Genomic DNA, 1105292 nt, shown 5'->3' on the forward strand with positions numbered 1-1105292 from the left:
CTAACCCTAACTCCAGTCTCCTGCTGCTAAAACCCTGATACAATATTCAATATGGAATTATACACTTTTAACAAGCCTTTGGAGCTCTTTCTTTTGTCCTCCATAATAACTTTCCAGAAGAGAGTTTATGTCTTTTAACAACTACAAAGATGACCAACTTGACATCTCTGACTTCTCAGTGTCATTAGCTATGACAGTGTTGTAATTTAACAGATGATGGGACTGGGAGTTCAGCCCATACCATCAGCTACTACATGTTCACCCTAAGGACTTGACCAGCTTTCTGACTCTTCCCACAATGCACCTCCCAATTCTCACATTAGGGTGTTTAAACTGAGATAAAATCCTAACCTTATTTTCACATTTTCTCTTATATATGAGAGAACATTTTAAATATTTGAGACACAATTCAAAGAGCTCACAAAGGAGACTTAGTTGATAAGAAACAGAACAAAGTCTTTTGGATTTTTTGTAAAGAATACTGAATTCTCTTTGTTTTTTTTCCTGATCATAATTACTTTATGATACTTTCTTTGCCTTTAAAGAATATGAAATTTCCCCAGAACCTGATTTTATGGGCTGTTTATATATAAAGGACTTACATGAGTCACCCAATGGCTTTCAACATTTGGTTCCTCCCAAATCTTGCTCCAGAAGTCTTTACAAATCATTTAGATGTTCTGAATGAATGGCTTTATCTTTCTTTTTATTAGAATGGGAACCTACCCAGTACTCACTCAGAAAACACTTGCATTTAAAAATCACTCTCTCTGTATTTACAATAGCCAAATTATGGAAGAAGCTCAAGTGTCCATCAACAGATGAATGGATAAAGAAGTCACACACACACACACACAATGGAATACTACTCAGCCATAAAAAGGAATGAGATCTTGCCATTTGCAACAACACGAATGGAGCTAGAGAGTATAATGCTAAGTGAAGTAAGTCAGTTAGAGAAAGACAAATACCATACGATTTCGTTTAAATGTGGGATTTAAAAAACAAAACAAACAAAGGAAAAAAGAGACAAACCAAAAAACAGACTCTTAACTATACAGAACAAACTGATGGTCACCAGAGGGGAGGTGGGTGAGGGGATGAGTGAGATAGGTATAGGGGGTTAAGAGTACACTTATCATGCTGAGCACTGAGTAATGCATGGAATTGTTGAATCACTATATTTTGTACCTGCAACTAATAAAACACTGCATACTAACTACACTGGAATTTAAATTGTAAAAGAATAAAAATTGAAAAAGAAAATAAAAATCACTCTTTCTGAAGTGAAGAAGATTCTAGGGATGGCTTAGAATCTGGAAAGGAATCTGAAAAATGACTTTTTATTGGGGATGGAGAAGAAATAGAGAGAGAAAGAAAGAAAGGATCATAGTTGATTTACACACAATGCATTATTTTTGTACAATCCAATACAACTTAGCTGGAGTGAGGATGAGTAAGGAGAAAAAAAAAAGGCCATTTGAAAAGGTGAAATTCATGCCTCCCGTCTGGAATTGGGCAGGTATGTGTTTTAAAAAGGCCTTCAACCTTCTTCTAGAGAAAAGGCCTGATTTGAATGTCATTAACATGGCTGGACTTCCAGGCTTTCTAAAATGGTCTTTCATTTCCATGTGAGGATTGGAAAATGCCCTTCGTAGGGGTGGGGAGTGTGGGCAGGGGGACCAGACCTCTTTGCCTACATCTTGGCTAATTTACATGCTCTCCAATGGAGGTCATATCAATATGAGACCCAACCTCTGTCAGTTTTGCGGGTCCCTTAACCTGAGAACCTTGAAGCCCATTGAGAGCCATTCATACTTGGCAGATTGATTTCTTCAGTCATTTTGTCATAGTAACTGACAATTCACTGCCATCCAAGTGTATCTGGGAGCACAATGCCCACATAAATATTGTTGGCAATTCTCAGCATATCCTTTTGTGGAAATTGTAGGCTAATTTACTTCTGCCACTCGGCTTTCTATAGCTATGTGACAGAAGATCATTTCCTCTGCAACCATACAGCTGACAGACCCAGTAGGGCTTATTTCACAGAAGCAGAGAGTTCAGAATCCCCCATCAATACAGAATAAAATGAATCAAAACTTCAAACACAGGTTAATCTGGAAGTGGAGACAGGGGGTCAGTAAGAACATAAAAACTTCAGAATCAGGTGCAGCCCAAGTCCTAAAGCTATTCTGGAGAGTTTGGAGCATAGGCATAATAAACAGGGAAATAGCTCTACTTAAAAAAAAATCACAAGAATGACAAAGGGCAGAGAATCCTCCTTAATCACACCAGCTAATTTGAAAGGTGCATTCTAAGCTGTGCTGACTCACAGAGCAGGTGGGAAAGTTCCTGAGAGCAGTGCAGACAGCTCCAGGGTGGCCTTGGTCTACAGAGGATTTTCTTCTTGCTTCCCCAGCTGTGAAACCAACGATCTCCGGATGGAGAGATGGCTGCAGGTGCGACATGGCAGAAAGAGCAAGGGTTTTGGCAGTAGACATTCCTGGATTTGATACCTGCCCCCACTGCTTAGCCATGGAAACCTAAGCCCCTTAACCTTTCTGAGCACAGTTTCACCACCTACAAAACGGGATTATAAAGGTACCCACTCTATGGGGTGGTCGTAAGGATTAAATGAGATCATTCATTTTCCATAAACTTTGCTAAGTTCCTTCTCGGCATTAGGCACAGGATTTAGGGCTGGGAAATGAAAATATTTGAGAGGGGATGTCTCTATCTTTGATTTTAGTGCATGGAAAATAAAATTGCTTTGACATAAGATGTGACTCTCTGAGTTGGCTTGGAAGAATGAGAGAGAGCTCAGAGAAGATAGCTCTTGAGATTTGAAAGAAGAAGGGTGCCTGGGTGACAGCCGGTTAAGCATCCAACGCTTGGTTTCCACTCAGGTCATGATCTCACAGCTCATGAGTTTGAGCCCTGCATCAGGCTCTGTGCTGACAACAAGGGCCCTGCTTGGGATTCTCTCTCTCTTCCTCTCTCTGTGCCCATCCCCTGCTCGTACGCTCTCTCTCCCTCAAAATAAGTAAATCAACTTAAAAAACAAAAAGAAAGAAGAGAAGTTCGTCAAGCAGATTGGCAGAAAGGAGACAACCCAGGCAGACACGAAGGCAAGAGGGGTAGGTAATAACACTCTTCTTGTTGCTGGAGTATGATGTACAAGAAGCATGTGGCAGAATTCTGACTAGGCTGGGCAGGGAGAGGACCAAGTCGTAAAGAGTTTTGTGCGTGTCCAGTGCAGGAGTTCAGTTTTTATCCTGTAATTGCAAGGGGCCTTGGACACACGCCTGCTCTTGTTGAGCATTACAATGTACCATGTGCTGTGCTCAATCACTGTGGTACCCTTTGTCTAGTCAGCGGAAATCAAAGCTGATGTCTCCGTGGGAGTTTATTTTCCACTTAGTTCCTTGTGATGAAAACAGTGAATCAAGTTTGTGTCCGGGTGTGGGGGGAGGGGGTTTCAGATAACCCTTTTGAAAAATTCTATCCATGTCTGGGGTCAAGAGGCATGGACCCACCTCCAATTGGTTTCTTTATCTCTCTGAACCTTTCTCTCTCTGCTGTGTGTGTCAGTGACATCTGCCAAGCTTCAATATAGAACTTTTATGGCATCAGAGATTGCTAGCACCTTGAAAAACTCTGTGCTATCTAAGGCTACCATCTGCTCCAATTTCTCCTTCCTGTCTCCCGAGTGTGTGACCAGGACACTTGCATATCTAAAGGAGTCCATGCCCCAAGAGAAGGGGGCTCTAAGCCTCTCAAGCCCAATTAAACAGAATATAAATTTTCTCAGAGGGTTAATACCACCCCTTAGTTCCAAGGCCCATGTAAGGAAAGTCAAGACTTTTTGGGTACTGGGAAAACAAATCCTAGAAATCCAGATGCTTGGGCTTTATCTATCACTCACCAGCTATGTGACCTTGGGGATGTCACTTAACTCCTGTGAGCTTCAGCTCCCTGATCTAAAAAATGGAAATACATGGCGATACTCACACTCTGCTGACTGAATAGTGCAGCAAGGTCTCTGTTCAGGTTATATATCGCTGCGTAACAATTACTCCAAAATATAGTGTCCTTTTTTCTAATTTCTGAGAGAGAGAGAGACAGACAGACAGACAGACAGACAGCGTGAGTGGAGGAGGGGCAGAGAGAGAGGGAGACACAGTATCCGAAGCAGGCTCCAAGCTGTCAGCACAGAGTCCAATGGCCCTATGCGGGGCTAGAACTCATGACCCATGAGACCATGACCTGAGCTGAAATTGGACATTCAACTGACTGAGCCACCCAGGCACCCCCAAAATATAGCGTCTTAAAACCACAACACTGCCCTTGACCTTGCTAATGAATCTGCCATCTGGACAGGGCTTGGTAGAGATAGCTTGTCTCTGCTCCACTTGGTTCTATCAGCTAGGGCATTCCATGGCTGGGGCTGGAAACTCAGAAGGCTCATGCACTCACATGCCTGGCAATCAGTGCTGACTGTTGACTATCTCAGTGCTTACTCATGACATGGCAGCAGGTTAAAGGGAAAGTGCCCGAGATAGGCAGAGCACCAGGCCAAAGCCATATTGTTCTGTGACCTAGCCTTGGAAGTCACATAGCATCACATCCGCCATCTTCCCATTAGTTACAACAGTTGCAACTCCTACTATGATTCCAAAAGAGGGAACATAGACCCCACCTCTCCAGAGGTAGAGTGTCAGTGAACTTGTAAGAAGGTGATGTGAGATGGGATATTCATAGGGCCATCTTTGGAAAATACAATCTGCCACTTTGTATAGAGGAAACAGCTTTGTTAAGTATAAAGCAGCAGATGAACGGTGTTGCTAATACTCAGGCCTTCCCCTTAAGTGCTGTTCCACATATTTAAGAAGTATTATTATTATTAAGCTCGTTATTTGCCTAAGATCTATCAATGTCTACTAGACGCAGACACTGTCCAAGATGCTTTCAAGTGCAGGACCTCATTTCACCCATATAACGAGCATGAGAAGTAGGATATATGAGCCTGAGGCTCAGGGCATTTAAGTGACAACTTTTATTCACTCAGTAAATACATACTAAACTTCTACTTTCTGTCAGGCAATATGCTCAAAGGGAAATAACAATAAACAAAACAGGCATGATCCCTGTCCCATCTACTGGAGGAGAAAAAAAAAAAACCAAATAATCATAAAATAAGTTAATTATCATTGTGATCAACACTGTGGTGGTAAGACCCCATGTAGACTGGCAATGAGGGAAGGCTTCCCGAAAAAATAACACTTTTATTTTTTAAAAAAATGTTTAGTTATTTTTGAGAGAGAGAATGTGAGCAGGGAAGGGGCAGAAAGAGAGAGGATCCAAGCGGGCTCTCTGTTTCAGCACAGAGCCCAATGTGGGGCTCAAAGCCACAAACCTCAAGATCATTTAACCACCTGAGCCACCCAGGTGCCCCCAAAATAACATTTTAAATGACACCTGAAGAATGAGTGGCAATGAGATAGGGGTGGGAGTGCAGGAGAGCATTGCAGGCAGGGGGGACAGCCCGTGCAAAGGCCCTGTGGTGGAGGGAAAGGGTTATAGCTGGAGTAAAGTGAGGAAGGATGAGCTTGCTTTGACACGCAGCCAGAGGGGTAAACAGGAAAAAACACCAAACCAAACCGAACCAACCAACCAACAAAAAACCACAACAACATGCCAAGCCTTGGCCAGCCATGAGCCAAAATCTGCAGAGTCAGGTCCTGAACTTAGAGCTTCTGGGCACCCACACAGGGCTCTCTCTATACAGGACAACTGCCTGCATTGCATTAGGCAGACAGCCACTTTCCTGCCATCTCCAACAGATTATTACACAGGTTAGGGTAGGCCACATGTTTTCCCACTCAGATGACAGGTTTTGAAGGGCTACAAGATCTCCCTCTATGATTAATCTCTGTACAGGATTGAAGTGCGGGGCCTCAGCAGGCACTAAGAGCTTGTTACTCAGCTCACTATTCTCAGCATGACAATGAAAAGTGCAAACTCCCTCATATCAAACCCCCAAAATGCAGATACCCAGACACTGCTCTAAGAACAAGGAAGCTCCCTGGAATCTGGATGGCACTTTACTGTGTGGAAATGAGAAAGCAGGATGGTTTCAAGCCTCAATTGGCCCTTTTGTGAAATGGGGGAGATTCTACTCAATTACTCCCTGTCCAATTTATTAAAAATTAATTGCACTAAATCTAAAATTATCAACTCAGTTATGCCCCCTCCCCCCCCCACACACACAGGGACACTATTCCCTGCTGTTTCTGCAGAAGAATCAGTAAGGTGAGGAGGGTAGCATGGCAGGACTCCAAGGAGAGAGAATCTCAGTGCTGAGTTGGATAGTCAGAAAAGAATGTTTACAGATAGAAAAATGTTTTCACAGAGGAGGCTTCACAGCAGCCCTCTGGATCTCTTGCCCAGAGGCTGGAACTCTTTCCAAGGTTCGGTTTAGGCTTTTGAAAGAAAACAGCCTGGTTTCTCTCCTGGCAACTGTTTAGGGTACTGGAGGCTTGGAATTAAAAATTTTTTTCTCTCTCTCTGTAGTAAAAGATTCATTACTGGGCACTCAGACACTGGGACAAAATGGGGGTAATTTTGGAGATGGGCATTATGTACAAAATATTCTGTTTCACACTGTCATTCACAATGATCAGGTCTGTTTTATTGTGGTATCAAGTAATATAGTGATTAGATCATGATCCTCTACATAAATCTCTTACCACATGTTTATTCATAATTCTAAAAAACCTCAAAAGACAAGTTTAGAATTACTCACCAAAGCCTGATAAAGCATCACAGAGGTAAAAAGAAAGGCCACCTCTTCCCAGATCCATTTCTGCAAGTGACAGTTTCATAGTAACTCGGTCATTCTTCTGGGAACAAGACCATAACTGTTTTCATCTTAAGCAGCTATATTGGATGAGCTACACCTGGAACTGCCATGCACTCATGAGGATTAATATAACCTCACTACAAATTTTTAAAAAGAATTTTTTTAATGTTTATTTATTTCTGAGAGAGAAACAGACAGACAGAGCATGAAGTGGGGAGGGGCAGAGAGAGAGGGAAACACAGAATCCGAAGCAGGCTCCAGGCTCCGAGCTGTCAGCACAGAGCCTAACGCAGGACCTGAATTCATGAACCTGAATTCAAGATCATGACCTGAGCCGCAGTTGGATGCTTAACGACTGAGCCACCGAGGCACCCCTAACTGCACTACAAATTTCTCAACAGAGATCAAATTTGGTGAAATGATTCATAGCTCAGAAACCGTCCAAATAGCCCCTGAGATGAGAATAGGCTAGAAATAAGGTGGTGCTCAGGAAAAGAGATACTCTTTGGGGAAAATATCCCCACTGTAGTTTTCTTCTTTATTTACATAACTCTCTACATAGCTATCATTATGTTCTTCCAAAACTCTCCCTCAGAATTATAGCACAGCTCTAAATACTGTCCTCTTTTCCACGTTGTCAAATGAATCAGATGATCATTAGCTCTCTGGCTTCTCCTGGGCCATTCCATCCACCTGCTTTTCTCTGGAGCCTCTAGTCCTGCTGCCCCAGACTTCCCTTTGCTTCTCTCCTGGCTTGGATCCCTTATTTCTAGGACCCCAAGTCTTCTTCCTTGGATGTGGTAAAGCGTCTCCTTCTGAAGCTTCTTGAGAAAAGGTGGAAGGAATGTCTTCTCACTGCTAAGAATCTCACTCCTCATTTCTGAGAATCCTGCTCCATTGCAATCTCCTTTAAGGCAGGGGTCATGGGCTATTTTTCTTTTAATCTCCCAGGCCATCCAGCACCTTTCCCCCATTAGTCATTACTCACCACAGAACCCTGACTTATCTTGGTCATTTATCTGTTCATTAATCGCTCATCTTTCTGCCTTGCATACCTTATTCAATCAATGTATCCTTAGTGCATGGTAGCTGCCCACCCACCCAAACTGCTGAATGAATAAATACATAAATGAATAAAAATGTGCAGAAGGAGCATGAGTTTGAGAGCTAGACAGACTTGTACTCAACTACTGGCTTTGTACTTTAGTTCTGAGACTAAGAAATTTACTTAACGTTGCTGAGATTCCATTTTCCCATTTGTCAAATAAAAGTAACTACTTTTCATTTGTCAAATCAATAAGGATGCTGATGTATTTAGGGTTGAAATATGATATCTATAACTTACTTTCAAATGGTTCAGCTTCCTCCTCCCCAAATATATATATATACGTATATATATATATACGTGTATATATATATATATATATACACGTATATATATATATATATACACATACACACACACAGAGAATAGATGTGGCAAAATGGTAACACAGGTAAAGGATATACAGGTGTTCACTGTACTTTTCTTTCAACTTTTCTCTGCATTTTACATTTTTCAAAATACAAAGTTGAGAGGGGGAAAAACGGCATAGCTATCTCAGAGGATCTTTGTTAGAATTAAAGAAATCTGATAATGAAGCACTTAGCAGTGTGCCTGTCAGTACCAGATGCTCAATAAATGTTAATGTCCTTCATTGCCTGGAACTAATCCCAACCACCTGCAGTGGGCCCCCTCTGACTTCACAGCCCAGCTCCAGAAACTTCTCACTCAACTTGACTCCCCACGGTAAGCTGAAAAATGCACCTGCCCCCACACCAAATATCCATGTCAAACGCTTGGAATCAGTGAATGTTACTTTACTTGGTAAAAGGGTCTCCAGGGATGTAATTAAGTTATGAACCTTGAAATGAGGTCATTTTGAGTTATCTGAGTGAGCCCTAAGTCCAATGACAAGTCTCCTCGTAGGAAACACACTGAGGAAAAAGTCAAGAAGGGAAGGAGGCAGTATGAAGAAAGAGGCAGAGATTGGAGGCATGTGGCCACAAGCCATGAGGCCACGGGATGCTGACAGCTGCTGGAAGTTGGAAGAAGCAAAGAGTGTGTCTTCCCCTTTGAGCTTCTAGAGAGAGTGTAGCTGTCCAGTACCTTGGGTTTGGACTTCTGGGCTCCAGAACTGTGAGGGAAGACATTGTGTCATTTTAAGCCACCACATTTGTGGTTAATTTGTTGTGGCAGCCCTAGGAAATGCATACACTCCCCCTGACCAAGCTCTCAACATGTCTTCCTTCCTGTCTGCCAGTAGCCTTCATTCAGCAACTTGACCCACATTTCTACCTCCAGGGCCCTGCTCCCTGCCACTGGCACTTCTTCGTTTCTCTCCTTACAGTATCTCTGTTATCTCTTACAGCATCTCTGTCATCTTACAGCATCTCTGTCAGCTCTTGGCTGCAAGATCTCTCTGATGCCCGCTACCTGCTTGTTTCTCTTTGCATGGGACTTGTGCTTCCTATCTCTCAAGCCTCACTCTTGTGGTCTAGCTCTCTGGCCCCTGGGGTCTAATCATCTCTGATCTAACTATCAACTACCATGCCCCAGATTTGACATCTTAAAAATTGTTTTTAACGTTTACTTATTTTTGAGAGAGAGAGAGAGAGAGAGAGAGAGAGCGAGCGCATGAGTGGGGGAGGGGAAAGAGGGAGACACAGAATCCAAAGCAGGCTCCAGGTTCTGGGCTGTGATCACAAAGGAAAAGAAAATTGGTTGCCAGGGATGTGGGCATGATCTGGTATTTCTCCGCTTTTCAGTTCTGGTTGTAGAAAGAGAAAGAAGTAGAAAGACACCTATAGAATAAGAATATCCCCAATGGTAGTACACTACCAGTTATTTTAGTAGTTGTTGTAGGGGTGGTGACATCACACCAATGATAACTGCCGTTTACGTATAGTATATGTTTTAGGTCCTTTAAAAATTCACTGATTTCCCCCCAACGATATCCCTTTGAGGAAGTTACATATTCATTTCTCTACTTTAGGACAAGAAATTTCATATTTAAAAAAAAAAGTAAAAAGTAAAAAAAAAAAAATGTCTCTACTTTCTAAAGAAATCAGGAGACAGTAAAACCAACACTACCCGATAGGTTAACCAACTTGAATGTAAATAAAAAATTAAAAATAAAAAAATCAGGAGGCCAGGGTTAAGTGATTGCCCAAGGTCACAGTGAGTTAAAAGAACAGCTGGAGCCATGACCTAACCCCTGGTCTCCTGGAGGCAGGATACAAATCAGAGAAAACCGTATGTCTGGAAGGAAATCGGTAATCAACCTGGCTCTGCAGACCCAAATTCACCTCTACTAATAATGCATAGTAAGAACTAATGATTTTACTTTGGAAACTACAGTCATTGAAGATTTTCTTCTTCAACATGGTGTGCAGGAGCACACTCTGGGAGGATGTAGGTGCAGTTACAGTGACGGTAGTTCCCAGCACAAAGGGAAACTCAGAAACTCCGGAAGAATGTTTCCCTGAAATGTAAAACCCCGTTGTCAGGCCAAGATGCCCCATTTGTCAGAGGCCTGGCTGTGTTGTAATCTCTGTAAAGGCAGAGGCCTCATTGTCTCTTTCTTTATATGCCCCAAGTGTAGTTTTTATGTAATATATGCACAACCTGCTTGTAATGAATTAAACAGATTTCAGCGATGTAGAATATCTGAAGTGCTTTTCACAGGATCCTGCGCTTAGCTCGTGTTCATCAGTAACATCCCATTTGCCTGGTAAATTCCCCACCAACTTACCAACTTGCCTGAAACAATGGCTTCACCAAGACTTTTTCTACTTAAAAGTTCCCAAGGGTTCTTCACTTCCTACCAGAGTATTTGGTCTGGCTTTGAATACGTCTCACAATTTGACAGCAGTCACTTTATCCAAAGTGATTATCTACTCCCCACAATCTCATTCCTAGGCTCCAGCCATACGAAAACCACCATAAGCTCCTGAATGAGTCAAGCTCTTTCCAAGCCTCTACTTTTGGGACTGTAAGGGGTGGGGATGTTCTCCTTAAAATAGGGGGTTCAGGAAGAGACTCACTAGCTAAATTAAGGTGAGATTGGAGGAGGGAGGTGAGGGATGAGCCATGTGAGTAGCTGGAAGGTGAGCATTCAGAGGGAACATCCAGGCAAAGGCCTTAAATTGAGAATACACCTGTCAAGTTCAAAGAGCCACCAGGATGGCTACTCTATCCCAGGATGGATAGGAATCAGCCAGGATTGAGAATAACCTCCACACAGGCCCTAAAAGCACAGAAGAGCATGGCTACTTCCAGGGACCTAAAGCCAAAGGAGCTGGAACTTAGTGAACACAGAGGGAACATAGTAAGAGGAGGCTAGTGACATGGGCAGGGGCCATTGAGGCAGAGCACAGGAGGCCATGGGGAGGGGTCTGGACAATGGGAAGTCTTGAACGGGATCTGAGCAGGGGCATAACTTGATGCAATTTATTATTATTTTTTTTGTTATGGGTTTTTTTTTTTTTTGTAAATCTCTGAACTATTTATTGAGGTATATCATATATACAGAAAAATGCATGTGTAAGTGTACAGGTCATTAAATACTCACAAATTAATCCCAATTATGTAAGTGCCTCCCAAATTAAAAAGCAGAACATTTACCAAGCACGTTGGAGCCTTCCTCAATATTATCTTCCAAGCAATTTAGAAGGTTGCTGTCACTGCTAGGTTGAGACTAAATGGATTGGAGAGGGAACTATTAAAATAAAGTCTTATTTATATTCAGCCAAATATGGGTGCCTCCACTAGTCCCAGTTCTATTTGCTTGGGGCCATGTGGAATGGGCCTGATTTCCTTCTCCGAGACTCACTGCAGTCCTCAGAACCCCTCTGCTTTCTTCAGTGCCTCCCACAAGCAGTTACCCAGGACTGAGTGCAGTATCAGAGCTGAGACCCACCCGGGACAAAACCAGATTCCGTGCCTGGAACCTGAGATCCATTGCTTACCATTAGTAGCAGCCAGGATGAGCCTCCACACGCTGCTCACAAGGCTACATGCCCTGACTGGCCTCAGTGACTTCTCCATATCTGTGATGGGTTGCACAAAGCGAGCACCACGATCATTTTGGCCCTCAGTCCTAATGGCTTCCCACAAATGCTCAACTGGTCAGAATCCACGTATGTAGGAGGGAATGTGTTTGTGTCCCTTATATATAAGAAGATGTTGACGGGAATGAGAATTGGTTAACTTCTCCCTTTCTCTTAGTAGCCAGCCTAATTTTATGTATATAAATCGCTAATTCTCTTTAGGCGTAAGTATACTCTTTGATTTGTATCAGGAAAATGCAAATTAACAACATTGAGGGGCACCTGGGTGGCTCAGTCGGTTGAGCCTCCCACTCGTGATTTTGGCCCGGGTCATGATTTCATGATTCCAGCGTTGTGGGATCCAGCCCTGCGTCGGGCTCCATGCAGAGTGTGTGGATCCTGCTTAAGGATCTCTCTTTCTCTCTCTCTCTCTTTCTCTCTCTCTCTCTCTCCCTCCTCCCTCTCTCTCTCTTTCTCCCCCTCCGTCCCTCTCCCTCACTCGCACTCTCTTTCTAAAATAAAAATTAAAACAACAATGAGATACCACCACACACCCATTAGAATGAGCAAAATCTGAAACACTGATAGCACTGAACACTGGCAAGAATCTGGACCGATAGGAGCTCTCATACATTGCTGGTGGGAATGCCAAATGACACAAGTGCCTAGGAAGGCAATTTGGAGGTTTCTTACAAACTAAACCTACCCTTACTACAAAATCCAGCAATTGTATTCCTTATAATTTACCCCCAAAGGACTGACTTGAAAACTTATGTCCACAAAAACCTGCACACAGATGTGTATAGCAGCTCTATTCAAAATTGCATGGACGTGGAAACAACTAAGATGTCCTTCAGTAGGTAAATGGGTAAAGAAACTGTGGGACATCCAAACGATGGAATATTATTCAGTACCAAAAAGAGGTGAGCCACCAAAGCCATGAAAAGACATGGAGGAAATTTAAATGCATATTACTAAGTGAAAGAAGCCAATCTGTATGAATCCAACTACATGACATTCTTGAAAAGGCAAAACTATGGAGACAATAAGATCAGTGGTAGCCAAGGATGTGTGGGGGAGAGAAATAAGTAGGGAGAGGATTTTTAGGGCAGTGAAAATCCTCTGGATGACATTACAATGATGGATTGATGTCATCATACACTTGTCCGGGCCTGTAGACTGCAACACCAGCAGTGAACCCTAAGGTAAACTGTGGACTTGGGGTAAATATAACATGTCAATGTGGGTTCATCCCTGGTAAAAAGCGTACAGTTCTGGAGGTTGATAATGGGGGAGGCTACGCACATGTGAAGCAGGGGTATGTGGGAAATCTCTATACTTTCTTCTCAATTCTGTTGTAAATCTAGAATTGCTCTAATAAAAAAACAAGTGTCTTTTTTAAAAAGCCGTTAGAGGCTTACCCGTGTTCATAGGAGATGGGGGAGTACAGATTCCAAAGAAAGGGGGGTAGTAGGCTGAGTGGAATTGTGTAGAACAGCCTTTCCCTCTACTTTATTAGGCTCTTGTTCCTTGATATTCCTAAGTAACGAAGGCATTTGCTAATTGTCATCCTGGATGCATTTAAGCAAAGAGAAAGTGAAAGTAACATTAATGGAGCATCTACCATAGGCATTTCTTTGATAGTAGGAAGTTCTCATGATAAAATTTGGAATTAAACATGCAATCAATTAGAAAATAGGATTTGCCCTGCTATTGTTTTTAAAGTATCTCCATCTGGAACTTGTAGAAATAGAACTTGAGCCAACATGGCAGCTTCATTTGAATGGCTTTGGTGCTTTATTTGCCACAACAATGGATGATGAGGGAATAAAAGTAATAAGAATGAGTAAGAAATACTAAAGATAGTATCTGTAGTCCTATGAAAAGAGAGCTCTTTATTCTTGAGCAAAGGCTGGAAGTAATCAAAGCTGGATTTGCTAAGCAATGTTTATAGCAATACTTAAAGTTTCTTTTCTATTTTTGAAATGTATGTAGGAAAAATCACTTTGATATTGAAAATCTGAAACTCATGAATCTTCAGCCCCCTTTCTTCCATTCTGTTTTTGTAATGTAAGTTTCTTTAAAAAAATAACACTGATCCCACTGGCACACCCACCATCACATACTGAACCAGGCTGTGCTAGGCAAGTACTTATTAAATAAACATGCTGAGTCAAAACAGGTCATGAATGGCATGAAGTTTTGTAAACCAAATTACTTTGTTTCTCTCTGGGATGGCAAACAGACCTGAAAAGCTTTTCAGAAATACCAGTGAAGCTGAGTAAGTCAAAACTGAACCTATCTGTTTTCTGAAACTATGGATGTCCTTGGACCAGAACCTGAACCCACGGGATATTTCGCTTGGGCCAGACAGCCTGTCCCTTCTCTGAAGCTGACACCACCGTCTGAGCCAAGAGCTAAGTCCCCCAGAGCAAGTACCGAGAAAGGGCCTCAGAAGGAGTTGCTTCATCCCAGGAAGAGTTAAACTTCTTGCACAGAGCAGGCCTTCCTTCAGCTCCAACCGTGCTCACTCCAGAAAACAGCTCTGGGAGCCCCAGAGGGGGCTTTAGCTGCTCTGACTTCTCACACACTCTTCTTTCAAATGAATTTAAACCTTTTCTTGTCCAAATCCCTACAGAAGGAAAAAAAAAAAAAAAAAAAAGTAACCACTCTGTAGTTTTTCTACTATTATGCAAATAAATTAATCAGGCAATGCTCCTGTGAGAATTAATTTATATTTGAATCCAATGAGGCCTGGATGCTTGCTAACTGAACCCCCAGGCCAAAGCCTCAGCTAGGTAGCACCTCATATTATTCCTTTGACGAAATGTGAACTGACATAAATACTATGGCCCCCTTTCAATCCGATTACCCCGTAACTTCACATCAATGCTACCCTAGCCATCAGATTCTGGCGTCTTTCCTTTCACCGGCTCCAGGAACAACAGACAACTCCTCCTTGATAAACAAGTGCCCACGCTGCCACCTCGTACCCCCACTCTTAACCCATCATCCTCACTCAATGGGCTCCATTCGACAAGGTATTTTATTTTGTTTGTAGGAATCAAGGACTGAAAAACAGTTCGAAATCAGGCCTGGCTGGGGCTGTTCATTCAAAGCTGCCCTTTTCACACAATCAGTCACTAAGAGCCTCTGGAAATAACACCCCTGAAGTATCCACCCTTTAATGGACGTCATTCCCTTGGGACGCTCCCTACCCCTCCCCTCCCGCCCAAACCCATTTCATCTCCCTCCATTACGTCTTAAGGACTCTTTTTAAAACACACAAAAAACAAACAGCAGCACAGGTCTCCCTTGGCTTGCGTGACCTGAAGCTCAGTCAAAATGAACCTACATTTTAAACCATACCTTTGTATTAAACTCATGTTGACAACCACTAAATTCTTTCCGTTGCTCTGCATAGAAACTTAAAAAAAAAAAAAAAAAGATTCATTTCGATCCCCACCCCCCAAACTCTGCCCATTTAAAAAGCTTGGCTAAATAATCCACCAGGTGGGGGGAAAGCTTTTCTATGTGGGCAGCTCAGTTTCTGGAGCCCCTACCTTGGTAATTAGATTAACAGGCAAACGTGAACAGCGGCAACCAAAACAGTCCCCACTCTCTTCATTCTTTATGCCATTTAAGCACGAAACTCATCGCAAAATATCTTGAACAGTGGCAGAAAAAAATATGGATTTGTGAAGTGCTCTATGCTGAACGTGGAAATGAGAGAGGAAGAAAACAAAGCAAGCTTTGTGTTAAAAAAAAAAAACTGCAAGTAATCTTAATACTTGTTTTTTTGAGAAAAGGGCAGAAGTTATATATGCTCATCAACAATGTTTGTTAGCTTTGTAGTTAATTAGTTTAAACATTTCGGTGCCTCCTTTTAGCACAGTCTAAAATAGAGGACAGTGACCCTAGAGGCAATGCTTTTCTTTCTGAATCAATGAAGGCCAAATACCTTCTGTAACCACAGTCCCACAATAGGCTTTGAATTTTGAGAAACCCTTTGAAACGTGTTCTAACTAAATATGTACATATTTTTTAATATCTTTTTTTTTTTTTTTAACATTTTATTTTATTCTTGAGAGACAGAGAGAGAACATGAGCAGGGGAGGGACCGGAAAGAGGGAGAGACACAGGATCTGAAGCAGGCCTTAGGCTCTGAGCTATCAGCACAGAGCCTGACCTGGGGCTCCAATCACAAACCGCAAGATCATGACCTGAGCTCGAAGTCAGATGCCCAACTGAGCCACCCAGGCGCCCCCCTAAATATGTATATTAAGAAGCCATTCACTTTTTAGAAATAAGAGAAAGAAAAATAAGTATATGAATTGAAACACATGAACACTCACTCAGCTACCTACAAGGAAAGTTATGGCTTTACCAAATACCTTTCATATTTTTCCAAAGCAACTTGCTTTCTGCTATGCCAGAGGAGAACATCTCTGTTTTCATATAAAGTAAGCTTCTGTTTAAAAGAAAAAGAGGCCCTTAGTGAATTTATTAGATTTTGGTGATAAATTATCACTAAAAGTGACACTCTCTTTCCTTTCATCCTAGTACTGGTACCTTTGCCCAAACATTTAAAATTTGTTGCCTGGGATCTGCCAGATGCAGTTTTAGTGGCTGTTCAAGAACATTGTTACATACCATATTTTTAGTCAAAAATAGGCACAACTGCTTTATTCCCTTCTCTTGGCCTGGTTGTTCACTGTTCATTCAGCAATGAATGGTTCCTAGATGTGCCACAGCAGCAGGCTCTCTTGTACTTAGGATGAACAGTGTGGTTAAAATCCTCACTCCACATCCTTCCTTTACCTTCAATTTGAGGCCACAGGAGTCTTCTGCGGCAAGCTCAGCCCTACTCAGTCCTGCCCCCTAATAAGAAACATCGAGGAGACGTAGTTCATGAACTTAGGGGACTCAGCAGTCAGTCACCTTCCATGTTGTTGCCTTCAGCAGGTGACAAAGGCTCCCAGGCTACCCAGATTGACCCCTTGGCCCTTAAGTTCCTGCACTGACCCTTTGTCTTCTTGTTCTTCAGTCCCTTCCCAGATCACCTGCCTGCCCAGAACGAGAATTGCTTCAAATATAGAGCTGGCTTTCCTCTAATCCAGTGGTCCTCAACCAGGGGCAATTTGGGCTCCCTCCTATGACTAGGGGGGTACCCCTGGCATCTAATGGGCAGAAGTCAGCAATGCTGCTAAACATCCTACAGTGTACCACATAGCACCCCAAACAAAAACTGAAGTTAAGAAAACTGGCTATAATCAGTCCCCTCCCCAATCTCACAGGCTGCGTAGGCTACCGAGTAGGAACACGGAGTCAAATCTACCTCTGCCACTGAATTAAGTACAGGATGCCCTGTAAGCTACTTTATGCTTTTTGAGTCTCAGTTTCTTTGTCTATAAAATGGACTTGTTATGAGACAAGGAAATAATATATCTATGAAGCACCAGCACAGCACTCACTAAATAAAGCCATCATTCTCATTGCAACTATATTATCATCCCTAGAAATGTACCCCAAGATCCAACCCCCCTGAGTTCTGTTACTTCCTATAAGCTTTCTCCCCACTGCTGATAGTTTTCAGAGCACAGAAGCTATACGGAGGCGTGGGTCTACCATTCCTGCCTCCAGAGTCCTGGAGGCATTGTTAATTACCCAGAGTTGGTCTTAGAATCCTTCTCTACATAGTACTTTAGATGCCACTTCCAATCAGTGAGATTCAGCACAGGAACTAAAGTCTATTTGCCATCTATAATCCATGTTATCTCTTATTAACTAGAGGTTATTTCTTCCTAGAAATACTGTGTTCCCTATTGCTGGAAGTGTTTAAGTAAGGCTAACATGAAAGGGATTTTATTTTTAATATGCATAGGACTTCATGCATATTAGGATAACCATCTTGGTGGTACAAGACACGCACACCACATGTGCAACCCATATGCTCACTGGGCATGAGGAAGATGATTTGGGTGGGTCCATTAGTCAAAACGGGATACATTCTCTGATAACTCCAAAATCTTATAATAGAAGCTTTTTTCTTGTCTATGTCCCAGACCAATACAAGATGGGTCGCTCACCTCCAAGCCATGACTCAGGGATCTGCGCTCTCATTACATGCTGTACCTCTTCCACTCCATCGTGGGGCCTCCTTGCCCTAATGGAAGGAAAGAGAAAAAGGATTGTGTATAAGAGATTTTATATGCCAAGCCTGGAAATGATGCACATTACTTCTGCCCACATTCTGTTGCCCAGAGCAGAGTGTATGGCTCCATCTAACTGTGAGGAAAGCTAGGAAATGCTGTCTGTGTGTCCATAAGGAGGAGAAAAATGACTACTGGTGGGCATTAGCAATGAATATCTGTGATAATCATTAAAATTTTTTATAAAACAGGAGTCAGATAGTAGTAAAGAACAGCTACCAGGACTCAGCCGTGAGTCTAACTTTGGGTAAGGCACACTTCATGCACTGTGTTTCAAGATGTCATAACAGACCCTGTCTGTTGCATATATAAAACCATACCCCTTTACCTTTCTTAATAGGGATCCTGTCTGTTCAGAAATCTAATACCTATGTATCTCTAGGAAAGTGACCCTTGATCTATTTAATTAAAAACACTAGATGGGCACTGAGGAGGGCACTTGTTGGGATGAGCACTGGGTGTGTATGCAAGCAATGAACCATGGGAATCTACCCCCCGAACCAAGAGCACACTGTATACGCTGTATGTTAACCAATTTGACAATAATTGTATTTTTAAAAAATAACAAATAAATAAATACCCCCAAAATGCTAATTCTAGGGATCCTGGGTGGCTCGGTCGTTTAAGCATCCAACTCTTGATTTCTGCTCAAGTCATGGTCTCACAGGTTCATAGTATCGAGCCCTGAGCTGTCAGCCCAGAGACTAGGATTCTCTCTCTCCCTCGCTGCCCCTCCCCTGCTTGCATGTGTGCGCGTGCACACTCTCTCTCTCTCTCTCTCTCAAAATAAATAAACATTTTTTTGAAAACGTTAATTCCATTTTCCTTACCAATGACTGGCTTAGATGTGAGCAACTGACACTACTCTGGCCAATGAGACAGGAGGAGGCATCTTCCAGGTGGGCTTTTTTCCTGCTGATAAAAGGAAAGAGAAGACAAACTGACTCTCCTGCTGAATGTTGTCACTTGCATGTGATGCTAGAGCTGGGGCAGCCGTCAGAGACCATGAGGGAGCTGGCCAAAGAGGACAAGCCAACATGTGAAGGACAGCAGAGAAGACAGACAGAATGAATCTTGATTTTTAATGTTATCAATGAGACAATGAGTTAATGAACTCTGAACCTGTTGTGCTTCTGGAACTCTTGCTTTATGACATAATAACTGTTCTTTACAATTTCTGCTATTTTTGAATAGGTGTTTTGCTAACGCAGCCAGAAGTACCACAGCTGACAGACAGATATGCACTAAGCACTTTAGATAAATGCTCTCCAAAATGGAGCCAACGGAGACCTGTGGTTCATATATATCTACCTCCCTTTATCAGAGCAGGGAACTAAGAGCTCTCCTAACTCTGGGTCCCTTGCCCACACAAAGTTCACTGTTTATAAATCTAATGCTTACTTTTATGAATAAAACAAGTGTTTGAAATACTGCTTCTATTTCTTAAGAAGTTTGTGAAGATTGACTTGACACAGAAGCACTTAGAACAGTACCTGAAATTCAGTAAATGCTAAATACATACTTATGTCATTACTACTAGAAGTAGAATTTTCGATTTTTATAAACTAAGGTAAATTTTATCAGTTGCGAAATGTCCTCTGATTGTTTGGCCTATGAGTATAAGGACTTCTTAATCCCACTGTACTTAAAAGCAGAAGGAAAGGGCTCCGGACCAAGCCACAAATTAGTTTAAATCCCAAAACTTTCTTCAGAGGTTGGTTCTGAGTCAGTACAGAATAATGGCTATGAACATAGGTCCCCGCGTGAGACCGAGCTCCAAACCTCAGCTCTGGGATTAACTGCGTGTCAGGATTCAATCAGAGAAGCAGAACCAATAGGCAATATACCATCTATATCCCATATGTATCACGAGCAGGCTGAAATCCACAAACATAGGCTGGAACTCTACAAGAACGGACTGGAATCTAGGTCGGTCCCTGCTGCATCTGACTTTGTGGGTGTGGCTGCCCTGCAAAATCCAGAGCCCTTCTCCAGGGAGGTATACACACACACACACACACACACACACACACACACACACACACCTGGCTCAGGAATCAAACAAGCTGGGGAAGGTGGGACACGTGCTGCCTCGAGACTGCCTCCTATCAGTGAGGTGAGCCAGCTGATTGCCTACAAGGGCTACTGCTCTTTCCACCCTCCCAGTCGCTCAAGACTGTTTTGTGGCCCATCCTAACTAGGATTCCATGGGAAAGACAACTCTGAAAAATGGACTTTAGCCTAGCCAGGCTGACACAGTGCAAAGCCAACATAGTTACATTTTTAAATCTAAGTTTTTGTGTCTTCTTCTGTAGATCAGTGAGGATAATAATAGGATCTACCTCATGAGGCTGTTTTGAAGATTATTTTAAATAATATATGGAAAATACTTAATACCTATCATTATCTTTATCATTATGTTGTTGTCAATGTTATTTGGTTAAATGTCCTTCACTGACATTTAAAAGAAAATCAGGCATTAGGATGTTTAGTCTCCTGAGAAGAAAGGGAACTAAGTTTCTTACTGGCCAGTCACTGTTCTAAACAATAAACATTTGTCACAGTCTTTTAAGGTATTATTACACCCATCTTAGATGAAACATTTGAAAAAACTAAGGAACAGAAAGGTTAAGTAACTGGACCCAAGCTAGTAAAGTAGCAATGGATGCTCTCTCTCTCTCTCTCTCTCTCTGTCCACAGAAGGCCAAGAAGAAAAAATTACAGGGTGATCAAAACTGAGTGATGAAAAAGTAGCATTTAAACTGCAGTTTGGGGGCGCCTGGGTGGCTCAGTGGGTTGAGCATCCTACTCTTGAGTTGGGCTCAGGTCATGATCTCATGGTTTGTAAGATCGAGGCCCAAGTCAGGCTCTGTGATGACAGTGGGAAGCATGCTTGGGATTCTCTCTCTCCCTCTCTCTCTCTGCCCCTGCCCTGCTCACGTGTGCACACATGCTCGCTCACTCCATCTCCCTTTCTCTCAAAATAAATACACATTTATTGATGTAAAGAATTTTAAAAATAAAAAATTAAAAAAGAAACTGTAATTTGAAGGATGAGCATGAGCTAACCAAATGAATCAAGCAGAGAGAATAATATAGGCAAAGGTATACTGATTAGAAAGAGCCTGGCACCTTAGAGGAGGGAAGAGAATGAGGAGGCAGAACTGTGGTAGAGGATGGGCAGGGACAGCAACTGTGTGGGGCTCATTCCTTCTACTTGGTCCTAAGTGGAATGGGAAGATCCAGCATGGCACAAGCTGTGTCTGGCTTGTTCACTCCAGTATTCCCAGACCTTGAATAGTGCCTGCTGGTACACTGTAGAATCTCAATAAACGTTTGTTGGTTGAAGGAAAGGATGGGGTGATAAGATATAATTTATATATCAAAATCTCTAGTTGCTGTAAAGTATACCTCCTCCCTCTCTTTGGTTCCTCCTACTAACACAGAACTGGCTACTTATTTTCTTTCTCTCGGCAACCCTTCAAATACTTGAATATGGCAGTCATGTCCCCGCAGTCTCCACGTCCTTAGACCGACAGCCTCAGCTTCTTGACATCAGTTTCCCATATTCAGGAACTCTAGTCAATACTGTCCAAGAAACTTCTGCAATGATGGAAATGTTTTATATCTGTCCCATCCAATATGGTGGCCTTATGTGGCTGTTGAGTCATGTGTGGCTCTTGAGTATTTGAATTGTGGCTAATGTGACTGGGGAACTATATTTTAAATTTTATTTACATTTAAATTATTTACATTTTATTTATTTAGTTTGAATTTGAATAGTCCCATGTGTCTATTGGCTACTGAATTGGACAGTATGGCACTAGCTCTCCACTCTGACTCTTTCAGATAATACAATGGACTTCTCTGAATCTTCCCATTTTATTTACCCACCTCTGGCTTCCCATTTTATTTACCTTCCTTTCCACCAGAATTAACCAATTTTGCTACTCTGTACCCTGTGCTGGGCTTCTGACTCATGTCAGCTAATTTAGCACCCAGGGCACAAAGATTAGCTGGAACCCCTTTCTTTGGCAAATGCCAGTTATCAGAATAGCAGCTTTTGGCTTTCCGGGTCACATAATTTCTCTCAGAGATGAGTTCATTCAGACACATATTTATACACATAGTTTCTGTCTAAGAACCTAAATGAGGCTGGTTAAGGATCTGCCAGTACATCCATTAATTACACTATAAAAATTAAGCATTTACTCCATTTAATGCTGTGAGTTAGTACATATGTGTTACCCTGAGTGTGGTTCCTGTGCTATGGGATGTGACTCTTTATTAAACATGTTTTGTCAACTAAGCATATTCACTGATAATGTCCGCTAATGGCCAACAGTACTAACTAAAGTCATCACCTAATCATTCAATCAGCAAAGAGGACTCACCTAGGGCATACAGATGAAAATTAGACAGCCTTTTGACAAAATCTGAAGCTTCCCAATCTGACTATCATCTAGAGAACCAAACTGTATAAATGAAGAACTGTGAACGACAAGACTTTATAAGAGGCTAGAAGAGAGATCAGTGAATGAAATACACTGAACTTTAAGGCAGGAAAGGTCATTTTAGATGAGACAGGAGAGTGCTCCCAGAACTTAAAGAACTTGTCACTCTGCACACATTTCTCTTAATGCATGCCACATGCCAGGCACCAGGACTCAGAGACAAAGGATATGGTGCCTGCCCTCAATGAGTTTATGGTCTACGAGGGAAACAAACATGTAAATTATTCTAACATTCTAGGTACAGCCGCCAGATTTAGCAAATAAAAATACAGACCATCCCGTTAAATTTAATTTTCTGATAAATAATAGATAACTTTTTTAGTATAGGTATATCCCACATAATATTTGGGACATACTTATACAAAAAATAATATTTGTTTGAAATTCAAATGTAACTGTGCATTTAGAATTCTATCTGGCAATTCTAAATACAAGGTCAAAAAATGCAATGATCAAAGGGGATATTAGGTACTCCAAGGGAATGCAGACCACAGAGTACATGTCAGAGAAAGGTTACAGAGGAGGCAAGGCTTAGGTCAAATCTTTCCCAACCAGTAGAAGTTCACCAGGCAAAGAGAGTACGGAAGGAGTGATGTGCACAAAGGCACTGGGGTTTGAGAGAGCAGGGCACACTTGAGGAAGAGCAGGTAGCTCAACAGGAATAGAGTAACTAATAGGTTATAATCTCAATAAGTAGGAGAAAAGCCCAAGTCAGAATCCAAGATAACACCGCAAGCTAAGGGATGAACAGAGAAAAGCGAGTTCATAAAAAGAGTAAGAAGCAGTCCAACAAGGAAAAAAAGAAAACCGTGAGGCCAAGATGGAGGGAGAAATGTGCAGTGATGAAGGCTGCAGGTGGTCCAAGTAAAGTGAGTTCACGGACAATCCTAACGGGGACATCAGTGACACTGACAACAGCCATTTCAATGGAATGTGACGGCAGCAGGTTGAGAAAGGTCATGGAAGTGGCAAAAATAAGAGAACCCAAGGGTAGATGTTGTTTTCAAAAAGTATGATTGTTAAAAAAAGCATCATGCTTAGACCTGAACCATCAGGGAACTTGCCTGGGCCCTGAACTTTAAGGAGAGCCCCCAGTCTGGCTCCCCTCCAGCTCCACCCATGTCCATGTGGCTAAGGGGACATGCTCACCTAGAGCCTGTACACTCCCTTTTAGGCCTTGGAATTCTTTACTCAGTTGGAACCAAGTCTACTTTCCAAGATTACACAAGCCTCTTCCTAGGTCTCTCTTTCCATGAGTTAACTCAGCCCCTCGCATGCTCATTTCTAAACCTGAGGCACAGATCACGGATGACTGTTAGGGGTAGAAGGGTGTGGATGGACCTTGGACATGTGGACCAGGCGTCTGCACTCTTGGATGCATGACCATTCATGATGTAGGATGGAGTCAGCATGGGAAGTGAAGTAGGGCGTGCAATAGGCTTCCACCTACAGTCTTATCTCAGGCCTCAGAAAACTTAGAGGAAATGTGTAAGAAGGAATTATTGGTGATGGAATGAGGCCAAGAGAGGGTGCTTTTGAAAATCAGCACTATTTGATGTTTTGTTTTACTTTTAAGTAAACTTTACGCCCAGTGTGGGGGGTTGAACTCACAACCCTGAGATCAAGAGTCACATGCTCTACTGACGGAGCCAGCCAGGTGCCCCCAAAATAAGCATCGTTTGGACAAATCTGTGGTAAAGGGGATATTGAAGCTACAGATAGAGAAACTAGGTCCCCATATCAGTGAGGAGTTCAGCAGCAAATATTTCCAAAACAGAAACCAATTACAGAAATGGGGACAGGGTTAAGGAACTAAAGAAGGGATGTCAATGCACCAAAGACGAGCAACAGTGAGAAGCCATTATATCCCATTATATCCCTAGGTCTGTAAGTGCAGTAGGTTGTCGAGATAATATTGCCAGAGCCTAGGGAGCTTGGGATCTGCGGCTGCAGTCACTCCCAGAAATTCAACAAATCAAGAAGAAAGCAAGAGGAATACATACCTCAGCCTTCCTCTCCTCCAGCCCTTGACTTGGTGCAATTGCCTGCCATGGACTGAAACCAACTAGAAGAAACCAGCCAGCAAAGTATCCCAGGGGCAATGCATTCCCTAGAGGCCAGCCTCTTCAGGTAAAAGCAGGGAAAGAAAGGTTGCAAGTAAATTTGGAAGGGCAAACAAAGAATAAATAATTAATACTGTCTCCAAGAAGGCAGAAGATGACTTAACTAAGTGGAAATGTGAATACAATGGGAAGGAAGTTGGCAGGAAGGAAATGGGAGGCATTTATGTCGAATAACCATCTCTTTTGCTCTCTGCAGTTAGAGGGGAAGGTTGATAGTGGATGAGGTAAGCAGGCAAGGGAATGTTTTGGTTTAACGCCTGTAGATGGCGGTTGACTTAAGGCCATTGTACAGTATAGGTAATACCCTAAGATAAGGAAGGCTATTTTCCACACGCCTTCTCAATGCAAGAGATGTCACATTTCCCAAGTCTCCCTCTCCTTTCCCTACATTAAACAGAACCACATAGCAGGTAAAAGTCTTGGGAGGATTTTTCCTTTCCCTCTTTCCTGAAATTACCTCTAGAACCACCTCAGCCTCTGCCAACAAACCTCCAGCAACTTAGAGGCCCACACACTTCAGAATACTTACCTCTGAAATACGGATTCATGATTCAAAACAGCCTCTCTAGGGACACCTGGCTGGCTCAGTCATAAGAGCATGCAACTCTTGATCTTGGGGTTGTGAGTTCGAGCCACGTGTTGGGTTTAGAATAAACAAACTTTTTTTTTTTTAAGTCTTTCTATCTGATAGGTTCCTCCTCTAACCAAATCAAGACTCCCTACCTGTTAGAAGAAAAATATTTCTTACAGCTAATTTTCACCACATTATAAAGAACTAGTAGTCTTACCTCTAATCCTCCCATGGGTATCTGCACTGGAAAAATACCTCTTTGTCCCAAAAAAGCAATCTCTAAATTTCAGAGAAAATGAGTTTAAGAATTTGGGATGTTTAGACAAGGATATTTCCCCCGCTACCCCCTCCAATCAACTGACCCTAAATCTAACAATGACTCCTTTTCCTTTATGTTTTAGAACATACCATCTGTTTTTGTTGTTGTTTAACAAACAGAGGCAGAAAAAGGAGAAGGTGAAACAAGATTCTGTTTTGGAAAAGAGTGTCTCAGTGCATAGGCAAACATCTTTTTCCCTTGTGGGCTCTTAAGTGTTGGACACGAGTGCGTTTAATATCAAGACAACAAACCCAGAGGTAGTTTTAACATTGGTGTGAACCTCACAACACCGACTTCTCACACCCACTCAAAGGAAACAAGACCAGTCTCCTCTGGGGTCCCCTGTTCGTGTGTGGGGGTGGGGGCGGTGGGGAGTGGGCCAGTTCATTTCTCCAGGACCTGTCACCCAACTCACTAGACCGAATTCCCCCCCCTGCACCCTAGGGGGCAGCTCCACCCCAACACAAAACCAGACTCGCTAAGAGGCCTCTGCTCCGGATCCCGGGGGCCTGGGGCCTGGGGCCTGGGGCCTGGAAAGAAGGCGGAATAGATTCCATACTCTCTCTTCTCCCTCCAGCCGTCGACAAACGCGGCCCTTTCAGGCCCAGGGAAAGGTCCTATACCCTTTCCCACCCAGCGCCCCGTCAGGTCAGCCAACTTCACCTTCATCCAAGCCTCTTTATCCAGAAGGACTCTGGGACAGGAAATCAATAGTTGCAGCTCGAGGCGAGGGGAAAGGGCGGGGAGAAAAGGGAAGCTGGGACAGGTTGGTGGGGAGGTGGCGAGGCGGTGAGGAAGCGGTTCATTGTGGGGCCTCTACGGGTAATTAAAGCGGCTGAAAGGCGTTTCCAGGACCAGGGGAGCGTGCGGGGAGGGGGGGGGGGGATCACCTGTTTTTACCCCTGGCGTCGGGCCACACTTCGTGGCGGGACCAAGACGGAAGAGGAGAGCGCTCAGAGGGCGATGCATGGTAGGACGCGGGGCTGGACCCGAGGGCCCAGAGGCCCCGGGGCTTTGCTCTCCGCACCGAGGGGATCACGAGACCCTAGGCGCAGGAACCGCGCCGGCGCAGTCCTCCCGGGCTGGCCGCTCTGCCCCGAAGCCCCCAGCGCACTGGGCGCTCGATCTCTCCACGCCCGGCGCGCCCTGGGCACCCGGAAATGCTGTCTTTCCAGGGGCCTGATGGGACGAGGCTCTGGGAGCTGATGGGGCCCGCGGTGGGGCGACAAAGAGCTGAGCGTTTTTAAACTTTAGAAGGTCAGATCTGGAAGGAAGGGCCTATAGAGAGCTCGCTAGGGGAGTCCCTCCTTTCACACACAGGGACACTGAGGCCCGGGAGACAAGGGCTGTCACTAAGGACCCCCCAGTGAAGTGAAATGGATCCAAATGTGAGTTAAAAGGATATTTAACTCGGCAGTCTGAGGGAGAGCTGGTCAAGCAAGGAAAAGCGAAGGCAACTTATTTTTAAGGCGCGCGCGAGAAACATTAGCTTTGAGAAGAAACAATACGAAAGTGATTTCCCAGACAAGGGGGGGGGGGGGGATGGTGTGGTGTGATGGAGAGAAAAAGTAGTCAAGGCCCAACTCATCTAAATTTAATTTTGATCGTTTTGAATGGGCCGAGATCGCCTGTGCCGACGCCTCACCGTGTTAATATCGTTGGGCCTCGGCGTCCAAGCCCCGGGTTAAAGTAAACTCCCGCCAGGCAGGCACTGCTCGCCGAGCTGCTCTACACAGATCCTCTTTCTTCGGGTTCAAAAAGAAGAAGAAGAAGAAAAAGAAAACACAAAAAACCCACAAAAAAACACAACACACAGTTAACCACCTGTCAGGGCTGAGGATACAATGAGGCTCCTCGAAAAAGAGCTTTTCATGCATGCGTAATATATTTGTTCAGCTATTCACTTAATGAAGCTGATAAATGTGATGCAAGACAATAGTCAAGTTAATCTATTTAGTAAAATGTTTTGAGACTTTCAGGCTACGTTAAGGAGGGGAGCGTTGGGCGACATTTTCATTTAAATGCGCTCATCTCCCCTCTTAGGCTGCACAGGGGGGTTCAGGCAATCTATGTGAATATAATTTCTTATAAATGTGTCTTTAATGGGTTTAATTCACCCTTGCCAGCTGTTTTGGGGGCTATTTTGTAAGAGCAAAACAAACGTTTCAGGCTTGGAAAGCTAGTTAAAATTAGTTTCGGTCAGCGAGGCCAAGCTATATTTCCTGCAAACCATCTGCTTGATTGGCACAATAGAAGGATTTTCAAGGAAAAGGGGGGGGGGGGAGTGAGTGTGAAAGGAATGAGGGGTGGGGAGAGACGACAGAAAGGGCTGGGGAGGCCGGTAGTTCCTAGTGGCCTATTCTGAAGGTGAACCCCTTAGAGGTGTCTTAATAGAGCGGCTTGCCTAGAGGGTGGGACGACTGGAAAGCGCTTGCAGCCCGAGCCTCGTCGCCCTCCTCCTTTGCCCAGGGGGTCAGCTCCCTCTTTTCCCCCAAGACCGGAGAAACCAGGCAGCGGGGCCCTTTCCCCGTTGCCGCCTTTCCGCGTCCTAACTTCCGAGGCGTGCTCCAACTGTCTGCAGCCCCAGCCCCAGAGAGCCACGGCCAGGGGGTTCAAACCCTTGCAAAGTGCTACCTTGAGGTCCCAACCTTCCCTAACTTCCCTAACTGGTTATGTTTTCTGACGGCCGGGAATCTTAAGTCACTCTACTTTTCAGGCCCTTCTGCCTCTGCGGCCTGCGGTTACCGAGGTGCTCCCGGCTCCGCCCATATTGCAGGGGGCCCCACAACTGCAAGAGCTTGGCGCGTGGGGCTGGGACCCGCCCGCTCTCCACTGCCGAAGAGGAAAGAAATTCCCCATAGCGGGTTCTGAGAGCCCACCCTGCGGTCCCAGGGAGGCTCTGGCAGCTTTGGCTTTGTAGGCCCCAGGAGTCCGGCCAGCTTTGCTGCAGCCTCCCGCAGCAAGCAGTAGCGCCCGCGGCACAGGCAAGGACCTTGAAGGCAGCCAGGGCCTCCGATTCTCTCTTTGCCTCTTGCGCTTTTTCCTTTGAAAGAGAAATAAACAACGCAGCTCTGGGAGAGAGGACGTGAGCGACTTCTTTGAAATAAACTTGAAGATAACGACATTACAATGAATGGCAGGACACACAAAACCCCATGGGCTCAGGTCAAACGGCATTAGTCACAGGTCTTAGCCACAGACGCCGCGCCGCGCAGCCCCTTAGGCTATCGCGGAGTTTGAAAAGACGCGTTCAAGGAGATCACTTAAAGTAAGATCCTTTCGTCCGATTTCTTGCTTCCTTAGGATTTATTCTGCCTTTTCACGGGCGGCCAGCCCTCGCCCCCGCCCTCACTTTTCCTCTTTTCGCCTTAGGAATTCCTTAGGGGACTCTGCAGACGGACCGCTGGAGGCAAGGTCCACGTGGATCTCAGCAAGGGGTTGACCCACCTTCCAAAAATGTCAGGGCCCCTTTTACAAGGCGAAGTTAGCAGCAGTTAGTCTATAGTAAGGCAGAATGACCCGGGAGCGGGGGAGGCATGTGTACGCGCGCGCCCGCGCGCGCGCGTGATAGTAAAGGGCCAATGGAGCGTGTCAATCTACAGGATAATAACTAAAAACTACACCCAGCGAAATACCCCAGCAGGAGAGGAGGCCTGGGGAAGAGGATGGCACTAGGAAGGCCCCAGACTAGCTTTGAGTTCTGAGCACTCCCCTCCTCCTCGCCAAAACCCCTGCAAACCGAGGCTCTATTCCGATCTTCCGGAAGACCTGGGCAAGCGCTTCTCTGATGGGTAATTCAACACCGGTAGTTACCGCTCTTCTCCACCCCTGGAACAAGCAAAGGCTCCAGGCGGGGAGGAAAGGAACGAGGGAGGGAGGGAGAAGTGGAGGAAGGTGGAAGGAGGAGGAAGAGAAGGAGGCGTTGGCGATGGAGAATTAGAGATGAGAAGAGTTGGAGGGAGAGAATGCAAAAAAACAGAGCCGATCTTCCAGCTTCCACAAAGCAGTTGGGGACCGGGGTAGGGGGAAATGGACTGCGATGGAAAACTTCGTCTTGTGGCAAGATGAAAGTGCAGGTGTTCAAACAGTTTAGACTTTTCTCCCCTATTTTATTGCAAGACTTCAAAAAGAGAAACTTTGGAAGTTCTTCACACACGTCCCTCGTCCGTTTCCAGAGGTCTCCAATTAACTGGAGCGATGCATTTCCCATATTTAAATACCCACTTATTTAGAAGTCATTCCTTTCCTTAGAGGTTTTTGACAGCCTGCCTGGCCAGTACGCCTCCATAAGAGTCTCGGGCTCAGAAACTCCATACTTGCGTCATCGTAAAGCATTATAATTCGGCTCCAGAGCCTGGCCCTAAATAACTTTTTAATTTGAATCAAGGGAGAGCTTTAGCGGACTCCGTTTCTGGTTTAATGTGATATAAATCGCAGATGCACTTTTATTGAATGGTTAAAGCAGCGACATGGAGATCATCAACACAAAACGCCCTGAACAAAACCATCGAGAGAAATAAAGCTGGTTAATAAGATTTTTGAGAAAGCTTTGTGTTAAAAAGCAAAAAGGAAAACCAGCTGAAGGTGACAGTTAGTTCATGGTTAATAGGATCAGGGCGGCCTGGCTGGGCTGCACACTTCTCTTTGGGGAGGTTCAGCCACACCAGAGAAATGAATGGGACGTTTAACACATCTGTTATCTCGCCGAACAGAGAAACGGGGGGATTGAGGTTCAGCGTTCCCTCAGCCCCAACCCCCCAGTGAAGAGAAAGACTGTCTCCGGGAAGACTCTCGTTTGAGGTCCCCGATTAAGCATTGGGTCTCCTGACGTGGGACCAGCATTCTTGAGAACTGCGTTCTTCCCAGGCTGTTTTCAGGCGTTTGTATACTGCAGTTAATTAAGAAGCTGCAAAACTTTGGCCAAAGCTAAGCACCCGGCAATGGGTAGGGCTCTCTCGAGGAATCTCAACTTTTGCTGCTATGGCTTCAAAAGTTCAGGCCGTAAGTTTCAAATGAAATTTCTGAGGGCTCCTTGAGGTGGGAAAAGGGCCGGCATAGCAGTTCTAGCATTCAGGTCACCTGGCCTGAGGCTGCTCAAGTGGAATCCAGCAGCCTGGACCCTGTGCGTTGCTCCCCTCTGATCCTCCCCCAGGCAAGCTGCGGAGTGCTCCTTGCTGACACTTCTAAAGAAATCTCACTGAAATCGTTTTCCAAGTTTCTGGGAGTTTGCAGGAGACACATTTTACTATTCAGGTATCTACCAACTCTCTCAAACTCTTAGTTTCCCGACCCGAAATAACTCAAATCCAGACCTCCCCCTCCATCCTTATGGACTCCACCCAATAACCCCAAAGTATTAATTCCCAATCTCCCTGTGTTGTCAGAATGGCACCCCACAAACACTGATTTTACCCACCCCTCACATCTGCTTTATGCCTCAGCTGGAGTAACCTATACAGCTAGAGACTGAAGAGGGAGTATATTTTCGTGTTCACTGACTTGAAATCTTCCGTTGCCCTCCCCACAAGGGGGAGGGCTATTTTACTGATTGCCTGGAGACGAATTTCTATGAATATTTATTGATTTATTTTCCAGACTCGGCAGGGGAGCTGCAAATAAATTTAGTGCGTTCTTTAAATAATTCCTTTTCTATGAGGCAAGATGTCATCTGAAACTTCTAAATAGGCATTTAATTAGCCCGGGTGTTGCTTCGGAACAAAAACTCCCGGCGAGAGCTTTGGGGGCGCACTGTATTGCAAAGAGGCGGTCGATATGCAGAATTGATGCGCGCCAGCCTTTGTTGCCGGCCCATTGTGCGGGCCATGCTTATGAAGACTAATCCAATCATAAATTGCACCCCTGCGCCAATCAGAGCGCCCAGAGCCTCCGGCGAATGAAGCTCGAGTGGAGAACTTTGTTGAACTTCATTGTCAGAGCTGTCACTTTTCAAAGCGCTTTAACGGGCGGGCCACTATAAAACCATCACCTCGACGGGAGGACCACGGAGGACTCGCAGACGCCCAAGTGGGATCATTACTTGGAGACGTTTGCTAAGCCCAAGAGAGAGGGCATCGCGGGGGCGGGAGGGGCGGGAAGCGAGGCATTTACCCTCAGGCCACTGGAAGAAGGGTTATTCCGCCCGCCCCGCGCCTAACATGATGTTCCCTGGCCTCCTCGCGCCCCCCGCCGGGTACCCGAGCCTCTTGCGCCCCACGCCCACCTTAACGCTGCCCCAGTCCCTGCAGTCGGCATTTTCCGGCCACTCGAGCTTCCTGGTGGAGGATCTGATCCGCATCAGCCGGCCTCCGGCTTACCTGCCCCGAAGCTTACCCACGGCCAGCATGTCGCCCCCTAGGCAGGGGGCCCCCGCGACTCTCACAGACACCGGGACCTCGGACCTGGGCTCCCCGGGTCCAGGCAGCCGACCGGACGGTTCACCTCAGACGGCCGCCGCCCCTGCCAGCGAGCCAACGTTTCTGAAGTTTGGGGTTAACGCCATCCTCTCCTCTGCTCCCAGAACCGGTAAGTGAGCGCAGGACACTGAGGGCCGGTCCAGGTGCGAGTCCTTCTTGCCCCGGTTTCCTGTTTCCTCGCCCACTCACACATCTGCGCACATACACTTACGCAGGATCCCCGGGACCCCACTCGCGCAATGTGAGACTCCGGTCCAGCCAATTCCCGGAAGAAAAGCCTCCAGGTTCGCCCCACCCTCAGAACGAACTTGATTACCTGCAGTCGGAGAGAGCGCCCGCCCCTAGGCGTGTTGTGTTTCTGCCCTCAAACTTTTGGAAGCCAGTTTTTATAAACCCAAGACAATATATTTACTAGCTCAGCTAGTATAATGGATCTACAATTCTTTTCCTACCCGCCCTAATACTGCATATGTCGTTAGTACCTAGGATGAGAATCGGGACAGGGAGCCAACTCTGAGGTGCGTGGGGGGGGGGGGGGGGGGGAGGGTGGTGGTGGTGGTGGAAGGATTCCACAGATGACATGATGTTAGGAAAAGGTTTCTTCTACTTTGTCAAAACATTGAGAAAGATGCCTTTGAAGCCAGCTGAAGGGTTAATCATATCATATATTCAATGTTCTGTACAATAATCAAGTACCTAATCAAATTCCCTTTCTGTCTCTCTCTCTCTTTTCCTTTCTCCTTTACTCTCTGCCAGAAACATCCCCTGCCTTACTCCAGAGCGTCCCTCCCAAGACCTTCGCCTTTCCCTACTTTGAAGGCTCCTTCCAGCCTTTCATCAGATCTTCTTATTTCCCAGGTAGGTCTCATTCCCCTTCCTGGGGGGCGGCGCCCCAGCCCCAGCCCGTCGCTCCCTGCTCCGAAAGCCATATTTCTCCGTCCACCCCTCGGGGTTATGCTCTGGTTCAGAGGTTGCGAGGAGTACAACATTCACGAATCCGTCGCGCCAATTTGATGCCCTATTTAGCACAAGCAGTGACTGCTTGACACTTTGCACCAATTCCCTGCTCTACAAATTAGTAGGAATTGTCATGGTCCCAATTTGAGGCGGTTCCCTTCCCGGCGAGGAGCTGTTGGCATCCCTTCACGCCGCCGTTTTCCCACAGAGTCAGTGCACTTGGCCACGATTCCGCCACAAAGGTTTCAGCACCATGACCAATTGGTCAGCTCCTCCGGGCAGCCACACACAGACCGGCCCTCGCCCCTCCACGCCGCCGAGAGACACCTACCAGCCGGGGCTAATTTCTCTTTAAGATTCATTCAGGGTTTCGGGCTTTTCACAAGACCACATGGGGTGCCCTCTTGTGTGGGATGCCTGGGGTCGCCCACGGGGAGGGGGACTAGATCCTCCCACAACCCCAACCTTCTATTTCCAACCTGATTTCCCAACCTCTTCTCGTACCCTTCCCCCCACCGCCTTATCTTTTTTAAAGACCTTCAACTTCTAAAATAAGTCTGAGGGAAGCCCGTAATGGGGTCCTAGTCTGGAGGAGAAACACCTTCAACAGTTTACACGAGGTTTTTATCCATCCTGGAATCCCAGTGGTGCCTCAAAGTATAGCTGAAAACTCAGCAACCGGTCAAGACTCAGGAGACAGAGGAGAGCCTATAAAGAGAAGGGAGACTGGGCACGGTTGGTGGGGGATGGGTAGAACCACAACACTCCCAAATATCAGAGAAAGAAATAAGCAATTGATTTTTAAAAGGGGGAGAGAGAATTCACCAACAGCCCCCCACCACCATTCATGCTGCTGCTGATAATGGAATTTGCTGCCTTTCTCCCTCATCTCAATGCTCCAACAAAAACAACCCGAGCTTTATAAATAGCTTTTCATGTCCATTTAATGAAAATGATTCCGGGAAGAGAAGCCTCTGCCATCAGTATTCTCCCAATGGTCTTGGCCTGCAGTTGTGTTTAGTTTGAAAGTGTAAATCTCTTTTGTCCCAGTAATATATGGCTTTCGCTGCTTGTCCTCAGTCTTTTTCTGTTAGTTCATTACTACACAATTACCATTCACGCTTCATTAGAGTCTCTGTTTCTTTTCGGTTTTTTTTTTTTTTCCCTCCCTTAAAGGAAAACTCTCCCCCTTTTTATCATGCCAATACCCATTGGGGAGCGGTCAATGTGCTAATTAGCTGCCACTTTTCATGTATTCGGGCCGAATTCTTTACGTTTTGTGGGGGAGGGGAAGAAAGATTAATATGAAAAAGATGAATGCTGATTGGATTTTTCAAAAAAAAAAAAAATCCAAAGCGGATTTTCTTCTGTCAAATAAGTAAGGCACCTCATTTTCATCTAAAGAATGCAAAAGCCACCAAGGTGATAAGAGCATAAGGGGGAAACCCAGCGGCCTCAGCTGGGTATTTTTATTTTTATTTTTGTAAATTTTTTCTTTTGCTATTTTAGCCGATATACGCAGGTTTGTTCCCTTGACACTGTTCCCCTGAGACTGTTGAATGGAAAAACGAAACAGGCTATTGTGGAGGCTGTTTTCTGTGTTTCCGTGGTTTTACCTAATCCGGGTTTGCCTGGTTGAAAGGGAAAGTTATTTGGGCGGAAAGCGCCTTTCAGTCTCGCAGGTTTGTAGGTTCCTGGTCTATTCTCCATGGGGAGAAAAAGGAGAGCTTTAAAGAGATGAAGGGATCAGAGAGAAAAACCGAGGGAGGCCACGAGGGAGGGGCAGACGCTACTGCCGCGGCGGGACGCCGCCCACTCACTCGCAACCCCCCACCCCACCCCTCCGCAGCGTCCTCGAGCGTCGTGCCCATCCCGGGGACCTTCTCCTGGCCGCTTGCTGCCCGCGGCAAGCCTCGCCGAGGCATGCTGCGACGAGCCGTGTTCTCCGACGTGCAGCGCAAGGCGCTGGAGAAGATGTTCCAGAAGCAGAAGTACATCAGCAAGCCCGACCGCAAGAAGCTGGCGGCCAAGTTGGGCTTGAAAGACTCACAAGTGAGGGCGGTCTCCCCACAGCCCCACCCTCCCCGCTTCACCCCTCCCCCACGCATCGTGCAATTGGGAGGGTCCTCTGAAACCCGTTAGGTCCCCTCCTACGGATGGGGAAAGTAAAGTCTAGAGAGGGAATGAGCGCACGAGCCAGCTTCCTTGAGGCCACTCGGGACAGCTTGCTTCTCTCCCCGGCTCAGCGCCGCCCCCGCCCCCCCCCCCCCCCGCCCACCTGCGCCCAGCCGGGTCAGGTGCGTGAGGATGGGGCTAGAGGAGCGAGAAGCTGAGGAGGGGGTGAGGGTAGGGTGAGTCCTTGACCATCTGAACTCACCGGGCAGCGGGCAAGGAGGGGGAGAAGGACAGAGCCTCTTACCTCCCCGACGGTCCTGCCGGAGCCCCTCCCCCACGCCCTTGGTGGGGAGCAGCTGCGATAACCGCTGCTTGTCCCCCGCTCTCTCTCCTCCCCGCTCCAGGTGAAAATCTGGTTCCAGAACCGACGCATGAAGTGGCGGAACTCCAAGGAGCGCGAGCTTCTGTCTAGCGGGGGCTGCCGAGAGCAGACCCTTCCCACGAAACTCAATCCGCACCCGGACCTCAGCGACGTGGGCCAGAAGGGCCCAGGGGATGACGAGGAGGAAGACGACGGCCCGGGCAGCCCCCGCCACCGCCTGGTCTATCACGCGTCCCCCGACCCTCGGCACCTGCGGGACCCGCGGCTGGAAGGGCCGCTGCCTGCCTCACCGGCTCACTCCAGCAGCCCCGGCAAGCCTTCGGACTTCTCCGACTCCGAGGACGATGAGGAGGGCGAAGAGGAGGAGATCACCGTGTCTTAGAAGCCCTCCCGTGCCCTGCGTACTGTTTCAAAGTACTTTGAAATTGAAGAGGTGTGATTCAGTCTGCTTGTCCGCTTAGTCCCCGCTGTCCAGACGCTGCCGCTTCCCTTTGCAGAACCTCAGCCTGGTCAAGGGCGCCGCAGCCCCTTCCATTGCCCAAAATGGCGTTTCCTTGCCCCACACACCTCCCAGCAGCTCTCTCCACGTAAGTGAAGTTTAGGTCTTGGTCCCAGCCTTAACTTCCCACCGGAGCTCCTATCTTGCTTATTGCCAGCTATTTAAAACACAGTGGGGTGTTCACTCCTATAGCCTGGGTCTTGCTGTGAGCCAGGCCCTGCTGGTCTTTAGAAGCCACAACTCTGTAAGACAGGAAACTCTTTATGGAGAAGGAAACGAAGTTAGGAGTCACAACATCAAGCATATAACTCTAAGACCTCTGACTTCCTAGATCCACCCCCCTGTCTTTGGTGGAACGGTCTCCTACCCATGTCGACTCTGGTAACCCAGTCTTTCCATAGCAGCTCCCTTAGATATCTGAATTAAAAAATTTTTTTTTTAAATTTTATACACATATACACCTTCTGGTCTAAGGCACAACATAAATACCGAGTCCTTCCTGTTGTATTCCAAATGCTCTCTGGGCAAAGAAGTGAGTTATTGAAGGAAGAGTCAGTCTCTATTTCTGTATGTGTCTTTCAGAGCTTTTTCTTTTTAATTTCTGCATCCATAGTATATGCACCAAGCACTCTACCTTGTGCCCTTTTATTATTTCTAGGGAGATTACACAGACCTGCAAGACTCGAGCACTGGGCATGACATAAGCAGAGAGAGAACCCACAGCCTCTTTGATTTTGATTTTTTTTTTTTACAGAACTTTGCTGTCTTTGCACAGCTTTTATGAACTGTACACTATTTTGTACACATGTATGATATTTTATACCAATGTTATTGTGAATGACTATAAAGGATTGACTAGACTTTTCTCTCTGTCTCTCTCTGCAATGGCTTTTAAACTTTAAAAAGGTAGCTGTTTAATTGCATAACTTATAAAGAAATACTTATTTTGTATTTTTACCTTGTACAGATTTTTATATATGTATATATGTATCAAATGAACAAATGCCAAATAAACAGTAGAATGGACATAGTGGTCAAGTATATCATTAATTCACAGAATGTCAGAGCTGAAAGGGATGGTGAGCTTCTCATCCAAGTGCTACTGGGATTTCAGGAAGGGAAGCTGACACTCGAGAGAGAATGGCACATGTCTAAAGCCATCCAGCTGTCTAGTGGCCGAGCTGGAACTAGAACCCATCTCTGACTCTCAGGCCAGTGTCTTTTCTGCTTCCCTGTACCATCGATAACCACATTTGCTATGGTGCCGAGGAAAGGAGCTCCAGTAAAGTGGTACCAACAGGTTGAGTCTGCAGTAATCCTTCTTCTCTAAGGCCTGAAATCATTGAAAGTCAGTTTAAGCTGTTCAAGTTTATGATGGCTTTACTTTCCCTTCTTGAAAGTTTATACAATTTCTATTCCCCAGCGAAGCTCAAAATTGGTCTTATCTTTTGTGTGTAAGCTGATTTTCTCAGGAATGTCATCCATAGCCATGACTTGTGGGCCCAGATACAGACTCTGGGGCTCACAAGTGAAACTAAATTTCTTTAAAACTAGCTTTCAACAGAAACAATTTCAACAGCAACGTAGGAACAAAAAACATCAGGTAGAACCCTGGTAAAGGCTTCTGTGGGCTTTCAGAGATTGGTATTTGCTGCCTCAGCCACACAGACCCACACTTAATTATCCTAACCCATACCCCAATAGTCGGGGGGGGGGGGGAGGAAGTTGTTAAACTTAAATTTCAATAGTTTGTATCCTATCTGAAATCTGAATTTTTCTGTTCTCAGTTTAATTCTCTTTCCAAATAACACGAGCCCTCTCTCCATGTAAGGTTCTGATATCTTCCTGTGCTGGGCCTGTTCCTGACACTGGTGATCACTATTTTCATTATTATTTAGAAATGATCCTGAGAACTTGAAAAAAAAATCTTATTGTCATAATTATCTTAATCCAAGAAACCCTCCACATCCCCCCCCCCCCCCGCCCCAACACATACGAAAGCACCTAGCATGGTGTTCTGCCCATGGTAGGCATATAATCTTTTAGATAAGAAATTCTGCTCTGAGTGATTCAGGCTATTTTTTCTCCTTCCCTCCACTGTTGTCTGGACATCCATAGATGGGATCCTGACCAGAGTGGCCCACTTCACCCTCCCTGCTAGCTCGAGTCCACAGTTCTTACTTACCGTCAAGAACTATTTTCAGGCATGGGGATAGATTAGTGTCTACATTCAAAGTACTTTGGGGGCACCCCAAAGTGGCATTGTTCACAATAGCCAAGAGATATTCACATCTCATCATTCACAATAGCTTCTGCAACCTAAATGTCCACCGATGGATGCATAAATAAAGAAAATGTGGTATATACACACAACGGATTATTATTCAGCTTAAGGAAAGAAATCTTGTCACATGCCAAACAAGAATGAACCTTGAGGACATTATGCTAAGTGAAATAAGCTGGTAAAAAAAAAGACAAGGACTATACGATTCCACCTATATGAGGTATCCAACACATTCAAACTCAGAAACGGAGAGTAGAATTATGGTTGCCAAGGGTTGGGGTCAGTTGGGGAAACAGTTGTTCAATGGGTACAGACTTTCAGTTTTACAAGATGAAAAAGTTCTAGAGATTTGTTGTGCAACGATGTGAATACGACTAACATTACTGAAATGTAATTTAAAAACGATTAAGATGGAAAATGTGTGATTTTTAATTTCAATTAAAACATTAAAAAAATTTAAATAAACTGGAAAAATAACTCACATGTTAGAAGAATTAAAAGTCCAGTAATGGTCAAAATTATGACCAAATGAAAAAATTCATGGTAAGCAATATTATCATAACACAATGTGAATGTATTGCATAATATAATGTAAGAAGCAATATATGGTGTAAAAGTTTTTCTATATTAGGAAAAGTTAACGGGGCACCTGGCTAGCTCAGTCAGTAGAGCATGCAACTCTTGATTTCCAGGTCGTGAGTTCAAGCCCCATGTTGGCAGTAGGGTTTACGTAAGAAAAGAAGAGACAGAATTTCCTCTTTTCCAGATGGACTCATGGAGGGTGCACAAGAGAAGAAAAAGAAGGTTCCTGCTGTGGCAGAAACCCTTTAAAAATAGCAAAGGAATTTTGCAGAGTTGAAAATCAACCATCTGAGAAAGAAGTTTGCCCAAAAGATGCTTCGAAAGGCAAGGAGGAAGCTTATCTATGAAAAAGCTAAGCATTACCACAAGGAATATAGGCAGATGGACAAAAATGAGATTCTGTTGCCAGAAAAGCTGGCAACTTCTACAAACCTGAGGAACCCAAATTGACTTTTGTCATCAGGATCAGAGGTATCAATAGTGTGAGCCCAAAGGTTTGAAAGGTGTTGCAGCTCCTTTGCCTTTGTCAGATACTCAACAGCACCTTTGTAAAGCTCAACAAGGCTTCAGATAACTTGCTGAGGACTGTGGAACCATCTATAGCATGGGGGTACCCAAACCAGAAGTCAGTGAATGAACTGATCTACAAGCGTGGTTAGAGAAAAATCAACAAGAAGCGAATTGCCCCGACAGAGAGCACATTGATCGCTCTATCTCCTGGTAAATATGGCATCGTCTGCATGGAGGATCTGATTCTTGACATCTATACTGTTGGAGAATGTTTCAAAGAAGCAAACAACTTCCTATGGCCCTTCAAATTATCTTCTCCACAAGAAGCAATGAAGAAAAAGACTACCCATTTTGTGGATGCTGGCAACAGAGAAAATCAGATCAATAGGCTTCTTAGAAGGATGAACTAAGGTATCCACCATGATTATTTTTGTAATCTGGTCAGTTAATAAAGGACTATGTTCAAATTTGAAAAAAAAGAAAAGAAAAGAAGAAAAGGGAAATGAGAGAGAAAAAGAAAGAGAGAGAAAAAGAGAGAAGTTAAGAAAACTCAGAAAAAGAAAGAAAAACCACCCTAAACTTTTTAAAATGTGTATGCTACTCCCTTATAATCACAAAGGTCTACATCTTCAGAACTACAAATGCCATGTTTTGGCTTTTTAGTGTCTCTTTTAGCTGAACCAAAGGATGAAGGACCATGCCTGTTTTGCACACTGTTTCCTGGTGATATGCATAGCCCCTGACACATACTGAGTGTTTGAGTTCTGTTGAGCGAATAAATAAATTACAAGGTGAGACACTCAAGAGCCTAGACCATAAATCTGGAAGTTATAAATCTTTCAAATGAGTTGAAGGATAACTTAGGTCAATAATTAAGACAATGAGACTAAATAACCTGGTCAAATGTGTTTTTCAAAGTCAAGCCAATTAGCTTAATCCAAAAGACTGAAATAGTTGTATCTCTCCGCTGAAGGAAAAAAAAAAATACTAAAATGTGTGGCAGGCAGGCATTCCACTGGGTGCATTCTGCTGAGTGGAGATCTCATCAAAATGTAGACCAGGATTCAGAGCTCTGGGTGTGCAACATGGCTAACCCCTGTTGGTTTTCAGAACACACTTTAAGTAGCAACGACTTGATACTCACATGAGTTTTATCCTTGTGGTACGTCATCTAAGGTGGATACTATTATCCCCATATATAGATGCAAAAACTGAGGCTGGGAGTTTGAGTGATTTCCCATGGGTACCTCAGCCAGAATTCAAACTCAGTTTCATTTAACTCTACGACGCCATCCTGCTCCCTTGACTAAACTGGTAAAACTCCACCTAACCAAACTCCAACCAGTAAGAACTCTCTATTAGAGCTTTATGCATTTTAATATTCTGAAGTTACCGGGGGAAAAAAAAAAATCAATGGTTATTTAAAACCTTTATTATGCTCCTAAATCTCCTACTGTATCACCAGCCTGCCTCTCTGTGGCCTAAATCAGTGATACTCAAACTGGTGTTAAAACTCTTTTATGCTTTTATTTTTTTTATTTTTTATTTTTTAATGTTTATTTATTTTTTGAGACAGAGAGAGACAGAGCATGAACAGGGGAGGTTTCAGAGAGAGGGCGACACAGAATCTGACACAGGCTCCAGGCTCTGAGCTGTCAGCACAGAGCCCGACGCGGGGCTCGAACTCACAGACCGTGAGATCATGACCTGAGCCGAAGTCGGCTGCTTAACCGACTGAGCCACCCGGGCGCCCCGATGCTTTTAAAAATCATTGAATATCTAAAAGATGTTTTGTAACCGTGAGCTTTATCTATCTACATTTTTGGTAGAAGAGATTGAGATCGAGGAAAATAAAATATTTATTCATCGCTTCCTGTTAAAACAATTTCATCAAATATCAATATAAATACCATATTTTTGAAAAATAAATACATATTATAAAACAAAAAAATAAAGGAGTATTGTTTTTACATTTTTGCAAATCTCTTTCATGGTTGGCTTAAGAGAAGACAACTGGATTCTCTTATTTCTTTCTTTTTTTTTTTTTAAATTTAAAAAATGTTTACTTAGTTTTGAGAGAGAGTGCAAGCAGGAGAGAGGCAGAGAGAGAGGGAGACATAGAATCTGAAGCAGGCTCCAGGCTCTGAGCTGTCAGCACAGAGCCCAATGGGGGGCTCAAACTCGTGAACTGTGAGATCATGATCTGAGCTGAAGTTGGACGCTTAACCAACTGAGCTACCCAGGCCCCCCTCTTAATTATTTCTTCACTCTATCATGATATGAAGAAAATTTGTCTTCACACAGATATGTAATTAGAAAGGGAGGCGTATTTGTACAGCTTTCTTAGATAATTGTGGCTATTCTTTGATACAATGGCAAAACTTGACAAGTGGTAGGTCTTTTTTTTAAAGGGTAGTCACAATTTGGAATCTAAAATCCTATCAGTGAACTTTCCAACTGTGATACTCTGTCATCTATTGGTCTATCTTGCATGTTGAATGGATATTTTACCCATGCATGGTTTTGTAACATCATGCATCGGTCATTTGGAAAATATTGGTTCATTGAGTCATGCAGCTATGCTAAATGTTGACACTTTCATGTATTATCAAATAACACATTTGTTCATATCACCACCCATCTCATCATAAAAGTCTTTAAGTACTGAGAAACTGTTAAGTTCATGGTGGTAGATACAAGTTTTCCAAACTTTACATCTGTATTTGAAATCTCAGTTTTTATTATTGAGACAAGTTCTTTTTTGTTTTTCAAACAAAAGGCTCACTTCATTCATTTTTGAGAAAATGTTTATGACATACTACTGTCAGTCATTCTTTCAAGATGAAGTACCACAAAAAATGTGTTAGTTCAAACAGCTGCACAAGTCCTAGTCTTTGAAAAAAAAATCACACTTCAGTGCGTAGCAGAAGTGCTTTATTCACACTTCTCATTTTATTGTGCATACTATCCAAAAATCGTATATTTTAGGGGCACCTGGGTGGCTCAGTTGTTTGAGTGACCGACTCCAGCTCATACTGTCATCTCACCATTAGGGAGTTCAAGCCCCCATAAGGCTCTCTGCTGTCAGTGAGGAACAAATTTGGATCCTCTGTCACCGTCTCTCTCTGCCCCTCCTCTGCTCACGCTCTCTCTGTCTCAAAAATAAACATACTTTAAAAAAAAGATTATATACTCTATCCTTAAGTGTTGAAATTTAATGACAATACTTGTTACTGGCCCATCAGGCACATTCTTTTTTTTTTGCTTCTTCAAGTTTTTATTTAAATTCTCTTTAGTTAACTCATAGTAAAATTGGTTTCAGGTAGAATTTGATGATTCATCACTTATATACAACACCCAGTGCTCATCACAAGTGTCCTCCTTAATTCCCATCACCCATTCCGCCCACCCCCCACCCACCTCCTGCCATCAGGCACATCCTTAGGGGAAGCTGGCTGTCTGTAAGATGAGACAGTAGAGAATGCAGTGACCACTAGTCACTTACAGCATTTCCTTGATTTGTGCTATGGTGCCAGCAGTCTTACTGACGGTGGCTTTTGCACTACCAATAAAAATGTCAATAGAGTTGTTCCAGGATAGAGCATGAGATTCAAAAAGGCATTCGACACTTTGAATATTTCAGCCACCCTTGCGCTTGTTGTCAAGAATGCATGTAACTTCTTTGATGATTAGGTGTTGCGAATGCTAAGCAAACACAAGCAGAAAAGGAAGTCCAGGAGCTTCTGTAGATTTGTCCATTTTCTAAGCAAAAGCACAATTTTGCAGATGATTTGTTAACTCGGTCCTTGACAAGTTACCCTCTTATTGGAATGTGGCACTTACTTTCTCTTACTGACTTTTCTTTTCTTGTGTTGTGATTTCTCTTACTGACTTTTCATCCAGCAATGCCAAGTGTACAGGGTTTAATTAGTCTCTATTACTTAATTAGTCTCTACTGTCAGCTACTGAGTATTCTTCCTTAGATAATGCAATATGCCAACTTACTCTGTAAGATGCTTTAGTGGCCTTTTCATCTCTAGTCTGAAAGGTTGTTAACAATTTCTGGTTCTTAAAGAGTGTCTCACATCCAGGTCTTAAAAATTCAATTCCTTTCTTTAAACTTCAACAGTTGGTTTCGAGGGGCACCTGGGTGGCTCAGTCGGTTAAGCGTCCGACTTCGGCTCAGGTCATGATCTCGCACTCTGTGAGTTCCAGCCCCGCGTCGGGCTCTGTGCTGACAGCTCAGAGCCTGGAGCCTGCTTCAGATTCTGTGTCTCCCTCTCTCTCTGGCCCTCCCCCGTTCATGCTCTGTCTCTCTCTGTCTCAAAAATAAATAAATGTTAAAAAAAATTGTTTAAAAAAAAAACAGTTGGTTTCGAAAGGATAGCACAATTTCATTAGAAAAATGATACTGTCCAAAAATTGTCTGTTGTGTAAGACAATAAAGGTAAGTTACTGACATCCTTGAAGCTGATGGGAGAGATAACTTTGGACACATTTTCTTTCTTTAAAAAAAATTTTTAAAATGTTTATTTACTTTTGAGACAGAGAGAGACAGAGCATGAGCGAGGGAGAGGCAGACACACACACACACATACACACACACACACACAGAATGCAAACCAGGCTCTGGGCTCTGAACTGTCAGCAGAGTCCAACGTGGGGCTCAGACTCACAAGCAGTGAGATCATGATCTGAGCCAAAGTCAGACACTTAAATGACTGAGCCACCCAGGTGCCCCAACATATTTTCTTTCTTATTTACAGTTGCATCCATTTTTTTTTTTTTTTTTGGAGTGGGTATATTCCTCCCTTCTGCAGTCAGAGATCCCTGATGTATTACTGTCATCTGTTTTGGTATCTTTGGAAGTAGACCGTGCAGCCATGGATTAAGAAAAGGAGAGTTCTAGCACCCCTTTCAAAAGCCAACAATTTATCCTTAAATATAAGAACTCATATGACACATTTTCTTTTACTTTACAATAAAATCTAGGACTCTACAATAATAGCACTTTTGGGGGAAATCTTACAGTACAGAACATTTTCAAGAAGTTTTAAAATATTTGTTGCTAAACAAGACAATAAAGTGTACTTACTTCTTGTGTTTTGGCGTAGACTCAAGGAAATCTTGGGATTTCAAAACAATAATTTAATGGAAGATTATGAGGTTACTGATGTTATAGCAAATATAACTGAAAAGAGTAAGAGCACAGTAGAAGTACTGAGAGAAGAAACTGAGTTAAACACTAAAAACGCACATCAGTCTAAGTCTACTATCTTAGAAAATTCTAAGAAACACAGAGTCTGTAATCACGTATTCTGATAGCTGTCAGAAGAAGATACCATGACACATGCCACCTCTGGAAAATCCCACTGGAGGGGACTTGGGGAGACTCCTGGGGTCCCCCAGGTCACACTTTGAGAACCACTTATTTAAAACCATAAAGAGATTTGCGAGAGGAGAGATGGCAGAAAACGAGCAGGCCAAGTTCCTACTGCCCCATGTACAAAACTTAGCTGCAACCATATGTGCCTTCCACACATCCGTATTTCACCCCCTCCTCTGTCAGCTCTTGTCTTTCCTGGAGTAACCCCTTCTCCATCCACATTCAGCCCATCTTTCTCACCTGGGACCTTCCTATGAGCATTTAAATGCGATCAAGTCTATCCCTTTCCCGGAACACACCCTAAAGCATCTCTTTCTGCTGTTTCCCTCTAGTTACTGCCAGAGAGATGTCTCTCAGCCCCCAGAGCTGTCTGAGCCTCATTCTGGGTCTCCTCACCCTCTGTATTTCCCTTAACTGTCGATGTTCCTCAAAGGTTCTATCCTTAACGCTCGCTGCCTCGTCCCGTACAAGCAACGTCAGTGATCTCTCCTCTCTGGTTCCAGCTAACATCTGTCTGATGAGTCCCAATCTCAGAGATCTCTCTCTTGAATTCCAGACCTAGATAATCAACAGGATTTGGATATTTGGCCTTGAGTGTCTCAAGAACTTGTTAAATTCCACATGCCCAGGACTAAGTGCTGTGTTTTCCAGTTGCAACACTCCATTCAAACAAAGGAAAGCAAAACAAAATACTCTTGCCCCTAACTCCACAAATGCTTTTATCTCCCTTGCTCAAAAAATTTGCTCAAAAACCCAAGTGCTGTTCCTGACATCGCTTCCCCTCTCATCCACTCTGTACAAGGAATCAACCACTAAGGCCTGTCCCTTATTAAGTCCTTAAGAGATTTTCTATTCTTCTTTTCATTCTTATTGCTACTATCTAAAAGAAAAGCTATTTTATTATTATTTTTATAGGCTAGATGCAGACTGGCATTATATATATATTATTTCCTTTAATCTACACTACGACTTTTTTTTTTTTGAGTTTGTTTATTTTGAAAGGGAGAGAGAGAGAGAACAGAGGAGGGGCAGAGAGAAAGACAGAGAGAAAAAAAATCTCAAGCAAGCTCTGCTTTGTCAGTGCTTAGCCTGACTTGGGGTTTGAACTCACGAACTGTGAGATCATGGCCTGAGTTGAAATTAAGAGTCGAATGCGTAACCAACTGAGCCACCCAAGCACCCCTACATGATGACTTTTTAATTCCATTTTACAGATGAGGAAACAGACTCAGAGATTTTCCTGATTATCCCCTTTCCCCAGCACTGAGAGCATCAGGGAAAGCTTCATGGAGAAACGGGACCAGGGCCTTGAGGGATGGTATGTTTTTTTCAGGGGGTAGGAAGAGACAACCATATACCAGACCAGTTCAAGAAAGACTTAAAAGAAAGAGAGCAGAGGGCGGAATGTTTTTGGAATGTGTTTGAGGACATTGATGTTATGAGGAGATGTTTCTACTTGGAGGCAATGAGTTAAAACAAGCAACCGCTGAGCAAAACGTTTCCAAAAATGCCTCTTTCCTTTTCTTTAATATAAAAGAATAACCACAATGACTACTCAGCCCTGGTGGGCCGGGTAGAATGCTAAAGCTTTCATTTACTTTGCATGGAACCTTTGCTACAACCCTGCTTGGGAGTTCTCAGCATCTGCAGGTGACAGTATGGGAAACTGAGGCTGAGTTATCCCCCCAGCTATCCAGATGACAGAGATTCAAGCACACTTGCTTTTTGAAAAGGGCAGAGGCGCCACAGAACCCAAACCTCCACCCCCTTCCCTACCCCACTACCAACTTCAGCCTCAACCCGGGTTCTTTCGGTGAATATTTACACCCTTTGAAAAGTGTCTTTAGCTGGAGCCTCACCATCTGAATTTGGAAAGACAGTATTAACTAACTGTGGAAATGGTTTTCCTGGCAAAGACCTGCCTCAGTCTCTGACTTTACACTCTTTAGAAAGAAAAACATTTCCCTGATGTTAAGTTGATGGCTTAACTTTAAAAGAAAAAAAGGGGCCCGCCAAAAAAGGGGGTGCCTGGATGACTCAGTCGGTTAAGCCTCTGACTTCAGCTCAGGTCTTGATCTTACAGTTCATTAGTTCAAGCCCCGTGTCAGGCTCTGTGCTCCCTCTCTGCTTCCACTTCTGTGTCTCCCTCTCTCTCTGCCTCTCCCCTGCTCATGCTCTGTCTGTCTGTCTCTCTCTCTCTCTCTCTCTCTCAAAAATAAACATTTAAAAAAAGATTTTAAAAGAAAGAAAGAAAACAGACTTTTCGGTGCTAGTGTAAAACCAAACCTAATTAAATGCAGATTTATTTGGAATCCCAGATGGGATCCCGGAACAGAAAAAGGACATTAGGTAAAAACTGAGACAATCGGAATAAAGCATTGGCTTCAGTTAACAAAAATGTATCATTATTGCTTATTAATTGTGCCAAGCGTACCACAGAAAGGTAAGGTGTCAACACTGGGGAAGATGAGCACCCAACATCTGTACTATTTGTGCAGCTCTTTCTGTAAACCTAAAATTATCCCCAAGTAAAACTTGTAAAATTAAAAAAAAAAAATTTGAATCCAAATCTGTTTGCATAGATGTGATCAGGAGAAAACGTGACTACATTCTGTCTAGTTTAAATGGCAAAAATACTGCCCGACCGCGGTGCTTACGAGGAGGAAAAGCGAAGTTTCAATGCATTCTTTGGTAATCCAAAGCAACAAAAGTGTGCACTCCACCCCCTGCCCGAACTCCGTGGGGCTGATGATTCTATTATTTAACCCACTCATCCTTACTCCCCACCCCCACCCCCCACCACCAGGATAATGCCTCCTGGAATTCCTTTTGGCACAAACATCTTGTTTTAGGACCATGTGTAGACTGGGATGGAAAGAGGATTATTTACACCACATAGGCATCCCTACGTGAAAGGACAGGCCACCCCCTACACTTTCCTAAACTTTTCTGTCAATACCACACCCCAGCAATCACTAACCAACTAAGCAAAGCAGATCAAGGGGTGAGAGAGCTGAGTTTTTATTGTTCTTAGGGAAAAGTTTCATTCCAACTAACAGCTGTCACTAAACTCCTCATTCTCAAGTCAAAAGGACTTTTTTTTTTTTCCACTGGGATTGATGATTAAGTAGTGCTAAGGTTTGTATTCCAAGAAAACTCCCCATTTGGAAGCTGTAGTTATAAGGGGAGATGACCAGGAATGAACACTAATTAATTACTGACAAGGCACTGGACTGACTAGTTTACAGAGACCTATTTTATGTACAAGTATTTGAGAAAGTAGGCTGTCATACGAAGTTCACCCAAGGGCTCCTTGCCCCAATAGTAAATTACCCCTCATATGTGTTCAGAGTTTCACATTTTTACCTCACATCATCTCCTTTGGTTTTTGCAGCAAACCCTCTGATAATCAGGGCAGGATTAATTTTTTCCATGTTCCACACAGGCTCAGAAAGGTTGATTGATTTCCCCAAGTTGGCACAGCTTGTAAATAGTAAAGGTGCTTAAACCAAGGTTTCTTAACTGTAAGTCAGGGATCTTTCATTTGACAAGTATATTTATTGAATGCCTCCTCTATGGCTAGATCTCTGGTTGTTCCTGGGGTACCTGAAATAAACACAGACCTTGGTTTCAGGGAGCTTATAGTCCAGTGGAAGAGGAAAAGAATAACCAAGTTGGTGAAGGCAATGACAATTACAGATTATCCTGAGGGCCATCAGGGAAACAGGTGGCAAAGCTAGCTGGGAAAGCCTCTTTAAGATGATATTTTAGGGGCACCTGGGTGGCTCAGTCGGTTGAGTGTCTGACTTCAGCTCAGGCCATGATCTCACGGTTTGTGGGTTTGAGCCCCGCATCGGGCTCTGTGCTGACAGCTCAGAGCCTGGAGCCTGCTTCGGATTCTGTGTGTGTGTCTCTCTCTGCTCCTCCCCCGCTCACGCTCTGTCTCTCTCTCTCTCAAAAATAAAAAAATAAACATAAAATTTTTTTTTAAAAAAGATGCCATTTTAGCAGCGAGCGATCAGAAGGACCAGTGGGACACGTATTGTGGAAAGGATGTTCCAGACTTATTATGGAGGCTGCAAAGGGCATGATGAGGTGGAAGATGCTTCCAAGGAACTAAGAGATGGGATGTGGTCAAAGAGAAGGCTAGCCTGGACCAAGATGGAGTCAGAGGTGGGCAAAGAGGGAATCCCTCAGAGCTTGGTGGGCCCATTAAGGGGCTTAAGGTTCATTTCATGCAGGTCAGGAAAGTACAGAAGGGCTTTAAGTATGGATTGACATGATTTGATATGTGTTTTTAAAAAACTGTCCTGAACATAGATGAAGAATGGATTGAAGACTGGTCTAGTTCTATCTCAGGCAAGAGTGGAAGCAGGATAATCAGTTGGCATTAGTTAGGAATTATGGTGGCCTGGACTAGGTGAGTGCAGTGGGTGAAAAGAGATCAGGGGCTAAAAGGAGAATCAACAGGTTGTAGGAATCGATTAAATGGGGGAGGGGAGAGAGTCAGAGGAATGTATTGTTCAGTAAAGAAATCAGCCACAGACCATAAGTGGATTCATTTATGAAAAAGAAGAGGTACATTTATTAATAAATATTCTAAAGAATATATAGTCAGAGCTGGTAAGTCAATTTTGGGTGTAAGAGAGAGAGAGAATCCCAAATGACAACAGTTTACAAAAATATACACATTCTTTTTCTATATACACATATGGGGCTGGAATGGTGGCTCCAAGTTCATCAGCATCTCAGACCTTCTGGAACTTTCTCTGTTTTCCTCAGTACACAGCTCCCATTTTGGGGTCTCTGATATTGTGATTTATAATAAGAAATTTGTATTTGGTTGTCGCCCCTGTTTCTGGCACAGAGCTTCTAAAATCCTTGCGATTTTGTAAGTGATTATTAGGATGATAAAGTCATGTTAATGACATGAGGTGAATTCTGGAAAGCACCTAAGGATGAGGGCTGGTTGCCCATGGAGCCAACCATGTGATTACAGGTTTGGAACTTTCAGTGCCACCCCCGCCTGGGGAGGGGCGAAAGGCTGGAGATTGACTTCAATGCCCAATGGCCAATGATTTAATCAGTTCTGTTTACCTAATGAAGCCTCCATAAAACCCCAAAGGATGGGGTTTGGAGAGCTAGTGGGTTGGTGGACATGTGGAGATTTGGGGAGAGTGGTGAACACAGAGGGAGCACCCCCAATGACTTTGCCTTATGCATCTTCTCCACCTGTCTGTCCCACCTGAGTTCTATCCCTTTGTAATAAACCAGTAATCTAGTAAGTAAACTGGTCTCTTGAGTTCTGTGAGCCTCTCTAGCAAATTAATGGAAGCCAAGGAAGGGACTGTGGGAACCTCCACCTTATAGCCAGTCAATCAGCAGCACAGCTAACAACCGGGTCTGGCAGCTGGTATCTGAAGTGGGCATAGTCTCGTGGGACTGAGTCCTTTACCTGTGGGATCTGACGCTGTCTCTGGGTAGAGAATGCCAGAATTGAGTCGTACTGTAGGACAACCAGCTGGCATCACAGATTGCTTGGTTTGGGGAAAAACTCCATATAGTGGAGGGTCCCGGCAGGCTGCTCTGGCTGTGGCTATCAAACAGTAGAAGGGACAAAAGAGAAGGAGAAGGGCCCGTCCTTTCCTCAGAAGAAGAGTCCCTGCAGTTGAACGTGCTAATTCCACTTTGCTGCCGTGAGCCACAACTCCGTCACAGAAATGAACAGAACTGCAAGGGAGGGAAGTGTAATCTAACTCCTGGGAGCTTCTATGACAGAAGGCGAAGGGGAGATTCGATATTGTGGGCAACTCTCGTTCTCTGCTCTGTGCACCCAGCTGTCGACAGTGCCTCTGTTGGGGAAGCAGGTGGTAAGCACTGATGGAAGGACATTTCACATTTCCCCTTATGGTCAGGCTTTGCTTCATTTGTCTACTTTGGGAACGCATGCATGCATTATTTGTGTACTTTTTTTTTTTTTAAGCCAAAGAAGGATTGGAGAAGGAGAAGGAGCTTGTGCCAGGACTGGGTAGAGTAGAAGGCACCACCAAAGGAGATAGAAGGGAGGCAGCCGTAGAGGTGGGAGAAAAACCAGGAGAATATGTTGTCGTAGAGGCAAAGACATTTCAAGAAGTAGGGGCATGTCTTTGTACCCAAAATTTCTAAAACAGCAATAAAGACGAAAGTAGAAGCTGCTTGACTAGATAGAAATCACCGGGGACCCTGGGAGGATCAGTTTTGCTTGAGACTTGGGGGTGTAAGCCAAAGGGAAGTGAACTGAATAACAGATGCCCCGGAAACAGAGAAAGTGATCTAGGAGGTGAACTTTCTCAGGGGTCGTGTACCTTGGGGTAGACTCAGGGATAGACGTTGAATAGGGCAAGTAGCAAAGGTACATTGGGGAATCTGGGTTTCCTGCAGAGGGGGAGTGGGGAGAAAGTGGGTTTTGATAAAGGGGAACAGAGGGGAGACAGGCACAGGGCTTTAAATTCCAGTCCAGACATGGGGACCGGGGAGGCCAAGCTGGCACTCTCATACTCAAGGCCAAGTTACAGGTAGACAGAGTAATAACATCTAAATACCTCTTACTGTTTCCTGGGTACTAGTCTACAAATCATACATTTATTTCCTAACTTACTCATCATAACAACCCTAGATGGTCGGTTTTGTTGAATAAACTTGTTTCACGTTTACAGATAGTGAACCTGAGGTACAAAGTGTTAAGACACTTGCTGGAGGTCACACAACTAGAAGTGGCAAAGCAGAGCTTCAGATCTAAGCAATCCTGCCCCCGGAGGCCATGATCCTAATCATTACTAGTCTATACCACCTCCAATAGTTAGCTACTTTATGGTAGATGGCACACAGTTATTCCAGACATGACTGGATCACGAGAGGAAGGGCATTATTAGGAAACTAATGGAAGAACCCCCTCCCCCACTCAGTGTCTGTCCTCTTGTGCCTCAAACTTGCTATTTGGTCTGAATTACACCCACAAGTCATTTGCTGAGCATGTGCTGTGTGCTAGGCATGCTACTGAAATTGGTTAAGGCTCTGCCCATAAAACCTCTGCTAAGCATACTTGTGTGGCCTGACTGAGAAGAGTAGCAAGACTTCTTTGATCTTGAACTAACTTTTAAGGTAAAATGTATCATCAGAGAGGCAATATGATCTATGAGAAGACAGAGATCTTGGCTCACGTCTTATCTCTGCCATTTATTGCCGCGTGTATCTTGGCTAAGTCTGCCATGGATTGCTGTACCTTGGCTAAGACACTCAAGTGTTTAGTGTTTCCATAATTAAAATGGCAGAATACTGGCAGGGGCCAAGGAGAATGAGAAAGGAATTGGCTCTAAATGACCATGTTTTGATCTACCAATTAACGTTGGATAAGATCACACATCTTTGTTGAAATAAGAAAAGAAATGAATACAGACCAACAAGTCACCAAGCAGCTCACAGAGGGTGTGGAGGTCTGTGATCAAATGCCATGTTTCTTTAGCAGAAAAGAAACTGAAGCTGGAGTTCTCTGGCATGGTTTTCATGCTCTATAGGTAGAATATTGCATACTAACAATTGTTTTATGCTTTCTTACCATTTGGCATCATCAACCTCCCTCATATGTTAAGCTTCTCGTTGGGAAAAAGGAGGTTTTCCCCTTAAATTCTTTCCAGTTTTTGCTTGGTAGTGCATCCACAATAGCCCTCTTGCCACTTAGAGCTTCCCCAAGGGCCATCACTCATTTCTTGGCTCACCACCATTTAAGACACTCGGACTCCTCTTCTAAGATCCTGCCACCTCCCCATGGGCACTGATGAAGGAGTGAATGTGGACCAAGCCATGCTCCCCTTACTGCTGTGTCCCTAGGTTCTACACCCCCCTACGCATGCTTTCTGAAGGGCAGAGTCACTAAAGGGGGAAAGCTTCCAGCTGAACAGCAAACACAATGCTCCCTTAATCCTTGAAAAAAGCAGGTGTACTAGTTAGGAGTGTTTCGGATGCAAATCTCACTAACAGTGGCTTAAATGGTAGGAGCATTTATTATGTCCTTTCATAAGAAAATCAGATGTAGGGCATCCTAGAGTTGAGTCAACATTATCATCGAGGCCCATTTTCTTTTTTTTTTCTTTTTCTTTTTTTAAATCTTTTTTTTTTTTTTTTAATGTTTTATTTATTTGTGAGACAGAGAGAGACAGAGCATGAACAGGGGAGGGGCAGAGGGAGAGGGAGACACAGAATCTGAAGCAGGCTCCAGGCTCTGAGCTGTCAGCCCAGAGCCCGACGCGGGGCTCGAACTCACAAACTGTGAGATCATGACCTGAGCCGAAGTCAGACCCTCAACCGACTGAGCCACCCAGGCGCCCCAGCGAGGCCCATTTTCTGTTCATCCTTCATCCTCTACTCAACCTTCCTCGGCATGTGGGCTTTTGAGGTGCTTTTTTTAATTGAAGAATAGTCGAAGTATTAGTTTCAGGTGTACAACATAGTGATTCACCAATCGTACACGTTATGCTACGCTCAGCACGGTTAAGTGTAGTTACCATCTGTCGCCATACAAAGTTACTACAATATTGACCATATGCCCATAGCTGGCTCATTTCATCCCTACGCCTCATTTATTTTAGAACTTATTTTATAACTGGAAAATTGTACCTTTTAATCCCCTTCCCTATTTCACGCATCCCCCCACCTACCTCCCCTCTGACAACCACTAGCTTGTTCTCTTTGATTCTACTTCTCTTTTGTTGTTGTCTGTTTTGTTTTTCAAGTTCCGCATATAAGTGAAAATCATGTGCTATTTGCATTTCTCTGACTTAATGCACTTAGCGTAATTCTCTCTGGGTCTATCCATGTTGTCGTGAATGGCACGAACCCATTCCTTTTATGTCTGAGTAATACTCCATTGTGTATATATCCCACATCTTCTTTATCCATTCATCCATCGATGGACATTTGGGCTGCTTCCATATTTGGCTATTGTAAATAATGCAACAATAAATATGGGGATATATCTGAATTAGTGTTTTCATCTGCTTCAGGAAAATATCCAGAAGTGGAATTGCTGGATCATATGGTATTTCACCTTTTAGTTTTTTGAAGAACCTCTATACTGTTCCTCACAGTGGCTATACTAATTTACATTTCCACCAAGAGTGTACAAGCGTTCCTTTTTCTGCATCCTTAGCAACACTTGCTATTTCTCATCTTTTTGGTACTAGCCATTCTGACTGGTGTGAGGTGATAACTCATGGTTTTGGTATGCATTTCTGTGATAATTAGTGATGTTGAACATCTTTTCAGGTATCTGTTGGCCATCTGTATGTCTTCTTTGGACAAATGTCTGTTCAGGTCCTCTGCCCATTTTTTAATTGGATTATTTGTGGGATTTGTGTGTGTGTGCGTGTGTGTGTGTGCGTGTGTGTGTGTTCAGTTGTGTAAATTCTTTTTTTTTTTTTAATTTTTTTGATGTTTTTATTTCTGAGACAGAGAGAGACAGAGCATGAGCAGGGGAGGGGCAGAGAGAGAGGGAGACACAGAATCTGAAGCAGGCTCCAGGCTCTGAGTTGTTGGCACAGAGCCCGACGCGGGGCTCGAACTCACGAGCTGTGAGATCATGACCTGAGCCGAAGTCGGACGCCCAACCGAGCCACCCAGGTGCCCCAGTTGTGTAAATTCTTTATATACTTCGGATACTAACCCTTTATCAGATATATCATTTGCAAGTATTTTCTCCCATTCAGTAGATTGCTTTTTTGTTTTGCTGATGGTTTCCTTCACTGTGCAGAAACTTTTTTTATTTTGGCGTAGTCCCAGTTGTTCAATTATGCGTGTTTCCCTTGCCTCAGGAGATATATCTGGAAAATGTCGCTATGGTCAATTCTAAGAGATTATTGCCTGTATTTTATTTTAGGAATTTTATTGTTCTGAGTCTTACATTTGGTTTTTAAATCCATGTTGAGTCTACTTTTGTATATGGTGTAAGAAAGTGGTCCAGTTTCATTCTTTTGCATTTGTTGAAGAGACTGTCTTTTCCCTATTGTATATTATTTTTGTAATTAATTAATTAATTACTTAATTAAAGTATTAATTAATTACTTAATTAAATAATTACTATATATAGAGAAAGCGGAGAAGGGGCAGAGAGAGAGGGAGAGAAAGAGAATTACAAGCAGGCTCTACACTGTCAGCACGGAGCCGATGCGGGGCTTGAACTCACCAACTGGGAAATGTGAGATCATGACCTGAGCTGAAATCAAGAGTCAGATGCTTAGCTGACTGAGCCACCCAGGCTGTTGTGTATTCTTATCCCCTTTGTCACAGATTAGCTGACCGTATAAGCGTGGGTTTAAATTTTTTTTTTTTTTATGGTGGCAAAATGGCTGTTGCAGTTCTAAGCATCACTTCACATGACAGCATTCATAATAGAAAGTAAGAGGGACAATGGCAAAGGGAACTTTTTTTCACACACAAATCTCTTTTACCTTGGAGGAAAATCCTTCCCAGAAGCCTCCAGCCGACATCTGACGTCTCATTGGACAGAACTGGACCCTTGTGCATCATAGGCAAAGCAGCTGTCAGTTTGGCTTTGGCCAATTATGATCAATTTCTGTGTTTGGGCACATTGTTGCCTGAAGAAAATTGGAACGCTGTTAGTCAAAAAGGGTGGGAGAAGGATTGGGCAGACAACCACCAGGGTCTTCTGCAGCAGCTAAGAACTTAAGTCCTTCTTTCTGTTCCTAACTATGCCCTTCAACTCTACCTCATCATTGCATTTGGTCTCTCTTCAAAAAACTTCCCTCTTCACACACTAATCAGAAAGCTTTCCATTGACTTTTTGGAAAACTCCTTACCCCTAGGGAAAAGTCTTACGTCAGTTCTAGCCTTTTCTCCTTCTGTTTTACATGACCATCCCTTCCCTCAACCCTGAAGGAGGTAAAGAGGCATCTGTAGGACAAATGGGGCAGGTGGGGTGCTCCAGGACTAGGAAAGAGAACTTTGATGCTCTCATTTTTCTCAAGTCCAGGAAGAATCTTTTCAAATCTAAACTTTATAAGGGGGAGTTCACCTCTTCATTCTCCCAATTGTTCTGTTAAGCAATGTTGAATCAAATACTGTCACGCACGCACTTGTCTCCTAATGACAGACACGACCTCTCAGAGGCAGTCCAGTAGAAACCTGAATTCTAATGCCTCTGGGGGTCAGGCAGGTGACAGAAGTCAGTGCAGAGGGCTCTGGTGGGGACCCTGGTGAGTCGCAGAATGTGGAGCACACTGAACAGGTTAAGTCCTGTTTGCTCTAGCTGATTGTTTCCATGTGGGAATGTAGGTCAGCTTGCCTGGTTTTTAAGAGAAGCTGGAAATCTAGAATTTAAGTGCATGTTCCTAATTAAAAAAAAAAAAAAACTGGTGAGGACACATATCTGTGGGTGATTGCAGGATTTTAAGCCACTGGGTTTGGAGACCTTGTCTACGTCTCTACCTAGAAGTCTCTATGACATCGCGTATACAGGACCGTGGACACTTCCTCTACTTTCCCCCAGCTTCTTTAAAATGGTCCCTTTTATGCCCGCCTGGCAAAGAAAGAGGCTCATGGCTGAGTTGTATGTGTCTGAGTAATGACACTCTCAGCCTTTTGTTATCGAAATGGACTTGCAGATTTTCGTTTCTTTCCATTATGTCATAATATATCACCACTAGTATTTCTTTTGATGCGCAGTTTTTTTCTGGACTTAGCCAAAAGGAGCCCCTTGAAGCTGGCTCCTGTGCCCCTTAGATATGTCTCCAACGGTTCTTGAGCACCGGGCTTACCTTGTAATTTTTCTGCGCCATGCCTGAAATCAGCCACTTCTCCAAGAAGCTCAGGTTTATTTTTTCTTAGTAGAGGATGGTATTTAGAAATCAAGATCTGGCTGCTAAGTGTGCTTAGTTGTACGATAATATCAGTGTTTCTATGCCCTTTCCTTAGAGAGTTTTGGCAAGAAAGGCAAGCCAGCCGGACGGAGGATTGGCATTGCCTGGGCTTTGCTGCCCCCTCGTGGCCACTGTGAAGGGTAATAAGCCGCCCATAACCGCAGCCTGCAATGCAGGAGCTGGGAGAGGTCAGCTGTCCCAGGCACATTCTAATTCCCCAGTACCAAGGGGAGGCCACAGTCTGTTTCTGTCCTGCTTCCTGGGCTAGTGGTGATGAGCCACACTAGGAAACCACTGAGCTAGTCTAATCCTTCCATTAGACAAATGAGAAAACCATGGCCCTGAGAGTCGGTGGGACATCCCTAAGGCAGACAGCCAGCGTAGGAGCCAAAGACTCAGGTCTCTCCACCCCGACACTCCACTGTGTCCTGCCTGAAGCAATCCTGCCAGGCAAGCTAAACCCTGGACTCACCTGCCAACCAGGGTGGGGATCCCTCTGCTGCTACCGTGTCAGGTGGCCCTCCAGCTTTCGCTTGGACTCCCATGAGGATGGTGCACCCACTGTCTTAAAAAGCAGCCTCTTCCCTGTTTCTGACAGTAGGAAGTCTCCACTTGTCCGGAGCCCCGCACGCCTCTCTGCATCCTCCCCTTTTGCACCCAGTTCCAGGCTCTGAGGCCCCACAGCTCCAGCCTCTGACACTGCAGAGATCACAAGGCCAGAAAAGGCCGAGCCCGGAGGACGAGGAAAGTGGAGGAAGTGCTTCACGGCATTGGCGCGGTCTGCACACATCACCCCGCTGGCTCCTGCAAGACACGTGTGGTTAGCCCCCTTTCACTCAAGGGGGGCTGAGGCCTCGGGAAGCGGCATTAACCTGTCCAAGTTCCCACGTCCGTCAGTGTCAAAGGTGTAGGAAAACCGCGCCCTCGATTTATGGATTCAGGAACCAACTTCTGAGAATTCAAACCATGAGCCAGCGGTGGGATCAGGGTCAAAACCTTCCTCTGTTCATTGTCAAGAGCCGCATTCTGGCTTCCCTGCAGCGCTCACTGAATGTGGTGGCCAGGCGGGCCGCCTGGAGTAGAGTAGTGTTTACTTCCTCAAAACCTCATTTTGAAGTATAACGCTCGCAGAAAAGAAGGTCACAGAAAATAAAGACACGCAGCCCAGTGAACTCTCACAAAGCAACTGCCTGTGGGATCACCATCCAAGAAGCAGGATGATGCCAGCAGCCCTGAGGCCCTTTACCTCTGCCGACCCCTGCCCCTGCTCTCTGTATAGTTTTACCATCTACACACGCACCCACCCCTGAATGGTAGTGTGCACTTCATATAAACTGAATCATACTTTTGGCATCCTTCTGCGTCTGGCTGCTTTCACTCAACATTCACTCAACAGTTATCTACAAATATTTTCACTGCTGTGTGACACAGACCTATCGCGATTTTATTTGTCTTCTATGGCCAGTGGACGTGTGTGGATTGTTCCCATGGTTTGTTATGGTAAATATTAGAACTGCTATTAACAATTGTGTGTATATTTCTTTATACGTAAATACATGTGCGTGCATTGCTGTTCGGCATATAACTATATCGATCAGCGAGAGTTGCCATAATGAAGTACCACAAACTGGCTGAAAGCAACGGAAATGTATTCTCTTCTATTTTGGGAAGCTGAAAGTCCAAAACTAAGGTGTCAGCAGGGTCAAGTTCCCTTTGAGACTCCAGGTAGAATCGTGCTTCCATCAGTCCTTAGTGCTCCTCGGCTTACAGCTACACCACTCCTGTCTCTGCCTCCATTTCCACATGGCATTCTTCCCTCGTATCTTTACACGATCTTCTTATGAGGACGCCAGTCATACTGCCTTAAGGGCTCACCCTACTCCAGTAGGACCTCATCTTAATCACATCTACAAAGACGCTAGTTCTAAATAAGGTCACATTTGGAGGTTCTGGGGGTGAGGACTTCAACATATCCTTTCATGGGGCACAATTCAAACCATAATAGCAAGTAAGAGTGGAATTGCTGCATTGGCTCATCCGATTCTGAGAAAGGACGCAAGTGTAGATAGCTGAATTGTCCTGTGGTGTCAGGAAGCACAAATGAGGGTAGGGCTGGGACCAAGGTGAGGTAAGTGAGCTGTCCGGGGTACAGAGTTTAAGGCAGACGCACTCTCAAGGGTATGCCCTCGCTCCGTCATCCTCAAGCAGCCCCGAGGGAAGGAGGAGACAGATGTGACAAGGAAGAGGGAAAGCCAATAAAGAGCCCCTTAACTGCCACTGTGGGCAATTGGGACTCAGTCCCATTGGGAGCTTCAAAACAGCCCTGGAGACCGTGCCTCCCACTTATCCCACAGAAGGATGGGAATGCTGGGCGTTCTTCCACCAACTCCTATACCTTGTTGGTTGCAGGTTGTTCCGCAGGGCATTAAATCTCCCGTGGGCTGCTCTGCACTTGGACTGAAGAAGCTTCAGCGGCACTGGAGAAGGGTCTCAGGGGAGCGGGGACACTTGGGGGCTTGTGGCGGGATGCTGTCAGCACGCCAGTTGTCCACTGCAGGCTCGGATGAACTCAGGGGTATGGATTGAGGCATCAGCAGTGTCTGCTACAGCTCATGCCTTGCAATGTTCTCACAAAGAGAACAACGTTCTCGCAAGAGAACGTTGCAATGTTCTCTTGCATGTCTCACTTGGTGCATCGAGTCTATTCTGTTGCTGACAGTCCAAGGTCATTGCTCGTCACAATCTCTAAAGAGAACACTTCCGGTGGGAGAGTTAGTGGAACATGCTAACAGCTGGTCCTTGGGCCATCACTGATACTCAGCATCTCTTTTCTCAGTCCTGCTTTCTGTGTTACCCTCAGCCAGCGCTTCCTTCCTGAAGGGTCTGAGCAACTAACTTGGCCTTGCTGGGCTACACTGGCTGCAAATGCCCATTCACAGTTATCACCAGGCAGGGACATACTTGCCCCTGCTCCCATTATGCAGCCCTAGCTCTTCGTGATAATCGGGGTCAGTTACCCTGCCAGCACAGTACCTCCAGTCACTTAGCACCGGAGGTCCCAAGTGGTCCGGTAGCAGAGGTAGTTTTAAATGCAGTGGTAGAAGAGAACTATCCCTCCTCCCACCTTCCCCTGTCTGCCCACACACACCAGGGACAGGCACCTCTAATTCTGCAGAGCCTAAAGTTGTAGGACAGGAAGCAAAAAATTCCCTAAGCGGGTTGCTGGAGGGGCCACTCCCACTTCCACTCCTCATTCCCCAAACTCATGTATTCTATTTTTAAAATTTTTAATGTTTATTATTTTGAGGGAGAGAGACAGAGTGTGAGCAGGGGAGGAGCGGAGAGAGGGGGAGACAGAGAATCTGAAGCAGGCTCCAGGCTCTGAGCTGTCAGCCCAGGGCCCATCGCGGGGCTCAAACTCGTGAGCGGTGAGATCATGACCTGAGCCGAAGTCGGACGCTTAACCGACTTAACCTGAGCCACCCAGGCGCTCCCCCCCCCCCACCGCCCCACCAAACTCATGTATTGGGTGCCAGCAACAGATAGTGGACAATGGTTGCAAATGTACTGTTTCCTGGAAAACAATGCTCTAACACAGAATGCCTTTCCCAAGCTGGTGTCCTGAGTCTTTAAGAGGATAGTTCAACCTCCAGCTTTACAGTAGGGATCAGTAGATCCTACCGTCATGAGTCCTTGGTCAAGTTCCCTTCTCCATGAAATAGGTCCTTTGGTCTGAGATGTTGTTCACAACTCCAAGTAGGAAAGCAAGCATGCGTTGGGCTTATTTGGGGAACGTCTATTCTATCTTCTTGAACTATTGTCAGCTTTATAGTCAGTCTTGATATCTGGTAGAGAGATCTCTCAGTTTTCTTCTTCGTTGGCTATGCTTCATCATTTGCATTTCAAAACACATTTAAAATCATCTTGTCAATTCTGTAAGACTGTGTTGAGCTTTTGAGTGGGACCTCATCAAACTATAGTCCATTTTGGAAAAACTGACCTCTTTACATTAACTCTTCTAATCCGCACACATAATAGGTATCTCCACATTTCTTTGGGTCTTCCTCCATTTCTCCCAACAATGTTTTATATATTTCTGTAGAGAAGTCTTTCACATCTTACATTCTTTTCCAAGGTATCAGATATTTTCGATGCTCTGAAACTGGTACCTTTTCAGTTTTTAAACTCGGGCTGCATATAGATGTTGATTTAAAAAAATTTTTTTTTTCGGGGCGCCTGGGTGGCTCAGTCGGTTAAGCGGCTGACTTCGGCTCAGGTCACCATCTCGCGGTCCGTGAGTTCGAGCCCCGTGTCGGGCTCTGTGCTGACAGCTCAGAGCCTGGAGCCTGTTTCAGATTCTGTGTCTCCCTCTCTCTGACCCTCCCCCGTTCATGCTCTCTGTCTCAAATATAAATAAACGTTAAAAAAAAAAAATTAAAAAAAAATTTTTTTTTTTCCAAGTAGGCTCTACCCTCGATGTGGGGCTTGAACTCACAACCCCAAGATCAAGAGTCACCTGTTCTACTAACTGAGCCAGCCAGGCACCCCTGTTCAGTTGATTTTTGTGTACTGACTTTGTATCCAGCAAATGTAGCCAACTCATTATTTCTAATAATCTGTGAATTCTTTCAGATTATCTAACTGCATAGTGTCATCTGTGAACAAAAAGGGTAATTTTTTTCCTTTCTATTCCTTTTGCTTCACGGCACTGATTACGGTCTCTACTGTGATATTAAGTGGTGACAGGCACTTGATCTGCCTCCTACACAGGAAAACATTTGACATTTTATAATTAAATACGATTTCTGGGGTGCCTGGCTAGCTTAGTGGGTGGAGCATGTGACTCTCAATCTTGGGGGTGTCAATGCGAGCCCCATGTTGGGAGTAGGGATTACTTAAAAATTAAAATAAACGATGCTGTCTATAGTTCCTGCTTTTGAATATTCCTTGTAAATATTTAAGACGTGCTGATGGCAGCCTTGTGAGAAACTCCGAATCAGATGACCCAGCCACGCCACATCTGCTTCACACAAACTGAGAGATGTTCATTGCCTGAAGCTGCTAAATTCTGAGGGTGATTTGTTACACAGCAATAAGTAACAGGCGCGGAAAGGATGTGTAAACCTCCCCCTCAAAGTCCAACCTAAGAGACTAGCATCATGTGGCACAAAGGGCGGGGGTTTTAGAACCAGACACACCGAGGACTCCATTTCTACAATACGGTAAGTCCTGTAACGTTACTCAGCCTCAGGTTTCTCCCTGTGAAACGGAGTCTAGAGCGCCCACCTCTTGGAGGTGCTATGACTGTGCGTGATGAAGTGAGGTTCTTGGTACGGCGTCCAGCACACAGGAAAGACTTCAATGCACAGCTCCGTTCCTTCTTCCTTTTTGAAGTCCTCCAGCTAATCACGTCCTTTATATATGCCGACCCCATTTCCTAGAGAACATCAGAAACGATTGTGTAGCCACGGGTAGAATATTTGATGTGGAAACGCTCAGAAACCAGGATATCTAGTTGCCAGACCACTGTACCAGCTCCCCTTCGTTTTTTTGGACCGGCATTTAAAACTGCCTCTGCTAAACATCTGGATTCTCTCTCCCTGGCTGGGCCACTGCGGTGCATTATAGGAGCGGTGCCTTAGGAGTTGGACACCTCACATGGCTAGCAGTTGAGCTAGCTGTGTAGAATCGGGTTCAGAGCAAAACCAAAGGCCTCACTTCAAGCCTTTAAAATTTTTGTTGTTGCTATTAAACGTGAATGCTAAGGCGTGATATCATCTCCCACCGCCTGTGCTCTGCAATGCACGCCAGCTGCTGCGTGGAATGGGGCCCCTCAGAGGCGGCCCAGAGAGGCAGGATATGGATTTGGAAGATGCGGCTGAAACTCCCAACTCCCACACCTCTTAGCCAACAGGATCCTTGGCAAGTTGTTTTCTCTGAGCCTGTTTTTTTTTTTCATTTGTAAAATGGAAGAATATTTACCTCCTCGGGGTCATTTTGCAGGTTATATTGGGGCGCTTGGGAAAGCAAGTTGACCATTAATAGGTTCTCAATACATTAAAAAAAAAAAAAAAATCTTTCTTGTGCCAAGGAGTTGACCGGGGGTCCAGCTGGAGACTGATATAGCTTGCTGCTCGAGGTGTGGTGTAGGGCCCACAGCACTGGCACTGCCTAGAAGGAGGTTAGAAATTAAGAACCTGGCCCCACTCTGGACCCACCAAATCGGAATCTTCATTTCCACAAGATCCTCAATGATTCATAAAGGTGGAGAGGAGTCGAGCTTTACATTTCCAAAAAGCGCCACACAAGTAGTCACTTAGATGAGAAACTGAAAAGAGGTAGGGTGTTGATGACATAGCGGCAAAGCTAGGTTTGCAAGTGTTTTGGGCTCTCCCTGTTTGCTGTACCCAAGGAAGAATGGCTTCCTGTTGGAATGAAATTGAACTCTGACAAGGACTTGCTCCAGCACAGAAAAGCCAAACCACGAATCTGAATAAATAAGCATCAATTTTATTGAATCATGAATAATTTAAGACTGGTACAATCATCAGCTTTATTCTCTATGACGTGGGGCATGATCTCCAGTAGATCATTGGCAAATCCAAAAACCTCATGACAAATGAAAATTAAATAGGGAGGGAGGGAGGGAAGGAGGAAGGAAACATACCGTACACAAAATACTCAATTCCTAGTTTTCTCTTTAAAAATGGCTAGAAAAAATTCATCAAAATGCAGCACTTTAATCAATTATTTACAATTTCTATGTTACAATGAAAAAATGTACATCTTATAGGACATATTTCATAAACTGCTCCACTGGAAACTAGATTAAAACAGCAAACCTTCCATTTAATATCCACAAAGTTGGATTAGTTTTTCCTTTTGAAGTAGATTCGCCACGATCAAATTTGAATACACAGAATTTTGAAGTTGAAGCATCAACAGTAAAATAAAAAATGTCCCCAAGACACAACAAAGGTCTAGGTAAGTCTCGTTCCTTGTCCCACCCCTACCCCACCCCCAAATTTAAATTAAAAGATATTCCCCTCTCATTTATGGCCTGTATAATTCTTGGCAGTTTGGGAAGAAGACTTTTGGCTTCCATTGGTAACTCAACATAAATGTTGCATAGAATTTCATACATTTCAAGATTAGCCTAACTGTAGAAAAAGGCAAAATGGAAGCATTTTGGACAGAGCCCTAAATGAGTACAAAGCCACTTTGTCAAAGGTGAGTGACACTAAAGTAAAATATGGCCAAAATAAGAATTGTGCATATCAGACAACCCTGCTTCCCGAAACTTTAGGAAGGACACCGAGTTGTGAATCACACAAGGGCTACGCTACTTGAAATCACCAGTCACTAGTCAGGCAGCACCAGGGACAGAGATCTTGGTTCTGAGCCTGGACCCAGTGGGAGGGAAGTCTGTAGGAGAGGGGAGAAGAGAAAGAGAAGGTATCACTAAAAAAGAAAAAAAAAAAAGTTAAAAACTTTCAAACAATATTGACAGGTGTCTACTCACAAGGTGACTGGGAAAACTGCCCCCAAGGAGAAGTCCATTTTACCTCCTCCCAAATTCACAGTATGAGCGTGTAAGGTCATCGTTGGGAAACAGATTGAGAAGGACCACTCTTCAGGTTTACCAGAAGGCTCAGGGTGTGGCCCGTGGTCACAGGCTAAATTCATGGTTTCAAATTTTTATGGAAAAAAAAAACAAAAAAAAACAACAACAGAACAAGACACACACACCCAGATGGCTAATGAAGCCTGCGCACAAGAGAGTCTGAGTTTACGGTGAATAAAGCAAGGTCGGCACGGAGAGGTTTTCCGTTCACCAGCTAGTGGGACACATTCTCCTTTTCCTTTAAGGAGGAAGAAAATGGTGTCGTCCAATATCATGTGAGCAGTTTCAGGTCAAGTTCTTGTGATAAGAAAATGAAAGTGTATAGAGATGGGCCTTCAGAAATAGGAATGGGAAAGATGGAATAAAAACCCTGATCATTAACAGAGACACCCCCACTGGGGTCCAATAAAGATTCTTTTTATAAAGCAGAAACAAACAACTTAAAGATTTACCACTCTCCGTAAAGAAAATACCAGTATGTTGAAGACGCATACTAGCAGGGTATGTATCAGCAATGTCATGTGAACTTGTAGGAACTTTTGCCTTTTCCTGCACAAGACAGATCATTGTCCAGTCAGAGTGTTAGCTGGAGACTGAGAAGAACCTAAAAAAAAAAAAAAAAAATGCTTCTTTTCTTTTTTTTTTTTTCTTCTTTTTCTCATGGTCACACATCCACACAAATGAGTCTTTTGGATGAGAAAAGTCACAGCAACTTGAGTCCTCCTAATGGGTAGATGACTTTTTAGCCCTGTTTGCTGATGGGGAAAACAAAAAATGGACCCCAGGCAGGCACAACACTTGTAAATGAACACGGTTAGTACAAAACCAGTAAGGCATCGCTTTGGGAAGGTCAGCACCGAAGAGGTCAGGCAAGACTCGTCCGGACAGAGGCCGGGGCTTCTGGAAAGGAGCGGCCGCCGGCCCCTTGCTGAGTTGCGTCGCGTTGGTTCTGAGGAAAGTGCAAGTCTTTTGCGAGGTGACCTCAGCACCCCCACCTGAGGCTGGGGCTGGCACGCCTGAGGTGTCAATGTGCGGTCTGAAGCCTCAAGGACGAGAAGGAAAGGCAAGGTCCCGGCTCACCCACGCGTGGAGGATGGGGTCCTGGTCCACCAGGAAGGACACAACCACCCCCCGGCCACAGCAGGAGGCGGCGAGGTGTAAAACCGTGAGGATGGACAACTGAAAAACCAGAACTCAGCAGGACCAAACCGAAACTCAACTCCTGCGGTTCTTTCTTTCACCAAAGGACTGATTCTGACCAAAAGGGGGGGGGGGGGGGGCTGGGGTTGGGGGGTGGGGGGAAATCTTCAAAATCAAAGAGTCAGAAAAGGGGAAACTCAACCTCACTGGCAAAGGGGTAACCAGTTCTCCAAAATAGACCAATTCTCACTGTACACAGTGTTTGCAGAAAGAAAAACCTGATTCATTTCTAGAGGAGGAGGAAGTAGACACGTGCTGTCTGCGTCGCGGCCACATCGGCTCGCGCACGCTCCGCTCACGCGTAGGGATCGACTGGAGGCTGACGGATCTGAAAGGTGTGGTTGAACTGGAACAGGCAAAATACCTCTCGGGTAAGGAGAGCACCATTTAAAAAAGCAAAACAAAACAGCAAGTGCGCTTTGCTTTTCCCTAAGGTTTCCCTGTGTTGTAGCTCTGTAGTGCCCTAGTTAACACAGTTCTCTTCCAGGGTCGGCGGGGTCGAAGGCGGGGAGGCAGATGCGGGGGTGCTGGCAACACCACCCGGTTGCGGTTTCTGTGCTGAGTGGAAGCTAGGGAGTCCACATTTCCAGCTTGGTTCCGGCCTCTTCTGCCCTGGGCAGCTCCTTGGCAGGATGGTGTTTGGTTTCAGAGCTTCTAGTGGGTTCTTGGTTTCCTTTTTTTTTTTTTCTTTTTCTTTTATAATCTTTTCATTTCAACGGTGACGATCCTTTCCCGAGAAGTATCTTCAGTGTCTTAGGGAGGTCACAGCAACAAGGCAAACGATAATTAAAATAAACGGAAGATAGTGCAGTTCTCACTGTGGAAGGAAGCGGTCCCAAGGCGGCCGGCCCGGGAGGCCTGCACCCGGGGCCAAGGCTGGAGGATGAGGGGTCTGGGTATCCCTGCAGCTCTCACGCTGCAGCCGGGGGGGGGGGGGGGGGGGGGGGGGGGCTGGCTCAGGAGGGCATGTTCAGGATGGTGCAGGGGACGCAGGTGGAGCAGGGCAAGGACGGGGGGAGGTGGGCGGGCTCCATGGCTGGCCCCTGTCACAGAGTAGACTCTAGGGATGAGTCCAGGATATCATCGTGATGGCTGTTGCTGTTGGAGTCGCTGTCATAGCTCTGGGGGCTGGAGTAGTTGGCCGCCTCCTGCAGCCTCATCAGCATGTTCATCTGGGGAGAGAGGGAGAGCATGAGCAGCTTTCAGTCTGGCAGCTGCCCACCTCTGGCCTTTTCCAAGCTCACGTTACCTCCTCCACACTTGCTCCGGGTTGCCGCCCATAGTGGGGGCTGTGGACACAGGTGTGGGCTATGGGCCACGCTTCCAGGGTTCAAATCCTGTCTTTACCACTTACTAGTTGCATAAGCATGGGTAAGTTACTCAGCCTTTTTGTGCCTTAGTTTCTTCACTGGCCACAGGCGAACAATAATCGTACCTGTCCCACAACGTTATGGTGTGGATTGAGTTCACATATGTAGAGCACAGAAAACAAAATAGGAAGTCGTCTATGAACACGGGATTTATTTTTTATTTGGAAGGGACACACCTTCCTCAAACACGGGCCTCAAACTGGATAAAGAGGCCAGTCCAGCGTCCCTGCTGCTGACATATGACGCACACGGCTCCCCATTCAGGGAGCATCCAGCCCACGGGTGCATCTGGCTCTGGCCAGAGGGCAGCCCGGAGCCGGCCGTGTGCCCACTCCTGTCAAGGCCGCCACGGGAGAGAAAGGTCAGCACCGGTTACAAGCAGAGCCACGAGGCACACAGAAACCTGGATTCCAAGTCAGAGAACTCCGAACAATTACCTAAGATACCTGAGCCACCAGTTCCTCATCGATAGAGTGGAGAGAACAATAGCGCCCATGTCTCAGAGGGTTGAAATAGGGAACAAGATGACGTGATGTGCATCAGACCCTCAGAATAGGGCCCGGCGCCTGGTTAAGTGCTCAATACACGAGATCTGCAAGTGCCATCCTTTGCCTTAAAGAGCTTGAAGGGTGTTCCTCCAACCTTCCCTGGTCTATACTCTATTGGTCATTTGTTTAGGAGTGAAGGGGGGAACTGGGAACTTACTTGCAACCGCCAATTGGGTATTTTATGTTCTATGTAGCAAGTAAGTTGGAAAGTAGGGTCTCTCTGAGCTAAGGCCAGGACGTGATGCAGCTGGGCAGGAAATCCAGCTGCTTCCTCGCCAGCTGGCCCTCAGGATGCTGTGCGGCATCCTAGGGTGAGCCAGGGCACGGGAACACCATCTGCTGGTGCCTACCCGCAAAGTCGCGAGGGGGGAAGAGATGGAGCTGTGGCACCATGGACGATCCTTTGCGGCCGTGATTCCTCACTCATCAACCCCCCCACCCCCACCCCCGGCACTTACAGCAGGTGTTCTGGAGCAAAAACCAGTCAGTCCTGTTCTCTTGGAGGTCTCAGTCTCATGAGGGAGACAGACCAGGACACAAGAGAGCTATTCTAACAGAGATCTCTGGCGCTGGGCAGGGAGAAACAGCAACTATAAAGTGGGGGGAATGGAGCTGGCACAACTCCCTTCTGAGGGCCCGGGGTTGGAGGGAGAATTCTGGGTAACTGTTCCAAGAGCTCTGGGTTTTACCTAAGTCCCCTCAGGTTTAATCAGGGACACAAATATTCCTGGGTAAGAAAAGAGGGTCTGGGGATGAGGGAGCCATTCCTCCCTCTAGATATCTCCTAAGTTCTCTTTTATTCCTGAGGGAAGATCTCATGAGCCTGCAGCCACAAAAAACTCGCCATGACTCTGGCTTTCAGCCATCGTTAATGTTAGAAACGGCTTCTTCAAGCCGAATCCTTTCTTCTGCAACACTGTTGTTTGTCAACGCTGTAAATGAGGTCGTGCATATAACAAATAATAACACCATTTAGAACAGAGATCCTGTTTAAAAAGTCTCCACAGGACCACAGCTCCTTGTTGCCAGTCGGGAGGATGGCAGACAAGCCAAAGCAGCTATTGTTATTTTTATCTAGCAAATCAGTTAGTCATCAGGCATAGAACAACACGTTAGCTGCCTTTTAATCCTGCTGCATCCCTTATGAATATGTTCTTTCATTAAGTAATGCAAGTAATATTCTCTGCTGTGTTTTTCCTTTTGCCTTAGCTGCCAAGGTAGCTTAAGGGTAAACTGAAGGCATGATAATGGTCATTTAAGTATGGGAGGCTCTGGGATATGTGCTTCCACCTTCTTTTATGGAGCTTTTGATTTATTAGATGTAATTTCGCAGTAGGACTATGTACGGGTCTCATAGGCAGGGAACACTGTAATTATAGTGTTATCGTCTCTGGTCCAGGTTCTTCTCAAAGGACCTTTATTTGCTTTAGCAGTGGTGGGGGTAAATAAGAAACTTAGGCGGTGTTAAAGGCTTAACTCATATCACTGGCCTTGGGACCCGTATTCAGGCCTCCCTGTCCTTTGCGAGTCCTTCCTGCCCTCAAACCTCTCCCTGCCTGTGCTCCTGATCAGTTGGCTTGGGCTTCTGCTCCTTAGGAATCTTCCCTGCCTCTGCTCCGTTACTAGGGGGAGAGATAAATGGAGAAGGACAGTACTTGATAAAGATGGCACTCAGATCAGAAGGCAAAGAGTGGTACGGGGATGTTTGGGGGGAGGGGGATCAAATTCTTAACCTTTTACCTTATACCAGAACACATTTCAGAGGGTTAAAGGACAGTGAAAAACTGACACCATAGAAGAAAATATTGGCAAAAATGTGACTAATCTTGGGATGGGTCTGGCCTTCCAAAGCAAGACCCGGGCTCGGTCATGTCTGTATTCCCAGCATGCCTTGCATGATGATGGATACACAGTAGTGCTCCGGGAGCGGAGGACTCACCAGCGGGTCTCCTTCAGCGTCACTGGGGGGCACCTGCTTGCTCGCAGACCCTTCCCGAGGTATGGAGTAGCCATCAAAGCCGACGTCCTCAGGCCGGAGCTGCAGCAGGGGGGGCCACTCGTGTTGCTGTGGGCTGGCTGCCCAGGGGTAGGTCTCCATCACCCACTTGGCAGGATCCTCCCAGGGGGCCCGCCTTCCGTAGAGCTGAAAACAGGCAAAGAAGGAATAGTCTGGGTGTGGCTGGAGACCTCTTCTGCAGGCCTGGTGTAGCAGTCATCTGAAAAACTCCTCAAGCCCAGCGTTATGCCTTCCCTGATGGCACAATTCCACTTCCAGAATTCTACCTTAAGGAGGTCACCCAAGGCACACACAGTTCGATGTACTAAGACTGAAGGCAACATGACCTGGGGGGGGGGGGGGGGGGGGGTTGGGGGTCAAAGGCGCCAACTTTGGAGTTCGGCTGACCTGGGTTCACCTCTTAGCTCTGCCACTGCCTCACTGTGTCACCCTAAGCTTTAAGCTTTGCTGACCTAATCCGAAAAGTAGCCACCGGGGTGGGGGAACGACCACCATGTAATTTGAAGCGTTTGCCAATTTCTGTGGTATAAATAGACCTACTACGGCCAATTTCAAACTACCAGTATGGTATCACTGAACCTGGAGTTGGAAGGAGGTGTTGACCATCAGCTCACACAGGCCGGTTCTAGTATCCCATTCGGTACACCCCTCTGCAAAGATGACCTCCCACACAGATCGAGTGCTGGGCATCAACACCACAGGAGGGGTCGCAAACAGCCCTGGTTTGAGAAAACCCCATTTCCTGAAGCAGGTCGGACTCTCCGAGGCCCTCTATAGCAGCGCTGGTCACTTTCAAAACAGCAGACTGTTAACAGAGGTTACACATAGGCGTTGGAATTTTAAATCTCTCTCTCATGTATCCTTCCAAACTAATAACTAATTTGCTCTTAAAACAGAAAACTACATGAGCAATTCAAGGCCTTTTCTTAAGCTTTAGATACTGATACAACTATTCTAGTGACTTTCAAAAATATTTATTTGTTTGTTTATTTATTTATTTAGGGAGAGTGAGTGGGTGTGGGTGTCAGCAAGCATGTGAGCAGGGGAGGGGCAGAGAATCCCAAGCAGGCTGTCAGTGCCGAGCCTGACGTGGGGCTCGATCCCACGAACTGTGAGATCATGACCCGAGCCAAAATCGCGTGTTGGACGCTTAACAGGCTGAGCTGCCCAGGCAGGTGCCCCTTCCAGTGACTTCTACGAGCAATGTCAAGAGACACATATACTCTTTCAAGGACAGAAGCCCAGGCTGCAGCACCTCCCAAGGCCGGGCTCTGAATGTGGCAAGGCTAGGTGTCGTCTCCATCCTTTCTCTGTAACGCCGGCACCGCGGCCACATCTCATAGGTTACGGTGTGCCAGCGGCGCTTTACGAATATCTTGTTTAACTACCATGTGGTTTCCAGGGACGACCCTACGACCCGAGTCTCCCAGATGACGGGACAGGCCCAGGGAGGAAAGACAGCAGAACTGGAGTCCAAGTCTGTCCGCCTCCACGCAGCACTGAGTCTAAGGAGATGGGGTAGATGTGCTCGCCCAGCGTGGTGCCGGCTATGGCTCTGGAAGACGCCCCCTTCTCCAGGGGACCACGGGTATAAAGACCGAAGACTCCTGAACCACAATGGTGCAGGGGGCACTGGAGTGAAACTGCCCCCAGCCCCCAGCCTGTCTGCTCCCTCTGCTCTCCCAGTGGAGAGGGGAGAGAGGACTGGCTAACAGAACAGAGCCGAGCTCTGACAAAACCACATCTTTACAAGTCATAGGTTGCCCCGGCTGGAAGGAACTGGGGTCACCTAGCCTCATTGACCGGATGGGGAAGTCGGGGACTAGACAGAAGCACCAGCTGTGGAAGGTTATGGGGCGGAGCTGGATTAGACCTAGGACCTCAGTTTCCTTGTCTGGGCCTTTCCCCTCTCCAGCCCTCCTGAATGACTCCACTCTGAACCCCTCGGTATCAGCGAGAGCCACGTGACTCAGCCAAACCCGGAGCAGAGAGATGCAGACCAGACTGTCCACCAGACAAGGACGTGTCAACTTGGCTGACTCACCATTGCCTAAGGCACCTGTGACCTTTACGTATGATTTGCCGGGAAGCCGCCCGCCCTGCGTGCAGGGCAGAGGCGCTTACCCATCTCTCCCCGTCAGCCACTGGCTCCTTCTGCACTCAGCACACACATACACAGCCTCCTGTGACCTCACTGCTTTCTCAGACGCTAGCACCCCTCCCGTCTAGCGCTCTGACCCTGTCTGTCACTCAACCTTCCTTAACCCTGGGGCAATGGTGAGTCTCGGGCCTGAGCATTCAGTCTGGTGTTCTAAAGGCAACTCATAGTCTGAGTGAGAAGGGATCACTTGAAGGAAAGTGCGTGTGTACACGTGCGTGCATGCTGGGGAGGGAGGGAACACACCCGCGTGTGGGGGGTATTCAGAACTGAAGAAGGTTGGTCTCGATTAGAAACATTCCTGCAATGTTTAGAAGCTTCCCCCTCCAAAGGGAGGATTGGACCAGCTTTCCCAAGCCAGACCTCCTGGGTGAGGCTGAACCAGACCCTTACTTCTGGAGCCAGTCTGGAGGAGGAGAGGCTCCGGGCTGCAGAGCAACAGAGGCCGGGATGTGGAGCTCATCAAGCCCTTAGACATAATATGGCCCAGTGGTTTTTCAAATATTTACTCTTCCCCACCACCGAGGAATCCGAGCACCTTCTGGGCTCCACAGAAGACCGCTGGAGAAAATACGAGAAAATACTTCTAGTCTAAGCTTTTCAGATCACAGACAGGGAACCTGAGGCTTACAGACAGGAGACTTGCCCAGGGTCTCAGAGCAGATTGGGCTATCTGATAAATGGCCCAAAGCTCTCCCCCCCGGGGCCACCAGAGGGACGCAGGTCTTCTGAGCTGCTCTGTAGACTTGGGACACTTTGGCACATGTTAACAGTGACAGCTCCAAAGGGTAACAGGACTGGGAACTGAGTCATAAGACAAACGTACATCAGGCGCATGTGAACATCATCTGCGAGAACAGAAAATATTTTTACAAGCCTCCACACTTGCCACTAGACATGTTCAAGACCAGGTGATGAATGGTTGGGTAAGTAGCGTGGCAAGCACAGGAATTATCATAAAAGCTCCTCGGCCCCACTGCAGAGCCCCGAGGCAGCTCTGGGAAGCAGCAGAGACAGATGGAAAGAGAGACAGACAGATGGGCCATGCACTTGCCCCAAGGCAGGGAGGAGCCTGCCGTGCCCACTGGCTCAGGAACTGTGGGCCGAGACACTGGGAACTAAAAGCTGGGCCTCTGTGAGCCTTCTGACTCTGCAGCGCACTCCCCTCATGGCCATGACACTCACTCTGCAGGGGCAGGTGAGGAGCCGATGACCCCACACGGCGCCCAGCACACAGTAAGCGTGGACTCAAGGTAACACGAAGGACAGTAGGGAATCAAACTTTTTCTAAGATAGAGGAATCCTTGGGGCATCTGGGCGGCTCAGTCGGTTAAGTGTCCAACTTTGGTTCAGGTCAGGATCTTGCAGCCCATGAGTTTGAGCTCCGCATCGGGCTCTGTGCGGACAGCTCAGAGCCTGGAGCCTGCTTTAGATTCTGTGTTGTCTTCTCTCTCTCTGCCCTTCCCCTGCTTGTGTTCTCTCTCAAAAATAAACATTAAAAAAAATTAAAAAAAAAAAAAGATCGAGGAACCCTTTTGTCACATGCCATCTCACGTAGAAAACCATTGTATAAAACATAACACTTTGTTCCCTGAGCCACCTGAGGCTTCTGGGAGTTATGGGGGTCCTCGAGACAGCCTGCAAATCAGAGAAGTAATGGAGGGGTCAGCCAGACCTGGCTCTAATGCTGGTGCATCATACCCCACTGTGTGAACCTGGGTAACAGTCAAAAACTCTTGTGAGCCTGGTCTCGTTTATGAGGTATACTCGCTGAGCTGTTAGAACTAAATGAGAGCGTGCACATCAGGCCCCTCGCACGGTGCCCAGCAAGTAGCAGGCCCTCAATAAACGTCAGCAGCCTTTTCCTTCAAAACCAGAGGCATGAAGAACACACCAGGTTTCCTCATGAACCAGCAGATTCTGTGGGTTTTCCTTTGGCTCCTCAGGATGAGGTCACAGGCAAGATGGCTCACTTTTGAGCAATTTGGTAAAATGAAAATGCTAACTCTGGCTGCCTCCCCCTGGTAGCTCCCACACTCTTAAAAGATTGTCTTTTAAATGACCTCACAGGGGCGCCTGGGTGGCTCAGTCGGTTGAGTGCCCGACTTTGGCTCAGGTCTTGTGGTTCACGAGTTCGAGCCCTGCATTGGGCTCTGTGCTGACAGCTCGGAGCCTGGAGCCTGCTTCCGATTCTGTGTCTCCCTCTCTCTCTGACCCTCCCCCCATTCATGCTCTGTCTCTGTCTCGAAAATAAATAAACGTTAAAAAAAAATTAAAAAAATAAAAAATAAAAAAATAAATGACCTCACAGCACAGAGAAGCTGCGACTTTTCTTGCCTCATACTGAACTGGTGAGTCCCATCAGATGGTGGCAGGTCTCTGTTCCCTGCCCCAATGGACTGTTCTATAGCCGTCCCCAAATTCTTTCAACCTGTTGCCTCCTCACTCTCGGTGGGAAAGAGGCCAAGTGTGCCTTCACAGTGAGCTCCAGGAAGGGAAGGGAGTTCAGACTCCACCTTTACAGCCATGCCCAGAAGGCCTTCTCTGAAATTCAGGTCCAAGGGAGCGGCGTCTTGGCATATCCATCCTTGGTGAGGACAAAGGGCCAGCTGATGTGTATGTGGTCCGGGGCTGCAGCACGGCCTTCCCACTGCTGGTTTGTGCCTCCTTGGGCAAAGGAGGCCCTTACCCAACAGAGCCCATGGGTTCTTCCAAGCACACTCTGAAGTTACTCCCCATCCCTCATCACAAGACAGATTTGGAGCAAAGAAGCAGCAAATGGACAACTGACAGGTGAGGCAAGAATAAGAGGAAACGGTACACTTCCTCCACTTCTAACTCCCCTGCTGCTTTTGAGCAGTGTGGGTCTCCCAGAGGTGCAGGGGACACCACAGCCCCCGGAGGCCCCTGATGGAGAACAGAGAGGGGCTTCTGAAACGAAACAGGCATCAGGAATTCAGCACGTAGGAAGATGCTTCTACGGTCCCCACAAAATAGGAGTGACTGCGTGGCTGCTTGGGTGTGTGGTGCTAACAGATCATGGGAATAAAGGCGTCATCCTGAACACCTCTGAAACCATAGGTGCTGCTGCACGTCATAAAGCAGACAGGCTCAGCCAAACATACAGAAGGGACGAGCACAGACCACAGCCGTTAATGGGCTTTACCCCATACGTGCATGTGGGCGTGCCCCTCCCACACCCCCCACAGGCTCACGACAGCACCTTGTGTCTCCCGTTGCCCAGTATGGAGGACACCGAGGAGCCCCTGGGGACACGGCTGGTTCAGTTGTGCCTGATGCCTGCTGTTAACTCAGCAAGAAAGCTGCAGGGGCCTCCAGGCTCAACAGGGGCACCACTGCAAGCTTCAAGTTACTGCTCAGCCCCTGGCATTCAATGCTGGGCTGAATGAGCAGTAAAGGGTGTTGCCTTCCTGCCGCGGCAGGGCCAGGACTTGCAGCCTTGTGGGCCCCAGGGTCACCCGGGAGGGGTCCTGGGACAGGTATAAGTGCACGGGGTCGAGGCCTCAGAACCTGGAATTCGAGCCAGAGGCCTGGACTCCAATCCCAGATTCCTCAAGTTTCACTTTTATATTCTTGGGTGAGTCGTTTATTCCCTTTGAGCCTCGACTATCCTCTTCTGAAAAATGAAGACCCAAAAATGTTTTCTGCTCAAGTCCCGTGACTAATGCAGGGCTTGAATCAAACAGCAGACAGGAGAATACTTTGCAAACTGTGAAGTGCTACACACAGGTATGCTTCCATTTCTTGTGCACTGTGCTGAGCACTTCCCGGCCATGACCGCATTTAGCGCTCACAATAACCCTTCGTGGCAGAGGATTATCATTCTCCTCTTCCATCAGTGAGGGCACTGTGGCACAGAGGCTGAACAACTTGCCTGGGGTCCCACATAACAGTGGCAGGGCCCAGATTTACAGCTCAGTGTGTGTCCCACTCTGTGCTGGACTGATGGCCTCGCCGGTGAGGCGTTGGCACCCCACGTCAGACCCCTAGAGGAGGAGATGAAAACAACTCATCTGGTCACCCAAATGACCCCCGATTTTGAGGCCAGTGGCAAGTATGTTCCTCACCTGGAGTCCTTCTCTGACGGCTTCGAGGAGATAGGGGATAATTGAGTAGTTCCACAAGTCAGTGAACCACACCCTCGAGCCATCCACATCGATGGGGCAGGACAGGAAGAGCCGGGGGCCTGGGGACGAGAGGGAAAAATCAAGAGCTGAAATTGGGGTGTTAAGCCATGTTCCGAACAAACCCCACAGAGGGCTCCTGTGATCTTTCTGAATGACAGCAGAAATGCCAACTGCCGGGTGGTGGGCACAGGGCATTACACTCGGGATCCCTAACCCCACCCTGGGATCTCTCTCCCCCAGAAAAATCACGCAGAAGAGAGGAGAGGCTTTACAGAGAAAGATGTTCACTGCAGTATTATTAATCCTGACCTTTGAAACAGAAGCGCATGAAATGTCCAAGAGAAGAGACACGGTTAAGCAAACAGAGGTACACCTACATTTGCCTATTTTGCAGCCTTTGAAAAGGACTGTAAAAACGGAGACTGCTCTTAGGACAAAGTGAAAAGAGCATCCTGTGTGCACACTAGGATCGTAACTACATGAAGCACGTCTGTGTAGACACAGAAAACAGAAGCTCAAATTAAGATGATCACGTCAGGATGTGGGAATGATCGGTGGCCTTTTTTTCTCTGAACCCTAAGCTTCAGGAATGTTGATAACACTTTATTGTTAAAGCAAAGCCAGTGTTGCAGGGTGGTTTGCTCCTGCGGGAGCCTTGTCGTGGGGGCTCTTGGCTGAGCCAGGAGTTTTGGCAATGGCCAAGGCTGGATGCCCCTCTCTGCTGCTGATCAGCCCTAGTGCACTGGGCCGAGTTGGCGGGGCGGTGGAGACATAGCACCGGATGCAGATGACTGCCAGTCTAGGGTCTGCCTCGGGCTGTGACTGTCCCTCTGTCCCCTTCTCATCCATATGGACAGTGCAATGTCCAGCTGACTTGTGCCTGCAAAGTGCTCTCCTGGCCAAGGTCCTGAGTACACTCATCTGAGAACACCAGAGCTCCAGGAGCAGTGCCTGTCCCCCAGCCAGGCCACCCACCTGCCCCTGACCAGCCTCCCACCTACCTATGGTAACATCCGAGGAGCTGTGAGCCTCCAGGAAGCGGTTGAGGTGATGCCAGACCTTGGGAATCCAGTCAATGATTTTTACCAGCTCCACATTCCGTACCCGCCCACTGATCTCTGTTTCCATGAGCTTCCGCCTTAGGAACCGGCCAAGGAAGCCCTTCACGGGCTCTGTGTGGTTGGCACAAAGCACCCACCTGGAGGAAAGTCAGTGATAATTTTCAATGATGATGACTGATAAAAACGACACCAGCCTCCCCAGTCAAAGCTCATTAGATCTGGAGAGTGTCTATGTTAATAGGACAGGCCTCACTATACAACAAACACTGCTCTAATGCTGGACACACATGAACTCCCAATTCATTACAGCAGCCCTATGACTGCCATCCCCATTTCACAGACAGATATGCTGAGGCATAGACAGGTTGCACAACTTGTCCGAGATCAAACAGCTAGTTAATAGAAGGGCTAAGATTAGAACTAGGACAGTCCTGCCCCAGTGTCTGGGCTCTAACCACCAAGGCTGCTGCCTCTTGTGTTGGAAGTCAGGCCCTGTGTCAGCCTCTGGAACTATAACCAAGACTAAGAAACTAAGTCCCTGTTCCCTAGAAGCACACAGCCCAGCGGAGGAAGCAGAGAAGCAAACAGAGGAATGAGACATAATGAAACCTGGAGAATTAGGAAAGGCTTCTCAGAGGAGGGGATGTCTGAGACCAGAAGGGGGCTGGGGTGGGGGCCGCAGGCCATGCTGCACCATCTGCACACGTACGTGGGGTGTGTGGGAAACTGCCAGAGATTCAGAGCAACCAGTGTAATTCAGTGTTTAGACTTGACCAGCCCACCTAAGGAGTCTGATTCCATTCTGGAGCCAATGGGGAGCCCCTGAAGGACTTTAAGCACAAGGGCTTTATGTTCAGATTTGAATTCTAGAATGCTCACTCGGATGCCGCTGGCACAGGAGATTGCCTGCAGGGAGCCAAGCTGCAGGCAGGCCCACTGGCCACAAAATGATCGCAGCGGTGTATTGGGAGACGGGGTGGTGCCGGGGGCAGGAGGAGAAAGCGTGGACGGGACAGGACAGCCTGGGTGCAAAGGTGGCCATGATGTCAGGCCCGGGGGCATCGCCATTTCTGACGGTTACGATGCAGGTCCACTTCCTACAGATCGCCCTCTAGGATGCGTGCAGTGCCGCCAGTGTAAGGGAGGCGGGGGGTCGCGCCAGAGCGGCTTCTCAGCCGCACGTAAGGGCCCAGGCAAGCAGCAACACAACCTTGCACGACTGATCTGGACAGCCCCTCCTGCACCCCCACAGGGACGGCCCCCTACTACAGCGCTGGGGCAGAGGGACTCGCGGGGGACTCACAGGCCCACAGACCCAGCGATGAGGGGACATTCATAAGCAAGAGCTTCCGTTGCTCAAGTTCACTAGGGATGGAGAGACGCGTCGCAAGAAACGCACAGGGGACGCAAGCCCAGAGCTGTCATCATGACACTGCCACCCCCGGGGAGGAGAGTCGGGGAGACCTGGGCTCCTGTCTCCGCTCTTCCACAGGCCAGCTGTGTGACCTCACACTAATCAATTCTCTCAGCCCCGGTCTCCCCACCAGCAAGATAAACTAGTGAGGCTACCATGAGAATTAAATGAGTGAGGCTGGGGAGGATCCCCAGCACGACGCCCAACCCAGTGCTGGCCCTCGAAAAGCGATCCCTTACCTGAAGTTGTGGTGAAGCTGCAGGTTGGGGGTAGAAGAGGTAGCCTGGTTCATTGTGCCAATTATGTAAGGGCTGCGGGGGACAGGAAGGAAAAGAAGGCTCTGTGACTCGAAGCCAAGCCAGAGCAGGTGCTCACAGAAGCCCGTGTTGTCCGAGCGTCCAGGCAGGTGGCTGGTTGCCCCCCCCCCCAACCCCCCCCCCCAACCCCCACGTGAGCACGGTGCCCACGCAGCACACATCATGTGGCCGCCGGCTTCCTGGGGGCCAGGAGGCCCAGAACTGGCCTTTACCATTTATGGTCCTTGCAGTTGAGCAGCCCATTGAAGATCTCGCCCAGGGAGCTGACGTGATGCAGATTGTCCAGGATGATGACGAGGGGCATGTCCGCAGCGTTGTTCTCGCTGGTGCATTGGTCAGCAAGGTTGGACAGGTACTGGCGCAATTCCTGTGGAAGCCAGGTAAAGAATAAGTGGGTGAACGCATCCTGGAAAGATGCACATGCTCGGAGCCTTCACTTTGCCCAGGTCAACGCAGGTGCAAAGGCCTTTCAGGAGGCCGTGCGGTGAACAAGTGTTGCGTGCCCATCTACTGCACAGCACTGGGCTGGGCAGGGGGTGGGGAAGGCCTGGGTCCAGACTCCTGGAATTCACCAGGTAACAGAATTCCTTCCGCTTGGGGCAGGAGCACAGCACCATGGGGTGCCCAGGCATAGTTTTGTCTCTGCTCTGACACTTTCCTAGAAGTATTGTCATTCTTCTTGATATTGCTTATCATGCCCACCCTCCAGTAAGCTCGCACTTGCCTGAGAGCTGTTTACATAGAAGCCCTCGATGAATCAATATAGCAAAGGAGCCATCCCCACAGAGAGGTAAGCACTGCTGACTGGTGCCATCACAGACAGAAAACCAACAGTGCAGGGGCAGGGGGTCTACATGCACGGGAAGCCCCGGGATATCTGGTGGAAAGGGTAAGCTCTGAACTGAACTGTGGAGAACACAAGGGGGATTGGCTTGATCTGGAGCTGGTATGCAGCCCAGCACGGCTAGGGTTAGGGATGTGTGTCAGGGGAGGAAGAGGAGGAGGAAGAGACTGAGCTGGCACAATTTCCTGGCCAGTTGGTTCCCATTCAACCTACTGAAAGCAATCATCTGGGAATGAGGTCTAGGAATCTACATCTTTGAGCATGCCAGGTGATTCAAGGCAGAAGAGTCATTTCCCAATCACCTTTGACTCAGGGCCAGCCAGAGCGAACCATCCATCACCTCCCACTGTGTTGAACAGTGATCAAGTTTGAGAAAACATTTCCCAACCCTCGCCCGGGCCTAGGTCTAAACATCTCCACTGGTCCCCATGAAGCAGGATTGAGCCCATCTGCTAGCTCTAGAGTCTAAGACTCCGACTTGAGCCCTAGTCCACTGCCCTGTACCATTCAAGGGGTCCTAGGCACATGGCCACCTGCCTCAAGCCTCAGGTTCCTCTTCTGTGATACCAAGGTAACAACAACCTCTCCTGTGAGGATACTGCTGTAAGGCAGTCAGTTTGCTGGTCATGGCAAGCAGTGTGTGATGTGAGCTGTTGTTATCATTAGTGTCATTGCTGTTCCTGAAGAGGTTACATTTGGGAGAAATGACAGCACCGAGATGGCAAGTGACAAGTTCTTGGTAAACTACAATAGATGCATTGGGGGCGAACCTAAAGACCTATTAACACTGAGCTTCAAACGCGGCTCATAGCGGACGAGTGAGGAATGAGCCAGCTCGCCTTACAGATGACGCTCTTCACTGAAGCTGTGGATGAAAGCCTTCCTTTCTGCTCCCCCACCGTGACTTCCTTCACCAGGCTTTCATAACCACCAAGGGAGAACACAGAGGAAATGCTGCTTTCCCATCAGGGTGGCAGTGGCATTAACAATTCTTTTTTTTTTTTTTTTTTTAATGTTTATTTCGTTTTGAGAGAGACAGAGCATAAGCAGGAGAGGAGCAGAGAAAGAGAGAGAGAGAGAGAGAGAGAGAGAGAATCAGAAGCAGGCTCTAGGCTCCTGTCAGCACAGAGCCCGATGCGGGGCTCGACCCGCGAGATCACGACCTGAGCCGAAGTCGGACGCCTAACCGACTGAGCCATCTAGGCACTCTGCATCAACATTTCTGAAAGGGCCAAACAGCAGCCTCTGGATGACCTTCTCACCTTGCTGGACTTGTGGTCCACGTTGAAGGTGGCGATGACGCCGTCTGTCAGCTCCCGTCCCTCCCGAAGCACCAGGTACTCGGACAGCCGGTTGGCCAGGTAGGTTTTCCCAGTGCCGCTGGGGCCGGAGAGGATGATCCGCCGGTGCTCCACCAGCAGGGAGACGTAGCGCTGCAGGATGGGCTTGGGGATCAGGGATTCGAACACCAGTGAGTCCAGGCTGTTCTCCGCGAGCCCTGCGTTGGAGAGGGACGGGAAGCATCTGAAGCCCCGGGGAAGCTCTGCACTTGCCACCTGGGACAGCCTATCTTTTTCCGTGGCGGCCACTCGTCTGGAGACCGCTGCCCACCCAGGTACGTGGCAGGCTGGGCACAAGTGGCTGTTGCTCCCTGATCACGAGTACCACGTGCTCCAGCCCCTGGCTGGACGCAGACTCAGCTTTAACACCCGGGCCCTTGGGCCCCCGTCTGTCCTCTGCAGAGTTCCTAAGACTGGGCTCTGCTTGCCTGTCTGGATTTACCCACTGGGGTTTGCCCAAACCAAACCTGGGTCTCCCGTGTCTGCCAGGACCCCAGGGGTTGCCCTGTCACCCTGTTTGTTCCCGGGTGCCACTGCTGCCCACACTCACATACGCCACAAAGGCAGCAACACTTTCATCTTTAAAACAAAGAAATGCAATTTGATTCGGGGATATGATGATCGGCAGGCAAAGGCTAAATGCTAAGACCTCTGAGTCTCAAAGTCAAGAGGAAATGCATTCTTCCCTTCTCCCACCTGAGACATCTCCACCAATCAGGGCTGTTGGCTTTTTAAAAAGAGTTATTGTCTTGATACCATTCTCAAAAGAAGGTCCATCCAAGGTTACCTGTCTGAAACCTAAGGTAATTCTGTTAAAACTCACCTCAAGAAAACCAGTATACGTATGTGAAAAAAAAAAGAAGAGCATTTATTCTTTCTTATTTTATTTTTTAAAGATTTTATTTTTAAGTAATCTCTACACTCAGTGTGGGGCTTGAACTCACAACCTGTGACAAGAATTACATGCTCTACTGACTGAGCCAGGCAGGTTCCCCCATTTACTCGATTTTATAATAGCATCTTCCTTCCACATAATAATTCACTGCAAACAGACCCCTCAAATGCATTTATATGCTTGTCTCTAATCTTCCCCTAACCGAGAACAGTCACTAAATGCAAGGGACTATTCCAGAATGACCAAGGTGGAGGTTCCTGAATGACTTGGCTTCTGGGTATAGGCCCGAGACTTTCCTGGTACTGAGTTCAGTGTAGTCTATACTGGCTCAAACTTGATGCGAAGTGCAGAGTGTAAGGTCTCTCGTCTAAACTTAATAGTAAGGGAGGAAAAAACCCACAAAAACAACTCTCTCTACATATAGGCTGCTCTTTTGGTCTTTTGCCCTAAAACCCCCTGGGAGTGACTGTTCTGCAGATGAACTCACTTCAGGCATGCTCAGTCACATCCCTGCCTCTGGTACCACTTAGGTGGAGCATCCACAGCCCACGGACCTCTTGGCTCAAACCCTTGCGTGGTTTATCATGCCTTGAAGGCGTAAGTTTCAAGCACCACCAGAAAACAGAAGAGTCAGGTGTCACTTAAAAATGAACCTGAGCTGGGGCACCTGGGTGGCTCAGTCGGGTGAACGTCTGACTCTTGATTTTGGCTCAGGTCATGATCCCAGGGTTGTAGGATTGGGCCCCACATTGGGCTCTGCTCTGAGCATGAAGCCTGCTTGATATTCTCTCTCTCTCTCCTTCTGTCTCTCTCCTTTGTTCATACTCTCTCTCTAAAAAATAAAAGTAAATTAAATAAATAAACCTGAGCTGATGCCTCGAGATGCTGAACAACCTGGTGTGCTGACAGTGGCAGACTGGGCTCCATGGTGGGGTGGCACGTTCCACTGCGGCAGACCACCTTGTCACTGTCTGTGCAGAGGTCTGGTCTCTGCAGTGGATCACTTCTTTCACCCCTCAATGCCAGTAGCTGTCGCCTACAAGTGACGACGTGTGCTCACCAGCGTGGATGAGACATGGCTTGAACCGGTGACATAAGAGGCTTTCCTTGAAGCGTTGTTTCGGTGTGCCTGGTCCCCCCTCCTCCTGCCCCTTATAGCAGGACTCGTCTTTCTCATGGGGGGCTTGTTCAAGGTGGTTCAAGAGGGGCCGACCCAGCACCTTCAGCCACCAAGGGGCGAATGTGGGGCCAGGCTGGGCCAGAATCACCTGTAAGGATTTTCTGTCATACCTTTCCAGAAGGACATTCTCTTTCTTGGTGAATCCCAAGCCAGAAGGATTTATCAGGGCTACCAGGGCCATTTTAGCAGCCACATGCAGAGAACTCAGATAATACGCAAGGCTGAGGTGGGTCTGGTTCTGATGGCACTCTTGGGATACCTGGATCAAGCAGTGTTTGAAGCGTATTCCAGGATTTTCCAGGTGCGTTTCCTTTTTTGATAAAGCTAGTTTGGGGTAGGTTTCTGTCACTTACAGCCTGAGACCACATTTGTGCAATTTTGCTCACTAGCCAGATAAGAAGGTTGTGGGTGAGGCTCAAGGAGTGGTAACAGACAGCTCGCCATCGTCAGAGCAAGCATATAGATTTTTGCTGATAAGGAATGGTGAGGTGCTTCTGGAAAACCTTGCAACCAGGAAACAAAGCTTGCATCAAACCACCCCAAAAGTGCACTGTTAAAACTCCAGTCAAGAGCTGTGCCTTCCAGGGAATTAAGAAATGGGACAACCTGAATGCTGAGCCTCATATACTGTTTATTAATCTATTCTTTGTGGGTTCATAAAATACAGGGAAAAAAGGGGATTGCACTCAAATACATTTGTGTCAGACTGGATTAAACAGCCTTTTTAACGGCAAGAGTTAGTGTATTAAGTTATAGAGTCAGTGCACCAGCACATTCTTCTCTTTCTGCCCCTACATCCAAATGGGTATAATGATGTAGTATTCTAGACTTATTTGGCCATGACACTGTTTTTTCCCCCCACAAGATACTTTGTGGGCCTAGAGTTCCATGGAATACACTTTGGCCTGGGGCTTAACATCCCCAGGTGATGAGGCAATCGGAAGCACCAGCAGCACTGTGTGTGGGCAAGAGCTTCAGAAATTTCATCAGAGTGCTCTGAGCAATACCTCTAGAACAGATTGCGGCTCCCATCCATAGAATGGGACCATGTCCAAGGCTAGCTGGCAAGAGGAGTCCACTGGTATTGGTGGAGCCCCACTTCAGCAGGGTTATTAAGATTCCATCATCTTAGAGTCAGAAGGCTAATGGGACGTTTTGTTATATAATTTCGGCAATAAACTAAAAGTGTTTGTTTCCGGTGGTGGTTGAAAAAGCTAAAAACCGTTCAACTTGCTTAGGTAAGAATGACTGCGGTTGCAGTGGGGCGGGGGTGGGGGAGGAGAAACCAACCCCCCCCCCCCCCCCACACACACACGTGCAAACAAAACTGTGGCCATGGTTTCCAACCATGTTTTGCCAAGTCACAAGACAAAAGCTCAATTCTTGAAAACTCCGACCTCCACAATCGGCCGAGTTACCTTTGACAGTCACGGAGATGGTCGTGTTCTCTCCGACCAGATAGCCACAGGGAAGAAGCTCGGGGGTCTCCGAGGTGTGGCTGCGCTTGATTTCCCCAATGCTGTAGCCCAGAACGCTATCTGAATTCAGCCCCAGCTGACTCACGGGGTCGACGTGAATGATGTACTCCTGGGAAGAATAAAATCAAGACCCTATCAAAGATGTGGCTAGAATTTGCCCATGACTCATGTTTTCCTTGGGTGATTTATGGTCATTTTCTTTCTCAGTTGACGCCTGGGTTGAAATCGAGCTGTGGAACGAGGTGAGAAGAGCTGGCTTTCCATGGGGATGATTCCCAAGTATCACAGGCCTCTTAAAGTACAGATTTATTTGGTTAGTGATGTGGGGGGAGCCCTAACACAATCATGAACGTTTATTCTGGATGAACCAAGCAAAGAAAACTTAGGCTGCGTTGTGTCAGTTCAGCTGAAGTCCTTAAGGTGCCAGGGCCTGTGAATAGTGCTGGAAAATGCACGAGAAAGTAATTCTGACAAGAAATCCCTCCACTGGCCCCTTTCCTTGGCTAAGAGCAAAGACTACACCGATGACAAAGGGAACACGCCCTGGGGCTGCAAGAAAAAAAACAGCTCCTGATCTTTAAACAGGAAAAGTTGGGTTTAATTTGGAAGGTGTTCCCTCTGAGGTGAGTGACCAAAAGGTTTTAGGTCAGTGAACTTGGACCAAAGGTCCGTGGGCTAGGTGGTGGCTGGACAATGACTTGATGTGAAATACTGGTAACAGGCCTCTCTACCTTTAATGGTCTCATTTCCTCACATATGATGCCCCAACAGGCTCTTTTCAGCCCAAACTGTTGGTCATTTTGATCCAAGGATGTCCCGACTGCCCATCAGCAGAATTAAGGTTTTGGCTCTAGGCAGCAGGAGTGGGTTGCCCTCAGCCATTCACATCTCTTGCCCAGTCACATTTCTGCAGCCTGCCAAGATGGGGAATGATCTCTGGTCAGAGAACAGAAGTTCCTATGTGTGAAACCACCTGAAACCAGATGCTAGAAAAAGACTGGAGTATACTAGTTAAGTCAGGTTTTGAAGTCAGACCAGCTCAATTAGACCAACATGGCTGACTTCTAGGTCCACGACCTTGGGCAAGTAACGTGATCTGACCCTCACTTTCCTCCTCTTTAAGTGGGAAACTAATAGGACCTTCCTCACAGGCCTGAAGATAAATTGGGGTTATGTTAGCATGACCTCTAGCACCAAAAATATAGGTTACCATTATTGCTTAGGGGATATGATTAATGAACACATAGGATTGCTGACTCACTTCAGAACGATAGAAAAAACATGTATGAAAAGCTTCTTCCAAAACCACCTTGTGATTGAAGGTTCACTTCAGGACTCATTAGTTATCTCTCCTGTGACAAACACCCACCCACTCCAGTAGAACAACTACAAAAATAACTATGCTGACATCTTTGACTCTGGCCATTGATGAGATGTTAATGTTACATGAAGCACAGATCACAGACTCTGCAGTGTTGGCAAGGATGCTGGGCAAGTCAGGTCAAATCCTCCCGAAATGAAGAATGGAAATTTGACGTTTTAGCTTTGGCCACAGGGCACTCACTCCAAAGCGTATTCAACAGGACACGCTTCTAAGGTGAAGGGAGAATTTGAACATAAGCAGCTCACCACAAGAGGCTCAAATACTTGATCAAGGCTGGGGAGATGACCCTCGCTGGCCGGCCAATCACTGCCAAGGGTATCCAAGAACAGTGTGGTCAATCATCAGTCTGTACTTACCATTTTCCTATTACTTGAGTGCCAGGGGACAAGTCCCAGCAACACAAGGATGGGGTGGGGAGCAGGCCCAAGAAGTGGCCAGGTTCAGGACACAAACCGCCCCTTCCCTCCCTGAGCCCAGGCACCCACTTCAGGCAGACTACTGCAGCTGTCTTCTTAGACACTTACTTTGAAGAGTCGTCTAACCACCCCATCGAGCACATCCCACTTCGTCTTGCCACTAACTCCAATGCAGCCAATAAGAAAGAGGTGTGGTCTGGAATCCTAAGGGTAAGGAAATGTATGCAGGGGAAAAACAGGTGAATCTTTTTTGACACACGTTAGCAAGGACTCAGATTGCCTTAGAACTCCACCAATGGTTTGAGAGGGAAATAAAAGTCCTATTTGTTTTAACACCAGATTACAACTTAGATCGAATGCAATGGTCTTAAATCTTTCCCCGCACCACTGCAAAAATACCAATCCGTGGGTCAGGAAAAGAGGATCTCCTCTCTGGAATCTAGGACCTTCTACCAAAGGTATACCTTGTGTAGGTGCGTAGATCACATCCCTTGCCTGGAATGCTTTCCCCTCTCCTATCTGCCATCTCTCCCTTTCCAAACCTTGCTTGCAAACTCACCTCTTCTAAGAAGCCTTCAATGATTAATCCACCAGGCTCAGAGCTGACATGCTTCAGTGGTTCCGTACGTAACTTATATATTGACATCTTCTATACTTGTTTATTTTTAGGTATCTATGTCTTATTTGTAAGTCAAGTTTGTCTCCTTGCCAAATCTTAAACTCCCTCAGGATAGAGTATGTTCAATTTTTGTCTTCTTTTTAAGAACGTGTATTGCTTTTCTGCTAATTAAAACATACTCGATTCAGAAAACAAAACTCTGGGAAGTTCATAAAAAAATACTCTTTTTCTATTTCTTTTGAATTTGTGTGCACAGGGCTCTGCATGGTGAGGGCTAACTAATCACGACAATAACAAAAACTAATAGAACATTCCGTTTTGTTGGATTTTAAAATCTTAGATCTGACATGCTCATAAGGATACAGAAATATGAGGGTGGCAGCAGGGGGTGGGGACAGTGGCACATGGGGCAATTAAGCAAAATCAGCAGAGAAAAGAGCACCGGCCTTGCAGTGAGAAGATCTGGCCTCCCCAGCTCCCTTGTAATCTTAAGTAAGTGATGCTCAGGCATTATGTTTCTCAGTTGTAAACTGAGGTGACATCATCTGGTCAACCAACTTCATCTGGATGCTGTGGTGATCCAATTTTTAAGAGGGACTCAAACTTTTGTGAAATGTACAATTTACCTGTTCATGTTGAGGACCACGAGAATGATGCAAATCCACAGGTATCCCCTGATTTTTTTTTTTTTATAAGAATGTTCCAAGAATGGATTTTCCCGATAGTCCTATCACTAGTCATGCTCTGAAAATGGAGTTCTTTATATGTATTGGATCTTTTTTAGGCTAGATGATGAGAAAATCACTGGCAGCTCCAAACTCTGGGCCTATCCCCTCCCGTAAGACTCAAGGGACAGGCACACAGTGGAATCCTCTGGCAAAGAAAGTCTGGCCGCACACGCTTTGTTTCGGTGGGCACTGTGGGTTCCCTAGCACTCCGAGAGTACAAATAGTGTGTTGGCGAGAATGCTAAGAAACATCCAACAAAATACTGAAGAGGACTTGAAATAGCAACTTGTGAAGTCTTTCTCCACTTATATGAGGTGGTCATTTGGATTTAATCAGTGACTAAAAATGAACTTTGTCAACCCCCACCCCTACCCCAAAATAGTCCCTAGTACGGGTGTGGCCTCCTCAGACTCTGGAAGAGAACAGAAACTCCTCAGAAAACTGAGATTCCTCAGCTTCGGGGAGTCAGGACGCCCCGCTGGCTTCACTTTTAGCCACGTGTGTCACCGGGCCACCTCAGTCTCCCATGTTCTCCGCAGTCTCTGAACACCGGGCAAAACTGGTGCTCTCGGGTCAGCTGGGATTGGTCAGTTTGCTTCTGTGCCTTCTGTGCTCACGGTGCTTAGCTGCCTCAGAAGTGCTTTAGGAACACATGACCCCAGAAAGGCCATTTCTGACTGATGGCAGCGTTTAGTTGGTTCCGTGGAAAGGGAGCAGGGGAATATTTTTAGTACCCTTTATTAGACTTTGCAAACACGAGAGGGAGGGAAGAGCTGTTTGCTCCCTTTAATTGTGTCAAGATGCTGCTGGGGATTATGGTTAGTGAAGGAAGGGGTTAGTAGTATTTCCAGATCACCTCAGGTGCTGAGGTGATCCGGTTTGACGATGACATCACTAAGCTAGGTAGTTCTACCTGGGGGAAGGGACAAGCAGAGCAGGGAAAGGGATCCAACTAACCTCCTTCCACTTCATTTCCTCCTGAAAGCTGACAACTATCTTAACATGCCTGCCTCCTTCCTTCCGAGCCGAGCATTCACCAGTGTCATCCAGCAACATGTCTGCGAATGGAAAACATCAACAGCCTTAGGCACATGGGGACAGCAAAGCCGGCTTCCTGACACCCCCGCTGCTTGTCCGCACGGCAGCAGGACAAACCAGGTGTCGGGGTGCGGGGAAGGGGGAAGGGCGGAATGGAGAATGCAACCACAGAAACCAATGGTGGACCGACCGAGGAGCCAGCAGGCTGACGATGTACCTTGCCAAATGGAAGTGCGAGGCAGAGGCTCAACCAAAACGACAGCAACGCAGCATCATGGGTAAGAAATCAAAGCGTCAGCCTCAATATGCTTACAAAGAAAACCTAGATCGTGTTGGCTAGTTACGGTGCCGGCCTGGAATCCATCCTGAAGGCGGGAAGACTGTACGTACACCAAGCCATTGCCCCAACTGGGACCTGCTACCATGGGATTTCTATGCAGCATTCGGCTTGCAGGTCACAGCCTCTTCAAATGGATCAAACAGAACTCAACATGGTGGACGAGAGGATCCAAGCATGTGGCTTGGAGAATTCGGGGCACTGGAGCAAAGCATGACAGCAGTCTAACGGCTGGGCTCATGTTGGTAGCAGACGCACACCCAGACACACACACACACCCCAAGTGCACACACGCCTGTTGCCTCTCCATTTAATCTGTTCACCTGCTTATCTCGGGGCTCTTGCTTGGAGAGTGGAGTGCCAGCTGCAGGCCCCGACCTGCCCCCAGTCCCGTGATGCCACTCACCCAGGCTGGTTGACTCGGTGAGGTTCAAGCTGTGCTGGGAGAGGCCCATGGACTGCCTAGGGGAGGCGGAGAGTGACACCTGGGAGGGCGCCCGGCTGCACCCGCTGCCTTGAGACTCCGACTTTAGCCGGTCGTTCTCAGCTTTCAGCTTCTCTATCTCACTCTGCGAAGAGTAAGGGTGGGGTTCACTTACTAGGTGGAGGTAACGCGGACGAGCCTTATTCTGGAGGAGGAATCGGAAGGTTCCCTGCAGGGATCAAGTGGGTATCCCAGCCAAGGACATCAGTCACACCGCCAGAGAGATTCGGCTGTGGTTGCTGTTTGCATATATACAAGACCTGTCTGGCAGGGCAAGAGCCATCCTTTCGGAGAGATGGCCTCTGAAAAGAACTCAAATGTTTCCCAGAGTCTGCTGCCCGAGTCCTAAGTGAACAAGGGGCCTACAATCTAAGAGGTTTGAGTGACTCTGGGCTTGACAGGTGTCTTTCCTGCAGGACTCAGAGGCTTTATGAACTCCTCTGCACTGGGGAGCTCAGAGGGGCACACAATGTGTAGCAACCCTCAACACAGTTGATCAAGGAGTTCTCCTTTCGCTGAGCCTCTCCTGGAACGAGTGTTCCATGGAACCCCCTTTGGAAAATGCTGTCTTCCAGTGAGGTCCCATTCAGCAGAGCCCACAGGGCTCTTTCATTTTTATGAATATTTAGAGAAAACCCTACTATGTGCAAAGCATGGGTGCTACAGCCTGAGAAAGGGATGCAAAAAAAAAAAAAATAGCTAAAAGACCCAAATGCCTTCCAATCCATGATGGAAGGCAAGGGGTTGTAAGAACAAATCTAGAGGAATTCAGACGAGGGCACTAACGCTTCCAGAATGCAGGGCCTGGGAAAACTTTGCAGAGTAAGAGGCTCAACTTTGAGGAAAGGGTCCAATTCAGATGTGCAGAAAGAGATCCTTGTGGAGGGAACTAGATGAAACAGAAATCCCTGGGCAGCCAAAGGGAGCAGGGGCTCCCTCTGGCCATTGAGTTGAGTCTGGAAAGTGGAACTGTGAATAGGTGGGTAGTAGATTATGAGCAAAAAGGGGGGCGCCTGGGTGGCTCAGTAGACCGAGCATCTGGCTCTTGGTTTTGGCTCAGGTCATGATCTCACGGTTTGTGAGTTCGAGCCCCATGTCAGGCTCTGTGCTGGCAGTGCGGAGCCTGCTTGGGATCCTTTCTCTTCCTCTCTCTGCCCCTCCCCAGCTCGCTCTCTCTCAAAAATAAATAAACAAACTTGCAAGAGCCAATGGCAGAGCCACTGAAAGTTACACAAAGGGGAGACGCATGGTTCCTCCTACACCTTGAAGAGACTCATCTTTGGGCAATATCTGGGAGGACATGAAAAGAGGAGGAGCCTTGCTGCTTTGGAAAAGAAAGAGAAAAGAGAGAAAGAGGCTAGGAAAGCAGAGGGCTGCAATGGTCTGCAGCCCTAGCTTGGCGGAGAGCAGCCTCCTGCCACTCCCTCCCCAGACAGCCTTGGGCCCAGCCCATGCTCCCGGGCTCACCTGCATCCTGTTCATGGCCTCCCGGAGCTGGTCGAGCTGGTGTGCGGAGCTGAGGGCTTCTAGGCGGATGTCTGTCAGCTTCATCTCCTTGTCTCTCAGCTCATTTCGGAGCTGCATGACTGTCTCGGCTTCACTATCCATGCACTCTGAAATTCTAGGGAAGGGGGGTGGGTGTTACTGATGAGAACAGCTCTGAGTTCATCTCCCTCCAGTCCTCCACTGACCACTGGTCCACGTCCATCAGCAGGTCTGCGCAGCAGTGACCCTGTCTAACCATCTTCCCAGTGCTTCCTGGGGGCAATAAGATCAAAGCGCCTGAAATTCACAGATTGTATTACTGTTCTACCATCTTCCCTTGCAGAGCTCTGGCACTCAGAATGGCTTTGGTGTGCCTTTCGACAAAGTTCCAATAATCTGGGATAAGCAGGAGCTGGCCAAAGGGAGTAGTAACCTTTGGGGCTTGAAACCACCCCCTGCTCCAATGTGTACCCAGCTGGGCCCCTTTAATGACACCACATGCTCCTTGAGATCTGAACCCACTCGGAGAAGGAAGGTCAACTGTCTGTTTTAAAGATTAGACATTCTAAGGTCAGAAAGCTGAGGAGTGATTTTTATTTGCCCCAAAATGAAAGTAACCTAAAGATTCCTGTGGAGGGAGTTAGTCTATTTTTGGTCACATTCTGAAACTCAGTCTTTTGAAAGTGTCTTGAGAGAACAACATTCCTTCCTTCCCCCACCCATCCACACTGCTTCATAAGCTCTCAACAAGGAAGGGAAACATCGTGCAGAGTCAGCAGACAGGGTGATAGGATACAGAAGCCAGTTTTAGGTGAAAATTGAGCAACAGTGTTTTTCAGTGTCGTCCTTTCCACCCATACGCCATTATCAGGGGACACCATGGAGTCTTTCTGTCTTCAAAGGTGGTCCTTCTAGGCTGGGTTCCCTATGTGATTAGTCAGGTTTGCTATTCAGATACCTGGCAGGTCAGCACTAAGTGGAAGACCAAATCTCCATGTTAGAAAAGGTGGCTCTATAAAAAAAAAAAAAAGGATGGTGATTTCAAAGATCATTGGTTCTGGGGTGAGGGGTGATCCAGAATAAGAAGCTTTGACATTTCTTGGACTGAAGACTGGAAAAAAAAAAAAAAAAAAAGAAAAAAGGACATGTTCCTAAAGTTACAAAGCTGAAGCTGATTATCTCTGAAAGATATGATGAACATGTGGTCTCTGCAGAAATAACTGTGCAGCCTGCTCTCCAAGACCAAATTCTGGATCTGAGGCCAAAAAAAGCCTGACCTGTAAAACGGGTTGAGGGTGTGGAAGTGTTCATTGCCAGGGGGAAACCATTTATAATCGTTGAAAGAAGTGTAATTGTATTTGGGGGGCAGAAAGGACTAGAAGAAAAATTTAACACCTGAATAGCCAAACTGTTCTGTTGTTATTTTCTTGACCTACACCTGAATGGTTTTCATTTGAGGGATACAAAGAGAGGAAAACCACCTCCTATTTTTAAAAGTCGTCAGTAGCCAAGGGAGTTTCTTGGCTTTAAAAATCTTCTAAAAACTCTGACTCCTGAAAATATTAGGATCATTCCCATTCTATACCCATGACAAACTGAGGCCAACAGATCTGGGACTAAGAGGGCTAGAAAATGTCTCTAGAAATCAGATCTTGCCCCTCCCCCAACCCTCACCCCTCTCTGTGCTGTGAGTAGGCTATAGTTTGTAAGGTTTAACTAAATTGGCATGCCTTTCCGGTTTGCAAGGTTTGCAATGGGAGCTTGCAAACACTAGTTTCTTCTTGAGAGAGGAGTACGGGTTCCTGGTTTAAATGGAGAGTAAAGTCTGAGCAAAATTCCATTGTGACACTCCAGGCTTCGCTAAACCACGCCCTGCACAGACTTGGAAGGCTCCAATTCACTGCAGAGAACAGTAAGCCTCCATTCACACCATCAGTCGGGTGCATCTGGCGCTCCAGGGCAAGGCATTTTGCCCCAGTCTCCTTCACATGATCTGTACATTTTCCCCAGAAGCTTTCCCAACAAGACAGACAAGACTTCTTCAGCACCCACCTCTGTGGGCTGTATCACATGAGCTACTTCTCGAAGCTTGGCCAATGAGAGGGGATGTCCTCCTACTTAGCACAGAGATGTTGAAAATTAAGGGTTTTTTTTTTTAAAGATTTTGTTTTCAAGCAATCTCTACACCCAACAACGTGGGACTTGAACCCACAACCCCAAGATCAAGAGCGTCATGCTCCACTGACTGAGTTAGGTATGTGCCCTGAAAATTAAGTTCTTCTGCAGCAGCCCCAGCTAGGTTTTAGTCTCTATCTATCCCTCTTGCCCAGGACAGCACTTTTTCCCTTGGTTCCTTCCATGCTAGACCTTTGTACATCTCTGATAATTTGGTTGCACTCAACAGGTTACCCCCTACATGGCTGGCTGCTCCAGGACCAGGGTTCTCTGCATCATTTCTGGTGTCTGATCACACTGATCAAATGTAACAGGTGCTCAGTAAATTCATATGGAATACACAAACGACTATGCCAGGCATGTGAAGCGTATTATTTAATTTACTACATCTACTAACAACTCCTTGAAGAGGTATTGCCATGATCTCCTTTTAAAAGGGGGGGGGGGGGGAGGAGTCCTAGAGATATTAACAGGCCCATTAAAAATGACAGAATCATGGGCAGCTGGGTGGCTCCGTTGTTTAAGTGCCCGGCTCTTGGTTTTGGCTCAGGTCATGATCTCACAGTTCGTGAGTGTGAGTGCTGCATTGGGCTCTCTGCTGTCAGCACAGAGGTCGCTTTGGATCCCCTGTCCCCATCTCTCTCTGCCCCTCCCCTGCTCATGATCTTTCTCCCTCAAAAATAAATAAACATTAAAAAACAACAGCAAGCCTCCCCGCTCCCCAAAATGAAAAAATCAGGATCAAGTCTGGTGGGTCTATGTAACTCTAGAGCCCATGCTCCTGAATTATATCCAGCAGGCACTCAATACATGCTCATCCACTTCATGGACTACTTCCTGAAGCAACCTGATGTAGATTTTCTCCTACTCAGTCCCTAACATGATACTCCCATATTTCCACTGTCTTGGCCCAAAGGCAGGGTTGGTGGCATACCTAATTTTAAATGCCTCCAGTATGGGAAACACTGCCTTCCCACGTTACCATTCCTTTCGCCCACAGGGTAGGAACTTTTTTGAGCCCCCTACCCCACCCTCCACTTCTCTGCCTCGGGTTTCTTCTTTGAACTTCCTCTCACATCTAGATTTGCACATTCTTGCAAACCCTTCAAGGTTGGAAAGAAGCATTTGCTCTCTGCCCACCCTTTGGAAAACCAGACCCAAAACAAACATCTCCAGTGTGCATGGATGCTGTGGAATGTCAGAGAAGGTCAGCAGTGCCCAGAGTCTGCCCCACCCGATCCCTCCGGGGAAAGTGGTTTGGAGGGAGCCTTCTCGCAGTGGCCGCTGGGAGCGCTGCACAGCCCAGTGTGGCATCCTCTCTTTCTCTTCCTCATCCTCCCTGGCCGCCCAGCAGCACTTGACCCTGCTACCAGAAGTTTCTTCTCTCTGCTTCTGTTTTCCTCCCACCTCCTCTCATCTCGCTGGCTGCTCTCCTTTCTCTTCAGAGCACCCAAAGTTCAGTCCTTGGCCCTCTGGCTCTTTTCCATCTCCATTCAACCCCGTAGAGAACCCTCCAGATTCCAGCTTTCAATACCACCTATGAGCCCATGTCCACCAGATCTACGCCTCCAGGAGTCCCAGGCTGGTTGGCATGTCCATGTGGATGCCTCCTGAGCAGCTCTGACTTCAAATAGCCAAACCAGAGCTCCTGATGCTCCCCCACTCTGCCCCATCTGCACCTCTTACCGATTCAAGAAACAATACCTTCACATACCCAGGTACTCAAGTTGCAAATCTAGGAATATTCAAGGATTATTCTTCTCTTTCCCCTCACACTCTACATCACCACATGCTGTCAACTTTCTTCTTGAACACATCTTAAACTCACCAGTGCTATGAATTACCATTTGTTTCACCTACGATCCGAACGTCTACAAATCCAATGGTATCTACCTCCATGCAGCTTACACTGTAGATTTTTGGGTGGCGGTGTGTGTGTTGGCTGAGGGGGGGGGTACAAAAAACAAATAACCTGGGGCAATCTACACGTCAGGTGGTGGTATGTGCCATGGTAAAAAATAAAACAGGGGAAAGGGAGGTGATGGGGAGTGCTGGCGGTCATGGGGGCGTTATTTTACACAAGGTGCACAGACAAGGCATTACTGAAAAGGTAACACTGAACAGAGACGTGAAGGAAGAGAATATCTAGAGGAAGAGTGTACCAGGCAGAGAACAAAGAAAGGGCAAGGGGGTGGTGTGATTAGAGTGCTCAAAGGACACGAACCAGGCCAGAGTGGGGAGGATGAGGAGGAGAGTGCTATTGGCCTCTTATGTGGTTGCCCTTCCTCTCTATTCCTTATCTACAGAAAGGAGACTGATCTTTGTGAAACATGAATTCAGATGATCTTACATTCCTGCTTAAAACTCTCCAGTGAATGGGCTGTCTGGCTGGCTTGGTCACTAGAGCAAGTGGCTCTTGAAGTCGGGGTCGTGAGTTCAACCCCCACATTGTGTGTACAGATTACTTAAATAAACTTCAAGAACAAACAAACAAAAGAAACCTCTCCAACGGTTGATAACCCATCACACATAGAAGCAGATGCAAATTTACTTTGACTTCAAAGTCTCCCGTGGTCTGGCCCTGCCTAATCTCCATGGCCTCCTTTCTTTTTATTTATTTATTTTTATTTATTTTTTTTTTTTTAATTTTTTTTTCAACGTTTTTTATTTATTTTTGGGACAGAGAGAGACATAGCATGAACGGGGGAGGGGCAGAGAGAGAGGGAGACACAGAATCGGAAACAGGCTCCAGGCTCCGAGCCATCAGCCCAGAGCCTGACGCGGGGCTCGAACTCATGGACCGTGAGATCGTGACCTGGCTGAAGTCGGACGCTTAACCGACTGCGCCACCCAGGGGCCCCTCCATGGCCTCCTTTCTTACCACTTTCCTACTTCCTAACCATACCGCAGCCACACTGGCCACACACTGGCCATCCCTTGTTCCCAGTCTCCACCTGAGGCTCCTTGCACTATCTGGGGCAAAGGCTGCCCTGCTCCCCACAATCTATTTCCTTTCCCTCCTGGGTGTGGAGATTTCATTTCTTCCCTTGTGGGTGGGATGACCCTGTTCCGTGGACTGTGGACAGAGAGGACATGTGTCTCCTCCAGGTCTGGCCCATAAAACTCTCTAAGAGAAACCCCTCTTAGAAACCCCTGCACTCTCTCCCCTCCCCCACCTCACCTGCTGGCTGGACACAGAGCATTCAGCGAAGGACTCAGATCCAGTGGGATGGCTGGATCCAGATGGAAGGGGTCTTCCACGCAGGCTGCCCGACTCAGAACTGGGTTCTGAGCTTTGGGACTCCGTGTATTACAGCAGCTAGGGTCACTGACCAGAACTAACCAGCGGTCCCCCTCTTGTCTTGAAGATCTCAGCTGCAATGTTGCCTCCTTTCTGGACCATTCTGTCTACAGTTGCTGTAGTACTCCGTATCCCAACACCCTATCTTAATTTCTAGCATTAACCTAACCCTGAGCTGTTTTCTCGTTTATTCAGATTTACTTGTTTGATGTCTGCTTTTCGCCCTGGTCTACCAGAACTGAACTTTATCCGTCTTGTATGCCCTTGTAACCGGTGACTGGCATAGATTCAGAGCAGAAGCTCAGAAGTAAAATAGCTACACTGGGTGGTGTCCCCGCTGGTCCCTAATCCCTAGGGGTGGGACTCTGGTGAGCATCACCTTAGGCCTCTTCAGAACATCTAGAGTTGTGCCCCGCTTACATGGGTTGATACATACAATGTTTAAATCCACAAATAAGGAACAGGTGAGTTCCTTTTTCTCCTGGTCATACAAACTGAGGTGCTCTGGGATGATGGCATGTGTGTCACAGGCAACTGGCCTCTTATTAACTTCTGAGGCACCTAGCGGGTCAAATAGGACTCACACTCTTGGGCATTTACCTAATTCTTTACACAAGAACACGGGCCTAGACGCACTGTGGCCCTGTCCTCAGTGGAGCTGCTAATCTAACTAAGTAAAACGGAGACCCCCCAACAGAGCCATACTTCATGGGTGGGTGGGATTGCTGAAAACTCAAGGCCTTAGGCTGTTTTCCTGTCTTCCACTTTCTGTCTTCCATGGTGACCACGTGGCTGGTGTGCTGCAAAGACCTGGCCGAGCCCCCTGCTCACAGGGCATGCACCCATCTGGTAAGCTGGCCTTCGGACACTTATGCAGGCTGCTGTCATCAGCAGGTGCTGCTGTCTTCAGCTCCAGCGGCCGGATGGCTAAGCGGACTTAGACTCAGCACCACATACCTGGCTTCCTGAGACTGAAGGAGAAGAGGAAGGAGGCCCTTTATGCACAGTGTCTGACTAGGCCCTCACGAGGATCCAGGGAAGCAGATGTAATTAATCTCCTTTTTACCAATGAGGAAACTGAGGTGTCTACAATGACCCACTCCCTTGTCCAACCCTAGCTCAGTGGCTGTTTGGACCCCAGCCACAGCAGCTCTCTTCTCCTGGGTACTGGCTCATCTTACTAACGGTACCGCAAACCACACGAGCTCCAGGTCTTTCACTCTTGGCCTGGTATACTCATGGTCTCTAAGGGAATGCAGTCCTATGGGGCAAGGGTAATCTTTCTCACTATTCCAGGAGCTGACACCTGGGTCCCCACTTGTCTATCCCAAGCCATTCCTGACACACTTCTGTCTGTGGAGTCTGGGCCTTCTGTTATTAGATGGGGCACAGGACTGTCTCCCTATACCTCTGATGGAGCAATGATCAGTGGGTGCTCAGTGGAAATCACGGGAAGTTGGCGACTCTTCTCTTCTACCTACCTAGTTGCCAAGGGGAATAGCAGAGAAGCCAAGGTCACGTGAGCAAAGGCCTATCTCACTTAACAGGAGCAGCGGCGCTCCCAAGGAGCTCTGTACAAACTGAGTCATCTAAAATTTACTATCCGTAGATTTCAGTTAATCAGTAAACCATTCAGCCATCAAAAAGAATGAAATCTTGCCATTTGTAATGACGTGGATAGAGCTAGAATGGATTATGCTAAGTGAAATAAATCAATCAGTGAGAGGCAAATACCCTATGATTTCACTCATACGCGGTGGGATTTAAGAAACAAAACAGATGACCATATGGGAAGGGAGGGAGAGAAGAGATGGAAACAAACCACAAGAGACTCTTGACGATAGAGAACAGAGGGTCAACAGGGGTAGGTGGATGGGAGATGGGCTAGATGGGTGATGGGTATTAAGGGGGGCACTTGCTATGATGAGCACTGGGTGTTGTATGTGAATGATGAATCGCTGAATTCTACTCCTGAAACCAATACTGCACTGTATGTTAATTCACTAGGCGAGCTCATGGAGATGAATCATTTTACCAAAGATAGAACCCTTTGGTAAAGACAATTGTCACCGAGTCTTCTCCATTTTTTTAACTTCCAAATGCTGAGTGTTGACCTTGGAGAAAAGAGTCAACACCAAATTTTGATCACAGAAGAATGGCATCATCTCTTTATGCTCTGTCACGAAAATGAACTGGAACTTCAGCAAAATCTGTGAACACGCATAACACCATCTTTCCTCCCAGTAAGATGGTTGTAGTTCTTTCCCATTCATTTATCTCGTTCAATCCTTAGGACAGGATAAGTAGCCAAGAACCATTATCCTACTTTGGCTAATAAAACAATGTAAACAGAGAGGTCAAGCAACTTGCTCATGGCTGCTACAGCAACGCCACTGGGACAACGGAAGATTCCTTTCTCTTTCAACCTCTCCAGTCCTGAAACATTGGTGGAAAATGCCCAGTCCTATGAAACATGACATACAAGACCCCAAGGGGCAGACGTATCCTAACAGGACACCTAGCCCTTCCTGTTTGAGGGAGTTCCTAGAGGCCAAAGGCATCATCAGCCCAGCGTGTGTCCCTGACAGACAGACTTACAGGGAGTTGGAGTGAGAGCCCCTCAGCAGCGGAGTGGAACCCGTGGAGCCATTGTGTGGTAACTTTGGCGAGGAAGGCAACGAAGAATCTGTCATCTCCTCGATGTCTGAATGAGAGGATGCAGACTTGGGGGACTTCTTTTTCCCGAAGGCTTGCTTGAAGGAGCTGCGTAACTGAATATCCGAGACTGTCAGCCTGGCACGGGCTGCCACCCAACACCCAGGCCTCGGCAACACAGAGACATGCAGACAAAAGAGCACTTAATTCTCCCACGACTCCCCCCCAACCCCCCAACCAATGACAGAGGTTCCCAACAGCTCTCTTGAATCAGTGCAGTAAGGGAAGAAGAGTTATCTGGTGCTGACAGCTCAAAGGACTGGACCTGTGGGTAACATTCCATGCCTACTCCTGCTTCGAGGCTAGATGCCAACAGCAAGACAGAGCCTGGCTCAGCAGATGGATGTCGGGAGGATGAGGTTACACAGCAACAAAGCAGGATGCTCAGACATGGTGGCGGATGCGGGTGAGATTAGTCATATCAATGGATGGGTTAGCTTGGTATCTGATATTAACGGTGGTCTTGCTTACCTCATTGACCTGCCAGGGAAAACGCAAGCAAAAATGGGGGAGGGGAAGGAAAAAAGACAATTTTTAACAGAGAAAGCCAGTGACAGGGAAAGCTTCGGACTTCTCAGACACGACATGGCTAATGATAAACACCACACACACAGGAGGTTTCCGGTAAGAACGTGAATCTTTCAGGGCATTAGGGGCATCTTCCTCCGTGAGGAAAGGCAAGGACTAGTGCTTCTGGAAGGCCCTATAGTCCGAGTTCTTCCAGCTTCTTTGTCTAGTTGAAATGACGGCCCCCACCTTCCTGTGCTTCTCACCCTGTGTCTTTTATCAGCCATCTCTCTGCGCCTTAACTTGTTTTTGGCATGTCTGTGTCTTCTTCTCTCAGCAAGAAGGGCTTCACTGCTGCACTAGGCCCCATCGCAGCCCTTTGGAAGATCTCCTCAGGAGTTCCTGCTATCCTGGCATACGCGTAAGAACAAGCAGGGAACTAGCCACCTGGCTTACTACTCAAACAGTGGGTGTTTGTGAGAAATTTATTAGCCATATTGGGTACAGGGAACTGGTACCTCACAAATTCCCCACATCATGCGACGGATCTGAAAAGTCCAATGAGAGTATTTATTCTAGTGAGAATCAAGAGTTAAAGTGCAGGGTCTTCTCTGAAAGCCACAAGCACGTATTTTCTAGAGCCAAAAAGTTAAGTTTTGTCTTAAAAAAAAGGTCTTTTAAAAAAGGGATTTCCTTTTTCCTAAAATCCTTCTTTCCTTCTGAAAACATCCTGGAGGTTTTCTTAGCCATTAAAGAATTCAGAAACAGGCCATTCTGAAATAATTAATGGGATTTTTTTTACCCATCAGGATTTCATCCATAACGAATGGCATGTCCAGCGTGTGGCTGATCAAGTTCCCATTTCCTGCTTTTCACCGTATTTCCAGTTATAGAAACAGAAGGATCTAGTACACAAGCCATCAACCTAAATCCTTGCCTCTCCCTGTGGTCAAAGGCCAGGTGGAAGAGGAGATTGCAAAGATCAGACAGAATTAAGCTTTGGGATGATCTGAGAGTGTCAATTATCCATCCTCCCCAATTCTACTGATAACCTAGAACTGTCTTACAGCAAATAAATATGTTTTATTTTTTGAATTGGAGAAAATGGATATACACTGTTTTTCATAGAAAAGAATTCTCTCTCATCACCTTGACAATCAAGTCAGACCATAGTTACCAACAATATATTAGAAACAGCAACATACGTTAATCCTCTAAAAGGCACGGCGAAGGAGCTGACTGAAAGCCATTAGTAACAAAGAAAAAATTTAATCATTAGGAGAGGGTTGCACTGAACCGGCCTTACAGTCTTCCAGCGCAAGCGATCAACAACCGAAATCACTCAAACCTCAACTCCTCTATTGGTAGACCTCGCCACCCATCCAAGATAACACGAAATGAGGGAGAAGTATGTGGGATGAATGAGGACGTTGAAGCTACTCTGAACACAAGATGCGGTCAGCACTGACAGATGGGGCCCTTTGAGCACTAGCCCCCTCCAGGTCAATCTGGGGTATCCCTGTGCTGAAGACAGGGGGCAGCAAATGTCTCAGAACTCCACAGCCTCCACACAACTAAAACTGGGTGGGTAGGGGGCTCCTGGCTGGCTCAGTCCGTGGACTGTGCAACTCTTGATCTCAGGATGGTGAGTTCAAGCCCCATGGTGGGGGTAGAGCTTACTTAAAAAAAATGGCGGGCGTGTGAAATATTTCCAGGAGAATGGGAAAAAAACTGCTCCAGACACCACAGCACAGAAATTCAAGCAGTTCATTGGGATTATGGAAACATGGAGAAACAATGTATTGGAAACTGGGTCTATCAAACTCGCTGTTTTGAAGTACAACTCTCCAGTTTAAAACCTTGTCCTAACTCCTAACATCTAAATTGTGACGCTTTTTTTTTTTTTAATGTTTCTTTCTTTCTTGGAGAGAGAGAGAGAGAGAGAGAGAATATCTCAAGCAGGCTCCTCACTGTCAGTGCAGAGCCTGACACGGGGCTCCAACTCACTAACTGAGATCGTGACCTGAGCCAAAACCAAGAGTGGATGCTTAACGGACTGAGTCACCCGGGCGCCCCTACACCATGACACTTTTACTTACAGGACGCGGTCAAAAACCGTTTAGAGAAAAGTTGGTTTAACGCTGTCACAGCAGTCAATTGTGTCAGTAAGCAGATAAGGATTATCAATGATGACGGGATAACTGGTAACACACACCCTCCACCCCAGAATAGCTAAGGAGAAACCACTGCAGAGTACCCTTGCTCTAGTGCCTGGAACTCTGTGGCTATAGCATGTGATGATGACGACACAACATGTATATGAAATGGAAGATGAGTATGCCACATAAAGTCTCATGAAACAGAAAAACTACAAGGTGGTGGTGGTTTCGTAAGTCCTGGTGTTTGGCTGAGCACAGCACTGAATTTGGTAGAAACCTATCCATAGGCTTCTTTGGACCCGGTCTCAAAGGCCTATGCTCTGAAGTTAAGAGCGAGCCTGGGCTCTTTCTGGGGTGGGGGTGGGGCACTGGTCTGCTAGGACCCACGGAAGTCTTGGGATGCACACTCACCCAATTCTTCCTCTTCTTCTTCTTCGAGTCACTCTCTATGTTGCTGCCCACACTGGAGTGGCTGGTGGCACTGTTGATGCTGGAGACGCTGTCAGAGGAGTGCTGTCTGCGGATGCGGAGGTCTGCAGACTGGGAGGTACCATTTCCTGGAGACCCAAGGCAGGAGATCAGCAGCTGCTGCCTGGAGCCCAGTCCTTTGTCCCAGGGAATGGCTTTTATACCTGAATCCACACACACCCGAGTATTTCCCATTAGACACCACCTTCTACTCTCAGCAGCTGGTTTGAAGATCCGTGAGCAGGTGGAAGCTACGCCCCCTTTAGTCAATTCAATGAGGGCCCATTCTATCCGCTTCACCAAACAGAAGTCAGCGGAGGCTTCAAGACAATCCCCCCCTAACACCAGCTCTCTCAAGCTTGAGACAGGCACCCAATCCTGTTTCTGAACCGTGACAAGTCACCTGTATTATCAGGCCACCCCGAGCCCCATTCTGCTCTGTACGCTCCTGCTTCACGAGCCTTCTTTTGTCTCCTTGGAGATGCCGAGCCCATCTCATCTCGGGGTCCTAACGTGTGCTATTCCCTCTTCCTGGAATGCCCCTTGCGCTTCCTTGGGCTGGCCGGCTCTTGCCAATCCCTCCCATTTCGATCCTGTCATTACTCTTCAGGAGGCCTGACAGCTGAAATAACGGTGACGCCAGAAATCACACTGTCTGAAAGAGCAGTGACACCGAAATAAAATTTGCAGCCAGTTTTCTGCACAAGCACAGAACGAAATCTAAGAGCACTGGTGTCAGAGTCAGAGAGACCTGGGTTCCAGTCCCACTTCGGCATCTTATACTCTGGAAGTGACTCAAGCAGCCCGATGCAAAGGACCAGCACTGCGCTCATAAGGTTGTTGCGGAAACGAACGAGATAACTAATAATTGAAAACACTGAGCGGAGGGGCTTAGAACACAGCGCGTGTTCCATAAATGCTAGCTATCACCGTTACTTCTACCATGACCACTAAGGCCACCGTTGTGGGAGGGGGAGGGCAACTCCGCCTCACAGCTCCATTTCTCCCCGCAAGTAAGACACACGCGGATGAAGCAATTCGCTCGGGAAGATTTTCCTGGACAAATAAGAGATGCCTACTTCAGGGTAGCCCAAGTCAATATGGAAATACCAGAGCATGACTGAGGTTAAGGGCTTCAGGCATAAGGACACAGGCGAAGCGAAACACTTCGCCACTTTGCCGATGAAACGTATTTTCTTCCATTTTTGAGACACAGCAGGGAAGAGGCTGAGCCAGAAGAGCTACCTTCCCGGAGGCCTGGAGTTACTGGATTCAAAGTGTTTGCCTCCCAGGACCTGAGTGACTGACGTGGACACACACCCTGGGGCAGGGAGACTGCAGCGCGTGTTGTCAGGGGAGGGCTCCTAAGGGCAGGCAGGTGGTTGGTCTAGAAGGCTGCTCTCCTTCCTTTACCTTTGCAGTTGAGCTCTGGTGTGTTAATTACTCCATTAATGGCAGCCTGAGCAGCTGCGTTCTGTTTCTTTAGCAGCTCGATGGTTTTTCTTAACTCATTCAGTTCTGAATCCTGGGGGACAGAAAAAAATACCAGTCACCCTACCATCATTCTGGACCGAGCTCAAAAGAAGTGCGACTCGGTTTCAGCACGGGCGGGGAGGGAACGAAGGAGTTCCACAAAACCTCTGTCCCATGTATTTAGGTTGCATCAATCTTCAACGGGCACATAAGCACACAGAAGCCGTAGAAATAGGACTGTGAGATGGGTCACAGATGCTGGGGCCGCCCCTTCGTTTAGGTCACTTTTGCACTCAACAGACCTACTCTTTACGATTCAATTCCCATAGTTCAAGTGCACTAAAATCTCTACTACTCTCTGGAACCAAAGAGAGTATTATTCTTAGGTGTGCTGTTCATCCCAAGCAGGGAGGAGGGAAGCACCCTTTCTTGCTTTACCTTTTGCTCAGCCGTCATGGTCAAACTCTGGAGCCTGATTGTCATGTTTCCAAGACTCTGTTCAAAGGCTGCCACCAGGTGAGCCTGGAGGAGAAAAGACACCACCTCAGTTAGATCACCTTGCAAGGCAAGAGAGCCTATTGGGTGCTGGGTCTTAAGGACTGCAATCCTCACGGAGGCCATGTGAGTTAGCCCCCGCCTAATTCTTCAGCCCTTGGAGCCCCAGTCTCCATCTCTCTTTGGGATCCAGTCACTCCAGCTTTTCACATCCTCAAAAATCCCATGCTGCTTCCCACCTCAGGGCCTTCAGATGTGCTTTCCCTGCTGTCTCCCTAATTTTTACACAACCTTCTCAAGAGATGTAAGCTCACGCCTTCATGACGGCTCTCTCACGTTCACCCTCAAAAGCACGTGGACTGCTGACCTATGTGCATTATGGTGTCACCGTCAGAGACACATGCACTCCTGTGACTGCTGCTTCATTTCTATCTCCTCTGCTCTACGGCACTTTTGTTCACTAAATGCCAAGCTCACAGGAGAGGCTCATATCAAGCATGTTTGTACAAATGGAGGAACAAAGGGGCGCCTGGGTGGCTCAGTCGGTTAAGCGTCCGACTTCAGCTCAGGTCATGATCTCACGGTCCGTGAGTTCGAGCCCCGTGTCGGGCTCTGTGCTGACAGCTCAGAGTCTGGAGCCTGTCTGTGTCTCCCTCTCTCTCTGACCCTCCCCCATTCATGCTCTGTCTCTGTCTCAAAAATAAATAAAACGTTAAAAAAAAATTTAAAAAAACCAAACAAATGGATGAACAAAGCGGTTGGCATTATTTTGCTTGTTATAATCCTGGTTAATAAAAAGTCACCGAAAGGCCCATCTGCTACCTCCTTGGAGAAACCTTCCCCTGTTCTTCCAGGGAGGTAGGACTTTCCCCCAAGGCCCCTCTTTACTTTTATACGCTTCTGTTAGAACACGACATCAGACACACCACTATTCTCTATAGTGCTAGGACATCTTGAAAAATATGTATCCCACTTTCAGACATGTTAAAAATGTAGGGAAAAAAACCATGTATCTTAGAATTGAGAAATGCGGTGTTTTTCTATCTGCCCCTTTCTCCGCAACCTTCTTCAAGAGTAAGATGCAAGCCTGTGTCCTAACATGAAGCCTCTTCCTTCCTCTGTACAGCAGCAGGTGAAATATCGGTTGGTTGACTGAGGATCCTGATAATATGGTTAAAACCGAGAATAAAGAATGGACAAGTGAGCTGATCCTGCTGACTGTTGTTTCTCCATCTATAAAATGGGGGCGATGTCTGTTTTCTTCCCAGGGTTATGGTGAGCCTCAAGTGAAACAACACAGGCGAAAATGGTCTGTACTGTTATGGAATTGCAAAACACAGGAATGAATGGGCACTTTGGGGGGAAGGAAGAGGTTTGGGGCTGGGAAAACAATAAAAAATAGGATGAGAACACAGGTGGGGAGAGATCAAGAAAGGGCTCTAGGAGAGGGGTGGGAAGATACAGGAGGCAGAGGAAGTGGGAGTCTGGGGAGGAGGGAGAAGTAAGATCGGACCACATATGTAACATTCTAGAGGAACATAGGACCGAGGTACTCAGTGAAGAATAAAAGTGAGGTAACAACCAGGGGAGGGGTGGGACACTGTCCTGGGTTGTGGAGAGGGTCAGCAGACATGTCACTTTAAAGAGGAGAGGTGGGAGAAGTCAGAGCCCTTGGTCACTAGACTTCATCAAGCAGGGACAGGTGAGGAGAAGACATATCCAGCATAAACTGTTGGGTCTTTTCTCTAACAGCTGTAGGAGTTATCAGGGAGCAGGACCGCTTATAATAAAAATATTAAGTGGATTAGTCAGTTTCTTTCTGATTGCATTGCCCTCTCATCATTAAAAATTGAGAAAACGTCGATGCAGTTTGAAATCAAGAGATACACTTCAGCTTGCGGGGAGAATATGGCAAAGCCAATCAATTTAAGACAGTTTACACAGTGGATGAAGGAAACAGGGCCAGGGCAAAGACGGTGAAAAGAAATGACTGTTAACCTTGCCATTTCAAAGGAACGCCAAGGTTAAATTTAAAGGACTGAATTTCCATTTATCTTAATTCTTTGATTGCCACCCAGGCCTCTACTTGTAGGCACTCGTACTTTCCGTTCAGTTAAAGACAAAAACCTAACCAAAGAAGACTAGCTATTGAGAAGTGTTTTTGCAAACTCAAGAAGAAGCCGTGTTTGCTCTGAAGAGCTAGAGGTTTGCATTTTGCTGTGGAGAGAAAGGACTGACTTTAGGTCACGAGCAACTGTGAAAACACAGGCCGAGAGGCCGTTCCGAGCCTGGTTTAAAGCCACACAACAGCCTTCTTACCAAGTGCCATTCTCACATTCCCAGGAAAACAAACACGAGTGGTATAAAAACACCCAGAGAAGGTGGCTTTGAGTAGTTTGGCCTAGAAAAACAAATACAGCTTGGCCTGTGAGAAAGACGGCAGACAATAAAACACGTTAGGGCTGCCGGTGGCGTGTGGTAAGACTAAATATTTACTTTGAAACAATACTGGATTTCAATGGCTTTTGTGAGGAGCAGAACACACTTTTGGAATAATAACGATGATGTAAGAGACCTCACCCTGAGTCTTCTGGAGCAGAGGGTAGAGTTCCAAATGGCCCAGCGTAAGGCCCTTTGGGCAGCACAAGGCCACTGGAGGAATTAACCCAAGTTTTCTGATAAGTCAATTCATCTAATTTTTGATATGTAGGGGGCACCAATTGAGAGCAGTAATCCTTAACCAGGGGAGTAGCTCCAAAAATCACCTGAGATGGGGCTTGCTATTAAGTCTCACATTCGGATTATATCCAGATTGCCTCACTGAGTTTGGGGTTTGGTTTTGGATTCGAATGGTACCCACATGAAGACTAACCCACGGAACATCTCTGCATTGTTTTTTTCTTTTAAATAAGTTCTAAGCTACAAAATTCAGATCTCAATCTTTGATGTTCTTTTGATAGCGTTACTGACGGTGGAAGCAGAAAAGAAAACAAAGGAGGATAACGAAACACACAGTGGCCTGGTACATGAGGGTTTAAAAAAATTCAAACACTCCCAGAAATGTGAGAGAACTCAGGAGAATGAACAATGGTGACAGAAGTTACCAGTTACTGGGCTTTTAATTAAGGTCAAGTACCACATGAAGCATTTCATGTGCAGATTTTAAGAGAAATAGTTTCCTTCAGTTGACTCAGGCTCAAGCCAGGCATTACCTGGGCAAAAACCCCAGGCAAATGATTGCTTGGAGTACTGACTCAGCTTCCTGGTCCAAGGAAGACAACCTTTTGAAGTTGCTTTTCATCTTACCAGCATACTATGGGGTTGTGCAGGCTGCTTTGGGACAGGCTCCCACACATGTATCTGTGGTCTCAGATTGGCCCACGCGCTCCCGCAGGAAGCCTTGCTTCAGGAACATCTCAGTGCCTCCTAAAACTGCAGGCTCTGCCTGCTAAACTTCAGCCCTCCCTGGCTCATAGCTCTTCAGCAGGGCTCCTTTGCAGACCAGAGGTCTCTGCCTCCATTCGGACCCCTTAATTCCATAACCATGCCATAGTCAGGAAGCTTCATGAGGAGCAAACTGAACCACCACACTGCTCTGCTTGAAACACACAGATTCAGTAGGAAACCCAAACTCTCCCCCTAACAGCCGGGAGCCAGTGTGATGTGACCTGCCCCTTGCTTTTCTTTGCTGCCTCTTCCTGACTTCCTTCTCCCCTCCACCCGTGCCACTGCCCCATATCCAAGCCATAGATTCTAATTACAATGAGATTTCTTATACTTTCTAAATGCACCAAGACTTCCCCTTGGGCGTCTGCACAAATACATGTATGTGTACACTGGGTAGAATGCTGCCCTCCCCATGCATCCTCCCCTATACAGCATCCCTCAGGTCACCTCCTCCAAGAAGCCCTTCCTGACCTCCCCCCCCGCACCACCAGACTGAGTTCTGCGCGCCTCCTACATGTTCCCACAACCTTCTGCCTCTCTCTCTTAACAGTTAGCCTATTATAGAAAAGTGTTTTGTCTCTCTGCTGTACCAAAGAACACGAAGATGACAGTGACGGTGTCTGCTCTGCTGTTGAACCCACAGTGCCCGGGGCATAGTTGGCACATAAACAGTTGTTGAATTGAATGCTGGTTGGCAGCCCTTCCTGAACACGTAATTGTGCATATTATAATTACAGAACAGTCAGCTATTTATCTGGAGCCTTCGCTTTTTTTTTTTTTTCTCCTGAAGATGAACATTTTCAGAAAGAGGAAGAAAAGGGAAATGAACTTTTCTGACCACTTAATGGATTCCAGAACTGATCACCTGACGACCCAGAGAGCTAAGTATCACCATCCACCACTGCACAGAGGGGCACGTGCAGGCTCAGAGGTGAAAGAAGCTGCCCGAAACACAGAGCCGGAAAGTGCCGGAGTGGACATTTACACCCACGATGCTCAAAGCTCCTGCCCTTCACACTGTACTGCTTCCATGGTGCTCGGGGGCAGGCGGCCGTGAGGAAATGTCGGAAGGGAGCAGTGGCTGCCCCCCCTCCCATGGCTACCGCCCTGTATCTGTACTCACATTTGCTGTCAGCTGGGTGGTCAAAGCTGAAACCTTTTCCTGTGAGGCATCCAGCTCCCGCCGCAGCTTGCGAATCTAAAGACGGCAAGGGACAGAGTTACTTGCTCAAAGCGTCCATTCCCAGCTGGCGCTGGGTGAAGTAACTGATAATAGTGACAGAGGAAATCCAGCCGGCAAACTGTTCCTTACCTCTGACTGGCATTTTTCTTCTGGCTGTAAAGAAATCATAAGGGAAATTAGACCAGTTGAGGAACAAAGAACAGCGCAATGCAGCCTGTGGTGAATAGCACATTTGGATGCTTACAGGAGTCCCGAAGTTATGAGTTTTGTTCCTGGTGTTATTTTTTTGGATAAACTGGTTCAGTTAATTTGACCAATCAGAACGGCCAAGTACAGACGGCATATTATTTTAAGAAATTAGGAAGACTTTTGGTTGTGATTTTGGTTGTGAGGAGCCCCTCTGCTCCCGTGTGGAGATAATAAGTTTGGGTGCTCAGGAGAAGGTGTGATGAGAAGGGGATGAGCCAGGGTAGGGATGCCAGATTTAGCAAATAAAAATAAGTATATCCCATGCTACACTGGGGACAATTTATATTAAAAGGTTATTTGGTTTTTGTTTTTTTTTAATGTTTATTTTTGAGAGAGGAGGAGGAGGAGAAGAAAAAGGAGGAGGAGGAGAAGAAAAAGGAGGAGGAGGAGAAGAAAAAGGAGGAGGAGGAGAAGAAAAAGGAGGAGGAGGAGAAGAAAAAGGAGGAGGAGGAGAAGAAAAAGGAGGAGGAGGAGAAGAAAAAGGAGGAGGAGGAGAAGAAAAAGGAGGAGGAGGAGAAGAAAAAGGAGGAGGAGGAGAAGAAAAAGGAGGAGGAGGAGGAGGAGGAGGAGGAAGAAGAAGGGGGGAGGGAGGGAGGGAGGGGCAGAGAGAAGGAGACACAGAATCCAAAGCAGGCTCCAGGCTCTGAGCTGTCAGCACAGAGCCCGATGCAGGGCTCCAACTCACGAGTCGTGAGATCATGACCTGAGCTGAAGTTGGACGCTTAACCCACTGAGCCACCCAGGCGCCCCCGAAATTATTTGTTGTCAATCTGAATTTCTAATTTAACTGGGCATTCTGTATTTAATCTGGCAATCCTAGCTGGGGGAAAAGGACTGTTCACGGGGTAACTGCCCATGTCATTCCTCCCTCTCCTGTTTCCGGGGCACTGCCTCCGAAGTGAGGGAAGGTGGGAGCCCCATCAGCCTGTCTGCTGATTCCCCAGGTTGTGAGGAAGAATGGGCCTTCACCTTCCTGCTGCCCCAACTCAAGTCCCCCAGTTTCCTGCTACTCTGGGAAGTAAAGGTGAAGCCCGTGGGCCCTTGACTGGCAGAATCTTCCATCCAGCGCCCTGTGTCTGTGGTGACACAGCCACCTGCTAGCCAGGGACCATAAGACTACCTCTCTCCTTCTATAGGGGGAACCTGCAGCAGAGGGAACCTTTCTTTCACTCTCCTTGGGTTCTCACAGGGGCCCAGAAAGGAAGACACCCCCCCCCCCCAATTCTGGGCAATGTTGGAAGTGTTCCCACCTTCTCTCCACCCCTCCATTTGCACTTCCCCAGGGTTGAAGCAGTGACTTGGGAGCCAGGTAGGCAAGTGAAAATCAGTAAGGACTGTTTTGTCCTTGGGTGTTAGATGTGTGTCTTAAGCCAATTTCACCAGTGATAAACCCATTATTAAAATATCAGCATCTGACTCTGGTGTCTACTTTTGTTATTAGTTCAGAATGCAGAACTACCAGTATGATTCATTAGACCCTGCAGACCCTACACCCATCGGCTGGGGCAGGTGGGGGCTGTTTCCTGTCTGGTCTCCCTTCGCCCTGTTCCTCACCCCATTGCCCTGACTCCTGATCCTCTCCAGGAGGGTCCTTCCTCCAGCTGGCTTCGAACAGCAGCAGCTGGGTTTTAGGAACACGGGGGCCAAATCGTTTAATTCTGGCAGTAACCCCACAGAATAGGTCCGTATTCCTTCTGAGGCACAGAGAGGTTAGGTTATCTTGCCTGAAGTCACACAGCTGGACACTCTCATCTAAGAAACGCTTTCAGGAAAATGCTGGGAGGTGTCCTCAGGACTTCCTCTTCCCTCTCTGGGAATATTCACCCGTCCCTCTTTGTTTATCTGTTCATCCATTCATGCCCACTACCACCACCTATCAAATATTTGCTGATATCCTACTATGTGCCAGGCACTGTTTGAAGAACCTGGGATACAGCTGTGAGTATGACCAAGTCCCTCGCCGCATGTTGCTTACAGTCTGGTAATAAGTAGCATTTACGGAATGCTTATCGCGTGCCAGAGACTGTTCTAAGCCCTTTCTACTTTTTAGTCTTCATAACAACCCTTTGGGCAGGTACTAACATTATTCACTTACATTTCGCAAATGAGGAAACTGAGGCACAGGGAGGTTGAATAATTTGCCCATGGTCACAGCTATTAAGAGGGAGAGGTGGGACTGGACCCAAGGCAGTCTGGCTCTCGAGTCTAGGATCTTAACAAGCACATTCTCCTGCTCTTTTACTACGGATAAGGTCCCTGACTTTTGAGTCTGACCCAAAGGACAAAGTTAACAGTGAGAATGTCACAGCTATCTAACATTTGGGCGGCTGACGGAGGTCGGTCAGCAGGCTGAACCATCCATATAGGATGAGCCCCACTTCTAAACACTCCTAGGGGCGCCTGGGTGGCTCAGTCGGTTAAGTGTCTGACTTCAGCTCAGGTCACGAGGATCTCACGGTCCGTGAGTTCGAGCCCCGCGTCGGGCTCTGGGCTGATGGCTCAGAGCCTGGAGCCTGCCTCCGATTCTGTGTCTCCCTCTCTCTCTGCCCCTCCCCCGCTCATGCTCTGTCTCTCTCTGTCTCAAAAATAAATAAAACGTTAAAAAAAAATTAAAAAAAGAAAGAAATATTAAATAAATAAATAAATAAATAAACACTCCTATCCACGGGCCTAATACTCCCCCCCTTCCCCGTACCTCTGCCACTGTCACTCTGCCCACTGTCTCAGGGTTGGACCCCTGTTCTTAATCTTACCCCCGGCTGCTGCTCTGGAAGCTCTTAAGTGAAGCTAGGAGCCTCCCTCCATTTAGCAGTTCCTGCCCTCTACCGGCCAAGAAAGCCGGTCTAATGCCCGATGTGGCCCCTTCCATTTTCTCCACTGCAAGGCAAAGTCTACTCCATGACTTCTTCATGGCAGTCGCTCAGCAACTGTTGCCTTTTCTTTCCTTTATAATTAAAATCACAGGCAATTTTCAGCCAGAATGAGCATTCTTGAATATCCAAGAATTACAGAGATTTCAGGGAAAAACCTATTATCATCCAATAAGAGCCTTCAACAGCACTCAGCTCTTAAACAGACTCTTTGGTCTGGGTTGGTGGCAACTTACGAAACTCCAACAATCTCTTTTTAGAACGAGAACTTGTTCGCTTTAACATTTGCCAAGGTGTCTGAGTCTCAGAATTCTATTATTACCAAGTGGCTGATAACAGATGAGGGACCACATGTCCACGCTTGGTGGCAGCAACGTAGTCAGATACAGTTTGGAATTCGCAGACTACTCTGGCGTGGAAACAGGCAAATGTTAGACTTATTTTTTTTTTTAAGTCTGCAAAAGTAACCTATATGCTCAGAGAAGGCACATGTAGAGGACAGTATAGGGGAACCTTTGATCAATGACTTGGTGGAATGTCAGAAGTTGTGGGCACCTACCTCTGAGACCACTGGCTTCCTGACAGCAAGGACAAACTGGCAACTACCCGGAATAATGACATAATTTGTACAAAGTCATATAGTGAGGAAAAAAACAAAGATTAGGCCTCGGGGCTCTTGTCTAGTTACACATGAAGTTGAAACTTATTAGGTCTTTGGTAACGTGTGAATTTTTATCAACTCAGCATAATTTGAAATTTCATGAAAACATCAGCTTCCTGTCCACACACCCAGAGCAAGAGCGACCGAAAGGCCTTGGATGCTAAGAGCCTCCGGCGGGCTGCACGAAGGCAGTGCAGCCAGGAAACGCAAGTGATGGCTTCCTAGGTCCGAATTCTCACAGCGGGGGGGATTCATGCTCTTTCCCTCCAAGGCTGGCCAGTGCAGGCCGGCCCCCATTTCTCACGCTTCTGAGAAGAACCTTCCTGCTCCGCGCTGACGGGAAACTCCGGGCACTCCGCTGGGAAAACAAGGGGCTTGGGGATGGCGATGCCTGTGGTAGCCACTCTGCACCCACCCTATGGAACTAGGGTCCCAGGTCCCGAGGTGTCCTTGGGTGCGTCTGGCTTCCTCCTTCAGCAGCAGGCTCCTCTGCCCACCCGCACCACATCCTTGGGGTGTAGCCCAGAGCCTCACATCCACACAGGGCCAGTAAATCCTGTCAAAGCAGTAAATCTAGGTTTGAAAGTACTATCTTGGCACCCATGTCGCAGAGTTGCCCTCTAGAAGACAGGACTTCATGTATGTACTAGTTGAGATTTAGAAGGTCATGTCTATGGCTTTCTTAGTAGGTAGTGGCTTCGGCAATCCCTCTTACTAACGAAAGTGAGGACTCTGTGATGAAATTTCGGACAAGGTGACCGGCTCAGGAACGAGGTGTTTGGAGGTGGCAAGGTGGGTCGGAGCAGAAAAGATCCTCTCTAGGTCCTTCAAATCAGAGCATGTCAGCGCTCACTGAAGTCTGTTTGTGCTTGCTATCGGCCTAAGAAAGAGCAGTTAGGCTCTGGTCTCTTTAACTTGACTTCAGCATGGCCTTTAAACTTATAAGGGGCCATAGACAGTTTGTCCCGCGAGGTCTCTAGCCCAGGAGCCTGGCGTTACCAAAAACTGACTTATTAAAATGTCTGTCCTCCATGGAACTAAGGGCTAAAGGATTTCCAATTCTTAATGAGTAAAATGATTTTTTTCCTATAGGAATTCCCAAGTTAAAATTTTTAAGATAAATAGCCATGCACAGAGCTATAAAAAGTAAAAACCTCTGAACAAATCCAGTACCATCTTTCGATTCCATTTGGCTTTTGTTCAGTAGACCACTCAGTGATGATAGCCAACCTTCAAGAGCTTACTCTGTGCTGTGCACACTGTATTTAGTGCTTCCCATGCATTTTCTTATTTCATTCAAGCCTATTTTCTGAACACCTACTATATGCTAGGCTTTGTTCTAGGCACTAAGAATGAAAACAGAAAAAGTCCTTGCCCTCAAGGAATTTATACTGTCGTGAAAGGCCATCTCCCTCACAGTAGGGGCTGCTATTCTTTCCACTTCACAGATAAAGAAACTGAGGCAGACAGAAGACTAAGTTATTTAAGGCCTTTCTTTTCTAAGGCTACCAGCAGGTGGCCAAGGCTTTTCACACATTCTAACTAGTTACCACCCAAAGCACAATGCCACTTTAACAAAGTGAGCTCCTGACTTACTGGTTGATACATTATGATCAACAGCTGTTTGTGAATTTCAACTCTTGTTCCCTATTAAACGATTCCCTTATAATGGAAATGCTTTCTCTAGGAGAAATGACTTTATATTTTATTCTTGATACACTTGATAAAGGAGCCCCAGTTCTCATGATCATAGCAATGCATACAGCATTGATTTATACTCACCGTAGAATAAATTGAAGACGTGCTGGAAACCAAGGAGAGCGAGGATCCGTGAACTGTTTAGAAAGAAAAAAAAAAAAAAAGGTGAACTGCACAACCGGCTACTATGGAGTCTAAGAAGGAGAGAGGAAGAGAAACTCAACATTATAGGCAGCTTAATCTCGCCTGGACCCAACTTTTCCTCATTTGGTGACAGAGTCAAGTAAAATAATTTGCTAAGGGAGTCTCTTCTCTTTTGGCACATTTTTTTCCTATAACCTCTAAATACCTTTCTCCCCTATGAAAATAACCCATGATTACTAAATAAAAGTTTTCAAGTACAGAGAAGTGTTAAAAAAACATACTCACTGCCATTATCTAAGTGACTCATAATTCTATTACCCAGAGGCAACCTGCTACCTGTTCCATTCCAGCACATTTTACTCCTTTCTTTTTTTCTAACATATTCCTTCAGGGTTGAGATTGTGTTGCACATCTATTCTGTACCCTGCTAGCAACTCTCACTTGTGTATGCACAAAGATGAGCCGATTGTTATCAACACAGGAAGCTGGCTGCTCACCATAGCAAATTCATTCTAGATGTACTTGTAGTAGAGCACTTGTGTAGAAGATACATCTACTGAAACAGAGATTCTTCTTTCGATTTCTACCATGTGTACAAAATGACAAGCAAGCGGTGTCCTCTTTTTCGTTCCTGACTGGTACCTTTGACTTAGAACCATCTTCACACCCTCTTCGCGCCCCTTCCTGTCCCCAGCCAGGGGAGACATTTTATTGTTTTCATACAACTTTAAAACATGGTCTTTTCTTGGACTAAGTATCCCAGCTGACTTCTCTTTCTGGGAACTAGATTCTTTAATGACATTTTCTTAGGAATCTCTCGACAACTTTGTGAAAGATGTAAATATGCCTGTGGAGACATCAGAGACCTTTAATTGGGCACAGCTTTCCTGACCACGAGTGGAATGTTCTACCCCCACACTCGCTGTCCCCTGTGGTCTGAGAGTGGGAGGCTGGGGAGTTAACTTTCCACGTGCACTAAACGGCTTGCACTTACCACCCAAGAAGCGAGCTCAACTTAGATCAGCAGTCGGCAGAAGCTACCTGCCCACAAGATATCCGACCAACAGTTCAGCCCGCCACCCAGGTGTCTCCACACTGTGTTCCCATAAACCTCCCGACCTCCAGCTCTTCCTTTATGCGCTCCTATCACATTCTGAATCCCGCACCTCTCTCTCGAGCATGCCCTTCATTGCACTCATCTGCCTCAGAGTCTCTGCCCACGCAGTTCCCTTTGTTTAGGACGCTTCTCATTTCTGCCTACCCACATCGCCAGGATCAGCTCAGACAATGTCTCTCCATGGACCTTTTCCTCGTTTCCCTGCCTGCCGCCACTGGATGCACCTCCTCCCTCCTCTGAACCCACACAGTTCCTTGCTTGCCTGTCCAGCCCTCTTCTCTCTTAGAAGGAGCCTGCTTTTCTGAGGCTATCCTTATACCATCACTCACATCCACCTTCCTTAGCAATGCTTAGGGTTACAGATCTTCTCCACCCACGACTTCTCTGGCCCATGGCCCATAAGAAATCAGTTTATGGTGTTCATGGCCAATAACGGCTTTCAGTGTTAATACGTTCAGATGTTAGCAGACACCTCTCATGCTCCAACCTAGTGGCCTAATGTTCTAAAGGGGTAAGTAACTTTAGTCCCATGACACGGGTAGTAGGGGCAGATTATACTGGAGGCCAAGTTGGGGGAAGAGACGTGGGTAATACGTAGCCACCCTTCGGTCACACTCCCTGCTCAGCCAGCACGGGGCTGCAGTGTGGAACTGGGCTGCTGGAAAATGGAACTTTTTTTCTTCTCTCTAGCTTGTACACACAGACTTACTGACACTGCCTTCAGCAATATCCTAGTGCAAGCTTAGGGCCGCAGGCGGAGAACAGCATATCTGGCAGGCTTCAGTGGAGGTAATTATTTTTCTCTGCAATTAACTCCTCTCACTTGGTAAATAGCAATAGCAAGGCCAAAAGAATAGCAATCCAAAAGAAGATTTCTTGATTTCCAGAGTCAACCCCAAACTGAATGTGGCTTGCCTGAACCATTACAGTTGGCCTTGTTTCAAGTGAACTGAACCGAATCAGAGCCTGGGTTATGTGGCTTGGATACTTTTGGACAGCAAAATGCACACAAGACCTACAAAGCCAGAACAGCAAAAGCACGCCATGCATTTCCCACCCTATACCCATAGCTCTAAAACTCTGAAGCTATGAGGCCCAGCAGAGGCTTGTGTGGGCCATCTCTGCCCCTGAGTAATCTGAAATCCAGAGAGGTTAAATGGTCTGCTTAAGGTCACACAGCATTCAGGAACGGGATTGCTGATCAGAAGTCTGGAGATACTTTTGCCCTTGATTTACTGGTTCTACTGGATTTACTGGTTTCTGAAAGGCTTTTTTTGTTAAAGCCTTCTGGTATGTTTTAGAATGGTTTCCCCAGCCCCTCATCCAATGTACACAGACACAAGCTGCAACCAAACAAGCGAAAAATGCATATTTGAGAAAAACATGGTTTCACCCCCTCTTTAAGCACAGGTGTGTGTGTGTGTGTGTGTGTGTGTGTGTGTATAGACACAGTGAAACAACAGGGCATATTCTAGCCAATAAAGCAATCAAATGCCCCTGCTGCTACACCTGGCATTTCATGTATATATACATATATATTCAGCTTCATATTAATCAAAGCGCTTTCTCATTTACACTATTGTTTGAAGTGATCCCCATCACCACAGAGAATTTGTAGACACCGTTCAGATGGTAAATGGACCACCCTCTGGAAGGTGAGCATAAGTGAAAACAGAGAACACACTGATGAAGGATCAGGTAAAAAAAAAAAAAAAAAAAAAAAAAAAGCCCAGTTGTGACCAAGGCAGAGCCAAATGTCAAGGTAGGACTGAATAGAGAAACAGAAGGCTGAGAATCGAGAGCTTAGGACCTTAGCCCCCAGGCTACTTCTTCTGCCTGGATTTTGCCATAAATAAAACAGCAATGAAATGGCCCTTGGGGAGGAGGATAAAACCAAACATGACAATTTTAACAATAGCCACCACTGACTGAATACTTGCTATAAACCTCTTTCGAAGTCATTTTGCATTAAATGCTTTCCGGGATTTATCTCACCTAATCTTCCCTTCAATCCTCTGAAGCAGGTACAATTATTTTCTACCTTTTAGCGAACAGGAAATAGGCTGAGCGGGGCCAAGTCCCTTACCCAAGGTCTCATTCATGGCTAACAACAGACATGACAGGATTTAAATCACAAATACGACTCAGGGGCTAGAAACACAAGTAAGTTGCAAAAAAAAAAAAAAAAAAGGATTTATTAACAAGCTGTTCTGTTCCTATGGATTCCATAAGAACCGATTTAGATTGCACTAGCAATTAGGGATGATTGGTAAAGTCCCTGGATTTTTTTTTCATTCAAAGACATACATTTTAAAAATGCCTCAAGCATCTCCCTAAACGTGCGCTATTAAAGTTGACTCTGAGTGCATAATGCATCTGATGGAAATTAATTTACCTGAAATAACTTTGAAAGGTTGCATCTGGGCCATGCCTGCACCTAATCTACATATTTATGATTCCAACTTCCTTCAAAATGGAAAGTGCTAATTAAATCCCACAAAAACCTCACACAAGTACTTGTGCTAATTCTTTTTAAATTTCTATCCTGCTTTCTGGCAGATGATATACCTAATGGACTCTTGTAAGGAGGTTCCATTTGGCCCAAACATGAGATGTAAAAATTTCCCCCAACTGTTTCCACAACACGGGGATTTAAAAATTCAAAAGGGGGGCGGGACTCTTTACCCAGCGGAATTGAAAACACCTAATTGCACAAGCTCTATTTTGTTTTTGTAATGTAATATCCCTGGAAGAAAGAAAATCAATTTGATGCAAAATTTCACAAAAGATGAAATTGTTACGTGTTCATAGTATATCGACCGCAGTCCCTACCTTCTACCTCTCAAATTTGAGTTTTACCTCTGCCCTTCAGTTCCACATTACCATGAATCATTAGGGTTTACAAAAGTCTAGACACTGCTTGTGGGCAAGCATTTTTTATCAATGTCACTTTGACATCCCAGATATTCAACGGTTGTGCTGCCTGACAGCTTGATTCCAGATGGAATAAATAAAAGCTCTCTGATGATGATACTGTAATGGTTCTGGATCTTTATGAGGCGAAGTCTGCTTGTTTGGACAAGTTCAGTTCTGAACACGGTTCACTCAGGTACACACACGACAGGGAAGATGAATAGAGCACAGGACCCACTCCCTATGGGAGTCGTCACCGGGAGGGCTGGGGGATGCTCTGTGGTCATGCTTTGGCCAGCACACTGACTAGAAAAAAGTTCAAGACAAACCGCCTACTCCTTCACCTTAGGGTCAACATATCCACTATTACTACTGCCCTGAGTGGTTAGAGAGCTCATTTCTAGCTCTTCAATCCAGCAAAACACTCTTCGGGAACTCAGGCTCCACCCTTCCTTAATCCTCTGTCCCAGCAGGCTCCCAAATATGGATTTACAGACTTGCTCCCTGTCACTCACTGGATGTCACTGGATGCAAGTGACACATAAATCAGGGTGAAGGAAGGGACTGAAGTCTCTAGGAAGATGAACCAGGGGGCTACTGCCCTGTAACTAAACTCTTACAATTTTTGTAAACAAGTATACTGGGCAAAAGCAGAAGCTTTTATTCGGTTTCTTTCCCTCTTGATTTGTTCAGGGATTTCTTTTTTTTTTTTTTTTTTAATTTTTTTTTTTCAATGGTTTTTATTTATTTTTGGGACAGAGAGAGACAGAGCATGAACGGGGGAGGGGCAGAGAGAGAGGGAGACACAGAATTGGAATCAGGCTCCAGGCTCTGAGCCATCAGCCCAGAGCCTGACGCGGGGCTCGAACTCATGGACCGCGAGATCGTGACCTGGCTGAAGTCAGACGCTTAACCGACTGCGCCACCCAGGCGCCCCTGTTCAGGGATTTCTTAAGACAAGTTTGTTCTCTCCTCCCAGAAGGATGCTGGGCATATACTTTCCCACTCTTACAGGGGCTGGGAGTAGGGGGAAACACCCATAACACCCTCCCCTCCTCCACATTCTCTTCTGCCACTGACACACACACACACACACATGCACGCACGCACGCACAAGGCACAACTAGAGCTATGGCCTTAGCCTGGGCTTCAATTGCTCTGGGAGTCCCCATCCCCTAGCTAGGGACTCCTAGTTGCCTAGCTGCCAAGACATCTCGGCTGACACTGAGTCTACAGCCTAGGACGTATAATAACGTTACTGGGTTAACATTTGTATATGTTATTGAATTCTCATAATTTCATGAGCTGGTTTCTATTACCACTCTCAAAAACAAAAAACAAAAAAAGGAAGTACAGAGACACGAAGCAACCCGTCCAAGATCGTATACCCAAGTTGGGGCACTAGATTCAGACCTTCGAAGTCTTCCTCCATCTTTTTAACCACTAGTCAAATGAGGACTGATTCTAATGTCCTGTCATTCCCACCTTCAGGAAGCTTTTCAGGGGTGGGGCTGATGCCCCTCCACAGCATTTTGACTGCTTGCTTCCCTAGCTCCCACCTTAAGTGAAAGAACAAAGGGACAGAGAGATGAACCGAGTTAGGAAGACAGCTGGCAAAGAAGCCCACAGCTATGTTCTCCCAAAATTCTGATTAAAATGAACAAAACATAAAGATCCGACCCAACGTATTCACAATTTGTGAGCAAAGAAGAAAAAGGGCATACCTGAAGGGAAAGGGTTTAACCGAATAAACTTAATAAACTGAGAGACAGAAACTTCTGGAGCTGCCCACAGGCCCCCAGAGCCACAAGGGTGCGTCAGCACAGGGAAATGCACTAACTCTCCAGAAACTCACTCTGCCAACATGGTGAGCCAGCAGCGGAACCTCAAGATGGAGGCACATGCCAAGAAGCTGTGGCCCGAGTCCAAGAGGGAGAAGCCCAGAGTGGAACTTGGTCAGCTCCAAGTTCACTCATGTTTCTTCAGAAGCCTCTTCCCTGAAGTCTGCGAGGTCAATGACGAGCCAGACCCTGCTATGCAGAGCTCCCCAGCCCCAACCCCCAGAGTGAGTGAGACAGCTGGCTGGAAACCCTTAGAGGTGGGCTCTCAGGTCATGAACCTGGTGTGGAGGGCCAATTAACCACACTGCATAACCTCAGATGGTAAACCTCCTTGCTTACCTTCTTCAAAGCCATCCCGGAATGAACCCGAGCGGCTCATGGTTCTGCTCTTCTCATCCAGGGACATGGAGCTATTCCGGAATCGGCTGTCAGTGTACGGGTCATACTGCCCATCGGCATTGGAGAGGCTGTGGGTCCTCAGCATGGTTGGGTTGGACAAGCTCATCTGGGTAACAGTGGTGGGACTTGCTGGAATAAAAGGAAAGGAACCGAAAGGTTGGAAGTTCACGTCTCTGTGCAAATCCTGGAAGGGGACGGCGAGGGGACTGATTGGTATCAGCCACATCTGTCCATGCCAACTTCCTTCCCTTGTCTGTTTTCTAGAAGGTAGTCACACCAGCATGTGAATAACAAACTGAGAGCTAAAAATAAGGGAGGAAAGGTGGGTCAGTTCCAAAGCAAGGCTCTGGGCTTCAGCTTTCCAATTTGGCACGTTCGGACAAGCTGGTGTCACCTTCCAGGCATGAGCTAATTACTCCCTGGTCTCATCTGGAACAACTCCCTCTACAGCCAAAGCCCAAAATAGTCCAACCAGGCTTTTGATCAGACGGGAAGCATTTGTGCATGACAAGAAACTCTTGCCTCAAAGAGTTACTCCGGGAAGGAACAATATGAACACAGGTCTCGCTGCCTCCAATGGGGCCCACTTGGTAAGGGTGCCCCAAAGAGCTTCAGTGCGAAGGGGTACATCCACCTTGGCTCAAACGAGCTTTTAAAATTAAAAGTCCTTTCCATTTCAGTACAGTACAGTATTTCCAAAGTATCCATTCACAGTTAATTAAAAATGAAAAGTCAAGCCTCACTTGATTACAAGCCACACCTGTCCTTTAAAGATTCTGTGTTTTGGGGCACCTGGGTGGCTCAGTCAGGTGAGCATCTGACTTTGGCTCAGGTCATGATCTCGCATTTCGGGAGTTCAAGCTCCACACAGGACTCGCTGCTGTCAGCCTGTCAACGCAGAGCCTGCTTCGGATCCTCTGTCCCCCTCTCTTTCTGCCCCTCCCCCACTTTTGTTCTCCCCAAAATAAATAAATATTAAAAAAAGATTCCGTGTTTATTATTCACAATATTCAGAAAAGGCTGCCCTCTGAAGAGTGAGAGGAGATTGAGCAAGATGATTCCCCCCCCATCGGTCTTTGAAGAGTGAGCTCCCATCCTTCCAATCATTTTTTAAGGAATGTTTACTGATTTATTTTGGGTGGGGGAGGGGCAGAGAGAGAGGGGGACAGAGCAAATCCGAAGCAGACTCCGTGCTGTCATCGCAGAGCCTGACACAGGGCTTGGTCCTGTGAACCACGAGATCATAACCTGAACCAAAAGCAAGAGTTGGACGCTTAACCAACTGAGCCACCCAGGTGCCCCCCTTCCCAGTGATTCTAGCCAGGACTGATCTTCTCTTTTTCTAATACTTGCTACCTGATCATATTCAGTTTTTATTACATGGTTTCATACAAAGCTTTGGGTTGTTCTCTTTTACCCTATTTATGAGTCTGTGTGGGTGTGTTTGTTCCTCTGAAAAAGAATCCATTAACATGTCATCAGGGACTGTGTTACAAATTCTTTTCCTCTCCCCACTGTGCCAGTCAAAGCATTATGTCAGTAGTAGGCATTTCCAAGAATAGTTGTTCACTCAAAACCTGATCTTTATTTTCCAGCTTAACAGAGCAATACAGATGACCAAACATGGGGTATGCTATTTCTTCAGATAGAAACTTACATCTTCAGAGGTCTTAGAAATGGAATACATTCTTCTCAAAAATGGAACGATTTGCTCTTTGCTACTACCCTACTTACAACAAACACGTAAATGAATTACTGACTAGAGTACCAAAATCTCTTCTATTTTTTCCTCTTTCTTTTGCCACCAATCTCCTATAATCAAACCACATTGCTGAGGGCTGATCAGACACGGAGAAAGATGTGACCACACGCCTCTTTCACAACAGAAGAGTAACCTCTGCCCCATGGAACTGATCAACGTAGCTAATGATCAGAGGCTACTCACCAAGCTGGGAAAAGTTGAATCTTGTTCCGGAGGGAGAAGTTACACTGGAGCCAGAGGAAAAAGGGGAACTGGCAGCGGTGTCCTGTAGGCCTCCCGCAGAGTGGGACCGTAACCATTCTTTTGCGTCTTCTTGTGTGCGAAGCTGGGAGGTGGGAGTATACCTGGACAGACCGAAGTTAGGCTGGGATTAACTATGAACAGCGCTTATGAAAATGAACACTGTGGAGCCGATGATAAACATACAAAAAAGAAATACAGATCCAAAGATGATGTTAAAAAAAAACCAAAAAACCCACATCACTCCACATCCTGAAACTTATGAAGTTTCTCCAAACCCTTTTTGCTACTTGGCTGCCTTTGGGGAAAACTGTAATTCCTTTCAGTTTGGAGGGAATACATCAAGAAGGCAAGACCGGTAAACGCTCAAAGGAGCCGTCACTGGGCGTATCTGCAGCATGTTGATTCATGATAGTGTCATTTCAAAGCCCCCACCTTGACAGGACTGAAGCAACAAAATGAGCTGCTGTCAGAGCTTCGAGGACGTTTTAATTAGATAGCTCATGGCATCTGCATTCTAGAGCGCAAGCAAGTAGCCATGAATCCCCGTGTATCAGAAACCAGACACGTCATGGAAGGCGTGAGGACACCAGCTTACAGTCCTTGCTGCAATCGATTATCAGAGAAGTCTCCGTAAAAGGAACCCCAAATCACTGGGTTTCACGGAAGTCACGGGCCCACCTCCTCCTTTATTAGGAAATGTATCTGGTCATGGCCTACTGAAAGCCTCTGATGTGCTGGGGGCCTTCACAGACATTATCTTGCCAACGCCTCCAACCCAGCCGGCAAGGCAGATGCTGTCATTCCCATTTTATATTCATTGAAGGGGAGGGCCTGCCTCGAATCACGTGCTGAGATTCCAATCCATCGTATGTCTGATTCCAAAATCCATGCTGTTCGCATTATGCCCGCGGGCAGCATCTCAAATTTCTGAAATGCACAGTGGCCAGTGTGCCTTTGGACTTATATACAGATTACCATGGGGTCACTACTGATTAGGTCAACAGAGGGGTTTCACTTGACTCAAGAAAAAGAGTTGTTGGTGTTTTGGCATCGGACATGAATGTGTGGGGAGGGAGGGAGCTAGGAGGGGGAGGCAGAGTGGGAGGGGACAAAAAAAAAAGTTTCTCCCTTAATGTTTTGGCTATGGTTGACGGACATTCAACTTTCTAGGTCACATCGATTGCATGAAGATAGCCTAGCACGTAGCCCTATTCTGAAAATTTTTTAAATAATTAAAAAAAACCCAGAGCTGCATCACTTTGATAGATTATATCTGCTGCAGAAACATATATACACATATATCATTTCAAAATATTCATATTTAGAGGGGTTAGCTTCCTCTTAGGGCAACAGTGGGGCATCAGTGTCAGACTCCTATGAAGAGTGGCCATCATGGAAGCACTCACAAGCAGCCCTCATAGGCATGAAGAAAACTGCTAAGCACAAAAGGCCTTGCCAACTCCCCCCTCTCTATGGCCACGGTGCTGAACTTCCTCCCACAGGACGTCCTTTGGGAAATTTTCAATACTTTTATTCTTAAGATTCTCAGAATTGGTTTTCCTTGAGCTCCTACTGAAAGGCAGCATTGATACCTACCTCGCATTACTGTTCAAAAAGCTCTCGGCCTTAAGAGCGGCAGGTTATTAACTACAGACATACATGACAGCAATGAAACATTTCATTCCAAGTTCCATTTTTTTTTGCGAAAGCACTTAATGCTTAGTGCAGGGTGCAGCAAATGCTACAGAGAACAAGATGTTTAAGGAGCAGGAGAAGTGACAGCTGCGACCATAAGACCACGGGACAGGCATTAGAACTGGGGTCCCGCTGGTCGGCACAGTGAAGGAGATGGTGTGAGCAATGGGGAACTTACAGCATCTTGTTTAACCAGGACACCCACCCAAAAGTGAGCCATGACTTAGAAAGAATGGAAGGACATTCCTTCCTGGCAGTCTTTTCTTTCTTTACACCAAAGCCAATCACAGCCATGCTTTCTTGTTGGGCACTGAAAACTGACACACCTTTTGATCAGAACATTTAGGAAGCGCAAAGGCTCTGTCTTTGGCAATCTTCTGCGGGCCGAAAAGTTAAGTATTTTCAAACTCGAGGGAAATCGTTATCTCCTCTGCCCTTGTCCTGGCTAACAAACCAACATGCTGTAAGTCATGTCCTTTCTTTTGGAAGACAGCCGTGAACAGAATGATCATGGTGAAGAGCTCATCGATTAAACCCACTGGCCCCAGAAGTAGCAGTAACTGCTCTCTGGGCTTGCCCAGGGATGTCCTTCGTGAGATGGTTTTTTACCACAGGAAGTCTGAAAAAGCACAGCCTCTGCTCAAGCAAAAAAAAAAAAAAAAAAAAAAAAAAAAAAAGCCAACAAATGGAGAGAGGGGAATGAGAGGTGCCAGGGGAGCCATCGTTCAGAAGGCCCCGCTGCGGTGGCAAAGCAGGGACCCCAGCCCAGCCCGAACCCCTGCCAGCCATGAGAGTCACACAGCCAAGCCCCAAAGCCACACCAGATGGCATGGATGCAAGGAGGAAACACAGATACCTGAGTCCTTTTTTAGGCAAAGTGTTCCTATCAAGGTGCGGGTCACTGTAGGAGAGTTAAAACAAAAATGAGAACTTCAGAGAAGCGCAGGGAAAAGCAGGCAAGGTGAGGAGGGGCCGAAGATACGGAGCAAGAGACTCACGTCACCAGGGAGTTTTCCCTCATCCAGCTGCACATGCAACACATCCACAGGAAACAAGAGAAGCCTAATCCTGGGGCTGGCTGACCCTAGTCCGTACCTTCCCCCAAGTCACCAGGAGGCCCGAGGCATCCACTCAACTCCGACTCCTCCTCCTTTTCCACAGGCTCACAGCACAACTCAGGGGCCGCCCCACGTCGAAGCAGAGCCCACACCTCCTGCTGCCCAGTCACCCACCTTTGTCCTACCACCACTGCTTCTCGGGGAGAGAGATGCCAGCTTCCCTGCACCCCTAACCCTGGCCCAGCCTTAAATGCCACTGACAATGATTCCAAGCGAGAGAAGGGACTTGCTGGAGGCTTTCAAGAGGCCAGCGGTCTGCATATTTGGAATTCATCTGTAACAGAGTGAATTCCAGGTCCCTCTTAGCTTGGCGTATCTGGGAGCTGAGCCCCCCCTGGCCGAGCTGGGGCAGGTTACAACTTGCTGGCTGATAAAGTCAAAGCATTTGCATTTCCAAAGAACAAGGGTGTAAAAACTTGGTCTGTGAGTCCAACGAAAAGCAAAGTTTTTGCCGTTGACGGGGTAAAGAGGGTTTTCATTATTTTTTTTTCCCTAGCATAAAACAACATCTGGTTATTATGCTTGGCCAAGCTGTGGCTCCCCCACAAATTGAAGGTCCGTATCCATCTCTGATGCCCACCCACAGGGCAGCTGGGGGCACACAAGCCGCTTAGTTTGTAAAGCCTCAACACTCCACGGATTCTTTTTCGTTATCATTACGGGAAATGGGCACACAGAACACAACAGCCTGCAAGACGCAACAGCCAAAGGGCAGCAAAGGACTTTTCCAGGGAAAAGGGCCAGCTGTGTGGGGAGTAGGGGTGGGGGAGACAAAGGTGAGGGTCGAGTGGCACGCACGGTGGGTGGTAGATCGGTTCTGGGCTGGGAGGGAGAGGGGAGAGATGAGGGAGAAAGGGTGGGAAGCCGGGAAGCAGGAACATGCCACGGGAAGGCTGAGATGCAGGTGAGAGCTTCTGCCGTCCCGGTCCCAAGGTCCCAAGCTGGGTAGGGAGAGGGGCCAGCCCGACCCCACTGCCTCCGGGGCTTCAGTGGACAGCGGAACAGACCCTCACTGGCATGTCTGGGGTCACAGAGTGCACCAGAGCCACAAACACAAGCGGAAGCCTCAGGCCAACAGCCTCACACAAGACGTCTGGCTCGACACAGACGGGCAGAGGGACCCGGAGGCTCGGTGCGGTCCCCGGCCTACAATGTCATTACCTGTCCTGTTTCCTGGGCAGAGTACTTCTGCAGAACTTAGGGCTAGCGGCAGGGGAAGAGAGAGGGCTAGAAGTCCAGGCAGGTGGAAAATAAGAGAAGGAACGTTAGACGGGAAGAAAGGGGAGGTGTGGTCACACACAACGATTAGAACATTCTTCTCATTCCCAGTGCTGTTCCCGGCGTTCTTGCCTATGTGGAGAGACTAACACACACCACACTGCAGCAGAACCCAGAGCGCTGAGGATGCTTTTAGCCTCTTGATGCCCTGCTGCTCGGGCTGGCAACCCTTTGGTAGGAGGGTGTTTGCCGTGATGACCACCGAATCCACCCAGCCGCCTCGAGTTTTCTGCCACCCATGCCACGGCCAGCCGGCCACCTACTCTGCCTGCATGATCATGGGGCGGGGGGCGGGGGGGTGCAAACAAGCAGCTGATGAGCAAACAGAATAAAAAGGAAGGACCTCAAAGGCGGAATGCCGTTTCAGACGGAAGCGTGAGACCTGCCCCCAAGAGACTTCCAGCACCTCCAAGCACGGAGGATAATCACGCGGGAAAAGATGACAGGAAGCAGAGCCGAGCTTATTTCCATCCCAAACGGGCTTCCCCGTGGAAAGACAGCAGCGGTTAGAAAGAGCGCAGCCTTCCAGGCAAAGGGGAATGAACGCTCGGGACTCCTAACATAACCCGTGGACTGCTGGAAGGGTGTCCTTCTGAGAGACACAGGTGCACGGCACTCACCTTTCCGACAGTGTGGTCTTTACACTGTTGGTTCTGACGAAGGGGGTCAGGGAGTCGTCTTTAGAGGGGGCGATGAGACCCGTGGAGGAATTGTGACTCAGGCCCCCTCCGCTGCCCAGGGAGACGTCAATGGACTCGCAGCTGGTGTGGAGGCTGCTGACGGACTGGAAGCCCGGGCCGTCCTTGCTGACCGCCGAGGAGCTGCTGGCATTGGTGCCCCAGGTGAGGCTGTTGGAGGGGCCCGAGTGGCCTGAGCTGGGGCTGGAGGCTAGAGGAGACTGGTTGCTATCCACATTCTTACTGTAGAGAGGGCTGCTGCTCCCGCTGCTCAGGGCGCCGCTGCCTGAGGGGGACTCTAAGTTACCTTGCTGGGTGGAGGGGGCGTGAGGATTGGAGATCACCACCGAGTTTTTCATGGTTTCAGCTGTGGCAATGGGCACTTGCTTGGTCGGCTTCCCACCAAAGAGTCTGTGAAGAGACAAAGGGTTGTGCGGGTCGGACACCCAGCACCAAGGGGGCGTCGAGCAGTTAAAGGAGGGTGGGGCACAGGTACGGGAGCGGTGGGAATCCTGGGGAGGGGCACGGTCATCGCCACTGAAACGGTGCTCCGTTGGGAAAGGCCGCCACGCAGCGGGCCTGGACACCGGCCATCACAAGGCTCCAGCTTCAAGTGCTAAGCTGCAGCCGAGACCCCAAGGGCAATGCAGAATAATTTCTAAGGCCTAGCCATGGTGGCCCCGGATCTTACTTCCCTCTATTTCCATAAACGGAGTAGCTGGGAAACTGCCTGGCCCAGGAAACATCTAGAGGGAAAAGAGCTACCAAAATCATCTTTGTATCCGAGACTCCAGGGACAAAGCAGGTGCTCAGTTTATGACAGCTCTGTTCCAAGGGACTCGGGTGCTTTGGTGTCTAAGGACAACATGAACAGTCAAGAACACGAGTCTAGGTCTGGATGGGCCCTTCAGAGATTTACGCTCACGTGAACACCCGGTCTGAAAGCTGGGTGGCTAGTCCTACCCAGGGATCTAGAGAGAGATCTTGCTGGGGTCACAAGATGTTAGACCAGACACATTGGGTCTTTGTGACAGAAATGTCATTCCAAGTCATCCCCCCGCCCGTGACCAAAAACGTGCTGTCCAAAAACAGGAAACGGCACGTATGTCTCTCCCTTTGGCAACGGGGCTCTCCAGTAAGAGTGGAAGAACTGTCTTCAAGTCAAAGGGCGGGTATGTACTCTAGTAACACAAATAATTCTGTCCACCAAAATCCTTGTGGAATGTGCATCTCTGCAAAGGGATGAAACTACTATGTGTTATGATGGGCAGGTTGCCTTTCAGCCAGCTACTCAATGGTATGATCCCGATCTCTGTTCTCTCCAGAAGAGTCCTTAGAAATCCCAGTTATTGTAAAAACAAACATCCACACACATAATCAGTCCTCACTTGGGTGTCTGGTGACAGATTAGAAAACACTTTTGCCTGATGACAATCAGAGAATGAAATAGCCTCTTGCTCAAGGAATCTTGGCTTTAGAATGCTTACATACTTCCAGTAACAGGAACCTCACTACTTCAAAGGGTAACACCCTCCATTGTCAAGCACTTCCCAACCACTAGAAAACCGAAATCTGATCTACCTTTTTCGCTTTTACTCATTGTCCCTAATTCTCCACTACACAGAGGAAGCCCAACTTTTTGTCTGCTAGTCCTTCAAATCATTTGAAGAGAGCTTATCGCTTCATCTAAGATTTCTCCTCTCCATACTAATGCACAAAGAGAGAATTGAGAACACTTCTTAATGATTTAGGAAAAATGTAATTAACAGGCATTGGCTGAAAGTTAGTCGATCTAGAGCCTAAGAATCTGCATGCATTTTCCAGTATTCTATTACAGTAGCCTAAGGGTCTAGTAAAATACCTTTGTAGTTACTAAAGGAAATCTATAATACCAAAGAGTGAATATTACATATAATACTTGAGGCAAGAAACAGAGAAAACTTTCATTTACAAGGCAATCTGCTAAAACAACAAAGAGCAGCTCAAGAGGACCTTCCCCTGAAAAATTAATCATTACTGAAATTCTAATAATCAAGTCCAGACAAAGACCAGTGAACTGCTTCATTATACCTTTCACATGGCAGGCTTCTTCTGAAGTCTTTTCAAACATTCCTATTCGCCCTCAAATACATACACGTGCACGTAGTTTTTATTTTTCGCGACTTAATTTTTTATTCTTGGGACTTCTACTCTTTCCTGTGATAAGACATTTCCAGGGAAGATGAGTTCTGCCCTATGCGGCTGCAGTTTGAGGACGGTCCGGTAGCCATTATAACGAGGCAATATAAACAAATAGAATTTGTCTAAATTTTTTTTTTTTTTTTTAACTTTTTATTTTTTTTTTTTTTTAAACATTTATTTATTTTTGAGACAGAGAGAGACAGAGCATGAACGGGGGAGGGTCAGAGAGAGGGAGACACAGAATCTGAAGCAGGCTCCAGGCTCTGAGCTGTCAGCACAGAGCCCGACGCGGGGCTCGAACCCACGGACCGTGAGATCATGACCTGAGCCGAAGTCGGCCGCTTAACCGACTGAGCCACCCAGGCGCCCCAGAATTTGTCTAAATTTAAAAGGACCTGTTTAAAAAATAATAGTATTTTCACATGAGAATTTCCATTCGGTGTGGAAATTAGGGAGAATGTCTTTTTGAGGTAATAAGAAATTAATTTCTCTTTTTCAGAAACACTTCTGCTTTAAAAGGTTTTTTCTTTCTTTTTTTTTTTTAAAGGAAGCTCAAATTTCAGAGACAAATTTGGAATCAAGCATGCAGTATGAAAAAAAGTAGGTGGGGGATATACTGGGCTATTTGAGAGAAGGATCTGGCTGAGATCACAGTCTGGCATAATGATGAAGAATCTCACCCAGAGAACTAGTAAGACAAGGGGGTAAAAAAGCCCTCTGCCTTTCCCTCTGTACCCACCCGGGTCTAGGGGTATATTAAGATCTCATCTCGGACAGTAGCCAGCTTTGACTGCGTACTTCCCATGGGCCAGATATGGCTACACAGGTTAATCTTCGCAAGCACTCTTGGGTAGGTGTTCCATTTTACAGATGAGCAAACTGAAGCAAATGGTTAAGAAAGGATACATGGTGGCTACTTAAGGTGGACCCAGGATTCAAACCCAGGATGCTGACTCAGGTTTTTCATCCCAATATGGGAAAATATAAATAATCAACTGACTGCAAAACCACTGGCAGGATCCAACCAAACAGAAGTGGAGAAAAACAGAAGCTCTTTTCACCAAGGCACAAAAAAATTATTCATTCAGGAGGCCATTCCATGTACTAGTTCTGCTCAGTGCCGTCTACCCCCTTACCTGCGGAGCGTGGGAGAGGCCACATCGGGGTACTTGGCCCCTGGCTGGAGAGCAGCCTGAGCCGCACTGGACATAGGCTGGGATGCTGGGTTCACTTTCACAGAGTTACAGGAAGCCACACTCTCGTTGTCAGACGAGATGCCTTTCTCCTTATCCGTCTGGTTGACCAGACCCGGCAGAGAACTGCCCAGGGCCGTTTTGGAAGGCTCCCTCAGCTTGGGCACCGGCAGGCCTGCGGACTTGCTGCTGATGTTGGAATCTATGCTGCTGGTGCTAGACCTGTTCCCAGCCCCGTTCCGGCTGGCGGACTTACTGGGCCTGGGCAAACTCCGGTACTGCAAGTTCGTCCGGGAGCTGAGAGCCAGATACCCATCGTCCTGATTCTGAGCCCCATCCATGCTCGTCTTCCGGCCGGTAGACCGACCGACGAGCGCAGACGACTTTGGGATCTTGCCCAGCGTGGCCGACCTGCTGGTGACGGTAGCACCACTGGCTGTGATCATGGCCAGACCAGCGGCCGAGCCGCTCTGCTTCTTGAACCCAAAGCTGTTGGCATTGGCAGTGGGCGTCCTGGAGCTGCCCGAGAGGGACTTCTTGGACTCATCACCACTGCTGCGGCCTGCGTCGGACGGGGACCGCTTCACCTGGGAGGCTTTGGGAGACAGCCTTCCTTTCTCAGACACCTTTGCATCGTCTGTCTTTCCTAAGAGAGAGAGCAGCAAGGTTAGCTTGCAAACCGAGAAGCCAGCTTGTACGACTCCTTTTGTTAAAAACCCTCCCCTCCTCCAAAGAACTGGTTCACTTTTTCCTTGGGGAAAGCAGTAGCCTTGGGAGGCAAAGGAAAGAGCTTTTTATAAAGATAATCGAGCCTACCACTGTCACCGTGAGCCTTCTCAGAGATGTCAATGGTTTCGTTCCTTTGCAAAAGCAGTCTAAATTTACCCAGGACAAAGCAAAGCCAGCCAATCACTGATATGTCTGGGAAAGAGATCCTGCCCTTTCCTGACCTCTCCTTCTCTGTCCATTAAGATGCTGTCCCTAACAGCACCCTCTGCCTTCCTGCAAAAACACCAGCTTTGTTTACACACATCCCTAAATCACAGACAACATTAACTCGACATGAAGACAGCTCGTCAACACGTGCCCTTGAAAAGCCTGCACTGGGGCATGTTGGCTCTTCCCTAGCACATGGTGAAACCAAATCAACACGTCTCAGCAGCAGGACCACCTTTGGAGTTTGAGGCTTGCACACTTATGTATTTCCGCTTAGAAAAAGGTAGAGATGTGAACCTTTCTGAAAGCTGGTTAATAGCAGAGTCTAAACTCTAAGAAGAAATACCTGAGCATTTATGGGCATTACCTGAGCATTTATACAAACAAGGTCAAGTTCTCGCTAGAGAAACTGCAGTTTTGGTTTTCAGACCGACAAGTGCAGAGGTGAGACAGCACAACCTCTTACTCACCAGTGCCTGGGGTCTTGAGCGTGCCTGCCGGGGCAGCCGCCTTCGTCCTGGGCATGGTGATGCCCACCTGAGCCGTCATGCCTCGTCGCCACGAGCCCGTCTGGGAGATGACAGAATTCTTCTTGCCCGACGTGCTTTTGTCAGACTCGTCAGACACATCCGAGGGATTCCGCCTCCACTTAGACCCTGGCTCCATCTTTATGCCGCTGTCTGACCCTCCGTCTGACTTCTTGACATCATCGCCCGACCACAGGGAACCCCTCTCCACCTGTGAGTGCTTCTCAGCGTCGGTCTGTGGATGAGACTCTGAATCAGTCCTTCCCAAATGCCAGGCCAGGAGCCCCTCAGCCCAGAGTAAAAATGCCAATACGATGAGAGGTAAATACTTGAAAATGTTTGGGCCTCTGCAGTCTGGTTATCTTGCTAGAAAGCCTGTTTTGGTTCAAGGAAAGTAGAGGATATAACTATGTCCAAGAAGGGAGTACGGAGGGAGAGTAGGAGGGGTCAGGGGATTAAGGGGGACAGAGCCCCACGGAGGAGAACCATGAGCAGATGGAGACGTGGGGAGAATTCAGCCAACTCTCTGCCACCTGGCTTCTAACTCCGGAGACCAATCTTCATCCAGCATCCAGCCTCCTGCCCTGTTTCCCTTTGTTCTGCCGTCTTCCTATCACTCCACTGGCAGCAGTCTTTGAATACAGCACAGCACCACAGTCTAACACACAGCCCGAGCAAGCGAGGGTGGCTGCAAGTTCCACACGGATCAGGGAGAGAGAGGGGCTGGGAGGAAACAAATCCTCAAAAGCCACTCCCCCCACCCCCCTGCCCGTGCTAGTCAGAGGTGCCCGCTCCCACCCGGCTCCATTTATATGCCACCGCTTTCCTCCTCTTGTGGGATTTTGTTCAGACAAGGGATATAATTAGCCAGCTTTCTTTGGAAGAGCCCTGACCTGCTGGCCATGGAACCCAGGAGGGGACAGAAGTGTGATGTTAATGATTCACTGCAGTGAAAAAGCGCAAAGCTAACCAGAATGCTTTGGGGGCCTCCCTAGGGGGCTGGGGCCAATTGGGGGGGATGCCAGGGGGGAGAAACAGTGCAGAGAATGGGGATGGGAGTTAGCAACACTTTAAGGTGGCCACCCTGAGTTACACCTCCTGTGTGTGCTATACTCAAATACCAACGGTGGGCAATGCCAGCAGGGTAGGAAATGAGAATGATTACCTGGCAAGAATCTGGCCTAATGCCTTTCCTCCCAGAGTAGTACCCGTGCCTTCCTCTGCAGACACACTGCCGAATGAGACAAAGCTAACTACAGACAAGCAGCCCCAGTTAAATCGCCTGTCAGCACTGTGGCCTCTCTACCACCCCCACCCAACCCCGCACCCCTTATAAATTCCTCTCATCCATCACGGCCACCCTGTGTGTGGCTTCGCTTGTTTCGCCATTCCTCAAACATATACTGAATTCCTTCTGGGTACTAGGTGCCAGAAATAGGAGGGGGACAGGACGCTCACTCCCTGACTGTGGGAAGCTCCCCATTCACCTGTGGCGAGGGACACAAGACAGGGTGTTCCCACATCCGAACACAGAGCAGGAGCTCAACCAGGGGACCAAGGAACACAAGCTTTTCAAGGTACTGCACACTTCAACAGAATGATCTCTGATCCTGACCACTCTCTGGTCAAGGAAGGTAAGGACAGCACCCCTCAGTTTTACAGACGAGCTGAGACCAAAGCTACCCACTCCCAGTCCTAGTCCCAACTACCACAGCCCGTGTTCCTTCCTGTCAACACTTCAGTTTGTTAATTCAACCAGAATATCCTCAGCTGTCTGCTGTTTGCCAGGCACCATGGACGGTCTGAGGATCTGTGGGTAAGACTAATCTCTAGCCCTTCTGGCATTTGCAATCCAGTGAAAGAGGTAAAGGTTGGATAAATACAAATAAATGAGTTGTCGTGAATTATGAAGAATCTTACATGAAAAAGGACACGGAGTATGCGGGTGAAGTACGTTGATGTAATTTAGATGATGATGATGATGATGAGGGTGGGGGATGGCAGTCAGGTAAGGCCTTTTGGAAGAAGTGCCCTCAAGAGTGAGAAGAAACTTACTGAGAAGAGTTTAGGGAGGAGGATGCCAGGCAGAGGAAAGAGTACATGCAAAGGCCCCGAGGCAGGAAAGAGACTGGCTCTGGAAGGATTCAATCCACAAATATTTACCGGGTGCCACTAGATGCCAGGCAAACTTACAGGGACTAGGAATACTACAATGAATAAGAACAAGTCCAAGTCCTTGATTTCCTGGAGTTTACATTCAAGTACATTCTGACCCATTCTTTTTTTTTTTTTTTTTAAACATTTATTTATCTCTTGGAGACAGAGAGAGACAGGCATGAGTAGGGGAGGAGCAGAGAGAAAGGGAGACACAGAATCCGAAGGAGGCTCCAGGCTCCGAGCTGTCAGCACAGAGCCCGACGCAGGGCTCGAACCCACGGACCGCGAGATCATGACCTGAGCCGAAGTCGGACGCCCAACCGACTGAGCCACCCAGATGCCCCCGGACCCATTCTAATGCACTCTAGGAAGTACCGAGAATGTAGCACATACCACAGTCTGGGTTACTGTATTATTGTTTTCATGCTCTCGTACCTTATTTTCCCTGATCAAGTTGTAGCAATACCAAAAGCAGTAGCAGTAACAACTAACATTTATTAAGTACTTACTATGCGCTGGGCACTGGGCTAAAAAAAAAATCTCTGAGGAAGTTACAGTTCATGTTCTCAATTTTACATAAGAAAGCTGAGGCACAGAGTAGAAAAGAAAATTGCCCAAGACCACACAGTGAAAAAGCGGAGACACGAGGATTCTAAGGAATCTGAAACGCAGAGCCCATCTCTTAACCACTCTGCCACACGGCCTTCCCGGAAAAGAGGTCCGAGGACATGAGACATTTCCTCATGCCTAGCAACACCTAACACAATACCTATGCCCAGTAGATTCTCCTTCCGTACTGGCTGGTTGGCTGTTCCCCAACTCCAGCCGTGGAGAAGCTCCAGCCTAGCCTTGGGTGCGACCCCCCAGAACGCTGACGTAACCAGAGGCAGAGAGCGCGTGCGTGGTCTTGACCCAGGACTGTGGTGTGAATCCCCCTCTAGAAAGAACAATCATCCAACTATCACAGCCCCAACTCGGTCCAGGGCGGGTAGCCTTCCCCGCTCTACTCTGTATAGCGGGCATCTGTCCTGGGACACTCTCTTGGCTCGTATGGGGGCACCACTAGGGATACAACGAAGAAGGCCCAGTGTCTCTGTTCCCAGAGCTGAGAAGCAAAGGGCGGCAAGCCAGCTGCAGGGGGACGTACAAAGAGCCGCTCCCTTCTCTTGGCTCTCAATGCCCTCATCAGTTGTTCTCATTTCAAATGGCGCCTAATTTTGAGAAGATTTCCCTACTGCCCCTACCTGGAAGTCCACTCACTCCTTCAACATCCCAGAGGGAAGGCGGGGAAACAACCATACATAGGTGGGGAGGAGGCCCGAAATTCTGGAGGGCTCACCCCTGAGGGCCCAGGTCGCTCCGGGATCACAGGGGGGAAAGTGAGAGGGTGGAAGCCAGGTGGGCCTGAGAAGCGAGGTGGGGGCCACATGGCCCGATGTGGGGGGGAGAACATGGGCATGGCGTGAGCTCACATACTGGGTGCTGCCAGTCCTCTGTTGTGTGTGACCCTGAGAGCATGGCTTACCTTCTCTGGGGCTCTGACCTGTATATAAAATGGAGATACGACAGACGGGAGTCTTAGAGACCTGATGAGCTAAGTGTGGAGGAACTCAAACAGTGGCTCTTTTGTCAGCAACTCTCCCACCTCTGAAAATCCCTAGCACTTGGTTGTCCTTCTTTAGCATTTCTCCCGTTTCTGTGTTGCATTAGGGTGAACAGGGTACTCGTCTTCCTGGCTTTGGGGCCACAAGCCTCTAGAAGCCAGGACCCTGCCCTCTTCATGCCTACATCCCCTGCAGATCAAGAAACTCAGAGCTTCAACTATCATAATTACAGAAAACATCAGCAACGTCAGCATTATCCCTGGCCACTTCTCTTGCCAGGTAGGCACCGCGTCCCTCTGCCTACGTTATTAGTTCATCTAATCCTCTGACCTTGTACTATTATCACATTTCACAGACCAGGAAAGTACAGGGGTGAAGAAGGGAAGTAACCCGCCTAAAGTCACAAACAGCAGCACCTAGCAGGTGAGCAGAAGGGGCGCCCCTCCTCCTCGCCAAACCCTATCCCTGAATCCAGTCTAACATCCAGAGAACATCCAGAGAGCTCCAGGCTCATTGGAGGCCACACAGGACAGGAATCCCTGCCACGGAATTCAGAACTTTATTTCCTGGAGTAGCAAAAACTAAACTCATACGGAATTATCTCCCCCGCCTTGCATATTTTACTAAAAACTTCACAGGAAGTGAAAATGTAAGGCGGTGTGCCATAGGCCTCTTTGGACCTTGGCACCTGGAATGAAACGTTCCACAGACTGAGAGGAAACACTGAGTGACCAAGGGTGTGAATGGATAGACGATTACGTGGAGAGATGCGTGGGTGTTTGTTAAAGCCATCTGCCACCAACACATCATCCTAAAAGTAAAACGCGGCACAACAGAAGATGAATTGCAAAATATATTAAGAACACAGTCAAATTTTGGTTACTGACATGAATGGAGGAGGGAGGCAGAGGGACAGGTAACCCAGAGGAAGGAAGAAAGGAAAGAAAGAAGAAAGAGAAAAAGGAAGAAGAAACTTGAGTACCTACCAAGAATTAGACACCGAGAGAGCATGTTGAGATAAGTATTTCCATGCCACCACCACACTCGTCCTTCAAGACAAGTCTAATTACCGTGATGCTATGGACCAAGAGGCAGAGGCTTGAGTCTGATCAGCTTATCGAAGGATGCCACAGAAGCAGGAGCTCAACCCTGACTTCAGAGTCTTCTCCTCCTCCCTGACACCGCAATTGGTTTGGCTGCTCAAGCAGACTCACCAGTGCAAATGGGGAACGTCTACCAAGAGGCTGTCAAACCTCAAGCAGGGAGATCCTCTGCCCAGCCGCGCAGCAGTGACCGGAGGCCCAGTGCTGGACACCTGGGCATACGTGTCCCGCTGAGGGCACCCTCCGTGCCCCTCAACATCCTCGAGGAGAACAGTCACTCAGAGACAAAGGGGACTTTCATCTCCCAGGGACGGCTCCTCTGTTATCCGCTCCGCTAACGAGGCTGCTCCTTAGGCTTCTGAACAACCTTCCCGATCCTTGGATGTATTTCCTTTTAGCTGTTCCTCAGAGGCTTTCCAAATTCGAAAACCCAGCCGGGCAACCTGTCCTCAGCCTGCTTTCCCTCTGGACGCACTGACCCGCTGCTGCTTCCCGCCTCTCCATGCCTTGCCTGGGACACTGTGTGCTCCCCGTTCGATCGGGGGAAACCAGTCTGCGACAGAAACCTGAACGAGCCCTGGGGAATGATGGCAGCGCGCATCTTCCCGTTGCCTGATGCTACTCAGAGAGGAGTAATGGCCCTTAGCTTTCCTCAGAGTGGTAAGAGGGGAGGAGTGGGGGAGGCTGCAATTTACGCTGATTCAAATATTTGGAGATGCTCCCTGGACAGGAACAAAGAGATGCCAGAGAAACCACCTCTGCAGGAATCCTAGTAACCATGGGTGCAAGTCTGCCTTTATTTTATTCCAAGACCTACCTGCTTAATTTTTCTTTAAATATTTTAAACTCAGGTAGTTTTATAGCAAAGAAAAGAAAACGACGAATATAACCCCTTGCATCCCTTGAAATTAACTTTCTAAGCCTGATCAAAAGACATGTTTGTGTAATATTTGAACCTTTTTTGAGGTGACATTTTCTGGATCAAAGCCAAAGATGGTCAAAGAGGAGGAGGTCCTGGCATAAACCAGACCTGAGTATATCAAATAGGAAATCATTTGCAGATCCCAGAGGCTTACTCTGTATCAACGTGGGAAACAGATGCCAATTTTGGCTCTGCGGGAGGGAAACAAAGGACAAGGAGATTCTTCCAACACAGGGTTTTGTTGGTTCAACGTCATCTTAAAAAGCAAGACTCATCCTACCTCAAAAGTAAACAAAAGAGAAACCTAATGATTTACTCATCTCTCCCTCCCTCTCCCCTTTCCCTCTCTTTCTCCACCCCCGGCCGTCCCTCTCTGTCTCTCCCTCTCTCTTCTCTCTTGGTTCCCCACCTCAGTATCTAAGGAGAGTCTAAAAGCTTGGTTGTTATTGTTACCCTGAAATTAGAAAGAGTCTCAGAAAACAAAAAGCGTCCATGAGGAAAGGAAAACAGGTAGATACTGTGACAGTTGGCAAGGGGTAGGCGGCAGGGACACAGGCTGGCTGGGTGTTTCTAACTTGTGTCTAATCACTGATCAGTGATGCTTCTTAGGCAGTGATTTAAATCTCAGGTGATTTAGATCACCTTTTTAAATAGAAGTATAACATCCATATACTAAACGCACAATCTTAAGTACACGGCTTGAATGCATTTTATAAAATTAACATACTTCTATAACTACCACTGAGATCAAGATCTAGAATATTATCAGCACCTCCAACATCTCTGTGCCTACCCACGTTTTTTTCCCCTTAATAACCACCACAATTCACCTCGCACTCAACAATAATTAGAAATTCTGGCAAAAGTGCAAATTCAAAAAGTCACAGGCAATCCCAGAGCTAACACCTAATATATTTCCTCAGGCAGTCAGTGTCCACATTTCTGTGGGACAGAAGTACTCCCACATTCTGACATGTTCTTTATTTAGCCCTGTCCTCAAAAAAAAAAAAAAAAAAAAAAGATACCTTTGAAAGCACAGAAATTTCCAAAGCAGGTCCTATCTTGCAGAGAAAGAGCTGAGAAAGGAGACGAGTGTGGAAGGGAGTGAAGGCAGGGGGGCAGGGTCATTTTTGCCCTCCCCGAGAGCCTTCTGGGAGACTGGCCCAATCAGACCTTCACGTGGTTTCACTGGAGGCAGTGGCCCCCACTGGTGGGAGGGACCCACCATGAAAGTTCCAGTGCACATCCCAGTGCCACCACGGTCGACCAGTCCTTGCGCTGGTCAGTCCCAACTTGGAGGCTTGTCATGAGGAGGGCCCCTCAGTTTTCCACTAGTAAAACAGGCTTGCTAGAACCAGTCCCCCTGACCACCAAGGAGCGCTGTGAAGGAAGTGAACGTGCCCACATGAAGCTACTTTGGAAGCAAATATAAGGTGGTACAGTACCCGGGGAATACAATCTCAGAGTTTCCAAGGAGGGGTTGAAAACTAACCACCTGGGCGTCTGGCAGGTACACTGAAGGGCGCAGCTGGCCAGTGGCAACTGTGGCACACAGGGACATGTGTCTGAAGGGTGGGGACACTTGGACACCTGTTGACTGTTGCCATGCGGAGAACACAGATTCAAGAGAGCAAGAGCTTCCGATTTTTGAGGAGAAGCCAGAATCTCATTTTTCAGGTGAAATGATGCAATTTTAAAAAGAGAAGGATACCATAAAGCAAAGAAAACCCACCAGCAGGAGGGTGTGACCTACAGATTGACGGATGCCAACCTCTGGGCAGGACAGGCTGGTCTTCCAGCCCAGGACTGTCAGTGTCTGCTCCCACCTCATTACTCTACAGAGACCAGCATGTGCCCTGGACGGCAGTGGCTCCTGGGGCCCAGGAGGGGACACACTCCAGGTTCAGAATGACCAACTGAGTCCAGCGTCCTCTTTAAAACAACAACAACAACAACAAAAAGACGATTCTGAAACTAAGGTTCAGGGAGGAAATATGGTTTTATCAAGGCCTTCAGAGACAACGGTGAGGCGTCTCCACTCCTGTTTCTGGTGCCCCATTACCTGACTCCCTTTCTCTCACAGGTGGAGAAATGAGTGCACGGGCACTGAGCGGATCAAGCCTCATCTCACGGACCTGGGGATTCTGCTCACCCCACATGGCCCCCTTGGTCCACAAGCGCGAGGCTCCCTGCTGGCAGGGGCCTTTGGGGGAGCCTGTTCCTTACCTGCACATCGAGGTTTTTGCGAGAGGAGGCAGGTGTGTTGGCATAGGAACTGATGGAGGAGCTGGTGTTGATGTCATCGGTGCTGAGGTTGTCTATGGTGTCGCTGATGCCGCTGCTGACGGAGCTGCTGTCATCCCAGCTGCCGAGACAAACACATCCTGAGCACAAAAACCTCACGTGCGTCAGCTCAAGCCAACAATGTGGACAAGTGCATACCGTCCCCGAAGGGTCCCTGTGTCCTAAGACCCCAGGCAAAGTTCTTGCGCCCCTAATGTGGCTCATCTCAAGGGCACCACCTTTTTTACCCTTGCTCTTCTGGATGGGCAGATGGGTGAAATGGCTGAAACAAACCTTCCCGCCAAAGGAGAACGCTCTCCGGAGCAGAGGTGGCTGACCCACCCACCTCCCACCTCCCTCAACTTTATCTCGGGAACTCTGTAGAAGCCGATGGTTACTTCCCAGACCCGGCAGCAGAGGAAGAGTGACGGGTGTGGGGACTATTGCTGGAAGCAGGACAGGGAGAGTCAAGAGCAGCATGCTCCCCGGGGTGACAGTGGGAAGACAGGCTGCAGTCCTAATTCTCTGGACTCCACTCCTGAAGTGAGATGCCAAGGGAAGGAAAGCCACAGCAGTCGGCAGAAGCCTGTCAACTCCATTAGCAGCTGTACCTCTAAAAGCATCCCAGCATATATCTAAAAGAGTTCACTTCCCAACCCACAAATCCATTGAGACCACGCCTACTGCTCAAATCAAGTCTCCAAGCAACTGTTCTTCCTCCTCCTCATCACCGTCTCCCACCCCATCACCTGGTCCTGCCACATCTCCCTGCAAAATGTATCCCCGTGCGCACAGCCCTCCGCCTCTCCTGCCGCTGTGCCCTTCCGGCGGCTCTCAGCACCCCCTGGGTTACTGCAAAGAGGCCGCCAGGCCCGCTTCTCCCTAACAATCTGTTTTCCTCACAGCAGGCAGGACGATCCTTCTGAAACAGGAACATATCCTATGGCTCCACTGCCTAATAATACTTGAGCAGGGGCTTCTCAGGCACTGAAAGCCCCAACTCCTTACTCTGCTGCTCAAGACCCTCTGATCCGGCCTCCCTCTCCAGTCCGGCCTCGTGGGTTCCTGTTCCTTCTAGGCCAACAGGGTTCTTGTGTTCAAGACCCTACATTTGTTTTCCCTCTTTCTGGACACTGGCTCCTGCCTCCTTCTCATCTCGCGTGTTACCTCCTCAGAAAGGCCTCCCCTAGTCCTTGCATCTACAAGGCCCACCTCCCTCCCAACCAAGCCTGCTGCACCTTCTCCTCTGTTTGCTTGCAGGGTGGCAGGCACACAGCAGGTGCTCGGTAAACACTTGTGGATTTAAACTCACGGGAGTGAGAAGTCGAGTGCTCCACAAAGTAAGCTTCCGACAGAAATGAAACCCCATCTACTCGATCTAGTGGAACAAGGTAACTATTACTGTTTTTCTATCGCACAGGTGGAGAGACCGAGGCTTAGAAAGGTAAGAAAGGCGGGGCGCCTGGGTGGCTCAGTCGGTTAAACGTCCGACTTCAGCTCAGGTCACGATCTTGCGGTCCGTGAGTTCAAGCCCCGCGTCGGGCTCTGGGCGATGGCTCAGAGCCTGGAGCCTGCTTCCAATTCTGTGTCTCCCTCTCTCTCTGCCCCTCCCCCGCTCATGCTCTGTCTCTCTCTGTCTCAAAAATAAATAAAAATGTTAAAAAAAAAAAAAGAAAGAAAGGTAAGAAAGGCAACGCTGCCCTAGACCGACCAGCTAGCCAGTAAAAGGAGGAACAGAACCTGGATCCAGACGTTTGTGACTCCAGAGCTACCTCTTTACTGGGAGGCCAAATGGCTTTGCATTACGTCAACTTTCAGTGCACGTCGGAGTGTGGCACGGCTCACTTTCTCAGGAGGAAGCCCGGGCTTGGAGGGCCTCACCGCAAAGGCCTCCTCACTCCCTGCCTCCGCCTGCAGGGTGAGTCTGTCCCCTCCACCTCCGGGCACACGGTACATGCTTATTAACCCCTCTAGACTGAACTCATGTTCAGCGAGACAGGACAAGCTCTGACGAAAAGTTGCCACCAGCTAGGGACTCTGAGTTCAGCCCCCTCTCCCAGCTCATTCTTAGACAAGTCACAACTCCTGTGCCTCAGTTTCCTTATGGGTGACACATGGATGATACCACTAGGCTGGCTACCTATGTGAAGCTCTGTGGCAGAAAGCGTGACCTAACAGATGGAAAAGGACCCAAATCTACTCTCACAAGTGTGTGTGGGGGGGGGGAGGGGGGTGAAAAATCACATGAGTCTTTAATTGCACCTGTTCTCTGGAGTTACCGATGTAATATATCTAAGATTTCCTATAATCCAGGGAAGGAGGAGGATTGAGGAGGGTAGGGTGGCTGGCAAGGAGGAAGGAGGGAAGTTAGGAACAGACGCCCATAAATCCAAGCCCCAGAGATTCTGCTCTGAATTTGGACTCGCTCCTCACGTATGGCCTTTCAACGCCAAGCTGTTATTCTGGAGGCGAGTGTGGCACTGACTGTACACAAGATTGTGCTCACGCTGGTGCCCGGAGTGTCACGGGGTTACCCTGGCTGAGCCGGCCCAGATGGGGAGAAGCCAGGGTAGGTGGGAGTGGGGAAACCAGTGACAAGGATGAAGGGGCAGGGACCCCGAGGGAAGCCCCGGCTGAGCAAGAGCATTCTTTCTGCCAGAAACCAGCTGTCCCTGCGCCTGGAGAACCAGTCACGCCTCCTTCACTTCTGGATCCTTCGGGATACTGGCAACGCTAGCTAGATGTAAAATCGGCTACTTGGAACTTGCCCTTTCCCCCAAATTCAGGGTGGAAGTGGCCATGAGCCACCAAGATCAGAGTCGGTGAGTTCCAAGACGGACTCCAAATACTTCCAGGAGACGCCCTGCGATAACAGTGCCACCCTCACAAGGGAATGTGGGCTACCTGCTGGCTCTTCTGGGCCCCTCTTAGACATTCACGTTCTCTGTACACGTCTTCACAGCTGTGAAGTGCTGGGATGATCTCTTTCACTTGGCCTAAAACACAGTCCCCCAACTTGCGTGACCACACAGGAGATGCTGAGAAGAACGAAGCACAACTCGGGAGGAGATGAAGGTAGAGCCTGAACTGCCAGCGGCCACTCCATCGTCACCTGCCCAAGAAGGCAGCAGAGTCGGGGGGAGTGATGTCGTGTGAGCGCCCGTATGGAGCCATACCTGAGGCTCCGAAGAGACAGAAGCACCCCTGGGAGACCGAATGTGAGGATAAATCCATTCTTTTGCTCCAAACGAGTTTGCTCAGGTTTGTGTCAGCTGGTATCCTCGCGCTACCGAATGGGGAACTGCGATGTGTTTGCAAAAGGACTCCAGGCATGTGGCTGAGAGTCTGACAGGAAAGGCGCAGAAAAGCGTTTGGAATTCATTCATGCGGTTAACAAGAGGAGTCGCGTCCAAGCAAGTGGCAGAGGAAACTGCGTACGACCTGCACCAGGGGTACGAAAGTCCACTGACCCAGGTCGGGGGAGAGATGGTGAAAGGGACTACAGAAACTGATTACAACAGAAATGTGAAAGAAACACAGAGGATCTGTGTTTGCTATGTGGCGAGACGAAATTTCAGCTACGAGGCTCAAGGGACCCGGGTGACACAGCAGAAAGAACTACAGTGTATTCAGCAACGGCTCTGGAACAATCACTCTGGAATATGATGTGGCCATCCCTGCATTCTGCTCTTGAATCTGACTGTGAAACACCATACAATGGCCCCGGAGCCTGCTGGAGATGATGAAGGTTTCAAAAGATGAAGGGAGATATGAAGTAAATCATAATATTAATGCTTAAATATAGGATGAAATCTTTGTCATCACTGGGATAATCTCTGTATATGTATAACACTTAAAAGAACAGAGGGGCATATTAAACAATCTAAAGAAAAAGGGTCTTGTGATTTCAATTTTGAATGAGTACTGATTTCTGACTTGAGATTTTTAAGATGAAAGGTTTAAGGACTGGGAGTCAGGCTGTAAAAAGAGTTACAGTACTTGAGAAAACTTAATTTATGACACGTATAACTTTAGTTTATTTGACTTGCAAGAGTTATGTGCTTAGAAAGATTTTGCTTGTTAGGCCGGTAAGTCCCCACTGTCAGACATTTGAAGAGCTCGAGGAAACCATGCATGTTAAACTTATAAATGCCATCTAAAATGTTTAAGGAAGCTTAATTATCCAAGTTTCCAAACAGTACTAATCATTAAAATTCAATTTGTTCAGTCTAAATTTATAAAGTACTAACCAAATAACAAATGGAAATCAGCTTAATTTATACCAAAATACTTGTTGTATAGATGAGATCTATAAGAAAACCTAGGTTTAAAAATTAAAGCTTTTGGGGCGCCTGGGTGGCTCAGTTGATTAGGCATCCAACTTGGGCTCAGGTCATGATCTCACTGTTCATGAGTTCGAGCACCGCATCAGACTCTCTGCTGTCAGCACAAAGCCTGCTTCAGATCCTCTGTCTCCCTCTCTCTCTGCCCCTACCCTGCTCTTGCTCTATTCTTTCTAAAAAAAAAAAAAAAAAAATCAAAAAACTTAAATCTTTAATAAACTGAATAGTAAAACCTAATAAATTCTAAGACGTTCTTTTTGGGCACAAAAGCGCTCCTTAAACATTAGCAAACTATTAAGGCAGATTTCGTTCTGTGAATGAACGAATGATTTCTATATGAACGACCAGAAGAACAAATGAACCCAAGAGAGCACCCCTCCTCTCCAGTTTTTTTCCCGCTCCAGTTCATCTTCGCTCTACGTTGCAAGACTTCCAAAGCCATTCCAAACTGCTCCCCAAATCTTGGTGGAAACGACACTGTGTTTGACATCCTTGGGAAGAGAGCTGAATCCCAGGGCCTCCTCCTGCCTCACAGCCTGTATTATAGGAAATTCAGAGGAATGTGGGACGCAGAGCTTGGCTGGTTTCCCTGTCTTTTTCAAAAAATTTCAAGACAGCATATCATGTTTATGCCCTATAAATTCTTTGGCAGAGACACAGACAAATGGCAGGAAGATGCTTCCACCAATTCCTCAAGAACCATTAATGCCAACACATCGTTTCCCAGCCAGATCACAGGCATGTACCTTTTTCACTACTCAGTGAAGTGTCCCCCATTGGTGCAGTCATACAATGGCTCCTGGGAGTGATCAGTGATCCGATTTGAAAACAACCTTCCACCATTTGGAGCCAATGGGTGGGTGGAAGGAACTCCATCAAACATTTGCTATTGTTCTTTAAGGCTCCTAAACTCAACACTTTTGGATCCTGATACAAGGGCTTTGAATTCATCTGTTCATCTTACCCAGTCCAGTCAGCACCCTCTCTGTGCCAGACACCGTACAAGGCAGTGGAGACACAGTGATGACTCCCAGTTGTCCTTACCCCTGACAGCAAGGCCAGTGGATGTGACAGACAAGAATACTTAGCCCAGACACAAATGAACATGTAAATCGGGAAGATGAGCAAAGGGTACCAAGTAGAAACTGCACTGGTTCCAGACATTTCTACAGCGTTTGAGGTCTCAAGCCACCAGCCGGGTACCAGCACACGGTAACAGGAATAGCCTGCAGCGTGCCCGATCCCAGGTCCACCGACACCCGCTGCTATATAGCGGTCTCCTTTAAGGCATGGAAGTGGCAAAGGGGCCGGGAGAGCCAGGCCCTGTCCTCAGCCATCCCTAGAACTACTCCTTGTTACTCATTTTCTCTCTACGCCCCAGACTTCCAAATCAGGAGGGAGCTGAATGCAGCCATCCCAAAGGCTGCTTTCTTTTCTTTTTTTAATTTTTTTTAATGTTTATTCATTTTTGAAAGACAGAGACAGAGCACAGGTAAGGGTGGGTGGAGAGAGGGGGGCGGGACACAGAATGTGAAGCAGGCTCCAGGCTCTGAGCTGTCAGCACAGAGCCCGACACGGGGCTTGAACTCAGACACGGGGCTGAACTCATGAACCGAGAGATCATGACCTGAGCCAAAGTCGGCCGCTTGACCGACGGAGCCACACAGGCGCCCCTCAAAGGCTGCTTTCTAACTGACATCCTAGGAGTTTAAATTCAGAGAAGAGTTGGTACAGAGACAAATGGGCACATGGAAGGTCCCCACGGATCTCAGAGCATCTCCTCTCCTTCAGTGAAAACTGCCCAACAGGTAACTGCACCTTCTAGTCTTTGGGTTTGTTACTTCATCGCTAATTTCACCCCTCAGCTTATTTTTTTTAAGCCCACACAATCTTTTTTCTTTTTTTAGTTTATTTTTATTTACTTATTTACATTCAAGTTAGTTAACATACAACGTAATCTTGGCCTCAGGAGTAGGATGCAGTGATTCACCTCTTATATATGATGCCCAGTGCTCATCCTGAAATGTGCCCTCCTTAATGCCCATCACCCATTTACCCCACACCCCCACCCACCTCTCCTCCAGCAACCCTCAGTTTGTTTACTGTATTTAAGAGTCTCTTATGGTTTGCTTTCCTCTGTTTTCACCTGATTTTTGAGAGGGAGATAGCAAGCAGGGGAGGGGCAGAGACAGAGGGAGAGAGAGAACCCCAAGCAGGAGTTACACTGTCAGCACGTGGGGCTGGAACTCATGAACCGTGAGACCATGACCTGAAGTCAAGAGTATGATGCTTAACTGACTGAGCCACCCAGGCGCCCCTAAGCCCACACAATCTTTTAAATACTTGGAATAGATGCCAATATCTTGTACATAGGAGACAATTAGCTAGCCCTGAGTAGTAACTGCCCTTTTTAGACAGAGACGCACTTTCCCATTTGACACAACCCCTAGCTAAGCCTCTTCACTCACCCTGCAATTTGAGTTTGCAAACTTTCCTAGAGAGGCAACAACCCAAGTCACAACATAGAGTCTGCGTTAGACCACACTATTTATACACAAAGGAACAGAATGCGATCTTAACTAATATTTATAGGTACCATTGAAGATGTTTACTAAATGTCAGGTACCCCACTAGGCACATTATATATATTATTCCGTTCCCATTTTCCACTGGATGAAACAGAGGCTTAGGGCCCAGAGCTCATCAGAGGAATGGGATTCAAACCAGACTCCATGCACCCTTCCAGCTCGTCTGAAATCAACCACATACTGATCAGCTTGGAAATCTGTCTGCTAACCAGCCTAATCACAAAAGAACCTCCACCAGCTGATAGCAACCAAGTGTATCAAAAAGGGACCCCATTTTGGACAAGACACAGCATTTTGACCAGAACCATGGCCTCAACTGTTTGTCTACTATCTCTTGAAATACGGATGGGAAATGATTTGCCAAAAGTGATCAGAAAATCCACTCAAAAATGGAAAGACCCATAAAGCCAGGAGGATCCTATTTCAGTCTTATAAGAGATGCTGACATCACTGTGTCAGGAATTCAAATGCCACTCAGAAGGCTTAAAGCACAATTTTAACAGCCAAACAAGCTATCTGCTATGAAGAACGCAGGTGAAAGCATCATAAATTATTTTAGCTCCTCACATTCCCTGTTTTCCTCCCTGTTGTGGGGAGTGAGCATTCCACACAACCGAGGAGAGAAACCTGCCTTCACCAGTGTACCCCCTCCCCCCTTCCCTGAAGAACCACCTTTAATCTGGACACATTTTTAATATCAAGCTCTTCCGGGGAGTTTCCAAATGCAGCAGGAATTGGTAATGGTCCTGAATTAATGCGATTTTATATTTGTAACTTCATCTCCCATAAAGCAAAAAAGCAAAGAGGAATGATTAAACAGATTTCTCCACTAGGATTTACACACCCATGTGTGAGGAATCCTGGGTTTCAGCTAAAGACTCCAACTCTGAGGAGTTATTGAAGGGTCCAGAGGGTCATTACACTCTTCAAATGGACTCCCTGTGAGATAATGTTGTTTACTCAAGGGAAAGACATGCTAACCCAAGTTGTAAAAAAAAAAAAAAAAAAAATCAATCAGATTGCAGATACATACTTGTTGTCTGTTCACTGATAAATCACCATGCAGAGAGGAAGGACTCTAACTATGGTTCTCGAAAGCAGTCGTCACAAAGCAGCAGCTCCTCACACCCAACCCCCCAAACCCCAAAGACTGGGTCCACTTCCAGAAGGCCCTTAGCGCGTCCTCAGGAGCAGTCGGGGGCAGCCCCTGCCCCACTTTCTGCCTCTCTCCTGGTGGCTGAGTCCTCGATTCAGAGACACCAAGGGCTGGGCCCAGGCCTTACCTGCTTACTTTTCCAGTTCTGCCCTAGAATCACAGCAGAGCTCATTTTCACGGCCCTGTGCCCCCCGCCAGACAGCTGTATTCAGTTGCAAAAGCCCAGACTGGTGGAACTTGTTTTCTGGCTATTGTTCAAGGCAATTGTTCCTGTGAAACCCCAGGGCCCGGGCGGAATGAGATCTTTTGGTGTGGATGAGTGAGCAAGCCCAACTGTAGGCTGAGTAGTAACCCCTGGGGAAGGGAAAGGGTTTGGCTACCTTCACTTCCCACCAGACAGGTATGTTAACTATTTCCTTCCCAGGAGGTATTCTCCAGGGCATCACCCCCTCCACCCACTGCTGGCAGTCTATTTAGAAAACCTACCTTCACAGAAAGCAAGAGCACTTCCTCAGAATCCCACCTTTCATTGTCTATCTGGGAATGATAATAGTGTAATAGTCAACTTTAAATGAAGTTCAAAGTTGTGCCAGACCTCATGCTAATTACACGCATTATTTCCTTTCATCCCCACAACTCCATGGTACAAATAACAACTCTTACTGGGGGCTTGCTTCTGTGCCAGGTCCTTCCTGTCACTTACATTTTCTCTGGGTACTAAACTATACCCATTTTAGAGATGAGACAATTGAGGCTTGGAAAGAAAGGCCCAAAGGTCATACAGCTAAGAAATGCTGAAGCTGGGATTCAAACACAGATCCAAGAGTGTTCAACCACCCCCGTTTATTTATTCATTTGGCATCCTTTATTCCATGCCTATCATGTAAACAACAAGGACTTCAAAATTTTCCACACCAAAAAAAGAGACAGTTACTCGAAAAAAAGCCATAAGCAAGCCTCCTGTCTCTAGAGTTCACCTTCTGAGATCAGCCTACATGGTTTGCAAAATGTCCTAGAACTTGAGCTCGAATGAAAGTAAGGGCAGACACGAACCCCAGTGAATTTAGTCTCCTCTAGCAGTGGGCCAGGGGACCACTAAGCCCTGGAGGCTCCAGATGGAGGCAGCACACAGCCCCAGAGAGAAAAGTAAAATAGATTTATTTGAAGCCTGGCTCCACCATTTACTTTGTCAGAGGCACCTCCTCCCACTCCCCGCTAGCCCCCTACCCCTGCGCAGGAGACCCAGGCTTCCCTTTGTGTGATACGGTGCTAACACCAGGCCCCATGAGCCTCTTGTGGGGACCAGATCAGACCTGCAGGCGCTCAGGAGATAACCAGCTCACGTCAGCTGCAGTACAGAATCCGGGGAGCCTGAAAGGACCGCAGGAAGGAAATGCAGGCCCACGCTACAAAAGAGATGATAAAGTACCAGGGCAGGAACTTGCTTCTCGCGGCTTCGGTGGTGTCCCAGGGGAGAAGCAGCCTCTACAGACGGTGCCAGGTGCAAGGCCAATCACTCGGGGTGGAGAGAAACAAGAGCCCCATAAAGAGGGCTCCAAGGGGATTTAGCAGCATTCAGAATGCCAGGGGTTGAGTTTCACCCCACAGCACCTTTGTCCCATTTTGGTAACTCATTCCTTTAACAAGTAGGTGGTCCCCTGAGTAAGCGTGAAATTCCTCCCTTTGGCTCCAGGGCCTTGGTGGGGCTAGAAACCCCAGAGGGATGCCTTCTGGCCTCATTGTTACAATAGGCACCAGCGTGTCTGCTGACCTCAGCTACACAAAGCCGTCTCCCGTCCAAGGCTCCTCCAGAGAGGGCTGCTGACACTTGGTCCGCTGCCGGTCAGCTTTTGCCAAAGATCTCAACAAACTCATCCTGGTGTTCTGTTTACCAGGAGATACGTGTACCCTAAACATCAACGGGATTCAGCACGTTATACACAGCTAAGGCAAATAATAGCAAACGCCTACAACAAGGTGACAAACTTTAAAGGTGGGATCTAGGCCCGCTGGTGCGTACTTTACACACATTATTCCACACACTCCTTTCTATTACCCTATGAGACACAGACTATTAACGTTTCCTTTACATAAATGTGGAAACTGAGGCTTCCAGAGCCCAGGCCATCTGCCCAAGACGCCAGACCTAATAAACGGAGCTGAACTGGAACCTAGATCTGCCGATGCTAAACCCAAGCTCTTAACCGCATTCATTCAACTTAAGAGCAGAAGGAAGGATTCTTTTAACTAGATCCCAGTCATATAAGAACTTACAACTCCCACATGTTATCCAAAAAGCCCAGGACACTTTTTCATGCAATGAAGTTGTTCTTAAAACATCTCCAAGGAGGTAAATGAAAGGGGGGACGGGCAAATCCCACACAGAGCCTTGGCTGGCTGCCTTAGGTCTAGAGTAGGTGAAGGGGGATGCGGAGTCCCAACATTTCTATCACCTACCCTGCCACACCCACGCACTCACTCACTTTCAATTCCCAATACCTCTTTAGAGGTCTGGGACCTCTAATTCCCAACCTGAACGCACAAAACAGAACCACAACTGCCTCAGGGAAGCTGAGAGAGGGGAGTGTCCCCCCAAACCAATCTCCCCGGCCTCGTTTTGCAGTGTTGTCTTGTCGGGGGCCTGACCTTACAAGTTATCCCTTCTGGGGCAACAGGGAAGGAAAGAGAACTCAGGTCCAGAAACAACCACTCAAAATCAGCTCTGCAGCCCCAAAACACTTCAGCTCTAGCTAATTAGCCAAGCCTAGCACACATGTGAGCAGCTAGTGCCAAGCTTGGGTCAGCATTAACATGCCGGGCGTACAACCTCTCCTTCCAGGACTCAATAAATCCAGCTTCCCAGGAGGCAGCCCCAGAGTTCCAGGGCACAGTCCCAGGAGCCCAAGGCCAGCTCCAAGGCCACTGGCTGTCCCAGATTTGACTTCCACTTGGGCTCCTGCCCCGCTGAACCTGGTACAAGCACAAACCCAGTCACCGGCCCAGAAGCCTCAAAGGGATGAGAGAACTCCCAGGCAGGTCCTGCTGCAAAGCAGAGTTGCTTTTTAATATCCCACCCCCGCCCTCTCTGAAATAAGCAGAATCTGAGAAGCCCAGGCAGGCCACGCTTGCCCGTCTCATGGGCGCTTTGGTGAGTCCTCTGCAACAAAAAGTGCCCTTCGTCCAGCTGAATCCACATTTAAACCTGTAGCTAAAACCATCCCGAGCCATCTGCCAAGCCCAACAAGGAAGGCAGAGCGGTGTCTAGACCCAGGTTCCCATGCCAGCTTGGCCTCTTACTAGCTGTGTGACCTTGAGCAATTCCTTAACCTCTCTTGGTTCCCATTGCCGCACCTCGAAATTGAGGATAATATTGCTGGCTCTGCAAAGAAAATTACATGAGACTGTGTCTGTTAGATGCTTGGAGAGCAGTAGGTGATAATGAACATCTTTTTTTCTCTTCCCCCTTGTCTGGCTTAAAATAGAAACGCTTCTCTTCGGGCAGCGTTATAGCAGCCCCAGCGAATAAGAAAAGTACTCATATTTAAATATCCCATGCTATCTCTCTTGGAGCCCAGTTTCCAGAAAAAAAAAAAAAAAAAAAAGCCACCCAGTAATTTGCAGTATTAGTAAACATAACCGCAAACTCACCCGGCTTCTTAGATTCCAAACAAAACCTCCAACTGCAAGTCATTTTCATCAGGGCCCTCCAAACCACTAGCAACCCTTGCTGGGGCCCACATGGCCTCTCTTGAGCTCTCTCCTCCCCCCAGATTGGAAGGTCCCCCCCTCAAAAAAAAAACAAAAAACAAAAAACCCCTGGAATAAGGATCTAAGACAGTTGGGAGGTCAACACCCAGTTTTTCAGTTTTAAGAGCCTCCTTTGCTAAGTTGGTCTGTAAAAGCCTGACATTCCCCAAATGTCCAGGTGGACCAAGGACATTTGGGGAAGGCTCCGGCTTCCTCCAGGATTATCAAGGCTGGCACGAAAGGAGTTGGGGGTGGCAGGGAAAAGGATGCTGAATTCCGGACCAGCCGCTTCCCCCCATCGTAGAGCCCACGGGGATTTTGGCAGCTGCACCACTGGCTGCTCTGCAGGGCTTTCCAATATCACCCAAGGAACGACAAGGCAGGACACGCGGCACACTCCGCCCCAGGCCCCAGAAATTTGAGGAAATCATCCTACCTGGTAAGGTTCCTGGGCCAGAGCATTTCACTACATTGTGGTCCTTAGAGAAAGCGGACAAAGAAGCCGAATGAGTCTCACGATGGCAACTCAGCCAGCCAGCCAGCCGAGCTGGCCCACGTTGGGCCAGGGAATCCCGGGCACCCAGCAACTCTCCTACTGAAGGACCAGTCAGACGGGGATCACTATGCCCCAGCCCAGAAAAGAAATCTGATCCACCAACAAAATTAACCCCTTAAGTGCTGAAGGAGCGAGAGGTCAGGCCTGAGTGCTAGCATCAAGTCAGCTGTGAAAAGTTTCAGCCAGGCAAAAGCTAACACCAAACTCTGAAACCATTACCGTAAAGCACCTAGTGGGAGGGCCCTCGCTATGGTCCCGGGGGAATCTGCAACAGTGGGTCAAGTTGAATAAAACCTAAACGTGAAAAAATATTTTTAGTCCCCCTGGACTGTGCCAAAATGTTGGGAAAAGTCCTTTCAGCCAAAAGTGCTACTATTAACAACGACACAAAAAAACCACTCGTGATAACATTTCTCAGCTCATTCCATAGACCACTGAAAACAAAGTATTTGATTGAAATGATTAGCCTACACAAGTAACTTCTGAACCTAAAGGGGAAGATACCTATTTGTATAGTGAACAATGATGTACATAATTTCCGGTGATGTCAGTTTTGATGCGGTGCCAACAAAAATAGGCATTAATTCCTGATGCTATTTTTTTTTTTTTTAAAGGAGGCTCAGTTTATGCATGGCTACTTTAAACATTACGGTACAAAGGCTGGGAGGGGAGGTGGGATGGGAGAGAGTCCCAGTTCTGGGATGGGAAGGGGTTGCACCGGCTAATCCCTATTAAAACCTGTAATCAAGGAATTCAGAAGGAACTATGTAAACAGATGCTGTGAACAATGAACAACTGTTTTACTATTGAAAATTCAAAAGCAAAATTATGTTATAGCCACAAGCTTTTATTTTAAAACGAAGAAGGATTAAGATGCTCTCCAAAACTCCCAACTCGCTCTCCAAAAAATCCTAACAGTTGGCTCCTGGCAGCTTTCAAAGACTTTCTCTGAGAAAAGCTACCCGCTGCCCCCTCCCTACCCACCCCCCCCCCCTCTTGGTTGGCCGCCTCTCTAGAAGGATGGGGGAGTAGGGGGTTGTGTGTGTGTGAGTGAGTGTGTGTGTGTGTGTGTGTGTGTGTGTGTGTGTGTGTGTTGGGGGTGGGGTGGGGTCAGGGAGAAGTACAGGGTCTTGTGTGGTCAGCCTTTGCTCAGCAAACAGAAGCCTTTCAAAGGCGAATGAAGAGCCATTCCTCCCCCAACCAAGAGGGAGGGAATAAAAGGTCAGCTCAAAAGGGAAACAGGGTCTAGTAGGGCTTCCCAGGTGAATGCAAAAGGCAAACGTGTCCAGGAGCAGAGATTGTAATCTTGAAGGAGTCCCAACCGAGGTTAATCATTCGCATCTCATCCCTCGGGCCCTCCCCCACTAGAAAAAAAAATGCTGCCATCATCTGTAGCAGGGGGGTGGGGTGGGGGGAAGACAGAGGCCAAGGGGTGGGAGAGGGGTGGATTTGGGGAGACGTGTGGCTCAGATTTGAGACAAAAAGTCAGGATGGATCCAAGCTCTGGCTGACAAAGAGGCTGTAAACCATTCTGTGTACTTTCTACACTGTCCTGGGAACTGAATTCATCTTTATAACAAGACTTGATAATCTGGTTGACTTCTGTGTTAATTTGGGTAGAATGAGGCAGTGACTATATATGCATGAACACATACAGACATATGTATACACACGCACATACACATGCAAAAAATTTCCACTGTTTGCTATACTGTTCCTTGTTTTAGGCAAATGTGTAAAAATCCAGATTAACTGCCAACAGAAATTAAGGGCTGTCTATCCATGCATTTAGTCATTCATTCAACTAACTGCTATTTATTGAGCACCTGGTATATGCCAAATCACATTGTTCTAACTGCTGAGGACACAAAATAGACCGAAAATTCCCTATACTAATGGAACCTACCTTTTAAAGGTGGAACTATAAAATAAATGACATAAAATGTAAATTATATAGTATATCAGTGATAAATGTTAAGGAAGAAAGGTAACACAGGGAAGAGGTTGTGATTTTTGGGGGAGCGTGGTGTCTGAAATTTTTTCATAAGGTGGTTAGGGAAGGCCTGCTGAGGGGATGATTGTTACTATAGACCTGAATGAATTGTAGAATTTGGTTATGTGAATATCTGGGGGTAAAGAGCCTTCCAAGAGAGGAAATGGTCAGTGCAAAGGTCCTGCGGCAGGATACAACTTACACATTCATTCCGAGAACCACTGTGGCTAGAGCAGAGAAAACAGTGAAGCAAGGGAAACCCAGGAGTAGGTCAGGTCCAAGGGGCAAGGGAGAAAGGGAGGAGGGAAGATACTTAAGGAGAGCCTGACAAATTGCTGTATCTTGGCTTTTCCTCTCACAGAGGGTGCACGGGAAGGTGAATCAATGGAATTTCTCCTTGAATAAAAGTTTGTTTAAATCTCCTACAACACTAAATATATTTTAATTATTCAAAAATTTTACAAGGGCAAATTTATTGCACAAGACAATGTGCGTGAAGGGGGGGTCTCAGTCCTTTTTCTGTGGTTAAAACAATCACATCCTTAGGGGCACCTGGGTGGCTCAGTCAGTTAAGCACCTGACTTCGGCTCAGGTCATAGTGTCATGGTTCGTGAGTTTGAGCCCTGCATCAGGCTGTCAGCTGTCAGCACAGAGCCCACTGCGGTTCCTCTGTCCCCCCCACCTCTGCCTCTCACTGCCCCCCAAAATAAATAAACATTAAAAAAAAAAGAATCACATCTTTAACATGAAATACTGAATTTGTAGCTAGAGGTTCAAATTTAGGCAGGGCGTTTTCATGCTATGAAAGATAACCATCAATGTGGCTAAGAGATCTAACTGGGGGTGGGGGGGTGGGGGGGTGGGGAGGGGAAGCAAGGTAGGTCAACCAACTTTATCAGAACTGATGACCTTTGGCTCTTTTCAAAGAGCCAATCTTCCCCTGTCATTTCTGAACCTGACTTCTAAACAGGCCAAATTTCAAAGACCTTCTAGAACTCAGAGCATTCTTCTCCATAGAAACAGTGTTATCAATCATGTTAAGGCTCCCAGGTGAATTCACAGAGCCATTTTGTGAACCAAAAAGGAGCCAATAAACTCTGCCCAGGTACCAAAGAGTAGCAGGAAAGAAACATTATTCTTGGGCTACAGTATGTAATTAGAGAAAACAAAAAACCACTGAAGTGATATCTAATGAGTGCTTTATTAAAACAATAGTAATAAAGATACTTTGCTGCTTCCTCCAATGTCGTTCGTTTCTCCCTTTTTACGGACTCTTTCCCACTGGCCATTCCACCAAAATAAAACCAATTTTCTTTAACCCCCATGTCTGTATTCTCCTCTGCAACCACGCCAGTCTTTGTTCCATGTTACAGCAAAACACCTTGAGGGGCACCTGGCGGATCAGTCGGTTAAGTGTCTGACTTGGGCTCAGGTCATGATCTCAGGTTTTGTGAGTTCGAGCCCCGCATCAGGCTCACTGTTGTCAACATAGAGCCCACTTCAGGATCATCTGTCCTTCTCATGCTCTCTGTCCCTCCCCCACTCATGCTTTCTCTCCCAAAAATAAAAAAAAATAAAAAACAAAAAAACCCAAAAACACCTTGAAGGAGCTGACAGCATTCCAACTCCTCTGACCTGTTCTCTCTTCATTCCAACTTGAGTCCCCACCACTTCAAGGAAAAAATGCTTTGTTTCTCCTAAGCGCATCCATAGCTTAGTTTCTGCTACAGCCAATGGCCTTTATCCTACCTGGGTTTTTAGAAGCTTGTAGCATGATGAGAGCGGCCTTCCTTCTTGACTGGGTCTCCTGTCTAGCTTCCATGCCTGGTTTCTTCCTCCCTCACTGCCTGTGCCTAAGTCTCTTTAGCTGGCCCTCCTCCCCTCCTCTCTAGACCTCGAGGGTTCCAGACCTCATCCCCTATCTTCTCTACCTCGTCTTTTCCTTGGGGTTCTTACCCAGGGCTTCAAACATGAGACACAGACAGACAATCCTATTTGGGTGCTTGATGCATCTCAAACCTATTGCACCTTATACGAAACTCTTGCTTCCAACTTCCAGCTTCTCTGCACTCTCCTCTCCCAGTCTTCCGTCTCAGTGAATGTACGACCGTCCTTATCCACCCTTGGTTCTGTCTTCCCTTACTGCCTCCTATATGATCCGTTAACAAGTCCTTTTGGCTACATCTCCCCAGTATACTGTGAACTGGTCATTACTCAGTGTCTACGGTAAGACAGCCTTGGTCTAAGCCACCACCATCTCTCCTTCAACAGCCACCTCCCTGGTCATTCAGCTTCCCTCTTGCCCTGCGGGGCTCCAGCCTCCACACGGCAATGACAGTTCTTGTTTTCAAATGTACATCAGGTTGAGTTACCTTCTGCCCCAAACTCTCTAAGAGCTTACCAGGGACTTGGAATAAAATCCAAATTCGCCTAGAAGGTTCTATATCATCTGGCTCCTGCCCACTCTCTCTGCCACTCTGCCCCTCTCCTTCATTATGTTCAACTACAGGGCCTGGGCCCTCCAATGTACCAGCCTCTCCCCATTTCATAGGCCCTTTGCTAGGGTTCCTCCTGGAATGCCCGTCCCCACCTCTGACTGTGGCTGCCTTCCTTCTCATGGTTCAGGTCTTGGTTGGGATGTCACCTCCTCAGGGATAGCTCCCTAGACTCTGGCCCAGTTACTTTCTACCCCATGATACTTCCTGGCACTTGCCAGTCAGCACATTACCCCTTTTTGTTGGGGAGGGGTGTTTGTATTTTCCAAAAAATAAGTAAGCTCCTTGAGGATAGGTGTGATACCTTCTCTTGTTCTGAGTGATCTCCTCCCAGTGCCAATGGTACCACTGATGTGGTCCTGAACCAAATGGGCACAGGAATACAAAAGAGGGAACTGAACATTCCATGTAGTCTCTGGGACTCTTGGTACTTCCAAGGACTTTAGCTCAATGGTTTTTAATCGTATATTTGGTCAAAGACCCATTTAAGAATCTGATGGAAGGATGCCTCAGTCGGTCAGCTCAGTCGGTTAAGCCTCCGACTTCGGCTCAGGTCATGATCTCGCGGTCCGTGGGTTTGAGCCCTGTGTCGGGCTCTGTGCTGACAACTCAGAGCCTGGAGCCTGCTTCAGATTCTGTGCCTCCCTCTCTCTGCTCCTCCCCTGCTCATGCTCTGTCTCTCAAAAATAAATAAAAGTTAAAAAAAAGAAAAAAAAAAAAAAAAGAATCGGATGGAAGCTCAGGTCTGCCTGCCCATGAGGAAAATGCATACAGACAACATCTTGCACACAATTTCAGGGATTAGCTGACCGCCTGAAGCCTGTCCATCAACCCCAGGTTAAGGGCAGTTGCTTCTGAGTTTTATGGCACTGACTTCATACAAGGTCCAGTCCCACTTTTACACTACGATTGTTTCCTTCATTCACAAGCCAGTCTTAGATTCATTTGCTTTCGTCGGACTTGCTAATAACACACACACACACACACACACACACACACACAAAAAGAGAAGGAAGGCAGGCTCTCCTGAATGGACAAAAAAGAATGGGAAGAGGTTCAAAGATCTGTGCAAACAAGAAGCATTGCTCTTCTGCTGTGGAATTTTACTGAATGTGATCTGCACTAGATGGTGGAAAGCAGAGAAATACTCCAGAGGGCTTTAGCAAAGCTTTCAAAGTACAGGAGTCAACATTAGGGACTTTGTGATTGTAACAGAAATCATAAGAAACTAGGTAGATTAGGCCTAGAAAATGAACATTCAACAAATAGCCACGGAGTGTCTAACCTGTGCCAGACCAGACACTGGGAAACAGAGGGCGAGTGAGAGAAAATGCCCCAGCTCTGATGGGACTACTTACTTGAAAGAGACAAAGAAGGAAAGGAAAATCATTTTGCGTGTTACCGCAAAAGCAATGATGGAAACAAACAGGGTGCCGGGAGACAGAGTCACAGGAGGCACCTTTTGAAATAAAGTGGTCGGGAAGGGCATCTCAGGAAGTGGTATTGAAGCTAGATGTGAAAGGTGAGGGGGAGTTAGCCGGCCATCCAAAGGAGGGAAGTCAGGTGTTCCAGAAGGAGGGGATGTCAAGTGCAAAGGCCAAAGAGAAGCAAGAGCTGTGTGTTTGAGAAACCCAAGGGTGGCTACCGTATTTAGAGCATGGGTGGGGAGGTGTTAATGGAAAAGGAAGTTCGTCCCCTGGAGAACTCCAAGCCCATTAGTAACAAGTGATCCCAGTGAGGCGTCAATAAGGAACTCCGGAGATACCTGGAGAAGGCTGCCCCTCCAGCCTTCTTTCTCCATTTCCTCAATTCTTTTCGGGGCCACAGGATCTGTAGCATAAATGAGAAATCCCCCTTTCCTGTTGAGGTGCTTGTGCAGAATCTCTGCTTGCACCTGTCCTGGCCCAGCTTATTCTTTGCATTTACACACATTGTGGATCCTGCCCTACTTCTCCAGTGAGGGGGAGAGGTCCTGTCCTCCAATTTTATTACAAAGACTACAGGCTGCATTTCGGCTTCAAATCTCTTATCTTGTGGACTTGCAGGTTTCTGTTCCCTTCAACTGGTTGTGTCAGGATCGTCTGGAGCCCACACTTGTGGGTCTTCAGACCTAAAAGCAAACATATTCCTCCTCTGTCTCTAAACAAAAGGCTTTCTTCATCAGGAAGAGGATCTTCGATCTGTGATCCATGTTTACTCCCTTCCCATTCTGAATCTGAAACTTGATGCTCCTTAAGAAACATTGGACGGAGAAGCCTGGAAAAGCGACCATTGAGTGCCAGCATCTTCTGCCTCAATCAAATCAAAATGCAGACATTCCATCCTTAATCCAACATCAGAGATGCCTTTTTTTAACAGGGTGCTGGTCAACTACAAATCCATTCCTAAACAGCCTCTTTTCCACCAAAGGACGCGTGAGGCCCGAGTTCTTTTCAATGACAAAAAGAATTCAGATTTACAGACTTCACCGCCTATAAATCTCATCTAATTGCCACAACTATGCTAACATGCATTATTAGAGAAAAACAAACTTGAACTCAGAAAATTTACTCATCGTCCTACAACTGCTAAGAGACAGACTGAAGACCACACCGTCAAATGCTATAAATCCCGTTTGGTTTCTGCCACCACACTGAACAGAGCAGCGAACACCTCCAACGTATGCCCACAGATGCCACGAACACATTTAGTGGGACATTAACAGGTTATCCCCAAGTCCTTTAGCCGCTTCTCACACTTTTGGGCTTGGTCCCGTCTAGGTCTACTCTTTTACCAAATTCCATGATATCACGGCTGCTGCTATACTCCCAGTTGACTGTTCTCTTTAAGGTACTGGCTGGATATTGACTTTTATGTGCCAGACATTGTGCTGGGGCACCAGTGGTATGCAAAAGGCTTTATCCTCATGAAGCTTATAGTCTGATGTACGGGAGTAAAAAACATACATTTCATTGCAAACCATTAGACGTGCCATGAAAGAACAGCAAGCTGTGAGAGCATATTATAGGGGAAAAGAGAAGATTACTGTCCATAAACATCAGAAAAATGTGTTGCTAGGCTGCCTAAGAATGCTGTGTAATGCTGAAAGTTGGCAATTTGGTGAAAATGTCCAAATTTGGGCCTAGCTTATCCCATAAAATCCCATCCAAACACCCTTGGCTAACAATGGCAGCCACAAAGATTCTGGTGTCATTGTGTCCAAGGCCAACAGCAGTAAGAGCACATCACAAGTCAGTTCATCTGGGGGTGCCTGGGTGGCTCAGTCGGTTAAGTGGCCAACTTTGGCTCAGGTCATGATCTAGTGTTTGTGGGTTCAAGCTCCATGTTGGGCTCTGTGCTGACAGCTCAGAGCCTGGAGCCTGCTTCGGATTCTGTGTCTCCCTCTCTCCCTGCCCTTCCCCTGCTCAGGCTCTGTCTCTCTCTCAAAAATAAGCATTTAGAAAGGGGGGCAGCGCCTGGGTGGCTCAGTCGGTTAATCGGCCGACTTCAGCGCAGGTCATGATCTCATGGTTCGTGGGTTCGAGCCTCATGTGGGGCTCTGTGCTCAGAGCCTGGAGCCTGCTTCGGATTCTGTGTCCCCTCTCTCTCTCTGCCCCTCCCCTGCTTGTACTCTGTCTCTCTCTCTCCCTCAAAAATGAATAAACACTAAAAAAATTAAAAAAAAAAAAAAGTTCCTCTGGTATTTATGAAACAATTTAGAGCTAAGTTCTTCCTGCATCTTTGGTAATAAATGTGATTATTTAGAAGTAAATATGAAAAAAAAAAAAAGCCCCAAAGTGGCAAATCCATGCGGCAATCTGCTCTTTTAATAAACAGAAAAATTAAAGGAAATTTAAAATCATACCACTGACTATAAGGAATTGTATTTATATCATGGTGGTACAGGTGCCCAGGGCAAGTCCTAAGAGTTCAAATGCTTATTTTTGCAGCTGCAAGATGATCTCTATTAGAATGGATGGGTCATGAATAAGATATTTCAAAGCGACCCTTTGGCTTTTTCTAACGTGGCTCCAGCTACAAGGACATTTTTTTTTTAAATTTTTTTTTTTCTTAACGTTTATTCATTTTTGAGACAGAGAGAGACAGAGCATGAATGGGGGAAGGTCAGAGAGAGAGGGAGACACAGAATCTGAAACAGGGTCCAGGCTCTGAGCTGTCAGCACAGAGCCCGACGCGGGGCTCGAACTCACGGACCGCGAGATCATGACCCGAGCCGAAGTCAGACGCCCAACCGACTGAGCCACCCAGGCGCCCCTACAAGGACATCTTTAAGCGTGCCCCACAGCAGGGTGAGATAACGAGGGAGGGGGAGGGCCGAACTGGGAAGGAAACCTGGAAAGTACTAGTCAGGGTCCGCCTGGAGCTGACTGTGATGTAAGCCAGCAGCTCTCACACTGTGGAGGCCACTGCAGAGCAGTGGAGAAACCACCAAACGGGAGCTGAGTTTGGCCAGATCGTGTCCTGGCTGGAGCTCTCAGATCGCTCGCCTGTTCAAGGCGCCGACGGCCTCCCCGAGCCCACCCCGAGGTTCTTGAAGACGCCTCCATCTCCCCCGGAAATCCCTTTTCGAGAGAAAACTGATTTGCCTTGTGAATCTGACTGATGTTCCATCTGTCCCCTGCTGGGGACGACAGCCCTAAACTTACTGCAGACCTTCTAGGTGTCAGGTGTTGTATAAAATGAGGCAAATATCTCATCCCACAGAACCCTTCTGGCAACACGATGAGATAGCAGTCTCTTGTAAGAAAACCTGTTCTGTACTTTAGCTTTGGTATTTCATTGTTTCCTTTGTGAGTTTATAGGGGCTATAAAATAGGTTCACAAAACCTTCCACAATCTCTAAACCACAATCTTGTCTCAGTCAAAAGAAAAAAAGTTAAGTTGGCAAAGAGCCCAACTCATTCTAGGTATTTGCCTAGTCGTGAGGCTAGCTGAAAAGTTACAGACTGGCTGAGAATTAAACTCTTTTTTCTTTTTTTCCAAAAAAAATTTTTTTAACGTTTATTTATTCTTGAGAGATAGAGAGAGACAGGGCACGAGCCGGGGAGGGGGACAGAGAGAGAGGGAGACACAGAATCCGAAGCAGGCTCCAGGCTCTGAGCGGTCAGCACAGAGCCCGATGCGGGGCTCAAACCCCAAGAACCGCGAGATCACAACCTGAGCCGAAGTCAGACACCCAACGGAGCCACCCCGGCGCCCTAGAAGAACTACACTCCTTCTGTTTGACCACTATTCTCTAAGAGAAAAACTGCTCTGAATGAGGGAAGGGAAATAAAACACAGTAACACATAGTAACTGCTTACAAATTTTGCTATGGGTATTGAAAACCACATGTGTGCCAGGGAGGTACAGTGTTGCTATTAAAACTCACTATACCCTAGAGTAAGATAGATTTTATTATCTCCAACTCACAGATAATCTACTCTGAGAGGTTAGGTAAATTGTTCAAGGTCACACAGTTAATAAAGGCTAAAGCACACGTCTGCCTGATTCATAAATCAGTATCCTTGGATTTTTTTTTTTAAGCTTTCATTTTCACTGAGGTCTCATCATGGAGGTTACTGCGCTAAATTCTCTGGTTTTATTTAATCCTTCTGCCATTCCCTATGGAGTAGGTATTATCATCCCCAGCAACATGAAGATATTAAGAAGCAGTGAGCTAAATAACTTGCCCAAGGCCAACATCACTGATAAGAACCCACTAGGCAGAGTCCATGATTGAGATCACCTTAATTATCTCTGAATTTTGCCTTGAGCCAAGTATCTGGCACATGGGGGGACAATTTTCATGGTGTCACCAAAAGCCACTACACTGGTGGCACATTAAGAATGCATTGACAACTTTTATCCATGCGGCCCTTTTTCTCCTTCCCTTCCTCTTTCCATCCCGACAGGAGCAGGTGACCCCACGGCTAGGTTAACAACGCAGTTATTCCTAGTTCTGTGCTTTCATTTAAGTTCAGCGAGAAAGAGAAAAACTCTCATTCAATTCACAGCATAGTGTAATCTAATGTTGCATTTGTAGGTTCAGCTGCAGGCAGCTAGCTGGACTTCCACAGAAACGCCATTCTTTGGCCAACCTTCTCCCATACGCGGCGGCGGCAGCGGGAACAATGGAGTATGGATACACAAAGGGTGTGAATGGTTCACGGCAGCCCCATCACCATGGCCACAACATACTTGAGACTATGTTCTTCCACGGGGCCTCAAGAGCATCATCTGGCCACACAAATGTCAGAATTATTAGGAAAATATAGAATACGGCCTTTATTCACAGCCCAAGCTAGTGTGCCTACATTCAGCTCCAAGAATGGGCTTTGCGCTGTTGTCTCTTGAGAACAAAAGGAGTGGAACGTCGGGAGCATCCATCAGTAGGGAAAGAGTTAAGCAAACTGTAGCTCCTCTATGGAACAGAATACTGTGTGGCCATTAAAAATGATGCTGATAAGTCTGGATACAAAACGATGCCCACGCTGCAGTATCGAATTACAAAAGTAGACTATAAAACACGTCTTATCTTTTAGAGCCTGTAGAGTGTAGCAGTTACAATCAAGGACTGGGGAGTCAGGCTCCCTGGGTCTGCCACTTCTGGCTGCCTGACTTTGGACATGTGGCTTAAGCAGTGTCCAACTGTTTCATCCTCCATACAGTGGGTTCTTAGAGTTACTGAAAAAGTGGAATCAGTATATGTCAAGAGCTTAGAACGGTGCCTGGCTCACAGCAAGTACTCAAGGAATTTTGATCCTTTAGAAAATAAAATGTGTAAGTGCTTACATGAATAGAAAATTGTCTGCAAGGCACCAAGGTGCTACCAGTGGTCACAGCATATCACTGCATCATATGATCTTAAGACCTTTTACCGTTTCCCGTTTGCTTATCTGTATTCTCTATTTTTCCATAATAAAACATAAGCTTTTTTTTTTTCTTTAATACGAAAGAAGACCGCTTTTTTTTTTTTTAAATCCTAAACTTTTAATGAGAAACAGAAACTTGACCAAAACTCGTGTTTTAAAAAAACTGTGGGTCAGGCCAGGTAATACAAATCCTGGAGTGGTGTTTCCCGGTCCTTTCTAGTTTGGTGCCCTAAGAGCAAGAAAGAATTTGCACCCTAGCACCTTGGCTCTAAATATGCATAGGCAGGACTGTGGAGAGGAAGAGAGCAGAGAGCTGGGAAAGCCTGATTTCATTTGTAGCAATCCACTTAGTTAAAAATGTCAGGAAGTTTAGTGGATTAAGGGTATTACGGCCGCTATTCATAAAGGTGTTTTGTTAGAACTTCCAAATAGCAATCTGGTGAAATAAGCCTTGCACAGCCTTAAATGAAAGCCTGTTACAGTACTTAAAGTTTCCTAGAGAAGGAAAAAGACCCCCAGGTATTAATTTACCTAAAGAGCAGCTGTCTCGAAGATACTGTAATGGATCCTATGTAGCCAAGCTATAAAACAGGTTACCCGTCACAGAACGAGGAGGTTTGAGCCCAGATCACCCAGGGGTAGAGCTGCAATTAACGGTAACGAGAGGCATGTCTGCATTCTGATAAGAGCCACGGCTGTACACATATTATAGACTTGGGTCCCTTCTTACAAAATCCAAGGACATTTAAGGCTGCTGGAATCCAAGAGGCGGAAAGCGTGTTCAGATTTCAAAATTCACAATTTTTTTTTTTTTTTTTTTTTTGGAAAAAGGGGCCAATACACTTATCTCACAAATGCGTCTGGCATGGGAATGTTGTGACAAACGCTAGGAAGAAAATAAAGAGAGATTCGCTTACTGAGCCCCCATCAGCAAGGCACTCCCTCTTAAGCCAGTAGATGTAAGGCCTCAGTCTTACATCTGTGGAGCAGACAGTCTTGTCGGTGAGGCTCTGAATCCCGTGTCCCAGAGAAATTCCATTTTCCCTCACCATTTCTTACCAGATCATAGGAGGTAGCAAGAGAGAGAGAAGACTCCATCACAATTAGAAGAAGGTCAGGTGAAGGTGAGAAGTTTTACAGAGTAGAAAAGGGGTGGGGCTTGGAAACGTGAATTCTGAGGGGTGAATTCTGGCTCCGTGAACAAGCTGAGCTATGTGAACTCGAGCTCACCCACCTGTCTGAGCAGGCTCCTCATTTGGCCTGAGTACTGACAATACAATGGTGATAAGCCAGGTCCTTGCCCTCAAGATGCTTGGCGTATAGATGAAGTGGCAGAAGAGCAACAGACATTTAAAATATGATGTGTTTGGTGCTATGGTAAGGAAAAGTTCGGGAGACTACGTAAGCAAACAGGAGGGTCACCCAATCTGGTCTTGGGGATTGGGGTGGTTAGGGAAGGCTTCCCGGAGGAGGTAACATGTAATGTGAGCTCTGAAGAGTAAGAGCCAAGCTGTGGGTGCGATGGGGTAAAGGTGGAGAAAACACTGCACTTAGAGGGAATGGCCTTTGCAAAGGCTATGAAATGAGACAAAAGGCACTTTTTGGGGAATGGCAAATAGTTCAGTGTGGTTGGAGAGAGGGGGAGAAGGGCCAAGAAATAATGGGGCCAGATCTCACAGTAAAGCCTAGTAACAGAGTTTGAACTCCCCCCCGAGGGAGACTGGGGAGCTCTGATGCATTCACCGCTTCTGGAAAAGCCTCGGGAAGCAGGGATGCAGACCTACCAAAGGAAAATTACCCCAGGTTTGTTTCCCAGTTCAGAAATCTCCCTCTACTGTGTTCATTTTACCTCATTCCTTTGACAACCTCAGCATTTTTCAAATTATGCGGTCTACCCCATGGAAACCTCTGAACCACACCACTATCTCAGAGCCCATCTGTGGCAGGTCCCACAGTCTCCGTGCAGACACTACCGATCTCAACAAGCACCTACCTCCATGTAATTTACTTTCAATCATCAACCCCCACATCTTAAGCAGCGTTGGCTATCTGGTAAACTGAGGTCACCCCAGACGCGCAGATCTGAAAAGAAAGCTGAGGAGCCACTTGCCTCCGTTCCCTCATTTCAAGGCTGAGTTGAGGAGGAGAGCAAGTACTTTGCATGAAGTCTTGGGTTTTAGTGGTAGATTCAAAGTTAGACCTCACATCTCCAACCCCTGACTCATGCTTTTGTTCTACCTCCTGCCCCCCCCCCCCCCATCTCTCTCCACTGAGACCGGGGACACCAAATTCCCATCCCAAAGTCACAGAGGTCTCTCACACACCTGTGCAGCCATGCGGGCACATGAAGTCTCATTTGCCAGGAAACACCCGGGAAGGAACGGGAAAGATGGTTGAACAGGATGGAAATGATAAGAAGGGAAGCTAGTTAGAGCGATCTTATCCACTAGAAAAAAAGCAGTAACATCACAGCAGTTGAGGAAAAGAATCAATTCCATTTACACCAAGCGCTTTAAGGTAATGAAAAGTGCTTCCAGCATTACCCTATTTCAAAACATTTATCAGATGCCAGGGAAATTAAGCATGTGCAGGCATACACGTTATTCTGTGCAAATGGTTTATCTAGCAAAATAACCAGGGGGAAGAACACATCTGAGGAACTTCAATTTTCAAAGGCCAAGTGGATCAAAGACAAGCAACAGAAAAAGAAATACTAAATTTAGTCGTCCCCCACACTGGATAATTTCTTTTCCAGGTCTGTTGGCTGTTGCCAGGCCATGGCCATGGTGTGAATGAACTTCAACTGAGCCTCTCTCTATCTTTGCCTGAGCCGAGTCCAAAGGGTCAAGCTGAAGGTGCTGGTTGCAAGCATGCTTTGCTTGTGTCCCTGAAATATCTGTTGGCTGTCGGTGGGGGGGGGGAGGGGGGGGGAAGTGGCAGAGAAAGCTCTGGAAGTTTTTGGACCTCAAGAAGTAGCTGAGGAAAGGATAAGAAAGGTGAGAGAGAAAGAGAGAGAGAAAAGACAGATACAGATGAAGACAGACATTTTACTGAAAATGAAACTTCACCCAAAGAACATTTCAATATAAATTTAAATAAAAAGGTCTAGTAGGGGAAAAGCAGAGTGATTGACTTAAGCTTAATATACAGGAGCTGAGAATTCTGAAACACTTGCGTTCTGCTCCCTTGCCTCCACAAAACAGGGCTCCTGCGTTCAACAGTCTCATAAGACGTGCACAAGGTGTTAAGCATAACGATGTTCTTCTCCCATTTTGAGGACATAAAGTATTTTGACAAATTCTAAACAGCACCGTGAAACAAACGATCCAAGGTGCGGGGCTGGGTGTAGTGGCCGGTTACAGCTGATGCCGGCTGATCTGGGGAGACGGCCCCAGCACAAGTGCCCGCTAGTGACAGTTCCGCCTCTTGGTGCCCACCACTCCATGCTCCTGTTGCAGCTGCTGTACGTTGGGCTCCCACTCCAGGCTCAACAGAAATACGGACTCTGCCCTACCTTTCAAAGGAGAACTGATTTCTTTAAGGGCTGGCTTTTGTCCTCTAGCCAACCTGTCAAACCTATCTTTCTCCCGATGACCACGGATACACTGCCGGCTAAATTTAGATGATGTGAGCATTTTCGAACCTCTCATTTCACTCCAGACAAGGGCAGATCAACGTGCCCTTCCCAGATCATGTTTCTCCCGTGACAATAATACTGCCACCCCAAGCAATGGGGGGAGATGAAGCCAGACCCCAGGGGAACTCCTGGATTCTCTCTTCTTGGCCCTACACCTCCAGGAACAATTCCTGCCACACACCGTGGGTACACGGACAGGGCGGTGAGCCTCATTTTAAAGACTTGTAGGAAAGGAAGTGCCACCCTTTTACGTAGGAACCTAACTCTTCTGTTTCAGAAAGCTCATCGCTACAGAGTCCTTACTGATGTTTTCTGGGAGACGAGAAGAAAATGATCTTCGGAGACCAAGCCTCCAGCCTCAGCCGTACCTCCAAATTATCAAACCTCTTTGTACCTCGGTCCTCTCATCTGTAAAATGAGAGTACCTCATTGGTTATCAAGAGGGCCAAGTGAGCAGATTTCCGTGAAGTGCCTGGCTTGTCCTAAGTACTCCATACATGTCAGCTGCTGTTACTACTGCTAGGACCACTGCTTCTGTTGTTGCTGTTCCTCAGTTTCCCCAGCTGTCTGACCTCAGGCAAGCTCACCTCCCTGAGCCTCACTGTAGTTTCCTGACCTGAACAGTAAAGGTCACACTGACTTTGCAGGAGGAAGTCTTACAGGATGAAATGAGGTCAAATCCTTGGAGCATCTCGCCCACTGCCAGGCACACAGGAAGAGCTCAAAAATGTCAGAAAACCTCTCTTGTTCCAGATGGGAACCATTTCCCCTTGTTCTGTTGTTCGAGAATGACTTAAAAATAGGCGGAACCACTTGGGATTGAAATCATCCACAAACATTTATTCAATTTCTGGTAGGTGATGAGGACTTCCCAGGTCCTGGCTTTTAAGGTTATGCCAGGACAGACAGAGAGGGTCTCTATTGTCAGAGAGCTCAGAGAGTCTAGTGAGAATAAATCAGTAGACATTTCTGTTCCTGCCCTGCCCTGGAGCTGAATCTTCCTTCGGAATAATAGCTACCATTTATTGGGCTTATCACAGGCGGGCCTCAACACCAACTCCACCAAGAAGGGCCTTTATTATCTGCATTAACTGACTCTTCAGTCATTTGGTTTGTAAGTGGCTGAGCTGAGATTTTGTTATCCCCGCCAAATTATTTAGGTAAGAGGCTATTCCAGGGCCTCTGTTCTTAGCCACTGCATTATATTGCCTCAGGTTCAAGGTCTTGCATCAAAAGCAGCATGAAAAGGAAAAGAAAGGCGGACGAGAAACTCTGACTCCCCAAAAGCCCATTTGGTGGTTTCTGGAACAAGGGCCGTGGCCAGTGCCGGCCAGGATGGGGGCTAGCGCTTGTAATCTGAAAAGCAACCCGGCGGATCTAGATGGATCTTCTTTCAGTACTGCCTTATGTTACACAAAGGCACAGGCAGGGAGAGGGAATTTGTGAGAAAAGCAAGGTCTAGACTCTCAGGGAGGGCGGTTCTGAAAGAATTAACTGTAACCTGATTAGGACATCAAAAGGGCCCAGCATTCAAGCCCAAAGCTTTATGTTCCATTATGCTCCACCATTTCCTCGGTGGCAGCAGGGAGAGTCCCGGCTGCTCTAGCCAGGGCCCGGCCATTTGCAATATGGCCAAGCTCCTAGGGAGGCAGCAAACTCCACAGGAAGGGAAAGGCCAGAACTTCTGTGCCCATTTCACAGAAGGAGAAGCCGAAACACAAAGGTGGCATGGATTACACTAGAAACGTGGATCCTAAAACTCAAGGTTCTTCTTCAGAACATTTCAGCTGGGTAGGCTCACTCTTTGACACGCAATACAGACACAGACAGAACAAGTTCAGCCTTTCCAGATGCCATGGAGGGGAATGTAGGGCCAGTGTAGGTACAACAGCTGCTGGGAATACCAGGTGAGCTTCTGGATGGCCTACAGGTGTCTCCACCACCGCAGTTCCAAGAGCTCGGGTGTTTCCGAACCAATTCTCAACGATTGCTGGGGTTTGCCAACAAGCAAGTTTTTTCAGCTCACTCAGACTAGATGGAGTTCTAGATGTTCTTTTCTCAAAATTTCCTTAATGCCACACAAGCCCTCCATGCTCTCCAGTGGCCACCAGATATTATTAACAATATGCCCAAACCAGAAGCTAATGGAATGGTTGTCTTCCTCACTGAAGAATGGGAGCCCTGGATCCTACAATTCAAGATGGCCGGTGGCAAGTGAGGGCTTTGCTCTCATTCTTGGCCCTCAGATGCTAGTGAGGGTCGGCTTCCCATCCACAGCCCGGGTCTAGCCCTTCTACACCACCAGGAAGAGAGTATGTGCAGGTAGGTGGGCATGAACCTTTCCTACCGGTAGGGCCTGGTGGCCTCCTTCTTGGGAGGCAACAGACAGGAGCAGGTGTGTTTCTTTCACCTGTTGGACTCAAGTGCAGTTAACATAAAGATGGTGACAGTGGGTACAGACAGAATAGGAGAGACAATGTCCTGCATCTTGTACTTGGAGTCACTTTACCCCGGGAATGGCTGGGGGCAAAGTGTAATCATTTGAGATAATGGAGAAGCTTATATTAGAGAGTCAGACAACTGGGTTCTAGTCCTGCTTGCTCTGTGACTCCAGACAAATGACCTAGTCTCTCTGAGTCAGTTACATCATCTAACTAGAGGATGGTAGTGATAGTTTTCCCCTCATAGATGGGCATGCAGATGAAATGGGATATCAATGCAGATCTTGTTTGAGTGCAGGCCCATCAATTACTACCTCTATTTCCACAACTACAATATCGAATCTGCCAGGCCGTAATGCATACTAATGCACAGCCCGTTTAGAGCACCTAGCACAGGGGAGAGGAGGAGGGCAGTTGTTATTTTCCACTCTCAGTGACCTCAGAACCCTAGCTCTCTCCTCTCTGACCTCCCTCCTGGTTGCATAAATGGATCTGTTGCTTAGGGCAGAAAGCATTTCTCCAGCCTCACTTCCTCCCAGCTCAGAGGACAGCTGCTCCCCCCGCCACCAACTCCCGGTTTACAATCCATTGACAGTGGGACACCCGGGTGTTTGTATAGTGTTTAATCATTAGGAGGTGACCGGCTCTAACACCATGAGCCCCAGCACATCTACAAATAAGTCAGCTATTTGCCTCAGTCTCTAAGTGTCTGTTTTCAGGAGGCTTCTCTTGAAGGACACGGGGATAACCTGGGAAGTAGCTTAGAGGTGGGGAGGTTACTTCCAAAGGGCACGGTGGGACGTGGCTACCAGAGGCGAGGCTTTAAGTGCCAGACTGAAGCACCCACCAGCCTGGAAAGTGCAGTCAGCTTTCGGAGAAGGGACTTCCTCTCCCAGAGATGGAATCCCTAGGCTTTCCTCTTTCCTTCTGTCCCATTTCCCTCCCTGCCAAACCTGGATTGCTCTTTTTCCTCCTCACCACTTACAAAGCCCAGTCTTACAAAGACCCACCTAAAAGTCCCCTCTTCCAGGAATCCTTCTCAGTCTACTGAGGCTACAGTGCTCTCATTTTGACCTCTGAACTGGAAAGCAGTGACATTCCCCTGTCTGCACTGCCCTTCCCCTCAGTTGCCCATGACCAGGTCTTTGAGATAAGGGAGAGGGCTTTGGGCTTTGGTATCTGTAAAGAAGGCTCCACTCCAGATCCCTGTGTCCCCACAGGACTAGCACAACACCTCATACACGGTAAGCTTCTGGCAGTGCCGAGCCAGATGGGTGGGCCGGCCACACCCAGTCATCTCCATCAGACTTGCATCTGATCCTCACTGAAGACCTACTCTGTGCCAGCCACTCTGCTAAGGGCTGAATCGGTGCTGAGAGTGAGAAAAACAAGGGTGTTCATAATGAAAAACCTGGGGAGACAGGACTCATCTGGCTAGAATTGGAGTTCAGTTCAACAAGTATTGACTGTGGACCTACTACGTGTCAGACACTATATTATTAGGTCCTAAAAACCCTGTGATAAATAAGATAATCCCTGCTTTTAAGCTTCAGAGAAAATGGTGGGGGGAAGGACAAGATTTTGTTAGAAATTAAAGGATCGCATGGGGTCCTTTGGGAGTGCAAGGAGGGAAACTTACTAAGTCTGAGATGCCCAGCAAGGTGACACTGGAATTGAATGTTGACAGAAGCATGCGTGTCAGCCTGGCAAAGCAGGCTCAGGAGAGGGGATTCTATGGGCAGGGGCACAGCGACTCAGAACACCGTGCAGTATGCTGGAGACAGCTAAGAGTTTGGTGCTGTGGATTAGGACATGGACAGTGAGGCTGGTGTGGCAGCAAAGGCCAAGGCTGGGGGACCTCTGGAGGCTGGCACTCTATCTTGTCTGTGATGTGGGGGCCACAAAGGATTTTAAGCAGGTGAGTGATGCACACAGTCAGATCGCTGTGTCTGTGCTGGGGACGGTGTTATGAGTAAGAGGACAGTGGCAATACAGCAGAGGGACTGTGCCAGGAACCACAGAACATGCCAGGAAGAGGGGTGGGGTGGGGAGGAGAGACAGAGAGACAGAGACAGAGAGGCAGCTCTCTGGCTCCAGCTTTAGCAGAGCTCAAATCTGAAATCTGGGAGCTGACCTCAGTGGCACCAGAGTGGCTGAGTCATTAACATGACAAGTGCTGCTTGTGGACAGAGCAGCTCCCCTACAGACTTCCTGCAGGGCCATTCAAGGCCAGGGCTGTATTAGCCACACAGGCTTGCTGGCTTTGCTCTCTACCCCTTTATTCCAGATCATTAAGAGCGCAGCCCTCTGGGAGACTACCTCGGGCCTCTGTTTAAAGTGAGAAGCAAGGACATTTAATTGCCTCAGCTAGACACCCTGCTTGACTCTCCTCTCCCCTCCCCGCCATACCCCCTGCCCGTTCAGCACCCCAGACCCTCCCACGGCAGCTTCACCCCGTCCCACAGCGTGTGTCTTGAAACATAATCAGAGCACGATCCAAGGCCCTCTTCAAATTATGGCTCTGATCTCTACTTCCAAAAGCGAGCGGGAATTATAGCTTGGCGCAGAGAGACGTTCAAATCCACAGGGTCATAAACCCTTTCAAGTTCTGTTTTAAGACCTTTGCTAGGGATTTTCACAGGTTTGCACCTCTGATGTTGTTACATGGTGGTTAGTCTGCTGGTTCCAAAGAGCAGGACCTCCTGCCGGGACGTGGAGTGTGTAATGCTTTGGCTTTTGCCAGTTACCCACTGGGGTCTCAGGCCTTCAATGGCGTCATCTGCCTTTCTCCCGACAGAGTGCCCCAAGGCCAGGAGAAGCAGGGGGACCAGGGCTGGGTGAGCAGAATCAAAGAGAAGGGTATATTGAGGGATGGAGGGGCTGCCGGCAGGTGGCCACAGTGCTGGACCTGAGGCTGAAAGGACCCATGTCTCGTTCCTGGTTCCCCAGTTTAGCTACTAGAACTTTTCTGTGCCTCCCTTTCCTCACCTATGCCATTGGCATGCCAGTCCTTTGCTACGTGAAACCTGCTGCCAGGTGCTGAGGGTGTGGGCTGGGCTCAGCCACTGTGCTGACACCATCCCGGCACGACCCTCACTCGTCCTTCAGCAGCTCTATGAAGTGGGCTCATTAATTTTATTTTTCAGATGAGGACACGGGAGCTCAGGATGGTTAAATTAACTGACCTCTTATATAGCTGAGAAATCACACAGCTGAAAAGTGGCACAGTTGGGGTCTGAACACGTCGGAGGGTCAAAGGTTTGAAATCATTTTTCCAAATAAGATAGTAGACTGACTCAAACCATTCAGTCTTCCATAGGAGAAGCTCCTGGACACCAACAAACCCATTTTTTTGAAGGCAGGTTGGGGCCATGGTTAACTTATTGCAGACTAGAAGAGGACTTAGTGGGTTGGTTGGTTGGTTCACTATAAGCCTGAGCATCAGATTAATTTTATGAGGCCATGAGTTGTTTACAGCTGCTAATGCCTGATTGGCCAGTGCCTTGTTCTGTTTGGTCAGTGTCATGTTCTGATTGGCCAGTGCCTTGATCTGGTTGGGTGGTGCCTATATCACATGGTTTTAAATATTTTGCACATTAGCCCTGCATCACAGAGCTGCACAGTCATTCGTCCATTCATGGTCCAGGTAATGAACACCCCTCTGAGCCAGGCACTGTGCTAGGAAGGAGAATAAGCTGCAAACAGAAGTGACCTAGTTACTGTTTTACTGACACTTACAGTTAAATGGAGAGACATAACATACAAATAAAAAAATCAAGGATGTGATATAGACTGGATCCTCTAAAAGACACTAACAGCTGAGACCTTTGTTAGATCGAATGGTCAGGGGCAGTGTCTCTGAGAGGACGTTGATGTGTGAGTTGAGACCTGAAGGACAGGGTGAGTCGGCCTTGTAAATGGAACGGGAGAGGGGTAGGAAGCACATGCCAGGCAGAGGGAAGAGAAAGCTCAAGGGACTGGATGAAGACATGAGTCACGGAGGGGAAAGGGGGATGAGGTGAGGCCAGAGAGATGGGCAGGGGCTAGAACATGTCCTTGGAGGCCATAGTAAGGAGTCTGGGTTTTATTCTATGTGTAGTGGGAAGCCACTAAGGTAAAGTTCTAGGCAGGGGGCAGAGGGGATCTGATGTGTTCAGAAGATCACAGTGGCTAGACAATGTACATGAAGCTTTCAGAGAACACAATGAGCCCAGGCAGGAGGCCACAGTAGGAGCTGGTGAGAGATGAGGGCAGCCTGGATCCATGTGATGGCAGATATGGGGAGGGGGGAGAGAGAGAGAAAAAGAGAGAACGAAAGAGAGAGAAGGGAGTAGAGAAATTTGAGAGGTCATTTGGAGGGGTGTGCCCAACACTTGCCAATGGATGGGATGGAAAAGGAGAGGGAATCTAAATTTTCAGTTAAGTCTTACTAATCATTCTTAGGATAATATTAATTAACTAAATATACAGCAAACACCTGCTATGATATATGGAGGCTCTGCAAAGCCTGGGAATGCCAGGGAGAGTAACATAGTCTTCTGGTTCCTCTCTCTTAGTTTAGCAGGAGGCACCACAATCCACATACCATATAAGTATTTTTAAGTAGGTTCTATGCCCAACATGGGGCTCGAACTCATGACCCCAGGATGTAGAGTTGCATGCTGTACTGACTGAGCCAGCCAGGCACCCCAAAGGAGACCATGTTCCAAATGCATGTTACTACCAGAGAGCAAAGCATAGGTGACAGGGAGACCCTGGGTGGATGAGAGATGCCTAGAGGACCCTGTCTGGGTTTATGGGAGAAGCAGAGAGGGCAGGGAGGCTTCCCAAGGAAGGCTGGAGCCAGTCCTGAAGCATGAGCGGAAGGTTACTTGGTAGGAAGCCGGGAGGTTATTCTTGATTATTCAAAGAGAGAGCTGGACACATGGACCAACTGTCATTGGCACACCCCACACCCACCCACCCTTTCAGAGACAGGCATCATGATGTCCTGAAGAGAATATTAGCTTTGAAGTCAGACAGACGGGGGCCACTCACTGGCTGTGTGCCCCTGGGCCAGTCACTTCGACTCACTGACCCAGGACTCCTCATCTGTGAAACGGGGATGACGCCTGTCCTGTGGGGTCCTTTGGCACATTCAAGCAAATATGCACACCATCTGAGAGTATACCTGGAACACGCTGGGTGCTCAAGAAGTGAGAGCTGTTGCTGCTAACGAGACTCAGAGCACAGACTGCAAACTGCTGAGCCCTATGCGTGCATTTAGGCAGCCTCCCAAGGAACCTCTGTCCCTAGCGCTCCCAGAGCCTCGTGAGTTGCTTCCACCCTGACAGTGGAGAAATGGATCCCTTCTCCCCACAGGAACTCCTGTGGTCCGAGGCAAAAGGTCCCAGAGCCCACCCTCCTCTGTCCACACGGTACTCAGCCAGCAAAGCAAGCTCTGGCTGACTGGAGGACACCCCAAGTGGCTCCTGTTCTCGCCTCCAGTCTACCTGAGCACCCTGCAAAAGGTGACACGGCAGATTCATCCCATGCCCTGTGGGTCCGCTGCACATCTGCATCTACTACGTGCTCGTGGGTTACCCCCAATGCACGTCACGACAGCCCAAAGCAGCGGCCAGCAAGTTTTTTTCAAGCCTCATGTTGCCCCTGGTAGTGTTGTGAGTCCCTGTCCCCAAATCTCAGGGTTAAGCTGAGGGAGAGGTGCGGCTTTGAGCCCACCGAGCCATGAAACCACCTCATTTCCCTCAGTCCCCGTTTAATCTCCTCCACACAATCCCGCGACATCCCTCAACATGTCAGAGTCTCTCTTCAGCTCTCATTTCAGGCAATGTGACAGGGCCAAGCATCACAGATTAATGAGGGAGATAAATCAAAGTGCACCGTGGACAAGGGGAAACAACAGGGCCGCGGGGGAGCAGACACAGCCGGCCCCCTCTCCCTGTAGCACTGAGACCCGGGGGTCTGTGCCTGGGAGAAGGCGGTGGACGGCAGACCCAAAGGTCCAGGGGTCCACTATGACAAAGGCAACTCTGAAGACGGCTGGAGGTTCAGACACCGAAGTCGTTCAATGTTCTTCAGAGGAAAACGATACGCTCACGGCTTCAGGCATCCCTAAAATCCTCCCAAGTAAGGGACAGAGTTCCCTCAGCAAGAGCAGAGGCTGGCATGACGCTGAGCTACCCCCTGGGCTCTCCTTTCACGGAGCCTCCAGATGGGCACAATGAGACCTGGGGAAAGGACCGTCTTAAAGGTCAGCAGTCCAGAGGCTGTCCCCCTTGCGAGACTCTAAATTGGTGCTAGGCACCAGGAAGACGCCCAGCAAGTACCCATGCAGCCCCACGTAAATTTCACCTTCAGGAGGGCTGGAAACTGAGCTGTTGAACAAAGGAAGAGGTAAACACAATGGTTTTGTGCCCAGAGAGTCCCGAGTTCGAATCCTGACTTGGCCCTGCACAGCACTGTGGCTTTGGCGAAGGAATGTCACCTTTCGGAGCCTGATTGCTCATACGGAAAACCCACGGTCTTCTTGTGTGAACCCACTCCACGTGCTGTTCTGCCCTTCAGGACTCCGGTGTATCTTGCAAAGCCTGACAACTGGATGAAAAGTCACAGCATAGGGAAGTCCTTCCAAATTCCTGACAACGCCTGTTCCCAAGGCGGGCTGTCCCCTCTCTGCATAGGCAGCTCCCACTCTTTGTGCTGATTTAGGGAGCAATGTACATCCAAGTCTAACTAAATCCTGAGTCAAAACACCCACCCAAATAAACACAATTCGCTGCTTATCCGTCACTTGGAATTTTATCTCGATGAAAATAAGACTATAGTCCCATGAGCTGCAACTCCTAATGTAATTTTGGTGAAGCTCCAAGTTAGAGCAAAATCCACTGCAATGTATGACTGCAGAATCCCTCCAAAGCATCAGGAAGGTCCACGGTGCCATGACTCATCCACAGCTCTGTCCATCCCACCATTCCCCTTTGCACGATTTCATCCTGGGCCTTCTATTTGGGGGCCTTTCCCTGCATTCACCATCAGCAGTAGCTTAGAACAGGCTTGGCTTTGAAGAGCAGTGAGGACAGAGGCTTTCTCTCTTCTGGAAGGGGTCTGCTAGCAGAAGGGGGCGGTGCTCAGCCCACTGGATCTGCATACACCAGAGGCCTTGGGAAAGAACCACGCTCTGAACTGACACACCATCACACAATGACACCTGTCATCATGACTATCGGAGATGAAAAGGTCCTGGGGTCCCCGCCCTGTGCGGATGAGCTACACTCATGAGTCATTCTGCGAACTCGGCCCTTAAGTGACAAACACAAACAATGACTCAGGAGCTTGGGGACCTTAGAATCAGCCGGTCTGAGTGCACATGAAAAACTGGAGGACACAAGGCGCCTGGGTGGCTCAGTCGGTTAACCAACTGACTCTTTGATTTTGGCTTAGATCATGATCTCACCGTTTGTGAATTTGAGACCCGCATTGGGCTCTGCACGGTCACAATGTGGGACTGGGACCCCTCTCTCTCCCTCTCTCTGCCCCTCCTGTGCGTTCTCTCAATTTTTAATATTTATTTCTTTTCTTTTTTTTTTTTTTTAATTTTTTTTTTTTAACGTTTATTCATTTTTGAGACAGAGAGAGACAGTGTGTGAACAGGGGAGGGGCAGAGAGAGAGGGAGACACAGAATCCGAAACAGGCTCCAGGCTCTGAGCTGTCAGCACAGAGCCCGACGTGGAGCTCGAACCTACAGACCGTGAGATCATGACCTGAGCTGAAGTCGGACGCCCAACCAACCGAGCCACCCAGGCACCCCTAATATTTATTTCTGAGAGAGAGAGAGAGAGAGCAAGCAAGTGAGCAGGGGAGGGGAGAGAAAGAGAGGGAGACACAGAATCTGAAGCAGGCTCTAGGCTGCCAGCTGTTAGCACGGGCCCGACACAGGGCTTGAACTCACGAATGGCGAGATCATGACCTGAGCCGAAGTCAGACACAGCTGACTGAGCCACCCGGGGGGCCCCAAGAGTTACTCTTGAGTTCATCCTTTCCAAATTCACACTGAGATGTCACCCTGTTTGCTAAAGCCTGGAAGACAGACTGGTCACTGGGCCACTAACAGTCTCCCTGGGCCTCAGTTTCCCTTGGCAAAGGGAGAGGGCTGCAACTGGTGACTCCAAAGGTCTCCTTCCCCAACAGCTTTGCTCTGTAACCTTCTATTCCATACGGACTGGCCTGGGAGAGGCAGTCTGGGGAAAACACATTTACGTGCAAGGTAACCTTGAATAAAAACCCTGGGCTGGCACAGCTGTCCAGCGTGACACAAGTCTAAAGGTTACACTGTAACCAGGGACATTTCACAGGCCAGTGTAAGGGCTGCCTTATCCACAGGGCTTATTTCAATCAGCTCTTCCATTTCAGTAACAGAAGTCAAGGCTAGGCTGCTCTTAAAAAATGACCACGGACATTAAAGGAAATAAAAAGAAAATCTCAAACAGATGAGATAAGCAGGCCTATTTTGACACTTGGGTAATGTTTCTGCAGGATCTTTCAAATCATCACCGGCAGGAAAAGAACCTTCCCCTACGTTTTACTATGATAACAAGTTTAGAACGACATTTAACCCCCAGGGATACTCCTGGTCCTTTCTGCTCCCGTGCCACATGGTGGAAGTCTCTATGGCCCTGGGCAAAGTGCATTATGATGGCTTATTTGGCTTCTAACCCCTCTATTTGATTGCAAGCTTTTTTTAAAAAAAAAAATGTTTATTTATTTTCGAGAGAGAGAGACAGAGCATGAGCAGGGGAGGGGCAGAGACAGAGGGAGACACAAAATCTGAAACAGGCTCCAGGCTGAGCTGTCAGCACAGAGCCCAACGCGGGGCTCGAACTCATGAGGCAGAAGACCATGACCTGAGCCGAAGTTGGACACCCAACAGACTGAGCCACCCAGGCGCCCCGGACTGCAAGCTTCCTGACAGCAGGGAGCAGGGACTATGTCCTACTCATCCCTGGATCCCCAGGGCCTAGTACATAGTAGGTACTCAGTAAATATTAAATAACCCCATAAGCATTTCCCATAAGCTGTCACATATCAAAACACGGTCCAAATACTTTGTTGAAACGCAGCTGACCCATAGCATTGGTTACGATGCCTTTTCTAACTCAGTTATCGTACTCCTCAGCCATTTCCTCCCTCTTCCCAGCCCAGAGGAGCTACCAAAGACCATCAGTCAGACTGGTGGCACAGTGCCTGACGATGCAGAGGTACCAAATAAATAGGTGACGGACTGCATGATACAGAATTGGTTAAATAATGGGGAGGGGGTGGTAGGAAGCCAGGGAAGTCACCTGCAGGTAATAAAACAGTGACAGTCACTAGTACGGTTCATGATATATTTTCCATTCTCACAGGCATGTGGTAGAATTGTACTCGCATTCACGTTTGAACTGTAGCCACGTGACTTACTTCAGCCAACAACCAATCAGTGGAAGTCATATGGGCCATGTCTGGGCAGAAGTTTAAGAGACGGCACATGGCTCACCACACTCTCCTCCTCCTGGCCATGGTTTGCCAGTGCTTTAAATGGTCAGGACTCTGGCACCCTGCGTCCTGAGTGAAAATGATGTACAACACAGCCTCTTACTGAGCTGCAGTGAACTGGGTGTTTTGGAGTCGTCTGTCACACAGCACAGACGATCCCATCCTGACTGATGCAAAGACCTGCCCAGGTACCTGCATTAAAACACACGATGCCATTTTCTGCTGCAGGGCACAGATGTAGTCAGATTTTGGACTTGGGGTTGGGGGCTAAGCTTTGGGTTGCTAAGGGAGTAAGCACAGAAAAAGGTGCCCCATTTTGGCTTCTCTCTTTGACCTCGCATGCCTGCTTTCATATTGCTAGATGTCTTCTCAAACTCTGAACCACCATCAAGTCTAAAAACTACCCGTACACAACTACTGAAAAGGCACTAGCTTTGGGAAATGTACTTTGGAGGAGTGGTTGTGCGCCCCACCCCCACGCGCACACACACTCAGCTGTGCTTCTGCTCGCGTGTGACCTGGGACACAGTTACGAAGTCGGGCAGCAGTGACGACTGAAAGATTCTCCTGGGGCCACGATGCTGCCTTATTCTTTTCTTTTTTTTTTTGTTAAGTGAAAACACGGCAAGCACATGCAATGATACTCCACAGACTATTCATTCTCTTCTCTGCACAACCCCTCTGGGAGAATTCCTTTGTGGCTTAAAGTGCAGATGGTTTGCTTCCTGTCAGCACCACCCTCCTGTTCAGCACAGGTGGCCCCTGCCCACCCATTCCACAAGAAGCAGCGCTTCCTTGAAAAGGAAGCCAGTGGTACCAGCAGCAAAGAGGCCCTTGGGAAAAGCCAATGCAGTAATTACTACCCTGTTACCACGGAAATAGCGATTTGCCTCTAAGGCTCCTTTTATGAGCTTGAAGATGAATGCGACTCTCACTCTCTCCCACTTTGTCTCCCTTGCTGTCCACAAGCAGGAGAGAAGGGGGAGAGGGACTGAAAGGATCATGGATGCTGGGTGCTGTGCTAGAGGCATCTTCTTGTCCCCAAAATAGGAGCATAAGCCTTGAATGCAGAACTAAGAAAATGCCCAGGGGCACTAGTAGGTGTTAACAGGCAGTCAAAAGGGGAAAGCAAGGAGAATGAGAGAGGGAAGAAAGGGGGTGGGAGATGGAGAAGGGGAGAGGGAGAAAGAGAGAAAGAGAGAAAGAGAGAGAGGGAGAGAGGGAGAGATCAGCTGATAGACCCAAGCAAGGAGAGATGAACGCAGACTAGGATGGGCAAAGTCACAAGAGAGGAGAAAGCAAGTCGAAGTTCACTTCACTTAAGCTGGTAGGAGGCTCAGTGCTGAGGTACCACTAAAATGTGCCACCACGTAGGATCTTCTGGTGAGTTTATCTGTATTCTCAATTCTCTCCCTCTTCTACATGCCCTACTCTAACTTACATCCCCAGCCCACGGTCCTCATGCTTCACTGCCTTAATTTACAACCCTTCTATTTCATGTAGTTATTCTAAGCTGTTGTGGAAAGAAGAGGGCTTAATTATGTTAATTAATATAAAGAAAAGAGAATCACAAAGAGGCAGAGCCCAGAGTGCTCCGATCGGCTTGTAGGACTGAGGAGTATCCGAGTATTTATCTTTGCTCAGTACTTTACAAAACGCTTTTACCACCTCCATCTCGTGTACTCAGGACAACGGTCCTGGGAGACATGTATGAGCGCTGTCCTCATGTTAGAGACAAACCCCCAAAAGACAGAGAGTTAAGGAACTTGCCTGAAAGTGAAGACTGGAACCTGGGTCTCCTTATAGCCAACCCTGCGCCTCTTCCCTTCACTCCACAGCTGCCTTCTTAAAACTTTTTTTTTTTTTTAACGTTTATTTATTTTTGAGGCAGAGAGAGACAGAGCGTGAATGGGGGGAGGGTCAGAGAGAGAGGGAGACACAGAATCAGAAGCAGGCTCCAGGTTCTGAGCTGTCAGCACAGAGCCCGACGCGGGGCTCGAACTCACAGACCGTGAGATCACGACCTGAGCCGAAGTCGGGCGCCTAACCGACTGAGCCACCCAGGCGCCCCTCCACAGCTGCCTTCTTAAAAAAATGTTTATTTATTTGACAGAGAGAGTATGTGTGCACACGTGAGTGGGCAGGGGAAGAGAGAGAGGGAGAGGGAGAATCCCAAGCAGGCTCCACGCTGTCAGTGAGAAGTCCGACATGGGGCTTGAACCCACAAACCATGAGACCGTGACCTGAGCCAAAATCAAGAGTCGGACGCTCAACCAACCGAGCCACCCAGACGCCCCCATGGCTGCCTTCTGAAATATGACTAGGTGGTTTATCTGAGTGCTGTCCAAAAATACCTTCTACAGTGATGGAAATGTTCCGTCTACATTGTCCAGTAGGGAAGCCAGGAACCACATGGGACTTGCGAGCACCTGGAATGCGTGGCTAGTGCGACCAAGAAACCCACCTTTCAATTTCTGTTAATTTTACGTTCCGATGGCCACATTTCATTAGTGGCTCTTCTACTGGGCAGTGCCGATCTATATTCTCTCACTCCCACCACATGACTGTAAGGGAAACGGGGTTCAACTACTGACACCTAGAGATGGCATGAGGTGGGATTAACAGTAAGAGAAGGAAAACTCCCCTGTGCCTTTCCTGGTGTTGGCGAGGAACTCGCAGCGCAGGGCAGACCCAGAAGGGGGCAGTGAGTGAGGAGGGAGGAAGGGTTGGGGGAGCTCCTTAAATCATGGCCCGGCCACGGAGGCCCACTGCCCTCTACGCTCTGGGCAGAGAGACTCCAGCAGTGGTTCAGGGACCACTGAGTGGTTAGTCGGGACTGGGAAAGAGAATTTTTCAGATGACTGCAGGCTCTCTGTAGACTCTGGCGGGGGTGGAGGGGAGGGGGCCTGGATGTCCTGGATCATGAAAGGGAAGCACCAGCCCTCACTTGGGGAGGTTCCTCCCCTAGCCAACCATACAAGTCTGCAAGAGGTCAGATTTAAAAAATGAGCACCACTAGTCTAAACCCACAGGAGGCCACAGAGTAACAGGCTCATTCTGTGTAAGAAAGGGCCTTTTCCTTGAGGTCTGAGAGCAGTGATGGAAAAGGGGATGAGGGCAAGCCCACCTGCAGTGTCCAGGTGCCAACAGTCTGGGATGGGGGGAGGGGAGAGGAGCCATAAAATATCCCCCTGTCCCTCTTAAGGCAAATTGTTTTGCACCCTTCCTCGAGGAGGTCCAGGTGCTTGCATTTTCAGTGACTAGGGGCTCATTTAAAGATATGATGCCAGGGGCACCTGGGTGGCGCAGTCGGTTAAGCGTCCGACTTCAGCTCAGGTCATGATCTCGCGGTCCGTGAGTTCGAGCCCCGTGTGAGGCTCTGGGCTGATGGCTTGGAGCCTGGACCCTGCTTCAGATTCTGTCTCTCTCTCTCTCTGACCCTCCCCCGTTCATGCTCTGTCTCTCTCTGTCTCAAAAATAAATAAATGTTAAAAAAAAAAAAAAAAAAGATATGATACCAGGGGGCGCCTGGGTGGCTCAGCCGGTTAACTGTCAAGACTCTTGGTTTCCGCTCAGGTCATGATCTTGTTTCATGAGTTCGAGCCCCATGCTGGGCTCTGTGCTGACAGCGCAGAGCCTGCTTGGGATTCTCTTTCTCTCTCCCTCTCTCTCTGCCCCTCCCTCCTCCCTTTCAACATAAACAAACGTGAAAAATAAATAAATAAAGAGAAGACACCAGGATAAGGGCCCGGAACAAGGGAATCCAAGAATCTCTGCACCAAGGGCTCCCTGAAGAGGCAGTAATGTTAAGTGGTTAGAGCACCTGGGAGGGTCTGGAGGGCCTGGCTTTCCACCAAGCCTGGACACCTGTTAGGGGTGTATATGACCTTCAGCACGTTTACTGACGCTCTCAGAGCACCACTGCTTCAAGTCTATGAAACCGGGATCATACCGCCCCTCAAAGGCTCGGAGTTAGGAGGAAAGGACATCATGCATGTCAGGTGCTTCATACAGGGATCCATCGGGAAATGGCGACTATTACTGTTTTTATTGTCACCTGGTAAGGGACTGTATTAGTTTTGTATTGCTGCCATAAAAAATTATTATAAACATGGTGTCAAAAACAACAAAAATGGGGGCACCTGAGTGGCTCAGTTGGTTAAGCGTCTGACTCTCGGTTTCAGCTCAGGTCACGACCTCATGCTTTCATGGGTTCAAGCCGTGCAGACCCTGCTTGAGAGTCTCTTTCTCTCTCCCTCTTTCCCTGCCCCTCCCCTGCTCGTGCTGTCTCTATCTCTCTCAAAATAAATAAACTTTAAAAACAATTTAAAAAAACCACACAACAAAAACGTACTATCTTACAATTTTGTAAGGCAGGAGTCCAGGTGGAGTCCTGTGGACCGAAAGCAATGGGTGTTGGTAGGGCTGCACTCACTTGAGAGGCTCTGGGAGAATATCTGTTCCTTGCCTTTGCCCCTTTAGAGACGCCACGGGCACTCCTTGGCTGTGGCCCCTTCGGCGGTCTTCAGAGCCAGCAAGGACAAGTGGGGTCCCTCTTACATCTCCCTGCTCTGCCTCCTCTCCGCCCACCTCTTCCACTTTTAAGGACCTGTGATCACGCTGGGCCTGCTAGGATAATTCAGAGTAATCCCTCTATCTAAACATCTGCTGATAAACTGTAACTCCTCCTGGCCGTGCAGTGTTAACATATCCACAGGTTCTGGGGACTAGGCTGTGGACACCATGGGACCACTACCCGGTCTACGTGGGCTTGGAAGGGAGGGCAAGGGAGTGGTTCCCACTGGGCTTCCTCTCATCTGCATACCCCAGCAGGGGCTGTAACCAAGAAATACCTGAGTTGGGGACCTACCACCTGATAAGGGGTCCCACCGATTCCATCAGCTGGCTGGGGACCTTTGGCCTGGGTTAAACTCCTCTCTGCAGGTCAGGCCTGAATCTGTGAATACATGATTTGGTGCCAGGAGGCCGCCCTGTTCTACACAAATCACAAAGCTCAGCAGTGCCCTAGGGCTCTTGGAGATCTTGTGACATAACCGGTGAGAAGGAAGGCTCGGCTTGGCAGGCTGGTCAAATACCAGGTTGCATAGTTACATCCTCACACCGTGGGACTCTCAATTCAGGCTGAAACTGGGACAGCTCTGAGCACCAAGGTCAGGGCCCTAAATGCAGACGGTCAAGTCTGTAGGATGACTGCGACTCCTAACGGAAAGTGCAATCTCAATAGCGAAAACATTCAGAATTTGGAGGGGAATGAAAACCTTGTAAAGGAGGAATAAAAATGGCTTTTTCTTCCTGCTCGGTTTCTTGGCGTGACATCAGAGGGCAATTGTCATTTTGTGCAAGTCTCAGACGGACATGTTACCACGCAAGCATTCATGTTTTGCTATTTTTATTACTCGTTAATAAAAACCAGTGGAGTTCAATAAACATTCTAACGGTTTAGAAGAAAGTTACCAAGTAATTCTGTAGCCCCCCCTCCCCGATCTAAATGTGCACAAAGAGCCTGATTTCTGTCCTTAAGCCCTCAGTGACACTTGTATGACTGGGGGATGCCATTTAGAAGCCTCTAGCTGCGTCAGCCACTGCACACAACGGCATGACAGTGATGACAGAAAAGGCCACGAGCACAGCAATGTTTCGGAGGGACGAAGAAATGTTCTTGGGGATGGAAACTTTCCAGAGCTGAGCTTTAAGCTATGAAAGCACTCAACTTGCGGGAGTGTAAGAACTTTTGATGGGTTCTGAGGGGACAGCATGCAGGAACCGGCGGGGAGTTCAACAAACCATCTGACTGTCTGCGAGACTGGTCTCTGGGCTCTCCGTGTTGTATTTCTTCTTCCTCCCAGGCTGCCTACCCAGGGGCCTCCATGCCCAGCTTTTCTTTATTTGTCTGCTATCTGGGGCCCGTGACTTGTAACAAGCTGCCTCCATTTGTCCCTTTTGATCCTGCTCCCTCAGCCGGCTGGCTCTAGTTTTGCTGGAAGTAGCTACTGATGACTATCAGGTAAAAGCTGGAGCCCAGGGGTGGTAACCCCAAAGAGTGACAGGAGATCAAGGGCAGACGTGGCACTGTGGATTTATTATCATCATTTATTATTACTCAGAAGCCGGCTGCTGACATACAAGACTCACAGACCGACATGGCCCCTATCTCCCAGGCTCCGAAGGTACACATTCCTATCAGTTACTTTTAATAGCCCTGAAGATACCCAAGCCACATCCTGTTGCAAACAGCCATGGTCTGTCTGGTAGGTCAGCATCTTTTAGGGCCTTACCCTGGAATAGCTGTTCTCCACAGCCAAGCTGCTGTGGTTAATGATTTTCCTACTGGTGCGGTGAGGGGATCTGTCCGTCTTGGGCACTTCTTCCCTTGGCTGAGGTCTGATTGCTCAGTACTTTCCTATTTCCTTTGTGGAACTCGTGTAGTCTGCTACCTATGCATGAATCCTTAAGAAGTGGGCTTCTTTTTTCCTTTTTTTTTTTTTTTAGTAGGCTTCATGCCCAGCGTGGAGCCCAAAGTGGGGCTTGAACCCACAACCCTGAGATCAAGACCTGAGCTGAGATCAAGAGTTGGATGCTTAACTGACTGAGCCACCCAGGTGCCCCTGAGCTGTCTCTTTTAAAAAGAACTTCCTGGGAATACCTCTGCTCTGGGAACTTCTTTTTTCAGGTTAAAAGGGAAGAATTCTGGAAAGGTGTTGCCTTTTTTGTCTATATTTTTTCACTTGTCTAATTTAAATAATGTAAAGAACATATTTCTTATTTAAAGGACTACCTAGTCTGCAGTCATTTGCATACTACTTTAAAAAAAAAATCTGCACACCATCTGTGATCTCTTCCTTGATATTTCACATTCAGTTGTCTCACACCTACACTATTCTTTACCCTAAACAAGATTTGTAAAATCTTGGGTTTGATGCACTAGTTATAATTTTTTTAAACATTACAATTAAAGTGTAATTGTTGAAAATAAATATCTCCCTGTCTACTATCTAAAATTACTTCCTGTAACACTAATGTTAGCCTCCCACTTTGGGAAACACTCAGGTAGGATATAGTTTTTGGAAGAGACGTACATGAAGAACTTTAGAGCAACAAATCTATTATTTCAACTTAGCCAAACTGAAGCATTTACGTGGTCAACTTCAGAATCAAAGAAATTCAACATATTTGAGAACAACCTAAAGTATCTCACTGCCTCCAGGTCCAAACTTACATGAAATAGGAAATTTAGAAGCATTATTAAATGCTACTTTTTTTTTTTTAAGGTTTTTTTTTTTTTTAACGTTTATTTACTTTTGAGACAGAGAGAGACAGAGCATGAATGGGGGAGGGTCAGAGAGAGAGGGAGACACAGAATCTGAAATGGGCTCCAGGCTCTGAGCTGTCAGCACAGAGCCCGACACGGGGCTCAAACTCACGGACTGTGAGATCATGACCTGAGCCGAAGTCGGACGCTTAACCGACTGAGCCACCCAGGCGCCCCTATTAAATCCTACTTTAAAAAAAATCCATCTGAATTCATTCTTTCTTTCTTTTTTTAACGTTTATTTTTGAGAGAGAAAAAGAGAGAGAGAGAGAGCGCACGCGAGCAGGGAAGGGGGAGAGAGAGAGGAGGACAGAGGATCTACAGTGGGCTCTGCACCGACAGCAGAGAGCCCGACGTGGGGCTCGAACTCACAAACTGTGAGATGATGACCAGAGCCAAAGTCGGACACTTAACCGACTGAGCCACCCAGGCGCCCCTGAAATCTTTCTTTAAAAGTTGGCCAGTTATCCATTTGGTCTTAAGTGATCACATCTGAGCAGTCCAGTCTGGGGAGAACCAGAAGACACTGTGGTCCAACTGGTCCCATCACACAGGCTAAACTAAAACAACATGACAAACACCATCCAGCTTTCTAGCCCCCACTGCAATCCTCTACCTCCAAAAGCAGAAAAGAGCTCAGCTGTGATCTATAATAATTCCATTAACCCTGCAATGAAGCATTAAATTAAACTGCCTAGGCACAGATTCTTCTTTTGCTACAAGGGAAAATGTACCTTGTAAAGCCTGAATTTCACTCTCATAGATTTACTAACCAGATACATGTTTACAGGAAAAGACCAATCACCAAAATAACTGGGTAAATTGTGAAATCTCTAGTGGGGGTGTTACAGCAGCTGATTTTCTCCCTGATAGTATTTCCTCCAAAGATTTTAGTTACAGAGCATTTTAGCCTTAGAAAGAGCAGTTCTCAAAAGGTCCACCTTTCTATGGAATTTTCAAACCAATACTTTTAAATGAATTAATTACAGGAACAAAGCTGACCTGAACTGGCACTGTGGTGAAAAGCCTTTGTCATGTGGGTATAAATCACCAGCCTGGACACTGGGGAGGACTCTGAGAAGGACATATTCAAATTAGTGGCAGAGCCTGGGCCAGATCCCAAGTTCCTGACAACGAATTCAGTGTTCTCTACCGCAGCCCAGGCTTCTGAGCCTTCCCGGAGAGAAGATGAAGATTCCTCTTGTGCAAATGCCATTCCTGGGGGTAACTTCAGCCTCTGTTTCCTTACTGTGCTGCCCTATTTCTCTGAAGCCAGAGAATCACAGACGTCACTTAGCTCTTTGTAAAAAGTATGTCCGGCAAAGAGAACAGCAAGAAACCAGGTCTGTGCTACGAATATGTGGCTTTCTGGCACATGAGGATTCACGCCCAAAAGTGTAAGGTGACTCCAAACCCACACATCTAAATTCCATGTTCTGTCTCCTCACCCCACATGAAAGATGTCAAGCAAGCCAGTAAAATCCTTCAACAGTCAGATCACCAAAAGGTATTGAAATCAAATACAGCACATCAGAGCTGCAAGGGATTTTGGAAATCATAAGGTCCAAACCCCTACTTTAATAGATTGCTCAAGGCCATAGAATGCATCTGTGTCAGACTAAGGATTACCAAATAGTCCTCTATATTGTAATGGTCTCTGAAGATCTTTTCATCTCGGATGGTGGCTGCAGCGAAGACTGGCCAAGCCCTATAATGTCAGCTACTCACCATAAACTACATCCTTAGGCCTTGCTTCCTGTCGCCAGGCCACAGCAGACCTACAGTGAAGCCTGATCAGCCACGGCCAAGAGCACTCCCTTCTGCACACAGACCTTCTGTGTATCATTGGGGACTCTGTTCCAAGACATAATACCTAGAAAGCTTGCTAATAGAAGAAGTAAAGCAGATCCCTGGGGCCTGCTGAATTAAAGATGCAGTAGCAACGGTCTAAACAAAACAAAAAGTACCCGAGCCTGAACTCCCTCTATTATTGCTATCAGGAGCACTACCCTAGCCAGAAGCAGGACTCAAGAACCCCTTTCAGCAGCCGCCTCCTACCTGCTGTGCCAGCTCCTGACCCCAGGCACGGCTTCAAGGCCTCCCAACCCCCCACGTGGATTAAAGCAGTGCCCATCGGCTCGCTCTCAATATCACACCCTCGTTCCTCAGCCCACTCTGGAAGGATCTCTGCACCCGGTCAGTCCCAAGTGGAGCAAACTTACCTGTCGGCATCTCCGAGGCCCAGGGAGGTATTTCTCTGTAGGGTCTCCCGCACCACAGCCATCCCATCAGGGAGCCGGTTCAGGCGACGAGTATAGAGGCCAAGTCCCCCATCGGTCATGTACCTTTAACAGGAGCACAGGATGATGCAAATGTATGGTCAAAAGCAATGTGTGTACAGTCCCGTTGTTCACATCCAGAAGCTCTCCATGGCCACCCTGTGCTCTAAGGGGGGAAGGAACGGAGGCTTTCCCGAGGCTCTGTCACTAATCACAGCCCAGGGATAACTCAGCTGTTGATTCAACACAAAAGATCACCCACTTGATAGCAAAAATAGAACACAGCTTAATTAACCCAAACTCAACAGGAATCTATAGAGCAGAAGGGAACTAGTGAATAAAATTAACTGTCAGATGTATTCGTGACATTCTTTTTAATGTCAGCATTTATACAAGCAGGTGTTTTACCTAAGTAATGCGAATGGGACTGACAATCATTAGCGAATCATAGGGGGGAAAAATTACAGAACAGCGCAGTGGAGAAAGTAGGCAAGCTTTTAAGAGTGGAAAGAAAAGACCGAAGACAGATGAGCCACCTTTGTCATCGTGGGCAAGTTACTTCTCTGGGCTCTGAGCCTTTCATCTAAACCATGGGAATACCACAGCTTTCCTGCTTCCCAAGGCAGACATGAGAATTAGCCAGATAAGGCATATGAGAGTGCTCTGCAATGTATATAAGACCATACACGTGGGAGACATTATTATGGTTGTCATCATCTTGAAGTATCTACCTACAATGGTGAATTTCACCTTTGATACCAATGTCTTAAGAGGGCTGTCACAAAACTCTCTGAATAACACTCACCCTAACTTACCCCTTTCCAGATCTCTTGGTGAGGCCACAAAGCTATCTTCCGAGGAAGTCAGTGTTATCGGGGGGAAAGCGTAGCCCCTGGAACTTCTGCACAGATGGCTGTCTGCCAACCAGACCAGTTCCCGAGAGCTTAGCCACCAGTAGGAGGTAGTTCAGGTACAAAGCAGCTTTAGCGCTCCTACACTGTCTCCTTCACAATACCCCATAAGGGAGACTGCTTGCATCTTCAGAGAACAGGAAGACAAACCAAAGAGCAAGAAACCAAACTCAGATCCCTTTAATTCCCACACGGCCCCCAGCAGGTAAACCTGCAAGGTGTCTGAAAATGCAGATGCCTTACGTTTCAAGTAAAATGACATGTACGAAGAAGACCAACGAGTGGCGATTTTCCTGAAACAGTCAGCTGAGCTGCATCACGGAAAGTTGTACTGCCTTTGGAATTTGAACTTTAGAATATATGGGGTAGATCCTGAGGGCTGTCAATTCCTGACTTTCTTCTACTTCTCGTTTGGGACCTTCTTGGGATATACTCTCAGAAAAATGGAATTAGAGGATACTATGGGAGGCGGCCCAGAACCAGTTAAGTTCAAGTTGGGGGCAGAGAAGAAAGTTCTCACTGGAGCATCTGGGGTAAGAAGCAGCTTCCACGTGTGTCAAAAGAATTCTTCCTTAGAGCAGCTCCGAGGACACCATGTCTAACTTGAACTTCTCCCATGTCCCCTCCCACCCCTCCTTTATGACGTTAAAGATCACAGACAATGCAATGCCCACATAATGTAAAGTCTGTTGGAGCAGTCAAACCAATTATTTGTGGTTGTGCCAACAAAACAACAACAGATTAGAATCCATTTTTCACTCAATTGTATCATTTTAATTTTTTTTTAACATTTATTTATTTTTGAGAGACAGAGACAGAGCATGAGTTGAGGCAGGCAGAGAGAGAGGGAGACACAGAATCTGAAGGAGGCGCCAGGCTCCAAGCTGTCAGCACAGAGCCTGACGTGGGGCTCGAACCCATGAACCGTGAGATCATGACCTGAGCTGAAGTTGGACGTTTAACTGACTGAGCCACCCGGGAGCCCCTCAACCGTATCGTTTTAAAAGCAAAAAAACATTTTGTAAATACACCAAAGACCACTAAATTATATGCCTTTAAAGGGTGAATTTTATGAATTGTATCTCAACAAAACAAAAACAAAAAACATAGTGACAACAGCTATAGTTAAACAATTATTTGTGTAATCACCTTTCACGCTTATCTCCTACACTACACAGTGAGCTCCCTGAAGACAGGGACTGTTATAATGTTGTTCAAATCTGTATCCCACGTACCTAACACGTGTTGAGTGCTTAAGACAAACGGGTTTTGTTGAATGAAGACCAGAATGGGGTCTAGCAAAAACTTTTTGGGAGGACACCAATTACAGGTTTTCTTTCCTCTTTTTATTTTATTTATTTTTTAAGATTTTATTTTTTAAGTAGTCCGTACACCCAACGTGGGGCTCAAACCCCGACATCAAGAGTCACGTGCCCTTCCAACTGAGCCAGCCAGCAGCCCTTCCTTTTTTTTAAATAATTTTTTTTTCCTTTGGAAAGTTTACTTTTTTTAGTAATCTCTACCCCCAACACGGGTCTCAAACTCATAACCCCGAGATCAAGAGTCGCATGTTCTGCCGATGAAGCCCAGGTTTACCTTCCTCTTAAATGTCAGGGAACATGACACCTAAGACACATAGAAATGCAAATTAAACCATTTACCTGTCTGTGTACCCATCCATCCGTCCATCCATCCACCCACCCATTCAATGTGACCCAGGGTCCAGTGGTAGGCTCTCTGCACACATTCTACACTAGCACAACGAGAAAAAACCCACCTACGTCAAAATGCAGCGACTTTGCCAGAAGCTAGACTTCCCAGATCAAATGTCCTTTCAAGGAGAATTCAGGGGAAGCTCTTCAGAACACAATCTGTTGCACCATAAAGCAAGGCAGTTAATTTTGATTTTAGCAAAGCCCACTCAGCCATGGAAATGAAAACTTTTTAACTGCAGGGATCTTATCAAAGGACAAACAAACTAATTTTAGCGTTCATTTCCCTGCTGGATTTTCATCCCTGGTGAAACAACACACACGGATGGGCAATGACACGCACCCAGGCATGCAGACGAGGCCCACACGTACACACCCCTGGCTTTCCGTGGAGGTGCAGAGCAGGGCCCAGAGAGCATTCCAGAGACCATGCTGAGACGTGCCATGGCCCTCAACCCAGTAACACCCCAGCAGAGCAGCGTGGTTTTGTTGAAAATGACAACCTAGAAAGGTGGAAGGACCCTGGAGAGATGGCGACCTTGGCCTGTCCACTGCTGCGGGGAATTCTGATTTTGTTTAGGTAGAGAGGAGGGGAAAGGCAAGGATCCATCGGATTCTCTGCCTTCTCCAATGCACAGGGAACTAAAGTGCTTTGAATGCAAGTAATCTGACCATGATCCAGCTTTGCTGCGAATCTATCTCATTCACTGCGTGCGGAAGTTGGGTGGTGGACATGAGGAACTGGGGAGTTTACCTCTTTTCCCAGGCGTTTGTGAAAACATGTATTCAACCATGTATCTTTTAAGATATTCTTAAAAATTAATTCTGTTATATGTCCTCTCACTAGGAGACAGCATAGCATGTCACTACAACGAGGCTCACACTCAAGAATCTAACTTAAAATATTTCTTGGGGCACTTGGGTGGCTCTGTCGGTTGAGTGTCCGACTTCAGCTCAGGTCATGATCTTGTGGTTCACGAGTTCGAGCCCCACGTCGGGCTCTGTGCTGACAGTGCAGTCCCCTTTGGATCCTCTGCCCTTCTGTCTCCCTCTCTCCCTGCCCCTCCCCAGCTCATGCTCCCTCTCAAAAATAAACATTAAAAAAATATATAATAAAACATTTATTTCTAAAATATTACACGCTGATTCCAATAGCTTCATTTACAAAGAGCTCCATATAGATATTTAAATAACTCTTCTACTCTCAATGAAAAATATAATTTTGGCTTGACCCAAATTTGTGTAGGAATTGGCTACTGAATGTATTAATATAAACTGCCTTCATCAGGTTAATCCCTTAAGAAAGCATAGTTTGCAGGTGAAGCAATTGCTGCTGTACCCATCTGAATCAGCAGCCCTTGTTCAGGAAGGCTTGAAGGCTTGAAGGCTGAGGGGTGGGGGGGCAGGAAGTGATAGCCATGCCCCGTCTTTGGAAGCCTTAGCAAGGCTCACCCTGGGTACAGATGAAAGGGCTTGCCTGAGGTCACAAGGAAAGGAAGCAGTTGATCTAGGGACTGAATCTCCCAGCACCAACACTGTAACGTTCCTTCTCTTTGGGGAAATAAATAATTAGTGCTGGAGCCTAATGATGTGCTGGTAACATCCTAATGTTTGCTTGGTGAGGTCCTAGGTCACCAAGCAACTCAACAATTTACTCATTATCCTCCCGAGTTCTGCAGTGATGGGTGCAGGGGCTCTGCCTCCACCTTCCACAGCTTCCCCAGAGGCCCCCGAATGGAGCCCCTGCTAAAGACCCAAGGTGTGTGGGAGGTATCTTCCATTCAAGGCTGGGGCACCCTGGACTGGCCCATGAGTATAAGAGTTAGGAACAAGTCTCTGTTGTCAGAAAGATCTGGGTTCAAATGTCTCCTCTGTCCCTTGCCAGCTGGGAGATGTTGTATGCATCATTACTGATAAAAACTCATGGATATGGGGGCGCCTGGGTGGCTCAGTCGGTTAAGCGGCCAACTTCAGCTCAGGTCATGATCTCGCGGTCCATGAGTTCGAGCCCCGTGTCGGGCTCTGGGCTGATGGCTCGGAGCCTGGAGCCTGCTTCCGATTCTGTGTCTCCCTCTCTCTCTGCCCCTCCCCCGTTCATGCTCTGTCTCTCTCTGTCTCAAAAATAAAAACAACAAAACAAAACAACTCATGGATATGGAGGCTGCTTGGGTACTGTGCTAAGTGCTTCCCATAAGCCATGACACTGTACCTTCAAGACTCTCGTTAAGTGTGTTATCTGTTTTTCAGACGAGGAAAATGAAACTGTGGTCAGGATCACAGCGCAAGTAGGGGAGTTCAAATCCCAGCGTTGTCACGCTTTTTGGTATTATTCTTAGGAGTTTCATTCCCTCAGCTACCAGATGGGTAGAACTACAGATTAATCTCACAAGGCTGCAGTGGGTTAAATACGCCAGCGCATGCAAAGCCCAGGGCCTGGTGTGTTGGGGGCACTTCAAATTTATTAGCTGCTGTGATTATCAACGGCAGCGACTGCCCATACCACAGGGTAGTGACTGTGTACCCTCTTCTCATTTTTCGATACCACAATTGTTAGGTACCAAGCTCTGTACCAGGCTGGGGTTACAGAGGAGGAAAAACCTAGTTCCTGTCCTGGTAGAGCTCAAAAGCTACAGGGGACCCAGACATTGAACAGATGAAGAGCAGTATTACAGATGGGTGCAGGACAGGCTCAGAGCACATGGGGAGGAGACAAAGAGGAGCTATTTAAGCTGGCCCTTGAAGGGTGCATAGGAGTTTGCCAGCCAAAGGAGGAGGATCCATCTAGGCACATTGGTATCACATACAAAAGCAGAGAGAAACAGAGAAGAGGGTAAGTTAGGAGAACGGCAAGTAGTTCACTGTTGCTGGAGCATCAGGAATAGATAGGAGCCGGGCAGCGTGGGGACCGGGGCTCAGTCAGGGAGGGTGTGGGAGCCAGATGGTTTGAGACCACTGGCTGTGAGCCAGGAGAGCTATGAAGGTACAAAGCAAATGACTAGCAGGCTCTGGCTTTCGTGCCAAAGAGAGCACTGACTTGTCAAAACTTCCATCATTCAATACTCCAGTTTGGGGGAGCATCTTCTCATCAATAATTCCTTCTACAGACTTTTCAGAATACACATTGTCTGAATCCCATCTGAGTCGTCTCAGACCTTTGCAGGATGACCAGACTTGTAGGGTGGCCTCACCATCGCTCAGGCCAGGAGAGACATGTGAGGGCCAAATGCCTCTTAAGAGGAACATTCTAGACAAGAAGAGTGCATCCTATGTAACTGACACCGGTTACAAAATACTTATGGAATCTAATAGGACCTGTTAGAACAGATACACCAGATTTTGAATCCAGTGCTTAGTTAAGAGATTCCTTCTTTAAACATGAGACAACGATGTGGAATAAATGAAACTGGCTTTGTGACTCGCCTTCGGAAGGAGGGGGAAGGTGGCTCCCCATTCCCAAAGTTCACAGTTCAATGTGACCTGCGTAAGTAACACAAACTGACTTCCACTGGGTGCAGAAGAAATCACCTTCTGTCAAGGGCTGGGGGAGGAGGGGTGGACAGGAAGGGGAAGAAATCTGTACTGACCTGATCTGGCTCAGTGCGTTTCTAATGGAGCATGACATTAAAAGACAAAACAAAAGAACAACAAAAATACTCAGAGGCAAGAAATTAAAGTAGTACAAAACAGAAGGGGAAAAAAAAAAAATCAGGCCGAGGTGATTATTTTTTCTTCAAAGACGTGTCAACCTGTCTATATGTTCTGGATGCACTTTTGATTTAAATGTGAAGATAGCAAAGAAAATGGAATAAAAGAAATAAATACACACGCACATACACAATTCCTTGCCAATATCAATATAACTATATAAGCATGTATGTCAACACATACTTTGTCGTCTACCGTTAAAGAAAACGATGTGGGCTGATGAAAAGTCCCTGCAGTGGAGCATTTCACCAGCGTCCAAGACCCTAAACAATATGTGCTTTCATAGTGCCCGCTGCTCTCCCGCAATGTGGCAGGACGCATGTACGCTCTAGGTTTATGAAGATGTTAACGGAGTTTCTGGACAAACCTGGAAAAGGATGCCTTTAGTTTCGGGCCTCTTAGAAGTCAGACGAAGAAACTTCACTCCGGGTCACAGAAGGACAATCGGACAAGCCAGTCCAACAAAACTGCCTACACCCTTTTGAAGAGAGCTGATCTCTACGACAGAAAGGAAGTTGTTCCCCTTGACTTAATTAAGGGGAGAGGAGAAGGCACTGGCAATGCAAAAATAGGGTCGGGGGGAAAAAGGGGGTTTAATTTTTCCATGCTAATTTTAAAACTGTATGTAGTACTAAAATTTAAGCAAAGACTTAAGTTTCTACTAAGGAGGCATTTGGAAACTACTTTGTTCTAAAAGTTTTTTGGCACCAAAGCTGAGGCAAATGCAGCAAGTTTCTTTTATCCAAGGCCAACCCACTCCCATCCTTCACCCCAAATGACAACTACACAGATACGTCACTGAGTGACTCTAATACCCTCGTCGTGGCATATCTTTAATGGTTTTTGTTTGTTTTTAAGATTTTTAATTTTTTAAAATTATTTATTTATTTTTGTTTTAGAGAGAAAGACTGTGAGCAGGGGACAGAGAGAATATTAAGCAGGCTCCATTGCTCAGGGCAAAGCACACCACAGGGCTCAATCCCACAACTGTGGGATCATGACCCGAGCTGAAATAAAGAGTTGGATGTTCAACTAAGCCACCCAGGCTCTTCAAAATGAGTTTTTAATTTTTAGGTCATCTCTACACCCAACCTGGGGCTCGAACTTTGAGCTCTAATCGAACACCCTGGTGCTGCTGCTTCCCTATTACGGGTCATCTCAAACGGACACCAATGACACAGAATCAGCAGCTGCCTTTGGGGAAAGTCTCAGGTCTGAACGTCCTTCTCAGTAGGTTTCCCTGTGACAACAGGACTCTAACCTGGACTAGAAGACGCAAGTCATCAAGAAGCATTTCTTTGGTTTCCGTGTCTTTGGGGGGCCCTTCCAAAGACTCTGCTGGCAAAGGCAGAGGGGAGACATGGACCCAGAGATCCAAGCAGTTTCCTACCTTCCTCCTTGAGGCAGAGCTGGGGTACCTTTGAGCCCTGTTTCCCACTGTGCTGTGTAACTGCCAGCTCTTCAGGACATCACTAGGATGGTATATGGCTCTTTTTAGGAGGATGTGGGAGTTCACTTCTCATCTCCAGCAAAATCTTCCCTTCTCCTTTCATTCAAGTCTGGAGCAGCCACCCGAGGCCACACGATGAGCCACCTCGGCTCAGAGCACAGAACACGACCATGAGCCACCAAGTGGGAATACCCACCGCTCAACGGGCACCGGCCCCTTCCCTGGCTTGTCCGCATTTCCCTTCCATCTCACCGAGTCCTGGCTGCAAGGTAGGCCGGATGACCAGGCAAACCTGGCCCAGTTCTCTGATCCTGCTTGTGGCAGGAGGTAAAGCCGCTGCAGAAGTGAGCAGGGAGCAGGAGGCCTGGAGGCTGCTCTGGCGAGCCTCGTCACCAGAGCATGCCTCTCTGGGGAGCACTACAAAGACGTTGCTAAGCTAGTCAGAGAAGAGCTCAGCTTCAGGAGGCCACAGGGACAGAGGGTGTGGCAGGAAAAGGCAGGCCTGGATACAGGAGGAGTCAAAGGGCCCCAGGGGCCCCCTTTAAGCCTCAATGGGGCAAACTGGTGCCACAGACTTCATTTCCTAAAGCTAGGTGCTGCAAAGCTGCTTGAAGTGAACTGAAGGCACACCATAGAGGTTCCTGCAACAGAACTCAACACGTACGTGCCTCACCCCACCTGCCGCTCATAACGGGGGCCACGCACTAGCAGCTCTAGTGTCACTGGCAATATTGCAGACCTCCTGAATCAGACTCCGGTGCAGGAAGACCCCCCATGCGGTTCTAATACACATTAAAGAGTGGGAAGCATGGGTTTCAGGCAGCGGTCTCTGCGATGAGGAAGATGAGACGACCCATGTGAGCAAAAACTAAAGTATTTCTATTTGCATGTATTTCTTAACACCCCCCACTTCCTTCCTAAGTTTTGTGCAGGTTTTATACTGTGCGCCATATTTGCGTAACGTGGTACATAATACTGTATTTGAAAACACAGTGTCTAAAGCAGCAACAGATTTTTTTTAACACAAAACGTTCAGAGACCATTATCTAAAGCAGAAATTGCTAAATTTTCTTAAGTTATGGACCCCATCTCACATATGTGTAAAATGTGCACCCAGTTGGAGTCAGCCCAAACGCCCCTGCCAGGGCCTCTGAGTTTGGGCAGAAGTGGATCCCGGCTGAGTGGGTCCCTTCGGCATATTCTGCAAATTTCCTCGCAGGATTTTTGCCTCTGTTTGCTATAAACTGACTCAGCGGTGGCACATGGCATGGCTGTAACTCACACGTCACCCTGAGTTTTAGCACACAGACTCGATCTCACCACGGCCTTGGGCTTGCTTTTGCTTTTTCCTCAAACTCCTAGCTGGAGTGACTTGATCAAGCGGGAAAATTCTTGCTGCGAAGGTCCTTGTGTATTTGCAACATGCAATGTGAATATTCACAGGTTCAACCAAATTCCACTTGGCAGGACTATCCAGAGTGTTCTGGTTTAGCTTAGTACCTAGGATCTAGGCACACAGAAACTCGAACGAGCATCTGAATGCAAAAAACTCCAGAATATGTTCAATCACACAGCCAGCCAGGGATTATAATGACAGTGGATTTGTCCCCCCTATTTAAATAAATACACGTATGTAAAATTTTCATGATACTCCACAACCCTGCTTGTTTAAAATGGGGGCTGGTGGGGCATCTTTCTGAAGAAGGGCTGCACACTTTGGAGCTCTGACAGTCCCCGTGTCTGGAATCTGGTCTGGCCTGAATTCTCTCTACTGTGGTTCAACTGTCAGTGTGATGTTATAGTATTTCTAGCACTGGCAGGAAGCTTTCTGTCCACCTACTGAAAGATGAAACACACTCTCACACGCAGGAGACAATTCTCTAGACAAAGCCCCTTTAAGCTCTTCCTTGGAATGAAACAGATGGTGAGAGCTGACTGACTTATCTCCAGGAATCCTCAAACCTTAAAATACACCTGAGTCAGTGGGAGAACCGAAGAAAATGCAGATTCCGTGGCCCCGGCTTTGCAGATGCAGAACATCACTGGTGGGGCCCAAACTGTGCATTAAAACCACAACAACAACAAATTTTTTTTAAAAGAACGCTTTGAGGTTTACAGAGAATTTGCACAGAAAGCAGACTTCCCACGTAGCCCCTCTCCCCTTCCACCAGCTTCCCTATTGTTAATACTTGGTATCAGTGTGCTGCACTCTGATGCAACCAATGCTGACAGAGTTGCATTAACCAAACTCCATAGTTCACCTTAGGGTCCACTCTGTGTGGTCCAGCTGTTTTTGTGTGGCACAGGTTTTGACAAATGCATAATGTCATGTATCCTCCATTATAGTGTCATACAGAGTAGTTTTACTGTCCCCCCCCCAAATGCCCTGTGTTCCCTCCTATTCATCTCTTCCCCCCAAACCCACATTTTTAACAGATACGTAAGTGATTTTCCTGCAAGCGGTCAGGGCCAGACTCTGAGAAATGCTGCCTTAAATCTTGAGGCTTGGATGGAGGAACTGGGAGCTAGACTGGCCTCAGTTTCCCTAAGAGGTAAATATTCGCCACAATGTGACTACAGTATAATGGTAATTTAAATCTCAAATCCTCATAGTAACTAGTCTTGGACCTCGATATTATGAGTACCTGATCCCTGATGGCCGTTCCATCTCAGATCAAAGGTCAGTAAGAGTTGTTAGAACTCCAAGGCTTTACTAAAATACCAATTAATTCATCACCTTGGACTTACAGACCTGCAGACCTCAGAACCACGTCAGTGTGGAAGCCCAGGCCGAGAGGGAATGTGAGGAGGCAACACCAGGCGTGCTGAATAGCGAGGATCATGGGCAACATGTGGGTGGTTCAGTGAGGGTGCCATAAGTTGATGCCCCCCTACCCTGGAAAAGCCTTCCGCTTTGCCTGAAGAATCCTTCCTCCCAGGCACTTCTACACGGAGGCATGCCTGCCAATCCCCTGGATGCCGCTACATCTGATAATTCTTGCGAATTTTTTTTTAGTTTTTTAAGTATATTTAGAGAGAGAGAGAGCACGCATGAGTAAGGGAGGGGCAGAGAGAGAGGGAAGGAGAGAGAATCTCAAGCAGGCTCTGCGCTGTCAGCACAGAGCCCGACGCATGGCTCAAACCCACGAAACTGTGAGATCGTGACCTGATCTGAAATCAAGAGTCGGACACTGACCCGACTGAGCTACCCAGGCGCCCCTCATTCTTGTGACTTCTGATACATCTCACAGGAGGTCAGAGGACTTTTATGTTGGCATTCAGGACTGTGAGATCTCTTCCGGAGATGACTAGAACCTCAGGGTGGAATCAGACTTCCAGTGTCTCTTTCTCTTCGGATCTCACGGAGACACCCCCAGGTAATAACCACAGTCACTACCGGACTGGGGAGAGTCCAGATGGTGCTCTGGTTCGGGTTCATGCAAGTTTCGCCCTGTCTTCTCTAGACTGCAGCTGAAAGCAATGTCAGTATGCACTGAGGATAGACAGAGACAGACTGTAACTAACTTTTCGGTGCAAGAAAGACCCCTTCTGTAGATCGAAGCAGGAAAGCAGGCCTGGGGAACATCATCCAACGCCCACAAACAACCTGGTTTCTGGAAGCACCTAAGGGTTGCAGGAAGCAGGGCACTAGAGTCTAGGCTGTTGCTCTAGAGGTGGCCCCCATTTTGAGGTGCTGTCATTTGCAAGACACATTTGCGCAGCCCCTACTATAAGGCAGGCACTGGCCTGGGTGCTGGGCAGAGGAGAATCAGACTTAGTCCTAGGCCCTGAGGGGCTTAAGGTAGACATGCAGATGTTTGCATGGGATTCAGCAAAGGCCAGACCACAGAGAGGGGCTGAAAAGCCTTCTTACAGCAAAAAAACATGCAAGCAGCATCCTGAAGGGTGAGAAGGTATTTGCCAGGCAGCCTTGGGGAGGGGCAGGAAAATTAGGTACTTCACGGAGATACAGATGTGCAAATCCAAAGGACCTAAAGATGTACAATGAATTCACTGTGTGGCCTTAGATGCTAACGTTCCACCAGGTAGCATTTTCATTAAAAAAAAAAAAAAAAATCATCATTCTGAGCGCTCATTCTAAATGGGATTCAGTAAATGTATTCCAATTCAAAGAAACAGATACGCAGGGCCTCTGGCCTTCAAGGGTAGGGATTAAGCCCAAACTGGGTGACTGCAGGATGCTCAAATTACCTGCCACTAAACCCAGCAAGACCCGTAGACACAACAGCTGACACACAGATGCCTGAGCCCATTCATTTTTCCATGCGTCCAAGTGCACTGGGTCACCTTCAGAAAAAGCACCCAGGCAGCCAGGCACACTGGTCGTGGGTGGAAGCGGACCTACCTGGGGGTGGGGCAGGACTCTGAACATACCAGATTCACCATTTTATTTTTTTTGTTACTTTTAATTGTTTTTTTAACGTTTATTTAGTTTTGAGAGGAACAATGAGACAGAGTGCGAGTGGCGGAGGGACAGAGAGGGAGGGAGACACAGAATATGAAGCAGGCTCCAAGCTGCGGGCTGTCAGAACAGAGCCCGATGTGGGGCTCGAACTCACGAACTGTGAGATCACAACCTGAGCCGAAGTCAGACACCGAACCGACTGAGCCACCCAGGTGCCCCCCCAGATTTACCATTTTCAGCAAACAAATAAAAACACCCAATGTTTTTTGTAATCTACTCTGTACATAAAAGTTTGACACAATCTTGGTTGGTGCGGAACTGTTGAAGACACAATGGTTCTCCAAAGTCACGCCTATTCTTGCCCTTGCCACAGCCTGCTCTCCAAAAATCAGAGTGTGATCTCGTTATGCTCATCAGGAAGGGATGAAAACAAAAAAGTTGGAAAAACAGTGAGTTAACATGTGTGAGCATGAGAGCCAGCCATTTTTCCTTCAAGAGGTCAGATTCTGAACTACTGAAGCAGCAGGCCTCCATATTAAGACACTGTCCAAAAATTATGTCCGTTGTCCACAAACGGGCAGAGGCTCCATTCCCGTGGACATGAGAAGGCTGTGGCTGTGAGTGCAGAAAGGCTCACTCAGGCCTCAGCCAGCTCCGGCTGATCTCACAGCTGCCTCTTTGGGGTCCCAACACCCCCCCCCCGACCCGCCTCCCCCAAAAAAAGCTGCACTGCATAATCCTGGTAAGATAAGCCATGGTCAAAATTTTGAAAATCTTTTTTGTTAATATTTATTTATTTATTTTGAGAGAGAGAGCACGAGCACACAAGCAGGGGAGGGGCAGAGAGAGAGAGGGAAAGAGAGAATCTCAAGTAGGTTCTGTGCTGTCAATGAAGAGCCCAACGTGAGGCTCGAACTCACAAACCATGAGATCTGAGCAGAAATCAAGAGCCGGACGCTGGGGCGCCTGGGTAGCGCAGTTGGTTAAGCTTCCGACTCTTGATCTTGGCTCAGGTCACGATCTCACGGTTTGTGAGTTCGAGCCCCATATTGGGCAGTGTGCTGCTGCTAATGGTGTGGGGCCTGCTTGAGATTCTATTTCTCCTTCTCTCTGCCCTTCCCTAGCTGGGCTCTCTCTCTCTCTCTCAAAATAAAGAAAGAAAGAAAGAAAGAAAGAAAGAAAGAAAGAAAGAAAGAAAGAAAAGAGTTAGAGGCTTAACTGACTGAGCCATCCAGGCACCCCCACTGAAATTCCAAAAATCTTAAAACTACAACAAAATCCTAAAGTGAAAAGCGAAAACTGAGCCCAGCCTCCAGCTGGGCACATCTGGTGTAACATCTGAGTCCTCAGGTGAACCAGAGAAAAATGCCCTTTTCTACCACAGCCGGTAAAAGCATGTCCTATTCCAAGAAGTGCCTGTGGGGACTGACACGGTACAAACCCCAAGATGATGCGCTCCTTAGTGACTAAACACGGTGCTCCTCTCCCCTGACGTGGGGTGGTCTCAGTCCACACACTCTGCCTCATCCAGCTCCTCAGAGCTGAACTACAGAAGGCCTTTGCAGACCACGCCCCCATCTCCCACTTAGGATGAGGTCCTACCTCTCAAACTTCACCTTAAATGCAACTGAACATTATGTAAAACACCAATAATACGCAGTTTCACAGAACTACAGAATATCAGATCTGGGGGAAGGGCAGGTGGTTCTCAAGGATTAATGACTTGATCTAATGAGTTTTCTGATGCAGAATTGAGAGTCACGGAGTTTAAGTGATGTGCTCAGGGACACATAACTAGAGAGCAGGCATTGATATGGTTTCATTTTAACACGTTGTTGTGTTCAATAAATTCACTGTGTTTTTTAACGTTTAACATTTATTAATTTTTGAGAGAGAGGGAGAGACAGAGTGCGAGTGGGGGAGGGGCTGAGAGAGAAGAGAGGGAGACACAGAATCCGAAGCAGGCTCCAGGCTCTGAGCCAACAGCACAGAGCCCATAGCGAGGCTCAAACTCATGAACCATGAGACCATGGAGCCGAAGTCGGACGCTTAACTGACTGAGCCACTTAGACGCCCCAACAAATCTGTCTTTTATAATAAAATAGAAGCTTGGCTCCTTTATTCTACATTTTGGGATAACCACTTATCTATCTTCTTGTGCTCCAGCTTCTGACCCACCAAATTCAGTAAAGGCAGGACTGTTGTTGTCACTATTATTATTTTAGGACCTGTGTTTTTGCTTCACTATCCCCTGCCCCTAGAACTCTTGAGATAGGTACCTAAAAACATTTTTGGTGTACTGAATGCAAGAATAAATAACAACCACGGATTTAATTGCTTTTATGTCTAATGTATGTAAAGCATTTGGGGAATAGGAAGAAAAATAAGACATCCTTGCATCTGTTTAGATAAGCCAGACCCTACTAATAGTCGGCTATGTAACCCTTAAGACTCCAAGGAAGACTCCGAGGAAGAAGGGGCCTTCCGGGTAGAGGAGGCTACAGATAGAGGAGGGAGGAGTCACGGGTCCCATTCAAGGGACAGCATGGCTTGAGCAGAGTCCACAGCCTAGTGAACACTGTCAGTGCTGTACCGGGCGGCATCCCAGATCTGAGCTGACTGCCGTCTCCTTGCCCATGGCTAAATTCCCCACTGTCCGTGATTTTTAAAAAAGAAGTAAAAAGCAAAACCAGTAGAGCAGGGAGTTCAGTCTGAAAGGCAAAAACAGTTTCCCCCTAGAATTCTGACATGTGTGGGCCTGGATGGTGCCACAGGCGTGTTCAGAGGAGGGACAGGTGTAGCACACGCCGCTGACAAGCACGTCTCTCTGTGTAGCAAGGCGGCTGCCAGGGCTCCCAGGGGGGAGCTCAGGCACGAGACACGGGCAGCCCAGCGGCCAAGCACGCAGGCAAACGGGCCAGCCTGCGGACAAAGAGCAGCCCAGGGCGGTATGAACTGGGGGTGGTGGGGGCACCTCTGCGGCAGCTGGAGCACTCTGGCAGGAAGGGCAGGCTAAGAGGGAGCCGAAATACAGGCCAGTGACCTCCAGAGCAGGAATCAAGCAGGAGTTGTTGCCCACAGGATGCTCAAATTACCTTCCATCGGTGCAGGAGGACAGCTGTCTGGTGTCACAAAGACGAAAGAACAGGGCCCCTGACTTCTTCTCGCTCTCCAATTTGTCCCAGGGCTTCCACTTTCACAAGGATGGGAGACAGACCAGCTCGAGTAGTTACTCAAGTGGGGCAGGGGCAAATTCCCTAGAGCCTGTCTAGTTAGAGTGAGCATATCCGATATTATAACGTGTACGCTTTTAAAACCTATCCTTTTCATTACACAAACTATAGACGGCAACGTTCACTAACGTCTCGCCTGCTGTGCAGACCCTGAGCTCACAGTGATTCTCAACAGCCACAGTCCACTCCGCCTCCAAACCCCTACATCATCCGGATCAGAGCTGGGGGCCAGGGAAGGAGGCAACACACTTTTTGTGTTTATTAGGGGAGAAAACGGGGGAGAAGATTTTCAGAAGAAACGACTTGAGTACTGTTATCCCCAGGCTGGCATATGTAGACCTGGCTGGTCAAAGAGACATCTTCCTCCGGAACACCCAGCTCTGCTCCCTCTGTAACAGAACCTTGGTGATTCCTATGGGAACCTGGGCACCTTGACCTTATACCTGGGAGAATTTTTAAAGGTCTTCTCTCTCAGCTTCTCACCTCATGCAGGAATCCCTTCTGCAACATGTGGAGCCAGTTTCCCACATTCTGCTTGATTACTCTCAGGAACAGGAGGCTCATGCCTTTGCAAGAGGACCCACCCACTCTTTTGCAGATCTAATCTTCAGCATGTTTTTTTCCTAACACTGATTAACGGTCACCTTGGGGTGTAGGAAATGAAAACTGTAAGTGTAACTTCCATCTACAGTTCAAGTTTGGTCCTCTGGAAACTACTGCTTCCCTAAGTATTTTCCATGCCAAGAATATCTAGTTTCTACAAACATTTCTATTATGCTTTGGGTTTTGAACCCTTGGCCTTCCTGGTTCCCCTTCCCTAAACAAACCTCTGCCTGATTCTGAACTCCTTAAAACATGACACTGAGAACAAAGCAGGCATTGTCTAACTAACAGATTATCTGTTGCCTCCCACATCACTGTTCTGTTCATCCAGTTGAAGGTTAAACCTACAGAAACCTTTGGGTCTCAGAGCCTAAGGCCCAGCAGGTGGCAGCACCAAAAGGGAAGAGGCTAGAATCTCAACAGCAGAGTGAGTCCTCAAGCTTCCCCCAAACTTTATGGCCCGGACAGGTGACTTCACTCATTTCCACTGGGAAAACCAGCCTTGCCAAAGGCCATACTCCCACTGACTTCTCTGTTTGCACATCCATGAAACGGGGATAATAACATGTTATATAGGCCTTCTAGGATTTCTCTAAGAATTCAAAGAGATAATACCTGGAAAGTGCCCACACTATGTGAAAGCACCCCAAAAACACTGGCTGCCATTATTACTATTAATGGTAGCAGAGGTGACAGTGCTGCTGTCACCACCTTCTTCCTTTCTCCCTTTACTCCATGCACATCGCTAAGCATATACGGAAGGTCTGGCAGAAGTTGTTAAGAGATGCAGGAGTAAAAAGACATAATCCCTCTGCTCAAGGATATCCTGGTCCAGGAGATGGACAGTCACACAGACAAACCAGAGGAAGTGAGAGGAAGGTGTCACCAGGGGCTAGGGTGGCCAGGGAAGGCTACCTAGCTTCAGCAGATTCTTAGAGGACTATGGCAGGCAGCTGGGAATGGAGGGGGGAGGAATCCGTAGAGAGAACGGACACAGGCAAAGGCACAGAGGTACAAGAGTGTGGGACCTACATCAAGGACAACGTCAGTGGTCCAGAGTGGCAGAATCAGCATGCGAGACGGGCAGTGAGGAGGAGGAGGAGATGGTAAGAAATGAGGCTGGGCAAGCAGAACACTCATTAGCTGCCCAAATGTAAAGAGTGCCTCCTGTGGACCATGCTCTGTGCTAGGCATAACAGCTAGCTAGTAAGACAGACAAGGTCTAGGGCTCCACAAAGCTGACTCTTCAGCGTGGGGGCCATGCAGGGCCTTTTATGCCGTGCTGGGCAAAATAGGGTGTACGACGTGGCAGACTGCATCTTCCAGAGACGACCATAGCAATATCTCCCATCCCACAGGCTCTTCTTCAAGGTGACCTTGCCACCTTCCCCGTGAGAGAGGACATCTGTGTTCCCTTCCCTCCTCTTAATCTAGAGGGCTGACTGCTTTGACCAATCCAGTATGGTATGAGTGACACTCTGTGACTCCCAAGGGTAGCTCATAAAAGGCGACACAGCTCTGCTTTGCTTCACGGTAACACTTGCCCTCGGAGCCCTAAGCATCCAGGTAAAAAGTCTGCCAATCCTGGGGCCTCACGCTGTGAGGTAGCTAAGCCACATGGAAAAGCCACGTTCATCCTAACCCTGAAGTCACCTCAGCCCAAGCGTCAGACACGTGAGTGAACAGCTTTGGAATGGTGTGGATCCCCGCTGTCCAGCTGGCTCCAGACATGGTGGAGCAGAGACAAGCCATCCCCATTGCACCTCGCCCCAGCTCCTGACACAGAGACCCCGGAAGCACGATACAGTGGTGGTTTCAAGCAGCTAGACTTTGAAGGCATCGGTCATACAGCAACAGGAACCAACACACAGGGTCTCCTCAGCAGGCAACGGGGAGCCATTGTAAGCAGGTGACAATGTAGTCAAATATGTGCTCTGGACAGATTTTTCTAGCTGAAGTATCGCGTGGACTTGTTGGATGGGCCTTGAGATCAGAGGTAAGGAAAGCGACGGAGGGATGCCTAGGGAGAGACAAGAGCGGCGAGGCCAGAGAGAACCACAGCGTGAGATACTAAAGAGCGACCCCATCACACTTAGCGACTGGTGTTCCAAGAACAATGAACTGAAGAGTCTGAGAGTCTTTCCAGGTTCTGGCCGTGGCAGGGAAATGGATATGGAAACACAGGAGGAGAAACAGGGCTGGCGGGGGTGGGGGGCGGGGGAAGAAGAGGAGTTATATTTCCATCATGTTTACCTGGCTCCAGTGAAAAAAGCCTGAACCACCACGGCTGAGCTCCAGCTCTGAGTCCGGGCTCCCTAACTCACCAGCTCTGTGACCTTGGGTGTATTACTGATGATCCTCATCGGGGATGGGAAAAAGAGCACGTGGATTCAAGCGAGGGTGAAATGAGATAATGCATACAAAGTGGGGCACACAGCGCCTGGCATTCAGAAACGCTCCGTAAGTGGTAGCTGCTATTGTTACAGCCACGATCATTATTATTAACTCATAGGCATACTTGGTCAGAGGCGAGGCAGGCTTTTTGTCCCCAGAGCCCGGCTGCAGGGCAGCACATGAAAGTTGTTCCCAAGGAACCGCATACACATCTCTGGTGAATGGTTCATTCAACCGTAAAGTCCGTGTCAACTTCTTAACTAGGTACGCAGGCTGCAAAGGAGGAAAGCCAGTGTGTGAGCTGTCCCACATCCTTGCCTCCCTCCCTCTCTCCCAACTCAATGGTTGAGTGGTTTTAATTAACAACTCCCACAGAGTAAGGCACAAGTCCCTCGATTAATAAAGCTCCGCCTTGTTCTGCGCCGTTCTGAGGGCTTGGGGTGGCGTGGAGTTGGTAATTGTGTGTTTTGTTGGGGTTCACAGCAGGTGGGGGCTACAGGAGGGAGGAGAATTCCCTTGGATGAGTTCATGTATCACACTGAAGAAGACTGGAAACTGTAGGTCACTGAAATGCCTACTTGCCTGAGACCTAACAGCAGGAAGCCATGCATTGGCGAGGCGCTCCGGTAAATCACTGTGTAAGACGACTCTAGATCTGAACCTTCCTGCCCCCGAGCACCTCCTCGGTTCTCCTTTCCACTGTTGCCCCCATCCACTTTCTACACAGGCGCCTAGGGCATGGCGCCACAAGCGATTCCAATGCTTCAGTAGAGGCCTGTGACATTTAATAGAAATGAAACCCGTAAGAATGCTCTGGAGGCAAAGGTATCTGCCTTCATCCCTGCTCCAGCTGGCCCCAAGGTTCTTGCTCAAGCAGTCACCAAGTATGTGCAAGTTCCCATGCAACTCAACTCAGCCCTCTGAGCCTGACCCTTTTGAACACCACCTTCCGTCTCTCTCTCTCCTTCCCAAAATGGCACAGGGCTTCCAATGCCCCAGAGGGTATCCACTCTTCTTTTTTGGTCTTGCTTTCTCCATCTACTCAGAGCGCAGGATCTGGCAACAGAGGGAGCCACGCTTCAAAGTTCTTGGAACACTTTGAATTCAGCCCGATCAAATACTTGGTTCCAGTAGTCACCACCCACGTGATCTGTTCAAGAAACGTATCCTCTCTGAGCCTGGTCTCCCCCACTCTAAAAGGGGGACGAGAAACAGCCTCTCTCCCTCAAAGAGCTGGTGTAAAGAATCGGCAATGTGCAGAAAGACCTCGATACAGTGCCCAGCATAGGAAAGAGCCGCAAAAACAGTGTGGCCTCACGAATTCCTGTACCGCTGCCACAGGATGGGTGAAAAGACCCGTGCCGGCAGGCACTGCGAGGCGACTTCCCCAGCCTACCCCTCCCCTGCAAGAGCCAACACTACATTTATTCTGTCCCATGTTTCTGGCAACTTCAGTTGACTTTACCCTTTAAACTTCACTGCTCAAGTATGTGAGATTTCTCATTTCAAAACAGATGACTGAGCGATTACAAGCTCAAAGCTCTGGGAACTGGGACCTGGACTCCGCGACGCAGCAGAGAACCACAGACGCCTTTCTCCCACTTGTCGCAAGATCAAGGAGTTGAACGCGGGCTTGATTTACAGCTGGAAGACGCTTAGAGACGGACTTGAGCTTCTCTTTAGACTTGGAATCTTATTTTACTTTGGGGTCTCAAAAATCATGAGCCCTCCAGAAGTGTCCGTGCCAGGGTAGCTGTCTCATTCCACATTTATTTCAGGATTAAGAGAAGCGGTCAAAACCTCCATTTCTCAGGGAGATTTCTTATCAGGACCCTGGGGATTCTGGAAGGGATGCGCTGATTCTTCCAAGGCATGCACAGACCCTTGATTTGTGATCGTACCCCAGGCAGGACGCACGAGCCGGATCCTCACAGATGTTTCCACAAGCTGACGCGTCGCTCTTTGTCTCTGGGCCACAGGTAGCTGCCTCCTGCCCCCAGATGACTCATTCCCACTGATCGCATGTAAGGCCTGCTTGCAGACTGTGATGGTTAATTTGTGCGTCAACCTGACTAGGCTGTGATACCAGATATTGGGGCAAACATTAGACTAGCCGTTGCTGGAAGCCAGTAGACTTCGAGTAAAGCGATTACCTTCCAAAATGGCAGTGTGCCTCATCTAAGCAGTTGAAAAAAGAAGAGAAAAAAGGCTGCCGCTCCCCAAGGAGCAGGGAATTTCTGCCTCCAGGTTGCCTTTGGACTTGAACTGACACATCCACTTTTCTTCTGGAGGCCACTAATACACAGATCCACTCTGATGCAGCCAGTAGAAATGTGAACACTGCACTCAAGAGTAAGAAATGGCAGGAGATCATCTCAGCGCATATTCTAAGCGGATAGAAAACAAGGAAGGCAAATAAATGCAACTCGTCTGAGAAGGCGAAAGGGAACTACCATTCTGTGTGTCAAACGCTTTACAAACCGTTCTGAGGCCAACAAACAGCAAACGCTGTTTCCCACCACACACCTAAGTAGGCTACCATCTAACAGATGGGAAGAGGCTCAGAAAAGGAAGCAACCTCCCTGAGGTCACACAGCTGGCAAGCGAATATGAAGTCAGGTCCTCTGCGGGCAGAGTCCGAAGTTTCTGCCATTATACCATGCCTCCAGAGCAGCCGAATGAGAGGGTCATGAGTTCCCATGAAAACTACAGTTTCTTATCTTGATCTGAGTAAAGGCACATACAGCCTATTTTTCTTCCTTCCTCCCTCCCTCTCCCCCTCTCCTTCTCTCTTTCTCTCTTTCTTGAATCTTTCAACATGGACTGACTGTCTCAGGGCCAAAATACTCCTAACCTCATCCAAATGTTTCTTTTCATATTCACCTCAACTCGAACTTCGTATTCTGCAACCTCACCATCATAAATCTATTGAGCCATTCTGTAGCTGCTGACCCCTTGAGAACTAATGGAGAAGGGTATTTTCAGTGATCTATATGCTTAAGATAAAAATAAATCTGGACTGGGTTTTCTAGACGAGAGCTACACCAAAACTTAATAGCCATGCTAGGGGGCCTTGGGGTCTATCAGGGACACCTCAGTTCTCTCCATTTGAGGTACATTAGGAGCCTGCAGACATCAGGAGCACTTCAGCAAGGAAGGGGGCTGTGAAGGATACGTGATTATCTGACTATAGCAAAGCAGCAAAGGCACCACAGTCACACTGAAATTCCAGCCCACAAAGGGAAAAAACATCTCTTCTATTGGTTGAAAACATTATCCTCTTGGGTCTTCGTTTTCCTTAATGAGAAAATGGAAATACCATATAAGGCCCGAGTTTGGGGGCTGTGTAAGATACTCAGCCCTCAGAAGGGGTGCGACGTTAGCCCCTGTTCCCTGTCATCTCATGAGAGCTACAGGGGTGGAATGTGTTTTTCCTGTATGTGTAAGTACCTCTTGGTTCATGTGAGCTCATGGGTCCCAGGTTTGCCCTGAGAAGGACCTGCAATGATCAAAAGTGAGTCCCCAGAATAAAGAGTACCAAATGGTCCAGCCCCGAGAATAAATTCTGTCAGTCATACCCCAGAGCACAGCCCGGGAAGGAGGAGATACTTGTTAAGTATTTGTCACCTTGACGGGGCACCTGGGTAGCTCAGTCTATTAAGTGTCTGACTCTTGACCTCAGTTTGGGTCACGATCTCGTGGTTCATGTGATGGAGCCCCGTGTCGGACTCTGCACTGATAGCGTGGACCCTGCGTGGGATTCTCTTCCTTTCTCTCCCTGACCCTCCCCTGCCTGTACACCTGCACTCTCCCTCTAAATAAGTACATAAACTTAAAAGAAGTGTAAAAAACGTTTGTCAACTTGAGAGAACTTGAATACAGTCTCCCTGTAGCGCTGATGAATGGACCCAAGATGGAAGCTCCCCTGGCTGAACACCTGGGGCCAATCTGAGTGATGCCCAAAGGCTGCCATGTGCTTTGTGGGAGCCGCTTACCGACAAAGAGCCCCGTGAGGGGCAGGGAGTCTGTTCCAACAGGACAGCGGACAGTCCAGATGATGGGAAGGGGTATTCACGCTTCCCACGTGAGTATCAGTTATGGCCTCACCTCAAACCCCACGCCTCACGAGATGTCTCACTGGGGTCTGAGGATGTGTAAGGGTGGAAGAGAAGGAAACACAGTGAGCACCTTCACCCCTCACCAGGCACTGAACTAGGTAACGTACAGACATCACATCCCACTGAGCCTGGGCAACGCCATCACGATTAAGAGGATGATCCGGGGGTGCCTGGGGGGCTCGGCTGCTTAAGTGTCCAACTCTGGCTCAGGTCATCTCATCTCACGGCTGAGTTCAAGCCTCGCGTCGGGCTCTGTGCAGACAGCGCGGAGCCTGGCGCCTGCCGCGGAGTCTGTGTCTCCCTCCCTCTCTGCCCCTCCCCCTGCTCATGCTCTCTCTCTCTCTTAAAATTAAATAAACATTAAAAAATTTTTTTTAAAAAAAGGTATGCTCTGGAAGGATCCACAATGCCCAGACACCGTACCGGCACTCTGCATGCGTGATCTCATCCAATCCACAGCAACCCTAGGCATGGTTTTTCTCATTTGCAGATGAGAAAAGCTGGTTTCCCATAAAGACAAAGTATAAAAGATCACCCCCCACCCCCCTCCCAGGGCCCACTCTATTCTCAGACCCAACTTGGAGCCCACACATTTTGCTTCTCAATGCTAGCATTGATCACCACCTGCCCTGTGTTAGAATTAAATGCTGACCAACAAGGCACTCTTTGCCACTGGGCCCAGAGCTATTTCAGGGCAAGGACTGGAAGTTGTGGGACTGGAGTTTCCCTCAAGCCCCCAGAGGGACATTCTGTAGGCTGCCGCGTACTCTGCTTAAACATTCAGCCAGTCCTGGTCTGGAGATTCCTTGGAGGCTGACGCAACCTGTGGGCCCTAGGGGGGTGCCCACGCGCAAGAGGGAAATCTGGAAAAGGACGGAGGGTGCTGAGGACAACTGCCAACTATTTCCCAGCCACTTTCGGCACAGGCCAAAACCTGGGAGCCGTCCTGGAGCCTTCATGCCCTTCGTCCATCCGGCCCCCACGTCAGGCTGTGTTCAATGTGACGTCTCTCTGACCCTTGTGCGCGTGTGTTCCCACAGCCTTGGCCTTCCCAGAGCCTGATCACTGCTGTCTGGCTCTCACAGCTTCTGTGCCCATCCCCCTCCAGTCTTCAGTCTCCAACCCACCATAAAAACATGCCTGTGCCCGTATGTCTTCATGCCCTTGCTCTTGACCTTGGTGTGGCTGCTTGTTTATCCTTCAAGGCCCAGCTCATAGGCCCTGAGGGTGCTGCAGCTGCTGGATGCTGTGGCAGTGAGCATCCTCTGGGTGCTGTGCCCGTGTGCCACCTCAGGGAAGCCACACGAGAACGCCGTGGGAAGGGATGGAGAAACTTGCTCAAGGACACACATCTAAGGGTGGGGGAGCCAGCTCCGGAACCCCGGAGGGACTCCACAGCCCACACTCTGCCTGCTGCCTCTACCTTGCAGTCCACTCTGTGTTCCCCATCAGTGGTGCCCACAGAGCTCACTGCATCTCCACTGGTCTCCCGGGCACACCATCCATATTGACTTATGCACTTGCCTGTGGCATAAGCTTCTCTCCGTGACAGCAGGATGTAGAGGACTGGTCTTGTTCATTTCTCTTGACCTCAGTGCCTTTAGCATAGTCTCTAACTCAATAAACATGTCTCAATGGAATTTTACCGGGGCACCAGGGGGGCTCAGTTGGTTAAGCATCTGACTCTTGACTTTGGCTTAGGTCGTGATCTTGTGGCTCGTGAGTTCGAGCCCTGCATCGGGCTCTTTCCTGTCAGCACAGAGCCTGCTTTGAATCCTCTGTCCCCCTCTCTCTCTGCCCCTCCTCGGCTCACACATTCCCCCCCCCCCGCCCAAAAAAAATAAAACATTTGAAAAAAAAATATATGGAATTTTACTGCCTTTTACCTGGAGCCTCCCCAGAAGGCAGGCCAAAGAGGCTTTCCAGATTCCAAATCCATGAGAGCCCATGCTTTGGGAAGCTCTGGAACCCGTACTGGTAAGGGTGGAGAGCAGGCAGTCAGGCCCCTTTAAGGACCATTCAAGGCAGCCTGAGGTATGGCTTTCTCTTCTCAAAGCACCCACTTTTGTTCCCTTTCCCTCTCCTTTCCTGCAGGATGCTGGGGAAAAGAGGGAGGTAGGAAGGGATTCAAATCCCAAAGCAAGCTAGGAAATTCTCAAGAAGTCAGGGCCTGGTTTCCTGAGAAGACAAGACACCCCCTTTTTTCTCTCTTCCCCATAAATTACTAGGCCAACATTTGCTATTAGTTATGAGCGGCAGTCTAGCTTGCCCATGCCAAAAGCGGACCACACGTCATTTCATGGAGCTGTTCCCAGTAAATCTTTCTTTAATCCTGGTCTCTGCCCACTCAATCTATCGTCACCCACGGTGGCTGGAGTCAGCTCGGGAATGCTGGGGAATTTCTCTACTTTCAGCCCGTTGTCAGCTCGATTGTTCTTTCTTCTCTGATAAAACTGCCTACCCAGCTGCCGATAAGGGCTGATAGATTTCCCACACTCAGTAAATCAAGGGGGTCGACTGCGGGTTGAAGAAGTGTGCAACCCATACCTCTGCGGGCATCAGGGACCATGGACACTGGTAGCCAGAGTCATCGATCAGCCAAACCACCACGTCCCATGACACCACAACCACACGGGGAAAGCGGTCCCTGGTTCTGCAACGCTTGGGGAAATGAATCATGCCCCCCGCACGACACACTGTGCTTGCTTGCTCTAAAGCGAGCTTTTTAGGAAAACAGGGGTCACTGTACTTGCCTGGGATACTTAACATTGAGGAAAATATTAGACAGGGAAAAGCATTTATGGTTTCTGTGAATTCATACACCATTAAGACCTGTCAGTGAGGAAACACTGAGGGAAGCAGAGAGGAACGGACAGGCTGTGCACTGGGGCCTGGCCCAGCCCCATCACTGGCCTGTGGAGTTACTCCGGGCCTGTGGCTTCATGCTGGAGCTCCACTGTACTTTTTATTTTTTTCAGTTTTTACTTCCTTTTTTTAATGTCATTTTTGAGAGACAGAAAGTGAGTGAGGGAGGGGCAGAGAGCAAGGGGGACAGAGGATCCAAAGCAGGCTCTGCACTGTCAGCATAGAGCCCGACGTGGGGCTGGAACTCACCAACTGTGAGATCACGATGTGAGCCCAAGTCGGATGCTCAGCTGACTCAGCCACCCAGACACCCGTACATTATACTTTGTGTGTGTGTGTGTGTGTGTGTATTGTGTGTGCATGCACACGAGCACGTGAAAAGGGTGCAGTGCATTAGGGACAAGTGACTTACCCAAGGCCTTACACATCAGTCTGCCTACAGGGCTGAGTCTTTACCTTTCCATGGCAACGAAACCTTTCTAACTCCACCAGGACCTGCCCAGTGGCTGACTGGCGACTTGGTCTTCCCAAGCCTCCTAAGAGCCCTAACAAAGCAAGGTCATTGCAGAGGGACCAACCTGGAGAAACAAGAACCCATCCTTCCCAAATGCCAGGGGTGTCTGCCATGCCCTGCCATGACCCAGGGCCTTTCAGGACAGTCTCACCTAAAATCATTTATGTTGGCTTCCCCTCTTACCAATCTGCCAGGAACAACAGCCTGTCAAGGTCACTGCGGGTCTGGCCTGGAAAGACCATGAGAAACATTCACCAGATAAGAAAGAGCCTTTCATGCCATTGGTGCCCTCTTTTCGACTCTCAGTGCTGTCTGCCGTGATCTATGCTGACTTGGTGAGAAATATCTCGCACATCCGACCATGATGGTCAATGCAGGAAGGGAGAGAACAGCGGCACCCCATCTCCGCTACCCCCAGGGCACACGGCCCTAATGTTCTGGGCTGTCTCGCTTTTCCTGTACTGTCCGTGTCCAGCTTACTGTGATGGGGGTGGTCAAAGGTCTGGAATAATCCGACAGAAGACAGGGCCAAGCAGAGGGCAGACAACGCAGCTGGGCCTGAATTAAATTCAAGGGGCTTCTAACTTAGCTACACATTCATTCAGGGGCGTGTGATTGGTCTTGCTTCGCTCACGGTCAGTAGCAGCATTCATTCAACAAATATTTATTGGCTATTTACTATGCAACAGGAACTGCGCCAACCAATGAAGACACGGGAACGTCCAAGACAGATGTGACTTTCACCTTTAAGAGGCTGCAACAGGTGTGGGCTTTGTACCTTCTTCAGAATTAACACACTGAAATAGTCTAAAAATTATTTTGTGGGGGTCCCTTGTTTGATTTTATACACACACATATTTATTTATTTTAAATGTTTGCTTATTTTTGAGAGAGAGCACGAGAAGGGCAGAGAGAGAGAGAGAAAGGGAGGATCCGAAGAGGGCTCTGTGCTCACAGCAGAGAGCCCAATGCAGGGCTCAAACTCACGGACTGTGAGATCGTAACTTGAGCCCAAGTAGGACACTCAACTGACTGAGCCATCCAGGCACCCCCATACACATTTTTATAATAATTCTGATGTAGTGCTACTATTATGGGCAAGTCAAATACCACGGGTGCCCAGAGTCCCCACCTCCACTCGGAAAGAATCACGGAAGGCTTCTGCGAGGAGGTGACCTGGCAGCAATGATGGAAAAAGCAATCTAGGCACAGGTGGTGCACATGCAAATGATACACAGAAGCATCAAACACCCTGTGTTATAGATTAAATGCTTGTCTCCGTCACCCCCACCAATTCGTATGTTTGTATGTTGTTCACATGTTGAATTAGCTGTGGGAGGTAACTGGGTTCAATTAGGTCATGAAGAGGGTGGGGCCCCCATGATGGGATTAGTGCCCTCCTAAGAAAAGGGAGACATAGCACAACACTTCTCTCTGCCATGTGAGGACACAGCAAGCCAGGAAGGGGGCACTCACCAGAACCTGACCATGCTGGCACTCTGATGTTGGATTTCAGCCTCCAGAACTGTAGAAGTAAGTGTCTGTTATTTAAGGCCCCCAGTTCAAGGTATTTTGCTAGAGCCGCCTGAGCTAAGACACGCCCCGACATATTTACGGAGCTATAGGAAATTCAGGGGGCATGGGCTGCTCTACTTCCGAAGATCAGAGTCCCCCAGCAGGGACCAGCACACATGTACTATCTGTTGATGGAGAAATCCCTGACACCTAACGGGGAAGACTGCAGCTATCACAGGGCCAGCCCGGAAGACCAGCTTGCTCCCAACCCTGCTTTCCCTCCCACACCACACTCCTGGTCAGGCCACATGTGAAAGACAAACCAGCTACTAGACTTACCACTTCCTGAGCCCTGAGTCCCAAAGCAACAGAAGGCAGAATTAAAAGCAATCAAAACCATAGCATCACATCCCATACTGGCCACTAGATGGAGCTATGCATCGCACCAAAAAGACAAAGCAGCTGAAGTTGATTTTCTCCCAGGTCTGTAGATAGCATCATTGGGTTTTATAGCTGATGGTGGCAAGTTATAGAAGCTCAAGGTCCTGGGAGGGTACGCATGGAGAACAGGTCATGCACAGATATTCATTAAATACCCACTTGTGGTCTCTGAGTTTAGAAAAATACTGAGTACTGCCTGCCTTCCAGGAGCTCCACCTTTGGCGGAGGATGTTTATTTTTTCGAATCAGTCAGATGGGCCTGAGGGAAAGGAACGCCATGGAGAAACAGCCATGTCGTGAGGCACCAAGCTTTACACATACAGGACACATAGTCTTTGGTAATGAATAGCAGGTAACCCAGAGCAGTGGGGACCGTGGGGCATGTGAGGTGGGCTGTGGCCAGGGCTAAGGAAGGGAGGGCAGCTGACGAAAAGACCATAAAGAGCTTCCCACATTCAGGTGAGATCTGTTCCTACAAGAAATGGGAAGTCATCAAAGGTTCTTGCAAAAGGAACATGATACAACTGAGTGCCTCCTCTGAAAGGAAAAAAAAAAATCATCTTTCCAAACATATGGACGCTAAGCCGGTCCCTTTAATTTTATTCTATACCATATGGCACTTTGAATTTTTAGAAGATCAGTAAATGGATTGACTTCACAGATCAAAACTTAGTAAGAAACATCTTCGTCTGTTATTTTCATTTCTCTTCCATGAAGTACAGCCAAAGCTCAATTTATCAATCTAATAAAAGGAAGTGGTGAGGTCAGGTGACAACTATAAAGTTCTTTGTCACGCCTGATGCATACTAAGTGCGATAGAAGAGTTTAATAAATACACACTCATAAAGACAAAAGGCATTTGCTATTAGGTTCTTAGCAAAACTCAATGGAAACAGAGTAATTTCAGCCCCACCTTAGGGAGACTTGAATGATACACACAGGTGCATGTGCATACATATCCAGTGGAGACAATGAACTAGAGACAGCAAAAAACAGCTGCTAGACCAAGCTGGGGGGTACAGTGTGTCATTTTAAACCCCAAGGTCATGGGTTTTCAGAAACCAAGCTTAGTTCCACATCAGGCATTCTAAATAAACTTGGTGTAAACTTTTACAAAAACTTTAAGAGCCTCCACACGGATTTATATATTACTCACACATCAAGGCCGCTCCCATTAAGCCAAACAAACATCTGGATGAACACTTTAATCATCTCACTGTTTTCAAGTGTCTGGATGTTTGAGGTTGATAAGACACCTAGATCCTGTCTGAAACCCTGTGCCTTCATCAGATATTTGCCATTAACCAGACACAACCTCAAAGAGAACTATCTAATTGTAGAGGGGTAAAGACCATATTAATTGTAGTGCTGCAAGGCTTAGGGGCGTTAAATGTTGTACTAACGTCACAGAGCTTGCAAGGGGGCCGAGCAGGGTTCCAGCTCAGGCTCACGACTCGGTCTGTTTTCTTTCCACTACATCCACTGCTTCAGCAAGGACTTATTTAGCAGATTCCAAAGCATGGAACAATAGCTCAGTCCTTCAACACCTACACATAGTCATGTGTATAAAGGGAAAAAGAAAAGAGTACCAAGAACCTTAAACCTGCCTTGAACTCAGCATATGAAGGCAAACAGGTAACTTGGCCTCAAAACAGAAAACTCAACACGCGTCTCCATAGAGCGGAGTCTTACTTAACTCGTGTTCCGGAGCATTAGATGCCATCCGGGCTTCCCTCTCCTCATTTTGAAGGTAAAGTTCTGCATTAAAAGAAATGGGGAAGGAAACCAGACCAGAGTTCTCCAGTGTCAATAATTGGGTGGTTTGCTTACATTTCCGCACTTTTATCTGCACTTGCTCTGAGCATATCTCACTTGCTAAAAATGTAAGCTTTCCCGAAGCAGGAACTGAAATGTAAACATTTGTGCTACTTAGCAGGGATAAAGGTTATGGTTGAAGAGCTAAAAATCTAGGACCATCTCACTGGGACAGCACTCAGGTTCAGTGGAGAGTGTTCCAATGACGCCACCTTGTGGAAACTGTAAACACTACCTCAAAACCAGACACTGACCGTCTACTGAGGATTAAAAGACTAGCTTGACAATAAAATTAACTATTAGAGGACACACGCACAAAAAATCTCAGAATCACTAAAAAATATTTTCGTAGCATATTCCAGTGGGAATTGGTAATGATAATCTTGAGGCCACACTGGACACCAAAAGTCTTCTAAATAATAATAAAAAGGTTAAATTACAGGCAATTTTAGTAATAGGTATATGTGATTGTTTTTCGTGCTTATGGAAAACTAGCAACATATGATTATGCTCTCGGTTAACCAGATTTTACTAGTCCATTAATGTTCCCAGCCATTCTGGAAAGCAGAAATTTGTCCCACTGTAAGGGTTTGGTGGCTCCTGTCTCCCAAGATTTTGCTCACCAAGATGGTTCTAAAAGGGACGGGCAGAAAGCCAAAGCATGTCTATAGCTGAGGTTTTCATGAAATGAAAGAACATTTCTACTAAGACAAGTAAAACTGTGCAAAAGTCAATTAATTTTGAAATAAACTCCAGTAGTTGTGCTATTTTAGTGTAGTGATAAAATGTTGGAGAAGATGGTTTAATAACAGGCTCAGGTTCTGAAGCCCCGAACCCTGGGCTCTGTCTCCTCATCACTTTGAGACCTTAGGCAAGTTCTTTACCCTTCCTACTCATTCATAAAAATGGGGATTATGATATCACCTACTTGTTGTGACACAGAACAAGATAACGTATATGAAGCACAGTGCTTGGCACGTAGTGGGAACATTAGCTATTATTAAAATTATTTAAATACTGACTCACCCATGGGGATCTTGATCACTCTGTTCATGGAAATGAGCAGGATGATTATTATGACTGTTTGTTTGTTTGTTTGTTTGTTTTAATGAGAAAGCGAGCAAGAGACAGAGAGAGAGAGAGACAGGGTGAGAACAGGGGAGGGGCAGAGAGAAAGAGAGGGAGACACAGAATCCGAAGCAGGCTCCAGGCTCTGAGCTGTCAGCACAGAGCCTGAGGCAGGACTCGAACCCACGGGGTGCAAGATCATGACCTGAGCCAAAGTCGGATGCTTAACCGACTGAGCCATCCAGGTGCCCCATGCCTGATTTCTATTAGCTGCAATTCTGACTGCTAATTTTGGGAGAGGAGGAAAAGATCTTGGAGAGTTTGTGCACAAGTTCTCAAATGAAGAAGTCTCAGGCAAGTGAAATAAACAGGGGCTCCTTCAGTTCTCACAGAGATCTGGGAGTGAAGTTAATATCAGGAAGCCTTGCCTCGTGCCATACGTGGCCACAGGGCAACTTAGACATCATCCCACCGCTCACTTTAACTTCCCATGTGAACAAATGGAGAAACAGGGAGGCTGGGTTTTTTCCTTCATCTCTCGATCCACACATTCATGAAGTCAGCCATATTTATGATACAAGCTTCTGTGTGTACCATGATGCATGGGGGATAAGGCGGTGAATAGGCCAGACGATGTCCCTCCTTCATGGTGCTTTATTGTGGCAAGCAGGAGGGGGCAGGGGGACAAGAAAATATAAACATGTCGTCAGGACAATTTCCAATAGGGACAAGCTTTTGGGGGAGCATAAGACGGCGATGGAGATGATCAGGGCACGGGGCAGGCCACATAACTACTTCAAGCTGAGTAGTCGAGGAGGGTTCCTCCAAAGAGCTGCTGGCCAAGGATCACAGGAACCGAATCCAGGTGGAGAGCCCACAGCCCATGAGGCAGGAAGAAGCTTGATGAGAATGAGGAAGAGAAGGAAGCCAGGAAGCAGAGGAAGCAAGACGGATGGAGAAGGAGGACCTCTAAGAAGGCGACGGCCGAACTAAGGAGTCTGGATTCCATCTTAGGCGTGAGTCTTGGTTTAAAGGACCAACACGATCAGTCTGTTGCCAAGTGTCACTCCGGCCGCCGGTGGAACCTTGCTAGACCTCCCCGAGCAAGTTACTGGCTAAGTCTGGACTGGGGCCTCAGGTCTGGTGACTGTCAGCCCAGAAAGTTCCCCCTCACACCACACCACCATTGACAGGGACAGCAGAGTGCAGTAGACAGTCTGATCTCAGAGAACTTACACAAGGCCCCACCAGAGAGAAACCAGCTGCCAAGCCTTCTCCCGCTCTGTGGAGAGAGAGAAGCCCCAGGGACTCACCCGCTTGTGATGTCATCAGTCCGGATGTTCTTGCTCAGAACGTCCCCGTCACTCATGTAGCCGGGGGCGTCCATGCTGATGCCTTCCAGGTCCATCTCGTCTCCTGCCTTGTCTGAGACGTCCACGTGGCAGACGCTGCTTCCCCTGGAGGCCAGCTGCCTCCTCAGAGGGGCAGAGTACACGTAGCGGCCTGACTCGGTGTTGATGAACCGGCTGGCGTTGGCTCGAGGCGGGTACCCGTTGCCCATAGAGGGGGCATCTCCCGCTTGGAGCCGGGGGCTGGACTGGCCGAGTCTCCAGGACAGAGGAGTGGGTCTGCCTGTCAGGCTGAGGATACTGCGCCCACTTATCTCCGTGGTGACGTTGGTGTCAAATGTGGTTTCCAATGTGCTGAAAACATAAAAGCGGCCTTGGCTTAGAACCTCATTAACTCAGGATCCTTTGTAGCTTTTTTTTTTTTTTTTTTGTTTAGAATTATGTAATTTTTTTTAAAACTATGAAATACTTCCCATACACGAAACAGGATCAAGCAATAGCCACCAATGCACTACCCACCGTATTTCCTGTTAAAAATGAGAAGACAAAGCTGTATGTGAATAGAACACTCTGAGAAGCCCAGCAGAGACCTTCCCCCTAAAACATGGTACCAGATCCCCACTTACCCCTGACTTCAATGAAATGATCTTAACTACTGGACTCTTCTTTCCAACCCAAGAAAGGAAAAATGCCAAAATGACAGGGAGGGGACATAACATATCCTCTGACCCACACATTCCAGGATGCTGTGTGACAGCTCCCCTTTTCCACTCCCGAGCTCCCAGTGTCACCTGTCACATGCTCAGCTCCCTCTACACCAAGCAGGTGGGGAGAGCCCTGATTTTCTAACTCTAAGCTCTATTTCCCCCCACACTTTTCTTCTCCCACATCTCGTCCAAAAGGACAACTAAATTTCAGGGGCAAGAGGCTGGGAGAGTGGTAATTACCCAGGTTGAAGGTCCATAATAAATTAAGTTACAAGGACCTGAATCTGCCAGGAGACTGCGTGCATCCCTGGCCATTAGAAAGACTCTCACATCACTCTTTCCAGCCCTGCAGATCTTGTGGCACAAGCAGGCTGGTTAATGTACCTCTGCAGAGTGCACTGGGGTCTCCCAACTGAGCTGAGAGAGCCTTCCCTGAAGAAAAGCCATCAAAGGTCTCCCCGCTGTCATGACTGTCCTAGCCCAAACCAAGAAAGCCACCAAACTGCCACAACCCCCAGCAAGTCAGTTTCGGTGATTAAGGTGGAAAGAGGGATGTTTCGTACTTGATCACGGCGTCACGGGGTCTAGCAGCTGGCTCCATGCCATCAAATAGGTAAAGGTTTGGCAAGGGGGCACCACACTACGACCCGTCAAGTTTACTGTCCTCGGGAAGAACCAGTTTGGTGCCTCAACTATTTCTGTTTCCCTTTCATCCTAGAAGCGGCCTTACTACCCTCATACTGGGGACCCCTAAGGTTCAGGCTCCTGTCTCATTTAAGATAGAACCCACAGCGCTCAGCCCCGTTCTGCCAAAGCTGCCGGGAGTTGGGGAAGCCCTGCTGTCCCTCTGCTATGTTCATTTATCAAAGAAACTGAAATTGGAGAAGCAAGGGAGACTCCCTGGGAGTTACTGGGGTAACTAGCACTTTGCCTTCATCATCAAGGCCAAAGGCAAACCGTCAACTTTGGTTCTGCCAAAATCCACGAAGGGTGTCAGAGGGTTGCAACCTCTTCGACTTCACGCTCAACAATGAAAACAACCTGATGCATGTTTCCAATGTAATCCTAGATCTCATCCAACGCAATCACAGTTTAAACACGATCATAAGTTTTTATAAATATTTCCTTACGTGTTTCATACGCGGGCATGACTAACAACATTACAGAGCACTGTGTATCAGAAGACTGGGTAGGAATTCAAGTTATTCACTTTATCACACAGGTCAAATATAGTTCACCTGCTCATTTTAACAGCACAATACAGGCTTGGAAAATGCAAGTCAAGTGAAATTTAAATGGAACTGGTCCACAATATCCACTGACAAATGGATTTAGAGACCTTCTGCTTTGGGGAGGAACCAGTCTATACTGATTTTTGCCCCTGACGTTTCTCTTCTGCACATTGTATGGCCTGCTCTGTGAATTCCAGCACATTTGGGGATCAAAATTATTTATTCCATTATTAACCAAGTCGCATTGCTGGTGGCATGAACAAACATAGGAGAAGCTGCATGAAAATCAAGTTGCCCGTGATTCAGTGAAGACATTCATTCACCTGTGTGTGACCTGAGTTCCCCGTAAACTAGACATGGTCTCCTCCAAGTTCTGCCGCAGGTCAGCGATGTTCTTCACTGTTCGCAGCCGTCGAGCTTCAGGGTCTTCCCCTGGAAAGATGAGGCGTAAGACTTTTAATCCTCTGATAGATCGTGAGCTCCATGGAACACGCCATGTTCGATGCTCAGGGCCTGGCTCACTGTGGGCGCTTAAGGACTTGAGAACAAATGGATGGATGGACACCCAAAGGAAGTCGCTAAATCCAAGGAGAGAAGTCTTTCTTTTCCCTCCAGGTCCCTTCTGAAACAGGTAAAGTCTACCTTGCAGGAGAAGCAAAGCACCTGGCCTGAAGGGCAAACACATTTACAAACTGTCTCCAATAAAGACAAACACAAGTTAGGTCTAAGCACCTCCCACCAATCATTTTCTGCCCGTGCAGAAGTGGGTGAAGCATTTTATTTTCTCACCCATTGGTGGTAACACTCTGCTTTCTACCAGCCCTATTTGGTAAACACGACTTGCAGCGCCTAAAAGATCTTCACTTATTAATCACAAATATTTCTACAGAGAGAGGTTTGCCTCTTTCTGTTGGATTTTTATGTCACCTCAAATTCTGGTTCTTCTAACTCACTGGCTGCGTGACCGTGGGGAAGGTGCTGACCTTCTCTATCGCTCAGATTCCACAGTCCTCAAAAGAGGACAGTAACAGTACCGACGTAGGACAGCTGTAAATGGGATAGGGCCTGGAGATTCCCGAGCACAGCATCCACCTCAGGCACTAAGTCATGCCAGCTGGTGCTGCAGAGCAGGAAGCCATCAAGAGGACCGAGGGTTTCTCTTCGGGGGATGAAACTTCCATTCTCTGGGCAAGATTTTCCACACAACACCCGGCCAGTCAGAGGTCAAGCTGGCATAAGGGTACCAGCAGAAACGGGCCCTACACAAGCTAGGAAGCCACATGCCCTCCAGAGAAGCCTTGCTCTGGGTTCTCTGGCTCTTCTGCTTCGTGTGGGCTTACATGGGGCAGAGGAGATGGGGAATGATGGAAGGAAGCAAACACCTGTCCCTCAGAGTAATTCCAGGGAAGGCTGAGAAGCCTGCCGAAGAGCCACAGTCGAGGCTCCTTAAAAGCCTATGACTATCTCAAGCTTTGAGCAACATTTTTAAGGACATGTCCGCATAGAACTGGTACAATGGACGGGCAGCAGCGAGTGGGATTGACATCAGGAACTACATAGAACTCCCAGCAGCTGTCATTAATAAGGGAACAGGCAGCTAACGGGGCACCTGCGTGGCTCAGTCAGTTGGGCGTCAGACTTCAGCTCAGGTCATGATCTCGCAGTTCACGGGTTCGAGCCCCGCATCGGGCTCTGTGCTGACAGTTCAGAGCCTGGAGCCTACTTCAGATTCTGTGTCTCCCTCTCTCTCTGTCCCTCCCTCGTTCACACTATGTCTCTGTCTCCTTACAATAAATAGACATTAAAAATAATTTAAATAAGGGAACAGGCAGCTAAGAAATGTTATGGAACTTTCTTTCTGAGGCAGAAAAGCTTCTATAGTTGTTCTTGACACGGTAGTGCCTGGAGACCGGGAGATGGACTGAATGACACATGTGTGATTTTATGGAGGAAATTTGCTCTAGCAAACTCTCTGGTCCTTGAAAATACCAAGTGTTTCCAATTTTCTCCTCCTTTTGAACCAAGAGAAAGTTGGAAGGCATTTTTCTCTTATCTGAACAGTGGTCCAGGCTTGCATTTCCCACCCAATTCTTTAAACATACATATATATGTGTGTTTTCAAACAAAAGCAGTGATGAAAGTTTACTTCCCTTCCTGCATGGCACTGGAAGAATGTAACTACATCTATCTCCTGGCCTATCCAGTATCTTTTGCTGTCACTTTGGCCATATTCTGTCTATCATAAGAAGGCCAAAAAGGTACTGATCCTTGGGACAGCTCTAGGCCCTGCAGTAAACATTTATCAAAGCTAAACCTAGGGGCGCCTGGGTGGCTCAGTCGGTTAAGCATCCGACTCTCTATGTCAGCTCAGGTCATGATCTCACAGTCTGTGCGATCGAGCCCCTCATCAGGATTTGCTCTCTTTCTCTGTCCCTCTCCCATGCACATATGTGCACTCTCTCTCTCAAAAATAAACAAACTTAAAATAAATTAATAATAAAGAAAGCTAAATCTAGGCACAAATTTCCCAATTAGTTAACTTAACCACCTATAAAAGCATCATAATTGTACCTATTTTCCCATGTCTCTCCTAATTGGCATGTTCACCTGTAAACTCTCCTTTAGAAATTCAAAAGACCTTTGAGATGGGAAGGTATCTCACCCTTACTCTTAGTAACTCTCACACAAATCTGCAGTTGCCCGAGAGATATTTATTGTCCAAAAATGTTTGGTCAGCGTAGGGCTGAAAGAAAAAGCACAGACTGCCTGCATTTCGACAAAGGTTTGAACTCTGGCGATGCTATCTATTAGCCGCTTGACTTCGAGTGAGTCATTTGATCCTTTCTGAATGTCATCTGTCAAATGCGGATAAAAACCTTCCCTGAAAGGGGCAGTAGGAGGATCGCATGAGACGCTTATGATATGCCTGGCACAAAATGAGGGCTTGCTGAATTCGAGTTTCCTGTTTCCCTTGTTGGGGCGTGCGGCTTTGTGCTGGGAAACGCCTGCAACCCCCCAGCCCCAGCCCAGAGCACGACACATACCAGATTCCAAGAGCAGCGCAGAAGCGCAAACTAGGACCCACCCACCTTGCTCAGGTGATCACATTCTCAATTGCCGTTTCTGTCTCCTCAGATGCTGCACGATCTGAGCAAGGATGTGCACCAGCTCACAGCCTGAGCAGAATGAACACACAACTGTGCTCCGGTGGAAATGGAGGCCCTTCTGCTCGCATACAGAGGTCTTAAGGTATTCCCTGTCCCTCTGCAGCTTCTCTGTATTCACAAGGTCAGCCCTCCCTTGGGCGACCGGCCACGATGGACAGAACACCACACTGTGACCCAACAGGGCTGACCTTGGAGGACGTCAGGGTGTTACAAGAGGAACATGGAGGGAGCCCGGGATTTTCCCTTGGAGGGAGGAGGCTCAAGGGAGAAGCTGTTGTACGACAAAGAATGGAAATCAGCTGTGGGCTATAAGAGGATGGATTATATCCAGTGACTAGAAACGAAAGAATAAAGAATTTCTGTTACCAGTGAAGGCCAACAAAAAAGTGGAAGGGCTGCCTTACGAAGGAATAATTTCCTGTCACAAACATTCAAGCAGAGACTGAAAGACAATTTGTCAGTGAAGGACAGAGGGATTCGTGGACTGGATAATCAACAGGTGTGTGTGCTCCCTTCTGACTCTATGATCCAAGTTACAAGGTCTCAACTGTAATGTCATACAAATGACAAAGCACCATGGGAAAACCCACCTAGTTCGCCACCTGAAGAGGGGCAGAACTAAGCAATCGGTCAGTGTCATAAATGTCCATTTCTGAATATACCCGCTACTCATTGTCACTTCAAGGGATCAGCTGTGGATAGGTTAATTCGACCTTATGCTACTATCCGCTGTGTCCACAAAATGATTCACAGCATAGTCACACATGTGATGTCTACTGCTTGAACGTAAAGACAAGTCACTCTAAGAAATTCCACTTAGGAAAAAAAAAAAAAAAAAAAAAAAGGAAGGAGGGAAGGAAGGAAGAAAAAAGGGAGGGAAGTGTGATGTGGAATGTTCTCTGGCCGCTGCTTCTGCTTTTCAAATGTGAATTTTGCAGAGCCTCAGAGTCTGACATGAATCCACACTACTCCACGGGACACACGTCTGATATATGCCGGGCTCTCGGAGCACTAGCCTGCCTCTTTTGATGTGTGCACATAAGAATACAGTCTGGAATGTGTGTGGAGACCTGAGTAGTCACTGAACGCCACACCCTTCTCGTAGCGGGCTCTTTTGCTGGGCTAGCCATGTCCTCATATGCAAGGAGGTACAAAGCTTGGAGAGAAGGAAGCACAAAATCAATCCCAAATGTGGGGTCCTGAGCCACTGCAAGATGGATCACTTCTAAATGGCTTGAAAACTCTGCCTCATCACTGTGCCCGGCCAGCAGAACCAGAAGGAAATAGTTAAATAGCTCAGATCCTCTGAAATTAATACTCAGAGCTAATGGTGAGATGGGTATGATCCCCTCACGTGGGCTGCAGACCAACTCCACAGCTGTGATGTGGCTATTAAAACGGTGTGGTCGTGGATATTTAGCCTAATAAATGGACTTGAAACATGGATTCGATTTTTAAGCCAACCCTGGAAGTGGTAAGATATGCAAAGAATAACACAACCACTGCTAAATGTGTGGTTTACCACTCACTTCCCTGATTAGAAGTTGCTGGAACATAGGACACAGAAGTGGGGAACGGGGCAGACAGACAGAGGTGGTGATAAACCCCGAATGCAGCGCAGTAGGAATCCTGACTCATACGCTAACTTTTCTCCTTTGAGGATGTGACAGGTTTATAACCTTAATAAATCAATACCCGTGGAATTAACTACATGGCAACCGTGGATTTTATGTTTTCATGTAACATAATAGCCCTTTAATCATCATCGTCTAAGTTAAACTTAAATAAAATTTAGATATGTTTATTTTTGGTAGAAGAAGCATGCTGTGTTCTCCTTTCCGATTAATGCAGGATGACAAGAATGCATTTTCAACCAGTGCTTCCACACAGGAAAGAAAAAAAAAAAAAAGGCAAGATATGATAGTTCCAGATCTTGTTCGAAAGTGACTTTATCTGAAGAGTGAACAAGGAGATTCAAAGTTAAGTGTCAGAGCAGCCCAGGTCCGCTACACGAATGAAATGGAACGTGTATTAAAACAGGATTTGCCAGTAAGCAAGAGATTTACTTATAATTCTGGGGACAAGGGAGTAGATTGTGCGAGAGAGGACAGGGAAGAAAGAGAAGACGGAAAACAAAAAAATAACACTAGTAACTTTGTTTAGGTTATCCGTCAGTGCAACAGTAAGGCGACTCCAATCAGGCCGGGTGGTTATGTGGGAGGTCTCATCGGCAGCAGACACAGACTTTCTGGGGCTCCATACTCACCAGTGAGCTCCTCCAGAGCAGGCTGTCCACTCTTAGTGTAGTGGCTGGATTCCATGCTCACGCCCGCGGAGCTGGATTCAGCAGTAACATTCCCTTCGGTGTCTGTCTGGGACCTTCACACACAAACCAAAGCAGACACACTTGTCACGAGCAGTAGCTACCACATCTGGACCGCTGTGGTCTGACCACAGCACACGCCATCACCCCCTTCAACGAGACGCTTTAGAACAGAGCAGACCAGCAGACTGACTCTAAATAATTCATCAGCACATGTGGAGCAATGTCCTAGAAACGGAGGGAGCCACCGAACTGTAAAAGATGAAATATTCGTTGCCCAAATGGAGGGTCTGCAATCCCTCACTGGGGAATGCTTCTCCGAATCCCTATCAGGGAGCTAGGTCTGGCCAGAAAAAGGCTGGAGAGTACTGAGTGGTTTGGATCACTTAACCTCTGCCAAAGAGCAACTTCTAAGTACTCAGCAATACCAGAAAGTCAAGCATAAAGATGACTCCACTGGCAGCCCCGTGGCCCTCCCCAAATCCTCCTGTCATGGCTCTCTCTGGAAAGGTGACTACAAAACCGGTCAGGAGTGGGTGCCAAGCAGGTGTGTTGGCCCCCTACGTCTCGGATTCAGAGCTCAGATCTTCGGAGATGAAAGGTCTCATCGATCATTATTTCAACACTTTGAAATCTGTACTTCCCCAAACCTTCTCTGTGCCTTTATTTGTCCAGTAAATCAAGGCCACTGCTTCATGCAATGCGTTCTTGCCACAACTACCTCGGCTGACCTAGGCGAGGCGTGCAAATGTGTAATTACACTCAGATGCGTAACCCTGGGTGTAGCGTTATTAATTCATTAGCATCCTGAACTCATTCACCCAGACTTCACTCTCTGTGAAAAAAGTGTTTGCCAGGAATGTGGACTGTCTTAATTAAACGTGGGGGACGTACCGAGAAACCTCAAGTCACCCATCCTTCCCCACCTTCGCCCTCCTAATGAAGCCGTCAATTCCAAATTCCTGCAGTCCCCACCCCTTGAGGATTTTTGGATTCCTGTTGCTCCTTTTGACCCACTGGCCAGAGTCCAGGCTTTCATCATCTCTGACCTGTAAGCACTTTGTAAACACTGCTTCCAGCCTGGAGGTTGCAAACGGCAGCCAGGTGTCGGAACCAGCCCGTAGATTCTTATTGGTCTGTGTAGTATTTTGAAGCTTTTTGAATTCATTTCAACGGTTTAAAATTGGGAGATTTCACAAGAAATATCTGGATTTCTGCCTCGTCCGTTTCTCCACTTGGCAGTGAAAACAAGAAAGTCTACACGGCCTTTCTTGCAGGGCGCCACCTGCTGGTGCCAAGTGATGGCTGCTCCCTCTAGACAGTCTAGCACTCCTGCCGCGGTCCCATTATCCCCGGACACTCGTTTCTATGACCTTTTGGGTCGGAATCAGGCATCTGAGTCTGTGGCCTCTATTCTAGACTGCCTGTAGGTCCAGTCTACTCCCCACACCATCCTCCACTGGTTTTTGCGACACCGATACGATCACATCACCCTCTGATCAAAGGCCTCCGATGGTTTCCATGGCCCACAGCGTAAGGTCTGACGTCCTAACTGTGGTAGACAACGCCCCACATGGGTATTCATTTCCAGCCCTGTCTTGTGCCACCCTGCCCTGTACACACAGCCCTGCCGTGTCTTCTCTTCCACCTGTGTCTTCATTCCTAGAGCACACCATGCCCTTAAGGGTTTTGCCTTCGTAGTTAGTGTGACCTGTGCCTAAAGGCTCTTTTCCTCTTCATTCCTCTCTTGCTCCTAATCAGCCTTTAACACACAGTTCCCATGTCATCTTGGCCGGGAAACCTTCCCTGACTCTGCTGGCTAAGCGCTCCACCTGTGCGTTTCTACAGCCTTCTTATTCTCCTGATGCCGATGTATTACAATGCGAGCTAATTAATAAATCTTGCCTCAACTAGAGAGCTCTCTGAAAGCAGAGACTGGCTCTTTGGACATGTACGTGTAAGAATTCAAGCTGTTCAAGTTCACATGTAGAGCGGGCCCTTAAGCAGGGTGTACTGAATGTATAAACAAGAAATGTTTAAGTCTAGAAAGATGCTGGGTCCTAGAAGGAGCATTAGACTTGGAGTCTGAACATTTCGCTGGCTGCAGGGAGCCACGCACATGTGAGAAGTCACTTCACACCTCTGACCCTCAGGTCCCCCATGTGTACAGCAGGGCTAGCCACAGTGACCTCTCCTGGCTGCCACAAAAATCACGTGACAGGACTCAAGAAGCATTCGGTCAAGTGTAAAGTGATACATGTCCATGTCACTTCTCAATATAATTCATTCAGTGTGATTCAAAAAGATGACTTATCTTTCTTTTACGCCTTGGTAACATCGCCAATGTTGACAGGTTCTGGGGAGGGGAAGACGGCAAGTTCTCTACGGTAAGTAACCCATGAACTCGAGAGAATTTTAGAGCACGAGGGGAGTCTAACCCATTTAAAAAAATCTTCTCATCTCATCTCATCTCCTTGCTCTATAGATGAAGACAATGAGGTTCAGGGAGCTGCACTGACTCAGCGATCCAAGACTGTTTGGCGCTTAAGAACTTGGCCCCTCTAGTTAGACAGACTTGGGTTTAGACACTAGCTCTTCTAGCTATTAGCTCTGGACTTGGTGTGAGTTATTTAATCGCTCAGAGCCTCAGTTTGCTCACCTACAGAACGGGGATCTCAAAAGTAGCGAGCTTGTGAAGTCTCGGGGATGATTCGATGGGCGAAGGCATGAAAAGCCTTGGCAGGGTCTCTGCACATACGTAGCATGTGCTCCATAGCTGTCCCCACAGGGAAGGGTCCCAGACCACCCAGCGATTTGTAAGCTAATAAAAGACAGAGCCCAGGCATCCTGACTCCCATCCTGGCTCACCTGAGAAGGAAAAGCACATCAGAGGGGCCAGAGGGACATCACACAGGGTGAACATGGACATTCAAGTACAGCTTGACAGATACGAGTGACATTTTCTCATTTCTCGTATTTGTCAGACATTTGTTCTTTCGTTAAGAGTTTTCCTCTCACAGAGAAGCGTGAAATTTTAAAAGAGGTTAAATGTTTTACAATCCTTCAAATCATTCCAGAAAAAAAGAAAAAGGGAGTGAAATGGATGGTGTCCAAACACCATCATATATTTTAATTTCGAAAATGCAAATCAAGACTCTGGGAGCAGTAGCTTGAATATGTATTACCTCAAGACTATTAATGTTACTGGAATGATAAAAATTTCATGGGGAGCAATTCAGCTGCCTCCATGGTTCAGAGAACAACTGTATTAAAAGCCCTGCATGGAGACGAATGCTGAGTCATTATCTAAAAGCCCTGGCACTCTTCTCCAATGGTTAGCTGAGCTAATGACTGGATGTAATAAAAAGATGACCTTCTCCCAATTAAAAAGTCCGGGTGTGACCCCTGCTGAGGGGGAGGGTAAGCAGAAGAGAAAGAAGGAGGGATGGGACAAAGAGAAGCCTGGCCTTGCCTCACTGGCTGGACCTGCCTGGCTTTACTCTGAATCACTCAGGCCAGTCTTCCCACTCGCTGTTGGCAGGCACGGTAACAAAGCCTACGAGAACACAACTCAGGCAGGGAGACAGGGGATATCCATTTCTTCGGGGGAACCATGCAAACACAGGAAGCTGAAAGTATGGGCACGAGTCTGCATGCGAACAGGTGTGAAAATATATGTGTGCATATGCACACTAGCATTTTATATATGTATGTGAACTTGTGTCCATACTTGGACGTGGCTGTCAATGTACGTCCATGCCTACGGGCGTCCGGGGGTGTGTGTGTGTGTGTGCAGTGTATATGTATACATACTTAGGGCAGAAGCTGTAAAGTAAGTGCCTAGATAACGGCATTCACTCATCAGGCCCCTTTTGCTATGCAGAGGTATTAGTAACATTCTGCTGTGCAGAATGGCCAAATGTACTCCATGTCTCAAGTACAGGATTAAGCTGGGCACTGGGAGCAAAGCTCTGGGATTCCCTTAAACCACAGCTGCCATCTGCTGGAGAGGACTTGTCCACATGGGCCAAGGACCACCCAGAGCCCGTGTCCTCCATCCTGCAAAGGTGCGTGGTGCGGGCTGGGCAATGAGAGGCTCTCACAGGCCACAAGCACACAGAGCAAGCGGCACCTGGCTCCAAGTGGTCTCCCGCAGTCCTATGGATGTGCCATTAGAGAGAGAGAGTGTGGGGGACAGATAATGGACAGAATGGAGTCAGACAAGCAAGCATCCAGGCTTGTCTCCTCAATATAACCTGATTCTTTTGTTCTTCTAGAACTGATCTCTCCCTGGGGCTCCTGGGTGGCTTAGTCAGTGAAGCATCCAACTCTTGATTTAAACTCAGGTCACCATCTCACGGTTCATGAGTTCAAGCCTTGCATCAGGCTCCCCAATGCACTGTCAGTGCAAAGCCTGCTTGGGATTCTCTCTCTCTCTCTCTCTCTCTCTCTCTCTGCCCCTCCCTCCCCCAAAATAAACTTAAAAAAAAAAAAAACTGATCCCTTCCTATCACTACCTTGCCCTTTCATGCTGCTCTCTTGAAGAAAGATTCTAGCAAGGACTGAAAAAATACTTAACACATGCCATGTGTAAGCAGCCGTGAGGATCTGGAAGCTCAAGACGAACGCCTCTGTGAGAAGAGGTCTCACCCATTCAGCAAGGTGACATCTGTGTTTCTCATTTTTTAAGGTACGTTCAGAAAATGTTAGGACCGATGTCGGGGCCGGTCACACTGAGTGATACCAAACCACACTTACCGCGTCTGCTCCTGCTGCGGCTGCTTCTGAAACGCCCCTGGGTCCCCACGTGCCTGGCCAACTCCTCCTCATCCTGGGGTCAGCTCGAATTTTGCTTCCTCTCCCCCTCCCCCAAGCCGTGTTGTACTAGTCGCTCCCTCAAGCACACGTGTATGGCTCTACTGGGAGCTTATCAAGGCGTACGTTAGCTGTCAGCTTTCATGTTCCTGGAGGGCAGGCCGGGTTCCTGCCCTCAAAGACCTGGGACCTACCAGAAAGGCTCCTCTGCCCACGGCCCAGCAAGGGCAGACAGGCGGCCGCACCTACCTGTACAGGAAAGGCGCGACGGTGGCAGTGTTGGGATGGTTGTATTGCTGCTGGGGCTGAGGTAGCTGAACACTGACGGTATTGCTTCCTGTGGTCTGGGTGGTCCCGACGGACCCGCTGACGGTCTGGCTGCTGATGCTGTGGTTCAGGGTGGTCCCTCCAGGGCCTCTTCCTTCTGAGGATGCCAGGCTGGAGGAGGAACTGGAGTGTCTGCTGTCCAGCTGGGGCTTCTGCTGGGGGAGCCCCGAGCTCGGCTTCCCACCCCGGCTCCGCTCCCCCTCCTTGGAAGGGGCAGGGGCACTTGGGGACTTCCCGGGCATGCTCTTCATTCCTGGTTTTGGTATTCCACTGTGGGAAGGGGCTGTGGCCTCCTTCTTGGCACTGTTGAGCTTCCCCCCCTTGGGGATGAAGCTGGCGATCTTGGAGGACTTTTTTGGCATCTCGGTCACCGCCGCCCCGCTGGGGTCTTCTTTCGGCCCCTCTTTGAGGTCCGGCCTTTCTGTCACAGAGGCTCTCTTGGCGAGGTCCTTGCTTTTTTCCTTTTCCTTCTCCCGCTGTTGTTTCTCCTTTTCCTTCTCGTTGCCTTTCGGGGAACTCTTCTTGGTGGTCAGCGCCCGGCTAAAAGTTCTCTGGGCGATGCCCTTGAGGGCGATCTTGGGGCTGTTGGAAGCGGGACCCGCCATGGACAGCGAGCGACTGGTGGCTTCCGTTTCTTCGCTCTCTTCAAAGCTGGGTAGAATCTCGAGCCGCTCACAGCTCGTGTCCCGTGACCCTGGGCCCTCGCCTGCCTTGGAACCCCCTTTGCTGTTGAAAAGCTTTAGTTTTTCCAGCATGGACCTCTGACTGTTGGGGGCTGGCTTCATGGCTTCGGGGCTGGGCCTGGGGGCCTCGGGCACGGGCTGCTTGACCGAGAGCATGGACGGCGTGGCACTGTGCTTCACGCTGACCGACTTGCTGCGCCAGGGCTTGGAGGCAGCACCGGGCTGGGGGATGGCCGAGGAGGCGCCGCTGTTAGCAGGGGAGGGGCTGCTGCCACTTTCCAGAGGAACAGGTGCATTTTCACTCATTCCGGGGTGGGAGGAGGCTGGGCTCGCCAACGGCTCTGCAGAGATGGGGAAGAGAAGGAAACCCGAATTACACCTGTGGACCTGCGCTGACGGCCAGGGAGGGTGGGCCATGGTTCCACAGCTCATCACTCTCAACCCAAACACTCAGATAGCTCCACCACCCTCCCGTGCCTTACCCGTGGTTAAGCTGTTTTAAGTTTTTTTAATCTTTATTTATTTTGAGACAGAGACAGAGTCTGAGCAGGGGAGGAGCTGAGGGGAGGGAGACACAGAATCCGAAGCAGGCTCCAGGCCCTGAGCTGTCAGCGCAAAGCCCGGCATGGGGCTCGAACTCACGAATCGTGAGATTGTGACCTGAGCCGAAGTCAGACGCTTAACTGACTGAGCCACCCAGGCGCCCCCCACCCGTGGTTAAGTTTTTAAATCCCACCTTGACTTCCTCCTCTCCATCACACACAGTTCACATTTCCCGTCCTATCCTGGTATCTGCTGTGCAAATGCACACTGATCTTAATATCAACATGTGCAAAGCACAATTAAGCATGCGTTTCTGGTAAAAAACCAAAAACCTACACCACGAAAGATGTAGGAAACACATATTGTTTTGAATTATTCAACCCACAACCCAATTTCCCGGTTAATGCGAAATAATTGAAAATTAGCCGCCTTTAAGAAAATGTAGGAGAGACATTAAAACGGAACAAAAAAGAAAGAGAAACCAAGCATAATCTTTACAGAAGAATAATTACCCAAGGAAGTTGCTAAGTCCTATCAAAGCATAGACGCTTTTTCCTATGTTGACATTTTGAAAGCGGTACCAGCACGATTCAGGCAAGACTTAAAAAAGATTTTTTAGCTTAAGAGTATAAAATGCACATCGATTTACTATAGGCATGAAAACACACAGGTTATCTGAAAGTCAAGGTCTCCCCTTTGGCGCTTAGGGTGTATTTCCCCAGCCAGACTCTCTTCTCAGAAACGCCTCAAGATATTTGCAAAGTGGAATCAGAATGATTCTAAGAAGGGCGGGTTCCAAACTGGAGTTCTGCTGGCCGAGGCGGCCCGTACCACGGAAATGAGATCAGGGATGCCCTCCTCCATGAGCACTCAGAACCAAGCAGCTCTATCGCCCACACAGGGGCAGCTGTCAGACAGAAAGTGGCCGGGAAGGCATGTCACGGCCGAGCCCGGCGCCGTGCCACCCACACCCCATACAGCCCGGTGCACAGAACGAAGAGGATGCGGCCCTTCAGCCCCCGAAGAGCACGTCCGTGCCTGCAAAGTCACCACAACACGACTTACCTAGCGGCAGCCACTTTCTCCCACAACGGTTCCCTAGGAAAAATTCTCTGACCGGAGAGGCTGCCCTTCCAATTGTCACAAGTGTTTTCAGTTAAACTGCTCATGTTTCTAATTAACTTTTGTCATCCGCAACTGCTCCAGTGCCCAGAAGCCTGGCGGGATTAACGGCTGCTTCTTCTGCCCGTTTTTTTTTTTTTTTTTTTTTTTTTTAATACCTATGTTCCGCTGCCTTCTAGCAACAGAGTAAACTGTGTATAGAGCGGCTTTTTATGATTTAAAAGTCAACGGCCGCCAAAGCCGAGTGCAGGCAGCCCCTGTGTGGGACATGAGCACCGAGCCGGGAGAACTCCCGACAGAGGAACGGCTTTCCTCCACTCACTCCCAGCTGCTCCGGGAAGCCACAGCTCCAGGGTGATCCAAAGCAGACCTCCCAATGTTTTAAAACACATACATCTTCCTGACTTACTGGGGATTTGGGTTTGGAGCGGGGGGTGCTGCACAATCCTCCCTAACAAAACTCACGAGGCATTGTTGGATCTTTTCCTGGGGAGAGCTGGAGACCGGCTTGCAAACAGGCTCGGGAACCCACCCACACTGCCGGCCTTTCAGAGGGTCTCCAGCAGCCTGACGCTGCTTATGGAAGGTCTCCTGGTATCAGGAGGTACGGAGCTAGGCACATTGTGAAGAGGGGCTCACTATCCCCCTTTTATGAGTGAGGAAACCGTGGCTCATGGGAGCGCTAGTAACCGACCCTAAACCACAGAGCTAGACATGGACATAGCTGGGACTTGAACCCAGGTCTCCTGATACAGTGCTCTTGGGACTGTATCACAGCTACCTCCTTTGGTGAAGGATATATTTAAACAAGAGGCACTTAAATGGTAGGAGTGCTTTTTAGGCATCAACTTTTCTGTTGCTAAGGTATGTTCATGCCATCCTTTTTGGGGCACAGCCCAGCCCAGCCTCTGGAAAGGAGGCAGCCTATAGTGCAGAGGCTGGCTCTCTGCAGTAAATACTGGTGACCTCCAATCCCGAGTTCCACTTCTCATAAGGCAACGGTCTTTCCCTTAACCTGGGTTCAGATCTGAGGCCAAAGGATTCATTTGTTCACTCAATATATTCATTCATGTCAATATTCGCTCATTCAATGTGTATGTCAGATGCTGTTCTAGGCACCTGGGATACATCAATGCAAAACAAAAGTCCCTGCCTTCTTAGAATTTACAGTCCAGCAGAGGAACAGATAACTAACATGGCTGATAAATTTTATCATTTGTTAGAAAATAAGAGCTAAAGAAAAGGGGGTCTTTTGGGGCAGGTTGTAACAATGTCCTCACAAGAACTGCATCATATTCAGAGGTGTGCCCCTCTTTCCTAAAGAAGTCTTAGGCACATTCCACTGAGTGTAAGTGCACAGATCAGTAGGACTTCTCTGCTCCCACACATTCCTTAGAACCTCAAGAAAGCTTGCTTGCAATGGTTTGACAAACGCTCCTACCTAGCAGGTCTGTGTATTTCTAACACTAACAAACACAGCTAGAAATCAACCAACAACTAACTAGCCAAGGACTAACCCAGAGTGAAACAGACACCTGGCTCATCTAAGTGAAATGGGCAGACTAAGCTAAAGATGTTGTCTCCTTCAGATCCAAGGTGCCAGGCCAGGGGCGGGGGAAAGAGGGAGGCTGGGGAAGGGCTCGCACGATGTAGGTAGGACGCATACCACCCTGGGCCAAAACAGCTCGCTCCCAGAAACTTCCACATGTCTTTTAAACCCCTGCTCAAATGCCTTCCGTGTCACGCTGAGACCTTCAAGCTGACTGACCCACTTGGTTGGCGTCACATGGCATTTTCCGAGGACTTTGCTCATACCTCCCCATAAAAGGATTTTAGAGGGCCACCTACATATTCTAGCCACTGGGAATACAGAGGAGTACAAAATAAGGTCTACCCACTAGGAACTCACTGTCCAAAGAGGCAACAGGCCTCAAGCAGAGCAGAGAACAATGTAAAGGACTACAGAGGGCTGTGTAGGGTACCATGATACCTAAGGGTTGGGATCCATTAACTCTCCCATTTGGGAAACCTTCACAGAGCCAATGACCTCTGACTTGTCACACCATGTTTCTGCTCTAGGTTGGCTGGCTAGCCCACTGGTCCACACTCCCTGACTCATCTTTGTGTCCGACAGCCTGCCAGAGCATAGGAAACCTTTGGTATGTGGCTATCAGATTGCAGGTTGGTAGCTTTGACTTTTGCAATTCACAGTTAAGGCAACAGAGCCACAGCCTTCTGATGAGTCATGAGTCAAAAGTTTTTAGCCTAAACTCCGGCAAAACCAAAAAACACTATCAGGACTCAGAGTTCCAGAATTTCCACTTAGCATGTGGCGTGGGCTCCTCTGGTTATGGAATCATGGGGACATTTCAAGGCTATTCGCTGCAGCTGTTAACTGTAGAGATGATCTGAATTTGGTTTCTAGAACAGGAGTTTCCTGAGTAGGGCTGCAGGGCACCAGATTACCTGAGGATAAGACAATCTATACTTTGCACTTATGTCATGGCTAGAAATCCCCTTAATAGTGAAGGGGGTTCCAGGTCACTAGTGGTTTTGCCATGTTCCCATCATTCTGAAGGTTTCACACCAGTGACCTTGGCTCTTTAGGGCCTGTTCTTCTTTCTTTGGAAAACAGCCATTCCTAATGCCGGGATTCTGTGATTCCCAGCATGAGACTGTCCTTACCATGCTTCTGAGACAGTGAAGTAAGTATGAGAGAGATATGAGTAGGTGAGTGAAGCTTTAAGCTTTGTTACCAACCAACAGTGTGACCCACGATGTGCCATTTTGCCCCTCTGGGCCTCAGTTGCCCCATTTGTAAGAAGGATGAGCTATTTCTCTAGAGTCTTTTCCACTCTGCTTCCATTCAAAGCTCAGTGAGTCTCCGAGAGGCCCAGTGAGGCTGAGGCCAGAGAATGCAGCCCTCAGTTCCATCACTACTCTGTGCTGTGGCATACAGGTGTTTACCTTCAAACATTCTCCCTCCACAGCTCTCTTACGATGTTTACTGGTAGACATCAGTGAAAACTGGCTGGGTCAAGGGACAGTCAGCCTTGAATGAGGGACTTGTGAATTCAGAAATTCTGGTATCCTATGAAAACAAGCCTGGGGAAGGGAAGGTGGGGAGAGGTCTATAAAATTAAGAGCACTTCGCTCCCTAATGAGGAACAGCTCTAGTTTCGGCTCTCATGTATACACACCTTTGTTAGAGTAAAAGAATCTAATAGGGAGGAAAGAGAAAAACATAAAAGAATGTTCTGAACATCAGTATTTCTCTGGCAATTAATGGTATGCAGGCCACTGTAGTAGGTGAGCCTATTTTCAATGGCACATGGATGAGTATTTTTATATTTTAAAAGTCATATATTTATTTTATTGCAATAGAACAGATAACTAGCCCACATATAAATGAACAGCTTCATGATTATTAGACATACATTTAAAACTGGAGCTGATTTAAGGAAAACAAGAAACAAAAACACACAGATTTGGTTCACAGATTTGGCAAAACTCACACAGGTCTGTGGAAGACTGAAGCTGGGGAGACACTTCTCCATTAAATCAAGAAATGCTTATTTTATACATAAAATCTGTAATAAATATTTTACAAATACCTACCTGTGTTAATTCCATGCTTTTGGAAAACGTAATCAACAAAACAGAAATCAAACCAGAAGGCCCAAATAAAGACGAGGTTTAAAGATAACCTGAAATGGCCACCTTTTAGAGTTTTATTTTTTTGTGTGTATTCGTTTAGAAAATTTTGCTGAGAATGGCTAGCCTAGCACTGGCACCATGACCAGGCCTTGTTTAGCCAAAGACCATTTAAAAACTAACGGCTTTCCAAGTCTGGACTACTGACCAATAAGAATGACACATTACATCACCCCCCGTAAACATCCAAATGTCCATATGCAAAACTGAAAAATATCAAGACATACTGTTATATGCAATAGACTCTGATCTACTCTACCCTAATCCATTTTTTAAACACCTATCACTAAACCCCTGAACAGATCTTATGACCCTCGAGGGGACTGTGCCCTGAAGCCTCAGCAGCTCAGTTCTAAAAGACAGCTTCCAAGGTTCACCCACCACCAACTGACAAACCACCACAAGAAGGAAAAGTCTCATTTGAAACAGTGCAGACAGGATGTCTTTGAAGAAGAGAAAAGGCTTTTTTGCTTTTTTTTCAGGGTTTACAGAGAACATTAATCCTCCTGGAGGGAGGGGGAAAGTTTGGTTTTTCTGGCAACCAGCCTTAACCTTCCCTGACAGTAACCAAAATACTTTCTAAATGAAAATACTGTCTAAGGCAGATAAATAAGCATTTCTTCCTCTCTCCCTCCGACAGGGCCAACACTGGCCACCAGTCCCTTCTGTCCCCAGCCTCCCAGTTAGGGGGACATTGGTGGTCTGATCCTGATGCCAGCAGGCACCCAGGGAGCATGTTCTAGGCTGGCTGATCCCAGCTCCTGTCACCCCCATTGTGATTTTAAACCTGCCCTGGGGACATTTCCCCGCCTAAATCCTCTCAGTAGTCTTCAGGAAAAGACCTGATAATTGGGTCTGGGAAAATGTTTGCAATTTCCTACAATTTGTCAAGGTGTCAATCTTGAGCATTCAAATTTGTTAGGAAAACTGAAACCTGTTTTGTGCGTGCGTGCGTGCGTGCGTGCGTGTGTGTGTGTGTGTGTGTGTGTTTGAAAGTACATGGACTCTAGCCACACAGGCTGGAGACAGTTTTCAGAGTTGCTCAGGTCAATTTCTCAACAACTCTGTTACCCACCACATCACAGAGGGGCACAGGAAGCTCGCTCGATCTGCTAAATAGTTCTGGAGGATTCCTTAAACCTGGCCAGGGAGCATTCTCAGCACTGCTGTGATCAATGTCTAATCTTAAGAGTGTGGGCTTAAACATAGTTTTCTCTCTGATCCTTCTTAGGGAGGATCATTGCAGGTATAGAAAGAGAGAGAAGGGGGTATAAGAACGACCAAGGAAAGTGGGCAGGAAAGTGCCAGGGCATGGAGCTGGGTTTGGGACCCATACTTTCTAAGAACCTTCTTGTGTCTGCAATTTCAGAGGCTCTGAGAACATCCAAGTTAGAATAAGAATGACAATCTACCTAAACAAACGTTTTTTACAAAGTTGCTCTGTTAATCCCTATCAAAATCCCAATGATGACTTTTGCAGAAAGAGAACAACACATCCTAAAATTCATATAGAATCTTAAAGGACTCCGAATGACCAAAATAATCTTACAAAAGAACAAAGTTTGAGGTCTCAGAGTTTCTGATTTCTAAACTTATTACAAAGCTACAGTAATCAAATTGGTGTGGTACTGGCCTAAGGACAAATGGACCAATGGATTAGACTTGAGAGCCCACAAACAAACCTTTGTGTCTATGGTCAAATGGTCTTTAATACTGTTCAATAAAGTCAGGGTGGCCTTTTCAACAAATGGTGCTGGGCAAACAATATCCACATCCAAAAAAAAAAAAAAAAAAAAAAAAATCAAGTTGGATTCTTATCTTATACCATATAAAAAAATTAACCCAAAATGGCTCAAAGACCTACATGCAAGAGCTAAATTATAACTCTTAGAAGAAAGCTTAAGGACACTGGATTTGCAATGACTTTTTGGATATGACCCTAAAAGCACAGGCAAAAAAAAAAAAAAAAAAAAAAAAAAAAGAGAAGCCAGGTAAGCTAGATTTCATCAAAATGAAAAACTTTAGTGCATCAAAGGACACTGTTCACAGAGTGAAAAGGCAATCTACAGAAAGGGAGAAAATACTTGCAAGTTAGCTATCTGATAAGGAATTGATGGCCAGAATATATAAAGCACTCCTATAACTTACAAACAGCAATACAACAATCCGATGGAAAAATGGGCAAATGGACATTTCTCCAAAGAAGATACACAAATGGCCGATGCACGCATGGAAAGATGTTCAATATCATTAATCATGAGAACGCAAATTGAAACTACAATAAGATACCACTTCATACCCATTAGGATAGCTATTATCAATTTTTTTGTGTGTTTTTATTTATTTTTGAGAGAAAGAGACAAAGTGCAAGCGGGGGAGGAGCAGACAGGAAGGGAGACACAGAATCCGTAGCAGGCTCCGGGCTCAGAGCTGTCAGCACAGAGTCCGACGCGGGGCTCGATCCCACAAACTGTGAGATCATGATCTAAGCCGAAGTTGGACGCTTAACCGACTGAGCCACCCAGGTGTCCCTAGGATAGCTATTATTTAAAAAAAAAAACCAAACCCCCTCCCCCTCAAAAAACAAAACAAAACAAAACAAAACAAAAACAAAAAACCCCCAGAAAATAAGTCTTTGTGGAAGACGTGGAGAAATTAGATCGCTTGTAAACTACCATGAGAATGTAAGATAGAGCCATTGTGGAAAACAAAACGGGAGTTCCTCAAAAAATTTAAACCTAAACTATGATCCAGCAATTCCATTTCTAGGTATATATCCAAAAGAAGTGAAGGCAGAGACTTGAGCAGATATTTGTGCACTTATGCTCACAGCAGTCTTATGCACAATAGCCAGGGGCGCCTGGGTGGCTCAGTCGGTTAAGCGGCTGACTTCAGCTCAGGTCATGATCTTGCAGACCATGAGTTCGAGCCCCGCGTCGGGCTCTGTGCTGACAGCTCAGAGCCTGGAGCCTGTTTCAGATTCTGTGTCTCCCTCTCTCTGACCCTCCCCCGTTCATGCTCTGTCTCTCTCTGTCTCAAAAATAAGTGAACGTTAAAAAAAAAAAAAATTAAAAAAAAAACAAAACAAAAAAACAATAGCCAAAAGGCAGAAGCAAGCTGAGTGTCCATCGGTGGATAAACAATGGATATTGTTTGCATAAGTACACGGATAAACGAAACACGGTATATACATACAATGAAATATCATTTCTGTCTTCAAAGGGAATAACATTCTGACACATAGTACAGCATGGATGAACCTTGAAGACATTATGCCGAGTGGAATGAGCCAGCCATGAAAGGACAAAGACTGTGCGGTTCCACTTAGAAGAGGTCCCCAGAGTGGGCAAATTCACAGAAGGATGACTGCCAGGAGCTGAGGGGAGGGGGCAACAACGAGGACAGTTTCAGTTCAGGAAGATGCCGTCCGGAGACGGCGGTAACGTCTGCAACTGCAAGGTGAATGTACTTAATGTCATGGAATTGTATGTTTTAAAATGGTTCAAATGGTAATTATCATATGAGACGTATTTCACCGCAATGAAAAAAATCAGATTGTATTTGGCTGCGAGTGACACAGAATTCTGACCGTCGTGGCCTATACCTTATTCCCAGCTCCTACCACAGGACTGCCACACCCCAAAGGGCTCAATGAATATTTGCTAAATTAAAGAAAAAGTTTCTGTTAGTGTGATGGTTAACTAATCATATGAGATTATGTAGTCGGCCTATTACTTTATTAGTATTATTTTACTCCAGACTGAGAAAACAATTTCTGCGTCAAAGGAACAGCGATCCTTTTAACAGACCCTAGTAGACAAGCAAACTACATCACTTGAATTCCTCCTCCCTCAACTGGCTGTCAGCAGCTCTCTGGCCAAGCTGTTTGCTCTGAACGGGGTGCCTCACTGCCCCCTTCCCTGCTCCCCCACCATACCCAACATTATCCCCCCGTTTATGTTCCAGACCTTCCATTTTACCTTCCACTCCAGGAAACCTCCAGAACCCCCACACAGAGGCCATGACTTTTGACTTGAGGCTTCTCTGGGGTCCCTGACCTTTCCCGGCCTGTATTGGGGTTATAGCAGCCGCACTTCCCTTACGTACAAGAATGGCTGATGCACTGATAGGTGCCCAGTGTGGCTGGTGGAAAAACCAACAAACAAATAAAACCTACTACCCACGCTCGATCCCTCCACATGGCTCGAAATTAAAATCAGGTGTGCCGGGCTTCAGCCTCTCGGCTGATGATGCCAGTTCCCTTTAAAGCTAAGTGAACCGAAAAGACTAGAAGCTGTGGTGGTGCTTTTAGTGCTTTTCCTTCTACTTGTGGTGGAAATTTTGCTGCAACAGGTCACCGAAAGGGTCATGTCCAAAAACTCCGGTATCCTGGAAGGGTGTGGCCAGAAAGAAATGCACGGAATGTACAAGTGCATTTCCCATTAGGCTGAAGGCAGCTCCTCACCGTGTGAGCTGCGGGGGTTCCCGGTCTTCCTCACTGACTTTTTCACCCCAGAGGAAGTTTTGGAAAAAAGGGGCCCTCGACAGCTGCAGCAAGTACAGTTGTGTTTCTTTTTAATACATGACAAGGTAATTCTTTTTCTTCAGTGGCTCCTTTCAGATAAAATGGAGTGAAGAGATGGGTAATGAGATCATCCGTTTCTCTCCTGGCAGTGAAACAGCAGTCAAGGAAAATCACGACGTGCGCTTTCCTACCCAGTGTTCACTACATGGTCTGCAATTTTACAAGACACGTTTTCTAATCCCACTTTAAGGCCGTGAAAAACTGGTAAAGCTACACGAAGGTTGGCTTACTGGAAATATTAGTATACAGTTGGCCTTATCGACACAAGGACTTTGCAGTAAGGTCTTTAAAAAAAAAACCAACTTAAAAGTTTTACTTGAGAGAGAGGGAGGGAGAGAAAGTGAACGCGACTGCACAGGGAGGGGCAGAGAGAGAGAGAGAGAGAGAGAGAGAGAGAGAGAGAGAGAGAGACTGAGACTCCCAAGCAGGCTCTGCACGACACGGGGCTTGAACGCACGAACCGTGGGATGCTGACCCGAGCCAAGACTAAGAGTCGGATGCTTAACCGACTGAGCCTCCCAGGCACCCCCGTAGTAACGTCTTAAAAAGAGAGTTCGTAAAATCTCTCTCTCCCTCCCCCATACACGTCACACATCAAAAGGTGTCCTATGCATATTTTTAAAACCCTCCCACCTCGGCTGGGTAAGGAGACGAATCATTTGCTGACATCTGAAGGAAAATACCTTTAAAAATAAAAAGGGTTCCTATTCTTTATCTTTCATTTCTTGAAGGCACATCACCCTCAAAACACCCCCTTCCTCTCTCTTGAACTATTTGTTTGAAATCCCACGCAACAGGCTTCAGGAGAAAGCTTTTGTTTTAATTGGTCAAGCCATTTCTCTATCTTGTACCATATATGGCTATAAGAAAGCACAAAACTGGCCGCAGAAAACTTTCTCCCTTCTTTCAAGGGCATATGAAATTTCACAGAGAGATTATAAACACTTTACAAGGGGGCAAATCTTATTCTTACAAGAGGTCACTGTCCACAGCTAACAGCTCTTTGGCAGAGTGCAATGGCAGTATGCTATTATAAATTTTTTTTTTTTCCAACGTTTTTTATTTATTTTTGGGACAGAGAGAGACAGAGCATGAACGGGGGAGGGGCAGAGAGAGAGGGAGACACAGAATCGGAAACAGGCTCCAGGCTCCGAGCCATCAGCCCAGAGCCTGACGCGGGGCTCGAACTCACGGACCGCGAGATCGTGACCTGGCTGAAGTCGGACGCTTAACCGACTGCGCCACCCAGGCTATTATAAATACATCCAAGACAGAATTAGTTAAGGAATTCTGCAGGCTTTCTCCCCTAAGATACCAGCCCAATCTCCCTTACTCTCGGGGCAAAAGATGGACACTCCGAAATACAAGGCTCCACACCAGCGTTACACCAGAATGCCTTCCAAGGAACAATGCAAACGGGCATTAATAGAGAGAAGGAGGTCCAAGGTTAGGTAAGTTGGGAAAATAGAGGGCTAAATGGTGGTCAGTTTCCTTGCTTGCAGGACTTCTCAGAGCCTTTACTAGGCTTACTTGCACCGGGAAATATCCAAAATGATAATGGGATAGTATGGTTCCTAAATGTATTTTTGCCACAAACTGATTTTACGGGGCAGTTTCAGGAAATAGCCTGTCATGGTATGCATTTTGGTAAACCCTGTCTCCACGGAGGGGGTAGAAAATGGCACGTAACCTAACTCAGATAAGATAGCTGTCCAACAGGTAACCATCACTAACCAGGAAGGGTATACAAGGGAGAGGAAGAAGATGTACCCCCTTTCCTCCTGTGAAGTTATAATCTAGTAGACTGGAGAATGCTTTCGTGATATGCATTCTGAGCACTAAGTATCCTTAACATGTATCTGTCCCCTTTTGTTACAATAAGATCAGTCTAACGCTCTGCACTAAAGCCAAACGAGTATGATAACAGGAAGCAGGAATGATGGCTGCTCGGTGGCATGCCTAAAAAGATTTCCATCAACAGTTAGGCTCCCTGTGACTCAGGGCTGGGACACAGCAACCACAAAAACGGATGTGATCTTGACCTGTATTAATACAAGAATGACATTCAGAACAAAGGAAGTGAGGATCTTGCCCTGCGGTGCCCAGCTCAGACCAGAGCTAGGATGGTGCACGACATCAGAATTTGGCGCCCTAGAGATCTGTTATTTTAAGTCACTCATTTCCCAAAAAGGGAAGGAACAGAGCTCTGGGCAGGTAATGACTTCTCCAAGGTCTCGCCATCAGTGAGTGGCACTGGACTTCAGTCTCTGAAGCTTGTTCAATAAGGTAACTTTGCTGGCCCTGCTCCCAAACCTAGCCACTCAGACTCTCTGGGGATGGACCCAGGGAGTTAGAGTTCTAACTAGCTCCTCGGGTGACTGTCATCCATACTGAACTTGGAAAAGCAGGTACTGAAGAATGTGAACACTGCTACCGTGCACAGAGAAACCACAGTTTTCCCAGGATGGGGGTAGAATCTGAGGATGACCGTAAACCACTCTCAACAAAGAGTGGCCAGAAAGGATGGAGACATTCAACGTGGAAGAAAGAGGACTTAGAAGAAAGTAAAAGTGGAAGAACTCTTCTACGGCGGCTGGTTTTCCCCTTTGATCCTTCTGCCCACTGACACTGAACAGCAGCAAAAACGGGCTAAAGCCACACCTGTCAGGACAGGCCCAGGACTCACGTCTGTTCAGTGTGTGCTCTTGTGAATAGCCAAGGACCCTTTATGGCACTGAGGGTGCAAGGCCCCGGGGTTCCATGGAGCAGCTTAGGGGACAGCCAGAGCGGGTGGGGGATGTTGACAGCAGCTGTGGAAAAGGGGAGTTAAGCCAACCTGCTTTAATATATTCTCTGCTCCACTTCGACCAGAGCAGCTCTCTGTACACGGAAGATTCTGTTTGACAAAAGGTTTCCATTTTGGGGGGCGGGGACCCTCTGACCATATTAATAATCGTATATTAGTAACAGCCAACATTTACGGAACTTACTTACGTTTTGTGCCAGACACTGCCAGAAGGCATTTTTATTATACTGACTTTTTTCTTTTGTCATTTGCAGGATAAATCCAGTGAGGTAGGTAATAATGATTCCACTTTACCAATGAGGAAACTGAGGCACAGGGCTTTAGTAGGTCACCCAAGATCAAACAGATTACTGCCAGGCTCCTTTACCTCAAAGTCCGCATACTTCAGCTGCAACCCTAGTGACCCTCCTGTCCTCCCCCCTTCCGCCCAAGAAGGGACAGTAAACTTTCAAAGCCCACGCTCCTTTCTTGGTACAAGATACAGTATTTTCATCAAGTCTCTGTCAACAGCTTGCAGAGATCCTACAGCAAAGTCCTCTGACCTATAACTTCTTCCCCGAGGAAAAAGAGAATTTCTCCCTCCAGGAAGTTCTTTTTAAAAATGGGAACGTCAAACAACTGAGCAATAATTTGAGTATGGTTTTTGTTCTCCAAAATTTAGGATGCAAGCAAAATGTAATCTTTCTGCTGTTATTTTTTCTGCCAATCAAAATCAGAAGCCAACCAAAGAACTGGCTTATTGTATTTCTCTGGGGGAATCAATGCAGAAACTGAGAGCTGAATCGCGCTATTATTCACTACCTATGATTGTATTATGCCAAATGTGCAGAAACAGAAGGAAAAAAAGCAGTCATTCATCCTGATTCTGCCAAGTATACAGGCACTTGGTATCAGATAGATCAAATAATTTCAGGGCTTCACGGATGTCACAGATCCACACAGACTTCTGAGCCTTTTTACCTGACAGTTGTCTTCTTAATGAAAAGACAGAATTTTTCTTCTGGAAAGAAAAAAAAAAAAAAGAAGAAATATGCTGAGGTAGAAAATGGCCCTGGAGACTGCTCACTGGCTTTACTCACCTAAATCAGGAAGCAATTTCCTCCAGGTGTCTGTTTTGTTTTATACAACAGCCCTGGCTGTGACAAGTTGGGGATAGATGAAGGTTTTGTAGGTAGAGTGCTCATTCCGATGAATCCTAGTAACTTCTGTAAGGCTGAGACATCTTTGAGAAACAGGATAAACGTGACGATGTGGAAGGAGTGCCAAGGTAAAGGTCTTGCTCTGCTCTGTGCTCAGAGCCCCACCTTTAGGACTTTGGGGATGGGCTCAAGTCCAACTTAATAGCTCGGTACCCTGGAGTTAGTTACTTAGTCTAGCTGAGCTCCGGTTTGTATTCGTAAGTAAAAATAAGACCAACACCAATAACTACCATCTGCTGAGTGCCAACCGTGTGCCAGGTATGGTACTAAGTGATTTAAATAATTCCATTTAACAAATCCACTTAAGGATTTCCTTAGTTCACGTACAAGCATCTTGTGAAGTGGATTACTGCAGCTCAGAGATGTTATGATGGCTAGGGAACGGTAGAGCAAGGATTTAAACACTCAAGCCCGTGTTCTTCTTAATCCCAGACTCCACTAAATGAGGACGCTGACCACAGCTTGCCTTCTTCACCACGAGGAACAAAGGAGTAATGACAGAAAAAAGCATCCTGCAAAAGAGCTCTGCACACAGATTTGTCTTCATTCCCCCTACGAATACCGGGCTTTCTCAGAGTGAGGTATAGTAGCCATACCCAATATGGGTGGAAGGGTTGTCTTCTGAGGCAGGGTGGGCCCGGGGACCCGGCACAAGGGCCGGCTGACCCGACTCTATAGAGAAAGCGAGACTGCCCCCTGGAGGCCCTGTGCATTCTAAAGCTCCCACCTTTTGCATAGCTCCCTATGGCCCCACCCAGGCTGACTACAGACTGGAGGCAAGCCCCTCCTATCCTAGTTCCTCTCCAAACCGGGGCGGGGGGGGGGGGCAGGTTTTGGCCCGTGGGCCTCGTCCACCTCACCAGGCTTGCCGGAGGCAGCCTGGTGAACACACAACTCTGTCTGGCGAGATGACTCAGACACTCCTGGCAACATCTGCTCTGTTTCTGTAAGACTCAGAGGGCTCTTCCCATGAATGACGGTGAAAAGGAATTCAAGGAGCCTCTCGCCCGTGTGCAGGGCGAGGAGATATAATGTGGAAACCAGGCTGCTCACAGACCAGCTTGGAGGTTTTAATGCACACTTACACGCGCCAAAGCTTACTAAAATGTTGTTCCAGGGGACCTCTGTCATCTTCAATAATGAATTCTGGAAGTACAGTAACCAGGGTATATGATTGGGGCTCAAAGTTATTTGGTGATGTTTGTCCCTGGAACCCTAAAACCACCATGACATTTAGTGTTTGCCCCTCCATCCATCCTATCCCATCCCATCCCTCCAACATTTTTGACACTTCTGTTCCAGGTACTTTTCCAGGTGCTGGGAACGTGTCAGGAAGTGTGGATAACAAAGAGGGTCATCCAACCGGGTCTGGGAGCAAGGTGGAAGAAAGGAATCAAGGAAGTCAGTCCAGCCATGTTTCACCACCTCTGCCTAGAGCTTTTAGAACTTGATTCTTTACAAAGTATTAAAAGGAAGTAAAGTGTTTAGGTACCCAAGCCTAGTGACTAAAATCAAACTCACAAGGACAGTTTATATATATATAGATTCTCCACTTGATCAGAGTAGTATCTGGTCAGCCAAGTGCATCTGTGATACTAATCATAACCAGGAATCTCAGGGGCATATCCATTGCATCCAGGCATAATGGAAAATGGGACGTAGAGCTTCATCGAGAATGTTCCCCTTCCCCGCTCACCACGCACACACGTCTTCTTCATTCAGTGCATGTACTGAATTTATTCCCACAACGAAGGGTCCCTTACAAGTCACCTCCTAGTCTGGGCTGGGAAAAATAGGCATGCACACTCGACTCTTTCATTCTTTCCCAAATTGGGCTGACAAGCCAAAAGCAAAGTTGACGGTTTCAAATACTATCAAACAGAGCACTGATCTAGTCACTCCCAGTTGTCAATCCAGATGCCACGAGTAGATGCAAACGCCTACACTTCCTCCATCAAGAGTTATATATCGCAATAATGAAAACGTAAATGAGTGACCAAGACCCAAATGCAATTTTATACTCCCAATTTGAGACCTAGAGGAGGAAACGAAGGCAGGAAAAGACAACAAGCATTAGCCTCCCATCAACCAGGACTGAACATGGCAGCCGGGTTCTTGTCCTGAATCTTCACCGACACCCCTGAGGAGGGTACTGAGTCTATTTTACAGAATAAGTTCAGGGAGGTTGAGTCGCCAGCCTGATACCACACAACAGGGAACTGCAAAGGTGGGGTTCAAGCTGAGGTCTGTCCACATGGGCACTACGACTTGTTGCTTCAGCCTCGTTCTCCTCTGTGAAAATTAATACACCTGCAGGACCAAAGCCATGGACGAGAGTGGGTGTGTGGAATGAGAAGGGGGTAGCAGAAGATTTCTGGAAGCCACTGTTCATGAGGGTAATGAAGGCACCAGACTTTCCGTTAGGGTGGGAGAGCCATCTTTGGTAGGACAATTCCTTGATAAGCCACTTTGGGTCAGAAGCTCAAGCCAAGGGGAACTTGAGCACCTGTCTGGCAGAAGACAAGGAACAAATTGCTTGGTTACATCAAAAAGAGAGAAAAGAGGGGCGGTTAAGTGTCCAACTTTGGCTCAGGTCATGATCTCGGGGTTCATGAGTTCAAGCCCCACATAGGGCTGTCTGCAGTTGGCACAGAGCCTGCTTCAGGTCCTCTGTCCCACTCTCTCTCTGTCCCTACCCCACTCGCACTCCCTCTCTCTCAAAAATAAGTAAACATTAAAAAAAAAAAGTGAGAAAAGAGGTAAAAAGTGGGCGGGCCAAGCAAGCTAGGGGACATGATGTGCACCATTTCCCTCCCTGTGACATCACAATAAACTGTCATCAAAGTTACTAAACATTAGGAAATGCTTGCTGTGGAGGCAGGCTTCTGTGTGCAGGCTGTCAGGGCGGACTGGATACAACCTTCACAGAGCGCTGTAGGAAAGCAGAAATCCTGAGGAGGGGGTCAAGGCTATTGAGTCAGATCTCCCAAGAGCAGGAAGGTCTTTGTGAGTATCCGGCCTGATTGGTGCTGCTCCAGGACAGCGGCTCTCTTGGCTACACCAGTTTATACATCGGGGCCCAGCCCTGCAGCTCCCTCTTGGCCTTAGTTAGCTCTCCCCTGCCTCACACGGCACTGCCATTTCCCTAAGCTATTCCCCCAGAGAGGGTCACAGCCCAACTCAGCCTCTTCTCTCCATCCTCTGTCCTTCATGGATGGACAGCCCTTTGTGCTGACTGCCAGTCTGGTACAGACTGAGCCCACTTTAAGCACTCTTCCTCTAGCAGAGAGGTCAGCAAAGCAAATCTGGCCCACCATTTGCTTCTGTAAATAAAGTTAAATAAAGTTTTATTGCAACACAGCCATGCTCATTCATTTACATATTGTCTATAGCTGCTTTCTCACTCTAGTGGCAGAACTGAGTAACTGCAACAGAGACTCCACGGCCCACAAAACCCAAAGTATTTACCATCTGGCCATATAAGGGAAAATTTGCTAGGCCTCGTTTCAGAATATTAATTCCTTGAGGCCAGGGGCTCTGTTTCATCTTCTTGTCCCTCCAGTACCTGATACAGGATAAATGTTGCCAGATTAAGTGGGTGAATGCATGCATGAGGGATAAACATGAAGTCAGGAACCTAATAGAGCAGTTACTACAAAGATGCTAATTAGAAATGCCTTAAGGGGTGCCTGGGTGGCTCAGTCGGTTGAGCATCCGACTTTGGCTCAGGTCATGATCTCGCGGGTCATGATTCGAGCCCCGCATCGGGCTCTGTGCTGATAGCCTGGAGCCTGCTTCAGATTCTGTGTCTCCCTCTCTCTCTCTTCCCCTCCCCTGCTCATGCTCTGTCTCTCTGTCAAAACTAAATAAACATCAAAAAAAATTTTTTTTAATTAAAAAAAAAAGTCCTTCAAAAACAGAGGCAAAATAAAGACATTTTAGAAATGCCTTAACTAAAAAGAGATATCCTGATTAACTATATTGTAGTTACGCCAGTTAACAGCAATAGGAATTTGATTTGTTTTTTTTTCCTCAAAAGCACATGATTCCATTTCTCTTCTTCAGTAAACTTGAGTCTAATTGGAAACCCTCTGTGATGGCTTCAGGCTGCAGCTCTCAATATTAGTATCGACCACCGAAAATCACAGATACAGCTTTAGATGTTATTTGGAAATAGGATAATTTGTCTTCCAGTTAAACGCTGGAAGTTATTGCTTTTTGGTACATACACCAAAAATATCAGCTTATTTCCTTATCATTTGCTTTTCTGATTTCAATCATTCAATATGATTAATCATTAATAACTGATTGAGCATATGTACTGTATAAAAATCACTGTGTTAAGTACTTTACTTGCACTGTCTAATTTAACCCTCACAAGAACCCTAAGAAGTAAACACTGATACATGCCCCTTTTACAGATGAGAAAATTGAGGCTTGGAAAGATTAAGTAGCTTGTCCAATATCAAATGACAGGTACATATTTGCTGGGTCCAGTGTCTGAGCTGTAAATAAATTACCCTGTAGCTCATCCACATATTCATTTTTTCACCTTACCAACAAATATCTATTGAGAATCTCTGTATGCCAAGTTCTGTGACAGCAGTGGAGAGAGAAGAGAATAAGGCTCAGTCCCCAATCTCAAGGAGCCTGCCTGCTAGGGAAGGATTGGCAAGATAACCATACAGCATGATGAGGACAACCAGAGAGTAAGGGCAGGGTGCTGGGGACACAGGGAGAAGGGGCTTCAAACGCAGTCTCAGGGGTCAGCAAAGGCTTTCTAGAGGAAACAAAGTCTAACCTGAAACATACAAAAGATGAATTGGACATTTGGTGGGAAGAACAAGGAAGGATGAGAATGGAGAACATTTCCAAGAGAGCACTGACAGACCGGATGAGACAGAGAACAGGTCCCTGCACAGAACCGCTCCTATGCCCTCCAGAGGGAGTTGCATGGGAAAGCAGGCCAGCTCATGGGATCTCCTAGGCGATGGTGATGTGCCTTCACCCTCTGAAAGGTCCAACAGAGAGCAGAAATGGTATTCCCAGTGACAGGGAAGCGGAAGGACTTTTAAGAATCAGAACATCCAGGGGCGCCGGGGTGGCTCAGTCAGTTAAAAAACTGACTCTTGATTTTGGCTCAGGTCGTGATCTCATGGTTCATGAGGCTGAACCCCGAGTTGGGCTCTGTGCTGACTGTGTGGAGCCTGCTTGGAATTCTCTCTCTTGGCCTCAGCCCCACTCATGTACGCTCTCCCTCAAAACAAACTTAAAAAAAAAAAAAAGAAAGAAAGAAAAGAACAGGAACATCCAATATCCAATTTTAAGCTGTTTTGATTGCAACACTATAACCCCTCCATGGCCTTAAACCTTCAGGAAAAATCTATGCCCAAGGCCTTAGGTCACTCTTTGGAAGACAGAATGAGTTGAGGCAGTTCCAGTAGGCGAGAGAAGGATATTGCACATAGAATGGTAAGATACATGACCTAAAGCTCAGGTATTTCAGCAAAACAGTAACTAGGAAGATACTGACCAACGGTACTGTAACCGGGTCCTCACACCAATCAAACAAAAGAAGCAAAAAAAAAAAAAAAAACCACTCCCAGAAAGATTGCAAAGGACATTAGGTCTTCTTCCACCTGTTAGCTGGTGGATCAATTTCATTTGAATTTCAGTGGCAGGCTGGTGAACATCTAACAGGCGATTCTCTGGAGAAAAATAAGGAACGCTCTAATGTACAGAGTGTGCCGATTTCTGTGGTGTAAATATTCCGCTAGGGAAGATTTCCAACTACCAACATGGCATCAACAGTTTTGGAAAACGCCTAAAAATTCTGAAATTGGCTCTCATGAGCCAGTACCAGCTGGCTCAGCTGGCTCAGCTGGCTCAGCCTATCGCTGGCTCAGGAGTCCACAGAGCTGGTATTGGTTAAAGGCACTTTCCAAGGATGAAGTCCTCGTTTTGGCCTTGACAAGAAAAAGGTTTATCCAGCGTCATGTTAGCTCTTAGAGACTGGGCAATACTTGTAAGGTAGTAAGGAAGGCAAAGGGATGAGAAAGGCATAGAAGTGGGCACCACTGAGTGATCAACATACATTACAGCTGAAAGGAAACACTCAGGTGGGGGTGGGGAGGGCACGTGCCTGACTTAGTGGGTGGAGCATGTGACTTTCGATCTCAGGGTTGTGAGTTCAAGGCCCATGTTAGGCATGGAGACTCTTTAAAAAAAAAAAAAAAAAAAAGGCCCAGGTCAGTTAGTGCAAGGCCCCTTCTGAAAGAGGAGAAACTGGAGACCCAGAGAGTATGATTACTGCTCAAGATCACTCTTTGAATTAGCAATAGATCTGGAACTTGAGTGGGGGCTACCAGCCTCCCTGTTGTCTCAAAGCTTCCCTTCTCAGGGAAAGGCAGGCATGAGTGTTGCTTGTACCTGGCTGGGGGCATACACAGGCTTACCATTTACAGAACACCTGAATCCCTCTGTATGAAGGACAAGAGCTGTGTCAGAGATCCAGGGGAGCTTAAGACAACCAGCCAGAGACCCAGCTGAAAGGCAGAGAAGGCCCAACTGGTGTGGCCAGCAGCAAATGGGTGAGTGGGCAGACTGCTCCAAGAATTCTACCCCAAGTGGGTAGAAGCAGTGGGTTGATGGGATATTCCTAAGTGTGAAAGGATCCCCCACTCCCATGCTGATCAGCGGGAACTAGCAGGGGCAGAAAAGGGAGGTCCTTGTATGTTCTTAATAAATCTCCAAACCCAAAATGTACCAGGCAATGCCTCCCTCTCATTGAAAAGATCAAATTAGGCATCTGAAATGTTTTTCAAATGATTTCTGGCCTGGTTATGTTACAGAAAACAGGGCAGGGTGATTCAAACCTGCTGTCAATACAGAGTGAAGGACAGAAAAATGCCAGCTATTCTGCAGCTGTCCAGCCCGAGTCCTGGAGGAGCCGCTTTCATGACCATTCTGATGCGCGGAAACAAGCCAGCTTCCAGAGCAGGAGTTAAACCAAATAAACCTGAAGGATATCAGTTTAGAAGGAGAGTCTTAAAATAGCAGCCAGGAATGCATGGATTCCCTCGGACAACTCTGATTACATGCCCCATCCCTGCCTTTAGTAAAACTGCACACTGGATGGGTCAGCCTCAATGGGTTTCTCTCTCATTTGCAAGTTTTCAGCTCACAGAAATGAGTAGAGAGCTAAACATGCCGGGTGAGCAAATGTCGAAAAAAAGGGACGCTCCTTGGAAGGGTGTGTAGGGTACCTGGAAAAGTAAGACATAGTCTGGGTCCCCAGGAAACTCATTCAAGGGTTAGAAAGAGACATCCCACAGGGCCATGTTCCCAAGGGTGAGGATTTCCAGTTAGACTGATGGGATGGTCTTCGTGCAGATGGGTGTTTGATGTGGACTGTGCAGATGTGTTCATTCATTGAATGAAGGTCTATTCCGTGCCAGGTGCCGACAACACAGAGATCAGTAGCGACCAGTTTTGGGGGGCAGATGAGGAGTCAGGCATCCTAAAATATTACATTTAAACAATCTTTTCCCTGTTTCCTTTACTTAACATTTTAGGAACCAACAGCAAGGACATTAAAGTCCAAGTGTGTTTAAGTAGAACATAAACATCTGCTCAGAGCTGCAGGTGTTTGAAAGCAAAGTAGGCTTTTTCAAGAGATAAAGAAAATGCAGAATCATTTTTGTGCATCTTTTCTACAAGTGAAGAGGCAAAGGCATCCCAGAGTCCAGATAAAAATTCCATTAAAAAAAATTTTTTTGAGCGTTTATTTATTATTGAAAGACAGAGACAGAGCATGAGCATGGGAGGGCAGAGAGACAGGGAGACACAGAATCCGAAGCAGGCTCCAGGCTCTGAGCTGTCAGCGCAGAGCCCGGCACGGGGCTCGAATTCACAAACCACAAGATCGTGACCTGAGCCAAAGTCAGACACTTAACCAACTGAGCCACCCAGGTACCCCTCCACTTTCTTAATTTGAGTAACAATGGCCCTAGACATCTTGCTGTTCATAGTTCATTCACCTTTATTTAATGAGATAAAGTTAAAGCATTACTACCAAACACAGGCATTTTGCTTAAAAATTAGAACGTAAGCACCAAAAGAAGTTACATCCCTGCCGTCTATCATCTCACCTGTTAGAACTGCCACACTGGCTGTAAAAGTTACCGTGTGTGCTCACAAAGGCAGGGCTGCCTTTTGCTAACAGACACTGAAAATTACTGAGAGCTCTGCCAGGTTCCCTGGGTCCACAGATAAACCTGTCACTGGATCTGATGTCCTGTCCATTTTTTTTTTTTTTTACCGTAAGCCCATCAGGTCCACGAAGCCTCTGGACAGAACTTCGTTAAGTTTCTTTTCTCCACCTCTGTTGCAGCCCTATCTCCAGGCTGGGGTTTCTTACTCCAGCACTGTGAAAATTGGTTTCTGCCATGACCGGCCTGTGTAGGCACACTAGGTCATTACAAGGATTTGGGGGAGGGGTGGGCAGGGGTAGTTGGTTTCCCCACACTCCCAAGCAATTCTCTTACACCAACTGGGTGTCCTACATTTCAACTCAGTTCTGACACGGTCTACCCAGAGTTTGCATGAGATCCCATAGGTTAAGGGCTCAGTCCCACAAGACTGTCCCCTAACCCCTGACACTTCAGACACCAGTCGAAAGCACAAGTTAATGCTTCTGTGCTTCTAAACAACTGGCTGTAGATTGGAGGTGCCCCAAACCCCTCCTTGGGTTTAATTTGCTAAAGCAGCTCAGAGAACTCAGAGAAACATTTTACTTACTAGATTACTAGACCATTATATAAGGATATAACTCAGGAACAGCAAGATGCAACAGGTGCATAGGGAAAGGCAGGGGGAAGGGGGCATGGAGCTTCCGTGACACCATTGTCCCCACATCTCCACGTGTACATCAATCTAGAAGCTATCCAAGTCCCATCCTTCTGGGCTTTTATGGAGGCTTCATTACTAAGGCATGATTGATGAAATCATTGGGCACTGGTAAGTGAACTCAATCACTAGCCCCTCCTTCCTCTCCTGAGGTCAGGGGGTGGGACTGAAAGTTTCAGTCCTTCAGTCACTTGGCTGCCTCCACTAGCAACCAGCCCCCATCCTTGGGTGTGGTAGGAGTCCCTTCATTAGCATAAAGACAAACACCTTTATTGTGCTCATCACTTGGGAAATTCCAAGAATTCTATTAGCTCTGTGCCAGAAATGGGGATGAAGACCAAATTTGGGACTTATTATAAATCACAATACTATAAACATCCACTGTCCAAGGCCAGTTTGGAATTTGTCCAAGGGTTCTCGGAGTGATATGACGGGGCAGAACACTAAACAGATTCAGGGAACCTGGGTTCTAATCCCATTTTGGCTATTCTTTCGACAAGATTTTACTGAACATGATCGCATGCTCCCTGCCCTCATAGAACTCCATCTAGCCCTGATTTGCTGGGTAGAAGTGAAAAAGTCATTTTGCCTGCTTCAGAAAGACACACACACACTTAACTTTCATGTCCTTGATGAGGCCCTGCTCTTCCTAGTTTTGGAGCATGTGATTCCCTCTTTCTAAAACACTCTTTCCTCTTCTGTGTAGTTAATTCAACACCTGTCTGACATTTGCTGGCTTCAGTCATTGCTGCATCTTGAGAAATTTGTACAGCACCTGACACAAAAAAAAGGGGCTCGATGATTAGTGAATTTAGTCGAAGCCAGCTTGTCTGATCGTACGATGGTTAAAAGCAAAATACCAGCTTCGGAATCATGTAGATCCTAGTTCAGATCTCAGCTCCGGCCTTATCAGCTGCCTGATATTAGCAACTTATTTAACTCTGAGCCTCAGTTTGTGCATCCATAAAATGGAGAAGGTACTATGACCCTCTCCAGTATGAGAAATTAAAGGAGGCCAGCATGCAAAGTACCTAAAATAACTCCAGGCATACAGGAATACCTAATAACCATCAGGTACCATTATCATCACTTCGTTGTTACAAGTCCTTCTGTTTACAGTTCATTGCCTGAGCTACATTAAATACAGGCCCTAAAGTTACTTATAAGGCAGGTATCTGTAACATCTGCTTGTTGCCAGACTATAGGCTTTATGATGGCAACAAAGCGGAGGAGGAAGATAACAGTAACAATTACTTCCTCTGAAGTCACTGATTTGTGACGCTTTGGCAGGCCTTTGTTCTCAAAAGCCCATAGGAGAAGCGGGAGAAGAAAAAGACCCGCTCAGACATGCTCCTGAAGAATGTCCTTCCCAGAAATTCTACAAACCACAAACCATGAAAAACTGCAGGATGTTTTACAACCAGGAATCTCCTCCTTGTCCCCTAGGAATCTTTGCTTGCTAAGGGTATGGAAAGCCATTTCTGTCCATTAGATCAACTGACAACTCAAAGTTACAATCTGTTTTTATCTGGATCAAAGGCAAAACATATGACTATCTTAGCTGTTACTTAACCTTCCTAGACCAGCACCAAAGGCTCTCTATACTGCAGTAACAGAGGGAATGGACGGAACAGGGCGGATACTACTGGCTCAAAGCTCTGTTTAGTGCCTGGGGCTCTCCTGGAACCAGGCAGCTTCTGGAACTAGGTTCCCAGAAAAAGAGGGTGCATGCTCTATACCCAGGACCATCCTACCTGAAATGGACTAAAGTCATAAAGATGCAACGGAGGACCAGAAATTCTCTTCTTTGCTACCCCTGAGGCAAAGGCAATACCCTTATTTTACCAAGGAGAAACTGAAGCTCAGGGAAAGGCAGGTACTTAACCACGCACTCTACTGGGTAGCTGCAGAGCTAGGGTCCGAACATCTACTTGGATCTGGCATGAAAGCAAACTATTTTGGGGGCGCCTGAGTGGCTCAGTTGGTTAAGCATCCAACTCTTGGTTTCGGCTCAGGTCATGATCTCACGATTTGGGAGTCCAAGCCTCACGTTGGGCTCCACACCAACAGTGTAGGGCCTGCTTGGGATTCGCTCTCTGCCCCTCCCCTGTGCTTGCGCGCATGAGCTCTCTCTCTCCATTACCAACACTCTCTCTCTCAAATAAATAAACTTCAAAAAAAATTAAAAGAAAAGAAAGCAAACTATTTTGCTCTCTCTCAAAATAAACAAACTTCACAAAAATTAAAAAAAAAGAAAGCAAACGATTTTTAAAAACCACTTCACTGAGATATAACTCACCATAACATTCACCAAGGGTATGATTCCATGCTTTTTAGCATATTCATGAAGCTAGGCCACTATCCCCACAATCTAATTTTAAAACATTTTGTTACAGGAGCGCCTGGGTGGCTCAGTCGGTTAAGCGTCCAACTTCGGCTCAGGTCATGATCTCACGGTTCATGGGTTTGAGACCTGCATTGTGCTCTGTGCTGACGGCTTAGAGCCTGGAACCTGCATCAGGTTCTGTGTCTCCTTCTCTCTCGACCCTCCCCCACGCACGCTCTGTCTCTACCTCTCAAAAATAAATAAATGTTAAAAAAAAATTTATTATAGCAAAAAGAAACTCTGTAGCCATTAGCAGTCATTCACCACGGCTCTTCTCTCTACATGCCCACCCTGACCCCTAGCCCTGGCAAATACTGCTATCTGTTGCTAGAGATTTGCCTATTCTCCACATTTTCATATAAATGGAATCTAACAGGGTACCTGGGTGGCTCCGTTAGTTAAGCGTCTGACTTCAGCTCAGGTCATGATCTCGCGGTCTGTGGGTTCGAGCCCCGCATCGGGCTCTGTGCTGACAGCTCAGAGCCTGGAGCCTGCTTTGGATTCTCTGTCTCCCTCTCTCAGTGCCCACCCCCACCCCCGCTTGCACTCTCTCTCCCAAAAATGAACATTAAAAAATTTTTTTTAATGGAATCTAGCAGTATTTGGTCTTTAGTGATGAGGAAGCCATTTCTAAATGATAGACTTCATTCAGAGATATGTTGTCAAATACCGGAGCCACTAGCCACGTGTGGCCATTTAAATTCACTAAAATTGAAAACATTAAAATGTCAGTTCCTCCTCTCAGCAGCCACATTTCAAGGGCCTCATAGCCCCACGTAGCCAGCTGACTCGCCTAGCGGCACCGATGGGGGGCACCACCAGGTGGAGCTGAAGAAAGGTCTACTGGATGGCACTACCCTGAAGGAATCAGAGGCGTCTGTTGCTCAGCCACACACTCGACTCGCTCTCTGGGAAATGTCTGTTCCTCCAGGTGTTGGGCAGTTACCTTCTCAGGTGGATAGCGACAGCAAGAACGGCTTAAAGGAGAAGACAAAGAATAAGCAGCGAGCCACCAAGAGCCAAACCTCTCTTTCTTCCCATCCTTCCTACTCCCCCAACCTCGGGGTGACTTCCAGTGCCCAGGGGGAGCTCCCGCCACCCAGACACCAGACCTGAAAAGTTCTCTGTTTAGTTAAGCTCATCCAAAAGGCAGACACGCCAAAGCCTTTGGAAGCACTTCAAGGAATCCAGCTTCGACCTCGGCCGTTTAATGGTTTCTGAAGCGTTTCATGCCAGAAGGTGATCTGAGGGGCTCCAAAATGAGACTGAACAGCCCTGGTCAGTTTCCGGCCAGCAGTGGCTACTTCGCTTGCCAAGACATGACCACGACGGCTGACCAACACCCCGAGGCCAGAGCCATGGCATCTTGGCATGCACAGACGGAAGGGAGCTCAGAAATCGCCATGCTCAGGGTGGGCGCCCCTCCCCTTTCCTTGGACCGTTCTTTAGTTCAGCTACAACGTCTTTCCTTTCATTGTCCGAAGATGCTCCAGTCGCCAGCCCCCAGGAGTGGGGCGGTAGGTTTGGACGCATTAAAAAAGATCAGAGAATGCAGACTGAAGGATGATGGACAAACAAAAGGAAAAATAGAATCACATTCAGGAAAAAACTCCTTTACTAGTCAAAGGGTCCTTTGTTCCAAAACACTGTGCAAATACCATCAATCATGACCTTTTAAGTTGTTTTAGGAGTATAATTAAGTTGGCTAATATCCTTTTGCTTAATAATATCCTTTTGTTCAGGACTCTGTTGAAAGATGTATCTTCTTTCTCCTACTTTAGCAGCCAAATTATGAAAAATACAAATGGCTAACAAATGCTTCTTCCAATATGTTCGCTTGTCTAAATCAATACTTTTATCCTGAACCTCCCCTCCCCCGACGAGTGCAGTGGGGGATTTCAAGAATCAATAGGTTACACATTTGTAAGATAACCGAGCTATGACAAGTGTTCAATTGTTAGAAGCTGTTTTGTTTACTGAAGGTCACTCTGGGTTTCTTGGTCCTTTTGGTTTTCAAAAACATCCTTCACGATAGTTTATCCATGACAGAGGTAGCTAAGACGCTGTAATACGGGCACTTCAGACGTCTGATCTGAAGCAAAATACCGGGAGCGGAGAGCTGGCTCCTAGGGGTTCTGCGTCCAGCTGCCGTGGTTACTTTGCCCATTGTAGTCATTTTAGACTGTATACACTCATGAATTAATTCACGCGTTTGACAATCACGACATACATAATTCAGTGTTGTTTTTTTCCTTATGTTTCATCACATGTCACCCTCACCATAACTCTATGAGGTTGGTGCTACTCTTGATTCCATTTTCAGAGCTGAGGAACCACAAGTTCAGAGATGTTCAAGTCACGTGGCCATCAAGTGGGATCGCTGGGAACAGACCCCTGGTGCCCTGAACACCAGTCTGGCATTCAGACCACCTTCATCACACAACTTGCACCAGCTGGCACGAAAAAGAAAAAGCAGAGCAGCATGGGTATTTGAAGACCAAGGACTCCAGAGGCCTGACACGGCTGACTCGGAGCCAGTCCCGTTCTGCAGGATGCTACTCTCGCAGACAGCTCCTGGTGTGGCCAGAGGGGGCTTCAGACAGCAAGGGGGCTGTGTCTGCTATTCAGAGGCCTTCTGTCGGGCTGGAGTAAAAGGATCCTTCAGCCACTCACTCCACTGAGAGCTGGCAGAGCGATATACCCCCATACTTGCAGGAAACGACGTGTGTCTTAGCCTTTTATTAAAAATTTTTAATGTTTATTATTTATGTTTGAGAGAGAGAGAGAAACAGAGCGCAAGGGGGAGGAGCCAAGAGAGAGGGACACAGATGCCAAAGCAGGCTCCAGGCTCCGAGCTGTCAGCCCAGAGACCGACGCGGGGCTCAAACCCACGAACCACGAGATCAAGACCTGAGCCGAAGTCGACGCTTAACTGACTGAGCCACCCAGGCGCCCCAGCCTATCTTTTATGAGCTCAGAGCAGGAGTCTCATTTTCATGGGATTCCATGAAAACAGTCTATTACCGTGACAAGTGGAATCAATCCATCACTAATATACATGCATTGTGTCCTGCTTATTTACTGTGGTAGACTGACTGCAAAAACAGCCCAAGTCTCCACCCTCTCCATATCACAGACGTTCTGCAGTGTGGCTCCGCAGCTCCTCCCTCGATTGGTGCAGGATTCCCAATCCCATGCACCTGGTCAGGTCATGTGACTTGCTCTGGCCAACAGAGCGCTGTAGAAGAGCACCAACGTTCCATTCCTTTCCAGGGTTTAGGTCTCACAGGGCTGTGCTCTTAGCCCGTCTTGGAACTCATCCACCACAAGGACAGCCTGGACTGGCCCGCTGGAGGACCAAAGACCAGGGGGAGAAAGGGGAGCATCTCTGATGAGGGCAGTACAGATTAGCCAGCATCCAGTGGACACCCAGATGACCCCAGATGCATGAGCGAGTCCAAGTGAGATCAGCCAAGCCTGGCACACCTCAGCAGAGCTGTCCCATCAACCTGTAGGCTGGCGTATACATGGCTATTATTCGAAGCCCTAATTTTTAGGGCCTGGGGAGATAGGGGTCAACCAACAAGTCACAACCTGCTTCACCAACTTTCTCAGGACGGGAGGATCCAGAAAAAGGTTAGCCCCCACAAGTTTCACTAATATTTATGATTTGCTGGGCAGTAACAGGATTGAAGCAGTTCCATGGGAAACAGTCACTATGTCTTCTTTTTTTGTAATTTTTTTAAGTTTATTTTGACAAAGAGAGAGCGGGAGATGATGTGAGTGGGGGAGGGGCAGAGAGAGAGGGACAGAGAGACTCCCAAGCAGGCTCTGCACTGTTGGCACAGAGCCCAATGCAGGGCTTGAACTCATGACTTGAGCTGAAGTCAAGAGTCAGATGCTTAACTGAGTCACCTGGGCGCCCCGAATAGTCACTGTTTCTCATTGGAGGGCTGGAGACTGCAAAGGCTCAGAACATGGCTAAAAGAACACAAGCTTGGCATCAGCCATCAGGGTGAGAATCTGCACCCTAGCATATACATCCTTTGTGGAAAAGTCACTCTCCTGCACAGGTGCTCACTGGTATAGACTCCAGACCAGATAAATTTCATAGGAGACAAGGTGATCCTGGCGCCCTAAAGAATATTATTACTGAAGGGCCAGAGCCTTGTCCATAAATAAGTAACAGGACAGTATGAGTGTCTCTGGTGCATAGAAATCTTTACAAACGGGGCCCAGTTTCTTCCCTAAAAGGTCTAAATAATTCCTCTTTCTGGCGGGCTATCCTCTGACTTTCCTTAATGAATGCTGCCCCCTACAGCATGTGCGTTAAATATATATATATATATATATATACATATACATGTATATATATATACATAGATGTATATGTATACGTCTATGTATATATGTATGTATGTATGTATGTGTGTATGTATATATATATATATATATATATATATATATATATATAACTCTCCCTGAAGATATTTGTATCTGGCTCTTCTGAGAAGAGGACAAGGAAATGAATCCAAGTGTTAAATGATCGAAACCACCCCTGAACAACTTCTCACTCAGTAGCCACGACTTCTTTTACATGGTAGAGATCCTGGCCTGTGGCCTCTTTGATGGCCTCACAGTATGAGCTTTGCGAGTTCTAGACAACTTATCTGAAGTTACAGGAGAGATCTTTGCCAACTGTGTGAATGGAGGGAAAGAAGTCATCATAAACTGTACACAGGCCATTGCCTACATAAAACGCAACTTCTTTTGTTCAGCACAGAAATGAACCCCAGAATGGAAGCAGCACCATCCAGAATAAAATGCTGTTTTGGAAGGAATGAATACCTTCAAAGGAACCAACCCAAAGGCGAGCCTTTGTGAACGCTGATCAACCACGATGGATATGTGTCATTATTAGGCCTTTCCAGAACCATATCACCTCTAAAATCATACCAACTCTACCCTTTGCCTAAGATAATCAAATCCTGTATCGGCCAGGGATTTTAGAGAATATCTATCCCAGTCCATTTGCTAATACAGGAAACCCCACCTTTAGTAACGTCGGTGAGGGACGATCTAGCCTCTGTTTCTGTTTCTATGAGGTCAGGAAACTCTCTACTCCCATGATGAGCCTCTGTTCAACTGTGAGAAGAAAAATGTGAATAAGTTCTTTTTGAAATTTTGCACCAAAAGTTTGAGTCCCTGTGATTTTTTACTTCTCCTGTGACCAGAGAGAGAAAAAAAAGCTGGCCCAAGATATAGACTTTCATTTATTTTTTTATTTTTTATTTATTTATTTATTTATTTATTTATTTTTAGTGTTTTTGAGAGAAAGAGCAAGCGAGCACAAACAGGGGAGGGGCAGAGAGAGAGAGAGAGAGAGAGAGAGAGAGATACAGAATCTGAAGTAGGCTCCAGGATCTGAGATGTTAGCACAGAGCCCCACATGGGGCTCAAACCCATGAGATTCGAGACCATGACCTGAGCCGAAGTCAGACGCTTGACCCACCAGCCACCCAGGTGCCCCTTAAATTGTTTTTTATGTTTCTTTATTATTTTTTGAGAGAGAGACAGAGCATGAGTGGGGGAGGAACAGAGAGAGAGGGAGACACAGAATCCGAAACAGGCTCCAGGCTTTGAGCTGTCAGCACAGAGCCCGACGTGGGGCACAAACCCATGAATCGCAAGATCATGACCTGAGCCGAAGTCAAACGCTTAACCGACTGAGCCACCCAGGCACCCTTAGACTTTCATTTCTAAAAGGAAACTGACCTCTCTTCACAAAACTGTTTACTAAAACATCCTTTATTTCTAAACTCTGGACGAGAGTGGCTGCTCTGTGCAAAGTAGACCCCTGCAGACTTTCTCTGGGTGTCACCCCAATGAGGCTCTACCTAACGCACAGAATTGGCTTCATCTCTCCTTTATTCTCCCTCTTAACACCTTATCTTCTTCTTAAAAGCACTTAACACAGGACTTGGTGGAGAGGAATGTATGTTATTAGTCTTTGGGAAAAAAAAAGCAGTTGACACAAAATGTCATGAGATTATTCGTGGTTTAATATTGGTCTCTTCCACCAGACCCTAAGTTCCACGAGGGCAAAGATGACATTATCGACTCTTTAGCTTTTGACTATTTAGCATGAGGCTGGATATCTAGAGGGCACCCAATAATGTGCTGAACTGAGTTTCAAGTACATGAGTGCATAAAAGAAGGGAGACTCATGTACTCCACACTGTACATTCGGGTTGGCATGATTAAAAATAAAGCCACATCTGGCAGAACTTTTCCTGTAGCAAAAATCAACCAGTGCCTTCATAGATCCTTACTCTTAGGGCTAAATTGGATTCTTAAATCCACCAGCTGGTGGCTGCTGAAGGGGGTGGACGGCCCTGCGAAGATGATTTTAGCTTGGGCCTGCTGTCAGCTCCTGACCGTGCCGCATGAGCCTGGTCGCGTCCAGAACGTGGCTTTTCTTCCATTCGCACGCGTTCTCTCAAATGAGGAAGCAAATGTGGGGAGGCCTTGTCTGGAAGAAAACACCTAGACGATGTCAAGTCATTATCCTCCCAGAGTGCCCTGAGAGCGCCAGGCAGGACACGAAGGCTCTACCCGGAGACACGATACAGAACCTGGGCAGTAGGGGGCAGCAGAGACTCAGTGTCTGGACTGCCCTGAGGCAAGCTTTTTTTGTAAAATTGCTTTACCCATGGTGAGTTATTACAAGTCACCGATTCCCACCTCCATTTCATATTTCATAAAAATGCCGTGCTTCTCTCATTTTGAAAACGGCAAAGAGAGCATTAGGTGTTGAGGGGCCTTCCTTATTTACCTTTGTTCTCACAAGGCAAGCAGGCCAGGCCGCGGATTTCCAGCAGCAGCTAGTGTCTATCCACAAAGTTCCGACAGCCTTGCTCACCGCACGAATCAACGTGACTGCAGCTAAAGATTCATGACAGGAGCTCCTGGGACACTAAGCACGTAAACTGTGACCACAGTGCCTTGGCATAAACCACTCTGCAGCATGACCACTAACATGGCACGACGCCTGCAGATGGCCTGTGCGTCACGCCTACCATGATATGGCTGCATGGGGACCGCTGTCTTGGAAACAAACGTTCTCCAGGTGACCCCCTCATTTGTCATTCTCATCAGGGGAAGACAGGTTCCCTAGCGTATGTGCTACATGTTGGAATCCTAACGAAACACACACTGGGAGAATTGTGAAGGCAGGCTATGGTGCAGAAACGGGCATTTTATCCATGAGGTTCATTTAAGCCCCAGAATGCCAAGTCCTCAACACAGAGAGAAGCCACGCACGCATGCACAAGCGACTCCCTGTCGAGTTGCTACGCCAGCTGCCGAGTTTATTGTTCAGGAGCTCTCCCCTCGTTCTGACCAGCCTTCTGTTCTTGTCCGTTTGATCAGAACAGTATTCCTTCTGTGTGTCGTGAACACGGGCCACTTGTGCCCAGAGAAAAGTTAAGCGCATTTGTCCCAAAATGTATTTATCTCCTTGCGCTCATCAACTTTGTCAAATACTTAAATATTTAAAAAGAACATTTAAAGGAATGACAGCAAGGCCCTGGCTGCAGATGAGACCTGGATAAAAATGACGATGAGAGCACCGAGAAACATAAATACTTTCCCCTACCAATGATCCTTGAAATTAAATTGAATTCACGTATGTTTGACGCTTGCCACATAGCAGATGGAAGCAAAAGAAATGTGGAGATTTATCATCTGAAGATCAGAAGCACATCAACGAGCCATCTTCCATTCCTGACACAAGCTAATCAAATAGATACTTCATCTCCTGAAATGATTTATTTTCTCTCTCCTTTACTCATTCTTCCTGTTACAACAGGCCAGGTTTATTGTATTTTAGAAACAGGACACACAGCAGAGAGCCATAAGCTCACACGTTGGCTTCGAAACACATCCATATTTAGAGGAAAGCAAACATGGTTATATCTGTCGTCTTCTCCGTGAAAAAGGATGGCTTTAGCATTAAAGGTTATTAATTTCCCACATTAGAAGGACTGATGCACCTTCTCTGACGGCCCTTCTGAATTACACAGATCAAGAAAATGGCTCCCAAAGGTCGCCAGAGAGACTCTACCAGAAACGATTTCTTTCACCTTCATGTCTGACTTTAATTTGATGCTCCAGCTAAGAACAGCAGCTAGGATGGAGTTTGGCTAGGAAGCTTTACTAGTGTTCATCCTTCCCTCTGAATAGGGCAGTGCCCTGGTAAAGTAACATCAAGCTCTTCAAGCGCCAAGTAGGGAAAGAACCAGAAGATGATTCTCCAATCGGAGAAAGGCTGGGCTGACTTTCCCCCCCAAACACTTCTTTGCAGCACACTACCTCTGCAACCGTACCGAGACCCCCACAGTGACGCTCCCTTTTTCATATTTCTAGGCTAAGTATGGGATCAAAATCCTTTTCCTTTGTTTTCTATTAGCTCAGCTGACACAAGGTAATACTGAAGATTTTTTTTTTAATTACAATAAGAATTCCACTACAGATTAGTGAGGCAATGGAACGGAGCCAAAAGAAGGTATGAAGACCCAAACAAGGAGGTGAGTTCACCCAGTATAAGTTATGGGCGCTGAGAATAAGTTTAAATATATGTACAGCAAAACGTATATGCAAATTTGAATGGTTTCCCATTTACTGGGCTCCTGCTGCACGCCAGGCATTAGTCTGGGTGTCTCACTACATTATCTCTATTCCCTACAACAACACGCTACAAAGAGGCTGCTGGGAATGGAAGGGCAGCTGGAGGGCGGCATGCGCTTTCAAAGGTGACCCAGAAGTCCTCCCTAGGAGAGGGGTTCTCAAACTTCACTGCTGTAAGAATATCAGGGGTAGAAAACGTGGATTTCCAGGCTCATTCAGAAATCTGACTTAGAAGGACTAGGTTTGCAAAGCCTCGGGATTTGTGTTTCTAGCAATTACCTCAAAGGATGCTGGTGTCCACGATCCATTAATCACGCCCTGAGAGACAACACTTCAGAGTCTTGAGTGTACTGTCCCACCAGATCATGGGACTTGAGCTGCGCCCTTTAGACTTAACAGAGACCTACCACGCTGTCCCTTCTTGGATTTGCATATGGGCAATTTACATACACTGTGTCAGAGTGGAACAATATTACTGTTTAAGGTGTTATTTGGGAGACTGGTACCACGTGTTTAGGACTTTTCATCTATTCAGTTAGACAATGTCAATCCTTCGTTTAGAACAAAAGGAAACTGGTGTGAAATACAAACTAAAACAATGAAACCTGCGTTTGCCAAAGAGCGGTTGACCTCCACCTGCCCTGCTTGTGAAAGGGCACCATTAACAGACAGCAAATGAACGGACTCTACCACGTTTCGAACACTCAGAGCTCAGCAATTTTTTCACACCATGCAACGAAACCCACAAGGTCAATAAGCTCCAGCTATCGGGAAACAAGAAGTCATAATACTTCATAGCTAGATGTCTGCAATCGGTAGAGGCAACAAAGACAAAACGTGGATTGTGCCATGCAAAAAAAGAGAATCCTTCACATCTGACTTTCTACCATCATTTGGGCTAGGGCAGACTGATGCCACTCCACAGATAAATCAACTGGATCTCTGAGAGGTAAGCTGACCTACTGTGGGAGAAGGATTGACAAAATCTCTTCCCCTTCTGCATGAGAATTTAACCTTCAGTTTACCTTGTAACTCTGTTCCCCTGGAAACTTGATAAAGATAGAATGCCAGCTATGTTACTAAGCAACACTCCTCCTGGTAAAAATGACCCTTGGTAGTTAAACCACATCTGGACTGAGAAGGGCTATAAATGGAGTATAAACACCTCTTGGGGGACACCATCATTTTAGGTTTCTCTACGTACTGTGACTACTAATCAGACCTCATCCTTGCAGGAACCGTAGAAGTTAGTTGGGCATACTGTGTATTTACGAGAGATCTTGGCTCCCACGGAGCATGTGGCCCTTATGCTAGAGTGACTCTTGCACCTGCCCTGCGGGAGTCTTGTAGCCTCACACCTGAGTGGTCCCATAGGTGGGAGGAGGCAGCGACAGCATCTGGGTGGCTATGCAGCAAACCCCTGGTACAGGACCATGCCTATGGGAGAGAAACACTTTCCCTGCCAGCAACCTGTGATTCCTGTCTACATCCTGAGGAGGACAGTGCCATGTGGGGTTCATGGTGGTCCTAAGGGGGATCCTGAGCAGATGCCCCGGTGAGCATTACACTTGCCCCAAAAGCCACACTTCTGGGAAGTATTGGAAGGCCAGAGCTCAAACTCAATTGTCTGCTTCAGTGTAGTCTTTCTCTGTTTATTTGCAGGCTCTAAACCTTCCCCTACTTTCCCCCAAACTCCCGCCAAGATAACTATATTCTGGCCCAAGAGACTGGCACAGCTTCTCAAATACTTGCTAGGCTTTTTTTTCCTCCCAGTGCCAGGTGTGAGGTCGCTTTTCGCTGGTCACTTTTAATTCATCCTGCTTGCCCAGCCTCAACAGCTGATCTAACAGTTCACTGATTGCATTTCCAGATGATCCCCCCTGAGACTCCTTTAAATTCAGCGATACCTCCTCAGTTCAAATCTTTTTAAACTGGCTTTTTTTTTTTTTTTTTTTTTTTTTTTAGCTCTCAGACAATTAAGGCTTCTGCTCAGAGGGTCAAGGCGACCTCACGGTTGATTCCCAACCAGAGAGGACGGAGCATGGACAGGCATGCGAGCTCTCCCTGGTCCAGGACTGCCCTGCAACTGCTGGGGTCTCCTGATGGCCAAGGGAAGCCTCACCCCACCGCTGAAATGATCTTGTAGACATTTCCCTCTACAGGTCTTCCATAGGACAAAAGTTTACTAACACAGTGACCCCAGCAGATGTCCTGTTGGATTAACACCTGGACCCAAACAGTGGGATGAGTCACTCCTTCCCAGCCTCCCGCTCTCTTTCCATGAAAATCTGGAGCTAGAAATCACTGCACATGCTATCACTCCTCGGAAGTCCTCCTGGAGCCTTCCTGATTAAGCCCCTCTTTTTCCTCATGGCTTTGAAGGAATCTCTCTTACAGGACTTGTGAGCACCCCCCCCCCCCCCCGCCCCTGGGGTTGTGAGCCCTGGAAACTCTGAATCTGTGTCTCAGTCCCTTCAGTCATGATGACAAGCCCAAGGCTGGACATAAGCAGTGACAAGATGAACAAATGAAAGAAACAACCTGAAACGGGAACACCCAACCGTATGCTTTTCTGTGTGATGTGGACCACTGAATTAATCCCATGTAACCTGTAATTTTATGCCAGAATCCTGGTTAATGGCAGGCCATGGGCAACTTCTTCACAGTTCTCTCTCCCAATCATTAACTCAGATAAATAACTTACTTTGCCAACCATAAAGTGACAAGTTTACAGAGATTCTAAATCAATGGCTCCAGTGTTACTCAGCCAAGATATAGTGCTGAAGGCTATAAAACTCTGTCTCCACCCCTGTCTGGCTCTTCTTTTCTACTCATGACAGCAGAGAGTGAACAAGAGGGAGAAAATGACATAGGATGAAGTCCAGGGGAGGGAACCTATGAGAGAGCACTTAGAGGGCTCCCATTAGACAAGGCCAAGGGGCCAGGGAAAACAAGCATTCATACCTCACAGTGGCTTAGGGACGGATGACCTCAGATTCACTTTACAGAAGGGGAAACCGAGGCCCAGAGAAATTAAGCATCTTTTTTTTAAATTTTTTTTAATGTTTATTTATTTTTGAGACAGAGACAGAGCTCGGGCGGGGAGGGTCAGAGAGAGAGAGAGGGAGACACAGAATCCGAATCAGGCTCCAGGCTCTGAGCTGTCAGCACAGAGCCCGATGAGGGGCTCGAACCCACAGACGGTGAGATCATGGCCTGAGCCGAAGTCGGATGCCCAACCGATTGAGCCACCCAGGCACCCCGAGAAATTAAGCATCTTGAGTGAGGCCACACTAGTTGGCAGGCAGCTTGATCTCAAACCCAAGTGCTTTCTGTACATGCCAAAGTCTGTCCATGTCACTAGTCATAACTCATAGCAAGGCGGCAGTTAAAAGGGCCAGTTGTTAGCAAAGGATCTTGTTATTTCAGCTTACTGTAACCCGCCTTATTTCAAAGGCAGTATTTTTTGTCCAAGAGAGTGAAAACAAGTGCGTAGGGAAACTGACCTCTCACACGTTGCTGATGGGAACAGACGTAGGTATAACCTTTTGTAAGCAAAATCTGGCAATGTTAAAACACCAAAATGTGTATACCCTTAAATGAAATGGTATACACACGCAAAAAAGACATGAGGATGTTAATTTCAGTACTATTTATAATACCAAAGAATTAGGGGTGGCTCAGCCGGTTAAGCGTCTGACTTTAGCTCAGGTCATGATCTCACAGTTCATGAGTTCGAGCCCTGCGTCGGGCTCTGTGCTGACAGCTCAGAGCCTGGAGCCTACTTCTGATTCTGTATCTCCCTCTCTCTGCGCCTCCCCTGCTCGTGCTCTAAGAATAAACAAACATTAAAAAGTTTTTTTAAATTAAAAAAAAAAGAATTGGAAGCAACCAAAATGAAAGTAGTTAGGAATATTAAAGTGAATTTATGCGATGGAGTCCTATGCAACTATTATAAAGAGAGAATAAACTATAAAAAGGTTGTCCATGATTGGTTGATTTCATTTACAAGACTTTAAGTCACATACAATGTATGTCAGAGTGTCTGTGTACAGAGTTCCTGTAACAATTAAATTATTACTTACAAAGCCCTTAGAACAGTACTTGGCAAATATTAAACAGTAGGAAAAATTTATCAAAACGTGATAGTATATGCATAAAGAAAATACAGAAGAATATAAGTGATAAACAGGGGCTAATTCTGAGAGCAGGGGTTATGCAGGGTTCTCTTTCAATAAATTTATGCTGTTTAAAAATTTTTTACATGACGATTTTTATCACGAAAATATAATAAACATACACTTTCTCTAAAATGAAGAGAACCATATTATTCAGGAGAGACCATCTTCCATTTGCACAGAATTTAGTTTAGGAATAGTAAATATTTCAAATTCATAGGATGGACCAAATACTTTAGAAATGTATTTGATTTCTGGCAGTGCTAACCCATCCAGAGGATGTAAGTGAGGGGATGGAAGGAAAAGATAATGTCACCAATGTTGAAAATGACAGCTCTTTCCTCTTCCTGAAAAGCTGTGATTCTGGTCTGGAGCCGTAGGGCCAAGGGAGGAAGTGAGGAGCCGCCCTATTCCAGGCCATCCCTCAACAGATCCGCAGGGGAACCTGCTCACAAGATCCCGCGGGCCGGGCAAGGTGCCTCACTGCTGCCCCCTGCAGGAGTGAGTGGGGGAAGCCAAAGACGAACCTAACCACGCTAGTGAAAACTGCCCAACTAGCAGCTTTTCCTACAGGCTAAGGATTTGTAGACTTTCCTCCAAACCTCACAAATTCCTGGGATTTACACACCAACCGTGCACTTGGTCACCTCATGGACTAAGCCAATACAGTGTGTGTGTGTGTGTGTGTGTGTGTGTGTGTGTGTGTGTCCCTAGACTTTTTCCCCACTGTGAAGTATTTTATATATCTATTCTTCTTCTTCTGTTTCACATCTCAGTTGATTGCTCAGTTGAATACTGAAAATATAAGTATTTTCTAGATCTATTACTCTTCTTCTGTTTCACATCTCAGTTGATCAGAACTAAATTCAGCGATGATGGCAGGAAGGCATTCGCTTCTTTGGACGTGATTTTCGGAGGAATCTTTCAGTTATTTCCTCACAAAGGATTAAGTGCTCCGGGGCTTTGGAAAAGCTGCCTGTTATAATTTCCTTTTATTCCTTTTTATCCTTTTAAAAAATCAAGACTAAGTGTTGAAATATTTTTGTCATATGTTGGAAGAGTAGTGAATTTCTTGTTCCCCTTTCTGGTGGGATCAGATCAACTCCTAGAAGAATCACTGGTCCAATGGGTCACATGTACAAGCCTACGAAATGGGTTACCTGAGAGAAAATGCCAGCATGCAATGTGATCAGGGCCTGTCCGACTCATAAGACAGCTTCGAGAAGGATAGGTCATGAGATTATATTGTGGACTTTAACTCATCTGAAAGCAGTCCATACCTCAACTACAGCACCCACCACACTGAGCTACAACGTATCTGCTCACTAGTGTGCACCTCTCCAGGACCTGTCAAGATGAGGGATGCTACCCTCAGCACCCGAAAACCTGCTGTGCCTCTCGATGGCCAGGTGGGGGAGCCACTTCTCCCACCACATGGTCCATGCTGCATGGAGCTGGCTACCTCATAGGCTGCCATCAAGGTCAGATTCAACAGAGGACACAGGGAGTGTGAGAAAGGAGGAGGAAATACAAAAGCCTCTTTAGGTACAATTGTGCTGTCCCTTTACCTCAGAATGGTGGGGAAAGTATTAGAATAAAAACTACCCGGGTCTGCCGAAGCCTGCTTGACCTAAGCTCTCCAGGCTAGGAAAGGGATCATAAATGCACTCTCCCATGCACCTGGAGCCCCGGTCAGTTATTTTTATCATTCTGGGAGGGAATCCTTAGGGGATTTTGTGAGTCCCAGCTCACAAGATATTCTCACACTTACTACCTTGCTCGATCCTCCCAGGAGACAGGACAGAGCTCGAGTTCAAACCCAGGACTCAAACCTTGATCCGAATTCCAGTGCTCAATTACCAGAGAGGGCAAGTTACTAAATCTCAATTAGCCTCATTTCTTTTATCTGTAAAATTGGGTTAATGATATTTACCACACAGAATGTTTGTGAAGACCAAGTAACACAGTGAAAATCAAAGTCCCTGGCAAATGATACTTATTTTTATTCATTTATTTAGAGAGAGAGAGAGCGCACGCGTGCACGTGAGGGGAAACGAGGGGCAGAGAGAGAAACAGAATTTTTAGCAGGCTCCATACTCGGTGCAGAGCCCAACATGGGGCTCGATCCCACAACCCTGGGCTCATGACCTGAGCCAAAATCAAGAGTCTGACACTTAACCAACTGAGCCACCCAGGTGCCCCTTAAACACACTTTTAAGAAGACCATACTTTTGAAAGGAACATGTTTGGCTATGGTTGAAGAGAAGAAAAGGAGGGGAGGGGAAGGGGGTAGAAAGAGGGAAAAAGATGACAAATGATTTTCTTAAGGCAGGAGCCAAGGGCTGGATCACAAAGAACTTGTCTGGTTGAGACCTCCCACTGCTGGCCGCAGAGTTTCCAATGCCCTGATGCAAAACTTTGTGCCATATATAGGTCAGCCATACCAAACCTCCCTTCCTATTTTCTCAAGTATGCTAGCTGAGGGTAGGGCAGAAACCAAGCTCCACTAAATGAAACCATCCCGGGCTAGAGGGCAGGTCCAGGAGCCTTGGATCTCGTTCACAGTGGGAAGGCTGCCCAGGCTCCTGGAACACCCTCAGAGTGGGAGGCAGCTCTCCTGAGTCTTGGGGGAGTTGAGGGGCACATCTAGGACAACTCTTACTGTAGAAAATGCTTCCAAGAGATCTGGGCACATCACCCCCACCAAGAAGTCTAGACCACTTAGCCTGGGAGGAATGAAGGAGGGCTCTGCTTCTGACTGTACAATCTTCTAAGCTCAGTTTCTCCAAGGTCTCACGAGACACAGACTGAAGCAAGCAAATGTCTCCAAGGTCTCACGAGACACAGACTGAAGCAAGCAAATGTTTGTTTCACCATCTTCTGTGCAATAGCCCCCACACAGCTACTCACCTCTTCCCCCATCCTAAGATCTCAGGGCTATGTAGAGCAAAAAGTCATATCCTCTTTTGGTAAAAGTTACATCATCGGAACACTAAGAATAATGTTGCATATTCCTCATATGTAGCCAAGATATTCATTTACACAACCCACATTTCTGCCTTTTTCAAAGGGTGAAAATTCCCTTGTTCTTAACTTCCCTCATATCACTTTTAATGGGTAGAAAGCTTATCAGGTCACAAAACGCACGCTCCGAGAACCTTGCATTTCTGGAAAACCATCTATCATACAGAGGACGTTCTGTGACAGTTTACTTTCAAGTTGTAAATGCTATATTGCTTCTCTCTGTAGCCAGGTGTCTTCCGGGTCCCTACTGAAACAAATACTCCTGCTGGCAACCATGAACCTATTTCCACCACTTTATTAATGCCTCTGCTAGCAAAGTTCCTGCCAGCCAAGTATGTCCTGTGGCCCATGCTATTTGCAACCTTGTTCCCAACCCTAGCAAACTCGCCCAAAGGAACTGGATCTGTATACAGGAAAATGCCAAAAAGGACCCTCAAGAAGTTGACTTACCTTTCTCGTGGCTGCTTGGCGGTGGTGGTGGAAGTGGGGAGGTGACCGGTTTGGACTTGTCATAGTTGTTAAAGCTCTGGCTGCGTCGGTTGTTGGCAGTGGCTGACCCTCCACGCGTTTTGGCTTCACTGCCTGCAGTGGATACCCTTGCAGTAGGACCTGGAAGCCTAAAATGCAAAAGCAACAGGAAAATGGATTCAGTCTCAGGAGAACAGCAGTGTCTCAGAAGAAGGAACTGCAACCATGCAGGAGGTAGAGGAAACCATTCAAGACATTGGGCCTGTGGAGATTTGCCAGTCAAAAAATTCAATGGAACTACCACAAACATCTAGGCTACTAATGACCCCAGCAAAGTCCAACAGCTAAACATGAGTTTTCCTTTGAGCAAAGAGAAATTCAGAAGGAAAAGTAAATGAATATGTTTGCTGATTAAAAAATATGAAGTTTATCTTCCTTTTTCTCTTGAATGAGTAATTTATTTTTCAATAGGGTCAAACCATGTCAACTCTAATTCTAAGTGTGGAACATAAGGGCCTATTAAGACTTTAAACTTTTTTACCTTCTGCGTACATCTCTTCTAGTAGGTATTAATATGGCCATAATCCATATTAATAATAATGCCATAATCCAGGGTTGCAGTATCAAGAAAATGACGTAATTTATAATAGAGAACCGTTAGCACTCAGGACCCAATACAACTGCAACAAGAAAACTCACGGCCTGGATGAAAACATGTGTTCAGACATACATTCTCCCTCAACACCTGACAACCTGTCCCTGTAGGTATTATTTAGAGGCTGAAGCCCAGCTTCTCTGCACAGTAGACAGAAAAAAATCATACGTTCTTTCTGTAGAATAAGCAGGAATCTATTAACCTAAGGACAAACATACACCTTCTCTTAAGTAAAGTACCTCATTTAGAGTGGTTTGGGAAATAAAGTTAGTGGACATTTTTGTAATATGTCTACAGATCTTACGACCTCCTCCCCAAAGAGTTAAGGGTAAGACTCCCTCAGAATTTTGGGTCAGAGAGTACTAAGCAGGCTGTTTCTAATCGTTAAAAACAGAAAGGGGAACAAATAATGAAATCTTTAGTTATATCTTTCAGCTAAAACCCACTTAGCTGTTTAAAAGCCACTGGAACCTCCGCTGACTAGCGAAAGATCTAGTGAGAAGTCTGAATTTTCAACCCATAAAGCTTTCAACTTTCTCTCCCCATTGCAAATCTGTAAGCGCCAAAGAAGTCTGCAGTCTGGAAGCATTTTAGATATAAGCAGGCGATCACTTTAAACTTTTTTCTTGCTGGCTGAGCAAGAAAGATGGTTGTAGAATAAACAGAGAACATGAGCTGGTGAGAGAAGACTGTAAAATTTATACAGTTAGGAAGGTGGCCCAATTCCCTGACGGGGAGCTAGGAGGGAAGGAAGGGGCTGAGTTCTCTCCCCTAACAAGAGGCAGAGGGAAGTGCACTTTCCACTGCACTAGGACGATTTGCCCCTTTTACCCCATCTTGTTTTGGAGAAAAGATTCACCCCACATAGACAGGCAAAGAGTGGGGTATAAAGCCAGCATCTATATTTGGGTGCCAGATGTGGCCAGCACAACTGAACAAGGAGGCCCGGCAAGGGGATTTTGGTACCTCTTGGTTCTGCCTTTAATACAAATGGCATCCCAAGAGCCCTCCAGGTCAGTGTTAGCTGAGTACTCAGAGCCAATGGCAGAGCTTCTGCAGATACAGACATGGGGTCCTCTGGGCTGGACTCCTTTAACCCAGCTATAGTCTGCAGAGCCTTAATGCCCACAGACAGGCCTGGGAAAGAATTATAGACTTCTTTCAAGATGATGTCACAGCAATAGTATTATGTGGAACAGGGTAACAGGCCATAGCATTCTACTTCAGTAGGGAATTTGCAAGAAGTAGGTAAGCAAAAAGCAACAAGAAGGGAAAACAGGCTTCCTTTTGAAGTTGCTGCAGAGCTCCCACTGCCCCAACTCAGGGGTCTCCAGGGCCTCTATGGAAATAAGATCGATCAAAGCATAGGATGGGATGGGTACAACCTTGAATTGGGTAGGCAATCTGGTCCTCTGTGAGGCAGCATGGAGTAATGGATAAAATAAGGACTTTTCCCACACACAGAACACTGGACCAGTCTTATAATTTCTCCAAGATTCATGTTCCAGATCAGATAACTTTGGAATAATAATAAACTATCCAATGGGATAGTTGTTCGTTTGAAATGGAGCTTAATGTCGGGCCTGTTGTGAGTATTCAATTCCTGTTAGTTTCCCCTTCTCATCCTCTCTGTTGAGCATAAATTTATAAATGAGTTGGGCATTGTCATAAAGGAAACACGCTTTGGTACAAAAAAGAATCAGACAAAATAATGAAGGACATTGATGGATCTAGATGAAAGTATCAGAAGAAAGCAGACAAAAATCAACATACACAAGACAGAGATCTACATTTTCAAAAAGGTAAGCCAGGCTTTGGCAGATGGTACTTATTTCCCTAAGAAACATTCCAGAAGAGGAACTGCTCTATGGAGGAACATTCCAGAAGAGGAAGATCTATGACTAAGACCTTCTACTTAGGGCATCTCCGAGCCATCTGTAGGCCCCATTCCCCACAGTGAAACATTCCTGGTCTTGGATCAATAAGCTAGTTCTGGTCTCTCCTGGGTCGTCATCATCAGATTTTCTTCACTGGGTCAGGACCTAGAGGTACACCTCGGATGAGAGTGGCATAGCCATCAAGCGGCTACAGGGTTGAACCAAGTTTTCTAGGATTTCAAGAAGGACTTCTTGAAGGCTTTGAGGGCAGCTGACAAGGAAAAGAATGGTTGGCACATACTTAGCAAGGGCTACCACAAAGTTCAAGGCAACTCATGTCATCTTCTACCCCCATCACTTTTACACTGTAGTCAGCTCAGCAACCTGAACTTGACCAAATGGGAAGACGGGGTGGAGACCAAGTAATTTCTTCCAAGTTTCAGTGGGTGTCTATAACAACACAATGCTTTACACTGTGAGTTGTGAATGGGCTTGAGTAGTTGCTTGCTCCAAAGCAAGCCCCCTCCATCCCTCTGAAATTTTCAACAAAGTCTGCCTGAGACACAAAGGCCATGAATGTGTGGTGGGTAGGAAGAAAAAAGGCTTCTTTGGATCCACCCATGAGGGAACCAAAATATTCTTTGTGAGTCAATCTACCAAATTGATTCAGGCTGAATTTTAGGAATAGGATTTCAAATGTTTCACTTCAAAGACAATGCTGACCTTGAGGACCTAAGGTATATGAGCAATCATTGGGGCATGACTTTCTGCAGGTTGAAGAAGAGTTTTCCACGGTGTGAATGTTTATGCCCCCCTTCACATTCATATGTTGAAATCCTAATGTCTAGTGTGGTGGTGTTAGGACGTGGGGGACTTTGGGAGGTGATCAGGTCATTACACAGAGCCCTCATGAATGAAATTAATGACCTTATAAAAGACAGTCCAGAATGCTGGCTGGCCCCAGGTAGGGATGGAGAAGTCAGCAGTCTGCAACCTGGAAGTCAGCACTCACCAGAACCTGGCAAGGCTGGCACCCTGATCTCGGACTTCCAGCTTCCAGAAACGTGAGTGACAAATTTCTGTTGTGTATCAGCCACTGAGTCTGTGGTATTTCACTGTGGCAGCCCAAACAAAGACAGGGTTCTAGTTCGATCTCATCTAGATCTTAGGGTAAGGCTGATTGATCCTAGAAAACATCTAAATTACCCATGTATTGATAAAAGAATATGCAAAGGTCAGAAGTAATTCAAAGAAGGAAAATGATAACCTTGGAGGTTGGTGGGATGGTCAGGGAAGGTTCCAGATAGACGTGACCCCAGAGCAAGGTGCCATGTGGAATGGAAATGTGCGTGGAGAACAAGAAGGTACGGAGTCATGGAGAGACGCAGAGGTCTCCAGCAGAGGGAAGCCTATAAAAAAAAGTGCAGAAGAAGGAGGGTCTGGTGTGTGCTGGGGAGTGGGGGGACAGACTGGGAGGAAAGGAGGCTGGAGAAGCAGGCAGGGCCAGAATAGACAGGCCCTAGTATGTTGCAGTATGAATCTGGACTTTTTCCTGCTCTCCAGCAATGAGTCATAAATTAGGGAGGCTGGGAGCAGTATCTTCTAGTTCACAGTAATGCAGACCTCAGGCTCTCCAGCTCACGTTCTCCAGTTCATAACTGTTAACATCCTGATGCATCACAGGAACTTCTATCAAGTCCCAGCCTGGAAACAGCTGCTGTCTGTACTTTAGGATCCTTTGCAGAAGAGGTGGGTCTCGCTCATGTGGAACAGCCATGGGTAAAACAGACGATGCCCAAGGTGCCTGCCTCAGTGAAGAAAAGCAGGGAGAGGGGAGCACATCAAGTCAACCTGTATCATTTATGGTGCCAGAAGAGTTCCAAGGCTCCTGTGCAAGCACAACTCCACTTCTCAAGACCATTCCTTGTTCCAAACGTAGTTACGAAATGACAGAGGACACAGATGGGTTCTTTGAAACATACACGTGTCGTATCAAAAGAATAAGTTTAAGGGAAGTGGCATAAAAGAGAGGCAGAAGAGAAATCCTGCTGCTATTGAAGCCGTGGTCAATTTCTCCAACATGTGTAGAGCCGAGCAGGCAGGGTGGTAAATTGTCATTCTCGGCACATGACCTCGCAGTACATCCCGGCTCCACGCGCTGTGTGTGCTGATGGGAGGAAAGCTGTTTTTCCCCTGCAAAACCACTTCAAAGGCCGGGAGAAGATGGCCCTCCCAGGGGGAATGGCAGCTTGTGTGCACATGCTTGGGACCTCAGGTGGCAGGCATTGTGATGGGAGATGCTTTCTGCCAGAGGAGATTATTAAATGTTGAATCGCTCATCTCCATGGCCTCTGCTTTTCAGCAGCTGGACAAAGAGGACAGAAGTAACAGTCCCATTGCTTCCTCTCCACGAGATGGTCATGTGATCAACTCTGTGGGGTTTTGCTGGAGACAGGTGGTCTGGTGGCCCTCCCTGGCCCAGATCAATCCCAAACACCAACCTCACTGTATCTGCTAGTTATGGTGTATAGACCAGATATCAAAGGACTAGGAAATGACTTTATTTAATCCATATATCATTATGAGTGAGGCAGCACTACCCTGTTTTGCTGGTAAGCAAACACAGGCTCCTGGAGAATAAAGACTTTACCCAGGTTACGTGGTAAGTGATGAAGATGGGCTTTCACTAGGTTTGACTAGCTGCACTCCCAGCCACGTACCTCTCTACCTCCACAGATAGAACACACCTGCAAACCCAGGGCTCACCAGGGTTGCCAAAGGACGATAATTGTAGTCGAAGGCAGAAATTCATGAAAATCCTTCATCCCTGTATGGATTCCCTCTATAAGCATCCAGATTCAATGGAGAGGCTTCCTACCCTGTTCAATATCCCTGGTACTTATACAAGGTGTTTGACTCTGGCAGGTGTTCAAAGTTTGCACTTGAACTCTATTTCCAAAGCTCTGGGAGAGTTGTCTTGCTTAGCCAGCAGGGGTAAGGTGGTTTCTTTTGACAACTAATTTTACAGCTACGTTTGGTGATGCCCAGATCAGCTAAAACGCTTATCAGAATTGTGCTCAAGGCTGGGGATGGGAAATGGAGGGGGGTTAGGGAAGGCAAGGAGGAGTATTAGGCAGATAATGAAAGAACATCCCTTCACTGGCCTCATCAGAGACAAAGATGCATCCAAAAGAAACTCTAGGTGAGGGATGTGACCCTGAAAGAAAGCCAGACCTTGGCTTTTAGTCAACTTGGAAGCCCTGTGCCCAGCACACCCTGGGGTCAGGGGCAGACACGGCCTCTTCCTTCGGTTCTTCCGCTCTTCCCACTGCCTCCTTCCATCATCTGGGACTGATAACCACTCACACTCGGGATGGGCATGTGCTTCCAATTAAGTATTTTCCCAGCCAGCTCCTGCTTATCTTCTAGAACTGAGTACATCGTGGGAACAAACACCAGACTTCAGGTTCCCTCCAAGCTCACTTAACTTCCTTTCCTTTTATCTGTGAAAGGATTTCAATTTGCAATGGAACTGGAGAATGGGAAATGGAGAATCCCACACAGGTGCCCTCAGAAGACCCAAGTTTAAAAACTGAAAATCGCATTTCCCATAAACGCCTGACTTACAGAAGAGAGAAACCTATCTCCCGACCAATGAATGTCTGCCTAGAATCCCTCTCTATCCTCAAGCCAATGAACTTACCCCTTGGACTCTGGCTAGATCTCCCCTTCTTGTACTCCTGGCCCATCAATACAGCACACCCCGAACCCTCAACAGACTCACCTGTTTCTTGCTATGGCTGCATTTCCCAAACTGCAATTCCCCTGCTCTTCCCAAATAAACTCGATTTGAGTTTGGTAATTTGAGCTCACCTCAGTTTACGTCTCTATTTAGGTTGACGCTCAAAAACTGGGAACCCAGTTTGCCAGTGCAGGGGGTGTCTGAGGGAGGCCTGGTGTGATTTTGCAGGGAAAGCAGGCACTCTCTAGCCTGGTGTCGTGAACTGCACGTTTATGTCCTCCAGCCCCACCCTGGCCAAATTCAGGTGTCCTCACCCTAATCCCCACGTGATGGTATCTGGAAATGGGGCTTAGCGGAGGGACTTCATGCGGCTGAAGACCTCATGATGGGCTCGGTGCCTTGTAAGAAGAGAATGGAGAGGGCTTGCTTCCTCTCTCTCTGCTCTCCGTGTGAGGACACAGCAAGAACATGGCCATCTAGAAACCAGGAACAGGGCCCTCATTACAATCTGACTGTGCGGGCACCCTGATCTTGGACTTCCTAGCCTCCAGAACTATAAGGGAAAGAGTTTAAGTCACCCAGTTTATGGTGATTTGTTGTAGCAGCCCAAACTGACAAAGGGACATGATTATGAAAAGCACTGACGAACGTCGGTTCCCTCCTGTCGCCCAGAACCAAGTCTGGGTAACATATGGACTTGTTCTACAGAGAAGCAATGGCCCCGCGGCTTCTGCCCAACAGCCAGGCAGATCCTGAGTTGGGTCTCCCTATGTGTAACTTTTTAGAAAAGAAAAAGTAAACTCTGGCTAGAAAAAGGCACTGAGAACTTGACAGAGTGGGGCAGCAAGCAGACATTCAGTATGTATTTGTTACACGAATACAGATAGAAATGTAGTGTGGCGTGGGGGCGCCTGGTGGCTCAGTCGGTTGAGCGTCCAACTTCAGCTTAGGTCACGATCTCGCGGTCTGTGGGTCCAAGCCCCGTGTCGGGCTCTGTGCCGACAGCTCGGAGCCTGGAGCCTGCTTAGGATTCTGTGTCTCCCTCTCTCCCTGTCCCTCCCCCGCTTGCACTCTGTCTCTCTCAAATATAAACATTGAAAAAAAAAAGTGTAGTGTGGATATCCCTTTAGCTTTAAATGAGAATTCAATGAAAATAATGAACCAGCATCAGGTTCTATTAGGATGCTACAAAGGGCAAAGTGAGGCAAAAGGCCAAGAGTAACAGCTAAAACGTAAGATTTTTTTAAAAGCAGCCTTGACAACCCCATAAACACCAGAATTCAAGGGGGAGGAAGAGAGAAAGCGTGTAAACACAGTGGTTAAAGTGAGGGTTCTGGAGTTAGGTCAACTGGGCTCAAATCCTGGCTTTTCCACTTTCTGTATCATCTTGAGTAACTTAACTAACTTCCTAGACTTTAGTTTTCTTATCTGTAAAATGGGGATAATAATGAGTGGCCGCATGAAAACTAAAGTGAGGATTAAATAAGATAAGGCATTCAAACTGATGCATAACAAGCATTCAATAAATGTCAGCTCTTGCTGCCTTTAAAAGAAGAGTAGATCCCAAAGACGTGACTGGCATTTTCCATACCCTGGAATCGGTCCTTACAGTATGCAGTAAATGTCAAATTCTGTGTCAGGAGAATTAGTGAGCAAGACTAACTTTTATTTTTAGGTAACTGAGGCAATCTCTCCAAGGTACAAAGAACATCCGGAAACGAAAAGGAGACACAGCCACCTTGCTGCTTTGTCTCCTCCGACCAATTGGATTCATGCTTTGGGTGCTTTAGAACTCAAGAGAAACCAAACCCGCATTAGTAATTTTAGCAATAACAGCAACGATAAAAAGCACAACACACATAAAGGAGGTGCAGATGATGTGGGATCAGGGCCAGGCCAGAGCAGGGAGCCAAACTCATCATAAAACCACCACAAAAACCACCTAGAAACTTACCTCTCCCTAAATCAGAAAGGATTTTGATACGAAGCAATGAAAGCCCAAATCAATGAAATGCATTGATTTGAAACATTTATATACACCTCAACGCCAGCCACACACACACTGATACACACATTCCCCCTTTCAATGACCCCACAGGCAGTCTCCAAACTCTCCCACATTGGGTCATTAGCCAAAGCATGTTTGGTTTTCTCAAACTGCAAACATGAAACGGGCAGAGGGACCAAAAGGAAACTTAGCCAGAACAAAGGGATCAATGAGTTGGGTTGAAACCATGCTTTGCAGGACACAGAGAAAGTCTAACCTAGAGATCTTTTTCTGACCCAGAGTGAAGCGGATGATTTTGCTTTGAGAGGAGTCCTTGGATGATGCACTGCATGACAGGAAAGAAAAAAGTGGGAGAGATGAGTGAGGGGAGAGAAGATACGTTAGACACGCACATCACTAACGGGAGTCCGTGACAACGGGGATGCGCCTGGGTTGCCCTCTGCCCACTTTTCCCGTAATGGGCAGCTTTCCTTCTGAGTCTGGCTTTTCTGATTTGGTGACATTCCAATGTGAAGCAATTGCTATCAAGATTATCTAAGAACATTTGATTTCTTTTTTTTTTTTTTTCGTTTTTCTCAAGACCAAGTATCTTTTCTACTACCTGTGACATGAGGCCGCCTTCTTCCCGCAAAAAAAAAACACTGAAGCGCAGGGTCTTGGACATGTAAACAAACTTGACAACTTCCCCAGAGCATCTAGATGCTTCTATCTCACATGCTTCTTTTACCAGGGTGCTTTTCGGAAAACGTGTCATAAAATGTTGACCCAAAACAAGGGTACGGATGTGTACAAGTTTTGCTGGTCTTGGGAATATTTGCTCTCAGTGATCTAGAAATGTTCATTTTTAGTCTTATGAGCTTGTTATATTCTAGATTTTGGACCATAAGCTGGTGTAATGAAGAATCTTGATTGGGCTTCATCAAAAGGTAAGCTCATTTACTGTCTTGTGAAAGGAGAAATATTTATCTTTCTTGTATCCACACACCGTATACCAGGTTCACCCTGTACCAACCTGTGTTTCTCAACACACGTTCCCTGGAACCCTAATGCAGTGATCTGAGGCGGGAAAAACAACGTTGGTGTCACTAGACTCTGAAAGTAAAGGAAGAGACAGGAGAGACGGCAGGAAAAAAAAAATCAACTGTCTGGATTTTTCCTACACAGCTAAATATTGATAATATGTAAGGTAGACACAGAGGAAGAAGGAAGCGAGTCTTGGGAAGTATGCTCCTCTCCTGGACTCTGGGACTGGTGAGGAATTTCATGAGGTAGAACGTGGATCAAGTTCTCGGCCTCACGCAGATTAACGAGAAGAGAGGAGGTAAACGTGAGCCTGCATTTGGCCATCATCAAGGAGTTGCTCTGATTCCCTCATGCCAGCATCTCGAATTTCCTTTGCCAGTTTCCATGAGTCCTTTCTTAAACAAATTTCATGGAAAAGCTGCCAAGTTTTAATATTTGCTACCCCATGAGGTACAGTGTTTAAGCCTATTTGTATCTGGCAGAGTTCTAACAAAGGACTAAAACAAACCTGGCGTCTGGGGCTTCCATCAACACTTGACACTGATGATCAAGGGCCCACACCATTACCCTTGGGATTGTGATTATCAGAGACAGAATCTGGGATAGAAATACAGTGGAACTAAGCCAGTGATGCCATATTACCAGTCTTAAATCTACAGCCAGAGTGTAAGCAGGAGATATTAGACCCCTAGAATTTGAGAATAAGATTGTCCTTTGGAAGTGAAATGATAAAGTATCAGTACATAATGGATGAAGCCAGTTGTCTGCAGAAGTAACCCAGTCTGGGCCAGACAAAGGAGGAGTGAGGACACCGAGCAACTCTGAAGCCCAGTCCGTGTCACCACAGTGCAGAGTCAGGGGGCCAGGATGGGAGGAATCACTCTGGAATAAGTGGATATAAAAACCCGCCTTAAGTAAGTTTGGCTGCTCTTTAGGTAAAGCATTTATTAGTAGTAGGATTTTTTTTTTTTTTTTTTTTTTTAACTGGGAGATGGGCGTCCTGACTGGGACATCTGGTTCTTTTAAGAAAACAAACACTTACCATGGAAATGGGTGCCTCAGGCTAGCACAGCTTAGTGACACAACCCAGGGTTTCTCAACACATGCTCCTTGGAATCGTATATGCAATGAGATGCTCTATGAAACAAGTTCCGTGGCTGAGCTGGAGGAATGCTTTCTACGGCCTCTTCTGAAGAGTCACAGTGCACACGTGTTGCTCTCTCGGGCTCCCTCTTCTCAATAAATAGCGCCATTTACCGCTACTCACGCCGGAAACCCAGCAGTATCTGTGATTCCTCTCCCTTACTCCAGACAGGCCATCTATTCGGTCCCCTTGGCTCAACCTCCTGAAGTGGCCCATCAACATGTCAGCTCCACCCCTTGGTTCAAGCCACTGTCATCCCGAGGACTACAAAAGCCTCTTAATAGTCTTAATCTCCAGAGAGGAGATAAGAAGTTATTATTTTTTTAACTGTCAGTTAAATCAAGTTTCTCTCTTGCTCAAGACTGCCCCCCGCCCCAACCCAGTGGCTTCCTGTTATCTATAAAATGAAATGCAGACTCTTTACCCAGTTTAGCTAGCACTCTGTGATTTGGCCTCATGGCCAACAGCACTATGCAACTCCAGGGGCCATCGGTCACACTGTCTACCATGGAAACAAGAGGCTTTGCTTACAGGTACCTTATCATTTCCCACCTCCCCTCACCTACTAAACTCCAGCCACACCAGCCTTCTTTCTGGTCCTCCAACCTTCCAAGCATACTCTTACACCACAGGGTCTTTGCACCAGCTGCTTCCTCTGGCTGATCTATTCTACACCTAAATTTTACATGGTTTGCTCAGTGTCATTCCTATCTTCACTTTGGTATCATATCCCCAGAGAGAATTTCCTATCAGTCCAACCTATCAACCCAATCCTTCTGAATCCCATCATCTTATCGTAATACCACTATCTGAGATTTCTCTTCCCTGTTTATTTGCCTTCTTCCTCCAGTAGAAGGCAGAGAGCTGGCACACTGGTAATCTCATTCAGTCGTGAACCCCAAGTGCCTAAAACAGTGCCTGGCACACAGAAGGCATTCAGACACGAAATAAATGAATACATATAGCAGATGCAAGGATCTGAGTAGACCTGTCTGTATGAACAGTTCTAACAGCCCAACCCAGATTATTTACCAACTTTTCCCCCTATGAAACCCTTTCCCTAGCAAGTTACCATCAAGGGAATAACCACTCTGTAGAACATAGTGTGGGAAATGATATCCTGATCATTCAATCACCCAGGGCCATCAGGGACCTCTGATCAGAGAGTGGCTCTCACTCTGGTGGTTCTTCAGGGGAAGGGTGCCAAGGCTTGCTGCCTGGCTGGCTGTTCTTCACCACGAGTCCAGGCATTTCTGCTAGTCTACAAATTTCCATAATGTAAATTGGATATAATTAGACAATTAATTAGGGGGTCTGATGGACAGCACATCCATCATGTTGGTTTTAACACCATCATGAATGGGAAATAGCCCTTCTTGCGGGGAGGAAGATGCTGCAACCATCTATAAGGCACCTGTCTTGTGTGAACCACTCTGTGCTTTGCCCAACTACAATGGGCTGCTAAGCCTAGTGATTATTAACGCTGGTGCTTTGGGGGCCTGGAAAGGAAAAGCCATTACTCTTTAGCACATACCAAATGAAATCAAGCAATCAACTTCATTAGTGACATCAGGTTTGATAACAAAAGGTATACAGCTTTAAACGACAATTACTGTGGACTTTTCTCCACACAGGTTTCACTAGGAGTCAAAAACTTTCTAGTTCCTGGGGCAGCTGGTGGCTCAGCTGGTTAAGCGCTGGACTGTTGATTTCAGCTCAGGTCAAGATCTCACAGCTCCTGAGTTCAAGTCCCACATCGGGCTCTGAGCTTACAGTGTAGAACCTGGTTGGGATTCTCTCTCTCCCCCTCTCTCTGCCCCTCCCCCGCTTCCTCTCTCCCAAAAATAAATAAATAGGGGTGCCTGGGTGGCTCAGTCAGTGAAGCGTCTGACTCTTCACTTCAGCTCAGGTCATGATCTCACGGTTTGTGGGTTTGAGCCCCACATCGGGCACTTCACTGATAGGGCAGAGCCTGCTTGGGATTCTCTCTCTCTGCCCCTCCCCTCCTCACACATGCAGGCTTTCTCTCCCTCTTCTCAAAATAAAGTTAAAAATAAATGCACAAACATTAAAAAAAAATCTTTCTAGTTCCTAATTCCCTCCTTCCCCCACGCCCCTGCCATTAAAACGCAGGTTTTACAAGGCGATCTTCTGCAGAGCTGTTCAGGAATACACCTATGCCCCCTGTAACACAGTGGACGTAAGTACCCTGATGCTCTGCTTACACATCACCCTACGGCAAGTCCCGCTAGCAAGCATCGGTCCCCCTGGGAGCATCAACCAAACCTGAGCCCTAATCCTGTAACACTGAAGACCACCCCTCAGGTTGCTGCCAGCTCTTTAAGGTTAGCAGAACCCAGTTGCGGGCCCTCTCGGGGAAGGCGGCTGCCCCCTTCCTTCTGTGTTCTTGCTATCTCTTCTCTGGTGAAGCAGAGGCGTCTGCTGCAGAACTCTAGCCTCCGCTAAGTAAAACGACTCACACATATGACATCGAATACCCAACCTGTAGGCAAACACGCAAAGCAAGTCTGAAGTCTATTTTCGGGGCTGTTTCTTGCACAGGAGCATGTGCATAATAGGCCAGAGCAGCTAATTAGCTCTGGCCGCTGGCCATCGTGACCTATAAAAGCACACATCTCCGCCAGGCACAGGAGGCAGCCCGCCGCATCTATTTCAAGGTCATGCTAATCCCCCGCCACCAGTAGTTCTCAGCCCTGAAGAGGCCCAAATGAAAAGGCATTCGCCTAGGCTAGCATTCGGCCAGTGTGGAGGATGACCCACGAGAAACAGAATTATCCGTTGGCGAGGAGCCCCCACCTGGACTGCATTTCAGCTTGTGCTTTTGACTGCTGATGTGGCGCTGGCTGGAGAGGCTGGCCCGGGGCTTGGGGAGTGGCCGGCACCTGTTGCTGAAGAGTGCCAGCCTGGCACTGGGAGGGGGCCCCGGCCGCCTGGGACGCGGCAGGCGGCAGTGGAGCAGGGAGGTGCTGCTTCTGGGGCTGCTGCTGCTGCTGTTTGTACCGGGACAGGCTGAAGAAGAGGCCTAGGATGGCCTTGAGGTTGCCATTCCTGATTTCTGCAAGACAATAAAGAAATTCTTTTAGAGAAGGAGTCCCATCCTGGGAGCCCTTTCTTGCTCACGAGCTTAGCTTCTCGAGGATAGGACCGAGTTCCTGCACACTTCATCGCCATCACCGTCGATCAGAGTCGGGCCTCAGCCACAAAGAAATCAGCTCCCTCTCCCCCACTGGGATTAGAGCGGATACGCCAGGCAAGTTTCAGCTGGATGTCTGGCAAGTGCCAGGAGGAAATTCTCAGCAAGGACACAGCCAAAAAAAGTCCGAGTCCCGAGCAAGACTGTGCTTGTTCTCAGGCAAAGCAACCAATCCGGGACAGAGGTGCTCTCGGGCGCTGGGGGAGATTCATGGGTCTCCACTCGAGAGCTCAGCCAAGTCTGTGCTCTGTGCCGTCAGCCACGTGTGAGTGCCAAGCGGCTCCTGCCCCCCTCCACCATCCTCCCTCTGCTCTCCCCGACCGCCCTGCCCCCGGACAGACGGCTCTGTGTCCCTCTCATCCACTGAATCACTAACTTTAATTTCGCATGGGTGGGGGATAGGCCTTGCTTTCACAGAGAACGCACACAAAAAATAACGTATTAAAAAAAATGAAAGCAGAGTGGGGGTGAGAACATTTTTATTCCAGACAGGATTTTTTAGATGTTAAAATGCATTTGCCTCAAGGCATGCATAAAAAGCTGCAGAGAAGGAATAAAATATTTATTCACGGGCAGAAGCTATGGATCGAGGGTGTTTCTCCTTGGGGAATCCCTCCTTTTATGTTCTCTTAACACCAGATCCAATGGCTGGGGTCTGAATTGGTCCTGAGGGTGAGGTAATGGGGCCACCCAGCCTGAGGAACAGGAAGAAGGAATCTTAGGGGCTCCCTCTGCTTTGTGTCAACCCAAGGCTCAATTTCCTTCTCTTAACCGGTCAGGGGGGTGGAGGAAGAAGAGTATCTCCTGTTTGGGGAATGCACATGTCCAGGTTAGCCCGAGGCGAGGAAGAGACCGCTGATAAAGGAGCACAGGTTTCCTCCGGCAGCAGTTGCTGGGCAGAGGGTATGAATGGGGTCCTTTCAGAAACAAGCCCATTCCCTGCACGCCTGCCGGTGCCCTGGGCGTGATGATGAGGCCAGGCTGAATGACTGCCAGACTCTGAAGAAAGAGAGATTGCAACTGACGATGCAAACACGTGGGTTCCAGTCTGGACTCCAGTACGTACTAGCTGTGCAACTCTGGGAAGTCACTTCATCCCTGGGCCTCACTGGCCTTATGGACGCAGCTTGCCCCATCACACAAGGTTGCTCTCAAATCCAGTAAGAGCGTATCTGTGAAAGCAAGCCGCGAACAGTGAAGTCCTTCACTGGTCTTGGTTATGAATAACAGGAGCTCCCAGAATCCTACAGGAGATTGCCATACAGGTCCCAATCCATATGCCTTAGACATGGCTTTACTAAGGTCATCTTATAACTTACCATGCAATCCATGATAGTTTTTGAGAGTGAAAGGGGGAAGCTTTTAATTGTGTCAGCACAGGTGTAAGCCAGGATTGATCTGGCCAAGGAGGAGGCTTATAAACTATCACGTGCAATATGGGGAGAAAGCCCCATAGATCTGAGCTCCCCCCCCCCCCCGCCCCCCCGCATCCCCCGTTTCTGAAAGTAGTTCAGCTTTAACCCTTCTGTGCTGCTTCCTTCTCCATCCTAAGGAAACCAAAAAAAGCAGCACACACACCCCTGTGGCTTGCTCGGTTTCTGCTTCTAAATGTTCCTACAAACACATCAGGGTCACAGAATGTGAGGTTTGGACGGGATGAATCAGTTGGCTCTGGAGGTTGAAGTGACACTCCCGTGGTCACCCAGCTGGGCACTGATGAGAGTTGGGAAATAATTTCCCCTCAAAATCAAATTCAAGGGAGGGGGAAGGTAGAGCTAATCATGGAGATTGGTGAAATCTATGTAAGACTTGCTTTTAGTGCCTTTTATAATTGTCACGTTATTAGGTCTGTAATAACAAGGACTGCTACTAATTAGTACGTATCAGGTTAAGCTCTTTATGTACATGAGTTCACTCAATCCCTACAACCTGGGGAGTGAATATTATTGTTCCCCTTTATAAGAGAAACAGAGGCTCATAAAACCTTATGACCTCTCCAAGGGAATAAACGCTGGAGCTGGGATTTGCGATTTGAATCTAGCTTTTTCAGCACAAAGCCCAGTCTCCCAACACTGTGTAACCTGGCTTACTTGTATACCCATCATATGTGGTAAATTTAAAAGTGCACCGGCTAATGTTTTATTTATTAAGCTAGCTGGTGGGCATCTAAGTATTCTTTATTCTTCTGTAAGTGTTCTATTGTGGAATGTGCCAAACATTCCACAATACTTTTTTTTTTTTTTGACCCATGGAAGAAAAAACAAAGGAGGGAGGGAGGAACTAAAAATTCAGCACACCCCGGGGCTGATAGTTTGTCCCTTGCAAGAGGCAGGCATGTCCACATGAGCACCTCATAACAGACCAGCCCAACCCAGGGCAAACGGAGACAGCTCTGTCATATTCTCTACCTACTGTGGTTGCGAAGTCACTTCCTATTCATATCTCAGCATTTTTCCCTCAAACGTTCTGTCAAAGCGCACAGTTCTCCTGCAAATATACTTCTTAGGAGAGAGCATTTTTATCACAAAGATCACGGATTTCTTTCTAGAGTCAGGAAAACCTGGGTTGGAATGTCTACAGTTCATGTACAGACCGAGTTTTCGGAAGACTTAAGCTCTCTGAGCCTCACTCTTTATCTTTAAAATGGGCATAGGCCCCACTGCACCTTTTACACAGGGTTGTTAGGAGAATTAAGTGAACATTAAATGGGGAAATGAGTACAAAACACCCAGGACAGTGCCTGACTCTACTTCTCCTTTTCCAAAAATGTAGCCACTCTACCTCTAGTCTCCTCAGAACTCACCACCGGGCTCTGCACCTGAAGGAAGCCTACGAAGCTGTCCATCCTCCCTGCGCTCCTCCCCCCTTTACGCCGCAGTGACAGGCTTCAAGAAGGAAATTAATCGTGAATAATCTCCTATTAGAGAAAAGTCGATGGTGAGCTTCCGGTTCTTTAAACGGCCTTCCTGAAGCGTAATTTGCATCCATAAAAGTGTAGAATGATTTTCAGTAAGCTCCGTAAATTCTAATCTTACACTATGTACATCACCCTGAAAAGGGTCCTTATGCTTATCTGCAATCAACTCCCAAACCCATTCCCAGGTGATGTTGAATCTGCTTTCTGTTTCTACAAGGTTGGGCTCTTTTAGACAGTCCCTATAAATGGAACCATGTGACATGTAGCCCTTTGCACGCAGCTTCTTTCAACTTAGCATGTTTTGAAGGTTGCTCCGTGTTAGAGCAGTTCTCACTGGCTTGTTTCTTTGCATTGCTGAGTAACACCCTATTGTATGGATGTACCACGCCGTGTTTATCCGTTCACCAGTTGGTGGACGTCTGCACTGTAATTTTCTTTTCAGAGCACAGAAACTAGAGAGTGGTAAATGCTCTGTTTGGGGTTGGAAGCCACACAGTTTATGCCATGGGTGGTCTATAACAGACAGTATCCAAAATAGCTAGAATTGTATCCTTTCCACATTTCCAAGTGGCATGTGTCTGTGTTCTAGGAGGCCTCCTAAGTAAGCCGGCTGCACTGGCAGTCTTAAAAAAAATCCATCAGCCCACAAAAATGTTTCCCTCCTGACATTTCCCAAGGTCTGGAAAAAGAGTATCATTTTGTGTCTGATCAACTATCTTACTCTCTTGATTTCTAGAGAAAGAAAGAAAAGAAGAAAAAAAAAAAAAACCGTAGACCTAGCTAGAATTGACACTAGCTAGCTAGTATCTAAACCAGCATGAGAACCCTGACTGCATTTCTCTGCTTGTGGCCACGCCCATGTCTAATGAATAAACTGCACAGACCATTTTTCCATTTCCATTAGGATTCAGTATCGCCTTGACTCTTAATTCCCTTGGGCACTGGCTGATTTCTTTGCTCCCCCGGGGCTGGTACGAATCTGCACAGATGTGGTAGGAGATGTTGGGCAGGAAAGGGTAGGAAGAACAGAGTTCTCTGCTTGCAACATTATTTAAGAGAAATCTCAGGCCTGGTTTACAAAGGCACAAACACTGGAATACTCTAATATGAAGAAATCTGCTTTGGAAAAAGAGACTGATTGGGAGCCAAAGGGAGGGCTACCTTGGACCAGACCGCAAAGTCAGAATTCCTAACCAGTTCCCTTAAACCACAGGGCTGTTAAGGCTCACCCAGCTGATTCGGGACGTGGATCCTGCGGCCATCTGCATAACCGACATTCACCACATAACTTCCCACCCGATTCCTGCAGCGCTCCTGTGTACTGCTCACCAAGCCAGTCACAGGCTTCCTGACCGGGGAAGTGGGACAAGGGGGTGAGTGACACAATCGGTCCCACTCACTGCCAAACAGGTGATGTGGGTAGGAGGAAACGGAAACAATCAACCTGCTGCTTTTCTCCTAACGGTCCAGAAAGACCTTCTGCTCTCTGGCTCAGAATAAAAGGGGGACAAGCTCAGCGTCTAGGTTTCTGGCCAAACTGGGTCTGAGCTCATCAAGTCAGCAAGCAATTTCACTCCAAAAGCATACACTCCTTCCTGGAGGCGCCTGGAAGGATCTTCCTGCCTCCGTCTCTCTACTCCACAAGGTTGATAAAGAGCTAGTCTTTGCTCCTGTCATATCACTCAGGCTTCGTCTTCTGTCTCGATTTCCCTCTACCTGCCTTTCCTGTCTGGTGAATGCCTATTTATCCTGTAAAGCCCAGGGGTTAATGCCACTGCCTCTGTAAAGCCCCCTGACCGCCTCAGAGAGCTAATCACTGCCCTTCTTTGGGCACTACTGTGCACGTACTGCTCAGCTCTTGAACGTACCGTTAGCACAACTCTCCTACTAATTGAAATTAAAGTTCATTCTGTACGACTGATGCTATGCCTGGCATACAGGATGTGCCCAGCAAACGTTTGCTGAACTAAATAGGATATGCCTCATCCCCAGACCTTCTCTGTGATAGGAGGATGGGCTCGGGGCCAGGTGTTGTCAAAACTCCTAAGGATAAAGGCCATCCTTCCTCACAGGACGGGGTTACAGACAGTCATGACAGGTGGAGTGTGTGCTGGGGAGGGGTTCAAGGGATCCTGAACATCACCCAGCTTAGGGTGAGGCCCAAGCTCACAGGATTCCAACAGGTTTCCAAGAGCAAACAGATGGGCCCAACCTTCTGGAACACAGAGGCGGTAGGAGGGCCTAGTCCAGGGGAAGTGCCCCAAACCAGCAGTGTCTCCATGGGGATCTACTCTGGAACCAAGCTCTCTGTGGTCCTCTAACAGGCAGGCTGGGGCAGGGCATGGTCTGCTGCGATTGTTTCAAGGACAGGTACCTAAACCCTCCCGGGGTTCCAAACCCTGCTTCAGTCACTGGAAAAGGGCGGAGAAGTACCTATGGGGCTTTCCAACCGCTGATGGTTCTCATCAGAGGAGGAGCCTCGGGGCACTCAATAGTCTTCAAAAGGAAAACAAAAAGCATTACAACTGCATTATTTCTTTACACAGTGTCATGCTTTTCTAGTTAATTATGCAGGTGGTTAGAAGTGTGGGCAGTGGGGAGTAGCAGAAAATACCAGGTCTCTGAAACTGACGTGAGTAGCTTAGTCACTCCTAAGTGGGCCTCCCTTTGCCCATGTGGAACTTCAATCTCTCTGGGCCTTAGTTTCCTCATCTGTAGACGATGGGGATAGTACGATTACTGATTTCAAAAAGTTGCTGAGGGAATTAAAAAAAGATATACAACATGTACACAGCACTTAGCTCAGTGACTGATACATGGTGGGTTCTCCACAAATGGCTTCTATTCCTATAATTTAACAGTATGTCGAGTGAGGTTTCCTGTAACCCTCAAATTGTAAATAAGGCCCATTTGAGGATAAAAGTCTCTAAGTACCCTTGCTTTATAAGTTTAAGGAGCTGACAAAAGTTGGGGCCAGTTACCTTCCCACAAGACTGCATGAGTCCAGAATCAGTCTTACTACCAAACACCATGATCATCGCCCAACCCCAAGAGTCAGTGTAAGAAGATCTCGAGGACTCCTGCCATGTTTCCGTGCTGCCACATGGCATGCATTAATGTCCTGGCAGATGTTCTCAAGAACGTTAACAATGCTGAAGAGACAGGCAAATGCCAGGTTCTTATTGCGCCATGCTCCAAAGTCATCGTCCAGCTGACAAACACGGTTGATGATGAAGCACGGTTGCGTTGGCCAATTTCAAATCGTTGATGATCACAGAGCCGGAGAAATGGCTGTGAACCTCACACGCAGGTTAAACAAGAGTGGAGTGATCGGCCCCAAATTGGATGTGCAACTTCAAGATCTAGAAAAATGGCAGAATAATCTGCTTCTGTCCCACCAGTTTGGTTTCATGATACTGACCATCTCACCGGGCATCATGGACCAGGAAGAAGCAAGATGAAAATACAGGAGGGAAAATCCTGGGATTCTTTTTCTAAGGATGTAATATATATGTGCAAATAAAATGCCTCGATGGACAAACAAAAACAAAAAAACAACAAAAACCTCAAGATCTAGATGAGAAAGTATCACAGAGTGGGGGAGGGTTGTAATGTCTGATGATCACAGAGACCGGTCATCTCCTCCCCTCACCGAAGAACAAGAAGGTGGGGTCCCTGTGCTCCTTGAAGACAAAGGAGGCACCAAGAAAATCACTCCAAGTCGGGTGCTGCATTCCGGTCCCCAATTGGACATCTACTCCGCAGAGACTTGGCAGATCTGCCTCTTGGCCACTAAGTTGGGGATGAAAGAGTTGGGAGAGAAAGTGTATGGTGGGGGCTTCCAGGTGACAGAAAGACGGTTCCACCTACTGCAAGTGGAAGACGGTGTCCACACCTTCCTGCCGGTTCTACAGTGCAGAATACAGGGATGATGAGACTGAGGTCTACGGTCTCACTGAGACCACCTTAGGTGGGGACAATGAAGGCCTGAATCAGGGGGATGGAACATAAATGCTACCCATTGAGAGTGAGCCAGAATTGCCGGGCAAATCTCAAGAAAGGCTCCTAATGTCCTGGGAGCAGCAGGGGATCAAGTCCATGGTTAGTGGGGCATGCAGAGATTCCCACGTGGGGACAGTGGCAATTATGGCCACCCAAGAAAACGGCAGCAACTTCAGCAGAATTCTGCCTGCTCTCTCTGTCCCATCCTGGAGGCTCAGGAGAAGGAAGGAGGGGAGGCAAAGAAGTCATTAGGCCCTCATCACTCTTCAATCTTCTAAACCCACTTGCCCTGGGGCACAGGGGTGAAAAAAGAGCTTTGAGTCTGAAATTAAAGTTTAGAAACAAACAAAAGAGTCATAAGCACTGACATAAAACTGTTCTAATAACTAACCATGACTGACAAGTTATGTATTCTGGCCAAGACATCAGCAAGTGAGTCTCGACAGCAGGAAAGATGGGGGCGGTTACTAAAACACTATGAACCCACTTCACAGGTATGCCCCAATGACTGATACCTCAGCACACGGGTTACACTGTGCTCTTCTAGGCTCAGAGACCCCCAAGGGGGGGGGGTGTCACAACCCCCCTAAGGTCACAACCTAACGTGGACAAGGCTGGGGCAGAGTATCTGTAGGATACGCCTCTGTGGACTGCACATTATCTTCTGACGTTCCAGCCCACAAAGCTCTAAATCTTTTCTGATTTCTTTCACCTGTACACAACATGCCTAGACTTTACCCATCTGCTGTCTCAAAGGACACCATGAATAGGAGTTCTGAAATCACACAGACCTGGGCTCACACCCTGTCTTCCGTTCACTAGCTACAGGCCTTGAGGTTGTCACCTGCAACTTCTTTAAGCCAAGGTTTCCCCAAGGTTTCCCAGTTCAGTTATGAATGCCGGAGCTGCTGCATCGAAAAGCCTTGGGAGCACAGGGGGTACCTGTTTACTCAGCAAGTACGTGAAATAGATAATCTATGCCTGAAGGTATAAAGAGGATGGTGCAGAGGGACAAACAAGGCAGCAGGACAAGGCAGAGATAGATGGCCGGCTGTCACCTCCAGGCCACGGGAGACAGAGTCCACCCCCTCCCCCACTGCCTCGAGCCCTTTCTGCCGAGCAGGACTCTGAAACTCCCTGCCGATGCTCTGCCGGTGGGCAGAGGCCCGGGGTCCAACTCCTTCCACAAACTATGAAGAGTGTGTGCCAGCCACCCACCAGCTAGCACAAGAACTCTGAACCAGAAGGAAGTGATATTCCTTGGAAAGGCAATTTGTATCTCTGTACTTACCCATGGAAACACCACACCAACACCAACACCCCCACGCCCCGGCAATTTGTGTCGCAAAGCCCAGACTCATTCAGCCCGGAGCTCCTCCCCACAGAGGAGAGCTCATTCCCCAGGGAGAAGGAACCCTCCAACCACCCCACCCCTGCCAGAGCTGGGATTGGGGCTGACCACCCAGCAGCAGCAACGGAGACCTCTGGAAGGAGTGTGTCCATCCCTGACCTGGGGCAGGCCCAGCATAGGAGAGGTCGCGTTCAGAAACGACGAGCCCACGAGGCTCCGAGAGTAGCCACCCGGCCCCAATACCGGAAGAGACTACCGTTCCAACAGCCGGGAAAACCAAGCTTGCACCGCAGGGCAAAGACAAGGAACGGGCCCCAAACAGATCATGCTGGCAAACTTACCTGCTCCACTGGGCTGCTTCCTTCCTCACTGCCCGCCCCCCTCCCCACCCTGACCACCGGAGTCGATGCTACCAGGCATCTTTTCAAACAGCAACCTTGCTAGGGAAAAGGTGGTGTCATCTAAAGCCCAAACTGCTTTACCTGTTCTGGGAAAACTGGAGGCAGGTGCAGCCTAAGGAGTTTGGGAGGATGCCGGGGCCTGTGGCAGCTTCTGAGCTGGCAGCTGCTTGTATTTACAAACAGGAGACAGCAAAAGATTCCAGGGCGAGATGTTGCCTGAGGCGGCTGAGAATTCGGACCAGCCATCTCCAGACCGATACCTAATTGAATAGCAAACCACCAGCACAAGCTAATGTGCTAATTAGCCACCCAATTGGAGTTAATTAAAAACTAATCGGGATGTCAAAACGTAGCATCTCATTAATGCATCACGTGTTTGGGGTTCGGTTTTCTTTGAGCTAGGAAAAGTGCTGCTGCTGCTTCTAATAAAAGTCAGAGATAAGGATTGGGCGTTTTTCCCTGGGAACTGTACAACTTAAATATGTGCTGTGGCTAAGTGTTCTCTCTCCCACAGATAAGGCCTGGCTTGATAATTAACTGAATTGCTAGCCGGGTGAATCGGATCAGTATTGTTTGATTAAGCCCTTCTCCAGAGAAGCAGCTCCACCGCTGGTACCCGCTCGGTGTGGCAGACACGGCCAGGCATGGTGGGCTCTACGTTCCTGGAGTGATTCGGGATGTGTCAAAAAGCTGGCATCCTCCGGTCTAGACAAGCATTGAGCTGCCTTAAAACCAATAGGAAAACAAAAGCAGAAGAGCCCACAAGCACCCCTGGGCTGAGCTGTATTCAAGGCATCAGTAAGTAACAGGTGGGCGCTTCTAACGATGAAAAGGCAGCTTTAGAACCAGCGCTCTGACTCACCTTCTGCAGACAGCCCCTGGATGTTTATTCCCTTAGCTGCCAGGAAATTCAAGCAGGCATCTATGTTTTCAATCTAGGGGGGGAAAAAAAAACGACATACACTCAATCAACGTTCAGCCTTCTCCAGAGCCATCTTTTATCAGGAACAAAGGGCTATGTCAGAGAGAGGGTTCATGGTGCATTTGCAAAGATTCACAACAAGCAAAAACGACTCGGAAACGGCAGATGAATGGACGGACGGAGGGACGGGTGCGGGTCAGGACTCTTTGTCTGTACTTGCACAGGAAAAAGTTACCTAATATCCCAACCACACAGCTCCAGAAGTCGAGGCCCTGGCTTGCTCAGGGCTGCCAAAAATAACCAGGGTGGAATGAGTCCCTATGTTCACCACTGTCACTACAGCTATCCTGAAAATTTGAGCAGCTGCCAGAAAAACGGAGTGGGGACGAAGGGGGATACCGGACCCACCCGTCCACCAGCAGCTGGGAGGAATTTCCAGCATGGAGGTGGCACACCGTCAAATGTGAAAACAGTGAACGGGAGTTTCTGGAGGGCCCTGGGCCGCGTTTACTCACAAAACTCTCAGGACGGCAGGCACTGCAGATGACGAGGGAGGGCTGTGACAGAACGAGCCCCTCTGTCCTTTGTGTTTTCTGTGACAAGAAGGAACCCACCTGCCACAGTCTGGGAGGCCTCCCAGGCCTGGCAGGGCTGATGCCACGGCCAAGGGCAAGCTAACATCGAGCCCTCGGGAAAGAACAATTAGGTCATTCCCAAAGGTCTGATTTGACTTCAGTTGTCAGGGCTAATGATTTTTTAGTCTACAGGAAAATGTTCAGGCTCGATTAACGTCAATGGTGACCATAAATAAAAGAAACTGCTTTTGACTTGGCACAAGGATCTTTGAACTAACTGCAGTTTGCAATCCACAATGGAGAGCCTCCTCACCACAGCCCGCCCCCCGACTTCCTGGGCTCTATCAGCATTCTTAGGAACTCAAATAGGCGTTTAACCCATAAAGTGGATCTCGGATAAATGACCATCTTTCACAGTTTACCTGTGACCACTCCCCCCACCCCCAAGTGGTATTCCGAAGGCTATTTCACCAGGCACAGAGCTAAGCGTCTACAGTGTAAGAGATCTCACGAGTAGAGTAGGGCTCCAAGGCAGTCTTCCCGAAATGCATGTCTGACATCTTCCTTCTCTGCTCCTCGTCTGCAGACCTTCCGAGCACTCCATTAAGCTATGGGCCACCTGAATAAAACTGCCCTGGTTTTACAGACTCCAATACACCCGGAGCCTGAGATTGCTCTATCCTTTTTTTTTTTTTTTTTTTTTTTTTTTAAGTTTATTTATTTTGAGAGCGAGTGAAGCAGGGGAGGGGCAGAGAGAGAGAAGGAGAAAGAAAATCCCAAGCCAGCTTCATACTGTCAGCACAGAGCTCCATGCAGGGCTCAATCTCACGAACCAGGAGGAGATCATGGCCTGGGCCAAAATCAAGAATTGGATGGTTAACAGACTGAGCCACCCACACACCCCCAACCTTGCAGCTTTTCGCACAGGTTCCCAACTCCCTCCCAGCCTCCAGCTCTCCCTCAAAGATCCTCATCTGGGAGGTGTTTTATCTCCAGGCAAAGGGGCAAAATGCAATTTCCTGCAAACTAAGTCAACGCTGATGCTATGAGCAAGGCCTGCCGCCACTGCAGAAAGCCATTTCTTATCAAGGCGAGTGCAAAGGGGGATTGCTTTTAACTCTTCCTTCCTTCCACATCAGAGTGACGGCAGTGACAACCAGGTGCTACCATCTTAGAGGGAAGGGGAAAGAAGGAAGAGAATGGCCAGGAGGGCCCCGTGGAAGGTGTTCTGAAGGCATCTGCTTACATTTGTAACTGATGAAAATTCTCTCTCTAAATGCTCTTTCCCCATTACAAACCCCTGCTTTTGCTAAAAATAACCATCGGTCCTTAATTCCTCAAGTGTGCACAAAGGTAATCTACCAAAACCACACAAGAGGATTCGTTGCCCCCACAAAGAGGCACGGATATTTAAATCATGATAGAACTATATAATTCTTCTACCCCTTTTTTCTTTGAATAATCCTACCCTACTTTCTTCAGTAGATCTTGCACATGGTGGACTAGTGAGGCTTTGGCAATTAGGTCCCCACAGAAAACGAGAAAAAGAGAAAGCTGACCACTGCTGAATCTGTTAATGTAAAATCAAAAATAGTACACTTGGTATTTATCCTGGCAAGCACAGGTGCACAGGCATGGGCAGGTTAAGGTTTTCAAGAACAGTGCAGCACAGTGACATTGATTAAAAAGAAAAAAAAGACACCCACCAACATATTCAAGAAAAGCACCGCTCTCCTAGAACACTGTAATTCTATAGAAATTCCCTTCCAAAGGGCATGAAGCACATTTACTTGGCACATTCACGGAGCAATTCAACACATTTATCACTTAAAGTACATGGTCATTTCTTCCTGCAAGGCTAACACTTGGTTCATTTCGATTTGGCCATCTACTGGGCTTTCTTTTAATTTAAGTTCTAGTAAAGGAATGAAGAAGTTTAAATAGGTTACCTAGACTACTTTTTCCTCCTGTTGCTTTTGAAAATCCCTATCATGCTTTCAAAGATTTCATAATTTAGATCAGTTCTCTACAGGGCAGGGAGAGTGGGAGAGAAGGGGCCATCCCCAGGCGGCATCTGCCTACATTCTGTTATCACAATGTGGGAGTGCCACTGGTATCTAGCGGGTTGAGGCCAAGGAGGTTACTAAACATCCTACAATGCACAGGACTGTCCCCCCATAACAGGAAATCCTACCCAAAATGTCAATAGTGCTAGGGATGAGAAACCTGCATTATAGGATTTTCGTCATTCAATCAATACAATTAATTGTGTAGATGTCTGCTCTGTTCCAGGCACTGTGCCTGATTCTTCTCACCATGTTGGTGCAGAGTCCTCCTCCCTGTTCAGAAGCCCACATTTACATAACCCTTCTCTTTAGGGTCCAGAGGGCCAACCGACACACCCCCAACTCACATCCATTTCCGGGAGAATCAGAGCATATGAACAAAGGAAGCACCAGGATCTTCATTAGGCGAAGAGAGAAGGCTTAAGGTCATCAAGAATGCTTTCTCCTAAAGAGGAGATAAAACAGGGAGCAGTATTTGGATGGCTGAGTTGCACTCCTGGAATATGTTAAAACTAAAAATAAGAACTCGGGTCATCATTTAAAAGACGATTCATAAGCTCATCAAGCGCCTTGAATTTGTTCCCCCTCCACTATGATTTCTCTGCTCACAGAAGGAGTTCAAAAAACATTCCTCAAGCCTCAAATCCACTCTTTAATAATGTTCTGTTAAGGTTAAAAATCACTCCTGACAAGGCTGCTGAGACCCACGCTCTTTTCATCTGCACCCCAGGAAGAGAGCAGGGCTGGGAAGCAGAATAGGGTCAGATGTGCATTCCAACCTCCTGGCTTCACTTGGAAGGAGATCAGAAGGGGAGAATGTTTCTTTGATCCAGCCTCTCTTGTGATTAAAATTCACCTTAAGGTTTTCTTCCAGTACCATACAGGTAAACAATTCATTCTCCTGCCCTGTTGAAACTGCAAACTGCCACCACACCAGGTAAGGGGCATGTCCCGGGCACTCATAGCACAAGGGTGTCCACATGCCCATCTTTAATGAGGCTCATGGCTCATGTGCAATCCAGACCTGCAGTGTGAGAGGCAGATCTGGTTAAAGTTGGGATACAGAGTGATGGGAAAGGCTCTTAACCAGCAAAGTATGTAAATACAACCCAAGTTGTTCATTAACACATAGCAGCCAATATAAACTACTTTCCAAAATTAGCCAAAAAAAAATCTTTGCAAAGCCGGACATTCCAATGTTGCTGAGCAGGGGTGGAAAGCTGCACTTCACACCGGGTGAGAAGGCTGTCATAGTTGCTACCGTAGAAATGGGTCCAGGAGCCATTTGATGGAGTCCCTGGAGTTTGGAGCATCAGCTGGGGTGGAGCGGGGAAGCCCAGAAGTGGGACCACAATGTAACTTGGAGACCCTGGGAGCAGAAAGGGGCTGGATAAGGCACGTGTGGAGTAAGGGGAAAAAACAAGACTAAGATGCATTTCCCAGTCCTCCCTTTGTTTGGGGCCACACAGGGCCTCCACCATGTGCATCTGTGAAGATCTGGGAGAGAAAGGCTGCCATGGAGGCTCTCTTGCCATCTCAGCTGGTATCTCCATCCCAAAGGTGAATCGTTTCTCAACCACCTTGGAACTGGAGACATGCAAGGCAACTTCCATGCACTGTGTCTGCTGTGGTCTTTGTTTCCCACTTCCAAGAGCACATCTCCACCCAGGCCAGCCAGAGAGCAAGGAAAGTCAAAACAAATGCCAAACAACTGGAAAGACAAGGGGGAGGGACAGAAGGCAAATGGAAAACTTTGCATTTCAACCATGATTAAGGCTGGACTGGGTCTCATGATAAAGTAAAATATGCAAAGCTCGAAAGAACTGCTGTAGATCTTCTTGGTAGCTTAGAGACTGATCAAATACCATCTGTTGTCGCAGTTGTCATGGCAGCATTTTTCTCTGAATACCAGTGTAGCTGAGTGCAAAGCGCATGAAAATGATTAATGCAAACGAAGACCATCTCTATGGGCACCACCACGGCCAAGGGGAGGATGGGCTCCAGGCATACAGGTAAATGGGGCACTAGTTTTCAGGAGTTAAGAGTGTCTCATCAGGCCCCTTAGAGATCTCCATCCTGGGAAGAGAGGCAAACAGCAGCCGCACTCAAGTCAGGCACGGTTACAGCCATTTTCTAGAAGTCATGAAATACCTAAAGCCTAGGCAATGGAAGATCCAGACTGCAGACAAGGTTGAGTAAGAACCTTCAGGTTCTGGGGACTTTAAAAGCACAGTGCAGCTTCTTCATGAGCCCCATACATCCACTCAGACAGCTTCCTTCCAGAAGTGTGACCCTCACACCTGGCACGGCTACTTGTCATTCATTAATCCATTCCTTGACCCATATTCACTGAGCACCTACTGGATGTCAGGCAATGTGCGGTACTGGGTATACAGTGGTGAATAATCCCTGACCTCAAAAGAACCTAAAGTTTAGTGTAGGGCACTGGGCATTAAGTCAATGCACAAGTAAGTATAGACAACATCTATCATGTACAGAAGACCGGATCTAGCCAGGGGCATGGTAGGTAGGTAAAAATTTCTCAAGGAAGAGACAGCATGTAGGTTCAGAGACAGGACTTTTTGTTGGTCTATTCACTGATGTCGCCCCAGGCACCCAGAACAGTGAGGACCCCATCGCAGATATTCAGGACGATTTTGTTGACTGATGGGAAATTTGAGCAGAGACCTGAGTTAGCTGGACACAGAGCGGGGAGAAAAACCACACTACACCTAGTGAATCTAAGACTCAAAAGCCTCCAGGCAGGATGCAGCTTACCACGTTCTGGCAACCAAAAGGGAGCTGACATGGCTGGCAGCCAGGTGGCAGAGGACAAGAGCTAAAAGACAGGACACTGAGCAAGAGCAGAGGGCTGGCCACATGGGGCCACATTCAAGAGCTGACAGGAGAGAGAAGGCAGAGGTCCTCCTAGGTGTTAGGGAAGCCTTGAACCATGTCACCTCCCCAACCATTACCAGGGCAACAGCAGCCAGACCAAGCCCTTCTGATCTGAAAGCTTGAGGATGGGCTATTTTGTGTCAGGGATGGCTCAAGCAGCATCCTTGATGTGGGGGCTCCAGTGACATCTGCGCTGGGCATAGAGACAGGGAGGGATGGGAAGGGAAGGTCAGCATCTGTGGTCACATGTACTAGGAAGGTCTGCTTCCTATCCAACAGGCCTCCGTGCCTTTCTGACACTCCCTCCTCTGCCCCTTTCCAAAAATAAAAATAGAAGAGAGGAAGAAGAAAAAAAAAAAAAAGAAATCCAACCGTGAAACCAAATCAAAAAGCAAAATGAACTTTGGGGAAACACTCTTCCTAAATGCCCATCTCATCTGTGATATCTCTTGCCTCTGTGTTCCTAGGCCGTGGCCTGATGCAGGATCTGTCCAGCTGAACTTTTTTTTTTTTTTTTTTTGGACACCTCCATCAGTGTTGGAGCCCAGCATCATCCCATGATCACGAGGCTCGTGGGCCACAATGTGGTCCTGGAGACACAATCCCGTGAGACAGAGGTGGTGGGGCCTAGACATTATAGTTTTCATTTTAGGAGACCGCAGAAATGGGAGTAATGTATGGTGGTACTTCGAATTACCTCAGGTGGAGAGATATTCAAGAGCATCTCCCCTTGTGAGTGCCACAAGCTGCGGCTAGCTTAGCTGATGCAAGAAGCCATCCTAGCCCAGTAGCACGAGGGGCTCCACGTCCTGTGTCCCAGCTTTGGCCATTCATACCAGCTCTCGCTTTCTTGGTGCCTTTCAAACAGCTGAAGCATGTGGGACTTGGGGGCTGGATGGGGCTTCGGTTCCTAGGTCTGTTCTTGCTAGTGCTTTGCCCAGCTCCTTCCTTTAATTTGGCAATGTTATCCACCTTATCGTATATGATATTTATAACTTCAGCTGAGATGTTGTCAAGAATTCCTTAAAAAAAAAAAAAACTTTATAGGAGTCTCTCTGCTGTTAAGGCACATGGCTAAGTCCATATGGATACAAAAAATCCTTTCAAGGAGAAACAACAATCGAAAACAAGAATCTCAAATTCCCCCCAGTGATTATCTTTTTCCACTTTGCTTCCAAATGCTTAGACTATTTCATTTTCCTATTACACTCTGACTTCTCCATTTTTCCCTCGAGACAAAGAGAAATCTGGAAAGGGAGGTATAGCTCAAATTCTAGAAAGCAGTCCTTACTCTGGAGGCTCCCATAAAAAACGCTTACACCTGAGCTCTGTAGGGATGAGGAGGAAAAGTCCTCTGGGCATCGGCATGGTCAGAAAGGCGCACAGATGCCCCTGGGTGCGTTTATCTAGCACACCATTGCCAACACCATTTTCCCTGCTCCGGTTTCAGAGGAATGTGGCCTAACTTCCTAATACTCCCCAAAGGGAGGAGCCTAAGCTCCTCCAAGTTAGGAGCTGGACCCAAATGCTAGAGGGAAGTGACTAGGGCTAAGGAGTGGCATTCAGGGATGCATCCCAGGTTTTCGAGTCAGACAAACGTGGCCTCAAATCCTGATTCTGCCCCTGATCTCCACTAAGTTACCTCCATGGCCTGATCTATGGAATGAGCATTATCACACCCATTGCACAGGGTGGTGGAGGATATATACGTGGTGCTTCCTAAGTGCCCCATAACTAGCAGTTTTTGTTACAGTGTTGTCATTTTTGACAGGACATCCCTGTACTATACTTCTAAGACTATGACATGCCCATGGCTATGTGTAGAGCTGGCCCCTGGCAAAGCAGAGAGTTCGACAAGCTTATTTATTACCTGGGCTGCCTTCCGTTTGCTCCTGACTTTCCCCTCAAGCCCAGACGGAGACTCTGGGTCCTCTCTATCACCTGATGTCGGGCCTAGGTCTCAGCAAGCCCACTCTTAAAAAGACAGCGGTAAACTAATTCACAACAGGGCAGAGGGATTGCTGCCGTCTTCCCATGGGTTATGTCTCCCACGGGTACCTGTATCCCATCACAATTATTAGAGGACCGTAATCTGTTGGAAGAATACAGACTCTGGGCTTCTCCCCGCTGGATTCTGGCTGTCTCAGACTACCCACAAGACCCTAGCAAAATTACTAACTGCTTCAAGCTTCAAATTCCTCCTCGAGAACATGGGAAGGTGGGTAACTATCTCAACAGAGATGCTGAGGCATAGATAGGCTGACCTCAACCAAGGGTCTGTAAGTTCATATAGCCAGAGCTTCAAAAGACTCTTTCTTCATACCCTTCCGTAATGGCAGAATATCATATATCACTGGCCATCTCCTAAAAGTAAGGGATCACTCTGGAGTTGTGAGATGCTCTGAAGCTCGCTAAAGTGCATGATGCTAGTATGGCCTCTCTACGAGTGGGTTCCTTGTAGCTAGAATCCATTTTGACCCTGTTAGAATTAGCACTTCCCGTCCCGAAAGATTTCTGGTCAAAGTCTCCTTTATCCTTTACTAAGTGACATAAAAAACCCTAAGACAGCAGACCAATAGTTCCGTTAAGAAGGAGCAAGTACTTTTCACAGAAAACCCTGGCTTTTCCTACAGAGAAGGGGACAAACCCAGACGCCAACCTAAACAAGAACATCGTGCTTTCTGGACCCCAAATGCGTGGCTGCCTCTTGAACCAACAGAGAAGAGTGGTACTGTGGATACTTGCTAGAGAATTCCACCCAGGCGCTAACTAAAACTTGGTCGCCTCATTCATTCCTTGATGAATAACGACTATTTACTCTCTTGCAGCCTCTGCTCTAGAGGAAGGGGAAACAGAAGTGACAAGCCAGCGTGGTCCTTCCTCACGCAGCAAACAGCGCACACAAGAGCAGACTCCCTACTCAACAGAGGTCGCCAACGAGGTAAGGGTTAGCTTACACTTATCAGCTCACCAACTCAAAAGCCTGACACTGACTCACTGTGCTCTTTTTAGCCTGGTTCTTTCTGTAGCTTTGTCATATTTACATCCTGAAACCCATAAACCACCACAAGGTCTTCAAGAGACAGAGTATAAATGCAATAGAAAACAAAACAGCAGATCTCTGATATACTCCACAAGGGCAGCAAACCCTCCACTTCGGCAATACCACTAGAACAGATCATTTTACCCACAAAGCAAATACATAGAAAGGAACAGGGTAACGGGAATCATTTGCAGATGAAGGCCAAGAGTTAAACTTGCTCCCCGGTTTGGTGGCCAGCTCCCTCATAGCAGCCTCTGAATGCAGTTTTGTGCTTCAGCCGATTTACCATCATCTGCAGCTATGGTCCTTCCAGGCTGCCCATGAACGGCCCGTCTGTGGACGTCAACCCTGCAATTCCTTTTTTTTTTTTTTTTTTTTCAACGTTTTTTTTTTTTTTTTTTTTTTTTTTATTTTTGGGACAGAGAGAGACAGAGCATGAACGGGGGAGGGGCAGAGAGAGAGGGAGACACAGAATCGGAAACAGGCTCCAGGCTCCGAGCCATCAGCCCAGAGCCTGACGCGGGGCTCGAACTCACAGACCGCGAGATCGTGACCTGGCTGAAGTCGGACGCTTAACCGACTGCGCCACCCAGGCGCCCCAACCCTGCAATTCCAAGGATAACCAGCACACAAGTGCAAGACACCCTGGCAGCATCACTAACCCGGAAAGCAAAGCCAAGCAGAATGCCTCGATACTCAATCCTGTAAGACTGCCCTCTCACTGGTGACGACTGGCATGAAGGCACCTGCTGTCATCCTGTGCCTGTACATATCACCCTGCAGTGTTCATTTCTGCAGGAGATGGAATTCAAAAATTGCCCTTCCCTTTCCACTCCAATTCCAGATGCTACTAGCAATTAGTGGGTCATTATTATATGCCAGGCACACTATTAGCACCGTTCATATACAGGACGTTAATCTATTTTTTTTTTTTTTTTTTTTTTTTTTTTTTTTTTTTTTTTAAGTTCAAAGAGCTGTTAGCAGGTATGGCTATGGAGCAGAGCCTGAATTCTAGACCACTGGTGATGATTAATATAGAACTTGGGAGATTTTGCAAGTAGTATGCAAAATATACCAAGAAACTAGATGTGACGGATCTGAGCAAAGAGCTACATGAAAACCCATCAGAAAACACAGGATATCAAAAGTAATTAAGAACATTATTAATAATGAAAATAATCCTCAACTCTGTTTCCTGCCACAGGCAGCATGTTGGAGGCACGAATTCCACTGGAAGAGGAGAACAAGCTAGACCAGGAAGGACTCTATTTCAGGATATCCTTGAGCTTTCCAAGGCTATAAGATATCTAATGCACCTGAGAAGAAATAGTGACAATTTTTAATGTGTCATATAATGCTAATCTCTGTTACTATTTCTGTCCTTGTCAAGTATTCAGTCGAGCAAGGTTGCAATTTTTTGGAGGTAAAAATGGTTAAATATTGGCCACTTAATAAAATATAATTTTACCTATATTATTAGGAAGATAGCCTCCTCCTCAAGGTGAAACTTAAGCTGTTGGGTCGCCATAAAAACGGAGCGCTTGAGAGCTATTCGTAAATAAACTATCAGTACATCTTAAACTCAGAATGAAATCTCTGCAAGTCTCTGTGAAAGAGGTCTCACAAGACAGAGCGGGGAAAAATCAAGTCAAAAGAAATGCCCCATCCTCAGGCTAACCCTTAAAAGGCCTTCTGTTTTAGTTAGGGCTTCCTCTGTAGGATTCCCACAGAGAACCAGAATAGGCCCCAGGAAAGGCTTTAATTCCGAGTTGGTTTCCCCTCAAAACCTCGCAGAAAAGGTAACTAGTTATCCTTCACAATAGTGAAGAGAATCCTGATCGCATGTTCTCTGTCTTCCTGCTCCTTCAGGGCAAAGTGTGAGAATGAGGGGATTTTGTCACCTGCCCCATCCCCTCCATAGGAAAAGCTCCTGTCCAACTGTCATCTACACGGTATCTGGAGCCATTACTAAGAGGAAGTTTTACCTTCCGAGAGAGGAATTAGGGATTTCATGGGACCAGAGGGGAAGTCTGGATTTCTCAGCTCCTTGGCTATTTTGGGGCAAGGTCCTTGATTTCCCTGAGTCCCAGTTTTCTTTTCAGAAAAATGAGGATAATTATCCCTTTCTTGAAAGCCAAGAAACTAATATTTACACTCAGAAAACACAAAACACTGGGGTAAATTCTTTTCCATACGTTATTATTTCAGTTCATTTTCACCACTAGATGAGGTAGCTACTATTGCCATTTTCCAGATGGGGAAATGGAGGCACAAGGGGCTTAAGTGCCTTCCTAAAACTGCGGTCATTAAACGGCAGAGTTAGAATTTGAACACTTAATGGAAAGGGATCTAAGAGGCCCTCTACAAACACGGAATATTAACAACCAAATGGCAGGAGCTTTACTATCACTCTTGACCACTCCAGTCACCTTCACTACCCTGGGACTCCAGCTGACCAGGAGACCAGGCAGGCAATCAATCCCTTTGAATGAAATCTCATCTTCACATCAAAAGGACGAAGGACACTTCACAGAGGAAGGAGCTGACTTTTCCCATATTCTTTTCTACATGTTTTGCAGGAGACATTTATGTTTTTATACTGATGGAAATCTTTAGGAGCAGAAATTAATACAATATAGCATTTATGAGCATCATTTTGAAGTACAAATGCTCTCCCAACAGGGCTCTTTCAAACCACCATATGCCAGTGCTTAGGATCCCTGAGCAAGTTCATGATACTTGTAAGAACAGGACAATTTGGGGGTCACAAACCTCAAATGTGTGCAGGGGGCAAACAGGTAACAAATAACAAAAGCTGGTTTTATGACAATAGAGAATGGTGGGGAGTAGGACAAATGCAGCCCATAACCATCTAAAAGGGGCAGCTGCTACCCAGTTTTAGCCAACTTGGGCCTAGGGAGTGCCAACCCAGCACTGGCAGATCTTACCTTTTCTTTAAAAACAAGAAAAAAAGAAAAAGAAAAAGCTAGAAGATCAATTTTTATGAAGTAGATGGATTTTCAACTAATAGCATCTATTTGGTTTTTATTTTTGTTGCAAAAGGCCTGCTCGGGGCACTGGGTGACTCGGTTAAGCGTGCATCTCTTGATTTTGGTTTAGATCATGATCTCACAGTTTGTGGATTTAAGCCCTGTGTTGGGCTGAGCATGGAGCCTGCTTGGGATTGTCTCTGTCCCACCTCTGTTTGTGCTTTCTCTCTCAAAATAAACAAACATTTACAAAATAAATAAAAGGTCTTCTGGGGCCTGACCTCAGATTGGCATCCATCCACCTCCCTTTGCTGAAGTGAGCACACCTACTGACCGGCTCTCAGTATGCAAATGTCATAGGCTAACTGTGCTTTAACAGAATGCAAACAGGAATCCTTTGCTAAGCTCTGCTTCATGGAAAAATTTAAAAACAAAAAACAAAAAACAAACACATACAAAAACACTCTTTTGACATGATGCTGAAAGAGAAGAACTCCACAAAGACATATGCAGGGAGGTGGATCCAAGCATGAGGCCCAGATGGCTGTTATATAAACCACAGTCTACATGGTTATAAATTACCATCCGATTTCCCTCTCAGCTCAAAAAGATGTGTAGCTATTCTTCCTTCACTTACCCTCATATTTGCTAAGTTCTTCAACCTTACCGAGCACCATGTTTGCCACTCATAGTGCCTCAGTCCTAAGGCTGTGCTGAGAATTTCTTAAGTAAATATTCACAAAGCATCTACCAGTGCCAGGTGATGGGGACAGGTGGACAGATGCAACAGTGCCCTCAAAGAAGTTAATGTCTACTTGGACATTGGCAGTAGAGTACTGCGCTCAAGTACAAAATTGCTTCAATTTTGCAATAGAGGAAACCAAGGGTCACACGGGTTAAGTGAGCTAGAAGAGGTAGTAGAGACTGCACTTGCAGGTTCCAAGACCACAGCCACGTGCACGATTCTGATCTTATCCATGCAGAGCTTACTACAGTGCTCAGACAAGAGGATGTCTACAGCAGCTTAACCTTTCCAAAAAAAGCCAACTGACTGGCTCATTCAAAATATTTACATTTCAATAAACCCTATAGAGATCCTCTTAATTTTTTAAATTTTAAACAACTCTGCAAACTCATTTATGCTTAAATGCATGTTTGCACAGGCAGAGCCCAAAAGAGACATTTTGTACTTGGCTTGAAGACAGCGTTGGCAAAGTGTGGTCACCAGGCAAGCAGCATCAGCATCACCCAAGAAGCTTGTTAAAAATGCAAATACTCCAGCTCCACCCCATAAGTCCTGATTCAGAAACTCTGGGAGTAGGACCCTGTACTGTTTTAACAAGCACTCCAGGTGATTCTCACGCACACTAAGGCTGGAGCAGCACTGCCCTAGGAGGCTTTGCCAAACCAAACACTACTTCCCTTATTGATGAAAATAATCGGCGATAATGGTGTCTTTTCCACACACCTTTATCATGAAATGAAAATAGAAAACTGTGAGAGATTTGAGAGAATTTCTTAGGACAACTTAAGTTTCTTTACAGCATTTAAAAATACAAAATCCATATTGCATATTTGACGTATTAGAATTTGATGTATAACATCACCCCCACTCTCTGGGAAGTTGTTGGACAGTTGAGCCATTATTTGTTGAGCTCACTCATCTAAGAAACACGGGCTGAGCACTTCCAATGTACCTAGCACCATGCCAGGTGCCGAGAATACGCAGATTTTTATTGAACTAAAAGATGAAAAACACTATACGTATTATAAAGTTTTGATGTCATTAAATAACAAAATGTGACAAAGACCTCAAAATTTATTTAAATGTGCTATTAGTTACAAGACAAACGTGCATTAGTTGAAGAACACAATATCTACACATAAGTATATGTCCACAAAGAGGTCAGGAATACCTGGAGCCCAACTTCTAATTGGCACTTGTGGCTCCCATGACAGCTTAGTGTCTGAAGTGACCCACAACAAGGACGTCCAGTACTGAAAATGAAATGTGGGGCTGTGTTCTCCCCATATTTCCCCACAATGACCTGATGTAAACTCAGTACAAATGTGGAAAACTCTATTCTGAAGTGTTCTAACAATGGAAGCGACTTCCAGCCAACTCAGAAATCCAAGGAGCTTGCAGTAGCAAAATGAGCCTCTGCTAGCAACCCAAATAGCTTACTGTCCAATATAGCAAGAAATATTTTGGTTGGTTCCCAGAGAGTATTGGTTTCATACTGGTGCTTCAACAGGTGGCCAAAATTTAGTGGCTTCAAGCAGCCTGAAATTATAATTCCAGAGGAAAATCATTCTCGGTGAGCTTGAAAATCAAGGAGTCGGCTGGCTGTATCCATTCTGGAGGTTCTAGGGGAGAATCTATTTCGTCCTCTTTTCTAGCTGCTAGAGGAGACCTTTAGGCCTTGGTTCATAGCCCCTTCTGTCTTCAAAGACAGAATAGCATCTTCCAATCTCTCGTCCCCCACTCTCCCTCTGCGCCCATAGCTAAATGTCCTCGCTCACCTTCTTGCCACCCTCTTAGAAGGATTCTGGTGACCACACCGGGCCTGCCCAGATGATCCAGGATGATTTTCCAGTCTCAAAACCCTTAACTTAATCACACCTGCAAAGTCCCTTTTGTTATGTAACCTAGCATATTCACAGGTTCTGAAGATTAATACGTGGACATCTTTGGGGGTCCACTGTTCACCCTACCGTACTGGGTGCCTACTTGGAGTATGAAAAAACCTTTCAATGCACAATAGTTAGGATATACAGGACCTGTAAGCAGGCAAGGGAATGGACATGAGACATGCTCTCTCCACGAGCCAGGACAATGCCAGATGATTATCATCCCATCGCTCATCCATCCCTGGCAGCAACCCTAGGGGGCAGCTTCCATCATAACCCCCCTTTCACAGATGAGAAAGGTTCAGATTTAGTAACTTGCCCAGCACACATGCCTTGGGATGGGAGACCCAAGTCTGCCTGATTCCAGTCTTCTTATTCTTCTTCAAACCAAATCTCCTTCCCAAGATGGAAGGCCTCATCTCCAGGCTCCATCTAGACCTACACAAGTGCGAGTACTACAAATGTAATCTTTGTACCTCCGTGTCACATTCCATCTTTTTTCTACTTCAATTTCCTTATATGCAGAATAGACTAACGGTTAAGGAAACAGACTCTAGAGTCAGGCTTCTAGAGATCAAGCCCCAGCTTGTCACTTATTAGTTATGTGACCTCATGCACACTACTAAATCTCTGTTTCTTTATCTGTGAAGTGAGAATAAAGGTAACTGCTCTCATAGGGTTTTATGGAGCTAAAATCCATCAATGCAGAGGTCTAAGACATTGCCCAGTCATAGGTATATAGATGTTTGCTATTCTAATCACGTAAGAACACAGAATCCAGGACAAGGGCCATAACCCCAGGCTCTACAGCACAAGTGGAAAAGAAGGAGACGTTCTTTAAAAAATATATATATATTTTTTAATGTTTTTATTTATTTTTGAGACAGAGACAGAGCATGAGCAGGGGAGGGGCAGAGAGAGAGGGAGACACAGAATCTGAAGCAGGCTCCAGGCTCGAGCTGTCAGCCCAGAGCCCGACGCGGGGCTCGAACTCACAAACTGTGAGATCACGACCTGAGCCGAAGTCGGACGCTCAACCGACTGAGCCACGCAGTCGCCCCAAGGAGAGGTTCTTTAACATGACTCGCGCTTAGCTTCTGGCAGAGCGCAGCATCAGGGTCTAAGTTCTCCAAGCCATTTAGTGGAATGACAAAATCTATTTCCCATTCTAGCAAAATAAAAGGAGTTAAAATATGTAAAGCACTTACCTTTTTTTTTTTTTTTTAATTTCTGGCCATAAGGACACCTAAAAATGCTTACCTCAAGCAACATAAACGAACTTAATAAACTAAAAGTTAACTGCAATGTCCTATGGATAAGCTGAGAAAAAAAAGGAATGGAGAAGGAAAGATACTTCTAGGGTAATGCTGGAAAACTTATAATACCCACACGGCTGCTCAGCCACAGACAAGGACGAAGAGTGGAATGTTACAACCCTTCAGTCACACGGACAAGTCCAGGCCAGCTCCCTTCTTAGTCTTTCCATCCATCCGTCCGTCCGTCCATTTAACGTTTATTAAACGTCTACTAGACGCCAGTCATCTAAGTACATCCTAAGTTAGGATACTCAGGTGAAAGACATGGCATCTCCTTCAAGAAGGAAATTCAACCACAAGGGAGTGTTATGAGAAACGCAGGTACCTGGGGACACCCAAGCCATCAGGCATCTAATAGATCTCAACACCTTGAGATAACGATTGACCTGAAGGTTAAAGGTTACATGATCCAGGTGGGACAGTCATCAGATCTTCCAGACAGTCTGGAGAGCATGTGGTAAGTACAAAGACAGGATCGCACAGTCTTCTGTGGGCACCTCAAGTTCCAGTATGCCTCGGACGTAGAGGATGAGTGGCCGAGTGGCAAGAAACGCTGGTAACTCGACTGTGAAAGATTTTCCATGTGTGCTTCAGAGTACGGAAGGGGAAAGGAGTAGCCGAGGAGGGTTTAAACAGAGGTGTGACCAAAGAGGCAGAGAGGCAGAGAGGCAGAGAGGGAGAGAGGCAGAGAGGCAGAGAGGCAGAGAGGCAGAGAGGCAGAGAGGCAGAGAGGGAGAGAGGGAGAGAGGGAGAGAGGGAGAGAGGGAGAGAGGGAGAGAGGGAGAGAGGGAGAGAGGGAGAGAGGGAGAGAGGGAGACCTGGAAGTTGCCTCCACATTGAAAGAGACTGCTGGCCAGAACAGTACCACTGAGTGAAGGGGTGGATGCCACCTACTAACCTTGGCCCTGGACTCTTTCCACTTTGCTTTAAATTTTAAGTGGCCTGTAGACTTTTCTTCATTCCTTCTTGGTTCTGTAACATGTGTGTGCCCTTAGGGTGGTGTAAAAATAGGCCCGGGGCCCGGGGAGGAGGCAACTCAGCTGCCCAAGGAGCTCAGACACTCCCTAGGCATGTGGCCTGCTTTCTCTCAGCTGTTAGGAGGGCTCAAGGTCACTGGGCCTGGAAACCCGATTCTGTTGCAGATGGCCTTCCCGTGGCCCAGGAAGCTCTGTGGAGAACGCAGCGGGAGGTACCTGGCGCCAGGGCTCCCCAACGCCATCTTAATGGGCTGCCTCTCACTAGGGGCCCCTACTCCTTTTTCAGCTTTTATGGATTCATCAACAGGTCAACTCAGGCCCTTTCCAGAAATACTCCAGCTCTTCCCTTCTGCTGATTCTGCTGTATGCACACGTGAAAAATAAGAGCAGGGATTGGGAGGTGCAGACTATTTTTATTACACCCCTTCTCTGCCACAGAAGTCAACACCATAACTAGACAGACTTGGGTTCAAGCTCCAACTCTGCTTCCTAGGTCAGTAATCTAGAACAACAACAAAAAGACCTTGAAAAGCCTCAGTCCCATGTACGATTTTTTGGGGGGAGGGGAAAAAAAGGAATTCTGCTCATGCAATGGAAGTTTGAAAACTACTGCCCGGTCCTTCTCTGTGTCTATGTGCTAACTCCTACGGTCTTGGGAACTCAGGGCTACCATTTCCATGGAGACCCCTGAAGGACAGGGCGGGGTGCAGAGCTGTGCCCAAAGCAGCAGGGGCACTGAAGTTTGGGTCTGTGGAGCCGTAGGGGACACGTAGGCCAGCCTCTGGGATCTACAATCTGCTCAGGCCATATGCAAAATTCTGGGGTGTGTACAATCTGGGAAGGAGGGAGCCCTAGCTTTCCTCAGATTTCCAGAGGACTCCATGTTTCCAACACATGAACTACAATGCACAAATCATCACCAGAGAAACTACCATGTTCTGAGTGCTGCTCATAGGCGAGGAGCATGAGGGTAAGATCACCTACCTGCAAGGGCTATTGGGAGGATGGAGGGAGAGGACGGCTGGGCAGCACTTAGCAAGGCACCTGGCACAAGGCCGACACTTTACAGGCTCCAGTTGTATTTTATCACGGTGATCAGTATTCTCCATTATCGTCTCTTTTACCACCTCATTAGTACTACAAAAACGTTTTGAGGGACGTATTATCAACCCCACTTTATAGAGCAGGAATAGAGCCTTCAAAAAGGTTCACTAGTGAGCTCAAGGCCACAGAATAGCAGAGAAGGAGGCTCAAACTTGGCCTGTCTGGTTCCCAAGCCCAGCAGGCCCTCAATCGAGAAGCATTAAGTGAAGAAGGCAGAGCCCTCTCGGACAGCTCAGGAGGACGCTGTGGGCTGGAAGCCCCCAGATGACCCCGGGCCTGAGATCAGCAGCCAGAGGGGTAAACAGGCCTGGGGCTTTCCGCTGAAAGGGCCAGCAGGCCTTGCTAACTTTCACCTCTCCTAACCGACAAGAGAAAGTCAAGCCATGTAAGATAATGATTAAAACGGAAAACCACTCCCTGTGGCAGCCATTCCAAGGCTCTAAAGTGAGGCCCTGTCTTGGAGTACAGGGTTCAGGTTCGAGGAGGCAGGCAGTGCCCTCGGGCCAGGCTCCAGGCAAGGTTTCTCCTTCCAAACTATGCAGAACTCTGCTGAACTCACCGCTTGAAAGCCAAAAAGATGCCTCTGGGTTGCCATGGCAATGCTCAACAGACAAAACATTTTACCCGGCTCTGACGCACACACACAAACTTATTTAAGGGCCAAATGGATGGACTGGTGGGTGAAAGGGGGTGGGAATGTTTCCACGGCTCCGTCTCCAAGGATGTGGCCCCCACGGTGTCTAGGTCAGCCTGAAACCGGGCAAAGAACTCCTTCAACACAAGCTGAGGCCAGCTTGCTAGGGAAAGGAAGTCCCTGCCGTGCCTGTCTTGTCACAGTCACGGTCTTGTCCTAGGAGGCCTAGGAAAGAGTGACAGTATATGCCGACGGTCCCGGCTCTGCCTCTTCCTGGGCACAGCCTTTCACCACCTGGCACTTCATTCTCTTCACCAGAAAGGGGGGCATGTTGTGCAGGCCCACAGCAGAGTTGGGAGGACAGAATGTGCCCGTAAGTATGAACGGTCTCACAAACCTCACAGCACTGTGCAGATACAAGTTAGTGCTGATAGTAAAATCATGGATGACCATTTCCCACCAGGTAGGGTTCTCACCTCCAGATCCCATGATTGAACTTCCCTCCACAAGGCTGGATGACCATGGGTATTTCCCTTTAAAGAACTTCACTCCAGGGGGCACCTGGGTGGCTCACGTCAGTTAAGCATCTGACTTCAGCTCAGGTCACGATCTCATGGTTCGGTTCGTGGGTTGGACGCCTGCAACGGGCTTGCTGCTGTCAGTGCTCACTTTGGATCCTCTGTCCCCCTGTCTCTCTGCCCCTCCTCTGCTTGCATGCTCACTCTCAAAAATAAACTTTTTGTTGCCGTGGTTTTTTAAATTTCACTCCAGGACCCAACAGGAATTGCCCTCCCAAAATGCGGTGATCCGGGTAGTGATGATGAATGCGGACCCATCCCAGACCCAAAGACCTCCATGCCCATGGGGTGTGTTGTACTCTGTCTCTTCCGTGCCCCACTCCTCACCTCAGAAGAGGAGTCTCACCAGAGACAGCTTATGGCACTGCAGCAGGATCATCAACAAATGATGATCCTGGACATCCTTTAGTAAAGAGATGCCCCAGGGATGTGAATCTTCTTCCACCTATCACTCCCCCGTGGTGCACCCTCTTACGTTTCAGCCTCCCTCCCAAGAAGTCATTCTTAAACCTCCCCTTGTCCTCAGATGGAACGGGCCCCACTGTGCCGTGCACAGAGGTCTATGGAAACAGCTGCACTGTTATTCTCTGGTCTCCTGGTTCCTTAAGGGCAGGGATCACCTGAGCATTCACTTGGCCCACCCCAGTGCCTGGCATTGGTCGGCACTCTGTGAATGCTGACTGGCAGGCTGCAAGTGACAGTGCCACACCCATCATGTCTGTGCATCAGTGCCCTTGGGATTTTCACATCCATATGCCACAGGCATCTGCTCTCACTTCCCCATCCTCCTGGAAAAGGACATTTGAAGCAGAGCCTGGAGTGCAAGAGTTTGAGACCTGAGCTCCTCAGCAACCTAGTGGGTCAGAAGCAAGGGGGCTGGGCCTCCTACCCACCAAAATCAAAGCTCTTGGCCCAACCCCCAGATTAGCTGATGGACTGAACTTGCCCCTTAAAAACTGGAACAGCATCCATTCCTCCTGCTCTGAAACATCATTGTTTTTCTTTGGCTCCATTACTCAAGGCCCCTGAAGAGTCCCTACTTTCTCAGGGAGTGAGCACATCAGCTCTGCTGATTATTTTCAGTTATCCTCTGAGCAGGTGCACTGCCCAAGTTCTCATCTCTCTGTAGGTCATCTCCCTTCTACCAACATGGTGCTCCCCACATGCTTCCCACTCGGTTTCCTCCAAATCTGTTATCATTGGCTGCCCTAAATAAAGCCTCCTTTGGAGTCTGACCTTCTAGGAATCCAGAAGTGGTGGCTCACCACTGTGCCACATCCCCAAAGGATGCTTCCCATGAGTAGAAATGCATTAACTCTGTATCTGCCCATACGGATGCACGCACACGCGCGCGCGCGCGCGCACACACACACACACACACACACACACACACACACACACAGGGGTCCTCGTAGATGGAACACCACCCATGCTGGTCTAAGGAGCACTTCCTGCGTGCTCTAGGGGAGCTTCTGCCTTAGGCATCTGTCACAGTTCGTGATGTAGGGAAAATGACAATAGCCCTGTTGTCTTTATCATCGTTCTCATTTCCTATAGAACAGAATGACTGCGGTGGTGGTTTTCACATTTTCCTGGACTCACATCCTGTATGAAATATTCTCTGCTTCGTTCACCACCAGACCGTGTCTGCCTCCCTGCCCTTACGCTGGAACTAATTATCACCGACAATTATAGGATTTTATATTCCTATGTTCAAAAAAAAAAAAAAAAAAAAACAAAACAAAAAACAGAAAAAAAAACACAGGCCATAAAAAAACAATACTTTCACAGCTGAAAGAGTTAGAGAAGCCACAAAATTGCATCGGTGCCATGGTAGCGTTTATAAATAACATTTTGCATGGAGAGCTAAATTTGCACCACGGAATCTGAGGTGGCAATATTATTTTATAATCTTGAAAGTGGACTTTAATACCTCCCACAGAAGGCGCAGAAAATACAGAAGTGCCAAAGAGAATAAAAGGTTCATTGCCTTCAAATACTAGGTCTACACATGCATCATAATGGGCTGGGACAAATGCATCGGTATCTTTCCCAGGGGAAAGTACTGCCCCTCTTTCGTGCGAAGAGAGGACCTGCATGTGTAAAATGCTTACCCTAAATTAAGTCTTCTATCTTCCACATTTTCCCAATTATTAATATACTAGACAGCTGCAGTAGCTCTAACAAAAATAGCAGCCAAGCTTTTCCAAAAGTCAAAGCGGCCAGGGGAGATCTGCATGGGGACTTTCCTATGTAAGGAGTGGTTGCTCTCTGGAGCAAACCAACAGAAAAAAATCTCCAGTGAAAGGACAAAAAAAAAAAAAAAACAAACAAAAAAAAACCAACCCAAAACAAACAGAAAACTTGTTTCAAAACATAAACTGAAAAATGACTCCCATCACACCACACACACTCCTCTTTATAGTAAAAAATAAAGGTCACCGAAAAGACTGTCTGGCCGACTCATTGGCATTAACAACCCTGAAAGTTAAGAAGTAAAACCAAGGATCGCCAGTCACTTTGCTATACTTTGGAATGAGACTATCAAATTGTGTCAACTCAAAGGGAGTAGGGGGAGGTCAGAAAAAACAGATTATGCCTTTTTTCAGTTTTAGATTTCTGAAAGCAAATTAAGGTCCTGAAAAAAAAAAAAAAAAAAAAAAAAAAGAAAAAAGTTGCCCTTAAATTGCCACCTTCATATGTCAAGCAGGTAGGACCATCATCTTAACGAACTGATATGTACACAATTCGTGTCAACATTCACATCTGAAAAGCACGATGAAGGGAAAAACCAGGTATTAAGAGCACTGCAATTTAACGTGCTCTGACCTCAACAGTGATCATGAATGTTAATTCAAAGATTATGAGGACACATAACAAGAACAGATGTTAAAAGATTCATTTGTTTTTGTTTTTTTAACAGCTCTAATATCAGAGCTTAAGCAGATCACACCAGAGAGAAGATCCCTTGTCAAGGTCACGTTAACAATGGTCTGGATAGTATCGTACACTTCACATTTCCTGCCACCGTTCTGATTTCACACCATTCCAACCTTTGAAGGCAATCAGATCACATGCCCCCATTTCTGAGCAAGACGCCATGACCTCATCTGTGCCCTAGCACCATATACACCAACAGAAATCGCTGTGTGTCTTTGAGAAAGCAGAACTGAGTCCCAACAGTCCAAATTCTCAACAAGCGTAGGTTTGCACCAGGTCTGCATAATGTGTTTCTACAAGAAAGACAGGGAACGTGAAATGCTGACCTAAGACTCTCTGTAAAAATCATGGCCACTTTTTAGTAAATGCCAACAAATATCAGAGAGAAGCAGAACACGGCTGCTTGGAAATAGCTGTTAAGTTTATTAATATAATCCCTTAGAGTAAAGCTTACAGTGTGGCTGTTTCCAAGACGGTCACTATCATTGAGAGGAAGGGCTACTTCCTTAATATAAACACTCACCAGCCATGTACCACTTACCATTTGTGATCTGTTCTTGGGACAGCCATTGATGTCTTCAATCTTCTCATTGGCTGAAAAAGGAAACACAAGTCAGAAAAATAAACAATCATCCCCAACACCTTGAGTAGTGATGTTCGAACACTTGAGGCCAACCAAGTCCTAAGGCCCATCCTGGGGTCCGTCCAATCAGCGCAGGCATGTGAAATGCTGAGCCGCAGCTAGCAAGCTTCAGGACTTACTCACCCAGCCACCGTCCTCCAGGGACAGCTGGGGCAAGGTCGTCGGCATCTAAAGCAGAGACAACTGCATTGACGACAGTCTTGGAGCACTGGGACATCACAGAAATGTGTGGAGACTGGGAAACAGAGCTCTGATTATGCTTTCGGCTCTTAGACAGCTACGACCTCCCCACAGAAGATGGGATCGTTCAGAGTGGGTCAGTCCAGCTAGAACTCCACTCCTGGGGACAAAAGGCACAGATGAAGTATCTTACCTCATCCTTTCCTTTTACTTAATTAAAACAAAATTAATTCCAGTGTAGTTAACATACAGCATTATAGTTTCAAGGGTACGATATAGTGATTCAACGGTTCTGTACATGACTCAGTGCTCATCACAACAAGTGCACTCCTTAATCCCCATCCCCCGCCCACCTCCCATCTGATAATCATCAGGTTGTTCTCTGTAGTTGAGTCCATTTTTTGGTTTTGTCTCATTTTTTTCCTTTTGTTTCCTAAGTCCTACCTGAGTGGAATAATGTGGGATTTGTCTTTTTGACTTTTTTCACTTCGCATTATATTCTCTAGCCCATCCATGTCGCAAATGGCAAGATTTCATTCTTCATGGCTGAATAATATTCCATTGTGTGTTTGTCCATCTTTATCCATTCATCTGTCAATAAAGATTCGGGCTGTTTCCATGGTTTGGCTATTGTAAATAAGGATGCCATAAACATAAGGGGGCATGTATCCCTTTGAATTAGTGTTTTTGTAGTCTTTGGGTAAATACCCAGTAGTGCTGGATCGTATGGTAATTCTATTTTTATTTTTTTGAAGAACCTCCATCCTGTCTTGCAGTGGGGCTGCACCAGTTTGCATTCCCACCAATAGTGCACAAGGGTTCCTTTTCTCCACATCCTCACCAACACTTGTTTCTGGTGTTGTTGGTTTTAACCATTCTGACAGGTGTGAGGTGATCTCATTGTGGTTTTGATTTGCATTTCCCTGGCGAGTTGAGTACCTTTTCATGTGTCTGTTGGCCGTCTCACCTCATCTTTAGCCAGAAATGCTAATATTGCTTAATACAAATAGGATTACTAATAATCCTATTCCCTCTGTGTGGTAACACACAGAGAAAATAAGAGCGCGAGACTTAAAAGGGATGCATCCCAGGCCACATAGTGAGTCCAGGTTAGATCTGAAACACGCTCCTAAAGTCATCACAGCACCTGGCTATTTAGAGAAGTGGGAGAAAGAGGTTGTGTTAAATTAACTGGAAATCGATCCAAGTGACAAGGAAGAAAGGCCCAGATTCCCACAGTGAAGTAAGGAGGAATCCCTATAAGACACAGCCCAAGCTATCTATGGTGGGTGCAGGGGGGTTTCAGTTTGCCACAGCAGCACTACATAAAAGCGACATATGTAGAGGTTGGGGCACTAGCCTTGGGAGGCAAAGATACCTCCACGTTTGAATCTCAGATCTATAGCTTGTTAGCTGTGTGATCTCAGCCATGTCCCTCAACCTCTCTGGGCCACAGGTTCCCCATCTATAGGATGGAGCTAATACTACCTGCTTTAGAGGAGGAGCTATGATAGACTATAGGATGCCAGAAAAATACTTCATGCAGTGCCTAGCACACAGTAAGTATCCTACAAATGGCAGCTATCATTTACCCAATAATACATACCACTTATGTAAAGTATATAAGATATGAATTTCCTTTCTGAGGTCTCCATCTGAGTTAAGCCCACAAACTCAGCTAGGAGTCCACAGTCAAGCACTGAGGTTCTGCTGCCTCTGGGAAGCCCCTGTAAGCTTCCTCCCCAGTCCCCTTGGTCCTTATACTTAGGGTCCCCATCCCTAGAAGAAGAAAGCACATGCAAGTCTCTGTTCTCTCAGCACTGTGTACCTTCCTCTGTTTTGGTCTGAATCATTTAAGGTGTAACTCCTTTTCTGGTCTCTGCCAGCTATGCTGTTGAAAGCCTGGCAGACATACAGATTTTGGTTTTCACATTTGTGTGTTCAGGGCTCAAGAAGTGCTTACAAAATCAAATTTCAAAAACAAACAAACAATCATGTCAGATTTTAATGAATATGATGCCAAAAATCCCCATGAAGAGGAAAGATATTAAAAACTATCTGAAAAGAATAACCAAATTAAAGTGTCCCAAGCTCCAATTTTAGAACTCCTGAATCTAATACATAATACAGCTCAGCATTACCTCAATTGGACTCCCCCCCACCCCTCTGGTGTTCCCTACGTCAAGAAAGAAGGGAGAAATAAAGCTAGTGTCAAGAAATTGTTTAAGGGAGAAGTGGGGGAGAGGGGAAAATGGGGGATGGGCACTGAGGAGGGCACTTGTTGGAATGAGCACTGGGTGTTGTATGGAAACCAATTTGACAATGAATTTTATTAAAAGAAAAAAGATTGTTTAAAAATCTCATTCCTAGGAGATAGTCTGGTTAGTATACATTCAGCCTAATCTACACCTTCTTTAGAATTTGCTCAGGTTAACAGATATTCCACTCTATGATCTACCTTAGAAGATGTCAATCTTCAGAGATCCACCTCTTTAAGAACACTGGGATAGACATTTTAGGACGCCTTTTCTACCCATTTCCCTTACCCCCAAAAGAGGTGCCATAAAGCCTTTAAAAAGCACATGAGAAATGCCCAGTGAATGGGATGACTCATGGGTATCTGTTCTTTAGTTCACCAGAAAATGACAGAATTCCAATCAGTCAGAATAGGTCGCTAGCATGTCAGCTCCAGAAGAACAAGCTTTATCATCTGCTTCCTATTATAACCCCAGAGCTTAAGACCGTGCTGGTCACTCAGAAGCCAACTCAAATATTTGTTGAAAGGAGCTAAGGAATGAGTATTCTGAACGCTTCAAAGAATCAAAGTTTTACTGCCTATTCAGAGGCAATGGTCTTTTCACTTGTCAATACAGAGGCACATACTAAAGATGAAAAAAAAAAAAAAAAGATCCTGGACAAATGGCATGCCTTCAAACAAGGGAAATTATGGCAGACCTGCACTCAGACCCTGGGTTTTGATATACAACAATAGAGAATAAATATGTGGCTTCTGAGAATCCAGGCCTCTCAAGGTATCTTCCAATTGGATATTCATGATGGCCAAAGTCATAAGTCATTAGATTCTGATCAATACCCAGTTCAGCATTAGGTCATTAGTGCTCATTCAAGTAAAGGATGGATAACTGCGATCTTAGGAAATCATTTTAAAGATTCTTTATATACCATCTAGATAAAAATGCCAAAGGACTTGGTCTAATTGTTACTCTACTTCCTTTTTGTAGTCTGTCACCTAAACCACAGTCAGGTGCTGCCTGAATTCAAATACTGCAGCTCCTAGGAGCTTAATGCCACTTTACAACATTAGAAATAAACCAATGGAGTGGAGCCTATGGATGACCACTCTAAAGAATATGCGGGAAGAGATCAACTAAATGCCTAAGCCCAAACTCAAAAAGCTTAATAAAAATGCAAAAAAATATCTTGAACCTCCTAGTTTCCAATTTCATGTAATTTAAATATTTCTCCTTTGCTTAAATTCTCAAGAATTTCCATAACTGTCATAAATACTCAGAGCAATAACAGCAGTTCTGATTCTGCCGAAAAGGAAGAAGAACTTGGTTAACTTGTGGTAGGGGGTCTTTGGCTGCAACACAAAAGTAGATAACCAAAGAAGCAAAGGCATTTGTCCCCAAAGTCTTCAACTACGATTCAAACTGGCATCCCTAAGTGCCAGTGCCCATTCATGTATTCTAGCAGGTTCAAGACCTTCTCAATCCATGAATGCGGTAACCTGCCTGCACACAAGGTGACAAGTTATTAATTGGAAAGCTTCAGTGCACTTTTCAAGTAAGGAGAGTGGCATCAGCTCATCGCTTTCCAGCGGACTTCTTTGGAAGGGATGAGAACATTTCATATGCATCCATGCACAGGGCAGCTGGCAGCCCGGCCAACAGGAGAGAGAGAAACTGGCTGCCCAGAAAGGCAGAGGACTTACCCAAAGACACACAACAGTAGCAGGTCATCAATGGAAAGAGGGCACAATCCTAGGTGTTGTCTGAATTTCCTGGTTGTGCTCAGAGGCCACCCAAATGGTGATGGAAAATGGGCTGCTATCAGCTCTCGCCACCTCTGATGGGAAATCTCTTCCCCTATCCTCTGTCCTTGCTTCCTCCTTCTCTCCAATCCTCTTTTGTTCATCCTATTTCCCTCCTTCTCTCTCCTTTCATCCCTGCCTCCCACCCCTTTTCCCCTACCCTCCTTCCACCCCCTTCTGGCATTCTCCCTGAGTGACAGCAATGTAAGCTGGAGGAGGGAGGCCTGTCTCTCCCTCTTGATTCATGCTGTTTATCCTGGCCTCGTAAACCTCTCTAATAACTCATGGCGATGGCACCGTGATGGGCTGGCAGGCAACTGCCGGCTTTGGGCAGCTCATGACTCCAGAAGATAATCACACTAATAAGAGGTTGAACAGAGACCGGACCCTCGGTCACGGAAAGCAGGACACGAAAGGCAGGAGGGAAAGATCCATTTCTGCCTAAAGGGCAGAAGCGATGGTATAAAAGCATGGGCTCCAAATCATCCCACTACCCGAGAAACCCAACTCCTGGGATAGGCAGACGGTCTCTAGAATTGATCTATCCAGGGTAGCTGAGGACTCAGGAGCAGTGTCTATGGTTAACACTTCAGGGTTCCCTTCAAGCCACACATCTGATCATAGCACTCCCCGCTGTGAAAAATTAACTCTTCAACCACTAGCCTCGGTGCTAAGGCAGAAGCCCAGAATTCGCTGCCCTGTGCCTGGCAGCCTGCCTGATTTTGCCTCGTTGACCCTTTGGCTCTCTACCCCCCAAGCATCTCTGCACACTCTTCATCTGCCAGGAATGCCCTCCTGACTGCTCCACCTAGCTAACTCCAAGTTTGAGGTCTTGGCTTAAAGGTAAATTCCTCAAGGAACCCTTCCTTGATTCTACCCCCTATACTCTATCACAGGTCAGGTCTCACAGCACCACTGGTCCTCAATCATTATGTATTATACTCCCCGGCCTAGATAGGGGTTGTCCTCTCAAAGGGACCATCTCTCTGCTTGTAAGTTTTGATGGGCCTGCTCTTATTTATCTATCATTTTTCAAATTTGTTTTGAGAGAGAGAGAGAGAGAGAGAGAGCGCGAGCAAGTGAGCTCATGTGCAACCCATGAGCACAAGCAGGAGAGGGGCATGGGGAAAGGGAGACACAAAATCCTGAGCAGGCTCCGCACTGTCAATGTGGAGACCGATGTGGGGCTCGAACTCATGAAACGCAAGATCATGACCTGAGCCGAAACCAAGAGCCAGTCAGGTGCCTCTGATGGGCCTTCTTTTCAATGTGTTCTTTTCTCTACTTTGAAGTAACTTCATGCTGACAGAAAAGTCACAGGAATAGTACAGAAAATCCACATATACCATCCATTCTCATCTCCTCCCTCCCTCTCCTCTGTATGTATGTGTGTATTATTTTTCTGAAATCATTTTAGTTTAGACGACATAGATCATGTCCTTTGCTCCTTATACTTAACTAACATCCTTGTTCTTTGCAAATATATACTATCTCATGGTACAATTAGAACATTCCAATTGTGCCAACTGCCTTAAAAATGTCCTTTATAGCATTTTAGTCCCCTAATCAGGATCTAGTAGCACATTTAATTGTCACAGCTGTTAAATCTCCTTTATATTGGAACAATTTCTCAGCCTTTGGCTTTCACAGAAGTGATAGTTTTGAACAATATAGGCCTTTTTTTTTTTTTTGGTAATAGAAAGTTCTACAATTGGAGTTTGTCTAAGATTCCTCATGATTAGTTTCAGGCTTTCCATCCCTGACTGGAATTCAACATAAGTGATGTTATGTTCTTCTCAGGGCATCACATCAGCAAGCACAGGACATCCATCTACCCCTTGCCAATGATACAATTTTGATCTCCTGGTCATGACATCTGGATACTCCCCTGTGTGGATACCTTCCCCTTACAACTAATAAGCCATCAGTGGAGAGACGCTTTGAGACCACGCAAATAGCTTGACCCTCAAACTTTCTCCTCCAGATGTCAGCATCCATGGATTCTTGCCTTAACTAATCTTTACCATCATGGTTGCAACTTCCTCTATATTTGTTAGTCAGTGTTCTCCAGTACAGTGAAGTCTGGTCTTCTCCCGATAGATGTTTCTGTCAGTACAGATTCCTATCCCTATTATGTAGGAATTCCTAGTTTATTTCACAGTTCTAATCCACAACTCTCCTCAATTTTGAGGCTCCTGGCTCAGATTACGGTCATTCTTCATAGCCACAGAGGGTACAACTAGCACTTACAGGGAGATACTACCAAGGAGGGTGGATTTTGACCTAGTCAAAGAAAAGGTTCAGAAGGATTCCAAATCGCCATCAACAGAACTAGCTGATTGGGGAAGTAGTAAGCTGCCCATCACAGGAAGTATTTAACTGTCTGTTGACTGCTCTTTCTAGAAAAAAAACCATGTATCAGGTTGGGGCTTTTAGAGATCCCTTCCAAACCTTTGAGTTGAGACCTGCGACAGAATCCTGGAAAGGAAGAGAGCAGGACATCTAGTTTAGAGGCATATTCAGAAGAATACTAACTGCTGACAAGGGAAAACATCCAGCCACCCGTTGGACACAATCCAACCAGGCTTATAGAAGCAGGAGCTGCGATGAGTGAAAGTCTAATCCCTAGTCCTCTTGATTTTTCTTGACCATCATTGCACACCGGCCGCCATGTTAAATGCCAGGAGCCAAAAAAGACCACTCAGACCCAGGCCCAACACAGAAACCAATGGAATGATAGAGGAGAGTCCCTCCAGCTCTGCCTGGGGGAGCTAGGAAAGATAGGGACTTTTCCAGAATGAGTGGGGGCTCATCAGCCAAAACAACTGCAACACCAAAATTCTGTCCAGCACACAACAGACTCCAATTCTGGGAAAATCTTAGACCAACAGAGATACACACGCACATATGTGTATGTTAAATACATACACACATACGTATGTACCTTTTTACATTTTATTTTAAAGGACACGTGTGGGAGAAGGCATGGACTTCAAAGTAAAGAGTACAATTGGTCAATAGTTCAGCATCCTGGTCAGAAAACGCTACTCCCCTCCTGCACCAAGAGATGGGTATTCACGAGACCCTCAAAGATTAAATGCTCTGAACTGGCTGATAAACAATCTAGAGTAGTCACGTAGAACTCCTATGTGTACCTACCTTTTCAGCTCCTCACTTTCTGGGTCTCTGTCCTCTACACACAGAGGACAGGGTGTAAGCCCAGTAAAGTCCAGGGCAGAGACAGAGGTGCTAATGCCTGCCTTACTCATAGAGTCCCCAGCACAACCGAGCCTCGCTTGGAGGGGCGAGGGAAAGCAACCTGGGGGCCTCACATGCAGCCGCCCACTGGGACTAACTAGAGGCCCTGGAACTGGTCCAGTGGCTTAGGCCTAGAAAGGTCACTGTCTAGGCAAATTCATATCATCTCAATACATTCAGGGAAGCCTCCCCATGAGCAAGGATAAAAACTGTGCTGGCAGACATTTCCGTAGCACCATACTTCGTCAATTCTGGACACCCGTGCTACCGTTCACCTCTTCTGAGCCCTGACAGACCTAACGCATCTATCATGCACACTCTAACACGGATACCAAAGCCTTGTCATCCTCGTACTCCTACCTTTCTAGAGGGCGGTTACCAGGAACACTGGTTTCCAAACATGTTTCATGTTCGATACTTACCTTGCACTTCCTAAGACTGCTACAAAAAATCAGGCCATGCCTATTTTAAAGATAGAGAAACAGGCAGCGGAGGAAAAGGGCTCTGAGGGCCCATGGTTGGAAGCAAGGAAGCTGGGATGAGAGTGAGGCCTCTTGCTTTCACCCTTTCCCCTTTATCTCTTGCTCCCAGGGCTGGAAGCAGAGAAGGTCCTGGCAGAAATCCTGCACCGCCCCAAGATTCAGCCACAGTCGTGCTGCTAACGTATCGAATGGGACACGGCTGATGTGGAGATCAAAACTCCGCTCAAGTGCAAGTCCTCTCTTCTCTGAGGACCTCACCAAGAAGATGCTGCTCTTTCTTCCAAGGTTACAGGCCTTGCACACTTGTCTCTTTATTCCTAGCTTGGAGCACAATGCTGGCACACAGTCAGGACTCCAGAAATAGTTACTAACGCCAAGTGAAGGGAGGTAGATTCTTGTACGGGGTTCCATGTCTCTAGATTGAGAGGGGAGATATAGGATATAGCAGAACAAGGAACAGAAGCTTTAGAAGCAAAATAACCCAGGTTAGAATCCCCTTGCAGACTAGTTGGGTAATATTGAGCTGAGACTCAGTGAGCCTCAGTTTTTGCAACTGTAAAATGGGGTGAATCTCGCCTACTTTGTAGGGATGTTGAGGAAACGGAAAGAAATTTGTCAAAGACTAGCATGAGTGATGAAGAGTGCGAGGAAGAAAAAAATAGGTTCCAGTCCAAGATGGCCACAGAGGAAGGGGGAAGGGGAGGGGGTGGAAAAGGCAAAATGGGTGAAAGGGAGTGGGAGATACAGGCCTCCAGTTACAGAATGAATGAGTCATGGGGATAAAAGGCACAGCATAGAGAACATAATCAATAATATAATTGCATTGTATGGGGACAGATCGTAGCTACACCTGCAGTGAGTATAACATAACAATGGAGTTGAGTCACTATGTTGTACACCTGAAACGCACGTGACATTCGGGGTCAACAATTCTCAGAAAAGCTTGTGGGGGAAAAAGCGTGGGAGGAGAAAGAGATGAAAAGGAAGAAGTGTAGTGGACAGACTTCTAGAGGACCCCCAACTCTCCTCCCACTCAGCTTCAAGCCCTTGTACCATCCCCTCGCATCAAGTAGGACAGGACCTGCGATTTGCTTTTAACAAAATATGGCAAAGGACATGGGATGTCACTCCTACGATCATGTTACATCGTAGATGACAAATTGCTAGCCAACTTGCTCTAGAAACTTTCTCCCTTTCTGGTGTTGAAAAAAATGAAAGCAACCATACTGGCGGCAGGAGGGGGTGGGCACCTGGGTGGCTCAGTTGGTTAAGCAACTGACTTCAGCTCAGATCATGATCTTATGGTTTTTGAGTGCAAGCCTCACATCGGGCTCTCTACTGTCAGCTCAGAGCCCACTTCAGATCCTCTGCCTCCCTGTCTCTCTGCTCCTCCCCTGCTCACTCATACGTGTGTGCTCTCTCAAAAATATACACAGACATTAAATAAAAAACAACCACACTAAGAGATGCACATGGCAAGGAGCCGAGAGGGATTTCTGAGAGCTAAGACTTCCAGCCAACAGTAAGAAATCAAGACTTGCCTCCTATAACTGCAAGGAAGTGAATCCTGCCAACACTGAGTGAACCTGGTCCCCTCCCCAGTCAAGCCTCCATGTGAGGACCCAGCCCAGGCCTACATCTTGACTGCAGCCTTGCAGAGGCACCGGCCAAGCCATGCTTGCATTCTGACCCCCAGAAACCACGAGACGATACGTACATGCAAAATGTGTGGCCATGTGTTCCATGGCAAGAGGCAGCTAACACAAGGGGGGGGAAGACAGAGAAGGGGAACCAGGCTCAAGCTCATCTTAAGAAACCCATCTTAGGACATCAGGGACCCTTGTATCTGAGTGGCAGCAGTTCTCCAAAAGTCATCAGCCAAGGCCAGCTTGCCTATGTTTTTAGGTACAATCTCCACAGATGTGAGCAGGGCTACAACCATTAAAGGCCACTTTTCTCACACTGGAACGATAAGCAACTCTTCCAAAACAACACGTGCCCAAGGGGCTGGGGCTTCTGTCCTTATGCCTTTTCCCTGGGCATGAGGCAGCCACAGAAGCTGCCAGCGACAACAATCAGCCTAATGTCATCTAATTGACCTCCTGCCTCCTGAGTCTGAGCTCTCAAGCAGCGATGCAGGGGGCACTTCCCTTAAGTCTTAAGGCTTGAGGCAGAGCTGCGCCCAGCCTGTGCCTGCCTTCCCAGGGAGAGCCCTGTCTCCCAAGCATGTGGCCCCAGCTCCCTTCCCCCAGTATTAAAACCAAAACCAAGCTTCTGCAAAATTCAATCCTTTGATTTCTCAGTCCCAATTAAAGTTGGCAGGACTAAACCAGTCGAGTAGTGCATTTTTTTGTTTTTGGTATTTACCAAATATTTGGAAATATTTATTTCCAACATAACCCATTAAAAAAAAAATGCCATCAGAGGGGGGAATGGAGAGCCAGACAGATCAGGGGCAAGAAAGGGACAGAGAGCCCTCCCCAAACCACCAGCACTTCCCTCCAGCCCTTCTCAGAGCATCAAGAGGGTCCTCTTATTGGAAAAAGCAAGCTGGCACCCACGACCCCCAAGCACAAAACAGAATCGAATAAATGGTCAACCCACGTGGCAGAAACACTGTATTCTCCTGAGATTTCAGTGTGCCATGCCCCTTGCCCAGCTCAACAACCCCTTCTAGGTCTCCACCGTAACTCCTCAATCCCCGACGTAAAACCCACTCTTACCCACAACCTGGATAATCTGAGCCAGGAGGACGCCGTCTGTCACATCTTGCTGGAGGTCCTTGATGAGACGTTTGTGGCCCGACTTGGCTAAATAATGATTGGCCCAGTCCGTGTAGATCTGCAAAAACAAAAACAAAAACCAAAGAGGCAACTTTAGGAACCCGCTCAGATCCTATCCCGTGTCAGAGGCAGCTGCTGGGGCCTGCGCAGCAGCCAGGGTCCCACCAGCTCACTACCCTGGGCCAGCCGGTGCCATTAACATGCAGAGCCTCGTGCTGAGGGCCATTCAACTACCCATAGCCGGGCTTTCGCCTATTGAGAGCTCTGCCATCAAGAGGCAGGGAAAAGCTAAAGAAAGCTTCAAAGCATGCAAAGGCCTGAATGGGATGGGGACACAGAACTCAACAGTCTGCTCCAGACGGCTTTGAGAGGCAGTGCCTCTAAAGGCAAGAGAAGCCTCCCCCGCCCCACCGCCATCACCCCCCTTCCTCCCGCCCCTGCCCATCTTTTTCTCTTTATTGAGAAAACGTATGGGGAGGTTACCACCCAACAGGCATCTTTTAATGGGCCATTTCAGGGTAAGGAGGGCTATTGAGTTAGCAGAGCTCTCAGGAGCCTGGGTCCCTTGTAAAGAAGCCAAGTACACAAACACAGAGCCCCTCAATTACTCGTGTGTGAGTGGCGTTATTTACGGCCTCACGATCGCCTCGAATGTAATCGGTTTCATTTAAAAGCCCAGCATCATTTTCACTGTTGGGATTCTGTGACTAAGAATTTTAAAAACCCAGCAAATTCTGACATATTTAAACACAGCACTGGTGCACACAGCATCCTGAAAGGCAGAGGCTAGGTCACCCGTGGGATCAGGAAAGCAGACCCCCTTCGGGGACATACAGACCCCCTCTGGGGACATACAGACCTACTCCTGTCACAGAACTGTCACTACAAGAGAATCTTTTCTTGCAGAACAGCACAAGAAAACTCACCTGAGATCTTTCTCCCTAACTGGAAAAAAAAAAAAAAAAAAAAAAAGGCCAAAAAACAAAATTAGACACCTTGTCAATTTTGAGTGCTAGGTTCCACAGATTTGTGAGTCTACGGAGGGACATGTAGGCCCTATACATCGGCACCCTTTCTTCTCCCCTACGGGGATACGAACAAATGACTGCTCAAAAGAGAATACCGTACCCCTGCTGGTCCATCTATTAGTAACAAGTTCACATACTAACTCCCATGACGTCTCCACCCAAACGGAGGTGATCACTGCATCTCCAGCAGGCCTGCTCGGAGATCTTGTGTGTGACTTCTAGAGCAGGGGGAGCCCTCCCCTCACCCTGGCTCTCCTCCATTCTATTCTTCCAATGGGCCCAGAGTAATCTCAAGCAATGGGGCACTGCCCCTTGAGGCTCATAAAATGGGGACAACAAGGCCAGGGCCTGGACTCGCAGAGTGGGACCCGTTAGGGAGCCTCATTCTAAAACGGGGCAAGGCAGAGAAGCACTTCCTACTTCATCAAGAGCAGGGGACAGACACCCCCTGGCTATTCCCACCCCCAACCTCAGAGCTGGGTCTTCCACCACAGAGACCCACGAGCTGAAGACGTACACCGCAGGATGATTCTGTGTCCTACCTAGGTCCAAGGCATCTAATTCTTAAATCCATGTTACTTTCCTGCCCTAGGATTCTCAAGTTGTCAGAGATCAAAAGCCTAATAAAGCAAGATCATCTTCGATTCTGTGATCACCAAGAAAGCAAAGGACATGGGGAGCCATCTTGGTCATTTTACGGCCAGTCCTAAATGCCAATGATTATTAGATTGTTAAGAGGGAGAGAAAAAACATGAGAAGGAAAAGAGGCAGACCCGGGTTCAAGTCCCAGTTCTGGAGGTTCCATGGGGTAGGGATTTGCATCGCTTTTGTCCAGTGATGTGTCCAAGGTGCTTACAGCATTAGCACATAGTTCTCAATATGTGTCTGCGAAGAATGGATGAAGGACCTCAGGCAAGCTCTTTAAACTCAATGAAGCTAGTTTTTCTTAGCCATGAAATGGGATCAACACCATCTACTTGTCAGCTATTATGAGGACTGAGTGATAAAACATTTTTTTTTTTTTTTTAAAAAAAGGCATTTATGCACAGGAGGTTAATAAATGACCTATAGTGCCTACTGTATACCAGGCACCAGTATAAACAGTTTGCACATATTAATTCATTTAATACTTATTCTAGGAGGTGGATACCATTGTTAGGTCTATTTTTTTTTTTTTTTTTTCCAGAGAAATGTGAAACGTAGAGAGGTAAACTAACTTGTCCGAGGTAACAAGTGGCAGAGTCAGGATTTGAACCCAGGCTGACTGGCTCTGTAATCCCTTAGACATTCAACAATGCTGCTTCTCTGAATACAAATACAAATGTTATTCCTAGCTTTTACCTCCTCCATGACACCCTCCTACGGACTCTAGGCTCATTCCCCTATTCAGTTATGTTCCGGCTGAAAGAATTGAACAATAAATAAACAAAAACCCAAAGCCTAGTTCTATCCCTTGCTGTCTGAATGCCCTGGGGCAAGTTACTCAACTTGTCTGAGCTTCAGTTTACTCAGCTGTAAGATGGGCTACTTCAGAAAGCAGTTACGAAGACTTTTACATCTAAAGGGCATAGCATCTGCCACATGCTAAGTGTTCAGTAAATAAAGTATTTAGAAATGTGGCTACCAGCATTATGAAATGGGCCAGGGCAAAATCAGCCCAGCCTCTCCCCTGAACCTCCAGGACACAGACGACTCAGGGACTCCTTCTCCTTCTCCCTCACAAGGTAGAATTTCAGGAGTGAACCATCCACCATCTGGAATCACAAACTATGATGGACTGAAAGAAAAGGAGGTCAGAGATTGACCAGGCTGGTTCCTAGAGCCAAGCTCCCTTCCCCAGCTAGGAGATGCACCCAAGATGCCCTCAAGCCCTACAGGGATCCCACAAGCTACGTTCGAAGGACTGTGGAAACATTCCAAGGCTTAAAGCCATCCACCCCAAGGTCATCAGCTGAGGGGAGAAGGGGTCATGGACAAGGATACTGCTGAGTGGGAGGTGATGCTGGTACCCTTTTGCTCATTCTCTTCCTGGAAGTTAAAGGTACTTTAAAATAGATCTACTCTCCAAAACCAGTCTTCTGCGTGTCCACACAATCCAGCAAGAAACCAAGGTTAAGCAAACTTCTTTCAACAAGTGTATGTGTGTACGTACACACACACACACACACACACACACACACACACACACACACACTCTCACCTTGGAGCCATGGTGGGGCCATGTGGGTATCTGGTATACCAAGAAGAACTTCTACAGTGGTCAGAAATGGCTCTGCCGAAGAAGTGAGCTTCTCTACCCAAAACTATGTAAAAGAAGAGCCTTTCTTTCACTTTACCTACCACACACCACTGCAACTTTGTCTTCCCGGGGCACAGCTCTAAACCTATCTCCTGCTCAAAAAAAAAAACCTCCTCAACCGCTCCCCACTTCCCACTGAATTCAAGTCTGGCTTTTCACACTGCTATTCAAGGCAGTCTGATCCACCCACTCTATCCCAGACCGCGCTCAACCCTTGCGGGGGAGGCGGTGTATGTGGAAGTTAAGAGGATAGGCTTTGGAAATGACCAAGTACAGCTGGCCCTCAGCCCCGGGCAAATGAATTTCCATTAACCTTTCTGTATCTCAGTTTTACCCTCCATAAAATGGGGATTATACCTAAGGTATTGTAAAACAGCTGGCAAACAGTGACCCAGGCCAAACCCAGCTGACCATCTGTTTTTTTGTAAACAAAGCTCTATTTGGAACACGGCCACACTCACTTGTCATCTTTGGATGCTTTCATGCCACAGTGGCACAGTTGAACAGCTGTGACAGAGAACTTTTGGCCCGTAAAGCCTTAAATATTTACTCTCCAGCTCTTTACAGAAAAGATTTGCCAGTGTTACAGGGACCGAATGAGAGACCACGCCCACCATACCAAGTGCTCAGTGGTCATGATTACCATCACCTTCAGGAAAACTTGACCCCACAATTCCCCATCTCTGAATTCATGCCATCCTATCTGCCTGAGTACCTCCACCAGGGTCACCTGGCAAGGCTCAATTTCTAGGTCAGTCCCTCCAGGAAGTCACTCTGGATTTCCCGGCTGCATCCTGAGCTACACACGATGCAGAGACTGTAGATAACATGGACGTCGGTGCCATCTTCCCACCTTCACCACCAGATGTGGGCAGAGACCATGTCCTACCCATCTTTGCTGCTCAGCAGTGCCTCCCTAGGTGCAGGCCCACAGCAGGGGGCCGTATGTGGTTGCCAAGTTGAGCTGAACACAGAGAAAGAGGGCAAATCTCCGGGAAACCAATTACATTTGAGATAAATAATGTAAGTCCTCAGCAAATCCTCAAACCAGGATTTCACAGCTCTTTATTGATTCAAACAGGAAGGGACAGAGAAAATAAATCATGCTGTGGCTCAAGCTCATTAATCAGGACCCATCCAATAAGAGTCATTAATTACCCGGAGTTTCCCCTCCCCTCCTTTCTCCCCAGCTCTCAACTTTTTAAAGAAGTCACAAGCAAACACCTAGATTCATTGTAAGAACCCATTTTTAGGGGCCAGGCTAAGCATAGACATTATTCAGCCCCATCTCCCTCACTTGCTCTTTCAGTAGCACGTGCGTGGAGTACCATTCTTTCAAGGGGCACCCTTGGAAAATGAACTCACAACATCCCTAGTCATCGGACTCCATCGGCTTTGGCAACTCACAAAAATTGCAGCGATGCGTGTTTCAAAGATTTTAAGCCAGGGCTAGAGCACGCAGAGCTTCCTGTCCAAGCCTCAGCGTCCCAGAATCAGCTGTTCCAGAGCAACGCGGATGGAGAGCTCCACGGGTGTAAAGACTTGGGGGCTGCGGATGCTGCTACCCCGAGCGATCCTCGTTCTCCGAGCTTCCAGTGGCAATGGAGAAAAAAAGGACCTCGTGGTAGGAAAGAGCGCAACCACCATTCCCACCTCCACCTCCAAATCAGATCATTCTAGAACAAAGCTCCAGAATAACTCTGTACTAGTACCTGAGGAGTCTTTCTCACTCGGTCCTTCATCTCACCAGCTGCCTCTTCCCCCACCCCCTCCTAACAGGAGAATCAGTACTCCAGAAGCACTCAGCGAGGGAGAGAAGCTGCTGTCAGAAGCTGGAAGAGATAAAAGGGGGAAAGCAGGCAATGACAGCTGAAGAGCGAATTCGTTTTGACTCACTTATTACCCCTGACAGAATTTCAAGGAGCGCGTCATTTGTTTGCTTATAAGCAATCATTCCGTATCCACATCATTCCGTATCACAGAGGCAGAAATCAAAGCAGGAAAATTTTGACAGATCAATTGAAGTCAAAAACCTGATTATTAGTTGTAACAAGAAAACCGATAATAATTGCACTGCGTTCAATCAGTGGGGATAATGTTGCTAAATTTATACGGCAATTAGCCCTCAGTGAAGGGGCGGGGGTAGCACTCTGCGAAACCCAAGAACAATCCCACTGAGGAACTGCACTAAAAGTTGGGGCCATTTACAACTCAGCTAGAAATCCCCAGACCAATATGCCGGACAGCCCGATGGATCCAGAAGGCAGTGGGCAGGAGGACAGCCATTCCAGGAGGGAGACAACAGAACCAAGCTTTCAGAAGGAAGTGCCAAGGCAGAGATTAAAGTCAACCAGTCATGTAGCATCAGAGGTGGTTTCCAGTCAAGCAGGTGCAAAGGAAATGCTGCTGTCTGGCTACAGTTCAGTGGAGGTCTGGCTCCAGACTTTGGCCACGTCATCAACCCAGTATTTCCATGACTAGGCAGTATGTGATTAAATGGCTTAGTTCTGACGGTTTCTGAAGTAGAAGAACGATATTGCAACAACATCTAGAGCACTCACCTAGTGCCTGAATACCACAAAGAATAACTATTCAATGACTAACAGTTTCAAGAAAATCAAAACGTACCATCTGTTATCAAGGGCAAAGCTGGAAACACATTGACTGCTGCGTCTCCAGCATCTAGCAAGGACCATGGCACCTACCCCACAGGTGCAGCCACATGTCCACAGGACCTTTAACTGCATGGGATGGGTGAGGGGCGTCGGAGTAGCTGCTGACCTTTTCCCCCACACCCCCCCTCTCAATATAGACCTCTGCCTTGTTTAAAACCACTGCCTCGAGGGGTGCCAGGGTGGCTGAGTCGGTTAAGCACCCGATTTTGGATTTCGGCTCAGGTCATGATCTCATGGTTCATGGGACAGTGCTGAGAGCACGGAGCCTGCTTGGGATTCTCTCTCTCCCTCTCTCTCTGCCCCTCCCCGGCTCAGGCTCACATGCTCTCTAAAGAGGTAAAAATTTAAAATAAATAAATAAAACCACTGCCTCAAAACAAACACTCCGGTGAAATGGTATCCCTACACACTGGAGAAAGAGGTGGCACACAGAGGAATCAACCTCTTTGTTCAAGATCACACGGCACAGGAGAGGCTGGGCTGGACCAGTGGCCCCGCCCCCTGGTTTCTCAAGAGAAGAATCCAGTTCTGTTCTGCGTCCCCAGTGCTCACAACATGCCCACCCTGAAGGGCAAGGACTCTCCTTCCATCCCCATCTCGGCCATCTGATGCATTACTCAGGTCGTTTGTGGTCTTTCCATCAACCACAGTCATCACGAGGGCAGGGTGTCTACACAAGGGCAGTCTCAGGAGCTGGCATGGACCAGGGCGGAGGTCTGGCTCTGCGTCTTACCAGCTGGGTGGCCTTGGTGAGTCACGGCCCTACTGAGCATCTGCGTCCCTCACTTGTGTGGCAGTGATACACAGGGTTGCTTTATGGACTAAAGAAGAGCATGTATGTAAGTGGTTAACACAATGTCTGGCACACAGTATTAAGTAAGTGGGGGTTACTGACATTCAAATCAATAAACCCTTGACTAAGTTAGGGGGAATAAATCATTCTAGATTGCTCAGAGTTGATCCTTCTGAGAGCCATACCTATTTGGAAATCTTTCCCAAATGGATTATCATGATCCCTGCTTCTTAAATTAACCTAATTTTACTTTTTTCTTGATGGCCCACAGACATTAGCATAGGTAACAGCGTTTTGATGCACACACAGATGCCCTTAGGGCCTGCTGAGCCCTCCTTAAAGAACCCATAGTCCTTTAAAATTGGGTACAAAGTTAACGTTCAAGCAAGAACTCTGAAGAGACTTCTCCAGCAACGAAGATATGAAAGCAGAGGATTCTGTGGCACACCTTTCGGCTGCCCCAAGGTTCAATAGGGAAGGCTTTTGGTCAGTCTCCAGTCAGGTCAGAGTGCGAGAAAGCTGGGCTCCAAGAGCACTGAGTGAGACATTGACTGGGTTCTAGATCCCTTACCTGGGCACATGCAGAATAGTACTGTCCACTGTCAACCTACATTTTCTAACATGCACTTATATATACCAAGGAATAGACCTCTTTCTCTGGAGCCAGAAGATAGGAGCATTGGAAGGGAGGACCCCACTGCCGGATTTCATTACTCTGGGTTTCCATCTTGCTCCACATTCTGGCACCATCCTTCCTCCTACTTGACCTCCGAGTATCAAATCAATATAAACCACTTCGAGCCACATGCACGCCTTGACGCCAACAGTCTGAGCACGACCTGTGCCAGGTTCTGCTCTTGCTGTGGTCTTGTGTAGGACAGCAACGCCCATCGGCCAGATGCCTGCGATGAATGGAGTAAAAGAACGCCTTCTAGAGTCAGACCACTTTAGTTCCGACCATGCCTCGACCACTTCCCGGCAGACTTATCCTGGGCAAGTTACTTCAACTATCCAAGCCTAAGTGTCCTCATTTGTAAAATGAGTCAACCACCTATTCAGTTTATTCTGAGATTGAGCGGAGATCACCCAACAATGCCTGGCACATAGTAGGTAGGTTAGCTAGGATTCTAATTACCATGAAGATGATGACCTACAAGGTGAACACCCTGCAAACAATGGACTCCTTTAGTGCCCCGCTCACTTGTGAGGAAGATACTATTTGCCCCATTCTACAGATGAGAAAGTTGAGGCTCAGAGCTGAAAGGACTCTCCCAAGATCACAAGAAATGTATGCAGGGTTTAAAGGCAGTGACTGGCTCTCGGAAACTTTCCACTGCTACTGAGAGGCCCACCCAAGGAATCACCATCCACAGAAGGTCAACTGTCACGGCAGTGTGGGAAAAGCAACAAGGGAGGAAGGCTTATTGCATAATAGCCACAGTGTCACCCTCTCCTGCCGCTGGGAACAGAGCTGGCCGCTTGTCACTCAGGACTAACAGATCTAAGAGTGGAACGGACACTTTCCCATGTCACCAAAGCGCAAGGCCGACATGATTCACAGCAGCATCACTATAGTAAAACCTGAAATGCCAACATAACACGAGTTACCATGGTCGGGCTGCCCCTGAATCGGGAAATGCTCAGGAGTCAGGTGCTCCAGCTCTTCCAGTCTGAAGCAGGGCAAGGCTGGCCTAGGACCCTGTGCAGATCTAGGGGCCATGCCTGGAAATAGCCCCACAGCCGTACAATGATGGCATTGTCTGTCAGGAGCAATGACAAGCCACAGGTGGGTGTGCACAGCAGCTTCAGAGGTTTTGAAACGGTCTTTAAAAAAATAAATACACCAGGCTGGTGAACTCTCCAGGATGAGTACATAGGTTCCTGCTTATCCCACACCATGGAGTAATGCCTGGGATCCCCTCTCTTGCTGCTGTCGTCCTGGAACAGGAGGTGCACCGCACCGTACCTCACAGGAGAGGTGGGACTCTCCCTTCTTTTCCCCACTTGCTCACGACTACCTGCTGCGAGGGGTGTGTGCTTCTGTGGAGGGCCTACTGTGTGTCACGTGTCTTATACCTGTGCTCTCATCTATAGGCTCTCCCCACAGGAGTGCCAGCTCCCAGAGGACAGGAATTCTTAGCTGTTTTATTCATTGCATTTTCCCCAAACATCTGGTAGAATGCCCAGCGTGTATTAGGTGCTCACTAAATACCTGTTGTATAAATGAATGATCACCTCCATATTATATACTGGAAAACAGAAGCTCTAAAAGGTTAAGACATGTGCCCAGGGTCACACAGCTAATAAAAGGGGATCCTCCACTTGACCCAGAAAGCCTTGCCCCACAGCCACCACCTCTCACAACAACAAAATGTGGATCCAAGTCTCCCTTGGGCCTGCCTAAAAGCCAAATAAGGCCACCCAAGGATCAAGACTGGAATGCTTACTGGTTGCTTGAGAACAAAATCAGGGCCCCCTCTGCAGGACTTCCTTCCCACCCCCTCCAACCTTAGGCACAGGATTGGAACAACATTCAACCACGAGATCTGGTGGCTCTGAGAGAGCCAGGTGTCCTAGCCCACTCGAAATGTCGGGAGTATTTTTTCTCCCTTCCTAGGTTCATTAGTTACTGAATACACATGCCCTCCTTCCCAGGGCTTCCTCCGTGGCTGTGATGGAAATCAGGCCCTTCCCAGAAGCTGAGGCAGCCGCTGCAAACACTCTGTTGACAGCAACCATCTCAAAACTCAAGAGCTTTTCAGGGATGCCTGGCAGGGCAGCCACACCTGAGGGGCTGACAACCACCTGAGCTAGTATTCGGGCACTCTCCAGTCTGCTCATCAATGTGCCTTTTATGTATTAGCCTCCATCTGGCTTCCAAAAAGCCACAGTCCCCTCATCTGCAGACCACAGGTGAGGGGATACCAGCAATTGTGCTTCTTGGCCACTCCATCCAGCCCAAAGGCCTCAGCTCAGCTAGACAGGCACAGCACCCCCAGGACTTTGGGCCCCACCAGGCCCAACCAAGACCTTGGAGTCCCGCGTGACCTCTGACAGGCTGCTTGACCTCTCAAGTCGGTTTCCTCTTCGCAGGATTGTTGAATCGACAGTGACTGGATATCACAGCTCAAGAACCCTACATGTGTTTGGACACAGAGCACACCAGGGCCTTTTCACCACGGGCAAACGACCTCTCTCTGGGCCTCAGCTTCCACTCCTGGAAAATGGGCTATCCATCTGTTATCATGAGGACTACGGTGTCCATCATGAGAACGGAAATAACGTTTCCAAGATGCTTAGCACAGCCTCTGGCACGCAGGTGGTACCTTCAGATGTCCGTTTCCTTTCCTGCCTCGTCTCCAGGTCCCCGACTACCAACCCCTCTGGCCCACCACTCACAGCACAGGCTCCGTGCCATGCCAACCTTCAGTCGCCGCTGGAGGGGGGGCGGTTTCTGGTCTGGCGTGTCCTCCCTCATCCCCTCCACTCAGCAGGATGGCCCCTTTTCCTAGACACCAAACCCGACTGCAGGCTTCTCTCCCTTTTTCTGAGATCCTGGGGTCCTCACGCTTCAAACATCCTGTGTGCTGGCTCCCCAAAACCTACGCTCTTGCCCACGTGGTCTTCTCTGCCAGCGGTGCCATCACTACCCCACTGCCTGGCAAATGTCTACTCGGTCTCCTAAAACCCGGGCCAAGGGTCAAGCCCTCTAAAGCCCTTCCCAGCCCACTTGCTCACGCTCATCAGAGTTACTGGTTCCTTCTTCTTGGATCCAAAAGCACTTTGCACGTGTTTATCATGGCTGTTATACCTATTCACCTTTCTCCAGTGAGGAGCTTCCCCGGAATAGAGCACAAGTGTTGTAACATCTTTGAAACATTGGCGCCATGCCGGACTCACTGCAGGGGCTTAATCAACAAGCACGCGCTGACTTCCTGGAGGGTAAATGGATGGGTTAATGGAAGCAAAATGAAGGAACAGACTGGTTAATGTTCAGATGGGTGGACATATGGATGGGTGGGTACGAGAAAAGATAGGTGAATGATTAAATGGGGAGAGAAGTAGACAGATGGATAGATAGAATGGGTGAGTAAATCTGTTCCTTTTCATTGCCTAGATTAGAAAGTCAATGAAATCAGGATGGTGTTTCACCTATCTTTCAGACCAGTCAGTGCACAAGGCCTAGAACAGGAACTGGTAGGTAACGTTTTGCTGAGACCATTTCCAGGAGCATAGTAGCAGGACCCTCTTGACAGCGGGCATTTAAAAGCTATGTAACGAGATACATACACACACAAAACATACAATGGTCTACTAGAGTGGGCTCATACTGGGTCAGGAGAGTCGATAAGTTTTATGAACCTTTGTGAGCTGGTTGTTAAAAAGTCATTATTTATAATGGCTCGAATTCCTCAGAAAGATAAATTAGAAAAACACCATCAAAAAGAATAAAACACTTAGGAATAAATTTAACCACCAAGGTGAAAAGCCAGGTGTATTGAAAGCTATAAAACATTAATAAAATTGAAAAAGACACACATGGAAAGATAGCCCATGTTCATGGATTGGAAAAACACTGTTGAGATGTTCATACTACCCAAATCAATATACACATTCAATGCAATTGCTATTAAAATTCCAGTGACATTTTCCACAGAAATAGAACAATCCTAAAGCGTGTATGGAACCACACAAGACCCTGAATAGCCAAAGCAATCTTAAGAACAAAACTGAAGGCATCACATGGTCTGATTTCAAACTATATTACAATGCTAGAGTAATCCGAACGGTTTTTATTGGCATAAAAACAGACATTTGACAGCCACATGCAGAAAGAATGAAACCGGACCACTGTCATGCTATACACAAAAAGTGCCTCAAAATGGATTAAAGACTTGAATGTAAGACCTGAAACCATAAAAGTCCTGGGGGACAGGAGAAACAGGAGGTAAGCTCCTTGCCATAGGTCTTGGCAACAATTCATTGAATCGGACACCGAAAGCAAAGACAAAACAAACAAATGCAGACTCACAGATAACAGAGAACGGGCTGGTGGTTGCCAGAGGTGAGGGAAAAGGGGGTAAACAGTTGAAGGAGAATCAAATACAAATGTCCTCTTAAAAAAGTCATGAGCTCACGTACAGCATGAGGAACACAATGAATAGTACGGTATTAACTTTGTATGGTGTCGGGTAACTAGCCTTACTGTGGTGATCATCTTGCAGTGTATACAAATACTGAATTCCTATGTTGTACATCTGAAACTAACAGCGTATGTGACTTACACCCCAATAATTAACAACAAACAAGCAGGGCTACATGAAACTAAAAGGCTCCTGCACAACAAAGAGAATCATCAACAAAGGAAGGCAACCTACTGAAGGGGAGAAGATATTTACAAATCCTATAGCTCATAAGGGGCTAATATCCAGGATCTATTAAGACCTTCTAAAATCCAATCACAAAAAACCGAATGTGACTGAAAAACCAGAAAGGTCTCAACAGGCACTTTTCCGAGAACGACCTACAGGTGGCCAACAGGTGGTGGCAAAGATGCTTATCAGTAACCATCAGGGGAATGCAAATCAAAACTTCAAGGAGAGACCACCTCACACCTGTCAGAAGAGCTTTTTCCAAAGCACAAGGAAGGGGGGGGGGGGGAAGCTCTCCTTCACTGCTGGTGGCAATGTCACGTCCTGCAGCCACTACAGAAAGCAGTGTGGAGGTTCCTCCAAAAATTAAGACTAAAAATACCAGATGATCCAGCAACTCCACTTCTGGGCATCTACCCGGACAAAACACACGGACTTGAAATGATACATTCACCCCATATGCACTGCAGCATTATTTACAGTAACAAAGGTATGGAAATGAGCCACCACAGACAAATGGATAAAGCAATCGTGATACATCTATAGGAGTATTATTCAGCAGCAAAAAGGAATGAAATCTTGTCATTTGTTTCAACACAGATACACCCCGAGGTCATTTATGGGAAGTAAAAGAAGTCAGAGAAAGACAAACACCGGATCATCTCTCCTGTATGTGGAATCTTAAAAAACAAGCTCATGGATAAAAAGAACAGATTGGTGGTTGCCAGTGGAGCAGGGGGGGGGGGGGGGCGGGGAAGGGGTGGGAGGAGAGAAATGGGTGAACTGGTTCTAAATAAAGTGTCTAATATTTTATTCTTTAATTCAAAGACTGGGTTTTCATCTTTGGGCAGTTTTTTGCTTGTCCAACTTTGCATTACCAAATTGATCTAAAATTATTCAAAATATTCTCTGAAGGGATTAACATGATCTCTGCGATTAGATATTGCTGGTCCCTCTCCAGTGTTTTTCTGGAGGGATTCTGAATCCCCAAAGGCCACTTCATCCACGATTACGATTACAGAACCAGTGACAAAAGAACCTGTGGTGATCTGAGACACCCCTGAATTTATAGTGGAAAAAAAGCCCATTGAAATGGAATTATTTTTATATTACCCCCAACCCTAAATATATGGCACTGCATTTTCCTAAAAATAAGGCCATAACTTAAAAAAAAACAAATACATGAAGCAAAAATGTCGTTCTTGTGGATCCTCAAGCTTAACTTAGAAAAGTGAACAGTCTGCAGGGACCTGGCGGGGGCTCAGTCGATGGAGCGTTTGACTCTTGATTTCAGGCTCAGGTCATGATCCCCGGGTTGTGGGATCAAGCCCCGCGTTGGGCTCCACACTCAGCATGGAGCCTGCTTGAGATTCTCTTTCTCCCTCTGCCCCTCTCCCCTGCTCATGTTCTCCCTCTCTAAAATAAAAATAAAAAAAATTAATAAAAACTGAACAGTCTGAAAAATATTTAAAATTGTCTCATTAAAATTCCTTTTCCAATCTTATTGAGATTTAATTGACATACCACAACCTGAATATACTGATAGTGTACAATTTGATGAGTTCTGACCCATGAAATCATCCCTACAATCAAGATAACAAAGTTTCTCCCAGCCCCAGGAACTTCCTTGCAACACTTTATTTTTTTGTTTTCAATATATGAAATTTATTGTCAGATTGGTTTCCATACAACACCCAGTGCTCATCCCAAAAGGTGCCCTCCTCAATACCCATCACCCACCCTCCCCTCCCTCCCACCCCCCATCAACCCTCAGTTTGTTCTCAGTTTTTAACAGTCTCTTATGCTTTGGCTCTCTCCCACTCTAACCTCTTTTTTTTCTTCCCCTCCCCCATGGGTTTCTGTTAAGTTTCTCAGGATACCTTGCAACACTTTAGAGTCTATCCCTCAGCTCTACTAAGGTTGCAAAGCTAACACAGATCTGCTTTATGTCATTACAGGTTCATTTGGCCTTTCTAGAACTGTATAAACAGTTTAATTTACATACAGTATAATTTTTGAAAAACTATATAAAACAATTAAATTCCATAAAGGTGGTACTACTCAAAACTCCTTGTTTCCTACTTTATGACATTTGACTATTGTTTAGGCTCTTCGGGTTATTTACATCTCTTAGATCTGTGTGAAGCAAACAGAGCACATCTCTTCCCAACCCTGTGCAGAGTGGTCATTTTGGTAAAGTCAGCCTTGATAGAAGGAGTTACCACGGAAAACATCAAGTGCTATTCATCAGGATTTTTTTTTCCTTGGAAAACTGATTGTTAAATGCCACTAGGATACAAAAGGTGAAATGGGAAAAAATTATGTCACTTATTCCCACCCCCACCTTCCCCAAGGAGGTTTCTTTGTTATGCAGAAGAAGGAGCCAGGGGATGCAAATGTAGGGGAGTGGAGACGGAGATTAAATGCTTTGCATGAGAAAAAGTGAATTCAGAAGAGGGAGGGGAGGTTTGGAACTCCAGAGACTGGGAAGCGGAGAGGTTGTGGGATGGGAGGAGGGAGAAACCCTGGAGACAAGATCGTGAGGCATTTAATAAAGTTGTACATTATCTAAATGCTCCCCTCTGAAATCTTCAATAAAATCTAGACTCCTACCAGTGCTTTCTAGGGTAAGGGGACTCCTTCCGAGGAGGGCCTAGAGGTGCCAAGGCCTGCCTCCCGGCGAGCGAGGGGACAGGACTGGATAGAATGAGCCTGAACCCAGGTTAGGTTACTTCCGGCTAAGAGAGTGTGGGGGTCTACCCACAGGGCCAAGTGGGTAGACGGGGAGTTAGTTCATGGTGTCCCTTTGCAGCACCCAATGGGGAATTTGTCATGGGGGCACTTGCTCCAGGAATACTGGCTGAAACCCTCTCTCGGCTTGCGTCATTCCTCCTCCCGCACAGGCCTCCTGGGTTTTGGTGAAGGTCTCTCTAACCTTATGGGGCACAGCTTCCTGGCCCCTCCTGGCCCCCCACACCAACTCCCCCCTGCCCCTGAAGGTGTCTCAACTGGCCCTACTTACAGTGGTCTCCCTGCACGGGGGACCTTCCCAGGCACGGGGCCTGACCTTGTCTCACCCCGACCAGGGTGCTCCCAACTCCCCTGACTCATTTCTTTCCATCAGGCTTGTTAGGTCCCAGGCTTGCTGCTTTCCAGGGATGGCCTGGTGAGAATCACTGTTCCCAGCTAACATTTACATCTCTAAATGGGATCATCAATGGTTTAAAGGCCATAGATTCGGATGAGGAAATGTAATCACTCTGGCAGGCTTAGGAGTGATTTTTTTTTTTTTTTAATGGTAAAAAGGTTTGTGGTTTTGGTTTCTTAGGGCCAATCCCAGACCACTGCAGGTGAGTGGCTATATAACCTGTAGACTGCTTATTAAAATTCACAACACCCAAGGCAAACCCTTGCGCATGTTTGTTATTTAAGAATGCTCCCTTGCCCAGGAAGCCCCAGTAGTGGATGCTAATTAAAGGATTAACCCTGGGTCAGATTTCTCAGAAAAGATTATAGAGCAGCCTGATTTATCAGGGAGAAGCCCTCAGAGAGGGTCCCAAGCGTGGGGTATGGACAGTCCCCCTTTCCAGCAGGACATGTGACTTAAGGCAAGGTGGTAGGGTCCTTCTTTAGTTCTACCTAGAAAAATTAGGAGGTACAAGACCTTAGGTAGGGGCCCAGATCTCCTTATTCTCCCCACTGCCAAGCAGGTTTATGGTTGGCACATCAAGGGTAACTTCCGTGAACATCTATTTTGTGACAAGGAGAAAATGTTTGCGTAGTTACAAGTGTGAAGTCAGATCAGACCTCTGCTGAAAACAAGAAAATGGGCCTAAAGGGGAGTTGCTTATATTAAGTCCCACATCACTGAACTTGAGACTTAATGACAGTTTTGCCTCCCCCAGAAAATCATCTTAAACTGTCAGTCAATCACCTGTTCAGCCCTAGCTAGGTAATCTGCCCAATTTTGCCAATAAAAGTCTTCCCTTTTGCCGATAAAAGTCTTCTCTGGGACCCTTTCCATCTGCTAGACTGGACACAGTCTGATTCTAATCGATTTTTTGTTCAAACAAGCTCTTAAAATGTTTAATATGGGGGAACCTGGGTGGCTCAGTCGGTTAAGTATCTGACTTTGGATCGGGTCATGATCTCACGGTTTGTGGGTTCGAGCCCCACATCAGGCTCTCTGATGTCAGCACAGAGCCTGCTTCGGATCCTCTGTCTCCCTCTCTCTCTGCCCGTCCCCCATGCTTGCTCTTGCATGCACACACGTGTGTGTGCGTGCGTGCTCTAAGATAAACATTTGGAAACAATATTTAGTGTGCCTCAGTTGATCTTTTAATTCCCTGGCTTTACCTCTTACACAAATCCAGGTAAATCACTGAAACTCAAGCTCAGTTTCATCTATAAAACGGAGAAAATAACAGCACCTAGCACAAACTTCTAAGGATCAAAGGAGGAAAAAAAAATGTGAGCACCTGTGAGCGCGCGCACACACACACACAGGTACTCAGTGAAATGTAAAGAAGGCCCAGGTACTCAAAGTCACTGGGCCCAGGGGGACCTTAGAAGGTCCGACATCCTCACAAGTGTTCAGGGAGCTACATCCCACTGGGCACAGTGCTGGCCAAGACACTTCTGTGCCATTTGGGGGAAAGATGCACAGGCTTTAAAATCTCTGGTGGGCCAGCAGTTCCCAGCAGGGGCTGGCGTTTCCCCGCCCTAGGAAATGCTGTCTTGCTGCTGCCCTTCTCAGGAACTTCATGGCCAAGAGACTTGGCCACAGTGGAAGTGGCTGTTGTGCCCCGGGCCCTTCTCCAAGCCCAGATGTCAGGCCTGGGGCATCTCAGGTTTCTTATGTTTTGTATTTTTATAATAGGCTTTTACTAGGAAGACTACCAGATACCAAGCTGGCACCCAGGAAAGAAGGGGCGTCTCCCCTACCCGGGAGACAATCTGGCCCAGAGCACAAAGATAGTATTTATTCTATTGGGTCCTGAAGAAAGCCCCGATTGATTCAGCTCAAGAAGAATAAAGACTTAATAACAACAGCACGGCCTCGGCCTCCCATCCGCAGTGCTTACAATTAATAAGGCTCTTTCATAAACACAATCTAATCAGAGCCACACACATTCTCCCCATTTAACAGATGGGGAAAGGGAGAGCTCAGCTGGACAAGATTTAGCATCAGCACTGCAGCCCAGGTACTCAAACTCAGTCCAGCCATTTTGGGGTCACATGGCAGTCATAAAACCCAGGCCAGGTCAGTGGATGTCCAGGATTGGGGGGGGGGGGGGGGGGGGAAGTTCCAGGACGAAACTGGAGAGCCCTCTCTTCCGGAGAAAATAGAAATTGGAGGTCAGTGTCTATCCAGGTTCAGCAGGAGACAGAGATCCCATGCAGCCTGTGAGAGGTGTCCATCAAAGCTCGGAACCACATACCATAGCTTCCTCTACTGAAATGTCTATTTTTAACGTCCTACCTCGAAAGGAATCTCTTTCACAGGGCAACGAGTCTAGATCTGGGAGCTAAAAAATACGAAAAAAATCTAAAGACGCCCCCATTAATTGTGCTTAGCCTGGGCAGTGTTAGACATACAAAGCACAAAAGACACACCAGCTCCGGCATCCCAGCAGCCTGCCAGCTTTTATAAGCCAATGCCCCAGAGGAGTGAGGTAACAAGAGGATGAAAATAATTCAGAGAGTTCAGCAGAGCGGTTCACGTGGAAAAGTGCCCTCAAAACGACATCAAGAGATAGCTTTTTACAGTGAGTTTTCCTACATCATTCATACCAACACCATTCCTATTCTTGAAGATAAGGGCAATCCAGACCTGCTCACCTAAGGAAATGTTTTGGAGGCTTAAACAGTTTACAGTGAACCATTCCAAAGTCACTTATACGCAGCCATCATTAAGCAAATAAGAGAGGTACACACGCCACCCTGGAAAAGGAGTCCTTCCCAAGCCTTATGACATGAATGAGGCCTGTGACATTGGCATGGGGGCTGGAGGGAATAAACGATCTCGTTTTTTGCAAACTAGGCAAACCACATCAAAGTGACCATTCTGATTCTGCCACCAAAGTGCCACTGGACCAGGAGCATCAGGACCGTCATTAGCCCCAGGGCTGAAGGTTAAGGCGGCATAAAGAAAAAGAAATCTCCCCCTTTGGCCCTGTGTTGCAAGCTCCCACACGGATTCCCCATAGTAAGTGGAAAGTCACAGAGGCAGTTACCAACTCGCTTGAAAGATCCCACGAGGGTGACCCCGGCCAGGGGTGGGAGAGGTCAGCAGTGTGCTTCTTCCCGGGCTTCACGGGAAGACAAGTCGCTTCAATTTGCCCCGGAACAAATCCTTTCTACGGTAAAGCCCTCTAGAACACACCCCCCTTATATCTCTTCAAACCCTTAACAGAGGTCAATCTTTCTCCCTATTTGCACCTGCTGAGGCCCACAATTGAGAAAACACACCACACCTGTTGGCTTACGCAAGTGTATTTTTTAAGGCCATCAACAACTTCCAGACAAGTCCTCTCTACCTGCTCTAAAAATACACCGCTGGGTCCTCATGAGGTGGCGGCCAGCCCAGCAAAGTGTTAGGCAGATGAAAGGCCCCCCCGTGGAGCTCTTGGGGTCCCAGCCGGCATAGAAAACCACCTGGAACCATGTCTACACTGGAGCCTGATTCAAACAAACTTCATCACCCTCCCCAGAGACCCTGCCGGCGTCCCTGAGCGTTGCTTACCACTTTGTAATGGTCGCAGGAATCCCGACTCTGGCCCCGGGCGGGAACCCACAAGTTGATGCTTATAGGCATGGCTCGTCCGCGACAGCCGCGCGATGCGGGCAGCCACCGGCCTGCACCCTCTCGGGGTGTCTAGTTCAAAGCACTGTGGAGGCGTGTGAAGCCTCGAAGGTTAATTTTAGCTGAAGTCACGCTCCCGCTGTGGTCAGATTTTCTTACACGGGCCACCTCCTGAATAGCGGCAGCTTATGTTACCCCGGCCCGCTGGGCGGCCCTCTGGCCCTCAGCCCTGGCTGCAGAGCGCTGTGATGCGGCCCCCTCCACCTCCCAGGCCAAATTCTCTTCGCCCTCCAAAATAACCCGACTCTCTGTGCTGACATTTTCATGACACACTCAAGGGAAATAAATCGCGGTTCCTTTGGCTGTCCCAGGCGAACAAACCTGGGGGCTCGCTCCCCGCTTAGCAAAGGCCGAGCGAGGAAGCTTGAGGCCACGTCTGAGGCGGTGGCTGCTGGGGCCGCACAAGAGCAGAAGCCTGACGTGCCTGCATCTCCTGAAGTGCGGTTTTGACAACCTCTGTGTGTGTTGCCTACAAGCGTCTCATCTTTTGCCTGACACACTCTCTCTCCGAGAGGAACGACAGGCCCTTCCGTTTCTCTGAGGGGCTGATGAAGGAGAGGAATCCACCTGTTCCCACCCCAAAAGTCTCACGCCTGCAAAAGGAAGAGAGTGTGAGCCCTCTCACACTCAACCTTGCAGGGGTTTGGAAAGGGCTACCCAGGCCCCCACATGGCTGCGGGTTCCAGATCTCGGCGAGTGGATGGGTGTGGATACCAGGAGGAAGGTCATTAGAAGAGGCGCATTGCAGGCAGGCCTTCCTTGCATCCTGCCAAGCTTAGTAATCTGGGACCCGGCAGTTTGCCGAACCCGTCTGTACAAGGGTCGGATGCCTGCCTGAGGGAATTCTGGTCTGCTCTCGAGATGACCTTTTTCAATGTGGAAAGGACCATGGAAAGGCTATGGAACAATTAAATCCCATGTGGCCTATGACCTGGCAAGCAATACGCTGGGGTACAGTATCTGAAATAGGCGTCACGGCCACACCATTGCTCCCTGTAGGATGCAATGGAATGTCTTTGCCCTCCCTGAGGTCTACCAGTTCCACTCCCATGGCATCCGAGGCCTCTCCTTCATAACACTCATGCTTGTGAGGATTTCATTCATTCAAGTATTTACTGAGCATGTTCTCTGCAGCAGATACTAGTCTAGGCTTGGAGGAGTCAGAGTCAAAAGGCACGCTCTCCTGTGCCTCTATTCTATTGTGGAGGAGGGGTGAGGGAGAGAGACAAAACAGCAATAAACTAACAAGCAAGCTCATACCAGAGAATGATAAATACCATGGAGAAAACGCAATAGAGAATGAATGGCAAGGGTGGAGAGATACTATGGTAAGGAAATCAAGAATAGCCTCTCTAAGGAGGGGACATTTACATAGGGACCTAACTGATAAGAAGAAGACCATCATGCAACGATGAAGGACAGTGGTTCTCCCAGAGCAGTATCAGCATCGCATGGGGATCTGTTGGAAATGCAGATTCTCAGGGCTCGCTCCAGACCTTCCGAATCCAAAACTCTGAGGGTGGGCCCCAGCAGTCTGGGTTTGAACAAACCCTCTGGGTGATTCGCATACACACTACACTTTGGGACCCACCGTTCTAGGGGAAAAGCATTCTAGGTGGAGGACTGTATAAACAACAGGAATCTTTGGTTCTGCTCACCGCTAAAATCCCCAGCCACTAGCTCAGTGCCTACCACATAGTAGGAAACCAATAAATAATTCTGACTACTGGCCAGGCTTTCAGTCCCGGCCTCTAGAAGCCAGACAAAAATCACAAAAAGATACAAACTGTAAAAATGTTACATTCATAAAACTTCAGCAAAAGCACTCACAAAGGAAGCAGAGAAGGTCATTTAGAACCCAGGTGGCCAGGGGGAAGCTTTCTGGAGTGCCTGATACTGGCAGCCGCTAAGACTGACTCTTGCCAATCTAATAAAACTTGGCACCACAAAGTTGGCAATTAGATTTCCTGTAAAAGGCTAAATGTGGTGGCCTTCTGCTTCCTGATTCTGAAACTCAGTAAGAAAGGCATTAGTGTGTGGCAGCTGGGATAATCATTTAATTGATCTTTTCCACCCATAGAAGCCTCCTTTCCCTGCTCCAACCCACTGAATTGTAAATCAATGTCACCTTCATTGTGAGCATGAAAAGGAAGGAGAAAACACCGCTCTCCCCAAACCAAATTGGAGTCAATTTCCTAATGGGGCCTTGGTGAGACTCTAAATGGGTGCTGCCATTTCTCCCCCTCTGGCCTCCTCCTGGGCCACCCACACAGCTCCATCAGGGCCAGTGGCAGCTCCAGTGACATGCAAAGCAGGAAACAAGGGGCCTCCTATGGTAGGATTTCCATAACATAAAGGGCTTGGATTCTGTTGTCAGCCAGACCCAATTCAAATCCCCAAACTGGACAATATTGCAAAAAGCAGCTAGAAAGGTGTTGGGAATGTAGGAAGGGGTGTATAAATATTTATTTTCCCTTCCCTCATTACTGCCGTGTGTAATTGCATTCGCTGATCCAACAAACACTTACAGTGCTTATGCACTGTGCACCCTTACTGGGGGATATAGAGTGATGAGCATAACAGACAAGGAGCTTACTGTCTTCAGAGAGTGACAAAGATTAATCATATAAGGATATCAAATAAAGATATAAGAAGATGTCAGAGAACAATTGTGGCAAATGCTGTAAAGATGGGTACATGGTACTATGAGCCTACAGTGGGATTTTTCAACCTATCGAGAGCTTTTTAAAATACAGATGCCCAGGCTCCAGGTGGGCATCTCACTCAACCTTAGGACGTGGGTCCTGGCACATGCATGTTTAACAAACCTCACAGATGCTTCTCACTGTTGGAGTCGGGGTTACAGGCAAGCAAGGGGGGGAAGGCAGGAATGATCCATGTGGTAATTGATCAGAGTTGGAAATACTATATAAATTATCAGCTAAGCTTATAAACTAAATGACAATACAGTTTATCGGCATAAACTATATACTGATCTATATACTATATAACTACAACCTAATGTTTACTTCAATCTTAATATAATATTTGTAGTTATGTATATATACATGGGTTAATATACACACATTTATTTCCTTGCTCTGCCAAGTGAAAAGGTCTAAAAACAGTGACACCCTAGTAACAACAAGCACACTCAGTACCCATATCTTGGTTTCTAACACCATTCTCCAATATAAGGAACCAGGGATCCTCAGAGAAACCACCGATTCTTGGAATGAGACAGGAAATATTCAAGATGGGTCTGGAGCAATCATAGTGCCAGACAGTAATGATGTGTGCCCACACCAAAACACACTGAGCTCCCGATGGCCAAAGCTGGAACAGTTTGGAGCAATGAAGCAGTACTGGGTTAAAACCCAAAGTATGAAACAAATATCCATGAGTCTATTCTGATATAACTAGGGGACCGAATAAATAAATAAATGGGGAGAGTAAAAAAATCCTCTGTGCAAAAAGAATGCCAAATAATTTACGTAGATATTCTGTTCTCAAGGAAGTGGAGTGTGAACTGCCACTCTTCAAGTGTGGGCTGCACAGAGAACAGTACACAAAGGGGGACAAGAGTAGCTCTACAGGTGTGAAACCTGACAAACTCCACCACAGCCAGACGGTCGAGATCAACCTCACCATCAATAAGTCATGTTGATGGCACGCACCCTTGATAGGATGTGATGAAAATGGCACTTTGCCTTTCTGGTTTTTCCCTCCAAAACCCACAGTCCAATCATAAGAGAAGCACAAGACGAATCTCAGCTGGGGGTGGGGTAGGGGCCCATTCTACAAAACACCTGACCAGTAATCCTCAAAACCATCAAGGTCATCCAAACAAGGAAAGCTGGAGAAACCGTCGCAGCCAAGAGGGACCTGAGCGGATAGGGCAACTAAATCTAACATGGCGTCCTGGATGGGGACACACAAAGGTCATTAGATTTTTTTAAAAATCTAAGGAACTCTGACTAAAGTATAGACTTCGGCTCATGATAATTTAAAAATACTGGTTCATTCATCGTGGCAAATATACCATAGTGAAAGGGGTTGCTAACACGAGGCGAAACTGGATGTGGAGTAAATGGAAGCTCTCTGTACTATCTTCGCAACTTCCCTGTAAATTTAAATCTATTGTAAAATGAAAAGTCTACTTGAAAAGACAAACTATGAAGCTCCACAACTGATGACAGTGAGCAGCCAGGTTTGAAAACCGAACTCTTAAATACCCCATGAGTGTGTGTGGATTCGGCCATTTCAAGGGCAGAATGCCTTGCCTGAAGTTAGATTTGAGACCACAAAACTTCACAAACAGCATTCACTTGTATACACACACACACCCCACACATGGGTATACGTATAAAGTTTATACGTTAGTTACCACGTACCAGAAGCTCTTCCAGTGTGGGTGAGTTGCCTGGAATGCTCATTAGTAACTCTGAACGATAAAAGGACTTAAAAGAGAAGCCGTTCAAAACTCCAAGTTTTGCTTTGATCCTTTCAAAAGAGCCATGAAAAGAACTATTTGTGCCCAAAGAACAACTGTCGGGAATCTCCCAGTTAACAACCCTGAGCCCAATCTCAAAAGAGCCTATTTGTTCCGAAAGATTTTCCATTTGAGTCTTCCTCACCTTCAAGAGAAGGAATCAAAATCCCTGAGGCTCCCCCAGGTTAACCAGATCAAAAGTGATGGGAGACACTGTAATTCATAAGGTAAGTTAGAAAACACCAGATTCCGAGAACGTCAGCAGAGGAAAAATGTCTCCAAAATGAATCAATGGCCCACTGTCTGAAGATTTTTAAGGATAATTTTTTAAATCCCCCATGTGCTTGGAAACATAAGCCAGCTTTTGCCAGCAATAGGTGGCAGCATTTCTGTTCTCTTGGCCACATTCTACATAATTTACTATTAACAGACAATTAGAATATAAGGGTTTTCAAGGTCCTACTACCTCCCTGGTTTTCCATTAAAGGATAAACTTTCTCGACAAATCGCTTTTACCAGAGACAAAAATCACATCTTTTAAGGAAAAAAAAAAAAAAAAACAAAAGAAAAAAAGTGACAAATTAATTTCCCCTAACATAATAAAACTAATTTCATCATCTTGTCCTGGCCATCTGCTTCGTAGATGCAAATCAAACTGATTTTCCACTGCCTGATAACTTGCTTAATTCAGTTAGCTCTTGCGACCCTGCTTTTGTGACCAGTGCTCCATGAGACCTTCCCCTGGTGACTTCTAGACAAGCAACCTGCTGAGCCAGAGTGTTTCTCCCCAGAGCAGCCGTGAAGCAGTCCCTCTCTCCAGCTGGCTGTCTATTCGTGAATGAAGTTTGAAAGAAGGCAGCTATGATGGCTAGAGCTTTAGCTGAACTGGGTTGGATAATGGGTACCACTTTCTTGGGTGTCAAGCACAAAGCCCTTTATACACACTTGTCACATTTAATTCTTACAATGTCAAACTTAGTGTCTATGACTGGTCCCATTTTAATACTGAGAAATCAGAGATCCACAGAGGTTAAACCACTTGCTTAAGGTCTCAAAACCAATGCTGTCTGACCCCCAGCCTAAGCCTTTGGCCACTATGCAGGTAACTCATCGCGACAGACTGAGCTGCTTCTAAGCCTGGGCTTCAACAGAGGCACCAAGGTAAGTGTGAGACAAATGTGCAAAATGTAGGATTTCAAGGGAATATCAAAAAGCCAGTTTCAAGTCGTTTCCTGCTCCATCAGATGGCAGATATAAAAAGAGAGGGAAGTGTGGTGAGAGAGGATTTTTTGAGAGGAAGGTGTCATTGGAGAACTCTGTACTCTAAGCACATCCTCTTACCCACCTGCTCAAACCTGGTGCTTCACTGCGGTCATGAGGGGTCTTGAGATGAGCATTCCTGCCATGGTCTGAAATCTGCTTTCTGCCCTGAGAATCTTGAGGGAGAGAGAGGGCATCGCTGATGGTTCCAGTGGTGGAGCCAGGGACCATGACAGGTTAGGATTGGTCTGTAGACCACGCTGTTGGGGCAAGAAAATTGAGTATCTCCTTGGAGAGATTACACACTGGGGTTCATCGTGGGTCCTAGAAAGGGGCCCTTGAAGCACCCCACAAAAGAAAACCACAGCTTTCAACAGAGCAGGGAACCAGCTTAGGAAGGCACCTTTGTGTAGGCATCTTTGGTTGTGCACAGCTCCCTGGGAGTGGAGAGGGAAGGCCAACTGTTCTCACCCTCCCTTTGCAGGGTCCTGATCAGAATCCAAGTTGGGAGTTTTTGATTAGTATTACAGGCAGGGATATTCAAATTCCTCATTTGAGACTATCTTTGCAAATTATGGTGATCACAGGCCTCTGTATAAACGAGCAGAAAAGGCCACGAGCTGTGAGAGCCTTAGTCCTGTGGCAGGAAAAAAGAAAAAGAAAAAAAAAAAAAAAACGCAAGGGACTTTATCCATAATCCACACATCACACTTGCTCCCTTTGCTGGTTATACGAGTAGTCTCGATTCTAGCTGCTGGTCAAGAGTCCCTGGGGAGTTTTATTTTTTTATTTTTTTTTAACGTTTATTTATTTTTGAGACAGAGAGAGACAGAGCATGAACGGGGGAGGGGCAGAGAGAGAGGGAGACACAGAATTGGAAGCAGGCTCCAGGCTCCGAGCCATCAGCCCAGAGCCCAACTCGGGGCTCGAACCCATGGACCACGAGATCATGACCTGAGCTGAAGTCGGACGCTTAACCGACTGAGCCACCCAGGCGCCCCCCTGGGGAGTTTTAAAAAACACAGATGTCTAGGCCCCACTTTTGAAGAGTGATTCAGTACATCTGAATGACCCACACATCTGCCTTTTTGGGTTTTTTTCTTTTCAAAGTTTTCTAGAGAATTCTGATGCATAGGCAGGGTTGAGAAAGATCAGATCATGCTCTACATATAGATAATCTGGGTAATTATCTCTGGAAAGAGGAAGGGGGAGCATTTCATCCACACCTGTTACTTCTTAATATTTAGATAATCTGTATCACGTGGTGAACAGGGCAGCACGGTTACTAAGTATGTGCTACAAGGAGGGCCTGAGCATTGTTCTTTCTCATCTCAAAGTATTAGCTTCCAGTGGCACACACAGACCATATGAGAGTATCAAAAGCCAATTCCCTACCCTCTCTCCAGAGGGGAATCTTCACTTTATAAAGAACCGATTCGGAGACGTTAGTTGCCTAAGGTCTGGCAATGAACAAGAAGCAGGGTTGACATTCAACCCAGGCCTTCCGCTTTCCCAAACCACTGCACCTCCTTCCTTCTAACAACTGTCACTAATGTAGAGATCAAGACATTCTCTCCCCTGGCCCTGGGCCTGACCGTATTCCACAGTTCAAGCTAAAGAAGGGGCAGGTACTTGAGAAGGAATCGGATGACAGTACAGGTGAAAGAGCTTCAACGTCAAGGCCACTAAGAAATAAGGATCACGCATCATGTGATATCCCTTTGATGGAGAAACAGAATTCAGGAAGAGAACCTTTTCCAATGAGAAGCATACTAGAGAATTCAACCATCTACCAAGTACATCGGATTAGAAAGCCAGAAGGGATGTTGCCTGACATTTTAGGGCCTTGTTTATTTTCCCAGAAGGGGGTGGGAAAGAAACTCTGGAGAGATGGCGCACTGTGACTACTGAGGCAAATTCGGCATGAACGAGCTTTTAACAATTGCACGTGTGATCAACTACTGAGCTCCGAGTGAGTGACACATCAGAGGACAAAATAAATAAAACCCTCGGTAGTGACATGCCAGGTTCAGAAATCAGACACGCATGGTTTCGTGGAAATTATCTAGGCTTTGATTCCAGGCAGGAGTCGGTTTGAATTCTGGCTCTGTGACTTACCAACTGACCTGGTGACTCTGGGTAAGCCCCTTAGCCTTTGGAAAATCCCAGAAGCCAGAACACAGGAGTCCCCCAAGACTTTGTTGCTCATCTTTTTTTAAGGACTTAGACCAATGTGGTTACATATTTCAAATAAATGGAAAGAGACAGCCCAATAGGGAAAGGCAGCTTCACTGCAAATGAAATTTTAATGTCACTGGCAGTTCAGGTTTGGCCCTGGTCAATAGGAACCATAAATAGCTGTCACCTAATGGCCAGGTCCTCTTGAAAATGGGTTATTCATCTAAGCCCATCTCCCAGGGGACAGCTGCGAATACCATCGATGGTGGCACTAAGCAACGGCCTTATTTATAGCCAAGGAACAGATTCCAAAGATAGAAAAGGTCATGGAGGCTGAACTCCCTTCTCCAAATTCCCAAATTCCTGGAGGGCTGGGAGGTGAGGCTGGAGAACAGGTCTTACAGGAATGGCTGAAGACGGTGGGAAAAACTGTCAATAAAAGTGAGAAAAACCGAAAAGTAAGGAGAGGTTTGAAAAGAAGCCATGAAAGGAGAAGGAAATGTAGGTCGTGCTACATATGCCTGCTGAATCAGCCACCACCCATCAGTGAGACGGCCTCATCTCTCAGCTAATACCTACTCTTTAACAGGTAGAAGACTTCTCAAAATCTCTTAGCATGCATTCAGGTTCAGGTGAGGGCCACAAAGTCTTCCCTTAGCCACACCTGCTGTGAAAGCATTCTCTGATGCCTACAGAGGCGAGTCCCAATCCTTAACTTGACTTCTAGGAACTGCTGTTTACCTAGGTGCCCCTAAATGCACACTCCTTTCAGCCCAACGCAAATGCTGGTGATTCCTCAGAAAGACCCACCTGTTTCCAGCCTCAGGGCCTTCACGCCTACGGTGAGGATGGACAGTCTTCACACACTGGGATCCTGTGTATTTCTCAAAGAGCAGTCGGTTCAAAGCCCACTCTTTCCCTCACCAAATTTTTCCTTGAGCTTTCATCTCATCTTCAAGTTAAATGTCTTGTCAAGTCAAGTTAAATGTCTTGACTCCCATTTTCCATTTTAAGGTCTCTGAGGGCAGGATCTATGATCATTACCTCCATATTCTCTGGCAGTTTAGTGCCAGCTATGCCAAGAAGTGTTTGCTGGCTGGCTGGACGGATGGACGGATGGAAAGAGGGACAGAAGGAAGAATGGAGGGATTTGATGGGTTACAAAGGCAACAGCAGGGAACACATTATCCACTATGTCACTGTCATCTAGTACAGCCAGGAAAGGGCATGTCCTGGCCATCACAACAGTCTGATGAAGGCAGAGCTCCTCCCACAACACCATTCACAGATTTGGCCGCTGATAACTACCATAAGACTGGAAACAAGACTGTCTTTGGTTGACAATTCACAAAGCACTTGGATATCCTGCAAGACTCAGGGTTAGGAATCTCACCATTGCTGCCATATTGTGGTGAAGGATGGGTTTGCAGAGTACTGATTAAAAGCATCACAGATGGGGCACCTGGGTGGCTCAGTTGGTTAAGAGTTCGATTCTTGGTTTCGGCTCAGGTCATGATCTCATGGTTTGTGAGTTTGAGCCCCACATCAGACTCAGTGCTGACAGCACAGAGCCTGCTTGGGATTCTCTCTCTCCTTCTTTCTCTGCCCCTCCCCTGCTTGCTCTCTCTCTCTCTCTCACTCTCTCTCTCTCTCAAAATAAATAAGTTAAAATTTTTTAAAAACCATCAGAGATAATTAGACATAAGTTTGGTGAAAACATAATTGAAAACACATAATTTTGCTACTTTCCCTTCTTCAGTGGAGTCTTATAAAAAGCCCATATGAACATTACACACTTAAAAAAAATTTTTTTTAATGTTTATTTATCTTTGAGAGAGAGACAGAACATGAGCAGAGGAGGAGCACAGAGAGAGGGAGACACAGAATCCAAAGCAGGCTCTGGGCTTTGAGCTGTCAGCACAGAAGCCGATGCGGGGCTTGAACTCACAAACTGTGAGATCATGACCTGAGCCGAAGTCACACCCTTAACTGACTGAGCCACCCAGGCGCCCTGAACATTACATACTTTTAACTAGATGGCACTACAAATCAGCAGAGGGATAAGGACACACACACACACACACACACACTCTCCAAACTGCAGGAGATCGAGCTCTTCCCATTCTGATCCAATGAGCAGACCTGAGCTCAGAAAGTCAGTAGTATAAGTCATTAAGCACACCAGCCAGAGATCATATTATAACATGACACTCTTGTCTCGTCCTTAATCCCAGCACCCCCTTGCCTTCAAGCTCTCCTCACCTCTGCCAAACGTCCATACACATGGCCCCTGTTTGTCTGACTACTTCCCAAACCCACCAGCCACAGATGGGGTGAGGCAGAGGAAACACACATCAGACAAGTCAGGCCGCTATTATTTTTAACTTGGTTCCTCAGCGCTCACAGGTAGAACCGGTTCTGTCGTACACAGTCTCTGTGTCACAAAAGCACGGAGAACTGCGAGGGGCTTCCCTGGCTGGTACCTTATCCTCTGCCACCGGGGAGCTCCCGGGATTCCTGACAGTTCCCTCTCACAAGCACCTTCCTGCTTTTTCTCAATGATAGGCAGTGTCCCAATTAATCCTCACACCCTCTGAAGCATGAATTACCACCCCACTGTACAGTTGAGAAAACTGCCACTCTGCAGGGTGAAGTGACTCACTTCAGCCGCACAGGATTTGAACCCACATCTGCCATCATTAAGCTCTGTTCCCACTACTTCAGCAGAGAACTCAGAAGGATGTAACATTCCATGCTGCCACGTGCTCTCGTCCTCTGCCCCTGTCCCCGAGTGAATAGCTGTGGCAGCCTCCGCAGCTCGAGAGGAACGTTAAAGGTGAGCTGAAACCAGAGGAAATGTCGCCCGGCATGATTCCCGACGCGAAGCCACCACACTCTGTGCAATCAGAGGCCCCGTCTGAGTTTAAACAGATGCATTGGTGATTCCCTTGTACAGTTTTGATATATGGCACCAAGCACGATATGCCCACCTGGGAGTTCTTTGGTGCCAAGAATGAACAGAAGGGAATGTATTGCAGAAATATTAACCTTGGCAGTCTCCTGCCACAGAAAACCGCTGGTTGAGCTTTAATGAAATCTTGCACAAGAGCAGAAACATCTGTATCGCTGGTAAAAATAAACCCCAGCATGGAACACGTGCCCTTCTTTGCACAAGGACGTGACAAACCTGGAGAGGAATGGAAAGGAAGCCTTTCTCTGTGATCAAAATGACTGTTTATAACAAACAGAGAGGACAGGGCTCCTCACCTCCACGTCCTCCAGTTAGGCTCACTGGCTTTTTGCAAATGAAGACGTATTCTGAGTTTGTGCAACTCAGGCTCTGCTGGCAGGCTTACTTGTGCAGGAGAGCAAAAGTCCTGCAAACTGCCTGTGCCCACTGACTCTTGTCCCACAAAACCGTTCTCCGGGATGAATAAACATGGACATACTGCTTTGAGCCCGGCCAGCACAATGAGGTCTAATTGCTTTAAGCATCCTGAAGGAATCATTCAGCCAAGCCAAAATTAAGAGCATGGACACTGTCTCACATAAAAGATGTCACAATAAGAAGCCAGTTCCCAGACCCCAGGTGGTCAGGGGAGGCCTCAGCAATCACATAGTAAACATCACCGAGTAAGGAGGGAATGTGGCATCTTGTGCTAAGTGGCTTTTCCTAAAAGACAAACAGCACAGGGCCTCCTGGAACCCGGAATCGGGAAGTCTTCTTGCCCAATCTCGCTCCTCCCTGATGCACTTAGCCTCTGTATGAAACCCCATGCCACGTTTCCCCAAAATCCAAGGATGAAGACCCCCCCCCCCCCCGCCCTTGGGGCACCTGGGTGCGGCTCAGTGGTTGAGCGTCTGACTTCGGCTCAGGTCATGATCTAGCGGTCTGTGAGTTTGAGCCCCGTGTTGGGCTCTGTGCTGACAGCTCAGAGCCCGGGGCCTGCTTCGGATTCTGTGTCTCCCACTCTCTCTGCCCCTCGCCTGCTCACACTCTATCTCTCTCCTCTCAAAAATAAATAAACATTTAACCCCCCCCCCCCCGCCAGCCCCCAAGGAAGTCATCCGACACTACCTTTAAAAGTTCTTCCTCGGGGCGCCTGGGTGGCTAAGTCAGCTAAGCATCCGACTTCAGCTCAAGTCATGATCTCACAGTCCATGAGTTCGAGCCCCACGTCGGGCTCTGTGCTGATGGCTCGGAGACTGGAGCCTGCTTCAGACTCTATGTCTCCCTCTCTCTCTGCCCCTCCACCGCTCACACTCTGACTCTCTCTCTCAAAAATAAATAAACGTTAAAAAAAAAAATTTAAAAATAAATAAATAAATAAATAAATAAATAAAGCTCTTCCTCCCACTAAGTTGAATTTTGGTCTTCATTTGGTGGGGAGAACCCCAGAGATTAATCCTTCTGGGCCTTGAGCACCATGTCTCCTTCATGAGACCTCACATAATGTTTTGCTCTCCTATAAATACTCTTCGTGGAACAAGGCTTTGGTTCTCAGTCCCTCGCGGTTCTCCTCCAGACAGGGTGATGATGAATAACAATGACGATGATTATGAAAATAAAAACAACGATATTAGCTCTCACTCATGAGGCACGTACTGTACGGCACTATGTTGTGCACTTTATAGGCACTTGTAATTAAACTGTCACAGCAACCCTGGGAGTTCAGGGCTAGCATTCTGTTCGGGCCCTATTCCAATCCAGCCATATCCTGCTAAAACGGCCCCTGATATGGTCAGTCTGCTTCATGGTACACAGGGCTACCGAAGTCCGTGGGCCTGACACGTGCTCCCTCCAGTGGAGCCCCAAACTGCCTTCTACTGGGCAGATACAGATCTCGAACAAGCACAGGCAGCACTCCACCCGGGTAGAAGGAGCATTAAAGAGGGTCCAGAAAACAAAAGTGGGAGGCAGTAGAGACAAAGTGTGTATCATTTAACAGTCCGGGGGGATGTTGAGCCTAGAGAAGGCACGGCAAAGGGAGAGGTGTCGGTGGATACAGCGGAAGGCTCATCCCTGTGGCTGCCAAGAAAGCTGCAGACAAGAGACCCAATGGGGGCAAGGGGGGAAATGGGCCGGTGTGCTGGCTGTAGGGGGCAGGCTGCCGTACGACAGGCTGACTCCGTGCCCACCATTTTTCACTCCCCACGCTCGGACGGGACCCTGCTGTTGCCAAACTGGTTGGACTAAGTCACAGACAGTAAAAATGACCTGTCTGGCTGCCATATCCCTGATCAAAGCAGACTCATTTCAAAGGCGAACTGTCAGCAACTAGGGAGATTGCAATCAGACAAGGAAAAATAAACGATAAGGTTACCTCAGGGGTTAAAAAAAAAAAAAAAAACTCCCTGAAAAATAAAGTTCTCTTTTGTGCTTCTGAAATTCTCAGTCCCCAAAACTCCATGAGGAAAGACAGACACTAATTAAGGAATATGTTTGGGTCCTAGATGAGACCCTCACGTCCACTTGGCCCCATGCTTTGTCTAAGGTGGGGAAATTTTCTGAAGCCGTGACCTGCAAGAGCTTACCCAACACTAGAGATCAGGTTGGGATCCCAGGTGTTTGGATACCCCAACTTTTCTCCCACACATCCTCTTGTGTTAATCACGGTGCAATGAAACCACAAAAGGTTCCAAAGGGCACATACACACCTACACAGACGCACATACACACATGCACGCACACACACACAAACACACAGACATCTGTTCTCCTTCCTTTTCACTCTCTCGAGAAAGACAAGGAATCTCCAGGCCACCAAGCTAGACCCACAGAAAGCTTACACCTCAGGATAACTGGGTTTCAGACCAGTCCGGGGTCTGGATCTTCAGAGTAAAACAATTTGGTCACGAGAGGACTTTACTGGACAGGTTTCCGGGTGTCTCCATAGAAATGGGAAGAATTACTTTACTTGTGATATGATGGGGAAAATGGAAATTCTCCTTGTTCCTCAAGCCCTGGGGACTTGCTAACATCTGTACAATGTACGGATGTGCCTAGGAAGGGGCAGCTTTGCCTGGAAACCAATGGGGTCCTCTCTTCCCCTTTCGTGAGGCACCCCCAAGCGCTGGAACAGCCAGAGGACACACACCACCCAGGCCTGTCAGCAACGGGCCCGGGGCCACTCTCTGTGCAGACCTACCAGCAAGGACAGCACGCTCGAGTTGCCGGGGGACTTCAGTCTAGCTGGGGGGAGGACGGAGGTGCAGCAGGGGCAATGGTGGTGGTGGGGGAAGCATTATAAAACCATCACTAATGTCATACCTGCATTAATCAAACAAAGTGTGTCAATTTAGTAAAAGATGAGGGGCTCCCTTGGGCTCCGGAAAGCTGCCAAGATAGACTCTTTTATCCAAGTTTGAGGCCCTGGGCTGAAACCCAGGAGCAGTCAGTTAAAACAATTTCTCCATCAAATTGCTCTCCTGAAAAGGAGCATGCAGCCTCCTCTTGACTGCTGAAAGTCGCAGGAGTCCCATACAAAGTGGAGCCCTGAGGTGCTCTCGCCAATATACACGGAGTAAGGCAAGGAGAAGACAAAGAAAGGAGTGTGGATTGAGCACCCACACACCTGCTCTCTTCCTGCTGCTGGGACTGCTGCTGCACTGGGGCCTCTATTTCCTTAAGGGTTCGCAAAAGCTCTGCGGGAGAAACAAGCAAACGCTGGACTGTCCTGGCAGAGGCAGGCAACAGGCTTTCTGAGGCTCAAGGGATTCCCCTGGTCCCCAGTCCCCACACCAGCACGGCAGATGCCCTGGCCAGCTGCAGCCCAGCACCTAAGGTGAGCAGACTTGGCAGAAAACCGGGTTCACGGCAGCGGGCCGCTGACTCCCGATCACACGCTGCCTGCCCACACGCGAGACCCATCGGGTGGTTTGCTCCATTCACCTGGGGTTGCTGCTGCATCGCAGAGTTTTGGTGGCAGGGACACAACAGTCTGAGCACTTACAGAACTGCCTCGGTGAAGCTCTGTAACCTAGAATGCCCTCTCTACTCTTCCTCACCTTTCTAGATCCCGCAAAAATGTTCTCTATTGGCAGATTCCCCACCAGGGGGCGTAGGATCCTTGGGGTCCTTGAAGGTAGAGCAGTCGAGTCTCTGAGAGTTCCCAGGCACATGAGAATGCTTTCAGTCAACCACCAGGAAGAGGACAAGGACTTGCACGTGTCCCACAGAAAAGACCATGAGTAACCGCTGACGTGGATTCATGCCACTCTCCCGCAAAAGCCTTCAACAGCATCCCACTACCCTTGAGATGAAGCACCAACTATTCCCGAGCCCTTGGCAAAGTCTTTCAGGGCCCAGCCTGTGTGCACCTCTCCTGCCTTAACCCCCCCGCCCCACCCCTGAGTGCAGCGGAGGGGATGGGTGCTGAGGGGTTAAAAGAATGCCAGCTAGGGCAGTCCCAGTGTTTCTGATCTATGGATTTGGGGATTTTGCTTCCAAGAATCCACAGATGAATGGGAGCTGTCAGGTATCCTGGAAAGAGACGGGCTCTGAAGTCAGTTAAACCCAGACTTCAAAATCCTCTCCAGCTTCCGCTTGGTGACCTCAGGCAAGTTACTTAATACATCTGAACCTCAGTTTTCCTCTATCTGTACAATGGGTGTCATGTGAAGAGAGCAGTGAGATGACATACATAAAGCACCCAGCTCAGTGCCCGGCACAGTGCAAGTTCTGGATCCCAAAGCCCTCGCGCAGGCTTCCAAAGCGGAGTTACTGTAAAGCAGTGCTTGGTCCACAGTCAGAAACAAGTGCCGCTCCCCACCCACAGCCTCCCTCCCAACATGCCCCACGCACTCTCCAGGCATCCCCATGCAGGCACAAGCCAGCCTCTCCCTGTGTCTCTTTCAAGCCATTTTCCCACAGCAGATGAGACTGGCAGTGATGATTTCAAACCAGATTTATGAAAACCCATAACTAGAAGATTAAAATTCCAAATGTCATCTGGATAAGACGGGCCAGATGCTTGGAGAATTGCAAAAGCCTCAAGCTCTGTGCCCTGGCAAAGAAGTGGGAGTTGTCAAGGAGCTCGCGTCAGAGGGTTTCACTCAGTTGAGAAGGGCGTGCACGTTGTCCACAACGGAAAAGAAGAGACGCATTTTAAGTGGACCGAGTGCGCACGCTGCACCTGCTAGATGAACTCAAACACCATCGACTGGCGTTTGGGGTGGGCTCTCATTCGTTGGTAGGTCACCATGCTCCCGGGTTGGCTCGCCAGCCCTTCTCCTGGGTAGGTTTGGAATGTGAGTCTGTCTCCCCTGAGACCTGTGGCAGGGACCAGAGGGAGGGAATCAGATCAAGACCACTAGGAGAGAAAAGCCCTAGAAGCTAAATCATCAGGACGAAGTGCACAGCAAATGGCTTCAGCTGGCTGGAACTACCTCCCACAGATCCCAAAGAGCTCAAAAGGGAAGGTGACAATTATTTCCCAAACTCCTATCATATGCACGCCCACACATGACTTCGTTGAGTCCTAACAACCACCTCATGAGGGTCAACACTGCCATCCCTACTCTGTACAGGAGGAGACCGCTGCTCCGAGAAGCTAAGCTAGTCTTCTGAGTCCTATAAGCTCCGAACACAAAGTGGCAGAGTAGGAATTTGAACCCGGTATTTCTGATGGAAAACTCATCCACTGTCCGGGGACTGGCTCCTTTCCACCAGAACTGCCACATCTCACGGTCCGTTTCCACAGGGGCTGGCCCGCTTCCACTGACTACCTGGACCGGAGCAGCTCAGGTAGGAACATAAATCATGAACGTCATGTCAGAGCATTAAAAAAAAAAAAAAAAGGCACTAAAAAGAAAAGAAAAAAAGAATGATTTGTGTCGGAAAGTTGACCCTTGGCCATAGTCTAAGCTGAAAACTATCAGTGAATAAAGGAAAAATGCTTTTGAGAAGGAATCTGCTTCACCAACCAAGCTGAAAGCCTAAAATCACCTGGGAGTCAGGAATCCCAGGCAAAGAGCTCACCCTCTTGGAAAACCAATGAGGAAGATGAGCAAGAACCTGCAGGAACATCTCATCTACCACCCGCTGGCCCAGCTTCTCTCCACCCCTGGCCTTTTCCCATGTCACTCCAGCCTACATTCTCCTGCTCCTCTATCTGCGTGCCTCCATCATTTCACTCCCCTGCTCTCAAACCTCCAAAGATGCCCCTTATCATCTGAGATCAAGTCCAGAATCCCTAGCCTGGCACTCGTGGCTCATTCTCACCTTCACCCTCCCTGCCCGCCTCAGAGAGGCAGTGTGGCTTTGTCACTGGGCACACCGGCCTCAGTGTCAGGCTTACCAGGGTTTAGTACCAACGTGTGACCTTGGGTATGTTACTAAGGCTGAGGCTAAAATGGGAAGAAGTCACTTTCGGGGGGGGGCGGGGTGGAGAACTGAAACACTGTACGTAAAACATGTTTAGTATAATGCATGGAACCCGGAGAGTGTCCAAGAAAAAGGAGATGGGAGGTTTCAAGCCTTCATGCCAGAAGACAGGTTGGTAGCATTTTACTGCTCCATCTCTGACTTCCCCTGACCAAGAGCCTCTCTACCACATCCCCCCTACACACCCTGACCAGAATTCTGCAGGGTCCGGATCAAGCCCAAACGATTCTTCCCTTCTTGTGACCTCGCTGGTAGTCACTGCTTGTTAGCACGTAGCTGGGATTTGCACGCTTCCCCTGGTTAACTGTCTGTCGTATCTCCCCATGGTTATATTGTCTACTGGCACACAGCATTTACTCCCACCCCTTCCTACACTCTCCTCCATCTCCACACTGCAGTCTGGACGCACATCCCAGACTCCCTTGCAGTTGGGCTTCCGGGTGTGATTTAGGTTCTGCCAATGAGGTCTGGAAGGCAGGAGCGAGGCAGAGGGAGCTGGCAAGCAACCCGCCACAGACAGAAATGATCATGGAAGCCAGATTCCGGGTTCCAACACGCAGTCATCAGCTTCATGAGAGTCAAAGGCGGGTGGGTGGCAGCAGCTGGGCAGCAGCACAGGGCCGGCATCACCAGGCCCTCTAGATCTCCGATGTGGTGGTACGGCCTCAAAACCAAGAGTACGACTGCATCCTCTTCTGTCCTTCCATCAATTCTGTATGCTATCAATATCCGGTATTAAATCCCTTCCTGCTTGAGTTGCCTAGAATGATTCCAAGTTCCTCAATGGACCCCAACTAAGTAAATCCCCAATTTGCTCAGCACCTTCAGCTCAGTAACTATGTATCACATTATCTATTATGCAATTAAGGGTTCGGCCCTGGTGTTAGGAGCTGCTCACTACAAGAGTCCATCCAGGGTCCAGATTTATATTACCCTTGGAAGCTGGCTCAATCCAAACAGGCACCGCAGCCCCTCTGAAAGCCACTGGTCTGCGGGACTGACAGACTAGGCTGTGTATCACCCAGCAGTTCCCACAGCCAAGGAGGGCTCAGAACATCTGCAGAACTGTCTTCTGGGAAAGGAAATAACCACCAACATCTGTCCCAGAGCAAACCTGGATGACAAAACCAGACCTGTCACAGGAACAGATTTTTACCACACTTATGAGGCGGCTAGCTCAGCACTTAATTTTCAGATGAAATCTTTCTGACCATTCTGTGCCCTTTGATAGTCCCTCCTCCTTTCCCTGGTCTGTCTTCCTTTCTCTCTAGTCAACAGGAGTTCGATTTCCTTTATCAACCTGTGTCACAAAGTATGGCAGACAAACTGCTGTGGCACACTTTGCAAAAGTTTGGATTGCGCTCTGGAAAACATGGTATTTAATTTTTTTTTAAATCTTTATGTATTTTTGAGAGAGAGAGAGAGAGAGAGAGAGAGACAGAGACAGAGACAGAGAGGCAGAGCATGAGCAGGGGAGGAAAAGAGAGAGAAGGAGACACAGAATCCAAAGCAGGCTCCAGGCTCTGAGCTTTCAGCACAGAGCCCGACACGGGGCTCGAACTCACAAACTGCGAGATCATGACCTGAGCTGAAGTCAGATGCTTAACCGACTGAGCCACCCAGGCACCCCAACATGGTATTTTAATAGCTATGTATTTATTTCTAGGATTACGTTTTATTATGCCCAATGATTCTGCTTTTGCTTTTAGAGACGGGAATAGACAGTTTCCTCTTTAAATGAATTTCTGAAAATTAAGTGGTCAACCTGAAGGAAACTAGTAAATACATACGCAATATGAGCGGTAGACAAATATAGCCAAATAAATATGAATATGATATAAGAACAGTGATGTCTGGGTGACGCAGACTTAAATCTTACAAATATATTTTCTGGGGAATTTCACATATCTAATCTACTTGGCTTATCGGGGTAGTAGGAGATAGCTCTAAGAATGTTCCCAATTCCTTTTGAATAATGTTCTGTCCCACTTCTCTTTGGGGCTCTTCAAGGAAGACTGTCAGATGGAGTTAGGAATTTCAAGAGCCGTTTGCAGACTGCAGCACTGTGCAGGTTATTCAACCTTGTTTGCTTCACTCCCATGCCCGAGGAAAGACGCCAGTGCACACGCCTCTTGATCCACAGGGCACTACTGAGTAGAGCACAAGGATACGGCTACATCTTCTAAATTAAGTCATTAATTTCAATGGTTGCTTTTAGTTGAACTTATTTATCTAAATGCCATATATATATGCATACATACATATCTACACATATATACATATGTATATTCCTAGAGTTGAGGGAAGATCAAGATTTGGAGTAAATTATTCAAATAAATGAATGTTAACTGGGGAAAATGTTAGTATCTGGAGCTAGTCTGTTTTTAAAAATACTTGTTTATTTTGAGTCCTCGTGAATATTCATTAACACAAATGATACTGAGGCTAGAATAAACAGCCTACCCCCCCTTTGTTCCAGTGTAGAGAGGGGGATAAGAACTTTCTGGGCAATCCTCAGAAGCATGGGCTTCTCCTGTTCCAACCAGATGTGACAGAACAAAGGGTCAGGTGCCCTAAGTGGGATGCAGATGCTCCAGCTCTCGTCTCAGGATCCGGCTTCCAAAGAAGGCAGGTAACAACAGCTGTGTTAGCATGCAGTGGCCCCAAATGTAAGTAGCGCTAGGCTGTGGCTGACTTCCTTAGGCACAGAGCCATGACTGCAGAGCGAAGGGAACTCCAGGGTGCAGAGTCACAGTTACGAGAGGGAGTGGAAGTGGGTGATCTTCTCTCTAGCCATCCCATAAGGATGCTGCTGGCACTGAGGGTCCCCCCAAACTCAGCATAAGAGGGCATACGAGAAAAGGCTGGAAACAATGCCAAGGAAGGATCTCACTACCAACAGTGCAGGATGAGACCAAATTCCCTATGGATCTACCGCAGTCATTTTGAGCGGAGATGTCACAAATCGTAGCCTGGAATGTGCTTGGTAAGGGAAAAAGTCTTCTGGAGAAATAGTTGTTATACTCACTACAAACGACACATTTGCTCCCAATGTTTTCTGGAGGGTGGGGCACACCTGCTACATAAAGCAACTGAGTCAGGTTCTTCAGACACAAAGTCTACTCGCAAGACCAGGATCTCGAGAAGCATGCAAGAAACACAGTGTAAGAAAGACACTGCGGGGGCACCTGGGTGGCTCAGTTAGGCGTCTGATTCTTGATTTTAGCGCAGGTCGTGACATCGCAGTTCATGAGATCAAGCCCCACGTCGGGGGTGGGGGGTGGGGCAGCGCAGAGCCTGCCTGAGATCCTCTCTCTCCCTCTCTCTCTCTGCCCCTCCCCCCTACCTCTCAAAATCAATAAATAAAACATGTTAAAAAGGAAAAAAGAAAGACCCCACAATTCAGTATAACCAATGCAACAAGAGCATGCTTGGTGTAGGATCCTAATAGCTGGTGGGGGAGGAAACCTTGCTGGCTTAGGTGAGGAAAGAAGGATGCCTCCTCATAGCTCCAGATACAGGTTCCACTTCAGAAGACCCTGCTCGCGTGGTCTGCCTGTCTGCTCGGGCATCCATTCACTCGGCAAATAGTTTGAACCTTTGAACCAGGTGCTGTACTAGGTACCAGGAATTCAGCAGAATGTCAGACATGTCCCTGAAGTCATGAAACTTACCTACAAGTTGAGCGAGATGGATGCTAAACAAGTTGATACATTTATAAACGACAATTTCAGTGCCTGCGGTGTGTTATGAGGGAAGGACAGAGAGTGACGTGAGGTAGTGGCTGAATGAAAGTCAGAGGGAGTTCTCGGAGGATAAAATGAGAAGGGCCGGGTGAGAATAATCAGGGCAAGGGAACGGCAGAGACAAAGGCTTAGAGGTGGCAAAGAGCCAGAAACTGTGAAAAGAACATAAAGGAGTCCCTGGTGCCTGCCCTCAAAGAGAAAAGGGTAATGTGGGGTACTACCAGGGGGTAGATGACATGAGACCCCCCCCCAAGCCTCGTCACAACGGGCGGTCCTAGGGAGGCTTAAGTGGGGAGCAACATAATCTAAGCTTTCACAAGGTCACTCTGGCCACCTGTGGGAACAATGGAGGCACGGGCTCAGGAGTGGAAGCAGGGAGCCCAGGTGCCTGGCTAGTGGAATAGTCCAGGAGCAAGAGGCTTGGGTCCGGTGATGGGAGTGGAGACCAACGAACGTGAGGAAAAGCAACGAATGAAGACTGGGCACACTGCATCACTGAATCAATACTTCTCGGATGAATAAATTATAACTTGACTGGAATTCTACCTGATTTGATTGGCTTCCCTCAATTCAATCATCCTGAAAGTGAAACAGATTATACATACAGCCACTGGTTCTAGAGCAGAGATGGGCAACAAACAACATCTTCGAATGCTACGACAGCCAACTGTCATACAAGATGTGCATTCAGACAAGCTCAGGGCAGCACCTCCATCCTTATTAAAGACAAATGGCTCCCCCCAACAATAAGCTGCTGGATGCACCCTGTGTTCCTCTGCCTCTCCCCTCCCCCCACAATCCGAGCCCATTCTAACTTTGTGGTTTCAGAGTTAAGAGCCCGAAACCTCCCCAGAACAAGCTGTAACTTCCAAGGAGCAATGTGCTCTGGCATCATGCTTCGGTAAACCCAGAAAGCACGTGGAGATAAGAGTATTAAAGGTACCTATTAATGAAGCCGGAAGTCCTTAATCAAGAAGAGATGTCCCAAAGGGAGACACAAACTAGAGCCCGCATCCCGGCAGGGGCTGAGCTCCGTAACTGCTGACACGCTTGCAGAGAAGGCCTTTGCTTCCCAGCTTCCTCAAAGAGCAGCAGAGAGGAGGAGCAGGGAGGAGCGGAGGTTTCTCTCCATCCCTCCGGAAGTTTGTCGTGCATGCCAGACAGCAGAAGTCAAGCCTTCAGCAGAACTCAGGTTCTTGTTTAAAAGGAGTGCTGTCCTCTGCAGCAGACCACAGTGTTGGGACTGGCACCAAGAAGGGACCGTGCTTTCCACGGCTTAGGGGAAACTCCCCCCTGGCAGTGACAGTTCTGCCCTCCAGAAGAACTTGTGGAGGAAAAGGGAGAGGCTAAGGGGCTGATGGCAGGCAGGAATGTCACGACATAGTTCTGACAGCCTGTGACCTGGACCTAAGTATGTGTGCGTTACAGAGACCGGCAGGCAACGAGGTGAATTTAATCACCTCCCACTACCATTTAGGTTCATCATTTAGCCATGCGTGTGCAGAACAGGTACCCCTCCCTGCCCCCACACCCAGGGTAGTCCTTCCCGCATGTTGGCCCAGTGGGAGGGCTGTACGGAGCCATCAGGAGAAGGTGAACATCTGCAAAGCATCTCCTAGGGGCTCAGCACCGTGTTAGCATCTCTGCTGACGTAAGGCCTCTATATAACCCCACTAGAAATGTTCTTAGGTGGGAAGGACTGACCATCTCCATACCGGGAGGGAGTAAATGAGGCCCAGAGTCACGTAACTGGTGCACAACAGAGCTGAAATCTGAAGGAATCGATCCCAAGTCCCACATGCTTTCCACACCTACCAAGCACTGCCCTCAGGATAGAACCAGGGTTCTATCCAACCACTCAGCTTGCCCCAAACTCTTACCTAGCTTAAGAAAGGTGCTCAGTCACAGAGGTTCTCATGTGGAAACTTTAAGGGAAGGAAAGATCTCCACAGCACCCCAGCTCTGCTATGTGTATTCACCAACAGCAATGGGATGGGGTCTCTTACCTCTGTAGAGTAAGATTGTCCTTTGAAAAGCTCCAGGCACAGCTTCTTCCTGCCCGGCACTGGGCACAGAGACCTGCCACGCCAACGTCTGCTTCCCATGGCTCTGCACCTGGGCCAGGAAGGGAACTTGGCTGGCTTGCCACACTCATGGGCTGCAGCAGATTGGTGTAGGCGGGTGTGGTGTGGGGTGAGGTGGGAAGGCAAGGGGAGGAGTCCCTTTGCCGTGCCCTCCTCACCTGGCAGCTGGTGAGGCGGCAGTGGTTAGCCCAGGAGGGATGCCCCATCCTCCTCTGGTGTCCTTGGTGTGAGTGATGTCAACCCCTGCAGGCCTCGTCTACAACCAGGCCTGGCACAGTTACTGGCAGTGAGTGGTTAAGAGTATGGATTTTTCAAGCTGGACTGATCTGGGTTCAGTAGCGTGGCTCCCCTTCTCATTAACTTTGTGACTCAGGGAAGTTACTATCTGCGGGGATTTCGTTTCCTTATATATAAAATGGGGATAATAACAGCACTTACAGTATAGGGCTAATGTGTAGATGAAATGAGATGATGCGTGTAAAGAATAATGCTTGCCACCTAGCAAGTGCTCAGTGCCTGTTACTAGTAGAAAACATGCATACTTTTTAAACACACGTCGCTGAGGTGAAAGGTCTTCCTTGGAAGCAGCAGAATATCCAACCCGCATAGTCCTCCCTTTTGCAAACCGAAAACGAAAGGAACAGCTTAAGAACCCACTTGGGGGCGGACTCTGCGTGGACTGCCTCAGAAGCACAACATTCTCATCCTTTTAGAGGCAATAAAAGATCCGGCCATTGCCTCAGCACCTCCTATCCAGGCAGGTGCTTCCAATAGGCATGACCTCGAATCTAGTCAACCATCCCGCTGAGGCAGAATTATTCCTATAGAGGAATCTGAGGCTCAGAGATGTCAGGTAACTTGACCAGAGTCACACAGCTAGTGCGTGGTTGGGATTCACACAACAACAAGAGCACCATTTTGTAGTCCTTACACTGCATCAGGTGTTGTTCTGAGACCTTTACATATATTAATCCATTTACTCCTCAGCACACTCTAGATAGGGAGGTACTGTGACTATCCCTACTTCACAGATGAGAAAACTGAGGCCCAGACAGATTAAGCAAAGTCATGCAGTGAACAGCTGGGAACCAAGGCAGGCTGGCTCCAGAGGCTTTCTTTAACCCTAAGTACCTCTCAAAAAAACCCCCAAAAACAAACAAACAAAAAAAAAAACCCAAACCAAACCCTTGTTCTGCTCACTGCACTATCCTGCCTCTCAGAAATGAAACCTCATGGGAGTGGAAGACACGTTCCTAATAAGAGACAACTGTGCTGGAATAAAAAAGGAGCTGGGCTGGAAGTCAGGAGGCTCTGGGCTGTGACCTTAAGCAAATCACTTTCCCTCTCTGGATTTCAGTTGGCCCAAGGATAAAAGGGTTGGTTTGGACTGGAACTTTGCACTGAAAATGTACAGCTCTAACAGTATATGGTTCTCTGAAATGGGCCTTCCCCCTTCCTGAGGAAGACCATGAAGTCCATGGAAATGTGGGCTGAGGTTGCTGACAGGCCCTTCCAAGAGCAGCCAAAGCACGTCTAATGGAAGGAGCCAGCATGTGGCCAGGGGCATGAAGGCCGGCCCACAAGTGAGCATCTGAGGCTGGGAGGTCCTGGGCAATTTACCAGGCCCTTGGTTTTTCCCCTTTGGCAAAGACAGGGAAATAACTTGCTTTAGTGGGTTGCTTTGAGGTCGTAAAAATGGTCATAAAGCATTTTCCCAGATTCAAAGTCCGGGTTTGCAAAATGCTCTTGAACTCAGCCATGAGAAGAGTAATCAGAGAAGAAGTCGGGACTTTGCAGGATTCCCAGAAAGCAGTCTGAGAATGTAAAGAATCTTCATTACTTCTCCATGCTTCTTACAGCGAAGAGTCTGGTCCAGAAAGAGGGGAAAAAGCCCCAACACTAATTTAAAGCAACTCAGAAGATATTCAAAAGAGTACCGTGCTGTTTAGTATACTTATATACTATCCTGTTCTCCAAAGACTTCATGTCTCCCACCGGACAGTAAATTCTCAGAGGATATGAAATGTGTCTGTCTCTAATCAAGACCTGCCGAGCTCCTGATTCATTTCCAAGGTGAGATATGAGTATACCTCCCTGTACACCAACCCGCCTAATCCTCCTCTCCTTTCCTTGAGTGCCTTGATTCAAGTCAAGTCAATAAACATGCACTGAACACATACTAACATACTATGGGCCAGGCAGTACCCCATTTGTACATTCTGGCTACAATAATGTCTGAAAATAGCATCAGCGTCTTAGACTTCGAGCTAGGTATGAGGTTGGGGGATCAAACCTCCCCTATAAAGGTTTGAAAAGGTCAAAGAAGGATCCTGGGGTTTCAACTACTTGCTTAAGGTCTGTCTCTCTTAATCATTATGCATTCGTATAATACTTATCACGTACATTCTTACTACATAAGAACCAGTGATTCGCTCATTCAACCGTTACTTCCTTGGCAACCACTCCTTATCAGGCACTTGCTGACAGTCCTGAGAGGTTCAAAGAAGAAAACTGGCATATTACTTCTTTTATTGAAAGTCTAATTCCAAAGATGTGCTGTTACCAATTTTATTTTATTTTTTAATGTTTATTTATTTTTGAGAGAGACAGAACACAAGCAGGGGAAGGGCAGAGAGAAAGGGAGACACAGAATCCAAAGCACGCTCCAGGTTCTGTGCTGTCTGCACAGAGCCTGGTGCAGGGCTCAAACTCGTGAACCTTGAGATCGTGACATGAGCTGAAGTCGGATGCTTAGCCAACTGAGCCACCCAGGTGCCCCAAGCTGCTACCAATTTTAAACTAGATTAATGGCATCTCTCCTTAACTCATTTATTTAGTCAACATATATTGGGCACCTATCCTGCACCTTGACGTTTAAAAGCTGTCAAGCATGGTTCTTGCCATCTCGGAGGCTAACAACCTGATTAAGGTGACAGCTGATTACTGTGTTATAAAGGCAAAAACAAGGGCCTGAGATTTTGAAGAGGATGCCTACATGATGGACAGACCAGGGAAGGCCTCTGTTGAAGGATCTCCCCTGGGTTGAGTTCTAACAGATGGGAAGGAGCCAGTCCTGTGAAAAGTGGGAAGGGCACACGGGTCAAGGGAATAGCACAGGTGCGCTCCCCGAGGTGGGAAAGACTTGGTGAGTTCAAGGCAAGATGCTGCAGCTGGAGGCTGGTGAGCAACCAAAGAGGATGCAGGAGAGAGAGGAGAGGAGGCAGAGCAGATGGTGCAGGGTCTTCTAAGCCACGGCAAGGAGTTGGGGTTTTATTCTTTGTGGGAGGCGAAGCACACTTAACGCACTTGACGCGGGAGAGTGAAATGGTGCTACTTCTATTCTGACCCTCCCCTGGTGCTGTACGGTGAAGGGACTGACAGCAGACAACAGTGAAACTATGAAGACTGGTCAGGAGACCACCGAAGTTCTCCGAGTGAAGGACGATGGTGTCCTAAGAGAAAACCAGACGCGGTCAGGTTTTAGACCTGCTGGGGAGGTACAAACCGAAGTACTACGTGTTGGAGTGAAGGTCTGCGGGAAAAGGAGGAAATCAAGGATTCTAGTGAGGAACTGGGCTCTGGCTTGAGCAGCTGGTAAATGGCAGGACGCTTTGCTGCAGTGGTTCTCGACCAGCGGTGATTCTGCTCCCTAAGGGGACATCTGGGAATTCATGGAGACACTTTGGATTATCGCCACTTGGCGTTGCTACGGACTATTCTATAACGGGTAGGAGCCAGAGATGCTGCTAAACATCCCACGATGCCAAGATAGCCCCCAACAACAAATAATTAGTGGGCCCCAAACGCCCACAGCCCCAAGGCGGAGAAAGCCTGGCTTCCAGAAGTGCAAAGAGTGAGGTGAGGAGACGGTCTGAGGGGTTACTTAGTACCACATCTGGGACATATTAAATCTGAAATATTCATGTTAAATTGTCCTTGGAACCACACTGCTCAGAATGGAGAAAGTAAAAAAGCAAGATTGATATCCTGGTTCCCTTGAGGAGAAGAGAACGAGTCCTCTCTCTCTCTGAGCCAGGAGAACCCAGTGGTCTTACTCATAATCCTCTCACCTGCTAACTTGTGAAAGAGAGTTCATAAAATCAAGGCAACAGGAGTCTTTACACTTGCCATTCACCCTATCTGCAACCCTTCCTTTCTCACGCTCCGAATTCTGCTCCGTGTACAAGCCCAGCACTAAGTCCTAGATTTGTGAGGCTTCCCTAAAGACACCCATCCTGGCTGTGTCTGAATTCAGACAAGTCTGACTTCTTCAGCACCTGCTGTGTGCCAGCCCCTCTCTAGGTATGCCATCACGTTATCACATACATATCTCTTCAAGATTTCTGACATCCTTGGCAGGAAAAGATTCCACCAATCTTCCAGATACAGAAACTGAAGCCCAGACAAGTTAAGTAATGATTTGGACCAAGTTCTTTTGGCTTCCGAGATCAATGCACTATGCGGGCTGCCTCCCTCTGATCTCCCCCAGCGCTTCACCTACACCCTTTGGACGACGACTAGGTCCTGCCTCAGACCACAGCTCCCCGGAACACGGTTTACCCGTGCATGCGAGTAGCTGGCACACAGTTCTTGCTCAATAACCTGTAGATGCGTGTTCCCCCTGTGTTAGTCTGGCCTCACCAGCTGGTCTGTCAAGAGCTTGATGGCAGGGAGCATGTTGAGGAAATTCTCCCCTCTTCCCTCTTTCCCAAGATCCCATTTGGATTCCCTGAAGAAGGAAGTGCCACCATTATTTCTGGCCTCCCTCTCCACACCCACAGGAGATTCGGTGTCTAATCTGACCTGGCAGAAATCAGTACTCTTACAGGGCCCTGACTTACTGGCGGCGGGGGATGGGGAGGTGGGATGGGGTGGGGGTGGGGTTCAAAGGCAGGAATCAGGCTCCCAGCAGTCTTCCTTTACTTCTGGGATGCAGACACTCCTGGGCCCTCTTTTCCTCTCTGTTTTGTATCCACCCGGGAGTCTAGGTGGCAGGTTACATTCGCTGGACCCTGTGACCCATTCAGGGGAGCGAAGGCAGGAAGCCTCCCTTTGCACTCAGGCCTGAGTTGTGTTCTTTAGAATTCATCAGCAGTCCCGGAGTCGAGGAGTTACAAGGTGATTACCAAAAAGGTGCTCTGCCAGGTGAATAAAGCCCACTTGTCTTTGTCCCCAGGAGGGAGAGGAGGTGAGGGCACAGTCTTGATTTATGTTGCATTCTCATCCCCCCACCTAGCTTGCACCACAGTGTAGACAAGCATTCAGTAAAACCTGGAAAGTGATATAAATAACCTCAAGCATGGTCCTGCCAAACCAACCCATCATGTCTCGTTCTCCCGTCCTTCCAACCTGCTCCTCCTCCTGACCCTCTGACTTCTCTCAGTGACAGTGCTGCAGTCCAAATTTCCCAGGCTGAAAGCCTCAGGAGTCTCTCAATCCTCCTTCCCGTTTGCACGCCGGTAACGATCGGGTCAGCCAGCTCTGTCAATTCTGCCTCCACAACAGCATCCCTACCAAAAGAATGCCTTTGCCATGCCAACACCTTAGGCTTGGCTGGCCCTATCTACAGAAGCCCCCCAAAGCATAAACCCTGGGAGGAAAGCTATGGCCTCTCCATCACCTTTGTACTCCCCATAAATGAACACAGCACTGGGACACACCAAATGTCCACAAGCTGGAGCAGCTGTAAAACCACCTTTCCCACAGTCAGTCTTAAGCCATGAAATTCAAAGAGGGACAGGTGGCATGGGCTGCAGCTTTTCTTCTTCCAAACGGGACATCAACGATCAGAATCGGTCAGACCCCCACGTTCCACTGCTGCCAGAGCACAGCCATACCTCACAGAGGGCACAAGGTGAGTGAACTCTACCTTCGGTCAACAACTACTAGCTTGGGACACACAGTAAAAGCCCGAGAGAGCTGGGCCTCACGACAGCTTGAATTCCGATATAAAGGGCCTGGTTATTTGCTCCGGAACTCCATCCAGAACCCCAATCTCAGATGACAGTAGGTAAAGATCTTCTCTTGTGTTCCGTGTGTGGGAGCATCTGTGTGCATGCATGCATGAAGGAGAGGGGAGGGAAGGATTGGGGAGATAGGGAGATGAGCAGCCCCTCCTCCTTGGAAGGTACAAGGTGGATCCCCACATCTCTTGTATTCCCCAGGCCCCGTCTTACCTGGGGAGCCACCCAGGAGCCACCACACTGGGAAACTCCTAGACTAACTGCCATGACTTAGACAACCCAAGCAGCTACAAACCTGGAAACACTCAACCAACACTGGATCTGGAGTGGACCTCTACTGCAAGGGAGCCAGACTACACCCTGGACCAAGACCCAGGAATCTTGGCTAGCCACTGCTCGGATTCAGTCAAGTTATTTCATTAACCTTACGATAAACAACCCTGCATTTTAGGTGATTCAACTTTGCATTATGTTGAAAATCAGAATGGTGATGTCAGAGTCGCCCCATTAACTGAACACATAATGTGTGCCAGGTGCTGTGTTGGGTCCGGGGAATACAAAGATGACAGAGATTCAACTGCTGTCCCCCAACCCCTGCCCCACCACTCTCCCAACTCCCAACCAAGGCTTATGCTTTATTTTTTTTTTTATTTTTTATTTTTTTTTAATGTTTATTCATTTTTGAGACAGGGAGAGACAGAGCATGAACAAGGGAGGGTCAGAGAGAGGGAGACACAGAATACGAAGCAGGCTCCAGGCTCTGAGCTGTCAGCACAGAGCCCGACGCGGGGCCAGAACTCACGGACCGCAAGATCATGACCTGAGCCGAAGTCAGCCGCCCAACCGACTGAGCCACCCAGGCGCCCCTAAGGCTTATGCTTTAATAGGTGTCTGCAGAGAGTCAAGGTAAGCTGAAAGCAAAGGGATGGCATGGCGGATGGGATCCTTTACCCACAATAGCTACTGTGGAGACGTAATGAACAGGGTTTGGCTCCCAAAACATCTTGGAACCGCACCATACATGGCCTTGAAACGCGAACGGTCTCCTTGAAGAAGTGTATTTCAGTCATACGTCAATCTTCATATTGTTATACTATAGGAAACCTCCAGGAGTTAAGTGAAAGGATAATGCACCAAATTCCTAGCATTGTCTGATTATACACATGCTCTCTTTCTCGTTTTAACCAACTTACTCTCCCAGAATATCCACGAATAGAACTTTTCTCCCCCTTACCTGGTATAAGGTAGGAAGGTACCCATCCTTTACTGAGTGATAAGCATCTAGGAAAAAAGGGGGAGTGGAAAGTATATAGCATGTATTCAGGAAATATAATGGAAAACAAACCCCGTGGTCCCCAAATTGGCCAGGGTCAGAAATCGATTTATTCAAATAGGGGTCCCCTTAAACCACAATATGGCTCAGTCTGCAAAAGTACCTAACCAGAGAGGCAGAGAGACAACTTCTGAGGACTGAAAACTCCCGTGTCTACAGCTCCCCACTCCTCCCCATACAGCAGCCAGACATTACTCTGCAGAGAGAACATTTACTACCATACTTAGTGCTTAAAAAAAAAAAAAAAAAGCCAACCGACGCAATAAACTCAGTTCATTTAATTTCAAAACATGAACTCACAGCTATCTCAGGAAATATCACCTTACTCTTTAGATTAAATGTTAGCCCAAGTCTAGAAGGCATTCAATAGTGAGAAAGTAGTGTACTTTAGTTGGCTTCTCCAGGCTCAAGTTTCACCAAAACAAGTTTCATACAAAGATTAGCCAAGTACTGGGTAATGGGATATGGCAGGCTTACATCATCTGTGGCCCATTTCCAAAGCAGCATAACTTTTCCAGGTGGAATTCTAAGTGCTCCCTTCTTGCTCTGTATAATCTTTGTTATACCAATTTGCAAGGTGGGTAATGGCAGATGCATTAAAACCAGTTACAGGCCAGGAGACCTTAGGCAGATCATTTCATCTCTCTGGGTCCCTGCTTCCACCATTGTGAAGTGGATTGTTGGGGGGCACTGGTCATAGGCCCCTTCCTGAACTCACTTTCCAAAATTGTCAGTCTTGGACTCAACTGTCTAACTCTTCCTCTGGCTGCCCTGGCATGAAGTCCCCCATCTGAGCTTTGAGTCCAACATTCAAGCACTGTGGGTCTTAATTTCTATGAGTATGGATGGAAGCAATTATTGGCAGACCCAGTCAGCTCACCTCCCAAGTGTACCGCTAGGCTACACTTCTAACCCTAACACTAATGAATCCACTTTGCATCTCGCTAATCCCTACCCTACAGTGAGAGATACAAAAAAGAACAATGCTTGCCCTTGGTGATGATGATTATGATGATGATAATGAATTTTTATTGAGTGCTTATGAAGTGTTGGGTTCTACACTGAAGGTTTTACTTGCATTATCCCATTTAATTCTCACAAAATCCCTATTACATACACATCATAGATGAGGGAACTAAAACATCAAGAGATTAAATGATTCACCCAAGATCTCGCAGCTAGAAGGCAGCAGAATCCAAGATGTGAATCTGGGTCTGTCTTATCTTTTAGCCAATCTCCATACAGTAAAACCTTGGTTTACGAGCACAATTCGTTCTGGAAACATGCTTGTAATCCAAAGCACTTGTATATCAAAGCGAATTTCCCCTTAAGAAATCACGGAAACTCAGACGATTCGTTCCACAACGCAAAAATATTCACATAAAAATTATTATAATCCCGTAATATAATACAAAACAATAAAGAAAATACAAAACATAAAGGAAAATAAACATTAACCTGCACTTACCTTTGAAAACCTTCATGGCTGGTGTGAGGGAGACGAGAGAGAGGAGGGTTACCGTGTAGGACGTCTTTTGCTATCACTAACGGAATCGCTGCTACCTCTTGGCTCGATGGAATCGTTTTCTTCTCGCGCAACTTTAACAAGGAACCTATCTAATAACACTTGCTTTTGCCTCCTTTTGAGGATTTCACGGAAACGTGACATTGCATTGACAATCACCCATAATCCCACAGTAAGACAGAGAGACTGAGACAGAGAGAAGAACCATTGGCTCAGTTGTGATCATGTGACATTTGGCATCATATGCTACTTGTATTGCCAGACATTGCGTGTTTATTAACAAGTTAATTTTTTTTTAACTTTTTTTTTAACATTTATTTATTTTTGAGACAGAGAGAGACAGAGCACGAACGGGGGAGGGGCAGAGAGAGGGAGACACAATCGGAAACAGGCTCCAGGCTCTGAGCCATCAGCACAGAGCCCGACGCGGGGCTCGAACTCACGGACCGCGAGATCATGACCTGAGCTGAAGTCGGCCGCTTAACCGACTGAGCCACCCAGGTGCCCCAACAAGTTAATTTTTAAGTAAAAATTTATTAGAAATGTTTGCTCAGCTTGTGGAACACTTGCAGAACAAGTTACAATCCAAGGTTTTACCACACTCAGACTAAGCAAGTTTAAGTATAAAAGCATCTCACTTTGCCCAGGACAGGCCTGGTTTATACCCACATCCTACTGCAATTATTGATAGCACCCCTTTCGCTCTCAGACGTGCTCTAGCTTGGATAATAAATTATACACATAGTCACGATGCCTCCCTGAGGAGCGATAATAATGATTGTTACGCAGTCACGTCACATTTGCAGTGAAGCCCTTCTTAACCACCCTATGTTAAACGGTGACCTCTCCTGGACTCCCTATCCTTCTTATCCTGCTGTATTTTTCTCCATACCACCCATCACCATGAAAAAGGAATATGCATTTTATTTATTGCCTGATCCCTTCACTAAAATACAGATGTCTCCTACTTTTCGGAAGTTCACATTATGCCACTGTACTTTTATGAAACACCTACATTAGTACCTGTTTTCTCTCACCAAAAAAATATTCGGAGGGGATTTTCACTTTTACGAAAAAGAGCAAAAAGCAAAAATTGCATTCTGCATTTGTTTTGCAGGGAGTCCTGACCGAGGCAGCGCCTATCCCGAGCAGCGAGTGGCACCACCAAGCTCCTTCCCAGGGAACTACACTCAGCATCTCAAGCTGCCATGGGCTTTGAGCTGTGTCTGTGAGCATCTGCGCTTTATCTTGACTTATTTTGTGTATCCGTTAGCGAGACGTGTCCTAAGGTATCAGAACAACCTAAGAGAGGATGTCTTTGGGGTCGGAGAACACTCAAAAAAATTTCCATATAAATGAATGGCAATTGCTTCTTCACTTTACATGATTTCATCTTAAGAAAGGTTTTATAGGAACACTCTACTTTCAGCGGAAGCAGGGAGCCTGTATAAATTCCACGTGGCAAAAATTTCCTTTTGGTTAGGAGTGTATCCCCCAGTATGTAGTAACTGTTTCATAATTACATAAATACCTGTTGAATGAATGAATGAATGTACCGACGTCATCATAACAAAAGCGAACATTTATTGAGCATTTACTATGCACTGGGTGTCGCTCAAAAGACATATATTTTATCAAACAACCCCAACAAGCCCAAGTTTGGAATAGTTACCACCATCATGGAGAAACTGAGCCTCAGAAAGACGAGGCAGTACCTGCTCCAGGGCATGCTGCACTTGGTAGTTGAGCTGGGAGGGTACTGAGGCTGGCATTTTATACTCCTAACCTCTACTCTGGTAATGCACACCAGCAGCTCAGGATCTGGGGCAGTGTGGGATCGAAGACAGGCTAGCATTACTGCCTCTCAGAGATCCCAGGAGGCGGTATGGTCAGGCAGGGCTTCACAGAAGAAAGGGGACTTGATTTGAGCTTTGGAAGACAGGATAGTACATGGAGACAGAAGAAGCGCTTAGTCCCAGGAAGTAGTAGTGAACGCGGAAAATCACAGGGCTGGCCATGCTGCTGGGATTGAACAAATTCTTGCAGAAGTTGCCCCGCAGAGTAAGATTTAAAACAGTACTGTCACCCAGAGGGCCTTGCACACCGTGGAGGAATCGGACTTCATTCACTAGTGAGCAGGACTCCTCACAAAAGGTTTCGGACCAGAAACAACTTAGTCTGCAATTTCAATTCCGGAAGCCTCATAATAACGTCAGAGAAGTTGACAGGAGCTACAGGTGAGGACCAAGGCTCACCTCTGGACCCTCTGCCGCCAAGGCATATACTGCAATTGGTAAAATCTCTGTTTAAAGCACCTGTTTTCCTATAGATCTGTTTGTGCGTAGGGTCCCTTCATGGTCCCTGTGAACGGGCAGCCCTTCTCTCACTATGCCAAAGAGAACATATAATGCAGGCGTTTACTCTTCTCCCACACCACAGCATCATGACCACATGTGGTTAGTATCTCTGGTGGCAAGGACAGTCCTCTCCTACTTCCCAGTCTTCCTAAATATCTCCATCACACTTTCTTGTTTCTCTGTTTAAACCTCTGTCAACTCATTTTAACCCCTCGTCTTGTTTCACGGCCTCTCAGCCTCCCTGGCTGCATCTCCTATGACATCACGTCTGCAACATCTGAGTCAAGAAGAATAATCCTTGGGAATAGCCCACGTGTCACCAGCCTTAGGCAGTCTGGTCCACACATCCTGGACAACCCTGGAGACAGAAAGAAAAGCTTAGCCACACACGCCTTCTGGGTGGTTGGCAAAGTATGATGGAAGCCAGAAACGAAACCAAAAAAAGAAAAAAAACCTTTTTTTTTTTTGCTGAGTCCACTCAAAAACAATTGCATAAGTAACACAAGAATGCTGCATCACCAAAGGGACCGATTATAAATCTCTATGTCTCTATTAACATAAAAATGAAGGAAAATGTGTTACCTCAAAATGTCATCCAAAGGAAGTCACTTACTACTTTCAGGGTTTTTCTTTCTTCTCTTCCCAATATTTTATTCTTAATTTTCCCAATAATTAACCTGAGTCAAACCTTCCTTCCATGCTTTGGTTTCAGTTCCAAAAAGTGTATCAAGGTTATGATGGCTCATTACCCGCAGCAGAAATGCAGATGGAAACATTCCTGTATATTTCAACCTGGTTTCTCCAGGAAAGGATGGAATTTCTTCCCTTGAGATTTTTGGAATTAACAGAAAATGGACATGATTTCAATACCCTGGGAGATGGTAAAATCTAGGCCAGTCACAATTAGTGGAAAGCAGGAGAAAGTTCTAGAAGTCCCCAATAGTGGAAATGACTGATATTTTCCAGCAGAAGAGGGGAGTACCTCCAGATGAGCGGTAAACGAGCTTTATTCAGAAAAAACAAAAAACAAAAACTAGAAGTTGTTAAGAGGGCAATCAGTTTATGTGCAGGAAGGGGAGGAAGAGCTGAAGGATCGTAGTATTTTCAACACAGAACCTGGGAGCTCAGGAACTGCAGGGGCCATAGCATCCCTGCCTTTGGGAGGGAGCAACAGAACTGCAGAAAGGCAGCTGGGGCCCTTTAACCCACTGACCTCTTTTAATCTGCTTGTTAGCCTGGCTTCGGACAGGCCCAGGGGGTCTCTGACCAACCTCTGGGGGGAAAGGTCAAAGGTCAGAGGCACATTCCCCAGTCATCATTACTCTCAATTATTCTTCATTCTGAGCCACTTTCTCCTTCATTTTGAGGAAGGGCCCCATTAAGTGTTTTCCAGGACACTGAAGGGCAATGACCCAACCCAGGCCTGCTCACTATGTTCCCCTTCCTCTCCACTTCAATCAGAGCATCTCCCTGAGCAAAGCAGGTATCCAGGGGGTAGCAACTCACAGAAGCACCTAGCCCTGTGTATCACAGGCATACTCATATGTCCTATACTGAGCACAGCCGAGGGCCCTGCCGCTCTCCAGAACATGCCCAAGCTATTACAGTTAGAGCGGTTTCAAGCACAGCCTTTGCCATCAGACAAAGCAGAGGTTCTACAAGTTTCCAGTCCTGGAATCTCAGGGAAGTCCCTTATTTCTCTGAGCCTTAACTTCCTCACCTGAATAATGGGGATAATAATAGTTTCCACTTCACAGGCTTATGGAGAGGTTGAAATGAGTAAAGCTTAAAGGCTCAGTATACGTTAGCTATTAATATGAGTATTTTAGCAGTAATATTTTTTGTCTTTTTTGATAAGCATAATGTATTGTCATTGACAAAATCTGGACTTTAAAAAAAAGCATGGACCAAAAAAAAAAAAAAAAAAAAAAAAAATCTCCCTCCAGAGCTCAGCACTGTTAATACAGGAATGTTTCTGTTGTGTCTTTTCTCCACACATGGAGACATACACACACTACTGGACCATTTTCTAATCCTAAGAGCAACCATCCACTGCCTACCAACCACACTTCTAATTCTCACAGTAAGTCTGTGAGACGCTGTGGGACCCATTTACAGAGGAGGACACCAAGGCTGGAAGAGGCCGTGCCGATGCCCCCAGTTCACACAAGCCAGCACTTCCTGAACAGAGCTGTGACTGCAAGTCTCTCCGGCTGGAACACTTAGCTCTTAGATCTAAGCTGCTCCAGAAAGGGTCTCATTCTTCTCCTTGCCCTGCCTAAGCTGGAAGAATCTAAAAGAAGGGACCAAGGGGTGACACGAATGTCAGAACCACCCATGTCATGCTCAGGGGGGTGTGCTCGGAGCTTACCCTTCCCAGTAGGTGTTTCAGGCCTGAGCAGTCAGCCCCTCTCACTTCCACCAAAAGCCCTGGTGACCCTGTCGGGTAGGATTTGAACAGAAGCAGGATTTGCCGGCTCCTGGCTTCTACCCTAGGTGGGCAGGTGCATTTCTGACATTCCCCTGCAGGGATAACACATTAAAATTCAAGTTTTGCCTCTAATTACTCTTGGCCTTATTTTGATCCAATTAGCCTTAAAATAGAACATAAAGTAAAACCTTTGGTTCCATTTATCAGTCAGAACAGCAAATTTTCAACCTGCAGGTTAACTGACTTCATGTTTACTGAACTGCATGGGTGATAAAAGTTCAGACACTCACCTCTGGCCCCAGGGCGCATTTGGGGATGGTTATTCACACACAATTGACTTCCAAGATGTTCCCAGAGAGCTCCTTCCTACTGAGGGCTACTCATGATTCAAAGGTAAGAAAGGTTTATTTTCCCCAAGCTCATTAGAAGACCAAACCATTCACCATGGAGAGAAAATAACAACAACAACAACAACAACAACAACAACAACAGCTGTTCCCATGTATAGACGCCCATGTTTCAGACTCTGCTGGATAAAGAGGAAAACTGATTCCAAGATTAGTAAGTGACCAGGCTGGAATTCAAACCAAGAATCATCTGAGAGCAAAGCCCTTCACAATGAACACAGCCTCCACCACCACTGGGCTCTGCATACAGTGAGCACACAAATAACAAATAACTAGTAGATCAACCTGCCAGTAAATGATAAAACAAAAAGCAAGCTAATGATGTGTGAACAAATGACGTAGCCATGGTTTCCAGGATTCTGCAGAAAAGCTGAGGCCCATGCTTGAGTATAGCCGAGGCTATGGGAATGTGGGGACGCAGTCTGGGGGCAGTGGGGTGCACAAGGGCAGTAGCTGCTACCCTCCCAGTGCTTCCAGTTTCTTGGAGCTCCTCCAGTCCCTCCTCCACCCGGTAGGGGAGTACAATGGTGGACCACAACTATCTTTGGGTGGTCCTCACACAGTTAATTGGAAAAGTGAGACTCAGGTCTAAAGACTCAGACAGACCCAATAAAGGCTGACCTTTGACCAACACTGGGGAAAGCTCCCTCCACAGGATAAAAAGGCAGCTATGGTGAAGCAGTGAGGACATCCCAGCCCTCACCACAGCCACCTGCCACCAAGCTGTGTCCCCTGGGATGCTCCAAGTTTTCCCTGCATGCCAAGTAATTCTGTTGCTTCTCTCTTCCTTGGAAGCCTCTAGGTCTGGCAGCCTGACACTATCTAGTCCACACCAGGACCCAACTTTCCTGTGCTATATCCTGGAGTGACATCTCAGGTGGAGCTTGGAGAGAAAATGTGTGAAACTCTGGGCTCTCCCACGACAGTCTGGTTGGAGAAAGATTCCAGGAAAGGATTAGGGAACTGGAGTCCTGACACAGTGCAGCAAAGGTGCATAACGTCTGCTAATGTTACAGCACATTAAAAGAAGTTGTAAAATTGTAGCTTAAAGTTAGACAGGCCAACCATAACACAAGAAGTATGAAAAGCAAGGTGCCATTTTTCCAACAAATAAGTTCATTATATGAAGAACCAATGTAGGTTGTTTCAGCATCTTGTTATCCAATGTGGCAGCTGTGACTTTTTTGGTAGCATCTTTAAAGAGCTCAATCAGCATGAATTCCAGTTTATTAATGACACCTATTCTTTAGGTATAGGTTCTTACTATGTGCCAGGAAATTTTCAAATATGGTTTCTTACCCTCACACCAGCAATACAAGGTGAGAACTTGCCCCATTTTAGTCAGGAGGAAGCTGACATCCAAAGGGGCAGCCAACTTGGCCACAGCACTGGCTGACTTCAGTGGGGAATGAGGGTCTCCTCAAACCCATCTGATAAAAAATAAATCACAAAAGGAAAAACCCAGAGAAGAGCCTTCTGATTACAGTTTCTCCTTGGGCTGGAGAAACAAGTCAGGCTCCCTAGGGCAGAGAGGAAAAGGCTGCTCTCCTCAGCCCTCCCAGGAGTGATGAGCAGTTATTTTTGAAAAAGGAGGGGAAAAGTACCTGCAGCCTAGTATGGTTCTTGCATACTAGAAAGAAAACTAAGCCATTGTGAGAGGCGGGAGAACAGGACTGGATGCTATTCAAGCTGGGCTCACTCCCCACCCTCCCCCCCGCCCAAAACAAGCCAAACCGCAATACAGATCAACACCCGCGTGCAACCCGAAGTATCATAACACAATGGGGGCGGGGAGCCGGGGCGGATGCAGACCATGCCGACCCGGGACAGCAGTGAGGAAGCAGACCCACTCGCAGGACACAATCCCGCGCGTGTGCAACCCCAGGAATTTGTGGGTGGAAGGGACCGGGGGAAATTGCAGTCCATTCCACCCCTTTCAGCCGCGCGCGCACGCACACACACACACACACACACACACCCCGACTTTCCTGGCTTAAAAAAAAAAAAAAAAAAAAGCCTGAAATCTATCTTCAAAATAATACGGGAAACACCAAGTACGAAATGCGTTTCAGGGGCTTTCCATCGCGGGAGACGATTCCCAGCGGGGATGGGAAGCGGGGTGGGGGATAAAAAGTGGAACGGCGCCCCCGGGAGTGAGGTCTGCGGTCCACCTTACCAGCTTCATGGTGGTGTTATTCTGTTCCCAGCGCCACAGCATCACGCTCATCTTACTTCAGGGCGAAGAGGGAAGTGGGGGGAGGAAGCGGGAGAAAAAGGGGGAGGGGGCCGAAGCACCTGCCCGCGCGCCCGGCAGGTCGGGCCGGCCGGCCCGTCGTGGTCTCCGCCCCGGCCCCTCCGGGCATCCCCGCCGCCCGCGGCCTCCTCGCCCCCACCCCGGCGGCCGCTGCTGAGCGCGCGGGGACCTTGCCCGGAGCCCGGCGCCCGCGCTGCCCGGCTCGCGTGCCTCCCCCGCTCTCTCCCTGCCGGCCTCCCCGCCTCCGCCAAATCAAACAACTCCCCCTGCGTCCGAGCGCCCGCGCCTCGCAGCGCGGAGGCCGCTGGGGCCGCTACGGGGTGGGGGCGGGAGTCGGGGCCGCCGGGCTCCCCGCCCCCTCGCCGGTCCGCGGGCCCTCCGCGTGGCCCCCGGCTTTCTCCGGTGGGCCGGTTCGCCCCCGCGGTGCGTGGGGGGGGGGGGGGGGGGGAGGGGAGACGGGGGAAGGGGCAAGACGGTAGGAGGGGGAGGTACTTAACTCTTTCGGGAAGGGCGCGGGTAGGCGGGCCGGCCTTCGGCACAAACGGAGGGGCACGGAGGGGGGAGCGGGGGAGGACTGCGGGGGGCGCGGTGTGTGGCTGTCGGGTCCTCACTCCGGACACGGCCAGCGCCTCTCCCCGTGGCTGCTCGGCTCTGTGCGCGTTTGCATTCGGCACCGAACTCACTCAAGTTGGCTGACAGTAACCACTCCGGGATCATCCCCTGCCCCCCCAGCAGCTGGAATCGTAAGTGTGGGATGGATGAACCAGCACCCGCTGGAGCACCTCCACCCCTCCGCGCGCGCACACACACAGTCGCCCAGGCCCTGCCCCAGCCACACGCCGTTCCCCAGCCTCATTTGTTTCCTGCTACGTGAAGGACGGGGCTCCAGTGTTTTTAAACACACCTGGCCGCTGCCACAGATGGGACTTCCGTGGGCCTCGGGGAGGAGGTGGGGCAGGCGATGACAGGGGAGGCAGACAAGGGGAAAGGCCGTGTGGCCTTTGTTTCCTTTTCTGCTCGCCCCACCTGCCACAGGCTCTTTCTAGGGAGCCTAGGAAAGCACCCTCTACCTGGTGCTTTCCTCTGAGATTGGGGGAGGGGGGCGCTGGCCACCTCCTCACCTTCCTGTCCAGCCCTTGTTGGGATCCCTGGCAACTTTCAGTAGCCTGAAAAGGCTCAGCAACCCTGCAGCTCCTCGAGGCAAGATGGCACCGGCTACCCAGATCTCAGGACGTGTCTCTGATTTGGGCGGCAGTGACATTTTAGGATGAATACCTGGCTGGCCCCTGCTGATAGAGAGCTATGATGAGAATTCATGGAATTGCTTTATTACACATTCATTTCAATAGGCAAAACTGTTTAAAATGAGGGGAGGTGATAAAATGGGTCCTAACCTTTTAAAAGTGATCTTCCAAACATAGCAATTAGATCAAAATGTTGCTATGCCTGAAGCTTTCAGGATTTGGTTTCCCTTCACAGATGAAAAATCCCAACTCTTTCCTATGGCCTACAACTTTATGCCCATCCTCTCCCTTTTACCTACTGTGCTCCAACCACAGTGGTCGTCTTTCTTTTTCTCAAACACATTGAAATCCATCCCACCTCAGGACCTTTGCACCTGACAGTCCCTCTCCCTGGATCACTGTTCCCCCTAGACCTGCCTGTGGTCTCATTTCTAATGTCACCTCCTCAAAGGGACTTTTAACTTAATGTGGTGACCATATTCTTCTATTACTATTGTCTTCCCTTTGTTCTGTTCACTGTGTGAACTTTAGCTAACTTGTATTCTTGTTTATTTTTTGCCCTGTCCCACTGGGCTATGAATTGCATGAGAGCAGGGGCCTCATCAGTTTTGTTCCCCCATGGTATCCCCAAGTGCCTGGAACAGTATGTGGCACATAGTGGGAACTCAGTAGATGTTTCCCAAATGAAAGTCTGTTGACAATGTCCTAAGTTCCTGCAGCTTCCTCTGCAATAAGGACAGAGCCAGACCAGGGCAGCACATCCCATACCCAGCCTGGGCCCTGACCTGAACTGAGTGACTGCAAAAGACCCTGTTATGTCCACCACCACATATATTTCTGGAGAGTGAAACATAGGCAGTGACATTTGCTGCTTAAAGAGAAGGGGCACATCCTAGCGAAACACAGGAGGGGAAACAGCATATGTCATTCGAGAAAGCATATTCCATATTAAAGTATACTTATGTATTTAGAAAATGAGATTTTAAAATAACTATTTTTTTTTCCTCTGAAAATAAAGCTGGACAAGATCATATTGGCCAAGAGAGCAAAACACAAGCTCTCTATCACAGCTGTGTTAAGCCAGGGGTTCTTGGAGCTGGGTGGGAAGATGTACAGCCCAGAAACCTTCTGGTTGTATGAAAATGCTATGAGACTGGGTATTTGTGCATTTTGGGGGGAAGCATCTATAGGTTTCTCACATTCTCTAGGATACCCAAAACATTTTTAAAAAACTACACATTCCCAGAGAGTCATTGAATGAGCATTAGTTCCCAATCAAAACATTTGCCAGGGGCGCCTGGGTGGCTCAGTCTGTTAAGTGTCCGACTTCAGCTCAGGTCATGATCTCACGGTCCGTGAGTTCGAGCCCCGCGTCGGGCTCTGTGCTGGCAGCTCAGAGCCTGGAGCCTGCTTCAGATTCTGTGTCTCCCTCTCTCTCTGCCCCCCCCCCTCATTCACACCCTGTCTCTCTCTCCTTCAAAAATAAATAAACATTAAAAAAATTTTAAAAATATCTGCGGGTCAAAGATAGAAAATATCACTTATGGTGGAAGGAGGAATCAGGGGGTGGCAGTAGAGAGGATGCCCAGCTTTAATTAAAAAGAATAAATCCTGTTGCCTTGCCTTTCAGATCTCACACACTTCAGACCATAGGTATGCTGACTCATTTAGCCAACATTCCTTGAACATCCACCATAATGCATTTACCCAGCTCTGTGCTACGTATTGAGAATCAGAGAGGAGTCCCTACCACCCACACATACAGTCTATTAAAAGATGAACACATACAATTACAGTTGCAATACAATGTGACAGGTACTACAAAGGAGGGCTGTATGGTGTGTAGCTGGGCCATAAAGGAAAAAAGCTATGCACAAGACTGGGAAGCATGGAATAATTTCTCAGAGGTGACACTGACTTACATCTGGAAGGATCAAGGCAAATTCAATAAGAGGAGGGAAGCATCCCAGGAAGGTAGAACAGCATGTGCAAGGGTATAGAGGGGTGAAAAAGCATGGCAGGTTCTGTGTGGTCAAAAGGTGGAGATCAAGGGGCAGGAAATGGGGCTATTTGTAAGGCTGGAGCAGGTCAAGTCCCTGTAAAGGGGATCCTACCCCTAATCCTTATAAACCAGGGGAATGATTTGACTGACTTCCCATTTTAGAAGGACCTCTCTAGTAACAGCAAGAAGGCAAGTTTGAAAAGGTGGAGGCTGGAGGGAGAGAGGCCAGTTAGAAGGCTGCTGAAATCACGCAGGGGATAGAGAATGAAGACCTGAATAAGGCAAAGTGTACAGAAAAGGACGCTGACATCACCAGCAATCTGCTGATGCAATGGGTGATTCACAGGGGTAATGGCTTTGAGTTCATCCAAGCAGATGTCAGGACCCTGCAGAATTTCAGAAACAGAAGCAGCTCCTTAAAACCTCCTACATCTTGGAGAGCTATTTATCATGCGCCAAGCTGCCTTTCCTGGCACCTTTCTTCTCCTTCCTCCTATTTCTGTGATCTTCCACCAAGTCCTTTGATGGTGATTTAAGGGAAAGACATCAGCCTGTGTTGACCACATGGGACAAAGCAATGGGAATGCTTGTGAAGGTCGGTCCTACAGTGTGTCCTTGTTCCTCCTAACCGTTGGCCCCTTTTTTCAGCTCATGGCTTTCCGACCCATTCCCTGAACCTGACAGTCCAGCATTCACCCTTGCAGACAGTGACCCCCACCTTAGCCTAGGTCCCTGAACGTGACCTCTCTTGTACTCTCATGGTAGCCACAAGGTAGAGTCCTAGGTCCTAGTATTGTGCAACCCTTTGTGGCACTGACCCCCTCCCCTCCCCAGAGGCTGGATCTGCCCTTTGCTGACAGTGTCCTGTTCCAGACCTTTCCATCCTCAGCATCCAAGAGATGTGCCCCATATGGCTCAGCATTTGCTTACTTGCACGTCCGTCTTCCCTACTCTTCTACTTCTCTGAATTCTTAGCACCTCCCCAGCTGGGGGAGGCACGTGATAACTATCTCCAGAACGAAAGCTGGAGTGTCTATCTTGTTCCTCAAGACAGGAAGAAGAGGGGAAGAGATTTGGGCCAGAAAGCCCGGTTTGAGGCCTGGCGTCCCAAAGACCTGCTCATTCGCAGTCCTCCTTTCCCTCACCTATAAGAACTATAAAGTTCCTTTTCCCTCCTACATTCTGCAAGGCCAGCCCCTGTCTGATAAACTAATTTGTGTCCAGCTGTTAATGGCTTAATGTGTTTCCCAGATAACGCACTCCAGTTTAACAGGGGATCTTCCACTCTTTCAGCCAGAGCAGTGACTAACGGGGAAATGTTCAGACACTGCAGGGGCCAGCCCGGGGAACATCAGACAAAACGAGCTCTCTAGGCTGCCCCGAATGTGGGCTGATGCCTTTCCACCCACGCGCGAGGCTGACTGTGGACAGATGTCAGCTCTTACGTGGCATGGTGATGGCAAAGGAAAGACCACAAGCAGCGTGCCACCCCCTGAGGTAGGGAATAAGCTAATAGCTTAACATAGGGAGTCTGTTATTTTTTCCCCAAATAACCAGGAGCGAATAGTAAATTAGCACAGAAGAGTTCAGCATCATCTGTCCAGTGAAAATCCTAGCCATAGTAGCAGGTGTTTCATAAGTGTGGCAGAGGACAATTTCCACTTACTCATGACAGCAATGCTCAGAAAAGCCATCTTCCCCATTTTGCAGATAAAGGCTCCGAGAGGGTAAGTGACTGGCTCCGTCCAGTCACTTCAGACACTGCCAAACAGGAACATCACTTGAGACGGCCTGCCTGCCCCCTATCTCTGTAGCGTGCACGCTATTGCCGTACTATGTACAACAAAGGAAATCTCAGAAATGCCGTCCCTGGGAAAATGAAGACCGTCTGTGAGCAGACGTCTCTGCAAGTGGCCTTAAGGCTTATTCTAAGTCCCCTTCCCTTTCTGGGAGGGCCTGGAGATCTCGGATATGGAGGAAGATGTATAAAAGTGAAAATAAAAGATTTGGGGAAGTACACAGCAGGCAGTCTTTTTAGAAACTGAGAGTCAAATCTAAGCAAAGCACTAATCCTTCTCGGGGAAGAAAGCTGGGACAAGGAGGGCAAGCACAGAAGAGGCCATCTCCCCTCCACCAGCTTTGGAGGGGAGTGAGCCCCCTGCCAAAAGGTCACTGGGAACACTGGGGTCTGCAGGGGGTCCACAGCGATTGGAGGGTTTGAAAGTAAGATGTATGGCTTTCAGGAGGCAGATACAATGTCACACTGACAAGCCCACAAATGAATGAATACGGCCCTCCTCGAAAGGGCTGGGCTGGGCTGGGCTAGCAAAGGATTTCTCTCCCTCCCTCCTCCCTTTACTTTTTTCTTGAGATAAAGAATTATGTAAAGGCATCTCCCAGTGCACATGCTAAATGCCACTGCCTTCGGTTTGTTCCCTGAACAGTGTTTAATGTGTGGCTTTCTGGGTCCCCCCACAATTCACTTTCTTCCTTCCAGGGATGGGGATCAGTGTCTGAGTGGTACAGTGTCTCCCATGGCCCCTCCAACACGCTGCTCACTCTCCTGGAGGAGGCCGGGTACAGCCACATCTCCACACCTTTGCTCGGGCTGTTCCCTCTGCATGGAAGTGCTTTTCCTTCCATTCTCTGCCAAATGATATCATGTAGATCTGGGAGGACCCAAAGCAAAGTTAACTCAGTTGGTGAACTTCTCTTAGATCCCTCCCCTTGGAGAACTCTCTCTCCTCTCTTCTGTGGTCCCCAGCTCTTTGTTTCCATCTTCTCAACAGCCTTTGTAACAGTCTGTCTCCTTCTGCAGTTGGGGGTGGGCACATCTCATTAGCTGTTGCAAGTGTTAGTACTGATGGGAGTATTATCACAACCGGCTCACAAATTGCTTAGGAACAGGTACTCTAACTCACTCACCTTTGAACACTCAGAATAGGGTTTGGCTTGTCGCTGGCACTACACCAAACAGAATTAATACATTCAGAAGGTCAGGACTATAGGGGACTTAAAGATCATCCAGTCCCCTCCCCCATAATTGTCCAGGAAAATCCAGGTCACCGCTATAGAACGCCTTCTGCTGTGCCGTGTGAAGTGCACTGAAAAGAAACCCAACTGAATTGTGGGAGGCTGGACACAGGACACGATGGCATCTCGGGAAGGCTCTCAGGAAGAAATCCGAAATCCGCGGTGACCTTGCCACACTAAAGATTCACTTGCTTGCTGGGAACCTGGATACTGGACATTTCCTTTTAAATATTGCTAGAAGAGCTTTTGGAGAGCGAGGATTATGTCTTATTTTTCTCTATGGCCTCCCAAACACTGCCAAACATAGAAGGAGCTTAGGGTAAAAAATAATTTTCAGGAAGAATGGACAAATAATTAAAGACTAACTTTAAAGCTCTGGGGTAAGAGGCTTTTGACTTCTCCAAAGCAGCCAAACTGGTCCCAAGCAACTTAGAGCACACTTCCGAAGAGCAGGCACAGTTTTCCCTCAGATCCCAGGGTTGCCAGGTGCCCCTGGTATTTATTTGCTCTATTCAACATCCCAGGCCCAGGGGCTCCTCCTCCAGCCCCCTCCCCTCCCACTCCTTCAATGAGGCAGATAAGGGTGGAAATTGTGCAATCTCTGGGTGACCTCTGACCCCCCTTTGAAGGGCCTCCACACTGCCAGCCCTCCCTCCTCCCTCTCTCCCACCCTCTGAGCAGCCACATCTCCTGCTCTGACCCCAGTGAGATGTCCGGGCATGGGGACTGCAGACATTTCTGGAGGTAGCCTAAAGACATTTTAGGCTTATCCAGCCCGTTCCATTGAGCTAGGGGTTCATGTAAGGTGAAATAGAACTGTTTAAAGCAAGCAAAAAAAAAAAAAAGCTTAAAAAATCCTGCCACAGAAATATGGATAGCTATTGTCAAAGCACTTAAGAAAGTTAAATGGTTTCTAATTTTTGTCCTCTGTTCTGGTTTTGCGACTGAGTGATTCAGATGAACGGTCTGGAATGGAGTTGTCCTCAAACTCTCACTGGGTTGTGTTGGTTTGTTTTGTTTTCGGTGGTTGTGGTTTGGTGGGGGAGAGGGTGGTGTGGTTTTGTTTATTTTATTTTCCCTGTGGGATCAGCCCTTTCATTCTGGGCTGGTTCTGGTCACCAGGGATTAAGGTCAGCAATTTACGAGGCAGTCTTCTTTCCCAAGGGGCTGTGGTCCACACTTCCTGGGCACCGTTGAGGAACTCAGCGGCTCCCCAGTAATACTTATGTTGTAGGAAATGCCATTGCTTTTCATGATAGAGATATGAAAGGGACACAGATACCCTCGAAGTCGGTTAAATATTATTCCCCAGTGGGGGCTCTGGAGGCTTTTCCTTTGGAACAAAAGCAGCAGCAGGTAAATTGATTCCACTTTTGTTAGGCATCCTGATTTCACAGGAGATTGCTTCTCACACACACACACACACACACACACACACACACACACCCCGCTGAGGGCCTCCTCCTTCCCCCAGGCCAAAAGAGGCTACCAGTGATGAATGCCGAGGGGGCTGGCACCGTGGGTCTGGTACGCAGGGCATGAGATGAGGGTAAACAGGAGGAAACAGATGTCTGAGATGCACCTACCAAGACAGTGTGCGTATACACAATCACCCTCTATTCCAAAGTCAACAAGGACAACCTGGGAAATCCCAGAATGAGGGCACCATTGTTTAGCAGAGGAAAACTTTCAGCACTGCTAATGACTCACTTTTGGCTTCTGTGCGGCCGTGAAATTACCACTGCTATTGATCACATGGCCTCCACACTCGTGGGCATTTCTCAGCTCCTAGAGCACAGTGAGTAGCGGGGTTCTTCCCAGCCAGCCCCCTTCCACAGCTTCCTGCCTGGTCATGCTCGGGTCAAATGTGGACCTCGAGAACTCACAATGACCTAATTTCATGTTTGTCAAAGCACTTTCTTGTCAGTTACCCAGGTGGTTATTCTTAGAACCATTCTGTAATCTAAGCTAGATGGCTGGCCTGATCCCGTTTTCCAAAGAACTCACTGAGGCACAGAGAGGTTAAATGAGCTGTCCAGAGTTGCACAGCTGCTTAATGAGCAGGCCACATTAAGTCTTAGACCTACGGGCTCCTTCTAAATACCCTCTTCCTGGGTTCTCAAGACAAGTGGACTTTGCGTCGTATTCTTATTTTCAACAGAATTAATGGCAGCAACCAAGAGCTAATAATAAAATAGATTTCAGGAGTGAATCTTCTATGTGCTACGTACCATTCTGAGAGGTCTGCATGTAGTGTCTCATTGAATCATCATAGTAACCATACGATATAGGTGTGAAAATTACATTGCCCAGAGGGGAAACCAGGCACAGGAAAGTCAAATAACTTGCCCAAGGTCACAGAGCTAGTAAGTGACACTGCTTGGATTCAAACACCGTGTAGCTACAGAATCTATGTTCTTAACCTGTGCTGTTCCACCTCTCTGTGTGGTGACATCATAATCATAATGTAAGCCTAAGATCAAAAGTAAAATAAATACTTCGCTGAAAGGGTTTTTACAAATAATAGGTGCTATTCCCAGTTAGTGGAGGTTTTGGTTTTGGTTTTGGTTTTTGCTTCTCCTTCTTTGGCTTTAATGATTGCTGCCACTACAAATAAACTTCCATTGAATCCACAAATTCTTCCTCAGATCGCGCAATGGTAGGCAGTATTCTATTTTATTATTTTTTCTAATGTTATTTTGTTTATTTTGAGGAGAGAGAGATTTCTGTATTTTGATGCATGCGAGGAGGGGAAAGGCAGAGAGAGAGAATCCCAAGCAGGCTCCGTGCAGAGCCTGACTTGGGGCTCGATCCCATGAACCAGACAGAGATCATGACCTGAGCTTCAGTCAAGAGTCAGATGCTCAACCGACTGAGCCACCCAGGTGCCCCAGTAGGCAGTATTTTAAATAGCTCTGTGACCTGGGGCAAGTTGTAAACATATCTACATCTCAGCCTCTTCTTCACGGAAACGGGTATGATCGTACTGACCACTTAAAATCAGGGGAGCTACTACATATGAAGGCCCCTGAAAAACTCTAAGTTCCGGGGCGCCTGGGTGGCGCAGTCGGTTAAGCGTCCGACTTCAGCTCAGGTCACGATCTCGCGGTCCGTGAGTTCAAGCCCCGCATCGGGCTCTGGGCTGATGGCTCAGAGCCTGGAGCCTTCTTCCGATTCTGTGTCTCCCTCTCTCTCTGCCCCTCCCCCGTTCATGCTCTGTCTCTCTCTGTCTCAAATAAACGTTAAAAAAAAAAAAAAATTAAAAAAAAAAAAAAAAAAAAAAAAACTAAGTTCCTAGAACTAGTTTCCCAAAACTAATTGACGGGAAACATTTCAGTCTGTTCAACCACTATGTGTCTTAACTGTAGGACTTCTGGGAAGCTTAAACACGCTAGTGAGCAGCCCAGAGCTCTAACCAGCCATTTGGAAACGGAGCACTGCCCAAAGGTATTTGCCGGCAGAATCCTTCAGGTGGAACACTTCTCAAGCTACCGCTCCAAGGAACACACTTCAGGATCGGTACCCCGCAAGGGTGTACCTGGCATATATTTTCCCAGCAGGCCCTCCTCTTCGGCAACGTTCAGAGCAGCCCGAGGCCATCTGAAGGCACCCCTACATTTTTTTCTCACTCCATTTTGAGACCCTGCAGCGGGAGACTTAAGCCTGCACTTCTATCCTTATAACTACCAGTCCAAAGACCACAGGATATGAGCGATGGGACCGTGGGGGCCTTGGGGCACCAACAGAAACATGACCAGAGAACTCAGATGACCCCACCCCTGTGTCCTACACACAATCTGGTTTCTATCAGGCGGGCTCCTGCAGTCACACTGAAGGTCAGTCATTCGGAATATGTGGCAGGCCCCCGACACAAAACCAAGGTTTGAAGGATGGCCTTACTGATAATGAATCCCCATCCTTCCAGCATGGAGCAGATGGTAAGGAATGACAATGGGATTGGTCCTACATCAGCGGGGGGGGGGGGGGTGCCCAGTTGGAGGAAGATGTGCGCCTTTGCTCCGATACCACTGTCCTATAGAGGTGGACACAGAGTGTCTGAAATAGCCACTGTCTTATTCTGATAATACAATTGCTAATATTTATCAAGTATTTGCATACTTAGCACATCCCAGACACTAAGCTATTTATCGACATCACCATCTTCATCCTCGCAATAACTCTCTGAAAGCGGTACCATCACCAGTATCCAGAACGGGTAATAGAAGCACAAAGGTGTTAGGTAAATTACCTATCATCACACAGCTCATAAACGGTAGAATTCCATGGTGGAAGTCCAACGTGGGTTTGTCTGAATCTATAGCCTTGTACCGATGGTTATAGGCTTTGTAGGTCTTCTAGAGCAGTGGTTCGCACAGTGCGGTCCCTGCACTTACGGTGTCAGCAATACCTGGGGATTTGTTACATATGCAAAGTCTTAGGCCACACCCGCCATAGACCTGCAGAAAGAGAAACTCTAGTGCGACCCAGCAGTCTGTGTTTCGTTGTTGCTGTTGTTGTTGTTGTTGTTGTTGTTGTTGTTGTCGTCTTATAAGGCCTGCAGCTCATTCTGATGCCCGCGAAAGATGGAGAATCACTGATCCAGAGGAAAGAGCTTTGTACTCAGGCTGTCTCTTCAGAAAGCCCCAAAATGAGTCATCTGGCCCATTGTCCACTAGCGTCCCCCAGCAACAAGCAGCGCACAGAAGGGCAGGGTGCAGGGCCCGGAGTTATTCCAGGAAGAAAAAGTAATAGGGCTGGGGGTCGCAGGTCACTAGGGACCAAGACAGAACAGGGAGGGAGACCTGAGGCCAGCACAAGGCATGCCTGCATTGAATATGCGACACCATTCCCACCCCACTTGTTCGCACAGCCACAGGGTCACAGAGGGCTGTGCAGGCCTTAAGGATCCCTGAGTTCTCTTCCTACCCGTGTGCACACCCCGACCTCAGCAAGGCCCCTGCCAACAGGGGCTCCTGCCTCTGCTCGAACCCCTGCAGTGATGGACAGCTCACTGCCCCCAGGGCAGTTCTTCCTTCTGTGGAAATTTCTGCATGTTTCCTCGAACTGTTCCCTGCCATTCCTTCCCCCACCCCACCGAACTCAGTCTGAACTAGACTGCCTCAGGGCAGCCCTTCAAATATTTGACAGGGCCCATGCTTGTCCGATCTTCTCTTATCAGGCCCAAGGCCTTGGCTCTTTCAAGACTTCCTCTTCTACCTGTTTTCGTGTCCTTTCACTGTCCCGGTCCATCCGAAAAGGCTCCTGAGGTATTATTCTCAGAGAGGAATCCCCACGAGCCCTCATCTGCCACTTTCCGTTGGCCAAACTCAGCACACTCCACTTAATGGAATAGTTTCTTCCGGCAAGCCGAGCCAACAGCAGCCGGCCTGGCCACGCTGTCCCAAAAGAGGGCACGAGGAGGGGGCGCTGACCGCCTTTCCTTCTCTTCTACCTGATCAAGGCATGGAAAATGGCAGCCTGTCCTTCAGAGATTGCCTCCCTGCCTCTGCTTTCTCTAGGAAATGTTCTCCTCCCAATGTGCCCACCCAATGTGCAGTGAGGGAGGCCCATCCTGGATGGGGAAGATCCCCCCTATGTGCCTGCTCTGCGTAACCCGGAGGAGCCCCTGCTCCCTGGCATCTCCTCCGCCTTCCCAGGATTGGCAGGGGTCCACCAGCCCCATTGGAACCCTTGGCTCTCGGAGGTGGTAAACATCAGGCCGTGTCAAGGCCCCGCAGCCTCTCTGCGGTTGGCAGTGATCAACCAGTCTGCAGGGAAGAGATAGTGATGGGTCTGTTTTCACTGGACGGACTTGTGGTTATCTTCCCCGAGGAAGCCAAGGCGGGGGCTGGGTTGGGAGCCTGGAGATCTGGCTACAGGCCCTCAAGCTCCCAATGCAAGCTCCCAGTGCCTACTCTGGAGACAAACTGCTTGAATTCAGAGTCTGGTCTACCTCGGCTTGCTGTGTGACCTGGGGCACGTTGTTTAACTTCTTTGTGTCTTGTGATCTCATCTGCTCGTGGAAATGATAACCGTGCCTGTCTCTCAACGGTGAGGCCCACGTGAAACATGCATATGAACAGCGGGCATGGTAGCTGACACACGGTCCGTGCTCACTGGATGCTTATTGTTCCTATTGGTACACTGCTTTATACAACTGGGTTAGGGAGCAAGTGATGCATGACTAGAGCCTTTCTAACTTTACAAAGACTTCATTCTCTTGTTCGAGCCTAACAACTCATGAGACGAGAACATTAAGATTTATCATTACCATTGTATATGTGAAAACACTGAAGCCCAGAAAGGTCAAGTGACTAGTCCAAGGTCACACAGCAGACCCATCACCAGATCCCAGACCATCTGATCTCCTGCCTTGGGCTCCTGGGGTGTGGCTATGAGGGACAGTTTGATTTATACTATTACTGCATTTTCCCTCATGTTCTACAGCTGTCTTATTTTCTAAAATCAAGAGCTAGACGTGTGATCTTGGACCTAAAATCCCCAATCTGGACACCACACAGGCTCCCTTATCCCATGCCTCCCGGTTTCTATCCTAAGGGGCATCCAAGGAACAGATTTCACTCCCTGACCTGGTTTCTAGGCCAGGACTTATCTGGTCCCTGCCCGGCGTTCAAGTTTACAGCCAGGCTCGCCGTCCAACCCAAGGCTCACTGTCTGACCCTGAGCCAGAACTCGAAAGTGCACAGTACCCAGTCGTCCTGGAGACCTCCATGGGACGCCCCATGCCGCGCATCTCCTGAGTAGCCGCCTACAATGTCCTCAGGAAGGGGCCCAGGCTCTCTTCTGCAAGGACACAGATCCAAACCCGTTTCTCCTAAGGTTTCTGGACTGGAGCAAGGCAGGGTGGGGGTGCGGGGTGGGAGAAGGGTATACCTGACTGCCTCAGATGCACCCCTCTAGTTTGCAAATCCCAAAGCCCTTCCTTAGAAGGAGATTCTAGGAGACTTGTGCCTGGGGCTGGGAGACGCCATGTTCTCTACTCAGTGGCTCCAGAAATACCAGATTTTTACACGGTGTCCCATCTGGGCCCAATAAGCACCATCTCTTCAATGTCCGCACTAAGTGGTTTGCAGGCTGTCTTGGCTGTGTGTTCCTGGGAAGGACAATTGATCTCAATGCTCCTCCTCTGGCTCTACGACATGCTTTTCTCCCTCCTCAAGAGATGTCAGGCATTGGCTCCACTGAGCACTTATCATCCAGGGGTGCTCTAATGACATCAGTTTCCTGAGAGTTGGACAGTTCCCCTCACTTCAAGACCCCGCTTTGCTCTCCCTCCTCCTCCTGCTCCTCCCCATGTCCACACTTGGCTTCAGCCTGCAGACCCTGACAGCACGTGGAATTGGGTTCTCACTGTCCTCACCGTCACTCAGAGCCCAGCTTGGTGCTGTTAATAGACACAACCAACACGGCTGAAAATTTATAAAGAGGGCCGCCTTGTTGCAGATGAGTGGTATTGCAGGGGTTGAAAACTAGCTGCAGAGCAGAATTGTCCTTACACTTATTCATGCATGCAACAGATGTTCTTGGATGACCACCAAGCGCCCCCATTCTTTTCTGGGTGTTGGGGAGACACACAGCTGAACAAGACAGACAAAGCCTGCCCTCAAGGAATTTACATACAAGGGCAGCAGAACTGATAGGCAAGTAAATGTATAGTAAGTACCACAAGAGGTAGAGCCAGGTGAGGGACAGAATGTGCCTGGGGGTGGAAAGGCGTGCCCTACAGACAGGCAGCCCAGAGAGGCTTCTCCAAGGAGGCACCTGCCGGCAGAGACTCAAACAAAGGAAGTGAGCCCTGTAGCACACCTGGGGGAACAGTGCCAGGGGCAGGGGGACAGGAGCGCACAAGCCCTGAGCAGAATGTGGTCAGTGTGCTCAAGGACAGCAAGAACGCCACTGAGACTGGAGCAGAGAGAGCAAGGCAGAGGGTGAGAGCAGATGAGCTGGAGAGAAAAGTTGAGGCCAGTGCCCGCAGCGCAAGAGTCTGCAAACTACTGCAAACTGACTCTGTCAGCCAATGAGCTAAGAACAGTGACTACGCTTTGAAAGGGTTAGAAGAAGAAGGAAACAAAGGTGGAGAAAAAAGGGAGACAATGATGAAGACAAAGAAGGATAAGAAGATGATGGCGATGTGACAGACTCCTATGGGACCCACAGAATCTAAAATATTAACTTGGGGCACCTGGGTGGCTCAGTGGGTTGAGCGTCCGACTTCGGCTCAGGTCATGATCTCACAGTTTGTGAGTTCGAGCCCCACATCGGGCTCTGTGCTGACAGCTCAGAGCCTGGAGCCTGCTTCCGATTCTGTGTCTCCCTCTCTCTCTGCCCCTCCCCCGCTCATGCTCTGTCTCTCTCTGTCAAAAATAAACATTAAAAAAAATTTTTTTAAACTAAAAATAAAAAAAATAAAATATTAACTACCTGGCCCAGTACCGAAGAGGTTTGCTTGTTCCCCAATATAGAGATCTGAGGGACAGTAAGCCATCTGGGTTTTATTTCCAGCATCACAGGAAGCCAAGGAAGTTCTGAGCAAGGAAGTGGCACAAGCCAAGGCTGGCGCAGGTCAGCGCTCACTCTGGCTCCCCGTGGGGAGGCAGCTGTGGGGTCTGGCACTGGGTGCAGGCAGATTTTATACTCACACGGGAGTGAGAGGACGAGGACGGTGGCTGTGTCTGGGATGGGGGCAGTGGCTGCGGAAAGAAGGGGCTGATTCTGAGGCACATCAGCAGAGTTGCCACACTGGATACGGGATGTGAGGGAGGGAGAGGAGCGAAGGACAACTCGGGTTTTGAGGTGGGACAACTAGGGGAGTGTCGGTGCAGAAGGCTAAGGGAGGAGCAGCTGGCGGGGCAGGTTCGAGAAATCAAGAGTTCTAGTGTGGCCATGATCAGGCTGAGACGATGATTCAACATCACAGTGCAGACACGTATGTACACATTTGTATATACGCGCGTGTGCAAAATGTACACACGTAACGTAAAGGATGACGGTGTCACTGACGCTATTAGAAAAACAGAAAGGAAACAATGTATGGAACAGCTACTCTGCTGCGTGAAGTATCTGATATTCATTCCCACAACAATCTATAAGCAAGAATCTCTCCATCTGTCTCTCCCACTTTACTGATGAGGAAAGTGAGGCTGAAACGGTTGAGCCGTTTTTCCAAAGTTGCACACAGAGCCGGGTAGTGGGGAGAGCCGGGAGATGAAGCCAGGGGTCCCTGCGCTTAACCCCACGACCACTGAACAGAGCAGCACATCCCTGTCTACTCCGGCATGCAGCCTTCCTTTCTTGGCACCTGTGTTTGGGCATTTTTATGTGGGCAACACAATGGACAAGTTGGGTTCCCCCGGGTTTCCTGGAATTGATTCTACGGACCAGAGACAATAAAATGTTCTTGTTTTCTACCTCTGAATTTAGCAACATGGGATAAACACATTTTTATTACACTACCTTTTTCTCGTTCAGTACTTTTTAAATTATGAAGTAACGCGTGCTTATTAATTGAAATTTTAAAATGTGGAAAAATAGGAAGGGAGGAAAGTAGTAATGTTCACAGCCCTTAAATGTAGCCATGATTGATTCTGGGACTTTTTTCAACATTTTTCTTTCAAAGTTTATTTATTTATTTTGAGATAGAGACAGAGTGTAAGTAGGGGTGGGGCAGAGAGAGAGAGGAGAAGACAGAGGATCTGAAGAGGGCTCCGTGCTGACACCAGAGAGCCTGACGCGGGGCACAAAGTCACGAACCATGAGATCAAGACCTGAGCCAAAGCCAAACACTTGTCTGACTGAGCCACCCAGGCGCCCCTGATTCTGGGACTTTTAAAAGGCTGCACTTGACCCACTGTATAGTTAGCAACAGTTTCTGGGGTTCAGAGCTGTGAGCTCAGTAAGGGAAGAGAACCCAAAAGGAACCAATAAACTGTGCAGCAGAGGAGTTAGGTAATCATAAAAATGGCAGGCATTCATTAAGACAATATGTAGGTGTGTGCTAAGAGTTGTGCTAAGCGTTTTAACCGCATAATTTTATGTCCCATTTTACATTTGGAGAAACTGAGGCTCTTGTCACTCCCAAGCACTCCCAGAGCAGAAGCTCTTCAATCTCATGTCACTCTGTGCTTAGAGAACAAGTATGGCCCACCAGAAGGCTCTAACAAATACCGCTTTTTTTTTCCCCACCCAAGAGTTTAGTGTAATTTTAGAATTGACTTCAACTTTGAATTCGACTAACACATGCCACCACATCACCGACCTCAACAAACATTTCTTGAACAACTAAAGAAAAACTAAAATCTGATAAATCCAGAACAAAATTAAGGAGAGGAAGCCAGAGTGAAGTGAGGCAACCCAGGATAGTCTCATGGATTCATTCATTCAACAAGTATCTATTTTTTTTTAATTTTTTTTTTTAACGTTTATTTATTTTTGAGACAGAGAGAGACAGAGCATGAGCAGGGGAGGGTCAGAGAGAGAGGGAGACACAGAATCTGAAACGGGCTCCAGGCTCTGAGCTGTCAGCACAGAGCCCGACGCGGGGCTTGAACTCACGGACCGTGAGATCATGACCTGAGCCGAAGTCAGCCACTTAACCGACTGAGCCACCCAGGCGCCCCTCAACAAGTATCTATTGAGCCCCTACTAAGTGCCAAGCACTGGAGTGAGACACTGAGGACCAGTGCTGAACGTGACAGACTAAGATCCTGGCCTCATGGCGGATTTTGGTCAAGGGATCACCATGGTTGGCTAAATCTGGGGAAACACTCGGAGTAGCTTCCCCTCAGACCCTAGAGGTCTGCCTTACTTTGCTCTGATGCACATGGCCACCCTGTGCCAACCAACTTGCAAAGAACTATCTAATTACACAGTGCTTCTGTTTTATTCTTTGGACCAAACATTGTGTAACTTGTCCTTCCACGTCATTTCTTACTAGCTTATTTCTGCTCACTTTCCAACCAGACCCAGTAACTGGAATTTCTAACCTGAGGCTATGGCCCTCCAGGGGTCTCCATGGATGAGAGGATGTTGTTATATGGACATATATTTTGCAGAGGGTCAGGGACATGAAGGGGAGCAAGGGTCCATTGCTTCTGTCAGAGTTGCAAAGGGGTACATAACCTCAAAAAAGTAAAAATCCACGGCCATAATCTTTTTCCACTTCAGTGGTATTTCCCATAATCTGTGAGTGAATGTTGACTCTTTTCCTCTGTAACAGACTCTCATAGAGCCGAGACTGAGTGGCATTTGGGGTTTGCTTTCAGAAACTACGCGAGTATAGCATTGGTATTTTTCCAGGCACGGCATAAAACGGAACTTAATTCATTCACTTCCACATTGACACAAGGGGGAATGTTCCAATTCCTCGGCCGCTGAGAAAGGCAATGTCCCCCACCAGGCTTCACACAACCCTCTTCCACTTGATTATTATTTGAGTCTCACCCCTGGCCCTGGCTCCACACTGTGGGTCTATACCGTTTCCCTGAGTACACACAGTCTTAGACTTTTTGGGGCCAAAGAAAATAACCCTGTTCTGATAGTCGAAGGCAAGAACAGACTTCCTAAGCAGGTTGTTCATCTGCCAGAATTCCTGCTCACTATGCTTATTCTTGAACTCCAGATATCAATCACCATCTCTATAGGGTAGAGAAAAGGAACAGAAAATACAGACAGTCTCCTGTTATTTCATTTTGTTGAAAGCAAGTAGCACATTCAAGTGGAACATTTAAGAGTCAAGGTCTTTGCGAGCACTCATTCCTTCCCTGCCTCAGCAAATACAGATCGAGTGTCTACTGTGCACCAGACGCTTTCTAAGTGCTGAGGACACAGTAATGGACAAGACAGGCATGGTTCCCACCCTTCTGGAGCTTATGGACTAAGGCAGGAAAGAGCCATTGCAAGCAAATATACGTGTGTTGAGAGTTAGGATAACAATTATGAAGCACTACTGGGAACATGGAAGCAAAGACCCAGTGTAATATCACCATGGTGAAGAGCAAGGAAGACATCCCTGCTGAAGTAACAGATATGCTGAAGCCTGAGTAGAAGTTGCTAAGGCCAGGGTGCATGGAAGGAGAAGAGATTAGGAGCCATTGAGTCTTGTGCAAAGGCCCTGAGGCCAAAACTAGTACAGCGTTTTGGAGGAACTGGAAGAAAGCCTGCGTAGCCAGAACAGAAAGTGGAGCCACAAATGGCTGGAAACAGGCTAGAGAAGAAATAAGGGCTCTGTATAGACAAAGCCTTGCATGTCATTGTGGGGACTTGGGTCCGAATCCTGACCCAGCAATGGGGAGTCATGGAAAAGTACTGTGAAGTGTATGGGGCATGATTAGCTCTGAAAGGGTCTTTTTACTGTTTTATTTATTTATTTTTAAAGATTTTACTTTCAAGTAATCTCTATACCCAATGCGGGGCCTGAACTCACAACCCCGAGATCAAGAGTCGCATGCTCCTGGACTGACCCAGCCTGATGCCCCTAGATCTGAGGTTTTAAAAGATCATTCTGACCACAGTGTGGAGAGTAGACCAGGGACAGGCAAGACCATGCATGAGAAACCAGTTTCAGAGGCCTTTCCAGTAGACCTGGGGAGAGATGCTGGGTGGTTTGAATCAGGGTGAAAGTGGTGGGCATGATGAGAAGTGGACTTCCTAAGAGAAAACGGGGAGCGTGAGCCCACAGACTTGATGGTGGGTTAACTGTGGAGGTGAGGAGGAGGGAAGGATTAGTCCTCTAACCAATCATTCCTGCTCGTCTCCAAAGGAGTTCTAGACCCTCCTTCCCACCCTGCCTCCAGGAGATGGCTATCCAAGTGGACACTGCAGTGGGATGATTTAGCACGCCACGTATCAATCTGAAAAGGAGCCACTGATTCTCGAGGCTCCAGTGACACTGGCCATTGTTATACACATTGCAGGAGCCACAGCTGTCCCCACTCGGAGCCTCTGTGTTGGTGATTCCACTACCTGGATCAGGCAGGCTCCCCTGGTCTTCCCACGGCTGGTCGTTCAGCTCTAACATGGTCTAACATCACCCCCAGTTGCTCGTGAACATGTCACCCTGCTTTCCCGTCTGCACAGCACTCGCCACTCTCTGAAGTAAACATATTAATGCACTTGCCTACTTGTGTTTTGTCTGTATCTCCCCACGAGAAGGTAAATTCCATGATGACAGAAACCTTGCTATTCTTGTTATATCGTGCCTAGCACAGTGCCTGGTGCACAGCAGGTCCTCAGTAAAAAGAAGATGAATGAGTAAATGACTCCCCAGAGTCCCAAGGTCCCCCCGAGTGCCTTCTCCCTGGGCAACATAGACGTCCTTGGCTCTGGGCCTGGGCACAGACTGAGCGGCCCCTGTGCTCAGATTCCCCACGAGCCCTTTCAGACTCACTCTGAACCTCCGTCTGAACACAGGGCTCAGGTGAGTAACGGTTTTCCAAGAAACAGGATTCTCATGGGAGTTTCCTTTTATTCCCCAAAGCAGAAGAACTGCCAGGGCTGGTATTTTTCCAAACTCCACACTTTGGGGCACAAAGCAAACTCTATAGGACCCTGGGACAGAATTCCTTATTCACGCACACGGCTAGAAGAGCTCACAAGCAAATATCACTTATGCTGCTGATTCGTTACTATTTCTTTTTCTGGTTTTCCCTACAGATCTCAGGGCCAAAGTCAACTGCATTTGTAGTTCATAGCTGGTTCTTTTTAACCCAGGGTATTAGACAGGATTCAGTCCTCCCAGCTAAAGGATTCAGTTCTCCCAGCTAAATTCCTTCTTGGAAAGGGCTCTTGATTCTTCTCTCTTGTTCTTCTAATTTTGTTTTCGACAAGATGTTTCCTAACATGAAGATGGGGACTGCATTCAGCAGAGGGGAAAGAAACAGGACGTGGTGAGGCCCAGCCAGGCCCCTGCAGAGTCAATGCCGAGGGTCGAGTCAATGCCGAGTCACCATGAGTGGTCAGTTCTTAGGGCCTGTGAGTCACTGGCTGTGCGCATGGGGCTTCTGGTCCCTTCCACATGCCTGCGGTCTCCTCCCCAAGCCAGAAGGGAAATGACTAATCACAGACATCACTGTCCAGTGATGATTTCACCTGAAATCATAACATGGTACCTGTAGGAGAAGATGAGCTGTCATCCTACAAATCTTCTGTGTTGTCCTGGGGTTGAGTTGAGTTGGGACAAAAGATGGGATCCCACAACCGCTGGGTGAGGCTAGGTACCTCTCTTCCACCTGCCTGTCACAGCAACAGTGTCTAGGCTCACACGCTGGCAGATGAGCTGGGGCGGCTTGTGGAATAGAGACCAAACTGTTCTAAAACTCTAATTCAGATGCTGGGATAGACTAGGGGATATTTTTCTCTTAGATGTTGCCTTTCAGGAAATAGAGGCAAATGGAAAGATAAACTTTTGGGGGGGGAATGGATAAAAATTCACTCTGAGGGATGTTTTGGCAGCCTCAGCTCAAGGTCACAGCAATGTCATCTGTAGGTGGGCTTGCCCTTCCTGAGCATTTTCATATGCTCTCCATCACTGCTGATCTGCACCCCCAAATGGTAATAGCAGTAATCTTTTATTGAACACTCACTGCGCGATGAGCCCTTGATATAGGTTATGTTATTTTATTCAGTTTCCATAAAAACCCCTTTAGGTGACTGTCTATTATTGTCTCTATTTTACGGACCAGGAAGCTGAAGAATCAGACATTAAGGGACTTGCCCAAGAACCGCCCACCCATGAGTCCTGCATGGGGGACCAGCCCCTCACTGGACACCAGAAGCTCCACTCTCATCTGCTGCTAGCCTCTGTTCAGTGGAAGGATCAATTCATTCCATTTACTAAGCCAGGAAAAGTGTATTTGGTCAGCTTTTTCTCTTTCCCAGAAAGCCTTTCACCAACTATTTTTTGTAACGCTGGGTTAAGTACCACCCGAGCCTTAGTCTCTTGTCATCAGTGAGAGTGCTGGGCAGGACTGTCTCGAGTGTCTTCCGGTCCAAAGTTCAGGATCTCATTCTGACCTATCACACAAAGCATCTCCTTCCTCTCAAGGGGGGAAAAATCTTATTAGGCTCTTTAGAACATACACCTGCAATTCTCCATAGACAGGTTCCTGCAGAATCCCCAGAGGAGGTTATTAAATAAGATCAACACTCTCCCGGGCAGGAGAGTGTGAGAAGGTGGGCGGAAGAAAGCTGTTCTGCCAGGGTGCCTGAGTGGCCCAGTCAGTCAAGTGTCCAATTGCGGCTCAGGTCATGATATCATGGTTTGTGGGTTCAAGCCCCATGTGGGGCTCTGCGCTGACAGCACAGAGCCTGCTTGGGATTCATTCTCTCTCTCTCTCTCTCTCTCTCTCTCTCTCTCTCTCTCTCTCTTTCTGTCCCTCCCCCATGCTGTCTCTCTCAAACTTAAAAAAAAAAGAAAGAAAGAAACTGCTCTGCCCCGCTGGGAAGGTCTCACTCCCAGTTCGGCAGCCAGCTGTTTAGTCACAGCCACGCCAATTCCTGGATTCATGGGACTATGACGACCAGCCTGTGTAGCTGTGGAGGGAACCCCTAAGCCCTCAGACCCGCTGTCCGTTTGCCCTGCAGCAAAATGGAAGAGGGTTCCACAGGCTGCAAGCCACAGCCCATCCACCAAGGATGCTGCCCACCTGCCCGGGCCTGGGCCTTTCCTCAGCCATCATCCCATCATCCCTCACTGGACACATGGCCGACAATGCCAAGAAACTGACGTCAGTGAGAGAAGGTCCCTGGCCCTCACTGCCTCCTTTGATAGTCACCTCACTTTCTGCCGTGGCCACTGCCTCCTGCTCCCGTGGCCTGATCCATGCTTCCTCTCACTCCCCGGGCTCCCCTCCTCCAGCTGCTACAGCCCCCTCTCTATTCCTCAGACCCCCACTGTTCCTCCACCTGAGAAAGCCCCTCCTCACACATCTCACTACCTTTCTGGTCTCAGCTCCAACGTCCCCCCCTCAGAGAGGCCTTCCCTGGCCTCCCTTCCCTCTGTCGCTTCACTCGGTTTTATTTTCATCACCCTCACCATGGTTTGAAATGATTTTCTTCATGCATTTCACTGCCTGTCTCCCTGGCACTAAAATATAAGGTCTATGAAGGCAAGAACCCCCTCATCTTGTTCATGGTTGTGTCCCCACCGCCTTGGATGGAGTAGTAGGTGCCCAATAAATGGAGGGAACTAACGTGTACAGATTCCTCACTCATAAGGTGGAGGAGATAATTTTGTCTCACAAGGCTTCTGTGAGGGTGAGAGATGACATATTTTCAGGGTTTGTCAAGACGAGGTCCCACTAACTGGAAGCTTTAAATTCATTCTTTGGGCATGGGAGAGAGGCGGTATAGACTGGCAGTGAGGCCTGCAGGCCCCAGAGTCTGAACTGGACCCTCACAGCTAATTAGCTTTTGGGCCTTCAGCAAATTATTTAACTTCTCTCGGCCACAGTTTCCTCGTCGGTAAAAGAGACATAATAACAGTACTAACTCCCAGGGCGATTGTACGTATTACATTAAACGATCCACGAGAAGTACTCAGAGGAACCTGTAGCACGTATCACACCCTCGATAAATGTAAGCTATTACTGCGTAGCAGATACAAGAACGCATACCCTCTGTCCCACTCTCCCATTGCACACGATACAGCCTGCAAAGCACATGTATGTAAATCCTCTCATTCATGCCTCTAAAACCCTCCGAGGGCCAGGAATTACCTACCCGCTCTATTTTACAGCTGAAAAACCTGAGGCTCAGGACAGCTTGCCCGAGATCATACAGCTAGCCAGAGCAGAGGACAGAAAGCCTCCGATTCAGGACCCCAAAACTCTCTTCCTAGCCCCACGCCGTGCTTGCTTCCTCGCCTGACCTACAGCCCTGGAATCTGAACACGTGGTCAGGCCCAGGCTGGGGAAAGCCTGCCATGCTCTTTGCATATTCTTGCTCAACATAAATAGAAGCCCTGGGCCTCTGCGCGCTCACTGAGGCCAACCGTGTCTCTCCCAAGCCGGCTCCCTTGCAGGCGGGTTGAGGGTTTGGCAAAGCCACAAAGGCAGATGGGGACTGTGGCTTCTGCCACTAGAGCAGGGCCAAAGTTCTAGTGCTCTCCCAGCTTCAAGGCACATCAACATAGCCCAGCATTTCTGGGGGTGGGTCAGAGCAGGGCACTGACAAGGTCACCCCAGGCTTTTTCAACTGCTTCCAGCTGGCACGGTGTGTCCGCTGAGCGTCAGGGTCTTTCCTGCGGATCAGGCAAGCCTAGCGGCCCCTCCTGCTCTCACTCCCTGCCCTGCCTCAGCCCCTGGCCCTCGTCTGCCCTTTCCAAGGTGCCCCGACTAGCCTTTGGCAGCTCTCCCTGCATCAGGGACAACTCAGGAAAGGCACTCTGTGCCTGAATCAGTCCAAGGAATCCAAGGGGTTGGGTGCAAATGACGTGAGGGGGAAAACAAACCGCACTTACCCAAAAGAAGCTGGCGCCCTGTTCAGTCTTTTCAACTCCCAGCGGGAGCAGATTTGTTGTGACTAATGCATCAGGCTTTAAATAGTTTCAAGCGGCATAGTGATTAGCCCAAGGCACGACGGAGGCAGGCGCAAAACGTCTCCAAAAGTGCAAAGTTTCCAAGAGAAAGGAAAGGCTGCCACTCTCAGAAAGCATTCACCTGCTGGCGGAAGCCCACCCAGTTCAAGTCCTTAATAAAGCAACAAGGCACAAGGAGCTGTGACGATAAGGAAATCACACGGAACCGGGCGAGGGATTTTCGGTCGGATCCTGCCATCCTCCTCCTCACAAACCCTTCATGATTGTTCCTTGCCCACCATCTGCATTTCTCAGCATCACCTTCCAGGACCTTTGTGAACCAGTCCTATACTGGGTTGAATGGTGTCTCATCAAAGCGTCATATCCACCTGAAATCTCAGAATGTGACCTTATTTGAAAATATGGTCTTTGCAGGTGTAATTAGTTGACATGAGTTCGCAATGGACTAGGGTGGGCTCTAAATCCAGTGACTGGTGTCCTCATAACAAGGCCATGTGAAGACACAGCGACACACAGAGAAGAGAATGCCATGCGAAAACGAGGACAGAGATCAGAACTCTGCGTCTATATGCCAAGAATCGCTGGCAACCACCAGCAGCCGGGAGAGAGGCAGAAAGCAGATTCTCCTTCAGAAGGAAGGAACCTGGAGGAACCCTCTAGAAGGAACCAACCTCAGTAATGCCTTGATTTTGGACTCCGAGCCCCAAAATGATGAGCGAACACATCTATTGTTTGAAGACACCCTGGCGTGGTATTTTTTTTTTTTTAATGGCAACCCTGGAACCTAGCACAGGTCCCAATCTACCTGTCTAACCCTGCTCCCATCCAAGTCACCTTCCTCACATTCCCTGTAGAAGAGGCAGCTGTTATACATTTAAAAAGTGACAGTGTTCAGGTCTCACCTTTGCCTTGTTGGCTGCTGTGTGACTTTGGGCAAAGCAATTAATTTCTCTTTTTTTTTCAGTTGTCTTATGTATACCATGAAGATAACAGAAGGGTAGTTGTAGGAGGTTGAAGGAGAAAATGTGCATGTAACAAGAAGGAGACTGTATCAGCCACAGAATTTCTCTGGGGCTTGAAGGCATTATATTTGCTTGGAAAATTGAGCCAAATAAATCTCCTTGCAGGATGGTGGCTTCCAAGTGCTAAGATCAAGAAACTGAGGGGCTCTGTTGACTAACAGGATACATCGGTAGTATATAAGTTGGGTGGTAAGAGTTGGCTGATGAAGTGTGAGAAAGGTGAAGTTCATAAGCAAGAATCGAGAAGATAAAAAGGGCCAGTAAGACGGAGACTGGGGGAAGGAGGGAGCAACACCCCTCCACACCATGGTGTGAGTAGGGAGTTTGGGGGGAACAGAAATATCTAATGGATATTTCCAGTTCTTTGTGGTGAAGTCTAAAATGTAAGCCCATTCCCGCATCTCTTCTACAACATATGCATTGAACTCTATACTGGGTACCAATGGCTTTATGATCATGGATTCCTTAGGCTTGAGTTTGGAGAGGTACTGAGTTTAGAGGCTGGGTTGTCATAGGAGTAAAGTGAGGAGAGCCCACACCAATCCGTGAGCAGAACCAAGGACTTGGGGGACATCTGGTTTACCCACACATGCACTTTGTGAACATTATACACGAATGCTTCCTTCAGCCTCGGTCCTCACCTTCCTGACCATAACTTACTCCTGCCTGAGCTTGGAATGACGTTTCCCCTTCCTGTACCACTTCTTTAGCTATTTGAATCCTACCCATCCTTCAAGAATCAGCTGCCTCCTGCCTGAAGCCTTCTCCCACCTTCCCAGCTGGAAAGGGACATCCTCTATCTCTTAGCTGTGGGCAGGGCATATTCCCATACAACAGGTACTATATTCTATCTGGAGTTAGAGTTAAGCAATAAAAAACAAGAAAAAAAGTCACCCGGAGGCAGATTAAGGGAAGATGACCTCAGAACAAAGAGAAAGACCCAGGAGGGAGAGTGGGGAGGGGAGAAAGTGGGAGGAGAGGACACTGAAAAGCTCAAATGGCCAACTTCATTCACAGTCACTGTCTGGGGCTGGTGGCAGGTCCAGCAGGGGAAAGGTGATATCTTCAGCAGGCCTTTTTGTAAAGCCGAAACTCAAGCATTTCCCCTGTCATTGCGAGGCACTGTGAAAACAGCTGCTGTGCTGGTAACTGGTTTCTTGGAAGCTCTCTACAGCCATGTGGACACAAATTACCAAAACTTCCCTCTGCCAAGCTTTCTCCCCACTCTTGCTCAGAGCAAATAAATACATCCACCATGGTCTGAAATGGCCCCTCAAAGGCGGGGCAGGTGAAATGCTCTGACCTACCCACAAAGAGCTCTGAGAAGGAGCTCTCTCTCCATGGGCCTGGAATGAGGAAATAAGTCCATTTACCTATTCAGCGGGGGAGAAAGGAGACAATGAGACCTGCTCCCCACCAACCCCTGCCCTCGGCACCTGTCCCGGGGCCCAGCTACTGAGCTGCTAGGAGCTGGGTATACAGGAACAAAAAAATACATGTTTGCTGTTCTCAGGAAGGTCCTGAATCAGGAGGAGACAAACAAGCGGGCAACGGCAATGCAGTGTGAGTAGTAGTAGAAAGAGAGGTTAGCCCATGGGTTGGGACAACCCAGGAATTACTGCCTGGGCTAAGCTGTGCCTTAAAGAGTGAAGAGGGATTATGTCTACAACTCACTACCACCACAAATCCACACGCTGGCTGTTAGATTCATCATCTTTTTAAATATTCAAATGTAAGGAAATGTATGACTTGGGGCAGCAGGAAGATCCTATGATAATCAGGTGAAGAAGCTTGGAAAGGGTTAGCCAAGTAGAGGGAGCAGAACATGCAAAGGTCCAGAGGCAAAATCATGGTTGCCATATAGACACCACTGTTGTAAGGATATGTGGAGGATTCAGTGAAGCAGCTTCTATAACAACAGGAGAGGCTGGGTAGCATAAATATCAGACATTTATTTCCCACAGTTCTGGAGCCTGCGTGCCAGCACGGTGGGGTTCTTGGCGAGGGCTCTCCTCTTGGTTGATGGATGGCTGTTTTCCCACTGAATCCTCACATGGCGGAGAGAGCAAGCTCTGGTCCCTCCATCCCCTTATAAGGACACTAATGCTAACATGGGGCTCCCCCCTCATGACCTTATCTGAACCTAATCATCTCCAAAGGCCTCACTTCCTAATACGTTGGGGATTATGGCTTCAACGCATGAGTTGGGGGGAGGGGGCGGAGGGGGGCACACACATTCAGTCCATAGATTGAATTTGCAATAATTGACATTAATGACTATGAGAATAATCACTATCTGTTCCAAGAAATACCAATGAGAAAGTCTATCCCAGTATTAACAATCTAGAGTTGGAAACAGCCTCTCTGCCCAACAGTCGGGGATGGGTGAAATAAATTACCTGCATACAACTAAATACTCTCTAGCTAGTAAAAGCGACGGTGTGTAGCTTGGAGGGATGTCCACGAGGGATGAAGTTGTTTAAACTGTAGGTCAGAAAAAACACAGATGTTAATCAGTTGGGAAAGAAGACTAGAAAAGCAAAACTGACCAAAATAGTCACAACGCTTACCTCAGAGGTATCATTAAAAGTAACTTTTAGCTATCCTTTTACCCTGTCCATATATTCTAAATTTTCTACAGTAAACATGTAAGATTTTTGAAATAAGAAAGGAAGGGATGGGTGTGTGTGTGTGTGTGTGTGAGAGAGACAGAGAGAGAGAGAGACAGACAGACAGACAGACAGAGAGAGAGTTTATGTATTTACTGCCAGACGTGACCCAGGCAATGTGAGAAAGAGCTTCACTGTGACCCTGCAGGTCAGAATGAGTGAAAAGACGCTCAGCCCAGGGTCCCTGCAGCCACTCCCATTGTGGGCTGTTACCTGAGTCCTTTCACATTCTCTTCTCAAAGGTCATGTTCAATCAGCCCCAACCATCCTCCTTAAATAGCCAGTGTCAATGGCATAGCCACATTTACCTTCTAAGGTGGGAATGCCATTAGTTCTTGGAGTCAAAAGTTCCTTTTAAAAATGTGTAATAATTATTTGTCAGCAAATCAGCAATGATAGATGTGACTGTTGGCCTATTGGGCAGGTCGGGGGGCGGGGGGGGGGGTGGGTGGGGGGGGGGGAGAAGAAGATGAAAGAAGCAGCTCCAGGGTAGACAGAAGGCAGCTGTAGTCTTTGAAGGGCCAGTGAAGTCAGAGAGCCAAGGAGAAGGCCCTTTGCCTTCACAAGTGAATATCTAGGCTGGCAGTCGACCACCTAAGGCAAATCTAAGAAAGGCAGCAGGTAGGATTGAGCAACAGCTGAGACTGAGCACTTCATCCATCCGAGCCTGCCCTAGTCTACACTCTGAAGCTACAACGTGAGCGCGACACGGTTCTAACTTGCGTGGAGCTTACGTCCCCCCGGAGAGGAAAACTTTGAAAAGCAAAGGCACGTGTGCCACGAAGATAGGCAACAATAAGTACTACGAACATAAATGCCAGGGTGTGAATAGAGACCGACGCGCTGCCATTTTGGATGGGTTGCTCGAGGAAGAGCACAGACAAGAGGGAGGTGAGGGAGCAAGCTCTGTGTTTCCCTGTGGAAAAGCATTTAAGGCCGTGGGCACAGCCACAAAGGCCCTGAGTTTGAGTGTGTTCGGAAGACTTAAGAGCACAAGACGTCCTGTGACGTCTGGGAAACGCCCTGGGGGCACCTTCCCCCTCAACCGGGTGTGGGTTCTCGGCACGTGGGCGTCTCACACCCTGCCACCATCCTACATAATCAGACCCAAGGAAGCTGCTTTCTCTGTACCGCCACCACCATCCACAGGGGGAATGAGTCCCCGAAAACCTGGCTTTGGTGACTGGCAGCACAGGGTGATGGCTAAGAGCTCAGGCTTTGAAGTCAGACGCCCGTGGGTATACGTCCAAGCTCTCTCACATCCCTGCTGTGTGCCCCTGAGCAAGCTGCTTCGCTTATACGAAGCCAAGGAGTGTGCTGATAACTTGGATCTTCTGGGGAAGAGGGTGCAGGAGATGGAGGAAAGCCTCGATTTGCAGCATTCGCCAATTCTGTGGTATAAATACAGCCACGGTGGCTGATTTCAGCGAGCGACGTGCACTCGCTGACTACAGAACTAGGAAGAGACAGGTACAGTTGGCTCTCAAGAGCCAGCACCCGCCAGCTCACATCACCTCAGTGATCGCCTCAGTTTCCTCATCTTTAAAATGGATTTCACCTCATAGAGTAGTTGGTGAGAATGAGATGAGGTGTATATAAAAAGCACTTAGCACCATGCATCACACACAGTTAACAGTCTATAAGTGGGAGCTATAATTCTTCTTTATTAATTTTTCAATGTTTATTTATTTTTGAGAGAGAAAGAGAGAGAGAGAGAGAGAGCATGAATGGGGGCGGGGGGCAGAGAGAGAGGGAGACACAGAATCCGAAGCAGGCTCCAGGCTCGGAGCTTCAGCACAGAGCCTGATGTGGGGCTCGAACTCACAAACCGTGACATCATGACCTGAGCTGAAGTCGGACACTTAACCGCCTGAGCCACCCAGGTGCCCCGAGAGCTGTAATTCTTACTCAGTAAGGATGTTGAATCCTGGTCTGGCTCTTATATGTAGAAATGAATCCTCAAAGGAAGGACAGCAGAGGGTGAACACGAGGGGTGGGGCCTTATTCTGGCCCTGTCTCTGCTTCCTGTGTGACTTTGGGCAGGTTGCTTCTCCTCTCTGTGCTTCAGTTCCTCCATCTGAAGTGAGGGACAGAGCTAGTTATAAAGTTCCTTCCAGATTGGACATTCTGCAACTTCCTACTTCGGGGACTGTTCTAGAAGCACCACTGGAAAGAGTGGGTGGTTGCGGGTTACCAGGGCATCATAAGGGTAGGATGGAGCTCCCTGGATTCTCACCACTATTCAAAGCTACCTGAACAGAGGTGGCAAATAGGTACAGAGTCTAGGACGGCAAGCCTGAGTGAGTTCTTTCCTGACAAAGACCAAAGAACTGTTTAAAAGGTCAAGAGGAAAACACCTGAAAGAGAGACAGAGAGAGATACCTGACAGTGGGGAGAGAAAAAAGAGATCTGAGTGAGTAGTTTGAGGATTAATATGTTCTCAGAAAAATGCCTTTAATAAGCGTTTTATTTATTTTTTTTAACGTTTATTTATTTTGAGAGAGAGAGAGAGTGCACACGAGCGAACAGGGGAGACGCAGAAAGCGAGGGAGAGAGAGAATCCCAAGCAGGCTCCACGCTGTCAGCACAGAGCCTGACGTGGGGCTTGAACTCACAAACTGTGAGATCATGCCCTGGGCCGAAATCAGGAGTCGGATGCTTAACCACCTGAGCCACCCAGGCGCCCCTAAAAGGCAATTTAGGAAGGAGGGCTATGTGTGCCAAACCTCGCATGTAAAGAGAGAAAAGAACTCGGGAAGGAGCTGCAAATAAGATGCTGGGTGAGAGGAGCATCGCAGAGGCACAGGGGAAAATGAAGGTGAGGACGATACGGCTCTAAGAGCACTGTCACCAGGCACAGGCAGGGGAGCGAGAGGCTGGCTAGAGAAACAAAGTAACGCCAACCTCGTGGACTTGTACACCAAATCTGTACAGCTCAGTTCCTTGTGCCTCCAATGTCCTCATTAGAATCCCTTTGAAGTACATCAGACTATAATTTTCAGGAGTCAAGAACAAAGCTCCCTGTAGCCTTTGGCTCATTCGGACCATCAGTAGGAACAAAGTATCTGACACAGCTCCCTCAAAGCCACAGACATGAGGCAGGCCTGCCCGCCGATGACAAATGGCCCTGAAAGATTCTGTGGACTTTGCACTTTTCTTTATAAAAGTCTCTGGACTAGCCCACAGTTCTTCTCTCGGGGGGGGGGAAGGGGGGACGAATGAATATCGAGTTTGAATGCTGTGATCCCAGCAATTGCTTTCACTGGCTATTATGGCTTGGAACTCAATTTTTCCTCCCAAATAAGTAGTTTTCTCAAGCAGCCTGAGAACTCACAGCTCTTCTCGTCATGACGAGTAGGTAAACTTGACTGAATTTCCATCTTGGTAATCCCTGCTCTAACATTTTTGGGTCAGACATTGTTCCCATAAGGAGCTTAATTCCGATGCCTTGACATCCAGGGAAATGAAAGGCGGAAGTCGGAACGCATATTTCATTCTGACTGGAGCTAAACTCTGACAGGTAAGCTTAATTACTGCCTGCCTGCAGCTCCTAATCAAGTGGCTTCTGACGGAAAGAATAAAGTCATAATAACATGTAATGACATTCTAGTCAAACTGGGAACCAAGTCGCAGCAGCCGGTGACTGTAGTGGCAAAGCCAGACGCTCCAAGAGGTGGGGACAACACTGTGACAGGGATGCCTCCACCCACTCTCCCATCTCGGTGTCTTCATTTTAATGAGGACGCAAAGAGTCCCGGCCCTGTGGAGTCAGGAGCCATAAATGCTGTGTTAACTCTGTCTATAAATGATTATCAACCATAGCCTTTAAGCTTATTAAAAAGAAGCCGAGAAAGGAATCAATCATTGTCACAGGCTCAGCGTGAAGTTGCTTCTAAAAATAAGAGTCCATCTGAAATTCTAAGAGCATCTTACAGGCGGATGGCTACACAATCTGTTGGTAAAATGTAAGTGAGTAAAAAAAGAGACCTCAGAATGGTCCAGAAATGACACTGAGAGTTTAGAGTCTCTGGGTTTCAATGCTGGCGTTTGCCTGCCTTGTAGTTTGGTCCGGTTCTGCCCCGTCTTGGCCCGTCAATATCTTCGATCTTGTTCACACACACCTTTGTTCTTCAGCATCACCATCTGCCTTGGAAGCCTGGCTGAGAGGCACCTTCACTCTCTGCCAATCCTGCTTCTCCTGGGTCCGCACCTCTCTGCAGAAGTGGTACTCAGCCCTCCAGGGAGGATGAAAGTCATTGTCCACAAGCGCTTCCCACAGACCCCCGAACTGCGTGTTTTACCCACATCATCAATTTAATACTCGCAGAAACGCTCCCTCACTTACTGGGTGTTTATTTGCATGTACCCTGTGCCAGGCACCATGCCAGACAGCAGGCAGACCTACGGGAGCTTGTAGTATAAGCGTCATTATACCCAGTTTACAGGAGAGGAAACTGAGGCTCAGAAAGGGCTAATTAGGGGGAAGTAGCAGAGGTGCGACCCGAACCCAGCCTGAGTTGTTTCGTTCCAGCCGTCCAGGTATGTTTCTTTTTCCTGCCCCCAGACTCCTCAAAAATGGGGCCTGGGTCTCTTGTGTTTGGCTGTCTTTCTTACGGATGCTCACTAACCGGGGCTGGCTTAACTGAACTCTGCAACCCTTAGCTAGCCATCTGTAAAATGCAGGTAAGTGGGTCTGCCTCACCGTCCCCTGCGGCTGATGTGAGACCCCAGGGCACACACGGGCATCTGGAGGGGCCTCTGAACAAGTCAGGGGAAGCAAATGTACCTTGGACGCCCTGTGCTCCACAAGAAACACGATCTCCCTGGTACCACCATTCCACTGGTCAGCAGTGCCTGGGCCAGAGAGCTCCCTCCTCCACAGCCGAGCCATCCCCACAAAGTCTCCAGAAGGTTCCGTTCCTTGCCTGACAGATCCCACAAGTGCTGCACGCAACGGCCCACGAGCTTAGGCTTCCTGGGCTACGCACAACCTCCCCAGTGCCCAGTCAGTGCTCCCTGGGGGGCTCCCAGGGCTCCATCTGAGCAGAGAGTTCTTGGTCTCCAGATAGGATCACTGGCTCCTTCCTGGAAGGGAAATAACTGCCCAGGGAAAGTGTTATGTGAATCGTCTACACCAGCTCGGCTTGATTTGGTTTCAAGAAAACACACAGCCTGAAACCAGATCAACACCACTGCCTGGAGACACTCAGAGAGACACAAAGGGGGCCGGGGATGGGACAAAAGTTGACTCGCTTTTGTCACAAGACGGTTCAAACATGGAGGTTCAGTTCTTACCCCAGGTTCTGTTCACCTCTGGCTATTTAGTGGGTTTGTTTTATTCAGCCCTTTCTGACTGCCATCCTGTCTGAGAATGGCACAGTCAGTGTGATAGAAGGTGATTAACTTGAGTCCTCTGTGCTGTGTGGCCTTAGACTATGGACTCAACCTCTCTGAGCCTTAAGTTTCACATCTATAAACTGGGTATAATTATTCCTACCCCAAAGCATTACTGGAAGGTAAAATAACATGAGTGATGTCAGTAAGTGTTCGATACAAGGTAGACAATAATGATAATAATCACAGTGGCTTTTTTTTAAAGAGCGGACGGATGCAATGATGAGAGCCCAGCTTTACCGAGCTTAACCTGCGGCCCCTGCCAGTCAGGGGTACAGATTGTGAGGAGCATCCTGGAAGGTGGATATGACTGACACTGTGCATAGGGCAACAGAATGGGAATGGAAGCAGGATTCCTAGAAGAGAAATGGAGGGGGCATGTGGCAAAGGGGTTAGATGAACCAGAAGAATGTGGGAATCTGATGAAATATGACTAACAAGGAAATAAATCCATTTCTAATTTCTCCATCCACAACTACTTATTAAATCCACCTTCTTTTGATTAATCCTTCCATGCCCTTCCACCAACCTCCTAGTTAACAACAGCAACCACGCTCCATAAATAAAAAGTGCAATCGAGAGGTAATTAATGCTGAGCCATCTAATTCTGAATTTCAAATCATGCTCTACTTACATTAAAATAAGATTGCAGGCATGTGTGACAATCAATTTTCCTCTAGTTTTAAAAAAACATACACACGCAAACTGAAGTTTCGTTATTTAGGGAGAGATTTGGGAGGCATGGCTGCAATTGGCTTCCATATGTCACCCAAATATGTGGAGCTTCACTTGTGTGCCTGTCAGGAGGTGGCACTGTCTTCTGTAAAGTTGCACGCTGGAGGATGTTCAAAGGACAAAGATGTATCACAGTCTCTGGGCTAAAGGAGGCCAGGAGAGCTGGCCGTGCGGGAGGGTATGAAGCGGGCCAAGGCTGGGGTTTCTGTAATTCCATCTCTTACCAACTCTATGTCTTGGACAAAACACTTCTCTATTCTCTGTCTCACTGTCTCCATTTCCTAATCTGCAAAATGGGCTGTATTTTAAGATAACCATGTTGGTAAGACACTCTGGAAACTGCAATTTTCTGCTGCTGTTAGTGGTTATTAACAGCCCTGACCTGGTCCAAAGGTTGCCCGGTGCTCTATGTGGTGGCCAGCTATATTCGGGTGGCCTGAATTTCATACCTTTCCAGTGTCAAAGCCAGGGTGAAGGAGGAAGACAACAGGTAGCGAGGCAGGTGCATGGAGGGCTAACCTGGGGAACAAGTCTAGGGCTACAAGATCCATGATATTTACAGAGCCCATGGAAATGTTTTTATTTTTTTTATAATCAGAAGAAAAAAATGAATATAATCCAGCTTGGATTATACTTGTTTTATACCAATGCAGTCATTAAATAAACTTTTATATATATATATATATATATTTTTTTTTTTTCTTTAATGGAGGAAGGGGAAGGCAGAAGAGCCAAGGGCTCATGAAAGTCATAACGTGGCCCTGACCAAGGCCATCGCTGATGAATGCAGCAGGCTTTCCTTGCTACCATTCCCAGAGCCCAGATTTGTTCCCCTGGGACTGATGTCTGTTCCTAGACATCTGTGTCCTCTGGAGACAGCGCCAGGAATGCCACGAGGCAATGCCAATTCCAGGTCAAGGAATGGGTGAAAATTCCTGACAGCCTGGCAGGTTGGAAGGGGAGAGTCCTGAAGGGGGAAGTGGGGAGTGGTCCCTCGGTGCCTCTGGAATCATGCCCTCTAAACCGGTGTCCAACTTCACTACTGAACTGACTCATTCTCCAGGTGGAGATACTTTCTCCCCTCACTGTTGGTGGGAGTATAACCTGGTACAAACTTTCCGGAGAGCCATTTGGCAGTATTTAGCAACATCTGAGAAGTCTGTACTTTGACCCAACAATTCTGCTTCCAGGAATCCATCTCATAGTTTTTCCTGTGCAACTGTGCAAAGATAAAGGTATAATGAACACGATGTTCATGACGGTAAAAACCCAGAGCAGCCAAAATGTCCACCAGGAGGGCAATAACCAATAAACTGCATATAGCCAACAACCATATAAGAGACCGTAATACAGAAGTTAAAAAGAGGTCATGTGATCACTGTGTCAAGAGATGGTGAAGAGTGAAAAAAGACCTCTGTAGGATGTGAATATGGAGAGATTCCAAGTGGGGGAGGAAAGACGTATTCAAATATGCTTGTTTTTGTACAAAAATTTCTGGAATGATGAACAAGTAACTAATCACAGAGGCGACGGCTAGGAGAGAGTAGGGATGAGGTTGGCTGGGACGGCCAGGCCTTGCCAGGACGAGGCTGGCAGAGATGCATTTTGTTTTTAATTTTTTAACGTTTATTTATTTTTGAGAGAGACAGAGACAGAGCATGAGCAGAGGAGGGGCAGAGAGAGGAGACAAAGAATCCAAAGCAGGCTCCAGGCTCTGAGCTGTCAGCACAGAGCCCGACACGGGGCTTAAACTCACAGACTGTGAGATCATGACCTGAGCTGAAGTCAGATGCTTAACCAACTCAGCCACTCAGGCGCCCCAGCAGAGACACATTTCAAGGGGTCTCTGGCAAAGTGTGTTATTGGGATCCTCTCCTCTGCTCAGTGAAGCCTGGGACTCACCCCCTAGTTTAGGCCTTCATTCCAGGTCTCTTTCTGGAATGTCCTGCATTCTCAGATGGCATAAAGATAAGCAAGGGAAAAGTCTGAGCTGAAAACCAAGCTCCGACTTCACTAACTGAGTGGTTAGTGGCAGCCTCAGTTGCTTCATCTGTAATAGGGAAACAATGCCCTCACCCTTAAAGCACTGCTTTGAGGAAGAAATGAGACATATCTAAACATTCAGCACAATGTCTAGCACATAGTAGGTACTCAGTAAACACCAACTGCCTCTGAAGCCAGTGGAACGGAGGGGATGCTATGAGCAAGGGAGCATATCGCAATGGGAAGAGGACCCTTAGGGACTGAGGATGGGGACCTGACCTCAACCCTCCACTGCTAGTGGGGCGAACACACACTCCAGGCTTCCCGGGCTGGATCAATCCAGACAGCTGCCCTAGCAGGACAGCGAGGAGCCTCTGGGATGCCTGTCTGACCCAGGTCCCTTTGCCTATCAGCAGGAAGGGATGAGCTAGTACTTCATGACCAGGCCCAGATACCACTGCATTCCCGGGGCTGGAGAAGCAGCCCGGGGCTGAGACCAGCCCTTCTCTACGGCCTCATCTTGGAATGCTGTGTCCCTCATTCAGACTCAGAATTTTGTCCTTGGGGGAAACCCAGGCACAAGCTGCAGGCCCAGAGCCGAGAACTGCAGGCACTACTCATTCTCCACCTGAAGCTGCCTTTGGGTAAGCAGGCTACAGGCAAGGCCCAGGAGGAGAAAGGGCCTGGGCACACGGCCAGGCCTGGAGACCTCAGTGTGCCTCTCACCCTAAAGATATGCTGGGCCAGCAAAGAGGGAGGACCCACATCCAGTCCTGTTCCTGCCTCCCTGCTGGGCCTAGGCGGTCCGTGGTCCCTCCCAACAGGGTCAGGGGAGAGGCTAGTTCAGGAGCAACGATATCGCTTTGCAGCTATCTCGTAACCACTACCTCTCCCACCTCTCCCACTTGTAAGCTTCTTGGAAGTTTATGAAGTCCTTCACAGGAGCCTCACAATGGCCTTGTGCGTAGATGTGGATTTTTATCACATTCTAGGTAAGAAACAGGCTCCTAAAAGTTCAGTCATTTGTCTGAAATCCCAATTAGGGGAGTGGAAGACGAACCTAGGTCACATGACCCCTCTCACAGGGCTCCTTCTCCTAAACCTCACTGTTTGACCCTCTGGATCTCAGCTTCGTCCCTCCGTACTGTGAGCAGGTTGAATAAGGCTTTACTTCCCAGGATGTGGCGAGCTCAATCGCCGTAATGATACCGCAGAAGTCCCTATGCATGTGTTGCTGCAAAACGCCACCAGGTGGCAATAGCAGCCACAGCTTCCCAGGGCAGCCGGCAGGGTGCAGGGGAACATGGGTTTGTCGGCCACCCACAAGGTTCAGTGCTCCAGAGCTATAGCTTCTACTCCACACATGGATGCATCTGGACAAGAGCAGAGGCGGCTTCTTGATTTCCTGCCCGTCTGGGCACCAAGGCCGAAGGATGGCTGCTCTCTCACTCTCGAGAGACACGCAGGGCTGACACCAGGCCAGGCCCCAGTGTCCCAACTATCTGCACAGGCACCCAGCAGAGCAAGGCTGCGTCAACTGTCAGCCATCAGGCCCTGCCTGGTGCACCTCACATGGAGGATAGCACGCAGTTCATGGACCCTCACTCACACCACACACACACTTGCCAATCCTAGACCTGTGTGATGGTCACTTGGGAAATGAATTATGTGTTCAGAGCACCTGTCTGTTGGGCAATGCCTATGTGCCAACCCCGTGTTAAATGCCTTGCACTTACCTCCTTCACTTCTCATGAGAAATCTATGAGGCAGGTACTGCTAAGACCCATGTTTTACAGATGAGGAACAGAGGCTCAAAGACAGTAAGTAACCTGCCCAGAGTCATCTGAGGTAGGAAGGGGTAAGTCAGAATTTGACCCTATGCCCACATGACTCCTGAGCTCATGCTCTTCCTGAGCTCTTGGTTGGGCTGGACTATAAGGTGCTCGGGTGGGGTAAGTGGGAGAAGACAAACTAAGGGGAGGGCATGCCATCCAGGAAAGGGCCTTGATTCCAAGCTTCGAAAATGGTGCCACCAGCATCTAACCCTCTCCTGATCTCTTGCCACAGTCTGATATCCCTTGTACCAGCTCAGCAGGCCGCTGTTGGAAAGAGCACGGGGCCAAGGTCAGGAAGCATGGGCTCTGGGCCAGACTGCCTGGGTTACTAGCTAGGTGACCCTGAACGTGACCCCGAGCTCTTTGCATCGGCTTCCTAATCTGCAAATGTGATCATGATAGGAAGAACGTTCACCCTGCAGGCTTTTTGTAAAGTTCAAAGGAGATGAGATATATAACGTGCTCTTAACACTCCCTAGATATACAGTAAGTGCTCAATAAGCACTTGCTCCTATTAATGACTGGTCTAACAAAGCAAGTTTTGTCTATGGCTTGGTTCTCTGGTCATGCTCCTCCCCTCCACATCTTCCAGAACATCAGTGACTCTCCTTCCCCAAATGCCATCTGTGTTTTCCGACCTCTGTGCCTCTGTCCATCATGTTCTCTATACCTGGAGTGCCATTTCCCCTACTTCTTTTGAATAAACCCCTCCGAACTTCAAGGCCCACCACAAATGAGTACAGTCTGCCTTTAATTAGTTCTTTATGAATGAGTTGTATTGTCCCCAGATGCATGCAGGCACCACTCCCAGAATCTCCCACAGTACATTGGTCATAGTAGGTGCTCCCAAAAGTGCACAGTGCAAATAACACCTTGCCAAGGGCTGAATGGCTGCAAGGCCTGCCTGCTTGGAGCCCTGATAAATATGAGAGAACTTTCCTCTGCCTCCCTAAGGACAGGATAAAGCATTTCCCTCTCCATTGTCCCCTTCAGATGTACTATGAACCTTGAATTCATGTAAGCTGAACTTTGAGCACAAAAGCAAAACCTAAGGCCCCAGAAGTTCTTCAGTCCTCTAAAGTCTGGAAAGACTTTAGACCTTCTTCCCTCTGTTTTTTAAGTTTATTTATTTATTGACAGAAAAAGGCAGGGGGAGAATGAGTGGGGATAGGGGCAGAGAGAGAGAGAGAGAGAAAGAGAATCCCAAGCAGGCTCCACGCTATCAGTGCAAGAGCCTGACCCAGGGCTCTATCTTATGAACGTGAGATCATGACCTGAGATGAAATCAAGAGTCGGCTGCTTAACTGACTGAGCCACCCAGGAGCCCCAGATCTGTGTACATTTCTAAGTATGCCGTACCTTCTGGTATTAGCTGTGCGTTCTCCCCAGCTATTGCCTCTTCTCCCGACAGGTACCAATGTGTGGTCCAGGGCACAGAACCTAAATGGCCAAGCTCTAAGGGGGTTCTGGGCTCCAGAATACGGCTCTGCACTGCTATAGGCAGCCAGACATCACGGCAGCAGAAGCCTTCCACCTGCGGTGGTTAAAACAGTTTCAAAGAACCGTCGTAAAGCCCACGCACTAAAACCTATGTGACCTCCACTGCGGGGAAGAGACTCACCACAGTGGCCAGGAATCCCCTCCCTGGTGTCCCCTAACAAGCAAGCCCCATCTGCCAACTTCGCCCACCACATCAAGAGGCAGGATATCAGGTTTAGGTGTCCATGTCAGCTGTGAACACCTTCTCCCTGCTTGAAAACTCACCCACAAGTTCCCCATTAGGAAAAGCCATCGTCCCCTTATCATGGTCTCCACACTTCCTCCAGACCAAGTAGATGGGGTTGTCTTTTCATCTCCTAGATGGGCCTCTCCCACATCTGTCACCCACATTTAAGATCTACATCTCTGAAACTGGAAATCCAGCCCGGACAAGGCTGACAGGCTCTGGATGGCTCTTCAGCAGACAAACATCTAGGGGCCCCTGTTCTCTGCCTGGGCCCAGACCACACGGCAAGGGAAGCATAACTGGTACCCAAACCATTTTTAGCCCTTTTTATCCCCCATGAAGTTCTGTATTATACATTCTGACCTTCTCAAACATCAGAGTGCATCGAACAGAAGTTTACCTTTTCTTCATGGCCCAACAAGCATCAAAACCATCATTAATCACTCTACGGACTGATCAGACTGTGGATTTTTGGGTCCCCTCTTCCTTTGCTATCAAGTTGTGGGAGGTTTTGCTGTGCACATTGAATGGGCTGTCAGAGCACCTACTTAGCCCTCCTAATCAGCTGCTTTGGGTCTGCTTAGGTCTGAGAAATCAGATTATCACCAGTAATACCCACAACTCACTGGGCACTATACGGGGGACAGCATTCTTGCTAAGTGCTTTCTTTCCATAAGCAATTTCACTGGACCCTCCCAAGCACGCTGCATGGTAGAAACTCTTATCCCCAATTTTCAGATAAGAAAACCAAGTGTAGAGTTTAAGCATCTTGCATAGGAAGGAGCAAGAGGGTTCTCGAATCCAGTCTCTGACTCCAAAGTCTGTGGTCATAACATACCACTTTCCACCATGCTACCCTGCTTTGAATTATCTACTGGACAGCTGGCCCCATTCCTCCCTCTTTTTTCCCTCCCCTCCTCCTTGAAATGATATGATTCGTGCATATTTCCCCCCACCTGGCTGTAAGGCCCATGAAAACATGAATTCTGTCCTTCTTGTTCACCCTGTACTTCCCTCTCCCTCCAAACACTGGACTGAACACATAGACGATGTTTAATAAACAGAATGACTCCCTTCTTCCTTTCTTTCCTTCATATTGTCTTGTCTCTGTGCTCACTATTGACCTTAAAATCAGGCTCTGGATTGCCTTCCTAGAAATTTCAGACTCCTTCCAGTGGCTGGGGGTGGCTAGGGTGCCCCCACTCTGACCTGGAATCGTGGGGGGCCCTGTCCCCAGTTCTCCCTTCAGGACCTCCACTGAACATCCACCTGCTCGTGGTGTCAAGCAGATGCCCCAAGGAGCTCCAGCAATTACTCCAATGCTGTTGCCTTGGGCTCTATGGCCGGGCCTCTCAATTCCAGAAGAGTAAGTGTTTGCTCCTCCTGGCTGGACTACAGTTCCTTCATGCGACTGTGCAAGGTCAGCCTGTCCAAATGGTGCTGGCACATTGACTTTTGGTGAGAAACTTTTTTCATATAGATAGGAATCCCTCAAAAATACTTGTCGGGGACCCTAAATATCCTAGGAAAGCTGGGTCTATGCTCTCCCCACAGGAAGACCACACCAATGTGTTTATATTGATGAAATCTGATGAAAAAGAACACGAAGGGAAGCTGTAATCAACCTCCAGAACGGCAGAGTTGGGGGACAAGAGGTCTTGAGAGTCTGGGCTTTGGAGGGGGCAGATATTAAGTTCGAATCCCAGCTCTGTCATTGGCCAGCTGAGTGACATCGGGCAAGTTCCATCCTACCTTCCTGTGGAGTCAAGTGTAAGCACTTTGGCGTAGGAGCTTTGTGATAGGCTTTTGAAAATTTTATTTTATTTTATTTGAGAGGGAGAGAGAGAGAGAGAGAGAGAGAGAGTGCGTGAGAGCAGGGGAAGGGGAGAAGGAGAGAGAGAATCTCAAGCAGGATCCATGCTCAGCACAGAGCGTGACTTGGGGCTTGAGCCCGTGACCCTGGGATCATGACCTGAGTCGCAATCAAGAGCAGGACACCCAAACCAACTAAGCCACCTAGGCAGCCCTGTGATGGTTTTTCTAAAAGTCCCAAATCTTTCCAAATTACAGTCGACCCTTAAAAAACAACATGGGTTTGAACTGCGTGAGTCCACTTAACACGTGGACTTTTTTTTTTGATAAATACAATACTGTAAATACATTTTCTCTTCCTGACGATTTTCTTAGTAACATTTTCTTTTATTTGGCTTACTTTAAGAATACAGCATATAGTACATGTGATATACAAAGTATGTGCTAATCAACTATTTAGGTAATTGATAAGGCTTCTGGTCACAGTAGGCTATTAGTAAAGTCTTTGGGGGACTCCAAGTTATACGTGGATTTTCAACGGTTCAGAGTGTGGGTGCTCCTAAACCCTACATTGATCACTGTGCTCGCATTTTGTGATCTGACTCCAGATGGCTGGGAAGGCAGGCTGGCAAAGTGATTATGAGTGTGGACACCTGGTCCAAACCTTGGCTCTGCCACCAGTTAGTTCTCTGATTTTTAGCAAGTAAATTATACAGAGTAACTCTCAGTTATCCCGTCTGCGAAATGGATATAATTGTAATTTCCTTATAATCTTATTATGAACAAGACATGAGAAATCTTATTTTAAAAAATCAACTCATGGTAGGCACTCAACAAATTATGGTTATTGGGGGCGCCTGGGTGGCTCGGTCAGCTAAGCGTCCTTTTCTCAATTTCTGCTCAGGTCCTGATCTCACGGTTCATGGGTTCTAGCCCTGTGTCAGGTTCTGTGCTGGCTGTGTGGAGCCTGCTTGGAATTCTCTGTCTCTTCCTTTCTTTGTGCCCCTTCCCTGCTCACACTAGCTGTCTCTGTCTCTCAGAATAAATAAACATTAAAAAAAACACAAAAAACAAAAACAAATTATGGCTACTGGATTTGAAACTGACCTTCAAATCAATCAAGATTTTGTTTAGCACACACCTAACACAGTTGGCTAGGTGCCCCAGGAGATCCAGACCTAAAGAGCAGATACTCCCTGAGAGGGATTAGAATATTTCCCTGGGTATTTAATGCTGATAAGTGTTCTCAGTAAAGCTCAGTGAAGGCTTTGCTCTTGTCTTTTTACCTTCCACTTCAGCAAAGCTCCAGAGCCTGGCATGGCCGAAGGTCCTCCTAATTGTGCCCTGTGTCCACCAGTCCCGGAACTCAACGAGAGGTGGCTTAGAAGGCAGACTGACAGTGAGTAGCTCCAGTTTTCCTAAAAGGAAGCTATTTTTAATCCTAGCAGCAGTGGAAACTGCATATATTAACATAATCTCAACCTCACCAACTACTTCCAGTTTTTCATTTTTTAAAAACAGGCTTCATGATCAAAAGCCATGCCCAGTTTGTGTCTAGAGCTGGTTGATATAAAGAGAGAGAGCTATGTGGTCACTGCTGCACCCTACGAATGGACAACCTGTTTTAAATGGCACCTCCCCTCCCCCCGCGGACCTCGCTCTGTCCCTTGAGCTGCCTTGGGCCAAAGTCTCTTTGGAAAGACACTGGGTTCCCAAAGGCTGATGCTGGTGGTCGGACAGGTGCTGGCAGGTCGGGCTGATGTTGTCCCCAGGCTGGGCAGATGGCATCGCATAGGCAGGTGGCACCCTGCACTCAACCTCCTCCCCCCCCCACCCCCCCCCCGCCACGATGTCAGCCTCCCAGCCTCCATTTGTTCTCCCATCCGTGCAGGTTATTTTTACCACGGGGGAAAAAAAAGTGATGCTATTTCTCTGCATTTTACCCTGAAACAAGTCACACCAGCTCCCTCGAAAAAGCACCCAACAGATGGCTCTGGTCCCCTGTGCTCAGAGAAACAGCAAACCTCCCGGGCTGTTGGCAGGTTATTAAAATTTCATGCATCGTGCAGAAGTAATGGCTTGAAACTCCTTTGCCTAGAATGGCAGGGAGGTTAGGAGCTTGATCGTGCCTCTGATTTTGGCTATACAACTCCAAGCACGTGCAAGCGATCTGGCTTTGCTGCACCTCTGTTTCCTCCCGTGCAAAATGAGAGTAACAACAACGTTTATTTTACGGGATGGTCGCGAGGATTAAATTAATCAAGCCGGTGCCTGGCACTTAGTTGGTGCTCTGTAAGTAATGGCTAGAACTAATATTACCTCTGATGTAAATCTTGGTGGAGCTGGAAAAGAATTCTACGAGGCCCCATCTAGGATTCCAGGGGTGAGGGCTGCTCCCAGAGCAACATTAACCCCGGAAACCCATGTATCTAGCAGAGAGAGCCAGGGAGGGTGGATAAGAGCCCAGGCTGAGCTCACCGCCACCCAGCAACAGTAGCACTGAGCTGCTAGGTACCAGGCTTAGTCACAACGCCCGTGGAGAAGGCTTGGATCTCCTAGAGGGGTTCAGAGTGGGACCAGGGCAGCGAGCACACCTTGCATTTAGTGAACACTCACTACGTGCAGGCCTTTGAACTAGCACACTCCAGGACTTCGCTATTCAGTTCTCCCAACACTACAAGGAAGGTAATACCATTATCCCCATTTTGCAAATGAGAAAACTAAGGTCACACAGTAAGTACCCACGAGGCCAGGGCCCAACTCTGGCCCAGCTGACTGGAGAGCCCACATAATACATACCACTGCGATGGGACGGGAGGGCTGAGGGCTGCTTTCCACACTGCTGGCCTGAGAGGAGGATGGTGGGCCTGAGCCCGCCTTCCATGGCAGATCTGGCTGCGTGTGTGATTTATGACCTTAGTGGGTATCTGGGTCCAAGGCCTCTGGATTCCAGGCACTGTCTGCGTGAAGCCCAAGCTAAGACTCCAACTCTCTTACTGTACATTTTGCAGGGGTGCAGGGTTGGGGAATGCATAAGTCTCTCCTGTCCCTGCCCGGCTCACAGGGATTGCCCATAGCCCCACCTCCACTAGCCAAACTTCTGACAGTCTGTTAAAATGCCAAGGTGCGGGGGCGCCTGGGTGGCTCAGGTCATTAAGTGTCTGGCTATTGACTTCAGCTTAGGTCACGATCTCATGGTCTGTGGGTTCAAGCCTCACGTCTGGCTCTGTGCTGACAGCAAGGAGCCTGCTTGGGATTCTCTCCCTCTCTTCCTCTCTCTGCCCCTCCCCCACTCGTGGGCTCTGTCTCTAAATGAATGAATGAATGAATGAATGAATGTTTAAAAAATGCCAATGCGTGACCTGGAAGGAGGGATGCTTACTAACCCAGGACTGGCCATAAGTGCTTGCGTGTGGGTTGTTTTGGGTCAGACTGAGGGTGGGTAGGAAGGAAGGGCAAGAGGTTCAAGACAAAGAGACCCAAGGCAGTCATGTTTTGAGGCCGCAAGCCCTAATGGAAGGCACTGGCCGGTACAGGTCTCAAAACTGACCCATCAGGGTCCCCTCCTCTCAAGCCATCCTCCCCGTGCTGAAGCTGATGCTCTTACTCACGTTGAGCTGTCTGTGTCTGGCACTGGTTTATCATATTCTTCCTTGAACATATCACATTTAGGAAATGGCTACCTTGCTTCTGCTGGCCAGGTGGCAATTCCACCATAACTCCCACCAGGAAACTGGCTCATATAAAAAAAGCAATAGCTTACAGCGGGAATCCTTGCAGGGCCTCTCTGCCTTCCTCCCTTCCTCGACAGGAGGCACCAAGTCCTGTGTTCATTCTTCCTCTGATAGTCTTAGATCTACTCATTCCTCTTCCGCCTCAATACCCACCCCGATTCCAGGCCTTTATTGCCTGTCGGGGCCACAGCTGCCCCAGCTGTAAAATGGGGCTAATTATATAGTTCCTTCCTTAAAAGACAGTTGCAATTATTAAATAAGCTAACACCTGTAAAATTCTTAGAATAGTACCTAGCACACAGTGCGTCCTCGATAAACGTTGGCCGTCATTACCACCGTCAACAGCAGCACCAAGATTAGCAACAATCCCTGGTCAGGCCTCTAGTCTCCATCCTTTTCAGTGTCCTGAGGTAATCCCTTATACAGTATTTTCAGCCTGCCTTCCCCTATTCAGAATCCCATCACGGTTCCCACTTTCTGGGACTGAGACCAAATGTCCCCGACTATCTCCAAGGCCCTCATTCTTCAGCCTCCAGCCTGCCTCGCGCCATCGCCTTCCCTGACGTACCCCGTCCGGAGCCGGTCTCCTCACATCATCCCTCACTGCACAACACTTCCTTTCCTCAGAAGGGCGCCTGGGTGGCTCAGTCGGTTAAGCGTCTGACTCTTGGTTTCCGCTCAGGTCATGATTTCACGGTTGTGGGATCAAGCCCCACATCTGGCTGGGCACTGACAGCATAGAGCCTGCTTGGGACTCTTTCTCTCCCTCTCTCTCTGCCCCTATCCTGCTCTCTCTCTCTCTCTCTCTCTCTCTATATATATATATATATATATATATATATATATATACACATACACACAAACTCTCTCTGCCCCATCCTGCGCTCTCTCGCTCTCTCTCTCTCTCTCTCTCTCTCTATATATATATATATATACATATACACACACACACACAAACTTAAAAAAGAAAACCTTTTCTCCTCCCTCCATGGATCCAAAATCCTTTATCCTCTTTAAGAAAAGAGGTGAGATCGGAACACAGCTCTTGTCCCATCTCTCCCATCTTCTGTTCTGAAGTCGGGTTGTACCGGCACCAGGTGGCTTAATGTCCACTCTGTGGCAGGTGGGGCACCTTATTCCTTAGCTAAAACCTTGAAGGGGAGCGGGGCACACGGGTGATAGCAAGGCAGGGACTCCGGAGTCACTCGGGAGCTCAGAAGTTGGTGCTACCATTTACCAGCCATTTGACTTAGATCAAATCAGCCAGCCTCTCCGGCTCATTTTACTCATCTGCAAAGTGGCTCTAAGGCCTAACCCCAGAGGGCAGTTGGGGCACCTACCCTGATGCTGCGGAAGGGGTCCCGCCGCAGCGCGGCACACAGTGAGTACCCGGGAAAGGTTAGCTCCCTTCTCCTTCCCTTCGACGCACAATCACCAGCAATAACGGGTTGTTGATTATTATTCTATTACCAACCAGAGTACGGCCTAAAGGAGCAATTTAATCCGCCTGCTCCCACAGGAGAGGAACGTGGTCAGGGGAAGTTTGCCTTCTGTGAGAGGCCCACCTCCAGCCTCTCCCCAGAAATGCCCCCTCTTTTTAAAGCTGCTTTTGTGTTCAAGACAATGAAACTAGCATCCACGCCAACTAGCATAACTGTGCGGGCATCAGTGAACAGAAAGGTTTAAGAGGGTAATAAAAACGCCCACATCTCACACTTCAAGCCCAGCAAAGGAAGAGTGGATATGTGAGGCGCATAAATCCTCCGATGCCTAAAGGATGCTCTTTCTCCACCCCCCCGCCCCCGACCGCCTCCAGGAGGCTGGGCAGGGCACGACTTAACACAAATAGGCATGCCAAGATCTCCAGGAGACACCCAGCTATCTAGACCAGACCGCCACCATGCAAGGAGGGCCGAATAGCGGCCAGACCCTGGAGAGGCCCCTGGCTGAAAGCTAGAAGGCAGAGTCCCCTCAAGGCTTAGCTGACCAAAGGCCTCCTGGGAAGCCTGGGGTTTATTCTCCCACAGCCATTCCTTCTGCCTATGCCTCTTTGGGCTAGTTACCTAACCTCTCCGAGCTTCATTCTCTACCTGATAATGACCACCTCGCAAGGCTGTCATGATAAACAAGGTCCTTTTAACAGCGTCCCACTTGTGGGGCATTTGCTATGGACCAGGGTCCCCGCGAAGGCTCCATTTTTACAGATGAGGAAACTAAGGCACAGAGAAGGTAAGTACTTACCTGAGATCACAGAGTGGAGACAGGGCTTGAACCCAGGCCAGTCTGAATCCCCAGCCCATGCTCTTAATCAGTGTGCTGTGCCAACAGCAAAACACCATACAAACTCTGTTATCACTGCTATTCGCCTGAGAGAGAAGGGAGATAATGATGCCCCGAGATGCAAGTAGAGACAGAGAACTAGCATCCATAGGCGGTTGGTAAGGAGGGGCATGGAGCAGGCATGGGACTCATGCATTCCTGCCCACCCCCTGTATTTCTCCCCTCCTTTAACTCTTACTTCCACTCCCCAGCACACACACACATGTTCCATTTAGAACCCTACCTTGTAGGTAGTACAAGTTCACACTCATCATACGTGGAGCCTCACAGTGGTCCCCAGAGGCAAGGCATATTGTTTCCACTTTACAGATGAGGAAAACCGAGGCTCGGAGAGGTTGAATGATGTGCCCAGGGCCACACAGCTGGTCAGCCCTGTGACATGGCCCAGCATATCCACTTGGATCCTCTACCTCCACGGCCCGACTCTCTTTGTTAATCTGGCCCTGCAGGTGTGGGTGAGATGTCCTCCTGGGATTTCAGAGCCCATGACTCCCTCCACCTACCCACGGTGTTTATGGTTTGCTGTATCATGGCCGCTCTTTGTTCACTGCTGTCTCCCCTACTGGCCTGTGAGCTCCTTTGAGAACAGAGGGTATATCGGGCTCATCTATCATTAAATCGACAGCATTCAGCCAGTGTGAAATCAGGTGCTCAATACAGAGTCACCAACTGGAAATGTACCTCGAAGCTTCCCTTCTTGCCATGGGAGTTGAGGGACAGAGACCCAGCTCCCGGAAGTAGGGGTGAGTAACAACAGGACAAGAGCTGTGTTGAAAGGGGCTGCATTTTATGTCTGGGAATTAGGAGGTGGACAGCTTTGTCTCCCCATGCCCCACTTGGTGGCATCCCAGAAAACCTAGCTGAGTGCTAGTGCCCCCAAATATGAGCCCATATTGCTCCCTTGGCTCGGTTTGTCAGATTTAGCAACTGAAAATTGAGGGTACCCAGTTAAGTTGAAATTTCAGAGAAACAACCAATAGTTCTTTTCCCCCTTTTATTTTTTTTTAGAAAAAATAGTCTTATTTATTTTAAAGTTTATTCATGTATTTTTGAGAGAAAAAGAGAGAACCAACAGGGGAGAGGTAGAGAGAGAGGGAGACAGAGAATCTGAACCAGGCTCTATGCTGAGAGCAGAGAGCCCGATCTGGGGCTCAAATTGACGAGCCATGAGATCATGGCCCGAGTCGCAGTCAGACGCTTAACCCACTGAGCTACCCAGGTGTCCCAACAACCAATAGTTCTTTAGTTTAGGTATGACCCATGACATAACCAAGGGGCCCATAACTTGGTTCAGTCTTTATCATTCATTAATATTTGTTACATACTTAAAACGTTATCTGAAATTCAGATTTAACTGCATTTTATCTAGCAACCCCAGCTGTGGGTGCCCTAAGTTGTTGGGAGGGGTGTTATTTCTCCAAAGGGGCTGAGGACAATGTTCCTGAGAACCAAAGGGACGCTGGAAAGGGCCAACCACAGTCTCCGGGGGCCAGGGAGCAGGGCCTAGCCCAGAGAGAGATGAGCAGGGAAAAGGCCCAGGGCTGGCCATGGCCTCAGGGACGGGGTTCACGTGGTCTTCCTGGCATGGGGAGGAATGTGGAGCCCGCCCCAGCTGCTCCCCATTAAGCAGAGTTGGCATTTCAGAGCACGTCAGAGGCGCTGGCTCCCAGCCCTGGAAGTCAGCATCTGGCCTCTGAGCCGGCACTGCCTGCCCAGCCCCAGCCCTCTCACCTCAGTGGACCCTGACTGAGGGCCCCAACAGGCCCATTGTCATCCTGCCCGGCCTCAATGGGGCCATTCAGGGGCTTCGAAACAGGCCCCTCTGGAGGGCACTTCCTCCTCCCCCTCTAGAGTGCCCTTGGCCACAGCCTTCGCCTGTGTGGGTGGGGGGTCTGGCTGTGGTGAGAGCGGCCGGCAGCCGGGGCAACATTACTGAGGCTGGATTGTTGACAGAGGGCATGGAAATGCCCCACACGTCACGGGACTTCAGGGAGCTCTGCCCACACTGTGCCCCTCACCCCACCAGAGGCAGCCGGGCCTCGGAGTGGCCTACACCTGAGGACAGAGCAGCAATGCCTCCCCCCGACATTCACTGAGAAGCTGAGGTGATTCGCTGGAGGCAGGTAGAGAAAGTTCAAGCCCAGGCTTTACCAAATCCTAGCTGTGTGGATCGATTAGGCAAGTTGCTTCCCCTCCCTGGGCCTCTGTTTCTCCATCTGTAGAATGAGCCTAACGATACCTACCTCCTCAGGTGGAGCTGGAAGGAGATAAATCACATTAGCTTGGAACATGGATCCTGGCACATAGGTGCTGAATAAACACCCCCTTCCCCTCTATCCCTTCTTATGTCTAGCTCTTCCCGATCCACTCGAGACCCCAGAAAATGTGCTCTCCTGTGACCAGCAGATCCAAAGGCCACTGACGGGGATATCTTGGTTCAGACGTTATCAAGAGGACACCGGCCCTTCGCAGACCGGGGACTCCAGCGGCGGCCCCGCTCAGCTCACACTGCCTATAACAAGGACCACTGGCATTCAAATCCACAGCTCCTCCTCCTGTCTCTGGGGCTCCTTCTGCCACCCCACTCCTGCGTCCTCAGTATCTCACCTCTGCTCTGCACACCCAGATCTCCCACCCCAGGTTGCTCGTAAGCCCTGATTTCCGAATGAGCACACAGAGCCACGGATGCTGAACTCTACGGGCACGGTCGGGCAACTTAAAGGCAGCCAGCTTGGGCTCGGGCCTTCAACAGAGGACAAAGGGACACACACTCGGGGTTCATCACCCCTCACCAGGCGCCTGCCTAACCCTTCCCATTGGCTGACATCCTCGTGTGCTGCCTATCCTACATGGCAATGCTAGCCGCTGGCAGCAGGGAGAAGGGCCAGGGCTCCCTGTTCACGAGAGCCCTCTGCCATCTGCTCGCCACACCGAATCCAGAACATGCTGCCCCATTGTCTCTAGATCCCGGATGCATGCATTCAAGCCTCAGCCCCGGTCACTTTGTCTGGGACCCCGTTCTGGCCCGCCCGACCCACCTAGCTCCCCTTTCTCTTCATCATCCAATTTGATCTTTTACTCTGGACCAGTCTTTGTCAGAGCAGGGGCTACAGACCAAAATACAAATTCACGGGCCCCACCCAGGTCTGCAAAATCAGAGGCTCTGAGGCTGGGGTCCCAGGGCTCTGCCCCTTTAACAAGCACCGAGGCAATGCCGATGCACACTGAAGTTGAAGAATCACTATTGTGGAGCAAGAGAGCACACTCCCATAGGACCACTCTTTGCACACTCCCTTTCCTGTTAATAACTATTACAAAGAATGCATTAGCTGGTTTCCTTATTGCCAAATAACACTCATATAAGTGAGCTCTGCCATCTCATTTCTCGACTGCATTCTGCCTTGGACTTACTTGAGAGGTTTCTATCCGTATATTAGGGTGCAGCAAAAAATACACACACACATACCCAAGACCTAACATTTATGGAGAACTCATCACATGCCAGGTGCTTGCCACATGCTTCATATACTTTGTGGCATGTAATGCTCAGAGCAGCCCTGTGAGGTCATTCATCTCACGCCCCTAGAGCAGATGAGGAGGCGGGGGCAAATTTAGCAACCCACCTAAGCTGGTATCCTATGTGGAGAGAGCCGGAATCCAAACCCTAGTCTGCGTGGCCGTGACCACTCGCTCTTACCCACTTCATTATCCTGCCTTCTCTGACGGAGCTGGTCTCAAGTCTGAGAAATCGCACCCCGACGTGTACCTTGGAATCTGCTGCAGAACCCTAAGAAATACAGATGCTGAAGCCTCACCCCAGGCCTGCCTCTGTAAGGGAGATGTCTGGACATGTGTACTATCTGAATAACTCCACATGCTCCTGGCAAAGAACTATGTGCCTGGGTCACGCGGTTTGTTAAAGGAGGGTCTAGAAAGAGAACTCAAGTCTCTTGACTCCAAGAACAGTGCTCTTTCAGCCTCCCCACACTGCCTTGCTGCTATGGTGCTGCTAGGGGTCAAAATGGATTTTCTACAGCCTCTCAAGGAGCATCTGGACAGAAACACACACACACACACACACACATGCTTATGCACACGCACGCACGTACACATGCCTGTGCACACACAGGCGCTCACACGCATACATGCACGTATGCATACACATACACAAATACCTTCTCGGTATCAGGCTTGTCACAGGGCAGTTTCTCTGCCTCCACTCAGGGCCAGGGCTGGACTTGAGGGTGGCTGGGGATGTCTCCTCCACGTGACTTGGATGGAGTTATGTGAGACAAGTCTAGAGGAGCTGGGGAGTGGGGAAGAAAGCACCCCTTTGCCCCTTCCACTAACTTTCTTCCTCCTGCAGACTCCCACGAGGACACCAAGCCTCTTTCTCCTCCTGCAATGGCCCATGCCTGACTGAGACAGGGGTGTGCACAAGGACAGGCCGTTTCTATGGCACCAGTGACCGTATGAGCAGCTTTTAAATAGCCCCGATTTATACAGAATGCAGCAAAAAAGCTCCAATGTCAGCATTAGACAACAATTTCACCAAAAAGCCTGATTCAGAGGCTCAGTTAATCTGCTCCACTCTTATCAATGGGTTGTCCCCAAATCAATACATAACCACAGCATGACTGAAAGAAATGCCTCAGCAGGCAGGCAGATTGCATATGCACGGCACCTGCCCATTGAGAAGGCTTCCCTAGGCAGAGAAGGAAGGCCCAGAATCACCGCAGTGAGCCCCTCCCCCTGGTACTCAGAGGATGCATCCCGCCTCCTTCCCAACCACGTGCTGAAATCAAGCAATCTAATTTCCAATTGCAATTCAAGGAGAATGGGAAGGAGACTTCCAAACAGCAAGGGATTGTGGGAGTTGGGCTCTGTAAGGCAGTGGGAATGGCTGTCCTCCGTTTGCTGAAGGGGCTAAAAAGGATCTCACAGTCCATCTGTGAGAAGCTGGAACTGCCTCCAGCTTCTGGAAGATGCCATCTCAACTAGCCCAGAGCACACCCGGCAGGGTGGAGAGCTGCAACTCTAATCCTGAGCTCTTGCATCAAAGACTAGCTCTCCCCTCCTTCTGCAGTTACCAGAGAGATCACAGACGCCCATCATGCTGACCAAACATCAGCTGCAAAGCCCAGCACACAGGCCAATAAGACAGAGCAATGTAAGAAATCGAGTGGGCATGGATTCTAGAGTCTCTTTCATGATACCCTCCCTCTAGGGCTGCCCTGTCCATCCCTCCCATCCCTAATCACAGGGTAAAGTAATTGTAAGCAATGGGGCCTGTGCCTCCAGACAGAGGTGGTGACTGAGTATAGTAAGGGGGCTTCTTGTAAGTCCTGGTTCTGAAGGGGTAAGGGCATAAATGCTCCTCTGCTTCCTAAACTTTAATTCATCTATGACTGGGGTAGGGGGGTCTTGTTAAAATGCAAATCTGGTTCAGAAGGCTTGGGACTAGGCCCAAGACTCTGCATTTCTACCAAGCCTCCATGTAATGTCATTACTGCTGGTCCACAGACCATACTCTTATTAACAAAGGTTAAAGCACAAAAAGAGGCCTGAACAAAGACAGGCAGGGAGAGAGGAGGAAGGAAGGCAGGGAGGGAAGGAGGAAGGAAAGGGAGAAGGAAGGGAAACTGAAGACAAAATGGAGCCAGTGCCTGTTGGCAAACCCAATTTTTTTAGCCCCACATTCTACTGTGAACATCTCAGAGCCAGCCCTAAACTTGGACAAAGTAAGAGTCTGCTCATAAGTTAAGAATTCCCCAACCTGAGCAAAAATATTACCCTTTCCCAGAAACCTAACTCACCCACATCTCTGTGTGAAGACACTGACTTTTGGGCTAAGACAACCACCCACTCTTTGCACTAAGAGCCCCCATGAAAGACATAAAACTGCCAAAAGGATGACATTTTGACCCATTAGCATCTTTAAAAAAATTTTTTTTAAGTTTATTTATTTTTGAGAGAGAGACAGAGCGTGAGCAGGGGTGGGGCAGAGAGAGAAGAAGACACAGCATCCAAAGTGGGCTCCAGGCTCTGAGCTGTCAGCACAGAGCCCAACGCGGGGCTCGAACTCAAAGACCACGAGATCATGACCTGAGCCGAAGTCGGATGCTTAACCAACTGAGCCACCCAGGAGCCCCAGCCCATTAGCATCTTAAGGAACACACTGTAGATTTCTCAGTAGGGTGTGAGGAAACAGAGTCCGAGCCCTCGGCTGGGAGTCATACCTGGATGCTAGTCCCAGCTCTGCCTAAAATCCTGCATGAGCCCCTGTCACTTACTCACTAAATACTTAGTAAGCACTTACCATGTGCTGGGCACTGTTCTAGGTGCAGGGGATGGAGCTGTGAACAAAATGGACAAATCCCTTGTCCTCATGGAGCTGAAAGCCTAGTAGAGGAAGGCACATAATAAACAAACACATAACACGCCAGGAGACTGCTCTGGTTCTGGAGAAAAATAAAGCAAGATAAGGAGACATAAAAGGACAGATTGCTATTTTATACAGGGTGGTCAGAAAAGGTACCTTTAATAAAGTGAGTGAGATCTGAACAGAGCCCAAAGGTAACGGAATGAACCATGTCAATATCTGGGAATACATTTCAGGCAGAAAGAACAAGTGCAAAGGCCCTGAGGCTTGGCTTTCTCATCTATAAAATAAAGGATAAGAAAACAGGGTCTTTGTGATATAGCTCTAAGGTTCCCAAGTCTGCCCAGCAGGAGCCGGAGAGGCTTTGGAGGTTGGGGGTGGGTCAGGGTGGTACAACCAACAGGACACCTTGCCAGTCCTTTCCTTTTTTATAGTCCTGTACATCTCTCTTTCTAGCTCTGTTTCGAGGAGCAAATGACCAATTGTTTTTAAGAAACAAAAATAATCTGCCCTGTTAAGGGTGAGATATTTTAAAACCACTGAATGGATTTTTCCTTCCTTGCTTGCTCGCTTTCTTTCTTTCTTTTTTTTTATTGATACATCTCCTCTCCTTCCAGTTCTAAAATAAGCACCCTGTCTGCCCATACACGAATCCAAAGGCAACACGCTGCAGATGGTGTGGGCCTGGGGAGAGCCAGATGGAGGTCGCTTGGAAGTCACCAGACCTGGAGAAGCCACCAGGCCAGCCTGGCCAGCCTGGCCTCACCCATGGTCTGCTTCCTCTGAATCCAGGTGACGAGACGCTCTTAAAAACAGCAGTGGAATGTGGTGAGAGTTGGCATTTGTAAATGACAAATTTCTGACCGAATTCCAGTTCTCTGGAATGGAAAACCAGCAGCTTCCTGTTACAAAATGTACCAACAGTTCATGCCTAATACATGGGTGTGGGCAATTCATATATTTCAATCTAAATTTGGCTAAAAATATAACAAAGCCGGCATATTTTTAGCCAGGTAAACATTTCTAGGGACTAGGTCAAATTTATATTGGTTTCTGCTCTGCAATCCAGAGGAGGAACGATTCCAAATGAGTGTGAAGGAGGGACCAAAGGGGAAAGGCACACAGTCCACCAGGCAATTGGGAGTCACTGATTCTTGGTGACCACGTCCAGTTTGGGAGTGCTTCCCAGGGCTGAGCGGTTTGTCCCTTCCCATTGGAGAGACAGTGCCTTTTAAAGAACTAAGCCCCACGCTTCTTTGGAAGGCAAGTCTCGGTTGGGTTTTACTACTTCTCTCGCTGGACAGCCTTCAACGAGTCATTTCTCCTCTCTGTGCCCTCAGCTCTATGTGTCTCTCTCCTCCCCACCCTCAGCTAGCCTTGGGTTTAATTAGAAGCAGCACAGACGGAGGACCACGCAACGGGTAAAAGATTCAGGCTCTGCAGGTTCTGTCTGAGTTGTAAGCCCGGCTCTTGCAATTATAGGTGGGGGACCTTGGGCAAGTCGCTGAGCTCTCTCTACTTGCCTTACTTCACCTACAGAGCGGAGACAATGACTGAAGTGCCTAACTCAGAGGCGATTGCTTTTGTGATGATTAGGTCGGAAAATCCACATAAAATGCCTAGAAGACTATCCAGCACATAGTAAGTCCTCAGTAAATAACAGCATCTACCCCACACCAGGCATTTTTACACACACGCTAATTGCTTGAATCTGCACGACCCATTGAGATGCCACACTTTCCCTGAGGAAACTGAGGCTTGGTGGGACTGTCTTGCCTAAGCTGCAGTTCAACAACTATTTCTTGAGCCTGCAGTGTCCCAGGCCCCACACCAGCACTGGGGACGTTAGACACCTGGGCAATAAACGAGGAGGTAAGATTTTAAGCCGGGTCGCTCTCACTTCCAGCTTGGGAGGTGGAGGGGATCCAAGAGGCTGGACAGAAAGAGCAGGGACATGAAATCAGAGTTTCAGTACTGACTCCGTGTAGTCTTGGTCAAGCCACTGACTTCCTCTGAGCCTCACACAAAACGTAGAAGGAATGCCACCCGTCTTATCACATTGTTGTAAGGCTTAAATGAGATGATGGGTGTAAAGTGTCTGGCCCATGGGAGGTGTTCAGTGATAGTCTCTTGCACCAACCACAAAGGGATCCTGGTTTTCTGATTCACTGAACCAAATGCAAAAGCTTTCAAATACGAAGGGATTAAGAATACTTAATTACTTGGTAGAAGGAGGGGGAAAAGAACATAGCTTAGGGCTGGTTCCACTTCTTCAAACCATCAGGCCTCCACTCAGGAGAGTAGACCCTGTTCTTACCATACGTGAGGTGGAAAGAATCCTGGGGCCAGGAGACGGGAGGCCTAAGTTCCAGTTTTGTTCTGCTCTCATAGCTGGGTGACTGTGGGCAAGTCCTACCCCTCTCTGGGCCATGCTGTCCCCACTTGCTCAATGGAGCTGTGGAAATAGGCCTCTAAGGCCTCCAAGGCCCACCCTGGCTCAGATGTCCCAAGCGTCTAGTCCAGAGAGGCACAGATCGATCGCTAAGCAGACATCCCAATAAGCCTGGTTATTCTGAATCTGGTTTTGTCACCTACATAGCGCTTTTCCCCCCAAAGCTGCCTTCTGTCCAGAGACAGTAAACAACCAAAGTTCCCACACCGGAAGGTCTGACAGCTCTAGAACACTTGTGGCCCACACATTTTGACGTAAACATGCGTCACTCCCAGGTCTGAAAAGAATCAAAGCAAATCAGCATGAAATGGGGACTGTCTGCAGTGCTGCAGCCGAGCGGCCTGCGGCGAGAGGACAGGAAGAGAGGTCCTGCCAGCTGTTAAGCACATGGACCCCGCTGGGCCCTGCAGCACAGGGGTGACCTGGGGGGCGGCAGCCACGGCAGTGAGAGAACGAGATCGTGCCCGCATGGCGGCAGGATGTGGGCAAAAGCCAATGGGGATCCTTATTCTGTAAATGCGGAGCCTCTGGGGAGGGGCTGGGTCAGGCACGGAAGGCCCCGGCAAGAAGCAAACAGGAGGCCAAGGCCAGGGAAGTGGGGGGCAGGCTCCAAGGAGAAGAGGGTTTGGACATTTGGTTGTCTAAAGCAGCACCTCCGTACGGGGCTCAGGCCTCCTCCAGTTACTGGCACAAGAAGGCAGAGGTCAAGAGATTTGGGAATTGGAGACACCCAGCTATGAATTCTGTTGCCCGTCCATACCACCTGTGTGACTTGAGTAAGTTCCACGGCCCCTCTCAGGCTTGTCTCCCTACTGACTCCTCATTTTTCTCCTTTCCGGTAAAACAGGATCAATATTGGCTCAGGACATTCGTGTGAGGATTAAGTGTATGGAAATGGCACGTAAATGGTTGCTGTCATCATTATTCCTGGAAGGCTGTCCCATCCTGGGACTCTTGAAGCCCTCCCCTTTTCTTCACCAGCTAAAATCCTTCACAACCTTTCTCAGGTCCCCCTTCCAAAGTGTGTGCGCGCACGTATCTGCCGAAGCCTTCCAGAGCCCACAGTGTTCTCTCCCCCTCCACCCCTCCAGTCTACTGCACAGTCATTGTCACATCCTGAGAGGTCTTCCATTGGATCAGCCGGACAGTTTAGACACTGGAAACAGCCTTGCGTAAGGGAATCTGCCTCCTTCTTCTACCCAGCCAGCCCAGCTGCGTTTCTCTAAGACCTGGTGTTGGAGAGCTTTGATGCTGGCCTCAGCCAAGGTTCAGGTTGCCCTCTCTGTGTCTCCTACACTTGGCCACCCACCATCACATGATCTTCTCAGTGCACAAGCCAAGAGGGAGTTCTGCAGAACACATGGCTTAGCCATAGCTTCATGAACACAGCTGGTGCTCAATATCCACTTACTCCTGTGTTTCAATTCTTTCTTTCATCTTCCCCCTCCCATCCTTCTTTTCTTCTGCAAATATTAACTAAGAATCTACTATGTGCTGACCCTGTATCAGTAGAGATCAAAAGACACACATCCCTGACTCAGGGAAGCCATGGTCTGGCTAAATAAGCAATCACAGGCTAAGCTGTAGGGGCTACAGAGCAGGCTATGGGACCATATAGGAGAGATACTATCCTGGGGATGGTGGAAGGCTTCCTGGAGGAGGTGACACAAAGCCTGAGCTTGAATGGGTGAAGGACAAGGAGGATTTAGCCAGTCAAAGGAGACCTACGTAGTGGTAGATGAGTAAGACTCAACCAGGGGTTTTGATATTTTTAAAAGTTCCCTCATTAAAAACAATTTCTTTTATGCTTTCAACTTTGGAAACATCTTAGATTTTTACAAAAGATTATCAAATCAACCTGAATCTTGTGATTCCATAAACCGTCAGCAACTATTCTCATGAAAGAATAGGAATTAAGCCAAGATTCTCACACTGCACCAGAAAAGAGATAAAGAGTCCAGATCCTAAACCCAGTGAAATAAACTTGGCTGGGCTATTTATTATCAGCGAGCACACACACACACACACACACACACACACACACACTCACACTCACTCACTCACCCCTTCCTATCTCATTTATGTTCTCCTGGGTACACTGTAGACGTCAAGGGGACTGCTAATGTGTACTCTTTAGCCAGGGCTTTGCTTTGTCTCTCAACATTTTATTTTGAAAAATTTCAAACAGAAAAGTGGAAAGAACTGCACATGTATCTTCACCTAGATTTATCAGCTGTTAACATTTTATGACATTTACTTTCTCCTCTCTGCAGATATACTAATCTTTTTTTTCCCCTGGATGATCTGAGAATTAGTTGCTGATATCTCTAGATATTTCAGTATGTATCTCCCAAGAAAAAGGACATTTTCTTACATAACCCTAATACCATTAACACTGATAGAAGAATACTATCTAATACACCATCTGAATTCAAATATCTCCAATTGTCTCCAAAAGGAACTTTCTAGAATTTATGGTTTTGCTCATCCAGGATTCAGTCAAGAATCTCACTGGATTTGGTCATCATAGGTCTTTGGTCTCCATCTACCTTTTAAAATTTTTTGTCTTTCATGACATTGTTCATTTTGAAGACACCAGGCCTGTTGTTTTAAAGAATGATCCATAATCTGAATTTACCTGATTGCTTCCTCATGCTAACAAATGATTCTGATCAAATTCCTCATTTTTCCCTTCTCTCCAGGACCAGCCCTGCCAGCTACACCACGATAAACACTTAGTGGACCTTGTGGCCTCAGTGTACTTGGAATTTTACAAATCCCAGAGGGATTTAACTAATAACTAAATAAACTAACATTTATTTAATTTTGAAAGAATATTTTCAATATTTCCAAACTCTAGGGGCAGAGGGGAGGGGCCAAATGTCACATGTGCCAACCCAAAGGAAATTTTACAGCGATTTACTTTGATTCAGTATTAACAATGGCTTTTCAGATTTCTTTAAAGAATTTTTAATGCTTATTTATTTTTGAGAGAGAGAGAGTGAGACAGAGCATGAGCGGGGTAGGGGCAGAGAGAGGGAGACACAGAATCGGAAACAGGTTCCGGGCTCCACACTGTCAGCACAGAGCCTGACGCGGGGCTCGAACTCATGAACTGCAAGATCATGACCTGAGCCAAAGTCGGACGCTTAACCCACTGAGCCACCTAGGTGCTCCGCTTTTCAGATTTTTAAAAAATGTTTGTTTATTTGTTTTGAGAGAGAGAGAGAGTTCATGCATGCACGTGAGCAGGGGAGAGGCAGAGAGAGAGAGGGAGAGAGAGAATCCAAAACAGGGTCCGTGCTATCAGCACACAGCCTGATGCGGGGCTCGAGCTCACGGACCGTGAGATCATGACGTGAGCTGAAATCAAGAGTCGGACACTTGATTGTCGGACAAGAGTCAGTGGCTTAACTGACTGAGCCACCCAGGATCAGGTATTTTTTTCAAAGTGCTTTCACCCTTGCTATTGAGGAACCCTTGCTTTGGGGTGAAACAGATATGGGCTCAAATTCTGGGTCTATCACTTACTAGCCGTGCTACTTGGAAAAGTAGTTTAACCTCTCTCAGCCTTGGTCTGCTTAAAGGATATTTATGGTGTAAGGTGCTTAAGCCAGTGTCTCGGTCCTAATCGTTGCATCTGTTAAGCTTTGCAAGAACCCTTCAAAAAAGGTAGAGCAAGAATGATCCTCTCCATTTCACAGGTGAGGTAACTGAAGCTCAACAGACAATGGGACCTGTCGAAGGTCATGCAGCAAAGTGTCCAACGCGATCGAACTAGAACCAAAGTTGCTGACTCCCAGAGCTGTCATTTCCACTTCTCCTCAGGAAGTAGCATCTTCCTCATGGGATGTTGTGAGGCTTGATCGACATGATACATGTCTGGTGCTATGCATTATGCTCGTACAGAGGCTATGTTCAGTGTCAGTGACCCTTATTATCATTATTTCTATGGTGTCACACTGCTGTGAGTAACGGATTTTTTGTTTCAAAGGCCCCACAAGAACTCTGGGAACGAGGCTCCTAATTATCCTGACTCCCACCAAGACAGGGTGGGGATTAGAACAACATAAACTTCACTGAAGGTACGAAGGTTTCGCTTGGAAGGAAAGACAGAATATTCTGAGGCTGTGGGGCCATTGTTTGCAAAACACAAGAGAGGGTCTGTTTTTCTTGGGAAAGGGACATAAATCATGAGTCATACTTTAGGTTCTGTGTGGGTGACTTGAGGTTCCTGAGAAAACTTTTGTGTCACTCACTATTGTCGGGTGTGGACTGAAAACACAAAAAGCCTGACCCAGTTTTATTCCCCAAATCACATGACCCATCCTGACCAAGACATTCTAGGAACACATTGTCCATCTCCTTGAACAATGTGAGCAGGAGACAGAGTAGCCATTCAAATTGGCCACGAGGCAATTAGTAAAACACCGTTGAGCAGCCGGCCATGCCTTGGGGCAACTCAATGACCAAACAGATCACAAGGTCCGGCTCCCACCGTAATCATGCCAGCCGCGAGGGAAGAGGGCTTTCCTTCTACCCTCGAAACAATAAGCAGCCATTCAGAAGCCCAATCAATGGGACTGTTCCATTCTTGGTCCTGGGCAAGGCCGTTATATTGTCCAGTGGCTACAGTGCTAGCTCAGACAGTGTTACAAAGAAGACTTTTCCATAAGTTTGGTGTGCAATAGATCCCTCAGCTTGGTTGGTGCTAGAGGGACGGCATGTCTGGAACCAAAATGTGGAGGTTTCATTTCACAACTCTGGATATGACTCATTTAGAGGCCATTGTTCTTAATTTATTCTTGCTTCCCATTCATCTAACCAAAGCCCTGCTACGCTCTCTGTTTTCACATCTGTCCTTCTAAGTAATGAACCGTACGCTGGGGAGAGAGGTAGGGAGGGTGGAAAGAACATGAGCTTGGAATGAGGCAGATCTGGTTTTCGAACTTGGCTCTGACCTTAGGTGATAAAAATAGGCAAAACCATGCTTACTATATGCCAGGCACTGTGCTCAATAACCTACCTGTACCCGTTTCTACTTCATAGGTGAAGACACTGACAATTAGAGACGTTAAGTAATGTGCCCCAAGCCTGGATTCAAACCCTGCTGTGTCTCTCAGTGAAGCCCAATCTACCATGTAAAACTGCCTTGAAATGCAAATTTCCTTTGCTCTAAGCTTCCTCATATGAAACGCATAGCCCTCTTTACATTTTACCCATTTCTTGTGTCTCGAGTCGTATAGAAACAAATACACCCAAATATATATTTAAGAAATAGGTGTATAAAGCAATATATGTACAAAATACATTTACAAAACAAATATATGTTTGTTTTATATATATAATATATGTATACATATGTTTAATAACCACATGCGAAGTAACCGCTTGAGCTAAAGCCGACCATATATACATTTTTTTAAAGCAGCAGAGACTAACAGGCACGTAGCAGATACTCCATAAATGCCCCCTTCCCTGCAGCCGAGGCTGATTCTAAGATATCAAATCTCTGACCCCAAGCCAAAATCTCACAGGGCAGTTTGTCTTTTTCAGACGAGCCTCGGGAACTTCACAAAGGCTTAATTAAAACACCTCTCTCACGGCCCCATCTCTTGCCGTATAAGTCAATAACACAGGACACCAAGATTTGGTTGCTTCAGCCTCGGTCACAGAGGAAGACGGTGCGAGGAGGGGGGAGGCCAATCCAGCTATCCTGAAAGCTGGAAATCGGGCTGCAACTCCTCCAGCCGGGCCTTTGATGTGTGTGTGCCTGCTTCCATGTGCTCATTACTTTAAGCTGTTCCATGTGTATATGTTTGTATATGTGTGTGTATACATGTGTATTACGCATAGCCAGAAGTAGATGTATTTACATGCATATAGACACACACATAACGATATCCTAAATAAGCCACCAGTCCCACCTTTAAAGTGTCTTCAGAAAATTAACCCACGGAATAAGCAATAATATGTGAAATATAAACATTCTTGCATGTTGGCAGATAACCATGCTATACATTCCCCTCGAAGAACTGAGAAGGAGAAGAAAGGGAATAACACAATGGCAGAAAAATGCACTAATCAAATCCATAATCAACTTTGATGATGGAGTAAGGAGTCTAATCAAAACACAATGGGACAAAGTTGCAACAGGTTGTAAGCTTGGAGCTGTGCTCTCCTCCCAGGGGCCTCGCCTGCTCTTTCTTTTTAAACATCTAAAACACCCACAGAGGATTTCAATCACTTCTAATTACTTTTTTAAAGAAATGAGTTGCAAGTTGAACACCAGGCTCCTAAAAACAGGAAATATCAAAGTATTATATATATAATTTTTTCCCTGCAGCTGCTTCTTAAAAATAAGCTAACCTCTCCTCAAATAGCTCATGCGCATTCCTTATCTGAAGGTCGGCCGGCCAGGGTTTCTGAACTAACGCAGAGCATGCCTCTAAAACAATTCTTTGCATATGGTCATAATTTATACACCACGTTAACAGAGCAGATGCTATAAATGTTCACTATTGGGGGAAGGCCCAGGTATCCCAGCACCAGGAGGAGAATTCGGGAGGGATGTGCTGCTCCATAGCAGTCCCCTCCCCCCAGTGGGGGTGGAGCCGAGCTGTAGGTTTGTGGGAGAGGTTCAAGGTGAGGGGCCTGGGCAGTTGACAGAGGGGCCGCACCTAAGGCTGTCTGCTGGCTACCTTAGGTCTTCTCACACTTATTGGACATGGAGAGCCAGCTTGGGAGGAGAGGGCTGTCACTGGCCGAAGAGAGTTGCTGCATAATAAAAGGAGCCATGAGAACTGCCTCTCTTCCCCTGTAACTACCATGTTGAATATTCTGAACCCCAAGCTAATAACGATAATCACTGTCATTTCCCAAAGGTCTATTATGAACCAGGTCTTTATGGACACCACCTCCCACCTTCTCCTAAGGAGCCTGCATGCGCAGAATTCTCATTCACCAGCCAGCATGCAAAGCCCATCCTTCAGGGGCACCTGGGTGGCTCAGTCGGTTAAGTGTCTGCTTAAGTGTCCGACTCAGGTCATGATGTCACGGTTCGTGAGTTCGAGCCCCACGGCGGGCTCTGCCTCTGCACTGATAGTGCGGAGCCTGCTTGGGATTCTCTTTCTCTGTGCCTCCCCTGCTCGCGCACATGTGTGCTCTCCTTCTCAAAACAAACAAACTTTAGAAAGAGCCAATCCTTCAACTGCCCGATGCTTTTGTTGTTCCCTCATCACCATGTTTTAAAAGGAAGATACCAGGGGCGCCTGGGTGGCTCAGTCGGTTAAGTGTCCGACTTCAGCTCAGGTCACGATCTCGTGGTCCGTGAGTTTGAGCCCCGTGTCAGGCTGTGGGCTGATGGCTCAGAGCCTGGAGCCTGCTTCCGATTCTGTGTCTCCCTCTCTCTCTGCCCCTCCCCCGTTCATGCTCTGTCTCTCTCTGCCTCAAAAATAAATAAACGTTAAGAAAAAAATTTTAAAAAAAGGAAGATACTAGATACAGAACAATTACCTGTTGTATGAAAGTGCGGCTTCTCTGCAGTGACATCATCTTCTGCTCTGCACCAACACATGGCCCTGCTCCTCATCCTTCCCTCTCATGAGCGTGTCACTTCCTCTTCTCCCCACCCAACCAGGGCTGCCCATCTCTGAAGCCCATTCTCCTCCAGGAGGCCCTCTGGATTTCTCCAGCCATCGTGGCCCTTCCCTTCCTTTGAGCCCCAAGCATCCCTTCCAGCCCTCTCTGTGTTGTGTCCTGTTGCTCTAGGCACATTTGGTTACATCTCCCAACTAGACTAGGAAATCCCCAAGGCCCAGGCCATGTCTATGTACCCCATCCACCCGCCAGGGTAAATGATGGAGGTAGGCAGCTATGAAGGGTGCCGGACCACCAGTGTTGAAGCTACACCAACCTGAGTCGGACTCTCTGTTCCATCGCACTGGAGCACGATGACTTGGAGCAAGTTCCCCCAGACTTGCAGAGTCTCACTCGCTCTTCTAGCTCAAGGGTTAGAGCAGTGGTCTCACTAGGGCCTGCCAGTAAGCCGAAAGTCTCTGTGCTTACCTGTGTATAGTGGTTAAGGGCATGGACTCCAGAGCCAGACCGTCCAAGTTTTAATTCTACTTCTGCTACTCCCCAGGTTACTAACCTGGTCTTTGCCTCAGTTTCCTTGTGTGTAAAATGAGAATACTAACATTTATGTCATTGCATTGTCATAACAATCAAATGAGGTCTTTTACGTACTAGTCTTTAGAACAATTCCTGGCATGTAGGAAGTAATTGTATTGTTTGATTTGTCATTATTATATCATTATTGATTTGTCATTATTATATCATTGGACTTGCCATTATTATATTATCGGATTGCCATTATTGTATTATTATTGTTATAGAACATTATTGTTATACAAAAGGTCCCAACTGCTTTAAATGTTACTATGGGTGAAATGATATCATATATAAAAAGCCGGGTACCGTGAGCACTAAACAAGTAGTCATGCCCTTCCCTCACCTTCCCACCATGCCCGGTACTGAGAGATGCTCTGTAAATTCTTGTGAACTGATGATGAATACCTTTTCAAGGGCTAGAGAGATAAGCTATGCCTTTTCTCACTTAGAGGCTATTAGATCTAGGTTCTAATAGCCTTATCTCTTGGTTTGGCAATATAAATAGCTAATTATATTAAGTGTTGCTTACTTGCCAGACACCGGGCTAAATACTTCCTAGGTTATTTTTCTCAGTCCTTACAATTTGTGTGGTTGTTTCTGCCCATTTGTACAGAGGGGAACACTGAGGCCCAGAGAGGTTAACTGACCAGGTCACTCAGCTGGTGCATGGCAGAAACAGGACACCACGGATATCCACCTGACTTTAAAATCTGTGTACTGACCCCTGCACAACTCATCCTCCTGAGAGAAACTCCCTGAATAAAAGGGAGAGTCAGAGGCCCCAAGATATCATCTGCCCTATAACTCGACATTTCCTGAGTATCTTCTAGTGATAAATACCAGGTTTTGTATTCGAGACCGCAGAAGTCCAGCCAGACACAGTCCTTAAGCTATAATAGAGAGGCTTTCCTGGAGGGCGAATGGGCTACTATGTTAGGTAGAGTGAAAGAAGGCCCTGTCCAAAGAAGGCAAAACTGCCTTTGCCAAAGTCACTTTGATGCCAGTGTGGGGCAGTAAGTAAGGACAAGGATCTGCTGCTTGCCGCAGGGAAGAGCCCTCAGGAAGCCCAAACATGGATAAGGAAAGCAGGCTGGTAAAAAATCGGATAGCCCACCAGGAAGGAGTCAATTTCCTGCCAAGGAAATTGTCCATCCAAACCATCCTCATGATCAGAAGGATTGGCCTCCTCCCCTGAGGGCAAGACAGGTGCAATGGGGGCATTTGGGTATGGTGGGCCAAGAGTGAGGGAGGAGAGCAAAGCCGAGGGACCGGGCCCCTGCCAGCCCCTCCATGAACAGCTGGAGAATATTTTTTCAGGAAAGAAGGTGATGAATCACCTTTCCAGAACCTGCCCCCTGCAAGTCCTCCAACCATGTTTGTTAAATATAGGGTCAAATGGCAAAGGCAGAACAGCTGCCTGGGTGGAAACAATCCCTGTGTCTACTTTCCCTCTCATTCCTCAGTTCCTTCTCATCAGGTTGGAGGGTGTGTGTCACATCCCAGAGTCACTGTTCTGGCCTCCCACATACCACCCACCATACCTCATAAACCCCGTCTCCAAGGATGGATAGGAAAACCTCCCAAGAGTGAATCCCTGAGCTCATTCCCATTTGGGAGCCCACTGGACAAATCCTGTGGCTAACAGCAGAAAAAGAGAACACAGCACAAACTCCTAGCAGAGACAGGCCCTCTGGAGCACAGGGTGAAATCTTGTTTTCCTCCCACACGCCATCACTCAAACCTGTCAGCTTCCAAAAATGTTTAGCAAGTGCAGCAGCAAGGGGCATGCTTATCAGCCTGGCCTGGGAGCTTAATCTGCTTCGAGAGCCTTCTCCAGCCCAGAGTTCCAAAAGTCTGCTTACAATTAGCTCCCAGCTCCAGTTCCTCCATCGGAAAGGTTAGCAATGTGTTGAGTTCTAGCCTCTGATCAGAGAAAGCTCCAGGAGAAGGTGGAGACAGTGTCAGCAGAAAAGAAAGTGCCAAAAAGGTCAGCTGGTCTGTTGCCACTTCCCTGACACCAGCCCCAAACCACCTCCCCCTCTGGCTTCCTGCCTCTCCTGACTGGGACAGTCACATCCGTCAGGTCAGCCTGTCCCCAAAAGTCCCTGCTGAATGACTGCCAAGAAAATACAGCATGCCCCTGCTCCCTCCTACCAGATGAGGAAAAAAAAAAAAAAAAAAAAGGGAGCAGGGAGGGCAGAAGGCCAAGAGAAACTGATTGGCCCTTGCTGATTTCCTTAAAAGAGATTGCATGGCCAAGGCCTGTCACCCAGCCCGACTGGGTGATGCAGGCTCTGTCTGGAAAGGTAGAAGTCACCAATTCTCTTCAAGCCCAAGCCACCAGCCATCCCCACACCCAGTCACCCAGGCTACCAGCGCCAGGATTTACTACCCAGGAAGGAGGGGCTTAACTTCAGGCAGCCATTTGGAAACAGCCACCCCCACCCCCACCGCCATCCTCACCCCCCACCGCAACAGCCAGTCAAGACGCCAGGAGTCTGCAGCTGCCCGCTTCCCGCTGGTGCAGCGGGCACTCCTAGGGCAATCCCAGCACAGTGCCTGGAATCCTGTCGGCCCAAGGGACGGGCAGGGGCCGGTCATCTTCAAACCGAGGGGAACAGGTTGATTGCACCCCCCAGACACCTTTTCCTGGATCTTGCAGCCAGACCAGGGGGCATCGAGCCCAAGAGACTTTCAGACCATTGCTTGGCAGACACAAAATCTCTGCAGAACCGACAGCCAATCAGCCGCTGCAGAAGACACTGCCTTCTTGAGGCCAAGCTCTCAACATGCAGGAACTGACATTTCCAGAGCCGCACGGTTGTGTGTGTGCGTGCGTGTGTGTGTGTATGGACACGCCACCCGTACCCCCCAGAAGGAAGCTGCTGGCATACCCCCACCCCGGTCTCTCAAAGCTCCTGAAGGCAAACCTCTGGCACCCGGGCCACACCCACCGGCCAGCCCACTCTCCTAGCGCATCCCCAGATCTGCCAGCCTAAGTAGAACGGCTCCCTTCTCCGCCCACCGGGTAGCCCTTTCACTCCTCCAGCCGTGCCACCTTCCCCCCAAGAAGTATTCGCCCGCCCACCCTCCCAGAACAGTGCCCCGGCACACATCGCCTCTCACCTGGGTATCGAACCCGTTTTCCACCGAGCCGCTCTTCCGCAGCGGGAGCCCCTCCCCCGCCGGCTCCTGCAGCCCCTGGGATTTCAGGGGGATCTGGCTAGGGTAGGTGGTCTTGCTCACCTCCACCTTGCTTCCCAGCTTGAGGTAGCAGGGCTGGGGGCCGGCCCGGGCTGGGGGCACGTGCAGGATGGGCGCGGCGCTGTGCACGGGTTTGGGCAGTCCCGACTTCATTTTGGAGGCGACCAGGATGGCCGGCATCTTCTCCCGGGGCTTCGGCTTTCCCAGCACGTCCCTGGCAGCGGCGGCGGAGGCGACCGCTAAAGGCAGCGCGGGCAGCAGAGCAGGCGCCGGGCCTCGGCCCGCGAGGCGCCCACCACCAGCGGAGGAAAAAAAAAAAAAAAAAGAAAGAAAAGAAAAGAAAACCCCGGGTCTGGGAGTCAGAGCAAACCGGCGAGCGCGCCTTCGGGTTGTAGGATGGGGCAGAGGACTGGTCGCTGCGCTCAGCTGGTTCCACCTGGACGGATGCTGAAGGCGGGTTTCTCGCGCGTCCTAGGCGGCCTGTTCAAGGGATCTGGGCGCTCAGGGGCTGTTCCCTCTTTCGATTCTCCTCCTGGGAAACCGAGGCTTGGACGCCCATATTAACTTGTCACTGCATCTCCGAAGTGAGGAGGCCCCTTAGGGAGAGGAACGGCGGGGCCGCGCGGCTTCCCACTCCGGGAGGCTGCGGGTGTGAGAGGGTGAGGGAAGCAGCGAGCAGCGGGGGGAGGAAGGCGCGAGCAGAGGAGGAAGGAGAGGGAGGACGCACGGAGCCCAAGACGCCTCCACCAAGAGGCAGCTGCTGCCCTAACCGCGAGCACCGCAGTGTCACCCGCGACGCAGAGGCGCGGCGACAGCCCCCGAAAGGTCTCTCTAGGCGTGACAGTCACGACTGCTCATAAGTCCCCCCGGACGGATAGCACCTTAGCGCCTGTAGGTCTGCACATGCTCCGTGAGCTATAGCGCAGCTAGGCTGTGGCCGTGGGGCGCGGGCACCCGGACGCGCGGCTGGCGGGCTGGGCAGGGCTGCGCTCGCGAGCGGCGGTCCCGCTTCCCGGGAAGGCTGCGCTGGCTGCGGGGCTCCGAGCAGGGGAGGACAGGCTGCGGCCGGCACTGCTGCAGCGCGCGCTGACAGCCCGGGCCGCCCCGGCGCGCCCATTGGTCCGTGGCGCGCCAATCAGCGACTGCAGCTCGCTCTGCAAAGGGGGCGTGGCCTCAACTCCCGGGCCGTGGCCGAAACTCCCGGGCCGCGCTTGGCCGCCAAGTACAAAGCCGGCTGGTGGCCGCTCTGCGGCACTGCTCCTGCTGCGCGCTTCCCAGCGGGCCGACACTCCCGCGTCCCTGAAACCCTCTTTTGAAAAATGCCCTTTCGAATGCAAAGGCCCGCCTCGGGGCCCCGCGGGCGAGGCTCGGGGGGAAGTTTGTTTCCTTTTTCAAATTGTTCTGGTCACCTTAACGGTTTGAATCTTCCGGAATCGCGCCCGCCGCCCTGCGGCCCCCCATCTGGACTGGGCAGGGCTGTTCCTCGTCTCCGGCGTTAAGCACTCGCCAGCCATTTCTCCTCTTTTCTGCCTCACTTCCAGGCGGGCCGGGGGCCCTCCCAAGAGCTTCCTCTCCCGCTTTCAAAGCCTTCAGTTTTCACTTAACTATTTGAAGTATTCATAGGCAAATACACTACCCAGGGAAGCCTCCCGCCCCGAGTCAGCTCCCCCGTGCAACCTACTACAGATTCTGTCATCAGAGTGGCCGGAGGAAGCCAGGAGAGGTTCCATGACCCCGGCTGGCTCAGGCTAACCCCTGTTGCATTTCATGTAGCAGCCCCTCCCTGTCCGCGCCTTGGATGCACTGGCCCCACAGGTTCCTCGACTTTAATGCGTCCGAGGATTTCTCTCCTCTCAATTGCTCTTTGGGTTCCTCGCTGACGCAGAGTTTATGAGAACTGGAACGTATGATCCAGACAGGCCCGAGCCCTCTCGATTCATGGACTGGGACCCCACACCCTGGAGAACTGCCTGGATTTAAACTGGGCGAGACCTTAAATCGTAATGCATCCTTAAAAAGCTTCGGTTTTCACTTGGAGCAAGGAGGTTTGAGTACATTTATATCATGCGCTGTTGTTTGGATTAAATGAATAGTGCATGACAGTTGTTAAGCACAAGTACCTGGCAGTGTAAAGGGGTCAGTACAAGTTGGGCATTATTATCCCTGTTATTAAATTACTACTGCTACTTCCCGCCGCCCCCCCCCCCCCCCCCAGTCATCTCTGCTTATAAGTTGTCTTTTCTCTCTGTCTCTAGATACAGGTTTTCCCAGTATGTCCACCCTGTAGCATGATTTACAATGCTGATAGCATTGATTTATCATTATCCAGACCAGAGGAAACCTCAAAGTTTTAAAACAACCTCTTGAAAAGGCATTAAGAAATGAGAAGGTGCTTTCTCACCCTGGCCTGCTCCCTCCCCAACCTTATCTTCCACAAATTCTATACGGCGACTTTCTACTCTAGCTAGGCTGAAGTACATAGTCTTGTATATAGTTTCAGGTATTCCCCCTCTCTCTGAAATTAAATCATACGTGGTCTGTGCCACTTACTTAACCTCAGCTCTTCGCCATCTGATGCCACCGTTATTTATCATTTCATTTTTATTTTCTTTGAGAGTAAGCCTCATGAAGTTAGGAACTGTGTTTTGAACTTTCATTAGAGTCTCTCGGCATCAAGTATGCGGTGGACCCAACAGCTACCCAGAGTGTGATCGAATAAATGAGTAAGGGATGATAGCAGCAATTCTCCAGGAAGGGAGGCTTTTAGATTTAGGTATATAATGTCATAAGACACGTTATACTATATTAAACCTTAGGACTCTCTCCCCAGAATTCTGGTTCATACAGATATACCAAGAGTCATGGGAAGATATTGCAGTCTTCAATAAAGTTCACAGAGATATTCCAAAGTAATTCCATGGCAGTGCTTCTCAAAGTATGGTTACCAGACCAGCTGCAGCAGCAGCACCTGAAAACTTGTTTGAAAACCTCACCCCTGAGCAACTCAACCAAAAGATCTGGAGGTGGGGCCTAGCAATCTAGGTTCAACAAGTGCTTAAGTCAGTGATTCTGATGCATATTAAAGTTTGACAGCTTACACCCTAATGAATATACCAGGCACTCAGTGCTCTTCCAGGGCTGCCTAAACCTTAATGTACATAGGAAATACTGGAGATCTTGCTAAAATACAGATTCTGATTCAGAAGTTCTGGAATAGGGCTGAGGTTCTGCTTTCAGAATATGCTCCCATGCGATGCCCCTGCTGGTGGCTTGGAGATCACACTTTGAGTAGTAAGGCTAAACTGTAGGTAACAAAAGGGTTTCATCTCAAGGACCATCTGTACTTAAGTGACTTTCTGTCACACTGTGCTGAAAAGAATTGAGGGTGCATCTACCTAGTTTAGTTGGAAACAGCAGCCTAATCAATTAATAATGTCTGTCATGGATGCAGAAATAGAAATAGGGACAGACGTGCTAAGTATTTGCCATCTTTGATCTCCTGTTTAAATCATATTTGCTGCCAAGGTCATTTTTTGGGTTCTTAGACCCTCAACTATGTGCTAATATGAAAAACAGTACATTCTTTTTGGACTTCTTCCTAATCCTCTAGAATTTGGTAAACATTGAGCATGCACCTTAACCCTTTGTGAGTTTGTAACTAAAGACTGCTAATTTCTCATCTTTCTTGATGGAAGCTGAGTGAATCTTTTAGTCTATTTCCAACTTCTTTGCCCACCTCTTCATCCTTTAATAATGTTATTTGCTCTTTCCCGGAACATTTTTCATTTCCCTTTATATCTTTCCTATTAACCTTCATTTTCCTTATTTAAAGCAAAATAATTTATCATCATAACCAGACAAAATGAGAGTAAATCTACTTTTCCCCTGGGGCAAAAAAGGTAGTTACAAGATTCCTCCTTAAATAAGATCATTGCAAATTATAAAAATGTCCTATAAAGTTACTCCTTTCATATGTATGCTATGTTAACATGTAAGAAGTCATTTTAAATCAGTATGTTTGACATTGGCAGCTAAAGAAGGTACTGGTTCAGAGAATAGCAAACTGCTTTGGAAAGAACAAACTATCTATCTATCTATCTATCTGTATATATATTTTTTTTAATTCTTTTAATATTTATTTATTTTTGAGGGAGAGACAGAGTGTGAGTGGGGGAGGGGCAGAGAGAGAGGGAGACACAGAATCTGAAGCAGGCTCCAGGCTCTGAGCTGTCGGCACAGAGCCCCATGTGGGGCTCAAACTCACAAACTGCAAGACCATGACCTGAGCTGAAGTTGGACGCCTAAGTGAATGAGCCACCCAGGTGCCCCCCAAAAAATATTTTTAATTGTTTTCACTATGGATAGCCTACCATTTTAAATCTCAACTTTGATAAGTCTCCTTTTCTCTCACTCTGAACTTTCCAACTCACCCACGTGTCAGTGATGGCCTAATGTGAAACTTGCCACCAAAGCTCTCAGGATCACTGAATCATCCTAAGAGCTCCGACAGTTCCCAGGTTCTAAGAGCCATCCTCACATCCGGATGCTCCAAATGCATTGCTTTCTGATCCTCAATATCAGCCACTGGTGATTAGGTGGGTGTGAATTAGGCTTCAGAGCTGACCTGCAGTTGACCAGCCCCATCAACCCATCCTTCATCTGAGTGAAAGACCCCTCGCTGTGCCTGACCTCCCAAGAAGACAGTCCTGCGAAGAACCTGAGACATCTAAACCCCAGCCTGTCACAGAAAAATGGAAGGGTCTTGAGAAAAAGTCAGCAGTCTCTTGGAAACCCTTGACTATAAATGATGAAGGGAAAGGTTGCAAGTCTCTGGAATAATATAAAAAGCATTCATGAGTTTATACGGGAGTAAAAAAAAAGTCACACCAGCTTATTTTTGAAAACACACTTTTCCTTAATTTTCTATGGGCATGGGTTGGCAACTTATGACACATATCTCAGAGGTGGTACAAATACCCACATTTTGGTAGGGCCCAAATCGAGAGCGTACCTATCTCAGACTGCAGAGAAGCCAGGCTAAGAATCTTAGCCCAGCTCTTTAGAAAGCCCACTCACCCTGCTCCTCGCTCACTTCTAACCTACCTTCTTCCAGATGGCTCTGTGTGCAGAGCAATATGCATAATGGTGACCTCTGGGAGACTGTGGGTTTGCCTACCTGTAGAGGGTGGATTGTGGGGAGTGTGTTTGTGTGTGTGCACGTGCGCATGCGTGTATGCTTGCGTTCACTCAAATAGGGAGGGGCTCAATCATTAATTCAATGAATAAATTGTTGAGAGTCATTTGTGTGCCAGACTTTGGGCATTATGATAGAGAGTAAGCAAGAGTAAACTCTTGTTCCCTGCTTTCAAGGTCCAAAGAACGATGCACCTGCTGTTTCCCAGTCAGAGGATTGCCCTTTTACACAATTAAAAAATGGAAATCTGAAAGCGATGCAGGTCAGCTCTGAAGCCTAATTCACACCCACCTAATCACCAGTGGCTGATACTGAGGATCAGAGAGCAATGCAGTTGGAGCATCCTGATGTGAGGATGGCTCTTAGTTTACGCAATTTAGGAAGGGGAGCAAACCGGGAAATAAATGACAAGTAGGAAAACTAATACGCTAATAGTTTTAGAGTAGTGCAAAATATACTGCGATAAATGAGGCACAAAGGAGAATCCACTCTCTGTGAGGTTAGCAGCTACTTTGATTAATGAAACTTTCTTTTTTTTCCAATGAATTCCATTCATTATTATTAAAAGTTGTAGGAAAATGTTGATAAAACAAAATATACACAGCCAATTCCTCACAATTGTTATGACCCCTTATACTTAAGAATTTCAGAAAACTCTCATATCAAAAGAACATCGAGGGGCGCCTGGGTGGCTCAGTCGGTTGAGCGTCCGACTTCAGCTCAGGTCATGATCTCACAGCTTGTAAGTTCGAGCCCCACGTCGGGCTCTGTGCGGACAGCTCAAAGCCTGGAGCCTGCTTCTGCTTCTGTGTCTCCCTCTCTCTCTGCCCCTAACCCACTCGCATTCTGTCTCTGTTTCTCTCAAAAATAAATAAACATTAAAAAATAAAAATAAAAAAATAAAAGAACATTGATCTGCTAATAATGGAATTAGGTTTTTTTTTTCCTGTAGCTGTAAAGCAACTTTCTGACCAACAAAACACTGAAGGGTAATGGAGAGAAATCTCCTTTCTCCACCATTAGTGTTGAAACTCTAAGTGACAATGGTCCATTCTCCCATCTTTGTAAGTTAAGTCTAGTAAGTATTCTTTAAAAAAAAATTTTTTTTAACGTTCATTTATTTTTGAGACAGAGAGAGACAGAGCATGAACGGGGGAGGGTCAGAGAGAGAGAGGGACACAGAATCGGAAACAGGCTCCAGGTTCTGAGCTGTCAGCACAGAGCCCGATGCGGTGCCCGAACTCACGAACCGCAAGATCATGACCTGAGCCAAAGTCGGACGCTTAACCGACTGAGCCACCCAGGCGCCCCTAGTAAATATTCTTCTGTTGACATCTTCCCTCATTCCACAAAGGATTTGAGAAAAGCCTATATTCAATAAAATAATGTCTAAATATTAGTAGCAATAAATGCAACATGGGCGCCTGGGTGGCTCAGTCAGTTGAGCATCCAACTCTTGATTTCAGCTCAGGTCACGATCCCAGGGTCATGGGATGGAGCCCCACATTGGGCTCTGCCCTGAGCATGCTTAAGATTCTCTCTCTCTCTATCTCTCTATCTCTTCTCTCTCCCCTCTCTACAATTCATGGTCTCTCTCTCTCGAAAAAGAATACAATTTTTTCAACTAAAAAAATAAAGGATAAATGTGGTAGAGGAAACATTCTTATTTAAAACGTAGACTGTGATTACTTTTGCCTTCTGAAGGTGGGGTAGGATGTGTAAATAAGCCATAGCAGTGGGAATACAAATCATACATCCCTTCCATATTCAGACTATCTCTCTATCTATCTATATACATTATATATATTTTTATTATATATATATATATATATATATATATATAATATAATATATATTTTAAATGTTTATTTGGTTTTGAGAGAGAGAGTGCCAGTGGGGGAGAGCAGGGAGAGAGGGGAACAGAGGATCCAGAGGGGGCTCCATGCTGACAGCAGCCAGGTTGATGCGGGCTTGAACTCACAAACCGTGAGATCATGATCTGAGCTGAAGTCAGTCGCTCAACTGAGCCATCCAGGCACCCTCTTCAGACAGTGTATTAAATAGACAAGTCTAGAATCCCAAATCAGCCAGTGCAGGGCTACTGAAGAAAGAGCCTCTGAGTATGTGGTCTTAGAGATAACATTAGTGATCACCGAGATCTCTGAAGGCCAGCCCAGAGCTCAGGAGCCAAGCTATACGGTTGTCTATGACAAATAAGAGAGATTCAGTTTCCTGGGGAGGGTTTCATGTAAAGGGCCCCCTAAAACAGAGTGGCCAGAGCACTGTAAAGAGACCCATGACAGGAACCGAAAAAGCAGAGCATAGTGGCATAGGAGAACCCTTTCCTTTCCCCAAAATAGCAGTAAAGCCCACTGTGCTACGAAACGCTTGAGTGCCAAGATTTTTCTTTTGATGGGAGAGAATTATTTTTAAAAAGAGCTGAGTTTTGAATCTGGGTTCCTTTCAAAGCAGAAGAAAGAGAATAGTGAGGTTCTGAGTTTAATTGAAGCAGAAATTTCAGAGTCAGGAATGCCAAGGGAATGGAAACTGCCTCCCTGCCTCACATCCTTACCCCACTCCGTGATTTGCAGAACACTTGGGGCGGGGGGGGGGGGGGGGGGGGGGGGGGATTGCCAAGCAAATCTAAATAAGAATGTCTCCCAACCAATAGACAGTACCAGGGAAAATGTAAATAAAACATGAATATTGAGGTTATAGGTGTGGGCAAAAAGGGGAAGCAGGGGGAGAGGAAAATAAAATGTCTGGACTCTCTAGTCCATGCCTTTGGCTATCACCCAGTCAGCACGAGTGGCTTCGTTCAAACCTTCCTATGTTGTAGAGTGAGCACCACCTAGGACTATACCTGCAGGTAGTAAGGGTTAAGGGGACTGAGCTGAATATGTCCAGATTATAGCTGGATCCTACCTTCAAGCTCTTGTGTTTGCTTGTTGTTTTTTTTTTTTAATTAAAAAAATGCTTTTAATGTTTATTTATTGGGGGGGGAGGGGCAGAGAGAGAGGGAGACACAGAATCTGAAGCAGGCTCCAGCTCTGAGCTATCAGCACAGAGCCTGACGTGGGGCTTGAACCCACGAACTGCGAGATCATAACCTGAGCCGAAGTCAGACGCTTAACCCAATGAGCCACTTAGGCGTCGCATGAAGTTATTCTTAATGTGTGCCAGGGTCTGTGGTAAGCATTCTCACAACAATCCCACGAGGTGGATCATTAATGGTCATTTCCATTACACAGAAAAGAAAACTGAGGTCCAGAGAGGGCTCAGTGTTTTACCTAAGTCCCTACAGCTAATTAAGCAGAAAAGTTGGATTCGAACCCAGGCACTCAGACTCAAGAGCCTGGACTCTGAATACTCCTAGCCACAGACTAGTCTTCATAACAATAACAGTAGAGCGTCCCTGTAGGGAGGCACAATTACTGCATTTTGCAGTTGCAGAAACAGGAAAAAGGTTTTGGTAACGGCCCAGGCTGTGAATGATAGTGGTGTTAATAGCGAGGCAAAGGATGAGTACCACACAGGTTATGGAGAGTCTTTTTGGGTGATGCTCAGGTTCTGAGACAGAGCTGCCTGCTGGTGACCACCGGGAGGCAAAGACGCCTGGACCAGTGGCCTCAGATAAGAAACGTAAGCATCACCAAGGGTGCCGGTTAAAGAAACAGATCCCTAAGCACCCTCTTCCTCCAAAACCACCCTAGAATGCTGAATCTGTGAATCTGCATCTTAAAGGGGGAGTCTGAATCAGCTAGTCCTCACTCTTTGCTTTGCAGCCTTGGCTGTCCATGACAGTCACCTGGGGAATTAATAAACTAAGGCTGCCCAGGCCCAACACTGGACCAGCTAAAGCAGACTCTCTGGAAATGGGGCCCAGACACTTTCATGGTAGTAAAGCTCTCCGCGTGTAGGCAAATGGGAAAGCGTGGGCTTTGAGAAACACTACAAATCAACGCTTTAGAGGGGAGGATTATTATGGCAAAAACCTGGATAGTTCCAATCAATAACAGCCAATCTGGAAAAACTCAGGCCTTCTACTACTTTCTGAGCAGGATTTTCTCTTTGAGAGACACCCTCAGCCAGCTCAGCTGTCCCTGTAGCCTGAACACAGCTGGGTAAGTGCCCAAACGCTGCCTCCAGTCCGTTCTGCGGATGACATCAAGCAGCCTGACAGTTGCTGGGTGTGGGCCTCCAGGGAAGGAGCGGCGATGCTTCCCCGCTGCTCCCTCGGCCGCATTTCCTCTTTTGGTTACTGTGATCATCCTGGGAGCCTTCATGCCTACCCTCTGACTCTGCCCCAGGCACAGAGCCTGGTGAGCATCCGCTGGGAGAGGCTAGGAGAGGCGCTCCTGGCCAATGTCTGACCCACAGGGAAGGCGTGTGGTGCCCAGGGTTCAGGGCTGTCAAAGGAGAGCTTAGAGCACAGTTAACTCTTGGAGGTCTGTGTGCTCATAAAAGAATGCGCCGGCGTGAAAAATCCTGGCAGTGGATAACTTAAAAAATAAATCACTTAGGGCTTCGGTATCCATTTTGTGACTCTTTTTGCTTTATTTAAATGTATTCTTAGCGGGGGTATTTATCTTATTTACATGTATGTTTCATTACTATTAAAATTTACTCATATATTTGTGTGTTTACATATGTATAAATAAGTACGTTTACAAAGAAGGAAAAGGAAGGAAGGAATCATATGAAACATATGTCAACAGCAGTTATTTCTTAAATTTCTTTTAACGTTTATTTATTTTTGAGAGAGAGAGTCAGAGTGTGCGCGGTGGAGGGGCAGAGAGAGAGGGAGACATAGAATCCAAAGCAGGCTCCAGTCTCTGAGCCATCAGCACAGAGCCCGATGCAGGGCTCAAACTCACGAACCGTGAGATCATGACCTGAGCCGAAGTCGGACGCTCAACCGACTAAGCCTCCCAGGTACCCCAACAGCAGTTATTTCTGAGGGGTAAGTTAGGAGACTGATAATTTCTTCTTATTTTATATCATTGTTTTAAAGGGTTGGAATTATGAGTGATCTTAGCTTACTTTTCCATGGCATTTTCTGTATATTTCAAATAAATGTCTGAACTTGTTTTAATCTTCTATCCACTCAGGAAGCATTTAGTAAGCCTTATGGTGAACCAAGAACCGTGCCAAATGTCCATGATATGGAAGTTAGCTAGCATATCTCCAACTCTGCCCTCTGTCTTTGCAGGCAGGAGAGATAAGCCTTCTCCCAAACAAACAGGAAACAAACACTTTGTTAGCTGTCAAAGATTAAAGATCCAGTCTTAACGAAAAAGCTATCTATGTATATGTAACAAAGTCACTGAACATAGGGTTCTCTCCTTCTAAGACAATCAGGACCTGTTACTCCGGAGAACCTGCCCAGTTTCCCTTCCTTCCAAGGAAGCAGCTCCTAACAGAATCATTCTCTACAGAACTGCCAAGACCACCCCTGTGCAGAGGGGCTAGGAAATCAATTCTTTTTTGACTGATCTACCATGCTGTTTCTATAACCAACAATGCTGCAGACAACCCTTCTGCAGAAAGAGAGAGGAAGAAAACGGGCCCCCGTATGGCTGAAATGAACTCTGCCAGGCACTTGTAAAAGGGAATTCTAGTTCATGCTACCCTTGGCTGAGCTTAAAGCTGGTCTAAAAACCATCAACAAAGCAGAGACACCCATGAGGATCTTTTGCGCCCTGAGATCATTCGAAGCCACTAAACATAAACAGCTGTGTTGATTTCCGCTCACTCTCCAAACCCGAGGCAAATAAAACCTCAAAGCGAAATGGGTGGAAAACAGCAAAATATACAGGGATTTTCTTTTATTTTCTGGCTTAGGAAGATGTTGTTTTACAAACAGTGGGGCAAGACACCATTAAATCTTAAAAACATTTTTTTTTTTTTTTTGGCTTGACAACTTTCTTGAAACTCCACGTTATGCAAGAATTTTAGACATTCACTGATAAATATATCAGAATGTTCTCCTCAAGGCAGTCTGGACATGCTTCAAATGTGAATCTGACAAAATCAGTCTCTCTAAAGACTGCATCTGAGATTGTCAAGAATTGTCATCCTGGCTTCCTTGTTTCCACAAAAACCATCTTTTCAAAGTTCGGGATGTTGAATGAACTCGCATTCAGAATCATTTGCTTGTTAGGGTTTTATCCCTCCCGTTGTGGGGGGGAGGGAGGGGACCATGATGGGGTTGGGGCTGAAGATGGAGAATCCAGTGTTCAAAGGCATCTGGCCTGCAAAGCTGACTTCCTGCTGAGTTATCAAAGACAGGTTTCTAGAATCCCCTCCCATGACCATTTTAGCTCTTTCCTTGCCTTTGATCCTTTATTCTTGACTTTCAATCCTGGCTGGCCTCCACAACCCCTTTTCTTCTGTTCTCCCCAGTGGAGGAACTTGAGCAGAGCCCCTTTATCAATACCCCTTGTTTCCAGGTTCCTTTTTGACAGAGTGGAGCAAAGGCAAGAAAACAGTGGGGGTGCAGGCAGGCGGACCTGAGTGTGAATCCTGACTTCACCTGAGATTGACTGAGCCAGGATCACTTTGCTTCTCTGACTCTCAGTTTGTTCATCAGTAAAATGGGCATGATCATAACTATTTCACAGGATTGTTGGGAGGATTTGAGATAATGGAGGCAGAGGGCCTGGTGTGAGTCTAGAACCTTACAGGTGTTACACTCATTCATTGATTGAAATAGTATTTTAATGCTACTGAATGCCAGACAACATGCTAATCACCGGTGATATTAGTAAGAACCAAAGTTCATTTCTCATGGAGCTTATAATGTAATCAGGGAAATTGATAATAATTACGTACTCACATCAGTGAATGTGTAATTACTAAGTGAGGCAAGTGCTACGTTCTCAGATAAAGAACTTAGACCCCTTTAGACTGTCAAAGCTTCAAGGCTTCTCTGGAGAAGTGATGTTTGGGGTGATGTTGGGGTGAGGTCTGAAAGGTAAAGAGGGCAGCCAGGCAATGGGGTTTTCATGCCCACCTGCCAGTGTCATCAGCTAGACCCCAAGAGCTGACCTTTACTCCTCACCTGCTTGTACCCACTGAAATTTTGTTCCACAGTTTTCCTCAAACTCTTCTTTCCGGTTTATTTCTTAACTCAGGCAAAAGACCCGAGGGGCATAACATCTCGTGATGGAAACTGAAACTACCCCTCAAGCAGTAACAACTGCCTGGACAAGAGCTCTATTGGCCCAGGTGGCCCAGACCAGTTTGAGCTTAACCCCTGACTCATGCCTATGCAGATGGACAGAGGAGTGACGAAGGGGATTAGGACAGTTACCTTTACCTCATTAGAATACTAAAATCTCCACCCACAGAGGAGCACAAACCTCCTTGACATAACATACAAGGTACGTATAGGCATGTTTCCATAAGGAGCGTGTGTGACCTTATACTTGCCTCTACATACAGGTGACATGGCTCCCCATCTAAATATTCATCCTAACCCTAAGTAAAAGACACCCTTTCACCCTTGTTCAGGGAGTCACAAGTTTGCAAATTATCCTCTGGGATCTCCTTATTTGCTGCAAATAGTTTCCTTTGTGCTACAGCTCACCTATCTGTGACTCCCCAAGGAGCAAATTCACATTAGTTTGGTTACACCAGTGTGCTTGGGGTAGAGGTTTGGACTGGGTCCCCCCAACAACCTCCTCCCTTTTACCCTTGGCATACCCTCGTAAGAGACAATGTCAAGGTTTCCGTCGCTCCTTTGGAAGCCCCTTAGTGCAGTGGGAAGAGTCTGACACATGTCCACAGTCACTTAACTGGTTGCGTGGTCTTGGCTGAGTCATTTAAACTCTCTGAGCCTCAGTTTCCCCACCTATGTCATTAATGAGACCTGCCTCCTGGGACTTTCGGGGAAAATTAAACGAGAGGCAGTTAAGTAGGACAGAGCGGTTAAAAGGATGGTGACTTTGGAGTTTGCATGAATGTGACCACATGGGCTTGAGCTCTGCCACTTACTAGCAGTGTGACCTTGGACACATTACTCAACCTCTCGGTACTTCAGGTTTCTCCTCTGTAAAATGGGGTTCATGACAGTCCCTCCCTCACAGGGTTGAAGGAGGGATTAAATGAGTTAATATGTACAAAGCACTAAATCAGTGCTTGATACATGGTCACTGGTACCGCCACTATGATTATCATTTTTCCTGGCATACAGTGAGTGCTCAAGCCATAGTTCCTTTCCCACCCACCCTGGAGTCACCACATGACCCCTTGTGGTGGGTGTAGCTGTGTGTGGAAATTTCTGTTGCTAAGACGTCAAGTGAAGACCCAGAACCTGGGGCATGGGGAGCAGTGCCTCTCTGATAGGGGCTAAGGCACCACCCAGCACTCTGGGAGAGGGATCTGTATCCCCAGACCTGAGCATCCAGAATGGGCCAGGCAGGAAAGAGAAGCTAGAGAGAAGGGGCTGGAACCTCTCTGTAAACAGTCTCCTTGCAGCTCTATAGGCCGCTAGATGCACGGCAAGGCCTAGCCTCTCTCCTTGCAGCCTGAGCTCACACCTGCCCACTCCTCACCTGGCCTCCCGCCAGACCCAGTGAAGGGGTACAAGGTCAGGCCAAGAGCACGTCTGTTTCCTCTAAGACATTTCTTCACGGCGCTGTGCCGTTCTTCTGCCATGGGGTACCAAATGCAGGCGTCTCCCCATCACCACCAACGGCCTGAGGCCATCATCTCCAGGGGAGATGCCTGGGGAGACAGGCTTTGTTTTCAACAACCGCCTCATCATCCTGGTGTTCTCTTGGACTTGTCCAAATCCGCCATCAATATCAACACATCATGGGCCGGGCACTGTGATAACCCGATGCAGAAAGCCACTGGGATGGTGACGGGGCTTGGAGTGGGAATGAAACAGTTACGTGTCCGAGTCTCCATCTCTGTCTCTAAATGGTGCTTGGAAGTAAGTAATAGATCTTCCTTTTACAGATGAAGGAACAGAGGTGCAGACAGGTAAAGGAGTCCTTCTCCTATGATCACACAGCTCGGGAGCAGTAGAACTGGGATTCAAATCCTGAACTAATTCCAAATCCACGCTTTCTCCATGACACCCAGTTTGACACTAGCAACCTGCCCTGAGTCCCTGACTCTGCTCCTTGTTTGCTCAAGTTGAGGCAAATCACTGCCCCTCAGCAATGTGCCCCCGATTCACCATGGGGTGAATGGGGATGCAGAGGACCCGAGAAGCATCATAGGGCAGGGGACTAAGCCATGGTGTGAGTTCAGGTACAGAAATAGTCTCTGGAAAATCTGAGGCTTCTATGTGCTCCTCTCCCTACTCCTCCCTTTCCTTACTTCTTGCACACACATGCACACGCACACATGCACACGCATGCTGTCCTTAGGCAGTTGCATCTGACAGGAAGGCATGCCAGCCGAGGTGTTAAAATCCACAGAGAGTCATGATTTGGCACCTGCGGAGTACTTTTCAGCACCCTGGAAAGACAGCTTATTCGTCCACACAACCCTTCCAGAAAGGTTGTATCTGTGCCATCATGGAGGGAGGAAATCAGAGCAAAGGCTGTCAGTGGCTGCGGCCAAGCCGGAATTGAACTTCTCACCCCTGCTCAGTGAGGCCTCTCACAGGTACTTCTTGTCCCTGGTTCTGCTGTTCAAATTCCAGGTGATTTTGGAAAAGCCACTGGTCCCTTTCAGGCCTCAGTCATCACAGCTGCAAATAAGGGGTCCATCTGGGCTCTTTGGACCTGCAGGGTCTTCGAATATGGCAATGGCAATTAACCAGGCATAATAATAGCTGCCTTTGTTGAGGGCCTCAGAGACATTTATTAGATATTTTATGAATACCCCCAATTCTTAAAACAAACCTGTAAGGTAGGAATGGCCACCCCATTTTATACGTGAAAAAACTGATCTTCCTAGAGGTCAGTGATTTGTGCAAAATTGCATCGTGAGCGGTAGAGTGGAATTTGAACCCTGGCTCACTTGTGCAATGATTACCACCTACTGCTTCCAAGGGGGTAGCCTCTCTCCTGGCTTAGACCATGGGCAGGGATGTGGGTTTCCGGCTTTTGCACGGCTGCCCCCTTGGCACTCAGTCCTGTGCCCTGTGAAGAGCCAGTCCTGGACAATGGCATGGAAGGTTCTGGTGGGCTTGATGAGCAGTGCGGGCCCAGATGCTGGGTAGGCAGTGCAGCTTGTGCAGAAGGAAGGCACGGGCCAGCTGCTCTGGAGCTGTCCCCAGAGGTCCTGGTGATGTGTGGAAGCAAGAGTTCAGTGGGGCAAGGGGCGGGAGGCCTTTCTTGTATCCCTCCCTCCTCAGCACGAAGCCGCTGTCAAAACCAATTGCCATCACAGAGAGCCTGCACCTCACAGCTCTCTTCCGAAGACACTGACCTACTTTTCTCTTGTGTAGACATGTATCCCGAGTCCCCCAGCTACTGCCTTCTTACCCTAGTTGATAGAGGTCAGAGCTATCCCGATGTCTACTGGATAGAACCCAGCCTTCGAGGGTGGGTTCCTACGGCCCTCCCTGCCCTGCTCTTGCCCACTTCTCCATCTGTTTCTCCTAGTTTTTCTTTTGCCACATGCTCAGCCGTTTCCAGACACGCTGTCCCACTTGTGCTGCCACACATGAAGAGGCCGAACGTTTCAGAGGAACGCGCATTTCTCGGAAGGCAGACGGCCCATGGTCCTGTTCTGCTTCTGTGATGCTGTATAACCTTGAGCAAGCCGCTCTACCAATCCATGCCTCAGTTTCCTCATCTAAAAAATGAGTACAATGGCAGCATCTATTTTGTAGGATTATTGCGAGGACTAAAACAAAAATACATGTAAAGAGTACTTTTAAAAAGCTCCAGGATGATTCCAATGTGTAGCGAGGGTCAGGGAACCTCTGGTATCAGACTAATGTCCAAGAGAGGGGAGAAGGCATCTTACTGTGTGTACTTCAAGGCCGACATCCTTCGGTGCACAGTGCCTGGCACAAGGCTGGCATTCTGGAAATAAATTTTGAATGCATGGATGATTCTATTTATTTGGAAGATTAAAGGGTAAACGATCCTGGCCCCAAAGCCAGACGTCCAATCACTACCAAAACCCAATTTCAGCCTGAAACCACCAGACCATGATCCTGGTCATGAAAAGGTCCTTCTGGTTGAGGGCTCTGCTATGAGACGCTGAGCTGAACTGGGTCCCGTCTGAGTCAATAGAGATGTAAACCTGGGTCCTGGACACATCAGGAAGTACAGACTAAATGAGATGCATGTAACAGACAAAAGAGAAAAAGAAGACTTTCAACCTGAGACAGAGTCTAGGTAAGTCATCGTTTGGACATTTACTGCATATTTCTTGTTTTTGTGACAGGCTTCCAAGCTTTAGGGACCGTGTCAGCCTCTGACTCGAAACTGGACAAATACGCTTTCTGAATCCTCACACCTGATTCCAGATGGAAACACGGGGAAGTGGTTCTGACCAGCCCCGCTGCTGGGATAGAAGTTATTCTTAGCACAATGGTGTGGGTGGCAAACGAGGTTCTTTTCTTATACGACTGATGTTCAATTAGGCTGCTGGAAACTGGGACAGCATTTCTATGTATGGGGGATATGGGTGGAGCGGGGCATGACCCAGCATCTCAGTGTCATGTACCATTTTGCTTCTTTTCTTGTGGTATGCCATCCAAGAGGGCCTCGTGTGAGGAGCTGTTAGCATACGGAGTATAATGGAATTCAATGAAGAAGGCCAGGTGCTAGCTTTGCATTAGTCAAGATCGATGGCGGGGGGGCGGGGAAGCAGGCCATCCGGTGTTCTTTGACAGAACAGTAACCAAGAAGGGACAAAACCTTTTAAAACACATGACAATAAAGGACACATTTCCCTAGCCTTCACCCTGCACCCAATCAAGACCAGGGCAGCGAGGCTGTATTAAATGCACATAGTGACCCAAGGTTAAGACAGGTAATGTGACAGAAAACAATGCCAGCAAAGCCTAGAAAAAAAAGGCTGGGACCAAACATTTCTAATGCTCACTCTGCGGTAGGCACTTACAGATAACGTCTCGTTTAATCTTCGCAGGGTATTGTTATTTCCTGTTCATAGCTAACAAGGTTGAGATACAAAGAAATTCACCACGTCCGTTGGTACATGGCTGAACTGGGCTGTGAACTTAGATCCCAGCCTCTGGAGTCTCTATCCTTCCCACTGTGGTATGTGTTGAGCCAGAAAGTTCTGACTCAGCGCCCTCAGGAAGGCCACCTTCTCTGCCAAATAAGGGCAAGTGATGGCACTTGGCCGGGGGAGTGCCACGGTTGGTGGTGATCCCTCACCAGGTGTTCTGCTATTCATGTGTCCCTTGGTCTTGTTCAGGCGGGAGTGAGCTCCTCACCCAAGAAGCAAGAGGCCTCTCAGGCACCGGCATTGGATAGCTCTTTGGCCACAGCCATGGAGAGCAGTAGGTCACAGCTGCCTATGCAGGGGCACCCCTGAGTGGGAGGACAGACTCCAGGGACAGTAGAGGAACACAGCAGATCCCACAGAGCGGGGAGCAGGGAAGATCCCCTTTCCAGCCTACAGAGGTACGAGGGAGAAGCTAGTGACGAGCTTGTTGTCAAATCGACTCGGACAAACTCTGGTTGCTGGCCGCTGGGTTGGGCTCCTCCAAATCCATCTGCACGAGCCAACTTGGTTCTAAAACCTCATTCTAAGGGAGGGAGGAGCCAGGTACCACCAGCTGGACCCCAGTGACCAAGGACGCTGGAGGTGACATTGAGAGTATAAGCCTGTGGCCAGTTCTGGCCCTGCCTCTTTGTGATCAGAGCGGAGCTACCTGGACCTTTCTGAATCTCAGTTGCTCCGTACGCAAAAATGGTGATAAAACGAACACCTGTCTCCAGCGGTCTCCAAAGATGCTCTGCCAAGGCCCATGGCCATCTCTTAGCATTGCCACTGGCCTCCCTCCCACAGCCGCCGTGTGCTTTGCCTCCCGTGGCCAGTGCCTGTGCTGTTGCTCAGAGGCCTGCCTTTGGGCTACGAGAGCGCTTCACCCACGCGTACAGACAGTGCACACGTCTCAGTGTTTACTCCCTGGGGGCAGCTCACAGCCAGTGAGGGACTGCAGGCACACGAGAGCCCGGCTTGCTTGTCTCGAGGTGGGACAAACGCGGAGGTGTCACTGAAGCTCCAGATCCCCCGGCAGGATCAGGCTGAGGCTGAGACTGTGCCTGAAATGTCCCTGTCCTGCTTCTGTCCCCGAGCATTTCTTTAACAAATCACGGATCCTCATCTTACAGTCCACTTCTGGGGCACTCAACCTAAGATGCCATTCCTCTGGGTCATTGTGAACATTAAATGATATAATTCCCGTAAAGTGCTCAGCTCAGTGCCTGGTCCACAGACAGTAATCAATAAATGGTCACTGCCCTTTAGTTTTAGATGGGACCAGATGAAGTTGCCAGTAAGGACAATTTGTAATTAAAAAATGGTAATTTGGGGTGCCTGGGTGGCTCAGTCGGTTGAGCGTCCGACTTCGGCTCAGGTCACGATCTCGCGGTCCGTGAGTTCGAGCCCCGCGTCGGGCTCTGGGCTGACGGCTCAGAGCCTGGATGCCTGCTTCCGATTCTGTGTCTCCCTCTCTCTCTGCCCCTCCCCCGTTCATGCTGTGTCTCTCTCTGTCTCAAAAATAAATAAACATTAAAAAAAAATGGTAATTTGATATGGATCAACCTAATGATCCAGTCTCCCACCAGCTACACTGAGAATATTTTTCTGACGAGGATCAGGGCCTGCCCTGGTGGGTTCCCAAGTCAGTGCCTTCTCTACCTGTTCCATCCTTCCCAGAATGGTGCTGGCCTCAACTATCTCCCCGGTTTACTGGGCTGGGGCTGGGCACAGAGGCACTTGTTATTTTATCAGAAGACCATGTGAACTGGAGCCCCACCCAATTCAGCCAAAACAGGAGAAAGGGCAGGGGTGTGGGTGGGGGAGAGTGATCAATATTTGTGAAGTGGAAAAGAACAGATCGTAAACGAGAAAAATGTTTTCAACTGCCCCCGAGGGCAGTGTTCTGTAAGCATATTTTTATTTAATCTCCTTGAGAAGATGACTTTGGTGGCTTCTTAAAGCAAGCCAACATCGTGGACCAATGCTTTGAAGGGCCATTTGTATTTGTGGCCCATTTTAGCTCCCAACACTGGACAAATGAAGACTGTGTTCACGTGGGCATGGCACTCCTGGCTGCCAGAGACGTAAAAAGTGCATGGAAGGTTGTTGTTTATATTTCCTCTCGCTATCACTGCTCCAACCTCATGACGCTGGGGAAAGTTTACGGCCACACAAACAACCCATCTGCTATCTCACCCCAAACACAGCGTCCCCTCCCTTCCCATCAGGAGAGGACTCTGTGGAGGCGAGAGTCATGTTCAGTCACGGCTTCAAACACAGAGGAAACCGAGAGCCAGGCAGACAGGCAGGTGGCCCGTAAGTGAAAGACAGAACATGAATCTGAAAATACGGGGGCAGGAGGGCACCGAATGACCTGCCTAATTGGCACGTCCCAGCCATTAATAAACAGGGAGCTATTGAACATGAAGAGAAGGTCTTGGCAGGGTAGCAAAACCTGTTCTGTTTGGTGGGGGTGGGGGGGGGGTGCGGCCCGCTGTCTGGGAGCCTTGTCTGCCCTGTGACCTCCGTTTGGAGCCTATCAAGTGCACACGGTGCACAGAATACTCCCCCCACCCCCGCCCCGGTACAATCCGTATGCTGCTCATTTGTTTCTTGTCCATCTCTGTCCCCCCCCACCTCATAGCGACACACACGAGCACATTTGCATATAAGCTCCACAGGAGCAGGTTTGTTTTTTTTTTTTTTTTTTTTTTTTTTCTGATGCATTCCCCAGAGCCTAGAACTACACCTGGTACATGACAGGTACTCAATACATATCTGTTGATTGAATGAACGAACTATAATTGCCTATACGGTCAATATACAAAAATGCCAGCGGAGGCAGCTAATGATACTGAAGCATTAGATAACATTTGATTTTGCTCATTATACTCTACTTATTAAGGCAGGAAAGACTCCATCCAAGTTTAGAAGGATTTGCAATAGCCAGCGAAAGAGAAACAGTTTCTGCTTTAGCAGAAAATGCCATTCATGAGACCACCGCTATGTAGATGTTTTGTCTATAGCGTGCAGCATATTTAGATGTTTCCAGATATCCATATGTTTAGCATCAGGTAGCACCACGCTACGTGTTTTCTTAGACAAAAAGCAAACATTTGATTGAGGAGACAAATGACCAGCTTCTCAGACATGGGTTTCGAGGGGTACAAGGGAACAGAAGTGCCTGGTGAGTTACCCGCAAGTCACAGACTGGGGAAAATCCTGTAGCTTTCCTTCCGGCTCAGAGGACCCAGACCCCCAGGGTGAGGCCCTGAGTAGGTGCGGGGATTTCTCCCGGTGAGTCTGTGAGCTCAGCTAAGAGCTGTGGGATGTTCCCATTGATGCCTCTCCGGCAGGAGAAGAGCCTCACCCGAAGTCACAGAGGGCCAGCGGATGTCACACTGGCGCTCCGCCACGGAATCACGGCCTACGTCTCTCACCATCGTGGTTGGCCCCACGCAAAACCCTTCAAATTACCAGGCCCGACAGTGGCAGGGGCTGAGTCATGTGGAAAGTGTTCTCAGTCCCCCTTTTCAATTGAGAGCAGAGTGCACAGGCCTTCCAGCATTTAATGGTATATTCCAACACCACGGAGCCAGTCAGACTGAGGCCTTTTGGCTCAGATAAACTGAGTGTTACCCAAAAATGAAGGAGGGAAGGTGGGTCTTGGCCTTCCTATCCAGGCTGTTATATTCCCAGGAAGCCAGGGATGGGTGGGAGTCAGGGCTGTTATTCCTCATGGCTGAGGGCTGGAGCAGACCTCACCCATGACAAGGGTGCAAGGGTGGGCTAGGCGGGTCTGCCAAGGTGGGAAAAGCCAGAGGACGACCCAAGAAGGCCACATGTGACTGGTGCGGAGGATGGGGCGTGGGGCTAGAATCCCCTCAGGGATTGTCTAGAACTGCCCTGTAGCCACTAGCCACATGTGGCAACTTCACAACCGAAACGTGGCAAGTCAGAATGGAGATGCCCTCTAAGTGTTAAATGCACATTGAATTCTGCAGATTTTTGTACGAAAGTAAAGAATGCAAAATATCTCACTAATAATTTTTATCTTGGCTATATGTCAAAATGAGAATATTTTAGATATATTGGATGAAATGAAGTACGTTAAAGTGAATGCCATCTGTTTCTTTTTTCATGTTGCTACTGCACAATTTTAATTGTTTTCAATGTTTATTTACTTTTGAGAGAGAGAGAGAGAGAGAGAGAGAGCGCACGAGTTGGCGAGGGGCAGAGAGAGAGGGAGACACAGAATCCGAAGCAGGCTCCAGGCTCTTGAGCCGTCAGCACAGAGCCCATGAGGAGCGGAACTCAGGAACGGCGCGATGGTGACCTAGGCGGAAGTCTGACGCTTAACCAACTGAGCCACCCAGGCGCCCCGCTACTATGCACCATGCAATTTTAAACTATGTGCCTCCTCCACTATTTCTACTGGACAGCACTTACTCTTTTTTGTTTGCTTGTTTTTTAAGATTTTCTTTCTTTCTTTCTTTCTTTCTTTCTTTCTTTCTTTCTCTCTCTTTTTTTTCAGTTTATTTATTTATTTTGAGAGACAGAGAGCGTGCACGAGAATGCGAGCATGAGCAGGGGAAGGGCAGAGAAAGGAGAGAGAATCCTAAGCAGACCCCCCCCCCCCGCCCCCACGCTGTCTGCGTGGAACCTGACATGGGGCTCAAACCCATGAACTGTGAGATCATGACCTGAGCCTTAACCAACCGAGCCACTCAGGCGCCCCAAGATTTTTTTTTCAAGTAACCTCTACACCCAACATAGGGCTTGAACCTAAACACCACCCCCCGCCCCAGAGATTGAGAGTTGCATGTTCTACCGACTGAGCCAGCCACGTGCCCCTAGAGCCTTGTTAATTCTAAGAGTGATTCTGGGGAGCAGTAGCAGTATCCTTCCCGCCCCCGCAGCTTGTCAGAAATGCAGGTTTTCAGGCTGCACCTTACACCTGCTGAAATAGAATTTACATATTTAACAAAATGCCCCAGGTGGTTCATTTGCACATTAAAGTTTGAGAAGCCCCGACTTAAGTCTTTCCCTGGATATCTGACCTCACCGTAGGTGATTGGGCCAGCTTTGAGGGCTATGGCAGAACAGACCCCAAGAGAAAAACATCTGGTCTGCGCGGTGTTATGGACTTGTTTGGAAGTCATGGGATCTTGCTTCTATTCTTGGGTCTGCCTCGAAATTGCTATATGATTTTGGGTGAGTCACTGCCCCTGAGGGGCCAGTTAGTCATGCTGCAATTGTAGAACCTGGAGTCGAAGACCTTCAAAGCTCCTGCAAGAGCTCTCCCTCACATCAGCTGGTGTGACTGGAACTTCCTCCTTTTACCAAGCATCCAAGACAGATCCCTGGGATGGTTTTGTTTTCACCTTGGCTTTGTATCCATCCCATTCAGAGTGGCCACATACGGTGGGGAACCAATATGTATGTTCTACTAAGTCCTTCTTTGGGTCCTGAGAACTTTAGTTCACGAATTAATATTTTGATTACAGTATATTGAGCACTTACTGTGTGTTAGGACTGATTATATGTAAATGTTTGACATGGAGTATCTCCTTTAATACTTGCAATGACCTCAAGAAGTAAGGCTCAGTATAACTTCTTTATATCTGAGGCAATTAAAAAAACAGAGAGATCAATTAAGTTGCCCAAGATCACACAGCTGGTAGGTGGTCAAATCTGGATTTTATTCCAGGTAAGCTCAACTCTTTGTTCTTGACCAAAATAAGGAACTCCCTCTGGGCTGTTCTGAAACTCCTTATACGTGTTCTCAGCCCCCAATCTGCCAGGGATGCCTATTCTCAACTTGCCACATTTGCTTTTTGTTTCCAGGATCCAAAATTTCCCCCTGACATTGCTGAAATCGAAACCCCAGAGAACATCACCTTTGTCAGTTGTCCCCTCAGCCTCCTGGCCCATCACTGGATAAGCCCATCCCTCTGTCCAGGGAGCAAGCACTAAACCCTGACTGCTGACCAGGGTTCCCAGCCTCTGGCTATGTGGTCATGACTGGTGAAGAGAGGAGTGGTCTAGATGGGCAGGCCGAGGTGGCAAAAATAGGCATGAAAAAAGGCAGTATTAAAATAGATACTCACGAATCAGATCAGTGCACAAGAACAAACCCTCGGTTCTTTCTGTACAATTGGTTGGATTGTCATACGAGGGTCAATATCGTGCATCTGATAGCCATGGTGATCTCTCTATTTCAACTCAGCACCCACAAGACAGAAGCCTCATGGGGAAGACACTCTGTCCTGTTGCTGCACTTGACATCAATACCCAGTACACACACACTATGGCAAGGTTGGTTTCAATAGACGGGCCAGGCTGATTAACTTGTCCCCAAGGAAATGATCTGAAAAGGGTTCATGCTAAAATAGCCCCTTTCTTTTTTTAAGCTCCCTCTCTTCTCTCATGAATAATTTCTTCTATAAAAATAACTACATATAAGTTAATCATAGCAATGCACCAGAGCCAGAAATCAAAAGGCAATTTGGTTGGCTGGCTGTGAATGCACTTGGGGGTGGGCTTGTCCTGGCCAGTCGATGGCTCCTCCCCAGACCTGCTGTACCCATTCTGATGCCAGCCTCCAGCCACTGAAGTTGCCATAGCCTTGGCCAACTTTGTGTGAGCCCTGTTCCCAACACTCCCTTTTCCCATCACCCTGTACTCCTCTTCCCAAACTTTTCCTCCCGTTCCTGGTTGCAGGTTTCTTGCCTCATCTGATGATGTCTTTGTACTTATCCCTTGGAACTGACCCATTATTTTGACTTTAATGCCAACCTCCCTGAATTGTTCCCGGACACTATGCCTCTTTCGCTGCTCCAGAGACTGGCTGAGGCTGAGTCAGGCTGCCCTCCTTGACTCTGTCCTGGCATTGTCACATGACCCTGGCCCACAGCAAGTTTGCCTTGACCAAGGGGGCCAAGAATGGACCACTGATAGTGGCCACATCAGGATTCTCCCTTCTTATAGATCCCCAAAGTCTCTGAGAGTTCTCTGGTGGGGGGAGGGGATATACAAGGCTCTCCCTTTATTGAGTTACTTCCAGCCAGGGAATGTGCGTCCAGGCCTCCTCCCCTAATCATCCTGGGTTTTCATAGCTAGAATGACTATACGATTTTTCATTCAAATTGAGCTCTTTTGGCAGTGGAAGAGGATGCTCTTAATAATGATGTCTGGACAACAGGCACAAACTGAGACTGCCCCAGGCTGACTGGGGTATAAAGTACCCTTACTCAACAGCCCAACTTTCTTCTCAGCGATAAAGCCTGATAATAACTGTACTCCTCTGTTGTATAATACATACCGATTCTGTTTTGTATCACTCAGACCGGTCCGCCAAAGTACCCCAATGCAGAGGAGAGCTCACGTGTGTACCCCCGGGTGACAGGTTCACAGTACAAAGGGACACCTAAAGCTTCTTGACAGCAGAACTTTTCTTTGAAGTCTCAAAAGGGCATGTGAATTTTGTCACTCTACTTAATAACATATTCTTGTTTTCCCTCTTAAAACAACTACCTACTACTTTTTTTTTTTTTTTTTTTTTTTGGTCTCAAAAGTTAAAGTGAAATCGATGTCCAGGAAGAGGTTTCCCCGTGGTTTTGTGTATGTACCTCCTGACTCTACGCTGTCGTCTGAAAAACACGACATGACAACAGCCTCTCACCGGACGGGGGTGGGTGGGGGGTAGACACAGCTCACACTCACCACTTCTGCAGCATTTGTTGGAATGAATAAGAATCCCACAGCTCAGGGTCTAGCTCAGAGTCTGGACTTGCCTCAGCATTTGACTTTCCCTTCTACTGAGTCTCTGTTCCGCCACGTACAGCAAATATAAGGCCAATAGCCTCCCATTCAAGAGTCTTAAGGGGCCTCCTGATCATGCACTCAAGGCCCCAGATGGGATTCTTCATCCTTCATGTAGATTCTTGAGCTTGACAACAGCCCAACTCTGTAGGAGACCCTCTCCAAATGGGAGGTGTTTTGGGGGGCACCATCCCTTCTTTACCCCATTCCACAGTTTCTGAAGAAACCCAAGGACAATTCCCCCAGCAGGCATACCTACTGGAGTCTGCAACAATGTCATCTGGATGGAGGATGGAAGGCAGGCTGGGCACAGAGGCCCAGGTCAAATCTTCTAAACTCAGCTAAGCGTGCCCCCATTTGTGAGGCCTGACCTAACTCTGCAGATAGAATGAAGTACTCATCCTCTGTGATATCACAATCTCCCTGTGCACCCTTCCCACCAAGTAATGTCCTACACCACACACACACACACACACACACACACACACACACACACACAGGGAGTCCGGTCCAAGAACATCAAGTCTCTCTTCCTTTTTTTCTGGCACCTGCAGCCCTTTGCCATATCTGAAGGTTTAGTACATCTTAGGTTGAATTCCTCCCTTCCTCCACCTCATTCCTGCAGACTTACAAGTTCCCTGGAGATGAAAGGATAATTTGAAAATTCACTTATTTCAGCCTTTCTCCACAGCTCCAGGGAATATTCTCAGATCAAAACACACAGGGGCTGGAAGGTAATGATTAGGAGGGGGCAGGATGGAGGAGACTCCGGGTTGCTGGTAATGTTCTCTGCCTTGACCTGGGTGGTGGCGGCACGGGTGTGTTCGTTTTAAGATGATTCATTCAGCTGTATATGTGTAGTATGTGCTCTTCTGAATGCATGTGATACTCAATGAAAATTTGAATTGAAAAACAAGGACAGGACCTGGTTGTGGCTGAGAAAGAAGGCTGTAACTGGGAGACCTGCTGTTTGGGTAAGAAATACTTCCAGCTCTTTTCTGTGCAGCTCATAGCTGTTGTAGCACTACCAGGGCCGCTCATGTTTCGAAGATGTGGGCTGAAGGCCGGCACTGTCTCCCTGCTTCCAGGGAGAAAGCTGTAGGAAGAGCATACGGGGGTCGCCTGGGGGGCTCAGTCAGTTAAGGGTCTGACTCTTGATTTCTGCTCAGGTCATGATCTCACAGTTTGTGAGATCCCTCTGCTTGGGAATCCCTCTCTCCTTCGCTCTCGGCCCCTCCCCTACACTTGCTCTCTCTCTCTCTCTCTCTCAAATAAATAAACATTTTAAAACATTTAAAAAAATTTTAAAAAGAGAGTATATTGGTCTTAGGTTTCACACTGCCCTTTCTAAGGCTCTGGGCAGTTTCATACTCCTAGGAGAACAAATCAGGAGGTCGTTAGAGGAGAGGCAAAATGGGCAAGAGATGAGCAGCTGGAGTCTGGCAGGTGAACCTGTGTTCAAACCCTGGCTCTGCCACTTTCTAGCCATGTGACCTTGGGAAAGTTATATAAGCTTTCTAATCTTCAGCTTTCTCATCTGTAAAATGGGGCTAATAACAGTGCCTGTCTTATATGGTTGCTGTGGGAATTACCTGCACTGCATATAAAGAGTTTAGCCCAGGGCCTGGCAAAAATATAAGTAGCCATTAAAGACTAAATGTTATAATCGAGTGCAACCCCCTCAGTTTGTATGAGGAAACCAAGACCTAGAGAAGGGACTATCTTGGTGAAGGTCACAGAGCCAGGATGTTACAATGACAAGGACCAGTATGCTGCCCTTCCCCCACACTGGGGACACAGGGCATGACCGTGCTGCCATACCTGACTCATTCAAGCCGTGTGGTTTCTATTGTGGGTCATGCAACTTTTAGACAAGGGTCTGGGGTGAGTGCAGTTTTGCTGGTGGGCTGATCCCCAGGTTGGGGGGTGGGGGGGGACGGGCGGTGAGCACCATGGCAGGAGTGCTTTGCTGTGAATCACAACCTGAGACCAAGCAGTAAGACAGCTCGGCGGGAAAGAGAGACTCTTCCAGTAAACAAGGAGGGTCTGCATGGTGGCCAGGCCAGGTGCTGGGGATGACACGTAGGACAAGAAGGGCCCTGCCCTCCTGGAGCTCACAATATGGGAGGGCATGGGTGGAGAGATGTCAGACCATGGTGATGCCAAGAGATGGGCTGGTTATTTAAGGGAAAAGCAAGGGGGAACATAGCACGTGGGTGGGGTGCCTAAGAGAAATGAAGAGGGCAGAGGAGGACGTGTGGGAAGGCACTGGGCAGGGCAGGTGTGGGCAGGAAGAATTGGAGCCTGAGCTCAGGAAGCCAGGGGGTGTGCAAGAGCCACCCTGGGAATTCTGGACTTTATCCTGTGGGTTGTGAGAAGCCTCCACAGGGTTTTAAGTTGGGAAGTGACCTGATGAGATTTGCCTTTCAGCAAATCCCCGAGCCCTGAGAGCTAGTCCGGTCCAAAGACACCAGCTGGTGCAGCAAGTCAGAGGGGTCCCACAGCTGCACAAAGTTTCCAGGGCCACAGCAGTAGGGGCCCCGAGGGACTGATGCATCTGCATTAGACAGATAGGGAAACTGAGGACCGGCGAGGGAGGGTGACTTACCCAGGATCACTCAGCACCTGACAGGCAGGGCTAGGTCTGGTCCCCAGGTCTCCAGGCACAGTCCCTGCTGCACCTGCCTTGCATGGTTGCCTCACTAGTTTGTGTGAAAATCTTTCGGCCCCAAATACACCAATAGGCTCTTAATGGGCAGGAACACGGCTTGTCTAGAGGCATTAAATACATCTTTGCAGAATAAAGGAATGTAAGTGGGGACCCTGGATCTTCTCCCCTGCCTTCCATTCTCCCATCCTCTTCTTCTTCACAGTATCCTGGAGTCTGCAGAGCTTGATGCCCCCACCTGGCCACATCTGCAGACCTTTCCTAGTCGATGGCTGCCCGAAGCCTGCTTCCCTCCACCCCACTGCTGGCATCTGGAATTTCCCAAGGCTTCTTCATCAACGGGCCCCCACTGACAGATGAGATCAAGGACCTTTGAAATAAGAGGAAATCTGCTAGGCTGCAGGTTAAGGTGATGTAGAGCCAGGTGGCACAGCTTCTGAACAGAGAGGGTAGGACAAGTCATCCAAACGCCCCAAGCTGGAAGCTGGCTGGGCTTTCTGGAAGGAAGGTGTTGGGGTTGTGGTGGAGGCAGGGCCTGGCATGGCAGGGCAGGGGCTTCACCACCGGGCCCTCCTCTGAAGGTCAGGACTGGGGTCAGCATTTGGGCTTTCCTCCCATTCCACCCCAAATCCATGTTAACCACAGGTAGAATCTTTGTCTCTTTCCCAGAGAGACTTCCAGGTCCCAGGCCCGCCTGAAGATGTGCTCTTGTGGAGTGACGGACTCAGGATGGGAAATCAAGGCTCATCAACACCTGCAATGTGCCAGGCACTGTGCTGGGGGGTGGCACATGGGTTATAATGACCTAACTTGTGGCTCTTCAGCCCGCCCTGGCAAGAGCAGCCCTGAAATGCAGAGGAGGGCTCTCCCCCAGAAGGGAATGGGTGCTCCCATATTTGCTCTTCCTGAAAGGAGCAGGAAATGCAATGAGCCTTCGGGACTGGAGGAGGGAGACAGGAACTCCTCACTAGGGTGCCTGTGGGACCTGAAGTGCGGAGAGGCCGTGAGCAGTGGGGGTGTGGGAAGTGGCTACGTGGAGGCCGTCCAGGGGCCGGGCAGCCCCTGGCCTCTGCCACTGTTCACCACGGTGGAAGCAGCGGCAGCTCAAAGAAGCAACACGTTTTGGTGATAATCAGCATTTCAGCAATGCTCCAGGGCACATCTGAGTGCCTGCCCCTCTTCTGAGAGGAGAGAGCAGCCCCCACTGTCCCTTGGATCGCCTCTGCGGTCTCAGAGACAGCCAGGGGTGGTGACACCTGGGCCAGGCAAGTGGTGACCCCACATGGACATTAAAAACCCAGACTGTGCTGTGGGGACAAGAGGGATACCATGGAAGAGAAAGGCCTCAGGACTGTCTCTGCAGCACATGTGAGCCAATGCCCTGGGAAACTCCTCAAAAATGGTGGTGGTGGGGGGAACATGGCAACAAGGGCTGCAACTGTGGGCATGAAAAGGAAGTATAGGGGCGCCTGGGTGGCGCAGTCGGTTAAGCGTCCGACTTCAGCCAGGTCACGATCTCGAGGTCCGTGAGTTCGAGCCCCGCGTCAGGCTCTGGGCCGATGGCTCGGAGCCTGGAGCCTGTTTCCGATTCTGTGTCTCCCTCTCTCTCTGCCCCTCCCCCGTTCATGCTCTGTCTCTCTCTGTCCCAAAAATAAATAAAAAACGTTGAAAAAAAAATTTAAAAAAAAAAAAAAAAAAAAAAAAAAAGGAAGTATAATTCCACTTCAACTGAATTCAGGAGCGTACAGATTATATATGACCTCACTTTTCAAAGGAAATGGCATCACTTATTATCCCCATTTTACAAAGAAGCTAGTATTCAGAGAGGCTATGTCAGTGATTTCCAGTTTGTTTGTTTGTTTGTTTGTTTGTTTGTTTTGAGGGGGGAGGGGCAGAGAGAGAGGGAGAGAGAGCATCCAAAGTAGGCTCCACGCCCAGTGCAGAGTCCAACGTGGGGCTCCATATCACAACTGTGAGATCATGACCTGAGCTGAAATCAAGAGTCAGAAGCTTAACCAAGGAAGCCACCCAGGTGCCCCAGTGATTTCCAGTTTTTAGAGTTCACAAATGAGCAAGTTAAAAAACTTTGGGGAGTAGGGGCACCTGGGTGGTTCAGTCAGTTAAGCATCTGACCCTTGATCTCAGCTCAGGTCTTGCAGGGGTGTGAGTTCAAGCCCTGTGTTGGACTTTACGCTGGGGGTGGAGCCTACTTAAAAAAAAAAAAACAAGTCTGTGGAGTACACATCGGTCGCTGACTGTAATTTTCCTAAGAAATTAAAAAAACCCCAAAACTGCTATATTTATATTCATCATCACTCGTTGGTAAAGGAAAGGATATTTTAATGTCAAGAATCTAGAGACAATCGATCAAAATAAATGTTGATATTTTGATACACTTCTATTGTGGAACCACACACAGCAATCAGTATATACTTCCTTCTGGGCACTTTGCTAACATCTCTAAGGCTCAATATTCCTGCCTGTTAAGTGGGGATAATGATTGGATTATAGGAGCTAATGGATGTATGTAAAAGGTTTAGCCCAGTGCTCAGCATATAAGAAGCCCATGGAAACAACTATTATTAGCATATTATCATTATCAGCTCTTTCTTTGTCTCTTCCTTTCTTCCCCCTCGCCTCCACGCCTTGATGCAGATAAGTGAAAAACGCAACAAGTAAGGTGTACCATGAGTAAGTACATCCTATGGTGAGCCAGGGGCTGTCAGGTGGGTTTACTGTTCAGCCTGAGGCTCTGGCGGTGGTCAGCAGCCCCGGAGCCCCACAGGGTGAAGTCTACTCCATTGGCTTGTCCCTCCCTGTGGTGCTTAATCAGGGTCAGGTGGCCAACACTAGCTTCCTCAAGGATCTGGACATCTAGTTCCCAGGTCAGCGTATTCCGTCCGGTGTCCTAAATCCTGTGTGGAACCACGAGGCAGCCTCCGAGACTGTCAGCCACCTGACACATTCCATTCCACGAAATTCCATTCACATGTGCCCTTGGTGTCTCGGCAGATTCCCCAAGTGGCTTCCTGACCATCTGGTCTGGAGGAAATGCTTACTAGGCATTGGCGAGAGGCTCTGAACACTGTAGACATGTGCTGCACAAAGGGTATCCCTGGACCTCACACCCTCCCTTGCCAGAGACTGGCCAGATCCTCTGAGAGCCACAGACCATTGGCCCGAAGGAGCAAGGGGGGAAGCTGTTGCTGGATCCCATCAAACTGGTCTCCTGTTCAGGGGGATTTAGGCAGCCCAGTGGGTCACTGATGACAAATGGTCAGGTCAGTAAGCTTCAAAAACACCAAGTGGACCTGCTCTCCACATGGCCAGTCACTTCACACAAAGTGGCGGAAATAAGCCAGACTTTTCGACACACTTGGGTTCGGGGCTGACTCTGGCACTAAGTGACGCTGGGTGTTTCTTCACCACTCAAACCCTCAACGTTCTCATCTGTAAAAGGAGGACAATCGAAACTGTCTTTTATAAATGCTGCGAAAATTAAGCCGAAGGTTGATGGTGCTCAGGACGTTGCCTGCCACACTGTCATTTATTTTTTTATTTAAAATGTTAATTTTTTTTGAGAGAGTGCAGGCGGGGGAGGGCCAGAGAGCAGGAGGGAGAGAGAGGATCCGAAGCAGGCTCTGCACTGACAGCAGAGAGCCCGACGCGGGGCTTGAACTCATGAACTGTGAGATCATGACCTGAGTCAAAGTTAGACGTTCAATGGACTGAGCCACCCAGGAGCCCCAACAGACTGTCCTTATTAATGATGACCCAGTTAGGCCAAAGTATAAGGACAGCCAGGCCAGGGACGTCCCTGAGAGATTCTTCCTGCCATGCATGCATCGTCTCCTAAAACCCACTCATTTCTATTCAAACCTTGGCTCTGTCTCTCTCTAGCAAGCGAGTGAGCCTTTCTGTGCCTCGGCTTCTCTATATGTACTTGGGGATAATAAAAACACCTACTTCAAACGGGCTTATGATGATTAACTTCCCAACATAAAATGCTGAGCACAGTACCTGGTCCACCGTAAGTGCTCAGTGAAGGTTGTTATTACCAGTAGAGCTCAATGAATTACCAGCAGCCTGCAATAAACTCCAAAAGTATGAGTTTCACGAAGCTCATTACTGTTCTGTCTTCCTGAAATGATAGGTGAGCAGAAGGCCTGAGACCCACACCTGCATGAGCTCCTTCCTCAGCAGAGGAGTCCGCCTTTTGGATCATAATTACCATTTCTAGAATGCTTGCCAAGTGCCAGTTGCTTGACAGACTGCCTCCAATCCTCATAATAACCCTCCAAAATAGGCATTCTTCTCATTTTACAGATAAGGAAGCCGGGGTTCAGAGAGGTGTAGTGACTTGCTCAAGGGAGCACAGTAGGCAGGTATAAAAGCAGGATTCGAACGTCAGTCTATCTGGACCCATCTCCACGGCTGGCTTGCTTCCCTGAACAGAACGGGGCTTTGTGTCCCTCGTGTGTGTGGGTGCGTCCAGCAGCTCTGCCGGCCTGGCCGAGGTGGTTGATATTTAAAAACTGGACGGTAGGGGAAAAAAAAAAACCCTAAAAACAATAAACGGTGATTCAGACTGAGTCTTTACTCAGGCAGTTACGGGAAACTGGCGGGAAGTGATAGCCTTAGTCACTTAGGAATGGCTGAGCCCCTGAGTCATGGGCAGGAGGCCACGCTGCTCAGGACTGAAGCCAGCACTGTTTTTAGTGCCAAAAGGGCAGGAAAAAGCTCTGGTGAGGGGGGAGGGAAATCAAAGGAAAGATGAACTGGGGCCAAAGTAGCTTCTGTAAGTGAGGGGTCAGGCTTACCCTGGTTCCTGAAACAATATCCGACTCCCATGTTCGACGGGCCAGCCCCCATCTATAGCCCCCCTCATCTTTTTCAACCACATTTCCCTCCATTCTCATTCAAACACCCCCATCCAGAGAGATGGGGTGATCCACTATGCCAGGGATGCATCCCGGTTCTCTTTCCTTCCTGGAATGTCCTTGCCCCTTGTTCCAGGTGCTTCAGCCCCCCACCCTTGGGCCTCCACAGGGGCCCTACCTCCTGCCTTCAGCTCCAAATCCGGTCCCCCACTCCTCAAATGTTTATGGAGCACATCCCGTGTATTAAGTTCAGTGCACCTGCTGGAGGTACACACAGATGGGTTAGCCCCCGTCCCCACCCTAGTGTCCATTTGAGCAGGGAACAGATACCCACAGGTAACTGGACAATGACCTCTCCCAAAGAAGGGCTCTGATGGAGGGAGCACAGAGCCCTTCTGGGGGCCCCTAAGCTACTCTAGGAACCAGTGAGGTTCCCTGGAGGAGCGATGTTTGAGTTGAATCTTGAAGAGTGGGAATTCAGAGATGGTGGATTGGAAAAGAATACAATCATTTTCAAAAAAAAGAAAGAAAGAGAAAGAAAGAAAGAAAGAAAGAAAGAAAGAAAGAAAGAAAGAAAGAAGGAAAGAAAGAAAGAAATAGACATAGGCAAATAATATGTTTATTGTACAAAAAAAGGGGAAAATGGAGGAAAACACAGAGAAGCAAAATAATAGCCCCCAGAAATCCTATTTAAATTTTTGGAGTAATTCCTTCTTCTTTGGCATAGTTTTATGTGTATAGACAGATATATTTAAAAAGAAAACCCCAGAATATAGTAATGTGACTGTTTCATAACCTCCTTTTTACAGTTAACAATATATTATGGAAACTTTTCATGTCAATAAATATTAGCCACAACTTATCTGGCCTGATGGAGGTTTTGTTTGGCCCCTGGGGGTGCTGGAAAATCGTGCACGTGAACACCTACCATTGGGGAATGTGCTAGCCAGTTCTCCGCAGACCCCGCCTTTCCTTGCTGTCCTATACAAATGAGATGGGCTTCTCTGTTTACATCACCTGCCCGGCTGATCCAGGCATTGGCATTCAGGGCCCTGATCCTGAATACTTACGTGGCTATTTGGTATTCCAGAATATGACATGCCTGGATTTCCCCAACATCCTACTTGTTCTTCTCTTTTGATGCTGCCAATTTCTACTATAGATAGTGACTAATCATCCACGATTCACATCTGATTATGCCAGGCACCCGAGACAACTCCTCTGCGGAGAGCAAGGTGGCAGGCAGGCTGGGTGCGGTGCCACCGTGGCCTGGACCGGACCACAGTGGCTACAGGGATGTGGAGATTCCTGCTCTACAAGGCCAACCTTAGTGCCTCTGTCGCTGGCAGGCTTTGTTGTGCCCTTCAGAGTCAATGTCTTCACTCCTGGCTTGGTTAATACGCACGAAACACTCACACACTCACACACACACACACACACACACACACACACACACACGATCACAGGGTAATCTTGTGGTCTTTACATCCTATGTTTTAAAGATCTAAGAGGAGTCAGGAAGCTCTCCAGACCCAACCAAATGCTGCTTTTATCCCCATAAAAAAAGCCAGCCAGCTGCTCTGGCCTGACCCACAATGAAACAGGCCTTAGAAGATGAATAGAGTCACCAGTGGGGCCTGACCACAAGTCATCCTTGTGGCCTGATCGCTAAGGGACAGGACTGGGATAGCCTCAGTTCAACTGGGAGCCAAGGTGCCAATAACAATGACACCAGCATCAGCTTGGGCTATGACTTCCATATCTTCCCTGGGGTACTGGGATAACAAAGGCTATGTCCCAGCACTGTTGTACAGCTGGGGAAGGCAGGAAACCAAGCTGCAGGAAACTGGTTGCTATGGTTTCCTTGAGTGTAATGCCATAGAAATTGCTTTCAAAAAAAAATTTTTTTTTTAAGATTTTTGTTGCTTTTTTTCAGGGAGAGGTGGGGAGGGAAACATTTATTTCAGTATTTACAGTAAGCCAGGCATTGGGCTAGGTTCTAAATCTTTATAGCAAACCACTAGGCTTAGTAATATTCTCCCCATTTTTCAAATGAAAATATAGACGCACAGAGAGGCTAAGACACCTGCTCACAGACATACAGATGGAAGGTGCCAGAGCCAGTTGTGAACTCAATATTGTCATACTCCAGTGCCTGCTCTCTTTCTAATCATATACTGGGGTTCAGGAGATCCTGCAACCCACATTGTTCTTATCATGAGGCCAGGCCCTGGAGCAGGGAGTGGATAGGGGAGCTAAAGCACGGGAAAGGAGCTCAGTCAGAAATGTGAGCCGAGGAATGAGGACCCTGGTAGCCTCTGATGGCTTAGCAGCAGGTCCTCAGGGTAGATGGAAGGATCACAGGGTTTGGCCTCAAAGGTCCCGAGGATAAGGTCCATTTTCCCTACTCTCAGTCTGAGTCTCAGTTCCTACCTCTGTCAAATGGGTGTAACAGCCCTATCTGCCTCACAGGGTGGTAAGAATTAAGCGAAATAATGCATGTCAAATGCATGGCACAGAGTAAGCACTCGGTAGATGTTAGCATTCTGAGTATTGTTACCACTGTTAATTACACTATTTGCAAAAACTTATAAATTATGAACTGCTGTGCAAACATCAATTAATTTAGGGGGGTCTTGGGCAACTTTGGGGAGGGATTCTGGGAATGGCCACGCCGGTGGTATGCTGACCATCCAGAGAGGCCCTGATTTATTTGGAGGATAGGAGAAAGCCTCCTACCATGCATCCCTCAGTGAGAAAGGTGACGCATGCATTAGTCCCACAGGTATTTATGGAACACCTAGAATGTGCCATATCCTGTGCCAGGAGGAATACAGGAATAGGGCATGGCCCCATTCTCCAAGAGACAGAAAAGGCACACGCACCGACTACTCATTTACAGTGATGCCTCATATAGGGGGGATGTGCAGTGGGGGTCCAAAGACGGGGAGGCATGTCCTACAGGGAATGTGAGCGTATGTGTGTGAGGGAATGTGAGGGAATGTATGTGTGTGTGTGTAATGGTGGGCAGGGAAGACTTCTCTGAGAAGGGGGCATTTAAAGTAAGTCTTGCAAGATCTGTAGGAGTTTATCAAGTAAGAAATAGGAGAGGGCACACCAGGAAGGAGGAACAGATATCCTACAAGGGTATCAGGGCATTTGGGGAACGGGTGATCAGTTTCCTGTGTATATGCATGGCAGAGAGTTGGGGAAGTCCAGAGGAGTGGCAAGGGTGAGAGACGAAATGTGAAAGAGGGCCATGGCCAAGTGGTATAGGGCCTTTTGTGCTTTGCTGCTGAGGCAAGGGAAAGAGGCAGCTGGGTGCTGATGTGATGGGGAGGTCTGCCAGGCTCGTGGGGGATGGGATAGAAGCCCGAGGCTAATGGAAGAGCCACCCTTTATCTCAGGTTCTTATTCTCTGCAAGGCACCCTGCCGAGCTCTTTCCAAGGATTCCCTACTTAATCCTCACCTCCACAAGGTGGTCCAACTATTTCCCTATTTTGTAGATGAGGAAACTGAGGCTTGGCAAATGTCTACACCAGATTTGAACCTCGGCAGGCTGGCTCTTCCCCTTATAGGGGCTTCTGCATCCTACTATGGACAGGGAGCACATTTCAAAGAAGCCAGGAGAGAAGTGTGACATCGGATGGAGGGCAGTAGGCCTGGGGCTGGGGGAGGAGAGACTGAGGGGGACGTGGTGATGGCAGAGGCCGAGAGTAGAAAGCCTGAGGTTCCAGGCCGAGAACTGAAGAAATACCCAGGAAGCCTGACACTCAGGAAAGTCTGCTTGTCTGTGTGACCTCGCTAGCAGAAACTTCCGGCTGTCCCCACGTATCCACTTAGGCTCCTTTCCGGGCCTGCCCCCACTTTTCCCTTGGAGAAGGTAAGCCTGGCCTGGGACCACACCTCTGAGAACAAACTCGCCACTCCAAAGCTGCAGGAAGGGAGCAGAGGAATTCCACCTTCAGGGCTGGTTGCTTAGAACATTCCACTGAGGAAAACTGCTGGCTGCGGGCTGCACCATTCCTGCCTGTCAAGGGCAGCCCTTGGCCCAAAGGCTGGCCCCGAGAAGGGATGTCTTCCTGGGAAGAAGACACGTGCATGTGTTCCCCCTGAGATCCTGTCCTCACATCCCTCTTGTGCCAAAATTACCCCAGCGTGGAAAAGGAAACGACATTTGGGGCTCAGTGATCCTCAAGCCAGTCTCAGAAGGTTTCTAGGTAGCTCACGGAAGAAGGGGCTTCAAGGGTTCCTGATCACAGGGAACAGGGAAGGTGAGTCAGGACCGGCAGGAGAGAGGGCCGAGGGAGAGCTGGACACTCAGCCGGGAGCTCCTTCCACAGCCCAGGCCAGAGGCACTTGGCTCCCTGGCCCAGGCCTGATGAGGACCAGAGCTGCTCTCCAAGCACTCCTGCGTCGCTGTTACTTAATTAGCTCCATGGCCATAAAAGGCTGGGTCCGCTCAGAGGAGGCACCCGGGGCCCGAGAAGCAGCAAACTGAAGGGTCATAAAAACACAGGCCCAAGAAGGGGAAAGGGGAGGGCAGGTTAGTAAATTCAAATCGTCCTGGTGCACTGTTGGAACAGCTGCTGCCCACCCCTGTCTGAAAGCATGCCGGGTCCCTGTCCCTGAGCCCTGCTGTGCCCAGGCCTAGCTGCTCATGGAAGGAAGGTAACAGGTCCCAGGAGGAAAAAGACATGGGCCAAGGGCTTTGGTCCATATATGCTGTTTATCAAAACCGAAGACAAAGAACAAAGACTTTCAACCCGCCATCTAAAACCAATTCTGAGATTTCTGGAAAGTTGCCTATTGTGTCACTCAATGTCCCCTTCTCCCCCTAGTTAAGAGTCTATGTGAGAAATTTCTTATAGAATTTAGTGCCGAGGAAGCTATTCTCGGAGAAGCTGGGTTAACAAGGTGATGAAAGAAAGAGGTTTAGAACCAAACTCCTCTGGGTGTGAATCTTGGCTTGGGCACTTACTGGCTGTGTGATGTTGAGGAAATCACTTCGCCTCTCTGATCTTGGATGGTTCCTTGTCTGTTAAGTGATGATAACGATAATATTTACTTCTGAGAATTATTAAAAGAATTAGAATCCTGTGTGTGAGACATTTAGCACACTGCCCGCTATGTAGTAGATGCTTAATAAAAACACAGGCATACGGGAATATATTTTTAAAACACAACATAGTCTCTCTAACTTCTTCGTCCTGTAAATGGAGATCATAGTATTTATCGCCACGGGGTTGCTGCGTGCAAATGCCCTCCACGATAATGGTGCTCGCTATGTCCTCAGTATTCGTCCCTTGTTCTTTCTCTCCCTCATCTCCGCTAATGCCTCAACTGCTCACAGGTTCCGAGCTAAATCCAATGTTTAATCCAGCTCTTGGGCTATGGCTGCTTCTGACTTCTCCATCAATCATATCGTAGACATGTAGTTTGTCGCAACCTGTCTCAAACTCCTTTTTGGGAAAGGCCAAGGGCAAATAAACATATAAACACTCACAAATCCACATTCTGCACCATAAGAAACTTCTCCTGTCTCTCCGTCTGCCTCGCTAAGACACATCTTCTTGCTTGGAAGATGCCTGCTGGCCTAGAGCCGCATGGTCCCCTGGTCCCTGACTCTGAGACAGAGGGCACTCTGCCGGGCTGCAGGCCCCTCCTGGGCCTGGCTCGTGCGGGATATGCCAGCTCTGAGCTTCTGTTAGGCTCCTTCCCCATGTGCTCCTACCCGGTCTGTGCCAATAATCCTCAGTGCATCCCTCCTGCCCAAATGCTGGTCCCAAATGCTGGTCACCATTTGCAGGATATTTACCAGACACTCACTAATTCCCAAAAACACTGCCAAGAGGCAGGCCTCATCATCATGCCCGCTTTGCAGGTAGAAGGTCAGCAGTTAGAGAAGCGGAATAGCTTGGTCACTCAAGGTCAGTTAGTGACAGAGCCGGGAATAGAACCCAGGGCCGACAGTGCCCCTCTTACTCGCACTGACTCGCACCCCGGTGGGCTGCCCCACAGCCAAGGGTCAGATGTAGACCCACCCTCTGCCTTTATGAAAATAAAGTATCCTGAGAAGAAAAGCAACCACCCAAATCCTATCTCTCTCTTTTTTAAAATATCTATTTATTTTGAGAGAGAGAGAGAGAGAGAGAGAGAGAGAGAGAGAAAGTACACTAGTGAGGTGGGGCAGAGAAAGGAGAGAGAGCATCGCAGGCGGGCTCCATGCTGTCAGCACAGAGCCCCACACAAGGCTCATTCTTACAAACGGTGAGATCGTGACCTGAGCTGAAGTCCAGAGTCAGACACTTAACCGACTGAGCCACCCGGGCACCCGTAAATCCTGACTGTTCCTTGAGCACAGGCTCAGGACCTGGCGTGGAGCTGGCTGACGTGACGGAGCCGCTCGGCGCGTTGCACTCTCAGTGGGCACTTAATGTGTGCCAGGTACTGGGCCAGCACCTCCACTCGGAGTTCCCAGAACACGCAAGGCTGGCTCACCCCTCCGTGCCCTCACCCTGCTGGTCCCTCTGCCTTGTCTCATTCCTCCTGCTTTCCATCTCATTCCTAGACATTCAGGCTCAGCTCAAAAATCTCCCCGGAAAGTCTGCATTCCCGCCGTCGTCTTGCGGCAACCATCACGCTGTGGCCTATTGGTGAGTGTCTCTCCCTCCAGTCAGGGCGTTCCCTGCGGACACGGGCTGTGCTTTGGACATCCTTGGGTTTCCCACACACAGAATCATGCCAAGCACACAGCAGCGGCACCTGAAAATTTGTTGACCTAAATCAGTAGTTGGCAAACTACGGCCCGTGGCCTTTGGCCGGTTTTTGTATGACCTCTGAGCTAAGAACGATTTCTACATTTTTACAGGGCTGTAAACAAACGAAAATGCAAACATACAACAGACACCACATGTGGCCCTGCAAAAGCCCAAAATATTTACTATCTGGCCCTTTACGGAAAAAAAATTGCCAACTCCTGCTCTCAACTGTTGAAACTCAGTGTTGAGGGGCAGATGGGGCAATGGAGCTACTAGGATGAGTGGGTTCAGTCCGACCCCCAGGAGCTTATCTGGCCGCAGGAGAAGACAGGAGGCAGAAGGAGGAACAGAGCAGAGAGTGAACAATGCCAGCACGAGGCTGGAGCAGAGAGTGTCAGGAAGATTTCAAGGAGGAGCTAAGTTCAAAGGGTGAACACAATTTCCAGAATCACCACGAATAAGAGGTATCCCCAGCTGAAGGACGGGACATAAAGACAAAACGAAGTAAGGGGCCCTGTATGAAGGACACGATACCCAAGGGCTCACACCGTCAGAGCCATGGAGGGATGGATCTGCGCATGTGTGCGCACGTGGGCTAGAGATCGTTCAGTATGTGTAATGAGTTTGTAAAGCATATACAAGCTGTTGGTGAAACAAGAACAGAGCAAACGATGCCAAACAAGGCAGGTCGCAAGAACGAGATCAGAGACGCATAGTGAAGGGTGCTAACTGACCACCACCCTTTTTTATGATAGGCTTGCATGCAGCTTCAAAACACCTTGCAACCCAAGTTCCAGCCCCCCGTTCCCATTTGGAGTTGAGGCGCGAGATGTAACCTACTTGCCATCTTTAGACTAGATGGAGTCCCCAGATCTTGGCACAGCAAGGGCTTTGAGGACAGGAGTCAGGAGGGCTGGCCTAGCCGGGTAGGCTACACTAGGGTGGAGGGGGGCTGGAAGGACGCGCAGGGCTCCTCCATTATCTGCCCTGGCATTCCAAGGGGGCCGGATGAACCAGATTGTGGCTGGAAAGTGCTTAGGCCAGGCTGTCAGGGAAGACAGGGTGTCATTATTTATCCACACAAAGTGCTCCGCAGTTGTTATTTCTTTATTAATAATTTCCTGTGGGCTCAGAGGTGCCCACAGCCAAGGCATCTCCTCATTGGCTGCTTCCACCCCCTCCATGGCCCAGCTGCAGCTTCAAAGGCTGGGCCTTTCTTTGGGTGTGGAGGGATCAGGCAATTAGCACCCGCCTCCTCCCTTCTCTGCCCAGTGAGTCAGAGAGATGCTTGGTCAGCAGCCCCTTTCTGCTGGCCTGGCCCCTGAGGACTCCATACATCCTGAGTGTGGGGCTGTGGGCAGCATGGGGTGAGGAGCCACAGCATGGCTACAGCTGTCTCCTTAGAATGCCATGGAAGCGTGCACACTGTTCCCTCTCCGCAGAGCTCCCTGAGCAATGCAAAAGCGGGCACCTCATTCTATGGGCACTTACTGAGCCTACACTCTATAGAGTTCCAAGAGAGACACCAGGGACACAGCAATGAAGAGGAGAGGCCTGCGCCCTTCCTCTTGGAGCTCAGCAAGGCTGAGACTGCCCAGTGAGTTCAGGGTTAGGCAAGGAGGCAACACACTCAGACTTTGAGGGTTGAGACTTCCTGGAGGAGGTGAGGCCCAAGCAGACATATAGCACAGCAAGGGAGGTTACTGGTGGTAAATATGGAGGTGTGGGTGTATGGTATTCCAGACAGAGGGAGCATGCGTGTAAGCAAAAGCCAGACAAAGCGTGTGTGCACATCTAAGGGGCTGAGGTTCAGAGATACTGGGTCATCGAGTGCAACATGGGCATGATGAGGAGGAACTGGAGTCCCTAATCTACATGGGTGGGAGCTGAATCACATGGAACCTTGTGGCAAGCTGATAGCATTAGGACTTTTTCCTGAGTGTATCAGTGATGTGATCAGTGAATCACATCAGGGAAGTGATGTGATTAGATTAATATTTTAGAGGAACTTAAAATCTGGATGCCAAGTGGGATTCCATGTCTGACCCACTGGGCATCATCCAGGACAAGGGAGGAAGGAATCCCACCCACTGTGGGCCATCATGGGCAGCCCAAGTCCACTTGTGGGCACTTGACCTTAACAGGATGTTGAATGACCTAGAATTCACTAAAACAAAAAGAACAGGATGTGATAGGACCCTCTAACCAAGCTCCAAGCACTCAGCCAGGTTCATATAGACTCAAAAGGACAATAGAACAGATCAATAAAATCAGGAGCTGGTTGCTTGACAAGAAAAATTGATAAATCTTTAGTTAGACTCATCAAGAAAAACAGAGAGAGTACTTAAATAAATAAAATCAGAAATAAAGTAGGAAACATAACAACCAACACCACAAAAATATAAAGGATTATAAGAGAATATCATGAAAAATAATATGTCACCAAATGGAACAAACTAGAGGAATGGATAGCTTCCTAGAAATATATACGTTTCAAAACTGAATCAGGAAAAAATAGAAAATCTGGACAGACCAATCTGAACAGTAATGAAATTGAGTCAGTAATCAAAGAACTCCCAACAAAGAGAAGTCCAGGACCCAGACAGCTTCAAAGGTGACTTCTACCAAACATTTAAAGAGGAGTTAATATCTACTCTTCTCAAACTATTCCAAAAAATAGAAGAGGAAGGAAAGCTTCCAAATTCCTTCTACAAGGCCAGCATTACCCTGATACCAAAACCAGATAAAGACATTACAAAAAATAAACAAGCAAACAAACAAGGAAAAATTACAGGCCACTATCTCGGATGTATGTAGATGCAAATATCCTCAACAAAATATTAGCAAACCAAATCCAGCAATACATTAAAAAAATCATTCATCACAATCAAGTGGGATTTATTCTGGGGATGCAAGAGTGGTTCAGTATTCCCAAATCAATCAACATGATACATCACAAAAATAAGAGAAAGGATAAAAACCATATGATCATATTAATAGATACAGAAAAAGCCTTTGACAAAGTACAACATCCATTCATGATAAAATTCTCAGCAAAGTAGGTTTAGAGGGAAAATACCTCAATATAATAAAGTCCATATATGAGAAACTCATAGCCAACATCATACTCAATGGTAAAAATTGAGAGCTTTTTCCCCCTAAATTCAGGAAAGAGACAAAAATGTTCACTCTCACCACTTTTATTCAACATACTAGAAGTCCTTGCCACAGCAATCAGACAAGGAAAAGAAATAAAAGCCATCCAAATTGGTAAGACAAAAGTAAAACTTCCACTATTTGCAGATGAAATAATACTATATATAGAAAACTCTAAAAACTCCACCAAAAACCCCTACCAGAACTAAATGAATTCAGCAAAGTCACAGGATACAAAATTAACATACAGAAATCTGTTGTATTTCTATATGCTAATAATGAAGTAGCAGAAAGAAAAATTAAGAAAACAATTCAATTTACAAATGCACCAAAAAGAATAAAGTACTTAAGAATAAACTTAACCAAGGAGGTAAAAGACTCTGTACTCCAAAATCTATAAAACACTGATGAAAGAAATTGAAGGTGACACAAACAAATGGAAAGGAATTTCATGCTCATGGATTGGAGGAAATAATATTGTTAAAATGTCTATACTACCCAAAGAAATCTACAGATTTAATGCAATCCTTGTCAAAGTACCAACAATATTTTTCAAAGAACTAGAACAGATAATCCTAAAATTTGTTTGGAACCACAAAGGCCCTGAATAAACAAAGCAATCTCGAGAAAGAAGAACAAAGCTGGAAGTATTACAATCCCAGATTTAAAGACATACTATAAAGCTGTAGTAATGAAAACAGTATGGTACTGGCACAAAAGTAGGCACATAGATCAAAGAGCCCAGAAACAAACCCGTGTTTATATGTCAATTAATCTATAATAAAGGAGGCAAGAATATACAATGGGAAAAAGACAGTCACTTTGATGAATGGTGCTGGGAAAACTGGACAGCTACATGCAAAAGAATGAAAGTGGATCATTTTTGAACACCACACACAAAAATAAACTCAAAACGGATAAAACAAGACCTAAATGTGAGACCTCAAACCATAAAACCTCTAGAAGAAAGGCAATAATTTCTTTGACATTAGGTGTAGAAAAAATTTTCTAGATACATCTCCTCAGGCAAGAGAAATAAAAAACAAAATTACACTACGGGGACTACATCAAAATAAAAGCTTTTGCACAGTGAGGAAAACCATCATCAAAACAAAAAGGCAATCTACTGAATGGGAGAAGATATTTGCAAATCATGTATCTAATAAGGGGTTAATATCAAAATTACACAAAGAACTTATACAACTCAAGACCAAAACAATGAATAATCTGATTAAAAATGGGCAGAGGAAAAAAAAGAATGGTATGCAACCATAAAAAAATTACAATTATAAGGGGCACCTAGCTTGCTTAGTTGGTAGAGTATGTGACTCTTGATCTTGGGGTTGTGAGTTAGAGCCCCATGTTGGGCACAGAGCCTACTTAAAAAAATGCGCAGAGGACCTGAACAGACATTTTTCCAAAGAAGACTTACACAAGGCCAACAGACACATGAAAAGATGTTCTGCAACACTAATCATCAGGGAAGTGCCAATCAAAACCACAAGGAGATATCACTTTGCACCTGTCAGAAAGGCTAAAGTCAAAAACACAAGAAATAACAAGTTGTCGGAGAGGATGTGGAGAAAAGGGAACCCCCCTCATGTATTGTTGGTGGGAGTGGAAATTGGTACAGCCAATGTGGAAAACAGCATGGGGCTTCCTCAAAAATTAAGAATAGAATCACAATCTGATTCAGTAATTCCACTACTGGGTATTTACCCAGAGAAAACCAAAACACTCATTTGAAAAGATACACACACCCCAAACTTATTGCAGCATTGTTTACAATACGAAGATATGGAAGCAACTCAAGTCCATCCATACATAAATGGATAAAGATGTGATGTGTATGTATTCCACATAATGGACTATTACTCAACCATAAAAATGAAGGCGATCTCGCCATTTGAAACAACATGGATGGACGCAGAGGGTATAATGCCCAGTGAAATAGAAAAAAAAAAAAAAGAGGGGTGTTAAATGATCTGGAATTTCCTAAGAGAAACGGGAAGAGGGTAGGGCAGGACCCTCTAACCAAGCTCAAACCCCTCAGCCAGGTGCTTCTGGCTCAAAGCCCCTGCTCACAAGTACTGAACTACATCAGAGGCAGGATATCACCAGTGAAGGAAGAGGAGGAATGCTGTGAGCTGCCCAGCATTTAGTAGGTTCTATACAGGTAGCACTTATATAGAACATAGTGTGCCTCATGCACTGTGCTTTACATATACTAATTCATTCTAAAACTCAAGACTCTATGAAAGAGGTGCCATTGTTAGCCACATTTGACGGATGTTAACATTGAGGCCCAGAGAGGATAAGTAATTTGTCCAAGGCTATACAGCCAGCAAGTGGTAGAGCTGTTTCAAATGAATAGGTGAAGGAAGAGAGAAAGAGATGAGAAAGGTCACTGAGGGCTTAGGAATAGGCAAGCCAGGTGAAATGGAGCTGAGGAGAACCAAGGAGATGGCCGTGCACGTAGGCTCTGACATGTCTGGAGCCTGTGGGACACGGGCAGCGCTCTGGAGCCCACCTTGCAGATGTCTTGTGCCGTTCAATGGCCTTTCATACGGAATGGCCCGGTACAGCTCGGACACCAAGGGGCAGTTCAATACATCTTTAGCTGCCGGCTGCACCTCTCTGTGCTGCTGTTCTCCTGCATCGGCTGGAGCTGTCTGCCTCTCTGATTGCCGTGTGCGGTGGTCACTTGTCCATCTCTCCATTCGCCCACTTGTCCATCTGCTCGTCCTTCATTGTGCTGGCCCCGCAAGAGGACGGAGAGTAGAGGAAAACCCCAGTTTTCCTAACTGTCTCCCATAGGCCTGAAGCATAGATGGAATCACTTGATAAGAACGAATCGGGATGCTCTTCTCCATTGCAAATGTCCTGCCTCCCCAGAATCCTATTTAATACCCCAGCGGAGGGAGGCAGGGAGCCAGTGGTCTCACCTCTGATTCTGCGAGCAGATGAGTTGACAGGAAAGAGCCTGAATTCTGGGCAGCCACAGCTTGGGCACCCGGGCAAGGTGGCTCAGTGTCCCCTTCCCCAACTCAGCCTGGAAGCAGGGCTCAGTGAAAGGCCTAAATGAGGAGGGACAGAAAGAGGGGGATCTCACCCTAGACTGAAACGGTATGAGAGCATACCCACTCATTCCCAGAGTGCATACCGTACTCTCTGTCTTCCCTGTCTCATACCCCACTACTGGGTATGAGAGCTGCAGACACACTTCAAATCACTGGGCTGTAGAACCCAAGGTTGCTTTTTGAGGCAGTTGATGGAATAGCATTTCACGTCAGAAGGGCAGACCTTACTTATATTTGATCAAAAAAAAGTTCTCTTTGGTACATTTTAAAGTGTTTCCTTTCCTGCTCTGCCTGGTCAGATTCCCTCCTACCTCTGTCCTCTCTCCTCCCCAGAGGTGTCCTCTTGGATGCAGGAAGACAGGGAGAGAGGAGATGCTCGGTGGGTCTGGGGGTCTGGGCTGGGGGAACTGGGGAGGTTTTGGCTAAGATGGGCTCCAGGGGCACTGAGAGGGGTAAGGGCAATGGATGGGAGTGCCGAAAAATAAGCCAACAGACACCCTGAGATGCATCACAGTGGATTTTCAGTCTCTTTCACTGTGTTTGGGAAATACAAATAAAGGACTTGAGTTTTGTTCAAGTTCCTTTTGGCCTCTGAAATGTTCTTTTAACCATGACACTGCTCCAGGCCTGAAGCCCGTGGGTCACTGTTTTACAAACTGTGTTCTTTTAACTAATGTCATGGCAAAGAAATCTAAAAAACACACATTGATATTTGCCCGGTGAGTTCCCCGGTTCCTGAGACTAGGCACTGATTGGCCTCATTCAATCATTTATTCATCAATTCGCTCAACAAGCTCTTAAAAAGCACCCAGCAAATTCCTCCCCCAGCTCCCCCCCAGCTCCCCCAGCTCCCCCAGCCCCAGTCCTGGATCCTACAAGTCACCAATTGAGCTGCCTCCTCATTTTCACGCTCTTTCCCCACCTCCAGGTGCCCTCAAGGCATACCCACAGGTGTCCCAACTGGGGTCCTCAGGCTTGAAGACATTGTCAACCTTCCATCTGTGCCTCTAGTCAGATGTCATATCATAACTATTTGTTCACACGTCTGTCTTCCCTGTCTGACTTTGAGCATCTCAAGATCAAGGGCCATGTTGTACCGAGCCTTAAATCCCCAGGGCCCAGCACGGGATCTGGCAAGTATCCTGTGAATAAGTATCAGTGAATAATGGTAGAATTTCAGAATGTCTGTTTGGTCTCCTTCCATCAGCCAGCCAATCAGAACACGTCCTTCCTAGGTGCATACATGGCACTGGCTGTGAGGCCCAGGCAGTAAACATGGCGGATTGGGTCACTCTGCCCAAGAGCTAACAGCTTCTTGGGAGACTGACCGGCTTCTTCTAGTCTGAAGATGGGGGCCCTGTGGTGGGGTGGGAGCTAGACTGGGGAAGGGTTTCTGGAGGAAGTGACATTTGAATCAAGTGGAAATAGCTAGAATCATCAGTTTTCAACACTGGCTGCATATAAAAATAACCTGGAGACAGGGACTCACTCCCAGAAATTCTGATTCAGTTGGTCTAAGGTGAGGCCTGAACGTCATCTTTTTGAAAATTAATTAATTAATTATTTAACTTCCTTGTTGATTCTAATTTGAGAGGCCAGGGTAGAGCCTCATTAAGCTGTATAAAGGTGGATATGGAGGTAGCTGTGTGTAGTGAGCAAGAAGAGCCTTCCAGGCCCGCATGTGTGGAGGTCCTGAGCTAGAAAAGAGCACAGCATAGTCTAGGAACTCAAAGAAGCATAGGGAGGTGGAGGCAAAGACTGGGAGGGAGGCAGCATCTCAGCTCTATGCCTGCATCAGGACACCCCAAGTTCTACCAGCTACCTGGAAGGCTGCCAGCTACAGGGGAAAAGCAAACTTCCTAGGCTCCAGCCTCCCACGTGCGAGCTGTCACCTCCCTTGATGACAGCCATGCTCAGTGGTAGCTATCTTCTACTGCTTACAGGCTGCTGGAGGAGGCACTGTGACAAACACCTAGCCAGGTAGGGGCTGTGCCCTGTGATGGCATCAGGGTGACCATCGGTTTTTGCAAAGGCTTAAGGTGGCCTTTCTACACTATCCCAGATGCTGATGGAAGGGCACCTGGCTTCCGCTGTATGTGTTGGGCCCCAATCCAGACCACCTGAGTCAGTGGGGCTGGTCTCACTGGCTGGTGGGGCCAGTGAAAAAAGATATGAGATACTGGAAGCCAGCTCTACAGTGGGGAAAGCGCATGCTTTTAGAATCAGAGAGAACAAAGTTCAAATTCTAGCCCTGAGACTTTGCCATTTGAAGCTATACGGTTATGTAGCTTTGCAGAAAGAAGACCCAGTTTTATTTTATTTGCACAAGGAGGCTGACGGTACCTCATTTGTAGGCATGTGGAGGGTCCAATTCCGTAGATGGAAGACTGTCATAGTGATGATGGGATAATGGTGATGCTGCTGCTGCTGCTATTTCATTCTTTGAAATTACGTTGCAATTCATAATCATGGGATGACGAAATCTTCAATTATGCCCATAATTTATCATAAATACACTCACATACTATACTTTGGTTGATTAAAAAAGCTCTTTATAAGAACAGTGATGAGAACACTCTGCCAAATGTTTCATTGTTAAATTGATTTTGTCATGCCTTTCTGCTCTTCCCAGAGGGGATGATAAATACTTTTGATGGTGAGATGTTTGAGATAGATTTATCCTCAAATCTATATCTTAATGAATCAGAAATCAAGAGATAATAACAGTAAGGGCAATGGGGTATCGGTAATCTCTTAAGGCTTTTACATATATTGATTTTAATATGAGTGACAAGTTTTCCAGGTAAATATTAATATATCTTCATTTTACAAAAGGCCCAGTTCTTGGCTCATCAGCCGTGAGCAGGGGTGTCAGGAAGCCACCCCCTAGATCCTGCCCCACTTCCTTCCCAGCCTTGAAAAAGGCATCTGCTCCAGAGGCCCAAAGGGACTCCTGGGTAATGGTGAGCTGAAGAGAAAGAGGACCCCAGCTGGTCGTCTGCAGCCCAGGGAGCTCCAAGAGCCACAAGGTAGGAGCTGCTGTCCCTGGAGTGGATGCAAGCATGCCTCTGGTTTTCTTGGGGTTAAGTGCTCATTGTTGTTCTCTTGGTGCTGGTCTCCACAATGGCTTTCTCTTTGCTCAGTCCTTCAGCTCAGCCTCTCATGCCTGGGACTGCCTCTGCCCGACGAGCCCCCACAGGAAATACAGGTGGTAAGCTCTTTGGCTTTCAAGCCTCAGCGATGCATTCACAAGGATCTGAATTCCATTTCTGCTACTCACAAGCTATGTGGCTTCAGCAAGTTCCTTAACTTCTCTGAGTTCTAGGTATTTCTTGTGTGAGGGAGGGATAATCTATCCCCCATTTAACCGTTCTGAAATTTGAACGTGGGAATGGATATAAACATGTCTTGTACATTGCAGGCACACAGTAGGTGCTCAATAAATGTTCATCAATTCCTCCTTCTTTGGGCAGGTGGAGGCCAACATTCTCTTCCATGGCAACAGCTTCCTGGCATCTTGAAGTTCTTGGGATGTACTGGTTCAAACACAGGCAAACTAAAGCTCAAGAATTGAATGCTGTCTGGCTCTCAGTTTCTAATGAGATTCAGAGTTCTATAATTCACCCTTTTTTAAAGCTTGCCACATCTAAGGATGACAGACTCACTCTCCTCTGGGAGACTCACTTCTCTGGTTAACCCTGTCACCACCACATTGACTTGTGGTGGTAGGGGCGGGGGAGGGATGCTTCTCTAAATGGCTCTAAATTAAGGCTGGACTCACGAGCTCCTCATTTATGTCTTGCAGACCAGTCATGACCAGGATCGGACATGTAACATGACCACTACAGACTCTGAGATAGCAACAGGGAGACTCAGGCAGTGCTAGGAAACTGGCGAATCTGGTTTGGCTTCAGTTTGGAGTCCTCATAGCTGCCCCCATACTGTTACAGGAAATCCTTGGCACCTATCCAGCTGTGAGACGTGCACCCATGTGACAAGGAGTCAACTTTCTTCTCTCACCCAAAAGAGCCTTCAACTAAAACAGACTAGGCTGAAGAGAGAGGCCAGAGAAAGGAGTTGAGGGCCAGTAGAAGGCCCATCGTTCAAGTCCAGTCTCTTCTAATGACTAAAGTTGGGTTTTGCCTTTCCCTTTGAAGGGCAGCCTGGTCTCATTTCTGTACAGTCATGGCTTTGCCAGATGGGAGGGAAGGAAGCAGGTTTCATTTTATGCAACTGGCCAGATCAGCTGGCGATGGCTTGCTGGGGCTCTGTGCCGTGGGTACCGAAACTGCGTCCAAGCTCCACAGGAAGGCGTGCTGTCATTAATTTGTGATGTCTGCCACGGGTATGGGAGCGGGGAGTGGTAGCCACATGCCACACACTTGTCATCCCTGCCTCGTAGCAGAAAACGTGCGTATTATGAGTCCACGCCCCTAACCTCAAAGGTGTGTGGATGCGATTACACACAAAGCCTTCTCTTCTGCCGAGAACGTTGATGGAATCTGACATAGAAGAGGAGGCTGGGAACAAAGGGCTGGGGAGCCTAGAATTGTTCTCAATAACACAAGGAGAAAGTACAGGAGTCTTCATGCTCAGTTGGAAGGAAGGAGATGCGGCTGAGGACTGAGAATGGGAAGAAAAGAGAATCTGTTATGGGGCTGGTGTGAGGCTAGAGAGCTGTGTGGTAAAGCAGACAGTGAAAAATCCAAGCCAGTCAGAGTGGGAGGTTGGAGACCAGGGGAGCAGTTGGGGTGACAGGCTTAGAACCAGACTGCCTGAGTCTGACTCCTCAGCCCTGCTACTTCCAGGCTGTGTAATCTTGAACAAGTTTCTTATCCCTTCTAAGCCTCCGTTTTATTTGTAAAGTAGGCATAACAATATGTCTAATCCATAGGGTGATGGAGACCATCAAATCAGGTCATGTATATACAGTACTCACACAGTGCCTCCTATGATGATCAGCACCCCATAAACGTCAGCTTTTGTCATTTTTATTTATCACACACAGTGCCCATTATTCAATATGAAACTAACACATTTCTGAAATACGTACCCCTTCTTTGTCTCACCAGCAAATTTTTCATATGCTTTCGTAGGCTTGGTGTGAAAGGGACGGGGTTCCCAACCCGGAAATATGATGCAGAATCAACACGGGCATGTGGGAAGACGACCATTCAACTAAGGAGGCAACAGCGTGTGACGTGAGGCGACTGTGCCAATGGCTCTTTTACCAGGACCCCAGTCAGGAACTGACTGAAATTGAGGAGACCTTTGGTTTTCCTCTGGGTATGGAAGGTGGAGTTCAAGCTAATGGTGTCTGGCCCTGTGAATGGAGAGGGCTCCGGCTGGCATCGGGTTACACGTACACGAAATCAGGCAGTAATGCAGCCAGAGGAGGGCACACCAGGCTAGGGAAGGTCCAAAATGCATAGTCCGCTTGCCACTGGACTTCGGGTGTGAGTGTCTCAGGCATGGCTGATGCAGGGAGGTGCTGCTGTACGGAACCCTTGTGCCACAAAGGGAATCCCTGAGCCAATGGTACAGCGTCATCACCAGAACGTGACTACATGGAAAGGAGGCTCAAGGGCAGGACTGACCGGTGCCTCTGGGGTGCCAACTGCGCAGGGTCACACAACATCCCTGCAGCTACTTGGCACATGGTGGTTAGCAGGAAGGACAGACAGGGGCCATGAGGCTCACTTGGGGTCTGAAAGGTTGAAAGGCAGGTGGAAGGATAATCGCCACTCTTTCCCTGAGGACACAGGGATCTGTCTGATCCTACATGCAACAATGGATCTTACCAATCAGTTTCTATCAGACCATCCCACTGCCTGGCTCCTGGGGCCATCCTTGAAGTGTGGGTGGGAAACGAGGCCTCCTTGGGAAGGCTGCCTCTTTACTCTGAAATCCAGAGGGACTCTGACAACAGCAAGTACCCTTCTGGCGTGGGATCAGCTGCCAATCATAATATTGCTCTTAATCGCTTTGGACAACAACCTTCTGGTCTTTGATGGTAGGCAAACTAGAAATCTAACATCTATGCAATCATTTTTTTTTCTATTATCTTTGCAATGAACATGTTTTTTTAAAAATACACAGCAGAGGTTCCTTCCCTTCAGAAGTTTAAAAAATAATGATTTTTAAAATGCCAGAAACTATCATCGAGGCCAGAGGTAGGAGACATGTGTGCGGCTGCCGTGGCCCAGTCCTCATTCCCATACCTGTGGCAGACATTGCTAACCAAGCACAAAACTCTTCAACTACATTCCAGGCAGCCCTGGCAATCGATTGGGGTTTGACATGTAATTAAATGTGCTTTGCTCCGTGATCATCCCTCACGTGACAAACAGGAGAACAGGGTTCCAATCTGACCTTTGCCATTAATCAACTGTTTTCGTGTCCTTACCCATTATATGAGACAAATGTCACACACCCTATCTAACCACAAATTCTCATTTGAATCGGACGGATGAAATGAAATAACATGAAATTAACAATGGCATCTATTAAATACAAGTGGCGGACCTCTGCTCAACATTTTCACACTTGCTCTCTTATTTACTGTCACAATAACTGTCCATCCCAGGCATAATCGCCTCACTGCTTGGCACATAAGGACGCGGAGACACAGCACATCTAAGGACCTTGTGCCGAGTCATACAACTGGTAAGGGACAAAGCCAGGATCACAACCCAGGCCCACCTGGCCTTCAAACTCCTATTCTGCCACACCTTAGTTTCAAAAGCCTTCAGACAAGTTAAAAACACTGCACAAACAAAAGATACTCACTCCTCTTACTTTATAGGCTGTTTTGACTTCGAATCATGTCATCAAACCTAGCCTCAAGACCTACACTGCAACAACAGCCCCAGAGTAGAAGTAACCCAAGGGTTCATCAGTGGGTGAAGGGATACATAAAATGTGGTATATCCATGGGCTATACTGTGGGATATTATTCAGCCTTAAAAAGGAATGCAATTCTGACACCACACTACAATGTGGATGAACCTTGAAGACACTGTGCTAAATGAAACAGGCAGACAAGAACAAATATGGTATAATTCCACCTCTACGAAGTATCTTGAATAGTCAGATCAACAGAGGCAGAAAGTAGAATGGTGATTGCCAGGGGCTAGGAGTGGGGGTGGGGGAGTAGGAAGTTTATTGGTTAATGGGTCCGGTGTTAGTTTGGGAAGATAAAAAGTTTTGGAGATGGATGGTGGTGACGGGTTAACTTATCTTTTTAAAGTTCTATTTATTTGTTTCTGAGGGCAAGGGAGAGAGATAGCAGGAGAGAGGGAGAGAGAGAGAATCCCAAGCAGGCTCCTCCCTGTCAGCATGGAGCTCGATGCAGGGCTCGAACCCACGTTACCGTGAGAGCTTGACCTGAGCCAAAATCAAAAGCTGGAGGCGTAACTGACTGAGCCACCCAAGCACCCCTTACGTACATTTTACAATTTTAAAAGAAAAGACTGATACTGCGTAAAAGCTCCGTTTTCCCTCAGTTATCAGAGATTTGCACAGAAAATGGCTATTATTACCACCACCATAATCAGAAGGCAACTCTCCATTCTCTACTGGAGCCACGCCCCTTCACACTCATATCAGAACCGTGTAGCAGACATATACGGTTTAGAAATTATATTCAATATTGTCATTTTACATTTAGAAAGCAAGCAGGGTTACTGATCACTTTTGTAACATGCCCTGTCCAAATCTTCCAGGCTGGACATGGGTCCAGGAGGCTGAGAAACCCTGAGTCGAGGCGTCTGAGGCTGGAGGTAGCTGGGAATCTCCGGCTTCGGTTAGGATCTGCCATCCCCTCCCCCATGTGCTTGCCTTTCTCTCCTCCCCAGGGCCCTGCAGACCTCCAATTACTCCTGACATAGCCTAGTTGCACTGTCGCCCACTGTCCACTTGCTTTCTTCCAGACCCCACCTCTTGTTGCTGCCTGGATATCAGGTTCAAGAGCCTGTGAATCACAATGTCCAGGCCAGGAAGTGGTGAATGACCGTGGTGACTCACTCCATGCCACACCTGCAGAAGGACCAGACAACACAGGTGATGAGTTGCAGATGATGGCCCCACCTGCCAAAGTGGCCCACCCTGCTGGGCAGCCCCTGGGACGCAGCGAGCTGGCGAGGTCAGCATAAAGCAAGCCTGTTTGCTCCTGTCCTGTCCAACAGGGGTGTGTGTCTGGCCTTTGCTGTGCTGCCTAACCTGATATTTTCTGGGGCACCGGACCTGTGTTTATTTTGAACAGCTTCTCCTGCCAAACTCACGCAGGGGAAGGGAACACAAACACAGGGAAAGAGGGACGCCTGCGGTACTCACTCCAGAACATTTTCTTTCCAAACAAGACTTGTTTGCCTTGCAAGACTCAATCTCTTGATGGCAGACAGAAAAACTATCAATAGACTAATAATGATGACAATAATTCTTTTTTTCACATAGTTCTCGCTGTATTCGTGTATTATATCAAGCACATTATCCAAAATAACTCATTGAAACCTCACAACAACCCTGTGAAGGAAGAACTCTATCTTATTGATGGGGAAACGGAGGCCCTTGGGGGTTGAGTCACTTGAGTCACTAGCCACTGGGCTAGGAAGAGGGATGGTCTTGATTTGAACTCAGGGAGTCTGGTTCAGGCCTCTTGTCTTCAGTGTCTTAAGGAAACTGAGCTTTAGACCAGGGACACATCCTTGTTTCTACCCTCTCTCTCGCCTTAAAGGCCATATCAGTCCATCAGCTTGTTCTAATGATTCTGCCTCCTGAAATACATCTCAAATGTGTCCCCATCTAGTCCAGGCTGCCATCGTCTCTTGCCTGAATCCCTACCATATCCTCTTAAGAGATCTCCCTCCTTCTGCTCCGACACCCTCCCGCCAGTCTACTTTCCATACCCACACCAAAGGCATTCTTTCATTACGAGAAACCGAAACATGTCGCCAACCTGACCTAACTCCCACCCAAAACCCTTCTCTGATAGCTTCCCACTGCACCACACCCTTTCCCATGGTGCACAGGACACCATCTAGCCATATCTTGTGCTCTTTTTCTCCCTCGCCCACCACCCACTGCACCTGAGCTGGCCTCCAACATTTGCCAAGTTTCTTCCCAGCACCTGAACTTCACATGCATTCCTCTGTCTCCTGGGCCTTGCTGGCTTCTTTTCATCCCAGAGATCTCTGGTTTAAAGTCCAACCCCTTACAGTCGCCTTCCTTACCTCCTTATCCAACTAGATTCTCCTCTATTTCCTTCACGATGACACAACTTGAAAATGTATGCTTACATTTCTTCATTTCTCCTTTTTTTTAATCCCTCTTACCCACTGGACTATATAAGGTTCACAGGATCAGAGGCGTGTCTGTTAAAAGTCACTGATATAGTTTCATGGCCTAATTTCATGACAACAGAGCACTCTTGAACACTAGGTATGCATTTATAGAATGTTTTTACTGATTTCTGCCTCCCCTAGGGCCACTGGAGAGATGTACCTGGTTTTCTGACTCCACAACCTTCCTCTGGCCCCAACGGAGCACACTTGATTGTAAATGTCAGCTCAAGTCTAATCAGTGGTATTCTGGTACATCGGCTCTCTGGAAAAAAAAAATCCTTGATTTGTAGCACTTGCTGATTTCCATGGTGTAATCACTCCCACTGTAGCTGATTTTAAGCAACCAACATAATGCAGCGAATGCAGAGTTGGAAAGAACGAGTGCAATTAGCTCTTGTGAGACAATAAGAGCCCACATCTGCACGTTGCTGGGGTCATTGGTGCTAGAGCCCATCTGATCCTCAGTAAGGGATTCAAGGACTTTGACTTCCATGCTCAAAGGGCTCCGCATGAAGCATCCTCTTTGCCGACTCCACCTTTGGCCAGGTGGCATGGTTCTGGTGCTATGGCTGGTGGTTCAAAGTTTGGACTTGGGTATCCGTAATCCACCTCCCCTGCCTCCCAGCTATGTGGCCTGGAACAAATCACACAGCCTTCTAAGACTCACTTTCCTCATATATAAAATGAAGATAATAATGGTTCCTATGTGGTTGTCATGATGATTAAGTGAGTTTCTCTGTGTAAAGTGCTCACTATAGAGCAGCAGTTAAAAGCCTAAAGTTGGAGTCAGACAGCCTAGGTTCAAATCCTAGTTCTGCCATTTATTGGCTGTGTGACCTTGAGAAAGCTACTCAACTTCTCTGTACTTCAGGCATCTTAAGTTATAAAATGGAACAGTATCTGCCTCATAGACTTGCGGAAATGAAGCGAGTTCACAAATGTATAATGTCTAACAGAGTAAAAACTCTGCTGCTATTGTTTGGGACTAAATGTCAGTAGCACATATAAAAGTCCTTAGCATAGTACCTGGCACACAGTAAGGGCTTGGTAAATAGTAGTAGCTTTCATTATTAATAATACCTGATGTTGGACTATGTTCCCAGTCCAAGTCCTCGGCTGTGCCCCAGATCTAATGTATACCACTCAGTGCTTCTGTCCTTGATCTAATGATGTATCCAGAAAGCTGCTCTGTTACCCTGGGCTCCTCTCCCTGGGGAGGCCTTATTGTTTGGACCTATTGTTTGTCTAATCCTCTTGGAACACCGGCTCTTCTTCATGCTTCCCTTCCTCACTTCCTGCCTGCCCTGGAGCCTCAGGGCAGCCGATGAAGCTTGCTTGAGTGTTGAGAGACATGAGCACCGTCTTTTATGCAAGGTCCTCCCCATCTGGTCTAACCTGTCTGCTGTCACCAACTCACGTGTTCCTGGCCCTCTCGGGATACAGGACTGGAGTGCGTTCAGAGAGCCTACGGGGGTGGGCAGCACAGGATGGTGGGAAATGGGCAACAATTCAGACATAGGCGCATTTCCCTCATATATAGAATCCACGTGAAGATCAGCCCCGGATGGGGGCATAGAGTCAAAAGAACACAGACATTGAAAATTGACCTGAGTTCAGATCCTCAGCTCCATACCTACCCTCTCTGAACCTCACACTTGTTTTTGTACCTTTTTGCATATTCGATGTGTAAAACAAGTTCTACCTGCTCAGTGGAGACGTACAAACAAGCTAACAACATACTTATGCACCTGCCGTAAGTTATGTCCTTAAAAAGGAGTGGCCATGATGGTGGCTCTCCTAATCTGCCCTAGGCTCTCCCCCTTTTTCTGACTCTAAATATTGAAAGTCTAGGTTCAGTCCTTGGCCTTACTCTATTCTACTCATACTTGTGAGAATTCCCCATGGATTTCTTACAGTCAGATTTATATCTCCAGCCCTGACCTCTCCCCTCAGCTCTGGATCTGGAGAGCTAACAGCACCACTTGGGTGTCTAGAGGGTGTCTCAGATGTATCACAGTCAAGACACAACTCAGGTGTCCCCCTCCCCACCACGGGCCTTCCCTCCCTGGCATTCTCCATCTTGAGTAAATGGCGCCTCCATTCACCCGGTTGCTCAGGCTGAAAGCCTAGGTGACAGCCAGTAATTCCTCTGTCTGCCAGACACCCCACACCCAAATCATTAGCAAACACTGTCCGCCTTACATTTAAAATACAACCTGAATCTGATCACTTCTTAGCTTCTCCCCTGTCCCCACCTCAGTCCAGAGACCATCACCTCTCTCTCTAGAGCAGTGCTTCTCTCTGATTCCGAGTCAGTGGGTCTGGGGTGAGGCCTGAAGGTCCGCGTTTCAAGCACACTCCCAGGTGAGGTGGGTGCTGCCCGGTGCCCGAGTCATATTGGGAAGCACTGAGCCTCTGACAAAGTCACCCTGCTTCTTCTCTTGTCCACTTCCTCAGCAGCCAGGGGCTTGACATTAAAACGTGAAGCAAATAAAATCGCTCCCCTACTCAAACCGCCCCCCCGACGTCTTCCCTTCCAACTTGGAGGGAAATCCCAGCCTGCAAGTCTCAGCCCAGTCTGGCTCCCTTGCTCACAGCACTTCACCACAGAAGCCTTCTTTCTGTTCCCCAAATGAACCAAGCTGCCTCCCGTCTCCAGCACTTTGCATTTTCGGGTCCCTCTGTGAGATCAATGCTGAGCTGCAGAGTCCAGTACAGTGCAAAGCTCCATGAAAACACGTAAGATAGACTCTCTCCTGAGATGGGGGATGGGACTTCGTCCCTGAGAATCGACTCTGCAGCTGCTGCAGCCATTTTCCCTGGAAATTTGGTGCCTCCACGCAGTCCCTCTGTGCTCTGCCTTCTGTCATTTGTTTGCTATTTGGAGAGAAAGGTAGCTGGAGACGGTGATGTGAGATAACCAGGGTGCAGCAGGGCCACTGACACCTTCGAGCCCCTACTCAGAGAAGTCTTCTCCAGGTAACCCCCCCCCCCCAGCCCCCATCAGACTCCTGACTCCTTAGAAACCAGGAGAGCAGCTGGACAATCTTTCCAGCCAGTAGCCCAGAGGAATGGGAAGCTGCCGTCTGATCTTTGCAATCCCCTCTAAAGGTCTGTCCTGTTGGGTCATCCAGAGGGTCTGGGGCCAACCTGCTCAGATTCAAGTCCCAGCTCTGCTAGCTAGGATTCTGTCACCATGGGCAAGTTACATAAGCTCTCTCAGCCTGTGTTCCTTGTCTGTAAAATGGGTACAAGAGTGGCTCACTACCTCCCACGACCAGAAATGTGTTCATGCACGTCGTGGGCTTAGAATGGTGCCTGGCACGTAGTAAGCGCCCAGCAAGTGTTCGCTATTATTGTCACGCCTCATTATCTCTGATGTCTTCCAATAATGCGGCACCCAGGGCGGCAGAGTTGGATGGGAAAAGCGTGAGGTGATGCCAGGCACGTCTAGCTTTTGAATCCCAGCTCTGCCTGTCTGTAGTTCTTTGGGCAAGTGGCCGCGCCTCAGTTTTCTCATCCGCACAATGAGGATATCGATAGCAACATCCTGGGTACACGAGGAGTATTCATGAGCGCACAATCTAAAATGCCTGGCACTCACTAGGGATCTAATAGATGTTAATGTTCTCCCTCTTGTCCTCCTTTACCTCCCTTTGGAGCTCGCCTCTGCATTCACAGTACTTTTTTTCCCCTCTTTTACTGTCACACTGAATAAATGAATACATTAAGTTAGCGCGAGCAGATACTTTAAGAATCCAGGCTGGTACATTTCCCAGGTTTCACCGCCATCCATCACGGAACATTAACAAGAGCACTTAAAGAAACACAGCGCATCAGAGACAGAGTGGAGCTCCTCCTTGGCTCTGTAGTTCTTGTGCCAAGTGTCACATGTTATTAAGGCCGAGGGCAGGAGAGGCTGAGACGAGGGGGAGCCTGAAGCAGAGCATGGAAAAAGAAAAAGATGATGACCGAGGAGGTCCCTTGTGCAGAGCTAGGGCTCAGTGCCGGGCGGCCTCCTGCCTTCCCCAGAGCTTTGCAAAGAAAAACCCATGCTTTGTAGTCTCGAAAGAGGTGGGGACGGCATAAATACTCATCAGCAGGAAGCTAGTTAAAGAAATTATAGTCCGTGCAAAGTATGAAATACTCTGCTTCCATCAGAAGGAAAGAAGTGAATTTATATATGCTGCTGTGGAAAGCTGCCAAGCGAAAAAGCAAGGTGGAGAACGTTCTGTATGGGATGGTTCCATTTATGCTAACAAAGCTCTATAGTTGGATATGGACATATATGCATGTAAATGCATGAGCTGTGCACCAAACTGTTAATAGTGGTTACCCCCGCGCGGGGGGAGGGGGGAGGGCATCCAGGGCAAGCATGGAGGCTGAAGCCACGCTTCTGCTTTGTACCACATATACACGGATGCTGTTGGTTGTCGCATGCATGTAGTACTGGGGAAGTTAAGGGAGGGAAAGAGAAAGAGGAGACGAAAACCAGTAATTCTCTGTCCACAAACCCAAAAGCACATCCAGTCAAGGATGTTCAGGGTCTGCAGGAAGCTTGGTCTTGCACTCACATCACGGTTGATTCAGAGAAATGTGCAGGCACACACATCCCTCGCTGCCAATCCTCGGCCTGCTTCTTGGGCACCTCTGCAGGTGGGGATTGGGGCTGGGATTGGGGCTGCCGTGACCCAAGGCTCCAGCAGAAACCCATCCTGTGGCTCAGCCGTGCCTGCTCAGGCCAGAGCAGCCCCAGGAGGAAGCTGGTCCCAAAGAGTGCTTGCCCAGCCAAGACCCCTCCAAACATTCCCTCCCAGAACCCCTGGTCCTGGTGGAGACTCTGGATGAAGGCTTCTGTGAGCTGAGATCATAGGGACACAGACTGTATTTTTCCCAGTAAATTTCATTTGACTTGTTGATATCCTCGGTTCATCTTTGCCCGGTCGCTCCTTACTCCAGGATGCTCTGTGGTCCACCACTGCAACACGGTACATGGAATACAAAACAAAGCCTTTACCCCGGCACTCAAGGTCCTCCAGGATCTGGCCTAACCAGACACTCATCCTTCTAGGTCAGAAAGAAAGCATATCCTGTTAACACTTTGCGACTCATCTTGCCAGAAATGGTTTCTAGAAACAGATGCCATCTGTCAAAGCTGCCATCTGCCCCGTCTTCGCTCTGAAGCCTAGAGCGGATAACCAGCCAGTCTCCCCGCCTCCATTTCTCCTTTGGATCATCCGCAGACTCTTAAATGAAGCCAGAAGGGTAATGCCAATTAAAATGGTAAAACAGGTCCCCACATGTGGAGCTTTGACCTTATGCCACGAGGTGTTCAGTGCTCCACAGATATTGTCTCACTTATTTCTCGGTGAAATTTCAGTCGTATCACGTGCTCCCTTTACAGATGAAGAAACCGAGGCCCGGCAAGCATCGGGTGAAAGGGGGTTCTTGACCTCTCAGCCATACTCTTCAGCGGGGGTTCACGGCTGTGTGGGCGCCTGTGCGGTCACAGTGGCCTGCTGAGGTGCGCAGTGAAGGATATTCAGTCGAGCATGTCCTGTGTATATGCCACACAATGTGTCCCACTGTGCGCAACACGTCCCAGAGTTACTCATCCCTCCGTCCCACAGGGAAGTGCACCTGAGCCTCCCTTCCCCCGGTGGGGCCTGGCAGGTTGAAAATGCTTGAGTCAAGCTCTTACTTCATTTCTGTGCTCTTACAGGGCCCTTGAGAAAAGACATCCTCCCCGATGAGCTGTAAAGAATGCCTTCCAGGGAAAAGCTTTTCAAGCATGTCAAGAGGGTCTATACAGCACACCTAAGGGCTTCGCACAGCAAACCCAGTGGGATGGTGTTTTTCTCCCAAGAGCCGTCTTGAACTAAGACTCCGATAATGGGACTCATGTTCTCTCTTGGCCATCAGAACCGTGTGACCCTGGGCAAATAGCTCTCCCACTCAGGCCGACTTTATTGAGAAATAACTTAACGTACGTAGAACAAAATGCACCCACTTTACGTGTTCAGTTTCATGGGTTTTTTAAATGTGACGCTGTAACCGCCACCCCACTCAAGATGTAGACGTTTCCATCGCCCCAAAAGCTCCACCTTCTGCTTTCAGTCGTTAAGGATTAAATTTGTCTTTTCTAGCATTTCACATGGATGGAATTATTCGCTATGCGGTCTTTTTGTTTGGCTTCTATCATTCAACATATTTTTGAGATTCATTCATGTTGGCACACGTATTGGCAGTTTATTCCTTTTAATTTGTGGCTAGTGCTCTATTGTGTGGCTATAACACAATTTGCATATCCATTATTTACTGGCTATTTGGATTGTTTCTAATTTGGGGCTATTACGAATAAAGCTGCTGTGCTCGTATGTAAGTAAAGAAGTCTTTTGTGTAACTCAGTATTTTCACTTCTCTTGGTTAAGTGCCTAGGCAGGGACGTTCTGGGTCACAAGTGTATACAGTTTTCTAGGACTGCCATACAAAGTACCACCAACTGGGGGGCCTAAAACAACAGAAATCTGTTGCGCACAGAGCTGTAGGTTGGAAATCCAAAATCAAGGTGTCGGCAGGGCCCTGCCTCAGAACCCTCTTGGGGAGTCTTTCTTCCGTCTTCCAGCTTCCAGCAGCCTCGTCTTCCAGCTCCGGCTCTGTTTCCTGGGCCATCTCACCTCTTCGTCTGTGTCATGACACAGCACTCTCTCCTGTGTGTCTGTGGCTAATTTCCCTCTTCTTATATTAAGGACACTGATCACACTGGGTTAGGGCCACCCAAATGACCTCGTCTTAATTCGACTACATCTGCACAGACCCTATTTCCAAATAAGGTCAAGTTCATAGGTACCAGGGGTTAGGACTTCCACATATCTTCTGTGGGGGGGCTACAGTTCAAACCGTAACACGTGGTAAATAGACGTTTGACTTTCCAAGAGCTGCTGAACTATTTTGCAGAGTAGTAGCATCATTTCACACGTCCACCCGCAAACATAAGAAAGTTCCAGTTGCTTCAGAGCCTTGCCAACACTTGGTATCCATCACACTTTTGTGTTTAAGTATTCCGGTGGCTGTGTGGAGGCATCTCGTTAGGGTTTTATTTTGCATTTCCCTGATTACCAGTGATATTGAGTGTCTTTTTATGTGCTTATTCACCATTCGTACATCTTCTTGGGTCAAGAGTCCGTTCAAATATTTTGCCCAATTTTTATCTGTAATTGTTTACCTTCTTATTGAACTGTAAGCGTCCTTTACAATATATCCTCCACAGACTTTTAAAAACAGGAGTTATAGTCTCATGCTAAAATCCCTTAGACTTCTTTGTTTCAATCTCAAATTAAATGGCGGAAGGGGTAGGAACATGTAACCCACTGACTAGATGCAAATACTGGAGGGTATTATGTCCCTTAACACAGCAGTCTTACTCTAGAGAACTTATCCAGAGGAGACATACAAAGATTAAGCGACAAGAATGTTCCTTCTAGCACAGTGTTTACTAGAGAAAAACGGGAATTAACCTAAATGCCCTAAAACAGGATGCGTCCATAAGTCTATATGATGCAACACTAAGACACTAAGCCACTAAGACAAATACCATAAAAATTAACATGGGAAGATGCTTATAATACAATGTGCAATGAAAATAAGGCCAGTTATAAAACATACATGTAATATCATCTTTTAAAAGTGTTCACCAACCATGTAGAAAGATAGGTAGGAAATATATCTAAATGTTAACAGTAATTATTTCTAGATGGTGGGTGTTTGGGCCATTTCTATTTCCTTTTGACTCTTCTGTCTTCTCTGATTTCTCTGCATTTAGTTAATAATTGTACAAGTGTTGAATTGGGTTACTGCCAGGGCACGATGGTCAAAGGACACACATTTGGCATTGCCTGTCTAATCCTAAAGGCCGACCATAGCAGAGTGGAAAGAGCACACCCCAGTGACCTCCCAGGGGGCCCCATCAGCAGCCACTCTCGAGGAGTGGTCTTCCCTCACACATCTTAGCCCATCAGCAGCGACAGTGGGACAAAACGACTCCCCAGCCAAGCGAAGAGCCATCCTCAGTGGGGACTGGGCTACTCAGACTCATGACCATAGGCTCCTTCCTCGGGATGACTGGGCTGGCCTGAAACATGACACAGCTGAGGGCTATCGGGCAGTGGTGTGCAGGTAAATGGTAAACAGCTGGATGTCCAGGAAAAATAAAAACAGCCCTGATTTGGAGTGTTTGCCTTTTCCTTTCTTTTTTTTTTAATTTTTTTAAAGTTTATTTACTTTGAGAGACAGAGTAAGAGTGCACAGAAAGGGGCAGTGTGAGAGGGGGAGAGATTGAATCTCAAGCAGGCTCCATGCGGTTCACTGGGAACCCGACGCAGGGCTCGATCCCACGAACCATGGGATCCCACCATCTGGTGACCTTAGCCAAAATCAAGAGACGGACTCCCAGGGAACTGAGTCACCCAGGTGCCTGTGGAGTGTTTGCTTATTTCTGTGGTATGAATACCCACTCGTGGCTGATTTCAAGCTACTGATGGGATATCTCTGAATGTGGCATTGGGAAGAAATGTGCATAACTAACCATAAGATAGTATTTTATTTTATTTTTAAGATTTTATTTTTTAAGCAATCTCTCCACCCAACATGAAGCTCGAACTCACAACCCCAGGATCAAGAGTCACATGCTCCACCGACTGAGCCAGCCAGGAGCCCCGCTCCCCTCTGTACAGTATTTTAAATAGTATTCCCATCGCAGTGCAACAGGTGACATAAATAACTTCGAGCACATACAGACCCGTAAAGTTATCGAGCAAGCGATTTGCGCGATGACTTTGGAGTTATTACCTTTGTTTTTAATACTTTGAATTTCATCGACAGGTTATGTAATTGAACTTTTAACAACAACTGTCTTGAACAAGTAGCTCATGAAATTCCTAACGAATTAGCCACCGGCTCTCATGCACAGGCACTAGCCTTCTCTGGCACACCCCTGCAAACCCGGCCGCCCTCCCTCACAGACAGCCTCTGCCCCACGCATGCTCAAGGAAGCTATTAAACTGCCTGAGCCTCTCCGTGTTCTCATTTTTCTGTAAAATGAGACTAATACTCTAACTCGCTGCAGTGGAGGCGGGGGGGGTGGGGTGGATTAACGTAAAAGCCCTACACTGTGTCTGGCACACAAGAGGTGCTCCGTGACCATTAGTTTCCAAACATTCCCTGAAGCAGACACAGGAGGAAGAGCCAGAGCTCACCCCACCCCTCGCCCTTCCGCCCCTTGGGCCCACCTCTGCTTCTCCCCCTTCATTCTCCCCCTTCGGGAAAGGGTGGGTCAGGAGGTCTGACTTTGCATCCATTCCACACCTGTCAGTGGTCAGGGCGCAGCCCCTAACGGGAACCGGCCACAGAGACAGCAAGGTGTGGTGGGCATCCAGGTTGGAGAGCTGGGACGTCTGGAAGCAGGTGCTGCTGCTGCCTCTTGCTTGTTGCCGACACAAGTCATTTCACTTTCTTAAGCCTCAGTTTCCTTGTCTGTAGAAGGGGCCCGGCTGCCTGCCTCATAGTCATAACGGCGATGGAAGATGGGGCTGGTGCCGTTGGTGGTGAGGGCAGATGCCAGCCGTCCAGCACAGGCTCATTTTGCGCCGCAGTTAGGTCTTAGCTGGGTGGGGACGGAGGGGGCAGGGACGTTTCAGAGAGCAGAGGGCAGCTTTCACCCTGGGTCTGACCCGAGGACCGTTCCCCACGCTGACGCACGGTGCCTGCTTCTCCGTGACTACTGGGAGTCCAGCGACAGATCCCAACCCGGGTCTGCTGCGGTGGACAGACGCACACATGGGAGGGTGTGTGGGCACTCGGCCTCATCCCCCTCAGGGTTGTGGTTTTCGTGCGCTGAGGGCAGTTTGTTATGGGAACCGTGTCGGGGCAATCCAGACCACGGACCCGCGGCCGGCCGGTTACAGCAGTTCAAGCCAGAGACCCGGAGGGAAAGTGCCGTCTCCTACCCTGCCTCTGCTTTGCGTAGAAGAGGCTGGCATCTCCCAGGCCCCCACCCCCTCCCTGCGGCAGATCCTTCAGAAATTCTGGAGGCTCGGGCTTGAGGGGGTTAGTGCCGGCCTTCAGTACTTGGGGGGAGACACGGCTACAGAGTGACGCCTCAGTTCAAGTCCTGGCTCTGCCACATCCCAGCTGTGTGATTTTGTGCAAGTGCTTCAACCTCTCTGGGCCTCATGTTCCGTATCTCCAAACTGGGGGAAATCAATGATACGTACCTGATGGTGTTTTGAATAGGATTAATGATTTTATATATTTTTTTAATTTTTTTTTAACATTTATTTATTTTTGAGACAGAGAGAGACAGAGCATGAATGGGGGAGGGGCACAGAGAGAGGGAGACACAGAATCGGAAGCAGGTTCCAGGCTCTGGGCCATCAGCCCAGAGCCCGACGCGGGGCTCGAACTCAGGGACCGCAAGATCGTGACCTGAGCTGAAGTCGGACGCTCAACCAACTGAGCCACCCAGGCGCCCCTAATGATTTTATATTTAAAGCACCTAGCATGGTGCCCAGAGCATAACCACTACTCGCAAATTGTTGTCTGTGATTCCTTCTAAACATGTGTACGGACCACCACAGGCCCTCAGCTTGGATGGCGTATAGATCCACATCCCTGCCTGCCACGTGTGGCTGTCCAACCCTGTCCGCACAAAGGACAAAAGGCAGGAGGAAGCCAGCCTGCCGGACACTTCTGCCCCACTTCAAATAGTCCTGATGTGCCGATTAGAATATTTGTATTAAAAACACAGAGCTCCCACACCACACGTCCATTTTTTTCTCAGCCAGCTTCACTCCGCAGCCCCTCGAGGTCGGTAATAAAGACAATTGGAACGCAAACCACGTTCACGCAAAGTCACACTCAGAGATGCTGGGTGTGCGTTTTCTGACGTTTGCTATAGAGGCCATGAGCATTTCTGCTGATGGGGCCGAAGCTCCCAGCCCTGGCCTCTCACTCAAGCCCACTTGCACAGCTCGGGAATATTCTGCAAGGTGGGCAAGGCTCCAGGGGAAAGCTCTGTGTCAGGTGCAGTCAGCCATCCGGCACAGCACCACTGCCCTTGCAGCCAACCCCACTTTAAAGGACTTGGTTTCGGGGCGCCCGGGTGGCCCAGTCAGTTAAACATCTGACTCTTGGTTTCAGCTCAGGTCATGATCTCACAGTTCATGGGTTCAGGTTCATGGGTTCGGGCCCCATGTCAGGCTCTGTGCTGACAGTGTGGAGCCTGCTTGGGATTCTCTCTCTCCCCCTCTCTCTGCCTCTCTGTCTCTCTCTCCAGATAAATAAATAGACTTAAAAAAAAAAAAAAAAAGGACTTGGTTTTGCATTTCTACCTTGTCATTTACCAGCTGGGTGACTTCGAGTGAGTCCCGTGACCTCTCTGGGCTTCAGTTTTCTCCACTGTAAAATACTAGCTACCGGTTTACCCAAAGAGTTGTGACGATAATGAAATGAGATGTGCCTCTGAGTCATATAGCAGGGGCCTGGCACAGAGTAAAGGCTCAATAAATGTCAGTCCCCTTTTCTTCTTGTCACCCCTCACCCCCGCCAGCCTGTTACTGTCCCTCATCCAACTTGATGTGTAATCGGCTACCAGACTAGAGATGGTGAATATCTGGCATTCTTATCACCCCAAACTCCTACCAGGGCCTTGGCAGACATTACTAATCTATCCCTATTGTGGTAGGCAGAATTATGGCCCCTCAAAGATGTCTGCATTATAATCTCTGAACTCTGTGAATGTGCTATGCACCATGGCAAGAGGAAATTCGCAGCTGTGATTAATATGAGGATCTTGTGGCTGGATGATCTGGGTGGGCCCAGTGCAGACACAAAGGTCCTTATGCCTGTAAGGGGGAGGCAGGAGGGTCGGTATCAGAGAGATGCAGTGTGAAAGACTCCACTGGCCATTGAAGACGGAGGAAGGGGCCACACACCGAGGAATATGACCGGCTATTGGACTCTGACACGGGTAGGGAAACCGATTCCCCCCTAGAGCCTCCAGAAGGAATGTAGCTCTCCTGACACTTTGATTTCAGCCCAGCGAGACCGTGTTGGACTTCTGACTTCCCAAACTGGAAGAGAATAACCTTCTGTGTTATAAGCCACCAAATTTCTGTAATTGGTTACAGCAGCAATGGGAAACTAATATACCCATCATCATCTTTCCCCATAATAATGCACTTGGCCTGAGAATTCTTCCCAATAGAGTGTTCCCTGCAACCACCACTGAGAAATAGCAGATGGGGCCTTCAGTCAAGCCCGCCCCCCACCCCCGCCCCGGGTACACATAATGCCACTAACTGGTTCATCTTGCAGTGCTCTGATTATAGTCTGCCCTGGCCCAATGGCCCATCTGTCCTAATTTGGGACCTTTTTGGTCCCACCTTTACTACCTCGTCACGCACACCTTCCCCTTAGCTTGAAACCCAATGACCCCAACCATCTCTGGACCTCTTCCTGTGGGCTCAGACCCCTTAATGGCCCTAGAAAGCAGACTGCTCCCTCCCAGAGCTTCATTCTCTAGTTCCAGCAAAGGCCTAGCTTCCGTGGCTGCCTCGTGACCCATAGCTGTGGGATCCTCTGAGCAAAGGAAGCCACATGAAATGGCTGGATCAGAAGGAATGTTAGACCACAGCCTGCCTCCTGGCCCCCACAACTCTCAGCTTCAGTACAAAGGCCTTCACCACAAGGGGTTATATTAGATGCATAAATTCATATCCACTGGCCTGTGGCCACCATAGGAACAAAGGCTTCTTGCAGCAACACCCTGCACAGAGGAATGCTTCCTATAGAGGAACAAAGGGTCTCAAATAGAGATGTTTTTCTTCCACTTGTGAATGCGGAGGAGCTACAGACAAGGACAAGGCTCCCAGGGGATGGGCACCAAAGGGGGAAAAATAATGACTTACAGTTCAAAATGCCCTGAGATCAAACACCTTTGCCCTCGCATCCGTTTCTGGCGTTCACCCCACGCAAATACAACCACACATGCACCCTTCTGTTGTGTGCATATACCATCCTCCTCCAGGACACCCAAGCCACCAAAAGACAGACAGTACACACGTGTAGGTATGCACACCACCCAGCATGCCACTCCACGGATGTCTGCGTGCACACGCACAGCCCCAGGCACCCACATGCTCATCCCCGCGATGACAGGGCACACGTGGAGGCATCGCCGTGCATACAGATGGGGCACCTATTTTCCACCCCGAGACACTAACACATTTGTGTGTTTAACTGCCCGGAGGTGGCTAAATACCAACTTCACGGTGAGCATGTGCCCAAACATGTCACGCACCCTCGGAAGCATGGACACATCCATACTGTGGCATACATACGATTGCACCCAGGACCCACACCTGAAAACCACGGTGACTCCCACTTCACGCACACATCCGAGGCCCACGCCAGACGGACAGCCATGCAGAACGCCACCTGGCACACCATCTCCGAATGTCTTCGTGAAAACAAGCAAAAGCCAAGTACATAGAAGCAAAGGCCTTTGATGTTTTTGTTTCTCCAACAAGACTGCCTCTTGGTTCAAGGGGCTCCCTGCTGCAAGGTGCCCGCTCTCTCAGCCGGTGCACACTGGTAGCATGGTAATCATCTCCCAGGGGCCTTGGGTGCTCACATTAACATGAGCCCTCGCACACACACACACACACACACACACTCACAGGCACACACACATACCCCTGACTGTTTGCAGCTGCCTTTTCTTTTTAAATCTCTCATATAATACACTTGCAATCCAGCCCCCCTCCTGCTTGCCTGGGCTAAACTATTTTGGGAATTGGCACAGACGCTGAGAGCAAAGATATTATTCTGAGATGCTCAACAGAGATCAAAGCTGCTTAATCAAAGCCGTCAACTCAGTGCACGGTGCCTTGGTGCATCCAGAGCCCAGGTGGAGAGGAAGCAGCCAGAGCGATCGGTTAGGAGCCAGGGAGAGCCCAGCAGTGGGACGCCAGATCCGACAAGAACGGAGCCTTCGATTCCTGACTCCTGAGGTCATCTAAGGCCCTAGCTTGTCTCACTCACCATCTCCAGATGGAAGTCGGCTCGCTCCACACAGCCCCAGAAGGACGAGAATCTCTCTGCTTAAAAAGCCCTCCAGGGAAGAAGATTTCCTAACCCTGTACTGAGCAATTGTCACACCGAGGAAAAGAAAGGGCTTTGTCTCTTGCTGCAGGTCTGATGAAACACTCCAGAACTTTCATGGACTGGCCCCTCTCCCAGGAGCATTGCTGGGTGGGCCTGGCTGATATTCGAAGTGGGGTGTGTGTGTGGTATGAATGGGAAAGTCATGGTGGGGGGGCAGGTGCAGCTCTTTGTGGGACAGTGGAGACATAGGGAGCTCCAGGGGAATCCTCCCGGCTTACATTCTTCACCTATGGTACACAACCAAGAGAACCCCCATCGCTGCCACCCCTTCTGCCCCCCAACACACATAAAGTGGTCACTAATTCATTAATTCAACCTGAAATTGCCACACACTTTTCTGAGAACAAAACAGTCTCTCCCCGAGGAGGCTTACGTTTTAGATGGAAATGGGAGGGGTGGGGAGGGAGATGGGTGGGGTTACAAGCAAATAAAACTTATATTTCAGATTATTAGAAGTGCCAGGAAGGAGACAAAGTGCTCTGAAACACAGAGAGAGTAAGTACAAGCTGTGGGTCTGGAAGGCTGGATTCGTTTAGATAGGGTGACCACAGAGGCGTCTTTGAGGAGGTGACATCCGAGCCCAAACCTGAAGGGTGAGAAGGACCTGCCACGCAGGGAGCAGAGGCAGCTGTATTTCACACAGCGAGCGTAGAGCCTCCTGTGTCTGCTCAGGGAGGGCTTTGCGGGTGGGTGAGGAGGGTGTCCTTCTTCCAAGAGGCTTAACTCCATCATCACTGAGGGGAATGGGCTAAAAGAGGGCAAGAGGAGAAGCAGAGAGACCAGCTAAGAGGCCACAGTACTCCAGGCAGTACTGAAGTACTCTACGGTACTCCAGGCACAAGGTGATGGTCACCTGAAATAGCACAGGGCAGTGGAGGAGGACCGAGAAGGGTGCGTTTGAGATTCATCTGTAGATAGAAGTGATGGGCTTGCTGATGGGTTGGACGTAGCAGGTCAGGGGACTGGAGAATGCCGTCATCAGTCAATTCACAAAGTCCAACTACCCACACTCAAGAAGCCCATGGCTGGGAGAGACCTCCGTGAAATCTCAGCCAGAGTTTAAATGGATCCTTGGCCCACCGGGAGGTCATCAGCCCCTGCTCGCATGAGATGGCGAGCTGACCAGCTCCAGGATCCACTTGCCTATGGCCCGATAGTCAGCAGTGGTCACGGGAGAGCTCTCCTTTGGCTGTGCTGAACTCTGTCAGAGTCACAATGTTCCTTCACAAGTGCGACACCCGGGTGGACTTCAACACATCCAAGTTCAGAGAATCCCCAAAGGACAAGAAGCTAAGAACCCTGCATTTGTATCCCTGAGGTCATAGCCCTGCCACTTGGCCCCGGGAAACTGGGCTGGCTAAACCCTATCCCTGTTCTTTTAGGTCTTGGGAATGGGATATCACCATCTAAAACTGTGTTTCCCAAAGGCAGCCCTGAAATGATGACCCCATAAGATATTGCATAGCAAGAGATCCTTGGATGAATGCATCTGGGCAATGCTGTGTGTGTGTGTGTGTGTGTGTGTGTGTGTGTATACGTATATATATACATATATATGTATGTATACATATATATACATGTATACGTATGTATACATATACATGTATATACATACATATGTATATATATACGTGTATACATACGTATATATACACGTATATACGTATATATATTACAGATACTTGCATAACACATACGTATGTGTGTGTATATATTAGAATACTCTACCGCAAACTTCTCTTGGAGTTTCACAATGCACATGAGCAGGCTCTCACAAGTCCTGCAGTGAAGATTCCCACTCAACTTTGTTGACGAGTATATTACCTAAACGTATCGACCAAAGCAACCTTCCTTCCCAGAGCACCTCCTATTAATAGCTCTACTTTGGGAAATACCATTCCAGGTGACCGAGTTATGACATGGAATTTGTTAAACGGGGAACTTCAGCCCCAAGTCCCACTTTGCTCTGAACTATTTAGATGTTTTCAAGCCCAAATGGTGTTTTTGAATTCAATATTGCTTAGTGGGTTCTGTCTTTTTTATTGGCGCTTACAGACCCGGCTTCATTTACATATACACACTGGGTTTGATGAACAAGCTGGAAGCCACTAGCTACCTCCTTCCTCCTCCCCCGCCGAATTCAAATTCGTCATCCCATGGCTGACAACCAGGTCTTAGATGGAACTGAATGTTTATACTCTGTTGCCCATTCCTAAGAGGAGATCCCAATGGTTGGGCCCTTTCTCCGTGTTTTTCCCACTTTCTACTCTACCTCTCTGAGCGCACACAAGGCTGGTGGGTCAGTGTGGGGTCCCCTGGCTCCATTAGGACAAGTGGGAACCCTGTGGCCAGCCCTGCAGCCAGGTCTCACTCTGCTGTGGGCCACCTGTGAGACACCCAGAAAATCTCTTTCCTCTGGGCCCCCGTTTCCTCCTCTGAGGAGAAAGTAGGAGACCACGAAGGCCTCTATCAGCTACCTCAGCCTCTGTGGGCCTGTGGCGCTCAGTTTCCCAGAGAAGCAGCCTAAAAACACAGCAACGGTAAGTGTCCTCTCCGTGCACAACCTTATTAAAAACTGGAAAACCTCTTGAAATAAATACTTCCTTTGTTGAGAAAATGTGTAGAAGTATTTTGCCATTCGATGCAGGATACCAGTCCTAAAGAACAGTTATCGGAGGAATAAAAACAGTAATGGGGGTGGCAGTGGAAGGACGCCAGGGGCCAGCATGCAGGCTATGCCCCCTATTTGGGGGCACTCACAGAGCGTCTGTTTCATCGGCACTGCTGGTGACCAGACCCTCTCCAAAGCAGTGAATCCACTTCCTCCCCTCCTTAGGGCAACAGAGCTGAGGTAGAGACCTGTCAGGGGTCGTCAAGCAAAAGCCATGTTGTTTGCCCAAATATTTGAGCACAGTGAGGCACCCTTCTCAAGGAATAGCGGGAGCCCTCCAGAAATCCACCTGACAAGGGACAACCTTCATAAGGAGAGCGGTCTCAGCCTGCTGTGTTTAACTCTTTCCTGCACAAAGGCCAGTACTCTCTCTGTTCCCGGATGGGTAGGTTAAGGCTCAAGACATGCATCCAGGCACCTGTACACATTCAGGTACTCTGATAACTATGCTGGGCCTTTGTGTCCTCATGGGTAAAAAGTGTCCTTGTGAGGTGATAATAGAAACTACCCTATATTGTTGTGAGGGCAAATGGATAGTGTTTGTAAGTCTGCATATAAGGCATTTGGAACAGCGCCTGGTACGTAGTAAGGACTCAATATGCGTTAGATAATATTAGTATTATTGGTCCAAACCACATGGGTAGTAACTGGCAAAGCAAGGCTTCAAAGCCTGGTCTGTTTCATTCCACCACATCTATCTTATTCTACCACATTATTGCTTCCAGAAAGTTCTCCTTTCTCAAGCCCAAGGCTTGTTTTTTTCGGTTCATGTGGTAGAAAGCATGGCTATGGAAGGTCCCCGTGTTTTACTCATTACTGTTCAGACGCTGAGAGAGAAACTGATTTCCTTCTTTTAGTCCCAACACCAAACTTCTTAGGGAAGGAACTGGTTCAGCCATTGTCAAGTGCTCACCCTGGGATCACTCATGTGGGCTCAGCGGGTGGGGTCAGGTAGCTCCTGCTGAAACCACATGGATTTGCAGAAGGGACTCCTGGAAAAGGGGACTCGAAGCACACAATCCTGTAACCGTGCCTTGCAAGTGGGATAATTCTATGCACCTCCCAGGATTACTGTGAGGATTTGATAAAGTACCATGTGCAGAATGTTGAGCACACAATAAGTGTTCAATAAATGAGTGCTTATTTCATCAGAAGTCTATATCTGAAATAAAAGCCAATTTGCCAGTCTAGCCTAAGAAGTCTCCTAGAAACAAAGAGAACCAAACTCCCACTAGTTACGATGGGCCCCAGATCACCTTACATGTGTCGGCACTGGTAGTCTGGGTTGGGGAAAGGAACAGTGTCAGGGAATCATGAGCACAGAGGTAAGCTGGGACTCAAAACAGGTGTGCAGAAGTGGAAGGCAGACACAGGGCCAGTAGCCAGGGAACACAGAAGCTAGAAGTGCATGGTCCTTCATGTGGCCAGGAGATCAAACCCCAACTCCTGGATGGACAGAAACAAGAAGGCTCAGAAATTCTTTCACCTGCTACTTCAGAGAAGCCTTACCTTGGAAAGGATGAGCTACACTGGGACCAGCATTTGGCCCATTGGAACTTGTTTTTAAATTTTTTTTAATGTTTATTTTTGACAGAGAGAGAGTGAGAGAGAGAGGGAGAGAGACAGAGCATGAGAGGGGGAGGGGCAGAGAGAGAGGGAGACACAGAATCTGAAGCAGGCTCCAGGCTCTGAGCTGTCAGCACAGAGCCCGACGCGGGGCTCGAACTCACAGACTGCGAGATCATGACCTGAGCCGAAGTCAGATGCTCAACAGACTGAGCCACCCAGGTACCCCTCCCATTGGAATATTTTTAATCTCCAGTGCTAAAACCCCCTTTTCTCAAGAGGAAACTCATCACTTTTCACAACGTGTGGGTCTCTGCCAAGTGGGTCTGAATGGACGAGGTCTTGCATCTTAATCCAGAAGGTGTGAGGCACCCTAAAGTTCCAGCACCCTTCAGAGTAAGTAAAAGACTCAAAGATTTCAAGAGAAGAACGGCTTGTAGGGACTTGGATCTCTTCTTTCACTCAGCACGAAGCAAAAGGGCAGCCTTCTGGACTCAAGAACTGGGGGCAACAGGGCCCCTTCTTGGTGGTGTGCCCCTGAGTTTTAGGGGGCCTTCCAAAGAATAGAGAGCCATGGACCCAGAGCCCCTTACCAAAGGCAAGCAAACCTCCATCTTCCCCCTGACACTCAAGAGCAAGTCCTTGCTTCTCTAGGGGCAGACAAAGGTATTGAGAAACTGGCCTGGAGAACAGAGCACGACAGGAAGAAAGACACAGATGTTCAGAGAACAACACAAACATGTCTGATTCCTGCAAAAGCTAGCAAATGTGTTGTCCAAATCTATTGACTGGTCGCTAATGGATGAGATTCAGCCTGGTGGAAACAGCACTCAGACAAGCTGCTCTGTATTGACTATAATTTCATGAGCATGAAGTTCAATTAGCCATTGAGCTAGATACGGAAACGAAAGCTATTTGAGGCTTTGCAGCGATGCGGATGCCAATCGATGACCCAGACTGCCTCTTAGGACGACTTCTAATCCCCACACTTCCTTCCAACCCCCACCTGCCCACTATCCTTAAGGTAAGATGGCCTGGATCACCAGAATATCTCTCTGGCTGGTTCCACTGCCCCCAGTCTCTCTCCCCCAATCTATCCTCCACACAGCAGCTGAAGTAATTGGTCTAAAAAGCAAATCTGATCATGTCACCCCCTGCTTAAAAATTTCTGATGACTCAGGGCATCTGGGTGGCTTAGTCGGTTAAGCACTCAACTCTTGGTTTCGTCTCAGGTCATGTGGCTTATCTCACCCTCACGCTGTGGTCTTGCCTATCAATACAACCACGTCTCTTGCCACGCCATTGTATAACTTGTTCCCACTTTCTCCAACTCTTGGAAATTTTTCACACAGGTTGATGGAGATAGTGCTATGTACTCACTAAAAGGCACTTCATCTTCCTCCCAGGGACATGGCTAGAAGTGATGAATGACGAGGCTCTCAAGGACGGCAGAGTCACATACAGAAGGTGCCTGGGTCCCTGAATCATTGTTTGGAAGACAGCATCTAGAACCACCCAATCAGAAACACCACGAACAAGGAACAGTTTTATTGTATGACATCACTGACACTTGGGGACATTTGTTACAGCAGTTGGAAAATTCCAGCTAGTACACGGCCTGTTCTCTTGGCCAATAGGCCTTCGCAAGTGTGCGCTCTCTCCCTACAACCTCTTTCTCTTTATTTTTCTGCCCAGAAAATATCTACTTATCCCGTAATACTCTGGCATCACCTCTTCTGGGAAGCATACCTTAGTTCTCTAGGGTGAGTTAGGAGCCTCTCTCTGAAGTTTCCCAGAATTCTGTGCTTTTCTCAGTGCACACAGTGTACTTCACCCAAAGAATATGTTTTTTTTTTTTTCCTATGTTTATTCATTTTTGAGAGACAGAGAGAACAGAGCATGAGCTGGAGAGGGACAGGAAGAGGGGGAGACAGAATCCGAAGCAGGCTCCAGGCTCTGAGCTGTCAGCACAGAGCCCAACGCGGGGCTTGAACTCACTGACCGTGAGATCGTGACCTGAGGCAAAGTCGGATTCTTAACCAACTGAGCCACCCAGGGGCCCCCACCCAAGGAATCTTAATTATCTCTTTCCTTGCCCATCTGCTCCAGTAACTAGACTCTGGGCAGGGACTGTGTCTTGTTCATGCCTGCATTTCTGGGGTCCCTTCCCAGAGTAGAAGTTGAGTAAATGTTTTATGGACGAATGAATGAAGTAGGTTAATACATAGATTTGTGAACAGGCTATTCTCTGATAATAACCTACGCCTTTACGTAATGCCACCTCCCTCACTTGTGTGTGTTGAGGACAATGTGGGGACAGTTAGGTCAGCAGCCCAGGCTGTAGGGAAGCCCTTATAGCAAACTTGCTGGACCGCAGTCGGTGTAGAAGCCAGAGCTCTGGGTTCTCTGCATGTTGTAGACACAGGTGAGAGGCAAGACATACGTCAGGAAACATTGGCATGGTGTGAAAGGAGAAAGGAATGCACCTTCATTAAGCACCTGCCATATGCTAGACAATTTAAAGTATTATTTCAGCGAGTCTGTCCTCACAACAACCCTGTAAGTTTGCTGTTATTATCCCCATCTGGCAAATAAAGAAGCAGGCTCAGAGAAGTTAAGTGACTTGCCCAAGGCCACACAGCTGGTAAGTGGCAGAGCTGGAATCCAAAACAGGGCCTTCCCGTCTTCTGAGCAGGGGCTCCACCCAATGCATCTCAGCAGACAAAAGGAGAAGCCAGACATGCCTAGTTTCTCCACGACACCCAGGGCCTGGGCCTCGTGTAGATATGAGGCCCGCACATCAGTCCTGGCCTGACAAAAAAGCTCCGAAGGCTTCTCCTAGCAGCGGCCTGTTGAACACGGACTGGAGGAGAGAGTAAAGAAACAGGCTGCTTTTCCCCGGGCCCAGGCTCTGTCAGGCAGGCCTGATTTGTATGACTGCTCCAGACGCTGCAGAAACAAACACTGGGCTGTTGGGTCAGGTTCCCCTGTTTCTCAGATGAAGGAGCCAGACCGGAGCCAGCACATTTCTCAACCCCCAGGCAACCGCTGACCAGGCCTCCTGGGCTCTGTCTCCACTGGCAGCTGTGAGCGGCGCAGCCTCCTGGCTGGCTGAGCAGCCCCCGGCCCTGCTGGCAGGTAAGGGCCCAGGGTCCTGCATGCCAGGGACCTCCCCCTCTGTCTGGGAAGCTCGGCCAGGAGCCCCAGGCCCCGGTCAAGACTTCGCTTGCCTCAACGCCCTGGCAGCTGAGCAGAGGCCCCTGAAATGCTGGGGGGCAGATCGGGAAGGCAGAAGTCCTTGTGGGATGTGACTAGGAGGGGAGGTTAGTGGGGAGAGACTGGGAAGAGTTTGGGCGCCAGAATGAGCGCTCTCAGTGGCCAGCATCTGAAGAGGGGGCCTCTGCCAGCCACTCTGACAGAAAGAGATAGCTCCTGCCCCCGAGGAGCTCAGAGTCTGGAGGGGGTGGTGGACGCAGGGCAGACAATCTCAGCAAGGTGTCAAAGGGACTCAGCTTCTTCAGGCTGCACCCCTTATCGGCTATGTGGCTTTGGACTAGTGACGAACGCTCTGGGCCTCAGTTTTCTCGTCTGTGAAATGGAACTAATGATATCCACTTAAAAGGTTCGGAGGAGAAGCGCATAAGTGCTTTGCTCATAAAGTACTTTGCTCATAAAAATGGTGCTTGCTACAGGATCTTGGCCCTTCCAATTAGACGGACTGTGTAGAAGTCAGGGACCTGAGCCTCTATTTCTTTCACAGCACCCGTGGTTTCTTACTTAGTTTTCCAAGTAAGAGAGAGGTTGAATGTATATCCTGATGGGATAGAAACTGCCCTCAATAATAACTTCAGGAGATAAGTCTCCCTCTACTGGGCTTGCTCCAAGGAATCAGCCTCTTTGAACGGACCAAGAAGAAAACCACAAAACAGGCAACGACAGGCGGGAAGGGGGTAGCCAGAGCCTAATAATCTCCTAATAATGAGTCTGGATAGTCTAAACTTGATAAAACCTCCTTGAATAATCAAGGGCAGACTGCAATCGTGAGAATCAGCCCCCTCTAGACAGCACTCTCAGTCTGTGAAGCTCCATCACGAACATTATTTATGTCATCTGGGGGAGCCCCATCAATATGCGTCGAAGGACAGAGCCTTGCAATCGTCTCTTAATGCAAGGAATTAGGATCCTGATTTAACTGATAAGGAAGCCAGGGCTCAGGTGCATTAGATTTTGCTAGACAGAGATGGGTCCTGTTTGCTGCCACACCTAGTGTCCTTCACACCATTCCACACCTGCCAGACAGACATATGGTGAACGGGGGTATGCAGTCACTGGCCCTCCCCAGAGCCAGTCAGGACGTCCAACCGACCGAGCTGCTCTCAGTGTGCTGGTCTTGGGGATGGGTCTTTGAAGCAGCATGTAAAACTTCTTGCTTGCACCCCTACCCTGCCCGCCGGCAGACGTGTTCCCCGGTGGGTGGGAACCGTGCAAAGCCGGAAGGGGGCAACTGGCACAGCTGGAATGCAAACAAACAATGAGCCTGGTGAAAGATTGGCCCAGGTCTCTTTTGCTGAGGGAGGGTGTATAAAATATGGAAATAAAAATTACACAACTGAGCTGTCTCCTGGGAAGATGATGGCTAATTAGATGTCTCACAGCACACTGGCTCCGAATCACAGAGCACTCTTCACTGGGGGTTGCAAACCCCAGCCACGAGCCGGGCACGATGCCCAGAGAGGCTCCCGGGACTCCGGTGGTCACCAAAACCACCGCTCAGAGCACACTTTCCAGGTGCCGTGCTCTGCGCTGGGGATTTGCATTCATCACTCACTGAATACAAGTCTCTTTCTTTTTTTTAAAGTGTTATTTATTTATTTATTTATTTATTTATTTATTTTAAGAGAGACAGAGATAGTACAAGCAGGGGAGGGGCAGAGAGAGAGGGAGAATCCAAAGCAGACTCCAGCCTGACACGGGGCTCGAATCCACAAAGCCATAAGATCATAACCTGAGCCGGAACCAAGAGTCAGACGCTCAACTGACTGAGCCACCCAGGCGCCCCCTGAAGACAAGTCTCCTTAAAAGCCCGCGAGTTAAGTGCTCAAGCGTCCTCATTTGCTAGAAGAGGAAGTAGAGGCGAGGGGAGGTTATCTACGCACCCCTGGTCTTTCTGGGGAGGTGAAAGGTGGTCACTGACTCTGGAAACAAAAGGAAAGACAGCCCTAAATCCGTAAAGAAAGAATTGCTTTTGCTTTCTCTTCCATGGGCATTTTATGAGGTGACATAGATGACAAATCCTGGCTTGTCAGAGCTGGAAAGGCCCTCGCACAGCATCTAGGCCCATGTTTTACAAAGTTTTCTTTTTCCTTTTTTAGCCACGGGACACGTTGTCTAGCTGCAATCTCGAGTGGAACCGTAGTCGACGAAACAGAGCGAGGAGCTGCCTCGCCTCGCCTTCTTGCCTTGCTCTCACCATCACATTTTCCTGGAACCCTGGGATTCCTTAGAATCCAGTCTGAAAAGCACTGTCCGCATTCAATTCCTGTACCTCATGCGTGGGAAACAGAGATCTGGAGAAGCAAAGTGATCTGTCCAGTGTCAAAAGGCCAGGAAGCGGTGGAGGCACAACCAGCCATCAAGCTTCCTGGTGTCCAGGTCAAGGGCTTTTGGCTGGGCCCGGCAGCCTTCCCTGCTCTCACCTACTATGCAGGTGGGTATAGCTATAGGTGATGCAGATACTCATCGTGTACAGACACAGAGAAAAGAAGATAAAGGCATATCATTTATTGAGTGTTCTTTGTACCGGGCTGTGTGGCTGTATAAGGGGCCCAGAGTTGGGGGAACATGGGCCCTATTCCTCAGGAGCTCACAACAGAGTTGGGGAGACAGACAGGGGCTCCCAGGGCTGCCCCACAAACCAGAGGGTGGAGGAAATTTTATCCAAAGTGCCCATGACAGTCCATGAGGAGTACAGAATGGCAGAGAGTCCTTCAGGACTGACAGGGGCAAGGGCCTTTGAAAAGGGGATACTTGGACCAGCAGAGTTGGGATCATTGATGGGACCAAACAGGAGAGGCTCGGAGAGCAAAGGCCAAGAGGCAGAGAAGCGCCGGGTGTGACGGTCGAACCATCCAAAACAGATCAGCTCAGCCTCTGCCCTGTCCCCTTTGCAAACAGGATTTGTCCTTCCCACCCTAGCCCACCTTGCCTTTCTGGGATCTGTTGGGGGTTTAGCCTCTTTCTTTCCAGCAACTGTCCTGAAGATGGGAGGCAGAAGAAGGAGAGAGCAGGAAAAAGGAAATTAATACTCCCAGGCTGTGTGTGTGTGTGTGTGTGTGTGTGCATGTGTGCATGTGTGTGTGTATGTGTGTGCACATAAGAACAAAATACCACTGATATTAAACACTACCTGAAGCTACTTCTCCCTTCTTTTAGAGAGCCACAATTAACCATGGGGGAGTTGTTCTAACATAGATTTATTATTAACATAAATATTCTTCTTATTCTTATTCTAGGAAAATGCCTTGATGGCCTCTCTGGTCCCTGGCATGGAAGGGGAAGGAGAAACAAAGAGGAGGCTAAACTGTTCTACCTGAAATGACATTTGAGCTTTGCTCCCTGGAAGCCCCAGAGGCTGGATGCGTGAAGGCTGGGTCGTGGAGCTGGGCAGGGCTCAGAAATGGAGTGTGACAAGGGAAATGAAGACAGAATCCCAAAACGGAGTAGGAGATGCACTCTATGGGGGACAGGACACGGCCACCCTCTTTCTGGGAACATCGAGCTGTTTTTGCCTACTCCTGTATTTCCAGAAAAGGTCTGGTGGCCCCGGGAACCTCATGTCGATGGCTTGTGGAATGGCGATGGGCAACAGAAGAGGGAGCTCGAGTCTCCAGTGCTGAGAGTGAGCTCAGGAAGACAGAAGCATCACGGATGGAAGGGGTGAACACCTGGGCGTGCTGGGGAGACGGGTTTTCTCAGAGTAGGGGGGACTGGGCACGCGCTGTTTGATTTGGAGGATCAAGCGATGGATGCTGCCAGAAGGCTAAAAGGTGAGGGTGTTTGGCATACCTGGCCACGTGTGTGCATGTTTCCACGATGCATATTTACATCAGTGTGTTCATGAGGGCCGCTACCTGTGTGGTCGTGCGGGTGTGTGTGTGTGTGAGTACGTGTAAGTATGGAAATGCAGAAATACCCCATATATGTAGGAGTACGTGCATAGGGGGCCTGGACTTCAGGATGTGTGGTTACGTGTGTACAAATGAATGAAGACGAGCAGTGGCCATGTGGGTGTGGATGTGAGAAGGCCTGTGAGCGCGGCTGTGTGTCACTCCATGTGTGTGTAGGGCTGTGGGGAGATTTGTAAATGTGCAGACCCTCTACTCTGTGTGTGTGCACAGATGTGCCAGGGACCCAACAACCTCTGCAGCGTGCCTCCCTCCCTTTGGGGTCCGGCACAGCCGGCGAGGCTCCGGGCAGCAGGGAAGGGGGAGTAGATGTTCCCGGGCGTGCTTGCCCCAGAGCGCTGCTCCTTGCCCAAGAACATTCCCACTTTCCCATTCCTGGGAAGGAACATAATGTCCACTGGCTCCTCTCCTGCCCGATGAGTCCAACTCCCTTGTCTTGGGCTGCAAGGCGCTTCCTGACCAGGACAGGGAGCATCCAGGGAGCCAAACCCCGGGGGCAGAGTGGGAGGGAAACATACCGGCTCCAAGAGTGTCAGCAACAGGAGATCTTCCCGGGGTGATTAAAGTAGCCATCATTTACTGGGTGTTTGCCATGCGCCAGCCCCGTGCAGAACATTTCACATGAATAAACTCATTTAAGCCTCCCTACAGCCATAGTTGCTAGGGATTACCACGATCTCGTTTGGGCAGATGAGGACACTGAGGCTCCGGTGAAGGAACTTGCACAAGATGGCACAGGCAGAGCTGAGACTGGAAGCGCCGAGGTTCCTATACCCCTCAGCCAGCCTCGCCTTTTCCAAATACCTTTTTAGAACTTGAGGTCCTACTATGTGCCAGGCCATGCGCTGAGCCCTTTCATATCATAAAAGACACATATCACACTTTCCATTTATTATCTTATTTCACCTCCATAACTACATTATCAGGTTGATGTGATGTCCATTTACAATTAAAGAAACTGAGGAACAGAGAGGTTGAGTCACTTTCTTAAGGACACACAGCTTGTAAAAATTGGAACCAGAACTTGAACTTGAGCCCATGTTTCTAATAAATTAGATTATCACATTTTAGACCTATGATATTCTCATGAAGTAGGGAATATTTAGTCCAGGATCAGAGACAGGGCACAGAACTGCTATGTAACTGAGTAAGGAGCAGAGACAGGGTAGGAACTCAGGTCTGTGGGAACATCAATGTGCTTCTGTAGATGGACATCTGAGACTGAATTATAAGAATACGGTCAGGCATGTGCATCCCTGTGTGTGTGTGTGTGTGTGTGTGTGTGTGTGTGTGTGTGTTGGATCTTTCCATCTTTTTCCTGCCACCCCAACCCTTCAGCTCTAGCCCTTGGGGTCCCAGAGAGGCCCTCCTCCTTCTCACTCCACTTGTCTCTGTCCCTCTCCCCCCGCTGACTCTCCCCTTCTCAGATTTCTCACGGCCCTCAGACCACATATCTCCTCACAGAGCCTGGTTCTCCTCTACCCGACTCTAAGTTTTTCAGCTGATTTTTCTTTGTCCGGTCCCATCTCCATGTCAGATCTTGAGCTCCCCATCACCACGGCTTAGCATGGGGCTAGGCCCATGGTAGAGACTCATACGGTACTCACTGCTTCTCCTGATGATAAGGGTGAGCCTTGAGTCACCAGGGGCCCATCCATCCATCCATCCAACAAATATGTGTTAAACAACTACTATATCCCAGGCACAGTTCTAGATATTTTTTTACATCAAAGAATAAAACCTAATAATAATACCTACTCTTATGGGTCTTATCATCGAAGAAGGAGAGAAAGACAATAAATGATAAATAAGTAAATTACAGAGTATGTTAGAAGATGATGGCTAACAGAAAAAATAGCACAAGGTGAGGAGAATCCAGGGCCGATGGAGAAGGTGATCTTTAATCAAGTCTTGAAAGAGGGAGTGAGTTAGCCACATGGCTATCCATGGAACAATGCTCTGAGTGGAACAGAGAGCAAGTACAAAGGTCCTGAGGTGGATATGTGCCAGTATGGCTGGAGTGGAATGACCCGGAGGAGAGTAATAGAGGAGCAAGTCAGATTGCGCAGGGACGTGACAGCCACCGTCCCGACTTGGATTTGGACTCTGAAGACGATCTTTGTTTTGCTGTCTTTTTATCATTCAGGTCTGCACCAAAGCCGTCTCCTCAGGGAGGTTTGTCCTAGGACCACCTTATCTAAGTGGCACCCCGCATCTCACCACTCACTCTTTATCACAACGACCATGTTTCATCTTTTTCACAGCACGTGCTGTTCTGGAAGTTAGCTAATATGGGTTTCCTTGGTTCCTGTGTCTGTGTCTTCATCCACCCGAGTGAAAGTTGCCGGAGAGCAGGCCTTGTGTCTGTCTCGTTTCGTGTGGAGTCCCCACGGCCTAGGGGAGTGCCTCTCAGCACCAGAGTGCTATATGGCAATGCAGCAAGTAGGGAGCCACCCCTCCTACCGGCCCATTAACAGCTGCACGTTCCCCAGTGAGGCCGGTTACCAGCTCATAAACCTGGCTCCTGCTGGGAAGGCAGGTGTGTGCCTCCTGCAGAAACTCCATCCTGGCCCTCCTGCCCACTAACACCCCCTAAAGTTGAATATCGGGGTTTAAACCCAAGTTACCACAAGCTAACAGAAGCCATTTGCAAAGCAGAGCCTTTCTCTCTGTCCTTCGACTAGGTCATCAGAAATAAACAGCTCTTTTATCAGCGATTATCTATTGCCCTGCTGGTCCAGTCACAAAGCTGTTACCCAGAGAATTCCACAATACCAAGCAGGGCAAGAAGTGATAGAGAATCTACTGAGGACTTTACATAGACCTCGTCACTGGGCTCCTGAACAAGCCTGCAAAGCCACGTGTTTGCACCTGTTTTACAGGTAAGGAAGTCGAGGCTCAGAAGTGTAGTGACTGACCCTGTCTAGGTACTGCGTGATTAGTTTATGGCAGAGTCAGCATTCAGTCTTAGGACTGCCAGACGCCAGACTGCATGCTCTTTCTACACGCCTGTGCCAACCCAGCTTCAATTCAGCACAAAAATCTATCCTTCAGAGGTCTGAAAAGAACCAAGAAAAGGAAAATAAAAGTAAGGAGCCTGTCTCAGTGGGACTGGGGTAGGCTAAGAGCCGGCTCTGTATTCATGCCAGAAGAGCCGTCCTGAGCCCAGCATTGGCCAAACAGGGGCATCCTGCGTCGTGGACAGCCCCGTCTTCCCCACCAGCTGGGGCACTTGGAGCGGCCCTGGGGTCCGGCTCACCCGCCTGGGTACTCCACGGGGAGTCTCGGCAGCCTGCCTGGCCGCCAGACTAAACATTCCCTCTCCCAGCTCTCCCTGCTCCACCGGCCAGAGTGTCCTAGGAGAGAGTCTCAACAACAGAAGAGAGGGATAGTTGACACGCATCTATGGACACCCTCGGGAGAGAGGGTCATATACCCAGGCTTCCAAACACACACGCACAGGGATGAATGGGCCTTTGGACACCGCCTGGGGGAGACAGACCAGCCCACAGACCCACGATGACCACTCACTCTCTCTCTCTCACACACACACACACACACACACACAGGCAGAAACGGTTATCTTTGAATACTGATAAAGAGCGCTGGGCCCACACTAAACACACACGCACATAAATACCCAGATGCCACTTGCCCTGGGCTCCTGGACACCCACAGGGACACGTAGGGCTAAATGTGGACACATACACAGTGTGCAGGGCTGTCTTTTGGAAAATAGGGGAAAAGATCCTGCCAATGTTTCCACTGTGTGCTGCGTCTAAAAATTTTGCAGCCAGGAGAGATGCCCCCAAGCTGTGTAGCTATGTGTGGGCTCTCAGATAAAGTGGGGATCACGAAAACAAACAGCTCGGAGAACATGTCGGGGGAGGGCGGAGGACGGCGCTTTGCCGACAGGGTTGAGGTAAAGGCTGTATCGAGAGCGGGGTCCCCCGATGGCTGAGACAGAGACAGCTGGAGCCTGTAGCTGATAGGCTTATGGCTTCAATTTCCTGAAAGGAACAAAAACAAAAAAGCAAAAAACCGCAAGCCTACCCTGATGGTTGCTTTGGAAAGATTCACTGAAATCACATTGGAAGCACTGCGCCCAGCACATCCCAGGGACTGAACACGGGGAAGCCGTTAATGTGATTACACTCACAAATACCACCGGTGACGGCGACACGAATCAGTCCATTGTCACCTTTGATAACTGCCCCTTTGCGAGCTGATTCCTTATAGCACTGTATGTCTCAGAAATATTTTATGGAACACATATGTGTATGAGATGCATTTGTAATAAGTACAAAAACAACAACCAACACTTATTGAATATTCGCTCAGTGCCAGGCACTGTCCTGAGCACTTTACATGTATTATCTGTTTTAAGAAATTGTTTTTAATGTTTTTAAAAAATATTTATTTAATTTTGAGAGAGAGAGGAAGAGAGCACATGCATGAGTAAGGGGCCGAGAGAGAGGGAGACAGAGGACCCGAAGCGGGCTCCACCCTGAGAGCAGAGAACCTGACACGGGGCTCGAACCCACAAGCTGCAAGATCATGACCTGAGCCGAAGTCAGATGCCTAACCGACTAAGACACACAGGTGCCCCTTTATATATATTATCTTGTTTGGCTTTCACAATAACCCTATGAGGAGGTAGCATTTTATACCCATTTCACAGATGAGGAAATTTACCCAAGTGGAGTTTGAATATGAATACAAATCCACTTAAGTGCTAAAAAACTGTGTGTGTGTGTGTGTGTGTGTGTGTGTGTGTGTGTGTGTGTGTGTTATATTTACTGTCAAGGAAGTCAGCCAGAACAGTCAAGTGGACACCAACAATCCTAGCCTCTCATGCAATGAATTCTGAGTTTTCCTCAGTTTGGGGCAGGCAGCTATTTGGTGACCCTTATGGTTCTCTTTTGGACGTTATCTTGAGCATAAAGAGACGGTGCCAGAGGTAGTCCAGATGTCACAAAGAAGGGACCATGTCGGATGTTAAAAATGAGAATTTTATGGTAGCCAGAGGGGCCATTAAGGAAAAGTTCCAAAGAAAACCAGAGAGCATATAGGGATCCGGGGAGGTTCTGATCATAATCCTCACTGAGGCCTGCAGGGCCTGGCCATCCACTGTATAGAAGGAGCTGAGGGACATTCTAGACAGAGGCTCCAAGGAGAAGAGGAAAGCCAAAGGCGTCTCCACTCAGCATGACCTTGGTCACCTGGCCCATGAGCTGAGTGCCTGGGGCCCCAGCATCCAGACATGTACCTGCCATGCTGACGGGATGTATGTTCAAAAGACAGTGGGGTACCAGAAGTGAACCCTAAAGGAACCCACAGATTTGGGGTGATAACGCACCACGCTGGGGCAGAAAGTTGGTAGCAGGGAAGGCAGGGATGCAGGGTACGTGGGGGCATATGGGAATTCTCTGTACTTCCCTTTGTTTTTTGCTGTGAAAATAAAACGGCTCTAAAAAGTAAACTGTATTAGGGGTGCCTGGGTGGCTCAGTCGGTTAAGTGGCCGACTTCGGCTCAGGTCATGATCTCACGGTCCGTGAGTTCAAGCCCCGCGTCGGGCTCTGTGCTGACCACTCAGAGCCTGGAGCCTGTTTCAGATTCTGTGTCTCCCTCTCTCTGACCCTCCCCCGTTCCGGCTCTGTCTCTCTCTGTCTCAAAAATAAATAAACGTTAAAAAAAAATTAAAAAAAAAAAGTAAACTGTATTAAATAAAAAGGGAGAGGGAGAGAGGTGTGGCGCCCCCAAAAAAGGCACAAGCCACTCCAGGTCCAAGAGTCTCAGCGTGCTCTAAGTAGCCAAGGAGGTTCTGGGAGGCGTCCTCCAGGCCACCAGGGCCGGCGAAAGAGCAGAGAGCAACAGAGCCCTCGGTGTGACAGCATGCAGCTCCTCGCGTCACCCCCACGCCCCCCAGCCACTGCTGCCCTGTTTTTGTTTGTTCTATCGGTTGGGGTTCTGCATAAACCCCACTCGATGAGTGTTGTGATGAAGAGTCATGTTTTACAGACCTCCGTTCAGAGCTCAAACGTGGGTGAGACCCCAGCCCTCCCTCTTCTGCGTACAACCTATAGTTTGCAAAGCCCTTTTACAAAAGAGCCCCAAAGGCAGGCATCTCACCGCTAGGCCCTCTTGCCAGGTTGGGCATGTAGAAAGTGCTCAATAATTATTTACCACGGGATTGAATGGCTCCTGTGAGATTTATAGAAAATCTTAAGAGGTGGGCAAGGCAATTCGGGGCAATTTTTATGTCACGTTTATTGAGTTGCTTACAACAGGCCAGACACTGTGCAAATCGCCCCACAGGAATTAACCCATTTAATCTTCATTACTAACCTAATATTAGTAAGTAATATTATTTCATTTTCTTGATGTTTATTTTTGAGAGAGAGGGAGAGAGAGAGAGAATGAATGAATGAGTGGGGGAGGAGCAGAGAGAGGAGGAGACACAGAATCCAAAATGGGCTCTGGGCTCTGAGGTGTCAGCACAGAGCCCGACACGGGGCTCGAACCCACACACTGGGAGATCATGACCTGAGCCAAAGTCAGACGCTTAACTGACTGAGCCACCCAGGCGCCCTGAGGTAAGTAATATAATTATTGATAAAACAAGGGCACAGTGAAGTCCACTAACTTGCCAAAGGTCACACAGCCAGTCAACAGCAGACATCCCAACTCCAGCAGCTTGGCTCTGAACCACCACGAACAGTTGTTTCAACCCAGCAAAACCTGGGCTAGGAGAGTTACGGCGATCCCCCAAGTCCAAGGGAAGGTTATTGGTGGGGTCCAGGCTTGGATCTCAAGAACAGCTCAGATGCCCTCCCATTTCCTCGTGAGGAGGTTACTGCAGTCTGGGCAGGGCGTGGCATGGCCAGCTCCCCACCACCTAGTAAACATCAGGACACGCCCAGCCTGGGAGGCCAAGGGCAGCCCTTTCCAGGAGATCCACCCATACCCAAGGCCTGTCTGATGCAGAAACAGGCTGGGGAAAGAAACAGGAAGAAATATTCATAACAGTAATAAAAAAGAAAAATTGAAAACACATCTCTTTTCCTACAGCCTCTCGTTCCATTCATATCCTCAGCTCAGACACCGGGTGGACCTCCGCCACTCGTGGAACTTTGCCCGCTAGGCCCCTCCGATCTGGGAAGGGGTTGACCTGGGCCCAAAGGGAGATGAGGCAGTGCTTAACGTCCAGGCATGTGGGCAGGTAGACTGAGGCTCCCGCTGCTGCAGCATCCGGGTTGTCTGCCATCCACCTGCTGGAACTACAAAGAATAAATGCCAACATCTGTTTTGAAGCTGATTGACCTCTGGGTTTCCTCGCTAAGACTGAAGGTCGCCATGTGAGCAGTGGATGTAGGCAGGCTGTGACAAAACCCCCTAAGCCATGAGGCATTTTAATTGTGAGAGGCTGTGTTCCGTACATATTATACAGCAATTAGAGATTTCTGGGACTTTTTAGAAAATGTTTTCGTTAGTGTTTATTTTTTTTTTGCACTTAGAATTATATTTTTAATGCATTGTATAATATTTATACAGTCCTTCCCTGTCTGAAACACACACACACAGACTCACACACATAATCTATAGGGCAAAATCACAACCTATCTTCTGTTTTATTATTGTGTTGGTCAATAACGCCACTTTCCTCATTAACATTACCATATTCTATAGAAAAGCATTGCAAAACCCATGACTTAGTTATTGACAGCACTAAGTCATGAGAATTGCAAGTGACAAGGTGCAAGCAAATTACTCTGTTCAGTGGTAGAAACAAAGCTGGCAATTTCAAAAAAAGGGAAAAAATTTTTTGCATGGATGGATTCCAATAAAAACGTTTTGTTAATGTTTATTTTTGAGACAGAGAGAGTCAGAGAGACAGAGAGAGAGGGAGACAGAGAGAGGGAGACCAAGAATCCAAAGCAGGCTCCAAGCTCTCAGCTGTCAGCACGGAGCCCGATGCAGGGCTCGAGTTCACGAACTGTGACATCATGACCTGAGCCGAAGTCGGACGCTTAACCGACTGAGGCACCCAGCCGCCCCGAGATTTCTGAGACTTTGAAGGGAGTTCATTTTATAGACAACTCAGTGCCACAATTATAGCCCACATACGTGTAGCGTGTATGACCCCAGGGCACTCATTGCCTTGGAAATAATTTCCTGATTTCTTCTCTCCTTATTTTCCTCCTTCCTCTGACTTTCTTGACAGCATATAGGTTAGTACCTTGCATTAGCTTATATATTTTAAGCCTCCTCGCATCCTTTTTTGGAATCAGGTTGAATCACGAAGGGAAAAAGTGATTGCATTGAACTCATGCAGCTGGAGTCAAGAGGGGATTTATTTCAGAAACTGAGAGGAGCTCCCCGGCAAACCCCTGAGCAGAAACTTCAACACTCCCTGTTACCCTCACCCAGATCCCCGAGGATGTGACTAAAGTGCTTCCTCTTGTTGGCCAAGGGACGGTAGCCTTTTAAGAAGCAACCGTGAGGCCTGATTCGGGGCATCCGAGGAGGGGGCTCCCGCTTTGGTGTTCTCACTGTGAAATGGGGATCCGATCAGCTCCTGGCCTGCAGGACTGCTGGGAAGATGTGTGGTAAGCTCTGTAGGGTTGGCTGTGATTGCTGGTGGGTGTAAGGTGGCCACGACTTAAGCCAGTTTAAGTCTTTGCACCAGAGCCTGTGTGGACAGCCTGAGCAGCGCCTTCTCCCTTCTGCTCAGCCTTTGAAAGTGGAACAGGAATGGAATCTTTGAGAACACAGAGGCTCCCATGGCCGAGAACCAATTGTTCAAGTAATCCCAGATATTGAATGGTAACAGCCCCCCTAGTTAGGGCTGGAGGAGGCTTGCAGGGGTCAGGTTGTCTGCTGAGCCTTCGGGGTGTACAGAAGTGAAGACACGATCCCTGCTGGCCGAGAGCTCGGTGTCTACCAAGGGAGGCCAACCTGCAAACCACCAGCAACAGCCCCAGGAAGATCGAGCTGGGTGTGGCTCCATCTTGCCTTTAGGCCTTTGCCTACGCTGTTCCCTCCACCTGTAACACCATTCCATCCCACAAGCCTCCCTTCGCATCTCTCTCCTCTGCACGTCTTCCTTAACTTGTGTTTCTACCCATTTGTTCTTGCCACATTTTGTGATGCCCTTTTCTCCCTCCCTTCCTCTCCCTTTTGTCAACTTCGAGTTTTGTCCCAATTTTATATTTGGAATTGGTTACTGTCCTTTTGGTAGTAATGTAAATGGCTAAAATATGCCTGAATTTTTTTAAATGTTTATTTATTTTTGAGAGAGAGAAAGAGAGAGAGAGACAGAGTGCGAACAGAGGAGGGGCAGAGACAGGGGGAGACACAGAATCTGAAACAGGTTCCAGGCTCTGAGCTGTCAGCACAGAGCCCAATGCAGGGCTCAAATCCATGAACCATGAGATCATGATCTGAGCCGAAGTCAGACATTTAACCAACTGAGCCACCCAGGCACCCCAAAATACACGTGAATTTTATTAATTTATTAATAAATCTCATGTGTTACCTGCTTTTACAAAGGCCTATGCTAGTGTGTAAGGCAGAATAATGGCCCTCTAGAGATCTCCATGACCTACTTCTCTGAACCTGGAAATATGTTACTTTTCATGACAAAAGAAATTTTGCAGATGTGATTAAGGTAAGGATCTTAAAACAGGGAGATAATCCTGGGTTATCCAGGTGGACCCAATGAAATCACAAGGGTCCTTAAAGATGGATGAGAGAGGTTGATGAGCACAAGAGGGGACAGAGACACACAAAAAAATGGAGGTCCCAATGATGGGATGGATTGCCAGCTCGGGGACACCACAAGGGGTGTGGGAAGCCTCTGGAAACTGGGAAAGACAAGGAAAGAGTCTTCCCTACAGCTTTCAGAAACCCTGTTGACATCTTTTTTTTTTCATGTTTTACCTTTTTTTTTCCGATTGTTATTTATTTTTTTAATTTACATCCATATTAGTGAGCATATAGTGCAACAATGATTCCAGGAGTAGATTGCTTAGCGCCCATTACCCATTTAGCCCACCCCCCCTCCTTAATCCCTCCCGTAACCCTCTGTTTGTTCTCCGTATTTATGAGTCTCTTCTGTCTTGTCCCCCTCCCTGTTTTTATATTATTTTTGTTTCCCTTCCCTTATGTTCATCTGTTTTGTCTCTTAAAGTCCTCATATGAGTGAAGTTCTATGATTTTTTACTTTCTCTGATTGACTAATTTCACTTAGCATAATATCCTCAAGTTCCATCCACGTAGTTGCAAATGGCAGGATTTCATTCTTTTTGATTGCCGAGTAATACTCCATTGTATATAAATACCACATCTTCTTTATCCATTCATCCATCGATGGACATTTGGGCTCTTTCCATACTTTGGCTATCGTTGATAGTGCTGCTATAACCATGGGGGTGCATGTGTCCCTTCAAAACAGCACACCTGTATCCCTTGGATAAATGCTTAGTAGTGCAATTGCTGGGTCGTAGGGTAGTTCTACTTTTAATTTTTTGAGGAACCTCCATACTATTTCCAGAGTGGCTGCACCAATTTGCATTCCCACCAACAATGCAAAAGAGATCCTCTTTCTCTGCATTCTCGCCAACATCTGTTGTTGCCTGAGTTGTTCATGTCAGCCATTCTGACAGGAGTGAGGTGGTATCTCATTGTGGTTTTGATTCGTATTTCCCTGATGATGAGTGATGTAGAGCATTTTTTCATGTGTTGGTTGGCCATCTGAATGTCTTCCTTGGAAAAGTATCTATTCATGTCTTTAGCCCATTTCTTCACTGGATTCTTTGTTTTTTGGGTGTTGAGTTTGATAAGTTCTTTATAGATTTTAGATACTAAACCTTTATCCGATGTGTCATTTGCAAATATCTTCTCCCATTCTGTCGGTTGCCTTTTAGTTTTGCTGATTGTTTCCTTTGCTGTGCAAGAGCATTTTATTTTATTTTATTTTATTTTATTTTATTTTATTTTATTTTATTAATGTTTATTTATTATTGAGAGAGAGAGAGAGAGAGAGAGACAGACAGACAGAGACAGAGCATGAACATGGGAGGGGCAGAGAGAGGGAGAGACACAGAATCCGAAGCAGGCTCCAGGCTCTGAGCTGTCAGCACAGAGCCCAATGTGGGGCTCGAACCCACGAGATCATGACCTGAGCCAAAGTCGGATGCTTAACCGACTGAGCCACCCAGGCACCCCAGAAGCTTTTTATTTTGATGAGGTCCCAATAGTTCGTTTTTGCTTTTGTTTCCCTTGCCTCCAGAGACGTGTTGAGTAAGAAGTTGCCGCAGCCTGTTGACATCTTGATTTTAGACTCTGACATCCAGAAGATAATAAATTTGTGTTGCTTTAACCACAAAGTTAGTGATAATTTGTTACAGTAGCAGTAGGAGACTAATACAGCTGGCTTCAGAAGAGAGAGAGAGAAACTGTTTCTCACAGGAGAATTTATATTTCCTAGTGTCAGTACAACCAGAGTTTCTGGGAGAGAGAGAGAGAGAGAGAGAGAGAGTGAGTGTGTGTGTGTGTGTGTGTGTGTGTATGATGGGACTTGCCCAGATGGCATATGGACATCTTTTCTCTCCCAGACCATGGCTGACACAGGACAGGTTTCCTCAAAATGAATGGACGCTCTCCTCTCAATTGAACCTTTGTGTGGAGAGGGGCTCACATGCCGAAGTGGATTTGGCCTGCACACCCCCTCCTCTGAAAGACATCAAGGGTATCATTGTCTTCACGCACTAATAAGCACTGCCAGGCAGTTGGCTTTGCTTTCCTTGTGCTCTCTTTTCGCAGTGACATCTGCAGATCTTCAGCTGGCATTCCGGGTACCGTGCAAGAGAGGGCAGGAGGGTGAATGACGGGGGGAGGGCGGCCCCAGTCCCAATGGCAATTTTTTACCACTTGTAAATGTACCTACATTTTTGCAGTTAAAAGTGCGTTCTACAAGAAGGACCCCAGACCTTTTATTGGACAAATGGAGCTCTGAAAAGTCCTAAACCGGCCCACATGCTCTGTTGGGATGTGGAACGGCGTAGAACACGGTGATGCAGAACAGTGCCGAAAGCTGGATTTGAATGCTGGTTCCTACCGGCTGTGGTCTCTGGGTTTGTTACTGTTCTTTTCCTCATCTGTGAAATGGGAGAATAGGGTGGTTCTGGGTACCCAGTGAGACACTGCGTTTATGTGCATCGCACAGCGCCCCCGAGAGAAATCGCTCTCGACCCATGGTAGCTCTTGCACCTAGCCCCTGATCTGGTGTCAAAATGAATGATGGTAAAGAAATAACACTAGGGTTCTGGGGGCAGTTATCTCGTTGGAGGAATCTCTGCTGAAAGGTTTCCAAAAGGCATGAAATATTTTTTTCCTGGGTTCCCTCTGGGCTTGAAGCCTCTCTTCCATGCTGTGATTAGACGCCTGTAATCTGAGCTTCCCATCTTGCGGTCCTGCTCAATGGACCTGCTTTCCCTCTTGTCCCCCCCAGCAGTGTTCTCAGGCTGGCTAGACCCATCCATCAGAAGCTCTGAGGCTTGTAGGGGGAAGAGCTGAGCTGGGGAGTGGAGCAGTCAGTCTGCAAGGAGAAGTGGCCACTTACTCCCACCTCTGCAGCAAGAAGTACAATCCGCTGATGGGGCAGGAAACCTTCAGGATGGGCTCAAGTAGCAGCCGGGCACGTTTAAATGCAGGACCGGCCATCCGTTGGCCGCCACCTCAAATGACAGGTGCCCCAGCTCTGCCTGCAAAGGCAGTGCCTCCCTGCTCACCAAGGCGGGGGCTGCCTTGCAGAACTGGTCCCTGTGCTGAGCGGAGACAGGAAGGCTAAGAAGGAATCATCCTGTTTCTGCCCTGGACCCAGAGGGTTCCCAGCTCCAAGGGCAGACAAGAGGGGAGATCTGGGAAAGAAGTCAGGATGGGGGGTCACGCTCACCCCCAGGGGCCCGTCTGAGCAGAAGCTGAAAGGCTAACTGTGAAGCTGGGGTCACTTCCCCACTGTGCCCTCACCAGACTCCAGAGGATACGAAATAAGAGAGGGTCTCTAACCAGGGAGGAGGGGAACAGCGCCCAGCTGTGGGCAAACCCCTGCTCCCTTCCCTGGCCCGGGCCCTGGGCCGTGGGTGTGGAGGGAGTACCCCAGCCAGAGTAGCGCCCCTCCAGCTTCAGGGTGTGGGCCCTGAATCACATGCGGCCTTGCTGAGATGCAGACCTAAGATGCAGGGCCTGACTCTGCATTTCGAGGAGACCTCAGGCGGGGCCGTGCTGCTGGCCCACCTTGCGGACCGCACTTGGCCTGAGAAAAGCATCAGGGTAAACGATGACACAGAAACAAGGCAAGGGCTGGCAGGGGGCCTTTCTCTTGACTTCCACAGTGTTCTGGGCGCCACGCCTCTCAGCACAGGTAATTAAGAGCGCTCTCACTTCTTCCGGCCTTTGGGGCTCCCCAGAGTGCCATTCTGGAGAAGGAGCAAGGCTAGGGCAGGGCTCAGGGATTTGGATGTGGATTTGACACTCACCAGGTAGAGACGCAGGGGTAGGACCCAGCGTAGCCTAGCTGTAGCAGCTGGGGGGGGGGGGGGGGTGCAGGCAGATAAGAGAGAGGCAGGTGGAAAAGAGAGGCGCGAGGGTGGAGTCACGGGGGAGCTCTGGACACAGGGCTGGGGCTCTGACCCTCATCGGCTGTGACACCTGAGGCAGGCTAACTCCCTGAGCCTCAGTTTCCTCTCGATAAGTGAGTACTAAACATTTAGACGTCAGGATTAGAATAAGGACTAAATAAAGCAACAATTGTGAAAACATCCAGTGAACTGCTTGGCCCATAACAGTCTCCAATAGCCAATACATTTGGAAATAAAAAGCAAATAAGCCCATGCGGGATCTTGACAGGCAAACAAAGGAGCTTGGCTTGTGCTACCAAGAAGCCAGCCACAAATTAGCCCCAACTCTTCAGTAAAGCTAGCCACCCCCCTCCTGCCTCTCTGCTGAACTGCCTCTGAGCGATTATGAGCCCTTACACGGAGCTCAAACAGACACAATTATAGAATTCAAAACCAGTCCTGAATGCAGACCTCTTGCTAATTCCCATCAATCTTTTGCTTTGGTCTGAACTGGTGTGATTCCACAGACCCCGACTTCCTGGAATTATTGGCCTGCTCTCTCTGCCCTCACAGCCTCCAAGAGCAGCGGCAGGTTGCAGGGGACGGCACCCTACCCGGGCGTCCTGGGGACACAGCACAGCCTGGGCCTGGGGCCTTGAATCTGAAACCTGTCGAAGCTAACAAAAGAAATGACCCATTTTTCCGGGTCCTCGGTCGAAGCTCTCAGAAAAAGGCAGCCTCCAGAATGAATCCTTCCCAAACAAATCAAGCCAAGGAGGCAGCGTTGCCAGGAAGGCTCTGTCTGCGAGGCCGGGCGTGGGCCCTCCTCCCTCCTCTCTGCTCTCCCGGCCTCCCCCTCTTCAGGCCTTCTGGGCTAGACACAGCCTAGGCCACTTTTCATGATTTTTTTTTTCATTTTTTAGGAATAATATTTATAAATGGTTTTGGACCCGGAAACTTTCAACGTTTCCACTGAGTTATTTCCCCGCCCCCCTCTCCCCCACCCCCACCCCCCGCGCCCGCCACGGTGTATTTTTTTTTTTAAGTAGATAGAAACAAAGCCAGCATCTCACAAACAGACCAAGAGGGAATGATGGCAAATCCACTTAAAATCAGCATAGAGGAGCGCGACCTTACCCCCCTTGTGAGAGAATCTTAGCTGAGGCTGGGCTGGAGGGCCAGGAGTTTCTCCCCAGGCGTAAAGATCTAGATGAGAATAAGAGCCGAGAGGAGGCTGGGTGGGGGCCCATCAGCATCTCCTCTGGGCGTTTTTCTCCCAAATACCCCTTGCCCTGCCTCCCCCCCTCGACCTCTCCAAAAGTCCAGTGGCCGTCCTATGTCGTGATCGGGAACCTACCTGAGCTCCCTCACCAGGAGACCGCAGGGAAGGTAACTAAGTTCTCAGTGCCTTAGTTTCGTCACCAGTCAATGGGGCACTACCATATGCATCTCACGGGGCTGCTGTGAGTTTCAGAGGAGTTAATACCCGTGAGGCATCTAGAACATGGCTCGGCACAAAGCAAGGTTCAATAACTTAGTATGTCCCAAACCACCAGCAACAACCTCTTGATCCCACCTGGGACACCCCAGTCCTTCCTTGGTCCCCCATCTCAGTACGACAACCGCATCCTTCCTGTGGCTCAGGTCCCAAGGCTTGGAGTCATTTTTTTTTCTCTCCTTTCTTTCTCATACCCCACAGGCAATCCACCTGCAAATTTTGTCAATTCCACACTTACATTCAGACTCCGGTGGGTTCAGCCCCCGACCGACACCACACTCCAAGCTAAGTGTCACTTTTCGTACACACTACTGCAGTAGCCTATGCTACTCTCTCGTCCTGGCCCTCAATCTCTCCTCCACACAGCCTCCAGAGTAATCCTTTAAAAAGCCAAGTTTTGGGGCGCCTGGGTGGCTTGGTCGGTTAAGCGTCCGACTTCGGCTCAGGTCATGATCTCACGGTCCGTGGGTTCGAGCCCCGTGTCGGGCTCTGTGCCGACAGCTCAGAGCCTGGAGCCTGTTTCAGATTCTGTGTCTCCCTCTCTCTCTCTGCCCCTCCCCTGTTCATACTCTGTCTCTCTCTGTCTCAAAAATAAACGTTAAAAAAATTTAAAAAAAAAAATAAAATAAAATAAAAAGCCAAGTTTTCACTAGGGCCTAGAAGGTCCTACGTGACCCAGACCCCCCTCCTCTGGGATGTTATCACCTCCTTCTCTTCCCCTTGCTCACTTTCCCCAGCCACACTCTCTTCCTTCCTGCTCCTTAAACCTGCCAAGAATGCTCCCGCCTCGGGCATTTGCACTTTCTATTCCCTCTGCCTAAAACACTGTTCCCTCAGAAACCTTAGGGCTCCTCCTTCGCTTCCGTCAGGTTCTGCCCACACGTCGCCTCATCAGAGAGGTCTTCCTCGAACCTCCCGTATAAAAACCTTTCCTCAGCAGCGTCTGGGTGGCTCAGTCGGTTACGCGTCCGACTCCTGATTTAGGCTCAGGTCATGATCTCACGGTTTGTCAGTTTGAGTTCCTGCGTGAGGCTCCATGCTGACAGTGAGGAGCCTGCTTGGGATTCTCCCTCTCTCTCTTCTCTCTCTCTCTCTCTCTCTCTCTCAAAATAAACAAATACTCCCCCCCCCCCGCCCAAATAAAAAGAAAAAAAGAAAAACCTTTCATCATGTGCTATGCCCATTTCTCTGCTTGATTTTCCTTTTTAGCTTATTGCTGGTTAATATTATAAATCTGGGGGTTTTGTGGGTTTTTCCCCCCTCCTTCCTCTATTTTAAGCCCTAATATAGCAGTGGCTTCGTTGCTTTTCCCCAGTGCTTTATTCTAAGTCTGCAGAAACATGCCAGGCACATAGTAGGTGCTTTGTAACCATTTATTGAACAACTCTCTCCCTCCATTCCTATCCCCCTCTAAGACAGCTCCATGCTGTGCCCAGTTTCATTTGCCACAACACAGATCATATGATGCTCCTTCATTGCTTAAGAACCACCTGTGGCCCCTTGCTGCCCACAGGGCGAAACTACTGTATCATATAGAAGCTCTCTTGGGGTCTGGTCCCACCCGGCCTCAGATCCCTCTATTGCCATCAGCAAACCCTGTTCTCCTGGAGCAGTAGTGTGTCATTGTCCCCTGAGTCACGGTGATCTTTTGCTCACACTGTTCCTTCAGCTTGGTCCATCTGTCAGACTCACTAGAGGGGGTTGAATGGTGCCCCCCCCCAATGATATGTCCATCCAGAACCTGTGTCGGTGACCTTTATATGGAAAAAGGGTCTGTGCAAATGTAATTAAGTTAAGGATCTCAAGATGAGATCATCATGGATTAGGGTGAGGTCTGCATCCAATCACAAGCCGTCCTCGTGAGAGACGAGATGGAGAGAAGATACATAGGACAAGAAGATGTGAAGACAGAGGCAGAGACTGGAGTGCTGTGGCCCCAAGCCAACAAACACCAGAGCCATCGGAAGCTGGAAGAGGCATGGAACAGACACGTCCCAGACACCTGCTAGCACCTTGATTTTGGACTTCTGGCCTCCAGAACGGTGAGGGCATAAACTCCTGTCGTTTTAAGGCACCAAGTTTGTGGTTATTTGTTACAACAGCCACAGGAAATTCGCATGCTCCCCTTCAAGACTGTTGTACAGATGCAGTCCTGGGCTCCCAGCCGTGCTGGGTCTGAGGTGACCTTTCTGCACTTAGATGCCCCTGCTTCCCTGGCCAAAGCTGATTGGACCAAGGATAGGCAGGTGGCCCAGGCTGGGCCGGACAGTGGCACGGGCATTGGGAACTGCATGGTGAGGCCACAGGGCGGGCGCTGATGGAGGAAGGTCATCCAGGCTCAGAGCTGGGACACATGGGGTCGTACAGGGAAAGGGAGCTGAGCAGAGATGTGCAGGATGGACACCAGCGACAAAGGAGACCAGGGGTCATGACGACTCTCTGGCTCCCAGAGGGAAGGTCCTGCTCGTTGCTTTCCAAAGGCTCCCTTGTACTTCTCTGTTATCCACCTCCCCACCCCACTTTCCCTCGACCTGGCTTTTCCTTGAGAAAACTGCTTTTCCTTCCAACCAAATCAATCCTGATCTAATGGCCGAGCTCCAGTGTCACCTCTGTAAGGGCTTCCTTGACTCCACTTCGTGGAGACAGAAGGCCCGAGATTTGGGGCGCCTTCAGCTCTGGGTCCCCACCAAGATTCGTTGTCATCGCCAGTGGTGTTCGCATGCCAGTCTCCCTGTAGACTGAGCTCCTCTAGTCATGCAATGATCTCCATGTGTGGGTCCCCATTTCCTAGTCAATTACCCAAACGGATACGGTGGCTGGAACCACAGTGGACAAACAGACGAAGAAAGGAATGAATGCCACCCATCTCTGCCCTTGAACCTGGGGTCAGAGTGGGGAGAAAGCAGCTCGTGAGGAGCTTGTGATGAGCACATGTCGGGGTAGGGGTTGGAGAAAGTAGAGGGATGCTCTGAGCCCGGGGGGGTGGGGGGCGGTGGTCGGGGGGGGGGGCTGCTGGGGGAGGCAAGGGGAAGGAGACACCACACTACGGAGGCCGTGGTGTGGGTGACGGCAATCCCTGGAGCAGGCAGAAGACAGTGCGGAGTGGGACAGAGACAGCATCGGGGGCAAGTGGTGGGGAGGGCCTGACTCGGACAGAAGTTCCAAGGTGGGAGCTCTGACGGGAGGTGTGAGCGGGGCCTGTCCTGGGGCCTCTGGCAACTCATCTGCTTAGCTGACGTCCAGCCAGGCTCCGCGCCCAGTGCCAGCTGTGGAGCGATGACAGATAGCAGAGTTCAAAAACCAGACGAGAGCTCTTGAGCGAACAAGACTGTATCTGCTGTTACAAGGACTGAGACAGAGTCAGCACATAACCAAAGCATTTAGGGAGCACTTTACAGTTTATAAAGTGCTTCCTCACACATAAATGATTACAAGGTCATGTGGCAGAGTAGGAAAGTGGTGATTGTTGCTGCAGAAGGCCCGAGTTAAGGCCTTGAGTCCACCGTTTGATGGCTACACAACCTTCAGCTCATAATAACCTCCTTGAGCTTCAAAGTCCTTGTCTGTAGAATGACACCAATGGTTAGGGTTTATTGAACACTTAACGTATGCCAGCTACTGTTGAAGTGCCTTTATTTTTTTAACTTTTTAAGACGTTTATTCATTTTTGAGAGACAGAAATAGAGCACGAGCCAGGGAGGAACAGAGAGAGAGGGAAACACAGAATCCGAAGCAGGCTCCAGGCTCTGAGCTGCCAGCACAGAGCCCGACGCAGGGCTCGAACTCACGGACCGCGAGATCATGGCCTGAGCTGAAGTCCGACGCTTAACAGACTGAGCCACCCAGGTGCCCCTGTTGCAAGCGCTTTTATATGTGTCAGCGATTTTGAGCATCAACACAACCCTCTGAAATAAGTACTATAGTTATCCCCATTTTGCAGGTGTGGAAACTGAGGCTTAAAGAGGCTAGGTAACTTGCCTGAGTCACACAACCAACCGCTCAGCCGAAAAGATGACATTTGAACCTACTTATTCCAGTTCCAAAATCCATGACAGCAGTCCTATCTCTGAGGTTTTGGGGGCCGGTAAGGTTAATATACACATAGCTGGTTAGTGGTTAGAGGTAAATACTGGCCATGGTTATTGTTTTGTTCCACACTCGTGGTGGTGTTAGACCATCTGGCTGCTGTAGCAGATGCTGTTGACATTCAGGCATCGCTGTTGGCCTGGCCTAGCGGTCACTCACAATGGTAACAGTGCCCCTCTGCATGGAGGCGCTCTCTCTCTCTCTCTCTCCCTCTCTCTCTCTCTGAGGGGGATGCTGGACCATCGAAGAGGGCAGGCCGGTAGCGCTGGGGTGCTCACACCCCAGGAGCATCCTGAGGCATGTGAATCAGTGAATAAATAGCCCATGGGATCAGTTCCCAAATCAACGACTTGCATGGCCATCCCTCCCTCGGGGTCTGTTTGGAGGACGAAGCTAAGACACAATGCGGATCAGTTTGGAGAGAGAGGAAAAGAAGAGATATCACCTGTTGAGGCTTGCGATGTTTCTGGATGCTGTCAGGGGAAGAGCTAGAGAGAGGAGAGGCACAGATAAGCCCTCGGACAGAAGGGGAAACTCCCAGTAAGGGCACCTGGACCAGGTTCCCCTCACACCGATTCTCAAGCAGAACAGCCCCTCAGCCCACATTTCACTCGACACTTCAAAAAGCCTGGACATCAAGGGATTCTGGCAAGATCCCCGGTGCCTACGGAGTAGCACACAGGGGCATTCCTTGAAGCTCTGGGACATGAGTGTAGAACGCGCACAAATGAGCCCCTCTGGTCTAAATAAACTGAGGCACGGTTTCATGAGGCCATTTTCTTTTCTCCCCACCCGCCCATACTCCTCTACTCAAAGGCCATGCTTGTTTGCTTACTTACTTAATCCCGGGCCCTTTGCACCTTCAAACGGCCCCTTTGTGTCGGGGATGAAGTGGAGCATTTCGGCCTCTCGGACACTGTTTTCCAAATGAACTTCCAAACACAGAAGAGCCCAGCTTATGAACCGTAAGACAGCACTGCGATGTGGGCTCAACGATTCAATGAACGGGAGGCAAAAAGAAAAAGCAAGAGACAGGATGAATTTTCAGCAGGTTCCTCCAGACAAACGGTTTGCAATTTCCTTGAAAAGGACGCTCAGGAGGAAGGAGACCAAAGAACATGATGGAAAAAAGAAAACACTGGCTCAGCAACGTGGCTTCTTCCCCTGACAAGACGGTCATGAGGGAACGGGGACAGGACACATTGAAAAGGGCTGAGAGCTGGCCAGAATGATGGGGAAGGGGGACCGTGTCACCTCAGAATGAGGGCCGCTGAAGTCACAGTCCCGGGGCTGGGTCCCAAAGGTTCCCTGCCCATTTTATTCATGACGAATAAAGCTGTAGAAACACTGGAAATGGAGGTCATCTGGCTGGAAGTGCCCTGGAAGGTCCACATGGGGAGAAGCTTTCAGGGAACGCAGTCGGAGTGAAAAAGCAACACAAGGATTTTTTAAAAAAGAAAAAAAAAAAACCCTGGCCATGAAAGAATATATTATATATTATTCATATTAATATTTATAGAGTATATCTGAATGTATTATTCAGAACTGACTAAAGAAAATACGGGGGGGGGGGGTATTTGCATTGCAATGCCCCCAGTTCCAGGGGTTCAGGCTCTTCCAGTCGGAGGAAGGATGACCTACTGGGCAAAAGCTTGGCTATGGAGCCAAACCTCCTGTGAAGGGATCCCCCAGCTCTGCCACTGATGTGCTGGGTGACCTTGGGCAAATGCTTGACCTTTCTGTGTGCTTTCGTTTCCCCATCTGCAAATCGGAGCTGATGATAATAAACGTACCCACTTCAGAGAGTTGTCTGCGAGGATTGAATGAGTCAGTATGTCTAGCGCACCTGGAAAAGGAGCTGGCGTATCCTGAGTACCCGATGCGTTACCTGTAGTTACCACACGGCTTCAGTAGACAATAGCTCCCCGGCACTACAACGTTCTCACAAGTGCAACAGACCAAAAGTTGAAAAGGCAAAGCAGCATGAAAGCGGGTCAGACCAAAGAAGGATTCCCGGAAGCCAGGAGACCGTCGTGCCTAGAACAAAGCCGCGATGGCCTTACCTGTGCACAGCTGTGAGGGAGCACGGATGGCTGATGGCTGTGCGTGCCACAGGTGCAGTGAGAGCTCTGAGGTCCCCCCGGCATTCCCAAGTTCACCTCGGTGTGGTAGAAAGGCCCGGATAGATGGCAGACCAGAAGCGTGGCTGAGACTGGGGCTCTGTCCCCGCAAAGGAACGGGCACAGCCCCTGCTTGCACTGGAAAGCAGCTCTGCCATCCGGCTGTGCCTGTCGCTGCTGTGGTTAGTGACCGGAGGCCGGCCCCCCGGGACCGCAGAAGGGCAGGGCACAGGCACGGTTCACAACCGGAAGCCGGCAGCTCTGTGGTCTCTCTGCGAGGAGGGCGGCATGTCTCAGACCCACTTGCCCTCGACAGCAGAACCCCATCTCCATCCTTTGCTCACGATAAAGGCCCCGGGCTTTTCCCTGACTCCAGAGGTGTCTTCAGGGGTCAGGGATGGCCCTTTCAGACAGGTGCATGCACCCTAGCCACACCGACGGTTCTGTGCAAACATTCCTCACGCACCCCCGGAACCCCCAAGTTTTTCACTCAGATTCCTGCAGCTTGAGAATGAAGCAGGAATTACAACAAAGACAAAGGGCCACTATCGGTAATTATTTCTGAAGTAACGAGCAACTAATTGGGACTCACGGTTATTAAAAACCTATATTGCAGGCAGTAATTAAACCACAGCTAACGAGGATTTCAGCACCACCGCTCTGCAGCCACCGCTCCAGCCCCCTGGTTCCCCGGGCGGAGGGGTCTGTTGTTAGAGAAAACGAACGGCTTCTTCACAGTCCTCCAAGAGATCTTAGTCATTCTGGAGGTTTCTGCCGGGGAAGTCAGTACGGCCAGGCAGCAGAGCGAGACAAGGCTCGAACGGGAGAAGCTGAGGAGCACATGGAGGTTTCTAGATGGGCTGCCGTCCCCCTGGGGATGGTGACATCATGCCTTTGGGAAAGGGCCGCAGGCTATTGTCAAGTCAGTGGGAAAAGAGCTGAGTTGGCTCTTTTATAAATAGATTCACTGAGCACCTCTAACTTGTCTCGAGGGCCAAGAGATGCACGTGTACACACGATTTCATTTATTCCTCCTAGCAACCTTAGGAAGGACGTGCCATGAGGAACTGCTTTAGAGATGAGGGTACCGGGCTCAGAGAAGTGATGTCACCTGTCGGAACTCACCTGGCCGCTACAGAGAGGGAAGCCGAGGTTGGAACCCAGAAGGACGGGGAAACGTTGGGTCGCATTCTCACAGGCAACATGGCGATATGAGGCAGGTGCGGCGTCAGTGGGGACAGCTGGATGTGGCCCCCTTCTAGTCGACTGGAGAGCTTGTCGAGTTACCAAAACATTCCATGCCTTAGTTTCTACATCCGCAAAGTGGGGCTAATCATGCCTATCTAGCGGGTTTGCGATAACGACTACACAACATGCTGCATATAAAGCATTCTGTACAGTGCTCGGCACACGACAAATGTCCAGTAAATGCCAGCTGTTATTACAGGAGCTGTTCGGATGCTCTCAGAAGCAGCAAACTCATCATCTGAGCATGGCAGAGTTTGTGCAGCAGTGGAAGCCATGGAGGTCTCAGTAGAGTGTCTGTCTGCCTCTGTCCCTTGGGAAGGGGGCAAACAAACCCAGAGGGCTGGCTCAGCTCTGAGGCCACTGCCCTGGTGTTCGGGGCAGCGGGAAGCTGGCCAAGCTCCCAGACAGCCTGTCTCGGGCCGGGAGCACAGAGCCGTTGCCTCACCAGCTTGTAATGAGCTGCGTCTCCATCCTGATTAGGGGAACAATCTCCACTCAGAAAGACTCAGGGGAAGGAAGTGACAGCATCGTGGGGACAGGGCATAACCTCGCCTCCCAAGGAGGGGCTGGCTTCTGGGGAGCTGGTGTCTTGAAGGTCACAGCCCAAGATGGTGCCCATCTCCAGGGAGGGGGCTGTGTAGACCCCACCGAGGCAAGTCTGGGTCAGAGCAGGAGACACGCTGGGGCCAGCCCAAGCCTCTGTCTGCAAGCCTGGAAGGCAGCTGCTCGCAGGCTCTGGTTTGCCAGGAAGGCAAGCAAGGAAACCAACATTCTCTGGGCACCTTCTGGGCACCGGGCCTGATGCCAGCCTATGACATCATCACTGCCATCAACATTGTCCTAGTAAACAGAATGTTAGGGCACCGGCTTTTTCCAAAACCGTGGATTGCAGCCCATTACTGGATTATGAAACCAGTTTAGTGGGTAATAAATAGCAGTTTTCAAATTTTTAAAAATGTTTTCCTCCTTATTATTTTAAAAGACTGTTTTAAGTTTATTTATTTTGAGGGAGACAGAGTGTGAACAGGTGAGGGATAGAGAGAGAGGGAGGATCCCAAGCAGGCTGAGTGCAGAGCCAGAGGCGGGGCTCGAACTCATGAACCTGTGACATCCTGACCTGAGCCGAAGTCAGGAGTCCGACACAGAACCGAGTGAGCCATCCAGGTGCCCCGACAAATAGCATTTTAAAAATAACATGATTAAACAAACAAACAAACAAACAAACAAGAAGACCAGAAAATCTTAGAGTGCACTCACTGCACAGAGCAAGGATTAGCATTGCCTTGTGGAAGGTTGAGTTTCTTTAGCGTGTTTGGGAGCTGGGTTGTAATGGGGATAGAGATCGTGCCCATTTCATAGAATTGATGTAGGCCCTGAATGGATTAACATTTTAAGTGGGTGAAGCAGTGGAGCACAGGCCACCAGCACCACTCATGTCCCCTTGGAGGTAGTCCAGTTTCCCAGCATGTGCCAACAGCATCCTGAGTCACTCTCCTGAGGGTGCTCTCTGGCTGTGGGACACACTTAGCGCGAGCCCAAGGCGAGTGTCAGTGTGGTGGAATTAATACCCCAGGAGCAGCTCTCAGCCGATGAGGACTCCTCAGTGCAGGGATTCTGAATATCCCCCCCAGGGGTACCCGGGTGGCTCGGTTGGTTCCACGTCCGACTTTGGCTCAGGTCATGATCTCGCCATTCCCGAGTTTGAGCCCCACTTCGGGCTCTGTGCTGACAGCTCAGAGCCTGGAGCCTGTTTCAGATCCTGTGTCTCCTTCTCTCTCTCTGCCCCTCCCCCACTCATGCTGTCTCTCTCTCTCTCTCTCTCTGTCTCAAAAATAAACATTAAAAAAAAATTAAAAGTCTGAGTATCCCCCCCAGTCTCTCAGAGGGTGCCCAGTGGGGCTGAGCCCCACTGGCCCATGGAAGCACTCCCTTCCTCGTCTCCTTGCCCCTCTCTCACTCTGCTTCCTGGGATCCCCTCCCAAATAAACTTCCTGCATCTATACCCTTTTCTGGTGCCTAATCTTATTTTGGATGAGCCCAACTTAAGACAAGCAGATCTGGCACAAAGTCAGTGCTCAATAAGCATTAGTTTGTGTGAAGCATATTCCTCTTGAGATAAGATCTGTGTAAATATTTGATATGCATCGTCTCATATAATCTTTGCCCAGATGTTCTGAGGTAGGAACTGTGATTGTCCCCATTTTCCAGATAAGGAAACCGAGGCTTAGAAATCTTAAGCTCTTGGGTCAAGGTTACATAGAAAGCTTACACAGAAACCCATAGAAAGGGGAGAGCCCTGCCAGTTAGCGCCTGTTGTTTCTCCCCTTTGACAGATGTGCAGATGGAAAGTTCAGGAAAGTACAGCACTCAGTTTCCACGCTAGTCACCGGCAGGCTGGGACCAGCCCCAGGCACTCTGACTCCCGGCCCTGTGCCTCCCATGACAGCAGGCGGCCTCCCAGCACCCTGGAAAGGGCAGGCATGGGAGAAATCCCCTCCCTTAGAAACAAGACCCTGAGGTGGACACTGGCCGGCTGTGCATTAAACTTGCAATTTAGGAGAGGGATAGGATGTCGATGGAAAGAAGGAACAGTCTTAGCAGGCTTACTGGGACTTCTGGACAGACGGAAGTCGATTTTAATTGTTGTACCTCAACTTCTCAGCCTGTCAAATGGGCCTGCGGCCAGGTATTAAGTCCCCTATCTGCGGCTTCAACCTGAATCTTCTTACCTTATCTCCAGCTGCCCCACCATTTCCACGAAAGCACCATGAGTTGTGTGTGCCTTAGTCTGAGCTCCATCTGTGTAAAGCTCCCCGTGATTATTCACTAAACGTCTGCTGTGTGCCGGGCGTCAGAATAACCGCTCGGTGCCTCGACTGCCTCATCTAGTAAATCGAAACAATCTTCGTGTCCTCTTCATGGGAATGTTATGAGGATTACACAAGCAAGTGGTGCAAACCACATAGCTAACGAAGGACTCCTATCTAGCATATAGAAGGGCTCCCCAAACTCCGCATTAAAAAACCAAGCAATTCAATTAGAAAACGAGCAAATGACAGGAAAAGCCATTTTACCAAAGAGGATATATAGATGGAAAATAAGCACCTGAAAAGATGTGCAACATCACTAGCTATTGGGGAAATGAAAACTAAGTCCCTGATGAGATGCCACCATACACATGTTAGAACAGCTAAAATAAAAAATAGTGATAACACCAAATGCTGGGAAAGATGTGAAAAAACTGAGTCACTCATACATTGCTGGAGGAAATGTAAAATGGTACAGCCACTCTGGGAAACAGGTGACTCTTAAAAAACTAAACATATCCTTGTCATATAACCTAACAACTGTACTCCTGGGCATTCATCCCAGAGAAATGAAGACTTACGTTCAAATAAAATCTATATACCCAGCTTTATTTGGAATAGCCCAAGCTAGAAACAACCCAGAAGTCCTTTAATGGTTAAACTATGGTACATCCATACCCTGGGATATTACTCAGCAACAACAAAGGGATGAACTATTTATTGGTACACAGAACAACTTGGATAGATTACGCTGAGTGAAAAAAATCCAGTTTTACAAGGTCACGTACTATGTCATTCCATGTAGATAACACTGTTGCAGCGACAAAATTCTGCAGATGGAGAACATATGAATGGTTGCCAGAAGTTAGGGATGGAAGAAGGGAGAAGGCTGGGTATTCCTATAAAGGGGTAGCACAAGGGAGATCCTTGCCGAGACAGAATAGATCTGCACCGTCATTGCGGTGGTGGTTCCACAAATCTACACAAATGATAAAACAACGTATAACTACACTCACACGCCATCATAAGGATGTCTTTTTCCTAGTTTTTATACTATACTACAATTATGTAAGATGTAACCACTGGAGAAAACCAGGTGGAGGGTGTGAGGGAACTCTTTGTACTATTTTGCAACTTCTGCAAATCCATGTTTTAAACGAACGGTAAAGAGTTTAGATCAGTGCCTAAGCGAGTACTTAATCAATATTAGCTCTCATGATTATTATGTCATTTTCATTATTACACCATAGAAGTCATTTCATTTAATGCTCACAATAAGCTTATGAGGAAGGGTTTTTTGTTTTTTGTTTTTTGGTTTTTTTTTTACCATTTTTTGGACAGGAATGCTAAGACTAAGGTACATTAGATAACTTGCCTAAGCTCACATACCCAGAAAGACTGAGAAATTGAAGCCCAAATCCATAGACCTCCCATATATATATGTGGGTACAAAGACCACTAAGGTAAAAATCTTTGCTCTAGTCAAGCTTATAACATAGTGACCAAAGTAAGAGATATAACTCAAACCCAAGCAGAACCTAAGTTCTGTGGGAGGACAGGAGATAGACTATAGGACTTCAACTGAGGAGATCTAGGAAGGCTTCCTGGAGAAGGTGGCATTTGGGATTGTTTTGAAAGATGAGTAGGAGAGGCACCTGGGTGGCTCAGTTGGTTAACCGTCCGACTGCAGCTTAGATCATGATCTCGCAGTTTGTGAGTTCAAACCCTGCGCCGGGCTCTGTGCTGACAGCTCAGAGACTGGAGCCTGCTTTGGATTCTGTGTCTCCCTCTCTCTCTTTGCTCCTGCCCCACTCATGCCCTCTCTCTCTCACTCAAAAAAAAAAAAAAAAAAAAACAACAACATTAAAAGAAAGAGGAATAGGGTTAAGTAGGCGTGGAAGGGAATAGCGGTACAGGAAAAGGCATTTCAGACAGAAAGAACTTGATGGTTAAGTGGCGGGAGTGCTTGGAGAACAGCAACGACCCAGGGTTGCGACAGCAGATGAAGGAAAAGCAGAGAGCAGTCAGTGAAGATGGGCTCTGGATGACAGGCTGGGGACTGGGTTCCTTCACTGTAACCTGCAAAGGCCCGGCGAGTTGAAAGGCAATGTGGAAAGTGCACGTGCAGTTAAAACAAAGTACACAACAAGGGGCCAGCCTTCTGTTTATGCTGAAACAGTCAGGCTGAGCTGCACAGTGGGTTCTGGGCTCCCAGGAAGCGGGGAGGTCCTTGAGGTCCATTTAAGGACCTCAAGATAAAGTTTTCCAGGGTCGTTCCAAGGCCCAGACCTAGCAGATCCTGAAGCAACCTCTGTTGCCCACAACAGAGGTCCCACCTAGCAACCTCTGTCTCTTGTGCGTCCCACGGCCCCACAACAGTTATCTTGGGCTTTGGAGTTTTGAGTCTCAACAGTGAGTTAGGAACCCTATCACACTTGTACTTACTTATTTATCTTCCTTCCCTGACAATAACTTCTGTGTGGTCAGTATCGAAGGCTATCTGGGTCATCGCTGAACCCAGGATGGAGTCAACCTCATAGAGGTGTCCAGATTCAACTCCATCCGATGGACCCAGTGTTGACTTATTGGGCACCTGCTACACGCAGACCCTGTGCTCAGGGATTGGAGGTGAAGGAACAAGACGCAGCCCCTTAGCGGGGGAGAGTCAACCCCGGTGCACCACACTCAGGGCAATGGCAGGGCCGACCGCGGCCAGCGGAGACAGTCACGTCGACATAACTTGTCTTAAAAACTGAGGAGGTGAAGCCTCACTTCCCATGAGAATGGGCACCGTCGGTCCCGGTGTCCAGAAATTCTTAATGGGGCTAACCTGAGACACAGATCATGCTTCCATCTCAGTAAATGTCTTGCAACCGTGACAGCGAGACCTGCAATTTTTTTGCTAAGATCACGAGGGAAATTGAAAGCAACACGACCTCCATCTTAGAAATGTATTATGACATAATACTTTTTTTAATGTTTATTTATCTTTGAGAGACAGAGAGGGTGCAAGCAGGGGAGGGCAGAGAGAGAGAGAGAGAGAGAGAGGGAGACACAGAATCCGAAGCAGGCTCCAGGCTCTGAGCTGTCAGCACAGAGCTCAACACGGGGCTCGAACTCACAAACGGTGAGATCATGACCTGAGCTGAAGTCGGACGCTTAACCGACTGAGCCACCCAGGTGCCCCTGGAACAATATGTTTTAAAAAATATTGACTCATTTGGAGTGACAGTGAGAAAGACTGTGCCTGTGCCAGAGAGTGGGGGCAGAGGGAGACGGAGAGAGAGAATCTCAAGCAGGTTCCGTGCTGTCAGCACCGAGCCCGATGCGGGGCTCATTGATCTCATGACTATGAGATCATGACCTGAGCTGAAATTAAGAGCTGGATGCTCAACCAATTGAGCCACCCAGGTGCCCCAAGGAATAATACATTTTATTTATATATATTTTTTTAAGGAATAATACATTTTAGATCACTAGCCAAAAGAGCGATGTACTTTCTGCGTTTCAGCTTGTAGAGACATGAGATCTTTTTTTCTTCTACTTTTTTTTTCTGTTTTTAATTTTATTTTTTTAATTTACATCCAAATTAGTTACTATATAGTGCGACAGTGATTTCAGGAGTCGATTCCTTAATGCTCCTTTACCCATTTAGCCCATCCCCCCTCCCACAACCCCTCCAGTAACCCTCTGTTTGTTCTCCATACTCAAGAGTCTCTTATGTTTAGTCCCCCTACCTGTTTTTATATTATTTTTGCTTCCCTTCTCTTATGTTCATCTGTTCTGTGTCTTAAAGTCCTCATATGAGGGAAGTCATATGATATTTGTCTTTCTCTGACTGACTAATTTCACTTAGCATAATTCCCTCTAGTTCTTTCCACGTAGTTGCAAATGGCAAGATTTCATTCTTTTTGACTGCCGAGTAATACTCCATTGTATATATACACCACTTCTTTATCCATTCATCCATCGATGGACATTTGGGCTCTTGCCATACTTTGGCTATTGTCGATAGTGCTGCTATAAACATGGGGGTGCATGTGTCCCTTCAAAACAGCACACCTGTATCCCACGGATAAATGCCTAGTAGTGCAATTGCTGGGTCATAGGGTAGTTCTGTTTTTAGTTTTCTGAGGAACCTCCATCCTGTTTTCCAGAGTGGCTACACCAGCTTGCATTGCCACCAACAATGCAAAAGAGATCCTCTTTCTCCTCATCCTCGTCAACATCTGTTATTGCCTGAGTTGTTCATGTTAGCCATTCTGACGGGTATAAGGTGGTACCTCATCGTGGTTTTGATTTGAATTTCCCTGATGATGAGCGATGTTGAGCATTTTTTCATGGGTCATTTGGCTATCTGGATGTCTTCTTTGGAGAAGTGTCTATTCAAGAGACATGAGATCTTTTAAAAAGGCCTATCTTTTTAAAAAAATTAATGTTTATTTATTTTTAGAGAGAGAGACACACACAGAGTGTGAGCAGGGGAGGGGTGGAGAGAGAGGGAGACACAGAATCTGAAGCAGGCTCCAGGCTCCGAGCTGTCAGCAGAGAGCCGGACGTGGGGCTTACACCCATGAACCGCGAGATCATGACCTGAGCCAGTCGGATGCTTAACCGACTGAGCCACCCAGGCACCCCAAAAAGGTCTATCTTAAAAATAAGTTGACTCAGACTTTGCAGGAACTAAAGTGACTCTGAGGGACAGTGGAATGAATCATAACATGTAAACTTTCTTAAATAAAAATTTATGGGCTTAAAAAAATGTGGGGTTGGTATTTAGTTGTCTGTGGGTCTTTGCAGTCAGGATTGTTGCTCGCGTGTCCACTTTGCTTTGCCCTCACTGGGCTTTTCCCAGGGCCTGGCTCAGCTAATGCTTTTGGAACATGATTTTGAGCTGTATAGATAGTTTTTCCAGATGTATACTCAAGTTACAGAAGGAAGAAATAGATAAAAAGGAGCAGCTGAGGGGGACCTCAAAGATCCTCTGGGACAGCTGCTTTCAATCTTGGTTTTCTGCAGCCTAAGGCTTCTGCAGAGGTGCCCCCGCTGGGCTGGGAGACAGCTCTGGGGAAGGGGGTGCTGAGGGTCTGGGCTCAGGGTCTCCTGCCTCAACGAAAAGAGCTTGGGGCGCCTAGGTGGCACAGTCGGTTAAGCGTCTGATTCTTGATCTTGGATCAGGTCATCATCTCACGGTTTGGGACTCTGAGCCCTGCACCGGGCTTTGCCATGATGGTACGGAGCCTGCTTGGGATTCCACCTCTCCTTCTCTCTGTCCCTCCCTACCTTGTGCTGGCTTACTCGCTCTCTCTCTCTCAAAATAAATAAACAGTAAAAAAAAAAAAAAGAGCTCAATGTAACCTTTTCTGCACGTTGATGTTCCAAATATGTTGGAAGAAAGGTTCCATGGTTTAAGATTTAAAACCCACTAAGCTAGTCCTACACAACCAATCATCATCACCACCACTTTTCACAATAGCTGATTTGGGGAGTTTCACGCGTGCCAGGCGCCGTTGAATGTGCTTTGCATGTATTATCTCATGCAATCCCCAGAGCAACTCTAAAGAACAGGTACCATTATTATCCCATTCCACATAGGAGAAGACTTAGACCCAGAGGTTATGTAATTCGGCCAACTGATGTAAGCAATCTGATCTAACAACACGATCTAAGCAAGATCATAAGCAAGAGCGCCTGGCTTTGAACCCATGCAGCTGGCTCCTGCACCCGCACGGTTTTCCACTACCAGGTCCCGAGGAAGGGGGGGCCCAGAGGGCAGCAGGGACTTGCCCCACACCCCACAGGGTGCTCAGCAGGGGCAGAGCAATTTCCTCTCAGAGCGTCTTCCTCCCGACGCGCTCCTTCCCTCTCTCCCTCATCCTCAGTGTGCCTTCCAGAACCAGCTCGCAAGTGGCTTTACACAGACCATCTCTTGGTTGCCACGCACCTGTGCTCCCGCTCTGGGAGCCGCTGATGGAGAGGAGCCGCCAGGGCGGGTTTGGCTGCAATGCTGTTCTGAACGGGGCTGGGGCTCGCTCCCTCCTGGCCTGAGGCCTCATTGCTCGTCCTCTGCTCTAGCGGAAGTGGGTTTTGGCCATGGCATTCTAGGCACTTCACAGGCTGCTCTGTCTGAACACCCTCACCTCAGTCTCTTCCTCTGTGTACACGGTTGCAGATATGCATACGCCCTGGCCCTTTGCCGGTGCTGTTCCCTCTGCTGAGAATACCCTTCCTGACTTGTCGGCCTGGCACACTGCTCCTCAGATGTCCCCTCTCTAGGGCCCTGACCTCCCGCCAAGGCAGGAACAATCACACCCTCCCCACCACCCTCCCCGTAACAGCACAAAGCACCCGGTACTCTAACCATAGATCGACTCCACTTTCTTGATTCAAAGCCGTGCAGGTGGTCCTATTTTTACTCTACTAAAATCGGGATAGTTCCGCCAACCCGTGCTTCTCATTAATTTGGGAGTATTTCTTGCCTCCTGAAACACCGTTGCTGAATTGATAACGTATTTTGTCATCAACGTCGCCTTAGGATCCAGGAAACACACTACTCTTCTTCGCTCCAGACCGAGCTCACCCAGGGTTGGGAGCCATGACCCTTGTGGCTCTGGACCCCCAGCCGGCAGCACGGGGAGGGACAGAGGAGGGACCAGTTGGTGATGGGTTGTGGGGCTCATGGACTGGATGGTGCCCTTTGTGTCCAGGTCACCATGAGATGCCTGCTGGACTCTAAACTCCAGGGAGTCCTAGAGGCCCAGGAAGGCCTCGAGCCAACTGCTCACTGCCCAGTGACTTCATGGCTCTGCCTTATGGCACATGCCCTAGACAGAAACACAGGCAAGAACAGCAGACTTCATTTTCCCCTTCTTTTCCTTTGCTAGGGCTGCCATAACAGAGTCCCACAGACTTGGTGGCTTGAACAGCAGAAGCTTATCTTCTCACAATTCTGGAGGCTGGCAACCTAAGACCAAGGTGTCAGCAGAGTAGGTTCTTCTGAGGCCTCTCTCCCTGGCTTGTAGATGGCCGTCTCCTCCCGGTGTCTTCACGTGGGCTTCCCTCTGTTCACGTATCCGTGTCCTAATCTCCTCTCCTTGTAAGGACACTAGTCACATTAGACTGGAGTCTGCTCCAATGACCTCGCTTTAACTTTATGATGTCTTCAAAGACCCTATCTCAGAATACAGTCACATTCTAAGGTACCGGGTAGTAGGACTTCAACATATGAATTTTGGGGAGATACGCTTTGGACCACAACCCCTCTAAGGCTGACCAAGCTCAGTAGAAAGCATGTCAGTCAAAGAGTCGAAACGGTGCTCTGCCTCCACTTTTCTCTTTCGGAAGTAGTCACGATAGACCAGTGTTGTAGCCCCTGGCTCCCTTGGATTTCCAAGAGAATTTTCCAGCATACCTTCTTCTGATCTCTGTCATTATCTACTTAGTTCCTGGCCCTAATCACCTCCTCATCCAGGCCTTCCAACGAGTCTCCAAAGGCAGCTGCCCACCACTCTCCTCTCTGAGCCTCGCCCCTATATATAAATTATGGGGGAATCTTAGGCTTGATAGGATTTGTCAAAAACTTAGCTTACCATATTGTTCTTCCCCTTGCCTGTGGTACACATCACTAGTCAATCACAGCACATTTTCCTGCAGAATCCAATGCCAGGCGGTCACTGCATTAGCTTGTGAGTTGGGAGACATTTGCAGTTATGGGCGTAGATGTCCTCGAAGGGATCTTCTAATCAGAAATCCTGTGAAACATGGGTACAACATCTATACACTAAATTGTCCGGGATAGTCCCAAATTTATATGATTTTTTACTGCCTTCAATAAAAGCAACTTGTAAATTAAATAAGTAACTATAAGCGTCTGGATCCCTTTTGGGGAAACATTGGGCCAACCCTTGGACTCTGGGCCACTTATTTCTTATTTCTTTCACTTTCTCATTTCTGTTTCACTTATTTCTTTCACAGACATTTACTCAGCACCTACTGTATGCTTGGGACTGCTCTAAGGGATGGGGATTCACAGACAAGGATAGTTATGGTCCTTATTATTGGCCAGGTGCTAGACCCAATGGCATCCTCTCTGTATTTAATCTTCGATGGCCTTTTCTCTTTTGATACTTTTCTCTTTCTATAGCAAATACTGCTGATTGCCTACTAAAATTCATGTGCCCCCTTCCTTTGCACACAGTTGTCCATGTGAAGCGGTTTCCCATCAAACGACTGCAGTCCCCAGCCCCACTGGCATTTAGGTATAGCCGTGTACTTCACCAATGGAATGCAAGGCATGGTAACACTCACTTCTGGGCCAAGGCTTATATGAAGAAGGTGAGCCTTCCCTGCGCCCTTTTTCAACTCCATTGGCTAGATGCAGGTTACTTCAAGGCTCTAGAGAGGATGATGAAGCCATAAGGTAGAAGGAGCCAGGGTTCCTGAATCACTAGGTGGATGAAAGCCACCCACTGTTACCAGAAATATCAGCCTTGGATGACTATGTAAATGAGAAACAAATTTCTATTGTGTTTGAGCCTTTATCCATTTTGGAATCTGTTTGTTTTAGAAATGTACATTACCCTAACCAACACGGTTTAAGTAAAGTCAGTCTCATTAGTATGCTGATCGAGACACATCTTGGTAGCTCCATTGCCTACCTTCAAACGAGCTCTTGGATGAGGGCACCCAGAGGAAACGTCCCTCAGCCAGAAATCGGCCCTTTCTCTAAGACCAGTGCCTTATGTAGACAGTGAGAGTTTCCTATGAGAGGAACTGAAACAGCCCGGTAAAAACAAGCTTTCAAAATTTAAGAGAAAAACTATAGAGCTTCCCTGAGAAATTCCCAAGCACTCTATTTCTTTGCCTGGGAAATCAATCTGGGTCCAGAACAATTTTTTAGCCCCTTTTGACCCCCTTCTGGGGCTCAGTACCCACTGGCTGTGGCTCACTGAGGCAGAGCAAGGACCACCTGGCAAAGAGAAATTAGCAAGTAACGGAAGCCCAGCCCCCCAAGTGGATCAACAGCATGAGTCAGAGTGTTACAGAAATAAAGAAATCCCATTCATAAATTTTCTCTCGCCCCAGCTTAAGAGCTTTCAAAGTCATAAAGTCTACATAAAGCCAGAAGACCTACAATTGTCCAATTAGAGGTTTTATCCAGGAAAACACACATTTTCAAAGTCACTATTTGGTCCCCATGCCAGGAGCGTAGCAGGCTGGTTTGGCATGTGGTGCCTCTGGGTTTTATAGAAATTTCCACTTCAGTGAGACAAAACAGAGGACTTGTCAGAGCCTTTCACTCCCAAGGTGAAGTCCATGAGGGGCCTAGAGACACCCATAGCCACCAGTCCTGGGAAACTCAGGAAAAGCTGGAATAAACCTAAACCAGTTCCGCAGGGGAACAACAACTAAATGCTTACTATTTACTCTTCTGGATCGCCAGGTCCTGCGCTGAATACACAGCACACATTATTGCGTTTAATCTTTATTACTACCCTGCAAGGAAGGCTCTAGTTTTCCTTCCGCCTTTCAGATAGTGAGGCTCGGAGAGGTCTACCGACACACTCGAGGTTATGTGGCTCGATGAGTAGTAACACCAAGCTTTGAACTAGTGATTCCCAAGTCTTCAACCTCTACATCCTGTTCCCCCTCGTGATCCCAGGACCCTTACTCTCTCTATCTAGCCATGTAAGCCGTGTAGGAAGGACCTTCAGATAGAGGCTAGGATAGAACATGTCGTCCATTACCAGTCGGAGCTCAGTTGTGACCAGTGAGGGGAACCAGGGCTGGAGAAGGCCCCCAGTATTTGCCAGGCAATGTCCTAGCTTGGGAGGGATTCCTGTTCTAGCAAATCCCAACTCTACTTGTGCACATTTAATTGAGAACATCCCTGACAGTCTGGGGCACTGAGGCTTCCGCATTCATATTTCCTTTCAGGCCTGGCTGAGTAATCTTGAGAAGTGTCTCTAAACCTTCTGTGGGACTCACCAGCTAGACCAGGGGGTGGCAAACTTCTCCCGTCAAAAGCTGAAGAGTAAATATTTTAGGTTTTAGGGCCCATCCCACCTCTGCAGGACAACTGCTCGGCTCTGCCACTGTCTTGTGAAAGCAGCCACAGACCAGACAACATAAATGCGTATGGCCAGATACGGCCCATGGGCCTAAAAAGTATGCAGGCCCGTGATCGAAGTGGCCAAACTGCCCCACAAGTAAGAGCTAAGTTCCCACGGGGCAAGCGCTCTAAAGGAGAGGGAGCAGCCTGTTCTGAGATTTGACTCCCCAGGAACCGGTCTCACGGCAAGCGGCGGCTTGGACAAGGCCGCTCGGGGAGTCAGCACAGGGGTAAGACTGGAGTCCAGGGGTCGTGCTGAACCCCTTGGGACTCCTCCTGATGCACGCGGCCTCCCCGGACCCCAAGGAGTCTCCTCCAGAAGCTGAGGCCGGTCCCATAAGCGCTGCGAGGGGCCGCGGCCGGAGAGGGGCCACCGCGGGGCTGGTGTCAGCCGGGACTGAGGCCGAGGGGCTCCCACCAGCAAACCGCTGGCTCGGTCCTCTCCAGCAGGGCCTGGCTCTCGCAGGCCCTCCTGGAGAGCTGTCACGGCAGCTGCAGCGAGCGGCACGCGCCCTGGCGCTAATTTATTAAAATCCCCGCTTGTAAAAGGCAAGCCCGGGGAGGCAGAGGCTCCTTGCGCCGGAACCCGCGTGAGCTGCTATTCTCTCCTCTTGCAGCCACAAAAGGAAATGTTGGCGAGGTCTTCAGAGAAGGGGTGGCTGGTGGGGAGGGGACGCTGCTGGGTTTAATAGCAGGAATACGAGTCATTTGTCTTATTGTAAAAAAGATGTGTGTTTGGACGCAGAAAATGCTCTGGATCCTTTCTTTCCTCCCCTCGCAGGCATGAAAAGCCTGGAGCAAAACAAAACGCTGCTGATTCCGAGGCTATTTTGGGCGCCTGTCACTGATTGTCTGCTTCCGAGGCCCCTCGGCACACACTGCCTTCTCAGAGAATGGTTTTAACAAATTGAAATGGGGGTGGGGGGGGCGCGGATGAATGAACCTCTTGCTGCCACTGCCATCAGCACCGAACACAGTCCCCCAGCGCCGGGCCCGGCCCCTGTCGCTCGTTCCTCCCTCTCCCAGATGCCCACCGGCCCCGCACCTCCTGCCTGCATGTGCTTGCTGGCACCTGAGTGAGGCTACCCACCCTGTGCCAGGGAGCTATTTACCAAAGGAAATAACTCTGATAAAGGGATAAAAATAGCCAGCAGTGATGGAAAACATTTGTTGAGAGATCTGTTGACGGGAGGGGAAGCAGAGCTGTGAAAAAGATCGGCGGTGAAGGACACAGAGGAAGAAGAGGGGCTGACGGTGATAGTCCGGGGAACCCAGAAGTAGCTGGGACAGAGCCCAGAGACCAGGACGGCCACCTGGATGCCCAGTCTGCGCTCGCACTCAGGGGTCCCAATCCTGTGCTGTGTCACCTGGCCTCAAGGCAGGGAAAGAGGGTGAGCTGGCAAGTTCCTTCAAGTAGGACAGATGTCGGAGGATGGGGATCTGAAATGCAGCCCCACAGGGGAAGCGGGTAGAGTGCAGGGTAGAGGCTAACCAAGAACTTGGCTTTTGGAGTTCCATCACTAACACGGTGACCGTGGACAAACCGCTTAGCTTCTCTGAGCCGCAGTTTCCTTATGTGATAAATAAACACAGTGTTAGAGTCATGTCATAGGGCTGTGGTGATAATACCTGCATTCTAACTACCAAAGCGGCATTATTCGGATCATTTGGGCTTTTACGAACACGGACTGAGGACATTCTGTGTACCAGGTGCTGTCCTGGGAACCCGGCCTACTCTGACAAGGAAGATAAAATCCTGCTGTCGGGTATTTCAATTCCTTGGGGGACACAGCAGGGAAGGGAGAACGCTCCTCTGAAATACAGAACCAGCACTGCTCGCCCAGAAACAGCTGAATCGAAGAGCCCCACGGCACCTTGTCAGGGCCACAGACAGTCCTTCCAACTCTACATACGTACTATGCATTACATTCTGGAGAAAGAATAATAGAAAGGCTCGGTCTACCCTTTTGAAAAAGAAAACTGGGTAGAGAAGACAGGTAGGAGGTGCCTGGGTGGCTCAGTCCTCTAAGCGTCAAACTCTTGATTTTGGCTCAGGTCATGTTTCCAGGGTCATGGGATCAAGCCCTCACGTTGGACTCTGCACTGGGTGTGGAGCCTGCTTAAGATTCTCTCTCTCTCTCTCTCTCTCTCTCTCTCTGCCTGTCCCCTATGTGTTCATGCACGTGTGTGCACATGGCTCTCTCTCTCTCTCTCTCTCTCTCTCTCTCTCTCTCACACACACACACACACACACACACACACACAATTAAACAAAAAGACAGAGGTGAACAGATACATGTCTTTGGGGCACAAAAAGGACCACAAGAGAATTAAGTTTGAAAGAGAACCATGCACACTGCCTTGGGAGCAGCACGGAAGGCCTCAGGAGGTGATATGTGCTAAGTCTTGCAGGATGTGCGGGAGCCGGCCAGGCAGAAAGGAGAAGAAAGCATTCCCATGAGAAGGAACAAATACCATGGTATTTCTGAGAACAATGTCCATAGTTGGAAATGGCTGGTGTGCAAGATATAAGGACTAGTGATACTCAACAGATTTAATAATTGCCACGGCAAAGGTCCAACCAGTCAACAGATGCTGGCCACAGTGCTGGAGAATTGGGTCCAAGAGCCCCTCTGTGTGCCTGGACCTGCCCACACTGGCTGCTGGACTGTTGGGAGGTCTAAGAACTGTGGCAGGGGCTGGATATTTGGAGGCTATTGAGCAGGGAGGCACATAGAGGGCTCAGGGCAGTGGATGTCACCAACTGGTTGAGATGTGGTTGTACCAATGTGTGCCGGCTAAATGTCTGCTCCCAAATGGAGGAAGAATTGGAGGAAGAGGAATTCTAAGGATGGGAACAGGGTCTCTAGAACCCATTAGGAGACAATGGTCACCCCAGTGGGCAGAGGTTTGGGATCCCTATCATGACTTTTGCCCAAACAAAATATAACCTCTCTATATAAGCTGTTTATATGCTTATCTCCCATTTAAGATTTCACCCGGAGGAAGTATTTTGATGTTAAAAAGATGACTCACGTGACTAGGTTCTGTTGTTCAATGAGTGTACTGGCCATCTGAATGTCGCCTCCCTCAGCCCTTGCCACGATACTGTGGAAGGATATATCTTAAAAGGTTCTGAAAGTCATTCTTTCTTCTTCATTCCCAGGGCAGCCACCCCAGTTCAGGCCTCATCATCTCTTCTCTGGACTAGTACAATCCTCTCTTTACTATGAACCTTCCTCCTTCCTGTCCTGCCTCCTTCAATCCATGCTCCAAGTGATGGGCAAAGTGATGTTCCAAAAATATGCATCTGATCATGCCACTGCCCCACCAAGAGCTCCCCCTGGCTTTCAGAAGAAAATACAACTTCGTTAGTCTGACATCCAAGGGCCTTCATGGCCGGGTATCTCGTTACAAGTTTATCCCCTGTCAACCATCTCCGCCCTATGGACTCATCAAGGCAAGACTTGTGTCCGAATCAGTTACAATTAGGCAGACTCTGTCCATGTAAAGAGGGGCTAGGAGTTGTTATGGGCTGAATTATGTCCCCTAGAAATTTACCAACCTGAATGATGTGCTTGTAAGAAGAGGAAATCAGGACACACAGGGAGACATCGGGGCACCATGTGAAGAGGGAGTGAGAGAACAGCCATGTGCACACCAAGGACAGAGGACTCAGAGAAAACCAAGGGCGCCAGCACCTTCGTCTGACTTCCAGACTCCGGAACAGAGATAGAATAAATTTTTGTTGTGTAAGCTATTCAGTCTGATACTTGGTGATGGCCGCCCTCGCACATTAATACAAGGGGCAATAAAAGCCTAACGTAAGAGCAGGTCAGTTTGTCACCTTGTCAGACTACCTCAGCCTGGTGCCGTTAAGGATTTCGATTTTACAATTCCTATGGTCTGATTCCATGCCCACCCGGTACCCTTCGGATCCTATTTGGCTTCCCACATTGCTCTTCCATGTGGGGTGAATTCACTGACGAAGCCGACAGGAGCCTTCTAGACCCTGTGGTGGTTAGATTTCTCCTTGTGTGGCAGACACAGAGATGCGTGGCTTGAGTCCTCCCACCAAAAAGGACCGGATGCCCAGCTGCAGGGCGTGTGATGTGCCTTTGGGCGTGCTTTCCTCAGTGACTGAGCAAGGCAGCGTAGCAAGGCCCCAGCCACTTTTGTCCAACGTGAGACCCCTCTGGTGGCAATCTCTGCTTGCGCGCTTGCTCTCTCCTGGGCTGGCAGAGGCTCTGTCCTGTCTGCATCACCATCCAGGCTTCTCCTGCACAAGCACGCTTTCTGCCCTCTTCTTTCTAAGGTGTTACTCCCTGGGACGCCATTGACACCTCTTATCCCATCTCAACCTGCAGAATCCGGGCTGCAACACCCTGCAGATCAATAGCTTCATGTCTGGAGTATCGACTGGTGTGTGGGAGGTGGCTGCTACGAGGCAGCTTCTGGGCCCTACAGGCTTAGGGTCAGGCCTTGGGCTGCTGTCATCATGACAGGAGATCTATTTTGGGAGGCCTTCTGGCTGGTGGCCAGCAGAGGTGTCTCCCGGGGAATCTACAACCTCAGACCCTGTTTCTTCTTTCAAGTGCAGTGACTGCCACAGCTCTTAGCTGATCTCTGTGACCCTTTCCCTCCTCTGAAGGCTGAGGTCTCTCAGCAACCTCAGAATACTGGGAGAAGCCTATTTCCCTGTGAGCCCCCCAGAGGCTGGCCCCGGGTTTGTCTGCCAGAGGGCTGGATAAAGAAATGATGGTGACATCCAGCCGTTGGCCATTAGTCACCTCCGCTTGGCCATCTCTAAGGGCAGCATGCGTGCGTTCTCTCTGAGGCCTCTGATAAGGACGTGGGACTTCACGACAGGGAGAATGAACATGTGCTTTGAAAGCAGGACGGACCAGGAGCTCACTCCCAGGCCCACTGCATCCCAGCTCTGTGCTCTTGGCTAAGGCATTACTGGTCTTGCCTCCTTTATTTTGTTTTCGGTTTTGTTTTTTTAATCTGTCAAGTGGAAATAAGAACAACAGCCATCTGATGGGTCGCCATCAGGATAAATGAGAGAATATCTGCTTCATCACAGAAGGGCGACTCTCGCATTGTCAGTACAAAGAGTGTGAGTTGCAGCTGGGCACGTAGTAGGTCGGCAATAAGAGGTACTTCTTTTTTAAAATTTTTTATTTATTTAAAAAAAATTTTTTAAAGGTTTTTTTTTTTTATTTTTTTAAATGTTTATTTCTTTTTGAGACAGAGAGAGACAGAGCATGAATGGGGGAGGGTCAGAGAGAGAGGGAGACACAGAATCTGAAGCAGACTCCAGGCTCTGAGCTATCAGCACAGAGCCCGACGCAGGGTTCAAACTCACGGACCTCGAGATCGTGACCCGAGCCGAAGTTGGATGCTTAACCTACTGAGCCACCCAGGCGCCCCCAAATTTTTTTTTAACATTTATTTATTTTTGAGACAGAGGGAGAACATGAACAGGGGAGGGTTAGAGAAAGAGGGAGACACAGAATCTGAAACAGGCTCCAGGCTCTGAGCTGTCAGCACAGAGCGTGATGCGGGGCTCGAACCCACGGACCGCGAGATCATGACCTGAGCCGAAGTCGGACACTTAACCGATTGAGCCACCCAGGCGCCCCAGAGCTACTTCTTTCACGCTCTCCGTCTTTGAGGTTTCCAGGCAGTAGAGGGTGCAAATCTTTACAATAAGCTAAATACATACAAGGTAATTATATTCATATATTTGCATATATTAATAAGCAGTAATTATATATTGTAGCGACTTCTCAATAAAATCCCAAAGTAACCATCTCAGTACGCCGAAACGTTAACAATGGTTATTTCTGGGTCGTGAAATTATGGGCGATTTGCATTTTCTCCCCAAATTTCCTACAATTAGTATGCATTATTTTGAAATGGGCGGGGGGCGGGGGAAGAAACAACCGTCAGTAGGAAGCGAGCTGTCCCACAATACCCTGCGGTGGGAAATCTATTCACTGGCCTCGGATTTTGCTGACAGTCTCTGCGACTCCAAGGACCTGGTGAGTCATCACAAGTCTGAAGTGGCTTGGAAACAGAAGATTTTGCAGCAGAATGTGGCAAGGCTTTGAGCAAGTGGGTCTGACACTTTTCCTTCTTACCCTGTGGGGCAGGATCAGAGAGGAGTGTGCTAACTGGGGGGGTGTGGTAGGCAGGGAACCCACTCTGGCACTGATGTGGGCCCCGATTTGAGAGTTCACTCTGCCATGCGCTACACAGGAGATCTGGGGCCAGCCATCCTACCCCCTGGCCCTCACTGTCCTCAGTCTATGTGTCATGGCTATCACTTTCTCTGAGAAACCTTCCTGGGCACCCCTTACGAGAGCATGCACCCTGATCCGCTCAGCCCTCCTCCGTGTCACAATGTCTCTTCATGGCCTGTCCCCTGTACTAAGCCAGGAGCAAGCTAAGAGCAAGAGGCATGCTTCACCCAGAGCTATTCCCCCTTTGCCTCTCGGGGAGCCTGGGACAGAGCAGACGTTGGCTGGATGAATTAACATTTGCTGAATGCATGATGTGCGAGGCCCCGGAAAGGCAGAGACGAACACCTGGGAGCCCTGCCCTCAAGGCGCTCACACTCCAGTGGAACTCAGTCTCCCCAGCTCAATTGACACTATGGCCAATGCCTTAAAGACCATAAGAGAAATGAGGAGACTAAAGGAGAAAAGGTTCCCCCAGGGAGTGTCTGTAAAGTCTTTCTCTAGGAGGCAGATCCTGGGACAGTGAGCAGACCTTCCCATGTGGGGACAGAAGGCAGGGGAGGCAAAGGCACGGAGCTAGGCAGGAGGGCGTGCACAGGGAGGAAGAGGGAGGAGCCAGGTGGGGGCCAAGCCTGGAGCACCTCAAATGGGGGACCAGCAGGTCTGCTTGGCATTCTGGCAGGAGGGGGGCTGATGGGGCCTGACTTGCTTCTCACTGGACTGGCAGGACCTGGCACCCCCCCCCCCACCTGTCAAGATGCCAGCCTAGCCCAGCATTCTTTTTGTTGCCTGCCATTAGGAAGGCTCAGAAATAGGACCAGTTTGGAATCTCATCTTCCGAAAACAATCCCTCTAATTTAAACCAGCATCTGTGAGAAGGGCCGGCTTTGGCAGGGGCCCTGAGGAACATGAACAGGATTAACCTCTGCCAATTGCAGCAAATTAAGTGCAGAGAGGACATCCTGGGAGCAGGATCTTAAGTGCAGCCAAGCCTCGAGGACAAAGCCTGCCTGCCTTGCCTGAGCCGGGGGAGCAGAGATGGGGCTTCATTTGGGGGCCCACTGTCCCCACTGAAAAGTACAGCCTTCCCCAGGGCCTTTGCACACGCTGCTCCTGCAGCCTGAGACCCCTTTTCCCAAGGCTGAACGTGGTGGGCCTACCCTGATCTTTCAAGTCTGGATTCAAATATTGCTTCCTTAGCAATGCTTTTCCTGGCTCCCCATTTAAAGTAGTTTTACTAGCCCTCCTTCAGCTCCTAGTATATGATTCTATTTTCTGCTTTTATAATGCTTATTTTATTTCCTTGTATACTTGTTTATTTTCTCCTCCATCACCAGACTCCACCTACACTTAAGCTCCATGATAGCAGGGATCTTGTCTTGCTCACAGCGGTATTCACAGCACCTAGCACGGTGACTGACACTTAGTAGGTACTCACTGAAAATGAATTGAATAGAAGGAAGAAAGGAGAGAGAGACAGAGGGAAGAAAGGAAGGGAGAGAGAAAAGAAGGAAGAAGGGAGGGGGGCTTCTAACATAATCGTTCCAAAATGACCATACCAGTCCCCCATTAACCAGGAGCCCACAGAAACCCCCCCAGGGCAGGGGCAGGGATGTCACGTCCCCAGGGACAAAGAGGCCTGGAACTTGGCGCTGAAGGATGGGAAGGGGAAGAGCTAGGGGACTGACCTTTATTCAGTGCCTACTGTGTGCCAGGCCTGTTCTGCTGAATGAAACCTTTCATTCCACGCTTCACAAGACAGGAAGTCACATGTTGCAATGGATAAACATAAAACAGCTAGCATCTATTTTGTGCCTGCGGTAAGCATGCTGCTGACGTTGTCTCATGGATCATGCCCCCAAGTTTGGGAGGCATGCCTGGGTTACCACTGGGGTTGTATGAGCAGAGGACTCAGAGATATTGAGCAAACGTAGTCAATTTCACACAATTTGTCAGTGGCAGAGCCAGGATCAGAATCCAGGTCTTTCTAACTCTTGTCTAATATCTCCCTTGGGCAGAAAACACCCTTCACGCTGTCACGTTGCCTGTCCTGGCCCTGCCCTGCACCCCACTCCCCCAGGGAAGGAGGTGGAGGGCGTCCTGCTCCAGGCCACGGTTCTAGGCGGACTTTTCAGACAATCCCCAGTACGTCCACCCGCTGCTCCCGGAGCCGATAATTAGCCTGCCACCTCCGACCGCTGAAAGCTGCTTGGGCCACCTGACTCCGTGCACATGCCAAAAACGCCTCCGCACACAGACAGGTGAGGAGGGATGGGCCTTCTGGCCCTGCAAAGCAGCCAGCTCAGAAACCACCCGCGGAGGCCTCCCCGACAGGCTGGGGTGCAGCAGAGGGCAAAGGCACTGCTTTCTGTCCAGGATGGGAGGGCACAGTCCTTAGGCTCTGTTGCCCATAAACTGTGTAACAGGGAAGCTTCTCCATCTCTCTGAGCCCCAACTTTCCCATCCAGAAGGCCACCGTGAAGATGGAAGGAAGTGAGGCGTCAAGCACTACCCAAGGCTGGCCCAGACGGACAGCTCAGGGAAGACTGGTTCTCCCTGCTAAGCACATACCTGTATCAGGTGGGTTCTAAATTCAGAACCTGCCAGCAAACCCTCCTTCCCACCCATACACTCAAATACATAACAAACATGCACAGAGCCCGTGCTCTGTGCCTGGCATGTTCTGGGCCCTGGAGAAAAGGCAATGAGCAAAACGGTCAAAATCTCTGAGTTCAAAGACTTTGCCGTCTAGTTAGGGGGCTGGGGGAGGAGAGGGAACCATCAACAAGGCACCGATGATACAGCGGGTCGGATAATGTCTGAACAAGGAAAAGCGCGATGAGAGGGAGGTTAGGAAGTGGGGGAGAGGCAGCCGGAGGGTCAGAAAGGGTGGCCGGGGCGGGCGCGCCAAGAGGGTGACTTCTGAGAAGTACAGGCAGTGATGAGGCTGGCCCTTGGCCATCGGGGGGCAGAGGGTAACCTGTAGACAGTGGACACAGCCCGGGCACACCTGGAAGGAAGGGGACTGCCTTCTGAGCCGAAACGCCAAGGCGGAATCCTCCCTAGGCTTCAGAGACCAAACAGGTCCCGAACAAAAAGTTAATGAGAGATTTTGTAAAATGCAATTTGGGGCCAGGTTTTCAAAAGAAATGATGTTGTCCCCTGTAGGTCTCGCGGTGTGCCGTTTCTGGGAAGTTGTCCTTGGCAAGCTTCAGCGCGTTGGCATAGGTTTCCCCAGGTGATTATGCTAATAAATATCACGCTACGACCTATCACAAAATCACCGTCATTTATTAAGCACCTAGCACAGGCCAGGCACAGTGCCGGAAGCTCTCAGGTATACCGCTACTATTTCCTCTTTGACAGATGAGGAAACCGAGGCACAGAGAGAGACGAGCCCTTTAAGCAGACTCACACAGAACGTAAGTGTGAAGCACAGAGGAGGGTGTGTCAGGCCAAGGGGACCACGGTGACAAATGAGTACAGACCCTTACTTATTCTCTAGCTTGCTCACTCACGCTCTCATCAACTGGATGTTTATTGAGCACCTACGGTGGGTCAGGCCGGGCATCAGTTGCTGGGGTTGCAGCTGTAAAGAAGCCTCCACCCTCAGAGAGCTCACGGTCGGGGAATCAGAAAATGAAATGAGAAGTCCCACTAAGTGTGATCAGCGTTGGGATGAGGGGGGAGCCTTTTACAAGGAGTGAGGCGGGCGACAGGGTATGTGCACTAGGGAGGAGCAGGTGAATAAGTGACGAGAGACCCCTCAGAAGAGGGGATCTTTAAGCTGAGCATGACTGTATAAAGGTTCCGGGAGGACCTTTCTTATTCAGAGAGGACAACATGAACAAAGGGAGTCCCAGGCAGCAGGAGCGGCCTCAGCAAGGTCTAAAGACGAGGAAGAAAGTTTCCGTTGGAGGGGTTGGTACACAGCAGGCCGGAGCAGAGAGGGCTATTGTGAGGTGCCCGAGGATGAGCTTGGGGACAAGGGCCTTTTGATTACAGAGCAGCAGGAGCAGTAGGCAAGGTCATCACTAGGGAGGTGGAAAGCCAGCACTAACTAATTGCGAGGCCTTGGGCAAGTTATTCAACTTCTCCAAGAGGTACTGATGAGAAAGAAGAGAAGGGGACAGAATGGATGTGAGAACATTATGGCAGCAAGTCTGCAAGATGACCTCAAAGAACCACCTGCACCCTAGCTTGGCTCTCCGGCAGGTGAGTCTTCCCCCAGGATTACCACAGGGGACCCAACCTGACGCCCCCCCCTCCCCAGCCCCACTCCCTGTCCTTGGTCGGGACCCTAGTTGGGTCACTTGCCTGCCTGCCTTCCTTCCTTCCTTTGGTGGCAAGAAGTCCACGGTCGAAAATGAAAAGAACCAGTTGTGTCCCTGTCTCTAGCGACGGCTAAATGTTCAAGAGGAAAGAAAAAGAAGCTGTGAAGCTGTCAACTGGGAAATTCTGGAATGATGGAGACAGAAATATTTACTTTGCAGGGATAAATATTTCAGAAACAACCTTCCGTTGTCCAGTCTCTGGTCTGACGTAGATTTCCCTCGCCAGGACGGTGTTCTCACTGCCTGCAGAAATGACGGCGACAGAAAGTATGGGCCCCTTTCCATAAAACAAATGAAGACGCACCTCTGTGATACTTGGGACGTTTTATCCCACAGGCAATAGTGAAAATGCATGGATTTGCATTAGACCTACCTAGATTTGCTCCTGGAACCTTTCTGTGCCACTTGGGTGACCATGGGCTGGGTCCTATACCTACATGGAGCTTATACAGACATCTTCATGATATGACCATAAGATGGAGCATCTGGGTGCTGAGTCAAGGTAAATTCTCTTCTTCTGGTCTTCTCCACCACATGAACTTCCTATGTGACCAGCAGGTCAGAAATGCCCGAGTCCCCAAGTAGTACCAAGACGAGGCCATGTGCCACAAGCTGCCTGGGCTCCTCGTCTCTCTGACACTGGGATGGCTATCACAACGACAGAAAGAATCTCAGAACTGTGCCAAATGGTGTTCACAGAACTCAAGTTTACAGATAACCTTGAGGCTTACGGTGGTATTCAGCCCCAGTCTCCTTTGGATTCAGAGAGGTCATTAGAGTCGAGAGTCTGTTATCCTGCCTGTAACCACTGTAAATTACAATGACCCCTGAGGCTAGCCCTCCGACAGGGATGCCGGGCGCTGTCCTGCAGTGCATCTTTTTTTAATGTTTATTTATTTTTGAGACCGAGAGAGAGCATGAACAGGGGAGAGTCAGAGAGAGAGAGGGAGACACAGAATCCGAAGCAGACTCCAGGCTCCGAGCTGTCAGCACAGAGCCCGACGCGGGGCTCGAACTCACAGACTGCGAGATCATGACCTGAGCTGAAGTCGGACCATGGCCCCTCTCACCAAAGTACTCTTGGGTAAGAGGGAAGAGGGGACTTCAAACCGTGGGGCAAAAGGGAATTTCAGCAATTTGAAAGACCGGGGAAATAGGAGAGTGGTCCATTGAAGGGTCCGGAGGCAGTGCGGAGTTGAGGGCAGAAGAGGGGCTTTACAAAGCTGGTTGTAGGATTGAGCATATGTGATGTGACTGCCGTGAAGCCTGCCAACGGTGAGGCTCTCAGTTAGTGGCATATGGCATTATCATCTTTGCTTGCTAGCTGTGTGGCTCTGGGCAAGTCACCAGACCTCTCTGAGCCTCCATTCTACCTCGGTAGAATGCTCTTGAGGTTGCAGAACAGGTCACAGAGGTGCTCACACCACGGTGACTGGCTTCCTCGTCCCTTGTTCCATAGGGAACGGCAGCAAACGGACTTAGCTGGGGATCGGAGGGCAGGTCTGTACACTTTCATGCCTCCACCCCACTCTCCGCCCCCACTCGGAGGTGAAGGAAGGTTGCTAAGCATGGCCAGCCACCCCACGCAGGTCTGCTCCTTCAGATGGAGCGAAGAACACGAGGCCCAGCTCACAGCTCTGCCAAGAGGCTCCTTAGAAAGGCACTGCAGCCAGCAGTCTGCGGAGGGCCTGCCAGAGCCAGGCTGGGTGGTGAAAATAAAATCAACAGCTAATAAGGCGCTTTCTGAGGCCTCAGGGGAGACCTCCAGCATCAAGCCAGCTCAAGTTCTCACTTTTTTCCAGCAACCAGAGGAAAAGCAGCACCTTGCCTTGTGAATATCCCCAGACACTCCTCTCCACAATGGGAGGAAGATTCCAGAAAACATGCTGATGCCAGCTTCAACCCATTCCCCATAGAAAGCCCTCTTCCTCAGGGATCGCCCGCAGGCCTGGCACTGAAATGTGTGTGTGTATGGCTCCCCCTGCAGGTGGCCATTGCCACTGCACCCACCAAGACCGCTGCCACTGTGGGGGGACAGGGTGGGTCCAGACTTCTTACACTAGCATATGCCTCCTGAGAGGGGTAGAGCAGGATTGAGTGGGGGACCGGCTCCTGGGACCCCTCAGGACCTCCAGGTGGCCTCCATGTGGATAGCTGAAAACAGGGACTATGTCTAAACAAGCACTTGCAAGATGCCAAGGAGTTTACCTGGCTGACCTCCCTAAACTCTCTCAATCACCCTGTGAGGTAAAAAAAAAAAAAAAAGAAGAAGAAAAAGAAAGAAAGAAAAAGAAAACAGAAAGAGGGTGGAGACAGAGGTCCCACTCAACGCACTCAGTGTCCAAGAGGTGTAGGAAGCAGAAATCTTAGGAAGGGCTTTTCCTACCTGTAGGCTATGGAATTTGGGGTTCACCGCAATTCAACTGAGATGCTAGGGAGTCCCCATCATATACCTAAATTAAACAAGTTGATGGAAATGATTAAGTGACTTCTGGATGCCTAGTAATAGTGAGTGCTCATACAATGTTCACTGATTTACTTTTCTTCCATCACTAACGGGGAGACATTCAGTCAAAGTATTAGCACAATAAAAGCAAAGGCCAGCCTCAAATGGCCTTTGGTGCAGACCTTGGATTTCTGAACCTCACCCTTGTTATGCCAAGGTTGAGCCCAGCCAATGAGAAGTCCGGACGATTCCTGGTTTTCCCCAAATAACAGAGGGACCCCAGCACCGTGCCCCTTCCCCGGCCTCCCACTGACTCCCCTATCTCTGTCTCTGATGGAAGTTCAGCTTGGTTGGGAGCATCTATACCCAGACATGTGCTTCACCGATAGCTGACCACACCAAGCTATACTGTCATATGAACAGAATTCATTGTAATTTTGGTGACAATCAACAATAAAAGGAAAAACCCCACACGCCTTTTATCATCTATGAGAAATTCCTCTTTCTGACATACAGACCCAAGCAAAAGAGGGGGTTGGCCGAACAGCAGAACTGGAAGGGATGGTTGAGATCAGGCCGGGAAAGTGCCAGGGCATTCAATATAACACTGGTCTTAGTGGGAAAATGGTTCTGTAGTCAGAGAGGTTTGGAAAACCCTATACACACGTATGCATTCTCCTGCCCTTATGCACTGTGCAGGTGGGCACTTTATTTTTAATTGTTTTAAATGTTTATTCATTTTTGAGAGACAGAGAGAGACAGAGTGTGAGCAGGGGAGGGGCAGAGAGAGAGGGAGACACAGAATCCGAAGCGGGCTCCAGGCTCCGAGCTGTCGGCACAGAGCCTGATGTGGGGCTCGGACCCCCAAACTGCGAGATCATGACCCAAGCCGAAGTCCTGAGCCACTCAGGCGCCCCGCAGGTGGGCATTTTAAAGGCTCAGAGGAACCCTGCATAAAGATACCTGTTCCATTTTGTTCCCAAACTTATTTAACTTTGGAACTTTTTTCTATACTAATAACTATGGGCATAATACTTCTACCGGGTCCACTTTACTCATTTCCAGTACATCCCTGCTTACTGAAGGCAACTGAATTTGTAACCCATTATCTAGTCCAGATATCTGGAAAGCTAATGAGAGTTACCCAAGGCCAGATCGCTAATTATTACTATTATTTTTTTTAGAGATAGAGAAAGTGTGAACAAGCAGGGGAGAGGGGCAGAGGGAGGGAGGGAGAGAGAGAGAGATTGAGAATCCCAGGCAGGCTCCACACTCAGCACAGAGCCCCCGACATGGGGCTTGATCCCACAACCCTGGGATCATGACCTGAGCCGAAATCAAGAGTCGGATGCTCAACCGACTGAGCCACCCAGGCGCCCCTCATGGTATTTCATTTTATCCTCAGGATATAATAAGAGTTGTCAGTGTTGTTGAGGGCCTTCTCCAAGGCAGGGCTTTTACAGATAGGACGTTAGTTGAGCTATGCGGTAGACCTCTGAAGTATGTACTTATCTTTCTCATTGTAAAGATGAAGACACGGAGGCCCAGAGAACCCAATGAATGAGCCCGGGGTCACACAGCTGGGAAATAGCAGAGCCAAGGTTTGAACACAGAAAGTTTGCAGAGCCCAACTCCCAGCCCCTGCCCAGCTGCCGAGCAGACGCTGTTTCCCTGCATGCAGGAAGCAGATGTCTGCGCTGCTGATAACCTGGGAATATCAGGGTTTTTCCAAAGCTATGATTAGTTATCAGATGTCTCAGGAAGCATATCCTTGCTCTCTTATTTTTTGTTAAGTGGGGGAAATAATCAAAGGAGGCCAAACCATCAAGAAAATGGGGGCCATTTTACCACTGACTCCGAACGAAGCAATGAAAAATAGCTTCAACAAAGAGCTAATTAGGAAGTCATAACTTGGAAAACTACCAAATGCAATTTTGATGGGGATGAAATTTAATAAAAGCATGGCTTCTGGTCCCTGCAGCTACAGCAGGCAGGCACGTGAGGTGAATGGCTAAGGGGGAGGCCACTCAGGAAGTGGAGACTCAAGGTAGAACAGGCAGGAGTGGAGGGGGGTCTGTCTGTCCACTCTCCAAAGAGCAGAAGGGCTCAGGGTGCAGAGCAGTTTATTGAGGTGGGGGGGGGGGGGCGGGTAGTGCTCTGGAGACTTTACCAGAAGAGACAGTACAAACACCAGACTGGCCTTGAGAAAGAGAAAAGCCCAGAGGCTTTAAAAGAAAGCAACTTCCTGTCTCCAGATTCATCTTTCATATTAAAGAGGTTCTTGGGAAATTTTTTACTAAACAGATCAGAGTGGCTTGTAATTAACATTCATGTCAATGGCTGCTTCCCAAAGGCTTGGAAACGGCTACTGCTTGTGGGTTACGCACTGTATACCCTCTACAGTCATCTACCCTTAGCCGGACTAGTTTCACTGCCAGCGCCAGAGAAGGTAAACATGAATCCAGATTCTATCAGCAAGAGACAAATTCCAGATGAATGAGGTTCAAAGTAACATCTCCAAATAATGCCTGCTCCCACAATGCTTCATAGGTTATAAGATGATTTCTCGGGCATTTCCTTCTTTAATCTATACGGTCATTTCATGACGTCGTTGTCTCTACTATATCCGTCTGGTATCATGTGAAGAGAAAAAGGCTCAGAGAGGTTCAATGACTCGGCCAAAGGCACACAGCTTGCGTGGATGATGAGGTAAGTGAATGTGCTTTGGATTCAGAAAGCCTTGGGTTTAAATTCCAGTTCTACCCTTACCAGCTGTGGGAACTTGGGAAAAATCTCTGTAGTGCCTCTCGGCCTTGGTCTGCTCAGTTGCAACAGGGACTACCGTATAGGGAGAGTCTCATCTGTGCCAGGCACTGTTCTAAGTATCTGTGCTCGACTGTTTGCAGAGATGGCCACCAATATTTCCCCCCATCGCTGAAGTGCAAGTCAGTACTCCCATCAAGAAACGGGGCTTATTCTCCCCTCCGTGAATCTGGGCTGGCCTTGTAACTTGCCTTGACTTACAGAATGTGGTACAAGTTCCTCTGTTAGCTTCTAGTCTAGGCCTGAAGAGGGTGGCAGCTTTTATACTCATTCCATTGGAGTCCTGAGCCACCATGTAAAAACATTCTGATGACCCTGCTGGACAGAGAGGTCCGGCAAGCCCCTAGATGAGTTACCATACATTTGAGGAAGCCTCGTGGATCATCTGGCCCCATTTGAACTGTCCCGGCCAACATCATATATGGAGGAGAGAGTTGCACACCCCCCCCCCCCCCCCCCCCGGAGCTCTGCTCTAATTGCAGAATCGTGAGCAAACGGTTGCTGTTCTGGGTGATTTGTTTTGCGAAGGTAGACAAATAAACCAGTGCCTAATTTGTATACATTTGTTTACTCTTCATGGAGAAACTGAGGCACAGAACGTTTAAAGAACTTGCCCGAAGTTACACACCCAACAAATGGCAGAGCTGTATTTAAACCCAGGCGAGCTAACTCCATCATCCACGTTTGTAAGCACCACGTTATAAAAGCACATGCCTCTCAGAGTCATTAAGGAGACTGTCCCTCCAGAGTGTGGTCCCGCAGTGGCATCCCCTCCTCGGAGAGGAAGCTCCACGTGGGCTCAGGTAGTAACTGGACCAAAAGCCCCTCTGTAATCTGACTCAATGCTGCCCTCCAGTGGCCACTGACTATTATAGCCTTGTATTGGCCTATGACACATCCCCAAGCAAAGGCAGGCAGTTTAGGAATGTGTCATTCCTTCAGGAACCCTCTTGAGCCCGCCCCCATGCTTCCCAATTGGAGCTGCAGCTCCCTTCCGTTCTGTTTGTATCTTGCTTCAGCCATGGCTTGTCGTGTTAACTGCTCAGAAGAAAGCTTCCCACCTGAAGCTCAAGCTGAGGTGCCTCCAGACTCCTGGAGAACCGACAGAGCAGTTGGGGAAAGAGAACGCCCCTGCCCAAACCATCGGCGGAAGCGAAGCTCCCAGAAACCCTTAGTTTTCTTCCTCCAAGCCCAGCATACCGAGAACTGCAGAGACAGGATGTAATCAAAGGCAGCTGTTCTTCAGAAATGGAGACGTTCACATTGAAATTGTTTTACAGTGGCTATGACAGACCAAGCAGACACATGCAACATTCACCTTACTCATCATTAGCCACAGACTAGAAGAATCAGTGGAATCTATCAAGTAAAAAGACAGACCTGGGTTCGAGTTCTGGTTCTATCACTTACTGGCTGCGCAACCTCGGACAAGTCCTTTAACCTCTCTTGGCCTCAAAGTGTTCATTCGCAAAATGCTATCCTGACAGCATCTAGAGAGATGCTTTGTGAGAGCACAAAGTTAACCTGGGAGTAAATGATATGACGCCTCAGAGCCCAAGCGATCGAGAAGCCTGAATCCTATTTTCTTTGCTCATTTGCTTTTTTAGTTTTAATTTTCCTCTACTATTTTACATTATAGAAGTAATGCATGTTTGTTACATAAAATTTGGATACTGAAAGAGAAAGAAAGAGAGAAAGGAAGGAAAGAAGGAAGGACGGAAGGAATAAAAGAAAGGAAGGAAAGAAGGAAGAAAGAGGGAGAGAGGGAAATAGAGAAAAAAAAAGAAAGAAAGAAAGAGGGAGGTAGAGAAAAGAAAGAAGGAAAGAAAGAAAGAAAGAAAGAAAGAAAGAAAGAAAGAAAGAAAGCAGGAAGGAGGCAAAGGAAAGAAAGACTTTGATGCATGGGTTTTTAAATCAGCAGCCATTCAGAGGGTCCATGAACTTGGATGGGAAAAGTGACATACTTACTTCATCAGGCTCTAACTAAAATGCAGCATTTCCATCCATTATGAATACAGGCATCAAACCACAGTAAGTCTTGGCTGTACAAGCTACACTGTCCCTGATAGAAATCCCAGGCATTTTTATGCCACATTTTAATTTCTGCAAGGATTTTGAAATTTTATTTGTGTTTGTCACTCCTTCGTAGGTATAGTAGTTATTTGACCTCCTGCTAGATAATCCTTATTACTCAAGGTAGTAAAAGGAAGCATACACATTACTATATGGCAAATTTGTTTCAACACTTTGATATCCATATTTCAATATCATTGGGTTTTTTTGAAATTCTATGTTGTATATTTCACACACTTAAAAACATGCTGAGAGGGGCCCACAGGCTTACCAAGCAGCCAGAAAGATTTCGTTGCCCACAGAGAGGTAAGTCCTACTGCTGTGGAGTCTCCACTCAAGCCCGTGAACAGGGCAGATTGTCTTCTCAGTCTTATTTCATGTTGTTGTGATCAGGTTGTGTACTACAACCTTGTATCCCGCATTGTTAACTAGCCACAAACATGTTTTCATGGTATCTCTTGCCTTATAATTTTTAATGGTGGCATAATAGTCTATTCTGTTGATCCACCATAATATACCATCCCCCTATCGTTGGCTACCAGCCAGGATGGTTTGAATCTGTCACTTTTATAAATGACATCAGGAGAAGCATCTTCCTGCATAGTTTAGATTGTTTCCTTGAGCAAAGACGCCCAGCAGTGGCAAAGTGAACACTTTCAAAGCTTGGACATCTTCCCTGACTCCCAGAGTGCAGAATGCACTCACAATCAGGAGAGAGAGAAAAGAGAGAATGCTTTAAAAGGTACAGGAAAGAGAGGCTGTAGAGCCAGAAAAACAAATGGGAGGACAAGGCTGCCATGGACAGGTGTGCAGGCTGTGCACTGATCAAGGGTATCTGACCCAGGTGATAATTATGCGCTGAGCTTTCTACTCACTCTCCCCTACAATCCATGCACAATGCCTGGGGCTGACAGCCCAGAGGAAGGCATGTCTTCCCAAAAGCACCATGGGAACAGAGGCAGACCTACTGGAGAAATCCACCACTGCTCCCTAGTGGCAGCATCTCCTGAGGTTTCTGGGATATACAAGCATACCCTTAGATAATGCTACAAAGAAGGAAGCACATTTTTAGCCTGGGCCTATAGTATCTGGGGAAGCACAAATGTGGGCTCATGAGCATGTTTTACTCCCGAAACATTGAATAAAAATTAATAATGACCCTCTATAGGTTGAAGGCCATTGCAGTCTCTTGTTCCTTAAGAACACACAGTTATTATAGTGGATGCTGTGCTGTGCTGCCCAGATCCCAGTTTCAGGACCAAGGCCCTCATGTCCCCAGCTCTGTTGATGGCTCCGTCCCTCCCCAGGAGCTGCACTGGCCTGAAGGGAGCTGTCTTACCCAAGCTTGTGGCCCCGGCCTGATTGATGTCTGGTCCACAGGCCCAGCACCCTCACCCAGTGGAGACAGTTCCATAGCCCCTCTGATCAGCACTGCCTGGGGATGAACTCAGGCCCTTGTTTCAAGCGCATCTCACCAACCTCTCTTCTGCCCACTCCCACTGCCCTCCCTCACTCCCTCACGGATGGCTTGCCAGAGCAAACCCCGACTTTTTGCATTCTCTGGGAACCCTAAGACGGTTCCATATCTTGATTTAATAAAAAATCAGAGAAGGAATAAATGATTACAACACACAACGGTAGATATGATTGTTTTCAAAACATGGTGCCCATGAGGTAGGAAACCATTTTTACAAAGATCCTTGCGGGCTAAAACAACAACATCCAGTTCCGGTCCCCGCCTACTCCCTCGTTTTATAGATGAGGAAACAGAATCCCCAGAATCCCACAAGGCAAGTGACTTGAAAGTCACACGGCCCATAAACATCAGAGTCCGAGCTCAAAGCTGAACAAATGGTGCTTCTGTCCCACAAGACTGCCTCTCACTAGCTTTGTTTAAAATAACCCATTATCTAGACAGGAGTTGATTCCATTAGTGGGGAGAAGCAGGGCCCTGAAGGCTGGCGTCTCCCCCACAGGGTCTGGCATCTCCCCTGCCCTCACTCTCACATCCAGAGAGAAATCCTGACCTGTATGGTGGTCATCGCATGGGCATTGGCATCAGGCATGCTGAATTCAATCCTGACTCTGCAGCTTGCTAGCTTTGTGTCTTCAGGACAGCTTAGTTATTCACTGAGCCACACATTAAAATAAAAACCTATATGTAGGTTTTTCAGCACTTCCAGGCCCTAGAGAGCACGACCCAGCCTTTGTTTCCTAGGGCCTCCCTTATCTTGCATTACCACCTGGGCATAGAGCACAGTATTTCCAAAAAGAAAGAACACTCACAGATTTTCAGGATGGAATTAGATCAGATTCTCTGTCCCCTTCTCTCCGTGCCAGAGGGCAGAAGCCAGCCTCCCTTTCCACTGGGTGCAAGGCCCTTTGAGCCTTACCAGGGAGGGAATGTCTAAGAATCAGTGCTACCTAGGCAGTGACTTAGCCCAGACTTGCCAGCAGAGGGCAGCACCACTCTGCCTAAAGCCCAGAGGATTTGCCACCCATTCAGGGCCTCCACCATCTGACTACTTCCCAGACTCCCACAGACAGCCAGGTCCAGCCTCGGAACCTCTCTTTTCCTGGAGCCAGGCAGCTGTGAAATGTCTCTCCAAAACCAGAATGGCTAGACCTTCAGCTGTTGCAGCAGCAGCAAAGGCTGGATTCAATTTGCGATGCCAAAGCATGTTTGAATGGGCTCTTCTGTTAAACACCTCCATTTGTTACAAACAATGCAGCCTGGAGGTGGAGATTCGAACCAGATTGCAGCCACCAGCAACCCCAGCCCACCGTTTCCTGGGCATTTGACAACCTGGTGGCCAATGTCTTTGCTCAGCCATCCTAGGGGTGGGGGGAGGGAGAGACAAAGTGTATGTGTGCACGTGTGTGCACGTGCTTTGTCTTCATCTGAGTATATGGATGCTCTGGAGGCCATGAGCCCTAAGTGAAGGGCACCAGGAGGGAACATGGAGTGAAGCAGGGGTGCCCCCCAACCTTTTTTCCTCCTTCCGTAGGGAATCTGGGCAAACTCTGGAGCAGAGCCCTCACATGCCCCCTGACAGATGGGAGTCCTGCTCGAGACAGTGAAATTAACAAGTGAGAAGCCCAGAGTTGGGGTCAGAGTGTATGTTGATTTCCTGTATCTCAGATTCTAGAGACCAGGCAAAGCTTTGGGGAACCTTCTAGAAAGAGGCTCTGGCTGAGGGGCCTCCTGGGATGGTCCAGGACCATGCATCCAAAGAGTGCTGCCTTTCTCAAGAATCCATCTAAGCAGGGCTCTTTCAAGGGACAGGGACAGCCTCCCCTCACCCTAGTGACATTTTCCAGTACAGTGTGTTCATGGAGAGCACATTACACAGCCTTGCCGAGGGCAGAGACAGGGCTGCCGAAATCTGCCTTATCACTCCATAGATGCAGCGGACGAGAATTTCTGCTTACACATTAATTTCACCGTCTTGAGTCAAACACACACACGCTCTCTCTCTCTCACACACACACACAGGCACACGCACATGCACACACAATTCAACATTAATGCTAACGGAGTAAGCAAATTCCTCCTTGGATAGAATTATTGCCCAGGAAACAGCTCCTCAGAGAAAGCTACTTTAAGGCAGAAAATCCTCACAGCATGCTGGCCAATGAATGTGGTTCAGCTCTTTCAGACTACAGCGCTGAAATAATCTCTCTTTTTTTTTTTTTTTCACTTTCTCTCCAAAATGCCTATAAGATCTGCTACTCTGAATAACTTACAGTTCTGCCTGTCCGTCATGCCTCAGAGTGGTTCCCCTGAATGTTGTTCCATGGCCTTGTGACAATGGAGCTTCTTCTTGGTTCTTGGACCCAAATGGGATTCTGGCTGGGGGAGATCCTGCCCTGCTCTGGGTGGGATGGCAGGGGGCCGGGAGTGGGGTTTGCTCCTGACCCCAGCAAGTCGGGCACTGGCCTCCGGGCCCCCTCGCCATGACGGGGCTGCCCTTGGGTCTCTAAGAATTGCTTCGGAGAAGAGGAGCACAGTGGGGAGGCTGAACACCCAGTGACCGTAAACTGTGAATTCCCTACAGGAGTCACACACACCCCTCCCCTCTCCTGGCTCCATCTGTCTGCAGATTCCCAGTAACCCCAGTGGTCCCAGGAGGAGCAAAGAGGAAACCATAGGTGAGAAGCACTTTCCCCCTTGCAGAAACTCTGCCATCTGCACCCTACAGGCTCCCAAACTGACCAGTCTTGTGCCCTCTCCAGGGGCCCGGGCCACCCCAGCTTCAGCCCCGGGCCTCCCGGAGTGCTGCACTTCATCAATTATTCACCAGCCTTCCCTCTGCTCTTCAGACAAAGGAAAGGGGAATGTGCGGGCCTCACGCCTGGAACCCAGGGCTGTAGAGTCGGGCAGCTAAAGTCCTCTCCAAAGGAGAAGAGAGGCGGGGAGAGCCAGGAGAGGATTCGAGGGGTGAGGGGCAGAGGGGGAGGAAGGCAAGGGTGAGGAGAGGCAGGAGAATCAACCTGACCTAGAATAACAATTCTAGAAGTTGTGCATGCATCACGCATGAAATGCACCATTCGAACAGAACTAAAAGCCATTTTTCCCCCCGCTGCTGTTTTACCCCAGAAATGAGAGGAAGCAGGACATGGCTGGGTTTCACAGACTATTTCTTCACAGTTTCTTATTCTGTTTTGACAAGACATCTGCTTAAGCTACTAGTCTGAACCACGCACTGTGGAGCCTCGTCAGCCCTGCCAATTCCAATGTTCTGCAACACGGCGCAGAGGAAGCTGACTGCTCGCACACCTGGCGGCTGCCAGGCCAGAGGGGAGGGGGGAGGGCTGAGGGCCAGAGGTGGGGGGGACGCTGCGAGCCAGAGGAACACTTGCGGGGGGCCAGGCCCGGAGCAGCTACCTGGGTCCTCGGCTCGGCAAGGAGGACACGCTGGCTGACTGGGGGTATGTCCCGTGACCTCTCTGATGCTCAGCCCGGTCCCCTACCCCCTCCTCAGGTGGTAATTTTCAGGAGGTCCCTGTGGGCGAGAGAAAGTGGTCTGTTCCCCTGCAGCGTGTACGCTCTGGAATCTGATCCCAAGTGCAAATCAGCCTGCTACCTGCACACAGTCTCACGCAAGTTGCAGAAAGAAAGAGGTGGGTGAGCTACTCTAAGTCCCCCACGAGGTGGGCTTTGATTGAGCAAATATTTATGGAGCATCCATGACGTGCCAGGCCCCGAAGACAGAGCAGTGAGCGCACATACGTAGTTCCTGCCCATGTGGTACATGGTCTTGTAAATTCTAATCCCTGCTCCAGGTTCCACGTGTCCGTGCCCTCAGGCAAGTCACCTGACCTCTGTGGGTCCCCGTTTCCTTATCTATGAGATAGAAATTATTAATCGTTAATCCCAAGCCCATGTGATTACTGGCAGGATTTAAAAAAAAAAATTTTTTTTTAACGTTTATTTATTTTTGAGACAGAGAGAGACAGAGCATGAACGGGGGAGGGGCAGAGAGAGAGGGAGACACAGAATCGGAAGCAGGCTCCAGGCTCTGAGCCGTCAGCCCAGAGCCCGACGCGGGGCTCGAACTCACAGACCGCGAGATCGTGACCTGAGCTGAAGTCGGACGCTTAACCGACTGAGCCACCCAGGCGCCCCTACTGGCAGGATTTAATGATGTTTTAGGTACAAGGGTTCTGGCATAGTGCCTGCATTCAGTAAGTGCTTAATTAATGTGCATCCTCTTCCCCTCCTCTTTCCTGTTACAAGAGGGGCTCTGGAAGGACATTTGGAGTTTCTCCGCCGTTGATTCCCTTCACGTGGCCAGTTTATTAAATGAACGTCAGGAAGAGCTTTCTTCGTGTCTCCCTTCAGATATTGCCCTGTCAGATTTCCCTTCCTTGCCCCTAGACAAGATCTCAGGCAGGTCCCAGAGTTTCTCTGGTTGCCTTTGGATATTTGAACAATCTCATTTTCAGGTAATAAAAAGTCCAGTGCCATCTAAATCAAAACGTGGCTCTCTTCCAGCTCCACGTGTGTCCTCTGTCCCTGGCTGAGGTGTGAGCCGTGGATCCCGACAAGCAGAAGACGGCAGGAAGAGGCCGTCTCCTGCTTTGTTTTCCTGGCCCCATCTCCCTTCCACTTGCCTTCCTGTTCTGGCCCCTCTAGAGCCAGGGGAAGGGGATGAGAGGCTACGGGGAAAGGGCAGATTCGGACACAAGTAGTGTGAGTGATGTCATTGTCACCTGGCTTAGGGAGCCCTCGATGGCGGATGACGTGGTGCTCATGGGAGCAGTTTGAATTCTGCCCCCTGGGGCCTCCACGTCCTGTGGGTGCCTCTTACTCCTCCTGGGAGCCTGCCCTCCAGCACTCCCCTGAAATTCTGCTGCTCTTGTCCCCTCTCCCTGGCACGCAGCCCTCCCTCCGGGATGGGGTCCTGAAAGATGACTCAGCCTGGCTACCACTCACTGTCCACTTGCCACACTATTGAGGAAAGGTCACACTCTCTCATGGTGCCTGTCTTCCTTGCTCTGGAGTCAAGGGCATCTCTTTTTGTCAGGGGAACCTGCAAGCTCTTGGGGACCCTTGTCCTTCAATCCCAAGAGACAGCACAAGGCGGAGAGAGGATGCCTATGGGTTTCCACAAGGACTGGCAGGCATATGGCTGGGATAAGATGCCAGTCTCCCTTCCTGAAGGCAGCCTCAGTCTCTCTGAACGGTTCCAGGGGATCTCCCTTATCACCCACCCCAGGCTGCCTTTTTTCACCCTGGAAGTAGGAACCTCAGGAGTGATGTTAGTCACCTCTTAGCCAGTCCAGAGAGGACGGCTCAGCTCCTGCTTTACAAAGTGTGGACACCTGCCGTCAGCTCAGGAGCCTCAGACAAAACTCCAAGACAGTAAGAAATGTCCCTCTTAATATCCTGTCATAGTCATAAAGAGAAGAATGACTTTGGGTCCCCTAAGCTGAGACGTTCACCTACTTTGGGGCCCAGATGACCTCTGAACCCTTCTTGGGGAAGGGTTGGGGAATCAGTAATTCGAAAGGATAGTCTCATCTCTCTTGTCTGTTACCCCAGGTCAGGCAAGAAGGAAGGTGTGGAGAGAATCAGTCACCCCTACTTACCACAAATTATCTCATCTTTGAGGAGCTTACACATGTTTAAACACTCCAGAATGTTTTTAAATATTCTGTTACTCATGGTTGGCAGGTAATTGGCAAAGGGCACCCTCTTTTGTTACAAAGGCAAAGTGTGGCCTCGACAATATGGGTCCATGAATCCCCACTCTTCCACTATCGGTGTGGCCTTGGGCAAATGACTTGGTATCTCTGTACCTCCATTACTGCATCTGCAAGATGGAGACCAGAATGGGTCCCACCTCCTGGGGCCTGGGATGCCACGTCGCTCAGAATTACACCTGGCACCCAGTACGTGCTGCAGGGATGTTTGCGGGTGGGAGCGAAAGGCTGTAACCGAAGTCCCCCTTCATCTCACTTCCCTTTGACTGCTCGTGTTTGCAGTTTCAGGATTTCACTTTATTGCCATGCCCTTTCCTTAAATTTCTTTCCTTTTTGTTCATGGCGAACTGCTCTTTGGAGATACTCATTATAGACAGCCATGAAATTGTCAAGTAACAGACATCATGGCTAACTAACCTCACCCTGTGAACAGAGATACTCAGGGAAGATCAATGCAGCCAGAGTGAGGCTGCCCGAATCTCAACCATTTCTTAAAGACCCACCAAGTTGCAGAAATTGAAATTTTACTCTCCACTCTGCACTTGCTGTGTTTTAATTAGCAAGGAATCGAAGCCCAGAAACATCTCAGAAAGCCAGCCCAATCCTCTAGTGAAAGTGCGTTCTCACGCCCTTTGCTGTTATTATCATCATCATCATTATCGCTATTGTGACTAATCCAGAAGCAAGGATGGGCAGGTCTTGGAGAAAAGGAGAAGTGCAGGGCAGGGTCTTCCCCCAGCCTCTCAGCCACCAGCTTATCCTTCGTATAAAGGGCCCCAAGGGAAGGGAAGACAAAACCTAGAAAGCCACAGAAGAGGGAGAGAAGACAGGAACTGCGGCCAGAAGCCAGCAGCCTCTTGTCAATGCCTGACCGTCCGGCCTGCAGAGCAAGAACACAGTCACCTCCACCAAGGGGGGCAGTGGCGGGAGAAGGAAAAAGGCGGGGAAACCAGCTTCAACCACTTATCCCAAGTCTGCAGTCAGGAAAAGCAGAAGGAAGCTATTTTCACGTCCCAGTTGTGTGTTTCGTGGTGAAGTATTGCTTTTATCTGGCATTACATTTGGGGGTGGGCGAGCGGGGCTCAAGTGTCTGCAGCCTCTTTGGGGCCCTCCATCTGCCGGGCCAGAAAGCAGGCGCTCCACTGGGCTCCACAGAGGGCTTCGCAGGCTCCGCTACCTCAATTAACAACTGCACTCCAACCTGAGAGTTGGCCTCCGGAGTTAAAGTTGCATCACTAAACCCCACATGCAGGGCTGGGAGGCCCACCCCCCTCTGTCAATATCTGCTCCCCGCCCCCCACCCCCGGCAGCACACGTGACACGGTCTCTGTGCACCCACCCCTGATTCTCTACCTGCCATTCAGAAGGAAGGTACGAAGTCTAAGCCGGGCTTCCTGAATCCAGGTATTAACTATGGCCTAAATCTCAATGGATTTCCCAGATCCTGATCTAAAAATGAGTCAGAAGTGGTGTTGGCTAGAGGGTACCCAGAGGCTCCTTGTATAGATGGGGAGATGTTTGCATCTGGCGGTTAGAAAATGACATGTGTTAGGCATGGGTCTTCCCATCTCAAGGAGAAAAATGGAGGAAAAAAAGAGTCTAAAATGGTTACATTTACTTTGGAGGAACTTTAAAGAAAGAGAGAGAGAGCGCGCGAGCACTAGCTCAAAACCTGGGAAATAAAATCTTTTCTACGTTCCCCAAGGCAAACTAAATAATAGAAAACACCTCCAAATAGCCCAGGGTGATTAACGCTGGAGTTTGGACAACAGAGGGTGGTTACCACGGGAACCAGCCCCTCCTTCAGTGCTTCCCCCCTCCTCCCCCCACCCCTCCTCCAAGTCAGCCCACCCTGCAGGTGGCTTTGGAGAGCCTGGGATTCTGAGCTGAGGCAGTCCAGCCGGCTCCACTACCCAGCTGCCAGGCTGTTCTCCTACCTGCCCCCAGCGGCTCAGCCTTTGCCACCCAGACCCCACACCCTGGGCCCCCAGCACGGGCCACCACAGCGCCTGCATTAGTCACGGCAGCCGGACCCCCACCGGTCAGTCCATCAGTCAGTCCCGCCCTCAGTATGGCGTCAGTTATGAAACAGCCAGGCTTGAAAGCAGAGGAAGTCTCTCAGCTAGGGACTCAGGCTCCCCTGTCATCCGCTCTTCAGAAATCCGTCGGGCCTTGTTAGAGGCTCCAAATTAAGACCAAATGGGGAGGAGATTTCTTTGCAAGAACACATCTATTTACTTCCATGCCTGCTTGAACACAGTTTGGTGTGGTTTTCTGGAGAAGGACTTCCCTTGGTTTTAAAACAGAGCTCCACTGGGGCACCTGGGTGGCTCAGTCGGTTGAGCGTCCGACTTCGGTTCAGGCCATGATCTCATGGTCCATGAGTTCGAGCCCCACATCGGGCTCTGTGCCGACAGCTCGGAGCCTGGAGCCTGCTTCGGATTCTGTGTCTCCTCTCTCTCTGCCCCTCCCCCACTCCTTCTCTCTCTCTCTCTCTCTCTCTCTCTCTCTGTGTGTGTGTGTGTGTGTCTCTGTCAATAATAAATAAACATTAAAATAAATAAATAAAACAGTTCCGTGGAATTCTAGCATTCTCTGGCAGCACCTGTTGGAAACTTTCTCAGCAGGGAGAGAAGCCTGACCCACTGAGAGCTGTTCTGCCTTCAGTCACAGCTCAGGTACAATTTTATTTGAGGACAAACAACAAAAGAGTTCCTCTGCTTAAACAAAGGTTACAACTATTAGGTGATTTCCCCAAATGGTTAGTACCCTCAAGGAAAAAAAAAAAATGCACTGTGGCCTATTCATCCTAAGTTAAATGGACAAGAAGCTGACTCCTAGTTATTCAATGCCAGCCTCCAGGCAGGAGTGAGGTCTCCAGGCAGGAGCGCCATGACAAAGGTGACGACCCCCCAGGACCTTCGTCTTTTGACCATCCTCATGGTGGGCCAGATGTCCTGTAGGAAGGAGCTCTATCCCTGGAGGCCACACCCAACACAACCGTCAGTCTTTAAACCAAACAGGGGCACCTGAGTGGCTCAGTCAGTTAGGCGACCGGCTTCGGTTCAGGCCATGATCTCATGGTCCATGAGTTCAAGCCCCATGTCAGGCTCTGTGCTGACAGCTCAGAGCCTGGAGCCCGCTTTGGATTCTGTGTGTCCCCCTTTCTCTGCCCCTCCCCTGCTCATGTTCTGTGTCTGTCTCTCAATAAATAAACGTTAAAAAAAAAAAAAATGAAACGAAACAAGAGTCTCCAAGGGAAAGGGATGAAGACCAAGCACATATGTAGCCAATAACTCCATGGGCTGCCATGTGCAAACCAAGCTGGAGGCAGTGTTGAGATGCACGTCTGCCCACCCTAGGAAACCTTACAACGGTCGCCAGTTAGGGCTGGCCAGCAACTTGGCCCTCTGGGAGCTCCTAATCATAAATGCCCACGTTGGCAAGGAGGGCTGGGGCATACAGGAGGCGGACGAGAAAACAAATGATGGATGAGAACCACAGGGCCCAGAGCAGCTTCGGTGGGAGGAAAGGGTCAAATCTCGGTGACTTCTCTCCTCCAAACTGGCTTCACTGCCTCCTGTGCTGAAAGCAGGATGGAGAGGTGGAGAATCTAATGTTGACCATAGTCTAGGCACGTGCTAGGTGCTCTACACATGTGGAGCCTTTCGATGAGGCAGGTGTTTTGATTCCCGTTCCCATCCCTTTGCTTTAAGTCATTTGCAAGGATTTAGGCTGAGGGAGAGGCTGGAAGATTTGCCTGTGGTCTTACAGCTAGTGGGTGGAGCCAGGCTCCTTCTACCTCTGCCTGGCTCCAGAGCCAGGGCTCATTCTGCTGGACTCAGTCGCCCACTCTGGCTTCCCATGCTTTCTTCTCACTGTTTCCGGGAGGATGGGGTGGCCAGGTAAGCAGCCAGGGGGTGAGGAACTGGGAAGAGGCTGCACAGGAAAACCCATTTCTTCTGAAGAGTGGATTCGCTCCCCAACTCCAGCCATCAGCACAGACAAGTGCCCCCAGTGAAACACGGCCCGCCCAACTCCTGCCTGACTTCAATTTCCCAAGTGTGGAACAGAGACTCCCGGGAGGCAGAACCCAGCTCAAGCCTTGATGGCTGCTCAAAACGTTGGGTTTCCAACTCTGCCTAAGCAGGGCCCTGGAACCAGTGAGTGCTGGGGATGACAGATCTGAACTGGCCTTTATGGTGACCTCCATCTACACTGTCACCCCTGAAATCTGTGGCTGGCTTATAGCACGGATCCCATCCTGCTCATACTGGAAACTCACAGCAGAAAGAACTCAAGAGTTAGAGGGTCTGAAACCAAAGTCTATCTCCTTCTCACACCCCTTAAGTCACTCGGTTTAGATGGCAGCCAGCTCTGCCCGTGTCCCGCTACCTTGAAGTAATCCATTCATTCATTCAATCATTTATTCAGCAACCAAACATCTATCAAGCACTTACTATGCACCAGGCATAGTATAATCACTACATACCTACATGATACTCAAGAAATATGCATGCATACAGTGCAAATCATATTGCTATAGTAATGTATTTAATTCACAAGATGTGGCCTGGAAGGACAAAAAGAAGTGGTTTACATTGGCATGCTCCTTTTTTTTTTTTTAATTTTTTTTTTTTTTCTACGTTTTTTTTTTTATTTATTTTTGGGACAGAGAGAGACAGAGCATGAACCGGGGAGGGGCAGAGAGAGAGGGAGACACAGAATCGGAAACAGGCTCCAGGCTCCGAGCCATCAGCCCAGAGCCTGACGCGGGGCTCGAACTCACGGACCGCGAGATCGTGACCTGGCTGAAGTCGGACGCTTAACCGACTGCGCCACCCAGGCGCCCCGGCATGCTCCTTTTTATAAGGCTATAAAGTACACTTGTGTCCATCATAACACTTGATAGATTATCCTTCAGCTCAAACCAAGAGCATGAGCCTGGAAACACAAGAGGGAGAGGAGGTGATACTGCTGGGAGGTCGGCCTCAGAGGTGGCCAAAGGGAGAGCGCAGAGGGCAAGGAATAGGAAGAGAAATGATGTTTGATGGCAACGAGAAACACGTCTTTAACCTTGAACGACTCTAGCTCAGGGAGGCCGGCTCAGCTAGATTGCCTGACTTGTGTGAGATCACACAGCCCACAGCGGCAAAACGCCTGACTCCAGAGCCTGTGGAGTTTAACTCCTACAACGGGCTGAACCTTTCTTAAAGGAGGAGTCAAGTTGGAGAGACTGGGTCAATGGGATTAGGTGGGGTTTGTTGTGGGGACAAAGGAAGCACAAACAGACATGAGAGTGTGCAAGCAAACACAGAAAACACAGGGATGGCTCCTCAGCCACAGCAGTGGTTGCTGCTATATTAGTGGGCAACGCAGGTTATCAACAGCTCAAGCTATGTTTCCTGGAACCTCAGAGATACTTTTAGAAAGTATTTCCAGGAGGGGGGGCACCTGGGTGGCTCAGTCGGTTGAGCATCCGACTTCGGCTCAGGTCAAGATCTCACAGCTCGTGAGTTCGAGCCCCACATTGGGCTCTGTGCTGACAGCTCGGAGCCTGGAGCCCACTTTGGATTCCGTGTCTTCCCCTCTCTCTGCCCCTGCCCTGCTCGCACTCTGTCTCTCTCTCTCTCTCTCTCAAAAATAAGTAAACATTAAAAAAAAAGAAGAAGAAAGTACTTCTAGGAGGCAGCCCCTCTTCCAAAACAGGCAGACTGACTACCATGCGAGGCAGTCATTTTTATCTCCATCCTGTAGACAAGGAAACCGCACCTCTGGGAGGTTGCTCAATCTGCTTTTAGTCACACAGAGGAGATTGGAACCCACGTCTTTCTGACTTCCAAATTTACATTGCTTTACATGACCCTCTTCTGAAGATGACCAAGGAGAGATGGAGGGATTCTTAGAACTCCAAACTTGGAAGAGACCATGAGCTGTCTCTAGTTGGGTGGTCCTCACACTTGGGCAATTAGACCCACACTTAACCAGCTACATGGAAAGCATGTTAAAGCTATTGGGGGAGACAGGGAGGTGGGTTAGCCTCTCCTCAGAGGGCCCTGTCTTGTCTTCCAGGACCCAGGTGACAGGAGAGGGAAGGCGCAGTGTTGGAGGTGAGCAGGAAGCCAAGGAAGAGCTCGTGGTCGAGTCGGGCCACCTCCTGAGTTCTGCTCAGACTTCTAGCTCAAACCTCAGACAAACTCCTGAATTTCCAGAGTCTCAGTTTCCAGAATGGCAGCTTTTGACAAGTGTGGCTCTGCTGGTGACCTGGGCTGAATCACGGTCTCCGGACACTCCGGTCCTCGTTTCTAACACGGGCACACTAAGAACTGCCTCACAGCTTGTTACGATGAAACGCGACAGCATATAGGGGACACCTCAGAACACAGCCCGGTTTCTAGTAAATATTCAACCAACATGAGCTCTTCTTCTCCAAGACTGAAAGCCACGGGCTTACAAGCTCAGGAATGAGCCTTCCGGAAAACACCAGCTCCATCACTTACTGCCTGTGAGACCCTGAACAGCTTCCTGAACCCTCTGTGACTTGTTTTGCTCCTTCTTCAAAGTGGGGATAATAAGAGTACCTACCTTAGAGAGTTATTACGAGGACGAAAGAAGACCTGCACAGGAAATGCCTGGCATAGTCTGGCAGATAGTGAGCATTCCTTGAAGGGCACACGTTCCTAGCTCCAAGTGGGGTCAAAGAACTGAGGGGTGGCCGGCAGCAGGCAGGTCTGCACAGTGAGGGAGTGAGCTCCCCGTCTGTGGTGGCGCTCAGCCAAAGATGAAAGGCCATCTGTCAAGGGTAGGTGGAAGGGATTCCCGTACGAGGTCAACGGTGGCCCTTGCTGACCTCTAAAACCCTGCCTGTCACTCCCATGCTGTGACCCTCACTTTGAATTAATAGAGAAGACACTGACCCATCAGCTCAACAAATCAGAAGTGAAGAAATGACTTCCCGGCTTAGTTTTAAAAATCAAAGCCCCCCTTTCAGCCAAAGGCAATTACAGACTGATCCGCAGTAGGGCAGAAGCATATTTCAATTGAAAAATGGCATCTTCCTAGCCGTTGCCATATGGAGCCAGGACACCAGGTGGCCCAGGGCTGAGACCAATCACAGGGTCCAATTGGAACTAAATAAAATGACCCCCTGGAGGAAATGGCTCCGGTGAGGCCCACAAATCCCTATGACATGTCATTTGGGCATGTCCCACATCAGCCTGGACCTCGTGCTCTGCCTGACGCCTGAGGCTCTGTCCCTTCCCTCCAGTGGGACAAAGAGATGAGGGGCCTCAGCTGTGAGAACATCCCAGTGTAGAGGAGGAGCCCCGGGGGCACAGTGGAGGAGCCCTGGCCTCAGCCTGCTGCTGCAGAGAGCCCCAGGGACAGCCAAAATCACATGGGGACCCTGCCGTGGGCTTCCAGTCCAGAGGTGGACCAGGACCCAAAGCTTTCATGTATATTAAAACTCTTGCCCTGGTGTATTTCAGCTCCAACTCAGGGCAGGAGAGTCTCAAAACAGCACTCTATCTCTCCTTCCCTGTATTCTGGAACAGTTTGTCTTTTTCCCCTATTATGGGAAAGCAGGTCACATGGTTAGTATCAAAAGGTGGCATAGTCGACGCTGGAAGGTGGAGCTCTGAGCTGCCGCCAGAGCAGTGTAAGAGGACGTGGCTGTGATTCCCTCGTCGGCCACCCAAAGCCAAAGCAGCAGTCAGTAGCTCTGCCACGGCTGGCGGAGGGGCTGTGAGTGCAAGAGCTGGACACATTTAGAACTCCTTCTAGCCCCTCTCCCCACATCAACACAATGTGGCCTTGACCTTAACTAAGTGTGATCTGGGCTGTGCGAAAAAGGATAAAAACTTGGGGTATACTGAGTTAAGCAAGTTCACAAGGTGCCTTCTTGCAGGACGTCCAGACCTTTGAATAAACTAAAGTGCATTGGGAATCTCCAAGAGAGGGACTGGGAGGGAGTGGGCAGGTATATTGCACAGCATTTCTGAAACTTTGTCTCAGAGTATCTCCAAGGAAACAGTTGCAGAACTTGGGGCATGGCATTTGGACACTGAATAGCCCTGGGAGTTTGAGAAGGGGTTCTAACAGTTTACCAGATGCAGGGCTCTGTTTTGCCTTGTTTAATGGGAACAATGATATTTACCCTGCCAAAAGCATTTGAAGCTAAATGAGTCAATGTATATAAAATGCTTAGTGTCTGGGCTAATAATAAGTGCTCGATAAATGGTTGCAATTCTTATTATTGATACGATCATGATTTCGTTGTGAAGAATGAACTAGAAAAGGCTCTTCGGGTTTGTCTTTAGAAAGAGTGAGAAGCAAGGAGGAGAGAAGGTGGGAAGGCCTCCTACAACTAGTCTTGGCTGCAAGCTAGGGAGATGCCCCAGAGATAGGTCGCCACTGGAGGTGGGGATGGCAGTCACTGAAGGAGAAGGGAGGCCACGTCCTCGTCCGCCATCCTCCAGCTCTGCAGCCTAACAAAGAAAGGGCTTTGGGGTCTCAGCCGGGCCCTTCCTGGATGGTGGCTGGGAACAGCCAATTGTGTTTACCCCCTCAGTTGCTGGGAACAATTGTCCCTCTCAGACGGCCTATTGTCTCCAGTACCGCAGGCACATAACTCCCATTGGCGCTGATGGGATTATGCGTTCCTATCGGGCGAGAAACAGAGCCCAGGCTTGGATAAGGGATGGGGGTGCGGTGGGTCCCCCTTGGCGACCTATCTCAATGTAGCCATTCGTTTGATTATCAGCTCAGCACAGTGAGGCCTCTTTCAAGGGAACTATTCAACCCTGAGCATTTGTAGCCTGGCTGCTTCTTGATAACTTTTCAGGGAGTAGACTAATTGCATCAAATTTGGGATGCAATAAAAAAGCTTCCAAATGCCAACGACATTAAATCTTGAATCAAAATGGCAGCTGATAATGGGCTTCCCAAATGGCTGTGTTGTGTCAGTGGCTTTCAATCTTTTTGCTCCAATCACGCCCCCACCAAGAATGTTGAAAAAACATTTGTGCATCGTTAAACTGATCAGCTCAAAGTTGTCATTATGCATATACATAAGTGTACTTTGGGTTAATAGGAAGTAGCAAATAGTATACATTTTATAAGATGGAACAAAATTAGAAGGAGGTATAATTGGAATAAGTATCTCATGACGTGGTTTAAAAAATAAGGTTGAACCACCTTAATGGAAGAAAGCATATCAAATAGGAAAGAGATCACATATCAATTTTATCCATGGATTTTTACCAATACAGCCTGAAAAAAATGGTCGTCCTGAAAAACATCCAAGCACCTTGAGAAGATCAATATCACCAAGCCATACTTCTTTGTGTATTCTGGATTCAAAACATCTCAACGCAAGCTCAAAGACCGTATTTCCAGTGCTATGCTTTGCCTATATCAGGAATATGCACAATTCAGGAAAAGACAGAAAGCTCTGTGTGTTTAAGGTACCATAGTTAATCATTAAAGATGACTTACTCCAAACTAGCATTTCAATTTATCCCTTTGTTTGACACCGCAGGTGGCTTGAAATCCAAGGGCAAAACATCCTGTTAAGGTTTGGGATGAGAGGGGTCTATTTTTTGTCAAGTAGGAGAAGAGCCTCTGTGAACCCTTCTGGGTAGGTCTCCTTCTTGGGCAGATCAGTCTTGGAAAAGAGCAGAAGAACAAATTGAGTAAGTATCTGGAAATTGAGTCCCTTCAAACTATGCATACTTACTAGCCCCCGCAAAATCTTCACCCCACTTTGAAGGCTAACTGATCTTAACGAGACTCAGAGACTCAGTACGCAGAGCTTGGATAAACTTGTGACTTTTCCATAGTAAGGCTGTCCGGGTATCACAGAGACACTAAAAGACTGGGTAGAGAGAGGGAACGGATGGAAAATGACACAGGCTCTTGCATTGTATTTTTTTATTCATATATTTAGCAAACATTTAACAATACCCCTCTGTATGTCAGGTGCTGTTCTAGATGTTGAGAATATTGTGCTGAACAAGACAACGTCACTGGTTTAATGGCCTAAATTTCTAGTGGAAGGAACTTATTTTTTTATAAAAAAATTTTTTTTAACATTTATTCATTTTTTGAGAGACAGAGAGAGAGCACAAGCAGGGGAGGGGCAGAGAGAGGGGGAGACACAGAATCGAAAGCAGGCTCCGGGCTCTGAACTGCCAGCACAGAGCCTGACGTTGGGCTCGAACCCACGAACCACGAGATCATGACCTGAGCCGAAGTCGGACGCTTAACCGACTGAGCCACCCAGGCACCCCTGGAAGGAACTTTTTTTTTTTTAAAAAAGAAACACAATGTCAGTATCTTGGTTGTGATATTACACCATAATCTTACAAGGTTTGACCATTGGGGGAAACTGGATGAAGGATAAACAAGATCTCCCTGTATTACTTCTTACAGCAGCATGTGAGTTATTTCAAAATCAAAAGTTTAATTAAAAAAGACATTAAATAAATAAAACACAAACTTACATGCAGAATGGCATGAAGCATAACAATATAAATAAGAAAGCTGTAAATCGAAAATAAAACAGAGGACTATACGAGGATATGAACAGTGAGCTTCCAAAGCTTGGTCAGGGGAGACCTCTCAGAAAAGGTCACAGTTAGGGGACGCCTGGGTGGCTCAGTCAGTTAAGTGTCCCACTTCGGCTCAGGTCATGATCTCACCATCTCACGGCTGGTGGGTTCTAGCCCCGTATCGGACTCTGTGCTGACAGCTCGGAGCCTGGGGCCTGTTTCGGATTCTGTGTCTCCCTCTCTCTCTGCCCCTCCTCCACTTGTGCTCTCTCGCTCGCTCTCTCTCTTCCTGTCTCTCTCAAAAATAAATAAACATTAAAAAATATATTAAAAAAAAAAAGAAAAGTTCACAGTTAAACCGAATGATAGGTGAGAGCCCTCTGGGCCAGGCCACTCTAGAGAAGTCACCTTTTCTAGCTCAGCTGCCTTACTGGACTTCACCTGGGCCCTTCCAATGTCAACGATACGTAAAGGGATGGGAACCAAAAAGCAAACTGAGATTCTCCAGTGGTCTGAGTGGCTTTCTGTGTGGCATTTTGCCATCAAACCCACTGCAGAGCACAGATGGTGCAGAAGGTGAGGTGAGGTAAGTGACCCTGGCCTGGATTCCGGCCCCTCCTCTGAGAAGCCTCAGAACCTTGCCAAGTTGCTCCTTCCTCTGGAACTCAGGTGCTTTCCCTGCAAAATGCAACCTCCAGGCCAATTCTTTCACAAATATTTTACCTCTCAATCCTCACCACACCCTACGAGGTGGATGCTATCGTTATTTCCATTTTAGAGAAACCAAAGCTTAGGAAGATGAAGAAACTTGCCCAGGTCACGCAGAAAGTGGCAAAGCCAGGACTTGAATCCAGGTCTGTTTGACTTGAAAAAGGCACTTGGTCTAGACGTGAAATAGCTGTGAGTTTGTGTCCAGAACTAGGGAAGCCAGTCTGCAAACGGAGAGTAAAGGTGACCGTGTCCAGAATTCACTTAAGAGCGGGAGGAAAAGACAAGGTCCACTTAGTGGCTGCTGAGAGAGGGTCAATTCTAAAGCCCTGACTCTGAAGTGCTGAAGTGTAGCTGTCAGCCTCAATGGCATGACAAACAGAAGCCATGCAGCAGGAGAGGCAGGGTGCTGTGGAAAGTACTCCCAGGGTACTTGGGAGATGGGTCTGAATCCAGGCTCCACCATTTACCAGGTCAGTTGCCTTGGGCAAGTCACGTACTCTCCCCGAGTCCCCCTTTCCTCAGCTGTAAAATGGGGGTGACAAATGGATCTAATGGTAGTCCTTCCTCATAAAATTTTGGGAGGCTGGCTTAGAACATCAGCTGACACAGAGTGGGCAGTTTTTTCATATCGGATGCCATTATTATTATTAATATTATATGTTGCTGTTACCGTTGCAATTATCATAGGCTTAGTGAGAAATAGAGACCCCGGGTGATAACACCCATGTCAGCGCTCCCTGCAGTTCTACGGGTCTTCTCTTCTTTTAACTTGGAAATTTTAATTTTATTTTTCCAGCCCTAATGCGCTAAAACTGACATGTAACATTGCATAAGTTTAAGGAGTACACTGTAATGATCCGATATCTGTATGTTTTGCAAAATGATTACCGCAATAAGTCTAGTTAGCACATCCATCATCCATCATCTCACGTAGTTACACTTTGCGTGTACGTGTGGCGAGAACTTTTAAAATCTATTCTCTTAGCAACTGTCTAATATACGATACGGCATTGTTAACGATAGTCACCACACTGTCCGTTACATCCCCAGGACTTATTCAACTTTGAACTGGAAGTCTGTACCCTTTGATCACCTTCACACGTTCCCCTTAATCCCCAGCCTCCAGCCCCCCCCCCCCCCAATTCTGGTAACCACTAGTCTGTTCTCTTTGGGTTTGGATTTTTCAGATTAAATTTATAAGTGAGGTCATACAGTATTTGCCTTTGTCTGACTTATTTTACCTAGCATAATACCCTCAAGGTCCATCCGTGGTATTACAAATGGCAGGGTTTCTTTCTTTTTTTATGGCTGAATAATATTCCAGTGTGTGTGTACATGTGTGTGTGTGCGTGCGTGCGCGCGCACGCACGCGTGCACGCACATGCACAAGTGCATGCACGTGCATAGACCACATTTTCTTTACCCATTCTTCCACCAATAAACACTTAGGTTGTTTCCATGTCTTGGCTATTGTAAATAATGCTGCAATGAACATGGGAGTGCACATCTCTTTTCAAGTTAGTGTCTTCATTCCCTTTGGATAAATGCCCAGGAGTGGAGTCACTCAATCATACAGTAGTTCTGTTTTTAATTTTTTGAGGAACTTCCTTACTATTTTCCACAGTAGCCGCACCAATTTACATTCCCACCAACGGGTGTGTGAGGGTTCCCTTTCCTCCACAGCCTCTCCAGTGCTTGTTATCTCTTGTCTTTCTGATAATATCCATTCCAATGGGTGTGAAGTGACAGCTCCTTGTGGTTTTGATTTGCATTTCCCTGATGGTTAGTGACGTTGGTCCACGGGCTTTCTTCTTCAACACAAATGAAAAGTTGTTACTAAACCCCTAGGGACTCCTTTTATAATCTCCTCCCCACTATGAACTTTGCAATTTGAAAGCCATTGTCTCCTATACACGTCAAATTTTTGAAAGGTAATTAATTTATGTCTCCATTTTTCATTAATCAAGGACATGTATGATTGCCAATCCAAACTCCTTCTCCCCAGGAAATAACCAGTTTCCAGGATGGCCCATTATAATTCTTGCCAAAAGCAAAGGCATTTGTGCCTGAGCTCATGTCCCGACGATCTGACTAGAATGAAGTAGGAGATAACAGTTGGGCTTTGAGGAATGCTAAAAATGGCTCCCAGTAGCCATTACCATCTTCCTGAAGTCCAAGGACACCAACCTGAAAATAACAGGATAATCTCAGACCTCAGCTTCTAGAATCCAGGTCAGGGCCACGCCTAGGGCCCACATCTGGATTCTGCCACTAACTGCATATAAGACCCGGGAGAAGTCACAAACCCTTTTCCATGTTTGTTCAGTTGTAATAGCATTGACCTTGGCAGGCTGGTGCAGATATGTAGTAGGTACGGAACAAATATCGAATCTCTAATCTGTTTCCCGAACTTTGGTGAGTATTGGAACAACCTGAAGGTCTTGTCAAAATGCAGATTCTTCACACGTGTTGTTTGGGGACAGAGATTCGGCATCTGTAACATGAACCCAAGTGAGCTGATAGTACTGGTCCCTGGACCACAGCTTGAGTAGCAAGGGTCTAACAACACCCTCCAGATGGGACCTTAAAAGACAGGTCAGGGGGTTCAACCCAGGAGATCTTGGCTCTAACGCAGACAGCATGGTGCAGTCAGCTGAGAGAGGTCTTTGATGGACAGACCTTGACTTTAACGCCAGTGGACCTCTTGCTAGCTGGGTAACTTTAGGGATATTGGTTAATTTCACCAAGACTTGGTTTTCTTTTTTGGAGACTGGAGACAAAATTGTCTACACCTGCGTAGCTGGCTTGGACTAGTACCAGGGACCATGAGCATAGGGCACCTAACATGGGACTTGGTACATGGTACATACCCAGTAAATGTGAGTCTCTGTTGATTCCCTAACCTTTGACTACCTGAATTTGTGACCCGAATCAGGTTACTTAACCTTTCTGAGCCTGGGGTTGAAGCATGAGCTACCCCACTAGCTCCTGCTTCTGTTTTCCTAGTTCTGGTCCTGGATTCCTAATATATCTGTGGCCACTGCCTCGGGCCTATCTGCCTAATCTAGGTCCTTCCTCAAAAAGGTCTGCCCCCATGGGGTCCTGCACTATTGACCTCAGAGGCGCACCTGTTGTATGTTTGCCTGCGGCTCAGCTGGGCAGCAAGAAGATGGGTCCCTATGTTGTTGGGAGTCGAGGACCCTAATTCTCAAGCCCCAGGTTTGGGTCTACGGCACCCTGAATGGCAACACGGAATGGAGTTTGGCTCAGAAATGCTGCAACTCTGTGATCAAAGGAGGTGGAGGAAACTGCTGAGATACAATTTATTAATAAGAGATAAAGGGAATGCAAATTAGGGCAGAGCTGGCAAGAAGGCAAATTCCCAAAGTAAAACTTTAAGGAATGCTCAAATGATTACCATTTTAATTAAAAGTATATCACCCATGCAAACGGCAAGCCGCCCCTTCTCACGATGAGAGCTGTCTGAAATGCAGGGCCGGCTGTATCTTCCAGGGGTGCAGAGGCTGTGAGCCGCTGAGGGAGCCCAGGTCAGGCTGAGCTGTAGTCCCCACCTGTCCTCACTAGGTGTCTATTACCTGTCAGGCTTGGGGTCTCCTCCTCTACACCCCATGCCCTTCCTTTGAGGGGTGGAGTATGGCCACACCTCCTGCCACTGCAGTTTGCCGCACTAGAGGCTCCGGGTCCCAGGACACATGCCCCACCCCCCCCCCACCCCACCCCCCCGCCTCCCTTTTCATTCCAGCAACCTCCTAACTGGCTCCCGTCTCACCTGCTTTCCCACCGCTGCCTGAGCGACCTTGCTGAGATGCTACGGTCACATCCCTCGTCTGTTTGGGAAAGCCCCAATGCCTCCCTGTTAACCACGCCAGGAGGAACAGCAATGAGTTCCCGAGTACTTACTATGTGCCAGGCACTGTGCTAAGCACTCGTCTTACACTCCCAACAACCCAACAAGATAAACGTTAACCCCATTTCAAAAACGAGAAAGTTGAGGTTAAAAGACATGACGTTTCTGGGACAGTCACGCAATGCGGTAGTGTCGGAGTAAGGATTTGAACCAAGATCTGAAACGAACGTCAACACCAAAGTTCTTAACCGTGAGCCTATGCTGCCTCTGTGGCTCCCGTTTGCTACGGGATAAGGTCACAGCTTCCTCATATGGGATCCCAGGCCTCTTGTACTCCACACCCTCACCTCCTGCTTCATCAGACATTATACTAGCCCTCTTGCAGCGCCCAGCTTTGGGCTACACTCCTTCTCTGTCCCCTAGCGTCACCCACGATCCCCTGTATGTCCATGACTGTGTGGCTGCTGTGTGTTCCCCTTTCCCCTCGAACGATCTCCCCAGAGATCTTTCCTCACCTCCCAGGCAGGTTTACCTGCTCCTATACTTCTCTATCCTCACTTCCTTCATTGCTGTCCCTCCACAAGGCACTGAGTTCCCAGGAGGCAGGGACTGTGCTATTCACCTTGACATTCTCAGCGACTAGCACAGTGCCTGGCACAGAGTAGGTGCCTAATAAGTGCTCACCAAAATCATTCAAGCAACAATGAGCCGATGCCCTGCAGCTGGCGTTGTGGATACAGCCAGGAACGGACTGGACCAGGTCTCTGTCCTTGGGAAGCTTACAGTCCCGTGGGGGAGGAACGCAAGAAACCAATAAGCAAATTAACGAACAAGATGATACCAGTGTGTGGAAAAATGCTCTGAAGGAACTCAGGCAGAGAGATACAGCAAGTCATAACTGGAGTGATAATCAGGAGGGCCCATAAGATGATGTAGTGTGAATGGAGACCTGCATGATGAGAAGGAGATGCACAGACAGGCAGAACGAGGTGGGAACACATTTGGTGTGTCTGAGGAGAAGAAGAACGTGCCCAGTGGACATAGAAGGGAGTGGGAGAAAGCACCTGTCCAGAGAAGGTTTCGCTCTGAGGTGGCTCTAGCAGGACAATTAGTGAAAGGACAGGGAGAACCTGGTTATACCGGAGTCCAGATTTCACTCTGCCCTGCAGTCAGATGCCACGTGGAGAATCCCCAGGAAGTCCCCGGGACATGCAAAGAAGCGGTTAGCTGATGACCTTCTTTGGAGGGTAAGGAAATTGCTCATACCGATGGTTCTCAAACGGGGGAAGGGGCTGGTGCAATTTTGCTCCTCGAGGAACACGTGGCAATGCCTGGAGATATTTTTTGTTATCTCAACTGGGGTTGGGGGGCCGCTACTGGCATCTAGTGGGTAGAGTGCAGGGATGCTGCTAAATATCCTATAATGCACAGGACATCCCCCCAGTGCCAAGATTTACACTACAACGGTGATGCAGGTGCTGACAGCAACTGACCCCGGGCAGCTCTGGGCCTAGGCCAACAGTCAGCTCTGCCCCGTCACACAAACTCACCCAAATCCAGGTTTTCCCTCCCACCTCTTGCCCAAGAAACCCTCTCATGACAACAGAGGAGATCAGGCAAACTTGGCCAGCTGCTCTGACCAAGGGAACCCCATTCAGCACCACTCTGTGTAGACAATGGCCCTTGACATGTAAAAATGTGGTCTAAGAGAGCACTGGACTCTGAGTCCACAGGATTGGGTATAAGTTACCTCTACACCCAATGTCAGTTGCCCCTCTTTCTTTCTTTTTTTTTTTTTAATTTTTTAACGTTTTATTTTTATTTTTGAGACAAAGAGAGATAGAGCATGAACGGGGGAGGGTCACAGTGAGAGGGAGACACAGAATCTGAAACAGGCTCCAGGCTCTGAGCTGTCAGCACAGAGCCTGACGCGGGGCTCGAACCCACGGACCGTGAGATCATGACCTGAGCTGAAGTCGGACACTTAACCGACCAAGCCACCCAGGCACCCCAACCCCTCTTTCTATTCACTTTTCCAGGAGCCACTCCATTTCCATAAGAGCATGGGAGATCCTGAAGTTCATTTATCATATTATAGGAAGGGGACACCCTTGGGCGCTAGCCACCATGCTACTAAGTTTAGTTCGAGAATTACACATTAGTCCCAGCAGGGGGACAGGCGGCTTGGTTAGAAGCCAGAGACCTTGGCTTTAAATACGCAGCTTTGGGGCACCTGGGTGGCTCAGTCGGTTAAGCGTCCGACTTCGGCTCAGGTCATGATCTCACGGTCCGTGGGTTCGAGCCCCGCGTCGGGCTCTGTGCTGACAACTCAGAGCCTGGAGCCTGTTTCGGATTCTGTGTCTCCCTCTCTCTGACCCTCCCCTGTTCATGCTCTGTCTCTCCCTGTCTCAAAAATAAATAAAACGTTAAAAAAAATTTAAATATTCAGCTTTGCAGCCTGGCTCCACTGCTCTGAGTGGCCTGCCCCACTTCTCAATCTCAGCTACCTCATGTGTGAAATGAGACTAATAATATACTTACTTAAATGGTCTTTTTTTGTTTACCGTGTGAAAAAGTAAAACTTTTTGGGGCGCCTGGGTGGCTCAGTCAGTTAAGCATCCAACTTCAGCTCAGGTCATGATCTCCCAGTTCATGGGTTCAAGCCCCGCATTCCGACTCTGTGCTGACAGCTCAGAGCCTGGAGCCTGCTTCCGATTCTCTCTCTCTCTCTCTCTCTCTCTCTCTCTCTCTCTCTCTGTCTCCACCCTTCTTCCCCTTGTGCTCTTTCTCTCTCAAAAATAAAGAAACATTTAAAAAAATTTTTTTTAAGTAAAACTTCGTATCACATTGTTTTTTGTTCAAGAAACACGGAAGTGTGATAGAGGCTGTGGCAAACTCTCGAAGGGATCAAAACTGGACACAAAGTTGCTCCGAGCCAGCACGCTCCAGTTTTGTAGAACAGCTTGGGAGCAGCGGCCACGAAGATTGCATCGACATCCACAAGACAGGTGGCCGTCCCCCTCACGCACCGGGAACCCGGTACTCAGCAGCACCGTGGGGACTTCCAGCCTGGAGCCAGGGGCACGGGGGCTGCAGTGAATGGGGGGAGCTGAAAGCGGGAGGGGGTAGGGCAGGTGCGAACTCCACCGGGTGCAGAGCATGCAAGGGCTACTGGGGTGAGGCACGGGCACCGTGGGCTCACGTGGGTCTCCAGTGGCGAACTGCGTGCGGTACGATCTTGGGCAGAGAAGTAGGGTTTGGAGGCCCGGCGACTTTGTTCTTGGCCACGCTCGGGTTTGCCTTTAGCAGCGTTTGTGGAACTTGGGGATCGAAGTGGATGCCATTCAAGGCTTGCTTTGTGGCTTCCGCTTCTGAGCGACTGTCAGAGCTGACAACACCTGCAGGCCGCTTAGATGTAAGCTTTATCAGAGAACCCTCGTAGCCCCGAAACGGTCTGAAAAGCAGAGAGAGCTCCCGAGGTTTGACACCCAGCGGGAGGTCACTGACCAACAGGGTGCAACGGGGTTTTGGGCTCTCGGCGGTCCGACCTTCTCCCAGGATGGCTGAATGGTTGTTTGTGATGATGAACAGCTCTGTAAATCACCTTGTAGACGCTCAAAGCTGCTGCTCACGTTATTGCCGCAACGCCCGAATTAGAAGGGGGCTGAGAGATTACTCTGGCCAACATCTTCATTTTGTAGGGGCAGAATCCGAGGCCCAGAAGAGAGACCGGCTTGTTTCCTGGGTTTGGGGAGGGTAGAGCGGACACGGTATGCGTGTGTCTCTGGTGAGGAAACCGAGGCCAGGACTGAAGCCAGGTGAGGCTTTCTGGACGACGCCACGTACCGGAGCCAGGTGATGCCGTGTGCTGTGCAGCCAGCCCGGACTCGGAGCTCTGAACCCTCAGGCTGGAGCCTCACGGGGAGGGGCCTGACGGCACCTGTCTGTGAAGAAGAGTGTGACCCGCCTGACTTCGCATTTGGCTGGAACGGGGCCACGGGGGTGCCTGCTGAAAACTCTGCCGTCCGGTGGACAGAGTCTTCAGACTTCCATTTCTTGTCTCTCTCTAGGCTCCGTCACGCTCTTGGTGATTTCTTCCCCTCCCACCACCTTGAGTAACATCTCTATTCTGGAAACTCCCACGCTGACGATACCCTGTTGATTCTAAGACACATTTTAATATCTTCGAAGTTGGGACGTGCCCTAGTTTAACTGGCAGCGCGTTTTCATACTAGTACATAAAATAATGGGGGTCCCGGTCAGTGGCATCTCATATTTGATGAAATATGGTACAGACTTACTGCAGAATACCCTCTGAATTCCAGACTCATAAATCACAATGGCTTTTCAACATCTCCCCTTGGATGGGGGATAAACACCTCCAACACAAATAATGAAATTGAATTCCCGACCTTCCGGTCCTTCCCCGGCTAGGCAACTGGCAATTCTGCCCTGTTAGTTGTTTAGCCTAAAATCTGGGGGTCACCCTTGACCCCTCACTTTCTTTCTTAATCTACATCCAATCTATCAACAAATCTTGCTGATTCCCTTCAAAATAAACCCTGAATCTACCCGCCTCCCACCAATCCACCACCACCACCCTGCTCCAGGCCACCCCCATCCCTTTCCGGGATTATAGCAATGGCCTCTGCACTGGTCCCCTGCTGTCCCGCCCACCTACAGTGTCCACTCCGTGTGCCACTGGAGGGGGCCGGTGGTTAAGACAGGCTGCCGGACCCCCCAGCTCCCTACCACCCTCACTCTTGCTTCATGACTCTGTTTAATTTTTTAAGAAAAAATTTTAACATTTATTTATTTTGGGGAGAAAGAGAGGCAGAGCATCAGCGGGGGAGGGGCAGAGAGAGAGGGAGACACAGAATCCGAAGCAGGCTCCAGGCTCTGAGCTGTGAGCACAGAGCCCGATGCGGGGCTCGAACCCACGAGCTGTGAGATCATGACCTGAGCCGATGTTGGACACCTGACTGAGCCACCCAGGTGCCCCACTCTGTTTAATTTTTTAAATAACTTATAATTCGCTGAAATTACACAGGGTTATTGCTTTCTGCATTTATCGTCTGTTTTCTCCACCAGGATGCGAGCCCCACAAAGGAAAAGATTTTTGTCTCTCCTGTTTAGTGCCTAATCCCTGTCCTCTGGGACAGTGCCTGGCATATAGTCGGTGCTCCATAAATATCTGAATGAATTATTTCCTCCAGGATGATGGTTCTGAGGGAGCACTGATGTCAGACAAACCTGAGTTCAAATTCTGAATCTACTGCTTTGTGGCTGTGTGAGTGGGAAGATTCATTCAAACTACTGGGGTCTGTTTCTCACCTGCATTAATGGGGATGGGAAGATGTACCTCTCAGGGCTGTCGTGACGATTCAATGAGTTAATATTCACTAAGCACCTGCACAGGGGTGCCTGGTGGCTCAGTCGGTTAGGTGTCTCACCCCTGATTTCAGCTCAGGTCATGATCTCACAGTTCGTGGGTTCAAGGCTCCCCATGTTGGGCTCCACGCTAGCAGCACAGAGCCTGTTTGGGATTTCTCTCTCTCTCTCTCTCTCTCTCTCTCTCTCTCTCTCTCTCTCTGCCCCTCCTCCACTCATTTGCACTCTCACTCTCTCTCTCTCTCTCAAAATAAATAAACTTAAAAAAAAAAGGCACCTTCACAGTGTCTGACACTTACTAGGTACTCTGTAGTCATTTATTACTATTATTATTCTTGTTGTTCCAACCTCTAGAATTTGAGCTCTGGGGCTTATCACCAAACCAGGGCGTGCTGGAGGTGAGCTCAGAGGTGTGCATACACTCAGTGGGAGCAGGAGGGGGCGGGAGGTGGCAGGCAGCTGAGTCCCTTCAAAGTCATACATCAGCAGTGTGACCGCAGGGGAAATACCTAACCCCTCCGAGCTTCAGTGTCCTCACGCATGAAGAGCAGATAATGATCACATCTATTTTATACGATTGTTATGAGCATTTCTGGTGCACGCACATAGCACATGGCAAATTCTAAACAAATATTAACTCACATTATTACCACCTAACCGGCTTCTCCCACAAACGCAGAGCTCACTCTCTGGGTCCTGACGCCCAGGGAGTGGCTTTGAGCTTCACCTTAGCCTGCCTTCCTGTAGCTACACCCAGCGGAAGGAGCTTGCAGTCGCTTCTCTGTAACTACAACGATCCCCTGAGAAACAACCACACTGTGCCCAGCCCCACACAGAGGCAGTCCCACACCTGCCTCCTTGCCAGGGCGACGGGGATGCTAATGCCTGAGACCTCTCTGACCACTTCCGACGTGAGCCAGTGAGGAAGATTGTCCTGCTGCCCCCAGTGTGCTTTGCTGGGCTCGCTGACTTCCACTGGAGGGAGGGCAGTGGGGAACCTTTTCAGTTTTCTATTTTAAATATTGTCCATGACCTTCCAGCAACCTCTACATTCTGAGCAAAGGAACTAAATGGTAGACGGCAGATTTTTTTTTTTCCCCTTCCTTTAAAGAAACACTATTGTTCCACTCCAAGTTATTTTCGTGACTGGAGCTCCAGTGACTCAGAAGCCAGGTCAGCCATTCATAGCAGGTGGGAGGTTATGTGCAGGGTGAGGAGGCCCAGGATAGTGAGGCCATTCATTCCACCCCTTGCTCCAGCCTTGGGATCCCTCCCTACCCCAACCGCCCTGGGGAACCCCAGTTCCTCCATGTGGGAGCATCAGTGGTGAATCAGGAGGGAATGGTTTCTGCACCCCCAGGGCTTACATTCTAGAGAGCAGAGATGGGCCACAAAGGAAGATGGGCCACAAAGACACAAACTAGGCAATTTCCATGAAGGCAAGGGCTCTGAAGGAAAAAAAAAGGTGACATTAGAGAATTACTGGGGATGGTGAGGGGGGAGGGTCTCAGCTGCCAGTATGGATGGCGTAGTCTAGGAGGACCTCTCTGAGGAGGTGACAGTTCCATATCCCAGACCCAGGTACACACTCCCTTGAAGTCAGGGAGCCATGTGTATCTCCACACAAACCCAGCGCCCAGGGAGAACTAGGCAATCCACATCTGTATGTTAAACACTGACATCAGTAAATGCAGTGATATGGAGCTGTTTGTATACACGACTGCACTTAACCTTGTGACTAATTCAGTGACTCCAGCTCATGCTTTCTCAGCTTTAATCCAAGGAACACACTACAGTGAAGTTTTAACTTCACTGTAAGTGAGAAATAAGAAAAGTAAGGACCGTTTTCAGACAAAAGTCTAAATTCACTTATCATAAAGGGTTGTGTATTCTGAGATTAGGTTCCTTCCTACTTGGTGTGTGTGCGCGTGTGCGTTTGTGTGTATGTGCACACACTACGATGTCCTTTGTTTTATGAAATGATGGTGCTAGGAAATGTTCTTTTAGGTTTCTTTTTTCTTCGATGCCCTTCCTTGACAAAAGAAGTTTCTTCCCAGCCTTAAAAAATGTTATTGGTCTGTGAAATCCAAAGACACGGGAACCACTGTTTTCATAGCCTTTCTCCTTGGCAGCCTCAAGGTTAAAGGAAACGGGCTCCCTCCTAGAGGGAGATGGTAAATGCTCCTGAATAACTCTGTGCACCTGCCAGATTTGTCCCTGGTTTGGGGCTGGGGTGATGGGGTTCAGGCCTCTGGCAGTCATACTGCGCATGTGAGAAATACAGTCATCTACAGGCTGCCCCTAAACTGCAAAATACTCATTATTGTTCCAAAGGGCAGGGGAAGGGGAAATGCCCAGGATGTACCAGGGCAGATTTAACGGGGGCTCATGCAAAAGGTCTTCTCTGAAACCATCTTCTTCTTGTTTTTTTGTTTTTTTTTTTTCCATTCTACCATCACTCTTTCATTCCCTTTGCTGCCCCCTGGCCCTCTCTAAGATTGAAAAGTGCAGCTGGCCTGGGGGGCAGGCACTAAGAGTGTGTTATGTTTCCTTGGCGCAAAAGTTATTAACCCTTCATGTCTGCCACCGTATCGCAGAGCAGGGAATGAAGGGACGGAACGCGGTTTGCTTTAACAAAGCTCCCGGAGAAGTCTCCCCTCCCACGCCCCAACCATTTGTTAAGAGGAACAATTGTAGCCTAATCTTCAGGACTGGTGGGGAGGAGGGGGTTATCTCCTTGTGATCTGGCTGCTCTCAGCCCTCAGGGGGAGACTCAGGGAAGCCTGCGGATTTCTCCACTGTAGGGGTTCTGGTGGGAGACAGGCCCCACCACGCAGAAGGGACCAGCCCAGCCTGTGAATCAGGACGAAGAGTCCATTTCAGCCAAGACCCGAAGACAGACAAAAAGATATTGTGTATTTTGCATAGTGTCGTGAAGGCCAGGATGCAGAAGTTCATGGTCAGTGTCTGATAAATTCAAGACAGTCCTGGATTTGAAGAGGGCTACCGGGGGCAGCAGTGGGGGCTGAGGGGGCCACTACCTCAAGCTTAGAGAAAGTGGTGGAGAGTGCTGGAGAGCCTGAAGGATGTCCACCGGAGACTGGAGGTTCATGGGGCCGGTGCCTGATACTGGCCTGAGAAAATTAAAGGCAAGGGAGCATGGTTGTCAGTAGAGAGACAGACAGACAGAGGTGCTGTTGCACGGAGCAAAAACTAACTCTCCCTCCCCAGCAGTGGTTAAGGGGGCATGAACCCTAGGGACCTGGGACTTCTATAGAAATACCAGCCATACGGGATACTTGGACACAAAGAAGAGTTTCTGTTCCCCTATTCCTAGGGTTTGCGGATACAAAAATGGTGTTTTCCAGACGTGGAAGGGAGAGCTATGCAGGAGGAGCTGACCGAGGATACGACGGACCTCAGCAGAAAGAAAGCTTCAGGCTTCCTGTGGGGCACCAGGCCAGCAGTGACTTCAGGGTCAAGTGCAAGCAGCCAGGGTCAGGAACTGCAGGAGCAACACGGGGGTCTAGGAGAAAGTGTGCAGGGGCCCGGCTGCAGAGGCAGCTTTAAGTGTCGGCCCCACGGAGCAGCCCAAAGCCGGCTGCCACGACATGCCAATTCAGTGACATCTTCTCTTTCCTACTTTCCCCTTCTCCTTCTCTCTGCCCTGGCCTGGAGCCGGCAGTCTGTCAACCGAGGGTGAAGGGAGAACAGAGGGAGGAGAGTCTGATCCTACGCACGCCCGGAGACAAGGCTGGCCCTGAGGCTGGCCCCGGAAGGAGAGGTGGAGATTCCCCCCCTTTTTTTTTTTTTTTTAATTTTTTTTTTTTAACCTTTATTTTTGAAACAGAGAGAGACAGAGCATGAATGGGGGAGGGTCAGAGAGAGGGAGATACAGAATCTGAAACAGGCTCCAGGCTCCGAGCTGTCAGCACAGAGCCCGACACGGGGCTCGAACTCACGAAACGCGAGATCACGACCTGAGCCGAAGTCGGACGCTCAACCGACTGAGCCACCCAGGCGCCCCGGAGATTCCCCCTTTAAACCGCATGCAGAGCTGGAGTTAGCACACAGGACCCGGCATCCCAGTTCCAGGGTGGAGACTGGGCTTTGTGATTTCCAGTGACCTAACATATGCCTAACAGTGCATGCACAAGTCAGGGGACCTCTCTGCGTTTTCATTCGAGAGAAGCAGAAAAACTCATCAGAGACAAAGAGGAAGTCGTTCCTTTCATCCCCAGAGTTGTGCTTGACTAAAGCGCACAGGAATGAGGAACCAGGAGGAGCATTCCGCTGGCATGGCAGAAGCAGCAGAGGCCACGTTCAGTGTCCAGCGGTGGCCGTGGCAGCTGTGACAAGGGCTGCAGCCAGGCTGCCCACGGGAGACAGCCGTGCAAGCCGACGGGGTCAGGGCCACTGCGGGAGCCCCAGCAGACTGCCCCTGAGGCACCTGGTGGGGTCCTGGCCACCCCCCGGCGTCCCCCCTGCCTGCCCATTCCTAAGCCTGGCCTCCAGCCTCTTGGCAGGTCCACAAGCTGCCTCCTATCAGTGAACTCATTTCCTTACTGCAGCAAGAGTGCTTCCTTGTTTCTTGTCATCGGGAACCCTAACACGCCCTTCCTCCCCAGCTCCTCGAAACCAGTCCCCAAAGCGAGCCTCAAGTCCTTCCCCAGCACCCCAGGCATCTATCTATCTGCCTTGCTTTCTTCCAGCCGTGGAGACTCCCGATCTCACCTCTACCAAGGGCGGGAACTTTTGGCCAGGCGACTCCGGCCCAGATCCTATCTCTGGCCCTTCCGGTCTTGGTGACCATGCTCCCCCAAAAAGACTGTGAGGCAGAGCATGTGAAGTCCTACCCTAGCTCTGTCGCATACTAGCTGAGGGACCCCGGGAGGGTGACTTTTTCCCATCTGTGAAACGGGTATGGTAATCCTCCAAAGGATAAGGTCAGGATTAGAAGGAATTTTCACATTTCAAGCACAGAGCACATTAGCTGGGACACAGCACTACTCAATGAATTTTGGGTAATAGCAGTAGTGGGAGCAGCGTGATGTGGTAATATACTAACACTAGTATAGTGGTGATGGTCGTTATAAAGGTAGACACTTTTCTCTGGATTCTCGCATCAAAGAGAAATAAACTTCCGCTTTGCTCAAACCACTGGTTTTAGGGGCTCTTTGTTAAACAAAGTAACAAAAGCTTATTCTGCACCCTAATAGAGCACGTAAAATGAATTTTCTAAATTTTAAAAGTACAAAGAAAATTATATTTATACTAAAGTGACAGTTACGTGAAATATACGTGCCCACGCAAAGCCTGGAAGGAAAAATTATTATGATACGATGACGGGGTTATAGGAGAAATGTTTTTTTCCCCATCAAAATTTCTTCCTGTTACCTTTATATTTTGATTAAAAAAAAACTGTCTTCCAAGAAGAAAAGGAGAAAATGTCCCCAAGACTAGATAAATTTTGATCATGGTTTTGTGTCCTAAGAGGGGAATGTGTGCCTGAACCCTCCTTTAGTGGTAGGGCCCTGGGACAAGTTTCTAAAATGACAAAGACCAAAAAAATGAAATGAAATGAAATGAAATGAAATGAAATGAAATAAAATAAAATAAAACAAAATAAAATAAAATAAAATATAAAAAGACAAAGACAAAGACAGGGGCATCTGGCTGGCTCAGTTGGTAGAGAACGTAGCTCTTGATCTCGGGGCTGTAAGTTGGTGCCCCACGTTGGGTGCAGAGATTACTGAAAAACTAAAAAGTCTTCAAAAAAAAAAATAAAAAGACAAAGAAAGGACAGGTTTGCCCCAGTGACAACTGAGAATAAGGCCGTGGACATTCTTGGCATGATGCTGAGAGAGAATGAACCCTTCTTCCAGGACTTTTTACAATGCCCCCCTAAACCTTGGCATGTCCAGACAGGGGGGTGGGGAACACTGCCAGGGGAGGAGGGACCTGTCCCTGGGTCACCAAGACCACATGGACCTCAGCTCTAAGACATTGGTCTTAGGAATCCTTTTCTCTGTCCTCTGATGACAAACTGCACATAAGGCTGAAGATTCAGGAGGACCAAGTTCTTCCTCACAGTGCCCTCAGCAGGTCATCAGATCAATACCTAGGATTACAGACCGACGAGGGAGGAAGGGGAGAGCGAGGGCCTATAGCAAATGGAGCATGGGAAGCACCGGAAGGTTCTCTCCAGGAAGTCTGTCCATTTGGTAAGAAGATTTGTTGAGGGGAGGTCATTACACCACGGGTATCTCTCCTACCAGCACTTATGGGAACCAATCCTGCCTGCAGCCCCCCATCCAAGAGAAGTGCTATGGCACAAAGGCTCCCTACTGGGGGACTCCTCAACCGTAGCTAACATTCTTCTCTAGTAGGGCTCCTTGTCAACACCTCTCACAATGAGACGTGTGCTTTCTGCATGACTAACAACAGACCACAGCCTTCCTCAGTCCACACCCTCTCTTCCTTTTGACTCAGACTGAGTCTGTTGACAGGCCATGGAGAAAGCATACCCCGTACCTGTTAAAGAACCTGCTGGAGTGGTTTGAGGTGGGCACATGGCAAAGCTTGAGCATTTCTGATGATCTGAAACACGGTGTAGGGAAGAGGATCCAGCTGGGCCACTAGCTTGCTGTGTGTTCTTGGGCAAATCAATGTACCTCTCTGGGTCCTAGTTTCCCTGTGTGTGGGGAGGAGGAAGGGATGGAAAAGAAGATCCTTTCTAGCTCTATCTCAGGATAGATAGCAGGATAACTCTGGGATGGATTCCAGCTCTGTGAAACTCACTCTGGTTTAGGATATTACACTCTGGCTTGAATTTACAACCAAGACAGCCATCTGAATGCCAATCTGATATTTCTTTCATGGAGGAATGAGTATTCCTGAGCCAATTCAAACCAGGGATTAAAAGGAAGGAAAAAAAATTCTCTCCCCGAAGTCACCTAAATATAATTGTGTTTATACAAACATAGATCTTACACAACTCCTAATACTAAATTCTACGTGTCCATTAGCTTAACCCAAGGGGCCTGGTCATTACAAGTCTAAAAAATGATTGCAGAAAGCCCAGAAGCTTCTAAGGAGTTAATAGGAAAGGGACACCAGCTCCCAGAGAATTCTCTAGAGCTTAGTGGCTTGAGAAAATCAAGGGCTTCCCAATATGAAATTCAGATCTTTAAAAAAAAACAAAAATGCTAGGATTAGAATGGCCCCAGGACGCGCTCCCAGCCTCTCCAAGCGCTAGTTCCAAGGCCTGGCCCTTTTAGGCCCAGCCCCCACCAATGCCGGCGCTGACGTCAGCTCACTATTTCCATTGCCGGCAGCCCTGGGAGCTCAGACTTGCTAGATCAATGAAAACATCAACCTTGCCAGACGTGTCTGCCCCACTCCAAACCCACTGTGGAGCCAGGGGTTCAGGCACGCAGCCGGACCATCTGTCATTAGGCACTGCTGTTAATTGCTGTGCTAATGAACAAGGTTTGAATTGGAAGCACGAAATGCACATGCAGATTTAGACAGGGTTCTGCAGTTCTGGGTCCTGTCCCCTAACAGCCTGGTGCAGTCTCCAGGATGCAACGGCAAAAGTGGCCGAGTCACATCATGGGCACAGACAGTGCATAAGCCAGTCAGCAGATACTTCAAATAGCAAGTGTTGAGAGTTTTTCAGCCAGGCACTCATCCATCCATTCATCCCTCTATCCTCTCAATAACCACTGGCTTTACGGTGAACGCTGTGTCAAATGCCAGGGCTCCAAAAATGACCGTGACGTAGTCCCTGCCCCCAGGGGATCGCAGCCTAGCAGTCAAGATAGACAACTGGACAAATACAGCAAATACATTGTGACAAGTGCTAGGAGAGGTTAGCAGAGGGGCCGAGGGAACATAGAAGAGGGGTATCTAACCAGCCTGGAGTATCAGGGAAGACTTCCTGGAGGAGGAGAGACTGCCTGAACCAAGTCTTAAAGGAGGAGCAGAAGTTACCCAGGGAAAGAATGGAGGTAGGCGATACAGACAGAGGGACTAGGAGGGAGGAGAGAACACTGACGTCTGAGGCAGCACAGGCAGTTGGGCACGGTGGGGCACAAGTGTGGGATGAGGGAGTGAAGGGTCAAGACCCTGGGGTACAGAGTGAGGGTGCTGGAGAGGGAGACGACGTACAGACGGTGAAGAGCCCTGTGGCAGTTATTCCACAAATCTTGATCAAGCTCTTGCATGTTACAGGGGATAGAACTAGGTCAATGTCAGCCTCTGCCTTCAAGTGATATGACGAGCAAGGGACATACATAGTGGTGGCACAGAGTAGTTCAGAAGAAGAAATGTCAACTGATTGGGTCAGTCAGAGAAGTTCTCGACGGAGGGGACGATATAGGGGACGCCAGGGCTGGGCCTCCAGTTTCAGGCAGAACTCGGACAGGTGAGCCGTGTTATCAACCAGGTGCTAAGCATATGTTGACTCATCAAATCAGCGAGGCCATGCCATGCTCCTATTTTCCAGGTGAGGAAACTGAGGCCCAGGGAGCCTAAATAGGTTGGCAGCTGGGACACGGTATAGCCAGGACTCCAACCCCTGGTGTGCCTGACTCTATCTGGAGCCTGTGTCCTACCCATTACACCATGCTGCTTCTTAAGGACTTCCTGGTAGAGGAATAGCATGAGCAGGCCTGAGGGAAGATGGTGGAAGGCACACAGGAAGAGAAGATTGGGCCTTAGCTCTATGGGTAATGGTCTTGTAGAGGGAGGTCTGGGCTCTGGAGTCCAGCAGCCTCTGGACTTGCCCTCTCTCAGCCTCAGTCTCCTCACTGGAAAACGGGGACCTAACATCTACCTCCTGAGGTTGTCATCACAGTTCAGCGAGGTAACGCAAGCAAAGTGCTTAGGACATCACCTCTCGCCTTGTGAGGCCTCAAAGGTAGATGGCTGATTATGTTAATCAACAACCATCATTATTCCCCATCACAACTATAACTATTAGTATGATCCCAGAGGTGGGTCGGGGTGCATGGAGAACTTTGAGTGCCAGCTCAGGCACGTGTTCTTGATCTTGTTGACACGGGAGAGTCATGGGCGGGGGGGGCGGGGTGGGGGGTGGTAAGCACAGACACGAAACAACGGCTCGGCCGGAGCATATTTTCCTCTCCTGAAGGATAACACAGCAGTCCCCTCTTCAGAAGTTTCCTGATTTTTCTCCTATGTGGAAAGATGGCTTTATAGTGAAGAAAGGCCCTTTTGACACATGCAAATGCAGGCCGCAAGGTGCCCGTGAAGGGCCCAGTGACCGTCTGAAGCCTGGGTGCACACCACAGGGAGAACGAGAGGGCCTCAGGTGCTCCTGCTGGGGTCAGAGGTGGGGGGCTCGGTTGCCCCCAGCTGGTGAGAAAGGTAGGAAGGAGGAGGCATCTCTGCGGGCCCCTTGAAGGTGTGAGGCCGCTTTCCCTGGGCCATTCATCACCAGATCAGAAAGAAGCCTCTGGAGGCCACACTCCTGTAACCATAGAAACAGGAGCTCTGTGGACCATTCCTCTCTTATTAAAAAGGATGAGGTGGTGGGTCCCCTGGCATGGAGATGACTGAGAAAGGGCAGGCCTTTGTGAGGGGCCCACTCTGGCTTCATGTCCAGTCTGCCCCCAACCCTCTCGCTGGTCTGCAGAAGGAGGCTCTGTGGAGACTTCCAAGCTGCACAGCTGTCCCTGAGGAAGGGACAGAGATCTGGCATCTTTCTGGGCACTGGCATATCCGGGAACTCCTCTATTCTTTTGGGATCTCTCTGTGAAGCACACCTTATCTTCACTTCACAAACAGGGAGGTGTGATCCAAAGAGGGCAAACGACTTGTCTGAGCCATGTAGCTAGTAAGGGCTGGGCTGGATCCAGACGCTCGTCTGTCTGAACTCCCCAAACCTGCTTTAACTCCGGCTGCATTCCACCTCTTGGAGCAGGGGACGGAAAGATAAAGTTGGCTGGGGCCCTAAAGTTGGCTAACCAAATGACAGTGGCCAAAGAGAAAGGAAGGATCCAGCCAACCCCTGGTCCCAAGCCGGGCAGAGGGACAGTCCTGGGTTTGAATCTCCCGAGTGACCTTGGGCAAGTTTCTTCTCCTCTCTGATTCCTGTGTTCTCACCTGGGAAATGGATCTCAGAGGCCCTAGCGTGGTTGTAAGGCCAGAAATATGCTATTTAAGCTCTGGCCTTTAAAAAGTGCTCCCTAAAGGCAGCTCTGGTTCATGGTTATTAGTACAGAGCTGCAGATAGGATGGGGCTCCTCAAACAGCCCCACTAACATGGAAGATAAGCCAAGAACGGAACTGTGCTCTGGGCAGGGCATAAGAATTTTCTCCCTCCCTGACAATTGGCTCTTGGAAGCCATCCTTTATTGCTAAGCACTTATGCACATGTCTAATTTCATCTTCCTCACGGCCGGGAGAGTGGAGGATTACTCTCCCACATTACAGGTGAGGAAACTGAGACTTAGAGATGAAATGACCTGCCACTTGAAGCCAGCCAGGTCCTGCTGGTCAGCCTCCTGAGCCTATGCTCTCCAGAGCCCTGCTCCCTGCTGTTCTGGCTCCCCATGGCCGCCCAGGACCTGGGGACTGGCTTCTGGATCCGTGGTCTTCAGAAGGAAGTCCTGTGTCTACCCTTGGCCCCCACCACCCCCCTCAGAAGGTCAGCCCAGCAGCCACACATGACCTAGCACTCTTCTCAGCCCAGTGGGAACGACTGACCACCAGATGTGAACGATCCAAGCTGCCGATTTCGCCAAGACGCGGGAGAAGCAGGGTTTGGCCTGGAATCTATGGGTCCCTACCCTCCCTGCCTCATCACCAAACGGTTACAGGACCCAGTCTCAGGCTCACAAGACCCACATGAACCAGCCAGGCAGACACATGGGCCCCTTGAAAGGATTCTCAGGCTGGCCTTCCTCCCCCCACCCCTTCTCCATCAAAACACTGCCACAGCTCACAATGAGGGCCAGGGGAGCTGTAAAATCCCCATTTGCCACAATTAGCAGATGAGTAATGAAATGACAGTGGCAGCTGGCAGTGGCCTCTGCTCTCTCGAGGCCCACACCCCTTCCTCCTGTGAATGCCAGATCATGACAGAAACCAGCAGAATGTCTGGTACCCAGAGATACCTGGAAATACACCACTGGGCTCTCTTACTCTTCTTTTCGGAAATCCGGACCATCTTTCATGTTACTGGGGAGCTCGTGTTCTCTGCAAGAGGCCTGCAGTTGGAGTCCCTAAAGACAGAGTAAACTAGGGGAGGGCATCCCCAAAGGAGGAGAAAAGAGGAAGGAAGAGGAAGGAACAGTGTTTGCAAGGACCCTGAGCCAGGAAGGAGCTGGCATCGGACCAGAAAGCAAGCAGTGTGGCTGGAGCACAGAGTAGGGTGTGAGGATGGGAAAAGTGCCGAACAGATGGGGCAGAGACAGTTGGGGGGGGGGGGGCATAGGCCATGGGGAGAATTTTGCCATGCTATAGGCATCATGTGGCTTGTTCTCTTCTATACGGGTAGGTCCTTTAATAGTTTCCTAGATTTCAGAAAACTGTTTAAATTCATCTATAGATGGCCACATGTGCCTTAAAATGGTACGGTGTTAGCATCTGGACCATAATCTGGCAAAACTGCCATGCGTGTTTGTTTACAGGTGCATGGCACGTAAAAGGGCTAGAGGCAGCCATATCATCCCTAAAGCCAGGGGCCACCTGAGCAGGAGGACAGCCCAGCTCCAGGTGCCCTGCCAGAAACCTTCTGCCTTCTCTGGGCCAGCAAAGAAAGGACCTCGGGGCCCTCAGGCCCAAAGAGAGCTGAACAAAGTCCCCGCCAGAGAGAAAGAACTATTCCCTCAAAACGTTTCCGTCCGGCTCAGTTCATCAAATCTGCTTTATGTAGCGCAAAATAAACACAACCCTAATTAGCAGGTTCATGCTGCAGCTGAATTGTCTCTCAAAAGCGCATCCTGCTTCCAGCCTCAGCATCCCCAGAGGAGGCACAGCATCTCCCGGAGAGGCCGGCCAGGCTTTGTGGAATCATCATTCCTGTGGCGTTCATGCTCTTTCCTCCCAAGAGCTGTTTGCTGAAGGACAGCTCCTCCAGGTCTGATCTCAGTGAACTTCCGTGCCCTGGCCAAGTCCGCTCAGTCAGGAGGAATAATATGGCTCACCAGTGAGCTTGGCTGGATCACAAGCTAAAGCAGGTACGGCCGGGGAAAGTCTTCCTGAATGCCGGAGCTGGAAGGCGGTCAGCCTTGCATGCCTTCATTCACTGAGCAAATATGTATGGACTGGCCCCTATCCCGTAGGTGGTGGGAGACCGCAGGCTGTGCTATCCACTGCTGGAGTTTCTAGGGCTACGTGGGCAGAGTTCGAATCCCAGCTCTACCACCCAGTTATAACAAAATTACTTTCACCCATTGATTCTAGTTGGTTTTCTCCCCCGTGAAGGGTGCTGGGCATACCAGTTGGGGGCCACGGAACCCCAGTTGAGAACCACTCCACCTGGCCAGTGTGTCACTGGCTCCCGGTGCAACATCTGGGTAAGCCTAGTCACGAGCCTCATCTAGCTCTGTGGCTGGACCTGGAATTCCGGAATGACTCCCAGACGTTTGGTGGCCAACCACACCCAGAGCCCCTCCAGGCTGGCACTAGGGTAACCGAGCACGTCTGCAAGATACAGCTCTGAGATGACCCCGTAACAATCCGGGCAACCGACAGGGTGGACCGCGGGGCCCGAGCAAGGGAATCAGCAATGATTCCTTCTGTCATCTTCTCACCAAGCCGAATTCATCCTCCCGCGTGCCAGACGCCGTGCAACGTGCTTTATAAACACCGTAACATTACTCGTCCCACGAGCTGTCTCAGGTTAGGTGTTTCCCTCTCCCCCACGTCACCTCGTGCCACATTCGAGGAAACTGAAGCTTATGGGTGTTACGTTATACAGCCCAGAATCACACGGCTGGTCATGTTCAGAGCTGGGGTCCAAAACCCCAAGTCCATGTGCTTCACTATTATTTTCTTCCTTTACAAAGTCATATATTTATTGGGAGTGGGGAGCCTCAGTTTCCAAACTCCCCGGTCAGCTGTCCTATTTTAAAACAGAAGGTGGATGTGCTCAGAAGCCCCTCAACACTCGTCTTCTGGGCTTGGTCTCAGCCTGGCACACAGCCTGGGCCAGCCCAGGCTTGCCTGGGCCACGCCGCTTGCTCTGGTCAGGCTCCCGAGTCCAAAGCTTCCCCCTCATAAAAGAAGGAGTTGCTACAGGGAAGGCTTTCGGAAAGCCTGGAGCTCTGCTATGGATGGTCAAGCAGCCAACTGGCCTGGGAGGCGGGAGTTCGCCCTGGGCAGCCTGAGTGGCTTCCTCCCAGGCTTTAAATGCATAGTTGATTTAGGGAGCATTTCCTCGGGTTAAATGTCAAATATACCTCCAAATCAAACATCAGAGATAAAAAAAAAAAAGCTAGTGAGCTGCTCGGAGATGAGGAGAAAGTGGACTCTGGTCCCATCAGCAGCTTTCAGGCTGTGTCGGGTGGGAGCCATACCTGAGTGACTCTTGTGGCCTGATGGGAAGATCTGAGCTGGGTGGCTGGCAAATAATTTCACCTAAAATGTCTGTAAAAGTAAGGTTCTGAGGACAACAGTCCCACCTTGAAGCTTGAAAATGGGCAAATTAGGATTTCCCCCGCTATAGGCACCCTAGAGACAAACACAACAGGGCCTGGAGCAGAGCACTGCAAAAGCATCTTGAGGAGGAAGAACGGCCCACAGGCCTGTGGGCCTGGATGCTGCCCTCGATGCAGGTATTAGAATTTTTAAAGAAAAAATGCACGTCAGGCTGCAATGGCGGGGCATGGTGGGGGTTGGCGTATTAGCATTCTAGGGCTACCGTGACAAGGTACACAAACTGGGTGGCTTAAAACAACATTTACTGGGGCTCCTGGGTGGCTCAGTCGGTTGAGCGTCTGACTTTGGCTCAGGCCACGATCTCGCGATTTGTGGGTTTGAGCCCCTCATTGGGCTCTGTGCTGACAGCTTGGAGCCTGGAGCCTGCTTCGGATTCTGTGTCTTTCTCTCTCTGGCCCTCCCCTGCTTGTGCACACTCCCGCGCTCTTTCGTGCTCTCTCTGTCTCTCAAATAAATAAAAACAAAAACAAACAAACAAAAAATTTAAAAAAATAAAGCAACATGTATCGTTTCACAGTTCTGGAGGCCAGAAATCCAAAATCAAGGTGTCAGCAGGCTATGCTCACTCTGGGACTCTGGGTGGGATCCTTCTTTGCCTGTTCCTGGCTTCTGGGGGCGGCCGGCAATCCCTGCCATTCCTTGGCTGGAAGCCTGCCCCACTCTGATCTCCGCCTCCATCATCCCATGGCGGTCTGCTCTCCATGTGTCTGTCTCTCCTCTTCTTATAAGGACACGGGTCATATTGGATCAGGGGCCCATTCCATTCCAATGTGGCCTCATTTGAACGAGTTGCATCTTGTGAGGACCCTATTTCCAAATAAGGTTGCATTCTGAGGCAGTGAGAGTTAGAACCTCAATCTATCTTCTTGGGGGATGGGATTCTACCCATAACAACTGGCCACAAAAGAAACAAAATAATGGGAGTGTGGGTGCAGGGCACGTATACAGTGTGTACATCACTGTGCACCGGCCGGTCCACCAGAGCCCCATCCGGCCCAGGAACGCCCGTCTGTCCCTTTCATGGAGACACCCTGCTGCTGCTGCTCAATGACAAGAGCACGGCAGCCACATCAGGGTGCCACCACTCTGGGATTTGAGAACCCAGAGGCCTTCCCTGGGGGACACTCACCCCCACCACACGGTTTTCCATACAAACGGCCGCTGCAATTAATAGGGTCATTACACATTCCACCTGCTCCTTGACCCTACTGGGGCGCAACTTTTTTTGGTTGAGAATAACACCCCTTCAAGTACAAAAGCTGAGGATGACACGCTCTTGAGCAATAAAAAGACGTGAGGCACCACGAACCGAGCTGGCGATAATCACATCGTTGCCGCTGCAACAGAACCAAGTTTCACCCTTTCTATAAAAGTGCCCAGCTGTCACACTTGTGTGAGTGGAGTTCTTTATTGGCCTTTCTGTGCTCTCCTACATATGATCCAAGCCAAGTTCTCACATCTTTCAAGTCAATCGTGAGAAGTAACTTTCTACTTCTTATCCACAGCAGCTTGTGCGCCCTCGTCGTCGCGACGCCCAGACCAGTGGAAACAGGACGTGTATTCTGTGGCTGCAAAAGCCAACTTTACTTGGGGATCTGATCGCAATTTGGTGGGCATGCCTGGGAAGGGGTGTGGGATAGCGACACTGAGACATATTGCTGGAAAGCCACCCAGGACAGACAAGGAGGAGACAGAGGCTACCTCCAAACTCTTTTCCTGCAAAGCTTGAAACAGAAAAGTGGTTTGTGCCTGAGCTACCTAGAAATTCAAATTAGCCATTTTGCCCCATCCTAGGGAATTGAGTTTCTACTCTAAGAATTTAAATAAAATGTGAATGCGTTACAGTCACCGCGTGATGTTAGCCTACCATCAGGGGACGGGACTCTCTTTCCTTGTTCCCCCCGCTCCCTGGCGAAGCCTCTCTTCTGGCTCCCCAGACACTTGGACCTCTTGGCAGTTGGCCCCTCCATACGTACCACTTCCCATAGCTTCCTTCCCTTCTCAGATTTCCCTCCGCCTTCATCTCTAATTAAGTCCCAGCGTCTGCGCCCAGCGGCTGCCCAAGAAAGGAAGCTGCCAGCTATGGGTTTCAGTTACAGCGAATGAAAGAGGCTATTTTCCCTGGAGACAAAGTCAGAGGAGTCTGCAAAGTACCACTCACCCCCTCCCTGCGGCCCCCATCTCTCAGCATTGACCAGACACCCCCACCTCCCTCCCACCCTCAGGAAGGGCACCTAAGGGTCCCAACAGAACCTTCTGGGTGGAGAGATCCCCAGGGAACAGAGTAGCTTCCTGGTGGGAAGGACAACAGAGTTTGTCTATTTCCTTTGGAATCTGTCCAGGCGGAGCTATGTCAAAGACTGGGCTGGGGTACAAAAGGCATTAGGCAGGGACCCCAGAGGACAGCGTGCAGAATTCTGGCCATTAGACACCAGAATGTGTTGTTACTGGCTACATCCACTCCTATTTGGCAAATGCAGTTTTTGGATAGGACTTTGTTTTTCAGTCTGGGTTAGATGTGCAAAGTGCCCGGGGTCAGAAGGGAAAGGCTGGGCCAGATGGCAAGGCCTGAGGCCAGGACGAGGCTGCTGGGCTCTCCAGGGCCCCAGCAAAGCAGAGGCCCTATGGGGTGGTCCTCAGGGCACTGATGCCTGGGTGATGAGGGCAGAGATCCCCTCCAGCATCACCTCCCAGGCCCAAACAGAAGGGTGACGGAGACTGGCAGAGAAATAGCAGTTGTTTGATGAGAAGTCAGCAGCCTCTGCTTTGCAGAAGTTTTATGGACCAGAAAGGCTGCTGGAACAAGCTCCCGCCCCCAGCCCGGCACTTCTCACGCACTTCCCTTTGCTTTTCCTCACCCCCAAATGCCTTCCTCAAGTTTGTTTAGATAATAGCAGCTCTATTGATACATCTTGCTCACACAATTCATCCAATTAAAGTGCACAACTAAGTTGTTTTTAATACGTTCAGAGTTGGGCAACCATCACCATAATCAATTTTAGAACATTTTTACGCCCGCCCAAAAAAAACCCCCCACATCCACAAGCAGTCACTCCTTTCCCCCCATTCTTCCCCAACTCTGGGCAACCATGAATCGACTTTCTATTTCTACATTTGCCTGTTCTGGATATTTCGTGTCAGTGAAATCAGACCTTCCTCACTTTTTAAGCCCCACCCTGGGACCCAGTTCAAGCATCCTGGGGCCACAGCCTGACAAGACCCACAGACTCGGCCTCAGGAAATATGGGCAGAGGGACAGGCTTTGCCATTTCCTGGTGTGAGACCCTGACCAAGCCTCCTGGACCTGTCCCTTGGCCACAAACCAAGATTAATAAACAAGTGTCCCAGAGCCTTGCGGCGAGGACCCACCAAGATGGGGCGTGTGAACACACACATTGTACATGATAAAGCACATCACATGCAAATAAATAGAGCCCAATCCCAGCTTTTTTTGAGTTTATAAAGAAAAATAAAGAGCTGGTCTTCCTACCCTGATAATTCCAAGTCCTCTGCCCCAGCACCCACCTTTACTCTTCTTTTAAAACACTTTTTTAATGTTCATTATTTATTTTTGAGAGAGAGAGAGAGAGAGAGAGAGAGAGAGAGAGAGAGGGCATGAGGAGGGGAGGGGCAGAGAGAGAGGGAGACACAGAATCTAAAGCAGGCTCCAGGCTCTGAGCTATCGGCACACTCAGAGCCCGACACGGGGCTCGAACCCACGAACCATGAGATCATGACCTGAGCCGAAGTCAGATGCTTAACTGACCGAGCCACCCAGGCACCCCCCACCTTTATTCTTCATATTCTTTTCTCCATGTGCCTAGGACACAGTTGCCAAAGAAAACTCAAGAGATGCTACCCTGACAAGCCAGGAAGAGAAGAGCTGCCCACTTCTCGGTGCTCTTTGGTGAGAAAATGACAGGATCGTCCTCACTGGGCAGGGTGTCAATGCAAAAGGTGCTGTGCAGTGACGAAAAACGGGTTGGACCGAGATGGTCCTGGGCCTAATGGTGGGTGCTGTTCTGTCACCTGTGGAAGCCCAATTGACCACCTCCCACCTTCTTCCTCCCCTGCACGATTTGGGATAAAAATAGGTACAACCTCCTGAGGTGTGTGCTCGGATCACCTGAGATAGGACTTAGCCCAGAGCTGGGCTACTGGTCAGTAGTGAATTGTAGCCACCACTGCTAACTAATATCATCGTGGTTGTAATTATCACTGCCATTATCAGAAGGCAAGGCTAGCCAATCTGTGAAGAGCACTGGCTCCCACCTCTTTATGCCTTAGTTTCCTCATGTTTAAATTAGACACAAATAGTACCAAACTCATAGGGTAACTGCGGGGTTCAGTGGGTTCATGCACATAATGTGCTTAGAGCAGTGCCTGGCACACAGAGCTGTAGGTGGATTGGTTAGTATTACTTCCTAAAAGGGTTTTTCCTCATTTCCTCATGGACCAACCCCAATCCCTGGATTTCTTCCTCTCACTGTATCTTCCTTTCACTGGATATCTTCCTCTCCCTGAATACCTTCTCTGGTCCCTGTTTTCCATTGCAAGTGTCCTTCTGGCATATCCCCAACTTGTAAAACGGCCTCTGGCTTTCCAGTCTCATTGGACAGTCTGTCTGCACCTATAAAAGTCAAGGAACTAAAACCACCAGATAGTTCTTTAATACCCTGGGGAAGGAGGAGAGACCCAGACCCATCCTTTGGGATGGGTCCCTGCAAGATCCAGCTCATAACCTTTCCGGCTGAATGTTTTGGGCAAGATGAAAGCAATTCCAGCAAATAGCAAGGGTTCAACTGATCAGCCTCCAGCATAAAATTCCATTTCTTCCTTAGAGTTCTAGGCATGGCAAATCAGTGGCTTAAGGGGGTACACATTGGTGAAATGCAAAGAACCAGCAAAAAGAAGGTGGGACAACTGATTACCTTCCCATCTTGCTTCTGCTGATTGCATTACCATTTATCACAGCTCAGCAGGAAAAAGCTAGGAGAAGCATCCTATGATCCTGGGTTGAATAAATATCCCACTATCAGTGCTGGAAATACAAGCCTGATTCAGCCAAATCTTAAATGCATTTGCATCTAATCCCTTTATAATCCTTCCTATGGCATAGTATAAGAGCTGAACAAGATATTCCAGCCTCCCCAGGGTGCACAGAACATGGACACTCCTGTCCAAACTTTGGGATGTAATTATCTAAGGCTGGGTGCTCCTCCGAGAATTTGCAGCCCCTGCGCTCGTGCTAACAACAACGTTCCTGTTCCAGATGATTTTGTGTACTTACAGACACACACACATACACAGATGGACATCAGGAGGCTAAACTTCAGTCAGAAGGACCAAGTTGAAAGGGATCTTTTTTTAAGTTTTGGAGAGAGAGAGAGAGAGAATGTAAGAGCAGGGGAGGAGCAGAGAGAGAGAGAGAGAGAGAGGGAGGAAGAGGATCCCAAGCAGGTTCCACACTGTCAGCGGAAAGTCAGATGGGGGGCTTGAATCCATGAACCATGAGATCATGACCTGAGCTGAAATCAAGAGTCAGACAATTAACCGACTGAGCCATTCAGGCACCCCCAGGTTGAAAGGGATCTCAAGGGTTGTCCCAGCCACCTATCTCTATCCTCATTTTACAGGACAGAGCACTGGAGTGCAGAGTATGGACTAATTTGCCCTAATTAATGCTCTGTTCTTTTTTTGTTTCCTCATTTGTCAAATGCAAATCATTTCCCCTGTATTTCAGGGGTTTTGAGGACTAAATTCTAACTGTAATACATGCTTAGTAATTTTACTTTCTTCTCTTCCTTCCCATGCTGACCTGCTATGTAATGACTCTGTTTTGTGTTCTCCTGAACACTTAGTAGGACCACAGCCATCCCGCCAAATATTGAGGAAGCCAGAAAAGCTATGACGTTTTCCCCTTGCGAGGCACAAGCTTTCCCCCCAGTGCAGATGGGAGGACTTTGGAAGTTATATCCGTTCATCTATTTATTCAGCAAATTCAGAGTCAGTCATTGTTATAAGCATTAAGGGATACAAGAGTAATAAGAGATTTACTAAGAGAGACAGATCTTAATCAAATCGTTACTCTCATAGTTAATTAAAGTTTTCATAAATGATACAAAAGGCAGACAGGTGGCTGTAAGAGCGTATAACAGGAGGACTTAGCATAGCCTGGGATCGGGGGTAGTCAGGGAAGGCTTCCCCGAGGAAGAAATATTTCCCTCAGATATGAAGGATGATCAGGTATCTGTCCAACAACGAGTGGGACTAGGGGTGAGGGCTGGAGCGAGCAGCTCAGAAAGTGAGAGCGACGAGTGCAGAGGCCTTGGGGAGAGGAGTTACCTGCCAGATTTGAGGAACCAGATCGGACTAGAGAGAAGTCTGGTTTTGTGCTTGAATACTTATTTGTTTTTGTTTCGCTCAGAGGAAGATGAAGATCATCAGCCCCAGAGCCCTGGGGAGGAAGGTCCGTTGGAGGGGGTAGTCAGTGAGTCAACCCACTGATCCTGACCCATAATTCAGACCAGGGTAGGAGCTGCTACAGCTCCAGAAGAATGGGTGAGACAGTCCTAGGAAGAGATCTCTGAACCCCTGAGACTGAGCAAGGCTGGTCCACAGAGCAGTCCCCACCGGTAGACCCTTATTCAAACACCCCCTGCCCCAATCTTGCCTCACCACTGCCTTTGCTACAGAAAGAAATGTGTTCCTATTTCATCAAGGACCCATCTTCCAGAACCAACTTGAAATCTAGAAGACCGCATGGCTCCCAGTATTTTTCGGGTTTCATGTCTTTATTAATCCTTATCCCAGGGACACTGTATATAGCACTTAAGAGCTTGGGTTCTATAGTTAGACCTCAGAGGTCTGAATCCTGACATTGTCATTTACTAGCTATGTAACCTCAGGCAAGTCTCTTAACCTTTCTGTGTCCTCATCTATAAAATGAAGATGACAATTTACTCACCTGATAGGGTTGCTTATAAAAATTAAATGAAACAATGTAGGTAAACATTAGGACAATGGGTGGGATTCCTCGATAAATGGAAGTTGCATTATTATTATTAATTATTATCATTAATATCACCATCAGAACCACCATGTAACACATGTCTACAATATTCCGGAAACTGAGCTAAGTGTTTCACATACCTTAATTTGAATGCCCCCACAGTTTGGCACAATGATCCCAATTTTCTAAATGAGGAAACTGAGGCTCGGAGGAATTCAGTGACACAGCTATTAAGTGACAATAAAGATTCACACTCGGGCTCTAAAAGCAGTCCACTCTCTACATTTCTATCCCAAGTTGGCCACTTCTCATCAATGTGCTGTAAAATCCTGTTAATTACAACTAATGAGAATGAGGTTCTATACACTACCTGTTCATTGATTTGCAGATTTTTAATATCATTCCTTGCCCCAGGGGAACTCTCCAGGGGGCCATCATTACCATACAATTCTTTGGGGGAAACGAAACAACAGCTGGCCCTGCCAATCACCATGGCAACACTCCTGTGAGTACATAGAATCGCATCAACAGAAAAAATCTATATATACGTATATGTTCTATATTTGCCCTTAAACGCTACATTATACATTGACTCGCTGATGACACCATCAGGGCTCAGGTCGAGGCATTTTCAATCCGCTCCAAATCTCTCCCCCTTCTAGGATGCTTCCAAGACCCCATCAAGCGGGCACAGGCAGGGAGAGATGTTGCTAGGGAAAAGGGATCATTGCCAAGTTCTGGCCCACAGCAGCATATGCTTCACGGTGACAATGTGTAACTGTGGGGATGGGGACGGTGTCGTGGGCGTGTGACCTATATAGTCGCATAGGGCTCTGCGTTCAGAAGGGTCCATGCTTGGTTTAGTGCTCTGCTTCTGCCAACTTCAAATTCTTAATAATTTTTAAACGAGGGGCCGCGCGTGTCCATTTTGCAGTGATCCCCACAAAATACGCAATGTGAGGAGTGAGCAATGGACAGGTACTTTGTGCGGTTCTTTTCTGGATGGCATTTTCCTCCTCTTTTCGTCTCTCTCTCAGATCTGTGAATCCACCCAATATTCTAGCTCAAGAGGTTTTTTTTTTATGTATTTTTATTTTTTTAATTTTATTGTTTGTTTGTTTGTTTGTTTTTGAAATTTACATCCAAATTAGTTAGCATGTAGTGCAACAATGATTCCAGGAGTAGATTCCTTAGTGCCCCTTACCCATTTAGCCCACCCCCCCTCCTTAATCCCTCCCATAACCCTCTGTTTGTTCTCCGTATTTATGAGTCTCTTCTGTTTCGTCCCCCTCCCTGTTTTTATATTATTTTTGTTTCCCTTCCTTTATGTTCATCTGTTTTGTCTCTTAAAGTCCCCATATGAGTGAAGTCATATGATTTTTGCCTTTCTCTGACTGACTAATTTCACTTAGCATAATACCCTCCAGTTCCATCCACATAGTTCCAAATGGCAAGATTTCATTCTTTTTGATTGCCGAATAATACTCCATTGTATATATATACCACATCTTCTTCATCCGTTCATCCATCGATGGCCATTTGGGCTCTTTCCATACTTTGGCTATTGTTGACAGTGCTGCTATAAACATTGGGGTGCATGCATCCCTTCGAAACAGCACACCTGTATCCCTTGGATAAATGCCTAGTAGTGTAGTTGCTGGGTCGTAGGGTAGTTCTATTTTTAGTTTTTTGAGGAGCCTCCACACTGTTTTCCAGAGTGGCTGCACCAGCTTGCATTCCCATAGCTCAAGAGTTTTTATCAAAACTCAATGGTTTTCCCCCAGGGAATGCAGCCACGCTAACGTCACCAGAGTGGAGCCACTCATAACCCTACAAATAATAGTCGCTCTGTGCTTCGTGCTGTCTAGGTGCTGGGCACCACACTCAACTGGAACTGATACGATTTCTGATCTGTAAAATGGGTGGGTACTGTCAAATCCATTTTACAGTTGAGGACACTGAGGCTCAGAGAAATCCAGTCACTTCCCAAAGTCCTTGGGACATAAATCTTATGAACAGTCCCAAAGGCCTTCTCAAGGCTGCTCACTCTCCCTTGGCTGCTACTGTGCCTCATTTGGGCCCAGGTGATTCTGTCAAACCTCTTATAAGTCTTAGGAGTGGGGGCCCTTCCCAGCCACCTGCCCAGAGGTCCTGGCTCCTCTGACCTCTTCTCGACTTGGATGAAATACTATGCAGCCTGGTGTGAGAACTGACACCCCAGAGGCTGCTGATGGCACTGGGGGACACAGTCATTAAGAAGAGTGAACTCCCACTGGGGCATGCTGGCCACATCCTCCCCTTCTCTTCTTCTCTCCATGGACTATTTCACAACAGTCTCCTCTTGCTGCCCGTTCACAGAATCCCCATGCGCCAAGCCAAGAGATCTTGTGTGGTGACCTGGGTGTTTCTCCACGGCTCTTTGTGAGACAACAGCCATCAAGGTAAGACACCACAGCGTTGTTTCGCATCCTCTCACCTCATTTCCCTTTTGTCTCACCTTCGTGGCCTGGGTTGGCAGCCCCCAAATGAAGCATCCAAATCTTCATCTTTGCTTCAGGCTCTGTATCCTAGAGAAGCTGGTCTAAGACACATCTAGGCAGACTGCCTTCTCACTATGGAAGGTGGAGCTTCCATATGGAAGGCTGAACTTGGAAGTGAGGTGTGATTTATGGCTCTTTGGTCCTGCCATGAGCTGTAGGAATGACCCCCATCTAAAAGATACAGTGGTCATTTCCAGCCTTGCTGACCAGCGCTAGTCTTCCTTCTTCTCCCGGCCTGCCCATTCCATCCTAGTCTTACGGGGACCCTCCCATCCACCCTAAGCCATGGTTAATCTGTCCACTGGGGACACCTGACCCAAGCTGAACCAATGAATTCCTCCCTTCCTTGGGATTTTTTAAAAGCGGGGATTAAGTGACTCAGTCTGTTTTCCTTTACACACTCTCTCTGAAACAAACACCCACAGGATCTACAGCTGGATGTAAGAAATCTCGTGAGTGGTTAGTGGCCATGCTGTCTGCCACCTAAATAAGGTCAGCCTGTGGCACGAAAGAAGAATTCTGCCAACACGCCAAGAGAAACCAAGGCAGGAGCTACTGAAAGAGACTTACTGGCTGTCACTGGCATGCATCCTGTGTTCCTTAAGCTCAGCTGCTCTATTACCCTCCTTGGGGTTTACTTGGTCTAGGTACTTATCTACTACCTTCCATTAAACGCCCCCTGTTACCCAATGCCATCCGAATGGCATCTCTGTCATGGACCACCAAAGGAAGCCCAGTGAGCACAGTGTATTCCCACTGACGGGAGTGGAATGTAGAAGTGGGAAGAGGCTGGGTTTGGGAGGCCTACAGGCCTGGGGATGAGTCCTGAACTCCATGGCAAGGAGTCTAACCTCTCTGTGCCTCAGTTTCCAGATCTAAGAAATCAGGAGAACACCACCATCTTTCAAGGTAAGCGTGAGGATCTAATGAGATCATGCGTATAACATGCATAGCACAGCCTGCTCCCCATCCCCCAATATCTGATCAAAATGATGACTCCCTTTCCCTGTCTCCCAAGTCGGTGGTGGGGACTATCTGCAGAGGCAGGTTTTGCTTCTGGCCCCGGGACCCATTGGGTGTAGTCACAAAGCCCTGTGAGTCGCTCTGAACTGTCTTCATCCTAGCACTCTAGACTGAGAGAACAAGACCCAGAGGCTTCCCCCAGAAACTGAAGATTCATAAACTCTCATCCCCGAAGTCTACCTCACATGTCACATAGCTTCACCGTTCACACCGGACCACTTTGAAAATCCTCAAGAAGTGGTCATTTAGATTGGGCCTAATACCTTCAGTGACAGGACGCTCACTTCCTCACAAAGGCAGCACATTCAAGTTTTACATAGCTATGACATTTACTTTGCCTCCTCCAACAGGCTTGGAGTCTTTGACATGTTGGAAGTTCCAGATTTCTGTAACACCGTGGGATCAAAGCCTTGAAGCTCTTCTGCGTACGTCACCATCATGAGCCAAGGAGAGACCTTCGAAAAAGACAACAGATAGCTCCCTTTCACACGCACCATGTTAGCATAGTACTTGGTGTCCACACGCCATGATCATAAGGCCAGAATCATCTCGAAGATTGAAGATGGCAAATTCTTTGACACACTGCCCATCCAGAGGCGAAGTCTACATCCCATCCCCTTGAATCTGAGTGGGCTCTATTTCCACTCTGATAGAATATGGCAGAAGTGACACCATGCCGGTTCCCAAAGCCAGGCCTTATGAAGCTGGCAGTTCCCATCCTCTGTCATTTGGAACACTGTCTCTGGGAGCATCGGACTTCAAACCCTCAGGCCACCATGCTGATGCAGCCCGGTGTAGGTGCTCCAGCTCAGAGTTCCACCTGAGCCCAGCCTTCGAGGCATCTCTCCAGCCAAGGCCCCGTACGTTGGGTGAAACCATCTTCTACCCTCCAGGTCAACTCATCGCTGGTTGAATTCCACAAGTGACCTTACTCCACACGATGCCATATGGAGCAGAAAAATCACTCAGCTGAGCCCTGCCCGAGTTCCTAACCCACAAAATTATAAATTATAATAAAATGGTTGTTATTTTAAGTCACCAACTTTGGAGGTGATTTGTTACATGGTGACATATAACTGGAACAATTATTACCTCATCCAACAGATGAGAAGACAGAGACTGAGTAAGGTAAATGAATTATCCAGACATTTGGGGACCAACAGGTGGGGCTGGAACCAAAACTTCTCATTCTTAGTCTTGTTTTTCTATTTGATCTTGATGACACTGTGAACATCTAGACCATCAGCAGCAAAGATCACCAACCATTCATTTCAATTTTAGCTGAAGTAACATTATCTGGCACTTCCATGGCCTGGTGTCAGTAGACTTCTTTGGCTTTGTTCTAAGTGCTTTCTTCCCATTTACTTATTTGACCCTCACAACAACCCTACGAGGTAAATGTTATTATAAGGTCTAATCGGTAGATAGGGAAACTGAGGCACAGAATGATAAAGTGTCTTGCCAAAGGCCACGTAGCTAGAGAGGCACAAAGCAGGGATTTGAACGCAGTTACTTTGGCTCCTGGGACCATGCGCCTAACCACTAAGGAGACCATCATTCGAAAGAGCCAGGCCGTCTTAGGTCAACTCAGAGGTGATCTGAACTCATGGCCACTGTGTGTGGCTCAGTGCCACATTGACTTCCACCCCGAGCTCTCAAGTCCTTAACGGTCTTTAGAAGCTTTTAGACTTGAGACCCGCCCATTGTTCACTTACAATATGGAGCAAAGCTGTAAAGGACATAGATGTTTTACATCCAGTTGGGTGAAGGGAAGCATCTTTGTGTCTGCCTGCAACCCTGACAGGGAAGCCGGGGCCACCCAATGAATGCCACAATTAATTTCCCAGTGCGCAATATTGCCTGTGGGGAGAGGAGGCACTGGTTCATTTCTTATTCATGAAGTCACACTGCCAAGCTTCATTTGCATGAAGTAATTTCTGCTGCTGCTACCCCGCCATAAAACACATCCGTTTCTCCTACAGGATCTGGTCTCTTTGCACCAACAGAGATGAGTAAGCAGTAAATGCTGAAGGAACACACCCTTTGGACCATTTTAATCAGAAAGGTGTCTGTAGCTAACGATAAGTGATTTTATAGGAATCTAAAATACCTTGGACTCAAAGTACTCAAATGCAACTCTGCCTCAAGATCTATTTTGGGGAAAGTGTTTAGCATTTCTCTCTGCTTGGCCAAACGTTGATTTCATAACCAGTGGAGCTATAGAACTATAGTTGTCCAGGAAAAAAAAAAAGAAGAAGAAGAAAAAGAAGCAGGAGAAAGGTGGGGGGGGGGAGTGGTCAATAACCTGCCAAAGCCTGATGAGTTAAGTCACTGGAAATGACCCTTTGTATGGCACATCCTGCAAAGATGTCCGCATCGTAGCCGCTGGAACCCGTGAATATATCACTTTACATGCAGATGGGGCTTTGCAAATGTAATTAAGGTGAAGGACCTTGACATAGGGAGAGAATGCTGGATTATCCAGGTGAACCCAGCCTAGTCATGCGAATCCTTAAAAGTGGAAGAAACTTCCAGACTACAGTCAGAGAGCTATGACTATAAATGAATGTTCAGAGGGACGCAACATTGCTGGCTTTGAAGACGGAGGAGAGCGGCCACAGACCAAGAGACATGGGTAGTCTCTAGAAGCTGGAAAAATCAAGGGAACAGATTTATTCCTAGATTCTCCAGAAAAAAAATCGCAGTCCTCCTGACACCGCAATTTTGAGACCCTGTCAGACTTCTAACCTAAAGAACAGAAGATCATAAATTTGTGTTGTTTTAAGTCACTATAGTTGTGGTATAGTTTGCTACAGCCACCATAGAAAATGAATATACCTTGTATTAAGAGTTCTCCACCATTCATTAGCTGTGTGACCCTGCCTGAGTCACCTCATCTATCAGAAGTAGGGAAGGTTTTGTGAGTCTTAAAGTGCATTGTGGAGGTAAGATTTTAATATCATTAATGTTATTATTCCAGCTGACCACACTCCATGCGAGAAATAGCCCAACTGGGATGGCTGGGACTTTCCAATTCATAAGGCTTAAAAATCATTTAAGCAATTAATGCCAGCCTCCTCCTGACCAAATATTTTCCCAGGCACAATTTAAAAAAAAAATGACAGCAAGTGCTTCATCATTTCGCCCGGCCGCTGTTTAAGATCCATCCCAGATACTAACTGGGGAGGGCCATATCAGCTATTTATTGCCACAGTAATGCTATGTAACAAGATAGCTGAAAAATCCGTTGCTGAAAACAATAAACATTAATTTCGTTCACGAGCCTGTGGGTCTGTGGTTTAGGCTGGGCTTGTCTGGGAAGTGCTGGCCGCGACTCAGTTCACTCTCATGACTGGTGGCCAGATGGCTGTTGGGTGACCAAACTCTTGTCTGTGTGCTTCTCACCATCTACCAGGACAGCTTGAGCATCTTCTCATGGCAACAGAATTAAGCAAGAGCAGGAGCAGAGATGTGCCAATGTCTTTTCAAACCTCTGTATGTGTCACAGGTAACATCCCATTGGCCGAAACATGTCACGGGTTGAGCCTTAGAGCCAAGTAAATGGTTCTTTAGTGCAAGGAAGTGCGGACACATGGCTAAGGGCATGGATAGAATGGTGTGTGTGTGTGTGTGTGTGTGTGTGTGCACGTGCGTATGAAGAATTGGGGTCATTATAGTTAATCTACCACAGAGAAGGAAAGCAAAGAAAACTGGGTCATCTTTATTTGAGATTTATTAGGCGCCTACTGTAAATCGGAAACTCATCTAGGGGATATGGAGATTAACAAAACCTCTTAGGGAGGGAGCCTTTTTTCTAATGAAATGCCTAACATGAGTGCTCAAGGAGCAAAAGAACAGCATTTGATGCACTCCTACAACGTGCCAGGCCCAGGTCAGTCACTGGGGACATAGCTGCAAACACTATGTTACCTCATTGACTGTATGGTGGCTCTGAAAGATGATCTCTATACTCATCTCTATTTAAGAGGCAGGGAAATCAAAGCTGAGCAAGGTGGAGCTGTGTAGATGCCCAAGTTCAAGATACTGAGCTACATCGATCTCATTCCAAAACCCAGATTCATTCTACTCCACTCTGAAAAACGTTCTTTCATTGGTTTAAGAGACACTTAAGTGCCCGGCACTGTCCACATCTCCTGAGAAATGACTCATGACACTTCCCCCTTCCAGCATCTATCAGACATCACCAACTGCAAAGAGAATCCCTACCTTCTCCCACCTTTACCCTGGTGTGGTGTCATCATGGTTGAGAGATGCTAACTAGCTCCTTTAAAAAAAAATGCAACAACAGAAACCTTCTAGGAGAAACAATTCATCATCGTTACGGCAACCTCTGGTTCACTTCAATCTTAGGTGCCCGGCCTTTTATTTACAGTGCCTTCAAAGAGGTTCCAAGTCATTAATTGCTCACCACTTACACCAATTAGATGAGGTGAGCACTCCTGGAGAAATCACGTTACCCAGGTAGCAAAGGCAGCTGTGCCTGCCTAGGGTTTGGCTCTGCTCTCTAAGAAATCTACGTGACAGCCCAGAGGTGGTCTGAGCAGGTTGCCTGGGCCATATGGTTCAAATAAAATGAATGGGCTATAGACAAATGTTGACTGTGGATTTACTTCAACAACACAGATTTGAACATGATGAGGGGTTAAACTAATGGTTTAACCATAGTACCTCGCTACTAAGTGAGAAAAAACCTCGGGGAAAAGCTACTTTCATAACAGAGTTGTCAACTTAGTGAATTAAACTTGACTGAACGAGGCTTTGTACGTCTGGTTGTGACATGACACTCGACACCATATGCTGAACCCAGATTGTGAGCTACTTGAGAGCAAGGACCTTAGTTTTCCCATCTTTGGAACCCAGCAGACAGCGTTCAATCAATATTTCAGGGAATGAATGTGTGGATGAGTGAACGGATGGATAGGAGGAGGACGGACAGGCAGATGGATAGATGAATGAATGTAACAGCATAAATCTGGGGATAAACAGGTAGGAGTGAATGTTTGCGGAATAAATAAATGGGTGTGGATTTTTTAAAAGTCAAGTTCCACAATATTTACAGGGTTGGGTGGGAACAGGAAGAAAACATTTACTGAGCACCTTCTGGAGATCAACATGATGTATACATTTTCTCATTCAGTTCTAACTGCACGCCTCCAGAGTTGGTTTAACCATCCTCTGTGTATAGAAAAGGACACTGAGGCTCAGAGAGGGGAGCCTCTACTTAGGGGACCTGGCCAAAGAAGCCAGGGTTCAAAGTTAAGTCTGCCAATTTCCTAAAGCCTGTGCCCTTCTCACTGGGAGTTGGGAGGACTCTGGGGGATCTGGTTTTGCAGCTGGGGAAACTGAGGCAGAGGGAAGTGCAATGATTTAATCACAGCCCCCAGCGGGTCTGTGGCAAATAAGAATCAGGGAGCTGCCTGGGTCTGTTGTCCTCTTCTCCAAAGGAGCCATATAGTGCATGGGGACGGCCCAGAGAGACTGGAACCACTAGGGCAGCATATAGAGCCCGGAGCCTGAGCTCTGGAGTCACGCTGCCTGTGTTTGAATCCTGGCTCTATAACTTCCCAAGTGCGTGTTCTTATGCAAGTTACTTAACTTCTTAGTGCCTCAGTTTCCTTATCTGTAAAATTAGGACAAAGATAAAATGATCCCAGGATGAGCTCTAATAGTATCTGGCTGAGAATAAGCAAGCCACGGATGTTCATGACCATTCTTAGAGTTGGCTGTTCCAAGCTCCTTTTTGTTGCTTGCCGCTCCAAACCTGGCAACCCCCACCTCAACATTTGAGCAGAAAGGGACTCCTGGGGGACCTTCTGCCAGCTAATGTTTAGGAGCAAGACATTCTGAAAGGGAACTGCATTTTCTCTCTGTGGCTTTCAGGTCACAAGTTCAGGTGGTGGGCTCACCCCCTGGTTAGCAAAATTCATTCACTCCCACTCTGTGATTAATGACTCCTGAACTCCCGGAGCCATGCGGATCCTGGGGCCTGGGGCTGCAGCTGTTTGCATAACCACGGAAAAGCAAGGAGAAAATTCTAAAATAGGAAGGGAGCCTGGGAAATCTGAGGCAGTGAAAAGCCAAGCAACAGCAAACACATTACACCACTCCAGGGAGGCTCCCACCCCACATTCTAAAAGTGCCCTCTCAACCAGGGGAATGAACGTTTTTTCCCCCAGTACGTTCTGGTACCTTCAGTCTCTGTCATGGGGCAAAAGCCTGGATGGAGGGAAGAGAGTTACCCATTATTGAACGCCTACTACATACTAAGACTATTTTATTTCCCATATATCCACATAGCACTTAGGATGTGCCAGACACAGTGCTAAGTAAGCACTTTATAAAAATGCTCGTTCAGGGTGCTGGGCATCGAGGAGGGCACCTGCTGGGAGGAGCACTGGGTGTTGTATGGAAACCGATTTGACAATAAATTTCATTTAAAAAATGCTCGTTCAATCTTCGTGACAACCCCATGAAGCAGAGACTGTGACTATTGCCATTTGATAGAAGTGGAGAGGCAAAGAGAAGTAAAGAAACTTTCTCAAAGTCAAATAGCCAATATCTGGTAGCACCAGGATTCAACTCTGTAACTCTGTACGCTGGGATGGCTACTGTTCACCGTGAGTCCTATGAGCAATCTAGAAGGTGGCTGTCATCACTCTCCACTTTATAGGTGAGGAATCTGAGGCACAGAATGATTAAGTAACGTGTCCAAGCACAACAAGTGAAATTCCGAATTAACCCTAGGTTTGGATGAACTCAAAGCCTGTACCCCCTGTTTTGTCACTAGGAGCCAACCTAGCCTTAAGCAATAACAGTCAAGCTGAATGGATTTTTTAGTGATGACTTACCAAAAATTTCCTGGAATAATTCTCACTTCATTTTTGAGAGAGAGAGAGAGAGAGAGAGAGAGAGAGAGAGAGAACAGGAAGAGACAGAGGGAGAGGGAGAGAAAGAATCTTAAGCAGGCTCCATGCTCAGCATGAAGCCCAACACAGGACTTGATCTCACACCTGTGAGATCATGACCTGAGCCAAGATCAAGAGTCAGATGCTTAACCAACTGAGCCACCCAGGTGCACCTCATGTCATTTTAAAAACAGATTTCTCTTAGGTGCCTGTTTTGACAGCCAGTCTCCCAGATGGCCCCCAGTGATCCTTGCCTCCTGGTAATCATGCCTGTGTATAGTCTTCTCCCACAGTGAACAGGACTGACCTGTGTAACGAATAGGACACTCCAGCTCTGATGTCCTGTGACTTCTAAGGCTAGATCCTAAAACATGTTGGGGAACATGCCTTGTTCCTTCTCGAATCACTTGCTTTGGAAGAAGTCAATTGCCATGGTGTCAGGACACTCAAGCAGCCCTCTGGAGAGGTCCACCAGACAAGGACCTTCTCCAACCATCAGCCCCAACATGCCGGGCATGCGACTGAATCGTCTTAGAAGTGGATCCTCCAGCCGAGCTCGTAGCCGAGTTTGCTTCCATTTCTCCTAGCAGAGAACACAGCACGCAGCACACAGTGGTCTCTTTGCGGTCTGTCATGCCCAGTTGACTCCGTGCATCTGGACACTGCCTCATCTCTGGCTGCCCTAACAAAAAGCCTGGTGCTCCCTTGCTGAATGAACGAAGGAGACAGCCAAGGTGAGGTAAGGAAAGAACCAAGAAGATAAGGGAACCCAGCTGTCACAGGCTGAGCAGACAGCTGGGTTCACGGTGTGACCTGAGCAGTTAATGCGTGTTCCCCTCCCAACTGTCCAGCCACAGAGTTACCTCCGGGTCCTCTGGAGACCAGGGCCCTAGAGGGTAGGCATAAGTTTCCCCGCCAGGCGGCCCCTGATCTGTCCCCACAACTCTCCCCTAAGGGACAGAGACGAGGCCCAGCAGAGGCAGAGGGGGAGACGGGTGCAGTGGTCCTGATCAGGAGTCCCAGTACCACAGTAGTCCAGTGGCCAGCTGGGGTCTGCAGGAGGCTAACTGGGAATGGGGTGAGGAGGACAGGGAAGAGGATGGCAGGGCCCCAAGACCAGACCAGCCATGTGCTCCACAGCCACAGCCACAGCCACCATGGGCTCTTAGGCCTAGCAACCCTGCTCCCATAAGAACCAGTGGACTGAGCCACGCAGGGCAAGCACTCAGGATTCTGAGGACCTCCCGTGACCTTCAGCCAGGCTGTACTTCAGACTCATCTGCGAAACAGTGATTCAGGAAACCCGGGGTGGGGTCCTACTATCTCTAGAATAGACAAGCTCCACAGGCGACTCTGATATGCGACCTGGGCTGAGAACTTCCACATGTAGAGCATAAGCTTTGCAACCAGACACATCGGGGTTCAAACCCTGGTCCAGCTATGAATGATCTGTGTGGTATTATCTCTCGGAGTCTTAACTTTCCTCATCTGTAAAATGGGGACAACTTTACAGGGAGGTATGAGGGTTAAATGACGTGTCAAGATTGCCTTATAAAGAGCACATATTTATTAAGTGTATGGTAAGTACCAGTACGTGGTAGCTCAAAGAAGAAAGGTTTGGAGCCTAGGAAGAATACCAACCTATAAGCCATGCCGTTGTCACCTACGAGCCGAGACTTCAGAGATCCCAGGGAGCCTGGCCTGAGTCCCTTGGACAATTAAGTGAATAACGACTTACAACAGGAAGCCCCCACCCAGTTGGTGGGTGCTCCTGCCTCAGTGACCCAGCTGGGCCCCTCCACCGCCCTGCTCCAACCTCATTGAGCTGTCTTGTCTTCCATTCCCCAGGGCAGTCAAACCAGGCACTGAAACACCACAGCACCTGGGGCAGCGACTCAGCTGCCGGGGGGCCTGTGTCCCAGAGGCTTTCTGCTGGGCGTGCAGGGGCCAGGCCGGCATCCGTCAGCACCACAGCGGCAGACCCAGCTGGAGGGGAGATAGAACAATTCTCTACTAAGAGGATTTGCAAAATACACAGCACATTAGCTAAGCGTATGTGGCTAGTGGGCTAATGTCTTCTTCCCTGCATGGTTTTTTTTTTTTTTTTTAGGCAAATAACTTTTCTTCATCATAGAGAAGAGAGAACTGAAATCCACTCTCTGGCTGGCACTCATTAGGTGCAGGAGACCGTCCTCCAGGTCAAAGAAGAGGCTGGGAGGAAATGCTCAGGAGAGGGAAAGGGAGCAGTTTTCCCTGGTAACTCTGCTTAGAGATGGGTCTCTCCCACATCTCCTGTGCCTGCCCCACCATGAGGGCTCCATCTGGCCAGAGAGAGCTGAGTCAGCCACCTGGGGGCTTTCTACTCACCAGGTCCCTATAGAATCAGCTCCTCCAAGGCTGGGGATAGCTCAGGGATGCCTAGCTTTTTTATTTTAGGAAAGGCAAATAATAAGTCATGTGTAATGATAAATTATGACAATATTTCATGTCCATCGCCATAATGTAGACATTACAGAGAGGCTTAAAGGACAAGGTAGAATTACTAAAACCCACATCTTCGAGATAAGTGCTGCTGGTTGTGTTTCCCTCCTGATACGTACAAACTTCTAGAGTCATGCTGAACACGTACGTGTGCAATGGGCTCTCCAATTTCCACTAGCGTATCTTTTGATCATCTTTACTGTGTTAGTCGTAGTGGTAGGGATGCAGCTTCCTTTAGTTGCAGGATACTATCCCGTTGGAGAAGAAGGAGAGTGGGGGAGGGGAAGAACAGGAGGGAGGAGAGGGGAGAGGAGAGAAGGATCGCTAGCTTTCACAGTAATTACACTGAGCTAGGCATTACGCTAAGTGCTCTGCACACCTTATTTTATTCTATCCTTCTGACAACATTACAGACCCACACTGTCATCGTCAGCCTGCTTCGTAGATAAGGAAACAACACACAGAGGTGAAGCAGAAGTGGCTGCAGTCACAGAGCTGGTAAGCGGCCAAGGGGAGATTCGGACTCAGGTCTCTAACTCCAGATTCCACGTCCTTAACTCCCAGCCACTGCTCTGTTATGTACCACGTTCCGGCTAACCTCTCCATTACTAGTGGAAATGTAGGTTGTATCCACTTCTCGTGCATAAACAAATGATTACACTGAATATCTTTTTGCACGTGACATTATGCATTATCTAATTATACCCTTTGGATAAATTCCTGGAAGACAAGGTTTTTAACCCTTTTGGAAAAGAGAGCTTTACTATCTGTATCCATTGGGATGGAGTTGTGCTAAATATAGCCGAGAAAGTAAAAACAGCACTGGCGTAAATGAGGCAGAGGTTTATTCTTATATAAAGAAGTCTGAAGATAGACATTGTATAGTGGCACATGAGGAAGTCAGGCTCCGTCTGCCTTACCTTCTGCCCTCCTTAGGGTATGGAATTGATCCTCATAGTCCAAGATGGCTGCAAGAGCCACAGCCATCACAACCAAGTTCCAGGCAGCTGGATGGAGGAAGTGACAAAGAAGAGAGTGGCCCACCTCTTTAAATACCTGCTGATAGATAACTTAACAGACTTAGTAACGTGTCTACATTTAGCTATAAAGGAAGGTGAGAAGGATAGTGTTTCCCAGAGTGGGAATATGCACCCAGCTAAAATACTGGAGTTCTGGTGGAACTGTGGAAGAAAAAAATGAATGTATTTTCCAGCCTCCCTGCAGGTCTCATGGCAGTATCCTTTTCAAGAGGCAGTGGGAGAATCATGGGCCTAGAAGTCGGGCATGAATTGGGGAAGGAAAGCTATCTTTATAAGAAACATTTTAACCATGATACTTAACACTTACCCAGTACCTAGTATATCCCAACACTCCCCAAGATAGTTCCCATGTCATCTCTGATTTCCCAGGGCAAAGTTGAGAATCAGGCTCAGGTGATTTCCCATCGCGTACTGACCACCTACTCTGTGCATCTCGTTTTTAACTCCTGGCATCCAGGCGGCTGCTTTGCCTCTCAAAGTGTCCTCCTGCAAGGCTGGGGCTAGACTGTCATTCACGAATGAAGGATTGAGATACAGAAAAGTGCTAAAAGCTACTCAAACAGCCTTGACTCGTGAAGCTAGAATTAAACGCTACTGTGCTTAAAACCAGAATCTCTGCCTTTTCACGTCATAATGCAGAGTCTTGCTTTCTTTTCAAAGAAACATATTATTAGAAGTGAGAGCAGAGGGAGAAAGGCACCAGGATTCCAGACTATAGAACACCCTCCTTCCCTGCCCACCCCCTACAGGGGCTTAAGACACTATTGTTGAGCTTTAGGGTTTGGGTGATTTGCAGGTGGAGCTTCACCCCAAGGTACAACTCTCTGGGGAAGGGGTGGGGGCCTTGGATCTTCACAGTCCCAGGGATACCCTCTCCTCAGCTGAGACAGTCTCATCGCCTCTGTTGGGCAGGGGAGCCTTCTGGACATGACCCACTCTGCCCAGGGAGCAGCAGACCCTGGGAGAGCAGAAGCGATGCAGGATTCTGGACCCAGGAAAGCATCAACTGTGTGACCAACTCCTGAGAGCAGACACCTCGATGTCCTCGAGAGGGTGGCCCGCCCAAGTGATCCAAAGCATCCCAGGGGAGAAAGCTGTTTGCTTTACCCCCATAGGGATGAGAACAGGCAGAGCCACCCTCCAGACTGGAAGTTCTGTAAGTTTGGCGTCTGAAATGCTATGCCAAGAGTTTTGCCCCCAAAGAATTGCTCATAGCAAACACTCAATAAATGGCAGCTGCTAGTTCTATTACCTAATTTAATTCTCATCACAACACTGGGGTGAGTGTTGTGATCCCCACTTCAGAGATGAAGAGGTGGCACATGGCCGGGAAGGGGCAGACCTGGGAAACGAACCCAAGGCTGTCTGACCCCAGCATCCCCACTCCCAAACTTCACTTTGCCACCTGTGCGTTTGTGCCCCTGAGTCCCGTCTTCGTTGTGCTCAAAGAGAACGTCTTCCCTCCATAGCCGTTCCCTGCCCAGCAATGCCTACAGGTTGAATCAGTAAAAGGGATGGGAAACCCTCAAACGTATAGAAGTGAAACTGGGACTAATAAAGTGGATTGAAGCATCACTGTAGTTAGAGTAGTTTTTTGTTGTTTGCATCTTTTCAATCCACTGATACAGGAAGCAAAATTACTAAGGTGGAGTAAGGCAGCGATCCCTGGAATCTTGAAGTTGTGACTCATTAAGGTCATTGCGCTAACCCAACCCCCTCTTTGACACATGGAGAAACTGAGGCAGGGGAGGGCCAGTGCCATGTCTGAGATCATTCTGTGTCAGCACCTGATGTTCTCCTTCCTTCTCTGAAGTTGGAGAAGGAACTTCCCAATTTTGAGGGTATCTCCATTTCTTAGGGCTTCTATCCACGGCTCCCTCAAATCCCAGGAGCCTGTGTAAGTTACCTATTCTGTAACAAATTACCCCAAAACTCTGTGGCTTGAAACACAAATGTTATTTGTGGGTCGGTAATTTCTTTTCTTTTTTTTTTTTTTTTTAACGCTTATTTATTTTTGAGACAGAGAGAGACAGAGCATGAACGGGGGAGGGTCAGAGAGAGGGAGACACAGAATCTGAAACAGGCTCCAGGCTCTGAGCTGTCAGCCCAGAGCCCGACACGGGGCTCGAACTCACGGACCGCGAGATCATGACCTGAGCCGAAGTCGGCCGCCCAACCGACTGAGCCACCCAGGTGCCCCGTGGGTCGGTAATTTCTGTAGGTCAGTAATCCAGGCACAGTTGAACGGGATTCTCTACTGCAGCGTCTCTTACAGGCTTCGAACCAGGTGCTACCTGGGTTAGAGTCATGTCAAAGGTCAACTGGGGAAGGATGTACTTCCAAGTTCACGCACACGGCTGTTGGCATGATTCAGTTCCCTGAACACAGTTGGACTAAGGGCCTTAGTTTCTCACTGGTTGTTGGCCAGAGGCTGCCCCCAGTTTTGCCACCTGGATCTTTCCAACTGGCAGTTTGCTTCATCAAGAGCAAGCTGAGAAACCAATAGAGGGAATCCAGCAAGACAGAGGTCACGGTCTTTTGTAACCTGATAGGAGTGCAACATCCCTACATCACTGCGGTATTCTACTTTGTAAAAACAAGTCACTAGGGGAGGGGACCATATGAGGGAGTGAACTCTAGAAGGCAGAGGTCATTAGGAATAAGTCAGAAGCTACGTACAGCAAAGCACTATCTCCGTTTCCCTTTTTGTGAAGATGTTTCTTTTCCTTAGGAAGAAAATTTAAACAAGAATGCCTTTCAGCATCACTTCTGGGTGACCTCGCCAGTGTCAAGTCTTTGCATTTTAAAACCACTGAGTCAGCCTCTCTCGGCTTCAGGATCCAGACTCCAGGAGCAGTATACCTGCCCTCTAGGCATTTTCCAGACAAAGGCACCCAGAAGGGGAAGCGACTTAGCCCAGGTAATGTGCTTAGGCCCTATCCTTTGGTCTTTGAGCCCAGGCCCACTCTGGGTAGGGTGGATATCCACCCCAATCCTGATTACCCTCTCAAATTCAGGAGAAACTTTGCAGCTTGTAGCTAATTGATTGCCATTTTGCCTGGGCATCCTGTGGGGGCCTCCAGGAGCTCGTTGGGGGTGCAGAGCACTGACTCAAGGATCCCAGAAAGTGCTTTGATAAATCGAGGATGGTTCTAGATCTGAGGGACTATGCACATTCATTCCTTCATTCACTCACTCACAGGAGGCTTCAGAGAGAAGAGTCTGAGCCGAGTCTTGCAGGATGAAAGGTGGGGAGGGCGACCGAGATGGAAGAACCTGAAAGACCCAAGGCCTGAGTATTGAGAGAGAACAGTGGAGAAACCCATTACCCAGTGGCGTCAGAGGCACAGGGTCCCAGGGGAGATTAGAGGTGGACGCATGGAAACCCTCCCTGCTCCTCGGCAGCCGCCCTCAACTCCACCCATAGCTATTCTGATGCCACCCGCTTTTGCCTGGTTGATCTTGCACCCCAGAGGCTACTTGGAGCAAACATCAGAGGAAGGTTATTTTGTGCCTCTTGGGCAAGGCTACTCGGGGAGATGCTTTTGCTGTACCCCACTCCTGAAGGGCTGCAAAGCTCACCCCACTCAGAGAAGTGGGCCGTGCCAAGCTTCCACAGCTGGGTCAGGTTGAGGCATGTGGTAAAGGAGATTTTGCAGGTTCCTTTCCCCAGCCCTGCAGCCTGGCTCAGGCCCACCCTGCACAATGCAATGCCACAGGGCCTATCGTTGGCATAATCAGGACCCAGGCCATGTTTATGCCAGAGCACCTCCATGCCACAGCATCCCACCCCTGGACACTCTGTGCCTTAACATTTGAAGCCATCCCCTGCCCTGCAGACACCATTTCTTTTCCTTTTCCTCCCTCCCTTTCATCCTTCCTTCCTTCCTTCCTTCCTTCCTCCCTCCCTCCCTCCCTCCTTCCCTTTCTCCTTCCTTCCTTCCTCCCTCCCTTCCATCCTTCCTTCCTTCCTTCCTCCCTCCCTTCTTCCCTTCCTCCTTCCTTCCTTCCTTCCTCCCTCCCTTCTTCCCTTCTTCCTTCCTTCCTTCCTTCCTTCCTTTCCCTTGATAGACTCTCCCATATCAAAATTCATTCTACCCATGTGCTCCTTCAAGGATCTTCTTCACAGGAAACAAATTCAGTCTGTTGGGAATTAATGGGTGGGAATGAGTTTATTCAACTCGCTTCCAAGATACCATATTTAAATACTGACAGGTGACTTCTGGATACCACGTGTTCCCAAAAGAGTGACTGCCATTGTTGAATTAACAGGGTGGAAAAGATTATTTAGAGGTGGATGGGTGTTCCAATGTCTCCCAAATCAAGCCCTGTATGCTGGTAACATTCCAGTAGTCTTATCCCAGGAAGAAGGGAGGGCAGAGGTAGATGAAGTGACCTTATTTTTCTCTATTCTTTCACTTCCCACTTGAACTTGACACCCAGGGGAAATCTCAAGTTAGCAGGTTCTGGCGATGAAAAGTCAGGACCAGAAAGAGCCTTGGATGTCACCTGGCCTTAAGGCTTCTCCAGAAATTCACACAAGCCCTTTGTGAATGGGAATATCAGCACCCAAGCAGGGCAAGTGACTTGCCTAAGGTCACATAGCAAGTGAATAGCAAAGTAAAGATCCTGGGACTCTGGAATCCCAGGCCTGTGCTTTGTCCAATGCACCACGCTGATTTACAGTGTGTGTGTGGGGGGTGGGGTGTCTTCCCTAGAACTTATCACAGGAAACTCCCATGGACACATGCACAGGAAGGACTGAAGCCATCCCAAGAAGCAGAGATTTCTCTTGGCCTTGAGGGCACAGCTATCCCATCAGTCCCTATGGAAGTCCCCTCCCAGCCCTGTCTGGATGGGTGCTGGGTGGGGCAGGAATGTGGGCAGGAGAGTAGGCAGATAAAAGCCGGGCCCTGTGCCAGCTGCCAGAGACTCAACACTGAGAGGTTTTCCTTGCACCTGCTGGCCCATCCATCAGCCCTTTGCCTGCCTGACCTCAGCAGCTGGCAGCTGTGTGGCTAGAAAGGGTGTGGGCTGGAGGGTTCAGGTGCTGGCAGGCTGATGAGGGAGGGGGTGGGGCCAGGGTGGACAAAGTCTATTGTCACCTCCCTCTGGGAAAGAAAGGAGACCAGAAGCCGGAACTTCCCCCAAAAGGATCCAGCTTTGAGAACAGTGAGCAATCGCAGCCCAAGGTCTAAAAGAACGGACTTCAGGGTCCAAGCAAAGGCTTCTCAGGGTCAAGAGCTAAAGTTTCCCTTCCTCCACACAGAAAAACACCAGTTGGTTGAACTGCTCATCTGGGGCAAGGTTTTCCAGGGGACGATTATGGCTCCCTAGGAAGAGATGCTTTCTAACATCCAGGGCTTTGCAATAGTGGAAACAGCAGTGACCTCCCCATCATCAGAGGGGTATAGAAGTGGTTGGACCAGTATCTGAGAATGCTGAGGAGGTAAGTGACCCCGAAGTACCCCCGATCTCCCGAAGCAGGAGGCAGCATGGTTTAAAGGAAAGAACCTTTAGGCAATATTCTCTGAGTGAGTGAGTGAGTGAGTGAGTGTGTGTGTGTGTGTGTGTATGTGAAGAGCAGTCACAAATCCAAGGTCATAAGGGGCAGGGAGGAGACGGAGATCAGCATAACTAGACTCGAGACGCAGAAGAGACAGTACTTCATTCAGCAACAGGGTGCTTGAAGCCCATCTCACAATGGTCCGTAACACCCAGAGGGGCGGGACGCTGTGGCTAAGACCTACTGAGTAAACCATCGGGGCTTCAGAATCAAGACTTTGGTTTGCATTCTGGCTCCGCTACTTCCTGCTACTTCTGCTACTTTGCCTCTCTGTGCTCCCACCTCTGCTTCTGAAAACCAAGTAGAATTACAGTGCTCACTCACCTACAACAGGTGTTTGAGGGTCTGACTGAACCAGAGGGCAGGCTCAAAGGCTTGCACAGTGCCTGGTACACAGTCAGCAGGCTCAGTGAGCAGGCTCACAACGCTTAGGGAGAGGCCGAAGTTTATCCCACCTGCCTTCGAGAAAATACCTTTACCTGTAATGAGTAGCACTAAGGTGTGCTGGGTATTTCTCTGGTGGTCCTGAGAGTGATTCCAGATCATTGCCCACCTGGCCAGCTCAGGGTGACTCCTTAGCCTCTCAGGACCTTGCCTGGCCTGTGCCAGCCGTCCTGGCTTGTGAAGGCTGCTGGAGAGGGCTGCGCCGAGCAGTCAGAGTGGCTCACATCAACTAAGGCCTGACCTTCCCCCGTCATTACGATCAACTGCCACCTACATTTACAGTGAGTTTACCTATATCTGCAAGTATTGCTCTGGCCATGGCTTGACTTGGGGAAAACTGCCATCTCCTTCCACAGGCAAGGATAACCCAGGGGTCCCCAGGGACTTCCATTCTGGTCTAGGACAGTTGAGTGTAGATAGAGACAGTCCAGGTAACAAGGTACTAATTCAGCAGCACATTCTCATTACTGGAGGCTCACTACAGAATCGGGAGGCTAACCACAGAGCAGCAGAAGGCTTGTAGGGGAAATTCATCTTGGAGTTGATTCTGGAGCTGATGCCTTCCTCCTTCCAGTGACGAGGTAGAGGGCTTTTAGTTTCATCATCTATAAAATGGGAATGATAATGGCACCTGCCTTCTTGGGTTGTTGTGGAACATAATTAGATCACAGTAAAGTTCCAGGCACAGTGCTTGCACATAGCAAGCTTTCAATAAATGAATTATAAATTTAAAATCACAAACGTAACTTGTATTTTTCCTTTTAAGTTATCCTTCTCTAGAGATAGCGTTAAGAATTTTCCACCGGAGCCAGATCTCTTGATTATTTCCCCAGGATTCTGTCTCTGACAGCAATACTTAAGGGACATGCTATCAGTGATATTTATGGAAGCCACCTGTCATTGGCCTTTTACTATTAAAGTGCCTGGTGTTCAGTAAATGTTCAGGAAGGGGTAGATTCTTGCTTGCCCCATCCCCACCTTTGTGGGATACCCCTAGACCCACTGTTGGTATTCAGTGGCCTTGAAGCACTTTGGTAGATACGCCAAAGTCTACCACGAGTTAAGTCTTCAGACACACCTGGCACAGGACAAAGATTTATCATTAAGAGCAGCCTCTTTGTATTGACCATTTGCTACATGCCAGGCACTGTTCTAGATGCTTCACGTGCATTATTTCATTTAATCTTCCAAATAAGTTCACGGACGGGGCTGTTGCTATGACTCCGTTTTATAGACTGGTAAAGCAGAGGTTTAGAGGGGTTAAGTAATTTACCCGAGGTCACCCAATTAATAAGTGGAAAATATAGAACTTGAACCCTGGTCTTTCTGCCTCCAGAAATACCGCTGACGTATTTAGCAAGAAATAGTCACAATATAAAAATGAGGCTTAAGGGCTTTACGGAGCAGCGGTACAGATGTCCACACGTGAAGTCTCACTAAGTGATACAGCCCCTGTGTCAGAGACAGCTCTTGCGAGAACTTGTTCCTTTCCACCAAACCTCGCGCTGGTTTGCAAGCCACGGTTCATAGGCCCAGCCCGGGGGCCAGGTCCCCACCTGGCTCCTGGCACTTCTATCAGCCAGAAGCCACCTCTGTCCTCATCCATCCAGTAACAGGTGCCAGGAGCTGCAGATTTTCCAGGGCCCCTTGGGGAATATTTGAAAGTGCAGCACTCTTGAGGATACTGGTGGTTTGATTCAGTCGTGGACCAAGAATTACAAATGTCCCTGTGGTTCCTCTGTGCAAACCAAGTTGGTCACCAGTCTACACTGCAGGAGCTGGAGATCCCCCTAGCTGAGGTCTCGAGACTTCCATGCACCCTATCTGTTCAGCCCCCACACCACCATCCCTGTCGGGTGGGTTTCATCTGCAGAGGGCATGACTGGCCAGCTAGCAGCCCCAACGACAATTCTAGAGAGGGAGAGCATGAATGAGAAAAGAAAGACAGACAGACAAAGAGCCCAGCAGCAGCTGGTGGGGAAGGCTGGAATCACACCTCTAATCTGCTTCTGCAGATTATGCTTCATGCAGTCAATAGGGGAGAAATGCCACGATTTACATGACAAGAACCAAAGGAGAGAATTATAGCAAATCAATTCTGCACGAGGAGATAAAGCCCCATATTTAATGTATGCAGTGAAAGGTAGAAATTCAATTCTCATAATGTCAGATGATGCTGATTAAACCTGACATTCATTATTAGTATGATGATTTTTCCTTCTCTTCTTGGGCTTGAAGAACAAACAGGCCCCATAAAGACGGCGTTGTAGAACATCATTGTAATCGGACAGCTGAATGCAGAAAAGGCTGCTCCATGGCCACCACCGCTGACGACCCCCTCAGGAGAAGGAGCTCCTGGACCTACACCAGTCACTCTTACCGAAGCGGGCAAAGGCCAAACGGCACAGCACAGCTTAGGGGAACTCTCGGAATCGAAATCAAATCCTGGTGCAGCCATACACAAGCTTCACGCCTTTGGACCAGTTTGTCATCTCTGAGCCCATCTTCTCCTTGACCAAATGACTGAGTTTAGTCTCCAGTAGTGCTCCCCAAAGCTCGAGGATGCCTCGTGAGAAGGGGGTCCTCTAGGCAGATACGTGAGGACTTGCCACATACGATGGCCTTTTCTCGGACCTTCACGATGTCTGCAAAGTCATGTGGCAAAGAAACCTATTTAATTTTGCATCGCCCTGGGTTTCCTTAAATCGGAGTTGACCAACTTTTTTGTGGACAGGGTCAGATAGTAAATATTTTAGGCTTGGCCGACCATCTAGACTATTGTAACTACTCAACTCTACCGTTACAGTGGAAAGCAGCCATAGATAATGTGTAAACAAAAGGCGTGAGTGCATGCCAATAAAACTTTATTTAAAATACAGCTGGAGGGCCACAGTTTGCCAATCTTTGCCCTAGGCCATGAACTACACCAGCCCTGCCTTCCTTTCTAGGCAAGACCTACTAAAAGGTCAAATAACACAGCAGGTGAGAGGTTAGGTCAAAATCCCAGTTCTGCCAGTTAGTGATTCCGAGAATTTTCGGTAAATGGCTTAAGCTCTGTTACAGCTCCTGAGGTAGAGATGTGGAGTCAACGTGACAGTTTATGAAAGACTATAAAACACTTGGCACAGCCATTGTCACGTAAGCACCCGCTAATTATTCATGTTGTTGATGACAGTTCAGTTTTATTACTAATACCATTATCTAGCAGTGGAGTGTTCTTTGGAATGCCCAGAAGAAACAATCCCCCAAAGAGGCCCCTTGGGTGCTTATGTTCTGTTAGGAGGTAAGGAGTGGGAAAGACCAACCACTAGTCTGCCACCAGAGCAAGGGAGCCACAGCCCTCTCATGGAGTTTCCAGACTCTCATCATTAATTTCCCATCAGAGTTCATCCTCTCTGACCTCCCTGTCAGAGAAGTTTCTTTAGCCTCCTTTCAGCTCAGTTAATTACACCCGACACGGTGACCGGGCCACCAAATGAACTACGGCTCAACTCACAGCTGCCCCCCAGACTCAGCCCCAGCCAGCTGGCCGGGGCAGCCTGGGGGAAAAGTCCACCCACCTCTGTAGGCCAGGTCCAGACTGCCAACATCAGGGACACCTTGGAAGCTGGGAAAACACCTGTCTTACGTAACGAAAAACAGATGCCTGGCAAAGCCTCCTTTTTCATGATCTCATTACGGGGAAAGCCTTGTTTCTAGAGTAGACATTGTATTTGCATCAGAATTTCTGACCTGACAAGTTAGGAGCCTTGCCTTGGGACAGAGGAGGAGGGATGCCTGGTGACATTTATAGAAACTAGCAGAAACAGGAAATGGGGAGGTGTGTGCACGCGTGAGTGTGTTTGTGCACTCATGTACACGGGCGTGCGTATGGCGGAGGGGCTAGGGCAGCAGGCAGGACTACGGCTCTCATCCTGCTTGGCTGAGATTGGGCCCTATCACCTCGTTGTACTATCTTGGTGCTTGCGGAAGCAGCTACTAAGCCCGACACACAGGAGGAACTTCATAAATTTGCGTGGACTGAAAAATCTGATTATGTATCAACTAGTTCATAAGCCCCTCCTTTTCTCTTGTCCTTTGGTCTGCTAGGCCCTTGCTGATTTCCTCGTGGGTGAACCCCAAGCTGGCTGCACTGTCTATCGCTTTGACATTGTCTCTTGCAACCCCCCACCCGCTCCTCTGTCATCCCCTCACGTTGAAAGGCCTCCATCAGCGATTCTTGCGGGCACCTGGCTCTGGATGTGCCTGTCCGGTCACCCTGAATGACCCAGACTCCCCCTTTGCTTTGCTGATGCGGAGCTTTGTTCTCGGGGCCTCCTCTGCCCGTCCCTCCTGCTGTGCCTCTGTGAATCCCACCTCCCAGAGGGGCTCTAGCTGCAGTGCCCCCCCCACCTCTCCCCAGACATGTACACGCTTTCTCTAGGTGATCCTGACCACTTTCTACCTGGTAAAACTCTTTTTTAATGGATGCAGCTTATTATCCTTATACAGGCTCTTCGAGGGCTCCAGCACATCTTTCTAGGAGAGATCCTTGCCCATAGCATTAAATGCTGAGTTTGTCACAACAATACATTAGCCCATGTACTAAATGCTGTCTGCATTTGGCAAACCACTGTCATGCGGGAACCGGTGCTGTGCAGGAGGCCACCCAGAGTGCAGAAGAGAAGGTCCAAACTTTAAAGCCTGGTTCCCACCGTCCTCTTGGCTGAGAAACCTCTGGCAAGCCCCTCCACCTCTCTGAGCTTCTGTTTCCTCATTTGCGAAATGCAGATCGTCCAGATCCTGGCTTTACCTAGCTCAAGGAGAAAGGAATGAGATGATGTACGTGGAAGGAAGCCTCTAGCAAACCTTCAGGCATCACAACAACAGTATTCTCCTGTAGCCTGCTATGTACCAAGCTCTATGCCGGGAATCCTCATGAAGGCTGTGACTTTTCTAGTATGATCCCCGCTTTACAGATGAGGAGACTGAGGCTCAAAAAGAAGCGATGTGACCAAGGTCACATAGATCATCTTATCCCTGTTCTATCTGATTGCAAAGTTCGCAGCTTTCACTCTGCCACTCTGTGGGCATTTTGTTATTCGTAACTCTAACGTAGGACCCTATACCTGAGGGGTCAGCAACCCCACTCGCTAAATCCTTTTGATTAACTGTTTGAATGTATAGGATATAATAATAGATCATGCAAAAAAAATCAGTGCAGCCCCCTGCCCTCTAGGACTTCTGGTTTAACACAAGCAGCAAACACTGCAGGAGACAGAACAGCAGAGTCTGACAAAAAGGGCCATAAACAAGACAGGTTTCACACACTTTGCAATTTTTTCTTACTGATACCCTCACTGGTGTTCATCTGCCAACATTAATGGAGGGCTGTGTGAGTGTCTGATTCACCTTGAAAAGTGTCTTTATATCCTTACCCAAACAGACCATTTTTCTTAGCCGAGGACTGTCTACTTTTATCCTACTGTGCCCCAGTCTGGGGGTGAAGGACCTCTGAGGAACATGATATGATGGGGAGGGTGATGATTTCTTGCCTTCCAGATTCTCTTGATGCCCAGGGGGGGCTGGGAGTGGAAGCTGGGAGGAAGACAGAAGGAAGCCCCATCGCAAGGTGGCAGCTGGGCCTGCTGGTACCAGGCAAGACGCCCTGATGCAGGACCAGGAGGCCAAGCCTGGGCACTGAGCCTTCCTGCTGGGCAGGAACTTGGGCATCACTCTTCCCGTCCCTGGGATCCGGGCCAGAGAACTCTAATGTCCCAAGATGCTCCATGAAAATAGGCTTCCTTTGGTAAATTCATTTGGGAAACAGATGCATGTCAGTGCATTCAGGGCTCTGGAAAGGCCTGCGTTTGGGGACTGACCTAATTGTTTCTAACAGCACTTCTCAGGTTATCGGATCATGGAACCCTATTTATGTTCCACAGAGCTAATGCCACTTGAAACACAGCTCGGGATGCTCTTTCTTTTCACATACGGGGACACTGGAACCCAAAGTGGGGGGCAGAGGGGTTGCTTGCCTAAAATCAGTCGGTGAAGAACTGAGACCAATGTCCAGGCCTAGCGGCTTCGGCAGTAACCCAGTGATTGGCCACACAACCACCCACAGGAGTAAAGCTGGCTATGAGAAAAGAGGCCTCTGGATGATCCACCTCATGTTATCTTACATTTTAGTATGCCACGGGTTTGGTGAAATAAATAATTTTAGCCTAAAGATGAACAATAGCCCAGGAGTGATAAGCTCATGATGGCAATGGCATTCAGCCTGAGGGCTTTGGGGGTGGGGGGAGGCAGTAAGAGACAGTGGCAGGGACTGCAGCGAACAGGAGAATTCTGGCTAAGGGGACAGTCACTCCTTGGCTCCTATGATACTGTCACGTGAACGTGCAGCTCAAATGTTGCTGCTATTTTGATTTCTCAAGGCAAGCAGGACAGACAAACGTATATGGTAGAGCTCCTAAAAAACAATGTTTTGCAGGCTAAATTATTTTCTAATGTTCATTCATTTATTTTGAAAGAGAGCCTGAACAAGTGGGGGAGGGGCAGAGAGAGAGAGAGAGAGAGAGAGAGAGAAAGAGAGAGAGAGAATATCTCAAGTAGGCTCCATGCTATCAGCACAGAATCTGACATGGGGCTCGATCTCACGAACCCGTTGAGATCATGACCTGAGTCAAAATCAAGGGTCGGATGCTTAATCAACTGAGCCAACCAGGAACCCCTGAATTTTTTTCCTATGGGCCCCCAGCTTGTCTGTGCTAGAACCTTCTCCTTCCACCTCCATCCATTTCTCTCTGCAGATAGCCAAACCCCAGCACTCTGGCAATCTGGGCAGAGCCAGGCAGGTCAGCAGGAGGCAAAGGTTTCCCTCGCCCAGCTCGCTTTGCTTGGAGGGATTCCCCACAGAGATAAACTGGGACAATAGGGCTCAGCAAACAGCAGTTTTCAACATAAATATTGCCAGGTTTGAGCTAATGTGATATCGGCCGGCCTGTAATCCAAACAAACTAGATCATTGTCCTGTGATTACTTTTCCTCTGGACAAAAGGCTCTGGGCACTTGGTGTCCCATTTTGTAACCTCTGTATTTATGGGCCATGTTAATTTAATTCAGCAGCTCCGCCTTCAACGCAGTTCAAAAGCAGCCAGTATTTGCATTTCATGATTTCAAAGCCTTTCTGGTCTGCTGGGCTTCATTGAGAGAGAGGGAGGCTTTGTCCTTTTCATTCTGAGAAAGAAGAGGACAGAAAAACCACCCGAACCCTCTGACATAATACAAAATACATCCTCGGGAGCTACACAAGCTGCTGCTCATATCCCAGAAACTGAGACCCAGTCCCAGAACACCTGGAGCGTTCTGGAACAGTCTGTCTCGGCCCCCCGCAGATGCAGGCTGTGACCAGGGAAAGAAGCCCTCCCCTTCCCTGTGGCTGCTGACCCAGGGCCCAGCTGAAGGCTGTCCAAGCTGCTGGCCACTGGCCAGTCGGGCTGAGCCAGACCGTTGTTCATTTGACCAGCCCGAAACCCCTGTCAAGAACGGCCAGGCTGTTTCCTCCAGAAACAGAGGACCTCTTCTTGAAGTTCATCAGCCCCTTTTTCACGGTGTGCACTGAGCTAACAGCTTCTTCAGTTTTACCTTATTCAACCTTGCAACACATGAGATGAGGTTTGTGACTGCTACTTCACAGATGGGGAAACTGAGGCTAGAGGGTGCTAAAGTGACTTGCCCAAGGCCTCGAGGTCTCTTGAAATGAAAATAAAGGATTGTCTTTGGAAAGCAAAACTGGCTTTTTTTCATCTGCCCTCAGGAAATGACTTGGGAGTATGATTCCCATGAGTGTGCATGGATTTCTATTTTCCTTTTTAATATAAATTTCTAATGAAACAAATAATCCATGAATGTAGGCTAATATATTCTTTTTACAAAACAGTCTACAGATAAGGCTTAAAAAGCTCTTGGGGTTGGGGCGCCTGGGTGGCTCAGTCGGTTGAGCCTCTGACTTCGGCTTGGGGCATCACAGTCTGTGAGTTCGAGCCCTGTGCCGGGCTGTGTGCTGACAGCTCAGAGCCTGGAGCCTGCTTCAGATTCTGTGTCTCCCTCTCTCTCTGACCCTCCCCCGTTCATGCTCTGTCTCTCTCTGTCTCAAAAATAAACATTAAAAAATTTTTTAAAAAAAAAGGGCTCTTGGGGCACCTGGGTGGCTCAGTCAGTTAAGCATCCGACTTTGGCTCAGATCATGATTTTGCAATTTGTGAGTTTGAGCCCCTCATCAAGCTCTGTGCAGACAGCTCAGAGCCTGGAGCCTGCTTCAGATTCTGTGTCTCCCTCTCTCTCTCTGCCCCTCCCCTGCTCACACTCTGTCTCTCCCTGTTTCCAAATAATAAATAAACATTAAAAAAAAATTTAAAAAGCTCTTTATACCACCCTACTCCATCTTCTCACCCCACCCCTACACTCACACATCCAAATCTCTCCTTTGCTTCCCAAAGTCTACCACCATGAGAAGCTTCTACAGCGACCTTCCGCTGTTTTTCTAAGTATTTATCATCTATATACATCCATAGCTACCCATTTATGTAGTGCTCATCACTTTTCCATAATTATATTGCGTGTATGTTTCCACAATTTACTTTTTATACTCAATAAACTCTTGGAGAATATAGAAGGCAGCAAATCTAGAACTTTCTCAGTCTTCTTAACATGTTCCATAATATAGCCACACCGTGATTCGTTAGCTGTTCAGTTTTTGCCCTCACCGACCACGCTGCAGGAGTGGCCTGCACCCTGTTCTGGGGCACATTTGCAAGTATTTTTTCAGAGCCGATGTGAGAAATGGGATTGCAGCAGGCGACAGGGAAGACTTGCTCCTGGCATCCTTCTACCTCTCTTCTGGTACAGAGCACAGATTTCTTCATTTGGGCTCCCTGAAACTGTCTCTGGTGTGGAGTGTTGCAGACAGAAGTTCTCCTGGGAGCATTTTTTATGCCTGTGTAATCTAATTATTGGCAAAAATAGCCTCTCTTCTTTTTTTTACTTTTTTTTTTTAAGTTTATTTATTTTTGAGAGACAGAGATAGAGTGTGAGAGAGAGGGAGACATGGAATCTGAAGCAGGCTCCAGGCTCTGAGCTGTTGGCACAGAGCCCGACGCGGGGCTTGAACTCACGAACCGCGAGATCATGACCTGAGCTGAAGTCAGGCGCTTAACTGACTAAGCCACCCAGGGCCTCCAGCCTCTGTTCTTCAAGGGAGTGTGATCTTGGGCAAGACGATTCCCTGCAACTCTGGGCAATGACCAGAGAGACACCGCTGTGTACCATCAGTCCCCGATATTTCCAGCAGCTAGGGATGGTTATGTCAGCCCTGATGAAGGAACCCAGGCGATTCAGCATCCTCCACACCCACTTCTAGAACAGCAGCCCCATTTCCCAGGCCCGTGCACGGTGAAGTACAAGTGGCCAGGTTCTGACCAACAGGACCCAGCAGGTTTAGCCATAAAGAGATCATTTGCAGCTTTTAAAGGAAAGAAAAGTTAACTTGAGTGCTATTTAAATCCATTTGATTTGAAGTTTCTCTAAAAAACAGTTTTAAGTATGGGGTGCCTGGGTGGCTCAGTTGGTTAAGCATCTGACTTCGGCTCAGGTCATGATCTTGCAATTCGTGAGTTCAAGTCCTGTGTAGGGCTCTGTGCTGACGGCTTGGGGCCTGGAGCCTGCTTTGGATTTTGTGTCTCCCTCTCTCTCTCTCTCTGCCCCTCCCCAGCTTGCACTCTGTCTCTGTCTCTCTCAAAAATAAATACATGTTAAAAAAATTTTTTTAAAAATAAGAAAAACAGCTTAAAGTATATACTAATGTTCAAAGTCATTGGGTAGGCACTTTTAAATACATTTAAAATAAGTTTAAGGGCGCCTGGGTGGCTCAGTGGGTTAAGCAACCGACTTCGGCTCAGGTCATGATCTCATGGTTCATGGGTTCGAGCCCCACATCGGGCTCTGTGCTGACAGCTCAGAGCCCGAAGCCTGTTTCAGATTCTGTGTCTCCCTCTCTCTATGCCCCTCCCCAACTCATGTTCTGTCTCCCTCTGTCTCAAAAATAAATAAACATTAAAAAAATAAAATAAAATAAAATAAATTTAACAGCTATAGTTCTACCAGCCCTTCCCCCTTCACCTATGCCTGTGCGGATTTATACACCCACCTGCAGGGTATGAGCAAGCCCATTTCATGGAAATGACTTTGAACTGAGCTATCTGTACCCTCCAACCTGGGCCCATTTCTGACCTATTCTACAAGGATTCTAGCGACGGTCACAAAGATCCTGTCAGATGCATGAACAAAGCAAGCCTGACTTGGCAGGAAATAGACCCACATAGATGCCACTAAGCCACATTAGCTTCTGGCTTCAGCTGGCTCTGATCTCAGAAAACATAGCTGGGAGAATCAGGACCAAAGAGGCAGGTACGGGTCTAAGCCGGAATGCCAAACTCTGAAACTCCGGCTCCAATCCCAGCTTGGCTGCTCTCTCGGGGAGACATTCCCACGGGCCCTGGGTCTTCTCATCTGGAAAATGGGGCCTACCAGCCTGCAGCACAAAGGGTGGGCTCCACATCCAGACCTGGAAAACCTCCAGTTCATCGTGGTGCTCGTGCGAGCCTCACAGCTGAGCTGCTGGGGGCGGGGGGGTTGGGGGTGGGGGTGGGGAGGGGTCCCACCTCAGGTAGGGGAGCGGCACCAGGCTCAGCTGCCTCGGTGGTGGTTCCACCACTGAAGTACAGGCAGAGTTTCATCTTCCCTCCAGGCACCACCGGATTTATGAACAGCACTGCCCAAACTGACCAAGAAACAAGGGCCTTGGAGAAACAGCCTTGAGGTCCAATCTCCCCATTCTACAGATAGACAAACTGAGAACCAGAGATGAAAAGAGACTTGCCTAATAACACACATGGCAGCAACAATACTGGCAGCAGAGCCGAGATCTAGGAAATGGGAGGAATTTATAATCAAGTTTAAGCACAAAGCACTCTTGGGGCGCCTGGGTGGCTCAGTCAGTTGAGTATCTGACTTCGGCTCAGGTCATGATCTCGCAGTTCTTGGCTTTGAGCCCCACGTCGGTATCCGTGCCGACAGCTCAGAGCCTGGAGCCTGCTTCAGATTCTGTCTCTCTCTCTCTCTCTCTCTCTCTCTCTCAAAAATAAATAAACATTAAATGAATTTTAAAGCAAAGCACTCTTTACCCCCTTGACCTTCATATTTTATATCAACAGATCTGGGAATATGACAGATCTCACTGGTGCTCAGTGAAGGTGCCTATAGGAGGGAGGATCTGAGGGCAGCACCTATGGGAAAAGAAGCAGAGTGAAGCTGGCAGTGGAAGAGAAGGTTCCGGTGGCTCTGGAAGCCAGACGGATGGGTACCAGGGCAGCCCCAAGCAGGTACAGCAGGGGCTGCAATGCTACCAGGTTCTCTGATTGGGCTAAGCAGTGCCCTCTTCACGCTTACTCTTTGCTGGTTGAAAATCAAAGGTGAATACCTAAGTGAGGATGGTGATGTACTCACTCTTGAGAAGCAGTAGAGGCTAATGGTTATAAGAATAAAGTCCTAGGGCAACTCTCTCATTTGCTCTCCGTGTGACTACGGACAGCTGCTTAATCTCTACCCCTCAGGTCCTGCATAGACACAATCGCGATGGAAAGAGTGCCTCGTCCACCAAAGGGAACCGAATCTGTAGATGGTCCTAAAGTCAAAAACATATGCCCAGCACAGAGTAAGTGCTCAAGAAATAGTTATTGCGGTTCCTCATTAGTAATACTGTTACTTGCTGGGCATCGACCATGTGCCGGGCACCGGCCAAGGGCATTATGAACAGTTTCTCATCTCAACCACCTGCTGGGGAGGGTATTACTAGCTCCGACCTACAGACGAATAAATGGAGATTTGGAAAGGTTCAGTAACTTGCACAGGGGAACGAGCTGACTCCTATTTGTGAGTGCTTTACATGGAGCCCCACCTCTCCCTCAGAATAGTGTTCAATAGGGCTTGGAATAGCTCCTGCTTTTGTCAGTTCCTATTGGTTCCCTCATCCCTGCCCAGGCCTTTGTAAACAGGGAATCTCTGCGGAAACAAATTCCCACCAGGCACAGGAAGGGCTGCCTGGTAATGGCCTGGGCTATCCCTCTAATCAGAGGCAAGCTCAACGTCAAGTTACCAGCAGGTCACCTGGTAACCCTCCTCTCTGAGTAGTAATAAAGATACTGAAGTGACAGACAAGACACAGGGCCTGCCTTATTTTGCATTCTTGCCTCCTTCCAAGAAGACAGGGAATCAAAGTGAGAGCCTCTCCAGGGGCTTTCGTGCGGCTGGCCAGAGCTGCCTCGTTGGAAAAATTCGATACGGCAAGAAAAAAAATTTAACTAAAAGTGGTCCAGCAAGAAAATACAGGATAGGTTGAAGGGCAGGAGGGCCAGAGACAAATGTGGCCAGATCAGAAAGATAACTTTTGGACTTCAGTGGGTTTCTTCCTTCCTTCACCTGCCCTTTCTAATGCCTGCCAAAGTTGCCAAGGCAAAGTCTGCCAGGATCCCGCAGGCTGGTGACAGTCCACCTGGTGAGGTGAGATGAGAGGTCATAGTGACATACTGGAGATGAGACAGCACAGGCACCAGCACCACTGGCCACTCGGGGAAAATGGCTCTGGTTGACCAGATGGCTTTATTGGCGGGGTCAGTGAAGCTGGGCTCTACGAATGGTGGGTCTTTGTTGCCCAGTCTGGAAGGGACGGCAGAAGATACCCAATCCTCTGGAAGCCAGAGGCCGATCTTTTAAGTCCCATGTTTTCTCCCACCCCACCCCCACAGAGTTGATGGCAAAGGCCACCGATCACAGTCTGAAGAGATGGCTTCCCCACCACCTCTGCCTCATCCCGGGGGCCTGCCTCAGCTTTTCCTTGACTCGCATGCGTACATAGGCATTCTCAGGGCCAGAACTGGAGCCAGGGGAGCATCCACCTTTGGGAGGCAGCGGGTTCCCTGGAAGGGGCGAAACTCAGATGTTGCACTTATCTGGGGTTTGCTCCCAGCTCTGCCACGTGGGCAAAATGACTGTCAGTTTTTGAGTACTTTCCATATGCAGGGACTATACGCGGAGCATTACATGAAATTCTCTCATTTGGTCCTCTCATCATGAGAGCTCATGATGATCCCACGAGGTCAGTCTGATCGTCCCTATTACACAGCTCCGGGGTCACTGACAGAGTATGTGGGAACTCACACTTCAGCTCTCCGTCTCCCAAATCTCTGCACTTAACCATTATGGGATCTATAGTTCACATAACCTCTTTGCACCTCAATTTCCTCCTCAAAAAATGGGGGACAAATAGCTTCCACAAATGCAATAACAACACAGAGAGGCCTCTATCTCTACACAGCAACGGTAATAACAGCTTCTGATGATAGCTTCCAGTTTTTTTTAGACTGACTACAGCCAGCCACTGGACTATGAGTTTTACTTCAATTCAATCCTCCTGACCAACCTGTAATGGGCTGAATTGTGTCCCCAAAAAAGATACACTGAAGTCCTGATCCCCAGTATCTCAGAATATGACCTTATTTGGAAATAGGGTCATTGCCGCTGTAATCAGGTAACACGAGGTCACATCGGAGGAGGACGGGGCCTCAAGGAACGGTGGCCTTATAAGAAGAGGAAAGAGACACAGAGAGGAGAGAGACAGGTGAAGACACAGGGACGCACAAGGAGAGGGCAGATGGGAGTTATGCTGTCACAAGCCAAGAGAGACCTCGAATACCAGAAACTGGAAGAGGCTAGGAAGGATCCTGCCCCAGTGGCTTTGGAGGGAGGGTGGCCCTGCCGACACCTTGCCCTGGGACCTCTGGTCTCCAGACTGTGAAGACATCAATTGCTGTTGTTTTAAGTCATCCAGCTAATGGTACCGTTACAGGAGGCCTAGAAATTAACGGACAACCCTAGGCAACTGCTTTTCTGTTTTTACAGAGAAGAAAAATGAGGAGGCTCAGAGGAATTAACTGGCTTGTCTGGGATCACACAGAGAGTGAGTAGCGGAGCTAGGAATGGAATGTGAGGCTGCCCAACTCCAACCTGCTCCACCACTAAGCCCATGGCCTGTCTGCGGGAGAAGGCTCAGTACGTGTCAATCCTCTGCATGCACCGCTGCCCTCACGGCTCCTGCTGCCTGCCCCGTGGCCCACCTCCCCTCAGAAGCCTTCCCTGTTGACCCTTGTCCACATGGCCTCTCCCTTCTCTGAGTTCCCACGCTCCCACAGAGCGTGCAGGGCCATGTGGCACTTTCTTTAAGCCCCCCTCTGTGGGCCTTCTTCAGTCCAGGTGAGCCTGGGCTCCGTTATTAGACTGAAACCTCCTTCAGGCCAGGATCCAGTGAGGTCTTCTGCTGCTCTGCCTAGAGCCCAGGGCAGGGCGTTCAGGCTCACCCGGTACTTGCCCATCTGCCCTCGGACTGCCCCATCCAGTGACAGGACACTGAGCCTGGCGGCAAGAGGTCATTCCGATTCATTAGAAGACTTGAGAGATTCACAGACGCTCATGAGACACAAGATATTTCCCACATATTTTGGGCAGCATCGGACATCAGGTCTGTCCCTCCAACTTACTCTAAATTCAGTGCCGTCTCCCAAGGAAAAATCTGCGTCCATCCAGGGTCCGCTGAAAAAAGCTATTTGGGCTCCAACGAAAATGTAAATTGGTACAAACTTCCCGGAAAGTGAGAAAGCCACGAATATCACACGTGGTTTTTCCTTTTATTTAAGTTCATAGTTTCTATCCACTTCTAGAAATCTTCCCCAAGAAAATGGTCAGAAATGCCAACCGAGACTTATGTTCAAAGATGCTCATCACAATACTATTTATTATTTTGAAAAAACTGAAAACAGCCTAAATGTCTGGCCATAGGTGATGGATTAAATTGCAGTGTGCTCATAGAATATTATGCCTTACTGACTTAAAAAATCGTTCCAAAAATTAACTATCATACCTGGCATATAAACAAGGTAAATTCTGAAGAAAATGTAATATCATGGGATAATACGGGTGCTATGAGGTTAAACGAAAACAAATCAAGCTACAAAATTGTACACACAATATGACCCCGATCTGGACTGTAGGAAGGAAAGAAAAAGAAAGAAAAATAGATAGATGGGGGAGAAGAAGGGTGAGGGAGAGAGAGATTCTTGGATTTACAGAAGGAGATACATTTTCAAAAATCCTTTTCGTCTGAGTAGCAGACTAGAAGTGAATTTCTTTTCTTCTTTGTAATTTTCTAAGCTCTCTACAATGTCTTACAACTGGAGGGGAAGCAGGAGAGTGGCATCTCTGTCCAGTGATATGTCCCAGACACCAACCTTTCCCCTCCCTGCTTTAACCGGCGGACTACACGGGGCTCCTCCCGTGGCTCATCCAGAGCTTTCATGTGTGGCTCATTCCTGAGCCACGCGGAGCTGTAGACTAAGCAAACGTCAGTGCATTCAAGAGTCAAAGAGCGGGCACAGTGAATGGACAATTTTCCGGTGCGTCTCTCTGTACCACGCGAGCCATTCATCATCTGGGACTATTTCCAAGAAACGCTCATCTGCTCTGAGCAGCAGCTGGCTCCGGCACCTGCACACCTCTTACCTTGTTCCCAGACTTTCACAAACAAAAGCTAGGAGGACCTGGGGGCGAGCCCATTCACCCCCAAACTGGGAACAGCCCCTCCCACGTGTGTGGCTGTCAGACGCATCTCAGGGACAGGCGCGGTAGGGATGCTTGGCAGAAGAAACAAGGGATGGTGGACAGGATTGTGGACAGGTGCAAATGGATTTTCCACAGTGAGGTCACAGGAGGAGAAATCCCACCACTACAGACCAAATGAAACGTCTAACTCATCACTTTGGCCTATCACCCAGCGCAGCAACAAGGCTTTTATAAATGCTGCCTCTCTTTCCATCTGGCACGTTGCTATAAAAATTTAAATAAAATACCAAACACACACAGCACCAATATTATCATCATCATCACTCTCTCATGGAAACAAGAAATTCAACTAAATGAACTCTACTGTGAACTGCATTTTAATGATGCTCCCGTTCACGAGCATTTCTGGACCCCTGTGTTTCTCCAGAAAGCATCATACATTATAGGGACCAGTTGGTGCTCTTCTAGCTAGAGCATTAACTGTTTCGTTTCCTCTCTACCGATTGCCTTCCGGGTTCGTTCCTTGGGACAAAGGCCATCTCTAATTCTAAGACATTAGAAAGAGTAAAGGAATCAGACAGCTGGGTTTGAACCACAGCTCCACTACTCGTGAGCAAAACCTCAATTTCCCCAACTGTAAAACACCTACATCACAGGCTGGCTTTGAGGAAAACGTGAAATGTTACGTATAAATGATGGCTGGCCCACCGCACATCTTCAAACAAACGTTTTATGCGACACCATCTTCTATTCTTTGAGTTCAGCCATCAACTTGGTCTAATCACTTTCTCAAAAGCCCTACTCAGGGGACTTTTCTCTCACGTTCCCCTTCCTGGAACTTCCTAACACCGAAAAAGTCCAGAGTTTCTTTCCTAGTCTTTCATTATGAATCTGAAATGTTATAGGCTTTTTTTTTTCTTTGTTGAGCTGGTTAATTAAATTTGATTTATTTAATAACAACTAAAATCTTTGGAAAGATAATGGTTATTTAATAGGAAAAACACTTAAAAAAATTTTTTTTAATTACGATCTTTGATTCTACTCTATCCATAGGTCAGACGAATCTTGAAATAGAAATGTTGACGTCTTTGTGGCTAGGACAGCAGGGCAGTCCTCCCTCCAGCAGGGGGCTCCCTTCTCTTTGGGCAATCAGAAGCACTCAGGCCTTGCTACCATAGTTGACATACCTGCAGGAGAAAACATACCCCTGGGGTCCTCTTACCCCAAGGAAAGCAGAAAATGCTAATTCACAGATGGTTTCCTGGGTGCACCTGCAAGATAGCTTCATCCCAAGTCAGCCTGTCAAAGTCAACACTATTCCAGATCAACCCAAAGAAATGGGACTAGTCCACAGAAGGTCCATCAGAAAAGTACTGTTCCAGGCTAGCTCATGAAAGAGCTCCACAGGTTGCTCCACAGAAATAGTTTTATTATCAGCTTAGTCATAAAACCAACATTATGTTCGTTCCACTGAGGGCTAAGCAGCGTCTTTGTAGGTTGGCCAAGAAAGTTACCTCCAAATGGAGTATTTCCTGGAAAGTGCATTCTGAGTTTGACACAAGAGACCCCAAAACCAGCTATAGGGACACAGCACAGGTCTCAGCAGGCACCAGCCAGCAACGGATAACTTTCTTGCACCACATGGTTTGCTTCTGATCATGGAAGCAAATTTGGATGAGGCATGTTAGCAGCATGCATCCCTCTGATGGATGAGAAGAGCCTGGAAACTCTGCTGACCAAACTCCCTATGAACTAAATCTGCCAGGCAACTGCCGTCTAAACGAGGAACGTTACAGATGGTGGGAAATGTAGACAGTATGATTCCAACTTCTCCTTCCTGCAGGTGAGAAACTGAGGCCCAGCAAGGGGAAGAGTCTTGCTCAAGGTCCAGCAGGTGTGAGTCTGAATGCCAGACCGAGAGGGGTGCTGCCTCTGCATCCCTCTGCACTAACCAGAGGGTATTTTCCAACATACAGTCACTTCCTTTCTACTCCCTCACCTCGAAAGCCTATTAACCAGAAAGTTCTGCAGCCAAAATTCAAAGGCAATCATCCCCAAGAGTGGGACCTTAAATATCTTTTCCAGTCCCGTCCCCTGACAGTAGCAACAGAGCTCGGGCTCAGCAAGAAGGACATTCTTTTCAAGCAGGGATGGCATTTTTTTAAACAAACAATCCCATTAGAGTGTAGCCTGCAGTCAGCTCGTGATGGAAACGGGTGCTCTGGGCTGCTTTGGCCCAGCACTAATCAGGTTCTGTGCTTGATCCTGAGGGACCCGGATTACTACCATGTGAAATAGAGAAATGCCTCCATTATCCCTTAAATCTTTTCTTGGGATTCAGGGGTTTTCACACAGAGCAGGAACATTTCTTGCCTGTTGGCTTCTTTTCTCCAGGTTAATCCGCATCAGTTCAGCCTTCCCTCCCATGCAGCATAGCAGTGGCCACTGAGCTCCCTCACAGGGAGCTGGGGACGCTCACCTGCCGGCTTCCAGAGCCACAGAGAAGGTCCGCTGATGCCAACGTGGCCGGAAGGCCCCTCCTTACTGCTGCAATCTTAAAAACATCCTATCCCCACACTCTGTCCGCCCTTCAGGTCCCCAAATGCTCCTCGCTCTTGTTCGCCTCCAGAACCAGAGATAGGGATAGGGAGATAGATATCTGCCTGGCTACCTGCCTGTCTGTCTTATACGTATGAGTGCATGCATGCTGTCCTCCCCTCTCCCTGATCACTCCTATTTGTCCTTCCAGACTTAGGTGTTTCTGGAAGTCTTACACATCATACTCTCCCTCACACTGCTCCTGAGGACCTCTGTTTTCCCCAAGTGACATGTACACACATCACATAATTGTCCATTTCTGGGTCTCACTCATTAACCTAGGGAAGGCAGAGAAGCTAGTGGTTTATGCTCACTCATCTGCTGGGTAACGCTGCCTGAATTGCCATGGAGATTGATGCTAAAGTTGCATACTGAGCTCACTGTGAAATGATAAAACAATTAACCCTGTCAGCCCCAAGCATGGGCTCCGAGAGTGGAGACAGACATGCCAGTTTAGCAATAGACTGGGAGCTGCCTAAAGGTAGGAGCAGGGCCATAGTCAGCTTTGTAGCTTTGGCATACATAGAACAGTGCACGGAGGGGCGCCTGGGTGGCTCAGTCGGTTAAGCGTCCGACTTCAGCTCAGGTCACGATCTCGCGGTCCGTGAGTTCGAGCCCCGCGTTGGGCTCTGGGCTGATGGCTCAGAGCCTGGATGCCTGCTTCCGATTCTGTGTCTCCCTCTCTCTCTGCCCCTCCCCCGTTCATGCTCTGTCTCTCTCTGTCTCAAAAATAAATAAGACCTTAAAAAAAAAAATTAAAAAAAAAGGAACAGTGCACGGAACAGAGTAGGTGCTCAGTAAACATTTGTGAGTTGACAAACGGAGACTATAGTAGCTGCTATCTATTGAGGACTTATTAACCACCAAATGCCATTAAGTGGTTTTTGTATGTTATTTAATTTTCAAAGGATTCCTATGAGGTTATACGTATTTTTAGTCCTATACAAAAAAACGGCAAATCAGAACCTGGAGAAAATTCAGTAGATGGCTCAGGATCACATTGTAATAGACCCAGGATTTAACCCAGCTCTTTCTAGTCCCATAGCTACTCCTCTTTCAACTCAGCTAAACTTAGAAGAAAAGTATCATCTGATACGATACTCAATACAGTACTCTGAGTTCTGTATTCAAGTACCCTTTCAATACTGTACTCTCAATATTATACTCATTGCCCCAGCCCAGGAAGTACCAAAGTTTGGCCTTTATGAGTGCCCTTCCAGAAACAAAGTTGATATAGGGAATATTCCTGAACAGCGGGGCTTCCTCCTGGCCTTGGGATCTTCAATGAACCAAGCAATGCGTGTGTCAAGACTCCAACTAAGACCCAAGCAGGAAGGAAATCAACAGAGTGCGGTAGCGTGGGCTTGCAAAGTTTGATGTAAATGAAAGATGCTGCCTGGCTTCTCATCCAGCCTGTGCTACTCAAAAGCGATATGATCTTCAAATCGCTCCCCCAGTCTGGGTGTTAGGCCCTCATCTGGATAGTGCGGGGGTTAGACTTGCAAATACCATGTTTCTTCTACCTTGGGCTGTTCACATGGGACTTCGAAAATGCAAACACACACAAAATACACAGTGAGAAATTCCTGCCAGATCCAATCGTTGAAGACAGATTATTTCCAAAACCAAAGTAAGGCTGGCAAGGTTTACAGTTTTGGGGTCAGGCTGATTGGATCTGAATTCTAGCTCTTTAATCGTACCAACGGTGGACCATGGTGAGTTACTTTATCTCTCCGAATCTCAGCCTCCTCAACTATGAGACGGGGATAATTAGGCCAGTAATTTTCAAACGTAGCTTGGAGGTAGCAGAAGCAGCAACTGGAAACATGTTAACAAATCTTTAGGCCCTACCCAGCCCCATTTACAGAAACGCTGGAGAGTGGTCAAGCCTGCCGCTTTAGCAGGCTTCCAGGTGATTCTGATGTACACAAAAGCTTGGGAACCGCTGAAGGAGGCCTGCTGTGTTCACACTACTCTCACCCAACCCCCAGGAAGAAATCTATTTTCCGTCATAACTTCATACCCCAACACACACATTACGTTCATAACTGAGACACACGTTTCTTGCAACATTCTTCCCCTTCCTACTAGAAATGCTCTCTGATACTTGCTATTCTACTTCATATCATTTTGCCCTATTTCATTTTCTAAATGCTGGTTCCAGTTCTTCAAATTGATTTCATGACCCATTAGTGGATCTCAAGCTATGGCTTGAAAAGAAACAATGATCCAAGCAGTCCCTTCCAACTGGGCTGATCAGAAGAGATGTTTGTAAAATACCTAGCACATTGCCTGTTGCTCAATTAATGGTAGCTTTCACCATCATCATCATCATCATCATCATCATCATCATCATTAACGAAGTAAGCATCAGGTAGACACTAAGTATTTTGAGGGAAATGAAACTCATGTTCGCATCTAAAACCGCATAAAATGCTCAGGTTCCAAACCTCTTCTTAGATTTCTGCATAAATCTAAGTGTATCTTTTCCTAGGAAATCCCTCCAAAAGTTATAATTATTCTGATTCTTGGCAATAAAATAATCATAGCCCTAGAAAATCCCCATGGAGGAGTGTTGGCAATGGACCAGTGAGGGGGGAGGCAGGGTCGGAGATGATCATTCTGTGGGGCCTAAGAAGGGAATCTCCGTGGTGCACTGAGCTCTGACGGGTAAATTTCGACTTTCCCGTGGCATTTGCTCTGTGCAATAGTTGCCAACAAAACAGATCTCTGCTAAAGGGACCAGATGGCCGCAAAGGAGCCAAATGGGAAGGTGCTGGTTACAAATTACAATCACAGCACCTGAACTCTGCAGACGGAAGCCGCTGCAGTTGTTAATCGCCCCCTCCTGGAAAATCAGACCCGAATTTAATTCTAAGGACCTGAAATTATGAATCCCATCAGAAATATGCTGTAAGTCTCAACTCCTTCTGTTGCATGTGGAAGGAAATGAGGAGTATAAAGGACTCCACCCACTAAGCAAGGGGGAATCTCTCCTACAGGGCCGCCAGGTGAGATATTCACATACCTAGCAAGTTCATCTTTGATCTTCCTGCCCAGGAGTTGTTTTAAATGATGATTTCTAATAACTACTATCCGGGGGTCACCTGCCATGTGCCAAGCAGGCAACATGCCGAGCTTTCTTTGTTAGGTAAGGTAGGATTGTAAATGAAAATTTTCAGATAAGGAAAGAGGCTCAGAGAGGTTGACTAAGTTGTCCAGGGCCACAGAGCCAGTAAATAGGGAGGTTGGATTTGATCCAGGTGTCTGGCTTCAAAGCCCAAGCATGTACTCTTTTAAGTCAGTACCTACTTCCTCAAGCTCTTCAGTCGAATGGGATCACAGGAAGAGGAAGGGGAAAAAAGACGAGACTAGGATTTATTTGCTGCATACTGGCAAATTTGCTCTATACAGGCTAGGTGCTCATAGAAGTTTTTTGTATCACAAAATTCCTTTCAGACCAAGATTATTATCTCATTTTCCAGATGAGAAAACCGAAGCAAAGGAAGGTTGAGTAACTTGCCCAGGGTCACATAATTTAAAACTGGAGGAGCCAGGCTTGAATCCCACTCCCTGAGTCTAAATCTCTTGCTTTCTCCACTACAGCATGATGATTAGAATTCGGAAGGGCTTCTCCTTCCCACTCCCAATCCACCCTATAGGTTACTGTGGTTATTAATCGTCGTAAAACAACTCAGGCTGTAGCACTCTGTCGCTCAAAAACATACTATGGCTCCCAAGCGCCTAGGGAATACTTAGCCCGGCTTCAGGCTCTCCTCAGTCTAGATCCAAACAGTCTTTCCAGGGTTCATACCCAACAGTGCTTTTTAAGCACAAGTAGATAACCACTCCTTCCCCATCTCCCTGGCCAGGTCCATCCTTCTCCTACCACCAAAGCGTTCTTTTCAAAATATTGCTCGATTACACTGTTCCTTTGCTTGAACATGACTCTATGAAGACATCTGCTGTATTTGTGACCACCATTCATCACACTGGTAATAGAGGTGGCTGTCCTCCACTCAGTCTACCTTGGGGTGAGCCTGTGACCAGACCTGACCAATCAGAGCACCACACCCCCCAGGCCGCAGTGATAGATTCAAGTACGGGCAAGTAAGCTAAACCAAGCCAATGTTAACCCCGGAGCTAATTCCACGACTGGGCTAAGGCAAAAACATCCTCTGTTCTTGGGGATTTTAAGTGCAGGGCCATTGATATCCCCCTTGCCACCCTGGGGAGATTGCATATGAGAATGTAGTTTGCAGAAACAAGATGCATGTTCTTAATGACATGGTGTGCCAAGATCTAGCCTGGGCTGAAACGCCTTTACCCCTGGATGTTTGCTTTATGTTGAAGCTAGTTTGGGTTGGGCTTTCTTACAGCTTACAACTGGCAGTCTCCTTACAACTGGGAAATTCAGTCCCCTGGGTGACCTTGAAGACCCGAGCCATCAGGAGCCCAGCCTACCTTTCCAGGGCCATCACCTAGGACTTCCCTTCCCCCACGCCAGCACCAGTGTCATCACCTGAACTCACACACCCAAGCCTCCCTGCCAGTAGCTGAGCTGCTCTCTGCCTGAGTAACCTGCACCCCTCCCCACCGTCACAAGGTTACTCAAGGCCAGGGCAGGATTGGAACCTGCACTCCCCCACCTCAGCATTTGAACGCATGACCACCCGTCGTGGAAGACTGCCTTTCAGAGGTGGGAGATGTGGCTGAAGGTGGCATGAGGGACCAATGCACGCAGTGTGCCATGAGAGGACTCTGAGCTCTATTCTTCATTTACTATGTTTAGAGAACTAGTTAAACATGGGGGCTCAGGAGCCAGACTTCTTGGGCTTAAATCCTAACTCCACCCCTTACCAGCTGGGAGACTTGAACCTCGTAACCCCTCTGTGCCTTGGCTTCCTGGTCTATAAATCAGTGGCGATGATAGATTCTACCTTGAAGGGTCACTGTAAGGATTAAATGAATTAACAAACACAAAGCACTTAGAGCAGTGCTTAATACGTACTACGCAGGGTGCCTGGGTGGCTCTGTCGGTTAAGTGTCCGACTTTGGCTCAGGTCATGATCTCACAGTTCGTGAGTTTGAGCCCCGCGTCGGGCTCCGTGCTGACAGCTCAGAGCCTGGAGCCTGCTTCACATTCTGTGTCTCCCTCTCTCTCTGCCCCTTCCCTGCTCATGCTCTGTTTCTGTCTCAAAAAATAAACATTAAAAAAAAATACAGACTACAAGCGATCTAAGTCTTGTCTGTAGGACACAGGGAGCCATGAAATACTCCTGGGCAGGTCTGAGGGGCAGGTGCAGGGCTGGCCTTTACCAAGAGCTACAGGAAGGCTTTGGTGAATTCCGTGCACATGTGGAGGGTCCCTCATCTAATGCCACCTCTGCACTGAGACCCGACATCCATGGGAGGGGGGCTCACGGAGCAGCCACAGCTGGCTGGTCACCTTTGCATCTCCCTGACTCCCCAGCACCGGCACCCTCTGTTCCCAGCTACAGTGTGGTTGTCACTGGGATGACCTCTTGTTCACATGCTTTGGGAGCAGGCCATGAGCCACTCTTTGGGACAGCGATGGGCACCAGACCCAAAGGCCACCTCGTGTCCTCCTCTTCCCATGAAGCTTCCGCCTCCCAGATGCTCTCATCTGGCGGGGCTTGCAGACTGGGCAAGAGCAGGGTGCGTGCACACAGGTGCCTTACGTGTCCTCCAACCGTCAGTGAGGAGGGAGAGCAGACAGAGGTTGTGGGGCCAGAAAGGAGGCAGGAGTAGGCAAGCGGGCCTAGGAGGGAGACCCCCTGCCTCCTTTCCTTCTCTAATTCCTTGGGCACCTGCAGACCACCCCGTGCCCCCACAACCCACCCCTGTGTTTCATTCTCTTTAATTCTCTATAATCATTTCCTGGGGGTAAAACACAAGTTTGCAACTAGTCTTAAGGTCCTTTAGGGCAGGGGCTTTGTCACACACTTCTCTGTTCTCCCCTGTGCCCAGTACAGTCCTGCCCTAAAACTTGTTATAAAATCTGTCTGCTTTTCCTCACATTGCCTCCTATACACCAGGCCGGGGCACCTCCTACGGGGATGACTGGTCTTCCTGCTCCCCACCCCCGCCGCCTGCAATTTCTCCTTCACGTGGCAGCCTGAGTGACCTTTTAAAAATGCAAATCAGAGAGTGTCATTTGCTGCTTCCATCTTTCAAATGGCCTCCCACACTAATTAAATGAAACCTAAACTCACCACAGCCAACAAGGCCCTCCCGAAGCTGGCTCTGTCGGGTCTCTTCCCTCACTCTTCCCAGGGATAGGACTACTGTTCCCTGCCTCCCACCCACTGAGCCTCAGAGCATCTGTATTCGCCCTTCCCCTGCCTGGTCTTCACAATCCTGGCTCCTTCTTGCCTCCAAGTCACCGTCCTAGAGACATGCTTCCTGTCCACGCAATCTGAGTCAGCCTCCCCACCCCACACAGCCTTTTCTCTTTCTTTTTTTAAATTTTTTAATGTTTATTTCTTTTTGAAGGAGAGACAGAGCATGATTGGGGGAGGGGCAGACACAGAGAGAGAGAGACGCAGAATCCGCAACAGGCTCCAGGCTCTGACCCATCAGCACAGAGCTCCATGCAGGGCTGGAACACAAGTCGTGAGATCATGACCTGAGCCGAGGTCAGAGGCCCAACCGACTGAGCCACCCAGGTGCCCCCCCACACAGCCTAGTCTATCGCATCTTTCTACTTTGGTTTCTTCCCAATACTTAGCATTACTCACCCAAACGACATGGGTGGTGGCATTGTTTCCCCGCTCTTCCATTCTATCTATCTATCTTCTTCTTATATTCTTCCCCCACCGGAATATGAATTCTATGAGAGTGGAGACGTTATCGGCTTCACGTCCCCTTCAATCCCCAGAACCTTGAACGGGGTCTGGCTAGTACACAGAAGCTCAATAACTGTTTTTGATAAAAGAAAGGACCTGAAAAGTCTCCTGATCGCCTCTACCTTGGTCACATTTTGCAGAAATGCTGAGTCCTAGAGAAGTGACAGAGTAAGGGCACATCAGAGGACGGGGCAACAGGAGCTTTAGTCTGAAAGGCCTTGAGTTCATCTCTGAGTCTCCTCCCCTCCGTCTTCCTGCATGGTAGGAGACCAGAGAGCAGAGTCCAGTCCTGGGCAGGGACCAGCAAGCCATCCCGGAAGACTGCTCCCAGGGGAGAGCACGGGGTGGGGCAGGGAGGGGGAGCTCTGGAGTCAGACAGACCTGGTGCAGGTCCCTCTCTGGCGCTTCCACCTGGAAGGTCAGGCAAGTTCTTTGCCTGCTCTCCAGCCCCAGGTGTTTTGGCTGTGTAACAGCTATTTTACAGGCTGCCCCACACAGATGTTATTTATCAATAATCATCATTAATACCTCTGAACGGTATTTGAGGATGAAATAGTGCCCGTGGATCTATCGTGGCACCTGGGACGCGGTAGGTGCTCTTAAATAGCTGTTATGACTTACAGTCACAGTAGGGAATATCCCAGGAACACCTGGTGTATCACATGTATCCTTCCTTCCTTCTTTTCTTTTTGAGAGAGGGAGAGTGCACGAGCATGTGTTAGCGAGCAGGGGAGATCATCTTTTTTTTTTTTTAAGTTATTTATTTATTTTGAGAGAGACAGAGGCAGTGCAAATGGGGGAGGGGCAGAGAGAGAGAGGGAGACAGACAGAATCCCAAGCAGGCTCTGGACTGTCAGCACAGAGACCAAGGCGGGGCTTGAACTCACAAAACCGAGAGATCATGACCTGAGTCGAAACCAAGAGTCAGCCGCTTAACCCACTGAGCCACCCAGGCGCCCTCGCATGTATCCTTTAAAGGCACATTCTTTTACTTCCCTTCTCCTACCTATAAAAGAGCCTTCTGATTATGATCTTCAGAGCTGGGTCCTCACCTGGTTGGAAGGAGCTGATGGGAGGGATCCAGGTAGCTGAGGGATCCACACCTCCCAGTACTCAAACCCAGATCCACAGGAGCTGCTGGTGCTGCCCGGCTTGGCCTCCTCCCGTCCCCCTCTGCAGGGCGGGCCTCCCCATGAATATGCACACTCAGGCCTCAGCCACAGCAAGGATGCCTCTGACTTCAATAGGTCAAATACCATGGCAACCCGGCAGGCCCCAAAATATCCCCGGCCTTTTGATGCTGTGGTTCTGGTGCAGTTGCTCAAGGCTGGGAACCATTCTCAGAACTGTTTCGCCAGCACAGACGTTCCCCTGGAATTCTACTGATGATTTTTCTTAAACAGCACAAACGTAAAAGGACAAAGGAGGGAGGAGTTAACATAGTCCTGAAGAGCTTGGCTTCAGATTCTAGCCCCTCCACTCCCTAGCTCTGGGAGGAAGACAACTTACTTACCCCTTGAAATGTTCCATCTCTTGCAAAATGGGAATAAGAAGAACGCCCATTATAGTGATGCCATGATTACATTCGATTATTCATTCAACATATGTTCCCTCAGGCCCTAAGTGGCAGGCATCGTGCCTGGTACCTGTTCTGGCTTTGTAGAAGTCGTAGCAGAGAGGCAGAGACATACCAACAATGACGCACGAGTCACTTACTTCCGTATGTGGCAAATGCTATGCATGCAGTTTACAGGATGCTTTGAGAGTGTGTGACGGTCTAAAATGTGAGCGTTCTGTCAATAAACAGCTACTGAACATATACTCTGCACCACGTGTGGTTCTAGGTGCTAGGGGTAATGGTCAACGGCCTCCCGGCTGGCCTTCCGTCTTCCGTGGTCTGTCCCCCACCCACACGGCAGCCAGAAGTATTTAAAATTAAAAGTCAGATCATGTCACCCAAGTGCTGGAGATCCTTCGGTGACTCCCTGTAGTGCTTACCATCTGGACTTGCTACAGCCCCTTCCCTGACCCCGCCCAGCTCTGCAGCTCATTCAAGGCAACTGCCCAGGACTCACTGCTCACGGGGCTCAAGCCCACTGGCTCCCCAACTCTGCCGGCATCAGAATCACCGGGGGCGGTGGGGGGCTGGCTGCGGCCAACCCCAGGGTCCCTGACTCCGTAGATCTGCGGCGGACCTGAGAACTTGCACTTCTAACCTGTTCTCGGGTGACGCTGGTTGGTGCTGCTGGTCTCCGGATGCACATTGAGAACTGAGCCTTAGCCACTGGCCTTCGTTTTGTTCCTTGAAGGCACAAAGGCTTGTCGCCTCTCAGGACCTGTACCTGCTGTTTCCTCTGTCCATCTGTCCCTCTACCTCCCAGCTCTCCCCTGGCCGGCTCTTCCTCATATTAGTTTCCAGTTCCTCAGAAATGTTATCTTCATCCATCTGCCTCCTGTATTGTTTTCGGCTCTGCTGGCCTGGTAATTCTGGGTCTGGGTGCCCGTTGCTTACATCACCCATTCTCCTGTGGGCTCCACAACGGAAGGGCTGCCTCTGCTTTGCCCACCACCTCAGCACAGGGCAGGCAGGTGGGGAGCCGCCAATAAGCATATGCAGAATGAATAAAGAACAGGACCCTCGCCCTCAGGGATGTTCCAGTCTGGGACAGTCCACATAGAGCCCTTAAGCACAGGCCGAGCACAGGATAAATGACAGGTGTCACGGACAACCTCCAGGCCTCAGGGCGATGGGCCTGAAAGAGAGATCCATGCTTCAGTGGGAGGCACAGAGAGGCTGTGTCCTCAAAGCTCCCCGAGACCTACTTTCTTGGCTGGCACTGAGGTGGCTATTTGGAGCTGGTGTTGGCCGCTGCCAGATGAGGCCGGGTGGACGGCTCCCTCTCTGCACACAGCCTGCCTCTGGTATAATCAAGTCAACCCCCACACTGTTGAGGTGTCACCCTTGGGGGACCGAGCCCTTCCTCCTGCTTCTCCAGTCCCCCTCCCAGGGAGGCCTTGCAGTCTGACCCCTGCCCTCAGCCCCCTCAGCACTGCCCCGGGAGGAGGGGTGTTGACTTCGAGCTGTGGACTCACAGTCCTGTGTCCCTTGTTTTGTTCAAGCCAGCATCTCTCCGTGAGAAGAACCTGTGTCCACGGCGGCGGCAGAGAATGATGTCCAAAATTGCCCATGAAGGCTATTCAGAGGCATAAACGGATGAGCAATTAATAACGAAAAATGATCGTAATGGCCTCGCCCCACATAAAGGGGTTCAATTAAGGCACAATAGTGACGGGAAGGCAGACGGATGGCTCCGGATGGGCTCTCTCTTCCCTTTTCTAAAGAGCTGACTCTGGCCTTGAGCAGGAGACAAAACCTTAAAGGAGTCATTTTTAAAAAGAAAGGGTTTATCAGTGAAAGGTTAAGACTCCTGGCTGGAAGGATTTCAGGAGGCGGAGAGCGGCTGGGGCCTCAAGAATTGGGCAGCACTGAGGCCCTGTGGCTACAGGAGGAGCAGAAACTTGGAGGGGCTGGTGGCCCAGTGGGGTCTCAGCCAAAAACCATGACCGTGGCTCCAGGAGCCCCTCCAGTCAATTTGAAAAGAATTAATAAGAGAGGTTAGAAATGACTATGAGCACTGGGTGTTGTATGGAAACGAATCTGACAATAAATTTCATATCAAAAAAAAAAAAATAAAGAAATGACTGTGAGCTGCTTTCAAAGCAAGTTTTTTAAGGAGACAGGGCTGTGACAAGTCCAGAGGAAGCCAGAGCCCTCGAGGTACTCCGGGGGAGGTGAAGATGGCCCCCTGACGAAGGAAGTGCCTTCTGGATGGAGCTACAGTGCTCAGCAGACGGGCCGACCACGCTGACGGACCTGGCTGGTAGGATCAGCATGGCCAAGCCTCCTGGCCACGCGGATAAGCTGCAGGTTTCCTCAGAGATGACACAGCTCATGGGAGTCTCCAGGGGGCCTCTGGGGGACACATCCACATATACCAGAAAATGTCAGCAAGGTCAGGGATCCTCCAAATACACGTATAACATCCAGTTTAAGATGAAATAGCAATTTTCCTGAACTGATCTACATCTCTCTGGCCAGAGAGATTCCAGATGGAATTTTGTCAAGGCTGGACCACAGCCCTCCTTAAGGACCTCCTCAGGGGCCTCTAGTCCCGAGAGGTTTACTCTGTCCCTGGCCCCATATCTGTTGACCAGGATTTTACTTGGCCCTTATTAGAAATGAGCAAGTCTCCATGTGTTTATTTTGAACACGTGTGATGTGCCAGGTACAACGCTAAGTGCTGAGGGATCCAACGGGAACAACGGAGACATGGTGGGGCCCCTGGGTGGCTCAGTCGGTTAAGCGTCCGACTCTTGGATTCAGCTCAGGTCATGACCTCACAGTTCCGTGGGTTCGAGCCTCTCATCAGGGTTTGTGCTGCCAGCGCAGAGCCTGCTTGGGATTCTCTCTCTCTCTCTCTCTCTCTCTCTCTCTCTGCCCCTCCCCCACTTGTGTTGTCTCTGTCTCTCCGGAAAAAAAAACAAACTTTAAAAAAAACATAGACATGGCATCTGCTGTTAGCATCTAGAGGGGAATTCACACCAGTAAACAGTTGAATATAGGCAATGTGCTGTCACAGTTATGACCCCAGCCTCTGGAGTCAGACTGCCTGGGGTCAAAATCCAGCTCTCACGCTTGCCAACCCTATGACTTTGAGTTTATGTGATATCGACCAAGTTACTTCACGTCTCTGTGCGTCAGTTTCAACGTCTATAAAATGGGACTAACAAGTGCCTTTATCACGGGTTGTTTTGAGGACTGAGTTGATGCATGTTAAAACATGTTCCCTATAGTAACCGCTGGGTAAGTGCGTGGTATCTTGGTTGCTACTGTGTGAGTGGAAATACAGGACCGTGGAAGAGAGAGAGCATTTGGCATCCAGACAGTGTGGGGAGGGGGCCCGGGTAACGTTTCTGGAAGAGAGGGAGGGCACGGGGCCATTTGTTTGTGGCCCTTTCCCCACCCTGTGAGCGTGTCTTCCTCACTGGCCTCCATGTCTCAGGGCCCAGCGTGGCCTGGAGCATGGTAGGTGCTCGGCAACTATTTAGCATTTTATTTTATTTTATTTTATTTTATTTTTAAAACATTTATTTATTTTTGAGACAGAGAGAGACAGAGCATGAATGGGGGAGGGGCAGAGAGAGAGGGAGACACAGAATCGGAAGCAGGCTCCAGACTCTGAGCCATCAGCCCAGAGCCCAACGCGGGGCTTGAACTCACGGACCGCGAGATAGTGACCTGAGCTGAAGTCAGACGCTTAACCGACTGAGCCACCCAGGCGCCCCCTAGTTAGCATTTTAAATGAGTTTTCAGAAAGCATTTCCTTTTCTCCATCCTCGCCAGCATCAACAATAGCCAAATTATGGAAAGAGCCTAAATGTCCAGCAACTGACAAATGGATAAAGAAGATATGGTTTATATATACAATGGAATACTACTTGGCAATGAGAAAGAATGGAATCATGCCATTTGCAGCAACATGGATGGAACTGGAAGGTATTATGCTGAGTGAAATAAGTCAGTCAGACAAGGACAGATATCATATGTTTTTACTCATACATATGTGGATCTTGAGAAAATGAGCAAAAGACCATGAGGGAGGGGAAGGGGAAAAAATAAAAGAGGTACAAACAGAGAGGGAGAGAGGCAAACCACAAGAGACTATCAAATACAGAGAACAAACTGAGGGAGGATAGGGGGTGGGGGAGAGGGGAAAATGGGTGATGAGCATTGAGGAGGGCACTGGTGGGGATGAGCACCGGGTGTGGTATATAAGCCAATTTGACGATAAATTATATTCATAAAAAACATAAAAAAAGAAAGGATGTCCTTAAATTTGCCTTAGTTGGATTGACTTTTAGAGGACTATCCACTTAGATGGAAGGAATAGAAAGAAAACAAGGAGAAGGGGACCTTTGGTTTCATACATATGTGCACACGCACACACACGCGTGCGCGCACACACACACACACACACACACATTTTTAACCTAACAGAACTGACCAAACAGGGTTGCATATCACAGGATAATGGAACCTCATAGTGAGGGCGGGACAGCTGATACCACCCTTATGGGGATACTTTACGGGAAGATACTTCCTTGCTCGACTTTCCCCAGTGACCCCTCTCTTTCAGGACAAAGACCCCTGCCCTCGGTCTGGCCCGTGGGGACCTGCTGTGCTCGTCCTTGCCCACCTCGGCAGCTGCTGCTCATCCCTCAGCCTCCAGGCGCCAGCCAGCCTCTGTCCTGTCCAAGTGTCTGACCTTACTTACCTCCTTCCTGCCTCAAGGACTTTGAACGAGCCATGAAGCTGTTCCTTCCGCTGGAGCTCTGTCCCTCTCCCCTTCCTGCCTTTTAGGAAACGGAAGCCTGTCCTCCATCTCAGCGGGAACATCCTCAGGGCAGGGAAGCCTCTCAGATTCCCTGGCCTGACACTGGAGCTCTGGCATCCCCCACTTCTCCACAGCACTCGGGTCACCTGGAATGTTCGCACAGGCACAATGGCTGTGGCACCTCTAGACCCTGGGCTCCACTGCTGTGTGCTTCCAGCCCAGAGCTGACAAGTAGCAGGTGTTCACTAGACAAACTGCTGGAAGGAAGGAAGGAAGGAAGGAAGGAAGGAAGGAAGGAAGGAAGGACAGGTAGAGAGGGGGGAGGGAGGCAGGAAGGGAGTGAGGGAGAAGGGAGAGAGGGAGGGAGGGAGGGAGGAAGGGAAGGGAGGAAGAGAGGGGGGAGGGAGGCAGGAAGGGAGTGAGGGAGAAGGAAAGGAGGAAGGAAGGGAGGGAAGGAGGGGGGGGAGGGAAGGAAGGGGGGGAGGAAAGAAGAGAGGGAGGGAGGAAGAGAGGGAGGGAGGAAGAGAGGGAGGGAGGGAGGGAGGGAGGAAGGAAGGAAGGAAGAGAGGGAGGGAGGGAGAAAGGAAGGAAGGAAGGAAGGAAGGAAGGAAGGAAGAGAGGGAGGGAGGGAGGGAGGGAGAAAGGAAGGAAGGAAGGAAGAGAGGGAGGGAGGAAGGAAGGAAGGGAGAAAGGGAGGGAGGGAGGGAGGGAGGGAGGAAGGGAGGGAGGGAGGAAGGGAGGGAGGGAGGAAGGAAGGAAGGAAGAGAGGGATGGAGGGAGGAAGAAAGGAAGGAAGGAAGGAAGAGAGGGAGGGAGGGAGGAAGTGAGGGAGGGAGGAAGGAAGGAAGGGAGAGAGGGAGGGAGGGAGGAAGGAAGGAAGGAAGGAAGGAAGGAAGGAAAGAAGGAAGGAAGGGAGGGAGGAAGGAAGGAAGGGAGGGAGGAAGGAAGAGAGGGAGGGAGGGAGGAAGAAAGGAAGGAAGGAAGGAAGAAAGGGAGGGAGGGAGGAAGAGAGGGAGGGAGGAAGGAAGGAAGGGAGAAAGGGAGGGAGGGAGGGAGGGAGGAAGGAAGGAAGGAAGGAAGGAAGGAAGAGAGGGAGGGAGGGAGGGAGGGAGGGAGGGAGGAAGGAAGGAAGGAAGGAAGGAAGAGAGGGAGGGAGGGAGGGAGGAAGAGAGGGAGGGAGGGAGGAAGGGAGGAAGGGAGAAGGAAGGAAGGGAGGGAGGAAGGAATGGAGGAAGGAAGGAAGAGGTGGAGGAGGGAAGGGAGGGAGGAAGACAAAATGTGTATCATTTAGGGAGAGGTGTAGATGGACAATGAGCCCATTAGCAAGTGATATGCTTTCCTTTCTGAGGTGTCACAGGTTCTGTGCTGCTTGGGGGACAGGAAGATGTCTAGGAATACCTGGGTGTCAAAAAAAGAGGAGAGAGTGGGAGAGGGGCAGGGAACAGAGAAGAGGGAGACAATACACAGCAGCCTTGGGACTTGGTTCTGGAGCAAGAGGGAGAGAGCTGTGGACATCGTTAAGGGGCAAAGCTAGATTCCTGTGTCCTATCAGCTCCTTCCATGCTTCAGGGTAGAGTTCATGTGGGGTGAGCTTAAGCTTCCGTCCCTGTGTATTCTGGGAGGGTAACTGGAGGAGTCCCTACTATGTGTCACTTACTAACTGGTCACTCCTATCAGAGGCCTCCAAGTGGTTCTGTCCTCTTTGACCCTAAGCCCACACCTTACTCGGAAATTGCGATAGACTTCTACCCCACCCAGCAGGCCCAAACAATCACCTACCAGTTGGAACCACAGTGCTCAGGCAGCCCAGACCACGAAGCATCAGCTACGTCAAGGACAGACCGGTCGCACACATGACCTTGTTCCCGAGAGAGAAGAATCCATGCCACTCGGTGGCCACTGTTCACGACCATGCTGCTACCTCAAGCCAAACCGAGTAAGCCAGTCTAGCGGCGGGATTTTGCCGTGAGTGACGAAGTTGCATAAGTTATGTGGGCAAATCTTATTAATTCAACACGCAGGAGACCAGACCTTCATTCAAAAGTCAAAAGGAGACTACAAATGTGACAGTTTCTGATATTTTTATTAATAGGGCATTTTTTTCCGCCGGGGAATAGCAAAGGTTCTGAATTATGTGCTGCTTTGAATAAGCCATTCACAGATTAGGAAAGGGTTTTGTGTGTGTGTGGTTTGATTTTTTTTTTTTTTCTTTGCCATTTATGCTACATGCATAGCAAATGACTTCAGGGCTTAGAACCAGTGATTCGCCTGGGCCAGCTCTGGCCAGAAAATGACAGTCCAAGCCATTCTCCTGCAACCAGATAGTTTCCCTCCAGTGCCCCGCGACTCGAAGGAGCTGGTCTTTGGACACTGACTGATAAAGAAAGAAATGAAAGGGGGAAGAAATTAGGGGACAACGCACCTCTGAATGCTGCTGGTTGCAACTGACCCTGTGCCACCCAGGAGCGAAATCATTGGATGCCGTTCAGGGAAATTAGCTGCTCCTTGACTTCCAATGTGCCTCAGAAGGGGATTTTTAAAAATCCACACATTTCCCACTATCACTCACCCCTGCAGCTGCACTGTATGGCAACAAATGGACTTCTAAGGTCCTGGACCAGACCCTCACTCTCGTCGTAAAAGGTCTTTTTTACCCCATTCCAAACACTAAGGCAATTAATTTTTTTATGAAGTCCCAGTGGTGAGTTGAAAATGATTTTCAGGTCAGCATCCCTCCCTGTCATGCCTTTCCCCAGAAAGCAAATAAGGCTCCTTGCTGGCCCCTGCTCTGGATGTCTGGTTCGTTCTCAGCATAACGGAACGAAGCCACAAATCTTCAGGGTTGAGGGCAAGGTACAAGAGAAGCTGGCAGAAGGAAGAGAGGTCACTGGAGCCCACAACTGTTTTCTTAGCACCACTACTGACTTGCTCTGGGCCAGACCTTGTGCCAGGCACCAGGGACATAGAAGGCACTGCCGTGGTCCAGCCCTGCCCTCCGTGACCACACAGCCTGGAGTGGGGGGCAGATAGGGAAACAGACTATAATAATAGGTTGCACCACACCCCTTGCTCCTACCCCTGCCTACTCCCCACCCCCCCATACCCACACTCCACCTGAACTTCCCCTTTGCCCTCCATGAAGAACGAGGAGGATCAGACCCGAGACGAGACGAGGTCTGGCAGTCCCTGCCTAGGAAGACGGAAGTAGCATCATTAGGCAGCAAAGTGCATCCCCTGAGCTCACAGCCCTCCCTGCAGGGTTGGTCCACACATTCTGCCTGCGGCTGTTACTTCTCAACTCCCACATTTCAAACCAGGCCTCCACATTCCTCAGACGCCTCCCTTAGGGAGGGTTTCAAGAGCCCCACCCCCACCCCACACACACCACCATGGACAAAGCCATGCATGTGTCTTTCCTCAGCACAGAGCCCACCTAGTTTGGGGTCCAGCGCCCCAAAGTGGAGGCAAAGTCCAGGATGGCTTGTCAGACCTAGAGGCTGGAGCTGGGAAGGAGAGGGTAGGGAGAGGTGAAAATAATCGCTCAATTTCAGGCTTGCTCGAGGCTAAGTGAATTTAATAATCCATAGATCATGTTATACAAATTGCATTTCACAGTTTGAAAAAAATAATCCCACACTGCGTACAATCCTGGGTGGTTTATTTTACAAATAAATAACCGTGCTCTAAACAGCTCTATTTCCTCAGCTATCACTCTTAGCAGATTGACTCTGGCTCCCCTCTCTTTCTCCTGCACAGACTGTAATTTCATTGCCAAAGAGGCTTTATTTATACAACTAATCATTACGTGAACAAAACAGAAAACAGACGGTGTCTACTGAGTGCTTAGTATGTACTAGGTAATATGCAGCACGCTATATACATGCATTATTGCATTTAATGCTCTTACTATGAAGTAAGGATTGTTGTCTCATTTTACAGATGAAGAAACTGAGGATCAGCGAGGTTAGGCTTGAACTTACTCAAGTTCAGGTAACTAATACTCAGAGCTCAGAGCACAAAACACAATGGCCCTCCCCAAATTATCCAGCTAAACAGCAAATGGCCTCCCTTAGGAGAAACATATGCCAGGATCCAGTATAAAATGGACTTGGGATGGAGTAGGGATCCAGAACTCCTAGGGTGTCCCAGCCTTAGGCGTCCTTGCCATCTCTCTCTCTCTCTCTCTCTCTCTCTCTCTCTCTGGGGAAGAGGGAGGTGGCCGCCACCTCTGTTTATCTTTTCGATTCATGCAACGAGACAGTCAGGCCTGCTGGGGATGCTGAAGAAGCATCCAGACCATACCTATCAGCTTCAACCATTTCCCACCACTTGTGATGGGCAATAGCTTAGGCTAAACCATGGTGCTGGGGTGTTTGCTTGTAAGACCGAGAAGGAAGGTGGGTTGGTGTGGATTCGTGTGTTCTGAATTGTGCCTCATCTTTCATGCCTCCCTGCAAGAATCCAGCAGAAGGACCTGTTCATGGAACATCAAGGATAAGAAGTCAGAATTCTTCCCGGGACGTCTTCACAAATCAATTCAAGTTCCTCATTGGCCCAGAAATTGACCTTTTGTGACTTTCTCTAGTAAGTGAAAAGAGATAGGGTGTCCGGCCATGAGGCAAACGTATAGTCTGAGTCAAGGATGCATACTATTTATGCATACATCTCCCTAGTCACTCATAGAGTATTACCTCATAGCTCATAGCATTTTGAGAATTATTTATAGTGATAATAATAGCAGTGAATTCAATGCTAGACCCTGAGTTAGTGCCTTAAATTTATCATCTCGTTTCATCTTCTCCCAAAGCTCTGCGAGACCAGAATTGCTATCTCCACTTTGCAGTTCAGGAAGCTGAGGCCGAACACATGGTCCCAATGACTCAGCCAGGAAGTGGAAGAGCTGGGGTCGGAACCTACTCCGTTAGATTCCAGAGCCCAGGCCCTGAACCTGCACCTCACACGAGCTGCTCAAACAGGGGTAAGTGGGAGTGCTTTGAAAACCACGAAGCAAGGTACAAAAGCCAGTGCTCCCTCAGGTCTCCGCAGAGCAGTCTGATGAAAATCTACCAGTGAAGCTTTGGAAAGAACCGTGCCGCTCAATTTCAGGGGAGCCATAAGTAGGCTAAAAAGAGACGGCCAGCGTCTTGTTTCCGACTGGTTTGTCCATTTGGAAAAGGCTTTCACGTCAGGATCAGAAGGGAGAGAACCCTCTTTTACCACAGGCCTTCTGGACAAGAGTGGATCCCAAATCGTACAATGAGTGGGTGCAAAACCATCTAGGTTCTGAGACGGGAATACACAGAACACCCTCCTGGACCAACTGACACTGTCATCACCTCACGGGCTCACGCCGTGTTCTTTTTCTCACTGTTGATTCCCTCTCTTTGGTGAGAAATTGAATCGCGCCTGCCTGAAGGACTCTCAGGACACTTGAGGGGCCAGGCTGACACTGGCTCTCTCTCTCCACTGGGCCCAGGATATATCAGCACGTGTTCCACACAGCTGTCGACACAGATCCACATCTGGCAGCTGTGGGGTCCCCAGTCTGTAGATGTGGATGTCATATTCCAAAGGTACCCTTACAATGCCCCGCCTCTCTCTCCAGCTCCCATGCACCCAAGAAGCCTGGGCAGTTCAGCACTTCAGCTATTTGTCTTAATGCGGCCAGGGGGGACGCGCTCTGTCTGAGATGCAGTCCTCACTCTTGTTATCAAATCCCCTAAAGCAATCGCTGACCCCCTGCTGTCACCTGGCGGGGTACAAGCAGCTCATGAAGAGGCAAAACACTCCCTCCCACAAGTCCAAAAACTCCACTCTCCGGAGAGCTGTCCACTGAAACAGATACACCCCGAGTTGTGTATCTGCACTTTCTTCTAAACCCAAACAACCCCTGGTCTTGTTCTCTGTGCTGGGTGGGAGTTGGTCAATGACACAGAACACGTGGTAGAAGATCTAGGGGGAAGGGATGTGAAATTGGCATGGAAGCCATGTCTCCCCATCCTTAAAGAAATAGAGGAAGCTGGGTGCCATGGCTAGGATGGCAGCGGGGGAGGAGCAGGAAGACAGGGGTTCACAGCCAGGAGAACCAAGATCCCTGATCCTATGCTTCAAAAGGGCCTACGAGGCTCCATTTCCATGATCTTAGGCTTTTGCAAATGGCTGCTTTCCTTGCATTGCTTCTTGGAGAAGTTCTGCAGAAAGAAGACTGAACAAATTAAGAGCTGGAAGAGGTCTTGAAGACACCCAAGTGTGTCTTCATCCAGGCACAATAACCTGGGACTTCACACCACTGAAATGTTGTTGACACACACACCCAGGAAGTTGGCTATGCCACAGAGATTTGGGACAAGCAACTCACTCTCTTCGGGTCTCATTTTGCCATGACAATCACCTACCTTGTAAACTACTGGAAAGGTAATGAGTCCATTGTTGTCCTGAAAGAATCCAGTATGGCACCTGACACGTGTGGCTTTTCCCTTCAGAGCCTTTCCCCACTTATTAAAAAAAAAAAAAAAAGCATCAGAGACAACGAAATGACTTGCCAGATGCCACAGTAGCAGCTAATGGCAAAGATAAAGCAAGAACCTGGCTACTGATGTCCCTTGCCTTTCCCCAGCTACATTTTGAAATTCTGCTGAATTCACCTTGGTGAGGGCATGTGGCTCACAAGACAATAGTCTCTACCCGGTTTAAGATTCAGATCTCAGCTCCACGGTTTACTGTGTGATTCTGGGCAGGTCCCACGGAGTCCTGTGCACCGACTTCCTCATCTGTAATATGGGTGTCCCAGCAACCTCACGAAGCTTGTGGCGAAGGCTCAACAAGTAACTGTGTCCAGTCCGGTGCCTCATGCTCCCTGGGTGTTCAGGGTCCTCTCCTCTGCATCCCTCACAGCGCCCAGAGCAGTGCTCCATCCATGGCAGGCTCTCAGAAGATGCTCGGTGGCCAGGAGGACTGACACCTCTTCCAGAAGACTGTAGCCTGCTCCTCGCCAAACCGTGGGGCAGGCCCCATCTATCTTCAGAGCCACGTCACCTCATCCTCCCACGGCTCGACTGCTTTTCCCCAAGCTGTGAACCCTGTTTTGAATCTTTTTCACGTCCCTCTTGAACCCCAGAGCCAGACCACAGTTCCACCTCCCATTTACTCGGCACCCAGTTCTCTTCTGACAAAAGACAACGGTGGTGGTGGTGACGGCAGTGGCGGCTGGTAACGCCTCTTGAACTCATTCTGTGCATGACACGGTCCGATTCTTTATGCAGATTTCCTCACCCAACCCTCACAATCCCCCATCACCCATTTTATAAAGTAGCGTGGCGCAGAAGTCGCACAGCCAGCGAAGTGACAAAGCTGGACTTGACCTCCAGGCATTCTGTGCTAGAGTTCACCTGCTTGACCCCTAGGAGAGCCTTCACGGGGCCTCCCAGCCGAGGCCTTACTCTGAACAATACATTGTAGCGACAACAGCAACAAGAGTATAATTATTAAGGTTATAGTACCTGCTACAACAGAATCCAACGCCTTGGTGGCTCAACAAAAAAGGAATTCATTTTTTGTTCGCGAAAAGTTCAAGGGCGGCGTGAGGGGTGGGTGAGCAGGAGGTCTCCCCTCTGCAGCCCTTTGGGGCTCCAGAGTGGTAGGTGCTCTGCTGGCTTCTGCACATGGTTAAAAGGCAGCAAGCCCATTTCCCGGGCCAGGCCCGGAGGAGGCGGCACGTCCCCTCTACCGAACATTCCATCAGCCAGAACTTAGGAATGCGGCTTTCCCTAGATTGGAGGAAGGCTGAAGAATGAAGTCCCTGGTTGGACAGGGCTTCTGAGCAGTAACTCTTCATCGTGGAAGGCATCTTTGGTGGACAGCTAGCCCTTTCTGTCACAAACAGGAACTGTGGCGGTAATAAAGATAATAAAAAGAAGCCACCGTCAGTTAAGCACTCACTATGCATACGCACCAGGCTGTGTGCAAGGCACCCATACACTTTATACCTAGTTTCCAGGCTCTAGAAGATAGGTCTTATGATCCCTCTTCTGGAGTAAAGGAAATGGACGTTTTAGGAGATGCGAAGAATTTGCACAAGTGCGCACAGCTGGGCAGCGGCAGACCCACACGCCAAGCCGGATGTCTTAGCCCGGGCCTCCTAGAAAGCAGAGCTTCTTCAGGAATTCAAGCGCAAACACTCTTTGGGAGGTGTAGCTCCAGGACAGTGAGAACGGGGAAAAGGAAAGAGGGAAAGGGATACAATAAGATGCCTCGCCGTGCTGGCCACCGCTTCCCCACAAGCTGCTACGACACACAGCAGGTCACGTGGCAGAGGGGTGCTTGCACCGCAAGGGACAAGACGTACCTCAGAGTGGTCCATGGGAGGGACAGAGAGCGGGGAGGGATCTGCCCAGCTCCCCCAAGTTTCCTCTTCCCATTGGCCCACATCTGTGGAGACCTGACTCTATGTCGACATTGTATCACTCAGCCCCTTGGTGGGCACTGAGGACAAACGGGAACTGCAGTGTGACGTTCCATCCACGTGTCACAGCTAGGAGTGACCCCGCGAGGACGAGGGTCCGTGGAGGGTGTGGAGCACCTGTGGGCCCACAGTTTCAGCTCGGATTGTCTGGCAAGGGTGCTGCCCCAGGCGGTAGTGGGACTCAGGCGACAGCATCTTCACAAAGACGGCGGTGTGAGCAATCTGGAAAATGCCCGGTGCTCGTGTCTCATCACCAGGGCTCAAGCTCTCCCCACTACAGTATTCAGTCCCCCTCTCGAATCAGATGCAAATGTGGGCATTTCAGGCACTTTGATGGGGAAACAGGGAGACCTCTCGGGGCAGGACTGCATCTCAGATCTCTCCCTGGAAGAAACCATCTTTCTCCCCACGATGGAAGGGGCAGCCGGGATGAAAACGTTAGGAACACAGGGCACTCTACCTGTGCAGCTTCTCTGGTCAAGGGAAATGAGCCACACGCCTGAAAATGGCGGTTGAGAGGGAGGAGATGAAACTTTGGATACAGCCCGTTGCCACAGCCATTTTAAAGATCGGGACTCTGAGAGCAAGGCAGCGGAAGGGCATCTTGTCTAAGGTCATACAGCCAATTGGTGGCTGGCTGGGAGCAGAGCTCTGGGCCTTTTCTCTGATGCCACCATCTCCCAAACTCTGCAGGCTTCTGCAGAAAACCAAGGCCCTCACCCTAACTCCAACCAGCCCTCCAATGCCCAGACTCCCCAGGAAGAGCACAGAATGGTCACCTCCCCACGTTTGAGAAATGTACCTTCTTCCTAGCCACACCTACCACAGGATATGAGTCATTTCTTCGGGGAAAGCCCTCCTCTGAGGTGAATCGTTTCACCTTTGGTTCTGAGGGATTCCAAACCCGCAGACATAATTACCCTGTTTATCAGCTGGCCTAATCCCAAGAAGTCAGCAGCTTGTCCGTGCTGCCCGCAAAAGCCACACAGGAGCAAGGGACCTACTTGAAACGCTGAGGCAATGAACACAAGAAGCGAGACACGAGACACGGGAGTGGAGGCCCGGCCGCCCACATCAGCCCCTTTCCCTCAACCCATTAGCATTCCTGAAAGGGTCTCTGGGGACATGGGCAGGAGGAAGCGCACAGATGTGACCGTCTGTGGTCTCCCCTCCCCAGTGCCCTGGCCCCTCCGAGCTCCACTCCATTTCAGCTGCGATAGTCCCTGTTTCTGAAACTGGAGATTTCTTAAGGGAAGGCAGGCCCGGACCGGTAATTTCGAGCTGCCGCTCCCCCTGCCAAGCCATTAGGAGAAGGATTAAGATGATGGGGCGTCAGGGCTGCCACAATTAGGCCAGCACATCACGATCTCTGCAAACGGCATGAGCAATGTGATTTAACAGCTCATTATTAATGGGAAAAATGAGATAAGGACCAGGTTCGGTGTCCGAGGGGAGCTCCTATACCAAATTGAATACGTGCTAATGCTCGTTTGCCAGCCAACGCTGACACGGGGGTGAATTCCACTCCTGTCTGACTTTAGCACCTCCGGCCTGGACCCTCCCCCCAACACCATGGGAGAAAACGGGCTCTGATAAAAGCACATTGTCTGCTGTGACCCTCACGGTCTCCCTGAGAGTAACGACCACGTGGGAAGCGGCGTCTGTTGCTTCGTGAAATTGGTTAAAAGTAACAGGTGGCAGCCGTCTTTCTAGGGGCAGCTTCCACGCAGGATGAGGGGGCGAGTCGTTTCAGAAAGACTAGCAAGAAATAATGTGGAGATTTCGGGCTTCTCTTAGAGCTCAGTCTGGGGCTCCCACAGTTATCTGTACACAAATCTGTCAGACAGGCTGGAGGCTCTGTATGTATGAGTGGGTGTGAGTGACTGTGTGTGTGTAGGTCAGTGTGTGAGCGTGTGAGTCAGCGTTACTGAGTGTAGGTGAGTGTGAGTGTGCACGTGTGTAGGTGAGTGTGTATGTAGTGAGTGTGTGAGAGCAAGTGTGTGAGTCACTGTGTGTAAGCACAGGTGAGTACGTGAGTGTGTCCATGTGTGAATGTATGAGTGTGTGAGTGTGTGTGTATGAGAGTCAGTGTGTGAGTCAGTGTGAGTACAGGTGAGTGTGTGAGAATGAGTGAGTGTGCCTGTGTGTAGGTGAGTGAGTGTGTGTAGGTCAGTGTGTAAGAGTGTGAATGTATGAGTGTGTGAGAGTCAGTGTGTGAGTCAGTGTGAGTGTAGGTGAGTGTGCGCACATGGAGGTGAGTGCGTATGTAGTGAGTGTGTGAGAGCAAGTGAGTCAGTGTGTGTGAGTGTAGGTGAGTGTGTGAGTGTGTCCGTGTGTGAATGGGTGAGTGTGTATGTGTGTGTGAGAGTCAGTGTATGTGAGGCAGTGTGAGTGCAGGTGAGTGTGTAAGAACGAGTGTGTGAGTGTGCACATGCGTGGGTGTGTGTAGTGAGCGTGTGAGAGCAAGTGTGCAAGTCAGTGGGTGTTGAGTATAGGTGAGTGTGTGAGAGTGAGTGTGTCCATGTGTGAATGTATGAGTGTGTGAGTACATGAGTTTGTGAGTCTCAGTGTGTGAGTGTAGGTGAGTGTGTGAGAATGAGTGTGTGAGTGTGCACGTGTGTGGGTGAGTGTGTATGTAGTGAGTGTGTATGTAAGCGTGTGAGAGCAAGTGTGTGAGAGTTGTGTGAGTGGGTATGAGTGCGTGTAGGTGAGTGTGTGTGTGTCTGGGGGGGGGGCGGTGAGTGTCCTTTGGGCTCCCCTCTAATCTGCCTGCCTCACAGTGTGATTGATCGTGTCTCTTCCTTGTTTAAAACTTTGCCGCAGCGCCCAGTTCTCTTAGGCCAAAGATCACAACCTCTAACGTGGCTGACAGACCTCCCGCCAGGAGCCCTGCGTCCAGTCCCATCCCCATCCCCAGCCACTCTGCCAGCTAACACCTGGGTCTGGCCCCACTGGCCTTCTGTCGTGTCCTTGAACACACGATGCTCTTGCTTGTCTTGGAGATTTTGCCTCTGCTCCTCCTTCTGGCTGAGACATTCTTCCCAGCCTCCTTTGCCCCTTCCGAGCCTCATGCGAACAGCAATTCCTAAGAAAGCTTTTCTTGGCCCCTTTATGTGCCTTTACATCACCCGGTACATCTTCTTTGTATCGTGTGTCACCATTTTAATTACATAATTATTTGTGTGCTTAGTTATTTAATGCCTGTCTTCCCCACTCCACTGTGAGCTCCACGGCAGCAAGGTCAAACTGCATTTTCCCTGTACTGATTTCCAGAACACCGTACAGGACGACTGGCCTGCATTGCGATGAGGCAGAGGTGTTTGCAGACGTGAACGCAACACAGACCGAAGAGGACACGTTGAGTAGCTCCCGAGCAGGGAGAGTTGAGCCACTCCCCCATTCGTTCATTTGTTCAGTTAGTCAATCACCAAATGCTCACTGGATGCCTCTCACTGCTGCCAGAGGATGTGTGGGCTGTGCACTCAGGTTCCAGCAGTTAACGAGATAGGCATGGACCAGGCACGAGGCACAGTTCATGTGTCCTGTCCTCTACAGAGTCATTCTTGAGACTTTCGCCTCCCGAGCGGAGTTACCACTTCCTCCTTTATGATCTGTGCCCACCTCCTTACCTCCACCATGCTTGACGGCACCAACGTGACTCTCTTCCCCATTGACTGTGGGAATCCTGAGGCCCAGGGCCGTGACCTGCTTATTGTGTGTACCCAGTGTCTAACACACTCAATGTCTCCAGCACCACCCCCCGGTGCCAAGTAAATGGCCAATGAAAGAATGGGAGAATGACTGGAGCCCCACAAGCCCCCTCCCATACAGTCAGTCAGGGCATAACCTGGCCCCTCTCCTCTACCCTTTCTCAATCCCCCTGGAACCCCTACTCTCTGTTCCAGCTACGATGACCCCAGCACTCTGGATAACCCCAGGCACACTCTTGCACACTCTGTGTCTCCTGCACAGAAAACCTTACTTCTGTCCAACTCCAACTCATCCGTCACCTCACGCTGCCTGACCACTTCCTGCAGAATGCCTGCCCTGTCCTGACCATCACCACCTTCACCGTCACCAGTCACCAAACCCAGACGAGGTAGGAATCCCTGACATGGCTTCCCATAGCTCCCAGGACGTCCCCTACCAATTGGCTGTCTTCCCCACTAGACAGTAACTTCATGTAACAGCAACCAAGATCTGTCTTGCACAAGATCTATCTTCGCCTGACACATAATAGGCTCTGAATGAATTTTCTGAATGAATGATTGTACAAATACTTGAGTAACAATTGCATATAAAGATAGAATGCTTCGAATATCTTGCCTTCATGGCATAACTTCAAATACATAGGCATTTTGCTGGAGGCCTTAAAGTCCACATTTGGAATTAATTTTTTTTAACCAATTTGCATGTTATCCTCAGTATCCTACATCATTCTTGGCTATACCTGCAGTCCTGGGTAATGAGGACTGATGTTAGGAATGAATCAAAGATTAAATCATGCCCACGGCATGTAAGAAAAATGGGTTCTGACATTTTCCAAGTAGTTTTAACAAGGGTTGGAACAAAAGAGGATTTCTAATTAACCCCCAGTTACCTAGGAAATTACATCCATCATGACATTCATTCACAAAAATATATTTCTTGATTGTGTACTGTGTGAATGATTAAGGGCCAAATATGTGAGTGAGCATATGTGGGGGGCAGGAAGTGAACATGGTAGCATGTTGGGCCTATTATACAGATCACCCACCCAAGCCCTCACCACCTCTCTGTGAGGTCAATATTATTACCATCGTTTCTAAACTGGGGAAACAGACTCAGAAAAGTTGAACAATTCTCCCAGGATCACACTGCTGATAAAGGCTGGAGACAGAATTTGAGTTGGGAGCTGTGTGACTCCAGACCTGAGCCTCCCCTAACCCTCTGACTCGCACATGTCATAGCTGAGGTGATATGTCAACAATATAATGTCAACAATCCTAACAGCACTGAGGGTATAAGCAGACAGGCCAACATGGTTCAAACTCTGACCCGCCGTTAACTGTGTCTCAGACACATTAACCTCTGGAAGCCTCGGTTTCTTCAACTGTAAACTAGCATCATTACAGCACCTTCCTCGTAGGGTGGTTGTAAGGATCAATGAGATCATCCATGTAAGGAGCGGTGTAAGGAGGCATGTAAGGAGATCATCCACGTAAGGAGCCTCAGCAAAGGACTCTTTTAATCCCAAGAATTGAATGCTTATAAGATAAAGGATGGGGCGAATCAGAAGCCAAGTGAAGCAGGAGTCGAAAGTAGGCTCACTCTACGTAATTGCCAAAGCAGCTGGAGGGCCCAGCACCAATGGGTTTTCATTTTAAGAATTCATTTCAGAAACACAAAACCACCAACGCCTGTGTTGGCATTGCTAGAGAATGACGTTATGTGGGAAGACACACACAGATGACTCGAAAAGTGATTCGGAAATCTCAGGCTCCACTTGGAGACATTTTCGGAATCTCTAACTCAATTTATCTCGCCTGTGTCTTTTTTACATACGCACAGGAGTGATATGATAGCAAGCTATGTCTAATTAAATGTAAGAGAACTCTTTCAGTAAGGAGGGAAATTCTAAGTGATGAGAATGCATTGTGTCATCGTTTCATTGGCAATCTTTTTTTTTTTTTTTCTGAGTGGCACATAAAATCGCTGTGAATTTTACCACCAGTGGCATCTGAGATTTGATGAAATTCACTAACTCACAGACACTTGGCACATGACCCGTTTGTGAGGATTAGCTGCCAAAAAATGGGAATTCACCCTAAAGTATTAAGGACTGCTCTCCCTTATGTCCCCAATATTCCCCATAGATAATTTTGCTGGAAAACGAGGAAGCTAAAAAGATATGAAGGGAGAAGGATGGGGATAGAAAAGAAAGATGAACAGCAGAGTGCACAGAGGTGTCAGAAGCAATTATTATCCATATACGGGGCCAATCCTGACAGGAATCAGTATTTAGAAGACTGACCCCGAGACACTTGAAATCCTCAATTATCAAACAAAGATTCTATTGCATTTACCACATAGGTTTGGAAAAGAAAGTAGATTTGAGGTTATTGACAAATTGGCAAGGACTGGAAACAAAAGATTTTTCTTGTTGGCCTCAGATAACCAGAAATATATGACCTTGGGACAGTCCAGTTAAGTGAGAGTTGAGGATGGTAATAGCTTCAGCTCATGAGTGGTCACTGTCTCCTTTGTGACAGATCACATGATCGAGAATGCCTTTGCCGTCCCTTCTGCACTCCACTTACCTCACCCCACCACCGACAGATTGGCACCATCGAGATTTAGGAGACATGAACGCCAATGTGAGAAGTCAAAACAGATTTGGGGAACACGAAGAACTCATTACCTTCGCTGAAAAGGACCTTGGCGAAAGTCTCCCACAGGCTTTTGCTTCTTTCCTGTGCTTCTATTGGACCATAAAAGTAGGAGAGATTTGAATTACAGTTGAAATTTCCATGTGCAATGTCATTGAACATCTTTTTGATATTCAAAGGCTCATTTATAACAAAGCCAAGGTGTTAGCTCCCACCTCCCCGTCTAGAATAATTTGACTGCACAAGCCAGGAAAACACCTTGAGACCTGTTAAAACAGGATTTGCCTCTTGAAGGAGCTAAAGAAGAAATGTGCAATAAAAGGGCAACATAAGGAGTCTTTGTGGTTTTAGAACAGGTGATAAAATCTACATAGAACTTACACACCCACAGACACAAATAAGCACAAGTTAGGAAGGAGGAGGAGGGAAAAGAAGAAGTAATGAGGACCAAACATGGGGGTGAACCACTGTGGATCCATCGATCACAACCTCATGCAGAGCCCAGGAAGGCAGAGGCTCACTCGGTGATAGATTCCATGCTTCCAATGGGAAGGACCTCAGCTCCTTCCTGCTTCCCAAGGCTGTACTGCACAACCCCTCCCTTCCCTTCTTTCTCTCCTGGTTTTTAATTCTTCTTTTTCTAATTATCAGTAATAAAACACTGGCCATTCTGACATATTATTTCTTCTCTGAGAATTTCTTCATTTCTCCATCCCTGCATTGCACAGAAATGACCCCCCAGTGCCACCTCCTCCCTTGAGGAACCAAGACGCCTTACTATCTTTAACGTCCACATCATCAACAGCCACCGATCACCTGCTGTGTATCAAATCAGATGCCTGGCTCCAACTTCACTGATAAATTTGCAGCAGCCATCTCTTGAGACACATAGAAAGTCATATCCTCTGTTTCTTATGAGAGACGGCTGGTGTTCACCAATATCCATGTTATCTTATTTCTTTGGCCTATTTCCCAGGCCCCTTCCCTCAAGGGAGGCCATGTGATTATTTTGTACCAATAGAGTGCGGGCAAAGTGACAAACGCCACTTCCGGGCCTGGCGCCTAAATCACCTGCATCATCTTTATGCTTTCTCTTCTGCCTATTGGCCAGATGCTAAAGACCCAGCCACTCCGGAGAGTGGTCCGTAAGGTCAATGATAGTTTCATGGTATGGAGGATACTAACAGGCCCTGGGTGATGTGAGTTCCCTGAGCTGGAATATATTTATATATTTATCCTCAAATATTTATATAAAGCACAGCCCCCTGCTGATCCACTTCAAACCATGGCACGAGTGAGAAACACACCCTTGTTGTGTTAAGCTATTGAGATTTTTAAGGTTTATCTGTTACAGCACCTAGCACTATTTACTCTAACATAATCTGTTTTTGAGAACTCTTTTCTAATGCAGATTTTATTTGTGCTTAAACATTTCAATTGGATTTGGGATTTTTTTTGAAAAGCACAGATCTGCCTTCGAGTTGGGGGAAATGCAATTTGCCAGCAGTGGTCACAACAGCAAGGAGTTAATATAAAGCTCCCAACTAGATTCGTGGGTCTAATCAGGCAGTCCCCGTGTAGCAAACGGGGACTTCAACAAGTTATACTTGGTCCACACCACTGGCTTTCACTTGAGCAGATGGGGGGTTTGACATAAATTGTGCTGGCATGTACTGCTCCGAAAATAGACCTGGTTTTGCCTGCTTCTGAACTCAGTTTTAAAAAGCAACAGTCAACATGTTCCAGTTCCTCCCTTGATGCAGGTCAGTAGGGTTAGACCTCTGTTCCCTACGAAAATGCACAGGAATTAAGAATCCAAGCATCTCACACTTGCGAGGACTCTTGGGCTTTGTCTTGTTGCCCAATCAAATGCAGAAATCCCCTTTAGAGCATCCTAGATGGAGCGCCCAACCTGTGTTTGCTGGCCCTTGTCGTGGGGAGCTCACCACTCAATAAAGAAGCATGCTCTAGCGTTGAAGGGCACTGCAGTTAGAAAATTAAAGTGGCCAACCACAACAATGCCATTCTTCAGTCCCACATCTGCCGTTTAGAGGCACCCCCCCCCCCAAAAAAAAGCTCAATCCCATCTCTACAGGCTGACTCTTCACGCATTTGATGACAGAACTGAAAGCTAAACACTTATCTTTTTCTGATCTCTGTCCCAAAGTCCTCTCTTCTCCATAGAGCACAATGTCTAGGACCCTTCTTCAGAACATACTCCAGCTCCTCAGTATCCTGTGAGAATTGAAACACCAGCAACAGCCTCAAGCCTGACAGGTATTTCGAGAGGACTGGGGCTACCTTCCCGGGTGCTCAGGACATTATGGCTCTGGGTGAGCGGGCTCTTCTGCTCAAGAACAAATCGCCTGAGTGGAAGGCAAGGCTCTCCTCAACCATAGAGTTGGCTGGAAAGGTGAAAGTGAAGATGAGGAAGCAAGAACCTGGAGCTCGTGGAAACCCTGGAATGGATTCGCACCAGAATACGCTTTGGAAGTGTAAGGGAACTCAGGATGACGCAGTTCTCACTACACGGAGGCCTTAGGGGCTCCTCAGGGGCCCCAGCCCCATCCCGTCCCATCTTCTGCTGCTCCTGATCCCGTCCACCAACTGCCTCCCCCTCCGTTCCCCAGGTCTGTTCGCATCTGCTTACTCCTGGCGACACCTGCTCACGCCCATGATGGCTCTTGGCTTCTCCTCTCACCTGCCTCCTCTGTGTGTGTGGCTTGTGGTCTTTCCCAAAATATTCTCTATGATTTAAATTCAAAACTTCCACGGGGAGAGAACTTGATATTTTCATCACTGAATCACCATCAACCCAGTCACGCACAGTCTTAGCAGCAGGTTGCCCTCTCAGCTGCCACCCAGCCTACGGCCTAGTTAGAACGCTGACCAACCAACATGGAGGGGAGGGGTAGGCAATTTCTACACAAGGAGCTCCATCAGGGTCTTACAAGATGGCAAGCCTATCCTGGCTGGGCCTGTCCCATACCACGTCACGAATCAGGCGGAACGACACTTTCGACGGTCGCGTCGCACTCTAAGCCCCCCAGAAAAATCCCAAAGTTGTGCTTTTACCAGCTGCTGCTAAGCTGCCCATCTCCACCCTGCACCTGTGTGTGCAAAACCTTTTCTTCTCACGATTCGCCTTCACAGATTCTGCCCGAGGCCCCAGGCCTGCAGGTTCTCACTTAATCGAGATTCTGTCTTCTGACACCGGACTTTCTGTCTCCGCTCTGTAAATCCCAAAGATTCCCAAGAGCCCTCTCGGAACCATGAAGAGAGGAAGCAGAACCAGAGGGCTTGAGTAGCACCCAGCCCCACCCCTACTTTGGCCAGGAAAACTGTTGAACGCAATTAAATTCCAGGTAAGAGTTTGTGGGAACAATGCTGCCTGAAACAAAAGCTAAACTTGAAAACTGCAGAGGCCAGGCCCCTCTCGGGCTTCTGCGCTTCAGTGGCTGGTCTCGTTTTTCAGCGCGTGCACGATCCCCCAGGCCCCCTCCTGGGGCAGGCTGAAGCCAACGGGCACACTCCATCTCCCCGTCGTGACTCCAGCAGTCCTTAAATGCAGCAAAGAGCTGGAAAAATGACAGCTGACCTGCTTGCTCCAGGAAGCAATGGCCCGCTGTGTCAATAATAGTTTTTCTTTTTAAATTTTTTTTAAGCAGCACCAATTCAGCCTGGCTTAAAGGGATGAGCTGTTTATCCCTGGCATCATCTGACCACCGAGGGCAGAGGGACAGCGGGTGAAACTGGCCGTTGGCAACTCCCGGGCGGGAGATGTCACTTCCACGTTGCCTTTAGTAACACTAAAATAAGCCCAATAAGCATTTTAACAGGCTGTGGAAAGAGGCTTTTCCTGCTGTGTCCACATCTTGGCTAAAGCCTCCAACTAAAGGTAATGGGTGACAAACAGCCCATGTTCTAGAGAGCTGTGTGACACCTCTCAGCAGCATGACCCGAGAGATGGTGAAGCCAGCTCTGAGACCCCCTCTCCGTCCAGGCTGCGTAAGAGGAGCCTGGAGCTTCGGTGAGGGGCAGGCCTCTCTCTCTAAGGACGTTTGTAGAGGAAAGGGAAGGGAGAGAAAGGTGGTGCCTTCCACCCTCACCCCTCATTGGGTGAAGAACCCTACAGAGACTGAAGATCCATGCAGCAGGGGAGAATGGCTTCTCACCTCCAAAACTGGTGTGTGTTGAGTTCTAGAAATTTGTAAACAAAACAAAACAAAACAAAAAACTCCTTGGCATTAGTGAAGCAGACAGAAGTGAGAAAATATGTGGGAACTCAGCGTGCATGCCCCCAGGAATTTGAAAGTGAACGTAAAATGAAAGCATTGCCAGGCTGAGGCGGCCATGGCAGCAGGTCAAGGGTGCATTGTACCCACGGGACAGAGAACACTGGAGAAGGCCAGCTGGGCTTGAACTGTCTCAGAAGGACCCCACTCAAGAAGGCTGTGGGAGAGGGGCCTGAAGGAGGGCAGCAGGCCCCAGAGGAGTCAGCTGGGGTGGGGGAATCGTCCATGTTGTGGGGGGCAGTGCAGAGAGCTCTGAGGACCCACCACTGCTCATAGAAGTGCTGACTTTGGAAAACCACCCTGGCAAAGACAAGTGGATAGCTAAGCAAGGAGTGCAAAGAGCATCAGCTGCATGAAGAAGGTTCTGCCATGCTCCTTCCTCTGCCCAACCCTGAGGAGCAGAGCTGGGGGAGTAAGGAGGAGAGGCTGGTGAGAAGTAGAGAACAGAGAACAAAAGGCAGAGGGCACTCCTCCTTCCCCACCCTTGCTCCCTGAGTTCCAGAACAGCTTGGAGCTGATGGGAGGGATAAAGTTTTGTTTTTTAATGTTTATTTTTGAGAGAGAGAGAGAGAGAGCACAAGCAGAGAAGGGGCAGAGAGAGAGGGAGACACAGAATCCGAAGCAGGCTCCAGGCTCTGAGCTGTCAGCACAGAGCCCAAAGCGGGGCTCGAACCCATAAACCGCGAGATCATGACCTGAGCCAAAGTCGGATGCTTAACCGACTGAGCCACCCAGGTGCCCCCGGAGTTATAAAGTTTTAAACTGAATATCAAAGTTTTTGATTGAAATTGGACTTGCTGTTCAAATAGGTCAAGCTGAGAATTCTTTTTAGTGGCTGAAAAGGACTAGAAACTGTGTGTCACCAAATGACAGGGAAGTGAGATACTGAAGGCACTGTCAGGAGAAAAAACAATGTGCTTTCCCATCAGAGCCTCCCGAGTTCAGAAAACTTGAAACACTGGTCTACGGCATCCAAACCTGACCTTCCTAAGCCTTCGATTCCTCACCCGTTAAGTGGAATAACAATGCTTACCTCCTAGAGAGGTTTTGAAGACTAAAATGAAAGTGTTTATGCCAACATCTAGAAAGTGGCACTTGGGGGTGCCCAGCACATGTCTACCATTACTGAACACGGGTCCCCCCTCCCCTTAGTCCCTGAAACCAATGGGCTTCTAGAACAGCAGGGCTGAAGAGACTGTGGAGAGCCAGAATCTTCTTTACACTATACATGACCTAACCGAGGTTCAGAGAGTCAGCCAGTGGGTTGATGGCAGAGTCAAAATTGGGACCAAAATCTCCCCCAAAGCCAGTCTTCCTTCTACCAAGCCCCCAGACATTTCCATAATAGCTCAGTGAAGATCGGTTGATTGATTGATTGATTGAGTCATTGATTGAGTCACTGATCGAAAAGTAACCAGAGGCCTGGCCCCTTGGCCGTGCCAGAAGCTGCCAGATGCATGAACGCATTGGCACAAGTTTTCATTCACCCAGCAAACCTTTACCAAGTTTACCTCCTGTGCCAGGAGCTGCGAGTGGAGCTGATATGGATCTGGAAACCACTGTCTGTATTCTAATTGAGCTCCCAATCCCGAGAAGGAAGGCAGAAGGCTCTGAGGTTCTAGAAAGTCTTCATAGAGGGGTGCGTGAGCTTGTGTGATGGATGGAAAGGGACGGAGGTCCATTCAGGATTTTGCCTGGCCCCTTTCTCCCCGGGCAACCTCTCTTTCAGGAGTATCCAAATTTGAGCTCCCCAGCTCTGTGATCAGGCTGACAGAAAGTCCTCTATCAGCTTACTTTCAAGTGCAAAAACCTTACTGCCCTGCATACAAGTCATGGTTTTTAGACGAGAGCTTTCTCGATACAGATGAAGGAAGGATCACATGGGAAAATGTTTGCCAACAATTAGTTTGTGCATCTCTGCTCATTTCATAATTTAACAGTCATGCCAATCAGCCCTTCTCTTCTCAGCCTGATTCCCTGCTTATAAACTTTTACAGCAGGAGGTGACTGAGTGACAGGAAAGGTGACGGCAAGGCACAGGACTTCCCTCAAGAGAGCAAAGGGAACAGAGCTGAAGGTTTAGCTCCCAGGGTATCGAACCTCACGTCTGAGTAGCACCATTCACCCAGTGATCTCAAAGCACTTAGGGGGAAGGACAGGAGCTGCATTTTTTTTTTTAAATCAGGTAATCCAAAACTGAATTCAGTGTCGGCATAAGTAATACCAGGGATAAGCACTTTCCTCTTTGGGTGCAAAACCAATTATATACAGCCCAGGCAGTAGTGGCTTGAGTGTGTCAAGGAGATAATTCCCAGCGATGGCCAATCGGATTACCGCCTATCTGCAGCTGGCAAAACTTTCAGTGGCTGTCAAAGCTCAGTACTGGCCAGTAGACAATCCTTCTAAGCCAAAGGCACTGGTAGACAGAGGGCAAAGGCTTCTGTACAAATTGGGAAATGACTGTACTAGGGGAATGGAGATGTACTTTAGAAATAGCACACCTCTGCTGCCCAATTAGTTGACATTGTCAAGCAAGATGACAGTCTGGTCTTAAATCAGAGACTGCAGATCAGGGGTCCACAGACCAAATCTGGCCCATGTGTGTGGTTTTGTTAGGCCAATAGAACATGTGTATATATTATGTGAGTGAGTTGCCAGTATTAACAACTGGAACGTTTAGCAAAATATCTGACTTCCGCAGTTTAATTAAAAACTTGGAAGATCTCAAAGATTTAAACATATAAAAGGAAACTATCATAATAGAAGAAGAAATCATTGGAGAATTCTTTTATAACCTCAGGATAAAGAAGGCTTTCCCAAGAAAAGGATCCAGAAGCTATTTTTTAAAAAGTGACTAATAAATTTGACTCCATGAAAACCAGAAACACCGTAAACAAAGTCAAAAAGACAAACAGCAAATTGGGGGAAAACTGCAGTTCACATTCCACAGGTATAGCCTCTCTAGTATATAAAGATTTCAAGAAATCAATAAGTAAAAGATCAACAACCCAGTAAGACATAAGCAAATGATATAAACTGACACTTCACAGATAATGATATACTAGTGGCTCTTAAACATAGAAAAGATGTTCAGCTCCACTCATAATTTAAAGAAAAAAATTACATCGAGATGCCATTTTTCACAGGTTGGAATGGCAAGTATCCAAAACCTTAATAATACACTCTGTTGGCGAGGCTGTCTGCAACTCCGCCTCCAGAAAATTAAACAGCAACTATTTTGTGCCACGGTCCAGAAACCATCGGACTTTTAATCATGTGTGCCAATGAGGAGAGGCCCTTCAGAGTTTCATACCTGCATTCGGAAGATGGAAACACGAACTTTGGGTCCTGTTTGGCATTTAATTTGCACATGCCGTGCTTGCTTCAGCAGCACATATGATAATTTGTACATGTCTTTTGTAATTAGACAAAAGTTCTAGTTAAAAATACGAAGAGTGTGGGGCACCTGGGTGGCTCAGTTGGTTGAGTGACTGACTCTTGGTTTCAGCTCAGGTCATGATCCCAAGGTTGTGGGATTGAGTCCCGCATCAGGCTCCGTGTGAGCCTAGAGCCTGCTTTAAGATTCTATCTCTCCTTCTGCCCCTCTCCCTATTTGTACTCTCTCTAAAATAATAATAATAATAAATAAGGGAGTTCCTGCAGCATTATTTACAATAGCCAAGATAGGGAAGCAACCTAAGTGTCCATTGGTAGATGAACAGATAAAGATTTGGTATACACACGCACATATTCACACACACACACACACACACACACACACCCCTATATACATGCAGTGGGATATTACACAGCCACAAAAAAGGATGAGTTCTTGCCATCTGCCACACAGATACAATAAGATTTCACTCAAGTGGAATCTAAAAAAAAAAAAAAAAAAAAAATGAATAAACAAACAAAAAGCAGAATCAGACCTAAAAATACAGAGAACGAATTGATGGTTGCCAGAGAGAAGTGGGCTTGGGGGGACGGGCAAAATGGATTAAAGGGGCGTGGAGGACCCAGGTTTCTAGTTATGGCATGAATAAGTCATGGAGATAAAGGGTACAGCGTGGGGAATGTAGTCAGGGATATTGTAATCCCATTGTACGGTGACAGATGGCAGCCACACTTGTGGTGAGCATAGCATCATGTTTAGAGAAGTTGAATCACTACGTTGTACACCTGAAACTAACGTAATAACATGTGTCAACTACACTCGAATACAAAAATTTGAAAATAAATAAATAAATAAGCTCCAGCCATCATCCGAGCTGCGTGCGCTCTTCCATTTCCTATTAAAAGAGAGAAAGAAAAAGAGAAGCAGCGGGAGGGCCGGAGGGGGTCTAGCACTGTTGCAACTTCACGGTGGGCCAGGAGCCACGCCGAGCTTCGTGCACAGTATCTCACTTTTCCCCTACAACGGACCCCCGCACGTTGTCATCCTCTTGTTATAGGGGAGAACACAGATTCAGAGCAGCCATGGGACTTGACCTTCTTTGACAGATGTGTATAGGGAGTTGCTGAACAAAGGAGCCACAGCTTGGGACCGTGTGGAGGAGAAGCGTGGTTTTATATGGGTCGTTTTGGTTGAAGGAGAGAAAGGAAATCCAGAAGCTAAGAGTGCCCTCGGCAACTGCTGAGATGCCTCAGTCACACTGTAGCAGGGTGCCATGCCAGAGATTTAATTTGTGCTTTCCTTTAATCCTCTTCCTCATTGAGAGAGGTGCCAAGACCAGTCTTCAACGGCCGCTCTGCATAAAGGAAACAGCCACGGTGAACCCGTCAAATGCCATTGCTTCCTCCGATTAGAGCAGAAAGCATGACTGACCCTTTGCACTGCATAAATCACCAGGTTCCTGGGTAATGTGGTGGGGGTGGGGGGGGGGGCACACAGCACCTGAGAGGGACACGAATTTCCTACTACAACAGAGTGCCTGGGGGAGGAGTCAATCAACTCGTTAGAAAACAAAAAATGATATGACTTCGCGCTCTGGGACTGCAATGAGGTTCTCACTGGTTACAGCCTCCTTGGCTTCCCTCTCCCCATGGCTCGAATCACATTCCTTTCTTGGCAAGTCCGCCATGAGAGACACTAGGATTCCTGCTGACCTGTCCCTCCTCGTTAATGGAACCATTTGTGGGTAGATGTTGTTATCGTTGGCGAGAGACTATCTTTGGAAACCAGTGACTAGAGTGGAAAAGCCAATATTTTTTCTGTGACCGAGGAGCATCCCTGATTTATTTCTTTATTTTTGATGGCAAAAATTCCCAGGGAAGAGTGATGGGGGGACAAGCCACCACCCAGTGGCCCTGGGAAAGCTGGTTCCTTAGAGATGGACAACAGCGCTTCTCCATCCCAGAAACCTCCCTTGTGACCTGGCCCAGGCCCTCTTCAGGGAAGAGACAGCTCTTTGCATCTAGAGCTGTGATGCCAAGTGCTCTGAGCGCTGATTACAGCCACAGAGTAAGGGAGAGAGTGGGCAGGAAGCTGTCAAATTTTGCAGAAAACCACATTCCCAGAGTCTCTCCAAACCCAAACTCGCGTTTCCTCTCACCATTACTCAAAATCACTGAGCTGGAGTTGTCAAAACAGCGCATTTCTCTGAAAGGGCACAACTTCAGTTAATCAAACCTTGCCATATCAGAGCCCTCGGTAACTCGGAAGCCATCTAGCTCCCTCTTTCCCTCTGTCATGAAAACAAAAAGGCAAAAAGATAAGAAAACAATCTCACCTGAGGGCTCTGGACAATAACTTTTAGCAGCTATCTTGGGCTTGACATCAGCAATAAAGAGCTGTAAGCATGGATGCTCAGAATTACAGGCCTGGGGTGCTTTAACATCTTTAATCGTCCAAAAAAAGATTGGGGGGCGGGGGTGGGATTCGATATGAGCCTTGTGCTGTATACACTAGAGTATGAACAAGAACTCAGACCTAGGGCGCCTGGGTGGCTCAGTCGGTTAAGTGACTCAATTTGGGCTCAAGATCATGACCTTCCGGTTCATGAGTTCAAGCCCTGCATTGGTGGAGCTGCTTGGGATTTTCTCTTTCCCTCTCTCTGTGCCCCTCCCCCATATGTTCGTTCTCTCTCCCTCTCTCTCTCTCTCTCTCTCTCAAAACAAATAAACTTAAAAAACAAAAAAGAACTCAGAACTAACAACGGTTGATGCCAAAAGGGTTTTCTGGATAGGCCTCTATTATCCAGAACCATCCCTGTCCCCAGGTCTAGCAATTAATGGAAGCGGCACTGAACTTCCCATGCTGGAGGAATGTTTCTTGGCCATTATTCTCTGACATAATGGATCATAAATATATAGAATGCAGAGAAGAGTAAACCACAAGGATCCAGTTATACCCTTGACTAGAAGGCTATAACTACTAGAAGTAGCTTCATGTCCTTTTAACTCTCTGGCTCTAAGCTTCTCTGCCTGATGTGAGATGAGCCAGTTGAATTAGCACAGGCTGACCTTGGATGGGAGGAAAAACAGGGAGGGACCAGCAGGACAAGGAGACCTACCATGCTGGAAGAAGGAAAAGCATTCTCAAAGGAGGGAAGAGCATGATTGAAGACACGTCATTGATAAAGCATGTTATTATTTTCCTCAGATCTGGTGACCCTGTCCCCACTTGTCTTGGATATGAATTGGCTATTCCATCTTAAGAATGGCTTTCCTTTCTCTAAGAATGCATCCTCAAAGATCCAGTTGAAAAGTTATGTCCATGCTCTCTCTTCTACAAACAATCTCTTTACTGCACTGTTCGAGCACTAATTTGCCTGCATGATGATACTTATCACTTTGCCTTATATTAAAATATTCCAGGGGTGCCTGGGTGGCTCAGTCGGTTAAGCGGCCGACTTCGGCTCAGGTCATGATCTTGCGGTCCGTGAGTTCAAGCCCCGCGTCGGGCTCTGTGCTGACAGCTCAGAGCCTGGAGCCTGTTTCAGATTCTGTGTCTCCCTCTTTCTCTGACCCTCCCCAGTTCATGCTCTGTCTCTCTCTGTCTCAAAAATAAAGTAAATGTTAAAAAAAAAATTAAAATATTCCATAGTGAACTGTAGTCTCCTAGACCCATGACTGGATTTCATGTTTTGTACCTGATAATGTCAGAATGCCCTGTGCATAGTAGGTGTTCAAATTACTACAGAATGAATGAATGAATGAGTGAATGAATGAATGAATGGAATCCCATAATGTCTGAACATAGCAAAACTACTCCAGTTTTAATATTTTAAGTATTAAATAAATATTTTTTGTTTGAAATTCTGGCTTGGATCTTCTTATAAAAATACTGGAATAATCCCATTCCAAATTCTATGGCTTGTTTAGTTATGGGTCCCACATGTGACGGCTTCTTATGGAAGACCCTTTAATTTCTGACAGTCAAATCTTCGGTGAGTGCCATATAGTGCTATAAATGTCCATGACAACATTTCGGCTCAAGCCTGCTGGGAAAATTTAACTCCTCTCTTGCAGCCCCATCTCCCAGGAACCAGCAAATAATACTTAGAGAACCAGTAATCTTTGTTCAACGCAAATAGAGGGGGAAACAATACCCATGGCTCCTTAAAGCTGTATATTAGCCACACTGATGAAAGTATCTCATTGATATTAATGTGCTTACAGCTTATTACACAAAAATTAATTAAAAATGAATAAGGCCAGAGCTTAAAATTTTGCATGTCTAATTTCCCTGCCAAAGCAGCTCATACAATGAATAGCTAAAATTCTAAGAGCATTAGTTTATCACAGAGCAGCCTACAACTTCCATTCCAGATCACTCCTTTCACAGGATATGGGAGCTTTGGGGCTCTAGAGGTCCTGTGTTAATGTGGCATCTTTGTAAAGGGGAGTTCTATCTAAAGGGACTTGATGCTATTTTAGGACCTCCAGCTCAAGCTTCAACCCTAAGGAAGTGCCCAGTTATTTCTGAGCCACAAAGATCCCACCCCAGGCAAGATGGAAAAGGCTGTCAGAAGTCTCCCCTGACCCCAGACATCTCTGCAGACCCATGAGTAACTCAGAGGAAGGAAACCCATAGCAAGTCAGATCAAGCTGACTGCTACATTCAGGTCCTCAGTCACTTCTGTTCCCCACCTCTGTTCCCTGGGGGGCAGCCACGTAAAGCAAGAAGATAATGAACACTGGAGGTAGACAGACATTAGTAAGCAACTTCTGTCTCTGAACTACAGATCCTCATGTAATACCTACCTCCTAGGCTTGTGTCCAAGCTAAATGGGATCATGTGTATGTTGCATCCAGCACAGAATAGATGCTCAATAAATGCTCCTCCCACTTAAGACAAAACTCAGTCTGAGTTCAGCAGTCTGACAGCTCCATTTATTTCCCACAACATAAAGCATTCACGAGCCCTTTGCCTGTCAAGTCTACTGGATGGCAAACCCTTATTTTTTTAAGTTCATCTATCTATCTATCTATCTATCTATCTATCTGAGAGAGAGCATGGGTGGGGTCAAGACAGACAGAGATGAAGAGAGAAGCCCAAGCAGGCTCTATGCTGTGAGCACAGAGCCCAACGTGCAGCTCAACACAGGGCTCAGTGCGGAGCTTGATCCCACAACCTGTGAGATCAGGACCTGGGCTAAAACCAAGAGTCAGACACTTAACCAATTGAGCCAGCCAGGCGTCCCTCCTGGAAGGCAAATTCTTTTTTTTTTTTTTTTTTTTTTTTTTTTTTTAAATTTTTTTTCAACGTTTTTTATTTATTTTTGGGACAGAGAGAGACAGAGCATGAACGGGGGAGGGGCAGAGAGAGAGGGAGACACAGAATCGGAAACAGGCTCCAGGCTCCGAGCCATCAGCCCAGAGCCTGACGCGGGGCTCGAACTCACAGACCGCGAGATCGTGACCTGGCTGAAGTCGGACGCTTAACCGACTGCGCCACCCAGGCGCCCCCTGGAAGGCAAATTCTTAAAGGAAACGGCCATGTCTCCTTCATCTCTGTGTTTCCCGCACCTTGCACTGAGCCTGGAACAGCTGTTAGCTGAGAAATGTCTGTAGAATGAATGAATGAATGAATGAATGAATGAATGAATGAATGAAAGGAAGGAAGGAAGGAAGGAAGGAAGGAAAAGAATAGCCAGGAGTTGTTGGATGCTTACCACCAGTGCTTCACACACATTAGCTCATTTGATCTATACAACAACCCTCTGAGGTAGATACTGTTTTACAGTTAAGGACACAAAAGTTCAAAGAGACTTGCCATGGCAACTTCCCAGAAGCTATGTGAGTCAGAGATAAACCATATGAAATTGCCTATACCCCACCTTTAAGAAAATACAAATGAGTATTTACACCTTGTGAGACAAGTGAAGTTGCAGGTGGGGAAACTGAGGCTCAGAGGGGTTAAGCAACTGGCTCACAGTTCTCGACCATTTTAGACTTACAACATGGCCATTTCAGATGGATCGACCTGATATTAAAAGGGAAAGCCAGGACTCAAACTCAGGTCTCTCTGCCTGTGGGCCCTTGAGGTGCCACTGTACCTCTTGAATAAATGAATCAGCGAATGCCAGATGAGGGGGAAGGAAGAAAAGAAGAGGCAGAAGAGAGGAGTAAGAACGAGAAGGAGGATGCTCACAAATGCTCTAATTAATCTGAGCAGCTCCTATAAGGCCAGATCGTACCCATTCGATCTTCTGCATAGTTGCTGCCATGGGGACCTGCTGGTCTCCAAACCTGCAATGCCCGGCCAGCGTATAAAACACCAAAGGGCGGCCCTCTCATTTGCACTTGGCCCCAGAAGGCCCATGGGGATGGTTTCCTGCTGGATGGGGATGGGACCCTCCAGCACCTGCCCAGCCCAGAACCCTACACAGGTGGCCACTGGGGCTGGCATCACAGGTGCATTGCTTCCACTTGCAGAAACTCAGATTGCTCCCCAGGGCAACGGGGGGCCTCCCACTCAAGCCGGCAGCCCATGTGGCTGGGCAGACCCAGCCCAATGCTCCACAGCCTCAGTCATGGAGGCTTCTTAAAATCACTGATACTCGTACCACCAGCAGTTGGCCCGGCCCAGCAGAGATCGGGGTAAACCACACTGCTGCTCTCCTCCCAGCTGGCACCGCCCCACTGGGGCAATGACTTGCAGAACTGAAATGAGGAGGGATTGCTCCTGGGTTCCAGGTCTGTCTCTGCCTCTGAACGTTGCCCTAGGGGAATCCCTCCTCTCTCTAGGGACAGAGATGGGCCAGCTGTGGGCCTGGGACTTGATCATCTCTTTTAAGCCTTACAACACCACCATGATGCGTGCATAAGGTTTTTTATTACAGATAAGGAAACTGCAGCTCAGAGAGGTTAAGTGACACATACAATGTCACACAGCAAGAAAATGGGGAGTTGGGGTATGACTCCAGGCTGATGTGGCTTTGAAGCCTACATTCTCATCACTGCCCCATCAGAAATCCTGCCCCTTCATTTGTAGTAAGGAATGATGGTCATTATCTTAACCTCTCATGCTGGGTCAAATCTATCTAATAAGAAAACCTCTCCATTAAAGGCACTTACTAGGCATCAAATGCAGGATCAATGTTAGGAGTCAGAATCATTATGCTTTTCCTCCCATCTCAGGCCTCAGTTTCCCCATTGTAAACTGAGGAAACTAGATTAGTGTTTCCCAAGCCTCCACCTTCATGACTTTTACCATATACTTCTATCGCATATACTAATATTTAACGTTTGTCTTTAAATCAAATTCAAATCAAGTTGTTTTAAAATGTTTAACACCGGGGCGCCTGGGTGGCTCAGTCGGTTAAGCATCCGACTTCAGCTCAGGTCATGATCTCACAGTCTGTGAGTTCGAGCCCCACGTCAGGCTCTGTGCTGACAGCTCAGAGCCTGGAGCCTGCTTCGGATTCTGTGTCTCCCAATCTCCCTGCCTCTCCTCTGCTCATGCTCTGTCTCTCTCTGTCTCAAAAATAAATAAAAACGTTAAAAATTAAAAAAATAAATAAATGAAATAAAATGTTTAACATCGTCCTAGGTAATACTATACATGAAATCAAGAATGTAAATGCCCTGGTTATATTCTTTCCTAATCCACAACAAAAGAAATTGACAATTAAATTACAAACTCCAGGTAACACTTAGAAGCACGCCATCAGAGGCAAGTGAGCCTTGCTTGGGGAAAGTGCTGAACTCGGTGACCTCTGAGCTTCCATTCAGCTCTTGCTCTGAGTCTCTGCCCCTGTCTGCCTGGGTGGACGTGCGTGTGTGTGCTTGGGTCTGGGTCATTCCCCAGACGTGTGATCTGGTCTTCCGTGGTGGATGCTGGCCGGCGTGGAGGCAGCTGTGGGATGGGAACCGGGACCACAGCAGGCAGGCAAAGGAGGCAGAAGTTGATCCCTGAGAACCCAGAGATAGTTTCCAGCGGGGATGCAGCCAGCGAGGGCTGTGGGGTCTGATCCGGTGCAGGAGACTGGTGAGCATGAAGAGGTGGAGGGCGGGAAAGGGGCAGGGCCCCCAGCCACACATCAAACCCAAGCTCTGACTGCCCAAGCTGTGTCACTAAGGTGAGCAAATGGCCAGTGCCTTCAAGGGGAGTGGTATCCTCCGGGGTCTGATTATGGCTGGAGTCAGGGGATTGAAGGGGAGGCCCCCCAAGCACCCCGCCATGCACACCGTGGAATGCACCCTTTAGTTGCATGTAGCTTTAGCTGGTTTGTTCTCATTGGTGGGTAATTGTCCATTCTCGGGAGCAGAACTTCCTGCTCCAGTTCATTCATTCTACTCTTACGGGGCATCTGTATAGTACTCGGGTCTTTGTTGTTATGAATAATGTTGCTGTGAACCTTCTAGCACAATATTTGCCCTCAGTTCTCTTGGGTGTATACACTGAAATGCAACAGCTCAGTCATGATACGTGTACCTGTTCAGGTTTAGTGGTTCCTGCCAGTTTTCCAAAACAGGTGCGCCGATTTCCACTCCCACCAATAGTACGTGAGCATTTCAGTTGTCCTTGCCAACACTTGGGATTTTTTTGTCTTTTTAATTTCAGCCATTCTGGTAGGTTATAAATCACCCATATTTCGGTTTTGTCCAATCTGCACGACTAGCCCGTCGGCTGATGTCATTTCTCAGAAGCAACGTGGTCTAGCAGAGAGTGCCTAGATGCCGACTCAGAAGACCTAGCCTAGTGTCTGCTCTCCAGCTACTAGCTTGACGCCATTAGGCAACAACTGCTACTCGTCTTTACAAAGCGCAAACCCCTACTTGAGCCCTCGCTCATTCATCTGTCCCTTACGACACACTGATGAAGGCAGGCAAGGAAGAAATTATTCTCGAGAGCTTGTGAACTGAGTAGCAGACACAAACTTCAGGCCTATTTTCATCTTTATTTTATTGTGAAACATTTTTTAATGTTTATTTTTTGTGAGGGAGAGAGAGAGAGAGAGAGAGAGAGAGAGCAGAGGAGGAGCAGAGAAAGAGGGAGGCACAGAATCCGAAGCAGCCTCCAGGCTCTGAGCTGTCAGCACAGAGCCCAACGCAGGGCTCAAACTCACGAACTGCAAGATCATGACCTAAGCCAAAGTCAGACGCTTAACTGCCTGAGTCACCCAGGCGCCCCAGGCCTATTTTCTTCTGATTCCAGTCCAACATGCTTTCACTGAGCTTATACTGACTCAACTCACTTCCTCCCCATTTCTAAGAAGGTGTTGAACTACATGATCTCTGACGTTCCTTCCAATTTAAATATGGTGGACTGATTTGTTTCTAAACGTTTGAGTGGTTTACTCACTACATGTAGAAACAAGCAGAAGATCCTTCGTCAATCCTAAGAGGAAACTGAGCCAAACTCATCTGGTAAATCAAATGCCAAATGAAGCAGGTCTTTGTGAATATAAGCTGTTGGAAAGGACAGAGTGTCAGCAAGACTGAGTGAATAAAGACTACAGTCTGGTCACGGAAATGACGAAATATATTCTGTACACACATTTTATGATTCAGGATTTCTTGCAACTAAAGAGTATCCAACCATCTACTCATCCACACATCCAACCAATAAACCGCTTCCATCCATCCACTCAACAATCCATCCATCCTTCCATTCAACAAGCATTTTTGGAGCACCTGCTCTGCCAGCCCGCACGCTAGCTTCTGAGACGACAGGAATGAATCAGAAACAATTCCTGCTCTCAAGAAATTCTCCATCTAGGTAAGAGTCTCATCCTATTATCACCTCCCTATACTGTCAGTTGCTAGAAGGCAAGGGGCCTTATCTCACATCTTTCATTCCCAAATCATCTATTACTAAGCCTGGTATAAGGTATTACTAAGAAGCCATTAATGAGAGGGGTGCCTGGGTGGTTCAGTCGTTTAAGCATCTCAGGGTTCGTGAGTTCAAGCCCCGCATCAGGCTCTCTGCCGTCAGCCCAGAACCCACTTCATCAGATCCTCTGTCTCCCTCTCTCTCTGCCCCTCCCCCACTCATGCATCACTCTCTCTCTCTCTCAAAAACAAACTAAAACATTAAAAAAAGAAGCCAGTAAAGAAGAGAGAACTATTAATCCCGAAGAATTCTGAAAAAGAACTTGGAATGTTCATTTCTCTCACTCCCATTTCCTCTCTCTGGACTAACAGCCAGGTGTTCAGGCTTCACCTGCTGCGGGCCCTTCCTCATACCAGCCAAAGTGCAGAAAGGAAGAAGCAGGGGACTGTTGCACCAACATCCATTCTCAGCTGTCCCGATGGGTGCAAACTGCTGGGAAACACGTTCTGCCCACATTCCCTGGAGAACCTTATTCATGAGGCCCATCCACATCAGACCCGTTGCCCCAGTTTTCTAAGTGCTCGTGATGGATTTCTCCAGTGGTTTGGAAGAGACTCACCTGCAGCACTTTTGCTCTAAAGACGGCAGGAAAGCTACATGCTCCCTAAAAAGTAAATAATTGTCAGACACAGCGTTTCAACAACAAATACATGCGTAGAATATGGTTCAGAGGAGACAGGCAGCTTGCAGGAAGGGGCCATGAAAGACAGAGAAAAGCACTCCAAAATCCAACATAGAGTCAGTCCCCCAGGACCACTGACCCCCACGCCTCCAGGGCTCAGTGCTCAGCGTTCAAGGCATGTGTCTGCCATCAGATGTGTTCAGGTCCGTAAACATTCTTTGAACTGTTATGTACAACCAGTGGCCGGGTGTCACCCTTGCCCTCTCCCCTCCCTTGCCTCCCAAATGCCATTAAACTCTGCATCCTACAAACCGTCTCTCCAGAATCTGTCCCCAGCTTTCACTCCTTCCTGCCACCACCTGAGGCCAGCCCACCACCCTCTTCCTACCTGGACTCCCACAACAACCTCCTCACCGACCGCTCTCCTTACCCCCACCGTGGTGCTCCAGCCACATTAGAGACGGGAATCTGATCACAATACTCTGTTGCCATCAACAGGGCATCCAATGGCTTTGAATGGCCCTCAGAAAAACGCTCAAAGTCCTTTTGATGATCGGGCTGCTGCCTCCCTTTCCAGCCTCATCTCAAGCTTTTCTCCTCTTGACTTATTTTGTTCCAGACCCAGAGGTCTTTCCTAAGTATACTCTACTCTCTCCTGCCAGCAGACCTTTTTACACATGCTGGGCTCTGCTTGGAATGTCCTTTCTCTGTCCCTCATCTCCTAAACCGTCAATATTTATCCTTGAATAAGAGTTTCGGCTTGGACAACAGTTTGTCAGCGGGCCCTTATCGGAGCCCAGAGAGAGGGGGTTCTTTCCAAACTCCCATAGCCACAAGCCATGTTACCTTGGTCAGATGATTTCACCCCCCTGAGCCTTAATTTCTTCACCTCTACATTCACGACAGTAATACCTCCCCTTTCTGCCTCATGGATGCTGTGACAAAAAGTGAGATACCAGCTGTGAAGATGCTTCACAAAACGAAGACGTGCCAAGCAGGGCAGACCCCATAGCAGGGCTGTGCTCTAGAGTAAGTACAATCTCCGGTCCTCTTCTTGCCAGATGGAAGGGAACAGTCTCTCCACATAACCTCTCCCCATTCCCCATCCCTTAGTATATTCCCAGGGCACCTTGGGATTGGGCTAAAAGCCTCTTAATAAATAATAAATAGGACACAATGAGAAGGAGGAAAGCCAGAAGAGACTGGCAGAATAAAGACACCCTGGCCAGACACACACACACACACACACACACACACACACACACACATGCACGCGCACACGCACACACACACACACACAAAATGGCTCCTAGTCGTCCATGTATCTGGGGTCTTGTAATGAAGGAGAAAGACTCTGGATACATTTGGGAAGGGGAAGGAAATGCTATTGATGGCATGTGGGTAGAAAATGTGTTCTGGTTCCTATAAGGTCCTTTAAACGCCCCATAACCCAGGGACTTTCAATTCTTCAGGATTTCAAATGAACTCCTAAGATGGTCTGGAATAGGAAGTACCTTTTGCCGCTAATGCAGTGATATTCAAAGTGCAGATCCCAGAGCAGCAAAAGCACCACTTGGGAACTTGTTAAAATTCAGATTTTCAGACTCTCAGGACTCACTTCACCTTAATACATCGGAAACTCAGGGAATGGTGCCTGAACCACCTGAAAGCCCTCCAGGTGACTCTATGACACATTCAGGTGGAGACCTTCTGAGCTAACTGGCCAGAAGAACATGAGAGAGAGCTGGAGGTGGCATGGAAGCTTCCGCAGTTGTGGGCATATGCCCTCCAGCACCACCAACACCTGTTTCCCCGTATTCCAGACCAGCTAAAGGCAGACCTGATGCCAATTTGCTCTGTGCACATGTCCTTGATTCTCTTCGTGGTCAAAAAAAATGATCCCGGAACTCAAATAAAGTCTTAAATATAGGGGCTCAACAAGCAAACAAATATTTATGCCTCCTGCCCTTCCTCCCCTGTTACCTCGGGAAACACTGGCTACAGGCAGGACAGGGATGAATTGCTCAATCCCTACTGAGTCTAGAAAGTCTCACAATGGAGAGGACAGAAAGCCTATGGGTGATGGGACAAAAATTGGTTGACTTTAAGTGTTTCAGTGTTTATATTTACCTTCACCTGCTAAGGAAGATCCCATATTGCCATCTTGGTTTTCCTGCTTCCTTCTCTTAAAAAGGAAAGATTTTTACTTGCGAAGAAAGGAACTATATCCACAGACAAGGAATAGAGAACATGCAGAGGGAAGAAAGAGACAGAAAATTCTCGCACATCATGTGTTATGAGATTTGGGGTTTGAGGCAGAGAGAGGGGTCGGCTCTAACGAGAGAGGAGAGAAAAGGGAGCTTTGCCAAGGATTGTGGTAGATGATGATGAGTATATTTGGTGTCTCCGGGACATGTAAGTAATGGATTTCAGTTACTTTTTAATTTGAATTTAATTACTTTAAAATTTTAATTTTGATTGTTAATCCTTGGATACAACAACGCTCCAAAACTGGATCATGTGCTTGCCTCGTCTTCCTGTGGTTACTCGTGCACCCTGACAATCGCAGCACCACTACAGAGCTGTAGGGACAGCTGTTGGGACAGCATGCTGTGCACAGAGCACTCTGCCCAAGCCAGGCAGGGATGGTTTCTCTCTAGAGATATTAACAGTGGGTCTGAAAGAATGAACGGAGGTCAGTCAGGCAATGAAGGGCAACTGATCAAATGATAGATGATCTGTATTTCTAATTTTTTACATTTTTTAAATATTTATTCATTTGAGGGGGGGAGGGGTGGTGGAGGTGCAGAGAGAGGGAGACACAGAATCCAAAGCAGGCTCCAGGCTCCGAGATGTCAGCACAAAGACCGACACGGGGCTTGAACCCACAAACCGTAGATCATGACCTGAGCTGAAGTTGGACACTTAACCGACTGAGCCACTCAGGTGCCCCAGGACCTGTCTTTCCAAAGAGCAATTTGGTGCAGAAAAGACCCACAGCCCTCAACTAAAGAGCGAGCGATGGTTCTAAATATTGTGGGTAACAAAAAGCACAGCCAGGTACTCTTTGGACAAATGGCATTCGCCTCAATTGTATGGGGAGAATTTATGACTAGAGGACCAGACATCTCCAGATGCCTGGGACCACTATTAAATGGAGTTTTCCAGTGCTGAGTCACCTCTTTTTACCCTTTGCCACTCCACTTAAGAATATAACCCTTGTCATGGTGCCTGGGTGGCTCAGTCAGTTGAGCGTCTGACTTTGGCTCGGGTCACGATCTCACAGTTCATGGGTTCGAGCCCCGTGTCGGGCTCTGTGCTGACAGCTTGGAGCCTTGAACCTGCTTCTGATTCTGTGTCTCCCTCTCTCTCTCCCCCTCCCCTGCTCACGCTGTCTCTCTCTGTCTCTCAAAAATGGATAAATGCAAAAAAAAATTTTTTTTAAAAAGAATATAACCCTTGTCTAGAAATCGAACTGTGTGCTCCTGCCATCTGGATCTTCGGAAAATCATCACGTTCCATCAGTGATCATTTTTAATGGTGGCAGCAGCATTCACTTCTCATTTGCTGACAGCTGGGCCAGGTTTAAAAGAGAACTGAGAGCTACATCATAATATAATGTTATTCCCACTTTCCAGAGTGGGACTACAGAAAACTGAGGCACTGCTGGTCTGTGATGGAGCCAGACTGAACCCAAGTAAAGTTGGTGCCAAAGTCTGTTGTCTTACCCATTAAGCTCTCTTGACCCTCCACCCTAAGCCTTGTCATACGTTGTCCCTTTCTCTGTCCCCTGCACTCTATTACGATGTTCCCAAGTGAAGAGGTTTCATGTAAGTCCTCACCACCCAGCACAGTGCCTGGTATATACTAGGCGCTCAGGAAACATCTGTTCAGCAATTAATTAAGGGAAAAAGCCCTTCTTGTGTCAAGGAAGCCTGGCTCTACGGGAGATCTGGCCTCCCCGCCCAGTCTGAAGTGTGATGTTAAGACAGACGACCCTACTATGCAGCAGTCCATCCCATTAAACCTTCATTATTCATACCTGAAAGGGTTTTTTTGTTTGTTTGTTTTTTAAATTTTTCTTTGGAATGAAAATATCCCATCAAAGAGTTGCCAGAAACATCGGCACAATGTAGTGGTCAGGAGTCCAGAGGCTGGAGTCATATTCGTTGAGTTTAAATTCCAGCTTAGCTATGTCCTAACTGTGGTCTTGCAGAAGTTCATGAACTTCTCCATGCCTCAGTATCCTTATTTGTAAAACAGGGGTGGTAGTATCTACTTAGTAGAGTAGTTGTGGATATTAAGTGAGTTAGTGTTTGTAAAGTGCTTAAAATAGTGCCCGGCACACTTAAAACCATTTAAGTGTGCGTTGAATACGTAAATCAATCAGCAGGGATTAGATGAAAACCAGTGGACAGAATCAAGTTCCACATAATAGAGGAAAGGGAGGGAAGGGCCCCAATGAAGGGGGGCAGGAGTTGTCTGATACAAAAAGTTTGATAACCTTAGAACGCACCCAGGACTGCCCTGCCTGTTCCCAAGCCCTCAGGAAGGTGCCCCTTCCATCAGTGCCCCCGGAAGTCAAGCAGGAGACATGGGTTAGAAGGAAGAGAAACATTTCCAGAGAGGACGCTGGGGCACAGAGGTGCTGTGGATATCCTGGGGCTCTCTCTGTAGGGTCTGGTCTCCTGTGCCCAGGTTCCGGCCCCTCCCCCATGGAATCCTGAATCCTGGCCCAGACTAGAACATTCAGTCATTACTCTCCAACTCCAGGTCAAGTAAAGATCCCAAACTTTGAAGCCAATTAGACTTTGGTTCAAGTCCCAGCTCTGCAACAGATTAGGTCTGTGACCTTGGGTAAGTAACTACCCTCTCTGGGTCTGTTTCTTCATCTTTAGAACAGGGATGAGGTAATAAAGTCTACCACCAAGGGTTTTTGAGAAAATGTAATTCAATAGCAATGGTCAATTCTGGGGCATGGAGCCTGGAGTGTCCTGGGAGTTCTGTGAAGATTTGCTGAATGAATGAATGAATGAATGAATGAATGAATGAATGATTACACAGACCAGAGTCTTGGACTCTAGCTCATGGCCTCCCCCACTCCATTTAGGGAAGAGCACCAAATCACTTGTCCCTTCATCCTTGCCAAAGCCCCCCCAGGCAGCCCAGGGGACTCCCTAAATGACGGGAACAGGAAGGCAGCTTCCAGGTGCCACCCACCACCCAAGAACGCGGCTGAGAGCTTAGGGGACGACTGGCAGAGGTTGGCAGCTTCCCAGAAAACCAAGTTCTGTTCATGAAAGCTCAGGACGAGGCGACACCTAAATTAGTCTCCATGCTTTGTTAAGTCTGGAAGTCCCATTTAGTAAAACCCCAGCAACCGAAAGGGGATTCTTTCTTACTTTCTCTTTCTTAAACCCTCACACACCATTCAGCTTTTTTCCTTGCAGAATGAACCATGTTCCTAGCTTCCCGGAGGCCCCAGCTGACACGAGGTAGGCCAGTGATTTGCTCACCAAGGGATGCTGATGTTCCCAAAGGGGGGAAAAAAGGCGTGTGATTTACATGGCTTAATATACTCATTAAAGGTTTAATTGGAGTCACTTTGCCACTGATCCTCCAACAGCCCCGTTTCTTCCCCATTTAATTAACAGAGTAACCTTTAGCTTCACAACTCATAAAGAAAGCCAAGTATAAAAGACGGAGCTCTATCCACTTCTCCCTCCTGATCCGACCAGGCAGCTTAAAACCCCAGTGGGACTCACAGGTTCTGGGGTGGGGTAGGGGGGGTGCCTATCTTCCGTCTGGAGTACTAACATCCTCAGAAAAAAAGAAGCTGGACTCCGAGTCAACCAGGCTCAAGTTCAAATCCCAGCTCTGTCATTCACTAGCTGTGATCTTGGCAAGGTATTTAATCTCTTTGGCCTCAGTTTCCTCATCTGTAAAATGGGGATAATAATTAAACAGATAATTCATGGAGTTGTGAGGATCAAATGAGCGTAACATTTGTAGCGACTCAGCACTGCGCCTGGCATGCGGTGAACGTCCAACAAAGGTTTGCATTTTGCGCTTATCACTGAAGTCACAACTGCGGAGGGCAATGAGTTTTGGGGTAGCAGGAACTGGACGGCCAAGGGACTTCCCAAAGAATGACAAATTGTTATTTTGCCTTATGGAGTCACCAAAGAGTTTCTGAGGAGCCACATAAAAAACGCCTAACAAAAATTATCTGGAATACCGCACACAATTACCCATACTTAATCAAGTTCAGAATATTTTAGCTGCTTGCTATGGTCCCAATTGGTCGGCTGTCCCTCTCCCAACCTCCCCCCCCACTTCCTGCCCTTTCTCTGCCCGCTTGCAACATGAAATATAAATAATTAATGCTATCCAATTACCTAAGCCAAAAATAAATAAAGCTTCAAGGGTGTATTGGATTTCCACATGAATCCACCATTAGGAAGATGATGCATTCCACGTGCAGGTGTCTGCAGCCCAAGAGCCATTTGTGATGGGGCCGCTCAGTGGGTACCAGGGTTAGTTAAAGCTCGCTTCATTACGGTGGCATCGGGGCAGATGGGAACTGACAGTGCTGGCTTGTTTTCATAGGGAAATGTGCACGAAGTCCCAGGTCAGAGCGGTGATAAATGGGCTTGCCGACAATTTGCTGGGAGCGTGCATCTTGGGGGACTCCGGAGGTCATGAAATGTCTGCTGTTAAGCTACACAATTTTCTTTACTTATCAGTCCCAACCACATCGCAGACACATATTTGAACAATGAAACAAAGGAGGACACGCATTATCAGGCCCCAGCCAGGGAACGGAGCGGCACTGAGCCAGCCGGTGCTGATTGGACAAAGCCTGGGACACACTAAAAGCCAAGTGTGGAAGGGAAGGAAGGCTGGCATTTCGTTTTTAAGTGGCAAGTTGGCGGGCGGGGCCGTGGGGGGGGGGGGGCGGTGCGCATGGGGGCTGTGGGGGTGGGGCGTTCTCTACAGAGCACAAGTTCTAAGGGCTGAGGTCATCTATCACCACCACAGCCTGGGCGCTGGTTCCATCCTCCACAAGGCAGCAGCAGGGGTCTCTCCACAATGCAAATCTGTTGTTTACAGCCATCCCGGGGCTCCCCATTGTCCACAGGAGAGAGTCCAAACTCCTTAGCACACTTAGACACCGTTCCACGTTCTGGACCCTGCCTGCACCACTTCTAGTCTTTCCCCCACTCCCGCCACACTTCACTCATTCAGATGCCCTTGGATGTGGGCCCTTGCAACACTCTTTCCTCCACTCTTTCATGTGGCTAACTCCTAGTCGTCCTTTATGTGTCATCTGTGACTGGCTTCCTCCAGGAAGTCTTCCCTGACCACCATTAAATTGGGATTTAGTGCTCCCATGTCAGCCTCTCCCAGCACCGCCCCGTTCAGCTGTATTGTTGAGGCCTCGTTACTTTTCCCCGGACTGTACAATTCTCTGGGGCAAGGTCTGCCTTATTTGTGGCATCTTCAGTACCTGCCCCATGCCAGGCACAGAGTAAATGCTTGAAACTGTCTGTAAGATGAATAAGTAAATATGCACACGAAAGAAGCTTCACACCGGCAGGATGCAGCAGTCCTAAGTGGGCCGCACGTCCTGCCAGGGTGAGGTCGGGATCCCCGCCCCCTCCTCTGCCCTCATCCGAAGGAGGCTCCATCTGGCACTGGAAGACAGAGATCAAATGAGTTAACAAAGCTGAAAGCCATACAGGACACCAGAAACAAAATCTCCAAGAGGGAGCTTGGAAGTTACCCCAAATAGGGGAGCAGAGGTAGACATATTTGGCACATGAAGGAGAAGTCTGGGGCCAGAAAGATAAGAGATGGTGCTGGAGAATTAGGAGCAGATGGGGAAGAAGGTGATTCCAGGGAGTTTCCTAAAACAGTCACGAGTACGTGCTGCCTTTATGGATGTGTTTTAAAGGCCAGGAGCAAATGAGACCCTCTTGGCTAGAGGATGCTCAGGCCGTGAGGCCCACGTTCCCTACAAGGCAGTGGTAACAGTAGGGGTTCCGAGAGAAAAGAAGTTTGGTTAATTGCAAAGAGAAGCCAGGGTGAGGGGAAATAGGAGAAGACTCCTAGGGCCATGAGCCCATCCCAAGGGAATGAACCGCCCAGGAAAAGTACCAGGAAGCATCTGAGCCGGCCAGCCTGGAGAAGAGGGAGCCGTGGCTTTCAGCAAGTTGCCCACTGTCTGTGTTCCCTTTTCCTCTTCTTGAAAACTTCCCCCTCCATGGTTTGCTTCACACCCTGTCATTCTTTCATGTGCTTTCCTATGTACACCATTTAATCTCCCACACCCTAGCAGTTAAGTCCCTCTGTTAGCAGGTAAGGAAGCAGGGAATCAGAACAATAGAGTCACCTGTCCAGGCTCACCAGCTAGTCAGTGGCCACGCCCCCACTCAAACCTGGTAAGTCCAAACTGTGCACTCCCTCAAGCCCGGCAGGCTGCCAGGCAGCCCAAGCTGCCAAGTGAGAACACGGAAGCCAAGCCAGCCTGGGCCAACCACCGGAAGTCAGCAAAACGTGTTCCACCTGTGCCTGCCTCACCAGGCACCCAGGAGCTCTTCCTGTATATTTGTTTATTTGCGCCCAGCATCAAATTGCATATCCCCCCAAACTCACACACACACACACACACGCACGCACGCACACAACGCCATGCTTCTCCTACTCACCATAGCCCTGTCTTGCCTATCTGGTAAGCAATCCATTCCAGGGTGATCCATCCAGGTGACAGCATCATACAGCATCCATCCTACATAACCCTTTTGCCGTTTTACAGGGCTCTGTCTGGAGGCCCAATGCCTTCACCCAAAGGCCTAATGAAAGTCGCGAAAACGAGAACAGTCACTGTTCCCTAATACCCCTGCTCTGTGATGGGCATGTGCTCAAGTCACAAAGAAAGTACTGCCAATCCCATTTTACAGATGAGGGGACTGAGGCCTGGCAAAACTCAATAGTTCATCCAATGCCACAGCTGGGAGGGGCAGAGTAAAACTTCCAGCCTAGGCCTCTCTGAACCTTGAACGTGGCTTATTCCACTGTGTCAAGCTGGCTTTCAATGGGGTGGTGTTTTCAAGCACCTGTGGGTACGTGGGGGGGGGGGGGGGGTGGGGGCCGTCAGGGGTGGTTTGCTTGCAGTGTGCAAAGGGTGATGGTCTTAGAACAAACACACCTTTTGATAGCCTCCACGTCAGTCCTTCACATAAGGGTAAAAACAGCCCTGACTACAAAAAGAATTCCGTGGAGAACAGAACCAACCACTACAGAAAAGAAGGGGTGGGGGAGGGAGACCCAGGTGGGAAAGGAGAAGGGGAGGGGAGTCAGTCCGGTGTCAAAACCTGGGTGAAAAACTATCAATATCCTGGCAGGCACTTTGCAAACATCTGCTTCCCTGTTTGGTTGGAGGGGGGGGGGGGGGGGGGGGCGGGGGGAACCTAGTGGTCTAAAGCCAGCAGCCTTCGGCAATCCTGTCAGTGAGTATTTCTCTTCTTATTCATGAACGTTCAGAGAGGCATCAGGACTCTGGGCTCTCCTAGGACAGTGAATATCAATTCTTATCTTCCAGGGGATAGAGACAAAATATCTAGGATGGACAGGCCAGCCACATTTGCCTCTGTCCTTGGTCCACACTCCTTGTCCGCTGCCTTGGGGAACTGGAGATCCAGGCGAATGGTGCAGAGAGGGAGCTGAGAAGGCAGACATTCAGCAATGGGGTTGTGAAGACCAGACAGACAGCACTCCCAGATTAAAACTTAAAAATAGAAAAAGAAAAAAAAAGTCATTTTACCCTCTGTGCTGTGAATCCCTGCTGAATAGGAGTGTGGGCTTAAAATTTAATCATGAATTCATCGGAAGGAAATAAATCATGGAGTCAATGTTTAAAGTGCAAACTTGCTGAGCTCTTGGGCTGTGATCACTCACTTTAGCATAAAAATTAAGAGTGTTTTCCAAGAACAGAGACAAAGACACATTAAAAAAATTTTTTAATGACAGATGACATTATTTTTAAATACTCTGATTTATATTGCAGTATGCAGTACAAAAATGTCTCCGTGTTGTAAACCCAGGCTTGGAGCTGCAGAAATTGTATCTATGAAAGATACACAGAGACGCGCAAGGTGCCTTCTGACTGTTGCTGTCTTGGCCTTTCCCGCCCACAATTCAATTAGGAGGCAATGCTTACTCCAGGTGAGGCACTGGGGTTGGGGGGGGAAGGACTTGGGGGGAAAGGAGGTTGCCAATAGTGAACGAGACAGACCCAGGTGAAATCGGGTCTGCTCCCCCCACCAAGTTGAAGCCTCCCTCCTCTCTCACCTAGGTGACCCCACGAGCTCCTCACCTGACTCCCACCCTCTCCCATAAACTCTCAGTACAGAGTTATCATTGTCAAACACAACATCATCACAATGCTCATGATGAAAATCTTTCCGTGGCTCCCCTGGCTCTCATGAAGAAAATCCAATCACCTGGCAGACTTGTCCCAGGGGCCCTGAGCAGTCAGAACCCCCAAGTGCTCTGTATTCCTTTCCACTCTGGACTCAAGGTTTCCAACTCGTCATCACAAGGCCCAAGAGCATGGCACACCGCCATGCCTCCTCCCTCTCCCCTTGAGCACTCTCCAGACCGGCTTCTTTGCTATTTTTTCAAACAGATCCAGCCCGTTCCTACCTCAGGGACTGTCTCTCTACTCAGACCAGTGTCCACTTGGAGAGTCACATGGCTCCCTCCTTCACTTCCATCAGGCTCTGTACAAACGTCGCTTGTCAAAGAGGCCTTCCCTACCACCCCATCTAAGATAACACCCCTTCCCCTATCTACATGCCCTATGGCCCCTACTTTGCTTTATCCTTTCCCAGAGTGTTCATGGGTACCTGACACAAGATACCCACATCGGTTTACCGTCTTCCCATGCTAGAATGGAGGCTTCATGGCACCAGGGACTTCACCCCATTTTGTTCTCTGCACTATCCTCAGGGCACAGAACAGTGCCTTCCCCTCACATTGTTGGTGCTCATGAATACCGACAGAATGAATGAAATGGATGAACGGCATCCAGTTCTGTCTGCTGTTCTCATAGTGTGCTGCTGAGTGCCTCCTTATCTCTGAACACGTTCCTTTGTGGGGGATGCCCTTCCTCCCATTTCTATCACTAGGCCAACCCCAGCTTTTCTTTACCCCCGCCCCCTCCTTCTCTGGGACCTTCCATGTCTCTGTGCCTTGGACCCAGGCCTGGCAAGGTGCCAGCTCTATCCTGACTCTGTTGCTGACTCCATTGCTGACTCCGTTGCACCAGAACATAACTGTTGATGTGCTTCTCTCTCTCCCCTAGGAGATTCTGAGCTCCCCAGGGAGGAATGTATTGTTTGTTCTGTATATCTTGAGCACCGAGCAAGGGCCTGGAGGATAGTAAACACTCCATAAACGTTTGCCGAATTAGCAAATACATGATAATTACAGCTGTCACCCATGGAGCATTTAGTATTTGCCTAGCAGTACCCCAAGCACTTTGCAGAGGTTAATTCGCCATCCTTTTAACAACCTTAGAAGGCAGGTGCTAATATAACCCCATATTTCAGATAGATAGATAGAGGCACAGAGAGGTTAACTAAGTTGCCCCAAATTCATACAGTGTAAGTGGCTGAAATGAGCCACTGAATGAGCTGGTTTGACACCAGCTCTGGATTCTGGGCTCTTAAACACCACCCCCTATTGCCTTAGTAATGAATGAATGGGGAAGTGCCATACATGTTGGACCTTAAATATTATCCTTTCTCTTTCTCTTTCCCTCTTCTCTCTATTCTCCCTCTGTCATTCTTAGTCAGTCCTGCCTCCATATAAACATTCATACATTCAGTTAACACATATTTATTGAGAACCCCCAATGTGCCAGGCACAGCACTGAAGGCTAGACAGAACTTCTGTGATACTCTCATGGAACTTGCTATTGGGAGGTTCCAAGTAGGAGGGAGACAGATGCTATTTAATCACATGAGTACACGGGGACAGATTATAATAAGGGCCATTCATTCATTCATTCATTCACCCAATAAATGTCTATTGTTGGCTTACTATGTGCCAAGGGCCATTCTAAATATTGGGGATGAAGCCATATCTGTTTACACTCAAACCGAAAACAAATAAGCAAACATAGAGTCAAGATAATTTCCGATAGATATCAATTACATTACGGGCACAATGAAGGGGAAAGCACCAGACCGAGAAGAAAACATACAAAGAACTAGGAAAGCACATCGCAGGGGACCTTGATCTAGATATACAATGACAGAAACCAATATATACAAAGTGCTTACTGTGTTTCAAGTACCAAGCTCTCCATACATCAGTCCATTTATCATTCACACCAACACGTCTGTGTAGTGGGTACCATTGTTGTTTTCATTTTACACGTGAGGACATTTTAGGCACAGAAAGATAAATGACTTGCTCAAGGTCAAACCACCAATAAGTAGCAAACCTACTGTATCAACCAAAGAAGTCTTGCTCTAGAGTCTATACTCCTCCCTGCCAAGTTAACACGTTCCTCTACCATCTAGAGCGGTGGTATTGAGACAAGGCACCAGGAACGGTGTGATCCAGGACAGGCCACCCCCTCTTTGATTTTCAGCATTCTGGGGTGAAAAACAGGGCTGCTGGACTAGATCAGAGCTGAGAGTCCCCATTCGACGCCCAACTGACTGAGCCACCCGGGCGCCCCAACGACCACACTTCTTAAGTTCAGCACTATGGTTTAAATTTTCACTGTGGTCCGTGGCCCCCTAAAAAGCGCAGTAAATCACTCCTTCCAGAACGTAGTTAGTGTTCCATGAAATATACCAAGGAACACCCCATGGGTACTTTTGTATAGTTTACGCTGTGCCCACTCACAGGAGAGTCCAAATAAATGTCTGCAGTACCTTCTGTCTAGAAGGTGAATTCTGGGTCGATCTCAAACAGTATTCCAGATTGCTTCCTTTGATTTGCAATCACTCCTCCTTCAACTGCAACATTGTGTACGTTGAAGATCCAGATACAACCCTCCCCAGCCCTGATGTCATTAAGGCCAAATAAAGCTGAGCTGTACCGTTGTGATTTCATAAACATGCCCAGTAAATCCAACAGTGAAACATTTTATTGGGTGGGAAATGTCATACATAAGTTATTTATTTGCCCATCCAGACGCAAATAAAACAACTTCATGGCATAAGGGTATGGATGGATCCCATGGCTGTCAACGCCTGGTTGACAGCACGGTTAGTGGGGTGTGGTTTTTGTCGTTATAGTTTACATTTATATCACAGAGAAAAATAAATTTGGTCATTCAATGTTCAGGCCTTGAGTCACTTAACATTATAAGCACTTTTTAATAATGCATTGACATATAAAATATATACTTAAAGACAAACAGAGAGAATTAATATTTTATGGGCTACAACCCACAAATGTCTTTAGAAGCATTGATTGCTTCCTAAATCCATTAGGTTCTATTTTGATCTCCAATGGCTGGAGACAGTCTGCTCTGTGGTAGGAGTTATTTTGGCAACACAATAATTTAGAGATGGCCAATGTTTTGGTGACCTTCAGTTTTTGACTCCAAGTGTTAAAAAACTCTAATAAGAAGACACAGCTCCTGTCACACCCCTGCTGTTGTCATGATTATATATTAGCTGGTCAGAAGAGAACTGCTCTTCTGTGATGAAATTAGATTAATCAGGCATCAGGCTGATCCAACTAACCCACCCAAAGGTCAGGTTGGAGCTATTTTCCATCAAGGTGAAAACAATGATTATAACAGGAGCAGCCATCATTTATGGAAAGGATAATGTGTCATCCTATATAACCCTAGGGGGCACCATTCATGTCATAGGCCAGAAGATGACAGCAAAGGCGTTGTGAGGAAGGGATATCTTTTTCTAATTCAAACTCTCACAAAGGCACTATATAAGCTAGTCATCTTCCAATGAATGGCCTGCAATTCAGAGATCATTATCCCCATTCTACACTTGGAGACATGGACTTGGGCAGCCCCACAGCTGGCCAAGACTGATGCTGAGATTCAAACTCAGTCCCCCGGGCTTCAAATCCTGTGGGTTGTTTCCCCCGCAGCACAAGCCTGAACAACATATGAGCTGGCCAGTCGGAGGGACCAACGTTAACTCTAGGAGACTGAAGGAAGATACCAGCCGGAACAGATGGGAAAGCCAGGGCCTTGCTTCCCTGTGATGCTAGCAAAGCCCCTCACCAGAGCCTCCATCTGGAACACGATGAGGACATCTCTACTCCTTTGATGAAGACAATTCAGCTCCTTCTTGACTCGCGATCTACCAGATTCTCCAAAGCTCTTACTGAATTAAACCCTTGCTTCTCAGGTTTGTGTCTACTATGAGAGGCCTCTCTTCAATGCAGCCACAGCCCCTTTGCCCATCCCATCAGAGAACTCACCACACCGGATCATCAACGTGATCTCTTATTCTTATATTCTCTTATATTCTCTTGCATCTCAAACACCCTACAAGCCTGGGAGTGCTTGAGGACAAAAACTTCTGTTATTTTCTGTGCCATAGTTGCTGACAATTTCTGCTGAATGAATGAATGAGTTCAAATAAAGTGGATTTTCATTTAACTGTCTCACCTCTGGACAATCCAGAACTAAATGTAGAGATGCTCTCTCCAGGTCACCCATCCGTACTCTGTCCATCCTTCTTGGCTCAGCCATGTTTGAAGCCTCCTCTCTCCCCTCAGACTGTCTCCTCCACAGGACTCTTCTATATGCTCTCAAGCAAGCGGCTTTGTGTCTCCAAATGGTTGAGGAGTGCTTGTGAGAGAGGGCTATTTTCAGAATTGGAGGCACATATATATGTGTGTTTAACCTTCCTAAAAAGCCCCAGCCCTTCCTAGAGGAAAGCAAATAAAAGCAACTGACTCTCCTGAAACTAATATTACACTTTATGTCAACTAACTGGCATTTAAATAAAAACTAAAAAAACAAAAAACAAAAAACAAAATACAGTATTGAATACATATTTCTGAAAATGAAAAAAACTGAGATCCAAGATCTTAAGTAGTCAGACAGATGACTCATCAGGAGCGGATCTGGAATTTGAATTAAGATGGGGTCTCTTGTTCTTTCCAAGACACCAGGCTACATTCTTATTGAAGTGAAATAATGGTCTCTTCCTTCTGCCATTTTCTGTGGAAGCCACGGCAGTTCAGTTTCTAGCAACCAACACCTGCTCAGGAATGGTTCCATAATTACTCCCCAGAAACGTCACCAGGTTTTATGGTCTCTTTATACCAAGACCAGACTTCCAACTCAGATTTCGCACTGAAAGATGTCTGCATGTTCTTGCTTTGTAACTCAAAGTCTAAAGATTCTCATCCCTTCTTCCATCCATAAGCAAACTTCATCCATCCTGACTCCTGGGATGGCCTAAGACAACTTGCCACCTGAAATGTAGTCCTGAGTCCTCCTGGCCAAAGACCAGTGGATCTCCCTAGAAACCTACACAGGACATACAATAGAATGAGGAGTCTGCATCTCTGAGTCTACTGTGATATACTCTTAGGGTGAACCCTGCTCCCTCTGCAGGAGGAGCCCAAAGTTAGAGACCCGAAGTGGATGGAAGAAGCAGAGAATGGCAAGGAACCGTATTTTTCTGATGTGGGTCACAATGCGACGCATCATTTGCTTCTCTTCCCATTTCGTTGGCTGTTCCTTCTTTCTCCTGCACTGATGCTCTTTGCCTTCCTGATATTTTAATGTTGGAGTGAGCACCCAGAGATCAGTCCTCAGATCTCTTTTCTATCTATACTTATTCCCAGTGTCATGGTTTTAAATACCATTTATTTATAGTCTGATGACTTCCAAAGGTATATATCAGGACTAGTCTTCTCCTCTGAACCTCAGACTCCTACACAGCCGCCTACGCAGCACCTCCACTTGGAGGTCCCTAGTAGAGACATCTCACCCTTAGTGTGTCCACAGTTTAACCTTCCACATTTTCTTCTCCCCACACCTGCTTCTTCAAGTGCATTTCCAGGTTCATTGAAGAACAACTCCATTTTTCCACTGGCTCAGGCCAACAATTTCAGCCTTCCTTAACTCCTCACTTTCTCTCACAATCCAGAACTAATCCATCAGCAAGTATGGTTTGTCACATATTCAAAATATACCCACGGGCACTCGTGTGGCTCAGTCAGTTAAGCGTCTGACTCTTGATCTCAGCTCAGGTCATGATCCCACAAAATGCAAGATCGAGCCCTGCACTGGGCTCTGTCCTGACAGCAAGGAGCCTGCTTGGGATATTCATGCATTCATATTCTCTCTCTCTCTCTCAAAATAAATAAACTTAAAAACATATCCAGATTCAGTCTACTTCTCTACACTTCCATGGCTACAGCCACTGTTTGGGTCAGCCTCACCGCCCATGAGGATCACTGCAACACCTTCTAACTGCTCCCCTCGTGCCCTCACACCCCTTCCAGGCACCGTCCACACAGCAGCTCAAGTGAATCCTTGAAAAAGTAAGCCAGATGTTGTCTTTCCACTGCTCAAAACCCTCTCCTGGGTTTTCATATCCCTCCATGTAAAAACCAAAGTCCTTATTATTGCCTATAAGACCCCAAGCACCCATCGCTCTCCCGGCTCCAGTCACAGCGGCTCCCTGTTCATCCTGGAACACCAAACACACTGCCATTGCAAGGCCTTTGTGTTTGCTCTTCTCTCTTCTCTACACACCCTCATGCCTCAGTCTGTCACCTCAGGACTCTGCTGAAATGTGAGCCATGCCACGAGGCCCTCCCCAACCAGCCTGGGTAACATACCGCCAGCATTCTGTCACCACGCTTCTAGGCTTTGTACCCGCCTTCGTTTTTGTTCCCAGCGCTTATAACCATCTAACATGTTATATGTTTTATTCATTTTATCTTGATTAGTTACTATCCCTTCTCCTCACTAGAGTATAAGCTCAGAACAGGACTCATCTGTTTGCATCCCTAGTGCCTAGGACAGTGCCTGGTACACATTAGAAACACAGAGAGTCATTTTCCAATGAATGAATGAATGAATGAACGAATGAATGGTAGACAGGAAAGTGTTCAGAGGCCCAAGAAACTAACCAAAAATATCTGCCAGTCCAAAGTAGTCCTAAGAGCTTTAGAAAAGCCCAACAGGCCAGACTCATGGCCCAGTCCCTGCTGTGCCTTCCTCCAGTGATGAGTGGGAAGGCTCTGGGACCTTCCCTGGAGATTGTCCTTAGGTAGTGGAGTATTTACCCCGAGGAATCTCCAGGTTTTTTACAGAGCTCTTATCTAGAGTTATCTCTGCAAAGAGGTGAAACGCTACAATGGTGGATCTTTTGGGATACTAGTACCCTAGAGACACAAAGATTTAGTTAGTAGCAGATAGGGGAAGAAATAAACTCTTGTCCCCATTTCTCTGCCACTCTCTCTACGAGACAGCCCAGCCACACCAAAGAGTGAGTCAACCTTAGGAGCACCGTCTCCAGGTGGGTGCTGGCACCCGTGTTTACTGCAGAGTTGAACGGGGAGAAGCGAGGCTAGGGTAGGGATACAGGAAGAGGTGGCTTTTTGGCGTACTTTCCCACCCTCCTTGAGGCTGGTTTTACCTGAGTCCACAGCTGTCCCTCGACTCACTCTAGCACCCACCCCAATTTTCTTTAAACACACCCTTTGGATAACAGGCATGGTCCCTTTTGCCCTGGCCTCAAAACAGTGCCTCAAGGCAGACTGGTCTCTCATCTCCAGACGCAGGACTCTGTCATTTGAGAGCATTAACCTGCTACTGAGAACCATTCATGGGATGTTTATTAATGTGAAAATGTCATTCAAGGGGGTTGGCTTCACAAGCTAAAGATGCTTCTCCAGCATCTGGATCAGGGCCTGGGGCTTCTCTGGGTGCCGAGAGGGGCAGTCCCATATGTGGGGTAATGAGCTGGCTAACTTTGGAGACCGGCAGATCTGGTTCCAGCCTTGGCTCCACCACCGGCCTGGGGCATGTGAACCTCTCTACGCCTCAGTTTCCTCACCATATATGGAGTTGCCCCAAGTACCTAGAGCTTAGGATAGAGGAAAGAATGTACATAGAATACTTAGAGCAGGGCCTGCCATCTCTCCCAGAAGCACTGAGGGCAGAAGGGGGCTCTGACCACATCTCCCCATCTCTCTCCCGGAAGCCTGGAGGCTCTGAGGTCAGGAGCCCTGTCCTATTCCTCTGTGTCCCCTGTCCAAGCACACTGTGCCTGGCACACAGCAAGGCCATCCACAAGGGCTTGCTGAACTGCCCAGAACTGAAAATACCTGGGCTGAGGGGTAGATCCAACCTTGGAGACTTGTAGGAGAGAAGAGAGCCGCCCATGTGACTACCCAGAGAAATTACCATTCTGGTAATGTCGAGGCTGAAATAAAGAGCTGCTGACGATCTTTCCAGGTTGGAATCTGACTTCTGAAGGTGGCAGGGAGTACAGCACAGGGAGAGGGAGTTCTAATTTTTTTTTTTTTCCTTGCAAAATTCATCACAGACACTCAGCTTAAGACACAGGGGAAAACAGCACTGTGTTTTGACTTCTAATTTATCTTCTTAATATCCACTTCCCCGTGCCCTGGACCAGAGCCAATGAGTCTCAAAGATCACATTTCACCAGCGACCTTGAAAGTGTGATTCAACATCTCTTTTTGCAGTAATAAGATCTTTTAACCAAAAGTGACCATTTTATGAGACTGATACATTACAAAGGAGCCAATAGGCAAACCGAAGCTCAGGGTTATTAAAGTCCTGGGAGAAATCAGTGTGCTCTGAAGTCAGCATCCAGCTGTGACTTAAGCAATAGTGACCCAGGGTTCAGGAAAGGTGTTTGCCAGGGGCTGAGATGGTGTCCAAAAGCACTGCTCACCCACCAACTATGCGCATGTCTACGGGTGAAGGAAAGGGCCCAAATCCTCCTCTCCTGGAAGGTCAGGGGTGTCAGAGGGGGACAGGGCAGGCTGTTGCTGAGGAGGGGAAGCTGCACGCAGCTGACACTCGCAGGGCAATTCTTAGTCCCCAGCTGTGGGTCTAACCAGGATTGAGGGGCTGGGCGGAGCTTAGAGTCTGAAGGGAAACTGAGGTTCAGTGGCAAGGGAGGGAGGACCTCCAGTAGGTAGGAGAATGGAAGCAGGGGTGAGGAGTTCGGGGATGGGAGTGCAGAGGGGTGGGTGGAGCACAGAGGGGACTCAGGAATGATGAGCCAGTGCGTGAGTACGGCCAGCAGCCATCATGGGGGCAGAAGCACGATGCACAGGAAAGCCAGTTGCGTTTGAAGGGACAGAGACTGGCCGACAAACGGGGACGCCAGCAGTGCTAGCCCCCAGGCCAGCTTCTCCAGAGACCAGCCCTCCAGGCATCATGGAGTTTCTGGGACACCAGGGATGTGCCAACACCTCCCGCACATCTCCCAGGCAGAGGCTGCCTAGGAGAATCGGGGAACAGAGCAGTATTGACAAAGTGATGCAGTCTAAGGACATGCGTCCCTTTGCTGTCACTAGCCCTATCCTGATCCTATAGAGACACTGATATTGTCCTTTCTCCTTTTGTCCCTCTCTGACCCCCCACAGCAGCCAACCTGAGTATCAGAGCTGTACAAGTCCATGCTTAGCATATACAGTCCCGTCCTCCTTTCTACAGATGGGCAAACTGAGCCCAGAGTGGAATTGTACCCTGCCCAGTCACAGGGCAAGGGTGCAGTGAGGCTGAGGCTAGACCCCAGGTCTCCTGACTTGGAGTCTACCAGTCTTCTTTCTGTGACATGGAATTCAGGGGCAATTTTAATTCAGGGTATGACTTTGATATATTTTTATTATAAAACCCATGCTTGCTTGTTGTAACAAATTCAACTTAAATACGCATAAATAAAAATAAAATATTGAGATGATACACTTCCCCACCTACCCCCAAACACACACACCACTGGTAGTCGCTATAACAGTTTGGGACATCAGGGGTCAGGAGTCTACAGCCCCCAACAGACACAAGGACAGTGCCCCCAACACACACACACACACACACACACACACACACACACACACCCCTCAGAGAATCCAATCCTCTCTCCAACAGGCCTGCCAAGTGGTCCCTCAGTCCTGACTTGTGTACTTCCAACACCAAGAGAGATCACTGCTTCTGGAAGCATCCCATCCACTGATCGATAACTCTGGTGGTCCGAGAGGTCCTCCTCTAACTGAACAGAACCTTGACTACCCACAGCCCTAGTTTAGACCTTTTGACAACCCCAAACACACTGCTTCCTCTTTTAAGGAGGCCTTCAAGAATCTAAGAATACTACCCAAAGCCCTCGGAATCTTCTCACCAGGCAGCCCTCACCGGTTCTGTCAGTGGTACCTGCAGGACATGGTCCGGATTACCTGTCCCCACAAACATCACCAGGGCCCCGACCACAGAGAACTGCACATTTGTTGCTCCCTCACCCCTCCATGTCCCTCTTAAAACAAGGCAGCAGTCTCCAGTGAAGACTCATGAAACCCACTTTAGGAGAATCCAGTGTCCCTAAGTCCACACACAGCAGCCTAACCACTATGGAAGGATGATGTGCTTGGATGGTTTGAATTCTTTGGAAGAGGGAAGATCTGCTTCAACGGAGAGCCCCACTGCACGACCCAGCCACGCTGCTGCAGAGGGCCCCACCCCACCCATGAGACGCACGCCCCACGGGCCACCCCTTCACCTAATATTACCCAACTCCTCCTCACCTCAGAAGGTGAGCACCTCAGAAGGGATGCTGGCAGAGAGCCTGAGAAGTAGCTCACAGCGGAGACTCCCTCGTCAGGCGCGGTGCCCCCAGAAGGAAGGAGCACGAGATTCCTTCTGGAAACCCTGCAGACTTTGTGGATCTCACGGCGTGGCCCTGGGTGAGCCGTGGACGTGAGAGGAATGGCAGTATTAGGGCGTTCTGAATAACGCCGTAACTCTTCACAGAGAATCGGTGTGTAGCCATCCTCACGGGTTGTAGGTCAACGGTTGTACATCATACACCAACCTAATACAGACATCGTGGGGCCGAGGCCTGGTCCGTGAGATAGAATCCCAAGCAGGCTCCACGCCATCATCACAGAGCCCGACGCGGGGCTCGAAATCACGAACCATGAGATCATGACCTGAGCCAAGATCAGGAGTCTGGTACTTAAGCCACCCAGGGGCCCCGCAGGAGGTGGGTATTTTTACCTATAGCACAGATGAGGAAACTCTCAATTCCTGCCTGAGGCCAATGGAAAATTCTCCCAACTTAAGCCTTTGTGGGGGGGACTGCAAGGCTGGGATCAGTCTTCCAAGGCTGGGATGGGGTAGGAAATAAGACACGGTTCTGTCACAAGCACTCTGGGGTGAAGGGACAGAGAAGGGGCAGAAACAAAAGCAGAGACCAAAAGGAGAAAAGTGGGGAGAAAGACGTTGTCAAGGATGAGGCTGAAATAAAAACCGAAGCAACCAGTGCGTGGCACTGGCCTCCAAAGGACACCCAGAAACCCGTGGCAGGCTCAGCCCCTCCTCTCCTTGGAGGCGCCCCCCTGCCCTGAGCACAGCATGGACTGTGACAGGTGTTAAAAGGAGTCACGGGTTCCTCCACCCTCCCGCGAAGATGGTGCCTCCTCAGCCAGAACGTGAGCAGACACACCTGCCTCTGAGCAAAGGGGAGCTGGAGGCAGCCACCCCTGCAGAGCAGTGGCCTGAACCCTGTCTGGATGTTCTTCTGGGGTGGTTTTGTCAGAAGCAAGAATCCTTTCTCCATCCCAGGCGGCTGGCACAGAGGAGCCCCTCACTGAATGAATGCACACTGAATGAATGAAGGATGGTAAAGCAAGCGCTGTCCAAGGTAGCAGCGGGTGGGCCTATGTGGGGGCTTCCTCTCCCCTCGCAGGGCCGACAATCAGGCATGTACCCCCCTCAGGTGCAGACACGGACTGATGCACACACAGACACATGGGACATGCTCACGGGCCTCCTTCTCCCTCACTGACCCCAAAGCACAGCACCAGAAGATTCCAAGATACTGTGTGAACCCAAAGACACAACAGCTGCCCACACCCGAAGGTCATGGGAACTGGCTCCTTCTCCCACTTCGCTGCCTGAGAAAGGCTTGCCGCTCACAAGAGGGGTTTAGCAGCTTCCTGCACCTCTGCCCTTACAGGGTTCGTACTGCTCATTAACACACAGCAGACCACACCAGGCCCTTCGCCATATTCCCAGACAAAGACGGCCTTCCTGCATGCGGTCTGCAGCGCTAGGTGGAGTGTCCCTGCCACCTCTCCTACTTCCTGGCCCAAGGGCTCAATCGCAGCCACACTGAGCCTTTTTCAAGCCCTCCTGCCTCCATTTCCTCTTGACACTGGGCTTTTCATTCATGCTATTTCCCTTGCCTGGGACACTCTTCCCTCCCCTTGTACTCACCAACTCCTTTTCTGCCTGCAGATTGCAGCTCAGGAGAGCTTTATCTCACCTTCCTGCCAGGGTTGACTCTCCCCTTCCTACCCCCCAATGGCACCACATCCCTGTCTGGATGCTCCATTTCTGTGAACTCCTATGATTACTGTTGTCATTTGTACAGACTCCCAAATGCTATAAGGACAGGAGCCATGGCTACTTATGTTTACCATGATGTCTGCAGGGTCGAGCACAGTGCCTGGAACATAGGAGGTGCTTCAGAAAATACTGCCTAAAGGTATAAATGACTGACCGCCCAACAACCCTGGAAACAGTCGCTACAAACTGCAATTCCTTGGGTGTTATGGTTTTGTTTCCAAATAAAAGGTTTTCTTTTCCCTAATAAAAGTAGTATCTATACCATAAAGAAAATTCAGAAGTGAAAAATATCTTCTTTCCCACCACCCAAAGCTGTCCCCCAAACAGTAAAATCACCAGGTGCCGGTGCATGAAGCACCCAGAAGGCTGAGAGGACCCAACTACTTTCCTGGCTGTGACACAGTCACTGGGAGGGGAACCATGCAGGGTAGTTTGCATTTTAGTTTCCAGAAGAGACCTAGGATGTGTCCTTCCACCTCCCACTGCACTCCCCACCTCCCACAAAGCAGGTCTTCAACAATGCTGCTCCTTAAAGAGCTAAGTGTTCACAGTCCAAATGGAAAGAGAAGTTCCTGAGACCAGAGTCTATGTAAGTTTCACACTTTGTAAGTGAGATTTGACTTTAAAAAAAAAAAAAAAAAAAAATCTTAAGTCATAAATTCTCCTTTTAAACATAACAAATAACATGGAGGAAAATGGCTCTAAATTCAGCACATCTTAAATATAAAACAGGCAAATTGCTACCAGGAGAGAAAAATAGCCAGACGTATAGGGGAGACAAAAAGAAAGAAAATCCAAATGCAAAAGCCTGCGGTAGTGGCCCAATTACATTGTCTTCTTCCTCACGTTTATCTACAAAAGGTACTTTTCATTTCAAGGAAGAGGAATACATTTTAATTTGACAGCTGATATGATTCCCATTGTAAAATTAAAACACGTTTTGTCAATTTTTTTCAAAAACTATTTTATTGACACATAGAATTTCATGCTGCAGCCAGAACTCATATTTTACAAGCCCTGTAAACAGACAAAGGGATCCACACCCTCCCTCTAAATCAGCGGAGCACAGCGAGCAGAGTGCAGCACACTGGAAATGCTTTAAAGATACAGATCAGCCCAACTGAGTGAATGGCCGCGGTGGAAAACAGGAGCTTCCGGGGCAAGCCGGCAGGCCGTACGTGGGGACAAGGTCCAAGGGGGTCTGGTCGCAGTGGGGGAACGTGCCGTCCAGGTCCGTCCAGCACCTTCGGCCCGGACCTCCTGGATGACCACCTAAGAAAGATGGAATCACAGCCCTATGGTGTCATTCCCTCAGCTGGGGGCACGGGGCAAAAGAAAATAGCACAGTCCTCACCTAATCAACCACCAAGGCCCTTTTCAAAGAAGACGGAAGGACGGACATTCTGGGAAAGGGGAAGGACGACCTCAGGCTGCAGAGCTAGATCGTTCAGTTCACAGATGCTTTTCCCGTAACTACGGGGACGGCATATTTCAACCTGGCCCGACGTGCAGATGTGCTCAGTGACGTCAGTCAGTGCTGCCTGCCGGCCTCTGATGGAGCCACACACAGCCTGCAAGCGATGGTCCCAGCCTCAGCTCCGGTACTCCCCGGGAATCCGTGCAAGTCATTTAACCATGCAGAGCCTCAGTTTCTTCAACTGCAAGCTGGAAGTCTGATGTACGTCACATCGCTGTTGCCGTTACATATTTGTGCCAGGGTGTCTGGCTTTACTGCCAGATGACATTCAAATCCTCACGACAGCCTAAGGAGGTGGGAATTCTGTGGTGGTTGTCAGCAGGGCTTCAAATCATTTCCCTCTCCTCCCAGCAAAAGGTGGAAACTAATTCCCACCCCACCGCCCCCATTTAGGCCAGACTTCAAAACTCACTTCTAATGAATCGAATATAGCAGAAGTGAGATGGGACCAATTCTGAGGCTAGGTCACTAAAGACAATCGGTCTTCTGTCTAGCATCCCTCACTCTCTCTCAGGATGCTCTCCTTTGGATCCAGCCACCACGTGGCGAGGTAACCCAGCTACATAGAGAGGCCACATGTGGCCCAGGTAGATCCCTAGCTAACTATCAGCACCAATGACCCAATATGTGAGTGAGTGAGTAAGTGAGTGAGTGAGTGAGTGAGTGTGAGTGACTGACTGACTGACTCACTCACTCACTCACTCACTCACTGAGTGAACCTCTGGATGATTCCAGCTTCTGTCCCAGTTGAGGCTGAATGGAGCAAAGAAAACTATCCTTGAGGAATTCTGCCCAAATCATAGATTGTGAGCAAGATAAGTGTTGTCATTGCTTTAAGTCACCGTTGGGATTTTTTTTTATAGAGCAAAAGGTTTCTGCAACGAATTATTGTCACACCCATTTTACAGATGGGAAGACTGAGGCTTGGAGAGATGAAGTTGCTTCACACAGCTAGCAACTGGCACCTGTAAGGACTTGAACCCAGCTGGCAAAGTCTGTACCCACAACGACTACACAGTACCTTTGTAGCCTGATTCTTCATCATCAAATCATTGCCTAAAACAGAGTCTGATTAATTCTCACTTTTCAGAAAACACTAACCTACATTCTCCATTCCCTGGGCATTCTGGTCAAGAGTTTAATGTATTCCCTCCTTAGCTATTATTTGTAATCATTATTTATTTTTTAGCTTTATTTAAAATTATTTTCTCTAGGAGAACAACTTTAAAATAAACACATATCCAGGATATCTGGTTAATTTGCTGTGGGCTGAGCTCCTGGGGTGGGGTGGGGGTGGGAAACTCACATTTAATAGCATCTGTGTGCACAGCACTGTGCTAAGTATTTGTCATTCATTATTCTAGACACATAGATTTTTTTTAAGTTACAGTTAGTTAAGATTGAACTCCATGGGGCGCCTGGATGGCTCAGTCGGTTGAGCATCTGAAGTCGTGATCTCACGGTTCATGAGTTCGAGCCCCACGTCAGGCTCTGTGCTGACAGCTCAGAGTCTGGAGCCTGCTTTGGATTCTGTGTCTCCCTCTCTCTGCCCCTCCCCCGCTCATACTCTGTCTCTCTTTCTCTCTCAAAGATGAATAAACATTAAAAAATTTCTTTTAAAGATTGAACTCCAGTGTTTGCTTATATGCACATATAAAACCCTCCTCCTCTACCCATTCTTGCTCCTCTCTCACTGCCCACACCCCAAGGATAGGTGCTAAAATCCCTATTACTTTCTTACTGTGATGCCATTCGCAACACCCAAATTCAAAGTCATCGTCCACCCTTTCTGCTACTTAAAGGCACAGGACTCTTTTCAGGACACACATTAACAGTCAACAACAGTCTTGTTCGCTCCAGTGTCCTCCTCAAATTCAAAGGGTCCTCCTTAATGTCGCTAATAAGGTTTAAACTATCTGATCTCCTTTGAAATTCAGAGCATTCAAAGTCACTGAAGGTTTAACTCGAGGGTGGTGAGGAAGTCACAGACAAGGGCAATTCTTCCAGCAAAGGTGAATGGACAGGACAGGCAGAAGCCAGGCTGAGAGAGTTGGGAACAGGTGAAATGCAACTGGGAAGGGACAGAGGTGAAATACGGAAAAGGAACTGACTGGGCACTGGGCGCAAGGCATGGGATGGGCCAGAGATGGCATGGAGGGGCTCGGATGGGTAAGGCGTGGGAGGGGAGCCCCCTTGGAGGCAAGTGTAGTGAAGACAGGAGGCGAAGTTCCATCAGAAAGGAGGCAGTGAGCACCAGAGGACAGAGGCCAGGGAGAAACTGGTGAAACCACTCACTTGGTCTGGGACACCTGCGGACAAGCCACTTAGCCTCCCACCCCCCAGCGCCTCCATCCTTAGAGGAGGAATGAGACCGGAGCCGCTCCCAAGTCTTGAGTCACTGGAAGAGGTAATGTTAGCATCTCTTCGTAGGATGGATGAAGAACCAGGCACAGTGCCTGGCACTTACTCACTGCACGATAAATGGCCACTGTTCCTCAAACCCACCATACTTCTCCCACCTCAGGGCCTCTTGTACATTCTGCCTCCTTTTCCCCAGACCGCCCAGCTCCCCTTACTTTCCTCAGAGTAGGCACACCAGAGGTGTGGCTCATTTATTTGTTCTCGGTTATGAGACAGGCCGTCCACCCAGTCTCTCCCCTCCCTGACCATTTGGTCCGAGGCTTCATTTCCGCCCACCACCCAACTGAAACTTTATGATGCATTTCTTTGTTTTGCTTGTTTGTGATAGCAGGGCTATCTGGCACATTCACCCAGAATCCCCGGGACTGGCACATAGTGGGAGCTCAGTGAGTGTTTGCAGAAGGATGGAATTCATATTGATTATTGTTCTGCAGGCAAGGGAGCAGAACGGATCTGGAAGTTCTCCACCAAAGACCGAACGAACGTTGAGGTGGGGAGACAGTGAGCTCTTGCTTGGGAAGATGCAGGAGGCAGAAAACTGTGGGTCAGGGACCAGCCGTCATGAAAGGCCACAGAGGGGCTGAGGGAAAGCATCAAGAGGGCCAGAGGAGAATCATTACAGCCTCAGGCCACCAGGGCCCGCACAGCTGGGCCCAGGAGAAAGGGAGAGCTACAGGGAGGACCCCGCAATGGGCCCTGAGCCTCCAGAAGATTATCATTTAATTGGACTCCATATGTAAACTGTCCTACAAATTTATGAGCCTGTACAAACAATTGTTTCCTGGAATGTTTGTACAAATGGTGATTACAAAACTCTGGCCAAAGGATAAAAATATCACATGTGGCCAGGGACAGAGAGCAGCCTGGGCCACTGAATAGAAGATGGGGTTCTACCTCAGACCCTAGGCCTCGGTTTTCCTGGTCTGAGCAGCTCATAGGTGAGAAGTGATCCAGGAACACAGCTATTTCCTCACTCTGTAGAGCTTAGGCCTGGGGGCTGGGCTGAAGGCTTTCAGGGAAGTTCAAGAGGCTTAGGCCAACCTATCTATCCCACAGAAGCACAGATGAGACGTTGGGAACAGCAAAGCTTTGAAAACAATAAAGACTAAATACCCAGAAGTCCATAAACATGTTTAAAGCAACTACTGTGTGCCGCGCATCGTGTTGGCTCCTTCCCATACATTGTACGGCCTTTGACCCTTATAACAGCTCTTGGAGATGCCCGTTCCTAGTTTCTTATGATCCACAGGAGGAACCTGAGACTCAGAGAGGAAAACGGATCTGTTCAGCATCACCAATCCAGTGGATAGGAGGGCAAGGCTCAAATCCAGACATCCAGAGTCCAAATTCTGTGCCCTCTCTGATAGGCTGCGGCAGTCTCTGAAATGCAAGAGACTTTGCAAAAGCACACTGTGCTGTCAATATGCTTCTTAGTGTGTACAGGTGTGTGGTGAGTGCATTTATTTCCCCAGCCCCATAAGACTAAAGACCCTGTCTTAACAACTCCTACCTCCCTCTGGGACCTAGAACCCTGCCTGTGCACAGTAGCTATTTACCCAATGTTGGTGGAATTGACTAGCCGGTAGACTGACTTGTTACCAGACGGGATGGGCCACAGGCCAGGGCACCCTCCACTGTTCGTGGATGAACACGTTCATGAGACTGGCTTCCACCAGTCGAGAAAGAAATCTGGTAGGTTCTGCGGCATGCTATGCCCAAAATGAATCTGGCTCATAATGGACTACTGAGGGCAGAGCAAAGAGAGCGTCGCTCTGGAGTTAAAAGGGCCTGGATTCTGATCCCAGCATCCCTGCCAGTGCTATGGCTTCAGACAAGGTATTTAATTGTTCAGAACCCTGGCTCCCTCACCTCTACATGGAGAGAATGCCACCTGCGTGGTGCGGCTGCTGTAGATAATGCATGTAAAATCTGCGACGTGAGGTGTTTGATACACTAGGGCTATTACGAATTTTAGGGCTGATGTCCATGACAGAATAAGATCTCACAGACTTTGTTGGGCGCAGTGTGCCGACACTGTTGATGTTTATTTTATGATCCATCGCTAGAATCGCAGCCATTCTCCAAATCCACTCAAATTCACCACCACGGCCACTCCCCCTCAGATTTCCTCCCGGCCGCAAAGCCGCCTCTCATCTACAGCTCAATCTTTCTGTACAGATTCCATTACAAGGCGTTTCAAAAAACAGATTCTCAGACGGAATATGGTATCACATGGGTGTTTTTAATGCCCGGCAGTTAAAATCTTCAGAACGAGAAAGAGGATCAGCGGGGAAACTTTCAACATCTCCAGGGAGGCTCGACCTCGGAGAAGCCAGAAGCACGTCGGATGTAAAGCTGGTTTTTCTGGGACTGGGAACAGCTGGAGAAAGCCATCCTCTTGCAAGGTCTGTCAGAGAAGAGCGATGCGCTCGCCAGGGGAGTCACACATGTCCCGTTATCCGGAGAAACTCCAACATGCAATTTATAATCCGCTGTTTTACAAAGTATTCCCAAACAAAGATTTACACATTGTTTCTAAAACCCCTTAACTCCCTTTCCTTCCATTCCAAAGTGTGAGGTTTTTAGCATGGCCTTCTCAAGGTCTCACCTCCTGGAAAGCTGGCCATGCCTTCTATCATCAGCATTTATTTATTTTTTTCCATGCCTGTCATGTGCATTCAAATCACCTAAGGCTCTTGTTAAAATGCAGATTCCCATCCAGTAAGGCTGGCAGGGGCCTGGGATTCTGCATTTCCAGTGAGTCCCTGGCCGATGCCCTTGCCACTGGTCACATACGAGTGGGGAGGTGTGAGGAATATAGTGGGTACCTAATGCCCGGGGTTCATCAGAGGAGGCCTGACATCAGCAGGTTTTTCCTCTCACTGAGCTTTTCTCCTAAGAACAGAGCTCTTCAGTGAGGCTTTGAACTCAAGTAAATTACAGCAAAGAGCAAGATTTAAAGAAAATGCATGACTTGTCCAAGGTTGTTACTCTGAACCGCCCTCAGCCACCTTCACTGACATCACAAAGTTCCCTGCCCTCTCTTCACCGTCTCCAGGACTCTGTGGGTCAAGGGTCTTGAAGTCCACCCTTCCCTGGACAGCCAGAGCCCCTGCATTTCCCGCCACCCGGCAGCCTCACTCAACACCCACCACCTACCCAATCCCCCTGGCACTTCAGAGGAAGAAAATACTTTTCTGGTTCACTTGGTTGGCCACATTGGGAAGAGAAAGAACACGTCCCACGGAGGAGGAGATGCAAGAGCCTCAGCAGCTACTCGGCCCCACGTCCTCCCTCACAGTCCATACTCCTGCCTCAGCCACAAGCGCTTTCTCCAATGTTCCCCGCTTCTCAGCCCTGGGCCGCTGCACCTGCTGTGAGGGGCCTTTCTACCCTGAGCCCCTCCCTGTTTATGCAGCCTGGTGCCCTCACCCATCCTTAAGCTCAGCTCAGGGAAGCTCCCAGTACCCTGGGTCTCAGCCGGCACCTTCCCCTTTGCTGCTCCTCCTTCAGCAGCCTCCATGTCCCATGGCACCAGGCTGGCCTGCGTCACACACGTTTAAAGCACATCGAACAGGATAAGGGAGATTTTCTTTTAATTTTTAAAGTTTATTTATTTATGTATTTATTTAGAGACAGAGTGTGAGCGGGTTAGGGGCAGAGAGAGACAGGGGGATGAGAAAGAGAATCCCAAGCAGGCTCCACACCGTCAGCGCAGAGCCTGATGCAGGGCTCGAACTCACAAACCGCCAGATCACGACCTGGGCCAAAATCAAGAGGCAGACGCTTCACTGACTAAGCCACCCAGGTGCCCCAGGATAAGGAAGATTTTAAGTCAGAAATGTGAACTGATGAACCAAACTTGTTTCCCACAGATAGGGCTTGCCAACTTGTATATGCATATGCAGGGTGGTGTGTGTGCGTGTGTGTGTGTGTGTGTGTGTGTGTGTGTGTGTTTGTGTGTGTGTGTGCACCCACTCAGCACGTGAGAGACTGAGAAAGTGTTACTGAAGAAAAATTCGAAAGGAGACAAAAAAGGATATTTGGGGACACAATGTGAGTTTCTCATCCTGAATTAACCACCTGTGTAACCTTGAGAACCCACTCCCACCACCTCTTCCCTATATCTCAGGCAAAACAAAGGCCGCCTGTCCTCCCACTGAATGGGTGGCCTCCCTCACCTCTCTCTCTCCCCATTTTTACCACCGGCCCTTTTCATGCCTGATTCTTTTTTTTTCAGATTTTACTTTTGAGTAACCCCTATACCCAACATGGGGCTCAAACTCACAACCCTGAGATCAAGAGTCATGTGCTCCACCGACTGAGCCAGCCAGATGCCCCACAAGCCTGCTTCTTTTCCAGAAAATTATTTCTAACTACCATGCCCCTGCCATCGTCTTTTTGAACCCTTCACCTGCCGCCCTTCTGCATCACGGAGACAATAGTTTGAGGCTTCTTTCAAAACTCACTTCAGTTTTGCCAAGTCACATCTCCTCTCTACCAAACCAAGGTCAAAGTTAGCGACACATTTCCAAATGCTGTCCTATGACTCACTGGAAACTGCAGAAACATCCTTGGATAGAAGTCACTCTAAAAGGCGTGCCGTCCCAGTCTTAAACTTCATACTACAGGCCCTGCACTGTCTCGTGTTGTCTCATAGAATCTGTTCAGGGACATCTGGCGTCTCTGTTGAGATTCAGATTCAACATGCATTCGTTGAGCACCTATCACAATGCAAGGTTTTTCTTTTACATGATCCATTAAACCAACCACATAAGACAGGTAATACTGTACTCCTTCCTACCAGGAGAAAGCAAAGGCTCAGAAAATTAAAATGACTTGCCCAAGATCATATAGAGAAGACAGTGCAGCACATTCCCCTAAGCTCAGAGCCCTTCTCATTGTAAAGCGATATCAGTTTCTCATATCAGAATCAAGTAAATAAAGCCATGCCGACTTACAGCTTAAGACTGTATGCATCCAGGATAATTTTCTTATACTGAAAGGTCAAAATGCAGCTATATTTAAGAAGAGACTGAGAGAGGGAAAAGCAAGAACAGATGAAACAATATCATTTTAATGCCATGCATTCCCATTCACTTCTTTTCAAAAAACTTAAATGTTGGAGGCAAAGGGCAAGAGGATGAAAATGGTCTCTTTTCTGAGGAAGCCAGGCCCAAGGGTGAAAAAGAATGACATGCAGACAAAGGCACCTGGAGACTCTCATTTTTTGGTGCAAAAACACGTTTTTTTTTTCTTCCGTTGTCAGATTAGTTTTGAGATTGGTTGTAAACTAATACGCGTATCTGAGACTCAAGAAAATATAGTTAATAACACTAGCTATATGGGTAGCTGACTTAACAAGGCTTCACTTTGCAAACTATCTATATGCCCCTTGAAGACATCAACTCTGTTTTATCTATCATGAACTCTGCATGACTGTTAGATCAATGCATGAGTAAACATATTTATCCTGAAAGTACCTTATCACATAAATCAAATGATTTTGAACAGAATGTACGTGGACAGAAATTTACAAACAGCCCTGAACTGAGATCCATATCCAGTTCTCCGTATCCTTACCAACTTTGAGAATTATCAGACTTTTTACATTTTGGCCATTGTAATAGGTATGGAATGGCATTTCATCACGGCTTTAAATTACATTTTTCTGATCACTAATAATGTGGAACTCCTTTTAGGTGCTTATTGGCCATTCTTGTAACTTCCTTTTTGAAGAGCTTATTCAAGTTTTTGCCCTTTTTTTTTGTTGAGGTGTCTTTTTATTGTCAGTTTGTAGGACATCTTTATATATTCTGGACATATAAAAGGGAGTCCTTTGCCAGAGGTATGCATTGTGAACACTTTCTCCCAGTCTGTGGTTCACTTATTCCTGAAAAAGCATGTTGTGGACAAGCTTAAAACAAAGTCCTATACATCCATCAGTCCCCAGCTTGGAGTGGGGGCAGGTGGGAAGAGAGCCGGTGGTGAGCCTATCAGCCCAGAGAAGTCTGCTCCACCACATGTTTCCATGCCAGACGCCTTGTTATATCAAGGCTGGGAGTTTCCACTTTTCATCTTGTGGTCATTAGTCTGTCCAGAGGGTCTCATGGTCACTGGGCACCTGGAGAGTGTCTCAGGGCACATGGAGTAGGATCAAGGACAAGGTTCGCCTTAGCAGCAGCGCTTTTTCAGGCACAGGAAGGAGTAGAAAGATTCACGTGCAGGTGCGTCCATGCAAATAATACCCATAATATTAAACATCCAATAACCAGCACCCAACGAAACCACCAATGACAGCAATACAACCCCATGCTAGATATTTCCTGAGACACACTGTGTCAATTCACATTTGTCTTTGCCTTTCACACCATCCAAGTCAACATCCACACAAAGTGATACATATGTCCAGTGTCATGGCAAATGCAGACGAGGCCAAAAAAGAATTTTTATTACTTAGTTTTTTTTTTCCTTTTACCAACGTAATGCCTATTTACGATAGAAAATCTAGAAAGTACAGATAAGGAAAGGAAAGAAAACAACTCACAACCCCACTCCCCAAAGGTAAACACTTTACTATTTTAGGGTATAATCCTTTAGTCTCTTTCCTCTGTATATATTTCTATATGCTTTTATTTTTATTTTAAAAAAATGGGTCCGTGCAATACATACTGTCTTATAAGCTGCTTTTTTCACTTTTTTACTGTGAGTATTTTTTCATACCATTGCATGTCCTTCGATTCCATAATCTTTAATGGCTGGGTGGTTCTCAATTGAATAGATGAACCACGGTTTATTTAACCAATTTCCTACTGCTTACAATTTAGCTTGTTTCCAATTTTTCACTTAAATGCAACACTGGGATAAACATTTCAATAGTGAAATCTTTGAGCATCCAAGATCATTTTCTTAGAATAAACTCCTGGAAGTGGAATTGCTCGGTTAACAGCCATGCAAACGTTTTAGGTTCAGACACATACTGGACAACTGCTCTCTCACCAAAGGGAAAAAACTTTAACATTTACGGAGCTAGTGAGCATCAGGCGCTGAGCTGGCTAACTCTTCACAACAACCCAGCATGGGTGGTATCGCCCCGATGTCACAGAGCCGGCCTGTGCAGCTCGGGAGGTTGAGGCACAGGGCTGCTGAGTCACAAGCCTGGAACTCCCTTGTGTCTGACCTCAAGCCTGTGCTCTTTCCAACCGTCCCCCACCCTTCACAGCCTCTGTTTACCGTGGTGGAGAAATGGACGAAGGCACTGCTCAAGGGCTTTTTAAAAAGCTCTACGTTATTAGGGGTGGGGGAAGCTGACTGCTATAATAATATCAGTATCTCAGTGACTTAACCAATAAAGATGTCCCCTTGCTTGCATCATAGTCCAGTGGGGGGGGGAGGGGGCGGGGGGGGGGGGTAGGTTGCTCTGTGTAGTCATTCAGGCTGCCAGGCTCCTGCCATCTGTGACCCTCCTTCAAGTCCTCGAGGATCACGGATGCAAAGATTATTTGGGGGATGGGGGCAAATGTGTAGTGCACAACGATTCGCTCCTATTCTGTTGGCTAGAATTCACTGGCGTGGCCCCATTTCACTGCACAGGAAGCAGGGACATGTAATGGGGCTGTGAGCCCAGGAAGAAAATGCAGATACTAGTGGGCTCTAGCAGGGCGTGTCACAGTGTTGACAGCAACTGGGCTTTCTTACTAACCCCCAGTTAATTAGGAAAATCCACAAATCCCTCATTCAGCCTCATATAGACATTCAATGCAGATATCTTAGAGTCAAAAGACATCCTGCGTTCAATTCCAACTCTGCCCTCACAAGCTGTATGCTTTGGGGGCAGGGGGAGGTAATAAGAGTAACATAACAGCAGCTAACAGTTATGGATCAGTCTCTGTATAAATATTTATTCATTTTTGAGACAGACACAGAGTGCTAGTGGGGGAGGGGCAGAGACAGAGAGGGAGACACACAATCCAAAGCAGGCTCCAGGCTCTGAGCTGTCAGCCCAGAGCCCGATGTGGGGCTCAAACTCATTAGCTGTGAGATCATGACCTGAGCTAAAGTCAGACGCTTAGCCGGCTGAGCCACCCAGGCGTCCTGGAGCATTCTCTATATACAACATAGTATTCTAAATGGTTGAGCGCTCACAATTCGGAGTCAGAGTACCTAGGTTCAAAATCTGGCACTGTTACTTACTAGCTGTGTGGCCTTGGGCAAGGTCCTTAACCTCTCGGTCTTCAGTTTCCTTATATGGAAAATGGAGCCAATAATGGAACCTCCGTCCCAGGTGGTTAGAAGGATTCAACGTGCTGTCCTTATAAAAGTGCTTGGCACAATGGCTGGCAAAGAGCAAACCTTATCTAAAACCAAGCTACTACGATTGAGATGGTGTGGCAGGCATCGTGCTAGGGGCTTTGAAGTTCTTAGACTTCTTTGGGCCCCAGTTTCCTCCTCTGTAAGGCGGGAGAGATCATGTCTTGCCCCCCGGCTGTTGCTGTGACACAGTGAAGTCATTTACGTAAAGCGCAAGCCAGCATCCAGTCGGAGTGAGCAGCTCCGCGAACAGCAGGCACCGCTAGATTCCCCCACATGTTCCAATTCGTCAGGGTCGGCACAACTGCCTCACCCTGCGCTGCTGTCGAAGGTCACTGGCGACAATTCCAGGCTCTCATTCAGTATTGGCAGAGAGGAAAAGAATTCTATAATCAGAGCTCTCTCCCGCATTCGCCTCCCGTCCCATTGTACGCGGGGAACATGGTGTTGCCAGCACATTATTCCACTCCTGAGGACTCCGTGCCCTTCCCCCTCAGGCTCCTATTCAGCTTAGATTAAAAAGGCACTGCCTTTCCCAGCTGCCTTTCTGAAATATTCATCCTGCAGACAGAATTCCAGCGCACAAGCCAGCCCCCTCGGAAGCCCCGGGGGGACTTCTTTTCCCGGCAGCGTGCCCACCAGGGGGCCAGGTGGTGATGAGCCCAGGGAACGGCCTGTGGACTAGTCTTGGCCACCACCCAGCAGGCTGGCCCCGGACACACTGCCCATCCGAGCCTTGACTCTACCAGGTTCGGCTTGGTGCCTTCACAGCTCCACTCCGCCCTTAGAAGCCCAGGCAGGGCCTCTCTGAAAGGAACCTCTGTCCTGGCCATCTTCTTGGATCTCCTACCTCTCTCTCTCTGGCCCCCAACCTGTATTTGGGTAGACATCTTACTTAAGCATATCTCTTTGGTACCAAAGAGCCACCTGACCAATGACCTTCCATTTTCCCTGATGTTATATTTGGGTCACTTATACCCAGATTGTCCTCTCTCTCCACCCACCCACCCCCGCCGCAGCTCCCAGGACACCAGCATGCTCTAGAGCCCCAGACTGCCACCACCCTCATCCCATAATCCCCTCCCTACTTCCAGCCCCACTTTCCCTGGGCCCTGAGTCACCCTGTCCCTCCCTGTCTTTCATGAACTGTTCCACATGCTTATCAGTAGAATGCAGGTGCACAGTTTCGGAAGTTCACCAATGCCTGGACTGTAACTTAATTCATCCATTCGCTTAAATATTTAAATAGTTGAATAAATCTTTTAATTAAATATTTAATGAATGCCTATGTCCAGGCGCTGTGCTAGGTGCCAGCAGTATCAAGTGTAATAGGTCATATTCCTGCCTCCGCCAAAATACATAATGAAGGGACAAAGCGATGACTCTAACAATGGGGACAAGCACAGAGGGGAGAAACTCCCCAGCTCAGGGTGTCAGCAAAGGCTTCCCAGATGAGGTTGTCCCTAGCTGAGTCTTAAAGGAGGAAGAGAATCAGGCAAACGGGGAGCAGGGCAGACTTCCAGGCAGGGGTATAGGCAAAGAGGCAGGAAATAGCAGGTAACCATTATAACCCAGTTTGAACCAGTAGATAGAGAGGTGTGGAGATTGGGGTTGCAGATGGGTGGGCCTAAGTGGTGGTTATAGGATGTCCACCTCAGTCTCATTTGCCCCAACTTTCTAGTTTCAGTGCTGAGAGTCCCACATCCCAGGAACGCCTCTCAAGCACGGGCAAAGTAGGGCAGCTAGTCACCCTAGTCAAAGAGCTCTTTGTCGAGTTAAAGAGCTTGGACAGTTTGCAAAGGTGACGAGGACCCCATGGAGGATCATGAGTGGGCAAGTGACATGATCAGATCCGTATTTACAACATGCAGAGAGCCTACTCCAATGGCTTCTGCAGTCGGGCACACGGGGCACATCAACAATGGCAACACAACATCAGAGCGCATTGACTACTGATACTTTGCCATGAACCTGAAGGCTCTGCCACTTCCTGACGGCCTGCTGTCACAGAGGACATCACAGAGGATTGCTGGGAATGGAAGCCCTTCCCTCTCACACCCCCCCACACACGTCTCCAGCAACCTGCTCAGAAGCACTCTGCTCCCGGGGCAGCCCATTAGATGACAGAACGTGGAAATTCCAGAGACAGTTCAGGCATGCCATGGTTTTCCCAAACCAGCACAATTCCTAGCTAGTGTCTTCCAGACTTGCAGAGCCACGGGGATAATGTCTCTAATGCAAGGGGATACCAACAGCCTCAGGAAATCCAATATAGAGAGGATCCCACTATAACAAGCTTGATGGATATCAATATCGCTGTGTTGGTTCAAGTCTCATTAAGGCCAAGTGGATTGTTGCCACAGTGAAGACAAGTCGTACTCTATTATTTATTAGTTTTATTTGTTTGCATAAAAAGATTCCACTTGCATGGTTAATTGCAAGTAATACAACAATGAGGGGGTGAGGAGGATTAGACAAAAGGGATGTCTGGAAGGTAAAAACCGTCACGGCAGTATTTATCCCTTGTGCAACTATCGTATAAGATATTAATTATATAACTTTATTATAAATGTCTATAATTATAGACACGGTAGCTACCCAAGATATTAATTATATCTGTCTTTTAAGATGTTCTGTTGGTGATTTGGAAGGGCTTGTTCAATTCTTGGTGCTGGTGGAGGCAGGAAGCGCTCCCTGGGAAAGCACTGCGGGCAGGCGAGCAGAGAGCTCCTGCAAAGGGGTCTGCATGCAGAAGGCAAAGCCATAAGGAAGATACGTGGCACTCAGGGGAGGGCCCGGCAAAGTTCAGGCAGTCTGAAGTGAGACAGAGAAAAAGCCCTTGAGAAGCACACACGGGGCTGAGGTCAGCACCCTGGGGACATGGCCAGGTCAGAGCGATGCTGGGGGAGAGAGGCCTCAGGGCAGTGGAGGAGGCCATGCCCAGCAGGCGTTGGGGTCCAAGGTGGTTCTCAATGACCTATCTCTCCCCTTTCCTCCATAGTAGCCACTCAGAAGTCTGCTTCAGGACGTAACAGGGAACCAGAAAGAAGATGGACATTTTCTAGTGAGTCGAGTGTGAGGTACAAATTTCGTCCAGATCTCACTAGGAATTTTCCCTATCACTGTCACGGCTCCATAGCACCCCATCCCAACTACCTGTCTTCCTCTCCGGTAATAGACTTTGTTCTCACTCTCTAAATAGGTCTCTCTCCAACCCTCTTGGCTTCTCCACCCTGTTCCCAGGACTTCAGTGTCCTTGCTCCCTGCTCCCCCTCCATCTAGCCTGCCTGACCTTGAACCACACTGCAAGTTTCCAGTCCTTTTCACTACTGGCTGCATGAGTCTATGCAGCCAACCTCACTTGCCCACCACGGAGCCCCACCTCTCCTCCTTCATCAAGACTCAGTTTGGGTGGCAGCATATCCAGGAAACATCTCTGCCCCCCATCTCTGCACACACCGGGAAAAGAACTCAAGAGAGGTTGAGCAATTGGCCTCAGATCACGCAGCTAACAAAGGGTGAAGTCAGGGCTGAACTCGGGCCCATGGGCATCCACAGAGACATGTGCCTGGCACTGGGCCTGGGTTGAGAAACCAGGAAAATACAACAAAGGCCCTGCCCTCAAGGAGCTCAGAGGCTGGTCTGGCCAACATCCTGGGAGAACCGTCTTAGCAGTGCCTGGAATGTGTAGATTGATCATCTACTCTTTAGGAGCAGAAATGCACAATCAAAGGGAGTGTCCAGCCTGCTCTGAGCCAGGCACCTTGAGGCTCTGGCAGGGACGAAGTCAGCTTTTACAAAAGGGAGCGTCTCCTCTGCCAGGGACCCCTCCTGCCCACCCCGCCCAGCTCTCCATCTGCCGTTTAAAAAGCCAATCCGAACGAGATGCTTTTATCACGACCAGCCCTATCATAGCAAATAGCGAGACGGGGCTCTTCATTAAAGGCGCATGCTGATCCCACGAGTGGCGTCTATCAGCGATTCAGTGCGTGCACACGGCGCCACCACCCTGCGCCTGCCAGGGAACTGATAAGGTGCCTCTCGTTGGGTTTTGACAAGCAGCAGCTTGGGAAGCCACACCAGCCAGGGGCCCCACAGAGCCAGAGGCACGTTGCCAAGGAATAAACTCAGGGGTAGAGGAACAAAGACCAAAGCAAAACCCCAAAGCAATGAAGACCGGACGTGAGAACGAAGCAGGCACCCCCAGGAAGCCCAGCCCCTGTTTTCCGATGGCCTGAAAGAGTCCGCTGCAACTTGGAAATGGAAATAAAAATGACATGTGCAGACGGGCCAGGTCTGTGACAGCCGAGGCGGGGGGAGAAACGTGTTTGTGGTACACATCACTTCACTGCACACGGAGCTTGTCTCACACACACGCTCTCTGAAACCCTCCCCTCCCTCCCCAGAGATGGGCTGTTTGTTCCGGGCCCAGACAGCTCCGCCTTGTCAAATGCTGCCTCCTCTGATCTTCCACCTGCCCCCACAGCCTCACCATCTTAATCTATTCAAAAGGCTGTTACCCAAATGAACCTTCACACACTTCCCATCATTCCTCTCCTCAAGCTGTTATATCCCAGCTCCTGGCTCCTTCAACTTACACCAGCAAAGGGGCGCCTGGGTGGCTCAGTCAGTTGAATGTCCGACTTCGGCTCAGGTCACGATCTCACGGTTCATGGGTTCGAGCCCCGCGTCGGGCTCTGTGCTGACAGCTCAGAGCCTGGAGCCTGCTTCAGATTCTGTCTCTCTCTCTCTCTTTCTCTCTGCCTGTGTCTCTCTCTTTCTCTGCCCCTCCCCCACTCAGGCTCTAGTCTCTCTCTCTCTGTCAAAAATAAACATTTAAAAAAATTTTTAAAGCAAAAAGCTTACACCAGCAAAAAATGCCTCTTCCGTTTTCCCAAAGGAATGAAATGCAATTGAAATCCCGGCAGTCTTGATGGAATGACAGAACCCTTGTCCTGGGAAGCAGGAGACCTGGCTTATCATTTTCAGTTAAGTCCTTTAACCTCTCTGGGCCTTGAGAGTTTCATCTGTATAGTGGGCATGAAAATATTCTGAATACCCAAACCATTTTTGGAAACCTCTTCCAATTCAAAGGTCTATCATCAAACCAAGCCCATAGCACCCCATTGTTCATTCACACATTCTACATGCTAGGAACACAGAGGGAACACGTATGGTCCCTCTTCCATAGAGCCCATGCCTAGTGGAGAATCAAGCATGCAAACATCCAAACATGGTTTGTGGGACAAACATGCTGTAGCCCGGGGCTCCGTGGGAACTGAGAAGGGTTTCTATATCTGCCTGGGAACAGGCAGAACAGGGCAGGGGGTGAGTTAGAGGTTAGCGGATGGACAAGATGGGCAAAGGCATTCCAGGCAGGCCAAATGAGGAAGAGCCAGTGTAGGCATGAGCCTATCCTGCCAAGTTCCTTGACAACACTCCTATCCGCCCTGTTCTCGTTGCCTGCTTGGGACATCACGTGTCAGTTTTTTTAAAGATCCAACTCCTATATACCACTGGTAAGAAAGCAAGACAACAGAAACAGATCTCCCAATTCTTGGCTGGTGGACTTTCTCCATCCATGTGTTCACAGGCTTCTCTGGGCCACCTTGTCACTCCAAGTCCCCTTGCTGGGAATGCTCTTCCTTCCTGAACTATCTCCACCCCACTGCTTTCTTCACAACTGAGCTCCACTAAGAGCGATATAATGGGAAGGCAGAAAAGCAGTGCATAGGAAACATACCACTCAGGGAAATAAATGCTTGTTAAATACACTGAGTTAGCTTTCCCTGACTACCAGCCCAGGCCAGGAATCCTTCCTCTGCTTTTCCAGAGCCTGAGCACCTGTCATACTTGACTATAATTATCCTTCCATTCACTCACTGTCTTCCCTGCCAAACTGGAGTTCCAGACAGTATCAGGTATACAATGGGTGCTTAATGAATGGTTTGGGATGGATGATGGATGGATAGATGGATGGATGGGTGATGGATGATGGGTGATGGATGGATGATGGATGGATGATGGATGGATGGATGGATGGATGGTGGATGGATGGATGGATGGATGGCAGGCAGGCACATGGATGGGCAATCGAACAACCTCTCTCTTTGTAGGACAGTGTGAGATTATAGAAAGAATTTGAAGCAGAAACGAAAGGACCTGGGTTCAAGTGCAGCTCCACCACTTGTGGGCAGTATGGCTCTGGATGAGTCTCCCACCCCTCAGAACCTCAGGCTCCTCTTCTGTGCTAGGGGAATCTGAATGTACCCAACCTAGGGTTGTCACGAGATCTGAATGTGATCATAAATGTGAAGGTGCTTTGTAAACTCCTGAGTGTTGCATACATGTCACCTGCATTTGCCAATCAGGACGCCCAAGACAGCAAGCAAAAGAATATCCATTTTAACCTAGCTTAAACAAGGAAACGTGTTGGCTCACATAACCAGAAATGCACAACTCGGAAACATTTGGAGCAGAAAATGACTACAGAAAGTAGAAAACGTGATTTTTCTTAAAATCATCTCCACAAACTTGCCCTTTTCCTCCATGATATGCCTGGCTTCAAAACACCAAGCTTTTAGCACCGAACCCTATCTGAATGAGAACTAAGGCTTCCTGTAAGAAAAGTCTGTGGCTGTACTGTAGCCATCTGCTTAAGCAACAGGTCAAGCCTAGAGACCTTCAATCCTTTGGCCTAGTCTCTCCTGGAATCCCCTTCAACTCCCCTGTCAAGATAGTTACAGTGATATTTGTGTTTTTAATAAAAATGAATCTTCTGGGGAAAGGCTGATAAAATATTCGTAAACACACATGCACCCACCATCAGCACTTGCAGATTAAAAAATAAGGAGCTACGGGAATGCCCAGAGATAATAACACCGGATTCTTTTGTTGAGACCTTCCAGGGGATCTTAGTGTTTTACTAGGTAGGGGTGACAGGACCTGAACGCCCGCACAGATGAAGGCACGGGGCTTTCGTGTAATTCTGTAGATTAATGCAGATCCAGTCACGCCACAGCATCCGACGGGTCGTGCACAGAGACTGCCAACTGTACCCCCAGAACGGCACCCGTTGATGGAAACTTCTGATATCTCATTTAATAGGAAGGCAAGGCTGGGAGAACAGTAAATTCAGACTGATGCACAGCAAGAGCTGAGATTGGAGGGGAGCGGAGGGAGTAGCTATTGAAATGCGAGCACTAGGAAAAGAACAACCCCGAAGAATTTTGCTGCAATGGAAGGAAGGCAAACAGCAATGCACCGCCAGCTTTCTCGATGCATGGCCTCTGGTCTGTGCCCACCCTCCTCTAGGATGGATTCTGACATGTCTGATTTTGAGCAGCTGCAGCGAGGAAATAGTGCTCCTGCGGGCATCGTCTGCCATAATGTCGTGAAGAATCTTTACCCACATGTGTAGAGGGGATCATGGACAGCAACAACTAGCTGCCACCAGCCAAGAAGTTGGACAAATGGATCTTTACCGAGTGGCTCCAGGAAGCCAGGCTTGGGCTAAAACGTGGAAGCGTCATTGTCGAGAAGGAGCTTTCAAGGTGGCCAGAGAGGCTCACATCAGGGTCCTCGTCCTGATCCGAAGGCTTGGGTGACTCAGGCAGCATCCAGCCAGGAGGAACAGATACAATCAAAGTCCGTCTTTTGTGTGCCTCCAGAGAACTGCCAGTCAGAAGGGAGGTGGAGCAAGGTCTACATAGAGAGACTGGGACAGGCGTCAAATCCAAAGAGAAGAAAAAGCCCTGCAGGGCAATTGAGTGAGATCAAGGACGCCCAACGGCCAGCTGGGATGTACAGTTAGGGAACCAAGTGGGGGAAAGACTATATACCCTGAATATCCAGATTCTGAACATCCTGGATTTAGGATATTTCCAGAGTGGAGACTTCTCAAAATTAAAAGGAAAGAGGAAGGAAGGAAGGAAGGAAGGAAGGAAGGAAAGAAGGATGGAAGGAAGGAAGGAAGGAAGGAAGGAAGGAAGGAAGGAAGGAAGGAAAGAAGGAAAGGAACGAGAAAGAAAAGAAAAGAAAAGAAAAGAAAAGGAAAGGAAAGAAAAAAGAAAAAAAGTTGTTGACCTGGCTCAGCAGCTTCAAGTGGGATTCTCTTGCTGTTTCCTCCCATTGTGCAGATTGAGAATGGATACATAAAATACACTTGCATAATTGCAACACAAAAGTTCAAAACAACTGGCTTCTGCTGAAGCACAGGACTGACTGAGCCCCCGCCCCCAACTATGTGTAACCAGAGACTAGACCATGGGGTCCTGCGACCATTCAGTTGACCCTGGGTCACCCCATTATCCTGCACCAGGCACTATGGCAAATCATTTTTCAGTGAGGACGGTGATGAGTGTTTTATTTATTTATTTTTTTAATGTTTATTTATTTTTGAAAGAGAGATAGAATGTGAGCAGGGGAGGAGCAGAGAGAGAGGGAGACACAGAATCCGAAACAGGCTCCAGGCTCCGAGCTGTCAGCACAGAGCCCGACGTGGGGCTCAAACTCACGGACCTCGAGATCATGACCCGAGCCAAAGTCGGACACCCAACCGGCTAAGCCACCCAGGGGCTCCATGATGAGAAGTTTTTTAAATGGATACTTACTTTTTAAACCTTTTAAGAAAAATTCTCTTTGAATGCGTCGGGTATTTAGATTCCTAGATAAATGGTCATCTGCTGGAAGTGACGAAGAATTACGGGTGCCAATTACTGTCCACATAATAAATAACAAGACAACAAGATTATTTGTGAGGTCAGAAAAGCATGTGTTTCAGAGGAAAAAACAGACTGGTCATACATGAGGTAAATTATGATCCTAATCCATTACTGTAATTGTTATGCAATGCACATACTGAGTTTTGCTGTCTGGACAGCAAAGAAAGATCTCTGCGATGAGAGCCTGGTGGCTCATTCAGTTAGGCGTCTGACGTCAGCCCCGGTCATGATCTCATGGTTCGTGAGCTTGAGCCCCACATCAGGCTCTGTACAGACAGCTCAGAGCCTGGAGCCTGCTTCCAATTCTGTGTCTCCCACTCTCTGTCCCTCTCCCCTTCACACTCTGTCTCTTCCTCTCAAAAATAAATAAACATCTAAAAATTGAAAAAAAAGTTATTATCAAAATAACTCAATGCAGTGTTTTCATGTAGGTCATCTCAATTAAAACTATTACACCTTTTCTGAGGGGGAAAAAAGACTGGTACAGGGAGTCTTCTATCTTTCAGCCTCCACTTCCTCACCTATAAAACTGGGAAAGTGGTACCTATCTCTCACATTATTCTTTCATTCAACATCTAGCAAACATTCATCAGTCCCCGGCCACACGCCGCGACATTCCAGGTGCTGGTGCTCAGGAGGTGAATAAGACAATGTGTTTGCCTTTGTGGATTTTACATCTCGGAGGGGGAGGGACCAATAGCAAACAAATAAGCATGCAACACCAGTGCAGGTAGGATAAGAGCTGTGACCAAAACAAGGGCAGGAGAAGGGCACAGAGCAGGAGGTGGGATTCAGGAGAGGCTTGTTTAGATGATGCGATCAGAGCACATCTTTCAGAGGAGGTGCCCTGGGGGAAGGGCGAGGCGGCCAGGCAGACACCGGAGGAACCATTTCCAGGCACAGGGAACAGCAGATGCAAAGACCTTGAGGGAGAAACACACGGACAGGTTCAAGGAACAGCACAAAGGCCACTGTGCCTCACGGGGAGAGGAAGAGGCTGAAGAGACAGGCAGAAGCCAAGCTTTCTTGCAGACTTCTAAGTGGGGCATGGGAGTCTGGGGCACAGGAGGATGCTAGAGTCTGGAGACCTCAACTTAGACATTCTCAGCACAAAGATGCATGATAAACCCAAAGGCCTGGACGAGCTCACCGACGAAGTCCTAGAGAAGAAAAAGGACTAAGGATTGAGCTAGGGGCACCTGAGGTTCAGAGAAGGAACCAACGAAAGAGACTGAAAAGGTAAAACCGTTCGTATGGGAGAAAAAGCAAGAGAATGTGAACGTTACAAGAAGAGAGTGATCTGGTCTTGTGGGAACAATGCAGGATAATGTATGTAAAAGTTTTAGCATACTGCCCAGCAAAGAGAGGGCTCTCAATGATGTTACCTGCCTCCCCTAGGTTTCAGAGAGAATTAGGTAGTGCAGGACTTCAGAGAAGGAAGAAATCAGTGTAGACTAGAGAAAGAAACAATATTCCTCATCCCGATTAAAAAAAAAGAAGAAAAAGAAAAAAAAAGAACACAATAAGCCTGGTTAAGGTTAAAATGAATTTTTTCTAGAAACCCCAAGGGCCCAAATGGCCAAACGTTGTGAAATGTTTACAATACATCACTGATGCCGCCGGGAGGCCCTGAAACCTGGTTTCTACCGCCATTTCTCAGCATTACTTATTACCAAAAACACTGCGGGCCCGGTCCTTCTTCCCCCAGCTCGTGGAAGTGGAGCAGGATCCTGAAGCGGGGTTCATCCTGTCTCGGTGTGGGGCCATTATTTTTTGTGCACTATCCTTCAGGCACAAAGACACAGGGACTTAGTGCTGGAGGTCCCACTGCTCTCTTCTGCGGTCAACCCCACACATCCGGAGGGAGCACTGCCAGCCCAGCTCTGTCGTCCCTCTGAGCAGCCAGCAAAGAGGTCTCGCTGACAGCCATTTAAGATCCAGGCCACGCTCCATCCGAAGAAAATAACAAACCCAGCTGTCATCTAACTCACAACAAATGTGGGCCCTCCAGTGGTGATCTGAATGGATGGAGCTACAGAGAAAGCTGCCAGGCCTCAAAGGATAAAGGGACCTAATGGAAAGAACCAAAATAATCCCCATTGAGCACTCCTTAGCTGGGGAAGCACATGCACATTCGCTGTCTCACAAGCCCCTGGGGCATAAATAAGGGAGCTACCCCTCTTCCACGAATAAGGAAACTGAGACCCACAGTGGGGGAAGTGGCTTACATGAGAGCACACGATGCATTTAGTAGCACAGCTAAGATTACACCTAGGTTTCCTGAGTCCTTGCCTGCGGTCACCATGAGGATTAAATGAGATACGGAAATGGGTGTGTGTAAGACTCTGAGATGCCAGGCCTCACAAACTAGAATTAGGATAGCCAAATTTTGGAGTTTCCACTGGAATCCTATCAATCACCGGACAAGTTACTCTTAACCCCTCCAGACCTTAATTACCTCACCTAACGGCACCTGTCTTCTTCTAGGATTGTGGGAAAAATGAAAGAAAAAAATGTAAAGCACACAGCACAATCTCTGGTGCACAGTAAGTGCTCAATAAATGTCCGCTACTTTCAATAGCAATAACAATATTTTCCTCTGTGAGTGGCCTTGGGCAAGTGTTTTTCTTGTTGGAGTTACAGGTGTTCTTACCTGTAAAATGAGGGGCAGTTAAACTAGACTCAGTCAAAAGGAGGTAAGAACATGGTGATTCAGAATGAAGACTGGCGTCAGGTGGTGAGGATCTGAGTGCCGGCTCCTCTGAAAGTTACTGTCTCAAAACCGCGTTGTCCCATCAGTAGAATGGAGATGATGAACAGTACCTGCCTGCTGGGATTTTTCTGAAGATTAAATGAAATAATGCACCTAGAATTCTTCGTACAGAATAATACAGGAGAGTACATAATACGTGCTCAATAAAACTTGACTAATGCAGTAATTTCCACTTTCCTGCAATTCAGGAAAACGCGCCAAGACCCCCCCGGTTTTCCCATCTGTACAATGGGGACTGGACTATATGGACTCAAAGAACCTCCACCTTTGACACTCTCTGGGGCTACAGGTATCTCAAGGCAATGCCTCTTGCCAGGGACCTGTGGAATCCACCCAAAACTCAGAGTTGGAGAGCCCAGCTGGCTGCTGTTACACAGCTTGGAAGCCACATCTCCTGGCACATGTCCCCTTCACACTAACCGTCAGCAAACCCGGCCTTTGAAGCAACTGCAAATGATGTATCCGTGTAGGACGGAGAGCCAGCAAGTGCGGGTGCCACGTTCTCCCCTCTGGTTACCCAACTCCATCCTCTGACTTAGCACGCTCCTGGGTCATTTCAGGACACAAAGAAAGTTTCAGAGGAAAGAGAGGACAGTTCTCCCCCTCCCTTCCTAAATATATATTCTACTCCATGTTGCAATTACTCTCCTTTCGGCCCAAAATATTTAGCAGAAACATTTGAAAGGCAGACAAGCACCTGCCACAAAGCGGTGTCACACGAGGCCTTTACGGCTCAGAGTCCCCTGATATCACATGACATACTCTCTCCTGTACAAAAGCGGCATCTGGGTAATTAGAATCAGACTCTGCTGCAGAGTTGGAGAAAAACTTGCTGAACAAAATGTTATAATGCAGCTTCCTCTCTTCCCCCCATCTCCCAAGACCAGCTCAATGAAAAGACTTGTCCAATAAGAAGACTTAACCATTTCCTCATTAGCCATTCTTTCGCCCATTCAGGCCAAATTGGTATTTGATGCAACAGGGAAATGTGTCGAGTACATTATTAATCAGGCTCAGCAAAGGAAAGGTCAGGAGGGTTACTGGCACAATTACAGGATATGGGCAACAGGCCAATGAGAGAGCGTGTCAGGGAGGAGGGGAAATCGATGGCAATGAAATTATGGAGGGTTATGAGTAGTGGGAGGCAACTGAAAGGCTGACATTCTGCCCCAACTGGACACGTGCAAGGCTTCTATCTTCAACTGTTTTCAACTGTTTATTATTATTACGGGGAAAACTTGGCTCCAAGGCCACCAGTACGGAGCAGTGAACCCAGAAGGCTACAACCTGGTCTTGGGAACAAGAATCACTCGATGCAAAACATTCAATTGGAAACGTATCAGACTGGTGAGAGCTCCAACAAGGAAAAAGATGTCAAGGTGCCCACCGAAGGAAACGAGGCTTGTTATCTTTCGATTTCCTCATGCAGCTGCTCAATATTCTCAACAGCCTCGGGGGGGACACAGGTTTCCAAAAGACTTTTCCAGATAAAGTATGCTGGGGTATGGAAATGGCCTCCAAACTGCCTTAACTGGGCATTGATTCTTTAGAATCGATGTGCATTTAATTCTACAATAAAATGGTAGTGAACCATCCAGAAGATCTCCCTCGGGCACGGCTCAAAGAAAATCTCTGAGGAAGTCCCAAAAGTTTGCAAAGGATGTTGCACCAGAAATGAGCCACACGGCATTAAAACCCTCAATCCCCGTACATAGGCGTGGCTATGGAAAAAGGCATCACATTAAACTAGAACTACGGAGAGGATTACCCATCGAGTTTATCAAACACAGAGTAGACCAGGCAGAAATGAAGTCGTGGTCATTTTATAAAGGTTTTTAGATTATTAATCGGAATCATCAATGAAAGCTTTCATTAAGTTGCACCCTAGGAATTGATTTGCAATGGGCCGTTCCAATGTGCGATGCAAACTTGCTGTATTAAATTAGTCATCCTAGACTCCCTGAAGAATACAGACATGACATCCGGGCATCTGTTAAGTTTGCTCAAAAACATATGCGAGCCTTTTTTTAAAGAACCATAATTACATCCTGCTGAAACCTCCAAGGACCCAGCTAACTGCCTTTGTATTACAACATCCATTTCCCACTTAGGCAGACTCAGCTCTGCTATTTAGATGTGCGTTGCAATCTGCTTGAGCCTCTACCACACTTTCTTGGACAGAGGCTACACGTGGTCAAGTTCTTGCATGTTCAGAAGACCAGACCCGGAAGAAGCAAGGGTTGTAGGGCGGTGTGGGTCTGCATCCTTTGTTAAAATGAAAGCAGGACTCTCAAGCTACAAGGGCCCTTAGTTCTAATCCGGGTCAAGTCTCTCATTTTCAGAGGGTACCCCCTGAAGACCAGAGAGGGAAGTGACGGCCCCAATGTCACACAGCTCAAATATGAAACAGTAACAGTACATGGCAGAGCAATGAAAAGATCAGGGTCCAGGGTAAGACAGACAATGAATCCACACACTAATATTTGCTGTGGGACTTGGAACACAGAGCTTCACCTCCCCAAGTCTCAGGTCCTTCATTTATAAAATGGAAACTGTAACAGTGCCTGGGATGTAATAAGCACCCAAGGAACATTCGCTGCTAGTATCCTTTTCACTTTCACCAACGTGACCTTATTTAATCCTCTGCACCATCTTATGAGGGGGAAATAACTGGAATGACCAGCCTCATCATATAGGTAAGAAAACTGAGGCTCACAGTAGTAAAACGACTCTTCCAAGATCACACACGCCCCTGGTCCAGGTCCTTACAATCCTGCTGAAGTACACGGGGGGAGCCTGGCCCCATTCGGTGTCGCGCCGGTTTTCAGAGATGAACAAGGTGGCTTGCCTTGGAAGAAGGAAGCTTGCTTGTTTGTGTCTCTGAGAGTAAATTATCATGGCTGCCATTGTTACGGCTTCAAATCCTGCAGGGACTCCGGGTCTGGCCTGTTATTCCCTGCCCCGGGGAAGGGAAGAGAGCAGTTGTATCTCCAAACCTGCTACTGGGTGTGGGGGACGTGTGTATTCTGGGAGGGGCATAGTCTTCAGGATTCTACTGCATATTTTAAAGCTGACATCAGGGAACTTGTCAAAGCTCCATCAGCCTGCCCTCCTGACCCCTAAATCTGGCCTTTGGGAAAAATTGAATTGCCTACCCTGAGTGACACCAGAGCCATGTGAGTGATAAAGTCATGTACAGTCACTTTGTGATTATGTGTCCTAATGGAAGGAGAAATGCATTGAACGAATGCATGAGTGAATGAATGAATGCTCGTCAGGGTTATTTATGCTAAGCTCTGGAGTGGAATATAGTGATGTCTCCATTACTGCATCTTCTGGGAAATCAGCCCCTGTAAGGATGTTAGCCAAGGACAAAGCCACGAGAAAGCTGCAGGGGCTGTCTTAAACACAGACCCTAAATACCAGGCTTTCCTAAATATCAGGGTTTCCAGTCCTTAGAGCCAGCAGGGGTAGACACAGAGCTCAGGCAGTATGGGTTACTCGGTGGGAGGCCAGCCCAGAGGGAGGCAGAGAAGTGTCCAAGGGCAGATGGGCTGAAGGTCTGCCACCTTGCTTAACAGCACCTGGGGAAGCCTTTCTAAAAAAGCTGCCGTCATAATCAATACCCTATATCCTTGCTATTTGTTCATTCACTAATTCATTCACTGTCTGAATAGTTCTTAGAGAATCTACAATGTGCCAGACATGAAGCCAGAAATACAAGAACAAGTAAGACTTGGCCTAAATCCTTGAAAAGCTCATTGCTAGGCAGGGGAGACAGACAGGGAAACAGCCGTCCACAATGAAGTGTGAGAAGCCCACCACAGAGGTCATCTCCAGGGGTCCTGGAAGCACAGAGGAGGGGTCCCCAAGCCAGCCAGGGAGAAGGTAGTCAGGGAAGGCTTCCCAGAGGTGACTCCTGATCTGAATTTTCAAGGAGGACAGTCTAGCACAGTCAGCAGGTGGTTGTGCTCGACAGAGGGAAAAGCGTGTGCAAATGCTCAGAGGCTGTAAGAAGATCCCGACGGGTCAGGAAATTACAAACGGTGCTGTGTGACAAGGATTGATGGTCCTGGGCCACGCTGGGCGTGACAATCCTGGGCCTCGGTGTTCTTGTGTGCACAATGACAACTCTAGATTTAAAGAGCCAACTATCAAAGGCAGGACGCAACCAGATGTAAGAAACCTGCTGTAGATAGTGCCCCAAACAAAAAGTGCATAGCTGATGTAAGTTTAATACAATCTGCCGTGTACAGAGCTCTTACTATGCACTGGACAGTCTCAGTGTTCTCTGAAAAGTGTTATTCTCCCCATTTTACAGATGAGGGCACAGGCTCAGAGACGAGAAGCAGGTTGCATATGGTCCCATCCTAAGGGCCGGATTCATACGGGGGTCTCCACCTCTCCCCAGAACATCCTTCTGCCTCCCATCTGCCATCGGCAGCTCCAGCAGGTCCATCCCAGGGACCTGAAGCCTTTCCTCGACTCAGTACCCACGTTCTTGCCTGCACAGGGACTCCTGGCTCGCCTCTGCAAACCGGCCCCGCAGGGAAAGTGGCAGAAAGGCAGCCTTGCTAGGAGAACTGAGCAGAAGGAGCAGCCTCGGCTCCCCCACAAGTGAGGGGAGGCCGTTTACAGCCCTCCCTTCCCCTGACCACCCAGAGCTTCAGACCTAGAAGGGCACCACGGAGCGTGCTCAGTCCTCAGTGCAGCTGCTGCCTCTCCGTGAGGCCAGCACTGGGCTCTGAGGAGCCAGAGTCTCCTGACGTCATGCCCGCTGGTAACCCGACCGCTGATGACTGCTCCCTTCTCGCCCCTTCTGGGCCCATCATGCCGGCACAGGGGAGAGGTCAGCTCCCGGGAGAAGGGGCCAGGTGGGGATCCTTTCAGTGGCTGCTGAAAGGAGAGATAATTTTGGTTCCTGACATCTCCCACAGGACGTCCCCCTTCTCAGAGCTGCTCCTAAGTCTTCTTTGGCTGCCTCGAGACTAAGACCCGCTTCACTTCACACTAAGAGAACAAGGGTGGCTCTTCCTTTGGGCTTACACTCTGCATTAGCCGGCCAAGAGCGGAAGCAGGTTTGGTCAGGTGCGTTTTACTCTAAGAAGATAAACACTTACGACTAAACCCTTGATTTAATCACTGCAAAACAGGTCTAAGTACCAGCCCAACACTAAATTCACTTAAATACAATTCTAATTGGGCAGACATTAAGGGAAAGCATGAAATTTACAACTTCTTTAAATCCATCGGGTATTCATGGAGTGCTGCTCTAAGGTTAGCCTATGATCAACTCCGGAGGGTAAAAACAAATACGAGACTCAATCTCCGCTCTCCAGCATCTTACGTTCTAATTGGGAACACAACTACCGTTATTCCCACTATCCCTGCTCCTGGTCAGCATTTCCCGAATAGTTTCCGTCTACTGGGCACCTGCTAAATATCTGTGTTATCTCATTTGATCCTCACAACAAGGCCAGGATACAGCAGCTATTGTTTCCCCCCCTGAACAAAGAAGGAAACTAAGGCAGAGACGTGAAGTCACTTTGCGAAGGCCACAGAGCCTGGGTTTTCATTGTTTGACTCCACAGCTCATGCTCTTAACCCACATGTGATTCAATGAATAATGTATCAGGTAGGAAAAGGAGAGAGAGTTGAATAGAGTCAGAGAGGAAAGAGCAAGAGAGAAGAGATGTAGGGAGAGTTTCAAGTGGCCAGAAACATAAGGTGAATCTTGGGAGAGTGGCCATGGGTGGCTGGTTGGAGAAAAAGGGCAGGAAAAAGTAAAAGTGGACAGACAGCACCTCTATTTCCACGAGCAAAGCCAGTCCTGTCCAAGAAGGCTCGGACACAAGCTATGTCTCTACATCCTATGTCTCCCATATCCATGGAACCTGCACTCTAAACACACCTGAAAAGGTGCCTCAGATAGGATCATTTCTAGTTCATTCTTTCCCAAAGTGGGAGAAAGGTGAATTTCTTGCCCTCAAAAGGAAGGAAGCTCGGGTGTGCTTCATGATAAAATTTTGCCCAGAGATCTTCCTATGACAGGTGGCAAAAAGTCGAAATATTGTTGTGTGGGTAAACCTCGCTTTGCATATTAAACAAATTCACGAAAAGCAGTAAGAGATCACAATTTCCTAAAGTTCTCAGAGAACTCTACGATGGCATCTGTAAAGCAAACCACTGTTTTCTACAATGGAAAACAGATCCTTAACATCTGTACCTCGGAAAGCAAGATGTTTGTGTACGAACGCTGTGTTGTTACTGCCATGGAAGCATCTGTCTGTTCCAGGTCCCTGGGCCCACTGTGTAGTCCCGTAGTCAACACATGTTGACCGCCCACTACGTGCAGGAGCTCTAGGGCTCTGGGTGCACACTGTGGGGGGCACAAAGATGCGTGGTCACCACAGGCTAACAGGAGCTGAAGACCCACTCACACACCACTAGAATCAAAGCCGTTAGAGACACACAGGGTACCACTGGTTGCTCTCAGGAAACTAGGCAAGGAGGTTCAGTTGGCCCAAGAAGATGAAGTCTGGCCATGCGTCTGAGAAATAAGTTGGTAGGCAACCCTCTTTCAGGAAGTAGGGTAGTGATGGCAGAGTAAATTTTTTTTTAAAAAGCTATCATTTCTATGATACTGTGATATACTAAGAAATGCGTATTTGGGGCTCCTGGTGCAGAGCTTCCAAAACCCTTGGAATTTCCTGACAGGGGTGAGAGAAGTGTCTTGTCCTTTGGTAAATGTGGGTATCAGCTAATGAGATGCTAATGAGATGACTCTTGGCGTGGGGAGGCCTAGGTAGCTTTAGGATGGGACTGGTTGCCAGAGAGACCAACCCTGTGATTAGAGGGTTGGAACTTTGAGCTCCCTGCCCTTCCAACCTCCAGGAAGGGGAGAGGGGGCTGGAGATTGTGTTCATCCCCAACCGTCAGTGATTTAGTGAACTATGCCTATTTCAGGGAACCTCCATAAAAACCCCTAAACAACAGGGGTTGGGGAGCTTCAGATCTGGCGAACACATTGAGGTGATGGGAGGGTCCACCCCCCTTTCACATACCTTGCCTTATGCATCCCTTCCGTCTGGCTGTTGTATCCTTTATAATAAACCCATAATAGTAAACCGTCTTCCTGAATTTTTCAAGCTATTCCAGCAAATTATTGAACCCATGGGGAGGGTCATGGGAACCTACAGTTTATAGCTGGGTGCTCAGAAGTACGAGTGGTCTGCACTTCCAAACGGCATCTGAAGCGGGGCAGTCTTACGGGATGGAGCCCTAAACTTGCGAGGTCTGACGCTAACTCCAGGTAGATGGTGTCAGAATTCAGTTGAATTGTAGGACACCCAGCTGGTGTCAGAGAATTGGTTGGGGGGGGGGGTTGGTGAAACCTGATGTCAAAAAACAAACACCACATTTGGTGTCAGAAGTGTTCTGTGGGTATGAGGCGCCTGGGTGGCTCAGTCAGTTGAGCATCTGACTTTGGCTCAGGTCATGATCTCACAGTCTGTGAGTTCAAGCCCCACATCAGGCTCTGTGCTGACAGCTCAGAACCTGGAGCCTCCTTCAGATTCCGTGTCTCGCCCTTTCTCTGCTCCTCTCCCACTCGCTCTCTGTCTCTCCCTCAAAAATAAGTAAACATTAAAAAAAATTTTTTTAACAAAAAAGAAGTGTTCTGTGGGTAGAAACAGATCACAGATGCACCTGGGTTTGAATTTCTGCTTCATCATATTGGCTGGGGGAAATTGCCCCATCTAAGTGTTCTCATCTGTAAATGTGGCTGACAGCAAAAATAATACCCACATCATTCAGATTGTTGAGAAGATTATACCAGAGAATGGTCTCTGGTATACAGAACATGCTCAAACATTAATTGTTGAATGTCCGGATGATTGGATGAATGAATGAATGAGTGAATGAATGATGGCTAATACTTCCATAGCATTTAATAAGTGCAATGCACTTTTCTGAGTGTTATTAACTTGTTTAGTTTTCAAAAGAGCCTTAGAAGGTTGTTATTGTCCCCATTTTACAGATGAAGAAACTGAGGCACAAAGAAGTTAACCAGGTCGCTAAAGTTAACTAGGCCACTTCAAGGAAGTGGCAAGTTTGAGTTTCAACCCCAGGTCTGACTACAAAGGCTGTGTTCTATCCCACTCGGAGGCTTTACACAGTGTTTGGTACATGCTGAGTGTTCAACAATTGGGAGGTGTCATTGTTGTTACATTGCTATTTATGTACAGGGTAGCAAATGAGGTCTGCATATCCCTGGTGGTATACAACATTATTTTAAGAGCATTAGTGAACTTTTAAAAAATGTCATGGCCATGATTTTATTTTAATGTATATTAGAAAGGAAAAATAAGCAACCCATCAAATCCAGGATTTCACCAATATTATCCTTGAGACGAGGCTAAAATGTTTTTTAAGTGAGTCAATTTAAAGGCAGATATGGGGTAATAATATGACAGAAATCAGGTCAGTGGTCTATTAATGTCCGATTATGACTGGTATTTGTTGGAAAGGGGCAGAGGCTTTGAAGTCATGCAGACAGAGCTGGCTTCAACACCCAGGTCTGCCACTTGCCGCCGTTGAACCATGGGAAAGTTCCCTAACTTCTCTGAGCCTTTATTTCCCTATCTGTAAAATGGGCACAATGGCATCACCTCTCACATGTTGACGAAGTGGGGACTCAAGGTAATGGTGTCCTGAAAGCACCTTGCACCCCAATGCCTCACCAATGGCCTCTCCAGCCCTCCCTCACCCTCCCATCTGCATTGCCCTCAGTCATGTCTCCGTCATCTCTACCTCATCCTCCTTAATCTAGCTGAGATCCGTGATCTATCGTCGGGCACCATTCTGCGGGCCCCGGGATTCTCCTCACAACTCGACTCCAGGGGGTGAATCCCTTCTGCCTCCTCAGTTGTGCTGATAATAAGATTTGGAGACTCCATAGGAATCCAAATGGGAAGATACTCCAGGGACATGGGCAGAAATTAGATTTTTCTCAATTACTGTAGCCAAAGCGCTTCATGTTGTTCTAGTAATGCAAACTGCTTATTTGCTGTTTCCCTCTTTACAGTCCTACCCTGGTCCTGCCAGTGATTGATGGCCATGAGAAAAGAGAGAGCATGCATCCAGCACTCCCATTTTTAAGCACCCTTGATCTCAATCAGCAGAATGAGTTGGTTCCCTGGGCTTGGTGTAATAGCCTCAGTATTGTGGAAGGCGGCCAGGGAGGGAGGCACATTACAGCTGGGATCTTTGCCTTGCCTTACAGACAGAAGGATCCCCCAAAGTGAGCCACATACCAAATATCAGCAAAACGTTGGACCACGGAGTCAAAGAATCTCACACCAGTCCAGCGGGAACGGAGGGCCAGGGAAAGGCAGGACTCATGCAGTCATAGCCATTACTCCAGGTGACAGGCTGGGATTGGAACCCAAGACCTCTCAAAGTGTGGTTTTTCTTCAGACTTCTATAGACCAGGAATGGTGGTCCCAGAGCAGACCCACTGACCTCAACAACAAAGTGCAATTTCTCATGGCTTAGCATGAGCTCAGAGACAGATGAAGGAGAATTCACTTTTGGTCAGCACCAATGCAATGTAGCAGGTGCTATGCTAAGTATTTTATACACATTATCTCATTTAATATAACCCTACAAGGTAGAAACTATTAGTATCCACTTTTTATAGACAAGGTAGTGAGGCTCAGAGATGTTGAGAAACTGGCCCAGGATCAAAAAGTCAGTACTTTCTGAGGCAGGGATTAAAACCCAGGTTGTTCTAATCGCCATTTTCCTAATTGCCGCAAGTTCTTCCCACTGTACCATCCAGCTTCCCGTTTTCCACTGTGGAAAGCTCTATCTTCCCTGGTATATCCCATTTGTCAATTTTAGGACCTACGTAGATATTTGTTTCACTATTCGTTTAACGCCTGGCTGCTCTGTTGGGCCGTGTGCTTTGTGAAGGCAGAGACAATCCAGTGAGAAAGACAAACATTCAACAGATGATTACATCACTCCCCTGACCACCCACCCCAGAGAGTGCCTTCTCCTCTCCAGCCTCCTCTTTCTGTCAAATTGTATTCAATAGCTCAGAGATGTGACCCGCTGCCTGTCCGTGCTTGCCTCCTCCTGGAGAACTCTATCCTCAAAGGCCGTGTACCATGTGACCCTGCCTCACCAAAGCCATAGCTGATTGGCCCAGGAACAGACACAGAACTCGTGAGTAGCCAACCTAGAGGCTAATCTACTTCTCCGGGTTTGCTTCTAAACTGGACAAGTTGAGATGGGTTCATCAGATTATCTCATTACTCTGAACTAAAAAACACAGAGGGAAGTTCTCAGTGGAAAATGATATTGAGAGAGATAGGTGGTGATGATGAGTAGAGGTGATCAGGGTCAGCCTTGAAGTTAAGAGGGAAGAGAGAGAAACTATGGAGAGCAATGGAGGAAAGGTGTCAGGAAGAAGAGAAAAGAATGGATGTGCCAAGAGAGGCAGAGAAGTGACATGACCGGAAGGAGGAATGAATGGCCAGGACCTGGAGCTGCCTTATTCCCTGCCCTTCCTTGAAGACTGGTTCTTGACATTTCTCTGGGTTCCTAAGCACATGTGTCCTTTCTACCAACAAACAATAAATTTCTTTTTTTGCCTAAGGGAACTCAAGTGAAACCTATGCAATTACATAAAAATCCTTTTCCTCCAACCCATTCCTGCAGACTCTGATGTTGGTGTTGATGGGGGTGGTCACAGGTTTTAATCCATTTGTGAAAGCAAACTTCTCAAACTTCAGTGTACATTAGAATCACTAGAATGCATTTTTTTAAAATGCAGCTTCCTGAGCCCTAACCCCAGATATTCTAATTTGGTGGGTATAGATCTGAGCTGCTGTTTCAGGTCATTCTGATGCAAATGCTCGGGAACCAAATTTTAACAAACCTTGCATCTAATGGCTTTTTGTCAATTGTATTATTTCTTTTTAAGGAAGAAGTATTTCTGTTGTTTATTTATTTTTGAGAGACAGAGACAGAGCGGGGGAGGGGCAGAGAGAGAGGGAGACACAGAATCCGAAGCAGGCTCCAGGCTCCGAGCTGTCAGCACAGAGCCCAATGCGGGGCTCCAACTCATGAACTGTGAGATCATAACCTGAGCCGAAGTCGGACGCTTAACTGACTGAGCCACCCAGGTGCCCCTGTCAATTGTATTATTATTTTCTGGCAAGGGGGGTAACTATTAACCATCACATATGATGATATACTTTGTGCCCAGTAAAGGTCTATGTGATTCCAGGGTGTATTAGTCAGCTTTTGCTGCATAACAAACAACCAAAAAGAAAGTCTCAGTGGTGTCCAAAAATAAGCATGTTTCCTAGGGCAACTCTGCCTCAGGTCTGTTCATGTGTTTCGGATCCCCAGAATGCAATGGCAGCAGCTAGCTGGGACATGTTCTTTTCACAATGGAAGTCAGAAGCTCCCAGAAGGGCAGGTGGAAACACGCTATGTCTCTCAAGGCCTATACTTGGATCTGGCCCACTGAGCTGCCATCCACGCTCCACTAGTCAAGCAGGTCACTGGCTACGTCGAACATCAGTGGGGCAGGAAAGTACCTTCCTCTCACAAGGGTGTAGGCGGGGGGAAATGACTATTTGTAGAATAATCATCTAATTCACAACAAGGAATATGCAGTCTAGTGATGGCACTTTGATCAGAGAGGTCATTGGGTCATACTAGGATCAAACGGCCCTGGCTGACATTCAAAGGACCAACCGTAATCAGCGCCTCTCACACGGAGCTGTGCCTCTTTAACATCCTCCCATTGCTCTGTAAGAATCACCTGAGGAATAACACCATAAACCTACTGCTCTATGCCCTCTCGTCTGGACAAAAAGGGCCCAGGTAGGCTCAAGTATTTCTAATCAACGACTGTTTCATCAGTCTCCATTTGAGAACATTCCATGGGCTTCAACAGGACACTGTCTCCCTCCTTAACCCCTCGTTACTTGCTCTCAGAATTTGTCCCATCGTGCCGCAATATGTAAGGGCATATTTTGCACTGACGTATTCAAGACATCCCCTTTTGAGGGCATCCTTGCCTCTCATCTCACCTCTAAATGATCAACTCATGCAGACACCAATGAAGTGACCTTCCAGGTCACCCATCACCATGGACCCATGGAAAATCAAAGGAAAAAAGACACATCTCTGCCGGGGGCAGCTTCGGGGGGTGGATAATAGATTCACAATAATAAAACTGGGTCTTCCCAGTTAAGACACCCCATACACATAAAAACATACAATTGCAGGGCATTTACCTCTAAGCACTCCTTCCAGACACTCTCCAATCACAAAACCAAAGATAAGGAAAACCTTCTCCTTTCTAACATGCTCTATGTCACCGAGTCCAATAGAGAATCAGAGGACGGCCCTAACTTTCTCTCTTTACCTGCCCTCCAACCCATTTAGGAGGTTGGCTCTCATTCATTTGTTCATTCATTCATTCATTCAACAAATATTTATTGATCGCCTACCTCGTGCCAAACAATGTAGTATGTGTTAGGAATATGGAGATGAAACTGAGTGGCTGGGGAAGAAGAAAAACTTCATGCAGTTTATTAAATTCAGGTTTATACAAGTGAGACGCATGCGATGTATGAACTGTAATTCTTTGTTGTACCTTTTACCTTCATGAAGATTCTCCCATGTCCTTAAGCATTTTTGCTTCTTGCGTTTTTAATTATATCAGTGGAAAAATAGAGAGAAATATTTTAACTTAAACTTAGAATCATATGCTCCAAGGTAGCCTCTAAAAAACCCACCCGTCAGTGGGCATGGGGGGTACCAGAGGAACCTCACTCCCCTACCTAAGAAACTATCAAACGCCTAGTTTCTGAACATAAAGGCACTATGTTCCCGGACGTCCAGATTGGTACTTCTGTGAGACCCTAACAAAAGATGAAAGACGTAGGACCCTGCCAGTTGTAACTGAGATGGTGACTCCTGTCCCTGAAGTGCCACTGTGATCCCAAAGGTACAAGGGAGCATGGATGTAGGAAATGGACAAGGCTTTGAGTAACCTTGTCTGCATTACTCAGCTTAGCCAAGGGAGAAATCCCCACATACACCCCAACATACTTCTCGACCTCCCCCTCCAATGCATCCAGTTACACAGCCCGGGCTCATTCCCCAAAAGACCCTGTGGAACCACCTTGCTCTGGCCCCACCAGCCACCTGCCCACATCCTAATCCTTGCCTCTGCTTCCCCCCCCTCCTCCCCACGCGAACTGGGAAAGTGCACACAAAGCTTCCGTCGCTCCCGCCTCTCCTTGGAACAGGCTGCATTATACAAACATCCACTCTTGCTCTGCCATCCGCATCCCATTCTCTTCCCAACCCCCACGTCCCTCTCTAATTATCCCAAAGAGAAGGAAGATTAAAAATTAATGCCCTGAGGATGGGAGTCAGAGATGTCATTATTTTGATTCAAACTGCAGGCATGGAAAAATCTGATCTAAGCTTTAGGAGCAAAGTAACAGAGGACAGGATTGGGAAAAACCTTGATTAATTGGAACTCACCTCTACGTAACCAGATTTTTATCTTTCCTGGCACTGAGGTTTTAAAGGATGCCACAAAGTGTCAAGAATGAAATTCATAAAACATATTCAAGGAAAAGATGCAATTTATGGGCGCGGGGGTGTCTTGGAATCACACAAAAGGTTTAGCCTAACTCAAATATGCCAGATTCCTGTAAACTGTAATTTAATGTGTGGAATGATGAGGTCAAGGTAGTTCCTACAGGATTGCTACACAAAGGAAGATTTTGATGTTTTCACTGCTTGTACTCTAAAGCAAAACAGAAGACTTTCCTTTAGGAAGATGTGCAATAACAAAAGTTTGAACTAGAAGGAATGTTATGTGACCTTCAGTTAGCCAGAAAAGTAAACTCGAATGAACTAGCAGCAGTCGCCCAATCTCCCCCACCCCCCCATCTTATTCTCCAAATGTGCCACTTAAAGGGTTTTGCCAAATGAGCAAAGAGAAACATATGAGGAGAATTCTAAGAGCTATCATTTAATACTTAAATGTGTGCTAAGTGCTGCGTTAAATACTTCAAGTGTATTATATCTCATAATCCTCACCAAAGGTTTTATTATTATCACCCTAATTTTCAAGGTGAAGCGGCACAGGCTGAAAGGATAAATACATTAGCCAAGGTAATAAGGTCCCAAGGTTGTGTTGTTAACAAATACCAAACAACCTAGGTGACATTGCCACTCGTCCCCTCCCGTTTAAAACCACACTTTCGAAAGTTTAAGAAAGGCATGAATGTGACACAGTACAGACCAATGGTAAAAAGTGAAGTTTAAAGAGATCAGATCTGTAAAAGGGCTTTCACAGATATGCCAACCCCAGGTACCTACACAAGGGTACCAGCTGGAGAGTTGGCTACATGAATCTTGCAGATAAATGGGAATGGCCACCTATGAGGTGCCTGGGTTATCATTCAACATCTAGCACCGAAAGGTCCAAAAAATAACTTAACTTTACCAACATCTTTAAAATTGAGCCCCCAAAATGCCAAGTCTTCTTTCCCAATGAAAAATTAAACGTCAGCAGTCATTTCTGCTGATTGAAGAAGGCAGTGTTATTCCCTGGAAAGTGACCCTAAACTGGAGGAGAAAAGGACAAGAGATCTTCGCCTTTACCTGGTGTGTGACCTTGGACAGGTCAGGTCACTTGTTCATGCCTCGCTTACGACAGTGCAAGAGATCACAGGGCATCCAGGATGCATTAGAGAGTCATGATCCAAAGAGCCACTGGGCTATTAGACACTGTCCTACCAGACACAGAAGGGAGGCTCTAAAGCCTTGGGATCCATATCACCTAGGACAGGAGGGAACCATATCTATTTGCTGGCCAAATTCTATTCCTCCAATTCTGACCCCCTGTATCTGTGCTCAATTTCCCCTTCCCTGTGTCCCAGCCCCAGAGTAGAAGCATATCACCGAGTGCCTTCATTACTCCTGTGGCCTCCTAACCGGTCTCTTTGATCCCAGGCTCTCTCAGCTACACTGCTACCCACACTCCTTCTGATCTGCCCCAGTTTATCCTAAAACCTTCCCAAGTACCCCTTTCACCCAATCCCCAATTCTGAAGCCTGGAGTGATTTCTCAGTGCCTACAGGATAAAATGCCCACTGTTTCCATGGGCTGTCCCATCTCGCCATTCTCCTTCCTCAACCTTTTCACTCATGCAATTGCTCATTAAACAAATATTTACAAAATACGCACCAGGCATCAGGCAGTGTGTCAGATGCTAGGGAACAGATTTAGTATCTGCCCTCAGGGAGCTTACAGTCAGAGTTGTTGTAGGCAAAATACCTTTAGCCAACTCTCTCTCTCTGTCTCTGTCTCTCTGTACACCAGCGTATTACTTTGCTAGGGCAACCATAATAAGATACCACTAACTGGGTGGCTGAAACAGAAGTTTACTATCTCACAGTTCTGGAGGCTGAAGGCAAGATCAAGGTATCAGCAGGTTGGTTTCTCCTGTGGCCTCTCCCCTTGGTCTGCAGACAGTTGCCTTCTTGCTACACCCTCACATGGCCCTTCCTCCATGCACAGGCACTCCTGCTGTCTCTTCCTCTTATAAGGACACCAGTCACAGTGGATTAGGGCTCCACCCTTATGACCTCATTTAGCCTTAATTACCTCTTTAAAGGCCATGTCTCCAAATACAGCCACATGGCGGGGTTAGGGCTTCACCTATGAACTTGGGGGTGACACAACTCAGTCCACCATGGGACCTGCTTATGTAGTCCTTCCTCCAGTCTGCTTCTCACTAGGGAAGCCTCCCCTGACCTCTTCGAAGCAGACATCCCAAATGTCACTGCTGGTTGAACTGACTCCTCCAAGATACTGAAAGTGCTAAGAGATTGGGGACAGTATCTAAGCTCATCATTATGACTCCAGGGCTCCATGCTATGGCTGACTTGGCATATAGTAGGTACTCAATAAATAGTAAATAACACACGCGGGATGGATGAATGAATGAATGAATGAGACTGATCTTGTATTGTGTCACATTCTCTCCTTTGAAATGAAAGCAGGGCGTTGGCCTGACCCCTTTGCTGTCCCCTCTCCTCCTATACCTGAATAGGGCCCCAAAACTTACTGAACCGAATTATGTCTGGCTACCGTCTTTTTCCATCCTTCTTCAATGACACGTGAAATGTGCTGTGGTAGGTCTTGGGTGTCCATCCGTGGAGCACTTGGTTACCACCCCCTCCACTGATGCCAGGAAGACAGGCAGGCCTTCCGGGAGGGAGCTGTCAGGAGGCAGATCAACTTGTAACTGCTGCTACCTCGGGCTCCAAAGGCACAGAAGCCCAGGCTGAAGACAAAGCATTTCAGCTCATCTGGAAAGAGCTCCAGGCCCTGCATCCTCACCAGATGCGTGAGCATCCATGTGTCCACAGCCCTGCCCACGCTGGCAGCACCTCAGAGTTCAGATCACTAGGGCAGAGGAGAATTCTTCTAATGCTGCTCAGCCTCATTACAGCCTTTGAACGACCTTGGGGAGGGTGGGGTGGCTTGTAGTGCTGATGTGATGAATAATATGGACATAGTTCCCAAACAAGCAAACACTTGTAAGGTGTCACAAAGCCAATCCTGCTATGGAGTATATATATATGTGTGTGTGTGTGTGTGTGTGTGTGTGTGTGTGCGCGTGTGTGTATGCACCCATGTATATACATATGTATGACTGCAACGAAGTTGGAAGAAACGATTTTCAAAGCAAAATCTGGTTTTAAAAAGTGTAGAGATATAACCCTAATGGCAAGGTAAAATGACAGTGAGGTGCTACAGTCAAGGGGCTTGGAGAGCCCCTTAATCGCAGCTTTTGTATCTGTAAAATGGGTTAATAATATCTACATCAAGATCTAAGTGAGAGAAAACAAAAGGGGTACCTACTACACTCTGCAGTACCCAGCGATTGTTCAATAGGATCCTTTCCCTCTCCTGAGCCTATTCATCTAATTTCTCAATCCTTTTTGAAAAATTCACCGAGTTTAATCATGTGTGCTTGGGAAATGACCTTTAACTACGTGTGTCTTGATTTCCTTCTTTGTCTGAAAATACACGACACCTGCTTGAGCCTGCTGGTGCAAACCGAGTCAAGAGCCCTTCTATGGAGATAAACAATCAGAAGATGTCATGATGTCAAACCCCCTCCAAGCTCTCTCCAGCCACCGAAGTGCCAAAGCTTAGCAACATCTTAGATTCACCCCCCACCCTGCCTCTGTCGGTCTGGTGACCAGTCTAGCCATGAACCCCAACTCTCCTGCTTCTTCCTTCAAAACGTTGCTTCACTATACCCCTTTCTTCTATTCCACTCACCAGACCCAACCAATCTGTCCTCCTTTAATCAAACATATCAATCATCGCACAGAACTCCTAACCATCTCCTTAAATCCAATTTCTCCCTCTTCTTTCTATACGAGTGGACATACTAAACCAGCCACTTTGAAAGAGCAGATCCAGCTTTAGGACCACAGGAAAAGAGGAATCTCAAAGCAACCATGTTCAACCAATGTTTTTTGGGGCCTACTGTGTGCCAGGGGATGGAGAGATGGATGAGGCTGTTCCCTTCTCCAGTGAGTCGACAATCTGGTGCAGGGGTGTGACATGTGGAAAAACATCTGGGCCACGAAGAAAACATGGTGAACTGTTAACTCTGGCAGCACTTGAGCGAGGTATAGGAACATGGGGAGGATCCACTCTTTTTTTTTTTTTTTAATATTTTTTAAGTCTATTTATTTTGAGAGAGAGCAAGTGTGTGAGCAGGGATGGGCAGAGAGAGAGAGAGAGAGAGAGAGAGAGAATCCCAAGCAGCCTCCATGCTGTCAGTGGAGAGCCCGACGCAGGGCTTGAACCCACAAACTGAACCGTGAGATCATGACCTGAGCCAAAATCAAGAGGCGGACGCTTAAGTGACTGAGCCACCCAGGCTCTCTGAGGAGGATCCATTCTTCACAGAGGATGGATGAGGGGCCTCGAGGGGGCGCCGTCCAGGGGCCACAACGCATAAGCAAAGTCTCAGGAGTAGGAGGAAATGGGCAGGTTGTTCACAGAACAGCAATCAGAGTCTGGCAAGAGGACTGGGTAAGAGACACTGGGTGACTATGACGGTCACAGCAGTCCCCTCTGATTACTTACTACGTCCCAGGCACGGTGCTAAGCACCTTACAACCTATGAGTAAATACCACTAGGAGCAAAGCTCAGGGAGGTTACAGAACTTCTCCAGGCTTGAAGCTGAGGTCAACAAGACTCCAATGAGATTCAAACTTTTACCCATTACACGCCAGAAGTTGGCCACAGCGTAAAGTGCCAGGAGCGGAGGAGAGTGTCTTCTTCAGAGGATACGGTGGGGAAATCATTAACTAGGATATAATAGCTGGATTCCAGGAAGACTAATCTGGCCAGGAGCAGAGGATGGACCAAAGAAGAAATGGAGACTTCTCCAGGAGAAGCCAGGAGACTATGCTACCAACCAGGCAAGAATTCTCCAAACTGAAACTCGGTAGCGAGATCAGAACGAGGAAAAAGAGCTGCCAGATACATGGTGGCTTAAGAGCAAGTGTGCCTGATGACTGTGTGGAAAAGTAGTGAACTTGGCTGGGGGTGGGGGGGGGGCGATGCGGGGAGGGGCAGGGCAAAAGGCAAAAGATGATTCTGAGTGCAACCACAGGTGACCGGGAAGTTGGGGACGCCGTTAATAAAAACGAAGAGGAGAACCTGATAGGGCAGTAGGATAATATATTCCCCTCTGCAGGGCAGGATTTGGCAATCCAGAGCAGTTCAGCCAACCTTGGAGATTTTAATTACACTAAGCCCGAGTTCACCCTCTCCAAAGTCATTTTTTAAAACACTGTCTCCAGGATGCTTTCATGCTGAGAAGCTGACAGCCAGGAGAATTCACGCTAAACCATCTCTGTCACCACTCAGTCATCAAGTATCTTAAGAACCCCTGAACAATTCTTATTTTACAGTGTTCATCCTCTGTGGGAAAGCTCCATCTGTGAAGGACAAACTTCTAAGGAGGAGTAGAGAAAAATCAATCAAAGAGTCATTCCCCTGACTGATCAATAGGTGTCTGTCAGGGAAATTTTACTTCTCCCATCTATGCGAGTTAAGTGGGTTCTTACCGCACTGAACAATACTTACCTCACTGAATTTCTGTCCGTAGCAATTTGCAGCCCTGTGCCTCTCTGGATTTTTCCTGACTTCAGCACAAAATTTAAATTTGACAAGTGCTGGGGAATGCACGGGACCTACTGCCCAGAGTGATGCCAAGAGGAGTCACCCGAGGGGAAGTTCTGAATGGAACCCATCTAAGTGGCACGATGAGAGTGGGCATGTGCACATCTAAAATCAGCCATCTGATTGTCCCATGGCCAGCTCCTTCTTATCAGTGAGGTCTCCAGTCACAAGCACTTCCTCAGGGAGGCATCCCCTCCACTCCACTAAGTCACACCCTCTTGGGAGCAAAGAATTGTCTGTGTCTTGATCTGTATGGTAGCTACACAGATGTATAAGAGGTATAAAAATCCACCGAGCTGTAAACTTAAGAAGCATGCGCTTTACCGATGTTAAGTCACCCCTCTATTAAAAAGTAAGTGAAAACTGATTATAAATATGAAATCCACCCCTCCCTCACCCATTACACCACTATGCCCTATTTGTTTTCTTTAGAGCATAAACCATTGTCCACAAATAAATGATGTAGTCACTTGCCAGCCGTTTACTGTTCGGAGAGGCACGCCCCCGACACAGTAGCCGCTAGTCACATGTGTTTATTTCAGTTTAAATAAACTAAATGAGATTTAAAATTAAGGTCCTCGGTCACACTAGCCACATCTCCATTGCTCCGTGGCCAGCCATGGCTAGGGGCTACTACATTGTATGGTGCAGAAACAGAACATTTCCATCGCTGCAGAAAGTTATACGGACAGCGCTGGTCTAAGATGTAAGCTTCGGGGCGCCTGGGTGGCCCAGTCGGTTAAGCGTCCGACTTCAGCTCAGGTCACGATCTCGCGGTCTGTGGGTTCGAGCCCCGCGTCGGGCTCTGGGCTGATGGCTCGGAGCCTGGAGCCTGCTTCCGATTCTGTGTCTCCCTCTCTCTCTGCCCCTCCCCCGTTCATGCTCTGTCTCTCTCTGTCTCAAAAATAAATAAACGTTAAAAAAAAATTTTTTTTAATAAATAAATAAAATAAAATAAAATGTAAGCTTCAGGACAGAGACCTTGTCTATCTAGTTTATCCCTAGCTCCTAGATGGTGTTTGGCACATGGAAGGCACTTATTATAAATACTTGTTGAAAAAAATGAATGAAGGAATTTTGTAATACCAAAAAAAAATCAGAGAGCAAAAACAAAAACCTGGAAACATTCTAAATGTACATCTCTAAGGGATTATTCAAATAAACATCAGCGCATCCTACAATGGAACTCTATTTAGTAATTAAAAGGCATGGGAAGGTGTGTATGTAGTGACTCAGACAGAGATGTACACTATATTAAGTGAAAAAGCAAGTTTCTTAAAAATATGTACAATGCGATTCCATTTTTATTAAGAAACACAAACTAACATAGTCAGGAGTGGTATATATCAAACTGTTAATAGCACTCAGTGCTGGATAGAATTAGAGAGAAGAGGAATTTTCACTCTGTATTCTTCTGTAATGTTTGAATGTGTAATGAGGATGTATCACTTGAGGCTTTCTTTTTTAAGATTTAAGACAAAATCACATGCAACCCTCTAAGAACAAAAAAAGACTCCCGCATTGCAAACTGTCCCAAGAATATACAGAACAGTACTTAAATAATTACCAAGTGCCAAATTCCTTACCACCTTTATTTCATTTAATCTTAACAACCCTGCAATTAAATACTACCATCCTCTGTTAAAAATGTAGAATCTAAACATCAGAGAGGTTAAATAGCTTTCCCAGGGTTGCACAGCTAGCATGCAGCAGCACATTTGGCATCTGAACCCAGCTTTCTGGGGTCAGCAGCTCATGGCACTCTTTATGCAGAAAGCACAGGCAAATACCACCAAGAGGAACCCAAAACTAGCCACTCCATCTATATGAAACCCCAAACAAGGGCCAAGCTACATTGAGTTGCATGAAACCAACCAAACCCTAGAGAAAGTGACTTTTGCTGCTCAGGACAATAGGAAATATATCAAAATTGAAGCTAATCGCCCTCCCTCTGCCTTGTCCCCCTAGCTCCCCACCACGGTCCTACACACATACACATGCACACACGCACACATATGTGCACACATGCACACTTACATGCGTGCACACACACATACGTGCACCCACATGCATGCACGAGCACACACACGTGCACACATGCACGCACACACACAAACTGACAGCAATGCCACAAGGATCAGGTGCCAATGAACGCCTGGTAACTTAAGCATGCTGGTGGAGACTTCCCAGCTCCCAGGCAGATGCCTTGATTGTGCCTTTGTTGGATTCTGAGCCAATCCCCCCTGAAGAGAGTTTTCAGCTCACCCGAGATATCTGAGCCAAAACGCTGCAGAGTCGCCTTTCAGCTCCGTGGACAAGACATTCCAGGCTGCACGCCGGGAGGCTTGTTTAGCTTCACACTTGACGCAAATGGGGTGTGTGTTTACCCACAAACACACACATGCACACACCAACAGAAGCTGCCGCCGCCACCAACAGAAGCTGCCGCGGTGGCAGTATTTCTAGAAGCCCAGAAACTGTACTCGAGCAAAACTGTACTTGAGCAAGACAGAACGGGATCCCGATGCCTATCGGGAAAAACAATCTCATTCCTCCTCAGCAAAGTTTCAACCACAGCCTGGAAAATTCAGTAGGAGATGAAATGTAATACTCTAGTAAGCCTTATTTTGCCAGCGCAAGTGAGAGCTCACTCAAGCGTAGAGAGTCATTAAAATGGATCTTACATATATCATTATAAATTTAATAATCGCCATGACGGCTAGAGTTCAAGTTAAAATGAATGTCAGCTGAGCATGACCAATTGATGTTGCCCCAGCTGCTGCAGAGCCTCACTTGGGGTTATACTCTACTTGCAGAGGCTCCATAGTACATGTGGACCCAACACAGCCAGAGCCAAGAACACAGATGGGAAACGCAGACATCCGCACCTAGCCAAGGAGAGGCCGTCATAATTGCATATTATCTCGGTGTACCAGCCCAATTAAAATTTTCTACAGTGTCAGAGGTCCCAAATGTTCCTCCGCTAAGTGTCTGGATACCAAACTTGGCTAACACTTCGTAAAATGCAGTCAATCTCAGGTTCTGTTCACAACAATTACCGATTGTCCTCCAGTCTCTCAGAAAGCTCCTGCAGAAATAGGAGCAGACAGACCCAGCAGGTTATACACTGAGTAAGTCAAACACCACAAAACAAATTTACTTATCTAGGCGCCTAAGATAGTGGGCATTCTTCCTGCATTAATGGTAAGTGTAGTTTCAGGAATGGAGTATTTTTCTTTAGGAATGGAGTCAGTATCTATGCTTATAAAATGTAATTTGCTTCCGTTGACTTTTATCCTTTGAAAGTCAGAGCGAAACCCCATCCAAAATCCTTTTCACGCGCGCGTGCACACACACACACACACACACACACACACAGCCATCTAAATTACAGGCAAAAGTTGTAAGGCTAATTTTCACCTCCACTTGTTTTTCTCCAGGAAGAAATGGTCTTTGGGAAACAGGAGAGGAATACTCCACTCCACACCAAGAGATCACCAGAAGTTTTTCTGACATCCACAACATTTCAAAGGAAATATCGGAAATTATTTTCAGATTAACACGGACTCTGGCTCTGCTTGAGCTGCATTTAACCCTTGCCATCGCCTGGTCCTCGCAGTTCCCCTGGGAGTGAGGAGACACAGCTTTGGCTTTCTTTCGAGACAACCAGCCACTCAGTGCTACTCCTGAATGTGTCTGGCTTTTAAAGGCAACTTGAACTTTAACCGGTAGACACGGGTCCTGGGTGACTGCAGCTTTCAGACCGATGACAGCAAATGACCCACACTCAACAGGCCTTTTTAAATGGCTGTGACATTCTCACAGATGGGGCCAAAGCCTGGAGTAGGATATGTTTTTGATCCGTAAACACAAGAGCCAGCAGACCACGCAGAGCATAACTCAAACGAAACCACTGCTGTCAGGAGCACCATTTCCAAAAGGTGCTAAGAGTGTGTGAATCCCTAAGGGGGCTTCCGTGCAAATAAGCTCATATTCGACTTCGAGAGCACACCACTTTTTGTTAACTCCTAGAGCAACAGCTTATAAATCTTTGACTTTCTGGCTTGCGGGAGAAATGCGGTTTTCTCCCCCTTCTTCCTCTGTCCCCTCGCGCACTTCGAGCCCAGCACTAGGACCTAGCAAATCAGGAGCCCCCACCCCGCCTGCTTCACCCGAGAAAGACAAGCAAGCATAACGAGGACACAAGGTTCTGACCACCACCTGGGTTCTCTGCATCGAGCTTAGCAATTCCAGCACCACAAGCCAAGAGACGGGAGTTCTACCCACTCACCCTCTTTTGATCTTCCAGTCCGTGGGTGACCAGCTTTCTCTTCTGCTGTTGGCTGGCCTCAGAAACCGGTTCCATTTCCCAGGAACAAAATCCCTCTCTCCTTCAGCGAGGCTTCCAAATCCACGGAGGAGGAAAATATCCCAGGCAAAAGGGGCGCATGCACGCGGCCGGACACGGCCCTCTCCAGCCGAGGAAACGCACGCGACCTCTTCAAAGGTCTTCCCGACTTCTTAAAACCCACTCGGGGACCTCACTCGCCATCACTGCCTCAGCAATGAGGGCGGCTGCGGCTGGCATGGTGCGAGCTGGGAATTGGGGCTTTACTTCAGTTCCAAGACTGGCTTCCTGAGAGCCCAGGGGACAGATCTGGGCAAAGACGAGTCCATGTCCTGGGGCACGTGCCACATTACTGCCCCTGAAATCCTTTCCCTCACTGTCTCCTTGGCACCGATAATTTATATGTCAGTAACGATGTAAATGGGCATTTAATCCACCGCGCTGATAGCATCCACATCCCTCTCCGGCAGCCCCCGACTCCCATAAATCACCGCCGATGCTGCTCGCAAAGCCGCCCCTCACAGTTCCTGCCAGCGTTCATCACAGAGGCTGCTCCCCTCCCGGGCTGTCGTCTTTCTTCATGGAGTCAGACCCATACCTGAGGAGACAACGTTCAACAGATTTGTCTTCCGTGGAAGAACTCAGGTATGAGCTGTCTTGCCCACCATCTGGAGCCCCAACCAAGCAATAGCCAGCGGTCTTGCTCCGAGCCCCTCAGCACCCCCAGCACATCCATGGACGAGCAACCGGGGGGCCTCATGGGGTCCCCCACTCCTCCTGGTGAGAGGCACACAGAGGACCCTGTTCTTGAAATCAGCGCACCAGAGCCTGAAATGGGTTATCTTTCAAACCCGGGGTGGGGGGTGCGTCACCATCACCACCACAGGAATAAGGCACCCAGGTAGGATGAGCCAGGGAAGCAGGGGTCTGTGAAGCAAAAAGCCATCACCATTTCCCCCTCGGTTACAGCTGCGGAGGCGGCGTGTGGCCGGCGGGATGACAGGGTCGCCGGGGAGGCGAAAAAGAGCAGCCTCGATCAGCTGAGGGCTGAAAGGCGACTGTGCTACCGAGCTGCTGCGTTCCCTGCCTTGGAACCTGCAGGCAGAGCAGGCACCCAGTCACCTCCCGGCTGACGTCACAGAAGCTTGAAGGGACAGGGAGGGAGGAGAGGGGAGGGACCTCCCCACCCAGGAACACGTTTCGCACGGGGTGTGCCCTTCCTCGGGCGCATCCGAGAGGTGGGAACGTATTTGAGAATTCCCATGAAGAGGCACCAACGCATAATCATGAATGCCTCTTCCCATACATCGCACCAGCAGTACCAGGGAAGAAAGAAAAAAGGGGGGAAAGCCCTTCACTGCAAGGCATGAGTTTCTTGCCAGCGTTTCTAATCAACTCGCTGGCCATTCTACAATTCAGGCTGCGCCAGCCTCCGGGAGAGCTGTGGGCAGATCCGGCCGCAGTGGGCACGAGACAGAAGCCCTCAGACCATCCCTTGCAGCTGTCCTGACCGGTGGCTACTTTGGAATGAGGCCGACGCCATCCCCTATCACAAAGGGCTTCCGCACGGCTCAATGCCAAAGCAGGTTAAAAGGGGGACAAGAGACTCAGCCACAAAGGGCTCGTGAGGAGGAAGAGGGGAAATGCTTCTCTCTCGGGGAGGGGAGAGAAGTGGCAGAAAGGTTGAAGGCTTGTCCTAAACCACAAAAGACACTCCACCAGAACAGATTTTGGCAAGTGAATTCCCAAGTCACAAATGCTCTGAATTTGGCAGGAATCGATGAGAACGAAATGTCCAGAGGAGGGGCACCTCCTTTAGCCAAGGGCGGCTGACATTAAAGGCAGCACGGGTGAGGCCCTCTGCTAGCCCAGGAGACAGCTCAGCTTCCACAGAGAAGGAGGCACCCTCTGGTTGCCCAGCATCACTATCTCCAAAGCGCCCTCGAGGGATCCCCGGCAAAGGTGAAACCTCAGATCCGTGCTTTTTCATTCCAGGTCGCAACGCAAATACATTCCGGCAAAAGTACCCTTTTCTGAATCTACACCGAGACCTCAAACTAGGAGGCTCAGACAGATGTAGGTCTGAATCTCCGCAAGTGAACTCTTAAGCAAGTTACTTAAGTGCCTTAACCTCTCTGAGCCTCCGTGTTCTCATCTGTAAAGTGGGGCTGATGATCGCACGCAAGAGTAGGAAGACGGATCACCTGCCGACAAAGGGCAGGTGAAATGTTCACCACTAGCATGTATTGAATGCTTGCCACAGGGCAGGCACCGTCTACTGATTTACACATTCATTCATTCAGTTTATCTCTATCAAGGGCTTGTTGCCAGCTCTCTTGCCTCAGTGAGGGGTTCTTAGCTCTGTGTTAGAAATAAGAAAATGGATAAGGAAGGTCAAGTAAGTTAACTAAAGACACACAGTAAGTTGCAGGGCTGAAATTTGAACCCAGATCTGACCTCACAGTCCTTGCTCATATCCGGGCCTCTTTGGCAGGATCACTGTTATTTGGCTTTTCACAAGCAGCCTGAATCCAGAGTCCACACTTTTTACAGCTCCTGGCTCTCCTCGTGACGAGTAACAATAATTTTTTTAAAAAGACAGGTGCCAAAGGGTCTCCTACTTGGAAGGGGCTTCTCCAGAGGAACGGTTTCATTCACAGCTCTGGGCTCCTTCACTCTGCACCCGGCCCTAGCTCTCTCTCTCCCGGGTGAGACCCTGTCACATCCCATCAGGCCAGCCGGCGCACACGCCCCAAGTGCACATGGGGACAGACGTTCTCACCACAGAAATCCCTCCCCATCAGCGGGGAGTGAGAGGGTGTTCAACCCCTCCTGGGAGCCTTTTGTTGTTTTCTGGGAGCCAGTCTCCACCAGTTCTGGGGCCATTGCTGTCCTGGTGCTGGGGATGGTGGTGGAGGGGTGGAGGGTACAGGGTACCCAAGAAAGGGGACAGCAGAGATGCTGCTGTCAGCTAGCTGTTGTATCCAATCTGTTTCCCGATTCAGGAGGGAGGGCTTCCCTGGAGCAAGTCCTGATGTAAAATCTCTGGTTTCTCACTGCCCAGAGAAATCTCAGAAAGTTTAAACACACTTAAAAAAACAAAACAAAACAAAAACAAAAACCTGAAAGGTAGGACTAAGAGAACACTTAATGGATTGTTGAAAAAGCAACACATTTGCTGGAATGATCCCTAAATGCAGCAACATGTCACTAGCTTCTCTCTGTGCCATAAGTCAGCCAGGAGCAGCTGTAAGGGAAGGAGGAACGAGGAGGAGGAGGAGTCTGGACCCAACTGCACCATAAGATGGGGGATGGGATATTTAGGGCAAGTCCCCGCCTCCCCCTTAAAGTCCAGAAGATAAATCTAGTCATATTGAAGACATCCTGAACACTGTCAGGGCTTTCTCTGGCCTGGACCAAACACAGTCTCCAAAAAAGCTTCAACTTCCCATTCCACAGCGGCTCAAATCCTTCCTGCTTTCTGGGCAATCCCTGAGGGGGAAAAAAATTTAAGACTCTGTTTGGAGGTACAGTCCCAAATATGGGGGTCCAGGAAAGGATCTACTCTCAGATATAGAGGCATCCCTCCAAGAGGCCCACTGAGGTTCCTTCCTGCAATAAAACTCTATTCCTTGATTAATGCCAATTTGGGATTCCAGGTGCTAGACAAGCCACAGGCCAGGCCCGCCCAGGTAGAAGGCACTCCTTCCTTCCTTCCGCCTCTGCGTTAGAATTGTGAGCCCATTTTATATGGTTTCCTAAAACATCCTTCTTAAATTCTCCAGAGTTTTTAAAACTGGGCAAAGCCCCCTTGGCTTTCTCGCCTCTCTCTCCCTCTCTAGCCCCACCAAACCTCCCTCTCCCAGGTGGCTGGAGACTGGGAAAACTGGTTTTAAACCTGGATTAAATGTTGGGGGAGGGGGTTTTCGGTGGTGGTGAGAAAGGGAAGCCTGACCTGTTTCATCTTATAACTGTAGTTCAGTTTCTGAAACAAGGGTGCATCCGTCTTTCCAATGGTCTAATTAACACTCATCACCAACACAGCATTTTTAATTAGTCTTCAGTGCCAATAGGGGAAACGAGGAGCTTCTTGGAAACCTAGCCTTTCATTAATCAATCAATAAATAAGTTACATAAGATGTAAGAAAGAGAGCCGAGGAACCAGGGTGGTTTCCAGGCTGGGTTTTTAATTTGGGTGGGTTTTTTTTGTTTGTTTGTTTGTTTCTTTTTTGTTTTTCTCTCCCGAAGGGAGTCGGCCGAGCCGCCGCTACTGCTAAGCCGGCGAGGAGGGCTGACCCAGCCACCAACCCCCGCCTTTATTTGCGCCCGGCAAGCGAGCGGAGCGTGCTCCCGCCTCTTCCCTGAAGAAAAGAAAGGATCACACACAAAAATAAGTCACTAGGGCCCCAGCTGGGCCGCGCGGGCTGCCTCTGCCGCCACCGGGGTCCCTTTGCCCGCAAGAAAGGAGCCGGCTCAGCGGAGCGCACACCCGGGAGGCGCCGCGGCTCCCGGCGCTCGGGCGCCCCCTCCCCGCCCGTGCCCTCGCCCCTCGGCCTGCGGCTACCCCCAGCGTGGGAGAGAGAACGCCAGGGAAAGGAGAGGCCCGGCCTCGCTGCCCCCGGCTCGGATCCACCTACACACACACACACACACACACACACACACACACACACACACACACACGGATATGGACACAGGGAAGAGACTCAGACACACACGGACAGAGGCGTAGTAGACACTCACAGAGATCCAGACATACACACACGTAGACTTAGAGGCACACACACACACACCCAGATACCTACAGAAGCTGAGATCACACACCAGGAAGCACACCCACCCAGAGAGGGTCACACGCAAACAGGTACCAGAGCGAGGTGGCTAGAAAACGGAGGCACAGACAGAAAACACGCGCGCGCACACACCCACACACTCATAGGTACACAAGACAAGCATACAGAGAGGAAACACACGCACACAAAAACCGAAAATACACAGATATGCCGACAGAAGGAGCGGCAGAGATAATCAGACACAAGCACTCGGAGAGGGCGTTCACAGACACCCACGCCAACAGCAAACAGAGGGACCCAGACGTGAGGATACACCCAGAGATACAGTCAAGCAGAGGGGAACGCACAGAGGCACGCAGACACCACACACCCGGAAACACGGGAACACGCACACGGAGATCCACCCAGCCTCGGGCACGCACACCCGGAGGGACGCACACCCACTCCGGCTGGGGGCGTGTGCCGCGCCGCCGAGGCGGGGAAAGTGCGCCGCGGAGCTCCAGCACCGCCTCGCAGCCCGGCGCCGCGCGCCCCAGCCCGCATCTGCCGGGGAACACTTTCCCAGCACGTTTCTGAACAAGGGCCCGCCGGCCGTCGGCGTGCGCGGGTGGCTGAGCGCCCGCCCGCGGGGTCTCTGTGCTGCGGCCGCGCCGGCTGAGGAGGCCCCGACCCTCCGCCAGGGTCCCCGAGCGGAGGTGTGGCCCCTGCGCGGGTCGGTGCGGGGCCAGCCCACTCCCCACCGGCAGTCCCCGCCCTGCCCGGCCCCGGAGCCCAGCACAGAGCATCCCCAAGTCCTCTCCTCCCTGCTCGTCCCGTCGCACTGCAAACTTTCCCCCGGCCGCTCGTGGCGCGGGGCAGCCCGGCCCAGCCCTGCCCTGGGAGGCGGCGCGGCGAGCTCCTACCTGCGCCCACGCGGCTTCGCGAAGCCGCAGCCTCCAGCCGGTCTCGCACCGCGCTCCGGCCAGCGCTCCTCAGCCGGGGCCGCCGCCGCTGCCGCCGCTCCTTCCCCTCCGTTACCCGGGAAACCGCCTCCTCCTCCCTCCCGCCAACCAACCAACAACGTTCACATGGCGCCGCGCAGCCAATGGGCGACCTCGCCATCCCGGTCCCCTTGCAGGGTCCCGAGCCCTTTCCCAGGCTAGGGGACCGAAGAGAGAGGCAGGGGCCTCCCTGGAGCTGCTGCTACTCAGAAGGTGGGCCCGGAGGGAGTTGAGGAGGGCTGGGTAGAGAGAATCATCCGGTCCTGCCTACCGGTGTCCTTCTTCTCCTGGACCTGACACTTTAAGGAAGACCTGCATCGCTGGAGAACCTGAGTCGACGTGTGAGGTCACCTAGGTCAGTCTTCCACTAAATCCAGAAATCCTGGGGGCAGCTTCCCAACGGGGAGCTGTCCAGCCTATGAACACCTCTGGGGGGCAGGGGGAGCGGCTGGGTGGTGAGAGGGCTCACAATCTCCCATGCAATGCTTCGTTCTTCTTGTAGAGCTCTGACTGGGGGGACAAGTTCTTGCCACCACGGACCTGAAGCCTGCCTCCATGCCAAGGTCCATTTCTGTTCTCTTGGACACGCAGAACGAGGCTTCCTGCCCAGCAAACAGTCAGGACTTCAGAAACTAGAAGGCAGTGCGTCCTACCCCCCAGTGAGCCTTCTTCAGAAACGTCTTCATTCATCTTCCGTCTTCCCTCAGGGCCACTGTGAAATCAGAGAGGTTTGTGCTCAGCTGTGTCTGTCCACTTCTCTTTCATGAGGTGGTCGAGTATGTAAGTCCCTGGAGAGGAGGAATCTCAGGATCCCAGCACTATTTGCAAATAAGATTCGAACTGGGGGAAAAAAAAAAAAATCTCTGATCTCCTAAAATGAGTCCGGGCTCCAAAACATAGAGTACAAGGAGAGGTGCTAGGGTCCCTCCTATTTCATCCTCCAGTCAAAGCTTGCTCCATAAGGTGCGGGGTCCAAGGTAAGAAGGCAAGGAGTCTTGTTGGTCCTGGTAAGAAGGTGGCCTGCCCTTTCCAGAGCCCACAGATGCTACTAAGCCACAGGGTCTGTCCACCAGCTCACCAAAACAGGAGCTTGGGACAGAGGCCAAAACGGAAGGCCAGTTCTACTGCTGGTCCCCTGGGTGAGCTGTGGGAGGTGATCCCAGCTCAGAAAGTAGGCGTGCCACCTGCCATCAGAACAGGAGGGACTGACGAGGCACACACACCCCTCAGCTCCAACTACCACTCCCCAAGTCTGGTGGTAGGAAAGGTGCTGGAGCCTCCCTATGCTGGGAGCAGAGGGCCCAGCTGTGAGATGGCCGCCGTGAGGGAATCGCAGCAGGGGTGGGAGGCCACCTGTGCTCACGCTCACTCAAACGTGTACACACGCATTACACACCTGGGTCGTGCCCCAGAGCACCACACTTAGAACTGGAAAATGGTCTGCGGCCGTCCCACCCTCAACACGCCCGATCTCATCTCATCTCAGAAGCTAAGCGGGGTCAGGCCTGGTTAGTGCTTGGATGGGAGAATTGAAAAATGAAAACTGAAAACCATTTTCTTAGCCAATTCCTGCAAGTCTCTGTGAGGCCACGCAAGGAAGACCAGCAGGGGAATGGTAGTGAGTGACATCGTGTGCCCGGTTGTAGGGAGTGTGATATAGTTACGAGAACACAGAACTAAATCAAATGGCTTAGGCTGGGATCCCCTCTCCGTCATTTGTCAGCTACACGTTCTTCTCCCTGCACCTAAATTTCCACATGTATGAAACAGAGAAGCTATATTCCTCCTGACAGAGATGTTCTGAGGATCGGATGTGACCATGAATGCTTTGTAAGCAATAATGCACCTTGCAGAGGAGGGCTTTTACCAAAAGATCCAGTTTGCCCTGTGAGGGTTAGTTTTGTGTGTCAACTCAGCTAGGCTGCAGTACCCAGCTTTTGGTCAAATACCAGTCTAGATGTTGCTGGTGGAGGTCATTTTTAGAGGTTTTCAGAGGTGATCGACATTTAAATCAGTAGACTAAGTAAAGCAAAGTACCCTCCCTAATGACTAACTAATCGAGTTAGTCAAAGTCTGATGAGGAAAGACCGAGGTCACCGAGGAAGAAGAAATCCTGCCTCCATACTTGTCTTTGGACTCAAGACTACAACATCAACTCTTTGCTAGGTTTTTTTTTTTTTTTTTTTTACTTGAGTTACAAAGAGAGCTTCTCAAAGGAGCACCTCTTTTTTTTTTTTTTTTTCCCCTGTCTCGTGCACCTGGTATAAATCAAACACATTAGATGCTTAGTGGATGGCTGGTTGGCTGGCTGGCTGGCTGGGTGGGTGGATGGATGGATGGATGGATGGGTGAGTGAATCCTCTATAAATACCTTGTTCACATCAGCCTGGGGAAAAGGGAGTGTCCACTCCTCCCTTCTATACCCTTGCATGATATCAGCTTTATCATCACCCACCATCTTGCCTTTCTTTTAAGACAGCTCAATTTGTCTCTTCCAGCATGCCTCACTTTAACCTCAAAGTCCTCAAATTAACTTCCCTCTATACTTCCCCACTCCATCCTTTCCTTCCGCACAGACCCCTTAGGTCTACAGTAAATTATGCCTGTGTTTTCTTGCTCCTTCATTTTGATAGATTTTGTTGAGTGCCTACATATGCCAAGAACTTTTATGTCCATGCAGGATGATTTCACTAATGAGAACACAGGGAGAATGAGAAAATCGCTGAGAAGTCAGAAAAAGAGGACCCAAAGTTTGCAATAAAAGATATAGCCTTTCAGGTGCTCATTCAAAGCCTGTATGCCCTTGGTTTACTCACACTTTTCATGGGACTGATTATTTAGTTTCCAAGCCAAAGCAAATCAGAGGAAGGCATTTATCCCAAGCAGTTGGCAAACTGACAACTATAAGAAGTCAGAGAGGACAATTTGTCAGGAAGAGAGGAGGCCAATAAACCTATGAAAAACAAAACAAAAGGTACAGGCAATCTGGGACCATTTAGGGGATGGGCAATCAATCTTACACATCTCATCCATTCATTAAACTGCACTGACCCATCATAACACTGACTCGATTCAACAAAGGTCTTATAAGGCAGAGAAGATTTGATGACCCTAGAAAGCTTTTCATACAAATTGGCTAAATGGAACTTAGTGGACCAACTCAGGGCTAGTAGGAGGGTTCAGCTGACAAAAATGATTCAAAATCTGGACCGCCAATATTTTATGCTGATGGAATTATTAATGATAACTTACTGAGCAAGTCTAAGACATGCCTGTTGCTTTAAATACTTGACTTCATTCAAGCCCCACAAGAAGTCTATAACGTGGATACTGTTACTATCCTTGTTTTCTGAAGGAAGAAAGGGAAGGAAACAGGCTCAGAAGGGTTAACTTGCCTTTGGTCACGAAGCTGGTTGGTAGCAGATCTTTTACAACCAAATCAAAAAAAATGGAGAGAATGGACTGTCTGTACCTCTTTTACTCCTCTTTACGCTTAGCATAGATCTGGGCATATAGTAAGTTCTCAAAGAAGGGGCTCAGGGTTCATCCACCCAATAAGTTTGTCCCAGGAATTGTGCTAGAATCTGGAGCTACATTGGAGAGTAAGCCAGAGACAGATCCTATCCTCTGAATAGTGCTGCATCAAGAATGGATAAATCTATTCCACAGGGTTTTTTTTTTTTGGGGGGGGGGGGAATCCATTTTCTGTGATCATATTAAATATTACTCTTATTCTGAGTCTTTAGGGAGCAGCTGAAGTTTCCTTCTTGAGAAGCATAAGTTCCAGATAACAGCAGTCAGAGGTTTGCCTACAAAGAAAAGCCATCCCCCTCCTGTACCGTTCCCTCACATTATGTTTCCGTTCCCTCACATTATGTTTCCATTCCCTGCAGCTTCACTGAAAAGTGACTTGACGGAAGTCACTTCAGCAGCAGCATCTGCAGAATGGTTACGGTGGCGGTGGCAGAGAGGGGAGATGTGGACGGGCGGATATTCTGGTCCTCTCTCCTCCTGCCCTGGCGGGCTCCTCTCCTCATTCCCCACTTGGTACTACCACACCGAGTAGCCAGAGTCAATGTAAGGAGACTGTTTACCCAACTGATCATGGCTGGAGACAATGCCACACTATCTAAAATAGACGGTGGCTGGGAGGGAGTTTATTGTCAGCCAGCAGGGGGTGGGAACGGGGTGGACGGGCTCAGGCTCCCCAGCCCTGCCACTTGTCAAAGCATAGGAGGATGCTATAAAAACAAGCCTGCTGGCAACCTCCCACAGGCGACATGAGCACCTCATTTGGGCTATGGAGGAGTCAAATGTAGAGAAAGGGGCTCAGAGTGGAACATTCTAGCAAGGTGGAAATGGGTAAGAAGATCCAAGCTATTAGTTACTTTTAGTAGGCTCATTTGATTTTCAAGATACCTGTAAGAAAAGAGGGGACATACATGGACTGGGAATGGAGTGGAAACTACAATTTAAAACAAAAGATTTGAATGATTTGAGTGCCTACAATGTTCTGTGAGCGCGCCATGGTCACTGCTGGAAATACCTACCGTAGTGAACACGGCAGGTCGGTTTCCTCTCCTTAAGAAATTTACATCCTAGCAGTGGAGCCAGTCATTACACAGAGACACACGTAAATCACCTGGATAATGTTTTAAAGTCATTGACAAACAATGACGGGGGTCAGGGAGAACAGTATTTTATAGGGTGACCAGAGAGGGCCTCTTTGAGGAGATAACAATTCAAATGAGACCAGAAGGAACCAGCTGAAAGAAAGCCCCGGGGAAGAACTTCACAGACAGAGAAAATAGCAAGTGCAAAGGTCCTGAGACCGCAATGAGTTTGACGCATTCAAGAAACCAGTGTGGCTAGAGCGTGGAGAATGACGAGAAGAATGCTATGGAATTAGGCCCCAGAAGTCTGTCCTCCATGCAGTGGGAAGGTTTTAAGGGAACACGTTTTGAGAAGGTCACTGTGTCTGTGCCACTGAGACTGGATTGTAGGGGATAAGAGAAGCAGGGACACCAGTTAGAAGGCCACCAAAGTCACCAGACAAGACACAACACTGGCTTAGGGTAGAGATGGACATGAGAGGACCGATTTAGAATAAATTTTGGAAAGAGAAGCATCCAGGGGGTGTGCGGGAAAGTCAGCAGGAGCCTTGGCAGCCTTAGGGAAGAACCACCCACACGATCACTGAATCTCTCGTGATGTAAGTCTCTCTTTGAACATCTGTTCCACCATTTACACACTGAGTTCCTGGGACCTCAGCTCGCCTGCTGCCTCACCCAGACCCAGAGCCCCCTCTGGCCTCCCTTCCCACTGACAGCCGGGTAGGCCCAGTTCAGGTGCCAGAAGGAGGATCTGATCAACCCAGCTTGTCTCCCCGTGCCAGGCCATCCTATGAGTTATCTCTTCTCTCCGGATCAGGTGCTCACTTCTGGGACAGGTTGGGGAGGCAGGCCCCCTGACTGTCACAGCCGGGCCTATGGCGGGTCTGTCTGTCATGGAAGGTGCTGTGGACTGCAGGCCACAATTAGCAGGTCTGGCAGTCATCTTAGCTGGCTCCTCTGTATCACTCACCGTTCCAGGCACTTTTCCAAGTCTTAGAGAACCCACTTAATCTTCACAACTATACTTTAAAAGAAAAACTATTATTATCCTCCTTTTGCAGAAAAGGAAACAGGCACAGAGAGGCCGAGTGACCTTTCCAAGATCACACAGCTAGTAAGGGGTGGAGTTGGGGTTCAAACTCAGGTAGTCTGGCTACAGAGGCCTTGATCTTAGGCCTGTGCTGAAATCTGAAATCCTTTCTAAGCTTTAGATCAGACATTGCTGAGAAGGGATCTTGAACGTGGACGTTGAAAAATACAGGAATAGATGTTGCCGCAGCTGCTGCTCCTGTTCCCAACAATGTCTTATCTAGCGAAGCCAAGAGGAGACGGAGTGCACTGCCCGGTTTGAGCTCCAGACCTTCCATTCACTAGTTTTATGATCTGGGTAAAGAACGGTAACTTCCTGAAGCCTCAAGTTTCTCATCCAAAAAAAAAAAAAAAAAGGTGAGGTGCCTGGGTGGCTCAGTCGGTTAAGCATCTGACTCTTGGTTTCGGCTGAGGTCATGATCTCACAGTTTGTGAGTTCGAGGTTCGAGCCCCTCATCAGTCTCTGCATCGACAGTGAGGAGGCTGCTTGGGATTCTCTCTCTCTCCTCTCTCTCTGCCCCTCCCATTCTCCCTCTCGCCCTCTCTGGCTTTCTCTCAAAATAAGTACATAAACTTTAAAAATAAGAAAAAAAACAGTTAATAACCTCTATCCTACCTGTTTGTAAGACAATCATTATGATGCTATGGGAAAGGCACACTGATCAATGAAGAGATTTGGGGAAAGCAAAGAGCAAGAACAAATCAGAGGAAGAAGGGGGATGGGGGGTCCAGCACAGGACACTCCGTGTCCAAAGGCCCGGAGACTGAAGGTGAGAGGTCAGCCAAGGGTGAGGAAATACGCCGCCTCAAGGGCCAGCTTCCTCCTAAAGACCATAGGGAGCCAGTGAAGGATGTTTAGCAGGAGATACAAGAGTGATGTGGTCAGATGCACCGTTAGGAAAGATATCTCTGGTGACCAATGTGGAGAATGGACTAGAACAGGAAAGACCGCAGATGTGGGGACAGGAGGTGGTGACAGCAGTGCAAGAGAGAGAAAGAGAGAGAGGATCGGGACTCAAGGGATGGGAGAAATGCTTGGGCGTATCACCCAGAGACTGTGGGGGCCCAGGAGGGAACCACTTCCAAATCTAGAACAAGCCTATTGTCTAAAAGAGACCGGGTGGGTCCTCCCATACTTTGAATAAGTTTCACAGTTACTTCATATCTGAATAGTGTTCGTTTCTTGGGTGTGTGGCTCTCCATTGATACTTTGTTTGTCTAAATTCTTCAAAGGGAAGGCTCTCTGCTTTGATGACAAGGCCCACCCTTGCTTCCTGTGTGTGGATGGATGGCAACTTTCCTGGGAAGGCAGGTGTGGGGCCTCTGGCTTGGTTACTTTGCATAGCACACTGGGAGTATTCGCATTTCCAGAATCTCGTTTCTCCATTGGAAAGGGGCCCCGTGTTATGTTATGTTATGTTATGTTATGTTATGTTATGTTATGTTATCTTATCTTATCTTATCTTATCTTATCTTACCTTTTTTTTATTTCTATGTTCATGTTTATGTTTATTTTCATTTTTTGGTCCTGGTGCATCAGGTGAAAGTGACCTGGAAATCAAGGCAAATTCCTTTCCTCTCACCCTGTGTCAGTGGTCTAACCCCTCAAAGCCCAGCAGACTAAGCAAGGGCACACAGAAGAAAAACCCGACTTCGATTCTGTTGGGTAGCTTCCTGGTATCTCCTGACTGGTGCTTACATGCACATACACACACACTTGCACACGCACACATATGCACATGTGCCTGCACACACACAGCCCTGTACCAACAGGGCTCCCAGGGCCCCCACCCTCACGTAAGTCCTGCTTCAAGGCATCTTTGCAGTCTGGTGATGTCACCACTCTATGCTGTTGTCTTCTCCCCGGGGGCTGCCTGATGGAAGCCTCCATTTTCCAAATCCCCAAAGCAAAAGGAGGGAAAAAAACAAACCAACTTTTTCTTTCCGGGTCAATAGGTTGGCTTTGTGGAAAAAAAACAAAGATGTATCGTTCATGGTAAAGTATCTCCGGATGAGTGCTGTTGCCCCGAATCTCATTGTCTTCTTTTACCTGCGGAAATCTCCCACGGGGGTGGGAGGCTTGGCTTTATGTGGTTGGGAGCAGGTTCGAGTCATAGCACCTTGAGCTTCAGGGAATCTCTGAAACCAGAGATCCCAGTTCTCTAAGAGCTTATGCCTGACTAGCTTTCGATTTTCAGAATAGTTTTTAAATATTTACGTCCAACTACCGCAGGCTTATTAAGCACTTGGGGGTAGAAGGTAGGACAGGTTTATGATTTTTAAATGTAGGAAGTGTTATATTTGCCATCAAACTGAAAAAAAAAAACTTTAAAACAATAGTAAGCATTTACTTTACAAAAGTAAAAAAACTTTTTAAAACAATAGTAAGTATCCAAATTATTGGATACAGGGAAGCAAATTCAACACATACTTATTAAGAACCGACTGTGTTAGGCATTGCTCTGTGTTGGGCATTGTCCTAGGCCAGGGTCACTGTGGTATAGTACGACTAGACAAAATCCCTGCTTCATAAAAGGTACATTCCAGGGGCGCCTGGGTGGCGCAGTCGGTTAAGCGTCCGACTTCAGCCAGGTCACGATCTCGCGGTCCGTGAGTTCGAGCCCCGCGTCGGGCTCTGGGCTGATGGCTCAGAGCCTGGAGCCTGTTTCCGATTCTGTGTCTCCCTCTCTCTGCCCCTCCACCGTTCATGCTCTGTCTGTCTCTCTCTGTCCCAAAAATAAAAAAATAAAAAAATAAAAAAAAAAAAAAAAAAAAAAAAAAAAAAAGGTACATTCCAGTATAATCCATTGTTCTAGAAATACACACACCTCCTAGAAGGCAGAAGGCACCAAAGCCTTAAAAATGTGTGTCTGTGGGGGCGCCTGAGTGGCTCAGTCAATTAAGCATCCAACTCTTGATTTTGGCTCGGGTCACGATCTCACTGCTTGTGAGATCAAGCCCCACATTGGGCTCTGTGCTGACAGCGTGGAGCCTGCTTGGGATTCTCTCTCCCTCTCTCTCTGCTCCTCTCCTCCGCCCTCTCAAAATAAATAAATAAACTTTAAAAACGCGTGTTACGTTCCCTTTGGGTGAACAATTGTGCAAGACTATAAAGTTGTTTGGAGGAGTAAAAAGTTTAAGAAAAAAATCCTAAACGTATCACATTAAGAAACTAGTTAAATTAATTACAGTGCACTTTTACAACTGAATACCCTACTACTATTAAAATAATATTGAAGAATATGTATCGATTTAGGAAAATGTTAATGATATATTACTTCACAAAAAGTAGGTTACAAAACAGTAGGTAGAGTATGATTCTATTTGTATTAAACGGCCGAAAAAAATTAAGTGAAAGGTTATTAATTTAGCAATACGTACTGAGCACTTATTACGGGTCTTGGCCCTGGAGTTACAGAAGAGAACAAAATTAGCAACATCCTTTCTCTTGTGGAATTTGTGGGGATTGCCTTTGAATGGTAGAATTTGAAGTAACTTTAATTTTTTCCATTTCTTTTTCTATGTTTTCCACATCTCCTAAGCTGATCAGATATTACTTTTTACATTACTTTAAAATTGGGGCTCCTGGCGGGCTCAGTCAGAGGAGCGTGTGACCCTTGATCTCAGGGGTCATGAGTTCAAGTCCTGAGTTGGGTGTAGGGATTACTTAAATTTAAAAAAAAATAATAAACTTAAAAAAATAAATTACTTTAAAATTAAACACAATTTTGAAGATAAACTTTGGAGGTATCATCTGTAGCTTGGGGTTAGGACACAGACCTTAGGAATTAAAGCCCACCTCTTATGTCCTTCCTCCCTCTGAGGAAGTAACCCAGGATGGCCCAGAGTGGTATAACCAAAAGGACAGTGTAAGACACTTTTTGGGCAAAACCCAAAAAGACGGTGTGAGACAAGGACCAGCCTAAAAAGAAGATGCCACATCTCTAGCCAGGATCTAGCGTGAAGCAGAGACCAAGACTGGGAGGCAGGGAGAGTAAGCACAAAATGGAAGCTGAGAAGTCTCGTCTTTTTGCCATGGATAAGCCCAAGAGGCCCCTGCTCCTCTTTGTGCTGGCTTTAAGGTGCACAGGGGGTCAGCAGGGGATAAAGGCACAGGGGCAGGTGGCCATCTTCCGCCACCTTTTTTTAAACACACATCCACCATCTGATTGGTAGTAAAACACTGAAAACCATCCGGATGTCCAAAAAGGGAATGGTTAAGTAAGTTAAGTTTCCTTTAATACGTATCCATACACATGCAGCCAAATAAAACGTGGAGGTGTTAGCTCAAGTTTCACTTTTTCCTTAGTGTTCTTTAGGGACATGGAAGTGAAGTGAGAGTGTTAGGTATTGGCAGGTACTCTGAGAAGGAAGTCCCATGCCCTCACCCACACCATCCTTCGTCTCCTTCTACCCCCAAGGCCAGCCCTGGAAGGAATACAAATAATTTTTAACAATGGGATTGGGGGAATTTGAGAGGTGAGGACACCCATACGTTACTTCCTTAGGGAAGCTCAGGGAGATTGTCCCTATCATCCCTGCCTTAGCATGGTTTCACACAATGGGATAGGCATGCTGGCAAGACAAAACTAGACAGAGCAAGCCTGAGGTGGTCCTTTAAGTCCCCTGCGATAGCCCCCTCTCCAGAGCACGGTGAATTATCCAGACTTTGCCATAATCTCCAACAGGGGTGTACATGGGTTGAAAGGGGGTCCGATGGGTTTGAAGGGGTATTAGGGAACAAGGAAATAAAGAGTCTATAAAACAATGACTAGAGGCCACAAGAGGCCCATGGACATCTCAGCGGAGGCCAACATGAATGGATGCCAGCCATCACACATCAGAGAGGGCTTGGTTCTTCCTCAACAGCTGCTAGCATAGGTCAAGTAATGTCAGGCTTGGTCGTTTGTTTCTTCTCACATCCATTTCCTGCCCTCAGAATACCCCATTTCTGTTCTCTATTCCAGGCAACTACATCTCCCAGGCTCCTCTGCCAACTGGTTTGGCCAACGAGAGGCAGTGGGGAGAGGCTGAAGTGATGGGGCAGGAGAGAAGTCGGGGTATTTCTCCCTGTCTCTGTCTCGCCTGCCTCATGCTGTCTCCTTTGATTCTAAGTCCTGCCAAATGGCCCATCCTATGTAGTCATGCTGCTCCAGCAAGGAGGCCTCTGCAATGGTTCTAGACAAAACGTCCTGGTTTGGGGGCACCATCATTTTGCTGTGTCCCTCCAACCTGATGGTGATAGCAGATTCCCTGGAGCTAATCTCTTTCCTTGTTTGGCTTCTCAGCACTTCCATAATCGATATGTCCAACTTTCTGTGTTATATTTGGCCTCTTTTTCCTCACTGGACTTTGACGAATGAGGATCAGAAGCCTCCCTCACCTTCAAGTGAAGTCTTAATAGCATGTGAGACCCCTGGGGATTGATCACACTCTCAGAGGGGAGGATGGAGGTAGAACATTCTAAATCAACTGAATTTATCCAAAAGAGGTTTAGGAAACCTTTGGATGATGAAATTTCTATAGAATTGACTAAATTAGGTAAGATTTGCGTGTGTGTGTGTGTGTGTGTGCCTTCGTTTTTGCCACCAGGGGTAAAGGGAATTCAAAATAGAGATTTCAGTTATAGAAAAAATGAAATGACCATCTTTGCACACTTAAAATGTAACTTGTGAAATTCCTATTCACTATATTAAGTGTAAACATAAAATGGATGTATGCCATCACCATGACTAAGTACAACTTATGTACGTGTGGACAAAGAAAGACAAGGAAGGAAACAGGACAAATGAATTCCTTATAATGAGGTGGGAAGATGATATGTGATTTTTTAAAAATCCATGTTGGGGCGCCTGGGTGGCTTGGTCGGTTAAGCATCCGACTTCGACTCAGGTCATGATCTCACGGTCCGTGAGTTCGAGCCCCGCGTCGGGCTCTGTGCTGATGGCTCAGAGCCTGGAGCCTGTTTCCGATTCTGTGTCTCCCTCTCTCTCTGCTCCTCCCCTGTTCATGCTCTGTCTCTCTCTGTCTCAAAAAAATAAATAAACGTTAAAAAAAATTAAAAAAAAAATCCATGCTATCCATTTAAAAAATTTTTTTAACATTTATTCATTTTTTGAGAGACAGAGAGAGAGCACAAGCAGGGCAGAGAGAGGGGGAGACACAGAATCGGAAGCAGGCTCCAGGCTCTGAGCTGTCAGCACAGAGCCCGATGCGGGGCTTGAACTCATGAAACATGAGATCATGATCTGAGCCGAAGTTGGATGCTTAACTGACAGAGCCACCCAGGCGCCCTCATGCTATCCATTTGAAAAGGGTATGTTTTCAAAGAGAACTTTTTAAGGGTCACCTGGAACCATAATGAAACAGATGTCTCCATCCCAGGGTCAATGTCTTTGGAAAGTGGTAAATGTTCTTCCTCTGGAGCAGCACCAAGTGAACAGGGACATTTCAGCTTTTTGGAAAAGGTGAGAAAACCTAGAGTGTAAGGTTAAAAATACAGGCAAGTAGCAAGGAATAGCAAAGGTGCTAATACACAAGCATCAGAAGCAAGTGTTAGAACCTTCCTGAAGTCACATCATAATGAAACTAGGTCAGATGGAAGGCTTCGACTACACAAGACAGATGAGGGGTGCCCAGCCAAGGCACCCCAAGAAGATGAAGGCAGTGTGTCCAACTTGGGGCCACGTCCCTGCTGAGGCTAGAGGCATCGTCCTGGTACCTAACAAACCAGCCTTTGACATCCCCTTGAAGGATACACTCCTGGGCTAGAGGAGCTGACCCGTCCTCCATGTCGTTATACCCAAAGATGTGGATGAATGGTCTCTGCATGAAATTTTGAACAGGAGACACCTAAGAAGTAACAGCCCAATAGGAGACAATTCAGCATAGTGGTCCTGACCATGGACCCGGAGCCTGGCAGACCAGCTTTGATCCCAGCTAACTCCACACTGTATATGTGACCCCAAGATGACCTTTAACCTCTCGTAGCCTCACCCTCTCCATCCACATGATGGAGATAATAATAGGACCTACCCTGGAGGAGTTTGGGGAGTAGAAAATGAGATAAGGCTGGTAAAATGCTTAGCATATAAGGGCTCAATTAACATTATCTTCTACAATTATTTTAGAATCAGAATCCTTAAAGTAAATGTTTTAGAATAAACGAAGGAGTCAAAGGCAATAGATTACTGAGCCACAGACCCTGCACCGGTTACAATGAAAGTCTATGAAACTCCTGTTAAACCTGTCTTCTTTTGTGTTCACTGCTGAGTGGAGAGTAGGGGGTGGAGAAGGAGGATGACAAACCATAAAACCCAATCAGAAAATCTGAAGGCCCAACGGAGGGCCATTTCCTGCAGTGACCTAGGGACCACACAATTGCAGGTTACTACCAGGTGTCTCTGAATGGACTGACAGGTCCTCGTGTCTTATAAGCAGCTCTTCCCTCAGGAGGGGAGACAAAACGGACATTTAGGTGAGTCAGAGTAAAGAGTCTGGGTCCCTGCCCTCTTGCTCAGCGTAAGACAAGCTCAAGGTAAACATCGCTCCTGAGTCAACTGCATCTGGGCAGACAGCCTTTGGGTGGGGAGGGAGAAGGGGCCACTAGCTAATTGGCTTATTCAGGCCGCACAATCTTAGGACATTACATTCCAGATCCAAGCCTAATGCTTCCCAAGCCTGAGATTCCTTTTTTTTTTTTTTTTTTTGGAGGGGGGGGGGGGTGCACTTGTTCTTTATTTCAAAAAGACATTTGTCAAGGCGCCTGTGTGGCTCATTTGGTTGAGTGTCCAACTTCGGCTCAGGTCATGATCTCACTCCATGGGTTTGAGCCCTGCGTCAGGCTCTGTGCTGACAGCTCAGAGCCTAGAGCCTGCTTCGTGGATTCTGTTTCCCTTTCTCTCTCTATCCCTCGCCCACTCATGCTCTGTGTCTCTCTCTCTCTCTCTCAAAAATAAATAAACGTTAAAAAAATTAAAAAATAAAAAGACACTTGTCAATTTTCACTATCAAAACAGTTACACTCTTGGTTTCTTTCTCTCAATCGGCCGGCAAAGAGAGCGCCCTGGAGGAGAGTATACTGTAAGCCAAGAAGCTTCAGGATGCACACCCAACAGACCTCACAGAAACCTCACCGAGAAGGGGAATTGGGTAGGGAAAGAAACTTTTAAAAGATCAGCACACTGTCAGCCCACAGACTGTAGAGAGTTGTCAGCCAGACGGGGTGGCCAGTGTGCCCCAACCCTAAAGAAGCAAAGTCTCAAAATAATATAAAATTTAAAAACAGTTTTGTACATATGCTCTTCAAGATTTCTCCGGCACTAACTGACACAAACCCCAAAGGCGTGGCACTTTAAGAGACAGCAGCTTCAGTCCCAGAAAAGGGTGACCCGATGAGTTTGTTCCGTATGGCTAAATCAGTCCGAGCCTGAGATGCTCAACATCGTGGATGACCAATACTCCTGAAAATCTGATGACAACTTTGGACCCTTCCCCAGAAAAATATACACATGTAGATACATGTACTATTTCAGATACCGTTTCACATCTATGAAGTCTAAGGACTAGAGAGAAACAGACACGTATAGCTCGTGGCAAGACTTTAATCCGTGAACAGAAAAACCCAAACGTCATCTTCTTAGGATAGATGATAATGCAAACACACACAACACACGAAAGGCATTCTCTCTGCAGCAGAGACCAGCAGCCCCCCCTTACCAGACTTTTTGTGCGACCCTTACAAATTTGAGAGACTCGTGTGGTAAAGCCCAGATTCCATTCACGTTCTAAAATCCGATCAAGCCTTCGTGGAATGGACTTCCTTCCAAACGCTTACTATCCTGCAACATCCCCAAAGGCACAGCCCAGTTGTCCCCTCCAAACCAGCTGGGCAGTCAAAGCAAGCCTCACTGCGAAACTGTCAAGGCAAAGGCAAGAGGTTACATAACTCCAATTAGCAGAAGCCCCACTGATTCTGAACAGCTCCTACCACTTCATCATCTTTCCCCTCCAAGGAAATAATCACAATTGCCACCAACATCCTGGAAACAAAAGGCGACAGAATAAACATGGTGCTCACCCGGCAGACCCCAGGATTAAAATGTAATCTCAAAATAAAGTCTAATAACTTTCCCTCTTTTGAACACACTTGGAATAAAATTAGCATATAAATCAAAGCTTAATTAGGACATTGTAACAATGAACAGCACCGGCTGGTATTAAGGGTTTCAGGCCCAATATGATGCATCAAATAAACACCGTAATTAGAGAACAAAATCAGGGCGGTCTCCTGGTAATCAATCACCCAGCTAGGTTCAAGCCTTTCAACTTGAGGGTCACCTCTGTTTTTTTGCCTTGTGAATCTTGCCTTCCAGCCATTCTCTCCCGAGAGACTTCATGCATCTTCCAAGCTGGTCCCTGGCACATCTCTCCAGCTCTCGGCGCTCAGAGGGGAGTCCTGGCACTAAGCAGGGATGGAAGAGACTTGCAGGTTGCTCAGAACAAAAGCCTGTGGGCTTCCGGATGGAAGCGTGTATTTGATACTTGAGGCGCGCTAGACTTTTTAGCTGCTGGTTTTATCCAATCCAAGTAAGTACCTATCTGAGTCAGAAAGCCAAGAATTCTTAAGAAACATCTTCTCTCCTTTCACTATGTCCCAGCCATGCTGGCCTCCTTGATGTTCCACACACACACACACACACACACACACACACACACACACACACACAGGAAATGCCTGCCTCAGGGCCTTTGCACGAGGTGTGTCCTCTCCCTAGAATGCTTGTCCCCCACATGGCTTTCTTCCTCACTTCATTCAGATCTTTCTACTAAAATGTCGCTTCATCAGAAAGGTCTTCCTCAATCCTCTCATCACTCTGTAACTCTCTTGGCTGGAGAGTTTCACCCCACATTAATTCTGATTCAATAGCAAAATAAGCGTGGGAGGAAGGCAAGGCAGATGGGAGAACAAAATGTTGCCTTCATTTCCAATAGAACTGATGTTAGCAAATGAGGCTTACACCTGTGGGCCAGTGGGCTTCTGGGTGCCAACCAGCTGAGCAGGCAGACGGACTCAGCCAGCCAGGCGCTGCTAGACTAGGCAGCCGAGACATCGAAGAGGTGAGGCTAGAGGAGTGCAGCAGGCTGGTGCTTGCAGACGGTAGGTTCACACCCAGCAGAACGGAAAGGAGGAGAGCAGAGTCCATTCTTTATCCCAGATCACCAAGAGTGGACAGCCCCTCCTTCCGGGAGGAGTGTTCCCGGAGGACAGGCACCCGCACCACAGGGGAGGGGTAAGAGGAGGGGGGAGATGTGACTCCCCCCGTCCCCCGTGCCCTCCTTATTTCCTTCATAGCTCTTTTCACCACCCGATGGTTTCGATCATATTTGTTTCTCTGCTGGCTGCCCACATTAAATGCAAACTTCAGGAAGGTAATACTTTGCTTTGTTTACAGCTGCACCCTGAGACCCCAGGACCTAGAACCGTGCTTGGTAAACAGCAGACGTTCAGAAAATAGCCGTGGAATGAATGAATAAGTGAGGGAGGCTTTTCTGGCATCTTTGAAGAAACATTGTATTCTAGGGCTGCAAAGGGTCTGGGCCACCGCTGCTTTTAGTCCTGTACTTATGAGGACTTTTTCTTAGACTTGCTACCGAAGGACCAGAGCTTCCTGTGATCTCCTTGAATACTGACCTGATTTCTTACCTGGTTCAGCTCTCCCGACCTCTAATCCACCTAGTCTGAGCTCCATGAATGCAGGACACTGTCGGTCCTGCTTACCGCTATGTTCCCTGCACCAAATGCAGTATCTGGCCCAGTAAATCGTGGCAGCAGAAGGGAAGGTAGGAGGGAGGAAGGAAAGATAGAAAGATGGATCCCCCTTGCTTCTAAGCCCCCTTCTGCAGGGCTGGTCCTCTCCCTTCAAGAGAACATGTGACCCAGCCTCCTGCATTCAGAGACAGAAGACATTATCTTCACATAACAGAGGAGACCAGAAGCCCAGAGAAGGTAAGCCACTTGCCCAAGGCCACAGGGAAGAGAGGTGAAAGAGACTACTAGGACCCAAACCTTCTGACTCCAAGGCCAGCGCTTATCAAGCGGCATCTGCTTTCTTAGGACCCTCGGTCATGAGTGCCTAGGTCATGGCACTGTCCATCTGGAGAGGCTCTGATGAGAGGCGGCATGGCAAACCCTCTTCCCTGCAGCGTCCAGTGGGAGAGGAATCCCTGTGGCCTGAACTTGGGGCCCCAGCCACCTGGGGCTGAGCCCTCTGCTGGAGCACAGGCAGAGGCTGCCTCACCTTACCTGCCTGCCCCTTCCCTCCTCCCCAAGCATCTGCTGGCCCCAGACCGCCAGAGCCCTGCATGGAAGCAGAGATCCCAGCCCAAGTCACATTGAGCCATCTGGGCTCCATCTGGGCTCCACCCAGTCTCTGGCTCTGCTAGGGGTGGGCCGACCCAGATGAAGTGTCACAGCCCATGCCCAGAGCAACCCAGCCTGGTGAGGGAGGCAGAGGTATAGACAACTGCAGCGCGGTCTCCAGACCTTCCTCTTCTGCCTTGGACCAACCTGCCGATAGTGCTATTACTGCCTATGCACCAGGGCCAAATATCCATCAGTTCATTTCATCCACAGAACCCTATGAAGCAGGTATTATTACTGGTCCCATTTCACAGACGAGGAAACTGAGGCTGAGAAAGGTCACTTGTTGTTGAAAGACCAGTAGGTGGTGAGTAGTGAAGTCAAGACGCAAGTCCGGGTCTGTCTTCACTCCAAATCTTCCTGCCTATCCGGTCCTCTTCTGGTTCCTCCTCAGGCTGCCTCTCCCCACGCTAAGAACACGGGATCAATTAGCAGGAGCCCCGCAGTGTGGCAGCCCCCACAGCCTCCAGCCCTTTCCACATACACGGTTTGCCAAACACATACTCTTAACTCTCCACACCCTTGTTTGTAGCTTTTTCTCCGCACAGGACCCCCTTCCCCATCCTGCCCAACCTGTTCATCCCTGAAGACCCAGTTCAAATGTCACCGCCAGTGTGACCACTCTCCCAGAGTCTAACCCAATCCCCCTGCCTCCCCCTGCCATGGAACATGCTCCTATTCCAGTGTCCTCAAGCCGTAGTCCCAAGACCAGTAGGGTCCACTGTACTTAGGACTTGTTAGAAATGCCAATCCTGGGACACCTGGCTGACTCAGTCTGAAGAGCGCACAACTCCTGGGGTTGTGAGTTCAAGCCCCAAGTTGGGTACAGAGATTCCTTGAAAAAATAAAATCTTTTTTAAATGCCAATTCTAGAAAGGCTACTGAATCAGAAACTCTGAGGGTGTCTTAACAATCTGTGTTTTAACAAACCTGCAGCTCAGTCTGATGCATCCTGAAGTTGGAAAACCACTGCCCTATTTTAACACATTCTATCAGGACCGTTGGCGTGTGTTCGAGAGAATTACTAGGCTGTGAGGACTTGCCGGGCCAGGACAGGTCGGCGTTCGGGGTCTGTCCCACAGTGGGTGTGCTTGCTGTCGGCTTTGAAAGGGCTTCCTTTCCCAGCAGTCTCCAGACCTACGACATGGTGGTATTAGCAATGACAGGCACACTGGCACACCAAGGGTGCGGGCACTTTGTCCAGCGGGCCTTTGCGTGTTCTCTGCAGCAGGCCCCCTCCCTCAGTACCACACCTGCTTGCTGGAGAAAAGCTCCACACTTCTTCATTCCAGACACCACTGAGCATCAGGGACATAATGGCGAGTAAAATATAGACTCTGTGTCTCTTCCCCGTGGAGCTTAAGGTCTAATGGAGGAGACACACATTCATCAAACAGTTATAGCTAACTTTAGGTGGCATTTACATTTCTATGTTAAATTCTCACAACTACCCTAAAAGTGGGTACTATTACCATCGTCTTCCATAGACGGGGAAGTGAATATTGAAAGGTGAAATATCTGGCCGAGGTTGATACAGCTTGTAGACGAAAAAGCTGATATCAGAGCCCAGTGGGGATTCATCCCTGCTTGTGATCACAACACAACGCGATCTCAAAATAAGTACAGAATCATATCATAAACTTTGACAATCACTACGAAAAGAAGTACACGAGAGGGGAAGTTGCTCGAGAGGGCAAAGGGACATCGTGGTGGGGGAGGGGACTGTCACAAAAACTTTCTGGGAGAAGCATCATCTGAGCCGGGACCTGAAGGGAAAGTTGGAGTCAGTAAGACCAATCAGTGAAGTGAGGATGGGGTACAGGTGAGGCCTTTCCACAGAGGAACAGCATTTGCAAAGGCCCTGAGGAGAAGCTCTAGCAGAAGCCATCAGGGCCCCAGCACTGGGGGGGAGGGCGCAGGGGACGGGGCAGTGCCAGATCAGGCAGGCACCTGCGTACCATGTCAATGGTCCTAATCCATGGTCCGCTTTTCGAAAGAAATGGTGTCAAACCAGGGACCCCAGGTGGATGTACGGTCCATTGTGCATGAAAATGTGGTTGAAGTCCCGAAATGTCATCGATCACATTTCAGCCATTCGGACACATTGAGCACCTGCCACGTGTCAAGCACCGTTGCAGGTATTAGGGACACCAGCCCCATCCTCCCGGAGCGTATCCATGGTCGGGGAGAGAGGACTCTTTGGTAAGGGACATTTACACTCCTTCATCAGCACTGAGCACGGGCTGGGGGCCAGGCACTGCGTTGGGTGTTCTATTGAGGGTCTGGTTTATATGTCGATGAGAAATCAAAGCCACGTTCCAAAGTCACAGCTAGAGCTCCTAGTCGAATGGACACCTCTTAACAATTCCATCAGCCACTCACAGTTCACGGGGCTTGAAACATTTCCTGAGAAGCTAGCCCAGGATAAATCATTTGGGGCTGCTCCATAAAGTGAGCTTTGTTAATAGAATCTATTTCTATCGAAACGAGCGTCGACAGACCTGTAATTCATTCTGCATACCATTCACACTCTCGACACCGCCGAAACCTTGTTAAATGACTTTAGTCAGCAAAGCTCAGCCTAAAGAGGAGGTGGAGAACTAACGCAGGTTGGTTCAAAGAGCCCTTCAGGGAGTACTTTCAAAATCTGTCTGCATCGCCCCTAGGTTTGTCTTTGTTTCTCTATGGAATGAGACAGGTGGTATCGTCATGCCCATACCCGTGAAACCATGACATCTTGGTTTCACATCGCTGGTGGGATAAAATCCCACTCCTCTACTTTTTCTGTAAGGTCCTGCCTAACCTGGCTGACCCCCATCCGTGATACCAGAACTTTCTCTTCACTCACTTCTCCAAACCAGGCTTCTTTGTGCAACTCAAGTAAGCCAAGCTCATTCCCGTCTCAGAGACTTTTTCTTGCTTTTCCTCTGTCCAGAGTGCTGTTCCCTCAGATGCCCACATGGGTGACCCCTCATCTTCATGAATATCACAACTCAAACGTCACCTCCTGAGAGGCACTCACTGATTACCTCAGGTTCCCCACCTTTAGCACTTGCCACCCTTTGAAATTACCTGGCTTTTAAATTTTTGCTTGTTTTTTTCTCCAGTCTGTCTCCCCCGACTGAAATAAAAGCACCATTTTGAGCCAAGACCTTGACTTATGAGCAGTGGAGCATGTTGAGCCTGAAAGCTACATGTGTCGCTTTCTGGGTCCCTGAGTCACTACTGTGGGACAGCTGCCACATAATTACACTCATTTCAGACTTTGCATGAGATTTGGGGGATATGTGTTACGTCAGCAAGCATTCCTTAAATAATCCAATACTTTGGGGCCATTTTCTATCAGATTGTTAGCACTTTTCTAACGGATTGCCTGTATATCCTGTATAGAATATGCCTGTATATCCTGTATATTCTATACAGGATATATAGAATAGAATATATACAGGATATATAGAAATCCTTTCTCCGTGATACAACTTGCAAATATTTTTCTCATGGCCTGTCACTCATCTTTTACCTTCGTTTATGGTGTCTTTTGTTGTACAGATATTCAAAATTCGTATCTAGCCAAATCTGTCAGTCTTGTGTATTGCATTAGGGACTTCGATATATTTCAAGAAAAGCACCTGGGTGGCTCAGTCGGTTAAGCATCTGACTTAGGCTCAGGTCACGATCTCACGGTTCACGGGTTCAAGCCCCGCATCAGGCTGATAGCTTGGAGCCTGTTTCAGATTCTGTGTCTCCCTCTCTCTCCGATCCTCCTCAGCCCGTGCTCGCTCTCTCTCTCTCTCTCTCTCTCGCAAAAATAAACATTAAATTTTTTTAAAGGAGAAAGAGAAGCTTCCTATATACTAAGATTATAAAAAATAACTCTCCAATATTTCCTTTGGGTTCTGTTTAGATCTTTTTTCTAAGTGGATAGTTCATTGTCGTAACAGTATTTAAATTACCTATTCTCATCACCACTGACTTAAAATGCTACTATTGTTATTGGCTGAATTCCTATGTATTCTCTATTCTGTCCCACTGGTTTCTTTCCACCTGCACCAGCATTATACGCTTTGAGTCACTGGAAATTCATAGTTTGTGTTAGTATTTAGTAATGTAAGTGTGCCCACATTATGCTTTTTTCTCAGAGTTTCTCAGCTGCTCTTTCATATTTATCCTTCCACATTAATTCTAGAATAAAATTATCTGGCTTCACCAAAAATACCCCATCGGATTCTTTATTTAGGTTAAACTTATGCGCTAACTTGAGGAGAATTATCATCTTTACAATGTTAAGCCTTCCCATGCAGAAACATGGTGTGTTTTGCCATCTAGTCAAGCCTCCTCTTGCATATATAAAGCTTTATGATTTACTTCACATGGGTCTTGAAATTTTCGAGCCACAATTATTCCTATGTCCTTTATAGATAGTACTGTTGTGACAACCTCTTCCCTATTGTGTTGCCTAACTAGATATAACCAATATAGACAAAGGTTACTGTTGTTTTGTATATTTCTCTTGTACCCAGCACCTCGACTAAAAGATTTTTTCAGATAAAAAAATTCATAAAAGTGTTTTGAAGTATCATTGACGTATAATAAATATCCTATTAGTTTCAGGTGTACATCCTAGTGGTTTGATATATTTTTTAAAAAATGTTTTTAATGTTTATTTATTTTTGAGAGATAGAGAGACAGAGCGCAAGCAGGGGAGGAGCGGAGAGGGGGAGACACAGAATCGGAAGCAGGCTCCAGGCTCTGAGCTGTCAGCACAGAGCCCGATGCGGGATTCAAACTCACGAACTGTGAGATCGTGACCTGAGCTGAAGTCAGATGCTTAACCAACTGAGCCACCCAGTCGCCCCTGATATTTGTATACGTTATGAAATGATCCCCACGATAAGATTAGTTACCATCTGTCACCATACAAAGTTATTACCACTAAAAATTCTTTTTTTTCCTTTTTTTTTTTTTTTTTTACCACTAAAAACTCTTAATAGTCGACCTTAGATAGTTCAGCCATACACTCTTACCATGTTTAAATACTTATAATTTGGGGGCACCTGGGTGGCTCAGTCGTTAAGCATCTGACTTCGGATCAGGTTATGATCTCACCGTTCGTGAGTTCGAGTCCCACAACCGGTGAGCTCGTGCCCTGCTTCAGGTAAAACTCAAGTTCCGGGTGAGCCCCACTTCTCTCTCTTCCCCTCTGCCCCTTGTGGGACTCTCTCTCTCTCTCTGCCCCTCACTCATTTGTGCCCTCTCTCTCTCTCTCAAATTAATTAATTAATTAATGTTTCTCTCTTTTCCTCCAATATTTGAACCTCTCATTCCTTTCCCTTATCTCATTGCTTTGGCTGAGATTCCAGTTCCACTCTGACTAATCCCAGACAGAGACAGTAGGTCCCTTACATTGTCCTGTCTTTACAAGAGAGACCTCTATTGTTGTATTACTGAATGTGTGATGTTTGCGGCTCACTTCTCATATTCCTTCTATTTTTAGACTTTCCTCCTCTTCAGAACTTCTTAGGTTTTAATTAGGAAAAGATGATGAATTTTCTGAAGTGTATTTCAGCACTCATGGAGAAAGTCACATGTTTTTTCTCTTTTAATCTATTAGTAAAATGAATTCATTAACAGATTTCCTAATGTTGAGCCACACCGTCTTTTCTGGAACAAAACCTTTTTCTGTCATGGTTGTTGTGCTTTTAATACTTTCCTGGATTTAATTTGCTAACATTCTCTACAGTATGATTTTCATCTACATTCATAATTGTATGTAGCCATTTGGGGCCAGTTTTCTTGAATGTTAGAAAAACATCGCATAGAAAATTATGGGTCCTTAAAAATTCGGTGGTTTGTTAGAAAGGTACATGGCAGAAAGTAACAAAATTTATAGGCATATCTGAGACTGGTGGTTAAGCTCGTTGCCAAGCCAGTCTACTCTCCCACTTTAAAGGTGTTACCCTGACCTGCTGACCCTCTGGGACTGGAGAGAAAACTGGAACATGTGAGAGATTTGAGGTTTGGTGAATTGAATTTTGAAGGTGAAGAGGTATTCATCATTTCAATAAAAGATAATAGGGGCTAAAGCGACAGAAGAAGAAACCCAGATGGCACCCATGTATCTCAGTGGTACCTCTCCAGCTGAGAATGGGCAGGAAAAAAAAAATTTGCAGAGAAGGAAATTGTGGACACTTTTCCTTTGGGATTTTACATGCAAAAGGAATTTAATTTTGAAACTTAATTTCTCAATGGAATCTTAAAATGGAAGAGAGTTGTGTTCAAATTTGGAATGTCTCGTATGAATTTGGTTCATTGAATATTTTTCTGCATGAGGGTACATGACATAGCTGGGCATAATTTGAGATGAACAACGTAAGAGCAAACTTTTAGATAACGTACGCTTACTTGAAATGTTCCTAAGAGTGACCCCAAGTTAAATAACGCTCAGCTTTGACCCATTTCAGAGGCTGTACTGCCCGCCTGGTCCCAGGAGGACATGACAGAGCAACAGATGCCAATGGCCTTGCAAAGAGGAAGGAAGACCCTCCTGATGAGGAGAGTCCTGGCTGACCCAGACCTGGCCCCTAAGACCAGTGGATTAAGACAGAACGACAGGAGAGTAATGCAGAGCAAGGGGGCATTCCCCCCCCCCCAACCCCGGGGCCCATGAACCCAAGCTCTGCCCATTCTCTTGTCAGCTTTGCTGCTAACTACTGAAGGGACTGGCCATTGGTGACTTAATGGGGCAGAGCCCAGAATCTTCAGTGGGAAGTCTTTTGATGCACATACTTTTCTTTAAAGGCCAATAACTGTTTACAGTTCTCTCCTCTGTTTCTCACCTCCACTTCCTATCCTCAGGAAGATCTAACCATGGCTTTCTTTTTCTCTGTTATCTCTGTACTTGCAAACATTTGGATGGAGGCTGTTCTGTAGGTTGCTTGCTCACTCTATCTATCTATCTATCTATCTATCTATCATCTGTCTATCTACTGATCCATTCATCCATCCACCCATCCACTCAATTCAACTTTTCCCACAAGGCCCTGTCCACCCATCTGTGCTGAACACTCTCACAAATATTGATAAGTTTATGCTTTGATTCTCATTCCTGCTTCTGTGGCACGCGTATCCTCAATTGCATAAGAAGAAGTCAGGGTCTAGCTATTGTCTGACGCTCCAACCGTCACGAGAACCAGACATCTCCAGCTGCAACAGGACAAGGGTCAAGATTTGCACCCCGGCCCATCTCCCACCAGAGCGCACACTCTCGGCTGCTGCATTAGAGCACAGCCATGCTCTGTGAGCTCCATCACTCATCACTGTTTCCTGTGCACTTGTCTTCCTCCTGCTTGAGCGTCTTGTGCTAATTCTTTGTTTAGTTGGCTGAAGAGCTTCCTTAAGGAATTATCTTTTAAAGGTTATGTGGGTAGCATACTTTCTGAGTCTGTCTTATAAATTTTTTTCTTATGCCTTCACATAAGAATAATTTGAGTGGTTATATACAAGGTCCTTATATTTTCCCCCTCTAACTCATATTCTCACATTTAGTGTTACAGATGAGAAATCCAATACTAACGTGACCTTTCCTCCTTTGTAGCCGATTTACTTTTCCTATTTAAAAGATTATAGGGTTTTTCTCTTGGTTAGAATTCTAAAACTTCAGATGTAGACCAGATTGTGCCTTGATAAAACTGAGACTTTTCAATTCCTTCCATTAGGAGAATATTTTATTTTTTTCTGTTTCCTGGATTCACTCTGTTTCCTACTTCAGTATTCTCATTTTGTGGATCTTGAACCTGCTAGCTTTATTTTAGATGTTTCTCACAATTTGTCATCGTAATTCCCATCGCTTTGTCCTCATGCTCTGCATTCAGGAAAATTTCTCCAAGTTGTCTTTAAATTGAACTAATCCTACTTTCAGCTGTAGCCCCTTCTACTAGTCACTATTGATTTTTTTTCTTTTTCGTTTTATTTTTTTCTTAAAACACTTCTGTTTCGTGTTTTCCGCTTTTTTTGACAGCCTTCTCTTTATTGATTCAGTATCTTTTAAAATACCTCTGATGATATTCATTGGACACTTAAGGTTTTTTTCTTCTGTTTTCTACATTAATTCTATGTAAGTCAGAAGTATTTGGGGGCACCTGGGTGGCTCAGTAGGTTGAGTGTCTGACTCTTGATTTCAGCTCAGGTCATGATCCCAGGGTCAGATCAAGCCCTGTGTTGGGCTCCACACTGAGCATGCAGCCTGCTTGAGAGTCTCTCTCTCTCTCTCTCTCTCTCTCTCTCTGCCCCTCTCCCTCACTTGTGCACTCTCTAAAATTTAAAAATTAAAAAAAAATTTAAATTACAAAAAGAAATATTTGCTCTGAATTTTTTAGCCTGATCCTCCTCTTTGGAGTTGCTGATTCTCCTAGTAGTTCTGATGTGCTCTTTGGGTTTTGTTTGTCTGTTTTTTGTTTTTTGTAATTCTAAATGAATCCCTATGCTTGTCAGGACTGGTAGCTGACGTGGATTTTGTCAGCTACTATAGAGATCGCTATTTGAGTTCCTCTCCAAGGCCAGCTGTGCTGACTTAGAACCTCTCTTTGGGTCCACAGGACCAGGGCAGGCTAGTGGACAGATGAGCCCCTTCAGGCCCATGAATGGCATCAGCGACCCCCAGCAAACTCCCATCACAAATAATAGTGTTCACATCTTGTATATCCTGGAGATGAAAGCTGTGGTCAGTTTCTCGGTCAGTTTCTCTGTGCGAGGCTGGCACAAACTCCCAACTTCTTCGGTTTGACACAAACTCCCAACTTCTTCGGTTTGATCTCAACTTCTTCCTGTACAATGACACCCTGGCTTCCCCCTTTCCACATCTATTGCTTTCCTTGATGACTGTGAGCCAGTCAACACTGAACGAGCCATCTGACTCGTTTGGCAACTGGCAGGCTTGGGAGGGGGCAGGAGATCACAGGGAGAGACACAGCCTTCTTGCCCAGACAGCGGGTGTGTCCCCCAGGAGTGAGGGGCCAGAGGAGAGCAGAGACCATCCCTCCCGTGTCTATCACCTAGCATAGCACCACTACAGGTTTGGTAAGTGAATGAAGGACATACACTTCCAAGCCCACAGGCCTTTGTTCCAATTTTACTGTTGTTTGGCATGTCCTTCCCACCCCCACTGTTACTCTCATGCCCAGTCTCTGGTTCAGACTTCAAGGCTCAGCTCAAATATCACCTGAAAGGAAAACTTGCCTGCCCTTTCCCCTGTGGCTCCATAGCTTCCGTCATGGCACCTGCTGCACTCTGTATGTTTGTGCACAATTATCTCAGGCCTCTGGTAGATGCAAACAAATGTACACGGGAATAAATGCATGAATAAAGAAATCCGCAAGAAACTGTGAGCCCAAAGCAGGGGTCGCATCCCGTTCAAGTTAGCATTGCTGATGAGAGTGGCACCTGGGACAGAACAGCCAGATATTGTAGAACAGAACTGGATAATACACAGGGGATTCTTGTCCTCGAATTAGAGTATTTCCACATGATTGTCAGACTCCAGGAGATCAAAAATTCCTAGCGGTGGAATCTAAGGCACCACCATCCACCCCGGGTCAGAAAGGCGAATGAAAGGAAAGGTGTCATTGAGCAGCTTAACGTGTGCCAAGCACTGTATCGGGAGCTCTCCTCATCATAAAACAGGACCCAATGTTTACCGAGTGTGTACCTATTGCCAAACTATATTGTGAGGAGTTTACATGCGAAAGTGTTATGAGATAGATATTAATATTGCTTTCCAAAAGAGTAACTCAAACCAGGAGGCAATTAACTTGCTCAAAACTGCAGAGTGTGGGACCCAAGGGATTGAACAAAAATCCCCTACCCCTGGACAAGCAGAGCAAGACTAACTCCATTTTGTGCTACACCCACCATCTCATGTATAACCCCCACATGACCTGCTTATTGCTTAAGACGCTCCCCCACCCTAGTCAAGCCGCTGAGCGCACCCTTACCGGAAACCGGCTCATTTAGGAATGCGGAAACCCTAACCGCAAGAGAATGTAAACCCCGCCCTTTGCCCGCCAAACTTGCGCGCCAATTCTGACCAGAGTGATAGGCTAGTTCAAACAGTTACTATAGGGTAAATTGTAATTCAATTGGCCACCTGTGTGGACTGACATGACTATGCAACTTTCTGTGTGTGTTAACAATCTCATTGGCCACTGGCGCCTATAAAACTGCTATGCCTCTTAACCTCGGGGTCCAAGTCCCTGCTCTGTTGTGTCGGGTATACTTGGGCCCAAGCTCGAGCTTGCAAATAAACCCTCGTGTGTTTGCATCGGTATCGGCTCCTTGGTGGTCTCTCGGATTCGAAATCGGGGGCATTACAAGAGCGAGCAAGTGTCAGAGCTTGGATTTGAACCCAGGCAGTCTGGTTCTAGAATCTGGCTGGGCTCCTGATCACTACGTTGTATCAACTCATTCATTCAGCACCTGCACCAGCCCTGATAGGTACTACACCCTGATGTCTAGGTCAGGGGACTGAGGCTCGCACCACAACCAAATGATGTTTACTGAGGTCAGACACCGGCACCGGCTGGGAAGCCACGTCTGCCTGACATCTAAACTGACACGGCCTCCCATCCCAGCCTCCCTGAAATGGGGGTGCAGAGGGCAGCCTCTGGAAGAACATCACGCCACAGTCCCCACAGGCTTTCCAAAGGAACGTGCCGAGAAAGTCAGGGTACCGATGACATCCCCACATCCTGGGGGTCCTAAGCAGAGGTAGGCCCGGGCACATAATCACTTAGAAAACCAGTGAGCTGAAGGCTTGGCATTAAAAAATGACTTCCATTTACTGAAGGCTGGCTAGGGGCCGGAGACATTACTCACATTTGGCATCTCTTAATTCTGTCCGCAATATGCTGACAGGTATTACCCCCCACACACCCCCGCCACACACACACGCACCCATTTTACAGATAGAACTAGGGCTAGGAAAGAGGAAGCTCCTGCCCAAGTTCACCTGGCCGGTGAGTAGAACTGGACTTTGATTCCAGATGTGTCTGCTGCCAAAGTCAATGATCTTGACCAGGAAGTTTAGCCCTGAATTCGCCTGCACCCTAAAGACATTTCCCTGCAGACCTGGTTCTGAGATGCCAGGTCTGAGGCAGCTGGCGGGGAGGCAGTTCAGATCTGGCTCAGAGAGAAGTGAAAAGGACATCCCAGGTAAGGGACAGGAAATGATGGGACACAGGGAGAGGGGCTGGAGAGAGGCACCGACTTCACAGGGCAATGGTGTACATGTGGGGTCTTCCCAGGGCCATCTTCCTGCCAAAGGTGGGCAAGGGAGACGGACTTAAGTCAGCCCTGTTTTGGCATCTTGAACGCGCAGCGAGGACCTGCTCCTGGGTGCAGGTGAGGAGTCAGTGCCACGAGCCCCAGGTCCACCATCGTGCTTTGTGTAGGAGGAACCTCCCAGGTCTTGGGCTCAAGTCGGCAGATGTTCAAACTTGCATCTGTACAGACCATCTGCCACATGACCGAGGGTCTGTCCAGAGGCTCCACCCCCGTGACCACAGTGGAGGCACTGTTGGTGGGGGCCCCGGCCGGGTCTGTGGATCCTCCTCTCCTGGGATCACACAGTCACGGAGTGGTAGGAAGCCCGATCAGCTTGTGCCCCTGGGACCGAGGTATGCTCCTGACGAGGGGAGGAAGACCACTCACCAGGAAGTCACTCTTTCACACCCTTCCTAGAGCAGACACAGCACCAAGTCTGACCATTTCCTCCCAGGCATCTCCTCCCCCAGCCTGTACCTGGCAGAAAGCTTTTTTGAAATCAGCACATGGTGATTTACGGAGCATTGCCGAAATGTCCAGCGCTGTGCAGCTTGCAGTCGGGATAATGAGAGTGTAAGACATAATCCCTGCCCTCGAGGAATTTGCAAAGTCTTCCCCAGAATAAAACCCACAAAAACAGCAATGACAATGAAAATGGTTACCATCCGGTTAGCGTCCATCCACCACACTTTAGCACCCATATTATTCATCGTAAAAACGATACAGCAGACAGTCACGAGAACTTCAAGCCTCAGTGTTCCTGTCCGTCACGTGACTGTAAGATGTGTTCAACTGATATCTGAGTTGCAAATTAATGAAGCATCAAGTTGCTAAGTGCCCTACTAATCAATCAAGAGGTGGTAATCTGATAGAGGCCAAAACACTAAAGAATGAAAATCAAAATAATTTAAAAATTAAAAACACCTGAAAGCCCTATTTAACCGAACTTCATGTGAATCAGATGCCAAAGGACAGAGAAGGTAAGAAGTACGTTAGTGAGAAAATGCCTGAGGGCCCCCGGGTGGCTCAGTTGGTTAAGCGTTCAACTCTTGGTTTCGGCTCAGGTCATGATCTCACAGTCCTGGGATCAAGCCTCGTATCAGGCTCTGTGCTGACGGTGTAGAGCCTGCTTGGGATTCTCCCTTTCCCTGCCTCTCTCCCTCTCTTCCTTTCTTGCTCTCTCAAAAATAAATAAATAAACTTAAAAAATTTTTTTTTAAAAAGAAAGAAAATGCCTGCATGAGACCCATTTCACAGCTGGAGAAGGTCCTCACAGGAGGCCAGCTGGGTCGCCCATTGCATGAACAGATGTTCAGGACCCAAGAAGGATGAAGGGAGAGCAAATGCCAGGAAAACCAGCTTCAGCCAACCTAACGGCCAGAGCCCTGATCAGAATTGCCAAGAAGATCAGCTAAGAAAAGTACAGTGCATCCATTCACTTGGGGAAATCGCGGAGGAAGCTGGGAACTTCCAGGGCTGATCCGTGAGGGCCTGGTGGGGGCACCTGTAGACCAGCTCTATGTGGCCCTGGGCGAGCTGCCCCCTCTAGGCCTCAGTATCTTCCTCTATAAAACAAAAGAATTAGACGATACTAACAGTTCTTTAACCACCAGGGGTATATGGATCCTTCTGGTAACCTGAAGGTTATGGATTTGTTCCTCAGGAAAAAAAATAGATAGATAGATAGATAGGGCATAAAACAGTAGGGGAAGTTTCTGGCACCATCCACCCTACCCCAGGAGCCCCAATAACAACCGTGGGGTTAGGACATCTCTAATGACTACCTGAGATCTGGACAAGGTAAGTGGAGGTTCTGATGGTAGGAGGCCTCGAGTACCCGGCGAAGGAGGGTTTAGGCTCAAGCAGTAGCAAGCCACGGAAGGCAATAAGCAAGGAACGATACGCTCAAAGTATCTGCAACCCAAGCTCAGTGTCTTCTTCACGAAGGACCCAGGACCAAGCAAGCTTCATTTACAATCCACAGCAGACATCCAGATGCCCATTTGCCATGGAAGCTGGAGAATTCTATGCCATTGATCTGAAGTGACCCAAAGGGCCTGAATTCCCCAGAAAAATTGCATCTTGCTGACCCCACAATGGCAGGTAAATAACTCCATCTCACAGGGCTCACCAGCAAACATGGGCACCCTGCCCTTTAGGCACAAGATGCTTCTTGGTTCTCTGGGCAGGTTGTGGATGCATATGCTTACCTGGCTGTCCTGCTCAGGAGACATCTGTCGCTCACCCCAGTCCAGGCTGCCAGTTGGCCATAGGGGTTGGAACAGAAATTCAGGACCCGGCTGACACGGTGAATTAGGTTTTCCACTTCTTGCTGAAGACATCAAGTCAGAACTAAGATCTTCTCTTCGTGGAAACTCGTCTCTCTTTTGGGGTCGAGAGGGAAAAGGGCCTGTGGGCTCTGAGAACAGACCTGGAGAAAAATTCCATGTGAGGTGGGAGGAGGTCTCAGCCCACGGTTCTCGCCCCTGGCTGCACATTAGCCTGACCTGGGGAGCTTGTAAACGATACCGATGCCAATCCATGGGGCCAAGTGAGTCTAACGCTCCCCAGGAGTCTAATGTGCAGCCAGGGCTGAGAACCACTGTCCTCAGCAATCCAAACACTGAATAAAGCAGTCAGTGGTGAATAGCACAGGCTATGTATGTGCAGTGCCCGAGAAAAAGCTCACTCCCCACTTAGAAGTTTCCAGAAAGGCCTCTTGGAAGCGGGGTCTTTCCACAGGCAGATGAGGGGAAGGGCACTGCAGACGGAGGAAACAGCTGAAGTGAGGACCCGAAGTTGGGAGAGCCTGCTGGCAATCGAGGCCCTTTGCTCTTTTTAGGTCTCATCTCACCAAATAAACTCTAAAATGCCTTTTTCATCAAGCAGGATCCCACAGTTCCTGCATTCTTTGAGGCTGATCTAAAATGTTCCCAACTTCTGTGCTTAATTCTTTGTTCTTATAAAGGACTGTTCTGGAATAGAAATTGGAGGTAAGAGAGGACTTTTAGAAATGTTTTCACATACAGTTTTTTCATGTGCTCCTGGGAAATCCTTGGGAAAGGGGTAAGAGAACCGTAACCAGCATTTTACAGAAGGGGACACGAGCAAAGGTAAGGTCCCCTGCCGAAGGGCATGCAGGCAGCTTCTATAAGAACAGGGGTCAACTCTTGATTCTGTTCACCCTGGGTCCCTTTCCTTTAGGACACAGAGCCCAGACAGCTGCTCGCCACGACATCTGGAGAGAGGTTCCACAGTGCTAGGCCCAGGCTAAAGAGGGCAATGACGGGAATTTTCCATGGGCCACTAGACATTCACATCTATTCATTCAACCAGGAACAAGGAACCAAGAAATGACATACAAGGCAGAGGTATAGCCCCAGTATAGCTTGATAAGTGGAGAATTCCTTGAATCTATATAATCCTCCAGTGTCCAAAACCATAGGAATAGTCAACACAGCTTAGATGTCCATACCAGAAACGATTATCCAGCATTTAACATGATGCTTTTAGGGGCGCCCGGGTGGCTCAATCAGTTAAGTGTCAGACTTGGGCTCAGGTCATGATCTCATGGTCTATGAGTTTGAGCCCCCCGTTGGGCTCCATGCTGACAGCTCAGAGCCTGAGGCCTGCTTCAATTCTGTGTCTCCCTCTCTCTCTGCCCCTCTCCTACTCGTGCTGCCTCGTTCTCTCTCTCTCTAAAATAAATAAACATTAAAAAAATGATGCTTTTGGGGAACACTTATTGGCACTGACAAATGCTCCCTGTAAAATGGTAAATAAAATTAGATCTGAGTTCATGGCATTAAGAATTAAATTCACTCATTCTACAAGTGTGCCAGGTGTCGTTCTGGGCACTAAGGAATGAGCAGTGAACAAAACACGAAAGACCCTCCTCCTGTCAAGCTCCTTTTCTGGAAGAGAAGACAGACAGTAATCACATAAGTAAGGAAAAGATACGGAGCATCAGACAGTAGTAAGTGCATTCAAGAAGTGAATCGAGAAGCAGGGGATGGTAAAAGCGATTTTTTTCCATTATGCCTTAATATATTTTCTAAAAAATATTAATGACCAGAAAAAAAATACTTTAAAAAAAGGCAACACCAAAGAAGTGATTGAGTCAGGAATTGAAGTTAGCTCACAAGTTGGACCTCAGCTGGGATTCAGCCACATGGTTTTATTGGTAGACTGCTGGGTGGGAGAAACGGACACTGTGGGGACCCAGGGGACAGGGCAGTGACTGAGGCAGCAGCCCAGTTCCTAGAACCAGGCCTGGATTCAGGAACATGACTTTAGTAGAGTTCTCAGAATTGGGGACAATGCTGACAGTAAGATGCCCTTGGTGCCAATGCCCCCAAGTCCACCTCCAAAATTTCGAATGTGCATGAATATCTTCCCCTAAGTGAGGCCAGTCTTGATTTCTGAGCCCAGGTGGAGCTGAGCCCACAGGGGGTGAGGGAGGCTCTAATCCCTGCTTAGTCCCTATCCTTCCGAGGTGACCTAACTACCTCCCAGATGGGTGATTAAGTCAATGGTCTCCATGATGAGCACTTGAAAGTTCCATACAACTTCCTACAATCTTTCTTCCATCCCTTTCTGGGACTGTCCTTTGCCATGGCTCCAGTCCACACAGAGCAGATAAATCATCTGGGCCACTGAGTACAGAATAAATGGATGCACAGAATGAGGGCAGAAGGGAAGACATAAGGGCTTCAAATGGGAGTCGGGGGACAGAGGTAAGAAGAAGGACCTAGGAGATGGCTGGCCCAGGGCCAAGTGCTTCCTCAGGTCTTACTACAGGCTGCCACTCTATGTTCTCACTCAGCCAGCTGGAGGGCTTCCTTGGATAGACACGCCTTCATGAGAACACCATCTCACTGATAGATTTCACTCCATCACCATCACTCATTGGCACTCTCACTGTGGTCCAGCGTCTCATCCCGGCCCTGCCTGGGATGGTGAATGGATCCATGAGCCAATGAGTTGGCTAAATACGGTGGGGGCATCTATGGCCGTCAGGAGAGAGAAAACTGCACCAGGAGGGCTATTTGCCGTCTCTTGGGCCAGCAGAACTCCCCCGGGACACCCTAATGCCACATGCACCTTCCTGCCTCCTTTCTGGAAGAGCATGATAACTCAGAGGCTTGGGCAGATGAGAGTCCAAATTTTAGTTCAGTCCCTCCTTAGTCACGTGATTTGGGGTAAGTCTCTGGGTCCCTGTTTTCTCATCTGTAAACTAGAGGTTTTGAAAAAGTGAATAGAAAGAACAGTCACAGAGGGGCCTTATAGGTGCTGAGTAAATGGTAACTGTCACTCATTCTTTCTTATTTTTCCTCCTCCTCCCTATTCTCACAGCAGTGTGGCATCCAACAAAGGCTTTTGTCCACCTGAACCACAAAGAAAGTCTCCCGCCCTCTGGCTTTTCTTGCTGTGCCTTTGAACCACACCGCTGTGTGGACAACAGGCTCAACATTGTGAGCCCACAAGAATTCTCTTTCCAAGGGAGTAGAAGAAAATTGGAAGCATTTTCCTGGGTATTGAGGGGGTGTGGGGGTGGGGGCAGGCAGACTGGCTCTTCTCTGCTCTCTGGTGCCCCCTGTTGGTTCAGAGCTTAAAGAGCCAGTTGCCCACTTTGCCCATGGGGTTATACCTTTCATGGAGATGATGATGATAGAAAGGTAACTCCAAGCAGTTAAAAAGCAAAACAAAATTAACAAACCAAAACACTCTTGGGGGTTGTAGACAAGAGTCTCAGATCCAGTCCTGCCTTGTCATGCTTGGTTGCTTTGGGGTGCTAACGGCTCAGGGGCCGCTGTGACCTACGACTTTGACATCAAGGAGAAACCAGGCTTTGCTTTACCGCTTGGGGTCCCTCACTACATCTTCCAGAGAGGATGACTTTGAATAAGTTCTGCAAGAACCTGGCAGGAACTGTCGCCCTTGCCTCCATGCTCCGTCCTACGTTAGGCATTATCAATCAATTGCTTTCTTTTTTCCCTGCTGAGCCCAGACCCAGCCTCAGGATCCTTCTTAACACAGCTGTACTCCAGTGGCCCTAGTCATTGCACGAAATTACACCTGTTTTACATCTTGGGGTTTGGAGCTCAAACCTGGCCCCTGCAGCCAGCGAGAAGATATGGAACAAATGTCCTGCTCTGTGTCTGCTCCTGTGTCCCCTTTCTCCAAATGGTCTGGGTACTTCATAGTAGTACCGGGGCAGCCCTGGGCTTCTGTTCTTGAAATGCACTCGCTGTTTTATTTAGGAAATTTGCTAAAGACAAAGTATCAGTAAACTGACACTCAAAAGCATTACTGAGCCTAGGAAAAGCAAGTGAGGGGGCATGTGGACGAATAGATCTCCTTGCCCCCAGCATTTCCAGTTATCCCCCTCGGAGCAGCTAAATGGGGCCACAAGGCACCTATCGTCTCCCGTTTTGGGGGATTAAGCAGAACAGGGAACCAGAAACAGAACCATAGAGCCAGATCCTTGGCCAGAGCCAAGCACCGAAGGGAAAATTAAGAAGAAATGGTTGCAAGAAATAGAACCTTCTGTGTTTTTCTGTACTAGAGCTGCAGAAACCTAATCTCAGTGGAATTTTATTCACTCTGTTTTTTTTTTTTTTTTTCCTAGCTCTTCTCCTTTATGTTGTCTATTCTATTTTGGGGGTACCAAAGCATGTGGGAAAGAGGTGTCTTCTCAGTCATCACCTGGCCCACTGTTATCCACGGGGATGTTCCTGGGCCCATTTGGTCTCTGGGTGTGAGTCACACATATGGCTGCTCGGGTGGCTTTGGCCCAAGGCCGGCTGGACCTCCATGTCCTGCTGTACAGGACCACATTCGACTGCGTTCCATGCTTTGTGTGAGCGCGTGAGGACCCCAAGAGGTGGCCTCTGACCACTTGCCCTTAACACTCCTGCACATAACCTCTCCGTGCCTCAGTTTCCTCATCTGTAGAATGGGAATAACAATAGCTTGTACCTCACAGAGTTGCTGCGACAATTAAATGAACTAACGCATTTTAAAATGTCTAGAATCCTACAGATGTATTCGCTCCTATGATTGTTTCCTACTAGTTAAAGGGGGCGATGTTGGAAAGGCTCTGGGTACAAATACCAAATATGTACTATTTACCACAGGCAATTCTGATGCGCTTCCTGGGTGGGAGAGAAAAGCGAGGCTGCAGCCAGGGCTTTAGGAACGACACATCACATAACACTGGAAAGTGCTGCTATTCCACGTCGGACCCGACAGATCAGGCCTAGAGGCTGCCTCTGCGCCAGGCCTGGCTTTCAGCTGCCGGATGGGGAAGACGACCTGGAGGTCCTGGCGTGAAGGGCAGTGGTGCCACAGCAGTAGGGAGCGAAAGAAGAAACGCGGCCCTCCGGGTCCTCGGGGCACTGGCTCTTCAACCAACCAACGTTAGACCCTTTCACTCTTTGGCAGCCAGCACGGCCTTACGAATGTGCCCCAGGTGCACCCACAGGAGTGTCCTGTGCACATGAGCACCATTGTCCCAAGGCCGGACCCACCACACAGAGGAGGGGGAACAGAGGCCTGTTATGCTGCCCCAAGGTTGGGTGCTCAGCCAGGCTACCGGGTAAAGAGAGGGCACAGGCGTGAGTCCAGGTGGCACCAGAGGTCAGCCTGACCAAGGACCCTGGGGCCAGCTTACCAGCCCCCTTACTGCAAGATCAGCACCCAATCTGAATACACTGGAAATGGGGCCTGCCCTGGATCGGTTGACCACCATGGTGGCTCCTGCATTCCACAGTCCTCAAACCCTCCCCTTGGCCTGGTGCCCACGGCGCTTCACTGGCTGAGTCGTACCTTCAGCACTTTGGTTTCCATTTGCAACTGTCCCTTGGGTCATACCAGCTTCTGGAGGAACGCCCCAGTGCAGAGATGACAGACGGGTCTTAATTTTTTGTGCCAACTTCTAGTGATTGGTAGAACTTGCCTGGGATTAGTGTTTGGGAGGAGGCCAACCTGGAGGGGGGGGGGGGTTGGGGCAAGATCATTTAGCACTGACTTCCCAGGGTCAGGGAGCAAAAGAGCCAGTAAGCGTGTGGTGTGCAGCCCTCTGCCCCAGCCCATCTCTCCAAATGAAGATTCTTCGGCCCCTGCGGGAGAGACCTGGACACATGGAAAAAGAAAAGGGAAGGAGCAAAATGGGGCTCTGAAGGGCCCCAGTTGTTGCCAGAGGTGGGTTCGCCAAACTCTAGACACAATTGCCAGAGCCTTTTGGGGGACCATGAGCAATTTACCGGGTGGTGGCCTAGAACAGCCCGTCTGGCCTCACTGGTGGGAGTGGGGGTTGGTGGAGTGACCAACCACCCCAGTTGGCCTAGGACTGTTCTCATTTGAACACTGAAATTCTCACATCCCAGGAAACTCCTCAGTTCCAGGCCAACTGGGTTGACTGATCGCCCTACCGACAGGAGGTATAAAAGCTTTACCCGTCCCCACGGGCACAAGGCTGATCCTGCAGCTTAGTAACCAGGAGCGCACAGTCTCCTTTAGAAAAAAAGATGTGCCAGGTACCCTTCAAGAGCCTATCTCTGGACGCACTCAGTGACTCTTACTGAAATGTTCATCCAAGAGCCTAAGGACTTTCGATTCCCCTGACGCTTCCTTGACAGGGGACTTTGGAGAGAAATCCATCTGGGGCCAGTGAGCTCAGTGGCTCTTACCTTCTCCAGGAAATAAGACCTACAAGACAGCATCCACACAGCACCTCGGCTAGTGACTGACTCATCACAGAGAAAGCGCAGATAAAACGCCAGATGACCTGGCCATGGGCTTGGGCAAGCATCTCTCCCCTAAAGAGGGAAGACACTCCGGACGCAGACTGGTTTCACTCATCTACTCCTCCTCTCGTCAGCTCTGCTGACCAATACGAGACCTCCCTTTTAAGTTCCCAACTGCTCGCACCAATAAGCCAGATGCAACTAACAAGAAAGCTTTTCAGGTGCCCAAAAGACCTCTTCCTATGGCATCCAGGAAAGAGGAAAACAATCCTTTCTTGTCCCTAAAAATGTACTTTTCAAAGCCAAAAAAGGGGAAAGAGGGAAGGGAGGGGGAAGGAGCCGAAATCAGGGCACAGAGTAAAATCATTTGCATGAGTCAAATGTTCAGAATTAGCTATCCAAAGGAAAGGAGGAAATTGAAAAGTAGCTGCGGCTCCTGGTTTGTGTCCTTTCCACCTGCAACTTGCTAAGAAGAATCTGCACTTGCACTCGGCTATGTCTGCTCAGGGTGACATCTGTCAACCTGGGAGTTTAATTGTTGGTAATAGTATTTCCCTGTTATTCAGGCACCACACAAATAGCATAAATATGATTTAACCACCCTTGCCAGAAACCACAAATTTGTGTCGTGCATGCCGAACGCTAGGGCTGATTAGCACAAAATTTAATTTTCGTTAATATCAGCCCAAGACAAGCAGAGCATGAAATTAACCTGATGTGTTAATATTGTGCTTCACAGTTCCAACTCTATCCTGGAGATGCTCTCGCTGGAGACAGGTGCCGCTCTGCGTGGGGAAGAACTCCAGCAATCAGCGCGGTCTAGGGGGAGCGGAATGAGCTGACCCAGGAGGTGGTGTTTCCTGCAGCCGCAGGAGTTCAGGGAGGCACTGGATGACAACTCAGGGAGGCTGCCACTGGATGGCAGGTGGATATCATGGTGGGAATTAAGGACTAGTAGCCCCTGCAGTCCTCTCCGATCCTGGGGCTCTGGGATGTTGAATCTCAAAAGAGCCTCCACTGGTCAGATGTTATTATCTAAGACGGCCTGACAAACTACGGCCTGCGGACTAAATTGAGCCAGTTGCCTCTTTGCACAGACAGCTAAGAATTACCCATGAGCTAAGAATAATTTTTTTACTGGGGCACCTGGGTGGCTCAGTCGGTTAAGCAGCCGACTTCGGCTCAGGTCATGATCTCACGGTTCGTGAGTTCGAGCCCCGCGTCGGTCTATGTGCTGACAGCTCAGATCCTGGAGCCTGTTTCAGATTATGTGTCTCCCTCTCTCTCTCTGACCCTCCCCCGTTCATGCTCTGTCTCTCTCTGTCTCAAAAATAAATAAACGTTAAAAAAAAAGAATAATTTTTTTACATCTTTAAATGGCTGGGGGGAAAATCAAAAGAATAATTTTATGTCATGATGTGAAAATTATATGAAACTCAAATCTCAGTGTCCATTCAGACGGTAGCTACCCTCGTGGCAAGCATAGCATAACGTATAGAGGAGTTGAATCACTATGTTGCTATACTCAAACAACAAAATAAAACTTTTTAAACACAAAGTTCCGTGTCCATAAGCTAACTTTGGAACTCAGCCATGCCGTTTGTGTTTGTATGGTTTATAACAACTGAATAGTTGCTACAGAGACCATAAGAACTGGAAAGCTCTAAATATTTACTCTCCGGCTCATTACTAGAAAAATTTGCCAACTCCCGATCTGAGACAACAGTAATTTTTAAATGGGCTCTTTGGAGAATGGACCAAGGGCATCAAGGAGAAGTGGGGCTCCAGGCTTTAGCTCTTTATCAGTTAACACACAACATGCTTTTGTTTGAAGAAAAGGATTACAGCTAAAAGCGGTTTAGGATACATACAAGAGTTCAAAATGTTTTCCCTCTGGAGGGGCACATGGAGGTTGGTGAATTAAGGGCTATAGGTGACTCCAGATCTCTAGACGATCCCAGACGAGGCTAAAGTTGTGTGTGCGTGCAAAGTGCACTCACATGTGTACATGTGCATGAATGTATGTGCTCCTCCAACCAAGGAGTTTGGGGCCAGGGGCAAGTATACAATGAAATATATTATAATCCTCATGAAGCACAGTCCAGGATTCTCCTATATACACAGACTTCCCCTCTGCCTAGCAAACACCTACGTATCTATTTTTAATGAGCTGGTATATATTATTGATTCAATACTATTTGTGGTAGGCTAATGTCTACATCAAATCCCTGGAACCTGTGAATGTTGCCTTTTTTGGAAAAAAAGGGTCTTTGCAGATGTGACTAAATTAAGAATCCTGACATGAAGATCAAGTTCTGGATTATCAGGGTGGGCCCTAACTGCCATCACAAGTATCTTTATAAAAGAGAAACACAGAGAAGGCAATGTGACAACAGGGGCAAAAACTGGAACTTTGCGGCCACAGGCCCAGGGATGTCAGGGCAGCTACCCGAAGCTGGATTTTTCTCAGAGACCTGCCAGATTTCAGACATCTGGCCTGCAAAAACTGTTGGAGAATAAATTTGTGTTGCATTAAACCACCACATTTGTGTTAATGTGTTACAGCAGTCTCTGCAAACTAATGCACCAAAAAGGTTTGATTGTAAATGGTCCCACAATCCTACAATAATTGTTTTCATTACTTTGTGTTGAATACCCACGTATCACTCAAAAGCCCATTCAGAGCTTTCCTGTGTTATAAATTGTAGCATGGGAAGAGTATGCCGGACTAAATGAGGTAACTTATTTAAAGCATCTTATACACACTAGACACTCTGTGCACACGAACTATTCCTTCCTTTCTGTTCTCCCAGGGGAATCCACTTGCCCCTTCCTCCGAGGTCCCATAGCACTTCATAAATTGGTTTTCATTGAAGTATGGTTGACATATGCTATATTGGTTCCATATGGACTTACAACAGAGTGACTTGACAATTACATACATTACAAAATGCTCAGCACGGTAAATGTAGTTACCACTCGTCACCATACAACATTATTACAATATTATTGACTATATTCCCTATGCTGTGCTTTTCATCTCTGCGACTTATTTATTTTATGACTGGAAATTTGTACCTTTTAATCCCTTTTATCTGTTCTGCCTACCCCTCACCCACCTCCCCTCTGGCAACCACCAGTCTGTTTTCTGTATTTATAAGTCTGTTTGGATGTTTTATTTGTTTTGTTCTTTAGATTCTACATATAAGTGAAATCAGATGGTATTTATCTTTGTCTGACTTATTTCACTTAGCATAATACCTTCTGGATGCATCCATGTTGTCATGAGTGGTGAGATTTCATTCTTTTTTATGACTAACAGTCTGTTGTATATATATATATACCACATCTTCTTTACCCGTTCATCTACCGATGGGCATTTCACACGTTTTTTAATTAGCACTTACCTTCACAACTGAACTTTTCGGGTTTTTTAAATTTTTTAATGTTTATTTATTTTTGAGAGAGACAGACAGAGTGCAAGCAGGGGACGGTCAGAGAGAGAGGGAGACACAGAATCCAAAGCAGGCTCCAGGCTCCCAGCTGTCAGCACAGAGCCGGACGCGGGGCTCGAACTCACAAACCGCACAATCATGACCCGAGCTGAAGTCAGCAGCCCAACCGAGAGCCATTCAGGCGCCCCACTTCTGTGGTTTTTTTTTTTTAATTTTTTTTTTAATGTTTATTTATTTTTAAGACAGAGAGAGAGCACGAACGGGGGAGGGGCAGAGAGAGAGGGAGACACAGAATCCGAAGCAGGCTCCAGGCTATGAGCCATCAGCCCAGAGCCTGATGCGGGGCTCGAACTCACGGACCGCGAGATAGTGACCTGAGCCGAAGTCGGACGCTCAACCGACTGAGCTACCCAGGCGCCCCCCACTTCTGTGTTTTTAATGTCAGTCACTTCCTTCCCTCTACTGGTGGGCTATGAACTTCCTAGAAGCAATGACTATATCTCATTCTTCTTTATCTTCTTTTATTTACTTTTTACTGAGGCTACTGTACATACAGTAAAGAGCCTATATCTTAAGTGTATACCTCTAAGAACATTTAGACATGTTTATATCTGGGGAGCCGCCACCCAGATCAAGAGATGAATCGCCCCCCAGTGCTTCCATGCCCCTCCCCGTCAGAACCTCCCAGAAGAGCTGATGCTATCCTGAATTTAAGTTTATGTATTTATGTTGAGGGTGGGGGAGGGGCAGAGACAGAGGGAGAGAAAGAATCCCAAGCCATGACCGTGAGTCAAACCCTGAGACTATGACCTGAGCCAAAATCAAGAGCTTGACACCCAGCCCAACAAGCTACCCACATGCCCCTCTGACTTCTTTTATCATAGATTATTGATCTATCCTTGATTATATAAACAAAATCATACAGTATCTATTCTTCTGAATACCGCCTTGCTCACTCAGCATAATGTTTCTGAGATGTATCCACGTATCCATGCTGTTATGTGTGGCAACGACATTCTTTCCTGTTGCATGAAATTCGCAAGATTGCTTTCTTGCGAATGGACTCGAGGGAGTTTCCAGTGCGGAACTGTAACAGGCCGCGCTCTGAGGAAAATTCTCGCGCACGTCCTGTCATGGAAACCAACCTTCGTTTCTGTTGGGTGTGAGCACAAGCAGAACTTCTGGATCACAGGGCAAGTATATGGCTTTAGTAGATACTGCTGAATGGTTTTCTAACTAGCTGTACAAATTTTCATTTCCTCCAGCAATGTATGAAATCTGGAGCAGTGCCCCAAATCCTCACCAAGCTTTGTTGGTCTTTTTGATTTTATTCATTCCAGTAATAGCTAGTTCATCTTCTTTTTTCTAACTTTACTGAGGTACGATTGACATACACAATGGTAAGAGATTGAAAGTGTACCTCATGGAGATTTGATATATGTATACATTGTGAAAGGCTTCCCCCATCTGGTTAATTAATACATCTCATCACCTCACATATTTATTATTTTTTTTTTATTTTTATTTTTTTGGTGAGAACATTTAAGTTCTACTCTGTTAGCAAATTTCAATGATAAAATACAGTGTTATCAATGATAGTCACGTTATACCTTTTAGATCCTCAGAGCTTATTCATCTGATAGCTGAAAATCCGTACCCCTTTACCAACCTCTATGTTCCCCATCCTACTCCTAGTCCCTGGCAACCACTTTTCTATTCTCTATTTCTATGAGTTTGACTTCCTTTTTGTTGTTGTTGTTCCACATATGAGTGATAGCATACATACTTTTTGAGTTTCTCTGTCTGGTCTATTTCACTTTAGCTAACTCCTCTTTATATCCCTCACCTACGAGGCCAAAATTTGCACTGTGCGACCCTTCCTTCCTTCCCGGCCAGTAGTGGCCAGAGACGAGCGTTGGGCAGAAAGCCCGGGGAATCATAGGCCAGCTACCAACTGATACTACCTTCCGTGAAAAAACGAGCTGGACCCATCTGATCCCCCCCCCCCCCTCAGAAATTACAGCAGCAAATAAACAGCAGAGTGTAACACAGTCTTCAACAGGAGCAAATAGCGAAAAGCTGGAATGGCTATGGTTAATCAATACAAGCCAAAGATATGAGAAATCATAAGGAGGCAGAAGCAATAACAGAGATGATATAGGATAAAGGGGGCGTGGGAGCCAACTGAGAAAAGGACAAAAAGAAGTAAGGACCATGAGAATAGCAGTGAACCAGAGTACAACCCCCAAGGCCGTGTGCTGGGGCCACTATAGTAGCCTTAGATCCAGACCCTCCAGCCCCCAGCTCCATCAGGCCCTTGGATAAGGGCCTGTTCTTGAATCTCCAGGATAGTCTAGCTCCTTTTTCTCACAATAAATGCCCTTAGCATAAACCCTTCCTCACTTTACTTGAACTAACACGAGTCTGCTTCTGGCAACCGAAACCGCTCAACTGCCACACCTCGTGTGCAGTTAGTGATGTGCTGGTAAATGTTTGACAGCCAGTGCTCCGGGGATGAACAGCCCTGATTTTAAGCGATTGCCAATATCTATGGTATAAACACTCCTACCGTGGTCAATTTCAAGCTACCAACATGCCATCACTGAAAACAGACGGGAAGAGCTAGGACATAGCACACCATTATATAGTATTTTCACCACACAGATGCAATAAATGTCAATAACCTCAAAAGGCATAGGTACCAGGAAAATAATTAGTTGAGTATCATTATTTGTATTAGAAACAAAGTCTATACGTTTTCATAACAGCTGCATTTAATAACCAGCTTGCAAAGCCCCTGAAAGTTTAACAGTCGAGCCATCTCTAGCATATCCCTGAGGTAGATGCTCAGTAAATGTCTGACTCTTTTCCTGCCTTCTGTGCAAAACGCATTCTAGCAGACTCCTCACTGCGAAAGCTTCCGCCACCCGGTTCCTAGGCTGCTGGCATCCCCAAACATGAGTAAAACGAGTCATGTGACAAAAGCGTTGTACTCAATTTTCCACTGTAGATTTCCACTGGTGATATTCTAGACCATGGAAATAGACATGTCATGGCTATATTTACCCAGACAAAAGCGTCACAGCTTTTTGGTTCGGGAAGCTGGTTTGTTTTGTTTTTGTTTTGTCAAACAGCAGAACACAAGAACGCACGCACCGTAGTATGTTAACCAGTCACAGGAACTCGTGTCTCACGGGAATGGTCCCTGGATCCTAAATCCAGCAGATATCCAAGTTTCTCCCACATGCCTACCACTGTGCAGGGCATCATGGTCACATAAGTGAAGCAAGAGCTGTAGTTTTGCCCTTAAAGGGCTTTTAACAATAATGATCCTGCTGCTAAGAGCTAACGTTTATTAAGTGCCCACTGTATAACAAAATTCTCTTCTCTCTCTCTTTTTTTTTTTTTGTTAATATTTATTTTTGAGAGAGAGGGACAGAGTGCAAGTTGGGGAGGGGCAGAGACAGAGGGAGACACAGAATCCGAAGAAGGCTCCAGGCTCTGAGCCATCAGCACAGAGCCCAACACAGGGCTCTAACCCATGAACCACAAGATCATGACCTGGACTGAAGTCGGATGCTTAATCAACTGAGCCACCCAGGCACCCCAACAAAATTCGTTTCTAAGTGCTCTATGTGGATAAATCAAATCAATCCTCACGATAACCCTTTGTGGTAGGTATTATATTATCTTCCCAGTCTTACAGATTAGGACCATGAGACACAGAGAGGTTAAGAAGAAGCCTGAGGCTAATATATGAACCCGAGTATCCAAGCCCGGAGCACACGCTGCTAACCACTGGGCCACCTCACCTTAGGACAGTAAGATACAAACATTGTTGCATGAGTAAATAAAGAAGGCCATCAAGAGGCTCTGCATAAGTACATGAGTACCAGAGAAGGAAGTGGCAAGTGTAAGCCGGATTCTTCTTTAAAGCCCCATTAGCCGTCTGGGGAGTGACAGGAGAGACTTGAAAGACGGTCAGGATTTGGGCAGACCGAATGGACGGGGTGGGTAGCTTTGCGGGAGGAGAACTTAAGAGTGCGAACAAGCACCAGGTACCAGGGAGGTGAGGGGATCTGCAAGGATGCCCAGGGCAGGGGGAGGAGGTCGGGATAAGGCGTGAGGCCAAACAACAGAAGGAAAGGATCACCAGGGAGTGTGAGAACTTTTAGGGCTACGTGCCCTATCTTGATATGGTGATGAGATCACAAGTGTATACGTATGTCAAAACTTATCAAATTGTATACTTTAAATATGTACAATACATTTTATGTCAATTAAACCTCAATAACACTGCTTTTAAAACTGAGAAAATAGGGGCATCTGGGTGGCTCAGTCAGTTGCCCACCCGACTCTAGATTTTGGCTCAGGTCATGATCTCATGGTCTGTGGGATTGAGCCCTACATTGGGTTCTGTGCTGACAGCACAGAGCCTGCTTGAGATTCTGTCTCTTCCTCTCTCCGCCCCTTCCCTGCTCACTCTCTCTCTCTGAAAAATAAACTTAAAAAAAAAAAAAAAACCCTGAGAACGTAAAGGTTGCATACTGTATATTTAATTTATATGACATTCTGGAAAAGGAAAAATAGAGGCAAAAAACAGACAATAGTTGCCAGGGGCTGGGAATGGGAGAAAGGGTTGGAGACAAAGAAGCAGGAGGGAACTTGGAGGAGGAAGGGTTAATAGCCGTGATGACAGGGACACTTCACTTCAGTGTCTTCCTCCCCCAAAACCCATAACCCCAGTCTCAGCATCAGACAAACCCAAGCTAAGGGACATTCTATTCAATACCAACACCCCCAAAACTGTCAAGGTCATCAGAAACAAAGACTGAGAAATTGTCACAGACCAGAGGACAGTAAAGAGACCCAAAGACTAAATGGAATATGGTATCCTAGATGAGATTCTGGAACAGAAAAAGGACACTAGATACTAATGGGCAAACTAATGGAATCTGCATAAAGACTTAACACTAGGAATGTGCCAACCGTGGTGCCTTAGTTCCAATGAATATTGCGAGATGAGAACAGGAAAACTAGGAGAGGAGCATCTGAGTACTATCCTTGCAAATTTCAAAACTGAAGTTATTCCAAACTAAAAAGCGTCTTAAAAAAAATCTCAGTGGAGGCACTAGGCACTTGTGTTCTTGTTGGATCTGCTCCCAAGAAGAGTAGATCTGCATTTTATTTTTCAGCCACGAATTAATTTCTAAGCCAAAGGCAGGAGCTTCTCTGCTGTGACTCATAAAACCCTACACAACAGGGCAGCCAGGTCCTCCAACTCCTCCCCCACCAGAGCCCCTCTGCCTTCCAAAGCCCCCCCCCCCCCCCCCCCCCCACCGCCATCAGCAGCCCCAGCGGCAGTCTGAACTCAACAAAGCCATCCTGGTCATGCATGGATCCAGGCAGCCAAGGGTCAGAGGGCAGTGGTGCCTCTGCCATTGGTCCCTTGAAACCCCCCACTGGCCAGATCTGTGCTGGAGGGGACCGCTACTGGGGTACAGGTGGGGAGGAGCATCCCAGCTGAGGCCGGGGGATTCCCGGCACTCCCTGTGTATGTGTGTGTGAGAGAGAGACACACAGACAGACACTCAGACAGACAGAGACAGGGAGGAACGGAGCACAGAGCGAGGAGGTTATGGCGAATGACCTGAAAACGGGCTCCTGGAAACAATCTCTCAGCAGGGAAGCGGCGAGTCCTTTTGGAAACCACTGAAGCAAGAAAGCGGTGTTGACCAACGTAGTGTGCAGGCCTTTTTTATTATGTGTAAATAAACGAAAGGCTGACACTGTCCTAATAATCCTCCTGGATGCCCTGTCTTTCCCCAGCCCCAGCCTCTGCCAGCCTTTGGTGACAGGTTTTCCACCTGGCCTTCGGCAACTCCTCCTCCCCAGAAACTGTCCTTCTTGACTCCCCTGGTCACCACAGCTCTCCCCTCTCTACCAGACTGACTTTCCACGGAAGTCTGAGCCCTGCTTCCCCGAGGCAACCCTGGCCCACAAAGCACAGTCAGGGGCCAGGTGGTGTCTCCTCAGCTGTTCTGAAGAGAGTCTACACAGAGCACCGGGATAAAGAGCAGACTCCCAGCACCCTTTGTGCAGTGCAACACTGAGATCTTTTCTCATAAAACGTAGGTGTCCCTCTCCAGTGACTCATTCAGGAAAAGCACAGTTTGTGGATAGTATCCGATAGGGTCTCGTCCACAAAAAAAAAAAAAAAAAAAAGAAAGAAAGAAAGTAAGAAGAAAAGAAAAAAAATCATCATTTTAAGAGAGGTCATCTGGTATAAAAAATTGTTCACAACTTATCGTGGTAATTGTTTCACAATAAATTCATGTACGAAATCATTACATTATACACTTCAGACTCATATAATGGTCCATGGCAATAATCTCTCAGTAAAACCAGGCAGGGGTGGGGGGCAGGGAGGGAGAATTTTTCGGTCCACCAGGGATCAGGAGACTGAAGCAGCAGGGGGAACACTGAAGTTTCACCACACTGACTGCAGGAAGCCACTCTGGCCTCAGTGGCTGCAGGAACAAAGGGAAGAGGCTGGGGCTCTAGGACCCAGAAGCATGGAGGACGCCCCCAGAGATGGAACCCAGACCTCTGAGGAAGGCCCACCAACTGGCTGGGGCTGGGGTCTCCGAGGAGGGACAGAGACCGGTATCGAGAGTGTGAGAAAAAAACGAAACCAGGGTCAGGTGCTGTATTGAAATCAGCTGCCACCTGCCAAGGTGAGGTGGGTGATGCCAGAAGGAACTGGAAGCAAACAGGGAGAAGTACATCTCCTTTCCCTCCCCCAGCCTTCCAGTCCCCACCTAGCGCCCCCTGCTGCCAGAGCCTAATACGGACCCGCTGGCCAAGGAGACAGGGGCTTACAGGGTCCCAGCTCCCAGCCCCAGCATCACAACACCAAGTATAAAAAGTAGTATTGAGACACAATAGCATTATAATAGAAACAGGAGGAAGAAGACATATAAATTCATAGTTTACCAAATGACTGTTCCATAGATAAGCAGTGTGAATGTGCAAGCAGACAGTGTGTGAGTGTACGGGTATAGGAATTATCTCTGGTTGTGAATATCACATTTGATGGCAGCTTCCCATTTCTAACAATAGTATCTACTATTTACTAAGAGGTTGCCGGTCACAAGGCAAAGGCTAAACTCTTCACATCAGTGATCTAATTTAGCACTCACAAGAACCTAAGGAGGCCGATGCCGAAAGAGTTCTAATTGTACAGATGTGAAAATTAAGGTGCGGAGACACTAAGTAGCTTTCTCGTGATGACCAGAAAGTAGCGGGTCCAAGGCCAGGTTCCACAAAGCTCATGAGTGGTCCCTGCATCACCTCTTAACTACCGGGCAGCACAAATGCAAAGTCTTCTGCCCCCTACCCTGACATTGTCAGGAGCTCCTACAGCAAAAGGGTTAACGGACTCCTCAGTTCTCTTTGCTCAGACGCACTCCACAACTCCAGCTCCCCGGTACACAAAAACAAAGTATTAAAGCAGGTGTAGCCTCGAAGTGCACACACAACCACAAAACCAGGATCAGCAGAAAAGAGCGCCCGCACCCTTGTCCAATAGTACGACACGCAGAGAGTAAAATGATGACGTCACCGTGCGTGTATTGACGTGGGAAGATAATAACTGCTAATATTTAATGAGAGGCACGTTTTGGGCATCTTATCGTGAGCTTTTTTGTATTAACATATTTGATTGTCACAACAACTAGATGTAGTAGATCCCATCGTTATCATGTCCATTTTACAGATGAGGAAATTGAGGCACTAGAAAGGTTACAGAACTTGCCCAAGGTGATCTAGCTAGTAATTGGTAGAGTTTGGATTTGAAGCCAGGCAGTCAGGCTTCAGAGTACATGATACCGACACCACACTATCCTGACCACAGCAGAGCGTACAAATTCTCGCGACAGGCTATTCAGTTAAAAAGAAAACAGATTACAGACTAGTGGGCATAATACATTGCCATGACTGCTTCATATATATGTGAATATATATTGTTTTATTTTAGCCCATAAGGGAAAGTCTGGAAAAGTTTATAGTAAAATATTAACAATGATTATTTCAGAGTAGCAGTTTGATCTTTTTGCTTTCTTATCTTTAAATAACTGTCTGTTCTGGTGTTTCTACAATACACATGCTCTTTTTTGTAATAAACATTTCCTTTCTTTCTTTATTTTTTAAGAAATGAGTGCCATTTCAGGGAAAACATCTGGCAAGGTGAATAGCTTCCTGATACTTTGGGCGGGTAAGAAAAGGAAACTAGCGTTCCCAGTAGACGTGTACAATAGAAAAGAGATTCAAATGCATCTAATTCATCCTGGCAAGGTAATAAAACGTTCCCTGACAACCATCCCATACCTGAGCCGAGTCCCATACGTTGTGGCAAGCGTGCTCCCTTCTCCACTGCACTACAAGGAAGACTTGCGGATTTATGGAACAGAAGCACGATTATTCCACTTTGAAACTCCAGCCTCCTAGATTCTAATCAAGATGCCTTGGTCCCTCTGAACATCCGACATTTACACGCAGGATAGCATTGTTGTGGTAGCTGTGATGTTATCCCTTTGCATCGAGAGTATTCTCTCCAATTTCCCCAAGCCATGTGTTGCCTTGGAAACATCATGATTCTTATAGAGATCTAAGCAAAGGGAAATAATAAAAATAATAAACTCTTACAGATGAAGTCTATCTTTCATGCCACCAAGGCGCGGTGCTAAACCCTTCCTCTAGATAAAAAGACAGACAGGCAGAGCGGCTCATATCACGTGTCATTCTGATAATTAACAATTAGAGAAAACACACTGATCTCTGTTCTCCAGATGATTCGGGTCAAAGTAGTTTTCCACCTGAATTAAGCAGATTGTCAAGGCCGACAATTTTATGAACAGGAAGGTTTGGTCCCGTATCTAAAGAGGCTGGCATGAAAGATGCCTCTGAGCTGGGAAGCAACAAAGCCTCTTGCCACTGCGGCATCAACTCACATGAAAGAAAGGTCTGAAGTAATCCGGAGAATCTTTCCTTTAGAGCAGCAGTTGGCAAACTTTTCCATCAAAGCCCAGCTAGTAGAAATGTTCAGCTTTGCAGGCCATATGGTCTTTGTCTCACCAACTCAACACTGCTATTGTGGGGGGCGAATGGCCACAGATAATTTGGAAAGGAATGAGCATGGCCACGTTCTACTAAAATTGACTTATACAAAAACAGACAGCGGGCTGGATGTGCCGCAGGGGCCATGGTTTGCAGACCCTTACTCCGGAGTGTAGACTGAAAATCCTCAAGGAGTGCCTGGAGTAGTCAAGGATTGCCCCCAGGACAAGTATGAAGCTGGCAAAGTTGTTCCCATTCAGTTATTCAAGGAACACGTACCGGCTTCCTTCAGGGAGCCACACTGTCCGTGAAACCCTGCAAGTCAGAAGCGGAAAAGCAAACAAAGTCCCCAGAGCTTACACTGGACAGAGGAGGACACACTAACCCAGGAAACAGGCAAATGGGAATATTTCTGGTATCGATGAGTGATTCAAAGATGATGACTGAAAGTAATGGGGAGAGAGGGGGAGGGCCCAGTCTGGCTAGAGTGGTCAGGGAAGGGCTCCTGAGGAGGGTGCTTCCTAGCTCACGTCACAGTGAAGAGAAGGGGCTCACACACAAAGACCTGGACACAGAACAGGCTGTCAGGCAGTGAGGACATGAATGCCAAGGGCCTGGAGGCAGGAACAGGCCTGGTGGGTCTGAGGAACAGAAAGGTCTGTCTGGCCAGAACATAGTAAGCAAGGAGAGTGTGGTTTGGGATGAGGCTAAGAGGAGGTCAAAGTCACAGCAGACTTAGCCATCTGAGCCACAGGGCTTGGCCTTGACCTCACCTTGCCATTGTCCAGAAGTCCTGGCTCTCCCTGTAACCTCACCTGATCGCTCCCCGGCTCGGAACCTTGCTTGGGTCCGTTGCATCCAGCGGGAGCTGTTCTAAAAATGCTACAAATAGGCTCCCCTACCAAAGAAAACATACCAATTTTCACTGGCACGATAGAAGACGGACTGAAGTAAAATAACTTCAAGCAGTAGTAAGATTTTAGGCACCTGATCGAGTGGCTTCTTAGCTTCCCCCTTTCTTAAAATCAACGTCCAGACCAGGAAGAACAAGGAGGGGTGGTCTGAGATGCTCACAGATGAAAAATAAGAAAAGCAAAGCAAAATCTACTTAACTCCTTTAGCTCTATCACGGACCATGACCTTCACACCTGAAAACATCGAATATACATGTTTAGGAAGACAATGAAGCACCAGGTAAACAGAACTGGTAAGACGGTCTTAAGCTATTTTAAATGAGATGGATGGGCCAAGCCCACACCAACGAACCCAGGGCAGGGAGGCATCTCCAATACCAGTGTTCTAATGTACTGGGATCTGTGAGATCAGGAGAGGAGCCAGGAAAGGCAGTATTCTTCTTTTCAGAAGGAGAAAAGAGGCATATTCCAAGAGCCACAACCAATGAATTGACTATCCATCCCTACAAAAATCCTATGAGGGATAATTAACTAATAACATTTCATGAGCAAAAGGGAAATGGGGAGCACTACACGCAGCATGGGTTGCTGGAAACAAATCTCACAGGATCACCCTCATTTCTTTCTTTGATACGATTGTTACATTCAACAAATGTTCATTATGCAACAATTAAGTTCCCACGCAGGGGCTACAGCACGAACAAGATAGCCACAGCATCTGTCTACATCAGTGGAGGTTTCAGGAATATGCCCCTGGGCTTTCTCTTGGAGCCTCTCTTGCTCAACATTCTTATCACTAAGTTGGATGAAGACAAGGAAGGGTTAAACCCCAAATGGGATCCAAAATGGGTTAAACCCAATGAGAAATATTCTATCTTACACAAGTTAACTGTAAAGGAGCAGGACCTAGACTTCTGGTTTAGAATGACCCATTGATCTCCATATTTATAAGTAGAACAGACTGAGGGTTGCTGGAGGGGTTGTGGGAGGGGGGATGGGCTAAATGGGTAAGGGGCCCTAAGGAATCTACTCCTGAAATCATTGTTGCACTATATGCTAACTAATTAGGATGTAAATTTTAAAAAATAAAAAATGAAATTAAAAAAATAAACATAAAAATAAAAATAAAATAATAAAATGACCCATTGAGGGGCACCCGTGTGGCTCAGTCGGTTGAGCGTCCGACATCGGCTCAGGTCATGATCTCACGGTCCGTGGGTTCGAGCCCCGCGTCGGGCTCTGTGCTGACAGCTTAGAGCCTGGAGCCTACTTTGGATTTTGTGTCTCCCTCGTTCTGTGCCCCTCCCCACTCATGCTCTGCCTTTCTGTCTCAAAAATTAATAAACATTTAAAAAAATGTTTTTTAAATGATCCGTTGATCACAAACATGTATCTGCTCTCCTTCCCAGACAAAGAGAATGGGAAACAGGACATCAGTGGATGAGAGATTTCAATAATTTTTTGCAAGGGGAAAAGTTATTTGAACAGTGATGAAATGATACAGCAGGCCAGAGAAAGGCACAAATTAAAATGTTTGCAGAGGAGGCTAAGGAGAAAGATTCCCCAGTTTGCCCCCACAGAACCCTGGAGAAGCTCAAGACTTGATTAAAATTGCCATGAATGGGGCTCCTGGGTGACTCAGTCTGTTAAGCGTCTGACTTCGGCTTGGTCATGATCTCAGGGTTCCTGAGTTTGAGCCCCACCCGCGTTGGGCTCTGTGCTTACAGCTCAGAACCTGGAGCCTGTTTCAGATTCTGTGTCTCCCCCTCTCTCTCTGCCCCTCCCCTGCTTGCAATCTGTCAGTCTCTCCCTCTCTCAAAAAGAAATAAACATTAAAAAAAATTTTTTTTTAAAAACTGCCATGGAGAAGGGCGGGGGCAGCACAGAGCTACACACATTTTGTATCTGAACATTGGAACCCCTAGTCCTTTCCTCCCACCAGGTATGCAGAGCACCAGCAGTCAGACACACCTACCACCCTCACCTGTCACCACCCTTCCCCAGGGAAGGGATCAGGAAATTCTTTACCTGGAAAATCTGAACAGTCCCAAAGAAAAAAATTTTCACAGGCCATTGTTTGGGTTTCCCCCAGTGCTAGCCTCCCACCCAATTGCCCAATGGTGCAGTCTACCAACTACCAAACCCCTATATCCATACTCACGCACAGATCTATGCATCAGCTTTTTCATGCCTTATGATCAGGTAGGAATGGACAACCGAGATCTTGGACAATGTGAAGAGAGGCTAACTAAACTCAATCAATAGAAAAAAGGAAACAGATATAATGTAGGAAACAAAGACGAAAGAAAGAAAGACATCTGGTCAGTTTCCTTAAAATAACCGATTGCTGCATTAAAAACAACAACAACAACAACAAAACAAAAACAAGAAGGGGGCACCTGGGTGGCTCAGTCAGTTAAGCATTCGACTTCAGCTCGGGTCATGATCTCACAGTTCATGAGTTCAAGCCCAGCATTGGGCTCTGTGCTGACACCCCAGAGACTGGAGCCTGCTTCAGATCCCATGTCTCTTCTCTCTCTCTCTCTCTCTGCCCCTCTCCCACTCATACTCTGTCTTTCTCAAAAATAAAAACATTAAAAAAAAAAAAAACAAGAAGAAAATATTACCAAAAAAGAGACAATCAAAAAAATAAGAATGAGTTATTGAAATTAAAACTATTGTCATATAGGGGCACCTGGCTGGCTCAGTCGGTAGAGCATGCGACTCTAGATCTTGAGGCTGTGAGTTCAAGGCCCACATTGGGGGTAGAGATTACTTAAGAATGAAATTCTTGGGGTGCCTCAATGGCTCAGTCAGTTGAACATCCGACTTCAGCTCAGGTCACGATCTCACAGTTTGTGAGTTCGAGCCCTGCATCAGGCTCTGTGCTGACAGCTTGGAGCCTGGAGCCTGCTTCGGATTCTATGTCTCCCTCTCTCTGTCCCTTCCCCACTCATGCTCTGTCTCTTCCTGTCTCTCAAAGATGAATAAACATTAAAAAAAATTTTTTTAGTGAAATTCCTTTTAAATGAGAGTATATATAAGTAATAAATGATGGCTTAAATTAATAGATGAAAAAATAGGAAGATAAAGTTGAAGGCTCTTATAAGATGTAAAACAGAAAAACAGACTGAAAATATGGGGATAAATAGGAGATTCAACATATGAGCCAGGAGGCCCAATATCCAACTAATAAGAACTCCAGAAAAAGAGAACAGAGTGAAAAGAGAGGGAAGAAATTAATATGAATGAATGAATGAGTGAATTTCCAGATTAAAGGACCTGTTGCAACCCTGCACAATGAATCACAAAAGGCCCTCACTAATGCTTCTCATAATAAAATTCTGAACCCTAGGGATAAGGAGGAAACTCTAAAAGCTTCAGAGAGAAAAACTCACTATTTACAAAATACCAAAACCAGACTGACAAAGGACTTCTCAAGAATAGCACCTTATAGGGGCACCTATAGGTGGCTCATTGGGTTAAGTGTCTGACTTCGGCTCAGGCCATGATCTCATGGTTCAGGAGTTTGAGCCCAACATTGGGCTCTGTGCTAACAGCTCAGAGCCTGGAGCCTGCTTCAGATTCTGTGACTCCCTCTCTCTTTGCCCCTCTCCTGCTTGCTCTCTCTCTCTCTCTCTCTCTCTCTCTCTCAAAAATAAAATAAAGCATTAAAATTTTTTTTGGTTTTAAAGAACAGCACCTTATACTAAAACAGTGCTTCTCAAAATATGAATCAAAGAATTCGCTTATTTCCAATCTGTCACTGGCTGCTACTTTTTTAAAATAGAGTAGAAAACAATTCCTAGACAAAACAAAGTAAAAGCCAAATTAAAATGTTATCATCAGCTTCAATAGACAAACAATGATGCAAATTAGTATAAGTTTTGGAAAGCTTACTCTCAGCTTCTGTACTTCTCACGGATGGATGGCAGATAGTTTGCAGACTGATGCTGGCCCGCGGACCACACTTTGAATAGCAATGTGGAAGAAGAAATGCCTTCAAGATTCTAGTTCTCAGCCCCAAATTACATACCCAAACTATCAATCGTGAGCGAGCTGAACAATGGAATGTCGAGGCTGGCAAAAATGAAGACAATCTATCCTCTTGGATCCTTTCCTCCGAAGCTACTAAGAGGTGTTCAAGCAAAATGAAGGAGTAAATGAAGAAAGTGTAAGACAAGTCCAGTCAAGGGGAAATAAGGATGGAGTCCTATCCGTGTCCACCTGGATGGCCCGTGTTAGTGACAGCCCCCATCCAGAGCCACTCGCTTTTCTATCTCTTGACAAACAATCGCCTGTAGCCTTCAGAGGCTAAACCCACAGGTGTGAACCTCCAATGGGGCTGAGGTATTTGTGCACCTGTCGGAGAGAATCTATGACAACCAGGCAAGGAAAGTGCCAGAAAAAGAAAGGCCTCAGCTTCACCTGTGCCTTTGTGAGGACTTTTTGACCTGTGAGCATACCCAGCGTCCAGGGGGCCTCAGCCCTCCTGCAATCATCCAGGCTCAAACCCGGAGGTTGCTTCTCTGGGAGACTTTTAGAGGGGCGGGCACGGAGGTGAGTGTGAGCCTCTCCGCCTGGTGTCTGCTCCCTCCCCTTGTGTCTGCTGATGTGTATTTCACTCTCTTCCTTCCACGCTGGCGGTCCTGGAGAACAATAAAAAAATCTAAACTATTTGCATTCCATCCGAGTTAACACCACATTTTCTATAATTATCCCCGCTGCTAAAATCATTTTCTCCTGTGCTTTTTGAGCGAGAAGGGAGAGGCGGGGGGAGCAAATTAATTCCTTGGCAACAAAAATCTAATTAATCAAAAATGGTTCTGAGTCACTCAGAGCCTCTTCAGCCCATGACAACAGCGGCCAACAGCAGGAACGCTTAGCTTGGTAGTAAGAAAAAAAGGAAAAAGAAAACTTCTTCAGATGGCAGTTTTCATGATCATGCAAGTGGAAGAAGGTAGCATGAGAATAAGAGCAGAGGGTTGGAGCCAGTCTGAGTTGGGCTTGAATCCCCACTCTGCCATTTCCTGCTGAATAATCTTGAGCAAGTTACTTTGTCCCGTTGGGCCTTACTTCTCCCATCTGTAAAGTGGGGATGACAACACTGTCTCATAAAGTCAGTGGAGAATCTGAAACGATGTCTGTAAAGCCTTCAACCATATTTGTCACATGGAAAACGCTAAGCATCAGTGATGAGTTATTAGCAACCCCAAGTACTGATGCTACTACATAAATTACAAACTTTTGGGAGACATTCTTCTCAGCTTTTTGAAAAGCTGTCTTTAAACAGCCTCGACTAACTGCATTATATTTTCAGGAATACATCCTAAAGAAAAAACAAGAGATGTATGAAGACATTTAGTCGCAGGAAAGCTCATTGTGCTGTTCATTCTAGTAAAAAAAGGAAAGAGGAAGAAAGAAAGAAAGAAAGAAAGAAAGAAAGAAAGAAAGAAAGAAAGAAAGAAAGAAAGGAAAAAGAGAAAAGAAAGAGAAAGAAAGAGAAAAGAAAAGGAAAGAAAGAAAGAAAGAAAGAAAAAGAAAGAAAGAAAGAAAACTTACTAAATGTCCTAAAATGAGAATTGGTAAAGTAAATCATGGCACACCCATAAAATGAATAATCACTCTTCAAAGTGGGTGTCAAAAGGGAAATGCTTATTGATGGAAACATGGGGGTTAGGGGTAGGAAAGTGAAGGAAGCCAGTCACCAGGATAAAGTATATACTGTAAAGTATAAGCCATGTGTATTTGCTTCAAAACATTTTCTACCTGTGTGTATATATGTACAGAAAAAAAATTTCTGGAAATATGACCAAGGCTTTTTTCTTTTTTGAGTATTTGCTCTCTTCTTTTGACCTTCTGTATTTGTAAATTTCTTCATTTTGAACATACTCCCTGTGATTTAAAATTTTTGAACGTTTACTTTCTATAGAGAACTATAGATTCCCTAATTCTACTCTCAACCTCACAGCTCTCTGGATGTGACCCTTGAATGATTTAAAGACCACCTGGAGGCTCCGTAAACACAGCAGATGCACAGTTATCTGGGCCCCACTTGTCAGCCTGGCTCCCCGATGATTTCTACAAAAGCTGCCAGTGCTGTGCCTCCCCGGGTAATGGGCAATAGCCCCTATGAAAGAAATAATTCCACATTGATGTTAACTGGGGTCACCAATGGAGCACGGGGTTTATTTGCTGAGCCATACCTGCTGGCTTCGTCCTCTTCGGGCAGGAGGAGCAGGGGACCCTGCCTGCCTGCCTTCTGCCTTCCCTCTACTCCCCAAGAAAGCTGTCAGCTCTAAGGTAGGACTGGGCTGCCAGTCTACCTGCTGCCCCAGCCCTCAGCGGCCACCTGCCCACACAAACCCAGGGCTGCCAGAGGGCTATGCCCCCCTTCTCCCCTCTGGTCTTCCTCAACCAGTGCCCTATGTTCCACTGAAGAAGCAACGCGCCTTTTCCTGCCCTCCCCGCAAAAAAAAAAAAAACCCACACCCATTCCTGCCTGGGAGAAAAAGACAGCTGTGCTGTCCACCACATAGAGCCACTATTGCGGTCTCACGGGCAGCAATGGGAGAGTCACGGGGCTACATACCGCCAGCCCTCAAATGTCCAACACAAGCCTCAAGGCCACAGTTTCAGGTCCCCTGTCACCTCCAGGTACAATCCATGGAAAGCTCAAGGGGAAGAAAACTCCCCAGGCTTTGAGCATGGCTGGGCAAAGGGGAAAGGCGATGCTGTCCTCAGAGTTCAAGGCTCTGACGGACGTTCGATGACATGCCTTCAAGGCTTTTAAGAGCTTTTCCCCCAGAGATTCCCGCGAGGCATGAAGCAGGTGTCCACAATGAAATGGCATCTCCTGGAATCCCTGGTGGAAGGAACAAATCTTGAGGCAAAACGATGAACTAGAACGCTTTGGCTGCAGAAGTTAAAAGCGGAAACAGTTAAGTGGAAAACTGGAAGAAGAATAAAGCCCCCAAAAGAGCTTGAAGAAGAATAAACCGGGTTGAGGTTGACTTGGATTTTTTGTATTTATTCATTTAACCCACCAAACACCACGCGTGTCCCCATGTGTTGGGTCTACGAGTGGTACAACGATGGAGACAAAGCCGCCCTAGCGAGCCCACTGGATGTGTTCCTTTACGTGGCTGATTGTGTTTTCCAAAAGGAGCCAGCCATGGCAATATTTCTGTTCAGACATTGCCTTGCTACCCCTCCGCCAACACGTGGAGTCTAGTTCCCCTCCCCAGGGGTACACACAGCCCCCTGTGACGGCCTTGACCAGGGGGCAGAACTGCCCCCCTTCCGAGGCCGGGTCATAAAAGCCAGTATGACGTCTGCCTGGCTCTCTCTCTCTCCTTTCTGGACCCTCAAATGTGGGCGCCCCCATATCGTGGGGAGACATTTCAGAGACAGATCCACGTGGAGAGGAACAGAGCCACCACCCCTCCCCCCTTCAAGCCAGCCTCGCCAGAGCGGGAGTGAGCCAGCCTTGCAGTGAGTACAGCCTGCAGCCTTTGAATCTCCCGGCTGAGGCTCTTAGCACCGTGGCGTGGAAGCAAGCCCTCCCCGCCATGCCCTCCCTGCATTTATATGTGAGTCCAATACATGGTCATCTCATGCCACTGAAGTTTGGAGACATCTGTTACTCAGTCATAGTCACTGGAACATCTTGGTTCCTTGAACAGAGCTTGGGTTTTCAGAGCCAAGCAGACCTATTTTTAGATCCTAGCCCTGCCATTTCCCAGTTGAGGGATGCTGGCAAAGTCACCTAACCTGTCTGAGCCTCGTCTTCCCTGTCTGTAAAATGGGAATAACATCTGCCTCACACGAATGCTTGGAGGAGTACGTGCCACGTTGAGTATCAGGCGGCTGGCCCAGCACTGCGGAAACAGAGCCTGCTGTGAGCAGTCCAGGCGCAGCGGTGATCCACAGGCTACGGTCCGTCAGCCAGGCATCCCTGAAGGAGGGGAGACGAGTACGGGCTTGACCGGTCTGGACAGAAGGAGAGAAGGTGCGAGGCTTCCAGGTGGGCCCAGAGCGCTTCCTCTGTGGGCCCGGTATGGGTGCGGATGGGCCTCCCTGACCCCCTGCCCCGGGGCCCTGCAGTCCCTGACCCAGGGGCTACCCGCGCAGTCATCTGGACCTTCTGCATTACTCTGAAAACAGTTCTGGCCTAAGCCAGAGGGCAGCAATTTAGATGCCCCACTTTCTGCCCCCTCTGTCCAACCTCCCCAGCAGACAGCTGATAAAGACAGCTGCTGAGAGCCCAGAAAAATTCCTGACGACTGCTGACGGCCTCCCCACATCTCTGACGTCCCACTTGCTTCCGACCTGAGTTGTGTTCCACTTTATCCCTCTGCCTGTTCTTTGTCTCTGAAAGGGATTGTGGTTTCTCCAGCTTGAACTTAAATGCTCTGGGAGGACTCTGGCTCCTTCCAGTCTTCTGGTTCTTTCTGTCTGACCCCAGCATCAACACTAGCCTCACCTGTATAATAAAGAGTAGCCGTCATTCATTGACCTTGTAAACCTCCAACAATCTTCTGAGGTTGGTATGACTGGTCTCATTTAAGATGGGGAAACACATGCCACTTGGAGACATTAAATCACTAGCCCAAGGACACCAACAAGCTACTGGCAAAGGCTCTGGGACCCCTAAGATCTAAGATCTCTACCCCTGATAGCTCATTGCCTTCGCTGGCCTTTGTAGCATGCATACACACACACACCCCATAGCCTGCAGTGTGCTAGATCATTCCCCATTGGCTCCCTCCCTCCTTCTGGCCCAGAGTCCTTCCCTGACATCCCACAGGTGGCTGTCTGGACACAGACACTCCAATGCTGCCTGCTCGTCTTGACTCCCTACTCAGCATCGAGGACACCCCCAGCCCCAATGGCCAGGCCATCCAGGATGACGCAGGTGCCAGAAGTGGGTCAGCTGTAGGTGATGGGAAGAAGGTGGGCTGAGACCAGGGAGCTCACAGGATCCAAAGAACATAGAGGCAGTCCCTGGGGGTGGCTTCTCCGGGCCTGGCCTCTCCTGGGATGTCATTACGGGGCTTTTGGTAGTCACTCAGACCTACAGATAAGGCCCCAGCCCAGAAACTCTCAGAACCCTGCTTCTTGGGTAGAGAATGAACGTGTGCCAGGCTTTCCAGACAGTCTTTCTCATTCACTGCTAGCAATTTTTAAAGCAATTGTCAAGCTGTTTATTGGAAACTGCCCCCACCCCTGCTCAGTACAACTGAGAAAGCAAAGGAGTTATTATTACCTCCAACTATCAGAAATCTCGGTCAACTAGACAAAGTCAACATGGCAGGTATTCGAATGAATGGATGGGTGAACGTGGTCACCTGTAAGCTCCATGAGGACAGACACCAGGTCTGCCTTGCCTACCAGGGACTCCCGATGCCCAGCACTGTCCCATGTAATAAAGCCTTTGGGGGACAGGGATTATTATAGTCCAGGGGTGAGCTGATTGGGGTGTGATGAAGGGGTAGATGAAGGAGCCCCTGGGAAGAAAACGCTGGCGGACAGCATGATAGATTTAGCACGTGAAGGAAGAGAAGACTCTCGGATTTCCCTCAGTTTAGAACGTGGGAGAGCAGGAGGCACACCAGTGGGGAAGCAGAGGAGAGGGGACGCTTACAGGAAGGGGCGCTGGCCCAGTGTGAGTGCTCAGTGGGCAGGAAGGAGGGCATGCTGAGCTCTGGAGCCTGGAAGGATGTCACAAGAAAACGTCCCTCAGGCAGCTGGCTAGACAGGAGCCAACCTCTAGGGAGTCATCTGCAGAAGCGATAATTGAGGCTGGTGGAGGAGGGAGGGGAAAGGAAGTCACTGGGGAGGGAGTGGAGTGCCAAGGAGGCCTGTTTAGCCAGATGAGCCTTTTTCAGCTCAACGGAAGGACCTGCCATGTGAGTGAGGGGTCCCGGCGTGACACATCTAGGGGCAGTGAACCAACCCCAGGGTTTCAGAATCCCTACCTAAAGCTGCAGGACACCAAGACCACAAGAGCAAGCAGGGACTGTGCTGAGAGGCCTAAGGCAGAAGTGGCAGAAGTGGCAGAAGGGGACTTCAAAAAGCAGCCAAATCATATAGATCAAAAGTATCAAAACAGATGAGGCCAAGAGTCTGGAAGGAAAGCAGGGGGTGGGGGGCGCTGCTCAGGGAAGAGAGAGAAAACAAGGAAGGGCTGGATGACTATCTGGGGAAGAGGGGCTCAAACCACCAGAGCAGGTGTGTGGCCACAAAAGGAACAGGATCAGGGAGATAAAGCCACAGGCGTGCGGATTTTTCACACCCAAAGATGGGACAGAGTAATTGGGAAGATGTGTAATTCCCATCACTAGGGGTATTTGACCCAAGACAGGATGACTGTGGAATAGACACGGAGAGCACCCAGAATCCTCATCTGGAGCTCTCACTTCTGGCACCTGCATCATCCCGGATGGCCTGGCCATTGGGGCTGGGGGTGTCCTCGATGCCGAGTACATAGATGTTCATTGTATATTTTTAAATGAACAAGGTAAGCCATAAGTTCCATGAGCTCCCAGTGCTGCACTATAGAATACATACTTGTTGAAGGAATGAATGAATGAGTAGATGAATGAGCTAAATGTCCCTTGGTAAACATTTGGCACAGTCCCCAAATCACTATTAAACATAAACTGAGGACACCTAGCGGTACCATGAAAAAAGTAGAGGTTTTCAGGCCTAATTACCCATAAAACCCATGGTTTCCAAACCGTGTGTCCATGAGGCCATTTTGAAGATGTGTAAATAACTTAGAAATCCTTCCAGAAGACGTGGCAAGAAGGCCTATTGCCTCTAGGGGAAAGGATGGAAGGCAGACCTTTATCCTCTTGCCAGGTCATGACAGGGGCTCTGGAGAATTTAAATTTGCATAATTGTTTCCCCCTGACTGGCTCCTCTCCCTGCTAAGGCTGATGTCCCAGAGATGCCTTTCCAAGTGACAAGTATATTGTCAACGCAGAGCAGATCCATGCACTAGGCCTGTTGATTGGCAGTCCTATCAAATCACAAAGGAGGCCCCAAATGAGCAACTTTGAGGACCCGCAGGAGAAGGCTGGTGAGAACATGTTCTCCCCGCCCCCACCCCCACCCCTACTATGGCTGTTAATTGAGAAGGGGAGCCTCGATAAATTATATTGAAAACAGATAAACAACTCAAGCTGTGTTTATTAAAGAAATAGCAAATGGCACGATGCCAGCACGAATGAGCTTCGCTGTAATCAGTGTATTTATTTCACCAAAAAAAAAAAAAAAAAAAAAAGCCTGTCTGGGCTTCTTTTAAGCCTGATAAATTCATTATGCTAAGTTTCAGCCTCCATAGAACTGAGGCTTTTCTATATGTTAATTCATTTTAGTAAATAATTATTCTGTTTGGTTGAGGGAATACATGTCTCTATAATTTAATAATTGGGAGGGTTATTACATGTGATTAATAGGAATCATAAGCAAATACTGAGAGTATAATAAAGAAGGTGGGTGGGGAAGTGGGAAAGATTCTCCATCCCCCACCCTCACCCCTACCCCTTTGCAGAGTTTTGGTACCGGAAAAGAGAGATTGTCTTTCTTATCCATCTGAGATCCGTATCGGATACATGACACGCTTCTCTTTGGAGCTTTGAAATGTGCCTCAGTGTGTCTGTATGTAAGAGGTGAGAAAGGACAAGAGAGAAAACCTAGAGAGAGAGAGAGGGAGAGGCAGGACCTTGAGTGACTGGTGCCTCCAGCCCAGAGGCTCCCAAATGCCCATCTGAGCCCTGACCTGTCCCTTCAATGCTGACCAGAAACAATGAAGTACAAGGTCAATGCTGACCTCTCTCCTCAGTGAGAGGAGAACAATAAAAACAATCTAGTGGCTTTTCCACACAGCCAAGATGTCCCCCATTTTTTAAAAATTATGGGATCATCCCTCACCCAACTGGAGTATTAAAGAGTGTCTTGGGGCGCCTGGGTGGCTCAGTCAGTTAAGCGTCCCACTCTTGATTTCGGCTCAGGTCATGATCCCACAGTTTCATGAGTTCAAGCCGCGCATGGGGCTCTGGGCTGACATTGTGGAGCCTGCCTGGGATTCTCGCTCCCTCCCTCTCTCTCTACCCCTCCCCTGCTCGTGCACTCGCTCGCTCTCTCTCTCTCTCTCTCTCAAAATAAATAAATAAAAATAAAAATAAAAAATATCCTTTTGTAAAATAAGGATCATCAGTAACATCCGTCTCTACCTCCTTACTTGTAAAAATGAAAAGCTGGCAACGTTTGACCTCTTCCCTCCAATGTTTTTTGGCATTTTTCGTTAAGAAATGTACCAGTCTGTGAAACCCCAAAGTCTTAGAACCTCTGCTTTAGACCAGAGCCCTTTGTCCTCAAAAGTGAGACCACCCTGGGACCAAACTCCCATATCCGACTTTCCTGGGCTATTTCCTTTGTTTATTGAATGGTGAAACTGATTAACCTATATATTAATCTAGCAATTCAAAAATATTGAGGATCTACTGTGTGACAGGCACTATTCTTAGAACTGATGATAAAGCACCTGATATATTTCAGTAAATAATTAATAGATTTAGTTGAAGAAATTCGTGGTGCTTAGGAAGGGATCAAGAGTGTTTGTTGACTAAATGAATGGATGCATTACGCATAGTTGTTATGAGATCGTGGATATGAAGGGCATTTATACACTTCAGTGTTGTTGTTGCTGCCCTTGTTCCTGCCAGGAAATGGACCTTTTGGGCCCAGCCAGGGCCAGCTGCCTGCAAGGAGCAAAACATGAACTGGCACCCTGCTCGCATTCCAGACACACGGGCTACTGTGCCGCCCTGCCGGGTGGCTCCCCCACGGCCTGCTTCCCCTCCCAACCTGCACATAAGACCTACTCTCTGACCCCTGCCATCCCGATCCTGACCGCAGCCTTTCTCAGGCCTGATCTTTCCCAGCCCTGCCCACCCCTGACTGCTCTGGCCTATGGATCCACATCCAGCCTCAGGGTCCTCCCCCCACTGCTGGTAACCCTGCTTCCCAGACTGGGACACGAAGGTTTGAGCAGAGGTTTCTGGGGCTGGGGCTGCCTCCTGCCAAACGTGCCTCCTCTCTACAAGGGACTGGCGAACTTGCTGAAGTACAAGTCCTGATGCCTTGGAGGCACTGGCGAGCTAGACCAGGATCGGTGTTCCTGTGAACATGGTGCACCTAGAAGCCACAGAGAGGGGAACGCTTCAGAATGCACTAATTGGCTCACGAAATACATTTCATTTGTGCCTAATACACGCCAGTCATTGTGCAAGGCGCTGAGCCGATGGCAATGAAAAGGCACAAGTCCTTGCCGCCATGATGCTTAATTTTCAGTGAACGAATACAAGTACATACATGATAGATCCAGAGAGTGATCAATGTTAGGAAGCAAAATAAAGCAGGACAATGGGATAAGGTGGCAGAAAGGGCCTCTCTGAGGAGGCGACATTTGAAGTGGACTTCATAACATCTAGGGGAAAGGCATTTCCGGCAGAGGGAATGCCCAGTGCAAATGCCCTGAGGCCCAAGCACACCGGAATGTTTTAGAAATGGCAAAGGCCAACGTAATAAGACCTCAATGGGCAGTCGGTTCATGTGGCACTTCGAAGACAATTGTGAGGGTTCTGGATTTATTCTAAGTCTTTAAGAAACCGATACGACATTTTCTGATAAACCGAAAGGAAGGGGAGGCTCGAGCTGAAGCCTGGCCTGGCCAACTGCATAGTCATGAAAAAGGGTACCTGTCTTCAGAGAATTCCTTCTAGCTGTTTATTCCTCCTGCCCTTCCAGCCCCACCTGACACCCTTCTTACCACCAGCCCCTACCACAGATCTTTGGTCATCTCTCATTCCCACTGCTCATTTTGGTCACTGACCCATCAGCAAACAATCCTGAAGGTGGGCGACAGCCACCATGTGCTGAGGACCATGCTATGCCCAGGGCTGCTTGCTCAGAAAAACAGCCTGTTGTTGTTTTTTTAATGTTTATTCATGTTTGAGAGAGAGAGAGAGAGCCATCGGGTCAGGGGCAGAGAGAGGGGGCTCAGAGGATCTGAAGTGGGCTCCATGCTGACAGCAGCAAGCCTGATGCAGGGCTCCAGCTCATGAACCACGAGATCATGACTTGAGCCAAAGTCGGATGCTCAACTGACTGAGCCCCCCAGACGCCCCAGAAAACAGCTTGGTTTGATAGACAGTACCAGACGTGGGATCAGAGATATTGGTTCTAGTCCAGCTTTGCCATTCAATAGCTGTGTGACCTTGCACAAGTTACTTAACCTCTCTGACCTGTCTTTGTCTTTAAATGCCAGTTGTATTAACTGTTCTGTTAACCTCATATGGTGGTGAGGATCCATTGTGACAGTGCTTCAGGGAAACTGCACAGTGATAGACTCTGTCAGCTGCTCCTGCAAATTGGCTCTAATCATCAAACCCTAAACTTGCCTAGAAGATCTGGCCCTTACTGCTAAGTGCCTTCAAACACCATCCTTTCTGACTTCCTTGGGCCCTGGGCCCCTGAGTTGTCTCATTTCCCTTCCCTCCTTCAAACTCTTAGTTTTACTGTTTCTTGGCACTCTTGGAAATATGGACGTTTGAGGTCCCGAAGGGCACAGAAAACATGTATGACACATGTAGGGCACGGGTTCATGTCTGACACCTCCAGGGTTGGGCTAAGATCTCCTCCAGATACCTACCTTAACAGCTTCACACACACACACACACACACACACACACACACACACACACACACACACGTGTCAAGAGGGCCCTTGATAACACTCCTGTCAGGGATGATGGGGGATCATTGTTTACTCATTTATTCAGTCTGGCTGTCAGGAAGGCAGTCATCAAACATTTATTTAGAGGCTTCTCTGGGCCAGGCTGCATGCTAGGTCCTGGGGCCCCATCAGCGAACCAGGCGGGCCTGGCCCTGGCCCGAGGGGAGCCCAGTCAGAGCTATGGTCAGTTTACCAGCACCCAGAGAGCTGTGGGGGACTCCAAGGTCCAAGGTGCAGCAGGGTTCCTCTGAGGAAATGTCTGTGTCACCTCTCTTGAAGATGGTGTTCCCCATTATTGTGGAGTGGTCCGTGGGACGAATCACCTTTCTCCATGCAAGCGGCCACCCCTGAAGCCTGGCAGTGACCAGGGATTCCGACCTGGCTCCATGACGCCAGGTCAGTTTCTAACTTTGGACACCTCCCTTCTGCTCTCGGGGCCTCAGGATCCCGGTCTGTCGTAGGAAGGGCTGCAGCAGTCAAGCTTTCCCCACCCTTCTGCTGTCCTGGAACTCTCCTCGTGATTTTGTCCAATACGCCCCCTCCAACTTCAGTTCGCCCCATTTTATTGAACAGTTACTTAGTATGAGCCGGGAAATGTTGTAAGAGCTTTGCATGTATTGACTCATTTAACCGTCAACACCATCATGAAGTTCGCCCGCTAAACAACAGCTAGTAAGTGTGGAGTTGCGAATGCCACTCGGGCAACTTGGCTTCGGAGCTCGTTCTCTTTATTATCATATGCTACGGCCCTATATATTTTTTTCAACGAATTCACTTTTTAATGTCAATTTCTTTTTTTAAAAAACTCATATATCACGTCCGTCAAGCGAAAAACCGTATGACTGGCCATACATAGAAGAGACACATTAAAATGCATGCCTGTGAAATTTAAAACTCAGTATTTCTCCATGTGACTCCTAAGATCGTCTCTCAGACCACCAGGGGACACTCAGGGACACCTGGAGGGGACACGCTAATGGCTTTTCCAGCCCTATTACATCGTGAGTTTCTGTCACTCCCAGACATCTGCAGGCTTCCTGAGGAGGAGCCTGGGGGCAGACGGTCTCACGCCTCTCCCCGCCACGGGATTGCCACTCTGCCCTGCACACTGTGAGCGTGTCCAGGGGATTTGGCTGCCACCAGCCTGGGGCTTCCATGACTCACCTACCTCCTCCCTTGTGGATAAAGCACCCACTCAGGGGCTGGCAGTGCTCCCTTTGCACTTTGCTTTCTCCAAAGACAACCCACCAGAACTGTATCCAACCTCCTGCCAGAGTGATAGAGTCACAGACAATTCTCCATCGCCCTGGGTCCACAGGGCCCCTCAGGGAACACCAGCAGCAACCGCAGGTATAAGGCAGGTGATCAGAGGTGGGTGCAGGCCTCACGGCCCGGGGAACATGCGTGAATCACACCTCTGTCGCTGCAGCTCGTCCCAGACTGGCATTTCTCCCACCCTCCTCCCCCTGCCCTGCGCTGGGCTCTTTATAAAACCAAGGGGGCTCTTGCATTGACAGTGAAAGGAAGGGAGGAGAAGCGGGAACTGATGACACAGGACAAAATGCTCCCCCTCACACCGAACAGTTTTCCTCAACTTGGAGTTCAAATTCACTTGGGGAAGACGTCATTGTTCGGGGAACCAAATCCTGCAAATGCCAGTGATGGGCAGGCTGGCTGCTCAGGGTATCCAGCTGGCTCCCTTCCAGAGGGCACAGCTGAGTCACAGAGAGAAGAGAAAAGGACTTGGAGCACCCCCCTCCAAATAAAGTTTGAACCCTGTCTCTACCACTCTGGCAAGGGTGAGCTTGGGTGAGTCATTCATCTTTTGGCCTCTAGTTTTTCATCTGTAAAATGGGGGAAATATCTGGGACCCGCCAAATTCCAAGGGCCATCGTTGGGACAGAGCAAGAGGTGGCTCTGAATGTGTCCTGAAAGCAATGAAACTCCCTGTGGTTGTGGGCATTTGACACGACAAGGTGTTAAACACCATCACCTGGTGACACTGAAGCCAGTGCCAGGGACAAGGGAGGTTGGCTTTGGATTTACCCTCTGAAAATGAGGGCCCAGTCCTCCCCACCTCTGAGGCTATAGTAATGTGTCTAGCGAGGCATCATTTAGCCTACAAGATGACCAGACTCTCAGGAGGGCAGGAGGCTAACGAAATGAAGTCTTGACTTAAGCAGGGTTGAAAATATTTTCAAACTCCTTATTTTGTTCTAGAAGGAGATAAAGGCCTGGCTCCCACTGTAACTGGTTTACCAAGGAAAATTTGACTTGGGCAGGAGGGAACAACTTCAGTTCCGTTGGAAATTCCAATAGATGGCCGATACTTGGGATGAGTTGAGGTTCCAAGCAGCAGGGTTGTTTGCTCTCATTTGGGTTTAGGGTCTGTTACATTTGGGTTCCCGGGCCTTTGGTAAATGGGGTCTGGCTGAGCAAATGGCATTCATCACACTGTGCCTTTCCAGTATGTCTGCAAGTCAGAATCCACTTGATAGACAGCATTCGGACTTCGCTGTACCCACTATGAGAATACGCTTGCCCACACAGATGGAGCATCCGCCCACTACTTCATTCATTTCCTCATTCATTCATTCCACAAACACGTATTAAACCCCTCCTGTGCCAGGTCCTCTTCATAATGCTGCAAACACACAGAGAAGACTTCGTCTCTGATCTCAAGAAGCCCGTAGTCAGGTGAAAAACAAGCTCGTAGGGAAATAGATTACAGTGTAGCATGTCAAGAGCTATGATCAAGGCCTGTGCACAGAATAGGACAAGGACGAAAACTCAAAGCAGCATTGTGGGCCAGGTAAGTCTTCCAGGATAAGGTGGCCCCTGGTCTGGACCGTGAAAGATGAGTAGAAGAGTTCATTAGCTCCATGACCTTTACTGCATTCTGATTTGTATTTATTTTCATGGCTGTGCTTATTTCCACACAGATGTATGCGCGCGCACACACACACACACACACTCACAGAGGTCACTAGAACATCAGCACCATGAAGGTGGGGAGTTGGGTCTTGTTCACTGCTACATCCCTAGCACTTAGACAAAGAATGGCTCATATTTATTAAACGAATAACAGGAAGGAGGTATTCAAGTCAAAGAGCAAAGCATGCTCAAAGTGGCCTTTAAGAGGAACTAAGCTAAGGGGCGCCTGGGTGGCTCAGTCGGTTGAGCATCCAACTTCGGCTCAGGTCATGATCTCGCGGTTTGTGAGTTCAAGCCCCGCGTCGGCCTCTGTGCTGACAGCTCGGAGTCTGGAGCCTACTTCCAATTCTCTGTCTCCTTTTCTCTCTCTGCCCCTCCCCCACTCATGCTCTGCCTCTCTCTCTCTCTCAAAAATAAATAAATATTAAAAAAATTTTTTAATTTGCCAAGAAATAGGCAGGCGGAGAAGGTTGGCACCAGCCGTGGGGCAACAGCATTAACTAGTGAGAAAAACAGAGCAAAAAAACCCAATCATTGGTACCTCAATAAACCCTTCCTCCTCTGACAAGCCAAAGCCCCTGCAATGGGCTAAGGTGACAGAGACAGAGCTAAGGAGGCCATTCTCATAGAGCTGCCACTTGGAATGGTTGCAACTGAGCCAATAAAGTTCATTTCAGATTCTACAGACTTAGGACTGGGAGCCTTGTGACAACCAAGCAGCCATGCGGCGGAGGGAAAGCAAAGAGTCTAAACCCTAATACCACACTCACCACTCATCACCGAGCCAGAAATGACATCGGGGCATTTGGTCTGCAAGTGTCCGACAGCAAAGTAACGTCGGGCCTTGCCAAAGGGCGCAGATGATGTCACCAGGTCACCAGAGGGTGTTAGCCGCTGTGCACTTGCACAGGATCAGAGGGGAGGCGAAGGAAGGGACTTCATTCTCCAAGGGGAGAGGCTGGTGGAGGCAGCGAGCGCATCAGCGGTGGGCGGTGGGACTGGGCTGCCTAACTGTTCACAGTGCAGAACAACGCCCGAGGAAGACCCCTTTCCTGCGGCATCAGGAAAATGCCAGAGAGGAGGAGCAGAGCAAGGAAGAGGAAAGCCCTTGATGCTGGTCACAAAGGCAAGCAGGAGAGCCTCCAGCCAGAAAGCAAGGAGGTGAGGTAAGGAGACAGCAGTCGAGAATCACCTATTCGGTGGAAACCGAGGGAGAGGGGATGGTCAGAAGAGCTGAAGCATCTCATAACGGCAGCGTCGGGATGAGTGTATTTAACTGACCGTGAAGACGCGCCTACTGAGTCAACGAGGTCCCCTGGCACACAACTCTTCCTTTTGAGGGGTGCCGACTCCTAGCGGGAGGGGTGGGGGGGGATGGATGGCCCTCGAAATCAATTCCCCATCTTACACCAGGGACATCAGTGATGGGGGAGGAGGAGGCCCGGGCTGCCAGGCCAAAGTTCTCCCTCTCACCAGCTCCTAGTCACCTCCGCCTCTCCAAGCTGCAATTTCCAGGTCAGCAAAACGGGAACCAACAAGACACATCACATGAGAGTGGTGAGGCTCAAATAGCAGACGTGAGGATGCCTGGAAAGGGTAGGCATTTGCCTGTATTTTTAACCGGTGAGGACACTGAGGTTCTGAGGGCTGACGAGATTTATGCCCAAGAAATCAACAAATGGGAAGCAAAATTAAAATTCCCGTGTTAAAGAACAAAAATTCACCTGAGTAAATTTGGAGGTCTAATTGGCCTTATTGATTCATGGATCGGGTAACATCATCTCATCTAGCAGGTAGAAGAGAGGAGTTTAATAGGAATGAGGGTGTGAGGGTGGGGCAAGGAGTTATTAGCAAAAGAAAATTAAGCATTTTTTCTTATTAATTTTCTTAAGTAATTTTTTCTTATTTTTGAGAGAGAAAGAGAGCAGGAACAGGGGAGGGGGCAGAGAGAGAGGGAGACACAGAATCCGAAGCAGGCTCCAGGCTCTGAGCTGTCAGCGCAGAGCCCCATGTGGGGCTCGAACTGATGAACCATGAGATCGTGACCTGAGCCCAAGTCAGACCCTTAACCGACTGAGCCACCCAAACGCCCCCGAAAAGGTTTTTTTTTAATGATGATATCTAATGCTCCCAGATGTGGAGTAAAACACGCATTCTTACACCTTGCTAGTAACGATGCACATTGACTGTACTTCTCTGGAAAACAGTTTGGCCATATTTAGTCAATTGTTATTTCCATCAGTTATGTATTATGAAGTCACCATGAACACTGAGTTAGTGAATACTGAACAACCAGTCCTAGGGGAAATACAAGGTTAGATTACTGTGAGCCTCTGGTCACGATGGTTTTGTCTACCAATCAACACCCACCTTGTTTTACATGTGTTTCTATTCAAAGACACCCTATTTAATATACCGTATATTGTTGATCCATTAACACTGAACTCATAGCCAATAGTCCTATATACCCCAGGCCTGAACAAAGCTTATCCAACACAGGTATTTTCTCCACAAAGCACATCCCAGCTTAGAAACATTAGCCTGTGCTTAGCAACACTAGCCAACACTTAAGCACTAGCTTCGAGGGACACGTTGTGTTGTTGTTGTTGTTGTATAGCTTGCTCCTCCTGTGCTCACTAGAATGCCCATTTTCAGTACTACTCACCTCGATTGAGATCAGTGGAAGATTTGGAGGGGCTTCTCATTTTTCTCTAAACCTTTTTAAAAATTTGCATTGCAATACAATTGACATGTAACATTGTGTTAGTTTCAGGTGGACGCGTTTCCAAATTTGTGTGTGAGACGGTTAGTCTCCTTAACGACCATCACCACCCATAGGTACAATGTTTCTCTTGTGAGGAGAACTCTTAAGATCTACTCTCTTAGCAAGTTTCAAATATACTGGGGCGCCTGGGTGGCTCAGTCGGTTAAGTGGCCAACTTTGGCTCAGGTCATGATCTCACAGACCGTGAGTTCAAGCCCCGTGTCGGGCTCTGTGCTGATGGCTCAGAGCCTGGAGCCTGTTTCAGATTCTGTGTCTCCCTCTTTCTGGCCCTCTCTCATTCATGCTCTGTCTCTCTCTGTCTCAAAAATAAACGTTAAAAAAAATTAAAAAAAAAAAAAACAAATATACAATACGGTATTACTAACTAGAATCACCATCGAGGTTGTTTTAACCAGAAACGATTACACTTTCTGTTTGCAAGCTCTTTCTCTTGTTAACTCTAATTTTTAAAACATACCTTAGGAAAACGGGATAGAAATGCTTCAACTTCTTGTATCCGTCGTATCGCCACTTTTCTTCCTACCTAATGCTCTGCTTTTGTAATGCCCTTCCTCAAAGAGCTTTCAGTATAATGGGGATAAGTCTGTGGGTTCTTTTCGGATGTCCCCCCCCCCCACCCCAACAATAGTCCTTGGTTTGTGGAAAGCACAAGAGGAGGGGAGTAAGGGGAATGAAGCGGCCGAGATTAGATCAGATTCGCTGGCTCAACAAAACCCCTCATCTTTAAAACTCCTGGAAAAAAATGGAGTTTAAACTGAGTCAATAATGTGATCATATTTATCCCTTAAAAATGTAATTCAGAAATCACGGAGGAAGGATTAGTGAGAGAAGATTGATGGCTGAGAAATCAATTTTTCAATATTTGCATCTTTTTGCAGAATGGCTATTTCAATATAAGATATTCTCTGGTCTCTAATTATACCATGTAAAAGAGGTACAATTTTTTTTCCTTTCAACCTTTTGACCCCTTCATCCGTTTCTCCCACCCACCCACTCTGGCAACCACCAATCTATTCTCTGTGTCTATGAGAGAGGTTTGGGGTTTTTGTTTTTCAGATTCCACATATAAGGGACCACATATGTGGCATTTGTCTCTCTCTATCTGACTTACTCACTTAGCATAGTGCCCTGGAGGTCCATTCACATTGCTGCAAATGGCAGGATTTCATTCTTTTTATGGCTGAATAATATTCCATTTATATATGTGCACGATCTCTTTATCCACTCATCCATCAACAGACACTTAGCTTGTTTCCACATCTTGGCTATTGTAAATAATGCTGCAATAAACATGGGGACACACATATCTCTTTACGTTGCTGTTTTCGTTTTCTTTGAATAAATACCCAGAAGTGGAATTTCCACATCATAGGGTAGTTCTGTTTTTAATTTTTTGAGGAACTTCCATTCTGTTTTCCACAGTGGTTGCACCAGTTAACATTCCCAAAGGTGCACAACAGTTGCCTTTTCCCCACGTCCTCACCAATACTTGTTACTTCTTCTCTTTTTGATTCTAACCATTCTGGCAGGTGTGAGGTGCTATCTCATTGTGCTTTTGATTTGCATTTGCCTGATGCTGAGTGATGCTGAGCATCTTTTCATGTACCTGGTGGCCATCTGGATGTCTTCTTTGGAAAAATGTCTGTTCAGATCCTCTGTCCATTTTTTTTTTTAATTTTTTTTTTCAACGTTTTTTATTTATTTTTGGGACAGAGAGAGACAGAGCATGAACGGGGGAGGGGCAGAGAGAGAGGGAGACACAGAATCGGAAACAGGCTCCAGGCTCCGAGCCATCAGCCCAGAGCCTGACGCGGGGCTCGAACTCACAGACCGCGAGATCGTGACCTGGCTGAAGTCAGACGCTTAACCGACTGCGCCACCCAGGCGCCCCCCTCTGTCCATTTTTTAATGAGATTGCTTGGTTTCATTTTTGTTTGGTTTTGTTTTGCTATTGAGTTGGAGTTCTTTATATATTTTGAATATTAGCCTTTTATCAGATATATGATTTGCAAATATCTTTTACCATGCAGGAGGTTGCTTTTTCATTTTGTTGATGGTTTCCTTTGCTGTATAGAAGCTTTTTAGTATAATGTAGCCCCACTCATTTATTTATGTGTTTGTTGCTTTTGCTGTCGGTGTCGGATTCAAAAAATCTTCAAGACCAATGCCAGGAAGCTTATGTCCTGTGTTTTCTTCTAGGAGGTTTATGGTTTCAGGTCCTACATTCAAGTCTTTAATCCATTTTGAGTTCATTTTTGTGTGTGGTGTAAGAAAGTGGGTCCAGTTTCATTGTTTTGCATGTGGCTCTCCGGTTGTCCCAGCACCATTTTTTAAAATTTTTTTATTATTCTTTTTAATTTTTTAAAAGAGAGAGACAGAGCAGGAGCGGGGGAGGGGCAGAGAGAGAGAGAGAGAGAGAGAGAGAATCTGAAGCAGGCTCCTCCAGGCTCTGAGCTGTCAGCCCAGAGCCCAACGCAGGGCTGGAACCCACAACCCATGAGATCAGGACCTGAGCGGATCGGACGTTCAACCGACTGAGCCACCCAGGTGCCCCCTTCCCAGCACCATTTATTGAAGACAGGTTTTAAGCAGTAAAATCACGAAAAGGCACAAAAACGCAAAAACCTGGGCCCAAGGTAGACTGTGAGGGAATCCTTGTTCACAGTGTAACTGAAACAAGGAGGCGGGGCCTCACCTTGCTCCGCCTCACTGGGAATGTGCGCGAAGGGCCACCCGTGCACGTCAGCTAATGACCATGAAGCCCAGGGAACCCCGATTCGGAAGTCACAATCAAGTTTTAGCAAGAAGGTGAGTTTGCAAATACAGAATCTGCCGACCACAAGGATCAACTCTGTCTGTTAAGAACCTAAAAAACTCACCCTGAGACGGAGACAGGTAACGCAAATCTAGACTTGATTTCACAAGTGCTTTTTGAATTGGTCCTATTTCAGGTGAAAAAGATCCATCTGAGCCCCACAGCATGGGCTTGAGTGGGAAGAGCCACTGTGTCTTCCAGGCTGCATCAAAGAGAGTGAAAGGCCCGCCAGTTGGGTTTGGGGACAGGGAGCATCACAAAGCCAGGCACAGGCTCCCCTGCTCCTCACAGACTCAAAGCTCTATCCCCATGGAACAAATTCCAACCAAGGAGCAAGCCCTTCTCAAGTGTGCGCTAAGCCCATAGTTCTGGCGATGGCTCAGAGGTCAAAGCCCCTTCTGCTCTGGCTTATCTCCCTTCCCTCCCCTTATCTCGCTCCCCTTCTGTAACTTGTTTCTGTCACCCCAGCCTCTCTGCCGTTCCCTTGAACATACCAGGCAGGGTATGTCCCCACCTCAGGGCCTTTGCACTCACTGTCTGTCCAGCCTGAGACATTCTGTCTCCAGATATTCAGGTGGCTTTCTCCCTCACCTCTTTCCTTTCAGCTCAGGGAGGCTTTCTCTGCCCGCCCCCACCCATTCTCCCCTCCTCGTCCCTGTTCTGTCTCCATAACAGGTATCTCAGTTTGTTTCGCTTGTTCATTTATTGTTATCTCTCCCTGACAAAAGCTAGGAGAAGGGGATTTTTATCTCTTTATTTTTTAAAGTTTATTTATTTTGAGAGAGAGTGACAGACTTTCTCTCTTCCTTCTCTATAAGACAAACTCCAGAAGGGCAGAAACCTCTCAGTGCATCGGGTTTCTCCCTAGTACCTGGCAGAGTTTGGCTCCCTGAAGGATTTGTTGAATGAATGCAATAAGAAAACAGAACCACAGGGGCGCCTGGGTGGCTAAGTCGGTTGAGTGTCTGACTTCGGCTCAGGTCATGATCTCACGGTCTGTGAGTTCGAGCCCCGCATCGGGCTCTGTGCTGACGGCTCAGAGCCTGGAGCCTGTTTCAGATTCTGTGTCTCCCTCTCTCTCTGACCCTCCCCTGTTCATGCTCTGTCTCTCTCTGTCTCAAAAAGAAATAAACATTAAAAAAAAAATTAAAAAAAAAAAAAAAGAAAACAGAACCACAGAATGGGAAAATATAGCTTTACCTAAGGTGAAAATCAAGTAAATGCAGGAACTGGAAATCAGATCCATTCAGTAATTCCCCAGATAATGTTGATGTGCCTCCTTCTCAGAGTCAGGCATGAGCTGGGCACTGGGGTGGTGGTGGCCAAGAGAGACCAGCTCCCTGTCCTGCTGGGGCTTACAGAGCCCAGTTCCAAACATGGGGGTCCTCCTCTCTGCTTCTCTGGCCCTCTCTGGTTTCTTTCATCTACACATACTTTTCTACCTATGATGAACGCTTTCGCACAAACGATTGTGTTTGTGATTATACCTCTTTTTGGTGTTGCCAGTTAAAATAGAGTTATATCTGAATTACAATGAACAATGAGCAATTCTTTAGGATAAGTATATCCCACGTGATACTCAGGACATACTCATACCAAGAAATTATTCATCACTACCTGAAATTCAAATTTAACTAGATGTTCTGGTTTTTTTCTTTCTTCTCAATCTGGTAATGCTGCACATTTACAGACAAGGAGACTGGGGCTCAGTGAGAACAAGGTGACTTAAAAGGCTTGCCCCGAGGGCACACAACCAGTGGGACAGCCACCGCCAGCCTATCCCAAATGGGCTAACCCTTCATTCTCTCTCAAAGACCCTGTGCATCTGTGCCCAAGCCAATTCCTGCTGTCTAAACTCATTGCCCTGACAGCAAAGACCCTGCTTGGAATTGTGTCCCTCTCTCTGCCCCTCCCCTGCTCATGTGCTCTCTCTCTCTCTCTCTCTCAAAACAAATAAACTTAAAAAAAAAATACCTGCAGTATATTCACACAATGGAATACTACGCATCAGTGAAAAAGAACAGGTTTCCACCACACGCGACAACCAGATTCGTGAGTTTTTCTGTGTTTAGACACATCAACTTAAAAACATGATCTTGAACAAGAAGGGTCCAGATACAAAAGAGGAGATCCTGTATAATTCTATCTATATGAAGTTCCAGAATTGGCAAAACTAAGCTATGGTAATAGGAAAATGATTCCTGTGGCACAAAAACAGACACTCAGATCAATGGAACAGAACAGAGAACCCAGAAATGGACCCACAAACGTATGGCCAAGTAATCTTTGACAAAGCAGGAAAGAATATCTAATGGAATAAAGACAGTCTCTTCAGCAAGTGGTCCTGGGGAAACTGGACAGCGACATGCAGAAGCATGAACCTGGACCACTTTCTTACACCAGACACAAAAATAAACTCAAAACAGATGAAAAACCTAAATGTAAGACAGGAAGCCATCAAAATCCTCGAGGAGAAAGCAGGCAAAAACTGCTTTGATCTTGGCCACAGCAACTTCTTACTCAACACGCCTCCGGAGGTAAGGGAAACAAAAGCAAAAATGAACTATTGGGACCTCATCAAAATAAAAAGCTTCTGCACAGTGAAGGAAACAATCACCAAAACTATAAGGCAACTGGAGGAATGGGAGAAGATATTTGCAAACAACATATCAGATAAAGGCTTAGTATCCAAAATCTATAAAGAACTTCTCAAACTCAACACCCAAAAAACAAATAATCCAGTGAAGAAATGGGCAAAAGATATGCATAGACACTTTTCCAAAGAAGACATCCAGATGGCCAACCGACACATGAAAAGATGCTCAACATCACTCATTGTCAGGGAAATACAAATCAAAACCACAATGAGATATCACCCCACACCTGTCAGAATGGCTAAAATTAACAAGTCAGGCAACGACAGATGTTGGCAAGGATGCAGAGAAAGAGGATCTCTTTTGCACTGCTGGTGGGAATGCAAGCTGGTGCAGCCACTCTGGAAATAGTATGGAGTTTCCTCAAAAAATTAAAAGTAGAACTACCCTATGACCCAGCAATCGCACTACTAGGTATTTATCCAAGGGATACAGGTGTGCTGTTTCGAAGGGACACATGCACCCCCATGTTTATAGCAGCACTATCAACAATAGCCAAAGTATGGAAAGAGCCCAAATGTCCATCGATGGATGAATGGATAAAGAAGAAGTGGTATATGTATGTATGTGTGTGTGTGTGTATGTGTATATATATACACATACACACACACACACATACACACACAATGGAGTATTACTCAGCAATTAAAAAGAATGAAATCTTGCCATTTGCACCTACGTGGACCTAGAGTATTGTGCTCAGCAAAATTAGTCAAAGAAAGACAAATACCGTATGACTTCCCTCATATGAGGACTTTAAGACACAGAACAGATGAACATAAGGGAAGGGAAACAAAAATAATATAAAAACAGGGAAGGGGACAAAACAGAAGAGACTCATAAATATGGAGAACAAACTGAGGGTTACTGGAGGGGTTGTGGGAGGGGGGTGGGCTAAACGGGTAAGGGGCACTAAGGAATCTACTCCTGAAATCATTGTTGCACTATATGCTAACTAATTTGGATGTAAATTGAAAAAAAAAAAAAAAAAGAAAAAGAAAAGAAAAATGATTCCGGGGGGTAGGGAGGGTGACTAGAAAGGGACATGAGGGAGCTTTTGGGGGCTTTATGGGGTATATCTATTTATGGGGTATATTTATGGGGGGCTTTTGGGGGTATATCTTAATCTGGGTGAACATGACGCATGTGTATAAATACATAAATCCAAGCTGATTGACATTTGCACACTTTTCCATTTGGAGGTTATACTTCAATGAAAAACTAAAAGAAAAATTAATACATGCTGTGAAAAATGAACAAAGTGAAGACAAAGCTAAAAGAAAACTGTCGATAGTCTCGCCACTAGGAGACCGCACAACTGACTCTTAAAGTGTATCCTTCCAGGTATTTTCCCAACAGTATTAACTTTTCCTACAAAAGGCGCATTTCCTACAAGAGGAATTCAGGAGCTAGTACCAGTCACTAGAGGTGTTAATTTATTTAGGACTCTAAATTTCTGGACATGTCTTTTACTTACCCAGAAAGCCCTGACACAACTAGATTTAATTTAACCATTTTTAGAAGAGCATGAAACAATTAATATCAAATAAATGGAATTAAAACCAAATTGAACACAGTCTTTCAATGATATGACTCAGAATTTGATTTTAAGTACAGTAATGAATATAAAATGAAAGTGAGGCGTGGGAGGCTGAAAGGGCTCTGGAGCCTCCTGGGATCTAGAGTGCCACCTGCTGGTCACGGTCTGCAATGACATCCCACCACCACCACCCTCCCTACTTACAAGACCCAAATATACCTCCTTTTCTCATAGAAGTTTGTATCTCTCCCAAGAGCTTCCCAGAAATCCTTGCTTCCCTGGTGCATTACACAGTCCCTAGCACAGAGGAGTAAGTTAATAAATATCTGTTAAAGAACGAATGAAAGGATGGATGAGTGGACAGATGGACAAAGGACAGAAAGGCTTTCCTGCCCTACCCATCTCTTTGTTTTTAATAAAAATTAGGATTTTATATACATATATATAGTGAAGTGATTACTAATAAAACTAACACATCTCTTTGCATTGCTACCTTTTTGTGATGAGAGCACCTGCATTCTACTTAGTATATTTCCAGTATGTAATAGTCTTATTAAGAACAGCCATCAGGGTGCCTGGGTGGCTCAGTCGGTTAAGCGGCCGACTTTGGCTCAGGGCTCAGGTCATGATCTCGTGGTCCGTGAGTTCGAGCCCCATGTCGGGCTCTGTGCTGACGGCTCAGAGCCTGGAGCCTGTTTTGGATTCTGTGTCTCCCCCTCTCTGACCCTCCCCCGTTCATGCTCTCTCTCTGTCTCAAAAATAAATAAACGTTAAAAAAAATTTTTTTTTAAAAAAAAAGAACAGCCATCATGCTGTGCATGAGGTCTCTAGACATGGTCATCCCGTATTACTGCAACTTTGTGCTCTTTGTCCAACATTTCCCCCACCTCCCAGCCTCCATTAACCATGGTTCTACATGCTGTTTCTATAGATTCGACTTTTTAAGATTCTACATATAAGTGAGAGCATGCAGGTTTTTTTTTTTTCTTCATGGGCTTTTTTTTTGGAAAGCGGGTAACCACGGGGGGGGGGGGGGGGGAGACCAGATGAATGTGCGGGATTATTATGACAACCCGACACAGGCAGTGGAGGAGTCAAACAGTGACCAGGGTGAGCAGCCAGGCTGCAGAAACGGGCACTGCGTTAGAAACAGGAAACAAATATATGTGAATGTCTTGAGCCAGACACTTAATAGGCATCTGACAGATGTTAGCTCTTTTCCTTTCCCTCTTCCTCCTTCACAGTCCAGCTCACAAATCCTTTCCATGGGACCCGACGAGCTAAGCATGAAGATTTGTCCTTTCCTGGGCTCATTCAGAGGTGAGGTGATGTTCCATGTTTGTCTGGTACCAGTTCTGACAGAGGCCAGGGCCACTGCACCTGCGGCTGTGAGCTGGCCCGTCAGAGCCCTCCTGGGTTTGGAAAGGTGGTTTCTGAGACATCACTGTCAGGCTGTCTGATAGTGAGGTGCCCATCTGAGCGTGTCCGCTGTTGACAGCACTTGACAAGCGTCACGCTGGTCTTGCTTTTAGATGCTGCGCAGTGGGGCTCTGGCCTGCATAAAGGCAGTGTGATGCAGCGGAAAGAGTATGGACAAGGGGTCAGAAGGCTGGGCTCTGCCACTCGCTGGCTAGGTGACCTTGAGCAAGTCAGCTTGCCCTTGACGGTATAGAAACCATCTCTTTGGCACAGCGTGATGAGATAACGCCTGGGAAAACACTTCATAAACGAAAGCATTGGCTTGGTTAAAGTGTGGCTGTTCATGAAACCCCAAATGAGCATTAGACACTAGATGTGACCTGAGCGGGCTCAAAACTACAGGCAGTGTCGCCTGCATTGGTCTGGACCCGGCCTCTACTTATGGAATCCAATCCCATTTTGGCAGCTGCGTCACAATCTTATTCCACACTGAGCTTAGGCCTGCCACGACCCACCCCCTGCTGGCTTTGGAAAATATGGACTGGGCCTCATACCCCACTCTCTGTTTGGGCAAGCAACTTTTTGAAACTCAAAGTAGATTTTGTGTCACATTTGCACTAGGTAAATTTAATCTTACTGCTCTGGCCCATCTATACACGTTATTAAAACGTTGTTGGGGGGCCTGGGTGGCTCGGTCGGTCAAGCGCCCGACTTCGGCTCAGGTCATGATCTCACGGTCCATGAGTTCGAGCCCCGCGTTGGGTTCTGTGCTGACAGCTCAGAGCCTGGAGCCTGTTTCAGATTCTGTGTCTCCCTCTCTCTCTGCCCCTCCTCTGTTCACTATCTGTTTCTCTCTGACTCAAAAATAAATAAACGTTAAAAAATAAATAAATAAATAAATAAATGAAAACATTAAAAAAATTTTTTTAAAAACGTTGTTAATACTACTTTGGCTTTCCGTATGTTTTTTCTCCTTGCCAACTTGAGGACAGCCACACATTCCAACAGCGTCCAGTGCACGCATTCATTTGTTCCATATACGTTTACTGAGCACCTACTATTTCCTAGACACTGTGATAGGAGCCAAGAGATGCAGAGGGTGTATAGCTGACGGGGGTGGCCAGTGCCCTAGTAGCAGTCGCAGCGCCGTGGCTGCTAGGGGCTCAGAGAGCAGGGCCTCCCTATTGCTGTCGGCAGCAGTAGGAAGGTTTCCCAGTTCGGCAGATTTGGCAGAGGCCGATAGCCGTTCTCCTCTTCTTTCTCAGCACACCACTGGCCTATATTTTCCAGCCCCAATGATCCTTGGTGCTTCCACATTAATGATTGCATCTTTCTTCTGGGGCAGGCGAAGGGACGAAGTCCACTGTGACAAGCCTCTTGTGATGTCCTCTGCCTTCTAAGCAAAGAAGCTCCAGGTAGCAATAGCTAGCCTCCTCTTACTTTTCTAGCCTCCCCCCCGCCACCTCATCCCCTGGCCGGTGCACATGCTCATTCTGCAAATATTGGAAGAGACCCTGCTGTGGACCAGACGCTTGTGTTGGGCTCCATTGCATTCTCTTAAATCCTGGGTTCAAAATCTCCGCAATGGGGAGCAGGTGCCTTCCCCATCAGGGGTGTTCCTTTCCCTAGCCCTCTCATCCCAGACAAGATGACTACCTTAACCTCTGCACCCCTACAGCCCTGGCTTAGCACTCCCAGGCACGAGGTAAAGGTGTGGAGGAAGGAAGGAAAGTGCAAGGTGTCAAGGCACACCTTGTCCTCTTGGTCTCTTCCTTAGCAGAGCGCTGTGTGGAGAAAAACCCAAGCCCCGAGTAAAGAGACACGGACTCAAGTCCTAGATCGGCTACCAACCAGTGCTGTGACTTTAGATGCCGGCCTATAGAGCAAGTTCTGTAGATTAGATCTTTGGGTCTCCACTCAGCTCTAATACCATTCTGATTCTCTCTGTGCTGATCCCTAATTCCTGAGTGGATCGTCCACTCTCTTTTCACCTGGGCTTGGAGAGGAATAAAATATTTTACAAGAAGATGCCGAAGGAAGAGGAAAGAGGTTAGCCAGCCTCCCTTATAAGGAAACATGTGCTGGGGGTAAGCAGCCTGACAACTGCAAAACAATTGCTAAGGGTTGTAACTTCAGGATATCCTAAGATTCTTCCTTGCCAGTAACTTGATTTCTTTTAGGCCTGGCCTTATCTTGTCCAGACTTAAGTTCCATGCTAATCACCGAGGCTGGATTGAATTATTCACGGAATTTCTACCCTGGAATGGATTGGGGGATATTCTTTGCAGATTACATTCATCCTTCCATGCCTTCGGGACTTCTCAGTAATGAGCTATTTGGATAGGGGGTCCCTTCGCTTTCTTGGGCCTTGTTTCCTCACCTGTGAACAAAAAAGGCCGCTCCTCCCAGCCCTCGAATGTCTTTGGTTCTGTCATTGCAGGTGCCTCAGCCTGGGACGCATGCAGCTCACAACCAGCAGCAAACCGTGGAGATGGACACACACACACACACACACACACACACACACACACACGTATGCAAAAAGGATGCCATCTGATAATTAAACGCGAAAGGAATTATGCAATTAGCAAAGGACGTTGATCACACAACATGTGAGGCTAATTGCAGCACATGTAAATGTTTGCTAAATAAGATAAATATGGGTTTGCAGTCACTCTGGTGCACAGATTGAGTTGTAAAGTTAAGAAAAATATGAAAGTTGATTATGAAACAGGAGCGATAAACATAGGGCATGTGCACTAGGCTGATTAGGATTATTAACTGAGTAATCGTCTCATGCCTGAAGTGGAGGGTTCTAGGAGCCCCTGGCCCACAATCTGATGACTGTCTAATGAAGTTGCCATGTTTCCTAGGACGTGCAACACAGGCTCCATTTTTACACAGCACCGGCCCAGCAGCTGAGACTGGTTACCCTGGCTCGCCAACTTGCCCAGTGCGCATCGCTGAGGTGGGCAAGGCTTTGCGGGCTGACGCAGAAAAGAAAGGCCGGATCCGGGCCATCCTCAGAGTCTCCTGAACCCACCTGCTTCAAGTCTGTGAAGCATTTCTTATGTGAGTGAACCTCTCAGGCTCAGGACTGTCCATGGAGAGGTGAAAAAGAGTCCTGGAGAGGTGAAAAAGAGTCCTGGAGAGGTAGCCCCAGGGAGAACCTCAGTTCTGGAGACAGACTGCGTGGATTTGAATCCTGGATCCATCATTAATTCTCTGGCAAGTTACTTCAGCTCGTTGTGCCCTGGTTTCCTCATCTCTGTCACGGGGACAATAGTATCACCTATCTTTCGGGGTAGATGCAAGGAATAAAGGAATCGTTACCTATAAAAGTACCAAGAACACTGTCTGGCACATATTAACACCCAAAAAGTGACTTATTTCTTCCCGTTTAGTTTCCTCCCTTCATTAGTTCATTCATTCAACCAAGTAATGGCCCACTATGCACAAGGCACTATGCAAGTAACAACGACCATAGCGGGAAACACACACATGCACGGGCACACGCACGCGGGTTCCCTCCTCACGTTGGGATTAGGTAGGAAACGTTGGCACACGGATAACTGCAGTGAAGTTACATGTGAGATGTACTGCTTAAGTGTTACAAAATGCTCCGGGATGGGGCATCATGCCTGCAAGACAACTGGAGAAGGCTTCATTGACGACAGGCCAGGATGAGATTTTAACAGAGGGGAGACTGAGTAGAAAGATGTGTAACATTCTAGGTAGAAGGTACCGCATGGGCAAAGATGCTGAAGTGATGTGTGGGGCTGGAAAGCAGCTTTGAGGTCAATTGTGGCAGGGGGACATGGCAGTTGGGGGGGGGGGGCGGTGTGGATCTGAATTTCAAGCCCTGAGTAACTTTATCTATTATTAACTTTATTATTAACTATTATTAACTCTATTATTAACTTTATCCTGTGAGCCACAGAAAGTCCTTGGAACATTTTAAATGATATTTTAGGACAAAGCAGTGTTAAAGGAAGATGAATCTGGCAGGATGAGCAGAAAGGATAGAAAAGGAAAAGACTGGTCACAATGTGAGCTAGGAGGCTACTGCAACAGTCCAAGCATGCAGTAACAAGGGTATGAATGAAAAGAAATGCAAGGGACATTGGGAAGGACAAACTGACAGGACTCAGTGAGCAAGAGGATGTGCGGAGCAAGGAGAAAGAGGAGGAGGAGATGACTATGGTTTTGAATGTGAATATCACGGACAGAAAAGGGGGCTTGCTAGTCAGCAAAGATTCTGATTCCCAGTTACCCAGCACATTATTCAAACAAAGCTCTAAATAGGAAGGAGCATAGAGTAGGAGTTCTGAACACGGGCTTACGAGTCAGTTAGGGACACCTGCTATGCTATTTGCTAACTGTGTCACCCTCAGCCAGTTTTCACCTCCCAGAGCTTTCTTCCGTTGCAAAATAGGGATAAAAACAACATACTCCTCAGGAATGTGAAGATTAAATAAGATAAAATGGGAGGATAATGTGATGCACCTGCAAAGTACCTGTCCGAAGAGAGTACGAAGTAAACGCCGAACAAAAGAATGCCAGAGCCCCCAAGTAGGGGATACAAAATAATAATAATAATACTCCACACTCAAATTCTCCGGAACAAATATTCACATTTTGATGATTAAGCTTTTGAGCCAGAAGGAGAAACAACAGTGAGGAACAATCTCTGCTAATGAAATTGGCCCGTGAATTTGGGTAAATTCCTCCCGTCTTCTCATCAAGGGCTCCATCATTTTCCTGCCCATGCCTCTCAGGCAACACCAGCTTCCACATCCCTTTCCCGATTTCCGGGGACAGACGTGGCCAAGATGATCCCAGGGGCTGCTGACCAGTCAGCTGCTGTGTGAACTTCAAAGGCCTATTGACACAGCTGCAGGCCCCTGGGCCAGGGCCGGGGGGCGGGGCCCTGTCTGAAACGCTTGAGCTATACCTTGAGAGCAGCAAAATGGCAAAGGGGCCAATAAACCAGCCCGGTTCTTGGAGGGGGCACTGTCATGCACGCAACAAAAATTCAACACGCCAAAGCAAACTGGTTCTATCAAATGGGCCCCTGGTGTTTGGAAGTTACAGACCTAAATCTTGGTCTGATCCATTTTCTGTCACTGCAGAGCTCTGCTCACAGCTGCTGTCTTAACTGCAGAGGCAAAACTGCCCTTCACCCAAACTGCTGTTAAGTTTTCACGAATACCCACAACCCTCTGAGACACTCCTGTAAGGGTCCAGAAAAACAAAGAAAGACAGCAAACGATGAATCAGGGGATCAACCCCAGTCTGTCAGACTTCAAAGCCTGTGCCTTTTCCCGTTTCCAAGGGGACCTCAGCCTCGGCACAGAATCATACAATGTTGGGAGACTCAAGTAATCAAGTCTGCTCTCCCCCTTCCATACCACAGGAGAAGTGCAGCTCAGAGGAGTTGGGTGGCTTGTCTAAGATCACACAGCATGTGACAGTTCCTAGCAAGATACTAGATCATATTAATCAGACTATTTCCTTACAATCAAATTCAAATTAATGTTTTCTTTTTTTTTTTTTTTTTAAGTTTGTTGCCTCGGTTGGTCCCACACCATCCGTGAAGTCTTTATGTCACAGACATTTCCAGCCCCTTTCACAGAAAAGGAGCCTGAGGTACAAAGAGGTTCATGGCTTACCTCAGGTCACAGAGCCAGCACAGCCAGGGCTAGAGCCAGAGTCTTTGGGTTGTAAGCCAGTTGGCCAGTATTAACCAAATCAACTCAATGCCGGGGGCTGTGCTTAGAGCAATTAAGATGTTTATATGCTGGGAGAAGAGATACAACAGCAGAGAGCAGGAGAAGGCAATATGTACTAATAGAGCCAACAAACTAGATGAGAAACCTTAAATTAGGATGCACTTACCAATTCTACTAAGAGATAAGAATATGTTATCTTAGAGTACTTTTTCTTGTTCAGTGTATCTTTCTCAAGCAGATCTATAAATGAAGTCCGCCCTCCCCCCGTGAAAAAAAAGCTGAAGCAGACTGTTAGTTGTAGGTTTCAAAGACCTGCCCCCACAGCTGAGCACTGAGCACAGCTTCCCTGTTGCAGGGGATGGCGGGAGGTAGCGGAAGGGGACAGAAGACGCAGACCCAGCGGGTCAGGAGGAACGATTTCCTGGCCAAATAGTCTGGCTCCTGGGAATCTCTTTCCCCAGAGTGATCACAACCAGAAAAAATAAAAAACAAAAAGGAATCTTGATTTGTCTGGATCATAAGAATGTAGAACAGGGGCACCTGGGTGATTCGGTGGGTTAAGTACGTGAGTTTGGTTCAGGTCATGATCTCACAGTCCAGGGGTTCAAGCTCCGCGTTCGTGGTTTCTGAGCGGTCAGCACAGAGCCTGGAGCCTGCTTTGGATTCTGTCTCCCTCTCTCTGCCCCTCCCCCACTCACACTCTGTCTCTGTCTCTCAAAAATAAACAAGCATTAAAATTTTTTTAAAAAAGAATATAACAATTATTACTTAGTACTTACCCTAATGTGCGAACGTTGTGCTAAGTCCTTTACATCCCTCATCTCATCTAGCCCCACAGCAACCCTTCAAGGTGGGTGTTTTGATCCCTACTTCAGTGAGGAGGAGAATGTGACGCTCAGAGATGTTAAGTAATTTAGCTAAGGTCACACAGATGTAACGATGAGGTGACTTGGAACCACGGTCTATTTCCCTCCAAAGCCCTAACTTGTATCCACATCCTATCCTCGTTCAAAGAAGATAACCGACAGGAAGATGCCTCTCCCTTCTCCAAACCCCGAGTTTCCTTAAGAGGCAACCATCTATGATATGACGTAGGTGCGACATTATCACAATGACACCAAGCTATAACGAGCACCTGAAAATTTTGGTTAACCAGTATCTTTCCTTTTGTAATAAAAAAATGTCATTTCATATCATTCAAACTAACTTGAAAACAATTATAGACTCTTATTTCCGAGATTGAATTTGGAACAAAGCTCAGCGCTATTTAAAACGCACATGTAAAACTATCCATTTTGTGGGCAGATTCAAATGCAATCTACTGTAGCCAATTTCCATACTGAAACATACTGTGAGATTTTATTGAGCATTTGCAGTGAAAGCTGAGAGGAGAGTTACCTACTTCTTTTTGGAAGATCCTAAGTAGTTTGTCAACAAAAGGAATTACGTATGTCCTAGTCAATCTCTGTATTGTATGATAAAGCAGTACAGTGAGCAGCTAAATTCTACCAAATTATGTCTGGGTATCGTGGGATATCTTAGGTCAAATCAGATCCTGAAATCCATGACTTTAAGGGGAATTCACAGGTGCCACGGAGGCACTGTTAGAGGAAGAAGTGGGAGACTGGAGGGCTCGGTGACGGACTGGAAGCCTGTGGGGAGATGCCACGGAGCCCGACGTGGCTGATCGGGACCCTGTTCTGTCTTCCCGGCTCCCCACTCCAGGACACACGTGACAGCGGGGCCGAGGTTGAAGTAACTAACTTAAGCTGACTTCAGTGATCATTCCACGAGAAACCAGGCCTCCTCCAGTGACTCTGAAGCAGCAGTGTGAAAGACTCAGAAAAGCAAACAACTTCTCCAAATGAAGGTCATGTCCCTGCAAAAAGAAAAAGAGAGAAAGAAGAGTGGTAAGTGAAAGGTGGGCCTTGTCTCTGTCATCAGAGGACAAGTGCCCAGCACAGTCCCTGGGCTCAGAGCAAGTGACTCCTACATGTGGCTGAAAGGAGGAAAAGAACAGAATACGGGTTCCTAGGGGAGAAAAATACCTATGGAAAACTCACTAAGTCGCTAAATAAGTACAACAGAGGAAGAATGTAGAGAAAAGTCACGTCTGCTAGATTGAGGAGCGGCAGAGAGGTCTCACATTTAGGAGAAAAAAATAAAATGATAATAGTAATAATAGTAACAGCAGTTAACGCTTTGTGCCACTGTTCTCCTGCTTGACTGTAAATTCCAAAAGGGCAAGGACTTGGCCTCTTTCACTCACCTGTATACACAGGGCACCTAATTCAGGGCTTGGAAGGCATTCAGGACATGCTATGCATTTACTGTGCTTTAGTAAATGAATAGATAAAACAGTTATGCGTATGGGAGGGAGGTGGAAATAGTAGTTGAAGTAAAAAAAAAAAATTTTTTTTAAGGATGGTAATTATGAGCTCATTTTCTCTAACATTATTGAGAACCAAGTAGGTGTCAGGCATTGAACTTGGCCCTGAAGATAAAGAGGTTAAAAGACAAGGTATCTTCTGGGCTTGGCGAGATGGCACTCGAGACTAGGGCCTTATTCAATGAACCAACACTTACCAAGCTCACCAAGCTCCCGTTCTGGGACAGGTACCCAGCTGGGCACTCTGGGGACAAAGAGATAAGGAAGTCCCTCTCCCCGCCCTCCAGGAGCTCACAGTGGTGTAGATGGGGTGTCTGTGCCAGAGATGGGTGTACAGGGTTGTGATCAAGACAGGACATAAGGAATCTGCCTAAAGGGGGGTCAGCTCAGTTACCTTTCACGACCAGACTTCAAGCAAAAGGTAATCATTGCTAACCATGGAGCTTTTGGGATTCCTGCACTGACTGGGACTTTTTCATGTAATAAATTCCTGCCCCCACTCCCAGGAATCTGTATATATACATTTTTAATGCTCTAGAACCTGGAAAAAATGGGTTCCTCCAATCTACAAATAAGCACTAAGACTACATGATCCTCAGCTCTGTGATAATTTTAAGATTGGATGACATAGTAATACAGTGAGCACAGAACTCAGACTCCCATTCTATAAAAGGGCCTTCAGTATTTTGTGTTCAGTTATCCCCAAAGCATTTAAAAAATTTAGATGTGGTAATTGCTCGATATATGGAAGCAACTGTTGCGGCTGCAGCTGAGTCCAGGGCTGCAGATATCCATCCAGGGCTCATCAGTTGAGTGAGGTTTCCCACAGGAAGCCAAGGAGAGCTGCAGGGGACTTCTCCCACAGCCGCCTACCCCTGCCAACAGGTTCGGACCAAATCTAGCTCCACAGTCGGCACAAGCCAGATCCAGGCTTGTCCCACCACCTGCGTCCCTTGCTTGTATCCACCCTCTTTAAACCCTGCCCAGACTGGACCCAGCACAATTCATCTGGGGACAGAGTAACTAGTTGAAAGAACCGGGGAGGACTGAGATCTGGTCACGAGCAGCTGCGATCTAACCCCGCACCTGGGGATTTGTGCCATTTAAAGCACTAGACAGCTGTTTTGTGGTGGCTGTGCCAACTCATGCTGTTGAAAAAGCGCAACCCCCACATTGCCCCCTGGTCAAACTTGGGAGGTGGGCGGCAAGACAAAAAGGTCTAGGAGCCCCACCAGCTGGGGCACCTCCCTCTCTAGCCCTGGGGCGGGGGGCGGGGGACGCTGCTCTTTTCACTGAGTGCGGCTCCGGTGATGACACATGATTCCCAAATCCTGAATGTTACCTTTGAATCTAGACACCTCAGACAGCACTCATCATTCCCCCTCACGTCTGGTATCTTTTCTCCTTGATTAGTGCTTAACGTATTACACAACATCTCACCCTCCAAGTTGTGCAAACCATAAAGGGTAGCAGCATAGAGTTGAAAAACGGGTCCAACTTCAGTGAGACACAGATTACACAACACGGTGAACAAAAGACCAGAAATAAATAAACGAATATTCCCTTGGATTTTATAACTAATCGACAGAACGCATGTTTGATGGGAAAGTTACAAGACCAACACACAATAGTGTCGAGGAGAAAGGCTTCAGCTTGCTTTTTCATTACCTCTTACATAAAAAAGAGTTAAGAGTTCAAAACCACACCATTTCACTCTTCATAGAGCTACTTTTCATCAGTCAGTGACTTGGATTGTACTTTCACATGCTTCAATAAGATATGACAATTGTCACTAAAACAAGGATTACACGTCCTGCTTTTTCTCTATTTTGTTATGCTGGGGTGCAGGGAGGGGCAGATGCTTAAAGATCCTTCTCAGGTGTCGCCAACTTTGTTTTCATAAGAACTTTCAGAGACCGTGAAATCGGATGATATATGAACCAGGGCGCAGGGAGACCTGGATTCCAATTCTGACTCAACAGCTAACGTGGCCATCACTTAACCCTTTCTGTGCCTCAGTTTCCTTCTCTAGAAAGAGGGACACAACTATCCTGTGAAGGAAATGAGGACAGGCACCAGCACAGTGAAGAAGAGAGCTTTCAGTGGAAAGCCCTTAGAGGTAAACAAGAGTTGGCTTTAAATCCCAGCCCTGTCATTTAGGGATGGTTACTTTAAAATGCTCTGCTTCCCTTTCATGGCCCATGGTTAACTAACACCTGTGCTGAGTATCAAATGAGATGCCATCTGTGTGGTGTCAGCAGAGGTGGCTGTTCCTTGCACTGTGTGCCTCACAGGTCCTTGGCACTCAGATCTGGGGCATAAATGCCCACGTAGATCAGGTATGAACCCATTCCTCGCTGCCCCTGAACGCAGGGGAACGGGAGCACTCCCCTAAGGGCTGGGGATGGGGGACAGGGAGGCAAAAATCTGAAACTGTGGCTAAAGCAGAAACACCGCCCCCCTTTTGTTCATGCATGTGTCACCACACCTTGCTCTAGAAAAAGTGTACCCTAGTTCAATAAAAACCAGCTGCTTAGCGCTGCTGGTGGTGAGACTCTGCCCAGTGACTCTCTTTATTGTAAATCTGAGACTATCTGCACAGCACCCGCGAAAAGGCCGACTTCCAAGTAGAAGCGCCTTCCTGAGCAACATTTGCCTGAAGTCGATATGGCTCGTGCCCCCCGGCTGGCGGCTGGTGGAGAGGACAGGGACACCAGGGCGCTAACCGTTGGGACAGCCACCCTGTGCACCCCTAGGCTTGAGATCTGCGGGGTGAAAAAGCCACTGCTCGCCACCCGGACCCCTGGTCCTACGGTCTGTCGCTGCAGCGCTGCGACCCCAGCCACCCTAGCACAGCATCCCCGCCCTTACATTGCGTTTGTTCGGGGATAGGAGACAGTCCCGCGCTGCAAATCAGCACTGGTGATTCACTGACACGTAAGTATGAGTGGGACTGGGGGATCGGGGTCGTGGGCCTTGCTGGAGCTTAGAGACGCGAGACCACAAAAAAGGGGGAAGAGCTCAAACCAAACCGTCGGTAGATGGGCGCCCTGATCTAGGCGCGGTTGGGCAATACATGCGGTACCGAGACTCCAGCACAGGTCCCCAGAAAAGGGGAAACGCTTTAAGGCAGAGAACCGCCGGGCAAGCCAACGCAGGGCAACCCAATCCGGGCACAGGCAAGTCAGCTCTGCCGCCCCGGGCCTCGGTTTCCCTGTCTGCAAAACGAGGGCTTTGGACTAGAGCGTCTCCCAATCCTACTGCAATCTAGAACTCTGCAATATTCCATGCTGAAACTGTCCGAGGATCGGAAACCGGAAAAAGAGGGGAAAGTGAGGGAAGACGACTAGGGAGGGGAAAAGGACGAGCGGGTGGGAGACCACGGGAGGGAAGAAGGCAGACGCCCGGAACTGGCTTGGCGGGTTTTCAACCTTGCTACTCCTCCTCCCACACCTGAGTTCTCACATCTCGGCCAAGACCCCACGCCTAACGAGTTTGGGCACCAGTTGGTCAGGCTTCCCCCTCTGCACACCAATTTTCTAGAAGCCATGGGGCAGGTGGTGGGCAGCACAATAATGCATGCCAGAGACGGAAGGGGGGACGGTCCCGGCTGGGGTCCGGAGGGCAGGTGAGTGGATCTGGGGCTGGGCAGGGAGTGGGACGGCCAGACCGGGAATCGCAGAGCGCCCGCTTCTCAGTCCTCGTGCCCCGGGCGGGCCAAACTTCATTCCCCAACTTTAGCAAGGGGAGGGGGTATTCAGGGGAAAAAAAAAAAAAAAAAGGAAAAAAAAGTTGCTGAACTTTTCCCCCAACTCTGTCTCGGAGGCGGACCAGAGGGCGGTGCCTGCACCCTGATTCGCCGCCGGCTCTTGTCTGAAGGCTGCGATTGGCGCGCGGGGTCCGGGGCCGGGAAGAGCGGGCGTGGGGGAGGGGAGCGGCCCTCCCAGCCCGCGGGATCGGCTCGCGCCGGGAGCGGGTTAATTTCAAATCGGGGGCTTGACTGCTCCTGGACGGTCACGCTCCCTCCGCCCGCCCGCCGGCCCGCCAAGCCCGGTCCCGGCGTTTCCCTCCGTGGCACCCACCTCGGCGCAGCGTGAGGACCGACTGACGGCCCGACACGCGGGCTCCCGGACCTGAGCGGGGAAAGCGGTGCCGAAGTGTCCCCCGCTCAGCCCCCGCAGGCTCCAACCGTGAAGTGAACTGACAGGTCAGCGGGACGCAGAGGGATGCGGCACCCAGCCGGCCCGGCACCGGGAGAGGGATCGGGAGGGCTGCGGCAGCGACGGCCGTTTCCCGCCTCTCGCTCAGCCGGGGGCCGTGGAGGGAGGAGCTGAGCTCCCGCGCAGAGGGGAGGGGGCGAGCGAGGGGGAGGGGCGGGGATACCGTGGTTCCGGGCGCGGGTTTGCCCGCGCTCAAGCCCCGCGCAGCCAAGGGGCGGTGCCGGCCACGGTCCGGCTTTCCGCGCCAAATTTTTAAATCGAAGGCGGAAGGTCCGGACCCGCCCCTGGCGCCACCAACCAATCGCAGGCCCGCGTCCAGCTCTCTGATTGGTTAGGAATCGTTGCCCTGGGAACGGCGAGGATGCTGTCCGGGAACTGCAGGGCTGGTGGCGCGCGGACTGGGCCCGGGGGGAGGGGTAGTTGGCTGGGCGGAGGGGGAAGTGCGCGGGGCGCGGAGCGGGTGGCGGCCAGGGGACTGTACCTGGTTGCTTCACTGAACCAATGCAGCCTCCTTGGTGAGATCCAACATCGTGGCGTGAACGCGCCACCCGAATTGAGCGTACACAGCGCCTTTCATCTTTTAAGGATGTCCTGAAAAAAAAAGAATAAGTCTTAATCATAAGGCGCTCTTTAAATACCCGGAGTATGTTCGGAACTTAAGAACTGAATTTGGAAGTTTCCCATCAAGCTATTTCCCAAGTCTTTACTGCTGAGCCTGTGCAAGTGTGTGTCAGGGGAAAAGTTCAGGCATCAAGATGTACACTTTTATCCAGATGCTTGGGGACGTGTCTGCTCAGCCGGAAGCAGGGCTGGGACGCTGGCTCCGTCCCCAACCCTGACCTGTGAACAGGTGGGTGCTAGTGCTTGCTACAGTCCTTTTCGGTGGGGTCTGGAGAATGGCGTGCCGTCCCTGAAGGTGGGAGAAAGCTGTCACTGGAAGTTCTGTGGTTTGCTTTGAGTCTCATGACAGTGGATCGGTTTGCTGAAGGAATTTACTGGCGTTTGATGGGAGTTCTCTGCCCAGGAGCGTGATCTCTGGTCGGGAATAAAATGTAAATGTAATTTGTCATTTTTTCGTTAGTCTTTGTTTAAGTGGCCTCTGGTGTCCATGAGGGAATATTCAGCCGATCTCCTGGTTTTATTTTTCTTTAACTTTATTTCCTTTTCTTTTTAAGGATATTAAACGTTTTAATAGAACTGATTGAACTACTTAAACCATCAGGGTGTTGGGAGCAACTCCAGTTTTTCATTTTTAAAGAAACTCTAAATGTATGAGAAATTTACAGAATGGAGAATGAAAAGGTACCTTTTTAACTTTAGTATTCATCCTCGCAGTTTTAAAAGCAATGCCATCCTGATTTAACCCTATGATTTTCCCATATCCAATATCTTATTAAAGCTACATCCCTTTTTAGTTAGCTTCTATAAAAACCCAAAAAAAAGGGAAATTTAATTTTTAAAGAGGGGAAGAGTTTGGCCAGAGTTAAGGTAATCCAAAGCTTTTAATAGTTCGATTGCAAATGGAAGTCTCAAAGAAATAAGCAGAGAGAAAAGGTATTTTTTTAAGAATAATAAAATTCGTTAGCTGCATTATGATATTTCTCAGAATTCTTGAACAATTAGAATTTAGAGAGGGCATCTGACATTTTGAGATCAGATTTCTTTTTGAGATGATTTTCTACTGAATCAGCAGCTTCTTAAACTTGGGGGCCATAAATACTATTTGTGAGATAGGCATTTTGTAAATAAGAATTGTCAGTAGGGGTGTCTTGATCAGCGTCCAGCTACTGATAGGTTGAAAAAGGCAAAGTTCCTAAAAGGTTTAGATACTAGTCAAATGAGAATTGCTATTGTGTCTGATAGTCTGAGGTAAAGGACAGCAGCCTTTAGAGAAATCCCATTCTTGGGTCAGCACCTTTCAGGTGCACCTGCCCAGGAGGGTCCCCCATTGTATTCGTCACACTGATTTCCCTGGAAGAACACCATAGTTGGATTGAGGACATTCAAGTTCAAGGCCTGTGTCACCTCTCTCAGCCAGCATCTCCTCTTCTGCAGACCAGAATTACATGTAGGATATGGTGAGAATACAAATAGAAAAGCACTTGATAAATCCTAAGGAATCACGGACATGTTAAACAGCCCCATTAATCTTTGTTCCTAAAGTCACTGGGGAATTAGTGAGTCTCTGTGTTCTTTTACTTATTGTCATTCCAAGCATTTCCTTTAAAATAGTGATAGATAGAGAGTAAGAATGTGTGAAGTCCCCAGTGTCCAAAAGTGGAAGAAACATAGTCTCCATTACTCTTACTTGTGAACTGCTATTCATTTACCATCATGTCTCAGTGGCAGTCCTGCCTCTGCCAGGAACCAGCTTTGTGACTTTGGGTAACTAATTTTATCTTATGGGGCCCCATTTTTCCTTCTATAAAGTGAGAAGGGTAAATATTGTAAGAGCAGACTTTCTTTGCTCGTCGGCACTCTGGGTTTTGCTCCCTTCTAGCTTTTGCCTGTAAGTATGACCATATGCCAGCCCTCACCCTGGTCTCCTTGGCTTTCTGACTCTTCCACGTCAGTGGTGTTTTACTGAGCACTCAGTGTATGGAGCCATGTGCCAGATGAGACACACAGATGAATGGGACATGGTTTCTGCCATGTAGGCCTTCACTTATTGCAGTGTTGTGTGTAAAAGTCACTCCTAGGAGCTTTGGATCATTTAAAATTAGCAGTCCTATTAGAGGAAGCTGAGTGAAAGGTGTATGGGAACGCTTTATACTAACTGCAACACTATTCTAAATCAAAAATGATGTCAAAAAGGTTTTAAAATTCTGCCTTAAAGGTTTTTTTGTTCAATTCTTGGAACATAGGATGGACTACAAAATTAAAAATGGGAAATTTAGCTAGTAAAAAGGACAGTAAGTGTCAAGTGATCATTGGGATAGTTACTAATTTAATCGGCCCTATAACCTCATAGGCACTTTTCCCTTGACAATATTTTATTTATTGTACAATTTCTAGAATCGAAAGCTGTATGATAAATCCTGTTTTATGGTGGATTTAATTATTTACTTGTTTTAAACCAGGAAAATCTCTTTTTTGAGCCACATAAAAGAGGACTAATGAAAACACCTCTGAAAGAATCCACTGCAGCAAATATAGTGTTGACAGAGATACAGCCTGACTTTGGCCCTTTGACCACACCCACCAAGCCCAAGGAACTCTCCCAGGGAGAACCGTGGACACCAACAGCCAACCTGAAAATGCTCATCAGTGCCGTGAGCCCCGAGATACGAAATAGAGATCAGAAAAGGGGGTTGTTTGATAGCAGAAACGGATTACCTGAGGCCAAAGATTGTTTGCACGTAGGTTTGCAAAAGGCTGGGAGGAGGCTGGTGTGTGTGTGTGTGTGTGTGTGTGTGTGTGTGTGTGTGTGTGTGTAGGAGCAGGAAGGAGTAGCTATTACAGAAGTGCAAGCAATATGAAGCATCAACACCCACAGACTTATTAGCCTGGGAGGAGGCTGGTGTGTGTGTGTGTGTGTGTGTGTGTGTGTAGGAGCAGGGAGGAGTAGCTATTACAGAAGTGCCAGCAATGTGAAGCATCGACACCCACAGACTTATTAGCCTGCTTTGGAGCACAGGACTCCATGAAATATAGCACTAGGAATCCTGAGCCTTTGACTTATTTCAGCACAAGCCTCCTTTTTCGATCTGCCACGCACGCGGTTTACACTGGCTCCCACTTTTCTACCCCCAGTTTTGCAGCTGTTGAAGCTAAGTGTGTTAGCCATCGAGGGCAGATGACGCTAATAAATCTGTCCAACTCTATTTCCGATTCAGACATGACTTACCTCTTCTTTTGTAGGAACACTTATCTGGAGATGAATATGAGAAATCCCAACCAAGTCGAAAAGAAAAAAGTTTAGGATTGTTGTGTCATAAGTTCTTAGCACGATACCCTAACTACCCCAACCCTGCTGTGAACAATGACATCTGTCTTGATGAAGTAGCTGAAGAACTTAGTAAGTATGCAAAGAGCTCACCATTTAACCATATAACCATTTCAGGTTAATAATTAAAGTGACTTCATGGACTTACTCCTTCAGACCCACGCTCATCTAGCCAGTGTTCTTAACGACACAGATAATGCCACATGGAAATTATAAATCTCTGAAGCCTTTTATTATTATTTTTTAATGTTTATTTATTTTTGAGAGAGAGAGACACAGAGTGTGAGCAGAGAGAGAGGGAGACACAGAATTTGAAGCAGGCTCCAGGCTCCGAACTGTCAGCACTGAGCCCAATGCAGGGCTGAATTCACGGACCTCAAGGTCATGACCTGAACCCAAGTCAGTCGCTTAACCTACTGAGCCACGCAGGTGCCCCTCTGAAGCCCTTTTAATTTAAGAATAAAGGCATATAGTTTCCAACTTCCGTGAGTTTTCAAACAGAAGTAAAAAATCACAACGGAGATTGCTTCTGATTGTATTTCAAAAGCTCTGAAGCTGTAAAGAAAGACAACATTGGTTGTGTTTTTTTTTTTTTTTTTTTTGAATGTTTATTTATTTTGAGAAAGAGTGGGGAGGGGCAGAGACAGGGAGACAGACTCGGGAGCAGGCTTCCAGGGCAGAGCCCCACACGGGGCTGGAACTCAGGAACAAACCAGGAACCAACGGTGAGAGCGGGACGTGAGCTGCAGTTCAACACTTAACCAACTGACCCACCCAGGCGCCTGGAGAAAGGCAACATTGTTTTATGACTTGTTTCAAAAACAGCTACAACTTTGAACTTTTGTCTGCACTCTCTGGGCTCCCTCACTCTCTCCTTGAAGAGCTAGGCTGGAGAATGGTATCTTCCTGTTTGTGATGAGCCTGTTCCGTGAGTAGAAGCAGGGCTTTAGCCTCGCCTGCCATTTGGCCCGATTCTGAGGACAATACGTGTTGGTGTTTGGCAAGTTACTGTGATCCTCCTACCCCCTTTATTCTTGTCTTCATAGACTTGAATCTAGTTACAGCTAGAAAGGGGTCTGTGGTAAACTTGGGATACTTTTGGAGTCATGAAATCTCAGAGTCTGAAACTGAAGAGACAGGAAGGATAATTTAATATATAGCTGTCACTCCAGGAAGAAAGTTTTGCTCTTCGGATGCGTGTTTATAAATACTGACTTGATTTCCTATTTTAAGAATAGCCGTTTAGGTTCATCTAGTCACACATACTTAATTGTAGCTTTGCAGGCTGTACTTTTAATTCAGGTAGCTGTTGATCACCTACTGTGTGCCAGGCAATACTGTAAAAGCTTGGGATAACATCAGTGGATAAAAAGAATAACACCCTGGGGTGCCTGGGTGGCTCAGTCAGCTAAACATTCAACTCTTGATTTCGGCTCAGCTTATGATCTCATGGTTTCTGAGTTCGAGCCCTGTGTGGGGCTCTGCCCTGGCAGCCCAGAGCCTGCTTTAGATTCTCTGTCTCCTTCTCTCTCTGCCCCTCCCCCCGCTAAGTAAACATTTTTTAAACAAAGAATAAAATCTTTCCTCCTGTGGAACCTACTTTATAGTGGGGGGAATAGATGAGTATGCAAAGGACAGATAAGGAGAGATCATAACAGATATGCAAAGCACATAGCAAGCAAGGTATAATAACATGTTAGGAGGTGATACATGCTGTGGGGAAAAATAAAATGTAGAACAGGGTAGAGGGGGACCAGGAGGGCTGGGAGTGTGTTTTTGCAATATTGCATTAGGTGGTCAGGTCAGGCCTCATTGAAAGGGTGACATCTGAGCAAGAACTTGAAAAGATGGAGGTGGGGAGTGATGAGGGCATCTGGAAGAGGGATTCCAGGCAGAAGGAGCAGCCCAGTAAAAGGCCTTCAGGCAAGGGCACATCTGGCAAGTTCCAGGAACAGCAAGAAATCTCAGTGCTTTGTACCTATTCTATGACAACTACCTGTGTGTGTGCACATGTGTGTGTGCATGTGTGTGCACATGTGTGTGCACACACGTGCTTTGAAGAGTAATATGAAAAAAAACCAGCTTGTAATGTGTGGGGTTTAGAATATTAAAAGGCTTGGTTTTGTCACTTACTGGCTCCGTGCCTTGGCCTGGGCTACGTAGCAGCCTGAGCCACCTTCCCTCATCATTAAAGTATGAATAATAATACCTGCCTCACCAGTTTAGGATAAAAATTTCCTGAAGTTGTATGGCACAGAGTAGGTCCTCAATAAATGTTACCTTTCCAATTCCTATTATCCTTATTTACACGCTATGAGAGCAGAAACGTGTCTGGCTCGTCCTTACGCTCTTTGTTGACTGTAAGTAGAATCGTGTCATCCAGACCCGCTGACTCATAAACCGTGGAAGAAAAAGTTACTCAGTTCTCTACACGTTGCAAAACCTGATCCTCGTTATGTACCGTTGCTCATTCTTTGCAGATGTTGAGCGGCGACGCATTTACGATATCGTGAATGTCCTAGAGAGTTTACACATGGTGAGCCGCCTGGCCAAAAACAGATACACTTGGCACGGGCGACATAATCTCCACAAAACCCTGGGGACTTTGAAAAGCGTCGGGGAAGAGAACAAGTATGCCGAGCAGATTATGATGATCAAGAAGAAAGAATACGAACAAGAGTTTGACTTTGGTAAGACCATCAGCCTAGAGGATCATATCATCAAATCGAACACCGGCCAGAATGGACACGCGGACATGTGTTTTGTCGAACTCCCTGGAGTGGAATTTCGGGCAGGTGAGCCATGGTCGGAAGAGCCTGGGCCACAGGGCCCTCCTCCTGGGTCTAAAGAAAATGGTTTCTTAGAGAACGTGGTTCTAAAGCAAATGTTGCCTTTTAACATGCTAAAATGCTGCGGTTGTCAGCTGTCTGATCAGGTTGTGGTATTTTTAGCCCTGTTACTTTAGAAGTCACTTGTCCCTTCATGAATTTTAATTCTCTAATCCTCCTCCTCCTCCAAAGCTTCTGTAAACAGCCGCAAAGATAAGTCTCTAAGAGTGATGAGCCAGAAGTTTGTGATGCTGTTTCTGGTGTCGACGCCTCAGATAGTAAGCCTAGAAATTGCTGCCAAGATTCTAATTGGGGAAGACCACGTGGAAGATTTGGATAAAAGCAAGTTTAAAAGTAAGTGTCAGGACTGCCGTGGGCTTTCGGACCTATTCTGAAACCGTAAAATGTCGCTCAGAAACGTCTAAATGAGCAATACATTGTCAAGTGGGTCTGGAACCCAGATCTCTGCTCTTATAGGGAAGGGTATAAATAACTCTTCTAAAATTGTTCCCAGAAGTGACGTGCAGCCCAGTTGAAAGAATAGGTTCAGCCAGACCTGCTCGAAGTAGGAAAGGGGCCTGGGCTGGGTTTCCAATGCAGAGCTCTGCCCGCGCCTCAGTGACAGGCTTTGCAGGAGCCTCCAGAAGAGGAGAGTGTGGAAAGAAGTGCTCAGCACATGGGAAGGGTCTGCAGCATGCCCACGTCTTCTGGGGGTATCAGCACACCTCCACGTAGGGCATGAGGCTAGCCTGAACAGGGGACCCGCCTGACGAGGGGACCACTGTGGGGAGTGCCCGGGAGCCATCACACCGACTCCTTTCCCGTTCCTGTAAAGCTGCACTAATCCCATGAAAGTATATTCAGACATCTCCAGGTTGATAGTGTCTCTATAAAGACAAAATTAAGTCGAGAGTAAAGGCAGTAATACTGGCAATTGGCTCGGGAGATGTGCAATTTCAACCCACTACGGATGGGCTGCCTGCTTTTTCTGACTCACCAGACAGTTTTCAGCTCTGCGTTTCGCTAGTTAGTCACAGCCTTGGAAACCATTCCAGGAACTGTGGATGTGTAATTTGCTGCATCCCCAGGGAATTCAAAACCTTCTGGCATGGCTACGAAGAACAAGGTCAATTTATAATTTTGTAGTATCAAGCTGGAAGTAAAGACCAGTTTCTTGTAATAAAACTTTTTAAGGTGTGTAAGATTTGTAGAATTAACAAATCAGTGATTTGCATATAACATAAGGACAACATAAAAGTTTACAAATTTGGGGGCACCTGGGTGGCTCAGTTGGTTAAGCATCCGACTCTTGATCTCCACTCGGGTCATGATCTCACGGTTCATGAGTTCGAGCCCCGAGTCAGGCTCTGACCTGGCAGTGCAGAACCTGCTTGGATTTCTCTCTCTCTGCCCCTCCCGGACTCTCTCTCGCTTTCTCTCAAAATAAATAAACATTAAAAAAATTTTTTTTTAATTTACACATTTTGATGGGTTATAGCACTCTCCATGCTTATGATACTAAATAAATCTCATTGTTATAAACTGTCACAAGTTGGAAAGCAATACATTTATCATTGACGATTCATTTCTATTTGTTCATAAAATTCTTCTGAATCTTCATTAGAGGATTACCAGTAATGGGGACTTTTTATTAAAAATTCTGTAACATAGTTCCCGATAGGGTGATCTCACAAAGTCATTTTTCCTTTTTCAACCTCTGTCATTTCTAAATTCAATACCAGCAGTAACAGTCTTTTCAATATTTAAAACTATTTTCTTGTTTGAATTAACGCAGTATCACCAGAATAACTTAAAAGAGTCACATTTTTCTCTGCCTGACATTGATGACTAGGATAGCTTTTTGAATATATATGAAGTCCTCAAGAAGCAAAGTCCTTTGATCTTTCATTATTCCATTAAGTGGTATATATCTTTTATTTTCTAGCAAAAATTAGGAGGTTGTATGATATAGCTAATGTCCTGAGTAGCCTGAATCTTATCAAGAAAGTTCATGTTACGGAAGAAAGAGGCCGAAAACCAGCTTTTAAATGGACAGGCCCAGAAATCAGTCCAAATCCCAGTGGTATGTATTTGTTTTCCTTCATTCTTTGCTTCATTGTTTTCAATTAATGTGCGTTGGGAGATGTTCCCCCTTCCCCTTCCTGCCCACATTCCCACATGGAAAGAACATATATAAGTTGTTGGAAAGACAAAGACAAGTGCCAATATGGAAAGTCTGGCTACTGGTTCCATCAACAACCCAAGGGCCAAAACACCTCCAACCCTGTACTCACGAGGCAGAATCTGTGCGTGACAGGATCTGAAAAAGTGGAAAGCATCACAAAACATAAGATACTATTGCTTAATTGTTAGGCTGCCCAGTGACCATAACAGAGCCTACACACATCGAGAACATGAAGTGAATTCACTCCAGTATCAATATTCTAGTCTCCATCTCAGCTCCACGGTTCTGACATTTTATGTTCCATCAAAGATCCCACACAGAAATGTTTAAAGTAGCAGGAACATGGGCCATGGAGGCAGAGGGAAACTTAGCCTCTTATTGGCTATGTGGCCTTGAACAAGTTACATCTCCAAGGCTGTTTCCTCACCTGCAAGATGGGAAGAAGAGTGGTATCTTTGCAAGGTTATTGCAGTTTTGAATATATATTGACTGTTGAACAATGCAGGGGTTAGGAATGCAGTAAAAAATCTGCATATAACTTTTGACTCCCCAAAACTTAACTACTAATAGCCTATTGTTGACCAGAAGACTTACCAAGAAAATAAACAGTCAGTTAAAACATACTTTGTATGTTTATGTATCATCTACTATATTCTTACAATAAAGTATATGCTAGAAAAAAGAAAATCTTACCAAGGAAACCATAAAGGAAGATACGTTTACAGCACTGCACTGTAAAAAATCTGCATATAAGTGGATCTGCAGAGTCCAAACCTGTTCAAGAGTCAACTGCCATCTCAGAGAGAGGTCCTTTGGTGCAGGGGATTCAGAGTGCAGGCTCCAGGGCCAGACTGATGGGCTCATATCCCAGGCCCACGTTGTACTAGCTGAGAGAGCAAGGTCAGTTGATGAATGTCTCTGAAATGGGGATGCATTTCCTAAGAAGTACCTACCTGGTGGAGTTGTTGAGAGTGTCTTCGTCCATTCAGGCTGCTATAACTGAATACCATACACTGGGTGGCTTATAAACAACAGAAGTTTATTGTAGTTCTGGAGGCTGGGAAGTCTTGTGAGAGCCTGCTATCTAGATGGCTGTCTTCTCGTCATAACTTACATGGCAGAAGGGACTAGAGAGTGCTGTGGGGCCTCTTTTATAGGAGCACTAAGAGTACTCAAGAAGGCTCCACCCTCATGACCTAAGCACCTCCCAAAGGCCCCACCTCCTAATGCCATCACATTGAGGGTTAGGATTTCAACCTGTGGACTTGAGGGGACCCCATTATTCAGTCCATAGCAGTGAGAGCCACCATATTTCATCAGGGTAGGACTCCACTGATTATAAGATGCACGATTATATATATATATGATAAGAAAGAGAAACCACTAATGATTACACTCTAGCACACCACTGGTTGGCTGTAAGATGCTCTGGGTTTCAGAGATGTTGAGGTGTGAAATCTTACCTCAGAATTCAATTAAAATAAGATTAACAAGGTTTTGTACAGAAAGCCCTTCAGACAGTGTCTATCCCAGAGCTGGTGCTCTATAAATGTTGCTGCTTTCATTCCGAAAGATCATTCTCGACCTACACTTTGACTTCATCTCCTACAAGGAGGCCGAGCCAGCCGGGTTTCGACCCCCTGCCCTTCTCTCTTTCAGGACGTGGCCAAGTCCTTCCTTTCCCCCATTCCGATCTAGAAGTGAAGCGGCCTTCAAAAGACAACTGTGCCAAAAACCTCTTTTCCACGCGTGGGAAACCAAACTTCACTCGACACCCATCTCTGATCAAACTGGTTAAGAGCATAGAAAGTGACCGGAGAAAGATAAATTCTGCTCCCAGTAGCCCCATCAAGACAAGCAAAGGTATGTTTTCAGTCACATCAGGCTCTGCTCTGAAGAATTCCTTTTTATCTGATTTTTTTTCGCTTACTTGATCCCTACGGTACTTGTTAGAGATTTGTTTCAATACGCATCTACCCCGATCCACTCACTTGAAGCCTAACTCACGTATGCATGAAAAGACGAAAAATAATTGGTGGGTTTTAATGGTTATGTGATTTGGAAGGGGGGTGCATGTTTTCTGTTCCTTTGACTTCAATGATGTTTTATCTGTGTGAGCATTCCTTCTTTTGCTATGACCAACACCACCGCCCCCCTTTCTGTTTTATCAGCTGAGAGCGCTCAGAATCCGGCACCCTTCCCAAGTAAAATGGCTCAGCTCGCAGCTATTTGCAAAATGCAGTTAGAAGAACAGTCAAGGTAGGTTAGTAATACTCTTTAGTAGCGGGATGAATTACTTTTACGTTGCATCGTTAGGATTACTTGCTTTACGTAAGAATACGCACTAGCCTTGGAAACTGGCGCGACCGTCTTCTCTGTAACTTTTATGCAATCATTACAGAAGCTACCTGCTCGTTTCATAAACGCACGGCTACAATCTGGCCCAGTCTTAGAACATTTTAGAGAAGATGTGTTTCCACTGTGTCATATTTTACATCTTGTCTTTTAGCGAACCCAGCAAGAAAGCGAAGGGACAGCTGGAAAGATGCGGGCACTGCAAACCAGTGTCTCCTCTGCACACCCCAGCAAACGCTGAGCTGGAACTGACGGCCCCGCCCCTCATCCAGCCCCTGGGGGTGGTCCCCCTCATCCCCAGCCCATTGTCACCTGCAGTGCCCATGATCCTACCTCAGGCCCCTTCAGGCCCGTCCTATGCCATCTACCTGCAGCCTGCCCACGCCCAGACCGTGACGCCACCCCAAGGCCTGAGCCCGACAGTCTGCCCCGCCCCCTCTTCTAAAGCTACAAGATCAAAAGACTCCACAGATGCCACCACCGAGAAGGCAGCCAATGACGCCACCAAATCCGGTGCCTCCACCAGGCCTGGAAGCTTGCAGCCAGTGCCTGAGAGACCAGGTGCGAAGAACCGAGACAAGGAGCCTGCTGGAGAAAGAGGCTCAAAGAGGGCAAGCATGCTCGAGGACAGTGGTTCCAAAAAGAAATTTAAAGAGGACCTGAAAGGACTTGACAGTGTCTCCACAGTAAGTACAGCCCCGAACCGTGTAAAGCTTTAGGAAGGGCACAGTTGATTAGAGGAGAATATGGTAGCTTGTGAAATTTACCAGAGCAAAGAGCAGTTTCTCAGAAGACAAGGTTCTGTTCCTTAGTGTCCCATAATCCAAACAAAGCCCCAGACAGCTAATCCCCTGACTGGGATGACGGCAGGGACATTTTTAACCTTTGGAGGAAGGGATTATTTGCTCTCTTTTTAAAGCACCACGGGTGGTTGTCCTTAAGTCTGTTGCTGTGTCACATACTGGAATGCAAACAGCTGTCACGAAAGTCTTAAATAATTTACAAGCAGACGTAACCCCAAATGAATGGGTGGATGCATAGGGTTCCAGTAACTCCTGCTTTCTGAGTCATTACCTAATGTTTGTTGGATGTCACGTACCTGGCATCTGTTGCCCGGAAGATAAACCGTCCCCTCTGTTTTAACTGTCCACTTAAAATTTAAACCAAAATTTCTATTTTATGTAACAGAAAAGTCCAGCGTATCTTGGCAGATTGTAGGTACACTTGATGCATTGGTTTCTAGAGACTTTGATGTTCCAGGTAATTGTTTTCCCTAGGTGGAGTTAGGTTCAGGAAGGAATTAACATTTATTAGATGCTTACCCATATACCAGGCAGCAGAAGTACTAGGCATTTTTATATAGGCTATCTCATTTTTCTCCCTCAGGACAATTACATATGGAGGACATTATCACCAAATAAACACCACTAAACATGGAGGCAGAAGTTAATCTCTCATTTTGTCCCTGCTATTAACTCAAGTTATTTTCCTTCTCTACATCTTGTTTTTCCACATCTATAAAGAATTTATTCCACGACTTTTTCCTGATCATCTACTGGGTATAAAGCACCGTGCTCTGGATCAAATCAAACCCAGCACCTGCCTTTGGTGACTGTTGCTTTTGAATACTTGCCCCAGGGCCACGTTACAGTTTTTGTGAGGTTAAGTGAATTTATTACATGATAATATACATAAAGGGGCTTGTGATCCTTTTAAGGCACCGTATAAGCTGAAGGGTATTATCTGCAACTGTTGTTATTAAAGAGGCTTTAGAGTTTGTCAAATCTTCCCTGAGGATGGCCTCATGGTAACCATTCAAAACATCTATTATCTTGGCATACTATCATTTTGCATGTAATATACATGCTAAGGGGAAAATCACAAGGCTTTGGCTTGATTCAATTTTCTGGGAGGTCCATAATCTCTTTGGGCCAATGGATATGATTTAATAATGGTCTCCTGTTGCTCGCTTAGTTATTCAGGATTAGGATTTTCAGTAGATAGATTTTCCGTGTGCCCCTGCTTCTCTTTTCATCTCTACGACTTCATTTTGACCATTTCTTTTTAGCACGGACTAAGCTGAACAAAGGAAATGAGAGATTTGTGTGTTAATTCATTCAACAAACATTACTAAGAATCTGCACTTCTGTGGGTGGAGAGAAGACAGTTTATAAACAAACACAAATATGTCAGGCAATGAACATAAAACAGGCTGATAGAATAGGAAGAAAGGGATAAGAGAGCTAATGTAGACTGAATGAGAAGCATGCAAGCTGAAATATACCAAAGTCATTCAACCTGCTAATTAACAGTTCTAATTAAAAAAAAAAAAAAAAAGGAATTGGCATCTTAGGTTGAAAGATTTTGTGATGAACGTAGTCTGTAGAAAATTGAAAAATAATTATTAGAGTACTATAGGTTTTGCTAAAGATTTGAAAGAATTAAACCAGCCACCAGGGTAACTTGTACCATGAGAGAGTGTGATGAACGGTAGTGAAGAACAGCTACTTGTAAATCGCCTAAATCCATCCATTAAAACTTTCTGTTCCTGCGGCTTTCAAGCAACCAACGAGTAAAGACGGGGAACAGTGCCAAACATTTCAGAAACAAAACTGATAAATAGCAGTGTCGTGAAACACTGTTAGCCTTGCAGATTTGGAATTCGCTGGTTCCCAAGGAAAAGATGGGACCTATTAACAGCTAGATCAAAGTGTAGACTGTTGTTTTGACAATGGTGAGAAGAAAGATCTGAAGGAAGATAAAAAGAGGGCCCCCAGGTTACAAGAGCTGCTTTTAGCTTTTGCCAGGCCTGCTCGTGGTAAGGCCGAAACAGACTTTTCAGGCAGTTCAGCCACCCATGCAGGCTCTCCGTTTGCTAAAGTACGGGGGCCAAGCAGGCGTGGTGGGGGGTACACACAACCCAACACTGGCCATTTCTCTTTAGGGTATAACTTTATTGCCTGAAGCTTTTGCTCTGTGCCATGAGGGTCTCCAGTACGAACTAATCAGTTCTCTTTTCAACTATAGTTTTTGAACTCTGGTGCCCTGCCCTTCAGTTGGCGCGTTATAAGCATGCTTGGTATCACGGGAACCTAAAGTGCTAGGAAGAATACATCTGTAGTTGTATAATTACTTTATTCTAAATCAGGGGTCAGCAAACCTTTTCTGTAAAGAGCCAGGTAGTAAATATTTTTGGCTCTGTGGGCCCTATGGTCTCCGTGCTGCCTATTCAACCATGCCATTGTAAAAATAGAAGAAAGCAGGTATGGACAGAACACAAATGAATGGGCATGGCTGTGTTCCAATACAATGTTCTTTACAAAAGTGGACAGGAGGCCAGATTTTGGTCCAGGATTTGGCAGCCCCCTTCTCTAAGTCAACATTTCTTAAAATGTTTTCCTTGAATACCAATACTACCAAAAGTTTAGCTGCTAAATTGCCTGGGAAATGCTACCTGCTGGATGCCCCTCGGGGATTTACAATGCATGCCATCATTAAAGCCCCCTAGGAATTCTCCAGTAAAGACGCCATTTTCCTTTGTTCAGTTAACCATTTCCGTGGCAGGTTGGACCACGATTCAAGTAGGGACAACTTGCATCCCATGGAAGTAGGGTTCCTCGGAACACTCTGGGAAGTTACCACTCTACATAATTCAAGAACAACCATAGAATAATACAGCGATGCCATTATGGCATCCAACGGCATTAAACGTGGTTCTGACAGCACCACATCACACCAAAAAGTCTGATAGCAGGACTTAGAGATGTCAGTGGGAGGGGATGTGTTGGGCAGATCCTATCTCTAGGCAGGCTGACTGCTAGCTTTAGGACGCTTCCTAAGACCACAGATAACATTTAAGACACACATGGTTTTCAAAAGTCAGGAATAGAAGGGAGGGATATTGTCTTCAGGGAGCCATATAGCTGGGCCACCCATAGCCCATACCATTGGATGCTTTGGTCCTGATGAGACAACCAACCACTAAGGGATAGGAGTCCTGGAACAGGCACATGGCCATTTTTCTTCCATATTTGTGTGTAAAATAAATCCTTCCTCCTTGTTTTCTAGGCCTTGTTCCCATCAGGATACCTAATCCCTCTCACCCAGTGCTCATCCCTGGGGGCAGAGTCTATTCTGTCTAGTAAGGAAAACTCAAGTACACTTTCCCCAAACCACAGGATCTACAGCTCCCCAATCACAGGTGAGTGTATGTAAAACTATTCAAATGTGGGTCGGGCTCAAGTTCACTTAAGCCTTGTAAGCTTCTTGGACAAATGCCTGCGCTTTTAAGATATTTTCCCCCCTTGTCTTTCAGGTGTCATTCCAGTGACATCATCCGAACTCACTGCTGTTAATTTTCCCTCTTTTCACGTAACACCTTTGAAGCTAATGGTCTCACCAACTTCCGTGGCAGCTGTACCTGTCGGGAACAGCCCGGCTCTCACTTCGAGCCACCCCATTCCCGGCCAGAACCCGAGCTCAGCCATTGTGAACTTCACATTGCAGCACTTGGGACTCATCTCCCCCAGTGTGCAGGTGTCTGCCAGCCCCGGAGCCGTTCCTGTGTCTCCAAGAATAGACCCTGTTAGTGTTGTACCAGAAAATGCAGGTACTCAGCAAGGAAGGGCCACCAGGTACGACTCTCCAGTCCCCGGCCAGAACCAACCGAGTGGACAATCAGTTGCTGCGACAGGGGCACAACAGGTGAGAGTATTTCCCTTCAGTGGATTTTTTTCCTGGGGTTATTAAGGCTCAAATAATATCACAGGAGATTCGCTTTTGCTTTGCTTCTTTGGAGAGGGGAAGGATGGGAGGAGGAGACTGAAGGCCTAGCTGCCTTCCAAACCCAGGAAGAGTACCCAGAGAGTCCACAGTACCCCCAGCCAATTGCAAATTATGCCAGACTCCTACCGTGCGATATGCCCTTCCGGTCCAGCCCTCTGAGGCTATTAGGCCATTCCTATCTGTGTGGGTTTGACTTCCTTTTCCTCTTCCTCTCTTTCCGATCAGCCTGTTCCTGTGACACCCAAAGGGTCACAGTCAGTGGCCGAAAGTTTCTTCCGTACCCCAGGCGGACCAATGAAGCCAATGGGCCTATCCTGCATGGATTTCGATGGTGCTAATAAAACCTCTGTGGGAACTCTCTTTGTCCCACAGCGAAAACTGGAAGTCTCGACAGAGGATGTCCATTAATTGACAGATCTGGCTTCATTTAATTTTCTAAAGAGTTGTTTAATGAGAAGATATAATCAGACTGATTTGGAGAACATATTCTCTAAAAATATTGTAAATATGTTGGGGGTTTACTTAATTTCAAAGCAGACACTTGTTTCTCTACACACACACACACACACACACACACACACACACACACACATATATTTGTACTAAGCCAATTTCAGCCATCAGTCCTATCAGATAAAAGCAAAAAGTTGAACCTCAGGTATATTAACTGCCGGGGCAGGGGGGAGGGGGGGAAGGATTCATTGTCTCAGCTGTGCCTATGCTATTATGCAAAGTAACTATATTAAAGTTGACTTCCCTTTGAGTGAATATGTGACATGCCCAACGCCGCATCGTCTTCAACTTTGCACAATGAAAATGCTGTGATGTATAATGTTGTATTTTTAAATAGGAGGGCTATAGCTGTATTTTTTGTAATTTCTTTAATCTGTTCTTGTTGCAGTGTGTCCTTTTGTAAAGTTTGCAACAATCCTCAATCAAGTCTATGGAAAAATTATTTATAAACTGTATTTTTAATCATAAATTGTTCAAATTAAAACTTTTCTAAAATATATTTCACATTTTCATTTGGCCAGTTAGGACGCTGTTGGGAGAAAATGAAAACTAACCTCAGAGGCAAGTCCTTGGTAAGGAGAATACCTTCTGGGTTCCTTTAGACCTGCCAAGTGTATAAAATGTTCCCGTGTTCCTCCCCATTCTTGATCCCCCCCCTCACATGGCTCTACTTTCTGGAGTGAAAATGGCTTTGGAGAGGCTGTTGCTTGTCCCGGGACATGCAGCTAAGTCTCCTGAGCTTTCCACCATGGCCTGGGCACTTAGAAACCAAAGACAGGAGCAGAGGCACTTCCTACCCTGGCCGCGAATGGCCAGCCTCTGGCCCCGTCCCCTGCCGTCTACAGAGGAGGGGGGGCTACAGCTCCAGTCCTACCACACTTTCCAAACAGCCCGACTTCAGGGATGGGAAAACAGCAATGGGGAGTCTAATTTACTCCAGGAACTACCACACTGAACCCCCATGAGCTCTAAGGGAAGGAACGAGCTACAATGTGTTGTTACGTGTGCATCTCCTTGACCCCTTTGTTATGGGGATGAATTACACCTTCAGACTTGACACGGGCCTTCACTGGTCAGGGTCTTAAAGCATCAGCATGATATCTATTTCGTATATACTTACTATATGCTAGGTATTGCGCTATACATTTTAAAGACCTAGTCTCCCCGAGCTAAGACGATGAGGTCACAGGCTCACAGAGATTAAAGCAGTAAGTCCAGAATCCCATTGCTAGAATACGCTTCCACATGTATGCCTAGCTGCCGTAGTAGGAACCGAGCACACTCCGGGTATTCTAAGCATTTGTAAGGTCATTCCTCTCAAATATACATGTTTTGTTTCTATAACCAAGTACAGCGAAGAGAGCACATTTTCACAACGACTTACAGACTCCCCTTCCTTCACACCATTAGAGAACTAATATGAACTATTTCTTCCAAAGTACCTCTGCCTTTGCTTTCATCCTACTTGGGAGGATATGTGAATGGTTCCTGATATAAGAAATGTCTCCTGCCTTTAAGGTGCTTATGATATAGTTGAGGGAGACAGTATGTGCCCATGAACAAATGAAAGCATTTCCATGTAGAAGGTAACTTGGTAACTAAGTACCAAAGAGAAGGTAACTTGCCCAATGGTAAATATAGGCAAAAGATACACTTCAGTGGAGGCCACCAGATTCAACTACACCCAGACAACTGTGAAGAGAAACCACCCCGGTCATGGTAGGTCTGAGGCGATGAAGCTCCTTACATCCCCGCTCTCTGCTCTAAAGCTGAACTAGAGGGACTGGAGGCCAGGATTCTGTTCTGCCCCCTTATCAGTTCATAAGAAGTAACCCGCACTGCCCCCCACCCCACCCTGGGACTGAGGTTTAGGGAAATCAGATGCACAGAAAGAATGAGCTGTGTTAGACTTCAAGACTGCTCTGAGGATTGTCCCACTGGGTTCTTCTACTCAGATTCATAAGGTTCCCCCATAATCCCTGCTGCCTGGTGTTCATGCCCTTGAGTGTCGGTGGGACCTGTGTCTTCCTTCTAACAGGATACAGTAAGGGTGTGATGGTGTATGTGTGGTTATGTGTACATGGTTATGTACTAACATTACTTAAGATTGTAGTGTAACCCAACTAGGGAACCCTACATGGCAAGGCACTGGGGACAGTGTCTTGGAGCTGAGGGGAGCCTGCAGCTAACAGCCAATAAGAAAGTGAAATCTTCAGTCCCACCTATAGCTACAAGGAAAGAAGTCTACCAACAACCTCAGTACGCTTGCAGATGGAGCTTTCTGCAGTCAAGCCTCAGATGAGATTGCAACTCTAGATGATACCTTGACCACAGCCCTGGATCTAGACCCCAAGCAGAGAACCCAGCTAAGCCACTCCTGGGCTCCTGACCCATAGAAACTATGAGGTGATCAGTCTGTGTTGTTTTAAGATGCTAAGTTTGTGGGGGCACCTGGGTGGCTCAGTCGGTTGGGCGTCTGACTTCGGCTCAGGTGACGATCTCATAGTTAGTGGGTTTGAGCCCCTCGTCGGGCTCCGTGCTGACAGCTCAGAGCCTGGAGCCTGCTTCAGATTCTGTGTCTCCCTCTCTCTCTGCCCCTCTCCAACTCATGCTCTGTTTCTCTCTGTCTCAAAAATAAACATTAAAAAAAAAAGATGCTAAGTTTGTGGTAATACTGTTATGCAGCAACAAATAATGAATACAACCCCTATTATACAGTGATAAAATTACCAAAAGCAGGACAACTAATAACCCACTAGTTTCCCTATATGTCTTTGCCTTATTTGTTTGTCTTATTATTTTGTTCATTGGTCTTATAGACACTCATAGAAGCAAACAGTACAGGGACATGGTAACCTGAAAGGCTCTCATGGGAGGAGCACTGTCCGTTCATTTTTAAACCAGGAAGCAACTTTAAAGATGTTAAGTAATAGCACAGTAGTAGACAAAGTTATCTGCCCAGCATGGAGTCTCTTTTCCCAAACTGCCTCCTGGTTTCCTCTTAAGGAATTATGAGGCGGACCCCATGGATTGTAAATCTAGGCCAACCTCCCTGCGATTTGACCCATTTGTCCCTAGCAGTGGCCCCTCACCACTCTGGTCCAGTTACAAGGTTGTTGCTGGGGCTCCTGTCTCCCAACTTCTGGAAAGGCCATGGCACCTACTCCTGTTCCAGCCTGATTCTCAGCCATCCACTGATTCTGCCAGCCTTTTGTGCCCTTCCAGTAAGTTTCCTTTGCTTAAAGTTGCCAATCCTTTCCACACCTGATAACTAAAGGTCTCTTACCAAATCACAGAGCGAAACCCAGAGCCAAGGCTTCCCAATTCCCAGACCAGATACTTCTCTGTTTCCTGGGCCTGGTGGAATCCAGCCAAGGAGCGAATAGATAAGGCCTTAAGAAATGCTTATCTCACCAGCAATGCAAGCAACTCACCCACGTTCCGCAAATTTAAAATACCTGAAAGGGAATGAGATGCAAGGAACCCAGAAAACTGATAAAATTTGATACAAGAAAATTCTTTTAAACTTGGCTTTGAAACAACTTCCCTCAGCCCTCTTCTTTTCAAGTGATTAGTGTTCCTGCAGATAAAGGATAAAGAGATTTTCAGAACTTAAGCAGATAAGCTGTCTGAGCAATCCTATTAATTATATAGAAGCGTGTGGGTTGACTGCGGATTCTTTAAGGCATGTATCACTGGCTGGTTTTCAAATCTTGAGAGCTTATAAGAGATAAGCTGGAAGGAAAAGTGTCATTACTTTAGGTTTAAAAAAAACTATCAATTTTTAAATCAACTTTTAAAGAAGTGATTTTATATCTCAATGTCTTATTTGAGTACATTCGGGTCAATTATTTGCTCAGCTGGATAAGTAACTAAATGAGGGCTTGTCACAATGGTCAACATTTTGCAGGACAACACAGGTAAGGAATATATTATCAATGTCTTCTGACAGTCAAGTAATTAACTGCATTTTTGAAAGGCTACAGGAAAATCTTCCATTTTCCAGGAGTTAGGCACAGAGTCTCATTTGCCCTGTAAAAACTGAATTCTATTTAAAAAGTACTTACTCAGTTTTTACCATCTGCTTAGCACTGTATCATGCAAAACAATGTCTATTATCCTACTCTGGATAAGAAAAGATCTTGTGTGGGGTTGCCTGTGTGGCTCAGTCGGTTGGACACCCGACTGGTTGGGCATCCGACTTGGGCTCAGGTCATGATCTCTGGGTCCATGAGTTTGAGCCCTGTGTTGGGCTTGGTGTTGACAGCTCAGAGCCTGGAGCCTGCTTCAGACAGATTCTGTGTCTCCCTCTCTCTCTGCCTCTCCCCTGCTCGCTCTCTCTCTCAAAAATAAATAAACATTAAAAGAAAGAAAGAAAGAAAGAAAGAAAAGATCCTATGTGTGTAAATCTTCCAGAAGTTTATCCTGACTGAAAACTGTTAGTTACTATTGACTAAAATCTTTCTAAAATGATAATATAGTTCCCCAGTTTCTTAAATAGAGTATTTGGAATCTAATTTTTCTTCATGTTTCAGAAACTCATGAGCACCACTGTTTCTTTAAATTCAAAGTCAACCAACAATGTAGTCCATCTATGACACAGTAATACACTCAGAGGTTGTTAGATGTGTATCCTCCTAAAATAAATGGCTCCAGCGTATTATGCTTTTCATGCTGTTTTTATGGTTGTCTGTCTCTAAGTTCAACCTGTCTCTTCCCTCTACCCTCATGGTAATCTCTCTTCTAGCCCAGGAAAACTAGAAGATTCCAGGGGAATTGAGGTCACCACACTGACTTTAATAAACCATTCCAAGTCAATAGATTTCTAACTGCTTAAGAAATGCTCTATCTTTGTCCTGTGGGGTGAAGGCCATGACCTCCCATCTCAGGTGTTTCCCTGGCCAATCGGTGGTCTTTCTCACTGTCCACACGAATTCCAACTTGTTGATACTGGGACTCTATGATGGAATGGCAGGAATGCTGAATATAAATTATATACCTATATTCATTACTAAAATCCAACATTTAGACAATAAGGGCATTTCTGCATGAAGATACTGTAATTTTTTAAATTTTTATTCATATTTGAGAGAGAGAGAGAGAGAGAGAGAGACAGAGCACAAACAATGGAGGGGTAGAGAGAGAAGGAGATACAGTTCCAGGCTCAAGCTGTCAGCACAGAGCCCAGTGCAGGGCTCGAACTCACAGACCGCGAGATCATGACCTAAACTGAAGTCACACACTTAACCAAGTGAGCCACCCAGGCGCCCCTGCCCGAAGACATTCTGAGAAAAACAACATGTCTTAGATGAACCAGGGCAAAGAGTGCGACTTGAGAGTTCAGAAGAATCATTTTCATTGAGCATCTACTATTATACCTACTTGAAAACAACATCGTAAGGTGGTAACCACTGGCCCCATTTTACAAGTCAGGAAGCTAATTTCAGAAAGCAGGAAGAACGTGTCCCAGTCGCAACCTGACGGGGCAAAGCCAGCGTGGACATGCAGAACTGCCTAACAACAACACCGCACTGATTTCAAAACACCACATTCCCGAGTGCCACCATACGAAAGCTGTCAACCATTTCCAGACTGTGGTAAGGTAAGCTGATTCCTTTTTTTTTTTTTTTTTTTTTTTTAACGTTTATTATTTGAGAGAGAGAGAGACAGAGACAGAGAGCAAGCAGGGGAGGGGCAGAGAGAGAGGGAGGCACAGAATCGGAAGCAGGCTCCACGCTCCGAGCTGCCAGGGGCTCGAACCCACACACAGTGTGAGATCATGACCTGAGCCAAAGTCGGATGCCTAACCGACTGAGTCACCCAGGCACCCCGGGCAGGCTGATTCTAGATTGTTCACTGGCAAGGGAGAATAGAGCTTCAAGAACATTACTCCTGAGGTGTCCCTGTTTTTCAGGCTTCCACCTGTAATGACTTATACTGTACGGAGTCATACAAGCCAGAACAACATTTCACAAAACCCCTTCTTGTTATTATGGTTGTGCTTCTGAGTTGGCCAATAGACGAATGCTTGGCTTCTCAGATCGAGTGGTTGGTGACTGCTCTGATTCTCCAGCTCACCCTTTCAAACCTTTACTTCCCTCATACAATCGTTCAAGGTCTAATTCTTATAAGAAATCCCTTATATCATAACTCACCGTGGTTCTGCATCCCTGATTAAACCCTGACTAGACAAGTGACACTTCGGGGAGCAAAAGGGACAGGGGGATGCTCCAGAGGTGGCCAGGGGCTGTCTGCTTCCCAGTGCCCACAGTATAGGATATGCCAGCAAGATGGCACTTGACAAGCTGTGGATCATTTTGGTTGCCAATATGTTCGCAGCCACAAATCTACGAGCTAAAACATTTTTAGGTCAAAGTGCCCTTTACAGATGCATTGCATGGAACTCAGCCACTGCCTTCTGCAGCTATCTGACTCAGCTCACTTATGATGCCAGGACACTCTACATCCAAGATCTCACCTGACTCAGTCAGACAGAAAATGCATGGCCCAGGAGCCAAAGTCTGGCTGCTAGTCCCAGCTTTGACCCCCAGAACAAGACACTTTACTTTTTAGGTCTGGTTTCTTCTTTCATAGACATGAGCTCAAGGAAATCATTTCTGAGGTCCCTTAGAAATAAATTTTCATGAAAAGCAAATTCAAAGTCACCAGTGATTCCTAGCACATAAGAAGAAACTGCACTCAACCAAAAGAATTTTGTCAAATATGTGGGAAAGGATTAATCCTAGGGAGGAAAGGGGGCTCTTAATGAAAGCACTAATCCTCAGGCATGAGTACACCCAGTATTCCTCGCGGCTAAAACCAAATAAAGCAGACTTAGAATTTATTGTTGCTATTATTCCAAGAAGTTGTAATTTTCATGAAACTAATCTTACAGGTGGGGAGTCCATTTGTTGCATTGGTTTTAATATGTTGACTTTGCCTATTAGTTCTAAATTTTTTTCTGTCCGTGCCTGTGACATTATTTGAGACGTCCTGTGTCATCTAAAGCTTCAGCTTAAAATTTGGGGGAAGTGAACAGACTGGCAACTCACTCCACAAGTAGCTTTATGAATGGAATATTCTGAATATAGAGCTTGGGCGTCTCAGGATGGGAGAGAAACTTGGAGATCCTCTCATCCAAGGGTTCCCAAACTTCCAGCATGGACCTCTACTTTGGGCCCCTAAACCAGTGCCATGTTGGCTATCGGAAACCCAGAAGCATCTTCTAAAGATTCTTGGGTTCCTATCCTCAGAGATGAGTCTGGGGTAAGGCCCTGGAATCGTTTTCTGTTTGGGGTTTGTTTGTCTGTTTTTTAAGTTTCCTGGCTAATTCAAATTTGTTGGTAGGTTTGAGAATGATGATCTGGAAGAATCTTCATCCAGTATTTAAATTGTCATTACAGAACTTCTGGTACTAAGACAGAGTAAGTCCATTACAACCTATTTCTCCCATTGATTATAAACAAAACCTCTAGAAATAATACAAAAGCAATTAGCTGAGGACTCTGAAAAGTAAACAGTAGCAACTAGATTGAGAAAGGAGGGCAAAACTTAAAGAACAATCGGTATGGCCGTGAACTTACTTTCCTTTTTTATTTCTTGGCATTAGTCAGAGGGTGGGCTGATGCTTGAAACTATGCCACAGGACGACAGCAAAACATGTGAAAGGAACCCCTTTTCTAGACAGAGGATCAGGAAGACGGGCCCCTGAACCTGAAGATGGGGAGAATCCCTTTAATTTTTCTATTTTTATTCTTTTTTTTTTTTTTCTCCAAGTCCTCAACTAGCCCTAAGGTGCACTGCCATAGTGGCAGTGGCATTGGCATGGGCACTGAAAACCCTAAGACAACCATCCCTCAGGACACAGGTATTGGGGAAAGGGGTCTCAAGAGTCCAATAAGTATGGGATGCCTATCACCTTCTTCTTGCTCTTTTTTTCTCTTCAGGTTGCCCTGGGGCACCCCAGGTGCTCAGAAATGTGTCCCCGTGCATGGGCTAAAATTCTCAGAGAGACACTGGTTTTACAGCCAGAGAGCTAGGAAGAAAGACCCCCTGGGAGCCAGAGTCTCAGGGAAATTCCAAGGATGAGAAAATTCGAGAAGGAAACCCCTGAGGTTTGTATATGAACTACTACCAGTTTCAGATTCACCGCTGTGTTAGGCATGCACAGAACAGACCCCAACAAGAATAGAGATGGCTTCAAGGACTAAGCAACAATAGAAATCACCGCCCGTGTAACAGATTAACACCTGAATAGTGCGCATGTTAGGTAGGCGGGCACCCACAGCACAGCAGAAGCTTTGAAAACTGAGCTGACATTGGAAGCACCACTCTCAGAAGGCAAGACCCAACTGGAGGGATGAGCTGAACCAGGTACGCTGCCTGCTAGAACAAACAATTACTGTACAAATTAATGTTCTCCAGAGGATTTTAAGAGGGCCCAGAGTCTCGCAACATAATATTCAAAATTCCAGAATACAACTCTAAATTACTTCTCTATGGAGAAACAAAAAACAAAAGGAAAGAGAAAATCTGCTCAATTTTCAAAAGGAAGGCAATCAACAGATGCCAAACCCAAGATGACCCAAGTGTTGGAATTATAAAGATTTTATTTAAAAAAATTTTTAAGTTTATTTATTTATTTTGAGGTGGGGGGAGGGGCAGAGAGAGATAGGGAGAGGCAGAATGCCAAGCGGGCTCCACGCCGTCAGCACAGAGCCCAACGCAGGGCTCAATGTCACGAACCATGAGATCATGACCTGAGCCAAAATCAAGGTTTGGACACTTAACCAACTGAGCCACCCAAGCGCCCCAGAATTGTAAAGATTTTAAAGTGACTATTATAACACATGCTTTGTGAAGTAAAGGTAGATACTCTTCAAAGGAATGGGAATACAGATGTTCTCCACCAAAAACTAAAAACTATAAAAAATAATAAGGTGGAGGGGCGCCTGGGTGGCTCAGTTGGTTGAGCATCCGACTTCAGCTCAGGTCATCATCTCACAGCTCGTGAGTTCAAGCCCTGCATCGGGCTCTGTGCTGACAGCTCGGAGCCTGGAGCCTGCTTTGCATTCTGTGTCTCCCCCTCTCTCTGCTCCTAACCCACTCGTATTCTGTCTCTGTCTCTCTCAAAAATAAATAAACATTAAAAAAAATTTAAAAAAAAAGAATAAGGTGGAAACTTCAGATCTTAAAAATACAGTTTTTGAAATAAAGAGAAATTCATTGGCTGGGCTTAATAACACAAACAAAAATTAACATTCTCCAGAGAATGTAATAAGACCCTGAATCAATAGAGAGTCCAGAAATAGACTCATGCAAATATGGTCAATTGTTTTTCTTTGACAAAATGCAAAGGGACGTCAATGGAAAAAGAACAGTCATTTTAGCAAATAGTGCTAATACAGTTAGACATCCATACCCACAAAAAAGTGAACCTCAACATATACCTCACACATTATACAAAAATAAACTCAACAAGGATAGTATGCCTGAATATAAACTGTAAGCCTATCAAACATTTAAAAGAAAACATAGGAGAAAATCTTGTTACTTTGAGTAGCAATCTTGGATACAACTCCAAAAGCATGATCCATGAAAGATAAACTTATTAAGTAGGACTCCATCAAGATGAAAAATGTATGTTCATAAAAAGCCTCTAAAAATATTTTTTAAGTGAAAAGACCAGCCACAGGCTGGGCAAAGCTATTCACAAATTATATATCTGACAAAGTACTTGTATGTTCCATATATAAAGAATTCTCAAAACTGAACAATTAAAAAAAAATCCAGTTCTGTTTAATTTATTTTTGTTGTTATTTATTTTTTAAAGTAATATCTACACCCAATGTGGGCTTGAACTCATGACCCTGAGATCAAGAGTCGCATGCTATACTGACTGAGCTAGCCAGGCACCCCAGAACAATCTGATTTTCTTTTAAGTGGGCAAAAGATTTGAAAAGTCAGTTTACTATAGAAGATACATGCATGCATGGCACACAAAAATATTCTCAACATCATCGTTCATTGAAGAAGTGCAAATTTAAACCATATTAAAATACCACTATTATGAAAAAGAAAACCAAAGCTAAAGGCATCACAATTCTGGACTTCAAGCTATATTACAAAGCCATAATCATCAAGGCAGTATGGTTCTGGCACAAAAACAGACACTTAGATCAATGGAACAGAATAGAGAACCCAGAAACGAACTCACAAATGTATGGCCAATTAATCCTTGACAAAGCAGGAAAGAATACCCAACGGGGGAAAAAAGACAGCCTCTTCAGCAAATAGTGTTGGGAAAACTGGACAGCATCATGCAGAAGAATGAAACTGAACCAGTTTCTTCTTTATATAACTCAAAATGGATGAAAGACCTACATGTAAGACTGGAAACCATCAAAATCCTAGAGAAAACAGGCAGCAACATCTTTGACCTGAGCCATAGCAACTTCTTACTAGACATGTCTCTGGAGGCAAGGGAAACAAGAGCAAAAATGAACTATTGGGACCTCATCAAGATAAAAAGCTTCTGTACAGTGAAGGAAACAACATAACTAAAAGGCAACCGACAAAATGGGAGAAGATACTTGCAAATGACATATCGGATAAGGGGTTAATATCCAAAATCTATAAAGAACTTCTCAAACTCAACACCCAAAAAACAAATAATCCAGTGAAGAAATGGGCAGAAGACATGAATAGATGCTTTTCCAAAGAAAACATCCAGACGGCTAGCAGACACATGAAAAGATGCTCAACATCGTTCATCAGCAGGGAAATACAATTCAAAACCACAATGAGATACCACCTCACACTTGTCAGAATGGCTAAAATTAACTCAAGCAATAACAGATATTGCGGTAGATGTGGAGAAAGGAGAACACTTTTGCACTGTTGGTGGAAATGCAAACTGGTGCAACTACTCTGGAAAACAGTATGTAGGCTCTTCAAAAAATTAAAACTAGAACTACCCTATGATTCAGCAATTACACTACTAAGTATTTATCCAAAGGATACAAAAATGCTGTATTGAACGGGCACACACACCCCGATGTTTATCACAGCACTATCAACAATAGTCAAATTATGGAAAGAGCCTAAATGTCCACTGACTGATGAATGGATAAAGAAGATGTGATACATACACACATACGCGTTCATGTGCACACACACACACATACACACACAGTGGAATATTACTCAGTGTTGAAAAAGAATGAAATGTAGATGGACCTAGAGTCTACTATGCTAAGTGAAAAAAACTTCTCAGTTTTGGAAATTTCTCTTGACATATCCTCATGTTCATTGATTCTTCCCCCGGTTGTGTCCAGTCTACTAATGAACCCACCAAAGGCATTCTTTATTTCTATTATAGTATATTTGATTTCTTCTTCATTTTTTCTTAGAATTTCCATCTCTCTGCTTTCATTATCTATCTGTTCTTGCATATTGTTTACTTTTTCCATTAAAGCTCTTAGCATATTTGCCATAATTATTTTAAATTCCTGGACAGATTATTCCAATATCCTGGCCATATATGACTCTTTAAAATCTCTCATTTTTTAAATAATTTTTTTTAAAGTTTATTTATTTTGAGAGAGAGAGAGAGAGAGAGAGAGAGAGAACACAAGCAGGGAAGGGCAGAGAGAGAAGGAGAAAGAGAATCCCAAGCAGGCTTCATGCTCAGCAAAGACCCTATGCAGGGTTTGATCTCACAACTGTGAGATCATGACCTGAGCTGAAATCAAGAGTTGGCTGCCCAACCAACCTGAGCCACCCAGGTGCCCCCAAACTCTCTTTTTTGCCTATTGATGTGTCTTCTAACTTTTTGTTTAAAGCTGAATGTGATATACTGGGTAAAGGAAACCCAGTACTGGTTTACACGGACATTTCTATTCCAGTAAATTGTGATTCTCTGTATCCACTTGACAGTCTCTCCAATTTGGGGGGGGGGGCAGCAGTTTGTCCTGTGATCTTGATTCCCTAATAGATGTTGATTGTCAGTTTGTTCAGCTTTTTACTTGTCATTAGAATGAAGTGATGATTTCCAAACTCCTTACATGCTGTACTAGAAACCAGAAGTCCCTCCAATATTCTTCAGCTCATGAATAGATGGACGTTATGCTAAATCTATACAACGGAATGTTATTCGGCAACAAAAAAGAACAAACCATGGATAAGTCAACAACATGGATGAATCTCAAACACACTCTGCAAAGTGAAGGTAACTTAATTTCAAAAGCTGGATACTTTCTTAAAAAAAAAAAGCTGCATATGGTAATTCCATTTATATGATATACTCAAATAGGCAAAACTATAGTGATAGAGAACAGATGAGTGATTGCCAGCGGTTAGCGACGGAGGTGGGCTTGACTACAAAGGGGAAGTACAAAAGAATTCTGTGTCTTCATTGTGGTAGTGGTTATGTGAGTCTATGCATTTTCCAGAATTCGTAAAACTGTATAATAAAAAGTTTATAGATTTTAGAGATTTTTTTTTAAATTTGCCATTATAACACCCCATCTGAGTTATTTCCAAACTCTACTTGAAGATTTCCGGCTGTGAGGAATTTACTCTTTTCAGAGCCTACTAATGCTATTATGACAAAGCCTCCCATCCACTCTGCTGTGAATGGGTTAGAGATTCAAAGATATTAAATATCTCACCCTTGGGCATCAGTAGTCATCTGACTGCTCTTATCCATAGTGGGGCTGTGAAATTCTTTCATTTTCTATTATTGCCATAAAGTGAAAAAGGACGCACTATGTTATTAGATAACTCAAAGATTTTCTAATACATTGAAACAACATCAGCCTATCTGCAATGTCTACATTTATTGGTCCTAGTTTTTCTCTTTCTCAGGACAAATTTATTCCTTCTTTATATATATGACTGTTCATCAGATATTTGAAGAGTTGCTATCCATATTCATAGTCCCACCATCACCAACTCTTCCCCGAAAATGTGTCTGGTTCCTTGAGCTGTTCCTCACATGGTATGTTTTTAAGATTTTTTTTTTATGAAACATGATTTTTACATTCAATATTTCTTCCCAATCTCCAGAATAGAACATTATATTTAATTTTCAGCTAGCACAGGATCTACAAAGAAAACATTTTTATTGAAATTGGTCCCATGATTTCTGCCTTCACATATCCAACAGTGAACACATAATTCAAGCTTTCTTTGAAGACTGAAAATATTACAGGCTCTCATGCTCGTCAGGTTCTGTGGTCTAACTGAACTGCCTCTATACCCTCTGAGAGTTCTTGGAGCACTTTCAAATTCTAGTGTTTGGGGACAACCCACTAGAAGGAATTCACAGACTTAAAATATCACCAAACAAGTCAACAATAACTACAACACAACCACCAACACCATATCTCAGCATCTATAAAAGGATCCACATCTATAAAAAGATCTGCAGTTGTCATACCATATACTTGGCCCCCTTCAGCACTGTGTCATTCTGTGACTAGAGATCCTTATTGCCCTGACCACATTCTTTCGAATGCTCCTGAGGCTACGTCCTCCCATCTTCCAGGAAATAGGAGACCTTTCTTAGGTTCCAGCAGATCTTCTCAGGAAATTGTTCCTCACCCACTACTCACCCACTACTCCTGCTCACTCACCCACTACTCCAGGGGACATCTCACCCACTACTTCCAGGGGACAGACATTGCTATAACATTTACGTATACTCAGTAAGAAATGAATTTTATCTCCTGTGGGTTTATGGAATGGTCACTGAAATCTTTTGGTCTATGACCTCAGATGTGGCAAAAACTGAGTTAAGAAATCGGGTTAAAGTCTGCCAACCCCAAGACATCCCCTCGATGGATATTTGAAATACATGTTGCAAGTTATAACTCAAATTTGATCACAGATGGTTTTTCTAACTTCTATTTCTATTAATTCCTAAGGAAATGCAAGTGAAACAAAGCCTATTTCTCTAGGTTATAAAGAAATTTCTGCTAAAACAATGTAAAAGTAGAATTTTGTTTGAGTGTGTCTATTCAAAATGAGAATAACAGTTCTGTGAAAGACCCTGAGAGAATGGGAAGAGGAACCACAGACGGGGAGAAAATATTTGCAAAAGGCATCTGATAAAGGACTGTTGTCCAAAATGTACAAAGAACTCGTAAAACAATAAGACAATGAATAATTTAATTAATAGTGTTAGATGCTAAAAAGAAATGAGCTATCAAGCTATGAAAAGAAATGGAGGAAACTGAACTGCATCTTACTAAGTGAAAGAAGGCAATCATGAAAGGCTACATACCGTACAATTCTAACTGTATGACACTCCGCAAGAGGCAAAACTGTGAGGACAATAAAAAAAAAAATCGGTGGTTTCCAGAGGTTAAGAGACAAGGGGGGATGAACAGACAGAGCGCAGAGAATTTTTAGGCCCTTGAACCTACTCTGTATGATACTTTGACGGTGGATACGGGTCATGATACATCTGTCAAAACTCAGAGGATGTAAGACACCAACGGTGAACCCTAAGGTAAACTATGGAATTTGGCTGATAATGATGTGTCAGTGTAGGTTCATTGATTGTAACACATGTACCCCTCTGGGACAGGACACTGATATTGGGGGAGGCTGTGCATGTGCAGGGGGAGGGGACACATGGGAACTTTCTGTACCATCTGCTCAGTTTTGCTCAGAACCTAAAATTGATTTTTAAAAAATAAAGCCTTTTTTAAAAAAATGGGTAGAACAGCAATTCAGAATATTTGGGCTCTCAGGTTTCTTGTTGTACAAAAGGAACCTGTCACAGCATCTAGCAGGAGCCAGGGATACAGCTGTGCTCACCATCTTAGGACTTCCAATTCTCTTTGTAACGGTGACATATTATAGACTGCCTTCCCTAAAGGCTTGCGTTTAAAATTCAACATCCAAGTACCTTCTCCTTCGTCTGCAAACCATTTTCATGTATGACTGGACCATTTTATTCTCTCCTCCATCTTTATAAACCCAAGATTAGATCAACTCATCTTTCCGAGGTCTTTTTCTTCGTCTGATGCCCAGTCTTTCAACTCTAAAGGGGTAGAATCCTGATGCTTTGGCAGGAAGGAGGTTTTTTTTTATTAGTTGTTTTTGCTTTTAGTTTTGTTTTTTTCCCCTGTGTCAGGAAATATTTTGAATTAAAATATTTTGCATTATTTCTAATATTTTGAATTATTTTGAATTATTATTTTGAATTCTTTTTAATAATTTAAAAATATTATAAAATATCATAAAACATTTTGAATTATTTCTAACCTCCAAATTTTATGTAAGGGGGCCACATTAGAACAAAGGTGTTTTGTGACAATATAGAATGTCTCCTCTTATTACTAAGGAATCATCACACTCCAAGGGAGGTAAAGACTTGGTTTTCCTAGCTAGAAAATGAGAATCGTCGAATTTTAGAATTAGAAGATGCTTTGAAAGTCATTTTGTTCAGCATGAACATTTTGTAAATAAAGAAATCGGAAAGGGGAACTGACTTGTCAAAGGGCACACAGCAGTTAATAGCAGAGCTGAGACTGGAAAGAAACCCTTATCTGTCCATTCCAACTCGTCACTATTTCCACTTTAGGCACAGCGTGAACACTTTGGGAAAGTTGATTTAAAAAAAAAAAAAAGCTTCCAACTATTCTAAAAATGCCTCCAATCCTTATTTTTACATTTTAGATGGAGTGGCTATTGCTCAAATAAGTAATTTCTTCTTGCTGAATTTGTGCTTTCTCTTTCGCTGCTTGTTCCAGATCTGATAGAAATTTAGCCTTTGTGAGGCTCTCAAAACCACTCAGTTATATGACTAAATTCAACCCAAAATTTTCAAGTGCCTACTGGGTGCCAACAGCAAGGACACAAAAATGAATAAGATGCTCTCTGCTCCCCGAAGGAGTCCACCACCTAATGAGTCAAAATGACACGTGAACAGCCAGCCGAGGTTCCTTGTTATGAGAAGTGTGAAGTGTGCGTGGGTCCCAGCACGGAGAGTGGCACATCCCACCTGGAAAAGGCTGGGTGTGGAGGCCTGCACTGAAGAGACAGCATTTGACCTGCTTATGGAAGGATGAGGAAGATCCCACCGGCAGGGGGCAGGTTAAGGAGGTGGAGGACATTCCAGGCAGAGGACAGAACATGAGCAAAGCAGAGAGGCATGAAAGTGCAGGCTATTTTTGGAGAACAGTGATTAGACTGGAGAGGCTGCAAGATAGGATAAAGGAAAATGGGGGTGGTGGGAGAAAGAAGTGGAAAGTTAATTTGGGGCAAGATGAAGAAACTTGGATGCCATGTCAAAATTGTTTAGCATGATCGTGCAGTGACAGGATGCTCAAGGCGGTCTTCAGGCCGAAAGGGGGCATCATCAGATGTGGGCGGTGCGAGAGATGGAAAAGAGGTGGGGAAATCTACATGATTGAGAGGCTTCTGAAAAAATAGTCTAGGCAGGACATCTGGGCAATAAGTGGAGCAGGGATAAAAAGAAGGGCTGGATTCAAAAGCATTGTTTAAATATCTGTTGTTGATGCAAGTGAACAGTCATAGACTCTACTCAACCCATGGAAATATCTCCTAAGCAGACAATCCCATTGATCCACTGTTGAATCTCTGTGAGTTCATTCACATTGGTCAATTTGCTGGCCCTGTGATCGCCACTTCAGGGGCTTGTACTGCTTCGGGCTTTGTACTCGCTGAAGAACAAATGTAGGAACGGCATCTACAGAACCCAAGGGACCGCTGATGTAAAGCCCTGCTCATCTCTCAGTGCAGGATGAAGTTGAACTGGTACTTGGGCTGTGGAGGTGCTCAGACCTGCGGTGATTCTCAGACCCTACGGTGTCCTGTCTTCTAACTCCATAAAGCCAATCAAATTAGTTAAAATTCCCCTCAGAGCATTGGCTCTAGAGTGGAGAACCTAGTTCCGGCCCTGACTTTGCCGCATACTATCTGTGGGACCTAACCCCTCGAGCCAGGTTCTTTATCTGGAAAGGGGGATGAGAATACCTCAATCCTTCTGCTGCTTGAGAGAGAGACAGAAACAGAGAGAAAGGGACAGGGAGAGGAGAGAGATCACACCCGAGAGAATTAAACACATGGTAAGGCTGAAAAGTACTAGTTGAGCCAGTGCTTTTAAGCTGAAAAGCATTATGTAGGGAACACTGTTACTACTACAACCAGCAAGTGATGAATGGCCACAAACATGAGAAGACCAATAAAAAAAAAAAAAAAATCTGTGTGGTGTAAGTAACTCGTGTATTTGTTTCACCAAGTCTCACTTCACTTCAGTGAAGATGATAACATTTGGGGTTTTTTTCCCTCTCTTGAGAAAAAAGAACCATCCTGATGCACTCAAGTGTTGCTTTGCCCATTTCTTTGCCTTTCCTGGATGGGACATATGGCCAGGAGCAACCTTTGAGTGGTAGTTTAAAATTAATTCTCTCTTTGAAATAAGAGCCAACGACAAATGTCAGACCACTGGTGCATAGAAACAGTGAAAAGCCTTAGTTACTCCAAGAATGTGGCTGACACTGAATACATTATGGCCCAATTATGTGTCTTTTCAAAGTAGTTTGGGTGGGCAGGTGAAAGCTGAGACTCCCAGGCCTGTAATTTCTTCTATAGCGTATTCTCTTTTTGTGTGGCATGGTTTAGGGTGGTGGTTCCCAAAATGGAAGACAGGCCAGGGAACATGTGAAATGATACTGGAGTATGAGAAAAGGAATCAGAACTTTTATTACATTATCATCTTTTTGAGGGTGTAGTTTTGAATATGTTTCATAAGTTCATATCATTATGTAAGTACACATTACAAATATATATACATACACACACAAATTGTGTATGTGTACATATGTGTGTGTAATGCTCAAACATGTTTACTGAGGGACCATGATCAAACAAATTTGGGAACCACCTTTGGAGAAGGGTTTTGGAGTTAGATATGGCTTTAAATTTCCCTGTCACCTTAGTGATCTGCATTTCCCGATGACTTACCAGCTTTTGGTTATTCTAGAGGAAAGAAGAGCAGATTGCGGTAGATTCTAGTCCTGACAGGGCCATTGACTCACTGTTGGCTTAACGGTGTGGCCTCGGAGGAATTAGCTTTCATGACCTGCCATTTACTTCATTCCTTATTCAGACAATGGGTATAATAATACCTTCTTTACAAAGTTATTGAGAGGATTAAATAGAATAATGTTGATTCTGAATTGGGGTATAAAGGTGGTGTTTTAAAGCATGTGTTAAAGATTGAACCCATTGTCTCACCTCTCTTGCCTGGTCTTCTTCATGTCCTATGTTTCACAATGGCTTACTCATTTATAGTTATTCTGGGGGAACAACGGGGCAGGAACAGTGGATCCTAGTCCTAATACTACCATTCATTTACTGCTGAGTTAACATTGTGCTAGTATTGACTGAGCACCTGCTACGAGTCCAACTCGTGCTTAATATTATCTATTCATAGAATCCAAAAGAAATGTGCTTCATCTTTCAGATGTAGAAGGTCTAGAGCACTGTTATCCAATGAACTTCTGCAAGGATGGAAACATGTGATATCTATGCTGCCAATGCACAGGCATCGGCCACATATGGGTATTGAGCCCTTGGAATATATGGATACTGTGATGAGGAACTCAACTTTTAATTTTAGTTAATTTTAAATAATTTCAGTTGAATAATTTCATGTGACTATTGGCTACTATATTTTTCAGTACAACTCTAGAGATCGCTGAACCAGCATTCAAGTATAAGGCAAACTAAAGACTGTTATGGGATGAATTCTGTCTCCTCCAAATTCACACATTGGAGTCCCAACCGCCAGTACCTTAGGATGTGACTGTATTTGAAGGCAGAGTCTCTAAAACTAAAATGAGATTATATGAGTGGGCTCGAGTCGAATATGTCTGGTGTCCTTATAAGAAGAGGAGATGAACACTCAGACACGCATGGGGGAAGACCACGTGAACATGTGGAGAGTATAACCATCTACACTCCAAAGAGAGAGACCTCAGAAGAAAGCAACCCTGCTGACTTGATCTTGGACTTCAAGCCTCCAGAACTGTGAAACAACACATTTCTGTTGTTTAAGCCCTCCAGGGTAGGGTATTTGTTAAAGCAGTTCTAGCAATCTAATACAAAGAGCTTTCCAATTATGTGAGAATTTACTTCATTTACAACAGATTTCCTCAGTGAATTCATCAAGGATGCATTCTATCACACACACACACACACACACACACACACACACACACACACAGAATTAAAAAGGGAAAATACAAAAAATAGGCAAGAAAGAGTAGTTGAATGAAGAAAGCAGTAATATTTATAATTAAGTTTGAACAACTACTGATGTATAATGAACAAAACTAATTACAACCTGGAAGTAAAATCCCAAATGATTTACACACGGGATGTGGTGGGCAGGTGTGTGAGTACAAGGCCAGTGTGAAGGAAGAGGGCAAGGTGGTGATAGTGAAAGTGTGCTGAGGTTCTTTGAAGTTTCTCACCTCTGGGAAAAAATGGACTCGAGCTACCAATTAGATCTAGGTCTCTCTCTCTCTCTCTCTCTCTATATATATATATATAGTTACAATATTATATATTATTGTGGTATTTGTTTTTTAAATTAGGGGGGAGTGTCATTTCTAGATCATCAGAGAAAAACACAGCACAAAGAAAACTATTAAATTCAATAAAAGGCAAGAAAAAAACATTATAAAAATAAAACTTAAAATAAGATAAAGGGAATAAATCCATATATATCCAAAATCACAATAAATGTGAATGGGCTAAAGTCTCCTTTTAACGGATGACTCAAATTGGGTCAAACTCAAAATATTGTCAGTTATTAACTCTGGAAAAAAGAATATGGCTGTGGGGGGGGCACTTTTACATTTTACCCTAAATACATCCATCTTGTTTAGTCTTCACAATAAAAATGGATTCCTGTGTTATTTGTACAGTTAAAAAATATTTTATTTAAGAGTCAGAAGCATTTGACCCAACCACAGATTTTCTGGCTCTGGAAATAATTCGACTATATTCACTGCATTTCCCCTTGAGCAAGTCAGATCCCTTCTTTGGACCTTAATATCTGTATCTAAAAAATGAATATGGCGGACCACGCTTGTGACTTGTACATTTTGTCCCAAAGAAGTATTTTAGAAGCCACATTGGGAAATTCAGGGAAAGGTGATGAGCAAGATTCTAAGACCACCTACTTGTTTCAAGCTGTGAAGTTCTTCTTTTATCTGTTTTATGTATTGATGTTTCATTTAAGATTATCTATAGAAAGAAGTATTTTTTAAAGTTTATTTATTTTGAGAGAGACAGAGACAATGCAAGCAGGGAAGGGGCAGAGAGAGAGGGAGAGAGAGAATCCAAGCAGTCTCCACACTGTCTGTACAGAGCCGGACACGGGGCTCGAACTCATGAAACCATGAGATCATGACCGGAACCAAAACTGCGAGTCCAACATTGAACTGACTGAGCCACCCAGGTGCCCTGAAAAGTATTATTATTCTAAAAACAAAAACAAAAACAAAGACAAAAAAACCCCACAAATGTTTCCAAGCTGCTATCTTAGAAGACTTCTAAAGTCCCTTCTAACTTTAACATTCTAAAGTACTTGCCCCTTCCCCATTTATCCGATGAATACTTTTGCATCGAAATATAGATTGAGGACATCCTATATGAGGTTGTGCTGTGTCCATATTTATGAAATTACCCCAATCTTCTTTACCATGAAATATTTAATCACTCAACCAATTGCTTTGTGGGCATGTAACCAAAGGGCAAAAATGGCTGATGTGAAAGGCTGGATTTCATATGCTTCCTGTTTGGATTTCATATGCTTCCTTCCTGTTGACCTCAACCTCCAGGTCAACACTAGGGGAAAGTGCCTTTGTCTGAGAAACGGATGACCTGAATTTCACTCCAGAACCTGCTCACCTGCCTGGAACCTGGCCTGAGCAAGTTAGGTGCCTGAATTTCCTCAGCGACAACATGAAGAATTAGTCTATTAAATCTCTGAACTTCTTGTCACCTATCAAATTCTATAATTACTATGTGTCCTTGGTGCTTGATCAAAGCCAAAAATATGTACATATTAGGCAAAGAGAAACTAGGCCTCCAAAGAAAATGTGGTTTCGTAGAGGCTTATCAAGATTTGTCGTAAATATGACATGCTGCCATATTAAATTCTTAAGTAGAAAAAGATGATGAACACAGTAATTCAAAACTATTGAGAGGAAACTTTTCTTCATAGGATGGCGGGCCATGGAGTGCCAGAACCCTGGTGATTAGCTGACCTTTCCCCCCGCCCCCAAGCTTCTTTGTAGAGATTATCTAAGTATCATTTCATGCACCCATCACTCTTATTTTTAGCTGTGAGTTCTCTTCACGAGCGTCGTGACCTGTGTCTCAGAGTTCCAGAGGGCTCCCAGATATGGCTCATGATTCATTTGCAGGTACCTTGCATCGATTTCCAGGAAGGACAGGGGAGTAGGAGCTTGGAAAAATGATTTTAGATATAAAATCCTTCTTTGCTCCTATTCCTGTTCCAACCACTTGATCAGAAATCTACACTCCACAGATCGATCCTTTAGTGCCACAGGCAATTGGCAATTAAAACAGAACCTGTGCAATATTGTTCTCTGAGGGCCTCACAGCTGGTGTGGGGGGAACAAAACTCGGGGCTTTGGTCACAGGCTATTTTCAGCCTCTGATAGCAGTTGTGTTACTCATGTCTCATTCACCCTCTCCCCTCGGCCTCCCTCCCGCCCTTCCCTCTGCAGGCCAATTCTAGGGACGGCCTCCACGTATTTAAAGAGGACAAGAGCCCCCCTTACTCAGTTGAGCCGACAGAGACCACGCAGGCAGGTACGTGGAGCAAAGCAGACATTTGGGCTGGGGGTGGCCTGGCTTGGTGGCTGGTTGGGACTATGAAGGGTCCATAGAGTATGAGTGCGTTTCATGTCCCAGTGACCAGTGTCCATTATGCTTCTGTGTAGGAGGCTCAAGCTATGCGCGATTCTGGTGTGGACCCAGCAGTGGTTTAAAAAAAATTGTAAAAGTGGGATTGGTATTTGGGGGTTCAAGGGAACCTCACAGAGAAGTGAGTAAGGGACTATATTTGGTATAAAACTATTTCCATGGTGGAATGCTTCCTATCGTCTTAGTCAAAAGACACCAACCCAGTCCTAGAACTATGACATAATGACTGGATGTGTGACTGTTGAAAACTTCCTGACCTCAGGGCTCTGGTCTCCTCTGTGAGCCTCAGAGTGGACGTGGTGATATTTTTCTAACTGTAAAGTGCTGCACGGTTACAAAGTGGTTGTTATAGATACAATACAGCAGAAGCCAGCCTTCCAATGCTCAGAACACGAGGAACTGTGCTATTCAGAAGGTGCGGGCAAATGACTGAGATCTCTATAGTTCACCATACCCTGCCCCACACGTGGGAAATGCTCAATGAAGTTTGCTGGTTTAAAATAGATTTCATGTCCCAAGGATGTTCAGCAACAGGTTTGCTTCTAATAATTTAAAATTAATCAAAACAGGACCCCAAAAAAAGACATTGCTACACTGAGAAACCCATCAAAAGCTCTGTTGAATAAGAGGATGTTCCCTGCGGAGGGTGAGGGGTGATTCCCAGTGTTTCCTCCAGGTTTCAGTTAAGGATTTGAATGACAGGCATGAGTGTGACAGAGATTGAGAAGTGTTTTTTTTTTTTTTAAGTTTATTCATTTTTGAGAGAGAGAGAGAGAGACAGAGACAGAGCGTGAGCAGGGGGAGGGGCAGAGAGAGAGGGAGACACAGAATCCGAAGCAGGCTCCAGGCCCCGAGCTGTCAGCACAGAGCCCGACGCGGGACTCGAACTCACGAACCGCGAGATCATGACCTGAGCTGAAGTCAGACGTTTAACCAACTGTGCCGCCCAAGTGCCCCGAGAATGGCAAGTGGTTTTAAGCAATGGTCTGAGTGGAGATGCTGTCCAAAGATCAAAGTTGCCACTCTTAATTTCTGTTCCCATCCCTGAGCTGGGGCAGTGACATCTCCGAGAAGGAGGAGATGGGTGACAGGTCTGAGGAACTCTTTCTGCGGTACAATTCAAAGCAATTCAATGAGCTTGTATTGACTGTCTTGTGTGTCGAGGCTGGGGTTGGGGGAAGAGGCAACACTGATGCAGGGGAGGATGGGGAAATAGGGAGAGCCTGTGTCCTCAGTTTACTTTTGGGACCGAAATGTCAATGCTGGGTACATCCAACTCATCACAAAGTGTGTAAGATGGTTTTATGACCCGGAAAATGTAAGGAAGTCTTCTGGCTTGGCTTTGGTTCCTTTCTGAACAAGTCAGTCATTAAAATGAGCCCGGCTGTTGGCACAGAATGCAATTTAGCCCCAGGGTCTGGTGCTCTTGCTGGCCAGGCAGACAGGTGCTCCACAGCTCAGGCACACGAGCCATCCATTAGAGATATGGGAGGGAGAGCAGGGGGCAGGGGCAGGGGACAGATAGAGAAACAGAGACAGATACAGAGAGAAAGAGAAGGAAAGAGTGAGCAGGGTCACTCGGCAGGCAAACAGTCACCATTCTCTTGAAAGCGGGAGAGACAGAACCCTGGGAGAACACACTCAGAAATCCTGGGAATCTGAACAAGGAAATAGGAGAAAACGGCATCTGTCATTGAGACCGTTCAAAAGCCAGCTCTGGACATCACTTAACTTCTCTGAGTTTCCATTTTCCGAACAATAAAATTAAGCTAAGGCCACCTATCCCAAAAGGGTTTGTTAGAATCAAATGATATAAAGTATAGGAAGTACTTTGTAAAGCTGAATAAAACGGTACAAATATGCAGGGCCTTTGAGAAAAGGCACAGGGCCAAACCAGGCAGGCTGCAGGAGGATTTCCTGCTAAGTACAAGTGTGATGATAAAGTCCAGAGGTCAGAGTGGATAACAAGGTGCCCAGGAGTTAGATGATGATTAGTTTGCTTTATAGGAGGAAGGACACAGACAGGGAATCTAATACACAGGAAACACAACTCCTGAGGCAGGCGGGCTTCCAATTATAAGCGCACTGCTCAGATGTCTGGGAATACTGTAGCCAGGGTTGGGCTTCACGGCCAAGGAGAAATGTGATGGCTTCAGATGTGAAAAGCCGCAGTTAGCACAGTGAAGAAAAGTGGGAGGGGACACAATGATTGTGAGGGCCGCGGGGTATAGACCTCATCGTGGGAAAGGCTCGAGCATGCGTCTGTTGGTTGGTTGCTGCCCGGTGCGGGCGTGGATCAATATTCACTTATTTGACTGCCACAAAAGTCCTGTGAGAAGTCATTCTTCAGAGGAAGAAATGGAAGAAAGTTCAAAGAAGCAAAGTCATGTGGCTCAGGGTCATGGGGCTAGAACGTGGCAGGGCCGGGATATAAACCAGGGTGCAACACGGTCTTTACGAACACGTTATAAAGGCCAAAATGGAACAGAGTCAGTTTCTGAAAGTAAAATTCGGCCACTGCAGAGAGAATTTCAGAAAAGGTATAACGTAACCCCGGTGTTCCGGCCGCAGTTTAACGGGCAAGTGTGTCTACCGTAAGTTTTAAAGGGATGAGAGCCAACGCTCGGGGTTATTTCTGTGCTGGGAATAAGCAACCTAGGCTTCCCAGGCTTGGTGAAAGGGCCTCCGGGTAGGGGACTTCATTCCTCTGTTCCGAAGCCTGGGAGGAAGCCACTGACCTTGAGTATCCTACACGGGCGAGTTCAAGGGCATGGTTTCCCTGGGCCCCAGGGACTCCGCTTGGGCTTGCTGCTTCCTTGTCCACATCGCCAGTGAGGTCAGCTGGTGTTAGGCACCAGGGCTGCCAAAGTGAGGAAGCAGCTGTCCTGGGGCACAGGCTTAGGACTCTGCCTGACATGCCATTTCTGGCACCAGGCACCCTGCTCCCCCCCCAGGGAGCTCTCTCCCTGGCCTGGCTGCATCTGCTCCTGGGTGCAGCATAGTCCAAAGGCTGAGAAATGGAGCTGGTTCACAGTCTGAGCCAAAGGGGCCATGGGGAAGAAGCAAGGAAAGATTTGCTTGTCTTAAGACAATGGGAGTTAAAAGCTAAAGATAAAATAATAACAGTAGCAATAAGGAGAGCAGCTAAACTTATTAGACACCTGCCATGTATTACGCATTTGTATACCCAGTAAGTTAGCTATCATGGTGATCTTATCTAACCTGGAAACCTTTGAAGACAACCCTTCTCATCTGTCTTTACACGCGCGAGAACACTGGGCTCGCGATTTTGAGCATTCTGCCCAAGGTCCAACACAGAGGGTTTTTTGAACCCTGGCTGGTTCTTTCCAAAGCTTGTGGTCTTCCACCATGCTACATCACCTCTCTTCCCTGGATTAGAAGAGTAGAGAAGAGGCAGTGTTTGAGAGCAGATGTCACTGGGCAAGCTTTCTGCAAGGTGAGGCTCCAGTCACTGTTCAGATCCCTCTACCTGTCTCAGGGCTTGAAGGGTCCTTGAAGGGACTTCACATCGCAGTCATGTGAACAACCATCCCCAGCTGAGCTAAAGTCAATAGTGAGAGGGAACTCTCGAGCTCCAAAGGAGCTCTTTCTGTGTCTGAATGGCAATGACTCTTAGAGAGGCTTTTATTTACTGAGTTAAATTCAGGCTCCCTGCTATTTCCACCCATGAGTACTCTCTGTCCCGTGGGGAGACAATGGGGTCAACCAGATCCCAGTTCCCATCAACTGGGAAGTTTGGTTAATGGAGACGCTGACCCTTGTCCCCTCTCTAGCGTGTTATAGGCAGAGACCTGGGATATAGAACCAGCTTCCCTCGGGTTTGAATCACAGCTCTGCCACTTACTAGCTGTGTGATCCCAGACAAGTCACTCGAGTTCTCTGAGTCTCAGTTTCCTCATTTGCTCTGTGGGGCGGCTGTTCTAAAGATAGTACGTATAAAGCAACTGACACAGAGTAAACAATAAAGAGTAGCTAATGTTGGGGCGCCTGGGTGGCGCAGTCGGCTAAGCGTCCGACTTCAGCCAGGTCACGATCTCGCGGTCTGTGAGTTCGAGCCCCGCGTCAGGCTCTGGGCTGATGGCTCAGAGCCTGGAGCCTGTTTCCGATTCTGTGTCTCCCTCTCTCTCTGCCCCTCCCCCGTTCATGCTCTGTCTCTCTCTGTGCCAAAAATAAATAAAAAACGTTGAAAAAAAATTTTTTTTAAAGAGTAGCTAATGTTAATATAAGAACACAGCTTTGGAGTCAGAGCCCTAAATTCCAATGTAGCCATGTGACCTTGGGTAATGTAATTTCCCTAAGACTCCATTTCGCCCAGAGTTACAAAAGGTACCTTTTTTAATAGTGCCTACCTTGAAGGGTGGCTATGGGCATGGAATGATACACACCACAGAGCCGGGCCAAAGGGACTCCACACACTTTAGCTTCAATAATAACATTATTATGCTGGTAATGATTATCCCTTACATTCCGGACATATGCTCCTATGATACAAAATCTTGGCCTCAGCCAGTGTAGACAATTTGACTCACCATGGAGAATCAGGCATCTAATAGGATGACCACGTGAACCAACAATGAGCTGAAAATGGCATCGTCACTAACAGTACGCTCAAAGTCGTGGCCTAAGATTCCCTCCCACGGTCTTTAAGGGACGCCTACAAAGAAGAAACTGAGTCACTGAGTGTCCATTTTGCCTCCCCCACCCATTTTTGCCCTAAGGTGTCACCTTTCAGCTCCATAGTTGATAAGCTTGATAAGCACCAAACAGTGAGTATTGGAGTAGGAAGGAGGTGCCCAAATACACAGCATCGTTATTCTTCTGAAGGGTCAGATTGATATGTGACAATCTAGAGTTATTGCAGATCTAATTAGTTTGCACATTTTATAATACTCCACAGTTTACCAAGTGATACGATGTACCTCAACTGCCACAATCCTCCCAGCAATAGTGGAACAGATGGGACATTATGCCCATTTTAGAGAGAGGATACTGAAGTTCAGAGAGCTTCACTGGTTTTCCCAGATCACACAGCTCTGAAGAGGCAAGGCGGAACTAGAACTCTGGCTTCTTGCATCTGATCCAATGCTTTTCCCAGTACCCACTATCGCACGTTCCCAGTATAACTGTTTCCACAGCATTATTCGTGAAGAAATCGACACAGGTAGTCTCTCACTGGGAACTGGGTATCCAAAAGTCTGGAGTTCACCCTCCCCCTAACCGATGTAGCAAAGCTCACATTCTCTATCCTCTTCAGAAGCCCAAACTGTCCCCCATTTCAATCGTGACCCTCGACTTCATCAGTGACAACACGGCCATCTCCAGGACTGGCCCGGGGAGTAATGCCAGGTGATGTGATGGAGACTGTGACCCAGGTGGCAAATGGGGCTGAGTGACGGGAGAGCCTATATTTGGCATCCTACCTTCAATGACCCTTGCCTGTGCCAGGCAACGCTGATAAACAAATGGCCCATCCCTTGGTATCTTGCCAGCATAAACTCACATTCTGGGCCTGGCTAGAGGAGTGTTGAGACACAGGAATTCCAAAGCAATGCCGGAGGCCGAAACGGTTATGTACTTGAGCCAGGACTTAAATGTGCTTTCAAATCACAGTGACTTAATTAGCAGATGCGTGCTACTTGAATAACCTGAAATAAAGGGGGGGGGGGGGGAGGGACAACAAGGACTTGCCTTAGAATAGCTCCTCAATACTGCTTTAAATTCCATCATATTTCACCCAAGTTCAAGGTGACAAGGTCAAGATTAGAACCTGTGTCTTCCAATTCAGGATGCTTTACAACATGCTCTGCCTTTTGGCCTTGGAGCATTGGAAGGAGAAATCAGAGACGTCTTCTGTGTTTAGCCTTCGTAGCTACATTTCCACTTTTAAAAATGGAACTCGGCACCTGTTTAATAAAACGCCTACGGATTTCTATTCTGGGTTTCAAGTCCTACTATATGTACGGCAGATATTTATGATCACTTAAGAAATAACCTGTGCTAGGATCCATTACCTTGTGAAGAAGGTATTATCTGTAATCTTATCCTCACTTTGAGAAGAATCATGTGGAGGCAACTGCCGAGTGCATAGGCACACATCTTCCCAGGGGGCATCTCTGTCTACCATTAACTCGCAAGACACGCCAATTAGATCTCCACCAAAGATCTGAAATAAGAAATGTGACCTAGGGTTGTTTTCATTGAAAATTTCCATCTCATTAATTTCGCAAGTGTCACTGTCTTATTCCTGGTTATATATGACATTTCTCTTCTATTTTATATTATGTTACAACCCAGGATCAAAATGAACATGATCAAAATTATGTGATTCTACTCTTTCCCAGAGAATGTATCATCTTTAGTCAGAGAAGGATGGATCTTAGAAAAAGAAATTGGCTAAGAAAATCTCCCAAACGTTTTCCTTCTTTTGTCTCACCTTGTTTGTAAATGAGGAGGCTGGTCACTCTTAAAAATCTATTCCAGGGGCGCCTGGGTGGCGCAGTCGGTTAAGCGTCCGACTTCAGCCAGGTCACGATCTCGCGGTCTGTGAGTTCGAGCCCCGCGTCAGGCTCTGGGCTGATGGCTCGGAGCCTGGAGCCTGCTTCCGATTCTGTGTCTCCCTCTCTCTCTGCCCCTCCCCCGTTCATGCTCTGTCTCTCTCTGTCCCAAAAATAAATAAAAAAACGTTGAAAAAAAAAATTAAAAAAAAAAATCTATTCCAACTCTAGAGACCTAAACATTTTAAAAAAGTCAAAAATAAACAATTTTGGGTTCTTTCAGGGGATATTAAGACATGCCCTGTGTATTCTTTACTCTGCCTGAAATGTCCTTCTCCCTTTTTGCTCTCTGGAGAACTCTCATTCACCCATTTGGATGTGACATCTGTGATCCTCCAGCAACTCACTGGTTTCATCCCTAGTCTAAATGTGGGTAGCCATACTCTCCTTTGAGTTGGCATGGTACTCTTGTAAGACTCTTCTCTGGTACCCAGTATCTGGTTCCTGCTTCTCTTCCTCCCTAGAATGTGGACTTCTCATTACAGGCAACACAAATTACTCGTTCTTATAAGTTTTCCTCCCCTTGATCCCTCGCCAAGTACCTAATACAGTGCTTGACACACGACAGGTAGGTAGGTAGTAATTGCATGGTGAGTGAATGAATGAGTGAATGAATGCAGACTTGATCCCAAGCCTTTCATTTCAAAATGCATTATTCCTTCCTCTATACTAAACAACCTGAAATACAGAAATAGAAGCACTAAATGTTTCCTTAAATTTTTTTTTTTTTTATATTTAGAGAAAGCACGAGCTGGAGAGAGGGGAAGAGAGAGAGAATCTTAAGCAGTCTTCATGCTCGGCGTTGAGACCAATGCAGGGCTCAATCCCATGCCCCTGGGATCATGATCCGAGCCAAAATCAAGAGTCGGACCCTCAGACAACTGAGCCATCTAGGTGCCCCTATGTTTCCTTAAAAAAAATGTTTTAAGTGCATTTTCTTTTTTTTTTTTTTTATTATTTTTTTTTTTAATTTTTTTTTTTCAACGTTTTTTATTTATTTTTGGGACAGAGAGAGACACAACATGAACGGAGGAGGGGCAGAGAGAGAGGGAGACACAGAATCGGAAACAGGCTCCAGGCTCCGGGCCATCAGCCCAGAGCCTGACGCGGGGCTCGAACTCACGGACCGCGAGATCGTGACCTGGCTGAAGTCGGACGCTTAACCGACTGCGCCACCCAGGCGCCCCTTAAGTGCATTTTCTAAATTTACTGAATAAAAAGAACAGCCTGCTTCTATGAGAGGAAGGATTGGGTGTTCCTGGCTAACCTCACGCTATTTTTTAAGTGGGAAAGCTGTTTACAGGGACAATTAGGTAGAGATGTTCCCTTTGGTCCTGGTATCAGGTTCAGTGGTCTGTTTGCTACTTACCTTCTGTTTCTTAGCAAAACCTGTCTTTGTTATGAGGCTGGAAGGCACAGTCCAGACCAGTTGACCCAGGAGAACTTAGTGTTAATCGCCAACTATTGTAAGAAGGTGACTGGCTTCCCAGAAGGGAAAGAGAAGGTCAGAAGCAGCCACTCGGAATGGGCTGATAGTGCTTGGTGTCAATGACAAGATGGCATACCAGTCTTCTTAGAAACCAAAGGATCTCAGTGAAAATTTGGCCCCCTGGAGCTGGCCGGATCTCAGAAATTTCACTACTGATGGCTGACTTCAGTTCTGCTCTGGGGAAACTGAAAACTGGATTCATACTTACACACAGACACAGAAAGAAAGGGAAAGTTGTTTTCTGATGCTGCTACTTGTCCGGTATTTCTTACACAAATGCCATAGGGAGGAGACAAAGATGGCCCGGGGCTGGGACTCTCAGCCACTGTTTGCGGCAGAACATCCTGGAAGGGTGTGGGAGGACACGCAGCAGCATCATCGCTTGGCTCCTGTGATCACACCTGGCACTGTGAGTTCTGCCATCCACCTTCCTGCACATCGTGTCATTCGGGTCTCCAAACAACACTGCGAGGCAGCGAGGGAAAGAGTGACTCTCTCCATAGTATAGGTGGGAAGGCAGATGTAAGAGAAGCCGTGCAATTCGTCTCCCTGCACATGGCCAGGTGTGCTAGCCCTGAAAGCAGAAGGCAGGTTTCCAGACCACTGAGCTAGTATAGTGCCACCATAGCTTACTGCTTGGGTCTAAGAGATAGGAGGGATAAATCTGAATGGGACATTTTATAGATCATGGATTTTTATCGGCGAGATTGGCTATGGCTTGGGGCGCCTGGGTGGCTCAGTCGGTTAAGCCACTGAATTCAGCTCAGGTCATGATCTCACAGTTCTTGGGTTCAAGCCCCGCGTGGGGCTCTGTGCAGACAGCTCAGAGCCTAGAGCCTGCTTCAGACTCTGTGTCTCCCTCTCTCTCTGCCCCTCCCTTGCTTGTGCTCTCTCTCTCTCTCTCAAAAATAAATAAACATTAAAGTTGTTTTAAAAACTTAAACAAACAAAAAAAAAGATTAGCTAAGGCTTTTGCTGCCCAAGGCATGGTCCTTACTGATAGCATCAGCACTGCCTGGAGACTATTAGAAATACAGAACTGCCTGCTTCTCCCACATCTACCAAACCAGCATCCACACAGTAGCAAAAGCTGACGTGCTTCGAGAAGCACTGAGCTAAATAAGAAGATAACACCATTTTCATAGATTATTCCCACGACTGATGGAATCGTATTTAAAACCTTAGATGAAACAATTATACTTAATATTTGTATATAATTTTATATACGTAAAATTAGCTCATCTATCCCTTCCAAGAACCCTAGGGGCAGGTGCTACTGAAATTTAACGGAAGAGGAAACTGAGTCTTAAAGCAGTAAAGTGACTTGCTCAGGGCCATCTGAGTGTCTGAGCTTATTCAGTGATGTGCACACAAGTGACTATTTGCTGAATGAATGTGTGGATGGATGAATGAATGGATGAATGAACCACCAAACACACCGGAGCTGGATCCTGGCCTTGAGAACACGGTACTACTGGGCATTCATTCACTCCTGAGTTTGCCAACATTTAGGGTATTTGTTTTAGATCCTGTTAGACTTGACCTTGGTCAGAAGGTCTTCGAGATGCCGAACTGGGGCGGAGGAGCGAAATGTGGTGCCTGCGAAAAGACGGTCTACCACGCGGAAGAAATCCAGTGCAACGGAAGGAGTTTCCACAAGACCTGCTTCCACTGCAGTGAGTTGGGTGAACACCATGGGGGCCCCTCAGCATCCGGAGGGCATTTCAAAGCTCACATTTAGCCACAGATGCTGCATAAAGGTGGTCCTCAGGGTCTGGTCCCGGGACCAGCAGCAACAGCATCCCCTGGGAACTTATAGAAATATCACCCTGGGGCCCCACCTAAAGGGATGGTGTTCTCCTGAGGACCCTCTTGCCAACAACTTGCCCAGTTCTTGACGAAGTCAGAACAAGCTGGCCTACTGCTGCCATTGTGGCAAGAACCTTGACCCAGTGGCAACATTTGCAAAGTGTGACTTGGCAAAGAAAGGAAGCCATCGCTTATCTGGAGCCCGGATGCATTGGCTCTGTGTTGTTCCCACTGGCCAGTATTACTGAAGCCAGCTGCGACTGGTCTTTCCTAAGAAAGAACCTGTGTCAGGTGAGGGACAACATCTGCCCATTCTGTAATAGTCCAAACAGGAAGAGTTTGGGGCATGGACACCAGTAGTGTCACAAAGGGAACCTTTAGCATCACCTGCTGGACACAGATGCACAGTGTCACAGCTGGGGGAATACAAACCCTGGGGTCCCTCTGGGAGTCTGGCTTTGCCTGACCCGTGACTTTGGACACATCATTTCTCATCTCTAAGCCTGGGTCACAAGAACCCACAGCGGAACCAGGAGTAGAACATGTACCTTCAGACCCCCAGTCTGGTCCCTTCAACATGACTTCATTCTAGAGTTTCCAATGGCCAGTCCAGTTCTAGGAGAACAGTCTCTTTTGACCCACTTACCTTCCTTGCCTCCCTCCAGTAGGTCTGGCTTAAGGGCTAGTTTTGCTAGACATTTGGCAGACTCCCTCCCCACATGTTCCCCCACACCACCCCCATGATTTAGCCCAGTGGCCACAAGGTGTCACACTGCCCCGAACTGTTTCAAATGGAACTTAAAGGATGGGGCTCCATCTGTTAAAGCATGAAGGCACTTCATCCTTAAGCTCCCAAAAATAGTAATGTTTTATCTGCTGCCAGAGTTTCCATTATCTCTCACCTTCCATGGCAAACAGAAATGTCATTGAAGAGCAGGGAGAAGCATGGCTCTGAGTGACTGGGTTGGTGGACTTACTAATAAGCTTTGGGCTCTAGTGATGGGTAATTATTTTTAAATCATCATACACATCCATCAGATTCATCATCATTATTACAATCATCTAGAAGTCATTGTTCAAGAGTTCCTTCCATAGCCTTCTGGCTTTTGCTTAAAAAAAAAAAAAAAAAAGCCAGTGCTTTTAAAAAGAGCAGGCATTGGGAATAATGGAAAGATACTAGAATTAGACTAAAAATGACTAGGGTTTCAGTTTGGGCTCTGCCGTGGACTAACTGCGTGAACTTGGGCAAGTGATTTCACCTTTGCGAGCCTCAATTCCCCCATCCATAAAATGGAGATGACAGTACCCACCACACAGGCTGTCACAAGATGGAAACCGGGGTCCTTGATCAGGCCTCTATTCTCCTCTGATCAACTTCAATGTCTGAGTGAGAACAGGACGTGGTAGGGAAGCTTTCCATGGTCGGGGTGTCTTGTTGTCCTTAGATAGCAGGCAGATGCTCTGTTCAATGGAGCCATGGTAGAAGGGATTTGAGCATTTGCTGGTGTGTCCCTTTTAACCCTTTGAACTCATAGGTGGGCTGAGGGTCTGAGCAGTACATGTTTCCGTAGGAGTGGACAGAAGGGTCCCGCAGAGGAGCATGCTTTTCTAGATTTCCATCCCCGAACTTGCTTGTCTACAGGCCAGCCTGTAGTTGTTGTAAATAGGCTTCAAAAAGACAGAGCCTACCTTAGCTTGTCCCCTGGCCAGTGTTCTCCAAACTCCTAGACAAATCTTAATCCTCCTTATCAGGGCTGTCCAAAAGAAATATAATGTAAGCCACAGATATAAATATAGATTTTCTAGTAGGCATATTTCTAGAAAGGTATAAAGAAGTGAAATTAATTTTAAAACATTTCATTTAACCTAATATGCCTAAAAATTGTATTTCTACATGTAATCAATACATAAATTGTTAATGGGATACTTTACATTCTTTTTTGTGTGTGCTAAGTGTTTGAAATCGGTGTGCGTTTTGCACTCAGAACACATCACATACACGGTGGTGAGTGGCCGCAGCAGTGGCCAACACAGCTCGACTCTGCCTGTGTGTGAAAGCTGGTCAGAAGCCAGGGAGTGGCGAAACAAAGGGCCCAGGCATGACGGGGAGTAACACAGCCCTGGAGGGATGGGGATAAGAAATGGAGCAGGGGTGAGAGGACCTGAGGCCAGTCATGGCTCTGCAACTTACTGCTGTCTAATCATGGACAAATCACTGACCATCATTGACCCGTGCATGCGTGCCTTCATTCACTTACTCATCCATTCATTCATTCAACAAATGTTTAATGAGGACTCACTTCAGGTTAGGCCCCATAACATGTTCTGAGGATAGTAAAAATTAAAGTGTTGCCCTCAAGGAACTCAGAGTCTAGAACATCAATGAATATTTGAGACGTTTTTCTGGAGGCTAGAAGCTGATAGCAACAAGAAGGGTGGAGGCGTATATATATGTTATATGCCCAAATAGAAGGTATTTTTCTCCAAAAATTATTCCTCACAAAAAGGATTTGCCCTGTGTTCAAAGCCTCATAAAGTATCTTACACTATAGGACAGTCTCTCAACTTTTTTTTTTTTTTTTTTTACAGAGAGTTTTTAACACACACAATGTTGACTTGTTTAATGTATTTCCATACGCTTCTTTTCCCATCCACACAACCACCAACCCCTCATCTACAACCTTGTCTTCCCCCACTCTCATATTCAATTATATGATGTTTTTAAGTAAAATACTATTTGAGGAAAGCATATTACCCTGAAACAACTTCATTCAATGGTCGATTGCTTATAAAGGTCACTTGAACAAAAACAAAAACAAGGAGGCAAATAAATTGAATGTGCATGTCTTATTTTTCTTGGGGCTACGACCTCACTGTTATAAGCAGTGAGAACCACCATAAAAAACCTTTAAGGATCAACCTTTACAGAGCAACACAGCAAGTTATCAAGTGGGGGAAATCCTACATATTTTTTTAAAGTCACCCAAATGCTACGTTAATAGGAACTCCTGGTTGAGATACAAATTCCAGGGGACAGCCTCCTACTCAGGTACCACCAGACCTCAAAGATGCACACAGAAGTGGTAAGTCTTGGAGAGCGGAGTCGCTGCCTGAGGAAAACCCTGGTGACAGGGAAGTGCTGACGGTGAAATTTTTTGTCCCTGAGTTTGTGTGAGATGAGAAAAAAGTCACCTCTCCAAATCAATACATTATTGATCTCTATTATTAAATTAAATATTATAAGTAGGTAGTTAACACTTTCCTTTACATCCTTAAAAGTTTTGGTTTTTTTTTCAAATTGGCAAAAAAAACCCCACACTCACTTATTGTAATGTATCTATCTTCTTTTTGGGAAAAATGGGGGCTTGCCTTATATATTTCATGTTCCGGGGGACACTTTATATTAGGTAATATACATTGACTGGGGACTTCCCCCAGTTAAAGCCTCAGGGTCTGTGAGACAGGTCTACCTCTACACGGCCTCCTGCTTCCAGACCTGGATCAAAAGTAGCCTCAGTGGTAGTTGTCTCCTTGAATACCAGAGTGCTCTTCAAAGGCCACGGTAAGTACAGAAACTGCTCGGTCCCAATGCTGGTATTATCAAGAAAAAAAAATAAATTCATCCCCTGCCTCAGTGCCTTATCCCCTCCTCACCCCACAAGCATACACACGCGCTTCCCTGATGTCACGTGAGGTTAGACACTCCGGAATTCAGGTTGTTTGGATTCGGGAACAATATTCTTAACTAGCCCAAGACCACACACCTGGTTCCGATCCTGGCCTCCCTTTCTTTCTGGCTGGGTTCCACTGAAGACATTATGTCCCTTCTCCGTTCCCCAGTTTCCTCACCTGTGAAATGAGGGCTGCTTTGGAATCCATGGCTCAAGGTGCTCTGCTCAGGGATCAAAGTTGTGCTTTCGGCCAGAGGACCCCTCTTGCTGGGGCTCTTGGCCCTAAGCACGGCATTAGGGCTTCGGGGAAAGGGGGGAGGAGCCTCGGCCCCAACCCCCTGACTGTCCCTTCCTCGGCAGTGGCCTGCAGGAAGGCTCTCGACAGCACCACAGTCGCAGCTCACGAGTCGGAGATCTACTGTAAGATCTGCTATGGGCGCAGATATGGCCCCAAGGGGATCGGGTACGGACAAGGCGCCGGCTGCCTCAGCACGGACACGGGCGAACATCTGGGCCTCCAGTTCCAACAGTGAGTCACCACCGCTTCTCCCAGCCCAGTAGAGCCCTAGCTATCAGGACAGTTCATTTTGTTCCCATAGCAACGTTTTCTGGAAGTGGGAGAATGGACTCTATTGTTGACTGGCTAACAATAAGAATACTCTGACCAAGTTTTAACAATGTGTCATCTCTCCCGAGACGCTCTTCAAATTATCTGCCTTTCTAAAGGGCAATTACTTTTACACCATGGTTCTTGGTCTGCATGTCAAGAGAAAACCCAGAAAGTACAGATGTTCCATTGTTTGACCTTTGCTAAACTGCACGGAGTCCCTTTTCTTCCCCTTGGAGCGTTTCTGTGTAAATCACATAAATATGGCAGGGAAGCAATGGCCATTCTCTGCGTCCTTGTCACTCAGTTCTTCCCTTAGGGTTGTAAGATGACTAATACCCACATCACAGGGCGGGTGGGTCTGCAGGGAGGGCTCTGTGCCTCAGGAGTAAACAATCAATTATGACTGTTCTGTGGGTCTCCCTAGTTGCCTGTTGACGATGCAGCGCTGAGGTTTCCCCCTCAACACTATCAGAGGAAGCTGGGATATCACCCTGAACAACCTCCATCTACCAGGCTGTTCTGTCTTGCTGCTCGCGCTGAGTTCCTCCCTGGAACTGAGTGCAGACTGACAGCCACCCGCAGGCAGCTGGGGTCTGGCCAGCTGGTGTCCGGACTCAGCTCTGCAGTGGGACTAGACAGAAAGGCCTAGCCCCACTGAGGCAGTGGCCCGTGGAGGGCCTCCCCCAGAGAGCAGCAGTTAGACCATCTGAAGAGTCATCTGGCCCCTTCTATAGCCCGTGGTGGAGCCTGGGAAAACGTTAAGAATGTAGGAGTCGTCGCTTACACGTTTCTGATCACTTAATCCCAACTGGACACCATTTAATGAGGCAAGAGGACACCAACCGCATTCTCTGCCACACATTGCCCAAAGCTCACTCTCCTCCGCTAGGGTTTGGCTGTAACACTGCACCGGGAGAAACAAGAATCCGCACACCTGGGTTTCATCCCAGCTCTGATTACGAGCTGCCTAACCTTGGGCAGTTGCCCCTCATGCCCTCGCTCTCTTCCGACTAGCCCTGCCTAACCTAGAGGTTACGGCGAGACACCAGTGATAAACGCACAAGGAAGTGCCAACAGATACAGAAGCAAGGGGTGGTTTACTGTGCTCCCATCTTAGACGATGCTCACCCAGGGACAGGTGACCTTTGGAGGCAGGATGGCAACCTGACCTGTGACAGGGACTGCATCAGTTTATTGGCCCACGGTTTGTTTGCCATCAATTGTCAAGATCCCATCTTGCTCTAGAATGTTTCCACAACTCACTCCATAAAGCAGACCAGTGGGCTTCAAGATGGTATAGAAAAATGTCAATGCTAGCAGCAAAAATAACACAACAACACAAGCGAACACACATGGAACACTAGCTAAGTGTTTTACCACAGAAAGGAAAGATGTAAGCCCATTAGAACTAGGTTTGTTTGGGGCGGCTGGGTGGCTCAGTCGGTTAAGCATCTGACTTCGGCTCAGGCCATGATCTCGCGGTCCGTGAGTTCGAGCCCTGCATCGGGCTCTGTGCTGACAGCTCAGAGCCTGGAGCCTGCTTCACATTCTGTGTCTCCCTCTCTCTCTGACCCTCCCCCATTCATGCTGTCTCTCCCTGTCTCAAAAATAAATAAACGTTAAAAAAATTTTTTTTTTATAAAAGAACTAGGTTTGTTAGTCCTCAGTAAATGCCAGGAGACACACAGACTTCTAAGTGCTTTACTCAGGTCCCCTCATTAAACTGTCTTGGCAACCCTGAGGAAGGCACCATGATGAGCCCCATTTCCCAGATGAGGAGTCTGAGGCACAGACAAGTTTAGTAACTCGCTTAAAGTACTCTTTTCCAACAAGCTCTACGGGTTTCATCCATTTGTCTGTGTCGACCAGGTCCCCAAAGCCGGCACGCTCAGCCACCACCAGCAACCCTTCCAAGTTCACTGCGAAGTTCGGAGAGTCTGAGAAGTGCCCTCGATGCGGCAAGTCAGTCTATGCTGCTGAGAAGGTGATGGGAGGTGGCAAGGTAAGGACGGCCATGTGAGCCAAGTGGGGCTTGCTCATCTGCACCACACGGGGCGGGAGGGCTAAGAGAGGAAAGTAGGAACTGTGAGCGGGTGGGAGCCAGGCCCTTCGTTCTCCTTTGCTCCCAGGAGCCGCGTTAGGAGCCACCCGCCCTCACCCGCTTTCCTGGCTGTGAGTGTCACTCTGCAGAGCCCTGGAAATCTAGAGCTGGTGAAATTCGATGCAAAAGGCCTAAGCCCACTAGGTGACAGGCACCCGGCTGGAAGCGCTGGAGATACAAAGTGCACAAGCCCCTTGCCCTGCAGTGTCCACAATGCTTCCAGAAAGCTATGAGCCCTGTGAGCCCATCACCACTGCGTCACTCCATCTGCCACTGGCATCACCACCGGCGGATAGAGCAGACACCTCATAGCAGCAAGGAGCATCCTTGCTCACAAGCGGCTTGGCAATCGGAGGAGTCATCCAATGTCCGAGACCGTTATGCACACTTGCTCTGCAAGTTCCGGTTTCAGGGTATTCACCAAAGGGTTGGGGCCCGACGGAAGGGAAAAAAAACCAAAACTGTTTATACTAAAGCGGAGCGGGGTGGGTGGAAAGAAGGGCCATGGGGAGTGTCTGACTTAGAATATGAGGGCATTCTCCACCCCCAAGACTGGCCACTTGAAGATGGAGAACGCCTAGGCCATGCCTGATGGACGTACAGGTGTGCAGAAGAAGGCTGTCTTCCAATGATCCAAGCCACGCAACTCTCTTCTGGCAGAAAGACACAGAGTTCAAGCGAAATTGAATTACCTGGCTAATCGCCTCATTTCTTCACGTCTTCTTTAACTTTATATTCAATGTAAATGTTACCCACGGCCCCCACTTTATTCCTCGATCTTCTAGAAGGGGGAAGCCCTTTTCTAATCTGTTCTGAAGGAATACATACGGTAATAGTTCCGGTAAATTTATTTTTAGGGGTTCTGGGACTTGCTGGCCAATTCCATAGCATCTCATTTTCTCCAAATCCCCGGGAAAACTGGTCTGGGGCCTGTTACATATGCGAACGGTTTAGACAGTGGCACTCCTTTATACACTGCTGGTCAGGGGATTTAACATGGACACAGAATACGCTGCCCAGCCCACCCCACTAATGTAACTCTCCTGCTCTCCTGCACCCCTCAGCCTTGGCACAAGACCTGTTTTCGCTGCGCCATCTGTGGGAAGAGTCTAGAGTCCACGAACGTCACTGACAAAGATGGGGAACTTTACTGCAAAGGTGAGCGGTTCTGGGATGTTTTCCCAAGGAGGGTCCTTGGAGGGTAAGCTGTGTCCAGCCAAGAGGCTTGTGTCTGCCAGGAGGCATGGCTGCTCAGCCTGAGCAGAGTCTGGGCTCTCAGGATGGGGAGCAAAGCCACCTAAGGGGAAGAAATCTCCGCCCCCCGACCCAGCTCTGGTCCTCTCCGTCGGAGCATGTGGGGGGACCGGATGCTTGAAGATACTCAGTGGTTCAGGGCAGCTGGGCGCCTGGGGGCAGAGAGGACAAGGAGAAAACAGTGTCCTGACTCAGAAGAGGCCACGGGCCTGGATAAACAGTATCACATTCCCTTCTGAAAATCCAAATACCCTCTGTCTACCTGAGTGGTGGTTAGGGGCAACTGGGGAAGGATGAACCCTCTTTAGTTTATTAGATTAAATGAATAGTTTATTAGTTCAGAGAGTTTGACCTCTCCTTAGTTTATCGACACCTATCTATTTCCTTCCTTCCTTCCCTCCTCTCTTTCCTCCCTTCTCTCTCCTTCCCTCCTTCCTCCCTCACGTCTTGCCTCTCTCCCTCCTTCCTTCCTTCCTAACATTTGTTTCTAACACTGCATTATCACCTAGTGATCGCAGGGACAGAACTGACAACTAATTTTCCTTCTGGTCCTCACAGTTCTGCTCCCAGATGCCTCCACGATCCCTTTGTCTTGTGGAAAGGCAGTAGGGATTAGCTCTTCTCTGATGCTATGAAAAGGAAGGGATGAATCAGGGCCAAGGCAATGTGTTCTCCACCTCGGAGCATCTCCTAGGCCTATCGTTTCTCAGTGGGGTCCTCCCACCCTTTCACGTGATGATGGTGTCTCAAGGTCTCCAGGTGTGCGTGTTGGAATGGAGGGGAGCAACGGGAGAAGGCAAGAGGGAGGACATTACTAATCAAGACTGCAAGGTGCCCAAACTTTGCCCCCTCGGTGAGACAGAATGCGAATGAACGCCCTATCCAAGAGGGGGTGCCTCCTCCCGCCAGTGGAGGACACAGAGGGTCCTCCGCGTTCACAGGCCCCAAAACGCTAAAATGTTGCCGCGGCCAGCAGAGAGATGAACGCGTAGACAAATAATAGCATAATTGCATCACCAAGTGAAAAAAAACTCCGGTAGTAGCACATAAAGAGGCAAGTAACCAGCTTGGGGTGTTAGGGAAGGCTTCTTAGAAGACAAGCCCCCTGTGGGTCTTGAAGGATGAATGTGCGTCTTGGTGGGGGCATTCCAGGGACCACGAGTGGTTCCGTGTGCCTGCAGTATCGGGAGGGAGGCAAAGGCAGGAGGGGACGAGCCTGGGCAGGCAATCATGGCCCCGATCGTGTTGACTCAAGTGAGAAAACGTCTGTGAACACTTAGACCCAAGTGCCCCGAAGTATGAACAATTTCGATCAGCAGATCTAAAATAAATGCAGTCCGATATGCTTAAAAGTGAACTTATGAATACAGTGATCACAAGGACGTCTCTCACAGATGAAAGGACTGTGTCTAGGAGCAAGGAAGTGCAGACACGGTCTAACCAACCCATTCTCTCTCCCCTTTCCTCCCTCTCGTTCAGTTTGCTATGCCAAAAATTTTGGCCCTACGGGTATTGGGTTTGGAGGCCTAACACATCAAGTGGAGAAGAAAGAGTGAAGAGTGTGACATACTTCCGTGGGCCTCCAGCATTTGCCACGTGATCCTGCCAGGCGGCAACCCTCCCCCGAACGTCCTTTCGCTGGGGATCGGGCAGTATTTCTCTTCAGAAGCAATCGTAGTCTTTACCCAAAGTTAGAAGACACCTTCGGAAGAAAAGCATTACAAGTTTAGCCTGTAACAAATGCGTTGTTATTTCTGACACGCAGGGCGGGGGAGGCAATAAATAAATGTTTTAGCTGCACCTGGCGTGTCTCTGGACCTTTTCTTTCGAATGGAGGGAGATTTTCAAAAAATAGAGAGGTGTTTCTAAAAACGTGCTGCAAACAATGTAATGAATCTTGATGCCAACTGGGGAAGGCGTGAGGAGGAGGAACAAGAGGCAAAGGAAAGCAGGCTTCCAGAATCTGTCCACTGAGCTTCTTTCTCGTTACTGACAGAGAAGGAAACGGGGTTCCAGAGGAAGCAAGACAACATGAGAGCAAATTCTGGAAGGAAAATCAAAACTAATAAAACTGCTGAAGAGTCGGTCCTTTTGTCCTATCATGGGCTTTGCAATTTCGCCCATTTTGTGAAAAACCCAGAAATGGCAACAAAATGTGGAGTTTGCTTCCGTGTTACAAACAACAGCAGGATGATTTTCTTTGATTCTGGGACAATTCCCTAGGGCTTAGCAATTTTCTTAAAATCTCTCCTACGTCAACTCGCCAGCCTCACCAATGAAATGCAGCCAATTAAAAATATCCCTGTGCTTCCTCAGCATGTTCTCAGCGGCCTGAGTGTGCGTATTTTTCGGGCCTCCGCTTCTAACAACCACCGCGTTTCTCCCACCACCGTGCAATTCTGAATTATTTGGAGGAAATGAAAGCAAAGGAAAGGCTAGACTAAACCTTGGTTTTTCTACACACCAAGTCCCAAGAAGGCTTCCGTTAAAAAGAGCACGTGTTCAGGGTTGCTTACGCACCGTCATGGACAAAGCCCCGCACTGACTTCATTATTTATTTACTGGTTTTTTGATGCTTCGGATGCAATTACATCTCATCATTTTCTCTATTTGCTTGGCAGTAACAGACGGGCTCAGAGAGAAAAACAAGGGCTGGCAGAGGTTGTGCCCCATCCCACTTTCAAAGAGAAAATGTAGATGTTTTATTTGTCCAGAGACCCTTGCGGTGGGGTGGGGGGGGTGATTCGGCCACCGAGTTCCACCAAAATGACCTGAGGGTGGAACTATTGCACATTTTACATTCTCGGGGGAAGGGAGCACAGGGCGATTTGTTTTTCATCTGTCAGCTTCTGGCCAGAGGTGTGTGAGATCCCATCGACGTCAGTCCAACGATTAATAACACCAGGGATAAACTGAATTAACTACATCAAGTCCCCTTTAACCTGCATGGACTTTAAGAGCAATATAGCACCTTGGCCTTGGCTAGGAAGTCCCCTACGCTAGAGACCTCCAGGCTTACAGAGGGGTAAGACACACACATGTGAAAAGGAGCACCGGACAGGATGACCTGCTCCTCTACCACCACTCACGGTTACTAGCCCCACCACCCAGCCAGCCGCCCTGGAGACGGAGCTAGAATCTTGTCTTCCTTGGCTTTGCCCTTCCCCTCACCCTCCCTTGCCTCACTCCCCAGGCCTCCTGGATTCTGACTTCTCTACGTCTTTAGAGTACACCCCCTCCATTCCTACCCTTTGGTATATGTGTTAGTCGGCTAGGGCTTCCATAACAAAGAACCATGGACCAGTGGCTCAAACAATGGAAATTACATTTTCACACTTCCGGTGGCTGGTAGTCTGAGATTAAGGGGTCAGCAGAGTTAGTTTCGGAGGCCTCTCTCCTGGCTTGTAAGTGGCCGCCTTCTCCGTCATCACATGGCCCTCTCTCTGTGCATGTCTGTGTCCTAATTTCTTCCTCTTCTTATAAGGACACCGGTCATGTTGGATTAGAGACCCCGAAAAGCCTCATTTTAACTGAATTACCTTTGTTAAGACCCCATCTCCAAATACAATTAATGTATTGAGGTTGTGGGGGTTACGGCTTCAACATATAAATGTGGGGGCAAGGAGGAGAGCCACGGTTCGGCCCATAACAGTAGGTCAATACAAGGGCTTTCACAAGTTGGCCTTGGACTTACCCTTCAACTTAGCTTCAGCCATCTCTTCCAGAGGAGCTCCAGCTACACTCCAAGACTTGAAGCTTGCCAAATATGCCAAGTACCCCACCCCATCATGCTTTTGCTAATGCTGCTCATTTTGCCTAGAACATCTAGAAGATGGAACGCCCTCCGTCTTCACAACCTAACCAACTTCTTAGCCTGGCAAACTCCTATAATCAAGTCACAGGTCAAATGCCGCCTCCTCTGCAAAATCTTTCCTGAACTTCCTGAGCAGAACTAATCCACCTCTGTGTTCCCACAGCCAATACTTGACATAGCACTGCTGTCATTCCCTTGAAATTTTGAATTCCCATCTGCTTCCTTGTTAGAATGTGACACGCTTGTATTCACAGTGCTCGACAAACAGTAGGCATGCACTAAACATTTGTTGAGTGAGTGAAGTGGGAGAGAGTGTAGGCTGGACTAAACGCAAAATTCTGCTAGACTATAAAAGAAGAGATTATTATATGTGGAGTGAAGTTTAGAAATGAAAAACCCAAGCAAAACAAAGAAAGGGCCTTATTGTGGTTTAGCAGTCTTTGTGTTTCCCCCCTGCTTCCTGGGCACTGTTCGACTACATTTTCCAGGCTCACCTACCATTGACTGGGACACGGGACTGAGTTTGGCCAATGGAGGCCTAGCCCCCACGACATCCAGGAGAGTCTATCGTCTCTTTCCACACCTGTGGATGCAGAAGGTCCAGTGGACGCCGAGGCCCTAGGAAACAGTGGAAACACTAGCTGGGAGGGAGCTCGGGTCCCTGCATGGAAGAGTATCTTCCAACAGCTAAATGGACTGTAACAAGAGGGGGAAATAAACCTTATGTGGTGTTAAGCCAGTGAGATATTGGCGGGGGCGGGGGTGGTTATTATCCCATTAACTCCCGTGACTATACTACTCCCAGCTATGATACTGGATGTGCTATAGCCAAGATATTCCACTTCTCACTGTTCAGTGTCCAGCCAGTCTGTTAAGTCATGGGGACCATCATCAGGATTTTGCGTAGCAGTTGTGGAAATGATTCAAATGCACTGTCTCCGATGAGACTATACAGATATTTGGAAAGAGGAATGAAGTTAGGGCATCACAGCATAATAGTCATGTCCCCGTGGCCCCGACAAATAAAACAAGCCCAAACCTGCCTTTTCCCCTCTCCTTTCAAAGCCAAACTGTAAGACTCCGTTCCATTTAGTCTTACGGCCTGAGCAGCTGGCTCCCAGGTGCCCTCCTTGCTGCCCACCCCACTGCCGGCTGCCACTACTCCACCGAGCCACCTAACCTCCAGACCACAAACCCCGTCTTCCCTCAGTTGTTCTTCTCAACCTCTCCTCAGCTCCCGACAAGTGACTCCTCCCTCTCTGAAATGAATTCTTCTTGAATTCTATGCCCCTGTGCTATCGTGATTATCCTCCTATATCCAGCCTCCTCCCCATGCCCTCCTCCTCTTCTCCAGCTCCCTAAATCCATGGTCTGGAAGGCTGTGTTCCTGCCTTTAGCACAGAGGTGATAAATGCAGGAAGCAGCCATGTGTGGGGCTGGGGAGACAAAGAGATGGGGTCCCCTAATTTAGATGCCTCGAGGACAGGTTTCTCTGTCTCTCTCTGTCTCTCTCTCCCTCACATTTTGTTTGTTCGCATTGGTTGTCATCTTTGGTCTCTTTTTAGAACCGATCTTCCCATTTCAAGAGGGCAACTCCCCTTTCCATTTTCATCTCAATTTTCTACCTCTCTCCTGTGACAACCTCGTCCATCCGTGCTCATGACCCTCATTCATGCCCTGGTCTCTTTACAGCTGCCTTCTAGACTCTTCTGCTGCATAGCCTGCAATACCTTAAACTCAATAGGCCCCACCCACTAAACTCATCACCTAGTCTCCCCACACAGTTTTCCTTACTTCTCAGAAGAACACTGTCACCCTCTCAATTCACTGGGTTCAAAGTCATCTTTGACTCTCCCTTCTCTTCCCCTCACATTCAATCAGTAATCTGGGCCTTCATCACATCCTGCCTGGACCATTATCAAAAGCTTATCTCTAACATTCTATATCCGTCGGAGTCCAGTCAGAAACACAGAAAAATAGTGTGTTCTGTTTTGCTTCAACAGGGAGAAAATAATAGAGGGAATTGATTAAGCAGGTGCTAATCTTTTTCAGAAAGTAAAGAGGAGCACCCTGACTTAGCACAGAGGTGACTAACTGCAGGAAGCAGCCATGAAGTGTGGGGCTGGGGAAAACAAAGAGGAGAGATGGGGGCGCCCTAATTTAGATCCCTCGAGGACAGGTTTCCCAGGGTTAGGAGTCAGACCTCTGAGCAGAGAGCCCTGCCTGGTTCCTGCTGGGGCTTCTACGGGAAGACGATGGAGGTGGTTGGGGAACTGCGGGAGAAAAGCTAGACACGGATTCCAACTGTCTTCATCAGGGTTCAAGGCCATTGTAGGGACAACACTGAGAGGAACAGCTGGCAAGAAAAGTGGAGTTAAGTCTCTTCTCCCTTCCTCCTCCCCTATCTGCAGAACTTAATGGAAAATCAGCTGACAAGGAAATTGTAGTTTTTAGAATGCTAGTCCCAGAACACACAACACAGAGAGTATAGAAAGGTGAATTTGGCACATTTCCTTACCTCTAATCAATTTCCCAAATATTTCTAAATTATTAGCATGTATTGAGCCAAGTATAATTCTGAGCGCTTTATGTTATTAATACATTTAATCCTCTTAACAACATTTGGGGGTATATACTATTGTTATCCACATGATACAAACGAGGAAACAGAAGCATTATATAGGGAAGTCATTTGTTCAGAGGCAGAAGTCATTTACAGTTGGCATATCCAGGATTCAAACCCGGGGTGCCTAGCTATAAAACACTGACTCTCAAACTTTTTATTTTTTTAAACTTTCACACCAATATGTAGCTGAGGAAAAAGTCACAATCAGACGGTAGGGGTAAGAGGCCTTAAGCAAATGATTCTCAAACTGTAGCATGTGCATGTAAGAATCATTTGGGGAACGTGTTACAAATTCAGATTCTAAGACTCACTCCTCAGAGAACTGAGGGTAGGGGTCTGACTCTGGAGGTAGGGGGTCAGACTCTGGAGGGTCTGAGAAGAGGAATTTGAATTTTAAACAAGTGATCCCTGGACACCACTCCCATCACCACCCCAGGCCCGTTATTCTGATGCAAATGGTCTGTGGACCACAATTTAAGAATACTTACTTGGCAGGGGTTGGTGAGAACAGACAGGAAGACAGAACTTAAAAATATCCTTCCGTCCCCCAGTTGAGAATCAGTCTTCAAACACAACTCCGATCACATCATGTCCTGCTTAAAATCCCTTCAATTCATTCAACAAGCTCATGCAACAGATTAATTCAAGTAGTTACTGAATACATACTATGTAGTAGGCAATATTCTAGGTACCTGGGATACATCAGCGAACAAAACAAAAATCCCTCAGGGACCTGCTATCCTACTGGGTTGGGGAAGGAGACCGTAATGCAACAGACATATTAAATTACATAGTATGTTAAAAGGCAGTTAAGTGCTAGGTCAAAAATGCAGAGTAGGGTGAAGAGGACAAATAGTTCAAGGAAAGGATGTTCCAACTTTGTAGACGTTGGTGAGCATGGGCCTCATCGAGAAGTTGACATCTGGAAAAAAGCTCAGAGGAAAGGCACTTCACCCCGTGGATATCTGGGGAAAGAGCATTCCAGGCAGGGCACAGCAAGGAAAGGCTTGAGGCGGAAGCATGCCTAGCAGGTGTATAGGCATCAGCAAGAGGGAAAGCACAAGGGGTCAGATCCTGTCGGGCCTTGCAGGCCACTGTCAGGGCTTTGGCTCTTCCTCTGGTGAGCTCAAGAGTCACTAGAAGGTTCTAGGCAGAGAAGCAATAGGATTCAGTCGGTCTTTTATAAGGATCACTCTGGCTGCTTGTGGCAGGGTAAGGGTGGAAGCAGGGAGACCAAATAAGAAGGCTGCAGTAACCCAGGCAAGAGGTGATGGTAACTCAGAACGACAGCAGCAATGGTGGTCAGAAGCACTCAATTCTGGATGTATTTTCAAGATGGAGTCCGCAGGATTTCTCAAAGAAATCTGAATCTGGCATATCACGAGAGAAAAAGAATCATCAAGAAAAGATTGTAAAGTTTTGATGTTGAGTAACTGAAAGGATGGAGTTTCCAAACAACTGATATAGGGAAGACTAAGGGGTAGGGAACAGGGTTGTTTACTTTTTATTTATTTTATCTTCAAAAAAATTTTTTTAATGTTTGTTTCTGAGAGAGAGAGAGAGAGAATGAGCTGGGGAGGGGCAGAGAGAGAGAGGGAGACACAGAATCTGAAGCAGGCTCCAAGCTTTGAACTGTCAGCACAGAGCCTGACAGGGGGCTTGAACCCATGAACTGTGAGATCATGACCTGAGCCAAAGTTGGATGCCTAAGCGAATGAGCCATCTGGGCTCCCCTATTTTATCTTTAAATTTACTATGTTTTATTTAATTCTTTACTTTTTATTTGTGAGGGTGAGGATAGAGTGGAGATTAGAAGTTCAATTTCAATTTTGGACATGTTAGGATGTCTATTAAACATTTATTTAAGTGGATAGAGTTGGAGAAGAAGTCTGAACCAGAGTTAAAAGCTGGGGCATTTTGGTACACAGATCGTATACGCAATCACACAACTGGACGAGATTGTCAAGGAAGGAGAAGTAAGTTTAGGTGAAGAACAAGAAGTTCAAGAACTAGCCACTGAGACATTCCAACATTAAATGGTAGGGGAAGGAAAACAGCAAAGGAGACTGGGGGATCTCGAGAGCAACCAGTGGGGTTAAAAGGAAACTCAGGGGTGCTGTCTCGTGGAGGCCGCGTGAGGAAAGTGTATTTGGGAAGACGGACCGGCCACCGTCAAATGCTGCTAAGCAGTTCCCATGGAGGGCAGGGGTGAAAGCCTGACTGCTTAAGTGGGTTAAGAGGAGGAAGGGGAGACAGGAATTGGAGATACTGGCCAGCCACAACCTTTTCAAGGGCTTTTTATTGACGAGGTAAGGAAACAGCTCCTGTTGCTCACTTAAACCTTTCAGCTCCTTGGCTTAACATTCAAGGCCCCTGGTGACTTCATCCCAATCAACCATTCCGATTTACTAACCGAGTGCCCCATTTGAAACGCCCTATAGGCCCAGCTGCCGTGGTTCTAACTATACTTCAGACTCTCCCATTATCTGCACTCGGAGGGTTCTCTACATGAGAATGCCTTTCACTTCCAACTCCGGATTTCCAAACTAAGTACCATTGAAAGGCCCTTTGCAATGCCTTATCGTCCATAGACACTTCCCTTATCACATCTACTGAGGCTCTCTCCAACCTCTAAACTCTAACAATATTTTATTTGTACCTTTCTTATGGCTTTTAATATCTTCTACATTATCCTATAGTTTCATTCATCTTAGCTTTCCCTCTAGATTGCAAGCTCTGTGATTAGTATGCCCAGTTAAATGTTTTATGGTCTGAAAGACCTATGATGGTGCTCAGTGAATATCTGTGGAATAATTTAAAAATTAATGAAATGTGCTTTCCGTGCCATGTATCACTTAGACGCACTGGCATATAGTGGTTTGGAAGGTGTGAGGCGAGGAATTTGAATTTTAAACAAGTAAGCCCCTGCTCCATCCCTAGAATTCTAGTTAAATGGTGTGTGGGCCACAATTTGAGAATATATACTTGGTAGGGTTTGGAGAGAAAGGGAAAGGCTATAGCTTGAGAAAGTCCTTCTGTCCCCCAACTGAGAATCAGAGACTTCAAACAATTATGATCACATCATACCCTGCTTAAAAACCCTTCATTCAATAAATTGAAACATTTATTGATCACGCACAACGTGTCTGACAATATTCAAGGTGACTCTAGGCTCTGAAGTGGCTACCCCACTTGGTATCTAAGTGACCTTGGAGAAGATACAAACTTCTTTAGCCTTTAGTTTCCTTATCTGCAAAGGCTCGGTGTGCTCTGTAGAAGAACGGAGAAAGGATCCTTGAAAAACGGAAAGGTCAATGTGGCTAGAGTACAAAGCGTAGTCCAGAGTGAGACTGGGAAACAAAATAAGGTTATATTATTCAAGGCCTTGTAGGTCATGATGAGAAGTTTAGCCTTTACCCCAAGAGCAAGGGGAACCTTAAGGAAGGGTTTTCAGTAGGAAGGTGCCATGTCCAGGGGCATTCATATACAATACCAAGAGTTAAAGTGGAATTAGTTTTTCCTCCAGAACAAGGGAAATTAGCACTTACAATCACATCAGTCCAATATTTTGAGGGTACTAAGTAAAAACAGTAATTAATCTTGAAAACCTCATCTGTTCCATTTTCTAAGTAAGATGGAAAATTATATCTTGCTTACTGGTGTTAACAGGGAGCTCAACTCAGTCCTGGAATTGTGAATCAGTTTCTTTATGCCCTACATACACCTTTTCTCAATTTAAGATTTTGAAAGTTAAGTGTCAGAAATGAAGTCTCAACTACAAAAAAAAAAAAAAAAATTTATTAAGTGTGAAAGCAAAACAGGTACATCTATTTAGATATTTTTTACATATTTATAGATAAAACAAACAAATAATTTATCAAAAATTACAAGCTTAAAGAATAGTACTATTTTGAAACAACCAATAAAGTATTCGAAAATACTACATTTTATCCATAATTGGTGAATATTATCTAAAAAAAAAAAAAAAGTAAGTTGTATTTTCTTGTGAAACATATAAAAGCATTTTTAGATGTCTGCCAATATTGTTCAGGAACAGTCCATCTTGCTAAATCTAAAAGCGTAGTGCCTTTCTGGAGAACTTGTGTTTTTACTAAATAGCTTTACAGACCACCTGTGTTTTCCTTTGGGCTTCGGTGAACTCCTAATCTTCACTTCACTTGCAGACCACAGGGCATCAACATGAACACAGATTAGAGTGAGAGTCTGGGGTCGCTTTTCTTCATACTGAGCGAAGGACTTTCTCCTTAGCTGGGTGGAAGACCATGTTGTATTGGGACGTCCAATCTACGGCACAGGGCTTCACCAAGCCAAAGCAGCCACACTGAAAGAAATCTGCAAGGTTCTGCGTGAACCCAAGGCTGCCAAGGAAGGAAGAGAACACATCTTACTACTTTTCCTGTTTACCTTTTGACAAACATTCATCCAGACCATAAATATTCACTGAGAATTTACAATATACGACATCCTTTGAAGATCCTGCAGGAATCCAGAGGTGAATCAGACCATTCCCTGGATTATGGGACATTAAAATTGATGCCCAGTTCCGTCTCTGGACCTGAATCCCTATTGTGAGATTCTCTGACTCCTGCCCAGCAACTTAATTTCCTTCTGAGCACCCCACTCACTGGAATGATGGCTGCCATCAAGAAGTTTCCTTCTTTCCATTCCCACTGCCCTGATTCAGATTTTGATTATTTCAGAGGCCAGGCAGGCCAGCAACAGTACAGTCAACAGATGTTTGTGTTTTTTTTTTTCCTTAAGCTTTCTAAGTTAAATATGGCCCTGGCCCTGTCTCAGTTCTTTCCAATTAATCCTTTTTTTTTTTTTTTTTAATAGTCCAGAAGTCTTTTGTCCTTTTTTATACCTATCATCCCATGAACTCTGAGGAGCTTGGGTTCCTTTCCACTGGTTCTCACTAAGTGTGCTTCTCTGGGTGGGGCAGGCTGGCGTTTCCACTGAACCCAAGAACCTTTCTCCTTGGCTTCCTTCTTCTGATCATTTTCCTGCACATGCTTCACACGAGCTGCCTCGGCTCTTAGAGTGCTTGATATGCTCACTACATACATTATTTCTCTTGGCAAGAATCCTCCCTCAACTTCTGGGTTTATGACACTGCCAACAGCACGCCGGGTGACACTGTAGACTCCTGCGGTTGTGCCATGGGAACCTTTGCAGCCCGTTCCCTTGATGTCCACAATATCACCTTTCTGACAGATTCACAAGCATGTGGCCAGAACAGCAACTCGGTGTTGTCTAAAAGGCCTAGAGAGAATGCAGCAGGGGCCTCCCCTCCTTCCCTTGTTGCTGGTCGTTTTGGCGAATTACTCGAAGATGGCAGTTCCAACCAAAGGGAGGGAGCTCCTTCCAATTAATCTTACCTATTGGACACGGTGTGGTCTTCCAAAAACCTTGCCAAAACCCAAACCCTATACACTAAAACACATCTGTGCCTGAGGATGGCTGTGCATCTGCCGCTGCTGTGACAGTGGTCAAGACAGGACCATCTCCACTCCTAGGAAGACCAGCTCCAGAGCTAGTTAGTGAGGGAAAGTAACTCAGGGTAAGACAGACAAGACAAATCTTCATTCTGGACAGGTTTTTGGAACCTAGATTTGCAGTGGCTCTAAGGCTTTGCCGTTAGGTCCTCCAGCCCACATTGCCATCACTCAGCAGTTCCAAACACGCCCCAGCTCTCTCATCTCAGGCCCTTCTTCCAGACTCTTCTCTCTCTGGGGCTTGAAATGCCCTTCTGTCCTTCTCCATCATGCCCCACCACACATCTTTCAAGGCTCAGCTGAAAATTCCACCTCTGTCACAAAGGCTTCCATTCTTCAGTGGAGTAAATATTTATTTCTCTGGTTAAACTCCTGAGAAAGGACTTTACGATCATTGCCAGTCTGAGACAATCGTCACAAGCCTAACACTACTGTCCACCTTCCACCACCGAAGCCGTCTCTTCTCAATTTAGTCAACTGCTCTCCTCTCTAAACACAGATCATAGTCATATCCCAGGCTCTAATTTCCTTGTCTAACAGCCTAACAGTTTCATCTCGTACCACGAGTGTGCTTTAAAATAGACTGCTCATGAGATATGCAGTGGGCGTTAAATCCCCAGAGGGCTCAGGGTCACCTCTGCAGCACTCCCAGCTTCCAAGACCCCGATATATATGACAGGGAGATAAGCTTCAAAGCCTGACTGTTCATATCGTAAGATGACAGGCTTCCTACAAACACTCTCATTTTCTACTGAGGACAGGTTTTATACAACCGATGCTCTTGGGAAAACATACCCCAAACCCGAAACACTAGTTTCTCCCTGACGCGGATGGGCACATTAAACACAGGGCTAAAAGAATTACTGGTGATAGAAAGGTAGGTTGAAAATCTTGGCAAAGTTCACAATCTAATGCTTTCTGCAGACAGCCTGGTGGCTGGAATTCTCAGCCACGTGCTCGGTTATCTCACACTGACTTCACGCCAGCAACATGCAATCCTGTGACCATGTGGCTTGACTAAAGAGATTCCCCACCTTGGCAACACTTCAAAGTCACTTAGCTATTTGTGCCAAGTCCAGCAGACTAAGTCCCAAATTCTTACCACCTTGGGGCTCATGACCTCACCACTCACCTCCCGTCAGTCACTAAGGCTTCCAAGAAATAAGAGGTTCAACTCCATCAGATAGCAAGTTAGAGTGCAGCATGGCCTGAGTGGTGGCAGCAGACTGGGAAACCAATGGCTAGGCTAGCATCCTCCACAGGACTCAGTGGTCAAAACAGATGGGACTTACTTGTATGGGGTCCTCCTGAGGGACAATGTCTGTTTCATATGCCTGCTCTGCTTCAACAGGCTGGTTTTCTCGTGGGAGGTCAGGCCCAGGAAAGCAATCTGCAAAAGAAGTTTGGAAGGTACATGAAAAATACTGCTATGTCAAGGTTCTGTTTCTCTCCGTGCATCACAGGACAGAAGTAAGCATTCAGTACTCCCCCAAATACAGTGTCACCTCGCCCTCTAAGCAAGGATCATGGTGAGTATAACAACAGCTCAGCAGCTCTAAATGAGACTCTCCTATGTAAATCTAGGAGCTGAGCAGTTGTTTATTTATTTATTTTTAAGTAATCTCTACACCCAATGTGGGGCTCAAACTCATGACCCCGAAATTATGACTCACACACTCTGCTGACTGAGCCAGCCAGGCACCCCTGAGCATTTATCCTTTTGACTGATTTTTATTAACCTTCAAAAAAGCACAGTCATGAAATAATTGCTTTAGTGATTTAAGCCAGGGCTTACCACCTTGTTTAGGTTCTTAACACGTTCAGCATGCAACTTTTAGATGAATAAAACAATATGTGATCAGCATTACTGTAATTCTCATTTTGTGTATGCTTCTTAGTAGTTCTTTAGAAAGGGCCAAATGAAAAAGTTAAAGAACATTTAAATGTACCGAAGTGAAGAACATTTAAGTCCACAATTTGGGGAAAGGTAAGAATTCAGGTAACTTAAATACTCCCAAATATGGAGCACCTGGGTGGCTCAGTCGGTTGTGTCTGATTCCTGATTTCAGCTCAGGTCATAATCTCATGGTTTCGTGAATTTGAGCCCCACATGAACTCTGCAGTGACAGCGTGAAGTCTGCTTGAGATTCTCCCTCTCCCTGTCTTCTGCCCCTACTCTACTCACACTCTCTGCCTCAAAATAAATGAATAAACTAAAAAAAAAAAAAAAAAAAAAAAAAAAAACCACAAAAAACCTCCCAAATCACCTGGGTGCCTGGGTGGCTCAGCTGGTTAAGCGGCCTTCAGCTCAGGTCATGATCTCATGGTTTGTGGGATCGAGCCTCACATTGGGTTCTGCTTGAGAGCAGATTCTACCCCTCCCCCACTCACTCACACACTCTCTCTCAAAATAAACATTAAAAAAAAAAGACCCTCCCAAATCATTAAAACAACTATTACTCACTGAGTTACCCCCATTTAATCCTGAAAATAACTCAAACATCAAGCTCCTCATCTGTAAAACAGAGATTATCACACCATCCTCCCTCATCAGATTGCTTAAAGACTTGACATCATATATTTAAAATATCCAGTGCAGAGGCTCCTGGAGGTAAAGTAACTGGTCCAAAGTCACACAGCTTAGAGAGTGGCAGAACTGAGACAGATACCTCAGTCAGTGTGAGAATAAAGTTCATGGTCCTTACCACAGACTACATGCTCAGTTTGACTTGCTATAGTCAAACCCATGACTCACCAGAGCAGTCATCAAATGAAAGGCTTCGAACAACAGAATTGGTTTGTTTATTAAGAAAACAACATTACTAGGGGGCGCCTGGGTGACTCAGTTGGTTAAGTCCGACTTCAGCTCAGGTCATGATCTCGTGGTTTGTGAGTTCAAGTCCCATGTCGGGCTCTGGGCTGGCAGCTCGGAGCCTGGAGCCTGCTTCGGATTCTATGTCTCCCTCTCCCTCTGTCCCTCCCCTGCTCACACTGTGTCTCTCTCTCCTTCAAAAATAAGTAAACATTAAAAAAAAATTTTTTTTTAAGAAAACAACATTAAACTCCTGTATTTGAAAACTACCCAAAACTTTTGAATTCATTTTCCTTGCCTTAGAAAGTATTAACAAAATTAAGGTTTCTTTAAAAAATTGATATTATAGTCTTATATATACTGTCCTTGTCCTAAGCCTCCAGAAAAGAAGAAAGAGAATTAGAATCCATGTCTCAAACCTTAGGTTCTACATCTGCTTCCACCTCTCACCACCCTTATGGACAAAACTGGGCACTCGACATCTCATAGGCTTAGTTTTCTCACCTTTAGAATGGAGACACTACTTTGGCACAATCTATACCTCAAATGTCTGTCGGGGAATAGATAGGAAAGTGCTCTGGAATATGTAAAATACAGATAAATACTAGGTATCATACGAGATAGTAGTTAATATTAATAATCACTGATGCTAATACTCATTCTTACTGCCTGAGTCTATCGATGCCAGAGGGTCAGAAGATGAATGTTCAGAAGCCTCCGTTCAGTTGGTGTTACCAGCTTAATTCCTTTCCTTGGCACTTTTTTCCTTTGTCTGTCTTTATCACTTTGTTACTATTATTGTAGAACTGGTTACTTCCCTGTTAAAGTAGAATGCACTTTTTTTTTTAATTTTTTTTTTTTTTAACATTTATTTATTTTTGAGACAGAGAGAGACAGAGCATGAATGGGGGAGGGGCAGAGACAGAGGGAGACACAGAATCCGAAGCAGGCTCCAGGCTCTGAGCCATCAGCCCAGAGCCCGACGCGGGGCTCAAACTCATGGACCGCGAGATCGTGACCTGAGCTGAAGTCAGACGCTCAACCGACTGAGCCACCCAGGCGCCCCGTGGAATGCACTTTTGAGGAGTAATGCTCTAATTATGTGAGGTCTCACAGTAATTGGCTCAGACTGACCACGGCCGTCCATTCCACAAGCACGGGCCACAGCAACAATGAGAATTAGGTTATGCTCATAGGGAAAGGAAGGCAGCAGGGAAGGGACAGTAGCTTCTTCGGAAGCTCAATGTGGCTACTACTGCCCTGGAGAGTGAACTTTCTAATGGCCATGACCTTCCCTAGAAGTGTAATTACCATGGTTACACTGCTTAGTGTGGGATCTTGCATTTCCTCCCCACTTCTACCCATTTAAGTGCTGCAGAATAATCAGGACAACAAACAGGGTTGGAAAAAGTGAGAGAAGAGAATCATCTCACACCTGCACAATGCTTTTATATTTTATATCATGTTTTCACATACTGTATGATTTAACTGTATGATGAAAAAAGCCTTTGAACAGGACGGTCAGTGGACCTAAGTTTCCGGTTCTGATTTTGCCACTTACTGGGTGACCTTGAGCAAGTCAGCTCTCTGTAAGTCTATCCGTAAAGTAAAATGATCAGATTAGATCATCCCTACGGACAAGTTAACAACTCATTATTCTAACCTTTAAACGATCCTGTGAGAGTAGCATTATCAACCCCATTTTACAGACAAGGAACTGGAAATCCAAGAGTCAAATGACATGCCTAGACCCAGAGAGTAAGCGACAGAGGTGGAACTAGGACCCAAAAGCCTTCTGATTTAAAATTCAAGTCTTTCTACCTTATTACAGTGTACTGGAAATTTTACTCAAAGGCTTTACAGAAGAGAAATTAATACCTGAAAGAGCTGATTTAATAATAAAAATGTTGACCACGAGAAGTGGAAAGTTGCTAGCATGAAGATATATAAAACCCAAGGGGAACAGGCCACAATCTGATTGAGGTAGGTCCACAGTCCATCTTCTCTGAATGTCGTGGCACAATGATTTGACCAATCTGTGGATTCACAAAAAAGAAACTCATTATTTAAAAAGGCAACAAACCAGTGATTATTGTACAAGAAGATAAAATCGCTGCACTTCTTTTCAGGGAGAAGAGACGGTAAGACATGAGAGCACAGAATAGAACCCAGCTTTAAGGATATATCTTCTGGGGTACTTGGATGGCTCAGTCGGTTAAGCGTCCGACTCTTGATTTTGGCTCAGTCCATAATCTCATGGTTCGTGGGCTGGGCCCTGCGTCGAGCTCCACGGTGACACTGCAGAGCCTGCTTGGGATTCTCTCTCCCTCTCTCTCTGCCCCACCCCTGCTCATGCTCTCTCTGAAAATAAACGAATAAACTTTAAAAAAAATGTAAAAATAATTTAAAAATCTGAAACATGGTGAAAAAAAAGAATTTTTCTTCCAAGTGCCAACTTAACTAGCAAAGGTGAAAAACTGGCACCTCATTACTCATTAAAGCTATATGATAACACTGCATTGGTAGCTGGCAGTAAAGGAATAAAAGCAAAAAAGGTCCACAAGACCACCACTAAAACCACCATTTTCGGCATAAAATGAACCGGCCCAAAGTTAATTGTTTAAGGACTTGATGACAGAGAATGACTGGATTTAATAAATGTCTGTCTTAGAAAATTCTTTATTTTATCCATGATACACAGGAGTCTATTATAGCACTGAATAAACTCTTATTAAGGGTTCGGATCACTTGGCTGTTGTAGGCGCCAAGAAATCCTGTAAGCGCCCAGATAACCATGGGAACACAACCTAACAGCATGCAGTTATTGGGTGTACTTCTGCACCGGCACCATAATTTATCCTGTAGAGAGGGAGAAAGTCTAGGTAAGGGAATTCATGAGACAGACACCCCTAGGAACAGAGTAAAGGGAAAAAGATTCATATAGAAGGGAAAAAGATTCATATAGGCACGGCTCAATTTCTCTCCAGGAACACCTATTTATATGCCAATTAAAAGAGAGGACTTCACTATGGCCTTTGTGACCTCCCTAAGCTATGCAGCTAAGAGCAGCACTAAGGAGAATGAAGGTAGGAAGCAGTAGAAACAAGGGAACAAATCCTCAAGGTCTTGCGAAGCCAATGGCTTCTGTAGGCCTCACGACAGTTTATAAAGGGCAAATTATTTTTGAAATAAGAATTCTGTAAATTTTCACCTTGAGGCTTCATAAATGCCTCTGACAATTTGATAAGTAGTTTCAGACAGTTTCCCAAAGCAGCACTTAAGAGCTCCTGGGACAGAAAGAAAATGAGTCCCTGACTTTACTATCACCTGTCTGTCCATTTTAGTCTTAAAAGAAAAAAGTCTTTTTTTCCCCCATTTTGAGCCTTGTTTGATTCCCAACCATCTTTCATGACTATACGTCAGAAGCAATCTAAGAGTAATCACCACAGAGTAACCATCAAGGCAACAAGTTAAGGCAAATTACACTCTCTTGAGAGCTTCTCATTAGGACGGCAGACAAAGATGCCTCTCGTGCACCTGATATGACAAAAAAGACTATAATTCCCAACGGCAGGTACAGGAAACAGCTGCTGAGTGGGAAAGAATACCTACTTACTTCCAGCTTACAGATTTCTACTGCGCTCTTCTGGGAAATTTTTTGATCACACGGCATGACCCCCAACTAGAATTTTCATAGGACTGATTGCAGATTTAATGTCAAAGATAATGGCCACAAATGGCCACGTACATTATCTTCTGCGATATACAACTTTAATATGCGCTAATAATACATTCTTATCAGGTGGTCACTGGTTAATGATAGGGGACTCATACTGTACCAAGTCGATCATTTGCATTTTTAGATAGCTCTGCCAGCTACAGTGTTCTTTCTAACCATGATCTAAAATCTTTCTCCCTGTAACTTGCAGGATGCTGACCCTTTCTGAGTGTCCATCCTGAAAACAGACCTCACAAAGGACAGAACGGATGGAGGCTACACAGAGCCAGAAGTAGCTGTAACTGGCTCACGCGAGGCTCGTGTGCATCAGGGCCGTCACATCAGGAGTGTTAATGCCAAACAAAGAAGGTGGGATGGCGGGGAGGCCTTGTTAGAAAAATGAGGCACAAGTTCATTTTTCCTGTCTGTGAAGTAATGATAAATGACATGATGTCCTCATTCGGTGCCAGAATATAAATGGGATAAAACTAACAAAATACGTTGACTAGTCTACATGGTCGCAGGTGAATATAAAGTGGGACCATTTCTAACAGACAAAATATAATACAAAAATTGGTTCAGAGCCAGAGAATAGAAACAAAGAAGGAAGAGCCAATGCACAGAATACGAAAGCAAAGCGGAGAGAAGGAAAGTGATGGAAAATTACTTCTGTCCTTATCAATACAGTCTTATGCTGGACACAGACACCAAACAAAGGGGACTATTTTTAGTGAAGAGAGAAGCAGGAGAGACAAGAGTGGTGTAAAACCTGGCTTCTCTCCCAATAGGATCACGTCCAAGGGACAAGTTGGTCCAAGGGCCAGCCTGAAAAGGTCTTCCAGGAACATGTTTTATTGTTAGGCATTAAAAGGGCAGTTCTTTCAGTAGAAAGATGCACTGCCAAGAAATCTTTTACTTCTTACACCACAGGACATAACCTAAGAGGTTTTTTAAATTTCAATGCTCAGGATTACTTATGGCCTTTGACAAGGAATGGTACCAGGGATCACAACCTTCCGACTATTAGGTCCATTTGAGAGGGTGGCACTTACACTGAACTACAGAAGCTTTCCCTACTGATCACAGACACCCAAGGTGTCAGACGAGAAAGGGGCTGACAAGGTAACTAACTGAAGCCCTCTCCATGCCTAGGGCAGGGCAAAAAACCCCAAAACACAACATGTCACACAGACATTAATTAATAATCTCTAAAAATGAAATGCCAAACAACCCAAAACTTGATGTTTCTGGGGAGGGTAACTGGGAGGCTAGGGGACAGAGTAGAAAGAATTCTTTTTCAAAAACTAAGCAAAATTTAAACTAAAAAAAGCTGGAGCAGAGGCCAGGGGAAGGCAGGGAGAGGCGGTGCTTAGGATGCCAAGGGAAAAAGAAACTAAAGTGGAAAAAAATGTTCCTAACATCTTCCTGGATCATTCTGCATTTTAGCACAAGCAACAAACTAGTATTCCACTGTTGGAATCTAAGACCTGAGCATGAACGTAACAGGAAGGTGGGAGGAAATGGATTTATAGTGAAGCCACATTCTCCCAAAGTCTTCAAAATAAACAATAAACAGCGAAACAAGGAAAGCCAAAATAAATAAACTACAAGCACTATACACTTTCCCAGTTAGGTAAACCACTCCCAGGTTTGAGAAGCACAGCCGTGCAACTGTTAAGAGCTAACCCAAATCCTTCCTGCTTCAATGTAAACCCCGTTCTTCTTAGTCCATCAGCTTGGAACAGCTGGATGTCACTCCCTCCTCGAGTCCCCCACATGCCTGTTCACACAGCAACTGAGAAGTTATTTTTCTGTCTCAGGCATGCAGAATAAGTGGCCTAATGTTCCCTTCCAGGTCATTATTCCCAAACTTTCAATGACTATTCGCTCTCCCATTAGCTCTAAGCTGTGACTTGACATTTATCAAGAGTTGTGTTCCTTCACTATGGTGACCACCTCCGCCTTCCTTCAACCTGTCCAGCACCAACCTTTTCTTTTTCCTATTTTATTTACTTATCACTTCCCTCGCTTTGTGCCTGAGCCGCTGATTTTTCCTCACTTCACTGGGTGATAAATCTGCACCTGCCTTACGTGACTTTATATTCTGACCACTTCTCAAATTTATCAAGGTCACTTTAGAATACAATCTCTTCCCAGGTGCTGACAACTAACCTCTTCAAGTCTTCCTTGCAGCTTTCCCAATGCTGAGAGTCTTAGAGGCAGCCGTTTCGTTTTTAGTAGGGGTGTGGTTCATAGTCACCCAGCCAGAATGTGCCATTCAAGAATTTACCAAGAAAAGTATGTGTGGGTATGGGTGCATGAGCTTGCTGTAAGAAAAATTTATACTTACAGATGAAAGATTCATATATAATCCAATCACAAACAATGGAAAGGAAAAATAAGAAGAATATGTAATAATGATGGTTGCCGAAACCTACAGCAAAAAGAAAAAACACATTTAATACTTTTGCTTACAATGATTTTCCAGATCAAGACCTTACTAACCACTTTCCTGTCAAAAGCTTCCACCAAAGTAAAAAAGTAAATAAGCTAGTACTTTGCATTTAAATACCATTAAACCAAAACCAAACAGCTCTGATATGTCATGGTCAACTGTCCATGTTAAATGAACTAATATTTATCTGCTGCTTACCTAAGAGAAGATACCGTTTTTGAACAGAGCAAGATTTACTAAGCATATGCAGCTCTAGGGTGGCCTATACTGCACCGGAGGAAGGGGAACAGGCAGGACTTTAGGCACATCATACCCTATACTCCTTGCATGTAAGAAGTACAATTTCTGAACATCAGGGATTCACTTGATCAGGGGAACAGAGAAAATGAATCTGAAGAGCAGCACTAAATAGATCTGCTGCAGGCACCCACACACAGAAAAAGAGGGGCAGCCTGCAGCCTCTCTCGCATATGCTGCTTGTTTCTGCTGCTCTCTTGACACTGGAGTTGCGAGCACTCTGATGCTAATGGCACCAAAGTACCACCATGTCCCCACTTTCTCCGAAGACAGCAAAGCCCAGCAGCAGGAGCAATGCCCGGTGCAAGGAGGAGACCTAGGTCCACAGGTGACTAGTTGTGTGACTACAGGGAAGTCATTTAACCTCTCCGATCCGGTGTTCTTGCTTTTAATATGGGGATAATCTCTCTTCTGTCTGCTTCATAGGCCTGGCAGCCAAACAAGATGATCCACTACGTTAAATGCAGCATAATAAAAATATAGGGGCTCATTACTGTTGTTTTCCCACTTCCATTCACAGCTGCCTGTCTTCATGCTAATCATCCCATCTTTACAGTGGGATGGGGTCCATGAAGCTTGGGACCCTAGGAATTATCTCTTAGCTGTTCTCTAGGAACAGTAGAGAACATCAAAATGCACTAAAGAAACCTGACTCACTGAGGCAGCCTTTTGTTCAAGATTATAAAAGCATATCCTCTCCTGGAGACAAATGACCATAGTTCCTCTGAAGTTCCTCATAATAATCCCCTGGCTTTTACAGTGACCACTCAGAGGAAACTCAGGGCTACCGACCAGGACAAGGAATACTCCACACCATCTCTGGTTCAAGCTCCTACCTGAGCTTTGAAGGAGCCAAGTGGAGAAGTACATGAGAGAGAGAAGCCACAAAATGTGGTAAGAACCTGGTTATTTGGTGTAGAAGACCAATACTACTAAAGTAACCCCAAGCAAATAATTTGCCTTTCATATTTTTTCACCTCTAAAATGGAGACAGTAATGCCAACCTCATAGGTGTGCCCTGATGATCAGACAGGAAACTATATTCAAAACTGCTTTATAAACTCTAAAATACTATACAAATGGCATTAATTATTATCAACATCAAGTTTTCCAAACGTGTGAACACCGTAGAGAGGATTCTCTGACAAAGAAGAACTACAAAACGGACCCCTGAGATGCCCTTCTATTTTTTCTATTAATCACACATATAGCCAAATATATACTTAACTTCATACTGTTAACTAAGAAATTCAATCTCTCACCTATGCACCGTCCAGTCCACAGACAATGCTGATCGTATCGAGCGACACAGGAGTTACACACGTGGCAATGAAGTGACCTTAACGGCTTCCTTATCTAAGTGGGCAATTAAGACAGGTCTAAGCAAAACTCAGTGTCTTAAAGTGGTAACAAACCACAAGCAAACTCTTACTCCTAAATCATAAAGGCATGGGTACAAATAATCCTAAATAGATCATCAATTGACAGAGAGGCTCTGGAATGCCTTATTAATATTTACTTCCACATATATATTTTGAGTAGGCCAACACTAAAGGGGTTTTGAATTCCAGAGCCTATTCACACTGATGAAAGGGAAATAAGGCAGCACCATTAAGAAAAAGGGAAAAGGAAACCCGAGTTACATTTCTGGCTCTGCCAATAATTTGAGGGAAGTTACTTCTTCCCTCTAAGCTTTGATTCCTCAATTGCAATGAGAGGTTTCACTAAGTGGTTTCTAGGGTCATCATGAGCCTCTGACTTGAAGTTAGTTCTAATATATCCTTCATGGCAGGAAAAAGCAATCAAAACATACTATGGATCATTCACAGAGAGATCTAACCACAGACATCTTGGAGAAACTGTAAACATCATTCCTTCATATGCTCAAGGCAGAAAACTATTCTGATAGTAATACAAAATTAGAAACTGGTAAAAACAAAGGTGTGCAAATATACCAGGGAGATTTAACAAATGCTTACGTGAGAAATGTTACCAAGAATATGCTTTCTCACTATGGGATAAAATTATTTGAAAAAAAAAAAAAAAAAAAAGACTCACAAGGCATGAGGTACAAAATGTTCTGAAGTCCAGACAGCCAGTCTCTGCAAGGGTGATGATATTCTGAAAGGCACGAAATTTGACCTTACAATTATGTTTTATTGGGGAACGGACAAATTCACGGTTATACACCATTGTCACAGCTGTCTCTCCAAACTGAGGTGGCCAGGAAAGCAATCTGGAATACCTGCCGCCACATCATTCTGTGCCTGAAAATAATGTGACTTTTCAAGGCTGCATTTTCAACCACAGCCAATAAATTAGAAGGCACACATATTACACCTCCCCATTCTCTCCATGAATGGCAATCATCTAGTTATAATCTGCTAGAGAAAACTAAACATACACGGATACATTCATAAAAAGCAAACAAAACCCATCAGTATACGTTGTAACTGATGGTGATAGGCACCACAGGCTCAGTCTTCCAGGAATTGCCTGTAGGTAACACCGACAACGACAATTCTAAATATTCAAAGTGAAAGAAGACATGCATGTCCTCTGACACCTTCACATCTTAGGAAGAGAAGGAGCATCTCTTGGCAATAAGGAGGGCTCCCCCTGGCCCCTGCCTGGTTACTCGCCATGTATCAAATGGGGGAATTTAAGCTAAATGATCATTACCTAAGTGTTCCTATAAAGAAATCCAGATCATGTTCGCTAACAGAAATTACATTTGAAAAGTCTGGGGTCTGACTTTAAGAGGAAATACAAAATACTTTTTAAAACTTTTCCATAAATAAATGAAAAGGAATGACAGTGGAGAAATCTCAACTTTGTTGATTTATGTTGCATCTATTACGTGCCAAGGCCCCGGAGATGCAGCCATGAGAAACATGAACATTGCTACAACCTTCCTATTAAAAAAAAAAAAAAAAAAAAAGTAACATGACAAAGAAAGCTCACCGTTTTCCTTTCTTCTTCAGAAGCTTTAGTGAAGCCTGGATCAGTTGCCCAAGTCTTGTAGAAAAAGTAGAGGAAGCCTATTAGGCTGAGAATGAAAGCAAAATAGAAAGGGGTGCCTGCTAGATGTGAAGACCACGTTAAGGAATGTATCAACTTCCACTAAGAATAGCATAATTATGACATAAGCAAATTTCATCATCGGTGCCTAAGAATCTCTCTGCATTCTAACCTCACTTTCCATTATGTATACACATCCCTGCCCCCAAACCTGACCCCATCCTATGTTCTAATCCCGCAGGGATTTGCTCATAATTGGCTAATAATTAATCCCTCCTAATTAGCTGAAACTCATACAAAAATTATTGACAGGAATGGTTGCAATATATAAGGAACATCCTGAGAACTGAAAAACATTCAAGAGCCAAATAAGTTCATCTCTAATGGTGTTACCATGGCTCTCCTGTAAGCATCTAAAAGAATAATTATCAGTCATTTTAACAAAATCATTCAAAGAAACAAACCATTTGATTCGGAGATTCCAATTAAAAATATTTCCTTATACATTAGATAAATGCTTGCAAAAATTTACTAATGGCAAGTTTAATTAATGCCTGTCACTGTATTAGGCTGTAGCGATTTAGAAATGAAAAAAACTGCTCTTTGCAAATTAATTACAAATCGAGTACTATTTTGGGAAAGGAAGATACTATAGACACATTAAGATAAAAAGTATTTCAAGGATAAATATTGCCCACTTGGAAATGTTTTTGAAGCGGTACAAATTCTTTGTATAAAAAGTAAAACTTTGCTCCAGGGAAAGACAAAGGAAGGTGCAGTTAAGTAATAAGCCAGTATACCAGTAGTAAACCAATTCTCCTTGCCCAGTTTAAGTCATTACCAACACAGTAACCACATCTGCCTTCCAAGGTATTATCAGGCTGTCTTGTGCCAAACTTTGGAGTGGAAGAGGCAGCCATAAAATAGACTCTAAACCCTTGCTATGCAAAGTGTGGTCCATAGACTCACAGCAATGGCTTTACCTGGGAGTTTGCGAGAAAGGCGTCACTTCAGACTTCACCCCAGACCTGCAGAACCAGACTCTGGATTTTAACAAGATCCTCAGGGGATCCACATGCACAACACAGTTTAAGAAGCACTGCTGTGACCCACAAAAACTGGCACAACCACATCTGGTTCAGGTGGGCAGGAACAAATCTTGTTGGTTTATTAGTTTATCAGTTTGGGAGCACCTGGGCGGCTCAGTGAGTTGAGTGCCCAACTCTTGATTTTGGCTCAGGCCATGACTTCACGGTTCATGAGTTCAAGCCCCACATCAGGCTTGGCACTGACAACAAGGAGCCTGCTTGAAATTCTCTCTCCCCTCTCTCTCTGCCCCTCCCCTGCTTGTTCTTTCTCTGTCTCTCAAAAGAAATAAATAAACATTTAGAGGAAAAAAAAAAAAAGTTAGGTTATCACTTTGTCTGCAGAAGGGCCTGGCTTTAAGAAATACATAGGATCTAGAAGTGTTGTGTGAAATGAAATTCTAACAAATGAAGCTTACTTAGATTGGATTAAGAACACTGATAAAGAGCACATAGGTCAAGGCCTTTAAAGAATCACATCCTGTTTTCTTTCCACAAAATCTTGATCAAAACACAACACATTCTCAAAAATACATTCAGTTGAATCACATGATGATTCTGCATATTGAAGTGACTGAACTTTGGCCTCCTGTTCTGAATAACTTTCAAAAGAAATCCCAGGAGAATCACTGGATCCTCTCTAAGTAAAATGAATGCATCTAACCCCTCATAGGAAAGCCAAATGTTCCTTGCTTCCATGCCCTTGCATTGTGTGGTTCATTAACCTCAAATGCTCCCCACTGCCCCCATATACTTCCAGAAACACACTTTTAGGACATCCAAGTCTAACTTTATTCTCCCTCCCCTTGCAGGTCTTTCCTGATTCCCTACAGAGAAAGGATTCTTTCCCTTCACTGAGTCTAAAATGCCTATTCTGTGGCACTTAGACCTTATAGTTATTTATAGACCGCTCAGCCTCTCCAGTTAGCTTGTGACTCTTTGCAGTTCAAGTCTCTCAATATGGAGCCCAGCTCTTCAAGTGAAATCTGCCTTCCTGGAACTTGGACTAACTGGTTTTCCTTCTTTAGATCCTTTAGCTCTATGCTAAAGATCTACACTATAGCTGTCCTTAGATCTACCCTATAGAAGCTTATTCCTCATTTGTTCCGATAAATTTTTATCAAACGTCCATTCCACACAATACGTTGGCTTACAAATGATGGACTTCCAAACACTTGACATTGGAAAGCAGTGCTCACACCTCCAGGATAAGCAGCAACATTGTTCCTTGTACAGCACAGCTTCCTGGTCATGCTCCTCCACTTGTGCTCCTGTCTGTCAATGTTTCTCTTAAAACAACAGAATTCAAGGGGCGCCTGGGTGGCGCAGTCGGTTGAGCGGCCGACTTCAGCCAGGTCACGATCTCGCGGTCCGTGAGTTCGAGCCCCGCGTCAGGCTCTGGGCTGATGGCTCGGAGCCTGGAGCCTGTTTCCGATTCTGTGTCTCCCTCTCTCTCTGCCCCTCCCCTGTTCATGCTCTGTCTCTCTCTATCCCAAAAATAAATAAAAAATGTTGAAAAAAAAAAAACAAAAAAAAAACAAAAAAAACACAACAGAATTCAAAACAGAACAAGCACACTGCGGGGTTGTACTGACCAGTGCCGGGGACAGTGAGATGGCTGTTGTCCTTTGTGTGGACTCAAATCCTTGTACTACTGGGGAATACAGTGGCTCCCTTGACCCGTGTGTCACTCCCCACACCAGGTTTTCAGTCAAAGCTCTTGCTCTTTTGCACCTGATCTGGAACATGCCAGAATCACAGACGTAGCGTTCCGTGCTTCACCATTTCTTCCCTGAGTCTTCATCTCATCTCCAAACTCATCAGTAAGGTCCTAACTCTTCCACCTGATCCTGCCTCATAAAAGCCAAATACATTACTTGCTGAACATATAAAAAAGCACCAAAAAGAAGGGATCATCTGAGGAACCAGTCCAGAGTCTCCCTTAAAATTAATTTCAACGTGCAGCCTTCTACACAGAGTTTATTCAGGAGAGTGAATAATAACATAATAGGTATTATTTACAAAATGCCCATTATGCAATGAGGACCATGGTCAGCATTTTACAGACATCATAGCATTCCTTGCAGCCATCCCACAAATTTGGTACTGTTATCCCTCGGGTTTTTTTTTTCTTTTCTTGTTGTTGTTTTTAACAGAAAAACTGAGACTCGGTGAAATTCAATAATGTGCCCAGTGGTACCTAAGAAAGAGAGCCAAAGTCAAACTCACTCTGATGGCAAAGACAGTACTCTTTCCACAGAGCCCCAGACACTTTTCCCATAAAGGACCGTGAGAGGGGAAGCCCAGACTTGGCAAAACCTGGGACAAGATTCGTCTACTCAGAACTGAGCGCAGCACCTCCGGTCACACCCAGGGCAGTCCACATGACATTTACCGTTCAGCTTGGAAAACACTGATCTGATGGCAGAGTGTGCCACCTACTGACTGACATGCACTCACCCGTAGCAGGTGCATATGGCTGCCTAGATCAAAGGGCTTTCTGCTGTACCCGCAAGTAAAAGATCCCATCTCATCAACTCCGACGTAAGAGTCTGTCTAGCTTTGGAAATCAGTTCTTCTAAGGTAATGGCATCTTCGCAAATGGTGAGCCGCTTGCAATTAAACTCAACTGAATATGAGGTTCTGTGATCGAGGCTTGCAAAACTACAGTGGAGTTACTTTTTTGTTGCTACAGATTCTGCAAAAAAATCATCAGGGAACACAAATCTAAAACTGGGCTTACTCCCCTGCCACATGGGTTGGTAAACAAAAATATTAGCCACCCCTTCTCAGAATCATGTCACTTATCCTAGAATTTATCAGGCTTGAGATTTCCGCAAATAATTTGGGGTGTATATTGTCCTGTTGTTTTATACACTTGTGGTTACTTATAAAGTATTTTTATAACACATAATATCATGCAAGCCTTCACTAACTAGTGGCAGTAAGACTAGTGCTTAAAAAGCTGCCCCAAATCATTAATCATGAGACAAAAGCTTTGTGTAATAACATCTTTTGATAAAAGTCAAATGAACTCCATGGTATGCTACCCCATTCATTTACATTAAAGGAATTTGAAAAATATTAGAGAAAATGCTCAGAAACAAATATCATTAAAGTATAAACATGCTATAATGAAAGGAGATATATGCACTCTGAGAACTCATATGCTTCTTCACTTCACATTGATTTCTACGAAAAGAATATTCCTGAATTGATTGTATGCATTTCTCCCACAAACACCATCTTTCTTTTTTAAAAATGCCATTACCAGAAGGACACATAACACAGAAGTTAAAGGAATATGTTTACAGGTACATTTCTATCCACCACATTCTTTCTTCTCCTACCCTGTAAAGAAAACAAGGTTATAACGGCTTCCTAGAGTCTCTGGAAGGGGAAAAGGGAACTTGGAAAGAGGTGGGAAGATAAAAAATAAGAGAAAATGCCTCCTTCCTAATGGCAGCTTTAGCTATAAACCAAGAACTCTCCTCGAAGAGCACAACACATGCTTATTAAGCTGGTCGTGGCCTGAGCCCAGCTCTTCGAGTGATAAACCTATTTCTTGGATGAGTTTTTTTTATTTGAAACCATGTGCTGCCATCCATTAGCAGCTCATAGAAGAATTAAGTGGGCTGTGTGTGACCAGCATTTTTAAAAAACGAAATAACATAGGATAAAATTACAGAATTTCACAGTAAAGCACACGTTAGGAGTATCGTTTTCTGTTTCACATTCGGTCTGGGTGGCAATGTAAATGTATTTTTACTGTAGACTGAGAATCCATTGCTCTGGACAGGAACACTGCACTGGCCACTGCTGAGGAGGACACATTTCTCCGAACATCCCTCCCCTATAGACCATCTTGGCACCCAGAAGATTTATTAATCAACTGTAACTGCCGACCAAGTTAAAAGAACCTGCTGACCTTGAGGAGAGTATCTCAAGGCAATACGACAAATTTTCACGGGTCCAAGTAAAACAATAATTCACTCTATTGTTTCTATCCTCTGAGTAATAAATACTAGACACTACTGCTTCCATGGTGTGTTTGGAGATTATTTCCAGAATTGAGCAGATTTTCAACATGAAACATCTTCAACCAAAATAATTAAAATGCATACAAATATGAGTTATAGTCCCTGGATCTCTTCTAATATCTACATTTCTAACTATGGCATTACTATTGTTTAAAGGAAAAATGGGATGTGTATTTAAATTTCAGCTGGAAGGATATGAGGAAAGAATAAGATGAACCACGTTACAAATATCCAAAAAATGGAACTTAGCAGGAAGACTGTTGGTAAGTAGATGAGACTCTTATACCCGACCAAGAACCTAAAAGAAAAAAGGATAAACATATGGTATTAGTAAAAACAGGTATGGTTCATATTAATTTTAGCTCTAAATCCCCCTAAATAATAACAGTAATAATAACGATTCCCTTAAGTAACAACAATAACAGCTTTCAGTACCGAGTGCTTCCAATGTGCCACTTTCCACATAGTAATTAAGAGTTTGTGGGGCGCCTGAGTGGCTCAAATGGTGAAGCTCAAATGGATAAGCATGGTTAATGCTACCACGACCTGCTACCGACTCTTGATTTCAGCTCAGGCCATGATGTCAAGGTTCGTGAGATCGAGCCCCACATTGGGCTTTGCACTGGCAGCACAGAGCCTGCTTGGGATTCTCTCTCTCTCTCTCTCTCTCTCTCTCTCTCTCTCTCACTTGTCCTCCCCCACTCAAGCTCTTTCTCTCTCAAAATAAATAAACATTAAAAAAAGTATTAAAAAAACAAGAGTTCGCCACCATCTCAACCCCACTGTACCCATGAGAAAAGTAAAGCACTCAAGAAATGCATGTTCCAGTCCTTAAAACTAACTTCTACATTATTTCATTCCCAATAACTTTCTATTTGCAATGAATCTTTATTTCTATTGAAAAATATCACATTTGTAGTTCTCTTTTTGGCTATCATATTTTCAAATATTCCAAAATGCAAAAATTTTAAATACTTCAGGGATTCACCTTCACATTTAACAAGCTTTCTTCTGGAGGCTAGCAGTATATTTTTAAACCATAACAGATGCACACGACCTTAAGCAGCTTTATCCCACAACCAGCTTGAGAAGCGGACACTGAACATAAAAAGAAGAAATAAAGGCTGAAAGTGGCCTTAGTCATCAAACACTAAAACCCTCTCGCTTGGGTAACGAGCAACGTGAAAGTCCTCACAGAACTTACTCAAATGTTAATACTGTAGTTTCAAAAGAAAAAAAATCTGTCTTTCATGTTAAATACTCAATAGAGTAAACCCATGCAGGAATATGGTTTACCTGGATCTATTTTAAAATTTATACCAGGAAAAAATAATGGTTGATGATGGGTAAGAAAAGGATTCTTTAAAAGCTATCAAGATCAGAAGTGTAATTATGATAAAATATTTGAGAAAAACTGAAGGTTCCAAGCCTCGGGCACATAATACGTGACCAGAACAGGCCAAATAGAGCCCACGTAACGTCCACAGCATGACCTGCCTGAGATTAGGCAGCACAGATGTGTCTGAATGAATTAAGCAGTGCAGTGAACTACCTAATTTGTAAGCGTCTGCTACCACGACCTGTGTGCTTCAAATAGGCATCACGTAGCAGCCTGGATCAATAGGCAACTGCGCCTGGAGCTTAAAGAAGAGTAGAAGTTTGCAGCTGCCTACCTCCATGAGACGCGGTCTCTACAGAAGGGTATGAAATAAAAGCAGTATGGATAAAGCTGCCATATGCATTTGTCCCATTTGAATCGTGTCCATATGCCAAGTCTAGCATACAAAGCCCTCCACTCACTGTCAGCAAAAATAAAAGTTTCCTATAAACTTTTGTACAATGTTGGTTTCTACTGAAACAAACAAAATCTCAAATGCTCCTATCCTAGGTGAGTAGATACTGTCAGCTCTTGCTTTCTCTCTGAAAGAGAAAACACAAAACCCCCAAAGTGATCATTGCGATTTCTGGTGATTTGGCTTAAAATTTCTTTGGCAACCAACTCACAATCTACTTAGTGGAAAATGTATAAATATCTCTAAATTATAAGTTTTCTGTACAGCAGACAATTTTAGGCATTTTGTTATTTTTCAGAAATATAAGTTTTTACTTTACACTTATATTCTAATTCATTTCCAACCAACTGTCTTGCTCTTGAGTGACCAAGAGGTCAGATTCCTCTAATATTTTGTTTTTCCTTATTACTCAAGCAGTTCATGCTTATTCCAAAAAATGCTGGCAAGCAAAAAAGGCATAGGAATACTCAACATTACACCCTGAAGAGAGATCCTTTTAGATCCTTTTCTACGGATCATCATCGTGCATTACATTTTTCTTTTATTCAGTAAATGAAAGTTTACATTTACTGAAAATTGAAAAGAGAAACATCTCCTGCTTGCATGGGCCTTAACACTCCAGGAAACGGTGAGTAAGTGCCATGAAGAAAATCAAACAGGGTGATGCAGAGTTATTCAGGGATGGCCTAAGGCGGTGACACTGGTCCTGAGGCCTGAATGGCTGTGTCTCCTGTTCTAAAACAATACGGTATCAGAACACTTCAGACAAAGATCTAAGCAAGAGTCAAGGCCCAGGAGCGGCATGAGCTCAATGTGCTTTAGAAACAGAAAGAGGGCAGAAGAGCAGAGAAGGGAAGAGAGGAAAGAGATGAAGTCCAAAGGGAGAGATCGAATCACATGACACCTCACAGGCAAGGAGTTTGGATTTTATTTTGAAGACGCAGAAAAGTCAGTGGAAGCCATTAAGCAGAGAGAAAAATAGGAAACTGTTTGCCTTTTAAAAAGACCACCCTGATTGCTAAGTGGGGATGAACTATAAATCAGGGATAAGAGCTGACCAACTGGAGAAAGAACAGGAAGGACGTGGTGATGAGCTGGATGTGGGAAGGGAAGAATGGAACACAACAGTAATCCAAGGATGACATTCGTTATTCACACGGGGAACTGGATGCCATTTTACTGAAAGCAGGAAGAGACTGGGGTGTGGTATGACTGCTGGGTACTGTGTGTCAGCCATGGTTCCAGCCATTGTACGTGTCTTAACCATAAAGCAGGCATTGTCACAACTATTACCCTCATTTTTATAGATGCAAAAAGTGAGGCACAGAGAGGTAAAGCAACTTGCTAAAGGTCAGACTGCTGTGTGGTAAAGCCTGACTTGAATCCAGGCAACTTGACCCTTAACCATGACTAAATACCATCATGTATATTTTCCTAAAAATAGAGCCATCCCACAGTTACCATTTTATAATTTCCTACATTTCAGTTAGGTCGTTTCAACTAAAAAACCTTAAAAGCAAAAATAAAGAGCTTAAAATGAATTCAGATCAAGGAAAAAAACGCAATTTCTGAAAAGTGGGCAAAAGTGCTTCAAGATGCAAAACACTTACAAAAATCTCATTATTTACCAAAATCAACCATTCAAAAAATGAGCTAGGGTCTTTATTTCCTACCAGTTGCCAATTCAATCAAACTACTGGGTTGACCAATCTGCTTTTAGCCAAATCATATGCTACCAAAGCCCTTCCCTCCCACCACCCCTGAAGACGTTTCTATGTGGTAAATAACATTCAGAGCTCAGTAAAAACTGCGATTTCAGCTAATTAACAGAAATAAACAATCACACGGAAATGCAATAACCAGCCTTGCAAAGACTAATATACACACCTTGGAAGCAAAGATGTCAGAAAAAACAATGTTATTAGAAGACATCCTTTTAAAAGCCAAGAATCTGAATTGAAGTCCAGTATGTATCCAACAGCCCACATGGTAATCACAGAAAGCATCAGCAGCAGGAAGAGCTATTAAGAGATTCAGAATTTTAGAACCTTATGGATTTCACCTCCTAAGTATCTAATAATGATTAGTACCACAGAAGAACATCTTCTGAAATATATAACTATTAATACAACAGCAGAACACAGTTGTCCTTCAAAATTGCTGATTAGTAAATGTGAAGTCTGAGAAAATTACCAATCTTGGAAACAATCCTTTGAAAACCTTAGATTTTATAAAATATTGCCTAAACATGTTTTCTTGTGCTTTCTTCCCCTCCAAGAAACAGGGGTCTTTCAGAGGAGTGCTAATGAGAGCTGACATTTTTAAAAATAATTTCTTTCAAACAGTATTGTAGGTCAGAAAGCACAAAGCAAAACAAAGGGACCACACAAAAATCAGGACACCCAAGGCTCAATGTGGACAGTGCGGCAGTTCCAGCCTGGACACCAGATGGTGCCATCCCTTAATAAAGGTCAGAGGGAACAAGTCCGCAGAAAAGACGACAGTTGGAGGCATGTGGAATTTCAGATGCCTATGGGGAGAGAGCCAGGAGGCAGTCAGAAAAGCAGTCTACCACCCAGGAGAAAACTTTGTATTCATCAGTATATAATCTGGAAAGCCATGAACCAATAACATCCCAAGGACTGTGTGCAAGGTAGAAAGGGGCAGAATCTTCGCCAACACAAACACTGAAGGGGAAAAAAGCTAAGTTGTCAAAGGTAACGAAGAGTGACTGGTGTGACCAGAAAGGCAGGATGTGAACACAGGAGAAAGGTCCCAGCAAAGCCAAGGAAGATTCAAGTTTCAAGAAAGGAGTAATTCTCAGTTGTCAAATGTCACATGGAGGCCAAAGACTGAAACATATCCTTGGGATGCTAATCATTTAGGTTTATGCCGGCAAAGTGAAAAGAATGAAATGTCTATGAGCCAACAGTGTGACTGTCTGTACTGAAGCCAGGCACCACATTTCTGCAATGCAGTCCCTTAACTGCGATATACATGACCTTGGAAGCCAGTAAGGCTTTTGCAACGGCAAAGGGAAAAAATATATCCTGCCCTATTTTCTTCCACTTTTACTTCTCTAAGTATTCTGAGGATGAATACTTTCAAATGCTATCAAATCTTTTAAAGTCCTATATCAGTTAAATGTCTGACTCTTGGTTTCAGCTCAGGTCATGATCTCACAGTTCGTGAGTTTGAGCCCCGTGTCGGGCTCCGCGCGGACGGTGCGGAGCCTGTTTGGGATTCTCTCTACCCCTCTCTCTATGACCCCTCTAACCCCGGCTCATGCTGTCTCTGTCTCCCTCAAAATAAATAAACTTTAAAAAAATATATAAAAATTAAAAAAAATAAAATCCTAAATCTAATTTGCAAGGTAATCAAGTTTAGATTTTTTTTAAAGGTAGTAAATGTAGAATCTATGAGCAACATAATCTCAGAACAGAAATAAGAATTAAATATGGATTTCAAATTTTTTCTTTCTTTTTAATTCGAGAAAGAGAGAGAGCACACAAGTGGGGAAGAAGGGCAAAGGGAGAGAGAGAATCCCAAGCAGGATCCATGCCCACTGCAGAGCCCAACACAGGGCTTGATCCCATGACCCTGGGATCATGACCTGAGCTGAAATGAAGAGTCAGACGCTCAACCAACTGAGCCACCCAGGAGCCCCTGGATCTCAAAGTTCAATCCCAGATATAACACTCATAAATGAGCCACACTATTTACTCACTCAATAAATATTCCATTGTACACTATATGCTGGAGCACTGTTCTAAGCACTTGGGACACATCATGAATTTGAGGTTTTTCTCTCATGGAGCTTAAATTCTAGCAGAAGATGACAGCCAAATGTATTAAGTGATTTAATAGCATATAAACAGCTGGATCACACAGGGCCTCGTAAGTCACTGAAAGGACGTGGGCTTTTATTTTAGGAGAAAGGGGGAGACATCACAGGATTCTGAGCAGATGAATGACAGGATCTGACCTACATTTTAAAAGATTCATCAGTGGACGCCTGGGTGGCTCAGTCAGTTGAGCGTCCAACTTCAGTTCAGGCCATGATCTCACAGTTTACACTGCATCGGGGCCTCTGCTGTCAGCACAGAGCCCACTTCAGATCCTCTCTCTCCCTCTCTCTCTGCCCCTTCCCCTGCCTCAAAAATAAGTTAAAAAAAAAAAAGATTCACCTGGCTGCTCAGCTGGGAATGGACTAGAGGTGAGTGGGAGCAGGGGGATGACAGACAACTGCAGTAAGCCGCATGAAAGACACCGGTGGCTGGACCAAAATGCCATTGGTGGAGGAGCGAGAAGAGGTCAGGTTCTGGATATATACTGAGGGCCGAATTAGCCAATGTGTTTTCCTAATGGACTGGATACATGGCATGACAGAGAAAAGACAAAAATGACTGAAGACTGGAGCTGCCACCTACTGAGAAGGGACAGGCTATAGATGGAGTAGTTGGGGTGGGAAAAAGATCAGGAGTTCAGTTTTGGATATGTATATTGGAGATATCTATAAGACATTGAACTGGATAAATCAAGTAGGTAATTCGATAGAGTCTGGAAAGATCTGGACTGAAGATAACTTTGGGAGCTGTCAATACACACACGGCATTTAACGCCATGGAGGTGCATGAGATCACCAAAAGAGGTCCAAGAACAAAATCTTGGGTCACCCTACCAATAAGGGTAGGGGAGAAGCAGAGGAGCTGGCAAAGGATACTGAGGAGTAGCAGTTACTTCTTCCTCTCTCCCTCTACACGCCTGAATGCAAAATAGATGCAGTATTCATAATGAACCTCTGCAGAGAAATCTGGGCTCTGTGAATTTAGAATCGTTCTGAGAGTATAATTACTAATCATCATTAGAAAAGACGATGCCGTCTTTCATATCTGAAAACATTAAAAACAGAGTCAATGCAACACCCCATTTTAACAATTTGAATTATGACTAATACGACACTACTAGGGCTAGATTTTTATGAGAATAAGCTGAACTTCTCCACTTTCCCTATCAGTTTAACTGTTAAGTTCAGGAGGACATCACTCAGAAGAACTGCCAAGTTGAACAAAGCATAAAACTGGGGGTCATCTCTTGAAATTCTAGATGTTTTCATTTTGTGAAGTCTGCTAACTCCTCAGGATTCTAACAAAACACTGAATGCTACTGTTTGCCCCTTGAAAAAGATTTTCAGTAAAAACAAATTTTCCTCTTGCTACTCTAAGAATTTAAACCATCTGTTTCAATTCATTCATTAAGTAAATGTGGAAGTCTGCTATGATATTCACAAGATAACATGTAGCTTTAGAGCCATCTAGCTGAGGGCCAATAGTAAATTGCCAATGAAAGTGCCACACTGCCAACTCTGGGCTATGGGACACATGGGGCAGATGTGACCAGTGGATATAATGCAGCCCTAAGCCAACTCCCTGGTTTCATCCTGGTTTCCTCCCTGATTCGCCGTAAAAACAGAAACACAAATGAATAAAACGGTTCTTATGGCCCACAGAACAGGACCCATATGAAAATACCTCGCATTTCTGCAGCCACCTCCAGAGTCTGAACTTTTTGTTAGCTCTCATTTTGGCTTCTGTTTTTAGCATGTGAATAATGAGCCTATTTTTGTTTTGTAGAGCCATATCAAGAGGTGTTTCGCCCTTAAAAAAGAAAAAAAAAAGAGAGAGAGAGAGAGAGAGAAAGTTCAATTATATTTTTGATAGAGTATGGGTGTTAAACATTGTACAAGAAATCAGCAGAATCATAGACTCAGTGTATTCATTCTGGAAGTAGTCAGTTACTGTCGTTGGTTATTTATCTTGTGGTAATTGAAAAATATATGTATAGCTTATGTTTATGTTGATGTACTAATTTTCTAACTGAATATATAATAAACTAAAGGAGATAAATACCTGGTCATACCTTAACATTTCGGATGTCCAGGCTAGAACCGGCTTCCAAAAGTTTATCTACAGCATTAACATTTCCCGCTGCAACTGCCCAGTGGAGTGGAGTGTTTTGGTGTATTTTATCAACCACACTGAGAGAAGGATTAAACTTTAAAAGAAATCCAGTTGGTTCTGGCCTGTCTCAAAACAATAAAATACCAAGGAGTATTAGAGAGATGAATGATTTGAAAGGTAAATGCAAATAATGAATCTTTTAAGCTAACATATAAATTAACCACTCAGTTAAGTATTCTGAAGATCGAGAAACTTCTTTGTGCAGAGTTCTATTCCAGGGGCTAATAGGAGAGATGCACCTCCAAAACAAGACATCTATTATGTGATAGTCGGCAATACAAATACGATAATTTCAACATCAATATGCTGGAATAACTGCTTTTTTTTTTTTTTTTTCAACTTTTTTTTTTTTTTTTTTTTTTTTATTTTTGGGACAGAGAGAGACAGAGCATGAACGGGGGAGGGGCAGAGAGAGAGGGAGACACAGAATCAGAAACAGGCTCCAGGCTCCGAGCCATCAGCCCAGAGCCTGACGCGGGGCTCGAACTCACGGACCGCGAGATCGTGACCTGGCTAAAGTCGGACGCTTAACCGACTGCGCCACCCAGGCGCCCCTGGAATAACTGCTTTTGTTTTTCAAACTTTTACTTTCATGTAGTTATTGTATTGCTTACCTTTTTTTTTTATTGTGAATTTAACTTGGGCCAATGCTATGTTATTTATCTAATTAAAAACTAAATCTATGCAACACTATATTTGAGGAGATAAACCAAAAGCTGACTTCCATGCTTCCTTTAACCAATTATTAAATAAAGCAGGCATAAATAATGTCCTAAAACATTTATTTATCTTAGAAACCTATGGACTAAAAGGCAGAGTTCAATAAAATATTTTTACTTTACCATAAATACCTTCTCTTCCTTCATGACTACTCAAGAGATTCTTTTAATAAAGCAGTATTCTATTTTACTTATTCTATCAACATCTTTAAACACTATTATCTGACCTCAGAGTTGTCAGCAAAAAAGACAAAATGCTTTTTAACAAAATTCAACCCTCAGCCCCAGCACTCCATGATCAAAAGGAAATGGCATCACAACTACCTTGGAATCTAGGAGAGAAATCCTAAGTAAAAGTAGAATCAGAAATTAAGCACAACACAAATTCATAAAGGCAAAACTGTAGCAAGTATTTGAACAGAAGAATACCAGAAGTTAGACTACATGGTGGTCGTTAATCATATGTGTTTATAAACAAACAGAAAAACTTAAACATGTAAGTACCTGATAGAAACATATAAACAGACCATATTCATATTCATAGATATTCAAAATCTGCTATTTTCAGAGCAGTCAACAATGTCAGAGAACCTTAAAACATACTGTTGTCTGGAAAGAAGATTTTATCATCTCGATTTCAAACTTTGAGAACATTTAAACTTGTAGTCATTTTTTTAAAAAATGCAAACTGAGAAATATAAGCCATGTTCACAGCATATACTATAAAATCTCTACCTGCTCTATAAGGAAATTTTTTTCTTATTAGCAGTTTTCAAATTGTTCCCCAAAGCTATCAGAAGAGAAATTTTATTTCAGTGGTGCTTTTCTAGCCGTAACTACATTAAACGTTCATACCACAGTCACAGGGTAGAAAATCTTCAGAATGTAGTATCATCTCAACATAGACTAGGCTACTTAAAATTATACACACAGAAAAGAAATTGTTAGAACCAAGAATCAGAAAAAGGCAAGTCAGTTAGACTTACTTACCCAAGTACTTTGTGAGCTGATAACATGAGAGGTGTCTGCCCATTTAAATCTGTCATATTCACACTCTGTTCGAAAAGAAGAGTCAATCAGCCTAACTGTAAACACAGTCAAAATTCTCTCTTCTCTTAATAGAAGTATCTCTTTAATACATTCAACATCACCATTGCTTTTACAAGAAGCGTTCTGATATCATTTGAACAAAACAGTGTTCTGCTCCTCACCCAAAGGGTGAAAATCCATTGATTTCTACAAAATACTCATAAAGGAAAAATCTGAATATATGCTTCAAAGTGTTGCATGATGTGAATGGAAGAAAGCGAAGGGAAAGAGGAAAATGCTGACAATCACCATCAGATATAAGAGACCTTAGGAGTCATCTAGTTTAGACCTTACCTGACACAGTAATTCAAATTATCATGTCTTACACAAAGCCACCCAGTCTCCATGTAAACACTTCCAGTGATAATGAAACCTCTATCTTTTCTCAGGCAACTCATTGTAATTTTGGACTTATGTTTCAAAGACTAAAACATGAAAAGTTCTTTTCTATTTTTTATAATATGGGGGGGGGGGTGAGGAAGGAAACCATATCTCCATAAGGATATGCTCCTTTTAATAAAATGGGCCCGTGTTTGGGGTGCAGAATAATGGTTCTAACCAAGTCAAGGAAAGAGTTTCAGTTACCGAAGTGTCTCTTGGGCCTTGGAGGAATACGACTTGGGAAAGAGCCCAAGGAGAAGCAAACAGGGCTCCTCCTCATACGTCTTCCCAAAATGAGACCCAGGAGGTTATAATTATTCTACTTCAGTGGGCTAAGTCTGAGAGAAAGTGCTTATTTAAAAGGAACACAATCATTCCAACAGCATTTGTGCAAACATGTTTCCACGCCTGTTATAGGCGAGTCTGCTGATACAGAAACCACTCTGCTACCAGAAAGCATATCCCAGGCAAGTATGGCTGACAGGGAGACTCCCACTGCCAATACCCTATAATTTAACCTGTGCCATAAATGGATGCCTCTTAAGGCAAGTCATTTTTCATGGAATTACTTTAGAGAACAATAAGAAGCACACATTCAAATTGGTCTCCCATTTGCACTCAAATAATGAAAGCAAATGATGGGTTCATTTAGTGATCTGACTACCATTTCTACATTCAACCAGAAGAAAAATACAGGCTTTTGAAGTCATGTTTTTGAAAAACTCTGCAAATTACTGGGATCATAAGAAAATCTATTATAGGCTTACAAGTTTCAAAAACATCTATTACATGTTACTGAGCTAAATGACCTGTCCTTTTTGCTCCAATGAAGCTGGAAAAGCAGCATTCAATACCTAGACTTCCTGGGGCTAATATTTGAATATTTGATACCCATAACATATACTCTAAAACTGAGGGCAGACCTACTACTAATCATCCTCCCAATCTCTTCAGATTCACAGCAGCTGGAGTATAAGATATGTTTCTAAACATACCTGTCCTTTTGAGATGAGATATGCTATAATAGGCATGTGTTGAAATAATACTGCCAGGTGGATGCTGCTGAATCCCTCCCCATCGATGAGAGTGGGGTCAGCTCCATACTGGAGTAATAATATGACCATAGGCAAATGTCCTTGTCTGCAAATAGAGAGTAAAGATTACACCGTTTTCTACAGCATGCAGTAAAAGAAAAAATTTCAGGAAGAAACTGGTATCCCTAAGACATGAGAGATTTGGGGGGCACCTGGGTGGCTCAGTCGGTTAAGTGTCCGACCTCAGTTCAGGTCATGAGCTCGTGGTTCGTGGGTTCGAGCCCCACATCAGGCTCTGTGCTGACAGCTCGGAGCCTGGAGCCTGCTTCAGATTCTGTGTCTCCCTGTCTGTCTGCCCCTCCCCTGCTTATTCATATTCTCTCTCTCGCTCTCTCTCTTTCAAAAATAAATAAATATTAAAAAAAAAACAAAACTTTAAAACATGAGAGATTTTGGTTCGATACAAAGAGTATTTCCTAACAGACTTTCAAAACACTGGAGACTGTCCAAATGTATTTCACTTTGACACTCCAAACTTAGGGCTATCTGGACAATCCTTCTTGAATGCAGGTAATACACTTAATAACCTTCCAATCTATTATCAAACCTTGTGTTGCTATAACGTATAAATAATACATGTATAATAATAATAATTATACATGACTAATGCTAAAAATAAAAACTTAAAAAAAATTTTTTTAACGTTTATTTATTTTTGAGAGAGACAGAGTGCGAGCAGGGGAGGGACAGAGAGAGAGGGAAACACAGAATCCAAAGCAGGCTGCAGGCTCCGAGCTGTCAGCACAGAGCCCAACTCAGGGCTCCAACTCACAAACCATGAGATCAGGACCTGAGCCAAAGTCAGACGCTTAACTGACTGAACCACCCAGGTGCCCCTGAAAATGAAAACTTCAAAACCACGTACACTTCACTGTTGTTGTTTTAAAACCAAGAAATAATCATGAGAGTTGAGGTATAACATTCAGATTGCAGGTATATACTATGATAATATTATTCTTAGGAACTACAGACTTCTACATTTGAATATGGCTCATTTTCCATGTAAAGCATTGCACCCCACTTGCTCAAAAGGGATGAGTTGGTTAACCTTAGATTCTTCAAAATTCTGGGCAGTGGGAAAAAGATTCCACTCCTGTCTTAAATAAACAAGTACTCATTTTAGTTCTAGGTTCACATCAACCCCACGAACCAGAGACTGGAATTAAAGTGACAGATGAAGAGGAGCGTCTGGTTGGCTCGGCTGGTTAAGCACTCGACTCTTGACTTCAGCTCAGGTAATGATCTTGTGTTTTTTGAGTTCGGGCCGGCATGGGGCTTGGAACTGTAAGCGCCAATTCCATCTCTCCCTCTGCCCCTCCCCCAACCTCTCTCTCACAAAATAAATAAAACTTTAAAAAGAAATGACAGATGAAGAAACTGTTAAGTATCAAGACAGGCACATATTAATTTCAGCTTCAAATGGCCAATATATTCCAGAGAAAAAAACTAAGTAAGTTTACAGTTCACTGACTTATCACTTTATCCACATGATCAGCTATAAAAGATACTTATTTTGATTATAAGAAAGTATAATACACATATTTCAGTTTTAGCATCATAGTGGGACCCTAAATTAAACAAAAAAAATATACTGTCCCAAAACGATAATTTTCTTTTTTTAATGAAAGGGAAAAAAGGGAAAGAAAGCCTTTCTTATGGCCCACAACAGCAGTTTCCCGATATGATAGTTACTAGGCACACTGGCTATTTAAATTCAAATTAGTTAAAATTAAATAAAATTAAAAATTCATTTCCTTAGTTGCATTAGCCACATTTCCCATTTCCTATGTGGCTAGTAGCCACAATACTCGATGGCACAAAATAGAACATTTCCATCGTCACAGAAAGTTCTGCCAGAAAGTGCTAGTCTACAAGACTCAGAAAATGAACTTAAGTCACCGTGACTCTGAACAGCAATTTCAGTGTTCCAAGAAATCTTTACCTGATGGCCCAGTGAAGAGGTGTCGAATTTAAATCTCCACCCAACTGATCTACCACAGCACCTTTTGAAATATAAAACCTATTAAAAGCAGACATAAATGAAAATAAGATTTAAAACTTAAAATACATACTGAGAAAGAAAACATCAATTTTTCTTAGTGATAAATATACAACAGAAATTATAATAATAACCCTCCCCCAAAACACTCAGACCTACAGAAGTGTGAGATTCACACAAAGGCATCAAACAGATTCCTGGTGAAATAGTCTTAGCATATCAGTAATTACTCCTGCTGTCATAAGCTTTCCATCATAACTTACATACCAAACGCATGATAACTACTCTCACCATATATTCTAATTACCCAGCACTCTTAAAATGGTTTATATTCAAAACACTTAGGATCACACACATATTCTACTTAACCCACAAGAAGAAAGGTGGAATAATGTCACTTGTAGAATTACTATGTGGAATTGAATTCTAAAAGTAAGTAGTAAAAACTTAATTCAAAATCCTTTCAGAAAAGTTAAATATTCTGAGTATTTGGCTTCCTATTTTGGGGTCGCAGAGGTGATACACTGTATCAAGTGAACCTATAAGATGAAGAGACTTATCTTCTTCTGTGGTTTACAGGAAGTGGTCTCATTATGCTAAAGTTGTACTTCATATATCATATTATCTAAATAATATACTAGTTTATTTCCACAGAAAAGGTGTTTGCCTGTGACTATAAAGTGTGGTTTTTTAAGTGTATTTTAAACTTTAGTACATTTTTATTTTCTTAAATCCCAAGGATTTTAAATATATATAATACAAAATACATACACATTCACATACACACATTTAATTTACATGCTAAGGTATAAAATAAAGAAACAAACAAAAACCACACAATGGGGAAGTAGTGCTCTATGAAGGGGAAATATTTCATACAATCCAAACATGTCTACCTAAAAATGTATTCCATATTTAATCTAAAAAATGGTGAAATCATTCTCCTACCCATCCATACCTCCTGGGATTTTAACAAAGTAAAATATTCCCATGTTTTTTTCTAAACTAGACGAAACTTTCTGTTCTATCCTGAGACCGTTTATGTTACGTTTTTCCTTTTCAAAAAATGTTCAGGGCACCTGGCTGGCTCAGTCAGTAAAGCATGCAACTCTTGATCTTGGGGTTGTGAGTTCAAGCCCCACGTGGGGCCTAGAGGCTACTTAGAAAAGAAAAAAACAAAAACAACAGTATTCCATTTCCTTGTCTGAACTTTATCTTTACAATGGGTCCCATGGCTTTATCTTTAATTTTCCTTTTTGGGCCAGTGAGAGTCCTGAACTAGATGGTCAATAAAGCCCTTTTCAACACGATAATAACCGATGCATGCAGCACAAAATTTCAGGTATTCATTCACAATAAAAGATTATAGATGGTACAGCATTCATACTTGTACTGAAAAAAAAGACAACTGAAAAGAGGTCTGGAATAAAAAATACATACTTAATAACACACACACAGCCCATCTTACTTTACAAGATCCAGCCTGTTGTTAATAGCAGCCCAATGAAGAAGCGACACATTTTCTTTGTCTGGTTGCCTGACATCATATCCTGCTTCTACCAACTCTTTACAACGTTCAAAAATCCCGTACCTGAAATAAGAGGGGGGAAAAAAAAAGGCAGAATGATACCATTAAAATAATTTCAAATACCAAAATTTATTCCGTTTACCATGTCTTTATCTAATCTCTCAGCCAACACAGATACAATAATTAACAAGGATAAAAATAAAGAGGATGTATTCTTAAGCCAAACAATAAAAGTAAACTTTATTTACTAACTGATCAGACAGATACACGTGGAGTTGAACTTGATTTTCTTAACTAAACTTCAACATTCACATTTGCCCTCCCCTCAATAAATTTCATTTTATCATTTCCTATATGCCAGGAATGTATGATGCTCGTCCCTAACTACAATCCTATCCCTGAATAAGAGAGACAGACTAACAGCAAACTTGGAATGGGATAAATTCAACAATACGATGTGGGCGTGGTGTAATTATAGCAAAGAAAGGAATGATAAGCCCTTCCTGAAGGAGATAAAGCATGATATATAAGCTGTTTTATAGGCTGAAGGAAGGGCATTTCAGGCAGAGAAAAGAACATGTATAAAAACCAGAGACGTGAAACTGCGTGGATGTTCAGAGAAATATAAGCAATTTAGCACAGCAGAAACATAAAAGCATAAAAAAAGGGAGTGGCAAGAGATCAGGCTAAAAGAGGCAGGCAAAGGCTGCATGGGCCTCTATGCCATGCTATGCAGCTTAAGACTTCATAGTTCGAAGGGAAGCTGCTGAAGATTTTAAAAAGGAAAGCATACCCACTTTGAGTTCTAAGAAAGATCCCATTTGTGGTGGTATGGAGGCTAATCAGAAGAGCGTGACTCTGGTACATAAAAATAGGTGGGAGGTAATGAGAACCTGAACTAAGAGAGGCAGTAAGAATGGAAAAGGAGGAATGGACTTGAGGGATATTTAAGATGGTTAAGTGACTATCAGAATAAAAAATATCTTTTGAATACTACAAAAAGTTTTTAAATCATTCATTAGCTTTATTTCTTTCTAATAGAAACTATTAAGTCCCCAACAGACCATTTAGCACTTTCTTTGAGACTTATTTTTTAATGTGTGTTTTTTTTTTAAGTTTATTTGAGAGAAAGAGCACACATGCGTGCGTGCGTGCGAGTTGGGAAGGAGCAGAAAGAGAGGGAGAAGGAGAGAATCCCAAGCAGCCTCTATACTGTCAGCACAGAGCCCGACGTGGGGCTCGAACCTACGAACTGTGTGAGATCACGACTTGAGCCGAAATCAAGTCGGATGCGTAACTGACTGAGCCACCCAGGCGCCCCGATACTTATTTCTATTTAGAGGGAGCCAAATGTTTCAATAGGCCCTCAAGGGTGAAAATCACAATGTTAAATTAAATAACGTATACCTCACCAAAATGTGCGTGCTGATCAGGCTGTCTTTACGGTACTTTTTAAAAGGTAGAGATGCTTGTTGACAATGCTAAGTGAAAACAGTAATAAGAGAGTGAACTGTGAATAAAGATACGTATATTTATATTCTCCATGTTTTAAAGGTCAACTTTAACATTTTACTGAAAAAGAAATACTCCCTTTATGTGAGAAATACAGTAAGAGTACACATTAATTAGGATTTTGGTGATTTAGAGAACATACACATCCTAGCTCTCTTTGCCTTTTCCAAACACCACCTAATGATATTCCCACAACCACTTAAGGAGGTCTAAGACCTAAAGTAAATTTTAGGAAAGATATAAAACGTGAGTTTTTACTGGAATTCTCTGTGAACATAGCCTAATTTCTTTTATTTATCATAACAGAGCTCTACTGGCAGCAGAGAAACATTTAAATGCTTCTATGCTAATTAAAGCAAATAATTACCTTAAGAACACTCTTACCTTCACATAAATATAATAATACAAGTAATATCAAAAAAGACTCACCTAAAGTAACAGTTCCAAGGGCTTTTCGAGTTCATATGAATTAGTAATTAGAATACTCAAATAATTATTGATTTCTTTTTTTAACATTTATTTATTTTTGAGAGACAGAGCACAAGCAGGGGAGGGGCAGAGAGAGGGAGAAGACGCAGAATCCGAAGCAGGTCCCAGGCTCTGAGCTGTCAGCGCAGAACCCGACGTGGGGCTCAAACTTACGAACTGCAAGATCATGACCTGAGCTGAAGTCAGACGCTTAACCAGCTGAGCTACCCAGGCACCACAAGTTGATTATTTTTTAACATAAATAATAGATTAGTTTTTGTTAAGGCCTAACAGACTAATCAGTCACCAAACATCTTTGCTTTTGAGAGAAATTATATCAAGTTAGTGTGGTAACATTAGTTCCTTACATGCTGATTAGAAGCTCTGATGAGCAGATTTACATTTGATCACTAAGAAAATGATTCCTAATTAATGTAATCTAAAAGACAAAATATTTCAAAACATGTTCAATGGCAAGAGGTGGGGTGGATGTTAATAACCAGTGAGATCCATGAGGGGGAAAATGTTAGAAATGATTTAATACAAATACCCACATATGGAGATCTCAAGGGGAAACTTTCAAAACACACTTTCATTTACAGTGCAAGCAAACAACCCACTGTATGTTTCAAGTGGCCAGAAAACCTATTTCTATTTTACTGACATTTTTCCAGGGCACCCAGTACAATGGGTACATAGAAAGTATTTGAGGGCCGCCTGGGCGGTTCAGTTGATTAAGCATCCAACTCTCGATTTCGGCTCAGGTCATGATCTCCAGCTTCGTGAGATCAAGTCCCACATCAGGGTCTGCACTGACAGTGTGGAGACTGCTTGGGACTCTCTTTCCCCCGCTCCTCCTGCTGCACTCGCTCGCTCTCTCAACATAAATAAACATTTAAAAAAAAAAGAAAGAAAGTACTTGATAAATAATCGTTTAAAATATCCATTAAGTGTCCGAGCTGATATTTTTCTATCCCGTTGACTTATTTAGGTTGTAGCATATTTTTAAAAACTCCAATTTGTTTCAAACTCAGTCTAGTTTTACTGTCATTTATAATCATTAATTCACTCAACGAACATTTATTTGGCAGCAAACACAAGAAGTATGCAAAAGCACTGGGGTGACAAGGATGAAAATGACGTGCTTTCGCTCCTAAGCTGCTCATGATCTAATGGCAGAGACTGGTAGTAAACTGCTAAGGTGCACTGTATAAAGTGCTCTGATGCCCATAGGACAAATACTAGCCGCTAGAGTATGAGGTGAGGAAGGTGCCACAAACTGCACAAACATTATTACGATTCCACAGAACGCAGAAATGATCAGATGAAGTACTGGGGAGACTTACTGAGTAGCTTTTACAATGTCACAGTTACTAGAGTCCTCTATAAGAGGAAGAGCTTCTCTCGCCTTGGCAAGTTCTTTGCTTTCATATGCACAGACTCCATGTCGACCAAATCCTGGAGGGTGGGGGCCGTGGCTGTGATTCCTGCACTGAAGCATAAGAGAAATGTGACAAAGCATAGGAGGAGAATTAATGTCACATTCAATTACATAACGAACCAGCTGCTACTATCAACAGTGTATCTATATTATCAAATTAGAATTACTTTGAGTCTTCCAGGTATATCCTAGGAAAGATTTTCATCTTAATCCTATTCACTGAGTGAGATGATCATCAGAAAATTCCCCATTATAGATTTTGTCATTAAACAAAAGTCATCTACAAAGGCACCAATGGACCTTCTGACCTGTAGTAGCTGGAGGGCTACAGCTACCGACATAGTAGGAAGGTCACCAGCTCTCTGCTTTGGGGAGTTGTAGCAAACACCCTAAGGATACACCCGAACCTCCCAATAAAACAAGTTCTTGAATAGGTATAACTGGAGTCTCAGGAGAGGAGGAGAAAATATTTTTAAATATTTGACTAAATTAATACCCCAAAGCCTTCCAAATTTGGTGAAATTATAAACTCACAACTCTAAAAGCTCAACAAACCCAAGAAGAATAAACCTCAAAACTGTACACAAAGCGGGGCTCCTGGGTGGCTCAGTCGGTTAAGTGGCCGACTTCGGCTCAGGTCAAGATCTCATGGTCCGTGAGTTCGAGCCCCGCGTCGGGCTCTGTGCTGTCAGTGCAGAGCCTGGAGCCTGCATGGGATTCTGTGTCTCCCTCTCTCTCTGCCCCTCCCCCACTCACGCTCAGTCTCTCAAAAAATGAATAACCGTTTAAAACAAAATTAAAAAAAAACTGTACACAAAGGTATATCATAATCAAATCACCAAAAACCAATGTTAAAGAGATAATCTCAAGGGCAGCCTAAGGATAAAAGATACATTGTGTTAACAAAATCAAAGATACAAATAAATTCAGACCTCTTATCAGTAAGTGCAAGCCAGAACGCAAACACAACAGTTTTCAAGAGCTGAATGAAAGAATTACAAACCTGAAGCAACAGCAAAAATATTCTTCAAAAATGGGGGTGAAATACATACTTTTTCAGACAAACAAAAGATGAGAAAATTGCCAGCAAACTTATATTCCAAGAAATGATAAAGGAAGTTCTTCAGGCTTAAATGAAAATAATACCAGATGGCAATCTGAATCAATACAAAAGAACAGAATGCCAGACCACATGGGTAAATATGTATAATTAGGTGGGTAAACGTAACAGATTTTTTCTCATTTTTTAATTTCTTGGTGATAGTAGAGAAACGGAAGTATCCTTATAAGTATACTTCTAAAAGATGTTATAATAGTTATAAGAGATACTATAGTAGTATTTGCAGGTAGGTAGTGATAACTTAAAGCATATAATGCTAACCCAAGAGCAACCTTTAAATGAAGAGGTCTAAGTAATAAGCCAAGAGCAGAGACAAAATGAAATATATAAAAGACACCAAATTAATATTTTTAAAAAGGCAAGAAAAGTAGAAAAAAATGAATACGGAACCAGAGAGGAAAAACATACAAGATGATATTTTCATACCTAACCACCATATTGATCATCATGTTAAGTGCAAATGGTCATAAATAAATAAATGACAGAGATTGTTAGATTGGATTTTAAGACAAACAAAAATACAACAACTATAAGCTGTCTACAAGAAATCTACTTTAAATATAAAAATATACACAGGTTAAAAGTACAACAACAGAAAAAGACATGCTATGCAGAAACATTAAGCGTAAGGAAGGTAGCTGCTACATTTATATAAGACGAAGTAGACATTAGCACAAGAAATATTACCAGAGATAAGGAGGACATTTCATAATATTAAAGAAAGAAGTCAATTCATCAAGAAGACATAACAATCCTAAATGTGTGCGCACCTACAAAAAACTTTAAAGTTCATGAAGCAAAAACTGATGGAACTGGAAAAAAATAGAAATTTTCACAATTGCATTTGGATATTTCAACACTTCTTTCGATAACTACGAAGGAGTAAACAGAAAATCCTGTTGGATAGAGAAGAGGATAGAGAAGACTTAACACTATCCCCTGACTTGATCCAATATATCTTCATAAAGCTCAACCCAACAACAGTAGAACAGATTTTTTTTTCAAGTGCACACAGAATACCAAGACAGACAATATAAAACATGTCTCAACAAAGTCAAAAGGAGTGAACGCATACAGAGTATGTTCTCTCACTACAACAGAATTAAAGTAGAAATCAATAACCAAAGGGTATGTGGAAAATTCTCAAATATTTGGAAACTGAACAACACATTTCTAAATAACCTATAGGTCACAGGAGAAAACAAAGAATAAGTGGAAACTATTTTGAACTGAATGGAAAAGAAAACATAGCAAAATACGTAGCATGCAGCCTAAGCAGTGTTCAGAGCGAATTTTTAGCTTTAAAAGCCAAACAGGCAAAAAGAGTCTAAAATAAATCATCTAAGTTTTCACCTTAAGAATCTAGAGACAGAAAATTAAACTCAAAGTAGACAGAATGAAGAAAACAGTAGAGGCAGAAGAAACCCATACAATATGGAAAACAATGCAGAAAATCACTGAAAAAAACTCATTCTTTGGAAGGAATAAATTAATAAAAATTAATAAACCTCTAGCCAAATGGATCAAGAAAAAAGAAGATGTCAATGACAAACAGGCTTAAAAAGGAGACATCAATACAAGATTCTATGAACGTTAAAAAGGTAATAAGGCAGGGCTCAGTTGGTTAAGCGCTCAACTTCGGCTCAGGTCACGATCTCAGTTTGTGAGTTCGAGCCCCGTGTCCAGCTCTGTGCTGACAACGTGGAGCTTGGAGCCTGCTTCGAATTCTGTGCCTCTCTCTGTCCCTTCCCCCATTCACATTCTGTCTCTCTCTCTCTCAAAAATAAGTACACATTAAAAAAAATTAAAAAGGGAGTAAGGCAATACTGAGAACATCTTTATGTCAAAAAATTCAACAACTTAGATGGAATGCAAATACCTCAAAAGACACAAGTTATCAAAATGGGCTTAAAAAGAAATGAGTAGCACTCTAGCTATTAAAGAAATTGAATTCATAATTTTAAAACTTCCCATTAGGGGTGCCTGGGTAGCTCAGTTGGTTGAGCATCCAACTCTTGATTTCGACTCAGGTCATGACCCAGAGTCACGGGATCGAGTCCCCTATCGGACTCGACCCTGAGCATAGACCCTGCTTAAGATTCTCTCTCTCCCTCTCCCTCTCTCTCCTTCTGCCCCTCTTCCTCACTTGTGTGCACAGGCACACATGCTCTCTCTCGCTCCCTAAAAAATCAATCAATCAATCAATCTTCCTATTTAAAAAAAAAAAAAATTACCAACCCCAGGTCTATATAACTTTTAACTGATGAACTCTATCAAAATACTTAAGGAAGAAATGATACCAACTCCTTCAGAAATGATAGGGAATGCTTCCCAGCTCATTGTAGGAAGCAACATTACCCTGATACTAAAATCAAGAGATGTTACAAGTAAAAAACAAAATAAAATAAAAAACAAAGCAAAAAATAACTATAGACTCAATATCCTTTAAAAGCACAGATACAAAGATCTTTAAACAAGACATTAAGCAAAGCGTACCCAGTAATATGTAAAAAGAATAATATAGATTATAGCCAAGCTTAAACATTTTAAAACAAATCAATGTGACTCACCATATTAACAGAATAAAGGAAAAAAATACATTCATTTCAGTAGAAAAAAAGCAGTTGACAAAATTCAACACCATGCATGATAAAAACTCTTGAATAAAAATTCCTGGCACAGCAGGGGAAGAACGGAACTTCCTTAACCCGATAAAGAGGTACAGGATGAGAAATCAACAGCTAACACACACTTTGGCAAAAGACTGCATACTTTAACTGTGAAGACTGAAAGAGCAAGGATGTCTGCTATCACCACTTCTTCTTCTTTTTTTTTTTTAACTAGGCTCTACACCCAACATGGGGCTTGAACTCACAACCCCAAGATCAAGAGTCGCTTGCTCCACCAACGGAGGCAGCCAGGCACCCCAATTTTAATCAACATTGTACTCAAGTCCTAGACAGAATAATAGAGTAAGGAAAAGAAATAAAATGCATACAGATTAGAAAAGAAACAAGTCTATCTTTATCTGCAGACAACAGGATCATATACATAGGAGATCTAAGCAATCTTTATAAAATTTAAATAGCATCAAAAATATAAAATACTTAAGATCATTTTCTATCATATCCAGCATTTTTAATTACATTCAAGGGGGAGGTTCACATCAAGTATCTAGCAAACCATTCCTAGAAATTGAAACTGGCTAATTATTTCATCATTCCTTCTTGTGCTTTACCATAAGGTTATCCAGCCTTCACCCACCTTATTCACCAGACCTATCTCTCTGAACTTTTCACTGTTTACAAACAGCCCCCCACCAAAAACAAACAAACAAAAAAAAAACCCCACTATTCTCAAGGGATAAATACACATTAGGAATAGAAAAACTGAAGATATTTAAAATAATATGCCTAAGTCAATTCTCCAACAGTTCCAAAAAAGGTTTAAGAAATGATAGTTTTACTGAAATAAGTCTATAACCCCTCAATGGGTTTACTAAAAGAGGAAAGAGCCTTGTCTTTTTTTAAGCTAACTTACAATAAAATTGACTTTTTGGTATGTAGTTCTATGAATTTTAACACATTATGTATATAGAGTTGTGTAACCCACCACCAAAATCAAGATACAACACAGTTCCAACACTTCAAAAAACCCCACTGGGATATTCCTTTGTTGTCATACCCTCCCCCAATCTCAACTCCTGGCAATTACTGATATGTTCTTCATCACTAGTTTCATATTTCCCAGAATGTCATATGGAATTATATAGTACATAATCTTCTGAGACTGGCTTCTTTCAGGTCACATAATAGTTTTAAGACTCATCCAAGTGGTTTTATGTTATTAACAGTTCTTTCCTTGCTGTATAGTATTCCGTTATATGAATATATCAGTTTATCCTTTCAGACAACCCATGTGAGCTGTTTCCAGCTTTTGGCAATTATAAATAGAGCAGCTATAACCATTCATGCAACAAAGCTTTTGCACGAACATATGTTTTTGCTTCTAAGAGTGAGACTGCTTGGCCATCTGGTAAGTATACCTTAAATTTATAAGAAATCATCAAATTATTTTCCAGAGTGGCTATACCACTTTGCATTGCCACTAACAATGTATGAGAGTGCCCACTGCTCTACATGCCCACGGGCGCCCGGTATGGTCAGTGTAATAGATCTGTAGCAATACATAGTCATGGTCTTAATTTGCATATCCCTTAATGGCTGAAGTTGAGTATCTTTTCATGTGGTTATTGTCATCTGTTTACTTTCTTTGGTGAATTGTCTTTTACCCATTTATTAACTGGGCTGTTTGTCTTCTTACTGTTAAGTTTTGAGAGTTCTTCACGTTATATATTCTAGATACAAGTTCTTTGCTAGATACGAGATTTGCAAATATTTTCTCCCAGTCTGTAGTTTATTTTCCCACTTCTTAAAAATCTTTTATAGGGGCGCCTGGGTGGCTCAGTCGGTTAGGCGTCCGACTTCGGCTCAGGTCATGATCTCACGGTCCGTGAGTTCGAGCCCCGCACGTCGGGCTCTGTGCTGACAGCTCAGAGCCTGGAGCCTGTTTCAGATTCTGTGTCTCCCTCTCTCTCTGCCCCTCCCCTGTTCATGCTGTGTCTCTCTGTCTCAAAAATAAATAAACGTTAAAAAAAATTTTTTTTTAAATATTAAAAAAAAAAATCTTTTATATAGCAAAAACTTTTAATTTTGATGAAGTCCCATTTATCAATTTTTTTCTTTTATGTACCATGCCTTTGGTGTCCCTTCTAAGAAGAGCTATCTTGGGACCACAACTCCTCTGTTCAAAGAGGAAGTTTTCCTCCCACAGAGTTTCAGGTGCTTGTGCTGCCAGGAGACCTTCTTGCTCCTTGAACCTGAACTAGAAAGAAGGCTTCTCACAGAGCATTCTGTCTGCACTGATGCTCATCTCCATGGTTCAAGTTCAAGCAAGGGGGGGGAACAGGGGAGGGAACCCCCAATGGAAAAAAAATGTAAATTCGCTCCTGGTTCAGTCATTTTTTTTTGAATTCTGACCTTTCCCTGCAATCTACCTGTTACAATTTACTTTTCAGAATCCTTAGACGGCTGCTACTTACATTGTGCCCAGTGCGTTCAGTGGGATTGGCAGGGCGGAGCGCACGTATTCCACCTTACCCAGAACCACAGCCACAAATGCTCTTTCAATAGGTAAGTTCTGCTGTAGCTGGTGGATTCAGCCTCACTACCCGACACTCCACACACAAGCATACTCACACACAGCTAAAAATAAACATATAGGTAGTGAGATCGAAACATAAATAAGAATATTACTTTAGGATTCTTTTCATCGTATCACAGCAATTGTAATGATATCCAATTGGAAGACAAGCTGTTGAGGAAAGAGTTGAACTATGCTCACAATTATTAGTGTGTCAGTAAATAGCAGATATAGTTAAAGTTGACAGAGTAGTCAGTCTACTTTTTACATCAACATTAATTTTTTAAATTACAAAATGATTCATATTCGTCTAAAAAATCTAGCAACATAAAAGTGAACAAAGGGTAAACAATCTGGACTATTTTCCCTCTAATCTGCAGCCCCCCAAAAAATATTATTAGCAGTTTGGTGTATCCTTCCTCATTATGTATATAGCTGACCCTTGAATAATTCGGGTTTGAACTACACAGGCCCAATTACACACAGATTTTTTTTTTTTTTTTATAAACACAGTATACTACTGAAATGTATTCTCTCTTCCTTATGACTTTCTTATTAACATTTTTTCTCTATCTTACTTTATTGTAAGAATACAGCATATAATACATATAACATACAAAATATGTGTTCATCAACTATTCATCTTATCAGTAAGGCTTCAAAAGCAAGCTATTAGTACTTGAGTTTTTAGGGAGTCAAAAGTTACACGTGGATTTTTTTTTTACTGTGTGGGGGTTGGCGCCCCTAAACTCAGTGCTATTCACAGATGCAGACTAATTTCAGCCTTCACTTCTATAAAGAACCCTGTAAAGAACACCCTATACATTTTACAGCATTGATTTCCCAAAGTAGGACTGCTGGGCCAGAAAATATATGCTGAAACATAAATAGATACTGAGCAACTACTCTCCCCATTTCACACTCTGGAGCAAGTATGTGAGTATTCTTTTTTCCCTACAAACCTCCCCATAACTGAACATTATCAATCATTTTACTATCTTTCCAATCCAATAGCTAAAAACAGCATCTTGTTTTTCATTTGTATGCCCCTAGTTGCTAATGAATCAGTGTTATGTTTATTGGCTTTCATATTTTTTCTTTCGTGGACTCCCTTTTCATAGTCTACTGTTTTTCTAGTGGATTGTGTATCTTTCCCCATTTGTATGTTAGGAAGATTAACCTTTTGTTTAGACACAGATTTTTCAACGCAGAAATTTACTCATTCCACAGATACAAATTTTTTTGCTTCTCTTAATGCCTTATCATCAGCTTCATTTTTTGTGTAGAAAGTTGAGGAGGATTACACATTTCAATGTAAAGATTATCCACAATTAAAAGCATTTATTTTTTTCAACAATTAATTACTGTGTATTTATGGCATACAAAGCATTATGCTAGGGGCACAGAAGACATGGGTATCTATCCTCCAGGAGTTTAGTCTAATAGAGTCTAATAGAGACAAACAGAGTAAAGTGATAATGCAAGGCAACATATGATTAAGTGGCAAAAATGGGTGGTAAAGCCTAAAGAACAGGAGCTACCTTCTGTTCACATCATCATTTTTTGCCAAAATCGAGGTCAGAGTAAACCTAAAAAATGATCATATAAATTCAAAGCCTGTTTTCAAAGTCAGTGATCTCCAAAGTCAGGCAAGGCCAATCAAGGCCACATACGCAGTGACCCACTGGGTAATGGGAGAACATGTTAAAGCTTCTATTATAATGATTTTTATCTTTTTTTTTTTTAAAGGGAAAACCACAAAAATTTACAAACCCGGTTCTTTAAGCTTTACTAATTTTAGCACTGCCAGCCTCTTTTGATTCAAATGTCAAGCCAGTCACTCTTTTACAGCCTGGGGCTGGGGGGGGGGGGGGGGGGAGCGGTGGGCAGAGTAGAAGTTCCACCACCCAGAGGGGCTGACAGTGGGACCTTCAGCATACTGCAGCATCTATCAGGTTAAGTTCATTTTCAAGTTACATTATCTCATTTTAACTTACTCCTCTGGAAATAAGCAAGTGGCTTAAATTGATTCCTACAAAGAAGCCATGAAGTAGGCTAATAATAAGCATAAGTACAAGCAAACAAGAAAATAGCAGAGCTGATACTTTTATTCATAGTACCTTCAGTATAACCTAAAGTAAAAGCAAAGACAATCTAATCTGATCTAACAAAAAGCCAGTCTCCCTACAAAAAAAAAAAAAAAAAAAAAAAATCAAAATTAATCGAAAGGACTACTTTGAAACACATTTATATTTATTATTTTTAGTTCAAAACCTTACCATAGGTATATAACAGAGCTGTCTGTCAGTCAACGAATATAATTTAGAAACATACTGTCAGATCTTACAATAGCATGCCCTGTGACGATACGAATTCAGCAATGGGTTCCTGTCCCCAGCCCCCATGTACATCAAACAGAGGGAAGCTGAACTTTTTAAGTCCCAGCTGACCGACCACATAACACAGAACCGTGCCATCAATCTGTAAGTTAGAGTGACCAATTCCCAACAAGTGACTAACAAACTGCAGTCAGTACCTGGATAATTTGGACCATGCAGCGTGCAGTGCAGGCTTCATTTATCATTCTATTAATTTCATAGCACATGATGTTTTACAAAAATGAAAATGTGGGATTCCGCTTTTCACATTATGGTAGGGTTTTACTCTGGGGGTACAAGCTCAAAACTGTTTTACTGATAGGAATGCATGATCAAAGCAGCTTAAAGATCTCCTTTGCTTTGGATATCACACACCCCCAAAATTTTACAAGAGCTACCGTTGAGAAAGGGAATGATCTGCTTTGGGGGAGGTCAACTTTGGGGGCAGTCACATAAAACTGTTTACGGAAAGCAACCATACATTCCTATCACCAAGACTAAAGCAAGATAATAAATCCTTCTTAGAAATTACCCTCTAGTTATAAAAAAAAAAAAAAATGTGTAAGTATTCTCTGATTTCATTTTTACCTTGTTGAAATGTAAACCCCTTGAGAACAAGGCCAAAGTCTCAGATTTCATGTTGGTGAATGTTGGCGAATGCTGGTTATTTTTGGCTTCAGTGTTTACATTTGTAAAAGGCAAAGAACTGGCCAGCGTAGCTATAAAGTTTCTTCCACGTCCATGCTGTATGGATCTAAGAGGAGCTGTTACAACAGTCATTACTGAAATGTGCACTGACAAAGACTTTTCACATAAACAAACACCCTTTACAGCAGTGAAAGCTCCACTGCTATCTGGCGACCTACAATGTTAAGGGAACAGAAGAGACTAGGCAAATTCTCATGATGGCAGCAAACTCATAAGAGTTCTCATTAACCATTCATTCAGAGAAATGTAAAGAACACCTGCTAGGTACCAATCACAATACAGATGGTCCCCAACCTACAACTGTTCAACTTAGGATTTTTCAGCTTCATGATGATGTGAAAATAATATGCATTCAGCAGGAACTGTACTTTGAATTTTGATCTTTCCCAGGGCTAGTGATACATGGCAGGATGCTTGTGATGCTGGGCATGGCGCCCACTCAGCCATGCGATCACAAGTGTGAATAACCGATATGCTTTCAACCATAGTGTACCCAATATAACCATTCTGTTTTTAACTTTCAATACTGTATTCAATAAATTACATGACATATTCAACACTTTATTATAAAACAGGCTTTGTGTTAGATGATTTTGCCCGACTGCAGGCTAATGGAAGTGTTCTGAACACATTTAGGCGGGTCAAGCGAAGTTATGATGTTCAGTAGGTTAGATGTAATAAATGCACTTTCAACTTATGATGGGTTTATTGGATGTAACCCCTTTGTAACTGGAGGAAAATCTGTATTAGGTAATTAGGGAATAAGACAATTCCAGCTGCAATCCATTCATTTACTCATCAGATGTTTACTGAACGCCCTATATGTGCCAGGCATTGTTCTAGACACACGGATATGGCAGTGAACACAACAGGCAAGATTCAAAAAAAGTAAAAAGGATGGGACACCTGGGTGGCTCAGTCAGTTAAGCATCCCACTCTTGATTTTGGCTCAGGTCATGATCACATGGTTTCACGCGTTCAAGCCCCACAAAGGGCTCTATACTGGCAGCAAAGAGCCTACCTGGGATTTTCTTTCTCTCTCTCTCTCTCTCTCTCTCTCTCTCTCCGCCCCCCCCTTCTCCCACTTGGGCTATCTCTGTTTCTCTAAAATTAAATAAATACACTTAATTTTTTTAAAAAAGTACAAAGGATACCAAGAAACAGGTAGCTGGCTGAATAATCTCCCTCACAGGGAAGAACAAGACATTATGAAAATTATGTAACAGAGATATGGCTACATCTGTGGTGATTTTTTACAACAAAGTCCCTAAATTCTTTGATACCTCTCCATCAAGAGGAGAGGGTCTGTGTCCCTTCCTCTCAAATCTCAGCTCTGTGACTGCCTCACTAATAAAATACCACAAAAGTGATGCTTCACCAGTTTGCAGGCCCAGGTCTTAGAAACTGTCAGCTTCCTCTCTCTGTCTCTTGAGATGCTCACTCTTAGAACCCAGCCACCATGCTGTGCAGAAGCCCAGGCCACATGTACGTGTTCCTGCTGAAAGTCAACATAAACTGCCAGATACGTGAGTAAAGACACCACCGGATGATACTAACCCCAGCTACTAAGTATCCCAGATTATGAGTCTTTCTAGCAAAAGCTCCAGACACAGTAGAGCAGAAACAAACCATCTCTGCTATGCCCTGTCCAAATTCCTGACACACAGTCCATGAGCATGACAAGGGTTGTTTTACACCACTATGTTTTAGGGTGGTTTGTTACATAGCAATAGAAAACTAGAACAATTTTAAGATATAACAATATAAGATATAAGATATCATATATTTTTCACATGGAGATATCATGAATATTATTTTTTTTCTAAATAGTAAATAAGTACTATTAAAGTTACACTGGGCGTTAATTGAAAAGAAACCCAAGATCTAAAAAATCATATTCAAACTCTGATGAGGATCACTATTCCTGCCAGATTATCAGATAAAACAAAGAGAAACCTAATAGATAACCATTAAAACTTCTCATGACATTAACAGAAGTACAGAGTTGCTTCTAAGTTCATTCATTGGACATGTGTTTACAGAGTACCCATCAATACTAGGCACTGTTCTAGATGCTAGGCACACAGCAGCGAACATAACAGATAAAAATCACTGCCCTCATAGAACTTACATTCAATGGAAGGAAAGAGACAACAAACAAGACAACGTATGCATCGGGCTCCGCTGTGCTCTCTCTCTCAAAATAAATAAATAAACTTTCAAAAAATGCAACACTCTTTATTAAAAAAAAAAAAAAAAAAAGACAAAAACCTTAAAGCGGTGGGGGAATAAGCCATGTGGGTATCGGAGGAAAGAGTACGCCAGCCAGAGTGAAGAGAAAGTACAAAGGTCTTGAGGCCAGTGTGGCTAGGGTTGATTAAGCAAGCAAGAAAGTAGTAAAAAACAAAAAGAGGTCAGAGAGGAAACTGGGGAACAAATGGCATAAGCAAATTCTGGCAAAAACAAAAACAAAAACAAAAAACCCAACAACAGTGAAATTGGAATCAGTAGAACCAAATCCAACAAGAACAGGAATGTTTCTGCCTGTTTTGTTCACTGATTTATCTCCAGCACCTACACCAGTGCCTGGCACGTAGTAGAAAGAATGAAGTCTTCACTCTGTCACTTGGCAGCTATTTGACTTTTAACAAATGCCTCTGATATTTTGAGCGTCAGTTCTAATCTTTAAAACTAGAATAACAATCCCTCCCCACCTCATAGGGTCAGAGTGATCAAGCATGGGGAAATATTTTGCAAACTGTAGAGCACCATATACAGGTGAAATCTTTATTACTGAAAAACAATTATTATTATTATTATTATGGTATTATTAACAACAACAATTATTATTAACAATGACCACTCTACCATGCCCCATTAATTTCAACCTCTGAATCATTCTCTTCCTCCACCTGTCATGAAACTGGGGCAGGGCTATCTTTCCCTTCAGCACGAGGGAGTGGACTTTAAGCACTTGAAGGCTTTTGTCAATGAGTGGCAGTAATTAAGATAAGACAGGTAATTCTCTCAACTTTTCCTGGAGATTCTCTGAGAAATAAAATAAGACATAGTTTCCAGGTGAAACTATACCCCCTCTTGCCCCCTCCAGCAGGCTTGCGAGCCTTTTTTTTCCCACTGTCAAAATGCAAGAACGCCTAATATGATAAGAACAACTTAACAAATTCTCTTGTTTTATCCTTTCTCTTAAACATGTTTTATTCTTTCTCTTAAACCCACATCAGACTGCTTAAAGAAGGACAGGAATGAGGAAGCATGAGAAACACTGTAAGGATTGTAAACACTTCTTTTTTTAGAGGCCAACTAATCCAGTCATCTCAAACTGCTTGGGTCCCATTAAGGGCCGAAAATCTGCTATGTAGCTCACTCCAACTGGAGACAGCTTCAGTTTTCTCCTCAGTAAAAAAGGAGACAATATCATGTTCTTCACGATGCTTCAATTCCAGAATAAAATAATGCATATAAAAGCTTCTGGTATATGCTAAGCACTCACTAAATGTTGGCAGAATCTGGATATTCTTCATTTATCCAACATTAAGTGAACAGCTACAACATGTCAGTCGGCACTTTAGGCACTGGGAAAGGGCCATAAACAAAAAGGACAAAAATCTTGTTCTCTCGGAACGCCCTCCTGTTATCTCCTGTAACGTCCCCCACTGGCCCGTTCTGTTCTCTGGAATTACATCTGGCTTCTGGTAGGTTCTCCTCCACAGAATAGCATCCTCTTTTTTTTTGGGGGGGGGGGGACGCGGGGGGCCTGCAAATCGCTATCAGGTACCTACCTCTCTTTCCACCCACCTTTCCCCCAGCAGAAGCCAACAGCCTCAGTTCTTTGAAAGAGTCAGCAAGGATGTGGGAACAAAAGCTAGAACAGGGCTGGGTGGGGCGAAGGCAGGTGCCCAGGCAACTCCACGGAAAAAAGAGATCAAGAGAACCGCACGGATTCCAGGCCAAGGTCAAGACAGGCTGGTCCAACTCAGGTGTGTCACCTGACACCTCTCCCAGGAACGGCCACACTCCACTCCCAGGCCCCTGAGGTCCCTGCCGGGCACGCGGGTACCGGTTCCGGGGGGCATCCTGGCCCACCGTGCAGGCTGGAGGGCCGGGAGGGCACTCACCCGTGTGTCCTCGCCTTTTCTTTCCGGTCGCCTCCGAGAGAATTCCCGGCATCATTCTCGGCGTCTCCATGCTTCCTCCTCCCCGGCCCAGGCCCCTCCGCCCCCGGAGGCCCCTGTTAGGAGCCGCCTCACACCTACGCCCTTCCCTCTCCCCATGGCCGCCGCCGCTCTCCCGGCCCCAAGACCGCCAGCGTCCGGTCGCACTCACCTGCGAGCCCAGCCCCGGGCCCTCCATCTCGCCCCTGGCGGCCGCGACCAGGCGAAGTGGTGGTAGCAGCTCGCGGGCCACCCCCTCGAGCCACCTTCACTCCCACTTCCTGCTTGCGGCCCCGCCTCCGCGGCGGCCCCCTTCGTGCTTTGTGCTGCCAATCTCCCTCGGAAGAGCCAATCCCTGCCCTTTCTTAAGTGGGGGGCGGAACTTTTCCTCTGCCGGGGAAGCTAGTGGGGAACCGCGATTCGGAGGCCCCTCCCCTAACCCGCCCCCTCCTTGTGCTTCCAGCCCCAGGCCAACATTGTGCAGTGCACGCCCAGGTAGGCGTCCACCTGTCCATCGCGCCTCATCCTGCCCCCCCCAACACACGTCCAGGATCAGGCTGTTATTCCAAAGTCAACCCACCACCTATTGAGAGCAAATGCAGACTTGGCTACTTAATAGCTAGATAACCTTGTGAAAATGTCTTATTTTACCTCATTTCCTCATCTGTGAAATGGGGAAAAATAAGGGTAACTACTTGACAGCTTGTCAGAGGATTAAATGAGAGAAAACTGCAAAGCCCCTTAGCCAATGTCTGACATATAATAAAGAACCAGTAAGTGTTAACTATTAAAACATTTGCCACTCTCCACTTTTTGATCTTGAGTAAGTCACTTCCACCATCTGGGCCTCTGTTTTTTGTTTTGTTTTGGTTTGGTTTGGTTTTTTTTATACAAAACAGAAAATATGTGAGTTTCACTGCCCAGACTAGGGGAAGATTGGGCAAGAGCCCTCCACCCCGCACCCCGCGTTCTCCATGCCCTTTTGTGGACTGCATTGAAGAAGCTGGCATCTAAACTGTTCAGCTTGAAGGACAGTTATGAAGCTAGGATAATTGTATATGAAAAAAAAAACCTTTAATCTTTGTTGTTGTCATTATTATTATTACGACCCCGCCTATTGAGCACAGGGTCTCAATAGCCCTGAGTTGCCCCAAAGCCCAAACTCTTTGAGCTATAAGCAAAATTGACAAAAATCTTTTTCTCTTGGAATGCCCTCCTGTTATCTCCTGAGATGTCCCCCACCGGCCCATTCTGTTCTCTGGAACTACATCTGTCTTCTGGTAATATCTCCTCTGCAGAGTGATGTCCTTTGGGATTTTGCAGATAGCTATCACATATCTCTCTTTCCATCCACCTTTCCCCAGCCCAAACTAACAGCCTCAGTTTTTTGAAGGAGTCTGCAAGGATGTGGTAACAAGAGCTAAAACAGGGCTGGATAGGGGCAAAAGCGAGTGTCCAGGCACCCATCTCTGAACTCCCAGTGTCCAGCACAGCACAGGGATGCGGAAAATGATTAGTATAATTTTACTGAGTGGATGGACAGAATGATTGGCGTGTCATCAACTTCTATGTTACAATGAAAGACAATAGAAGTGTAAGCAACTTCCTGGGAGAGCCAGAGCTGTGAGCAACTAATTTGGACAGGCTAGGATGAGACATTGGGAAAGGCTTCATGGAGGAGAAAGCCTTTGGGTGTGGTCATTTTGCTTAGCTAATAAGAGCAGTGTTTATTGATCACTTACTATGTACTGGCACCCGTGGCAGTGTTTTTGGATATATTATGTCTAATCCACGAAAGGAGTGTTAGTTCCCCCATCTCCCAAAAGAGAAAACTGAAACTCCAACTAAGCATATAAACCCAAGTCACACAGCTGTTTAGTGGTCAAAAAAGGACTTAAACCCAGGTCTCTTACTGCAAAGCGGCTTTGACTGGAGTCGTTTGGTTGTTTCACTTTCAAGAACTGAATTAGAAGATGTTTTTGAACTTGCAGGATGCTTGAAATCCGTTCCTTCAGTGCTTCTGATTGATATCGTAACACATGGGAAGATTCTGGAACAAATAAATCCTAACACTCTACTCTTTATCAAGACTCCAGTTCCCCTCCACTCATTTGTTTTATGCCTCCTTTGAACCGCTTCAGATCGGGGTAAGTATGGCCACAACGGATGGCTATATATATATTTTTTTTTTAATTTTTTTTTTTAATGTTTATTTATTTTTGAGACAGAGAGAGACAGAGCATGAATGGGGGAGGGTCAGAGAGAGAGGGAGACACAGAATCCGAAACAGGCTCCAGGCTCTGAGCGGTCAGCACAGAGCCCGAAGCGGGGCCCAAACTCACGGACCGTGAGATCATGACCTGAGCCGAAGTCAGCCGCTCAACCGACTGAGCCACCCAGGCGCCCCCGGATGGCTATATAAAAGCAAACCCAGTGAGGCCCAAAGTGCCACCATTACCTCGCATGTTTAAAAACTACTTTGGTATGTAGACAAACCACGGTAGAACAGCAGGAGGGTAGGAGCAGGCCCTGGAGCGGCTCTCAGCCCCTGGAGCACTGAGTAGCTGGCTGCTTTGGGGCGTTTTGGGCGAGTTGCTCGATCTGTTTGCTCAATTTGTTCTTCGGTTTCCTCATGTGTAAAAATGGGACAATCATAGTACTTACTTCCCAAGCGTGTCGAGAGAATTAGATGAACCAATGTATGTAAAGTACGTAGAAGGGTGCCTGGTACATGATAAGCACTATATATGGGTTAGCTGTTAGCATCATCGTTCTCGCCCTCACCAGGAGCAGGTGTTGGGGAGCATTGACTGGACCAGCCGGGTGGGGCCATGTAGAGAGCTTAAGAGAGAAATTCAGCAGACCTGACTTCTCATCCTAACTCTGCCATCACTCATTGAGCATATTAGTTCACTTAAGGCTGCCATACCCAAGTACCACACACTGAGGGGCTTAAACAACAGAAGTTTATTTTCTCACAGTTCTAGAGGACAGCAGATCACGGTGTTATACTAACAAGGTTGATTCTTCTGAGGCCTCTCTCCTTGGCCTATAGATAACCATCTTCTCCCTGTGTCTTTGCAAGGTTCTTCCCTTCGTAGGTGTCTGTGTCCTAATCCCCTCTGCTTTAAAGGCACTAGTCATATAGATTAAGACCCACCTGACTGCATTTTTAAATTATTTGCCTCTTTAAAGACCCTCCTTCCAGATACTGTCACATTCTGAGGTACTAGGTGGTAAGACTTCAACATATGAATGGGAGGAGGACAAAATTCAGCCCATAACACAGTGTGTTATAAATCCTAACACTATTTTCTAACATCATTTTAGAAACATCATTTTCTAACATCATTTTCTATCCTAACATCATTTTCTCTCTCTCTGTGGCAGTTTCCCCATTGTCAAATAGGGCTGAGAACAGCTGCAGGAAGCACTAAGCACTAAGCACTCAGTTTTGATCATATAATTTCCCTAGCTGAGACTAAGCTCTACCTTCCAATCCCCATACCACTTTTTGGATCTCTTTTAGATGATACTATTTCCCTCATTCTGCAACTATATATTGAGTTCCTACTGTGTACCAAGTACTGTTCAGTATTGAGCAAGACAAAAAAAAAAAAAAATAGTCCCTGTTTCCCTGAGGCTTACTGTTTAGTAGCAAGAGACTTTAAAAAAAAAAATTTTTAATGTTTATTTATTTTTTTAGAGAAGAGACAGAGACAGATCATGAGCAGGGGAGGGGCAGACAGAGAGGGGAGACACAGAATACAAAGCAGGCTCCAGGCTCTGAGCTGTCAGCACATAGCCCAACGCAGGGCTTGAACTCACAAACTATGAGATCATGATCTGAGCTGAAATTGGAAACAGAGCCACCCAGGCACCCCAGCAAGAGACAGACCTTAGTCAAATGGGTTCCCAGATACTAACATCTTACATGAGCCTTGCAGTTCTTGGGTAGATGCACTTCCCTCCATGGGCTCTTGGCACACATCTCACCATGTTCTGCTCAAAGTCGACACACAGTAAAGCCTAAAAAGAAGTGCTATCCGAACAAACGAACAAATGAATGAATACAGTCAAAGTAAGGGTTGACACAAGGAAATCAAATGTGGTTCAGCTCCATAAATCACTCTAAGCAGTACCGATTTCGCAACGTTTAACAATTCTTGGCTTTGGAGAAAAATTCCATAATAGGGTTTGCTAATCCCTACTGTCACACTATGGGTGGCAACTGACTTCATTCTGACTGAACTTGTGATTCTGGCTTCATTTCTTCCACAGCCTTGGAAAGGAAAGGAGTGTTTGTTGTAACAGGGCCTTGTGTTTGTAATTATGTCAAAGGCCCTGGAATGACCCTTTGTAATGTCAAAAAGCTCTACACATCTGTCAGCCCAATGCTTTTTGGTATCAAGCCAGCAGGGCTGGGGTAGGGATGAGTGCTCATCGGGAACATTGGGGCCACAAATATTTATTGAGCTCCTACTATGTGCCAGGTACAGGCTAAAACATATGAGTATAGTCGCAAACAGCAGAGTCTCTGTTCTTCTGAAGGTCAGGTCTTCAGGAGAGGGCAAATACTGATAGAAATAGATAAACAGATTTTTTCTTTTTTTAAGAAAAGAAGTACAGACAATGATAAGTGCTAACAAGGGACCCACATTAGCTTGGGGAGATAGGGCAAAAAGTCCTTTTCATAAACGCATAAAACTAGCTCAAAAGGACTTTCCCAACTTCCTCTATGTATGGGTGGGAAAACTGAGGCTTGATGAGGGAGAGACCTGTCTAAGACCATTTCTACAAGTTAGCGGAGAAGATAAGATTAGGACAACTCTTCTGGCCGCGCTGCAAGGCTACCTCGCCAACCGTCAAGTAGCTTCAGTTTCTAACTGTAAACAACCTCCCGGATTCTCAGGGCTGGGGGTTGCGGGATGGGACAGGGATTGCTTACAAGTCTTTCTTGGTCTCTTGTGTTCTATGTATGAAAAGCTTCATAGTTAAAAAGTGAAAATGACTCTTTCCCTTCATTTTATATACAAGTCGTCAAGATCTGGCAATGAGATACTCTAAGTTAATATGGTCTGAATTAGGAGACTATGGTGTACAGCTTATATTTTACTTGCCAGATTAACCAGATTAGTGTGTGTGTGTGTGTGTGTGTGTGTGTGTGTGTGTGTGTGATTAATACAGGTGTGGCAAGACTTGCCTCTCTACCTTCTGTGTCCATGTATCATAGCTCTGTATTTATTGGTTTATATACCCAGTCCCCGCTTAGTCTCTGTGCTCCCAGAGGACACTTAAATATCACTTCCTCGGGGAGGCCTGGACTCCTAGATCAGGTTAGGACTCCCTGCTAGATGCCCCCATAGCACCCGGGGTTCTTCTAACAGCACCCATGGAACATTGTTGAACGTTTTGAACATCTCTCTTCTCTGCACATCATGAGCAGTTCTGGGAGCCTAGAACCTGGCCCTGATTCAGATATAGATGCATTCCCGGTGCTTAGCACAGTACCTGGTCCATGGGAACTCAGCTCCATACCCAGTTGTTGAATGAACAAACAATCCTATATTATTAATTTTTTTTTAATTTTTTTAATGTTTTTATTGATTTTTGAGACAGAGAGAGAGCATGAGCAGGGGAGGGGCAGAGAGAGGGGGAGACACAGAATCTGAAGCGGGCTCCAGGCTCTGAGCTGTCAGCACAGAGCCCGACTCGGGGCTCGAACTCACGGAGTGTGAGATCATGACCTGAGCCGAAGTCGGACGCCCAACCGACTGAGCCACCCAGGCGCCCCGCGCATAAAAATTATTAATTTTTATTTATATCCCTGGCACCTAGCACACTTCCCAACCCGGGCTGAGTGCTCAAAGAATGTTGACTTGAGTTAAAGAATCCCATCTATGGTTTTATACAGTTTGCAAAACACTTTTGCTTTTACTTAGATTGAGGCATAACATCCCTGTGATGTAAGCAGAGTGGGGATTAGCACTCCACTTTATAGACTGTAATTCAGTAAGCTTAAGCAACTTCCCCAGGGTGTCAAGCTAGAGACTTTAGAAGAGCCCAGGCCCAGAACTTCTGGTAACAGGGGCAGGGCTGTCTCCTGTGGGACAAGGCTGTGGCCTTACCAATACAGTCACTGACAAGAATTAAGTTTGGGGCCCAGGACCTTTAAAAACCTCCCACAGGTATTTTTTCAAAAGTATTTTCTTTTTTTTTTTCTTTTTTTTTTTTTAATTTTTTTTTTCAACGTTTTTTATTTATTTTTGGGACAGAGAGAGACAGAGCATGAACAGGGGAGGGGCAGAGAGAGAGGGAGACACAGAATCGGAAACAGGCTCCAGGCTCCGAGCCATCAGCCCAGAGCCTGATGCGGGGCTCGAACTCACGGACCGCGAGATCGTGACCTGGCTGAAGTCGGACACTTAACCGACTGCGCCACCCAGGCGCCCCTCAAAAGTATTTTCAAACTTCCCACCTACTTGGAAGAATCAAGTTGGGACATGAGTTTTAGAGGCTCACTTTTTGTGTGCTCTTAGCAAGAGACCTTACCACTTTGAGCCTACATGCTCTCGCCTATAAAATGGGAATAGTGAGAGAACTTTCTTCATAGACTAGTTGTCTGGATTAAATGGAGGAATGTATGTAACGTACATACAGTAAGTGCTCTGTAAATGTTGGCCGTTACTAGATACTAAGACAACAGAGAAAAGCTGAGATCTTAGGGAAAACTCAGCCCTGACATTGATTATGATCCCACTCCAAAATATTCATGACTACAGGAAATATAATGGTCACAGTTCTACTGGTCAAAATTTATTCCTTGTTTCAGCAAGGACATTGGTTTGTGACATTTTATAGGAGTAATTGTTCTTCTCTTTCCACCACCACCCTACCCTACACACTAAACTCTTTGTGTTGATGAGGAGAGCTGCATTCCCATTGGCTCTGCCTTCACTAGAAGACAAGAAACTGGTAAAATCTGCTGTTAGCTGCTGCCCAGCAGGCTCCAATTATAGCAACAGTGGTGTCCATGGTAACCGGCCAAGCTGGCCTGCTGTGGTGCAAGTTGTCCAAGAATATAGAAGGGACCAGGGAAGGCCTAATTGGTTAACTGTCATCTCAGTTTCTGAATGAAAGAATTCCACACTGTGCTTTGGATAGATGGTGAGTCCAGACGAAATCTGGATTTCCCAAGCTGAAGGCACTGAGGTCATTCCCAAACCCACTGACTTCGTGATGAACCTGACCTCTGGAGGTATGGGTTATCAGCAAGGGCAATGAGTGAGATGGTAGGAGAGGCAGAACATTGAATAAAATGATTACATGAAATTCTGCCATTCCCTTGAAACTTCTGTGGCTCCCTATTGCCTGAGGCAAAATCCTTTGTGGAACTGGAGTTGAGCACTGAGGTGCCCTCAAGAACCAAGGTAGCCATGGTCACTAGTTTCTCTCTCTTGTCTCTGTGGCTCTGGACATCTGTCCTGCTCTCACTGTAGCATGGGGCCCTCTCCGTACTCGCAATTTCTGCTTTCCCACAACTTCTACTTACATGTGACATTGACTCCAGCCCTGACTCTACAAGATCTTACAGGCCCAGCACCTGCTACCTGCTTGTCACTGACCAGGAAGAGCTCTCGAGGCTGGAATATACTCCGGGAGGGGAGAGGGTGGACAAATCAGAAAGGAGAATCAAGGCTGGTGATTTGAATACAGGGCACCAGAGGCCAGGCCTCCAGCTGTGATCAGAGCTGAGTCACAGAAGCACAGAAATCCTGAAGCAAGAGCCCTGTCTTTCCCTAGCTCAGCTTCCTCCTCCGTCGACCATGCCACTAAGCAGCCTGTGAAGGAGATGTATCGGGTAGTGCAAGGAGCCAGGCTAGGAGTCAGGAGGGTCAGCTTTCAAGTCCTCACATGGCCAGTTATTGGCGAGACATTGAACTCCATAGGTCTTAGTTTCCTCACCTGCGAATGGAACTTTGGCCACAGCATACCTGCATAGCCCTTAAAAGTATGCGCCATGGAAATACCTGCATAGTTTGCCATGTGTCGCAGACAAGAAAGAAGGGGGTCTTGAGTTCCAAGGCCAAGTTAGTTTGATCCCAGTCCCAAACATGGGAGCATGGACACTTACAGGTGTCTCCTCGTGAAGGACAAGATGGACTCCTGCCTCAGGAAGGGAGAAATAGTACCACATCGCTACTTCAGCTCACATGTGGGGTCATGGACCCAGGGGCAGAGGGCAGAGGGCAGAGGGAGACAGAAGGAAGCTCATGAGATGCCTCCCAGACAGAACACAAACTAGACACTCCCACCCCGCCCTCTTGTCAGCTTACCCCGCCTCCTCTGCCCATCTCAGCCCTATCTGGGTCCTTCTCTTAGGCAATTCACGTGGAGTCTGAGGCAGAATATTGAAATCAGTACATTTTTTTCAAACAAGCAGTATAGTCTTAACTGGGTAGGCATGGAGTACTTCTTAAATGATAAAATGAAATTTAAAAGTCTAGAGAAGTCTGAGGCAGCCTAAAATGCTCAGAGTTGCATGAAAGTTTACAAAACGTCCCTGTGGTGTGTCCGTATTATCCATACACGGTCTCATTTTTGTGGGTTTTTGGGGTTTTTTTTTTTTAACAACCAATGTGTTATCTTTCCTTATTTTGTTTTTTAAATCGATTTACCATCTGGAGTTGACCCAGAGTCTTGGGTACCCCTTGCAAGAATTGTAACTTCAGGAAATGGGGTGAGCAGAAAGCAAGGAGTGGTTTCACAGTTGTAGGGTCTTCAACTGCTCTGAATCAGGATTTTCTCATTCTCCCACATCCCTCAAAAGGCGCGCCTCATCACCATCTCCTTGAACACCCACCCTACCTTCTACCATTTTGATTATATTGAGCAGAACTTAACCTTACTGTAACTTACATAGTTGGCACTGTTTCTGGCTCTCGGAGCCACAAAAAATCAGTGAATTCTCTCTTCTACCTCATAGCCCATTGGATATTTGAATGAATAATGACACCCCCATGTGTGTTGACCTCTTGGTTAAACATCCCCAGTTCCCTCGACCGTTCCTCCATTGACGTGAAGACAAAGTAGGAGAAATGCTGCTGTTTGGGGGGCCAGACTGAGGTAGCTTTATGTCCTGACTCTTTTAAAGTTGCTACAGACCTTGGCCAAGTCACCCAATATTTCTGGGACACCACAGGTAGTTGGTAAGGTTTGAAGAAGACTAAATGAGGGAATGTGTGTTGACTATCTGGGGTGGTGTCTCCCGTGGTGGGTGTTTCGTACAATGGTCCGTGCCATGGCTGTCATGGGACCAGGGAAAACTTGCTTGCAATCGCTTCTCCTTCAGGACGATTTTACTTAAAAAAGGAATGGAACTGAGATGTTTAGAAGTAGAAAGAAAACAAAGGCTGATGTGGCCTGGCCAAGGGAGCTGGGCAGACAAGGCTTTGGATCAAAAAGGAGACAACAGACCAGTCACAGAGGGCAAAGAAGATTCTGTAACATGAAGATGAAAATACCTTCTTCTCGGTGGCTGGCCTCTTAAGGAACGACTTATGTTGTGTATGTGGACATGTTTTGTAGAGTAAATGCTCCTCTGTGCTCCTAGAATACTTGCGCTTCACTTCATCATATGATAATAATTTGCCAACATGTCTGTTTCCCCCCTGAAGATTATAAAGTTACCATAGTGGTAAAATGTTGGGGTTGTTTTCTGCCCAGTTCCCTGTTTCACTGGGGAAGTGCCTCTCCCTCACTGTAAGTGGTTCAGATGGGACAGTCAATGTCAGTACGCCTGCTGTGAGCTACAGGCCCGAGTTCGTGAGCCAGGCCTAACCAATCAGGGAGCTCCAGCCCTTCTCCCAGAGAGATTGGTCCAAGGCACGGAGGAGCATGTGGCCCAGCCAGAGTCCTTCCACGCAATTTGATTTTGGATGCCGGAAAAGATGTTTCTTTCTTTTGAATTACAAGCAATCAGAACATTAGTATGGCAATACAATTTATTCTTTCAACAAGTATTTGTTGATGATCAAAATATCAGTCAGAGTTGAGAGGATCTGGTCATGGGACATATACCTGTCTGGATACTTTATTATATTTTATTATTTTTTTTTCCTCTGGATATTTTAAACAGAAGGAATTTAATATAGGAAAGTGACTATATAGCGTTGGAAGGGCTGAGGAGGCAAAAGACGAATTTTGAGTGAATCCAGAGCTTAGTGATGCAGGAAGAAGCTGCCATCCCTAAGAATGGGAGAAGAGCAGGGTAGAGGTGGTGTTACCAGAGTCCAGAACGCGGGAGGGGCGAGGTGAGCTGGTGCTTTGAGCCCTAGAGGTTTCTCAAAGGTGGCCGGAACCAAGACCCCAATGGGGATACGCTGCAGGCCGGTGCCAGGACCAGGTTGGAGAGCTACTCAGACTCTGAGAAAGAAGCTTCACATGTAAATTCCAGAAGTGCCAAAAATTACCTATTGCTCTCCATGCCTGCTGGGGAGATGTTAATGCAAGCCCAAAGCAGGAAAAGAGCCTCCTGTCTCCTCCCGTCTGCCAATCTCCCACCGTTGCCTAATGGATAGAGCCTATCTGAAAGCCTCTTGGCGGGAGAGTCTGGAAAATGCAGTTACAGGGTCCAAGCCTCCCTAAGGTCCATAGCAGAACAAAGCAGAGTAGAAACGGAGGCTGAGAGCAAGCAGGCAAAAGACCAGCCAATGGGTTGTGTGCTAAGTCTTGTTCTAGGGACCGGGGCTATAGCAGTAAGCAAGACAGAAAAAAACCCCGCTCTCTAGGAACTTACTTCTAGAGGGGAAGGGTGAACAATACAAAAGCAAGCCTAAAACAAACCAGGTGGTGCAGCAGGACACAAAGCATCAGTTGCTCTTAGCACAGGTTCCCTGGAAGCTGAGTATAAGATGAGGATTAACATGAAAGTGATTTATTAAGGGTGTGCTCTCAGGAACGCCTGTTAAGGTGAGGGGACATGATGCCTAATTTCATGTGTCACCTTGGCTAGACTGGCGACCAGTTGTTTGGTCAAACAGCAGCTTAGATGTTGCTATAAAGGTATATGTTTAGATGTGATTAACATTTGTCATCAATTGAGTTTAAGTGAAGCAGATCGTTCTATATAGCATGGGTGGGCCTCATCTAATCAGTTGAAGGTCTCAGGAGCAAAGACTGAGTTTCCTGAAGAGGATATTCTGCCTCTAGACTGCAACAGAGAAATTCTAGCCCTCAGGCACAAGACTGCAACCTCGACTCCTACCTGAATCTCCATCCTGCTCACTTGCCCTACAGATTTCAGAGTGAGAGCTCTGACAATCACATACAAGCCAATTCTTAAAATCTCTGCTCCTCTCTTTCTGAGTTTTGTTTCTCTGAAGAACTCTGATTAATTAAGCACAGGAGAGGAAGAGGAGCGGAGCAAGGATATGATTTTGGCAAAGTCCGGTCTCCTCCTGATGTCGTGGGGAGCTCCAGAATATAAATCGCAACACAGAGGTTGCCCTGCCTCAAGACAAAGGAGTTGGGCTTTGGGCATCTGCATCAGTCAGTCCCCAGGCGACCCTTCAGAGACGGTTGTGGGTGGAAGTTACACACATACTTCAACTCTCGGGAATTTCTTTTCTCTACTTGTTAAGGTCATGGTATTTTAATTCCAGAGGGTAACAGAGACTCCTGGGAGGAATGATGTGCTATTCCTCCACCATCCATTGACAAACTAAAAGGGATTTCTTTAATTAGAAAGCTACCTGTGGGACATGTGGGACATAGGGCTTGACTTAAGAACTTAGAAGGTCTGGGGGCGCCTGGGTGGCTCAGTCGGTTGGGCGTCCGGCTTCCGCTCGGGTCATGATCTCACGGTCCGTGAGTTCGAGCCCCGTGTCAGGCTCTGTGCTAACAGCTCAGAGCCTGGAGCCTGCTTCAGATTCTGTGTCTCCCTCTCTCTCTGACCCTCCCCCATTCATGCTCTGTTTCTCTCTGTCTCAAAAATAAATAAACGTTAAAAAAATTAAAAAAAAAAAAAGAACTTAGAAGATCTAATTTCAGGTTCCAGCTTGGCTAACTCACCGTGTGATCTTAAAAACAAAACAAAACAAAACAAAAAAGTGCTTGCTGTCTTTGAACTTTACCTCCCGGATATAGCAGAGATCTAGCCAGGACAGTAAAAAGTTCTGCTCAACCCTGTTTCCCTACTTACACCGTCCACATCTCTACTCTTGGCCACTGCCAGGTAAATAGCACTTCTGGAAGCTTCCCTGATTTTCCCAGGAGGGCAGCTGAAATGAGGTGCCTTTAGGGTTTCTGTATACAAAGGCAGCACTGATTTGAGGCTATGTTAGGCCAGAGAAGATCTGGCTTAACTAAAGGGCTACTGAAGTCCTGCTCATTCCCAGCTGTGCTGGTGCCCCAACACAATTTGAACCTTGTTTCCCAAGAGTAACCGGTAGAGGCCCTTAATGAACCAGATCAGCACACTCTAAGTGGTATTTTTTTCTTACCCAGTCAAATAAGAAGTGGCCAGTTTCTTCATCGTACCCAACAAATTCCTGTTAGAGATTAACCTGATTCTGTAGGTGTATGAGGAAGGCTGGAGATGAGGCCCATGTTGACATTGACAAGGCACACAGTCTTGGGAGGCAGTGCAGACACTAGGAAGGGGCATAGGCCTAGGAGTAAGGTTTCTACCACACACTCGCTCACTGTAGACCACTGAACTTAGGTTCTCCAAGCCTCAGGCTTCTTATCGGTGAAATGGGGTGGAGGGGCTAGATTAAGTACATTCAGCCCCGGAGAGCACCCAGAACTATTAGCCAGCTATCAGGATGTGCAGCCTGTTAAAAATCTTCCCTGAGGCTCTTTTGACGATGATTTTCCTGATGGCTCTTCTGTGTCTTCTGGAGGCAGGTGTTTTCTCCCGAGTGTGGCGTGTGTAGAATATTTAAAAAAAAAAAAAAAAAAAAAGCATCATGGTGATTCACATTTTAATGTTTGCATTGCAATTATCTATGGCAGTCATCTTCTGAATCCTCGGATATTAACATTCCAAACCTCTCCCAAGTCATCTTTCATAACCTCCCCAACACGCATCCATCCCTGAATGAGATTTAATTGATGACATGATTTATTGCTTCCAGTTAGCTGGCCTTGGATACTAATTCCGCCTGTGTACTAATTTTATGGCAGGCTGAACTTCTGCTTCCTTACCAGCTTCTTCCCAAAGGAGTAAGAACTGAATCCCCTAATACCTTCAGAACAAATACACAAAAACACCCCCAGAAGGTAGAGGCACAACTTGCCCTTGGAGCCAAGGCTTACGTTTGTTCAGAATGCTATTCTCCCATCCGTGGGCCTTTGAAGATGGATGGAAAAAACCTCAGACAAATAACTGTTCTGGCAGGAAATGGAGCAGAATTAAGATTACTTCTTAAGTGGTATTCATGTAGAGTAAACATCCTTGGGCAGGAGACATCTAAGCATGGTCCTAATAGGCATTAGATTCTGCCTTGAACATATTTACTCATAATGGAGGTCTTTCTTCCTGGCAATGGAATCTGTGTGGGAATCCATGTTATTTATTATGAAATAACACGTGCAAATGTATTTTCCAGAGCTCAGGAAGTCTTTGAAGAGAAGTAAAATTAATACTTATTGAGTATATTAGTATCCTGTGGCTGCCGTAACAAGTTATCACAAACTTGGTGGCTTAAAACAACAGGAGTGTTTTCTCTGACAGTTCTGGAGCCCAGAGATTCAAAATCAGTATCGCTGAGCCCAAGCCAAGGTGCTGGCAGAGCTCCGTGCCCATCCCCACTACCCCCCAAGCCTCTAGGGAAGAATCCATTTCTTGTCGCCTCCAACTCCTGGTGGCTGTCAGCATTCCTGGGCTAGTGGACACATCTCCAAATCCGTCTAAGCTCTATTTCACATCACCTTCTTCTCTGGGTGCAAAACTTGTCTTTCCTCCCTCTTTTAAGTGTACACATTGTTGCATTCAGGGCCTGCTTGGATAATGCAGAATCATCTTCCTCACCTCAAGATCCTTAACTTAATCACATCTACAAAGACCATCTCCCACTGTCGTTTTGTCATATGAGGTCACATTCACAGGTTCTAGGGACTAGGACATGGATATCTTTTGGAGGGCCATTTACTCTGTACCATCCCCTACCTGTATCTGAATACCTGCATCTCCTTCCACAAGCCCTCTATAAGGAACACGCAACAGGGGGAAGTCCTGGGGCTGGGAATCGGGAAACCTGAGTTCTTTAACTCACCGGCACGGGTGACTTGATTCCACTTTGGTGCCCGGGGCAGACATTGCTAATTGATCACAGCACTAGTTTTTGCTAACCGCCTGGACTTGACCTCAGAACCCTCAATACAATGTTGTAGAGAGTCAAAGTGAATTGACACCTATCTGCTACCCCTACCTTGAACCCTCGGTTTTCTCATGTGGAAAATGGGAATACTCTCTGCACCTCTACTTTCTAAGGACAGTGTCAGGATAAAATGACGTAATGGATGGGAAAGCAGTTACAAGTGCTTAAAGGAGGTGACCAAAGAAGATACGTCCTCAACAGGAACTCGTAGGGAGACCGTCGAGGACAGCCTTGCCTAGAAAGGTAGAGGGGTCTCAGTGCAAGGAGATTATGAAGGTCAGGTTCAGAGGTAGTGAGGATGGGCCTACGACATAGGTGATCATTCTGCTTTTTCATTCAATAAAATAACACAAGTAAACACAGCCTATGCATTCAGTAAGGATGGTTTTAAAATAACATCACCAAGCATGTAAATGTTACACTAGGGTTTGCTTGGCTTACAGTAGCCATGTACACTTACTAGGCATCCAGGTATCACCAGCTCTGTTCGAATTGTATCAACCCTTCAGGGACTATTGAAAATGCACCCCTCCAGGAAGTCTTCCCTGATATGACAGAAGGTGCTATCCAGCAACTCCATACACATTGTTTGTCACTCTGCGTATGCATTTCAAGGTTGCCTTAGATCAAGAAAGGGACTAATCAGGCTTGTCTGCACAGGTGTTTCACAGCTCTTCCCAAAAAGCCTTTAAGTGAAGACCGCCAAATCCCCATCCAAGACATCAAAGTGTCTCTTCTTCCTTCCCACATTTGGAGTCGGAAAACTACCTCTAAACATTTCGGTGACCCCTTTAGATCCAGCTAGCTCAAGCTGACCTGCTTTCCCCGGGATCTGGTTCTAGGCTTCTTTCTGCTACAGACCAGCTGTGTGTGCTCTTGACAAGCTCTGAGACTCAGCCTGCTGCTCTGTAAAACGAGAAGGGTGTTGGACGCTCCCCCACCCCCACCCCCACCGCTTCCCAGGGTTGTTGGCAAAGACTAAGAGCCCAGGCTTTGTTGCATACAGACTGGTTCACATCCCAGCTCATTCCATTCTAGCTGTGTGACCTTGGGAAAGTTGCTAAACCTTGTCGAGCCAGTTTTTTCACCTATAAAATGGGAATGCCTACCTTCTAGGACCATAGTGAGAACAATACATGTATAATGCTTGGCACGGGAATCTTCAGTCTGAAGTTCAAGGTCACGTAGGTTGTGTTGAAGTAATCCTAATGGTAACCAAAGACACACCTGATGGAATTGTCCTAGACACTCACAACTTTTCCTGTTCCCCTTACCCTCCACTCAGGTCTCCAGCTGTATCTTGACCCAGCTTGATAGGAATGGGGAGTATGTGCAGCATGGTTATCAAATACAAGGTGAAGACCCTAACTGGGTAGTAAGCAAAGACTTGTTCTTGGGAGCTAAATACGACCCCGGTTATACACACAGAAGTCCAAGGTCAACCCCTTCCCTGCACTAATGCAGCCATTCCCTGGTGAAAGTCAGGCTGCAACATGTCTACCTGTATGTTTCCGAGAGACAGATGCTCCCACAGAAGATAATGTTATTTTACAGATGAAGAAACGGAGACTCTGAGAGGTTAAATGACCTGCCTTAAAGGTCACACAACCTTTAAGTAACAGAGCTAGCCATCATATCTAGGTCTTTGGGGGTCCCATTATTGGCTCTCTCTGCCACGTGATGCTATCCTGAAGTCCCACGAAAGAAAGGGACCCACCCCACTTTCTCCCTTCCCCAAACATTTTCTGTCTCTAGTGAACTTACCGCTTTTGTATCACTGTTCAGTGACACTTCTGTGGGGGAGCCTCACCTCACCCTTTAAACCTTTTCCTCCTGAGAGTCCTTACTACTCACCGGGAGGCTGAATGAGGAGGGGAGCAGTCATGGGGCCAATAGGAAAATCAGGGGGTTACATTGCTGGAGGTGTATAAATTGGTATGTGTTTTCTAAAGAGTTGGTAGCAATGTGTACCAAAAGTCATAATGCTATGAATATGCTTTGATGCAGCAATTCTGCTAGTAGAAATTTATCCTGAGGAAATAATCAAATAAATATATAAAAATACAAACAAGGGCAAAAAAGAAAAACGAAACAAAATCGGAAGGCCATAGTAAGGGATAAGGTAAAGGTAGTATATCCATACAGTGAAATACTATGCAATCATTCAAAGGGATGATGTTGGACCATATTTATTGTTATGTAAATAAACAACATGATAAACCAAAACATAGGCCATGCGTGTAATATGATCTCATCTTTTGTAAATAAATTATATGTTGTGCGTGTATATGGCGTGATCTCTCCTGATTGGCATCCAACCACATAGCTGACTCCTCAGTTGAGTCAACCCTCCCCTTACACCTGAAAACCCTTAGGGCTGACACTCAGATTCACCGAAGGTTCTGGAAGGAAGAGGAAAGCTGTACCTTTTTAGTCCCTACTTTTGCACCCACCAGATAGCTCACGTGGTTAGCAGTTACCAATTTTACAGTTCTCTCGCCTCTTTATTCCAATGTCTTTGTTATTATAATTTCATAGTTAAATATTATGTAAATTGAAAAAAATGAGTGAAAACAGAAAAAAAGCTACTTTTAAAATGAAGTTGAATGCTTTGAAGTAGTAACGTAGTAGTAACATAGTTACAGTAGTTGGGTGGGGGGAGGGTGTTTCGTAAAAATTCAAGATTCTGCTCTTGGAATGCTTTCTTCCTCAAAGAAGCCAAACCAAGAACTTTGAGACAAACTATGATGGTGTCTATATAAGAAAGACAAAGGTAAACTCCCTTCAGCAGAGTGATAGTAACATAAAAGACTATATTAAAATACTGATACATTTTGGGGCACCTGGGTAGCTCAGCCAGTTGAGCATTGGGCTCTTGATTTTGGCTCAGGTCATGATCTCAGGGTCATGGGATCAAGTCCGAGTCAACCTCCACGCTGAGCATGGAGCCTGCTTAAGATTCTCTCCCTCTCTTCCTCCGCCCCTCTCCTCCCCACCCTCTCTCTCTCTCTCTCTCTCTCTCTCTCTTCAAAAACAATTGATACATTTTAAGTTAAAAGAGTTGAAGTATGTGTATATTTTATGGCCATTATTCGTTATTTCAACTAACTTTTTTTCTTAACCCACTAAGTACAGTCCCAATAATATCAGATAAATAGGCTTGTGCTACATATGTCTAGAAAAAGGAAGGATATAATGATATATCTGGAAGATTATAGTGAGATTAAGGTTATGTTTACTCCCTGTGCCCTTCTATGCTTTTAGAGATAAAGTGTCTATTGTTTTAAAAACAGAAAATACCATAAAGCCGTCACTTCTTTGGAGAAAGGAAAACAGAAAGAGAAACTTCAGGATGAGGGAACAATGCTGATGCTTGTAGGGTGCCCTGGAGAGACCTTGTCTGTCTTCCTCTAATGACTGGAGCGGGTAGAATTATTTTGTTACAAAGCATAATGGTGATCACGAGTTTGACTTCCTGGTTTCACCCTATCCTGAGGGTCAGGTCGACATTAACACCCAGACATCTCAATACACTTAACTGACGTGGCAAGGGGGCACAGGGACTCAAGCAGAGCAGGTCTGGGGAGGAGGGATGGAGACTCCCAGATGACACAAGCTGAGGGGCCCTGAATAAGCCAGATCAGAATCAGGGTGCAAAACAGAGGGCAACAGTTCTGAGCACCTCGCGTTACTGTCACTCACACAGGTTACTGTAAGTTGCTAAAGGTCATCCACTAACAGATACAGCCTTGCACAAAGATGGGCACGACTTCCTTATGTAAGAAAGAAAAACCCACGATCTTTATTGTTTTATAAATATGATGTTCTTTCCATAGACACTTTTAAATAATTCTTCATTCTTGACTTACAGAAATAATTGTTGAAAACCAACTTCTGACTATAATAATGTTAAAAAGAAAATCACAGGCCCAAAACGGTGTTTCTTAGGCCAAGTCACCAAACCGAGGCTTCATACCTAAATTAATCGCACTTGTAAACTTCCCCAGAAATGTAGTCTTAACTGGTCAGTCAGGAATTTTCTGTCCAGTACCAACAAGGTAATCTTGCTGTCATGTGAGACCTCTCTATCCCCAAAAGGAAGGCCTACGAAGACCCTTTTGTCCCCAGATGAAAGTGACCCCACCTGAAATACTCCTTTTTCTGTTTATGACTTCCTTGTCCTACTTTTAAAAACCTTTCCCTTTCTGCAGACCTTTGGAGCTCCCCTCTACTTGCTGGATGGGGGGCTTCCCAATTCATGAATTGTTTAATAAAGCCAATTAACTCTTTAAGTTTACTAGGCTGAATTCTGTTTTTTAGCAATAACTTATCTTAAAATTAGAGTAAAGTTGTTCAACGTCTTGTGTGTAAAAAACAACAACGACCAAATGGAAACAAAAATTTGTTCTCATTTCAACACGTTTGCATGATACACTCTACTCCAGTGCTGGAAAGGCTGGGACCAGGGGACAGACACGAAAACCTGACAGGTTTGCTGTCCTGCCCTTGGCAATAGGATTCTTAATTGTGCGAGGACATTCTGGGGAGATGGAAGTTAGATGTGCCACAAAGAGAAAACATTCAGGCTCTTTTGGAATGGACGGTCAAGGCGGGGTCATGGACGAAAGCAAATCAGAGTTGTCATCTCATTCAGTCCAGCTGTGGCTGACACAGGGACATGCAGAGGAGCAGAGGTGAGGCTGGGTAACACCTATGCTTCTGGTCTGCTGTCAGGAGAAGCGGCAGGCATCTCTCCATGTGGGTTTAGAGCCCCAATGACAATCCCATTCCAGGCACTATTTGCTGAGTTAACTTTATCTAAGGCAGAAGAACAGGCTTTGAAATCGGCTAGACCCGAATTCACATCCTGGCTCCACCGCATGAGGGTTCTTGAACACGGATGTTTAAACCAATTCAACTTAAAGGGCACTTGTGCTAAAATTCAGTCAATACATTGGTCGATCTGTCATTTTGTGTAATTGATACATCCCAGCAGAGCAAGTGCTGACTTAAATGCGTGACACATGCCCCCTTTTCTCTCCTAATCACACACACACACATCAGTGTAACCTGTAAGACCCAAACAGGAGAAGCATCACCTTTTAAATTTTTCTAAGTCAACTCAAATCTTGCTCAGTTCCCACCTGCCTGGTTGGCAGAGTCAGGAGATAGGACCTTGGGCATTTGGAAGGTTGTGCCCTGTCTCTTGTGATTGTGCATGAATTTTGACCTTGTACAGTCCAGGAAAGCTGAGGAAGTACCTAGATTCTCACGGGGCCATACGGACGCTGATGGCCAAGCCAGCATGTGAACAATCCGTTTCAAGGTGGTGGCTCCACTGGTGGCACCCATGCCATCTCAGGCACACTTGGCCACCGGGCCATCACGTGGCTCCAAGGGCATAGTGCTTTGTGTTTAGTACACAGGCAGCCCCATAGTCCTCCTCCCCTCTCAGAAATCCTGCTACCCCCGGGGAGGTGGGAAGAGGGGTTCAGGGGCTTCTAGCGCTCCTTCTTATCCCAATCCTGTCGTCCAGCTCTTCCAGGCTGAGCCACACTCCTTACTTTTGCTCCCTCAAAGCCTCTAGCCCCTCTCTTATGGACCCATCTACCTTCCCCCTACATCTTGGAGCTGAAATAGAAAAGCCATCGCCTCCCCACAGCCATCCAAGTTAGAGGAGCCCAGAATTGAGAACAGAACACCTGAGGGAAATTCCTAGGAGAAGAAAGGGATATTTACCTTTATTTTCTTTTTTTTAACTCCCCTTCTTTCTCTGTGTTTGCTATTGAGTCCTTAACAACAAAAAAAGATGACACAGATTAATTTCTCCATGACTCAATGTCTTTTGTAACAAACCCTCTAACAGAGTAAAAACACCCTCTAGAGTTTTGATTAATAATCACTTCCCAATATAAATGCTTTGCAGACAGTTTTTTTTGTTTTCTTTTCTTTTCTTTTTTTTGTCATGGGTAAATGACAAAACCAGTAAACACATGATGGCCACATGGTACTTAAAAATTTTTGGAGGCAGCCCTGGCTTTGAGGTCAAGGGCCATAGGTTCAACCCCAATTCCATCACTTACCAGTATGTGATCTTGGGCAAGTCACTTAATCTTCCTGAGCTAGACTATAAATATCAAAAAGGCAATAACCACTTGTTTACTTTTGTACTGGTGTACAGAATGCATCAAATAAATGAACAAGCTGAAGTCACTCAGCACAAGCTAGATGTTTAACAAGCATGAGTTTCCTTTGCCTCTTCCTTCCCAGCCTGTTTTTCATCCTTTTTGTTTTGAAATAGGTATAGACTCACAAGAAGTTGCAAAAATAGTATAGAGAGGTCTCATGTGCTCATCACCCAGCTACCTGCCATGGTGACTTTTTACATGCCTGTAATGTATTATCAATTGATTGGCATAATAGCATCATCAGTTTCTGCGTGCACCTTTTTCTGGTACATCTTTGCATTGTGTAATTTGTATAACAATCTATAACAGCTGCCACAGGCAAGGCACAGAACTGCCCATCACCACAAAGCAGGGGTGCTTTCCCCTTTACAGTCAAGCTGCTTCTCCCCTGCCCCCTCCCAAGCCCCTGGCAATCACTTATCTCTTCTTCATCCCTGTAATTTTGTCAATTGGAGAAATGTTTTATAAATGAAATGATATAATATCTAACCTTTTAAGATCAGCTTTTTTCACTCGGTATAATACCCTTAAGAGACACCCAGGTGGCTGCATGTGTTGAGAATTGTTCCCTTTTCCTGCTCTGGGAGTGTTCCATGGTGTGGACATACCACAGATTGTTCAACCTTCACCCATCAAAGGACATCCGGATTATTTCCAGTTTGGGGCTATTACAGATAAAGCTGCTATGAACATTTGTGGATAAGACATTGTGTGTGAACGTGTTCTGCAAATATTCTATATGCAATGAGTTTGTGTGGGCAAAAGGGCACTATGAACGTTTTGTGTGAACATAAGTTTTTAATTTCTCTGAAATAAATGTCCAGGATTGAGATTTGTGGGGCCTATAGCAAGTATATGTTAAACTTTCAACGAAATTGCCAGGTTTTCCGAATGGCCGTACCATTTTCCGTGCCCACCAAGAACATTTGCAAGATCCACTTTCTATGCATCCTTGTCACTATTTGTTTTATGAGTTTTTTTAAATTTTATTTTAGCCATTCTAATGAGTGTCTAGTGGTATCTCATTGTGGAAGGGGGGGTAGTTCTTAATTAGACTTTACACTCTGCGTGGAGCCCAATGGGTGCCTAATGACCCTGAGACCAAGAGTAGGACGCTTAACAGACTGAGCCACCCAGGCGCCCCTCACTGTGGTTTTAACTTTATGCATTTCCCAAATAATCTGTGATGTTGAAATCTTTTCATGTGTTTATGAGCCATCTGTAGGTCTTCTTTAGTGAAGTGTCCAAATCCTTTGGCTCATTTTCTAAATGAATTGTTTAGAATGATCTTTAAGCTGAAAACTAGTCTTTTGTCAGATGCGTGATTTGCAAATATTTTCTCCAAGTTCATGCTTATTATCTCATCTGTTAACTGAGTCTTTCACAGAGCATAAGTTTTTCATTTTAACCAAGTCCAGTTAGTTTCTTTTCTTTTATGGATTTTGTTTTTGGTACCACATCTCAGCTCTTCTCCTATTAGCTGATGAAGGTTTGTTCCCTGTGGTCTCTTCTAAGAGTGTTATGGTTTTACATTTTACATTTAGATCTGTGATCCATTCTGGGTTTATTTTTGTATGACGTGTGAGGTGTAGGCCCAGGTTCATTTTATTGGCTATTGATGTTCTATTTGTTTCTGCCAAGTGAAATAGCACCAGGTTTTACAGGAGTCACAAAAGTAAGATGATACCCATAGAGGTGGGATGTCGGAACACAATCCCTTGCAGGAAATTAATCACCTCCTGTGTGTGGCTAGGGAGCTTGATCCTATGGAAACCAAACATTCTACCATTGAGTCTTCTGAAACTGTGTTGTGCAACCAAATACCATTCATACTGGATCCCTGAGGAGAGTCCTGCTACACTTGGCATCACAGCCTAGAACATACTTTTGTTTGAAGGAGGAAATAAACATTGGAAATTCCTGTTGTACATGATAGCATATTATGTGTAAGAGAGCAGGAAAAGTGTGTCTTCTAGAAGCATGGTCCCAGAGGTGGAAAGGGCCCAAAGTAGGAAATTCCTCCTATGGCCTCTTGGAAAGGACAACCATTCATTCAACAAATGTAGATGGAGTAGCTACTATGTGTTAGGAACTAGGCAATAAAGATGCAGAGTGAACAAAACAGATGGGTGCCTGCCCTTTGGTGGGGGAGGGGAGTGGAGTGTAGGTAATTATATATACATGCACAATACCGTATGCTAAAAGCTAGTGAAATGATGCAGAGGTAATATGTGGCAGGGACATCTAACCTAGACTTGGGGAGCCCGACAGTGCTTCCTGGAAGAAGTGACGCTGAATTTGAGACCTAAAAAATGAACAGCAGGTAGAATGGAATTGGTGGGATGGGCGTGGTAGTAAGAAAGAAGAGTCTTCCAGGTGAAGGGGGACAGCATGTGCAATGGCCCAGGGGTGGGCGTGAGTGTCGTAGGGCACGGATCTAATGCATCAGTGTTGCCGGTGTGTAAGGCACAAGGGAAGAAGCTGCCCTGGTCAGACCATGCAGGGCCTTGAAAGTCCCAGTAAGGGATCCACCCATTTCATGAGGATACCAGAAATCCACAGACAAGAGTATAACAGGATTGTAATGGACGCATATTTGTCTTTTAGAAGTCTCAGTCGGCAACATGGAAGCAGGCGGCTGGCGGGGGCAATTTTTAGGCAACTGTTGCAAGAGATGCTAAGACCAGAATAGGGGCGGTGCATTTACATCAAAGTGGGATCTGAGGCTTAAGGACTGAAGATGAGGTTTGAAAGATCACTTCATAAGTTGAGGGAAAAGAGTTGCACGGAGAAGCACAAGAAGTAAGCGGCTGAGTTGAGGGCGGGTTGAGGAGGAACCTTTGTGTGGACACTCCCAGCCAGGAAAGCCAACTCAGTATTCCCTCCCCCTTGAGACCCTCCCATGTTTGATAGTCCTGCTTGAGCAGACCTCTGCTTCCCTGTAACTTTTCTGTCCTGGTCCAGCTTCAGCCCTGAGGGGCCACACAGAACAAGTCCATCTCTGAGAGTCTATGGCAGCCCTTTGACCATTTTATGTATGTATGTATGTATGTATGTATGTATGTATGTATGTATTTAGAGTGCAGGGGAGGGGCAGAGAGAGAGAGAGAGAGAGAGAGAATCCCAAGCAGGCTCCACCCTGTCAGTGCAGAGCCCAGCTGGGGCCCAACTCACAGTCTGTGAGGTCATAACCTGAGGAGAAATGAAGAGTCATATGCTTAACTGACTGAGCCACCCAGGCACCCCCCTCTTTGACCGTTTTAAAGACATGGGTCACATTCTCTCAAGCTTTCTTTTGTTTTGTTTGTTTGTTTGTTTTAAAGTTTATTTCTGAGAGACAGAAAGGGGGGGAGAGAGAGAGAGAGCAAGCATACCATTTGGCAGGGGGGGGGGGAGGTGGAAAGAGAGAGGAAAGAGAGAGAGAATCCCACACAGTGTGGAGCCTGATGAGGGGGCTCCCATCTCACAAACCATGAGCTCATGACCTGACCCGAAATCAAGAGTCAGACTCTTAACGGAAGGAGCCATCCAAACGCCCCCTCTCAAACTCTCTTTTCTCCCACTTCCTCATGCCTAGTTCCTACAACCACTTCCCATTTGGCAAGGGTTCTCAACCCCTCTTCTTTCTGGTAGTCCTTCCACCTCCCGCCTTTTATTTAATCATGAGGTGCCCAAACTCTGGATACAGAGTCTGGTCAGCCAGAAGACAGTCAGCATCACCTTCTGGAGCGTGGTCATTCTACCCTGACATCCCCACACACTTCTGCCCTTGTTGAGAACGTTGCCTCCCCTCCTTGAACATTTGAGCCTCTATCACCCAGTGAGGTCTGTGGTAAACCTGGGCACTGGGTCAGGCCTGGGCCCAGAGCCTCAGTCAGGGAAACAGCTTAATGAGGGCTTGGCTGGCTCACCTCCAATAGCAGGCAAACTGAGTCTGAGAGCACATGACCCAGCCTCACCTGGAAACGGATTTCCTTCCTTTTCTCCTCTCTTGAGAATCAAGGCACCAGCAACAATTCACTGACCACTGTTGGGTGTGTGGCTTGGTGAAGAAAACAGATGTGGGACACTGGCTCTGTCTTCAGAAACCATGTAGCTTTGTTGGGAGAGAGGATATAGAATGGGCAGCCAGAGAAGACCTTTGACAGAGGAGATGGGGCCACAGCTGGGTCTTGAAGAATGGGAGAAAAAAATCAGCTGATGACAATAAGGCAGTGCACTAGAATGGAAAAGGAGAAATAAGGTAGAGGCCAAAGGGTCTAAGGTGGGCCTGGGGGAAGAAAAGTAGATACTGTGGGCTAAGCCAAGACTCTATATATGTGAGCACTGAGAGAAAATGCCGCAAAGGTAAGTTGGAGCCATATTGGGATGCCAGCTATAGAGAACTGGAGTCTCCTCTATGCTGGGAGCTGCCAAGGGCTCTCGAACCAGAGAAGGAAATGATTGAAGTGGTTGTTACTTTGCTTTCTGACCTGCCAAAGCTAGACAGATGAATCCACACTCTGCTGTGACCCAGGAAGACAGAGCTTCATGATGTCTAGAGGATAAAACCCTTCCCAGGAGTGGTCCATGGAATGCAGAGAAACACCTAGCTGGCATAGTTTTAGCTGACCTTCAGGCAGTCTTTCCAATGGTCCCTCCTAGGGGGATAAGGACAGAGAGAACAGTGAGCTATTTGTATGAGTGAGACCCACATGTGGGACTCCATTGCTTACAAATTATTAAGAAATTCAAGTGGCAACATTAAATCAAACACGGGGCCCTTCTAAGCACAGGTTGGATGCCCACGATCTCTGTCTGAAGACAATGATGGGGGCAGGTTCTTACCCAAATGCATGCAGTGGGCTTGCAGGGGGTTCCCACATTCAGAATGCCCACAGCCATTCATTTCCCTCTCTTTCCTGGGCAGGTGATAGCCTAACATTCTAGCTATGGCAGTCAGCTTATGGCTGTTAGCTTCATGAAAAGAACAATAGGCGAGGGACAGGAAATCTGAGCTGCAGTCCTGGTTTTACTTCAAAATTGATCTGAGTCAGTTCTGGACCTTAGTTTTGTGGCTCATATTAAGTGTTCAGTAAGTATCATTTTTCTTCCTTTCATAAAGAAACTCCAATTCTGGGATCCCTACTATACGGCTTCTTGCTGGAGTATTTGAAAGAAGATGTAGGTTCCAATGATGGGTCTTCAGTTGCAGAAAAATCTCAGTGAAATGCATTCATATCTCAGAGAAAACTCCAAATACCTTTCTGTATCCTAATACCTTCCCACTTCACCAGAAAAGTCACCTTTGGCCATTCTCTGACAAGGATACATTTTAAATGACTTCAGGTCTATTCTTAGCTATTCTGCCAGCTCTCTGTAGAACCTAAGGCAACTGATTTCCTCTCCCAATGTCTCCTCTTCTGAAACCAGTTTCCTCTTCTGTAAAATGCAGGAATTGACAAGGTGATCTCCAAGGTCCTTTTCTGCTCTTGGTGCTCCGTTTCCTTGAATCTGTGAAGTAACTGGTCCAGCATTTGTCATCACCTGGTGTGAAGATGAATTTACCTGTCTCTATCAATAGAAAGTAAGCTCACTGAGATCAAGAAGGATTGTGATCCATCTTTGAATCTCCATTTCCAGCACCTTGCACTCAATTATTTGTTGAAAGGACAGAGCTACCAATGGATGGACAAGGTTGCTGGGGGAGAAACATAAAACAAATGAGCCAAGGAAGTGAAAACAGAGATATAATCAGAAGAATCAGAAGAATGTGCAAAGGGAAGAAAGAGAATCAGGGCAATATTGTATCAAGGGAGATTGAATACTGGGTGACCAACATCTCCAATAATACAAAGGATATTTAAAAATTTAAGGTTAAAAAAACACACCAGATTTCATAATTAAGACATCATTGGTAACCTCTGAAAGAAGTCAGGCTGCCAAAAGTTAAGAAGTGGGGGCGCCTGGGTGGCTCAGTCAGTTGAGCGTCCGACTTCGGCTCAGGTCTTGATCTCGCCGTCCATGAGTTTGGGCCCTGCTTTGGGCTCTGTGCTGACAGCTCGGAGCCTGTTTTGGATTCTGTGTCTCCTTCTCTCTCTGCCCCTCCCCTGTTCATGCTGTGTCTCTCTGTCTCTGAAAAATGAATAAACCTTTAAAAAAAATTTAAAGAAGTGGGTGGATCATGAAGTACAGACAGCAAACATAAATGAGTCAAGAAATTTGGTGGAAGAACAGAGAAAAACAAGAAGATCTCAAGACATCTGGCAACACTGAAAGATGAATAATTGCTTGTTTACTAGTTTTGTTACTTTAAGAGAAGGAGATCCAAAATATTTGTTAACCAAGGGGAAGGAGTGGAAGAGAAAGAGACTGAAGGTTTTAGAGAGGGGTAGAGGAGGCCATCGATGGATTGGTGTCCTGGAGGAGTCGGTAGAGGGGACTGAGAGCACAGCTCTTTCTCCCCAACTCTGCCACCTGCAAATCTGACAGGTGGATCACCAGGTACTATAGAGGGAATCCAAACATCTGAAGGGGGCTGGGCAACTGGTCTTTTAAGATCCTTTCCCAATTCTGTGATCACCATTTCCATCCATCCTTCTTGTGCCACATGGTCCACAAGCAGATGATAGCAGACGGTGTGAGAAAGTCTTTGAAATGTGGTCTAGTGTTTGCAGTATTTCCTGACCTACTAATACCAGTAACTGATCAAAGAGGAAGTGAGCCTTTTGAGACGAATTCCACCTGCTTTGGAATGTAGACCAAGGAGGGAGAGTGGCATAGTAGGAAAAGCACCAGATTGGGAGTCATGAGTTTGGATCTAGTCTCTCCTTGTAATTTTTTATGTGCCCTTGTTCTTTGAGCACATTTCCTCTTCTCTGAGTTGCAGTTTTCCTTGGAAAGCAGGAGTTCAAGATAGAAATTGATTTACTTCTATGTGTCCCAACTCTTGAGTGTTACAGAGGCATCCTTAAAGAGCTGGCACTTGTCTTCGTGGTTCTTGGGCAGCTCTGTACTCAACGTGGCCACTGTGGTACAAGGAACAAAAGTGAGGCTAGAGCAGGTAATTCACACTGACATCACAGAGCTCAAAATATTGCCATCAGCTCCAACAGGAAAACCCACATGCTTGTCAGTGACGTTCTGGACTTTCTTGTTTGGTCTGTGGCACTGGCGTGACTGAATCACGTTTAGCAGAAGGAGGGTCACGTCTGGCGGTGTGCTGATGACACTGATGAAACTCGGCATTGCCTTGGGGGACTGAGTCCCTGACTGAATTCCAAGTTCTCAATTCAGAACTTGGTTTGCACTATGTTGACCAATCTCCACTAGGATTAAAGGGAGGTGAATGTATCTTTGTCATCAAATATATCGTGACAAATTAGCCATGTGTTAATTCATAAAAATGCATTGTGCAACTGCCTTATTCATTAAATATATGTGTATCGAATTGATGGATGGATGGATGGATGGATGGATGCGCTGGTGGATGATGATGGATGGATAGATGGGTAGATGGGTAGAGGATGGATGGGTGACAGATTGAGGGATGATGGATGGATGTGAACCTAGGATATGGTTCACAATATCACTCACCAAATGGGCATATGAGCCAGGAGTTTTTCAGTTACAAGTGACAGAAACCTTAACCCAAGTGGCTTAAGAGGAAATTCAAAAAGAAATGTGGTGATTTATATATCCGAGAAATTATCAAGAGTACCAAAGTCCCATGTGTCTTGCAGCTCTGGTTTCTTCCAGCTTCCTCTGCAAATGGTCTTGCCTCCACCTGGTAGCCAGTTTCACAACCAGGAGCTCCATGCTTACGTTCTTCTAGCTTTGCAACACCAAAGGAAAGAGTGCCTTGCCCCTACGAGTTCTACAAAAAGTCCTCAAGAGGGTCCTCACTGGCCCAGGTTGCATCATGGGGTCATCTCTGGGCAAATTCTATGGCCAGGAGGGTGCAGCACTGACTGTCTGGGTCTGCGTCTAGAGGTGAGGGCAGCCCCAATGAAACACACGGACTGAGAGCGACAGCAAGGTGGTATTCCCCATTCCCAGGAGATAAGGGAATGGACACTGGACTGGGCAGGCAAAACCCAGCGAGATGTCCTCTCACCAGGTAACTATATTCCCCTGATTGTCCTCACGGCACAGGCTTTATGTGATGGGAAAGCCCTTTGACAAGGTGGGTGGTTATTCTTCTCACTTATCGTTTCTTAGTAACCACCATGGCTGCTCCTCCTCTTAAAGCCTTCCCCAGCATCTAGGCCTCCAGGCTCCTCCTTTTTCTCATCTAGGCCATTTAACCTTTCATGCCATCTGACTAAACGTCAAGTGTATCCGGAGCGGTCAAAAGTACCTACAACTTCGTCAGGCCCAGCAAATAAATGTGGCAACGAATAAGACTCTGTCTACATGGGAAATTCCCAATCGAGTCAGTGATAAATCTCCTTGCATTGTTCTCTAATAGCTCTGTATGTAAATCTAATCTAATCTCCAAAACAAAACTGCCGGTTCCTTGTGGGCCAGGCCAATCCTCTCCCTTCTCCTAGGTCACGCCTATCCCTCCAGGCTGTATCACCTGAGAGAACCTGTCATGGGCCCTTGGAGCTCCCGTCAGTGAATGATTGGAAGCCTTACCCCGTAAGTCCCAACTTTCTTGCTAAAAGATCCCCATGCCCCTAGCAGCCAAGTCAGTCCTCCTCTTTGCTGCCTCACATCATGTGCCTGGCTTCCCCCACCATCTCACCCTGAGGCCCGGGGTCACCACATCACTGGCACCCTCACCCACAGCTTAACGATGTCTTCCGTTCTGGGCTTCTAAAATCATTGGGGTTGCGTGGCCCTGGCTGTCCCTTGGATCTAGCCATCTGCAAGCCAGGGAGAGAAAGGATCCTTCTCTGGCCTCCATTAGACCATCTTGCAAGGCCAGAAACAGGGTGGCAGCTTCATGGTCTGCTCTGTGTTGGTCAACAAACATGTGCTGATCATCTATGACTCTGCACCCAGAACGCGTGCTAAGGAAATTGGTGAGTAGGCAGGCAGGGCTCTGTCCTCCAGGAGCTCACAGACCGGAAGGAAGACTATAGAGCCCTCACCCAACCCTGGGAGAGTGAAGCTGCTCATGCTGCACAGTGATCTCTTCCATCTACTCACTGGAATGGAGATGAGAGGGACTCAGTACAAGTACCCCAGGTGGCTTGTTTATGGTGCAAGGGAGTAGGGAGGGAAGGAGAGCAGTGGCCCCCATGATGAGCTATTCAAACTGGTCCTTCTGTGTCATTTGTCAGTCAGATCACAGGACTTAGCGTAGGGACCCAGACTCATGTTCCCTCCACCGACTGCCAGGGAGGTAGTGGGGAGGCAGCTGGCCACATGCTGAGACCTTTGGCCTCAGCCATTCATTTAAGGCAGGCAACCCAGACTCTCTTGCACCAATGTGCCCACACCTGTAGTGGGTACACTCTGGAACCCTTGCCCCATTTATACTCTTCCATCCTCAAGCACAGACCTCTGTGCTGGGGACCAGAGCTCAGGAAACTGATCAGAAAAGTGAAATGAAGTAAATGTAACTGAACCAAAACTGATCTGCCCTCTCCTAGGTGCCTAGCAGACAGAAGGTGATCTTTTAAAAAGAAGGAGCATTTCCTAATCCACCTGCTCTTCCAGGAAGAGTCCTTGAATTCCTTCAGAAGGTGAGCATTTCTCTGGCATATGTCTCTTCTCTCCTTTGAACTCAGAGGCGAAATTGCTCCCAGGATCTCAGTCCCCTTCTCTCTGCCCCCACCTCTTCTTTCTGACATTAAAATCAGTCTCTGCCTTTCATATCCACACGAGAGGGGGTGGGGCTCCGCTAATGAATGTTTGAGAAGCCCTTTGAGATCTTGGATGAAAGGCACCTTATAAAATACAATTAAAAATAATAGGGGTAATTACTAGCTGAGTTAGTCCCTGTAGGTTAATTAGAGAGTTTTCCTCTGGCAGGTTCTGAATTTGTGCAGAAACACATGGGTTCAAAAGGCGAAACTGATTTGAGATTTCAGGGGCCGCTGTTATGCTTCCCGTGTTCCAGGATCATGCACTGGCATTTTTTTTTGAAATCTGAGGAGTATTGCAGCAGGCCAGAGCTGGAAAAGATCTTTCAGACGATCTGTCCAACTTTCTTGGTTTGCAGATAAAGTCAGTGAGGCCCGGAGAGGTAATGTGACTGGCTCAAAGTTGCACAGCAAATGTGACACAACCACGGCTCTGACGTCCAGTCACTGGACAGCCCAAATGGGGTGGAGGTGGGAGGTCCTGTCACCACTCCTAATTAGTAATGCACCCTATCCAATCTGTGCAAACTGGTGACCTTCTATTGCACAGTAGAGCATTGGAAGAAGAGTCAGACCAAGCCGAGTTCAAATTCTAGCTCTGACACATACGACAGACAGTGGCTGGCAAGTGAGCTTCAGTTTCCTCATTCTTAAAATGGGAATAATAACTGCCTCAGAGGGTTGCTGGGAGGTACCAATAAGCAAGGCACACAGAAGCATCTGCTTTGGAGCGTGTATTCAGTCAATGTTGGTTGAATGAGCACTGTAAGAAGGAGTCTTGGCAATGCTAGGGTTTGACCTACAGTCCTTGCTTTACATACCTATGTTCAGTCTGTATTTAATGAGCCCCTATTATGTGCCTAACACTGTGCTAAGCTTTCCAGTACTTTATGTCAGTTAATCATCACCACACCCCCATGAGATTAGCTATGTGAAATTGAGGTTCAGAGAGGTTAGCTAACTCATCGAAGGTCACACAGCTGAAGAGGAGGCAGGACTTGAACCCATACTCTCTGCCTTCCTTTGTGGGGGAAAAAAAAAGGCACGGTCATTGTTGTGATCACAATGGAGCCCCCAGGGGATTTTCTGCTGTGATAATGGAGAAAAGTGATGGAGGGCGTCAGGGAACAGGTATAGCCCAAGATGACCCACTGAAGCATTTGTTTTTAAGGTTATGAAAATTAAACTCTTCTCCTTAACCAATATTTATTTATTTGGGGCATCTGCATTGATGCCAGAAGTCAAATGATCTGCCCTGAGAAAAACAGTAGCCGTCACTGAATTTAGGAACAAGACGCCTAGATTCAGGTCTTGGATGTGTTCCTTAGAAACCATGTGACTTTAGTCAAGTTTCTTTACTTCTCCGTCTTCGGAGTCACGTGGTGCTGGTCTGTATAATGGGCATGACACTTCTCACTTTATCCCTCACATGGGATCTTCAGAAGCTCAAGTGGCAGGAGCACAGAAGTACTTTGTCAATTGCAACCTCCTTTACAAATGGAAATCATTACTATTACCAGTTATGGTTTAGAAGATTTTCAGAGTGATAGAGGAGGGGGCTGGCGCTCCTGTGGACTTCAGGAAAACTGACTCAGCATTTGTCTCCAAAAGACAGTTGAGAGCATTCATAGCTCTAAGCTCAGACTATTTGGTTGAAGAGAGCATTTTAGGGGACCAGTCCTTTGAGAGTCAGTTGTAAATTGAAATGGGCTCCATTTGTTTGAGATTTCAATTTTTTTTCCCAGCTGAGTCCCAAGATTCAGAACCAGCTGTGTGACATCTTCTACTTCTGTGTGTGAAGAGGAAACTCGGCCCCTATGGAAGGCTGCTGGAGGAGGCCAGCGAAGGAGGAAAGAAGCTGACCTTAAGTCGTTAATCATCCTCCATGATTTCCTCATCAATCAAACCTTTCACAATACTCCCTAGAAACTAGAATAGCCAGGACTATGTTCTTCTGAAATACTCTTTCGGAATGGGTGATGTTGAGTCATCCTCCCCAGGGATTTCCAGGGTAGACGAAGAGAATGATAGTGTTTCAGACTACTAGAGCTAAAGGGAACTCAGAAGTCCCTTGCCCTCTGCCAGCGTTTGGGCCTTCTGGGGAGACAGTCATCTGACACTCTCAGTGATGGAGTGCCCACTCCCTCACTTTTTGCTAAAAGTCTCCCTATCTCCAGCCATCATCTGCCTTCATGTAATTCTCACTCACTGCTCAAGGGTCTGTCCTCTGGTGCCGCAGTGACAGATCTCCCCTTCTCCAACACCACTGGTCATGTGTCAACCCTGAGACACCTTTCCCAGACTAGATTTCCCGTGTTAGAGGTGGCACGATACAGACAAAAGTGCATGGCGTTAGATGGCAGAAAGAAAGGCTTGAATTCAAATCCCAGTTCAACAACTCATTAGCATTAACATATAGAAAGTGTTTGCGCACAGTGGGCATTCAACGAGCAGTAGTCTTCATATGGCAAAATCCACTCACATTTAAAACATTTATTGAGAGCTTACTTTGTCTCAGGCACTTTCCTGAGTGCTGCCCACAAGGGAGCAGAAAGAGAATGAATTTTGTTGTCAAAAACCTGGGCTCTAATCCAAGCTCCACCATTTATCAATCCCATAACCTTGGAGAATGGACCGACTGAAGCCTCATCATCTCATCCCTGCATGGGTATTCCTGAGCCTCACCTGTCTCATTTGGCAAAGGGATGTCGTGGGGATTAAATGATATGATGCACAAGCACTGAGCCCAGTACCTGATTCAGTACGAAGGCTCAGTAAGTGGCTGCCATATTGAAAGAGTCAAGGATACTGAGTACCTGATGGAGTTAAGGCAAGACTCAGCTCAAGCATGACAATGGATATTTTATTATATGGAATTTAATGTAATCTTATCTAATTTTATGGTTCCTAACATGGACTCTGGACTCCTTCCTTTTTCTACTTATTTTCCCAGGGGGATAGATTCTTGAATATACAGGGACAAAATCCTTTAGCTTTGTTGTGTTGTAGACACCCATGGGAATCTACAACACTGCATCACTCAGCTAGACATAGTCCTAGCCAAAGAAGAGTCTAGCTATGTCTCTGACTCTTAAGAAGTTTAATTACATTAAGGTATGAGTGGCTGGTAGCTGCAGGTTTCCAGAGAGAAGGCTCCCAGCCTACACTGAGGAGTATGATGAGAAATTCTAGTCATCCTTGAGATTAGAAGGTCATCAGGACTGGGGCTCAGGGCTAGCTATAGCTTTTGTTCAGAGCAGAGAAACTAAGGCAGAAGATCAACTATATAGTTGAGGACAATAAGGGGAGGGAGTGGGTGGAAAAAGAAAACTCAGCAGGCACCTGGGCGCCCTGCCCTGCAAGCACCAGTCTAGGACAGCACTGGGACCTCTGAGCCCATTCTCTGGGGGTCATGCCTAGCTTGGGAACTGACCAGGACTTAGTCCATCACTTCAGGGTCTCTGATGGGCTGAGAAAGGTAGCAGCTGACAGAATCAACGCTACTAATCCTAGTCTTTCTCTCCATTTGAACCACTGGATGGGGAGAAACAGGTAGAGGAGAAACGAAGTTTCGTTTTGTCGCTGTTCCAGAACACTCATGCAAAGTGCCCGTCCTCGTAATTCAGCATGGGTGTTAAGCAGGGTGACTATAGTCAATAATTCTATATTATATATTTGAAAGTTGCTAAAAGAATAGATATTAAAAGTCCTCATCACAGGAAAAAAAAAATTCTGTAACTATGTTTGATGATGGGTGTTAACTAGACTTATTGTGGTGATCATTTTAGAATATATACAAATATTGAATCATTATATTGTATACCTGAAACTTACAATGTTATATGTCGATTATGTCCCAATAAAAAAATGTTTCTTAAAAAGTGTCTATCTTACTTCTGTTTTAGGCAATATGATGAATGAAAGCCATGGTTCTCAACCTCTTTTTTTTTTTTTTAAGTTTATTTATTTATTTTGAGGGCAGGGACAGAGAGAGAGAATCCCAAACAGGTTCCATGCCCAGCATGGAGCCTGACGCAGGGCTTGATCCTGTGACCATGAGATCATGGCCTAAGCTAAAATCAGGAGTCGGACACTTAACTAATGGAGCCACCCAGGTACCCTGGTTCTCAACCTCTATAAGTCACCTGGGGTCTTGCAAACATGTGGATTCTGATTCTTTGGATCTGGATAGAGCCCCAAATTCTGCATCTCTGAAAAGATGCTGAGGCTGTTCTGAAACTCTCCGCCTAGGAAATATATCAAAATGTTAGAAAAAAGCTAAAAATAGACTTTTTAATCAACGGTAGAGACTTCAAGAAAGGGGAATCTGAGGCCAGGAATGAAGCCAGACCCCAGTCCCAGTGGATACGTGTGAAAAGAAACAGTCACATCTTCTGGAAGATTCTACACAATCCCGTGGCCCAGACCTCTTACACATAGGATTTTGCTAGGAACAGGAAAGTAACCCTCGGCCGTAGTTCTTGTACCCATATAGGGCAGGGAGTCAAATGGGAGACCAAGCCACATAAAGCCAGGACTCAGGAAGGCCTATATCTTGAGGAAGAGGGTGATCAATATAAATGAAAACAATATAAATAAAAGCAAAAACAGAGAAGTGTCTGTGTCAGCCCTGATTTGGAGAAGTTGAAAAAAAAAAGTCCCTGAGATTTTAGGACTCACCCTTGTGTGCTGTGAGAGTCTGATATGACACTGGTAGCACGATCTTAAAATCCCTAAATGATCATTTAAATCTAAAGTGGACCCCCGTATGTTATCAGTATGTCCGATGTCTGGCTGAAGCAATCACAAAATCCTCCCTGCAGGAATGCACCTCAAACCAGGCCGTGTAGAATTATCAGAAGATTTTTAAAAATAGGGGTTCACAGGGGCACCTGGGTGGCTCAGTCGGTTAAGCGTCCGATTTCAGCTTAGGTCATGCTCTTGTGGTCCGTGAATTCAGCCCCCTGGTCAGGGTCTGTGCTGACAGCTCAGAGCCTGGAGCCTGCTTCAGATTCTGTGTCTCCCTCTCTCTCTGCTCCTTTCCTGTTCATGCTCTCTCTCTCAAAAATACATAAACATTAAAAAAAAAAATTTAAGTAAAAATAATAAAACCAAAAAATAGGGGTTCACAGTCAAAAGTTTGATACATACAAGGAAACAGAGCATGTGGCTGAGAGCAGAAAGAACAAGCCTTAGAATCAGGCCCTCAAAGACTTTGGATACCGGGATATAGAATATAAAACAATTCTATTTCACATGTTTAGAGAAATAAAAGAAAGAATAAAAAGTAAGTAAAGAGCAAGAGACTAAAGAGACTAGTAAAGACTTGTCCTCCTTTATCCACGGTGTTGGTTTCCATAGTTATAGTTACCCAAGGTCAACCACGGTCGAGAGGCAGACAATCCTCCCGAAGCGAGGTCAGGTTGGCCGCAGCCTGATGCTAGGTCACAATGCCTGCGTCGTTCACTTCACCTCATGTCATCACAAAGACATATTATCATCTCCCATCATCACAGGAAGAAGGGTGAGTACGGTACAATAGGATATTTTGAAAGAGAGAGACCACATTCACCTAACTTTTATACCTATGTAGTGTTATGATTGGTCTATTTTATTATTATTTTTGTTCATCTCTTACCATGCCTAATTTATAAATTAAGCTGTATCATAGGTATATATGTATAGGAAAAAACAGAGTATATATAAGGTTCAGTACTATCCACAGTTTCAGGCATCCATTGGGGGTCTTGGAACGTGTCCCCCACAGATAAGAGGGAGACTACTATATAAAAATGAACAGGTAGATTTGAAAAAATAATCAAAGTGCCTACTAATGCTATAAATCAGTATCCCTATCTTCCCAAATTAAATCCAACACACTTTCTACTAGGAAAAAATTTGGAACTTTTTCTGCCCCATCTCCGGCCGTTAAAGGCAACCTGCCATACCCAGCAGCAAGGAATGTTATAAAAAATATTTTTCCAGAATCATCCCTGTGCCTGACACATCTTCTTGTGCTACTTCTCCCAGCTCTGAGGGGCCCTGGCTTTTTTCCCCAGCCCACAGTTTCTGGCTCTCCTCCTTTTAGGTGACATACCCAGATACTCCTTGAGTCCCCTCTCGACGGCACACGAGTCCCTCTTTCATGACGGCACCCTCAGTCTGAGGGGGCCTTTGACATGACTGTGCTGGCAGTGGTTATAATCATGTCCCATTCTCCCACCACCACCCGCACACCTGTTTATGGAGCACTTTCATGTCTGCTAGAGCACTGTCATCCTCACAGACAGAGGAGACAGGCTCAGAGTTACTGTCATGCAGCTAGAAATCTACAGAATCAGAATTCAGAACAGGATTCACTGCCCTGCCTCCACCATGGCTACCTCCAATTAGAGCAATGATCAATGACCAACGAATTCTTTCTGTTCCTTCGTTGTGGTAAACCCTTACCAGCCCTCCTCAAGCTGAATTGACATCTTCTTAGTCTCACCCAGTTGATTTGGAAATCTCTGGGTCATTGCCAAATGCAGGCTTATGCCCAAGGAAATGTTAATTTATGTTCCACATGTCTGAAGACAATCCATCTCTGGCTATAGTCAGTAGAGACAGAAAGTCAGCCCAAGCAGAGCAGAGGGGGAAGAGGTATCAGGGAGACAGGGTCCCCAAGTGTCTCCCCTCCCCCTGTCTCAAAGTGATATCTTCAAGTCCCACAGAGGCACATTTTTGTAATTCTCAAGGACATAGAAAACCCGTGAAACATGACAGTATGTGCTCGACCCAATAGGAGGACGAGTCAGCAGGGGTCTGACTCACAGGGAGTCTGGGCATCCCGGAAAGGTTCCTGGGTGTGTTGGAAATCTTCTATGCCCTACTTCACATATCCTGGGCCCACCTTTTAAATTTAGGCATTGCTGGGGCGCCTGGGTGGCGCAGTCGGTTAAGCGTCCGACTTCAGCCAGGTCACGATCTCGCGGTCCGTGAGTTCGAGCCCCGCGTCAGGCTCTGGGCTGATGGCTCGGAGCCTGGAGCCTGTTTCCCATTCTGTGTCTCCCTCTCTCTCTGCCCCTCCCCCGTTCATGCTCTGTCTCTCTCTGTCCCAAAAATAAATAAAAAACGTTGGGAAAAAATTAAAAAAATAAAAAATAAAAAATAAAATAAATAAATATAGGCATTGCTGTGGCAACCAGCTGCACAACAGCTGTACAGAATATCTCTTGCTTTCTGACTGCTAGTACAGCGTCGCCCCGGGCAATTCCTTAACCTCTCTGTGTCTCAGGTTCATCATCTAGAAAAGGGGGATGATGATGGCACTCACTTCATATGGTGGTGAGGATGATGTGAGTGAATAAATGTAAAGGCATTTTACACTTGGCACAGAGTAAGAATTATTTAAAAAAAATAGACATTGCTGTTATTATAATTGTCATTATTATTTCATCTTTATTCCTACTCTCATCTAGGGCTGGGTGCCTGAAGAGGAAGACTGGGCTTCTGAGCTCTGAACCTGCCAAATTGGAGCCTGACTTGCCGTGGTCAAGAGTGGCCCTCAGCCCTCAGGCCTGAGGAGTGGGAGAAGTGGGGCGGGAAGGACAAGAATTGCCATTTACTGAAGGCGTAGAATCTTCCAGAATTCTTAAAACACCTCAGGGAGAAGGTATTCTTACTACCTCCTTTTTAGATACGAGGAAACCAAGACTTAGGTTGGAGGATTCGCCTGAGGTCACGTGGCTAGGAGTGGCTGACCAGGCCTGACCCACTGCGCCCGGGGCCTGGTACCTGGTGCCACCACGTGATGCTGCGGAAGTGGGAAAGAAAAGGGCTTCTATTGCTACCTACTGATACTGTCCAGGAAGAAGAGGGGGCTGGGCAGAGAGGTGCCTCCCAGCCCCCTACACCTGCCCACAAATGCTCTGAGAGGAGGGTGGGCCACTGCTTCCCTACCTACACCTAGGGGGCTGGGCTTCAGGTGAGGTGGGTGGGGAGGAGGAGGTCTGGGCCAGGAGGCAGGACCTGGATTGCAAGCCTGGCTCCCTGGGCCAATCCCAGCACCCAAAACAGGGCCTGCCAGGCAATGGGTACTCCGTGAATACTGCTGAACAAATGGATGAACGAGTCAATGAATGAATAACATAGGCCCTGCTCTCAGAGAGTTTCCAACCCCGAGGACATACTCATCAGCATAGAACAGCGTGTGCTGTGTCAAACCTCTAGGCAGAGCACAGGGGTCGTGATTTTCAGCCCGGGAAAGTGCCCCCTATGAACCGGGTTATCTTCCAAAAGGGAACTTGACCAGGCCAAGAGGACAAGAGAAATTCCAGGAGGCAGAGAAGGGAGAAGAGCACGGAGCCTGAGGCTTTCATGCACTGAGGCTTAGAGGCAGGGGCAGTTTAGCATTTGAAAGGCTTGCGAGATATAGCGTGTTCCTTCATCTCTGGAACACATTTTGCCCTCACCCCTTCCGTTCCCTTTTCCCAAAGCATAAGCCTCAACTGTGCAATTATCTGTAAACTGGGCACGTGTTCAGCTCCTCGGCGCTGGTTTTCTAAAGTCCAGCCTCATGCAAGGGGCTGGTTTCATAAGGAGACCTGCCAGCTCCCAGGCCCCAACGGGTCTCCATCTAGCAACCATAACAAGGTCTGGGGCCAAACCAGCCCTTGGGGAGCTGCAGGTTTAAACCGAACCCGGGTCTGGGGCCAGACCTCTGTCCTCCTCCTCGGTGCCCAGACCGCCACCACAACGTTCACACACACCCTCCCCGCTGGCTGGTGGCCAGGCCCCACTACCTCTCCCTGCTCCTCCCTGGCTAAATCCCGCCGCCTCTCCCCACCCTGCCCTGGCCAAACACTGACAGAGGGAGCTGGAGAAAACCAGACAGGCAGGCCCCACCAGGTGGCAGCCAAGCCTTAAGGAACCAAGGGAGAAGAGGGTGACATGGAGGTCACCGGGGCTCCTTGAAGCCAGAAAGGCTTGGGGAGGAGCTGCTCTCTGTTGGAAGCTAAAGAGCAGCGAATCTGGCCCCTTTTGCTACCCAAGAAATGTACCTGTGAGAGTTAAGAGAGCTATAGTAGCCATAATGATCCTTTACGTCTTTATAGGGCTTTGCCCACGTGCTAAGCACTCCCTGAGCACCTCAGGCCAACGCTATAGGGGGACATCACCATTTCCCTGAGGGTTAGCGAGATTGAACGACTTAACTGTTAGTAAGGTTCAGTTAATTAATAATAATTGCTAGAACCAGGATTTGAGACCAGGAATGACCATTCCAGAGTTGGCTTTCATAGACACTGCCCTACGCTGCCACCCATGAATAACCATCCAGAAAGAACATGGCTCCCCATCACTACCCCACTTTAAGTTGGACCTCTTCCCAGACTTCACTTACTCCGCCCCCTGCAGGCCAGCCAAGGGTTACATGATCCCCATAATAATCATTGACTGCCACCTAGTGGCGTCATGTGGAATGTCACGTTTGTAGCCCTCCATCTGATTTTTGTGATGTTTAATCCTTACGTAACCCCAGTGCCTACAACAGTGCCTGGTACAAAGTAGACATTCAGTAAATATTTGTTGAATTAATTTAAGTGATCCTTAGAGGAAAAAGAAATATCAACTAGGAAAACCAGAGCATTGGTTGTCCCAACTTTTTCATTCCTAGAAGCTCCCCGGGCCCATATTTTGTTCCCTGACAGCAGATCTGAAGGAACAAAGGACCAGATGGAGAAAGAAGCTGCCTCTGCTCAGTCACAGGGACCTGGCTGCAGGCTTCTCTGACCACAGAGCTTCTAGAAGCCCTAGAACTCCCTTCTCCATGATCCTCTGACTTTCTGAAGAACTAGCCCTTGGCTGAGCTAATAAGGCAAAGGAATGGAAAGAAAAGAATTCAATAAGCCTTTACTTTCCTCCTCCTCTAGTCCAGTAGGAAGTCAAATCAGGGTTGCCTGGGAGGTTCAGTCAGCTAAGCGTCCTGGCTTAGGTGGTGATCTCACGGGTTCATGGGATTGAGCCATACATTAGTCTCTGACCTCCCAAGCCTTCTTGGGATTCTCTCTTTCTCTCTCTCTCTCTCTCTCTCTCTCTTTCCCTCCCTATTTCTCTCTGTCTTTGTCTTTCCCTCCCTCCGGCCCTTCCCCTATTTATGTGTACTCTGCCCCCCCATAAATAAATGAACATTAAAAAAAAAAAAAAGCTCAGAGCTGCCTTGAAGCAGGAGGTCCTTCCTGGAACCCCTGACTCTGAAATGGACTTCTGGTCCTCTGGCTAGAGAGAGCCCTGTAGAAGTTGCTGCCTTATTTGGTGTTATCAAGAGCCTGAGAAGCTGTGTGATTTCCTCTGCAAGGACTGTAAACAACCATAATTGGATGAGAAGGGCACAGCACTCTCACAAGGGAGTCTCCTGCTTCGTGCCCTGCTCGGCTCTCCCCACATTGACTTTTCTTTCCCTCTCTGAAGCCCTGTGACTGTTCTTTCCTCCATCCAGCCAGTTCAGGCCAATCTTGATCCATTTCCTCCAGCACCCCCCCCCCCCCATGGCGGGGCCACTATGAGTCAACCATCGTTCTGATTATGCAGCCACAGTCTTCCAGCCCAGATCAAAAAGAGACAAGAGATCGGTGAGGCCCACTCTCCAGTGGGGTTTTTGTAGAAAGGATCCTGTAACTCAGTGACTTTTCTGTCCTCGCTCCGAACCCCAGCTCATTCTGCTTCCATGTTCCTGGACTCCCTGGTGATTCTCTATGTCACAGTGACCTGCTCCCCCTTTCCCTCAAAAGGCTGATTCCCAAATTGCACAGTAATTGAGAAACACATCTAAGTCAAACTACAGAAGCATCCCATTTCCCACATGGACTGTGCTTCTTGAATGTGAAAATTTTCAAGTAGACTGTACCTTGTCAACCATTCTTTGCCTCCATTTTGGTTTGCTTTTCTATTGGCAGGTGTTTCTCACAGTTAGGCTCTAAAAGTCCCTGCCTAGACCGACTTCCCAATCCTCACCTTTTCAAGTGATCTGCTCAATCACTACTTCACTCACGCTTGCAGACATAAATGCATACGCTTAAAAAAATTTGCTGAGCACTGGGATCAGGCAGTGTCCCAGGCACTGAGACTCAAAGGCATGCTCATTATTCTCAAAGCACTCACAGTGCAATAGGAAAGAAATATGTCCTCAGAGGCTTACAGTGCTATGTGACCAATAGGGACCTATTGGTGGCTGTGTGAGCAAAAGAGAGACCCAAAATAAATTAGTTTTAGCAAAAATAGACATTATTTGCTTCAAACAACTGAGGTTCAGTGAGGGAACCTGGCTCCAGGCATGACGGGATTCAGAGTTCAGATGATATCAGGATGCCCCCTCCCCTCCCCCACCTCGGTTTCATGGCATCTGCCTGGCTTTCAGCTGCTGGCGGTCCCCCATGGAGCAGAATGAGAAGAGGCTCAGATACAGGGATGGGCCACAGCCTCCCAAAATATAACCGTGCAAGTTCACATAGTAAAATCAGCTACACACACATACTCACACAATCTCTCACTGTCGTCGTCCCCCCCCCCCCACCCCACTATATAACAAAACTGTTCTTTATAGGGACTTTCTAAATGACATTGCCCTGCATTGTCAACTCGAATGAAAAGAATTCATAACACAAGACTTGGGACCATGGAGGGGGCCTAGACTGATGAGTTTATGACCGTGATGAAAAGTGGAGTCTCTGGGAACTATTAAGGACCTGATAGATGAGAATCACCTTGGGATCAAATCTGGCCTTGGAGAGAGCCCTATCTGAGGTCTCCACTCTCTTTGGTACGGACCAGATCCAAGGGGGTGGGGGGAGGGCACATGAGGGAGAGAGGCCTCCACAGGCACCAGGGATTTCCTAGTTTTAGATTCATCACAGCTGGAAAGCATCTCATTTTCCAGATGAGGCACTGACACCAAACAGGGTCCACAGTGAATAAGTATCAAATCGGAAGTATGCTATATATTACAAAACAGCATAAATAGTTGGATGTTTTGTGCGCATATACCAAAACATTTACGCAGTTGTTTTTCTTGTAGCGGTATGACTAGAGATTTATATTTTCATTTGTATTCTATATATTCTCCTCTCTGCAGCCTGCGGGACTTTTCTGAAGCACACAGCTGATAAAGTTACTTCCTTGCTTCATTTCCTTAAATGGATCCCCTGTGCTCTCAGGAGATGCACATTTCCTATTATATAGGCTTCTAGAAGATAGAGTTTTAGGGCAACCCAAAGGTCAGAAATCTAGGCGAGGTGCTCCATGGAAAGTTGGGATCCCCAAAGACTAAACCTTCAGTATGTTTCTCTTAGAAGTAAAACTACGGAGAAACTGCTTGATCAAGCTTGGCTCTGAGTGAAGAAAAATTCTCTCGCTTGAGAATTTGTAGCTACAAGTCAGTATCACGTTGTGGTCCTAAAACCTCAAATGACAGGGGAGGTTTCTGGGGACATCCCAAAAGTTGAAAGCCATGCTGGGAAGGTCCCCCAGTCAACTAGCGAAAGAAAACACAAGATCTCTCTGGAGGAACTTAGCTATAATTCAGTATAATTCAGGCCTCAAAGAACTCCTACAGATAAGTCCCAAGGAAAGTGAACAGCTCATAGTCAAAAATCACAAATACAGGAAGAAACAAGGCACCATATGAAAGTGATAGAAGGAATAATAGGCGGTAAAATCAGACATACATAGACTTCAGTGCGGGAATTATCAGAGAAGCATAATATTGCCGGGGCTGATGAGGTTAGAGATATAAAAGAGAAAATTGACAACGGGAGCCAGCATCAAGAGATGAAGAAATGACCAAGCAAATTTGAAAACAAAATCTCAAGCAGAGCTTCTAGAAAGTAATACCATAAAAAGCGAATTTAAAATTCAGTGAATGGATTAAACGACACAGTGGAAAGGAGACTAGTAACCTAGAAGACGCATCCATAGAAATTATCGAGAAAGCTGCCTAGCACACAAAGAGGTGGAAAATAAAAAAGAATGTAAGTGATGTGGAAAAATAGAAAAAAGAAACTTTAACATGTATTGAATTAGACTTCCAGACGACATAGTAATAAAAATCATAAGAATTAGTGAATATATAGTACTTACTATGAGTCTCTATTCTAATTTTTTTAATGTTTTATTTATTCTTTTTTTATGTTTATTTTTGAGAGACAGAGAGAAAGCAGGGGATGGACCGAGAGAGAGGGAGACACAGAATCCTAAGCAGGCTCCAGGCTCTGAGCTGCCAGCACAGGGCCCGATGCAGGTCTCAAACCCACGAACTGTGAGATTATGCCCTGAACTGAAGTCGGACGCTCAATTGACTGAGCCACCCAGGCACCCCATAATGTTTTATTTATTCTTGAGAGACGGAGAGAGACAGAGCATGAGCCAGGAGGGGCAGAGAGAGAGAGAGGGACACAGAATCCAAAGCGGGCCCCATCAGGCTGACATCTGAGCTCTCAGCACAGAGCCCAAGGTGGGGCTCAAACTCACAAGCCGAAAGATCATGACCTGAGCCGAAGTCGGAAGCTCAACCGACTGAGCCACCCAGGCGCCCCTATGAGGCCCTATTCTAAACTGTTACATAACTAATCCATTAGTCTTCACAACAAACCTATGGTTTTGAGTAAATGAATAAATGAGTAAATAAATTTTTCTGATCGCTTTAAATACTTCACGGTTAAGTTTTTAGACTCAATTTGGCTGCGGCACGGGCACATGAAAGGAAGCCATAAGAGCTAAGGCTCTAGATGATCTGAAAATAATCTAGCTAACAAGTATCATACGGTAGAGGGAGGTTGGTGATAATACGTGCAGTGTGCTAAATTCCTTATCTTTCATAAAGGGAACTCAATATACCTGTTGTTGGCATTGACAAATCGAAAGCAGAAATGTAGTTTCATTATACAAAGCTATAACTTTAACATCTAGAAGAATTAAGGATGGAAACAAGAGGGGCGCCTAGGTGGCTCAGTTGGTTAAGCGTCCGACTCTTGATTTCAGCTCCGGTCATCAGGTCATGATCTCAGGGTTGTGAGATCGAGCCCCACCTTGGGCTCCATGCTGAGGGCAGAGTCTGCTTGAGATCCTCTCTCTCCCTCTCTCTCTGCCCCTCCCCTGCTGGCACACTCTCTCTTTCTAAAAAAAAGAAGGAGGAGGAGGAGGAGAATAAGAATAAGAATGGAAATTAGACATACTGGTTGCTACTGAGGAACACAATTGGGAGAGGCTTCACTTTCACTTTATACACCCCAGTGTCATTTGAAATAAAATTAATTGTGCATACCTTGCTTCTGTAATTAAATTTTTAAAAGATCAAGGAGAGCTTGGCTGGCTCAGTTGGTAGAACATGCGACTTGATCTTGGGGTTGTGCATTCCAGCCCCACATCGGCTGTAAAGATTATAACTGAACAGACTTTAAAAAAGATCGAGCGAGCCAGGCCACACAGGGCCTTGAATGCCAAGCAAACAATTATTTAGCTATGGAAGCTCACACTGCTTAGTGGATGGTTTACTGCCCAGGCTCACAGAGGGCAGCAAAAGGCTCCAGGGCAGCTAGCTATTCCTCACAAGGCAGGGGACCGGATGGGGTAGGATGGGGACAGGCTGAGATAAGTGATTGGAGTCATGGCAAATGAAAAACATCTCGTGAAGTTTCTTGTTTGACACATCTCCAGGATCTCATTTGCCAGTGCCCTTTCGGCAGGAAATCACAGGGGCTGTCATCCAGCATCCTGATAAGCCTCAGGCAGTCACCGAAGTTCACTCCTGCTACGACAGACATCTTGCCATCCAGAGGGGAGAGAAACATTCTCCACTACCTGCCAATCTCAGGAAAGCTCTTCCTTTTCTATTCTTTGCTTCCAGCAAGAAGAATGGTGCTCAGGTAAGAGCCTGCTCAAGAACTATCTTCTTTCAAAAGCAGTTTTGTTTTCTTCCTCTTAGTCTACATGCTCATGAATTCATCTCAAGGTAGGGCATGCAGGACACCAGGGGCACCCCACGGCAAATCAGGGGACATGAAGCTCCCTCATGATGCTTTGGGTGCTGGCATCTTGGACTGTGGGAGAGCCAAACAGGATCCACCAAGTTCTTTTTGCTTCTATCCTCTCTCCCTATACTCTCTCTTTCTCTCCAAACATTCAAATCTGCAACTATGGAGAGGTCTGTTTTGCTACGTTTAATTCAGGGAGCAAGATGGCAGGCTGGCATGAGACTCCAAAGCTAAATTGTTTTAACAACCTCCGCTTTCACAGATTTGCTTGCTATTCAAAGGTGGGGTTTTTGTTTTGTTTTGTTTTGTGGTTCCTGTATCTGGCATTACCCCAGCAGAAAATGTAGGGCACAAGCTAACAGGATATTTGGAGAGTTTAATGAAAGGTCTGGTTACACAGGTATGGGCAGAGCTAAGGAAAATCTATAAAGGATGCTGACTGAAGCCCCCAGAGATAAGGCCTGAAGAGAAAGGGGAAGAAGTTACCAGAACCCAGGAGGGCCGTGGCGGTAGGGGTAATTGTAGCTGTGCCTGTACGAAAGGGCCACCAGATGGGCTCTAAGTCCTCAGGCAGAGTAACGCCTCCACTGCCAAACTGCAGCCTGGTGGACAGAGAGAGCCAGAAAGTCACAAACCCCCAGCCGCCCTCCTCGCGCCCTCCAGCTCCTGTCTGTGTCTCCCTTTCGCTGAAAGCAACCAGGAGGCAGAGACAGAGGGAGCCCGTTGATGAGGACGATAAGGACAGAGAGGCGGGTAGAGAAGATGGAAATGAGATGTGATGGCAAATGGGGAAAATCCATCTCTTCTTATGGCCTCCTCCCAGTTGATGTTTCCTGGGACTTTGTCTCTCTACGCGAGTCGGTCAGTTTCTCATTGTATCTCCTCAGTATGTTTGTTTCACTGTTTGCATCTCCGTATCTGGTGTCACTTCTCCGGAATAATCTCTCATTATCATCGTAGATGCCTTGAGAACTGATTTCAATTTTGTGGGTTTTTTTGTTTTGTTTTGTTTTGTTTTTTAAAGTAAGAGTACACAGGTATTTAGAAGTACTTTAAGTTTATGATTTTGGCTGCCCTAGAAAGAAATCCATTGTAAGAGTGACCTACACTGTGTCCCCCACAACAGAACTGGGCACTGGGGACACACTAATGGACAGAAAGAAAAGCACTTCCTGTCCTCATAGAGCTCACACACTGGGCCATTTCTGGCCAAGAGGCTTGACCATACTCATACCTGTCATAGAAAAAGGTCACATTCCTTTCATGACCCTAAATCACGATCTCCTTTCTGGTGGATGGACCATGCTCAGTCACTGAGATTGTCCACAGGTTACGCCTGAGTCTTCTGACTTCCTTGTCTTAAGAGAAAATCTCAGTCCCAGGCAGAAAGAATGCCAAGCTCAGAGTCCTGTTGTCATCACACATAACCCCTCCAGACTTTTCAATTCCTGCCTCCCCCTGCTAGACCTGGCATGAGCCCTAGAATATTCCCATGTCAGTAGAGGGTCCATGTTGCGGTAGAGAGAGCCCAGCTTTAGAGTTAGAGGGAACTGGTCTGAGTCCAGGTTCCAGAACTTCAGAGCAGCGTGGCCTTCAGCAAGTATCCTAATTTCTGCAAGCCTCCGTTTCCCTCCTCGGTAACATGGAGACAGTAATCCTCATGTAGCAGGCTGGCCCTGAGAATCAGGGGGCACACAGCAGGTGCTCAAGTCTTGTTTGTGTCCCCAGGAATACCAGTGGAGGGTTTCTGAGCATCGATCCCACCGCCCCGGCCTGGGAGGGCACACTCACACCAGTGAATGGAAGTGACGAGGACCATCCTCCAAGTGACAACGTGGAAATCCTGATCGTGACTTTGCTGATCTTCACCTTTGCCCTGGGCGGGCTGGTGGGAAACGTGACCGTGCTCTGGCTGCTGGGCTGCCGCATGCAGAGGAACGCTTTCTCCGTCTACATCCTCAACCTGGCAGGAGCTGACTTCCTCTTCCTCTCCTCCCAGGTTGTATACGCCCTGGAGGCGCTCATCAACTTCCATTCGGTGTACTTTTCCATCCCCAGATTTTTCACCACCATGTGGACCTTCGCCTACATCGCGAGCGTGAGCCTTCTCAGCGCCATCAGCACCGAGCGCTGCCTGTCGGTCCTTTGTCCCATCTGGTACCGCTGCCACCGCCCAAGACACACGTCAACTGTGACGTGTGGCCTGCTCTGGGCCCTCTCCCTGCTGCTGAGCATCCTGGAAGGGAAGTACTGTGGCTTCCTGTTTAGGGATTTTGACCCTGGGTTGTGTCTGGCGTTTGATTTCGTCGCGGCCGCCTGGCTGATTTTCTTATTTGTGCTTCTCTCTGGGTCCAGCCTGGCCCTGCTGACCAGACTGCTGTGGGGCTCCCAGCAGATGCAGCTGACCAGGGTGTATGTGACTGTGGGGCTCACAGTGCTGGCCTTCCTCTTCTGCGGCCTACCCTACGGCATTCACTGGTTCCTCATATTCTGGATTCAGCAGGGTTTTGATGCGTCCCTCTGGCATCTTTATCTGGCTGCGCTCACCCTGTCCTGTGTCAACAGCTGTGCCAACCCCATCATTTACTTCTTTGTTGGCTCCTTCAGGCAGCGGTGGCCCCGGCAGCGGAAGACCCTCAGGATGGTTCTCCAGAGGGCCCTGCAGGACGCATCCGGAGGGGATGAAAGCGAAGTCAGCCTGCCTCAGGAAACTCTGGTGATGTCGGGAAACAGTCTGGCGCCCTGATTCGGCGTCTGCCTCAGTCAGACAAATGTGGCTTTGAGAACCAACTTTGTCCCTATCGGTTTGGGAGGTTTTCTTCACTTCTCTCAGCCTCGGGGCCCCTGACCTTCAAACCCTAAAGTTGTAAGATAAACCTTACGGTTAAGATAATATCCTCCCTTGTGAGGACTGCGACGGTACCTGTGAAACAAACACTGAGTGTCGCACCTCAGGGACTGCCTTCCCCAGGGCCTTCGCTCCACCCCAAACTCTACCAACTCTGGGGTCCGCTTTAGGAGAACCCCACCTTCAGCACAGGCTGAAAGCAGCGCAGGACGGTCTAAATTCGTTTGGTCGCTGCACTTGGGAGGGACTGGAAGAACATTCCATGGCAAGTTTCTGTGGTCACCCTCCTGCATCCTGTCTCCATAAAATTGAAAGAATTAAAGAGCAGACTAGCCTCCGAGAGCAGTCTTCTTTGATTTTGGTAGGGCCTAGAATATGTCCCTACCTTGATGTTTATTGAATCCAAGACTTAACGAACGAATAAATGACGAATTTTTAAACCAAGCCTGTGCTAAACACCCATTTCCCAGAATTGAGTCACCATCCATGAGTTTTTCCTTCGCCATTTTCAGTCTGTGCGAGCAAAGTTAAGTTTTATAACTGGATAAATCAGCGTTGAAGCATGCTTAAGGTTTGAGGCAGGTCGTCTTGCTATGATTTCCTGTCCCAAGCCCTCCTGCGGAACCTCATAGGTGTCCCTTCTCACTCCCGCTGCACCCCCACCCAAGTGCTGTCGCCCTGGTTCTCCCTCCCAAGGAGCTCTCCGGTCCTTGGTGGCAAAACATCTAGAACACTAGACTCTTCTCTAGTTCTCAGAGAACAGGATCTTTGTCAGATTTACTTCTTATTCCACAGAGCTCCCAACGTTAGTTGTATAAATCTGATTACAAATACCTCTAAAGTTACACGTTCTATAAAAACAATATATTAAGTTCAAATGTTGCATCTTTTAATAATTTTTTACTTTTTTAATTGAGGTACAATCAGGGGAGAGTGATTGCACAGATCATAAGTGCACAGTTCAGTGAGCTTTGGCAACAGTATACCCACGTGACTCGAGCCCCAAGCAAAACATAACACATTTTCATCACCTCTGAAAGTTCCCTCATGTCCCTGTTACATACTCCTCCTGCCCCAGAGGCAATCTTTATTCCTATTTCTTTTTTTGTTTTTTGTTTTTTTTTTATTCCTATTTCTATCACCAAAGATTAGTTTTACCTGATCTTCGGCTTCACATACTTAGGATCATTCAATGTACTCTTCTGTTCCTATCTTGTATCACCCAGCGTAATATTTTTAGGACGTACCCAGGCCACGGCAATTGCATATATCAGCAGTTTGTCTTTTTGCTAAACCTGAGCGCTATCTCATCGTGTGAGTGCACCGGTTTATTTTCATACGGATAGATATCTATGTAGTATTCTATCACTGGCTATTTTGAATAAAGCTACCGTGAACATTCTTATTCACGTCTCTTTCTGAATATATGTTTTTATTTCCCTCGGATAAGTAACCTGAAGTGAATTTGCTGGGTCACAGGAAGATGTCTGCTTGACTCTGAAGAAATGCCAAGCTCCTTTCTCAAGTGGTTATGCTATTGCACATTCCCACCAGCGATGTCTGAAAGTGCCAGTTTTTCCAGATCCTTCTTCACAAACACTGCCAGTCTTTTGAATTTTAGTCATTCTAATGAGTATAAAGTGGTAGCTCGTTGTGTTTTAATTTGCATTTCCAAAGTGACTTGTGAAATTGGCATCTTTTCCTGTGCTTGTTGGCTACTTGTATTTTTTTTTGAAGTGTCTAAGTTTTGCCCATTTTTATTAAGTGTTTCCCTTTCTCTGTTATTTATTTGTAGGAGTTTGTATCCATGCTGCATGAGTCTTTCCTTAGTTAGGTGCGTTATAAATATTCATCCTGTTGGTGGTTTGCCTATTGATTTTTATTTTTTTAATTTTTTAAATGTTTATTTATTTTTGAGAGACGGAGACAGAAAGAGAGGGAGAGTGTGAGCGGGGGAGGACCAGAGAGAGAGGGAGACACAGAATCTGAAGCAGGCTCCAGGCTCTGAGCTCTGAGCTGTCAGCACAGAGCCCAAAGCAGGGTCCAAACCCACGAACTGTGAGAACATGACCTGAGCCGAAGTTGGATGCTTAACCAACTGAGCCGCCCAGGCGTCCCTATTTATTTTTAAATAGTTTTGTACTGTAGAGCGCTTTTAGATTTATGGGAAATTTTCACAGGAAGTACAGAGGGTTCCTGTCTACTCTCTCTCCCCATCCCCATTCCTCCCGCCCACAGGTTCTCCTATTACTAACGTCTTCCATTAATGTGGTACATTTATTAAAATTGATGCACTAATATTGATACATTATTACAAACTGATGTCCATAGTTTACTTTAGGGTTCCCTCTGTGTGGTATAGCTCAATGGATTTGACAAATGCAGATTATCACACATCTATCATAATAGCATCATATAGAGCAGTGTGTCTGCCCCAGAAATGAATACGTAGGTGTAGGGTCTGTTGTTGTTTCTTTTTTGACTTTTATTTGCATGTATTTTATGCAGAATTTACTCCCAGGTCATAAATTTTAGTTTCTCCGGTTTCTTCTGCGATATCTTTGCCTTCTGTGCAACTTCCTCTTCTGGTTTAGGACCACTCTGCTCTTTTTCTGTAAGGATCATCTCAATGTGGCAGGGAGAGCTCACGTGTGGGTTAATCTGACCGTGAGCCCTGCAAATTCTGTGCCGCATCTTGGGGGCTTTGTTCACCCGGATGTGCTCCATGACCAGAGAATCTACATCTAAACCCTTAAGTTCAGCCTTACTCTCTGCATTTTTAAGCACGTGTGGTAAAAATGCAGCACTCTTTTTGGGCCACCGACCCTGTGCCCAGCCCCACTGTTTGGCCTGGACACACCTACCAACTCCACCATTGTAGCGTTGTAACATTGTTTCTGCAAAGTGACGTCTTTCAGAGACGTGGTGACTTTTTGGATACGCCTACCCTTGAAGGCCTGGGCAGTTTCACGTGTGTTCTTAAAGTGAACATGAAGGCTTGAACCTCTTGACTGGCACGATTTTGTGGGGGTTCCCGGGTCAGGTGAAGAGTGAACAATTTTCAGATATCATCTCAGGCCACTTACGGGAAGAGCTATTATTACTATTATTATTTATCCTGGTTTGGGTTCTCTGTGCTACCTGGATCTGTGGTTTGGTGCCCGCAAATAATCTGGAAAGCTCTTCGCCATTATTACTGCATATATATCTTCTGTTCCTTTCTCTCTTCTTTTGATATTCCTATTCTATGTATTTTTTACCTCTTGTAATCATCCTACAGCTCTTGACCATTCTGTTCCCTTTTTTTTTCAGTCTTTCTCCTTGATTTTCAGTTTAGGACGTTCCTATTAACTTATCTTGAGGCTCACTGGTTCTTTCTGGAGTTTTATTTATTTACTTATTTATTTGTTTCAAGGGTAGAGTTTAGTGATTCATCACTTACGTATAACACCCAGTTCTCATCCCGACAAATGCTCTCCTTAATGCCCATCACCCATTTTCTCTACCCCACCCCCATCTCTGTCAACCCTCAGTTTGTTCTCTGTATTTAAGAGTCTCTTATGGTTTGCCTCCCTCTCTGTTTTTATCTTATTTTTCCTTCCCATCCCTTATGTTCATCTGTTTTGTTTCTTAAATTCCACATATGAGAGAGATCATATGATATTTATCTTTCTCTGAGTGACTTATTTCGCTTAGCATAATACACTCTAGTTCCATCCATATTGTGAGGCCCACGGATTCTTTGAAAAGCTATAGCTAGTCCAGTCAAAGGCATTCTTCACTTATGTTATAATGTTTTTATTTTTAGCATTTCCTCCTCCTTATAGTCTTCATCTGCACTTGAATTTTGTCCACTTTGTCCGCTAGATTCCTTAGCCTATTAATCACAGTTATTTTAAATTCCCAGCCTTCTAATTCCAAATCCTCAGCCATATCCTGAATTCTTTACATCTTATATAAGGAATCGGTTGATTCTATTGTTAATACTGACAGGTTACAAGACAGAAGTAATACTTTACAAATCAAATCTATAACTGGGGCACCTGGGTGGCTCAGTGGGTTAAGTGTCTGACTTGGGCTCAGGTTGTGATCTCTCAGTTCGTGAGTTCAAGCCCCATATCTGCTCTATGCAAACAGCTCAGAGCCTGGAGCCTGCTTCGGATTCTGTGTCTCCCTCTCTCTCTGTCCCCCATCCTGGCTCATTCTCTCCCTCCCTCTCTCAAAAATAAATAAACATTAGAATCTAAAAACACAAAAACAAAAACAAACCCCAGATCAAATCTATGACTGAAAAGAGTCTAGAAACAAAACTGAAACAAGTTATTGCTTCTGAAGGAGAGGGTTCAGGAAGACTTACTATTTACTTGGTCCACGTCTATGTCAATTGGAAAGAAAATGTAAACCTGTGTGCATTACTCCTAGGACAATGAAAGAGTGTGGGGCAGGCCATGGAGGGCCTTGAATGACAAGTAAGGAGAGTGTTTTTATTCTTAGCTATAAAGCCTCCCAGCGCAGGCTCACATTGCTTGGCATGGCTCCCTACCCACACAGCTGGCAGCCAGAGGCTACAGAACACCACTCCTCTGCAGGCATGGGCAGCAGACAGGGTGGGGATAAGCAGAGGTTGAGAGAGAGGGGAGTAGACTCAACTCAAATGTCGAGAAACATCTCGTGAGGGGTCACGACTCAGAGAACCCCACACTCTCACGTGCCAGCAGATCCCCACACAGGAGATCACAGGGGCCGTCCAGCATCTCGATAAGCCTTGCTCCCGCACCCGGCTTCACCACTGCCACCGCTGCCGCCAGCACCTCCTCAGGGCAAAGAAGCGTCCTGTGGCGACAGTCAATCACAGGACAGTACAGGGCAGCTTGTCACCTCCAGCCAAAAGAATGGAGGAAAGGCGCCTTGATCAAATATTTCTTTCCAGAGCCACTGTTGGCTTTTTCCTCTTCTTGCTCACACATGTACCTGATCTGGAAGAGCAGTATTCGGGGAGCCACAGGGGCTCCAGCAGGAAAAGACAGGAGGCATGAAGCACCTTCTGGCACCTTCTGGCCACTCTCAGGGCTGGCAGCCTTGACCGTGGAAGTCCGAATTGCTAATCCACATTGTTCCCCTCGGTAGACCCTTGTCCCATTCTCGCCTCCTTCCCTACCGTTCAGATTGTGCTGTCATGGTGAGAAATCTGTTGCTTTCCTTAATTTAGGGAGCAAGATTGGGAACACGCACGCATCCCAAAGCTAAAGTGCTGTGAATAACCTAGTCATCTGTTTTACTTGCTTTTTGAAACTTATTTTCCTTTCAGTATCTCTCAGGATGCCAGCAGAAAACAGATGGCCTAAAATGGGATAATTCAGAAGAGTTTAATTAAGGGACACTTTATCAATATGGGCAGATTTAGAGGAAATTACATGGGATGGTGACCAATACCCCCAATTGAAAGTAATGGCAGGAGCCTTACTATGACGAGGCTTAAAAGACAGGAGAAGTTACCAGAACCCAGGAGGGCTGTGGCGGTAGGGGTAGTTGTAGCTGTGCCTGTACGAAAGGGCCACCAGACGGGCTCTAAGTCCTCAGGCAGAGTAACGCCTCCACTGCCAAACTGCAGCCTGGTGGACAGAGAGAGCCAGAAAGTCACAAACCCCCAGCCGCCCTCCTCGCGCCCTCCAGCTCCTGTCTGTGTCTCCCTTTCGCTGAAAGCAACCGGGAGCCAGAGACAGAGGGAGCCCGTTGATGAGGACGATAAGGACAGAGAGGCGGGTAGAGAAGATGGAAATGAGATGTGATGGCAAATGGGGAAAATCCATCTCTTCTTATGGCCTCCTCCCAGTTGATGTTTCCTGGGACTTTGTCTCTCTACGCGAGTCGGTCAGTTTCTCATTGTATCTCCTCAGTATGTTTGTTTCACTGTTTGCATCTCCGTATCTGGTGTCACTTCTCCGGAATAATCTCTGACTATCATCATAGATGCCTTGAGAATCAAATGCAATGTTGTTGTTTTTTTTAAAGATGGGAGTACACAGTATTTGTAACTGTTTTGGTTTTTTGGGGTTTTTTGAGAGAGAGAGAGAGAGAGAGAGCACACAAGCAAGGGAGGGACAGAGGGAGAGAATCTTTTTTTTTTTTTAATGTTTATTTATTTTTGAAAGAGAGAGAGAGAGAGAGAGAGAGAGAGAATGTGAGCAAGCAGGGGAGGGGCAGAGAGAGAGGGAGACACAGAATCTGAAGCAGGCTGCAGGCTCTGAGCTGTCAGCACAAAGCCTGACGCAAGACTGGAACCCACTAACTGTGGGGTTTTTAAAGGGGAAATTCAGAGTAGGAGATTACCTACATATGGGTGAAAAGGGTGGGAAAACTTATTCATGAGGAAAGGTGGAGCGTGTACATTGAGCAAACACTGTGTAACGTCTATCCCATGTCCACTTTGGGGTAGAGACAACATCAGCAAGAGGCAAAATTCAGTCCCTGACCTCAGGAGATTATTTTAGGACAAGGGGAAGGTGCTAGGGGCATGGCCTGAGAGCTGGTATAAACTGGTTGGAGTCTTGGGCTAAGGAATGCAGGGCCTTGCTTGTTCCCGGGCTGGAACCATATCAATTGACCTTGAGCCCAGGTGCCAGTGGGTTTGTTAGTGGGGTCTCAAAAGACAAAATAGCTGATTGGCGGGAAGCAGTTCTCTGAAAAACAAGTTTTAAACTCTCTGCTTTCAACCTCATAACTTTATGGGTCACAGTTTCAATTCTCCCTTGAGTTATGACCATTCCTCAATCTTGAGGAATTGGGATGGTGACCACTCTGGCTACTTCCTTATCTCTTTGGGTGAGGTAGCTTTCGGGTAAAGAGCAGTTTTTGCAAATCTGTGACATACCTACAGGCAGGGCTGAGCACAAATTTCTAAGCTATGGGTCATAGCAGCAAGGGAAATAGAGGCCATGACGAGCCAGACATGCTAAGTTTCTCCCTGCTAGAGATTCAAATCCGGGCTCTACCACTTTTGGGCCTGAGACCTGGAGCATATCACTCAACCCCCTTGTGCTTCTGTTTTGTCACACGCAAGATGGGAATAATATTAGTCTTTGCCTCACTTGACTACGCAGAAGATTGAAAAGGTAATAACAGTAAGGACTCAATCAGCTGCTCCAGTTCATCTTCGAGTAAGTTGGTCCTTATTTTTCACCTGGAATCTGCAAGAGCATCTCTCTTTTCAGTCAAAGCCCTTCATAAAGTGGGAATACAAGCTTTTTAGCGCCCCCCGCCCCCTTCTCTTAAACAAATCCTTTAATCTGCAAAGAATACTCAGAATCACATGCAGGGAAAATAGGTGGGGTTTATACAATACATCTCATAGAAAACTCACTTCATAATCCCTTTCTGTATTTCTATGCCTCAGCTACCTCTATCCAGATCCAGCGCTGTCTCTCTCTTCTCCTACCCTTGCTTCCTCTTCCTCTAAAATGCAGAGAAATTCAGTTAAGCTCTGAATCCTCTCCCTAAATTATGTGCTTAGTTCTTCTGGTTGCCCACTCAAGCCATATGCTGACCCTCCCTGGGTTGGGGACCTCACGGTGGCCATCACTAGTTATTTGTGCAGGCATTAGGAATTCTTTAACACACACCAGAACTTTCCGCAGAAGGAATACTGAGAAATGAAATTTTCTTCGTTTCCTTATGTGTGTGTCTCTGGGTAACAAATTCCATTAAGAATTTTTTATGTTACACTGAACCTAAATTTTCCACTACCCTTAGGCTCCTCATTCATTCATTCCTTCATTCATTATTCATTTGTCAATTAAAAATTTCTTGACTATCCACTGTGTCACCCACACAGAGTTAGGCCTTGGGGACACAGCAATGGACAAGAGTAAACCCTTTCCTGTCCTCATAAAGCTGACACATTGAGCTATTTCTGGCCCAACAGCCTAAGGCACCCTTACCGTGTCATGGCAAGAAGTCACATTCCCTTCATGACCCTAAATCATGATCTCCTCTTTCCTTGGTGGGTGGACCTCTCTACAGTCACTGAGATTTTTTCCGTTGTTCATGCTTAAGACTTCTGACTTCCTGACCCTGAGCAGAAGCCCTTGTCCCAGAGCAGAAGTAATGCTGGCCCAGAGTCCTGTTGTCATCCCACACAGCCTGTCCAGACATATCTGCCTCCTGGGGACATGTCATGTTCTAGGACAGTCAGTGAGGATGTTTGGATCACAGAACATTCCCATGTCAGTAGAAGGTCTGTGTTGCAGTAGAGAGAGCCTAGGCTTTAAAGTTGGAGAGGACCAGGTTTGAACTCAGCTTCCAGGACTCCAAAGATGTGCAACCTTCAGTAAGTTTCTTGATTTCTGCAAGCCTCTGTTTTCCTACTCTGTAACACAGGGACAGTAATTCCCAGGTAGCAGGGTGGCTCTGAGAATCAGTGAGCACACAGTGGGTGCTCAAGTCTCGTTTGTGTTCCCAGGGACACCAGTGGAGGGTGCCCCTGGGAGTACATTGGGGTCAGTGATGAAGTCTCGGCCCTGGTCGGTCAGAAATGACTTTGAGAGTCGACACTAACCTGTCAGACTTGGCGATTATTCACTCTTCTCTCAACCTCGAGCCTCTGAAATGCCTCAGTGAATCCCCAAAGCCTTCAAATTGATTGTTTTTAATCTGGCCCTTCTAGTTTTTCCGAGAGAAAGCGTTAATCTTCTGAATCTTCCTTATCAAATCCTTTTTTATTTTTGCCAATTTTCACTGCAATGGAAAGGATCACTATCCAAAAACCATAAAACCCTTGTTCATAATTGTTTTCTATCTGATAGTATAGGAAAAGAAGATCCCTTATTTTTCCCTCAGGCTATGTTCTCCTAAGACTCACATTTGATCCTATGACTGGGGGCATTCTGCAGTCAGAAAGACTGAATAAGAAAGTTCTGCTATTTTTAACTTCATTGGGTTTTCCGGGTTTGAGGAAAACGATGTCCTTTGAGGCATACTCTCTACCTGCATAAAAATAGTTCAGGTAATTCAGTTTATCAAAAGTCCTCCGGCGGCATTTGTCCATGGCACGATGACAAGCCGGAATTAGGTTCCAATGAAGAAAACCATGGCCTTTGCTCTTGAGAATTGGTGAATGGCTATTCAGCTCTGGCCTCAACCAGTGTAGAGTCTAGAAATATGTTTCACCAGTTCTAATTTGGCCATTGCAACCTGCATCGATTTCGAGATAAAAATTATCTTGGGAATCACTTATTATTAGCTTGCAGATATTAGGTTTGGGAACACTCTGTAAGCCTCAAGATTTTGTACCAATTGTTCTGGCTGTGACTCTGTCAGTTTCATGGCCAGTTCCCACAAAGGGCAGGACTGCAAACATCTGATCCTTCCTTAGTCATGTCAGTTGTATTGATAAAAACTTAGACTCAGTACAGAATGCTGGACTGTTCTCTGCCAGCGGTTTACTCGGCCCTCACAGAACTCGGCAGACAGGGAGGGGCCACCATGAGATGGTGTGACAGCACAACAGGCTGTCTGCTCCTCACAGATGGTGAGGCTGCCCCCAGACTTGCCTTCCGAGAGAGGAGCTAACAAATGAACTCGAGTGCTCAGGAGACAGCACAAGGTAGCTATGAGAATGAAGCCAACCACAGTTTTCTATTTTTCCACCCAAATACATCAGTCATGACGGTAACGCAGTTCGGCACTGAGAACCCTGGTTCCTTGACTCCAGATCCAAAGCTCATCTCTGTCCAGCCCGCTGCTGTTTCTACATCCTGTGTGCATCTCCCGATTTCCAAATGCCGTAGGAGGGCTTGGCTGTAGGTTTGGCTCAGCTGGAGTGCCGGGTCGTGGGAGGAGGCAGGAAGAGACGGTTGTAGCCTATGCACCAGACACGATACTTTGATGTGATGCCACCGGCTTAGACTGCGGGTTCCTGTGAGAGTCGGCCCTGGGAGTCTGTGATTTCATCAGTCCCACAGTTTGGCTGAATACGTACATCATGAGGAGGTCTGTAGAAAAATTCCATCTAGTGTGTGAATCAAAGACTGCTGGGTTTCACCTGGGCAACTGGGTCTTTTGATGTCAGGGACATTGCTCTTCATGGTGGCTACGAGGAGACAGAGTTCCTGGATGCTTAAGCTTAGCCGCTGCCGCCCACTGAACCTGCTGGGCCGTGATATGTCTCTCTTATCGCCCTTACGACATTTGCCATAATGATTCATCTGTGTGTCTCCTCCTCCGCCACGCCGTGAAGTCTGCAAGAACAGATAGCATGTCTTTGAATGCCCAGTGCATGGGACTTGTCCTGCAATTTTGAAGCGGTTCAGATTATTTTTCTCAAGCAGCTCCTACCTGAAAATCATGGTATCGTCTGGCTTCCTGAAAAGACCGGTTGTGCAGCCAGGCACCACGGTAGGGCAAGCAGCCCCCGGCCCAAGAGAAAGTGTCCTCTGGAGTCCCTTGGTCTGAGGAAGGCTGTGCCCTTTCGTTGCAGATCTGTTTGCTGCCTCTGGGGGCGCAAAGAGCGAGGGAAGGAAAGCGTTTGCTCCTGAGCTCCTTCCTCCCAAAGCTAACGACGATTGTCCTTGTAGCTTCACCTTGGGGTGGGTCAAGCAGGATATCCACGTGTTTCCTTCAGGGAGAAGGAAAAGATTTGAAAGTCCCTCTTGGCACCCGCGGGAGCTGACATCCACAACCGTTCCTTTATGCATGAATCCAACAAACTTTATTTAAGCCTTCCCCGGTCAAGCACTGTGCCGTTTCTGTGTAGAGCAAACACCTTTTAAATAGGTCTCTGGCTGGTAGACTCTATCTTTTTAACCAATCCTGTTCATTCTACTTTGAACATATATTGATTGATGTCCAATAAACGCTGAGCCCTCGGGGCCATTCGCTGATTCTCTAGTACGCCTGGACCCTACAGCGCTGACTTAACCCGCATCACAAGAACCAATTGGGTCTGTTTCTAATCCCATCTGTGCCAGTTGGACTTGTTTATGTAATTACCTAAACCAAATGAAATGTGAATCAATGTAATAAGAGAATAAAAGGAGAATTATAATTTTAATGAAAATTATGAATGTTTAAAAGGGCAAAAAGGGGCGCCTGGGTGGCTCAGTCGGTTAAGCGTCCGACTTCAGCTCAGGTCACGATCTCGCGGTCCGTGAGTTCGAGCCCGGCGTCAGGCTCTGCGCTGATGGCTCAGAGCCTGGAGCCAGCTTCCGATTCTGTGTCTCCCTCTCTCTCTGCCCCTCCCCCGTTCATGCTCTGTCTCTCTGTCTCAAAAATAAATAAACGTTAAAAAATTTTTAAATAAATAAATAAATAAAAAATAAAAGGGCAAAAAAATCCAGTCTCAAAATTATTGTTATTGAATTATCCTGACAACTATACTAGATTGAAAAAAATCGACCGATATTGAAAAATATCCTCATGCAGAATGCTGTACATATGATGTTATGCTCCGCATTTTAATAAATCCAACTGCAAATCACAAACAATGCTTAACGGATGTGCTTTCTGCAAGAAAGACAGAGTAGAACTCTATTTGCTAATCCACATTCGAAGGGAAGTCCTTCTTTCTCCTTCATTTTTGGTGAATGAGTTCTAAGTAAAAAAGAAACATTTATACAAGTGTACCCTTTTTCATAATTGCCGTTTAACGGAACTTTGCAATTAACCTAACCACTTGTAATGTTGAATTTATCGTTAAGTGAGCTTTTCATAGCAAAGTCACTCAGTCATTCTTCTGTTGATTCTATAAATAATAATTGAACATCTTCTATGTTCCAGCCCCAGTGCCAGGCAATGGAGATTCAAAGGCAACATACTCATCTTCAAGGAGCTCACAGTCTGTGGAAGGAAGGACCCTACTGCAAGCAGACTGCTACACAATGGGGGGGGAGGGGCGGAGGCACCGGGGAACATAATTCAGCCCATAACAAGATCCTTATTAAATATTTGCTGATGGGGTACCTGCGTGGCTCACTCAGTTGAGGGTTCACCTCTTGATTTCAGCTCAGGTCGTGATCCCAGGGTTATGGGATCAAGTCCCACATCGGGCTCACCCTGGGCATGGAGCCTTCTTAAAATTCTCTCTCTCTCTCTCTCTCTCTCTCTCTCTCTCTCTCTCCTTCTGCCGCTCTCCCCCACTCATACTCTCTCTCTAAAAATAAAAAATAAAATAATAAACACTTGCTGAATAAATCCATTAAAGAATTTTTCTGAATATCTGAAATTGTTTCTTTTTTTTAAATTGATTTTTGAGACACAGAGCAGGAGCAGGAGAGGGGCGGAGAGAGAGGAAGACAGAGAACCTGAAGCAAGCTCCAGGCTCCAAGCTGTCAGCACAGAGCCAGACACGGGGCTCGAACTCACGAACCGTGAGACGGTGACCTGACGCGAAGTTGGACGCTTAACCGACTGAGCCACCCGGCCCCCCTGAAATAGTTTCTAATTCAAATGACATTTAAAAAAAAAGGACAAGTAGCTGAATTGGACTGTAGCATGAGACGCATGAAAGGAAGGCACAGGAGATAAGACTTAAATGTTTTAATAGCTACACCAAATAAAAATAAATAAGCAAATAAATGTCATGAAATGGAGGTAGAAGACTATGTTATATGCGCTGAGCTCTTCACATTTTATGAGAAGTCTCTTGATCCACTTGTTAATGCTGCTAAACTAAAAATAGAAATATAAACTTGCTATCCTCAGCTACTAATAGTAAAAGAAATAAGAAAGGAAATTGTAATAAGTGGTGGCCTCTGGAGAATGGGATTCAGGGATAGTGTCACTTTGTACACTTTTCTCCATCATTTGGAAAGAAATAATACACATGAATGCATTATTACTATGATAAACACAAGAGAAGTGAGGTGAGGCTCTGGTGAACTTTCAATGACCCTATGATATACTTTACTATTTAATTATAAAACCTCACAATGCAAGCACACATTGCCTACATGTTGCTACCCAGTTTATTAGACCTGGACTAAAATACTCCAAGGCCTTCAGACCCCAGCGTTCCTTCCAATTTGATGCTCCTGCCCCTTCTAGAGGAAATCACATCCTTTTGGTCCTCTATGGCTCTCGGTCACACCTTCATTCAGCCCCATTCAGCTCTTGGGTGGGAAGATATGCTCCTTCTATTAAAGCCTTGACCCAGGAGTTAGTTACGTCACTCCTGCTCACCTCTCGTTGGTAGGCGCCTAGTCACATGGTGCCATCAGTGTTGGGAGATGGGGTCCTTTCTCTGTTCTGAAACTCTCAGAATTCTTACCTGAGGAGAACAAAATGGTTATGGGGACGGGGGTAATCTCTGCACCCCTCGATCGTCTCTAACATTCTATGATTGTGTTGAATCTCTTAATTCATTTGGAAATAGTTGACATCTTAGAATAAAGAGTCTTTAAATTCTACGCATGGTATTGTTTGCTGTTTATTTAGGCCTTCCTTAATGTTTCTCAACAACTTTTTGTGGCTTCCACTTCACAAGTCCTGCACACCTTTTGTCAAATGAGTATTTTATGTTTTCTGATGTTATTGTACATGATATTTTTTACCCCATTTTACGATTGCTCATTGCTGGACTATGAAAATACAACTAAGAGCAAGATGGCCGGGTAGGAGGCTCCTGCCTTGCCCTCTCCCACAGAGGATCAATTCCCTTTGAGAGAAATCCAGGAAGGAGATAACTGATTCCTACACATTAGGCCACTGAGAAAATGTGAAGAATTTATTGTTGCTCATGAGAAAGGAGGAAAGAATAAGAGAAGAAAGGGGAAGAGAGGGACCAGCAAGATGGCAGGTGGTTGGCTGGGTACCAGGTAGGACAAAGGGCCGGTGAGAAACCTCTAGTGAGGGAAAACAGAACTGTGTAATATTTACGTATAGATTATTTGTTTACATGGCGTATGAGCTCTTCCCATGACCTTCAAATCTTCAGTGAGGTCTACGTCATACTTACAAATAACGTAGGTAGGTTGGTGAGGGGTGGGGGAGTGGTGTGTATGGGTGTGTGTAAATCAAGTTAGATGAGCTTTCTTCTGGAAAGATATACAGAGAAAAAAGAGGTCAGGTATAAAACAGATCCTGGAGACAGAGAAGAATGCAAGGCCCCCAGGGACATCTGGGTTATCCATGACAGTATGAATTAAACATTGGGGCAAAAAATTTAAAAAAAGACACTCAGGGCTGGGGACAAAGTGATGTCAGGAATGAGACTGAAGTGTCTATCATGCAAACCCCTCAGGGCCCCGAATTTTCCAGCAGGCTTGAAGACCAAAGTCTTGTCAGTCACACATTCGTGATATATATAAATAGGCCAACTTCCCAGGAGAACCGCCTTGGACTTTGTCTCACGATCAGAATGGACTCTGCCCCCAGGACGCTCTCATAACTCAACATTCTCAACTACACCCTGACAGAACGCACAGACGTGAGCCTCTGCAATGACTTCTGACACTGTCCATCAGGAGTAGGACCAAACTTCACAGGGGAAAGGCACAGTCCTCACAAGACTGCCTCACTTCAGACACCGGCCGCAAGTTTGGGGGACCTCTAGCCAACCTTACTTCTAAGCAGCTGGCTACGAATTCAGTGTTTTTCACTACCCCCTTAGGTTCAGTAATTCTCTAGAATGACTCACAAAACTCAGAAAAACGCTGTACATATGACTACAGTTTTATTGTAGCAAAGAGATACAAATAAGGACTAGGCAAAAAAAAAAAAAAAAAAAAAGAGGCACTTAGGGCAAGGTCTGGGACTTGAAGTCCTCAGAAATGTGTCACCCTGCTGGCACACCAGTATTTGGCTATACTCAGAGCATTGCCAACTTGGGAAGCTTACTCGAACTTCAGTATCCAGAATTTTTATCAGAGTTAGGTTACGTAGGCATGATTAATGGACTCACTGGCCATGTGGTCTTGGTGGACATTCCCCTCCCCAGGACTCAAAGCCCCAACCCTCTAATCTCATGGTTGGTCTTTCTAGCATGAGTAACCCCCATCCTGAGTCATCTGGTTAGCATAAATTGTCTAAGGCCCACCACAAGTCACTGCATTACCATAAACTATCTCGTATGGTCTGAAAAGCCCACCATGAATAACAAATACACTCCTAATCACTCAGGAGATTCCAAGGGTTTAGATGCTACTTCCCAGGAACCAGGGACAAAGGGCAGCCAGATTCTTTATTACACGACCTCTCATTGGTTGTTTCTAACAACAGCCCTCAAACAAGAAATGGTAGCATCAGACCAAAGCACAAGTCAGAAAAAAGTCCTTTTTTTCAAATATTTATTTTATTTATTTTTGAGAGAGAGAGAGAGAGAGAAAGCACATACACACAGGAGAGAGGAAGGGGTGGGGGTGGGGGGGAGGTGCGGGAACAGGGAATCCAAAGTGAGGCAGGCTCTACTTCGACAGCAGTGAGCCCGATGTGGGGTTTGAATTCACGAATAGTGAGACCGTGACCTGAGCCAAAGTTGCACGCTTAACCATCTGAGCCACCCAGGGGCCCCCGGAAAAAAAAATCATTCTTAATTGAGAACTGTAGCTGGCTGTTTATGGTGGAACAAAGGAAGCTTTCTCTCTCAAAGTTCTGGGGAGGGTTCTTCTCTCAGCTCCCAGGACAACATCTGGAAACAGAAGAGGAAACAGGATTCAGAATCTAGCTCGGTGCAAAGTGCACTAAGATCAACTTTTGGCCCCTCATCCACCAACTCTTTGTGTAAACTTGGGTTCACCCTTCCCCTTTCTGGCATCAGCATCCCCATCCATAGAAGGAGGGGTTGGGGTAACATGGCCGCCACACAACTCCCGCTCAGGGATTTGATAGTTCTTGACTTTCAGTGCTAGTAGACAGCAGGATCTTAGAATGTCTGGGCAGCTTCGACCTTCTGTGCCTTTGCCTGGTCTCAAAGAATCAGATGTCTTACCGTTTGTTCCCCACTCAATTCTAGGCAGTGCCCTCCTCATACACAAACTCACTCTTCTGGTTGCCAAAAGTAATTTTCTCTCCGGGTGGTTCCTCCCGGTTCTAGACTTTACCCACCAGGTCAAGCTGGATCACAAGTAAGCTTCACACCCAGAATGCCACTGGAAGCCTCCGTGGTTGGGTCTCCCCAACCTCCAGTCACCTAGTCATACCTCAGCCCACTCAGCTGTGCCCTGGAATACCTAATTCTCCTTTCTCATCTCTACCTCAAACGAAATTTAGTCTGCCTTCATCTTTTACTCTAGTATAGGAAGCAACAAACATTTTCTGCATACGGCCAGATTAAAAATATTTTAGGCTTTGTGGGCCAGAGGGTCTCTACTGAAATGACTCAACTCTGCCATCATAGTGTGAAAGCAGCCATTGACAATACCTAAACAAATGGGTGTGTTTGTATTCCAGGAAGACTTCATTTACTAAAACTGTTTGTAGGTCAGTTTCAGCCCCAGGCTGAACCTTAGTCTAATGAAGCAGGTTCGGAGGGGTGGGGGGTGGGGGTTGGAATACACACTTGTTGAGGGGGAAATAACAATACCAGTTGCCACTTCCTCAGATGACCCATGAGATGCATTGCCTCGTTTAATCCTTGCAGCCGCTCTGAGGAGTGAGTGAGGGCAACCAGAAAAGGCATTCAGGTTGGTATGAGTGAAAATTGCGAATGCAGGTAGATTCAGGAGCCAGAGGGCAAGGGCACAGCTGGCATCTGGACTAACAGTCCCAGCTAGAGATGATGGGATACCGACTTGCTTGCCAGGTACTAGGTGCATTTTCCTCACTCAATGTGCACAATAACCCTAAAGGGTGAGTGCTAACATTATTGTCTCTTTGCAGACAAGGAGCGGAGGCACGCAGCATTAACTGAGGCACTAGGTCACTAAGCTTTAGGTTCAGAGCCCAGATCTATTCCCAGACCACCCATCTGCAGAATCTCCAACCGTAAGTGCAATGCTCTCCCCTTCCCCAGCGGTTCTTCCGCTGAGCTACACATAAAGAAAAAAGCACACCAAAACTATAATTTCTAGTGCACAATGAAACAAAATAGACAAACTAAAGTTACCTTGAGTGTGTATGCACTCACGTGAGTCAGTGTTTCTGTGACTGGGTGTGAGCGTATGTGAGTATGTGGGGGAGGGAGGATGTTGAATTTACCAGAAGAAGGTAGATTTCAGAAACATCATGAGAGAACGGTCAATACAGTCCGGAGCTAGAAACAGGTGGGTGAAAGCCATTGTGAAAAGGAAACAGAGTCCTGGACTCTTCTCCCTGAGGAAAGCAGCCTGTGAGGCAACCGGCAAGGGACTGAGTCACAGGAAGGAGGCCTGCTGTGGAAGAACATCACAGAGTCTGAGAGGCAAAAGTTGGCAGAAACACTGAGATGAGATCTCTCCACGAGGTAGAGTCATTCCTTAGAGGATTAGCCTGCTCGCTCACATTCCACGGTGTGAATTTAGTCATCCCATCTGAGAGGGTTGTGCACATGCTCAGACATATTCTGATGCCCCCGTGAGCGCAAATGATAGCTGGTCTTCTGTTATATCAACTAGCGTCCACTATTGTTCCCGGTTTGCAGATTTGAATGTTTCGAGGAATCAAAGCAATAGAGAAAGGTGGGCCAGAAAAGAGAAAAGTCCTGGTTACCCTAATCGGATCTCCCACAGCAGAGGTTATCTGCACCCAAAGCTGTCAGGGAAACGTTTCCTGCCCTCCTGCCTCTTCCTGGGGGAGCCCCAACACACACCTACCCGGGGATGGAGTCATGAAGATGTGAACTAATTGGAAAAACTATCACTGGCTTTGAAAGTAAGATAATCGTTCAGGAAATCCTTACCTTTCCTGCATTCTTTTTACTGGCGAGGGTGGGTGGACCACGCAGAAAGCGAAGTTTTCCTCTTAGCTATTTGCCTTCTCAGGGGATGGACTGTAGGAGCTCCAGTGGAAACTGGTGCCTGAGGAAGGCTTATCAAGATGCCAGACAGCTCCTGTGACTTCCTTCCCAGAGGCCCACTGGCCGCTGGAGGCCCAGATTCGTTGGACACACAAAACCTCACAGATGTTAATCAACTTCAACCCTGCCCATCCCCACCCATCCAGCATCCTTCAGAGCCCAGAGCGAATTCGGGCATCACTGCTAGGTAACATGAGCCCACACCAAGAGGCTTTATAATTAAAGAAAAAAGTGCACTCACTGTTGTTGGCATTCAAGGCCTCCATGGCATGGCCCACTCTATCCTTCTGTTTTGTTTTGTTTTGTGGGGCCATTTTCTTTTCATTATAGAAGCAATATACACACAGATTTTAAATAGTTTCTTCAAATGACACAGGATTGTGTAAAATAAAACACAAAAGCCCTCCCGGTCCATCCCCCAGGGGAATCACTATTTATAGCTTCCGTTTCTAATTTTTAGTAGTTCTGTTTATAACTTTGAATGATAAGTTTACAGATTAAATTCACAGCTTTCTGTATCAGGCATAACCTACTGACTCCTTTAAAAGATAAGGGATTTAGCATGTACTCCTTCCAACTCATGATTCTTGTCAGCGATAGACTTTCAGTTTTATGTCCTGGGTCTTCCTTTTAAGAGCTTCATGTTGCAACCAAATTGAGCTACTTGTCATCTTTTTTTTAAAAAAATTACTGAATGATGAAATACATCAAACGTCAAGAAAATTTCATTCAAGTTTGACAAGATAGACCCTACCCAGGCTCGTGACATTTAAAGTCCCAATCCATTTAAAAGGATCCAAAGCATACAGAGTATTTTCTGCAAACAGAAAAGAATTAAATAAAATATCAATAACAAAAAGATATTTGAGAAACACCCAAATTTACAAATACTTGTAAATTAAGTAATGTGGTTCTAAATAACCCGTGATTAAAGGAAAAAAAAAAACCAACTAGGGAAGTTAGAGAATATTCCAAACTGGATGGAAACGCAAAAGGTTATGAAGAATTTGGAGGAAATGGATCACTTCCGTGTTGTTGGTGGGGATGTACAAAGGTACAACTACTTTGGAAAAGTAGATTGGCGTGTCTTTATGAAGTTAAACATGTACTTTTTCCACATGGTCCTAAATCTCACTCCTAGGTATTTATCCAGGAGATGTAACAATATACATACACACAAGACTTATTCATGAATGTTCACAGCAGCTTTCTTCACAATATCCAAAGACCTGAAACAATCCAAATAGTTAACAACAAATGAACAGATAAATGAATTTTGGTAAATTCGCGCGATGGAGTACAATCGGCCATAAAAAGAACAAAGTCTGGGTACGTGCCGAAAGAGACAGGACACAAAAGATTACATAATGTAACAGTCCACTCTACATCAGGAAAAATTACTCCCTGCTAACAGACTACAGACACGTGGTTGTCTCAGGCGGATTTGGGAGACCGATCGCAACAAAGCACGAAGGAACTTTTAGAGGTAATAGAAAAGTTCTGTATCTTGACTGATGGTTGAGGTTTTAAGGATGTAATTGTCAAAATTCATTTTTCCATGCGTCATGAATACAAAGTGGGCACTTTTTGTGATGTGTAAATTTTAGTTCGATAAAGTTGATTAGAAAAATGTGGAGAGGATAAAAAATGGCCTATAAATCCAACTGTGTTGAATGACAAAAGATAATAACAGCAGAGACTTTTAACTCATGTTTATATTAACTCAGAGGGTTGTTAGGGAATCCAGTGTGCTTATATATAAGGTGATTACAACTGCTAGTGATACATAGGTGTTAGTAATTGATTATTATTATTAATTATCAAATTACATTCTAATTTTTACTATCTGAGAAACAACAGGATAAGTTTGTGTGGACACCAAAACTTAAAGTTTATTACACTAACCCAAATTTTGTATGAGCTTTTTAACACATATGCGTTGGTGTGTGAAAAACATATGAAAAAAGAGCTGAAAGCAGGGGTTCAGGGGGCGGAAATGACCGTGAGAACAAACATGCACTGTGACTCATGGGGCACCTGGGTGGCTCGGTTGGTTGGGCATCAGATTTCAGCTCAGGTCATGATCTCATGGTTCATGAGTGCGAGACTCACGTTGGGTTCTCTGCTGTCAGCGCAAAGCCTGCTTCAGATCCTCTGTCTCCCTCTCTCTGAGCTTCCTTCCCCCCGCTTGCACGCATGTACTCTCTCTCTCTCTCTCTCTCAAAAATAAAAAAATAAACATCTTTAAAAAATCCACTGTGACTTGGAAATTAAAAGTACAAGAGACAGAAAGAGAGAAGGACAAATGAGGGGTCCAAAATAAGCCATGTACAGTCTTAGAATTAAGACCAAGTTTCCTTGCCCCCCGGGACTGTTTCACACTTTCCCCCTAAGCATGCACACATTTATCCCATTTATCCCAACACAATCCCATTTATCGTAAGATTTTTTTAAAGTCCCTCATACCCTTGTAACAGATGGGAATAACTCTCATCGCCTTGATCTCAGGGGATAAACTATCCTCCCCTCATCTTTTCTAGAAGCTCCATACGAAAAGGAAATTTCTTTGCCACGTCGAGTCCGGAAACAACAACAACAACACGCCCCCCCCCCCCAAAAAAAGCCCCAAACAACAACAAAACTTCAGTGGATGGTGTTCATTGGTCCAGCCCTGTCACATGACCACCTGGACCAAGAGACAGGATATGGTGCATTCTCAAGGCCTCCCGTTTACTCACAAACCATCATCCTTTTTCAGGAAATCGGTATCTGTCACCAGCAAAAGGGAAGGGTTGTAGAACAAAACATGGATGCTAAAGGACTTCTGAGCCACCCAGCCACACAAATCAGCGCCAAATGCAGGCTGTTTTTATTCAGACCTATGCTGCACTGCCCTCCGCTATTCAGAGCCTGCTTGGAATCTGGACTGATGCGACATTGCACATTCTGCTGGAGGGACAGCCATTTCTGTCCAGCCATCAGTTGATTAATAAGTAAACATTAGGCATCAACACCAGAAAAGCACTCGGACCCTGTGGGAGATGAAGAAATGGACAAGGTATTGTACTACAGTGTGTTCTCAGTAGAGCAGGGGATGTTGACCACCAGTAACTACCGTCTCAGAGCTAACTGAACACAGAAGGATAGGTCGCAAACATGGGGCAGCCGCAGGGAAGGGCCTTCATACAGCTATCTTTTTGATCTTTTGATACGCACACAGTCCTAGGAGGTGCATAGTTTAAGACAAAATTTTTTGTAGTTTTATTTTTTTAATTTACATCCAAATTAGTTAGCATATAGCACAACAATGATTTCAGGAGTAGATTCCTTAGTGCCCCTTACCCATTTAGCCCATCCCCCGCCTCCCACAACCCCTCCAGTAACCCTCAGTTTGTTCTCCATATTTGTGAGTTTCTTCTGTTTTGTCCCCCTCCCTGTTTTTATATTATTTTTGTTTCCCTTCCCTTATGTTCATCTGTTCTGTGTCTTAAAGTCCTCATATGAGGGAAGTCATATGATATTTGTCTTTCTCTGACTAATTTCACTTAGCATAATTCCCTCTAGTTCTTTCCACGTAGTTGCAAATGGCAAGATTTCATTCTTTTTGATTGCTGAGTAATACTCCATTGTGTATATACACCACTTCTTCTTTATCCATTCATCCATCGATGGACATCTGGGCTCTTTCCATACTTTGGCTATTGTTGATAGTGCTGCTATAAACATGGGGTGCATGTGTCCCTTCAAAAGAGCATACCTGTATCTCTTGGATAAATACCTAGTAGTGCAATTGCTGCGTCATAGGGTAGTTCTATTTTTAATTTTTTGAGGAACCTCCATCCTGTTTTCCAGAGTGGCTGCACCAGCTTGCATTCCCACCAGCAGTACAAAAGAGATCCTCTTTCTCCGCATCCTCGCCAACATCTGTTGTTGCCTGAGTTGTTCATGTTAGCCATTCTGACAGGAGTGAGGTGGTATCTCATTGTGGTTTTGATGTGTATTTCCCTGATGATGAGTGATGTTGAGCATTTTTTCATGTGTCTGTTGGCCATCTGGATGTCTTCTTTGGAGAAGTGTCTCTGCATGTCTTTTGCCCATTTCTTCACTGGATTATTTGTTTTTTGGGTGTTGAGTTTGATAAGTTCTTTATAGATTTTGGATACTAACCCTTTATCTGCTGTATCGTTTGCAAATACCTTCTCCCATTCCTTCAGTTGCCTTTTAGTTTTGCTGATTGTTTCCTTCGCTGTACAGAAACTTTTTACCTTGATGAGATCCCCATAGTTCATTTTTGCTTTTGTTTCCCTTGCCTCCAGAGATGTATTAAGAAGTTGCTGCAACCAAGATCAAAGAGGTTTTTGCCTGCTTTCTCCTAGAGGATTTTTACGGCTTCCTGTCTTACATTTAGGCCTTTCATCCATTTTGAGCTTATTTTTGTGTATGGTGTAAGAAAGTGGTCCGGATTCATTCTTCTGCATGTCGCTGTCCAGTTTTCCCAGCACCACTTGCTGAAGAGACTGTCTTTATTCTATTGGATATTCTTTCCTGCTTTGTCAAAGATTAGTTGGCCATATGTTTGTGGGTCCATTTCTGTGTTCTCTATTCTGTTCCATTGATCTGAGTGTCTGTTCTTGTGCCAGTACCATAGTGTCTTGATGATTACAGCTTTGTGGTATAGCTTGAAGTCCGAGATTGTGATGCCTCCAGCTTTGGTTTTCTTTTTCAAGATTACTTTGGCTATTCAGGTTTTTTTCTGGTTCCATACAAATTTTAGGATTGGTTGTTCTAGCTCTGTGAAGAAGGCTGGTGTTATTTTGATAGGGATTGCATTGAATATGTAGATTGCTTTGGGTAGTATTGACATTTTAACAATATTTGTTCTTATCCAGGAGCATGGAAGCTTTTTCCATTTTTTTGTGTCTTCTTCAATTTCTTTCATACACTTTCTATAGTTTTCAGTGTATAGATTTTTCACCTCTTTGGTTAGATTTATTCCTAGGTATTTTATGGTTTGGGTGCAACTGTAAATGGGATCGATTCCTTGATTTCTCTTTCTGTCACTTCATTGTTGGTGTATAGGAATGCAACCGATTTCTGTGCGTTGATTTTATATCCTGCAACTTTGCCAAATTCATGAATCAATTCTAGCAGTTTTTTGGTGGAATCTTTAGGGTTTTCCATATAGAGTATCATGTCATCTGCGAAGAGTGAAAGTTTGACCTCCTCCTGGATGATTTGGATGCCTTTTATTTCTTGGTGTTGTCTGATTGCAAAGGCTAAGACTTCCAATACTATGTTGAATAACCGAGGCGAGAGTGGACACCCCTGTCTTGTTCCTGACCTTAGGGGAAAAGCTCTCAGTTTTTCCCCATTGAGGATGATATTAGCATTGGGTCATTCATATATGGCTTTTATGATCTTGAAGTATGCTCCTTCTACCCCTACTTTCTTGAGGGTTTTTATCAAGAAAGGATGCTGTATTTTGTCAAATGTTTTCTTTGCATCTATTGAGAGGATCAGATGGTTCTTGTTCTTTCTTTTTATTGATGTGATGACCCACATTGATTGTTTTGTAGATATTGAATGAGTCCTGCATCCCAGGTATAAATCCCACTTGGTCGTGGGATAATTTTTTTAATGTATTGCTGGATCCGGTTGGCTAATACCTTGTTGAGAATTTTTGCATCCATGTTCATCAGGGAAATTGGTCTATAGTTCTCCTTTTTAGTGGGGTCTCTGGTTTTGGAATCAAGGTAATGCTGGCTTAATAGAAAGAGTTGGGAAGTTTTCCTTCCATTTCTATTTTTTGGAACAGCTTCAAGAGAATAGGTGTGAACTCTTCCTTAAGTGTTTGGTACAATTCCCCTGGAAAGCCATCTGGCCCTGGACTCTTGTTTTGGGGGAGACAAATTTTTGATTACTAATTCAATTTCTTTGCTGGTTATGGGTCTGTTCAAATTTTCTATTTCTTCCTGTTTCAGTTTTGGTAGTGTATATATTTCTAGGAATTTGTCCATTTCTTTCAGATTGCCCATTTTATTGGCATATAATTGCTCAGAATATTCTCTTATTATTGTTTTTATTTCTGCTGTGTTGGTTGTGATCTCTCCTCTTCCATTCTTGATTTTATTTATTTCCTTTTTCTTTTTGATCAAACTGGCTAGTGTTTTATCAATTTTGTTAATTCTTTCAAAGAACCAGCTTCTGGTTTCATTGATCTGTTCTCCTGTTTTTGGGGTTTTGATAGCATTAATTTCTGCTCTAATCCTTATTATTTCCTGTCTTCTGCTGGTTTGGGGTTTTATTTGCTGTTCTTTTTCCAGCTCTTTAAGGCATAAGGTTAGGTTGTGTATCTGAGATCTTTCTTCCTTCTTTACGAAGGCTTGGATTGCTATATACTTTCCTCTTATGACTGCCTTTCCCACGTCCCAGAGGTTTTGGGTTGTGGTATTATCATTTTCATTGGCTTCCATGAACTTTTTAATTTCCTCTTTAACTCCTTGCTTAAACCATTCATTCTTTAGTAGGATGTTCTTTAGTCTCCAAGTATTTGTTACGTTTCCAAATTTTTTCTTGTGGTTGATTTCAAGTTTCATAGCGTTGTAGTCTGAAAATATGCACGGTATGACCTTGATCTTTTTGTGCTTGTTGAGGGCTGATTTGTGTCCCAGTATGTGGTCTATTCTTCAGAACATTCCATGTGCACTGGAGAAGAATGTATATTCCTCTGCTTTCGGATGAAATGTTCTGAATATATCTGCTAGGTCCATCTGGTCCAGTGTGTCATTCAAAGCCATTGTTTCCTTGTTGATTTTTTGATTAGATGATCTGTCCATTGCTGTGAGTGGGGTGTTGAAGTCCCCTACTATTATGGTATTACTATCAATGAGTTTCTTTATGTTTGTGATTAATTGATTTATATATTTGGGTGCTTCCACATTTGGCTCACAAATATTTATAATTGTTAGGTCTTCTTGGTGGATAGACCCCTTACTTATGATATAATGCCCTTCTTCATCTCTTGATACAGTCTTTATTTTAAAGTCTAGATTGTCTGATATCAGTATGGCTACTTCAGCTTTCTTTTGTTGACCATTAGCATGATAGATTGTTCTCCATCCCCTTTCTTTCAATCTGAAGGCGTCTTTAGGTCTAAGGTGGATCTCTTGTAAACAGCATATAGATGGATCTTTTTTTCTTATCCATTCTGTTACCCAATGTCTTTTTATTGGAGCATTTAGTCCATTGACATTTAGAGTGAGTACTGAAAGATATGAATTTATTGCCATTATGTTGCTTGTAGAGTTGGAGTTTCTGGGGTGTTCTCTGGTCCTTTCTAGTCTCTATTGCTTTTGGTCTTTGTTTATTTGTTTGTTTGTTTTTTTCATTTTTTCTCCCCTCAGAGAGTCCCCCTTAAAATTTCTTGCAGGGCTGGTTTAGTGGTCACAAACTTCTTTAATTTTTGTTTGGACATCTTTTTCTCTCTCCTTCTATTTTGAATGACAGCCTTGCTGGATAAAGAGTTCTTGGCTGCATATTTTTCTGATTCAACACATTGAATATATCCTGCTACTCCTTTCTGCCTGCCAAGTTTCTGTGGATAGGTCTGCTGCAAATCTGATCTGTCTTCCCTTGCAGGTTAAGGACTTTTTTTCCCTTGCTGCTTTCATGATTCTCTCCTTGCCTGAGTATTTTGTGAATTTGACTATGATATGCCTTGTTGATGGTCAGTATTTGTTGAATCTAATGGCAGTCCTCTGTGTTTCCCGGATTTTGATGTCTGTGTCTTTCCCCAAGTTAGGAAAGCTTTCCACTATGATTTGCTCACATAACCCTTCTACCCCTATTTCTCTCTCTTCCTCTTCTGGGACCACTATGTTTCTGATGTTCCTTTTTAATGAGTCACTGATTTCTCTAATTCTTAAATTGTGCTCTTTTGCCTTAATCTCCCTCTTTTTTTTCTGCTTCATTATTCTCCATAAGTTTTCCTCTATATCGCTGATTTCCTGTTCTGTCTCATCCATCCTTGCTGCTGTGGCATCCATTTGAGATTGCAGCTCAGTTACATTTTTTATTTCACCCTGACTAGCTTTTACTTCTTTTATCTCTGCAGAAAGGGATTCTAATGTATTTTCGACTCCAGCTAGTATTCTTATTGTCGTGATTCTAAATTCTGGTTTAGACATCTTGCTTGTATCTGTGTTGGTTAAGTCCCTGGCTGTCATCCTGCTCTTTCTTTTGGGGTGAATTCCTTCACTTTGTCATCTTGAAGGGAGAAAAGGAATTAATGAGGTAAAAAAATTAAAATAAAAAAATTAAAATTAAAATTAAAAAATTAAAAACACACACACACACAAAATCTAATAAATGATGCTAGATCCTAGGTGTGTTTTGGCCTGGGTGTAGAAAGGGGCTTGATATATTGGAGAAAAAAGGGGAAAGAAAAAAAAAGGAAATTGTTTGAAAATTTGAAAAAATGAATACACTGAAGTAGACTAAAATGAAATTATGGAAGTAAAATAGAATTTGAAAAAATTTACACAAAAGTAAAAAATATAGTAGAAAAAAAATAAATAAAAATATTCTTAATAAAAATTGAAAATAAAAACGAATTTTTTCTCTTTCTGTATTCAAGAAAAAGAAAAGAAATGAAAAAGAGAAAAAAGAAAAAGAAAAAAAGAAAGAAAAGTGAAGAGATGGACTGGTGAACAGACTGAAATACGACTGAAATTACTTTGTTTTCCCCTAGAAGTCAAACTATGAAGCGCTTTATAGTCCATAAACTAAGCAGGCGGTGAGACTTGTGTTCCTGAAGAGCGAGGTTGGCCCAGGTGGGCGGAGCTCAGTGTAACGCCTCCGCTCTCCACTAGATGGTGCTGCTAGCCTACTGGGGTGGATTGTTGTGGAGGTTGTAGGTGCATATGCGCATGCGCGGGACAGGTGAAAATGGCATTACCCAGGTACCCAATCTCTAACATCAGAACTCTGTTCTCCCGGATCAGCAATCACGCACCGGTCCTTTGTCTTCGGCTTCCGTCCACCCCCTCCTTTTATACAGTCCGTGACCAAGCCCCAGGCAGCACCTCCCTCCTGAGTTTTGTCTCTGATGCAGCTATTTTTCCCGACCCCTTACTTCTGAGGGACTGCGTCTTTGACCTGTTCTGCCCCTCTGAGGAGGGTCTGACCGAGCACTGGCCGGGTGCTGGCAGCCCCCAGGAATGTTTGCGGGTCTGTGCTGCTGCCGATGCCCAGAGACTGCGGCCGAGTGCCAGCCCGCCCCAGAAAAAGTTCACGACATAGTGTAGCAGCAGCATTTCAGGGATTATGGAATATCACAACATATATCTGGCACCAGGCTTCACCCTTAATGACCTTGTTCCAGCACCAGTGAATGTGGTTGTTCTCCCAGGTCCACTGGGGCCTTGCCTTTGGGGGCACCACACAGCCTTTACCAGGTGTCCTCCCAGCAGGGGAACCGCCTCTCCCTGTGTGGCCTGAAAAACGCTGGACTCCACTCTGTTCCTGGGGATTCGCCTTTCCCACCAGAGCACCATCAGTATCAAGCTACAGAGTTGCAGACTCTGCACTCCCCCTGTTTATAGTCTTAATGGAATTTAAACCCTCTCCTTTCTCCTTTCTCCCTTTCTCCCTTTTTAGTTCAGTCCCTGCAGCTGTTTCCACTTTTCCACTTTCTCTCCAGCTGCTTTTGCGGGGGGAGGTGCTTTTCCCGTATTCTCCCTCCCACGCCCTTATCTCCATCCTCTCTCTGCTCTCAAAAGCGGCTCCCTGCCCTCCGCGGCTTCTCTCTCCCCCAGTTCACCTCTCTGTGCCGTGCACCTGTTGAGTTCTGTGGTTCAGGTTGTGCAGATTGTTGTGTGAATCCTCAGATCAGTTTTCTAGGTGTGCAGGAGGGTTCAGTGTTGGTCTGGCTTTGTTTCATGGACGTGAGACACACAAAAAACTTCCATGCTATTATGCCATCTTGGCTCCTCCCCTAGACAAAATTTTTTTTTTAATTTTTTTTTAACATTTATTTATTTTTGAGACAGAGAGAGACAGAGCATGAATGGGGGAGGGTCAGAGAGAGAGGGAGACACAGAATCTGAAACAGGCTCCAGGCTCTGAGCAGTCAGCACAGAGCTGACGCGGGGCTCGAACTCACATACCGCGAGATCGTGACCTGAGCCGAAGTCGGACGCTTAACCGACTGAGCCACCCAGGCGCCCCTAGACAAAATTTTTGATAGGAATACATGATGACAGGGAAAGCAGACAGGCAGACACGAGGTAATTTCAGGAAAGGCACAAAAATTACTCAGGGAGCTTTGAACGATGCACAGGTTTCCTCTCTCAGGTTAATGTCAATTAATTGGTAGAGTCTGTTGAGTGCTGTCTTCAGAGGAATTCTCCAATTCTAACCAGACTTAGTGTGACGAAGTTCTGGGATCCATTATGTCTTTTACGGACAGGGTTTGGGAGGATGCTTCTAGAAAATAGGAGAGGGATAGTAGTAATAAATGAGGATGGAAGGGTAAGTCGAAGTCAGCATGTTAATTGTCAGAGAGCCTAGAAAGTTGGTTAGACATTGTTTTCTCTAGTTGCTAGAGGTACCAAAAAAGAATTCCTATTCATTTGGCTTTGGATTATACCAAACTGTGGGACCTATCCATTCAAGTGTGTGAGACTCCCGTATCTCTAACAAGTGTCGGCCCATAGACTTCTTCTCTCTGCTCCTCCTTATGGAAAATCTGAAGTTCAGCATCACGGCAAGTGTGTGAAGAATGACTGTACTTGTCCCACAACCAGATGACTTCAGTCACACCAGAGGGAGGCGTCTTCTTCTCCTTGCATCTCTGGGGGTCTCCATAAGCAAAGGGCAGAACAGCCCAGCATTGGGTCCTCCCTATAAATTTTCACCAACACAACTGTATGATAGAGATAGGGTCAATTGTTTCAATCATGCTCCCCTAGGAAGACAACTTGAAACTACCCAAAAGTCATGGCCACTACGGTCCTCAAAACAGTCCTGATGTGTGCAGATTCAGCCCGGACTGAAGAATACTATCTGTCAACAAATGGCAACTGATTCCCAAGGCTCTTCCTCTCCATGGTCTCCATTTCATTCCCCGTGGAACGACACATTCTTCCTACTGCTGGCAGGCAAACCTCTACCATACAGACCCACAGTCTTTAGGTGAAACCCTTGGAGTCAAATATGATCCCATATGAAAGGTATCATGTGCCTCTGTGGCAACTTCATGAGCTCTTCCTGAGCAGAGGACCTGGCTGAGCCATGCCCTGACGCCTGACCCACAGAAACTCTGAGACAATAAATATGTGCTGCTTTAAGCCTCTAAATTAGTGGTAACTCGCTATACAGCAATAGATAGGTCGGTTCAACAGGAAACTAAATATATGTGTCTGGAATTAGGAGGTTATGGTGAAGATACAAATTTGGAAACCATCAGTATACAGATGGTATCTGTGGTGGCTATTGTCTATCTGCTCCAAACTCAACCAATTCTCCACCCTTCTCAGCATTTCCCTGTGCCCCAGGAGACTACCTACTACTGAGTATAACACACGGGCTTCCTTGGTTCAGCCAATGGGAGGCACCAGCAAGAGATCAGAAAGTAGGAGAGAGTGGTCAAAATATGTCTTACCCTGCTCCCTCCCAGCTCTGGGAGGCACAGTTCTTACACTTGGGTGAGAGTAGCTCCTGGTAGACAAGCAGTGCCATCTGGGAGGAGCTTCACCCTCCAACCCCCCACTCCTACCACGTGGGGGTTGGCCTTAGTAGGAATAGTGATAGTTCACCTATAGTAACAGCAGGGAAGGGATGGTTCACTTATAGTAACAAAAGGGACGAGAAGGTACATAGTTAAAGATGTTGGCAGGTGACAGATAGAGAGTTGGAACGTTGGGGAATTTCTCTTCTGATTGTTTCCATTGTCCTTCTTAAGGTCATCAGCTGACAATGAAGATGATGGAGAAGGTATCAGAGGCTTAAGGAAAGAAGAAGTCACCAAACAGTCATGTAGGAACAACAGAGATGAATGGACTGGGGAGAGGTTCTATTGTTGCCTGCAGCATTAAGGACTCTTTGAAGCTGTCAGTCATTTTTCTTCTTATTTATTTTTATTTTAGGGGTGGGGAGGGGCAGAGGGAGAGAGAGGGAGAGAATATCTTAAGCGGGCTCCATGCTCAGCGTGGAACCCGAAGTGGGGATCAATCTCATGACAGTGGGATCATGACCTGAGCTGAAATCAAGAGTCAGATGCCTAACTGCCTGAGCCACCCAGGCGCCCTGAAGCTGTCAGTCATTTTTAACATCACCATTCAGTGATGTTATTCTCTAGTCATGTTCAGCTGTGAGGGAGCAGACACAAAATAAGCGGATTCAGAATTACCTATGGTTGAGCCCTGTCTGGGTATAGCAGACACTGCTGGTGACCTGTCTAGATCCCTGAAACTCTTTTTGTTGGTTTTTTTCCACCTGTCCATCCACCAGCTGGTGAAGGCGCCACTGCTAATAGCTTGACCAGCGACTTTGAGGCTTGTCCTTGGGTGAATGGAGCCACCTTACCCCGAGGTGCCTGATCAAGGGGGATCAAAGTTACAAGAGCCTCTCCTTCTGGTCTCAAGGTGATTCAGTCCCCATGTTACTCAAAGTCAAGATGAGACTTGACTTTATTATTTTTTTAACTTTATTTTTTTAATTTACATCCAAATTAGTTAGCATATAGTGCAACAATGATTTCAGGAGTAGATTCCTTAATGCCCCTTACTCATTTAGCCCATCCCCCCTCCCACACTCCCTCCAGTAACCCTTTGTTTGTTCTCCATATTCAAGAGTCTCTTATGCTTTGTCCCCCTCCCTGTTTTTGTATTCTTTTTGCTTCCCTTATGTTCATCTGTTTTGTATCTTAAAGACCTCATATGAGTGAAGTCACATGATATTTGTCTTTCTCTGACTAATTTTTCTTAGGGTAATACCCTCCAGCTCCATCCATGTAGTTGCAAATGGTAAAATTTCATTCTTTTTGCTTGCTGAGTAATACTCCATCGTGTGTGTGTATATATATATATATATATATATATATATATATATATATATACATATATATCACTTCTTCTTTAACCATTCATCCATCGATGGACATCTGGGCTCTTTCCATACTTTGGCTATTGTTGATAGTGCTGCTATAAACATGGGGGTGCATGTGTCCCTCAAAACAGCACACCTGTATCTCTTGGATAAATACCTAGTAGTGCAATTGCTGCATCATAGGGTAGTTCTATTTTTAATTTTTTGAGGAACCTCTATCCTGTTTTCCAGAGTGGCTGCACTGGCTTGCATTCCCACCAGCAGTACAAAAGAGATCCTCTTTCTCCGCATCCTTGCCAACATCTGTTGTTGCCTGAGTTGTTCATGTTAGCCATTCGGACAGGTGTGAGGTGGTATCTCATTGTGGTTTTGATGTGTATTTCCCTGATGATGAGTAATGTTGAACATTTTTTCATGTGTCAGTTGGCCATCTGGATGTCTTCTTTGGAGAATTGTCTATTCATGTCTTTTGCCCATTTGTTCACTGGGTTATTTGTTTTTTGGGTGTTGAGTTTGATAAGTTCTTTATAGATTTTGGATACTAACCCTTTGTCTGATATATCGTTTGCAAATATCTTCTCCCATTCCGTCAGTTGCTGATTGTTTCCTTCGCTGTGCAGAAGCTTTTTATTTTGATGAGGTCCCCATAGTTTATTTTTGCTTTTGTTTCCCTTGCCTCCGGAGACAGGTTGAGGAAGAAGTTGCTGCAGCCAAGATCAAAGAGGTTTTTGCCTGCTTTCTCCTCGAGGATTTTGATGGCTTCCTGTCTTACATTGAGGTCTTTCATCCATTTTGAGCTTATTTTTGTGTATGGTGTAAGAAAGTGGTCCGGGTTCATTCTTCTGCATGTCGCTGTCCAGTTTTCCCAGGACCACTTGCTTAAGAGACTGTCTTTATTCCATTAGATATTCTTTCCTGCTTTGTCAAAGTTTAGTTGGCCATACGTTTGTGGGTCCATTTCTGTGTTCTCTATTCTGTTCCATTGATATGAGTGTCTGTTTTTGTGTCAGAGACTTGACTTTACATGCAACCATTTCCATGCTCAGCTCTGCCCTTTTCTTTATTCTGCTTCCCCCATTCTTTCATGGTTTTTTTGTGAGGACACTCCATTATCTCATCACTTGTGCAAGAATCCCCAGTTCAGGCTCCGCTCCTCAGAACAGCCCAGAGGATGCTACCTCTACCAAGGTGAAAAGGAATGAATGATGAGGGGAGTGTCAGCACGGTTGAGAAGCTCCATGGTGGCTGTCCTCTGCAAGCTGGAACTGGCAGTAGGAGATGCTGTTACAAAGCTGGGCTCTCTGGTTTCAAAAGGGATGATAGGATTCTGGAGTAGTAGAGGCCAGATGGCAGCATTAATCATCAATGACAAGATGACCTTAATCAACCATAATGGGCAGCAACATCAGAGTAGCAGCCAGGGGGGTGCCTGACCTGAAGGCATCTATGGAGATGGAAAGTGGAGCACGGTATTCCTTGGGGGCAATAAATATTTGCGGGCATCAAAGATATCACTTAATATACATAATAAAAAGAAATCAAGAGTGAATGAGCAGAAGGTTGAGGTCAGCCACCTCAACAGATTGTCATGATGCTTTATCCAGTTTTCAGACCTAAGCCAGGTCTCAGACCCAGAGCCCACCAATTGAAAAGGAGCTTGACAAGCTCATGCCAGGAGGACATCAGAGCAGGGGGGTGAGGCAGACCAGCAGAGCAAAATCAGGGCCTGCATGAGGAGGTGGTCCAAGCAGAATGCTGGCCCAGCATGGTCAGATTATCAGTTATATGAGGGGGGATTCAGCAAATAAATATATTGGGCATAAAGGGAGTCAGATTTCTCATAGTTAGAAAAGGCAAATACAGGGAAACCTGTGAACCCTGTTGGGTTGGTGTTGCATTGGAATTGGAGGTGTAGGTGTAAGCTATCGTAAGCTAATATATTGATAATAATATCACTATACATATATATACATATATGTAGATACAGAAATATCTATACTTATCTCTATGTATATGCACACATACACACATACATACATCCTGGGTCTGCCAAGTGGTGGCAGGATGTGGGGGCTGGAAACAGCAATACTCCAATAGATTTTAGTTTCTAAATGCCACTCTCCATTTAAAGGAAGTAAGTCTACTTAAAAAAAATGGTTGATCCCAGGACTGAGGCAGGAAGAAAACAAAGATGACCTTGGAAAAGTCGTATTATTCTTGGAAGTAAGGAAGCACTCAAAGAATGACGGAGACATATAAAACAGACACAGAAATCAGGTTATGGGGACTCAACGCAGGAAAAATCTGGAACAATATGAGCTTCAAAATAAGTGCTGATAGTACCAGATTATAACTCAATAAACAGTAGGAATCAGTGAGTCCACAATGACAAAAACATAGAAGTGAAAAAAAAAATGGGAAACAGAAAAAGTGTTTCCTTATAGTAGAATGCCAACTGAAAAAAAGATAGATGGGATTAGGAAATCAACATTTGGCAACCATTGGAGTAATAATTAGTTAAGGCAAGAAATCTCAATGGATGCTAAAATTAGACGATTCAAATGGAATGAGGAATGGGATTTAGTATAACCTTAAAGTATTTCCTTACAAAATCCATACTATTTACAAAGGGAAAAAAAACTAACTGTAAATGGAGAAACATGGCAAACACCATCTCGATCAAGTGATCAAATTAATACCACCATTCATAGGACAAATCCACACCATGCAGGATTGCAACGAGAAGGATACAGCATTGCTTCCGTGGCATTCTGACCAAAATGCATAACCCGGGGCTAATCATGAGGAAATAGTGGACACAACCATGTTGAGGAGTATTCTACAAAATGACTCACCTGTGATCTCCAAAAACATGTAGAAGTCATAAAAGCTGCAGATTGAAGGAGACCACAGAGACGTGACATGTGATCCTGGATTGGAGGTTAAAAAGGACATTCTTTATTTTTTTAAAAAAAAATTTTTGCGGGGGCGCCTGGGCGGCTCAGTCGGTTAAGCTGACCAACTTCAGCTCAGGTCATGATCTCATGGTCTGTGAGTTTGAGCCCTGCATTGGGCTCTGCACTGACAGCTCGGAGCCTGGAGCCTGCTTCCGATTCAGCGTCTCCCTCTCTCTCTGTCCTTCCCCCACTCACGCTCTGTCTCTCTCCCTCTCTCAAAAATAAATAAACATTAAAAAATTTAAAAAAATTTTTGAGAGAGAGAAAGGGAGAGGAGGAGAGAGAATCTTAAGCAGGCTCCATGCTCAGTGCTGAGCCCAATGCAGGACTCGATCCCACGACTGTGAGATCATGACCTGAGCCAAAATCAACCCAGATGCATGGGGTACCTGAGGGGTTCAGTGGGTTAAGTGCCCAACTCTTGATTTCGGCTCAGGTCATGATCCCAGGGTCATGGAATCGAGCCCCTGCATCTGACTCCTCGCTAAGCATGGAGCCTGCTTAAGATTCTCTCTCTCTCTCCCTCTACTCTCCCCTGCTCGTGCACTTTCTTAAAGCAAGAAAGGCTGAGTCCCCTTGGGGAAGTGAAATACCACAGTTAAGTATGTAGAGTAGTGATTCCTCCAGTCCTTCCAAAGTATTTGACTAACTGTCAGTACTGGGGATAGTACAATGTCTGGGTAAAGGAGAATGCCTGGATCTTTTGAGGGCTTTTATATACAGAGTCTGAGTTGACCCAGAAACCCAGGGAACCAAAGTGCCACGCTTGTCCCCTGTTAGAGAAGTAGCACATGGGAGTCAAGTAATAAATGGAATGCTAAGCCAGCTCTGTCTCACCGTGAACTCACAGAGTTCACAGACCAGCTGGTGGTCATCTCTCCAGCTCTTAAATATATATATATAACTGGAATGGTCTTCCTTAGCAGTTAGCAAAAGCCCCATGCTGGTTCCTTAACCTATGGAGTAAAAGCTATTGTGGATGAAAGATCATATAGTTTCAGAAGTCCCTGAAACTATACCTTTACTAGCCAAAAGAATAAAATTTTTAAAAGCTGCAATCCGGGGGAAATGGCAGAGATTGGTATTCCCTTCAAATACTTAAATGAAGCAGGGGAGCCTGGGTGGCTCAGTCGGCTGGACCTCTGACTTCGGCTCAGGTCATGATCTCATGGTTCTTGAGTTCGAGCCCCACGTCGGGCTCTGTGCTCACAGCTCAGAGTCTGGAGCCTGCTTCGGATTCTGTGTCTCCCTCTCTCTCTGCCCCTCCCCTGCTCTCTCTCTCTCTCTCAAAAATACATAAACATTAAAAAAACTTTTTAAATAGTTAAATGATGCATTTAGTCCACTAGTCTGGCCCCTGTACAAAGGAGATGAATATGGCGGACGACATTGGACACTGACATCCACCAATTAGAGGTGCCAAGGGCAGATGCCATGCTACGTTTGCTGTCTCTACCAGAACATAGTCACACGGTCTCTGGTATATGGCGTTGCTTTTGACCTGGCAAAGGCATTATTTTTAATACCCATCAGGAAGGAGGACCAGAAGAAATTTGTTTCAGGGAGGATGCACAAGAGTATATACGACACTTATGCTCTCTGTTGTAAAATATTCAGAAGAGACATGAGCCACCTGGGCATTCCAGAAAATACCGTATTGGTCCATTATATTGATGCCATCATATTGATTTGACCTGCTGGTCAAGAAGTGACAAGTACTCTGGATATCTAGGAGATAAATATTTAAAAATTCAGGGCCCTGCCTGCCTTATCTGTGAAGTTTTCAGGGTTTGGTGGTTTTAGGCATGCTGGAACACCCCCTTCAAAGTCAAAGACAAGATATTATACCTTACACCTCCTGCCCCCAAGAAAGAAGCGCAAGGCTTGCTAAGCCTCTTTGGGTTTTGGAAGCAGCACATTTCGCGCTGGGGGATACTGCGCTGCCCCACGGTGATGTGGAAGGATGCCAGTTTTGAGGGTAACCTAAAGCCAGAAAGGGCTCTGTAGCGATTTCAATCTGCAGTATGTGTAACCCTGTCACTTGGGCCATAGGGCCCACAGATCCCACGGTACTAGATGTATCTGTGGCAGGAAAAGAGGAACACTCATGCATAGCTGGAGGGAATGTAAGAGAGTGCAGCCACCGTGGAAAAGTTTGGCAGTTCCTCCAAATGCTAAACATAACGGTACCGTCTGACCCAGCAATTCCACTCTTAGGAATATACCCAAAAGAAAGGAAAATACATGTCTACTCAAACATGTGCACATTCACCGCAGCGTTACTCCTAATAGTGAAAAGTGGAAACAACCTAGACCCGTGCCAGTTGATGAGTGGGTAAACAAAATGTATACCCATACAATGGCCTGTCATTTGGCAATAAAAACAAGGAGGTACTAAAACATGCTACGGCGTGGATGAATCTTGAAAATATTACATTCAGTGAAAGAAACCAGTCATAAGAGACCACATATTATGTGATTCCGTTTATGTGAAATACCCAGAAGAGACAAATCCACAGACACAGAAAGTAGATAAATGGTTGCCTGGGGCTGGGGTGAAGGGAAAGGGACAGGGGCAGAAATGGGGACTAGCTGCTAAAAGTACAGAGTTTCTTTCTGGGGCCATGAAATGTTCTAAAACTGGATTGTGGCTGGGGCGCCCGGGTGGCTCAGTCGGTTAAGCATCCGACTTTGGCTCAGGACATGATCTCGTGGTCCGTGGGTTGGAGCCCTGCTTTGTGCTCTCTGTGACTCCGTGCTGACAGTTCAGAGCCTGGAGTCTGTTTCGGATTCTGTCTCTCTCTCTCTCTGCCCTTCTCCCACTCATGTTCTGTCTCTCTCTCCCTCTAAAAAATAAAAACACTACAAGAAAAATATTAAAATTGGACTGTGGTGATAGATATCACCACCCAACTGTGAATATACTAAAAGCCACTGAACTGTATACTTTGTATCACATGTTAATGCCCACCAGAGGGCACCCACTGCAGAAGATGCATGAAATAACCAAGTGGATGGGATCCATTAGACAGATGCCTGCCAGCCTCTGTCCTTGGCCACCTGAGTGTTGCTGAAATGGGATCATGAGTGGAACAGCCATGGTGACAGAGATGCAGATTACGCCTGGGCCGTGGCAGCACCATATCCCTCTCACCAAGGTTGATCTGGCTACCGCTGCTTCTGGTGTCCAATCCATCAGCAACAAAGACCGAAACTCCAAAACTCCTGCCCCCCAAGGAGGCCAACAAGCAACCTGTTGACATGTGGGCTGTAACTGGAAGCTTCCATCCTGGAAATGGCAGCAATTCATCGTGACTAGGATTGACGCGTATTCTACGCATTTCAGTTTGCCTTTCCTGCCTCCACCTGCGCCGATATCCAAGGACTCACAGAGTCAGGGCCAGGACCAAGGTGAGGCAAGTGAAGCATCTGGAGTACAAAGGAGGGAGTGATATCCTAAAGTTCGCATCCTGGGCACCCCTCTTGCCTCGCTCCAGTCCCATCCCTGCAGAGCATCTCATTTACCGGCATGAAAATACAGATAACATTGCTTTGGACCAAGGAACCCTATCAACGGCCAAAGAAAAAAGCAGTGGGCGCGTGGAATCCACTGCCCTTATCACACATCGCATTATCCCAGAGTGGCCAACCTGATACTGGTGAATTGGCCTCTTAAAGTTGCAGCCGAAGAGTCACATATTTTCAAACCAATGGCCGCTATAGGTGGAATGTCCTCCGTGGGTAGAATACTTGGGTCCAGGAATGAGGAAATCGAAGTGAGAGTGGTCCCCTTTACCTTTACTCCCAGTGACCCACTTAAGGAATTGGTGCCTCCCATATCTACAGTTCTGGACTCTGGGAATCTAGAGGTCCCCAGAGGGAGCATGCTTATACCAGGGAACCGAGTAAGAGTCTCGTTGAACTTAAAATTACGGCTGCCTCCTAGACATTTTGAGTTCTTTGTGCCAGCACACCACCAGCCAAAGAAAGACACCATCATATTCCCAGGAGTAACTGGTCTTTATTATGAGGAGGTAGGGTTGCTACCACATATTGGGGGTAGAAAGGAATATGTTTGCCACTGGAGTGTCCCTTCTTACTCCTGTGCCAAGTTTAACTGTAAATGGGCAAAAGGTAGTAACCATGGCCTAATAAGAACATGATAAAAAGAGGTTCAGACCCGGAGTGTCTAGGTTACTCCACCAGTCAAGCCACCTGGACCGACAGAAATGCTAGAAGAGGGGCACCTGGGTGGCTCGGTCAGTTAAGCGGCCGACTCTCGATTGTGACTCAGGTCGTGATCTCACAGTAGCGGGATCAAGCCCCATGTTGGGCTCCACGCTGAACGTGGAGCTGCAGGGAGAATCCTGCTTGGGATTCTCTCTCCCCTTCTCTCTGTGCTCCTTCCCCACTCAAAATAAATAAGTAAACTTGAAAAAAAGAAATGCCAACAGAGGTAAAGAGAATCTGCCACGGGTGGTACAGAAAGGCGATGATAAGTATTTGTGTAGTCTTGGGGCCAGCCCCAGAGCTGGGGGCTCGAAAGTCATCTTATATCCTGCAACTTTCACGACAGCTTGTGGCCATCCAGAATCCTGGAGAAGCTGAGACAAGGTGGAGAGAAGCAAGTGCATCTAAGTGGTGCTGGGGCTGGCTGGGCAAAAGCAGACGCCGTTGGCGCCCCTGGGATCCCATTTCCCAGTTTGCTATACTTACCCCCCAGCTGCCAACTGAATTCCCGCTAACAGCTCACACTTGCTACTCCACCGGCCAGTTATCCTTGGCCGACTGAATGCACGTCACAGTTTACATTACCCCGGTGCAGGCTGCCTATGACTAATGATCGCCCATCGTTGGGGGCGTACAGAAGCCCAGATCCCTTGGCTCAAGGTGGGACCACTGTGTGGTGCCATTTATACTCCAGAGCTCCCTGCAAGATGATGATGACAACCTTTGCTGACATCATACTCTGGGCCAGCTTCTTCTTCTTCCCTGACTTTCGTCGTTTCCTTACAGGTTTCTCCGGAATGCACAACTTCACGAATCATGTGCACAGGAATCCCCGCTTCTGGAGACCCTGACCTGAGATTGCAAAGGTGAGTTCAGTTTCAATGTGGGCACAAAACCGGAACGAAATCTAAACTGAAGTAATCACAAGTGCGATTTGAAGTCATCCTCTTGACCAGCGATTCCCAGACCTGGGATTGAAATCACATGGCAGATTTCTTCAAACGCCATCGCCTGGGTCCTGTACGAGGCCTCCTTAACCAAAACTCCAGAAGTGTAACTGCAAAGTCTGTTTTCAGAAAGTTCTCCTGGTATGAGTGGTTATTAAGGTTTTGGAATCCATTAGTTCAAACAGTTCATTTGTACTGATCTGTAGCGGATGGTTTTGATATACCTCTGTATGAACTTGTAGGATGTGCAAGATGAAACTTTGAGGCCTCTCCCAATAGTACAAGTCTGTAATTCAGTTAACTGGTCATTACACATCAATATTCCTTAATGGAAACAAAAACTGATCTTGATTTTAAATCAAACGCAGGATGATTATTCACTACACATATAATTTAGTGTGAAATGTGACATAAAAATTTCTAAATATTGTACATTTCATTGATTACATTTTACGAAATGCTAATGGTTCTTTTTACTATATACATTGGTATGTGTTACAGTATTTGGTCATTACAGACTAGGTAACGCTGTGGTAATAAACACCACCAGAATCTCAGTGACGTAACACAGAAGAAGTTTATTTCCTTTTCTTTAAAAAAAAAATTTTTTTTTAACGCTTATTTATCTTTGAGAGATAGTGAGAGACAGCATGAGCAGGGGAAGGGCAGAGAAAGAGAGAGACACAGAAACCAAAGCAGGTTCTGGGCTCTGAGCTGTCAGCACAGAGCCGGATGCGGGGCTTGAACTCACGAACTGCGAGATCATGACCTGAGCCCAAGTTAGACGCTTACCTGACTGAGCCACCCGGGTGCCCCAGTTTATTTCCTTTTCATACAAAGTCCACAACATGTCTGGGCACTTTCAGAGCCACTGTCCTCCAGGTCCACCACTCAGCAGTGCAGGAAACTTACATCTTAAAATACTTCCCTTTCAACATGAGGCTTAGGGTTCACTGATGCTACAGAGACTTGCACTGGAGATTAAATGCTGTGGCCCTAAGGCAACCTCTGGCCGTTTCCATTGATCACACAGATCATAACCTATTGGGCATCATTAGTAATGCGATAAGTGCGAGAGCCAAGGCAGGGAAATCCCCAAGGCAGGGGAATGCTGCTGGATGCCCAGAATGAGGGAAGAACTGCATATTGGGAAGGCTAGCAATGTCTACAACAGTTATTAAATAAAATGCAGAAGAATCATGAACATGGAAAGAAAAAGAAAGAAATATATGGATATATATATTCCACCACTACTATTGGGTTTAGGTTTGTTTCCCTTGAATCACTGGAAATACAAGTTCTGGGGCACCTGGGTGGCTTAGTCTGTTGAGCGTTCCACTCCTGATGTCGGCTCAGGTCATGATCCCACGGTTTGTGGGTTCAAGTCCTGAATCACGCTCTGTGCTGACAGAGCAGAACCTGCTTGGGATCCTCTCACTCCCTCTCCCTCTGCCCCCCTCCCCCAATACATAAATAAACTTAAAAAAAAAAAAGAAAAAGAAAACACAAGTTGTTTTGAATAATGTTTATTTTTTGTTTTATAATTATGTACTCTCACTGTAGAATATTTTAAAAGTACATCAATATGTGCCAAAAAAATTTAAACCCTTGCAATCTCACCTCCAAAATATAGCATACGATTTTTTTTCTTTCTTTTTTTTTTTTTTTTAAGCAGGCTTCACACCCAGTGTAGCCTGGGTTGAACTCACAACCCTGAGATCAAGACCTGAAATCAAGGGATGCCTGAGTGGCTCAGTTGGTTGAGCATCTGACTCTTGATTTCAGCTCAGGTCAGGATCTCACAGTTCATAGATTTGAGCCCTATGTCAGGTTCAGCACTGACAGGGTGGAGCCTGCTTGGGATTCTCTCTCTGTATCTCTCTCTGCCCCTCTCTCACTCGCTCTTGTGCTCTCTCATAAATAAATAAATAAATAAATAAATAAATAAATAAATAAAATATTTTTTAAAAAAAGACCTGAGCTGAGATCAAGAGTCAGAAGCTTAACTGACTGAGCCACCCAGATGTCCCATCCACATACAATTTTTAATCAAAATTGGAATCAGACTATTTACACTTATTTGTAATACAATTGTTCTCCTTATCAATACACATAAATTCAATTTTTAATTCCACTGTGCTAATGATCATCAATTGTGATTTCAGGCAAGGTACTTCTCTCTGGATCTCTGTCTCTAAAGTGGGGATTTTATAAGAGATCATCTCTAAGTTGGTCTTCCAGATCTGGTGATTTGTGAATATATGCAGCCCCTGATGTCTGTATACCTTTCTCTCTCTCTCTCCTCTTCTCACATAACTAGGAAAATGAAGACCTTGAACCAGCCTCCCTCAGGTTCTACTTTCAGGACCCAGAATAACTTCCAAGGGTAGGGCTTCTGTCTGTCAGAACGATGCCCTGAGGCCTCAATTGCTCTCAACCGGATATACTAAATCTCCTTAGGGCCCTGAGTGCCTGGCCAAATCACTGTTAGAAATTTTTGCCAAACCGGATTACCATGACTTGGAATTGGTGAATCTCAGAGAATCTCTGATTAGATAAGAGTATTGGGGCTTGTTTTCTCCCCACCCCTTACCCAATAAAATGTAAGCTCATAAAAGAAGGACTTTGTTTTGTTTGCAACTTGTACACCTGTCACTTAGGAAGTCTCTGGAACATAGTAGGTACACAATAAGTATTTGATCATTTGAATAAGTGAATCTAACCTTATCCCTACCTTTTTCTAGCAGTCCTAAGAAGGACTCTTGCGGGGCAACTGGGTGGCTCAGTTGGTTAAGCGTCCGACTTCCGCTCAGGTCATGAGCTCACCATTCGTGGGTTCGAGTCCCGTGTCATGCTCTGTGCTGACAGCTTGGAGCCTGGATCCTGCTTTTGATTCTTTGTCTCTCTTTCTCTGCCCCTCCCCTGCTCATGTTCTGTCGCTTTCTCTCTTTCTCTCTCAAAAATAAATAAACACAAAAAAAATTAAAAAAAAAAAAACAGAAGGACTCCTGCCACATGTGTTTCTACACCTGCAACAACAGAGAGAGATTATGTCCTAGAATAACCAATCCCACCGTTGCACTGAGAAACAGGTGTAACTGGAGGATAGCAGAGTGGATCTCAACACATCGGCCACCCCAACTGGTGGATACGTCAAATGGGCAAAAGTTGTCTCTGGGAGTGGACATACAACCTTCAGAAACAGTAACTATTCTATTTTTAGGCCGGATATTACTTTACAGGACACTTACGCCCTTTTTAAAAATCTTACCTTGAGGGTTAGGCAGAGGCAAGATTCTAAATTCAGTATTTCTTGAACGCATGAGCCTTTCTGCAATTTTTACATAGGTCACCAGGGGGCGCACTTGTTGCTTAAATCATCTCCGTCATCTCTGGCTGGGGACCTGCAGAGTCTTAGGGTGACACCAGACTTGAGGAATTAAATAATCACAGATATTTAGGTCCTACAACAAAGGAACGATGCTACAAGTAAGATTACCTAGCAAGACAAGATATCAGGGGCACATTACATCTACGAGGAGGGTGGATAGAAATCCTTCCTTTACCACTGATTAAATGCCCAGAGAGTCAGAGAGGAGCAAGTCAAAGACCTACTGCTGAGTATTATGGCTTCAAAGTGAAGAGGTATCAGGGTCTTGCTGACCTTGAAGGAGAGTCACAGAGACCTGCTGGTGCTGCCTTATTCTCTAAATCTCTGGCGGTCTCCTATAATGTTAGCGCTATAAGGAAAGGCAAGAGCGTTCAAGCATTTCCTCCAACCTTCCATTTTATAGGTGGGGAAACTGAAGCCCAGAGAAAAATAAATTTCTTACCCAAGGTGAAACGACTGTCTAATGGCAGAGCCAGAATTAAAACTCAAGAGTTCATTTCACTGAGTATTTAATAGTTTGGCTGGGGAGGGGTGGTTCTTTAGCAATAACCTTTTGGATTCAGGAAAACCTAAACTCTATTGGTGATAAGACTGATCTTTTCAGAAGAGATTATTGATTTTGACATCTTTGCTCCAGAGAGAGAGAGAGAGAGAGAGACAGAGAGAGAAGACAGGGAGGGAGGAATGATGGGAAGGGAAAGGAAAGGAAGGGAAAGAAGGGGTGGGGAGGGGAGAGAAGGGGAGGGCAAGGGAGGGGGAGGGGAGGAGCAGGGAGAGGAGAGGAGGAGAGGGGAAGGGAAGGGGAGGGGAGAGATAGGAAGGGAAGGAAGGAGAGGGAATGGGAGAGAGAAGGGGAGGGGAGAAAAGGGAAGGGGAGAATAGGGGAGGGGAGAGGAGGGCAGGGCAGGGAAGGGAGACCAGAGTTTTCTGCTGGCCCTGTCTCCAGGCAGCCTCTGGTGCTGCTGTCTTCCTAGCAACAAAAGCTATGCTGCATTGTTTGAAGTACTCATTTTTTTTTTTTTTTTCAAAATCAAAAGATGAAGGATAAACTCCCAAAACAAAAGGCATTTTTCTTCCGAGGGCTTAGATAAATCATAATCCAAGGACCAAAGAGTCAAGGGTGAGCAATCCCTCAAAAACCACCTGTAGAACAATTATGCATTGTCAATAGCAGAACGCATTTCCAAAGTGCCGACGTGGAGGGCCTTGGAATCGTCATATTCAAGGGCCTCACTTTACAAAAGAGGGATGTGTGATTCACAGAGGGGAAGGGGTAGGGTCGTAACTCAAACGCTTTCAGAGGCCAGGGAAATGAAGCCAGCTGGGGACAGACAAGAGACATTTTGGTCATGTCACAAAAAACACATCACTTTCCTCCTTAAGAAAATTACAGATGAAGTCTGTGGACAAGTGGCAAATAGCACACGCTCTGAGTAATGGGGAGAAGACTGGGGACTGCAGCAGACTGGACACGCCCCCCTTCAGGGGAGCGGCTGCTCTCCAGAGCCACTGGTCACGGTCATGTAGGCACAGAAGCCTGAAGTTGCCAGATCTTCTGGTATTTTTTTTAAATATAGATTTGTACTGGAAATGTCTTAATCTTTTTTTTTTTTTTTTTAATGATGACAAGTAGTTTGATTTAGTTGCAGTCCAAACAGAGCCCTTCTGGAGTCTGGATTGAGCCACAAGTGTTTGGTGTGTGCCCTCTGGACTGGAGTACTATGGGATGGCAGGGAAGGGGGCTTCTGGGAAGCCCCGTGCTCTGGGTTTAGCTCAGCCAACCACTTCCAGGAATAGTTTTTCTCTGGCCTCTGTTTTCTCATCTGAAATGTGAAGGGGATGAAGTAGGGGATTTCCAAGTTTATCTGGCAGTCTCTGGGTTTCTGAGTGGTCTTTACAGACGGAGGCTCTCACTTAGCAAGGCATTCTGGGTAGATCACAGGGCCTGGAGGCAAAAGGTCCACACACGTCGCTATCCCTCCCTGTCCCTGTCGTACTGGAACTTCAAACACCACACGTCTAAAACTGAGCTCTCATGTCCCACCCCCAAATGGCTCCTCAGCTAGGCTTTACCCACAATGTAGAGTGCCGCACCTCACCTTGTTGCCCAAGTCAGAAACCCTGCCCTCATCCTAAAACCTTCCCTCACCCTCCACCGTCAGCCAACCAGCAAGCCCCGTCAATTCCACTTTTTTATCTGTCAACTCTGTTCACTTCCTTCCATCTCCAGTGCCAACCTCCTAATCCAGGCAGCCATGCTTTTTCACCTGAATCACCCTAAAATTTTCTCCCTTCTGCCATTCTTATCTCTCCAGTCCATTCTTCATACTGGCAGTCAGAGTTGTCCTCATACGACACAAGTTCCCAGCTTAAAATCCTTCTGTCGTTGCTCTCAAGACAAAAATCCAAACTCCTTAACACGAGGCGCTTCGTTTTTCTTTTTTGTTTGTTTTGTTTTGTTTTTTCTGGGCTTGCTCATGCTCTAGACTCCTCTGGCCACTGCCCCAAATGCTCTGCCCTGGAATTGGTGAACTCCTGGAGAGAAAAAAAACAAAACAAAACAAAACTGAGGCTTGTCAACCAAGGAGTTCCCAGAACCTAGCACAGTCCTGACCCCTGAGAGCCGCTTGCTGCTTGATGAAAGGAGCCAATGGATGGATGAATGAGTAAACGGAGGGATGAATGAAGGAATAGATGGTGAATGAGCGAGTGAATATATGAATCCAAGGACTCCTCCACCTACTGTGTAACTCCAGAGCATATGCCCCCTCACTTTCCTTACCTGTAAAAATGCCTGATCTTACTTACAGGTGATTATCAGGAGCAAATTAGACAACAGGTGTAAATGACCTTTGGAACCTACAAAAGCAGAATGTAGACGTTAGTTGCTACATGCCTTCTCTGTGTTTCACTTTCCTAGCTCACTACCTACCTCAGTTCCCACCTCATAGCCTTAAAGTATGAGTGAAATTCGCTAATGTATGTAACATGCTTTGAATAGTACCTGGCACACTATAAATGACTAAGTGTTACTATGAAACGATGATACTGAGGAATAATCTATACAATCCTCTGAGGTGCCAGATGTAACGGACCTTTTTTGGCTGCTCTTTTGGTAACAGATGCCTAGTTTCCTCTTGGGTGAAGTCTGGAGAGGACTGTCAGTCAAGGTGTGCCCTCCTCTAGCCGGTGGGGTAAGTCTACAACCAGAACCCAGCCAATCAGATTCTCGCTTTCCCAGGACTTTGAGTCTTGAGTGGCAGGAAGGAAAGAACACCAAGTCAAGTGCATCTCCATGGTGACATCTGGATGTGACTGTGGAGATGTTCCAACCCTACAAACCTACAAACCTGACTCCCACCTTTCCAAGCATGGTCCTTCAGCCTTCTCTTCCATCCACAAGCTCCACCATGGTCTTCCAATAAACTCCCCTGTGCCTGTGTTAGCCAATAGTCACTTCTGTGGCTTGTTGCCAGAAAACCCTAGCCATCACTGCTCTGGGGTCAGGAGACAGATCAGCCATTAACACCCTGTGTGACCTCAGACAAGGAATTTCTCCTTACACTCAGTATACTCTTCCTAAGGTGGCGGGGGGGGGGGGGGGGCGGGGAGGGGGGTCTTAACTGGCTGGCTATTACCAGCCAGTCAGCAGAACCATCTGGGGAACTTTCTTAAGATCAAATGTCACCCTTTCCTACTGAGTCAGACTTTAGGGGCGGTGGGTGGGGGTGGGGCACCCGAGAATCTATATTTTTTAAATAGATCTCCCAAATGATTCTGAGATGCAGCCAGCCTGGGAACCACTGGACTTGACATCCTCTGGGGATGAGAACAGAGGGCCGGAATTCTCAGTGCTTCTCTGCTGCTGCTGCTGCTTCTGCTCTCTAGGATGCCACGTTCAAGTCAAGTCCCATCACTCTCCCCAAGCAGAAGCCTCCTGTAGCTCCCAGCACATTAGAATGAAACCCAAATTCCCCCAGCCTCCTCTATCACATCATCTCTCGCTGGCCTCCCTGCTGTGCCTACAAGAGAAAGTTCTGCCTGGAAAGCTCTTCCCCTACT

General features: G+C 47.1%; 6 protein-coding genes, 6 long non-coding RNA genes, 2 other non-coding genes and 2 pseudogenes across 32 annotated transcripts; 9 read left to right on the forward strand and 7 right to left on the reverse strand.

The window, feature by feature from the left end:
* Window positions 1–13769: 13769 nt before the first annotated feature.
* On the reverse strand, window positions 13770–16431 carry LOC132662460 (uncharacterized). The gene is made up of 3 exons (XR_009602592.1): window positions 16351–16431; window positions 15520–15669; window positions 13770–14588 (listed from the first exon to the last, which is right to left on the reverse strand). It is a non-coding gene; the product is annotated as an uncharacterized LOC132662460 (long non-coding RNA).
* Window positions 16432–31850: 15419 nt separating this feature from the next.
* Window positions 31851–35944, forward strand: DBX1 (developing brain homeobox 1). The gene is made up of 4 exons (XM_060607920.2): window positions 31851–32217; window positions 32865–32966; window positions 34915–35117; window positions 35585–35944. Exons 1-4 carry the CDS (start codon window positions 31851–31853, stop codon window positions 35942–35944), a joined length of 1032 nt encoding a protein of 343 aa, XP_060463903.1.
* A 3174-nt stretch (window positions 35945–39118) lies between these two features.
* On the forward strand, window positions 39119–39915 carry LOC132662458 (large ribosomal subunit protein uL30 pseudogene; annotated as a pseudogene).
* Window positions 39916–63220: 23305 nt separating this feature from the next.
* Window positions 63221–796178, reverse strand: NAV2 (neuron navigator 2). Of its 11 annotated transcripts, XR_013550161.2 has the most exons (40): window positions 458329–459461; window positions 332607–332724; window positions 321808–321860; window positions 299455–299527; window positions 289525–289783; window positions 284797–284865; window positions 276241–276407; window positions 233878–234979; window positions 228757–228869; window positions 223647–223755; window positions 221349–221738; window positions 189209–189331; window positions 140255–140393; window positions 132186–132477; window positions 130723–131425; window positions 127349–127816; window positions 126612–126677; window positions 125189–125233; window positions 122578–122738; window positions 120573–120761; window positions 114303–114355; window positions 108870–108893; window positions 108681–108755; window positions 104054–104137; window positions 103556–103667; window positions 102086–102231; window positions 98892–99064; window positions 90800–90953; window positions 89255–89417; window positions 88431–88531; window positions 86235–86330; window positions 84267–84435; window positions 80696–80931; window positions 78802–78956; window positions 78512–78583; window positions 76799–76995; window positions 75738–75856; window positions 69414–69617; window positions 64255–66728; window positions 63221–64157 (listed from the first exon to the last, which is right to left on the reverse strand). XR_013550161.2 is itself a non-coding variant. In XM_078433316.2 (39 exons), exons 1-39 carry the CDS (start codon window positions 795598–795600, stop codon window positions 66603–66605), a joined length of 7173 nt encoding a protein of 2390 aa, XP_078289442.2. In that variant the 5' UTR covers window positions 795601–796178; the 3' UTR covers window positions 63221–66602. The 11 variants fall into 11 exon arrangements, 10 of the variants coding, with proteins under 10 accessions (XP_078289442.2, XP_078289440.2, XP_078289436.2 ...); XM_078433316.2 differs by lacking the exon at window positions 458329–459461 and adding an exon at window positions 795526–796178 and having other exon boundaries at window positions 63221–66728; XM_078433314.2 differs by having other exon boundaries at window positions 63221–66728; window positions 458449–459461.
* LOC145712445 (small ribosomal subunit protein uS8 pseudogene) lies at window positions 295942–296336 on the forward strand (annotated as a pseudogene).
* Window positions 407598–407669, reverse strand: LOC132662639 (small nucleolar RNA SNORD45). Its single transcript, XR_009602654.1, has one exon. It is a non-coding gene; the product is annotated as a small nucleolar RNA SNORD45 (small nucleolar RNA).
* On the reverse strand, window positions 503534–513722 carry LOC132661546 (uncharacterized). Its single transcript, XR_009602275.3, has 4 exons — window positions 513625–513722; window positions 512062–512160; window positions 503989–504120; window positions 503534–503862 (listed from the first exon to the last, which is right to left on the reverse strand). It is a non-coding gene; the product is annotated as an uncharacterized LOC132661546 (long non-coding RNA).
* On the forward strand, window positions 567255–567389 carry LOC132662648 (small nucleolar RNA SNORA1). The gene has a single exon (XR_009602663.1). It is a non-coding gene; the product is annotated as a small nucleolar RNA SNORA1 (small nucleolar RNA).
* Window positions 606322–624072, reverse strand: LOC132661548 (uncharacterized). 2 transcript variants are annotated; one of them, XR_009602277.3, is made up of 4 exons: window positions 623293–624072; window positions 621619–621699; window positions 609227–609395; window positions 606322–606524 (listed from the first exon to the last, which is right to left on the reverse strand). It is a non-coding gene; the product is annotated as an uncharacterized LOC132661548 (long non-coding RNA). The 2 variants fall into 2 exon arrangements; XR_009602278.2 differs by lacking the exons at window positions 621619–621699; window positions 623293–624072 and adding an exon at window positions 612605–612820.
* Window positions 628125–632184, forward strand: LOC144613089 (uncharacterized). Its single transcript, XR_013550398.2, has 2 exons — window positions 628125–628263; window positions 631912–632184. It is a non-coding gene; the product is annotated as an uncharacterized LOC144613089 (long non-coding RNA).
* Window positions 641127–647936, forward strand: LOC132661547 (uncharacterized). Its single transcript, XR_014135298.1, has 5 exons — window positions 641127–641729; window positions 643314–643396; window positions 643921–644142; window positions 644362–644404; window positions 644869–647936. It is a non-coding gene; the product is annotated as an uncharacterized LOC132661547 (long non-coding RNA).
* Window positions 796179–888047: 91869 nt separating the features above from the next.
* LOC132661543 (uncharacterized) lies at window positions 888048–893269 on the reverse strand. The gene is made up of 2 exons (XR_009602273.3): window positions 893188–893269; window positions 888048–888595 (listed from the first exon to the last, which is right to left on the reverse strand). It is a non-coding gene; the product is annotated as an uncharacterized LOC132661543 (long non-coding RNA).
* Window positions 893203–910367, forward strand: E2F8 (E2F transcription factor 8). Of its 5 annotated transcripts, XM_060606198.3 has the most exons (14): window positions 893222–893312; window positions 894099–894175; window positions 894501–894627; window positions 896406–896684; window positions 897187–897343; window positions 899752–900066; window positions 900292–900453; window positions 902045–902182; window positions 903944–904147; window positions 904456–904543; window positions 904794–905325; window positions 908708–908840; window positions 908955–909343; window positions 909650–910367. In XM_060606198.3, exons 3-14 carry the CDS (start codon window positions 894613–894615, stop codon window positions 909830–909832), a joined length of 2595 nt encoding a protein of 864 aa, XP_060462181.1. In that variant the 5' UTR covers window positions 893222–893312; window positions 894099–894175; window positions 894501–894612; the 3' UTR covers window positions 909833–910367. The 5 variants fall into 5 exon arrangements, with proteins under 5 accessions (XP_060462180.1, XP_060462181.1, XP_078289434.1 ...); XM_060606197.3 differs by lacking the exon at window positions 894099–894175 and having other exon boundaries at window positions 893203–893312; XM_060606196.3 differs by lacking the exon at window positions 893222–893312 and having other exon boundaries at window positions 893808–894175.
* A 21355-nt stretch (window positions 910368–931722) lies between these two features.
* Window positions 931723–951248, forward strand: CSRP3 (cysteine and glycine rich protein 3). Its single transcript, XM_060606195.3, has 6 exons — window positions 931723–931825; window positions 941530–941679; window positions 945844–946012; window positions 947963–948095; window positions 949259–949352; window positions 950928–951248. Exons 2-6 carry the CDS (start codon window positions 941568–941570, stop codon window positions 951002–951004), a joined length of 585 nt encoding a protein of 194 aa, XP_060462178.1. The 5' UTR covers window positions 931723–931825; window positions 941530–941567; the 3' UTR covers window positions 951005–951248.
* An 8432-nt stretch (window positions 951249–959680) lies between these two features.
* ZDHHC13 (zDHHC palmitoyltransferase 13) lies at window positions 959681–1010745 on the reverse strand. 4 transcript variants are annotated; one of them, XM_081790299.1, is made up of 17 exons: window positions 1006165–1006340; window positions 996782–996927; window positions 993396–993518; window positions 991871–991948; window positions 989830–989974; window positions 988355–988419; window positions 986545–986707; window positions 986157–986282; window positions 982513–982646; window positions 979028–979130; window positions 973651–973773; window positions 972745–972807; window positions 971949–972042; window positions 970285–970368; window positions 966095–966252; window positions 962697–962794; window positions 959681–960267 (listed from the first exon to the last, which is right to left on the reverse strand). In XM_081790299.1, exons 1-17 carry the CDS (start codon window positions 1006213–1006215, stop codon window positions 960129–960131), a joined length of 1893 nt encoding a protein of 630 aa, XP_081646425.1. In that variant the 5' UTR covers window positions 1006216–1006340; the 3' UTR covers window positions 959681–960128. The 4 variants fall into 4 exon arrangements, with proteins under 4 accessions (XP_081646425.1, XP_081646427.1, XP_081646426.1 ...); XM_081790301.1 differs by lacking the exon at window positions 1006165–1006340 and adding an exon at window positions 1010629–1010745 and having other exon boundaries at window positions 959682–960267; window positions 996782–996922; XM_081790300.1 differs by lacking the exon at window positions 1006165–1006340 and adding an exon at window positions 1010629–1010745 and having other exon boundaries at window positions 959682–960267.
* Window positions 1010746–1050275: 39530 nt separating this feature from the next.
* Window positions 1050276–1060038, forward strand: MRGPRX2 (MAS related GPR family member X2). Its single transcript, XM_081790156.1, has 4 exons — window positions 1050276–1050360; window positions 1055511–1055719; window positions 1056370–1056602; window positions 1057556–1060038. Exons 1-4 carry the CDS (start codon window positions 1050276–1050278, stop codon window positions 1058571–1058573), a joined length of 1545 nt encoding a protein of 514 aa, XP_081646282.1. The 3' UTR covers window positions 1058574–1060038.
* Window positions 1060039–1105292: the final 45254 nt, after the last annotated feature.

Source organism: Panthera onca, chromosome D1, assembly GCF_046562875.1.
Source record: "Panthera onca isolate mPanOnc1 chromosome D1, mPanOnc1 haplotype 2, whole genome shotgun sequence".
Lineage (NCBI taxonomy): Eukaryota > Metazoa > Chordata > Mammalia > Carnivora > Felidae > Panthera > Panthera onca.

Excerpts from the sequence above, each read along its gene's own strand:
- ZDHHC13 (XM_081790299.1), bottom strand. The coding sequence starts at position 1,006,215 with ATGAAATCTGAGACTTTGGCCTTGTTCTCAAGGGGTTTACATTTCAAC. Across the intron at positions 991,949-993,395 it reads AACAGGCTGGATCTTGTAAA|GTTTTATATTTCAAAAGGTG; the intron begins GTAAGATGGGCT and ends TGCTTTTAATAG. Across the intron at positions 988,420-989,829 it reads ATCTCATCTCAAAAGGACAG|AGTGTGAATATGACAGATTT; the intron begins GTATGTTTAGAA and ends CTTTTCGAACAG.
- CSRP3 (XM_060606195.3), top strand. The coding sequence starts at position 941,568 with ATGCCGAACTGGGGCGGAGGAGCGAAATGTGGTGCCTGCGAAAAGACG. Across the intron at positions 946,013-947,962 it reads CTGGGCCTCCAGTTCCAACA|GTCCCCAAAGCCGGCACGCT; the intron begins GTGAGTCACCAC and ends TGTGTCGACCAG. Across the intron at positions 949,353-950,927 it reads TGGGGAACTTTACTGCAAAG|TTTGCTATGCCAAAAATTTT; the intron begins GTGAGCGGTTCT and ends CCTCTCGTTCAG.
- MRGPRX2 (XM_081790156.1), top strand. The coding sequence starts at position 1,050,276 with ATGTGGAATGTCACGTTTGTAGCCCTCCATCTGATTTTTGTGATGTTT. Across the intron at positions 1,050,361-1,055,510 it reads AGTGCCTACAACAGTGCCTG|GATCTCATTTGCCAGTGCCC; the intron begins GTACAAAGTAGA and ends ACACATCTCCAG. Across the intron at positions 1,055,720-1,056,369 it reads GCAAGAAGAATGGTGCTCAG|GGCCACCAGATGGGCTCTAA; the intron begins GTAAGAGCCTGC and ends CCTGTACGAAAG.
- DBX1 (XM_060607920.2), top strand. The coding sequence starts at position 31,851 with ATGATGTTCCCTGGCCTCCTCGCGCCCCCCGCCGGGTACCCGAGCCTC. Across the intron at positions 32,218-32,864 it reads CTCCTCTGCTCCCAGAACCG|AAACATCCCCTGCCTTACTC; the intron begins GTAAGTGAGCGC and ends ACTCTCTGCCAG. Across the intron at positions 32,967-34,914 it reads CAGATCTTCTTATTTCCCAG|CGTCCTCGAGCGTCGTGCCC; the intron begins GTAGGTCTCATT and ends ACCCCTCCGCAG.
- E2F8 (XM_060606197.3), top strand. Across the intron at positions 897,344-899,751 it reads TGAAGTAGCTGAAGAACTTA|ATGTTGAGCGGCGACGCATT; the intron begins GTAAGTATGCAA and ends CATTCTTTGCAG. Across the intron at positions 908,841-908,954 it reads CTACAGCTCCCCAATCACAG|GTGTCATTCCAGTGACATCA; the intron begins GTGAGTGTATGT and ends CTTGTCTTTCAG.
- NAV2 (XM_078433310.2), bottom strand. The coding sequence starts at position 458,586 with ATGCCGGCCATCCTGGTCGCCTCCAAAATGAAGTCGGGACTGCCCAAA. Across the intron at positions 332,725-458,328 it reads AAAACGGGTTCGATACCCAG|ATCTACACGGACTGGGCCAA; the intron begins GTGAGAGGCGAT and ends TTGTTTTTGCAG. Across the intron at positions 126,678-127,348 it reads AAGACCACACTGTCGGAAAG|CCCTCTCTCTTCCCCTGCCG; the intron begins GTGAGTGCCGTG and ends CTGGACTTCTAG.